Source organism: Plectrocnemia conspersa, unplaced genomic scaffold (genome assembly GCF_051122295.1).
Source record: "Plectrocnemia conspersa isolate PC_06_02 unplaced genomic scaffold, ASM5112229v1 ptg000001l, whole genome shotgun sequence".
In the NCBI taxonomy this organism is placed as follows: Eukaryota; Metazoa; Arthropoda; class Insecta; order Trichoptera; family Polycentropodidae; genus Plectrocnemia; species Plectrocnemia conspersa.
The window spans coordinates 69,274-1,074,613 of NW_028277165.1; the positions used below are offsets into that span (position 1 = coordinate 69,274).

Genomic DNA, 1,005,340 nt, shown 5'->3' on the forward strand with positions numbered 1-1,005,340 from the left:
GCCATTTTGAGACTTTCAGAAGAGTTAACGCTCTTAAGTGCTTGGTTTTAAAAGATTTAAAATAAAATTTTTAGAATCGCATAGAAAAACCGTGCACCCTCTATGCGTTATGTATTAAAAAAATATATAAAATTTATTTTTAAAATGGCGGCTAATGTAAAAATTCAAAGTCTCATAACTTTGCAAAATATAATTCTACATAAAAATGTGGTATGCAAAAAGTGTTTAGAAACTTAATTTGCATTTAAAAACAATTTTTGAATATTTTTTTTTTGATAAAAACCGAGTCTTACGGTATATATACAGGGACCCCATACGAGCTTTTATGCGACTCTGCATATAGTTAACGCTCGTATTTAGTTCCTATTTAAGATATTGACTTAAATTTTTAACAAAAATAGAGCTTTAGAATAGGCTTACGAATCAGTTTAGAAAAATTTCTAAATAATAAAAAAAAAGGTTTTTTTTTCAAAACACGTTTAGTTTTATGAGTCGATCGACCCACCATACATACGCTCATAAGATTTGCAATATAGTTAAGGTCAGTGTGAGCTTATTTATACATTTTTAAAATTCAATTTTTGTGACAGTTAAGAATTCTTTAGCATCCTGTGTATGTTTGTTAGCAAAATTCATTGTGTCAATATTTTGCAAAATGGCGACAAGTATAAAAATTCAATCACTCATAACTCAGTAGTGTTAAATTTTAACATAAAGTTTGTTAAATATAAAACGTTAAGAAGCCTAAAATACATATAAATAAAATATAAAAAATATAGATTTTTGCTTCAAAACAAGCGATTTATTAGTTCGATCGTACCCCAATACTAGCCATTTTGAGACTTTCAGAAGAGTTAACGCTCTTAAGTGCTTAGTTTTAAAAGATTTAAAATTAAATTTTTAGAATCGCAAAGAAAAACCGTGCACCCTCTATGCGTTATGTATTAAAAAAATATATAAAATTTATTTTTAAAATGGCGGCTAATGTAAAAATTCAAAGTCTCATAACTTTGCAAAATAAAATTCTACATAAAAATGTAGTATGCAAAAAGTGTTTAGAAACTTAATTTGCATTTAAAAACAATTTTTGAATATTTTTTTTTTGATAAAAACAGAGTCTTACGGTATATATACAGGGACCCCATACGAGCTTTTATGCGACTCTGCATATAGTTAACGCTCGTATTTGGTTCCTATTTAAGATATTGACTTAAATTTTTTAACAAAAATAGAGCTTTAGAATATGCTTACGAATCAGTTTAGAAAAATTTCTAAATAATGAAAAAAAGGTTTTTTTTTCAAAACACGTTTAGTTTTATGAGTCGATCGACCCACCATACATACGCTCATAAGATTTGCAATATGGTTAAGGTCAGTGTGAGCTTATTTATACATTTTTAAAATTCAATTTTTGTGACAGTAAAGAATTCTTAAGCATCCTGTGTATGTTTGTTAGCAAAATCCATTGTGTCAATATTTTGCAAAATGGCGACAAGTATAAAAATTCAATCACTCATAACTCAGTAGTGTTAAATTTTAACATAAAGTTCGTTGAATATAAAACGTTAAGAAGCCTAAAATACATATAAATAAAATATTAAAAATATAGATTTTTGCTTCAAAACAAGCGATTTATTAGTTCGATCGTACCCCAATACTAGCCATTTTGAGACTTTCAGAAGAGTTAACGCTCTTAAGTGCTTGGTTTTAAAGATTTAAAATTAAATTTTTAGAATCGCATAGAAAAACCGTGCACCCTCTATGCGTTATGTATTAAAAAAATATATAAAATTTATTTTTAAAATGGCGGCTAATGTAAAAATTCAAAGTCTTATAACTTTGCAAAATAAAATTCTACATAAAAATGTAGTATGCAAAAAGTGTTTAGAAACTTAATTTGCATTTAAAAACAATTTTTGAATATTTTTTTTTGATAAAAACAGAGTCTTACGGTATATATACAGGGACCCCATACGAGCTTTTATGCGACTCTGCATATAGTTAACGCTCGTATTTGTATCCTATTTAAGATATTGACTTAAATTTTTTAACAAAAATAGAGCTTTAGAATATGCTTACGAATCAGTTTAGAAAAATTTCTAAATAATGAAAAAAAGGTTTTTTTTTCAAAACACGTTTAGTTTTATGAGTCGATCGACCCACCATACATACGCTCATAAGATTTGCAATATAGTTAAGGTCAGTGTGAGCTTATTTATACATTTTTAAAATTCAATTTTTGTGACAGTAAAGAATTCTTAAGCATCCTGTGTATGTTTGTTAGCAAAATCCATTGTGTCAATATTTTGCAAAATGGCGACAAGCATAAAAATTTAATCACTCATAACTCAGTAGTGTTAAATTTTAACATAAAGTTCGTTAAATATAAAACGTTAAGAAGCCTAAAATACATATAAATAAAATATAAAAAATATAGATTTTTGCTTCAAAACAAGCGATTTATTAGTTCGATCGTACCCCAATACTAGCCATTTTGAGACTTTCAGAAGAGTTAACGCTCTTAAGTGCTTGGTTTTAAAGATTTAAAATTAAATTTTTAGAATCGCATAGAAAAACCGTGCACCCTCTATGCGTTATGTATTAAAAAAATATATAAAATTTATTTTTAAAATGGCGGCTAATGTAAAAATTCAAAGTCTCATAACTTTGCAAAATAAAATTCTACATAAAAATGTAGTATGCAAAAAGTGTTTAGAAACTTAATTTGCATTTAAAAACAATTTTTGAATATTTTTTTTTTGATAAAAACAGAGTCTTACGGTATATATACAGGGACCCCATACGAGCTTTTATGCGACTCTGCATATAGTTAACGCTCGTATTTGGTTCCTATTTAAGATATTGACTTAAATTTTTTAACAAAAATAGAGCTTTAGAATATGCTTACGAATCAGTTTAGAAAAATTTCTAAATAATGAAAAAAAGGTTTTTTTTTCAAAACACGTTTAGTTTTATGAGTCGATCGACCCACCATACATACGCTTATAAGATTTGCAATATAGTTAAGGTCAGTGTGAGCTTATTTATACATTTTTAAAATTCAATTTTTGTGACAGTTAAGAATTCTTTAGCATCCTGTGTATGTTTGTTAGCAAAATTCATTGTGTCAATATTTTGCAAAATGGCGACAAGTATAAAAATTTAATCACTCATAACTCAGTAGTGTTAAATTTTAACATAAAGTTTGATGAATATAAAACGTTAAGAAGCCTAAAATACATATAAATAAAATATAAAAAATATAGATTTTTGCTTCAAAACAAGCGATTTATTAGTTCGATCGTACCCCAATACTAGCCATTTTGAGACTTTCAGAAGAGTTAACGCTCTTTAGTGCTTGGTTTTAAAGATTTAAAATTAAATTTTTAGAATCGCATAGAAAAACCGTGCACCCTCTATGCGTTATGTATTAAAAAAATATATAAAATTTATTTTTAAAATGGCGGCTAATGTAAAAATTCAAAGTCTCATAACTTTGCAAAATAAAATTCTACATAAAAATGTAGTATGCAAAAAGTGTTTAGAAACTTAATTTGCATTTAAAAACAATTTTTGAATATTTTTTTTTTTATAAAAACCGAGTCTTACGGTATATATACAGGGACCCCATACGAGCTTTTATGCGACTCTGCATATAGTTAACGCTCGTATTTGGTTCCTATTTAAGATATTGACTTAAATTTTTTAACAAAAATAGAGCTTTAGAATATGCTTACGAATCAGTTTAGAAAAATTTTTAAATAATGAAAAAAAGGTTTTTTTTTTAAAACACGTTTAGTTTTATGAGTCGATCGACCCACCATACATACGCTCATAAGATTTGCAATATAGTTAAGGTCAGTGTGAGCTTATTTATACATTTTTAAAATTCAATTTTTGTGACAGTAAAGAATTCTTAAGTATCCTGTGTATGTTTGTTAGCAAAATCCATTGTGTCAATATTTTGCAAAATGGCGACAAGTATAAAAATTCAATCACTCATAACTCAGTAGTGTTAAATTTTAACATAAAGTTCGTTGAATATAAAACGTTAAGAAGCCTAAAATACATATAAATAAAATATAAAAAATATAGATTTTTGCTTCAAAACAAGCGATTTATTAGTTCGATCGTACCCCAATACTAGCCATTTTTAACTTTCAGAAGAGTTAACGCTCTTAACTGCTTGGTTTTGAAGATTTAAAATTAAATTTTTAGAATCGCATAGAAAAACCATGCACCCTCTATGCGTTATGTATTAAAAAAATATATAAAATTTATTTTTAAAATGGCGGCTAATGTAAAAATTCAAAGTCTCATAACTTTGCAAAATAAAATTCTACATAAAATGTAGTATGCAAAAAGTGTTTAGAAACTTAATTTGCATTTAAAAACAATTTTTGAATATTTTTTTTTTGATAAAAACAGAGTCTTATGGTATATATACAGGGACCCCATACGAGCTTTTATGCGACTCTGCATATAGTTAACGCTCGTATTTGGTTCCTATTTAAGATATTGACTTAAATTTTTTAACAAAAATAGAGCTTTAGAATATGCTTACGAATCAGTTTAGAAAAATTTCTAAATAATGAAAAAAAGGTTTTTTTTTCAAAACACGTTTAGTTTTATGAGTCGATCGACCCAATATACATACGCTCATAAGATTTGCAATATAGTTAAGGTCAGTGTGAGCTTATTTATACATGTTTAAAATTCAATTTTTGTGACAGTAAAGAATTCTTAAGCATCCTGTGTATGTTTGTTAGCAAAATCCATTGTGTCAATTTTTTGCAAAATGGCGACAAGTATAAAAATTCAATCACTCATAACTCAGTAGTGTTAAATTTTAACATAAAGTTCGTTGAATATAAAACGTTAAGAAGCCTAAAATACATATAAATAAAATATAAAAAATATAGATTTTTGCTTCAAAACAAGCGATTTATTAGTTCGATCGTACCCCAATACTAGCCATTTTGAGACTTTCAGAAGAGTTAACGCTCTTAAGTGCTTGGTTTTAAAGATTTAAAATTAAATTTTTAGAATCGCATAGAAAAACCGTGCACCCTCTATGCGTTATGTATTAAAAAAATATATAAAATTTATTTTTAAAATGGCGTCTAATGTAAAAATTTAAAGTCTCATAACTTTGCAAAATAAAATTCTACATAAAAATGTAGTATGCAAAAAGTGTTTAGAAACTTAATTTGCATTTAAAAACAATTTTTGAATATTTTTTTTTTGATAAAAACCGAGTCTTACGGTATATATACAGGGACCCCATACGAGCTTTTATGCGACTCTGCATATAGTTAACGCTCGTATTTGGTTCCTATTTAAGATATTGATTTAATTTTTTAACAAAAATAGAGCTTTAGAATAGGCTTACGAATCAGTTTAGAAAAATTTCTAAATAATGAAAAAAAGGTTTTTTTTTCAAAACACGTTTAGTTTTATGAGTCGATCGACCCACCATACATACGCTCATAAGATTTGCAATATAGTTAAGGTCAGTGTGAGCTTATTTATACATTTTTAAAATTCAATTTTTGTGACAGTTAAGAATTCTTTAGCATCCTGTGTATGTTTGTTAGCAAAATTCATTGTGTCAATATTTTGCAAAATGGCGACAAGTATAAAAATTCAATCACTCATAACTCAGTAGTGTTAAATTTTAACATAAAGTTTGTTTAATATAAAACGTTAAGAAGCCTAAAATACATATAAATAAAATATAAAAAATATAGATTTTTGCTTCAAAACAAGCGATTTATTAGTTCGATCGTACCCCAATACTAGCCATTTTGAGACTTTCAGAAGAGTTAACGCTCTTAAGTGCTTGGTTTTAAAGATTTAAAATTAAATTTTTAGAATCGCATAGAAAAACCGTGCACCCTCTATGCGTTATGTATTAAAAAAATATATAAAATTTATTTTTAAAATGGCGGCTAATGTAAAACTTCAAAGTCTCATAACTTTGCAAAATAAAATTCTACATAAAAATGTAGTATGCAAAAAGTGTTTAGAAACTTAATTTGCATTTAAAAACAATTTTTGAATATTTTTTTTTTGATAAAAACAGAGTCTTACGGTATATATACAGGGACCCCATACGAGCTTTTATGCGACTCTGCATATAGTTAACGCTCGTATTTGGTTCCTATTTAAGATATTGACTTAAATTTTTTAACAAAAATAGAGCTTTAGAATATGCTTACGAATCAGTTTAGAAAAATTTCTAAATAATGAAAAAAAGGTTTTTTTTTCAAAACACGTTTAGTTTTATGAGTCGATCGACCCACCATACATACGCTCATAAGATTTGCAATATAGTTAAGGTCAGTGTGAGCTTATTTATACATTTTTCAAATTCAATTTTTGTGACAGTAAAGAATTCTTAATCATCCTGTGTATGTTTGTTAGCAAAATCCATTGTGTCAATATTTTGCAAAATGGCGACAAGTATAAAAATTCATTCACTCATAACTCAGTAGTGTTAAATTTTAACATAAAGTTCGTTAAATATAAAACGTTAAGAAGCCTAAAATACATATAAATAAAATATAAAAAATATAGATTTTTGCTTCAAAACAAGCGATTTATTAGTTCGATCGTACCCCAATACTAGCCATTTTTACCTTTCAGAAGAGTTAACGCTTTTAACTGCTTGGTTTTAAAGATTTAAAATTAAATTTTTAGAATCGCATAGAAAAACCGTGCACCCTCTATGCGTTATGTATTAAAAAAATATATAAAATTTATTTTTAAAATGGCGGCTAATGTAAAAATTCAAAGTCTCATAACTTTGCAAAATAAAATTCTACATAAAAATGTAGTATGCAAAAAGTGTTTAGAAACTTAATTTGCATTTAAAAACAATTTTTGAATATTTTTTTTTTGATAAAAACAGAGTCTTACGGTATATATACAGGGACCCCATACGAGCTTTTATGCGACTCTGCATATAGTTAACGCTCGTATTTGGTTCCTATTTAAGATATTGACTTAAATTTTTTAACAAAAATAGAGCTTTAGAATATGCTTACGAATCAGTTTAGAAAAATTTCTAAATAATGAAAAAAAGGTTTTTTTTTCAAAACACGTTTAGTTTTATGAGTCGATCGACCCACCATACATACGCTCATAAGATTTACAATATAGTTAAGGTCAGTGTGAGCTTATTTATACATTTTTAAAATTCAATTTTTGTGACAGTTAAGAATTCTTTAGCATCCTGTGTGTGTTTGTTAGCAAAATTCATTGTGTCAATATTTTGCAAAATGGCGACAAGTATAAAAATTCAATCACTCATAACTCAGTAGTGTTAAATTTTAACATAAAGTTTGATTAATATAAAACGTTAAGAAGCCTAAAATACATATAAATAAAATATAAAAAATATAGATTTTTGCTTCAAAACAAGCGATTTATTAGTTCGATCGTACCCCAATACTAGCCATTTTGAGACTTTCAGAAGAGTTAACGCTCTTAAGTGCTTGGTTTTAAAGATTCAAAATTAAATTTTTAGAATCGCATAGAAAAACCGTGCACCCTCTATGCGTTATGTATTAAAAAAATATATAAAATTTATTTTTAAAATTGCGGCTAATGTAAAAATTCAAAGTCTCATAACTTTGCAAAATATAATTCTACATAAAAATGTGGTATGCAAAAAGTGTTTAGAAACTTAATTTGCATTTAAAAACAATTTTTGAATATTTTTTTTTTGATAAAAACCGAGTCTTACGGTATATATACAGGGACCCCATACGAGCTTTTATGCGACTCTGCATATAGTTAACGCTCGTATTTGGTTCCTATTTAAGATATTGACTTAAATTTTTTAACAAAAATAGAGCTTTAGAATAGGCTTACGAATCAGTTTAGAAAAATTTCTAAATAATGAAAAAAAGGTTTTTTTTTCAAAACACGTTTAGTTTTATGAGTCGATCGACCCACCATACATACGCTCATAAGATTTGCAATATAGTTAAGGTCAGTGTGAGCTTATTTATACATTTTTAAAATTCAATTTTTGTGACAGTTAAGAATTCTTTAGCATCCTGTGTATGTTTGTTAGCAAAATTCATTGTGTCAATATTTTGCAAAATGGCAACAAGTATAAAAATTCAATCACTCATAACTCAGTAGTGTTAAATTTTAACATAAAGTTTGTTTAATATTAAACGTTAAGAAGCCTAAAATACATATAAATAAAATATTAAAAATATAGATTTTTGCTTCAAAACAAGCGATTTATTAGTTCGATCGTACCCCAATACTAGCCATTTTGAGACTTTCAGAAGAGTTAACGCTCTTAAGTTCTTAGTTTTAAAAGATTTAAAATTAAATTTTTAGAATCGCAAAGAAAAACCGTGCACCCTCTATGCGTTATGTATTAAAAAAATATATAAAATTTATTTTTAAAATGGCGGCTAATGTAAAAATTCAAAGTCTCATAACTTTGCAAAATAAAATTCTACATAAAAATGTAGTATGCAAAAAGTGTTTAGAAACTTAATTTGCATTTAAAAACAATTTTTGAATATTTTTTTTTTGATAAAAACAGAGTCTTACGGTATATATACAGGGACCCCATACGAGCTTTTATGCGACTCTGCATATAGTTAACGCTCGTATTTGGTTCCTATTTAAGATATTGACTTAAATTTTTTAACAAAAATAGAGCTTTAGAATATGCTTACGAATCAGTTTAGAAAAATTTCTAAATAATGAAAAAAAGGTTTTTTTTTCAAAACACGTTTAGTTTTATGAGTCGATCGACCCACCATACATACGCTTATAAGATTTGCAATATAGTTAAGGTCAGTGTGAGCTTATTTATACATTTTTAAAATTCAATTTTTGTGACAGTTAAGAATTCTTTAGCATCCTGTGTATGTTTGTTAGCAAAATTCATTGTGTCAATATTTTGCAAAATGGCGATAAGTATAAAAATTCAATCACTCATAACTCAGTAGTGTTAAATTTTAACATAAAGTTTGATGAATATAAAACGTTAAGAAGCCTAAAATACATATAAATAAAATATAAAAAATATAGATTTTTGCTTCAAAACAAGCGATTTATTATTTCGATCGTACCCCAATACTAGCCATTTTGAGACTTTCAGAAGAGTTAACGCTCTTAAGTGCTTGGTTTTAAAGATTTAAAATTAAATTTTTAGAATCGCATAGAAAAACCGTGCACCCTCTATGCGTTATGTATTAAAAAAATATATAAAATTTATTTTTAAAATGGCGGCTAATGTAAAAATTCAAAGTCTCATAACTTTGCAAAATAAAATTCTACATAAAAATGTAGTATGCAAAAAGTGTTTAGAAACTTAATTTGCATTTAAAAACAATTTTTGAATATTTTTTTTTTTATAAAAACCGAGTCTTACGGTATATATACAGGGACCCCATACGAGCTTTTATGCGACTCTGCATATAGTTAACGCTCGTATTTGGTTCCTATTTAAGATATTGACTTAAATTTTTTAACAAAAATAGAGCTTTAGAATATGCTTACGAATCAGTTTAGAAAAATTTTTAAATAATGAAAAAAAGGTTTTTTTTTTAAAACACGTTTAGTTTTATGAGTCGATCGACCCACCATACATACGCTCATAAGATTTGCAATATAGTTAAGGTCAGTGTGAGCTTATTTATACATTTTTAAAATTCAATTTTTGTGACAGTAAAGAATTCTTAAGTATCCTGTGTATGTTTGTTAGCAAAATCCATTGTGTCAATATTTTGCAAAATGGCGACAAGTATAAAAATTCAATCACTCATAACTCAGTAGTGTTAAATTTTAACATAAAGTTCGTTGAATATAAAACGTTAAGAAGCCTAAAATACATATAAATAAAATATAAAAAATATAGATTTTTGCTTCAAAACAAGCGATTTATTAGTTCGATCGTACCCCAATACTAGCCATTTTTAACTTTCAGAAGAGTTAACGCTCTTAACTGCTTGGTTTTGAAGATTTAAAATTAAATTTTTAGAATCGCATAGAAAAACCATGCACCCTCTATGCGTTATGTATTAAAAAAATATATAAAATTTATTTTTAAAATGGCGGCTAATGTAAAAATTCAAAGTCTCATAACTTTGCAAAATAAAATTCTACATAAAATGTAGTATGCAAAAAGTGTTTAGAAACTTAATTTGCATTTAAAAACAATTTTTGAATATTTTTTTTTTGATAAAAACAGAGTCTTATGGTATATATACAGGGACCCCATACGAGCTTTTATGCGACTCTGCATATAGTTAACGCTCGTATTTGGTTCCTATTTAAGATATTGACTTAAATTTTTTAACAAAAATAGAGCTTTAGAATATGCTTACGAATCAGTTTAGAAAAATTTCTAAATAATGAAAAAAAGGTTTTTTTTTCAAAACACGTTTAGTTTTATGAGTCGATCGACCCAATATACATACGCTCATAAGATTTGCAATATAGTTAAGGTCAGTGTGAGCTTATTTATACATGTTTAAAATTCAATTTTTGTGACAGTAAAGAATTCTTAAGCATCCTGTGTATGTTTGTTAGCAAAATCCATTGTGTCAATTTTTTGCAAAATGGCGACAAGTATAAAAATTCAATCACTCATAACTCAGTAGTGTTAAATTTTAACATAAAGTTCGTTGAATATAAAACGTTAAGAAGCCTAAAATACATATAAATAAAATATAAAAAATATAGATTTTTGCTTCAAAACAAGCGATTTATTAGTTCGATCGTACCCCAATACTAGCCATTTTGAGACTTTCAGAAGAGTTAACGCTCTTAAGTGCTTGGTTTTAAAGATTTAAAATTAAATTTTTAGAATCGCATAGAAAAACCGTGCACCCTCTATGCGTTATGTATTAAAAAAATATATAAAATTTATTTTTAAAATGGCGTCTAATGTAAAAATTTAAAGTCTCATAACTTTGCAAAATAAAATTCTACATAAAAATGTAGTATGCAAAAAGTGTTTAGAAACTTAATTTGCATTTAAAAACAATTTTTGAATATTTTTTTTTTGATAAAAACCGAGTCTTACGGTATATATACAGGGACCCCATACGAGCTTTTATGCGACTCTGCATATAGTTAACGCTCGTATTTGGTTCCTATTTAAGATATTGATTTAATTTTTTAACAAAAATAGAGCTTTAGAATAGGCTTACGAATCAGTTTAGAAAAATTTCTAAATAATGAAAAAAAGGTTTTTTTTTCAAAACACGTTTAGTTTTATGAGTCGATCGACCCACCATACATACGCTCATAAGATTTGCAATATAGTTAAGGTCAGTGTGAGCTTATTTATACATTTTTAAAATTCAATTTTTGTGACAGTTAAGAATTCTTTAGCATCCTGTGTATGTTTGTTAGCAAAATTCATTGTGTCAATATTTTGCAAAATGGCGACAAGTATAAAAATTCAATCACTCATAACTCAGTAGTGTTAAATTTTAACATAAAGTTTGTTTAATATAAAACGTTAAGAAGCCTAAAATACATATAAATAAAATATAAAAAATATAGATTTTTGCTTCAAAACAAGCGATTTATTAGTTCGATCGTACCCCAATACTAGCCATTTTGAGACTTTCAGAAGAGTTAACGCTCTTAAGTGCTTGGTTTTAAAGATTTAAAATTAAATTTTTAGAATCGCATAGAAAAACCGTGCACCCTCTATGCGTTATGTATTAAAAAAATATATAAAATTTATTTTTAAAATGGCGGCTAATGTAAAACTTCAAAGTCTCATAACTTTGCAAAATAAAATTCTACATAAAAATGTAGTATGCAAAAAGTGTTTAGAAACTTAATTTGCATTTAAAAACAATTTTTGAATATTTTTTTTTTGATAAAAACAGAGTCTTACGGTATATATACAGGGACCCCATACGAGCTTTTATGCGACTCTGCATATAGTTAACGCTCGTATTTGGTTCCTATTTAAGATATTGACTTAAATTTTTTAACAAAAATAGAGCTTTAGAATATGCTTACGAATCAGTTTAGAAAAATTTCTAAATAATGAAAAAAAGGTTTTTTTTTCAAAACACGTTTAGTTTTATGAGTCGATCGACCCACCATACATACGCTCATAAGATTTGCAATATAGTTAAGGTCAGTGTGAGCTTATTTATACATTTTTCAAATTCAATTTTTGTGACAGTAAAGAATTCTTAATCATCCTGTGTATGTTTGTTAGCAAAATCCATTGTGTCAATATTTTGCAAAATGGCGACAAGTATAAAAATTCATTCACTCATAACTCAGTAGTGTTAAATTTTAACATAAAGTTCGTTAAATATAAAACGTTAAGAAGCCTAAAATACATATAAATAAAATATAAAAAATATAGATTTTTGCTTCAAAACAAGCGATTTATTAGTTCGATCGTACCCCAATACTAGCCATTTTTACCTTTCAGAAGAGTTAACGCTTTTAACTGCTTGGTTTTAAAGATTTAAAATTAAATTTTTAGAATCGCATAGAAAAACCGTGCACCCTCTATGCGTTATGTATTAAAAAAATATATAAAATTTATTTTTAAAATGGCGGCTAATGTAAAAATTCAAAGTCTCATAACTTTGCAAAATAAAATTCTACATAAAAATGTAGTATGCAAAAAGTGTTTAGAAACTTAATTTGCATTTAAAAACAATTTTTGAATATTTTTTTTTTGATAAAAACAGAGTCTTACGGTATATATACAGGGACCCCATACGAGCTTTTATGCGACTCTGCATATAGTTAACGCTCGTATTTGGTTCCTATTTAAGATATTGACTTAAATTTTTTAACAAAAATAGAGCTTTAGAATATGCTTACGAATCAGTTTAGAAAAATTTCTAAATAATGAAAAAAAGGTTTTTTTTTCAAAACACGTTTAGTTTTATGAGTCGATCGACCCACCATACATACGCTCATAAGATTTACAATATAGTTAAGGTCAGTGTGAGCTTATTTATACATTTTTAAAATTCAATTTTTGTGACAGTTAAGAATTCTTTAGCATCCTGTGTGTGTTTGTTAGCAAAATTCATTGTGTCAATATTTTGCAAAATGGCGACAAGTATAAAAATTCAATCACTCATAACTCAGTAGTGTTAAATTTTAACATAAAGTTTGATTAATATAAAACGTTAAGAAGCCTAAAATACATATAAATAAAATATAAAAAATATAGATTTTTGCTTCAAAACAAGCGATTTATTATTTCGATCGTACCCCAATACTAGCCATTTTGAGACTTTCAGAAGAGTTAACGCTCTTAAGTGCTTGGTTTTAAAGATTTAAAATTAAATTTTTAGAATCGCATAGAAAAACCGTGCACCCTCTATGCGTTATGTATTAAAAAAATATATAAAATTTATTTTTAAAATGGCGGCTAATGTAAAAATTCAAAGTCTCATAACTTTGCAAAATAAAATTCTACATAAAATCGTAGTATGCAAAAAGTGTTTAGAAACTTAATTTGCATTTAAAAACAATTTTTGAATATTTTTTTTTTGATAAAAACAGAGTCTTACGGTATATATACAGGGACCCCATACGAGCTTTTATGCGACTCTGCATATAGTTAACGCTCGTATTTGGTTCCTATTTAAGATATTGACTTAAATTTTTTAACAAAAATAGAGCTTTAGAATATGCTTACGAATCAGTTTAGAAAAATTTCTAAATAATGAAAAAAAGGTTTTTTTTTCAAAACACGTTTAGTTTTATGAGTCGATCGACCCACCATACATACGCTCATAAGATTTGCAAAATAGTTAAGGTCAGTGTGAGCTTATTTATACATTTTTAAAATTCAATTTTAGTGACAGTTAAGAATTCTTAAGCATCCTGTGTATGTTTGTTAGCAAAATCCATTGTGTCAATATTTTGCAAAATGGCGACAAGTATAAAAATTTAATCACTCATAACTCAGTAGTGGTAAATTTTAACATAAAGTTCGTTGAATATAAAACGTTAAGAAGCCTAAAATACATATAAATAAAATATAAAAAATATAGATTTTTGCTTCAAAACAAGCGATTTATTAGTTCGATCGTACCCCAATACTAGCCATTTTGAGACTTTCAGAAGAGTTAACGCTCTTAAGTGCTTGGTTTTAAAGATTTAAAATTAAATTTTTAGAATCGCATAGAAAAACCGTGCACCCTCTATGCGTTATGTATTAAAAAAATATATAAAATTTATTTTCAAAATGGCGGCTAATGTAAAAATTCAAAGTCTCATAACTTTGCAAAATAAAATTCTACATAAAAATGTAGTATGCAAAAAGTGTTTAGAAACTTAATTTGCATTTAAAAACAATTTTTGAATATTTTTTTTTGATAAAAACAGAGTCTTACGGTATATATACAGGGACCCCATACGAGCTTTTATGCGACTCTGCATATAGTTAACGCTCGTATTTGGTTCCTATTTAAGATATTGACTTAAATTTTTTAACAAAAATAGAGCTTTAGAATATGCTTACGAATCAGTTTAGAAAAGTTTCTAAATAATGAAAAAAAGGTTTTTTTTTCAAAACACGTTTAGTTTTATGAGTCGATCGACCCACCATACATACGCTTATAAGATTTGCAATATAGTTAAGGTCAGTGTAAGCTTATTTATACATTTTTAAAATTTAATTTTTGTGACAGTTAAGAATTCTTTAGCATCCTGTGTATGTTTGTTAGCAAAATTCATTGTGTCAATATTTTGCAAAATGGCGACAAGTATAAAAATTCAATCACTCATAACTCAGTAGTGGTAAATTTTAACATAAAGTTTGATAAATATAAAACGTTAAGAAGCCTAAAATACATATAAATAAAATATAAAAAATATAGATTTTTGCTTCAAAACAAGCGATTTATTAGTTCGATCGTACCCCAATACTAGCCATTTTGAGACTTTCAGAAGAGTTAACGCTCTTAACTGCTTGGTTTTCAAGATTTAAAATTAAATTTTTAGAATCGCATAGAAAAACCGTGCACCCTCTATGCGTTATGTATTAAAAATATATATAAAATTTATTTTTAAAATGGCGGCTAATGTAAAAATTCAAAGTCTCATAACTTTGCAAAATAAAATTCTACATAAAAATGTAGTATGCACAAAGTGTTTAGAAACTTAATTTGCATTTAAAAACAATTTTTGAATATTTTTTTTTTGATAAAAACAGAGTCTTACGGTATATATACAGGGACCCCATACGAGCTTTTATGCGACTCTGCATATAGTTAACGCTCGTATTTGGTTCCTATTTAAGATATTGACTTAAATTTTTTAACAAAAATAGAACTTTAGAATATGCTTACGAATCAGTTTAGAAAAATTTCTAAATAATGAAAAAAAGGTTTTTTTTTCAAAACACGTTTAGTTTTATGAGTCGATCGACCCACCATACATACGCTCATAAGATTTGCAATATAGTTAAGGTCAGTGTGAGCTTATTTATACATTTTTAAAATTCAATTTTTGTGACAGTTAAGAATTCTTTAGCATCCTGTGTATGTTTGTTAGCAAAATTCATTGTGTCAATATTTTGCAAAATGGCGATAAGTATAAAAATTCAATCACTCATAACTCAGTAGTGTTAAATTTTAACATAAAGTTTGATGAATATAAAACGTTAAGAAGCCTAAAATACATATAAATAAAATATAAAAAATATAGATTTTTGCTTCAAAACAAGCGATTTATTATTTCGATCGTACCCCAATACTAGCCATTTTGAGACTTTCAGAAGAGTTAACGCTCTTAAGTGCTTGGTTTTAAAGATTTAAAATTAAATTTTTGGAATCGCATAGAAAAACCGTGCACCCTCTATGCGTTATGTATTAAAAAAATATATAAAATTTATTTTTAAAATGGCGGCTAATGTAAAAATTCAAAGTCTCATAACTTTGCAAAATAAAATTCTACATAAAAATGTAGTATGCAAAAAGTGTTTAGAAACTTAATTTGCATTTAAAAACAATTTTTGAATATTTTTTTTTTGATAAAAACCGAGTCTTACGGTATATATACAGGGACCCCATACGAGCTTTTATGCGACTCTGCATATAGTTAACGCTCGTATTTGGTTCCTATTTAAGATATTGACTTAAATTTTTTAACAAAAATAGAGCTTTAGAATATGCTTACGAATCAGTTTAGAAAAATTTTTAAATAATGAAAAAAAGGTTTTTTTTTTAAAACACGTTTAGTTTTATGAGTCGATCGACCCACCATACATACGCTCATAAGATTTGCAATATAGTTAAGGTCAGTGTGAGCTTATTTATACATTTTTAAAATTCAATTTTTGTGACAGTAAAGAATTCTTAATTATCCTGTGTATGTTTGTTAGCAAAATCCATTGTGTCAATATTTTGCAAAATGGCGACAAGTATAAAAATTTAATCACTCATAACTCAGTAGTGTTAAATTTTAACATAAAGTTCGTTGAATATAAAACGTTAAGAAGCCTAAAATACATATAAATAAAATATAAAAAATATAGATTTTTGCTTCAAAACAAGCGATTTATTAGTTCGATCGTACCCCAATACTAGCCATTTTCAACTTTGAGAAGAGTTAACGCTCTTAACTGCTTGGTTTTGAAGATTTAAAATTAAATTTTTAGAATCGCATAGAAAAACCGTGCACCCTCTATGCGTTATGTATTAAAAAAATATATAAAATTTATTTTTAAAATGGCGGCTAATGTAAAAATTCAAAGTCTCATAACTTTGCAAAATAAAATTCTACATAAAAATGTAGTATGCAAAAAGTGTTTAGAAACTTAATTTGCATTTAAAAACAATTTTTGAATATTTTTTTTTTGATAAAAACAGAGTCTTACGGTATATATACAGGGACCCCATACGAGCTTTTATGCGACTCTGCATATAGTTAACGCTCGTATTTGGTTCCTATTTAAGATATTGACTTAAATTTTTTAACAAAAATAGAGCTTTAGAATATGCTCACGAATCAGTTTAGAAAAATTTCTAAATAATGAAAAAAAGGTTTTTTTTTCAAAACACGTTTAGTTTTATGAGTCGATCGACCCAATATACATACGCTCATAAGATTTGCAATATAGTTAAGGTCAGTGTGAGCTTATTTATACATGTTTAAAATTCAATTTTTGTGACAGTAAAGAATTCTTAAGCATCCTGTGTATGTTTGTTAGCAAAATCCATTGTGTCAATTTTTTGCAAAATGGCGACAAGTATAAAAATTCAATCACTCATAACTCAGTAGTGTTAAATTTTAACATAAAGTTCGTTGAATATAAAACGTTAAGAAGCCTAAAATACATATAAATAAAATATAAAAAATATAGATTTTTGCTTCAAAACAAGCGATTTATTAGTTCGATCGTACCCCAATACTAGCCATTTTGAGACTTTCAGAAGAGTTAACGCTCTTAAGTGCTTGGTTTTAAAGATTTAAAATTAAATTTTTAGAATCGCATAGAAAAACCGTGCACCCTCTATGCGTTATGTATTAAAAAAATATATAAAATTTATTTTTAAAATGGCGGCTAATGTAAAAATTCAAAGTCTCATAACTTTGCAAAATAAAATTCTACATAAAAATGTAGTATGCAAAAAGTGTTTAGAAACTTAATTTGCATTTAAAAACAATTTTTGAATATTTTTTTTTTGATAAAAACCGAGTCTTACGGTATATATACAGGGACCCCATACGAGCTTTTATGCGACTCTGCATATAGTTAACGCTCGTATTTGGTTCCTATTTAAGATATTGATTTAATTTTTTAACAAAAATAGAGCTTTAGAATAGGCTTACGAATCAGTTTAGAAAAATTTCTAAATAATAAAAAAAAGGTTTTTTTTTCAAAACACGTTTAGTTTTATGAGTCGATCGACCCACCATACATACGCTCATAAGATTTGCAATATAGTTAAGGTCAGTGTGAGCTTATTTATACATTTTTAAAATTCAATTTTTGTGACAGTTAAGAATTCTTTAGCATCCTGTGTATGTTTGTTAGCAAAATTCATTGTGTCAATATTTTGCAAAATGGCGACAAGTATAAAAATTCAATCACTCATAACTCAGTAGTGTTAAATTTTAACATAAAGTTTGTTTAATATAAAACGTTAAGAAGCCTAAAATACATATTAATAAAATATAAAAAATATAGATTTTTGCTTCAAAACAAGCGATTTATTAGTTCGATCGTACCCCAATACTAGCCATTTTGAGACTTTCAGAAGAGTTAACGCTCTTAAGTGCTTGGTTTTAAAGATTTAAAATTAAATTTTTAGAATCGCATAGAAAAACCGTGCACCCTCTATGCGTTATGTATTAAAAAAATATATAAAATTTATTTTTAAAATGGCGGCTAATGTAAAAATTCAAAGTCTCATAACTTTGCAAAATAAAGTTCTACATAAAAATGTAGTATGCAAAAAGTGTTTAGAAACTTAATTTGCATTTAAAAACAATTTTTGAATATTTTTTTTTTGATAAAAACAGAGTCTTACGGTATATATACAGGGACCCCATACGAGCTTTTATGCGACTCTGCATATAGTTAACGCTCGTATTTGGTTCCTATTTAAGATATTGACTTAAATTTTTTAACAAAAATAGAGCTTTAGAATATGCTTACGAATCAGTTTAGAAAAATATCTAAATAATGAAAAAAAGGTTTTTTTTTCAAAACACGTTTAGTTTTATGAGTCGATCGACCCACCATACATACGCTCATAAGATTTGCAATATAGTTAAGGTCAGTGTGAGCTTATTTATACATTTTTAAAATTCAATTTTTGTGACATAAAAGAATTCTTAATCATCCTGTGTATGTTTGTTAGCAAAATCCATTGTGTCAATATTTTGCAAAATGGCGACAAGTATAAAAATTCATTCACTCATAACTCAGTAGTGTTAAATTTTAACATAAAGTTCGTTAAATATAAAACGTTAAGAAGCCTAAAATACATATAAATAAAATATAAAAAATATAGATTTTTGCTTCAAAACAAGCGATTTATTAGTTCGATCGTACCCCAATACTAGCCATTTTTACCTTTCAGAAGAGTTAACGCTCTTAACTGCTTGGTTTTAAAGATTTAAAATTAAATTTTTAGAATCGCATAGAAAAACCGTGCACCCTCTATGCGTTATGTATTAAAAAAATATATAAAATTTATTTTTAAAATGGCGGCTAATGTAAAAATTCAAAGTCTCATAACTTTGCAAAATAAAATTCTACATAAAAATGTAGTATGCAAAAAGTGTTTAGAAACTTATTTTGCATTTAAAAACAATTTTTGAATATTTTTTTTTTGATAAAAACAGAGTCTTACGGTATATATACAGGGACCCCATACGAGCTTTTATGCGACTCTGCATATAGTTAACGCTCGTATTTGGTTCCTATTTAAGATATTGACTTAAATTTTTTAACAAAAATAGAGCTTTAGAATATGCTTACGAATCAGTTTAGAAAAATTTCTAAATAATGAAAAAAAGGTTTTTTTTTCAAAACACGTTTAGTTTTATGAGTCGATCGACCCACCATACATACGCTCATAAGATTTGCAATATAGTTAAGGTCAGTGTGAGCTTATTTATACATTTTTAAAATTCAATTTTTGTGACAGTTAAGAATTCTTTAGCATCCTGTGTATGTTTGTTAGCAAAATTCATTGTGTCAATATTTTGCAAAATGGCGACAAGTATAAAAATTCAATCACTCATAACTCAGTAGTGTTAAATTTTAACATTAAGTTTGATTAATATAAAACGTTAAGAAGCCTAAAATACATATAAATAAAATATAAAAAATATAGATTTTTGCTTCAAAACAAGCGATTTATTAGTTCGATCGTACCCCAATACTAGCCATTTTGAGACTTTCAGAAGAGTTAACGCTCTTAAGTGCTTGGTTTTAAAGATTTAAAATTAAATTTTTAGAATCGCATAGAAAAACCGTGCACCCTCTATGCGTTATGTATTAAAAAAATATATAAAATTTATTTTTAAAATGGCGGCTAATGTAAAAATTCAAAGTCTCATAACTTTGCAAAATATAATTCTACATAAAAATGTGGTATGCAAAAAGTGTTTAGAAACTTAATTTGCATTTAAAAACAATTTTTGAATATTTTTTTTTTGATAAAAACCGAGTCTTACGGTATATATACAGGGACCCCATACGAGCTTTTATGCGACTCTGCATATAGTTAACGCTCGTATTTGGTTCCTATTTAAGATATTGACTTAAATTTTTTAACAAAAATAGAGCTTTAGAATAGGCTTACGAATCAGTTTAGAAAAATTTCTAAATAATGAAAAAAAGGTTTTTTTTTCAAAACACGTTTAGTTTTATGAGTCGATCGACCCACCATACATACGCTCATAAGATTTGCAATATAGTTAAGGTCAGTGTGAGCTTATTTATACATTTTTAAAATTCAATTTTTGTGACAGTTAAGAATTCTTTAGCATCCTGTGTATGTTTGTTAGCAAAATTCATTGTGTCAATATTTTGCAAAATGGCAACAAGTATAAAAATTCAATCACTCATAACTCAGTAGTGTTAAATTTTAACATAAAGTTTGTTTAATATAAAACGTTAAGAAGCCTAAAATACATATAAATAAAATATTAAAAATATAGATTTTTGCTTCAAAACAAGCGATTTATTAGTTCGATCGTACCCCAATACTAGCCATTTTGAGACTTTCAGAAGAGTTAACGCTCTTAAGTGCTTAGTTTTAAAAGATTTAAAATTAAATTTTTAGAATCGCAAAGAAAAACCGTGCACCCTCTATGCGTTATGTATTAAAAAAATATATAAAATTTATTTTTAAAATGGCGGCTAATGTAAAAATTCAAAGTCTCATAACTTTGCAAAATAAAATTCTACATAAAAATGTAGTATACAAAAAGTGTTTAGAAACTTAATTTGCATTTAAAAACAATTTTTGAATATTTTTTTTTTGATAAAAACAGAGTCTTACGGTATATATACAGGGACCCCATACGAGCTTTTATGCGACTCTGCATATAGTTAACGCTCGTATTTGGTTCCTATTTAAGATATTGACTTAAATTTTTTAACAAAAATAGAGCTTTAGAATATGCTTACGAATCAGTTTAGAAAAATTTCTAAATAATGAAAAAAAGGTTTTTTTTTCAAAACACGTTTAGTTTTATGAGTCGATCGATTCACCATACATACGCTCATAAGATTTGCAATATAGTTAAGGTCAGTGTGAGCTTATTTATACATTTTTAAAATTCAATTTTTGTGACAGTAAAGAATTCTTAATCATCCTTTGTATGTTTGTTAGCAAAATCCATTGTGTCAATATTTTGCAAAATGGCGACAAGTATAAAAATTCATTCACTCATAACTCAGTAGTGTTAAATTTTAACATAAAGTTCGTTAAATATAAAACGTTAAGAAGCCTAAAATACATATAAATAAAATATAAAAAATATAGATTTTTGCTTCAAAACAAGCGATTTATTAGTTCGATCGTACCCCAATACTAGCCATTTTTACCTTTCAGAAGAGTTAACGCTCTTAACTGCTTGGTTTTAAAGATTTAAAATTAAATTTTTAGAATCGCATAGAAAAACCGTGCACCCTCTATGCGTTATGTATTAAAAAAATATATAAAATTTATTTTTAAAATGGCGGCTAATGTAAAAATTCAAAGTCTCATAACTTTGCAAAATAAAATTCTACATAAAAATGTAGTATGCAAAAAGTGTTTAGAAACTTAATTTGCATTTAAAAACAATTTTTGAATATTTTTTTTTTGATAAAAACAGAGTCTTACGGTATATATACAGGGACCCCATACGAGCTTTTATGCGACTCTGCATATAGTTAACGCTCGTATTTGGTTCCTATTTAAGATATTGACTTAAATTTTTTAACAAAAATAGAGCTTTAGAATATGCTTACGAATCAGTTTAGAAAAATTTCTAAATAATGAAAAAAAGGTTTTTTTTTCAAAACACGTTTAGTTTTATGAGTCGATCGACCCACCATACATACGCTCATAAGATTTGCAATATAGTTAAGGTCAGTGTGAGCTTATTTATACATTTTTAAAATTCAATTTTTGTGACAGTTAAGAATTCTTTAGCATCCTGTGTATGTTTGTTAGCAAAATTCATTGTGTCAATATTTTGCAAAATGGCGACAAGTATAAAAATTCAATCACTCATAACTCAGTAGTGTTAAATTTTAACATAAAGTTTGATTAATATAAAACGTTAAGAAGCCTAAAATACATATAAATAAAATATAAAAAATATAGATTTTTGCTTCAAAACAAGCGATTTATTAGTTCGATCGTACCCCAATACTAGCCATTTTGAGACTTTCAGAAGAGTTAACGCTCTTAAGTGCTTGGTTTTAAAGATTTAAAATTAAATTTTTAGAATCGCATAGAAAAACCGTGCACCCTCTATGCGTTATGTATTAAAAAAATATATAAAATTTATTTTTAAAATGGCGGCTAATGTAAAAATTCAAAGTCTCATAACTTTGCAAAATATAATTCTACATAAAAATGTGGTATGCAAAAAGTGTTGAGAAACTTAATTTGCATTTAAAAACAATTTTTGAATATTTTTTTTTTGATAAAAACCGAGTCTTACGGTATATATACAGGGACCCCATACGAGCTTTTATGCGACTCTGCATATAGTTAACGCTCGTATTTGGTTCCTATTTAAGATATTGACTTAAATTTTTTAACAAAAATAGAGCTTTAGAATAGGCTTACGAATCAGTTTAGAAAAATTTCTAAATAATGAAAAAAAGGTTTTTTTTTCAAAACACGTTTAGTTTTATGAGTCGATCGACCCACCATACATACGCTCATAAGATTTGCAATATAGTTAAGGTCAGTGTGAGCTTATTTATACATTTTTAAAATTCAATTTTTGTGACAGTTAAGAATTCTTTAGCATCCTGTGTATGTTTGTTAGCAAAATTCATTGTGTCAATATTTTGCAAAATGGCAACAAGTATAAAAATTCAATCACTCATAACTCAGTAGTGTTAAATTTTAACATAAAGTTTGTTTTATATAAAACGTTAAGAAGCCTAAAATACATATAAATAAAATATTAAAAATATAGATTTTTGCTTCAAAACAAGCGATTTATTAGTTCGATCGTACCCCAATACTAGCCATTTTGAGACTTTCAGAAGAGTTAACGCTCTTAAGTGCTTAGTTTTAAAAGATTTAAAATTAAATTTTTAGAATCGCAAAGAAAAACCGTGCACCCTCTATGCGTTATGTATTAAAAAAATATATAAAATTTATTTTTAAAATGGCGGCTAATGTAAAAATTCAAAGTCTCATAACTTTGCAAAATAAAATTCTACATAAAAATGTAGTATGCAAAAAGTGTTTAGAAACTTAATTTGCATTTAAAAACAATTTTTGAATATTTTTTTTTTGATAAAAACAGAGTCTTACGGTATATATACAGGGACCCCATACGAGCTTTTATGCGACTCTGCATATAGTTAACGCTCGTATTTGGTTCCTATTTAAGATATTGACTTAAATTTTTTAACAAAAATAGAGCTTTAGAATATGCTTACGAATCAGTTTAGAAAAATTTCTAAATAATGAAAAAAAGGTTTTTTTTTCAAAACACGTTTAGTTTTATGAGTCGATCGATTCACCATACATACGCTCATAAGATTTGCAATATAGTTAAGGTCAGTGTGAGCTTATTTATACATTTTTAAAATTCAATTTTTGTGACAGTAAAGAATTCTTAATCATCCTGTGTATGTTTGTTAGCAAAATCCATTGTGTCAATATTTTGCAAAATGGCGACAAGTATAAAAATTCATTCACTCATAACTCAGTAGTGTTAAATTTTAACATAAAGTTCGTTAAATATAAAACGTTAAGAAGCCTAAAATACATATAAATAAAATATAAAAAATATAGATTTTTGCTTCAAAACAAGCGATTTATTAGTTCGATCGTACCCCAATACTAGCCATTTTTACCTTTCAGAAGAGTTAACGCTCTTAACTGCTTGGTTTTAAAGATTTAAAATTAAATTTTTAGAATCGCATAGAAAAACCGTGCACCCTCTATGCGTTATGTATTAAAAAAATATATAAAATTTATTTTTAAAATGGCGGCTAATGTAAAAATTCAAAGTCTCATAACTTTGCAAAATAAAATTCTACATAAAAATGTAGTATGCAAAAAGTGTTTAGAAACTTAATTTGCATTTAAAAACAATTTTTGAATATTTTTTTTTTGATAAAAACAGAGTCTTACGGTATATATACAGGGACCCCATACGAGCTTTTATGCGACTCTGCATATAGTTAACGCTCGTATTTGGTTCCTATTTAAGATATTGACTTAAATTTTTTAACAAAAATAGAGCTTTAGAATATGCTTACGAATCAGTTTAGAAAAATTTCTAAATAATGAAAAAAAGGTTTTTTTTTCAAAACACGTTTAGTTTTATGAGTCGATCGACCCACCATACATACGCTCATAAGATTTGCAATATAGTTAAGGTCAGTGTGAGCTTATTTATACATTTTTAAAATTCAATTTTTGTGACAGTTAAGAATTCTTTAGCATCCTGTGTATGTTTGTTAGCAAAATTCATTGTGTCAATATTTTGCAAAATGGCGACAAGTATAAAAATTCAATCACTCATAACTCAGTAGTGTTAAATTTTAACATAAAGTTTGATTAATATAAAACGTTAAGAAGCCTAAAATACATATAAATAAAATATAAAAAATATAGATTTTTGCTTCAAAACAAGCGATTTATTAGTTCGATCGTACCCCAATACTAGCCATTTTGAGACTTTCAGAAGAGTTAACGCTCTTAAGTGCTTGGTTTTAAAGATTTAAAATTAAATTTTTAGAATCGCATAGAAAAACCGTGCACCCTCTATGCGTTATGTATTAAAAAAATATATAAAATTTATTTTTAAAATGGCGGCTAATGTAAAAATTCAAAGTCTCATAACTTTGCAAAATATAATTCTACATAAAAATGTGGTATGCAAAAAGTGTTTAGAAACTTAATTTGCATTTAAAAACAATTTTTGAATATTTTTTTTTTGATAAAAACCGAGTCTTACGGTATATATACAGGGACCCCATACGAGCTTTTATGCGACTCTGCATATAGTTAACGCTCGTATTTGGTTCCTATTTAAGATATTGACTTAAATTTTTTAACAAAAATAGAGCTTTAGAATAGGCTTACGAATCAGTTTAGAAAAATTTCTAAATAATGAAAAAAAGGTTTTTTTTTCAAAACACGTTTGGTTTTATGAGTCGATCGACCCACCATACATACGCTCATAAGATTTGCAATATAGTTAAGGTCAGTGTGAGCTTATTTATACATTTTTAAAATTCAATTTTTGTGACAGTTATGAATTCTTTAGCATCCTGTGTATGTTTGTTAGCAAAATTCATTGTGTCAATATTTTGCAAAATGGCAACAAGTATAAAAATTCAATCACTCATAACTCAGTAGTGTTAAATTTTAACATAAAGTTTGTTTAATATAAAACGTTAAGAAGCCTAAAATACATATAAATAAAATATTAAAAATATAGATTTTTGCTTCAAAACAAGCGATTTATTAGTTCGATCGTACCCCAATACTAGCCATTTTGAGACTTTCAGAAGAGTTAACGCTCTTAAGTGCTTAGTTTTAAAAGATTTAAAATTAAATTTTTAGAATCGCAAAGAAAAACCGTGCACCCTCTATGCGTTATGTATTAAAAAAATATATAAAATTTATTTTTAAAATGGCGGCTAATGTAAAAATTCAAAGTCTCATAACTTTGCAAAATAAAATTCTACATAAAAATGTAGTATGCAAAAAGTGTTTAGAAACTTAATTTGCATTTAAAATCAATTTTTGAATATTTTTTTTTTGATAAAAACAGAGTCTTACGGTATATATACAGGGACCCCATACGAGCTTTTATGCGACTCTGCATATAGTTAACGCTCGTATTTGGTTCCTATTTAAGATATTGACTTAAATTTTTTAACAAAAATAGAGCTTTAGAATATGCTTACGAATCAGTTTAGAAAAATTTCTAAATAATGAAAAAAAGGTTTTTTTTTCAAAACACGTTTAGTTTTATGAGTCGATCGATTCACCATACATACGCTCATAAGATTTGCAATATAGTTAAGGTCAGTGTGAGCTTATTTATACATTTTTAAAATTCAATTTTTGTGACAGTTAAGAATTCTTTAGCATCCTGTGTATGTTTGTTAGCAAAATTCATTGTGTCAATATTTTGCAAAATGGCGACAAGTATAAAAATTCAATCACTCATAACTCAGTAGTGTTAAATTTTAACATAAAGTTTGTTTAATATAAAACGTTAAGAAGCCTAAAATACATATAAATAAAATATAAAAAATATAGATTTTTGCTTCAAAACAAGCGATTTATTAGTTCGATCGTACCCCAATACTAGCTATTTTGAGACTTTCAGAAGAGTTAACGCTCTTAAGTGCTTAGTTTTAAAAGATTTAAAATTAAATTTTTAGAATCGCATAGAAAAACCGTGCACCCTCTATGCGTTATGTATTAAAAAAATATATAAAATTTATTTTTAAAATGGCGGCTAATGTAAAAATTCAAAGTCTCATAACTTTGCAAAATAAAATTTTACATAAAAATGTAGTATGCAAAAAGTGTTTAGAAACTTAATTTGCATTTAAAAACAATTTTTGAATATTTTTTTTTTGATAAAAACAGAGTCTTACGGTATATATACAGGGACCCCATACGAGCTTTTATGCGACTCTGCATATAGTTAACGCTCGTATTTGGTTCCTATTTAAGATATTGACTTAAATTTTTTAACAAAAATAGAGCTTTAGAATATGCTTACGAATCAGTTTAGAAAAATTTCTAAATAATGAAAAAAAGGTTTTTTTTTCAAAACACGTTTAGTTTTATGAGTCGATCGACCCACCATACATACGCTCATAAGATTTGCAATATAGTTAAGGTCAGTGTGAGCTTATTTATACATTTTTAAAATTCAATTTTTGTGACAGTTAAGAATTCTTTAGCATCCTGTGTATGTTTGTTAGCAAAATTCATTGTGTCAATATTTTGCAAAATGGCGACAAGTATAAAAATTCAATCACTCATAACTCAGTAGTGTTAAATTTTAACATAAAGTTTGTTTAATATAAAACGTTAAGAAGCCTAAAATACATATTAATAAAATATTAAAAATATAGATTTTTGCTTCAAAACAAGCGATTTATTAGTTCGATCGTACCCCAATACTAGCCATTTTGAGACTTTCAGAAGAGTTAACGCTCTTAAGTGCTTAGTTTTAAAAGATTTAAAATTAAATTTTTAGAATCGCAAAGAAAAACCGTGCACCCTCTATGCGTTATGTATTAAAAAAATATATAAAATTTATTTTTAAAATGGCGGCTAATGTAAAAATTCAAAGTCTCATAACTTTGCAAAATAAAATTCTACATAAAAATGTAGTATGCAAAAAGTGTTTAGAAACTTAATTTGCATTTAAAAACAATTTTTGAATATTTTTTTTTTGATAAAAACAGAGTCTTACGGTATATATACAGGGACCCCATACGAGCTTTTATGCGACTCTGCATATAGTTAACGCTCGTATTTGGTTCCTATTTAAGATATTGACTTAAATTTTTTAACAAAAATAGAGCTTTAGAATATGCTTACGAATCAGTTTAGAAAAATTTCTAAAAAATGAAAAAAAGGTTTTTTTTTCAAAACACGTTTAGTTTTATGAGTCGATCGACCCACCATACATACGCTCATAAGATTTGCAATATAGTTAAGGTCAGTGTGAGCTTATTTATACATTTTTAAAATTCAATTTTTGTGACAGTTAAGAATTCTTTAGCATCCTGTGTATGTTTGTTAGCAAAATTCATTGTGTCAATATTTTGCAAAATGGCGACAACTATAAAAATTCAATCACTCATAACTCAGTAGTGTTAAATTTTAACATAAAGTTTGATTAATATAAAACGTTAAGAAGCCTAAAATACATATAAATAAAATATAAAAAATATAGATTTTTGCTTCAAAACAAGCGATTTATTAGTTCGATCGTACCCCAATACTAGCCATTTTGAGACTTTCAGAAGAGTTAACGCTCTTAAGTGCTTGGTTTTAAAGATTTAAAATTAAATTTTTGGAATCGCATAGAAAAACCGTGCACCCTCTATGCGTTATGTATTAAAAAAATATATAAAATTTATTTTTAAAATGGCGGCTAATGTAAAAATTCAAAGTCTCATAACTTTGCAAAATATAATTCTACATAAAAATGTGGTATGCAAAAAGTGTTTAGAAACTTAATTTGCATTTAAAAACAATTTTTGAATATTTTTTTTTTGATAAAAACCGAGTCTTACGGTATATATACAGGGACCCCATACGAGCTTTTATGCGACTCTGCATATAGTTAACGCTCGTATTTGGTTCCTATTTAAGATATTGACTTAAATTTTTTAACAAAAATAGAGCTTTAGAATATGCTTACGAATCAATTTAGAAAAATTTCTAAATAATGAAAAAAAGGTTTTTTTTTCAAAACACGTTTAGTTTTATGAGTCGATCGATTCACCATACATACGCTCATAAGATTTGCAATATAGTTAAGGTCAGTGTGAGCTTATTTATACATTTTTAAAATTCAATTTTTGTGACAGTTAAGAATTCTTTAGCATCCTGTGTATGTTTGTTAGCAAAATTCATTGTGTCAATATTTTGCAAAATGGCGACAAGTATAAAAATTCAATCACTCATAACTCAGTAGTGTTAAATTTTAACATAAAGTTTGTTTAATATAAAACGTTAAAAAGCCTAAAATACATATAAATAAAATATAAAAAATATAGATTTTTGCTTCAAAACAAGCGATTTATTAGTTCGATCGTACCCCAATACTAGCCATTTTGAGACTTTCAGAAGAGTTAACGCTCTTAAGTGCTTAGTTTTAAAAGATTTAAAATTAAATTTTTAGAATCGCAAAGAAAAACCGTGCACCCTCTATGCGTTATGTATTAAAAAAATATATAAAATTTATTTTTAAAATGGCGGCTAATGTAAAAATTCAAAGTCTCATAACTTTGCAAAATAAAATTTTACATAAAAATGTAGTATGCAAAAAGTGTTTAGAAACTTAATTTGCATTTAAAAACAATTTTTGAATATTTTTTTTTTGATAAAAACAGAGTCTTACGGTATATATACAGGGACCCCATACGAGCTTTTATGCGACTCTGCATATAGTTAACGCTCGTATTTGGTTCCTATTTAAGATATTGACTTAAATTTTTTAACAAAAATAGAGCTTTAGAATATGCTTACGAATCAGTTTAGAAAAATTTCTAAATAATGAAAAAAAGGTTTTTTTTTCAAAACACGTTTAGTTTTATGAGTCGATCGACCCACCATACATACGCTCATAAGATTTGCAATATAGTTAAGGTCAGTGTGAGCTTATTTATACATTTTTAAAATTCAATTTTTGTGACAGTAAAGAATTCTTAAGCATCCTGTGTATGTTTGTTAGCAAAATCCATTGTGTCAATATTTTGCAAAATGGCGACAAGTATAAAAATTCAATCACTCATAACTCAGTAGTGTTAAATTTTAACATAAAGTTCGTTGAATATAAAACGTTAAAAAGCCTAAAATACATATAAATAAAATATAAAAAATATAGATTTTTGCTTCAAAACAAGCGATTTATTAGTTCGATCGTACCCCAATACTAGCCATTTTGAGACTTTCAGAAGAGTTAACGCTCTTAACTGCTTGGTTTTAAAGATTTAAAATTAAATTTTTAGAATCGCATAAAAAAACCGTGCACCCTCTATGCGTTATGTATTAAAAAAATATATAAAATTTATTTTTAAAATGGCGGCTAATGTAAAAATTCAAAGTCTCATAACTTTGCAAAATATAATTCTACATAAAAATGTGGTATGCAAAAAGTGTTGAGAAACTTAATTTGCATTTAAAAACAATTTTTGAATATTTTTTTTTTGATAAAAACCGAGTCTTACGGTATATATACAGGGACCCCATACGAGCTTTTATGCGACTCTGCATATAGTTAACGCTCGTATTTGGTTCCTATTTAAGATATTGACTTAAATTTTTTAACAAAAATAGAGCTTTAGAATAGGCTTACGAATCAGTTTAGAAAAATTTCTAAATAATGAAAAAAAGGTTTTTTTTTCAAAACACGTTTAGTTTTATGAGTCGATCGACCCACCATACATACGCTCATAAGATTTGCAATATAGTTATGGCGGCTAATGTAAAAATTCAAAGTCTCATAACTTTGCAAAATAAAATTCTACATAAAAATGTAGTATGCAAAAAGTGTTTAGAAACTTAATTTGCATTTAAAAACAATTTTTGAATATTTTTTTTTTGATAAAAACAGAGTCTTACGGTATATATACAGGGACCCCATACGAGCTTTTATGCGACTCTGCATATAGTTAACGCTCGTATTTGGTTCCTATTTAAGATATTGACTTAAATTTTTTAACAAAAATAGAGCTTTAGAATATGCTTACGAATCAGTTTAGAAAAATTTCTAAATAATGAAAAAAAGGTTTTTTTTTCAAAACACGTTTAGTTTTATGAGTCGATCGACCCACCATACATACGCTCATAAGATTTGCAATATAGTTAAGGTCAGTGTGAGCTTATTTATACATTTTTAAAATTCAATTTTTGTGACAGTTAAGAATTCTTTAGCATCCTGTGTATGTTTGTTAGCAAAATTCATTGTGTCAATATTTTGCAAAATGGCGACAAGTATAAAAATTCAATCACTCATAACTCAGTAGTGTTAAATTTTAACATAAAGTTTGATTAATATAAAACGTTAAGAAGCCTAAAATACATATAAATAAAATATAAAAAATATAGATTTTTGCTTCAAAACAAGCGATTTATTAGTTCGATCGTACCCCAATACTAGCCATTTTGAGACTTTCAGAAGAGTTAACGCTCTTAAGTGCTTGGTTTTAAAGATTTAAAATTAAATTTTTAGAATCGCATAGAAAAACCGTGCACCCTCTATGCGTTATGTATTAAAAAAATATATAAAATTTATTTTTAAAATGGCGGCTAATGTAAAAATTCAAAGTCTCATAACTTTGCAAAATATAATTCTACATAAAAATGTGGTATGCAAAAAGTGTTTAGAAACTTAATTTGCATTTAAAAACAATTTTTGAATGTTTTTTTTTTGATAAAAACCGAGTCTTACGGTATATATACAGGGACCCCATACGAGCTTTTATGCGACTCTGCATATAGTTAACGCTCGTATTTGGTTCCTATTTAAGATATTGACTTAAATTTTTTAACAAAAATAGAGCTTTAGAATATGCTTACGAATCAGTTTAGAAAAATTTCTAAATAATGAAAAAAAGGTTTTTTTTTCAAAACACGTTTAGTTTTATGAGTCGATCGACCCACCATACATACGCTCATAAGATTTGCAATATAGTTAAGGTCAGTGTGAGCTTATTTATACATTTTTAAAATTCAATTTTTGTGACAGTAAAGAATTCTTAAGCATCCTGTGTATGTTTGTTAGCAAAATTCATTGTGTCAATATTTTGCAAAATGGCGACAAGTATAAAAATTCAATCACTCATAACTCAGTAGTGTTAAATTTTAACATAAAGTTTGATAATTATAAAACGTTAAAAAGCCTAAAATACATATAAATAAAATATAAAAAATATAGATTTTTGCTTCAAAACAAGCGAATTATTAGTTCGATCGTACCCCAATACTAGCCATTTTGAGACTTTCAGAAGAGTTAACGCTCTTAAGTGCTTGGTTTTAAAGATTTAAAATTAAATTTTTAGAATCGCATAGAAAAACCGTGCACCCTCTATGCGTTATGTATTAAAAAAATATATAAAATTTATTTTTAAAATGGCGGCTAATGTAAAAATTCAAAGTCTCATAACTTTGCAAAATAAAATTCTACATAAAAATGTAGTATGCAAAAAGTGTTTAGAAACTTAATTTGCATTTAAAAACAATTTTTGAATATTTTTTTTTTGATAAAAACAGAGTCTTACGGTATATATACAGGGACCCCATACGAGCTTTTATGCGACTCTGCATATAGTTAACGCTCGTATTTGGTTCCTATTTAAGATATTGACTTAAATTTTTTAACAAAAATAGAGCTTTAGAATATGCTTACGAATCAGTTTAGAAAAATTTCTAAATAATGAAAAAAAGGTTTTTTTTTGTCAAAACACGTTTAGTTTTATGAGTCGATCGACCCACCATACATACGCTCATAAGATTTGCAATATAGTTAAGGTCAGTGTGAGCTTATTTATACATGTTTAAAATTCAATTTTTGTGACAGTAAAGAATTCTTAAGCATCCTGTGTATGTTTGTTAGCAAAATCCATTGTGTCAATATTTTGCAAAATGGCGACAAGTATAAAAATTCAATCACTCATAACTCAGTAGTGTTAAATTTTAACATAAAGTTCGTTGAATATAAAACGTTAAGAAGCCTAAAATACATATAAATAAAATATAAAAAATATAGATTTTTGCTTCAAAACAAGCGATTTATTAGTTCGATCGTACCCCAATACTAGCCATTTTGAGACTTTCAGAAGAGTTAACGCTCTTAAGTGCTTGGTTTTAAAGATTTAAAATTAAATTTTTAGAATCGCATAGAAAAACCGTGCACCCTCTATGCGTTATGTATTAAAAAAATATATAAAATTTATTTTAAAAATGGCGGCTAATGTAAAAATTCAAAGTCTCATAACTTTGCAAAATAAAATTCTACATAAAAATGTAGTATGCAAAAAGTGTTTAGAAACTTAATTTGCATTTAAAAACAATTTTTGAATATTTTTTTTTTGATAAAAACAGAGTCTTACGGTATATATACAGGGACCCCATACGAGCTTTTATGCGACTCTGCATATAGTTAACGCTCGTATTTGGTTCCTATTTAAGATATTGACTTAAATTTTTTAACAAAAATAGAGCTTTAGAATATGCTTACGAATCAGTTTAGAAAAATTTCTAAATAATGAAAAAAAGGTTTTTTTTTCAAAACACGTTTAGTTTTATGAGTCGATCGACCCACCATACATACGCTCATAAGATTTGCAATATAGTTAAGGTCAGTGTGAGCTTATTTATACATTTTTAAAATTCAATTTTTGTGACAGTAAAGAATTCTTAAGCATCCTGTGTATGTTTGTTAGCAAAATCCATTGTGTCAATATTTTGCAAAATGGCGACAAGTATAAAAATTCAATCACTCATAACTCAGTAGTGTTAAATTTTAACATAAAGTTCGTTGAATATAAAACGTTAAGAAGCCTAAAATACATATAAATAAAATATAAAAAATATAGATTTTTGCTTCAAAACAAGCGATTTATTAGTTCGATCGTACCCCAATACTAGCCATTTTTAACTTTCAGAAGAGTTAACGCTCTTAACTGCTTGGTTTTGAAGATTTAAAATTAAATTTTTAGAATCGCATAGAAAAACCGTGCACCCTCTATGCGTTATGTATTAAAAAAATATATAAAATTTATTTTTAAAATGGCGGCTAATGTAAAAATTCAAAGTCTCATAACTTTGCAAAATAAAATTCTACATAAAAATGTAGTATGCAAAAAGTGTTTAGAAACTTAATTTGCATTTAAAAACAATTTTTGAATATTTTTTTTTTGATAAAAACAGAGTCTTACGGTATATATACAGGGACCCCATACGAGCTTTTATGCGACTCTGCATATAGTTAACGCTCGTATTTGGTTCCTATTTAAGATATTGACCTAAATTTTTTACCAAAAATAGAGCTTTAGAATATGCTTACGAATCAGTTTAGAAAAATTTCTAAATAATGAAAAAAAGGTTTTTTTTTCAAAACACGTTTAGTTTTATGAGTCGATCGACCCAATATACATACGCTCATAAGATTTGCAATATAGTTAAGGTCAGTGTGAGCTTATTTATACATGTTTAAAATTCAATTTTTGTGACAGTAAAGAATTCTTAAGCATCCTGTGTATGTTTGTTAGCAAAATCCATTGTGTCAATTTTTTGCAAAATGGCGACAAGTATAAAAATTCAATCACTCATAACTCAGTAGTGTTAAATTTTAACATAAAGTTCGTTGAATATAAAACGTTAAGAAGCCTAAAATACATATAAATAAAATATAAAAAATATAGATTTTTGCTTCAAAACAAGCGATTTATTAGTTCGATCGTACCCCAATACTAGCCATTTTGAGACTTTCAGAAGAGTTAACGCTCTTAAGTGCTTGGTTTTAAAGATTTAAAATTAAATTTTTAGAATCGCATAGAAAAACCGTGCACCCTCTATGCGTTATGTATTAAAAAAATATATAAAATTTATTTTTAAAATGGCGTCTAATGTAAAAATTCAAAGTTTCATAACTTTGCAAAATAAAATTCTACATAAAAATGTAGTATGCAAAAAGTGTTTAGAAACTTAATTTGCATTTAAAAACAATTTTTGAATATTTTTTTTTTGATAAAAACCGAGTCTTACGGTATATATACAGGGACCCCATACGAGCTTTTATGCGACTCTGCATATAGTTAACGCTCGTATTTGGTTCCTATTTAAGATATTGATTTAATTTTTTAACAAAAATAGAGCTTTAGAATAGGCTTACGAATCAGTTTAGAAAAATTTCTAAATAATGAAAAAAAGGTTTTTTTTTCAAAACACGTTTAGTTTTATGAGTCGATCGACCCACCATACATACGCTCATAAGATTTGCAATATAGTTAAGGTCAGTGTGAGCTTATTTATACATTTTTAAAATTCAATTTTTGTGACAGTTAAGAATTCTTTAGCATCCTGTGTATGTTTGTTAGCAAAATTCATTGTGTCAATATTTTGCAAAATGGCGACAAGTATAAAAATTCAATCACTCATAACTCAGTAGTGTTAAATTTTAACATAAAGTTCGTTGAATATAAAACGTTAAGAAGCCTAAAATACATATAAATAAAATATAAAAAATATAGATTTTTGCTTCAAAACAAGCGATTTATTAGTTCGATCGTACCCCAATACTAGCCATTTTGAGACTTTCAGAAGAGTTAACGCTCTTAAGTGCTTGGTTTTAAAGATTTAAAATTAAATTTTTAGAATCGCATAGAAAAACCGTGCACCCTCTATGCGTTATGTATTAAAAAAATATATAAAATTTATTTTTAAAATGGCGGCTAATGTAAAACTTCAAAGTCTCATAACTTTGCAAAATAAAATTCTACATAAAAATGTAGTATGCAAAAAGTGTTTAGAAACTTAATTTGCATTTAAAAACAATTTTTGAATATTTTTTTTTTGATAAAAACAGAGTCTTACGGTATATATACAGGGACCCCATACGAGCTTTTATGCGACTCTGCATATAGTTAACGCTCGTATTTGGTTCCTATTTAAGATATTGACTTAAATTTTTTAACAAAAATAGAGCTTTAGAATATGCTTACGAATCAGTTTAGAAAAATTTCTAAATAATGAAAAAAAGGTTTTTTTTTCAAAACACGTTTAGTTTTATGAGTCGATCGACCCACCATACATACGCTCATAAGATTTGCAATATAGTTAAGGTCAGTGTGAGCTTATTTATACATTTTTCAAATTCAATTTTTGTGACAGTAAAGAATTCTTAATCATCCTGTGTATGTTTGTTAGCAAAATCCATTGTGTCAATATTTTGCAAAATGGCGACAAGTATAAAAATTCATTCACTCATAACTCAGTAGTGTTAAATTTTAACATAAAGTTCGTTAAATATAAAACGTTAAGAAGCCTAAAATACATATAAATAAAATATAAAAAATATAGATTTTTGCTTCAAAACAAGCGATTTATTAGTTCGATCGTACCCCAATACTAGCCATTTTGAGACTTTCAGAAGAGTTAACGCTCTTAAGTGCTTGGTTTTAAAGATTTAAAATTAAATTTTTAGAATCGCATAGAAAAACCGTGCACCCTCTATGCGTTATGTATTAAAAAAATATATAAAATTTATTTTAAAAATGGCGGCTAATGTAAAAATTCAAAGTCTCATAACTTTGCAAAATAAAATTCTACATAAAAATGTAGTATGCAAAAAGTGTTTAGAAACTTAATTTGCATTTAAAAACAATTTTTGAATATTTTTTTTTTGATAAAAACAGAGTCTTACGGTATATATACAGGGACCCCATACGAGCTTTTATGCGACTCTGCATATAGTTAACGCTCGTATTTGGTTCCTATTTAAGATATTGACTTAAATTTTTTAACAAAAATAGAGCTTTAGAATATGCTTACGAATCAGTTTAGAAAAATTTCTAAATAATGAAAAAAAGGTTTTTTTTTCAAAACACGTTTAGTTTTATGAGTCGATCGACCCACCATACATACGCTCATAAGATTTGCAATATAGTTAAGGTCAGTGTGAGCTTATTTATACATTTTTAAAATTCAATTTTTGTGACAGTAAAGAATTCTTAAGCATCCTGTGTATGTTTGTTAGCAAAATCCATTGTGTCAATATTTTGCAAAATGGCGACAAGTATAAAAATTCAATCACTCATAACTCAGTAGTGTTAAATTTTAACATAAAGTTCGTTGAATATAAAACGTTAAGAAGCCTAAAATACATATAAATAAAATATAAAAAATATAGATTTTTGCTTCAAAACAAGCGATTTATTAGTTCGATCGTACCCCAATACTAGCCATTTTTAACTTTCAGAAGAGTTAACGCTCTTAACTGCTTGGTTTTGAAGATTTAAAATTAAATTTTTAGAATCGCATAGAAAAACCGTGCACCCTCTATGCGTTATGTATTAAAAAAATATATAAAATTTATTTTTAAAATGGCGGCTAATGTAAAAATTCAAAGTCTCATAACTTTGCAAAATAAAATTCTACATAAAAATGTAGTATGCAAAAAGTGTTTAGAAACTTAATTTGCATTTAAAAACAATTTTTGAATATTTTTTTTTTGATAAAAACAGAGTCTTACGGTATATATACAGGGACCCCATACGAGCTTTTATGCGACTCTGCATATAGTTAACGCTCGTATTTGGTTCCTATTTAAGATATTGACCTAAATTTTTTACCAAAAATAGAGCTTTAGAATATGCTTACGAATCAGTTTAGAAAAATTTCTAAATAATGAAAAAAAGGTTTTTTTTTCAAAACACGTTTAGTTTTATGAGTCGATCGACCCAATATACATACGCTCATAAGATTTGCAATATAGTTAAGGTCAGTGTGAGCTTATTTATACATGTTTAAAATTCAATTTTTGTGACAGTAAAGAATTCTTAAGCATCCTGTGTATGTTTGTTAGCAAAATCCATTGTGTCAATTTTTTGCAAAATGGCGACAAGTATAAAAATTCAATCACTCATAACTCAGTAGTGTTAAATTTTAACATAAAGTTCGTTGAATATAAAACGTTAAGAAGCCTAAAATACATATAAATAAAATATAAAAAATATAGATTTTTGCTTCAAAACAAGCGATTTATTAGTTCGATCGTACCCCAATACTAGCCATTTTGAGACTTTCAGAAGAGTTAACGCTCTTAAGTGCTTGGTTTTTAAGATTTAAAATTAAATTTTTAGAATCGCATAGAAAAACCGTGCACCCTCTATGCGTTATGTATTAAAAAAATATATAAAATTTATTTTTAAAATGGCGTCTAATGTAAAAATTCAAAGTTTCATAACTTTGCAAAATAAAATTCTACATAAAAATGTAGTATGCAAAAAGTGTTTAGAAACTTAATTTGCATTTAAAAACAATTTTTGAATATTTTTTTTTTGATAAAAACCGAGTCTTACGGTATATATACAGGGACCCCATACGAGCTTTTATGCGACTCTGCATATAGTTAACGCTCGTATTTGGTTCCTATTTAAGATATTGATTTAATTTTTTAACAAAAATAGAGCTTTAGAATAGGCTTACGAATCAGTTTAGAAAAATTTCTAAATAATGAAAAAAAGGTTTTTTTTTCAAAACACGTTTAGTTTTATGAGTCGATCGACCCACCATACATACGCTCATAAGATTTGCAATATAGTTAAGGTCAGTGTGAGCTTATTTATACATTTTTAAAATTCAATTTTTGTGACAGTTAAGAATTCTTTAGCATCCTGTGTATGTTTGTTAGCAAAATTCATTGTGTCAATATTTTGCAAAATGGCGACAAGTATAAAAATTCAATCACTCATAACTCAGTAGTGTTAAATTTTAACATAAAGTTCGTTGAATATAAAACGTTAAGAAGCCTAAAATACATATAAATAAAATATAAAAAATATAGATTTTTGCTTCAAAACAAGCGATTTATTAGTTCGATCGTACCCCAATACTAGCCATTTTGAGACTTTCAGAAGAGTTAACGCTCTTAAGTGCTTGGTTTTAAAGATTTAAAATTAAATTTTTAGAATCGCATAGAAAAACCGTGCACCCTCTATGCGTTATGTATTAAAAAAATATATAAAATTTATTTTTAAAATGGCGGCTAATGTAAAACTTCAAAGTCTCATAACTTTGCAAAATAAAATTCTACATAAAAATGTAGTATGCAAAAAGTGTTTAGAAACTTAATTTGCATTTAAAAACAATTTTTGAATATTTTTTTTTTGATAAAAACAGAGTCTTACGGTATATATACAGGGACCCCATACGAGCTTTTATGCGACTCTGCATATAGTTAACGCTCGTATTTGGTTCCTATTTAAGATATTGACTTAAATTTTTTAACAAAAATAGAGCTTTAGAATATGCTTACGAATTAGTTTAGAAAAATTTCTAAATAATGAAAAAAAGGTTTTTTTTTCAAAACACGTTTAGTTTTATGAGTCGATCGACCCACCATACATACGCTCATAAGATTTGCAATATAGTTAAGGTCAGTGTGAGCTTATTTATACATTTTTCAAATTCAATTTTTGTGACAGTAAAGAATTCTTAATCATCCTGTGTATGTTTGTTAGCAAAATCCATTGTGTCAATATTTTGCAAAATGGCGACAAGTATAAAAATTCATTCACTCATAACTCAGTAGTGTTAAATTTTAACATAAAGTTCGTTAAATATAAAACGTTAAGAAGCCTAAAATACATATAAATAAAATATAAAAAATATAGATTTTTGCTTCAAAACAAGCGATTTATTAGTTCGATCGTACCCCAATACTAGCCATTTTTACCTTTCAGAAGAGTTAACGCTCTTAACTGCTTGGTTTTAAAGATTTAAAATTAAATTTTTAGAATCGCATAGAAAAACCGTGCACCCTCTATGCGTTATGTATTAAAAAAATATATAAAATTTATTTTTAAAATAGCGGCTAATGTAAAAATTCAAAGTCTCATAACTTTGCAAAATAAAATTCTACATAAAAATGTAGTATGCAAAAAGAGTTTAGAAACTTAATTTGCATTTAAAAACAATTTTTGAATATTTTTTTTTTGATAAAAACAGAGTCTTACGGTATATATACACGGACCCCATACGAGCTTTTATGCGACTCTGCATATAGTTAACGCTCGTATTTGGTTCCTATTTAAGATATTGACTTAAATTTTTTAACAAAAATAGAGCTTTAGAATATGCTTACGAATCAGTTTAGAAAAATTTCTAAATAATGAAAAAAAGGTTTTTTTTTCAAAACACGTTTAGTTTTATGAGTCGATCGACCCACCATACATACGCTCATAAGATTTACAATATAGTTAAGGTCAGTGTGAGCTTATTTATACATTTTTAAAATTCAATTTTTGTGACAGTTAAGAATTCTTTAGCATCCTGTGTATGTTTGTTAGCAAAATTCATTGTGTCAATATTTTGCAAAATGGCGACAAGTATAAAAATTCAATCACTCATAACTCAGTAGTGTTAAATTTTAACATAAAGTTTGTTTAATATAAAACGTTAAGAAGCCTAAAATACATATTAATAAAATATAAAAAATATAGATTTTTGCTTCAAAACAAGCGATTTATTAGTTCGATCGTACCCCAATACTAGCCATTTTGAGACTTTCAGAAGAGTTAACGCTCTTAAGTGCTTGGTTTTAAAGATTTAAAATTAAATTTTTAGAATCGCATAGAAAAACCGTGCACCCTCTATGCGTTATGTATTAAAAAAATATATAAAATTTATTTTTAAAATGGCGGCTAATGTAAAAATTCAAAGTCTCATAACTTTGCAAAATAAAATTATACATAAAAATGTAGTATGCAAAAAGTGTTTAGAAACTTAATTTGCATTTAAAAACAATTTTTGAATATTTTTTTTTTGATAAAAACAGAGTCTTACGGTATATATACATGTTTACTAAATTTGTTAGATGTAAAGATTAGCTATTAAGCTAAATAAATTAATAAAATAAAATAATAAAATAATATATACAGGGACCCCATACGAGCTTTTATGCGACTCTGCATATAGTTAACGCTCGTATTTGGTTCCTATTTAAGATATTGACTTAAATTTTTTAATAAAAATAGAGCTTTAGAATATGCTTACGAATCAGTTTAGAAAAATTTCTAAATAATGAAAAAAAGGTTTTTTTTTCAAAACACGTTTAGTTTTATGAGTCGATCGACCCACCATACATACGCTCATAAGATTTGCAATATAGTTAAGGTCAGTGTGAGCTTATTTATACATTTTTAAAATTCAATTTTTGTGACAGTAAAGAATTCTTAATCATCCTGTGTATGTTTGTTAGCAAAATCCATTGTGTCAATATTTTGCAAAATGGCGACAAGTATAAAAATTCATTCACTCATAACTCAGTAGTGTTAAATTTTAACATAAAGTTCGTTGAATATAAAACGTTAAGAAGCCTAAAATACATATAAATAAAATATAAAAAATATAGATTTTTGCTTCAAAACAAGCGATTTATTAGTTCGATCGTACCCCAATACTAGCCATTTTTACCTTTCAGAAGAGTTAACGCTCTTAACTGCTTGGTTTTAAAGATTTAAAATTAAATTTTTAGAATCGCATAGAAAAACCGTGCACCCTCTATGCGTTATGTATTAAAAAAATATATAAAATTTATTTTTAAAATGGCGGCTAATGTAAAAATTCAAAGTCTCATAACTTTGCAAAATAAAATTCTACATAAAAATGTAGTATGCAAAAAGTGTTTAAAAACTTATTTTGCATTTAAAAACAATTTTTGAATATTTTTTTTTTGATAAAAACAGAGTCTTACGGTATATATACAGGGACCCCATACGAGCTTTTATGCGACTCTGCATATAGTTAGCGCTCGTATTTGGATCCTATTTAAGATATTGACTTAAATTTTTTAACAAAAATAGAGCTTTAGAATATGCTTACGAATCAGTTTAGAAAAATTTCTAAATAATGAAAAAAAGGTTTTTTTTTCAAAACACGTTTAGTTTTATGAGTCGATCGACCCACCATACATACGCTCATAAGATTTGCAATATAGTTAAGGTCAGTGTGAGCTTATTTATACATTTTTCAAATTCAATTTTTGTGACAGTAAAGAATTCTTAATCATCCTGTGTATGTTTGTTAGCAAAATCCATTGTGTCAATATTTTGCAAAATGGCGACAAGTATAAAAATTCATTCACTCATAACTCAGTAGTGTTAAATTTTAACATAAAGTTCGTTAAATATAAAACGTTAAGAAGCCTAAAATACATATAAATAAAATATAAAAAATATAGATTTTTGCTTCAAAACAAGCGATTTATTAGTTCGATCGTACCCCAATACTAGCCATTTTGAGACTTTCAGAAGAGTTAACGCTCTTAAGTGCTTGGTTTTAAAGATTTAAAATTAAATTTTTAGAATCGCATAGAAAAACCGTGCACCCTCTATGCGTTATGTATTAAAAAAATATATAAAATTTATTTTAAAAATGGCGGCTAATGTAAAAATTCAAAGTCTCATAACTTTGCAAAATAAAATTCTACATAAAAATGTAGTATGCAAAAAGTGTTTAGAAACTTAATTTGCATTTAAAAACAATTTTTGAATATTTTTTTTTTGATAAAAACAGAGTCTTACGGTATATATACAGGGACCCCATACGAGCTTTTATGCGACTCTGCATATAGTTAACGCTCGTATTTGGTTCCTATTTAAGATATTGACTTAAATTTTTTAACAAAAATAGAGCTTTAGAATATGCTTACGAATCAGTTTAGAAAAATTTCTAAATAATGAAAAAAAGGTTTTTTTTTCAAAACACGTTTAGTTTTATGAGTCGATCGACCCACCATACATACGCTCATAAGATTTGCAATATAGTTAAGGTCAGTGTGAGCTTATTTATACATTTTTAAAATTCAATTTTTGTGACAGTAAAGAATTCTTAAGCATCCTGTGTATGTTTGTTAGCAAAATCCATTGTGTCAATATTTTGCAAAATGGCGACAAGTATAAAAATTCAATCACTCATAACTCAGTAGTGTTAAATTTTAACATAAAGTTCGTTGAATATAAAACGTTAAGAAGCCTAAAATACATATAAATAAAATATAAAAAATATAGATTTTTGCTTCAAAACAAGCGATTTATTAGTTCGATCGTACCCCAATACTAGCCATTTTTAACTTTCAGAAGAGTTAACGCTCTTAACTGCTTGGTTTTGAAGATTTAAAATTAAATTTTTAGAATCGCATAGAAAAACCGTGCACCCTCTATGCGTTATGTATTAAAAAAATATATAAAATTTATTTTTAAAATGGCGGCTAATGTAAAAATTCAAAGTCTCATAACTTTGCAAAATAAAATTCTACATAAAAATGTAGTATGCAAAAAGTGTTTAGAAACTTAATTTGCATTTAAAAACAATTTTTGAATATTTTTTTTTTTGATAAAAACAGAGTCTTACGGTATATATACAGGGACCCCATACGAGCTTTTATGCGACTCTGCATATAGTTAACGCTCGTATTTGGTTACTATTTAAGATATTGACTTAAATTTTTTAACAAAAATAGAGCTTTAGAATATGCTTACGAATCAGTTTAGAAAAATTTCTAAATAATGAAAAAAAGGTTTTTTTTTTAAAACACGTTTAGTTTTATGAGTCGATCGACCCACCATACATACGCTCATAAGATTTGCAATATAGTTAAGGACAGTGTGAGCTTATTTATACATTTTTAAAATTCAATTTTTGTGACAGTTAAGAATTCTTTAGCATCCTGTGTATGTTTGTTAGCAAAATTCATTGTGTCAATATTTTGCAAAATGGCGACAAGTATAAAAATTCAATCACTCATAACTCAGTAGTGTTAAATTTTAACATAAAGTTCGTTGAATATAAAACGTTAAGAAGCCTAAAATACATATAAATAAAATATAAAAAATATAGATTTTTGCTTCAAAACAAGCGATTTATTAGTTCGATCGTACCCCAATACTAGCCATTTTGAGACTTTCAGAAGAGTTAACGCTCTTAAGTGCTTGGTTTTAAAGATTTAAAATTAAATTTTTAGAATCGCATAGAAAAACCGTGCACCCTCTATGCGTTATGTATTAAAAAAATATATAAAATTTATTTTTAAAATGGCGGCTAATGTAAAACTTCAAAGTCTCATAACTTTGCAAAATAAAATTCTACATAAAAATGTAGTATGCAAAAAGTGTTTAGAAACTTAATTTGCATTTAAAAACAATTTTTGAATATTTTTTTTTTGATAAAAACCGAGTCTTACGGTATATATACAGGGACCCCATACGAGCTTTTATGCGACTCTGCATATAGTTAACGCTCGTATTTGGTTCCTATTTAAGATATTGATTTAATTTTTTAACAAAAATAGAGCTTTAGAATATGCTTACGAATCAGTTTAGAAAAATTTCTAAATAATGAAAAAAAGGTTTTTTTTTCAAAACACGTTTAGTTTTATGAGTCGATCGACCCAATATACATACGCTCATAAGATTTGCAATATAGTTAAGGTCAGTGTGAGCTTATTTATACATGTTTAAAATTCAATTTTTGTGACAGTAAAGAATTCTTAAGCATCCTGTGTATGTTTGTTAGCAAAATCCATTGTGTCAATTTTTTGCAAAATGGCGACAAGTATAAAAATTCAATCACTCATAACTCAGTAGTGTTAAATTTTAACATAAAGTTCGTTGAATATAAAACGTTAAGAAGCCTAAAATACATATAAATAAAATATAAAAAATATAGATTTTTGCTTCAAAACAAGCGATTTATTAGTTCGATCGTACCCCAATACTAGCCATTTTGAGACTTTCAGAAGAGTTAACGCTCTTAAGTGCTTGGTTTTAAAGATTTAAAATTAAATTTTTAGAATCGCATAGAAAAACCGTGCACCCTCTATGCGTTATGTATTAAAAAAATATATAAAATTTATTTTTAAAATGGCGTCTAATGTAAAAATTCAAAGTTTCATAACTTTGCAAAATAAAATTCTACATAAAAATGTAGTATGCAAAAAGTGTTTAGAAACTTAATTTGCATTTAAAAACAATTTTTGAATATTTTTTTTTTGATAAAAACCGAGTCTTACGGTATATATACAGGGACCCCATACGAGCTTTTATGCGACTCTGCATATAGTTAACGCTCGTATTTGGTTCCTATTTAAGATATTGATTTAATTTTTTAACAAAAATAGAGCTTTAGAATAGGCTTACGAATCAGTTTAGAAAAATTTCTAAATAATGAAAAAAAGGTTTTTTTTTCAAAACACGTTTAGTTTTATGAGTCGATCGACCCACCATACATACGCTCATAAGATTTGCAATATAGTTAAGGTCAGTGTGAGCTTATTTATACATTTTTAAAATTCAATTTTTGTGACAGTTAAGAATTCTTTAGCATCCTGTGTATGTTTGTTAGCAAAATTCATTGTGTCAATATTTTGCAAAATGGCGACAAGTATAAAAATTCAATCACTCATAACTCAGTAGTGTTAAATTTTAACATAAAGTTCGTTGAATATAAAACGTTAAGAAGCCTAAAATACATATAAATAAAATATAAAAAATATAGATTTTTGCTTCAAAACAAGCGATTTATTAGTTCGATCGTACCCCAATACTAGCCATTTTGAGACTTTCAGAAGAGTTAACGCTCTTAAGTGCTTGGTTTTAAAGATTTAAAATTAAATTTTTAGAATCGCATAGAAAAACCGTGCACCCTCTATGCGTTATGTATTAAAAAAATATATAAAATTTATTTTTAAAATGGCGGCTAATGTAAAACTTCAAAGTCTCATAACTTTGCAAAATAAAATTCTACATAAAAATGTAGTATGCAAAAAGTGTTTAGAAACTTAATTTGCATTTAAAAACAATTTTTGAATATTTTTTTTTTGATAAAAACCGAGTCTTACGGTATATATACAGGGACCCCATACGAGCTTTTATGCGACTCTGCATATAGTTAACGCTCGTATTTGGTTCCTATTTAAGATATTGATTTAATTTTTTAACAAAAATAGAGCTTTAGAATATGCTTACGAATCAGTTTAGAAAAATTTCTAAATAATGAAAAAAAGGTTTTTTTTTCAAAACACGTTTAGTTTTATGAGTCGATCGACCCAATATACATACGCTCATAAGATTTGCAATATAGTTAAGGTCAGTGTGAGCTTATTTATACATGTTTAAAATTCAATTTTTGTGACAGTAAAGAATTCTTAAGCATCCTGTGTATGTTTGTTAGCAAAATCCATTGTGTCAATTTTTTGCAAAATGGCGACAAGTATAAAAATTCAATCACTCATAACTCAGTAGTGTTAAATTTTAACATAAAGTTCGTTGAATATAAAACGTTAAGAAGCCTAAAATACATATAAATAAAATATAAAAAATATAGATTTTTGCTTCAAAACAAGCGATTTATTAGTTCGATCGTACCCCAATACTAGCCATTTTGAGACTTTCAGAAGAGTTAACGCTCTTAAGTGCTTGGTTTTAAAGATTTAAAATTAAATTTTTAGAATCGCATAGAAAAACCGTGCACCCTCTATGCGTTATGTATTAAAAAAATATATAAAATTTATTTTTAAAATGGCGTCTAATGTAAAAATTCAAAGTTTCATAACTTTGCAAAATAAAATTCTACATAAAAATGTAGTATGCAAAAAGTGTTTAGAAACTTAATTTGCATTTAAAAACAATTTTTGAATATTTTTTTTTTGATAAAAACCGAGTCTTACGGTATATATACAGGGACCCCATACGAGCTTTTATGCGACTCTGCATATAGTTAACGCTCGTATTTGGTTCCTATTTAAGATATTGATTTAATTTTTTAACAAAAATAGAGCTTTAGAATAGGCTTACGAATCAGTTTAGAAAAATTTCTAAATAATGAAAAAAAGGTTTTTTTTTCAAAACACGTTTAGTTTTATGAGTCGATCGACCCACCATACATACGCTCATAAGATTTGCAATATAGTTAAGGTCAGTGTGAGCTTATTTATACATTTTTAAAATTCAATTTTTGTGACAGTTAAGAATTCTTTAGCATCCTGTGTATGTTTGTTAGCAAAATTCATTGTGTCAATATTTTGCAAAATGGCGACAAGTATAAAAATTCAATCACTCATAACTCAGTAGTGTTAAATTTTAACATAAAGTTCGTTGAATATAAAACGTTAAGAAGCCTAAAATACATATAAATAAAATATAAAAAATATAGATTTTTGCTTCAAAACAAGCGATTTATTAGTTCGATCGTACCCCAATACTAGCCATTTTGAGACTTTCAGAAGAGTTAACGCTCTTAAGTGCTTGGTTTTAAAGATTTAAAATTAAATTTTTAGAATCGCATAGAAAAACCGTGCACCCTCTATGCGTTATGTATTAAAAAAATATATAAAATTTATTTTTAAAATGGCGGCTAATGTAAAACTTCAAAGTCTCATAACTTTGCAAAATAAAATTCTACATAAAAATGTAGTATGCAAAAAGTGTTTAGAAACTTAATTTGCATTTAAAAACAATTTTTGAATATTTTTTTTTTGATAAAAACAGAGTCTTACGGTATATATACAGGGACCCCATACGAGCTTTTATGCGACTCTGCATATAGTTAACGCTCGTATTTGGTTCCTATTTAAGATATTGACTTAAATTTTTTAACAAAAATAGAGCTTTAGAATATGCTTACGAATCAGTTTAGAAAAATTTCTAAATAATGAAAAAAAGGTTTTTTTTTCAAAACACGTTTAGTTTTATGAGTCGATCGACCCACCATACATACGCTCATAAGATTTGCAATATAGTTAAGGTCAGTGTGAGCTTATTTATACATTTTTCAAATTCAATTTTTGTGACAGTAAAGAATTCTTAATCATCCTGTGTATGTTTGTTAGCAAAATCCATTGTGTCAATATTTTGCAAAATGGCGACAAGTATAAAAATTCATTCACTCATAACTCAGTAGTGTTAAATTTTAACATAAAGTTCGTTAAATATAAAACGTTAAGAAGCCTAAAATACATATAAATAAAATATAAAAAATATAGATTTTTGCTTCAAAACAAGCGATTTATTAGTTCGATCGTACCCCAATACTAGCCATTTTTACCTTTCAGAAGAGTTAACGCTCTTAACTGCTTGGTTTTAAAGATTTAAAATTAAATTTTTAGAATCGCATAGAAAAACCGTGCACCCTCTATGCGTTATGTATTAAAAAAATATATAAAATTTATTTTTAAAATAGCGGCTAATGTAAAAATTCAAAGTCTCATAACTTTGCAAAATAAAATTCTACATAAAAATGTAGTATGCAAAAAGAGTTTAGAAACTTAATTTGCATTTAAAAACAATTTTTGAATATTTTTTTTTTGATAAAAACAGAGTCTTACGGTATATATACAGGGACCCCATACGAGCTTTTATGCGACTCTGCATATAGTTAACGCTCGTATTTGGTTCCTATTTAAGATATTGACTTAAATTTTTTAACAAAAATAGAGCTTTAGAATATGCTTACGAATCAGTTTAGAAAAATTTCTAAATAATGAAAAAAAGGTTTTTTTTTCAAAACACGTTTAGTTTTATGAGTCGATCGACCCACCATACATACGCTCATAAGATTTACAATATAGTTAAGGTCAGTGTGAGCTTATTTATACATTTTTAAAATTCAATTTTTGTGACAGTTAAGAATTCTTTAGCATCCTGTGTATGTTTGTTAGCAAAATTCATTGTGTCAATATTTTGCAAAATGGCGACAAGTATAAAAATTCAATCACTCATAACTCAGTAGTGTTAAATTTTAACATAAAGTTTGTTTAATATAAAACGTTAAGAAGCCTAAAATACATATTAATAAAATATAAAAAATATAGATTTTTGCTTCAAAACAAGCGATTTATTAGTTCGATCGTACCCCAATACTAGCCATTTTGAGACTTTCAGAAGAGTTAACGCTCTTAAGTGCTTGGTTTTAAAGATTTAAAATTAAATTTTTAGAATCGCATAGAAAAACCGTGCACCCTCTATGCGTTATGTATTAAAAAAATATATAAAATTTATTTTTAAAATGGCGGCTAATGTAAAAATTCAAAGTCTCATAACTTTGCAAAATAAAATTATACATAAAAATGTAGTATGCAAAAAGTGTTTAGAAACTTAATTTGCATTTAAAAACAATTTTTGAATATTTTTTTTTTGATAAAAACAGAGTCTTACGGTATATATACAGGGACCCCATACGAGCTTTTATGCGACTCTGCATATAGTTAACGCTCGTATTTGGTTCCTATTTAAGATATTGACTTAAATTTTTTAACAAAAATAGAGCTTTAGAATATGCTTACGAATCAGTTTAGAAAAATTTCTAAATAATGAAAAAAAGGTTTTTTTTTCAAAACACGTTTAGTTTTATGAGTCGATCGACCCACCATACATACGCTCATAAGATTTGCAATATAGTTAAGGTCAGTGTGAGCTTATTTATACATTTTTAAAATTCAATTTTTGTGACAGTAAAGAATTCTTAATCATCCTGTGTATGTTTGTTAGCAAAATCCATTGTGTCAATATTTTGCAAAATGGCGACAAGTATAAAAATTCATTCACTCATAACTCAGTAGTGTTAAATTTTAACATAAAGTTCGTTGAATATAAAACGTTAAGAAGCCTAAAATACATATAAATAAAATATAAAAAATATAGATTTTTGCTTCAAAACAAGCGATTTATTAGTTCGATCGTACCCCAATACTAGCCATTTTTACCTTTCAGAAGAGTTAACGCTCTTAACTGCTTGGTTTTAAAGATTTAAAATTAAATTTTTAGAATCGCATAGAAAAACCGTGCACCCTCTATGCGTTATGTATTAAAAAAATATATAAAATTTATTTTTAAAATGGCGGCTAATGTAAAAATTCAAAGTCTCATAACTTTGCAAAATAAAATTCTACATAAAAATGTAGTATGCAAAAAGTGTTTAAAAACTTATTTTGCATTTAAAAACAATTTTTGAATATTTTTTTTTTGATAAAAACAGAGTCTTACGGTATATATACAGGGACCCCATACGAGCTTTTATGCGACTCTGCATATAGTTAGCGCTCGTATTTGGTTCCTATTTAAGATATTGACTTAAATTTTTTAACAAAAATAGAGCTTTAGAATATGCTTACGAATCAGTTTAGAAAAATTTCTAAATAATGAAAAAAAGGTTTTTTTTTCAAAACACGTTTAGTTTTATGAGTCGATCGACCCACCATACATACGCTCATAAGATTTGCAATATAGTTAAGGTCAGTGTGAGCTTATTTATACATTTTTAAAATTCAATTTTTGTGACAGTTAAGAATTCTTTAGCATCCTGTGTATGTTTGTTAGCAAAATTCATTGTGTCAATATTTTGCAAAATGGCGACAAGTATAAAAATTCAATCACTCATAACTCAGTAGTGTTAAATTTTAACATAAAGTTTGATTAATATAAAACGTTAAGAAGCCTAAAATACATATAAATAAAATATAAAAAATATAGATTTTTGCTTCAAAACAAGCGATTTATTAGTTCGATCGTACCCCAATACTAGCCATTTTGAGACTTTCAGAAAAGTTAACGCTCTTAAGTGCTTGGTTTTAAAGATTTAAAATTAAATTTTTAGAATCGCATAGAAAAACCGTGCACCCTCTATGCGTTATGTATTAGAAAAAATATATAAAATTTATTTTTAAAATGGCGGCTAATGTAAAAATTCAAAGTCTCATAACTTTGCAAAATATAATTCTACATAAAAATGTGGTATGCAAAAAGTGTTTAGAAACTTAATTTGCATTTAAAAACAATTTTTGAATATTTTTTTTTTGATAAAAACCGAGTCTTACGGTATATATACAGGGACCCCATACGAGCTTTTATGCGACTCTGCATATAGTTAACGCTCGTATTTGGTTCCTATTTAAGATATTGACTTAAATTTTTTAACAAAAATAGAGCTTTAGAATATGCTTACGAATCAGTTTAGAAAAATTTCTAAATAATGAAAAAAAGGTTTTTTTTTCAAAACACGTTTAGTTTTATGAGTCGATCGATTCACCATACATACGCTCATAAGATTTGCAATATAGTTAAGGTCAGTGTGAGCTTATTTATACATTTTTAAAATTCAATTTTTGTGACAGTTAAGAATTCTTTAGCATCCTGTGTATGTTTGTTAGCAAAATTCATTGTGTCAATATTTTGCAAAATCGCGACAAGTATAAAAATTCAATCACTCATAACTCAGTAGTGTTAAATTTTAACATAAAGTTTGTTTAATATAAAACGTTAAGAAGCCTAAAATACATATAAATAAAATATAAAAAATATAGATTTTTGCTTCAAAACAAGCGATTTATTAGTTCGATCGTACCCCAATACTAGCCATTTTGAGACTTTCAGAAGAGTTAACGCTCTTAAGTGCTTAGTTTTAAAAGATTTAAAATTAAATTTTTAGAATCGCAAAGAAAAACCGTGCACCCTCTATGCGTTATGTATTAAAAAAATATATAAAATTTATTTTTAAAATGGCGGCTAATGTAAAAATTCAAAGTCTCATAACTTTGCAAAATAAAATTTTACATAAAAATGTAGTATGCAAAAAGTGTTTAGAAACTTAATTTGCATTTAAAAACAATTTTTGAATATTTTTTTTTTGATAAAAACAGAGTCTTACGGTATATATACAGGGACCCCATACGAGCTTTTATGCGACTCTGCATATAGTTAACGCTCGTATTTGGTTCCTATTTAAGATATTGACTTAAATTTTTTAACAAAAATAGAGCTTTAGAATATGCTTACGAATCAGTTTAGAAAAATTTCTAAATAATGAAAAAAAGGTTTTTTTTTCAAAACACGTTTAGTTTTATGAGTCGATCGACCCACCATACATACGCTCATAAGATTTGCAATATAGTTAAGGTCAGTGTGAGCTTATTTATACATTTTTAAAATTCAATTTTTGTGACAGTTAAGAATTCTTTAGCATCCTGTGTATGTTTGTTAGCAAAATTCATTGTGTCAATATTTTGCAAAATGGCGACAACTATAAAAATTCAATCACTCATAACTCAGTAGTGTTAAATTTTAACATAAAGTTTGATTAATATAAAACGTTAAGAAGCCTAAAATACATATAAATAACATATATAAAAAATATAGATTTTTGCTTCAAAACAAGCGATTTATTAGTTCGATCGTACCCCAATACTAGCCATTTTGAGACTTTCAGAAGAGTTAACGCTCTTAAGTGCTTGGTTTTAAAGATTTAAAATTAAATTTTTAGAATCGCATAGAAAAACCGTGCACCCTCTATGCGTTATGTATTAAAAAAATATATAAAATTTATTTTTAAAATGGCGGCTAATGTAAAAATTCAAAGTCTCATAACTTTGCAAAATATAATTCTACATAAAAATGTGGTATGCAAAAAGTGTTTAGAAACTTAATTTGCATTTAAAAACAATTTTTGAATATTTTTTTTTTGATAAAAACCGAGTCTTACGGTATATATACAGGGACCCCATACGAGCTTTTATGCGACTCTGCATATAGTTAACGCTCGTATTTGGTTCCTATTTAAGATATTGACTTAAATTTTTTAACAAAAATAGAGCTTTAGAATATGCTTACGAATCAGTTTAGAAAAATTTCTAAATAATGAAAAAAAGGTTTTTTTTTCAAAACACGTTTAGTTTTATGAGTCGATCGATTCACCATACATACGCTCATAAGATTTGCAATATAGTTAAGGTCAGTGTGAGCTTATTTATACATTTTTAAAATTCAATTTTTGTGACAGTTAAGAATTCTTTAGCATCCTGTGTATGTTTGTTAGCAAAATTCATTGTGTCAATATTTTGCAAAATGGCGACAAGTATAAAAATTCAATCACTCATAACTCAGTAGTGTTAAATTTTAACATAAAGTTTGTTTAATATAAAACGTTAAGAAGCCTAAAATACATATAAATAAAATATTAAAAATATAGATTTTTGCTTCAAAACAAGCGATTTATTAGTTCGATCGTACCCCAATACTAGCCATTTTGAGACTTTCAGAAGAGTTAACGCTCTTAAGTGCTTAGTTTTAAAAGATTTAAAATTAAATTTTTAGAATCGCAAAGAAAAACCGTGCACCCTCTATGGGTTATGTATTAAAAAAATATATAAAATTTATTTTTAAAATGGCGGCTAATGTAAAAATTCAAAGTCTCATAACTTTGCAAAATAAAATTCTACATAAAAATGTAGTATGCAAAAAGTGTTTAGAAACTTAATTTGCATTTAAAAACAATTTTTGAATATTTTTTTTTTGATAAAAACAGAGTCTTACGGTATATATACAGGGACCCCATACGAGCTTTTATGCGACTCTGCATATAGTTAACGCTCGTATTTGGTTCCTATTTAAGATATTGACTTAAATTTTTAAACAAAAATAGAGCTTTAGAATATGCTTACGAATCAGTTTAGAAAAATTTCTAAATAATGAAAAAAAGGTTTTTTTTTCAAAACACGTTTAGTTTTATGAGTCGATCGACCCACCATACATACGCTCATAAGATTTGCAATATAGTTAAGGTCAGTGTGAGCTTATTTATACATGTTTAAAATTCAATTTTTGTGACAGTAAAGAATTCTTAAGCATCCTGTGTATGTTTGTTAGCAAAATCCATTGTGTCAATATTTTGCAAAATGGCGACAAGTATAAAAATTCAATCACTCATAACTCAGTAGTGTTAAATTTTAACATAAAGTTCGTTGAATATAAAACGTTAAGAAGCCTAAAATACATATAAATAAAATATAAAAAATATAGATTTTTGCTTCAAAACAAGCGATTTATTAGTTCGATCGTACCCCAATACTAGCCATTTTGAGACTTTCAGAAGAGTTAACGCTCTTAAGTGCTTGGTTTTAAAGATTTAAAATTAAATTTTTAGAATCGCATAGAAAAACCGTGCACCCTCTATGCGTTATGTATTAAAAAAATATATAAAATTTATTTTAAAAATGGCGGCTAATGTAAAAATTCAAAGTCTCATAACTTTGCAAAATAAAATTCTACATAAAAATGTAGTATGCAAAAAGTGTTTAGAAACTTAATTTGCATTTAAAAACAATTTTTGAATATTTTTTTTTTGATAAAAACAGAGTCTTACGGTATATATACAGGGACCCCATACGAGCTTTTAAGCGACTCTGCATATAGTTAACGCTCGTATTTGGTTCCTATTTAAGATATTGACTTAAATTTTTTAACAAAAATAGAGCTTTAGAATATGCTTACGAATCAGTTTAGAAAAATTTCTAAATAATGAAAAAAAGGTTTTTTTTTCAAAACACGTTTAGTTTTATGGGTCGATCGACCCACCATACATACGCTCATAAGATTTGCAATATAGTTAAGGTCAGTGTGAGCTTATTTATACATTTTTAAAATTCAATTTTTGTGACAGTAAAGAATTCTTAAGCATCCTGTGTATGTTTGTTAGCAAAATCCATTGTGTCAATATTTTGCAAAATGGCGACAAGTATAAAAATTCAATCACTCATAACTCAGTAGTGTTAAATTTTACCATAAAGTTCGTTGAATATAAAACGTTAAGAAGCCTAAAATACATATAAATAAAATATAAAAAATATAGATTTTTGCTTCAAAACAAGCGATTTATTAGTTCGATCGTACCCCAATACTAGCCATTTTGAGACTTTCAGAAGAGTTAACGCTCTTAACTGCTTGGTTTTGAAGATTTAAAATTAAATTTTTAGAATCGCATAAAAAAACCGTGCACCCTCTATGCGTTATGTATTAAAAAAATATATAAAATTTATTTTTAAAATGGCGGCTAATGTAAAAATTCAAAGTCTCATAACTTTGCAAAATAAAATTCTACATAAAAATGTAGTATGCAAAAAGTGTTTAGAAACTTAATTTGCATTTAAAAACAATTTTTGAATATTTTTTTTTTTGATAAAAACAGAGTCTTACGGTATATATACAGGGACCCCATACGAGCTTTTATGCGACTCTGCATATAGTTAACGCTCGTATTTGGTTACTATTTAAGATATTGACTTAAATTTTTTAACAAAAATAGAGCTTTAGAATATGCTTACGAATCAGTTTAGAAAAATTTCTAAATAATGAAAAAAAGGTTTTTTTTTTAAAACACGTTTAGTTTTATGAGTCGATCGACCCACCATACATACGCTCATAAGATTTGCAATATAGTTAAGGACAGTGTGAGCTTATTTATACATTTTTAAAATTCAATTTTTGTGACAGTAAAGAATTCTTAAGCATCCTGTGTATGTTTGTTAGCAAAATCCATTGTGTCAATATTTTGCAAAATGGCGACAAGTATAAAAATTCAATCACTCATAACTCAGTAGTGTTAAATTTTAACATAAAGTTTGATTAATATAAAACGTTAAGAAGCCTAAAATACATATAAATAAAATATAAAAAATATAGATTTTTGCTTTAAAACAAGCGATTTATTAGTTTGATCGTACCCCAATACTAGCCATTTTGAGACTTTCAGAAGAGTTAACGCTCTTAAGTGCTTGGTTTTAAAGATTTAAAATTAAATTTTTAGAATCGCATAGAAAAACCGTGCACCCTCTATGCGTTATGTATTAAAAAAATATATAAAATTTATTTTTAAAATGGCGGCTAATGTAAAAATTCAAAGTCTCATAACTTTGCAAAATATAATTCTACATAAAAATGTGGTATGCAAAAAGTGTTTAGAAACTTAATTTGCATTTAAAAACAATTTTTGAATATTTTTTTTTTGATAAAAACCGAGTCTTACGGTATATATACAGGGACCCCATACGAGCTTTTATGCGACTCTGCATATAGTTAACGCTCGTATTTGGTTTCTATTTAAGATATTGACTTAAATTTTTTAACAAAAATAGAGCTTTAGAATAGGCTTACGAATCAGTTTAGAAAAATTTCTAAATAATGAAAAAAAGGTTTTTTTTTCAAAACACGTTTAGTTTTATGAGTCGATCGACCCACTATACATACGCTGATAAGATTTGCAATATAGTTAAGGTCAGTGTGAGCTTATTTATACATTTTTAAAATTCAATTTTTGTGACAGTTAAGAATTCTTTAGCATCCTGTGTATGTTTGTTAGCAAAATTCATTGTGTCAATATTTTGCAAAATGGCGACAAGTATAAAAATTCAATCACTCATAACTCAGTAGTGGTAAATTTTAACATAAAGTTCGTTGAATATAAAACGTTAAGAAGCCTAAAATACATATGAATAAAATATAAAAAATATAGATTTTTGCTTCAAAACAAGCGATTTATTAGTTCGATCGTACCCCAATACTAGCCATTTTGAGACTTTCAGAAGAGTTAACGCTCTTAACTGCTTGGTTTTGAAGATTTAAAATTAAATTTTTAGAATCGCATAGAAAAACCGTGCACCCTCTATGCGTTATGTATTAAAAAAATATATAAAATTTATTTTTAAAATGGCGGCTAATGTAAAAATTCAAAGTCTCATAACTTTGCAAAATAAAATTCTACATAAAAATGTAGTATGCAAAAAGTGTTTAGAAACTTAATTTGCATTTAAAAACAATTTTTGAATATTTTTTTTTTGATAAAAACAGAGTCTTACGGTATATATACAGGGACCCCATACGAGCTTTTATGCGACTCTGCACATAGTTAACGCTCGTATTTGGTTCCTATTTAAGATATTGACTTAAATTTTTTAACAAAAATAGAGCTTTAGAATATGCTTACGAATCAGTTTAGAAAAATTTCTAAATAATGAAAAAAAGGTTTTTTTTTCAAAACACGTTTAGTTTTATGAGTCGATCGACCCACCATACATACGCTCATAAGATTTGCAATATAGTTAAGGTCAGTGTGAGCTTATTTATACATTTTTAAAATTCAATTTTTGTGACAGTTAAGAATTCTTTAGCATCCTGTGTATGTTTGTTAGCAAAATTCATTGTGTCAATATTTTGCAAAATGGCGACAAGTATAAAAATTCAATCACTCATAACTCAGTAGTGGTAAATTTTAACATAAAGTTCGTTGAATATAAAACGTTAAGAAGCCTAAAATACATATAAATAAAATATAAAAAATATAGATTTTTGCTTCAAAACAAGCGATTTATTAGTTCGATCGTACCCCAATACTAGCCATTTTGAGACTCTTAGAAGAGTTAACGCTCTTAAGTGCTTAGTTTTAAAAGATTTAAAATTAAATTTTTAGAATCGCATAGAAAAACCGTGCACCCTCTATGCGTTATGTATTAAAAAAATATATAAAATTTATTTTTAAAATGGCGGCTAATGTAAAAATTCAAAGTCTCATAACTTTGCAAAATGAAATTCTACATAAAAATGTAGTATGCAAAAAGTGTTTAGAAACTTAATTTGCATTTAAAAACAATTTTTGAATATTTTTTTTTTGATAAAAACAGAGTCTTACGGTATATATACAGGGACCCCATACGAGCTTTTATGCGACTCTGCATATAGTTAACGCTCGTATTTGGTTCCTATTTAAGATATTGACTTAAATTTTTTAACAAAAATAGAGCTTTAGAATATGCTTACGAATCAGTTTAGAAAAATTTCTAAATAATGAAAAAAAGGTTTTTTTTTCAAAACACGTTTAGTTTTATGAGTCGATCGACCCACCATACATACGCTCATAAGATTTGCAATATAGTTAAGGTCAGTGTAAGCTTATTTATACATTTTTAAAATTCAATTTTTGTGACAGTAAAGAATTCTTAAGCATCCTGTGTATGTTTGTTAGCAAAATCCATTGTGTCAATATTTTGCAAAATGGCGACAAGTATAAAAATTCAATCACTCATAACTCAGTAGTGTTAAATTTTAACATAAAGTTCGTTGAATATAAAACGTTAAGAAGCCTAAAATACATATAAATAAAATATAAAAAATATAGATTTTTGCTTCAAAACAAGCGATTTATTAGTTCGATCGTACCCCAATACTAGCCATTTTGAGACTTTCAGAAGAGTTAACGCTCTTAAGTGCTTGGTTTTAAAGATTTAAAATTAAATTTTTAGAATCGCATAGAAAAACCGTGCACCCTCTATGCGTTATGTATTAAAAAAATATATAAAATTTATTTTTAAAATGGCGGCTAATGTAAAAATTCAAAGTCTCATAACTTTGCAAAATAAAATTCTACATAAAAATGTAGTATGCAAAAAGTGTTTAGAAACTTAATTTGCATTTAAAAACAATTTTTGAATATTTTTTTTTTGATAAAAACAGAGTCTTACGGTATATATACAGGGACCCCATACGAGCTTTTATGCGACTCTGCATATAGTTAACGCTCGTATTTGGTTCCTATTTAAGATATTGACTTAAATTTTTTAACAAAAATAGAGCTTTAGAATATGCTTACGAATCAGTTTAGAAAAATTTCTAAATAATGAAAAAAAGGTTTTTTTTTCAAAACACGTTTAGTTTTATGAGTCGATCGACCCACCATACATACGCTCATAAGATTTGCAATATAGTTAAGGTCAGTGTGAGCTTATTTATACATTTTTAAAATTCAATTTTTGTGACAGTTAAGAATTCTTTAGCATCCTGTGTATGTTTGTTAGCAAAATTCATTGTGTCAATATTTTGCAAAATGGCGACAAATATAAAAATTCAATCACTCATAACTCAGTAGTGTTAAATTTTAACATAAAGTTTGATGAATATAAAACGTTAAGAAGCCTAAAATACATATAAATAAAATATAAAAAATATAGATTTTTGCTTCAAAACAAGCGATTTATTAGTTCGATCGTACCCCAATACTAGCCATTTTTAACTTTCAGAAGAGTTAACGCTCTTAACTGCTTGGTTTTGAAGATTTAAAATTAAATTTTTAGAATCGCATAGAAAAACCGTGCACCCTCTATGCGTTATGTATTAAAAAAATATATAAAATTTATTTTTAAAATGGCGGCTAATGTAAAAATTCAAAGTCTCATAACTTTGCAAAATAAAATTCTACATAAAAATGTAGTATGCAAAAAGTGTTTAGAAACTTAATTTGCATTTAAAAACAATTTTTGAATATTTTTTTTTTGATAAAAACAGAGTCTTACGGTATATATACAGGGACCCCATACGAGCTTTTATGCGACTCTGCACATAGTTAACGCTCGTATTTGGTTCCTATTTAAGATATTGACTTAAATTTTTTAACAAAAATAGAGCTTTAGAATATGCTTACGAATCAGTTTAGAAAAATTTCTAAATAATGAAAAAAAGGTTTTTTTTTCAAAACACGTTTAGTTTTATGAGTCGATCGACCCACCATACATACGCTCATAAGATTTGCAATATAGTTAAGGTCAGTGTGAGCTTATTTATACATTTTTAAAATTCAATTTTTGTGACAGTTAAGAATTCTTTAGCATCCTGTGTATGTTTGTTAGCAAAATTCATTGTGTCAATATTTTGCAAAATGGCGACAAGTATAAAAATTCAATCACTCATAACTCAGTAGTGTTAAATTTTAACATAAAGTTTGATTAATATAAAACGTTAAGAAGCCTAAAATACATATAAATAAAATATAAAAAATATAGATTTTTGCTTCAAAACAAGCGATTTATTAGTTCGATCGTACCCCAATACTAGCCATTTTGAGACTTTCAGAAGAGTTAACGCTCTTAAGTGCTTGGTTTTAAAGATTTAAAATTAAATTTTTAGAATCGCATAGAAAAACCGTGCACCCTCTATGCGTTATGTATTAAAAAAATATATAAAATTTATTTTTAAAATGGCGGCTAATGTAAAAATTCAAAGTCTCATAACTTTGCAAAATAAAATTCTACATAAAAATGTAGTATGCTAAAAGTGTTTAGAAACTTAATTTGCATTTAAAAACAATTTTTGAATATTTTTTTTTTGATAAAAACAGAGTCTTACGGTATATATACAGGGACCCCATACGAGCTTTTATGCGACTCTGCATATATTTAACGCTCGTATTTGGTTCCTATTTAAGATATTGACTTAAATTTTTTAACAAAAATAGAGCTTTAGAATATGCTTACGAATCAGTTTAGAAAAATTTCTAAATAATGAAAAAAAGGTTTTTTTTTCAAAACACGTTTAGTTTTATGAGTCGATCGACCCACCATACATACGCTCATAAGATTTGCAATATAGTTAAGGTCAGTGTGAGCTTATTTATACATTTTTAAAATTCAATTTTTGTGACAGTAAAGAATTCTTAAGCATCCTGTGTATGTTTGTTAGCAAAATCCATTGTGTCAATATTTTGCAAAATGGCGACAAGTATAAAAATTCAATCACTCATAACTCAGTAGTGTTAAATTTTAACATAAAGTTCGTTGAATATAAAACGTTAAGAAGCCTAAAATACATATAAATAAAATATAAAAAATATAGATTTTTGCTTCAAAACAAGCGATTTATTAGTTCGATCGTACCCCAATACTAGCCATTTTGAGACTTTCAGAAGAGTTAACGCTCTTAAGTGCTTGGTTTTAAAGATTTAAAATTAAATTTTTAGAATCGCATAGAAAAACCGTGCACCCTCTATGCGTTATGTATTAAAAAAATATATAAAATTTATTTTTAAAATGGCGGCTAATGTAAAAATTCAAAGTCTCATAACTTTGCAAAATAAAATTCTACATAAAAATGTAGTATGCAAAAAGTGTTTAGAAACTTAATTTGCATTTAAAAACAATTTTTGAATATTTTTTTTTTGATAAAAACAGAGTCTTACGGTATATATACAGGGACCCCATACGAGCTTTTATGCGACTCTGCATATAGTTAACGCTCGTATTTGGTTCCTATTTAAGATATTGACTTAAATTTTTTAACAAAAATAGAGCTTTAGAATATGCTTACGAATCAGTTTAGAAAAATTTCTAAATAATGAAAAAAAGGTTTTTTTTTCAAAACACGTTTAGTTTTATGAGTCGATCGACCCACCATACATACGCTCATAAGATTTGCAATATAGTTAAGGTCAGTGTGAGCTTATTTATACATTTTTAAAATTCAATTTTTGTGACAGTTAAGAATTCTTTAGCATCCTGTGTATGTTTGTTAGCAAAATTCATTGTGTCAATATTTTGCAAAATGGCGACAAGTATAAAAATTCAATCACTCATAACTCAGTAGTGTTAAATTTTAACATAAAGTTCGTTGAATATAAAACGTTAAGAAGCCTAAAATACATATAAATAAAATATAAAAAATATAGATTTTTGCTTCAAAACAAGCGATTTATTAGTTCGATCGTACCCCAATACTAGCCATTTTGAGACTTTCAGAAGAGTTAACGCTCTTAAGTGCTTGGTTTTAAAGATTTAAAATTAAATTTTTAGAATCGCATAGAAAAACCGTGCACCCTCTATGCGTTATGTATTAAAAAAATATATAAAATTTATTTTTAAAATGGCGGCTAATGTAAAAATTCAAAGTCTCATAACTTTGCAAAATAAAATTCTACATAAAAATGTAGTATGCAAAAAGTGTTTAGAAACTTAATTTGCATTTAAAAACAATTTTTGAATATTTTTTTTTTGATAAAAACAGAGTCTTACGGTATATATACAGGGACCCCATACGAGCTTTTATGCGACTCTGCATATAGTTAACGCTCGTATTTGGTTCCTATTTAAGATATTGACTTAAATTTTTTAACAAAAATAGAGCTTTAGAATATGCTTACGAATCAGTTTAGAAAAATTTCTAAATAATGAAAAAAAGGTTTTTTTTTCAAAACACGTTTAGTTTTATGAGTCGATCGACCCACCATACATACGCTCATAAGATTTGCAATATAGTTAAGGTCAGTGTGAGCTTATTTATACATTTTTAAAATTCAATTTTTGTGACAGTTAAGAATTCTTTAGCATCCTGTGTATGTTTGTTAGCAAAATTCATTGTGTCAATATTTTGCAAAATGGCGACAAGTATAAAAATTCAATCACTCATAACTCAGTAGTGTTAAATTTTAACATAAAGTTTGATTAATATAAAACGTTAAGAAGCCTAAAATACATATAAATAAAATATAAAAAATATAGATTTTTGCTTCAAAACAAGCGATTTATTAGTTCGATCGTACCCCAATACTAGCCATTTTTAACTTTCAGAAGAGTTAACGCTCTTAACTGCTTGGTTTTGAAGATTTAAAATTAAATTTTTAGAATCGCATAGAAAAACCGTGCACCCTCTATGCGTTATGTATTAAAAAAATATATAAAATTTATTTTTAAAATGGCGGCTAATGTAAAAATTCAAAGTCTCATAACTTTGCAAAATAAAATTCTACATACAAAATGTAGTATGCAAAAAGTGTTTAGAAACTTAATTTGCATTTAAAAACAATTTTTGAATATTTTTTTTTTGATAAAAACAGAGTCTTACGGTATATATACAGGGACCCCATACGAGCTTTTATGCGACTCTGCACATAGTTAACGCTCGTATTTGGTTCCTATTTAAGATATTGACTTAAATTTTTTAACAAAAATAGAGCTTTAGAATATGCTTACGAATCAGTTTAGAAAAATTTCTAAATAATGAAAAAAAGGTTTTTTTTTCAAAACACGTTTAGTTTTATGAGTCGATCGACCCACCATACATACGCTCATAAGATTTGCAATATAGTTAAGGTCAGTGTGAGCTTATTTATACATTTTTAAAATTCAATTTTTGTGACAGTTAAGAATTATTTAGCATCCTGTGTATGTTTGTTAGCAAAATTCATTGTGTCAATATTTTGCAAAATGGCGACAAGTATAAAAATTCAATCACTCATAACTCAGTAGTGTTAAATTTAAACATAAAGTTCGTTGAATATAAAACGTTATAAAGCCTAAAATACATATAAATAAAATATAAAAAATATAGATTTTTGCTTCAAAACAAGCGATTTATTAGTTCGATCGTACCCCAATACTAGCCATTTTGAGACTTTCAGAAGAGTTAACGCTCTTAAGTGCTAGGTTTTAAAAGACTTAAAATAAAATTTTTAGAATCGCATAGAAAAACCGTGCACCCTCTATGCGTTATGTATTAAAAAAATATATAAAATTTATTTTTAAAATGGCGGCTAATGTAAAAATTCAAAGTCTCATAACTTTGCAAAATATAATTCTACATAAAAATGTGGTATGCAAAAAGTGTTTAGAAACTTAATTTGCATTTAAAAACAATTTTTGAATATTTTTTTTTTGATAAAAACCGAGTCTTACGGTATATATACAGGGACCCCATACGAGCTTTTATGCGACTCTGCATATAGTTAACGCTCGTATTTGGTTTCTTTTTAAGATATTGACTTAAATTTTTTAACAAAAATAGAGCTTTAGAATATGCTTACGAATCAGTTTAGAAAAATTTCTAAATAATGAAAAAAAGGTTTTTTTTTCAAAACACGTTTAGTTTTATGAGTCGATCGACCCACCATACATACGCTCATAAGATTTGCAATATAGTTAAGGTCAGTGTGAGCTTATTTATACATTTTTAAAATTCAATTTTTGTGACAGTTAAGAATTCTTTAGCATCCTGTGTATGTTTGTTAGCAAAATTCATTGTGTCAATATTTTGCAAAATGGCGACAAATATAAAAATTCAATCACTCATAACTCAGTAGTGTTAAATTTTAACATAAAGTTCGTTGAATATAAAACGTTAGGAAGCCTAAAATACATATAAATAAAATATAAAAAATATAGATTTTTGCTTCAAAACAAGCGATTTATTAGTTCGATCGTACCCCAATACTAGCCATTTTGAGACTTTCAGAAGAGTTAACGCTCTTAAGTGCTTGGTTTTAAAGATTTAAAATTAAATTTTTAGAATCGCATAGAAAAACCGTGCACCCTCTATGCGTTATGTATTAAAAAAATATATAAAATTTATTTTTAAAATGGCGGCTAATGTAAAAATTCAAAGTCTCATAACTTTGCAAAATGAAATTCTACATAAAAATGTAGTATGCAAAAAGTGTTTAGAAACTTAATTTGCATTTAAAAACAATTTTTGAATATTTTTTTTTTGATAAAAACAGAGTCTTACGGTATATATACAGGGACCCCATACGAGCTTTTATGCGACTCTGCATATAGTTAACGCTCGTATTTGGTTCCTATTTAAGATATTGACTTAAATTTTTTAACAAAAATAGAGCTTTAGAATATGCTTACGAATCAGTTTAGAAAAATTTCTAAATAATGAAAAAAAGGTTTTTTTTTCAAAACACGTTTAGTTTTATGAGTCGATCGACCCACCATACATACGCTCATAAGATTTGCAATATAGTTAAGGTCAGTGTGAGCTTATTTATACATTTTTAAAATTCAATTTTTGTGACAGTTAAGAATTCTTTAGCATCCTGTGTATGTTTGTTAGCAAAATTCATTGTGTCAATATTTTGCAAAATGGCGACAAGTATAAAAATTCAATCACTCATAACTCAGTAGTGTTAAATTTTAACATAAAGTTCGTTGAATATAAAACGTTAAGAAGCCTAAAATACATATAAATAAAATATAAAAAATATAGATTTTTGCTTCAAAACAAGCGATTTATTAGTTTGATCGTACCCCAATACTAGCCATTTTGAGACTTTCAGAAGAGTTAACGCTCTTAACTGCTTGGTTTTGAAGATTTAAAATTAAATTTTTAGAATCGCATAAAAAAACCGTGCACCCTCTATGCGTTATGTATTAAAAAAATATATAAAATTTATTTTTAAAATGGCGGCTAATGTAAAAATTCAAAGTCTCATAACTTTGCAAAATAAAATTCTACATAAAAATGTAGTATGCAAAAAGTGTTTAGAAACTTAATTTGCATTTAAAAACAATTTTTGAATATTTTTTTTTTTGATAAAAACAGAGTCTTACGGTATATATACAGAAACCCCATACGAGCTTTTATGCGACTCTGCATATAGTTAACGCTCGTATTTGGTTTCTATTTAAGATATTGACTTAAATTTTTTAACAAAAATAGAGCTTTAGAATATGCTTACGAATCAGTTTAGAAAAATTTCTAAATAATGAAAAAAAGGTTTTTTTTTTAAAACACGTTTAGTTTTATGAGTCGATCGACCCACCATACATACGCTCATAAGATTTGCAATATAGTTAAGGACAGTGTGAGCTTATTTATACATTTTTAAAATTCAATTTTTGTGACAGTAAAGAATTCTTAAGCATCCTGTGTATGTTTGTTAGCAAAATCCATTGTGTCAATATTTTGCAAAATGGCGACAAGTATAAAAATTCAATCACTCATAACTCAGTAGTGTTAAATTTTAACATAAAGTTCGTTGAATATAAAACGTTAAGAAGCCTAAAATACATATAAATAAAATATAAAAAATATAGATTTTTGCTTCAAAACAAGCGATTTATTAGTTCGATCGTACCCCAATACTAGCCATTTTGAGACTTTCAGAAGAGTTAACGCTCTTAACTGCTTGGTTTTGAAGATTTAAAATTAAATTTTTAGAATCGCATAAAAAAACCGTGCATCCTCTATGCGTTATGTATTAAAAAAATATATAAAATTTATTTTTAAAATGGCGGCTAATGTAAAAATTCAAAGTCTCATAACTTTGCAAAATAAAATTCTACATAAAAATGTAGTATGCAAAAAGTGTTTAGAAACTTAATTTGCATTTAAAAACAATTTTTAAATATTTTTTTTTTGATAAAAACAGAGTCTTACGGTATATATACAGGGACCCCATACGAGCTTTTATGCGACTCTGCATATAGTTAACGCTCGTATTTGGTTTCTTTTTAAGATATTGACTTAAATTTTTTAACAAAAATAGAGCTTTAGAATATGCTTACGAATCAGTTTAGAAAAATTTCTAAATAATGAAAAAAAGGTTTTTTTTTCAAAACACGTTTAGTTTTATGAGTCGATCGACCCACCATACATACGCTCATAAGATTTGCAATATAGTTAAGGTCAGTGTGAGCTTATTTATACATTTTTAAAATTCAATTTTTGTGACAGTTAAGAATTCTTTAGCATCCTGTGTATGTTTGTTAGCAAAATTCATTGTGTCAATATTTTGCAAAATGGCGACAAATATAAAAATTCAATCACTCATAACTCAGTAGTGTTAAATTTTAACATAAAGTTCGTTGAATATAAAACGTTAGGAAGCCTAAAATACATATAAATAAAATATAAAAAATATAGATTTTTGCTTCAAAACAAGCGATTTATTAGTTCGATCGTACCCCAATACTAGCCATTTTGAGACTTTCAGAAGAGTTAACGCTCTTAAGTGCTTGGTTTTAAAGATTTAAAATTAAATTTTTAGAATCGCATAGAAAAACCGTGCACCCTCTATGCGTTATGTATTAAAAAAATATATAAAATTTATTGTAAAAATGGCGGCTAATGTAAAAATTCAAAGTCTCATAACTTTGCAAAATATAATTTTACATGAAAATGTGGTATGCAAAAAGTGTTTAGAAACTTAATTTGCATTTAAAAACAATTTTTAAATATTTTTTTTTTGATAAAAACCGAGTCTTACGGTATATATACAGGGACCCCATACGAGCTTTTATGCGACTCTGCATATAGTTAACGCTCGTATTTGGTTTCTTTTTAAGATATTGACTTAAATTTTTTAACAAAAATAGAGCTTTAGAATATGCTTACGAATCAGTTTAGAAAAATTTCTAAATAATGAAAAAAAGGTTTTTTTTTCAAAACACGTTTAGTTTTATGAGTCGATCGACCCACCATACATACGCTCATAAGATTTGCAATATAGTTAAGGTCAGTGTGAGCTTATTTATACATGTTTAAAATTCAATTTTTGTGACAGTAAAGAATTCTTAAGCATTCTGTATATGTTTGTTAGCAAAATCCATTGTGTCAATATTTTGCAAAATGGCGACAAGTATAAAAATTCAATCACTCATAGCTCAGTAGTGTTAAATTTTAACATAAAGTTCGTTGAATATAAAACGTTAAGAAGCCTAAAATACATATAAATAAAATATAAAAAATATAGATTTTTGCTTCAAAACAAGCGATTTATTAGTTCGATCGTACCCCAATACTAGCCATTTTGAGACTTTCAGAAGAGTTAACGCTCTTAACTGCTTGGTTTTGAAGATTTAAAATTAAATTTTTAGAATCGCATAAAAAAACCGTGCACCCTCTATGCGTTATGTATTAAAAAAATATATAAAATTTATTTTTAAAATGGCGGCTAATGTAAAAATTCAAAGTCTCATAACTTTGCAAAATAAAATTCTACATAAAAATGTAGTATGCAAAAAGTGTTTAGAAACTTAATTTGCATTTAAAAACAATTTTTGAATATTTTTTTTTTTGATAAAAACAGAGTCTTACGGTATATATACAGAAACCCCATACGAGCTTTTATGCGACTCTGCATATAGTTAACGCTCGTATTTGGTTTCTATTTAAGATATTGACTTAAATTTTTTAACAAAAATAGAGCTTTAGAATATGCTTACGAATCAGTTTAGAAAAATTTCTAAATAATGAAAAAAAGGTTTTTTTTTTAAAACACGTTTAGTTTTATGAGTCGATCGACCCACCATACATACGCTCATAAGATTTGCAATATAGTTAAGGACAGTGTGAGCTTATTTATACATTTTTAAAATTCAATTTTTGTGACAGTAAAGAATTCTTAAGCATCCTGTGTATGTTTGTTAGCAAAATCCATTGTGTCAATATTATGCAAAATGGCGACAAGTATAAAAATTCAATCACTCATAACTCAGTAGTGTTAAATTTTAACATAAAGTTTGATTAATATAAAACGTTAAGAAGCCTAAAATACATATAAATAAAATATAAAAAATATAGATTTTTGCTTCAAAACAAGCGATTTATTAGTTCGATCGTACCCCAATACTAGCCATTTTGAGACTTTCAGAAGAGTTAACGCTCTTAAGTGCTTGGTTTTAAAAGATTTAAAATAAAATTTTTAGAATCGCATAGAAAAACCGTGCACCCTCTATGCGTTATGTATTAAAAAAATATATAAAATTTATTTTTAAAATGGCGGCTAATGTAAAAATTCAAAGTCTCATAACTTTGCAAAATATAATTCTACATAAAAATGTGGTATGCAAAAAGTGTTTAGAAACTTAATTTGCATTTAAAAACAATTTTTGAATATTTTTTTTTTGATAAAAACCGAGTCTTACGGTATATATACAGGGACCCCATACGAGCTTTTATGCGACTCTGCATATAGTTAACGCTCGTATTTGGTTTCTATTTAAGATATTGACTTAAATTTTTTAACAAAAATAGAGCTTTAGAATAGGCTTACGAATCAGTTTAGAAAAATTTCTAAATAATGAAAAAAAGGTTTTTTTTTCAAAACACGTTTAGTTTTATGAGTCGATCGACCCACCATACATACGCTCATAAGATTTGCAATATAGTTAAGGTCAGTGTGAGCTTATTTATACATTTTTAAAATTCAATTTTTGTGACAGTAAAGAATTCTTAAGCATCCTGTGTATGTTTGTTAGCAAAATCCATTGTGTCAATATTTTGCAAAATGGCGACAAGTATAAAAATTCAATCACTCATAACTCAGTAGTGTTAAATTTTAACATAAAGTTCGTTGAATATAAAACGTTAAGAAGCCTAAAATACATATAAATAAAATATAAAAAATATAGATTTTTGCTTCAAAACAAGCGATTTATTAGTTCGATCGTACCCCAATACTAGCCATTTTGAGACTTTCAGAAGAGTTAACGCTCTTAACTGCTTGGTTTTGAAGATTTAAAATTAAATTTTTAGAATCGCATAAAAAAACCGTGCACCCTCTATGCGTTATGTATTAAAAAAATATATAAAATTTATTTTTAAAATAGCGGCTAATGTAAAAATTCAAAGTCTCATAACTTTGCAAAATAAAATTCTACATAAAAATGTAGTATGCAAAAATTGTTTAGAAACTTAATTTGCATTTAAAAACAATTTTTGAATATTTTTTTTTTGATAAAAACAGAGTCTTACGGTATATATACAGGGACCCCATACGAGCTTTTATGCGACTCTGCATATAGTTAACGCTCGTATTTGGTTAATATTTAAGATATTGACTTAAATTTTTTAACAAAAATAGAGCTTTAGAATATGCTTACGAATCAGTTTAGAAAAATTTCTAAATAATGAAAAAAAGGTTTTTTTTTCAAAACACGTTTAGTTTTATGAGTCGATCGACCCACCATACATACGCTGATAAGATTTGCAATATAGTTAAGGTCAGTGTAAGCTTATTTATACATTTTTAAAATTCAATTTTTGTGACAGTTAAGAATTCTTTAGCATCCTGTGTATGTTTGTTAGCAAAATTCATTGTGTCAATATTTTGCAAAATGGCGACAAGTATAAAAATTCAATCACTCATAACTCAGTAGTGTTAAATTTTAACATAAAGTTCGTTGAATATAAAACGTTAAGAAGCCTAAAATACATATAAATAAAATATAAAAAATATAGATTTTTGCTTCAAAACAAGCGATTTATTAGTTCGATCGTACCCCAATACTAGCCATTTTGAGACTTTCAGAAGAGTTAACGCTCTTAAGTGCTTGGTTTTAAAGATTTAAAATTAAATTTTTAGAATCGCATAGAAAAACCGTGCACCCTCTATGCGTTATGTATTAAAAAAATATATAAAATTTATTTTTAAAATGGCGGCTAATGTAAAAATTCAAAGTCTCATAACTTTGCAAAATATAATTTTACATGAAAATGTGGTATGCAAAAAGTGTTAAGAAACTTAATTTGCATTTAAAAACAATTTTTAAATATTTTTTTTTTGATAAAAACCGAGTCTTACGGTATATATACAGGGACCCCATACGAGCTTTTATGCGACTCTGCATATAGTTAACGCTCGTATTTGGTTCCTATTTAAGATATTGACTTAAATTTTTTAACAAAAATAGAGCTTTAGAATATGCTTACGAATCAGTTTAGAAAAATTTCTAAATAATGAAAAAAAGGTTTTTTTTTGAAAACACGTTTAGTTTTATGAGTCGATCGACCCACCATACATACGCTCATAAGATTTGCAATATAGTTAAGGTCAGTGTGAGCTTATTTATACATTTTTAAAATTCAATTTTTGTGACAGTAAAGAATTCTTAAGCATCCTGTGTATGTTTGTTAGCAAAATCCATTGTGTCAATATTTTGCAAAATGGCGACAAGTATAAAAATTCAATCACTCATAACTCAGTAGTGTTAAATTTTAACATAAAGTTCGTTGAATATAAAACGTTAAGAAGCCTAAAATACATATAAATAAAATATAAAAAATATAGATTTTTGCTTCAAAACAAGCGATTTATTAGTTCGATCGTACCCCAATACTAGAAATTTTGAGACTTTCAGAAGAGTTAACGCTCTTAAGTGCTTGGTTTAAACGATTTAAAATTAAATTTTTAGAATCGCATAGAAAAACCGTGCACCCTCTATGCGTTATGTATTAAAAAAATATATAAAATTTATTTTTAAAATGGCGGCTAATGTAAAAATTCAAAGTCTCATAACTTTGCAAAATATAATTTTACATGAAAATGTGGTATGCAAAAAGTGTTTAGAAACTTAATTTGCATTTAAAAACAATTTTTAAATATTTTTTTTTTGATAAAAACCGAGTCTTACGGTATATATACAGGGACCCCATACGAGCTTTTATGCGACTCTGCATATAGTTAACGCTCGTATTTGGTTTCTTTTTAAGATATTGACTTAAATTTTTTAACAAAAATAGAGCTTTAGAATATGCTTACGAATCAGTTTAGAAAAATTTCTAAATAATGAAAAAAAGGTTTTTTTTTCAAAACACGTTTAGTTTTATGAGTCGATCGACCCACCATACATACGCTCATAAGATTTGCAATATAGTTAAGGTCAGTGTGAGCTTATTTATACATGTTTAAAATTCAATTTTTGTGACAGTAAAGAATTCTTAAGCATTCTGTATATGTTTGTTAGCAAAATCCATTGTGTCAATATTTTGCAAAATGGCGACAAGTATAAAAATTCAATCACTCATAGCTCAGTAGTGTTAAATTTTAACATAAAGTTCGTTGAATATAAAACGTTAAGAAGCCTAAAATACATATAAATAAAATATAAAAAATATAGATTTTTGCTTCAAAACAAGCGATTTATTAGTTCGATCGTACCCCAATACTAGCCATTTTGAGACTTTCAGAAGAGTTACCGCTCTTAACTGCTTGGTTTTGAAGATTTAAAATTAAATTTTTAGAATCGCATAAAAAAACCGTGCACCCTCTATGCGTTATGTATTAAAAAAATATATAAAATTTATTTTTAAAATGGCGGCTAATGTAAAAATTCAAAGTCTCATAACTTTGCAAAATAAAATTCTACATAAAAATGTAGTATGCAAAAAGTGTTTAGAAACTTAATTTGCATTTAAAAACAATTTTTGAATATTTTTTTTTTTGATAAAAACAGAGTCTTACGGTATATATACAGAAACCCCATACGAGCTTTTATGCGACTCTGCATATAGTTAACGCTCGTATTTGGTTTCTATTTAAGATATTGACTTAAATTTTTTAACAAAAATAGAGCTTTAGAATATGCTTACGAATCAGTTTAGAAAAATTTCTAAATAATGAAAAAAAGGTTTTTTTTTTTAAACACGTTTAGTTTTATGAGTCGATCGACCCACCATACATACGCTCATAAGATTTGCAATATAGTTAAGGACAGTGTGAGCTTATTTATACATTTTTAAAATTCAATTTTTGTGACAGTAAAGAATTCTTAAGCATCCTGTGTATGTTTGTTAGCAAAATCCATTGTGTCAATATTTTGCAAAATGGCGACAAGTATAAAAATTCAATCACTCATAACTCAGTAGTGTTAAATTTTAACATAAAGTTTGATTAATATAAAACGTTAAGAAGCCTAAAATACATATAAATAAAATATAAAAAATATAGATTTTTGCTTCAAAACAAGCGATTTATTAGTTCGATCGTACCCCAATACTAGCCATTTTGAGACTTTCAGAAGAGTTACCGCTCTTAAGTGCTTGGTTTTAAAAGATTTAAAATAAAATTTTTAGAATCGCATAGAAAAACCGTGCACCCTCTATGCGTTATGTATTAAAAAAATATATAAAATTTATTTTTAAAATGGCGGCTAATGTAAAAATTCAAAGTCTCATAACTTTGCAAAATATAATTCTACATAAAAATGTGGTATGCAAAAAGTGTTTAGAAACTTAATTTGCATTTAAAAACAATTTTTGAATATTTTTTTTTTGATAAAAACCGAGTCTTACGGTATATATACAGGGACCCCATACGAGCTTTTATGCGACTCTGCATATAGTTAACGCTCGTATTTGGTTTCTATTTAAGATATTGACTTAAATTTTTTAACAAAAATAGAGCTTTAGAATAGGCTTACGAATCAGTTTAGAAAAATTTCTAAATAATGAAAAAAAGGTTTTTTTTTCAAAACACGTTTAGTTTTATGAGTCGATCGACCCACCATACATACGCTCATAAGATTTGCAATATAGTTAAGGTCAGTGTGAGCTTATTTATACATTTTTAAAATTCAATTTTTGTGACAGTAAAGAATTCTTAAGCATCCTGTGTATGTTTGTTAGCAAAATCCATTGTGTCAATATTTTGCAAAATGGCGACAAGTATAAAAATTCAATCACTCATAACTCAGTAGTGTTAAATTTTAACATAAAGTTCGTTGAATATAAAACGTTAAGAAGCCTAAAATACATATAAATAAAATATAAAAAATATAGATTTTTGCTTCAAAACAAGCGATTTATTAGTTCGATCGTACCCCAATACTAGCCATTTTGAGACTTTCAGAAGAGTTAACGCTCTTAACTGCTTGGTTTTGAAGATTTAAAATTAAATTTTTAGAATCGCATAAAAAAACCGTGCACCCTCTATGCGTTATGTATTAAAAAAATATATAAAATTTATTTTTAAAATAGCGGCTAATGTAAAAATTCAAAGTCTCATAACTTTGCAAAATAAAATTCTACATAAAAATGTAGTATGCAAAAATTGTTTAGAAACTTAATTTGCATTTAAAAACAATTTTTGAATATTTTTTTTTTGATAAAAACAGAGTCTTACGGTATATATACAGGGACCCCATACGAGCTTTTATGCGACTCTGCATATAGTTAACGCTCGTATTTGGTTCCTATTTAAGATATTGACTTAAATTTTTTAACAAAAATAGAGCTTTAGAATATGCTTACGAATCAGTTTAGAAAAATTTCTAAATAATGAAAAAAAGGTTTTTTTTTCAAAACACGTTTAGTTTTATGAGTCGATCGACCCACCATACATACGCTGATAAGATTTGCAATATAGTTAAGGTCAGTGTGAGCTTATTTATACATTTTTAAAATTCAATTTTTGTGACAGTTAAGAATTCTTTAGCATCCTGTGTATGTTTGTTAGCAAAATTCATTGTGTCAATATTTTGCAAAATGGCGACAAGTATAAAAATTCAATCACTCATAACTCAGTAGTGTTAAATTTTAACATAAAGTTCGTTGGATATAAAACGTTAAGAAGCCTAAAATACATATAAATAAAATATAAAAAATATAGATTTTTGCTTCAAAACAAGCGATTTATTAGTTCGATCGTACCCCAATACTAGCCATTTTGAGACTTTCAGAAGAGTTAACGCTCTTAAGTGCTTGGTTTTAAAGATTTAAAATTAAATTTTTAGAATCGCATAGAAAAACCGTGCACCCTCTATGCGTTATGTATTAAAAAAATATATAAAATTTATTTTTAAAATGGCGGCTAATGTAAAAATTCAAAGTCTCATAACTTTGCAAAATATAATTTTACATGAAAATGTGGTATGCAAAAAGTGTTTAGAAACTTAATTTGCATTTAAAAACAATTTTTAAATATTTTTTTTTTGATAAAAACCGAGTCTTACGGTATATATACAGGGACCCCATACGAGCTTTTATGCGACTCTGCATATAGTTAACGCTCGTATTTGGTTGCTATTTAAGATATTGACTTAAATTTTTTAACAAAAATAGAGCTTTAGAATATGCTTACGAATCAGTTTAGAAAAATTTCTAAATAATGAAAAAAAGGTTTTTTTTTGAAAACACGTTTAGTTTTATGAGTCGATCAACCCACCATACATACGCTTATAAGATTTGCAATATAGTTAAGGTCAGTGTGAGCTTATTTATACATGTTTAAAATTCAATTTTTGTGACAGTAAAGAATTCTTAAGCATTCTGTATATGTTTGTTAGCAAAATCCATTGTGTCAATATTTTGCAAAATGGCGACAAGTATAAAAATTCAATCACTCATAGCTCAGTAGTGTTAAATTTTAACATAAAGTTCGTTGAATATAAAACGTTAAGAAGCCTAAAATACATATAAATAAAATATAAAAAATATAGATTTTTGCTTCAAAACAAGCGATTTATTAGTTCGATCGTACCCCAATACTAGCCATTTTGAGACTTTCAGAAGAGTTAACGCTCTTAACTGCTTGGTTTTGAAGATTTAAAATCAAATTTTTAGAATCGCATAAAAAAACCGTGCACCCTCTATGCGTTATGTATTAAAAAAATATATAAAATTTATTTTTAAAATGGCGGCTAATGTAAAAATTCAAAGTCTCATAACTTTGCAAAATAAAATTCTACATAAAAATGTAGTATGCAAAAAGTGTTTAGAAACTTAATTTGCATTTAAAAACAATTTTTGAATATTTTTTTTTTTGATAAAAACAGAGTCTTACGGTATATATACAGGGACCCCATACGAGCTTTTATGCGACTCTGCATATAGTTAACGCTCGTATTTGGTTTCTATTTAAGATATTGACTTAAATTTTTTAACAAAAATAGAGCTTTAGAATATGCTTACAATCAGTTTAGAAAAATTTCTAAATAATGAAAAAAAGGTTTTTTTTTTAAAACACGTTTAGTTTTATGAGTCGATCGACTTACCATACATACGCTCATAAGATTTGCAATATAGTTAAGGACAGTGTGAGCTTATTTATACATTTTTAAAATTCAATTTTTGTGACAGTAAAGAATTCTTAAGCATCCTGTGTATGTTTGTTAGCAAAATCCATTGTGTCAATATTTTGCAAAATGGCGACAAGTATAAAAATTCAATCACTCATAACTCAGTAGTGTTAAATTTTAACATAAAGTTTGATTAATATAAAACGTTAAGAAGCCTAAAATACATATAAATAAAATATAAAAAATATAGATTTTTGCTTCAAAACAAGCGATTTATTAGTTCGATCGTACCCCAATACTAGCCATTTTGAGACTTTCAGAAGAGTTAACGCTCTTAAGTGCTTGGTTTTAAAAGATTTAAAATAAAATTTTTAGAATCGCATAGAAAAACCGTGCACCCTCTATGCGTTATGTAATAAAAAAATATATAAAATTTATTTTTAAAATGGCGGCTAATGTAAAAATTCAAAGTCTCATAACTTTGCAAAATATAATTCTACATAAAAATGTGGTATGCAAAAAGTGTTTAGAAACTTAATTTGCATGTAAAAACAATTTTTGAATATTTTTTTTTTGATTAAAACCGAGTCTTACGGTATATATACAGGGACCCCATACGAGCTTTTATGCGACTCTGCATATAGTTAACGCTCGTATTTGGTTTCTATTTAAGATATTGACCTTAATTTTTTAACAAAAATAGAGCTTTAGAATAGGCTTACGAATCAGTTTAGAAAAATTTCTAAATAATGAAAAAAAGGTTTTTTTTTCAAAACACGTTTAGTTTTATGAGTCGATCGACCCACCATACATACGCTCATAAGATTTGCAATATAGTTAAGGTCAGTGTGAGCTTATTTATACATTTTTAAAATTCAATTTTTGTGACAGTTAAGAATTCTTTAGCATCCTGTGTATGTTTGTTAGCAAAATTCATTGCGTCAATATTTTGCAAAATGGCGACAAGTATAAAAATTCAATCACTCATAACTCAGTAGTGGTAAATTTTAACATAAAGTTCGTTTAATATAAAACGTTAAGAAGCCTAAAATACATATAAATAAAATATAAAAAATATAGATTTTTGCTTCAAAACAAGCGATTTATTAGTTCGATCGTACCCCAATACTAGCCATTTTGAGACTTTCAGAAGAGTTAACGCTTTTAAGTGCTTAGTTTTAAAAGATTTAAAATTAAATTTTTAGAATCGCATAGAAAAACCGTGCACCCTCTATGCGTTATGTATTAAAAAAATATATAAAATTTATTTTTAAAATGGCGGCTAATGTAAAAATTCAAAGTCTCATAACTTTGCAAAATGAAATTCTACATAAAAATGTAGTATGCAAAAAGTGTTTAGAAACTTAATTTGCATTTAAAAACAATTTTTAAATATTTTTTTTTTGATAAAAACAGAGTCTTACGGTATATATACAGGGACCCCATACGAGCTTTTATGCGACTCTGCATATAGTTAACGCTCGTATTTGGTTCCTATTTAAGATATTGACTTAAATTTTTTACCAAAAATAGAGCTTTAGAATATGCTTACGAATCAGTTTAGAAAAATTTCTAAATAATGAAAAAAAGGTTTTTTTTTCAAAACACGTTTAGTTTTATGAGTCGATCGACCCACCATACATACGCTCATAAGATTTGCAATATAGTTAAGGTCAGTGTGAGCTTATTTATACATTTTTAAAATTCAATTTTTGTGACAGTTAAGAATTCTTTAGCATCCTGTGTAAGTTTGTTAGCAAAATTCATTGTGTCAATATTTTGCAAAATGGCGACAAGTATAAAAATTCAATCACTCATAACTCAGTAGTGTTAAATTTTAACATAAAGTTCGTTGAATATAAAACGTTAAGAAGCCTAAAATACATATAAATAAAATATAAAAAATATAGATTTTTGCTTCAAAACAAGCGATTTATTAGTTCGATCGTACCCCAATACTAGCCATTTTGAGACTTTCAGAAGAGTTAACGCTCTTAACTGCTTGGTTTTGAAGATTTAAAATTAAATTTTTAGAATCGCATAGAAAAACCGTGCACCCTCTATGCGTTATGTATTAAAAAAATATATAAAATTTATTTTTAAAATGGCGGCTAATGTAAAAATTCAAAGTCTCATACCTTTGCAAAATATAATTCTACATGAAAATGTGGTATGCAAAAAGTGTTTAGAAACTTAATTTGCATTTAAAAACAATTTTTGAATATTTTTTTTTTGATAAAAACCGAGTCTTACGGTATATATACAGGGACCCCATACGAGCTTTTATGCGACTCTGCATATAGTTAACGCTCGTATTTGGTTTCTATTTAAGATATTGACTTAAATTTTTTAACAAAAATAGAGCTTTAGAATATGCTTACGAATCAGTTTAGAAAAATTTCTAAATAATGAAAAAAAGGTTTTTTTTTTAAAACACGTTTAGTTTTATGAGTCAATCGACACACCATACATACGCTCATAAGATTTGCAATATAGTTAAGGTCAGTGTGAGCTTATTTATACATTTTTAAAATTCAATTTTTGTGACAGTAAAGAATTCTTAAGCATCCTGTGTATGTTTGTTAGCAAAATCCATTGTGTCAATATTTTGCAAAATGGCGACAAGTATAAAAATTCAATCACTCATAACTCAGTAGTGTTAAATTTTAACATAAAGTTCGTTGAATATAAAACGTTAAGAAGCCTAAAATACATATAAATAAAATATAAAAAATATAGATTTTTGCTTCAAAACAAGCGATTTATTAGTTCGATCGTACCCCAATACTAGCCATTTTGAGACTTTCAGAAGAGTTACCGCTCTTAAGTGCTTGGTTTTAAAGATTTAAAATTAAATTTTTAGAATCGCATAGAAAAACCGTGCACCCTCTATGCGTTATGTATTAAAAAAATATATAAAATTTATTTTTAAAATGGCGGCTAATGTAAAAATTCAAAGTCTCATAACTTTGCAAAATAAAATTCTACATAAAAATGTAGTATGCAAAAAGTGTTTAGAAACTTAATTTGCATTTAAAAACAATTTTTGCATATTTTTTTTTTGATAAAAACAGAGTCTTACGGTATATATACAGGGACCCCATACGAGCTTTTATGCGACTCTGCATATAGTTAACGCTCGTATTTGGTTCCTATTTAAGATATTGACTTAAATTTTTTAACAAAAATAGAGCTTTAGAATATGCTTACGAATCAGTTTAGAAAAATTTCTAAATAATGAAAAAAAGGTTTTTTTTTCAAAACACGTTTAGTTTTATGAGTCGATCGACCCACCATACATACGCTCATAAGATTTGCAATATAGTTAAGGTCAGTGTGAGCTTATTTATACATTTTTAAAATTCAATTTTTGTGACAGTTAAGAATTCTTTAGCATCCTGTGTATGTTTGTTAGCAAAATCCATTGTGTCAATATTTTGCAAAATGGCGACAAGTATAAAAATTCAATCACTCATAACTCAGTAGTGTTAAATTTTAACATAAAGTTTGATTAATATAAAACGTTAAGAAGCCTAAAATACATATAAATAAAATAAAAAAAAATATAGATTTTTGCTTCAAAACAAGCGATTTATTAGTTCGATCGTACCCCAATACTAGCCATTTTGAGACTTTCAGAAGAGTTAACGCTCTTAACTGCTTGGTTTTGAAGATTTAAAATTAAATTTTAGAATCGCATAGAAAAACCGTGCACCCTCTATGCGTTATGTATTAAAAAAATATATAAAATTTATTTTTAAAATGGCGGCTAATGTAAAAATTCAAAGTCTCATACCTTTGCAAAATATAATTCTACATGAAAATGTGGTATGCAAAAAGTGTTTAGAAACTTAATTTGCATTTAAAAACAATTTTTGAATATTTTTTTTTTGATAAAAACCGAGTCTTACGGTATATATACAGGGACCCCATACGAGCTTTTATGCGACTCTGCATATAGTTAACGCTCGTATTAGGTTTCTATTTAAGATATTGACTTAAATTTTTTAACAAAAATAGAGCTTTAGAATATGCTTACGAATCAGTTTAGAAAAATTTCTAAATAATGAAAAAAAGGTTTTTTTTTTAAAACACGTTTAGTTTTATGAGTCAATCGACACACCATACATACGCTCATAAGATTTGCAATATAGTTAAGGTCAGTGTGAGCTTATTTATACATTTTTAAAATTCAATTTTTGTGACAGTAAAGAATTCTTAAGCATCCTGTGTATGTTTGTTAGCAAAATCCATTGTGTCAATATTTTGCAAAATGGCGACAAGTATAAAAATTCAATCACTCATAACTCAGTAGTGTTAAATTTTAACATAAAGTTCGTTGAATATAAAACGTTAAGAAGCCTAAAATACATATAAATAAAATATAAAAAATATAGATTTTTGCTTCAAAACAAGCGATTTATTAGTTCGATCGTACCCCAATACTAGCCATTTTGAGACTTTCAGAAGAGTTAACGCTCTTAAGTGCTTGGTTTTAAAGATTTAAAATTAAATTTTTAGAATCGCATAGAAAAACCGTGCACCCTCTATGCGTTATGTATTAAAAAAATATATAAAATTTATTTTTAAAATGGCGGCTAATGTAAAAATTCAAAGTCTCCTAACTTTGCAAAATAAAATTCTACATAAAATTGTAGTATGCAAAAAGTGTTTAGAAACTTAATTTGCATTTAAAAACAATTTTTGAATATTTTTTTTTTGATAAAAACAGAGTCTTACGGTATATATACAGGGACCCCATACGAGCTTTTATGCGACTCTGCATATAGTTAACGCTTGCATTTGGTTCCTATTTAAGATATTAACTTAAATTTAATAACAAAAATAGAGCTTTAGAATATGCTTACGAATCAGTTTAGAAAAATTTTTAAATAATGAAAAAAAGGTTTTTTTTTCAAAACACGTTTAGTTTTATGAGTCGATCGACCCACCATACATACGCTCATAAGATTTGCAATATAGTTAAGGTCAGTGTGAGCTTATTTATACATGTTTAAAATTCAATTTTTGTGACAGTAAAAAATTCTTAAGCATTCTGTATATGTTTGTTAGCAAAATCCATTGTGTCAATATTTTGCAAAATGGCGACAAGTATAAAAATTCAATCACTCATAACTCAGTAGTGTTAAATTTTAACATAAAGTTCGTTGAATATAAAACGTTAAGAAGCCTAAAATACATATAAATAAAATATAAAAAATATAGATTTTTGCTTCAAAACAAGCGATTTATTAGTTCGATCGTACCCCAATACTAGCCATTTTGAGACTTTCAGAAGAGTTAACGCTCTTAACTGCTTGGTTTTGAAGATTTAAAATTAAATTTTTAGAATCGCATAGAAAAACCGTGCACCCTCTATGCGTTATGTATTAAAAAAATATATAAAATTTATTTTTAAAATGGCGGCTAATGTAAAAATTCAAAGTCTCATACCTTTGCAAAATATAATTCTACATGAAAATGTGGTATGCAAAAAGTGTTTAGAAACTTAATTTGCATTTAAAAACAATTTTTGAATATTTTTTTTTTGATAAAAACCGAGTCTTACGGTATATATACAGGGACCCCATACGAGCTTTTATGCGACTCTGCATATAGTTAACGCTCGTATTTGGTTTCTATTTAAGATATTGACTTAAATTTTTTAACAAAAATAGAGCTTTAGAATATGCTTACGAATCAGTTTAGAAAAATTTCTAAATAATGAAAAAAAGGTTTTTTTTTTAAAACACGTTTAGTTTTATGAGTCAATCGACACACCATACATACGCTCATAAGATTTGCAATATAGTTAAGGTCAGTGTGAGCTTATTTATACATTTTTAAAATTCAATTTTTGTGACAGTAAAGAATTCTTAAGCATCCTGTGTATGTTTGTTAGCAAAATCCATTGTGTCAATATTTTGCAAAATGGCGACAAGTATAAAAATTCAATCACTCATAGCTCAGTAGTGTTAAATTTTAACATAAAGTTCGTTGAATATAAAACGTTAAGAAGCCTAAAATACATATAAATAAAATATAAAAAATATAGATTTTTGCTTCAAAACAAGCGATTTATTAGTTCGATCGTACCCCAATACTAGCCATTTTTAACTTTCAGAAGAGTTAACGCTCTTAAGTGCTTGGTTTTAAAGATTTAAAATTAAATTTTTAGAATCGCATAGAAAAACCGTGCACCCTCTATGCGTTATGTATTAAAAAAATATATAAAATTTATTTTTAAAATGGCGGCTAATGTAAAAATTCAAAGTCTCATAACTTTGCAAAATAAAATTCTACATAAAAATGTAGTATGCAAAAAGTGTTTAGAAACTTAATTTGCATTTAAAAACAATTTTTGAATATTTTTTTTTTGATAAAAACAGAGTCTTACGGTATATATACAGGGACCCCATACGAGCTTTTATGCGACTCTGCATATAGTTAACGCTCGTATTTGGTTCCTATTTAAGATATTGACTTAAATTTTTTAACAAAAATAGAGCTTTAGAATATGCTTACGAATCAGTTTAGAAAAATTTCTAAATAATGAAAAAAAGGTTTTTTTTTCAAAACACGTTTAGTTTTATGAGTCGATCGACCCACCATACATACGCTCATAAGATTTGCAATATAGTTAAGGTCAGTGTGAGCTTATTTATACATGTTTAAAATTCAATTTTTGTGACAGTAAAGAATTCTTAAGCATCCTGTGTATGTTTGTTAGCAAAATCCATTGTGTCAATATTTTGCAAAATGGCGACAAGTATAAAAATTCAATCACTCATAACTCAGTAGTGTTAAATTTTAACATAAAGTTCGTTGAATATAAAACGTTAAGAAGCCTAAAATACATATAAATAAAATATAAAAAATATAGATTTTTGCTTCAAAACAAGCGATTTATTAGTTCGATCGTACCCCAATACTAGCCATTTTGAGACTTTCAGAAGAGTTAACGCTCTTAAGTGCTTGGTTTTAAAGATTTAAAATTAAATTTTTAGAATCGCATAGAAAAACCGTGCACCCTCTATGCGTTATGTATTAAAAAAATATATAAAATTTATTTTAAAAATGGCGGCTAATGTAAAAATTCAAAGTCTCATAACTTTGCAAAATAAAATTCTACATAAAAATGTAGTATGCAAAAAGTGTTTAGAAACTTAATTTGCATTTAAAAACAATTTTTGAATATTTTTTTTTTGATAAAAACAGAGTCTTACGGTATATATACAGGGACCCCATACGAGCTTTTATGCGACTCTGCATATAGTTAACGCTCGTATTTGGTTCCTATTTAAGGTATTGACCTAAATTTTGTAACAAAAATAGAGCTTTAGAATATGCTTACGAATCAGTTTAGAAAAATTTCTAAATAATGAAAAAAAGTTTTTTTTTCAAAACACGTTTAGTTTTATGAGTCGATCGACCCACCATACATACGCTCATAAGATTTGCAATATAGTTAAGGTCAGTGTGAGCTTATTTATACATTTTTAAAATTCAATTTTTGTGACAGTTAAGAATTCTTTAGCATCCTGTGTATGTTTGTTAGCAAAATCCATTGTGTCAATATTTTGCAAAATGGCGACAAGTATAAAAATTCAATCACTGATAACTCAGTAGTGTTAAATTTTAACATAAAGTTCGTTGAATATAAAACGTTAAGAAGCCTAAAATACATATAAATAAAATATAAAAAATATAGATTTTTGCTTCAAAACAAGCGATTTATTAGTTCGATCGTACCCCAATACTAGCCATTTTGAGACTTTCAGAAGAGTTAACGCTCTTAAGTGCTTGGTTTTAAAGATTTAAAATTAAATTTTTAGAATCGCATAGAAAAACCGTGCACCCTCTATGCTTTATGTATTAAAAAAATATATAAAATTTATTTTTAAAATGGCGGCTAATGTAAAAATTTAAAGTCTCATAACTTTGCAAAATAAAATTCTACATAAAAATGTAGTATGCAAAAAGTGTTTAGAAACTTAATTTGCATTTAAAAACAATTTTTGAATATTTTTTTTTTAATAAAAACAGAGTCTTACGGTATATATACAGGGACCCCATACGAGCTTTTATGCGACTCTGCATATAGTTAACGCTCGTATTTGGTTCCTATTTAAGATATTGACTTAAATTTTTTAACAAAAATAGAGCTTTAGAATATGCTTACGAATCAGTTTAGAAAAATTTCTAAATAATGAAAAAAAGGTTTTTTTTTCAAAACACGTTTAGTTTTATGAGTCGATCGACCCACCATACATACGCTCATAAGATTTGCAATATAGTTAAGGTCAGTGTGAGCTTATTTATACATTTTTAAAATTCAATTTTTGTGACAGTTAAGAATTCTTTAGCATCCTGTGTATGTTTGTTAGCAAAATTCATTGTGTCAATATTTTGCAAAATGGCGACAAGTATAAAATTCAATCACTCATAACTCAGTAGTGTTAAATTTTAACATAAAGTTCGTTAAATATAAAACGTTAAGAAGCCTAAAATACATATAAATAAAATATAAAAAATATAGATTTTTGCTTCAAAACAAGCGATTTATTAGTTCGATCGTACCCCAATACTAGCCATTTTGAGACTTTCAGAAGAGTTAACGCTCTTAAGTGCTTGGTTTTAAAGATTTAAAATTAAATTTTTAGAATCGCATAGAAAAACCGTGCACCCTCTATGCGTTATGTATTAAAAAAATATATAAAATTTATTTTTAAAATGGCGGCTAATGTAAAAATTCAAAGTCTCATAACTTTGCAAAATAAAATTCTACATAAAAATGTAGTATGCAAAAAGTGTTTAGAAACTTAATTTGCATTTAAAAACAATTTTTGAATATTTTTTTTTTGATAAAAACAGAGTCTTACGGTATATATACAGGGACCCCATACGAGCTTTTATGCGACTCTGCATATAGTTAACGCTCGTATTTGGTTCCTATTTAAGATATTGACTTAAATTTTTTAACAAAAATAGAGCTTTAGAATATGCTTACGAATCAGTTTAGAAAAATTTCTAAATAATGAAAAAAAGGTTTTTTTTTCAAACTACGTTTAGTTTTATGAGTCGATCGACCCACCATACATACGCTCATAAGATTTGCAATATAGTTAAGGTCAGTGTGAGCTTATTTATACATTTTTAAAATTCAATTTTTGTGACAGTAAAGAATTCTTAAGCATCCTGTGTATGTTTGTTAGCAAAATCCATTGTGTCAATATTTTGCAAAATTGCGACAAGTATAAAAATTCAATCACTCATAACTCAGTAGTGTTAAATTTTAACATAAAGTTCGTTGAATATAAAACGTTAAGAAGCCTAAAATACATATAAATAAAATATAAAAAATATAAATTTTTGCTTCAAAACAAGCGATTTATTAGTTCGATCGTACCCCAATACTAGCCATTTTGAGACTTTCAGAAGAGTTACCGCTCTTAAGTGCTTGGTTTTAAAGATTTAAAATTAAATTTTTAGAATCGCATAGAAAAACCGTGCACCCTCTATGCGTTATGTATTAAAAAAATATATAAAATTTATTTTTAAAATGGCGGCTAATGTAAAAATTCAAAGTCTCATAACTTTGCAAAATAAAATTCTACATAAAAATGTAGTATGCAAAAAGTGTTTAGAAACTTAATTTGCATTTAAAAACAATTTTTGCATATTTTTTTTTTGATAAAAACAGAGTCTTACGGTATATATACAGGGACCCCATACGAGCTTTTATGCGACTCTGCATATAGTTAACGCTCGTATTTGGTTCCTATTTAAGATATTGACTTAAATTTTTTAACAAAAATAGAGCTTTAGAATATGCTTACGAATCAGTTTAGAAAAATTTCTAAATAATGAAAAAAAGGTTTTTTTTTCAAAACACGTTTAGTTTTATGAGTCGATCGACCCACCATACATACGCTCATAAGATTTGCAATATAGTTAAGGTCAGTGTGAGCTTATTTATACATTTTTAAAATTCAATTTTTGTGACAGTTAAGAATTCTTTAGCATCCTGTGTATGTTTGTTAGCAAAATCCATTGTGTCAATATTTTGCAAAATGGCGACAAGTATAAAAATTCAATCACTCATAACTCAGTAGTGTTAAATTTTAACATAAAGTTTGATTAATATAAAACGTTAAGAAGCCTAAAATACATATAAATAAAATAAAAAAAAATATAGATTTTTGCTTCAAAACAAGCGATTTATTAGTTCGATCGTACCCCAATACTAGCCATTTTGAGACTTTCAGAAGAGTTAACGCTCTTAACTGCTTGGTTTTGAAGATTTAAAATTAAATTTTAGAATCGCATAGAAAAACCGTGCACCCTCTATGCGTTATGTATTAAAAAAATATATAAAATTTATTTTTAAAATGGCGGCTAATGTAAAAATTCAAAGTCTCATACCTTTGCAAAATATAATTCTACATGAAAATGTGGTATGCAAAAAGTGTTTAGAAACTTAATTTGCATTTAAAAACAATTTTTGAATATTTTTTTTTTGATAAAAACCGAGTCTTACGGTATATATACAGGGACCCCATACGAGCTTTTATGCGACTCTGCATATAGTTAACGCTCGTATTAGGTTTCTATTTAAGATATTGACTTAAATTTTTTAACAAAAATAGAGCTTTAGAATATGCTTACGAATCAGTTTAGAAAAATTTCTAAATAATGAAAAAAAGGTTTTTTTTTTAAAACACGTTTAGTTTTATGAGTCAATCGACACACCATACATACGCTCATAAGATTTGCAATATAGTTAAGGTCAGTGTGAGCTTATTTATACATTTTTAAAATTCAATTTTTGTGACAGTAAAGAATTCTTAAGCATCCTGTGTATGTTTGTTAGCAAAATCCATTGTGTCAATATTTTGCAAAATGGCGACAAGTATAAAAATTCAATCACTCATAGCTCAGTAGTGTTAAATTTTAACATAAAGTTCGTTGAATATAAAACGTTAAGAAGCCTAAAATACATATAAATAAAATATAAAAAATATAGATTTTTGCTTCAAAACAAGCGATTTATTAGTTCGATCGTACCCCAATACTAGCCATTTTTAACTTTCAGAAGAGTTAACGCTCTTAAGTGCTTGGTTTTAAAGATTTAAAATTAAATTTTTAGAATCGCATAGAAAAACCGTGCACCCTCTATGCGTTATGTATTAAAAAAATATATAAAATTTATTTTTAAAATGGCGGCTAATGTAAAAATTCAAAGTCTCATAACTTTGCAAAATAAAATTCTACATAAAAATGTAGTATGCAAAAAGTGTTTAGAAACTTAATTTGCATTTAAAAACAATTTTTGAATATTTTTTTTTTGATAAAAACAGAGTCTTACGGTATATATACAGGGACCCCATACGAGCTTTTATGCGACTCTGCATATAGTTAACGCTCGTATTTGGTTCCTATTTAAGATATTGACTTAAATTTTTTAACAAAAATAGAGCTTTAGAATATGCTTACGAATCAGTTTAGAAAAATTTCTAAATAATGAAAAAAAGGTTTTTTTTTCAAAACACGTTTAGTTTTATGAGTCGATCGACCCACCATACATACGCTCATAAGATTTGCAATATAGTTAAGGTCAGTGTGAGCTTATTTATACATGTTTAAAATTCAATTTTTGTGACAGTAAAGAATTCTTAAGCATCCTGTGTATGTTTGTTAGCAAAATCCATTGTGTCAATATTTTGCAAAATGGCGACAAGTATAAAAATTCAATCACTCATAACTCAGTAGTGTTAAATTTTAACATAAAGTTCGTTGAATATAAAACGTTAAGAAGCCTAAAATACATATAAATAAAATATAAAAAATATAGATTTTTGCTTCAAAACAAGCGATTTATTAGTTCGATCGTACCCCAATACTAGCCATTTTGAGACTTTCAGAAGAGTTAACGCTCTTAAGTGCTTGGTTTTAAAGATTTAAAATTAAATTTTTAGAATCGCATAGAAAAACCGTGCACCCTCTATGCGTTATGTATTAAAAAAATATATAAAATTTATTTTTAAAATGGCGGCTAATGTAAAAATTCAAAGTCTCATAACTTTGCAAAATAAAATTCTACATAAAAATGTAGTATGCAAAAAGTGTTTAGAAACTTAATTTGCATTTAAAAACAATTTTTGAATATTTTTTTTTTGATAAAAACAGAGTCTTACGGTATATATACAGGGACCCCATACGAGCTTTTATGCGACTCTGCATATAGTTAACGCTCGTATTTGGTTCCTATTTAAGGTATTGACCTAAATTTTGTAACAAAAATAGAGCTTTAGAATATGCTTACGAATCAGTTTAGAAAAATTTCTAAATAATGAAAAAAAGTTTTTTTTTCAAAACACGTTTAGTTTTATGAGTCGATCGACCCACCATACATACGCTCATAAGATTTGCAATATAGTTAAGGTCAGTGTGAGCTTATTTATACATTTTTAAAATTCAATTTTTGTGACAGTTAAGAATTCTTTAGCATCCTGTGTATGTTTGTTAGCAAAATCCATTGTGTCAATATTTTGCAAAATGGCGACAAGTATAAAAATTCAATCACTGATAACTCAGTAGTGTTAAATTTTAACATAAAGTTCGTTGAATATAAAACGTTAAGAAGCCTAAAATACATATAAATAAAATATAAAAAATATAGATTTTTGCTTCAAAACAAGCGATTTATTAGTTCGATCGTACCCCAATACTAGCCATTTTGAGACTTTCAGAAGAGTTAACGCTCTTAAGTGCTTGGTTTTAAAGATTTAAAATTAAATTTTTAGAATCGCATAGAAAAACCGTGCACCCTCTATGCGTTATGTATTAAAAAAATATATAAAATTTATTTTTAAAATGGCGGCTAATGTAAAAATTTAAAGTCTCATAACTTTGCAAAATAAAATTCTACATAAAAATGTAGTATGCAAAAAGTGTTTAGAAACTTAATTTGCATTTAAAAACAATTTTTGAATATTTTTTTTTTGATAAAAACAGAGTCTTACGGTATATATACAGGGACCCCATACGAGCTTTTATGCGACTCTGCATATAGTTAACGCTCGTATTTGGTTCCTATTTAAGATATTGACTTAAATTTTTTAACAAAAATAGAGCTTTAGAATATGCTTACGAATCAGTTTAGAAAAATTTCTAAATAATGAAAAAAAGGTTTTTTTTTCAAAACACGTTTAGTTTTATGAGTCGATCGACCCACCATACATACGCTCATAAGATTTGCAATATAGTTAAGGTCAGTGTGAGCTTATTTATACATTTTTAAAATTCAATTTTTGTGACAGTTAAGAATTCTTTAGCATCCTGTGTATGTTTGTTAGCAAAATTCATTGTGTCAATATTTTGCAAAATGGCGACAAGTATAAAAATTCAATCACTCATAACTCAGTAGTGTTAAATTTTAACATAAAGTTCGTTAAATATAAAACGTTAAGAAGCCTAAAATACATATAAATAAAATATAAAAAATATAGATTTTTGCTTCAAAACAAGCGATTTATTAGTTCGATCGTACCCCAATACTAGCCATTTTGAGACTTTCAGAAGAGTTAACGCTCTTAAGTGCTTGGTTTTAAAGATTTAAAATTAAATTTTTAGAATCGCATAGAAAAACCGTGCACCCTCTATGCGTTATGTATTAAAAAAATATATAAAATTTATTTTTAAAATGGCGGCTAATGTAAAAATTCAAAGTCTCATAACTTTGCAAAATAAAATTCTACATAAAAATGTAGTATGCAAAAAGTGTTTAGAAACTTAATTTGCATTTAAAAACAATTTTTGAATATTTTTTTTTTGATAAAAACAGAGTCTTACGGTATATATACAGGGACCCCATACGAGCTTTTATGCGACTCTGCATATAGTTAACGCTCGTATTTGGTTCCTATTTAAGATATTGACTTAAATTTTTTAACAAAAATAGAGCTTTAGAATATGCTTACGAATCAGTTTAGAAAAATTTCTAAATAATGAAAAAAAGGTTTTTTTTTCAAACTACGTTTAGTTTTATGAGTCGATCGACCCACCATACATACGCTCATAAGATTTGCAATATAGTTAAGGTCAGTGTGAGCTTATTTATACATTTTTAAAATTCAATTTTTGTGACAGTAAAGAATTCTTAAGCATCCTGTGTATGTTTGTTAGCAAAATCCATTGTGTCAATATTTTGCAAAATTGCGACAAGTATAAAAATTCAATCACTCATAACTCAGTAGTGTTAAATTTTAACATAAAGTTCGTTGAATATAAAACGTTAAGAAGCCTAAAATACATATAAATAAAATATAAAAAATATAGATTTTTGCTTCAAAACAAGCGATTTATTAGTTCGATCGTACCCCAATACTAGCCATTTTGAGACTTTCAGAAGAGTTAACGCTCTTAACTGCTTGGTTTTGAAGATTTAAAATTAAATTTTTAGAATCGCATAAAAAAAACGTGCACCCTCTATGCGTTATGTATTAAAAAAATATATAAAATTTATTTTTAAAATGGCGGCTAATGTAAAAATTCAAAGTCTCATAACTTTGCAAAATATAATTCTACATAAAAATGTGGTATGCAAAAAGTGTTTAGAAACTTAATTTGCATTTAAAAACAATTTTTGAATATTTTTTTTTTGATTAAAACCGAGTCTTACGGTATATATACAGGGACCCCATACGAGCTTTTATGCGACTCTGCATATAGTTAACGCTCGTATTTGGTTTCTATTTAAGATATTGACCTTAATTTTTTAACAAAAATAGAGCTTTAGAATAGGCTTACGAATCAGTTTAGAAAAATTTCTAAATAATGAAAAAAAGTTTTTTTTTTCAAAACACGTTTAGTTTTATGAGTCGATCGACCCACCATACATACGCTCATAAGATTTGCAATATAGTTAAGGTCAGTGTGAGCTTATTTATACATTTTTAAAATTCAATTTTTGTGACAGTTAAGAATTCTTTAGCATCCTGTGTATGTTTGTTAGCAAAATTCATTGTGTCAATATTTTGCAAAATGGCGACAAGTATAAAAATTCAATCACTCATAACTCAGTAGTGTTAAATTTTAACATAAAGTTCGTTGGATATAAAACGTTAAGAAGCCTAAAATACATATAAATAAAATATAAAAAATATAGATTTTTGCTTCAAAACAAGCGATTTATTAGTTCGATCGTACCCCAATACTAGCCATTTTGAGACTTTCAGAAGAGTTAACGCTCTTAAGTGCTTGGTTTTAAAGATTTAAAATTAAATTTTTAGAATCGCATAGAAAAACCGTGCACCCTCTATGCGTTATGTATTAAAAAAATATATAAAATTTATTTTTAAAATGGCGGCTAATGTAAAAATTCAAAGTCTCATAACTTTGCAAAATATAATTTTACATGAAAATGTGGTATGCAAAAAGTGTTTAGAAACTTAATTTGCATTTAAAAACAATTTTTAAATATTTTTTTTTTGATAAAAACCGAGTCTTACGGTATATATACAGGGACCCCATACGAGCTTTTATGCGACTCTGCATATAGTTAACGCTCGTATTTGGTTGCTATTTAAGATATTGACTTAAATTTTTTAACAAAAATAGAGCTTTAGAATATGCTTACGAATCAGTTTAGAAAAATTTCTAAATAATGAAAAAAAGGTTTTTTTTTGAAAACACGTTTAGTTTTATGAGTCGATCGACCCACCATACATACGCTTATAAGATTTGCAATATAGTTAAGGTCAGTGTGAGCTTATTTATACATGTTTAAAATTCAATTTTTGTGACAGTAAAGAATTCTTAAGCATTCTGTATATGTTTGTTAGCAAAATCCATTGTGTCAATATTTTGCAAAATGGCGACAAGTATAAAAATTCAATCACTCATAGCTCAGTAGTGTTAAATTTTAACATAAAGGTTGTTGAATATAAAACGTTAAGAAGCCTAAAATACATATAAATAAAATATAAAAAATATAGATTTTTGCTTCAAAACAAGCGATTTATTAGTTCGATCGTACCCCAATACTAGCCATTTTGAGACTTTCAGAAGAGTTAACGCTCTTAACTGCTTGGTTTTGAAGATTTAAAATCAAATTTTTAGAATCGCATAAAAAAACCGTGCACCCTCTATGCGTTATGTATTAAAAAAATATATAAAATTTATTTTTAAAATGGCGGCTAATGTAAAAATTCAAAGTCTCATAACTTTGCAAAATAAAATTCTACATAAAAATGTAGTATGCAAAAAGTGTTTAGAAACTTAATTTGCATTTAAAAACAATTTTTGAATATTTTTTTTTTTGATAAAAACAGAGTCTTACGGTATATATACAGGGACCCCATACGAGCTTTTATGCGACTCTGCATATAGTTAACGCTCGTATTTGGTTTCTATTTAAGATATTGACTTAAATTTTTTAACAAAAATAGAGCTTTAGAATATGCTTACAATCAGTTTAGAAAAATTTCTAAATAATGAAAAAAAGGTTTTTTTTTTAAAACACGTTTAGTTTTATGAGTCGATCGACTTACCATACATACGCTCATAAGATTTGCAATATAGTTAAGGACAGTGTGAGCTTATTTATACATTTTTAAAATTCAATTTTTGTGACAGTAAAGAATTCTTAAGCATCCTGTGTATGTTTGTTAGCAAAATCCATTGTGTCAATATTTTGCAAAATGGCGACAAGTATAAAAATTCAATCACTCATAACTCAGTAGTGTTAAATTTTAACATAAAGTTTGATTAATATAAAACGTTAAGAAGCCTAAAATACATATAAATAAAATATAAAAAATATAGATTTTTGCTTCAAAACAAGCGATTTATTAGTTCGATCGTACCCCAATACTAGCCATTTTGAGACTTTCAGAAGAGTTAACGCTCTTAAGTGCTTGGTTTTAAAAGATTTAAAATAAAATTTTTAGAATCGCATAGAAAAACCGTGCACCCTCTATGCGTTATGTATTAAAAAAAAATATAAAATGTATTTTTAAAATGGCGGCTAATGTAAAAATTCAAAGTCTCATAACTTTGCAAAATATAATTCTACATAAAAATGTGGTATGCAAAAAGTGTTTAGAAACTTAATTTGCATGTAAAAACAATTTTTGAATATTTTTTTTTTGATTAAAACCGAGTCTTACGGTATATATACAGGGACCCCATACGAGCTTTTATGCGACTCTGCATATAGTTAACGCTCGTATTTGGTTTCTATTTAAGATATTGACCTTAATTTTTTAACAAAAATAGAGCTTTAGAATAGGCTTACGAATCAGTTTAGAAAAATTTCTAAATAATGAAAAAAAGGTTTTTTTTTCAAAACACGTTTAGTTTTATGAGTCGATCGACCCACCATACATACGCTCATAAGATTTGCAATATAGTTAAGGTCAGTGTGAGCTTATTTATACATTTTTAAAATTCAATTTTTGTGACAGTTAAGAATTCTTTAGCATCCTGTGTATGTTTGTTAGCAAAATTCATTGTGTCAATATTTTGCAAAATGGCGACAAGTATAAAAATTCAATCACTCATAACTCAGTAGTGGTAAATTTTAACATAAAGTTCGTTTAATATAAAACGTTAAGAAGCCTAAAATACATATAAATAAAATATAAAAAATATAGATTTTTGCTTCAAAACAAGCGATTTATTAGTTCGATCGTACCCCAATACTAGCCATTTTGAGACTTTCAGAAGAGTTAACGCTTTTAAGTGCTTAGTTTTAAAAGATTTAAAATTAAATTTTTAGAATCGCATAGAAAAACCGTGCACCCTCTATGCGTTATGTATTAAAAAAATATATAAAATTTATTTTTAAAATGGCGGCTAATGTAAAAATTCAAAGTCTCATAACTTTGCAAAATGAAATTCTACATAAAAATGTAGTATGCAAAAAGTGTTTAGAAACTTAATTTGCATTTAAAAACAATTTTTAAATATTTTTTTTTTGATAAAAACAGAGTCTTACGGTATATATACAGGGACCCCATACGAGCTTTTATGCGACTCTGCATATAGTTAACGCTCGTATTTGGTTCCTATTTAAGATATTGACTTAAATTTTTTACCAAAAATAGAGCTTTAGAATATGCTTACGAATCAGTTTAGAAAAATTTCTAAATAATGAAAAAAAGGTTTTTTTTTCAAAACACGTTTAGTTTTATGAGTCGATCGACCCACCATACATACGCTCATAAGATTTGCAATATAGTTAAGGTCAGTGTGAGCTTATTTATACATTTTTAAAATTCAATTTTTGTGACAGTTAAGAATTCTTTAGCATCCTGTGTAAGTTTGTTAGCAAAATTCATTGTGTCAATATTTTGCAAAATGGCGACAAGTATAAAAATTCAATCACTCATAACTCAGTAGTGTTAAATTTTAACATAAAGTTCGTTGAATATAAAACGTTAAGAAGCCTAAAATACATATAAATAAAATATAAAAAATATAGATTTTTGCTTCAAAACAAGCGATTTATTAGTTCGATCGTACCCCAATACTAGCCATTTTGAGACTTTCAGAAGAGTTAACGCTCTTAAGTGCTTGGTTTTAAAGATTTAAAATTAAATTTTTAGAATCGCATAGAAAAACCGTGCACCCTCTATGCGTTATGTATTAAAAAAATATATAAAATTTATTTTTAAAATGGCGGCTAATGTAAAAATTCAAAGTCTCCTAACTTTGCAAAATAAAATTCTACATAAAATTGTAGTATGCAAAAAGTGTTTAGAAACTTAATTTGCATTTAAAAACAATTTTTGAATATTTTTTTTTTGATAAAAACAGAGTCTTACGGTATATATACAGGGACCCCATACGAGCTTTTATGCGACTTTGCATATAGTTAACGCTTGTATTTGGTTCCTATTTAAGATATTAACTTAAATTTAATAACAAAAATAGAGCTTTAGAATATGCTTACGAATCAGTTTAGAAAAATTTTTAAATAATGAAAAAAAGGTTTTTTTTTCAAAACACGTTTAGTTTTATGAGTCGATCGACCCACCATACATACGCTCATAAGATTTGCAATATAGTTAAGGTCAGTGTGAGCTTATTTATACATGTTTAAAATTCAATTTTTGTGACAGTAAAAAATTCTTAAGCATTCTGTATATGTTTGTTAGCAAAATCCATTGTGTCAATATTTTGCAAAATGGCGACAAGTATAAAAATTCAATCACTCATAACTCAGTAGTGTTAAATTTTAACATAAAGTTCGTTGAATATAAAACGTTAAGAAGCCTAAAATACATATAAATAAAATATAAAAAATATAGATTTTTGCTTCAAAACAAGCGATTTATTAGTTCGGTCGTACCCCAATACTAGCCATTTTGAGACTTTCAGAAGAGTTAACGCTCTTAACTGCTTGGTTTTGAAGATTTAAAATTAAATTTTTAGAATCGCATAGAAAAACCGTGCACCCTCTATGCGTTATGTATTAAAAAAATATATAAAATTTATTTTTAAAATGGCGGCTAATGTAAAAATTCAAAGTCTCATACCTTTGCAAAATATAATTCTACATGAAAATGTGGTATGCAAAAAGTGTTTAGAAACTTAATTTGCATTTAAAAACAATTTTTGAATATTTTTTTTTTGATAAAAACCGAGTCTTACGGTATATATACAGGGACCCCATACGAGCTTTTATGCGACTCTGCATATAGTTAACGCTCGTATTTGGTTTCTATTTAAGATATTGACTTAAATTTTTTAACAAAAATAGAGCTTTAGAATATGCTTACGAATCAGTTTAGAAAAATTTCTAAATAATGAAAAAAAGGTTTTTTTTTTAAAACACGTTTAGTTTTATGAGTCAATCGACACACCATACATACGCTCATAAGATTTGCAATATAGTTAAGGTCAGTGTGAGCTTATTTATACATTTTTAAAATTCAATTTTTGTGACAGTAAAGAATTCTTAAGCATCCTGTGTATGTTTGTTAGCAAAATCCATTGTGTCAATATTTTGCAAAATGGCGACAAGTATAAAAATTCAATCACTCATAACTCAGTAGTGTTAAATTTTAACATAAAGTTCGTTGAATATAAAACGTTAAGAAGCCTAAAATACATATAAATAAAATATAAAAAATATAGATTTTTGCTTCAAAACAAGCGATTTATTAGTTCGATCGTACCCCAATACTAGCCATTTTGAGACTTTCAGAAGAGTTACCGCTCTTAAGTGCTTGGTTTTAAAGATTTAAAATTAAATTTTTAGAATCGCATAGAAAAACCGTGCACCCTCTATGCGTTATGTATTAAAAAAATATATAAAATTTATTTTTAAAATGGCGGCTAATGTAAAAATTCAAAGTCTCATAACTTTGCAAAATAAAATTCTACATAAAAATGTAGTATGCAAAAAGTGTTTAGAAACTTAATTTGCATTTAAAAACAATTTTTGCATATTTTTTTTTTGATAAAAACAGAGTCTTACGGTATATATACAGGGACCCCATACGAGCTTTTATGCGACTCTGCATATAGTTAACGCTCGTATTTGGTTCCTATTTAAGATATTGACTTAAATTTTTTAACAAAAATAGAGCTTTAGAATATGCTTACGAATCAGTTTAGAAAAATTTCTAAATAATGAAAAAAAGGTTTTTTTTTCAAAACACGTTTAGTTTTATGAGTCGATCGACCCACCATACATACGCTCATAAGATTTGCAATATAGTTAAGGTCAGTGTGAGCTTATTTATACATTTTTAAAATTCAATTTTTGTGACAGTTAAGAATTCTTTAGCATCCTGTGTATGTTTGTTAGCAAAATCCATTGTGTCAATATTTTGCAAAATGGCGACAAGTATAAAAATTCAATCACTCATAACTCAGTAGTGTTAAATTTTAACATAAAGTTTGATTAATATAAAACGTTAAGAAGCCTAAAATACATATAAATAAAATAAAAAAAAATATAGATTTTTGCTTCAAAACAAGCGATTTATTAGTTCGATCGTACCCCAATACTAGCCATTTTGAGACTTTCAGAAGAGTTAACGCTCTTAACTGCTTGGTTTTGAAGATTTAAAATTAAATTTTAGAATCGCATAGAAAAACCGTGCACCCTCTATGCGTTATGTATTAAAAAAATATATAAAATTTATTTTTAAAATGGCGGCTAATGTAAAAATTCAAAGTCTCATACCTTTGCAAAATATAATTCTACATGAAAATGTGGTATGCAAAAAGTGTTTAGAAACTTAATTTGCATTTAAAAACAATTTTTGAATATTTTTTTTTTGATAAAAACCGAGTCTTACGGTATATATACAGGGACCCCATACGAGCTTTTATGCGACTCTGCATATAGTTAACGCTCGTATTAGGTTTCTATTTAAGATATTGACTTAAATTTTTTAACAAAAATAGAGCTTTAGAATATGCTTACGAATCAGTTTAGAAAAATTTCTAAATAATGAAAAAAAGGTTTTTTTTTTAAAACACGTTTAGTTTTATTAGTCAATCGACACACCATACATACGCTCATAAGATTTGCAATATAGTTAAGGTCAGTGTGAGCTTATTTATACATTTTTAAAATTCAATTTTTGTGACAGTAAAGAATTCTTAAGCATCCTGTGTATGTTTGTTAGCAAAATCCATTGTGTCAATATTTTGCAAAATGGCGACAAGTATAAAAATTCAATCACTCATAGCTCAGTAGTGTTAAATTTTAACATAAAGTTCGTTGAATATAAAACGTTAAGAAGCCTAAAATACATATAAATAAAATATAAAAAATATAGATTTTTGCTTCAAAACAAGCGATTTATTAGTTCGATCGTACCCCAATACTAGCCATTTTTAACTTTCAGAAGAGTTAACGCTCTTAAGTGCTTGGTTTTAAAGATTTAAAATTAAATTTTTAGAATCGCATAGAAAAACCGTGCACCCTCTATGCGTTATGTATTAAAAAAATATATAAAATTTATTTTTAAAATGGCGGCTAATGTAAAAATTCAAAGTCTCATAACTTTGCAAAATAAAATTCTACATAAAAATGTAGTATGCAAAAAGTGTTTAGAAACTTAATTTGCATTTAAAAACAATTTTTGAATATTTTTTTTTTGATAAAAACAGAGTCTTACGGTATATATACAGGGACCCCATACGAGCTTTTATGCGACTCTGCATATAGTTAACGCTCGTATTTGGTTCCTATTTAAGATATTGACTTAAATTTTTTAACAAAAATAGAGCTTTAGAATATGCTTACGAATCAGTTTAGAAAAATTTCTAAATAATGAAAAAAAGGTTTTTTTTTCAAAACACGTTTAGTTTTATGAGTCGATCGACCCACCATACATACGCTCATAAGATTTGCAATATAGTTAAGGTCAGTGTGAGCTTATTTATACATGTTTAAAATTCAATTTTTGTGACAGTAAAGAATTCTTAAGCATCCTGTGTATGTTTGTTAGCAAAATCCATTGTGTCAATATTTTGCAAAATGGCGACAAGTATAAAAATTCAATCACTCATAACTCAGTAGTGTTAAATTTTAACATAAAGTTCGTTGAATATAAAACGTTAAGAAGCCTAAAATACATATAAATAAAATATAAAAAATATAGATTTTTGCTTCAAAACAAGCGATTTATTAGTTCGATCGTACCCCAATACTAGCCATTTTGAGACTTTCAGAAGAGTTAACGCTCTTAAGTGCTTGGTTTTAAAGATTTAAAATTAAATTTTTAGAATCGCATAGAAAAACCGTGCACCCTCTATGCGTTATGTATTAAAAAAATATATAAAATTTATTTTAAAAATGGCGGCTAATGTAAAAATTCAAAGTCTCATAACTTTGCAAAATAAAATTCTACATAAAAATGTAGTATGCAAAAAGTGTTTAGAAACTTAATTTGCATTTAAAAACAATTTTTGAATATTTTTTTTTTGATAAAAACAGAGTCTTACGGTATATATACAGGGACCCCATACGAGCTTTTATGCGACTCTGCATATAGTTAACGCTCGTATTTGGTTCCTATTTAAGGTATTGACCTAAATTTTGTAACAAAAATAGAGCTTTAGAATATGCTTACGAATCAGTTTAGAAAAATTTCTAAATAATGAAAAAAAGTTTTTTTTTCAAAACACGTTTAGTTTTATGAGTCGATCGACCCACCATACATACGCTCATAAGATTTGCAATATAGTTAAGGTCAGTGTGAGCTTATTTATACATTTTTAAAATTCAATTTTTGTGACAGTTAAGAATTCTTTAGCATCCTGTGTATGTTTGTTAGCAAAATCCATTGTGTCAATATTTTGCAAAATGGCGACAAGTATAAAAATTCAATCACTCATAACTCAGTAGTGTTAAATTTTAACATAAAGTTCGTTGAATATAAAACGTTAAGAAGCCTAAAATACATATAAATAAAATATAAAAAATATAGATTTTTGCTTCAAAACAAGCGATTTATTAGTTCGATCGTACCCCAATACTAGCCATTTTGAGACTTTCAGAAGAGTTAACGCTCTTAAGTGCTTGGTTTTAAAGATTTAAAATTAAATTTTTAGAATCGCATAGAAAAACCGTGCACCCTCTATGCGTTATGTATTAAAAAAATATATAAAATTTATTTTTAAAATGGCGGCTAATGTAAAAATTCAAAGTCTCATAACTTTGCAAAATAAAATTCTACATAAAAATGTAGTATGCAAAAAGTGTTTAGAAACTCAATTTGCATTTAAAAACAATTTTTGAATATTTTTTTTTTGATAAAAACAGAGTCTTACGGTATATATACAGGGACCCCATACGAGCTTTTATGCGACTCTGCATATAGTTAACGCTCGTATTTGGTTCCTATTTAAGATATTGACTTAAATTTTTAACAAAAATAGAGCTTTAGAATATGCTTACGAATCAGTTTAGAAAAATTTCTAAATAATGAAAAAAAGGTTTTTTTTTCAAAACACGTTTAGTTTTATGAGTCGATCGACCCACCATACATACGCTCATAAGATTTGCAATATAGTTAAGGTCAGTGTGAGCTTATTTATACATTTTTAAAATTCAATTTTTGTGACAGTAAAGAATTCTTAAGCTTCCTGTGTATGTTTGTTAGCAAAATCCATTGTGTCAATATTTTGCAAAATGGCGACAAGTATAAAAATTCAATCACTCATAACTCAGTAGTGTTAAATTTTAACATAAAGTTCGTTGAATATAAAACGTTAAGAAGCCTAAAATACATATAAATAAAATATAAAAAATATAGATTTTTGCTTCAAAACAAGCGATTTATTAGTTCGATCGTACCCCAATACTAGCCATTTTGAGACTTTCAGAAGAGTTAACGCTCTTAAGTGCTTGGTTTAAAAAGATTTAAAATAAAATTTTTAGAATCGCATAGAAAAACCGTGCACCCTCTATGCGTTATGTATTAAAAAAATATATAAAATTTATTTTTAAAATGGCGGCTAATGTAAAAATTCAAAGTCTCATAACTTTGCAAAATATAATTCTACATAAAAATGTGGTATGCAAAAAGTGTTTAGAAACTTAATTTGCATTTAAAAACAATTTTTGAATATTTTTTTTTTGATTAAAACCGAGTCTTACGGTATATATACAGGGACCCCATACGAGCTTTTATGCGACTCTGCATATAGTTAACGCTCGTATTTGGTTTCTATTTAAGATATTGACCTTAATTTTTTAACAAAAATAGAGCTTTAGAATAGGCTTACGAATCAGTTTAGAAAAATTTCTAAATAATGAAAAAAAGGTTTTTTTTTCAAAACACGTTTAGTTTTATGAGTCGATCGACCCACCATACATACGCTCATAAGATTTGCAATATAGTTAAGGTCAGTGTGAGCTTATTTATACATTTTTAAAATTCAATTTTTGTGACAGTTAAGAATTCTTTAGCATCCTGTGTATGTTTGTTAGCAAAATTCATTGTGTTAATATTTTGCAAAATGGCGACAAGTATAAAAATTCAATCACTCATAACTCAGTAGTGGTAAATTTTAACATAAAGTTCGTTGAATATAAAACGTTAAGAAGCCTAAAATACATATAAATAAAATATAAAAAATATAGATTTTTGCTTCAAAACAAGCGATTTATTAGTTCGATCGTACCCCAATACTAGCCATTTTGAGACTTTCAGAAGAGTTAACGCTTTTAAGTGCTTAGTTTTAAAAGATTTAAAATTAAATTTTTAGAATCGCATAGAAAAACCGTGCACCCTCTATGCGTTATGTATTAAAAAAATATATAAAATTTATTTTTAAAATATCGGCTAATGTAAAAATTCAAAGTCTCATAACTTTGCAAAATGAAATTCTACATAAAAATGTAGTATGCAAAAAGTGTTTAGAAACTTAATTTGCATTTAAAAACAATTTTTAAATATTTTTTTTTTGATAAAAACAGAGTCTTACGGTATATATACAGGGACCCCATACGAGCTTTTATGCGACTCTGCATATAGTTAACGCTCGTATTTGGTTCCTATTTAAGATATTGACTTAAATTTTTTACCAAAAATAGAGCTTTAGAATATGCTTACGAATCAGTTTAGAAAAATTTCTAAATAATGAAAAAAAGGTTTTTTTTTCAAAACACGTTTAGTTTTATGAGTCGATCGACCCACCATACATACGCTCATAAGATTTGCAATATAGTTAAGGTCAGTGTGAGCTTATTTATACATTTTTAAAATTCAATTTTTGTGACAGTTAAGAATTCTTTAGCATCCTGTGTAAGTTTGTTAGCAAAATTCATTGTGTCAATATTTTGCAAAATGGCGACAAGTATAAAAATTCAATCACTCATAACTCAGTAGTGTTAAATTTTAACATAAAGTTCGTTGAATATAAAACGTTAAGAAGCCTAAAATACATATAAATAAAATATAAAAAATATAGATTTTTGCTTCAAAACAAGCGATTTATTAGTTCGATCGTACCCCAATACTAGCCATTTTGAGACTTTCAGAAGAGTAACGCTCTTAAGTGCTTGGTTTTAAAGATTTAAAATTAAATTTTTAGAATCGCATAGAAAAACCGTGCACCCTCTATGCGTTATGTATTAAAAAAATATATAAAATTTATTTTTAAAATGGCGGCTAATGTAAAAATTCAAAGTCTCCTAACTTTGCAAAATAAAATTCTACATAAAAATGTAGTATGCAAAAAGTGTTTAGAAACTTAATTTGCATTTAAAAACAATTTTTGAATATTTTTTTTTTGATAAAAACAGAGTCTTACGGTATATATACAGGGACCCCATACGAGCTTTTATGCGACTCTGCATATAGTTAACGCTTGTATTTGGTTCCTATTTAAGATATTAACTTAAATTTATTAACAAAAATAGAGCTTTAGAATATGCTTACGAATCAGTTTAGAAAAATTTTTAAATAATGAAAAAAAGGTTTTTTTTTCAAAACACGTTTAGTTTTATGAGTCGATCGACCCACCATACATACGCTCATAAGATTTGCAATATAGTTAAGGTCAGTGTGAGCTTATTTATACATGTTTAAAATTCAATTTTTGTGACAGTAAAAAATTCTTAAGCATTCTGTATATGTTTGTTAGCAAAATCCATTGTGTCAATATTTTGCAAAATGGCGACAAGTATAAAAATTCAATCACTCATAACTCAGTAGTGTTAAATTTTAACATAAAGTTCGTTGAATATAAAACGTTAAGAAGCCTAAAATACATATAAATAAAATATAAAAAATATAGATTTTTGCTTCAAAACAAGCGATTTATTAGTTCGATCGTACCCCAATACTAGCCATTTTGAGACTTTCAGAAGAGTTAACGCTCTTAACTGCTTGGTTTTGAAGATTTAAAATTAAATTTTTAGAATCGCATAGAAAAACCGTGCACCCTCTATGCGTTATGTATTAAAAAAATATATAAAATTTATTTTTAAAATGGCGGCTAATGTAAAAATTCAAAGTCTCATACCTTTGCAAAATATAATTCTACATGAAAATGTGGTATGCAAAAAGTGTTTAGAAACTTAATTTGCATTTAAAAACAATTTTTGAATATTTTTTTTTTGATAAAAACCGAGTCTTACGGTATATATACAGGGACCCCATACGAGCTTTTATGCGACTCTGCATATAGTTAACGCTCGTATTTGGTTTCTATTTAAGATATTGACTTAAATTTTTTAACAAAAATAGAGCTTTAGAATATGCTTACGAATCAGTTTAGAAAAATTTCTAAATAATGAAAAAAAGGTTTTTTTTTTAAAACACGTTTAGTTTTATGAGTCAATCGACACACCATACATACGCTCATAAGATTTGCAATATAGTTAAGGTCAGTGTGAGCTTATTTATACATTTTTAAAATTCAATTTTTGTGACAGTAAAGAATTCTTAAGCATCCTGTGTATGTTTGTTAGCAAAATCCATTGTGTCAATATTTTGCAAAATGGCGACAAGTATAAAAATTTAATCACTCATAACTCAGTAGTGTTAAATTTTAACATAAAGTTCGTTGAATATAAAACGTTAAGAAGCCTAAAATACATATAAATAAAATATAAAAAATATAGATTTTTGCTTCAAAACAAGCGATTTATTAGTTCGATCGTACCCCAATACTAGCCATTTTGAGACTTTCAGAAGAGTTAACGCTCTTAAGTGCTTGGTTTTAAAGATTTAAAATTAAATTTTTAGAATCGCATAGAAAAACCGTGCACCCTCTATGCGTTATGTATTAAAAAAATATATAAAATTTATTTTTAAAATGGCGGCTAATGTAAAAATTCAAAGTCTCATAACTTTGCAAAATAAAATTCTACATAAAAATGTAGTATGCAAAAAGTGTTTAGAAACTTAATTTGCATTTAAAAACAATTTTTGAATATTTTTTTTTTGATAAAAACAGAGTCTTACGGTATATATACAGGGACCCCATACGAGCTTTTATGCGACTCTGCATATAGTTAACGCTCGTATTTGGTTCCTATTTAAGATATTGACTTAAATTTTTTAACAAAAATAGAGCTTGAGAATATGCTTACGAATCAGTTTAGAAAAATTTCTAAATAATGAAAAAAAGGTTTTTTTTTCAAAACACGTTTAGTTTTATGAGTCGATCGACCCACCATACATACGCTCATAAGATTTGCAATATAGTTAAGGTCAGTGTGAGCTTATTTATACATGTTTAAAATTCAATTTTTGTGACAGTAAAGAATTCTTAAGCATCCTGTGTATGTTTGTTAGCAAAATCCATTGTGTCAATATTTTGCAAAATGGCGACAAGTATAAAAATTCAATCACTCATAACTCAGTAGTGTTAAATTTTAACATAAAGTTCGTTGAATATAAAACGTTAAGAAACCTAAAATACATATAAATAAAATATAAAAAATATAGATTTTTGCTTCAAAACAAGCGATTTATTAGTTCGATCGTACCCCAATACTAGCCATTTTGAGACTTTCAGAAGAGTTAACGCTCTTAAGTGCTTGGTTTTAAAGATTTAAAATTAAATTTTTAGAATCGCATAGAAAAACCGTGCACCCTCTATGCGTTATGTATTAAAAAAATATATAAAATTTATTTTTAAAATGGCGGCTAATGTAAAAATTCAAAGTCTCATAACTTTGCAAAATAAAATTCTACATAAAAATGTAGTATGCAAAAAGTGTTTAGAAACTTAATTTGCATTTAAAAACAATTTTTGAATATTTTTTTTTTGATAAAAACAGAGTCTTACGGTATATATACAGGGACCCCATACGAGCTTTTATGCGACTCTGCATATAGTTAACGCTCGTATTTGGTTCCTATTTAAGATATTGACTTAAATTTTTTAACAAAAATAGAGCTTTAGAATATGCTTACGAATCAGTTTAGAAAAATTTCTAAATAATGAAAAAAAGGTTTTTTTTTCAAAACACGTTTAGTTTTATGAGTCGATCGACCCACCATACATACGCTCATAAGATTTGCAATATAGTTAAGGTCAGTGTGAGCTTATTTATACATGTTTAAAATTCAATTTTTGTGACAGTAAAGAATTCTTAAGCATCCTGTGTATGTTTGTTAGCAAAATCCATTGTGAAAATATTTTGCAAAATGGCGACAAGTATAAAAATTCAATCACTCATAACTCAGTAGTGTTAAATTTTAACATAAAGTTCGTTGAATATAAAACGTTAAGAAGCCTAAAATACATATAAATAAAATATAAAAAATATAGATTTTTGCTTCAAAACAAGCGATTTATTAGTTCGATCGTACCCCAATACTAGCCATTTTGAGACTTTCAGAAGAGTTACCGCTCTTAAGTGCTTGGTTTTAAAGATTTAAAATTAAATTTTTAGAATCGCATAGAAAAACCGTGCACCCTCTATGCGTTATGTATTAAAAAAATATATAAAATTTATTTTTAAAATGGCGGCTAATGTAAAAATTCAAAGTCTCATAACTTTGCAAAATAAAATTCTACATAAAAATGTAGTATGCAAAAAGTGTTTAGAAACTTAATTTGCATTTAAAAACAATTTTTGAATATTTTTTTTTTGATAAAAACAGAGTCTTACGGTATATATACAGGGACCCCATACGAGCTTTTATGCGACTCTGCATATAGTTAACGCTCGTATTTGGTTCCTATTTAAGATATTGACTTAAATTTTTTAACAAAAATAGAGCTTGAGAATATGCTTACGAATCAGTTTAGAAAAATTTCTAAATAATGAAAAAAAGGTTTTTTTTTCAAAACACGTTTAGTTTTATGAGTCGATCGACCCACCATACATACGCTCATAAGATTTGCAATATAGTTAAGGTCAGTGTGAGCTTATTTATACATGTTTAAAATTCAATTTTTGTGACAGTAAAGAATTCTTAAGCATCCTGTGTATGTTTGTTAGCAAAATCCATTGTGTCAATATTTTGCAAAATGGCGACAAGTATAAAAATTCAATCACTCATAACTCAGTAGTGTTAAATTTTAACATAAAGTTCGTTGAATATAAAACGTTAAGAAACCTAAAATACATATAAATAAAATATAAAAAATATAGATTTTTGCTTCAAAACAAGCGATTTATTAGTTCGATCGTACCCCAATACTAGCCATTTTGAGACTTTCAGAAGAGTTAACGCTCTTAAGTGCTTGGTTTTAAAGATTTAAAATTAAATTTTTAGAATCGCATAGAAAAACCGTGCACCCTCTATGCGTTATGTATTAAAAAAATATATAAAATTTATTTTTAAAATGGCGGCTAATGTAAAAATTCAAAGTCTCCTAACTTTGCAAAATAAAATTCTACATAAAATTGTAGTATGCAAAAAGTGTTTAGAAACTTAATTTGCATTTAAAAACAATTTTTGAATATTTTTTTTTTGATAAAAACAGAGTCTTACGGTATATATACAGGGACCCCATACGAGCTTTTATGCGACTCTGCATATAGTTAACGCTCGTATTTGGTTCCTATTTAAGATATTGACTTAAATTTTTTAACAAAAATAGAGCTTTAGAATATGCTTACGAATCAGTTTAGAAAAATTTCTAAATAATGAAAAAAAGGTTTTTTTTTCAAAACACGTTTAGTTTTATGAGTCGATCGACCCACCATACATACGCTCATAAGATTTGCAATATAGTTAAGGTCAGTGTGAGCTTATTTATACATGTTTAAAATTCAATTTTTGTGACAGTAAAGAATTCTTAAGCATCCTGTGTATGTTTGTTAGCAAAATCCATTGTGTCAATATTTTGCAAAATGGCGACAAGTATAAAAATTCAATCACTCATAACTCAGTAGTGTTAAATTTTAACATAAAGTTCGTTGAATATAAAACGTTAAGAAGCCTAAAATACATATAAATAAAATATAAAAAATATAGATTTTTGCTTCAAAACAAGCGATTTATTAGTTCGATCGTACCCCAATACTAGCCATTTTGAGACTTTCAGAAGAGTTACCGCTCTTAAGTGCTTGGTTTTAAAGATTTAAAATTAAATTTTTAGAATCGCATAGAAAAACCGTGCACCCTCTATGCGTTATGTATTAAAAAAATATATAAAATTTATTTTTAAAATGGCGGCTAATGTAAAAATTCAAAGTCTCATAACTTTGCAAAATAAAATTCTACATAAAAATGTAGTATGCAAAAAGTGTTTAGAAACTTAATTTGCATTTAAAAACAATTTTTGCATATTTTTTTTTTGATAAAAACAGAGTCTTACGGTATATATACAGGGACCCCATACGAGCTTTTATGCGACTCTGCATATAGTTAACGCTCGTATTTGGTTCCTATTTAAGATATTGACTAAAATTTTTTAACAAAAATAGAGCTTTAGAATATGCTTACGAATCAGTTTAGAAAAATTTCTAAATAATGAAAAAAAGGTTTTTTTTTCAAAACACGTTTAGTTTTATGAGTCGATCGACCCACCATACATACGCTCATAAGATTTGCAATATAGTTAAGGTCAGTGTGAGCTTATTTATACATTTTTAAAATTCAATTTTTGTGACAGTTAAGAATTCTTTAGCATCCTGTGTATGTTTGTTAGCAAAATCCATTGTGTCAATATTTTGCAAAATGGCGACAAGTATAAAAATTCAATCACTCATAACTCAGTAGTGTTAAATTTTAACATAAAGTTTGATTAATATAAAACGTTAAGCAGCCTAAAATACATATAAATAAAATAAAAAAAAATATAGATTTTTGCTTCAAAACAAGCGATTTATTAGTTCGATCGTACCCCAATACTAGCCATTTTGAGACTTTCAGAAGAGTTAACGCTCTTAACTGCTTGGTTTTGAAGATTTAAAATTAAATTTTAGAATCGCATAGAAAAACTGTGCACCCTCTATGCGTTATGTATTAAAAAAATATATAAAATTTATTTTTAAAATGGCGGCTAATGTAAAAATTCAAAGTCTCATACCTTTGCAAAATATAATTCTACATGAAAATGTGGTATGCAAAAAGTGTTTAGAAACTTAATTTGCATTTAAAAACAATTTTTGAATATTTTTTTTTTGATAAAAACCGAGTCTTACGGTATATATACAGGGACCCCATACGAGCTTTTATGCGACTCTGCATATAGTTAACGCTCGTATTTGGTTTCTATTTAAGATATTGACTTAAATTTTTTAACAAAAATAGAGCTTTAGAATATGCTTACGAATCAGTTTAGAAAAATTTCTAAATAATGAAAAAAAGGTTTTTTTTTTAAAACACGTTTAGTTTTATGAGTCAATCGACACACCATACATACGCTCATAAGATTTGCAATATAGTTAAGGTCAGTGTGAGCTTATTTATACATTTTTAAAATTCAATTTTTGTGACAGTAAAGAATTCTTAAGCATCCTGTGTATGTTTGTTAGCAAAATCCATTGTGTCAATATTTTGCAAAATGGCGACAAGTATAAAAATTCAATCACTCATAGCTCAGTAGTGTTAAATTTTAACATAAAGTTCGTTGAATATAAAACGTTAAGAAGCCTAAAATACATATAAATAAAATATAAAAAATATAGATTTTTGCTTCAAAACAAGCGATTTATTAGTTCGATCGTACCCCAATACTAGCCATTTTGAGACTTTCAGAAGAGTTAACGCTCTTAAGTGCTTGGTTTTAAAGATTTAAAATTAAATTTTTAGAATCGCATAGAAAAACCGTGCACCCTCTATGCGTTATGTAGCTTTTATGCGACTCTGCATATAGTTAACGCTCGTATTTGGTTTCTATTTAAGATATTGACTTAAATTTTTTAACAAAAATAGAGCTTTAGAATATGCTTACGAATCAGTTTAGAAAAATTTCTAAATAATGAAAAAAAGGTTTTTTTTTTAAAACACGTTTAGTTTTATGAGTCAATCGACACACCATACATACACTCATAAGATTTGCAATATAGTTAAGGTCAGTGTGAGCTTTCTTATCTATATTTAAAAATTTAATTTTTGTGACAGTATAGAATTCTTAAGTAGCCTGTGTATGTTTGTGAGCAAAATCCAATGTGTTAATTTTTTGCAAAATGGCGACAAGTATAAAAATTCAATTACTCATAACTCAGTAGTGTTAAATTTTAACAAAAAGTTCGCAATTCATAAAACGTTTAGAAGCTTAAAATACATCAAAATAAAATATAAGAAATATAGATTTTTACTTCAAAACAAGCGATGTATCAGTTCGATCGTACCCCCATACTAGCCATTTTGAGACTTTCAGAAGAGTTAACGCTCCTAACTGCTTGGTATCAAAGATTAAAAATTAAATTTTTAGTATCGCATAGAACTACCGTGCACACCCTATACGTAATGTATTAAAAAAATTATATAATATTTATTTCAAATGGCGGCTAATGTAAAAATTCAAAGTGTTATAACTTTGCAAAATTTAATTCTACTGAAAAATATTGTATGCAAAAAGTGTTAAGAAACTTAATTTTGCATTAAAAAACAATTTTTTATTATTTTTTTTTTGATAAAAACCGAGTCTTACGGTATATTGACAGGGACCTCAAACGAGCTTTTATGCGACTCTGCATATAGTTAACGCTCGTATTTGGTTTCTTTTTAAGATATTGACTTGATTTTTTATACAAAAATAGAGCTTTAGAATATGCTTACGAATCAGTTTAGAAAAATTTCTAAATAATGAAAAAAAGGTTTTTTTTCAAAACACGTTTAGTTTTATGAGTCGTTCGACCCACCATACATACGCTCATAAGATTTGCAATATAGTTAAGGTCAGTGTGAGCTTATTTATACATTTTTAAAATTCAATGTTTGTGCCAGTAAAGAATTCTTAAGCATTCTGTGTATGTTTGTTAGCAAAATCCATTGTGTCAATATTTTGCAAAATGGCGACAAGTATAAAAATTCAATCACTCATAACTCAGTAGTGTTAAATTTTAACATAAAGTTCGTTGAATATAAAACGTTAAGAAGCCTAAAATACATATAAATAAAATATAAAAAATATAGATTTTTGCTTCAAAACAAGCGATTTATTAGTTCGATCGTACCCCAATACTAGCCATTTTGAGACTTTCAGAAGAGTTAACGCTCTTAAGTGCTTGGTTTGAAAGATTTAAAATTAAATTTTTAGAATCGCATAGAAAAACCGTGCACCCTCTATGCGTTATGTATTAAAAAAATATATAAAATTTATTTTTAAAATGGCGGCTAATGTAAAAATTCAAAGTCTCATAACTTTGCAAAATAAAATTCTACATAAAAATGTAGTATGCAAAAAGTGTTTAGAAACTTAATTTGCATTTAAAAACAATTTTTGAATATTTTTTTTTTGATAAAAACCGAGGCTTACGGTATATATACAGGGACCCCATACGAGCTTTTATGCGACTCTGCATATAGTTAACGCTCGTATTTGGTTCCTATTTAAGATATTGACTTAAATTTTTTAACAAAAATAGAGCTTTAGAATATGCTTACGAATCAGTTTAGAAAAATTTTTAAATAATGAAAAAAAGATTTTTTTTTAAAACACGTTTAGTTTTATGAGTCGATCGACCCACCATACATACACTCATAAGATTTGCAATATAGTTAAGGTCAGTGTGAGCTTATTTATACATTTTTAAAATTCAATTTTTGTGACAGTATAGAATTCTTAAGTAGCCTGTGTATGTTTGTGAGCAAAATCCAATGTGTTAATTTTTTGCAAAATGGCGACAAGTATAAAAATTCAATTACTCATAACTCAGTAGTGTTAAATTTTAACAAAAAGTTCGCAATTCATAAAACGTTTAGAAGCTTAAAATACATCAAAATAAAATATAAGAAATATAGATTTTTACTTCAAAACAAGCGATGTATCAGTTCGATCGTACCCCCATACTAGCCATTTTGAGACTTTCAGAAGAGTTAACGCTCCTAACTGCTTGGTATCAAAGATTAAAAATTAAATTTTTAGTATCGCATAGAACTACCGTGCACACCCTATACGTAATGTATTAAAAAAATTATATAATATTTATTTCAAATGGCGGCTAATGTAAAAATTCAAAGTGTTATAACTTTGCAAAATTAAATTCTACTGAAAAATATTGTATGCGTAAAGTGTTAAGAAACTTAATTTTGCATTGAAAAACAATTTTTTATTATTTTTTTTTTGATAAAAACCGAGTCTTACGGTATATTGACAGGGACCCCAAACGAGCTTTTATGCGACTCTGCATATAGTTAACGCTCGTATTTGGTTTCTTTTTAAGATATTGACTTGATTTTTTAAACAAAAATAGAGCTTTAGAATATGCTTACGAATCAGTTTAGAAAAATTTCTAAATAATGAAAAAAAGGTTTTTTTTCAAAACACGTTTAGTTTTATGAGTCGTTCGACCCACCATACATACGCTCATAAGATTTGCAATATAGTTAAGGTCAGTGTGAGCTTATTTATACATTTTTAAAATTCAATGTTTGTGCCAGTAAAGAATTCTTAAGCATTCTGTGTATGTTTGTTAGCAAAATCCATTGTGTCAATATTTTGCAAAATGGCGACAAGTATAAAAATTCAATCACTCATAACTCAGTAGTGTTAAATTTTAACATAAAGTTCGTTGAATATAAAACGTTAAGAAGCCTAAAATACATATAAATAAAATATAAAAAATATAGATTTTTGCTTCAAAACAAGCGATTTATTAGTTCGATCGTACCCCAATACTAGCCATTTTGAGACTTTCAGAAGAGTTAACGCTCTTAAGTGCTTGGTTTGAAAGATTTAAAATTAAATTTTTAGAATCGCATAGAAAAACCGTGCACCCTCTATGCGTTATGTATTAAAAAAATATATAAAATTTATTTTTTAAATGGCGGCTAATGTAAAAATTCAAAGTCTCATAACTTTGCAAAATAAAATTCTACATAAAAATGTAGTATGCAAAAAGTGTTTAGAAACTTAATTTGCATTTAAAAACAATTTTTGAATATTTTTTTTTTGATAAAAACAGAGACTTACGGTATATATACAGGGACCCCATACGAGCTTTTATGCGACTCTGCATATAGTTAACGCTCGTATTTGGTTCCTATTTAAGATATTGACGGAAATTTTTTAACAAAAATAGAGCTTTAGAATATGCTTACGAATCAGTTTAGAAAAATTTCTAAATAATGAAAAAAAGGTTTTTTTTTCAAAACACGTTTAGTTTTATGAGTCGATCGACCCACCATACATACGCTCATAAGATTTGCAATATAGTTAAGGTCAGTGTGAGCTTTCTTATCTATATTTAAATTTCAATTTTTGTGACAGTATAGAATTCTTAAGTAGCCTGTGTATGTTTGTGAGCAAAATCTAAAGTGTTAATTTTTTGCAAAATGGCGACAAGTATAAAAATTCAATTACTCATAACTCAGTAGTGTTAAATTTTAACAAAAAGTTCGCAATTCATAAAACGTTTAGAAGCTTAAAATACATCAAAATAAAATATAAAAAATATAGATTTTTACTTCAAAACAAGCGATGTATCAGTTCGATCGTACCCCCATACTAGCCATTTTGAGACTTTCAGAAGAGTTAACGCTCCTAACTGCTTGGTATCAAAGATTAAAAATTAAATTTTTAGTATCGCATAGAACTACCGTGCACACCCTATACGTAATGTATTAAAAAAATTATATAATATTTATTTCAAATGGCGGCTAATGTAAAAATTCAAAGTGTTATAACTTTGCAAAATTAAATTCTACTGAAAAATATTGTATGCGTAAAGTGTTAAGAAACTTAATTTTGCATTGAAAAACAATTTTTTATTATTTTTTTTTTGATAAAAACCGAGTCTTACGGTATATTGACAGGGACCCCAAACGAGCTTTTATGCGACTCTGCATATAGTTAACGCTCGTATTTGGTTCCTTTTTAAGATATTGACTTGATTTTTTAAACAAAAATAGAGCTTTCGAATATACTTACGATACTTTAAAAATAATTTAAAAATATTAAAATTTAAAAAAAAAAGTTTTTTTTTTTAAAACACGTTTAGTGTTATGAGTCGATAGACCCACTATACATACGCTCATAAGATTGGCAATATAGTTAAGGTCAGGGTGAGCTTATTTATACATATTTAAATTTCAATTTTTGCGACAGTATAGAATTCTTAAGCATCCTGTGTATGTTTGTTAGCAAATTTCGTCAAAAAAAATATAAAAAAAAAATTTTTTGCTTCAAAACAAGCGATGTATTAGTTCGATCGGTTTTTTTTATAAGCCTTTTTATACGAGAGACTTGCAATAAAGTCAACTTTCTGAATTTTTTTATATCAATAAAAAACATTCAATTTTGTTATCGAATACAGTTTTTAAGCATTTCCTTAATAATATGAAAAAAATATTTAGTTTTTTTCTCAAAATGTCGGCGAATTTAAAATTTTAAAGTATCATTACTTTGTGGGGGAAAATCTGAATAAAAAAATTTATAACAAAGGAATTTATTGGCAAAAAGTCTTATATTGCTTGTTTTGAAGCAAAAATTTTTTTTTTTAATAAATTTTTTGGTGCAGGCTTAGCTGTTCAAAGTTTTATGAACAACGAACTTAAAGAATAATTTTAACTTACGAATGTATGAGTGTTATAAATTTCAAAATTTGCCGCTAATTTGCAAAAAAATAACGTTTTGGATTTTTCTAGCAAACATGACAGGGTGCTTAAGAATAGTATATTGTAACAAAAAATAATATTTAATTATGTACGTAATTTTGCATGAGTAGAAAACTATTTATTCTGCCGTTACAATTTGATACATTCTAATTATAAATAAATACGTATATATTAGGGAAAATATATTAAATACACTTAAACTATTAATCAATTTAAGAATCATATAATATCAAAACAATATTATATGATGTATGTATTATTCAACAACTTAATCTTATTTGAGTAAAGTTCCATGAATTTATTAAAAATAAAAATCTTAGATATTATTGCTAGTTGATTTTGTTAAATCGTTATATGTTTTAAAAGCAATATATTTTAAAGAATTTGTGTCAAACTTTACAGAAAATGTTTGAAGGATGTGTAAATCATCGATCAATTTTTAGAATAATGTATCTCTTTTCTAAATTTAAATTTAGTATTTATAATTGATTTTTCCTCTAACATTTTTTTGGTTAATATTAATAATTCATATTTTAGAAGAATAAGTAGTAATAGGCAAAAATTTTGTTTTTATATATATGTCTTTTGTGTGAGCATCAAAAGGTAAATTCAATAATTTTTTTATAGCACTACATATTTTGTATTGTGATTTTATTTTTAATTGACTTGTAAACTCACAAACGCAAGACATATGCTAGATGACTATGAATATGTGAATAATATATGTTTAATCTAGTTTTATATGATAAAATATTTTGAAACCTGTATAAATTTTTTGACATTGGTAATACTGTTTTTATTATACAAGCAATATGGGTATAAAAAATTAAACTCTTATCCAATAGCAGACCTAAGAATGTTATATTATCACTTTTTGTAATTAAATATTATATAGTATTTTTTTTTCATTACTTTTTAATTTGGTAAATCTCATCCATTCGTTAATATTGATCAAATAACTCTGCATGTTATTTTGTATGGTTTGTATGTTTTAGAGTTATATTATATATTAGCACTGTATCATCAGCATACAGTTGAATCCTTTCTGCAAAGTTACATAGGGTTAAATCATTAATGTACAGATTAAATATAATAGTATACCCTTGTGGAATTTTACACTTGACCACCTCACTACCATTTTACGTACCACTTATCACAACTATTTGTTTATTATTATTTAAATAGCTTTTTAATAAATTTATCGTTGGTCCAACTATTCCGATATGGTTTCATTACTCTAATAACATGTTATGGTCTATTGCAGGCATGGCGAACCAACGCACGTTTGAGAATTTGGATTGCACGCGAACGATTTCCAAATTCAAAAATATTTTTTAATTTTTATTACTTATCAAATGTTTTTTATTACTTATCAGATAAACGACAATCGTTTTAATAACGTAAACAACTATTTTATCGTGGAACTTGAAATAATATTTAAGCTGGCAGCACTGCCTTTGACGTTTGTTTTCATTTGAGGTTATGTTCGTTGTAATTTGTTGTTTACCAACGTTGCAGGTGTCACTGTCAGTGAGTGAAGATAAGTTCGTCGATCTCTAACATCTCGCTGATAGTAGAGGTGTTAACATTGACCATGTTCATATAATATATTCAATATATACAATAATACGCTGTTTCTGACAAGTGAAAAATTACAACATCATCGTTGAGTAATGTTTTTCACCAAATACGATGTGACAAAATGAGCTGAAGAGTATGGCATGATTAACAAAGGCGGAAAAGCAGTATGTTCTGGGACAGTTGTATTGGTCAGTTAAACGGCATTTTGAGATCTCTCCTTGAAAAAAGTAAGGAAGAACAAAAAGAATTTATTGCAATCTACATCCCTAATGAAATTTATCGGCAGTCGTTCAAATATAACTGCTGCTAGTTTTGATGCCTCAAACAAGCATGGCTAAAACGAAACATAGATATAAAGTCTTCAGATTGAATTTACCTATAACTGGATCAGTTCGTTTAGTAATTTTTAGTCGATACTGCAATGGAAATAATATCAAAGAAGAATTGATCAGTTTAATATCATTAGCAACAACAACAAAAGGAATAGATATTTGCAATGCAGTTGTAAAAGCACTCACTGAAAGAGAAATAGATCTTTAGGCACTGTAAGATGTTATGATTCTTGTAACGAAATTAGTCAATTTGATATCTGCACGCGGATTAAATGAACGATTTTTTTTAGAATTATTAAACGAGGTAAACTCAGTATATAATGGTTTACTTATGTACAACAACGTGCGATGGTTAAGTTGCTGAAAAGTGTTTGGATGAAGTTAAGCTTTTTTTAATTAACGAAAATCTCATTGAAAAATATAATGAGCTACTAGACGTCGAATGGCTGTCAAAATTAATGTTTTTTACTGATTTGTGCTTACATTTAAATGAATTAAATATCAAACTGCAAGGTGTTAACAAAACAATTAATGTTATGTTTGATTTAATCAAAGAATTTCAAGCTAAATTACAAATTTTTTATCGTGAAGTTGTATCTAACACCTTCAAATACTTCCCAAATACAAAAAAAAATTTTGCAGAAGAAAAGCCAGACCAAATCAAATTAACACAATAATTTTCTGTAGTTATTCAATCGATAATCAACGAGTTTTCTTCAAGATTTAAACATTTCAGGAGATTTGAAAAGACATCAAAATTTATTTTATATCCACACACCCAAAAAGGTTCGCCATGCCTGGTTTATTCTATCAAAAGCTTTTTTTATGTCTATAAATAATGCTGAAGTTTTATTTTTATCATTAAGCCTTTGTTGTATTTCATTAATTAAAGCAAAAGCCGCATTTTTTGTTTTGGATTTGCTTCTAAATCCATATTGTAAACTAAGCTTTTCAAAAACTAATTTATTCTATTGGCTATAATTGATTCAAAATTTTTTGATATAATTGGTAACAGATATAGGTCGATACTTATAAGATCTGTTAACTTGAGCCATATTTGTGATAGTGTTATATCATCAATGGAAATTTGTGTTTGATTTGATAAAAATGTTTCAATTAAGATGAAATGTTTATTAAATTCATTGTCTATTATTTTTTTATCTATAATTAAATCTCCATTATTATTTAAAATTACATTTTTCGAGTGTTTTTGATAATTGTTTTAATATTTTTCCATATTTTCAATTGGTTATTATTAGTATTATTAAACATTTTAATATAGTATTTTACTTTTATTTTCCTTCGATAAGCGAGAGTTTTTTCTGGGCTAAGATAATACTAGGTTGTAGCTTCCATTTGTGATGACACATATTTATATTTTTAATTAAGTTATTTAGATGTTCATCAAACCATAGAACGTTGGCTATATTTTTAATGATTTATAGTATAAGTTAATAAAGCCAGCAACATACAAATTTAAAATATTCTTTTATTAAAAAATATTATATTTGATAAAAAAAATTAAATATATATGTATACACATCGCTGTTTTAGCTCAAATTGTTATAATAATAATTTTGTAAAATCTTAATAAAAATACGAATTGATTTTTAAAACAATTATAGCGAGCCATCTCCCTCTAGTATTATTAAAAAAAACATGGGTTTAGACGAACGCATGTATACGTGCGCTTGGCGCTGAGGGCCCGACAAAGCAACGCAAATGTACAGGTCCCGTCATTTAAAAAGAGCGGACGACTGTGGATGGGATAGGTCGCACAAAGTTACTAATTGTTTAATTTATTATATTTAAATAATTTATTTTAAAGGTCTATTCGAAATTTGAAAAAATGATTTTTTTATATACTTTTACCAGATCGTTATGGATAGCATAGAAACCAGATGAGGCCGTGGTGTTGGTGAAAGTATTTAGTATCCATTTATTGATCGTCGTTGTCATCACTTGAATCAGTAGAAGAATCATCATCATTAACGCGAATGACAAATGTTTTACTGTACTCTTCTATATTGTTTTACTTTAATAATTGGTAGTTGTGTTCCATCTATTCTGTATATGGCCATTACAAATCTTGTTACGGCCTAACAGCGGCTGTCACCGGAGTTCGCGAAACAAATCGTTTATTGGATTGTCATATCAAAAGAGCAGGTGAACAATTTCAAACAGGTAAATTATTTTGTATATATATATATATATATATATATATAATAAATAGATAGTAATTATAAATATATTAATCCTGAAGATCACCATGTCAACAGTTAAGAAAGTAAGATAATACGATGAAGAATGGCTTTTCAAGTATGGAGTTATTGAAACAGACAATAAAAGCATCTGTCTCATAGTTACAACGTAAGGCGACATTTTGAAACGATGCATAAAAATCTCATTTCATTGTTTTTAAATATTTTTAGTCGCATTGTATTGCACGACATGGAAAAAATCGACAGGGTTAGCGATCTTTATTTGCTGACTTTGAGGGAAAAGATCGTATATTAGCTTTGGACGAAGATACTTTGACACGATTACTTTGTGAATGTACTCGATTTCTTTGGACGAGAGTACAGATATACAACAGGTATTGTGAGATTTAAATCTGGAAATATTATAAAAGAAGAATTGATCAAATTGATGAATTTGCCAGAAAGAACTACCGGTGCTGAATTATGAACAAGTTTACGTTAAACATTACTGAAATGAAGATTGTTTCTGTAACGACTGATGGTGCCCCAAGCATGGTTGGAAAAAACATAGGATTTATAAACCTACTGAAGCCAAAAATTTAACATCTTTCAACTGAATTTCATTGCAGAAAAGGGAAATTAAAATCATTCGATAATGTGATATCAATTGTAACAAGTGTTGCAAATCATATATATTATCTGCACAAGCTTTAAATAAGCGAGAATTTTCAAAATTATTAGAAGAGGTAGATTTTCAATATTCAGGACTTTTAATGTACACTAACGTTCGATGGACAAGTTTTAAATCGCTTTGTTAATTTGCACCATGAAATAAAAATCTTCTTACGTGAACAAGATGAGAATCGATATATTCATTAATGATTTAAATTCGAAAACAATGAAATATTTTGTAACTTCAGTTAATTTAGAAACTAATGATAAAGCAATTAAACGATGTTGATCGTGTTTAGAAGAAATAAAGACAGGAATAATCAATTTAAACAACTATTACATTTGTTATATCCCCACACATAATTTAATATAAATCTTTAGAGTTGAGTTTCTTCAATTGGCTAAATATCGATAATTTAGAAATGGAATTAGTAAGTTCCAAAACAGTTTTATATGGAGAAATAAATTTATAGAATTAAACGTCGAATTAGTGAAAAAAGCACATGAAATTGAGAATAAATCAATAGAGGAAAAAGTCGAAATATAATATTACAAGAATGGAACTCTTCACCAAGCTCATTTGAAGGAATGAAAAGGTTAGCTACTGCGCTTTTAACTATGTTCGGTTCGACGTATGCACGCAAACAGTTATTTATTTTCATTGATTAATTTTATTAAATCAGGACTATGAAATCGACTTAGTAAAAAAATGACCGCTGCATGCGTAAGATTAAAAACCACTAACTATGCACCTGCACAAATAAACAACAATAGATTTCCCATTACACGGTTTATTTTTCCTTTCTTTATTTCATTTATAAAGAGTTCATTGAAATTTTGCTTGTAAACTTCAATGTTAATAAAACTTGTAAGCCTTTATTTATTATTGTTTTAATTACTCAACCTGTGACCCGCCACATGGATTTAATGAAAAAATATCAAATTTGACCCACTTGGGGAAAAGGTTAGCCATCCCTACGCTAGAGCATCGCCCTGTCGTAGACTGTTGAATGTTCGCAACAGGTTTTGATAGATCATTTTGTACTCTCACTTGGCATTTGACATTTCTCATTGTGATCTAATCTCACCGAGGAGATTAGTTTTTTGTACACCCTGCTGTGTACTCTTTAGATTATTTCACGCATAAAAAATGACGACATAAAAAAACTTCAAATTCTTCAATACCTACAATCGCATAAAAGAGTATTGTGTCAAATATAATATTAGATTTCTTTTATTGAATTATATTTTTGAGCTCATGTAATGAGTTATTATAGTATTAATAGTGGGGGGGGGGGGGTGCAAATTTAGTTTTTGCCTGGGGTGCCAAATAACCTAGGACCGGCTCTGTCTGTAATATTGTGTAATAAGCAGTATTCCAAAAAGAAACATATACAATAGATAGATATTCATATGAGTTGCTAATTCTGTTCAATTCTAATAAAAAGTGAATAAATAAATAAAATCTTTAATTTTCTTATAAATACAAGAAAAAAACATAAAATTAAAATATAAACAGCTTTATTAATTTATAAAATAAAACACTTATCTTACAACAATGAAACAGACATATAAAAAATACTAATATTTTAAGAATATTGCAATTAAAATTCAGTAAAAGAATAAAATAATATAATTTAATACAAAAACAAGAATAAATAATAATTAACAAACTAAATTTAAAAAAAATGTTTTCAGGATAGATTCGAAACTGTTTTTTTTAGATTTTCTTTGAGTGGTAACCATTTCAACTGTATTTAAGGGAGGGGGGGGGCAAAATTTTTTGGAAATTCATAGTATTTTATTAAATGTCTTGCATTTTTCTGGCCAAGTTCAAGGGGTCCGCGTTTAAAATCCACGTCAAAAGCAATAAAATCATGCCGTCGCAGTGGAAACGTTCAGTTATTTACCGTTCACATTAAGATTTTTCAACAATATTACTACTTTAAATAAATCGAATGAAGCATATCTAAACCGAATTTTGCTCAATACGAGAGAGCAAAACACAATTATGTCTTCCCAGAAGTCAAAAATCCACGTCAAAAGTCATAAAATCGTACCGTCGCTATGTTAAATTGCGTTTTTGTATTCATAATGGTTTAGGTTAGGCGCTACAATATATCATTCAAAACAAGTAAAAAATCAACAAATTAGTCATGACATTTGATTATTGCAAGACGATTTGCCAATTTGAATAAAAAAATCTGGACGAGTAAAAATGAAAAAATCAACTAATCATCGTTGATGTTTAACATGATTTACTTTAGTTAAGGATACTTAGTACGCATGAATGTCGTAATATTATAATATTTTCTACTTTACTTCGTAAACATAGAAAATATTGTGAGTGTACTCGGGATTAGAGAAAGGAAAAACTTAACTAGATATATCGGAATTCTTAAGAACACGAAGTAGTATTCTTGGGCCACATATTAAGAAAATCCATGATAAAACATTGACAATTAAAAAACCTTAAAAACAAATTTAATAATTTCCTACATACCCTAGAAATGTAGCTCTATAAATAAAAATATGCTGGTAGAACTTTGATAATAATGGGAGTAAAGATACTAGACTACATAAAAGGCCGTTGTTTGGACTACTTAAGGCTTTACTTATTCAAAAGAAAATTAAAAATAATAACATATCACAATCTCTCAGGTAGCTAGTGTCGTTGATAGGAATTAACTGAAAGTTGTAAATAATTTTATTAAAATTTGATAAATTCGACTACTTTAGAAAATATTAGATAAAAAGTAAAGTGGAAAAAAATTACATTCAACGTTCATACAGATGTGTAATTAAAAGCTATTAAGGGCCATTGAATGTCACGCTATGACATATAGAATTCCACCGGAAATTATAGTCATTACGCAAACCAGTAAAGACGTGATAAAGAATTTACTGGTTTATTTTATTGCTATTTTCTGACCAACCGGGCAATAAAATCAGCATTTGTTAAACTGTTGTTTTCACATATACATCTTAGCTATTCATGGATATATATTTTATAGGGCATTCAGTTTAAGCACCACATTACACGAACGGTTCTTCAATCGCGAAAATGCCGCCTACAAGCAAGTGCCGCCTGGGGCGCCCCCCCCCCTTAGCTACGCTACTGCCTCGTCTTCATTGAAGAAAGTGCACATGAGCATGTTCAAATATAATACAAATATTTTTTATCTCGATGGCAGACGGTCGATCAGACTTTCTCCGAATATATTTATGTCTTGGAATGACATTCAAAATGCTTTGCCAAGAATCGTACTTTGAATGTGATTTTATTGACCTCTAATTTAAAACATTTGGGACATTTTACTACTATTTTCTTTAAATGGCAAACAAGTAACCGTTTTATAGGATGAGATAATTTACTGATTGTTTAGAAGCACAGAGCACAACCCTACAAAGAATAGGTGAGAGGCAAATAGTGATGGATTCTTATAATAGTGTAACGGTGCATATATTACTGAGCGTTATTAAATTTTAATATTGTTGCATTCTTAAATCATATATCAACTCATATAAGATTTTCATTCACGTTGATAATTTATGCGTTACCTCCTTTCTTCGGTGCTTGGTGGTTAAAATCATTGTTTATATCATATACGAGTCGCGCCGCATCCGATCGATTATTATTCTTTGAAAGTTTCTTTAATTCGACTTCAGAACGTCTTCTATGGCACTTCCTAAATTTCAAATTGCTTTATAATAATATTTCATACGTCCACCGAATCTAAATTCAACGAATAATATTATATTTACTCGTTCCAAAAACGTAACATATGTTCGAATTCTAAATTTATAGTCTTAACATATTACAAATAGACTGACGCGCCAGTGACGCATTTCTTCAGCTAAAGTATTAGCTATAAGTGTATCATAGACGCTATCTGTTACTCTAATACTAATATCTATAGATATTCATATATCTTAAGTGCATTCGTTGTAAATCTTATTTTTTATACGTTTGTTTAGTTTGTAGTTTCATTACGCTGTCATGGTGCATCAAAGCCACTTATCAGGGTCATATCTAATAACGCCCCGGCAGTATTTTTTTGCATTTTGTTACGTGTTCGTAATAATCCGAGTAAATAAGCCTTATCGTTGAATTTATTCTTTTCTAATTGTTTTCAGGCTTTAATGTGATCTTATTTACTTTTTTATATAGATAGCACCGTAGAAACATAGATTATCGATTCATATAAAATATTACATAATTTTTCATTATTTTTTTACTAAAAATCCAGATATATACAATAGTTGATTATATCCTGTACTACTTTTTCTCAGCATGAGCATCTTTTTTATGTTCATGTCGGCCGATACCCGACCCTGTCGAATCAGGAAACAGAGCTTCAAACATAATTATAAATATGTTTTATCGCCGGCTCTAAATTATTAGATGTTTGGTTGAAGCTGAATTTAAAGCGCGAAAACCGATAAAAAAAAAAACACTATTTACTAAGAAAATTAAAAAGAATCGTCTTGAATGGGCAACAGCTCATCGCCATTGGACCGTCGAAGATAGGAGAATAGTGGCTTTCTCCAACGCAGTCAAATTTAATCTGTTTGGAAAAGATGGTAAGCAAATTTTCACTGTATTTATCGATGCCAGGCAGAATACAAGAATTTATATAAATAAGGGTGAAGTTACGTCAAATTAATTTTGTCAAAATATTATAAAAGTGTTTTATTTACAAGCTTCTAATTTTTAAAGGTCCTCGATATTGCTTTCTATGAATAAAACAAAAAAAAGGTCGTGTGCACATGTTAAGCTATGTCAACTTTCAATTGTGACCAATCACAGCTGTACAAGTTTTGGAAAAAACGCAAAAAATAAATAAAAAACGTACACGCCATAAAAAGATTAAATGTACATACATCACTACTAAACAAACATTTTAATTTTGTATAAAAAAATATATAATACAATATATGCTTAGTTTTCTATAGATTAAATATGCATTATAAATCATAACCAAACATAAAAATTATATTTGAACGTTTTTGTCAAAGAAAAAAACGACGAGTTTTACCGAAAATTTATGAGTAAAAACTAAGATAGTAGAATTAATTAGAACATTAATGTTTGTGATACACTGCGAATCAGTAAAATCGCTTATTGCCCAAAATGGGCATTTTTTTGTCAAATTCATGAAAAGTGTAAGCCCATTGCTCCATTCATGAATTAGGCAAACTAATATGCATGCATTAAGTCAATGAGATAATAGCGTTCTGATTGTGTTTTTTGGAACTAAGCCAAATGACATTTTTGACAGTTGCGAAACATCACGTATGTTAAAGGGTCAAACCAACGTTCTCTCGCACCTAACCTGTCCAAAATACATGATAATAAAACGTGTATGTCATCTATAATCTTTTATAATATAATTGTTTTAAGCCGCATAACTTAAAATGAAAAATTATCCATTCAATTTTTTACTCTGTGAATAGTATCGCTTTGTATGAACGGTGTATAATAATAAACGTAAACAAAGGAAATATATTTAATTATAATAATAAAAATTGAATTTGCTCCAATTGAGTTTCGAGCTGCCGGTAATGCGTTCTGTTGTTTCGACCAATGAAAAAGAAGCATTCAAATATAAAACAAGATGGCCGACAGAACCATGACAACAGTTTTAAATAATTTTTATTTAATAATAAAATTTTGCTACGCAACAATAATTTTCATTAATTCGTCATTTGACTGAATATAAATAATCGGATTGCAAATTAACTAGGTGTGTTATAACCATAAAAATTAAATATATACACAATGTGTTGAGGATTAGAAGAATACATTGATTAAACTAGATAAACAATCATAAAACAATCTTCGTAATGAAATCTTCAAATTTTGAATTCCCGGCGACGGGCTCCGAGACCGAAAAGTGAGTTTTTCCTTTTATAATACACAAACATTATCATTGCTTCCAATTTAATGCATATATACCTTAAATTTGACTGAACCAGGTACGTTTTAAACGTGAACATGTAATATATACTTAGTACATATGAAGATTGTAGAATAAAGAAAGTATAGATAAAACGTATGTTTTATCTGTTGATATTTTGGGATACTATCTTTTACGACGATTGCGTGACAATGATTGTTATGCAGTCGGTTATTTAACTTAAAAGCTTGGTTACAAGAAAATAAATTAAAACCATTATTGCAGCAAAAAAATTCACCTAGAACGTTCCGTTCCGAGTGACGGCTCGCAATATACATATGTGTAGTTTCATGGATATTATCTAATAGACGACATTTTACAATGATTATAAATATGTGATTGCATACCTGGAATAATCGATAGCCAAAATATCTAAGAGTGGGTTGTTTTTAGTTCCGATGTGGCAAAATATGTATATGTCATGGTTTTTATTCAATTTTTGTTCTGTGCCATCATTCTCCTTTCGGAATAGCAAAATTCAAGATATTCAGTTACATCAAACTTATGTAGTATGTTTTTTATAAAAAGATAATACTTGCTGACAGTGTCTTCAACATGAGAAGATTCACTCTTTGTTTATATATACCAATTCTACGTTGTAGCCATATAGGTCATCAAATTGTTCCATCATTGCTTCTGAAAAATAATTAAAAAACAATAACACCCTTATCAAGAGTAAACATTGAACACATTATTACTACTAATATAATCCATAAATAAAATTTAAACGAAGAACAAAATTGACGGAAGTTACTGTAGAGGATTAAACACATAGATTGGCATCTCTTCATCTTCTACAAAATTGTTGCAATATGTCATATATGAATTGTTTGCTATACGTAAATGTTATTATATCTATCATTGATTCTGAAAATTAACTGTAAACGATACTATGTAGTGGGTAAAATGTAACCTTTTCTTTACACCAATACGAGATTTTTCATTATTACTAGCATTGTAATATGTTTAATTAACTTTGGTATGTATACCTTTAATTACCCATCGCTGTTTGTCTTTTAATATTTGATCACCGCTGTTTGTCTTTTAATATTTGATCCTAGAAAGTCAATAGTAATTTTGTTAGAATAAGCGTGATATATTATTCATATAACCAAACACTTACTGGCACACTTATAATTTATAGTTTTAATTATATAGTCTATTCCAATGCAACATCACTTTGAATCATCTTCAATTGACACTTTGTAAGAAAAATGCTGTGTTTATAACGTATTTCACTGTTTATTTAATTGCACAACGCTGAGCGCAGCGAGCGTTTGCCAGATGACAGAAGAGCTGTCACATGTAAGCAAATTTGAAAGGGGAGTACCTGTTCTGGGCGCGCTTGAGAACGAACTACGAAATTGATTTTAACGATTTAAATTGTAAAGGATCCCGGAGACGATCAATTGCGATTGATCAATCGTACGTGATTGACGGTTTCGAATGTTGCGAGATTGATGCTGCGTCCGTGCGTCAGAAAAAAATTGAAAAGAATCAGACGATAATTATAATTATTTAGTGTTTAGTGTATAAACAATTAGTTATATTAGCTAAGTAAATTAATAAAAAAAAACATTCTCTTAATTTTTAGAATATAGCCTCACACGTTTCCATTATTATCATTTCCAAGGTACGAGGAGAAAATTCATATCAATTATTAACTTACTATTTATTTATTATTGTGCAACAATAGTATTTTTATAATTATCGTCTGATTCTTTTCAATTTTTTTTTGAGTAGAAACCGCAAGAGCAATTGCAAGAAATGCCATATCTGCGTCCGTTATCAACCATTCCGGATATACTCTGGGGATGCATCAAAAAAATTTGACAGATTGGATACGACTTGCTTCGACGGCGCAACAAACCGAATGAGTCATAGCGATTGACGCACCATCAATCTCGCATCATTCGAAATCGTCAATCACGTACGATTGATCAATCACAATTGATCGTCTCCGGGATCCTTAAAACACTTGATTTTATCGATTTAAATTGTAAAAGACTTATCAAAATATATATAAAAAACATCAAATTCTAAAAAATGATTTTATAAAATATGTTTAGTTTATACGGGATTTAAAATCTAATATAAATAATGTGGATTTGTATTAGCTTCTCTATACAGAAAAAATATGCTATTATTCAAATTTTGGCAAACGTAGGCAATTTAAAGTTCTAGTTTTCAGAGAATTTTTACAATTTCGCTTGAAAAAACATTTCCAAAAACATTTGCAAAACTCCCTCTTACTGACGCCTTCGAAAGGAAACCACATAAAATTGTATAACATTAATTTAAATATTTTTTAAATTATAAACTTTCAGAATAAAATTTCAAGATAAGGAAATTTCAAGGTTGAAAAATATTTTTTTCAACCTTTAAAATAATTTTTATTTTATTATCGATTTTAAAAATTCTTAATTTATTATAGATTTTAAATATGTTTAATTTATTATTAATTTTAAATACAGAGAAAACTTTTTGCACTTATTAATTATTAAAATATATAATGCTGCGCAGAAAAAACATTTACTTTAAAAAATATATAAATCAAAATATTTTTGAATATAAAATAGACAAAAGTTTCAAAATTAATAATACTTTTAAAGCGCATATCCACTTTTGGTCTAAAATAATAGTTTAGGTGCTTGAAATTTTCAGTTTGTTTCTTTCTAATTAGTAAATATAATTAAAAACTGACTTTTATATTTACACATAAAACATATAAACAACTTTTTTAATTATAAAGTAACTTATGGCGTAACCAAAAAACTATCTTATTACTAAAATTTTAGTTTGTGATAAAATTGTATTATATGCAGCGTTAAAACGGGCCCTCAAACACCTAAAATACGCTAAAACACAATCAATGACTTATAATTGCTTAAATTGCACTAACTATAGGTGATCGATTGTGTAGTAGCGTCAGTAGGGTGTAAAAAATATGTTTTAATATCAGTCATATTTTTGAGCGGATGTGTAACCGATGCTAATTATTATTAATATTAATTTAAACTGTAAACCTACTTTTAATTGATACAAAATGTTACATTTTAATATTATTTTTATGTTGAAAACATTTTGTTATTTTTTGTTTTATTAATATTTAGTCAAGTTGCAAACCTATTTCAAAACGTAATACAGTGAAATCTCTTTGTAACGAATACCGAAATATCGAAATTCCTAGTATAACGAATTTTCAATTTGCCCCGATAAACTTTTATACAAACTGTTTTCATTGTAACGAAAGCTGATCTCAGTATGACGAAATATTTTAAACCGAATTTAAGAATGACGTTACAACTTGACACAATATTTCTTCCAATTAAGTTCGTCTATGACTTGGCGTGCGCTGGATGTGTTCACAAGCGACATTCAATGTGTTTCGCCGATTCTCAAACTTTTTTTATAAAACATTTTTTTAACAAGTTTTATTGTGTTTATTATAGTATCCTTAAAAATGGACAAAAAACGATCTGTACACTTTATGAGCTTATTTTGATGCTGTAGTAATATGGTAATTAAAAATAAACAAAAAATATATCATCTTCCTTACATTCAATATAACGAAATTTATTTAATGGTCTCGTGAGCTTCGCTAAACTGAGCTAAGCTAAATTTTATTATTATTTTGCAAAGTTTTAAGCTTATTCATAAATGATATACAATATTTAGAGATATCTTAAATAATATAAAATGTTTTCTTCTGGAAATATTTAGTCAAGTTGTAAGCCTATTTTCAAATTAATTGAAAATGTTAAGTAGTTTTTTATATATCGAACCATTTGGATTATCATCGAAAATCCTAAATAATAATGTCTAATTTGAACTATTAAATTTTAAAATATATTTTAAAAAATCAGAACGAAGCAAAAATAATAATTAAAACCCAAAAAGTTCAGGGTCCGGTATTCGCACACTCGCTAGCTAGCTTATTTATAGTTGTAGATGTTTTTGCCATTCTAAATGAAGATGAACACCACTGTAGTTGATGATTGCTTTTTATATAATCAAAATGACATTTGGTCTAGTTACGAGAAACACCACTGTAGCGCTAGAAACGCACGAAATAAACAAACAATTCATGAATGAAGCAACAGAATTGCACTTTTCACGAATTAAGCAAATTTTTTCTTATTTCGTGCAGTAAGCAATTTAACTGATTTGGCTTAACATATGCATACATAAATAGCTTTACCTTGATCGCGACTTACGCATCATTATCAGTAAATTTGATATTACATAATTAATGAAGCAAAATTTAATTACAAAAAACTTACTCAAAACAGGCAAATATAAATAAATATTAAAGTCGGGCTCTGAGATTTATATTTGTATATCTATCGTGATAAATATTTTTTCATAGAAACTCCAATCGATCCATTGGCAGCAAGTCGAAGAAGTTCATCGAATATCTGAAACAAAACTATCAGTAGACGTAAAGCAAGAGAAAGAAAAAAATCGACGTAATCGTTTGAAAAAAATAATATAGGTAGCGTCGGAAACATAAACCTCAGTTTGCATCGTATAAATTTTATTGTCTAAATAAAATCGATTTTGTCAAAAATCGACGCTTCTACATATAAAATTTGTGACAAAAAACAATGTAATAATAATAACAATCGATTAGTTCTATATCACATATTGTGTTCTAAAATTTTCAATTTGTAAATTCTAAACCTAGAAAGCACCGACGGTAACTATGATTAAAGCCAATTTTTTCCGTCTAACCGGCGGGTTCCGTCTGAGGTGATATAAATTGCGACTGCGGCTCTGGAATGTGAACATTTGTAGACGGTTCGTCGTTACAATAAATATCGACGCATTGTAACGCGCCACAGCAAGAACAACAGAATAGCCTATCGCACGAGATAGTCGGAAACGAAGACGGACGTCGTCGCTCGCGCGCCAAGCGGATGGGCAATTTTTCAATAGAGATAATTGCAAAATTTGTCGTCTCTTTAAATCGTCGCACAACGCTCCGAGCCTTTCAATTCGTTAAAAATAAAAAAAATAATTGGCCGAGGATTGCTTTTCTAAATAGCACTCGGTAATCTAATCTATTATAGATTGAACTGTTACAAATTTGCAGTTGGTTCATAATTAACGTATAATTTTTTAAACACGTAGCAATCGTCACTTTTATTACTCCTTTCTCGCTGAAATATGGAGTATATATATCTCGGTTTGATTTAATTTTATTTATAGACAACGAATAAATATTATCGATTCCGATTCGATATTTATTAATCAGACATCTTGGATGATTTTTTCGTTAGTTTCGACCAGTGTATAAATTTCGATTAAACGGATAAATATAAGAGTTGATATTTCAACAACGAAGAGAGGAAAATTTAATACAATTGTTAAAGAACAAATCCCCCAGGAAAGTATTCGAGATCGATATACAGCTATAGCTCACTGATTGGCGGTTTGCATAATACGATCATCGCCAAGTGTTCTTTCAAGTTTTTCGTGTTTCTTATCATTTTATTTTTTTTCATCGAGAAAACCCAGTAGTGTTGAATATAAAAGATGAAGTAAACTCGAATGAAACGACTCAAAACAGTGCAGACGATACAAACTCTTGAGGTTCAAGAAAACATAGAATTTAGAGAAATAATTGGCATTGAAGATCGAAACGAAGGAGGGGTAGATAAAATGGATATCTATTAATTTCAACGATCCAACTTCACCAATAATATAAAATGTATTATAATTGAACACGGACTGAAGATATCAGAAATTTGCCTCGGAGGATGAAAGGATATTTTTGTTACAGGAATAAAATTTTAGAAATATTTTAAACGTGTCTTGCGTGTTTTAAAGATGGTATTTTATTTTGTGCGTAAAACAATTTACCTCTCAAGGAATTCACTAAACTATCAAATTTCTCTCGCTCATTGGAAATCATGTTCGAAAAGAAGTTAGTTCTAGAGTTGAAGAAACGAAATACTTTTCCTTAGTATGGAACTAGCATTGCGAACAAATGTGCCAAATTATTTGATATGTAGTTATTAATGATAGTAAGTCTATTACGAGTGAAGAAAGTTTAATAGATTTCATAGCTTGTCGATAAATTAGAAAAAGACGGACAAAGTATGGCGTTTGTATTCCAACATAATTATTTTTTTTAAATAGATTCAAAAGTTAGGCAATTCAGAGACAAAATTATTAAATTTTTATAAGATTATTATAAAATATTTTTACGTTATGTCTGTTGAAAACAGTGAAAGATCGATACTATACTCCTCAATGGGTTAATATTTGAACTGCAGTTAGTTAATTTGAAATGAAAGGCTCGGAACGAGAAATACGAATACGAGACGAGACTAGTCGAATTGGAAAGAGTCGCCGAACGTGGAGACGGCTGCCCCTTTGGCTGCGTCGCCCCCGCACGTGAAGACGAGTGGCAGGTCGTAGCGCCGCTCGACCGCTTTCTGCAGCACAGGGTTTCTCGACAGGCCCGAGCCGTTGCCGAGGATCCGAGTCACGCCCGCCTCCACCAGGGTCTCTCTGGGCATCATCGAGTGCAAGTTATCGACGAGGCCTTCGCAGGTCGCCCGGAACACGCTGCCCAGCGAGAGGTTGGACAGGTTGACTCCGGTCGCCGAGGCGGAGGCGTCGGGCCGACTCCTCTCGCCCAGCAGCAGCGGACTGATCTTGAGGGACGACTCGGCGTCGGCCGCGCCGCCCAGCTCGATGAGCTTTTCCCACACCTTGGACTGCGGCACCGGACGACCCAGCTCTCCGCACCACTGCTGCAGCGTCTTGACGAGGGCGGCGAGCGCGTTGCCGCCGTTGAGCGAGGCCGCCGCGGCCAGATACCGCCCGCCGAAGTACGGCAACCGCTCCTCGGCGGCCGAGGGGACGACGAAGCCGAGCTGCGCCGAGGTGGACACGTTGAGCACGGCGTCGCCCGGACCCTCCAGCGTCGCCAGGAAGGAGCACTGCAAGTCGCCCAGCGCAGCGCCCACGGGAACCCCTCGGGGGATTCCGCACCAGGACCGGCTCAACCGCCCGGCGACGGAGCCGCTCTCGACCGCCTCGGGCAGCAGGCGAACCGGGAAGCCCGCCTCGGACAGCTCCTCCTCGTTCCAGCGGTTCTCCTCGACGTCGAAGTAGCCCCAGCTGGCCGCGTTCTGCGCCGACATCCGAGGCGCGTCCAGGTCGCACAGCGCGGCCACCACGAAGTCCTGCACGGTGCCGGCGCGGTCGTAGGCAGCCAGCTTCTCGGGCTTGTGGCGCGCGAACCATGCGAGAGTGGCGCAGCCGTAGCCCGAATAGCAGCGCAGATGCGATCGTGAGGAGGGCAGCGACGCGAGGAACTCCTCGCCGCAGCGACTGTCCTGCCAGGTGTAGAGGTGGGACACGGCGTCGCGCACCGCCTCGTACCTCACCAGCGCCCCGTCCTTCTCGACCGCCTCCCAGGCGCGCGGTTCGGTGCGCCACAGCAGGACACCGTGCATCTGGCCGCAGACGCCGATCCTAGTCACGCGCCGCATCAGCTCCTTGGGCAGCCGCGAGACGCAGCCGTGCAGCGCCGACACGAGCTTCGGCACGTCCTGCTTGCTGCCCTTGACGCCCTGCTCGCTCGGCACGTCTGCCGCCGCGTCCTTGCTCTGTTTGGCTACGATCTGACCGTCCGCGCTGCACACGCATACCTTCACCGACGTCGTGCCCAAATCGATGCCGAGCGCGAGTTCCGCGTCCGTCGCCACCGCCGCCGCCGCCATCCTGACGACTGACCGACTGACCGACTGACAGCTCCGCAGCGAACTGTCAACGCCGGTGTTGCCGTGCTGAAAAATACGAAAATCAAATAAATAAATGCTCTTCAAATATTAGTCATATTTTCTAGAAACGAGTCAATCCGTGTGATTTGTTTCTATTTTTCATAAATGGATAATTCAATTAGATTTAAAAATTAGAGAAATAATTATTCTTGTAGAATATTTAAATTATGAATCGAGTCCATCGTAATTAGAACGTTTTTTTCAGCTGATTCTGAATCAGAACATCGAAACCTTTTTTATTTTGTTTAATAAACAAAATTATTTTATTTGATAAAATTTAAGTGTGGCCATTACTTGATCCCGAAAATATAAATATTGATACACACTTTTGACTGGATACAATTCTAATACATACGCAACTCGTTTTAAATTCCGAAATGATTACTTCACTTGCTTTCATTCCAGAACAACATATGTATTGCTGAACTGGAAAATCATTTATCCAATGAATTAAAACCAATTTTAGAATGATTTACGAACGCCTATATAGATCGCCTAAGAAACAATAGTCTATTATAGAACTGGGGGTCTTAGTCTGTTTATCATAGATCATAGAACATTAAACGGAAGCGATAGGACCAATAATTTAATCGAAGCATTTCGTCGGAAACTGCAATTGAACTTTGGCAGCAGTTCAAGTCGTCCAGTCTCAGTCTCAGAAAAATTTAAAAAAGCTATAATGTTGATTATGAGAGAACTATAGACGTTACGAAAAAGTTGACCAAAGAAAATACCATAGAATATTTACGTGGTATTGCATACAATAATAATACGAGTAAATAATTTTAAAATAAAATTTAAATGTACTATATTTAACTAATAATTACAATAAAATTAAAATAAACATGTAGTAAAAACTCACCGTTCGACCTATTGATTTTGGGACTTTTTCCTGCGACGCGCGAGGTCTCGTTTGATCCTAGCCAGGTAGGCGATGCGGTCCTCGCGCTGCACCTCCACCTCCTCGCGGCACTCTCCTTTGTCGTCGAGGCGGCACAACAGCGGCGCGTCGATCAAGTGCAGGGTGAAGTCGTCGCTGCTGCACCTCGGCACCAGTGCCACCGGGTTCACCACGAAGCGGGACTGCGCGTTAAAAGCCGAGCAAGGCTCCGCGCCGCCCAACTGGTAGCACTGACCCTTACCCTCCATCGGCGCATACTCGTTCGTCCGCCTACCGCGGTTCCGGTCGACGCACCGGTCGCGGACGCAGACGCCCTCACCGTCCGGCCCGGCCGCGACCACCTCGCCTCTTCGACAAGGTCCCCTCTGGTAGCACTCGAAGCAACGACTGCCGACGAGCGCTCGGCCCTTGGCGCAGACGCAGGACGCGTCTCCGAAGACATCCACGCCCACGTCCTGGTCGGAACGGCAGCTCTCAATCTTGGCCTTAGATTTGCTCGTGCAGCGCTCGGTCGGCGCCCACCACACCTGCGAAAGGAGCGAGAGATTATGATTTGACAAGCTTCTTCGATACGTCGCGACGGTCTTTAGGCATAATATGTATACAAACATTTAATAAACGCACATAATCCTAATAAAAATTATTTATATCTTACGCTCCAAGTTTTCCAGCTCCTCGTAGTTAACGCCGAAAGCGTCGTCGTGACTTTCGCACGAGCGATGGATATTGAAAATATTATTGCTTTATATGTATATACTCAAATGTACTTTCTTTTATTTGGAAGCGGTTAAAAAACATTTCAATTTTTCCCAGATGTAATTACACATACGAAAAAAGGGCAAATGCCTTGAAATATATATTAACGAGACGGGAATAATTCTACTTTATTATTGAAGTAAGCAATAATAAAATTGAAACTCGATGATGATACAATTTTAACCGTGACCTTGGACGAGCGAGCGTCGCTTTCTAAAGACGTAGATGTATTTTGCCGTTCTACGAAGCGACTGCAGCGATTGGCTGGAAGATCGCTGAACGTATGCGATTGGCCAGCAAACCTTTAACCCCTAAAGCATATAAGCCCGGGCTCCGATGAGGAGAGACAGACAGTCAGAGGAAGACAGCCAGAGAGACAGACAGTTGGAGAGTGAGAGTCACCAGCAGCCACTCGAAGAGACCAGCAGACACGCCCCCATCGACAGACGCTAAGAGACGACCTGGAACTCCCGAACAACTCGCCGCAAAAGAACTACCTCCTGACGCTCGCTGCAAGCAGCCACAAGAACCCTGAGGATCATCCACAAGCGACAGCTTCACTACCGCTCGAGGAAACGTCTCGCCGACAATCGTTCGTCGCACTCGTGTAAATATATATAAATAAAAAGTCTTACTAGATTCACACCAAGATCTCATTGGCCGCGAGGTCTATGGGCATAAATCCATAAAATTTTATATGTTTAGTGTATTATTTAGTATATATTTGTATTATTATGTATCAATTAGCTATATTACCTAAATAAACATTATTATTTTATATTATTTATGAATACAAATATATCATTAATTATATTTCGGCACAAACTTTTTTTTATATTTTAGTAGTTAACATCGATCGTTACCGCGAGCCTGCCGGTATCCGGCCCTCTTCCGACCTGACCCGTCCGATCTATTCGGATATGAAGCGACTCAACCATGTTTTTTTTATTACAGTTAATAATTATTATGTACAAAATATTATTGTTCGATAAGCATAACGTACAACCGGGCCAGATAGTGTCTTATTTCGGGTCAAACCAGTCAGTACGGATCGCTGATCGCTAGTAGATAAACCGACTGTACAAAACTAATAAATATTTTTATCATATAATTTAACTTATAAATCAGATATTTTAAAATATGTTTAATATAAATAACGCGTCACATATACCCGTGAAAGTAATAAAATTACAAAAAGACTACACAAGCAATAAATAGGCGATTTAAATACATCACTACATGAAAATTATACATAAAAACATTCCGCGATAAGCCCTCGATCACTCAAGCATAAGACAAAAAAAAAATTGCGCGCTACACTATCAACCCTCGCGTTCCGATACCTCGAAAATGGGATAGAAAATCGGTATGGGGTACAAAGAAACCCCAAATTCAAATTAATGAACTAAAACTTAATATAATAGTAAAATTAATTTATATTTTCATTTGGAGCATGTTTAAAATGCATTTTATCGCCATCGAATTTATATATAAATATCTTTCCTTGACCATACTCTTAAAAGAAGCAATAGTAGCAAGCTGGCGCGGTCTTGTGTATCGTCTATCACGTGCGGATTATTCGAGTGTGTTACTACTTTTTATAGTAAAATGCAATTTATGAGAAAATGTGTGGTTTTTCCCACCAAATAAAATAACCCTTAGCGGACGGAAGGTAGAAAAAATACACGCTATCCGAAAAGGGGGACGACTAGACCCCAGTTTTATTAACGAGTTTTACAAAAGTTGTTTTTTGTATAAGTTCTAACAAATACCAGATTACGTATTAAACATTTTATAAAAACAAAAATAAGTTGATACAACTACCTGCACAATTAACTTTGGGGTCATTCTAACGATCATTTCGAACAAATAAAAAGAAATATCAACTCGTCTCGAAAGTATGCTTTAACAAAAAGAAGAGAGAGAACCCGGGCCCTGAGAAAACAATGATTCCAATGAAAGCAATGATAATTAGTTTTAAAACTTTCATTAAGTTAGGTTTGGATTTGAACAACAAATGGACTGAATTTTACTGAAATGATATACATATTTTAAAAAATATTTTCGGGATAGATTCGAGACTGTTTTTCTTTTAGGAATAACCACATGAAACTGAACATATTATTTATTTATTTTGCTGCATTAAAATAAAATATTTTGTGTTGAGCCCCTCCCCACCTCATTTCCGCAGGCCTTATCGGGACTAAATAATTGCGTTAATAATTGTTAACATAACACAAACCACTTATTATCACATCCGTCCCGAGATGTTTTTCACTCGTAATCGCCCATAAGTACTAAAACTCCCCCACCCTTTTGTATGAAAAGGATGCGCAATAAACAATGCGTTCTACCCCGCGCAAAAGACTATTGTTATTTTTATTCCCTTTGTTAATGATCGCCAAAAATATTCATCTGAAAGTTTCACTTTTAATGCGTAAACATATTTTATGGGTGAGTTCAAGCAGTGATGCAATTGATACATCAACATTCTCATTTGTGATTTGTCAGAGCTGTTTCGAATCAGCAATATAAAAGATGCGACACAGATAGGGGGGGGGGGAGCGGAGGAAGACGCTTCCGAGATTCAACCCTAAACAATTTAGAATGGTCAATTAAACAACACTACCAAATTCGCACTGGAAAAATACTACATAAATATTCGAGACCATAGTACGTACTAAACATGAATTTATGTATGTGCGCAAAATGCCTCAATTCTGCTTTAGAAGTACAAATTTCAATTTCAGCTGCTCAATGTTGTCAGTATAAGTAAGTTGCTGTGTATAACTTAAACTTAATAATTTTAAATAGTTACTTATTTTTTTCCTTTATTTTAACAAGGTTTTTCCTTAATACTAGAAAACGGTTGTAAACCGGTAGCTCGTATTTAATTATAAAGTACGTATTTCTTTGTACTCGTTCGTTTTATAATTAACGACAACGAAAAGCATATGAGGCAATTACGATTCCGCTTTAAACTTCAGTATCTTAACATCCGAACGGAAAATGTAACTGATAGTATATGTTGCATGACTTTTTATATAATATTTTAATTATGTTTTATATTTTGAAAAAAATATTGCTTTTTTCAGTTTTACTAAAATACGCATCGTGGAAATATTTAAAATAAAAAATATAATTTAAAAATATAGTATATGGACTAAACATTACCAAAAAAAAATTATAGACATTAGTGAGTTAACTGCTATTTATAATCGTGCGTCAGCTCTTTTTTAACATCTCGATAGTCTGATTTCTAATAAATAAAAAAGGTTATGATAATGCATTTGGGAAACCTATCGAGTCATGATGGCCATAGTATTTCTAATAAATAAATAGAAAAATCAAAATCCTGAATTGTAAAAAATGGAACTCTTCGTGCCAAGTGGACGCGCAAATAAATATCAAAATGCTATTATACACTCGGGAGTTCAAGTGGCAAAAAATAATTTCCATAAAAAACACGCGCTTTTTATGTTATATACACATGCAAATTTAGCACTGTGTCACGACTTAACCAACGAACCCAACGTTAACCCTTCAGTTGCCGAAATCCGTTATATTGATTTTTGTTACTTTGGTGAAATATCCCTGTTCCTACGTAATCATTAAAAAAATAATCTTCCATTTATGAATTATATAATACGCATAAACTACCGAGGACTTGGCAATGCTTCTGCATTTATACAATATATTTTTATAATTGCATCGATTACAGCCTTGGAGTGTCGATATCTTTTAATCAGTACAATGTCATCGCTTCTACGAGATTTATTATTTTTTACACATTTTATATACTCTAATGTTCCTCTTCTATTTTTTATCGATGATTTTAATTTATATTTTGTTATTAAAATATTTGCTCATTGTCACAATTTTATCACCATGACGCGAGCTAATTATTTAGCCCTTGTTTTTTGGCAGCCTTCTATAAATTTTGTTTCTTATAGCAAAAAAATCACAATAAATTATTCGGAACTCAATCGTTTAAAAACATCTACGAAGAAACGTTTAAAATTATTACTACTTAAATAGATACAATGGCGTGCTTCTTTTCAATAAGTATTACTAAAATTTACTTTGTAAGTGATTAAAAAAAAGTACGTCATGATAAGCGTAAAAATAGCTCGATGTGGGTTTTCTAACAACTGATGACTAATCCGCGCTAATGTGCTACGTAACGGAAATATGTTTTTGAATCGTTTGGTTATTTATCTTTATGAAGTATATTGTAGACCAGGGATCGGAAACCTGGTGCCCGCGAAGGGTTATTAAAGTGCCCGCCGCTAGCTTCATAAAATATATACAAACAATATTTACAAAGAACAACCCGGAGAATCGAATATATTGGAAATAACATTGAGTCACGGCATAGAAGTGTATTTTTTTCTTTGCAATTAGTTGAGTCCACCGATATATGTATCTGACACTACCCAATTATGTATCATTATAAAGATGGTTTTTGACAACTTTTTTACAAAAGTTGTCGAAAACCTTTGTGTCTGCAAAATTGTATCACATTCTAAAACTAGTAATGAAGAAGATTTGGAGTTGGAAGTCATATACATATTTTAAAAATGATATATGAAACATTCGGAATTTGGGAATATAGATAATAATAATAATACATATCTATTATTTAAAAAAATAACAACATATTAATGTGAATCGCAATTTTCAAACATGAATTTTTTGAAATCCAAATAAAGATAATACACTTAGATAATTGTCGGAACAGGAACTTTCAGTTATTTGCCGGATTTTAACAAATTAGCCGAAGATTTGCAATGCCAAGTATCACATTAATATTCTTTTGGCACTTAATGTGGTTGTATAGAAAATTGGCTATTTAGAATATTTTACAAAAAAAAACATTTGATATACAAATTTTTGATTAACAAAAAGAAGATTTTGACTCATTATGGGACAGGATTGAAGAGTTACATAGAGAAAGAAATCACGATGATAATATACAAGGTCTGAAGTTGAGGTATAAAGCTCGATATTTCGAAATACTAGAAACAATTTTCACGAATACTACCGATCGTTTTAAAGTTATTGCTAATTTAAAAATTATGGCACTTTCAAACGTGATTTCTAAGGAATACGAAAAGAATTTTCCATAACCGCTTTTTATATCACTTCAACGCTCGTATGGAACGTTTTTTTATTTTACGAGGTTGAAAAGTGAACTTATTTATATATATATATATATATATATATATATATATATATATATATATATATATATATATATATATATATATATATATATATATATATATATATATATATATATATATATATATATATATATATATATATATATATATATATATATATATATATATATATATATATATATATATATATATATATATATATGTATATATATATATATATATATATATATATTTATATTCGTCACCAGAATTCCATTTAAAATCTATAAATTGCATTATTAATGTGATTATTAAAAATAAACTAAAAGATATTTTAACGGAAATATTAAATTTAATAAAATTACAATAAAAAGAATAAAAACATTCACTAGAAATAGTCAAAGTGAGAATAAATTCCAATTTTTTTTGTACAAGAGATTTGTATATTAATTTTTTTTAAATAAATATGTTTTCAATGTAAAACACACTCAATTAGTATTTTTTGGCAAAGTGCCCTTCATTGTAGCAGAGTAGTTGGGGTGCCCGCCTTAGTGAAAAGGTTGCTGACCCCTGTTGTAGACAAATGTTTGTCGCAGTGACGCCGCGTTACAACGTCATCTTATTATATAATAATAAAAATATAAACTTAAACGTTGTAATTTATAAAAACATTTCGCTATAGATTCTTCCTTATTTACTTTGACTGTCACGATTCGTAAAAGGCTCGGCAACCGAAGGGTTAAAAAAACTTAAAAGTCGTATTGTCGATTGTAAAAATATGCAACTAAAAATAAAATTAAAGTTTTATGGAAATATAATGAAATTCAAAATAAATATGGAAATGAAGAAATTGACGATAATGAATTACCTAATTTAACAAAGGTGCATGGTAATTATATATCGCAATATTTAATCTACCATTATAAAAGTAAAAAATGCGGTAAATTTGAATAAAAAATATTTTACACAATAAAAATATCTCACCTCTGACCCGTTGCATCGATTAGGCTTGCAGATCGGCTTCGGCTCGTCCTCGGCGGCGTCGAGCAGTAGCAGTTCCCCTGCAGCGCAAGGGCCTTTCTCGCCCAGCGCGTGGCATCCGCCTCTCGCCCAGAACTGCCTCTTGGCCAAGCAGGCGAGCTCGTTCGCGTCGTAGGCGCTCTCGTCGACGACGGACTGAGCCGAAGACGCGCAGACTAGCGCCGACAGAAGCAGCGAAACGGCCCTCATGGTTTCGGAGACGAGCTAGCGGTCGCGCGGCCTCGCCGACACTGAGCGGCCGAGAAGTCGGCCTCTAGGTCTAAGAGAAACCGCTTCGTGCGAGTTCCGCTTCCGAATCCGCCCAGGGTACCTCCGCTTCCGACTATGCGGTGACAAGGGACTACTAGAGGTAGAGGATTTGCTCCTACGGCTCCGGCCGCGGCTCTGCAGCTGCTCCTCTTCCGGCCGCACCTCTCGGCCAAGTCGGCGTAGGTGACGGTGCAGCCGTAGCGGACTCCGGACACCGCAGACCAAACTTCCTGGAAACTACCCGCGATTAGCGCGATGACCGCAAATTCGAGCGATCGTACCGTACCTTTTGGAAGTCGGTGCCGACGGCGAAAACGGGCAGCTCGAAGCTGCGCAGTTCTCCGCGGAAGTAGCTAGCTAGCTGACGGGAGAACTCCCGCAACACCGGCGAACTCCCGGGAACGACTTCGGCTCGGGAGCGCGCCAGGAAGGCGTCGACCTTAGCCTTCGTCTTCGACTCCGAAGGGTCGTCTCCGGCCAAGATGACGGCCCACATGCGCTCGTCGTCCGCGAGAGCCACCACTTCTCCCACGGGAGAGTCCGTTGAAAACATTTTCAAACGCCTCATAACAACGGCCGCCACTCAAACGTCAAACTCGCGTCAACCTACTCACCACACTCAGATTCGTTTAACGCGCATGCGTGAGGAAACCGACCCGATTTTATTTACACAAATAAACGAATATTATTATGACAATTTTAAAATAAATTAAAAATTATTTACATATTTAGGGACATAGCTGTTTAAAAACTATTCGACACGTATATATTTTAAGTTTAAGAATACCAGAAATTTTCAAAAGATTGCTATTAAAGGACAGTCTCCAATATAAAAAATAAATCGAACACCCTTGAACGATTGATTTTCAGTCGTTAAATCACGAATGTCATATAATTAAATTGGAACCAGTGATTATTCCTTAATTACAATCTCAATCGATCATCACAGATTATATTTTATTATATTTGCCTTGTTCTAAGCTGTAATAATAGTTTATATATGTCACTGATTTGCAGCCTGGTGCCTCGACAAGCATGTCAAAAACTTGTATTCTTCGACTAATATAACCTCGTTTGTATTAAGTGCCTTTCTAACAATTAATATTTTTAGGTTCGGATACAGATGGAAATCGATATCTATATGAGGTATCGATATCTATTTTACGTGTTTTTTAAAATATAAATATAATATAATTTTGCTTACATATATTTTCTGTCTGCCTCTCTTGCGAGTACTTGATAGCATGGCCGCTGTCAAATTTATAAAGACGAGCTCATATATATTTGTTCAACTACAGTTTTATTTTATGGCTTACCTTACTTTGTAGACCACTTATCTAAACCGTGATATTGTTTATAACGCAAATATATTTTTTTAATTATGTTTGGATATTAAATTTATACAAAATGGTAGTTCATAGTAGAAAAGTGTTGTTTATATATTTTTTTCTGATGTGGTGGGGGGTAAATATTTAAATACATTTTATTACACTTTAATGTATTTAAACAGTCACTTTGATGATAATTTTGTGAATGAGTGAGTTTCTGAACGCGATCTCAACAAAAGGTGCTCGCGCATGCGCAAGAGACATGTTATGTGTAGAAAATAGTAATGAGAAGAAATTTTGTGTAAAAAATAGTACTGTAGCAAGACTGATATTGGAGACTCGGCAATTTTATAGGGCGACGACCGACATATAAATCAAATTATGTTCAGTTCGATGGAAACGAATCGAAAGTTAATAATTAAATTATTCCCTGGTCGTTACGTATCTCGTCGACCGTAGAGAGAGATAAGAGCGCGAGATATCGCGTCTCGTCGAAACGCTCGTGACCCTGATTATGCGCAATTTATTGTATCCATAATCACGCAAACGAGTCGAACGGAATGCACTTAGGTACCGACGATGTACACACATCACTTTCTATAAATAGAGCCGAACAGCATTCGATCGATTGCGCTCTTCGAAACGAAATTCCGAATCGTCCAACCGGAAATTTGAACGAAGACAAACGCATTATTAAACCTGATATTAAGTATGCATATTTCGCACAAAGGTTAATTTAGGTCGAGCGAAAGTATTTATGATGACTGCGATTTTATTTCAAACAAAAGAGAAGTAGCGCCAGAATCGAAACACTGATGTTGCTCCACTCCGAAAACCCACTTTTAACTTGTCTAGCTATAAGAAGGACGTAATTTCAACTTTGTTCAAGGGGGGAGGACAAAATTTGGCCAGTCAGTGATCGTCTTTTTAATATTTCGATTTCAATCATTAATCTAATGACTATAGCACCTGCCAGTTAATTTATATTTTCACTGGTAAGATTAATATCTACTGGTGAAAATGTATTCCGATATGATTTTACTGAAATGACATATTCATCTAAAAATATGTACAAAAATATATATTTTTATAAAATATGACAACAATATATATATATATATATATATATATATATATATATATATATATATATATATATATATATATATATATATATATATATATATATATATATATATATATATATATATATATATATATATATTATATATATTATATATATATATATATATATATATATATATATATATATATATATATATATATATATATATATATATATCAATATGAAAAACACAAATACTTAAGATTAAATTCATATAATAAAGCATACATTTTTAAAATAGAAAAAAGTTATTGTTTCTTAATTTTGTGATCCCGTAACTTGGATAATTTCACTTTTTTTCAACTCTCAATAATGTACACAGGTTGTTTACTACATAATGTATTTGTACTTTTAAAGTTTTAGCATAAGATTGAATAAAAATATCATATGATATTTGATGAGCTTTTTTAAGAAATTGTAATCTCTACTTTTGCTGCTATGTGAACGGTATGCTAACTCTTCTGAGAAACTTGTATACATATATATTCAGCTTTATTCGCCCTCTTTTTATTTTTGTTAAGCATCCATTGAATAACTTGTTTTCTCCGATTGTGTGCATAGATTGTTCTTCTACTATACTGCCTATGTTAATTCATTTGTAAGTGACATAGTTTCTATAGTCTATTTATTTTCAAGAGTCAGTGCGCAAGAACATTGTTTAACGCGTAATCAAAATGTGCTCTTAAATTTCTGCCTTGTGATTGGTCGTTCTCAATGAAACGATTGATCTTACGGCGAACGACCAATCACAGGGCAGAAATTTAAAAGCATGTTATGATTACGCGTTAAACAATGTTCTTGCGCACTGACTCTTGAAAATAAATAGACTATAGAGTTAACTATAACTTGATATCATTTTACAGAATTCAGTTTATTTGATCTATTTTTTATTTATTAAACTGCAAAATGATTCCATCTTAGGCTTCTTGGATTGAATTATCTTCACCATGAAATAATATAGCTGATACTTAAAACACAGAAGGCATAAACCACTGTTAACATATTTTAATACAAATTTCACGCCATACAAGTCCTTGAGTAGTCTATAACGAAAATTTATTAAATTTTTTAATAATACTAATGATTAGGCTTTTTAATTAATGAAAATATCTTAGATAGAAATATTATTTTATAATAAACAAACCTTAGATTGAAACATCAGCAAACCAAAATTTGAGTTAACAAACTCGACGAGCTCGTGCAGTCGAAGTTTGCGAGTTAACACACTTTCTTCACATGTATATTTAAAATTAATATTACAATGTGATTATAATTTTTTTAAATTCACTTAAATAAAAAATATAAATCACGTACAAACCTCTATAGTCTACGAGTTAAAAAATTCTTATTTAATTGTTTCTTGAAGAAATCTTAATGTATCCTGAAGCGTTTAACGAAAAATATATTTGTTAAAAATCGCTTAAACGTTTTTGTTGCCTTTATATTTTTTCTTTGAATAACAGTTTAAAAAATATATCGATCCATTGTTTCAATCTCACATTAAAATAGAGAATAAAAGACGTAGCTTTTAAAAATCTACTTTATTGATTTGTCTTTATAAAATGAGAACAGACTCGACTATTCTTATATATATGTATACATATACATATCCATATCCATATGCATATACATATATATATATATATATATATATATATATATATATATATATATATATATATATATATATATATATATATATATATATATATATATATATATATATATATATATATATATATATATATATATATATATATATATATATATATATATATATATATATATATATATATATATATATATATATATATATATATATATATATATATATATATATATATATATATATATATATATATATTTATGTATATTTTTCATTTATTATAATATATATCATGCATTTATGTATATCATATTCAGATACGTATACGACTACGAGTACTATCGTCAAAACAGGTACAAATTACGTCTATTCGACTCCGTCCGCTACTCCTCGCTCTCCGAGTGAGTTAAAAAATAAATAAAACTATTTACAAAATCTCTTAACGACTAACGTACGTGTCTTTCGCTCCGCTATCTAGCGACTCTGCTCCTAGTTCGGTGGACGGATACGGATCGACTCGCGACAAAATATTCGCTATTCCTCGATGCGCCTTATAAAAATAATATTTACATTGAATGTACAGAGAGATTCGCTATGTACAATATACTCCTAGTTCTAAACCGAGACTCCCGTGCCTCCGTCTCCAGATTTTTCAATACAACTCTTCGCAGTTCCTGTACAGGTGTATCGTGTACTGCACAAACTCTCCCAGCTTACGGTCAGCCAAGTGACATACGTTCTGAAAGCGTTCGAAATAACAGTGTGGGTTCGTTTACGGTATCACTATGTCGTCATACCTGATTGTTGTTGAATATGGACATCCTGAAGACGACGTACTTGCTCATGACTCCCGTCAAGTCGACTTCGAAATTCGACTCGTTCTTTTGGTTGGTCGTTTGATTGACGACGCTGTCCGAAGTCTTTGCCACGACGTCGGCGCTGTCCGAAATCTTCTCAGGCTCCATGTGGCAATCTTCGTTTTTGGAGTATGCGGTGTTGTACGTTTTGCAATAGACGAACTCCTTCATTTGTGCGCCACTGTAAAAATAGATACGATATAATGCCGTCGGTCAGAGTATAACACAAACGCGACTCACGTGAACGTCAAGACGACGGACTTGTCCGACATGTATTTGGATATAGGCACGTTATATGTCACGTTCAAGTGATATGCGTTGTTGTAGCACAGTCTGTCGGTGCCCAGTGTGGTGTTGAAGTTGACGTTGTGGACATTGACGTCGACTCGGTCGCATATTTCTGAAAAGACATTCAAAATAGAGATCGAACCGAGAAGCTACGTTACCGATACCTCACCTTCTGTTATATCGCTCTCTTGAACGTTGTTCTGTTCCGATTTTTTGGACCGGTCTGCTGTCGCTTGTCGTCTGATTCGCCTCTCGACGCTCGAAATCTGATCGACGATAGGTCCGTGCGAAACCTTCTTTCCGTGCACCTCCATGGAAGGGTTTTTGGAAACGTTCGAGATGAACTTCTTGGCCCCGTTTTCGTTCAGGTAGGTGAGGTTGCTCTTTGGTACCATATTTTTAGCTAGCTCTGACTCGACGCTCTCCTTCTCTGCCGGTGTGCTCAGATTTCGATTCGGAGTATGGACACCTTTCGAGCTCGGCGAGACTGCCGAGCGAACTTCGTACGCAGGCTCCGGCGAATCGAGCCCCTCGGACGGATCTGAAGAGTTAGTCGTGGCGTTCTTCCCGCGAGGTTTAATAGGCACCTCTATCTCCGGCGAATCTAGATTCGCCGTTTCCGACGCGTGAGACGGAGAACCGCAACAGTACACCTGAAAGATTCACAATTAGACGAGTTTACTCTTTGCTCTTTTTCTCGCATGATAAAAATAGCAATATTCGACATGTTTTTGTTTCAAAAATTAAAAAGATACCTCATCATCCACGAGCTTTCCGAGAGTAAAGACCTTTACAAATAAGATGTAAACATTAAGTCTATATTACAATAATGATTAATCTGGATGTAATTTGACAGTTTTTATAAAAACGTGAACTTTTTTGTCTATCAGATATATAATTCTGTGCTAACCTGACAACTGTGAAAAGTGCTTCCGTCCTCTTTAAAGTCGTAAAACAAGCAGGATTCGGGTCGTCCGATGGGCTTTACCGTTTTGATTATACCCAGGTTTTTGGACGGTTTATCCGCATGCTCGTCGGCCGGGCTGATTTGTTCGACTTGGCCTTGCGAAATCAAGTTTTGAATGCTGTTTTCCTCTTTCTCGTGCACCTTTTGATGTTTGGCTAGAACGTCAAACGTTGTGAGCTATGTCTAGTTACTAACTAGTATCTCGAACTAAACTCACTCTCTGCGTGTCGGTAAACTACGGCGTCGGGCGGTTGATTGTTGGACGAGAACGGATTCGAAGGGACACCGCCTCTCGGTCTCGCCTTCGCATGAATAGACTTAAATTCCGCATTGTCGAAACCTACAGTACATTAAGAACACGTAAATAGCGAATACAGTCGTATAACTGTGAGAACGATCGAATTGTACAATGTACTTTTGTCGATGTTTTGAACTATTCGATCAACATTATAATAATGAAAGATTCTCACTCGAAGCTGGAGGATCGTTATGGAAATCTTTTGCCGGACCGCTTTTAGCGACGTGGGGTATTTTAGACGCTTTAACGCTCTGAAACGGAAAACGTATTCTGTGATACGAAGTAACGATACTCAAAAAGTCACGGAAACGTACCTCGCCTGGCTTTCTGTCGTATATGTAGTTGGAAAACTCGGTGGTGACGACTAGATTGCTGATTTTCTCTACGAAGACGCTGTCGACGAACTCGGCGGGCTCGGTGCCGAACTTCCAGATCTCGGTTTTTTTGGTCGCGCTGGTGCGCTCTTCGCTCTTCAGCTGATAGCTGTTGAAATTGGCGGCGATCCTGTTTTGATGTTCGACGAAATAGAGAGCCGATATCGCGGCCAGACTGCAAGAAAGGAAACAATTCGCTACAGAGACGTCGTAAAAACGAAGGTATGCTCGCGAAGAGATCGCTTACCAGAAAGCCATGATCAGGACCAGCACTCCGATCAGCACTTGAAGGAACTTGTTGGAGCAGATCTCGTCCGAAGGGGCGTCCTCGCAGCACTTGGCGCTGCGATTCGCTCGCCGGCAGCAGATCTCCCCGCGCCAATCGCAGGAGCGGTCGTCGACGATCGCGGTCGACGGCGAACGACGGTCGTTCTTATCGTCGAACCCCCGCTCGACGAAGAAGGGCGAGTCACGGTGCGCCTTTTCGTCGCGACTCCGGTGGATGTCTTCGTATATCTCTCTGGTGAGCCGATGGTGCTTGGCCGTGTAGTACTTGACACACGCGTTCATCTTGTTGCTGTTGTAGAAGTTGGCGTACTTCGACTTGCCGTCACTCCGGGCGCTCTTGCCCTCGGCGCGCTTTCCGCAGCAGCGATAGGGCAGACCTGCGCCGACGTCGTCACTCGGGTTCGACTTCCCGGACGCCGAGTTGTTCGTGGAAGTCGAGCGTCTCGAGCCCGCTGAAAGCGCATCGAGACGGTTAATCGCCGAACGTTCGGAGACTCGAGATAATACCTTCTCCACCAACCTGTGCTGGTGCTGTCCCGTCGCTGAAGCGAGTTGATCTTGCACAGCTTGCGGTTGATCTTTTCCAGCTGATCGATCCTATTCTCTAAGTTGCCGGTGACTTTGCACAGCTCCTTCACGGCTCCCACGTTTTCCATGAATATTCGATCCTGAAATAAAAACAGCTTCGCGATCAGCGTTCGAATCGGACGCGCGGCGGCGCCGTTGCTCACCTTGTTGACCACCAGGAACTTGTCGATGGTGTCCCCGTTGGGCAGGGTGACGTCTCCCGCCTCCTTGACAGCCTCCGGGAGCACCCGTTTCACCTCCTGAGCTATGACACCCGTGTCGGTGTGCACCCTCGGCTCTCCCGCGTTTCCGCCGAGCCCCGAGTGCATGGCGAACTGGGGTTCGTAGCTGTATCTGACCACGCGGATGTTCTGCACGTTCTTCAGCTGCTGTGCCGTGTCGCACTCCTCTATGTCCCGCTTGGCCCTCGCGTCGCTAGGCTGCACGATGTGGCCAGTGATCTTTAGGTTACCTGAGGAGATTTCGAGGTCAGCGACGATTCGATATGCGGAGAACGGACGGTCTCGAACTCACCGTGAATGACGCAGGTTTCGTCGGGCCGGTCCGTGTTGATTCCGACTCTACCCGCGTGAAAGATGCTGTCCGGAGTCACCCCTCGCTGCCAGCACAGGTCGACGTCGGACTCGAACTGCCCAGGGTTGGACGCCTGAAACGAAAGAGTGGGTCGTATTGCGCGCGAGGGGGCGGCGACGAACTACCGCCGAACGCCACTCACCCTCACTATGATCCTCTCGCTGGCGTGACTCGCCACGGGATAGTGGTGGTCCATGGTGTGCGCGTGCAGGCCGACCACCAACTGAAAGTGGCGCTGGTCCGGGTTCGGCTTGCCCTTCTTGCGCATGTTGTTGCACGTGGTCTCGGAGAAGTGCAGCCTGCCCACGGTCACTTTGGTCACCTGGCCGCTCTGCAGCTCCACCCTGCGAAGGCGGACGCTCTCAGTCGAACTCGTCTCGAACGGGTCGAATAAAATAAGGATACTCACAGCACGGGATGGAAGGGCTTCTTCGATCGGTCCGACTGGCTTTGCTCCACTTTGATCGTCTGGTTGGGCGCTTCGACCTTGACCCCGTAAAAGTGCAGGTGGAAGCTCACGATCTTCTTGAAACCGTCGGAAGTCTTGACGAACTGGGCGTCGCCGCGCAGCTGCGCGTGGCAAGTTACCTGGAAGTGGTTCTTCTTCTGGCATACGAAAGCTTCGTCCGAATTGGAAAAATTGAAGCCTTTGTCGGCGTCGACGCGATAGTGCGGCGGCGGCCTGCAACATCGTCGCGAGCGTTATAAAGGACGTTGAGAAAATATGAGTTAATATACAATATAAGCGCTAGGGTTCATATAATAAAGTATATTATATGTTAGAAAATTTATCGCGTAATTGCGTAAAGTCGGCCAGGCTGACGAATCATCTCATTATGAAAGCCTTACGCAGTTTGACCCTAAATTGGTGCGTTTCTACATAGGCACACGAAACGGGGTGATCGATCAAAATAAACAATGTCGTAACTAGGGCGCAGAATCATACTAGTGTGAAAATGCGTGTCGTAAAAATATAGCATGCTCGTCGACGCGCACGCGCATTAGACTCGTAAAGCATGACCAGACAGTCGTAGGATCTTCTTTCTTACGCGGCCGGACAGCTCGTGCGTGACGTCATCGAGAAGAGGGTTACCGACGGGTCTGTGGCGTTATCGGCGTTTTTGAGAACGACGTCGACAGCTACGGTAACACTCACAGCTGTTTGAGCGCCTGGTCACAGAGCGAGTGCCAGGAGGTCTGCTGGAAGGGCTGGAAGCGAATGCACTGGTAGGCTGGATCCGCGTTGGGGTCCCCGGGGTCTCCGGGAGATGCCGACGGCGGCGGCAATGCCCCTCCGAGAGTGACGAGCACGTGCGGCGCCGGCTGGTGACTGCGAGGCGTCGCAGCTTGCACCGCGGCCGGAGATGGGGCTGCAACAGCTAGGATATTGGAGAGATCGCGACACTCGTGTTTGCTTACAGTTATTCGTCAATACTTCTCACCTCGAAATTCCACGCTTAATATATTGAATTCGGTTCGTCATTGCTCACAGGAATATTGGTCACGTGGATTATTGCTCACACGAACACTACTCACAAGGCAACTTCTGACTACAAAAACAACTTACTCACTACAACTCGATCGCAACAATTAACAGCACACAAAGTGAAAACAGAATCAATTGATTAAAATAAGAAATTAATAAATATTTATACACTATTTTTTAAATAATTTTATCTGGTTTTGCAAAAAAATTATAAAAAAATAATAATGCGGCAATTAGGTATTTTTGCTTTAAGAATCGAAGGCATATGGATAAGTTTAATTATGAAAGCTGCTGATTTGTTAAACTTTATATATCAATGAATGGTGGTAGATTAAAACATAATTATATATTAGCTGATCGATTAAAAATAAGTATATGCAAATTAATGAAATATATTTAATTATTATATAGGAAATTATTTTTAATTAACGCCATAATTCTCAACTACTTTGAAAAGTGTCTTGTGAGCGATCGATTTGTGACCAATTTTCATGTGAGCAAGTTGCTTTGTGACCAATATTCGTGTGAGCAATAATCCGCTTGACCAATAATTCTGTAACTAGTTGCCACGTGAGCAATAGACCGTTCACCGTTGAATTCGTACGTATATGAATTCAATATATTTTCTATGTTACTTACCCGGTTCACACTTGACGTCCTGAGACAGCTTTCGCTTCTTGGAGTGAAGCTGGTAGGGCTGCAGCTCTGGTTCGGCTTCGAGCGGTGCGCAAAACTCCGGATGATGCAGCTGAGCGAAGGCATCTTCGTGGTGCAGCAGGCTGTGGTGCGTGGGCTTCAGCTCGGCGTAAATCTGGCGCGCTTCGGAGCCACCCCTCGCCGGCGACGGTGCCATCGGGTATTCCGCCCCCTGCACGGCCGTCAGCGTCTGGTAGGCGTGCGGAGATTGACCCTGGCCGTCCGGTGGGCTGTACGGGTGCTCGGAGCCCGAGTCGGGAGGACTCTCCGGTAGTCTGTGCCTAAACGATAATCAACGTCTGCATTCGAAGGAGCTAAAAGAAGACAGGACGATGGTAGAAAAATTCACCCTGGGACGTTCGGTCTGTGGTGAGGATGGTGTCCGTCGGTGGCGGCGAGGGTGGCCGCGAAGTATCCGGCGGGACCTCCGGATTCGCTGTTGATGAACGCTTCCAGCTGACTGAAGTCGAGCGCCTCATTGTCGATACCGCTAACGAAGTCAGTGCGGCCTGTAATAAGCGAAATGTATAAGAATTGATCTAATCTAAGAAGAAAATCAGTTAAATCGATTAGTCTTGCGAGGGTCACGTTTAATATTGGCTAGTATTTTTAATTAAACACGATTTTGAAAACTCAATAGACGAAGAATAAATCCAGGTTGATCCAATTCGAGTTTCCTATGTTAGCAGAACTGTAAATCAAACGTTAGTTTGTAAATTTCATCGTTCTACTGAGCGAACAATTCGCAACGTAGTAAGCAAATTTGAAGAGACTGGAGATAGGGTAAGGTATTTGCATCATCGTGGCTCAAGTTCGGCCGAGAATATTGTTGCTGTACGAGAAAGTGTCGCCGAAGATTCGTTGGCGTTTGCAGCTTTTGGACATTTATTATGGCTCCCTTTGGCGCATTTTACGCCTGGACTTGAACCTACACCCGTATAAAATTCAGATAGTACAAGAACTGAGACAGAGACCGTGGACAGCGAAGAATTTACGCAGATTTGTTGTTGAGTCAGCAGGAAGTTGATACTGATTTTCAAAAGAAAATCTTCTTCTCTGATGAAGGGTATTTCCATCTCTCTGGGTATGTTTATAAGCAAAATTGCCGCATACGGGGCGAGAAAAATTGTCATGTGATTCACGAGAGAGCATTACATGCCACAAAATGTGCGCCTTATGGTCAGACGGCGTCATTGGGTTTAACTTTTTTGAAAACGATAAACGTCGAACTGTAGCAGCCAACGGTGAATGCTATAGACGCATGATAACCGATTATATTTGCCACAAAATCAAAGATATTGATGTGGAAGACACGTGGCTATAACAAGACAGCGCAACCCAAGTTCCCAGGTTGCATTATTTTACGTTTTGGTGACGTTAACTGGCCGCCAAGATCATGCGATTTAACGTCGTTGGATTTTTTTGTGGAGTTACGCTAGGAGTCGTATCTACGCCGACAAACCAGAAACGTTGGATCATCTAAAAACCAACACCCGTCAAATTATAACCAAAATTCCGCCCGAAATGTACGAAAAAATCATCGAAAATTACATTACAGTAAATATTATTTTTTATAAATAAAAAATACGAGTACATCAAATATTCGATTAATAAAAATATTCGAAGATATCCTTTAATTAATGTTTTTTAAAGTTTGGAAATTGAAGTCATCTTTTATGAAACAGCTAGTCTTCGTAGAGATTGGTATATAAAATCGTTCTCAAACTGATTATAAAATACAAATATAATTTTTATTATTTTAATGACCGCATTAGAAGCTTTAGATATAGTAAGAAAAACGTTAAAGGAATTAACGATTTAATAAGAGTGAAGAAATCGCGGGTGAATTTAAGTACATCATTCACCAAGGACGATTTTTGTTTACCGCTAAGATAATCCAAAAATGGGCATCTTTTAATGAATAAAACAATTTTAAGAAAAGTTAAAAACTTTGCGATCGATTAAACTTTTTCAAAGAATAATAACAGGTTGTTAGTCAAACTTTCCAGCCCGATACATCAGTGGTGTAAGTCGTTAACTAACACTTGAAATTCCTGGCTTCGAATCTATTGTTTTGCTAATTCGATCGTTTCTGAGAGATCGGAATTATTGATTATTATATAATAAAATTCCAATGGATCATCACAGAATAGGTTTTTTCTAGATTTTCATAATCTCACGGATCAATAAATAAAATCGAGCTAGTATGGCACAAAATTATCTAAAAATTAGCTATTATAAAAAATAACAGTTTATTGACACAACATTTCAATATTTTATTTTGGAGAAAATATCCCAAAATATAATAATAGCCATGAAGGTACTTGTATAGCTGCGCGGAAAAAGGGCATTATTTTTTTTAATTACACATATACACATCTGAATAACATTATTTTTATATATTATAGAAATAAAATAAAATGATCAAGATAATAGTGTGAAGTCCTCAAAATGTTGTATATTGGGGATACGCACTGATTATTTTTCTGTTCTAGGATCAAAAAATCGGAGACCGCAAAAGTGGAGATGAAAAATATTTTTCATTTGACTATTAATTCTATTTATCATATATAAACTATATAATCCTTTTACGGCGAATTCGCATAACAAAATTATTATATTTTATACTCTCTCGCTTTTTGGGTTACGGCAGTAGAAATAAACGAAAAAGGCAGGTGTAGAATTTCACTTATGGACGACGTTCGAAGTAAACTATTTTCACTATTAATGTAATAGTTTGCGCATTCAGTGTCGAAGCAGTAGTATTATTCACACCGATCGTCCACGTGTTGTAGTTATTTATTAACGAAAATCGAGTATCGTGGAAAATTATTCGCGTAGAAGAACTCCTCGAAAGCGCAGATCGCCCGGCACGCGAGAAGCGAGTAGAGTAAAAGGATCGCGAAAGTGAAACTCCACCGCGACGGAGCGAGACGAGAGCGAAAAGAGTACCTGACGCGCGAACGGGGGCTCGAGCCGACGGAGGCTCGTGGGGCGCCGCCTCGCCCAGCGACCACGGGTACTCCATCGTCACAAGAGCATCCGACGGCGCGGCGTTCCGAGCGTGCGATCGCCGCCGACGGCCGATGGCGAATGAAGCGCGGTGGAAAGGGGGAAAAGCGCCAGGGGAGGAGCGTGAAAAGCGCTATCAGCCAATCGCAGCCCTCTACGCCCGTAGAATAAAAACCAATTTTGTCACTGGACGTATCGATCGATACTTATACTTTTACGGTCTACGCTCTACGCGACGACTTTAGCTTTTTATGTCCCTCTGATCCTATACACGTTTACTACCATACCGATGATTAAACTGACATTGTCGAAATGTCTAATGTGTATTTCATAAACAACAATACAATGAGCAAATATCATATTTGCTTTACTTTTAATGGGGCGCTACCATAATTTTGATTTATATTTATCATTGTTAGTTGAAAAGTGTATGTTAAAAAATTATAATATTATGAATTATTTCATATTTCTGAAAAATATTTTTTCAATCGTTTTCTTAGATTTTCCTAATCTCGTGGATAAATAACGATGTGTATAATTTAAGCCGAGCTAAATCGATTTGCCATTAAATGCGATGCAGCAATAAAAAGCATATTTCCTTATAAATATTCATCGCATCATCGCTAAATGTCATCTATACTATAAAACAGAAAATACATGTGTCAGTGTGTGTTACAAGGACTTCTCCAAAACGTAGGGGGCGTCATTGGAGGGGGGGATTTGCCTGAAATTTTTTTATTTATTTAAATATCTTAATGACATCGAAATACTAAAAAAATGACCACTGACTGACTAACTTTTGCCCCCTCCCACTCTGAAAAAGCTGAAATGAAGTCCCTGATTATAAACCATAAATTTTCGGGTTATCCCTCAAAGAAAATCTAAAAAAATTCTCGAGTCTATCACCATTTTTTTTAATAAGTACAGCCTTGGACATAATAATGGAGCACCCCTTAAAATGGTGTGTAATTCTTTACAAGTGCATAACCTTACCGAAATATTTTAACCATCCATTATTTAAGAATTTAATTCGATTTGAAACAACGCGGCAGACATTAATCTATTCGAATGCACTATAATAAATTTGTCTTTATTAAAAATAGTAAAAAAAATAGGCAATATTATTAAATAATACAGTCAGCTTCGTAAAACATGCAAGCTTAAGGGTAGATTATTTTGTTTTTTAATAATAAAAAAATAAAATACTAATTGATCTTTGAGCTCGCTTGTTTGTAGGATGCGACTATAATGTATTACCAAATATAAAATTATAAAGTCCTTAATTTTTGTATAAGATGGAAATTATGTGTACTACGTACATGCAATGCTAGCTCAAGACAATAATTTTAATTTTAGGGCGTCGGAGTCGGAGTAATAGTATTTTAGGAGTAGTCTTAGCGTTTATTTTCCGCGCTTAAAATAATTAAATCTGATTTAAGAGCTTACTAAAATTGTTGAAATCGGAGTCGGTAAAATTTTAAACTACTCCAAAGCCCTGCTTAATTTATTTAATTAGCATTGTTTATTCGTACAAATTGTATTATTGTCAAAGGGTTTTAAACCCTACATCAATATTAAAATAAATTTGTTTTAAAGACTCATCATCTTCGATTGTAAGATTCGGTAATATTTTCAAAAGTAAAAAAAGTTTAAGTTGTTCGATCGATTTAACAGAGTGGAAAGAAGCTTCGAAAAGCTGGAGGCCTACTGGCTAAAACCCGAGCCCCAATCCGTCCCTGATATATAGCGCTCCCGCCAAGCTATGAATATAATCTAATTCGGAATTCAATTATATAGGAGACTGAATAAACAATATGATTCATGAACCGTCGAAGATTACTCATCGCGTTTTACGTTATAAAATCAAATTAAAAACATGACATCGGACTATGTCACTTTTTGTGTAGATTTATCTAAATATGTACATATAAAATAAAAACGCGTTTATCCGATATGTGTACTTAAACATTATAGATAGTGCGTATCAAATCGCGCAGACACATTCGTTAGACAAGATCGTACTATTAGTAATTGTCTAAATTGACGCTAAAAAAAGATTCTTGAAATGAACGAAAATGTTAACTTTTCATTTCACATCGATCGAATATTATCTAATAAAAATAACGGTAGAATTGAATCGTTAGATTATTTAATCTGAAGTTATCGAACGGAATCGTATTTATAACAATCATAATCTCTCATCTTTCGAGACTTCGCCTCTATTTTGTAAAGACATTAGTAATAAATATTTATACTATAATATAAAAAAAAAATATAGTGACAAAACTTTTAATTGTAAGTGTTATTACATTGTTGATAATAGCCGTTGAAATATATGAAATAAGAGGTGAGAAAATTAAGTAACACTGCGATCAAACTAGGGAACGATTGCAAGGTCGAGGATCTTTGCGGAACTTTCGATCTGGCTATAAAACAGCGCACATACGATAATTCAACGTTGTTCGACCGGTTTCTGGGAACCGGTCGTTGATCTATGCGCAAAATTTAAATGCAAAAATTTCGCGCTACGCAGTCTGATCGGCCGTTACCGTCGATCAAAACTAAAAAGCAAATATGTTAAAATACCATAAAAATTGTTAGCACGTTACTTATTTTCAAAATGCGAGTATTTTAATTAACTCTTAAACGTATGGTATTTTTAACAGGGGTGACCAATATTTTGTGTTCTGTGTCCTAATTTCTTCACTCTTGAGTTTAGATATGCCATATAAATTAACACACATTTAGGATACCGTCGATTAGATCGAATGAAAATTCCAGAAAAAAGTCATTCAATTTGAATTGAGAGTTAAGTGAATGAATAAAATGAAAGGTTTTTTTAACCATTTAAAATCTAGTCTAGACTAAAGACCATTTTGGGATAAACTGCATTCGTTAAAAGCGGCTGTCGCTGTCATTTAAAACTATTTAATTTTACCCTTTACACTAAACTTTTTTGAGGCTGTTTAACCTAATTAACATATAATTAGCCTAAAGCCAAATCAGTCTAAATATTAAATAATAACGAACTATCTATATTTATATATCAGTTACGTGTCGATTTTTGGGAAACTGATAATTTATGGAACGGTTTGCCAATCTGTTCTGCGAGAAAATATGTTATTTTGCAGTAAACATTCTTCAGTAGCGCGTTTTAGTTTTTTACCCTAAACCATAGTTTTCATTATCTATAATCTAAATATAATAGTAGTAAATTTAAAATTAAAAATTGTATATGTATTTCAGAACCCATCCACAAAGAAATATATTTATATAAATATAACCAGCACGGTAGATTAATGATATTAGTCGATAACTAATACCCAAAAGACCTGGGTTCGAATCCAATATTTTTTATCGTGTCTAAGAGATTGGAATTAGTGTTTGTTATATAATTATAATTCCGATGCATCATCGCAGAATAGGTTTTCCTAGATTTACTTAATCTCACGGATGAATTAAAAATCGTTCATAATGACATATTAATTGCAAGCTATAATAATAGTTTATAATAAATAAAATATAATAGATAAACAGTCACTGATTAACACTTAGTAGTTGTTGATTGTGTTTACTCGGTAACGCCTGCCAGTTTGCAATTGAAGATTTACGAAAAAATAAATAACTATAATTTATATAGTATTTATATGTACACATTATAAATTTATAAATGGCCGAAAGATATGTTAGTATATTAAATTCAAGTAGGTAGGACGAAACGATGGTAAAATTTGGATAAAATTTTTGCATCTCTATGATTTAGCTAATATATAATCGAGTATAAAATCAGGGATAAAAGTAGATATAAGATTACCTTTAAAAAAAAATAAAGCTTCGATTAAGAAATTAACGCTAAATTGAGCGTCTTCACGCCTGCACCGCATCCCATTTAAAAACATAATAAATACGAAAAAGCAGAGTAACGCAAGGAGGGCCAAAGGCTCGGCTCTGAGGGGAACCACGGCAATATATACACCTCTCGAAGATCAGGGAGGTGGTGTTGTAACAAGGATGATACGCAATGCAGGCCAGCCAACGAGAGCACATTTCCGCGAGTACTCGAGAGAAACACTAATAAAACTCCAATAAAATATTTAGCACTACGGGGTGGGTCCTGCTCATCCGGCCGGCAAAAGCTGGGTGCCCGCCCATAAGGTTTGGACTCGTAGGGCCCTAGTACTGGTAACGGCAGTGGCGCATGCAAAGTATAACACATAGCTATACTTCAGTAAGTAGTAAACTTAGTATTTCCTTTTGCATGAACAGAATATGCACTTGGTCTCTGTAAATAATTATAATATTACTTATTATTAAAATAATAGTGTTTTTAACATTAATTTAATATATATGATCGTTCATAAAAAGGTTCAAGTTCAAGCGATATAATAATATTAGCGAAGTATTTTAAAAATATTGGAGTAACGCAAGGGTCCAATTTGAAACCACTGCTTTTTTTCAGAATATTTATTATATGCTATTGACATAAAATTGTACTAAAATCTACTAGACTCATTTTGTAGATTAAGCAGGAGCGTTTGAATAAAACATAAATGTGTTGAAAGTCTGTCAATGCTTGGTTACTGTAAACTGCGGTCAGCGCTAATTTTTTTATCTTATTTTACAAAAAGTATTCTTATGTATTTGTAGTGAGAATAAATATGTAAATATTATATATAAATGGCATAACCTGTTAAAAGTCATAACATATGTATAAATAGAAATGATTTAAAATAACCAGCACAAAGTCGGTGGCTACTACACAAATGACTTGTGTTCGAATCCAATCGATTTTCATCGATTGGTAAATCTGAATTAATGACTATCGTATAATTATATTTCAAGTCGATCATCATAGATTAGGTTTTCCCAGATTTGTCTAATCTTACGGATGAATAGACCAAAACCTATAATATAATTGTTCTAAGCCGTCGCTTCTGCTTCCGGATGCGCATAACTTAAAATGAAACACTCACTTTTTCACACTTCACACTTCTCCATTCAATTCTCTACTCTGTAAATCGTATCGCTTTGTATGAACGTAAAAATATATTTGTATAAACAAAGGAAATATATTTAATTATAATAATAAATAATAATAAAAATTGAATTTGCTTCATCGCTTTCCGAGGCACTGGTAATGTATTCTGTTGTTTCGACCAATAAAAAATAAGCATTCGAATATAAAACAAGATGGCCAACAGTACTGTGACAACAGTTTTAAATAATTATTATTTAATAATGTAATTTTTCTACGTGACAATACTTTTCATTAATTCGTCATTTGACTGAATATAAATAATCGGATTGCAAATTAACTAGGTGCGTTATAACTATGAAAATGTAATATATACATAATGTGTTGAGGAGTAGAAGAATACATTGATTAAACTAGATAAACAATCATAAAACAATCTTTGTAATGAAATCTTCAAATTTTGAATTCCCGGCGACGGGCTCCGAGGCCGAAAAGTGAGTTTTTCCTTTTATAATACATAAACATTATAATTGCTTTCGATTAAATGCAGAATACATTGATTAAATTAGATAAACAATCATAAAGCAATCTTTATACTGAAATCTTAAAATTTTGAATTCCCGACGACGTGCTCCGAGGCCGAAAAGAGAGTTTTTCCTTTTACAATACATAAAAATTATCATTGCTTCTGATTTAATGCACATATTCGTTAGATTTGACTGAATATAATTACTCGAATTGCAAATAAACGTATAATATATCCTTAGTATGTATGAGGATTGAAAGTTAATGTCGATCAAATCGGCGCCGTCGCACTGGGGACGTATACATTAGCCAACGGACAGCTTATACATATGTACTTTCTTGAATATTATCTAATGGACGACATTTTACAATGATTATAAATATATGATTGCATACCTGGAATAATCGATAGTCAAAATATCTAAGAGTGGGTTATTTTTAATTCCGATGTGGCAAAATATGTGTGTATACGTCATGATTTTTAATCAATTTTCCTCTTTAGGAATAGCCAAATTCATGATATTCAGTAACATCAAACTTATGTAGTATGTTCTTTATAAAAAGATAATACTTGCTGACAGTGAATTCAACATGAGAAGATTCACTCTTTGTTTATATATACCAATTTCATATAGGTCATCAGATTGTTCCATCATTGCTTCTGAAAAATATTTAAAATCAATAAGGTCTTCATCAAGAGTAAACATTGAACACATTATTACTACTAATATAATCCATAAATTAAATTTAAACGACAATCGAAGAACAAAATTGACGGAAGTTACTGTAGAGGATTAAACACGTAGATTGGCATCTCTTCATCTTCTACAAAATTGTCATATATTAATTGTTTGCCATACGTAAATGTTATTAGATCATATAGTGGGTAAAATGTAACTTTTTGTTTACACTTATACGAGATTTTTCATTATTACTAGTAATTCAATATGTTTAATTAACTTTGGTATCTATACCTTTAATTGCCAAATCACCGCTGTTTGTCTTTTAATTTTTGATCCTAGAAAGTCAATAGTAATTTTGTTAGAATAACCGTGATATATTATTCACATAACCAAACACTTACTGGCACACTTATAATTTATAGTTTTAGATTAGTCTATAATTCCAATGCAACATCACTTTGAATCATCTTCAATTGACACTTTGTAAGAAAAATATTGTGTTTATAACATATTTCACTGTTTATTTAATTGCACAAAACTGAGCGCAGCGAGCGTTTGCCAGATGACAGAAGAGCTGTCACATGTAAGCAAATTTGAAAGGGAAGTCCCTGTTCTGGGCGTGTTTGAGAACGAACTACGAAATTGATTTTATCGATTTAAATTATAAAACACTTATCAAAATATGTATAAAAATCATCAAATACTAAAAAAATATTTTATAAATATGTTTAGTTTAAACGGGATTAAAATAAATAATGTGGATTTATATTAACTTCTCTATACAGAAAAAAGATGTAATTATTCAAATTTTGGCGAACTTTGGCAATTTAAAGTTATAGTTTTCAGAGAATTTTTAAAATTTCACTTGAAAAAACATTTCCAACAAAAAGGGGCAAAGTTTCAAATTAAGTAGTATTCAATAACAACCAACTATTAAACACATAGTGTTGCAAAATTCCCTCTTACTTACGCCTTCGAAAGAAATAACATTAATTTAAATATTTTTTAAATTATAAAGTATCTGAATCAAATTTCAAGATTTATTCAAAATATTGTTTTGAACCTTTAAAATAATTTTTATTTTATTATGGACTTATTAATTAATAAAATATATAATGCTGCATAGAAAAAACATTTACTTTAAAAAAAATATTAATCAAAATATTTTTTAATAAAAATAGACAAAGTCTCAAAATTATTAATATTTTTAAAGCGCATATTGTGCTTATTGTTCACTTTTGGTCTAAAGTAACAGATTAAGTGCTTGATATTTTCAGTATATTGTTTCTTTCTAATTAGTAAATGTAATTAAAAACTGACTTTTATATATACACATTAAACATATAAACAACTTTTTTTAATTATAAAGTAACTTATGGCGTAACCAAAAAAAATTTTTATTAATAAAATTTTAATTTATGATAAAATTGTGTTATATGCAGCGTTAAAACATGCCCTCAAACACATAAAATACGCTAAAACACAATCAATGACTTATAATTGCTTAAATTGCATCAATTATAGATGTTTTCATTGTAACGAAGATTGATCTCAGTATAACGAAATAGTTAAATCCGAATTTAAGAATGACGTTACAACTTAACACAATATTTCTTTGAATTCAGTTCGTCTATGACTTGGCGTGTACCGGATGTGTTCACAAGCAAGATTCAAGGTGTTTCGACGATCCTTAAACTTTTTTTATATAACATTTTTTTACCAAGTTTTATTGTGTTTATTACAGTATCCTTAAAAATGGACAAAAAACGATCTGTCAACCTTATAAAAGGTTATTTTAATGCTGTAGGAATATGGTAATTAAAAATAAAATATCATCTTCCTTACATTCGATATAACGAAATTAATTTATTGGTCCTTTTTAAATTTCACTGTACAATGCTTAATTGTATTATTATTTATCTAAGTTTTAAACCAATTCATAAATGATATACAATATTTAGATTTATTTTTAAATATTTTAGTTTCAAATCTAACGTTAAATAATATAAAATGTTTTCTTCCAGAAATATTTAGTCAAGCTGTAAACCTATTTTCAAATGAATTGAAAATGTCAAGTAGTTTTTATAGATTGAACCACTTGGACTATCATTAAGAATCCTAAATAATAATGTCTAATTTGAACCATTAAATTTTAAAAACGTAGAACGAAGCAAAAATAATAATTAAAACCCAAAAATATGAGGGTCCGGTATTCGCACACTCGCTAGCTAGTTTTATAAAAAATAGTGTAACATCCAAGGCAGATAAACTATGGAGCAATATTCAAAATGCGACGTTCGTCTGCTTTTTCCTTCGCTTATTTTACCATGTGAGCTAAGTTGGCTTGGTTGAAAATTAGACTTGACATAATGAAAATTCTAACTATGTAACTATAGTTAGGTTTGGTCAATTCGTGTAGGTTAAGTTTGGATTTAAACAACAAATGGACGTTCTGCAACTATCAAGTTGAGTTTCATAGACATTTTATAGTAGCATATAATTTTACTACTTCCTGTCAGTAACATTATTTACGCCAGTAGAAATATATTGATAAAAATATATTTGGACTTCACTAGTAAAAATAAATTTCACTGAAAAATATATATTGCATGTAAATAAAGTATGTAAATGTATATATTACTACATATGGAAAAGTTTAAGCCATATAATTTTATTAGCACCTGCCAGATAATTTTTTCATTTGTAAAAATATATATCTACCGGTGAATGTGTATTCCGATATGATTTCACTGAAATGACATATTTAAAAAAATAGTTTCGAGATGGATTATTTAGATTATAAGTTATAAACAGGGACGGAAGGATTTTAAGTTAAAATCAGGGGTCGTTTTTTAAATCAGAGGGACAAATACCCTCAACTGCCCCACCCCCTTTCTACTTACATAATGAAATTGCCCATATAAGTACAAATACAAACCTCTTAATATAAATACAGATCGTTATTATAACTGAATATAGTATATCTAATTTCAACAGTCAGAACACGAAAACATCATGTGCTCTTAAATTTCTGCAGATTGTCGAGATTATTATCTAATCGCCCCTTTTACTATTGTTATAGTTATATAATATTTCTAGATTTTATTTCTAAAATTAATACTATTCTCAGCGATCGCGTGAATTTATTATCGAACACTGACTTAAAAAATAGAGTGTAGACAATTCTCTGGTTAAAGTAGCGTTAAAATAAATTGTTTTTGAATGTCAATTTGCGATTTTGACGATTTTAGATATTGGCGAAACCTGTACATCTAATACAGGTTGGTCCCATTTGAGTTTCCTATGTTAGCATCACCGTAAATCAAGCTGTCAATAATCACGCATGTTCAAAGTTTCAAATATTAGTTTGCAAAAACACATTTACGAAATAGATCGCTTAACCACAGCTCAATTTCATTGTTCTACAGAGCGAACAATCGCAACGAAGTAAATAAATTTGAAGAGGCTGGAAAAGTTGGAGATAGGGTAAGGCCTTTGCATCATCGTGGCATACGTGAAAGTGTGGTCGAAAATTCGTCGCCGTTTGCAGCTTTTGGACTTTTTTTATGGCTCCCTTTGGCGTATTTTGCATCTGGACTTGCGTATAAAATTAAGATAACACAAAAACTGAGGCCCAGAGACCGTGGACGGCGAATACTTTACGCAAATTGAATGTTAATATAAAAAATTGCCGCATAGGGAGCGAGGGAAATTTTCATGTAATTCACGAGTGGCCAATATATGCTCAAAAAGTGACTGTTTGGTGAGAATTGTGGTCAGGCAGCGTCATTGGGCTTTACTTTTTGGAAAACGATGAAGGTCGGACTGTAACAGTCAACGGTGAGCGCTATAGGCGTATAATAACTAATTATTTTTTGCATAAAATTGAATATATTGAGGTGGAAGACATGTGGTTGTAACAAGACTTGGCACACATCGGGTGCAAACGTGAAAATTTCCCAGGTTCCCATTGAGCACCTAAAAACTAACATCCGCCAAGTTATAGCGGAGATACCGCCCGGAATGTACAAAAAAGTCATTAAAAATTACATCGCAAGGGTCGGTTGCTGCAAAAGATTTAGAGAAGGCCATTTGATTAATATTATTTTTCATAATTAATGAAATGTTAGATTAAAAAAATTTCGAAGATATCGTTAAATATTTTTTGAAGTTGCATCGCCCTTTATTATTTATAAATTTAATTTTTTTATTATATTTACTAGATTTTTCTACTTGTCGATAATTATGCAGTTGAATGACAGCATAGAAATTTATGTAGAAAAGGGATCGATTCGTGACCGTCGTAAAATACAATACGCAGGTGTTGAACGTCAATTTTGTAACATTCGGTCGGATCGAAACCCCATCCCGGAATGCGCGCGTTGCCGTGTTTATTATGGTAGTAGTAGGTATCGCTCGAGCGAGCCTGATAGTGTAACGAATCGAAACAGAAACGAGTCGACGTCGCGCGAGATAAACAAAGCGACGAAGAGGGAAAGCGGGACGCAGGCGCGTCGGACGCCAATCGGGAAAAAGGGAGGAGTCCGGGAACGAGCGTCGGGCGCCCATTGGTCGGGAAATCCTGGAAAAGCCGACTGCGCGTCGACCTCTCGGCCGATAAGAGCGACGGTCGACGATCTGTCAGACGCTCGCTGACGTCGCACGCTCTCACTCGCGACGATCCACCGCACGACCGCATGACCGCACGACCGCCGCGCCGTTGCGCGAACCGCCGAAGATTTATAACGAGACGAACGCACTGACCCAGCGCCGCGAAGACGTCCTGGTCGGCGTCCATGGCCGGCGCATGTCGGCGCACTGACCGAGTGTCGCGAGCCTCCGCAGATGCCGCCAGCGCCGCTGCCTCGCCACTACCGCCGCGGACAGATAACACATCTACAGATGCGCGCCGTGACGTAGCACAGAGTGCGACAGAGCGAGTTATTCTTCTCCCGTCCGATTATCTCCAGTCTGACGGTTCGCGCCGACTAAACATAAACCGCGACCTTTCCTACGTCGTTATTATATTTACAACCGACATATAAATTCCTAAAACATTACCATGATGCAACAAAACAATGCAAATTCTTCGAAATAATTAAAACAGATAAAAAGTTAATATGTGGGCGCACATATCTAAAGATAAGGTACCAGATGTACTCCTTAACAATTTTTTCCTCTTTGTCCTCCTTGAACAAAAATGTCAGAGCTAGCTCCCCTAAATCCACAAAAATCTGACATGAACTATTTTTAGCTCTCGCGGTAATCTATACTACACGAACAAAAGCTTCTGTAATGGCATTTTTTTAGAGCAAACCTTTTTATTTTTAGTGTCCTACTTTGCTATTATAACAGTCATCTTACTAAATATAGCCTTACCATAATTAAGAAGCTTTTCGTTTCAGAATGACAAAGAAGGACAAATTGGCATGGAAGCTAAAAAAATGGTATTACGGATTTTTTAGTTAATTAAGGGATGATGCGGGAGCTAAACAAAAGGTCACCTTGGTCATTTTTGTTCAAGGAAGACAAAAGGAGGATACAATTTTTGAGGAGAACGTCTAGTCATCTTATAAACAGGGACAACTAAAAAAAAATCATCTCGGAAATCAAATGTATAAAACCAGGACGTAAGATAAGCCTACATAAGGAGATACCAGCTTATCTTAGCTGTCGCTAAACACATCTTAGTAAGGAGACGGATGGTACGAGCCGGGAGAGAATCGGCGAGAATTGTAACATAGAGTTATACCCCAGATAGTCCAATCAGGCTTGCCGAGAAGGAACGGGGGAGACGGGACAAATTTTTGGGGCCCGACTCAAGAATATATATTCATAAAAAAAACTAACATAAAATAACTAGTTGTTTGCAATGTACTAAGTATTTCAGGTATAAGTTTCTTTTGCCTTTTTTATACATGCTAAAATAAATAAAAAGAGTGGAACATTGCCTTCAAAAGCACCCACTTTCTATGAAGTACTTTCACAACAAGCATTATTAATCAAAGGAACAGAGTGTATTTTTTTGATACAGCTCCGATTGTGTTCAAATTTAATTGCAAATTATGTTTTATAAGCCTCAGAAAGCAAATTTTATTGTTTTCTGAACCTTATAAAATATTACACTTAGTTGGGAGGAAATATAAATGAGTAGCAGTAAATTTAGGTATTTGAACTGAATTTTCAGATCGACGAAAAAGGAAGAAGTCAAGAAATAACAAAGAATGAACTATATAAATTTAATGTTTTTATAAATAAGCTAAAGAATCATTTCGAAAATTTTGTTCAAAGGCCATCTGTGAAAACAGGTAATTTTGAAAAAAATTGTTCAAGGACAATATGATGACAAAGAAGGACAATCCTCATCTTGTCACTTTATTTTGTAATATAACTTGGAATAACATTGCTACTCTAGAAAGCTACAAGGACAAATGTTTGGCTAAACAAAACATTCGGAATACGAAGTCGAGACGACCCTTCGAGGCTTAAGAGAAGCAGCCCCTTTTTATTACGACCAGATCCAGCATAAGCAGTCATCTGTACTTCCAAGAGTTCAATTTTCGATACGACTAAGAAAGACATTATTAATGCATTTAAATATTGTGTCGCCTAAGCTAATGTTATGTAATAATAATTTATATGATTTTTACATATAAAAATAAACGCAGACACCGTCCTGAATATCTTATTCACTAATAATACATATGTGAATTTTATGGTTTAATAAAATGTAATAGAGTAATCGACAAATAATGAATTGCCTCGATTATCAATAAGCTCAATTTAGCTGCGGAAGCAATTAAAATAGCATTCCAACTTAATTCATTCATCTAGCTAGCTGTTGACATTTACACGGTAGTAGCGTTTATCGGTGTCTCGACGGTATTTATGAAAATACATTTGTATTCTAGAGAATACAGCCTTAGAGGTTGAAAGTATTTGAGCGCAGAGAATTGTTAACGATTTTCTCAACTACTCTAATCGGCCTTATCTTTGCCCATTTTTTCCACCGAAAATTTTCTAAAAAGTCAATGATGCCCCGTTTTAATTTAGGCGGTATGTGCTTTTTAAAAAGCATCAAAAAACCTCTTACAAATTGTCAGATCATTTCTTGCCCATTTTTAAGGATACTGTAATGAACACAATACAATTTGTTAAATGTTTTTTAAAAAAAGTTTGAAGGTCGGCGAAACACTTTGAATGTTGCTTGTGAACAAATCCGGCACACGCCATGTCAAAGACGACATTTATTCGGAGAAATATTGTGTCAAGTAATTTTTAAATTCGGATCAAAATGTTTTGTTATACTGAGATCAGTCTTCGTTACAATGAAAACATTTTGTATGAAAGTTCGTTACACTGGGAATTTCGTTATTTCGGTATTCGTTACAAAGAGATTTCACGTATTTTGTTTTTAACTAATGAAATTTATTTGAAAGCAAAGGAGTTGCAATTTTGACTTTTATTTATTATCGTTATAAACACTTACACAATTCTAGATTTATTTCAATATTTTTTACTAGTTTTGAAATAAATATACTATTTTATAATATTATAGAATAAATATTCATTTACTTTTATAATTCATATTCATTTATTTGAATATAATACAATATTCTTTTATTATTTAAAAAATAACGTTCTATTGTGACACTTTTATACATGGGTAAAATTTGGAGAATAGAAATCATGAAGATATTTTCTTATCCGCTTTTTATACGTACTGGTGTGAACACAACGTCCAAACGCTAAATTAAATTTTAGCGACCGATTTTTAACTTGAAAAGGACTACATTTTGAGAAAAAATGATGAGGTAACATTGTATGAATGTATTATTTAGAATTTCTAATTGAAAGGGTACTTGACGACCGTATAATATTGGTTATTTTAATAAATTAACTAGCAAAATATATTAACGTTTTTGTTTCGATGGCTCGGTTTTGAGTCACTATCGGACAAAGTTTTTCTCGTTAATCTTCGATTCACTTTACACCCCACTTTCGATCGTCAGAATCGTACGGCACGCTTCGATGTAAATATTGTAAGCAATTATATAACGCATGAGCTGCGATGGCAAATTCGAAACGCAAGGTGGCTCGGTAAAAATCCTCGAAGCGAATCGATAGCGAACAACAAAAACGGGCGCATGTGCGACGAATACAACGACCGAAATGACTTTTCTCCCCTTTTTATGTTTTAAAAATGTAAAACGCTCCTAATATGTTAATACCCTTCGATTCGGTTATTGATACGTGGGAATCGGCGGGACGAACAGGTGGGACTTTCGACCCCATGCGCGTAATCGAGGACGTGCGTGTGTGCGCAATATTGAAAAAACTCGCCGTAGACGACGAAGGCTTCTCACCTACGACCGTACGAAATACTACGACTCGTTTGGAATCTGACGCAACCGCTAAACGCTATTTTGTAATCTGAGACTTTTCTACGCATTCGACGGCGATAATATTAATACCTTTTATAGGTCAAAGGTTAATTTATAACGCGAAATCGTTCTATCGCTGATTTAGTTTAATTACTCGCTCGTTTATCGTCCGCTGTCAATGTTAGCAAAACATGTGTCGTTCGAATAATATCAAACTCGCCCAATTTACTTTTTCGAGGTCGTCCACATATTTATCGATTCTAACGTGAATAAACTTTCTTCGTATGTATTTATAGCATAAATCTCTTTTCAAACAAAACGATACAAACAATGCATTCACTCACCATTTCTCAATTATTTAATTAATTATCATTTAACTCGCCATTAATTCGTTAAAAATATTTTGCCATAAAGATATATAATATACGTGTCATTTTATTCTGAGTCTATATTTTGTTATAAATATATATCGGCAATTTATTTTACATATAAATTAAGTCACTTTATCTTTATGTGAAAAAAATGCAAAATTATCGTGCAGAATGTATTTCACCTAAAACTTTATTTGAGCCATCCCTTGTAAAAGCTTCCGTCATCTCATCGATCCTGAAGTTTATCTTCCGACAGTATCTGATACGACTCTAATCACCCCAGCGCAATCGAAGTCTTCTGGGTGATTTGCTGTAACTCGGTTTTCGCTTCAGTAATCGATTTTAATTACTTTACCTATGTCGTTTAATGATCACTCTTTGCAAATCAAGAAAGAACGATTATTATTTGTTATTATTTGTCTGTTTAAAGATTAATAATATAATACTAGAGAATATAAAAATACATTATTATTTATTTTACTTTTTAAGGTTTGATAACTCTAAGGGGTGTGACTTCGCAGGCAGTAAGAAACAGGTGAAAACTAGTAAGAATTTCATTTAGTTTATATTACATGTATTGTGAGTTACTATAATGGGAGTGATCGTTATTCTCCGAGCGGTGGTGGAGAAACTGGCGGAGGGATGAAGTCAGTGAAAATTTTCTCTGCTGCGGTGTTCGTATGGTGGAGTCCCTCCCAGCATTTATTTATTTATTTTATTAATTTATTTAGCTTTATAGCTAATTTTTACATCAAACAAATTTTAACTAAACTTATATATAATATATTTATAACATAAACAGAAAAAAAATTATCTCTTAATGCACGAAGGTGTTTTTTTATTCCATCTACGAAACCCGTTACAGTTTTATTTTTGAGGATTGTCCTAGGAATATTATTATATAAATTAACACCTCCGTACATAATTCTCCTAGCCGTACTCGTTTTCTTATACCTAACTATGCTTAAATTTTCTTTATTTATAGTATTAAATTTATATACATATTTATTTATTATTAATTACTTATTAAAATACTCGGGTAATATATTATTTTCTAACTTATATATAAATACTAAAACATTAATCTTGAAAATTTAACCATTCCAATCTATCAATGATGCGAGCATCCATGACCGTATGTTGTCCGCGGGCTGGCAGTGTCTGCTAGTGTTTTCGAGTGTCTGTCAATGTCTGCCTCTTCCTCGCTGGAGACCAGAAGCTTCCTGACCAATCACAATCATGCAGCGATCATCCAGTCAATCGTTGCACTCGCTTCTTAGAACAGCGTAATATTTTACAATACGCCTTTAGAAAGTGACATTTGCTCGATGGACATCTGCTAGGTCGAATTGTGCAACGGTAATATTGTGGTGATATATTGTTTCCCGTGACCGTTTCGCAACAAATAAATATTCTGTCAATGCACCAGAAAATCCTTGCGTGTTATTTATGTGATCCTTTTTTCTAGTCGTTGTGATAGCCTTTGTGTGGTCCCATTCTTTACACTATATTGTATTGTTTCTCTTAATTGTTGTTTATTAAGATCCCTCATACTTTTTTATTACAAGTTTAACCATCATGACCAAACAGATTTCCCCCATGCGTCATGATGGCAATTATGTAAATAATAATTCAACATTTAAAAAATAAAAAAAACAGATATGGTGCACACCTAAAATAAATGATCATTTACACATATTTTGTTCCAGCTTCTTATGGCTATCGCCGAAAACATCCTTGTGTTTGAAAAGCTCGTTGAGAAACTGTATGACTCGTGCAAGAGGAGCGTTCTGAACAGCGACGTAGTTAGGGTATGTGCCGCTCAGGGTGATCCTTAAAATTGCCCCCCTCCCCCCCATACATTTTTTGCAGGGTCATAAAATCAGCATTTCTTAAAATAATAAATTGGTTATTATTAAGCTCTTGTTATTCGTGGATTTATATATGTTTTAATGCATTCAGGGTTAAGAACCACACTAGATGATCCCATCGCGAATATGCCGCCACCAAGCAAGTGCCGCCCGGGGCGGCCCGCCCCCTCCTCCATAGCTACGCCACTGGTTCTGAAGCACTGACGTCCTGGCCTGACAACCGGAATAAGGGACGCAATCGCGACTCTGTAGAGAACTCTAAAGCTAGCAGACGAAAGCCGCCGAGCATTGACAGATTGTCGCCCCTTAGCAACTTTAAAAAATGCTTCATATAGTAGCTTTCTAAAAACTCAAGCAACATACTTTCATAAGTATGAGATTAATATTTTCTATTTTTTTAAGTAAATTAGTAGTTCGTTTCATAAAATCACTTTTTAACGGTAACGGCTCGGTAACGAGCGTTCCCACTGTGAACACTGCCGTGAAAAACATTTTAACAGCTGAACTCACCAACTATTCGTCATAAATCAGAAGTTTGTTGAATGCTGCTCTAAAATGTATATGAAACTCAATTTGACAATTGCGAAACGTTCATTTGAACTTGTAATATGAAATACAGTTTTCTATGATTCTAATATAATTTGTTTCGATTTTGACTCGAGTTAAATATGCATAAAGATAAAAATCCCTATCATTGTATAATTATGGTAAACTGCGGACAAATTGCCGTTTTCACCAATTACCATGATCAATTATCGCCCCAAAGCAAATATGTAATTTCCTTTCAACCCCCTGTGTTTATCGTCACGACCGTTTATTGTCCTACATTCGCATAACTTATTCCATGACGTTAACATTAAAACCCTTTTTTACTACACGCTTATATTTGTTTCTAGCATACGCAATTTTTTATTATAAAATTAGTTGTTTATATTATCTAATTGTGACACCAACTGAATTTCTTTGTACAAATTTTCAGTAACTTATACAAATGAGTCATTAGTTTTTTGTTAGTGTGCTTATTTATATTACTTAAACAAACATAGACTTACATATAATAAAACTCAGTATAGCAATTCTAGAGAGATACCTAAGATTTAAATTAGTTTTTTTGTATTCTAGTCATAGTTAATCAAAAAAATAACTACTTGTAAGAAAATCTAATAGTAATTTTAAGTATTTATTTATTTGATTGTCTAATATTTAGAATTACGGTTTACTGTACATATTTACTTTTGTGTTGTTTATAGTGCGAGTTGATTGTTTTATAAAATACGTAATCGCTTGTAAATGTTTGTAATCGGCGTGCGTAAAGTTCACGCTCGATTATACCTAGGGGTTGGTTGCGTCGAAGGGTTCGCAAAACGCCCCACGGTTAAACATTACCATTAAACTTGCGGTTTTCACATTAAATATTTACTGTTGGAATATAAATGAAAAGTGAATCTTCGAACTCGAAGTGTAAAAATGTAGAAAATTACTAGTTCGTTTTTTTCACACAAATGCAAGTGGAATTGCGTTCTAGAAAATTGCTCAGAGCGCACATGCCTCGGCGCAATCGTATTATATGCAACACGCACGTGTAAACGTTATATATAAATTAGTATTTAATAATTATTATTTACGCTCGTTAGATAATTCACATTAACAAGTTTCCAATCTATTCTCGTGGAGATTAGATAAAATCTTGGGAGAAATTTCGCTTTGAATAACGTTTTCCATAAACTGACAATTGTACAAAATCGATTCATCTAAGAGGCGAATTATTTTTATTTCATATATCAGGTCAGAGATTAGCAAAGGGTGGGTATTGAGATATTGTAAGGATCATACTATACATGTTCTTAAGCGTATATTGACCAGCTCTATAGTTTTCCAGGAAGCTTTCCAAGAAAGTGTTCTTTAAGAGTGACCGTGTATTTTCTTTATCTTTGTGTTTTTCCTAGGCGTGTTGTTTTCAATGACAATATATATATTTTGGAGGTTAAGTTGTTGATTATGGAGCGTGGTTCTGATTCAATAGTTCGGTTTTACCCATGACTTTCTTCAACTTTGAGGATTTCTTCCCCAGAACGAAATTATGGAACTACTATTAAATTACACGTTTCATAGCAGTGCCCACACCGAAAGCATTTTTTATTTTACAGTTTCAGTAGCTTTTTACCCGTTTTAAATTCATAAATAAAATGCTCTTAATTAATTTTTTTCACAAGTTCAATAGTCCAATTTTACATAAATTATATTTAATTATAATGCACTGGCAACATATTATTTATATTATTAACTTAACTGATTAAATCTTCAGCTTAAAAGTCCACTAGTGTGTCATGGTATTGAAATTTTTCTTTGGCAACTCTAGTATACGCGGAAGAACGTTTGAAGTGCAATCGAATATAATATTCAACCTCCACTTAATTCGTTGATTTGTTTACATTAGCAGCAAAGTTGAAAAACCTGACTTACGGTAATATGTTGACACAATCAGAAGCAATGCACCAATAGTTTTCTGTCCATGAATCACACATAAATGGCCTTAATTTGTCTTGAGATACATCTCTCGCTCCTGAACATATTTATTTTATATAAGATAAATTTAACGTAGCTGGATCAGGGTTGACGTGAAAAGGGAAGCAGCCGCTTTTTCGATCTTTTAAATCTAAGTTGATGCTCCTACGTAGTTTCACTCGGTGCGAGTTTGGATGAATTCTCATGGCTTCCGAGGGATAACCAGTAAAATTTCTGGATAAAAGTTAAATTTAAAAAATCAATTTATTTTCACTAAAATGCTGCAAAATTTTAAATTTTATAAATTCGAGAAACAATTGCCATTAAATTGAATCATTTGAGGATGAAACTGATAAATACTTATGTATATTTATTATTATTATTATTTAGATTTTCAAATACATCAACTAAATTCAGCTAGGATAATAAAATATTTTTACCTACCCGTAAATTCAACTCATCTCTAAGCTAAAAATTCCTTTCATCAAAAACTGCACGTGAAGTTTTTTAAAAAAAAATATGCAAATTTCTAAATATCAAAATCTATCTAATATGATTTTTAGATGTTTTTTTTTAAATATATTATATACCATGACTTATGACTTTTTAACCTTTCTAGGATTTTACAGATTCACATTTTTTTTAATTAGTCACCATTTTGTAATAATACGGCGGTTCACACTAGCTAACGATCTTAATAGAGATTGGAGATTACAATTATCTGCCATCATAAGTAATTCGAATATTGATTAGTAAGTTTATAATTTAAGTATAAAAAATCTTTCTGAATAATTGATATAAGTCACAATCTTATTTATAATTGATTCAATATAATTACGTATATATAATTAAATTTCTAAGAAAACGGGCTGTCATAAACTATATATTTATTGTAATTTAAAAATAATATTACCATTTCTTTAAATGGTTCTTAGCTTTGACTTGATTGCTCCTGCTGTGTATTATTTTAAAAAACGCAAAGTTAATATTTTGTTTTGGATAAAAACACTAAGCAGAAATAATCTATTTGGAATAAATCCAATAACTCGATAATTTGGTAAAAAATATACATAGCAAGCGTTTAGCTTTGGACTGTAATTATACGAAGGACAGATTTCGAAAGCGCTCCAACCCTGAAAAGCATCGCGTGAAAATAAAGCGCTTCGATTAGTCTCCGTTGCCCAGGGATCCGCTAGTAATAATTCGATATTTAGTTTCCGCCTACCAGTCTATTGATTTTTTGGGAACCGCTATACTCAAAATTAAAACGCAATAACATACTCATCCTGCCCTATACGTATATTATTTACGGAAGAGTCCATTTTGTACACAATACAAATCTTGAAGGAAAATGTTCCGTTAAGATTCACACAATGTGTAAATTTAAAATGGCGTCTGATAATAACGAGCATTATTTATTAGAAAAAACTTAATTTCCTTATAAAGCTATGCGATATTTATTTACATTTGTTTAACCTGTTGAAATACTTCACTTGTGAAAAGATCAGAAACAGTGTCAATACCACCAGTCTAGAAATACTGTACATACTAATGAAACACATATGTAATATGCATCTCTGCCCCCCCCCCTCTCTGCTCTTCGGCTTGACAGAGTATAAGTATATATTATTTGACCAAATTGCTCTAAACTATTTATTTATTGACTAAGTATATATTTTTACTTTAAAAAAAATTATTCCAGTTCAATGTCAGATATACAATTACTATAAGATTTTTACAAAAAAATTTAAAATTTAAAGCAGTCACTGAAAAATATATAGAGCTGGGTTACTTTTAGCAATTTCACTCTGAGAGACTCCATATTACTTTTATTTATTATTTCTTATATAGCTTTTCAGAAATCTTTGATTATGCACCCATATAATATGTCTTGTTTTAAAGTATATTTTGAAGTTTGTGTTATATTATTTAATAAAAAGGTGGAGGCAAATACCTCCATCTGCCCCCCCCCCCCCCTTCCCCCAAATAGCCTCCCTGTTTAGAATTCACGTCAAAGGCATAACAATATTATTACTTACAACAAGTGAGAATCGAATGTCTATGTAAACTGAATTTTGCTTAATATAAGAACGCAAAAAGCAATTATCCCTTATCAGAAGTCAAAAATTCACGTCAAAATCAATAAAATCGTGCCGTCGCCGTTGCACGAATACACTTTTACCAATACTCTCATATCAGAAGTATGTAGTAATATCGGTAAGGATAGCTATCATATTTTAATGTAATATCGAAGTGCAGACAAGCTATGGATCTGTCTGTTCTTGTTCCGCTTATTTTTTCCTGAATGATCAGTTGGTTTAGTTTGTATTTTCAACTCAAGAAATATAATTAGTTTTAGAACTTTCATTAGGTTAGGTTTGGGTTTGAACAGAAAATGTACGTTTCGCAACTGTTAAATTGAGTTTCATAGACATTTTAAACTAGTACTTATCAGTTAAATTATATTTTCGTTCGTAGAAATATATATCTTCTTCTATAGAAATATATATCTATTATATATGTATTTGGACTTAACTAGGGAAAATAAGACTTTAACAAAAAATACATATTTATTGTAACATTTATACCCCCCATATGACATTCGATAAAGTTAAATACATACAACAGTGCTAATCGTTCACAGGGCAAGAATGTTGTTTCTATGCGTGTGTCTGTAAGCTTATAATGATACTTTATATCTATATGCTATGTGGCTATTGTGAGTAAACTTAGGTGTTCTAACATCAATATTTAGCTTGTGTTTGTTTACATTTTTAACATATATAAACCCTTCATAAGATACAATTTAATTTTTGCTAAATATTTTTCTAGTCAGTTTAAAGATATATTGACATTCTATTTTATACACGGAAGTAATTATAAATTCTGAATGTAAAGCGAATTAAAATAAATTTATCTTTTGAACTAATAAAGTCATTCCATAATATATGTTGTAGTTATCGTTCACTCGTACAATCATGGTTCACGCTTTTTATTAAATTATCTATTTTTTGTATACAAATATTTTGATTTTTGTTTGTTGAATAATATATGATTATTTTTATGAAATCGTGTCCATCTGTGTATCGAACGTTAAATTAAATAGCTCTCGCCCAGTAGGTCGTTGCCTAGTAACCGTCGTCGACATCACAAGAAGACCATGAGGCAGCTGAGCGAAATTGTGTGCAGCGGCGGCCAGCTGTACGTGCCCCCCTCTTTTCCGCATGTGCTCAAGCTCTACGCCAAGGGTGAGTTCTACTGTCCCTATCCCGCTTCTAGAATAACATTCTATGAACTGTCTCAGCTGCGATCAGAACTCAGCCCTACGACTTGCTGGTATGGTCCGCGTCCTACTTCAGGGCCCTAGCCGACGGGAGGAGACCTCCGGCGAAGGTGCGCTTAGAGTACCCTCTGCTCAAGACGGAGAGAGGTCTAACGCAGGGATACATCAAACTCATCGTCCAACAGGCAAGTTTTCAATTCCCAACACAGCGCCGTTTACAAAAACCTGCCTCGTTCTGAGTATCGATTTGCTCTACTGATAATTTCATACGTCACGGTTTTTTATTAAACAACATCTACTAGCAAATTTTTATCTTAATCATATCACATTATGTCATTAATAATTACGCTTCTTCGAATAGGCATGCGCCTACTTCCATTATGGTTCATAAATACAGGAACATACTTTACTTCATTGGTTTCGACAAAAGAAATGTCTTTTCTTTATGTAGTATGTAAAAGTTTCCTATACAACTTATGTTATTATATTTATTTTAGAGACCAACAGTATCTAAATTTTACAATACTGACTTTGAAATCTGTTTTTAATAAATGCAAAATCTCATATTTTTGTTACATGTTTTTGTATCCGTCGATTGTTATAGTAAGAATCGGAACACGGATTATTTTTGGTTCTAATTATGCTTCATAACTTTGTTGTAATTCTAGCAACAAAGACATGTAAAGTTATGTTGAAACCTAATGTTGAATTTAATGTTTAAATAACAGCATACGTGTAAAGCTATTCCTTTATTTTATGCACTGCATGTTTTTTGTATTGCTGTAAATAAAATGTTTATAGAGCAAGGCCATACGTATCTTCTATTGAATCACTGATCTGTTTAAATACCATAGAATTGATGTCTCTTCTTAAATTGCAGAATAGTTAACTTTAGTACTTTAATGTTTTGTATTAAGATTCTATCCATTGATTTTGTGGTAAATTTACTGACGTATAAAATAATATGAACCTTTATCAGTATCTTTAAATCTAGCCTTATGAATAAAATTCCATATTTTGTGTATAAATTTCAATGTTGAATAATATAATATTCGACCTAAATCTATTTTTTTTAATAAATAGCATGAGATACTTAGAAATGGAACTAAACTGATACTTTTTAGTAACATTTGCTGTTTTATACAATGTTTAAATTAACTGTAACATTAGAACAATATATACACATGCATTCTCTTAGTAAATACAACTCCAATTTACTTTAGAATGAAATAAAGGACTAGCTTAACATATTTTTAATAATTTATATGAAAGTGGACATATATATAAATATATACAGCTTACAGTCAATAGATGTCACTATGCACCACCTAGCTCTATTTTATTTTCATTTTTTATCTGTGAGTTCTTTGAAAACCAAATTTATAATAATCGATCGGTATTTTAATTATTTAATAATTACTAATTCTGATCTTTCAAACATAATAGAAATTCCATATAGGATTTTAAACAAAGTCTTTAATGTTTTCGTCACCAACTTATACCACTAGTCTATCATATTAGTACATACATATGTATACGTAAAACTTAAACTACGCTCTATAAATATCAATAATGTTTTTATTTAAAAAAATAATGTTCAGAGTAGTAATGTCTTCAGAATAACTGCTCAGTTAAAATGTCAAAACAAACATTACTTCACCGTTCTTAACCAAATAATATAACTAGAAATATCTCTTATGAAGTTATATCTACATATATCATATAATAGGATCACTATTATGTTTTATTAATATATTTCTATCAATCATTATTAATAAGGGTAGAATTAGAACTGAGACATAAAAAAATGCTAAGAAATTAATTTATGACAAACTCATAATTTCATGCGCTCTATAAGTATTGATGTTTTTATATTTTATTAAATAATGTTTCGGGAATGTCTTTGGAATGGTCCATCAGTCTAAACGTTCACGTCTCTTCTCGAGGGTGTGTATTACCTAACATTTTTGTAACAGGGAACAACAAGCTTATAAAATGACCGATGCCGATAAAACAGTATAGCTCGAGAAGTGTCTCTTCAAAGTTACGTGTATTACAATATCTTGCAATATAACTTTTATCATTACATTTCCTCTATAATGTTCAAAAACAATACATATGTTTGTATATGATGTTGAGATTTATACAAGCAAATTAACAGTACTGATTTTTAACTAATGTAATACTACAATTAGGCTTTATTTCTTTATATCCATCAATATTTGTTATCGCATGATTGTTTAAGAAACATATAATTTAATCTTAATATGCTCTCCTTGTTTAAATTGTGGAATTAAGAGTAGTCATAACAATATTTTAATAGTTAGATCATTTTAGATTTACTTAGTTATTGATGACATATATGAAAACTTCTCTTTTAACTTCATTGTTTATCACAATAAATTATGTTTAAGAGCAATATACATAAGTTTTGTCTTCATAATGATAGATTAAAGCAACATAGAATTGAAACAAAGTATTCTTTAAAATAATATAATTAGAAATGTCTTTTAAAAATCTTGCTAAGCGTTTTAAGTAATAGTTTTTTAGAAGTTCCATCTAGCGGTCAAAATTATAACTTTTTTTAGAGACATCCATTGTGAGATTTTAAAGCGGCACTTGTTAAAACCTCAAACGATCAGTTCGCAGGTAAAGAAGCTACAATGGAAGACGTGCGCAGACAATGGAAGAGCATTTGCTTAGACGAATACGAGTTTGATCAGATCTCGTGCCTCGCCGGAATGTACCGCCCGGTTGATTTTGTCTTCTATAAATTTGTGGCGACGGCGGCCGGATTCGTCACAAAGGTTAGTCTCGCATACCTTAAAAACCCATACCGCAACAATACCCTTAATTTGTTTTAGAGCCTCACTCAAACGATGATCGCACTGTGCGAGTTGTACACGGAAGAGCCCGACGGAGGCAGCGCAGCTATACCGTCTCGTCTCTTTGTCGATATGTACGCGTTCCTCGCAGCCGTCGAAGCTTCTAGAGAGCACAGGTTCTTGAACGGGCAGCTCTGGGGTGAGAATCTCGACTCATAACTATACTGTCGTATCTCATTTCTAACATTTGTTTCTTTTAGATTCTAGAGAAGACAATGAATCTACGCAAACACAAACAGTAAACATAAAATCAAGTAAGTATACATTGAGGGTGTGTTATATAAATATATATGTCATTTAGGTAAGCGTGGATTCGGGCGTAGTGGAGTCTTCCAAGGGAGTGACTAGCGACGATACGACGGATGCTCGTCAAGGTCCGTTTATTTTATATTAGCGTCTCAATTAGAGCTAACTGTATGAAACTGTTTTTATAGAATCTACAACAGACGATAATAAAATTGCTACAAACACCGATTCGTCCTCCGATGAACAAAATATAACGAAACAGCAGGTATCGATTTCGTTTATAATCACTTCTGTATTTGATAATGTATGAAGAATTACTTTATTTACTTCTATATAATTAGTTTTTCATTTGAAAACTTATACAGCATCCTGATAGATTACTGGAGTAAAAAAGATATACTTAAGTAGTCCATCAATGATAAATATATGCAAAACATTCCACAAAATTTTATCATTATTGTGTAAACATTGTGATTGTAGTATTATTGTTAACATTTTTTTCTAAAGGTCACGAAAGTTATATTTATTTTGTTTAAATTAGTGCGTTTTAATTAGATTAATACTGATTAGGCTGGAAATTATGTTACAGAATATTATATTATCTAGATATATAGAAAAAAATTGCCCATTGAGTAAATTTATTTAAAACAATATTTTCGCAACAGAGACGATAACCTAATTTATATAATATAAGATCGCCGGATAATCTGATATAGGATCTTATTATTTAATTTATTTTTATTTTTATTATAGCTGATTATTATTTTTTGATTTTGGCCAGTGCTTTTGAAAGTCGTCTCGGTCAATTCAGCGTAGCTCCGCTTGGTGCGAGTTATTCAAAGTCAGAAACGAACTTAGAGATAGTTCTAAGGTAGTTTTGATGGAAGTAATAAAGTTTGGCGGCTCTCTGGATTATATAACATCGAGGAATGGAAGGAGGACGATGACTCTTTCAGTTTCCGACCAGATGATTCGGAGCAAAATTGAATCTTTGTTAATGTCTAATACATATTTTATTAAACTTTTGCGGATGTAAGCATATGGTATTATTTCGTGATGGCGTAAATCTGGCCACACACGTCATTTGTGGGGGGGTATTTGCTATTTATTGTTCCATAGTTTGTCTGCACTTTGATATTATATTATGTTTTAAAAATATGATAACTATCCTACGGATTACTATATTACTACGGACTTCTGATTATTGGTCAAAGTATATGCAAACCGAATTTTGGTCAATAGGATACGGAGCGTTGCAGTGGGAACGCAATATGGTACTGATCGTTCCCACTGACACGGCGCCTACGGGACGACATTTTTTTGCCCCCCTCTTCCCTCCTTGAATTTGTCCAGAAAAATGCATATTATCTTATAAATTTTAATAAAATCAAATTATTAAAAAAATTAAAAAATTACCCCCCCTCCCCCCGCAGAAAATAAATTTAAATGACGTCCCTGTGGCAACAGCCATTAAAATGTGATTTGGGGATGTACGCTATCTGCTCGGCGACGGTATCCGGGGCTCACCGTTTTTATTATTAAGTATGGTCCGAGTCTTTTCTTATCTGGTTTCTGCACAATCGTGAAACACCTTACTCCATCTGTTCAACATTTTCAATATTGATCTTATGACTGATTTAGAGACGTTTTAGAGCTAGAAATAAATAAAAAATATAAATATATATGCTTCAGGAAACGATGAAGCAATAGAGATGGCATCTAAGTGAAACGGTGAATCAGATTAGCAGAGAGAATTTTAAAAACTTAATTTAGATGAGTTTGTTACCCTCTTAACACAGACAGTATAAATATTCACAAGCAATAGATGTTAGATTAAAAATCTTATAATATATAATAGATAAAATGTCATAAGTATCTATATTAAAGTCGTGGATTTAAATACCATTAATTTTAATATTTTTTTTCATTTCAATTCCGATCGAGCTCATCAGATTTGTTTTTCCTAAATTTTCCTAATCCCATGGAAAAATATCGGGGTGATTAATTTTAGCCGAGCTAGGTAGCTACGCGATGCATAATAAAGATTTACGACATCGTCGCTAGATGGCTTTTAATATAATTCCAATTACCTAATATATCTAATAAATACGTTGTTCTCCATCCCCTAGTAAGCTTACTGTGTTACTAATTATGATATATAATTCGCCTACTACTTTTACTACCACTACCACAATTATATTTATCTAGCACTGTATTCAATTTTCATATATGTATATAACTTAAATTGACAATTTTCTTTAAATAACATGTCATGTTACGAAAAAATGCAAAAAATAGCGCTGCGCGGCCAAATATAGATATGCGCTTATAAAAAAATTCGGTAAAGGCAAAATTAGTTAGATTTCTGTAAAAAGATGTATTAAAAAAGTATTTTATTTTAATTTCTAACATAGAACATTTTTGGGCTCTGCTTTTTTGCAGTTTTTGAAGATACAATAACTGTCGTAGTTTTAACAATGTCAATATCAAATTTTTTCTTGATATTTATTTAGTCTGAAACAGACTGATTGTATCGGTATCAGGAAATTTCGCCGATGCAATTCACTGACAGAAAGTTCACTGACCGGTAAAGTTATCGAATGGAAAATTCACCGACGTGCAATTCGTCGAACGGAAAGTTCACCGATTCTACACTTGCTTGTCGATGATTTATTTATTACCATTAAACGGCAGATAACGTATTTAAAATAAAAGAAGGAAAGGATAGTTAAAACACTGAGGAATAAGTCATAATAATAATATGACAGTTAAAGCACTGAGATAAATAGTTGCCAAATATATGAAAATAAGAGAACTGAAATGCATAAAATCATTTTGATTGTAGCCTGTGTTTTTTTTAAATATGAACCATATTTCACCTTTTATAATTTTATAGTTACCAAATTCTGAAAAAATTATGGCTGCTTCAATGCACATAGTCGAAACTACTTTAAATCTGACTTTCATAAGTAAATATGTACGCATAATGCATTTCAATAGTTGGAAATAAATTTTCCTATATATTTTTTTAAGCATTGACTGTCTTATCAATAAATAATAGTTGTCCTACCCCATGGTATGAAAATCATCTCTAGATCATCTGACCTACAAGATAATTGACTGTCACTCAAGCATTCACCTGCCTTCGTCAGATATAGTGGACGATGTAGTGACCCAAACAAGTTAAATTTGCTTTTGTCTCAGAAGATTATACTCTTCCAGTTCGATTCAAACAATTTTTTGTCCCAAATTAATCGTTGCAAATGCATTTTCTTCGATAAAAACAGTTTTTTCACAGCCATCCTTGCGTACAAACCAGATTCTCAAAGTATACGACGTACAGTTTCTACGCTTATTCATTTCCAATAGCTTCAATGAACTCTTTTATTACATCCACTGCACTTTTAAATGGTTTTGTAAACAAATCCGTTTCTTTGTTTTCCTGAGCCTTTCTTCCTTTGTAAGGATATGGAGTCCTCAAATTTTTTTAGCACAGTTGAATAACTGCATCCTACTTTGCTTTCAATATAACGAAAACTGAATTTTTCGTTAGCCAGATCAAAATTTCCGATATATTCGATGTTGTCAATTGTTGTACTTTTGATATGTTGAACACAAAATCATTTAAAACGATGTAAACACTTCAAAACCCGGTCGTAAACTGTCGAAATAATGAAAAGAAGGAATCTTGCACATCAAAAAATAAAAATATTCCAAAAAACATTAGCCCTTGGAAAAAAATATAACTACTTTTGTCCCTTTTCTTGGGACAATAGTAATTATATTTTTATTTATAAAATAATTGTACATAGTATTTCCCATTGTTTTTAATACTTTAAATTGTGAAGATTATAAAAAAATATTCTTTTGGTTTCTTTAGAAAGTGCATGGTTATTGGGATCATATATTTTCTTACCTTAATAACAACTAGAAAAGTAACACTATTTTTTGAGAAATTAATCATAGGCGATCAATTGTACAATTGGTAAACTTTCCGTTTGACGAATTGTGAGTCGGTGAAATTTTTATATTATATAGACATTAAACTTTTCCTAAAATATAAACCATGTAAATATCAGGGTTTGCCTAATAATCCGCCATCTTATTTCAAAATGACGACTATAAATAAAAATAAAATATGTTACAGAGAACAGTAAAAAATAAAAAATGAACGTTTATATTAGAAATTTAAATAAAATAAAATAAATATATATTTTTTTATTTTTTTTAACACCATTCTTCCAAAATGACGTCTATTCAAAAATAAAATAAAAATACTAGCAATGTAATGAAGGGTTACAATTTATACTATTATAGATATTTAAATAAAATTAAAAAAATATTTTTTGTACACATAATATAGAAATCTACCGAATTCTTATATAAATTAATATATTATCATGTATTTGCGAGGAAAATGGGGGGGGGGGGGAATTAATATTTTTTTTATTTGTATGTGTTGTATGTATTAAGTATAACCAATAGTAAAATAGTGTCACAACAACAAGAATTTTATCGAAAAAACTTATTATTATATTATTTATTAATTTATTAATTGTCTCTGTAGCGAACAGCGTGTTGCACTGTGCCATGAATAGTAGAAATTATACCGTATTTTTAAATATTTTAGTATTCTTAGAATAGAGTAAAACTTTGATGAATTGTAAAAACAATATATTTTTTCATAATTAAAAAGAAATATTCTCGTTCACATTTTGTTAAATCGACTTAGAGCTAAAATCGCATTAAATCTTTCGCATTAGAAAAATAGTCTTTATCGTACTTATGTCACTATTTCGAAATTGTCAGTCTTCCGAGACCACCGACGACGACAACAAGAGCATGGAGAACATAGTCAAATCTCTGGACAACTTGACGGAAAAATCGCAAAACATGCACCACAAAGCGGGTTCGTTCCTCTTTGAGATTGCGGATTCGACTCGGCGGAGATTATTTCAATTAATCGGACGATCGTTTTTTAGAGATGTGCATACAAGATTTGCAAAAAGTCAGCGAAGACTTCGTCGAAGCGGAGGGCGAAGCGAACAGAATCGAGAGATTGAGTTCGCGCGATTCTCAAGGCGTAGAGGTATAGTAGTGAATATCGATTGAAATAACTCGGAATTGATTATGTTGGATATTTTAGGTAGACCCGAAGTCCAAAGGCGTGGTGAATCCGGTCATCAAGGGGCTGTTCGACAACGTCACCGATAAGATGGGGTCGCTAAAGTTTTTCGCGGGTGCGATCGAGACTTCTAAGGTGAGCTCGCGATTAAAGAAACGCGACGTTCTCGGAGTAATTTTTGGTCAATTCAGGCGATCGTCGTTCCGCCGATTTCCGGCATCGGCCCCGTCGTGGACAAGAAAGTCAGCGAAACCTTCGTCAGCTACGTGCGCGAGAAGGCCTCCGGACAGCGCGACACTTTCATGCCGAGGAACATCAGGCACTACCTCTGCCCTCCGCTGCAGAAGCTATAGCGCACTTCACTTTTCACTCGACTGTCTTTGATTACTCTTTGAATAAATGTCTGTCTGCGTCTTTCCAGCGTTTCATTTAGTGTCTTCCTTCGGCCTGCGCGACTTGCGATCGTCCAGGCTGTCGACTATGAGGCTGAGGCAGTCGAGGCTGGAGCCCCCCGAGGGCGGATAGGCCGCCGTCGTCAGGCTGCCGTAGAGTGGCGGGCGCGGGGCGTCGGGCTGCGGCCGCCTTTCTCTCTCCTCCGTCTCCCTCTGCAACGGGTACGAATCTCGGGATAGATCGCTCGAATCGGAAATAGCCGACCCTCTCTAATTAAAGTGGCGCTCGGACGATAGATAACCTGGCGCCGCTCCAAGCGTCAAAGTTCGACTCGCGACGCTATTTCGGAGTCGGGCCGTTTATTTTCCGTCCGAGCGCGAATCTTCGCACCGGTCGCTTCGCCCTCTGATGGACTCCGGCGCCGTGCAGCACCTCCTCCAGCCCCTCGATGTACTCGATGGCGTTCCTCAGGATCTCCACCTTGGGCAGCCGCTGATTGGGGTTGGAGCACGTGCGCTTCTTCAGAGTCTCGAACGCCTCGTTCACCTGCGAAAGAAAGGGAAGAGACGCGCTAATCCCGAGGGTTATTTCGGGACGATCGAACGTGACGTTCCCGAGAGATCTGGCGACGCGCTATTTACGACGGTCGCATAAATCCGTTTTGTTTTGACTGGCGCGTCCTGTCGCCGAAGGGTACCTTTCGGAGTCTTCTCCTCTCGCGCAGAGTGGCCGCCTTCCGCCTGTCCACCGTCGCGTTCTTCCTCTTGCAGGCCTTGCACGCCCACGCCAGGCACTTCCGACCCTCGGCGAAGCAGCCTCCGTCTTCCGAGGAGTAGGCCTCGGTCGCAGAAAAGGGTGCCAACACGTGGGGCACCCGCTCCTCCGAGGAGTCGTCCTCGTCGGAAGACGCCTCGTCGTCGTCGTCCCTCTCGAGCTTCGTCCCGCCGCGGGTCTTCCTCTCCCGCGACGATCTGTCCCGAGGGAAAGACGCGAGTCTCGGCCCCATGTCTCGACTCGCTCCCGACGGACGTCTATCCGCGCCCGCGCGATCTTCCTCTCTATATATACTGCGCTCGCAGTCTCCGATTTGATTATCCCGCCGTTTACGCAGATGAATTGATGCAGATACGGGCGAGGGCGGGGGTAGGCAGAGAGCGGTTCTTGGGGTGCGAAAGCAAAACAAAACTGCACTTTATATATATAGCAATAATTCTTAGATTATAATTGAGCTTTTTAAACGGAAGATAAAAAACTGTCATAAAAACCTAAAGTTTAATCAAATTTATAAATTCAAAAAATACTAAAACGCTTAAGGCACTCCTTTAAAATGATGTACAAATGACTCAACTATTAATTATACATTACATCCTTTTTCGCAAATGGCAAATATAAAATTTACAATATAATAATATAAGGAATATGAATCGTCACTGTGCTAGTGAAAATTATTCAACTATGATCAAAAAAACTAATATAAATAAATTTATCAATTGCATAAAAATTCAATAAAAATAATAGGAATATAAAGCAAAACATATGTGCTTATAATTTAAGGGAAAAAATTACAAGACCCTTTACAATTTAAGAAAAAAAATTGAATGATAATTTGAGCAATATGTGCTTTGGTATTTTGTGCTTGTATTTTAATTAATATTGTTTTCACCTTAGTCACCGACCGATACACGAAATTAGTGGGTTAATGTGGTGTCGCGAGATATTTTTATAATATTTTCTGGTATGAAAATCAGTGTACTTTAATTGTTGGTATTTGAAGGTTAATATGCATTTTTCTAAGATTAATATAAAAAGGTGTTTTATATATATTATTTTTATAGATTTGTTTTAAATGACTTGTAATTTAAAAAAATAGTAAAATGGGTCTAATTAATTGTTTATAGATAACAATTTTATTTTTTATACTTACCGCGTTTTTTTTTTATTAAATATCGGTCTAAGTGCCGCAATGGTGTCAAGACATTTAGAGCAGTGAATGTCACAGCTTCCACTTTTCATCCAAAACACATGGAAGCTGGACTAATACAATTATACTGTAGGAGTTGACAACCAGTTATATTATATAACCAAGAGTTGACAGCCATATTACATATACATATATTATTTTTTTCTATGAAATGAGCCGAAATATTTATTTTTATAGATGGGTGTGACACAGACGAAAATCCTTAAAATGACCATTGCCGCTTTAACAAGAATAAGCGAGACAACGAATATTCTTATAGTCCATCCAAGATGTTAGCGCTCATCATCGTTGTGTTGGAAATAAGGGTGCGTGTACGCATGCATGCATACATACACAGTTTTCCGCGAATTTGTTTACACCGATAGGAGAACGTTACCAATACTAAATCAGTGCTGTTTTAATGGTAGGGTGACCATACGTTAGAAATTAAATTAAAAATTATAATGTGTTATATTTTTATTATAAATTATTGTCATGTTGTGGTATTTTGTAATCAATAAAACAATTCCTGTAATATTCTATCGGTATTTTAAAAAATATTTTATTGAACAGATATTCAACCTGGAGAGAAATACCAAAACTGCTCTCATGTTTTTGAGTTAAATATGTATATAAATAAACAAAATAAGTAAGAAAGTGATATTTTACACTTTTCTCAACAAATTAAATTTAAAAAACTAAAAATTAATTGCACTTGTAATTTCACATGGTCACCCTATTACATTTTCTCACCAATACTGTGACGATGAGCGTTCATATCTTGGACGGACTGTACGTGCATTTATCGCTTCTGTCTCACATACATATGTATAAGTAATCAATGCATATGTTACAAAATTATTGCAGTACGAATTTTTAATGTATCAGTTAACAGCAAACTGTCTTTGGATTTGGTACTCTCACAATTTTTCATAGTGACTTTTTGAAAATTGAAAATGAATTGCCAATCATTTTCTTCTACATCATTAGAAAGTGGAGCGAGACCAAAGAAAACTGCCAAAAAAAGGTTTGTTTGACATTATGTTATTATCATTTATTTGGACTATTTTATTCTTATTAGCTAAAATTTGTTTTTTATTTATTTTAAGATATAATTCCGCTTTTATAAAATATGCACTTACCAATATCATACGTGATGGAGTATCCCTTCCCAAATGCATCAATTATCATTGTATGTTCTCATATAATTCGATGAAATCTTCACTATTTAAAAACCTGTTAGCATTTCATCCAGGATTGGTAAACGAAGACACCGATTTCTTTAAGCAATAGAGATCATATATCCTTTCGGACCGAATTGTTAAATGCGAAGTATGGATTTTTCTTAATTTTAGAAGCTATCGATGTAGGTTTTGGCGAACCTTTTTTAACACAGAAATTTTCTTGTCTTGCCCTTTCGGCCTTTACAGTTTCACGACGCGTTAAAACTCTTTCGTTTGACATTGAATGTCAATTTTTGAGGTACTAAACGAAATTGATACATTTATGACTGGAAAATCAAGGCCAGTTCCAGAACTTTCAGGTCCCATATGGTTGTGGGATCTAGCATTTTTGACTGAGCATCTTAACTCTCTTAATGTAAACTTAAAAGGAAAAGAAAAACTTGTACATGAACTCTTTTTTCATATTAAATCATTTCAAACAAAATTACTTCTGTTCAAGAAAATTATGCAAAGGAAATTTACGTTTTCAACTCAAAGTTGCATTGAAAAAATTGTATTGCTATAAAACGAGCTACATGTGCTGTTTAAAGATTTTTGTAAATATGAAAAAATGTTAATATTATTCCAAAATATATTTGAAGTAGATCCTAACGAGATTGATGTAAATATGCAATTAGAATTGATAGATTTGCAATCTAACAATACTCTGAATTCTGTGTTTCATTGAAATGAAATGAAAATTTAATTTAGTTTTATTGTTTGTTGCCAGAAAATAATTTTTTGTTTGATAATTTTATACACCTTCATAAATAATAATAAAAATTCAATAAGTCATATTATTAATATTATTTTCGTATAAAATTTTATGTCCGGCCCACCCAGTTTTAAATGTTCACATGCGGCCCTATCTCTAAAAAGTTTCCTCGTTCCGGAATTTATTCGGTAAAGGTGACACAAATAAATACAAAAATAAGATACGATTCGATTCTCCCGCCGAGAGCGGGAAGAGCGTCCCGTTAGTGTGTCAGGAGGTCAAAGTGTGCATCCGGGGGTGGAAGCTGGCGCATGCGCGCTCTCCTCCCTGTCCCGGGACGGGCGAGGCGCTCCTCGCTCGCCAGGTCAGGGGCGGAGGCGAGATGAGGGCGCCGTGAGCCGGGAGCCATGTCATGGGAGTCCGTAGCTTCGAGGGAATATCTGAGGTGAGTCCCTACCCTCCGAGGAGCTCTATCAAACCCCTAACCCGTCTCTCTGTCCCCCCAGAAGATAACGAGGCGGTAAGTGAGCCCTCTCCCGTCCTCTTCCCGCACCGCCTCTTTCTCGCTTCTCCGACTCAACCGGCGAAATCTTTCACCAGCGGCGTGCCGTCGCACCAGCTGTCGGCCACGAGGCTGCTGGGCTCCCCGGACGAAGCCCGATATCCCGTCGACGAGACCTCGGGTGAGTTTCGACCTCCAGCGCGCCGCTGCCGATCGACCGGCTCGCACCGAACGCGATCGTATTATCAACGGCAGAGATGGATCGAGACGATTTCGCGTTCCTCGATCGAAGTTATTCGTCCGCAGTTCTTCGCCGCATATATAGAATAAAAATACATTTTAGATAAACCGTTACTTCTATAGCTACATACGAACGTATAAAAAGGGTTGCACAACAGTTTCGTGTCCATTTATAAAACAACGTTCACGCGAATTTATTAAAAAAATTGTGATATTTAGAACAACACTGTGTAGTATATGTATGTATGCATGTGTGTGAAATATGAGTGTAAAGGGTCGAATAGCCAGAGTTAGCATCTGGGGTTTTTGGACAAATTTACTTTTAAAATGTGAAAAAATCTTAATTTTATTATATTGCTAATTAATGTTATAGAAGATTTTTAGCGTAGTTATTTTTTCATTTTTTTATAATAGCTGCTTTTTAAAATAAACTTAAATTAGTATTGTATTGTTACGGTTCGACCCTTATAAAGGTTTTCCACCAGCAATACTTACAAAAAAACAGAAGGTTAACCCATGTTATTCCATTGTTTCTACTGTCGTTTTGATTCGGGCTTATAGTGGCGAGCTCGTGTAATATCGGTAGTAATCAGGCATGCCGAGAGGGGGATGAAGAGGGGACAAATTCCCGAGGCCCGTTCTCCTTGAGGGGCCCAACTCTGGAAAAAATCATAGCAAAAATATATTCATAAAAAAAATGTAAAGCAAATATTGAGATGTACCTATGTACTGATGTATTTCAGATATAAGTTCCATTAGCCCTTTTTTATACACATTATTCGAGAAATAAAAGAAACGGAACATTGCCTACAAAATCACCCACTTTCTATGTAGTACTTTCATATAGTTTTTGCTCCGTTTCTGTTCAAATTTGTTTGCAACTTATTATTGATTTTATTGCTGTTTGAACGTTTAAAAATATTAGACGTGAGAGAAAACAACGAATGTAAAATATTCAATGAAAATTCAGATCGAATATCTAAAGAAGAAGCAAAGTAATAACGAAAAATCAACAACAGTATTGAATTATACAAATTTAATGTTTTTATAAATTCAGTTTCATGTGGTTATTCCTAAAAGAAAATCTAGAAAAAATAAGTCTCGAATCTATTCCGAAAATATTTTTTTAAATATGTTACTTCAGTAAAATCATATCAGAATACATTTTCACCAGTAGATATATATTTTTACTAGTTAAAATATAAATTATCTGGCAGCTGCTTGTAAAATTGTATGATTTCAACTTTTTTATATATAGTATATATTTATTTATGTATAAATGTTACAGCGAATGTGTATTCTTTGGTAAAGTTATATTTTCACTAGTAAAGTCCAAATACATTTTCACCAGTAGATATATATTTCTAGTAGTGAAAATATATTTTAACTGATAGGTACTAATATGCTGCTCTAAAATGTCTATTAAACTCAATTTGACAGTTGCAAAACGTCCATTTGCTGTTCAAACCCAAACCTAACCTAATAAAAGTTCTAAAACCAATTATAGTTTTAGAATTTTCATTAGGTCAAGTTCAAAATACAAACTAAGCCAACTGATCTCTCAGAGGAAAATAAGCGGAAGAATAAGTACAGTCAGACATCACATCTCACATATTGTTCTATAGTTTGTCTGCATTTCGATTTTATACTATATTTTTTCCTTACCGATATTACTATGGACTTCCAATGTAAGAGGGCTGATCGAAGTATTTTCAACCCAAATTTTGGTCAATAGAAATGCGCAAAAACAATTATCACTTCTCAGAAGGCAAAAATTCACGTCAAAAGCAATAAAATCGTGACGGTGTCGTCGCAGTGGGAACGCTCGTTACCGAGTGTTCCCACTGCGACGGCCGTTATAAATTTACAAACTGAATTAAGTTTTGTAGCACCTAGGTAAAAGCTTAAATGACGCCCCTAATCAAAAAGTTTGTAAAATATAAATTTGGCATTTTCACGTTTTTTAATATTTCAATTTCATTAACATTCATAATATTTCATCTTAGCTTTTACCAAAATATTTTTATTATAAGTGCTAATAGTGCTAGTGCTAAGTGACTTGATCGGTTATTTTTAAATACTTCTATAGTACATGGAAATTTTAAAATTATATATCACTAGTTTATAATATGTAGTTTAGGAGTTATAGTGATTTGTATGTAGAAACGAATAATTATTTCCTCACCTTTAATAGATTCATGAAATACACCTTACAAAAATAGATTCATGAAATACACCTTGTACCAGAAATAAAAGAATACATACATATATTTTACTGAAAGATGAGAAACAATTTTATATTTATTTTATAATGAACATTATTTTTTACTAGTCGAATACTATTTATACATTAAGTGATTATTTTGTGGATATAAACAAAAAATAGCTTCTAAGTCTTCTTGGTTATTTCACCATTATAATTGACAATGAATTCGTTTTGTGGTTCATATACAAAGGCGGTAAATACAAAATAATAGTATTGTTTAACCCACATGACATGGACCAGTAAAATACTTCAGGTGGATTTAGTACATAGGCTCACCTGCCTCAGCACATATCGGAGACCAACGGTATAAAAACGAACGAGCGGGAGTTTTCCGCTCGGCTTGGCAACTTGTAATGGTCCCATATAAATTAGAACACATATATGTAAGTGATCAAATTTTGAAAATATCAAAAAAGAACACTAAAAATAAAAAGGTCATTATTGCTGCGAGAGCTAAAAATGTATTTTTTCGAAATGGTCGTTCCAAGGCTATCTCGGAAATTTTTATTTGAGAAAGAAAAATTGCCGCGGGAGCTAAAAAAGAAAAACGTTTATTTTGAAAGTTTTGTTCAAAGGCCATTTCCGAATTTGTTTTGAGGAGGAAAACTTACTACGGAAGCTCAAAAAAAATTAAATGTCTTTTTGGATTCTTATGTTCAAAGAAGACAAATAAGGACAAAAAGAGGACAAAAGAGAACAACATTTTTGAGGAGGACGTCCAGATGTATATCGTGGAAGAGTTAAAAAATGTCGCTTGGTTTAACAAGTGCGCATTCCTCGTCAAATTACTCGCATACACTTACCGCAATGATTCGGTCCGCGAGATCTTCGGCAGTTAAATTGCGTTCGTGAAAAATACGGTGCGAATCGGTCCAAAGCAGCGTGCGTCCGCGCCGGATTTTCGCCGGTAACCTTATCCGCTTTTCAGACTTCTACCCGTTCGCCGAGGAGTTTTCGCAGGCGGGGGACCGACTGCCGGGTCTGCCCGATGGGCCCGGGGCGGGGATCCCCCGGTTCGGCTCCCGGTCGGGACCCCCGCGCCGGGCTCGCAGTGCCGTCCGCCTGCTCGACTGCTTCGCCGGCTGCCGCCTCAGAATTCACCAGTATCTGGCCAAACGGAAGGTGGAACAGGGCGTCAAGCTATACGCGGGTCACAAGCAGCAGGCGGCCGTCAAAGCCTGGCTCTCCGCCCTCAAGAACGTCCGGCAGCGCGGCGACAAGTTCCAGCTGCTCGGTTACCTCTACCGGGCTTACATGGACTTCGGGAAGTATAGGTGAGTCTCTCCTCTTTCGTCCACTTCGTCCTCTCGACTTCTCTCTCTCTCTCTCTCGTCGGCTTTCAGGGAATCTCTAGAGTTCGCCCACCGACAGCTGGGGATATCCGAGGAGCTGGACTCGCCCTCCATGAGGGCGGAGGCCTACCTCAACTTGGCGAGAGCGCATCAAACACTCGGTGGACTCGAACGGTGAGTGGTGATTAATTTCTAAAAATACCATGCAAAGCAAATTTTTTCCAAATAAATTGTTATTTTAACGCCCGATTTAAAATTTCTTAAAATCTTATTTATATATTTTAAACATCATAGCAAATTTAAAATTAAATAAATTTATCGTAATTAATAATAAACATATTTATTTTATTTTATTATCTAATATAAAATATAACGTGTTTGATCTTTGCTATTGCATGTTGTTTTATACACTATTTCAAAAAAAAAAATATTTTTATTATTTATTTCATTAAAATTTCATAGACATTATTATTTTTACCTCTTTGAATATCTGCCATTCTTAAACAATATGGCGGATCAGGCTGGCTAATCATCTTAGTCGAAATTTTTACAAAGTCTATTTAATAAAAAGTTTCATGTCGATAGGATAAAAAAATCTATAACGGTAATCGTGTCCTCATTTGTTATATCCTCTTCACTTCAATCGTTAGATTTTGGTTCAACCTAATCGTTACCGTGCCACCCAAGGGGCAAGGTGCCTGGACGCCATGGCATGCATAGATACGCGGTGAAAAACATGATAAATACCTTATGAAAGATATTTAAACATCTTACATTTCAGTACAACCCCTGGGATAAAGTGATCTAATGTACGTACGATAAATGTATGTATCTATTACACTTCTACGCACGCTAAAACAATACATGAAGGTTATAAACACAGAACGTCGCATCGCTCTATAAGTGACCAGCAAAAAATACGCAATTAGTTACCGATTGACCATCAACGCCTCGCAGTGGATGATTCTGTAACTAGGTGAATGACTGTATTCAAAGATCCGACGCGGAGTATGTTTTATTGGCAAAATTAGTAAAATTAGTTTTTGGTTATATTGTCAAAAAAAGTATATGCGAATGTTTTTGAATGAACATACTTTTTTATGTTGAACTTACTAATAAATTATTTTCGACAACATGCTAATTGCACTGGGAGATTTTTTTTATAGTACTGTTTCTTAACTATGTTTTTTGTGTCATCAATTTTATTTATTATTACTGCTTTTCAGCGTTAATCTATTTTTTTAGGTCTTATATGAGAATATTTATTAAAACAATATAATAAAATAAGCAGCTACTGTATAGCTTTTTTTCATTTACTATATATTTTAAAATGCTTGTAAATAATTTGATTCATTATAAATTAATTTTTTTGCATAAGATAATTGATAGTGTAGGATATTTGAATGTGTATCAGCTCATGTTTTAAATGTGTTGATAATATGCGGGGGGGGGGGAGGAATATTTTAAATATTGGCTAGGGCGTTAAATAAGCTAGGGCCTGCACTATTTGGTTGTGCAGTGAGAACAGATTTTGTTAATAACCAAAAAAAAAATTCAGTGCTCGATTCGTCTCCGTAAAGAAAAAAAATATTCCAAATTCTTTCAAACGTTTTAAGCTGGTTGTAGTGATAAAGTCCACCATATCAACCATTTAAAATCTATTATTCCACATAGACATACTCTTTACATGATATCTTTTCGGTTTTTCAGTAGTATTTATGTTTAGTTTCTCATTATATCTAAAAGTCGAAGTTTGATAGCCAACAGGAAAATACTTTGTCTAGTTTACATTTTTATGAAAATTGTGAATATATACTTGTACTATGTAGTTCATTTATTGGAGTTATGCGAATATAAAATATTATACTGACTCTTTGGATTTCAGAGCCCTCTCGTACGCCCGTCAATCGCTCTATAACGACTGCGAAGGATGTCCGACTCTGGGATACGTGCATCTGACCGTTGGAGCTGTTTCGTTAGAGTTAGGGGCTTTCACCAAAGCAGTGGACAGTTTCCAGAAAGCGCACAAGGCAGCTCAGAACACTCAAGACAACGCGCTGCTTCTGCAAGTGAGTTTTCTCTGCAAACTGCGAGCTCGAGATCGGAGTCTGAGAATAATTTGATATTTTCAAGGTGTATGTCGGGCTGTCCGAGCTCTTTGGTCGTCTCCTGGACGTCGAGAGGGGAGCCGCTCACGCCGCGAGAGCTTACGATCTGAGCAGGTCGCTCCAACCGGGAGATCTAAACACACGTCACCACCGAGCCGCTTTGCTTCAGATGGCCGCCGCGTTGCGGAGACAAGGAGAACTGGGAGACGCGCACGATTATTGCACTGTAATTATATCCTTTTAACTGAGTTAAGGCGTTGCGACTATCACGTGAATTGTTTCAATTTCATACCGCAGGAAGCAATGAGGTTAGCGTCCGTAGCCGGAGATCAAGGCTGCTACGCTAGGGCTGTTAGAATCACTGGTGACATTTATAGGCGGAAATGTGACATAGGGCGAGCGTTGAGGTTAGTCGAGAAGCGCTTTTATTATATTCGACTAAAATTTAGTTGAAATAAATTATATTATATTTGAAAATAAATGATGTTCAACTATTTTTTATTTAGCATAGTCTTAAGCCAATTGCCTACTTTAAAAATGTAGCCAATTTTCAAACCAAACTGTAAAATATTTTTATTTATTTATTTTATTTAAAAAAATATATATTTTTATTGCAAATGTTATAAAATAATGCACAATATTAAAAAAATGTAGTTTTACTTATTAGTATTATTAGGTATTGCACAATTATATAGTTTGATAGTGCCACTTTTTCGGCTTACCGTTTCATAAAAGTTTAATCATTAAAATCATAACAATGTTTTCAAACATAAAATAGGCAATACGAAATAGCCATGGGAGCTGGACAAGCCATGGGGGATAGGTTAGCTCAGATGGAAGCCATGGACGGAGCGGCAAGATGCCTGGAAGCGTTAAGGTAAATTGGTATTTTTTGAATTTTATAAAATCACCTTTTTTAATACTGTTTTTGTTCAGGTTACAGCAAAAAATATGCAATTGTAGACCTTTAGAGTTCAACACCAGGCTCTTGGAAGTGGCCACTTCCGTCGGAGCGAAGGTACATTTTACTGTTTGACTCCCCGTTGGCCATAGCTTTAATCATTCATTGCCATTTCAGTTGCTGGTTAGGACCATTCGAAGGAGACTAGCGGGGATATACGGTAGTTTGGGTGACGAAGAAGCCAGGAAGCAACAAGAGAGAGCGGCGGATTCAGCGGCACCGCATCCGGCATGTCCTCAATGCGGACTATCTTTGGGCACCACGCCGGCCGCTCTGGAGGCGTTGCCTTGCTCTCATATTCTTCACGCTAGGTAGATGATTATAACATATAGTATAATTTTGAGTACTAAACGTGCGTTTCAACCTTCAGATGCGTAGCCGACATGATGAAGAAGAGAAGCTGTTCCTCGTTGTCGCGCGGTTGTCCGGCGTGTCATTCGCCGTCGAAGGCGCTCTTGTCTATTCCGCCTCCCGTTCCGCCTCATGCGCAAGACTTGCAGGTATTATAATCATATTAAAAAGATAAACTATAGCAAGTGTATTTGTTTAAATTCATGAAAACGTACTGTGAGGGGATAAAAATTGGGTGTGATTTAACAGAGAATTATTTTAAGAGTGTATTTACATAAATACTTTGTTCCATTAAAACGAATGGTTTGTGCATTTATGAAAGATAAAAAATTGACATATAATATATAGCTCATTTAAATTGTCCTCATAAAAATATAACAAAAATAAACTGAGATACGTTCGTATCTAAAATGTTGAATAATAGAACAAAAAAAATAGTGGAATGGAAATTTGTGAAAATATAAAATATTTGATCAATCCAAACTTGAACGTAATGGTAGAATTTACACTGATATTAAAAATTAAGAAAGAAAGTCACACATGTGGATATTGGGAGAAGTGTAACTACACGGAAACAGTTCTATCAAATCAAACAGAAGAGCCATTTAATAGGAGCTTTATTTCTACACTCTAAAAGGGTGTTTTAAGAGAAAAGTACTAAATTGTATTGAATATGGTTTATTTATATCTTCTATCAATAATTAAATAATAAGATGTGATTTATGGGCCAGTTAAATATTTCTAAAGATTTTTCCAAAGAATTTCATCAACAACATTCTAATGTAGTGTAGGTAAATTAATTTATAAATATGCAAGTTAAACTATAAATTAACAAAATTTTCATTACAGGACTTTTTCGCTCCGCCGTCTCTGCCGCAGTCCCTCAGGGCCTCCAACTTGACGCTGAACTCGGACACGAGCAGCCACCAGATAACATCCAGCGTTTAGAAGATTTCGTTTCGTCTCTCTTCCGTTTTGTCTTTTAACATATCCGAAATGGAAGCCGGCGCTCGATAAATTCTATTATTTCGTTCGATTGCGGTAATTGAGACTGATTTTCGTTCGTTTCGTTAGCTACGTATAAGTCGCCGTACAGTATTAAACGAAAAACTATCTACATAATGATAATCCCTCCCGTCTTCATACCTCTACTTCTTCTAAGAAATTATGAAATTATATTATATTATATATATACATATATATATATATAGTAAAGTTAATGTTGACACCAATGTATACCTGATAATTTAATAGAAAAATATGCTTATATACTATGTAAATACAGATGAATTTACGAAACGTTTTATCTCGAATATATTTATATTTTTTACCGTTAAACTTTAAATTTGACCGGCGTTCGACTAATCTCTCGTTATTCTTTGATCTCGTGCACTGCGTAAATGTAAACTTCTATTTCCCCACCGTCGCTATCGTTTGCGATTTATTCAACTCGTATAGAATAATCTCGATGTGGCACATTATAGATTCGCGTATTAGTCGGAGCGATAAGGACGAAGTCGGAACGGATATGATGTGTTCATTTTCATTTTAAATCTCCTCTATCTAACGTATAGAATTATATGAACGAGTGCAGAATCTTAGCTCACGTTGCAGACGTACATAAATATTATATATATGTATATTATTCAATTGTACTATATCCTATCGAGGTTATGAATTCCAAAGTATATATGATACATACGCGTATAAATTATATTAAATGTTGCCACTCTAAAAGGTTTAAAATAATAAAGTACTACGATCGAAAGGAGAGAACTGCGTTTTATTTCGAAGAGGGGTGGGTCCCGTAATGCGAAACGCCTGCGACTCTTAACCGAATCGCGCGTAATAACATACCTTCCCTTGTCGGTCATCCCGAATCCGAACCCTAGCGAAAAAACTAATCTAATCACTCTCGACTCGATTTATTATTAAACGGCGAGCAATATACGCTAATTTATCGAATCAAGTCTCTTTCAATGAGCTATATAATCAATTTTGTAATGAAAGGGAAACAGTTCATCTTGACATTTAAACGAACGCTATTTATATATTTTTTATTTTTACTGACGATTGATAACAATATTAAATAACTGAAAACATACAAATATTTAAAAATAAAAACATGAAAATAAATTTTCATGTGCAAAATTTAATATATAAAATAATACCTTATATTAAACACAATAACCTAAAATAATTACTATTTATTCTTAAATAATTTAAAATTGTAAATATCTGCATCTACGATACAGCTTATATTAAAAAGAAAAGGATTTTTGATTTAAGGTTCAACTTTTACTCATCAAGGTCTATACTATAAAATAGAAAATGCACGTGCCTGTCTGTCTGTCACAAGAACTCCTCTAAAACTGTGAACAGTAGCGACCGCGACGTGATATTTGCACATGTCATTGTGGCTGTCATTTCTAGGTCAGTGATTCGCTAGCGTAATTGATCGGACGTTCGGTCGAGTGCGCGGAAATCAATATCAAAACAAATACAATACTGTTTATTAATATTTTTTTATAAATATAGTGAAAATTACCCAATCAACTATAGAGGCTGCACGGTCGTCAAGAATATAAAACATAAACCGAGAAAACTTAATTCTACTATAGTAACAAAGGAAGAATCATATACTGAAATAACCGAAAAGAGCGTAAATCAGCAAAAACAAAATCAGTCTGATCAGCATAGTCAGTTACAAACGATGCCAACTTTATTAGAAAAGTTTGAAGCAATTGAGAAAATAATGTGTCAACAACAAAATTATGACGCACTTAAAACTCCAATGATCTCAAAAGACGTTAGAATAGCGGCATGGAACGCTAATGGTCTACTAAACAGAAGAGAAGAACTACAAGTTTTTTTAGATTTTAGTTGTTTTAGCAAAAAAAAATATATGTCTTATTTCAGAGACACACTTTACAAATCGATCTTGCCCAGATTGATTAAGAGTCTATAAAAATTTAAAAATAATAATAGGCTATAAAATATATCATTCATTACACTTTCAAAATAAATAATAATAGGAGCGTAAACCCAAACTTGCCACCTCTTTCTCAATTATGAATAATGACGAAATTGATAGCTCTCGAACTGACTGTGTTAACGCAAATATGGTATAGACAAAATATACTAACTGGAGCTGTATTTTGTCCGGCAAAACACAACGATTATTTGAACCACCTAAAGCATCTCGGTGAAAGATATATCGTAAGAGGGGATTTTATCCCCTCTTACGAGAAGTATATTTTTATAGGTACGTATGAGTGATTAGCGTCTCGGTACATATGTGCTATTTCCAATTATTAACGAAATTGCTTGGTCACGAGATCTATTTTCCAGTATTGTAAAAATACTGTATGCGGTCTCATTTTCGAGACTTGTTTCATTAGTCTGAGATGACTTCCTAATTATTACAAATTGTACAGGTGCTTGAAATCCCTACACTCTTAATAATGACTGCACGGTTTCAACGTATATCTAATTAAAGTCAGAATAGCGTAGTTCATAAAGTCTTAGACTGATAACCCAGATGCCGCGGGCTCGAGCCACGGCTGTAGACTTAAATTTGTATTTATAAAAATGCGTTTTTATTAAAAAAAATGACCCGAGCTGAAAAGTGACATTTATTGATTATAAATTATATTGCACACAATAATTTATAACTAATTATGTAGATTTCACAGAGAGACACCGTCTCATTGTTTGTAGTGCATTATATGGTACTTCAACAGAAAAATGTGTTTATATCTACGTTGACTTTAGGTCATAGTTTCACTGGAATGATTATGCGTACGGCTTAAAATAGGCGATTAATCTCTTATACTAAAAATTTACCACCTATCCTATCATATAGCTCAAAAGTATATTACGTTTCTGTTTTAAGTTGACCGAATGTCCTCCTTTTGTTGTCTTTCTTGAACAAAAAATTCTAAAAAGACCTCTTTTGCCTCTCTCGGTAATCTGTACTCAAACAAAAATTTTCGAGATAGCTTTTGAACAAAAATTTCCGAAATGACTTTTTTGAGCTCCCGCATCAATAATGCCCTTTTTATTTTTAATGTTCTTCTTTGATATTTTTAAAATCTAGTCACCTCACTGTTTACTTATGCTTTTTAAGTTTCACTTGATAATATTCACCCCCACGGTTGTAATATATTAATAAAATAGCGGTAGTGTAGGATAGATTTTGATTTTCATTTGCGCCGTTATTGTAGTCCCAAATTACGATCTCACTGTTGTTGTACCCTAAATTAAATACTCGATTATGTTAGCAATAGAGAGATAGTCATCGCATGGGGTAGCGAATAAATCAGCGGGCACCGTCGAATAATTACGTTGATAAATAGGAGGTGACCGCGAACAAGGGGACGCAGACTCGAGGGTCTGTCAACCTTTCGAGGGCGCGCGGCGCTCATTTGCGACCGATCTCCTCCGAATAATAATGAAAAAAAGTTTAGAGCCGGATTTTATATATTTGTCTCCGGTTTAATTGTGTCATCGTTTAAGAGGGCAACGGAAGTGACAAAGGGGCGTCGAGTAGCTTTCTGTCACTCAGCGTCTTGCCTCGGAGTGCTCCATTGTTTTCAGCTGCCATTGTTTTAACAAGTACCTCAAACTCTAGCGAGGGAATTAGCGAGCGATGCCACCTTTACTCGTCTAATGTCTAATTATTTTGGGCAACTATTCATCTCGTTATATTCTTCAGTCGTTTTTCTAAATCCATTTCTCAAAAAGTACTTATGGACAGAGAAATTTAAATTCTAATTTTATATAATATATAAACATACTTAGTTCGACGTTCATATATAGCTAATATACGTTAATGGATACAGATATTCTAAATATTTAAGTAACAAAGTTACCCTTTTAATAAAAAAATATATTGCCGCCCCTAAAAGACTGTGCTTTGTTTGAATTTTCACCTATTGTTAGGACGCAGTGTAATACATATACAATACAGCAATATTTTTATAAGAAATATTATACTATAAAAATTTTATTTTAATCATCACACTTTAAATATTATTTTTTTAATTTTTTGAAATTAAAATAATTACAAAAAAATGCTTAATATTTGTAGTTAGTTTTTTTAGGCATATTAAATTTGTCTGTTATATTAGTTCATATATTTTTTATAGCTATAGGTACTTTGGAATTAAATTTGATTAAAATATTTACCCATACAATTTAATAAATTAAAAAAAGTGTTAAATTTATACACTTATTTAAATATGTTTGTTTCTTAGCATGCACAGCTTTTTGGTTATATTTTTATCATGTACAGCAGGGGTCCCTAAACTACGGCCCGCGGGGTTCAACAAAAATAATTCACAATAATTCACTATATTAAATATTATGACATATAAAAGCGTATAGAAAATTTAAAAAAAACGTATTAATGTTATATCAAATTGTAAAAATAAATACTTATAGTCTATTATTTTTTATGTTTTTTTAATGAACAGTGGACGGTGACATATTTTTTCTTTTTAGTTTTTATAGATTTTATTTTTAATGCTTAAAATGCTTCAAACATAAATCCTGTCTGATACCATTTACCGATGGTTCTTAGGTGAGGCAGGTTAAAATTTAAAGTCTGTCGAACATATTGATAAGCTTTGGGAGAATAAAAACTTAAAGTTAATGCAAACGATCGAACTCGAGTTAAGTACTTGGCTACTTTTGAATTATTATTTATTTTTAGAAAAGTTAACAACTCTTTTGAATCAGAATTAAAATTTGCTAATAGTGACAAGCCGTTTTCCTCACTTAAAATCCTTTGTCTGTTTTTGACTTAACTATATTTTCCAAATCAACTATTTTTTTGTTTCTACGATAAAGTTTTTGCCTTAGTGCGTGTATTATTTTTTCACGTTTTTTTGCAATTAACCTAACATGATTTAATTTTCGTAATAAATTAATTTTTCTAGGGAAAATTGACGTGGAGTGAAGACGATTGTTGATTTTATGAAAAAAAGGAATCTGGGTTAAAATGGTCCATACAGATAACACTTCTCACGGATGGCTTCCATGAAGGAAGTAAAATATGTTCAAGCCATATTTTCTGCAATTTTTGTTCTAAAGAAAATCTAAAAAACGTGTATAATATTACTAACTCTTATATGTAACAAAAATATTTATTAATGAAATATATTATTTTTATCATTTATATTTAATTTAAAAATAAATTAAATATAAACTCGAAGAATGAAATGCGCAGCCCTAATTGGCACGTGTAGAATGACGCGTTTTGCACGCGTCACTTTTAATAAAAAAACCTAAAATAACACAAATAATTGCAATTCCTCTGCTGTTTTGCACTGTTTTTACACGATAATACCGAACAGGAAGCCATATTTTAATAAGTTTGTCGAATGCGCGAAGACGGGCACCACCGATTACGCGTTCGGGGTGAATGATCTAGAGACGAGGCGAATAATATTTTAAGGCATGCTAAATTTCTTCCTATAGGCCGCTCTTATTATATGATATTCTTTACTCTATGGTATTTATACATATTTTACAGGTCTGACCTACGTAACGACGAAAGTGTATGATGTCATACCGGGAATTTTAAATACATTTAAATAATAATTAGACATGCCGTCTGACTGGATGGAAATATTTAATACTAAATTAAGATATATTTAAATAAAGAAAAATCGACGGTGGTGATGTAACATCATGATGATATGTCAAAATTATGAATGGCGGCAAACATCTGAAACTTAATTTATGGGTTACAAAGAAAAATACGAGGCGGCTATGTGACATCGTGAGATTATGTCGAAATTATAGAACGATGGCAACGATGTGTCATCATGATATGTGTGAAAAAAAAACTGTGAAATTTTCAACGAAATCGGTCCAGTAGTTTTTGAGTCTATAGAGTACACACATACGAACATTGCCTTTTATTTGTATATCATAGATATGTGTCATTTAAATAATGTAAAAATTAATTTCAAGTTTTTATTGCAAACCATGTTTTTATTGCTGCCTTTTTACATAGTAATCACGTATGTAAATTTGTACATTTTTTTATGCACCAACATGGTTTGGGTAAGGGATTTTTTTTATCGACCCACCAAGCATTTCAAAGTTTTGATACGGTCCGGTTCTCAATAAATTTAGTGATCCTAGCCCTAGAGAGTTGCGATCGCGTCCCTTATTCTTACCCGATGCGGCCAGGACGTCAACGCTTGAGAACACTCCTCTTATTCGAGTAGTTCAACTTACGAGCTTGCTTAACACAGAATGCTTTCGATGGTGCTCATCTATTTTAGGTGTGCACTATAATTGTTGCAAATGTATATTATTCTTTGTATAATATAATGGCCATCATGGCGCATTAATGAAACCTATCAAGTCATGATCAGATTTGTTTAAAAAAATATATAGTGTCGTCGAAAGCTAGCTTGAACTAAACCAAAATATGATATTTTGTTTATATTATACTTATGAGATATTGTTAAAGATTTGTTAGTACCATATATGGCAGACATGTGTATGAGGAACATCTAAGAAAATTTAATTTGTGTTGATTGATGGGAATTATATTTATGTAATAATTGGTAATTTATTTCACTGGTCTATCGTCGTTGTATGACCGCGTGTTTTGGATACTCATTTAGAGTCAAGCGTGCAAAGGTAGAGTCGCGTCAATCGCTCCCCGTCAGAGGTCGAAATGCGGGTCGTCTGAACGAGGTTCGAACGCATCTTGACCGCGTTCGGAAGCACTCGACGAGCCAATTAGGCCCGAGTTTGCCAACAGCGGCCAGCCAGATACGGCACGTCGCGGTGGGAACGCTTTTTGCCGAGGGTAATCCCCCATGGAAACCAATATGCTGCTCAATATGAAGCAATTTGCAGCTAAATTCGACTAACTCGACCCTCCGCCCTCTTTGTCCGGGGACAAGCGCGAATCAGACCGTCGCCGGCTACAATTGGGTTATCGGTTCTAAGCCTTGCGTTATGATAAACGTGTCGCAATCTCAGAGCCTTAATTCGCTTCGTTTACATACCGCCGAACAATCGCAGACGCACCGACCTCCCGCCCACCCCCAGATTTCATCCCGGATTCGGGATATATCGGCGGAAATCTATTCACGGTGCGCCGTCGGATATTTTTTAATATATGTACATACGCCTTGAAATACTTTTCTGATGATTTATTACTACAATTTTTTTGCCACAAAGATAACATAAATAAAAACAGATTGGAAACATTAAAGACTAACACGAAGATATTAAATATTACTGAGATTCAGTTCTGACTTTGATGCTAAATACCTCGAAAGCTCTGTAAGACCATTTCCATTTTACAAACAGCACGATAAATCAAAGGTATAGTCGCTGACTAATACATGAGAGACCTGGGTTTGAATCACATATGAACCCTAATGTATCTGGAGAACATAATTTTCCTCAATTAATCTCAAGGATGAATATCATAATAATTAATTTAAATTAAATCGATATCCATAAAAGGCTATGACACTCTTATAGTTTATAATTAATAAAATAGTAGGTATTGATTGTGTTTACACGGTTCTAACGCTTAACGAATAAAACGAATAAATTTGCAGTTCGGTGATGGGGAATCTCAGAAAACATAGATAAGTTCAGATTTTACTTACATACAAAATATAACTGTTTATACTACTATAAGGCATCCAAATTCATTACCCGGCTCTCGGATATATTTTATTTAATTAAACGGATACTCGGTTAGGCTCCGGGTAATTTTTATCCACTATTGTATACTAACATAGGGCTATAATTTAAATTACAAACTAAAATATTTGATTTTCGAATTATGCTTAAATAGTATTTAATTAAAAAAATATAAAAATTAATTGTTAATATTTTATTTATACGAAATACACGCGTAGGAATAACATTTCAGAGGGGAGGGATAAAACTTGGCTGGTTGCATTTTTCTGGCCAAATTCATTATAATCCACGTCAAAAGCAATAAAATCGTGCCGTCGCCGTCGCAGTGGATACGTTCGGTTATCTTGCGTTCATATTAAAGCTTTTATAACAATATTACGACTTACAATAAGTGAGAATCGATTGAAGCATATCTTAACCGAATTTTGACCAATAGGTGAGCGCAATAAATAATTATCCCTTCTCAGAAGTAAAAAAATCACGTCAAAATTAATAAAATATTTCCGTCAACGTTGCAGTGAGAACGCTAAGTTATCTAGCGCGTTTACTACGACTTTTTATAATAATATTACGAATTTATTGTAGCACATTTATACCAAATTTTGACGAATAGGAAAGCGCAAAAAACAATTATCCCTTCTCAGAAGCCAAAAATCCACGTCAAAAGCAATAAAATCGTGCCGTCGCCGTTGCAGTGGGAATGCTCATTACCGACGTTCGCTCCTCGTCAATTTTATCTGGTGCTTAACATGATCCCAAGACAAAAAGGAGCGAGAACTCGTAATCAATTTCACTGTGAAGCTTCTCATATCAAGATCACTTATTGAAATAAAACTGAGAAATACAAATTAAATCATGAAATTTATGATGGAGAATAGAAAGTGTCAAAATTAAAAAATAAAGAGTTCGAAACAGTATGCTAAGAATGTAAGCTTAGGGTAAAAATGTACAACCCTTTTTACCTTAATTGAGAAACAATATTTTTTACAATAATAATTAGTTTAAAAACAAAAATACAAGATATTTTCTATCCTATTATATTTATTTTTGATTTTTTTAAAATACATTTTATACATTGATTTTTTATCGTGTTTTCATGCGCGTTTATGTCGCTTCGCGAATTTGTCAGTGCGGTTTTGTCCTTGATTGTAGAGAGATTATTTGTCGATCAAATAACTACTCGATTTTTTATTTTTAATTAGTAGGCAGAGGATTATGAAATTACAATCTAAATAATGTCACAATAATTTTTCATAATTAGCAGCTTAGCGAAAAAAAGGTCGACTGAAATACGGGTATGGAAAACCTCGCTACGGCCCTTCGAAGCGCTCATAACTCGATTAGCAAAGCAGAGTCGAAATAAACAATATTAAAAGTCGAAGGCGCATAACGGTAGGTAATCGACTGCGGAAAAGGGAAAATGCGAAGAGTTTTCCTCCGGTGTACTAATCCCGGGGGCGTGTCCGGGCGTCGCCGACCAATGGCGTCGCGACCCCGAAGCGACCGGTTATCCAATCGCAGATCAGCCCTCGACCGATTACCCGAATTCCCTTAATCCGCAGACGACTCTCGACGACCCGCAGAAGACGATCCGACTCCGCTTCCGACTCTCGGCCGAGGGCGGTTCCGCCCCGACCCTTCCGAAGACTACGGAGCGGGGTCAGTAGTAACCGAGGAGCCGAGCAACGCGCACCATGACATGGAACTGAGGAAGGGCTTTGAGGCCAAGCGGCGCCAGGGCTCCGCCGAGGAGCCCTCCTGCAAGACGTCCTTCCTCATCGAGGACATCCTCTTCCGCGGCAGCAAGAGCAAGCAGCAGCAGCAGCAGCAAGAACAGGCGCCGACCTACCGGACCGCCTCCGAAGAGACCTCCTCGCCTAAGAGGGCCTTTCAGGGGTGCTACGGTCTGACCGAAGGCCACGGCTACAGACCTCAGGCGAACCCGGCGCCGGCTATCGCAGCTCACGAGGGCTACATTCAGGTGGCGATGGGGGCCCTCGGAGCCTACCTCAACACGACACCCGGGCCCTACAAGAGCGTCGAGACTCCCTATTTCCTCTCGCAAGGTACGCTTTTTCACTCTTCACTCGAATCTTCTGCATTACATTCGAAACTTTGACAATGTCCGAATACTCGTTTAAGATTCATATTTGTATAAGATCATGTTTTGATATTCTCTTAAAAGATCTAAATCAGCTAGAGCTAAAATACTTCAATAGAAGAACGTTTAAAATATTTTATACCATTTTGGAACATTAAATAACGCAATTAAATAAAGGACAAAACAAGAATAAATAGATCATTAGACAAAAACAATCAATTTTTTTTAAATACAACTGAAGTTGTGGAAAATAAACTAAAGTGGTTTTATAACCAGTCTGTCAACAGAGCGCGGGATAAATTTCCGATTCCCGACTCAAATAATGCATCTGAACTACAGTTGCTTGAGATGTATGTACTGATGTATTTCGGGTATAAGTTCCTTCAGCCCTTTTAACACACAAAAAATAAAAGGAGCGGAACATTGCCCTCAAAGGCACCCACTTTCTAGATAGTAGTTTCAAAATAAACATTATTATTCAAAGGAACAGATTGTAGTTTTTGACGCGGCTCCGTTTGTGTTAAAATTTGTTTGTAAATTATTGTTACTTTATTGCTTTTTGAACGTTTAAAAAATATTTGACATGAGATAAAATATTCAACGAATGTAGATTAGTAGCAGTAAATTTAGGTATTTGAACTGAATTTTTAGATCGAATACCTAAGCAAAATATAACGAAAAATCAACAACAGCACCAGCTGAATTAAATAAATTAAATGTTTTTATAGATTGTATTGTCAGTAATTTGACGCAGCAAAATAAATAACTAATACATTTAGTTTCATGTGCTTATTCCTAGAAGAAAATCTAGAAAAAACAGTCTCGAATCTATCCCGAAAATATTTTTTAAAATATGTCATTTCAGTGAAATCATATCATTTTCACCAGTAGATATATATTTTTACCAGTGAAAATATAAATTATATGGCAGATTCTAGTACAATTATATGATTTAAACTTTTCTATATGTAGTAATATATATATATTTACATACTTAGCATTATTTATTTACATCTGATGTATAATTGTTACAGTGAATGTGTATTTTTTGGTAAAATTATATTTCCACTAGTAAAGTCCAAATATATTTTAACCATTGCTATATATTTCTACTAGCGAAAACATAATTGAACTGATAGGCGCTAATATGTCGTTCTAAAATGTCTATAAAGCTTAATTTGACAGTTGCGAAACGTTCATTTGCTGTTCAAACCCAAATCTAATGAAAGTTCTAAAACTAAATATACTTTTAGAACTTTTATTAGGTCAAGTCCAAAATACAAACTAAACCAACTCATCTCTCAGGGAAAAATAAGCGGAAGAATAAGTACATATTGCTCCATTGTTTGACCGCATTTTGATATCACACTATATTTAAAAAATATAATAGCTATAATTACCGATATTAGTATAGACTTTTAATATCAGAGGGCTGATCAAAGTATATTCAAACCAAATTTTGGTCAATAGGAGAGCGCAAAAACAATTATCACTTCTCAGAAGTCAAAAATTCACGTCAAAAGCAATAAAATCGTGTTGGCGCCGTCGCAGTGGGAACGCTATTAGTGTTTTCAAACATTTTCTCATATAAAATGTATTTTTTTAAGAGTCAGTGCACAAAAACAAATACACTCATAATTCACGCAACTGAGAGCATGGGTTAATTAAAACAAATAAAAAATATATTTTCAACTAAATTAATAAAACATTAAGCGTTCAGTAATTAATACACGTAGAGTAATACAATATATAAAATTATAATAAAGTTAAAAGGGCGATAAAATAATAATCTGTAAAAAACAATATAGTCCTGTTTACTTATACCCACTGATACAGCTTCTCAGGGTGACCGACTAGTCAAACTGAACTGTAGATTCATCCCTTTGTGAGAACAAAACATCGCAAATATATACAATATATATTAAAAAATCAGGAAAGTCATTATCCACATTAACGATTAATGTTTATTTATTTACTTATAGTTTTTTTCTTTAAACATCGTTTTACGGACATTTAAAAAATATTGTACTAAATAATTGTGTAAAATTATAATTTAAGCTTTTAATCATTAATAAGATTGAAATAATTTACCAGTCTCGAAAATATTTTTTTATACATCAAAATTTAGCGGCGAATCAAATCCAACATCCTAAACTAGGTGATAAATGAACTATAGCTCAACATACTCCATTCATTAACGGAAATAATAATGAAAGTAAAAAATACAATTGAAATGAACAAAAGTAGCTCCAAAATTATTGCCAATAAATGATATCGACCTTATGAATAGACTAAGATCGATATCATTTGTTTGTGTAAGTTTAAGATTTAAATGTGACAAAGACTACTACCGATAAAATGGCAACAACCATAGAATAAATAAAGATGAAATAATTATTTCATGCCTCCCGTGAGAATCGAAAGGAGAAATATTTATAACAAAATATTCTGCACTCACTGTACTTTCTTTGATTAATTAAAAAAATACAAATAAAATAATAGAAAGTACTTTTTTCAATATATTTTAAGGTTGTAAAATTCAGGCAGAAATGAATCGTTTCATTCTCAACATTCACATCATTTTACAAAGACTTAAAATGAGTATAAAAATCGGTTAAAATTCCGATATTTAGCTTATAAAATTCAATATTTTTGACTTACTTATATAAGTACATACTTATGTTTTATATTGTTGGGTTTTCTAAAATGTGTATTATGTTAGAGTTATATTGTTCACATAAAATAAGAACTGCTGTTGCTCAAATTATCTTTGTAAGTTTAAAAAAAATCTACGCAACACAACTAATGGCCTCAAATATTTTAATAGCCTTATCAGTATTATATGATATTAAAATATTTTTTTAATCTTCAATGATAATTGTCAAAAATGATAAATATGCAAACGAATGTTGATTAGCGATTACCAACAGCGAATAAAGTTAACATCGCACTTCGATTACATTGATCGATTCAATTCGATTAGTGAAATGAGATCGTCTATCGTTTATAATATTATATGAATCTATATAATCTAAATGTCGTTTTTCGGAAGGTCTACCCTACCACGCTCTGTTTGGACCCTCGGAGCTGTCCCTGTCTGCCCTCAAGCACTGCAGGAGAAGAAAAGCGCGCACGGTTTTCTCCGACCCCCAACTCACCGGTACGCCTTCTTCACTAATTTTCTCGCATCTTTCCTTACGCCAGTCTTTCGCAATTGAATCTCCTTTAAGGCCTCGAAAAGAGGTTCGAATCGCAGCGGTACCTGTCGACACCGGAGAGGGTGGAGCTGGCCAGCGCCCTCAGCCTGTCGGAAACGCAAGTGAAAACTTGGTTTCAGAACAGGCGAATGAAGCACAAGAAGCAGCTTAGAAAAGCCCAGCATCAGGACAAAGACCGACCTAGACAAGGTGAGACCTTTTAATAATTTATTTATTTAAAAAATCGAATTAAACCTACTGGTTTTCTACAAATAATCTCATATTTCATTAGCCACGCAGCGATAAATTTTACAATATTTTCTAGAATAGAACAAAGCGAAATTAAACACTTTTATGTCATTATTGTATTGCTTGTATCAGGAGTGTCCAATCTTTTAAAAATTGTCGGAGACAGTAAATATGAAGTAAAAAATAAATATGAATATTTATTTTTATAACTTGTCTATATAAAAAGTTTTTTTAACTACCATTTTAAAAAATAAATATATTAATTACTATTTTTATACTTCTTTGATTTTTTACTGTCTTCTCGAAGATTTTTTTTAACTAAACTAGTTTTTCATATTTTTAAATAGCTACTATTTTAAATAAAATATAACAGATTATGTTGACTAATGTTAGTGTAGATCTTTATAAAAAAAATGTATATGATTAAAACTGTGACATTGTCGTGTTCGCATATTTTAATATATCCTAGACAAAAAAAAATAATCCGAAAATCTCGATTTATTTTTATGGAAATTTTATCAGTTAAATATTTCAATTCATCTTAAATTAAATAAACGTATGTGTTCTATAGTTATTAAATATATTTTATTTAAATTTACCCATAAATATAAATACATATTACACGGTGAAAATATATTTTTTTTAAATAACAGCTGTTGATAATATAAAATATTTTTTACGATAATGAGTTTCTACATATTTTATCAACACTTAAAAATATTTATATTATCTCCATCTTGTTTTGTATATAGTGTATTTGTATTGTAAGTGCAAAAAAATAAGTAATTTATATAAAATAACTATAATTTATTTTATAGATCAAAAATAATATTAAAACGTCTATATTTCTGATGAATTATATTTTTAGTTACACTGATTATTTAGTCGATTTAATATATTATAAAATTCCTACTGGTTCTATAGTTAACAAAAAACATTATCATCAATACCCTTTTTAAAAATATACAATACATGCAAAAACGTATCTTATCTAAAAACTGTTAAATACAAATTTTGTGACAGGACTTTAACTTAATAAGAAATATATTGAAGGTACTGCAATATTTTTTATATAAAACACGAAAGTCATGACTTTAATTACCAGTTGTAAAATAAATCTATGTTTCAAAGTAATATAATATTTTATTAAAATATACAAATACAAACTCATTATTGTTAAACTTTAACTGTTTTACTTATGAGCTCGATCGATTAAAATGTATTTTTACAACAATCAAATTTAAATTTATTTAAACTAGGACAAAATATTAAACAATATATTTTATTATTACAATACAGAAAAAATCATAAAATAATAAAATTAAATGATTCGAAAAACTAAAGTGTCATAGAGGACTCGAATAACAGTGAAATGCGTAAAAAGAACTATTATTGCTCTCAAAAGTGATTTTGATGTTTTCTCTAGCCAAATTGTTCCCACTGAGATCATATTTACAAATTGAATGCAAATGTGATCAATAAAATGACAAAGTAGTGCACTTTCCGACATTAAATGGCAGTTGGCTAACGAAAGCCCGTCTCCTTCGATAATCTAAACACTAAATAGAGAGAAGGAGTTCGCAATTGATCGCGTCGTTTAATACTAATCCTGTGCGATGATAAAAACTTGCTTACTAAAATTAATTCTCCCGATGATGTTGAAAAATATTTTGGCGAAATCTCGAGAATCGCAAAGACAAAATGTAAATATAAAAAATTTAAAGCTAGCTTTATTTTTTTTTTAATATTTACTTTGATAAAAACTATTATTATTTTCGAGATACTAATGATAAATACAAATTTATAAACTCACCATGAACTGTTCTTCATTATAATCTATATAACTTTTTAGCTTCCAAATTTTATTAATCTCATGTCAGGTATGTCAATCGAAAATTTAAAAATAGCAAGTATTGTAAGATTTATTTGAGTTAAAAATATTAAGGTCAACAGAGGCATGTTTAGAGATAATCGATCTGAAAGTTCGATAAGTATTTGCTATTTAGGGATAGATCCAAATCGAATTTATTATTGGAGATATCGCATTGCGTGATCTTTTGATTTTTTCAATCCACGATTAGGATATTCTAAATAATATTCTCAATACCTAAAATATAATTATTATAGTTGATTGATTTTTTACTATTAGAGAATATTTCGCCATACCAATCGATTTATACAGACTTTATACAGAAATGTAAGCTAAAAGCCTGAAAAGCAAATATTTGTAACAATTATATTTCCGGCTAAGATGACGAGAGTAGTTTATAAACCGACACAATTATCTGACGTACTTCAAGCACCGCTCAATTACACAGATATACAGAAAATTGGGCGTATATAATTACACTATGCGGTAATCGGAGAGCATATTTAATCTTGCGCTCGTGTGGAATACAATGCCAAAGGGTTCAACACTTTTAATAAGTACATCTAATTTTGCATAGATATATATCGTTATTAGTTATTAAAAAAACATATATGTAATTATCACAAATCATACAACAAACAATTTGAATTTACAGAAAAATGCTCAATGTTCCTGTGTATCGATTGTTCAAAGGATACTAATATACAAAATCCACAATGCAAATATATGTGGTTCTCGTTTAACACACAATTGCGAAAAAATAGTTTTTTAACAATAAATTCATCCATTGTGAATACTGTGTATTTTAAAATGTTTTATGCATGGATTATATTTACAAAAAAAACGAGCTTTTTTGGTAAACCTAATATTGTACGTAAATAATAATGTTCCTAACTTGAATCCTTGCGGTACACCATACAACATAACACTATGTTTAAAATATACGCAAATTATACAAAGGTTATTGATATTGTTTTAAAAATATAGTAATTTTCTTATAAAATTCATATATGCTTTGAAAATATATTCAGCAATAATTTTTATTATTGAATACGATAGAATCATATTTCAGCAATCAAAGTTAGCTTTTGATACCAATTCATTGAAAATATTAAGTCGCTATAAATATTTTTTTAAGATATTCTAAAAATTCAAAAAAAAAAATTTACACACTAATTTTTTAATATTTTTGCCATCGTGTGTATTTTTTGTATTAATAACACTTTCGCTATAGATAGATATTGACGTTAAAATATATATTATTTATATACTTTAATAGAATTAAATAGAATTATTTAAAAAAAATATTAATCAATAAAAAATAACCAATAACCACAAAAAAAATAATTGCAGTTTCAATGCAATTTCATAAAAAAATATATAAGTAAGCCGGTACATCTAGACTGGTAACCCAATGGCTACGGGCTCGAGCCACAGCACTAGACTCGAATTTTTGTCTATAAAAATGCGCTATTAATAAAAATTGACTCCGCTACAAAATTAATTTTAATAATTTATAATTAAATATAAATAGATATATTTCACCGATTCCAAGATTTTCAGTTGGGCGGTTTTAATTTTATTTATATTTAACCTGTCGGGTTGTAACGGAGGATTAAAATAGAACAAAAAAATATATATGTCACCGATTCCCAGACTTTTTAGCTAGGTGGTCTTAATGCTTATTTGTAGGTATAAAAACTACTTTGTAAGTCTTGTGCTTTATAAAATTATATATTATTATATAAAATTTACTGTTCCGATTAAACGAACAAACTGAAGAAATGTCTATACTTAATTTTATATGGTATAATTTTGAATATAATTAGAAATACTATAACTTTCATTTAAAATAATATGTTTTATTCTTCTTAATAAAAAATATAGAGAGATTATTGAAATATAATACTGTAATATATCATAACATTTAATAGTAAATTTATTGTATAACTTTTACTGTAAGAAGTAGTGCTTATTCGAGTGTTGAATCAATACTATCTATATAAATGACAAATAGCTTTGTTGTGACGTCACGAGAATCAGGGCAAGTCTAAGGTACGATGGTGAGATAAAAATAGAGTAAAAAAATCGAATTAGCTGATTTTCTGCTCTCACCTTTAAAAGTAAGAGGCTGGGAATTGTGCTTCGATTTAATGCTAAATATATGTATATATATAATACTGAATAGCAAATCCAATTCATAGTTACTTTTAATCGAGCAGATATTTGCCAGATTGTATTTTTAAACATACAATATTTTATATCAATAAAAGTCTTATTTTATCATTAGTATATGTATGATACACATGCACAAATACTTTCGTTAGTTATCCTATAAAAAAACATTCGTATTTTTACGAATTTATTATTATTAAAAATATACGTCAATAGAAAAAAAACGGTACTAAAAATAATAGTATCTCTCCCTTATGACGTCATGCGAGATCTGTTTGGCCTTGTATAATAGTAGGTTCTATAATAAAGCTTTTATTCAGCAACGCCAAATCGAGAATTCTCATTTATTGAGAATTTTCATAGGGATTTTAAATGTTTTACAACCGCTGCGTAAGAAAGTATTGGAATGGAAACAACGTGCTTGCTAATTTTTAATTAATTGGTAATCTAAAAGCTATATTAATTTATAATGATCAGACAGAAGAGCCTGCTTCGCGTGAGGATCGGCAGATTTTAATATTGTATGAGGGCTTTCCACAGAGTTACGCCTTAAAATTTGTCTGTCAACGAACTAAAATCTTGTATTTTCAATAATCAAGAGAGGTTTTTACCTTTATAATGTTAAAAAATATAAAACATATTAAGTAGCAACCACTGTTATTGACAATTTCCTCTACGACTTGGGTATAAATACGGGAGGTCGAACTCGGCGATTTATAAACAGGCATGTGTTTATTTTTGAGACTATGATAAATTATGTTAAGAATACGCACCTTATTAATATCATATAATAAACACTCAGATTTATAAAAAAATATCACGAAGTTGCTTGCGAGTTAAATAAATTGTTTGAAAGATAGATTTTTATAAAATACAACAATATTATTCTCACGAGTCCTCATCAATTGATCATAGCATAAATATTATTTCTTTTTGGAATTATATTTTTATAAAAAATAAATAAATAAAACATATAGTTTTAGTATTTAATGAAAGCGCGATTATATAATGTGAATTGTCTATAGAAACTGATTCTGATGTTATATTTTAATTTTCATAAAATTGCAAATTGTTAGAGCTTAAAAAACTAAGCAATGTATTATTTTAAATAATTCCAAGTAACGAGACATTTTTATATAAATAATAGATACATTGAAATAAAACTATATTAGTTATAGCTGATCTTGGAGTAGAGAACCTGCTATAAAATGAAATTAACGACAAAACAAAATAAGTAAAAATCTGTCTGAAAGATAGCTTGATTTTATGGATTTGATTAATAAATCAGAAGTTCCTATAACTGCAGTTTTATTGGATTAGTTCAACGTTCAAGTAAATATGATCCAATATTAACGGAACATATTTCAAACGTTCAAACAGAATAATAATAAATTAGTAATACGCAAGTTTAACTATTCAACAAGAAAAAAACGAGCTTAGTTACGTAAATTAAAATTGAGTTATAGAAACTGTGTGAAGTTTTCAGTCGCATAAAGCCTCTGAAAGTTCTATTGTAATCCAATGATCTCGTTCGCATCATCGGCCACCGATCGCGTCAATCGCTTCTCTATAACTTATGTTACGATTTAATTCGCTTAAACTGAAAAACGTTCCGGCTTTTTAAAGTGCTTTTGCATTTACGATCTGGCAGTGCAAATTGGTTAAACATCGGGCGCGACTTTGACGGCGGCGACAAAGGGTCGGGAGGGAGCGCGAATAGGGAGACGTTATTAAAATATAATAGAGCGCAGAACGAAGTATTATTCGGATAAGTGAATATGTAACACAATAAGTCAGTTAACGTCGGCGTCTCGCTGATTCGATTGAGATAGGTATCGATCGGTGCGTTTGCGGCGTGCATCTCCAAGACGCCGGATTCTCCTCCCAGCCACCCTAAGACGTTTCCGCCGTCGACCAATCGCGAGAGACGACACTTTTATTTGGGCGGCCATCTTGCCCCAATCTTACTGTTGCCAACCCTCAACTCTCGCTTTTCTTTGCAGAAAACTCGGCCGTCGACTTTTCCAACAAACAGATTGCGTCGGATACATCTCAGGTGAGCGTGCGATACTTTATTTCATTTTTAATATTTTATAAAAAAACCTTCATTATTAAAAACTAAACTGTCGTCGGTTGAATTTATCTACAAAATAAATATTTTGCTAGTACCAATCGCTGGTCTATGATTGAAAACATCTATATATAAACCAAACGGCTATGTTTTAATTTTTATAATAATATTCTATATAGTTAGCGTTAAATAAGTGTATATTTAATGGTATATTAGCAACCCATAAAATTAGTTCATGCATTTACAAATTGTAAACGAGGTAATTAAATTTATATGTACCGACGGCCCTCGACTTTCGGACGTTCGACTTTCGCACAATTCGCTATTTCGCACATTTAAAAAAAAAACAATTTTTTTAAATTTAATTTTTTTTTTTAAAATAAAAAAAAATATAAACACGAGTGAGAAACGGAAAAACTTGTGTTGATACGAACAAAAATAAATCAAGGACTCATAAACTTCACACGATTCGAGACAAAGATGGAAATTATTAGACGTTCTGATAGCGGTGAATCTTTTGCTTCAATCGGACGTTCGTATGATACAAAGAGGTCTACGATATGTTAAATTTTGCAAAATAAAAATATAATTAAGAAATACGTGCAAAATTGTGGAAAATAAAGATATATTTCCGCAATTTTAAAGATATGTTTCCAAAAAAACACAGCTAAAAAAAACATGGATGAAATGGAAAATCTTTGTCATCGTGGATCGATGACCAACATCAAAAAGATGTCCCTCTGAGTATTTCAATTATTCAAGCAAAAGCTCTTAGTTTGCACAAAGATTGGAAGGATAGATTAAAAAAAGATTTTAACACGGTTTTTTAAGCAAGTAACAGTTGATTTTATAATTTTAAAATGAGGCATTCTTTTCATAATATTAAATTTACTGGAGAATCGGCTGATGCGGATAAAGATGCCGCAAAAAAATGTATTTCCTAATTATCCAAAATTATTGAAGATGGAGAATATACCTCTAGCCAAATATTTAATGTAGATGAGAAAGGTTTATTTTGGAAATCTCTTTAACAATGAAAAATATGAATGGAGCCTTCACGCACCTTGACAAATTTTCAAATATTATGGAAGATTGTGATCCCAATGGAGAACGCATATCTAAAGTGCGTAAGGCGATCAATAAAAACATAGCATGTTATAAAATAATATACGAAGAAAAGAAAAAGAATAGTGGAAAACAGTTAACTCTTGATAACTTTTCAAAGGAAACACCCGCAAATCCCACTTAAACGTGCCTCTTAAACGCCTCTTAAATATCTTATATTTATTTGATAAATAAATATTTTAAAATACACACAATTTCAATTTTATTACTTCCCTCGACTTTCGTACATTCAACATTCGCACACATTTTCAGGAACCAATTATGTGCAAAAGTCGAGGGCCGCCTGTACAGTAGATTAAAAAAAACTCGAAATGCTGTTATTGCCGTTATAGAAAAACAATAGCAATACTACACTAAATATACGTTTATCAATATTTGATTATTTAAATATTAAATATGTACTAGAAAAAACCGTAGAATATAGATAACAAAATAGATACAATAGTTTACTTTAAGTTACTTTAAAAATAATTTCCCATAAAGCTAGGCTTTAAATATTAGGCAAAGCGGAAAGAAGTCAGTTTTCTCTTGTTTGCCGTTGCGTAAGTACGTCAATATTATTATTATTTGGAAGCTCTGTTCATCATGCAACGGTTTTCATTTATTTATTTTTATTTCTACCCATAGAAAAAATGTCATGACTAGAGATCGACGAGATGCAATTGCGATGTGTTTTGTTGTTTTTATTTGACAAGGGGTTAAAACCCAAAGAAGCTACTGAGAGTGTTTGTGAAACTTATAACGATATTTTGAAAGTTCATGAATGTCATCGTTGGTTTAAACAATTTAAAAACAGAAATTTAAAAGACAAACCGATATCAAGAAGACCTCAAAAAATCGATAATGAAGTGCTGAAATCGTTAGTGGAAGCAGATTAAGGAATTATCTCAAGACATCGGTTGTCCCTGGTCCACTGTAAAAGATCATTTAAAAATGCTGGGAAAAAACATAGGAAGGAGCTTGGGTTCCGCACAATTTGTCGCAGTCGGCCATGGATCATATGTGAACATTTGTTCTTCGCTGCTTAGCAGGTATGAAACCGATCCGTTTATACGAAGAATTGTCACTGGAGACGAGAAATGGATCCTGTACAACAGTCCAAATAACGTAAACAGTGACTTTTTAAAGGAGAAACACCACTTGCGACCCCTTGACCGTACTTAACATTGAAAAAAGTTGTATTGTGCTTCTGGTGCGATTTTTCAGGGGTGATTTATTACGATCTGTTAAAATCTGACCAAATCATAACAGCCGAGGTCTATTGTGGCCAATTAGATAAATTAAAGGCGGAATTGTTAAAAAAATGGTCGGTACCGGTGAATAATCGGCAACGTATTCTACAGCACGATAACGCATGCATCGAAACTCACTCAACAAAAAATCAAGGAGCTTGATTTGGAATTGCTGTCTCATCCACCTTACTCCCCCGATATTGCACCCTCCGATTATCATTTATTTCGAAGCATAGAACATTTGCTTAGAAATGAAAAATTAACCAACGAAATCAGATGCTGTTTTTGAATCAAAGGAACCAAGTTTCTTCAAAAAAGGCATCGAAAAGTTGCCCAAATTGTGGAAAGATATCATAGAAAATAACGTAAATTATTATTCGGATAATTAATTTTTCTCCGGTATTAAAAAAACGTCATTTCTTTTCGCTTTACCTAATATAAAGTAATAACAATCGCATACACATGAGAGCGAAACCCGGGCTCTGGGAAAACAATGATTCCGGGCCTCATCAAAAAATGGCATTTTATATATTTTTTAACATCATAATATAACTTTTTGAATGGCAAAAATGGCAATATTTTGAATAAATAATACTAGGAGTTAACCCTTTCTATGCTACAAATAAATATAAAAATTAGCCACGGTTGCGATATATTTTCTGAAAGCATATTTTATGCGAAATATATCAATTAGGCTTTAAAAATTATTAAAAATACATGATAATTAGTCGTGTTTTCTTTGCTGCTCAGTGTTGTCATATAGTGAATTTCCAGACCAGGTCAAAAGCAATAAAATCGTGCCATCGTTATCAAGCGTGAATATTAAGATTTTTTATAATAATATTACGACTGAGAATCGAATAAAGCACATCTATACCGAATTTTGACCAATAGGAGAGCGCAAAAAACAATATACTACTTCACTACTCCAGTGGCGTAGCTATGGGGGAGCGGGCCGCCCCGGGCGGCACTTGCTTGGGGGCGGCATATTCGCGATGGGATCGTCTAGTTTGGTTCTTAACCCTGAATGTACTAAAACATATATAAATCCACGAATAACAAGAGATCAATAATAACCAATGTAGTATTTTAAGAAATGCTGATTTTATGACCCTGCATAAAATGTATGGGAGAGGGGGTGGCAATTTTAAGGATCGCTCTGGGCGGCACATACCCTAGCTACGCCACTGCACTACTCGTCTTTACTTGGGATTTGGATATTATTAGATTAAACCAGTCTTTTACAGTTAAATAAATGTTTCAAAGATCCAAAGCTCATGATAAAATAACGCCGGAGCACACTGCGCGAGAGTTTTTCTTGTTTCAAATATATGCAAATTAATTTTCTGCTTTATAGGGATGATTTTATATAAAGTTGTATGTAAATAGGTATATATGAATGTATTACTAATGAAAAAATATTTAGTATATGACTTACGGTTTGTAGTTCGTTATGATGGGGGTCAGAGAGGCGTTATCGCGCAGAGCTAGTGATACATTCATAGAACAACCGGAGTCTACATATGTTAATTCGAGCTGTATATGATTTTACACAGGCGTCGACGGCGGGCAGAGCGAAGATGTCTCCTCGGCCCCGCTTCTCGGCTTATGGAAGTCATCCGGACGGCTCGGAGTCCGAGTCTTCGACCCACAGCGACAGCGACATCGACATCGTCGGCGAGAACCACCTGGACTCGTACAACGGCTAGTGCCAGTGACTGTTGACTTTTGTACATAGATTATGTATGCGTGATATTACTTACAGTTATAATAAATTAATAGTGTATGTATGTTCTTACCTGCGGGACTCGACTAATTCAATTTGGCCCGGCTAATAAACATGTTGACTGTGACTCGACTTTTATTGTCGTCGCGTCCAGGGAGGGCGCTCGGTCCGTTATTGGAGCGCCTGAACAGCGGGCGCCGCCCCTTTAATCCGGGACACAAAAGCCACGCTACCGGGATTAACGGAACAATTCTTCAGAAAGCGCTGCGGGCGGTTTCAATTTTAAATTACCCTCTATTCTACGAAATAAACTATTACTGCAAACGAAGCGACCTACTGAAATATATTTTTAAATATAAATAATATATCAAATCAAAAGAATCGTTTATTTTACTTATTATAAAAAACGAGTGTTTATTTGAAAATCGAATTCAATAAAGTATCATTTGTTTTCATTTTAATATTCGTAAACAAATAAAAATAATATTTTTTTAAATATATCTCTAAATAAAATAATATATAATCTTGCGGCAGTGTTGCCAATTAAAAAAAACATAATTCTTTTTATGTAAATTTATAAACAATTTTTTTTTGGGTTAATTACCGAGTGGTGTGGCTTTTACAGAACAGTTGGATGTTGGAAGAGCAAATATATAATTGTATACATAAAAATGCAGGTGTAAGAAAAAGTATCTGGCGGTGATATTAAATGAAGAATCGTTGAGCTTTGTAATTATGAAAACCAAATAGCTCTGGACCTTAGTTCGTCTGTTAGCTGAGTCGTGAGAGAGCATCGAATAGTTTTCATTTGGGGGGACAGGGGGGGAATTTATCCAAAAAAAATGCATGTCATTTAATATATATATTTCTACTATTGAAATTATATGCTGCTCTAAAACGCCTTGGAAACTCAATTTGACAGTTGCGAAACGTACATTTTCTGTTCAAACCCAAACCTATCCTAATAAAAGTTCTAAAACTAATTTTAGTTTTAGAACTTTTATTGGGTTAAATCAAAAATACAAACTAAGCCAACTCATCTCTCAGAAGAAAATAAGCGAAAAATTAAATTAAATGAATTCAATTTAATCAAAATGTTTTTAAATATGATAGCTATCTTCACTGATATGAAAGTATTGGTTAAAGTTTATTCAAACCGAACTTTGGTCAATAGAAGGGCGCAAAAACAATTATTACTTCTCAGAAGTCAAAAATTCACGTCAAAAGTAATAAAATTGTGATTTAGATTGACAATTTTAGTATTCTTAAATAAATATTATTTTTCTATTATGAAATATAAAATAATAATAATAATAATACAAACATTCTCATTGCTTATGATGCTAATTAAAAATTGAGTAATTATACCTGATGAGAGATAGACTAAATGCGACGGAATTGATTTGAAACAATTGCCGTTATGGACCGAATCGCAACCGTCACGTTTGCCGACGGCGTTATTAAAACTTATATTTTTACGCTCTTCGTATGATACTTTTATTTTATTTACTGACCTATGACCTAATCGATTTTATAATGAACCGTATTGAAAGCAGTACATGACATAACTAAGTAAGTTTCTCTATTTTAGATTTTTTAACATACATAAGTATATATCGGCCATTAATATTCAGTCAAATAATGTTTTGTAGTGTAAGTAGTTTTTTTTTAGTTATATATTCATTAATATTAATATGCATTTTATATATTACTTGCTTGCACAAATATTATTAAATATCATATTACAATTTGTAAGATTAGTCTTAAAATATCCGTACTTTCATTTTATGTTACATTTTTCATATATAACCTTTTTAATAACTATATTTATTAAGAGCTTGTTTATGTGACTTCATAAATACTTTTATAAAATTCTATAGCTATTATGAGTTGCTTTGTATATCGATAGATTTAAATGGATACTTAGCATCTTGTAAACTTTGACGATGGAATGCTTTTATGAAGTTTACAGTGAAAACTATGGCACGAAACATTACATGTTTCGTGTCTAATATCTAAGGAATTATGCAGTGACTGTGTTTCTTTCTTGGGTCACAATTCAAAGAATACAATTTAATTGATCAGTATCAGAATTGGAAGTATCCTAATCGAGTACTAAGCTGTAAAATTCATAAACTTCATAAATAAAAAATGTATGAAAAAAATAATATTTATGACTATATTCATCCGCGAGACTAGGAAAATCAAGGAAAACCCAATCTGTAATGATCGATCGGAAGTACAATAACTACTAATTCTGATCCCTCTTACATAATATAAATTGATATGGGATACGAACCCATGACTTTCAGGTATTAATCACGATTTATACTGTTCGTCTATCTTGCTTATATTAAACTTGAGCGTTTTATTTTATAAAAATGGCTATTAATGAGTAAAATATACAAAATGCATTTGCGTGGCCAAATGCATTTGATAAAAAAAATCACCATAAAATACTGCAAAATTTTTATTTCTAAAAAGGAAACCAACCTCTGCGTACAACGACTCAATTGTTATAAAAAAATTGTTTTAAATTTAATTCACATCTATAATTATATGCATTATTATTGTAAATATGCAGTGGCGTAGCTATGGGGACGGGCCGCCCCGGGCGGCACTTGCTTGGGGGCGGCATATTCGCGATGGGATCGTTCTTAACCTTGAATGCACTAAAACATATATAAATCCACGAATAACAAGAGCTTAATAATAACCAATTTAATATTTTAAGAAATGCTGATTTTATGACCCTAAAAAAATATATGGGGGGTGCGCCAATTTTAAGGATCGCCCTGGGTGGCATATACCTTAGCTACGCCACTGTAAAATAAATAAAGTCCATCAGTCAATAATAATGTTAAAAATTAAAAATTGCAATGCCATGTGCAAATGTCATGTCGCTACTGTTCATAGTCTGGGAGTTGTTTTTGTGACGGTGCACGCATTTATGCTACAATTACGTTAAGCTTTTAATAAATCACAATCCTAAATATGGTAGCATAATCTGTGCAATAATGATATATATGTGTACTTATATGTTTTTACCGCAGTTCTGCATCGTCGTATCGAAGATCGAGTTGAACTCTTGGAGATTAAGCTGAACTGTCCTTATTATGGAGCGATGTGGTTGTTCTGTGATCAATTCTGGTGGAAGTTTTCTGGCTAGATGTACCCTTGAAGAATGGAGCCAAGCGCTTTGTTTAACACTAATATAGAAATTAGAGACGTTGTTATTCATTGGAATATTCGATTAAAAGTTGTTGCGTTGTTTTTTTTTTTTTGTCAAGTAAGGTCCAACGGTTTTTAGTGCAAATGTTTCTGAAATAATAAAATACATTAGTGTAAATATGCACAGCTATTTTTTACAAAGATGAAAACTTTTAATAAGTTTGAGGAGCAAATTAGAGCGCCTTAAAGAGTCGTAATGGCGTCCCTTATTCTTTACCATCGCGGCCAGAAGCTTGTCAAACACAATAATATTTTCGGCGATAGCTAAAAATAAATTAATAGAAAATAATTGTGAATCGTTAATAGGACAATTTAAATAGTCTTAATTACAAAATATTTGTAAATTAAAAACAAAATAACAAATTATTTTAAGATTATTATAATTAAACATAATATAAATTCTTATAAAAAAATATGTTTTTTTTTTATTAAAAAAAACTAGCATAGTATGCGTTGCGATAAAAAATGTTATATTTATATTATGAATAGAAAAATGTGTTTTACTGGGGTGGGATTTTCCCCTATGTTTTCCCCCTCTCCCGTGAGACTTCGCCTGGATATAAACATACATACGGCGATTAAGAAACATCAGTCGAATAAATCGTTTCTATAACGAGCTATGAGATAATAATAGGTGTCAAAATTTTCCAATCCCTAAACAAACGCAAAACGAAAGAATGGTGGATCTTACGAGGTATCCGCAGCGAATGGTCGGAATTTGCGTAACGATCCGGCAACGACAAGACTCCGGACAAATCCTGGCGGATTAGGGCTCCTCTGGGGCTTGTTAGGGTCCAATCAGCGCAGATTAGGGCCGCGTGCGGAACCAGACACCCGTCTCCAAGCGACCCCCGTTGTTTGATCGAAGCGTCGACATGAAGAAGGCCGACAAAAAGCTCAAGAAAGGCAAGGTCTCACCGGAGGAGGAAAGGTCTGTCTCTATCGTTTCTAAAAAGCCCTCGCTCATTTTCATAAACGACTCGTTTCGGATGCAGGCTCACCAAACTAAACGCTGTCAAGGAGCGGAGGCAGGCGGCTAAAAAGGAACAGACTATTCTCGAAAAGCAGGAAGATGCAGAGCAAGCGGCCAGAGAAGGCGCTCTAGAGAAAATCGTTCAAATCTTTGACGGTAAAAAAATAAGTAATTTATTGTGTATTTTGTACAAAATTATATTATAGTGATAATATTATTTTTTATCAAACACCTGAGTTACGATTTGTTAGTTTTAATTATATCGACATAAAAATTCGTTTTGAAACAAGTAAAGAGACCAAAAACCTTTAAAAATTTTAAATGACTATATAAAAAAAAAAACAAAAAATTGTAGCTAAGTTTAAAAAATATTATTAATGTATGTATAAATTTTAAGATTACTATTTAAAACTGTTATTTATTGTGTCAAATTAATTTGATTAACATTACATTATGTAAAAGAAACATTATAGGAAATTACATATTCATCTAGTTTCTTTTCTTTCTTTCTTACTAGCTTATTCTGTAATTAGTAAAATCGTCAAATAGTTTAAAACGTATGAAAAGAATTATTTTGCCAGAATCATTTTTTTACTCACGGTTTATTGTTCATTCGTCAGTATTTATGAAGAATAGTCAGTATATTATGTGATCTATATCTGTACCTCAAGATCAGTTTTATTGCTTGACAAATGAACAGCATAATAATACATTTTCATTATCAAGGTATTTTAGGGGCAATATATTTGTTTGGGCTGGTAACATTGTCAGATGTTAACACAACAATTCAATAATAATGTTAAAAACCGCTCTGTCGTTATTCTCACTTCGTTCGTCACTCTGAATACCTTCGCGTCCTATATACAATTAAATATACTCGTTGAGAGTAACTCATATGGTGTTTACTGTTCTGACCAACGCTCGCTCTCGCCAAATCTGTCCAACAATTTAGGTGAAACCGAGATATTTTATAAGATATTTCAATATGTTATAATTTTTTAATTCACATGATCGTCCTATATTTTTATTCTAACCATTTGATATTTATTCTGACCCTAAAGCATATAATTATGATCAGTGTATTACCAAAATTCTGACTGAGGTTTGATTTTTATTCTGATGCAAAGTTGATTTAAATTCTCACTATTGAATTTGTTGTCCATATTAAAAGTTACACTGATGTAGTCATTATGTAGCGTCTACTAGTCATGTTTATTAGAAACAGTTCTCTGAGGATGCTCTTCTTTAGGGTTTGGACGCGATCGACCAAGGGCGAAGCCCCGGCGTTAGGGCATCTACCTATTGTGGCGAAAGGGGAGTACATTATCGGTTGTTTCTGGTTCTTCATAGAATTGGATAACCCATTGAAATGTCCATCGATGAGTCACCTCTTATCTTTTTACTTTGAAGTGGTTTGGTGTGGCAGGTGTGATTGCCGCAGTTATTTTCTCGAGCTTTTGCGCATATAATATAATTCTATTTAATATTTATTTTTTTAAATAATAAAAACATTACACAGTATCGACCCAGAAGAAGATCGAGTACTTAGAGGAGTCGACCAAAAAGGAAGAGGTATGTTGTTCGATACAGAATACGTTTGAATCGGACTATGGAACTGAAGCATTCTAGTGGGCGCAGTACCTCTCCGTGGACACTGGACCGAATCCTAGAAATCCTCCGGAGCTGAATTGCGCGCTACTTCGATGGAAGAACCAACGCACGGGGAGCGACGACTTCGCCTTGGCCATGAAACGCGACGAAGAGATTCACCCAGTAACTAGAACCTCGTTGATGTTGCCTAATGACTTTATAAGGTTATTATTTCGAACGAATCAATTGCAGATCCTTCGCGTGCTGGATGAGATCATCAGATACCCGGACAACCTGACGGCGCAGCAGCTTCAGATATACAAAGAAGTACTGTTGTCGTCCTTAATATTGTGTCGAGTATAGTTTGATGGTTTTTCGTGATAGGTGTGCGAAGACGTGAGCTCCGAGCTTATGGCTTGCGTGGAAGCTGCGATTCGGACGTGGGTGTTGGACTGCTGCTCCGAGCTGAACGAAGTCCGCCACGCGCATGTGTCACTCTCCTATAGTTTGGCGCTGTGGATGCTGGTTCCTCTGCCTCCTCACATGCCCAAGCCCAACGATCCTCCCTCGTAAGATATCAAACTACTATAATAGCTCCGGAATAGCAAATAGCAAAGTTATCGTACAGTGTAACAGTTTGAGAATTGTCGCAGCGACCCCATCGAGGTGAACTTCCCAGAGCTGAACGTCTCCGTCGCCCTCCCCGGAAACAATTCCTGGAGAGGAGCCGTGCTGAAGGTCCTGTGGCTGCTGGACGACCGTCTGTCTCTCGCTTGCAGATCGTTCGCGGATCCCAAGCCCAGAGCGTCGACCGACGGATCAGGTTTCCCCCTTTTTTAATTAACCTTTACTATTGATTTTTTGCCAAAATAATACGTATAACGGAACAGTCGCAAATTTAAGCGATCGTTAGGGGGGAAAAGGTCAATTCCGCCGTTGAATGTCACTTAATACACATTTTAAATCGATTTGGGTCGTTTTCCATTGTCGCGGAGACATTAGCCTATTCCCAGTCGGCGTATTAGCAGCGATGCTATGCTAATTAGGGGAAACGCTAAAGCGACATTTCACTTTTATCCCGTCGCTAAAAAATAGGGATTCGAAGCTAAACTTTCCCGGAAAGCGCACAGCAGTAGTACAATCTAGGTAAAAATATGGAAATATAAAACTTGCATTTTCTTTATACATATATTTTTTATACATCTAAACAGTGGCGTAGCTATGGGAGGGCGGGCCGCCCCGGGCAGCACTTGCTTGGGGGCGGCATATTTGCGATGGGATCGTCTAGTGTGGTTCTTAGCTCTTAATGCATTAAAACATATATACATCCACGAATAAATTAATAATAAATTAATAATAACCAATTTATTATTTTAAGAAATACTGATCTTATGACCCTGCAAAATGTATGGGAGGGGGGGGCGGCAATTTTAAGGATTTCCCTGGGAGGCACATAATCCTAGCTACGCCACTGCATCTAAATAAAATCATTTTATTTATTGCAATTTTTGCAAAATAAAAATAGACCGGACAATTGTGTGTGTGTGTGTAAAACAATTAATGAGTATGTAGCAAAAAAAAACATAAAAACTGTATATCTATTTGTACACAAAAACAACGTTCATTCGTTATCATAACGTGCTCTTAAATTTCTGCCCTGTGATTAGTCAGTCGCACTGAGAAGTGGTCCCGGTACATGTAAATACACAGACCGGTACTGTTTTTTATTTTGTTTTTGAGGTACGAGTTTAATATCTCATCGTTTCTTTCACTATTGTTATAGTTATATCCGTCATTTAAATCAATCATTGCCTTGCTCTAAATTTTATTTCTAATATTATTACCGCGTGAATTCTGGGTGTATTTGTTTTTGTGCACTGACTTTTGAAAAAAATAGAGTGTAGAAAAATCGCTAGTCATATTCTATTATACAATTGAAATAACTACGTCTGAAAGAATAACATAGTTTATAGTGTAAAGCATAAAAAATAAATATTTTATATTTAAACTTTAAATTTTGCCTAATGCAATTCTACCCATAACGGTCTTTGGTCGAAACTCTTCATGACTCGCTTGTTTCTAAAAACTATTTTTTAAAGTAATTTATAGTTATTATTATACATACATTTTTGATGCTATCAAACTCTCATAATAGGCGATAAATAAATTAATCAGGACTTTTAAAACATAAGCGGAATTCTCAAGATCCAGATCATAATGACATTGTTCTGAATTATTTGGGATATACCCGTTACAAATGCCGTTTATTCAAACCGAGCGGTAAATTCCGGCCTGGTCGTTTTTATACCGCTGGCTTCTGTACTGCGCGGACGCGATGGTGAGCCGGGGATGTTTATTTAGGGGGAGGGCAAGTAGAGGCATTTCCTCACCTTGAATTTAGTTAGAAAAATGCATGTAATTTAGTGAAATACTATAAATCTTATTGAAATCGTAAATTATTGTGAGCCTGCGTATAATATAAGACAAAATAAATATTTTGCTGATCCTTCGATCTTTTACAAGACGGCTTTCCTACACGGGTAAAGCCGCACGCGTAAAAAAATAAGCCGCCGACTTCAGTTGAAGTTATACAAACATTGTCTGACATTCGTATAATAATAAATAGTGGTTAAAGTTTCAATGCTATTGTCGTGCCTAAAATGGCCCAAAATACTTAAGGAAGAAGCAGAGAAATAACGAAAAATCAACATTGATTTTATGGATTATATTATCGGTAATTTAACAATTTGATTTATTGCAGCAAAATAATTCAGTTTCATGTGCGTATTCCTAAAATAAAATCAATAAAAAAAATAGTCCCGACTCTAATCCGAAAATATTTTTTAAAATATTTCATTTCAGTAAAATCATATCGAAATACATTTTCATTTATCTGGCAGGCACTAGTAAAATTATATTAAACTTGTCTATATATAGTAATATATATATATTTACATACTATTTATTATTATTTATTTACATCCCAAGTATAAATGTTACAGCGAATGTGTATTTTTATTATTATATGATAGATGCTAATATACTGTTCTAAACTGTCTATGAAACTCAATTTAACAGTTGCGAAACGTCCATTTAAAGATATAGCCGAGATACGAAAATTACATTGTTGGTGCCAAAGGTCCAATGGCGGCCATTTAATTGATATTGTTTTTCATAATTAATAAAATATATAAAAAAATATTAATATAATAAGATATCATTCAATTTGTGCTTGTAAACTGATGTTGGATCACCCTTTATGAGTGTCAATCCGGACCACCATGTAGCTTCGAAATAAAATTAAACTCTCTCGAATATTTCGTATCGATCGAGTTCACTTTTGCGGCACGTCGAAATTCAATTTCAGACCTGTACGAGTTCACGCGGAAGGAATACGAAAGCATCTGCGATCTGAGGCTGGAGCAAGAACGAGACCTGAAGGACTTTTACGCTGACGTAAAGATCAAAACCGACGCCATCCAGGCCTTACTGGCGGAAGATAAGTACGCGCGACCCTCTTTGGCTGCTGCAATATTTTTTATAAACGTGTTTTTTTTAAAACAGGTTCGGCACAATGAAAGACGAGAGAGCCGAGCTGGATAGATTGACGTGCTTAGAGCCGGATCCGGTGCTCAATCCCAGAGAGTTGTTAATCAAGCGAGAAGGCACTTAATGATCTAGATTAGCATGTTTCAGACTATATGTAGAACTACACGGTTATTTGTAATCGCAGCTGAGAGTACCGCAGCATATTTGAAGTCCATGGTCTGCGAAGTGGCGAGTAACGAGGTGAATCTTAGAAGCCATCGCCCTTGCGGCGGAATCCTCCATCTGAAGCTTCTTCAGCAACCGCCGAGACCGAAAGTGACTAGAGACAGCATCACTCTGACGAGACGTGAGCGATTAATATCTTTTTAATGTTGATATATAGTGAGGTAAAAAAATAATTCTGTTTCGTTTCGAATGCGATATTTATACTATTATAATTATTTTTTACAAAATACGCTTAAAGCTACGCCGCTGAATCCGTATTTGATTTACTATGCAGCACTATCGATCTCTTCAATCTCTTCCAAAAAGCCGGGATGTCGCTCTTCGACTTTGGCCATATTATATACGTCTTCGTCAACATTAAATAATTGAGTGTGTTCGGACGCTTCCTCTTCGGTATGTCTTCTAATAAAACTAAGATCAGTTGCTCGCGTCTAGTCTCTACCAATCTGAAATCGCAAGAAAATAGTAAATCGCTAATATAGGGCGATACAGAGCTTTCCAAGCTCACCTGTGTTGCGCGAGATGCATTTCAAACTGGCACCACCGACTCTGCAGGAACTTCTCCGAGAGCACCATAAGCAGCGTTCTCGAGCGGTCCATGCACGAAATTATGTTCTCCAATATGGAGAGGCCCACCTGAAAGTCCCTCTCGTGCAAGCACACGCTCAGATCCGAATTGTTCTCCACGTTGGGCAGAAAGTGGTCGAGAACCCACCCGCGGTCGTGCTCGCAGTAGCTCACGAACACGTCGTAGTTGAACATTTTATCGCCGGCTAAAATTTAAAATAAAACGATGCAGAAATGTGTTTAAAGATGCAATTTTATCGTGAGTACCTTCGGGGTTGCTCTCTTTACCCAAGACTGTCAGTATGGCGACGTTCTTCATCATCAAGAAAAAGTATCTGACGTACCACCACTTCCAGACGACGATCACGACCGCGGACACTACCGTGGCGACGGCGATCAGCGCGATGACTAGCGCCGAGGAAGAAGCCACCATATCCGCAGGCGGGTGTTGGCCTCTCTTGCTTTCGTCGCAGTCCGTCACGTTACTGAAGTACTCGGCTTTGTTCGATCGCGAGTCGATGCACATGTATTCGCCCTCGTCGTCGAGCAGCTGGAACGTAAAATTGCGAGCGAACGAGAAGTTTTCCGCCTCTTCCAAATCGCCGTTCTGGCAGTGGTTGTCGCGCACCGAGTAGGAGGCGCTCGTCGAGTTCTTATTGCGTTTGTCTATGAGGCTGCTGAAGTAGATAAAGGCGTTGTGGAAGTTTATCACCTCGCTTAGCGATATGTAGAACGTCTCGTTCTTGGGGTCCTCGAACTCGACGTCGTCGTCGTCCGTCTCGTTTGCGTACCAGGAGGGCAATCGTCCTGAGTCCTCGTTCTCCGCGGCGCCGTCGATGAAGCACTTGACGTAACAGTTGCACACGAAGTTGTTGTCGCTCAGGCTGAGGAAGCGGAGATCGTTGAAGTCGGTCAGCATTTCGAGAGAGAGCAGGTTTAGGTTGTTCCGGTTTAGCTTGAGAAACTCCAGCTCCGGCTGATGTATCAGCGTGCGCTCGTTCCAGTTCGTGATTCTATTATCGGACAGGTCGACGATCTTGAGCGATCTCAGATTGCGCAGGCTCCTCGAGTCGACCGCGTTTATGTCGTTGTCGGCCAGAGACAGCACTTTGAGTTTGCAGAGGTCTTCGAAGGGCTTCATGTTCTTGATGCCGAGCCTCTGCGCGTACAGCACCTCGAGACTGTCTTCGATGCCGTAGAATGCGTACTGGTCGAGCGTCTCCAGCGCCAGATTACCCGAGATGTCCAAGTGCTTCATGGACGTCCTGTCGAACGCCCCTCTTCTCACGTACGGAAACTTCGTATAACATATGGAGAGGCGTTCTACGGACGGTCCCAATTCTGCGAACACCCCAGAGGACGTCTGCGCGATTTTGGAATGGGAGAAATCGAGCGATTTGAGACCGATGAGCGGCACGAAGGCACCCGGCAGCACCATGATCCCGTCTACGATCCCCGATGTGTCTTTTATCTTGACGAGGTTCTTGCTTAAGTCCAAGTGGACCAGTTTACTCAGTCCCGCGAACGCACCCGCGTAAGCGTGGTGTATGTTGTTGTGCGAGAGATACAATCGCCGCAGATTTGACAGATTTTCGAACGTGCGGTCGTCCAGTATCTCGATCGAGCAGTTTCTCAAGTCTAATTCGAGCAAGCTGCTAAAGTCCAATCTAGATAAGTCCTTCGCCCAGTTGGATTTGCCTGATTCGAAACAATCGACGTTATCTTTAACAATAAACGCGCAATAATAGCAAAGAGGGACGCGTTACCTTTGGGATACGAGAAGTAGTACTGGGGAGTGACTTCTTCCCAGTCCGTAGCGTTCAGAGTCACCGCGTACTCGATCAAGCTCTGCGACAGTTTGGTGCTGTCGCCTGAAAAGATGTTTCCGTATAGAGATAAATACTTCAAATGTTTCCAGTAAGATCCGCTGACGCCGTTCGAGTCCGTATAGAACAGCGGGATTCTGGAACCCCCAAATTTACATAAAATAAAATATGGGTGGATGTGATTCGGTGGAAGTTTAACTGCGGCTTACCTTTCGAGGCTGTTCCTGGCTAAGCTCAGAAAGTAGACGTTTTTAAGCGCGACGTCTCCTTTCTCTTTGATGCTGAATATCGTCGGGTAGGATATGTGAAAGTCGTCCTCGGCGACCGGCTCTATCTTCTTAGGGTTTCCGTGTCCGCGCAAAAAGACGTAGTTGTCGTACTCGGCCGTCTCCTCCTTCATGAGCAGTCGCAGCTCCGCCAGGAAGTCCGGCTTCCCGGTCAAGTCCAGTTTGTGAACGGGATCTGAGGGAAGTCGCAGATGTACACGGAGTCGAAATGCAGTAGCTATCCGAGATTGGCTTACTGATGTTGTCGCTGAGCGTTCCGTCTACGTTCACCCACCGCTGCACGTCCGTGAACTTTCCGGTGAGACATTCCGGGTCCTCGGCGAGGACTGACGTTCCCCCGACCGTCAGCCAGAAGAGGAGGACTAGGAGAGTCCTCGGCGCTCGGAGTCGACCGCTGAACTTCACATGAGTTTGAGAGGCGTCCGTTCGGTCGTTCGAAAATGAGTCGGATTCGAATCGGCAGTACACGAACGCGCACAACATGGAACGAAACGTCAGTCGACGCTGTGAACGGTCATAGTTAGAAAAGCGACTGGTAAATCTGAACATCGCATCGATCGAGTCTGCCTTATCGGCGATAATGCGGGCGTCACGCAGATAACGCCATTTTTATTGTTAAATCATTTATATAATTATCGCCGTTTCATCTTCTTTGTACATAATTATATCGATCTCGCAACAATGCAACGAGATGCCTCTTGTTTAGCGTTAAAAATAGAAAAGTATTGTGGAAGAATTTTAGGTCAGGGATGTCGTATATATATATATATATATATATATATATATATATATATATATATATATATATATATATATATATATATATATATATATATATATATATATATATATATATATGTATATTAATATATTAAGATATTTTTATCGTTTCTTTCTTGTATTTTTTGTGTATTGAAATAATATTATGTACTGTTTTCGAGCTCAGTGACGCATTGGGGTAACCCGTTAGGTCACGGTGGTCTTAATTAAATAAAAAAGGCGGTAGATTTGCAGCATTTAAGGATATCAAAACATTAAAACAACGACCACTGACCGGCCAACTTTTGCCCTCCTCTCCTGGAAAATAACGTCCCTGATTGAGTGCCATATAAAATGCAGCGCTTGTGCAGCTATTCGGCTTTTAACCAGCCTTGGCCATACATTGACAAATAAAAAATGCATTCTAGTGGAAACCGACGAAAATTTGAGCGAGCTGAAATTCGCCGAAGTCTACAATCCTCCACCGCCTCCGGCCCCCGGAGCAGTGCGAACGCCGGAAGAGATAGAAGCTGACATCAGAAGGCAGGAAGCGGCTCTAGAGCGCCTCTTCCTCATCAACATACAGTAAGTTCCGCCTACACCTGCGCTAGAAGTTGAAGCTGAGAATATTAGTATTTTTCTATTTTTCAGGCTACCGGAGACGGTGCTGTGGCTCGAGCCGCCGATTGTGTGCTGCTGGGATTCTGGGAAGAACCACTGGGTGACCGACGATGTTCACGATCTCAAGTACAACGAAGACAAGTTCACTGTCAACTTCCGAACGGGACAATTGCGTAATTATTCATTCGAGTGCCTTTTCGAGTGTTGTTATTGTGTTTTTATCGCACCGATCAGATACGAGCGGAAGTAATAAGAAATAAATTCGATTCCCATACTTCACAACTACGCGGGGCATTAGATATAAAGTTTCCGATAAAAACGTTGCCAATAATGAGTAATTTATTATTACAGTTAGTAGAACAAATCATAGTATTTCGATAAGAATCGCAGCTTTTCCTATTAGGATGTAAAACGATTTAGTAGAGCGTTGAACCAAAGGATGATCCAAATAGGTGCTCCAACATTTCGGTAAACGTTTTTAGTGTAACACAAAAATCCAATGGCGTTAAATCGCATGATCTTGGCGGCCAGTTGACGTCACCAAAATCAAAGTCTTCAACATCAATATCTTCGATTTTGTGCCAAAAATAATCGGTTAACTGTTACAGTCCCATCTTTATATTTTTCACAAAAGTAAAGTCTAATGACGCCGCCTGACCACAATGCGCACCAAAAAATCATTTTTGGGCACGTAATGGTCTCTTGTGAATCACATGAAAAATTTCCTCGCCGTTTGCGGCAATTTTGCTTATTAACATATCCAGTGAGGTAGAAATGTGGCTCATCATAGAAAAAGATTTACTCTGAAAAATCAGCATCAACTTTCTGTCGCTCTAACACCTAATCTGCGTAAATTATTGGCTATCTGTAGTCTCTGGGCTTCAGTTATTATGATATCTGAATTTTATATTGGTATAGATGCAAGTCTAGATGGAAAAATGCGCCAAAGGGAGCCATAAGAAAAGTTCAAAACTGCGAACGCCGACGAATTGACAATTACAGGACTTCAGCCACACTCTTGGCTGAATGGGCGCAACGATAATGCTTTGTCCTATTTCCAACGTTTCCAGTCTCTTAAGAAAAGTTTGCGAATTGTTCGCTCAGTAGGACGATGAAATTGACCATAATCTTCCCGTCAATTTCGATATATAACTCGTACAGAATTGTTATTTCTGTAGAACAATTAAACGATTTTAATGCGTTGAGCGGTGTTAAAGCGATCTATTTCGTAAATGTGTGGTAGCAAAATAACATTTGATACTTTGAACACGCGTGATTATTGGTAGCTGTTTGATTTACAGTGCTGCCAACATATAGAACTCGAATTGGATCATTCTGTACTGGAGCGTGTTTTCATAATATTGTCGGCTGTGGATTTGTGTAGCGGCTAGGATTTATTGTAATGTATTCTCGTAATGGCGCTGATCTGTCTCGTGTCCAAGAACTGTCTTGGCTCGTCTCTGCTAACATCGCGACGTCTCCTGGTCTTTCGCCGTGTCATATCTTTTATAATGATAGTTCGAGACAGCTCTGACGAGTCGCAGATGATGATGTTTGTCTTAATATAGAGACGGTCCAGATGATCACTCAAGAGTAGAATAATAATATCTTTTCCAAAAAAAGAGTAACTTTTTAGCTGTATATGGGTGATTTACGTTTCGGGACTGATTTGCAATTTGTAGTCCGCAAAATATATCTAATTATTAATGCAATTGTTTGATGGTGAGATCTCTTTGCCATTGTTGTGAAAATACTGTTTGTATAAATCATCATAATGATCTGTAAATTATACCAAACTAGCCAATTATCCAGGTTTTATTTATCTCAATCTACTATTATACAGGAAAAGGATTCATAAAAGTTAGCTTAAATGTCATCTGGACTGTCAACTATTGATTCGACACTATCTGTCATTTTTTAATCTAATATTAGTTGTTTTTTTACATGTCACCCCCCCCCTCCCCCCACACACACTTCTAAGATCCTTTGAATGTTTAACCCCATAGTATTGTTTTCTTATAAATTATTTTCAACATGACAATTGCACTGGAGTTCTAAAATCGCTATTTTTATTAATGTTTAAGACTGTAAAATATATTTTATTAACTTTTTCAAGTTCTGCAAAAATAATTTACCTTATTAATATCTTGGAAGTTCGTTAACCAAGCTGATTCGCTATCATGTTTCAAAATTCGTAGTTCCATAATATTGGGCCTAAAGAAATATGTTACCAAACATTCCACATTACTGTTTTATAGTAACTTTGACATTATGTACATCCGAAATCTAGTTAAATTAGGGTTTCACATTTCTAGGTTTTTTGTTTAGTCATTGTAATACCATTGTAGTGTATTAAGCTTACAGTTGCATTAGTTTAAAGTAAAAACTATTCATTTTTAGCATTACCATATTCACCCGTCTTATCTTTGATATCTTATTTGAATAAAATCTCTTTGACATTGCATTTGTGACTGTCCAAGCTGCTTCAATTCTTTGAATGATTACAAACACAGAAAATTCTATTTATGTTAACACATCTTTATTTTTATACCGAATGCGTAAGATCTCTCACAAATTGAATCAGATCTTAGATTGCGATTTAATAACCAGTACGCGATAGCACAATGAAGCTGTGGTTATCTTGTTTACTTTGATGTATTTGCGATAAGAGCAATCGATCATCGCGAAACATTAAGAATACAGTGCAAAGTGCTGAAATCAGAATCGATTTCAGGACCGATCGCATTCGCCACCTATAAATATAGCAGTCTACCTTATCAAGGATGGGAACTGAAGCCGAACAAGGATCAGTACGTTTATTACATACCGAGCCAATAATGCCAGAGATTTAACGACGAATAACTTTTTAGCAGCGGCGTCGTAGTCACTATTATGGGAGCCATCATAGTGTCGGAGTTTGAGGTCTTAGAATCCGGCATCAAACTCAAATCTATTCAAAACGGCGCGACTAAAGCTCTGCAAGACATGGTGGACCAGACGTTCACGATTGGAAAACTCATCGGGGTAATTGTAACTCGCTTATGTCGATCTATCGAATTTGTACGTGGGATTGTCCTTCGGCAGAGAATGCAAGGCGGAGGCGTAGATTTCTTTCCGACGGAAGATGCTCCAAACGTCATCGAAGGGTGTTGCTCCAAGTTATGGGTCATGGAGAAGCATCTGTATCAGTGCATGGCTCACTCGTGCACCGCTTACAATTTTACATGGTCCAGGTCAGTATTTTATTTTTTTGTAGCTTGAGAAATAAAAAATAAATTACTCAGCAAATTTGCATAATCTCATTCGCTTGTTTTTTTTTTCTTTTTACTTAAGTGTCAAGGGACATGTTTAAAAAGTAAAACACTTTAATTAGATACATATGATTAAAATTAAACACATACACTAAATATATTTAACAAAATCTATGTAATTTTTTATTATCAAATTTGAAGTTGTTTAACCCTTTTGTTGCCGAAATCCGGTAAATCGATTTTTACTACTCGAGCGGTAATTACTGGATCTGGCTGTATCGAATACATTTTAATGAGCTGTATGGCATTCGCTTCAGTGGTAACTTTTTTATAATTAATAATACGTCAATATTTAGGAAAAAAAACATCTCAAAAGGCTCGGCAAGCAAAGTATTAACTGCTTCCCGAATTCTCATCTCAAAAACCAGCCTATTTTTTTGTTAAAAACTAAATTTGTATGAATATTTTTAAATGTTTTATAATGGCATAAGAAAGGGTGGGTCCATGCAAGAAGTTTTTAGAAAAGTGGTATAAGATAAAATATTTGAATCTTCGTTGTTGACAAAGTTCCAGGCTTAAGTGATATATAGAAACTAATTTTTGAGAGTTTACAGGTGGAACGTCTCAGCGGGTAGAAGAGCTATCGTACAGCAGATGAGAGAATACGTAGACAATCATAGCGAGGTAATCGTCAAAATCGTTCAGTCGAAATCAGCGCAATTTGTGATACGGTTCTTTTCAGCCTCTGATGATGCTGCAAGTGTCGCCTCTGCAGGCTCAACTCGTAAAGGCGACAGAAGTGTCTTCCGAGTACTGCAAAGATCCGATCGACGATCAGCAGGTTTGTTTATTATATCTCTAGAATCGAGGATTTATTCTCATTCACCGTCTCACGCTTCCAGTTCTATCCGGATCTGTACAGCCTGATGCTGGACAGAGGCAGCGAAGAAGTCAAAGCGCTGGTGTCCGGCGTGTCTCTACAGCTGGTGGAGAACGTCAAAGATTTGTTGTACGCCGTCAAACTGTGCAGTTACTCTTGAAGGGAGCGGAAAAATAATACGACCGATTGTCAATTTTCTAAAGAATTAATTTGATATTTTAATTAATAAAATATATACATTAAGTAAATATTTTAATGTCGTATAAAAACCATATTCGTTTATATAAAAAAAATATATAGCCGCTCCGCCGGGGGCTAAACTGAAATCAATGTGTTAGACCCGGGACGGAGCCGCCACTAGTCATGCGAAAACGATAAAATCGATAACAAAATTTAACGAGCGGAACGCACTAGACGACGTGTATAAAAACGGTTAAATTCATATTAAAATTTAAATAGAGATAAATATTAGAGTTTAAACCTACGCGGAAGGGAGGCCTACCTTCAAACCAATATAGGTGGACCGCCGTTCGATTAACAATTTATACAAATCGTCGCTTAACGTTAATTAAAAAAAGAACTAATCTTGTCTACGTTCGCAAGCCGAGTATGCGCGTCTTCCCGATTCGTCTATTACTAATTCATGAGGTGAGTGTGATTGTGAGGCACGTGATGCGGCGGCGACTCGTCTTCGGACTAAGAGTGCGCGAGCGCCTCCGCCAGGGACTCGTCCGCCCCCGACGGAAGCTCGGCGGCGGCGCAGTGGGCGGCGAGGACTTCGCGCGAGACGGGATACGTCGGGCGGGCGTTTCCCGAGGCGGTGGTCAATCTACCGGCGCATTTAATCATGTTGTTCCAGGCGGCCGGCGCCGGCTTCGGCAGAACAGCGGCGCGTTCCATCAAAACAACCAAGATGGACAATCCAATCTGAAATATGATGGAATCGATTATTTGGGCACTGAGAATATCGCAGCGTTACCCATGTGAAAATACTAACCGAACTGCTCATTATGAAATACATAAGATTTCTAGATGGCAAACTGGGCGTGACGGATCTGATGGGTACCGAAGACGCCCTCTGAGAAGCAGGTCCGACGGGGGACTCCTCCGAGAGTACGAAGCACAGATCGGATACGGGGGTCCATCCTTCCGTTCCGTTCAAGTACCTAAATTTTAAAACAATATTTTTTAGTAAAATACCTTTCGGTTGCCGAGTCTTTCAGGATTTCTAACACGATAATAAAAATATACGTTTGGATAAAATGTATTTTTTTTTGTTTGGATAAATTTTTCCTTTTAACCCTTTAGGTACGAGATGTGAATAAATCTGAATCACCGTGCAGAGCTCACAAGTGCGAGATGCGGATTTATCCAACGCTCTATAAAAATCATAATACAAAAAAAAAATATTTCTAATATTATATTTTTCCAGATAAAACCAGCAAAATTGTTGCATTGTTTTTTTATAATTTCTATGTTCTTTATTAACCCTTTGCACTCGTATTATTTTTTTGGTTGGGGTAGTGCCAGCTCGTATTTAATTTCAAGATTTTTTTTAAGTTCAATTTTTGGAAGTAAAAATGAAATAAAACATGTTTTGATTAATCTTTTTACAAATTAAAATTAACACAGCGAAAGATTGATAGTTTGTCAGTATTTTAGTTAAAAAACAATAAATTAAATATTAAAAATATATTATAATTTAAATACTTTAATCGAAAAATAACTTTTTTTATTGTACTTTTTTAAATAATTTGTAGAACGTTAACCATGAAACTTAGAAAAGAATAATTTATTGAAATGTGTTCACGAAGAATTGTACTTACTATTTACAAAAAAATAAATGACATAGTATTAGGTATACATAGTATAGGAAGGTAAATGTAATGATGTTTTTAGATGATTTTTCGTCCATCGCAATCAAATGCGCGGTAAAACAAATAAATAAATTATTTAAAAAACAGCTGAGTGATGTAGCGGCAGGGGTTTATAGCCATTAAGAAATTTGTAAATAGCTAGATGTCATATGAATTCTGAATAATTAAAATATTGGACTGCTTGTATTTTTTTTGCACCTATCGTTTATTATCTTGCGCATCGCGCTCGTTCTATAGCGTTTAGCGCTCATAACATCGATCAACAATTTGCGTTCATACAAAAAAATAATGGTTACAATATAATTTAATCAAGATTAAAATTACAAAGAGCACAAGTTAAATGTTGTTTTTTTTCTTAGTAAAACCTTAGTTTTTAGTTTTTTTAATTGTTGTTTTTTCTTGGTAAATAGTTAATTTATTCCCAATAACAAGTTTTAGACTTTTTAGAAAATCAGATTACAATAAACGTATTATAAAAAATAAAAAAATATATTGTTAGTTAAATAAAACATATAATAACATATAATTACGTTTTAAAACATATTTAATACGAAAAATTGTTATGCACCTTACAATAAATAAAACACAAACAATATGCACATCAGCACATATGTTTTAAGCAAAAGGATACATTTTGACGATTTAACCAATGATTTTTAAAAGAAAATTTAACACTTTTGACGCTAAGTTGCCGATAATGAGATTCCGAATAAAGTAAAGCGAAGGTCCATATATAAAGGAGAATGTAGATTAGTAAATATGGTTTTAGGACACTAACCGCCTGGAAATATACTTCTTGGACAATAACCCCCTGTCAAAACCCCCCTGGACATTGACCCCCCGTGCAAATAACCCCCTGACAATTAACCCACCATGCAAATAACCCCCCTGACAATTAACCCCCGCCACGTATAAAGATAAGTATTTTATATAAGTTAGTATTTATAATAAATGGTCATTATTTTAATAAAATAATGTTTAATACGAATAATCAGTATCAATACTAATTATTTGCACAGGGGATTATTTGTACGGGGGGTTAATGTCCAGGGGAGTTTTGATGGGGGATATATGTCCAGGGGGTATTTGTCCTGCGTTTACGTGCACTTGGGATAGGAATATTTAAAATACGAATAAAAAGGCCAAATTAAATTAGATATTTTTTTAATATATTCACTGTCTATGGCAGAGGTCAGAAAATTACGGTCAAATCCAGCCCTCTGCTTATTTTAATCCGGCCTGCAAGTAATTGTTAAATTTGACATTTAAAAAAATCAAAGTATGTGAGCGGCCAACCGTCGAGTTAAGGAGCTAGCTAGGTATCACCTTATAAGGTGCTCCTATTGCTTTGGATTTCACTGTGACGTTATGCAGTTTAAATTTGACAGCATCTTCAGTGCCCACGTAATGCCCTTTGCAATAGATTTGTTCGTCTACCAGTTTTTCGGCGAGAACAGTTGCTAAAAGATAAGCACATTGTGTGCAACATCAATAGACAACTAAATAGCAGTTTTTTTAACTCAATTCGGTGTATTTAAATTATTTTCGACTCTTAACACCATTGCTGAATTCAGGCTTTCGTATGGCTCTCTAAGTCAAAATATTACATGTAGCCTTTGGCAAATAGTCAATATTTTGTATAAGTAAAGGGTTATGTATAAATAGTACCTAGCAGTATTTATCCATTTTTAAAGGCTTCTGCAAACAGTAAGTTACTAAGTAAGTTACTGGTTTGCACAAAATTATTTATTCAAGCATTAAATGCTATGTTTAAGTGACTGAAAAATTAGTTTTGGTGAATAGTTTGCATGGAACAACTACAAATGAAAATAATATTAATAAAGTTGAATAACGTTAACAAAGTACATTTTAAAGTGAATTTTGAATAAAATGTGTAACATCTGATATTAAATAGATTTGAGAATTAGCCTTTGCTGCAGATATCATGAGATTTCTTAACAGATTGAACTTAGAACTAAAAAGAAAAACAGTGCTTATATTTAAAATTTACACCACATTTGAATATTTGAGAGAAATGATAAAGCTCATTTTAATTTTGCTTCCTGGCCCGCTGAGCTTAAAATATTTACAATCTGGTCCTTCACAAAAAAGGTTTGCCAACCCCTGGTCTATGGTATTAGACGAGTAAAATAACCTTGTCTATATTCTTCAGTCATATGTTTTACAAAGAGACTTTCAAAGTGCGTCATGGCGATTTTACAACTTTATATTTAGATTGTCTTGTATAACCGGAATGTCGCAGTCCTTAAGGCGTTGAATTGATATCCAAGAGGCTATCGGTTCAGGTCCCCGCAGCAAACTAAACATTTTAATAATAGGAATGCGCTATTATTAAAATTAGGCCTTAGCTGCTAAGCGACATTTATTGATTGTAAGCTGTAATTATAGTTAACAATATATAATAGATATCACTAATTTACAAACTGTGTTTTAAATCTTATCCAATTAAATGTGTAATTGTTGATTATGTTGTGCATAAACGGCTTTTAACAATAGTTTTTCAATGACGCATATTTGAGTCATCCACCTGTAGAGTGTTAAATATAGATACATTTATATAAGTACAATACAATCCTAAAACTCACTGAAAAAATTAATCTTACAAGACTTTTAACCCTTTCACCGCGGATGACTTCTATGGGTGTCATCAAGAAAATCGCTAGTACTATTATTACATTTAAAGGTGCCGTACACATTTGAGTCTAATAACATGGCTTTTTAGTATAATTTAAGGTTGTAAATCACTAGAATTATTGGAATCATTATATTTTTTTAAATATGGCATGAATAGGTGCCCCCACATTAACAAATTTCGAAATGGCGCTCAAAAATATCAGCTGTGGCGATAATCTAAATGCAATCGGGGCCAGGCCCCACCCAATTTTTTTGTACATAAAAAATATTAGGTGGGACCGGTAAAGTTTTATTATATTTTATGAAAATGATCAAATTTTCTATTTAGACAAATATTCTACAAGTTTTTGTATGTATTTGCCCATTTGAGGCAGAAATGATAAATATTACATTGTTTTTTTGTGGGGATCTGTTTTGGATTGGCAGGCGTTCTTACACCTAGAGCGAATCAGCGTAGCTTGGCCTCGTGGATATATTTTTGAATTTTTAAGTTTTGAATTGATTAAAACAGTTTTTAATAATATAAATAAATTGATCATAAAAAAATATTACTTTAAAAGATTATCCTAAAACTTGAAACTTTAAATACTTGTACAAGATTGGTAGAAATAGTCTTAGCATTAACGCATACTATTACTGTCACGGTTAATATCAAATTCATTGTCACGTCCTTAAAAATCCATTATTATATCGTCATTCGTAATTATATGGATAATTTTTAAAATAAAATCAATATATGTATTTATAAATAATTAAAACACAGATTACTAATTCTGTTTTACATAATTTAGTAATTTACTAGCTCGAAAATAAATTAAATGTGTCGAGACCAATATTATCATTTGAGTTGAGTACCCAGGTCGATAGTTGTCAATCGCTCATTTTATTAGCGCGAGCGAGTAAGCGAGCTCTGCTTGCATAACGGCATCTCGCTCTTTTTTCCCTCTTACAAATTTTATTTTTATTTCATAACAGACACACAATATAAAGTAATAATTATGCACAATTAGAGCATATGATCCCGTTTCATCCCATATCATAAAAATATAGATGCCCTTTGAAGGAAAAAATCAGTTTTTGAGCAATAATTGACAACCTAAATCTGTCAGTCTAGCGCGATGCCGTCCTAACACCGCGCGCTTTGACCATGTTCCGATGAAAAATTTTACAATAAACTTACACTTGTAAATTTAAAATTATTGAGTTATTTGCATAAGTTAAAAATTCAATATTACTGAAATGTGTTTAACAGAAGTCTTTTTACTATTAATAAATTTAAATTTTCAAAATTTGCTTGAACACAAAGCCAATAAATGCATTCAAAGTTTTGTCGACATATTGTCGACGTTCGAGTGCAACGCTTGAAATACGATGTCGACACATAGTCGACTTACGAGCGCAAAGGGTTAATTAATTTTTATTAAATGATTGTCAAATACATTTATATATATTTTTCCTTTTCCCTTTATTTTATCCCTCTTTACTTTTTTAAATTCAATTCTAAAGGTGAATAAAGACGCAGCAGAGAATGACTATAAACATATAAAAAAAATCACAATTATATCTTTAACTTTTTTTTAGTGGATAATTGACACATTTCCTAACTTTTTATGAAATTTAATTCCGCACGTAAAGGGTTAAGCAAAGAACCTATTAAAAATATATCCGATTCTTTTTTCAATATAATTAAAATATATCGGATTTTGGCAGTTGAAATATTTTTATTTAGAATTATAGATCGAATAGATTACCTTCTGAAATGATCGACGAGCGGAGTCAAAACACTTATATCCCTTCTGAGAGCGTAAGGAAGACTCTTAACGAGCCGAAACCATACTTTTCCCAAGGGAACTTTCCATTTCTCGGTCGGAGAAGCTTGTCCGAGAATTCTGATCACCAGCATCTAATCGTTAAGCAAATATATAAAAATATGCACTAGTGCAATGTATTTAAAACGTTCATCGTACCTTTCCTTTCCTAATGGTCATAAAAGATGACAATCGATCCTCAAAGAGCAATCCGGCGAACAATTTCCCCAAAAGGTCGGGTTTATTTTCGTCGAGTAAATTGGGTAAGACTGGATTTGTATTGTGAGATGGAAGAATGCTGTTGGTAACGTTGGCGCCGACGGCGTTAGAAGTCCTACTCGAGTTTTGCTTCTGTACATTCTCTATATCGCGAAGGAAATTGTTGGGCGGATCGTCCGGCGACGTATCGTCGTCGTCGTCGTCGTCTCCTCTCTCCAGCGCCTCCATCTGTTGCTGTTCTAACAGTAGAGCTCTCTGTTTTTCGTCCCTCTCCTATTTAACATAATACACAATTAGCGACTATAAGAGATATCGTACGGGACGGAAATTACCTTGAGAACTAGAGCGTTAGCTATGGCCAAAGGTTCCGACAGATCTTCTAATCGTAACAATATTCTGAAGAGGGTTTCAATGGCTAGCAATATATGCCGAGTACCCCGAGGAGCGCCGATGACGCCGGCGGTGGAGCTTCCGACCGCGTTGCAGCGAGTCTCTCCCGTAGGCGACTCGCTGCCGATGACTTCCATGTCGATTATCTTTCTCGGAGCGGTGACGGAACAGCACTGAAATATAATATGTAGTCGTTATAAAAAAATACAATTACTATAATGACAACGTTATTCACCTGTAATTTGCCCAGAGAGTTTTCAAACTGCGTAGGAACGTAAGTTCTCAGACCTTCTTTATTTGAAGAGTTTTCGTTGTTGCTGCGAGTGCTGTTGCATCGTTCTCTGCGATTCTCGCCGTCTTTACCTAAACGGTGTAATATTTCAGATCGATTAAACGCATCGACGATGAACGATTTCATCGAGTTTGAAACGTACCGTGATTGTTGTACTGATTAAATTTGTTATTCGCCAAGTTTTGCTGACTGAACGGGTGGTTCTCTTGATTTACTTTATGCGCTTCTTTTATGACTTCCTTTTGCTTTCTAGCTCTCCTCTCCAAGAACACCTGCAATACAATAACAATAGTAAAGCTGCTGGTGAATAAATATAAAATAAAGCATATTTTTAATATACGAAGGCATGTCTAATTAGCCCTTTGGGTGTACAGTGGTACCTCGGTTTTCGTTGACTTTGGTTATCGTCGATTTTTTCCGAGAAAAAATTGTTTTGGTTTTCGTCAGTGTTTTTTTTTTATTGATTGCGAGTGTTAACGCATACTAGAAATAATTGCCTCGGTTTTCAACGATTGTTTTCGGACCGATTATAGACGAAAACCGAGGTACCACTGTACTATATAAATATTGATTCGATATCGATAGCCAGGCAGGTGTGAATAATCGTTTACTCAATTAAAGGCAAATGTTGAATTATATAATAAGGAAGTTACTGCGAACAGATATATTATTTCCAAATTAATTAACGTGATTTGCTTTTTATCTAAATAAGAACTTTCTTTTCGAGGACATTCTGAAAATAGTGATGCTGTAAATAAATGTTGAATTATTGTATTTCCTAAGTGAATCGGACACGTTATTAAAAAAAATCTTGTTTTTAAAGGAGTGTCAAATCATATTCAAAATGGCTCAATATCTTCGATTTCAAAAGTATTGTTATATGAGATACAAGCTATTATCGAAATTCATTTCTATAATTGAAGATGAATCTACAGATATCAGCCATAAAGCACAGCTATCAACCGTTTTTAGATACATAGACGGGAATGATATCATTCAAGAGAGATTTATCGAAGTAAGTTTTAGCTAAGCACACACGTACGGATTTGCCCGTCGGACATCTGACGGATTTGTCCGGGCTTGGCCACAGACGCAATTTGTACTAGCTCGAACAAATTCTTATCGGACACCAGATTTACGTGTTTTTATGTGAAATTTTGTTTACAATATATGTTTTACTGTCTTTGATAAAAAAAATGGCAAAAAATACATTTTCAACGGTAACAATATTAAGCGCCATCATAAAGTAATAAAACCTTATTTAGATATTTTAGACAATATACTTACCGATGGCGGCAACTTTGGCACAAATTAATAAAGGCGAGCGGAAATGGCCCAGGTCATAAAATCACTTAAGGGACAAATTTTAACAAAAAATACTGTAAACCACCGGGTGCTAATAACACAATTACAATACATTTTAATTACCTTTTAATTGACGTAAGGTGCGGAACAGACGGATCTGTTCGACAGTTTTAACCCCACACACTGGCGGATTTGTCCGTCGGACATCCATTTCGGACAAATCCGACGGGCAGATCCGCTCGTGTGTGGCCAGCTATTTTCGATCATATTCATAATACCTTGAATGTACAGAAAAATTAATTGCTCAAACTTATGACGAATGGAGTACAAAAAAATTTCGAGATATTTGTACACTGCTATGCTCACAAATTGAATCTTGTTTTAGCTCAATCTGTTAATAATGTAATAGGATGCAAGCGTTTTTTCAAATATACATATATATTATCATTTTCATAATTTTTTTGTACATCATCAAGAAGAATATCTCTTCTCGATAGTGAAAGAAAAAAAGCGTTTCCATGCAGCTGCTCTTACATGATTGAATTACTATAGTAGAATTTTAAAGATGGTCTGTGAATTCAGAAGAGAATTAATAATAATATTTGACCAAATAATCAAAGGATTCTAATGCTGTTAACGCAGAAGCACTTAGACCAGTTATGGCGAACATAAGACCCGCTTGTCAGACACTGACCCACACAGGCTTTTCACGCGTTGATTTGTATAAACTTATTTTTTATATCATACAGGCAATTAAAAATATTAAAAAAATAAAGTATATATATCCAATGTCGAATTTATAAAAAAGATTCCAAGTGGACATTGGCTAGCTGATTTTCTTTCGTATCAATGCACATGTACACCGTAAAACGACGTGTTTCGTAGTAAAAAGTAGTTTTTAACCATTCTCCCTTCCCCCTTTCCAAGTGACACCACTGACTTTGTGACCCACGAGCTAGTACTAAAAAAAATAATGAACAAAATTTGACCCACTTCTCAAAAAGGTTAGACGCTATCTTACAAGACTTACAATTTAATTTCTATCTCAATCTATTTTCACCCATATTTAATTCTAGATATTTTATTTGATATTTTACAAAAAAAAAACATTCGACATATCTCATTATTCAAGTGAAATAAAAAAAATAGTGGAATTTCTGAATAACAAAAAAGATTTTGACTCATTATGGAACAAAGTCAGGATTGAAGAGTTACATAGAGAAAGAAATCACGATGATAACATAGGTCTGAAATTGAGGTATAACCCTTTCCGCTCGTAAGGTGCGTGAGACGCACCATCGCTTGGCTCTATATTACTCGTAAGGTGCATCAGGCGCACCATTTCAATTAATGAAATATAACGTCGATTTTTGGGTATTTCCTGAGCATGTTTTGAATGGCGTTTTTGCAGTGTTGTAGACAAGAGTTTCAAGAAGCATATCTTATCAAAAAATATTATTTTTACTTGAATCAAGCCGGGGAGAGCTCATTTATTGCGATAAGTCGGGTTTTTTTTATGACTAAATTTAAATGCAGATGTGCCGTAGATTTCTCCGAAGGCAATGGTTGGCGATCGTCCTTTGGTAGACACGCGTCGGTGACGTTTTTATTGCCTATTGGGTTTTCGACAGTCTCGGGTGTCCATAAATTGTGTCTAAGTAAGACTAGTGATTAATAACTTTGTTTCAATTACTTATTTTTTCATTTTTTTAAATTTTATTGTGAATTTTTTTTTAAATTTTATTGTTAAAAAAAACAGTGCTATCGTTGAATATAGTGATTGTAATGATAATATGTTTTGTAATGATAGTGATGGGGAGGATTCAATGTTTGATTTTTCATCTTCCAATGATGATAGTAAAGAAAGTAACGTCGAAATTAGGCATGTTGCCTTGAATCGAAGATGAAATACAGGCAATTAAAATAATAGCGAAAAAAACGATACCTCAAACAAATCGCACCACATCAGAAAATAATAACTAGTAATGACAATGTACCTTAAAAATAGCAATATTTCTACCAAGTGATAAATGTTCTGGGCCCCAAGTTCCCGCAAACTGTATACAACCTATTAATTATTTTCAATTGTTTTACACAGATGAGTTGGTATACTAATAGAACTTGGGGATTTACGAAAAATTACAAAATAATATTTTTCCATATTTGTTTCCTTAATTTATAATAAATCAACATCCCACATATTATTAAACGAAATGCTCTTTTTTGTGCATCACTTTTTTATTTTTATATAAAAATATGCTATTTAAGCATTATATGTACCATAAAGCTACTGAAAAGCTAAAGTTTTGTCTATTTTTAATTAAGAAATATATATAATAATGACATTAACTGCAACGTTTCATTTGACCATCGATGGGACGTATTTTAGTTTTTAAAAATATACCCAACATCAGTTTATATAAACATAGATATACCTCGTGCAAGCGATGTAAGCTTTCTTCGTTCACAGGTAGATACGTTTATCTAAAACTGAGCGGCATGTCTTTGTTATTTGTGTATATTTACTTATTTGTGGTTAACTCATTGCGTACGGTGTGCACAAATTTGTGCGTTTCAGAAACCTTCCGTTGCGTCGGTGTGCACAAATTTGTGCGTTTCGTCATTTTAACTTCATACGAAAAAAACCCACGTAAACTGCGTATTTACTGTAACGTATTTATTTAGGGATTTACCTACAGATGTTACTAATATCATATTAACTAAAAATAGTTCAAAAAAGTAGAAATTCTAAATTCCAGAGGCTCAAAACTCGGGTAAAATAAATTCGTTTCAAGATGTATGTTTACATATATATATACAATTTTTTTCTATGGAATTATCTCACATATTATTTATTAGAAATAGTGAAATCACTCAATACCAAATTGCGAATCACATATCAGTAATATATAAATATATTTAATTAATTTTTAACACTTAACGGTCGATTTACGCGGCGATATTCGCAAGACACCCAACCGTCCAATTTCGAACAAATGTAACGTTTCCGTTAGGCTAAGCGCACGCTGTTAAAAAAAAAAAAATGTTAACGAAAAACCCCACCTTATCGGTTTGATTCAGTTAAAGATGGTAATTTTTTTAGAGATATGTTTCTTGAAATTCTTATCTACAAAATTACAAAAAACCCAAAATATTCAAAGGTAACCGCATAAAAAAAAGAAATGTTGAGCTAGACCTAATATCTAAGTACATATTATCAACCCGAAGCATTATAACAAAATAAACAGTGATTCTCAACTTTTAATTGCGTTAATTTATTTGCACTTTTTGCATTATTATATTTTGTTAGGTTTACAATATATTTTTGTAATGCTTATTTATTTCGTACTCCTTCATTTATTGATACTATTTTCTAAGAAATAAATTACAGTAAATCAGATTCATATTTTTATAATATAAAATATAATGTTTATTATTTATCATTATTTTCTGTTATATATATGTATGTAGAGGTATCGTGGGCATTTAAATGCAGATTCATCAATCCCAAATGTGATATTTTATAATATTTAGACCTGAAATGATCCCGATCTGTTCAAATTAAATAAACTGTTCTCAACATGTTTTCAATTACCAACACATTGAATACCGGGCATTATTCCTAAAAATGGAGCGTGCGGCGGGGATTATTTGCAAAAATTAGGACTTTAATTTGTGTAACTATCCAAGCACATTGGTGGTTCGAGTCTTTATTGGATGCGAAGTATACAGTAAATGCGCGTTTTTCATTATTTTAACACATTGCGTACCGTGTGGTAAAAATACAAAAAGTGGTAAATATATAATATTAAAGCAATAAAATGTTTAGAATCACTGATAATTTTTAATTATATTAAATATACTATATAAAATAATAATACATAAATTATAACAGAATTATAAAATAATAATACATAAACAATAAAAGATTACATTTAGCCATAGGCAAACGTTACGTTTGTTCGAAATTGGACAGTTGGGTGTCGTGCAAATATCGCTGCGTAACTTGACCGTCAAGTGTTAAAAATTTTGAATTGATTGTATAGGTCACAAAAGTAGATAGTTTCGGTTTTTATTATATACAACAGTATTTTATCATCATTTTATTATTATCTTTATTGTTTTTATTCAAATATATATATATTTGGTTATTCTAAACTAAAAATTATATTTTATTTTATTGGTACGCGATCCACAGTTTGACGTTTACTGATTTTATCATTGCGAACACAAAAAACCGATCATCATAAATCTGTTTTTAAAATTTGACGTTAAAACGTTGACTAATTAAAGAGTTACGATGTTTTAAAAAAAATAAGTTTGTATCCTAATTTTCGCAAATAATCCCCGCCGCACGGCTCCATTTTTAGGAATAATGCCCAGTATTCAATGTGTTAAAACATATTTTGGTCCCATAAATATTTTAAAATAGTTGGTCGCCCTATTCTGTTAATTTATTGTTATGGATTGTCAACCAATGGTACTTGAGAGAACAAAAAAAAATTAAAATGTAATTTAGAGAAATGCAAGTATTTGTTCTGATTTCTTCGTTTTTGGTATTAATTTATTCATATTTATGCTCTACATATAAAATTTTAATTTTTAAAAAGAATTTAACATTTTTCATTTTTCCCGAGCTCGCGACATACCTAGTACGAAAACGATTACGAGTGCAAAGGGTTAAAGCTCGATATTTCAGAATACTTGAAACAATTTCTACGAATACTACCGATCGTTTTAAATATACTGATAATTTAAAATTTATGGCACTTTTAAACGTAACTAAATTTAATGAATACGAAAACAATTTTCTAGAACAACTTTTTATATCTCTTCAACGCTCGTATGGAACATTTTTTAATTTTATGAGGTTGAAAAGTGAACTTATATATACACAGTGGCGGCCACCTAAGTAAGACACTTTTTACAAAACTCACAAAAAATCAAAGAGCTTGATTTGGAATTACTGCCTCACCCACTTTACTCCCCCAATATTGCGCCCTCCGATTATAATTTATTTCGAAGCATGGAACATTCACTTCGAAATAAAAAATTCACCTCTGAAAACACTTGGATACCTTTTTCGAATCAAAGGAACCAAGAAAAGTTGCCCAAATTGTGAAAAGATATTATAGAAAATACCATAAATTATTTATCGGAATAAATAACATGTATATTTTTATAAATAAATTTTTCTTCAGTATTAATAAAAACGTCATTCCTTTTCGTTTTACCTGACATGTATCTCGCATACATGCGAATTCGACTATCAATTTTATAAATTTAATTTTAAATTGAAAATATATATTTTAAATATTTATAACAACATATTTTTATTCACCATTATGTAGATTATCTAGATAGAAAATTAAAAAATGAAAACTATTTCATGTTAAATTTGCACTTTACATCGCATTTTTGCAAAAATTCGCGAGTGTCTTATTTAGGTGGCCGCCATTGTATATTCGTTCCATTTAAAATATATAAATTGGATTAATAATGTGATTATTAAAAATGAACTAAAATATATCTTAAACAGAAGTATTCAATTTAATAAAACTAATTTTTACGTTACTGGTGACAAGTGCTTCTGTAGAAAGATCATTTTCTACAATGAAAAGAATAAAAATATTCACTAGAAATAGTCAAAATGAGAATAGATTGTCAGCTTTTACATTAATATCGATCGAAAAAATACTTTTAGACAAACTAATGAAAGACAATATATAAGATGATGTGGTTATTGATGACTTTCGTAAGGAGCGTCGAATAAAATTAATTTTTAAAAATTAAATACATAATATGTTTGTCAAATAAATAAACTAAATTTAAAAATATAGTTTTTGTTCCCCCCCTCCTGACCGCATGCCCTGTTTTAAAAGTCATCGCACGCTACTGGTATATATATATATATATATATATATATATCACAAAAATACATAATAAATCAAATTATAAACAATGGAGAAACTGCATAAATTCTGCCATCGTGAATCAGTGGTTTTAATTTTATTAAAATTGATGCTCCGAATGTTGATGAACCGAAAATAACAAGACATGTGTTGACATGCAACACCCAATCGGACCCATACAAAAAAACGACATTAATTTCCAAATAACCAAATATATTGTCGCGCGCAAAAAAACGCTTCAGTTCTCGAAATAGAACAAAAATAAGATATTTCCGTTATCGCTTGTTGAAATTCTTGGATTTATTTTGTGTTAATTTAGGGGTAAGTTTCCATCGTTTTCTAGCAGTTACCTAGTCAGTTGACGGACAGCTTTCGTGGGAAAAAATATTTTTAAAAGTTATTATTGCAATTAGGTGAAAATCAAAAAAACCAACATCAATGTATATTTGTCAATGGGGTTTTTAACAAGACAAATTTCGCAGCCTGTTGTTTGTAACTAATTAGCAATTCAAAGACTTAAAAAAAAATATCGAAACAGATTCGACAAATCGAGTTAAGGGTAGTAAAATAGCAGTAGATATTACCAGTGAGTTCAATGATACAAAAAACAAACAAATAAGTGTGGACACCACTCATAGGATGAAGGTCTCTTCGGTCGTATACCTGCTAAAAAGCCGTTATTGACCTAAAAAATGCGATAGAAACGCATGAAATTGTCCTATCAGCATAAATATTTTGGGCTTCTATCGATCGAAATGTGATGTTCTCCGATGAGAGCAAAATTAATTTATTCGGGCCAAATGGAGCGCTTACATTCGTCAACAGACAAAGGGGTGAAAAATACCGTGATTGTATCCAGCCAACTGTACGAAATCCAAGAAGCCAAATGAGCTGAGGATGCTTTTCATATTTCGAAGTGGTAAGTATTATATACATTTTATCAACGGAACGGAAAAGCCAACGGATTACAAAATCATCCTAAATTTTTTTACTCGTTTCAATGGAAGATGATTCTGCACCCTGTCATTAGGCGAAAATAGTCAGTTATATATTTTTTAAATCAATTTCATCAATGTCTTAGAAATGAGATTAAAAATTAAAATAAAACTGTTTATTTAATAAAAGAAAAATTTATTTAAACTATAATACGTTTTTAGTTTCATATGAAATATGATGAATTTAAATGTGATTCATTTTTTTGATAACCTAAGATATACAGTAGCATGCAAAAAAAATGCATCACTTTCAAAATCATCATATTTCATATGAAACTAAAAATGCATTATACACCAAAGCCTCGTATAACAAGGTTTTATATAACACGGTTGATGAATTGTGGCATATTTTTGTAGAACACGTTTTATATAACACAGTTTCAGAAAAAAAACAATTAAAAATTAATTTACATGTTTGATTTATATTCGGGACTTGTTATTTTCGATCAGTTGCGCTTGTGCTGTGGCCAAAAATAGTCCCTGGAGAAAATATTGTACCACCAATAGAATATGAATACCAAATAATAATTATCATTTGTCGTGGTATTAGTGGAGAAGGATTTCATGATATGGATATTCAAGATATTGGAGAAATATTGGAAGATCGTACGTTGAACGAAGAAGAATTAGTCGAAATGTTAAATGAAACAACCATAATTAATGACTCAGAAAGCAGTTGCAGCGAAGTAGCTAAATGTTTCACATTACAAACAATAAATGACGGCTTGGGATTGGCTGATAAATTAGAACATTTTTTTCATAGAAAATTATCCTATAATGGAAAGAAGTTTGAAGTTCAAAGAGAGATTACAGCAGATCTTGGCCCCTCATAACGAAATACGTAAAGATTTACATATATGCTAAAAGTAGACAATCGTTTATTACAGATTTTTTAAAGGTCAAATCCAAATAGTCCTCTGATGATGAAAAATTACAACCGATCTCGAAAAAGAGTCTAACGTATAGAATTTTAAGTGATAGCGATGATGAATGAACGATCTATTATATGTTACATATTAAAAAAATATTCGATAAATATGAAAATGTGTATTTTTTTGATTGTTTATTTAAGAAATAAAGGGTATTACCTAATTTAGATTTTTTCTTGGAACGTAAACCCTAATTTTGTATAAAATTCAAAACTCGTATAACATGGCGTTTTTGTGGAACCATATGACCGTGTTATACGAGGCCTGGGTGTAGTTTAAATAAATTTATAATTTTTTTCTAACTATTTAAAAGTTTTGTGAAGTATTACACATAAAAAATATAAATTAAAAAATGTATTCATTACGATTGTTCCAAAGAGCAATCTGCTGAATTAAAAAAACAATTAGAAAAATGTCAAGCACCATATTATAAAATTTGAGAAGAAATGCAGACAGAAGACAATAAAGAAAATTATTCTGTTATTAATGAAAGTGGTAATGAAATTACGGTATTAAAAATATCTCGATGGAATGTGATATTAGATGACACTGACAGTAATTAAATGCATAATTACACGATTTAAGATGTTTAACTTTTTTCATTTCTACCATTGTTGTTTGTTTTTAATATAATTTATTGGTTTTTATTAATATTCTTAGATAAAAAACATACTGCAGAATTTTTTTAATAATTTATATTTACTTTTTATTATTTATTCATTGTAGCCTAACGCATTTAAAAATATAACTCAAAAAACTGTTGCGTTTGACTCCCCTGGCACTTACAAAATCAATGACATTCTTCGCGCATGTATCACAATAAGAACATAGGGCATGCGCTCTTGTTTATAAACTAAATACAAGGTCATTTAATACATAAAAATGGGAAAATGCTGATTTCATTAAATTCACAAAATACAGTTGAAAGAACCTAACCTCAAATTTTGTATGGGTGCCTAGTCCCCCCTATAACGTAGTATTCCTATAACGAAGTACCAATCGAGGGTCGACTGTACTGACTGACTACGTTCTACTCCAGAATTTAGAAAGCATGCCCAGATCATTTGACTTCCTGGATTTCGCACTGTTGGCTGGATACAATCTTCACAGTATCTTCCACCCTTTCAACAACGAACGTACTTTGCTCCGTCTGATCCGAATAAATTAATTTTGCTCTCATCGGAGAACATCACACTTCTCCAATTTTTATACTGATCGGCCCAACCCATGCGTTTTTGGTCAATAACGGCTTTTTAGCATGTATATGACCAAAGAGACCTTCATGCCTTGGACGCCTACGAGTCGTGTCAACGCTTATTTGTTTGTTTTCTGTATCATTGAACTCACTGGTAATATATACCGCTGTTTTATGCTGATCGCGTAAGCAGATTCGATGTATCAGCCGATCTTCACTAGGTGAGGTAATTTTTCTACACCTACTACTCGATTGGTTACAAACAACAGACTGCAAAATATACAACGATATTGGATTTTTGATTTTCACTTAATTGCGAGCGATTCAGCATTTTAACTTTTAAAAATGTTTTCTCCACGAAAATGTCGGTTAACTGACTAGGTAACTAGTAGAGAGCAATGAAATTCTAACAAGCGATAACGGAAATATCTTAATTTTTGACGATTTCAAGAAATGATGTGTTTTATTTGCATGCTACTGTAGATATATGTAATTTTAGTTTTGACTCTGGATTTCAGATATCAGTTTTATAAATTATTTTAGGTAATATAGTATAAGTAGCATCTTTGGTTAAAGCACTAAATAAATACGCAGTATAACCACTTCAAGCTTTTGAACGAGATAAACTTGCACACAGTTTACGATAAGCAAACGAAACACACTCGCCAGTTGGTAGAGATATTCTTCTTCTTTACCTTGTTAATGTTTAAATTATGTAAAAAATTGTAATATAAAATAAAAAAGCCGAGCATGAAGCGGTTAATGCACAAACTTTTCTCTTCGCTGAATATTGACCATATTGCGTAAGGAAAGCGACAACATAAAAAGGTTATCACGGTCACTGAGAGTTGAAAGATGTAGCGTATTATTGAACACATTAGCAATGGTTATCAGCGAGGTCATGAGTCATAAATCGTAAAACAACTCACTGTGTAATAATAATCGTCGACGTAGGGAGTGCCCGTGTTGAGTTGCATCATTTGAATGTTCAGCAACCACTGCTTTTCCTTGGTGGACATGAGACCGCTGTAAGGGTCCGCGTCTGCGTTCTGTCGGCGCTGATCTTGCCTTTGCATGCCGCTCTGCTGTTATGAAGACGAAAAATATCTCGTTATGAATTTGAAAAATGAAATATTTTTTAACACAACCGACCTGATTGAAGCCGGGCGGCGCGTTCCCGAAATGTCTGTTCAAAAGTCCTCGCGCCAGCATCGGGTTGGCTATGAAAGCGTTCATGTAGTTGGAGTGCGAGTTATTCTGGAGCATGGGATGAGTATTTTGAATCATCTGGATGATGTTGTTGGTGTCGTTTTGGGCTTTGTTCGCCGGTCCGTTGACGTTGTTGAAAGTGTTAGGGAACTGCCTGTTGGGGTTGGGCTGAGGCGCGACTCCGGGCTTGATCTGGTGGTTTCGGTTGTTGGGCTGCTGGTTGAGTTGCGGCCGCTGCTGCTGGTTGACGTTCGGCTGAGGCTGAGGCGGATTCGGAGCCATCGATTGATTGGGCGGGAATTGAGGTTGATTCGGAGGGAACTGATGCTGATTGTGCAAAAAGTGCTGTTGATTGGGGGGGAACTGCGGATTGTTGGGCGGGGGCATTTGAGGGTTAACGGGAAACCGCTGCTGATTGGGGACGTTCTGATTGTTGAAGTTGTTGGGAGGCTGTTGGTTGAAATGCATCTGATACATGCCCTGATGGTCCATTCCGGGAACGAGAGGCGGTCGCGGAACTCCGCCGGGAGGTAAGCTGTTGGGTGGCGGCATCATCTGAGCAAAATACAAAATTGAGACGTTAATTGGCACCGAGTCAGATTTTTTTAAAGGTAATAAATATACGTTACATTTCCATAGTGATGCTGGAGATGATTAGGAGGCGGCTGAGATTGCAAACGATAAGGAAACAGACCCGGAGCCGGCATGAACTGTTGATTGGCCAGCATCTGAGGCGGCGGAGGCATCATACCGGGGGGATACCGAGGCGGCTGTTGCTAAACACGGATTTCGGTCAGATAATCGGTATAGCGCGATAAGACAAGACAACTCACTTGGAAAAAAGGCAACAGTGGCGGTTTTTGAAGATTGGGCTGCGGGAACTGCTGCATCTGGCGCAGGTTTCTCTCCAGCTCCTCCACCGTGCACACGTTTTTCAAGCAACTGATGGACGGAATCGCTCCGGGCTGTTGCACCATCGACTGCAAAGAAAAGGGTCGACTCCTATGCTGCGCGGACGCTGCCGCTGCCGCCGCCGCCGCGTCGGTCGGCGTGTCATTGTCTAATATCAAATTTGAAAGCGCTCCTTCTGCAACGGTCGAATATGAGTGAAAATATTCTCGAATCTCGTATGATCGTATCGAACTCACCGATGTCTATATGTTTGGTGCTTTCAGTAAGAAGAGAAAACTCTTCGTGCTGTTGCTCCCAATCTCCGTCGTCCACTGAAAGGCGAAAAAAGATGAGAGGTAGAGGTCTAAGCGCGAAACTAGAGAGGACGTACCCGTTTCTCCGAAGGTCTCATCGTTGAGGGCGTCGTACTCGTCCTCGGAAGCCTCGAAGGTGCCTCCGTCTTCGTTTTCATCTATGCTCTGAAACGTGCGAGTTGACGATTAGGTTCGACGAGGCGATAGCGTCGTCGGTGGTTCGAGGATAGTCGCGGAAGGGCGGAAGGGCGTCGCCAATTACCGTGTTGAAGCCGAAAAACGAGTCCGCCATGTGAAGAGCCGGCGGCTGACATGACAACTCACGAGCCAGGCGCCTCCGCCGAGGAGAACTTGACGCGACGCTTTCCGGCCATTGACGCTCGACTACTTTTTCTACTCGAAAACGCAAAATTTAAATCTATTATTTATTTTTAACAAATCCCTTTTAACTTGCAAAACAATACTCAATAATTTAATACTACATTAAGTTTGACAAATATTTTTTTTATATATTTTTTTTTACCTTGACGGGGTAATATCGAACAACGTTTGTGTACATCTCTACCGCAAAATAATTATTTTACAAACAAAATATACTTCTTTCTAATATATAAATCGTATTATTTTCAATTTTTACCACATAAATATAAAATTTCAGCATACCTACCTGGATAATATAAATTGCTAACCAAGTGATACACAACCTTTTCTCTCTCCTTGAACCGTCATACTGCATTCACTTTCGAAACAAAAATATGTACTTTGAAAACTTTAATATGTCATTACTGCTTCGGTGGATGAAAATCATTGTTCTCTCAGCTTTTCTCCCGGCTTAGTATTTTACAGTTATGTTTTGACCATAAAAAAATTATCCCCTCGAATAGTTTTAAGTAATTCTATTACATTTTAAAATGTAATAAAATTACAGAAAATAGTAGATATTTCACGTTGAAATTAATTCCTATAAATATCTATAAATTTAATATATTGATCATTGCTATTGATGGGCCAAATTGGAAATTTTGAACAAGGACATTATTTAAGATTTCTACAGGAATGTGGGGGGGCAAAAGTTAGTCAGTCAATGGAAATGCATTTTTTTGGCCAAATTTAAGGGGTCCCTGTTTAGAAACCACGTCAAAAGTAATTAAATGGTGCCGTCGTCATTGCAGTAGAAACGTTCGGTTATCTAGCGTTCAAATTAACACGTTTATTTAACAATATTATAACTTACAATAAATGAGAAATGATTTTATTAGCGCATATCAGTTAAATTATAATTTCGGTACTGGAAATATATATATACATATATACATATGTACATATATATGTATAAATTTACCGGTGAAAATGTATTTGGACTTCACTAGAAAAAAATATAACTACACTGAGAAATGCACATTCACTCTAACATTAAATAATGATAAGTATGTAAATCTATGTATTACTACATATGGAAAAGTTGAAATCATATAATTTTAGTAGCACCTGCCAGACAAATTATATTTTCACTGGTAAAAATATATATTTGCCGATAAAAATATATTCCGATGTTCTTATTTCATTGAAATAACATATGTAAAAATATATATTTGCCGATAAAAATATATTCCGATGTTCTTATTTCATTGAAATAACATATTTAAAAAAATATTTTCGGTATAAATTCAAGATGGTTTTGCAAAACTTTTTTTTAATAAATAATTTCAGGTGCTAACAGATTTATTAATGAAGTAATAGCAAGTGTATGTCGTAAACTCATTCGGGAAAATAGCGATATGATAATTAATTGTATATAAAGAGACTGAAACTTTATACATAAAACATATAATTAAAAAAAAATATATATATATATATATATATATATATATATATATATATATATATATATATATATATATATATATATATATATTTAATGTATCAAATAAAAATAGTATATTTGCTATTTTAATTATAATTAAATGTATTTAATTATAATTAATAAAAATATCGTATGTGCTTAAACTACTAATCAATCTATTGTAAAATATATTCTATAAAACCCTCTGCAATAGGTGTTATTTTAATTGACATCTATTTAAAAACATATCTTGAATCCACTCATTTAAGAAAACAATACTCATTAACAGAGTCGATCCTAATACGAAATTACGAATATAACAAAGGTATTTTGAAATGTTTTGTTGATGGGTATTCAACAATACATGTTTATTGTATTTTTTTGTAAAATTGTTGATTATTGTAAATTGTTAATATGTACAATTTACGTTTCTTTTTTATATTTGCTTCTACAAAAGCATGCATGATGCGTGGCATCGTGACTGGAATTGTCAGTCATGGGTTTGCAAACCGTTGATTACTATGTTCTTTATACTGGCAACACTAAAATACACATTTGCGCTGTCATTTACCATAATATTATATAGGAAATAATATATTTAACGATCTAAATGAGTAGAGGTTGTATTGTCTCTCTCTCCCTCCCCCCCCCCTCCGAATGCAAGTGTCTGTCTCTTTATTTCCTTCCCTCTATATATATTAATTTAACATGTGACGAATTTCCTTCGTGACAATCTTTAATGAATTTCATGAGCCATCAGTACTTTATTGTTCTCTTTATCAAGTATCAAGATAACATTTTCGATTCATCGCATTGTTCACACGGATGATACAAAAATCAAGCCCTTGTTTATAGTCTCTATAAACAAACATATAACTCAATTCCTGCGAATAACGAATTACGTAACAGCAAAATAATTGCGTCTCAATTATATTAAATTATATATTAAATATGCTTATTTTATAAATCAGAGTATATAAAAAAACTAATAGAACTTAAATAATTAATCGATGCCAAACTAATTATTTTATTTGTACTTAATAATTTATTTTACTGAATTAAAATCATACTTTTGGTTATCTTTAAATTTTCTTGCACCCCGCCCCATTATTTATGATTTATTTTATTTTCATGTTCCTCTGTATATTTTAAAACATGCAACAAATAATTTTAATTGCAATAATATTTTTTTATAAATACATTTGAGAAATATTTATTTGCATTGACAGTCTAGTGTTAAACTCGCGCATGGGCATAAAAGTTTTGTTGTGTGTAAATTAGTATACGTAATTAAATTGATAAAAGAAAGTTTTTTCAGTAGTTATCTACTGATAAAATTTATCAGAGTTTTAATTTTAACTATTTTAACACACAGGGAAAAATATATTTATTATTAAAATTAATAAGTGTATTTTTTATCTATTTTAGCTACATTTAATAAATATTTTTAAATCCGCCTCATAGATGTCTCTAGCGAGCGCATATCGAAATGAGTCATAGGATTTTACTGCAACGTTATTACATTTGAAACATAGAAATCCCCATAATGACATGTTTATTTAGCGCTTTATTCGCCTCGACGGAGCGGAGGAAAAAAAGCTATAACGAGCTAAACGAGCGACGCGAAGTATCAACCGAGAGAAAGAGAAAGAGGTGCGAACGCGCCAGACTAATCGCCAATTATGTCGGACAAACGGGTACGCGAAAAAGAGTAAATTTGCTTATTTACACCCGGCTAATGCTCCGGTGTCGCTTAGCGCGTCTAGATTATTTCATATGACAGTTGAGTTATTGTCCGAAATAGAAGTTATTCGGCTGGCAGCACTCCGTTGTCTAATTGAGTGGCGAGCGTCCTTTTGATCTGATTTTTTGCTCTTCGCGAGTCATCGCCGCCGTTAAAGCGTCGCCACCTACTCCAAAAATCGCACTGAATCACCGCTTCTTGGTAAAGTTTTATTTGCATCACCCGATTTGCATCGTTTCGCATATCTTCCGTTCGAATCGAAAACTTTTCAAAGAAGTCGGCGGTCCTCCGAACATCGGTCTAACCGAGCAAAACACATAAAAGCAAAGTATAAAGGCATTTTTCTCAGAAGAAACCGTCGTCGGATTACAGAAACGATTCTACATATGTATGTAAGAAAGAACGAGCAATATTCTATTATAATTAATGTTGCAAATTTGGGGTTCATCATGGAAGTCGTCCCCGAGCGGAGAAAATTACCGTTGGTTGTAATTGGAATCCATTACTTTTTGCCATTCATGTTTTTTAGAAAATAACACAGGCTTGCGAAAAACTACTTTTTGAAAATTGTTGTAGTTTTGATAATTGATTGTTATACAATATTTTGTACTGATTCAAAAATTTCATCCATTTTTTCTTTACGCCTAAGGTTATTTCACAAAAAGATAATTAAAGATTAACACAATTACAAAATATGCAATTTTAAGATATTTGTTTTTTAATGTTGACACTTTGTTATTATCAGAAATACGCAAATATGAAAATTAAAATCATTAATAATGTTTCCAATAGATACAAAAAAAGTACTTATAGCAACGTTTTTTTCTTTTTCTCAAAACTTATTTTCCCGCTTGTACTTTTGTAAACTTGCTGAGAATCATTTATTTTCCACATTTAACAATAGTCTGCGATCATGTTCATAATCCATCTTCCTTGTTATCGCATTTCCATTATCTTTATATCTCCTCGCTTACTGCATCCAATTTTTCAGGGGAAAATGCACTTTTAAACTCATGTTATAGACTAAGATCTTGAATGTTTTCAACACATCTTCAATAATATACTTGTACTTTGCCTCTATTTTATTTCCAAGATAGCTGGTTATAACAAGCTTAAGTGCTTTCAAAACTTCTTTCTTACTTTTTTTCATTTTTGTTTAGAAATGTTCATCCTCCATAAGTTTTCTAATGTCGGGTCAAGCAAAAATGCATTCCTTCAACTTTGCCTCTGACAAACTAGGGATTTGGTCACAGAAATACTTAAAACATTCTCTTTATTTTGGCAAAGCTTTGACAAATTGTTTCATCAGGCCCTGCTTAATGTGAAGTGGTGGAAGTGAAACTTTTTTCGGATCAATAAGGCATTTTTTGATTCTAGGTTGTAATGTATTTATGATTAGCCATACTTTCTTGATATAAAGCTGCCTTCTGGCACGGATACATATAAATATGGTGTAACAACTTTGCAGTCCAAGTATTATTGATATTACTTTTCAGTCGACACAAGTTGTATATTTATGTAATAATTAACTCAAGATTTTCGTAGCGTTCTTTCAAATTAACTGAATGTCCCACAGGCAAAGATGCACACTTAATACCGTTATGTAAGAGTACTACTTTCAGATTTATTTTTAATGAATCAATAAAAAGTCTCCAATCGTCAGCTTCGTATTTAATGATGAAAGCTACCATGAGTCCGGGAACATTATTGCAGAAAACAAGATCACTTTCTTGAAAAAAAATAAACTGTTTTTCACTACTTCGAAACCAATAAAAGGACGTAGCAGGTGTCAACATTTTTTTCTTTCAATGCGAAACCTAAAAGTTCTGCAGATTCCTTAGGAAGATCGAAGTCTCTGATTAAATCATTAAACTCGGTCTGGGTGAAATTTTTTGGATGCCAGGATCATATGAATCACTACTATCGTCATCGCTGTATGTTTAGGGCAGTATTTCAATTTCGTCCAAAAATATTTGCTAGTGTATATACAAAAAATACAAAATGTAGGTGGACGAAGAGACCAAAGAGACACTGATATGGAAGGGGAAATGTTATTATTTTTACAGTAATCAGCAGCTGAAAAACTATATAAATCACCATTTATAATCAATACAACTTAGTAATTAGAATTTGTGCAAAAATAAGTTTAATAATAAATCATAATTAAGATGGTGTCCGCCTTGAGGTGCTCGAATGATTAACATAAATTATTCTTTCCTGTTTAGACTTTATAATACAACTCGAAAGGTAATGAGTAGTCTTAAAAATCAGTCGATACGGTCTCCCACGCGTGTCCTACGTAAATAAAGAACGTTATTGGAGTTGTCTCGGGATTTATAGCCTCAGTTCGAGAGATAAGTTTGAGGCAAACGAGAGGAGAGCGGCAGATAGAAAGACCACCCGCGAGACGTTTCCGAATCTTCGGATTCGCCAGGTAATGACCCGAGCGAAGAGGAATTATGCAAATGCACAGAGGTGCGGCCGATACTCTTTTTTTCATAACTCTGGCCTAAAACAATGGAGCCGAGGTGTCGGCGCATAAATTAAGTCCTTCCACGGGCAAATTTCACACAGCACAAAACCGACTAAAAGCTTTATTGTGTAAGGGGTGCTGCGCTATGTGGCGTCGCTTCTTGAGGAAGGGCAATAAATAGCGCTCGTAACCAATATGGATGTTACGATTTACACGCGTTTTTTCTATCGCCTCCTTTTATTTTTAGACGCCACCCCGCGAACAATCCCGGCCTTTATTCTCTACAGAAGTAGAGCTTATATTACGGGCAAGATTTTCTGAGATAATCAGTTCGACGTAGATAATACTTATATTTATTTAAATAAAGATTGAAAAATCGAATTAATAATATCAGGTTGTAACAAGTCTTTGCGTTTTTTAAGGTGCGCGTTAAATGAGTTAAAAATTAAAACGTGTAATTGAGCGGGAAGTTTTTGAGCTAGCTGTTTTAACCTGCATGATGACAGCCCTAATATCCTCACTAACAACCCCTAAGGACTTTCCGCTCTTAAGTGTCAATGCCAAAATTTTCGGAACGAAATTTTTAGAACCACATTTGACACTTTCTAAATTTAATGGCATCCCTGCCCATTATATTGAAGATGTTTTTAATTGCTATTGTCGCATTGTGACCGAGTTGAAATTCATAAAGTATTAACTGAGGTTATTTAATTAAAAAATGTTGTGATTTGTAAGCGGAAGGCAATAAAACGCTTGGTACTTTCTATATACATATGATAAATATTGTATGGTAGATCCGATCTTCGATGCGTGTCTTATTAAAAATATTGTAGCAGTCATCTCCATAAACAATTTCGAGTGCGCTTCTTCGAGTTTCGAGCAAACAATTAATCGAGTGTGTTTTCGGTTATACGTTAGAAACAACAGCTAGAGTCAACATTCTAGCCGGGGTCGCCATAAGAAGCCTGAAAGACAAACAGAACCCTCGTGGTTTATTTTCGTGTCGTTATGTTATTAGCGACAACACTCTAAATTTTTGTGTCTATTGGGATTCCTGGGTAATTGCGCGTCGTTAGCGATCGGGAATAGTCGGGAATTCTCCCACGAGGCGTGCCGTTAAACACTATCCGCGGCTAATCCGATCTAGCCGTGAAACGTTTCAATTAATTTATGGACGGTCGCTTTCGGGATAATGCCTACAATTGTACTAGGGGTATTACGATTAATAACTTTAACTTTGTCGCTTTTTCGCTTTGAAGTCGCTCTTAATTGCCTGGCGAGTTATGGCGATCTTCTTCACTGGATAATTGTTTTACAGTCGATAACATGTTCGAAATTGACCGACGTGACGCTCAACCGGCCTTCTCAACTTTTATATTTATATCTTATAAAAAAACATAAATAGTAGAAACTGATACAACGTAGTAAACTATCTAAAATTGTATAATTATCAATTTCAATACAACTGTGGCGACCGTTCACAAATTAAGATAACAACGTTTTCTAGAACCAATTTTAACCTGCTTTTAGAGAAAGGTAAGGATTGTGAAGGACGGCAATTATACATAAATTGGGCCGTATATTAAGAGTATTAATGTTTAGTTACATGTTATGAAGGAGATGATTGCGATCCCTCTGAGCATCGTACTCCCGTTAAGATCCACCAAAAAATCGATGTTGCCCTTGTCACGTTCACGTCAGTGTTGTGCCATTGGCAAATAAACCGGCCCACCAGCGTAATGAAACCATCTATTAGAAATTTAGAAAGCGTTAGTTTATCAAAAAATCAAATAATCACATTTTCTAAGTGCTTCTGAAAAAACCCCTCCCTTCACTAAGCTCCAAAGATAACATGAGCTGTCGACGCGCATCTTTCTTTGGACGAAGGCTTGTTGGCTTCCTAATGGATCTTCATTTGCAAAGCTTTTGTCATTGTCCAGCGTTTCTTTTTTAAATCCACCCGTAGACAACCTGAAGATAAGAATAACGCAGTCCTTCGTAGCCACAGCAGCGGATTCGAATTTATTAAAAAAAGTGACATATGTTGATTATAAATAATATTACACATAATAATTTATAATTATTTATAGAGACGTCGCCGATTCCCAAACTGAATTGGTTAATACTTATTTGTAGGCAGTGGCGCAGCTAGAAGGCGGGAAGAGGGGACTGCCCCGGGCGGTACTTGCTTGGAGTTGGCATTTTTGCGATGGAAGGACCGTTCGTGTAGTGTGGTTCTTATACTGATTGCGCTAAAAATATATATTTACAAAAAACTAAGAGTTAGAGAATATGTGAAAATAATAAACAACAGTTTAATAAATGATGATTTTATGACCCAGCTGGTCCTAAACCATCACTATAGATTCAAATATTTTTGGTTGTTCTTAGAATCTGTAAAAGTCGATAAAACCCGTTTGCCCATTTTTTATATGCATATAATATTTAAAGGGTATGTAGCGTAGCAGGGGTGGGGCAAAATGGGTCCTTAATTTGGTTGATCCAAAAGAGAAATGATTGCACAGAACAAAAATGATACATGAACATATTTTGCCACATAGGAACTAAAAATAACTGGTTATAAATATACAATCACATATTTATAATCATTGTAAAATGTATATTAGATAACATCTAAAAAACTACATATTTATAAGCTGATATACATATTGCGAGTCGTCGCTCGGAACGGAACGATCTAGGTGAATTGTTTTTGATACAATAATGGTTTTAATTCATTTTTATTTTGTACCTTGGTGTATACAACAACTCACACACTACCCTAAATATTATCACTAATTATTAAATTAATTTAAAAATGAAAATATTTGTATCTTCGCCAAATTATTATGTCATATCATTGTAAGTATTGTGTTTAGATTTTAATTATTGAAGTCATGAGCGAGCAATAAGACGAGTACTCAAAAATCGAACCAAACTACTTCAGGTAAATAACCGACTGCATCACAATCATCATTACGCTGTCGTCGTGAAATAGTATCTCCAAATATCAATAGATAAAAACATATGTTTTATTAGCATTTATATGGTTTGATAGACATTAACATATATTACATGTTCAGGTTTAAAACATACCTGGTTTATTTTCAATTTGAGTAAATCTAACGAATATGTGCATTTAATTAGAATCAATGATAATTTTAATGTATTGTAAAAGGAACTCACTTTTCGGAACTCAAATTTTGAAGATTTCATTACAAATATTGTTTTATGATTGTTTATCAACGTATTTGTCTAATCCTTACACACATTATGTATATATGTATGTAGCTAATTAATTTGCAATCCGAATATATATTATAATATATGCAGTCAAATCAAATAACGCACATAACAGATTAATGAAAATTATTGTCGCGTAGCACTGTTGTCACGTTACCGTCGGCCATCTTGTTTTATATTTTAATGCTTATTTTTCATTGGCCGAAACAACAGAATGCATTACCCGTGGCTCAGAAATCGATGGAGCAAATTCAAATATTATTTTTATTTTTAAAATTATAATTAATTATATTTCCTTTGTTTATTTGCATTATTATACACGCCGTTCATATACAAAGTGATACGATTGACAGAGTAGAAAATGTAAAATTTTACATTTTAAAACGAGCACGTCCACATATAAGATAAGTATAATATGTAATACTATTTAGAATTTAGGTGTTATATATGAGGAGTTTGCTGCCCTCTAGTTTTATGGCCATATAAATCGCCCCCCATATATTAAAATAAAACTCGCTGTTAAAACGTGTGAATTTTAGATAATTTATCGGTTTGTGGATTGAAAAAAATAATTCCGTTCTATTTAATGTAATATGTTTTTGCGAAGTAATTTTATTTTAATCTTAATAGAAGCTATTCTTCGAATATCAACACTGAATATTAATTTTGAGAACAAATAGAATTTGTATGGTTTATTATAATAAATCATTAAAATTATTTTTTTTATTGTATGAAAGAATGATGAATATACGAGATCCAAAATATGAAAACTTATTGAAAAAACTAACGATACAGCTGAAACCAGCGTGTAATTTGCACATTAATCATGTGGTAAACAGCAAAAAATGCTGACATCTGTTTTTAAGTAGATTTCGATTGAAGTACTACTCATGATATAATTCTAATTAATAAATCGCTTGTTGCTCAAACGTATTATTTTATCAATAGCGTTTCTTGGATTATTGACAAGCTTTTGAAGCTCCTTAAAATAGCGTAAGTTCAAGTAATTTATACGTGGATTAAATTATATTATATTAAATAATTAATAGAGTGCGGACATTGCGACCAAATCGGCAGATGACTGCGTTATCTTTGATCGAATTTGGTGATAATTCATTCCGCTACGCATAACAGTTGGATTTGTATCGGTCTTGTTAATTGTTAATTGAACGCAAATAGCTAATTTTAAACTATTATAAATATATATAATTTTTATAAAATAAGCTTTTGAGCTTTTACCGAAGCTCTTCCCTGTGAATTTCCATTTTTATTATTTGTAAAGCGAAAGCCGAGGTATCAATTTCGTCGGGTGAAAATAAAACGATTTAGGAACCTCCGAGTGGGAACAAAAGCGAAGAAAAGAAAGGGCGAGGTGTAATCAATTGAACACTTTGTATCAAACGCAGATAATCGATTGGTTCCGAAGGTTCCAAACTCGATTCGTCCCGGTTTCTTTGCGCCAGTGCCGCTCCTCTCCTTCCACCCGATGAGGCGTGAACTTTTCAAATATCTAGCTATGCTAATCTTCGGTAAAAAATCGGGTCGCCGCCTTTTAATTCGCAGTTTCCCCCCACATTTGCATGTAATGAGCAATTGCGCCTATTTGCGGACTGTAACCGTTTGGCAAATACATTTCATTCTACGATAGTGGGTTGCACGTGTGCCAGACTTGTATCTTAGCGTTTTTTGCTAGAGGTCGGGATGTAACCGATTTGTAATACAAACCGAGCGTGGCATCGCCATCTGCAATCGTCCCGAGACGAATTTCACCAAAAAATACAAAACGCTTCATATCGTAAAACTAATTTGCATATCAAATTTTAAATAAAAAACTTATTGAATTACAATGTCCTTTTAATTGTACTCTTTGCCATAAGCATTTGCCATAAACAGTCTTTTCAAAAACTAACAATCGATATTCAACAACACTTTATATGTGCTGACTTTTCATTAAATGTCAAAAAAATGTATTTCAGTTTTTAAATATTATTTTACTCAAAAAATATTTTATGAAACATTTTTGCCCTCTTTACTAAGTGTTTTTAACGGAGTTATGATTGTTTTTATCAACGATAGCTAAAATATGAAATATTATAAAGAAAATAATATTGATCCTCTAAAATCAGAAAATAAATTAAGTTAATTTTTAACATTAGGAAAAAAATGCGAAATTATTTATACAGTGTAGGCCAAACTTTAAACTTATTGTATTATTAATTATTTTTTATTGTGAATATTTATTTTTCTTAAAAAAAAAATCCAAGACCGTGAGATAATGATAAGAAATGATAAGGAAAATTTTTGTAAATTATTGATTCTTCAATAAATTTGCCCATTTCCTATTCTGTACTTGGATGTTACTGAATCTTTGTCCATAGAAACGTTAAAGCATACCCAAATTAGCTGATTTTTGAGGATTTTTTTTTTTAAAGCAATATTTAATAACATCGACATTTTATTTATTGTATTTTTTACATCGTATATTTTTTAAAATTATTTTATTAGAATATTTAATAAAAATAATATGATCTGTATTTATAAGAGTTATGTAACTAATAAGGTGACTTTTAGGCTACCTGTATAAATTCTAAATTTTTTTTTAAAACTGGGTCTATCATATCTACAAGTTAGTAATAACCTACATTAGTATTATAATTAATTTAAAATTATTAAGTATATTATAATTTACAACCAATAAATATAATTTTTCAGATGAGGTCGATTTTTAATAATAGCGCATTATTATAAATACAAGACCCTACGGACTACGCTATTTCAACCTAATAAAAGCACTTGAAAAAGACCTGAGCAACGTCGAATGGGCGACGGCCAAATACAATGGAATGCATTCCTACTGCAACGGCGACGGCACGATTTGATTGAACACTAGTCAGCAAAGACAACACTACTAATTATCAGATAAATATTTATTAATTTTTAATGCCTAATTAAAATATTTCGAATGAAATATGGTTTCAGAAAAAATGTTGCAACGGTGGCTAATTTTTATATTTATTTGTAGCATAGAAAGGGTTAACTCGTATCTATTATTATTTATTTAAGAAATTATATTATGATGTTAAAAAATATATAAAAGCCATTTTTATCATGAGGCCTGGAGTCATTGTTTTCTCAGGGCAAATACAATGGAATGCATTCTATAGAATTCCAGTAATGTCATCACTATTTTTCTAACTAGATATTTATTATACAATAAAATATAGTCTGTTTCTGTTCCGAATCAACGTATTGGCCGGAGTCTGCTGCGGGGATCTGAGCCCGTGTTACCATTCTAGACCTTACGTACTACGCTCTTCCGATCTTATATGTGGCTTACTACGAATTTCGTATTAGCGATGGAAGTTTTGACAAATCGAATACATATATGAATCTATATTTTAGTATGACAATTAAAATAAACCGTAGATCGAAAGGTGCAGGTGCATAAAAAAATTTTCTGTTAATCTAAAAATTCTGAGGAACGTTTTCTGAGATTCTGGAAATTACTTGCTTTATCATTTACAATAAAAATTATAATTCAAACTAAATTTAAATATCTTGACTGAATTTAGCTCCATCAAAAATATATTAGAAAAAAGAAAAGATATAAAAATGTATAATAAAATTTATAAAATATTTCTTACACACTTTTATATACAGAAATCTATCTAATTCTTGCGACTTTTTCCGGACGGAACATTTGATATTACTATCGAAGTAAATTGATGTTAATGTAGGTTCGGTTTTTCCTCAATCGATAGATTCATATTTTATTTTTATTAAATCTTCTGTTGTACCTGACAGGCGTAACCCCGATGCGTTACAACAGAGTAAATCTGTACCAACTGATTAAGTTAATCAGATATAATGAATACCTACCAGAATGAAAGTCTGGGAATCGGTGACATCTATATTAATAATTATAAATTATTATGTGTTATGTAATTTATAACCAGTTGAGGCCGTTTTTTCAAAATTAGCGCATTTATTTTAAATAAAAATTCGAGTACTGCTGCCGTGGTTCGAACTCGCAACCTCAGAGTTGTTAGTTTGAGACGTTACGGACTATGCTATTCCGTCCTTATATATATAAAGAAGGACACGTGGATTAAATGTTGTACTAAATTTGGATTGATATTTGATTATGTTTCGATGTCACCTCGCCGATAAATCTCGCATTAGAGAGCAGAGAGAAAGCTGTGGCGAGCGGCCAAGGGCCATCTGTTGATTTTCAGCTGTAAAACAACATTACTGCTATAAATTTAAACTAATTTATTATTTATGGCCTTCGGAGTCTGCCGAGTTAGAAAACTGATATAACTCACCCTTTTCTAGGATAGTGCGTGGATGATATCTCCCCCAATTGCAGAACCGATTTCACGGATAATTTTTAAAATATCGTGTTTCGCGTTTTGTTTATGCTTTTTTTTGCCAAGGTGTCCCAGTGACCGGGTTCGAACCCCGACACGCCCTGTGACATCGCAGCTGCCGCGCAAACATCCTGCGTATCCAGGGCCGGATCTGCAGATTAACAGAGGGACGAATCCCCCAGTCAAAGATAACACGAATATATCATCCGAGACTTAAAAGGAACACGCGCACCTATTAAGTGTTAACACTGGAGGGACTTTTTTATGTCTCGATTTCAAACGACGAGGCTTGTACAAATATTTTGCTTGTGATATTATATTCTAGGCGGAGGTTCATTATGCTTTTTACTACGCTGTATATGCAGCTGGCTTAACACTTTAATTATCTTCTTGAATATTTTATAAAAAATAATAAAATCATAGTATATATGATGTACTTACAAATTAACCATGAAACCGCTTCTAATGATTTAGTAAGCAAAGAGCAAGAAGAGGACTCGGACGAATCGACTCGACAAGAGTGCACACACTCGACGATCGTTCGACAAATATGTGGAATATGTGAAATTACTTTCTAAGAACGGTTTAGTTTATAAATATTCGTTTGTGTGATTATTTATTAGTAAAATGTAAACAACAGATGCTTCGTTCTCTCATGAGACTTTTTGTGGACGTGTGTGCATTCACTCACAAAACGGCCTCTCGAGTGGATGAGTTTCTTCCGTGTTTGTATACATATCTTCTAGATACGTAAGCTAACCAAATATACCATGAGAGATAACCGCGTTTTTAAATCTTCAAGATCTCTGACATTTGCATACCTTACAATCTTAGAAAGTTGTATCATTTTAAACATAATCTTCAAACGCCTTTTCGATATATAGTTAAAGCGCACCTATGTTTTCTATTGTTCGTCGATAATTTTCTAATAAAAATCGCGCATACAGCGTTATAAATCCGATGCGGGGCCTTTGAAAGTGTGCTAATCGAATAATATAATTATGCAATTATGGCGTTACCGGTTTACGAAACCCGGCAAATGCCTTTCTGGATTATCCGAGTTAGGATTTGCTTCAGAAGTTGGAATTTCGCCGGGAGGCGATGCGTCGGCGGTTCGTCAAAACCATATGGACGATTCCTCCATATATAAATTCGGCAACTCTCTATATGGAATTCACTTTGTGCGGAACAGTCATGCGTCAATCACCGCAGCCTTATAATTATTTACAAAAAAATATATACTTATATATATATATATATGAATACGTCGTAGCAACAAGCAAACGTCCGACGCATAGAAGGTCAGCATCCTAGGGTAAACTTTGGGTTCTAAAGTGTCCAAAGTTAGCGCAACAATGGTTCGGGATTTCAATGTAATATTTTTTTCCATTGCACAAAGCCGTATCTTTACCTGGTTTACAATAATAAGCCCCCATAATAGGATTTTATAGGAAAAAAATACACACATACCTTGTGCAGCTTTGGGTGAACACATCATTATTTTCCATTCGATCGTAGGGAATATCGGAAATCGGATTAGTCCAAAATGTTGTGACGGATGGAGTAAATCGATATGTAACAATTCAGTCGGCTTAGGTCACGATTTGCGAGTAAACCAGTCACGTCTCTAGCAAATCTCTCTTTCTGTCCTGTGACTCCGACGCCGGATCAAGGGCACTGGGTTTGTTTCGTAACGAGCTGCATAATCCGAGCGACTGCCTCGTTTGTTTATCCATTTAGAATGCCATTACAGCTTAATGACTTCACTGAGACATTAGACACAATAGATACAAAATCAACCTCTCAATAAATTAGTTGCGTATTTTTAGATTTCTTAAAAAGGATATTCATTGCAGAGGGATTTATGACGCTCTTGAAAAGAATTGAATGCAGTATCATCAGGACCGCCAAGAGAGAACCCGGACCTTGGGAAAACAATGATTCCACGCCTCATGACAAAAATTGCATTTTATATATTTTTAACATCATAATATAATTTCTTGATAAAATAATAATAGGTACAAGCTAACCCTTTTATATTAGAAGTCCATAGTAATATCGGAAAGAATAGTTAGGGTAATATCGAAATGCAGACAGACTATGGAGCAATATGTGAGATATGATGTCAGTCTATACTTATTCTTCCACTAATTTTTCGGTTCGGTTCGGTTCTGCCCGCTTTAAAATCTCTCGGAAGTTGTCCGAGGTTACCGAGAACGGGAGGTAAAGTGGGGGTAATTCAGTCGACTTTGTCAGCTTCGAGCGCTTTCGAACATTGTCGGCAAAAGGACCGAAGTCGGAGCTGCTCTTTCGAGCGCGAGCGGTGAGATACTTCCACTTTCGCTCTCTCGCGTGTTAAGTGACGAGAGTGAGAGAGATAATGATATGGTGTTTCGCAAACTGAGATAGAACGAGTAACTCGGTTCAATTTCAGTATGCGCGTAGGCGTCCTATGGTTAACGCGCATGTCGAGCGCTGCATAGTGGTCACGTGGTCAATTTATAATACCACATGCTTATCGGGGACTTCAACAGACTCTTACTGACATCTTTGAATATTTTAGGGCACCAAAAGGGATTAATTATATTTTTGATAGTATATTCTTCTAACAGATATCGTTATTATATTTCTTTTCATATAAAATTAAATAATTAGTGGTACTTGATTTTGTTTAAAAAAATCGTTTCGAATATCCTTATGTATTTTCCTAGATCGGCTTATATAAATGTCACAGCATAACGAATTCTTATTTAGAATCGATGGCGACAAATTCTAGGATAGTCACACACGTTTTGTTCGTATTCTAAAGTATCATTTGTATGCCTTATGGCATTTTGCAAAAGCCGACAAAGATTTTGAGTAAATTGAATATTTACAACCGAAAAGCTTTCACTGATATCGTATTGGTGAGTGCCCACACAAACTTTTATAATTATCAGTAGCTTAATTTTAATAATATGACAATTTGAAAATTGCGATTATTTGGCACCTTTTTTTATTGCGCGCAAATATGCGGGATGTACGTGACAGAAGCTGCCGTCCGGACGGCATATGAAATTCGCGACAGTGTGGTCGCTTTCTCGAAGTCGTAGGTCTCGGCCGACTTCAGTTGTAACTTCAGTTCGGACAACTTCAGTGTAGTGCAGGCGTTAGGTTAGGTTTGGGTTTGATTAATCACCACGATATTCATCCGTGAGATTAGGAAATCTAGGTAAACCTAATCTGTGATGATCGATTCGAATTATAATTATATAATAATCAGTAATTCCGATCTCCATCACCAACTTCAACGGAAAGCGAGTGAGTGTTAAAAACACTGCTCACTACAAAAGTATGTAGCAGGAATATTCGTATCTAAATGCTTTGGTTTTTCTAAAAACTTTTTGTGCACAACAAAAATAATATATGTATTCTTATCTGTATTTATTTACTTAGTTAGTTGCTTGTTACACTAAACAAATATAATTAAAACATACACATAAAATAGTAAATATTATAATTTGCTTCTAAATTCCATAATTAAAATCCGATACATTTTTATTTTTTGCAGATTGTCCTAGGAATATTATATAAATTCACACTTTCCCCTGGCCTAACCCGTTATCTTATTTTTAACTATCCTTAAATTATTTCTATTTTTAGTATTAAATATATGTACGTATCTTTATTTCTCATAAATTACATTTTAACTTATACATAAATACGAAAACATATATCTTCAATATTTCTTGAATATCCAACCATTCCAATTTTTCAATCATACTTCTACGACTAGTAAATCTATTTTTATTTAAAACTACTCTTATTGCACCATTTTCTAATTTTTGTGACAACGTATTATCTTATATTGTTGCACAATAATTGAAGTGGGGCAATATAATATAATTGTAGATTATTTTTTTTTTGTACTGAAAAAAAATCTGCGTAAATCGAGACTTAGAAATTCATACAAAATTGGGAGATAAGTTACGAAAAATTCGCATAAAGCTAGCACATACAATGATATATGTAAATTCTCGTATATCAATACGAAAATAGCAGTATGGTAAAAATATTATTTATTACTACTTTACAATTACAATGTGTACTCAAAAATATAACTGAACAATTCTGTATAATATGTACGTAAAATAAAGCAGGATAACAATTTTAATGTTTCACTTAATCGCTGCTGTATTTTAACCTACTTTTTCATTATAATTAGTTCAAAATCATTATTCTGGATTAAGCCTTAGAGTTTTATATTATTTCAAATCCTTGTAAATTTTTTGATCCTGCCCGCAAATGATTTTTAAATCTCGCTGAAAATCATCACGTTCGAAGTTTGGATCGATATTTAAAACCATATTTTCAGATTTACGTATTCATTTGTTCTGTCAGAATTATAAATAAAACCGATATCATCTTCACGATACAATTTGTTGGTTTCAGTTACCAGAGTAATTATTTCTTCTTTGTTTATTTTTTCGTAAACGAATAACTGTCATTGTCGGCGTATTCTAAATTCTTATCTCAATATAGTTGTTAATCTTAGAATATTAATTATTTGTATGTGTTGTTGAAATTAATTAGTGGGGGCATGTCTTTAAGCCCATCATTGGCAGGTGTAACTGCATCTCGCATAAACATACGATTGCATATAATATTAAAAAATGTATTTTCTTGACTGCGTTCAAGCAAAATCGAGGTATGGGTTTAAATTTAGACTTACACGGTAGATACGTTCAAGAAAAAAATGTGTAAATCGAGGTATAGAACGAAAATTGCAATACAACGATCAAATAGTATAATATTAACGTGTATATTAACGTTTTTTTTACTTATAGAGTAAACGGGAAAAATCTTCAGCGACACGCGTGCACTTCATGAGCAGTGGAAGAGGTTCCAGATGTATGTCAAGTGCATTTGTACGTCGTCGCGCTACACGTGTGGAGAAATTAAAATAAATGTAAGGGTATATATCATTTTATTTATTATTATTATCTAAATAATTAATTTAGATAATATAGCTAATTTTAAAATTGAACAAATTTTAACTAAATATACATATAATACGTAATATAAATATGAACGGAAAATATTTCTTAATGCACAAAGGTGTTTCTTTATTCGATTTAGGAAACCCGCTACATTTTTATTTTTCCAAATTATCCTATGAATATTAATACAAATTATTTTCCTAACTATCCTTAAATTGTCTCTATTTCTAGTACTTAATCTATGTATATATTTGTTCTATATTATTATATTATAGTAAATACAGTGAACCTCCCTATAGCGTACCCCATATAGCGAAGTTTCTCATAGCATAAGCGGCAGTCCCTCCTATAGCGTTCCCCCGTATAGCGTATTTTTTGTTACTGTTTATCCCTTGACTTCGCTAGACGTATACTGTGACAGGCGAAACGCCGCCGCGCTATAACATTAAACTTATTAAGGTAACATATTACTTTCTAATTTATATATAAATACTAAAACATTATTCTTCAATATTTAAGCATATCAATCATACATGTACAACAAGTAAATCTATTTATATTTAAAGTTAAAGTTATACGTATTCAATACGCTGAGAAAAATATCCAACGTCTGTTGTATTTTCTATTCAACTTAACTATTTGCTATTATGTACTTCGACAAAAAAGCAGAAACGGATGCATGCTAAAGTGTTTTTCGGTACATTTACAATGAATTTATCATCTATGACGTTAATTTCAAACGGGCCTTTTAAAAAATTAGCAATTCACCGACTCAATCAATTAATCAAAGCAACCCCCGTCGAATCAGATTCCGGTTTGAGGCCCACCCACTTCCGTTCGGGTTCCCGCTTAGTTCAAAGTCCATCTCTGAATTCGAGCGCCTATGATCGATCACCTAAGCTTTCGCGGATCGGATTAGGAAGTCCCGAACTTTTCAAAGTTCGGTAAACATTCGTAATTGTTGTTCGGAACGAGGTCTCGTTAGTAGGGTCCGCATTATCGTTACAGAGGACACTAAAGTGGTAGAAAATTGCAAAGGGACCCCACTATAAATTCATGACTTCATCAAGCTAGGACCGAGCGATAACTCGCGCGCCAACTTTTACAACCGCTAATAATATTTTGCGGTCAACTCTTCGGGGAAGCCGTCGGACAGCTCGGCTTCTAATTTCATCAACGCTATATTTTTTATTCAAAGCTTATTGTGTGTCGATGGACACTAAAGCTATTCTACCGTTGAAATAAATTTGGAGCATAAAAAGCCTCGAAATGTATGCGAATTGGATTGAGAAAGTTCTCGATCTGGCGATTCGAGTATTCCCCTTTAGAAATTCACACATGGGAAATCATATAATATTTGTGCCAAGAATATATGGTAAAAAACTTTTTTTCCTTGTGAATAAAGGTTTTTTTGTACTCGTTTTATTGTGTGGCGTCATCGTAAAAGCATTAAATGAGTAAACACGTTTTATACGAAAGCATTTTATGTTTGTATATTGTTCTCTTTTTTTTTGTAAAGCCTTGATCGGAACAAACGTACATATTTATGCTTAAGTTTTATTATAAAAATAAGCAGTATGTTCACGTTCAAATCAATACTACAAACTATTATCATTTATGTTTATAAATATTAAAATGAAAAATCGACATCCGGCAAATCTGAGATCTTGTAATTCCAAACATAGTCAAATAATTACACAGTACACACAAGTTTTGTCGTATCGTATATTTTTCAGATATAATCAATCTTTAACACTTTTGCTTTGACAAAATACGTCAAAAATTAAAAATATATATATATGACTTTTTAAAGTAAAATGTTTTCACGCGTGCACCATTTGAAAAACCTAAAACATACATTAAGGACGCAACATTGTGAGAAAAATTGTCCGTTCCATTCTCAACGCTTGCAGCATTTCACGAATATATGTATATAAAAATTATATTAGGGAGAAAGGCCGCTATTTAAATTATATAACGCAATGTTTTCAGACAAGAACGGCGTTCCGTGCATATCTAGACACTTCTTATTTTATCTTATAATATAAGATAATGCCTATTTCTTTCACCCCTGATGATACGTCTTATTTTATCGCAATTTAAAAACGTTATAGCAATAATATACTTATATGTATGTAAACAAATAGTTAATATATATACTAGATTAAGTTTAAAAAACAGCTATATATGTTTTTCGTATGGATATTTTAGCAATTTTTATATGTTATCTTTAATTGGATATGCTCAAAATAAATTATGTTAAATTGAAATTCATATGTATGTATGTACATAGGGATCATCAAAGACACGCATTGACCGTGAAAATATGACTTGTCGCATATACAATAAAATTCTATTACGACTCGTCAAAAATGCATTGTAACAATCAGAGATATAAACTCAAAAGTATGTTAGCTGAAATGTGCCTATAGTTTTTAAACTCGTCAAAATAGACAAATCCAAGTCGTTGTTAATGCGCATTTCGAGATAAGACAAAGCAAAGAAACCTCAACCATCTCCACAAAGCGTATATAAGAACATATCGTAAATATAAAAATTACTTGCCAATCTTTTTATTGTTTCCAAATTTTATGGATTAGTTTTTAACTTCCGTTCGTTAGTTTTTAATGTATTTAAAACCAAAATATAATGGCAAATTCAAATTCGACATATATGTATATACTATTTCTACAGTAGATTTAAAACCCTTAAAGGCACATTGAATGGTATTTTTAAAGTAGTATATTTATGCAAAATTTGTGTGAAAAAAATTATTTATAACATGTTACGCGTTTCTATTGTAGATCTTTTTAGTGTTTGTTCAAAATAATAATCTTTTTAAGATTTTTTAATATAAAAATCAAACTTTGTATTGCACTTATAAATAGCGCATTTCATTCGTCAAGAACATACGAGTTCAAAGCAGCCGCTTCAACCGAATTTTACAGACGACGCCATATTTACAGTAACTATACAAACTGTACGTGACTCACAAATAGTTGCACTATAATAATAATTCATGATCTTCTATAAAATATGTTAGTATTGAACACTTTTAATGCTTTAAAACGCTAAAACATGTTATAAAATCAGATATGGCAATTGTTTTACTCATTCTGGCGTACCACAGGGATCTAATCTGGGTCCTCTGCTCTTCATTAAAGACATACATTATTTATTATATGATGATGATCTGAATCTATTTCAGATTACTTGCACAAATTTGGATTTAATCTCTTTACATAAAAGACATCTGTGGAGATATAGGATCGACAATCGATTACTTTTTAGCATCACAAAGTGTCTCTTTATCATATTAAACAGCTCCCCTTTCCTAGCAGAATTTTCTTGCAGCTTAGGCTGAGGTGTTTTAAGCATAAATATCTATATAAATTCGATGAATTGGGAGTGACGTTCGTGATCATCGATAATTAGTTGTCGAGGATGCTCGGTTTCGTTATGCGGAGCGCGTATCACTTTCCGTGTCACAGTTCCATTGTCTAGATCTAAGTGAAATGAAGCACTCGTTGTTGTCGGATAGGATTCAAATAAAATTTCTGAGATAATTCTACTAAAGGAAGTAATGGTCGTATCTGTATATACAGCGAACCCGACCCTGGGAAAAAAATGATTCCGGGCCTCATGAAAAAAACGGATTTATATATTTTTAACATCGTAATACAATTTCTTGAATAAATTTTCAATTATTATAGCATACTAATTATTATTATACAAATATGAAAATCGATATAAATAAATTAAAAAATATGTAACATAGATCTAAGGATATTAAAACGAGTACGGCCAGGGAACATAAGTATTTTTTATATTCTGTTTATGATTATAGCCATATATTATACAGCTAATATATTATATAAACATAAAGTATACACATTATTAAAATAATATATGAACATATAGTATTTGTTGAAATAAATAAATATTATAACTTCATCAAATTTTATGCCAGAACTTTTAAAGAATTTTAATGAGATTTTAACTAACTTTTTACTATCCACTACCAGTAAACCTATTTATGACGGTTTTGGTAAAAATCTTTACTGAAAATTTATTTGATTTATTTAAAGCCATAGTTCACGAAATAATATATGAAATGATATAATATTTTATCGAAAGTTGATTTCATACACCTAATGCAACACCAGAATTTCGCCTTGTGTCATATATCTTGTACAGTATTATTATTATAAAACTGTAAACCGCAATACCACACAAACAAATTACTCAATCGTCATGTCATCACTGTTTAGAAAAAAAAGTGATAAAAGCACAATTGATAATGGTAACGGGTGACATTGCTCCGAATGCATTAAACATACATGAAGATCGATTACGATCGGCATTATCGAATCTGATGATTAAAGAAGTCATCGGTTGAATCGAAAAGAGTTTTCCGGTTAAGGAAGGGATGCGCCGAGAGAGCGAGGGAGAGAGAGAGAGAGAGAGAGAAACGATCCACATGTGCGCTGGCGTTCAGTCAGTCGCCGCCGCTCGCGGGTTTCGGTGTTGTGCTTCGTCTTTCGTGATGTATTCCGACAGTTTCTGACACTTACGCGCGTGTGTTCTCCTCGCGGATGATGTGATCAAACCAGTGATAATACATAAGGTGCAGTGATAATACGAAACGAAAAAATATGGCACAAGTGCGTCTGTGGACCCTCGTAGCAGTTTTGGTCAGCCTGCTGCGATGCACCCAAGGTGAAGAACTTTTAAACATTATAAATATCCTTTCGATTACACCAAAAAAATTCCACTCAGGGTTATACGTATCTACTCGATTAGAAAAAACGTTAAATGTAAATCGCAAGTTTGTTTACATGGGGCGTTTGTGATTGTTTGCGTTTAGGCGATGGGCTTTTACATTAACGTGATTAAAAATGTATATCCTAAAAACCGTTCATAAAATATTTATTGTTCAAATGTGATTGTTATGATGAGTTTGTAAATGTCAATAGATATTGACAGACATTGATTTGTATGGGTAGATAGGGACAGGTCACTTCTAAATAATGTTATTAATTTTTTAGTTTTTAATTCTTTTTAACACCATTATAGTTTATAACACCATTTTTCATAGAAAAATATCCATCACAGTAGATTTAATACGATTTTTTTCATTGACAGTTACTATTAGTAAGTTACATGTAACAAAACTATGTACTGAATTTACTTATCATGATATTTACTGTATGTTTAGTTGTTGATTTTGTTTTTAATTTCACTGCATTTCATTGAAAGCATTTTACAGCAATATTTTTTCACATAATTGCTAGTTAATTACGTAGTAAATTTGCACTAAATATTTTTAAAATATTACTACTTCTACTCAATGATAACTTATTTAATTCCGGATTATAAAAAACATTAATAACTAGAATTATCTCTCAGATTTATTAGCATACGATCGGTTTATGCAAACATACGAAACTATTTTTTCGGTAAAATATTTTATGATACATATTGTATAAAAAATACAGTTAAATCGTCGATTAGGTCTAATTTCCCTTGAGTTTGCTAGTTATTTTAATAGTTGATCGAGCTCCCCAGAAATTGTATACAATAGCACTCGCATTGAATCTGGAACTGCGCTTCCGATGACCCTGCCTTTTCGGATGAATACAATGTTAATGCAGCGCTCGGTACACAATGCGTGCCCTTTTTCGGGCACTGCTTTTTTATTCCCAAAAAAACGCCCTTTGTCGCGCTTTTTGTCCGCCGACTGCAAAAAATGCTCCGAATTCGCTGCATTTTTCATTAGTAACCCGAAGGACAGGTTTGTGTGTTTGCTCTCCGTTTTCGACTTTCCGATGCGCTAATGGCCAGATTATCGCCCCGCGGGGAATAAACACTCGCTGAATAAATTACGCTTGTGATTTTTGCCCAATAGTCCAGTCAAATAAGGCGAAATAAAGGCTAAACCTCGGAATGAAAGATAACAAGCTGAAATTTTGCACAGACTTTCGTATTGATGTTCTAAGGACAGGGTGAAAAGTCTCATAAAATATCGTGTCTGCTAATCAAGATATCAAAGGTCAAAGGTCACAAAATTTGTTGTTTTTTTTGCAAATATCTCGCATTTTATGCGTCGCACGTCATTAGATGCTTTACAAAACTTGTAAAGCATAACATTTTCTACAAGTTTGGTTATAACATTTGTTTTGTATCCTTAAACGTTTTTGAGATATAGCGCCAAGAGTGGGAGGCGTACATCCGTTTATAGAATCCAGCGAGTATTTCTACCTGCTTAACTTGGTATAAGCTTTGAAAAAGTAAGCAATCGTGAAAAAAGTGGTCTCGGCAAGTCGTTTGAACCATAATTTTATTACTTTTTTTATTGTATTATTAGGAATTATGAATGAAATATTGCTCGACTAGAAATTTGTGCGAAAAAATTGAAAGAGTTGAATGATGTCCTTACGGAGTATGTACCAGATGATAAGAAGATCATTTCCAAATTAAGAGAAAAATATTTAACTGACATTATAATTACAACGAAGATTGGATCATTCCCTATTTTTTCTTTTCGCGATGCTCAAGCTTAAATTTTATCCATAGCTTGGTATGAAAATAAAAAAGGCACTTCGGAAGAAGAACACTTGCGCGTAGTGGAAGCTGCTGCGGCGATTATTAGAGAAGATATTTGATCTTCTGTTGTTGAGACCAAGTCCTATCCGCCCCCGAGTAAAATATTAATGAAGAAATTCCGAAAACTTTATTACATTTTCTGCAAGAAGTTATTATAAAGAACAGAAAAGGAAAGACGGGGCATTTTAAAACGAAATACACAGCTATAATGACTTCCATACGAAAACGGTCCTTTTCTTCGCAGTTATTAATAGGCCTATCTGTATTTCTTCATAGAAGAAATACAGATAGGCCAAACATCCATAAAGACTTTTGGATGTTTTGTCAAGTTTAGGTTTTTTCGCTTCATATAGTGATACTGTAAAATGTTAAATTTCAGCTGTTTATCACCCACAGCCTCGTAATCAACCATCAGAGTCAAGTGCCTTAGTACAGTATGCAGCGGATAATGCAGAAAAATATTTATACTCTTGATGGCTATAATACTGTTCATATAATGGGAATGATAAAAATAATAACTTCAAAATCTGAAGTTATATCCGATGACCGCATAAAGAAATTTACAACAAAACCAAGTGCAAAGGAGTTAGCAGCACTATCACATATACCCCTTCTAGTGTATGAAAATCATGTCGTACCCGGATTGAGCATGAGATTCAAGTTCGAAATTTTAATGATGTAGAAGAACTAACCGAACAAATATTTAATGTAGTTGATTTGTTGTGGATGTACGGAAAGTGGAAAAATATCTCACCGTTGCCAGGGTGGAATGGATTTATTGAACAACTTACAAAAACAATGAGAACTTTGTAACTTCTCGGATTCTGTTTCTTACTTTTATTCATCATCCTGCGAGTAATATGGACACAATTTACGCTACATTACAGTGTACTATAAACACTGCCAAGAAACATGAACAAAGAACATGCTTAATAACTTTTGATCAGCCGTTGTACATAAAAGTACGTGAAATCGTAGCAGCTTCAGATGCTAACTCAGACTTGTCCAGAGTAGTTGTGAAACTAGGAGGCTTTCATATGCTTATGTCTTTTATTGGATGCATAGGGTATATAATGAATGGAAGCTGAATCAAGAAAGCTCTCAGTACAATTTATGCTTCGAATTCTGTCGACAAAATGTTGGATGGTCACGCTTTTGCAAGAAGTATCTGAGGCCATACGCTATTAATTTTTGCATTATCGATGATGATTTTTGAAGATATGGAGATTGAAAGTTATAATGCTTTAGATGGGTTCATTCAGCAGATAACAATTTGCGATGTTTCCTATGAAACTGTGGAAAAATGTGCAGGTAGCTCTGGCTCCGTAGTTCACATAGCGTTATCCTATAAAGTTTATAGGATAACGCTATGTGAACTACTACATCCGTTTATAGTATAAACGGATGCGCGCTTCCCACTCCCCGCGCTATATCTCGAAAACCATTAACCATACGAAGAAATAATTAAAAAAAAAAACTTGTAGAAAATTTTATTTTCTATAAGTTTTGTAAAACATCTAATGACATGCAACGCAAAGGAGGTGAGATATTTGCATAAAAACGATTTTTATGACCTTTGACCTTCAATATCTTGATTAGCAGACACGATATCTTATGAGACTTTTTACCCTATCTTTAGAACTCCAAAACAAAGGTCTGTGCAAAATTTCAGCTTGTTATCTTTCATTCCGAGGTTAAACCCTTATTTGACTGGACTACAACGCCTGTCGGAGATTTATGGACGAGTTTCAATATTAGGGGGTTGCTCGATGCGACCTATAAATTTGCGGTCGCATGTGTCGTGCGGATCAAATCTATGCAGTTCTGTGAGAATTTTTTTCTATAACCATGTGTCGACCAATTTGTCTGAGGAATTCTCAAGAAAAAGGTGTTTCGGGACGTCTGAGAGAACTCATTCATATGCTACCGATATCCATTATTCAAATACAAAACTTACTCTTCACGTCATTTTAGAACAGCTGACAATTCTAATTAATTCAAGATTATATATGTATATACAAAAGAGTTGCCTTATTTGAATGATACAGTCATTAGATTCACTTAACAAATAGATCGCCATTAAATATATTCGTTTGATTAACAGATTTGACCGTTCAAATATTTTTAGAAGTATCGGTAAATAACTGATCAAATAAAATATATTGGGCAAGACTTACGTATAGTCCATCCTAGATGTTAACGCTCATCATCATTGTGTTGGAAATAAGGGTGCGTATACGCATGCATGCATACATATATATTTTTCCGCGAATTTGTTTACACCGATAGAAGAACGTTACCAATACTAAATCAGGGCTGTTTTAAGGGACCATACGTTAGAAATTGAATTAAAAATTATAATGCGCTATATTTTTAATATAAATTATTGTCATGTTGTGGTATTTTTCAATCATTGAAGCAATTCCTGTAATATTCTATTGGTATTTTTTTTAAATATTATATTAAACAGATATTCAACTTGGAGAGTGATTCCAAAACTGATCTCAAGTTTTTGAGTTAAATATGTATTTTAATAAACAAAATAAGCAGAAAAGTGATATTTTACATTTTCACATGGTCCCCCTAAAATATTTCTCACCAATACTATACCGATGAGCGTTCACATCTTGGACGGAATGTATATGTCTTTGCACTGCAATGATAAACTATTTTGGGCCTGAGGACTTTTAATGGTTAAATTAGATCAGTATACAAATACTTCTGTGATTAATTTATATTACATAAGTATGTGCCAACATCGTTAGTTGATAAGTCTTTTGCGGTTAAATTTTATTATCACATATTTTATAAGCTTAGAAAATGATTCACAACCTAATATTTAACTATTTTATATTTTAATAAAGATTCCAAATCGAATATTTGAATATTCGTAGTATTTTTTAATGAAATATTTTGAAAATTATGGAAAAAATTTGACTTCTCAGGATTATGATTCTGGTGTGAAATACAACAAAGGCAGGAACAATGAAATCAAAGCTAAGGACTAATTTAAAATATTAAACGTTTAATGCTTTGTTAGTTTTAAGTAGATTAATATAAATATACATTTGTATGTATTATATTATATATAATATAACGAACTTTAAGGACACGATAACTGTCGCACCTTTACTTTAATGACATAAAAGTTTTTTAAAAACAGACTTATTCGCTATTTTATTTCAAAATGGAGGCGATTAAAATAAATACAGAAGGCAAAAACGTTATGTATTAAATATTAATATATAAAATATAATCAATATATTAAAATAAAAATAAAGCTCGGCTTCGTTATGCGGAGCGCGTGTCACTTCTATAATTTATTGCTGATTCACATTCTGTACAATACGCTAGTTCATGGGCTCCATTATCTGAAATTTAAAAAATTGTGATATCTCCACAAGAGTACGGGTCGTATCCTTATTTTAGTGCCTTTTTGCTAAAAGCGTAGTGATACAATTGCATTCTCGGCGAAGTCTACTCAATAAAGCGATTTCCAAAAATGCTAAAGGGCGGTGCTGACAATCCATCAATGCTGCAAGTTTTAGTCACGATCGCGACCCTTATTCTTTCCCGTCGCGGCCAATACGTTAGGGCTCGAGAACACTCCTCTTGCACGAGCGATCCAACACATTGATGTTTTTGGCGAAGGCTATGAGGAGCTTTTTTAAGTCTTAAGTTTTGTCAGATCTGTAGTAAAAAATAAAAAAATATGTAAAATAAAAATAATTTAGGAAAATCTCATGCTTATTTTGTCATTATGTATTTTATAACGAAATTTGGGGGTACGATTGCTGCCGTTTTATTTAATTATATCGACATGAAACATTTTTTAAAGTAGATCTTACTATATAAAATATATATCTTGGCAAAGTTTGCTTGCCAACTTGATCAGCCTTGTATTAAAATTGCGACTAATAAAAAGTAAAAAATTCGAAGCTCTGGTAAAAATTATCTTAGAGAAAAATGTTAAATAATGAAAATTAAATTTAAAAATAAATATAAAAAATGTTTTTTTTTTTAAATTAGCATTGTTTAAAAATCATTTACATTGGTATGATAGACTTACAAATTTTTACTTAAAAAAAAGAGAAAAATACTAAGCAGTTGGAATTAAAAGTAAAATATATTTGACAAACAATTACATATATTTAAAATTTTCGATGTGTGGATTTTTCCTTTTCCTCAATAATTCGGTCAAAAAAAATTATAATAAATACTTGACTATATTTTACACGTACTTATATTTCAAGAAAAAATATGTATAAAATATAAAAATCTACATAATTCTTGCGATCTTTGCCGGGCAGAATTTTTTTATGAAATATAAGCGTTTTTTAGAACTTTTAAAACGTACTTTTCATATTATAGAAACTATTCAAATATTGTTAGTTTTATTATTCGATATATCAATAAATTATATAATATATCACTTGTAATTTTACATGGTCACCCTATCTTGGACGGACTGTACATAGTTAGTAAAAACAATGTTATTAGATATTTTATTTACTGTTCATTAGACGTGCTGATATTTTCTCAGTAATATTATTGTCTATTTATCCGATTACATTAATCTCTAAAAAAAATAGTCTACACTTAAAAATAATCAACGCTATTATTTTCACAAAAATTTTAAGAACAACGGACTATTTCATGTCCAAATATGAATGGGAAAGCTTTGAGATGAGTTAGAAATAGACGAATGTGAATAGGAAGGATGTAAATAATAAAAAAAGGGATTCGAAATTTGTTTATTACCTAGAGACACGAACTATTTTATTTAATATGATATTATTAAATATTAGTACCATCTTTAGTTAAATGGTTATATGAATATGTTATGCAGTTTATCGTGCATTTTTTGTATGCATTTGAAATTGCGCACATGGTATTCAATATGTTAAAGGAACCCCACCCCTTTCGTCTTATTTAGAATCCTAATTGCGATATTTTCTCTCTCTTGAATTAATTTCTGCTGTAATTAAAAATTGAGAAGTATGAATTGTTATTTTTCGTTGAAAAGGCTTCTTTTGGATTTGAACGGCTCGTGCCGTAAATTTGCGGAACCACCCCGCATATTTCCTCAATAGCTCTACCCCTTCTTTATGTTAGCGTAGGGTCGAAGTTAGGTAGGCAGTATATTTTTTTTATAATATTATAAACAAGCCTCGCGTCCGGATCGCCATCGACAGGTTTATCTTTATTATTACCGAGGCGGTTTCTGTCCTTTTGGGGTAAAAAAAAGTGAAGTAAAAGCACGCACGTGCACGCGGTATTACTCGTTTTTAATGGGCCGCAGGGCGAGGACAGGTAACTCACGTCGCGATATTAGTTTCCAGTTATTACCGACTAGGGTTACTCGCCGTAATTACCTAGCGTTCGATCCCGATCCTGATCAATCAGGCCAGGTGACGATGGTGGCTCGTTTTAGCCGGCGACGAATTTAACGGCGACGACACATGTTGGCACTCAGTCAAATCCTCGGAACGAGGGATCCTTTTAAATTAGACTTCTCAAAACAAGAGCGACCATTGTTCCTTTATTCTTCTCGGCGACGCTAGATCTGCCTGCATTCTTGATGAATAACACTACACAATTTATTATACGTATGCATATATACATTTCAAAGTATAATTCCGCATATCTTATCTTTGTGGGAAAAATGTTGTAGTAGTGTAATCTAAGCGATATAAATCACGGAATGGCTCAATCCGCAGACAGATTCTGTTATTCATGATGGATATGATTGAATTATGGCATCGTAATTAATGTTCTGTCGGACGATCGTGACCTATCGAACGCTATTTCGTGAACGTCCCAAATTATATGTGTTTTTTTTTAAAACTATGATAATTTTTGGGCATCTTACAGAATTGACCTTTTCTTATTATTAAACTACTATGAACCGTCTGAGTCACTTTGCAATTCCGCGGGCGTTCGATCTGGAACCACTTTTTTACGACATAAAACTTCGATATCGGATTCGCTGCGCATAGATTGAGATTCAATCTGGAGATTGGTTTACTTTTCGCGAGTCTTTCTATTCAGCTGAATTTTCCTGCAAATTCTGAAACAGTGAGTTTATATCGAATTAGATTCTTATTTAGAATTTAGTAGTTTCACTCTTGGTAGGATGTAAAAGATCTAATGGTCTTTACAAGTTCTAATGGTATGCTACTTACAATAAGCAGGCCTGCCTAGATGGGGGGGGGGGGGGGACAAATTCCCGGAGCTTGACTGAAAAAATCATAGCAAGAATATATTTATAAAAAAATTAAAATCGACCTCAAATAATGAATATGAACTAAACCAGTTGTTTGAGATGCACAAAAATATATACTGATGTATTTCAGGTATAAGTTTATTTTGCCTTTTTTATACATATTATACAATAAATAAAAGAAGCGGAACATTGCCTTCAAAAGCACCCACTTTCTATGTATTACTTTCACAATAAACATTATTAGTCAAAGGGACAGATTATAGTTTTTTGCCGCGGCTTGTGCTATTTTTTTTAAAGCCGTATGTCATACTTGACTGATAGAGTACGCGATCTTCATTCCGTCGCTTGACACTCGGCTGTCCTTGCTGTTGTCACAAATGAATATAATTTTTATTAACACAATTATTTTTTGCAATTTTACTAGTACTTTTTTGTAGATAGTTAAAATGCTTTATCGCGTGACGTATTATCCTTTTTATGATTAAATAGCTTGAGTTCAGTCCTTGTTAAACCCGACAAAACTAATATAAACCAGTGAACTAAAGATGTATTTAGAAATTTTCGAGAATCGATTAAATAATTAAGCATTATATTGTTTAATTCGTTAGCGTCGGGACACGCATATTTGCGTCATTCATTGTACAGATTTTAAACTATATAATAAAAAATACAAATATGATAAAACAATTTATTTTTAAATTATTACAATTAATATATTTAATTATTTCATATGAAGTAGTCGATTTTTTTTATTATGATATAAAACAATTTTAGTGCTCAAAAATGTTTTTATAATATCTCTTAAAATATTGAATTTCGTATTTTGGCGAAAAAGGTAAGGGCATATGGCAATATTTCCAAACCTTATTCATTTGAAGTATGAGTTCTCGCATTATAGAATGATTTATGATTACTTTTTTATTCACGGTTTCAATTTCGACAGGCTTAAGAAACGATTGATGAATAATCCCCATAGAATAGCACTATACTGTCATCATTATATTTCTCTGTTGTTTAACCTGCTGTCTAACTATTGTCTATTCTGGTTATTGTATAGAATCCATTTCGATACGTAAATAGTTATTGTTTCTTGGAAGTAACGAAGAACTGCCTTTCGGTCAGTTCGTGCGGTACCCATTAATATATTTTTACATTTTTATGGAATTCAGATGTAGAAAACGGTTGCTCCGTTAATTGTGTGTATATTAACTTCAAAAGTGTTGTTAAATATTTTTTCATCAATAGCATATGGAAGTCGTTTATTGGACGAATGTCCTCTGTCTAAAAAATTGATATTTTTTGTAAACTGCGCCACATACTATTTCAGCTTAAACTCATACAAAAAAAGATAAGTAATTTTTGAAAAAGTCAGTCAGATTACAAATAAAAAAAAACGGTTCAGTTAAGATCTATTTAAAAAAGTGTTTTAATGTTGCATTTATTATAGAACATTGTTGACCTCTTTATTTTTTTATATACAATTTTTTTGGATTTTGTTTATAGGCATTACATTTTTTATCAACATTCATATAGATTATTTTAATGTTTTGAATAGACGCAATTCTTAAACAAGATCAAGGCCGATCAATATGTTTAACAAACTTAACTGATATATTTTATAAATATGTTTTATTTCGCTATACTTGAAACTACAATAATGACTAAATTTTCAACTGAAACCCGCAAGAATTAGTTTTCTGTAAATGTGACCAAAATTTTAAAATTTATATTATCTTTTAATTCTTATTAATTAAAGTTGTTTCGTATTCTACTTTTTTCTTTATGATTATTTTAACGGGGCTACGATTTTTTATTTTTTAAATTTTTAACAAGATGGCAGATCATATGAGCTAATGAATTTAGTCTATTATTAGGAAAATTTTCATGTCGATATAATGAAAGGTATAGTATTTAGTCTGAACGTCTTATTCCAATAAGCAACATGTTTTGAACGACATACTTATTTTTCAATGGTACTCAAATTGCTATTGAAAAAATGTTAGTAGTGACTCGAACTATATTCGAATAATCGTTGAATTAAAAAATAACATAACAAGGAATTTAATGGTTGTTCCGTAGAAGGGAATTTGAGAAAATTGGGGTATTATTAATAGGCATTTTATTAACAAAAAGCTTGGCGAAAATCGATCATGCGTTAGATTGCCGAGTGCAGATGGTCGATAAAACATAAATCGTCTATGACGCGTTAATGGAGGTAAATTGCTTCGCAGCCGTGGGTTTTCATTAGAGTTGATACATATTAATGAGTGACAAGACAGGTGACTGGAAGATAGTAGTGACCCCGCGAGAGATAGAGCAGTGCGTCGACCCATATGCGTGTGTTCTCTCGCTAGATAGAACTTTGGCCTCAGATAAAGGGTAGAATTGGAATACCGAGAGTCGCCATAAAACACCGCTTCTGGGAAAGATTTCGCTTCGGAGACATTAAAACGTTTTCACGCCTCGACTCATCGTCACATTGTTCTCTTTGCATGGGGAAAAATTTGTAATTTTTTCATAAACGCTGACCGCAAAAAACGCCGCAAAGTGTCGGCGTGGGACGACGATCAGCCTTTCTCAACCTGCATATACGATCTTATCTTTTGGAAGGTAGAATCATGTTTTTGGGAGCCATTACTATCCATATCTGTTTACCGGACAAAAATATTTGCTTATTTGCAATTTATTTAATCACAAAAATTATGCTTTTTACTTTATATTTTTATATAATTTATTTAGGGTATACTCTGTACCTGTTCCAGGTGTTGGGACAGCTACCTGAAAAAAAACACACCTAAGAATGCAATGACAAAAGAACGAATATTTTGCTCTATCCTTGTAAATAGTATTTAGTTAATTATTCACAACTTTCATTCACACAATATCAGTTCTCAACATATTTTTAATCACACAGAATTTACACTTTCCTCAACAAATTAAATTAAAAATGTAAAAATTAATTGCACTTGTAATTTTACATGGTCACCCAATTATATTTTCTCACCAATACTGTGACGATGAGCGTTCATATCTTGAACGGACTGTACACACCTTCTAAAGTAGTCGAAATAAAAATGAAAATTGGCTCGCTCTCGTTTCTCTCTCCGATAATGTCATCATTGTCATCTCGATTCGTCGAAATCGTCAAAGGCCAAACTCGTTTTAAAGTTGCGCAACGTTTGAGGAGCGGTGGCGCCGGCCAGTGTTAATGAACGGTCTCCTCGTTCTTCCCTTTGCGCGAATTAACATCTTCATCTTGCGTAGGTGGTCTTTGCGTGATTAATTCGCGCATACCCTTCTGTTATCGCCATAATTCATGCGCAGTCTCTTAATTAAGATTTGTCGCCGTTTACGGGATAAGACCTTTTTTGACATACCTGACATCATAAAAGAGCCGCCGAATCTATAAGACCGGTGAGAAATTTTCACACTGCAATAAAGGCAGTAATGAAACGCAATTTGTCTTGCTTTCGCACCAAAGCGTATTTCCGGCCTTGGGCTTTTGTGTTTTGGGTGCAGGGATCATAATAGCTCGCTATCAGCCAAATTTACATTTTATTACGTTTCCTTTGTACGAGCCACGTTACATAATACGCAACATCGATCGTGAGCTGTGAACTCATCATCAGTCGAATGTAACATTTATGTACATCTTACAAATTTAAACGATTATACGTAATTCATCTCGCTTAAATGAACCAAAACACTATCGTTTTCACTGTGGGGACTGGTTTAAGTTGGCTACTTTGGAGTCGCGCGTTCTCTGGCAACACTGTATGGCCAGGGGCTTAATTTGGGACGACTTCTTCGTAACAATGTAATTATTTGTGCTTCACCATTCGCTAAATCAATACGCCGAGAAAATGCTTTTAATAAAAAAAATATAAAATGTAAAAGTATCGTTATTTCAAAATATTTCACTATCTATATACTGCGATCGTGTAGTTATTGCCATTTAGTAAATCTGTATAACTTTTGGCTCGTTGACATTCGACAATGCCAATGATGAGAGCCACAATAAGTTCTAAATCGGTAAAATATGTATCTTTACAGACACGTATTTTAAGCATATATTTTACCATTTTGAAAAAATATTTTTTGCATACTTTGTGTATGTAAATTTGAAAAAAATAGCATCTACTTCCATATTTTATGTTTTTAGCATCTATTCGCAAATATTATGAATTTTAGCATCTATCAAAAATTTCTCAAAATACATAGGTCTCTACTAATATCTTGATAATTAAAAATCGTAGGCGAAATGTTTATTACTTTACATTTAGGTGATGAATACATTTCGATTAACTTTTTTTATTATACATCCCGTCACCATCTGTCAGCCTTCTTACGCACATCCGTCAAACCCTAACTTATTTTATAAGTATGCATTCATAAGTTGCTCCACTTATATTTGGCTTTGATATGGTATCGATCTGTTAAAGTAGGTTAGTCGTTTCAATATATTTTATTCACAAAAAATTATTATTTATTAGATAGATCTATGCATACGTATGTATATACATATGTAAATAAAAATATATGAAAGAAAATAAAAATATATTTTCTCATCACATTGATTTTTTTTGTCGCTTCTCGAGACTTCAAAATTACTATAAGTCTAGAGGAAAAAAGTAAAGAGTTTACAAATGTTCTATAATAGATTGTAGGATAATAAAAACAACTTTTTTTACACACTTTTACGGACAGAAATCCACCTAATTCTTGCAAGCTTTGCTGGACAATTTTTTTTATTTGCAAAAATAATCTATATCTCTTTAGACTTTCAATAAAGGTTCTGACCATTTTAATCTGCAAATACCCACGATACTTATATTTTTTAAGTATGCCCACTCTTGAACGTGAGCCAACATTAAAAATATATTTTATCGATGATATCGTAAAATAAATTGCAGTGTTTTTATTGCTACATTCGTGACGCATTTTGATGCGTGTATCACTGCACGCCATGGTTACCAACACTTCATGCGCCATCGATGACAGTAAATTGAAAATGTATTTAGATTCCCAAAAAATCAATTAAAATATATATTTTTTATATTTCTGTTGTTAAATTAAACAGTTTTTGAAGACAGGATAACTGCCTTAGCTTAAATCACACCGACCAAAATTCTAGAAAAAAATAATGAGGTTAAAACTTTATTTAATAGAAACTAAAATACAGTAAAAATTAAATGAAAATATTTTTTCACATTTTTTGATGACTGACATAGTTAAAATCATAGCGCCATTTTTATAACAAGATTTGAAAATATATGCTAAATTCTCAGACCATCTTGTTTCAAAATGACGCTAGTCAAAAATATATAAAAAAATCGTAGCTCTGATTAAAAAACTCTAACGTCAAAAATAATATATATATAAAAAAAATTACATAATTCTTACTACCTTTACCGGTTGAATTATTTTAACCTTAACCCGATTTATTGCACCCCTTTCGACTTTTTAAAAATATATTTGAATCGACTAAAATTTGCCTTGTTGATAATCTAATTGGGGAATATACAATAATATCGCATTATTTGCTCATTGTAATTTTTATAAAAATTTTCCCCACACAACACAATATAGACATATTCTAAATTTTTAATTATATAGATTAAATAGATATATCCTTAATTCCTATGACTTCGAGAAGTATTATTGATACTGCACACTGACAAATTTGATTCTGACCGTTAAATATAAATCATTAGCGTTTATTATAAGTAATGACCATCTATATAAGTTGGTTAAAATGCAGAACAAATAAATCTTAGTTCGATTAAAATACAAAAAAAAATTATAAGTGTAACTCCAACTTATTATATCGAAAGAGCGTATCACCCGGGGTAAGAAGAGAAATCTGCGCACGTATCACTGTATACTTAGGTATGTAAATGTCCTTTGAAAGGGTTCCGAGATCTTAATTGCACGCAATACGAACGCGCTTTGTGCTCCGTATAATAAACGCGGAGGTCGCCTTTTGTCCGACCTAATCTATAAGATTAGGTTGTAAAAGACCCTAAGATTTTTTGTGCTGCATGTATTTCGAGGCAATAAAGCAATTGTCAATAGTCTGCGATGACTTTCTGCCTAAATTTTATTGCCGAGCTTTTATTTTTATTTTTACAACCGCCGTCTTTGTAAGCAAAGGGCGATAAAAGCTCCAACTATTTCTGCGCATTCGCAGACCTTGTGAATAAATTCGAGGAATATTAAAAAATCGCCCCATAATGGAGAATAAAAGCGAAAGGGATTATCGAGCCGTAGAAAATCCTCTCATTGTTCGCATCTAACCCTAAAATAATATTTTTAAAGGCGCTTTCCTATACTAGACGCGTGTTCATTGTTGTTTTTTTTTCAATCAAGCAAAAAAGGGGAAGCCGCTGGTCGTTCGCCCGCGTATATCGATCAGAGAACTAGAAAATAGCTCTTAAAACACTCGAGCGTATATTTATAGAGCGCCTCAGCATGTAACAATTCGGTTTTATGCAGTGGCACTTCCGGTCTCTTACACTAATTCTACATCTGTCCAAATCGAAAGCTCCCTATGGGGGAGGGGAGCGCTGCCGATTTGTTAACAAATTGGTCTTCGCTTTGTTCAAAGGGTTAAGAACACTCGAAAAAGTACATAAGCCATACATCCAGTTAAAAGTGAATCGGTAGTTTTCGCTGGAAGGAGTGTTGTAGTGTTTGCGCCGCGTGCGCTTTATTGTGAGCGAGAGAGTTCATATAACTGGTCCCGAAAGGAACCCTTATTCACAATTCTCCGCACCCTTTGACCCCTTCGCTCTCTACTTTTCGTATGTATGCATTTCGTATACGCTCGTATTACCCGAGGAGACATGACCCAAATAGACACTAAGGCGCAAATGGCGCACCTAGCGTTTCTTGCTTTATATTGTAATACGAGACAATCGGTAAAACTCCTGGAGTTTATCGACGTCGCGAGTAATTAACTTCTAGTTTAGAAACTCATAGTTATGACATATAACGAAATTTGAGGATACAATAACTGCCGTGGTTTTTATTACTTGTTTAAAAAATAGTTCTTACAAATATCTTAAAGAAAACATTTAAAAATAGATATGTTATTTATTTTATTTGTGGGGTGTGAGCCCGGGCCCTAATAAAAAATATATAAAATGGCAAAAATGCCATTTTATATATTTTTTATCGTTATAATATAATTTATGGAATTAATAATAGGTACAAGTTAACCCTTTCTATGTTACAAATAAATATAAAAATTATCTAGCATTGAAACATATTTTCTTATTGAATTACTGCAGAAATGCAAATGATGTTTATAGTGACCCACTGCTTCTATCGAGTGATCCTAGGCACACCATTTTTTAATAATTCCAGATGTTGAATGAATAGGTATTTGGTCGTAGAATACAAAAATTGTCTCTTTTCAAACCATTACCTGATGTTTCCGAAATAATAAAATAGTTTTAAATTATTTAATGTCGAGCAAATCTCGACATTGGAGTTGCTGGTAAAACAACCGACGTTGAGTCCACCTCGACATAGGAGTCAAAAGGGCTAAGTATTTTAGTCGACTTTATCCGTCATCTTGTCTGAAAATGGCAGCTATTCCATACAAAAATTTCCGTAAAGCAATAATCGACTCATTCAAGTATTGCTACCCAGATGGTTACGGGGTGCAGTGGCGTAGCCAGGATTTTGTAAAGGGGGGGGGGGGGTGTTTGTCAAGAAAAAAGGCAAGATAATTTTTGAAATTTATATTTAATTCAGATAAAATAACCGGCCGCGCTCCACCAAGGGGAGGGATCCAGACCCCTCCCCTTCGCTACGCCACTGACGGGGCGTATATTAAAAGGAAATTTCTTTATTAAAAAATTATTCAGTATAAAACCGTTCACAATTTGTTAAACCCGCTAGCTGAGAACAGCTATGCAGATTTCTGTTGTTCTTAGACCATACATTGAAACTAGTTTGTTTTTCAGCACAAAGCTGAATATTTGTCTATCTGTATGTAGCAATTAAACTTTAATGCCGATATATTATTATTTAACCGTTTGTATGCCACGGATTCTACGGAGAATATAGTGGGATACTTCGGTCGAGTTCAGTTCTGCCCTCTCTAAAATCTCTCGGAACTTGTCCGAGGTTACCGAAAACGGGAGGTAAAGTGGGTAATTCAGTCGACTTGGCCAGCTTCGAGCGCTTCTAAACATTGTCGGCAAACGGACCAAAATCGGAGCTGCTCTTGCGGGCGCGAGCGGCGAGATACTTCCCCTTTCGCTCTCTCGCGTGTTAAGCGACGAGAGTGAGAGAGATAATGATATGGTGTTTCGCAAACTGAGGTAGAACGAGTAACTGAGTTCAATTTCAGTATGAGCGTAGGTGTCCTATGGTTAATACGCATGTCGAGTGCTGCATCGTGGTCACATGGTCAAGTTATAGTAACACATGCTTATCGGGGACTTCAACAAACTCTTACTGACATCTTTGAATATTTTAGGGCACCAAAAGGGATTAATTATATTTTTAATAGTATATTCTTTTAACAGATATCGTTATTATATTTTTTTTCATATGAAATTAAATAATTAAAAATTAATTAGCGGTACTTGATTTTGTTAAAAAAAAATCGTTTCGAATATCCTAATGTATTTTCCTAAATCGGTTTATATAAATGTCACACCATAACGAATTCTTATTTAGAATCGATGGCGACAAATTCTAGGATAGTCACAGATGTGGTGTTGGTATTCTGAATTATCATTTTTATGACAAAGATTTTGCGTAAAATAAATATTTATGACCGAAAAGTTTTCAATGATATTGTATTGGCGAGTGCCCACACAAACTTTTATGATTATCAGTAGCGTTATTTTAATAATATGATTGCGATTATTGGGCACTTTTTTGATCGCGCGCAAATATGCCAGCTACACGTGACAGAAGCCGCCGTCCGGACGGCATATGAAATTTGCGGCAGTGTGATCGCTTACTCGAAGTCGTAGGTCTCGGCCGACTTGTAACTTCGGTTCGGACAACTTCCAGAGAATATAGTGGCACATATTGACATGAAGGTTGTTATAAAAATAGATCTTAAAAATATCTCAGCTTAGTTCATTAGTCAACATTATCCGTAAGGCTATTATAAAAAATTGAACAAATCATAGGAAAAAAAGAATCTGCAATCTTGTTTCAAAACGATGGGTATTAAAAAAATATCATTGCTTCTAGAAACATATTTTTTGCAAATAAAAAAATCATAATACCGTTTAAAAAATCGTAGAGAGTAAAGAAAAATAGTTAAAAATATTTTTTAATAGATATTAAAATATTATAAAAATTTAAATTATTGTTTACACACATACATATTTGCTGGACATAGTTTTTAATAATGTATTCATTCGATAAGTAATATTATAATAACCGCAATATATCATAAAGTCATTTAATAAGATAACAATGTTATTGAACCGTACAACGTAATTATCCATAATTGAATCGCTTTATTTTGCACATCGTTTAACTCTCGAGTTTAGTTAGCTGTATCATTATAATCGACCGGGAAAGAACGGAGAGGTATTTTGATTAAATTTCCTCTTTAAGCGATGATATAAAATAAAGACTAGGTTAGGTTAGATTAATTTGGCAGCCACCGAGCTCGGATTGCGGCCCGAGGGCATAGGAATACGTTTTATTAATCGCGTCTGTGATTGATCTGCGACGAGCGTGATGAACGTTAAAAAAATGGGCAAAAAATAAATTGCTACCATTAGTTGTTTGCCGATTTGCATTTCTCGGCCGTAAAAGCGTAATCGCAGCAGTAGGAGAATCGATTCGAAGCAGAACGTCCGGCGTAGTAAATTAATCATTTGACCCTCCGGACAGTTACGATCCTCGACATACGCCATAATACGTCATACTTTACGGAGGAGAGGGCAAAAAAGACCACGCGAAGCGTTTCGAAAGGTCTGCTTCGGATTAGTGAAACGGTTTCGAGAGCTCGTGTAAAATAGACGTTTTGTTGGCTACATTACACAAATTGAATCCAATTTATTTCCATGTACTACACGCCGGCCCGTGTTGGCTTCGACAGAAAAAAACACACACATGTGTCTCCAGACGTTTGCAGGTAGTTATCCGGACCGAGGGTGAAACGAGTTTATAATGCAAAAAAATGTTTTCAATCGCAACAAAAAAAAATGTATACAAACATTGACACGGTTCGTGAGTCACTCGTTATCAATTTAATTACCGCAGCTTTATTTTTAGATGTAGTTATCGCACGAGACTTTGATTGTAGTAGAACGCTCTGTGTACAATTGCTGCAATCAAAACAAATTTCAATGGTTATTGTAACCGAGAGAATTGGTAACCACAACGTCCTGGCGTTATTCATATGAATTTATTCGAGTGCGAGAGGGTCTTTTGTGTTCATCTATTGAAATATGTTTAGCGGTACTTATTTATATTTTGATAAAATTATGAGTGGGTACATAAACAATCTGAAGCATGTTACTACATTTTTATTGTCCACTACAAATACATATTCTCAAAAATCCCGACATTATTTTTTGGAGGAACCATAGAAATTATAAATTCATTATCTTATATCTAAAGTAGTTTCGATCGTTCTCGCATGTTTTATATATTTTCGAAATACTTAGAGCGTTATATAGTTGATTTCTTAAACTATCTGCTTGTTCTGATATCTGTTTGGAATTTTTTTAACTCCACGGTTAATTTTATTTTTATTTGAAGCCGAAGGGGTGTGACTGTGCAGTTAAAAGAGATACCGGAAAAACTGTTTATTTTATTACCATACATATATAAATTATCATATACATATATAAAGAAATATAGATACCGAGTTGAAATGACAGGTCATGGATGTCGAAGAGTCTTCGCTGGCTTGTCTTTTTTTCTTCTGTGACCAAATGTCACATCTTCTATTATAATGCTGGTTCGAGACAGCTTTGGCGAATCACAGATAATAATATTATAGAGCCAATTGTATCGCTTCTTTGACATACACCCACAATGTGTTTACGCCTAAAGAGAATGGCCAAACATGTATTATTTCACGCACGTCCTTTCCAAATAAAGATTAGTTTTCGGTGGTATGCCTTGGGATTTTTAGTCCGTGCAATATTTTCAAATATAAACACAATCATTTTAACTATTTTTAATCCTAAAAATAAAGGAGTTGATATTGCATGTTAAAAGTTTTACTAAACTTTAAATATTTACCACGTATGTGATATGGATAACTTTTGATTATATAGCGAGAAAGATAATACATCTGAGGTTTTAATGTTATATTGACATAAACTTATTTTACAAATTGATCGCGTTAGCTACGTTTTTCAGTCTGATCCACCATCACGTTTCAAAATTAAGCATATTTAAAATAAAATTCGTAACTCGGTTAAAAAATTGTGCAATATTTTTTTGGATCATATTGTACATATGCATGTATGTACATATGCTTACATATGTATAATATATGGGATGTAACGATTTTCACTGTTTCAATTTTTTACAAAAACAAGTAATGTTGCTTCTAATATTTATTGTTAATAAGTTATAAATTATTAAAAATATGTATTGTGAGGCGAAATAAATGTAAAGCTTGTGGGGGCGATTTATTTGGCCACAAGTTAGGCGGCACTCTGGTAGCACTGACGTGGCGGTGGCGAGAGTAATACTTTTTCTCTGGCGACCATGACGAGAGTACGACGGCTGGCGGGGCCTCGTCCATCAGCCTCTTATTACTTGTAACATGTAACGAGTTGAAGCGGTCAAGTCGTAGATTGTCGTTTACGCTTCAATTTAACTTTTTCTGCAGTGCAGGTCGACGATTTGTAATTTGTAATTATTACAAATCATCGACCGGCACTGCTGCGCTATATAAATAATTTCAATAAACACTGTGTCTAATTGCAACCAAAAATTATTACACTGTGCTATCTAGTTTTGATTAAACAGATTAAACTGCATATTTAATATTACGTATTTATTAATTCCTGTAATTAAAGATGTCACTAATATCATACAAACTAAATAGTTTATTTGATGTAAAAAGTAATATCCTTCGTGTCTCTTTATTACATACACATTTTGAGTCCATTTTCTAATATTATATTAAAATCTCATCACCATCTATCGACCTTTCTACGCACATTTACCTTAAAAGTTCACTGTTTGACACTGCCAAAACGTTGATTATTATAACAAATCGTAAAAAATAATTAAAATAAAATTATCCTTGTGCATAAAAATTAAAATTATAACATACATTTAGATATGTCATATTATTATTTTTTTGTTGAATAAATATAAGATATTATTTAAGAGCAGAAGTAGCGCATTATTAAAGAATTTTCAATATATGTTATGTACATAGATTTCAATTAATTATTACGATATTCATCCGTTAAATGAGAAAAATGATCGATCGGAATTATAATTACGCGTTTAAAAACACATTTAGTTCCACGCGTATAGCGCGGTGCACTTGACCTACATATGGAACCTCTCCCAATGCCCATGCAATGTGTCTTGAGAAAATTTTTCTTGTTTAATTCATAATTTAAGGATACGTTAAAAAGTACACGTCAGTATTATTCGATGGTTTTATTATAAATTTCGTTCTATGCCTCGATTTACGCGATATTTTCTGGAATGTATCTACCGCTTCAACCGAGAGATTATTTATATATATCTCCCAGACACGATAAAAATTTATAAAACACTAAGATGCATATGTGATTTTAACGCAAGTGTTTTTAAAAAAATAAATAATATACACATAAGCATACGTTGCAGGAAAACGAGTGATTTTTATATTTAACTAATGCGTAATATAGCAGTTACTTATCTGAAGCAGTTTTAAACGATCCTTATTATTTTTATATCTATGTACTTTTACAGTTAAACAAATAAGCGGAAATTCGAATAATACAATTATTTTGGAGTTAGCAATTTGCATAAGCCGATTTGGATAATATCAATTTTTATAAGGCAATTTCGAAATAATTTTAAATAACGTGTTCCCAAATTCATTGGATTATAGCTAAAAGTATTTATATATTAAATATAAATTTTATAGTGTTGTAAATGTTAGATGACTTACTGTTCTATTTATTATAATTGTGAAGTAATATCTTTTATACGAATAAAAATATTTTACTGTGCATTGAACTAGATTTATGCAATAATTTATTTTGATTATTGTTTGAGCCATAGCATTCTAACTTTCTAATCGAATTTATTGGGAAAATATGGAGAAATTCAATCTAATGATTTCGGATTGCATAATAATTCCAAATTTAAAATAGCTTTAGGATTTTATAAAAATACTGTAGGTATGTAAATCTGTTTGAAAGGACCAGATCGACGAAAAGTGCGGTTAGATTCGTTACCCTAGTATTTTACGATATCGTTGCGAGCGAAAAAATATAAGTCGTTGAAATTTTATAGCCTCGGTAGAAAATGTAAATTGGGACGCAGGTAACGCTGGGGATTTATTCGGCAGGGGTTAATTTATACCGGGTATTTCGCATGCATACATATTGTCAGAGGGCTAGAAAAGGCACGTGTGTATATGTGCGTTTAAACCGAGGGGTCTTGTTAACCGCGCGCGTTGGGATCCTCAAAATGGCCGACACGTGCGGAAGGGTTAAGGACATTTTAACGGGCGCGCACCTTCGGGATTGATTCGGTGAACGATGCATCAAGGTCGTCGAAGGTCAGCCCGTGATCGATGCCCGTGATCGATCATTGTCTATCGCCGCTGATGAGGTCGGCCGCGACCGCTTATCTCTACTTAACCCGAGCTGAAGATCTTATCGGCTCATTTAGCAAGAGCTAATCCCCGAGCAGCGGCCGATGCGTTTTTCTAACATCTCGATAATGTCACGAGATGTGATCGATCATTGCGGAGAAACTTTCACGTGCGGACTTTTACTACCCATTGTTGTATCTCTTTATTATGAATACCATGATATTGTATTTATCTTACGCTTTGATAGCAATTGCGGTTGATGTTATTATAACCAGGGCCGCCGAGAGCGAACCCGGGTCCTGGAAAAACAATAATTCCGGACCTCGTAACAAAATGGCACTTTATATATTTTTTAACATCGTAATATAATTTCTTGAATGAATAATAATAGGTATGAGGTACCCTTTATATGCTCCAAATAAATATAAAAATTAACCACCGTCGCAAAATATTTTCTGAAATTGTATTTTAGGCGAAATATTTTAATTAAGTATTAAAAATATCTACTCATAATATTTATCTAATAATTAGTCGTGTTTTCTCTGCTGCTCAGTGTTGCCATTCTTTCACTTCAGAGTTATCATTCCAGTTATTTATAATATATTGTACTTTTTTTGTAATGCAGAATCTTTTATTTATAAAATAGCAGTCTACCCCCCAATTTTTCCCTCGAAGAAATAACTTCTAGTTTGAAATGAAACACATTGAATTCTGCCCAATAGCCTGGATTATTATTATATAAAATGACATAGATCGTTATCCAGTTTTCTGCAATGTCTACTTATCTAATAAGTTATACCATTAATATTGGTGACTCAAACTATCAGATCCAATAAGTAAGTTGGCAAATTAAGCAGCGGATTAGATGGAAAAAGCGAAACGCTCTCGCGTGAGGCATTGTGACAAGATCTATCAGAGAAAACAATTAATCTTGCAATGTTTTGACACATACGCTAAAACTTTCCGCTTTGTTGATAACCGTCGTAGAGTAACAATTTATTTCGGGCAGACGCGTAATATTCGTGGAATAAATAGCTACTGTTTGTTTGTTTTTGATTTATATGTTTGTGTCGTATTAGATCGATCTATGTGTAATACATATGTATACACATAGATATGGTATGAAATACGTATATTCATCGCTGACGATTTTTTTAATAAAAATTCTTATTTTAATGAATCTGATTATAATGTGGGGGCTGTTTTTTTCACTGGCAACACTGACATGGCGGTTGCGAGAGCAACTCTATTTCCTGCACTAAACTCTCTAGAAGTTGGGCAAGGTTGGCCAAGGACGGAGAATATAGTGGGTTACTTCGGTTCTGCCCGCTGTAAAATCTCTCGAAGTTGTCCGAGGTTACCGAGAACGGGAGGTTAAGTGGGGGTGATTCAGTCGACTTGGCCAGCTTCGATCGCTTCCGAACATTGTCGGCAAGAGGATCGAATCGGAGCTGCTCTTTCGAGCGCAAGCGGTGAGATATAAATTGAATATTTGCGACCGAAAAGTTTTCACTGATATTGTATTGGTGAGTGCCCACACAAACTTTTATAATTATCAGTAGCGTAATTTTAATAATATGACAATTTAAAAATTGCAATTATTTGGCACATTTTTTGATCGCGCGCAAATATGCGGGCTGTACGTGACAGAAGCCGCCGTCCGGACGTCATTCACGGCTGCCGTCCGAAAGGCATATGAAATTTGTGACAGTGTGGACAACTTCCAGAGAGTGTAGTGTAGGCATATGGCTGATCATGACGAAGTATGGTTACTAACAGTGCTTCGTAAATTCATAAAATGCAATAATATAATTATTACATATAATTTCAATATATAGCAGCGGTCCAATCCGGCAAAATTAAATTAAAAATGTATTTCTGGACTTAAATATAAAAAATGCATACATCTTACTAGGCACTGAATGTGCGTAAATTGTAAATAGATGGGCGTCGTTAGCGTGAAAATATTCAATTTCCATTGCATGCTTTAAAAACTTCATTCAACTCCAATCTAGCTTTATGCATTAGTAACGGGCCAATCATCGTTCCGTCGAATCCGACTATAGTATAATAAATATAATGCGAGTATAATCTGTCTATTAACAACACGCGAAACTATACCGGCGGATATAATGCGTTTATGAAGCGAAGGGCGGTCCGCCATCTTGTCATTAATGGCCCCAATGATCCGCGTAATTGATCGGGGAAAAACAATAAAATTTCCGCGGCGGATTTAATCGCGTGGGTTTTTTCATCAAAGCGGCGTAATGGGGTTTTTAACGCAGGTGAAAAATTGTATTACGCCAAATTTGCCCGAAATAATATGGCGGCCGTAGACTTGGACTATGCCGGTGTACAATGGAACTTTTCAAATTCGCAATTTAACCGGAAAAATTGCGGCCGCTTCCCACTGGGTGTTCGTTATGTTCTATTCAACTCAAATATATAATAAAATGTGTTGATAACATATAATATAAAATAATAAAAACGTATTATTTTACTCGCATCAAACTTCATGCGTTACGCAAGGATCTTGATGTTTATTATATTGATTTATTATTTTTATATGATAGTATTATATGCAGCGCTAGCCTTTTATTAATATTGAGTTTGTCTTAAGAACCCCGTCTAACCCAATTAGTCGATTAATCTTTTATTAAAGAGCGAATGCAGTTCGCGAACACCTTGTGACTTTGGGGCCGCAGACCGGAAAATGAACGAACCGGTTCCGGGGGGAAAAATTAACTTCCGTTGTCTGATTAATGTCGGATAGACAGGCTTTTCCATGGACCGTTATTCCGCCAGATTTCGCGCTGGCTACACAAATTGAAACCGGAAAAATTATACCAACATTTGGAGAGCTCGCGTTTCGATGCGATTACTCTGAGCAACGCGCGTGTCGCGTTTTCGGGATTAAACCGAAAATGACCGGAAGTACTGCGATTCGATGACCGCCGATCGACAGCGTTTTTATCACGAAACATTCGTTGGCTAATTAGGGGTGTCGTTACATTGCCCAGGTTTTTCACGAGCGCGCAATATTTTTTTCACCCAGACAATTAAGGGAATTTGTGTAATTATGTTCTTTAATTTTTTCGCATCGCCCTTTTTTTCGCTGCGCCACATCTACCCTTACTTGCTGTAATTGCGGCCCGAAAATCTCGGTTATGGCCATAATATGTTTTTTTATTCCTTCATTTTTTACCCTTTTTATTTTGTCTATAAGCACACATTTAAATATAGAGTACTATTAAATGTCAGTTAAAAGTGTATAATAGAAATAACTTACATATATACAAATTCCCGGAACCCATTCTCATTGAAAGACCTGACTGGAAAAAATCATAGCAGGAATATATTTATAACAAAAGTAAAAATCGACCTCAAATAATGTACTGATGTATTTCAGGTATAAGTCCCTACAGCCCTTCTTATACATACAATAAATAGTTGGAGCGGAACATTGCCTTCAAAAGCACCCACTTTCTAGAAAGTACTTTCACAATAAATATTATTATTCAAAGGGACAGATTGTAGTTTTTTGAGGCCCGGAATCATTGTTTTCCCGGGGTCCGGGGTTGAGGTTCGCTCTCGGCGGTCCTGTATATATGTATAGCAATAATTGACAAATGTCTTTTTAATAAAATTAAAATAAAAAATGACATGTATATGCTGCGGTTGAGTTAAAAATATATTGCTTACGCCCTTAAATGTCCATCACAATGACTCGTAACATGTGAGTGAACAATTAACTAGTGAGAACGAAATATTTTTTTCAAGTGATAATATATTTGATTAACTAGATTAAGTCATTTATATATGTAACAATTTTATGCAAATTGCTTGCTTTATAGATATTTTTCTATAGAATATTTTTATTAAATTCATTAATATTCTTAACAAAAATATTATGTTTCTTTCAAAATTATAATTTTTATTGCTAAAGTATAAAAAAATAAATTACATATTTATGTAAGTATATAATAAATTTATTATATATACTTATTATTACTTAAATTAAACTTGTATATACTTTGGTTGCTCTAAGAATGTATTACTAGACGAGTACAAAAACGCCACAAAGCTAACACCTAGATGACTCGTGACATGTTTTATGATAAATTAACTAGTAAGAACGAATTAGTTTTTTTAACTGAGACAATATTATAGTTGGGTTATATATATATATATATATATATATATATATATATATATATATATATATATATATATATATATATATATATATATATATATATATATATATATATATATATATATATATATATATATATATATATATATATATATATATATATATATATATATATATATATATATACATATATATATATACATATATATATATATACATACATATATATATATATATATATATATATATATATATATATATATATATATATATATATATATATATATATATATATATATATATTAAACTTTTATGTAAATTGTTTGTCTAATAGATATTTCTCTATTAAATATTTTAAAACAAACGATTTTTTAAAGTATGGCAAAAATATTTTATGACTTTTTTGTCTTAATTTTTAGAATAAATTATAAATATATTTGTTTTACTATAATATTAGAATACCCTCAAAGCTAAGTAATTCATTATTAAATAAACCAGATTATAGTTATATAATATATCTATTTTACACCTTTTTCAAATATATTTTATCTAATATCTTATATCTTTCTTTCGATTATTTGCAAATTTTCAGTAAAATATTTTTTTTTTATAATGCTAATGTATTTTCTGACTTATTTTTGTAATAATAATAATAATAAATTATGAATATATAGGTTTCACAAAAATAATACGTTTCTCCCAAAATTAAAATATAATTTTAATTGATAAAATATCAAACAAATTAGAGCAAAAATAGTAAATTAATAATTATTTTACATTTTAGCATTTTTTTAAATATTATTATCAATGAAATATGCTCCATTTTTATCATAATGCTTTTATTAATATTTATATTCATATTGTAGATATTTTTGTATTGAACATTTGTATAATTTCAGTAAAATATTTTTTTTTTAAATGATTAACGGATAGAATTTATAATAGTATAAGTTGCCTGTAGGTATATGTAATGAAAAATATAATATATGTTAAATTTATAAATATACTCCAAATTTAAATACTTATTAACTGCCCCAATATTTTTTTAATTTAATTTAAAGCCTAAGAATAATATTGTTGTATTTTATAAAAATAAAAACAGATAACCCGATAGTAAATAAAATCTGAAGATTCTAATGGTTTTTTAAATACAAAAATAATATTCTCATGCGGAAAAAGTGATATGAAATCGAAAAATACTATAATTTAATTAAATATCGTATATATTGTAACATTGGCGATTTTTTGTTGCAACGCACTCATAATCTTGCGCTTCGCATTCATAATATCGCGCTCATATTCTTTTAAATTACTTCTGTTTATTAAAATGAATTAAACATTTTATCTTCTTGTTAATGTTTATTGTAATTAGTCTACTAATGCGTTACAACTGTGTAAACATAATCAACAATTACTAAGTGAGTAGTGAAAAATCAGCATATAAATTAGCATTACAGCTAACAATCGATATATGTATGTCAATATTTTATTTTAATTATTTATCACTTAGTGAAAAACTAATCGGTTTTTATTATTATATAATAATCTCTAATTCTTATTTCACAAATATGATAAAAATCATATGGGATTTAGTCCTTGACTTAAAATAAAGTAGTTTGGTTCACGTTTAGGATATTTCAGTACAAAAAATATATTTGTTCAGGAACTCGAATAATATGTTTGTACAAGTAACTACAACAGTAGTAAATATAGATAATAGAATATATAGTGAAATACTACATTTTTTATTAATTAAAATTGCTTATAAATATTAGTGTTATCGACTGAATATTTATAGAATCAATTAATAAGTATTTGGAACATAGCAATATTGTTGATATATTTTTGTTTTTGCGATGCATAATAGATTAGAAAAAATGCCGCTGAGGCTGCATAATCTGTATATACCTTTTACGACAAAAACAACCGCAATTGAGTTTTCCGTTGAGAATTCAGCGTCGAAACGGAAACTTTCGGTTTCGGGCTCGTTCCCAGAAAATAATAAAAAAATAAAAGGAGTTCGCACGCAGGAAACCCTAGTTGTTAAGGTGGAACGTTTTTCCTCCTTCCTTTTCGTAGCCGTGCAACAATATCGCATCCGGGAAAGTGTACCGTCATCCCGGTAATTGGATCGGACCGGAGAAAAAAGGTTCCACGGCCGCATGTAAAATAAATCATCTGACCGTTTGTCGCTGCGGCATAAACGGGAGATGGAGGATAAAGGAGGACGCGCGCGACAAACCGCCCTTAATGCGAAAATGTAAAAATAACATCGGATAAGAGTGGACGCGATAAGGGATGCGATTCTCCCGTTTTGCGCGTGTGTGCTTATAATATACACTTTTGAAAGTGTCGACATAAAACTTTAAACACGAGGCGATAAAAATGCGTTACCGTTCACAATAGATAGTACCTGCGTCGCCAAGACGTGTTAGCATTCGGGGAATTAAACTTTATTTATTCGTGGGTATTGTAAGTTGTTAAAATGTTACACACACAAAGCGTTAAAATACTTTTTAATACTCTGCTTTTGATATCATCTTTGGGTTTTATTAACCCTTAACGGTACAAAATGCCACATTTACGACCATCTCGACGAACAAATCGCACATGTACGTATCATGTTTATGGCGAGAAACGTTTGCGGCAATTTCGAGTACTGTTATCATATCCATATCTGTTATATGACAATCTTGCAACTGGATATATTCATCTTCAACAACATTTTTTTTATGTACCTACTATGTGTTTTACAACAGTTTTAGTTATTCGAAAAAACATATTAATTCTACTAATAAGTACTAATATTAGTTGGCTGAAAAATACACCATCTGGTTTAAAAATTGCAGCTATTTAAAACTTATAAAAATTCATAACTGCGTTTAAAAATACAATAAGATTTTTTGCGATTGTTTGTTTTTGCTTTGCTTCTTGATAAAGCATTATGTTTACATATTAGTCTGTTGATTATGATACTTTCACAATTATTTATCAAAAATGATAAAATTAATATTTTTTATAAAAAATGATTTGATATGTCTTATTGCCTGCACTACACTCTCTGGAAGTTGCCCAAGGTTGGCCAAAGACGGAAATATAGTGAGTTACTTCGGTCGAGCTCGGTTCTACCCGCTCTAAAATCTCTCGGAACTTGTCCGAGGTTACCGAGAACGGGAGGTAAAGTGGGGGTAATTCAGTCGACTTGGCCAGCTTCGAGTGCTTCCAAACATTGTCGGCAAAAGGATCGAAGTCGGAGCTGCTCTTTCGAGCGCGAGCGGTGAGATACTTCCTCTTTCGCTCTCTCGCGTGTTAAGTAACGACAGTGAGAGAGATAATGATATGGTTTTTCGCAAACTGAAAAAGAAAGAGTAACTCAGTTCAATTTCGGTATGCGCGTAGGCGTCCTATGGTCAACACGCATGTCGAGCGCTGCATCGTGGTCACGTGGTCAAGTTATAATACCACATGCTTATCGGGGAATTCAACAGAATCTTACTGACATCTTTGCATATTTTAGGGCACCGAAAGGTATTAATTATATTTTTGATAGTATATTCTTCTAACAGATATCGTTATTATATTTTTTTCATATAAAATTAAATAATTAAAAAATAATTAGTGGTACTTGATTTTGGTAAAAAAAATCGTTTCGAATATCCTCATGTATTTTCCTAGATCGGTTTATATAAATGTCACACCGATGGCGGTTTATATAAATGTCACATCGATGGCGACAAATTCTAGGATGGTCACAGATGTGGTGCTCGTATTCTGAAGTATCATTTTTATGCCTTATGACATTTTGCAACAGCCGACAAAGATTTTGCGTAAATTGAATATTTATGACCGAAAAGTTTTCACTGATATTGTATTGGTGAGTGCCCACACAAACTTTTATAATTATCAGTAGCGTAATTTTAATAATATGACAATTTAAAAATTGCAATTATTTGGCACATTTTTCGATCGCGCGCAAATATGCCAGCTGTACGGGACAGAAGCCGCCGTCCGGACGTCAAACTCAAATGTATTCAATATTTAGATCCAAAAAAAATATAGTTGGGGTCAAAATTCTTCAAATATATACCACTATTTAATAATGTCATCATCAATAAAATGCTATTAATTAGTATATTTTTTTGTAAATTAAAAGTCATGCGTCAAATGTAATAAAATGAAAATTGTAATATAAATCACATGATAATAGTTACTTATTATGGTTAAAATACAATAATATTCTCAAGTAACTCATATGTATAACCTAAACTAAAGGCACAAAACTGATACAGAAATGTTTGTATAATTGAGTTATTATAGTTGCTTTCATTTGTAAGCATAAAAACTAGATCCTATTGAAACATCAATGAAACGATAAAAACGGTGTATCACCGCGTATTCGAAAAACAAACAAGTAGCGAGGATTTACGACGTGTAAAAGAACTGGTTATCGTTCTCTCGAGAATCTCAATCTCTCGTGTCCACTTATGTCTGAGGAAACGTTTACAATGCTCGCTCGAATATTTTTTGCAATATTTTCATACAGCCGCGAGAATTGCGGAAAAGCTCGGTGCGGTACTTTTGTGAAAAGTCAATTCGGCGCGAAAGCTCGAAATTGCGTTCGAAATAGAGAGAAGGTGGGTTTGTTTAGGTTTTCATCTCGGCGGAAAACCTACTTGCACTTTCGCTGCAAAAACTTTCCGCTCTTTGTCTCGGAACGAAGTGTATATTGACTCTTCGGATAGGTGCTTTCGATACGCCACTCCAATTCCCGACGGACACTCGAGCGCTCTTCTCGCTTTTCACTCTTCCCCCTGAAGGACGCATCTACATACGCCGTCGTTATTTTGCGCTAATTCCAAGATCGAATCTCAAATCAACAAGTCATCTTTGAAGAGTATCGATCTTGGGAATAAAATGGGGTCTTTTATTGTTTTTTCACAATCGCGCGTGGAAACTCGTCCCCTTCGCAGGGGAAAGAATCTAGTTTTACCCAAGTTTTTTCTTTCTCCTCTCCGTAATCCAATTCCGAAGCGTCGGCGGGGGATCATTAAAAAGTAATTGGAAATTTCCATGGTGGAATTCGAGACTTTTTGAAACACGCCGAGACTAATGGTGCATTTTCCTCTAACGGTGCATTTTCCCTCTTAAACTTCGCTTTCGGGGAAATGTTACGATCGAGGGGCGAAACTGCATATAAAAGCGGAGTTCAGACACGGCAGTATGTTATTCTATTAAATCGGCAAGACGTTGTAAAAAATGCAAGCCGGCCGCAAACCCTCCGATGCAATAAATGCAGCGAATTGCATTTTCCTGCGGAATCCTCCGAGGATAAGGTCGTAAACCCCGAGGTCTCCTCTATAAGGAAGTGGATATACGAGCGACTCCTTACGCATGCACCTTCGAGAGCGTCTTGCCAGAGGTCGACAAACGGCGGCCCGAGGGTGCAATATCGGCGAGAGAAACTTCGATAGGGAAAGGCTCTTATGACGGTACAGCTTTTCATTCCATACCTGAGATTGAGAGGTTTAAGTACGCTTAACACGTTTCGAGCTTCGCTTCGACTTCGATTTTCTTCGGAATTCTGCCCCCTCGTTTCAAATCTTCAACTATTTTCCAGTAAAGGATTTTTATGATATGCTTTTTTAAATCGGACCCTTTTCTCCAAGTCTTTTATACGTTTCCTTTGACTAAGTTTGGACAATTGAGAGAGAAGGCTTATTCTAACTAACATCTCTTAATATAAGAACCTCTCTAATGCAGTGAGATTATTTCTTCTGGGTGACCTATTATAAGTGAGACAATTGTAAATATACTTATCCTAGTCATGTTTCTTTGGACGAAGCTCTGGATAAAAAAAATAAAAAAAAATTGCCATTGAATTTTTTGCATACGACAATTCGTAATTTAAATTATATTGACATGAAACTTAAAAAATAGTCTGATTCAGTTTGTTATGTCTACACTACACTCTCTGGAAGTTGTCCGAAGTTACCGAGAACGGGAGGTAAAGTGGGGGTAATTCAGTCGACTTGGGCAGCTTCGAGCGCTTCCGAACATTGTCGGCAAAAGGACCGAAGTCAGAGCTGCTCTTTCGAGCGCGAGCGGTGAGACACTTCCCCTTTCGCCCTCTCGCGTGTTAAGTGACGAGAATGAGAGAGATAATGATATGTTGTTTCGCAAACTGAGATAGAACGAGTAACTCGGTTCAATTTCAGTATGCGCGTAGGCGTCCTATGGTCAGCACGCATGTCGAGCGCTGCATCGTGGTCACGTGGCCAAGTTATAAAACCACATGCTTATCAGGGACTTCAACAGACTCTTACTGACATCTTTGCATATTTTAGGGCAACAAAAGGGATTAATTATATTTTTGATAGTATATTTTTTTAACAGTTATCGTTAATATATTTTTTTTTCATATAAAATTAAATAATTAAAAAATAATTAGTGGTACTTGATTATATCCTTATGCATTTTTCTAGATCGGTTTATATAAATATCACACCATAACGAATTCTTATTTAGAATCGATGGCGACAAATTCTAGGATAGTCACTGATGTGGTGTTCGTATTCTGAAGTATCATTTTTATTCCTTATGGCATTTTGCAAAAGCCGACAAAGATTTTGCGTAAATTGAATATTTACGACCGAAAAGTTTTCACTGATATTTTATTTGTGAGTGCCTACACAAACTTTTATAATTATCAGTAGCGTAATTTTAATAATATGACAATTTCAAAATTGCGATTATTTGACACATTTTTCGATCGCGCGCAAATATGCCAGCTGTGTGTGACAGAAGCCGCCGTCCGGACGTCATTCACGGCCACCGTCCGGACGGGGTATTTGAAATTTGCGGCAGTGTAGTCGCTTACTCGAAGTCGTAGGCGTTGTAGCTTCGGTTCGGAAAACTTCCAGAGAGTGTAGTGCAGGCATTAGCTAATTTGTTCCATTATTTTGTTTATAAATGACAACTAGCTTCGATGTTAAATTGTTTTTTTAAATAGAAATAGATATTGTAATATGAATTGAAAATTTATAACTATCAAAAAAAGGTAAAAAGGCGAAATTTATTATTTAATTTTTTGTAAAAGATAAAATAAAAAATATTTTTTTTTACAAAATTGTTTGCTTATACAAAAAGTTATTTAATTTTTAATATTATTTCTATCTCCAAAATATTTTCTGATAATAATTTAAATACCGCGTTAATTTTTATATTATATTTTAGTAAATGATTTAACGAAAATGTTGATACAAAATCATCTTGAATTATAAATGCATTTTCTTCATATTTATGATTATAGTAACTAAACTGCGTTTCGATAAACTGTAATATAAATAAGTACATAAAATTTGCTTTATGGTACTTGCACTTTTTATATTAATACCTATGTATTACAAAACTTTGTACCACAGTTCTCTGAAAAAATTAAGAGATCCCGTCATTAAAGTAGATTATGTTTAAAATGTGTTTTCATGAATAATACCCAAAATTAATTTTAAACTAAAACGTGTGACCCAAATTAGTAAAAATTGCTTTCTTCGAAAGTTTTCTTGGACGTGAAATCAATATATTCATACAGTAAAAGTATAGTTTCCAGACTTTCCCAAAAATAGACAATCAATATTTGATTAAAACTTTCTCCGCATACTTTTGATTGATCTGGTGAATTTTTTTATTCGGGGCGTCACGTCAACGGTGAAGCGCACCTGTTCCGACCCCATACGTTTTTTACTGCGTCGCATGCGGTAATCTCTTCTTCAATATGTTCCGAAATTGAATTTGATCTCGGGACAGGGGTAGTGCGTAATGCGAATCCGTCGCGTCTACCGCAGCAGTAAAGGTACGAGTAATTGGAGTTTCTTTTCTCTGAGCAGGACATTCTTATTCCTCGACGTCACCGATGGAAATTAGGCATGCCGGATACGAGCTGACAACTCTCTCGAAACGCGGAAGTGCCCTTTCGCTTTGGTTTATTGTCGCGCACCACTAATTATTCAAGATTAAGGGCTCGGGGAGTTCGCCGATGCGGAAGGAACTGGGCTTTGCCTTCGAAAAACTAACACGGAATCCTTATCGAAAATACGATTTTAATTAAATCACTTTCAAATGCCTCGTCTTAAAGTATTTTATAATATCGATTTAGTTAGTATTATTTTCCTAAACGATGTGATCCTTTATTTTATTAAATACTAAATTTGAAATCTTATTAAATATATAAGTTTTATTAACTGTATTTTTTATTTGTTTCAGGTGAGTGATTCACGCGTAAACAGGGCCGTACTGGGTTTGTTAATAATTAATTAAATTTCGTAACACGATTAAAATGATTGTTTGATTAATCTCGTATCTCTCTATTTACCTAAATACATAATGTATTTGTGGTATTATCTTGTACGCCGTAAATACGCATGGTGTATGTTTAATGTCATTTATTTGTCCATTACAAGCGAGCACGCGATATACGCGAGAATTATGCTCGGTCATAATTTGGGTTGAAACGTATACTAATAGGATTTTATTATTATTTCAATATATAAAATAGCATGCGAGCGTACGAAACACCATAGGGTTATTTATGCGAGTGAGCAAATTCTCTAAGTAATCTTGGCGGGAGGTATAAGGTACGATCCAGTCTTGCGTTCGAAGGGGTGCAAAAACATTTTCCCTCGAGGGTGAAAATTCACAACGGGGAAATATCTAGTGCGGAGGGTCTCGAGACGTCTCGGCTTACCGAGAGAAACTAACGATTTTCAGACGAGACGGGAATATTACTATTTGATTTTGATGCCGAATTCCACAATTATCTATTTGTATATATTTCTAAATATATTATGCATATTTGATCCATAAGTTGATTAAAATGATGAATTCGCTCTAATTATCCTTTGGCTTAGCTGATTACACGAAAAGATAAAAATAGTGTTGCCGAAACTCATAAATCTTTCAGCGGCTTGCGAATTTACATATTATTTTTTATATTAAAAAGTGGACGATTACGCACTGCTGGTATATTAACAAAGTTTCCCAGTTAAGAGGCAAGTTATGAAAACGAGTGCATTATTTATACGCTTCGGCCCTGAATGTTTTATAAAACGATACAATGAATTTCGCTTATCGCTCTCTTATTAAGAATAATGGCCTAGAATTTTGGTCTGAGCTTTTCCTGATTGGATTTTTTCTAGAAAACATCCAACGCAGGTTTCAATAAAGAATTCGGCATAGTATATTTATTGTTTTCTGTTTTATTATTCTTGTCAGCAAAAGAGATATATTTAAACCCACAATTGAAAATAACAAGCAGTTGCAATTCTCATCAGCTCTATTCACCAAATCTATACTTTCTCTGTCTTTGCTTTGTGGTACAAACTTTTTCATTAGATAGAGGCAGGGCCGCAGAGAGCAGCGTTTCTGGGTCTCTGTATGTATTTTTAACATCGTAATATAATTTCTTGAATAAATAATAATAGGTACGAGTTAAAACTTTCTATGCTACAAATAAATATAAACATATTTTCTGAAATCATTTTTAATGCGAAATATTTTAATTAGGCATCAAAAATATATACTCATAATATTTATTTGATAATTACTCGTGTTATATTTGCTGCTCAGTGTTGCCATATAGTGAACTTCCAATCCAGGCCAAAAGCAATAAAACGCTTGATTATCAAGCGTTTATATTAAGACTTTTAATAACAATATTAGTAGTGAGAATCAAATAAAGTACATCTAAATCGCAGTGCGACGGCGCCGACACGATTTTATTGCTTTTGACGTGAATTTTTGCCTTCTGAGAAGTGATAATTGTTTTTGCGCTCTCCTATTGACCAAAGTTCGGTTTGAATATATTTTAATCAGCCTTTTTTATATTAGTAGTTAACAGTTTAATATCAAAATGTGTGATGCGATGTCTGTCTGTACTATTATTTCGCTTATTTTCCTCTCTGACATGAATTGGCTAAATTTGTATTTTGAATTTTTTAAAATTTCATTAGGTGAGATTTAGGTTTGAACATCAAACGGACGTTTCGCAACCGTCAAATTGAATTTCATAGACATTTTAGAGCAGCATATTAGCGCCTATCAGTTTAATTATATTTTCGCTAGTAGAAATATATATCTACTGGTGAAAATGTATTTGGACCTAACTAGTGAAAATATAACTTTACCAAAAAATACATATTCACTGTAACATTTATACATGTGATATAAATAAATAATGATAATAAATGAAATTTGAAATCATATAATTTTACTAGTACCTGCCAGATAATTTATATGTTCACTAGTAAAAATAAATATCTACTGGTGAAAATGTATTCCGATATGATTTTACTGAAATGACATATTTTTATTTTCGGGAAAGATTTTTCTAGATTTTTTTTAGGATTAAGTACATGAAACTGGATCTAGTATTTATTTATTTTGCTACATTAAATCTAGTTATTAAATTACCGATAATACAATATATAAAAACCTTAAATCTTTATTATTCAGGTGGCGCCGTTGTTGATTTATTATTATTTCTTTGCTTCTGCCTTATTTTTCAGATTTAAAATAAATTTACTGTGGGTGCTTTTGAAGGCAATGTTCCGCTCCTTTTATTTATTGTGTTTATTAAAAAGGCTGAAGGAACTTATACCTGAAATACAACAGCTTAGATTCATTATTTGAAGTCGATTTTTATTAGTGTCGGCCCCCGGGAATTTGTGCCCTCTCCTCCCCCTCCGGGCGGTACTGGATAGAGGATGTATATATTTAAGTTTCAGTTGTAGTATATTTTTAGTACATCAGCACTAAATATAAGTACAGCTCTTCAGACACTGAATCTAAAGAATCATTAAAAAATTATAGTCAAAGTTTAGCGTAGATTCGATACAAGACATTCTGTTTTTTTATTTAACGTTTAATGTAATTTCTAAATAAAATTTAAGAGGTTTCATCATTTTTATAAATAATTACATTAAAAAATTGTGTTCATACTCTTGTTAGAAATTGTTAAAAAAAATGTTTTGGCTCACAATTGAAATTAATAAGCAATTGCAATTATTCAAATAAAGCGATTTTTATTTTGGTCTTTGCTTTGTGGTATAAACTATTTCTGAATTGATTGCTGAATAAAATTGATTAGTCTAGATCTTGTTCCAATTTTAAATTGGCATTCATGAAATGCTGCGAACGTTGATAATGATACGGATCATTTCTGCCTAAAATCTTGCATTTAATTTGCGATTCCAAATATTATTTATAATATGATTTCAAGACAACAAAGTGGGTGCAATGAGGGTCGGCGATGGGTCATTAGTTTAGCGGGACCTCCCGCAGGCCGATCGTCTTCGGTTCGATCGATCTTTTCCCCTTTTGCAATTAAACGAACAGACGCAAAGCACGATTCCGTTCGTCTCTTTCGACTTTGCACATAAAACGTCGCGCTACTTTGAAATATAAGCAAAGTTGGCGAAACACGTCCCGCATACGAGATCTAGCCAGAAATTTATAGCCACGCGCGCTAACAAAGCGATCAAATTCCCGGCAAGAACAAAGAGCCGGGGAAGAAGATTTCCCCGTGTATATTTGAACGGGGAAGCGGCCGTAAAACGGAGAAGGCTATTTCGCACATGGCAACACCGCTTGACCGACGCAATAAAGTCCACGATCGACGGTAGGTGGGATAGCGACGCCGACGGAATACAAATGGCCTTATACAAACAAACGAAACTGGGATTAAACCGAGAAGATGATGAATGAAATCGTGATGTTCTTTCGGCGAGGTATCGCATGTTGCGGTTGCAAATTGCTCACATTTCCCCGACAGACTTTTCCGACCGACGTTTGCAATTACCGGATAACGGCGCTAATAAATAATCGGCATAATAAGAGAGAACGTCGGGAGGTGCTAAACGGCGACGTTCGACTCTTCCTTTTACTTATGTAAAATGCGAATTCTGTCTGTCTGTCTTTCGCCTTGAAACTATTTACTACTACTTATCTACTAATTCTACTTATACATAATCATAATTCACTTAGTTAGGCACGTACAAAAAAAATGTCGAATGCAAAAGGTTAAGATATATTGAAACAATAAAAACAAATTTTTAAGTACATAAATCTACTTAATAGACTTTGTCGCGCAACATTTTTTATGACTTTGTAAAATGCTTCGAACGTTGAGAATGAAATGGATCATTTGTATCTAAATTTGAGTATTTTATCGTATTTTTAAAAATACAAAACAAGCGATGTATCAGATCGATCGGACCCCCATACGAGCCATTTTGAGACTTGCAGATGAGTTAACGCTCTTAATTGCTTGGTTTTGAAGATTAAAAGTAGGTTTAAATTTTAACGAAAAGATCGCTATACAAGAAACGTTTAAAAGCCTAAACTACATCCAAATAAAATATAAAAAAATAGTTTTTTGCTTCAAAACAAGCGATGTATCAGTTCGATCGGACCCCCATACGAGCCATTTTGAGACTTTCAGAAGAGTTAGCGCTCTTAACTGCTCGGTTTTGAAGATTAAAAATTTAATTTTTAGTATCGTATAGAACTACCAAGCACCCCCCTATACGTTATTTATGAAAAAAAATGTATTTTTTTTACAAAATGGCGGCCAATGTAAAAATTAAGTGTTTATAACTTTTTATAAAATATAGTTTAAGTCAGTATAAGCTTATTTATACAGATTTAAAGTTGAATTTTGGTGACAGTATTTTTATTTTATTTATTGTTATTTTTATTAATCTTTTACTGAAACATCCTTCTGGATTGTTTCGGCTTACTTTTATTCGTTGAATAAGAATGGAAGCTTTTTAGTTTCTAGTTTAAATAAAGCCATTAAAATTATTAAATTGAGAACTTCTTAAATATAGATAATCAAGGAACAAAGCTTTGCTCTCAAAAGTATCGATTTAATGCTTTGATAAAAGCAATGTAATAATTGTTGGTCTTAAGAATTTTAATTTTATACACAACGTCTATAATCGAATGATTATAGACTTCCTTAAAGTTCTAATGTTCACAGCGTTCATATAGACACAATTTCACTATTTATTCTCTGACTAAATAGCTCATTTATAGAAGTACAGACTTAACGAATTATACTATATCTGAGTTGTCATGAGTATTGTAAGTAATGAAGACAACAGTAAGGACACATTTGTGTATAAAAACGCGTCTTTCTCATAAATAAACAAGCATGAAGTAGTATTACGTATCGTTAAATTAACAAAGGCTAGAGAGCAACGGAGCGCTTTTTATGCGTCGGAAGATCGACGCTGCAACTAGCGTCTAAGATTGGGATCGTGACGAGACGACTGGCCATAAAAACGAGCACCCGACAAGTACAGTCACTCTTTTGGAAAATCGGGAGTTTATTCGCACCCGCTGGCGCATCTGCTAGATTGAAAAATCCACTCCACATCCCTTCCAAATATTTATTGACATCGCGTCCAAATCCATCCGATAGAGAGCAGGCCTCTTCCCGATAAATCACCGGAAATCTACCCCCCGCGTTAGTGAAAACGAACGCGTATTCCAAATAATGTAGAAGAAACAAGGCGATAGGAGCGATAAAAAATCCAGCTTTGTGCGCTTCCGTTTTGTCTCGGCGCAATCTCGCAGAGATTGTTTGCGAAACCTCCCAGTGATGTACTGCGTCCTCCGTTCACAATGAAAAAGGAAAAAACGCATTAGACGACAAAGGGAGTACATTTGCGGAAACGTCGGCTGCTTCTTCCTCCGACTAGCACTGTGCTCTCTAATTGCAGCGTACGAACTTTAATGAATAAATTACAAAATAATCCGACTTGAGATATTGGGCGTATTAAGAGCCAGTGCTCGTGTTGCGTTAGATTACACTCTACTCCAATAAAATTACCACATTTCCTCTACAATCTCTTTTTATGCTTTTCTTGGATGTGAACCATAGTGCATATTATGCACCGTAGTACTCTTTGATATTCGTCTTAGAATTTTGTTTTAAAAATGTGGATCTTGCCTTTATTGTCACAGGATCTTAATGTCTTAACCTTTTGCGGTCAATTATTGTAATTCCTGCCTACACTCTCTGGAACTTGGACAAGGTTGCTCAAGGACGGAGAATATAGTGGGTTACTTCGATCGAGTTCGGTTCTGCCCACTCTGAAATCTAGGAAAATGTCCGAGGTTACCGAGAACGGGAGGTAAAGTGGGGGTAATTCAGTCGACTTGGCCAGCTTCGAGGGCTTCCGAACATTGTCGGCAAAAGGACCGGAGTCAAAGGGTCCAAAGTCGGAGCTGCTCTTTCGAGCGCGAGCAGTGAAATACTTCCCCTTTCGCTCTCTCGCGTGTTAAGTGACAAGAGTAAGAGAGATAATGATATGGTGTTTCGCAAACTGAGATAGAACGATTAACTCGCTTCAATTTCAGTATGCGCGTAGGCGTCCTATGGTTAACGCGCATGTCGAGCGCTGCATCGTGGTCACGTGGTCAAGTTATCAGGAACTTCAACAGACTCTTACTGACATCTTTGAATATTTTAGGGCACCAAAAGGGATTAATTATCTTTTTGATAGTGTATTCTTCTAACAAATATCGTTATAATATTTTTTTCATATAAATTAAATAAATGAAAAATAATTAGTGGTACTTGATTTTGTTAAAAAAAATCGTTTCGAATATCCTTATGTATTTTTCTAGATCGGTTTATATAAATGTCACACCATAACGAATTATTATTTAGAATCGATGGCGCAAATTCTAGGATAGTCACAGATGTGGTGTTCGTATTCTGAAGTATCATTTTTATGCCTTATGGCATTTTGCAAAAGCCGACAAAGATTTTGCGTAAATTGAATATTTACGACCGAAAAGTTTTCACTGATATTGTATTGGTGAGTGCCCACACAAACTTTTTTAATTATCAGTAGCGTAATTTTAACAAAATGACAAATTAAAAATTGCGATTATTTGGCACATTTTTCGATCGCGCGCAAATATGCCGGCTGTACGTGACAGAAGCCGCCGTCCGGACGTCATTCTCGACCGCCTTCCGGACGGCAAATTGTCGCAACTATCTCACATAATAAAATATTTTAGTATTTTTTTTTAAAAATACGTACTTTGTACGTACAAAATTATTGACATTTATTTTGAAAACTTTTAAGACTAAATCTCAAAATAAGAAAAAAGCATTGACGACTTCTTCAAGAAGAAAAAAAATTTTTAGTGCATATTTTACAATTATTTTAGTTAAAGTGCATAGTTTACAATTTTAGCATTTGCGAATTATTATGAATTTTATATTCCATAAAAATTGCTCAAAATATAAGATCTGTACTAATACCTTAATACCTAAAATAAAAGTGTATTGTAGGAAATAAACTCGAAATGTTTTTATAACCTAAATCTCACTTTTTTATTACATATGTATTTCCCACATTCATCAATCCCTAACTTATCTTAAATAAGTATTCATAAATTTTTCGCTAATATTTAGTTTACTCGACTTTTTTAATAGAAGTTCCGATCTTTTTTTCGCATAAATTTATTGTTATTATCACATAAATTTATAATTTAAGTAGATTTCTTTAGAAATATATGAGATATTACAAAATTTGATAAATAGATCTTGTTAATAGTTCGTTAGCCAATTTTATCTGGCATTTTGTTTAAAAATGTCAGATTTTAAAAACATTAAAAAATAGAAATCCAGTAAATAAAATCTTGGGGGAAAAAATATATATAAAGAGGTAAAAAAGTTTTAAAATAGAAATTTATTTCATAAGTTTAATTAACCGTAAGAAATAATAATTGAAATATTCCAAACTTTAGAAAACTACCTTCCGACTACTCTCAGTTTTTGGAAGACCTCTCTGTTGTTGATCTCTTTCCTCTGCAATTAAATGTATCAAATCGAAATACCTTCACTAACACCACATCACTGGGCTTCAATGCCGAAAGATCAAACCTTTTGTTCTTCATCTAGAATATATCAGAAGTTTTCCATTAGAGATACATTACTAAATTTTGGCAATTGCCTTAACTTTTTGTTAAGTATGAAGTATTTCTTCGCCGAAAGAGTGTCTCCGTCCCAGCAGGAAGTCCCGCAAGGAACCCTCCATACCTCGAGTGGGCTGATAAATGCACTTAATTAAAAATTCTCATTAGCTCTCGCTGCTATCTTCAGCGCCGGATTGTGGAAACGAGGGAGATTAAATACCGGAGCGGGATAAAGAGCCGGGATTAAGCGCCGGCTTTGTGCACTATCGATTTTCCACTCTAGACACATAGCACCGCTAGTAGCGCACGCACTCACCGTCTTATCGCATTTGCATCTACCTCCCTGGACACTTTTTTTCCAAGTATAATTAAGGCGCAACGCCACTTCGTTAATTCTGTCGAAGCTGCATAATTGCGGAAAAACGGCTCTTCTCCCGTACATACGTATTTTTAGCGATCGGGGAGAAAAATAAGTATTATCAGTGTTAAACACCGGTGGGTCGCGGGGAGGGGTTGATTTATGGCGTCGGCGTTGAGTGTTGAGGGTGCTAGTGGCAGAATCGATACTGCAACAGCTCAACGCTAGGGTTCTTGTCTCAGATCCTATTATTCTTCGGGGGCACTTCCCATAAGGGCCCTCGTAACCGAAGAAGACGTATTGCGATATCCTTAATTCTTGCCTTGATCGTTGCATAGGTATACAAGGGTGAATTGACTAACTTTTACCATGGACTCAATTAAACTTTCCCTCGAACATATCATAACGGTGAGAAAGACTTTTCTCATTTATAAGCGTGTCCCTTTTAATCTCTGGATATTAGATTATGATAATTCAGTATTTATATTGACATTCATATGCGTTAATTGTGACGGAAATTCTTTTTTTGCGTCATATCGCTAGTCTAATGACTTATTGTATTTCGTAAAATATAATTTAAATACGGCGATTGCCATTATTATTGCATATGTTTTTTATATTTTATTTTTCAATATTACGCAGGTGTCAGTATCGGGCGGCGATCAAGTGTCACGACCTTTATGCTAGACCTGCAAAAAGGCTTTAACAAATGGGAGAGAAGGCTAATTTATAAGCAATCGTGTTATTGTTTAGCTCTGGTTAGAAAGTTTAACTTCTATTAATAAATGTGGTCATTTGTTGGCGATCATCCGATAATTAAGAATGATACGTACAACGACGCTTATTCGATGCGAGGCCATAAATATTATTTATGCCTGCACTACACTGTCTGGAAGTTGCCCAAGCTTGGCCAAGGACGGAGAATATAGTGGGTTACTTCGGTCGAGTTCGGTTTTGCCCGCTCTAATGATATGGTCTGTCGCAAACTGAGATAGAACGAGTAACTTGGTTCAATTTCAGTATGCGCGTAGGCGTCCTATGGTTAACACGCATGTCGAGCGCTGCATCGTGGTCACGTGGTCAAGTTATACCATATGCTTATCAGGGACTTCAACAGATTCTTACTCACGTCTTTGAATATCTTAGGGCACCAAAAGGGATTAATTATATTTTTGATAGTATATTCTTCTAACAGATTTTGTTACTATATTTTTTTTCATATAAAATTAAATAAATAATAAATAATTAGTGGTACTTGATTTTGTTAAAAAAAAATCGTTTTGAATATCCATATATATTCTCCTAGATCGGTTTATATAAATGTCACACCATAACGAATTCTTATTTAGAATCGATGGCGACAAATTCTAGGATAGTCACAGATGTGGTGTTCGCATTCTGAAGTATCATTTTTATGTCTTATGGCATTTTGCAAAAACCGACAAAGATTTTGCGTAAATTGAATATTTACGCCCGAAAAGTGTTAACTCATATTATATTGTGAGTGCTCACACAAACTTTTATAATTATCAGTAGCGTAATTTTAATAATATGACAATTTAAAAATTGCGATTATTTTGCACATTTTTAGATCGCGCGTAAATATGCCGGCTGTACGTGACAGAAGCCACCGTCCAGACGTCATTCATGGACGCCGTCAGGACGGCATATGAAATTTGCGACAGTGTGGTCGCTTACTCCGAAGTCGTAGCTCTCGGCCGACTTCAGTCGTAACTTCGGTTCGGACAAATACATGCATGTGTCTTAACGCTTATAAAAAATTTTATCTGGAAAAAGCCGTAGGGTATATTTATTGTTATCTTTCATGTCTTGTTTTAGATGGTTATTCGTGGGCGATTGTCCGATAATTACAAAGAATATGTACAACAATGCTTATGCAATATTAAAAAATACATATTTTTTCTTGGCGTGTTTCTGAAGCTAATAAAAATATCACCCCGGCAAATTCGCAAGGTAGATTTAATTGTGAAAACAAGTTTTTTATTTCAATATCTATGTATACCATTTTTGCCCTTCTTAATTTTTTCTCTATGACTTTTTAAACAAATGTACTATATTTTATTTTTTATATACCATTTTGTTAAAAAAAATATCTTTATTCAATTTCTATTTTTAAACTATTTTTAATTTTTTTTAATTGCCGTCATGTTTTTGAATATAAGAACTAACGAACATCTATTTAGTTTTATGACGATATAATTAAAAGTACGGCAATTAGCACATCTTCATATTTCGTTTTACCACTTACTTTCATCTCTTAAGTTACAAATTTTTATATTTTACATATAGCCATTTAAAAAAAAAATTTTACCCCTGCGATTTTTTTTAATAACAAGATTGCGAATTAGGCTAATTGACTTTAAGATTTTCACGAGATCTATGTACTAATTAATAAGAAACCTTATTAATTAATACATAAAAAATATTAAAATAACAGCATCATTAAATCTTGTGACTCGTTTACAGCAATGAAATTTTCAGAAAATGACGAATCATTTCCATTATAAATTACGCTTTATTATATTTCATATTTACAAACCTTATACTCCTAGAATCTAAATAAAAATAAAATAATATGTAATTTTGGAAAAGTTATTAATATAATTTTTAAATGATAAGGTGACTTTTGGTCCACTCTGCACATAGTAAATTCAATATGAAATTTTAAATGAGGAAAAATTTTCATTGGAAAAGTCTAATAGATATTATTTTAATTAAATTAATAAAAATGAAATATGATCGTAAAAACATACAAAATTCCTATCAAGGAGTAATGGAAAAACTTTTTGGTTCAGCGTTCAATATTTTCTTGCGGCGTCTTTATTCTAATTCATAAAATTCGATGTTTAAGGTAAATGTATACGAATCTTTAAAAATGCAAAATATTATTTAATTAATGTATTTATAAAAACATTTTATGAGATATAGAATACAATCATAATCATAAAATATATTTCGCACAGATGTTTTCCTTTTGTATGTTTGGCATGCCGGTAAACGCTATTTTGCGGAATGTACGTTCTCCTTCGGGTAGGTAAAATAGGTCGTAATTTTTTGAGAGCTTGCGTAAGTCCGATGTTTATTTATATATACTACATATGTATGTATGTACAAAGCTAAGTAGAACCGATCTATCAACCTCCTTCAGGACTAACCGAATACTTTCATTATTATATATGCTATTCATCTCGATAGTATCTATATTGTGAAGGATATCTCATTTGATAGACCGCCGCGATGGGTCGTTTGCCCAATCTTTTGTGTAATCCAGATATGATCCGATGCTCCAGATTTCTCGGCATGTTTTCCCGGTGATCAAGTCCCGCACTCGCGTTCGACCTAACTCGAAATAAACGCATTCTGGAAACCTTTCGTCCGGCTGTATCGACCCCGCTCGGGACCTCGTTATCCAAATCGGGGATTATCGGGACCCATAAAACCCTTCCCGGTCCCTAGCCCTATAAATTTATACCGTAAATACCGGCCGGACGAATAATACACTACGAAACTAGCGAAAGTTTTCCGCGAAAATTCAAGCCCGCTTAATATGCAGATTGAGTCTCGAGACCCAGAGCGGAGCTTAGTGATTGTAATTTGGGATTAAAAACGCGAAACCGGATTACCGGATTCGATTTTGGCGAATATCAAAGTTTGTAATACAGGTGGTCTGAAGACAAAGTTTCGAGCGGAAACGTTTCGAGTTTCGCCGCCGGAGCCATATTGTTTATAGGTGCTCGAACTTTGCTTCCGAATTATTGTAAATTGGTTTAATTACGCCGTTTTTAGCCTTATCTGCTCGCTTTTCGCATATGGCCTTCGTGTTAACTTTTATCGACAATAACGCCGGCTCTTGTCTTTAAATTTCGCTTTATGGCTTTAAGCGTTTTTAGGAGCTCTCTTATTGCCGCTGCAGATTGCAGAAACGTCTTAATAGCTAAATAGGAAATATTATTCGTGTTATGAATCCGTTTTATGATTGAACGTGGAGGAGAAATAATGCCAAATGTTAACGTCTTTGTTGATTGAATTTTAATAGCCATAATATGCTGAATTTAACGACGTACTATACGAATAAGAAAAAGGAGTAAAGATTAACAGAAGGATACTCCAGTTGGTTAACTTGGGTTTATTTTAGGAAAAAGCTCGTAAACTTGTTGAAAGTTATATCAATTCCTAGCATTCTAGCAAATAACCATAAATTTATCTTAACCCTTTAAAAATCATTTAAATTATTTACTTAATATGGTCCATATTCCGCTCCCGCTATTTATTTAATACCGCTTTTGATTATTAGTTACAAAATTAAAAAATAACATTATATGATGGTGCATACATAAAAACGGTAGCGATTAATGAATGTGCGTAGGAAGGCCGAAAGATGGTGACGGGAAAATAAGTAGTAGATTAATAATAAGAAACTTAAGATTACGCCGCAAAAAATAGGTAGATTTCTGTAGAAAAAGTTGTTGAATTTTAATATGTAAATAATAATATATTAAATCAGTAATTTAATATAGATACTAAATTAAAAATGTTCTATAATTGTATAGAATATTTCTGATTTATCAACTTTTTTATACCCTATATTAGATTGACTAATGAACTCAGCCGAGATATTTTGTCATATCACAAATAATAACCAAAAAAATATTTATTTTAACTTAACTTATATTTTAATTAACAGAATAATTTTTTTTTATTATTTTATTTAACAAAAATTATTATTTTATTTAAATTTTATTTTATTTAATTAATTTATTTTATTTTATTTAACAGAAAAAAAAAAAACTTTTATTCTTTTTTTGACATTGGTATTGATGACCACGATTACTGTAGTTTTAATACTACTAAAAATATATTAAATTATCTTGTAAATATCTCGACTAAATTTATCACATCATAAATTACAAAAATAAATATAAAATATATTTATTTAATTTATATTTAAATTTAATTTATTTTTTAAGTGTTTTTAATTTCTTCGATTTACAAGTTTTTTTATGTTTTTAATTGTCGCCATTTTGAAAAAACAGATACTGACTAACAAACTTAATCGAGATATTATTAAGATATATTTTTATAATAAGTTTCATGGCGATATCATTAAAACTACGGCAGTTATCGTGTGCTTAAAAATTTATATGAATGACAAAAATTGAAAAAATAACGTTATTTGCTATTTGGATACTGGTATTGCTAGTCATTTTAATACGTAGTGGTTTATAATTTATTTTTAAAGAAAAATAATAAAACTCAAAGAATGGCCAGACAAAATTGCTTTTGGATCAAGTCAATCATTTATGAATGACCTTCATAAATTAATTCTAAAATACTACAAAGATTTTTTTTGCGGCGGTCAAAATATCCGTTCTAGATTCATATTTCTTAGGAGAATGAGACGGCACAAACTGATATTATAAGGAGGGCTTCGCTCTGTGGAGATAATTCGAAGGGCTGCCGTCTCGTTAAAATGAGGTGAAGTCATCAATGGAGACGTCAGGCCAAGAACGAGCTTTGCGAATGACGGCCCGACAAGCCAACAGCTCTCACAAAAACTCCCATGCTTTGAAATGATATTACAAAACTTTTCCATGGAGAAACGTTTAAAATTATTGTATTACCACTCTATAGCATTCATAAAATAGCTAAAATTAATTTTTTCAACGTCGCCAGGGCTGTCATGAGCAACTTGTACCTTTGTATTTATTATTAATAATGGCTGGCATTACGGTCTTATATTACGCCAGGGTACTTTAGCGCATAAAGTGTTAAAGAAACTCAAGACTGTCCGACATGGCTCACAACTGTTTCGGAAGATCTCAAAAACGTTTGATTTAAATTTGCTTAGAAAGGTACCACCACACTTTCTTTTCTTTCTTGAAAAGCAGTTTTAAAGTGGTTCTGAGAAACGTTGGAAACACATTCGAAATTGATTTCCAAGTAAAGTTATAATTTTATAACTTTTAATATAATTTTTCGATATTTTAAAATACTCAGTATATGTCTACATTTAAATAGAAAAGTCCCTATTTGTCATTGCGACTACTACTTCCATGACTTTTTGTTATTGATAAATCAGTCGTCGCCATATAATACATTGACGAGGTTGTAAAAAAATTATATATTTTCGATAGTTTAACCATCAAATTTTAAAAGTAAAAGGTACATTTACTGATGAGTTTTAAGTGACATATGTTTACTGTCGGTGTTTACTCTCGCTAGAACGGAATTAAAAGTATTTGCACCAATGATAATCAAATAATTGTGAGTTTAATATTATTTTTTTTTATGTACTTGGTAGTTGTATTGATATTGACAGTTATGGAGTACGCGCTATTTGGATTTACACAATCGAAAGTGGTTTACAAATACAAGGATTAGATCTTTGAGTGTTTTTTCATGGCTCAAGAGGAACTCGAAACACAGACTGCTTTCTATGGGAGCTATAAAAGAAAAGGTACATTAAAACGCTAAACTTTGCATAACGACACGCTTAGTTGGCTGGTACAAACGTAAACTGTCGATGGCGTGAGCAGTTTAAAAAAGAAAAACAAAAACCTCCCCATCTCCCTTTTTATCGATTCCAATTACCGGTCCTTTCGTATCGCTTTACAGGTAGGGTTCCTTTAATTGTACGCGCAAACACGAACCGTCAATCATACATACCTACGCAAGTATCGGCGATTGTTTAAAATTTAATTAAACCGCCCGTAAATAACAGGTTCCGGAAGGTATGCCGACACTTTCCATCCCTTAGGTGGAGAGTTGCACCCCCGAGAGAGGATGCAAGCGATAATCGAATTGGAAAACTATCCAACTACGCTCGTTAACGGGAATATTAAATTAGTTATGCAAAAACTACTCAATGGCACTTTTGACTATCTAAAACGTCGTCCGGTGGGAGTGTTTCCAATTCAACACGCAATCAATTTAATTATCTTGCAAACCGATATCTCATTTGATAGTTAGGATAATGGGGCGACGAAAGAAATCCTTCATTGATATTTGGTTACATTTACGAAGTGAACTAAAATTTTATAATATATAAAAAAAATTAAAAATGTTAACGTAAATTACGCTTAAAACTGCCTCAGCAACTTTATATTTAATCTTGTATTGGAATGTTGTTGTCAACATTGCATTAAAAAAATATAATATTAATCATAACTTTTGGAGTTAATGTGCGTGTTTCTTATTGTCTCTGATATTTAGATAGGGTCAGGCAAGGTATTGTCTTAAATGTATTGGTAAAATGCGTGCGTGCGTAACAATTTGGAATTGTCAGAGTCATAAAGACGAATCGGCTGTGCACAAAGGTGCTTATCGATCCGCCAGGGGTGGAAATTGTATCTGGAGACCGGGGGAAAGCGCCCCGTGAAAATGCTCTTCTAGCGCGCCTACCCTAGGGTAGGGGCGGCTCGCTACGAAATAAAGATCATCGTTACGTTAACGACAACAATAATAATAACAAACGGAGCCGGGCGAATTTCGCCAGAATGAATGTATACTGTGTGCAACGGAGTTTTAACTCTAGTACCATCCGACGAACCTTAGGGGCGGTCTCTTAACCTTTATCGGTCAAATATGCACATATTTCTTTGTTTTAATCAAGAAAAAATAAAAATTTTCTCACTGCGAAGAAATATATATGATGCTTATGCTTGCCTACACTCTCTGGAAGTTGTCTGAACCGAAGTTCAACTGAAGTCGACCGAGGTCGCCGACTTTCGAGTAGCGGCCACACGGCGGCCGTGAATGACGTCCGCACAGCGGCTGCTTGTCACGTACAGCTAGCATATTTCCGCGCAATCGAAAAATGTGCCAAATAATCGCAATTTTGAAATTGTCATATTATTAAAATTACGCTACTGATAATTATAAAAGTTTGTGCGGGCACCCATCAATCCAATATCAGTGAAAACTTTTCGGTCGTAAATATTCAATTTACGCAAAATCTTTGACGGTTTTTGCAAAATGTCATAAGGCATAAAAATGATACTTCAGAATACGAACACCACATCTGTGACTATCCTAGAGTTCGTCGCCATCGATTCTAAATAAGAATTCGTTATGGTGTGACATTTATATTAACCGATCTAGGAAAATACATAAGGATATTCGAAACGATTTTTTTTAACAAAATCAAGTAGCACTAATTATTTTTTAATTATTTAATTTTATATGAAAAAAATATATAATAACGATATATGTTAGAAGAATATACTATCAAAAATATATTAATGCCCTTTTGGTGCCCTAAAATATTCAAAGATGTCAGTAAGAGTCTGTTTAAGTCCCGGATAAGCATGTGGTATTATAACTTGACCACGTGACTACGATGCAGCGCTCGACATGCGCGTTAACCATAGGACGCCTACGCGCATACTGCAATTGAACTGAGTTAGTCGTTCTATCTCAGTTTGCGAAACACCATATCATTATCTCTCTTACTCTCGTCACTTAACACGCGAGAGAGCAAAAGGGGAAGTATCTCACCGCTAGCGCTCGAAAGAGCAGCTCCGACTTCAGTTCATTTGACTTCGGTCCTTTTGCCGACAATTTTCGAAAGCGCTCGAAGCTGGCCAAGTCGACTGAATTACCCCCAGTTTACCTCCCGTTCTCGGTAACCCCGAAGTAACCCACTATATTCTCCGTCCTTGGCCGACCTTGGCCAACTTCCAGAGAGTGTAGTGCAGGCATTACATATTATAACTCGTAGGCTAGACCATTAATGAGTTTTTATATCATATTTTAAAACTTTATCTTCAAAAATATTTAAAAAATAATATATTGATTATAGCCATGATCGAAGCGGTAGTTCTGAGTGTATAGTGTCTGTAAAAAATATATTCCTAGCAAAAATAATTTAGTAGGGCCAAATTCTGGTTTATATACTGTTTAGAATTGAGAAAAGCCTAACAGAAGTCCGTGTTGTAATACGATGATACATGACAAAAAATGTAGACTATCTTGGATTTGTCAAAATTTTATTTCAATTTAATAAACCACATATAAGATCAAAACAGCGTAGTTCGTAATGCCTAGATTGCTAATTCAAATGCCACGGGCTGGTTCGAAATCCCGCAACAGACTCTGTCCGTTGAGTTGATTCGGGATAGAAAGACTATATATTATTGTCTAATAACTAACTACTTCAAACTGTCACATCTATTGAATGCATTCCATTGGATTTGCCACTGTTCAATTTTTGGCGTTGTTTAGGTGTGTTTTTAATAGTTAGATATTATTACAGATTATATTTTAGTATTATTGAATTAGAATTTCAATGTCATCTTCGAATTGTGCAAATCATTTACGGGCAATGGTACTGAAAAGTTTTTATCTACGTTGACTTTTAATAAGAATTTGATTTTTGCGTGTGTGCCTTTTTCCCTTACATACATTTTTTCTTCATGTACGTAGGTATACATTTTAAATGAGTTAATCTATGGGTCGAGAAAGGTTTACAGGTATTACTTTTCATGTAATGTAAATTTCTGGTATTTTGACCCGTGCCGATGCGGATCTGGCAACAGCATCGCGTTTTAATTAATGTCCGAAAAACAAACGGGCATTTCGGCTGTAAATTCCCGGAGGGGGTCTAGTCCGCGATAAGGGTAGGTACTCGCTATCTACAACGCCCCTACGACACCCACCTGCTTTTCCTTATCTGGGGAGGTGTTCAATTTATGATACGCGCCCTTCGACTGCGCGACCGACGCTCCGATTTCCAGTTTAATTCTGAATTATGATTACGAATTCCCGGGAAACCGGTTCGGAAGTTAGTTGTGTCTTTTGTGCGGCAATTAAGACTCGGCTTGAACGAAAACGTCCAATAGAAATCCCCATATATATACGAGTGAGCTTTCACCCTCAGACGAAAACTTATCGCAGGAATCCGATTGAACTTTTTTCATCTCTGCAAACTCGAATTTCCTCAAATAAAATGTTTACAAACACTTTGTGATTTATCGTTTCGATAGTTGGGCGCTATATATGGAAATCGGGGTTGGCGAAAGGTCGCGGCCTAATTATTTTCTTAATATTATATTATTACTCGGTCGTGTCATAAATTAACTGCGAACAGATTTATGCTTTTTGTTTTCGTTATATTGTGGGGAGTTTAAATTTAATTTTTAATTAAGCGCCGCAAAATTGTTGACCCCCATTTCCTCGTTAACCGGAGTTCAAGATTGGGTTTGCCTATTTAGCATACTTGGACGTGCTTTATAGGTGTATATCATATTTATAAACTGTAAGTATACATTTATGTCATGACTGTACTGTATTACGTCTTCGAGTTTCTCGAAGATCGGGCTGAATTCTTGGATTTTGGTGACTGCTTTTTTGGACCTGGTCCTTCAACTCGTTTATTTAAATTTGGAAGCGAAGTGATGGTTCTGTGTCTAAAGTAAATATATTTCCAATAAAAGAAATTCAGTATTACCATACTTCAAGATCTAGAACGTTTGCCCAATGCGATGATTAGGGACCGATACATACTGTTTGTAATTGTATTATAAAAAAATAGTTACACTGCATCTGTATAACAAAAATTTTTAATTTATTAAACGGCGTAATTGTAATTGCTTACATGCTTATATATCTAACGTTCCCTCCCGTTCTCGATCCTATGGCTAATATCGACGATTTGGGGCGGAAACAGACTATTTGTTAATGTCTAATAAATATCTACGTTTATGGAATGTGAAATATTTTGTACCGAGTCATTATCTTTGTTCTGTAGTTCTGAGTTTTTTTATGCAAGTGCTCTGAAACTGGCAAAACTGGTAACTTAGAGGCCATGGGCTTTATACATAAAAATGCGCTTTTAATAAAAATCGGCCTCAGCTGCAAAGTGACATCTACTATTTATAAATTATAATACGCCTAATAATTTATATAGATGTCACCGATTCCCAAACATTTATGTTTGGTTTTTCAATACTTGCTTATCAGTATTTATTATTTTTAATTGCTTTACCTTAGTTGATACAGATTTACTCCGTTGTAACGCATTAGGCTTACGCCTATCAGGTTGCAATGAAAGATAAAAAAAACTACATACACACAATAACATTCAACGCGTACTAAAAAAAAAACAACAAATAAATTTTATCGCAACGATCACCGATGATCCAGACACATTTGAACAGTAAAATATTTAATATTTTTTTAAAGTTAAATTTTTATATTTTTAAATTTAGTGTTTTTCTATTTTAAGTCAGGTAATTTTTATTTTATATTGCATTATTTTAAATAGTTTCATTTTTTTAATATTTATTTATAGATGTTTTTCTTGGTTTATGGAAATCAGCTGCTTAATATTTTTAAGATATCTCTGAAAAAGTATATTTTTTATTCCTTAGTTATTTTTTGTATTTTTTGGTAATTTGCTAATATGAGAATTAAAAAATTTAGGGATAAAAATATTCCATTGATTTCGATTTTTTCATTAAATTAATTGCACAAATAAATATTTGCAAAATGTCGTGAATTTGAAGCCAGAATAATTTATGTTTATGACAAACAAAGAAGTTGAAAGTCACCTTTTTTTGTTGTTGAAAAATCTGTGTTGTATATGCTAGGTAAACATTTTTTTTTTGAAGATCTAAAACTTGTTCGATAGACAGGGTCTAAGAGCTTTGAAGTTCTATTTCGTCTGTTGTGTTTTGTCGTCGTCTTCTTTTAAATTGCCAAATTCTGGTTTTTATACCATAAAGGGAAAGGGAGGAGTCGAATGTCCCAATTATTGATTTTTCTCTTGTTGGAAAATAATACTGTTATTTTATTTATTATATGATTTTTAAAAGTAAACGTAAAGAGTGCAATTTTTATTTATTTTTTAATAAATTTAATGGATACAATTCCATTAGTTTGAAAAACTCTTTTTATCAGGTTATTATAAACTTCTGATAAAAAATTATGAATAACGTAAACTTGTATAATTACTGATCTAATTTAACCGTTGAATCAAATTGTCAGCAGCTAAAAATATTATGTATAGCCATCAATAAAGTTTTCCAACCCCTGTTTGAATCTTCATTATCTCTCCTATTTCGATTCCCTGTATCGTTCATTTACATTTCGTGGAATACACGTTCTATTTCACTCAAAAGGATATATTAGAAAGACCCTTTCGCACAACCTAAATTCAGTTTTCGCTGAAAGATAAGGTTTATTGAGATACACAGTAAACGCAAATGAGAAAGTTACACATATATACGCGAGAATAAAACCGACCGATGATAATATAACAAAACCTTTTCAGATCCAAGTTTTTTTTTATTAAAATAATAATAACCGAATTCCTAGCTATGGCGTTTTTTTTATTGAAAACGCTACCCTCGTTCGTTTTTAATAGCTTATAAAAAAAATGCCTGCAAATAAAATGGCATACTTTAATGCGAGTTTTTACTTAAATTTGGCTACATTATTAAAAAGAAAAATATGGGTTACTTTTAGACGGCCGTTATTCTCAAGAAATACCCCTTTGGTATGACGTAATATATACGTATAAAATAAATAGGCGCCTGTTTCGTGCAGCATCGCATTACGCGGAGATGGGATTCGCAAAATGCTTTCGCCGGCGGGCAACCGTCGATCCGCGAGTCGAGATTTAAGGAGAATTTTTGCGGCCATTACTCACACACGCCCCGTTTTCATAACGCATTGTTGCCGACGATAACGCTTCTATTCTTCTTCCCTCTCTCGCTAGTAATTTGTCTCCAAATTCCTATTAAGCTCGTTCTCCACCTGTGCGGTCTAACTTTAACGCTTTATTAATTACGAAACCTTTATTGTACTTCGAACTTCGAACGTCGCTCGTAATGCGCTACAAACACGAATTCGTCAAGTTCCCGATAATGTCACTGGCATTAGCGTATAATTTACACAAAGAAACCCTTCTATTTGCGGCCTAGGGGGTAATCTTTTAAAGTTTTTCCTACAAGTAAATTACTTCAAATGGAAAATGACTAATGTTTCTTGACTATTTAGATTGATTTCAACGTTTGAATTGTTGGACATTTTTTTATATTCACTAACTGTGACTTCTGAACAGTCATATACTATTTTATCTGTTCATATTTATTCCATACAGCGAGGATTTTTATTAAAAATATTATTGTTTCTTTATGATCGACAATAATAGCACACATGTTTTTTATCAGGTTTATATCCGGGCTACTTTATATGCATAACATCACTGCGTTTTAGATTTTTAGTGCATTAAAATGACAACAAAATCTGTATGATCAGCTTAAATTATTCTTCTGGTCGAAGAAATTCATTTGACAAAAAATATAATGCAAGCGTTCAGAATCAACACTATATTTTTTCGGAGCATACGAAATGCTTAAACGGCGCTCTTTACTAGGTATGTAAAGTGGGGTTAATTCAGTTGACTTGGCCAGCTTCGAGCGCTTCCGAACATTGTCGGCAAATTTTCCGAGTCAAAGGGACCGAAGTCGGAGATGCTATTTCGAGCGCGAGCGGTGAGATACTTCCTCTTTCACTCTCTCGCGTGTTAAGTGACGAGTGAGAGAGATAATGATATGGTGTTTCGCAAACTGAGATAGAACGAGTAACTCGCGTCAATTTCAGTATGCGCGTAGGCGTCCTATAGTTAATACGCATGTCGAGCGCTGCATCGTGGTCACGTGGTCAAGTTATAATACCACATGCTTATCTGGGACATCAACAGACTCTTACTGACATCTTTGTATATTTTAGGGCATCAAAAGAGATTAATTATATTTTTGATGGTATATTTTTCTAACAGATATCGTTATTACATATTTTTTCATATAAAATTAAATAATTAAAAAATAATTAGTGGTACTTGATTTTGTTAAAAAAAATCATTTCGAATATCCTTATGTATTTACCTAAATCAGTCTACATAAATTGTATACCATAACCAATTCTTATTTAGAATCGACGGCGACAAATTCTAGGATAGTCACAGATGTGGTGTTCATATTCTGAAGTATCATTTTTATGCCTTATGGCATTTTGCAAAAGCCGACAAAGATTTTGCGTAAATTGAATATTTACGACCGAAAAGTTGTCACTGATATTGTATTGGTGAGTGCCCATACAAACTTTTATAATTATCAGTAGCGTAATTTTATGACAATTTAAAAATTGCGATTATTCGGCACATTTTTCGATCGCGTGAAAATATGCCGGCTATACGTGACAGAAGCCGCCGTCCGGACGGCATATGAAATTTGCGGCAGTGTGGTCGCTTACTCGAAGTCGTAGATCTCGGCCGACTTCAGTTGTAACTTCGGTTCGGACAACTTCCAGAGAGTGTAGTGTAGGCATTATAGAAGACTTTTTAGATTTTTTTACATTTTTCGTTGGCGTTCAAGCTACCCATATTTTTTGTGATTAACATGTTTTTAGAAACGTGAGATAAGGCGCGACTCATCGATGAAAATTTCAGTAGGTCATCCAAAAGTCTATAAATATTTATATATGTAGAAAAATATATGAGCTCATATATAAAACGTGATGTATTGATACTACGATCTCTTAATTTACATTTCCTGCTCACAACATAGCTTTTTGGAAAAGTAGTTTGATCTTAAGTGCCATTAACGTTAATGTGATACACCATTAGTACCTTGAAAACGGTAATATATATATATAGTATGACGTCAGAGGCATGATCCAACTAGCACTCGCTGATTCTGACAGATGATGACACGTCGCGTCTGACACCCGAATGACAGGTCTCAATGAAAGCTAGCGCGTGCCTATTCGATCGGTCAAAGCTACGGTTAGAGCTCAAAACAATCCGTTTCATTATTCAGCGGCGTATATTCATTACGGCTCGTTTTATGTGAGTTTTTCCCCACTACCCCTAAGGGTCGTTATTTAAAACAAAACGCCCCGACCGTGGCGGGAAATTAATATAAATCAAGCGAGGGAGGGTCGGACTTTTACACACACCAGGTGGCTCAAGGGGTTGTGCATGAAATGCGACTCCAACTTTCCGCACTTTTCCCGATGCATCTGTTTACGCCCGTTTTCTAATTTACGTTTCACGTGACTCGCGTTCAAACTTTCGCGTTCAACCGCATCTTACGTACATAATAAGCGTACGGTCTCGCCGACAAACGGGACGATTACCAGCTAGATGAGACGGGAAAATATTTTAATAAAAAAAATACCGTAAACGTAAACAAGATTACCTACTTTGTAAAAATGAAATTTTTAACTGCCAAAGCAGCACTGAGAAACAACTGATTTATGTTAACTGGTTGTGTCTTTTATTTATATTTAATAATAATGTTGCTACACAGCAATCAACAAGTATCATGGAAATCACAAACAGCGGCGAAGGTCATTCTCCCTTGAAATTGAAAAATACTAGAGTTGCTATAAAATTATTTGGACAAGTGTTTTGCTGAATTAATATTAAGAACTTGATTCCATTGATGAGTCATCCCTTATCCCTTATCCTACCACCACAAATATTTAAGATTTTTATATAAAAAATGATTATATACTTAATAATGTCTTTCATGGTTCAAAAACAATGAGCCGTGGCATTATGCTATAAATAAATATAATAGAATCAAGTTAGTTTCACATATAAGTTTGCCAGTGAATCCAAAGCGCTATCCATTTTCATTACGCTTTATATGTCCGCATACAAAACATTCGTTCGGACATAAAAGATGACCACGTCCGGAGCCAAAACCTCGCTGAACTTTCGCCTAGGTGATTTGTTTTATTATATTATCGCGACGCTACGATATCAGAGAAAAACTTTCTGTAACAATCTTGGAAATTTCCACTTTGTTCCTCGCGTTTAAAAAAATAATCACGTTTATCGCAATCGTCGCCTTTATTATGCGCCTCAATTAATTTCCGTAAACGGCCGCTTTTTTAAATTCGTAGCTACACTTTTGGCAAACGGAGGCGGAAATGGAAATTTATTCAAAGAGTGGATTCGCGCCGAATTGTTTTTCCATCGTCTCTACTTACTCACTGCGATTCCAGATACGCTCCTCTAATAAATTCTGCGTTTAAACCGGCGGATTCCGCTGTTATCGCCAGAGTTCAAAGTGCGAGCGTTTTATATATATTGTACATGTGTCGCTAGCGACGTGCAACGTAATCTAGGAATTCCGTGGAATGTCTGTAATGAAAAAAATTAATTCTCTCATCCACTTAATGATTGACCGACACGAACGAAAAAGTACTTCTCTCACCACATGTTTGATTTATTATTTAGATAGATAAACGTTTCCACGTCCTACTTTCTATAAGTGTTTCACAAATATATTACAAAATAAAGTATAGTGAATTAAAATAATTAGATAAAATAAGTAGCTCCCAGAAATGTTATTTTAAATTTAAACATCAAAAGTCATCGTAAACACGTGTAAGAATCACTCAATAAGTAATTAATTTCTTGTATTGCATCTGAGTCGTAAAACGAGATAATATATTAATATAATCAGGGCCGTTGAAAGCGAACTGGGCCCTGGGAAAATAATGATTCCGGGCCTCGTGACAAAAATGGCACTTTATATATTTTTTAACATCGTCATACATTTTTTTAAATAAAAAATAAAAATGTAAAAAATCGCAGTGGGAACGCTCGACACGATTTTTTTGCTTTTGACGTGAATTTTTGCCTTCTGAGAAGTGATAATTGTTTTTGCGCTCTTCTATTGACCAAAATTCAGTTTGAATATACTTTGATCAGCTCGCTTATATTAAAAGTCCATATACGTTCGATATACTTATCAGTTCCCCTCCCCCTTCTCTTTTGACATGAGCTATTATGTGTCATAATTCTCGCTGAAAGTACATTTAAAATAAGATTAATAATAATAAATAAATAAAACAATATTACATGAGGCAAATGTTTTTTAAAATTATCATAAACATTAGAATTTGAAATGACGCATAAGTGAGTCAACGGCGCGTACTGTGTTAATCATTTATATATATGGGATATTTGCCCGTGCAGCACATTTCATAAGAAGTGACTTGTTAAATATTTTTTCATGCACTTTTTGTTTCTCTGTATAAACATTTACTTACAAATAATAGCGGCAAAATATAAATATTTTAATTAATGAAAAAATGTAAATATGTAATATTTTACACTTCCTGCGAAGATTCTCCAGTAACAAGTTAAAATATACAATATCAAATTACCATTAGCATTAGAATTACAAATGACTCAGAACTGCGTCATCGGTCTATGATGTGTTTCATTCATTTATTCAGTAAATATTAAATAACATAAATATTACATATATATTTTATTACCTTATGGCTGTAATAGACGCTTTAGAAATAGCCATAAATATTTTTTTAAATACAGAAATATGTATGTTGTAATGCCTGAACTACACTCTCTGGAAGTTGGCCAAGGTTGACCAAGGACGGAGAATATAGTGGGTAACTTCGGTCGAGCTCGGTTCTGCCCGCTCTAAAATCTTCGAAGTCAAGCGCGAGCAGTGGGATACTTCCCCTTTCGCTCTCTCGTGTTTTAAGTGACGAGTGTGAAAGAGATAATGATATGGTGTTTCGCAAATTGAGATAGAACGAGTAACTCGGTTCAATTTCAGTATGCGCGTAAGCGTCCTAGGGTTAACGCGCATGTCGAGCGCTGCATCGTGGTCACGTGGTCAAGTTATAATACCACATGCTTATCGGGGACTTCAACAGATTCTTACTGACATTTTTGAATATTTTAGGGCACCAAAAGGGATAAATTAAATTTTTGATAGTATATTCTTGTAACAGAAATCGTTATTATATTTTTTTTCATATAAAATTAAATAATTAAAAATAATTAATGGTACTTGATTTTGTTAAAAAAATCGTTTCGAATATCTTTATGTATATTCCTAGATTGGTTTATTTAAATGTCACACCATAACGAATTCTTATTTAGAATCGATTGCGACAAATTCTAGGATAGTCACAGATGTGGTGTTCGTATTCTGAAGTATCATTTTTATGGCTTGTGGCATTTTGCAAAAGCCGACAAAGTTTTTGCGTAAATTGAATATTTACTACCGAAAAGTTTTCACTGATATTGTATCGGTGAGTGCCCACACAAACTTTTATAATTATCAGTAGCGTAATTTTATTAATATGACAATTTAAAAATTGCGATTATTTGGCACTTTTTTCGATCGTGCGCAAATATGCCGGCTGTACGTGACAGAAGCCGCCGTCCGGACATCATTCACGGCCGCCGTCCGGACGGCATATGAAATTTGCGACAGTGTGGTCGCTGGTCGCTTACTCGAAGTCGTAGATCTCGGCCGACTTCAATTTTAACTTCGGTTCGGACAACTTCCAGAGAGTGTAGTGTAGGCATAACAATGGAGATGATATGAAAATAGATTATTAGAATTATGTATTAATTTGTGACAAAGGACATATGGCTAGCCATTTATTTAAATAAAATCAAACGAAATAAATCAACGATGTTTATAAAGGTGCTGGAATTTTTTTAAGATTTTCGGATTTCTAACATTGCCGGCTACTATATAGTGCTGCAATCGTTGGTCGTAGCACATAAAGTGAATCACTCTTATCGCCCATACGTACCGTAGAAAAAAGGGCGCGGACGTTTGAGAAGCGCTGCGGCTTAAATCCGAATTTATATATTAGCGCTGGAAGGATTTGCGAGGATTTATCTAGTGGCTCTAGGCGCCTCTATGGAAAATCGCTTTTCCGAAGAGAACGCCGCCGGAAAATTGGAAGATTGATGACGACCACCGCGCCGGAAAAAACCAACGCCGTTCTCTTTCTCACTTTTCCAAAGATGACCTCGTTTAGTGACCGAAGAGACCCGAAAGGGAAATTGTTATCTATCAAAGTTTGAGAAGCAGGTGAAATTCGGTTCGATGTTAATGCAACGTACACGCTTCAATAAGTTCGGTATCAATTGCTGAATCGCCGGTCGCTATCGTTTTGTGTATGTTGTGTTATTACACACCGACCAGGGCAGGGCCTTCCAACCTTCCGTTGATGGTGCAACCATTGCGTTGAACAATATAATAAATTTATCTCTGCTTTTATTTATTATACACAAATAATCCGTATCTGTACGCGTGAGGCAATAATTTCTGGGCAATTTACTTTTATTCGCTGCGACTAAAATTAAGATAGGAAGAAAAATGTATGTACATAAACAGAGCTGCGAAACAGACAATTTATTTTTTACATAATGAGCTGGAAAAAACAGGCTGACATCGTAAATTTCTCATACCTCGGTGTAATCAGTGTTACTGTTTCGGTAAATATTTTCGCTTTATAGATATCGTCAATTTTATTTATTTAAAATAATAATTAACACACTCTCGGGTGGAATTCCTTTATTTTTGTCTATGACTATTTCAGACAATTTACGTCGACCGGCTTAAAAATATTTTTTCTCAAAATTCTTCAAATACATTACGAGCACAACATAATCAATCATAACAAAAAGTTTCAAGTCCAAATTCGGAACGCGGTATTACGTTTGTCTCTCCTGGCGGTCAATTGAGTCGGTCATGATTTATGGTCAGGAAACAATCGAATTAATTGAGGGTCAATTGACGCTTCCTGACCGCGAGGCTCCATCGCTCGTATATCAAATCATATGTATGACAAACGTCTAAATAATTACCTTCTATCTAACACAATGAGACAACATAACTTCTCAAACTTATATCTTGTAATTAAACTATCAAATAAAATGTTGCTTTGTGTCTACTGTTGTTTATCACTCAAATCCTGACCTCAATGAATGTAATCATAATTAGGAACGCTCGCCATAATGTGTAACACATGGCAGGTTTTTATTTAAATTTAATCTCGTGCGACAATCGCCAAAACAGCTCAATTACATTTTCTTCAATGTAATTACAGTAATTATGGGATATTTTAACAGATAGCAACACATTAAGATTTTTTGTGGCAAAGGAAACCATCAAATTGTCTACTTAACTGGTTTACGTTTTATTGTTGTTGTGTAGCTTTAATTTACCATTATAATTCACACTAACCTGTCATTGAGAACTATATCTTAATACTAAGTATAAATATTATGGATAATGATTATGGAAATTTAACAGGACGTCATCAACATAAAAATGAACTGGTGTTTATTGCGTTACATATTTATAAAATTACTTTAAAAGACGGATGTATAGTTATAAAAGCACAATCTTCTCTCCATTGAATGTTTTCCGTTGCCAATTGATGTACATGATTTAAATAACGAGTTATTGCATAATTTAATGAAATAACTGTACTGTTTCTTGGCACGCTACTCACAAATTTGTTTTTTATTTGTATTTAATATGACTTCCAGCTCTTAACAGTAGATAAAATTGCTAACAGTAAAAAACTTTTCCAATTATTATAATCCTGTTAGCAATAACATTTTTAATACATATACGATATTCTCTATGATCTTTTTCAAATTTTGAAGCCGAAGTGGTGTGACTTTGCAGGCACTGAAAAATCTGATCTCTGGAAGTTGTTCGAACCGAAGTTACAACTGAAGTCGGCCGAGATCTACGACTTCCGAGTAAGCGACCACTGTCGCAAATTTCATATGCCGTCCGGACGGCGGCTTCTATCACGTATAGCCGGCATATTTGCACGCGATCGAAAAATGTGCCAAATAATCGCAATTTTTAAATTGTCATATTATTAAAATTACGCTACTGATAATTATAAAAGTTTGTGTAGGCACTCACCAATACAATATTAGTGAAAACTTTTCGGTCGTAAATATTCAATTCACGCAAAATCTTTGTCGGCTTTTGCAAAATGCCATAAGGCATAAAAATGATACTTCAGAGTACGAACACCACATCTGTGACTATCCTAGAATTTGTCGCCATCGATTCTAAATAAGAATTCGTTATGGTGGGACATTTATATAAACCGAGCTAGGAAAATACATAAGGATATTCGAAACGATTTTTTTTAACAAAATCAAGTACCACTAATTATTTTTTAATTATTTATTTTTTTATGAAAAAAATATAATAACGATATCTGTTAGAAGAATATACTATCAAAAATATAATTAATTCCTTTTGGTACCCTAAAATATTCAAAGATGTCAGTAAAAGTATGTTGAAATCCACGATAATTTGACCACGTGATCACGATGCAGCGCTCGACATGCGCGTTAACCATAGGACGCCTACGCGCATACTGAAATTAAACCGAGTTACTCGTTCTATCTTAGTTTGCGAAACACCATATCGTTATCTCTCTCACTTTCGTCACTTAACACGCGAGAGAGCGCTCGAAGCTGGCCAAGTCGACTGAATTACCTCCCGTTCTCGGTAACCTCGGACAACTTCCGAGAGATTTTAAAGCGGGCAGAACCGAACTCAACCGAAGTAACCCACTATATTCTCCGTCCTTGGCCAACCTTGGCCAACTTCCTGAGAGTGTAGTGCGGGCATTATAACAGCTTATTTGTATTATGTACAAATCTTTAATTATTTATATGTATTTCGTAGACTAGGTATCTCGTTTATGCCTCAGATGCATGTGATCGTCTGTCAATGTGACAAAGCGTAACATCTTTTATACTTTTGAATCGAGACAGCTCTGACGAATCATACATGCGAATGTCGATGGGTCAATTGTAAGTGGAAGAGGTTCTTGTTGTAGGTTAAGTGCAAGTGGAATCAAATTTTTTTAACCGCATAGTACTGCGTAAATCTAGGGATAAACTTATTTTCTTAATTTAAAAATTGTATTAAATAAATTAAATCGACGGTTATTTTGCGCTGCGGCTCATAAATTCAAACTTCGCTTTTGCATAGTATTTTATACCACTACAAAAATAACATAAGAATCATATAAGAATATTCGTTTCTTACGAAGCTCTGTAATAATGAATAAAACACGAAACCATTTATCCGATTGGGTGAGGCTGAGTTCTGATTTCGATAATATATTTATTATAAAATAATATTTTTTTTTAATATTCAATTGTTATATCAATTGTGTGTTGTTGTTGTTGTTGTTGCATAACAACGCCACCATAACGGCTAAATATCAATTGCATTGGATCGAACATTGCAAGATTTACGTGGAAACGAACAGCCATTCGGTGGTGCGCTAATATTATTAGCAGCTAATTTTCGTCAACCATAACCTGTGAGTACACGTTCAACACCAGCTAATGAGCTGAATGCTTGTCTAAAAGCATCAAATTTGTGGAGACGCATTAATGTATTTACATTAACGACAACCATGCGTGTTCAATTGCAAAACGATGCTTCTGGAGAACGTTTTGCCAAACGGTATTGGATATTGGAAATGGCAAATTTACAATTGATGAATCAGCCGACTGCATTAAATTACCAACCGATCTTAATAGTATCACACATTCAAAATAATAATGCGTATTTCAAGATATCACACACTATAATAGTCATCAATGGTTAAGTGAACGTGCAATATTAGCTACAAAAAATATGGATGTCATTCAACGTGTGCTACCAGGCGAAACATACACTTATGTTATGAATCAAGATGAAGCAGTAAATTATCCAACTGAATTCACTTAATTTAATTTTTTGTTCTTAGAAACGTTGATCCACCCCGTCTTTGCAATGGTACTAGATTGACAGTCAATAAATTGTTAAAAAATGTCTTCAAAGCAACAATTATAACTGACAAACTCAAACTCCATTCCTATTTAAACGATTGCAATTTACAATTAAACTGGCTTTTGCAATAACGATAAATAAAACACAAGGTCAATCGATGTAAGAATGTGGATTGAATTTGGAGAATCGATATCATTTATCATGGTCAATAATACGTTGCATGCTACCGTGTAAGAAAACCAAACGATTTGTTTGTATGTGCGCCAAATGAAATCACCAAAAACATCTATATCCTCAGAGCATTACAATAATCTTGAAGGTAAATAATTTTTTTTTTCAATTTATCGCGTCATCGTTATTCGTATATTTTAAAATAGTAGATATTATGTGACAACCGTTTTCCATTTAAAGGTGATGAGATGGAAATCAATTGCTTATTATACGTTTTAAAAAAATCCGGGAAACGCCTTCCCTCTGCCAGGCGCTAGAAATACCAACATATTTTCCGAACATTGTCGGCAAACGGACCAAAGTCGGAGCTGCTCCTTCGAGTGCGAACGGTTAGATACTTCCCCTTTCGCTCTCTCGTGTGTTAAGTGACGAGAGTGAGAGAGATAATGATAGGGTGTTTCGCAAACTGAGATAGAGCGAGTAACTCGGTTCATTTTCAGTATGCGCGTAGGCGTTCTATGGTCAATACGCATGTAGAGCGCTGCATCGTGGTCACGTGGTCAAGTTAGAATACCACATGCTTATCCGAGACTTCAACAGACTCTTACTGACATCTTTGAATATTTTAGGGCACCAAAAGGGATTAATTATATTTTTGATAGTATATTCTTCTAACAGAAATCGTTATTATATTTGTTTTCATATAAAATTAAATAATTAGTGGTACTTGATTTTGTTAAAAAAATCGTTTCGAATATCCTTGTGTATTTTCCTAGATCGGTTTATATAAATGTCACACCATAACGAATTTTTATTTAGAATCGATGGCGACAAATTCTAGGATAGTCACAGATGTTCGCATTCTGTAGTATCATTTGTATGCCTTATGGCATTTTGCAAAAGCCGGCAAAGATTTTGCGTAAATTGAATATTTACGACCGAAAAGTTTTCATTGATATTGTATTGGTGAGTGCCCACACAAACTTTTATAATTATCAGTAGCGTAATTTTAATAATATGAAAATTTTAAAATTGCGATTATTTTCACATTTTTCGATCGCGCGCTGTACGTGAGAGAAGTCGCCGTCCGGACGACATATGAAATTTGCGACAGTATGGTCGCTTACTCGAAGTCGTAGATCTCGTCCGATTTCGGTTGTAACTTCGGTTCGGACAACTTCCAGAGAGTGTAGTGCAGGCCTCAAGATCTAATCTGATTTATATTTATTTAAGAAATATAAAATAGCCATATTTGTGATTAAATAGTATTTTAGACTAATAGTTTTTATTATTATATTAACTATTGTATATTAAACTGTTTAAGTACGACAATAATACGTCAATCAATAGTAAAATTTCTATTTGAAAAATAGCATTATTAAAACTGTAAACTGGTGAATATTAATAGCCAAACATACCGACGGGGGGAGGAGGGGGGACAAATTCCCGGAGCCCTTGAAGGGACTGACTGGATAAAATCATAGAAAGAATATTTATAACAAATATTAAATTTATACTGATGTATTTCAGGTATAAGTTCCTTTAGCCTTTTTTTTACATACAATAAATAAGAGAAGCGGAACATTGCCTTCAAAAGCACTTATAGTAATTTCACTATAAACATTATTACTCAAAGGAACAGATTATAGCTTTTTGAGGCGGCTCCGTTTGTGTTGAAATTTGCTTAAAAATTATTGTTAAAAAAAATACATTTAGTTTCATATGATAATTCCTAAAAGAAAATCTAGAAAAAGCAGTCTCGAATCCATCCTGAAAATATTTTTTTAAATATGTCATTCCAATAAATTCATGTCGGAATACATTTTCACCAGTAGATATATATTTTTACTCACGGATCTCAGATTATATTTATCATGTTTTTAAAAATAATATAAGCTTTCCTTTTCAGTATAATAGCACGTTTTATTTTATTATACTGAATTGGGCGTGTGGTCAAAAAATTAATAGGACCTATAATACATTTCGTATTGCCGTTAATAATTCAGCATTTATTGTGATTGTCGACGGGCTAATTTTTCGGGTTGAACCTAACCAAGTCACAATTATAGAATATAACCATCGCGAGATAAGCTCTTTTATGCGGCAAAGTCACGCGAGCCCACTTTTTTTTAATTATCGAAAAAGGCGCCATTGTTCCCATAACGGCGCATATTTAACGCATACAAGCTGATAAGGCACAGGCCATTGTGAAAATATTTTTTTTTCATTTATAATCATCAATCATTACGTGTATGGGTTTAATTGGCATAGAGAGGTATATTACATATATGTAGAAACATCACGACACATAGTGAAGATGTAATCTAGGATTATTAATACTTGTATCTGATATTTACGTATGTTATGAACGTGTATATCGTTCATCGCTGACGCCTGTAGATTTATCACTTCGTGTCGATTTCACCGATTAATATATGTTTTTTCTGTCTGTTGCAGGTGAGTGATTGGAGCTTATTTTTTACGTTTGTGCTGATTGCTGACATATGGGAGGATTGGGTTCGTTGAACGGCTTACATTTTTTTATTTAATTGATATTTTAAATACTATAAGATAGCAGTTAACAACAATCATTTATTATATTAAAACTGAAATACCACTCACAGATCCGATTCTGAATAATGAGTTTTCACTCTCATTCTCCCTTCCCTGAGAGTTTCGTTCTTTCTAATATTATTTTGATTATATTTTTATTAAATACTACTAATTTGCCCAATTAGTAATACTTTGTTGGACATTTTTTATTGAGTGTAATGTCCAAAGAATAACGAGCAAAGCCTACATCTAATATAGAAAAGGAACAGCGAAAAGTTTTTTACAACTTCATTTCTCTGGTCGTTGCTCTTATAATTTTGCGCTTTAATTGGCAATGAGACTCGAATCCGGCCCTGACGGCGTCAATAAAGGCATTGTATTATATCCGAATTTATCGCCTTGCATTTTCAAGACCCGACCGCTTCGCTCGTAAATCCGCATCGCTTTCGCCGAATCCGAATAGACTTTGTCGCGTTTCGCAATTAGCTCTATTGCGGCTCATACCGAAGCCATTAATCTGATTTAACAATAAAACGACGACACAGACGCCACTGGATTTATGGCGTCTTTATATAGCGCAGCTCCAACTTTACCTTCCCCGGATTCGATTTTCCGCCCTTCGGCCGCAATTCGCACCTTTCAAACTTTTCCGGCAAAAAACGAAACAATTTTGCAGCCGCCGAAATTTCAGACGCGTAAATTTCCCTAATGATCTACTTTAGACGGTCCCAACTTGAAAAATTTTAACCGGGCTGGAAAATTCCTTGCGTTTTACTTAAAGGTTTTACGAAGGTAAGACAAAAATGTTTTCAATTTAGACAAAAAAAATATTTTATTAGCTCTTGAATAAGGAGTAGCTGCAGCAACTAACTAGGTGTATTTTTTGATTTACCAAATAAAATCTGAAAGATTTGATTTGGTAAATTGTATCTGATTTGAATGGTTTTGGCAGACGGTGACCGGAATTATCTTGGCCAATTAAATTTATTGTCTATTTCCAGCCCTTCTTGTAATAATTTAACATTTACGCAAATTAATAATTAGACAATATCATGCGTCTTAATCATAAAAATGTTATAAAAAATCTTAATTCCGGCTAGGATTTTTATAACATTAATGCGTCATTGAAACGGTTAACTGAGCTTCATAAACGGTTTCAATTTTTTTACTACAAATATTAATATTTATGGTTGGAACGTAAGCTGCTTCGCTTTCTTGAGGATCTGATTAAACGTCTTTGTTTATATTTTCGTAAATCTGGCGATCTTATATTCTGGGTGTTTTCATATCGAGTTTTAGCACAAAATTATATAGGATACTTAAAAAAATAACAAGTAGATTATAAATCTGCTTTAATTTACTAAAACAATATTTTACTACTATAAATATACAGTGAAGATTTATTTTCTTCTATGGTGCCACCGTATTACAGAATATAGCATTTATGTAACAGGTAGAAAACCGGTTCCTTTATTTATTAAAAAATAGGCTACCTCAATGCGTCACGATATATGTAAATATGTCTAATAACTGCTTGACGAAATATTTTTTTTTGTTATATATAGTATGTCTTTAACAACAAACTATTTGGTTTAAGTAGTTTTACTATTTACATTTGAGCCCTATTATTTTATTGCAAAATTAATAATTATTATTAAATTTTTAAGTTCTTATAAGTTTACAAATAATAAATCAATATTTTTTTATTTTGCATAGTATTTTTATGCATTTTACATTACAATAATGATATTTTAGTTAAGAATATAAGAAGCGTAAAGTTTTGAATTCAACGCGCGATTATTTAAGCGCTTAGTACGAAGCAGCTATCAAAAAACTGTGATTTGCCATCTAGTTTTATGTATTTTGTATTTAAAATTTAATTCAATAATCTTTTTTTTGTATTTTTCTATTTGCATATTAAATGCACGCGAACGATTCCTCTTAATCCACATCCTTCTTTTTTTAAATTTCGTTAACCCTTTGAGTAGTGAGTTAATTTGATAGTAAACACCTGAGAGTGACTTAATTTAATGTATTTTTTCATTATTATTTTTGTTGTTATTTATTTATTATTATTTATATTGCATTTATAGTAAATTATAGAAAAACTCAGTGTTTCTCAACGTTTAATTTAACGTTTCTGTATTAGTATTAAAACTTTTCAAATATTAAATTTCGATAATTTATTTTACATATTTTTTATATATTTTCCGCCTACTGTGGAATTTTTTTATATCAATTCAGAAGCTCTCAAATTTTTTTATAAAAATAATATAACATATTTTTTGTTATGTTCTTATACGTACTCTTTAATTTATTGCTATTATTTTCTATACAAATCATTTACATTAAATTAAATTAAATAAATATTTATTTAATATTTATTCAGTTATATATGTAAATATATAACTATATGGGGTACCTCAAAACAATGAAAGATCGACTGCCGTATAGTCCATCCAAGATGTGAACGCTCATCTGGTGAAAAATATTTTAGGATGACCATGTGAATTACACGTAAAATTAATTTTTCCTTTTTTAATTTAATTTGTTGAGTAGCGTTCTCCTATCGGTGTAAACAAATTCGCGGGAAAAATGTATTTGTATGCATGCATGCGTGACGCAATGAGCGTTAACATCTTGGATGGACTATACATGTACGGCGATAACACTCAAAGGGTTAATAAAGAGTATATATATAAATAAAATAATTTGAATAAATATAAATTTTGAGTTATATGTACTATAAAAAAATTAAGGTTTAATGCAGAAGCTAAAATTTTGAAATTAAATTTAATTGGGTTAAAAATCTATTTTTCTTATTTTTTTATTCCTATCCCCAATGCACGTAAATGATCTCTTTTAATCCACGAGCTTCGTAGGAGGCTCGTGACAATATGGTTGCGACTCGATAGAGCTTCGTACGGCCGTTGGCTTGTCGGGCCGTCATTCGCCAAGCTCTCGTCCTTGGCCTGACGTTTCCATTGAATACTTCATCTCATCTTAGTTTCAAAAATAATAATAGGCTTACCATAAATACCCACTAATTTGATTAGTATATTTACAAAAAGAGTTTACCTACAATACTTGGTATGAAAATTTTCCTTTCGTGACGCTTACCAATTAAAAGTAGGAGACGAGGACGAAAATTTTTTTGTACTGCAATGTCGGGATTTTGTTTAATTGACCGGTTTTTTAACTAAAAAATATCATATTTTTAATTCAAACCTTTTTTTTAGAAAAGGAAATAAATAAATTTGTAAAACTATATATTTGTAAATATAATCAACGCGAGTTGATCAAAAAAATATTTTTTGAATCTTGGACTTTTTAAAAAAATTATATTCCTGTCTGAAATTAATTGTATTTATATATGTAATAATACATATACACTGTCTATCGAGCTCATCTGGTAGGTCCTAGCGGTAAGAACAAGGGATGTGATTGTGATTGTTACATCAAATTCTTGATTATATATTTTTAGATATATTCTAATCTATATTCATGTTTCACATCGTGGGAACTGCTTGTAGCAGCATTGTTTATTTTAGTGCTATGTAAACCAGCACTATATACAGAACACAAATTTTGCTTATTTTGGAACATTGCCGCCCGATAACATGGATTTAACATATTATATTTGTTCGTTCATAAAGGCACTAAAAGTAATGACCAGACATATTTATGCGGTTGACAAATATCCGAATAAACGAGAGAAGGAAGCGAACACATTGCCATTCGGTGCCACGTTCTGGCTCTAATACAAATGTCGCATTATTGTAATCGGTTATTAGCTGAGCGTATATCATTTTTATCCCCTCTTTTATTATATTTATGAGTGCACGTGTAGATGTAATACCGTTTTGGCATTGCTTTTATGGCCGCTGTCGTCGATGAAGTCGAAGACATTAGCGATGACAGATCTCAGTCATGGGACATAAATGTTGCACGGATGACGGAGATTCTGGGCCATCGTGCACTGAAATCCTTTCCACTATTCCATATGCCAGTAAAGCAATAATTAAAACATCTACTATAGACAAAACACCACCAAATGATGCTAAGCAATATTCGTTTATTTAAACAACAGTTATGGAATCCATATTTTTCAACACAATAAATGTAAAAAAGCATATCTGAAATCGTATACTTTACGCATGCACGCATGCTGTTAGCAATTTGGTAGTAAGTACTCGTTTATTAAATAGAACGCACCCCTTGAATTTAATTTGGCCGGTCAACGAAAATATTTTTTCTACTTTAGTGCCTCATAAACGTCCGCGTAAAAATATGCAGCGTGAATTGGGCCATAACTGTACAACAAATTTCTGCGAGTTTAATTTCCTTACAAAATACACAGGACGTTGAATTGAATTGAATCAAACCCAGCGCGTCTCAATCCGAGGGCCGCGAACGAGTCAATTATGAACACCACCCTCTATCATAAAGCATAATAGCGGCCAATAAAAAATGGGCGTTTTAAAATTTGACGTCGTTAATTTAAGAAATTTTCAAACAACTTTGATTAAAAAGTGTTATTAAAGTTCAAGTGGCGCTCGGGGGTGGGTATTATTCCCTAGATTACAAAGGGGAGGGGGCGAGAAAGCCGAGGAAAATACGGAGGGCGCTTCCTTTAACGACGCCTCATCAGAGCCTCCGTTCGAATTTCCACGCGTGCTGCTTTCCCTCTTGATGAAAAACAGTCGAATTAAGGCATGAGCTCTGCTGCAGTTTACGATCCGCCACTTTTTTCCATCCCCTTTTGTTCTCCGCCAGGTGTCGTTGAGAAAAATGAATTTTACGCATCACTGCCTGCTCTTCCACCGTTTGCGCCCTCTCGCTAAATACTTAAGAATTCCATCGAATACCCACACAAAACATTACGCCAGCCTTTATCATGTCGGCGGTTGCTTTCGATGAGACTCTTCTCATAGAAATGATCTGAACTAGAGGGCGAATTTACGATGGAATTGAATTTTATTAAAAAAAGCAGCGGTTTGCATATTTTAAATATTGAAAAAGCATTCGACGTAAACACCTTATTGACAATCTACCGTTTCAATACATTAATATTATATATATATTACTTTATTTTTATATGTATGTAAATCCAATTTATATTTAATAATAATATTTGAGTAGCAGTGCGATGATACTAATCTGCGTTTTAATTAAAATGTCGTGCGTTCACTATTAGCATATACAAATAAGTATATAACTGTTTAGGCATTTAGATTTATTATAATTTCAATGTACAGAAATTTTGTATTTTTTGCTATAATGATAAAAATATTTAGTATTACTATTTTTCGTTTTATCTGCAATCTCGTTTTAAAATGGCGGCTATTGAAAAGATTTAATAAAATATTATTCCGTTAAAATATAATTAAAATAAAATAAATATAAAGTTCTTAAAAATAGAGCTTGTAAATATTTAAATTAAATTTATTAGTAAACCTATTTCGCGATCTTAACACTTTATCTACCGCTCACGCCAATTGGCGTCCTGAGTGTGCCGAAAGTTAAACACCGCAGACGCCAATTGGCGTCCTGTGTATGTTTTCGTTTCCATGTCAAATTAAAAATATATGTTTAGTGTTTTATTTGCTTTTTTTTAAGAAATGACTAAATAAATGTATGAATTTTCATTTTATTTTGCTTTTTTTTTTTTAAAATTATATTTAGACAAATGCGAAGGTTTTATAAATATATTTTATATTTCTTTCATCAGGCAGTTTCACTACCAGACAAACTTATGTATCTTTTGATGTGGTCCGAATATTTTAACAAATTTTTCTAGACATGTTATAAATGTAACAATGCATCAATTAAAGCCATTATTAAGTGGTTCTCAACATGTGGTTCGCCAGAAATAGAAATTAATTATTACATTTCCTTATTATTAGATTTTAAAATTGATTGATGATTTTAAAATTATAAAAGCAAGTAATCTAGGAATTTAAATAAAAATAATTTAAATTGAGTTAACCAGCGGTTTTCAAACTTTTTCAAATTTCTAAAAACTTTTATCCAGCACACTTTTTTTTCGGACGGTGTAAAAACAGAAAAAATATGATATTTTATACACAAATATAAATATGTATATTTAAAAATAATTTATTGGGTAAATGGGTTTATTTAGAAATAAAGTCAAATTACATAAAATTAAAAAATACGATGTACATATATAAAAAGTACAAGACACTAAAAATTTATCATATCATTAACCATTAGATAGTATTGGATTACTGAGAATCTCAAGATTGTCAGATTAGTAAGATTCTATTGTATTTTTTTCTATCCTGTTATAAGGAAATTCCAACATATTTTTTGTGAGTAAATATTATCTCCCGTCAGATATTACTGACTTACTGGAAATACCGAATCTCAGTGACACATTATTTTAGAAAGTTTTCGAGTTATTATTTTTGAATTATTAGCACGATACACATAAAAACCTATGGATAAGAATTAAGTTTAAGTTATACTATCGTGTGAAGTGCATCTGGTTTTCGTGTGCTCGAGTGAATATTCGAAAAATATTACGAACTGTTTATAAAACATAGTTTTTTAGTTAAATACGAGTGTAGAATCTACGTGAAAATAACTACAGTTTATGTTATTTAATATAGTGTTAAATATATATAGATATTCCAAGTGACAATGAAAATTATAATGATAGTGATTCAGACTCCTCTGTTCATGGAAGAAATCGTCCACATGCTATGATGCTCATGAGCAATGAGGAAGATGAACAAGAAAAATATTTAGTAGACACTTTACAAGACACAAAACTTTATTGAAGATGACTTGTTTCCCGTTATTGCAGAAGAAACAAATAGACACCATAATCAACACATCAACAGATACAAACTGCAAATAAAATCTAAAAAATGGGTGGATGTAACGGTACCAGAATTAAAAAATTGGTTTTTGTTGATACTGCTAATGGGCCTGGTAAAAAAAGGCTCATTACATCTGTATTAGACAATAAATCCACTAATATTTACAAAAACCATGAGTAGAAATAGGTTTTATCAAATATTACGTTACCTGCGTTTTTCCAATAATGAAAATGTTCCTGATAATGTAGGATTACTGTTCAAAGTACAAAAAATAATTGATTATTTCTCCGAAAGATTAAAAAATATGTACAAACCAAGCCAAAACATATTTCTGGATGAGGGTATGATCCCATGGTGTTAAAGATTAAATTTTCACGTATACAACTCCAGTAAGTTCACAAGGTACGGTATAGTGATAAGAATGGTATGTGAATTAGTGTCAGGATACATATCGAAATTTAAAATATATTCAGGACCTGGAATTTCGTTACAAGATTCAATATCACATCTAACATCAGACAATAAATAAAATGGCATCATCTTTATATGGACAATTTTTATAACAGTGTTGAAATAGCAAAAAAAATATATTTGAAAAAAAATAGAATCTGTGGTACCATAAGGAAGAATCGGGTTTTACCAGAATATCTGAAAAATGCAAAATTACGAATATTTGAATCCAAATATAAACGATATGAGGTAATATTGTTGCAATTGCGAAAAACGGTAAAAAATCGAGACACTTTAAACTTTCATTATATAACTAGTTATTGTGAAAAGTGAATTACACGTGAAAGACAATGTAAATTATCTGTGTATGTGTCTGGAAAATTCCACATTACGATGGAGTGAATTACAACGGTTAGTGAATATTTTATTGCAAATGAATTATATATCAGTAAACTCGTATTAGTAAAAATGTCACAATACAAAAGAAAAGTTTGCTTGAAAAAAGTTTTTACAAATTAAAAAAAGTTTGAGAACCGCTGGTTAACTCAATTTAAATTAGTTTTAATAAAATTTCTAGGTTATTCGTTTTTATAATTTTAAAATCAAGATAATCATTTTAAAAATCTAATAATAAGGAAAAGTAATAATTATTTTTTATTTCCGGCGAACCGCATGTTGAGAACCATCTAATAATAACTTGAATTGATGCATTGATACATTTATAACATGTCTAGAAAAATTCAACGAAATATTCGGACCGTATCAAAAGATACATAAATTTAAATAAAAAAGGTAAAATTCGCGAAGTTTTGCGAAAAAGGGCCGGTATTTAGCGTAAGTCTGGTAGTGAAACTGCCGGTCGGTAAAGTGTTAAAAACGATAAATATGTTATATAAAATATTTACTTATAAATATAAGAAAAAGTAATAAAATATTAGTAGGAAAATAATATTAAAACTTTAGTTTTTGTAAACACTTTAACTTTTAAAAATGCATCTTTTTTAAATTTAAAATTAAATTAAATTTCTAGCCTTTTGTGTGGTATAAATATCCGACTATTGATCCGAAAGACCTAGGTTCGAATCCCATACGGTTCTTAGTGTTTTTATATTTCCATCGTGTCTGTGAGATCAGAATAAGTGATTATTATAAAATTATAATTCCTATCGATTATCACAAATTAGGATTATATAGATTTTTCTAATCTCACAGATGAAAATCGTGATGATTAATTAAAATCGAGCTAGGTCATACATATCTAATATTGAAAATTCTCTAATAATTAGCTATTTTCAGCTCTTATACGTATTAAAATAAAAAATCGAGGACACTATAACTGCCTTTTTTTAATTTTATTATATACACATTTTCTGAAAATAGATTTTGTAAATATAACAGTTTTTTTGACCAGTCTGTTCTGCTTCTCGCAAAATGACCGCTATTTAAGATATTTAAAAAATCGTCACTCGTTAAAAAATGTATTTTTTTTTAAAATATCATAAATGCATACATATATCTCAGCTAATTTCGTTTGCTAATCTTATCCGAAAACTTCTTGCAAAATGGCGATTATTGAAAAAAGTCCCTATGCTTAAAGTATCATAAAAAAAATTTAAAACATATTCACGAACTAAATATAAATATATTTAATAGTGATATATATTTATTTGAACATTTTTATATACAGAACTTTCAAAATAATAAAGGTTGTTAGAAAAAAATCGGTAAAACTTATTTTTTTAACACTTTTACTCATTATGAAAAGTTTTTTAAAAATTAATTAAAACTACATTTTCAATATATATATTTAGTATATGTAATATTATGCATATTACATACTTAATTCTATTCAAAAAAAATGTTTAAGAAATTGTTTTATAATTATGAAATTGTTTTATAAATGTTTAGTATTATTTTTCCATTACGTATTATTGGTGTTAAAAATTAATTTATAAGAAAAACTAACTACAAGATTATATTTTGTTGTTAAATAATGTTAGTTACTTTACTCACGTTTATTTTTATAATTTAAACCCAAAACTAAGCATTAAATTACATATTAGAAATATTTTCAACAAAATAATTACTTTCATATGCTACTTTAATTGTGTCATAGTTATAATTTAACCCTGAAACATCTTTAAATTAATTATTTAGTGTAGTTTATTAGAATACGCCATAAAAATTATGTTTTAGATCCTGAAAATGAATTAATATCATAGCACTATATTTTATTTGCTTCTTTAACTATATCACAAATATATTTTCAACCCAAAATTCTTTTTAATAAATTAATAATTAATTATGTTTATTAAATCATAAATATAGAATTGAAAATATTTTTTTAGTCTTAGTGAAATAATACACATAATTATGAGCTACATACATTTTTAGTTAAACCATATACACTTTGAATGTGAAACTTAGCTTTAAATTAATTAAAAAATATTATTTACTGTTTATAAAAATGTTTAGCTTAAAAAACTATGAATCTAAAACAGAATCAATGTTTAATTTTATTTTTGAATAGTTTTAATAAACAGTGTTTCTCATTACATGTATCACCATAGACTAAATTGATTACAGTCTCTCGATATATTCAATGCTTGAATACAATTATATTGGTTAGTAATGAGACACATTTTAGTATTTATTACATGTTATGTTATGCGCCGACCGGCGAGGCACCGATTGGCAAAAGACGTCCTTTGTGCAAAATTATTTTTTACTGTAAACCTCTCCTTGTAAAAGCCAAAATTTAATAATATGATTCGCGGCTCTGAATTTTTAAGTCAGTGATTTACTTAGCCATTTTTTCAATAATTATTACTACAATATACCTTTATACCATTATAGTAATTTACTTTACCTACAATTTCCGATAGTTTACTGTTTAAAATTACCATGGGGATTATTTTAATATAACAAACTGCATAGCTTTTACAAGAACGGTCTTGACTCACGCCATTTTGCTATAAAAAATAGCACAAACATGTGTATATAATTAACCTAAAACTTGATGAATCATCGCCGTTTACCCCTTTGTATTAAAAGGTAGTTCCATTACGCAACTGTGCTTATATAGTTTTGAAGTATCTGCAAAGGAAATTCCCAGGCCATTCGAGTAATTATAAAAAGCAACATCCGTCGGACAAATTTTATATAGTAATAAAATGTCTCCCGTTCGTCAGATCGGACCACACGTTAGAAATCGATTTCAGGTTTAAAAAACTAGTCAGATTGATATATACGACAACCGGAAAACGGGCGATCCGAATAGGTAAAGCCGCGTTTACACGCGCGTGCCGATCCGATCGAAAAATACACGACCGCTGGAAACAATCCTTTCTTCGCCTGTCCGAGATAGATCGGGGTCTTAGATTAGAGCTAACCCCTACCTGGCACGAACCGCTAGACGTTTCGTCAATTTGAAGCATTGCTTCCTAGTTGCGACACGCGAGCTCCGCCAAATATTCAACTTTTCTAATAATTTACGACTTATACGCTTAGAGGAGAGATCTGGCTTCCTCTCGATTTTCTCGCCCGATAGATATTGCATATACGTGCGTGCGTGTGTGTTTGTTGACGAGTTTTTCATCGTCATTTGGTTATATTTAATGGAGCAATTGGGCAGGTATAATTAGAGGTGGGGGAACACGCGATCCCCCCTTAGGTCTGTTTTTTAATTTAACTCGATATTCACCAAATAAAAACAACTAGCACACGACAGCTAACTTAACCCAACCTAGCAACGGACGGCCATTGAAAAATACTATACTTTTACTTTTATTACTTACCGAAGTGTGTGTAAGCAGATATTCAACCTAATCTGACTGAAATGTATACTATATCAAAATTATCAAAATATATTATAATCTAGGTTTTTATGCACGAAAGTGTTTCTTTATATTATTGAAAAAATCCTCAGAATAGTATCTAACAATTGATAATAAACCATATACAACAATAGTTAGGCGTTAGTAGTTTACTATCATAAAAAAATACTTTTTATTTTATTTCAATTTTTTTTTTACCTCTTTATTTTTTATCAAGATTTTTTCAATTAACGAGCGGGATCCGCTAGCTAACGAACTTAGCTGAGCTACTTACAATATATATTTTTAGAATAAGTTTTATGACGATAAAAATAAAACTACTACAGTTATCATGTCTTTCTATTTTTAAATTGAATTTTTATTTTTTATTGGTTTTTTTTATTGAATTTTTATTTTTTTAATAGTCGCTATTTTAACCATTTTTTTTAACCGACATTTATTCGGAGTTGTTTCTTAAATAATGTAGTGGGTGCTTGATACAATAGTCTGTGTTGCGATATATCATTTTGTGTATTTCTGCAATAATTTATTATTATTTGCACTATACTTACATTTCAATAGTCTTATTATTTATTAGTTAATTATAAATTAAAATTCGTGTTTTTTTTAAATTTATATAAATTATGTATTTTAGGATGTTTTAAACTATCAAAAATTGAATGTAGTTAAGAAAATTAATATTTTAGATGAAGCTTCAGAATAATTTGATATAACATAAAAAATAAAATTTCTTAGGGTAATCATAAGTATAGGAATTATTTATGTTCCGAATGTTTTTGTTCCAGATTGCAATTTTTAGTAAAATATTTTATCCTCGTGAAAGTTTTCTTCTTTGTATTTTACTTGCAAATATCTAGCTTTCTTTAGGGATTGCTTTAAAAAAGTATCACACTTAATTTAAAAAATTAACTTGTCAATTAAATGTTCAATATATACATAGAAAAGTTATCGTAATTTAAACCCCCTTTTATATAATTATTGACAAATTAACTGAAAATGTCTTTGGAGTGCAAAGAGTTAAAACATGATCGCGGAACCGACTGACTAACAAACTTGTCCGATATTTTTCCAAGGTATTTACGATTTTTAAAATAAGTTTCATGCTGATATAATTAAAACTACTGCATTCCACAAAATTAGTAAATGAGAATTTTTTTTATTTTCATTTTAATTTATTTCTATTATACTTTTTTTGCTAAGATTTTTTGAGTTGTGAATATATGTCCTTAAATTTCTTTATATCCCATATATATATTTTTCAAAATATCGACTATTAAAATATAAAAATGTTCGTTATTTCGTTTTTTACCTAAAATTTAAGAAGGTAAAAACCATTTTAAAATAGAAATTTAAATTAAAAAATATAGTTTTAAAAAGGTCTATTTTTTATTAGAAGTTTTTTAACATTTTTGAAATCTGTAAATATATAATTTAACGACTATATTATTGTCATACAATAACAAGGCATCCGTCTTATTTTATAGACCGCGCTCATTGCGAGTTTTGTGATATTTACTATCTAATAAAAATTCAATAAAAAATATATTTAATTAATGACGTTTTCCATTTACATTTTAAACCAAAATAATATATTATTTATCGCTATTAACTATCAAAATATTTATGAGAAAACGCTCATGTATACCACGTATATTCGTCGTTCGACGAATCGCCGAAAAAAAATCCGAATCAATACAATTTTTTTTACCAAAAAAATTAATAGGATATATGCTTCTCAATGAGAAACACTGCCTAAAAACGAAAGAAAAGAAAGGTTTGAATTTTGTTTTATCTGTTATATGACAAAATTAAAATACATACAGAACAACACTATACAAATAACACTGAAAATACAGTGCCAATAGCAACATCGCTACTAAGCATCATCGCATCAAAAAAAAAGTCCTGTAAATTGTATAATAACATATATAACGATATCAAGATATTTTTTTTAATAAATCATTTGCGAATCTCTATGCAGAAATTTTAAGGAGGATCATTGTGTTTTATGTATGTTATGCTTTTTATCCCTGAATGAGCTAGTAAAGATCTGAAAAATCCAATTACAGATATCTTAATAACTTCAGAAGTAATGCGTTTTGTTTTACATTCATTATAATATTTAATATCAAAACCTTCTATAGTTCGAACATACATAACCTTGAGCCTATATTTTTCCTTTTGTATGAACGAACTTTGAACTTTTCACCTAATACTTGGTTATGTCTTACGTGCTCTATATGCTTGCACCTTTTCGACATATCCTAACCTTCTCAACTCATACTACGTGATGTTTTCGTGGCTCTTTTATGGGTCTAAATATCTTCCTTGCAGTTTTACGATCACACGGTTTTAATGGTTTGATTATTATTGCTACTTACATTATTTTCACAGAATAAAATATATGTATTATATATACACTTGGTTCTCTTTTTATGCGGTAGATACGTTCCACAGGAAAATAATCATAGAAAAGTTTATTACGTCATATACGTATTCTTGAATAAATAATATACTAATGCTACAAATAAATATAAAAATTAGCCACCGTTGCGACATATTTTCTATAAAAAATATCTACTAATAATTAGTCGTGTTTTCTATGCTGCTCAGTGTTGCCATATAGTGAATTTCCGGTCCAGTTCAAAAGCAATAATAATATTTTTAAACGTTCAAAAAGCAATTAAGTCAACAATAATTTGCAAAAAAATTTTAACACAAACGGAGTCGCGTCAAAAAACTACAATCTGTCCCTTTGAATATTAATGTTTATTGTAAAAGTACTACCTAGAAAGTGGGTGCTTTTGAAGGCAATGTTCCGCTCTTTTTATTTCTTGTATGTGTAAAAAAGGAGTGAAGAAATTTTACCTGAATTTTACATACATCTCAAACAAATGTAGTTTTGTTCAGATTCATTATTTGAGGTCGATTTTTACATGCTATGATTTTTTCCAGAGTGGGCCCCTCAAGGAAAACTGGCTCCGGGAATTTGACTTGGCAGGCCTGTTCATAAGCAAAACAATATATAATTAAGTATTAACTTTTCCGAAAACCTTAGGTTTGATTATTTCCCCGGGAAGGTTATCGAACCTACCGAAGGTTTGAGAGCCTTCGATCCGTTCGATGAGTATATGCTTCGAGCAGTCGACAAATCCCCCACGCATGTTTAATTCATCGGGCCTTTTCAACATATTCAATTTTACAAACATAACGGAGCGCGGACATGCGACTGTGTCTCTAATACCCCAAATTACGCTGCATGTTTTTACACGGATTTCAATACGGCCCGTGCCTTTTTTACGATGACCCAGCAGAAAACAAGCGCTCCAGGTGGGAAGACTGGATGACTTCCTACTTTAACGCGCGCGCGTCGGTTAGTTTAAAAAGCTTTCAGGTCGGTTTAATCTATGCATACGTAATGCACATACTGCTATTATAACGTGTCATTAAATAGTGTAGGGTTACATTTTACATGTAACGCAGTAGCGTTTTTCGATGCGATGTTGACTTGATGAAGATCGATGACCTACATGCACAAAAACGAACAATTATATCATGCGATAACAAGGCCCTCTCTAGTTTAATTGATTTTTGTATGCATTTTACTGGCATAATAAGGGCAATAAAACCTTGAAAAAACTTACTCGTGACTTGTGAGTGGTCAATTTAATATGATTTTCTTTCGTATTATATATTACTCATTTTTGAGTTAAAAGTTTATTTTTTCACCCGTGCAATATTTTCGGTTATTAAGATCTCTCTTCCATTGTTTTGAATTTATTGCGTGACTTTCGGGTATGCATGATTTGGGAAAATTATCACAAATTGTGCAGGTTATTTAATATATAATATCTATATCTTTAGCGCGTGTTAAAATGTGTTTTTTGTTTTTTTTCCTCTCGATGTTTCGTCAAAAATATCTATCGGCATACGCAGGAGATACTTATGGAGCTTATTAAGCTAATAAATATATTCTATAGAAACAATACTATTCCTAAAAATGCTGATTTTAAAATACACATAATATTTCTAGTTTTCAATTATTAAATATATATATATATATATATAAAAACCCATAACAATACAATATATTAAGATCTATTTTTTAGAACGATTCTTTTGTATTATGTTGATGCGAGATCAGATAGAACGGTTACTAGAACCAGAATTGAACAAATTCGCTGGACATAGTCCAAGATAGAATAGATCCGGAAGAATTCCCGTATCCAACAATAGGATCACGTCGGACTGTATCAACATAACGTTTAACAATACATATAACGACAATTGGAATTGAACAAACAAACGAGAGTTACGACGCTCGTCAACGATAATGTTATGCAATATGTCAGGTGAAAAGATACACGACCGTTGTGCGTGTGGTCTAGCCGTGAATAGCTATAAAAGAGCCATCTTTATAAAAACTTCCTGATCTTTTATGATGTAAAGAGTGCATCCATCCTTTTTGTGAACTAAAGCGTCCCCTTTAGGTGTTGCAATATTTCGCCTCTCGGCTGGTGGCTAATGCGTTTTCCCAGAGAAGCAACTCGATACAGCGCCGTAAAAGCTTTTTACCAAATCGTCGACGTTTTTTCGAAAGCCAGCCACTCTAGGTTTTGACAGTAACGAGATACGAGAGCGCGAATCGGTAGCTCGCGGACTAAATTTATCCGCTGCATTGTTGTCGGTTCGCTCTTAACGAGGTGACCGTAAATTAAACGGGTGTTTGTTTTCTCCTCGCGATGAAAAATAACGAATCAATTTTACTTTCCTAACATAGCGTGAGCTACAAATTATAAACTACACAAGCGTGTACTACATACGTCAACGAACGCAGTGTTTCCTTTTCTTTATTTATTAAAAACGCATTGTGCGTTCGGGGCGATAAATCTTCGTGTTCTTCGCATGCTACGTCAAATTAGTTGGCTCGCTTTTACTTCCATTTTTAATCGAAAATAAGATAACGGCTATTGTTAGCTCATTCGTTTCGCGTCATCTTACTTATATAAAAAGCATGTCTTCTTTATTGTAAATACTAAAGTTATGAGCGAGAAGTGCAAAACTACGAACGCAAAGCGCTAAATTATGAGTGCACCGCGTGAAATTTTGAACGTTTTGCACTAAAGAGATATGAATCTAGTAATCATATTTGTTTCTCAAATTTTAATAAAAATAAACTGTATGCACTGCAACATGACAGGCGTTACAGTGTTTAATATTTTTTTTTCAGTTCCTGGCCATAGCCATTTACCTGGGTATCTATTAATTTGCTCTTACTTTTATTTATTTATTTTTTAGGGCAAAAAAAAAGTAAGAAAAAAACAAACTTTTTGTTTCTTATTAAATTAGCTAGTACTTTTTTTTAGATATTTATGTTATCTTATTAAGGTTTTTAACTAATGGGTTAGAATGATTTTTATTTCTATCATGGTAATTTACTTTAAGTTTATCGAAATAATCGCGTAAAGTGTCTATTTTTAAATCTTTATGTATATTTGAGTTTCGGACAAACCATTGAGCATTTGTCGCCATTCTCAGCACAATAATTTGTTGCGTTTGTAGTGATTTCGAATAATTACAACTAAGTATACCTCCCCAGACAGGGGATGAGAGGCGTTAGCATAATGGGTTACAACCAAGTAAACACAATCAACAACTACAAAATAAATAGTGAGACACATGACAATTTAAAGTTGCAATTATTTGGCACTTTTTTCGATCGCGCGGAAATATGCAGGCTGTACGTGACAGAAGCCGCCGTCCGGACGTCATTCACAGTTGCCGTCCCGACGGCATATGAAATTTTCGACAATGTGGTCGCTTACTCGAAGTCGTAGGTATGGGCAGACTCGGTACGGACCACTTCCAGAGAGTGTAGTGAAGGCATTAAGGTTTAAGAACCTTAGGGGTTGAAGATGATGTCCTATTAATTGTATATTTAATTCTCTGCATAATTTTCGGTATTGAAATCTAATACAAATAACATTTTAGTATTTGTTGGCGCCGAATTGATTGATAATTAGTATTCCCAAGTAAGCGGCTAATGAAAAATATATATCGCCGTATATTGTCTATTTTGGTTCTGCGCGTTTTTGACAAAGAGAACAGCGGACCGCCGGTAAAAACTGCACCACCGCATCTACGTGACAAAATTGTTAAATATTTTACCGATGCAGGAATTTTGAACATCCCCGCGGGCAGGTATGATATAAAATTAAAATGCCTCTTTCCTCTGGAAACTCGATAGAATTTTTTAGCGGTGTCGATCCTTCCAGAGGTTTTTAATTGCTTTTTGTCGCCGAGGATGCTTCGACCCAAATCTAAATGCATTTTCGCATCGCGGAATAAATTATACCGACCTCTTCGTTCCCTGAATAAAAACTAGATGTACGGGATTCTTGTTTCGAAACGACCATAGTGTCCTATTTGGTTTCGGACGAGACGCGAATGTCGATCGAAGCGATTGCATTTTTAATAAAATTTATTAATCAACAACCTGAAGTCGCTTCTGCAAATATTTTCTTGGAATGCTTATTCAAAACACATAATCTTTATTTAGTAATTATATAAAAACGTATAACTGAAAAGTTAAAGGCCAAACAGCTCAGCTGGAGCATTGACGTGACGTCATGTGATTAAGGACTGTTTTAAAACATAATGGTGAATAATACAACAAGATAATGTTCGATCTCTTTCCAATGACGTCACATGCGTGAGCTTTCTGGCCTTCGATTGTAGGTTTTGTTTTACTTCCCTTGGACTAAATTCTGAAAAACCACGCAATTCATTTGTACCTGATTTATGTACACGTCAACTCGGCGTTTCCAATTACCATCTATCGTCACCCCCACTCGCACAATCGCAATCTTTACTACAATATCGTTCGACCGAAACAAACACAATAGAAACATCGCCTTAAGGATTTATCTCCCGCGAGCGCCTTTTTTATCGCCGGCCTCTAAAGTTAATTAGTTTAGGCCTCGATTAATCGCGGCTCAATCGGCTATTACCGGAATTTACAAGGAGCGGACCCTCGTCCGGGCAAAGCTCGGGTTTACGATTGTCGTTTCGCAGCGCAGACGAATTCCGGGAATCGCGTAAAGTGGAAATTAAATATGAATGTGCAAATAGGCCGTAAGCGTTTTAACGAACGCGCCAGATGCGGCCCTCTCCGGTCGCATCGGTAGCTCGGCAATCGAACCCTGGACCTCCTCGCCCACGCCGCCCATTGTGCGCCAAAGGTAGCCTTTGCCGAAGAGAGCCTCTTTTGTCTCGCGCCACTCGAGGCCAGGTGCCCCTGCTTGTCCGAGATAGATCTACAATCATCTCCGTGTACAATAAACGCAGAACAACAATGCCTTGATTAACGCCCAGGATAAACGGTCAACGTTTCAAGTTTACAGTAGTCGGTTCGATGTATGTACAGTACATACATACATACGTGTTTGTGTTTTCAACGTAACTTATCCCATAAAAGTATTTAGATACTTTTTCTTTAGCTTTCTTTGAGAACAAGTTTTACCTCTCTGAGAAATGTGGAAGTCTCGCCATGTTTTTGGACAGTATAGTCATTTATTTCTACACGAGTTTGTTCAAACTTATATTAGAAGATGATGATTATTTTATTATTATAATCTAATCTAATCAAATTTCCTTAAGGCGATCATATCAAGTTCTTCACGCTTGCATAACTTCGCAATAATACGAAAAAGTGTCATGATCTCTGGAAAAACTCATAGCAAGAATATATTTATAAAAAAAGTTGTTTGAAATGTAGTATGTACTGATGTATAAGTTCCTTCAGCCCTTTTTATACAAACAATTATAATTACGTATAATTCTTAATATTACGAATAAATATCAAACTAGATCGTACATATTATATATCAATTATGCTTAAATAATGTGTCATATTTTATAATAATAAAATAAGGTTATATGTTCAAAAATAATATTTTTTCCAAAATATTTATTTTTGTTACTTCCAATTATATACACATATAGTATTCGACTTATGTATAGAGATATTACACTAAATAATATGACATGTAAACTCGGTATACATCACAGGAAATTCTATAAATTTTACTAGTTTCGCTTTAGTATCAATATCAAAGTCATATTTAACCTTTAATTTTTCCTTATAATATTAAAATTTATATTTAAATAATAAAATGATAGAATTGCTTTACATTTTTTTGAGCAGAAACATCGATTGTTATGCCTGCCTACACTCTCTGGAAGTTGTCCGAACCGAAGTTACAACTGAAGTCGGCTGTGAATGACGTCCGGACGGCGGCTTCTGTCACGTACAGCCGGCATATTTGCGCGTGATCGAAAAATGTGCCAAATAATCGCAATTTGAAAATTGTCATATTATTCAAATTACGCTACTGATAATTATAAAAATTTGTGTGGGCACTCACCAATGCATTATCAGTGAAAACTTCTCGGTCGTAAATATGCAATTTACGCAACATTTTTGTCGGCTTCTGCAAAATGCCATAAGGCATAAAAATGATACTTCAGAATACGAACACCACATCTGTGACTATCCTAGAATTTGTCGCCATCGATTCTAAAGAAGAATTCGTTATGGTGTGACATTTATATAAACCGATCTAGGAAAATACATAAGGATATTGGAAACGATTTTTTTTTAAGAAAATCAAGTACCACTAATTAATTTTTAATTATTTGATTTTATATGAAACAAAATATAATAACGATATCTGTTAAAAGAATATACTATCGAAAATATAATTAATCCCTTTTGATGCCCTAAAATATTTAATGATGTTAGTAAGAGTCTGTTGAAGTCCTCGATAAGCATGTGGTATTATTGTGGTATTAACTTGACCACGTGACCACGATGCAGCGCTCAACATGCGCGTTAACTATAGGACACCTACGCGCATACTGAAATTGTAGCGAGCTACTCGTTCTATCTCAGTTTGCGAAACACCATATTATAATCTCTCTCACTCTCGTCAATTAACACGCGAAAGAGCGAAAGGGGTAGTATCTCACCGCTCGCGCTCTCTCTGACTCGCGTCCATTTGACTCCGGTCCTTTTGCCGACAATTTTCGGAAGCGCTCGAAGCTGGCTATGTCGACTGAATTACTCCCACTTCACCTTCCGTTATCGGTTACTTCGGACAAATTCCGAGAGATTTTAAAGCGGGCAGAAGCGAACTCGACCGAATCCACTATATTCTCCGTCCTTGGCCAACCTTAGCCAACTTCCAGAGTGTTGTGCAGGCATTACGTTTAATATATACTTGATGGATCTGTTTTAATTATTTTCGACAATCGGCAGATTGGATTTTCTCTGACGATGTATCCGCCTGAAAATTTTTAGTACATCTTTGCTTTTGTCAAGATTTCCGCTCTTAATATTTCGGTTGAATCTTCGAGTGTCACAGTATCTCATTATTTTAGCATTCCTTCATATTTCAACTTTCATATACCTCCATCTTGCTTGTTAATATTCATGATTTCGTGATGTAGAGAAGTGGCTTCTTAGATATTTATATTCCAACAAGTTTTCAGCTGCTCACCGTTAAATATATGAAATATGAATACCAAATCCGGACGTTGGAAGTAATTTTAGTATACGCCTCGTTGGCAATATGAAAAACGCGTTCGGTTCGAGTTATATTTTGTAGTTAACGAGACTTGCGAACGAAAAGCAATACGTTCGGGTCGCATTAAGGCGCGTTTGGCGACTACAATGGCGATAAACGTATTTATGGTCGTTTAGGAGAGTAAGTTTGCAGAGGTCGGACCTCAGCCGCGGATGCAAATAGAGCCCGACTTCCTGTCGCTGCCTTTTAACCATTGTTCGCGTGGGCTTCTGGCTGCATTTCCCCATATTTTAATTGCGCCCTCCGGACCGAGCCCAGATTAATATCAAGGGTGGCTTGGCAGTTATGGATGGGACGGCCCTGCGGCTCGACAGCCCTAAAAAATAATCCATAAACGCGCTTCCGATTTTTATAACTTTATTATTGCGTTTTATACACTTTTATGGATTGTGTGCCCGAAAACGGGAACAATAGCCGACCCACGCGCGCTCTTCCTTTCCAATTTATGAACACACTTTTCGTGCGCTTCGAAGACAGGTGTCAGCCTCCTAGCCGAAGGTCAATTTATGGTGCTTTGTCCATCTGCATATAGCACCAATTACTTTTCGGAGGTGTTACCATCTTAGGATGTTTCCTAATTTCTTAGGGCTCAGATTTTTAATGACATAACCACACGACGCCATCCGCTCTGATCCTTTCTATGACCACATCGATGCATTACTGATTTATAAGGGGAATGTCGTTTTAACGATTTGTTCAGTTTCATTAAAAAGATTTCTGTCACAAATATAAACTTACACAATTCAGCTGTATCAAGTTTACCTCAATAATTCAGATTTTATTTTTGAACTTCTTCCTTGACTTGATATTTAATAAATATAATATTTTATGATGCGTGGTACATTTCAATCGATTTATATTAATATATGTTTTTCTGTTTGTTGCAGGTGAGTGATTGGAGCTAATTTTTTTAAACGGTTCATTGCTGTCTCATCAGAGATTCTGGTTCGTTTTTATATCTTTACTATAACATCATTTAATTACAAATATAACACAACTCTTGATTAACGAAGGAAATGCGCGCGTGTGTGTGTGGGTGTGCGGGAGGGTGGGGGGGGGGGTTATACATCATATGGCTGATTTTTTTAAAAAATAGTCAACGTAGCTAAAAACTAAGTTTTTGGTGTTAGAATCCATTGCAATTTTAATCTATTTTTTTTTTCATAGTCATTAGTTCATCATTACCAATAAATTATCTGGAATTATTATATGAAAATATTGTAGTATTTAATAAATCTCACTATATGTATTTCAAGTTCTTCTACATTCTTGAAATTTTTCTTACATACTTTTGTCTTAACGAATAATGTTTGTCTAAAACGGTCGGTTTTGAATAACATTTTAACCTGATTTTTGCAATCATTTTTGAAATATTTTCTAATCTAATCATTGTCTGATAAATATTTCTGATTTCACTAACAAGAGCAAAGCTCGATTCTATGTATGCGTAGCATAAAACAGGTTTTTAAGACCATTTCCGGATGATTTTTTTCAATATATCTAATAATAGTAGTATTCTAAAATATACAAATCACGATGTCAGACATATGTTTCGTATCTGATTTATAATTTAAACTTCTCTAGCTCACTGATTAGTTAGCGAGAAATAAAAATAATTTAGACAAAAAATGATATGATTTCGATCACAAAATGCAAAATTTTGAGCGCAAAGCGTGATTTTATGTACGTGTATAGATAAACAGCTGATTTTCCATTTAGCTTAATATTTTTTTTATTATAGTTTGATTTAATAAACTTTCCTTCAATTTTTTTTCATTTACATTTAAAGTCAACGGTTCTTTTTAATCTACATCCTTCTTGGTATACGCACATTCTCACTATATATGTGTTAAGAGTATAACCTTTCAAGGTCTGCGAGCTTTAAAAAAATATTTTAAATATTATAGCGGCAGATTATCCTCTTGAAAATAGTTTAATAATTTTTACAGCTTAAGTTCCGAGGCTCGATATCTTCCACTTGAGACTTTTGGATGAATTTTTATAAACGAAACCATTGTGGTCACTTTCCGATGAAAATAAATAATCTATAAATGAGCAATACGATGCCTATTTAATGATACTTAATGCTCAGTGTTAACAAACATTAACATGATTCATGTTATGGTTTTGGAGAGGTAGTAGAAGTCATTGTTTACATCTGGTTCTTATGTGATCTAATATTAATGTCTCTCTTGAGGATTTGTTTGTAAAACACATTTGTTAAATTCACACACATTGATTTATGTTAGACATGAGCCTGAAAACAATTTATGTTTCAAATTCATAGCAGTTTGGTATATAAAACATCAATAGAATTTATAAAATTCATCGATCTCTTTCTAGCGAAAGTCACTTTACTGCTATAAAGAAAAGTACTGTTTCAATTCATTACCGTCAGGGCTTCTACCCTCGAATCGAAAACATTAATTTAAAGGAAAAACTATTAAAAGCGTATGTACTTACGGCACCCTACCCTAGATCGCTACAAACGAGTACCATGAATAATACGCTTAACTTAATCACGACTATAATATATATAAACAGTATGGGATGTGGCACAATTACCAAAACACTCGAGAAGTATAGGAAAACGAGGGGAAAACTTTAGATGATTAATTCTCTTTATATGCTAATAGGCACTAATCTATTTCCATGTATCAACTAGTGCGTAGATATAATACGCATTAGTAGTTTGCTTAGGAATACTAAACGTGATTAATTAAGTAAAACGTATTTTACAAAGATCTCTGAGTAAATTGCCCGTGTAATGTATATTGTTCGGCGAGTTACACTTTTAATGCCAGCCGTTACTTATTTAATGCCCAGTGTATATTTTTTGCGCGCCCGATCGAACCCACCTTTGGTATCGCTCGTCCATTTGCTAATTCCCTTTTTAGAAGGCCATGCAGAACTGGATGTCCGCAGGAGTCCTTTTGCAACGAGCAAGTGTATCGACCTGCCCACGCGCGCGCCATTGTGAGACATTTTTTGCCCTTTACCCGCTTCGGTTTTACCATACAATCAGTACCTTATCTTAATTGCAAATATTTTGTACGGCGACTAGTCAATTACGGACAAAACGAATCGAGCATTGTTCCGGAGCTTCGACACCCCGATGCATATTCAACTTTTACCCAAACACGCAACTAGATAGATTTTTTATAAATAGATTATATCATATTTTCAACACGCTGGAACGCTTTGGTATAACGCCTGTATTTTATTTATGTATTTTCAATCAAATATTACTTCATGCACTTTTCGACTTTAATTCAGTCGACTTGGCCAGCTTCGAGCGCTTCCGAATAAAGTCGGCATTATTTTGGGGACCGAAGTTGGAGCTGCTCTTTCGAGCGCGAGCGGTGAGATACTTTCCCTTTCTCTCTCTCGCGTGTTAAGTGACGAGAGTTAAAGAGATAATGATATAGTGTTTCGCAAACTGAGATAGAACGAGTAACTCGGTTCAATTTCAGTATGCGCGTAGGCGTCCTATGGTTAACACGCATGTCGAGTGCTGCATCGTGGTCACGTGGTCAATTTATAATACCACATGACTCTTACTGACAGCTTTGAATATTGATAGTATATTCTTCTAACAAATATCATTATTATATTTTTTTTCATATAAAATTAAATAATTAAAAAATAATTAGAGGTACTTGATTTTGTTAAAAAAAATCGTTAAGAATATCCTTATGTATTTTCCTAGATCGGTTTATATAAATGTCACACCATAACGAATTCTTATTTAGAATCGATGGCGGCAAATTCTAGGATAGTCACAGATGTGGTGTTTGTATTATGAAGTATCATTTTTATGCCTTATGGCATTTTGCAAAACCCGACAAAGATTTTGCGTAAATTGAATATTTACAACCGAAAAGTTTTCACTGATATTGTATTGGTGAGTGCCCATACAAACTTTTATAATTATCAGTAGCGTAATTTAAATAATATGACAATTTAAAAATTGCGATTATTTGGCACATTTTTCGATCGCGCGCAAATATGCCGGCTGTACGTGACAGAAGCCGCCGTCCGGACGGCATATGAAATTTGCGGCAGAATGAAAGTTAATACTAATTATTATTAAAAACAACATAAAAGAAGTCTTAAATTTATTATTAATCTACAATACAATAAACATAGTGTTTGAAATGCTATTTTACTCTGAAATAGTAGTTCTTAAAATTTAATTTACTCTCAAATACACCTCCGCTCGATAGCAATCTATGTAAGTTCGCCTTTGACGCCGCGTAGACCTTTCGCCCTTTACCCTATTCGTCGTGGATATTCCTTTATTCCTCGCGATCGAAGCATAAATCTCGCCTTCAATTCACCGAACATCCTTCAGTGTTTCCCGTTAATATTTCTAAGTGAAATCGGCCCCCTTTCGTCCCGGAGTAATATATGACTCCATTTTTTCCTTTCCTCCTTATATACACTTCGACAATAACCGAAACGCTTCCATCTATCAATTTATTTATATGCCCGCATGATATATGAAAAATCCGCTTCGATATATTTATTCGCAAACATATCCATAAATCTGAAAAAAATACCATTTGATTTTATGTTTTTGAATCAATCTTACTTTGAATGCGGACCCGTAACGGGTTATATGAATATGTTTTTCTTTTTTAAAGCGAGATTCATTGTAACTTTTCTACACAATGGTTGAATATATTTATTTTTCTGGAATACAAAAAAAATGACACATAAACCACACCCTTATGTGGCGGTCACCAAAGACAGCTTCTCTCCTTCACAATGTGAAATACAACGCATTGTATAATTTTTGTGTCACTAGTAGAATAAAGATTCAAAGACACGGACACAAAATGTTAAAGGAAGTTTATGCCGAAATTATTTCTTTTAAATAAATGTAAAAATTCTGCGCTTGAGTTGGCAAATAAAGCGCCACCCCGGAGAGCTTCGTTGTTTATTTTTCGCATGAACACTAAAAGTTTATTATGCGTCAAACGCTTTTTGGTCGAACGTCCCGGTTGGCCGATAAACAACGAAACCACAAAAAAAGCTCATTCATAAATCTAAAGAATTATATTCGGGTTAACGCGGAAAAATGGGGCCAGGCACGCGAGCATTGACTCATCAAAATATCCGTGTCGTGTCGGAAAGACCTCAAGGAATACCTAACAAAGCTTCGATCGAACTCTTGCGCTATACACATTTTATGGTTCAATGAGTTAATTGACAAATACTCTTCAACCATATTTTTTTATACAAAGTATATGTAAAATTTGCTTGTTTAGTTGCAATTTAAGTTTCAAGAGACAATTTGCTGTTGAACTGAATCTGGTTTCTTACATATACTAAATCAAGTTCGATTGAATATCGCGGTTCTCAAGGTATTATCACATCGAGATGTTTTTTTGTTGTAAAAAAATAGACCACCAAAAAATTCTCGGCCTAGTTTGTTAGCCAGCCTTTTTTAAAATGCAAACTAATAAAAAAAATAAAAAGGTAATATTATTTTTGTAGATTTTTGAGAGTACGATAATTATAAAAATAGAGTTCTAATATAGATTTGTCGTGAATGTCGACTCTTGAAAGTAGCAAATGTGGCAAGAATAATTTCTTGCAGACCCTTTTATTCGCTCTCTGCGAGCAGCTTCTTAATAAAATTTCGGCTATTAAAAGTACTAAAAATCATAATACAGAAAAAAAGAGCAAAAAAATTTAAATTCAAAATTTTTTTTTTACATTTTTTTTGTCATTAAACGGCTTTAACGATTTTTGAGGTCAAGTTAATTTCTGTAGTTTTAATTATATCGACATTATTTTATTGCTTTTGACGTGGAATTTTGACTTCTGAGAAGGGATAATTATTTTTTGCGCTCTCTTTTTTAGATGTGCTTTATTCGATTCTCACTCGTAATCTTGTTATAAAGTCTGAATATAATCGCTTGATAATCGAAAGTTTTCACCGCGATGGCACGATTTTATTGCTTTTGACCTGGACTGGAAATTCACTATATGGCAACACTGAGCAGGAAAGAAAACACGACTTATTATCAAGTAAATATTATAAGTAGATATTTTCATGCCAAATTAAAATATTTCGCATCGGTGGTTAATTTTTATATTTGTTTGTGGCATAGAAAGGGTTAACTTGTACATATTATTATTTATTCAAGAAATTATATTAAGGCCCGGAATCATTGTTTCGCTCTCAGCGGCCCTGCATATAATTATATATTTAATTTAATATACTTAAAATAAAGCTAAGCGTGATAGTGTCTTTAAATTTCTGTCGCCCATTTGTTTGTCTCCCAATTTATTGTCACGTAAAACCGTTCCGTTACATCCTTTTTTTGAAGTCGCATAATTAGTCCCTCTGCAATGGGTATTCTGATAAAGAATCTACCTAATATATAAAGGACATTGTGATTAGTAATCGTCAAATACGATTAAGAAGATTGCTGAAGAAGTCGGTATTTTGTAGGGTTCATACATTTTGGGTAGTAAAATATTTTTCAGAATAACATTGCGAATAATGTTGCGTCTTCAAGGTTCTCTTTGATTATTACCACATGGATTTTTATGTCATTTGTGTAAGAAAACGACCAGAATTCAGGGCAAACAACTATTTTTTAGCAGAAAGATTTTTGGCCAAATACGACACCGGTGTGATGCTGCAGCTATTTTATTTATCAGATATGACCCCCTGTGACTTTTATCTGTTCTTGTAGATAAGGAGGACATTGAAAGGACACAGTTTTGCGATCGTTAACTAGATAAAACCTATACCAGACAGTGCATTTCACATGTGTTTTGCAGATTGAATGAAGCGCTGGCATAAGTGATATATTGTTTTGAGACAATTACTTCCTTCATTTGTATAACTAATTTAGACGTTATATCAAACGTCGCTCTTAAAATTTATATTGACCGAGAGCAGGAATAATGTCGCGACAGATTCCATACACTTATCGGACCCAAAAGTAACGTTCTCCGTTCGGTTCTCTACTTATTTTTATAGCACCCAGGGCTGTCGCTCGCACCTACCTGTCTGAATCGCCTCTCACGCTGACTATTGGAGAGTCCCGTCAAATTTTGACATGCTATGCTACCGCACTGCAGTTAATTACTCGCGTGCCAGTTTCGCCTTTGACGCCTATTGTCTAAACCACAATGAACTTTTGACGTCTAATAAGTCTAGTCTAAAAAGCGACAGCCCTGATGCGGCCGCCACTCGACAGATTAATGTTGTCGCCGGGGAGTTTTATCACTCGTACAATGCACAGCCCCACTTTGTGATCTTACCCACGACAGCGTTATTTTTTTCTAGATCCCTTTTTTCCTTAGAAGTGTTCTTCTTTGGGTCTCGTGTGTGCACACATAGGCGTAGAGTAAAATACCGGTCCGCTGCGGGCGACGAGCAGTTGCTCAGCTGCAATGCTAATATTTACTTTATCAATAAGACGGTAGGCGGGGGATAATTTCAGATCCGGTCCGACCGACACTGTTTTCTGTGTATGCATAGGAATTGGGTAAACTTTATCTAACATTTAAATTTAGAACGCTTTGCGAAACTTTCGCTGTGAGCTTTTTTCTGTTACGTCTGCGAGAAACGTGAAAAATGCTTTGCATACGGTCGTTCGCATTCTCAGATATTTTAGTATTAACATAAAGTTAACGATTGATCATATAATCGATCCAATACTAACGATATGCACGTATTCATATTATTTAATAAAAAAGGCGTAACAGCAACGAAGATACGCGGTACGTATAGTAGCGTATCTTAATATTTTTTATTATTAATAATAAAATAAATTCTAATTATTGGTAAATTTAAGCTTACATATAACCTTATTAATATATTTATTTTCTTTAAAATATTTTAAACTTTTTCAAAGTATATACTTACGAGCCCAAATATTTCCATATTTTTCTTACTTACGAGTATTGATGAAAGATAATGATTACTAAATCAAGTACACCCATACTTTTGATTTACGCGGTTTCGTTTTATTTTTTTATACATACAGCACTATAAGGATTAAAAAAAATTAGTAACAGCTTATTTAATAATGGTGAATCTTTAATAATGTAGCTAAATTGTAAAACGCTTTTATTAAAAACGTTTAAAGGATAAACGTGTACCACATCTATTCAAAATGCCATATTCAAAACATTAATAATATTTATCCAAAATAATAGATAATATATATATAAATTAGATAATTATGATTGTTAACATTCTTTTTTCGTTAATACTGTTTAAAAAAATACGGGTATTGTAAAATTAGGAATGTATAATTGCGTCAATTCTGGGAAAGGTGTATTTTTTTCGTCGTCCTAACAAGTGCATAATGGCGAGCCTCCAACTCAAAACGTGCGCGCGACCTATTTTTGTTCTTTTCATTGAAATAAATATCGTGAACGAAGCTTGTAAATAAAACACTTATAACATCCTAACAAAATTATTTTGCCGTAATTTCACCTTTATTTTTATTGTAATATCGAAAAACTCCTCCCACACGTCTATGATATATTTTTTCAGATGTAACGCATTGGGTTAAACGCATTATGCGTTCTAGATTTAATTGGTTTCGTTTTTAAACCATTATTAGTTCCATGACCGAAAATTTACTTTTTTATCTACATTGATTTTTAAGCAAATTTATCTCATGTAGGAATTGGCTTGATATACAGAGCGTAATACTTTACAGGACTCTTTTACGCAAAGCACATACAATTACTGCCGAAATATGTAACTATCAACACTTCTTAATTCATTAATACAACTTTTTGCTTACTCTATCATCAAAGATTATATATACATGTATATTCGTATCGTATCTCTGCGATTATGGTAGAACTAATATTACTATATACATTGTGTGTATGTTTAACTCTTTGAAGAATATCGCCGTACATGTACGGCAGTTGATCTTTCACTGTTTTGATGTACCCCAGATAGTTGTATATTTACATATACTTATGTATAACTGCAGGAATAAAAAACATTATAAATATATAATATATTTCTTAGTGCAAAATAAATTACTTCATATTGATTTTATAAAAACTATTGAAAGCCTCTGTATTGATATTAAAAAATCCACAAAAGTCGAATAAGTGTTGAAATACATTATTAAAACACACTAATACAAAAAGTAGTAAAATAAATCAAAGCAATAAAATTACTTTTATTGCTTTGATTTATTTAGAATCACTGATTTTTTTATTATTATCTTATATATAATTGTTCTAAGCCGCCGCCGTCGCTTCCGCTTCCGGACGCGCATAACTTTAAACGAAACATTCTCCGTTCAATTATCTACTCTGTAAATCGTATCGCTTTGTATTAACGGTGTGTAACAATACACGTAAACAAAGGAAATATATTTAATTATAATAATAAATAATATTAAAAATTAAAATTGAATTTGTTCCGATTGATTTTCGAGCCGCCGGTAATGCGTTCTGTTGTTTCGACCAATCAAAAATAAGCATTCAAATATTCAAATAGCATCGACCAATGAAAAATAAGCATTCAAATTCAAATAGACAGTACCGTGACAACGCTTTTAAATAATTATTATTTAATAATAAAATTTTGCTACGCGACAATAATTTTCATTAATTCGTCATTTGACTGAATAAAAATGAAATATATACATAATGTGTTGAGGATTAGAAGAATACATTGATTAAACTAGATAAACAATCATAAAATAATCTTCGTAATGAAATTTTCAAATTTTGAATTCCCGGTGACGGGCTCCGAGGCCTAAAAGTGAGTTTTTGCTTTTATAAATAATCGGATTGCAAATTAACTAGGTGTGTTATAACTATGAAAATTAAATATATACATAATGTGTTTAGGATAAGAAGAATACATTGATTAAATTAGATAAACAATCATAAAACAATCTTTGTAATGAAATCTTCAAATTTTGAAATCCCGTCGCCGAGCTCCGAGGCCGGAAAGTGAGTTTTTCTTTTATATTACATAAACATTATCATTGCTTTCCGATTTAATACACATATACGTTAGATTTTAAGAATTTTAAATTAACCAGTTATGTTTTAAACATGAACGTGTAATATATCCTTAGTATGTGAGGATTGAAAGTTAATTTCGATCAAATCGGCGCTGTCGGACAGCTTATAAATGTGTAGTTTCTTGGATGTTATCTAATAAACGACATTTTACAATGATTATAAATATGTGATTGCATACCTGGAATAATCGATAGCCAAAATATCTAAGAGTGGGTTATTTTTAATTCCGATGTGGCAAAATAGGTACAATTTTTGTTCTGTGCCATCATTCCTCTTTCTGAATAGCCAAATTTAAGATATTCAGTTACATCAAACTTATGTAGTATGTTCTTTATAAAAAGATAATACTTGCTGACAGTGACTTCAACACGAGAAGATTAACTCTTTGTTTATATATACCAATTCTACGTTGTAGCCATATAGGTCATCAAATTGTTCCATCATTGCTTCTGAAAAATAATTAAAAAACAATAAGACTCCTATCAAGAGTAAACATTGAACACATTATTACTACTAATATAATCCATAAATTAAATTTAAACGACAACCAAAGAACACAATTGATGGATGTACTGTAGAGGATTAAACACGTAGATTGGCATCTTTTCATCTTCTACAAAATTGTCACAATATGTCATATATTTTTTATTATTACTAGCATTGTAATATGTTTAATTAACTTCGGTATGTATCCCAAATCACCGCTGTTTGTCTTTTAATATTAGATCCTGGAAAGTCAATAGTAATTTTGTTAGAATAACCGTGTTATATTATTCATTTATAACTAAACACTTACTGGCACACCCGCAATTTATAGTTTTGTCTATAATTTCAAATGCTGCATCACTTGAATCATCTTCAATTGTCACTTTGTAACAAAAATGCCGCGATTATAACATATTTCTTGCCAGATGACAGAAGAACTGTCAAAGCAAATTTGGGAAGTCCCGCGCTTGAGAACGAACTAAATTGATTTTAACGAGCGAAATTGATTTTAACGAGCGAAATTTATTTTAACGATTTAAATTGTATAAAATTTATTAAAATATGTATAAAAATCATCAAATACAAAAAAAAATGTTTTTTAAAATATTTTTTTAGTTTATAGATTTAAAATATAATATAAATAATGTGGATATGTATTAGCTTCTCTATACAGAAAAAATATGTACCTAAATTTTGGCGAACGTTGGCAATTTAAAGTTTTAGTTTTTAGAGAATTTTTAAAACTTTGCTTTAAAAAATATTTTAAACAAAAAGGGGCAAAGTTTCAAAATAAGTACTATTCATTACCAGCCAACTACTAAGCGCACAGTATTGCAAAAATCCCTCTTACTGACGCCTTTGAAAGTAAACTACACAAAAATGTATAACACTAATTTAAATATTTTTTAAAATAAAAGTTTCAGAATAAAATTTCAAGATTTATTCAAAATATTTTTTTCAACATTAAAAATATTTTTTATTTTAATATGGATTTTAAATATTATTAATTTATTATAGATTTTAAATATCATTAGTTTATTATTAATTTTAAATATAGTGAAAACTTTTTACACTCATTAATTATTAAAATATATAATGCTGCGCAGAAAAACATTTACTTTAAAAAAGATGTAAATCAAAATATTTTTTAATCAAAAAAGACAAAGGTTTCAAAATTATTAATATTTTTAAAACGCACTTTTGGTCTAAAGTAACAGATTAGGTGCTTGATATATTTAGTTTATTGTTTCTTTCTCATTAGTAAATGTAATTAAGAACTGACTTTTATATTTACACATAAAACATAGAAATATTTTTTTTAAATTATAAAGTAACTTAAGGTGTCACCAAAAAACTTTTTTATTACGAAAATTTAAAGTTATGATATAATTGTGTTATGCAGCGTTAAAACTGGCACTCAAACACATAAAATACGCTAAAACACAATCAATGACTTATAATCACTCACATTGCACTAACTATATATGATCGATTGTGTTGTAGCGTTAGTAAGGTGTAACAAAATATTTTTTCATATCAGTAATATTTTTGAGCGGATGTGTAACCGATGCTATTTATTATTATTATTATTTATTAAACTGTAAACCTACTTTTAAATGATACAAAATGTTACGTTTTAATATTTTTTTTTATGTTGAAAACATTTTGATATTTTTAGTTTTAATAATATTTAGTAAAGTTACAAACCTATTTTAAAAAATATTACAACGAAATCTCTTTGTAACGAATACCGAAATAACAAAATTCCCAGTATAACGAATCTTTAATTTGTCCCCGAAAAACTTGCATACAAAATGTTTTCATTATAACGAAGACTGATCTCAGTATAACGAAATATTTTGATCCGAATTTAAGAATGACGTTGCAACTTTACACAATATTTCTCTAAATTCAGTTCGTTCTTGACGTGGTGTGTGACAGATGTGTTCAAAAGCGACATTACAGGTGTTTCGCTGACCCTCAAACTTTTTTTATAAAACATTTTTTTCACAAATTTTATTGTTTCATACAGTATCCTTAAAAATGGGCAAAAAACTATCTGTCAACCTTATAAGAGGTTATTTTGATGTTGTAGTAATGTGATAATTAAAAATAAAATATATCATCTTCCTTACGTTCAATATAACGAATTTTCAGTATACCAAAATTTATTCATTGGTTCCGTGAGCTTCGCTGTATTGAAATTTCATAGTACAATTTTTAATTTATTATTATCTAGCCAAGTTTTAAACCTATTCATAAATGATATACAATATTTAGATTTATCATTAAATATCTAAGTTTCAATATAACGATAAAACCTAACGTTGTAAATCTAATAAATAATATAAAATGTTTTCTTCTGGAAATATTTAGTCAAGTTGTAAACCTATTTTCAAATGAATTGAAAATTCTAAGTAGTTTTTTATAGATTGAACTATTTTGTCTATCATTGAAAATTCTAAATAGTAATGTCCAATTTGAACCATTTAATTTTAAAAAATATTTTTAAAAATCAGAACGAAGCAAAAATTATATTTAAAACCCAAAAAGTTGAGTGTCCGGTATTCGCACACTCGCTAGCTATCGGTACCTCACGATAGTGAGGTACCGACAGCTAGTTTACTATAAATGCAATATTAGACAATAACAAATAAACAACAACAGAACTAATTATGGAAATATATGTAAAATTAACTCACTCCCAAATACTAACAAATTAACAAATGTTTATAGATTAACTCACTACTCAAAGGGTTAAGATTAGTTATAGAAAACTTTGAAATTTCAACTAATTTGAACAATTCAACTAATGTTTAATTTTAAAAGTAAAATAAATAGTTCACTTTACGTATAAATATTTATGTTTGTACGATTCTTATTAATCTTACGAATATATTTAGTTGTGCAACGACGACGAGAGTCGGTACGTACAACACTCGCAAACCATTTTTGTTATAGAAAGTGACTGTAAACGAATTGTACCTGTACTTCCTCAATTTAATTTTCCATGTTTAACTTCAACGATCGTTTGAGAAGCAGCGCTTTACAACTCGGTTCTCCCCCGCGTTTTATATTTTTTCGTTCGTTTGAAACACTATTTCACCCATTACACGCATTCTCTTCGGCGCTATCATTTATATCTCAACACCCCACGTTATCCCAAAGCCCACGATACGCGTAGCATATGATCGCTCCCTTTCCTACGATGTATAAATAATAAGCATCGATTTGTTAGTTTCCACTATAACATTCTGTGGTAGTTGTCGGCCGTAACGATAATTTCGCACAACAAGAGAGCGAAATAATAGAAATCGAGTTATGAGCGAGCTTTGAATAGTTTAGACCCGAGACGCCTTTTGTGATGATAGTTAAACGCGAATTAACGGCGCTGTTTTCCTTCAAGTATTCCAAACTGTGGAAAGGGAAGGAAACCCCTTGTCCTAACTTCGCCTGGACTTATTTTAAGGACCTCGTCTTATTTTTATTAGGGAAAGTGAGACCGAAATAGTTCGGATTATCAGTAGATACTCGGATCGGTGTAGCATTTCAGCTAATTAGAAGAAAATCGGGCTATATCAAAGAAAACGTTTATATAGTGTGCGCATGTGTGTATAAAGCAATAAAAGCGGAAGAAAGGTGCGTTGAGAGATTAATGCGTTTTAAGGGACTTCAAAAGTGTTTTTAATGGCTAGGTGATAACACGTGGAAGAGGAGATAATTTCGGATAAATGGATGCGAGATGAGATATTGCGGTTAATGTCTCTTCCACATTTTTATAAATATTATATTATGAAACATACAAAATATAACTAGTCTCATCACACTAATAAAAACTGTATTTTACGATTGGCATTAAGGATTTTTAATACCAGTATCTTGATATTCTAGTAGTTCGTGTATTATTCAAATACCGGTATTTTAAAATTATTAATCTAATTTCTTTTTTAATTTTCATTAGCAGAAAGTAATTTTTTGCCTTTCGTAATTATAGTGCAACTTTGATACTTAAAATTCTTTAAGCTGCAAAGTTTGTTTGCTTAATCAGAAATATTATTTTCCGTCTTTAAAAATATATCACAAACGAAGGATAAACATCCATTTGAAATTATAGGATTGTTATGAATATTTACATAATTTTTACATAATTTTTTACATAAAATTATTTTTAGAGCAGATTTTACTATTTGTTTATTTATGATTGGCATCAAAATTATACATTTTCAATTAAGCAGTTTTAAGGTTTGCAGGTTTTTTCCTAAATATGTACATGTATTGCTTATTTATATTTTAATCTTTTTTTAATAACTTCTAAAGAAATATCAATAGTAAATCAAAGCAATGTTATTAAACGTATCGACATAATTATTTTTACAAAAAACATGCATCTCGAGTTTTCAAATTATTCACGCCCACTTCTGATATAAAATATATTTAATTTGTTTTTAACTCATATATTTTAAAATTTAAAAGAAATTATATAATTGTGCTATTTTATATTATTCTAAAACCTGCACTACACTCTCTGGAAGTTGGCCAAGGACGGAGAATATAGTGGGTTACTTCGATCGAGTTCGGTTCTGCCTGCTCTAAAATCTCTCGGAAGTTGTCTGAGATTACCGAGAACGGGAGGTAAAGTGGTGGTAATTCAGTCGACTTAGGCAGCTTCAAGTGCTTCCGAACATTGTCGGCAATTTCCGAGTCGGAGCTGCTCTTTCGTGCGCGAACGGTGAGATACTTCCCCTTTCGCTATCTCGCGTGTTAAGTGACGAGAGAGAGATAATGATAAGGTGTTTTGCAAACTAAGATAGAACGAGTAACTCGCTTCAATTTCAGTATGCGCGTAGGCGTCCTATGGTTAACACGCATGACAAGCGCTGCATCGTGATCACGAGGTCAAGTTATAATACCACATGCTTATCGAGGACTTCAACAGACTCTTACTGACATCTTTGAATATTTTAGGGCATCAAAAGGGATTAATTATATTTTTGATAGTATATTCTTCTAACAGATATCGTTATTATATTTTTTTTCATATAAAATTAAGTAATTAAAAAATAATTAGTGGTACTTGATTTTGTTAAAAAAAATCGTTTCGAATATCCTTATGTATTTTCCTAGATCGGCTTATATAAATGTTACACCATAACGAATTTTATTTAGAATCGATGGCGACAAATTCTGGATAGTCACAGATTTGGTGTTCGTATTCTGAAGTATTATTGTTATGCATTATAGCATTTTGTAAAAGCTGACAAAGATTTTGAATAAATTGAAATAAATTGAATATTTACGACCGAAAAGTTTTCATTGATATTGTATTGGTGAGTGTACACACAAACTTTTATAATTATCAGTAGCGTAATTTTAATTATATGACAATTTAAAGTTGCAATTATTTGGCACTTTTTTCGATCGCGCGCAAATATGCGGGCTGTACGTGACAGAAGGCGCCGTATGGACGTCATTCACGGCCGCCGCGCCGTCCGGACGACATATGAAATTTGCGACAGTATGGTCGCTTAATCGAAGTCGTAGGTCTCGGCCGACTTCAGTTGTAACTTCGGTTCGAACAACTTCCAGAGAGTGTAGTGCAGGCATAACATAATATTATATTCTAAGAATAAAACATGCATTTATTTACAATTTTAGCTTTAATTTGTATATTTGCAAAATATTATTTATTTACATACTAAAGTTGTATAAAGTAAAAAGCTGCGCTTTTTTAATATTTACACCTTTCTAATATTAGCTACAGTAGTTCATTAATACTTTATTTTTATACTTCATGTATACGAACTAGCTCGATTTTAATTAATTATCACGATAGATTAGGAAAATCTAGGAAAACTTAATCTGTGATAATCGATCAGAATTATTATTTTATAATAATTAGTAATTCCTATCTCCTAGACACGATAGAAACAGAAAAACACAAATGTTCATATATGATTCAAACTTAGGTTTTTCAGTTTTAGTCATACTATCGGTTTATCGATCTGGTTTATTTTAGAATAATATATAACTAATTGACAAAAAAATATATTCTGTATGTAATGTGTTGTGTATTTTTTGAATAGTCATACTTTAATTTACCTTCAAGGAAAAAAAAATATTAGCAGTGTAATCGTTAAGTAATATTTAACGACATACCAAAGTTTATGTTTACCACACATTGCTAATAAATAAATATTATCTACGATATTTTTGCATGTCTATGAATCTACATACCATATATAAATTAGAAATTTTAGTTAGTGTCGCAGTGGGTTTAGAATATATTTTTTCTAAGTATATAAAAAATATCTAATGATTGATGATTAAGTTTTTGTAAATATAAATGGCGTCAAATAATCTCAAATCAGAATTAAAAAACTACTATTTGTGTATTCAATATACATTAATATATATTATGTGTCTTTTTAGTTTATAAATATATTATACACTATTTTTGCCCTCATATATATGTTTTGGAAAGTCACTATTTTTAAACGTAATGGTGGATAAAAGTTGCTAATAAATTTAGCTGAGACAATTTAAAAAAAAATTAAAATTAAGGATATCTGATTAAAAACCGTTATATCCCTTATACTTATTTTATATTTTATAGTTATATTATTATTTTGTCGGTTTTTGAATTCTTTAACAGCTAATGTTGGTGTTTCTTGAAACTTGAAACCCTTTTATATATTCTCTCCGAGCAGCTTAAAATGGCTTATTTGTAGCATTTTTTAAATCCCACTAAGCGATCTTTATCTTGATTTTTATATACGCAAATTGTAGTCAAATTAAAATTTAATGTGGAAATAGCGTAATTCATATTAGGATCTTCCTTCCTTCTTTTTGTCACTGTTAGTCGCTCATTCTTTAAACCATGAATGGAAAAATGCTTTAATTAAAAGCCAGAGAATTTAGCTTTGTCGACGTGCTCGCCAACCGTCTCTTTGCTTCTTCTTTTTTTTTTTGCAAAAGCACATTCGATAGATCGTAAAGAGATCAGGAAGCTCTCAGTCCGCAATTAATTGTCAGGCAAAAGGGAAGCAAAAGAATTATGCGCTATTTTCGGAAGCAAAGATGCACAGTCGCGCCGTCGGGAGTAATCTCTCGCTTTTTCCTCTTTGTGCGTCTTCGGAAATAACTTTTTTTTACCCCACACAAATATATTACGCCTGTCAACAAATTCCCCAACCCGTTTGACGCCCGGAGCGTATTTTTCCTCCCCGATGCTAAAATCACGCGATAAAACATTGCTTTTTTTCACTCTTGGCTCTTCGAAAGCAAACGTTTGTTCAAATTCTTAATTAATCGGGTATCTGGCGGATAAATAAGGCAGATATGCAAAACATGGTCCCGAGGTGTTAAACTGCATCTGGGATGGAATGCTTTTAGCAGACGAGGACATTAAGCAGACGCAGACGGAGAGAGGAGAGGAATGGCATATTTTATGCGTCACACTTTCGTCAACGATCTCAATTATCGAGCTTTTAGAATAATCGAAATTAATTACTAAAACTGGAATCGTAATCGGTCCATTAAGCCACATCACCATAAATATGATAACCTTACATAAATCTTCTTTTAATGCAGCGTTTCTCAAACATATATAAATAATAATTTTATTGTGACTACAATAGTGTGACTCGACAAAACACTATCTGATGAAGGAGCATCATTGTTATTTAAATTAAATTTAATGATGAATAATATAATATATATTTATATATCAGATTTCAGTTGTTGTTTTTGTTGAGATATATAGTTTGAGTAACGCTTCTTTAACACTTTAAGTGCAATTTGAAAGGAGATTAATCAAATTTCTTCTCTTTATGATATCCAAACAATTTAACCTTTTGCACTTGAGCGTTTTATCGCCGTAATGTGGAGCCATCCGAGCTTTGTTGTCTCTATTTATACGAGTCATACATCACGTTAATAATCCGGTTGACAGGCGCATGAGCTGTTTTCATATATTTTCTTTTTATTTCTCTAAACGATTCTTTTCTATCTTAAATGCGATGGCAAGGATCGTTAAATATAACTCTGGAATGCGTCACGTGAGACTGCACAAGTTCTGTTTTGCTTACTATTTTTTAGATCCACTCTTGGAATTGCAAGATGTATGATCGAAGATAGCGATTTATCAACGAGTAATTCGCATAACATATGTAGATAATGTAAATCAATTCAATATATCGAGTTTTCATTAAATTTCTTGAAAGCAAAAGAACAAAATATTTTTTATGCTGGATCGTATCAAAAAGTATGTTACATATACATATGCGTATAGCTTACTATACATTTGTTTTCTTGTATATATTTTATGTATAAATTTGGTGCTGCGTCTTTATAGTTTCCAAGTCGTATTAATGATCGAATTGAACTCTAAGATTCGACAGACTGCTGCTTTTCTTAGACTTTGCCCCTCACAGTTCGCAATCATCTTTACAATTCTGATGATTCAAGGCGGAACATTTTTTTCTCTTGTCTAATACAGATTTAATCTCACTCTTTGTTGCGTATAATCACGTAACAGTAGATTTTATATCGGTACATTTAGTAATGTTGTCATCTTCTTGAATGTGCCACCGAACCTTGTTTTTTTTTTGTTAAAATAAGGTCCAACGGTTTAAGCGTACTGATTAAAAAATACTATTGCTACTAAATAAACGTCTGATTGGATTCGAAAAATGTAACGCTAACTAAAAAATGCAAAAATCTATTAGCTTTATAATCTTTTTAACAACAATACTTATTTCGATGCCATGATTATGAGTAGTCCAGAAAATTTATGGTTTTATCATTTCTTAACTTCTACATGACAAGTTAATGAGCAATTTGCTGAAAATATTTAATGTGACAATAAAATATTTTTTATATTTTAAGAGACAATTTGTTTCTCTTTATTTTTTTATAATTGGTGATTATAGGTGTGTAGTTTTTTTGTTAACAATATTGATATTAACTATTTTTTATGATCTATAATAGCAAAACTTTTCACGTTCCAACGATTTGGATCAACAGAGCAGTGCATAGTGCACTCACAGTCGCCTTTTCTGTTGAAGCCCGACGGCAGTCACTGTAAACTGTTGTCGATCCAAATCGTATAGATAAAAACGGAAAAGATTCAATGGAATATCTATAGAGTAGTAATTACAAGTGCCTAATGACTTTTTGGATGGATTAGGACCAGTCACAAATGTATTTCTTAAATGGATTTAACTTTTGAATACACTATCCATACAAATTTATCTAAAATACAAATTGAATTACGTTGCCGAATCTCAAACTGTTGTGATCGTTACATACAGTAATATTTTATGGTATATACCAAATTTCGAGATAAATACCAAAACAAGAATAAAATTTAATATGTACAAATATTTTAATGTATCACAATCGCTGCATAAAAAGGGTGGGTCCATGCTAGATGTTTAAAAATATGCATGCTTTTTTCGATGATTCTCTGAACGACAATGATTATCTCAACTACTCTAATCGGCCTTATCTTTGCTATCGTAATGTAAGAACTACAATAACAATCAGATAAGAAAATACCGAACCGCGTTGAGATTCGCAGATTACAAAAATTTAAAAAGGCTTTCCACCGAGTTTTTCGGGTACACCAACCAAATATTTTATAATACATAAAATGAAGTATCATTTTAATCATATACTGTATATTACATATATTTTTATAATAATCGAAATTTCTTGAGAAAGTCAAGAAGTGAAAATGAGAATTCTCATTTATCGAGAAATGAAAAACAACGAGAGACCAGCTCATAACAAATGTTGTTGTGGCTAAGATATGTCTGGCCTAAATCGAGCGAGAAACTCTCCGGTCGTTTTTGTGTTACTGGCTTCCATACGGTGCGGTCGCGGCAGTGAGCCTTTATATAATGCTACTTATAACTGAAACATCTTAAGTTTATATTTTTATGGCCATTCAATCCCCAGTATGATGGCCTTTACGTGTTAATGTTGTTCGCATAAGAAATAAATTCACTAGCTATTCTTCAGGGGATGAAGTTAATGTTTCCACCCCAAAGCACCGCATTGTCCAGACGGACAAGAATAGGAGAGAGCGTAGCATATCAAGATATTCAATCTGAAATTACACTTGTACTATGTACTTCGCTTTCTTCACGTCACACCTTGTCCGGCTAAAAATTCATTCTAATCTTTGGTGATGCAGAAGAGGCTATGATAACAACACGAATTTATACTATTACATTTTAAATACTATGTTATTACAAAAATAACATTGTATTTTATACTGAAAATAAATATTTTCTGAGTTATATGTTCAATATTGTGTCATATTAAAATTAAATTGTGAGGCTATCCAATCCGACAATGTCCGGAAATTGGAACGGTCTCTGCGGAATTGGACAAAATTTTGACGCACGTCACTGGCAAACGAGATTATCCCATTACTTTGACGTGGGGCGATTTAATTTTGCGTATATCGTTTTTGGACGACCGCGTCGCAAATCTGCGATCCGGAATGTGCGAATTTCTCCTTAAGGTCCGACCGAAAAATAACCGTTAAGGTCGGTCATTATAGAGGACCGTGCCTTTCTTAATATCCGACATTACCTAGTCGATACGAGGTCGTTGCCAGCAAAGGGGGAATAAAATAAATCTGAAGGGATATGGCGATTTAAAGGAAACGCGATTAAGCGCATGCGAAATCAAAGGGACGGGTGTCAATAGCACGAGTTCATAAGAAGAGTATTATCCGGCAGAGCGTGCCATGTCACCTGTCACCGGCAACCGGTTCCGGAAATGGAGCCAATTCGCTTCGATAAAACTTGCAAAAACTAATAGAATACATTGTGATCGCGATCATACGGTTTAATACAGTTGAAAAACATTTTTCCTCCTTTTATATCATTGCTTATGATTATTTCCTTTCACTATTTTTTGCTCTAAATCATTCCTTGTATTATTATTGAGTCTTTTATCTTTCTGTGAATGCCTTTATATAATATTTTAAGAACGGAGGATGTCAACCAATATCTGCTGTGTTATACAAAAGTCGAATGAATCCTAAGAAAAAATGGTACAATAATACAATTTAGTTTCATAAAATGTTATTCTTTTTTTACATTTTAAAATGTTTTGTATTTTTTGATATTTATAAGTAATTTATAGTTAAACCCAATACATAATTTAAACCATTATTCGAAAAATCTTATACTGATATTAAGTATGAAAGAATCGATATTTTAACGTTATCTAAACGTTTCATTTTTAGCGATCTTTTCGTTAAAAGTTAAGCCTACTGAGTTACGAGTGTTTAAATTTTTATACTTGTCGCTATTTAGCAAAAAATGGACACATTGGATTTTGCTAACGAACATATACAGGATGCTCAAGAATTCTATACTGTCACAATTTTTTTTTAAATATGTATAAATACAAGTCTTATGAGCGTATGTATAGTGGGTCGATCGACTCATAACACTAAACGTGTTTTGGAAAAAAAATAACTTTTTTTTAATTAAATTTTTTTTTAAACAGTATCGTACGTATATTCAGAAGCTCTATTTCGTGACAAAAATTCAAGTCTATATCTTAAATAGGAACCAAATACGAGCTTTAACTATTTGCCAAGTCGCGCAAAAGCTCGTTCGGGGGCTCGGTCAATATACCGTAAGACTCGTTTTTAATAAAAAAAAATAATTAAAAATTGTTTTTAAATGCAAATTAAGTTTCTAAACACTTTTTGCATACGACATTTTTCAGTAGGATTTCATTTTGCAAATCTATTACACTTTTAATTTTTACATTGGCCGCCATTTTGTAAAAATTTTTTATATATTTTCTTCATACAAAACGTATTAGGGGTGCACGGTAGTTCTATACGATACTAAAAATTTTATTTTTAATCTTTAAAACCAAGTAGTTAAGAGCGTTAACTCTTCTGAAAGTCTCAAAATGGCTCATATGGGGGTCCGATCGAACTTATACATCGCTTGCTTTGAAGCAAAAAACTATTTTTTTACATTTTATTTGGATGTAGTTTAGGCTTCTAAACGTTTTAGTTACAGCAATCTTTTAGATAAAATATAAACCTACTGAGTTACGAGTGCTTAAATTTTTATACTTGTCGCCATATTGCAAAAAATTGACACATTCGATTTTGCTAACAAACATATACAGGGTGCTCAAGAATTCTATACCCTATAGTCACAACATAACGAATTCTTATTTATAATCGATAGCGACAAATTCTAGGATAGTCACAGATGTGGTGTTCGTATTCTGGAGTATTATTTTTATGCCTTATGGCATTTTGCAAAAGCCGACAAAGATTTTGCGTAAATTGAATATTTACGACCGAAAAGTTATCACTGATATTGTATTGGTGAGTGCCCACACAAACTTTTATAATTATCAGTAGCGTAATTTTAATAATATGACAATTTAAAAATTGCGATTATTTGGCACTTTTTTCGATCGCGCGCAAATATGCGGGCTGCACGTGACAGAAGCCGCCGTCCGGATGGCATATGAAATTTGCAGCAGTTATAACTTCGGTTCGGACAACTTCCAGAGAGTGTAGGCAAGCATTACAGTGAATGTGTATTTTTTTGTAAAGTTTTATTTTTACTAGTAAAGTCCAAATACATTTTCACCAGTAGAGAATATAATGCAGACATAAGATTGAAATATAAAAGATAATCAAGATCTTTCTTTATGAGAAAATAATTATTAGTCTTAAATATAAAATTTTAAATACCAGTGACATTAGAATATTTTTTACTGTTATTTCTGTACAAAGAATAAAGTAAAATCAAGATAGTAAATATAATTAGAATAAAAATAGCAATTTACGTGTGTAGGCAAAAATTAGTTTTTATAGATAGGTTAGAATGTAGTATTTAAGATAATCAATTATACTATTTATAGTTTTTTCAGTTAGATTTATTAAGAGTTTTTAATTTTAAAATCATCGTCATTTTGAATCAAGATGGTGGATAAAACTGGTTAATGAATTTTACCGAAATTTTTAGAAAGTCAATCTTTTGAAAAGGTTTCGTTATATATCTTAATAATATTAAATTTTATAATGATAGTAAAATAATGAATCTATGTGGTGTACCTGTTGTTATTATTATGTTATTGCTGACTTGTTTCGTTTGGAACATTTCATGGTTCATTACTGGTACCATGGACTACTATATTATAAGGGTCTTATCGCGTCGTTCCATTGTTCCCCCAGACTTGAATTTCAATTGTATTTTTTTGTATTATCACAAAACGCTTCAAAGGAGCTAAACATACAGGCCGTCGTTTAGCGCGTAACGATAAAAAAACATAAAAAAAGATAAATTGGCGATAACGAAACAGGTGATAGATGTTTGCGTTCGGTGTTGCCGTATTAAAAAAAAAGCTCGGTCGGATTGTCTTTGACAAACTCGCGTCCCGAGGGAATCCAATTTAAATTTCCATCTGGCAATACGCGCTCAGGAGTAAAATAAAACTTGGCCGGATAAATTGAATTCGGCGAATAAATTTGTTTTGCTTCTCGGATTGTCCCGCCTTTGTGTGCTTTTTTTAGGGATAGCCAAAAAGCTCACATCTCCATTGACCCCCGAGTAATTTATACGGGATCGACTAATTTATTTGCGAGCCTCCTATATACGGCGTTTTTATGTGTTACCCGGGTGCGGGTTAGCCTGAAAAAAAAACAGATCGTTTAATGGAATTTTAAGTAGAGATTTCATTCTGTTATTTTCTGTATTTCCGATTCATTTTCCGATCATACAAAATCAACATTCGCTACAAACAACATTATTTTAGGCTGTATATTTTATCTTAAAATAATAATGACAATTATTTATCAAAAAATATATTTAAATAGCTATTTTAATACATAAATTATTAATTGAATTTTTTTACGATAATGGTACTTTTTGTGTATGTACAAATGTTGATTCAAAAACAAGACCGCATATAAAAAATAATAATAATAAACCAAGATTTTTTAATACCGCATGAATGTACTCAATTATGTCATGATATATATATATATATATAAACAAATATATACTGCCTATATTTGTCTTGGCGTTTATACGCATAGCACATACGTTAGATTTACAAATTATTTAATCCATCAAATATTAGGTAGTGCAATCTATATTTTTATACGTTAATTCAGAACTAAGTATTGTATTATAATACCTACAACAAATTCCAGATTTTTTATTTACAAGATAAAGCAGATACAACAAAGTGATTAATTATTTTAAAAGAGCACTTATCTGCGGCTCGACATTAATACATAATTAATTCCTTCAGATAAGACAAATGGACCGATTGACGACTGCCATTATAATTGTCTCTGAGTATAGTTTTTTTCGTGTTTTCACGGACGCCTTTATCTCGACGACGAGTTATCAATCAGTTCGGCGAAGCCAACAAGGCGGCTTCCGTAGATATTCCATAAAGATAAGAGGGTCCAGGTATTTCGGAGGGGCGACCCCTGGCTTGATTCGTCTTTTTACGAGGGACGTCCAATAAGTGGGAGGAATTCGAAAAGCATCGTATAAACATGGTATTGGTTTTGAAGATAGTAGTCATGCAATATAATAGAAAATCAGGTACATGGGGTAAGATACATATGTATTATTATTACGAAGAAACTGCCAAGTTGTATAAAACTATGTATGTCTTACATTGTTTTTAAGTGGTAAAAATCTTTATAAAAAATAGTTTGATTACTTGGAAATTAGGTTATAGACAAGACAAATTATACATTATGTTGGTTGTATCTCAATTATCAGTTAGAAAATGTCAAAATTGATGCAATAAATCTGGCTAAAGCTAAAAATAACTACCCTTGTTGAAGATCGATAGATTGTGCTTACCTAATATGCGGAAACCTGTAGTTAATTATACCAATGAGTATAAAGGGAACATTTGATGTGGTGTATGCTGTCGTATACCTGCCAAAAATCAGTTATTAATAAGCTTAAAACGAAGGGATAGAATATTTTCTTGTATCTAATCGACTCTTAGTCTACGCTTAGATTTAATAATCAATATCTCGCAGAAAAAACAGTATATAGTTAACACTCTCCTGGATTTAATTAAGTAGTCTAAACCCACAATCTCAGGCAAAAAGTAAAATGAGCTGTGAATGGCCGGCGAGATGACTTTCGTCGGCTGACCTCAGTCAGTTTTTTTATTCAAACGCAAACTCTTAAATATCTCCATGTATGAATAAATGGACCTCTACCACTTTCAAAAACAATTTGTGTGAATATATTACACGGTTTTCTTCCACGTCGTTTCAGTCACTAGTATGTCTTTTGAGGTCCTTATAACCTAAAATACAGATTAATGAAGTCTTTATTATATACGTATTTATATATTCGTAGAAATGCGGATTCGCTGTCTTTACAAAAAAAAAACTGTGGAGGTGGTCGATTAACAACCAACTACATTTCAGAGTCTAGTTGCTACATTTTCCGAATCCCCTTGTAAGGCAGAATTCTCTTACAGTTAAGGCGGAGGCGTTTTATATAGAAACACTATCATTGATGTCTTCCATGACATTCCAGCAGAGCTGATGATTTTATATGCACACAACCAAAGTATGCGACAAGACGCCGAGAATGCTCAGCTTCGTTATGCGGAGCGTGTGTCACTTGAACAATTTATTGCGAACTACCTGTCGGTCTCTGACTAACGTGAGGTACCGCAGCTAACGGGTGTGTGAATACCGGACTTTTTTGGTTTTAAGTACTGTTTTTGTTTCGTTCTGACTTTTTTAATATATTTTTAGCATTTATATGTTAAACTTAGGTATTTAAACAATTGTGTATATGTGGACTGTATAGTAGAGTATTGAATTTTCGGCGTAGCGTCTATTAAATGAAGCACAGGGATAGTGTCGACATTCATTCGACGATTGACAACTTTCAAATGCCCTAGAGAGTCTCGATTGCGTCCCTTATTCTTTACCGTCGCGGTCAGAACATCAATGCTTAAAAACGCTCATCAAACACAAGGATGTTTTCAGCGATAGTTATGAGGAGCTGGAACAATATGGTCTTTCCCCCTTCGGTCGTAATTGGAGCGGTCCAGGTCCAATAATAATCGATTCGGACGTTTCCGGTCATAGTTGTCGCTCGTTTTGCGCAATTACGCGCACCAATTTTCGCGCTGCCGGTCCACCGGTCGCGTTGCCGTTTAACGGCGCCCTTACGTTGCGCCTAGACCAAGGGGGAGCGCAGACATGTCGAAACGTCCGTCGGGGAGTTGCCATGACGACTGAATGGATGTAATACAATTTACGCAGGGACGTGCGCTTTTCACCAAAATTCACACCCGCACCACCGACACAATACCGTGGTGATTTATTCATAATTGAAATTATATTATAGTATAGTAAAGTTCCATAATAACAAGAGAACATTTAGTTCGAAAATTGACATAAACTAGTTCATCATAAGCTAGACTCGTCAGAATTAAAATTATCATATTCATTAGAGGACCAAAGTTGTGGTAACAAACTTAATAATTTATTAGGCGAGAATTTATTACAGATTCATGTAGTTTCGGAGCTTCCTACTTCTCCCTATTTATGTTAATATTGTTTTATATTATTGAACAGCTATTGAATTTTTTGTTGCTTTACACTTGCAGATGTAACAAAACAAATTGGAGCACTCAAAAGTCATAGCAATTAGGTTAAATAAAATGTAGTATAGTGTATAATAATAAATATGATATTTATGAATTGGCAACAGGTCTGGGGTTCAGCTGTCCCCCTGTTCGCAATAAAGGGCATTTTTATAAATACAAATAATAATAACTACGCTTTGCGCTCAAAACTTGCGAGCTTAGAGCAGTTATATTTTAGTAGAAATATATATTATATCTACTTGCAAAAATGTATTTGAATATAATTTTACTTAAACGTCAAATATAAATTTAGTGTAACATATATTTACATGTATCAAAATTTGGCGTCTATCGCATCCAAAAACTCCTCTACCGATTTTTTAGTATGCGGCCTAAAGACTTAAGAGTTCGACACGCCTGCTCGAAGGTTTCGGCAACTATAAGAGGGTCGGTTTAAATCTCGGCAATTATTTATTTGGGTTCAAATTGCGCTTAACTCTTGGCGATGGGGGTGAATAATTTACGCGCGTCGAAACTTGCGCAGCCCATATGCGAACTTATCTAACTACTTTGCCGCACACTATCTAAATCATATTTCTATCCTCTCGATGTCACTTGGGCAGCGGTAGTACCTAGTACCCTCGAACTTTTCCGACATAACTAATGGCCGAAGCGAACGGTTTTTGTGGCTTTCGAAAATTTCCTTATTGCTTTTTTCTGTGGAGTGGAGAAATATAGGAAAATTAACGAAGCGAAAAACTCATCCAATTAGGGGGCACGTACGCGCGTGCACCCAGCACTGCTGCACCGAGGGTTCCTAGGGCGTGGGTTTATTGTACTAGGGAACATATTTATATAAGCCCGACTCACGCCTCAAAGTCAACGCTCGAAGGAAATGTTCTAATATTTGAGCAGCTAGGTTTCGGTTCTCTGCATTGCAATCTCTATGCCCTTAACGTAAACAAAGAAGGGATTGATAAATGAAAACAAATTTTAGTAGTATATAATATCAAAAAAAATCTAAGCGCTCGCCCTATCTAATAAGTCTTACGCACTCGAGTTTAATTGTGGAGCTTTTCTTTTCGGGCAGTTTAATTCAATTCTGGGCGCAACAAAGGAACCGTGTCTCCCTTCTTAAACTGGCATTACACGCGCGGGGGAGTACTCGTAATGTGGCATGCGAAATTTCACGCAGAAAAAGAATCTTAGGTATCGAGTATCGCGATCTGTCGCCATAATTGTAAATTAAGGTCGAGTTATAGCCAATATCTGGGACCAGTATTGGTATTTAATGCCCGCCCACCTGAGGCTTTACGGCCCACGTGCTCTTATCTAATCTGTGATATGCCCTCGTGAGAAGCGCGATTTATCTACGGATCGACCGAAATCCTTCCGAGGACACCTCACTAAACTAAACAATGCTAGTGTCGCTCCGATGAAATTAATACCTCTGCGATCGGATAACGGGCGCTTATCGTTTTCGGTTCTCGGGTGTCGCGTTCCATAATGGTTCCATTGAGCGTGTGCCGTAGTTCAGCATCGTCGTTAATTATCAACGAGTCTTACCTTCGGATATTTGAGTTGTATAATAAAATTACACGATGTCATGTATATAATATTGAATATTCGACAGCACGTTTTGAATGTCAGTGATCAAATTACTTGGGATTGACAAAAGACATTCTTGAATAAATTGGAGTTTATTGTACTTCAATCGAATTTGGTTCTGCCTGTTCTAAAATCTCTCGGAAGTTGTCCGAGGTTACCGCGAACGGGAGGTAAAGTGGCGGTAGTTCAGTCGACTTGGCCAGCTTCGAGCGCTTCCGAACATTGTCGGCAAAAGGACCGAAGTCGGAGCTGCTCTTTCGAGCGTGAGCGGTGAGATACTTCCCCTTTCGCTCTCGCGTGTTAAGTGACGAGAGTGAGAGAGATAGTAATATGTTGTTTTGCAAACTAAGATAGAATGATTTAATCGGTTCAATTTCAGTATGCACGTAGGCGTCCTATGGTCAACACGCATGTCGAGCGCTGCATCGTAGTCACGTGGTCAAGTTATAATACCACATGCTTATCGGGGACTTCAACAGACTCTTACTGACATCTTTGAATATTTTAGGGAACCAAAAGGGATTAATTATATTTTTGATAGTATATTCTTCTAACAGATATCGTTATTATATTTTTTTCATATAAAATTAAATAATTCAAAAATAATTAGTGGTACTTGATTTTGTTAAAAAAACGTTTCGAATATCCTTATGTATTTTCCTAGATCGGTTTATATAAATGTCACACCATAACGAGTTATTATTTAGAATCGATAGCGACAAATTCTAGGATAGTCACAGATGTGATGTTCGTATTCTGATGTATCATTTTTATGCCTTATGGTATTTTGCAAAAGCCGACAAAGATTTTGCGTAAATTTAATATTTACGACCGAAAAGTTTTCACTGATAATTATTAGTAGCGTAATTTTAATAATATGACGATTTAAGAACTGCGATTATTTGGCACATTTTTCGATTGCGCGCAAATATGACGGCTGTACGTGACAGCAGCCGCCGTCCGAACGTCATGCACGCCACGAGTTCGCGGGCATATGAAATCTGCGACAGTGTGGGCGCTTACTCGAAGTCGTAGATCTCGGACGATTTCAGTTGTACCTTTGGTTCGGACAACTTCCAGAGAGTGTAGTGGAAGCATTACACCCCTTAAAATAAAATAGTAGTATTGCTTAAAAATAGATGTTTACTATAATATAAACGAAAATCAATAATACACAATAAAAATTACATTAGATCACATTTAAGTTATTTTATTTATATATATCTTAAAATACAAACCAATGGTTTTAACTGTTAAAATAAATACATAATATATTACCATAACAAGTTTAATAAAATATTAAATAAATTATATTATTGTTTACTGTACCAAAAGAAAAACTGGAAGTTGAGCTTATTATATTTCAGATAAACCTTTCAACAATACGTTTTCGTATCTGTAAGTCGTTTTTTTGTTGTTGCGTTCGTACAGCGATGATATATTACACAAATTCATAAATAAGACAATGCTTAATAAGTAGTTGTCTCTATAATAAATTACACTCATTAAATAACCGTTGAAAGATTATCTCATATTTTACTCTCCTTTTTTTATCATGAGAAAGGGGGAAATCTCGATTCGAGTGTAACAAACCCTTGATCTTAAAAGCCAAATGTTTAATGTGTAATCAGTACCTACGATTGTATGAGTTGGATTTTTTATTTGTTTAAAATCAAGATTAGTATATTTTTTATATCATCATACTGAACTGACGCGTCTGGGTTCAGAGGACACAATCGGTCAAAGCATAAAACCTGACTGCAGGCAGACACTCTTGCAATTGCCATAAAAATAAATTTCGATCGTAATAAAAGTGTCCGGTTGATGCGTTTATAACTGAAATTTATGTCGCGGCACCGACCGTCCGCTAGATTCGCTAAAAGCTCACAATTCGACCCAAAACTAGGAAACAAAGAAGCTCTAATTAAATTAGTAGCGCGATATCATTCGGTAATGGCGCTTTGATGATGGCATTCGTCGCTCCTAGGGGAACGCCATTAATTAATATCCCTAAAAAGGGCCGGCAGTGGCATCTGGCAGGCCGTCATATTATTTTGACGATAGTTTTTAGGGGACGGCACATGTCGCGCCTTTTAGCGCCCTTGAATAAATTCGCCTTTTAGTCGACTATTCGAAAAGGTTTCACACCCACTCTTCAAAATCTATTCTCGGATGCCTTATCATTGATAAACAAACACGCGTCTGAAAAAATGCATTAAAACTTCGGCTACCCACGTGTTCGGAATGTCATCGCGCGTTGTTTCATCGTCACGTGTTCACAGAAGCTAATGTGTTATTGTCGGTGCGGCAAATGCGCTGACATCAGGGGTAAGAAACACTTTATTTATATAAAATAAATAATTAAAAATCACTGACATATGTCTGCCATATATATGTTTCAGTGTGCTCCATTCCTTAGTACGTAACCAATGAATAAACATCAACATTTTACTAACATGTATCGATTCATCATTTCCATCGAATTGACGATTCTTGAAGATGAACAGACTATATAGTCAGCGATGAGTTAAATAATTCATTAAATACGATTAAAAATTATCTTTTAAATAAATTTATACTAATAAAAATTCATAATAAAAATATTCACTATCACCAAACAACGACGACGGTATGCAATAAGTGAAGTTTGCTTTTATTTGCTACTGAGAGCGAACCCGTGGCACAGGGAAAACAAAAATGGCACTACATATATTTTTAATATCGTAATATAATTTCTTGAATAAATAATAATAAATTAACAAATGAATATAAAAATTAGCTACCGTTGTGACATATTTTCTGAAATCATATTTAATGCGAAATGTTTTAATTAGGCATTAAAAATTATTAAATATATCTACTCATAATATTTACCTAATAATTAGTCGTGTTTTCTTTGTTGCTCAGTTTTGCTAAATAGTGAATTTCCAGTCCAAGTCAAAGACAAGAAAATCGTTAATATCAAGCGTGTAATATGCGAGTTATTTGATATTTATACACATACTTTCGAGACATAATTTCGTCTTAGAATAACTAAGCAGCGTTTGTTGCTGCGCAAGATCTTGTTACTGAACAATAGTGGACCATATATATAACATTAAAGTAAAATACAATCTGTTCACAAAGTCTATATTTGAAACCTGTAGAAGTGGAGGTTATTTTTCTATTAAGGATGTCCGGTGTGTTGCGTGTAGCTTAAATTGACCCTATAATTCCTTTTATGAAACACTTCGAGCCAATTGAGAACAGTTTACCTGTTAAATTATTAGCAAAGTTTTGTCGGATTGTTGTTAGTTATAAATAATTTGCGCGAGTTCATCGGTCTGTACGTAATCACGCTTTATAATGGCGCAATAAGCCCCAGCATTAATCGCGGCCCTTTCGGTCCATCCCTTAAATCCCACGATTTATACGTACCACTTAGCGAGAAAGCCTTTCGACACGTAATGGAGGTCCAGCCACAATGTGTACCCACAAATTTGGGCATCCGGCGAAAATCTTCTTTGTTTGCGCCGCAATTTTCCGACCCACAACCCGAAGGCTTAGCAAACTTTTTCTTACCTTTCCCTCTCAGATTATTGTTATCGGAACAAATTGTTCTTCAGGTGATGATCCGTCAATACTGATTTACCCACCTGTAACGACGCAGGGGCGAATAGGGTATAATGCTGATGTAGCACATTTTTTTATATATATAATATTAATTGTGTTTTTCTTTTTGTTGCAGGTGAGTGACTGGAGCTTTTATTACGTGTGTTCAGAACTAGCGACGAATTAGTTTGATTTATAATTTTAATAATATCAATTAAGTTCTTGTTGCTTAATTTTAAGGAATAGAACACTTGGATATAAATTTTTGTAGAATTTTTGAGGTATTAATGATATTCTAAACTGCCGAGTTTTGTTCCGGAACACAATTCTGTTTTTCAGTTTCATAAATTTATAATTTTTCTTACGCATAATAGTAAGTCACTTCGATGCCAATTCGGCTCTGTCTATTTCGGAATAATAAATCTTCTCGCATTCATCGTACAAACGGTTGGCAAGCAATGCCCATCGCGAGGAAGCGATACGTCTTGTCCCCCGGAGGGTTATCTCGGAAGTAGCCAGATAAGTTTTAATCTGGATCAAAACTCATTACGAGCTGTAATGAGGCAGTAGCGTTTCACCTGTGATTGATTGGTAATCGCTCGCGTAATCCGCTTAACAACTTTAAACATCCGCAGCTCACCACCCACGCTTCGATTAGATCTTCGAAGTGCCCATATTTTTCTCGGAAACTTCCTTATTGGGTTTTGGAGGGTACTTTCTCGCCAAATGCGAATCGGCCGTTTAATCGCCAGTTCCTCATTGTGAACATCTTCTCAGACCTTCTCCAGATTTATGGAGCGCACTTCACACCCACGCCTCCATCTCGAGTTACCCCCGAGTGCGTGTGGTGAAAACGCGATATATTGCCCAACTTTGGAAGAAGTGTATTGATTTCGAAGAGGAGACGTGCGCTGAATCTCCTTTCTTCGATGCCCAATTTGCAACCATTCATTATCCGACAGACTTGCAGATTTATAGGCGACGCCTTTTAAGCTAGAGAGATACTTCAAAACACGTGGCCTGTAGCCACTTCACATGCATAGGGAGGTCCAAAAGTATCCGATACCCGTGTGAATAAAACATGTTTTTGTATTCTCCCGTAATATAATTCATGCGTTTATAACCTCTCCTTTACTTTGAACCATGCCAAAAAAAGTAAATTTGGATACAGGGAAAAGTTATATTATATTTATATGATCGATGTATTCCTTTTATTTCTTGCGTAAGAGGGAAACACTACCGTAAATGTTATACGAAACACTATACCGATATGCTCTTAACGAAAAATAGCACAGCATCGACTTTTTTATGATATGGCACTTATTCATACCGCAACTGTTAATAAGATCTATCGTGAGATCTAGAAAAATTGATTGAAATTTGAATTGTATAATAATCCCAAATTCTGAACTTTTAGACACGATAGAAAGAAAAACCACACAGAGGTACATTGTAGGATTTGAAACCAGGTTTTTCGGTTATTAGTCACTGAGCTATCATGCTGAATAAAACAGGATTTTTTTTAAAAATGTCCAAAATATACTGCGTATTATATAATCATAAAATTTCAATTAAACATATTATTTATAATTTTTGTCAAAAAAAAATTTTTTTTTAACCCTTTTAGTGCCAAGCTAAATTAGGCGGTATATGCTAAATTAAAAAAAAATTAAATTAAAAAAAAATATTTCCCAATTTTTTTGTGTGAACTTCTATTTATTATAGGAACAAAATAAAGTCTAGTTTATACAAGTATGTACGAAAAAATTATTTCATAATTTTACAAAAAAAAATACAAAGCTAGGAAGGAACACCCGCGTTCTAGCGGCATTCATGTCGTCGTTCTTAAGTGGACACTGACGTCCTTACGGCATTCAAACGGTTAAGAGAAATTTACTATATTTATAACAAAAATTTATTATTTTGTAATAAATATATTTTTTAATTGAAATTTATGTTATAAAACATTTTTGCCATCTTTACTGTTTCTCTATGATGTTGTTTAACGATTGTGAATATCCGCCGAGGTGGCACAATATTTTAAAGATTTTTTATGGAGGTCTGAATAGTTATTATTTACAAAAACCGTTATATCCCATATGACAAATACATTAATAAAATTATTTTTATTTACAAAATACGGAATTTTTGTACTCTTCACTTCACATCAGATCAGACTGGTTAATAAATTTTGACAATATGTTTTCAAAGTTATTTTTTTAGTCTCATGAAAATCTGATTTATAAAAATCTTTATACCCCATATATATTAAAAAAATAATATATATCATTCTTCTTTCATAATTAAACATATTTTAACTCTAGTTTCTTCTCTATGATTAATTTTACTGTTTAACCATTTATTTTTATTTTTTAACGGTCGTCATTTTGCAACAAAATGGCGGATCAAACAGGCTAAAAAACTTAACTTGGATATTTACAAGGCAATTTTTTAGAATAGTTTTATAGTAATTTGATTAAAATTAAATCTACGACACTGATTTAAAACTGTAATTTTTTTTTTATATATTTGTTATAATTTCTATTATCTATAAAATATTTTTGGATTTTCTACTTTTTTTCTGTGATTTATTTTACAGAGAAGCGAACTTGCAATGTTTCCAAAGGCAGCCATTTTTTAACAATATACCATATTTGTTCTAGATATTTAAAAAAAAATTAATAAAATTTTATAAAACCCGATTAAAACCATAAACTTACAGCTCGCGACTTGACAGGTTTTTTCCAATGCGTCATAATTGCCATCATACAAATAATAATTATATAATTCAACATCTTAAGGATCATCCCATGTATATAACCCATTTAGCTCGTAATAACTATCGCTGAAAACATATTCTTATGTTTGGCAAGCTTGTTGAGAAGCTTGATGGCTCATGTTAGAGGAACGTTTTCAAGCGTTCCTACCCACAATGGGCAAGAATAAAGGTCGCGATCGCAACTCTTTAGGGCATATCCGGATTGTTGACACCGCCCCTTAGCAACTTTAAAAAGTGCTGTATTGAGTAGACGTATTGCAGAGAATGCAATGAATTATATCCTAACGCAAAAATGCACTAGAATACATATTCAGTTATTGTGCTACCAAAAATCATTATCTAGAACGTAACCTTACTTCAATATAAAACATATAACAATGTAACTTAAATCATGTGTTTCTAACAAAAATATTGTTGCTATGTTAATATGTATGTTATGTCAGCCTAGAATTTCAGTATAACAACTTAAAGTAAATATTTAAAATTACTTGAACTGAATAAAATGTGTCAAATAATAGCGGCAGATACTTGGACCATTTTTAAGCACTTTTTTACGTCTGTGAATTTGCTAGTAGATTATTGATGAATTTTCCTGATGCCGCTAATTTTATGTTGTTATTATGCGTGTCGTTGATTTCGATGTTTCAATGATTTGTAATGAAAGAAAACTCTTCTTAAGTCTATCGTGGAAAATTCCGTGGACTATCTGAAATTTTCTAAGTAAAACTTTCAGTACCATAGCTACTAGGTTTATTGATGAACTTTACAGACACGCCATAAAAATATTTTTTTATCTCTCTGAGCTAGATCTACATATATAATCAGTGTGTTGACTGACCATTTGGTACTAAAGTTATTTGATTACTGCTGTCAGAAGAATTCTTTCCTCTTTATAATATTATGCTAATGTGATATGTAATATTACATAAAGAAGTCTTCATTTCGTATTAAAATTATTATGCGACCCGTGAGTCTTATTAAGCTAGGTATATATATTTGAAATGTTACGCTAAAATATTTGATATAAAAAACGCTGCTTTTTTCTAGTGAGACACAAAGATTAAGACGAACTTTAAGAATTATAATGTTCCAGATACTTTGTACATTCCGTAGCTTTAAGTAAAATATTCAGCTACTTTGTAAAGAGTGTTTAACATTTCCTTAAATAGATTGTGCGAAAACATACATGGTTATAATTACATTAATTCCTGGAAAACTATTTAAATCCTGCAGCAATTTAAACTAAGCCTTAACTGTAATATATGTTAATCCTCAAACCGACGAGAGTTTGGACCGTTTTGTTCATATACGGCTCTTAATCTACCTTTTTGCATGCCATTAGTTGATTACTGTTGCTTTTTCAAGCTTTAACGCTCGTAAATTTCAGCAATCGTTTGATATACACAGCTGAAACGATGAACGAACACGAAACAATTAGTGTGGTTTTGTGTGTAAAACAATCGAGCTCGTTCGAGCGTAAACTATTTTCAAACATGCTACACGTGCACTTCTCAGAACCGTATCGAATCTTATGGACATGTTGTTCCCAAAATATGATGCAATAGTAGTTTCCTAAGATTTGTGGATAGGAATTTATCAATCGATATTGAGATTTTGGAGGTTCATGTTACAGTATGCGGGTCATTGTCTTCGGTGATTACATAATACTAACATTATTCTCAATATGAAAACTAGTTCATGTCGATACAGACATGTAAAACAAATTAAGAACGACAGCGTCTGTCGGCATCCGCGGAGAAAAACCATCAAAGAGGATTAACTTGTATAACTTGTTGCGAGTGACGATTATGCATGCCGTTGACAAAACTCGCTTTGTCGTGTCTCGGTGTTTTAAATTCTTATCCCATTCTCGGTATTCTCACTCTTGCCGAAACCCGCTGGAGGTCCATCACACAAAAAATATCTTGCAGTTTTGCTGGAAGTACTTAATTTGGAATGTAAAACACCACTTTAAATAAAACATGACTAATCTAACACATCTCTAATAGTGAATAAATTTATTTTAACTGCCTCCAAAAAATCATTTAATATTAATATGGAGCTTAACAAACTTTCAGCTATAGACAAATTTAATTGAACGTATGGGGGGCTAATTTATTTTATTAATTTTCTTTGACCTTATATTAGATTTATCTTCTTTATTAATAGATTATATATTTGTGCTATTTTGTATGTGTGTTTTTTTGATATAGGTTTAAATAAAATTTGACCGACTTTAAATAAAAAAAAATTCTATGCTCAAATATTCGACTGCCAATAATTAATTTTTAATTGCACTTTCCATCAAATAAAAAGGCTCAATCATTTAATAATTTTTATTTCATCTGAATTATCTTATTATTTTAATATTGAACTACAGAACTTTCGTAGTCTTTTAACATATTCAATGTACCTATAATTGCTATTAACTTACTGTAACTCCTCTGCAAGTCTCGTATGGGGGTCCGTTCGAACTGACACATCGCTTGTTTTGAAGCAAAAAACTATTTTTTTTATATTTTATTTCGATGAAGTTTAGGCTTCTAAACGTTTCATACATAGCGATCTTTTCGTTAAAATTTAAACCTACTGAGTTACGAGTGCTTAAGTTTTTAAACTTGTTGTCATTTTGCAAAAAATTAACACATTGGATTTTGTTAGCAAACATATACAGGGTGCTTAAGAATTCTACACTGTCACCAAAATTAAACTTTAAATCTGTATAAATAAGCTTACACTGACCTTAACTATATTGCAAGTCTTATATGCGTATGTATGGTGGGCCGATCGACTCAGAACACTTACTGTGTTTTGAAAAAAAAACATTTTTTTTAGTTTTTTAAAACGGTATTATAAGGGTTTTCGAAAGCTCTATTTTGTATCAAAAATTCAAGTCTATATCTTGAAAAGGAGCCGAATACTAGCGTTAACTCGAATGGGGGCCCGGTCAATTTACCATAAAATTTGTTTTTAAGAAAAAAATTTTTGTTAATTTTTTTTAGATGCAAATTAAGCTTTTGAACACTTTTTGCATACGACATTTTTCAGTAGAATTTGATTTCTCGAAGTTATGACACTTTAACTTTTGCTATGGCCGCCATTTTGTAAAAAAATGTATAATATTTCAGAATGCATAAGGGGTGCTCAATAGTTCTATACGATTCTAAAAATTAAGTTTTAAATCTTCAAAACCAAGCAATTAAGAGCGTTAACTCTTCTGCAATTCTCAAAATGGCTTGAATGTGGGTCTGATCGATCTGATACATTGCTTGTTTTGAAGCAAAAAACTATATTTTTTTTTATTTTATACCGATGAAGTTTATGCTTCTAAACGTTTTTAATCTTGTCGCCATTTCGCAAAAAATTGACACATAGGATTTTGCTAGCTAACATATACCATTACAAAAATTAACAAAGAGCAAAAAAATTCTTACTGATACGCAATTCTAAGATTGTGTTTAATTAACAAAAATATAATCGAATTTGATATAAAATTGAGAACAGATTGAATGTCTTCGTGCTTGCACCACTTCGCGTTTTAAAATAGAATAGTCTCACAAACATGATACACAAATATTAAATAATAGTCAAGATCAGTCATTTCGATTGTTTCATATAGAAGCGCTATTTCATAAAATCAGGCCTAATCGGACCACTTCATTCTTAACGTTCGCAGCATTTCTGAAATTAATTTCGCAATTCCAGATGTAGATCTAATGCAAAAAGTACAACACTTAACGCGTAGAACCAAATATGTTTAGTTTTGTTTAATTTCTTAGCTGCGTAAAATAGAGGAAAAAGTGTATTTAATTTTAGCCAGTAAGACGAAGAATGACGTCTCCTTGATTTTTCTCATTTTTATTTAACCAACGCGATAGAACGCAAAGGTTCGAATCCCACACAAACTTTGCGTTTTTCAATTTCTATATATCTAATCCTTCGCTTTATACTTGTTGCTTACTATAACTTGATTTGAGTCGAAACGTTTGCGCTTTGCACTCATAATTTGGCGGTTTGTGCTTGTAATATCAGCATGATAGGCGAATGGTCTAAATCTCGTACTATTGAACTGGTTAGTGGCGTTTTATAAATTTTTATTGTGTCTAGGAGATCGGAATTAGTGATTATTATTTAATTATAATTCCAGTCGATCATCACAGATTAGGTTTTCTTAGATTTTCCTAATCTTAAGTGGAATATCGTGGTGATTAATTTAAATTGAGCTTGGTTTTACATATTTTGTATAAAACATATTTATTAATAAAAAAAATAACAAAGTTATAAACATAGAAATCTGCTTTGTACCATACGGTCCGTCAGATCTGATAATATCGATCTTCACCCGAATCGCCTCTAGCTCACAGAGATAACAAATATTTTATTTATTATTTAAATGTCAGCAATAAGTCTGAAATCTTTACTCTTTTTAATGGAAATTACAAAGCAGTAACACTACTTACGTAGAACACAGAGATACAGAGGAAGAAAATTGCAAATCGGTATGAACTGATTCGTTAATGTCGATGTACAACCAGAGCAATTTAATCGTAACTCATCTGTATCGGCTATTTTTACATAGTTTACCTCGATTTTTCCATTACGGAGACCCGCGGGCTTAAATTGCGCTATCCGTTACGAGGCGGTCAAACTTGATTTATAGAATAAAATTAAGCTCGATCCAATTACGGCTTATTACACTCCCTACACACAATACGTAGCCCGGAGGAGAGATACGATATGGTCCGGTTCTGCATGTGACTCATTTATAGGCAAATAATTAACAGTCGCATCGACAACGCCGCGAATTTGCCAAAGCGTGTCATTAAAACGGTTCTTATTAGCAGTCATTTCCGAAGAGTGGAAGTGTGGGTGTAGGTTATGTGGGACGAAATTGTGGAATTATCACCGGGGATAATTCGCGTGCGCGTCTTATGAGACGTGGATGCGATCGCTTATTACGATAAACACATTGCAAACACAGTTTTACAAAAATTACCACAAAGTATACGGTTTCGAGAGTGAGTGGTGCGAAAGAAAAAAAATCACATGAGTCAGCTCTGTTCGCACACGAAAGAATGATTTGAAACTGGCTCAGAACTTATTTTATTATTCTGTCATAATCTTCAATATAGCATTGCAATGTGCGAAAAACGATGATGAAAGTATCTTACCATTGACACCAGGTGCTTCCGAAGTAGTCGATATTGACCCTCGAGGGTTGATATGACACTTTGAGGCGATAAAAAAATATTTTTTTTAAAAACTGTTTTTTTACATATTATGTCAAAATAAGTGATACAAACAGAGGGTTGTTAATATTAAATCAAACGACAGTATCGAATGAAAAGGAGTCGTAGAACATTGCATTTGTAAACATGCTCTCTCTGGTCTCTGGTCTGTCAGCCCGAGATCAAATTATCTCATGTTGTTGCGCATGTAAATATAGTATGTAATGCTCAATCCTTTGTTGAATTCGATAATATGTTTAAATAAATTAAAATATTCTAATTAAGCAATTTGTATACGCGCCTTGTCAAAGAGTATTTCATTCGAAAGCTCAATTTGTTATTTGACCAGAGTAAAACCGCAATGTCGAACTATAATGGCGAATGTTGCATATTAATTTTCAAAATTAATTAATGCACGCGAATGCGCACTGCGCCTCGTGTGCAACATTATAAAACATATGCACCGATCGTATCGGAAACCATTTAATTTGTTCTATTCGAGTCGACTAATAATACATACATCTACGGTCGCTGTAAATAGAGAACGCGCAAATATCTATAGATAACAGACACATGCAACGCCGCCGCTTTGTTTCTATTCTGGTCTTAGAACTTTTAAATGTAATAGGACAAAAATCAATCTCAAATACTGAATCTGTACTAAACTACAGTTGTTTGAGACGTACCTATATACTGATGTATTTCAGGTATAAGTTCATTTTACCCTTTTTATGCATATTATACAAAAAATAAAAGGAGCGGAACATTGCCTTCAAAAGTACCCACTTACTAGGTAGTACTTTTACAATAAACATTATTAATCAAAAGGACAGATTGTAGTTTTTTGACGCGGCTCCGTTTGTGTTAAATTTTATTTGTATTTTGAACTTTTAAAATCAAGTCCAAAATACAAACTTAACCGACTCATCTCTCAGGGTAAAATAAGCATCTCACATATTGCCCCATAGTTTGTCTGCATTTCGATATCACACTGTTTTAAAAATATGATAGCCATCCTTACCGATAGTACTATTGCAGTCGGCCGAAACCTACGACTCCGAGTAAGCGACCACACCGTCGCAAATTTCATATGCCATTCAGACGGCGGCTTTTGTCACGTACAGCCAGCATATTTACGCGCGATTGAAAAATGTGCCAAATAATCGCAATTTTTAAATTGTCATTCATATTATTCAAATTACGCTACTGATAATTATAAAAGTTTGTGTGGGCACTCACTAATACAATATCAGTGAAAACTTTTCGGTCGTAAATATTCAATTTACGCAAAATCTTTGTCGGCTTTTGCAAAATGCCATAAGGCATAAAAATGCTACTTCAGAATACAAACACCACATCTTTGACTATCCTAGAATTTGTCGCCATCGATTCTAAATAAGAATTCGTTATGGTGTGACATTTATATAAACCGATCTAGGAAAATACATAAAAATATTTGAAACGATTTTTTTTAACAAAATCAAGTACCACTAATTATTTTTTAATTATTTTATTTTATATGAAAAAAAATATAATAATCAAAAATATAATTAATCCCTTTTGGTGCCCTAAAATATTCAATAGTCTGTTGGAGTCCCCGATAAGCATGTGGTATTATAAATTGACCACGTGACCACGATGCAGCGCTCGACATGCGTGTTGACCATGGGACGCCTACGCGCATACTGAAATTGAGCCGAGCTACTCTTTCTATCCCAGCTTGCGAAACACTCTCACTCTCGTCACTTAACACGCGAGAGAGCGAAAGGAGAAGTATCTCATCGCTCGCGCTCGAAAGAGCAGCTCCGACTTCGGTCCTTTTGCCGACAATGTTCGGAAGCGCTCGAAGCTGGCCAAGTCGACTCAATTACCCACTTTATCTTCCGTTTTCGGTAACCTCGGACAACTTCCGAAAAATTTTAGAACGGGCAGAACCGAAGTCGACCGAAGTAACCCACTATATTCTTCGTCCTTGGCCAACACTGGCCAACTTCCAGAAAGTGTAGTGCAGGCATTCCAGTTTGTGGCTCTGATTTGAAAGAACAATATTTGTTGAACCGTTTCAAAGCATGTTCTACAGCGTGTTGTGAAAAATTGTGTCGACTAATTTCCGAGTTATTCAGACAATATTAAGGAAAATGCGAATGCAATAAAATTATATTCGCTATGTGAGATTCATTTAATTCCCGTATTTCGCCATTTTTTTTAAATGTTTATATGCAATCCCTTTTTAAAACTCAAGTGAGCAATTGAACACGACAAATTACTTTATATAGTTCTCAGATTTACGGTTAAAACTATCTGCTAAAATATTTCAGTCAGACTATGCACTTGTAAAGAGGTACGCACCATTTTACGGGGTGCCCCATTATTATGGCAAAGGCTTTATATGAAAAAGTACTTAGTAATTTAACAGTATTTCTTTCGAAAATTTCCTAAAATTATTAAGTCTTATTTTACCATACAATTTTTTTGATTATTACAAATGGTCGAAATTGAAAGCTCTTCTCCAACACATCTCGACAATAATTTAAAAATCCCAAACCTGTCAATCGTCCAGAAGTTCTAAATTGGGAAAAATATTCCAAGAGAAAACTTCATAGTCTTTTAGACATTTTGTTTTAATAAATAAGACATGAACTTACCGAAGAAAAATAAATTGTCAAAGCATTAATTTTACAGTCGCTTTATAGTGCTAGTAATCATAACGAACAGCTGGTAATGTGCAAATATCTGCAGACAACACACATGCAACAACCGAACGCCGCCGCTCTCTTCCCATTCTGGTCTCGAATCCAGATTTTTTTCTTCTGGCAGATTCTCCTTTAAAGTTGATAGTTGTAGTTGTGAAATATGGTTATGAGGTACCTTTTATGAACATTTGTGCGTTCGGATCGATGCAATTAATTCGAGCGCCGAGCTTTAGCGCATAAGGTCTAATGTCGTTAGCGTGTGCAGTTACTTGAAACTGCTGCTCGACCAAAATGGTACTTACAGCAAAGTTGCATAGGGAAGCTTTCAGGCGGACATGGCCGAAGATCGTTGGTAGCTGCTGAATATTCATACGGCAAGATAATTGCCGAGCCCTAGGGCCCTTATTGCTCCTACGATGTAATTTTACGGTTTATTTATATAGCGCCGAGGGGAAAGTGGACGATTTGGATATTGTTCCGAGAGAGTTATCTGATTGTGCAGAAGCTGCGAGCAGATTTTCGGACCCGCGATCAGATAGGAGAACCTGTCCTGTCTTCCGATTGCGCTATCGACGCCATTGTTGGCCGGTTATTAACGAACAATGATAGTGGACGAAGGAATGTGCAGAGTCACGCCGGGGGTCGCCACATTCGTCTATCTCGTGAACCTGCACAGACGTATCTATCTAGCCTACGATCTCACACACTACTCATATGTCCATCTGACCTGTGCTGGACGCGTTATTTATTTCTCAATAATCCATAATCCAGCACTGAACATTGCTCAAATATAATTCTTCATCTAGCATGGTAAAAGGGTCAGAGTGTATTCAAATGTAATTTTCTTTTTTGTTTGGTTTATAGACCATAAGGTCAACTAATGTAGGGAATAGTAAAATGATATCTTCGTCATTCGCGCATTGCATTAATATATTAAATTATAATTTATATCCTTCATATTCACAATCAGATTCTGAACATTTCTCTTCCGCGTGCATGCATCAAAAAGAACTACAAAATGAGTCTCATATAATGTAGCATCTCATTTTTCTATCCAGATTTTAAGCACTGCTACTTCTAAAGTGACGTTTCAGATTGATGCTAACCACACATTTTTGATTTAGTGTCAATTTCTTAAATTCCTCTCAGAGTGAAACATAATACGCGGCAGTCGCAACGATGCGCCATTCGAAAATACTCCATCATCTGTTTTAACCATTGGATCTATTATGAGTTGCGGAGAAGTCATCTTTTTATTGCTTTATAAATATTTGCTATGTACCATCGACCACTTTGTGATGCCGACGTTGACAAACGACGCTTTTGCAGCTGTTTCTGATTTATTTACATTCGACCGTGCGCAAGTAGACTTGAACTTTTTGAGGATAATCATCAGTCATAGCTTTTCAACAATCGGATGGCTCAATTTTGAAACAGCTAGAAGAACTCGTTTGCCGAACGAGTACCCGGTACGGACAGGGTTAATTAAGTTTGAAGAGGCAGAACGAGCCCGGTCGTTTACGCCTCTCATCCCGGTCGTTCATATATCACGCGCGGACTCGAGGCTCCGAGACCCCGGGGCACCAATAGGAACCTCACGAAACGACGATAACTTAATTTATTATAATTTATCGACGTTGAGCGCCGATTGTTTGTCGAAACAATCACAGACGAATCATTTTACCTTGGATTTCTGGTCCACAATTCCGGGAGCACCGAATGGTGTCGCCGCAAATAAATTACCTCTAAGGTCTTGAAATAAACTTATTTATCTAAGAAGATCCAAACACTCGTTTTGAAGCATAAATCAGAATATTGAAAACCAGAACGATTTGGAACGTCCATGTTTGGAATATAGAAAATGTATTAGGCAAATCTATTTTTATGCATTTCGAATCGCTTTGACATAAATCCCATGACACATGTTGCAATAAAAGTCGAAATATTTGACATTTCATTGCTCAACTCTTTGATGGCCGACCCTTTTCTTTAAGTGCTCGCAAAAATGCTAAGGCGTTTTTATAACGCAACCTAATAAAAATTGATTTTTAATACCTGTTTGATGACGTTAAAATAATTCTCTGAATTTGGACAAGTCACTGTGAGTCTGTTACAAATTTAGAATTTTATTAAGAGAGGAAGAACTCTACTGTCTTAGAATGAAGAGGGTGTTTATAAAAAATGTGGATGGTTCAGCGTAATTATAGAATGGCAACGTGGGGTTTTAAAAACGTTATCATCTAAGAGCGAAAAACATTTTTGCTAATGCAGGGAAATAAAAAATTCTAAATCTTAACCCAATTTACGTGAAATAATTGTGCTTAGTCACATTTTTATATTATAATATATTATATTATATTATATTACATATTTTAATTTAAAAAAAATGAGATCAGTCAAAAATAAAAGAGAAATTGAGATGTTTTTTGTTGATATCTGCACGCATGTGTGTTCTGCACTAATCATGCGCCATTGAATTAAATGTATAAGCTTTATAAAACATTGTTTTTGCAATATGTGGTACTTAAATCTTTATTTATTATATTATTTACAAAAATACCTTAAATTATAACTACTTTTTTGATTTTTTCTTGAAAATTATGGATGTTCGCCAAAGCAAACATAAACATGACCTTGACGTCTGGTGAAGAGAAGGGGTTTCTCAGAACCAAAACATGCATTTTGAAATAAAAATTCTTTTTTAATTTAAGATTGTCCCATTTGATATTCAGACATAATTTAGCCAAAATAGCGTAAAATAATTTATGACCAGTGGCAAATACCCGAAAGAACTGGACTCGAATCTCATGTAAACCTTTGCGTTTTCAATTTTTATCGTATCTGTGCGACCTAAATTTTTTTATAATTATAATTTCAAACGATTATCACTGATTTGGTTTCCTGGATTTTTCTAATCTCACGGGTAAATATTGTGGTAAAAAATTTAATTTATTTTTTATGGATAATAAATTAGACCAGCTTATAACGAATATCATATATGCAAAAATAAAAATAAAACATTTAATTTTTTGCAATATTTCGTACTTAAATCTATATTTATTATATATATTACACAGGAAAAAATAATTATTTGTGTTTAGTAATGGTTTTTTTCTGAAAATTATGGGTGTTCCCCAAAGCAAACATAAACACGCAATTGGCGTCTGGTGAAGGGAGGGTTTCTCAGAACCAAAACATGCAAATATAATAAATAAATGCTAAAACTAGAAGCAAAAATAGTATTTGAAACCCAAAAAGTTAAACGTACGGTACTAGCACACTCGCTAGCTGCAGTACCTCACGACAGTAAGAGACCGACAATAGTATTGTAGCATATAAACAAGCAAACATAAACATGCCATTGGCATCAAACTTTTTTTTGTTTTTTAATTTTTATCGTATCTGTAAAATAAATAATAATAATGAAAATCAGTGATTTTCGTATAATTATAATATTATATATATCTAAAAATACACAAATTTAGCTTATAGATAACAACATATAAGAATGTAGATATTTTTTAATTTGTTCATTTTTTGACGTAAAATAATTTAAAACGTGGCAGTTCGAGTAGCAAACTATTAAAGATGCGTTTAAACTTATTTTTTCTTTAGTTTGAAAAAAATTGAATGTGCACAGTAAATCGCTGCTTTAAATAGTAAATATTTATCGCAATAAATGAGCTTATATGAACGTGTAGGGGGTGATTTATTTGAAAATAAAACTAGACAGCACTTTAGTAACACTGACGTGACAGCGGTGAGGTGTAACATTCATTCTTTGGCGGACTACGACGGGAGCACAACGTCCGGCGGGGCCTCGTCCGCTATATAACGTTAATATAACATTAATAAAATACTACTGCAGTGACCTTATCTGTGTCTAATTGCCATATATATATACAATTTGAAAGTGCATTTAGGGCCTCAAAGGAGTAAGTTTCATTGCAGCGCAGCTTTTCAATCTCTCAATCTAAAAGCAATCCATCTTTACAAATTCCGAGAGAGTCCCATAAAATGCATGAAATATATCTTTGTAGTAGCCAAGCTGTAAAATCCTCCTGTTCATAAGCTCATAATTATTCAGCCACTCGGACTTTTACGAGCGCGTCGAACGCCTTATAAAATGGTAGAGTATAGTTCTGTTTGGTAGCCTTTGATTGCGCTGGTGTCACGTGGCCAATAAAACGGATTGGAGGCCATAACCCGTGACAGGCCCTTTATTGGCCTGTCCGACGTGCCCACACGTCCCCGGCACTCGGATAGGGATAGATACACCGACCGGCGTCGTGCGAAACGTGATAAATCCAGCGCCAGATATGGACGTTGAAAGTGGAGTAATGATACAGCGTAAAGCTCAGACCGGAATAGACACCCACCGCCGAATCGAAAAGATTAACACTCTACCTATAAACGGACGGAGCGATTGTTCACTCCGTGTCTTTCGTGCTCGAGCCGAAATTTCGGATAAATTAATCGGCGGCTTGTCACCGTGAAAGATCTAGAATTTAAATTGGGTCCGAACGGAGGAATTTCTAAAACATTGTTAATTGCTGTGACCGTTTCGAGGGTTTATTATTATTGTTTGTAATCATGGTGGTACATGTGCCATACGTGACGCGTGGTTGAGGCATTCAGTCTGCAGATGTCGTGTAGCGGTAAATCCGTTTATGTCTTTATGTTTATGGCATTTGTGTGTATGATTTTTTAACGTTTAGTGCTTACATTTTATGGAGCATGTTTAGCGTTAAAACAGCGTGCGATGCATTTAAAGTAGTTCAATCTTTTTCAGCTTATTACTGCATGACTGAGCTTGTCCCGCTAATATTTTTTCAAACAATTGGCTAAGATCAACATAAAACTCTTTGAAGCATATTTTCATAAACTTAGAGAAACACCTGACCAAGCATCTTGAATCTATGTTCGTATGTAGAGGTCAAAATTAGTTATGAAAAAAGTTCGCATGTAGAGCGACTTGTTTTATAGAGATATCATCTTTATTTTCTATTCATAAGTCTAGTCAAGTAAAAATTGAACCTTAATATAATTAGCTCATTAAAGAAATAAGATTAACCTTCGTGGACATGAGGCTAGTTTAAGAATTAAACAAATGTGGATATCTTCAATCCAATTCAATTCAATAAAAAACAATTTTAACCTAAGCTTTTCAACTTGTAGTTCAATCTTTAGATCGAAAATTCTAGTTATAATATAAATTGATTTAGTGTTAATTTAAATCTAACCTCAAAAAATATCCTTTAGGTTTAGGAGAATTTCAATTCAATCTAATGCCTGCACTACACTCTCTGGAAGTTGTCCGAACCATAGTTACAACTGAAGTCGGCCGAGATTTCGAGTAAGCGACCACACTGTCGCAAATTTCAAATGACGTCCGGACGGCGGCTTCTGTCACGTACAGCCGGCATATTTGCGCGCGATCGAAAAATGTGCCAAATAATCGCAATTTTTAAATTGTCATATTATTAAAATTACGCTACTGATAATTAAAAAAGTTTGTGTGAGCACTCACACTACAATATCAGTTAAAACTTTTCGGGCGTAAATATTCAATTTACGCAAAATCTTTGTCGGCTTTTGCAAAATGCCATAAGGCATAAAAATGATACTTCAGATACGAACACCACATCTGTGACTATCCCAGAATTTGTCGCCATCGATTCTAAATAAGAATTCGTTATGGTGTGACATTTATATAAACCGATCTAGGAAAATACAAAAGGATATTCGAAACGATTTTTTTAACAAAATCAAGAATCACTAATTATTTTTTAATTATTTAATTTGATATGAAAAAAATATAATAACGATATCTGTAGGAATAATATACTATCAAAAATATAATTAATCCCTTTTGGTGCCCTAAAATATTCAAAGATGTCAGTAAGAGTCTGTTTAAGTCCCTGATAAGCATGTGGCACGTGACTACGATGCAGCGCTCGACATGCGTGTTGATCATAGGACGCCTACGCGCATACTGAAATTAAAGCGAGTTACTCGTTCTATCTCAGTTTGCGAAAAACCATATCATTATCTCTCTCACTGTCGTCACTTAACACGCGAGAGAGCGAAAGGGGAAGTATCTCACCGCTCGCGCTCGAAAGAGCAGCTCCGACTTCGGTCTCTTTGACTAAATATGCCGATAATGTTCGGAAGTGCTCGAAAATGGCCAACTCGACTGAATTACCACTACTTTTCCTCCCGTTCTCGGTAACCTCGGACAACTTCCGATAGATTTTATATTCTCCGTCCTTGGCCAATCTTGGCCAACTTCTAGATAGTGTAGTGCAGGCATAACATAAAAGTTAGATTAGTTTTAATATAGATTAAGCATAGTATGTAACTTTTTTAAATTTTAACCGTTGATCTCTGATGAATTTTTAATAAAAAAGGTTTAAATGAAATAAGTGCATTAGTAATTGTAGTTTTTATGGAACATGCAATGAATATATATTTTTTAATTTCTAAGAACGGGAAATTTTAGTGTATAATAGTTAGTAGCTTTTAGATTTTTAATTTTTTGTATGGCTTTGATAATTAAACGTTTTACTAACAATTACAATTTTTTATAATGATATTTTCATATAATTATACTTTTACCCTAATAAATTAATATAAATAATTAAATCAATTGATAACTTTCGACATATAAATTATACGAATAATTTATATTTTTCTAAAACTGTGCAAAATATAAATATGAGTAATGAGCATATCGATTTAAAGATGCGTCTTAATTTTTATTTATTATGTATGAAAAATGTTACTTGTTTAATTAGTCGAGCAGTAAGAATATGTATTTAAATTTCATACAATAGGAATAAAAAATAACTAATTTTACTTAATTGATTACGTCGTACTGGTTGTTGTACCGTACACGGTAGTAATCTACAATGATTTATCTACAACTAATTATACAATTTTTTCAATTATTTTCAATCAATGATATAAACGCCCAATCAATATGTAAATATGCTTATTTGTATTTTTATATATTTTTTACTGATTTTATGGATATTTATGAAGCGCTTAATGCAATTATAATAATATTATTTTTGTACTGGAATATATTTTTCTAAAGTACATTTTATATAGACTTTTATTGGTCAGAAAATTTAGAGCATTTTATTTTAAACATGTTCGATGTGATGTTTCATATAAGTTTGTTGGTAATGGAGAGCAATTTTCTATCGAAACCGGAACCGAAAGTTCCGTCGGTCTCTAGTTGATAATAATACTAAGGTACACTATAAAGTGATCCTTGCTTTACACGTTGTTATTAATTTATACACCGATTGAATCGCAATATGCTAATGACTCTATTTTCGGAACGTACAAGAACAACAATGCTCGGGCAATCTGATTTATTCCATCGATGCTTTGCGGATATTACAATGTCGATCTATTTACAAGGAAACCGGTAAACGGTTATTTATTAATCGCTAGGCGCCATTAGATCGCATGATCAATTTGCTAATTTCTCGCTGCGCTGCGATCGCTATCGACGATTGCGCCGCACCTCGGAGCTGTTTGTTTTAATTAATCACACGGCGCATGCGCATCGATTACCGAGAGACCCTTAAATATCGACAGCGTCGCCAATTAGGCTAAATAATAATAAATAATAATACATATGGGAACCTACGATACATGCGAATCGTATTTTCTACACTGAAATTATTTCATTCCGAGTGTGACTAGGTGTGAGCAATCGTATAGTAGCATCGGTGTCGTTTTGTAGACGTCTCAGGTATCGATAAATAAACGCGGCGTATCTCTGGTCGTTATCGTAAAACGAATAAATAAACTAAAGGATGCGTAGTAGCCATAAAAATAATTAAACGAGCAATTCGAGAGAGAGGAGCTAATTTATCGTCTTACGGAAAGAAATAAAGGCTCCGTTCAATAAGTCATACAGATTGTTTGTACAACGGTGGCATAAATTAACGTTTGAGGTCTCAATTAAGACGATCTTATCAGTGTTAACAGTCTTCTAAATATACATTGTAAGATTTAAAAGTCGCGACTGCGTTTACGGATAGATCGTAAATCTCCGATTAATCGCCGTTAATCCGAGAATGCGTTTTGTCAAGACCGGAGCTATAAAAGGTTGGCGACGACCGTCTCAGTCTACCAGCATATTGTTCTTTCATCAGGGGACGCTTAATGAATACTTACAGTCGACGCGCGCAATTAGGCGAAACTTTTGTCCGCGCTCTATATTTATACTCTCAAAGTACACTGTAGATTATATGTATAAGCGCGTGAGGGCGTCTTCTCATACTTTTTGCAAACTTTGTACCCGCGAGAGCTATTTACGTTTTATGTTCTGATTTGTTTGCTCGTAAAAACTTGTCCAAGTGCACGCGGCTTCGTTTTCGAACTTCGCAAATTCGCGCTGCACTTTCTTACAAAAAAATCTATCTTAGATATGGTGTCATATTTTTCTTTGTAACATATTTTATCTCTCTTGGCTTACCTTTGTATATCTTCGATCTAGCTTCATGTATATTAAATTAAATTAAAAGCAAGTAGAATATGGATGGTTGATTATTAAAAGCTCGTCTTAAAGTTCGAGTTGAACTTTTATAGATTTTTGCGAATTTTAAAATCCTTTGAATCCGGGCCTTGGGAAAACAATGATTCCGGGCCTCATGACAAAAATGGCACTTAATATATTTTTTAACATCATAATATAATTTCTTGAATGAATAATAATAGGTACGAACTAACCCATTCTATGCTACAAATAAATATAAAAATTAGCCACAGTTGCAACATATTTTCTGAAATTATATTTTATGCAAAATATTTTAATTAGCAATTACGTTTTACAAAAAATATTTATTTTCTTAAAATTGTTTAATTTAAAAAAAATGTTGTATTTAATTTTTTTAAGTATTAAGCAATAGTGGATTTATGCATTTTTCATATAAAGTGTGTTATAAAAAATAATATTTTTCCACTAAATTAATATAATTAAACTTTTTTTTTATTTATATCTTTTATATATTTTTATACAAATTTTAGGATTTTTTGTTGCATTTTTTATTCAGATTTATATCTAAGGTATTAATCATTTTAATCAAGTGATTAATATTTAACTATAAGCGAATCTTAAATATATTTTCATTACAAAGTTTTATTTATATTTTTCCGCAAAAGGTTTTTGCAATATTAATTTATTCTTATTACAATAAATTAAAATATACTAAATGTTATACTTTTACTATGAGACTTAAAATAGAAAAAGAGATTATTTGATATGAAAATCATTTTTTTGTATTTATTTTATTTTTTGCTGGCATATGCAATTTTCATTGAATGGGAGTGAGTTTATTTTATGTATTTTCCGTAATTATTTCTGTTTTTATTTAGTTGTGATCTTATATATAATTGTTCCAAGCCGCTTCCGGACGCGCATAACTTTAAATGAAATATTCTCCGTTCAATTCTCTACTCTGTAAAACGTATCGCTTTGTATGAACAGTGTGTAACAATACACGTAAACAAAGGAAATGTATTTACACAATATTTCTAAGAATTCAGTTCGTCATTGACTTGGCGTGTGCCAGATGTGTTCAAAAGCGACATTACAGGTGTTTCGCTGAGCCTCAAACTTTTTTTATATTCACAAATTTTATTGTGTTTCATTCAGTATCCTTAAATATGGACAAAACATGATCTGGCAACCTTATAAGAGGTTATTTTGATGCTGTAGTAATATGGTAATTAAAAATAAAATAAAAATAAATCATCTTTACATTCAATGTAACGAATTTTCAGTACACATTCATTGGTTCCGCGAGCTTCGCTATATTGAGATTTCAGTGTACAATTTTTAAATAATTATTATCTAGCTAAGTTTTAACCCTATTCATTAATGATATACAATATTTAGATTTATCATTAAATATCTAAGTATCAAATCTAACGTTAAATAAAATAAAATGCTTTCTTCTGGAAATATTTAGTTGTAAACTTATTTTCAAATGAATTGAAAATGTTAAGTAGTTTTTTTTATAGATTAAACCATTTTGATTATCATTAAAAATCATAAATAATAATGTCTAATTTGAACCATTAAAAATATTGAAAAAAATCAGAACGAAGCAAAAATAAAATTTAAAACCAAAAAAGTTGAGGGTCCGGTATTCGCCCACTCGCTAGCTTCGGTACCTCACGACAGTGAGGTACTGACAGCTAGTTTTAATAATTTATTTAAACACAGTTTTATTTTTAAATTTATTTTACATATTATTCGTATTGGGTTTGAAGGACCAGCGAAACTGACTAAATAGATTGCAAAAAACCAAGGTTTTTGGAACAAAATTTTAAAATATGCATTTTAGTGCGGTCCAACTGCCATTGTTGCTCAACCGAAAATAAACGTGCTTCAAGCTTTCACTGTCGATTTGAACAAAAGATCCACACACAATAAAATTATTTCCGTCCATATTGAAAGCAGACCGGCATTCTAATGAACTCATGGGTGCATTCCTCGCCATTTACCTAAACAGTTAATCATAAAGATTTACGGCAACGACGCGCATAGAATACATAAACGAGCAGACAGTATAATTCCAAATTTACTACACACCCAAAAAAACAAACATAGTATATGGATCATCGGATCTCACGTGAGTTTCGGAATGCAACAGGTGGGCGTACAACGAGAGCCGTTTAATTGTACGTCTCTCTTTGGCCCTTCGTTACTTTTTTAGACGAGTTATTTTATTTCATTTGACGCTATACTACTAACGAGTCGTAGACTGTTTCATTTTAATTAAAACTAATTCATTATACTGAGTAATATATTACGCATTTTAATCGTCGTCGTTGTAGTTATTAGATCTTACCAACAGGTGTGACAGTTTCCATTTATTGATAAATCGAATCTGTCGCTTTAAGCGAGCGAGCGATCTATTATTATGTTATTCAATTAATAACTTACACTATATATATATATATAATATTAAAAGAACAAGACGAAGATTTCAATTCAAATTAATTAGTAAAAGATGTACTGTTTAAAATTGAATTTAATAGTATTTAATATGTACCTATATGGTAATAGTACTAGAAAGATATTAAAAAATAGCATTTGGTCCTTTTAACAGGTATTTTGCAACTAATTTTACCATGACGATTATTAGTGGTTGCCATAATAATGGAATAGTCATAATTATTATTGTGCAATATTAATATATTTTTTCTATTCTATTTACACTCGTTATTTTCGTTCAAATAAAATTAAGATTTTTAATCAGTTACTATGCTAAGCTATAGATAAAGTTTACAAGTATTTTTCGAGTGGTGATATTGATAACAAATATATTTATCGTCGATCCATTCTAACGCACACCCCATAAAAGATTCCGAGCTCGGATTCAAATTGAAAAGTTGTGTTACATAATTTGTAGGCCCGTAAAACGCCAACAGATAAAAGAACTATTTTTTTACTCGGTGGCTTAGGACTTAAAGCACTCGAAATATAATTTTCAAACTCATTGTCTCTTCACAATGGCGATAATGAGTGCGATTTCACGGTGTCGATATGAATCGCGGCGATTTGTCGCGGAGTGATGATATCGTGACGCATTGTCATCGGCCACAAAGCGACTCTCGCGATTGTCTATTATCTGACCCTTTGGACCTCTCGGAGTGCATTCGACCGCAGATCGAGACCCTCAGATATGTCCGCTCATGTTCACGGACAGATGCTATCTTCGGCGTATGAATACGAGAGCGTATTTAGCGCCAGAGCCACTTATCCTGAGCGAATTGGTACATTGTATCGATTCCCTCCTAATCCAATAACTAAAATGGCAACACTGAGCAGCAAAGTAGTTTTAATGAGTAGATATTTTTAATGCCTAATTAAAATATTTCGCATAAAATATGATGACTAATTTTTATATTTATTTAAAGCATAGAAAGGGTTAACTCGTACCTATTAATATTTGTTCAAGAATATTATGATGATAAAAAAAAATTAGAGTGCCATTTTTGTCATGAGGCCCGGAATCATTATTTTCGCTCTCGGCGGCCCTGATTATCAGTATTAATCTCCAATCGTCGCTATGCCGATGACATAGCATTGATAGCCAAAACCGAAGGAAAAATGCCCCTAATTCGATGTTGTACTTAAATAGAATATAAGTCGGCTAAAGATCAAAGTCGAAGCGCATCTCTTAAAGCGACAAATTATCTTCCGGATCTTGAGTTGCAAATGAGTTCGTCTATCTATAGCCGAAAATAAAAAATAAGAAAATGGTATCAAAGATATTTAAATTACCCAAGTTAACATAAGTTTACCGATACCTTTCCAATTCTCAATTTATCCTCGTTAACTTGAAAGCGGCCGGAAACTAAATTACCAAAACCTAAGCGAAGTTTCCGTCGTCGTATGCACTGAACTTAATATGATAATTTGTCTTAAAGTTACTCTACTTTGTTAGAATTTCCGACGATATTAAATTTTCTAACCGAAATAAAATTTTTCAGAAATTCACTCTTAAAACACAGACTTCAAGTAGTTGTAATCCGGCGGAACGAAAGCACAACTAAAAAAGATTCAGACTTTTTTAAAAGCAACACGAGTCTTAAAAATGTTGGCGAACCCACTCTCTCTTTATTTTTTATATAAATATCTAAAAAGCTGAGTAGGTGGATTGCGATATACACGAAGAGAAGAATAATTGACAATCGTGACTCAAAAGACGTTTTTGAGATCAGAATTTAATGACTAGTGTAGATAATAGCATTAAGTTTTACATTTGATAAAAAAATATGGTAATATAAAGCTATTAAAATAATAAATATATATATTTGCTGCAAATAAAAATTGCTATATTTATTTTTAGATCCGTTATCTTGTTTCAAAATATTAAAATAAATCCTATACAAAAGATGAAATAATAATAAATATTTTCTGAAATAAAAATTCCATAAATATGTTTAAATGTATGATTTTAACATATAAATTAATTAAAAAAGGTTAGGCTAGGTTTCAACATATAAATTAGTAAACAAATTGTTTTTATTTTAACATATCTTGTTTTAAAATTTCACTAGATAAATAAAATTGTCACAGTTTGAAAGACTTGAATCAATACTTACGTCACATACATACACGTCTAGATAAATATAACTATTTTATTTTATTGGTTGGATTGATAGTGACGGGTGACAATTGTTACACGGTATATAGTTTTTGAAAATGTTACGAATGATAGGCAGACGAGGCCCCGCCGGCTGTCACGCTCATCGTGGTTTACCAAAAAATTAACGTCGTCCACACAGTTTTGTGGCAAAATAAATTGTCCCCTACAATATTCTCACCATTCATGTCAATAATGTCCATTGTTCTGAAAAAAAATGCTTTACATATATCTAAACTTAAAACTTACATAATGGTAAATCTAAATTATAAGCCAGCCAGTCTAATACATGGAATCATTAAAAAATAATGACAGTATTTACATTTTAATGCGCCGCGTAAAGATAATTTTTATTGCACACATTTCGCAAATTTACGATCAATAATTGAGCGTTTCAAAGTATCAAATTTGTGGTCAAAGTGGGCGCAACATATTTCTTATAACGTTAGCCAAAACTGATTCCTCGAATTCTATTTATAATTAAGAGCTGTCTGAAGTATTGTGTTTCTGAAGCTCATAATCGAGTCGTTCTCAGAAGGATCTCCAATTGCGAATCGGCGTCAATCATTCCATTAGCCATACAATGAGCAATCTCGCATACGTGACCCAATAAAAGCGAATTTAATAAGAATCTAATCGAGTTTAACAGACATAATCGAATTTAATCCTTACGGTTATATAAAATAAAGTCGATCTATGCATTGGCACATGTAACCTTCTTCTTAAATGAAGCCGGGCGTCATCAAGCCTCCTTTAATATCGTGTTATTATTTTTTAGAGGCATTTAAAGCTGTGTCTTCGCGAACGAGAGCCTTTATTACCGTCTCTCGCGCAGTGTTTATTTATTAAAGGCCCCGGGGTGCGTTACTTCTTAATTTCGCGTTTGTATTCAGCTCCCGAAACCGAATAAAACCGCGGAACTTATTCGTCCCTGAAGAACGGCGTAATCGACGACACCTGTGTTGCACTCTTTTATCAACGGGGTGATAAGTTTTGTCACGTGACTTTAATTAGACGGGTCTTTTAATGTTATAGCAGCTTTGATGCAACCGTTTTATTAAGTTTTATGGCACTACTAAAATTGTATAATAATATTTAAAAATAAATGTTTCACTGTGTCGTTGGTGAAGATCGATATTATCAGTGTCCTGACGGACCTTATGGTTTGAAATGCTATATGATAAAACTCTTTTATTAGTACATTAATTAAAATTAAAAATATTTATGAAGTGACATTGTTTTCCCAGGGCCATCATTTTGACACGTCAGATTTGGTATCGATCTCAGTGATGCGTCTTAATTAAATTCCTTTCAATTTAAAATCCGATCCACCCCTCGTAATGTGTCCTTTTGTGGGCCGGGTCGTATAATTTCGCGCCGGACCCGCGAATTAAATAAATGGAGCCCATTACACTGATACGTCTCGAATTAAACGAATCGGGACCGGTTTTTTGTTTGGTCGGCGCTTCAGACGACATTGTCAATAATTTCATCGGTCGGCGGTGGTCGACTTGATATATTTAACCTTTTGAGCGTCGGATCTAAATCGCCACATGAATTATTGCCAACAGAATCATGTCGAATCAATTGAGTGAACAGTGATTTAAAAGACGTTTGCAATTTTGTTTGTACGGTTGTTAAGGATGAAATATTGCTTACTAGCTTCTACATATTGTTCCTTAGTGATGAATATCACGAGTAGTTATATATTATATACTACTACTTTTCAGCTAGAATATGATTGAATTATGAATAAAATTTAAATCCTCTGTTTTTTAAATATTTAAAGGCATTCTATATTAAACTGTATTAAAAATTAATTTAATAATAAAACAATCATCTTATGCCTGCACTACACTCTCTGGAAGTTGGCCAAGGTTGGCCAAGGACGGAGAATATAGTGGGTTACTTCGGTCGAGTTCGGTTCTGTCCGCTCTAAAATCTCTCGGAAGTTGTCCGAGTAAAGTGGGGGTAATTCAGTCGACTTGGCCAGCTTCGAGCGCTTCCGAACATTGTCGGCAAAAGGACCGGAGTCAAAGAGAACGAAGTCGGAGCTGCTGAGATACTTCCCCTTTCGCTCTCTCGCGTAAGAGAGATAATGATATGATGTTTCGCAAACTGAGATAGAACGAGTAACTTGGTTCAATTTCAGTAGGCGCGTAGGCGTCCTATGGTTAACGCGCATGTCGAACGCTGCATCGTGTTCACGTAGTCAAGTTATAATACCACATGCTTATCGGGGACTTCAACAGACTCTTACTGACATCTTTGAATATTTTAGGGCACCGAAAGGGATTAATTATGTTTTTGATAGTATATTCTTCTAACAGATATCGTTATTGTATTTTTTTTTCATATAAAATTAAATAATTAAAAAATAATTAGCGGTACTTGATTTTGTTAAAAAAATCGTTTCGAATATCCTTATGTATTTTCATAGATCGGTTTATATAAATCTCACACCATAACAAATTCTTATTTAGAATCGATGGCGACAAATTCTATGATAGTCACAGATGTGGTGTTCGTATTCTGAATCATTTTTATGCCTTATGGCATTTTGCAAAAACCGACAAAGATTTTGCGTTAATTGAATATTTATGACCGAAAAGTTTTCACTGATATTGTATTGGTGAGTGCCCATACAAACTTTTATAATTATCAGCAGCGTAATTTTAATAATATGATAATTTAAAAATTGCGATTATTTGGCACTTTTTTTCGATCGCGCGCAAATATGCCGACTGTACGTGACAGAAGCCACCGTCCGGACGGCATATGAAATTTGCGACAGTGTCAATCACTCAAAGTCGTAGGTCTCGGCCGACTTCACTTGTAACTTCGGTTCGGACAACTTCCAGAGAGTGTAGTGCAGGCATTACAAAGTGTGTGAGAAGTTTTGTCCTTGATATTTTATTTTTTATTGACTATAAAGAAAAGAATATTTTAATTTTATATTGATTGATATTAATATCATAGAACATTTTTGACTTCTTTACTTTTCTTCATACATTTTTTCTTAATCCTTTGAGTGGTATCGCCGTACATGTACGGTGGTTGATATTTCAGTGTTTTTTAAGGTACCCCAGATGGTTTTAATTTGATTTAATGTAAATGATTTTTTATAGAAAATAATAGCAGAGTACAAAATACATAGACATAGCAAAAAATATATTATATTAATTTGATATTGAGAGCCTATGAATAATTATAAAAAAATCCACAATATTTAATAAAAAATATGTAAAATAAATTTACGATATTTAATAATAGAAACGTATTAAAATAAATTACTAACACATACTAATATAATAGTAATTCCTAAAATACCAAATTAAATTTAAAATAATGTAGACAATGGTGTTTGTTTTTGACCTAACTTCCCATTAGATCAGATTAGCACTTAAGTGAGACAAGAGTTTAAAATTAGTTTAGGGATTTAAAAGCTCTCCAAACGCATCAAAGTCATCGTTGCACCCGAATTCTTAGTGTATTAACGGAATAAAATTAAAATTGGTCTCTTGTAAGGCATATGTATTGCTGTCAAAACGTCTTTTGTGACACGTCTCTCGAGGAGCGTGCCAAACCCGGTTAATCCTCCGAAAAAAGCGGCGAGATCGACCGAACTGTTAAAAAGCGCATTCCACGCAGCATCCGTAGGCTACTGCACTTCTGGTTCCACGTTCGTTTCATTATTCATCCCGCGGTGTGACAGCCTCTTTCTCTCCCCTTTTTGGAATATTAATATATTCCCGTTCCATTGTGTGAACGTCCCCATTGTTTGTTTTCCGCCGTGATCTATTGTCGTTCCGGTCTTGTTCACAATTTGTGAAACTTTGTCTTGTTATGACACATATTTTTTCTTAACGCCGCTTCTTCTCTTTTTTCTGGTTTTATCGCGCCTTATCTCGGCCTGAGAAGTTTCGTGAAAAATTGCCCGATTAATAACTCTCCGGATCCTTTGTAGAGACGGGCAAATATTAGAACAACGAGAACCCTTCAACGGCGGTAGAATTAAAATGGCCCTTGCATTGTTTGGCCGTGAAAGGGTTAAAAAAAATATATCTATGGACTAAATTAGAGAAGTTTTAATTACAAAATAAAATTTGAATCTTTCAACGTCTTAATAATATTCCAAAATTTTATTTCAATATAAATACAAATAAATATGGCTCACATTATATATTTGCGTGGCGCGAGCACGTGCATGAGCACAACGCTATATATGTGTATTTTTGAACAACGAAAAACTGTATGCTAGGCAAAGCTCTTTTATCTACATGTCGCTTAAAAATGTCAGTTTCAATGAAGATCGTGATCTTCGACCATTAACAAGATCTGTGCAATATACCTCGGAATGACTATAACTAGGCGAAGGAGTTGACAGATGTCACTTTACACTTATGCACGACCGCTAGAGACAATGGCGCTGCCCCCGCACCGAACGCAGTTAAGAACCCCTGCCGTCTCGGAACAACAACAACAAAGTGTGCGCATTATAGCAAATCGCACTTTGGTGAAATCCGATCAATCCAGCGATATCCAATTACGGCTAGAGCGCAGCAATTACAATCCATCTTCATTAAGCCGGACAGCCTGCATCTGGGCCGCGTGTGTTTTTGGCCTTTTAATTACAACCACTGATGTGAATTGATTTCCTCTAATAAATACACCAGATAATTGATCGAGGCAATACGTCAAAAAATGGGCGCCAATTCGCGAACATCCATCACCGATCACGCGACATCTCGATTGAATCAAAGCTACCTTTGTGGACATTTAATAACCTTAATTGGATTTGACGGATATAATTTCAATTGACTAGTGCAATTTTACGCACTCAATGATGCATATATAAACCATTTTCAATGTGTAAATGTGCTTTATGTAAACGTGCGGATCAGAAAATAGATGCGTACACCACTGCTCACCTAAGACAATGGCGCTACTCATACGCCTCTAAAATCTATATGATTTATACGAATAATATGATTAAAAACAAGTATTTATGAACGAATTTAGTTCTTCTATATTACTATATTTTTCTAATTTCATGGATGAATATCGTAACGATAATTGAATTTTAGGTTAAAAATGCATAATAATGAGCTTTTTGCTCTTTTAAAGAATATAATATTTAGTATACAATAATAATAAAAAAATCTTATTTTAAGCCGATAGCAAAAATATGATTATTTTTTTTATAATATATTTATTTTAAAAAGTTTATCAAGAGATTTATAGAAAAGTTATATAATTACTCTTTATCATTTAAAATTTTTAATTTTTTTCTAATATGCTTATATGACACTAATGAAATTATAATATTTCATTATTTATCTATTTCAGTTACAAAGATCAATGCATTAGGTAACATGGCAAGAAAAAAGGATCTGCACTTTTCGATGAGTCATCGCCTATCTCGCTATTCTGGAATTTTGTTTGCTTTTTACCCGTCTTGTATGACAAATGTAGTTGCTACAATTAAATCATTCAATTTTTGACACACTTAAATATTTTTTTATAATATTTTAAGAACGGAGGATACATTATGCATTTGTTAATATAATTACTTATCATTGCAATAGATAGGGATGCTAATCTGTATGTACAAATGCACTCGTAGGTAGTTTGTAAAAACTATTTGCATTTTTATTTATTGCGCTTTTAACGCGTTTATGCAACAAGTCCTTTTCTCACGCTCAATAAATGCTTTCTACCTTACACAATTAATTTTTAAATTAATCTTAACAATGTTGTTACCTAAATTACTGTATAGATATTCATCACTATCTTTATTCACAATGTTTATAATGTTTTAAAGACTTTTTAATATATATTTGCTTGAAACTAGCAGATCAAATACGTCAAACTACGGAATATTTTAATTCTGTATATTCAACAATAGTTTAGATAGAAAGATAAATAAATATTATTTCTGATTCGAAATAAAAATAGGCGTGTCCCTGTTTGCCGGGTGTCAAAGGCGATGGGATTAGTCGTGTTTCTGGCGATTCGCAGAAAAAATCCGTGCATAATTGTCCCTCGGAAGGAGGTCGTAAAGCGACAGGACCTCAAACGAAGCCCGCCGGTGGGCGAACGAGACCACAAAGGACCTCGCTAGTGACTCATGCCGCGTATATTTTATGCAAAGCACATTCACCGGTGGATTCGCAACATAAAAAGTTGTTATATAAGTGTGCGTAATGATCCAACCCTTTGAATTGAATTTAATGGTTTAAATCAACCTCAAAAAAAGATAACCGTAACTAGACTTTTTAATATAAAATAAATATATTTTTATTGCTTTTTAGTGGCGAAGGAAATATCACTATTCATATCTCGTCTGGATAGTTTCGCTCTAGTTGTAGATTTACGTCTTCTCTTTTTTAACTAAGTTAAGATTTTATGCGCAAATAAATATAGATGGATGGTGGGTCTCTGGGCAATTTTCCCGGCGAATTGACCCATATATCAAAGATGGGCGGTGCTAACCCTTTCGGTCAAGTGGGCCACGGATGGGATTCCTGGGACGCCCATAAATCCATCGCGACACTTATATTGCTAGTGTAATATCCAGAATGAACGTCATAAACTCGACTGTTAATAATACTGGCCAGGTGGCGGTAGCGCTTTTATTTCTGCAGATAACTCACGAAACTATATATTAATCTAGGGGAGGGGAAATTTTCTTTTTGCTCTCTACAAAGGAAAGTTTCTAGCGGAAGACGTCTGAAAATTTTTACGTCGCGAGCTCGTAAATTCAGCGAGGCTGTATTAAACCGTCTAGTGTGCGCTTCTTTTTTTATATTTCATATTAAAAAGCGGACTTTTCCCTTCCGAGCCGACCGCTTATCCCTCGCGCAGCTTCCGGCTCTTTCATCTCCTTGGCGCTGCTAGGCCGATGCTCGATGAATTTATATGCGGAGTAAACAATTAGCGAGACAGAGTTGGAACCAACTTATAAGAACTTGCTCTACCGTATAATTTACTACACAAAGTAAAGCTACTTATATGTAGGGAAGTATTTCTTACGAGCTGTAGCACCTATAGATATATAAGAAGAGTATAGAGAAAGGCTTGCGGTCACTAGGAACGTCGAACACAAGAAAGAGGAAGAAATAATACCGTAGAAACTGTCAGAAGTGCACAAATCTTAAGAGTCGTATCAGAAAAACTGGATAACAAGTAAAAATGTGATATAGTCTCGTAATTTGTGAGTGGTCAATTTACTTTATGATGTAATATATAGTTAAATTTATATGCAAAATAAAATATTTTCCTTCATATTTATCATATATTCAATACAGATTCTTTAAATAGCTACAAACATCTAGTTGTTCTAAGAATGTATAACTAGCTGCGAACGGTAACGTGACATATACACTCTGTATTTGACTGTAATATTTAAATTTGAGATTAATAACAGTCCGAATCAATGATAAAGTGCGACTAACTCGTGACTTGTGAGTGGTCAATTTACATTTTTATTAAATTTTACAAATTATATAATTTCCATGAAACAATAAATGATTACAAATATGCTTTCAATGTCAAAATAGCTACAAAAAATCGTTACTCTAGTTGTTCTAAGAATGTATAGCTATTCACGAATGCTAGATTATTATCAATGCTGCTGTCCAGCTGGTAAAATATAATTAATAAATTATTAAAAAAGTATTATACGCAACGCGATTCACATTAGCTACATACATAAGTAAAATATAGTTGTGTTAAGAATGTATAACTAGCTGTGTTCGGTAACGTCTCTCACGCCTTCTAAAATCTTTCACTATAATATTAATATAGATATAAAAGGCGTACTGATTAAATCGATGATAAAGAGCGACTAACTCGTGACTTGTAAGTGGTCAATTTACAGTGATGACTTAAAATTTAAGTCATCACTGTAAATTCGCTGAAAATTCTGATTAATCTATATAAAAATGGCATGACACTAAAATATTATGTTTTGCGTATAACTGTACTATTATTTAAGTCTTGAATATATTATTTAAGTCTTAAATAATAGTTTAAGACTTAAAATAAATTTATTTATTAAAATTTATATTTTAGTGTCAAGACATTTTTTATAGATTAATCAGAATAATTAAATTTATCAGCGATTTGATAAATTATTTATCATCAAATCAATGGGAGTAAAAAATTTGCCACAAAGATTTATGTTTAAAAAATATCTGTTTTTATTAACATTTATAATTTACTGTAGTATTTTTATATGTTGTATAAACTATGCCCAGTTCAGAAATAACAGTCAGTAGATTTATTATTATTATTATTTAAATAAATCAAACTTGAGAATATATTGTAGAAATTATTTAAAGAAACAGATGAAAAACTTAAATTATGTATCTATTTTAGCATATACTTTATTTATTTAGTCAATTATTTTATAATTGATTTTAATAAATCATTTAAATTATTAATTTTCAAAATTAAAAATGTAGTTATTTTATTTTTACAAATCGCTACAAAAATAGTAAACTCTGGTTGTTTTAAGAATGTATTACTCTTGTAGACATCTGGTTGTTTTAAGAGTGTGTTATATCTTATAGATATTATTTTAAGAAAAGGATAAGAACACACTTGAATTATAATTCAGTCTATTTTTGCATATAATTTATTGATTTAATCAATAATTTTTATTATTGATTATAGTATGTCATTATAATTATTAATTTTCAACATTAAAAATGTAGTTATTTTATTTAAAAACACCGCTACAAAAAATAGTAAACTGGTTGTTTTAAGAATGTTTTACTAGCAGTACACGGTAACGTATTTCATACATTCTTAATTTTCCAAAGTATTTTTTTTTTCAATCATTAACCATAATTAAAATATTTATAAATGTTTGCCATAAAGATAAGATAAAAAAACTTATATGTAAGACGTATTTTATAAATTTTGGCTATTTTTTACTGTATTCGATTTAGAAATCACAATAGTCTAGCAACATCTCTTTTATCACGATTTATAAATATAAAATAAATAGAAATTTTTTGGCATTAATGTTGTTCAAAAATTTAAAATTTGTTTTTTTTTACTCTAAAAAACCGCTAAAAAAATAGTAAAATCTGGTTGTTTTAAGAATGTATTACTAGCCATATTCGGTAACGTATCTCATACATTCATAATTTCCTAAAAGATTATTTTTTTAATTATTTTGTTCGTCATTAAGCATCACTTACAGCTTTAAAAATGTTTGCCATAAAGATAAGGAAATAACTTATATGTAAGAATATCAAACGTATTTAATCAATTTTGGCATTTTTTTACTGTATTCGATTTAGAAATCACAATCAGTTGAACGACATCTCTTTTTTTACGATTTAATAATAAATTAGTTAATTTGTATTAAGCAATTTAATAAAATTGATTAGTTATTAAAATTAACTAAGCTGTTATTATTTTTATACAAAATATTTAGAATAAAGTACATACTTTTTAGTAAACCTTTAATTTTTATCGTTGGAAATATGATTAGAGAAATCGGTTTAATATATGAAATATCGAATTAAAATACAAAAAATTTAAACCACATTATAAAAGCAGAACTAATAGATGTATAGTTAAAAAATATTAATCAAAGCAATCTTACTAAAATTACTACTATTCTTAAATATTTCAAGTTTTTAATTGTTAAAAAATCTATGCTCTTAATCAGTTTTAAATAAACTAATAATGCCAAATACATAAATCGTTTAGTGATTAAAAAATTATATCTATTAATTTTTTATGTAAACTACAATACAGTTGTAAAAATTGGGTTTATTAAATTTTAAAAATACATTGGTCTGACAAAATAATCGACAATGAAATATTTTAAATGCTAAATGAAATGCTCTTGTTAAATACTGCATACTGACTGTGATTTCTGATCAGAATATATGCATCACAATGAATCAAAAAATAACAATTCTGAATATTTAATTTTATAATTAAATAAAAGGTAAATATAGATTTTCCTAGGATAAAAATAGCAGCCCTATTCTAAACCCTTCGATCTGAACCCACAGTGTGTTGTAGCGTGATAAAAACTTATTGCCAATTCGTGAAATTTATCTATTTATTTATTATTCACTCGCGTCCCAAAAAGCAGTTAGTACCGCGACAATGCGTCCCATAAAAAAATATTACGCCAAGTTCGTTAGATACATATTTTAGGTGAGACCACTAAATAACGTTAAACAAAGCAAGGAAACCAAAGTAAATCCCTTGAAGCCGCATTATAGCGCTAACAAGTTAAATTATGAACCTAAAAGGATTAACTTAGTCGTTATTTTTCAAGAAAATTATTACTACACAATACAGTTAAATATAATGTTCTTTTGTGTGCTAATGCTTTTTTAATAATCCTTTTTTGTCGTGACATAATAATGAAATGATAAAATTATAAAAAGATCTTCATGAATATGGATCAAGTTTTTTCACGTTCATTACAATAACGAGTTTTTTATATCTAAATTATTCAGTTATTCTTTATAAATAAATTTATCTGATGTTTAAATACATAAAATTTGCTGAACATTGCTATTAATTTTCGAAAACGAGTTAAAAAGCAATCGAGTGTACCAAAGTGGACGTTTTATATCTCAATAGCAAATTAATTAAGTTATAAACTTGAACACAAATCAAAATGAAATATAACGTAATACATAATAATATTTAGATTTACGTAAAATTACGAATGATCACTAAACTGTTTAAAAGTCAAAGTTATATTTAGATCTTAACTTCAATATTTTACATCAAAAGCGGTGAATCGTTTATGAGATGAAATGAAATACACACGAGCGTTTGAAGTGTGTCTGTTAATGCAATTTCTTAGAATTCTTGATATTCCAATAACAAGATTACAGTTATTGAATAAATAAAACACACTGTCATAGAACAGATATTAAAACTAAAAAAATTTTACGTCATTAAAATATGTACATAAATTTGTTTTCAATTCAGACTCAAATTTTTAATGTTTCAACAGATTTGCTAGACATAATTAAATGACGCATTGGTGTAACCTGTTATATTTTAAATAAATAAATATCACGCTTCATAATTAAGAAAGAAAAAGAGACATTTTTTGTTGACAAGTTTTGTTACTTCTTTTGTATTAATTATATAATCAAATAATTTATTCTGTGTACATAGTTGGTATCAAAATTGCATTACATTAGCTTTTAAAAATCTCTGTTAGCGATGCTAACCATCAACCGATGGATAACAAGCGAGTAAAATTATCACAAATCACTTACAGTAAATAATAACAATAGATTTAATATCGTTTTATTTGTGTACAACCGTCCTCCGAGTATGTCGTGTGTATTTTTTGCAAATATTCACATATTTTTTTTGTTAAACGGAAAATGTAGTGTGTCATAAGACTTACATTGTGAAAAATACTTTCAGACTTCCTGCCTCTTTTCTATACATGGCTCTTATTACCCAATTAATCTCTAAATGGGTTGTGCGAAGCAGAAGAATAGCCAGAGAATTTTGCATCTGGAAAATTGTGTGAGATATGTATCTCAAATATTATATTGTAATTAAAATGGCGGGTAATGCCCGAGTACCCGGTTCGGAAGCCCTAACCACACCCCATTTCACAGTCCGCTTCGTCATTGAAACTAGAATAAAAATATTTTCCACGTGTTCATAAAGGTGCGTGGGGTGGTTGTTCATTGTTTACCCAAATGCAGCGAATGTAACCCTAACTAGCCTACGTTAATTGCATATTTATATAAAAAGGGCCCGGCCGTAAATATGTCTCGAGTTTTTATGTATCGTCATCCCTAGCGGTGCACGGGAGCGTTTTTATTATTTATCTTTCGGCGGCCATATTTCAAGAGGCGCTCATCCCGGCGGACACACGTGACCAGACTCCGACAAACTTATTTGCACTTTCGGAAAATTTCACCGTGTGGATTTCGCTGCGGGCTTTCCCTTTAACGAACCTTTGAGGGAGACACGTATTCGCGAAACACAAGACCCTCCTTATTTTCAATCGTTCCCCTGCTATATTTTTAGAAAATTCATATACATAGGCTCAGTGCGAGAATAAAAGAGTTACATGTGTGTAACATGCTAGACTAAAACCACAATATCACGCTTAGGTAAGAGTAGATAGGGACAGACAAATATGCAAACATAATATCGTCATCGTCGACTCTGGAATATTATAATCAGGGTGTATGTTTTTACTTACATGCTAGCATTGTGTTTTATAGTATATTCTGAGAATATAATCTTGGCAAGCATATAGTGCAAGCCTTCAAAGGGGCGTAGCTGCAACACGTTTTTCTCTAAGCACAAGACCCTCTTTATATTTTCAATCGTTCCCCCGCTTTCGTTTTTATCAGCGAAAATTCCGCATTAGTATTCCAGCTATCCTCCTAACTGAGAATATTTACCGCCGTGGATTACGCCTAATTCAATTTGCAGCCTAATTTATTACCACCACTAGCAACACTGCGCAATTCTCTGCGGACCGTTGTTATCCAAATGCACCATGTCGTGTCCAAATTGCCAGGTGCATTCGCCTCGGGACTGTCTGTGATATTTATTTTAACTGTCTCTTTTGCTCGTTTCAGGACAATACCGCTCGCCCAGGATCACCGAGCATCCGTCCGACATCGTGGTGGCCAAAAACGAACCCGTGACTTTGAACTGCAAGGCAGAAGGAAAACCGAAGCCTAGCATAGTGTGGTTCAAAGATGGAGAACTGGTGGTCACCTCTGAGACGGACACCGAAAGCCATCGGGTCCTCATCGAAGGATCTCTGTTCTTTCTCAGGTAATATATATATATATAATGCCTTTTAGCATATAAAATGTATTTTAGAATGACATCACATAACATCCAAGAAATCGTTAATTAAAACCTGGATGTCGTGACAAGAGCAGGATGTGTTAATCTGCGTGTTCCTGAGTTACAACAGTTGCTTTTGAATCATACGATTATATATTCTATTCGTGATATATAATAGAACCGATTTGTTATAACATGTATACATTTCAAACCGTGCGTAACTGATTGCTTGACGTCAGTGTAGTCATTATTTTATAAAGCCTTTTATTTAAGTTAGTGCTAAGATTTTTGTATGTGTATATTGCTGTAAAGAAAGAGCAGATTAAAACGAAATTGATTTTGCAAACACTGAATTTATTACAATCACGTAGTTAAAAGTAAGTATTTTGTGCTCTGGAAATGTATTAAACCTATAGTATATTCGCAAATGTGCGTATGATCGTAGAATATATTTTCATATACATATGTATAAAATAATAAAAATTCACATATCATAACGCATTAAAAAAATTGTAGCGACCGTTTGCTATGCCACGATACGCTTCTTGGAACCAGATAAAAACTGCATTCCAATAAAAACATAAAATGAAAATTTTGGTTTTAAGAAAATTTAGACGCCAAGTTTTGTGTAGGTAATTTTTTTTTGTATTTAACTCTGAGCGGTATCGCCGTACATGTACGGCGGTCGATATTTTACTGTTTTGAGGTACCCCAAATAATTATATATTTACATATATAACTGCAGAAATGATAAATAAAAAATATTATATTTATATAATATTTTTTTTTAATTAAATAATGAAAAAATATTGATTAAAAAAATGATACAAAAAAATTCAACAAAAGCCGAAAAAATTATAAATAATATGTAAAATTATTAAAACACACTAATACAAAAAAGTATTAAAATCAATTAAAGCACATTGAGAAACACTGATTTTTATATGCAACATAAATAATAATAAATAAATAACAACAAATTAACTCACTACTCAAAGGGTTAACCTTTTCCGGCTTTTATATTATAAATAATACGATAAATAAAGATCTAAATATCAGACAATTTTCTATTTACTTAGCATTTTTTTAGTTCACATTTTAGTAAAAAAAAAAATTTTCTATGGAGTGCGATTTTTTTTTTTTTTAAATAATATTATAAATAATGATTTAATACAATAAAGTGTATTTAAATCTTTCGCTAATTAAATATTATTTTTATATATTAGATATCATATTTTTTACTCAGAAATTTCTAAAAAATTTAAATCAAACTTTAACCTAATTTATATTAACATATATACTGTTATGAAACATCCATTTTGAAAATTACGCATATAAATTTAATAATAAAATAAAATACAGATTTATTCAATTAAACATATAAATATAATGGTGGCGACCTATTGCCATGCTTAAAGAGATAACGCCATTTCTTGGAACCAGATTAAAACTGTTTTAAAAAAGGTGTGATTTTCTGATGGAAATTTTGGTGTGTCTGTTAGGACAGATTTGGGTTCTGAATAAACCCCTCCCCCTACCAGACGCCAAAGATACAAAGAGATGTGAGTTTAAGTCGTCACTGTTTGAGGATCGCAGTTATTTTTGCTTCAGAGGAAATTTATAATATGCCAAATTAATCATTCTAAACACGCCTAATTTGATAACTTTGATGTTTCGTGTAGCTAAAAACCATTTTCTCCAGTGGAGTGCGATTTTTTTTTTTTTTTAAATAATACGTAAGGTGTTTTAAATAATTGTAACATAATTGTAACAAAATATACTTCAGAGACATAAATTACGTCTGTTAGTTAAATACATGTTTCAAGTATTCTATTATATAATTGTTGTACCGTTAAATTATTTTGTTACGTAACAAAGATATGCTACATTTATTTTTGTTATTGAATCGGAGGTATTATGATACCACACCGAAAAATAAATAAAAAAAAGTATCTCCAAAATTGTTTAATATCATCTCGCGGGGGGCGGTATTTATATAGCGCACGAAATCCTATATAATCCCATATAAAAATGTTTTATTCATAAGGTCGCCGCGGCAAAGAATGCGAACTGTTGTTTTCCATGAATTTATCAAGTTCGTTTGTAAAGGAGAAAGTTTCCCGGTCGACTTGCGGGTAGATGGCTCGGAAAATTCATTTTATTCCGATACCGCGCGGTGGTTATTTCCTTTTTTCTTCTTCGGACGGAAGTCTTTCACGATACATTGCCCCTATGGTTTTTGCTCGGTAAACAATATTATTGAATCGTTGCGAAATCAGGTTCAATCACGGAGAAGATTCTTGCGGCCGGAGTTTGATGGGGCGACGAAAAGTTGGGCTCGAGATTAATGGAATCCATCAAAATTCACTGCCGACAATTTTATTCTGACATAAATACGGAGAAAAATTGATTCCAATAACGCCGAGTGCGTTTTTAACGTTCGGGGAATGTTTTTTTGCCCCGGGAATAAATGTCAATCGAGGAGAACTTTTTGGAAATTTATTTCACGCTCGAACGGATCGCCCAATTGGAAATGAAAAATATATGAACGCTCTTTTAAAATGAATTATATCCCTATCTACCTACATATATATATATATATAGCATAAAAGGAACCTATTTATTATTAATATAATTATATATAATAAAAAAAATCCTTTTAAAATGTACGTATATAAATATTTTATTATACCAGCTGTCGGTCCCTCACTGCTGTGAAGTACCGCAGCTAATACACATACATATTATAATAATTTACTTTTTTTGCTTATATGCACGACCTAGCTCGATTTTATTAATCATCACAATAATCACTCGTGATATTAGGTAAAACTTTAATAAATTAGTCGTAATTATAATTATATAAATCACTAAATCTGATCTCTCAGATTCAATTGAAACTAAAAAAAACAGTATATGGGATTCAAACTTAGGTTTCTTAAATATTACTAATCGACTAATACCACTCATCTATAAATGATGATTGAGCCAAAAAATTTCATCATTGCCACGACAAACAATCGAGAAAAAATAAAGTGCAAAAAACTCATTCAGCCATTGAATCATTATGGCTGAACACCAGTTATGATAAAGATGACTAAAAATCCTAGCCCTAGGTGAAATGTTTTTAACGTAATATTATTGTAAACAGTTAATATTGTCTAATAAAATCCTTTGAATCGATCTTTAAATTTTTGTGATTGATTTCTCAATTTCAATTATACTACACAATTTAGATATGAAAACAGATGTTCTTAATTACACTGTATAACATTTTTTTATTAAAAATATTGTAGTCAGAATTATATTAATTGTTTAAACTTTGAAAAAATATGTTATTTATAATTTATTTTCATTACCATTTTCGTAATAAATTAATTATTTAATATATATTAAATTAATATATAGTCGAATTTTATTATTTTTACTACACTACACTATCTAGAAGTTGGCCAAGTACGGATAATATAGTGGGTTACTTCGGTCGAGTTCGGTTCTGCCCGCTCTAAAATCTTTCGGAAATTGTCGGAGGTTACCGAGAACGGAAGGTAAAGTGGAAGGGGGGGGGGTAATTCAGTCGACTTGGTATTTTTTTCATATAAAATTAAATAATTAAAAAATAATTAGTAGTACTTGATTTTGTTAAAAAAATTGTTTCGAATATTCATATGTATTTTCCTACACCGGTTTATATATTATAAATGTCACACCATAACGAATTCTTATTTAGAATCGATGGCGACAAATTCTAGGTTAGTCACAGATGTGGTGTTCGTATTCTGAAGTACCGTTTTTATGCCTTATGACATTTTGCAAAAGCCGACAAAGATTTTGCGTAAATTCAATATTTACGACCGAAAACTTTTCACTGATATTGTATTGGTGAGTGCTGCCCACACAAACTGTTATAATTATCAGTAGCGTAATTTTAATAATATGACAATTTAAAAATTGCGATTATTTGGCACATTTTTCGATCGCGGGCAAATATGCCAGCTGTACGTGACAGAAGCCGCCGTCCGGACGGCATATGAAATTTGCGACAGTGTGGTCGCTTACTCCAAGTCGTAGGCTTCGGCCGACATCGAAAAATTTTACACAGTGTAATTTAAAATATTATTTTTTGTATTTTGAGAATCTCGTACAATTGTAAAATGTTCGACCTGTTTTGTCAATATTACAAGAACGGAGGTTAAAAATATAATTTTTACTCTGACCAAATATATCTTTTACTTTGACGAAATTTTTTTAACTGCATTTGTTTAATTAATTATTTCAGAAAATGGTTCATAAAACATATTTTTTTTGTGAGAGATTTTTTTATTTATAGTCATGAATTTTTCAATTAAAAATAATATAACTTTATATTAAGAAAATATTTCGTTAAAATTATATAGTGTAATTTTTCAACACAAACTTTATGCTAATTAAGAATACCTTTTAAATATATATTTTTTATACACTGACAAAAAAATTAGAACGCAATTCTTAATACTTTAAAATTCATAATTATAATTTAATGCTCAATACTGAGCTAAAAATATTTACGTTTACGATGAGACATCGAATATGCTCGGCTTCGTTATGCGGAGCGCGTTTTACTTTTACATACAATTTATTGCCGATTTGCGTTCTGTACGACACTTTCATGAATATGGCTTTATTGTCTGGAATCAAAGAAAAGCGAAGATTTATGAATAGTTTTCAGAGGAAATATCCCAGATATATCTACATGGGAGATTAGGGGTCGTATTTACTGAATTTTCGATATGGCGTGTATTTAATGAAACACTAGCGCTCGAGAATGCCCCCTTTACCCTTAATGAGTATTCTAAACACAATGATGTTTTCTGAGATAGATACGAGGAGCTGGAACAATTTTAATGTTATGTTATAAAAAGTCCAAGGTAATTACATAATTAAAGTACTTAAACACCACATTGGATTGTCCCACTTGGCACGTTGCTTAGAACTCGGAATCTAAACGCTTTTACCCTATATTCCTGACATTTTCCTCGTGTCGCCCTACTTCAACCATCGCCTACTTTCCATACGAGTGTCAGCTGAATAATATAATTGGCCCGGCCGCATGGGGTGCATTTGCAAAATACACAGGGGGGCGCAAAGGTGTGCACTTAATCAATTTGCGGACGCCGGGCCATCTAGGCTACCCCTTTGGCAAATGTTTGCTATTTAGCACATTAACCCAGTTGGCTAAAGGCCGGCAACCTTGGCAACCTTCCATTTTTCTCAGCCGTTTACAGCCTTTTTATTTATGCAGATGCCAAATCTCACAACCCATTTTGATAGCCTCCGGCGCGATAATTCTCCCGGAGGGACTCTTTCGCAACTACCTTTTTTGCCGGAATCACCTACGAAACTTCTCATCGAGATTGTGTGTGTAAATGGATATAAAAATCATCTCATGAATTCGCCTCTCATATACACTGAAAGTACTAAACCTTTCATACTTTGCTCCCATTATTTTCAGAATAATGCGTTCTTCTGCGCCTTCTAAACGGAACAATCTTTGACTTCAAATATAAGACATGATATATATAATATACAATAATATAACCTATTCCTATTTTTATTATCTGTGGTTTTAGGTCGTCATTATATATAGGACTGAACGCGCATGCGTGCATCACAGCGCGCCTGAGACGTCGGCGCTACTTATGCGCACACGTTAACATAACAAGAAATGAGAAATATAAATTATCTCCGAAGCTTTTCTCTAATGAAGCGAACGATCGAATGAGATTAAGTGTTCCTTTATGTAGTTAAATTCGCTAATAATAATTAGAATTAGACATGAAGGTGCAGGCCTGGGAATTCCCGGGGCCCAACTCATAGTAAAAATATATAAATGAATCTGAACTAAACTACAGTTGTTTAGGGTGTATGTTCTTATGTATTTCAGATATAAGTTCCTTTAGCCCTTTTTATACATAAAATAAATAAAAAGAGCGGAACATTGCCTTCAAAAGTACCCACTTTCTAGATAGTACTTTCGCAATAAACATTATTATTCAAAAGGACAGATTGTAATTTTTTGACACGGCTTCGTTTGTGTTATAATTATAACAATTTATTATTTACTTTATTGCTGTTTGAACGTTTAAAAAATATTAGACACGAGAAGAAATATTCAACGAATGTATGTTAGTAGCAGTAAATTTAGACAAACGGTCTTTGCCAGAGAAGATTTGGCTAGTGCTCCAGTTCTAGACTTTACAGGTAAGAACAGTGGACGCGACCGAGAACTATAACCACCTTCCGGAGCCCATATTTGGAGCTGCTCGAACACCAAATTATTGAGCAATTTCCAAAAGTGTAACTCGTACCTATTATTATTTATTGAATAAATTATATTATGATCTTAAAAAATATATTAAATGACATTTTTTCATGAGGCCCGGAATCAGTGTTTTCCCAGGGCCCGGGTTTGCTCGCGGCGACCCTGCGCACACATTAACATAACAAGCAATGAGGAATCCAAATTATCTCTGAAGCAAACGATCGAATGAGATTAAGTGTTCCTTTATCTAGCTAAATTCGCTAATAATAATTCGGATGAGCCATAAAGGTGCGTCATGTATAAACGTCGAATCGTAAGCCCTTCATTTATACAATTAACTTGCTCGCTTATATACTAAAATTCCACTTCATTAAGCAAAAGGTCTACTTTTTGACTATGGATATTTATCCAACATACCTGTGGTAACTTTTGTCGGAATTAAAAATCATATGAGGGTAAAGTGTTGAAATATTAAACAAATAACCCTTTCCTCGATACTCGTGGTGTCGTTTAGACACCAAATTTATCGGTAAACAAGACTACATTAACCGCGGCAGAGACTATAGTTAGCGGTCGAACGCCATTAAGTTCGGTTTATGTAGTGCAGCGACGCTAAACCAGCGGCCGACGGAGCGCTAAACGGCTTCGCATTAAAACCAATGTTCGCCTATTTGGACTGATTTACCATTCCTGTTACAGCAATTCCCGAAATTCGATCATAATCAACATAAAACGTTACAAAGTCACATTTTTGGATACATACACTATAACATTTTATGGCATCGATGTAAGTTTTTTTATAGGTTTTCAAGTGTCTAAAAAGTTTGTTTGTAATGGATGCAGTCGCGAGATCACATTACGAACCCCAACAGACTCGCTAACAAAAATTCACTTCGTGACTACTTTTTGATGGATTGGGTGAGAAGGGTGTGCGAACATACTTTTCGAGAACAACTGTCGTCTCCATATTGAAGGATAAATATCACCCTCGCCTCATAATGGTACAAAAAGGTTTTTATATTCAAAGCTAGTTTACCTCGCATCCATGATACGTTAAGTTCATAAAAGGGAAGCATTGTTGTCGGTTGAAAAATGAGGATGATTTTCATTTGACTGGACTTTGTTGTTCGTTTTGTTGCCATGGTTCATAGTGATACGATATGAAACATGGCAACACAATTAAATAAATAAACAATGTATTTTTTGTTTAAATAGTCTAACCGTTATTTTTAACACGTGGAGTGCGTTATTATTCGGAGTGAAGTGCATTTTTTAATTTTTGTGGGGTTCCAGCCTCTTTAACAAATTCCATTGAGTTAACCCGCTACATTTTTATTCTTGCGAATTGTCCTAGGATTATTAATATACATATTCTCATCTTCGTGCAATATTTCCCTGGCCGTACTCGTTTTCTTATACTATATTTCTAGTATAAAATCTATGTACTCTTTATATCTGGTCTTTAAGCTGTTAACAGCTTAAATACCGGTGTTTATTTGCCGAGCTTTGCTTGGTGGCCGGGAGATTTCGCGGAGTAATGGCAAAGAATTACCTTTTTTAGTTAATTCCCTATAACTTGTAAACCAATTAATATATTGTATCGAAATTTAATTTGTAGCTTCCTTAAGATTTTTCGCGTAGATATATTGTAAAAACGTAATTTAACCAGTGTTTCTAAATCTGTGGATTGCATAATTAAAAAAAACATATTTACAAATATAATATTAAATATTTACTATAAATTACAATCAATGTTATTCTAAAAGGGTAAATCGCCACTACCTGTTCCGTCTTATCAGCTTACCTTATACCTTTTAAGAATTCATCTATTAGAGTATATGACACTATTTTTATCTGTGTGAATTCCTGACTTCAAAATGCATTTTATAATCGAAGTAATGTAGTAATATTTAGTCTCTTCTGAACTATCGGTCGAAACGTATTGCGAAAATTGCTCTTCTCTCTGTGATCTTTTTTGATTGTGATTTTGGTTTAAAATTTTATTTTCAATCACCGCAAAATAGACGAAGGAAGTGAAACCTTTTTGGAAAATTATAAAGACGCGTTGTTCAACGCCTCCAGTGATTGTAAACATAGTGATATGTGCGAATGTGACGAATTTACATTCATACAGTTCATCCTCTTCATAATGACAATGTTTTTATACGTATCACTCAAAAATATTGAAATATATAAAAAAGTGTAAATAATAAAATTAAACATGAATAAGTATATAGTGTAGTTTATAAGTGTAAGTGAAAATAAATGTGTTCGTGACAGTTGTACGCTGAAAAATTAAGTGAGTGCAAATTATATTATATTATAAATGGATATTTTTTTTATAAATGGTTTATACAAAAAAATACAATTTCCTTTGGTCACTACAATTATTCTCGGTAATTTCGAGTAAATTATTAATTTTTTAACCCTTTTTACGCGTTAAGCAAAAATAATATTTTATTGTTTTTTTTTTTTTTTTTTGAAAAATGCAAATTTTACCTTGATACTGTGTTTAAATGTTCTGATTTTTTAATTTTTATTTATTTAAAATGATATTTTATGTTTATTTACAAAAAAAAGTTTTTTCTTGAAAAGCATTTTTTTTTACTGATTTTTGCGTAAAGAGATAAAAAATCAATTGGGCGACTTTAGTCGCTTTCCGCGTTCAAAAGGTTAAGCTAATGTGGTGTTCAAAAAAAAATGGTGTAGAGTACGCTCGAGATAAGGATGCCGGTTTATTATTGTGTGCGTGTACATGTATATGAGAGGGAGAAGCGATGTAGCGTGTACTTCGTTATCTCGCTTTCTCTTTTAAGGACAGTCGCTGATTCGTCAACGCTGGTATTCGTCATTAAAGTGCAGTGTGGCACAGAAGTTCGATCTTCTCTAGTGATTTATTTTAAATAATTTTGTGTTGATATTGGTTTAACCCAGATATGCCCACTGTCCCATGGGTAGGTCAATAAACTCGTGCCACTGTGTTTTATTTATAAATGAAATTTTAAGAGAACAAAATTTCTTGGGCATATCTGGGTTAATTGATATCAAGGCTTCAAGTATACACTAAGTTATTCGTGGATTAAAATATTTTAATTATTTTTCCATTAATCCATACGTTGTTGGTTTTTTTACACTATTCTCTGTAAGGCTTAAAGAAGTTATTATTCTTATCGTTGCGTCAATGATAATTTTTTAATTTATTCAATGGATTCTAATGATTTAATAGAGTCGTCGAGCCATTAAAAAATCTGCGAATAATTTCTTTCCCCATTTTATATCTTTTTGCTTTTGAAGAATAGCTAATGACTTTATTATTTTTTTGACTAGTGAAAGATTTTGAATTTTGCAAATATTTAATTAATGACATCAATGTCTGGCTTCTTCGATTATATAATATATTATTAATTGTCCGTTGAAATTTCCAACTTAGCTCAGATGTATATATGATAAATAAACAAATTAAATATTCTGAGCGAAATTGTTTTGAGCCACACAGTTCATGCACACAATAACAAACCGGAATCCTTATCCCGAGCGTACTCTAAATACTTATTAAAATACCCTGGTAACATATAATTTTCTAACTTATATTATATAAATACTAAATATACATCTTCAATATTTCTTGAATATCCAACCATACTTTTACAACTAGTAAATATATGTTTATTTAAAATTACTTTCATTGCCTTATTTTGTAATTTAATCCAACGATCATTTCGAACAAATTTAAAGAAAAACCAATTCGCTTCGAATGTAAGGCCTAACAGCGAAAGAAAGAACATTTATTTTCAATTAATTGTAATTCAGCACTTAGTAGTAAAAATACTTACCTTTTTATTGAATGTTTAAGGCAGAGTTGAAAATTTTATCGGGATAATTCACAAGAAAAAATAGCATCAATTACTATTGTGTATCAGAAACAATTGTTTCACAATAAGATTTTTCTATCTTACAATGACTCAGATGTAACGGGATTAAATTCAACTGATCTTTACTAGAGAAATGTACAACAAACCTAAATATAATATATTGTAATAAAACACCCCTTTGACTTGAATATCCGAAACTTCGATTAGACTTAGGTAGTCCAAAGGGATCGGTTCCGTTGCAATGTTTATAGTTTATTTTATTACTTAGAAGAGATGAACTTGTTGGTATAAAAGAGACTTGTCTCTAAGTTTTATGTACAGTACTTCAACATGTGTTTATTAGTTACGCTCTTGTTCTATTAGTGCTATAGAGCCGGATGCAATCAACTTGCGAGCTTAATGAAATTTTGTCATCCACAGGGTCGTGCACGGAAAAAAGGAGCAAGACGGTGGAGTGTATTGGTGCGTGGCGCAAAACGTCGTGGGGAAAGCGGTCAGCAAGAACGCGACTTTGACAGTAGCAGGTATGTTAAAACTTTACAAGAGTGTTAACGTTGATCGCTTAATAAAAACGCCACTGGCTCCGAGCCAAAATGTGTGGTTCGAAACTCGTTAAGCGCTGCACAACGCCAATTACGCGACCCGAGTGCCGCTTTTTAAACTTCGATTAGCGAGCTTTCGACAAACTTCATTCGTTTGCATTTTTTAGGGATTCGCTTATATCCGCGGATCGGAAGCTGGCGCACGTTCGGAAAACGCGGCCATTACACACTTCAATACTTGTACGTGCCGGTTCATTATCTTCCGTTCCGTTTAACATTTTTATTTTAATTACTAAACTTTTTGTAGCAAAGTATATTCAAACCGAATTTTGGTCAATATGAGAGCGCAAAAACAATTATCACTTCTCAGAAGGCAAAAATTCACGTCAAAAGCAATAGAATTTATTGTCTGTACTCTACGTACATTTGCCTGTACTTATTCTTCCGCTTATTTTCTTCTGAGAGATGAGTTGTCTTGTATTTTGGACTTGGGTTTAGTTCAGATTTATTATTTGAGGTCAATTTTTTTTTAAAATATATTCTTGCTATGACTTTTTTCAGAGTCGGGCCCCAGAAATTTGTCCCCTCTCTCCTCCCCCTCTCGGTAGGCCTGTATGTACATACAGATTGAAATAATTTTATATATTTTTTGGAGGATCGTATTCTAGAATCTCGCGTTAATGACTATGACCAAAAATGATCATTCATCAATAAAAATAAACTAGACAATAGTGTAGGATGGGACTACACAAAGGCCCTCGATACGACTAGTACTTTTCATAAATATCACGCAATGATTCTCCGGTGCATTAAATAAATATTTCTTTATTACGAAACGGTCACGGGAAACAATATGTCACCGTAAAAAGTCACAATATTCCCGTTGCACAATTCGACCTTGGAAGTATGTTCATATGTAAATGTTATTTTCTAAAGGCGTATATATATTTCATTGTTCTAAGAATGCTGGATGATCGCTGCATGAGTTTTACAACCCTTAATACTTAAGGCTGATCTTCCATGGAGACTGGGCAGATTCGGTCTGGTAGATGTTTTTTTACTGGCAGAAAAGCGAATACAGGCGGCCCTCAACTTTCACACATAATTGGTTCCTGAAAATGTGTGCGAATATTGAATGTTCGAAAGTAGAAGGAGGTAAAAAATTTAAATTGTGTGTATCTTAAAATATTTATTTATCAAGTAAATATAAGATGTTTAAGTGTTTTTTTGGAAACATATCTTTAAAGATTGTGGAAATATATCTTTAATTTACACAATTTTGAACGTATTCCTTAATTAAACTTTTATTTTGCAAAATTGAACATATCGTAGACCTGTTTGTATCATACGAACGTCCGATTGAAGCAAAAGATTCACCGCTATCAGAACGTCTAATAATTTCCATCTTTGTCTCGAATCGTGTGAAGTTTATGAGTCATTGATTTCTTTTTGTACGTATCAACACTGAAGTTTTTCCGTTTCTCAATCATGTTTTTATTTATTTTTTAAATGTGCGAAATAGCGAATTGTGCAAAAGTCGAGGGCCGCCTGTATACGGCCTGAGACTCCCAAACACAATCATCGCAGCATAGTGGAACTGACCCCCAGACAGAGTCACTGTCAGAATCTTCCACGGAACATCATCCCTCCGCCAGCTTCTCCGCCACTGCTCAGAAAATATCGAGTCTCGCCCATCATAATAGCTTGCAATGTAGTTTTAACGAATTAATTATTACCAGAATACACCAGCGTTTTTCTGTGCAGCGAAATCACACCCCTTAGGGTTACTAAACCTTTAATAATCTTAAAATAAATTTGATGTTTAAATGGGTCATAAACTACTACAGTTTTATGCAATATATCAAAGTGTGAGCAGTGTTTATTTTTTGCTCAAAAAAAGGCATTCTTAATGGATTTATTTGAGGACTACTATAGTTTATATCTATATACTATCATAATGTAATTCAATGGTTGGTACAAGTTACTAATTTACATCTCCTTTAAATTTATGACTTTTTTCAGTCAAACCAGACTAAACATTCGCTCTAACAAATCATTCCCAGAATTCTACAGTGGTGAAAAGCGTCTGGTCCATAAAGATTCATTCGCATTTAGATTTTTCGCCAACGTGTGGTCCTCAATCCTTCCATATAACAGGCACCTTTCAAATCAAAAGACTAATTTGTCTCAGGGTTAACGACTCTCGCCTTCTCGGAAGACGTCCACAAAATACACGCAGGACCCACATGCTGCATGTTTACATCGAAAGTGTAAACACCGGGACCCAAACAAAAGATGGAAAAATGTACCGCGACAGATTCTCCACAGTAAATATTTACAATTCTTCGTCCCCTTTGAAGTGAATACGACCTGATAAGTGCCTAGGATCTTCCAGACCATGAGAACATTCTGACCAAAAAATTGATATAAATTATCTCGCTATTGATGCCGTCCGAAGACTTAACCCTTTCGTTGACACCAATTAAAATAATCGTTACTTTTTTCAAATATCATATATACTTGCTGTTGTGGCGTTTCATCAATCTGTATTGTATCTATTTACGCGCGTTTCGTAATCAATGTATTGTAAATTGTGATAGTGACTGTATAAATCGATAAACGATGAAGAACGTCATTATAATGTCAATGAGAGTTATGAGTTGTAATATTGCTATTATGTTCACAATAGACATTGATTAGTTCACGACAATACTATAAAAGGCAACGTTACATTGATAGAACTTGTACAAAGATACGTTGTATGTCTATGTGTCAAAGTGTTTTGATAAATTATTTTATTATAATACAACTTATACTTCGAATTATGACTATATGGCATAATGTTTACTATTGAATTGGAGCTTGATAGTTCTATACGATACTAAAAATTGAGTTTTAAATCTTTAAAACGAAGCAATTAAGAGCGTTAATTCTTCTGCAAGTCTCAAAATCGCTCGTATGGGGGTCCGATCAAACTGATACATCGCTTGTTTTGAAGCAAAAAACTATTTTTTTTATATTTTATTTAGATGAAGTTTAGGCTTTTAAACGTTTCATATATAGCGATCTTTTCGTTAAAATTTAAACCTACTGAGTTACGAGTGTTTAAGTTTTTATACTTATCGCCATTTTGCAAAAAATTGACACATTGGATTTTGCTAACAAACATACACAGGGTGCTTAAGAATTCTATACTTTCACAAAAATTTAACTTTAAATATGTATAAATAAGCTCACACTGACCTTAACTATATTGCAAGTCTTATGAACGTATGTATGGTGGGTCGATCGATCATAACACTAAACGTGTTTTGGAAAAAAAAAACTTTTTTTTTTAATTTTCAATTTTTTTAAACGGTATCATAAGGTTTTCAAAAGCTCTATTCTGTATCAAAAATTCAAGTGTATATCTGTAAAAGGAACCAAATACCAGCATTAACTATATGCCAAGTCGCATAAAAGCTCGTTGGTGGCCCGGTCAATTTACCATAAAACTTGTTTTTAAAAAAAATATTTTTTTTAAATGCAAATTATGCTTCTGAACACTTTTTGCATTCGACGTTTTTCAGTAGGATTTGATTTCGCGAAGTTATGACACTCTTAATTTTTAACAGTAAGGCAATAACTGTCCAAGCGTTGCGTTTGTGTTGTTTATTAATTAGTTAACGCATCTTTGCCCTCCCTCTTAACTAAATTTCATTTTAGAATAGCAAAGCTTTTAAATAAGAATAGATTATGATCATATAGTATTATTTAATAAAATATTAAAACATGTTCGGCTTTAAATTAAATTACTTAAAAACTTATTCAGACCGTTCGATATATTTAACATTTATTACCTCTCGCATCGTACGCGAAAAAGGCGATAAAAACATAAATTTATTAAAAAACCAATACTTTATTAAAACTATTAAGATACCCCAGATATACAAAGCAGTAAAAAAATAAACTTAATCGAATTTGATGTGAAACGAGAGAAAAAAACGAGATACGGGTGAAAATATCAAAAAGCAACGAGCGTGTAATCGCATTTATAGCTCACTAAAAATCTTTATTAAGTCCGTTTATTTATTAAGAGATGCCATGTTATTTTAATTTTACGACCGCAAGTGCTTCTCAAACTATATGTATGTACATGTAGGTATGTGGATCTCCCCCAAAATTTAAAAAAGTGGGGCTGCTGGAATGAATTGATTTGTCCCGTAATGAATATAGAGTCCCTCTAAAACCGATACTGTGGCTTCTGCGGAAGATCCCTAGGGATGAGGGATTGGAGTCCCCAGAGACGTATTAGCCGCAAATGGATGTGCATTATGCCGCTAAGCCGGCGTCGCCTATTTCTTCTCTACGCCTATTAAATCCGCATCGGCGTCGAGGGGGGCCATTGTTCGGTTTTGCACTAATTTATAACCTATATGCCCTTTGGATAGACGTCATTTTTTTTGACAATCACCCCCACATGAACATAGCTTTGGATAGCATTATAGTGACTATCAATTATTATATAGTAGGGATCGGGAAGAATTATCCTAACTTTGAATAATAGGATCAAAGGTGATCTTATCCCATACTAATTCTTGCGATTCTTGTATTTTTCAATTACTTAAATAACTATAAATTAATATCCAGCATATTTTATATACAAATTTATTATATTTAAAATACATATACAAATATTTGATTAAATTAAAAACACTCTGTAATATAAATAATAAATGGTTATTAAAAAAAAATATCAAATTTTTGCTTTCATGTATTACCATACACTGATTTTAGAACCTTTTGTGTTATTTATAAGTCTTAGGATTCATAAATTGTAGCAAGTCGTCTAGTTAGTATTTGTGTTATTTATAAGTCTTAGGATTCATAAATTGTAGTAGTCGTCGAGGTAGAGTAGTGAAAATCACTTTTAAAGGATGTGGGAGTAAAAAATATTATTTTTTTGTAAACCATTTTATGTTTTTCCTTCGAGCAGCAGTAGCGAGCGGTGAAGTTTTAGTTACAATTCTGAGAGTCTTATGTGTCCATTTCTTTTAATTTTTGCACATTTATACAGAAAAAAGATAACAAAATTCTTTATAACCAGTTAAGCCGTATGCTCAATTAATCGTGAGTAGAAATTCATAAATTAATAAGAAACTATTTTTCAGATGTAACTTAACCCTTTGAAAAGTGAGTTAATATATACACATTTGTTACTTTGTTAGTATACACATGGAAGTGAATTAATTTCTGTTGTAATTTATTTATTATTATTTTATATTACATTTTTAGTAAAATACTAAAAAAATCAGTGATTATTGACGTTTTATTGCTTTGATACTATTTTTTGCAATAGAATGTTTTAATAATTTTTTATACCACTTCTTTTATAAAATTTCGTATCTTTTTCATATACTATTCAACTTTTATATCTTTTTCATATATTATTCGACTTTTATGGATTTTTTTATATAAATTTGGAGGCTCTCGTTATTTTTTATTAAATTAACATAAAATATTTTTTTTATATGTTTATTTATTTCGTACTCTATAGAAGTCATTTATATTAAATTAAATTAAAAAAAACTATATGATTATTTCTTCAGTTATATATGTACATATCTGGAGTATCGCCGTACATGTACGGCGATATCGCTGAAAGGTTTAATTCGATTAAGTATTTATACTTTTTTTGTATTTATATAATTGCTCATTTTTAACCTATCTGATGTGGCCATTAAAGTGGTTAAGATTAATATAAAAGGTAGGAATGGCGTAGTCTGTAGGATCTAAACTGGTAACCCAGAGGGTTCGGGCTCGAGTCACGGCAACAAACACGATTTTTTTATTATAAAAATGCTCTTTTATTAGCCGCTTAGTTTTTTTTCACTTTCTTAAAAAAAAACTTACTAAAATCCCCGACTTTTTCTGAATTATATTAGCTATATGACTAAAAATATATATATATTTTTATTAAAAAAAAAATTTAACACAAACATATTAATACCACATCTCGAAAAAATGTATCCTCTGTGAATTAGGTAGAAACTCGATATGATAAAAAAATGGTTTTAAATTTAGTGACCCACATTTTAAGAAGCGTTTCATCAGCGTGTCCTAGTTTGCCTAAGTGTGTCCACTTTAATTTTCCAGTATAAATTAACACCCTGCATTAAGATGTTTTCCTCTATAAAAGCCTGTCTCCACCCCTCGTTCAAAACGTCACTTTAAAGTGTACCTAGGCTTTAAACCGTAAATGATGGCACATTCAAGACCCAAAAGGATTACGATGGAAATTAGGTTTTCATGGAAAAAAGCATAAAAATTGACCGTTTACTTTGGGTGCAAATTCAAACAAATCGACCATACCGGATCCAATCGATTCGCTTTATCAGAGCGTATCGGAAACGTCTCGTGTTTTTCTCTCGTTTATGGCATGGAACAATATTTCGGTAATGGCGAATACGAGTCCCCGCGGAGATGGTAAAATCGGTCCGTTCATTGTTGATCCTTTTCGTCGGTCGTTGCCCTAATGCGGCTTATCCCGATCCTCGCGAAATAAAGAAAGTTTGCATGGGCAGCCCTTCGGGCGATGAAGATTTCCCACAGGAGAACCCTCGGGTCTCTGTGCGAAAATGACGCTACACACCCGAGTTATTTATTAATGCGACCCTGTAAAATGCAAGAAAATTTAGTGCCGCACTTGTGTCGAGCAAAAACGGCGTGATTTATACAACCGACTCGTGCGACGCTTCCTAAACAGTGACCGCTCGTTGTACGTAGCTATATCACACCTTAACTTAATCTAAATATACAAAACTTCTTTATTTGATTGGAAAACGTTGTACATCTCACATTCACTTTATGCGAAATCTATTTTTCTCACTCCTCCACCGATCGGCGAGGCGTCGATTGGCGGAAGACGTCAACAAGCTGATCAGAAAGAGTGATAATGATGTTTATCTTATCTATCGATGCGAATGATTTTGGAGTAATACAATTTTTTTTGCCCGGTGCACTGCTGCAAAATGGATTACGCGACCTAATTGAGTCTTGCCACGAGCCCGTCGAAAATGCACGTCGGGGCCGCAAATGGGATTACCGATAAATAAATAAACAAACAATGTCGGTGCACCCCCGGCGACTGAGTAAGATGTCTCCCTTAATTTGGGCCCCTGCCCTCCGTCTGCCCTCGATACCTGCCGGGAGGGGATACGCCATAATTCACCGGAACGTCGGTCTCTAAAATCGATTCCAGCGGTGACTAATGCCGAATGCTAAAAAGCAACGCACCACAAAACTAAATGTTACATCACTCTGAACGGATCGATGCTTGCCTACAAAATTGACTATTAATTTTTCAGGCGATTATGAAAGCCACACACGTTCGCGCAAATTTTAATTGCGCGCGAAAGTTGTCACGTGTGGTGGAGCATAATTTATTTACGTCGACGCCGCTACTGTACTACGTAACGCAATTAACAGTTGCGGAACGTTAATAACTCGCTACAACACCCTGAGAAGGGCGGGTCGTGTGAGGCGAACGGTTTCCACACTGGTGACCCTTTACTATCGATCATTAAAAACAAAGAGATGATTCTTATAATAACGTAGTGCTTCTCAATATAAACTTATGATTTATACCACAAAAATTGTTATTTTGCTATTATGAAACACAAAAATAGCTAAAACTTCTGCAATCAAAATTTATAGTTGAAACTATATTTAAATATATATTAATTTTACAAAAACAAAATATTGCTATTCGTGTCAACTAGTTAAGAGCTGTGTGGCTCATTTTAGTGAGCGTTCTCGAGCGCTTACGTCATGGCCGCAATCGCGACTATTAACACTAAAAGTGCTTTTAAAAATGCAACGAATCCGTTAAATTTATGTAAGTCTGATATCATAACCTTTTTTTTGGCCAAAAATTCGCGGTTCAAAAGCGAGATGTACCACACCGCGTTGTCGTGATGAAGGAGGAAGCAAATTGCCAATTTTTCTGGTCTTTTTCTCCGTATATCATTTTGCAAACGCTGCAGTACACCCTTGTAATATTCGGAGTTTACAGTGGTTTCCCTTAGAATAAACTTTGGTAGCACTATCCCTTCGCTATCGAAAAAAAACTGCACTATACTCCCTGGCAGCTGGCCAAGGTTGGCCAAGGACGGATAATATAGTGGGTTACTTTGGGGTTACTTCGGTCGAGTTCGGTTCTACCCGCTCTAAAATCTCTCAGAAGCTGTCCGAGGTTACCGAGAACGGGAGGTAAAGTGGGGGTAATTCAGTCGACTTGACCAGCTTCGAGCGCTTCCGAACATTGTCCGAAAGGGACCGAAGTCAGAGCTGCTCTTTCGAGCGCGAGCGGTGAGATAATTCTCTCGTGCTAAGTGACGACAGTGAGAGAGATAATGCTATGGTTTTTCGCAAACTAAAATAGAAAGAGTAACTCGGTTCAATTTCAGTATGCGCGTAGGCGTCCTATGGTCAACACGCACGACTAGCGCTGCATCGTAGTCACGTGGTCAAGTTATAATACCACATGCTTATCGGGGACACTCTTACTGACATCTTTGAATATTTTAGGGCACCAAAAGGGATTAATTATATTTTTGATAGTATATTCTTCTAACACATATCGTTGTTATATTTTTTTTCATATAAAATTAAATAATTAGTGGTACTTGATTTTGTTAAAAAAATCGTTTCGAATATCCTTATGTATTTTCCTAGATCGGTTTATATAAATGTCACACCATAACGAATTCTTATTTAGAATCAATGGCGACAAATTCAAGGATAGTCACAGATGTGGTGTTCGTATTCTGAAGTATCATTTTTATGCCTTATGACATTTTGCAAAAGCCGATAAAGATTTTGCGTAAATTGAATATTTACGACCGAAAAGTTTTCACTGATATTGTATTGGTGAGTGCCCACACCTACAAAAATTTTGCGTAAATTGAATATATACGAGTAAATAGTTTTCATTGATATTTTATTAGTGAGTGCCCATACAAACTTTTATAATTATCAGTAGCGTAATATTAATAATATGACAATTTAAAAATTGCGATTATTTGGCACTTTTTACGATCGCGCGCAAATATGCAGGTTGTACGTGACAGAAGCCGCCGTACAGACGTCATTCGAGACCGCCGTCTGGATTGCATATGAAATTTGCGACAGTGAAGTCGCCCACTTGAAGTCGTAGATCTCGACCGACTTCAGTTGTAACTTCGGTTAGGACAACTTCCAGAAAGTGTAGTGCAGGCATTATTGAGGTCAAAAGACGTCCCGACCTTTGCTCGTCTTCAACTGACTCGTTCATACCACTTGTAAGCAGTCTTCAGAGTCACCACATTATCGCCATACATTGATTTTAACATTTCATGAGCTTCTTTTTTAAACTTAAAACATAACTTAGTCCTAACGCGTTATTCAAAATCCATGATGCACGACAGACACGGTAAAGCTAACAAGCCGGCTAACAAGTCACAACTTGTTTAAATTTGACACTGACTATCTCAACGGACTTATTACTTCAAATGAATGTAGTGTATAAAAATTCATTCACCGTACCTTTTGATCACACCTCGTAGATATATGCTATGTTATTTTTTTGGTTCAAAACCTGTCAAATCATCATGCTGGTTAGATTTGTATAATATTTATAATAAATGCGTTTCTTCAGGGTTTTCTTTCCCCTCGACGTAAGTCACTTCCGCAAACATAATTTATTTTGCAAAAGTAACACTGCCCCGCACAACGCGCGACGTATGGTCGTCGCTTCCGATCGGATCGGAAGAAAATTGTGTTATCTAGTCGTTGTCTATGGTCTTGGGGTGTATGCGGCGAGAAGGCGACAACCAGTTGGCCCCAGTGTGGAAAATGTGTCATATTCTCCCGGCGGAGGCGTGAATTATAGTCTCAAACATAAAGTTTTATCAGGGAGTGGCAGGCGACGTTCATTGAAAACGGATTGAATATCGATTCGGCATCATCCCTTTTTACGACGCTCGTCTGGAGCGAGCCGATTGCGACTCGGAGTCGCTAATTTATATTTAGAACCCCTCGAAATCGTCACAATGTATATCTGTTAGAACGTCTTGAAACACTTTACCAATACACTTAGATCAAATTTTTGACAAAAAAATTTTTTTTACATCCAATATTTTTACGATCCTCTATGTTGTTGCTAAAAATATATAGCACAGCACTGCTTTACATGACAGGGATTGTGTAAAAATAACATCATTGAAAGTTGAGGCGAAAGTTTGAATCAGAAAGCCTCGGGGTGAGAATCAAATGGCGCGACACAAAGGCGGAAATAGCACAGAGGCTTTCGCGGAAAAGTTGCACATGCTGTATGAGATTTTGTCTGTATGTGTGTTGCGGTGTGCGCCAAGGCGATATTAACTCGCGCCAAACTTACCGCGTATATTCACTTAAGAAGCTCGAAACTCGACACATGTACAATGTAAACTCTGCTAAGATATATGTGTATGTATTGTACATAAACAGAAAAATATCCTCTAAACGCAGACGAGGAGACTAAACAAAACTATGGGGGCACAGGGGGACGTCTATCGCTAAACGAATTACATCGATAAGGATTATGTTTGGCCACCCCTGGCTGCCGTTTCGTTCAATTACCCCCACCCTCTTTGCGGATGCGTTAATGCCCGCCGGCTGCAGGAGATGCCAACGTACAAGCAATACACAGCTAGTACCTACTTCATTTGAGACGGGTTATAAATTTTATTTGGGCGAATTAATTTTTGTTTAGGGGTTAATCTATTACTCGATGAATGCACTTAAGATATAAATTATAATATGTATCATAGAGCCATTTGAAGTCGGTTTGTTCTATTGCTTATGTACTTTTCAGTCAGTCACATGTTTGTATTTGGCCAGACTGTTCCTTTGTATTTGTCACCGACCATTTAGCATGCTCCTAAACTCTTTAATGAATATAAATTTTATAATGACAACGAAAAAAAAACGTTCTTAGAAAGTCATTATTCTTAGAAAGGCAGCAAATTTCATCGCAACGATCACGGGTGATCGCGACAAAAATAAAATATATAAATATTTATTCATTTTGACATTCGCTTCGATGTCGATATGATATATCGCGCGTTATCACATCTTCGATAATTGGAACCGCCGCTTGACGACTCCTGTCTGTTTGGGGTGAGCATCCACACGGTGCTATTAGAGCTCGCCGCTTTCCCATTTCCACAAACCATAACACAAATGAATAAATACATAAGGAAACCCAATATTCGCCCGGGGCGTATCGCTCTCTCTCCATACATCATCACTCCCGTGGCGATTCGCCACTATGCCTAATATCTGCAAACCGTGAATTATTCATATCTTAAATGTGCGACCGGAAGTTGGAAATTGGATTCAAATCGTGGCGCTAAAAAGAGCAACACGCGTGGAAATAGAGTTTGAATAATAACCGAGAGATTGATGAGTCTAGTGCTTTTCATCTCGCAGGTCCGTGGCTATTAACGTGATGGATTCAGAATAAAATATGAAATGACTCGAAGTGAATAGCGGAAAAACTTTTTGATGAGCCATAAAATTGGTTTAGTCAGCACAAAAATATGTAGTTATTTTTACTATTAATAGAACGTTATTTTGTATTTAGCTTAAGAAGCATGGCGCGTTTCCAATAATATATTTTTAATGGATTAATACCTTTATGTATGTGCAAGAATGAGATACAAATAGCAATTGATTCTGAGAAATTATACTTTTTGATTGCTTCAGGAAGTTTTTCATCACCTAAATGGTGATATACTGAATATTAATACTAATCTTAAATGAGGAGGACGGAATCCTCGACGTCCCTCGAATGCCTTTTTATTATTTTGCGGATTTACAGTTAGATTTTTTATTGTAGACTGTGGAGTGAGATATAGATTCATTAACGTCTCTTTTGCGTTGAATTCGTTGAATTGCGTTGAAGGAATGTTAACTTCGTTCTCAAGCTAATTCAAGAGTGCAATTTGATACTTACTTCATCAACTTTGAGATTGTATTAACAATGTGTATCGCTCTGAGAAATTTCAGTGTGTTAAATAAAATGCTAGAACCCAAAAAATGTTTTGTTCTGTATTGACTTTTTAATGTCTGAAACAGTTTTAAAATTTTTAAGATGCTTAGAGTCTTCGATTTAAAGCTCTGCATAAATCTTATTGCTCAATTTGAGTGACACATAATGTTGTGGAAGACTTGATGAACTGTATTGTATAGATTGCTTTCTTAAAATGCTCTTGCAATAAGCATTTTATTTATGTCAACATTTTTAATACGCGTTTCAACACTTGAAATATCATTTATTATATACCCAGTTGAAGTTAAAAAATAAAATATATAATGATATTATAATTGTGTCGTTCTGTGGTAGTGAAGGTGTCGAGGAGGGTCTAAAGTTTTCGATTAATCTCAATGGCTCTTTTAACTTTCATGAAAGATTTGAGATTTTCGCATACTCTGACTTTAATTTGCAAAAAAGTTTTCTCACGGTAGTGTCCCATTTTAATAAAAGTTTTCTATGAAACTCGGCGAATCTTTTCAACTTTTAGGTTCAAAGTCCATCGTGGATGATTTTAGGTCTTATAATATTATTTATTTATTTTATATCATTATTTTTTAATACACACCATATAATTAAAATATAACACGGTAACACCAGATTTCAGGCTGTTTAATAATCTTTATAGAAATACCATTACATAATTTGCTATCTCTACGAGCTGATTGTTACTAACATGAAAATTCACAATACGGTGTTCTGACGGACTAACGTGTTGTACGGGAGTTTCTCTCATATGTTTTATGTTATTATGGACATCGATTCTCTGTCTTCTTGTCCAAAAATAGATATAGAAAAACGCTGGCATAAGTGTATTATATCCGATATGGGCAATATCAATATTATAGTTATTTTTCGAGCATATTACCATTCGTAAACTATTCAGCGGTCACACGAGTCGTAAAATATAATTCGAGAACCAGAAAAATAATAATAAAGTACAACTCGATGCAACAATATTACAAATAAAAACATTTACGATCAAATTTTACTGCGTGTACATAAAACATGATAATAACACTCAAGTGTATATTTGTATTTTATTAGTTGTAAAAAATAGTGCTTCGTCCACTGCGCCACATGGCAATAATTCGCCGGCGTTCGAAATGCAAGGGGGCACTTAATTCCCGACGTATTTGCAAACATTGAGATAAAAGTATTACATGGGGCGCTTTATCTATTAAACTAGCGCACACTCCGCCCACCCAAAGACTTGGCGTTTGACAGTACAAAAATGAATTTTCCGCACCGTTTGACTCTACTCGGAATACCGCTCGAGGCGAGACTACAATCGTTCCATTCATGACCGAATCCCCGGCGCACATGACCCGGCTAATTCTGGACTCCTTTCGGGATGACTCACTCGCGAGATGAAGAGACGCGGTGGGAATGCCTCCGGAGATCGCTCATTTTAAGTGCGCGTGTCCACAGAGAGAAATTTGGGGATTTCATGCAAGATATCCTCATTACCCCGATCTTCCTACGTTCTGTCGTCTCTTGAGTGCCAAAATATATCATTCTACTTCTCCAAACACTCGAAACACTCGAGAATCGAAAGTTTTGAATGATTTCTATCTTAGTCTTTGGACGTTTTCGACCCCCGTTGTTGTTTTTTGATGGTAATTGATGATCCTTGTGGTTATGAATGTTTCAATGAAGTTCTGAAGTATTCAGTATAACTTTTAAGATTATAGGTTCAAAGTTTATCATGAAAGATTTGAAATATTCGGGTACTTTAACTTAATCTGAAAAAAAAATTCTCACGGTTGTGTCCCATTTTAAAAAATGACATTTTTTTTGTCTTTGTAATATATCACATGCTGACTGGCTTTGTCATTGGGGCTTATGATTTAATAGCAAATAGTTTTCTGCCAATTTATATCCTGCATTGGGTGGTCCAATTGATGGACCCAACAACTGTATATATAAACTGTACTGAATGCGATACAGAAGAAACGTATGATTACATTTTGAAAACAATGTAACGATTTACCCGAGAAATTAGTCCAATAATGATCGTTTCGCTTTTTAATGTCTAGAATTCCTTCGTTAAAATTGACGTAAAACAACACTAAATAGTATACATAAGTAATAAAACACGTACATAAACTTTTGTTGTGCAACATTTGCTTTATTGCGATATACATGTGTGAGAAACATAAACTTCTTTGAGAATCATTTGCTTTAACATATTAGATACAAACCAGTTTTTTGTTTTGCGTTAAAGTATTATATTTTATGATGAACACAGATTTTTTATGGCATTAATTTTTAAAGCGACTTAGAAAGTCAGACGTCAATGTCATTGCTGGAGAGCTTTTTTCAGACATGTGACAGTTCTAGACAGCTTTCCAATCGTAATTTCATATTAATCTTGTTTTATAATTTAGGGGGCTTAGCCCTAGGGGTGGTTGATCTCGCGGCCAATGAGACTTCGGTGAATCATATTAGATTGTTTATTAAGTTATAATTACATTTTTGACTATGGACAATTTGGACGTTTTTCGCGACGAAGGTTTGCAGCTGATGATGTCTCAGGGCTCTGTGGCTGTGTGCGATGAGTGTCAGGTGTCATATTCAGGTCTGCCGGTGAGGGTGCGTGTCTGGTTCCTCCGGATGGCTGCTGGTAGATGTTGGCTCTCTGGCTCTGCTGGTGACGTCTCTTGTCTCGTGCCTTAGCTGTCTCGTATCTCGGACCGTCTGCCCTCTCTTCGTCGGATTCCGGGCTTATATCCTTTATCGATCTCCTAGCCAATCGCTGCAGTGGCTTCTTAGAATTCGAGAAATCGCATGTGTATTTCAGAAAGCGAGTTTTTTGCTTGGCTCCAGACTTTTGAATTCTTCGAAAAGGGTTTACATTGCGGTGATTGATTGCGTCCGTACCATTTTGTCACAAAAGGGATTCTCTTAACGACCCGTGTTGTGTGGTCAAAAGAAATCCCTCACGTGGCATGATGCTCATTGTTAATGAATGAACGTTTTTGGTCACGGTCATTAACAATGAGACAATCGCCCTTCTAAATGTGCCTATATGTGTAGTCGCCAAATATATTTTTAAGAAGAAAAACACTAAATTGTCGTTTTATGTACATATATATTTTGTACGTACATATTTTGATCAAAGGTTGGAATAAAATTATTAGATGATTTAGGGTGGAACTAGATTTTTTAATATTATACCTAATATTTTATTACGTATATTTGCGCAAATTTATTACATATTCATTAAAATTATTTCTATTTATCATTTGACTATATGCAGTAGCACGCAATCGGTCGTCAGCACGTCGTTGTTTAGTTTCTTTAATGTTTTCATTGGCACGTATTGCAATATAGCACATAATCGGTAGTCAACACACACACTTAAAAGTTGAAAATTTCAGTTGACTTATGCATGGCATGTACAAATGTCAAATATTTTAGCTACTGTTCACCGTTAGGAGCTATTTTGAAAGACAGACATATACATGTATATTGTTTTATAGAAATATTGATATAATTAAAATAGAGTGAAATTGGCAACGTCGTCATTCCATGGAATGTATGACTCTTAGCACCGCATTGCCACTTTTAAATGTAAGTCCGCTCGTCACACCCATTTATAATAAACTTAATTAAAAAAAGATCCAAGAAACACATCAATTCGTGATATGACATTTTTAGAGCCGCAACGATTATGGGTTGTCCCGACATAAATTAGTTTGCTAATAAATTACCGTTTTATATCCAGCTACAAAATCACTGCAAATTCAATTTATTTTTTTAAATAGTTTACCAACAAAATGTATGATAGCTAATTTGATTCATTAGTTAATGTAAATATTAAATGGTTTTTGATGCCGAAAATCAATTAGTCTTTCTCTTGACATATTACGTCGTAACAATCATGGGTAGTTCCGATATAACATTTTTAAATAAAACACCAGGGAGTCTTTCTGCCGTGGAAATCATATTACATATCGAGGGCTAATACGGTTTACTTGGATACGCAATATCGTTTTTTTATGCCAACGAAAAAAATAGTCGTTTCTTAAAAAAATAAATAAACAAAAATCAACCACTTTTATAGCGCGCTTTTTTCGACTTAAAACGTCGCAACGATCATAGGTGGTCCCAACGCAATAATTTAAATAAAAATAATATTTAACTAGAATGGCGTTTTCATATAAAACGCGACGGGGTTTTACTGCCGTGAAGAGTATTTTACATAAGACTGTGGCGTCGAGAGCTAATTCGGTTTACGGCCTATTCCAGCGACCGATAAAAAGTGACCGTCTGGTTCGATAAATATTTAATTCAGCTGCCAAAAAGGCGCACGACTCCGCGGGGCATCCTGCTTTTCTTTTCGGCAAAGAAGGAAAACCCATTTCCCAGCAGGAAACGAAGCTTTGTTGCGAAAATAGGCGGCCGTAAAGGGGGGCGATAAGATTCACGGACAGATAAAGAACAGCCTCCGCCATGTAAACTGCCTTTGTGATCAAAAAGATCATCTCGTATATTCGAGGAGACGCCTCCCCGACACTTTCGGGGCAGTTTTATTGCCTCCGAGGGTCCTTCGGACACCTATATGATTTAAATTAAGGAGGTCGTTTCCTTTTACGGCCTCAGACGGCCACGTGTTATTAAAAAGGCAACGATTGGCACGCGACGCCGTCGTCTAATGAATATTCAGTAGCAATTTGCTTAAGAATAGATTCATTAATCAATGGATTTTGGTTTAGGAGGCGTCACTTGTCAGTTGCAATCTAATCCTTTATGGAGAAGTTGCGGTCTCTCGGATATCTCAATCTAGAGGTTTCTGAACCAATCGATAGTAGCTTCAAATCTATTGGTTTAAAATCTAATAGATGGTTTTCCTCGAAGCATTTCACATAAAATTAAAAAAATTCAAGTACATCTAAAATTGAAAATGATCAAGAAACGAACATACGTGCCAGAGAATTATGGCAAGAGCGTTATCTGTCTTTGCAGTCGAGATTCACGGCCTCCAGAGCTGGGGGTGAATAAGTTTACGATGCAGCATCAGTTATGCGTCCCGGGGGTGCCAGGATGTTGGCAAATTTCGCGAGAAACTTCCCAACCCCGAGGCGGCTGCAACACAACAACAAAACACTGAATCCAAATCCATGAACGTACCTATAATAATAATAATTCATTAATCTTGTCACCGTAATTAATCCGGGCGTAACTCTCGCTTAATTTATTACGAGGCCATTAATTATCGGAGAATTGAATTTCACAGGTCGCATTGCTCTATTTGTCATTAGGATTCTCATAGCACCTGCTCTCACTTCTTCCCTGTGCTATCATACCATCTATAGCGTTGAGTAAAATCATTGTGCCACCAAAACAATAGAACAACCATGCTTTATTGTGAAACACTTTATCGTGTATTTGACTGAAACTTCTCAAATATACTACAATACAACACTATACCAAAATGTATGTGTAAAATTCCATGCTGTTTTTAAATACATTGTTTATATACTGACACCATTAATATAAAACACTTGTAAATTTTAATAGAATGTGATGCATAGTATATTTTCGATATGAAAATCACTAAAAATCACAAAAATTGTGATATACTGAGACTGTATTTTAATACTTTTGAATGTGTTACATTTATTGTTAAAGCCATCGCACACTTTTTAGTGTTTTATTTTTTTAATATAATTTCATAGGAAATGTGTCGTGCATGGGATTTAACGGTTTTTGATGACATGATTACGACTGTAGTTTTTTGGCCGTCAAAACACATCTTGGCTACATTTTTTAGCCGGCTTGAAACGCCATCTTGTTTCACAGAACTGTATTAGTTCGTTACTTCATTAAAAAAGTAATGAGGTAAAAATATGATATAATATACAAGTATAAATTATGTCCTTTGAAATAATTAAACATACTAAGAAATGCTTAATATCAATTGCTGCTGAGGATCGTGACCGAAACATTTTAACCTATTTTTCTCCTAACGTCTAAAGTATTTTTTGCTATAGACAATTTTAATAGCCAGCAATGGTTTTTTGTTTATAATTATTTAATATTATATGTATTACGATTAACATTGTTGCTTTTGACACATCTTATAACTGCACTACACTCTCTGGAAGTTGGCCATGGTTCGCCAAGGATGGCTACTTCGGTCGAGTTCAGTTCTGGCCGCTCTAAAATTTCTCAGAAGTTGTCCGAGGTTACCGAGAACGGAAGTAAAGTGGGGGTAATTCAGTTGACTTGGCCAGCTTCGAGCTCTTCCGAACATTGTCGGCATTATTTCGGAGTCAAAGGGACCAAAATCGGAGCTGCTCTTTCTAGCGCGAGCGGTGAGATACTCCAGCGTGTTAAGTGACGAGAGTGAGAGAGATAATGCTATGATTTTACGCAAACTGAGATAGAACGAGTAACTCGGTTAAATTTCATTATGCGCGTAGGCGTCCTATGTTAACACGCATGTCGAGCGCTGCATCGTGGTCACGTGGTCAAGTTTATCGGGGACTTCAACAGACTCTTACTGACATCTTTGAATATTTAAAGGCACCAAAAGGGATTAATTATATTTTTAATAGTATATTGTTCTAACAGATATCGTTATTCTTTTTTTTCATATAAATTTAAATAATTAGTGGTACTTGATTTTGTTAAAAAAAATCGTTTCGAATATCCTTATGTATTTCTTTAAATCGGTTTATATAAATGTCACACCATAACGAATTCTTATTTAGAATCGATAGCGGCAAATTCTATGATAGTCACAGATGTGGTGTTCGTATTCTGAAATATCATTTTTATGCCTTATGGCATTTTGCAAAAGCCGACAAAGATTTTGCGTAAATTGAATATTTACGACCGAAAAGTTTTCACTGATATTGTATTGGTGAGTGCCCACACAAATTTTTATAATTATCAGTAGCGTAATTTTAATAATATGACAATTTAAAAATTGCGATTATTTGACACATTTTTCGATCGCGCGCAAATATGCCGGCTGTACGTGACAGAAGCCGCCGTCTGGACGTCATTTACGGCCTTCGAACGTCGCTTACTCGAAGTCGTAGGTCTCGGCCGACTTCAGCTGTAACTTCGGTTCAGACAACTTTCAGAGAGTGTAGTGCAGGCATTACATTTTTCCCTTATTAGTTATTGAAGAAAAATCTCATTTTTTTGCTTTCAGATATTAGTTATCGATTTTTTCAGATCAGGATTGACTTTAGATTGATCCAAGTAGTGTATCAAGTCATTGAGTTAGTATTCCATAATAGATTTGTCGTGAAAATCGCGTCTTGAAGGGGGTAAATGTGTAAGATATAAATTCTTGCAAACCTTTTTATGTATGTATTGCCTTCAGTTAATGTATAAATTAACTATTTAACTACCTTATGTATATAATATATTAACTTTTTTTAAAACAAAAAATGTTTATTTCGCAATTTACCATATTTTCTTACAATATTACTTATAAAATCGTCAATATTATTTAGTTTTTACTAGTATATAACGATTTTTGTAAACACAATAACTGACGTTGTTTTACTCTGATTTTTTTCAAACTATAATAAAAAATTAGGCTAACCAATTTTAACCGTTATCTTGTTTCAAAATGATAATCAAATAAAAAAAATTATAAAAAAACAATAAAATACGGAAATCGTTGAAAAAAATTTTGCTAAGTTTTGATAAGATACAGATAGCGCGAAAAAATATCAGTCGCAGTGAAAGGGTTAATCGAGCCTTGCAGCAACTCAAGCTGCATCTCTTATAAATGTGCGCCACTATCACTTTTTACAAGTATCAATGTGTACTTTTGGGACTCATCTTAATGTGACTATCGACATTAACTGTAAATAGTATTCGATTCACAAGTATACCTTATTATTCGTAGTATCAAATCAGAACGAAGCAGACACTATGAGCATATTTTTTTGTTACTTCAACCCTCGCACGGCATTATCTTTAAGGCCGCGCGGGATTTGTGTACATTAAATGGGTATGCGGAAGAATCTTTGCGAATCTAATTTGTTTTTAGACAAAGCTGACGAGGCGTCTTAAGGCCCGCGCTCCCTAAGGATCGGGAGGAGTTAGCGACCGCAGAGTTAATGGGCCGGATCGAGTGGTTCTCCAAAAGTGGGGTGGATCGTTGACCTTTCGCGGCGGAGGGCGACATTTCAAACCTTGATGGAGAGCATCTTAATGTTACTTCCTCGATCGGTAGGGCAGGGAGGCACTCGGCCAAAGTGAAAATCCTTTCAAATGCCCTTCTTTGTTTCCGTACACAAAGGTTTTTTTTTATAAAATAAAATTCGGTGCAAAAGCGCAGCGAGTCCGTAAAAATCTATTAAGATACTTAATCAGTACCTTGAATTAATATTTGATTCATGCTATAGTACGAATAAAAGTTTTTTAGTAAAGAAACTTCACACGAGTTCCATATGTGACACTGAACGATATATGGCTGATACAATTTTATACGCATTTACAACAGCAACAATAACACTTATGACTTTCGTTTATATATATAAACACACATTTTATTTAAAATTGTCTTGTTAGGAATTAAACCAAATATTGTACGAAGTTGAAATAGTCTAATTTGAGGCAAAACAAAACCATTACTCTCAAAAGTCCATCGCTTATGCGAGGACAGTTGTAGGTGGAGATAGTTTGAAAGACTATGAAAACGCTCGCTTGCCAAGTAATTTGGAACAAGATTGCAGGGGTAGATTCCATGGTATGAAACGCAGCTAAATAAAATTGATAAGAAACATTTGTCGATGGGTTTTATTGCGCGAGAAACAAGTTTTGATGCAAGTTTGTTCGCCGCCAGACGGCAAAAGTTGTCTTCCGTCGAATCGAACGAGCCAAAGTTTTATTAACAGTTTTCTCGGTGGAGAAGTATGAAACGCTCTCGCGGAATCTGGACGCGCGCTTCCGTCCAAATTGAACTTGTGTAAGTGTCGTTTTCAAGTCGTTATGCCGCGTGTCGTTGATTGACGTAACGATTCCGTTAACGAGCCACTAAACCGCCGTCACTTTAACGGCTACACTTAATTTGGCTCGTTTCAGCCGTTTCCTTTTGCCTAATAGATGCTTTTAATCACCTAGCTGACGTCTAGCAAACATCCCTTGGGTGTAGACTGAAGGATTCCACCGCCGATTGTCTTGTGTTTAACTGCTTTTTTAAGAGGATGAGAATCTTTCGTGATGATTCTATCTCACAATGTACAATTGCCTCAAAAAAAAACGCATCACTTCTCGAAAACATAGAGATATTTGAGTGGTTTTCTAGCTGATTAACCGTCAGCTTTCTTAGTGTAATGATTTATAAAAAAATATACGTCAATGTGCGTCGGTTCAAAGATTCCTAAAAATATTGAATCGAGTTTAGGGTAAAAATAATTATCCTTGGGGAAGATCGAGTAATACTTACTATAAACGTGCTTGTGTGATATGCGTAAAACTGTCATTAAATTTACCAATTAGTATTGGCGAAACATTTGATAAAAATATAAACGTGGAAAATAATTAGATGTAAGTTAAAGGAGATGGTACTTTTAGTCATATATGTACATATATATCTACTTGCCAAAAATAAAAATGCTATTTTCGATTGAGAAAGAGTGATTATTATTATTTTTTAATGATAAATAAAGTGCACTACTTCAGTGAAAATTCTCTCCAGACAACTTTGAGAAATCTGAAGGTGCTCATTATATTTCGGAACGGAAGCTATTCACTTCATTGACACTGGATAATACTGTCATGGATTTTTTTATTTATATAAGAAAAGCATTGCAACTTCATAGATGTTTCTGCATCTTAAAATTGGATTATTTTTAGCAATAATATCAATACATTGAATATTTATTAATTTATTTAGCTTAATAGCTAATATTTACATCAAGCAAATTTAAGTATATAAACACATATAAAATATTTTATTTATCAAATATTTTATCGCCCTAAAAATACAAGGAAAAATGTGTAGAATTTTTTTTTGGCTGGCATTGGAATAGTCCATAATTAAATCGATAGATTATCTTTGGGCCATAATTAAGATGAAAATTCCAGATGACTGATTGAATTCTGTAAAAAAGTGTATAAAAAAAATATTATATTAATTTTAATATTTTTTTAAAACACCTTTCTCATTTTTTTATATAATTTAAAAAAATATATATATTATATTTTATTTAATTTTTATTTTTATTGAAATTTTTTTACCTCTTCATTTTTTCCCTAACTTTTTTTGACGTGAAGTGTTAATTAAATTGATAGAATATCTTTGGGGCATATTTAAGATGAAATTTCCATCTGACACAGGCCGCATATTGTTAAAATTACGTAGATTTCTGTAAAAAACTGTTATATTTTTTAAAACACCGCACTTTATTTTCATAAAATTTAAAAAAACACGCTGTTTTTTCTATGTATTTAAAAAAAATCTTTAATTTTTAACAGCTGTTATTTTGAAACAAGGTAGCAGATTGGTAGACTAACAAACTTAGTTGAGATAATTATTTGTAGAGTAAGTTTTAATGATGAATCCCACCTATTTTTTTATTTTGATTGAATAATTAATTTTTAACGTATTTTAATTTTATATATTTTTCAATGAGATTTTTTTATGTTTTGGAACAAGATAGCGGATTAGGCTGACTAACAAATTTAGCCAAAATGTTTTCCAAATCTCTTTTCAGAACAAGTTTCAATGTCTATACGAGTTAAACTACGATAGTTATCGTGTCCGCATCTGCTAAATTACAAAAAATGTATAAAAAAGTATTTATCTAATTTAATTTAATTTTTTTAAGATTTTACATATTTTTACTTTTTTCTTTAATACTTTTCAAACAGAATTACAATTTTTCTTATATTTTAAATAGTCATAATTTTGTAAAAATATTTATATTAACAAGATTTATTTTTAGATAAGTTTGATATCGATATGATTAAAAATACAGAATCCTAGAATTTCGTTTAATCTCAAATACAGTTCCATACACACTCAATTCTGTTATGAAAAATTCTATTAAATGTATCAAGACTATATGTTTTTATTTTAAAAATAATAGAGCATAACATGTTGCAAACTTACAAAAAAATCTAAATCAATGTAACATTTAATGATATACCTAAAAAATATTATCATAATAATTTACCTCAGACAAACTTAAAACTAAACATTATTCATATTGATTTAAAAGAGATAAAAAAATTATATCTGCCACTGAAAAAGTCCTTACAAAAATTTCTTCAACAAATTTGAATGTTTTATCATATATTTGTTGTGTGTTTCTTACTATAAAATCTTATAATATTCATCAAACCTCAAAGATTAAAAAGTAAATTATCTGAATGTATCTCTTAAGGTGCGGTGCATAAAATAATATTTAGATTGTCCCTAATCTCTAATGAACTGATGAATTTAAGACATACTATCTTGAAATATTCTCAAAGATTCACGTGATTGTCTTGCAAAATATAACTATAATTATCAATCAAGTTAAGTGTATTTCTGACATAAAATGTTATTTCGATTGAAGTCGTATCGCAATCATAAATTAAATTTCGAGCGCTAGGTATATTTTTCAATTTATTTTACAACGTTTTATATGATCAATTCGAGTTTACCGCCTGTCGTAAAAAGCGCACATTTTTCAATACGCCGTCCTATCTGATTATAAAATATAAAATAATCGCACGTACTGCAGTGCGAGTGCGAAAAGTTCAGTTAAAATTGTGGTCACGCGCGAAAAATCGTAAAACGCGTCAATCGAAACAAAATTAAGTTGTTTTTCAGGAGGACGTAAAAGGCGCGAATAAACCTCCGGGATATATAGGCCACTTCCCGAAAAAGTACATGACGAGTTGAAAAAAAGCAGCAGTCGTAAAAAATTTACGGGTTTCGGCAGTCGATCGAGAACAACGTGCCGAATTGGCGAGATGGCGGAATAATCTGATCTGCGTTTGAGGATATTGAAAATAAAAGTGGGAAGGGGCGGTTAATTGAATTTAGAGTAGGGGTAGTACATTTTCCTTTTTACCGAATCAATAAATATCCCTAAAGGACACGGAGAAGTAGAAGTAGTACCTAAATATAAACGTTTGAACTATTTTCTTCATAGGCTTCAAAATCTAATGGCATCGGTTCGAATAAGCTTTCACAAAGAATTGGATTTTTCGGTGGAGTTATCCCTAATGCGAGTGACTCTATATGTGACACTTCGTCCATCAACAAGCGTCAATTTCTCGCGGACACGAATCATTTCAAAGCACTTGACGAACGACAAGCACTTATCACTAATTGAATCATCGACGACTATAATGAAGACTCTCAAACCGATGAGTGGATTCTTGAGATTGTCCAATTTGCCCTTTGATACTGAACCGTAAATTATATATTTTATTAGGTATTCCGGAATCTTAGCAAACTACAACAGTCAAATTCCGAAAGAATTATATATTTTGGCTTTTTTATATTCATTATATTTTTATATTGTGCAGAAACTCTGAATCAATGTAACCCTCAATATCTACATTTAAATTTTGCATGTTTTTTATTTTATTAATGTGATTTTACTTGACTTCTTAAAGTAAATTATTATTATTATTAATAATAAAAAAATCATGTTGACGCCTTAAAAAATAATTCCAATGCATCATAATGCTTTTAAAATGCAAATTTTCGCACGAGATTCGCCTCCCACGCGCGTTATTTAAACGTAAACCTTTTGCACTCGCCACCACCTTCGTCTCAATTATCTCAACCGATTTGAAATTATATCAAGGCGAATCTCAATTATGCCTTAATTAAGCCCGTGGGCGGGTAGCAAATTTTAATCCACTCGGAGGTGTCTGGTTCGATTCCCAGGGTTTTTTGCTTTGACACTCGCCGCACAAGTACGCTGTCCAATATGCGTCAATGTGACAATCCCGCGACTTTATGGCCGGCGCGCCTTTTGTGGTCGTTCATTTGTACCACACCACACCATAGCCAGGGGTCAGCAACATATTGAGACAAACGAACTAAATATATGTATCACAAATATATTTTTTCAGCAATGTAATATATTGATAAGTCATCCTTTATCTCGCCGCACCATAAATTTTTTTTTCTGTGTTTATACTTATTTATGTTCATCACAGATGTCTCGAAAATTTCCGCTACGCAAAATAAAAAGCTTCAATTTTTCTAACCATAATCTAAAAAAAAATATTATAATACTTTTAAAACTCAAATAAATACAAATTATGTAAAATGTATTTGTATACGTTTTCTTTTAAAAGTTTATAAGAACATTTATGAATTACTTATATTTAGAAAGAGGGACTATATTAATTTTTGTTTTGTAGATTTTACTGTGGCACGAGAATATGTCTTACATATTAAGTTGCGAATTAAAAACATGTACCAGTAAAAAAAACGCTCGTCTTCTAAATCGGCTTTTGACTCCGAGTCTGCTACCTCTCTTATGTGTGTATCCATAGGGTCCATTAAATAGGGAGGAAATTGAAAGAACAATGTTTTCTGAGCTTAAGATTATATCAAATATGTTTTGCGAATTTGAAGAAATGCTAGCACAACTCTTGATTGCTTACTCTTGATTTAAATAAATCATATTATTCAAGTGTACAGTTATCATTTTATTTTTAATAAATGCAAATCAGATTAATATTTTTGAAGAGCCGCATGCGGCTCGCGAGCCTCTCCGTGCCGACCTCTACACTTTACCGCCGGATCGTATTATTAAAACGCTCTTTATATGCATTATTCATGCGGGTTCGGAGGCTTCGCGGCGAAAGTGCGATTTTATACACGATCGTATTTTATCTTATTTACGCTATTACTGTACATACGCACTTACGTAACTCGATAGAACGGAACAAGAGATTACGCTGCGACGCGAACGAAAACGAATCGCCCAATTGGGATTTACCGAGCGAGATTAGCCAAAGTGCTTGCGGAATACGAATCGTTTTAATAAACGCCATATCCCTTTAGTCCGACGTGATGGAATATATGCTTGGAATTAGCTAAAAGCTGACTTATTGGGTGTATCTGTACGCAAACTCTCTATTATTCGCAATCGCAAGCGTTTTCGCAGATGTTAATGGTGTAATAAATAATGTTGTCACATGAGCGGCGCTCATAATGCTTTATAATACAAACTGACACACGTCCACGCCACTTTCCGCCATGATATTTATGTGTGTATTAGTGTTTTACGACTCGTTTTATTTTCAATTAGGCTGCGTCTTCAAACTTAAGACAGTGATTCTATACTATGAACAATCTTCTGCTCGAGTATCGTCGATCATTTTACCGTTTCATTATACATTTTTATACTATACAGAGAGGGTTTCTACATGATCCATTGCTTAAACCACTGCCGTTACCGGTAATATGGCCCTACGAGTCCAACCCAATGGGTGGCATCCAGCTTTTTATGGCTAGATGAGCGGGAACCACCCCCGTAGTGTTTCTCCCGAGGGTTATTGGGAAACGCTCTCCTGATCACCTGCAATCTGTTGCTTAGCTTTTGCATAGCATTAGCTTTGCATGCTCCTGCATTTCTATGCTTCATCCTTGAACATCACTTTCGTGATTTCTCATTTTTTTATATTATACAATCTGATTTCGTCTTTTATCCGTGAGCGTGGATCAATTTTAATAAATACATTTGCTTATAATAAAAACTCGCTAAACGGCTCACCCGTCCCAATATATTGTTGACAGCAAAAAGGTGTCTCTACTATGAGTCAAAGGAGCAACAGAAATTGTATGAAGTGGCGACCATTGTCAACTCTCGCGAATTATGAACTCGAAAGCATCATAAAATTTTGAATGAAATTTTTTTAATATTCTATTTATGGATCATTTAATTATATATGCAGAATATGTTTCTTTCATTTTTGTAAAAATTAAGAGTAAATATTTTTTAGTCACTTCTTAGTCGATAATAAATAATAATTATTTATTCAAATAATTTATTTTGTGTAGTTGATATCAAAATTTCATTGGATTAGCTTTAAAAAGTCTGTTCACATCTTGGGCTAGCGATGCTAACCATCAACCGACAAATAACGAGCGATCATAAATCACTGATAGTGAATAATAACAATATACTTAAATGTCATTTTATGTGTGTATGCTGTGTGTCATTGTTGCAAATACTCGATTTTTTTTGTTAAACGGCAATTTTTCATAATGCCTGCACTACACTTTCTGAAAGTTGTCTTTCTGAAAGAAGTCGGCCGAGACCTACGACTTCGAGTAAGCGACCACAATGTCGCAAATTTCATATGCCGTCCGGACGGCGGTCGTGAATGATGTCTATACGGCGGCTTCTGTCACGTACAGCTGGCATATTTGCGCGCGATCGAAAAATGTGCAAATAAGCGCAATTTTTAAATTGTCATATTATTAAAATTACGCTACTGATAATTATAAAAGTTTGTGTAGGTACTCACTAATACAATATCAGTGAAAACTTTTCGGTCGTTAATATTCAATTTACGCAAAATCTTTGTCGGCTTTTGCAAAGTGCCATAAGGCATAAAAACGAACACCACATCTGTGACTATCCTAGAATTTGTCGCCATCGATTCTAAATAATAATTCGTTATGGTGTGACATTTATATAAACCGATCTAGGAAAATACATATGGATATTCGAAACTATTTTTTTAACAAAATCAAGTACCACTAATTATTTTTTAATTATTTAATTTTATATGAAAAAAAAATATAACAACGATATGTGTTAGTAGAATATACTATCAAAAGTATAATTAATCCCTTTTGGTGCCATAAAATATTCAAAGATGTCAGTAGTGTCCCCGATAAGCATGTGGTATTATAACTTGACCACGTGACTGCGATGCAGCGCTAGTCATGCGTGTTGACCATAGGACGCCTACGCGCATACTGAAATTGAACCGAGTTACTCTTTCTATCTCAGTTTGCGAAAAACCATATCATTATCTTTCTCACTCTCGTCACTTAACATGTGAGAGAGCGAAAGGTGAAGTATCTCACCGCTCGCGCTCGAAAGAGCAGCTCCGACTTCGGTCCCTTTCGGACAATGTTCGGAAGCGCTCGAAGCTGGCCAAGTCGACTGAATTACCGCCACTTTACCTCCCGTTCTCGGTAACCTCGGACAACTTCCGAGAGATTTAAGAGCGGGCAGAACCGAACTTGACAGAAGTAACCCACTACATTCTCCGTCCTTGGCCAACCTTGGCCAACTTCTAGAGAGTGTAGTGCAGGCATAAGTGGCTATTAGTGTTTTTTAAAATATGTTTGAATGATTATGAACAATTTTTTTATGATTTTCAAAAGTCTGCGTGGCTATTGTGCATCTCGGGGTGTTTTAAAATTCCAATTTCTAATGGCAATTCTATCGCCTATATGTTTTTTCTATATGTTTTTTGCTTATTGATTGTTGAAATTATTATGCCGGTTAAAGACATAACTTCCAGAGAGTGTAGTGCAAGCATAAAACTTACACTGTGAAACAATACTCTCCTCTTCCTTTTCGATACACCACTCTCACTACTCGCCTAATCTCTAAATGGATTTTGCGAAGAATAGCGTAGAATTTTCTTAAAAATTGTGTGAGATATAAAGAAGTTAAATATTATATTGAAATTAAAAATACTGGGTTCTTTTACAAACGCCCGGGTGCCCGGGTACTCGGTTCCAGTTCTACCCGGGTTAGAAGCCCTACACGTAGCCAGAGACGAATTATTGCGAGGCGCCCCCTGCGTGTCTTTAATTGGAAAGTGGCGAGGCCGTCGCCAGTGTCTCTCAGTCCTACGCGTCTCATTTAATATGTAGCGAAGGAGAGTGTGGGCTTTGCGCTCGCTGTCTGATAAAACTGGCCGCAGCGAAAGATGGCGCGATAATGTGGCGGATATTCAGAGGGAGGACTATTTATTGGGGCCAATTTACGAGAGGCCCAGGGCTCGGATAAGATACGGCCGCTGAAATGTGGAGCACCGCAATAATAATTGGTATCTTCAGATCCTCGATGCCGTATCTCCTTAAATGCACTCTACGGATGCTGTGTGTCGTTCTGCGAAAGCACCTAACGAGCAAACAAATTAACCGACTCTACCTCGGCTTTGCATAAACTGATATCTATACGACTAGAGGCGCTAATAGATATTTTCAGGATAAGACAATACTGGTTCAGAATACGACTGGCTTTTCGATATTGATTCGACTGCATACCTTTATATAAAGACATCCAATGCCTTATCGTATTGCAATTGTAACTAGCTGTTCATATTTTAACCTCACGAATGATTGTAAATAGAGATGTTGATCTTTAGCACTTAGTGTAAAATTTGGATCGTAAAATGTGAACAAGAACATATCGAAAAAAGATGTTTACACTTTTCAATTAAAGGTGCTTTCTAGTTGCACCATTTTTCTTCGCTCGTTATTGTGTTTGTTGCTAAGATTTGTCTCTAGGATTATTTTCCTTATACGTTAACGGCTGACCCGAGGGTTGCTAGGGATTTTTATCTTACGAAGACTTATGCTGGAGCGGACATCGCTATGGATCTCACTTTGGACTGGAAAATCCCTTGATATATGGCGAACCAAAGCTTATATAATATACCTTAATTATAAATATCAAACGTAAATCCCCAGTCAAATGGAATACAGTTCTTAATATTTCATTACTTAGATATTTATATTGATTACAATTACATAATCACTTATGATTATAATTTATTACATTATAAAATAATTAAATTTGATTTGCATTCATTTTTAAAATATCTTATAGCTTACTTAATTGCTATATTTAGATAAAAAATAATGTATTAAAACATTGGCTTGGAAATTGAATGCTTAATAGATAATTGTATATGTTATTTAAAACGACACAGTATTGGCTTAACTTAACAAAACAGTCACGCAACTTTTAAATGTCATAAATTATACAATTACTACAATATTCAAAAGTTACACGACAAGTCCAGAAAATAGATAGCTCTCAAACTGACTGTGTTAACGCAAATAGAGTATAGCATTTATGTACGTATCCTTTGCAATTATTGGAAGGCCACAGTTAAGCGTTTACTAAGAGGTGTATCATAGATAAACATCGACAGGACTGGCTCTAAATTAGCTTAAGCTCTCATTTGTCCGAATGATATCTACTCGAAGGACCAATATGTATAAGCATATGCCATAATCATTCACTTGAACTGACCGACTAGCTGTCAACAATTTTATTAAGAATGAAAAATCAACATTTTAGCAAAATATTATATTTTATACATTACACGCCGTTGACGCACTTGTGCGTGCGTTCTGCGTAGTTTTTAAAATTATGATTTTTTAAAACTGATTTGAACTGGCGCCGGAAAGCTGGTAAAAATCTATTTACTATAACTTATAGTGAAATAATAGTATAGGGGCGCGCGTTTCTCCGAGCGCTGGTAGAGAAGCTGGCGGAAGGCCACTGGTAGCAGAATGCGGTTATGATCTCTTTAGGTGTTTCTCCTGTACCGCTCTGTAGTCTGTCTCGTAGACTCTTGTAGTGTAAAATTTAAAAAAAAACATTGTTTTTATTTATTTATATTTAACTTTTAATTTTGTATGGTTTATATTTATTTTTTTAAGATTTTTTAAACGAAGTTCTTATGAGTAACTTATTTTTTTTTAAAATGGTGGATCAGACTAGCTAATAAATTTATATAACATATTTACAATTTTTAATTTTAATTAATTTTAATTTAATTACTATTTTTTAACGGTTGACGGTTTATAAGAACGTCCTCTTGAATTTCTTCCCTGAGGGGCGGTACCGGTATGTGAAAGTACACAGGGCGATTTTGATCTGTTTTTTTCTGGACTAGATTATTATATAATATTATTAGTTATATACATATGTTAATTTAATATTTTTTTGTATTGTTTTATATTTATTTCTTAATTTAAAAAAAAGTTTTGCCCTAAAAAAAGCCCTATTTTCAGCGGTAGGTAATTATTAAAATAGTAACGGTTTTATATGTACATAAACATAAATTCTATTATGTGTATATGTACACCTAACATATGTATGTATATTAACTAAATTCTAACGCTTTTATGATGATTAAAAATACAGCTTTCTATATTGCAAATAAAACTACCCGCAAGCGAAATTTAAATTATAAAGTACTTAAAACGAGCTCGTAAATTAATTTTGTAATAATGGTTAATATAAGGTCATAAAATAAATGAGTTACTTTACGTTTACAGTTTGATTACTTTATGGTGTTGCTAATAGAAGCGACGGTGTATGCGGTGCAATCGAATGGCAAAAATATGCAAATTGGAGATAATATTTTGTAAAAAGGTGGGCAAACATTTGAGTCGAGCGTAAATCGGATCCGGAATAGGGTTAAGACGACACTCGAGCTTTCTCGGAGCTTACATACCCATTGCGTATTGACACGAATTTATCGCTCCAAATGCTCCACGGTTGAACAAGGCGTAGGCTGGTCGAACAGAGCGAAGCGGTGTTTTCTTTGGCGCACCCATCCATGGGTGGTGGAGTGGGTGAAAAAAACCCGGACCGGTCCTATTTATTCGCACATTGACAATGAATTTATTTACACGACGGAGATAAGCCCTCGCACTTGCTGTACGTACACGTGTCGGCTGACACTTGTTGCCAATTGGCGGCGAAAAAAGCCGGCCGCTGTCATTTTATGACGCGTTTTATACCGCACACGTGGCTATAAAGCTTCCGTAAAAAATTCGCAATTGTCTGGCCGAAAAAAGGTTCCGGTTAATTTCGAGTCAGACATTCCGGGGGTATAATAAAACCGTGAATGTATAATGCATTCGTTGTGTTGTGTGTTTGATTAAACGACGCGTTACGGTGGAAGTTCTTTAATTAATTAATTTCAATGTGCAAGACTAAACCGAATTATCAGATGTTTCTGTGTTTTTCACAAACTTGTTCGGTGCTTTAGTAGCGCCAATATTATTAAAGACGTAGGCGCAGTGGCGCAGGCTCACTGGGTGCAGTTCTATCTCTAGTGGCGGGCCCCTTGCGCACGTTCTACATCACATGACGTTTGGGGTTTCAATACATTGCATACCGTGTGCACAAATTTGCGCTTAGGTTCAAACCTCGGGTAAAAATAAATTTCGTTTCAAGGAAGTTTTTAGATATTTGTGTCTACGAATATATCTTACATATCATATATTTGTTTTTAAATTATTTTTAACACTTCACGGTCAATATACGCGCTGATAATCGCACGGCACCCAACCGTCAGCTTCATAAGATTCCCATGTCGTCTGGACGAAGTACCGTTACACGAAATAGCATGCTTTATCTCTTTCTTCGTTGCGTGCGACACCCCTCCTAATTTTATTTCTAGGGGATCGGCGTCAGTTCTGGATTGTTAAATAAATAAATTTTATTAGCGCAGGGTAACACCCCCACGGTGTATGGCTGAGAGGCAAATAGTAGTGGATTCTAATTAGAATGTAACGGTAAACCGTCGAGCTCGATAGGGAATCTTATGATGCCAACCGTCAAACAGATTTCTTCCAACTACTAACAAATACAATAAAAAACGTACACTCATCTCCAATTGAGATACATACTAATAAAATGATTGTATTATTATTTATATTATACATACATATTATATATTTTGACAATAATGAAATTTTAAATTTAATAATAATTGTTGAGTGGTACTAACTCACTGTTTTTGGTTTTGTACTGTGTAATATACATAGTCGTGCGCATTAATCCACCCATAACGATGAAGGGGGCAGTAGAAATGTGACGTTTTTCTGGACAGCTTCTAGGTTCGTAGGCACAGTTCGCAAAACTTCAGACGCGCGTCTGACGTGTCTCTTGACTGGTGTTGTGTATGAATCGCTTCAAAAGTATCAAATGTTTAAAGTCAAAATTCGAAAAATATTTGTTTTCAAATAGTTATAATTTTTTAACACTATTTAAAAATGTCTTTATTATTTATTATTTGTATAACTATAAAAACTAACGAACTTCAAACAATCTTACATATTTCTCTTGAACAATGTAACCTCACCTAACCAACAGTATGTTTTAATTGTTTTTTTTTGTTTGTTTCAGGTGAGTGATTGAGCTTTTGTATACTTATGCTGTAAAATGAAGAATTGGGTCTGTTTTTATTTTTTATTGTTTGAAAGCCTTACGCCCATATTAGGTTTATAAATTATATATTAGATAAGCTTAGCAGAAAAATGTAAATTTTACAATTTATTTTACTAAAAATAATAATTATTTTAAGTAGTTATTTAAAAGAATTGTAGATTAGTAAATTGCAAGCAAATTGTATTATCGTCTAACTCCGCTTTCAAAATCATTCACTTTGTGAAAGTTGTTCCATGGCCCCCTATGTTTGGCGACTGTCTAATAATTACAAAGAATATTTTTTATTTATTGTGAGGCTATTAGGAGAGTTATTAATAATAAGTTATGATTTCTGAAATTCTACTTGACCATTATGCAATTTTTGGTACTTTTGCCAATTTAAAATTTATATTTCCGATGTATGCATGGCATCGTTAAAAACACACCATCAGTATCAATCTAAAAAATTCAGTATTTTACAAATGCCTGGAGCTTCTGTGATATTAATAGTATGAATTATTTATTTTTATTAAAGAATTAGTTTTGATTATTACGTTTTTTATGAGGGTTCTTCCATGAATATGGAACGAATGAGAGATATTGTAATTCTTTTTTATCCCTACCTTGCCTATTTGGTTCATTAGTATTTTTTATTTATTTTGTGGAATTTGCTGGTTTTTATATGTAGTATATTTTGTTAGTACCATTGTCGTTAAAGGTTATTGTTGAAATCCTCATATATTTTAATAATGTTTCAACCTCATTTTGATTACGAAAAACATAAAAGAATAGTAAAATATTATTCACAATACTCGAGACAAAGGTTAATCCATGCGAAAATAAAAAAATACGCTCTGTAGCAGCAAAGTGTTAATGTTATTTACACAGTCGCATTTTCATTGGCTTTCTTTCTCTTGCTCGCCTTTATCAGATGGCAACATTTTAAAAAAGGGCCTCGTGGAAACGTGCTTTCGAGTACGCATGATTTATTCGCAGCGAGACCCATTAATTAAATGGGGCATGAAATAGTTCCGGCATGCGATTCAAAAACAAAACAATCAAAAAGAAACGGCTACTTATTTAGACACTTTTTCCCTATTTCAACTTGTCAATTATGAATTTGGCATGTCATTCCGGCCATCAAAAGATTAACCGGCCGTTTTCCGGCGGTGACTGTGTGATTTCTGCTTTTAGACATCAAGATAAACAAACTTGATGTTATACGTCCAATTTAGAATTTAGGTTGAAACGAGCAAAAAATAGACATGCAGAAACTTTTATGCGAGACCAACTTCTCAAATAGACAGATAGAGATAATGGTATAATATTAGATCAAAATTTTATTGAATATAATTGAGATGCAGTAAATGGATTTATATTAAATGCTTTTTGGAACAGAACCAGAATTTTATAGGTTTTTATTAATTTAGAATCGTTCTATTTTCTTAAGGAATATTTTTTAACTCCAATTTGTAATGAGGACTAAATAATAAAACTTGGTTTTAATTCGCCAAACCTATATTTAATCAGAAAGGTAGATTTTTTAATCGATAAGATTACAATTGAATTAAATACATTAAGTTATAATTTTATTTAATACAAAATATTTTATTTTAATTTCTTTGGAAATCGTATATTTTCCGAAAGATTTTTTTTAAATCCACATAAATTAATATTACGTAATACTTATTCAATCAAAAAAAATTAAATAGTCTTTATATTGATTTTTAGCTTGCTTTAAATTTAATTATAAAAGGATTTTTTTTGGATATATTTTAACGGAGTTATGATTTTTTAAATGTTTTAAATAGTCGCCATTTTGAAATAAAACGACATACCAGACCCAAAAAACTTATAAAAGATATTTAGAAAATCTATTTTTCATATTGTTTTAATATATTTATATTATAGAACATTTTTGACTTCCTTACTTTTTTGCATTAATGTTAAACTAATTGTTTATTTACATTTTGCTATTTAAAAAAATATTTTATTTACAATTCCATTTTTAAACGTTTTCTGAAAAATATTTATTCAAGAAAAAGCATGTTGAAGCGTTTCCGTTTCTCTGTTTTTCTTTACTCTCTGGAAGTTATCCGAACCGATGTTACAACTGAGACCTACGACTTCGAGTAAGCGACCACACTGTCGCAAATTTCATATGCCGTCCGGACGGCGGCTTCTCTCTCGTATATTTGCGCGCGATCGAAAAATGTGTCAAATAATCGCAATTTTTAAATTGTCATATTATTAAAATTACGCTACTGATAATTATAAAATTTTGTGTGGGCGCTCACCAATACAACATCAGTGAAAACTTTTCGGTCGTGAATATTCAATTTACGCAAAATCTTTGTCGGCTTTTGCAAAATGCTATAAGGCATAAAAATGATACTTCAGAATACGAACACCACATCTGTGACTATCCTAGAATTTGTCCCAATAGATTCTAAATAAGAATTCGTTATTGTGTGACATTTATATAAACCGATCTAGGAAAATACATAAGGATATTCGAAACGATTTTTTTTAACAAAATCAAGTACCACTAATTATTTTTTAATTATTTAATTTTATATGAAAAAAATATAATAACGATATCTGTTAAAAGTATATACTATCAAAAATATAATTGATCCCTTTCGGTGCCCTAAAATATTCAAAGATGTCAGTAAGAGTCTGTTAAAGTCCCGGATAATCATGTGGTATTATAACTTGACCACGTGACCACGATGCAGCGCTCGACATGCGTGTTAACCATAGGATGCATACGCGCATACTGAAATTGAAGCGAGTTACTCGTTCTATCTCAGTTTGCGAAACACCATATCATTATCTCTCTCACTCTCGTCAGTTAATACGCGAGAGAGCGAAAGGGGAAGTATCTCACCGCTCGCGCTGGAAAGAGCAGCTCTGACTTCTGTCCCTTTGACTCGCACAAAATGCCGACAATGTTCGGAAGCGCTTGAAGCTGGCCAAGTCGACTGAATTACCCCCACTTTACCTCCCGTTCTCGGTAGCCTCGGACAACTTCCGAGAGATTTTAGAGCGGGCAGAACCGAACTCAACCGAAGTAACACACTATATTCTCCGTCCTTGGTCAACCTTGGCCAACTTCCAGAGAGTGTAGTGCAGGCATAGAATTTTTAATGTTTTTTGCTTATTGATTGTTGAAATTATTATGCCGGCTAAAGACATAACATAAATATTTACAAGTTATGTTACTTTTATATGATTTAGATATCCATTTTATAATATTTTCGCAATATATAATTTTTTCTCTAAAATGTGAAAAAAAAAGTTTTGCTACATTAAAAAAATATTTTAGTCTATTCTTAAACGTTTTTTTATTTAAACGTTCAAAGAATTTGATTAGGTTCGATTTAATAGTATTAATCACCCATCGATACTCAACGGTTTGACCTACTGGTGCTACAATAAAATTCTTTAACAACTGAATCATAAATTTCCTAATAAACTATAATATTTATTACTCAAATTTACGATACGTAATTTAATCATAAACCATTGCTCTCGTAAAACTACTGTTTGTATTTTATGGAAATTTAATCGACGCTCAAGTAAATTTAACTTGTTTTGTGTGTATTGTAATAACGCGTTTTATACGCACTGCGATTATTTAAATAACCCTTAATCCACATACAAATTGACGGTTAATTAACAACGACACGCGAAAATTTCAACTTCCCCATTACGGCGACATGAAAATATTAACTTTTAAAATTTAACACGGATACGTTTTATCTCGGTACAAAAAATGTTTTCGCGCGACACATAAAACGCATTATCCTCGCATATGTACATAACATATTTTTTTGTACACTTGATAAAGTATCTTTCGATCTATCTGGTGGGCGCTTGCGTCGTTTTTCTTCTCCGCGGCTCGTTTTCATCGCGTTTTTCTTTTTTTGTGTTTATTGTACACGAGTGTAATCTTATACACTGGGCCTCAATCTCAACCCGAATGACCCGACACGTCAGATTGATGTATGCGTTATAAGTCTCGATTTACGTTTATCGACCTGCCTACGGTAGTGTAAGTCGAATGACTCAGTGCGCAAAGAGCGTATGTGCAAGTACGACTACATTTAATTTAATATATGGTATTTAATTTTCAGAAGTTTATGGTTCTAAATAGGTGAGAGATATTCTTGATCTTGATGTTTGCAACCCTAGCCTATTTATTGGCTTGTAACATCCATTCTTTAAAGCATTAATTTGTAAATTTTAATCAAGTTTAATTGATCATGTATGTAGCTGAAGAATTCCTATTGTCTGGGAGCAAAAAACTGATTTTGCCTTAGTAACTTGTAGAAAAAGCTTATTAGGCAATTATTTCAAGTCCTTGTTACTAATTTTCTTAAGCATATATTTTGAGGCTTTTCTCGATGAAAACTTATGGAAAACAATTTATTTTAGCTATTTTAATGCAATGGCTGACCTTTGCCTAGTTTTTCTTTGAGTATCCTTTTTAAAACGATAATCAAAATAAAATATTCCTCCTGAAAAATATCGTAAAAATTAAGTTGATTTTTGTGTCTGTAATAAAAAAAAGATTTTTATAATATTTCAATATCTACTAAGGAACATTTTTGACCTCATTGCTATTTTATATGATTTTAAGCAGAGCTACGATTTCCTAATTTATATATACTATTAAAAAAATATATTTATAATTATTATTTTATTTTAAAACGTATTTTTTACTCAAATATTTTTTATCGAAGTTACGATTCTTTGAATATTTTGGATAGCTGCCATTTTTATTTTTTTATATATTTTTTGATACGTTTTATTTTCAAAATGTTGCAATTTTTTTTCACGGTTTTTTTACACCTCTTTATTTTCTTAATCTTTTTATTTACTTTTTATCGTCAAATAGTTTGCAAAATTACTTTTTAATGTAATTTTTTGGCTCTGAAATCAAAAAATAGAGATGAATTCAAACTTTTTTTATTGTTAGTTAAAATAAACTGTCGATTGTGTTGAAGTGGTATAAAGTACGCTTTTGCTCTAATTATTTGCTAGCGGCTTTGACGAATGGTGAATGGGTTTATATCGCCAAATTTAGTTGTATATACAAACTTTGCTGCATAATATTGCTATCATTCTTCTGAATCACAATTTGTAAATAACTTTAAAATGTTATTTTACGCAAATTTATAATAAAACAGATATTTATCTTTAGCATGAAAATGCCGTGGATTTTTTTAATCACACGTTTGAATGAAAATAAACACATGTTCGTACGTTTTCTGTGGCAATTTCCACTTCTGGGAGTTCCTGTATATGTTTATTTAATCACGGACAATAGCAAATTATTCTAATGAATGATACATTAAGGCAATAATTTTGTCAACATAGCGTGAACCGTTTCGTATATTTTGGAAGCAAAAAATTAGAGATCTATTATAAAATTGATAATAAAAATGTGATATTATAATCAGATGTGTGTTTTTGAATCTGTTTTTTAATAAAAATCAGATGACTGTGCTGAAATGGCAGTTTAGATAAATATTTGCGACAACAGATAAGCATAGATGAACCAAATTTAACATTGGAGTAAAACAAGGTTTGTCCTCGTCTCTGTTGTTGTTCCGTTTTTAACCGGTAAGCGACACGAATCGAATACCTTATTAGATAGTCTGGACTGCGTTAATATGGGCAACAATGGTATGTTTTTTAAGTACACCCATTTAACAGCGCCTACGTTCTTCCGTCATTTTTGCCGTTTACAATAGATTCCGTTTTTGCATTTTTCAGTGTTCTATTGTATTCGTTTTTATTGCACAAATTTTAAAATCAATTATTTGTATGTGTCGCCTTAATGTTTCATCTCCATAAACTGAGTTATAACATTTAAAATAAATTGATTTGCTTTATAACGCGATTATTATTGAAATCACTCGCACTGACTTTTTAATGAAAACATCTGTTAATTTCGCTACGTAAGACGTTTATGAATTGCTTTCGAGTATAAAACCCAATTGTATCTCTCAATTTGAGTCCATTCGCTCCTGTTTTTCCCTTTAGAATTTCCCACGATTCGTTATTGTGTCGCGAATCCCGAACAATGCTGCGTCGTTAAGACCGGCTCCTGTTGAAATTAATTGCCGGGATTAAAGCGGCGCCGCTGATTGTTTCAATTACGTATTCCTGGAGTGTTCCTGATTTTATTTTGCGATTTCAAAATCGTAACAACCGGAGATATGGCGTACCTACCTCACACACACGCACACAATGGAGACATTCCGTGTTTGAAGAGCCGAATAAACCGTTTCTCAAATTTGTTTAACGCAACTTATTTTTACGACTCCTCTCGAATTTCGCCTTTGAAATGAATTTACGCTTTTTATGGCTCCATTTATTTTACGGGAAATGGTAAGTAAACATCTCGAGATTCGTTTTCAATTGTCTCTTACTCTCGCCTACGGAGATGTTCAATTAGAGGCGTCAGTTCGTTATATTTATTTTTATTATTATTTGTATTATAAATCTACAATGTTAACAGTGTGTAGAACAATACTTCAAACAAATAATGGATGTCTTGCTGCACGCAGAGTACAATGGTTTAGAAACCCTTTCTTTCAACACTTACGTTTCCTTTTGAGGCACATGAGCCTTCGTTTTTGTCGCGCCATTAAACCCGATGCCGTCAAAAAAGTCCTCATCGCCATAACCCGCGTTAAATTCAGCTCAAACGATTAGCATAAAGCCCTGGCGATCCGTCACACACTGTCGACTAGGTCTGTATGCTATTTGCATGGCGCGTGGGACTTTTTCATCGGCGGCCTGTCGATTTTTTGCCAGCGACATGTCTCGAGGTAGATAACGCTTGAAATGTGTACGTTTTCGCGTGGCGTGGGAGACCGAGTTTAAGGATAAATCAGCGCACCAAGAATGCACCGACCGACCTCCGCAAAGATAACCCAACAGCTTATTAAACTACTACTACTATAAAATATACTATTATACATGGCCAAAGGGCTGAATCTTAAAAATGTTTTTTTATATTACGAATCGCAGAATTCTTAAAGGCGGCAAGCTGGCGAAGCCAAAATAAATAAAATCTTAGATCACTCTTCGCGTGGCGTGCGATCGTTCCTCATACATTTTGAATTGTATCATAGAGTATACTGCATCTATGCATTATACAATATCTTTCTCACGAGGATTAAATACAATGCAGTTAATCACGCAAAAATATGCTTTAATTGCATTTTAATTATTCATTTTAGATTTTTCTTGTGAGTCACAATCACTCTTGAAAAAGTATGTGTATTCCTCTGAAATTAATATTATTTGTTTCAAAGTGTCTATAAATATTGGCTAGAATAAAACGCTCAACTCGGTCGTTCTAAATTTTAATTCAACTTTTATTATTTTGATATGTTTTTATATAAAAAGTTGTTATTTTTGTTATTCTATTTCTTATTTGATCATAGTGTCAATAGTATTTGCCCTTTATTATGTTAGGTTTTTTACTTTTATAGTAATCGAGTGATTAATAAATAATGTGATCTTTTCTAATGACCCTCTTACTATTACCAAAAGCGGAAATCTAAGAACCAATCGCATTGTCGTTTAGCCTCACTATAATTTCATAACTTTCTCTCTGGAAGTTGTCTGAACTGAAGTTACAACTGAAGACGGCCGACACCTACAACTTCGAGTAAGCGACCACACTGTCGCAAATTTCATATGCCGTCCGGACGGCGGCTTCTGTCACGTACAGCCCACATATTTGCGCGCGATCGAAAAATGTGCCAAATAATCGCATTTTTTAAATTGTCATATTATTAAAATTACGCTACTGATAATTATAAAAGTTTGTGTGGACACTCACCAATACAATATCTGTGAAAACTTTTCGGTCGTAAATATTAAATTTACACAAAATCTTTGTCGGCTTTTGCAAAATGCCATAAGGCATAAAAATGATACTTCAGAATATGAACACCACATCTGAGACTATCATAGAATTTGTCGCAATCGATTCTAAATAAGAATTCGTTTTGGTGTGACATTTATATAAACCGTTCAAGGAAAATACATAAGGATTAATACATTAACAAAATCAAGTAGTACTATTTATTTTTTAATTATTTAATTTTATGTGAAAAAAAATATAATAACGATATATGTTAGAAGAATATACTATCAAAAATATAATTAATCCTTTTTAGTGCCCTAAAATATCTGTCTGTTGAAGTCCCTATAAGCATGTTATAACTATTATAAATTGATCACGTGCCCACGATGCAACGCTCGACATGCGTGTTGACCATAGGACGCCTACGCGCATACTAAAATTGAACCGAGTTACTCGTTCTATCTCAGTTTGCAAAACACCATATTATTATCTCTATCACTGCCGTCACTTAACACGCGAGAGAGCGAAATGCGAAGTATCTCACCGCTCGCGCTCGAAAGAGCAGCTCTGACTTCGGTCCGTTTGCCGACAATGTTCGAAAGCGCTCGAAGCTGGCCAAGTCGACTGAATTACCCCCACTTTACCTCCCATTCTCGGTAACCTCGGATAACTTCCGAGAGTCTTAGAGCGGTCAGAACTGAACTCAACCGAAGTAACCTACTATATTCTCCGTCCTTGGCCAACCTTAGCCAACTTCCAGAGAGTGTAGTGCAGGCATAAGTGGCTATTAGTGTTTTTTTAAATATGTTTCAAAGGTTATGAAAATACTTTTATGATTTTTAAAAGTCTGCGTGGCTATTGTGCATTTTGGGGTGTTTTAAAATGCCAATTTCTAATGGCAATTCTATCGCCAATCATGCACTTCTCCGCACAAAGTTGCAACCGGAGTAGTAATAAATTATACAATTATCAATATAGGCTTGACTTTTTTATTTTTTAAGTAGCTGCCATTTTGAAATAATGTAAAATAGTATAAGGCGTATACAACTAGCTAACAAATTTGTATGAAATATTTACAGGAACTATTTTTTATTTGCTGAGCCTAGAGCTATATAATTTGTGAAATCATATGTACCTCACATTGATTGATGATTATATTCTTTTCAATAAATATTGCTATTCTTACTTAGCTTTCTACAGATAAATCCTTATACATCCCGTCGTAGGTTTACACCTCCAAGGTCATCGTAGTTCACCATCTCAATGGGCTCTCGTCAGTTCCGAGTCGCGATGAATAATTTATCGAATCGTCAATAAACAACACACGTCGAAAGCCACATAAACCGACTTTTGTTTGATGAGTAAAATTGCACTTGAAGTTTTTGAGAAATTTCGTCATATCTCACGAGTCACTGAATCGTAAAAAATATGTGCAATCGGCATTCTCGCCAATTATGCACTTCTCCGAGCAAAGTTACGACCGGAGTAGCAATAAAATTTTACGGTTACCAATTTAGGTTTGACGCCAAATTGGCGTCGTCAAAAATTAACTTTTTCTCGTCTAAGACAGGGGTTAATAAACATTTTGTGAAGTGCCTTTAAAATATGCTTTTATGTTAAATTAGAATTCCGTCTAATATAAAACACAAAAACCTTTTTATAAGATTATAAATATGATCATAATGTGATACTTGATACTTGAAAGTCCTTGAAAAATAAATTTATTACTATACCTGCAAAGGTTCAGTGAAATACAAATCTAATCAAAGGTTGAACATCGCTGCGTAAACGAAGTCTCTTGGAATTTTCATAAAATCCATAAATCAAAGACGTGTCTAAATTTGCATATAAATGACGTATTTTTTTGCTGCCACTTTGGTCAACGCCAAAAAAATCTCAAAAGAGCCACCCAGTCTATTTTTCTATTTGGAATTCGCAACGCGTTGAGGCGCACTTCCTATCTATACACTATCTATTTTTTTATACTAATATATTAAAAATATAAAGATATTCATATGGAATGGATGCCCAAGACCAAATAAAATAGTGATGCGTCAGATTTTTATTTGTTTAAATTTCAGTCTTATATATATTATATATTTTTATTTATATATTAGATAATTAAAGATATACCTTAGATCATTATCACACGTATTAATTTGATTAATATATTATATAAATATATATTATCATACTTAAAACACACCTGCAAGATCAAATTCCCGTGAAAAATTTACCTTTTAAATTTGAGTTTATTGCAAGTCGTAATCTTTATTGCGGCAAATTAATTGTTATCGTTATTGTACCGTGTTTGTTTTATCGTTTATATTCGTTTTCTCACTTATGTGCAATAAATCTGCAACATTGTATGTTCAACAACGAATCCTTCCGACAAGTTTATATATCATATTTAAAATTTAGCAAACGAACGTCCTTCATATTGAACAATAGATCGTAAAGCGGACATAGCACAGTTCGCTTAATAATCGATTGTCCGAAACGACAATTGAAAGTTATTGAGAAACACCGTATATTGTATTTTACGATTTCTGCATCTTATATACAATACTTGCAGGTGGATAAATCGGTGTACAACTGTCATAATAATTATTCCGACCGGTTCTTGTCATACATATTTTTTTCGACTTGATGCAATTTTTTTATGGAGTTGTACTTGCATAAAAAACATTTAATTTAAAATATAATATAGTCTTAATAACGGTTTAAGCGGTATCTCAATCTGAACTCTTATATAACGAAGCGAATGACACTGAATCAAGTTCTAATCTGGCGAGACTTTATTCGAACGAAGCGATTCCGATTTGGAATCCAAGTTGGAAGAGAGCTTACTAGGAAGTCGTTCCAATAATAATGGATATAATATTTTCTAAACGATTTTAGATATATAATAGTATATCTAATATACAATAAATAAAACTATATGTACATATTACTAACCATGTAAAACATGAACATAATAATTCATTTAAAAAAAATGATTGAATCTCAAATACTATTTATAAATCGCTCGATAATATTGTTGCTTATAAACAATTTCATAAAATTAAATAATACAGAATAAATATTTTCTAAAATGTACGAAACACGATTCCTTGTATACTGTTAATGCCTGCATTACACTCCCTGAATGACGTGCGGACGGCGGCTTCTGTCACGTACAGCCCGCATATTTGCGCGCAATCGAAAACTGCGACAAATAATCACAATTTTTAAATTGTCATATCATTAAAATTACGCTATTGATAATTATAAAAGTTTGTGTTGGCACTCACCAATACAATATCAGTCAAAACTTTTCGGTCGTAAATATTCAATTTACGCAAAATCTTTGTCGGCTCTTGCAAAATGCCATAAGACATAAATATGATACTTTAGAATACGAACACCACATCTGTGACTATCCTAGAATTTGTCGTCATCGATTCTAAATAAGAATTCGTTATGGTGTGACATTTATACAAACCGATCTAGGAATTTTTTTTTAACAAAATCAAGCACCACTAATTATTTTTTAAATATTTATTTTATATAAAAAAAAATTTATAACGATATCTGTTAAAAAAATACACTATCAAAAATAGAATTAATCCCTTTTGGTGTCCTAATATATTCAAAAATGTCAGTAAGAGTCTGTTGAAGTCCCCGATAAGCATGTGGTATTATAACTTGACCACGTGACCACGATGATGTGCTCGACATGCGTGGTAACCATGGGACTCCTACGCGCATACTGAAATTGAACCGACTTACTCGTTCTATCTCAGTTTGCGAAACACCATAGCATTATCTCTCTCACTATTGTCACTTAACACGTGAGAGAGCGAAAGTTGAAGTATCTCACCGCTCGCGCTTGAAGGAGCAGCTCCGATTTCGGTCCTTTTGCCGACAATATTCGGAAGCGCTCGAAGCTGCTAAGTCGACTGAATTACCCCCCCTTTACCTTCCGTTCTCGGTAGCCTCGGACAACTTACGAGAGATTTTAGAGCGGGCAGAACCAAACTCGACCGAACTCAACCCACTATATTCTCCGTCCTTGGCCAACCTTGGCCGACTTCCAGAGAGTGTAGTGCAGGCATAACAATTTTTGTTGTGGTATCAGTATATTTATTTACAACAGTTTAAAGTTTTACTTTGTGATTGGTCGGTCGACCTGAGGGATATACCAATATGTGTAAGTACACAGAGCGATATTGCTTTACAGTTTTCAAGGTACGGTTGACATGATTATTATTTTAATGCCCCTTTTACTATCGTTTTAATTATATATGCTATATTTATTAAAATCATCGCTTTGCCAAACATGTTTATTTTATTTTATTTAATTCTAAAATTAATACTGTTTTATTTGAAAATATTTGTTTTTATTAGACGATCCAAGCATTAGCTATAGTAAAAAATCATATACAAATTTTCGTGATTTTACAGTAAATATCACATTTGAGAAACGTTGATCTCTTCTCATTTCTTTACTCAGAAATATATTAACGGGAAGACCGAATTCAGTTTTTTTCTACTTGACTTATTACTTCTTAATTGTTACCCATTAACTCCAAGAGAGCTTAACATTGAACTTGTTACCAGTGGAGCTTACACTAAATTGACACAAACAACACAGTACGTGCCTAGCTTAGTAAGGTTTCAATAGCTATTTAAAAACAAGTATTTATACTGTCAAAGCAATAAGGAAATGCAAAAAAAATTAGGGGTGAAACCTACAAAGAACAGTGTTGCATGTTTTACGCAATCGTTCGGATGCAATATATTTTTAACAATATATAAAATAAGAACGAAGATTGTGACACTGCCTAAATTATCAATGATTGATCAAAGTATGCAGTAAGAGATTAGACGATCAGACTTACGACTTAAAAACACACTAACACATCCTTTCCACTTTCATCGTGAGATTTGGATCAATCGACTTGTCAATTTTAGTTGCCAAGAGCTATATATAAATTTGACGATGCAGAGCATTGTCACGAATACTCTATATTCTATAATATACGCATGTAACATTTTTTGTTACCAAAATATTCGGTATAATGTGTCTTTTTTTAATATTTTAAGAACGGAGGATATTTTTTAAATAATTTCTTTGTTAAAATATTGATCATTTGATGTGGCATCTTAATATAAAACAATCGTGTAACCCTTTGAGAACTAGTGATTCTCATTTACATGCCACCCACTGATAAGAAATGCGGTTCTTTTATATCATTCGAGAGACGTTGCGAATAAATACTGCCATGGTCTCCTCTAGGACTATTTGCATCTAGTCTGCATTTAACGGCAGTGGGCACCTAGATGTCGTCCGATAAACCAGTCAAAGGCAAGAGAGGAGACAGGGGCGTCACGTGACGCTAATTAAAATGTACGCAGGCGGGCGGCAACCCGATACGTCTGCGCGTCCGTAAATTTCATTTGTCATCTGGCCCGAGGCGCTCGCCGCTCGATTTAACCCTTTGCATCGGGAACGTCTCAACTAGACTGGCCTCTGGGCGCCAGCGGTTCTCAAAACTGTCCGCCGTAAATCACCGTTTGATTATTGTTTATAGGCGCGCGGTAGCTTTGTAATCTTAGAGTGTGAAAGATGTACTATTTCTAAATTGTCCTCAATTTAAAAAATCTGATGATATCTAGTGATTATATACATCTACATATGTATTTACTTCATGTATCATTTTATTTTGTGTATTGTAAATACATACATACTATGTATAAGCATCATCAATAGATGACGTCCATGTAAGTTTCAATTGAAATCTGATCACTATGATTCTTATATTACACAATCTTACATATACGGATTCGGTATAGATAGGGCCTTTATTTAATATTACCATACGAACATTTATTGGATAAAAAACATGCGTTACAATGTAGAAACCTCGCTTAGGTACATCGATTGTGTTCATATCGCAATATTTACGACTCGCTCGCACAATATCGCGAAATTTAATTTCAATAAAAAGTTTTCGATTGTGACAGCAGGTCAGATAAGATGCTCGGATTCCCGGCAGTATTTTTAGGTAGATTGGAGATAATGGCGTCAGTGGCGCCCAACATTTCTGCTTCGGGGCCGTCAGATATGATTATTGGGCGATAAATCGCAAACGCCGCTTTTAACAGCAATTTGTAGATGGCGGCGGATAGGCAGCTAGATGTCGCTCGATAAACCTGTTCTGTCTCGCTCTGATATCTGCATATCTGACGTCAGACAGGAGACAGTGAGACATCACGTGATGGTAATTAGAAGCGAATAGTATCAATGTGTTTCGGTAGAAGCGAGAGCGAGTGACGTTAGAGCGACGCCTTTAGTGAACGTCAGATTTATTTATGTGGCATTTGCAAAGCAATTGTGTGCACATTTTGCGATCGCGTGCCGTGAACGCGTCATCGCGAGTCCAACTAAAACTGTCAAAACGACTACACGAATTTTGCGAAAGAGGCGGTATCGATTGCATTTGACATAATAGCTGATTTCCAATTCAAATAGTAGAAAACGAGAATGTGTGGTGCTGAATGAGATCTAATTTAAGCCTTTAAATATTCATTAATTTTTTTTATAATTGTTATAAAATCAACCCGACTGCTGTTGTATTTTATTTTTTTTTGGGAGACGTAAATTTAAACATATTTCTTCTTACTGCATAAGTTTTCCGTTCTTTTTTTTCGTCTGTGTGACACATGACAGCCGCCACGAATCTGACATATTTAAACATGTTTAATTAATTATTATCGTAAAATATTATAAAAAAACTAACATTTAATTGTTCCTAATTATATACATATTATAAATTATATAACAATATTATTGCCACACAAATAATATTTTAATTAGACTCATTTTTAAATTTTTTTCTTAGAAAATCAATACTTTTTGGCATAACTTTGATTTAATACAGCATTTTTTAATACTTATTGAAAGTTGAGTTTTATGGTTTTTAGCATTTTTTATTTAAAACAAAATTATCATTTGTATAATATGTACATATATGGCATACAACGGTTTTTGAAGACACTGTAGATGTTGTAGGTACTTTTATTAAGATCTTAATGATTTACAAAAAATGGTTTTTATTAATATATTTTGAATTTTAATACACAATCACATTTTAATGATTTTTTTGTTAAAAATAGCCGTTGTACAAATCCAGCTTGATTCGCCATCTTGTTTCAAAATGGCGGCTGTTCAAATATCTAAAAAAATCTAAATTCGTTATTCATAGTTCCAGAGAATATATAAAGTTTCTATAGTATAAATTAAAATTAAAAAATGCCATCTGGCAAAAGCCGCAAGAATTAAGTAGATCTCTGTGTGTAAAAAGGCATTTTATTTTAATTAATATATTATTTGAATATTTATTATAAAAATATTTAATCTTTACTTTTTTACCTCCAGAATTATTTTGCTGGAGTTTCTATATACGATTTTAAATATAAATATATTTTTTCATTTTACTATTATTTATATTTTTAAACTCAACGTCTGCCATTTTAAGGGCAATGTAGTGAATTAATAAGTTGACTTAAAGAAGTTCGTTGAGATATATTTATATTAAGTTTCATATCGATATGATTGTGTCCTCAAATTTCATTTTTTCGGACACAAATGACAAATGTTAAAAAGAACAATATTTTTTTATTTATTTTAATTTGATTCTAATATTTTTTTTTTGCTTTTTTAAGTAACAGCTATTTCAAATCAATATGGCGGACCAGACTGCTAAACAAAGGTACTTATAAGATCTAAAACGAAATTTTAAGATCTGATAACTGCCGTAGTTTTTATCATATCGACATGAAATTGTCAGTAGCTAGTTAGTGATCTGCCATCTTGTTAAGAATCAACAGCAAATAAAAAAATAATTTAAATAATATTTTAAAATGTTTTACTTTCTTATGTTTTAAAATTTTATTCAACAGTTTGTTTTTTGAAATTTTGAAACGAGATTTTTTTAAACTAAAATTAATTTTAATTGATTGTCATTCTCATGTTAAGAAAACGTTTTTAATTAATATACAATAGCAATTGTAAAGCTTGCTAGTCAGATTGGTCCTGTTTTAAAATGGCCACAATTAAAAAACATTGTCAAAAATGAAAATAGGTTAGTGTTTTATTATATATTTATCAATCAATCAATAAAAAATATTTAAATTTAATATATATTTACATATTTTAATATGCTAAAAAATATATACATTTTTTATTTCAATTTTGTCTAAATTACTTAATTTTTTAACTATAAAACAATTGATTAAATAATAATAAGCTCATACACCTCTTTTGTGACGTCATCAGGGAAAGGTATTTAGTATATCCATAAATCTACCTTGTATTTTTCATTCTAGTTAACTTTCTTTATTATTAATTATTTAATACAGTCATGTACATTCTGTATACAATATTTTTGTATCTCATTTAAGATATATAATTTAAATAAGTACAAATTATCTATATTGACAATTAAATAGTTCTAGTTTATTTATTCATAAATTTAAAAAAACTTCATTTGCTCAAGACACTATCTTTTATCCAAAAATCTTCAGTATATGATCCAACTAATTTCTGTGATTATATATGTAGTTTCTAAAAGTTATGTTTAACAATATAATATTTTATAATTTATGGAGAGGAAAAGCATTTTTTTTATAGAATTATATAATTTATGTGTGCCTATGAACAAATTGAGCCAAAATTTGCATCACTTGTTTGCCTTAACTTTCATGACGTCACGACCAAACTACAACTGATATTGATGTTGTTGATAGTAATAATACGCACTGAAAAAAATTATTACCGAAATACTGATAATGATTTTAAAAAGGCATTTAAAACAGTGGATATGAAGATATTGTTATTAAATTTAAATATAATTGGATCAAAATATTTGTAAGACTATTCAATAAATGTAAAGCAAATTTAACCCTACAGGAGTCTAAATTTATATACTAGAAGTAGTGAAATACTAAATTGTGAATCGCAAATGATAAATGTTTGTATAAAGAAAAAAATACAGCACAAATATTATAAATAATATTTTTAGAAAAATATAATTTGATACACTTTAAACAAGTATTAAAACAATGATGATTATAACATTATAATATTTTAGTTATATCTTAAGATATCCGGGAATATCAGATAACTTTAAAAATGCTATCCTAACTTAACCTAACCTAGAAACTGTGCATTGATGCATATAGCTTTGAAATCTTTAGCTTTCTTCTACTACACATGATTTCGCTTTAAGTAGTTATAGTCATCATGTGCAATAATTTACGTGGCGCGTTGCAATTTTTCTCGCGGGAGCCCGTCATATTTAAGAGGGCCGCGTGGGAAGCTGAAGCGGTCCATACACCATCCATATTCATGAACGACCCCGTATATCATTTTTCGAATCGACAAGCCGACACTCTGAACGCTCCGATTAGGTGTTAATAAACCGATTAATTGCCGGTTGGCCGTTTCGTAAATTAATCGACGCGAGAATCGTGATATTAACCCAGTCGTAAATCACTTTGAAACACCGAGCTTTCTATTCAAAGCTCTTAAACTTTTCTTGAATGTAAGTTGCTAAAAGCACACTTGTACGCAATTCAAACATATTCGTGTTATACTTTTTATTGAAATATGTTTTTTAAAATACGCATTTATTGTGATTTAACCACAATAAATGTATCGCAGTATCAGAGAGATACAGGCTCTTTGGTGTTGCAGCCACTGAGAGCGCTCTACTGGCGTTAATCATGAAATTATCTGTTTTTGCGTGTATATTCTGGCAAGGACTTTAATGAGATATTTAATTGATAAGTCATCCTTTATCTCGGTGCACCATTAGAACTTTTCTTATTTTATCGCCTGTATTTTTTGTAAAAAGGTCTGCTTCGGTCGATTTAACGTTGAACCTATCTGAAACCACATAAAGTTATGCGTCCAAGCGCATAATTTCGATCACATTGTGGTGTTTCGAAATGAAATTCCGTTTCATTTGTCAAACCGGGGATTAACATCGAGTGCATTGTCGACTTGTGATGGCGCACAATGGCGCATTCAATACGGAACTGGTTTTTATGAACATCCGACGATGATGACCAGATATGCACGCAGTGTCCAAACGAAAGAAACATTACGATTCAGATAACGCAGCAGCTCGGTTATTCTTATCTGGAGCGTTTTTGTGTTATGATGGGGAAAAATATTTAATATCGCCCAAGGAGCGGCGGCGGTTAAGCGTCCATTAATCTCCGTTAACTCTCACGGTTATTTTTTTCGTTTACGGAAAGTTAAATTTAACGGGTCGGCGTAAGCTCCGATAATTATACATACATGCGCGCGGAGATTTAGAGGGAAAGTTTTTCAAATTTCTCGTAATGGGAAGGTGTTCGAAAGCTCGACGAGAATACTTTATGTGACACTTTTGGGCCGCGGACATAAATCATAGAGATCATCGCGCGTAACTCAAACTTTTCGATTTGCTTAAAAATCTGCTTTTAATTGCTCTACGTTAATATTTTGATTAAAACACGATAATGTAGTAGCTGATAGAGACAAAATGCTTTGCTGGAAAGCAGCTTTGATGAACAAATTGAGAATAATCGATTGCAACATAATCTTGCGGTGTCGAATGCGGATGTTTCCAAAGTCGTTCAGTCTAGGAGCCCAAAATAGAAGAGTACTCCTTAAGCTTTGATTGATTTTTTAATATTTTAATTTTATTTCATAAACTGCATAATGTATATTTTACTGGAATAGCACAACTTAATATTTGTATCATTTTTTTTATGTATATTGGGATTAGAAAAGTTGAGAGTATTTCTGACTTATGGCGAACGGGTTTGTATCAATGAATTCCGTCATATGTTTAATTCTTGACCCCTAAAATACGCCCTTGTCGCTTTACTGTATAAAAATCTATAAATGAATCCTGAGCAATAAAATTTTATAGGTGAGTTTACACAAATATTTATTGTTACAGACGCGAGAAACTTTCCAAGGGTAAACGTTCTTTGCTTACGTTTTCTGTGACTGTGATATTTTCTACTTTCTGAAGGTTCCCATTACGCTTTTTATTTCAACATCATTATGCGTTAATTTAAAAATAAAAATATAGTATCACACAAAAAATAGCTTAAATCCATTTTAAAATATATATTATTTTTAAAATTTACCTAATTTCTGATGCAAAATAATTTTAAAAGTATCTCCTTATGGTAGTTTATTTGCATTGAAAGTAAAAAATATATAACCTCTTTAAAATTATATCACTTTCGTGGTGCCTCATTTCCAGATTTAGTCCCCGCGCCCTTATTAGCCAACTGCGGTTGAAATGCAATGCTAAGCGACCACACTGTCGCAAATTTCATATGACGTGAATGACGTCTGAACGGTGGCTTCTGTCACGTACAGTCGACATATTTGCGCGCGATCGAAAAATGTGCCAAATAATCGCAATTTTTAAATTGTCATATTATTAAAATTACGCTACTGATAAATATAAAGGTTTGTGTGGGCACTCACCAATACAATATCAGTGAAAACTTTTCGGTCGTAAATATTCAATTTACGCAAAAACTTTGTCGGCTTTTGCAAAATGCCATAAGCCATAAAAATAATACTTCAAAATACGAACACCACATCTGTGACTATCCTAGAATTTGTCGCCATAGATTCTAAATAAGAATTCGTTATGGTGTGACATTTATATAAACCGATCTAGGGAAATACATAAGGATATTCGAAACGATTTTTTTTACCAAAATCAAGCACCACTAATTATTTTTTAATTATTTAATTTTATTTGAAAAAAATATATAATAACGATATCTGTTAGAAAAATATACTATCAAAAATATAATTAATCCCCTTTATTGCCCTAAAATATTCAAAGATGTCAGTAAGAGTCTGTTGAAGTCCCCGATTAGAATGTGGTATTATAACTTGCCAACGTAACCACGATGCAGCGCTCGACATGCGCGTTGACCATAGGACGCTTACGCGCATACTGAAATTGAAGCGAGCTACTCGTTCTATCTCAGTTTGCGAAACACTATATAATTATCTCTCTCACTCTTGTCACTTAAAACGCGAGAAAGCGAAAGGGGAAGTATCTCACCGCTCGCGCTCGAAAGAGCAGCTCCGATTTCGGTTCTTTTGCCGACAATGTTTGGAAGCGCTCGAAGCTGGCCAAGTCGACTGAATTACCTCCACTTTACTTCCCGTTCTCTGTAATTTCGGACAACTTCCGAGAGATTTTAGAGCAGGCAGAACCGAACTCGAACGAAGTAACCCACTATATTCTCCGTCCTTGGCCAACCTTGGCCAACTTCCAGAGAGTAGTGCAGGCATAAGATGATTGACTTTAATTTAATTTAAAAAATCGGTCGACTGTTTTTAAGTTGTAAAGTAGATTCCTGCTCTAAATAGTATATATTTATGACAACAGATGTACTTGTATGTACAGTCCGTCCAAGATATGAACGCTCATCGTCATTGGTGAGAAAATATAATTGGGTGACCATGTGAAATTGCAAGTGCAATGAATTTTTACTTTTTAATTTAATTTGTCGAGGAAAGTTTAAAAGATCACTTTCTTACTTATTTTGTCTATGTATATTCATAGTCTCAAAAACATGAGAGCAGTTTTGGTATCACTCTCCAGGTTGAATATCCGTTCAATATAATATTTTTTTATATTCCAATAGAATATTACAGGAATTATTTTATTGATTACAAAATACCACAACATGGCAATAATCTATAATAAAAATATAACACATTATAATTTTTAATTCAATTTTCAACGTATGGTCATCCTACCCTTATAACAGCCCTGATTTAGTATTGGTAACGTTCTCCTATCGGTGTAAACAAATTCGCGGAAAACTGTGTATGTTTTCATGCATGCGTATATGCATCCATATTTCCAACACAATAATGATGAGCGTTAACATCTTGGATGGACTATACAATATGTACATAAAATTGGCCCCGTCTCCCGCTTTTAACTCTTCAGCTTTTGACTCTCGTCCTCTATAAAAAAAATGTAATATATTTTTATTTACCTTTGCTTTAATTAAAGATTCGGTCGAATTTTTTAAATTGGCAAAGTAGAATAGTCCTCATTTCCCACTCTTTTGAAGATTTTCGTCTCCCGCACACAAAGTGTTAATTGTATAATTTAATGTTAATTAATTATTAAAACATTGAATTATGTAAGATATCAATATAATGATGGCATAAATCATGTTATCTATTAAAGAAAAATACATTTTTATAATTATACCTATATAAACAATTTATATACTATTTAGATCCCTAATAAATTAAGCATAATTTTATTTTAAAATGTCAGTTAGAATTTGATAAAATATTTTTTTTTAAATCAATCATAAGCTATTATTATATAGCACTTCGAGAACTTAAATCTTAAAGTTTAAGTAATTAGTTGTCTTTCTATTGATATTTGATAACAAAATAATTTCAGGATAAACTGTTAGTTTAATTACAGCAATATTATAATTAGCTATGGAATGTTTAAAAGGAAATTAATTTCAGTAAAATCAACTTAACGATCAATAAAATAATAATTTATAGTCTGTAAACAAGTTACAAGATTACAATAATTAGCTCTTGCGTTACATTACAATCTATGTAAACATACGTCCGTTTTATAAATATTGCTCAATAGATAAATTCTAAAATAACACAACGAAGCTATAAGCTCGCTCTGACTGCTTCTCAAATCCCCGAATATATCACGACGATTTCAAAATCTCACCGAAAGATTTATACGTCACAAATAGCCAAAGAATGGACGGACAACTATATTGAATCCAGATAGTGTATTTTTACTCGTATAAACCTAAATTTATGCCTTCTTTTATGCTTTATGGAAGCAGAGTAAAGAAACGGCACAATGCGCATATATCAAAATTAAAGAGCGTCTTACATAATGTGGCTTTTGAGCGATGCCCCCGAGGGAGTTTTTTTTTGTACACGCTATACGTTATGTGAAAGGAGGCGTAATGATACTTTCAGGTCGGACATGAAAGAAGCGCCATAAATTCGGCGCTGAAACGGCGTTTTTTCATCACGGCGCCGGTGACAGGTTATTCGGAGAAGACTGGCCTTTCGATTACTGGTCCAGTCAAACCGTATACCCGGAACTGTTTATAACTGGAATACTGGAACTTCTTTAGGACAGGTTCTCTAGACCCGGCGCCTACTAAACACTATACGCAGACGGAGGAAATTAACGCCTCGGTCCGCTGCAAATTGTTTAACCCTTTCATAACAAAGCTATAAATTTAATTTAACGCCAAAGGCTCGATGAATAGATTTATTTACTTGTTTGTACTATAAACGTCGGCCAAATTTATTGATTAATGTTACCATAAATTATTATATACGTATAAGATCTTTCATAGCACAATAAAAATACTGGTTGGTAATAATCTACTAGTAAAATTATTGAACAGTTTATTTTTACTAACAATTAAGACTGATACGTACAAGTTTTATACTTTTAATGTTTTTAATTCATAACTGATTTTTTCACTGGTATTATGCTTTAATCTGTTTTTTACCTACCGATTTAATCCCTGCAATGGGTGGTCCAATTGTTGAACGGAAAATGGTTTAATTGATAAACCCGACACATACAACAAATTAATTGTAGCACTTATCGAAATCGTAAAGTATCTTAATATATCCATAATCTTTAATTTGATTTTTTATATTTTTTAAAACTCATTTAATGGTATATCTTATTTGTTTTAAAGTAGTTATTTATCTAATTGCCATTAGATTTAGCGGTGGAAATATTTTTTTTAAATATACATAATTCCTAATCGTCCACAATTAAGTTTGAGTAAAAATTTGATTATGTTTTTTAATTAGTTTAAAAATTAATTTATTTATTTAGTTTAAAAATTAATTAATCTATAATTAAATAATCAAATACATATCCTAATTGATGCTGCAATAAATCGGGCTAAGTATAAAAATAGCTGTAGAGTCTAGCACAAATTCCTTAAAATATTTTGCATTTTATTGCATAAACAGAACGATAAAAAAAAGCGTCTTATTGGATCTGGTTAAATAAATTATTCTGAAATTTTCACAAAATCTAAAAACAAAGCGAGAGAACTCTCGTCGCCCGACCTCAGTCAGCTGATACTGCCGACCCTTGTGTATTAGAAGTAGCTAATAAAAAGCTACAAATCGGGGAAAAATAGTATTTTTTGTCAAAGAATATATATGTATATAAAAAATATTTCCCAGTATATGGCTGATCTATGTAATGTAATCTACAGTAAATCACAACATTCTCACTGTAGCACCGTAAGGGTTAAAATAGAACTCGTGTACATTGCGATGATTGATTTTATAGGCCCATATAACCTGCGTTGTCGCCGCGGGGGCGGGCGAATGCACAACATGCGGATTTCGCAATATCGGGGGTCCGCAGTTCTCTCGTCGGATACGAGATCTGGCCAGATATTAATCTCAGTCTGTCAAAAAAATAAAATAAATATGGAAGCCCAAGCTCGGAGAAGATTACCGCCATACATCAGCGCTTAATCCGTTCGACTAACGAAACAATCGACGAGAGCGAACCGAGATAATTGGATTAGTCGCCTCATCTGCGTTACAAATGTTTTAACGTAACGACTTAATGGATGTAAAAATATGGATGTTTATGTTATATGGATGTGCGTCATCATTACACTGAAAAAAGTCGTGGATCGCACGATCTTAAATCTTATATTTATTTATTTATCCCAGCTGACAGATCTGACTTTCGTGTATCGTGGATATAAATAAAATATGGATAAATCATTTAAATTATGATTTATGATGATAAAAAAGCGCTTCAACGTTCATTTATAAGCAATGTTCTGATTCTGTATGTTTATATAAAAGGCGCGTAAAAAAATTAAAAGTTCTACAATATATTTTAAAATAATACTGTTTATATATTATAGGTTATTTATTTATTAAAAAATAAAACATTAGGCTTAGACATCTTTATGTTTTTATCTTATAATGTATGATTCTTAACTCTTGGTGATTCAATGATTAGGGGCAGAACTAGACTTATTATTTATTTTTTAATGCAGATTTTGTTGTATATTACAACAAAATGGGTAATCCTGGACTTCGATAATTGCTCGGTGGAGGCGCTGACCCATGTCCTTGTTTAAGTAAGGTCCACATTTTTTATTTATGTTTCTGTTAAACAAAGTTCAATGTCGAATGCATATTAAGGTATATTTTTTATAATATTTTCTTGCACAAAATTTTTTTTTTATGATTCTCATAATATAAAAGTCTCATTTGTGTAAGAAATTTTATTTTAAATTACTTTAAATTACAACAACATATGGTTTTTAATAATAACACATTTTTATAAATAAAATTCGAAACTGCTTCGGGGACCCGAACCCGTGTCCTCTAGATTATCAATCCATACCTTACTATTCATATTGATGACTGTTTAAATGAACCCCTACCATTTTATCCCATCGTCTTAACAACCAATTAAACTGATTTTTATATGTTTCAATTGTCATCGAACTAATTTGTATTTCTAACTCAACTAAAAAATTAACTCGTACCTTCTTAATCCATCGTCTTAGCAACCAATTATTATTGGAAAATTTTGTACATTTGAATCGCCGTTGTGCGCATTTGGTAATTATAATTGCACGTGCACAGTCTATATTGATATTATAATTTTTTTTATAAATGAACTGCATGTTATCATACCTTCTTTTCCTATCGACTCAGCAACCAATTATAGATGAAGGGTCGTTGATTCCGTACATAACTGTACTTCTACCTTCTATACAAATGTTTCTCAACCTGCTTAGTGATCGGCACCCTCTTGAATCTGTAAATACGTTCTTGCACCTCCTTGGAAAATTGTTTATTTGAATATAAATTTTTATTGAAAAATACATGTTTACATATACGAAACAAGCCAAGTAATATAATAATTTTAAGCGTTTCTCCATAGATTGTCTGTAAATGTGAGTTTTTGTGAGAGCTTCGTAGGAAACTCGTGGCAATACGGTTGTATCTTGATATGCCTTCACTACACTCTCTGGAAGTTGGCCAAGGACGGAGAATATAGTGGGTTACTTCGGTCGAGTTCGGTTCTGCCCGCACTAAAATCTCTCGGAAGTCCGAGGTTCCCGAGAACGGGAGGTAAAGTGGCAGTAATTCAGTCGACTTGGCCAGCTTCGAGCGCTTCCGAACATTGTCGGCAAAACGACCGGAGTCGGAGCTGCTCTTTCGAGCGCGAGCGGTGAGATACTTCTCGCGTGTTAAGTGACGACAGTGATAGAGATAATGATATGTTGTTTCGCAAACTGAGATAGAACGAGTAACTTGGTTCAATTTCAGTATGCGCGTAGGCGTCCTATGGTTAACGCGCATGTCGAGCGCAGCATCGTGGTCACCTGGCCAAGTTATAATACCACGTACATATCGGGGACTTCAACAGATTCTTACTGACATCTTTGAATATTTTAGGGCACCAAAAGAGATTAATTATATTTTTGATAGTATATTCTACTAACAGATATCGTTATTATATATTTTTTTCATATAAAATAAAATAATTAGTGGTACTTGATTTTGTTAAAAAAAATCGTTTCGAATATTCTTGTATATTTTCCTAGATCGGTTTATATAAATATCACACCATAACCAATTATTATTTAGAATCAACGGCGACAAATTCTAGGATAGTCACAAATGTTGTGTTCGTATTCTGAAGAATCATTTTTATGCCTTATGGCATTTTGCAAAAGCCGACAAAGATTTTGCGTTAATTGAATATTTACGACCGAAAAGTTTTCACTGATATTGTATTGGTGAGTGCCCACACAAATTTTTATAATTATCAGTAGCGTTATTTTAATAATATGACAATTTAAAAATTGCAAGTATTTGGCACATTTTTCGATCGCGCGCAAATATGCAGGCTATACGTGACAAAAGCCGCCGTCCGGACGGCATATGAAATTTGCGACTCGGCCGACTTCAGTTGTAACTTCGGTTCGGACAACTTCCAGAGAGTGTAGTGCAGGCAATAGAGCTTTGTACGGTGTCCGTGGCATACAAGCGGTTAACTCGTACCTCTTAATATTTATTCAAAAATGCTACTTTTTCATAGGGCCCAGAATCACTATTTTCCCAGGGTTCAGGTTCGTTTTCTGCGGCCCTGATTGTGTCGTACACAATTACGTTATGTCAACTCGTTTGTCATATTGTATATATAAAAAGCAATGTTGGTTTCAGTATACAATTTCTATGGATATATCTGAGTTTTGTAATAAAAATGAATAGTAAGTGCAGTTGTAATAACGGAAAGTTGCACAGATAAGCCATTGGCGAGGGAGTAATTTTCATTTGCGTGCACAAAGTTCGCACATAATAACAATCTGTCGAGAGGAGATTGTGTATCTAGCCGGGTACTTAGTACCACCTACTCCACATAGCGATGGTAGGCTGCAACACGTACTATAGGCGCAATAAACAATTTTAATAAGCGGTTACGAGAGAGAAAGACGCCGCCCATGCCAAACAATCGCCATTTTTTAACACCTTTAACCCTTTCCCGCATCGGAAACGGCAGACGACCGAAAACTGGTTCGCGTGCATGCATATTTAGCATTCCGTAAAATATAATTAACATGTTCGACGCCCACTGTTGTTTCGCGCTCTCCGATTTATATTGCCGGACGATGACGATGACTCAGCGAAGCCGAAACTCTCATAACCGCTATTTATCATTGTTTATATTCACACGCGTGACAGAGTACGAAGCCCTAATTCGCCGTATTTGCTTTGCCGAGCTTTCGATCTGACACGTTATACCGAATATACGATGTGTACGTCCACCTTCATTATGCCAAATATCACCTACGTGTTAATATATTTTAGAGGCGCTATAAAATAAAATATTGTTAACATGTATATACAAATTAAACACTAAACTGGACGTTTGCTTTAATTTATCGATGACAACATCGCCAGAATTTATAATCGTACATCAAAAAAATATTATGAAAATAACGCTAAACGGTTAATATGGCATTTGACGCTTTCTATTGAAATGTATTTTTTTTTTGACTCTCATATATTTTCTTTTCTAAATAACGCATTTATGAAACTTCAACGCGACGCCATAAATCAAAGCAAATATTATTTTTTTGTCCCATACATTATATAAAAAGGCAAATATATAACACACCTGTGTTAAAAGTCAACTTTATTCAACACGTGTACCATAAATCACACCGTAATGAGCATTAAATTTTTTTGCGAGCAAAATTCCCAGTTGTGCATTTAAAAGTTGCCCTGATTGTTTCAAAGCTACATTTATAAACTTTTGGTAGCTTCTAGGTAAACATAACACAATATTCTTTGCACTTTGCAGTCAACTAAAAAATGGTATGAAATCGATAGATCAAATTAAAAATAACCCAAAAACAATAAATTAATCTTACTCGGAAAAACGATATAATAAATATAGAGATTGATGGTAATATATTTAAAGATCATTATACGATAGCAGAAAAAAATAATACATATTCCATTGACAGTATAGAAGAAATTGTAAATTCATTACATCAGTTAATTAAATTAGTACATTTAGTGGAAAATTTGTAAAATTTAAATCAGATAAAAAATTCACAAAATAATTTATAAAAAAATAAATAAACCAGTACTGATGAATTGACTGTAAATATTATTATAGAAACACAGAAAATAAATTACATTATTTAGTAAATAAGGCACTTTTCGAAGGAGAATTTTAATACCTAAATTAAATGATAGTAAAAATGTAAATTAAAAAATAATACCAAATAACCTTTCCGGTCTCCCCAAAACACTTTTTCGGCTGTATTTCATGCCTCGAATAACCTAACTAACCTTCTGTCTTGCACCAAAACAGAGACAAAATCTCTCGATACAAGAATTTTTATATACGGATTTTGAAAAGGCATTCGACAAGTTTTGTCATGAGTTATAATTAAAAAAATTGTTGGACCTCAATTGCTCAGATGATTTAACTATGCTACTCCCGAGTTATTTGAGCGATTAAATACCGTTTTTATTTTAATTGTGGCTGATTTTCGAAAGAGTATTTCACCCCTTTGAGGGTTCTTCAAGGGTTCAACTTGGACCATGTAACTTCAAATCGTCAATAAAATATTACTGCAGCGGCTCAATCTGTGTCTTAATTGCCACTCGTCGCCAAAATGTAAATTATATTCGTCGTGTCTTTGTTGCATATTTTCTATTTCTTTGCATTTTTGATTCATACAATATTTTAATGTATCTAGGTATAGTAAGTTATCGATTATTGACATTAAGATCTTTATTGAATCATAAAATGCTTTTATGCAAATTTTCTCTAACGCTCGTTAAACACGCTACATTAAATCGATCGACAGTTAAATTAAACCGATCGATAATATATATAAAGTAACTATCCGATACGAAGGCTTTAGCGCATGAAAGCACACGACCGTAACGTTTTACGACAATATTTCCACGACATTCAATATCCTCAATTGCATTGCAGTTTTCTCCGTACTTTTTTTATGAACACTTTGGCTTTAGCGGAAAATTTCGCTGCGCGCGACTAATCCGTTAATGGAAGATGAAAGCCGACGAAAATGCGATATGTATATGTATTATATTATCCTACGTCATAATACATTCATATATTAAAGGAGCGGAGACGCAATAAAAAATATTACAGTCGCGTAATATCATATTTTTTTATATCCGTGCCGTAAAGCCGGGATTATTAGCGCGAAGGGAGTTTATTATTATGTACCGCGCATAATTAATCGAGTCATATTTGCCAGATTGCTGGCGTATAATATTTCTTATCGAAGCTAAAATAATGTCGGAAAGCTGTCAGAACAAATGCGTATATCCGGCGAGACGGTACGTGCTGCGAATGCAATGATTTAAGATCTTTAATAGAAAAACGGTATCCTTCCGGCTTCGAGAGCACGATGCACGCGCACAGGGGACAATCTGCAATATTCACACAGAAAAAAATATTTAATGTATATATTGACCGAATTTTTTTTTAAAGTAACGCATTAAGATGTCATAAAACATAATTTCATTTTACCATATTTTAATAATAATATTCATAAACGTACGAAACACGATGCCCGATGTTTGTCATCAAATGAATATTTATGTTTTATTAAAACGCCTTAAGTTCACTAATACGGTCGAATAATTTGTCTACAATCTAAATCGTTCTAAATTAAAACTATTAAAAAATTCAAATTTCTTTCCATTATAGCATATTTTATAAATAAGGTTTATTTTAACTTAACCTAACAAAAATATAATATTTTATTCAACCTCAATTTAACCATATTGTTATATATTATATTATATTATTTATCAGCATACCTATTTTTAGACCGTAAGACGACGCGATTACCCCTTTTCGTGATGCTGTAACTACTAATTATCATAATTATATTAATAAAGGAGTTCGTCAGCATTTTCATCAAATTATCTGATCGATAAATACCGATTTTCATCGAGTAGATGCAAATTTATAACACTATAGATAAAGTAAATTTAAAAAAATTTAAACCTAACCTAAGCAAGTTAGTCTTAATTTAATTTTTAATTTCTAGTTTCATTTTTTTAAACGTATCTGATAAAAATGCGCTATAATAAAATTATAAAATATTTTCCCCAATCGAAATTTAATATCTTTTCTCTAACGACAAAACAACCGATGGTCGGTTTTAGCCTTGTAAATAATTTTTTTTTTTCGTAATTTATATATAGTGTTAGTCTCAACTTAACCTAACCTAAATTAATGTTTTATTAAATCTAAAAATAACCTAATAGCTGGCCACACACGGGCGGATCTGTCCGTCGGATTTGTCCGAAATGGATGTCCGACGGACAAATCCGCCAGTGTGTGGTTAAAACTCTCAGACAGATCCATCTGTTGTCTGTCCGTTGTCCGTGCTCAAAACGAACGGATCAGACACGGACAAGCAGATCTAAGCAGAGATCTTTGTTAAAATTTGTCCCTTAAATAAATTTATGATCCAGGCCTTTATTAATTTGCGCCAACGTCTAAATTTTTTCAAAGTTTTATTATTTTATGATCCATTTCTATTATATCACTATACAATAGAAAAAATAATATAAATTTAATATGCACTTAAAGACTCTAGATATGTAAATATTACATACATTATTACATAATAAAAAATATAATTTTAATTATACTAAAATTAAAGTTATTATCATTATTGAAAATGTATGAAGAAATCAAGGTGTATACGTATGTATATATTATTATTATTAATAAATGTCATTTAAACTTAGAATTTACTTTAACAACTATATAAATTTAACTTTTCTCAGCTCAGTCAGACAGATTCGAGCTCGTACATTTCGCGTCTGTGGCCAAGCCCGGACAAATCCGTCAGATGTCCGACGGGCAAATCCGCCCGTGTGTGGGCGGCTAATGTCCTAAGTCTATAAATTAAATTAATGCTGCTTTTAATTTTTATTAAATTAAATTTTATAAAAGTTTAATATGAATTGTTTCAATCCAACATTATTTATTTCGTGAATTAGCTTAGTTTCAACTTAACCTAACTTAAATGATTTGGTTTTAATTTAACCCAACATAAACAAAAATGTTTATGTTGAGTTAAATTAAATGTGAGTCAATAAAATTTACAGACAGTGCTGGTTTAAATTTAACCTAACTTTACTTTAACCTTATTTTGTCCAATATGAATCGATTGCAATTAAAGCTAAAATTTAGATAATGCTAATTTAAATTCTCAACAAATCTAAATTTTATTAAAGAAATTTCGGTTAAAAATAAGTTAATAAATAAAATATAAATTGTTTTAACTTATCGTAATTTATAAATTAGGTAAGTTTTAATTTGACCTAACCTAACATTTTTGTTTTAATTAAACTTAATATAAAAAATATTTTTTTAACAAAATAAGTTATTATTATTATTATATATGAGTTGAAAAAAACATGTGTTAAAATATTTCAACCCATTTAATTAATTGTGTTGGTTTTAACTTAACCTAACCTAAATATATTAATTGCTTTAACCTAACATTATCCAAAGTGAATTGATTGTAATTAACCCTTCAAGCGCTGAATTAATTTTCATCAAAAGTCAAATACAGTAAAAAAATTAATTTATATATGATTTTTCAGGTTTATATTAATTTTATACTGCATCAATATTCACCTTCAGGACTAAATCTTTAATTTAATTTTTTACTGTATAATAGACTAATTAAAGTCAAGTGCTGAATTAATTTTCATAAAAAGTCACGTAGTAGAAAATAAATTTAAAGATTTAATTACGATTTATTTATGTGTATATTCATTCTATGCTGCGTCTATATTCACCTTCAGGCTTATTTTATTTTTTACTGTATAATTGACTAATTACGTGACTTTTTATGAAAATTAATTCAGCACTTAATATTGAGCGTGAGATAAATCCGAATTTCGCATTTAAGAGCCGTACACTGTGATTCGGATATATCCACACAGCACATAAAGGGTTAAACGCAATGTTTAGATATTATTGGTTTCAATTTTAAACAATATTTAGTAAATTTGAGTTTAGAATAAATTCAGTAAAATTAAATTATATTATGAAGAATAAAAAAGAGTCTAATAACAATAGTTTTATGCGCAGGGTAGAATGTGTCGTTTAGCACGCGTCCATTCCAAACAAAGATTAGTTTTTCGGTGGTACTTATGGTGATTGCTTCGGAACAGATCCGTGCTTGTTATGCTTTTCATTTATTTGAAATAGTCGTTAGATTGAATATTGAACATCATAATGAAATATTGAACATCGTCAAACTTAAAATATGTCAGCCTCTTAATCGCCGATTTCACCCACTGTGCGCCGCTTTTGATATGTGTTTAACAGTTGTCTTTATTTTGTTGCAGGTGAGCCCGTCGCGAGCGGTCGTAAAGAGTACCATACACGTTCGCATTAAAAGCGACGTACTTAATGTCTTTATTTCCACACACCGTATCTTTCAGCGTTTTAAAACCTTCCGCGCCGACATGTGAGTAGAACCTTTACTGCTAGTTTCGAGGGCATTAACTCTTGGTTTGTTTTATGAATAATTAGTATGCAGATTGTGGACATCGGATAAGGGCAAAGTGGCTGTTCATTGAATTGTTCAATAATTGCGCGCGCTTCGCCGTTTGCAAATCAGACGTGCGCTATGAATATTAAGCGGGCGCCTTCGACCGGTTTCCATCGAAAATGATAGCAGTAGGATCCCTTAGAAAAACCCTCGGTGCTGGTCGTTAAGTCTGCGAAAGGCTTTCGGACCCTTGCGTATTATAATAAAAAAAATCGGCCGAGCTATAACGATTTTAGTAATGGTGCTTTGAGGCGCGTTATATAGACTTGATTGATTTTGTATTTGCATAATTTCTAATAGATTGTAATAAAATTATTGAATTTACGTTCATTTTGAAACAATTCCATAACCTAAATGATCCGCGGCATTACGCGACAAACATTTTTTTTGTAAACTGCACATTCCATACAACAGTTTGTCACTTAGTTGTAGTCTTATTTTTCAGAATGTGTAATTTACAATTAGAAGTTCTGTAGATTATACATTTGTTACTTTTACTTTTACTTTTAAATACTTGCCATTATACAACCTTTATGGTACCTCTACACCGTTTACAGTTTAAAGCATATAATTAACTTCAACAAATCAGTTTCTCTGACTGATTGACAGAATATATAAGTTTCTATAATGCGCATATTTAAATATAGCACTCTTGACAGTTTAATCTTGAGAAATCGTTATAAAATGCCATAGAGAGTTTCTATTATATTTATTTATTAAAAAAATGTAACGTGCCTCATTGGCTTTATATTGTAACGAATCGTTGCATTATTCATTCATTATGTCACACCTTAATCTTCAATGTCTTTCACTTTTTTTCGATACGATGACAACGCGTTTGAAATTTATTTTTGTACCAAATCATCAACATGCATAGTCCAAAAATGACGGAACACGCTTAATTGCAATAAAAATATCGGGGGGGTCCGTCTATGGGAGGTCATAAATTGGCTTAGGTTTTTCCATAAATTAGCGTTTTCTCGCCGAGACATCAAAGCGTTTTGTAACGAGTATTGACGAGAAAGTCCGTCGACAAGTTTATCGCCTCGAGACTAGAATAAACATCCAGCTTTATCCGCGACTCTCACCTTTCCGGCCTTCCTATATAAATTCGCCCTTTTATCCCTTTATCCCGCCGTCGCTTTTCTGGCGATTAATCCCGGCAAAGATACAAATACGGGAAACACCGCCCATTTTTTATCTCCCCTCGACTGATGCTGGTAGGTGTTCACTTTTGGGTGTAATTACTCAATTAAGGCAGAGAGTGAGGTTGGTGTTTTTGGACCAGACGTGTCAATTTAACACGCGAAGCTGTGTTTTATTTTTTTAATAACACGAATTCCCAAATGCCGGCGCTTCTCAAATTACTTTTCTTCTATTAATCTATCACTCGTGTATAACAATACTTCTTCATTATAAATTTTCTTTGGTAAATTCTGATTCACCTAGATTTTTATATTTTTTTTTCTGCTTTAATAAAAATAATCTGAACACATTTTTATAATTACATATAAATAACTATTATGTTAAATAGTAAATATTTGTTTGTAACGCTATATTTTATCACTCTTATCCTTTAAAAATCTCATATTTTAGCACACTTTTATGATTGTTTGTAATAAACTATAATTAATTTAAAACTTAGTCTACAGGCTTTTTAAGATTATTTAAATTAGAAAATATTTTTGTAAAAATAATATTTTTATTTTAAATTCTACAAAATATAACTTCACGTTAAATATTTATGACTAAATATGAGTTTCACACAGTGACGTAGCTAGGGTATGTGGTGCCCGGGGCGATCTTTAAAACTGCCCCCCTCCCTATCCTTTTTTTGCATGGTCATAAAATCAGCATTTCTTAAAATAATTAATTGGTTATTGTTAAGCTCTTGCTATTCGTGGATATATATATATATATATATATATATATATATATCATATATATATATATATATATATATATATATATATATATATATATATATATATATATATATATATATATATATATATATATTTAAAAAATTATATATATATTTTTTTTTAATTTTATTTGCGTGTTTTCTCGCGTTATCTTTTTTGGATGCTCTCAATATTTCGCTGAAGATTTTCTCAGCATCATCAGGAGGTTTTTCACATTCTTTTTATAGAATATGAAGATAATTACATTCAAACTTTAGTGTTTTTAACATTTAAAACCAATTAAAAAATAAATATAAATATTGAGAGACATCCAAAAAAGATAACGCGAGAAAACACGTTATTAAAATTTTTTTTTAAATATAAACAATTTAATATATATATATATATATATATATATATATATATATATATATATATATATATATATATATATATATATATATATATATATATATATATATATATATATTTACGGTTAAGTACCACACTAGACGATCCCATCGCAAATATGCCGCCCCCAAGCAAGTGCCGCCCGGGGCGGCCCGCTCCCTTCGCCCCACCATAGCTACGCCACTGGTTTCCCGTTTATAATTAAATATGAGTTTTTAACATTTTTTAAAGGAAAAGTTCTGTAAAATGATAAATAACCAAAATAAATCGATAATATTTTGTAAATAAGTAACTTGAATCTTTATAAAGTTTATTTTTATTTTAAAAAAAAATTGTTTAATAACAAAAAAAAATAATTCATACCGTGTAATGAAAACATTTTTTTTTGTATACGGATCTCACTGAAATGATGTTATTTATATCTCATAAAGACTTCAAATATAAAAAAACTAATGATATTGAGAGTTATGTTCTCTCCATTTACACGCAAGTTAAAGTGAACCGGTTGTTAAAATTATAAACTCGACGTCGCGCTAATTGAAGTAGAAAGGTCTCCAATCACCTGTAATCCCTTCGAAGCAAATGTTAATGTGCTTACAAGGCTTTCGTGTAAAGACACCCATTACTGACTTTTCTCATGCGTTATTGATCGCTTTATAATATTCTGTTTAAAGTTATGATAATAACAATTATAAAAGCCTAAACGGTTATATGCCTATATATTATACAATAAAACCGCATTATGGGTCACGCTTGCAAAGTTTACAAGCATTCGCTTTAAATAAAATAAAAATTCTAGTCAAAACTTAATTATGTAAATGAACTCACAGTTATGTATATTGTATATAATTACATAGTATTGTCACTCAAACCCTTTGAGCCGCTCATTAATTGTGTCCAAATATTGTGTTTGCGTCGGAGGCGTGTTTCGCCTGAATTTCAGGTACGCCACTGCGCAATCTAATATAAGTAGAGAGAGAGACAGTGGCGTGTCGCCGTGATGAATACCCGGCGTCATATTACGGCAAAGGGGAAGCGGGTGACTGTCTCCGTCGCTTTATCAATCTCCCACTGAGACATGATAGAGCGGCCGCAATCAGCACACGACTCGAATTCGTTCTCATTACGCGTTAATGACGTTGGATCTGAACCGAGAAACGTCCGGAATTATGGACGTGTTTGCGCACCTGAATGGATGTTAACATTTATATCCGCGGTTTTAAGGAATAATATAATATACAAGAATTCAGTTTCGAACTATAAATTGTCAATACATCTTTGTTCGATTGTAACTTTTTATTATATTATATAAGAATCTTCTCAGTCAAAATCTATAAGATACTATAAATTGAGTTTATAGTAAAGGATCTAAAATTATGACAACAATGGAGTCCCAGCGGTATCGTTAAATTACAAAGACCAATGCGTTCTGGCGTTTACCATAGAATTCTCATGGCCTTCTGACAGGTGTCACCAACCTGTTTCACGCGCCCAGGGAAACGGAATGGATGTCGGAAATGGAAAAACGTATTCGGCCGGATTTGAAGAAGCCACTTTTGGTTGTTTGACCCAAATTGATTTAGGGACCCCCGGGATCGGCGCATACAAAAGTTGCCGAGGCGAAACTCGGCCAGATAAGGAGCAATTTATCACGAAGGCCCCCCGACGCCCCCGGACAGGAAAGGGGCGTGAGCCCTGCCCGCTTGTACGGGAGCGTCTTTTAAATTAATTTAAATGTCCCGCAGAATATGTTAATTTAATTACAATCAAACGTTACCTAATTGAAACAGAGATAAAAAATAATCCGGCGCCCTAACCCAAGATTTTATTACTCTTGTATTTCCTGAACGCCTGATTTTTGACTGTATATTGCTTTTATAGTTCAAATTAAAAAAACAACCGCCACATCTCTATATATGCGATAAATATTAGAACGGCGGGTTTTCACCTGTTACTTTTTAGAATATCCCTATGTGGTAATATATTATTTTTGTTGACGAAACTTGTTTTACAGAAAGATATGATTTGAGAATATTTTTTTTAAATATTTGATTTTCAAAAACAGCACTCCAAATAGTTTCACTTTTAATATAGTATGCGAGATATGTATGATAATCTTAACAAGTTAACTGCCAAGCAAAGTTTAAGAAATTGCACTACGCCTTTAACACAATTTATTTTTTATAACATAACATATAAAAAAAATTAATTAATTTATATATTTTAGAATATTTTTTTAGTTATTATAGTATGCATTTTACGCAGTGTGCCAGGTACCGGTGCACACCATGGCGCAACGCCAAACATTTGTTCTAAGCATCGATTAACACAACATGGTAGTTAACGTTTTAAATGAATTTTAATTGCTAAAAGGTATTTTTTATATCAATTCATATATGGATTAAGCATCCTCCGTTCTTATAATAATATATAAAGACATTTTATTTAAAATAATAAAATTAAACGAGATTTCACTATATACAAATATTATTTTCTTCAAACATAATTTATTTTTATTATAATAATATAAAGTTTTACTATAAATTTTTTTTTTAAGTGGCGCCTCTATTAGATCTTATTACTTTCAACTTATCAACTTTACCCCCGGATAGAAATACACATAAACTCAACCCTGAACTTGTCACATGTGAAGTTTACGCCAAATCGAGTGCAGCGCAAATTACGCGTTTAAAACATGTATTTATTCTGTTCTAATAATTAAGGAAATTTCAATAATAAAATGCGATATTTAAAGAACATTTTTTTACGAAAATAATGTAGGTTCTAATACTGTCCTAATCACAAGATATCCTACTATTTCTCAGAACACAAAAAAATGACTTTTAAATATTCAGTAGAAAATTTAAGTCCGGATACAATTATCCTATTTACTTTAATGATCGGATTTGATCCAACCAAGTCGTCACTTTGAGTCACTAGGATATTTTCTCAAAATTTTACGACGTATATTTCGTATAACTCAAGATGTGTTATATTTAAAAAAATATATATTTTAAACTGTTAAATATTTTATTTAATTTTCGCACTTAAATAATAAAAAGCAGTAAAATTTGTTTGATGGTTAATTTTTTTTAAATTAATTATCAAATTAAAATTATTTTAAAATTGTATATGCTTACTCATATTATTTTATCCCTCCCCCCCCCCCACTCAATAACCTTCAATACTGCTATGAAAATAATCAACGATTCAACGAGCTCGTGGTCTAAATTTTTAGCTCGTTGATTTGTGCAATCATTTTTTTTCTATTTTTTCTGACGACTATTTGTCTGTTTAATTAAAAACCAATTGTTTTACAATTTTTTATTGATTATTTTTGAAGAGACGTACATAAAATTCCAGTCTAAATTTGAGTCTGCGTGTGTGCCATTAAAGGTGTGAAAAAAATCTAGGACAGTTCATAATCTACTCCGTCGATAAATTGGACACATTCCATCTTGGAATATAAGTAACAACCCCAAATCATTTGATGCAAAATTAATTTATAAATTTGACGTTAAAAGCTTTAGGTTTAGCACTGATAGGTCTAGTTCTAGCAAATCCTGTGATATCGAGCTGTTATTTGAAACTCGAATGAATCCTTAGAGAATACGGTTTATATATACATACAGAGATTCGTAAAAGTAGTAGTTGAAAGCTCGTTTGTAATATGAAGTGAAATGAAATAGTCTTGAGCATCGAATTTATTGGAGTTGGGTGAAGAATTTCATATGAAGCTTAGATAAAATTGATGAACTTATTTTTTTAGAGCTTCTTCTTGGCATTTCTTTCATTTCTAGTCCATAACTTTTGTTAAACACCATTTTCATGCATGAAAGAAGTATGTTTATGATGTTCAAAACATCCAGATGAAAAATTCTCCTCAATAAATTTATATTTGTGCGTGTGTGGGCGTTGAAGCAATAATAGAGAATAATGCTTCAGAGTCCTGATGTCAGTTTCATTATGCGCTATATTCCTCCTGACAAATGCGATGCGGTTTGGCGGAGGATCCCGCTGGAAGGGTAGGCCGCACCCCATAAATCTACCTTTCCCCTCATGACCCTCCGCGGGGATCTTCTTCTTCTACTTCTCCTGCCTGCCTCACCTGTGCGGTAGAGAAATTTCCAATTTGAAAACTTCGCACGGGCAAAAGTTTGATTGAGTGCGCCACATATAGCAAACGCCACCTGACGAACCTTCTTCAATTTCTCGCCCGCAATGGCTTCCGAATCAAAAGCGCATGGGGTGGAATATTAAAATTTGAAAAATACTATATTTGCGCAAGTCAGCTATGCGCGACGAATAATATCGGATGCGGGAAAGGGTTAAAATATTTTTACGCTAGCAGCGAAATCGCATACATAAATTAACCGCTTGACTGATCTGAGCTTAAAAATATTTTTTTCACTACTTTAATAAAATATTTTTTACAAAAATATATAGAAAGCCACATTACTAAATAATCTTCATTTTACAATTTTGCTTTTACTCAAAAGCTTTTTTTTCGACTGTGACAGTCCTATATAAATGAGCATTATCGTAAATTGTTAAAAATGAATAATGTAACAATGTGAAAAGGGTTAAAATTGATGTACTTCACAAATGGACGCCGGTCCTATAATTAACCGTTTAAGAGCAACCGCGATAATAACACACCGAGCGTCAAACGTTTTTAGTACTCCGTCAATTAAAATAATGATTATTATTAATAAAATTAAAATTATTATTATAAAATATAAAAGTATGTTGAATATAGAGTTATCGAGGCGCACTGATTTATATTGTGCATTCCATTTTTATTTATTTTTCACAAGAAAATTGTCTGAGACGATGGTAAAAAATGCGCCCCGAGGAAATTCCTTACATTTCCAAGAAGTCTATAATGGTCCATTATCGAGTCGTTCCGCAACGGGAACACTATTTATATTATACATCTACGTTGTGATAAATCCGTTTGTGTATTTAACGGATTATGTAAACAGCGACTTCGGTTATTATAATAACTCAACTCGATGTTAATTTTAGAACCGAATTAACGACAACCGTTTAAAATAATGACTCGGCATATAAAAGTTTACATAGAATAATAAATCTTAATATATAAACTTCTAAATGCTCGACTAGATGATAGTTTGAATTTTTATATGATTAATTAGATATATTATTTCCATATTTTATAAATGCTATAAAATTAATATTTCTATTATATACCATTCTAAATAATATTGCAGTAATTGCTTATCCTTCTTGTCATCTTCGACATCTTCACAATAGTCTTCTTTTGGACATAACATATTCGTCAAAAGCATTCACTAATGCCTGTACTACACTCTCTGGAAGTTGTCCAAACCGAAGTTACAACTGAAGTCGGCCGAGATCTACGACTTCGAGTAAGCAACCACACTGTCGCAAATTTCGACGGCGACTTCTCTCACGTACAGCCGGCATATTTGCGCGCGATCGAAAAATGTGCCAAATAATCGCAATTTTTAAATTGTCATATTGTTAAAATTACGCTACTGATAATTATAAAATTTTGTGTGGGCACTCAATAAATACAATATCAGTGAAAACTTTTCGGTCGTAAATATTCAATTTACGCAAAACCTTTGTCTGCTTTTGCAAAATTCCATAAGGCATAAATATGATACTTCAGAATACGAACACCACATCTGTGACTATCCTAGAATTTGTCGCCATCGATTCTAAATAAGAATTCGTTATGGTGTGACATTTATATAAACCGATCTAGGAAAATACATAAGGATATTCGAAACGATTTTTTTTAACAAAATCAAGTACCAGTAATTAATTTTTAATTATTTAATTTTATATGAAAAAAATATAATAACGATATCTGTTAGAAAAATATACAATCAAAAATATAATTATTCCCTTTTAGTGCCCTAAAATATTCAAAGATCTCAGTAAAAGTCTGTGAAAGTCCCCGATAAGCATGTTGTATTATAACTTGACCACGTGATCACGATGCAGCGCTCGATATGCGTGTTGACCATAGAACGCCTACGCGCATACTGAAATTGAACCGAGTTACTAGTTCTATCTCAGTTTGCGAAACACCATATCATTATCTCTCTCACTATCGTCACTTAACACGCGAGAGAGCGAAAGGGGAACTATCTCACCGCTCGCGCTCGAATTGTCCCTTTCGGACAATGTTCGGAAGCGCTCGAAGCTGGCCAAGTCGACTGAATTACACCCACTTTACCTCCCGTTCTCTTTAACCTCGGACAACTTCCGATAGATTTTAGAGCGGGCAGAACCGAACTCGACCGAAGTAACCCACTATATTCTCCGTCCTTGGCCAGCCTTGGCCAACTTCCAGAGAGTGTAGTTCAGGCATAACATTTTTATTGCTTCACTACACTTTATTTATTTTTTAATGCAAGCTTTAATGCAAATTCTTAGTCTCATCTTTTTTAAAATAAAGATATCGATGAGCGTGACAATAAGCGTCGTCAAACACAAACTACGCGTCACATACAGCTGATAATTGACCTGCACATCACAGATATCACAAATATTCTTTCACATTACTCAATTTTATAAGTATGGTAATAGAGTCGTCAGATTCTTTATAGCTTTCAATATCATGATACACTTTTTTATTAAATTTGCTCACTCACGCCGAGGGACGGGCGTATTAATTTCATTCTCAATCAACTCTGATCCGTATCAATTAACAGCCATTAGGTCCGATCTAATTCAATTTTAGCGATGGAATCGATACTTTTGCCACTGCGCACCGCCCCTTAAGCCGAACCTCCACGATTTTTTTACTTTTTTTTCGCGCTGGCCACACCGAAGCCCGCGGCGGGCTCCGTGTAATTTGTGATGAATCTTATCTTCGTTTTTTCGGACGAAAGGGTTTTTAATTTGACCGCGGGCCCCGACTAAGCGTCGGGCAATTTTCTATAATATTTTACCCGAAAAAGCGGGCGGCCCCCGGGCGTGGCCCGTATTAATTATGATTTTATTATCCGCGAGCGCGTAATAAAAAAGTGCGCAGTTTGATTTATGGCACGAAATTAATGCGGACTGAGATTTTTTGGACGGTGCAGTGTGTCTAATGGGAGGATCGTGACGGTGTCGAACGTGTGTGGGACAAATTACTCCAAGGGACAGCGGCGCTAAACAATTTCACACCTGTCTTATGGCGCTTTCGTGATCCTTATCTATATACTTCGAAAAAATATATATGACCTAGATATGTCTATCATAATAATCCAATATGTATGTGACATTTTATATAATCAGAATGTCAGATTTATTTGAGTAAATCTGAACACCAAGAAGTTCATAAATAAAACGGAAATAATCATTTAAACTCCTGTATGTACATTTTATCAGATTAGCGATTATGACTTTTTATATTACATTTAGTTATGTACACTGCAATCCTGACATGATATCGGTACTCGTAAACTCCCCTCTAACTCGTACCATCCCGCTCCTTAACGAGCTCCTCAAACACAAATGTGTTTTCATGGATAGTTTTAAAGAGCTTGTTCAAACAAGTAATGAACGAAAATGTGTACTGAAAAATTAATCTAGTGCGTAGTCAAATCATACCACTCACCGGTGAGTCACATTTTTTAAACAAAAAATTTTTTTCAAACAAGTTTCCGAATTATTTACAATATTTTTATTATTAAAAATATCGTACTAGCTTCATGTATCAGTAAACCAAGTATTTTGTATTTATTTTTACAAAGAGATACTGACGCGTGAAAATAAATAACAAGTGACACACTAAAAATTCGCTGGCGTTTAAAGGGTTAAGAATCTTCGTTGTGGGCCTCAATAATGAATGATTGATAGTTATTATTTTATAATGACGAATAGGAGATGATGACAATTGAGAAAAAATCGTAACTATACCTTCAAATTATACCATTGAGCTGGTTTTAATGTTCCGATATTAAACGATCGTCCGATAATTACAAATTCTTTTTTTACGAATTATTTCGAAGCTTGTAGTAATTGATGGTTTTCAAAAGTATAAGAAAAAACATTATCGCTTGATTTATGATGACTATTGTCAACAAAATCAAACAAATATATTTGTAATAATATATATAAAAGCCTAGACCATATTGTACTACATTTTACTCGGATATGCTTGAAAACGAACGCTTCGTTACATCATTAAAGCGGTGTACTTTTCGAGCTAAATCAGTGGACGCGAAGAGAGAAGCGGCGGCTTCTGCGATCTTTAATCGGCCTTCTGGCTGTATTTTAAGTTGAATGGCTTTTGAAGAATCGATGCCTTAAGCTCCGAAGTGTATGTTTAATCGTAAATGTCAGTAGTGTCAGAGAAAATCTTTGAAAAAAGTCTGAGACGAAATGATTATTGGTTTTATAATAATATCCATGGCATCCATAGTAGATTTTGTTGCTAGCGTTGGCCGCTAGATAATATTAGGAGCGGTGGTTTTGAAGGTAAACTAGAATAGTCGCGTTATTTTCTCTCAAGACGGATGTTTTAATCCTTTTTGGTTTATATCGCCTACCTTGTGACGTAAGCTTTTGAAATGTTTCTCATGGCGGTGTCCCATTTTAACGAAGAAACATATTTTTTCTTAAACTTTTGCTCTTAAATTAGTCATTTTATGATGAAAGTGCATGATTTATCTCTCTAATTGTAAATATACAAGAGTGGCTCAATTGATCAATTTGGCATATTTTAATATAATTATGAAACTATTGTTTCATAACGAATTGGATGATTCATTTATGCACTATATATTTATTTTAAAAGCTAGTTTCTATGTAGTTAATCTGTAGAATTGTGCATTAATCCTACAAGATTCATTCGGTTCATTTGTGTAACCGAGTGTTACTAATCCTCAAATGGATTATTTTAGCTAATTTATTGTTTTTCGCTCTTGGAATATTATATGAAACTATTTATCTAGTTTATAAAAAATGTACTAATTAGCACTGAGGTCTGAATCAAAAAATATTTATTTTAATTTATTTATTATTAATTATTTATTGCATGAGTTCTGCCCATTCGGACCGTTTCATATTTACGATCGGAGCCGACTCACTGCAAAACGTCAAACAATATTTGAAACGGGCGTCAACAGATTATTTTACAATTTGAAAATGACATATACAATTATATGTATCTCAAAATCAACCCCTTGTCTACCGCTTAATAATAATAATTCGTCCAGCCGGGTGTCGATAATTAAAAAACGTTCAAAATAAGGGTGTCTGTCGTTCATGGGGGTAATTAAGAAGGGATTTGGCGGAAAGAAAGAAAAAAGTTCGTCGCTTATGACGCAACGCATGATGAATAGATCGTTATCCCTCGCGTGCTGGACCATTACGATCTTCCGGTCGGACCAATATCCGGATTCGTTACGGGGTAATTTGGTAAGGGTTGTTGGATATAATGTCTGTGTCCGCGGCCGCTGGACTCGTTCCCAGACATACGGAAATCGGTCCCCAGTCACGCGACCAAACATTGCACCGGCGTTAATTGCCTGGGGTGGATTGTTTTCGGATAGGGATAGGGGTCGTAACCTTTCCGATATGCGAGAGACACGGCGCGTGTGTGTGTAATTAGCCCTATTTGCTCGAGGGCAGTTGTACGAAAAGCGATACGCGGTGTGAAAACGGCCTGTAACTTGATTTATATTTACAATTTTGAATAAATTTTGGTGTACAAATTAAGTTGGATAGTTAGGGGTTAATGCACAACATTAAACATGTCTGGAATTGAATAGATCACATAATAAATATTTCAAAATAAGGGATACTCATTTTTTGTGTCAATGAATAGAACGTCTAAAAAGCGCTAACCAGCATCTCAGCTTTTTCCCGATTGGTAGTCCGGTTTTTTAGTATGGATTTTTTTTTCATTATAAATTGATAGATATTTTATCTACAAGACTGAATTAGTTTTAGAGAGAGATCTGCGCCACTTTGTCTGAAGTGCTCGGCGTCAGTGAAAGATGATTTACGAAAGCACAAATCTCGAAAATACATGTATGTATGTATAAAAAAGTCGCCGACATATGACGGACAATGTCGCCGCCGTCGCGCCTAATAACTCGGATCGTAAAAAGCACATTTTTATTAAAGTTGCACACACTACGCTCTATTTTTAATACGCACCAGCAACACAAATATGTTGAAGTGAAAAATACACGAGACTTGACGCCGCAATGAATCATAATAAGTAATGAGAAGAGGGTCGCCGCTTTGACTGGGTACCAAAGGAAGACATCCAGCGTGCGATTCAAAGGCGAACGCATTAACACGTATGCGCAAAAACACCCCCAACCCCCATTGTGGCAAAATTTATGTCACCATACGGGAAGTATCCGCCGATCGAAGTCGGGTACAATTAGCTCGTTAAGAGCTGGCGACAGGGCCGGATGAGGCCGGTGGGAAAACGCGTTGACATTTTTCAAAAACATTTTTAATAAAAACAAACGCCATAAAACATGCTATTTTTATTTTCTCAATATAAAATACAAAAGTCTTTTCTGTCAATATATCTGTGACATTTTTTAATAAGCGCCGAAATTACTGCACTAACTCTTTTTACTGTCTTACATTGTATCTTTAAAAAAAAAATAAAAGCCGTGCTATTAAGTTTGTTAACGCCGAGAAAAGTAATTAAGCTACGCTAAACGGCCGATAAATAAAAGGAAAAGTAATTAAACGAGTAGCGAACGTACAATAATTTAATACGCGATAAAGGCGACACATAGTAGTAATGTAGGAGAATTTTAATTAAAAAATCACAATAAAACCGGCCGTAAATCATCCGACGAACAATACCTCTGTGACGTGTGACACATCGACCGGCGGACGACACTTATATGATTGCGTCGGGTCACTTAACCCATTAAGCGCCGCGTTAAAACTTATCTCGGCATAATCCGCTTAATTGAGTCAGTCATCGGGCTACGCATTATATGCGCAGGGTGTGGCTAATTATCTCTTTGCGGTTTGATTTTGTGACATTTTCATTGCGGATACAAAAATCGACGAAAGGTCGCGTTTGCTTTAATTACATTAAGAGGACAATGGCGTAGATAAAGCACGAGCTTTCCTGCGGATTTTGCGGCGAAACTCGTTTGCTTGGAACAACAAATAAATTCGCCGAGGGTATAAGTTGATAATGTAATGAGACTATTTGGGGGTTTAACCTGTTTGCCGACACAATGAAATATTTCAATGTCAACAGATAAGGTTTAATGCCTGACGTTAATTAGCGTAGCTTTTGAAATCTATGCGATGTCGCAAGTAGCTAATGTTTACAGCAGTATTAAAGTGTGGTTAGTTCTTTCCCCGTATCGAGCTTTTATTTCTATGGCGAATAAGTAGCGCCGTTTCTCGGGCGTTTTATTAATTAAAATCAGATAGCTTTTCGAGCATAGAAAAAATATTGTAAATTTACAAGCATAAACTTAAATTCGATTCTTGAAGGGTAGTCAGCTCTAATGACTCATTGACCATAATAAATAATCATTCCGAGTTCTTTCCTCATTTGCTCGAATTGGTATGGTTGGACTATAAAATAGTACATAAATATTATATTTTTAAATAGCTTGGTTTATACTCGTTATTTAGCGAACTTCTTTTTTTAAATATTTGCGCTTAGAAATACGATTTTAATGCGCATATAACAATTGCAAAAATTTATGCTTACTTGAACATAATATTTAGGAGTAGTATGCCATAATGTCTCAGTGGCATAATAAATCCTTTCAAACTCTTGTATGATCTGCTGTTTTTTATCATGATATGCGTGATAATGGGAATTGTTATATTTTATAACTAAACCTGTGTTTATGTTCCCGACTATGCATTTCGATATAAGTGTTACGCCTACACTATACTTTCTAGAAATTGTCCGAACCGAAGTTACAACTGAAGTCGGACGAGTCGCAAATTTCATATGCCGTCCGGACGGCGGCTTCTGTCACGTACAGCCGGCATATTTTCGCGCGATCGAAAAATGTGCCAAATAATCGCAATTTTTAAATTGTCATATTATTAGAATTACGCTACTGATAATTATAAAACTTTGTGTGGGCACTCGCCAATACAATATCAGTGAAAACTTTTCGGTCTTAAATATTCAATTTACGCAAAATCTTTGTCGGCTTTTGCAAAATGCCATAAGGCATAAAAATGATACTTCAGAATAGAATTTGTCGCCATCGATTCTAAATAAGAATTCGTTATGGTGTGACATTTATATAAACTGATCTAGGAAAATACATAAGGATATTCAAAACGATTTTTTAAACAAAATCAAGTACCACTAATAATTTTTAAATATTTAATTTTACATGAAAAAAATATAATAACGATATCTGTTAGAAGAATATACTATCAAAAATATAATTAATCCCTTTTGGTGCTCTAAAATATTCAAAGATGTCAGTAAGAGTCTGTTAAAGTCCCCGATAAGCATGTGGTATTATAACTTGAACACGTGACCACGATGCAGCGCTCGACATGCGCGTTAACCATAGGACGCTAACGCGCATACTTAAATTGAACCGAGTTACTCGTTCTATCTCAGTTTGCGAAACACCACATCATTATCTCTCTTACTCTCATCACTTAACACGCGAGAGAGCGAAAAGGGAAGTATCTCACCGCTCGCGCTCGAAAGAGCAGCTCCGACTTCGGTCCTTTTGCCGACAATGTTCGGAAGCGCTCGAAGCTGGCCAAGTCGACTGAATTACCCCCACTTTACCTCCCGTTTTTGAGAACTTCCGAGAGATTTTAGAGCGGGCAGAACTCGACTGAAGTAACCCACTATATTCTCCGTCCTTGGCCAACCTTGGCCAACTTTCAGAGAGTGTAGTGCAGGCATGATAACAGCTTATTTTTATTATGTACAAATCTTAAATTAATTTGATGTATTTCGTAGACTATGTATCTCGTTTATGCCTCGAATGCCTGTGATCGTCTGCCAAAGTGACAAAGCGTCACATATTTTATACTCTTGAATCGAGACAGCTCTGACGAATCACATATGCGGATGTCGATGGGTCAATTGCAAGTGGAATCAAAAATTTATTTAACCGCGTAAAACGAGTACTGCTTTAATCTAGGGATAAGTGTATTTTCATTATTGAAAAATTGTATTTAAATAAATTAAATCGACGGTTATTTCGCGCTGTGGCTCATAAATTCAAGCTTCACTTTTGCATAATATTTTATACCGTTACAAAAATAACATAAGAATATTCGTTTCTTACGAAACTCTTTTTAATAATATATAAAACACAAAACCATTTATCCGATCGGGTGAGGCTGAGTTCTGATTTCGATAATATATTCATTATGAAATAATACATTTTTTTAATATTCAATTGTTATATTAATTGTGTGTTGTTGTTGTTGTTGTTGTTGCATAACAACGCCACCATAACGGCAAAATATCAATTGCATTGGATCGAACATTGCAAGATTTACGTGTAAACGAAGAGCCATTCGGTGGTGCGCTAATATTATTAGCAGATCATTTTCGTCAGCCATTACATGTGATTACACGTTCAACGCCAGCTAATGAACTGAATGCTTGTTTAAAGGCATCAAATTTGTGGAGATCATCAGGCGTAACATACACTTATAAATTAGTAGATACTGTTATGAATCAAGATGAAGCAGTAAATTATCCAATTGAATTCACTTGATTTAACTTTTTGTTCTTAGAAACGTTGATCCACCCCGTCTTTGCAATGGTACCAGATTGACAGTCAATAAATTGTTAAAAAAATGTCTTCAAAGCAACAATTATAACTGACAAACTCAAACTCCATTCCTATTTAAACGATTGCAATTTCCAATTAAACTGGCTTTTGCAATAACGATAAATAAAACACAAGGGCAATCGATGCAAGAATGTGGATTGAATTTGGAGAATCGATGTATTTCTCATGGTCAATTATACGCTGCATACTCCCGTGTAAGAAAACCAAACGATTTGTTTGTATATGCGCCAAATGGAATCACCAAAAACATCTATATCCCAGAGCATTGCAATGATCTTGAAGGTAAATAATTTATTATTTGCAATGATAAATTGCAAATAATAAATTGCGTCATCGTTATTCGTATATTTTAAAATAATAGATAATATGTGACAACCGTTTTCCATTTAAAGTAGATGAGATGGAAATCAATTGCTTATTATACGTTTTTAAAGATTCCGGGAAACGCCTTCCCTCTGCCAGGCGCCAGAAATACCAACAGATTTTCCGAACATTGTCGGCAAACGCACCGAAGTCAAAGGAACCGAAGTCATAATACGTCAATCAATATCAAAATTTCCATTTGAAAAGTAGCATTTTTAAAACTATAAACTAGTGAAATCAAGTTTTCGGAATATATAATAGCCAAACCTGCCGACGGGGGGGAGGGGGGTTTGGACTGACTTTGGATAAAGAAGTAACCCACTATATTCTCCATCCTTGGCCAACCTTGGCCAGCTTCCAGAGAGTGTAGTGCAGGCATTAGAATTTTAAAAAGTCTCAGTTGGTTTTTTTTAGTTTTAGAAAATTTTTGCTTCTTTGAAAATAATGTAGGATAACTTGCAGATTATTTACTCAAAAAACAAAGTAATTAAATGTACAAAGAGCAAAGGCGAAAGTTACTTTTATATTATTTTAAAACAATTATTTTAAAAAGATATTCCAACTAAACAAATAGAATAATTTTCTATGGTTTTACTAGTATCCTATCTTTTACAAAATAAATGAGTCGCTAATCTAACTTGCAATTTTAAAGCAGAGCTCCATTTTATAGCATAGATTTCGCTTGCTAAAGCGGCACAAACTATCGTGCGGTGAGATCTGAAGTCATGAAGTTGAATAATTTAAAAATATATATTTAACTTTTAAGCAATATTAAATAGCATAGCATTAAAATAATCTAATAATATTTAAATTCTATACTCGTTGAAAAATCAACGAATATTTTACTTAACTTACAATTTGCTACTTAATAAATAGTTTAACTCTTGTATGGTGAACTCTGTTTGTTATTTTTTATAGCTTACATAACACATTATGAGTTAAAAGAGCTTTTTAATATACAAAACGCCATATTGCATATTATAGCATTAAAATCTAATGATATCCCAATCACGATTTAAAATATAGTGTTATCTAACATGTAATTGCTAATTTTATATTACGTAATATAGCATAAAAATTAGTTTTATATAACCGTCGTATGATATACGATGTTTATCGTGATTATCTTTAGGGGTAGTCAGCCATAATGACGTAGTGATTTTCAATAAGTATACTGTTATTGATTCCAACTTCTTCATTGTATACGTATAAAGTATTTTGTTAACGGGAATACGTTTCTGTGATAGTAACCATTTCTTTGATTTTTTGCAATCCACTTATAATGACAGCTCTGGCTGCTCTCGAACGAATCTCCGTCTGACGAGAAGTGCATGTGCGTGTTTGCCGTTCTCACAGCAGAAGCCAGCTGCGCAGTCGTGCATGTGTGCGATGCGGCCACAATTGCTCGGCTACAAGTGGCGGCAGCTTCTGGAGTGGCACTCCTGGCCCAGGACAGGTACTACTCGACAGGACAGTGTGCCTCGTGCCACGACAAACATTGACAGCGCGAGTGCACTGTAAACACGCAGCACTAATGAACGGACACCGGCCCTGCCCTGCCTTTCCGTCGATTAGGCCGAGACACCAATCCGGACCTGTCAAAACCTAATTAATTACCCAAATATACATACCCATATCTGCCCACGAATACGCCTAAATTACCGATCTAAATTTTATTCCTAAACGCGTCATCCGCCGAGTGGGTGTCTATGTGAAAATAAACAGACCGTCATATCTAAAAACCCTTCCATTGATTATAATTTTTTTTAAATATTTTTTGTAATTAAAAATAATAATTATAATGTAGGGCTCAATCCTAATTGATTGAGGTTTAACTACGCATTATAGTAATCATAAATATTAGATTTTTATTAAAGAAAACCTTAAAAAAACGATGATATAAATCTAGTTATTTTATAAATGTATTTATTATATATTATACATATATATAAATTATATCTCTCATTAAAAAAAAATAATCTGCCATAATAATAATAAGAATAAGGCATTAAAATAATAATAAATATTATACTTATTTTATGTATATATTATATATATTCAGTAATTTAGAAAAGCGACTATTTTTATAGTAAAGTAAACAAGGCATTTTTTTAAACGAACGTCCACAAAAGTTCAATCCCTACGCCCCATTTTATTTTTATCTACATATTACGGTTAATTAATTCTCGAATAATTCATAATAATCGTCGCAGGGATCGTAAACTTTTACAATTATTTCGCATTTTCGCTCCCCCGATCGATTTTCCGTCTCTCGCATAAGAATAAAGTTTTTTTGCCTACGAGCTCAATCCGGAGCTCGGTTACGAGGCCAAATTCTTTATTATGACCTCTTTATTTTGATTTGTGGACTGTAACTTGCGAAGGCTCCGACTGAAAAGACCGCTGGAAAAACGTCTCATAAATCAGTTTAATTTTCCCGAGAGGAACGGCTCTAATGCGGAAAAAATTCAACCCAACTCTCGCGAAGAAAAAACGCTACTCCGCCTAGTTTCGGCGACTCCAATTTGTAACCGAACCCATTGTGCGTGGATTATGTAGGTCTTTACCACTGTCAGCCTGTCTCCGACAAAGCAGATATTTTTTACATGAAATTAAACCATAATTACACTCTTTTTTGCTTAAATTAAAAAAAAACGAACATTAACGATAGTTCGTAACTGTGGAAAGTTCTCTTGAAGCTTCCAATAGCTATATGATATATTAGTTTTTAAACTTCAATACCTTTTGAAACCACGTGAATACTGGTATTAAATATTTTAAATGACGAGCAAAAAATATTTGATGGAATTCATAAATAACCTTAAGTTATTCAGATAATTTTGCTGATTATTTATACATTAAACAAATATAATCAAAACATATATATTAAAAAAATACGTTAATATTATATAATTTTTTTATTTCACGAAGGTGTTTCTTTTTATTCCATTGAGGAAACCCGCTCTATTTTTATTTTTGCGGATTGTCCTATGAATATTATTATACAAATTCACACCTCTGTACAATATTCCCCTGGCCGTACTCGTTTTTTTATACTTATATATCCTTTATTTCTAGTATTAAATCTATGTACATCTCTATTTCTTATTGAATATTTATTAAAAATACATTTTCACCTATGCAATAAATTCTTTGCCATTTTTTATCTTACTTATGTTGACTTTTAAAAATAAAATGACATTAAGTATATTGTTATTATTTATCGTATATGATTTATGTTCGTTAGAGTATCGCTCGCTCCTTATCCATCGGTTGATGGTTAGCATCGCTAGCACGATATGTGAACAGATTTTTTTAAAGCTAATCCAATGCAATTTTAATACCAACTTTACAGAATAAACAATTTTAATATATAATTAATATTTATTATCGTTTAAGAAGTAACTTAAAATATTTACTTTTCACTTTTGCAAATATGACAAAATATAAAAAACAATATGAGCAAATTCTCCATATACAATTAGGTAAAGATTACAAAAAAAAAAAAAAAAACGCTTGATAACGAACGTTTTATTGCTTTTGACGTGGATTTTTGACTTCTGAGAAGGGATAATTATTTTTTGTGTCAAATTTCGGTTTAGATATGCTTCCATCATGCGATTTTCACTTATTGTAAGTCGTAATATTGTTATCAAAAGTCTTAATCTAATTTCCCGTCACATTATATTCTTAATTTGTAATTACATTATGTTTTACTATATAAATATATATATATATATATTAAAATGATAATTTTATTAGAAAATTCATAAAATGGAAAAATTGTGGTAATATGCTAAAGCATCCCATAGGATTCGCTCTACCTTCAGATACAATTTATATTGGGTTTGTTATATACTTTCGAAAGCAACACATATTTACACAAAGCTTTGATCTTATTCGAAGTTGATGAGGATCGCTAATCCTCAAAGGATGTTGCGAACTGATTTATGTACTAGCTAGCAGATAAAATATTTTTTTATAAATCGAAATTATTGACAGATTTGCACCTTGTAATATTATGCAAAACATATCATAATGCATTGTGATAATTTTAATAATCTAGATTCTATATAGGTAATATAGCAAAAACGGAGGTAAAGAAATTGATTTGCCAGCTTGCTTATCATAAAATTGTATTTGAATCAGTTCCCAAAACCATTTGAGAATTACTGATCATCGTCAACTACGAATAAGATAACAGCTATGCGTACTATAATATAATTTAAATATGTTAGCGAAACCCTTCAAGGGTTAAGATATAATAAAATATTAGTACATACACTTAAATAGATTCCAAGAAATATTACGTGAATATAAACCGCGTAAATTGTAATAAAATGATCGAATAGGAGAAGTATTGCAAACTTATTTTTCACGTTTTATTTTAAGGATGTAACAAAGAATTTGCATTAAGAATAAAATAAAATTCAGTGGAGTGACGCAAATGTTTAAGAAAACTTTTGGTTAAAATTCTATGACCAAATGAAGGGTTTACAAATATTTTAATTTTGCTTAAAATAAATTAAAACAAATATTTTAATTTAAAACCTTGAATATTTTGGAGAGGTTTTTTTTTATAATATAATTTATAAAAATATTATTTTCGAAAGTATTTCATTAAATTTCACATATTTCTGATCAAATTTCCCCCCCTACCCGCCCCTTTACTCTTTCTGTGTAATACTTTGCACTATAAAAATATTTTTTTTTGGGATTTGCCTAATTTGTTCATGTCCGGTTTTGGTTTGAACAGAAAATGTACGTTTCAAAACCGTCCGGTGTAAAGGTAGACCGCACACTTAAGTATCTATAGTGCAAAGCACATTAAATTTATCGTGGAAACTATTTAAACTAAAGTGCAATTAATTCACAACCAAAACCTTCACAATTATGCAAAATTCGCAAACAATGATTTTATCACATTGCCAAAGATATTATATGTTTGTATTTACTCTTTAAAAACACTACACCTTAACTTTTCTACGAGGCATATCTGTCGTAAAATCTTGAAAAAAAAATCGTAAAAAAATTTGGTTACCGAGAATGGGAGTTAAAGTGGGGGTAATTCAGTCGACTTGGCCGGCTTCGAGCGCTTCCGAACATTGTCGGCATTATTTTCCGAGTCAAAGGGACCGAAGACGGAGCTGCTCTTTCGAGCGCGAGCGGTGAGCCCCTTTCGCTCTCTCGCGTGTTAAGTGACGAGAGTGAGAGAGATAATGATATGGTGTTTCGCAAACTGAGATAGAACGAGTAACTCACTTCAATTTCGGTATGCGTCTAGTGGTCACGTGGTCAAGTTATAATACCACATGCTACAGTGGGACGCATGTTAACATGGTTTATGAAACTCGATCTTCAACAGACTTTTACTGACATCTTTGAATATCTTAGGGCAGCAAAAGGGATTAATTCTATTTTTTATAGTATATTCTTCTAGCAGATATCGTTATTATATTTTTTTTCATATAAAATTAAATAATTAAAAAATAATTGGTTGTACCTGATTTTGTTTAAAAAAATCGTTTCAAATATCCTTATGTATTTTCCCAGATCGGTTTATATAAATGTCACACCATAACGAATTCTTATTTAGAATCGATGGCGACAAATTCTAGGATAGTCACAGATGTGGTGTTCGTATTCTGAAGTATCATTTTTATGCCTGATACCATTTTGCAAAAGCCGACAAAGATTTGGCGTAAATTGAATATTTACGACCGAAAAATTTTCACTGATATTGCATTAGTGAGCGCTCACACAAACCTTTATAATTATCAGTAGCGTAATTTTAATAATATGACAATTTAAAAATTGTTATTATTTGGCACATTTTTCGATCGCGCGCAAATATGCCGGCTGTACGTGACAGAAGCCGCCGTCCGGACGGCATATGAAATTTGTGACAGTGTGGTTGCTTACTCAAAGTCGTAGGTCTCGACCGACTTCAGTTGTAACTCCGGTTTGGACAACTTCCAGATAGTGTAGTGCAGGCATAAATGTTTCGCGCAGCTGTTTACTTTTATTGTGATGTTGATTGATGTATTTTTTAAATATTTTTTCTTATATTATTTACAATATATTGTAGATAAAAGCAATCCAGATAACTATTATTGTCAATAAAAATAATAATCTCACTAGATTCACGAAGAATACAGAATTATTTTACTATTTTTTTTGTTTGTTATATACTCTTCAAAAATAACACACAGTACATTGTTTCGTGTCTTTCTTATTAGGGGGTGTTAATATAGCTTTTTACCTATATTGTGATCAGTAAATAAGATTAAATGAAGTTAAAATCAAGTTTTAATATATTTCTTATTTTAAAAATATATTTTTAAAGTCCGGGTACTTTTCAATCGGTCATGATCAGTGCGCACGCGCCGATCGAAAGCAACGAACGACAAACAAACACACGTCCCAGCAAAACAAACATCCGCGGATACATAATCATATTTCACGATGGATAATATTCTGCCCCCTCGCGCGACGACTTTGCCCCAAAAATAAATTACTTGTAAATCAAGTCAGCGTCAGTCAGACTTGATGTATATTCATCGGTAATTTCCGGCGCGGTATCAACGCGCACATGTGTCCCTTTCGAAACGTATCTCTTTACAAATGCGTCCTTTTAATTTTTTCACCGGGCGACGACAGTCGAAATAAAATTAACAAAAACACACTCGGCGAGCATTATTGTCGGGAGAGAAAATAAAATAAAATTCGCGAAAAGACGGCTCATACATAAGCAATGACCCTCGCGTGGGTCTCCCGTCACGCTTTTTTATTATATTTTAAATTATATGCGCGCGCGTCAACGTGACGCGTTGAGAAATTCGCAAAATAAATAAATTTTCAGCTATGAAATTTAATTCGATTCACATTCCGAGCGGCGATCTGCAGCGTCTGCGCGCTGCGAATGTGAAATGCAATTTATTGGCGTTAAAACGCACAGTTTTAACGCCATTTTAGAATTACCGAATAAAAATGCACATTTTATTTTTAAATTAGTGCACAAAATATTGAAGACTATTGATGTCTCTGAAACATATTTTAAAACCGGGTAGATTTTTAACGGGTACAATTTAAATATAATATTTGATTTCTTCATATGAACACATATCTCACACAATTTTCAAGAGGCAAAATTCTTTTCTTTCGCAAAACTCATTTAAAGATTAAGTGGGTAGTGAGAGCAGTGTATCAAAAAGGAACAGGAAAGTCCGAAAGTATTATTTCACAATGTAAGTTTTATGACACATAATGTTTCGGCATCCTCAAACATTTTCCGTTTAATAAAAAAATAATAATGCGAGTATTTGCAAAAAATACACACGGCATACTCGGAGAACGGTTGTACACAAACACATTTAAGTATATTATTATTATTATTTGCCGTCAATGATTTGTGATCATTAGTCTTGCTCGCTCGTTATCCATCGGTTGATGGTTAGCATCGCTAGCACGATATATGAACAGATTTTTTAAAGCTTATCCATGCAATTCTCATCATATTGATATATCAAAATCCACATCATTAGACGTGGCCGAGCTGTCAAAACACCTCCTAATTAATTACGCACAGGAACAAAATGTTCTCTATCTCTGGCAACGAATCAATGCTCGCTGGGGTGTAATTTATTTTTTGTCATCCCGCTGATACCGGTGATTGATGACGGGCCTAATACACTCGTAATGCGTTCGTTTTATCTAGCTCTCCTACTAGACACGCCTTTGTTCCAATCGTAATTTAACCCTTTCGTTGAGCGTCGGATATCAATTTTGTCGAAGCGTAGCTTTCGAATATTGCCCTATTAATATTTCCACGTTTCAGAAAGGAAGTAGTGTCGTTTGCTACCGAGTGGCAGGGCTGTCACATGAAAGAAAGCTCGTAATGAGAATATGGCTTAAATTGGACACTGGGGATAAGTCGTTATAATAAAGCAAAAAATGTAGTAGAATTAATCAAATACAATAATACCATTAGTGACATATTACAAATTATTTTTATAAGATTATTAATCACAGATTCAATGTATAAATATTATACTTATGCTATGTTTTTAAATGGTCGTTAAGTATTACTGTACTAAAAAAATACACAATAATTTTTAATCGATTTTATGTTTGTAAAATTTCCACAAAAATTAATCGTTTTTGAGAGCTTTCATTTCAGTTAGCTCTTCAAAACTTATATTTAATAAAGCTAAATTTAGGGCTCTAGATTATTTTTTAAATATTATTCATTTGATGTTTTTGTAAAATTACGGCAAAATTAATTGTTTTTCCACACTTTTTCTTTAAAAAACTATTCAAAACCTTTATTTATATATTATTATAATAAACAAATATATATTCTACAAATTTAAATAATGTTAGGCCAAGTTTTGTGCACAAAATTATTTTATAAATGATAAATGATGAGGCCCGGAATCATTGTTTTTCCAGAACCCGTGTTCGCTCTCGGTTGCTAAAATATGCCACCTCTTGATTTTTTGCGGTTATCTCAAAAGTAATGTTTACTTGAATAAACCAGTCACAATAAACCAACTAAACCTGTATATTTATTAAAAAAAACATTTATCCATTTGATATTTTGTTTTTAATTAGTCAATATAATAAAAGCAAACAGCTGCGCGAAGCAATTTTAAGATAAGTATTTTATCATTATCTGTTCAGTAAGCAATTTACTGTTTATTGTTTTAAAACCTAATTGCTGCACTACTCTCTCTGAAAGTTGGCCAAGGTTGGCCAAGGACGGAGAATATAGCGGATTACTTCGGTCGAGTTTAGTTCTGTCCGCTCTAAAATCTGAGATTACCGAGAACGGGAGGTAAAATGGGGGTAATTCAGTTGACTTGGCCAGCTTCGTACGCTTCAGCAAAAGGACCGAAATCGGAGCTGCTCTTTCGAGCGCGAGCGGTGAGATACTTCCCCTTTCGCTCCCTCGCGTGTTAAGTGACAAGAGTGAGAGAGATAATGATTTGGTGTTTCGCAAACTGAGATAGAACGAGTAACTTGGTTCAATTTCAGTATGCGCGTAGGCGTCCTGTGGTTAACACGCATGTCGAGCGCTCCATTGTAGTCACGTGGTCAAGTTATAATACCACATGCTTATCGGGGACTTCAACAGACTCTTACTGACATCTTTGAATACTTTAGGGCACCAAAATGAATTTAATATATTTTTGATAGTATATTCTTCTAACAGATATCGTTATTATATTTTTTCATATAAAATTAAATAATAAAAAATAATTTGTGGTACTTGATTTTGTTAAAAAAATCGTTTCAAATATCCTTATGTATTTTCCTAGATCGGCTTATATAAATGTCACACAATAAAAAAATATTATTTAGAATTGATGGCGATAAATTCTAGGATAGTCACAGATATGGTGTTCGTATTCTTAAGTATCATTTTTATGCCTTATGGCATTTTTCAAATCCGACAAAGATTTTGCGTAAATTGATGAACATTAACGACCGTTTTTACTGATATTGTATTGGTGAGTGCCCACACAAAATTTTATAATTATCAGTAGCGTAATTTTAATAATATGACAATTTAAAAATTGCGATTATTTGGCACATTTTTCGATCGCGCGGGCTGTATGTGACAGAAGCCGCCGTCCGGAAGGCATATGAAATTTGCGACAGTGTGGTCGCTTACGGGAAGTCGTAGGTCTCGGCCGACTTCAGTTGTAACTTCGGTTCGGACAATTTCCAGATAGTGTAGTGCATGTTTTTTGTACGTTATTATATCTAATGTGCTCACTTTTGAAAAAATATATTATGATCTTAATTCGTCCATGAAGTCTCTTCTTACAATGTTTTCCGTTTAAATTATATTAATAATTATTCACTTACGAATTCAGAAGTACATAGTCATCTCGGAATTAAGCCAAATTGCAAGAAACACAGCCAAGATAAACAAGCAATATTTTCATAAGATTAAGTGTGTTGTATCAAAATAGGATATCTTCATGTTTGAAAGGATGCTGTGTGTCAATACATACTTTGGTAACTTGAAAGGAATCGTACAGTAGTGACTTCTCTCCCCTTTGCGGTTTAATCCACAGGTTCAAAAATAGAATCCAGCGGTCAACTAGTGGGCGAATGGAAACGTATGTGGTTGATTATGCCTTAATTGGTTTTTCCTCGCTTTCCCGATTGCCCGGGGTAAATGTCGAGATAATTCCACTAGAGTCCGCAAATTAACCCATCACTGCAATACGACCCTTATTGTGTTATAATGAGGTTCACGTGTAATGACCTTTCATAACATTCTAATGCTATCACAAGTATACTAATGATCGTAATTAATAAAGTTAATATAAATGAGACTTGTTTTACCTTATATACTATAAGCCAGAGATGTCTAAACTTTTGAGCACTGCAATATCCCGGAACTTAGTCATCAATCTCATGATCATATTTAAATAAATAAAGTTAAAAAATGTTTTCTCGGCCGTGCATGAATTAATTTAACATTATTTAGATTTTATTATATCCTTCCGAATTAAATTTGCATTTTCCATGAATATTTTACCTCGAGGTTTACTCGTATTTTTATCTACTACTGTATACCTTAGATTGGTAATTCTTCATAGCATAGAAAAAAATAACAATAACGCGACTCTCTTCGCAGAGTAAACGTCGAAACCTTTTCTATATTAAAATTGAAAATACCCGCCCGAGTAGCATTGAAAAGGTTAATTTGACTGTCAAAATACGCGACAGCCTTTTCGATCTCAATTTCTGCCGGAATATTTTCTAAAAATATGAAAGGTTAAAATATACTATATGGGCGTTTGTATAATGTGACCGCTTTTTCGCCTCGCATCGTGTTTAATATTTAAAACGTGACAGTTTGATGCTTCAAAATCTCTCGGTTCGCACCTGTGACATTTCCATATTAAGCAGAGAGAGAGAGTCGTAGCTTTATTAAAATAAAATTCTGATTCAATTTTCAATAAACGGAAACGGAAAGAGACGATAAAATTCGGAATGCGATAAACTTCATTAATCAAACTGATTAAGGTAATAATCAGAAACTATTATATATATGCACTACTATACTAGCTTTTTTTCTTAACTATTGATTACAAATTTCAATATGTATTATTGCAACTACTTAATAATGAATTCTACGACATAAAGTTTTGGGTCTCAGTACCGAGAAGCTATGCTTTTGTTATTAAATGCAGAGATAATATGGTTTTTCACAAATTGAGATAGAACGAGTAACTCGGTTTAATTTCAGTATGCGCGTAGGCGTCCTATGGTCAACACGCATGTCGAGCGCTGCATCGTAGTCACGTGGTCAAGTTATAATACCACATGTTAATCGGCGACTTCAACAGACTCTTACTGACATTTTTTAATATTTTAGGGCAATAAAATGAATTAAATATAATTTTGATAGTATGTTCTCCTAACAGATATCGTTAATATATTTTTTTTCATATAAAATTAAATAATTAAAAAATAATTAGTGGTACTTGATTTTGTTAAAAAAATCGTTTCGAACATCCTTTTATATTTTCCTAGATCGGTTTATATAAATGTCACACCATAACGAATTCTTATTTAGATTCGATACCGACAAATTCTTAGATAGTCAGAGATGTGGTGCTCGTATTCTGAAGTATCATTTTTTTTGCCTTATGGCATTTTGCAAAAGCCGACAAAGATTTTGCGTAAATTGAATATTTACGACCGAAAAGTTTTCACTGATATTGTATTGGTGAGTGCCCACACAAAGTTTATACTTAATGACTCAAATGAATATGTTTATGACATATGAGCCATTATGGCTTACCACCCTAAATAAATTAAAAAGTAAATCATTTTTTATTTAATACATAAGTTTATTTGATTAAATAAATAATATCAATGGGTAAATAAAAAATCACAAAACAAATGCTAAATATATTTTGAAATAATTCTTTATTATCGAAGTAAATCATATGTTTTTTAAATAAATATTTCCATTAAGAGAATAGTATTTATGAACAAGCTGCTTTTGCTTTCACGAGGGTCTCGTAAAAGTCCTTTGATAACGTTTTCGAAAGTCTTGTGGCGATTTCTATTTCTTGGGTTGATCGATTGTTGATTTGTTTAGATGCGTCATTTTAGCCAGAATTCTGTATACAATTAATTAAAATACAATCAATATAATTGCGTAATACAATGAATAATATTATGAAGTGACGGTAAAATCGCTACTTTAGTCTAAAGTCAAACACGTGTATTTATTATTATGAAAATAATAACCTACACGTATTAATTTGCCAATCCCCTTTGCCAAGCTCACCGTAATTCATACCTGTTACATTATTTCTTTCGCAAGACTAACAAAGTAAAACGGCGAGCAGTTTTATGCATTTTTACAAAGAACACGAATGCTTACAAAGCGTGCATAATTTAGCTTATTTAATACGCCTTAGCGCGCAGTCTACGACTATGAACATTTGTTCACGGGTAAAAATCGCAACCGAGAAAATATGAGTATACAGTGTGGCTCAAAAAATAAAACAAAGCGTAATAATACCATTTTCTTATTTCATAGAAGTTAATTCAAGTAAAGCTTTGGCTTTGAACTTTGTAGATATCATATTTTTTTATATATATTATATCAAACCAAGCTGCAATAGAAGCTCTTTAAAATAAATTTTATGCCGTTAGGGGTTTTTTTTTTTACTATCTTCATTCCCTTTTTCTTTTTATAGTTGTATTTTTTTTTTTTTAATTTAAAATATCAAAAAATATATTTTGAAATATTCAATGAAATTAATAATATATCACATAAGTATGATTGTCTTACTGCGAAGTTTTTGCCATACGAATAGCCAGATTAAACTTAACCTACGTAAAGTTCGTGTTAGTTTTAAACTAGTCTACATACAAATGAGCTTAGCTTCAATCTTACCTAACATAAAACTAAAGTTGATTTTAATATAACAAGCTGAGATTATTAAATAGATTACTATAGATATGAATTGTTAATTACAATATAAATTATTATTGTGTTAATTTAAGTTAAACTTTAAATAAAATTGCAGCTACCCTTTTTTATTTTTGCATTATTGACCTAAAAATTTCATTTAGAATGACGTGTGCAAATGTCAAGTAGCTATTGATCACCGTTTTAGACATAGAGTAAAGAATATCATATAATATAGAGTGGCCTATAGGAAGAAATTTAGCGTGCTTTAAAATATTATTCGCGTCGTCTCTAGATCATTCACCCCGAACCCGTGATCGGTTTAACTTATTTAAATGTGGCTTCCTGTTAGGTATTATCGTGTAAAAGCAGTGCAAAACAGCAGAGGAATTGCAATTATTTGTGTTATTTTAGGATTTTTTATTAACTGACGCGTGCAAAACACGTTATTCTACACGTGCCAACTAGGGCTGCGCATTCCATTCTTCGAGTTTATATTTCATTTATTTTTAAATAAATTAAATATAAATGATAAAAATAATATATTTCATTATTAAATATTTTTGTCACATGTGAGAGTTAGTAATATTAATAATTCTTTAGAACCAAAATTGCAGAAAATATGGCTTGAACATATTTTACGTCCTCCATGTAAGCCATCCGTGAGAAGTGTCATATGTTCGGACCATTTTAACCCAGATTCATTTTTATCATAAAACCAACAATCGTCTCCACTCCCATCAACGTCAATTTCGAATACTGATGCTTACAATTCTCCTAGAAAAATGAATTTATTACGAAAATTAAATTATGTTAGGTTAATTTCAAAAAAACTTGAAAAAATAAGACACGCACTAAGGTAAAAATTTTACCGTAGAAACAAAAACATAGGTAATTTGGAAAATATAGTTAAATCAATAACAGACACTATTAGCAAATTTTGATTCTGATTCAAAAGAGTTGTTAACTTTTCTTTAAAGAAAAAATAAGTATTCAGCTCGAGGTCGATCGTTTGCATTAACTTTAAGTTTTTATTCTCCCAAAGCTTATCAATATGTTCGACAGACTTTACATTTTAATCTGTCTCACCTAAGAACCATCGGTAAATGGTATCAGAACAGGGTTTACGTTTGAAGCATTTGAAGCATTAAAAATAAAATCTTAATCGATAAATTATAACCTAGTTTTCAATTTAGTTATAGATGAAATCGCGATTAGAAAACTTACCGAGTGTAATAATATAATAATGATTAGTGATAAAAGTGAATTGATAAAGAAAAATATAAATTAAGAACGTCACAAGGTCATTTTGTACACTGTCGACCGCGCAGGCGCACACGGTGAGGTTAATGTTCAAAACTTGGCATGATTTTGGCCTATGTCGCCGTCTCTATTATATATTTTTTTATAGTATAAATGTAATTTTTCAAATTAAAAAAGTTTAATTACCATGAGTATAGACAGTGACCAATACTAGGGTTTGAGTCGCATAAAAAATGTTGTGTTTTTAAATTTTCAATGAATCTGGAAGATCAATATTGGTGATTATTATATAATTATAATTTCTATCGATCACCACACATTAGGTATTCATAGATTTTTATAATCTCACGGATGAATATCGTAATGATTAATTTAAATCGTATATATATAAAATCTCTGATAATAGGTTTTTTGATCTCATAAATAATAGCATATACATATGTATAAAAAAAATTAAAAATTGGATTTAATTTAAATACAGTCTAATATGAATGTATATATAAAAACATATTAAAAAATATTTAACCTAAATATATTTGAGGTTAGCTGATTTAGAGCATAATAGTATTAAATCGCTTTATAGTTTCTATTTAATCTAACGCAAATTTCAACCTTTATTTTGTTCAGAAATCACAGCCAGTAAGCAAAATAAACTAAATAATTATACTATTTCGGCTGACTGTGAGCAATGCATTTTTATGGTTCTTTTCTAAAAAATGATTAAATACAAAAAACGGGAAAAATCAATATGAACTTACAATATTTTACACATTTAAAACTGAAAATATTATGTGTACTAATACTAGTTATAGTTTAAAATATATTTAATGAATATTACTATTCAACTGATTGCGCTCGTCGACGTAAAGTTGTTTTAGTAAAGTTTTTGTTGCATTTGATTTTTATTCTTTATTAATTGAAGTCAAAACTTAGTGAAAAATCCTCGATAAATAGGCTTACCATACGTCCCGATTTAACCGGGATTGTCCCGGTTTCGCAAATAACTTTTTTTTAGCTCCATCAGCATCCCAAATTGAACATTTAATTTCTGATATTATCTTTTTTTAGCTGTCATACTTATGGTAAGCCTATCGATACACCCTGGTTACTCTAATCATTTAATATTTCCTAAGATTTATTTTTTATAATCTAAGAGAAAAAATAAATAAAATATAACACAGAAGAATTATTAAATTTTTAAATGGTAAAGTTTCTTTTGCTCTGTAATGGAACATTCTAGATTTTAAAGCTCTTCGTGGCTTCCATAGATTTTTTTTGATTGAATTACATCCAATTTTAAAGCTCAGAAATATTTGAACAACCTGTATAATAAAAAAATACCGCCTCGTAAACAATTTCGCCAGATGACAATTCAGCTGTTTTCCATTACTCGATCCGTTTCATACATATGCGATTCGCGGAGGTTATAAATCAGAGCCGGACTCGGGAATTCAACCCGGCAATTTCCTGACCGCTCCCTTGATATGTGACGTCAACGTTTTCAACGGAAAAAAGTTTATCTCGAAGCCTCCGGGATCCGAGGTAACGAGCCCTTTTAATAAGGCACACACAACGCGGAATGATTGATGGTGTGTGTACAGTGCGCTCGCAAATGAGACATGAAAAATGGACACTTTAAATTGTCGGTCTTTTCGTAGTTTTGACCCACATTTTTGGACAAGAGAGAGCTTTCGCGTGTTTGTTCGGGATTCCCTCGGCGCGCGGACAAAAAAGTCGCGAGACTCTCGTCAATTATTCAGGGGCTACGCAATACGGGCGCTTCGCATTCTTTTCTTTCGTTAACAATTCACGGAGAAAACTTAGGCTGAATAAGTGAGTTACAGAAGCGCCGGAAACGATGAAAGTTGATCCGGATATTTTAAAAACGGGAAACGTGTTCAATATCGTAAAAAAATATTGCCAGAAAAAAGGTCAAAAGTTTGTTTGCTAAAATATGTACATAAAAGAGAAAAAAAATATCTTGGATAACATATAAACGTTTCAACTCAACAAATAGTATACTTAAGGATCATATGTATTACCTCTCGCCTATAGAGTGTATATTATACAAAAAAAGGTATTCGATTCGCCGTATTTTTCACACATTTTAGTAGTAAAAATTTTGATCATAAATAAATTTATTAATCATTGATCGATATGATTGCACTCTATTTTAGTTACATAAAATTGCTCTCGTTATCTATTTTTAAATATATAATATACATTTTGAATGAAAATACGCATGGTAATATAACATTATTTTATTTGTTGTACAAAATATAAGTAGAGACCGCTACTTTGATTCTCGGTTTTAGCTTCGAGGGTGGCGCACATCCGAGCGGAAGCTTTGCACCGTCTCCTCGTCATTAAAAGCTCAACTTTACAAAAGCTCCCCGTCTGGTCTCTTTCTTTCTCTTTGAATTTCAATCCGTTTCGTTAAATTTTTAATTCTGGCCTCATTGTGTTACGCAAATTGGTCTCATCCACCAGCCAAGCAACGGATCGAAGGCAACGACTAGGCGGCGGGTGCTATAGAAACGAAGAACGACAACACGTCTGTCTACCTATCTGTCTATTTTCTCGTCCTCGCTTCCTGCGAAATACTGTTTATTTTCCCTCATAATCCCAACATTATTACAGTCCTTGTCTGTCCGATAGCGCGTCTCGTCGAAATATCGTGTTTACACACGACTCCCCCTCGACGTAAGGCCTAGGGTTTGGAGGAAATAAACGAGATGGGTTCGTTCGACAAACAAAAAAACACACGAACTGGCTTATTTTTATAAATCGTCTACGTGGGCCGTATCAATTTTTTGCCGAATTTGTCGTCATAATATCAATATCGTATATTCGATCTCTTCATTCACATAAACCTGATAATTATTATATATTTTATTTTACTAAAGATAGAAAGCAGTTTTTTTTATATTTGGAAGTCTAATATATTTGGTTTACAATTAGAGTTTGTATAACAAATGTCTTCAAACCCGAGAATGGTTCGGTGATAATTCCGGATACGAAATTTGCGAACATAAAATATATAAATAATACATTCAGTTTCATCTGATTATTCCTAATGCCTCCAATACACTCTCTGGAAGTTGGCCAAGGTTGGCCAAGGACGGAGAATATAGTGGTTTACTTCGGTCGAGTTCGGTTCTGCCCGCTCTAAAATCTCTCAGAAGTTATCCGAAGTGAGGGTAGTTCACTCGACTTGGCCAGCTTCGAGCGCTTCCGAACATTGTCAACAAATGGACCGAAGTCGGAGCTGCTCTTTCGAGCGCGAGAGGTGAGATACTTCTCGCGTGTTAATTGACGAGAGTGAGATTGTTTCGCAAACTGAAATAGAACGAGTAACTCGCTTCAATTTCAGTATGCGCGTAGGCGTCCTGTGGTCAAGTTATAATACCACATGCTACAGTGGGACGCATGTTAACATGTTTTATGAAACTCGATCTTCAACAGACTTTTACTGACATCTTTGAATATCTTAGGGCAGCAAAAGGGATTAATTATATTTTTTATAAAGTAAGATACTTCTCGCGTGTTAAGTGACGACAGTGATAGAAATAATGATATGGTGTTTCGCAAACTGAGATAGAACGAGTAGCTCGCTTCAATTTTAGTATACGCGTAGGCGTCCTTTGGTCAACACGCATGTCGAGCGCTGCATTTTAGTCACGTGGTCAAGTTATAATAGCACATGCTTATCGGGGACTTCAACAGACTATTGAATATGTTAGGGCACCAAAAGGGATTAATTATATTATTGATAGTATATTCTTTTAACAGATATCGTTATTATATTTTTTTCATAAAAAATTAAGTAATTAAAAAATAATTAGTGGTACTTGATTTTGTTAAAAAAATCGTTTCGAATATCCTTATGTATTTTCCTAGATCGGTTAATATAAATGACACGCCATAACGAATTCTTATTTAAAAATTCTAGGATAGTCACAGATGTTCGTATTCTGAAGTAGCATTTTTATGTCTTATGGCATTTTGCAAAAGCCGACAAAGATTTTGCGTAAATAGAATATTTACAACCGAAAAATTTTTACTGATATTGTATTGGTGAGTTGCAACACAAACTTTTATAATTATTAGTAACGTAATTTTATTAATATGACACTTTAAAAATTGCGATTATTTGGCACATTTTACGATCGCGCGCAAATATGCCGGCTGTACGTGACAGAAGCCGCCGTCCGGACGGCATATGAAATTCGCGACAGTGTGGTCGCTTACTCGAAATCGTAAGTCTCGTCCGACTGCAGTTGTAACTTCGGTTCGGACAACTTCCAGAGAGTGTAGTGCAGGCATAAAATAAAATCTAGAAAAAAACAGTTTCGAATCTATCCCGAAAATATTTTTTTAAATATGTCATTTCAGTAAAATCATATCGGAATATATTTCCACTAGTAGATATATATTTTTACCAGTACAAATATAAATTTTCTGGCAGTTTCTAAAGTTAAAGTTAATACTACTAATACAATAACATGATTGACTAGAATAATACCGACATGTACCACGTAAATATTTGAGGGAGATCACAAGCGATAATCTCAACCTCTTAATAAACGAGCACTGATTAGGCAGTACACTCGTCTTTCCTCCCTAGCACAGGCTTATGAGATCTTCCACCCGAAGGATTTATTTCCTGCTCGTCATCAGTGCGGAACTGCGCTATAAATTACTGTATGACGTTTTTATCCCTTTTACGTCGTTCTTTTTTCCACTCGGTCAATTTTTGCATGTCGTTCATATTACTATAAAAGCACATCACGGTGTTTCAATAATTTAACGCGCTAATTTTACGACATCGTAAAAGGCATTGCAACAAATTGGATTTGTTACGGCGGCGCACAATTTGACCGCTACTGGGCGTATTTTTGTAACAATGTTGAAAAATGTAGATATACAATTTGTAGTGAGGTTGGCGTTTGTTTGATTGTGTTGTACGTGTGCTTTTGTAAAATAAGCAACATTGTTGTTTCAAGCTGCGATGGATTTGGATCGGCGCGCGAGTCTCTACTACGTGACTCGATTTTTATATTTCATTTCTATACTATGCAATTTTTATTAGATAAAATAACATATCAGAGCTATTGCTATTATGGTAAGAGAATCTATAAACTCAAATCATATGTTACAACGAACGAAAAGTAGATATTTCTATTGACCCTAGCAAAATCCAATGTGTCAAATTTTTGCAAAATGGTGACAAATTTAAAAACTTAAACACTCATAACTCAGTAGGTTTAAATTTTAACGAAAAGATCGCTATACATGAAACGTTTAAAAGCTTAAACTTCATCCAAATAAAATATAAAAAAAATAGTTTTTTGCTTCAAAACAAGCGATGTATCAATTCGATCGGACCCCCATATGAGCCATTTTGAGACTTTCAGAAGAGTTAACACTCTTAACTGCTTGGTTTTAAAGATTTAAAATTAAATTTTTAGTATCGTATAGAACTACCGAGCACCCCATATATGTTTTGTATGAAAAAAATATATAATTTTTTTACAAAATGGCGGCCAATGTAAAAATTAAAAGTGTCATAACTTTGCAAAATGAACTCCTACTGAAAAATGTCGTATACAAAAAGTGCTTAGAAACTTAATTTGCATTAAAAAAATTTTAATTATTTTTTTTTCTTAAAAACAAGTAAATTGACCGGGCCCCCATACGAGCTTTTATGCGACTTGGCATATAGTTAACGCTGGTATTTCGTTCCTTTTAAAGATAATGATTTGAATTTTGATACAGAATAGAGCTTTCGTTTATACTCATTGAACGATTATATACATACATAAGGCTACGTCAGATTCACTAATAAGCAAAGGAGGCGATGTTAGCAAATAGTAAACAAAATCAACCCTAATATGATTGTTTATCTTCCTAGCAAACACTATTGATCCGGCGTTAAAATTAGAGCAAAGTTGCAAGCGGCGCAGTCCCCCTTTGCAAAATCCGATGTAGCGTCGCCGTGTTTGCGCTTATCGGAGTAAGTTGACAGGAGACAGATCCCGGGTTCAAATCCCGACAGATGGGCTCGTCATGTTGTTGTTCGGGCTTAAGCCCCGCTGCACCCCACCACTTTTTTACTCAAATTTCCGACAAAGCTCTCAGCCAGGGGGCGGATAATGTTTTTTAAGGACCCCTCACCTCCATAGATGACGTTTTCCGAATTAAACTTTTCCTTCCCGAAGGGAAATTTATAGGAGCTACCCTTTCACCGAGGCATAAAAATCACTTTTATTTCCTCCGAAAAGGATGTTTTCGGTCACATAAATAACATTCTTTCGCCGCTAGTTTGATTAAGAAGAGGAAAACTCGCCGCTATAAATCCGCAGAAACGGTAACTCGATATAGAGATGAAAGCTCACTTTCATTCAGTGGCGTACGATATTTTAATACCATATAATTGCGGGATAGTGAAAAGTTTTTCTACACAAAAACAACAGGATCGTAAATGAAATAAAAGTTGTGTCGCTGGTGAAAATTCACTTTTCGTAATACGCGCCCGAAACTTTTTCACTCCCTTGTTTTTCCTTACCCTTTTTATCGTTATTATTACGCAGTTTATTGTTAATCTTCGGAACGAGTCAAAGTATCGAAGATATCGTAAAGTTCATCCCTTTGTCTCTTCTGCGAGGAAATCTCCCCCTTTTCCCGTTTTTCCCGGCGGGATATTTGCATACTTAAGTGGCGTAGAACGAACTCAAACATTGGCATAAACAATGGGTTACTTGTTAAATATAATATGGTAGTGTTTTTTTTCTGATTCTAAACTTTCTAACGTATATCTTATAGCTTTGTATTAATCATAATGTTAGTCGGTTATATTGTAATAATATTTTTGCATATAATTTTATGCGATACTAATGCATAGTGACGGCTGGACTGAACCAAAATCGGACGATTGAAGTGTAAAGGATGTAATTAAATTTGAGAACACAAGAACTGCCGTAGTTTTTATTGTATTTAAATGCACCTTTTTCTAAAAAAATTTAATACATATAAACCCTAAGATAAGTAAATAATCAATTTTTTGTAAAGATCAATCGAGTTGGTCTCTGAACAAATTTAAAATAAAAGATGCTCACAGCTAATTAATGATTTTAATGGTACACAACATAAATGTGAGTAATTGTATTAAAATTAATTTAGTTAACAAAAAATATTATATATAAAAACGAGAGCTCTATAAAAATAATTATAATTTAAGCATAGAAATTCATATAAAAAAATTAAAATTAAATATGCACCTAATGGCATTGTCGATTCTTTATAACGATAGAATATTGTCCACATACTGACTAAATGCCAACCCAAATTCAGACCTCAATTCGCCCAATTCCAGTATCGATTTAGCACGTATGCAAACGTGACGTAATAATTGTAGGCACGCAACGAGGGGGGTAATGCATTTATCTTGTCGGCCGACAGTGATGGCGTCAGCGGCCATTTTGCATCCGCCGATCGGCGTTTTAATTACCTTTTCATTCACCTGTATACTGCGGGATTAGAGCGGCGAATTTAACCCGAAATAAACTCGCTCTTTTTGCCCTCGTTTACTTCTTTGCGGCGAGATTTAATTTAAAATTTCGCAACCTCACCCCGAGCACGTATTATAATACCAACACTTTTATAAGCCCTTTTCGCTGTGTCAACTCTGCGGCAATAATACGGAGCGACTGGGTTTTTAATATGAAAAAGCAAAACAAAAATCTCGACTGGCTTATTTAAACTGTTTGGTCGTATAATGGTTAATGGAATTTTATACAAATAGATTAATAGCTTGATTGACTCTATAACAGTTTTTTCAGCAACAGGGTGGTTTTCATTATGTTATTCCATTTTGTTACACAGTATTTAATACTTTATCAACTTTAATATGTATAATTCTTATGCCTGCACTACACTCTCTGGAAGTTAGCCATAGTTGGCCAAGGACGGAAAATATAGTGGGTTACTTCGGTCGAGTTCGGTTCTGCCCGCTCTAAAATCTCTCGGAAGTTGTCCGAGGTTACCGAGAACGGGAGGTAAAGTGGGGGTAATTCAGTCGACTTGGCCAGCTTCGAGCGCTTCCGAACATTGTCGGCAAAAGGACCGAAGTCGGAGCTGCTCTTTCGAGCGCGAGCAGTAAGATACTTCTCGCGTGTTAAGTGACGACAGTGATAGAAATAATGATATGGTGTTTCGCAAACTGAGATAGAACGAGTAGCTCGCTTCAATTTTAGTATACGCGTAGGCGTCCTATGGTCAACACGCATGTCGAGCGCAGCATCGTGGTCACGTGGTCAAGTTATAATACCACATGCTTATCGGGGACTTCAACAGACTCTTACTGACATCATTGAATATTTTAGGGCACCAAAGGGGATTAATTACATTTTTGATAGTATATTCTTCTAACAGAAATCGTTATTATATTTTTTTCATATAAAATTAAATAATTAAAAAATACTTAGTGATACTTGATTTTGTTATAAAAATCGTTTGGAATATAAAAAATGTAACGCGCAAATATGCCGGCTGTACGTGATAGAAGCGGCCGTCCGGACGGCATATGAAATTTGCGACAGTGTGGTGGCTTACTCGAAGTCATAGGTCTCGGCCGACTTCAGTTGTAACTTCGGTTCGGACAACTTTCAAAGAGTAGTGCAGGCATTACAATGAATATAAAAAGGGCTTGATTTTATGCTGTATGTGCAAAGCATATGTATGTTTACAACTAGAAAATATATATAATAATTTGGTATGTTCGTATATACTTTTTTATTTCAAGCGAAAATTCGTAAACGAGTACAAGCATGACTAATGCAACTATGCGTAACATATTTTTTCCCACAATGATATAATAACTTAATTTATATATAAACTCACGCGCTAATTTTAACTGCACTGTTAGTTTCCCTATATGTCTCATGGTTTACAAATCAAAATTTAAATAAATAGATTCTGAAGTAAAAATATTTTGTGACAAAATATAGCGATCTAAATTGAGTAGTACATAAAATAATCTTTCTATCGTAACAAGTGAGGCACCCTAAACAGAATAAAATAATAGTTAAATCATAAAGTAAAGCCGAAGTTATCTAATTTAATACCAGAAATTAATTCCTACCCTGGCAACTTATAATGCGTAATGAAAACACTTTGAAAGGCGTTCGTTGATACCAGTCTTAAAAAATATCCACCACCCCTCAGTACGGAGTATTAAAACCCAATTATATTCCAAGCGGGGACTGACCACCGCTAAACCCTCTAATATCAGTAACACGCATGTTTGGCAAACACTGAGGGGTAGCAAATTAAGACTTCTAATTCGATGCAGGGGAGGACTCTTTATCTTTCTGCACGTGCCGAATTCCCACTACAAATCGCCGACAAAGGGGAGTTTACGCAGATAAGATAACACGGCGAAGATTTTCTCGCTCGAAGCTCAGAATGATATCACATATTATACAAAAACGGGTGTTGCGTGTTATCGAACTCATGGATGGGGATAATCGAACTTCTTACCACCTATGTATATCGTATATGATTATACATAATCTTCATTATTTGGGGAAAGAATGACTTATTCGACAGTGTTACTTCTGCGAGCTGTCTAAAATGACCGTCTTTCACTCATTATGATTGATTAATTGAAAATCTGATGATGATGGTGTACCAATAACGCAACGAATCGCATGTTATCGATAGGGATAATCAAAAAATTCCCAGCGTAACCGAGTATCCATTAGGGATGAACCCTAATGGATTACGGCGTTATTATTTAGGCGAAATATCAATATTGATACGCGTCGCTGGCCATTATCATATCAATGGTTTTGCGGCAAATCGGCCGGAAGAATAAATTGACGCGCAATGAAATCATGGCTCGGGAGGGGAATTCTGGATCAATCAAGATATCAAAAGGGGACAAAGGGCCGAAGGCAAATCGATACGCGCGGACTCATGGCCCGGAAGGGAGATACATAGGTACGCGAAGCCTCCCTCTCGATGCCAATCAAACGTTTATGATGCTGGTCTGCGAAGGGTGTGGCGTCATTCGCGAAGGTTATAAATAAGGTAATTGCGACAGTACATTTGTTGCTCCTATAAGATATGTAATCAACACGTTTATAAAAAATACGTTGCAAAAATCCTACCGCACTAGCAACACTGATGTGACACGTTCTTTGGTGGACCGTGGCGGAAGCGCGACGACCGGCGGAGCCTCGTCTGCCAGCCATGGTATCGTTCAATTCAATAGCCATATAACTATTACAAAAACTACAATATAATACAACTGCAGCGGTCTAATCCATACATATTTACCATCCATCTTCAAACTTAACCTACCAATATTAGTTTGGGTTCAGTTTAACCTAACCTTACTTTGAGGTTTGTTTTATTTGTATTGTCATTCACAATATTTTACTAAACAACTTCTTACACTAAATAAAAAAATCTGAAAAATCATTTTTAATGTCAAATACGATAAGTTGGTTTCAATTGCTTATTAAAATAATATGTCATAACATTCAATCCTCTTATAAAACTACATTTAGCTTAAATTCGATTGAAACTAACGTAAATTAGATTGGGTTCAATATATAGTAACATTTCTTTTAAGTAAGGTAAGATTGAAAGTAACCGTAATAAAGGTTATGTTAGGTCAAATCTGGCTTTACTTTAAGTCGGATTTCAATCTAATCAATCGTATTTAATTAAAAGAGGTTTAAATGTGATGACATATTATTTTGATAAGCAATTTAAACCAACTTATCGTACTTGACATTAAGATTGATTTTTCAGATTTTTTACTTAGTTTAAAAAATTGTTTGGTGAAATATTGTAAATGACAATACAAATAAAACAAACCTTAATGTAAGGTTAGGTTAAACTGAACCCAAACTAATTTAGGCTAGATTAAATTTTTATTAAATAATTGGGCTCTACTTTTTAGTCTGATTTCAATTATCATAGCATTTATAAAAGTATAGATAAATTTAATAAGTGTCGGATCTCAATTTTTTTACTAAAAAAAATTATATTAAATTATAATTTATAGCAGCTTTTCTTATGCCACGAAGATAGCTACTCTTACTGATATTACTACCAACTTCTGATATGAAAGTATTGGTTAAAGTTTATTCAAACCGAATTTTAGTCAATAGGAGGGCGCAAAAAAACAATTATCCGTTCTCAGAAGTCAAAAATTCACGTCAAAAGCAATAAAATCGTATCGGGGCCGTCGCAGTGGGAACGTCTAAAAGTCTTAATATGAACGCTGGATAACTGAGCGTTATCATTGCAACGGCGAAGGCACGATTGTATTGCTTTTGACGTGGATTTTTTACTTCTGAGAAGTGATAATTGTTATTGTCTACATGTGTAGTTTAGTTCACATTAATTTAATATGGGTTCAATTGCTTACAAAAATAATATTTAAAAAATCTCAACCTTAGAAATATACTTTTATATTAAACACAATCAAAACTAGCCTCAAAAGTTATATATTATTTCGATGTAAGATTAAATTAAAAATAACCGCAATAAAGAGTTTTAGATCAAAGTCAGCTTTATTTTTAAGTAAAATTTAAGTTATCATAGCCTTAATAATAAAATATTACAATTATTATTAAAATAATTTTTCATAACCTTCAAACTTCTACGAAATCTACCTTTAGATTAAGTATTCGATTCGATTTAAACTAACCTTACTTTTAGGTTAGATTAGCTTTAAACTAACCTCGATTGAATGTTAGGTTAAATTGCAAGTAACCGCAATAAAGGTTATGTCAGATTGAATCTAGTTTTGTTTTAAGATTAAATTCCAATTAACATAACCTTGAGATTAATTAGATTATATAACCTTATACATATGTGAGTTCAATATTGAACTATAACTAATTTACCTTAGTTTCAATTTCATATAAAAATAATATTATATAACCTTCAACCATCATAGAAACACAACTGAAATTATCCTTACTAATTATATTTTATTGAAACTAACCTAATTTGGGTTCAACTTAAACTAACCTCAATTCTATATTAGATTATATTGAATGTAGCCGCAATGAAAGTTATGTTAGCTAGCTTCTTCTTATGGTTTGATTAATTAACATAATCTTAAAATATGTCAAATAAATTTAATCTTACCATACTAAAAGGTACGTTAGATTGAATCTAAATTAATTTTCAGGTTAGATTTGAGTTCACCTGAAGATATTTTTGATTATATAGTAATTAAACCTAGATTGTTTCATTTAACTGCCTTTGTTTTTACGTTAGATTACATTAACAAAAGTTTTAATATAGAACCGCAATTAAGTTTCACTTCACATTTCAATTAGCTTATACTGAAATTAATTATTAATTTACTTCTAAATTAATTCAATTTAGAATATAATCTTAATTTTATTAAGCAAAAGTTAACATTGAGTTAATTTAAACTAACATCATATATCCAATATAGATTTAAAACTAGCGAATTTTAAAATAGGTTTAACCGAAACTAATATCATTTACCTTTTAGTTATGTTAGATTGAAACTAGATTATTTTTGACGTTAGATTGCGTCGAATTTGAATAAACATACAGAATTAAACTGTTTCTAATTTTAGTTAGATTGAATAATATATTAATTCTATCTAATCTGATTGAAAATAACCTAACTTTTAGCGTAGTTTTAGTTGAAATTATAATTACTTTGAAGGTTAAATAGACTTACATCATCTATTAAGTTAGTTATAAATTCAATATTGCAACGAATTGAAGTTAAAATTAAATGTTAGGTTAGGTTATAGTTTTTTTTTTATATTAAACCATAAATGTCAATATTGAAACTAACCTATTTTAGTACAGGTTGGATTGAAAAGAATATATTAAGTGCAACTTTTGTAAGGTTAAATTAAAACTAATGTTTTAAATTAGTGTCAAATTATAATTAACATTACCATTAGCACTTTACTGAACCTATAAATTATATTATATAACCTAACCTATAGGTTAGATATAGTTTCAGTATTATACCATAAGTAATATTGATTAGTTTTAATATGTAAACAGTCTAATAGCATTTCAAGTTAAATTGAAAAAACCTTTTTTTTAAAGTAATTTAGCTTAAAATATTAACATCATTTTTAAGTTCTGATCTGTCCTTTAAATTATGTTAAATTTTAATCTAAGATAATAATGTTAATATTTTATTTTTATTAAATCTTTCATTGTAACCTGACAGGCGTAAGCCCAATGCGTTACAACGGGGAAATCTGTACTGTAATCACCAGAGTAAAAGTCTGGGAATCAGTGACGTCTATATTATTAATTATTAATTATTATGTGCTGGTTTTTTTTTTAATTAAAATTTGCGTGCTGCTGCCGGGGCTCGAGCCCGCAACCTCAGGGTTACTAGTCTGAGACGTTATGGACTACTTTATTATTCTTAATCCATTTATTACTGGTTTTTTAACTTTGCAAGATGTTTGTATTGGACTTAATGATTCATTTACCTGCATTCTTGGCATATTTTTTTTAAATATGATTCTACAAAATTTGCTTATACTCATATTTTAAATTTTAGCTCACGTGTCAATGGCAATATTTCTATATAAGCCAACAAAAACCTGTGGGTTTTTACAAGCTCTTTCAATACAGCTTTTCAAATACACTACTTTACTACTATCTAATGTTGATACAGTAATGTGTAAAACATTTGTTTAAAAATTATTCGACACAGCAGACATAAATAAACATGTTTTTTTATATAAATACATAAGTATGTACATTATGAATGTAATTTTATGTAAAACGAATACAATGGAAAATATATGAAACCGTTCATTTTTCACGGGACTCGCGTAATCAGTTGACATTATCTCGGGACCCCTACGCCATCACGTATTCACTTTTTTATCATATTCTCCTTGACAAACGAGTTATCTTCCTACGTACGCATATAAATAAAAACGCGCCGTGTAAATATTATACAAAAAGTAAGAGTTGTTTAATTAATTTTAATTAAATATCGTTAGAGCTTTCGAGTTCGTTTTGAGGCCTCGCTAATACGTTTGCCGGAATGATTAAGAGCGTTAAAAGCCCGATATTGTCGACGGGCTTCTTGAAAATAATAAATTTTGCATTAAAACTTGGCGCTAATACGTCTCGCAAACCGAGGCTCGTAAAGAAGAAGAAGCGTGAAACTTTGCTCTTTGAAACGGAGTAAACATACACACAGAGAGAGAGAGTTGAACGACATCTTCATCGGGCGATTGTTTGCTTTTGTATATGCGCAGGGGCGGATTGGGTTGGTAAAACTTGTACCGGAAGATGTGCTTGAAATTATTAATATTTTCTTAAATAAAGTTTAAATTATTTTCACCGTTCAAACGTTGGCTAAAAGCATCTGCACAAATTGTCTGCAACTAAAGATAAAACATTTTGAGGAGGCCCGATTTATTTGGCCACAAATTAAGCGACGTGATCGCGGCTGGAGCGCGAGGCTCGGCCGGCGGGGTCTCGCCCGCCGATCATTCATACCAATTTAATAAACTACTACTGCAGTGGTTCAATCTGTGTATAATTGAAGCAATATTTTATTTAAAATTAAATATATAAAAATGTATTTAAAAAAGGTTTGGAACTGCAACAGATCAAGACCATTAAGGAATAAATATAAGCAGATAAGTAAGGTATTGATGAATGTGCATATGAAGGCCGAAAGATACTGACGGGATGAGCGTCATAAAAAGTGTTTTATTAGCTATAAATTCCAAAATGAAATTTTATTTATGTTATATACTACTCACTTCTAAGTTAATTCAGATTCAAACTAACCTCACTAATAAGATAGATTATCATATTGAAACAAACCTCACTTTTACGTTAGATTGCAACTAGCTTAACTTATCTTTAGTGGAATTTTTAGGTAAAATCTAATGCCTGCACTACACTCACTGGAAGTTGGTCAATGTTGGCCAAAGACGAGTTCGGTTCTGCCCGCTCTAAAATCTCTCAGAAGTTGTCCGAGGTTACCGAGAAGTGGGGGTATTTCAGTCGACTTGGCCAGCTTCGAGCGATTCTGAACGTTGTCGGCAAAAGGACCGGAGTCAAAGGGACCGAAGTCGGAGCTGCTCTTTCGAGCAGTGAGATACTTCTCGCGTGTTAAGTGACGAGAGTGAGAGAGATAATGATATGTTGTTTAGCAAACTGAGATAGAACGAGTAACTCGGCTCAATTTCAGTATGTGCGTAGGCGTCCTATGGTTAACACGCATGTCGAGCGCTGCATCGTGGTCACGTGGTCAAGTTATAATACCACATGCTTATCGGGGACTTCAACAGACTCTTACTGACATCTTTGAATATTTTAGGGCACCAAAAAGGATTAATTATATTTTTGATATTATATTCTTTTAACAGATTATTATATTTTTTTCATATAAAATTAAATAATTAGTGGTACTTGATTTTGTTAAAAAAAATCGTTTCGAATATCCTTATGTATTTTCCTAGATTGGTTTATATAACTGTCACACCATAACGAATTCTTATTTAGAATCGATGGCGACGAATTCTAGGATAGGCACAGATGTGGTGTTCGTATACTGAAGTATCATTTTTATGCCTTATGGCATTTTGCAAAAGCCGACAAATTTAATATTTACGACCGAAAATTTTTCACTAATATTGTATTGGTGAGTACCCACACAAACTTTTATAATTATCAGTAGCGTAATAATAATAATTTAACAATTAAAAAATTGCGATTATTTGGCACATTTTTCGATCGCGCGCAAATATGCCGGCTGTACGTGACAGAAGCCGCCGTCCGGACGGCATATGAAATTTGCGACAGTGTGGTCGCTTACTCGAAGTCGTAGTTCTCGGTTGTAACTTCAGTTCGGACAACTTCCAGATAGTGTAGTGCAGACATAACCTATGCCTTTTTCATGTTAGGTTAGATCAAAACTACTTTAAATTTAAAATTAGGTTGGAATTATATAGATTAAAACTAAACTCATATACGTGTTCTTTGTTTGAAAGAAATCTAAATTACTTTTCAGAAAGCCCTATTTTGAGTTAAGGTTAAATTAATACACCTAATCTGCAAATCTTTAAAAATATTAAAAATCTCATTTTAAATGTATGTTAAGCCAACTTTACATTAGGTTAAATGAAATCTAACTATATGCATTATTACAAATAGTACGATTAACAACCACAAAATAAATATGTTCATTATATCATAATATTATGCATGTACTGTTTATTGAACATTCGCTAATAGGTAACTGAACTCACAATTACATTTATGCACATTGTACTTATTAACCTAACTCCTAACGGAACAATGTGACATTAGACCTAGCCTAACCTCACTTGCGGATACTGAAAGCTCGTCATGTACGCCATAAATATATCCACATAACCGTCGGGTCAAGTAGTATATGAAATACGCATTGGAGCCAGTCCGCTCCTGTTTGTGCGTAGTTAGTTACTCACTATGAATTCGCCTTAGTCTCGGCGGTAATAATTCAGAGGTAAATCACTTGATGAGGAAACGCGAGACCCTGGCTTATCAACAATAACCGCCGGTAATTAGTTAACAAAGGGACTGACGATGGAAATTTGCACGGGAATTTCGGACAATGGGCTTTGCGGTTGAAGGTGAAATGTTTCGTTAATTATTGCAACAATACGCCCCCTCCCCCGAGAGTATGATTGATTATCGCTCATTGTTTGATAGCGGGGATGGGTGTGTATCGAAAACGTTATAACCGAAATACAGATTGACATTTTGCGTGACAAAGGGAGTCTAAACGCATACGCGCAGAACAAAGCCTATGGGTATTTTCGCCAAAACTCTTAAATGAGATTTTTAGAACAATCGATGACAAAGGAGATGAAGGGTGCATTGTTTCACCGATCTTTGTTGTGCTACTGAGTGAACGATTCGTTTGCATTTTCAACTAAATCTATTATGCTATTCTAATATATGATACATTACTTGCCTTTAAGCTAAATAAAATATATAACTCACTCCTATATCCATTTTTATAAAACATTTTAATGAATTGATTCTAAACTCACATTTATTATTAATAAGGTTGAACCTTACATCACGTTTGAGTTGGGTATTGGTGTAGTTTAACTTTAGCTTTTGCTAAAATTACACTAAGAGCATCAAAAGGTCATGATAAATTTAGACTAACCTCACCTATAGCGTACCAAATAAACTTTAACGCATGTTAGTTTAAACTCACTTTAACTCATATATATTTTACAATTTAACTAGCCAATTACATATATTAAAACTGTTGTTAATGATACTTAAACTAATTAGGTGAGTTCAGACTGAATTGTATTTCACAACTAACATTGAATGCATTTAATTCATTAATTGCGTTTATAATAAGTACAAACATTCATTCCATAAATTAGTACATACCTCTAAAATGGTTGATTCTACCCGTTCCGTGGATTACCATCAGCGAACATGGCGAGTAGGTACTACCAGACCCATCTGTCAAGTTTTATATTGAAATAAAATCTCCTCAATGCTAAGGTAAAATAAAACTCTGCCTAAGCATTTATTGCGTTTATAATAAGTACAAATAAAACATCTCTGCTCTTTTCCTCCACTCTTCCGTCAATCGCCAAACTTATCTAAAAATATAGTCTCAAGAACGAGTGATAACTTCTGGATTGCTTATGATTAGATTATTTACTTAAACCATTTTTTAAGGTATCGACTGAAAAAACTTTATCACTAAAAAATTATTTTAATATCCGAAAATATGTTATTTTTTGTGATTTTCGATTTTGTCTAAAAAACACTTTTTTTAAATTCCCATTTAGATTAAAATTAAACTATTGTTAAATTGAATTCCGTTAACTTTAACTTACATAAAAATTAGAATATATTGAAATTAAAAAAAATATTTTAATGTAAAGATAATTTAAAACAAACTTCACAAATAGATTTTTATTCTTAATTATTTTAAATTATTTTGCGTTCGATTGAAACCAACCTCACTGTAAAATAATTGCAAAACTAACTTCACCTAACCTATAAGTCTGGTCTAATTGCTCTAACCTCATTTTTAGATTAGGTTAAATTGAAACTATTCTTATTTTAAATTAATTTAAAATGACTGTTTGCGTTTAATTAAAACTAACCTAATTTCAAAATGTAATCTAACCTAAAAAGTTTGAAGTTTGGGCATAACATACATACTACATGCCTTTGGACTTCTAAAGGTTAACGCATTGACGTCCGCTATTTTCACCGAATTTTGAATGTATATATTTCTGTTTTGAAAAAATGGGTCAATTTTCAAAGCATATGCATAAACATAACTGTACATAAGTATATATCGCCACAAATTGTTCAATGTTTGCACGATATTCTTACAAGTTTAAGTTGCATTACTTATAATCCTCGAAATCACGCGAAAATGCGCGGACGGACCGTAATGTGTTTATTAGAAAATAACTCACTTTAAAATTACGTAGTATTTATACCAGTAAGTTAGATTAAATTTTAATTAGCCTTACATTTAAACTAAAGCTATATTTAAGACATTGACTTTACGTTAGGTTACATTTAAACTAAATTCTCCCAAAAAATCACATTTTATGTTTATTGTGTATTTATGTGTATTTTAAATGTACGATAAAATAAATAGGTACGTGATTAAAATAGTGTTAAAGAGAAAAATAACAAAAAAAAACATTCACCACCCTCATACACACATAAATACGCATTTTTCGCCCCCCAAAAAAATACACGCCCGACATATCCCCCATTGTAAACTATTTCGGTTCGCGTACAATAATTTACGAGTTGGCCGTGGAGAATGACCACCTTCCGTTTTGTTGTTGCAGTGCTGCGGGACGACTTCAGGGCGCAGCCCCAGGACACGAGGGTGGCGGCGGGAGAGACAGCTCTGCTGGAATGCGGTCCCCCCAAGGGAAACCCGGAACCCACCGTGTACTGGACGAGGAACGGCCAGAACGTGGACATGGAGGCGAATTCCAGGTGAATACCCCGACCGACCGATCCTTCATGTAACACGTGTAGCGCACAATTTGTTTGCTTTCTCTGATATCATATCAAAACGGTAATTGAAACGCGGGGCCTATCGAAAATGGCATGTTTTGCGGTTCACGCGATGTGCTTAACAATGGGTCTGAATGCAAATGGAGGTCGTTATGAGCGAAGGACATCTCGGAGCGGGACGTTAATGGCTCGTGTTACTACAAAGCTCCTCCGGAGAAATTGCTTTATAATATGTCTCGCAAATTCTAAATTAAATTCTTGGATAGCGAGGATATATCTTGTGAAATTACAGCGGGCAAGGGAAAGGTCAAAATATTTTAATTGGAAAACTACCTGAAAGAAATCCTTTTCAAAGTGGAGAGTTGGGATATAATATATTACATAGTATCTCATCCTATGGACTACTTATTATATTAAAGTCAAGTCCGTATTTTAGTTAGATTATATTAAAAGTTTTCACTTCTGGATTAAATTCATTAAAATTTCTTCTCTTGTATTATTACATTATAACTTCACAGTTAGTTTAGCTCATGAAAATTTAAAAAACTAGTTAACTTAAACTATCCTTACAACTTGATTCGTTAAAGTCGATTGTAAATTTTATATAAATCAAATAACATGTGATTTTGCGGAAGCAAATAAATATGTTTAACGTAATGATATAATTTTAATTGTAAAGAAAGCAATTACGCATATTAATTTATTTGTAAAAATATAAGACATAAATTTTCTAGATTCTAATAATCTCTGTTTGATCCAAAGATTTAATCATAATCTTTGGATCGACTATGAGACTACGATAACGCAGCACCTAGGCAACAATACTTGTTGTGATTTAAAAAATAAAGCCATTTAAATAACAAAAGAAGGTATAACAGAAAATAATAACAACAGATTATATACGGTTTTACTTATTGATATTATTAAATTGATTTCTTTCCGGTACCACTTATATACTACTATGTTTTACCCTTCAATATCTTGATTGTCGCTCCCCTTTCGTTTTATTTATATTTCCCAGCTGAATTTTTTGCTTACGCATTCAAATCTAATCTTATCAAATCAACCGATCGGAAAAGAAAAAATATTTTCTTGAAATATATCATGCATTTATATTTTTCAGGATGAGCATCGTAGACGGTGGAAGTTTGATGATATCCGAGGTTCGACCATCCGACGCCGGTGCCTACAAATGCACAGCTCACAGCGTAGTAGGCACTAGAGAATCCAGGCTGGCGCAACTGTCAGTGCTGCAAAGACCGCACTTTCTTAGCAGACCCGCAGATGCCGCAGTCCTGGTTGGACAGTCCGTGGACTTCAAGTGTCAAGTAGGAGGAGACCCTCCGCCAGAAGTAGCTTGGTCCAGAGTAAACGGGAAGTTGGCTCCTGGAAGAGCAGACGCTGGACCAGCAGGTCCTTCAGGTTCAACTGCTCATTTGAGAATTCACAAGGCCGAACCATCAGATGCTGGTGTGTACGTTTGCAGCGCCAAGAATGCTGCTGGATCTGCTTCTGCGAATGCTACTCTATCGGTCTACTGTAAGTGATGATTTGATTTATAAATAGCTCTTAATTATATTTGTTGTTATTGCACCAAGCATATGTTTGGTTAAATTAAAGCTAACCCTACAAGTGTTATTCTCAATTCTTAAGTTACTCTTCAAGTCAATCGATATAATCATCATCCCTTATTTTATATGTATGGTAAAAATATGAAAGTGTTTAAGGTAAATGTTTTCATATAAGAAAGTTGAAAACCCTTTTATCCTTACCGTTATGAAAGAAACTCTACGAAGTTAAATTAAAACTGAATGCTCCTATATATTTATGAGTAAGACTTAAGTTAATCTCACCTTTCTTTGAGCTAGGCTTAACCTGTATTTAAACTAACCTCACTTTTATGTTAGGTTATGAAATGCATAGTTTTGGTATCGCTTCTAATTTTTTTATGTGGGTTACCAACACTCGCTCGCACCTAGCCTGTTTCAACAGTTTTGTACAACTGAATTTTATTATAATGACTATTCAATATTTTAATTCAGATCGTTCTATATTTTTATTCTAACCATTTGATATTTATTCTGATACTGAATAATATAATTAATTATCATCAGGCTCTTAATAAAAAAATTATTCTGACCCGAAGTTGATTTAAATTCTGACTATTTAATTTGTTGCCATTCATTGGGTAATATCAGTGAAATTGTATTCACTGTACGTACATTCGGAAAGTTTTGGCCTTAAGAGGGGATGTCTCGCCCTACTTGACAGTTGCGAAATGTCTATTTGCCGTTTAAACAGAAACTTAAGCTACAGAAATTAACCATAACTTTTAACACTATAATTAGTTTTAAAACATTCATTTGATAAAGTTAGGTTAGGTTTGAGTTTGAACATTTTGGCCTTAACCATTGATGTGTTGTCATAACTAATTTTTGAACGAAATTGCTCAGTTAGTTTTGTACTTTTTATTTTAAAGCACTTAAGTAAAATTGTATTGTCCATGTAATGCTTCGAAAAATTAGAGCACTATTCTGATAATTAGTCGACTTCAATAAATCAGATTGAATACTTAAATAAAAAACACGTAAATATACGTGATGTTATATTTTTAATAGTAGAAATATATGTATATCTACCGGTGAAAACATATTTTGATATGATTTCACTGAAATTTCAGTGAAAATATATTTTTATTATTAAAGCCGCTTCTCCTAGTGTCTTATCCTCTGGAAGCTATTTATAAATGAATGTATTCACTACATGAATATTATATAACATTATTTTATTTAGTAGTTATTCGCCCGAGGCGCTAATATCCTCACTGCGACCCTACCCTTTGTATATTATAATAATAATATGTCGTTGCCGACGCTGAGATTGCGTTCAATATATTTTTATGTTCGGGGAGGAATTAAACAGAATAGAACAGAACACAAAGGGAGTCTCGTCTGGAAATTTACATAACCAGGAAGGCTTCAGGGACCGTTTGCCGTAAAGGTCCTTTGGGACAGATACGACATGATATTCGACTGAGGCAATTTGCCCCAAATAAATGCAAAGCCGAAAATAAACACAAAAAACAACGTCTCGTGCTTTGTGTTATACTTTCTATATATCATACTAATTTTGCATGTTTAGTGATTAATGTAGTCTAAAAAATTGCACGCGATTATATAATAATATAAAAGGCCGCCACCCGTGTTGAATGAACTTTTTTCTATTAACATGCGACCATTGACGCAATGACAAGTTCAATTATTTTAAACGTGATACGAATTTATTTAGATTTACGTGTACGATTTGTTCGAAATGTTAGCGCGCGCTGAGCACGTGCGAATACTTTTACAAGTGAAGCATTGACGTACTTAATATATTTAATTCATTAGTTCGGTAGACGATCACGCGTTAAACGATAATTTTGTGTACTGACAGTAAAAAATAAATACGTTGCATTGAAATACAAATCAGTATAATAGACTTACGTGTAATTCTATTATACTATAAAGAATTTTCTTATAGTTAAAACGGAAGTATATCAACTAGAAATAAGTGTACTTCCGAGCAGGAATAGAGATTTAATAGTATGCATATCTTAAAAGTTTGTAATAGAGCGTATAAAATGCTCGGTTTCGTTATGCGGAGCGCGGGTCACTTCAACAATTTATTTGCGATTCGCGTTAGTTCATAGCGTCATCTGAAGTCTCAAAAAAGTACTCTATGTTTACAATCAATACTGTAAAGTTGCTGATGGGTTGGTGGGTGGTGCCTACAATCTATCGATGCTCATCGTTTCAGTTGTTATTACGTCCTTTATTCTTGACCGTTGCAATCAGAGTAAATCGTTTAAATTACACGATCCATCCGCTTTTTAACGAGCTTGCCAGATACAAATATGCTTTCGGCGATAAGTATGAGGAGCTGGAACAATTTATGTGCGATTTACACACATTTATTGTGCATTTTAATATATAGTAAATGTATGTATATATTTTTTATACATACTTCCTTTGAGTTAGTTAGGTTCAGTCGCCTGCTTCTATTATTAATAAATCAATGCTTTGTTTGTATGCAAACTGCGAGGCCGCTAAAGCAATTTTTACAGCACGCGCATTCTCAAGGCGTTACACCTTTACGTTGTACAGTGCGAAAGCCTCAATTGGGTATTGTTTTCTGGTCTTGCAGCGGGAATTTCAATATTGCCTGTGTAAATCGCTCGAATGGACGATAAAAGTCAAGCGAACGGAGGAAGCACGTACTCCGGATACGTCATACGTGCGGATGAACTCGAGCTGGACATGGAATCGAAAACGAACGAGGAACTCGGTTCGCGTGTGGTCACAAAAAATAGCCCTTACGTGCACTAAATCACTTAATAATAACGCTGTGCCTTATCGGAACTATGCTTTTTTACGGCGGGCTTTGCCGAACGCTGTTTAGCCGCTTCCGGAAAATGTTTTCGATCGCTTTTCCTTATATAATCTGGAACTGCGTTCGAATTATAATAATTACGATTATACCAATAACAAAGAACACGATATGTTATTTAATACAAAACTAATAATTCATGTTAAAGATATTATTTCTTGTTGACGATCAGTCAAATTTTTCTCATCTGCCATTCAATTGTAACGATGTTGATTTTATATCGAGTTCATCCAGGTAATATCTGGAAGACTGTGTTTACCGTCTTTAGCAGGCCATGTTGTACACCGTGAGATTTATTTTTTATTCAGTACATTATTTTTTACCAATATTTCTATTATACTTAATCATTATTTAAATTATCTACAACATTTATAACATTATCACCTATGCAATAAATTAAAATTTCATCCGCAAACAGATGTATTTAACATTTTTATATATTAATAATAAGTGAGAATCAAATGAAGTACATCTAAACCGAATTTTGACCAATAGGAGAGCGCAAAAACAATTATCACTTCTCAGAAGTCAAAAATCCACGTCAAAAGCAATAAAATCGTGTCGTCACCGACACGATTTTATTGCTTTTGACGTGAATTTTTGACTTCTGAGAAGTGATAATTGTTTTTGCGCCCTCCTATTGACCAAAATTCGCTTTGAATACACTTTGACCAATATGTTGTCATCTTATTTTAAAACAGTGTAATATAATAATATTTTTAAAACAGATAAAATATGGAGCAATATCCGAGATTCGACGTCTGTTTTTCTTCTTATTCGGCTTATTTTCACATCTGACACAACTGGTTCAATATCACGTGATCAATTGCGATATTTCCTACAAAGTATCTGCTGGTGAATAATACAATAAAGTCTCGAATTTTTTTCCAACTACGACATAACCCGTTCTGTACATATTTTTTACTGTAATTGTTTCATTCTATTCATAGAAATCATTGCCTCATTGAATAAACAGCAGCAAATAAAATGTATTTGTAAGGCCAGTGGTTTTTAAAGTGTACGTCGCGACGCCTTGGAGTGCCACGGCTTCCATTACAAAATGTTCTCAAGTTAATAATTTTTATTTTTAATTCAATGTGGTGCAAACCAGTAAATCAGTCAGTAACTATATGTTTACATAAGCCTCTAAAAATGTTTACTTATTGTTAATATTTTACTTGTTATAATTTAACATAGCGCGCCTTTAAAAGTTTAGAAACCAAAGAAAATCTTTCGAAATTATTTGCTTTGCTATTAAATTGGCTATTCGTGTTACTTACAATGTGCTCAACACTTAGTAACTGTTCTCACTGAAAACTTGATAGATTGAAATAATGCTGTAACAATCAATCATCGGTAAATGGCTTTATTTTATTAGTTAATTAATGAGCTGACTTTAGTTAGCCTCATTGTCATTTTTAATTACACCAAAAATATGTGTTGTGAATTCCGTTTTATATTCTCGCAACTGTTCTGATCGTTACTTTTTTAGTAATTACGACGTATATTGTATGTTTTTAGTACAGACATAATGTAATAGCACAATAAACATAATCCTTTCTCATCTAATTCGATAACAAAATTATAGACACTCTACCCTCTTTTAAAGGCACGACATTCAACGTCCACTAGTATCTTATTGTCTTGCTTTGACAATGACAAGACAAATATCTCAAAAAGCGACCTTCGTGGTGGTCACGTTTGTAATAAACAAATATATTATTAATAATGTTGTCTTTCAGCTGTTATTATATTCATGTAGCTGTAAGAAATCTTTTGAGCCATCCTTTTCGTTCCATATTCTATAAGTTAAGAGTACATTAATTGTAAATGTTGCGTCGTTAATGTACTTATTTGTTGTTTAGTTGATACTTTGTTTATGGGGTTTGCGAGCACTTAATTTTTTTCTTGGAATATACATAAATGCCAACTCAACGCGTATGTAATATTTTGTCGTAAAACCGCGTCGTACCTCTCTTGTAAAGTGTCAACGACATTTTAAGGAGAGCAGTTTTCTTGCGACCGTCGTCACATGTAGCTAAATTCCTAATAAGTACACGCGTAATTCTCGCCGTGCGCTCACAAAACAACGCACGACGATCCATTTTACACACGATTGCAACGTTCCGCATTCCTCTGGGACATATTGCGAGTAGGGTTCGACTGACCGACGCCAAAATAGGGAAAATGCATATAAACGAACGCCGACACCCCCTTATTCAAATGAGACGTTTCCCGCGTTTTATGATCTAGTGTTGCCACTTTGGCGAGAAATTTCCCTTTCCATTTGCGCGGGGTCTCTATATTTATATTTTCCTCTCGTCCATTGTCCGCTTATTCCCGGTTTTTATTTTGCGCCCGGGGGAAAGTGCTCATAAATATTTTCGCTTTTTTCATTCGCTTCTCTCTCTCCTTTTTTTCTCTCGCCCCTTTTGCTTTTCCGCCCGTCCGGCCCGCAATTTTACAAGATGATAAAAATAAAGTTTGTTGTACTCGCATACACACAAACGCGACAAAATTGTGTCACGCTCGCGTTTTTTTCATACCGAATATCGCATGCAACGCCCGACAAAAAATAAGACACGTTCAACTCTATCTGCGAGGATCTGAAAAATTGGGTATCATAAATCCGACCCTGTATATTAGACATGCTAAGACACGAAAATGAGACAGTAAAAACTCTTTCTGCTGTATTTCATTTCACTTTTAATATTAACATTCTATATCATTTTTATATTTAGGGCTGCCACTTTTTATTTCTTCGTAAGAATTCAATAAAAACAACACTATACCTTATTCAGAAGTCACTTTCAACTATTTCATTCTTTCTCAAAAGGTGCATATTTAAGAACACCGATTCTTTCGACCAGATGTATTTTATTGCTGTTTTGCTTTTTAATTACAGTTAAATGGATTCTGACCTATAAATTATATCATTAATTTAAAATATTAATTAATATTTATAATTATAATATATCGAATTTTTTTTATTTTCAGCGGCAACCCTAACAAAAGGGCCAAAAAATTAATTTAGAGGTTGATCTCCGCTTTTGTAATTTTCCAAGAGCGGAACTCTTATCCATATTCATGATTTGTGTGTAAAAATCATATTTGCAAATATCGCCGCACGCGATAAACATTTAATTTATTTAACTGGCAACACTGTGTCTTTCGATATTGAACTGTCAAATCGGAAGCGTCAAAATGGCGGATGTTTTTGTTATACATTGCGCAATGTAATTGATATTGGGCAATAATTCATTTTGAATAAAAGCAATTTTACGGAGCGGCTGGCGGCGACATCCATTGTCCGCCGACTAATAAGTAGTGGTCGGTATCTAGAGCTGCAAATAAATAACAAAAAAATAAATTTATTTATGGCCGTTTTGCGCCGAAGTTGCTTTATCGAGCGCAATGCTTCCCAAACATAACTAATGAATAAATCTAAACAAAGAAATATTGCCATATACAAAAATATTTTATTCATAGAATAAGCCGCTGTGTAATAATTTCCCCAGCTACATTATTATGAAAATACTATTCAATTGAATATACATACTTTTATTTTTATATGTAAAATACTAGCAAAATCACATCTGTACCATCTGTGTTTTACCCATAATTAATCTAATTTGTTAATTTTCATTTGTATGAATTTTAAACAAAACAAAACAGATATTGCTCTTTAATACAATTTTGCGTAAGCTACTGATAATTTATTACTGAAATTTTCAACTAAGCTTTCCAAATAAAGGCAATTAAACTCCCTATCGTATATTCAAACTTTAAACAACGGAATTCCCACCGCCGAATAAAATACAATCCTTTATTATATCGCGTGGTCTTTATAAATCGTCGAATTATATACATAAATCGATTAAAATTTAAACGCGTGATTTTAATTAATGTTATCACACTTGAGAAGCGCCGCCGCTGGAATGTTGCCACAGCGAAGAAAAATATCCCGCTCCCTAATTAATTTATGGGGTTGTCATGTGCGATTTTTATGGCCGGCCATAATACGTAAAATGTTCCGATTTATTACAATACGCTTTTAAGAGCGTCCGTTACTTTTTTCACATACATATATACACATAACGCTTTTATTTCCAACCCCTCCCATCTTAAATACTTCCAAAGTGCTCGGCTTTACATTTATGGCTTTTTAATATATGATGTGTATTTTTCTCTTCTTACAGCTAAACCGACATGGTCCAGAGTCGCTTCGGATCTGACCGTTTGGGAAGGGGAGCAAGCTGATTTACCATGCGCTGCTACTGGATCACCTCCGCCGAAGATTTACTGGTCCAGAGAAGGAGCCAAGGTATTTATTGCCTAAATATCATAATATAATTTTGATCTGAAAGAAAAAAATTCAATATATTATTTGATTAAACGGCTTCCATAAATGATGCCATAGATTTTTCGTGAATTTTAAACCCCCCTCCCTCTCCATAATCAATACAAGATGTCATTGAGCCAGACTCATGTTTGTTTCACTGTCATGAAATATTGTCTCTTCGATCCTCCATTGTTATTTAAAAAAATAAAAAAATAACAATAAAACAGGCTAAGTATGGCTGACTTCAAATAAACTAGAATCGAACCTCCCTAAAATATCGACCGTGCAAAATATAAATTTACATAGAAATATGCTTTTTTATCCCACCTTTGACCTTCGCCCCTCCGTTGAGCCGTAATGCAAAGTCGGAAAACATAGTCTTAGTTGTTTATTGAGTGTTTGAATTTTTGCATTCGAATCCGAAACTCGACGATAAAGATAAGAGAGTCGACTTTTCGAAAACCCTCTCTCCGGCGAACGGCCCCTCGGGGAAAAGTCTTTGGAAAACTTTTCCGCCCTAATCTGACACGAAAAATGTATTTTGATAACAGAGGAAGTAATTAATGGACCGCCCCTAGCCGACGGAGATAATCATTACGCGAATAGCGATAAATTTACAGTTTGTTTGTGCGTTGAAAAATAATATATTTTCGCAACTCTGACATTTTGGCCGCAGCGTGTAATTGCGCGACCAAGTGCCGAAATATTAATTTAACGGTTAATTTAATATAAAAGGTTCGATATTAATTATTTTAATTACCATGCGCATTTGACAGTTGGTCATAACGAGCAAATTTATGGCAATTAGAATTATTACCAAGCATCGTTCTATTATATCAGAAGTTACTAACTTTTAAGGATAGCGTATCATCAAATAAATGTTAAATTCTTAGATAGATTTATTTTACATAAAAAAATAACAATACAATACTTATTATATCTATATTGTGTAACTTTCGGAAGTTGTAACTCGTAAACTGTTATTCGTTCGAAAGAAAATTGAGAATATATACTAAAAACGATTGTTTTATTTTTAATAAAATATTTTACAAAATTTATATTTCTTTAAGAAATTGTAGAAAAATATTTATTTAGGTGTGTAGCGCAATTTTTTGAATGATTTCCTAATATATTTGAAGTTTATACAAAGAAGTCTTTTGATATTTGCAATTACTGGCAACCCTATAATCTTTAAAAAGTATTATACGGTTTCTGATTTATTCGACAGTTTTACTTACGCGAACTACCCAAAATATCTACGCGATTCACGTTTTGCCTATCTCATATTTTATGATATAAAAATCGCCATTTAAAACTGTCAAACTCAATGAAACTCGAATAATAATTGATATAAAACCATAATTTATCAACTGTCAAATGCTTTTTTAAAAAAATATTCATATTCAAGTAAAAACCCATTATAATGAAATATTAAAATCGGGAACTTCGTATGTTGATTATTGACGTTAATTAAAATTTGTGCAAAAACATACATTTGGTCATAACATCCACATTATTCAGCATCAAAAATGAATTATTTTATTTAAAACACTAAAATTTTCGAGCATTAATTTAATATTTTAAAAATATAAATTTGCGTTGTTAAATATTTATGTACTCAATCAATAAATAGAGTTTATTATTAGACTTTTAATCTTACCCGAATCTGTATCAATTCCCCGCGTCGGCACGCGCATTTGAATAAGAATCGCTACACTTCTTTAGGGGAGGTTTTAGCGTTCCAAATAATATATTCAGGGAGGAGAAAATTGGCACGGTGAAAAGCGCGGAAAATTTCCTAGCGAGACGTTGAAACGGAGAGCTTAGAGCACTGGAAAATGTCCCCCCTGCATTCGAGTGTAGGAAATTTAATGCGGGAGCTTTTCTCAGATTTGACAGCGGAAAACATTAATTAAGAGGCCACTTGTGAAGGACAGGCGGAAAATTCTCCCGCCCCGGCGCAGCGGCCCTAAATCTCGTTCGATATTTTTTCCGCTTCGACATTTTTTAATAAAAACACCGACGCTAGCGACGTTTTATGACATATCATATTTTCGCCTTATCAAAAAGTGATTGATGATTGGGGAGGGTCGAAGCTCGGCCGGGCATGAATGCATATTGATATTCGGTGGTCGTATAGACATTTTTTATCAAACAAATATCATATTTAGAGCCCTTTTTTCTTCCATCTGTCATTTTTTATATATATAATATATTTATTTATATGAAACCCTAAATTTAACTTTTAAGTCAATCTTCCCTGGTGATTCAGGGTGGAAATAAACTATTTGCTAATATCTAATAAAGACTTTGTTATAACATATCTGTGTAATGGTGGTTCAAATATCCGGCCGTATCTTTTGTATTTGGCACCGACCTTCTTAGCTTTCTTCGCGTTTTTTACAAGTGCTTTGAAACTGTCAATATCCATTGATAATAAATGTCCGCTCATATAGTCATTGTTCAATATCGTTTGTTTTATATGCAAAGGGCACAAATAAATTAATTGGTATTATTAAATCAACTACATCAACAAAAATGTTAAAAAAAAAACAGATAACAGTTCTGGAATCTGACCATAATTTTCTTTGTTAATCAAATTTAATACCAGCAAAATAATCCATAAAGTAATCCAAAACTTTATGGGTCGGCCCTCTCTAGTTGGAAAATTGATGATGAAAGAAACCCACAATAAATGCAATGTAATATTATTGCCAAGATGCAAAGATATATCCATGCCGATCTCCAGTACAGTGTAATCAGTGCCCAATGCATTATCTCAAAGCTCTTTGTTGATATTATACCCTTTCACTTCCAGGACCTTATGTTCCCGAATCAAAATGTAGGCAACGCCTTATCCGTGTCGCCCGAAGGCACTCTCCACATATCAACTGCCAGGAGGTCTCACGAGGGATTCTTCACATGCTCGGCAGTCAGCGCCGCTGGCAGTGCATCGCACAGGATAATGCTACAAGTGAGAATGCATAATCCATTATAATTAAATTCGTTTTGACTTGCATCACACTATATAATTAATGTTTTTAGGTGCTGACTAAAGAAGATGCTCCCCCACCCATAATTCAATATGGACCTTCGAATCAGACACTTCCATTGAAAAGCAACGCGCAAATAATTTGCACATGTCTTGGTGCCACGACACTCAGGTGGACTAAAGACGGAAAGGACATAATATATGAATCAAATCAACAAGGTGCCAAAATAGGAACGAGCGGAAATTTAGATAAAAGAGTCACAGTGGCTAGCAACGGGACGTTATTCATTGACGGTAATTATTCTTAATAATATAGTGAATAAGATGAATCCGAGTTATTTAACATATTTTTATTCTATAGATCTACACTTGACTGATTCTGGAATGTATGCTTGCAACGCTCAGTCTTCCAGTGGTGTTACAATTGCTCAAGCACGATTAGATGTAGTCGGAGGAATAGGGATAGTTCCTAAGAGAGCTCCTTCTACTGCTTTATTACCGCCGAGGCCTTCACGTCCTGTACCATACAACGCCACGGCTTCTAATGTGACTCTGACCTGGCAAAAACATCCGAGTGTTCTCAGGTATATTTATATAATTAAATCCATCTTCTTTAATTTTTTCAATGGTATAGATTTGAGAGATTTTTTTAACATTGTATTTTATCGCTGAAGCAATTTAAAATGTTTTTATTATCTTTTCTTACAGTTATTCAGTCGAATACTTTAGTTCGACTTTACAAACTGGATGGATTATCGCCGCTATCGGAATCGCCGATGATGTTTATACGGTAAGTTTTTCGTTAGATATCATATTCACTATGTTTTATTATGAATTTAATAACGAACACAAATTATAGATATCGGGACTACAGCCCGAGACACTATATCGTTTTGTACTTCGCTCGTGGAATCAATACGGAGCATCGGCTCCGAGTGATATGACCGAACCTGTCTTGACCAGATCTAGAGATCTTCAACCGATCACCCAATACGAACTCGTAGAAGCAAGAAAGTTTTTAGAATCTGATGTTCTATCGCTGAAAAAAATAGTGCCAATTAGTTCTACGTCATTGAAAGTCATTTGGGATGTAAGTAAATTATTTATTTTTGAATTTTATAAAGCAATTCAATCTAATATGTTTCATTTTATAGTTGCAAACCGATTACGATGAATATTTGGAAGGAATTTACATCCGATACAAGCAATTGGCTAATGAAGTTGAAGTTCAAAAGCAGCGCCACACAACTTCCATCGAGCTACAAAGCGAATCAACTTCAGAATCGATCATTATAGAAAATGCCACAATAAAAAGTAATAATGAAGAGTACCTGGTAGTTGCTGCTAGAAATGGAGGTTCTAGTAGTCACGTATTGCAAGGTTTAAAACCGAACGTTAGATACGACTTCTTCTTGGTGCCTTACTACAAAATGCTGCAAGGAAAACCGTCAAATGCTAAGATTGGGAAGACGTTGGAAGACGGTGAGTTATATTCTATTGTAATTGCTCTTGTGATGTTATTGTAATCAACTTCATATCTTCAAAATCCAACGCCTAATAAATTTAATATATACAATAATAATTAAAATTCCATATTATATACTATAATTTTTAAATACTTGTGGTCTAAGCTCATTAATAGCATATAAAGATGCGATGTAACCATATTTTAAAGTGTTTTTCAGATCACACTTATTATTAACGTCCAATGCATTCCAAATAATAGATCCTCGTTTACTCTGATTGTTCATCATCGTAATGAATTCTATAATTCACAAGGAAATAAATTTTATTTAGCAAAATACTTATAAATAAATATATTTACCTTTTAAATGGCCAACTCGTGGTACAGCGAAACTCATTGTCTTTTTCTCATAATAATCTAAATATTCGTAGACATCTTTCTCAAAATATTCGGACAATTCTTTAAGAACTCGTTGTTTAGTTGATTCTTCATCACAATCTATTATATATAAATTTGCATTATACATTTGATAATCTGATTTTTACTAAATAGTCTGATTTTTTCCTACTTGAGTAATCTGATTTCAAGTGTACGACGAGCTTCAATAAAATTTCTAGATTCGATTTAGCATCTAATTTAATATCATATCCACGCTTAACCTTTCTAAAAAGATATGTTAATGTTTTATTTTATTATTGCTTAAAGAATCGTGATAAAATTATTACCTTATAAATTTTCCAGGTATTATAATATTATCATTAATTTCGGAATTAATATTCCAAAATGATGGTGGATATGTAATCATAATTTTTCTTATGGAGTTGTATTGCATTTCTCTGATTAAACATAGAAAATCATCTTCCAAATCTTCATGGAATTTAATATCTAAAGTTTTCAAAAGAATTGTTATATTATAATAACACTGAAACCACAATTTTTTCGCCAACAGAATAATAATTCAAAGCTCAAAACTCAGCTATAAAATTGTTCAAACGTACTACACTTCTTAGTTTACTTTAATCGATCATAAAAATTAAAATAAAATTGATTTTTCAGTAAAATAAAAGAAATCTAAGTTTTTATTTATTTATGGAGATATAAACATGATGCATTGCATTAAAAGTTTGGTGGTGATTTGAGTAAAATTACAGCAGTGATACACCATTCTGTTTCAAAATGGCGACTATTTAAAAATTTAAATATATCACAATAGCTATATTAAAATAAAATGCTTTTTTCACACATTTTTTAAATATACAATAATTGACCTAATTATTGTTTCAATTTCAACGATAAATTTTCTCGTCTTTGTAGCAAAAATATTTTAAACAGTTTAAATTAATATCACCTTTAATATAGCATGGATGTAGAGCCATTATCAATATTTTACATTGAAATTTCCCACTAGTTTCACTATTTAAAACAAGTTTATCTTTCGAACCATTGATTTCCACTATATTTAAGGGAACGGATGTAAAATTTATATCAAATTCGCACACTTCAATTTTATAGTTATTTTTTAACCATAAAAAACACAATAGTGATATCTACAAAAACAATGTTGAATTATTAAATAATTATATATATTTTTTTGTAATATTCAAATTCACATACTTGATAAGGATTAAGATCACAAATATCTTGAACTAACTTATTTGCGACTATTCTTGATTCTAGAGAAGTAACATACGTTTCAATGTGTTCTTTCATTGTGATATCATCTAATGTGTAACCCAAATTTCTCAAGATATCCAATTCTTGTATCCACGATTCTAATTTGTTGCTAATTCAATAATAGTTTAATGTAAAAAAATACTTTTATTAATACTATTAAACAAACAAACCTTTTAATGAAATCGTTGAAAGTACAGTATCGATCAAAAATACAATCAATGGACGTTCTATTTTGATTCATTTTAGGATTATCAACTGTTTTTAAACCAATAATTTTATTGAATTCCTTTAAATATTTGCTTTCACTTGACTGTAATACGCTAAGTTACTATATGAAATATGAAATATGCAAAGCAATTTTAACTTACATCATAATGATTTAGATAATCTTTTTTTGAAAACTCCATTAATGATTCATTTTTATGGTTCAATGCTCTATTCTCTTTTTTAATTATTTGATTAGGATTTTGATCTATTAGTAATAAACTAACACTGTTACCTAATTTTTCTTTTATACAATGAGCCGCATAGAGACCTTAAAATTTGCTATATATTAATATATTATGTATGTAATATAATATTATGTATAAATACCTGATATTGTTTTTCCTAAAATTATTATATCTACACTATAAAAACTGTCCATTGGACTAAAATTTTGTGTAACATATGAAAATCAACTATGTAATGTTATATAAAAAAACAAAAATCTTATTTATATTATTTTATTTTAGTTCCATCTGCTCCTCCCGATAAAGTTCATATGGGAATGATCAACAACACATCGGCGTTCGTCCGATGGTCGCCTCCGCCCTTAGACCATCAAAATGGCATAATTTTAGGTTATAAGGTAAAGATACTAAAACATACTACAAAATAGTTAGAACATGACATTTATATGGCCAATTTTAACATCAGATTCAGATTAAATCGAATGCAACTGGAAAAATATTAGCTCAGATGTCTCTTAATGCAAGTACTACTTCGGTAGTCATTAATAATCTGAGTATTGGAGGAAGATATGGAGCGAGGGTCGCTGCTGCTTCGTCAAAAGGCACAGGACCGTTTAGTGCTTCAGCGACTCTTCTAATGGATCCTAATTTCATTGTGAATCAACAGATAAAGTAAGTCAATCATTCTTTGATAATTTTATGAACACAAATTGAACCATATTTTTAATTTATTTTATAGATCAGATCCTACACCGAACGGATCCGTATCTCAAATAGTAAGAGAGCCATGGTTTGTGAGTCTTTGCTTGTGTATCGGACTTATCGTTCTTGGAATCTCTGTGGCTATTATATATTTCAAAAGAAGACGCAGCACCGACAAACAATTAGGTCACTTCAATGGTAATTTTGCATTATTTATCTACGATAATAATATTTGAATACACTATTCAATATATTTATTGTTCAGTTCCAGTCGTGAGTGCTTCAGAAATTTGCGGCTTAAACAAAGATTCGTCCTTATGGTTGGAACGCGGTTGGAGAACAAGAGATACGACTCCGAGCAGACTCGATGATAAGGATTGCCAAACTAAACTATTACAAGGTTCATTAGGTATGCTTTATTACCAAAAAACAGACTTGATTCGGTGAAAAAAACTACAATTAGTAAAATTTGTAGGCTTGCAACATCCAACCGCTGATGGCAACAATTCTGAATATGCAGAAGTAAATCTGAGCACTTTTTATCAAGGAAACAACCCGCAAGGCAACGTCAATAGTAAGACTGCTCCGCCCGAACCATACGCTACCACGGCGTTGTGTGTACCGAACCAAGGACCAAGATCATTGGTAAGTTTATTTCTCTATCTATACTTTGTGTCTAATCTTCAATTTTGTTCATTTTCTCTTCCTCATCATATCATTTGACACCGGTATCTAGACATGTTACATTTTTTTCCAATAGGAACCTATGAATTCAGACGATTCATGCGTAAAATCTACCGTTAGTCCATCGTCATCAGATTACACTGACAATGAACTCCTCATTTCTTCTCACCAGCATTCCACTCATCATCTCATACCTGTGGTAAATTAATTTTCTTTCTTCTGTGTTTGTTTTATTTTATTTTTTATTTGTGTTTCTTCCCTTTTTTTCAAACAATCGTTGAGTTTCTTTATCCAATCTTATCTGTGTGTAATGAAGGGTATCGTAAGTATCATTATTTAGATATTGTCAATTAATTAAAGCAATTTATAAAGCTGTTTGGCAACACATTTACTCAGGGACGTCATTTGGGGGGAGGCAGATGGGGCATTTGTCCCTGCGTCATTTGATGAAATAATGAAATTAAAATATTATAAGAACAACCACTGACCAGCCCACTTTTGACCCCCCCCATCCCCTCCCCTGGAAAAAGCTGAAATGATATTCCTGCTTCTAAACCAAAAATTATCGAGTTATCGTACAAAGAAAATAGTTTCTAACAAGTGCAGTTCGTCCTTAAGGGCTGTGGGACTGCTTGATTAACGTATATTCAAACCAAATTTTGGTCAATAGGAGACGCAGAAACAATTATCACTTCTCAGAAGTAAAAAATTCACGTCAAAAGCAATATAATCGTGACGGCGCCATTGCAATGGAAATGCTTGGTACCGAGCATTTTCACTGTGACCTGCTACGGCACGGTTTTACTGCTTTTGACATAGATTTTTGACTTCTGAGAAGGGATAATTGTTTTTTGCGACCTCTTATTGGTCAAAATTTGGTTTCGATATGATTCATTTGATTCTCACTTACTGTTATAAAAAGTCTTAATACGTACGCTAGATAACCGAATGTTTCTACTGTGACGGAGGCGGCACGATTTTAATGCTTTTGACGTGGATTCTAAACAGGGATGTTATTTGAGGGGAGGGTGCAGGTGGGCGAATTTGCCACCCCTTTAATTTGGCCAGAAAAATCCATATCATTTAATGAAATACCATGAATCTTAATAAAAGCGAAACATTAAAAAAATGACCACTGACTGACCAACTTTTGTACCTGCTTTTGCTTGACTTGCTTCAAGAGCAACACACATGACCACGCTCTTCCGCAAATAACGGCTTAGCACGATATTATAATTTATTCATTTATATGCACTTTTGAGTATTAAATTAAGTCAATTACATCCAATAAATGATTCTTTGCTGAAAAAATATAAAGACACTGCTGAAATTTTTGTTGCGAAAATCCTGTTGTTGTGTTATTAAACTCGTTGCTCATCGATGTCTTAATAAACAATAAGTAAGCTGCTTAATAAACTCTGAAACTAGTACATCTAATATTATAGTGGATTATGAAACTCAACGACTCAAATTAACTATTGAATAGATTTTAATAAATTATTTAATGCTTGCAGAATCGAAATCAAAATCATATCAACGCTCCCACTTATCACGAAAGAATACCTCTCAATCACTACTCTGATCATCTTATCCAACAAACTGCACTTCCGTACGATAATCCAAAAATAGCGCAATACAGACAGCAAGGTTTTCCGTCACAAGAGAGAGGAAACTATTCGCAGCAAAACACGGGAACTTACAACTCGTCCAATTCGGGAAATTATGCGGATATTCAACATTCGGGCGGAGAGTATTCCAATTCGGACAGAGAAAACTTCGCGACACACGAGAATAATTGCTACGAAAGAGGAGTACAACCGAATTTCAACGGTTGCAATCCCAACCTAGGAAACTTCGTTTCTCATCCGAATTTGGAAATGCAAAGAAGCATTTTGGGTCGGGACACCCACAGGAATAACTTTAGCAACCCGAATTTAGAGAGCAGAGTATTCTTCTCTAACAAAAACATTCCGTATCATAACAACTTTGGTAACCATTATTCAGACAGCTCCGTCATTGACGGGAGTAAAGGAAGAGTAGAAATTCAAGATGCCGATGGATATAGAAAAGACGGCAGAAACTGCGGGATAAACCTGAGAGATATATTGCCTTCTCCACCTGAGCAACCGTACGGAAGTTGCGCTGACTATAGGTAAGATTTTTTTATATTTCAATAATTACAATGTATATAATATATTATTATTTTTTAATAGAATGAGGAGCGATCAATTATGCAGTCAAAATCCAAGCGGAAGCATCAACATCAGATCGAATCCGATTCCTTCATCTCCATCAGCAAATAAAAAGCAAACTATGGATCAATCGATGGAAGGAAGTCAAGGAGACAATCAACAGTTCAATTGCCGTTTCAATCCGCCACCATCAAACCAACCGCCACCTGTAAGTTAACTTAACCTCAAACACTCAGTTTTGAGATGATATAAACTCAAAAATATTTTTAGATTCCATCGTTCCCGCACAACTTTCAACCGGGTCTTCCGCATAATCAGATACATTCCAAACAGCATGTTCCTGAAGACATGTTCAGACACCACGGTAATAACACTTTTCAACAACCAAACGACAACTGCCACGAAGAAATTGAATACCAAGATATCTTAGAACCGCAAGACTGTATATCTCAGGTATGTGTTACTTGTTTTAGTTTAACTATAAAGATAAAGATGTATGTTAACTATTTGATTATAATAATTTCAGGATTGTACTTCATCGAATCTCGGAGTCGAAAGTGAAAATTGCTTTAGTTATAACGAATGCGATTGTAGCTGCTCTGGAAGCGATATAACGAGCAGCTGCGGCGGTGGAGATCAAGTTAGTATATATATTTTAAATTAGTATCATGTAGTTATAATATTAATATATTTTCAGTATCCTTGTCCATCACCGGAAATGTGCTCACAACAGAATCCTACTCCAGTGCCATATAAAACCGAGCAGTTTCCTCCTCCGGACGTAGCGTCTCATAACGGATTTTCTTCGCAAAATCCTCAAAACGGCACTAATCCGAATCCTAATGGATTCAAAGCAGGCAGATCTCCAAACCAAACACAAAGGAGGCCATACAGTCCCGATTATTCGACGGACTCGAGCTATTTCGACAACGAGTTTAATAATAGGAATAATAGCGGTGGCGGCAGAGGTAGAAGTCCAGGTTTCGGCTCTGGAAGAGGCAGTAGAGGCAGCGGAAAAAGTCATAGGTCTAGATCGAAGAGCTCGGAGCGCAAGAGCTATTCGTCTTCGAACGAAAAGAAGGGAAATAAATGTACAGGTAAGAAACATATTTTTCAGTAAATCATTACTTTTATTACTATTGTACAATATAAAAGCCTTTACAAGGGCCACAGATGCAAACAAAATTGGTTGTATGCATTATTGTTCGATAATTAAATTTTAGCGATAATGATCAGCAATACAGTAAATGCACGATCGCGATCTGTAGTAGAAGAAAGTTCTTTCAGCTGTGCTTTTTGTATAGGCTTTTATAAGTGATTTTAGAGGATGAGAACAGAAAAAGATATATGACAGTACAATTTCCATATCAATGTGCTTCAGATAATTGTTAATGCTAATAAATTTATATAATTTTATAGATAAAACTAGACAAAATCATCCTTCAAACAACATGCAGATGACAAACTCAAGTTCCAACCACAGCCAAATAGCGACCACTCAAGGATATATCCAAGGAAGTCCTATTACTAAAATGTAATGTAATAAAAAACATTTAGATATAAGTATCTACTCGTAGTAATATTTGTTATCGAATTGTATTCTCAAAAATTGTATTATAATGTAAATAGTTTTTTAATATAATGTATTCTGTGATAAATGATTAACAGAAGTTTGATAAGCAATAATTAGTATGAATTTAAAATCGATTTAGCGAAACTAACTGCAGTATTGCAAACAAATCCTAACGTAATTTTCTCTCTAGTGTATATGAAATAACCTCTTTGTCACTTGTACAGTTAATTATACAGTTATTATTTATGTGTAAAGAAAAGACTTAAGGCTGATATTATCCAACTTTAATGCTTGTAAAGTTGTTTGAGCCAAAACGATAGTTGTCGATTATCGCGATGCGATGATGCCACTCTTATCGCGTTTTCCAGTCATTTTATTTATTTATTGTACATATTTTATAATAGGGATGTCAGAATGCACGATCATTAGTCATTGTTATAATTTGTTTATTATATTAAATACAGCTTTATTGTGAATATTATAATTTTGTTATTTCATATCTTTTCTATGTTAGCTTATCGTTATTAAAATATATTCAAATCAGTTAATAACATGTATTATTAATTATATTTCGCCATAATTAACATAAAACTATTTATTTTTCATTATGTATCATATTTTAAACATATTCGTTAGTCAGGTTATTTGTGAACGTACATATATATTTATATCGAATCAATTCTCAACAAATCGTGACATTTTCTATGGTTTTATGTTAATTCTTCTTGCGGTCTCTGTTTTGAAATTACGATTTCAAAACATAAACTATTGGCTATATATAGATTATCAAATATTTACCATTGTTATAGTGCAATTTTTAATTTGAACGTAGAACGATTTATAAAATTAAAACCTTTTAGTAGTTCACCGGATTTTATATAATACGACTCATTTGAAATCATATCGCAAACTTTTGTAGACGTTATTGCATTTATCGTTTGAAGTAACTGTGTAAAAATAGGCGTAAGTTTTTTTTATACGTTTATAAAAATATTTTATCCCGGGATGTTTGTAAATTTGCGTAATGTGCAAATAGTTGAAATCGAAAAATGATGTAAAACGATTAAAACATATCGAAGAATTAAACGTGATGTTGATCTAGTGAATGTGTGTTTCATTTTTAATCATGTCCAAATCCTTCTTATTCTAAATCTAAAAGTATAATATGAAATTGTACACGAGTGAAATTGTTTTTTGGAACAGCAAACACTGTCATGCAGACTTTTGAAACTTTAATTACCGCAACAAAAACTAAGTCACAAGGAATTATTCTTTTTTTAATGATCTTTTAGACAGACGTCAAACTCTTTTGTCATTATCGGATGGTTGCCATCCAAATGGCCACTCGTAACATATACACTTGTTTCATTTAGGGGATTGTACAAGAGCGGGACTTAACAATACACCATTGCTCTAAAATTACTTATAAAAGACTTGACCAGGAACTAGGAGAGCACCTCTTGACTCGGCTGATCACGAGCAACCAGAGACTAGAGAGACTCGCCACCTTTTTTGCACATTACTCTACATAGAAGTTTCGATTATGGATTAGCCTGGAATCTTCTTCATTTAATACAGCCGCCCGATACTGACACATGCATTTAATCATAATTAACCTTTTGAGTAGTTAATTGATACACATATGATAATTTATAATTATACACTTGGGAGTGAATTTTTAACGTATTTTTCTATAATCATTTCTGTTGTTATTTATTTATTATATTTTTCATTTATAGTAAATTATAGAAAAAAAATAGTGATTCTCAACGTTTTACTACTTTGATTTATTTTACATATTTTTATATTATTCGGCTTTTATGGATTTTTAAATTTTTTATTCAGGGGCTCTTAATATATTTTCTTTAAATTAATATAAAATAATTTGTATGTTAATTTATATTTAACTCTTTAATTTATTGGTATTATTTAATATAGAAATCGTTCACCAAATCAAATTAAAATATTTTATATACTTCATGTAATTTCTTCAGTTATATATGTAAATATAATATTATATATAACTATCGACCACTATACATGTCAAAGGGTTTATAAATAAATCCAGAAAAGATTTTTGAGATATTTCTATATTAGGGGATTTAGTTATTATATTTTCTATATCCAAATACCGCTTTATTAAGAACTTTGTGTTCTCGTAGAAAGTTATACATTACCGAGCATTTCTTCAATTACTGAAGGATACAATTCTCTAGTGTAGACAATCCATATTTTCTTAAGAATTTCCAGTATTGGTTTACAAAATATCCTCGAGAAACTTCTCTTGTCGGTTTCAGTGAGAACCCTTATATTACAATATTCATTCAGCTTCTTAATACGCAGTCATTGCTGATCTGCCTTATTCGAATTCATATCATTTAATTTTAGTATCGTTGTCCTATTTTTTATTATATTATTGTTATTTTTTTACTATTGTGAAGCATTAGGATAATCTGTTAAGTCATTGTGGTATCATTGCTGTTTTGAACAGGCTTAACATGAAATTGACTTCTTGAAGTATAGCTCACTTTATATAGAAACGTGGAAAAAATATATTATATTTACGCTTCTATATTTGTAGTTATCGGCGGGTCCGGTTGACGATCTGTGGTAGGACGTTTGTACAGTGAACTGTACAAAGTGGCCCTTATAAAATCTTCCGGTATGTTCTTGACGCGTGTTGACTGGGATCCTTCGACAGTCGTCGATATTAATCCTCGAGCACGTGTCCTGGAGATGGTTGCTCAGACAGGAGGCGAAGTGTAGAATCCGAGTAGTCAAGTTGAGCGGCGAGTGTAGTCCAGTGAGTTGCTGAGTCAGAAGTCCAGAGTCGAATGTTTGTGAGCTTTTTGGCACCGCCTTATAATCCCGGTCAGGTGCGCAACAGTAGCTTGCGGTGGCGGGGGTGTGGTGTAGTTATACAACGCCGCTTAGTTCCGGTGCACGGCTCAGCGGGACTTCACTTTCACTTATGCTGCGTCACGGACGGTCGTCTCGGGATCCCCATCCCCACTCCGCGCGTAGCTCGCGGTGGCGGGGATGCGGTGTTATGGTATGACGCCGCTTAGTTCGGATGCATGGCTCAGCGGAACTTCACTTTCACTTACGCTGCGTCACGGACGGTCGTCTCGGGGTCCCCATACCAATAATGCATATTTTGTCTATTACAAATAAAGCAATGTTCTTCATAGATTTTATTACAAAAAAAAATATATATATATATTTTTTTACACATGTCTATATATACATACATACATAAGATTATATACAAATTAATTCTAATATAATTTTGTTTAAAAAAAATATTTTTTTAATAACAGTTATAAAATATGTTAATAGATGCTCTTTAATTAATTATTTATGAGTTGATTTGTTTAGAAAATATAAAAAATATTACTTTAGCGTATAAAAGTATTAAAAGAAGGCTCTTTGTGATTATTTAGCTATTTAGTAGTTCGGTGGATTGTTATCTTTTATCAATTAGCATTGTTTCAATAGAACTTAATTAATTTAAACAATATATCTTACGAAATAATACTCTGTTTATGCAATAGCAATCACAAAGTTTGAAAAGGGTCATCGTCTTTCAAGTTTTTATAAGGATTGCCGTCGTTTACTAGCCTTGCCAGATCTTTAGCGTCGTAACCGATTAACTGTTTCAAATCGCACACGAATCTATAGACAAACCTAAGAAAAGAAGCAGTTGATATTAAATCAAAAACAATATACAATATAACGGTCCAAAATATAAAATACCGTCTATTGTGAACTTTTGCTATCATATCGCCGTCGTAATAATACCGTAAAGCCCTAGATAATTTCTCGTAATTCATAGTCGGTTTATGTTTACGTAGACCCCAAAGCTTCGCCACTTTCTCCGGTTCTTGTAACTTAAACTCGCCATCGCTTCCTATAAAGATTGATAAGCGAAGCTTACACTGTTAACATGTTTTCAATATTCATTTTACTCACCGATCCAACGTATCACGTCCGTATGTTCGGTGCTCGTCAATAACTCTAATAAAAACTGCCACAATTGTATCTGGCCGTTAGTACCCGTCCTAGAGTAGAGGCCCGTGTAGTACGGAAGCATTTTACTCTCCATTACGATCTGTTGCTGTAATTTTACAGATTGTTGTTGATGGAAGTTTAAATACATCAATACATAAATTGGTAATGGGCTGATCATTAAATCTTTACAGTAGGTAGGTCGTATTTTTAATTCAATATAATATTAAAGATGACATTCTAAGAAGAATAACAATGAATAAAATTTAAGTATCACAATTATATGTATTTTTAAACCATAAAAAGACAAATAATAGACTCGTTAAACCCATAAGACTTAAGATATGCTATAGAATTGCTGTCTCATTTTCTGAATATTGTCAGTTAAATTACAAATAAACCTTTTGCTTTAACTGGTTTATAATTGCATTTTTAGTTTAAGTTTCTTTTTTTAAATTAACTTGTTTTATACGATTTATTGTTATCAGTGCTTTTTATTTATATTTTTATGAAGAAATACATTTTTTGAAACATTTATTGTAATTTTTTTAGACAATAAAAAAAGGGATTTTGGAACCGTTTTGCTCTTTTATTTGTTTTAGAGATTTTTTAAAAAGATATAAATATTTTTTTTTAGTAAAATCGCTACAAAATAATATTTTATATTATTATATTATTACTGTAGCAATTTACAATTATCAAATTGCACAGTCAGAAACTCAACTAAAATAAGTACAAAAGTAAAATGTTTATCTATCAATTAAACCTTTATTGAAAAAAAGTAAATTTTACATATAAATTGAGTTTCTGAACTAATAGATTTATGACCCTGAGTTTTTGCGGCGTATCAAACAAAAGAGCAGTTATGCATATCTATGTGGATGTTAGATATACATACGTGTATAAAAAAATATTTTTTTTAAAAGAGTAAAATGATATTTTTTTAATTAAAATTTTTAGAAAAAAAAATAATCAAACACAAAATTATATTTTTTGTATCGGTTTTTGTAGCAAAAATTTCCTTTTTTACACTTTTACAATTATAGTGCACAGCTCTAGACACAAATGTAGTCAATACAAATAACACTAAACATCTTAGTATGTTTCATAAACCACAATAAAAATGATTTTGGCAAAGAAAAAAGTTGAAAAACAATGTTGAAACTTTAGAAAACAATGTGCAATTTTACATATAAATTGAATAATCTTATCTTTATGGCAAAAGTTAAATTTTAAAAAGCTGATTTTTTTATTTAACGTTTTTGGTATGTCGGTGTATACATTATTGAAATCTTTTATGCAAACATGTTTTACGTTTAGTTATTATACATGATTTTTCAATTAGCTGCGGCTTTTAATTGTGTTAATCTTATCTCTGTGATAACAATTTTATACATCGTGTTTTACTGTATTACGGATTTTTATTAAAGACCAAATATTGAACTTTAAAACATTTTTACAGTTTTTTCCAGAAAAAAATAGCAGACTATTTTGAAACAAGATGGTGGACCAGGCTCGTTATGATAAGACATTTAGAAATGTTGGATAGAAATTTGAAAAAACTACAATACTCAAAAAATTAAAAAAAAAAAGATTGATCAAATCCAAAAAACCAAATTCTCATTTAAAAAAAAAATGTTGAAGCAATATTATCATACATACAAGTAATAATGAATTAGCATTGAATTTTAAGCATAAATGGAGTAATCTTATTTTTATAACAAAATTTTTACTAAAATATTTCAAGATAAAAATTTATAAAATTATTTTATTTTTAAATTTTATTATTATTAATTTTTATTTAATATGTTATGGGACATTTTCCTGTTTTTTGAACAGTCTGTATTTTACAACAAAATGGAGTAAAGACTATATTACGAATCAAAATAACAATCGATCATAAAAAGCAAAAAATTTTACAAATTTAAAAAAAATTTAAAGAATGTCTCGAAAAAATGTCTAAATATACCAAATTCTTTGATCACATTACCATAACAGAAAAAGTGAGTATACTATATACTAACCGAGAGCTTTGCTTTTTTTCTGTTGACCGGCATTATTTCATCTTCCGGCAATTCTATCGAATCGTCGCTTGGCTTTTGATTTTCGTCGTTTTGAATCACAGCTATGAACTTACACTTTCTCAGCAGTTCTAAATGCGTCCAAAACAGAGATATCGGATCCGACGGACATTTTGCCCTAAAATTATTGTTCATCACAAATGAAGCTCGCAATGAATATCACGCCAAGAAAATAAACGATTACCTGAACTGTTCTATCGTCAAAGAGCACAACTCTTCGCCGGTTATGCACCAATCGCTCAGCTTGATTCCGGTGAGATTAAAATGTCTAACGGCCCATTGAATCCAATATTTAACTTGCGGAATAGTCCTTTACGATTGAATACGTTAATAAAACCATTAAGAGTTAATCTAATTTATAAAATGACGTGTACCAAGAGCGAGGATCTTCGGGGATACCCAAACGCCGCTGATCGGCCGCAAACTGAGCGTCCACCGTCCATTTGACACAATTTGACATTTTTTTGTCGGAAGATTCGGCTTCGGTATTTTTTGATACTTTTGTTAATAAATTATTTAAAACTTCCGCGTTGTCTGAAATGAACGGTTTTAATAACGCGTTTTATAGACTCGTTTATAAGCGTATAAACTAACCTAAGCCTATCGGTATGGTGTTGCTGGTGGAACCGTCGTCGTCGTCTAATGAATTTTCATCATACGGTGCGACGTCTTCGACGTGTTCTTCTTCGGGAGGTTTTAAAATATCTACTATATTTATTCTTTTCATCAACGGTTTGATATGTATGTTGAATTGCACCGGTCCCTCTCCGCGGATGCATTGGTCTGCTAAATTTTTGTGGCTCTCGAGCTGTAACATTTTTCAGCTACAACATGTAAAATTAAAAATACGACAAATTAATAATTAAATTTTTACCTTCTTAGAATCCTGCAACCAAAATTCGTAATCGTCCAAACAAATACTTATTCTATCCTCCAACATTCTCAATAACTGGGATAATCTCGTTCGAATGTCCATCGTCTGCGATATAATAATACCTAAATACGAAAAGCGATCGTCAGTCGCAACAAATAATTAGTAAAACGGCGAAAATCCATACCTTCGGGTCCGTAAAGATTGGTCGATTCGTTTAAGCCGTGATCGCCGACTCCAGCCGACACTTCCGAAAACACTTCTTGCAGTCCTTCGTTTTGCGATTGGAGACTTTGCATCAGCGCTAATCGGACCCAACGATTATATGAGCTACGGTCTAACTGACATAATATCTAAACATAAACATAATTCTTACACAAATCTGAATCGGCGTCGAACTGCGATATCATACAGTTAGATTCGTCCTCGTTGAGACTCTCGTTGGCGTCCGAATGGTCTTCGGACTCCAGATGGCAGACGGTCACTTGAAAGTCTTTCGGGTCGAGTATTTCCATCTTTACGCGGTTGCGGTTGGGATTGCTTTTCATCTGGCCGAAAGACAAATGAACATCAAATATCGCCTAAGTTGGTATCGGTGTGTAAAGATGTATTTACCGCCTTAAATTAACGCCATTAGAATGACATTTCGGCTTTGACGTTTGTATCAAAATGGCGACGACAAACAGCGACCAGTGTTGCAACTCTAAAAAACTCGCGTTACCTACCTACCTACAATATATAAACATGCAAAAATTTATATTCATAAATATCGCTTTAAGTATTCATAATTGAGGTAATTAATTGAAACTCAATTACTGAAAATACAAAAAATCAGGAACTAAAATGGAGGCCCGGTCAGTAACTTTTTATTTAGAGAAAGAGAGAGAGAGAGGGATAAGAGCGGCATCGTCGAGATCATTGCCAATGATTACAAATCATTTTAACATTAATTAATAAAATAGTATGTATACACAAAAATAGATTTTTGACTTCTGAGAAGTGATAATTGATTTTTACGCTCTTCTATTAGTCAAAATTCGGTATACATATATTCTTCATTCGATTCTCACGTATTGCAAGTTGTTATTTATTTTAAAAACAATTAGATTACCCGAAATATGGATATTAGGCAAAAGGATCACAACGACTGTAAAATAAACAATAGTATTTTTAAAATATTTTCCATGTTTTAAATTAAGTCGTCTACCATTTGTATTAAGTGACAGCAGTTTCAGATGAAATTGGAGATAACAAACACAAACAATAAAAATGGTTGAGTATGACTGAGGTAGACTCGAAGTGAAAATTTGCAACATCTTACAATATTTCCTATTGTAGGTACGAAAAACGTCGAAGGTATACCATAAGTATTAAGATCGCATGTCACGCAGTTATTTGAGTTCTAGCTTTAACTTAATATATTTCCCAGTACTTTTATTTTGGAAGCCCTGTGATACGTTTCTTTGTCATCTCACAGAAGCGTTTATATAATTAAACACTTCTGGAAATTGCTCAAAGGCATCGTAGACAATCCTTCGGTGCTCGAGCAGCTTCAAACGTGGGCTCAAGAATGTGGTTATAGTTCTCGGTCGCGTCCACTGTTCTCGCCTGTAGTCTAGAACTGGAACACTTGCCAACTATTCTCTGGCAAAGGCCGTTCGTCCGCCCAATACTGTGCATAGAGATATTGACATTTTCTTGTGCACATATGGAGTTTTGGTTCAATTCGTGTGGGACAATTTTGTTTTTATTTTGTTTAAGTTCTTTTATTTTGTTCTTTTATTTTGTTTTCATGTTTTTACTTATATGTATGTGTGTGTGCGTATATGAATTTGTATTTATATATATTTTAAAAATTGTAATATATTTAATACTTTTGGCAATCATCAGGTCATGATGATCATAATTTAAAAAAAAATTACAAAGAGCTCAGACGTAACAAAAGTTAAATCAGAATAATTATATTTTAATTAAACTATTCTCAAATTAAACCTAAGTGATAATAATAGCTTGTGTTTCAACATTTACTATACTTCTCTCACACCTGAACGAAAAACGAAGATGGTATACTTATTAAGATTGCACACCGCACGGAGCATACATGTAAATATTCCATTATTTTCACAGCTATATATCACGTATCAAACAAATACATTGACATTATTTAATTTTAATAACTTTATTGATAAGATTAATTTATTTACACAGGTGAATATATAATACATTAAAAAAAGTTATTGAAAATACTAACAATAAAATTTTATTTTAGATTTTACACATATGAAACAATCACAGTATGTTAAAAACGTCCTAAATATAAACATTAAATATCGATAGTGAAAATTTAAAACACACGTATCAACTAAATAATTTCACTGTTCAATAAACAAAACTGCAATAAAAATAGAGTAAATATAAATATAAATAAATGCACATTTTATTTTATATTTAATTTCATTCTCTTAGATTACTTATATGAAAAGGTTTACAACAAAAATCACATTACTTATCGAGTAACAGGGCATGACATAATTAGAGCGTCTTGGCACTGCGTTTGTGAAAATTTGAAACTCGCGTCGAATACTCGTCGAAAATCACATGAAATTTACAACATTTAGCTATATTTATATAATACAATAATAAAAAAGCACACGGAGCTCAATGATGATGTCCGGCGGAAAGCAACAACGGCAGGAAAGTACCTATGACTAACATTACGAACTCGGAGCCCTTCAGAGACGCTTTGGCGTGATGAGCTATGGGCGGTTGACCCTCGGAAGTGGGCAAAGAGTGCCAATGTTGGTTTTCTTGCATCAGCTCGGGCAGCACGTGAACTGTGGCAACGTAAAGGAATGTACCGGCGGAGAACAACATCACTATACCTACAACGATAAAAATGAATAAGGTATTTTTATTTTTTTATTAATGGATTTATTGTTAACCTGTTGCGTTGACTGAACTCAGAGTCTCTTTTCCTTCTTGTCCGATTCCGAAATAAGTGAGGATCGTTAAAAGCGGAGCAGCACACGAAAACACTAATAAGTACTTCCTTATTCTATTTCTGTAACATAATAAGATATAAATATTAGGTATTTCGCTTATCAAAATAAAAATAACCGTAGCTAATCGTCGATTATGAACGGCTATAAAATTTCAACGTTTAATAATTATTTTTACCGTTCTATTCCCTTATGCATTAGGAAGGTCACGAGGCCGAAAGCGGCCGGGGCTTTGTGTAACATTATTGCTAAGAATACGATTATTTCAACGTCAGCGTGAGATGTGGTCGCCGCCGCGCCCAACGCGATACCGTCGGCTGTAATGCAAATCAACGGTCAAATTAAACAGCAAGTCATAATAGAGCCTCGCAAACGTTACCTGCAGCGTGAACGACTAAACCTATCATCGCCGTTATATTATTTTCACCTAATATATCGTTCATGTTGGAAGATATCTGATCGACCAACAGCATAAACACGAAACCTGCAATAACGATAGAATAAAAACGAGCGTTTACAGTGGACGTTGTATTTATACAATTACCTAAAACTAATGCTATTCCGATTACGGTGTGAAGATTCGAGTGAGCGGACTCTTCGGTGTGATTGTGAACGGCGGCCGACGAGCTGACGGTGGCTTGGTGCGGCTCCGGTAATAGTGCATTTATACCTTCGGGGATTACGACAGCCAAAGCGGTGCCAACGAGGAGACCGGCTCCTAATACTGTTACTTTTTTTAATTTCTCCTGTAATATATAACAAAATTAGTGAATTAGTGAACTAGGTGAAAGGTGCAGTGTAGATTACCGGTTTGAAAGATAGAAAGTAGGCGTACCTCGGACATGGAGACGTTGAGGGGTATGCTGCCGGATAGGTAGGAGCCCCCCAGCATGACCGCAGCCAGCAGGAGCAAAACGGCAGTCTCTTCCATGTCGACTACAGCTCACGTCATGCCGTCCCCGACTGACAACTCGACAATGTTGTGTTTGAGACACGTTGGCCGTAACGCGGCGTTTCGCGTCCATACAAATCTGTACTGATAAAATCGCATCTTATTTTATTTATTATAATTAAAATAAAAACCGAACCAATATTTCATATATTCATTCTAAAAAATATTTTCATTTATCATCAGCTGAATGATGTTGATTTCTGAGCAACGATTAAATAAAGACAGCGGCAAACTTCAAATTTTGCCCCCTCTTCCATTAAAAAAACTTATTTTTTCAATACTTTTGTTTTATTATTTAGTTTATGTATATATTATACATTAATTAAAATATCTTCATTGACTAACGATCTGCCCGGTGTCATTTTTGAATAAATATAGACCAATAATTCGACCAGGCCCTAGACACAAAACAGTGACATTTTGTTTATGTAATGGCGTTACAATAATGGCTTGTGGATTATCTTCACTCCAAATGCGGCAATTTTGCTTATTGACGTAGCCATTCAACCAAAAATAAGCATCATAGCTGAACGAAATGTTCTGGTGAAAATGAGGAGCAAGAGCAATCTCGTTTTCGGCCCGTTCACCGAACGTACAACGCACAAGAAAGTCTAGCGGCTTCAATTCTTGAACGAGCTGGATCTTGTAAGTCCGTAAACCAAGATCTATCCGCAAAATTTTCCATAAAATGGATGGACACGGCTCAAGTTGCTGTGCACGATGGCGAATCGACTCATTCGGGTCCTCCTCAATACTACGCTCTACAGCAAAAACAACTTACGACGTCTCTGCGGATGTGTATTATCAATTAGAGTATGCGTGGTGCGAAAACAATTCATGATTATTCGAACTACTATTGACGGAATGGAGGGAAAAAGTAAGTATGTCGAGTTGTCCCAAGACTAGAATTTATTATATGCCCTGTGTCCAATGTTCAAATTGGAGAGCTCAAGTAGAAGTTATTCGCGTGTTGTCGAAAGCAAGTCTCAAACGATAATTATTAATTTGAGCGCTGTGTATCCGATTTAATACACATGGCTAGGAGTGTAATTCGATTAGCTCGTTCACTTGCTAAACTTTTGTGATCGTTGCATTGTAGTTTAAACATCTTTAAAACCATCGTTAAAATTTTACGATCCGTTTTTTTAACCCAAAGTACTGTTATTTGTTATACGATAATGTTGAATGATATTAACTTGTAGGAAGTCTCGAATGAATATGTTGCGACCTCTCCCTTTTGGAGATGGCCGTCTTTTCTTCTCGAAGGACCACCATCTCTCGACGGAATTAAACACCTCTAACCATAGAAATGCTTTATTATCAGAGTTTACATCCTCAGAATCCTTGCTGACGCACGACCATACGCCGTGACAGCTGAGGCGCCTTCGGGTTATTTATACACCAAAAAACCACGCACGGCCATAACACACTTTTATTCGGCCATGCATAAATATATGTAAAATTGTCGGAACATTATATGTGATACTTTTAGTTTATTTCGTCAATTGTCACGTACGGTACGCACTGGCCGATATAAAAATAAATGATAAATGGATTTATGACTCAATTAATGCATAAAAAATGTTGGTTTTACGGTCAATGTGGGATGAAGCAAACTTTAAAACTATATTTACTACGCGATCTATTTAATCGCAAGAAGAAAAATCATAAAATTTTCTTAAAATTAATACATTTATTAAAGAAAATAAAGCGCAATATTTGCCCACGTTTTTTTTTATATATAGAAAAATATTACAATAAAAACCAGAATTAAGTCAATTCCCACCGCAAAATATAATTATCGAATCACGTCACAAGTGAAACAAAAAGTGTAGCGATTGGCGTAATTATCTTATTAGCAACTTACGATTTGTAAACAGACCTCAAAGCTTTTAATTATCAATATTTTATCATTTCGTTTTTGTTAAAAATTTAATATTTTATTAAAAAAAATAAGCGTGCTATAAATTACTTATTTTTTTTAAAGAAAATGTATAATTTCAAGTTATCATTATTATAACAATATAACTTTGCTCTCGCACCGGAAAATTGCTTATTTTATTGGAGATTTTTTTTGATAAAGAAACTCCAATAAAATATTGAAGCTTGAATAATATTGTTCTGTCGTGCTAATACAAATTTAGACTATAATAATAAATAAACCAAATATCTTACTTTACAATTATATTAAGAAAATTATTTACTTGTATGATTTAATATACTATTACCTCTCACCATTTGATATATGTTATATCTATCTTAATCGGGATTTGATATATCTCTTTCGAGATTTGATATGATATCTCAATCAAGATATGACAAGTCATTTTTTTATAAAACGCTGCTGAGAATATTAATCAAAAATAAAATCGTATTTTTTTTTAATAATAGTAGTGGTTTTTAATATACTTATGACAAGAATTTATTTTCCATAGTAAGTTATGTTCTTATACATTTTTTGTTGTAGTAAATTTAAATATTATTACAGTAGTCGTCAAGGTATTTTTTTACGATGAAATTCCTTTTTCAATTTGACTATAAAAAATTAAGTTCACTGTACTTTTTTTTTAACTATTGTTAAATAAATTAGCATAAAATAGCAAAAAAAAGTTTTCGTTGAATTTCAATAAACCTTGATAATAAGATATATTGAATGTTGAAAATATTTTTAAATGTATTATTTTTTCTTATGTATACTATATATATTTTTTATTCTAGTCATCATAATTAAAAATATTGAACAGTATTTAATTTTTACACTATACTCAAAATGTATGTTGTGACTTATCTGCTATTGATTCTAGACATCATAAATAATGTGTACTTAATCATAATATATTTTTTCACTACATGCGTTGATAAGAATTTTGATTATTTCTTGTACGTACAGTTAGTCATTGAATATGCAATTGAAAAAAACACAGAAATTTAAAATATTGAATTGTAATCATTATATATTTACATTAAACCTGATACTAACGCGTAAATGGCATTGTTTTTTGCTGTTACAATACAATTAGTTTTTACTATTGAATTTTAAAGTTTACAATTTGAATGAATCAACAAATCAAGCATTGCTATTTTACAACACGTTTATTTTACAATTTATTAAATGAAACACAAATTGTAATTCACTCATTCCGCGAACGATGACTATGAAAATGATAAAACATTTATAATCATCACCAATTCCTTTTAGTATTTTGGGTGTACAAATATCAATACGCGGATGAATCGTTCGTGCCGTAGCTATATGTCGTCTCGAAGCTCAAACTAACTCCCAGTGGCTCGAGGTGACGACTGAGCTGAACCACAAATCTGACGACTGAAGTGGAAAAACTGCTTGGCTTGATCGCTGATGTTGATCCAATTGCATGGTTGACGTCAACATTGAAAGATCGACCGCCGTACATGTACGGCGATACTCCTCAAAGGGTTAAACAACACAGGTAGTCGTTTTTTTCTCTCAATATACCCGAGTGACTAGTGCGTCTTTATTTTGTTTCGAAATGCGAGACAATAAGACGCTTCTTCTCAACAAAAAAATGCTTTCAGGCATTTAAAATACATTTTTCGGGTGTCTACTATGGCCGAAATTTACAGAATTTTTTGGAACGACCCACTTTTTATTATCGTTTGAAGCTTATCTCAAAAACAGGTGTGCTTCGTACATTTTCGTGAAATTCGTGTTATGTCTAATAAATATTTATTTCAATTAGTTTAATAATTCGATGGCAGTTGATTAATTTCTAGTTATTTATTTTATATACAACTCCGCACAAAACAAACGTTGATACAGATCCGATCTTTATGTACATATATAAAATTTATTCCAAAGATTATTAGTTATTGTATATACAATAAATTCGATAAAAGTTCCATCAATTTTGCTGTATTAATTTAATCGCAACTGATTTGAAAAATTAAAATGACGTCCCTGATCATAAAGTGTGACCTATTGACACTCCTACTTTATACAATTTAAAGAGGTTAACGAATATGAAAGTAATTAATAATTAATTAAACAAATTTTTATTAAATAACATTTTACAGGCAATTAATTGATAAAATGTTTTTTAACAGAAAAACCCGAAAAAATCATACGTTTTTTATGAATTTTAAATTATATAAAAATAGTATTATTGTTGTTACCCATGTGTTATTAATAATTTAACGAGTTTTTTTAAAGAGTAAAAATTGTTAATGACCGGAATTTAGTTTATAGGCTTAATAAATTTACGTTCGGATTCCATGCTAATACACAGCTTCTTAACACTCGCTCTCGGCAGGCTATAATAGAACAGCAACACGGTTTTCGTTCGCGTCGTTCGCACGGTTATAGAGGCGGTGACAATATCCCTTGGTACTATAATATATGTAGGTCTTTTAAATAGCATTTGACAAAGTTTGTCAGAAATCCAATTCATTACCACTTATTCTAGTCATTGGACCGTTTCTTACCAGGCAAAGTATCATACTTTTATTAATTTTACTAGTTTGTTCAAGATATAATAAACCAAACTTTTGATTCGAAATCAGACATTCCATAGAAAATTGTCCTAGAAAAAATAATAGAAAATCATTTGAGATTTTCAAATTGTATTTTTTTAAATCTTCGCCCTAGATTCGGCCCTGGCCTATTAGCACATTCGCTTCGTGCGAAATCGTATAGGAAGTGTTCAAGAGATATCGTTCAGTCTGTCTGAGGCGCTTGCCTCATACAATAGGCAAATGGGCATTGCTTATGAATGAAGCATCACCTACCAAACCTAACGCTGAATTTGGTATATAAAATGAGTAAAAGTATAAAGTAGGCGCTATTTGCCGGCGGCGCTTGTGTTGGAACGGTGCTCCCCTACTTTGCGTCGTCTCGAGAATCTATCAGGTATTTTAAACATTTTCTACCCCATTTTGATTCATTTTGTTTACATCGACTGCCAGGATGCACCGAACGAAGTATAGTCCACTTCGCCAAGAGTAGCGATCACTGTTGACATTTTCCGACTAGATTTGTGTACACAATAAATGCAATCGAGATATACAATGTTTGCTTTATAATTTAATTTTTGTCTCTTCAACTAGTTTTTGCTGACGACTTGACTTTAGAGGTTTTCTAGGAAATCGGTCAATTGCGCACATTGTTTTTTGTTTTGACGCTAATATGTTTATGGTTCTAAAATGTAATATATTATATGTATTCGAAGCCTTATATTTTTTAGCAATAAATCATCTTCTACATAATACATTTAAAAATATGCTTGTGCAAAAAATATAAATTTTTGGTTCAGTGATATTCTAAAATGAATTTATAAACAATATATAAGTATTGCAAATATTATATATTAGGCGTTAAAAACATTTTTTATCGCCATAAGTCAATGAACTTATTTTTTATAAAACCGTTTTATCATTCCAATAAAATGACGCGGCTTATTTAGCTGCGCAGCGCGAAATTTTTGAGTATTTTGCACTTAATCTGCATTCACACAAAAATTTATTGTGTTTGGCCGTGAAGCTATTTTTTAATATATTACAAATCAATTTTTGTACTCAATAATCTTTAATTACAGGAAGCGCAAATTTTTTAAATATTTTCACAAAAACTGCTGTTTTATTTCATGAAAATCTCGAGGCCATTTTTTTAGAATTACTTTTGCTTCTTCTGAGCTGAAAATATCACATTCCAAAAAAAACATCAAAAAATCATTGAGGTAGTATTTTAATATTTATTCAAAATAATATTATTTCTGGCATATTTTTTCTAGATCTAGTTTAATATTTACGTTATTTAAATTGTTAGTTAAACACAAAAATTCTTAAAAAGTAGCAGTGTTATATGAAAATATTATTCAGAAGTTTATATTTAACATCCAATTTCCGGAAACAAAGAGGGGAAAAGGATTTAAAATTAATTCAGTTACATATTAATATTTTAAATAATGCTTTAAAAGCATAAATTTGTTCTTTAATAGCTCCAGTTTCCTAAGTTTTTTTGTCGGATTTCTTTACTTAAATCAAAGAGTCAACTATATATAATTTTTATTTAACTATATAATCAGACTATATTAAATTATTAATATTACTATTATTAGTAAAAATGCCGCAAAACGATCATTTTTAAGTAAAAAATGTTAAAAATTAATTTAATGTTCTTTACTATTTTTTAAAATAAGAATATATTATACTTATTAAAGAAATAAGATTGCTTATAAAATTATTATTACAATAAAAAATAACAACAAGTAAATGTTTTTGGATAATTTTAAAGTAATTTGTTTCTAATTACAAGATATTAAAGAAATGTTTTATAAAACATAAATTATAATATATTTGTATACTAAAATTCCATAAGTTTAAAAAATAGCATATTACCTTTTTTATTAAAAGTTACTGACTGTTTATGACAAAGAATCTGACCATTTGTATATATTAATTTTAGTTAAACAGTCAGTAGCTTATTATATTAAATAAATAATCAGTTGTTTAAGACATAGTAATTATATGAAATAGTAAGTAATTATTAGATTGTTATTTTAATACTTTCAGTTTTTAAAAAAATTATAAAATATTTGTAAATGGAGTTTTAATGAACATTTTTTTTAAATTTACTAACCGTTTATGGCAAAGTAACTAATCATTCTTGTTTATTAACTGATAATATTTATTAAAAATGTCTTTTTTGTATATATTTATTAATATTGTGTTGGTGCATTTATCGAATAATATTTATAAAAATAATATTATTTATTAAAAAAATTATCGATTTACACAAACGAGGAAAAATTTCCGCATTATTTATTTAAAATATGAATAAAATATATTTTTTATTGGATTAGCTATAAAAAATGTAACAAACATTAAAATTAGATCAAACCTTTCAAATAAATATTCGTAAAAATTATAAATGTATTGAAACAAAAGATCTTTATTGGATATAAAAATTTACGGACTACTTATGAAAAAGAATCTGACCATTTTTTTTAACTGACAGGTAATTTTGTTTGATTTTGTCAGTAGTTTTAATAATTGCTTAATTGTTTAACGCTCAGTTAATATTATAAGGCTTGTTTCCGTTAATAAGTAATCTTCTGTTCTTGATTAAACTATATAATATGTGTATATTGAGCTTAACCATATTTAAAAAAAAATTAAATTAGAGCTATTTTTTTATTGATAAATAATTCAAGTAAGCGGTCAGTAGTTTTAAAAAATAGTCAGTAATTAATATTGATTATTTTTATATAATTTATTTTATTTGTTTTAGTATTATCATTATGACCAATTAATTAACCAATTTGAAAAAAATACCAACCGCATATGAAAAATTAACTGAACATTCTTAATTATTAACTGATTAGTTATTTTGTTTACTTTTGCTTAGTAATTAATGAAAGTTGTCAATAGCTTTAATAAAACTAAAAACACGCTTAATTATTCGAATAAATTTATATAAAAAAATAGTTCTGATTGTCGCCAAGACCAATTAATTGCAATAATCAGAGCTTTACTGACTAATTTGAAAAATGAACTAACCATTTTTAATTATCAACTGATTAATAATTTAGTTTTTGATTAACAATTAATAGAAACGGTCTGTAGCTTCAATAAAATATCAGTAAACTATTTTTATTTATATTAAATGTTACGTTTTTAAATAAATTATAATTATTATTATTCGAATATTTTTATTAAAAAATAAATTAGTTTTAATATTATTAATTTGAAAAAATCTAAAACTATATCCAACAATAGTTTAATCAAACAGTGAAGCAAAGAATAGAATACTGCTTAATAAATCAGAAAATCAAGCTGTGCAGCGTAAAATATTATTTTTTTATTCTACGCGTAATTTTCTACTCACAAACGAATGTTATATATATTTTATTTATTTATTTAAAAACATAATAATGGTTGGGCTTATAGTATAAAAAATAATAAATATTAGTTTTAAAATTTTAAATAAATAAAAAAATATTATTTATTTAAGAAAATGATCGAAGTAAGTCAGATATTTTATTTTTAAGGAAGATTCTAATTTAATTTACTGTAAATTAAACAGCGGAGATTTTTTTCAATTTTTTCATATTTAAAATAAAGCAAATAAGCAATCTGTAGAGATAAAAATATAATTTTTTTCACTGACAAACGAGGCTTTTTTATATTTAATAAATAAATCTGTAATATTTATTTATAAAATAAGAATAAAATGCAATAACTGTTAAATAGTAAAAATATTTTTTAAAATGTCAAACCTTTCGAGTAAATAAAAAAGTAGTATTTCTTTAAAAAGTGCATAATAAATATGCTTATATTGCCAGATTCAATAATAAGTCATTTTTATAGCTCGACTTGAATTAATAATAGTATTTTTTATGATAAAATCTGGAACACAGTATCTTTACACAGATTACTTTGTATGACACTGGTGTAAAATACTTATTAAAAATATCTTATAGTATATAAAAATATATATAAAGTTTTAAATAATAAATGCGCTCTTCTTTTTATCGAAAGTGAATATGTATACTTATTAAAAAAAAGAACAAAACCGTCACAACTGTTTTTACTTTCACGCAGTTGGAGAAGCATGACTTAGAAGTATTTTAGAGCAGTATTATTGTGGCGTTCGTCGCTAGCAAACGTATCAAGTTCAACCCTTCTCAGAATCGAGCTAAAATGGATAAAGGTATATTTTAACTTTAATTGAAAAAAGTAAATTTAATAAGATTATTAAAAAAAATAATACCTGTCTTGATATAATGAAATTTAATAAAAAAAAATATTTAATTAGGCATTGGGTAAAAAATGACCTTGAACTTATTAATCTTACACATTGTTTAAAAATTTAGTATTACTTTTTTCTTTACAATTATTCCCACAATGTATGTAAATATATTAAAATATTACTTTTCAATACTTTTATTCAGTAAATAAAATTTATTTATTTATTAAATCTATATAATACACATTTATAATTGATTTAAGCTAATGAGTCGAGATTGTTACGTTGAATACTTTAACTACGCAACTACTACAAATATATTTATAATAATCGATTCTGAATAATCGTTTTTTGTAAATAATATATTCATTTAAATGTATATATTTTATAAATAGTATACATATTCTCAGTTGACATATAAGTGCGAAATGCTTGCGCAAATTAGAAACGTATTTTGTTTGTTTATGCAAAACCGTAAATGTAATTTAGACGTAATCGTTAATGACTTATTTTATGGTGTTTACTTTATCGTCAATGGTTTACAAGTACTATAAATAGACAGCTCTATTCAACACATTTCAACAGCAGCTATTAAGGTTGAAGATTCATAGGGAAAAAACGCAGCATGGTTTTCATCTCATATTCAACCTGGATAGCTACTTTATAAATCGATCATTAGAGCATAGCGTCACACGACAGAAAAATATAATGAGACAATCGGTCAGCAAAAAAATGAAATGTTTTCGTATTTGCGTAATACTATTTTTCTTTTTGGATGTTGGAATTCGGCACTTGATAAATGCTCTTTGTACGCGTGAATATATTATTGGGTAATTTTGCAAATTTTATAATATAAGACAAGTATACGAGAAATTACGTACTTTAACTATATACGAAAAGCCATAAGTCATACGTCAATTTATGATTTTAGAGGTCTATTTTTTTGCCATTTTTTTGTATGCATACTTAAAGAGTATACCCAGTAGTTGCACAGATAAAAAACCATAGGCTTTATAATTAAAATCTGATTAGATATATGAATAGATATGGAAACCGAATATAAAATAAAAATAGAACAACGAACTAAGATTTGTTCCAATAAATTATAGTTTCGATCAAAACAATAATTATTTTGACTATATAATTTATGAAAATTATGATAATTATAAACATAACGATCGATCGAATGGTAGAATTTCAATAAACAATCTTCTACTTTCTTCGTTCACTATAAGATATTACAAATTGTAATTTCTTTTTACAGTCGATGAACCGCAAACGTACATTAGTGTTTATTTTTATGTTGGACAGAAATCGGTCTATTAAAAAAGTTGATAAAAAAATCGAGCACGAAATTTGATCGATTATTGAAATATAGAGTGAGTAAGTTTTTTATCATATTTTTTATCTTGATAGCGATAAATATTTAACAAGATCGTATTAACTTTGTCATATAAATTATGAAATGTAATTAAGCCTTTTTAGCTTAATCTCAAACTTTTTTTTTGCTAAAAATCTAATTTTTCACATACAGCCAATTTTATTTTTTAAAAATTAAAACTGAAAAATATTTGCTAAAGTATATTTTTTGATAATATATATATGTATATAAAAAAACTAAACATAATATAAATACCATATAAATAAGGATATTGCATAAATGTAAAAAAAAAACAGTTGCAAAAAATAAATTTTAATCTTAGTTATATGAAACTGACTATAAAATTATTTTTAAATGAAATATTAAGAGTTTAAAATTAAATTTAAATTTTTTAAATATTAATAGCATAATAAATTTTGCAGATTTTTCTGCAAATAAAATTGATTACATCTAAAAAAGATATGTATAATATATTGAATTTTACTCATATTAAAAGTAATCGTAAAAATAAAAAAAAAACGATTACAACAAAAATCTTCAAATTGAATCAAAATTTATAAACAATCATATAAATTCAATTAAAATATTTAATATGTATTTTATCAAAGCATAATACATATTACATAATAAAATAAATCTTTAGCTAAAAAAAACCTGATGGACAAATTTTTTTTCCAAATAAATCAGGTTATGGAATTGTCATGTCAAAAAATGTTCAATCTCAGTGTTTCATTAACCTACAAAAATATAAAAAAACAACTATAGAAAAAAAATAAGGTAAAACGTATTACATATTAATTTAATAATACAGATGTATTTGAAAATTATTTTTATGTATATTGTTAATGCAAAATTAATATTGCAATTTTTTAAAAATTAAATCAAATTATATAAATTAAGTTTTTAGATAATTTCGTAAAATTTAAATGTAAAATCGACTACAACAAATAAAACACATACATACACAAAAAATGTTGCAATGCAAAAAATCATATTTAAAAGCCTAAAAATATGTTTAAAACAAATTGAAACATAATAAGAGTTTAACTATTGTAAAATCAATAATAAAGATGCAATTAAAAATAAATTTATGTCATCGACAAAAATCACAATAATTTAATGAATCATGCTATTTGATCATTATGTCACAAATAATATTTATTGGTACATCAGTATTGGAAAAATGTAAATTCATAAAATATATATAGTAAAAAGTGGAAATGCTGAAATATTTTAACACAATTTTTTTATTTATGAAAATCATGATTATAATATAACTGTCAAATTTAGCAAAATCAATTAAAAATTGGATTTTTATATAATAAGGCAAAATAAATTTAACATTTGTTTTACAAATAAAATGATATAAAAAAACGCATATAATTTACTATACAAATCAGATTAATGCGTCTTTACGGTTGATAATTGCGTAATCAAGTTTATTCTCAATGTTACACTTAGTCGCAGAAATGTAAAACGATTCAAGCAAAATATGCAAATACATTACGATTTTAATGATAAAAATTTCACTTTTACTTAATTAAAAATTCATAATTATAACGTAGACTCTGATAGTTATCTATAAATGATATAAAACTACGCTACGTATCATAACCTATTATGATAAATTATAAAATTGTAATTATAAACGATTCTTTTGTTTAAGAATTGAAAAATATTTTTTTCTTACCGAAAAATTATATTTTATTGGAATAAAAGAATGATTTAATCGAAATCAATTAAATTTTTAAAATTTAAATAGATTTGTTTTATCTATACTGCAAAAATTTAATCTTGCTTGTAATATTTGTATAGACATCCATATGATTACAATAGTGGACCAAATGCGTCCGTACGTTACGCATATTACATCACGACTTTCCACTCGAAGGTGCGGTGGAAATAATTGGGTAAAAAAGCCTTCTATGTAAATAATAGTTAACTTACGTAACGGTATGTATTTGTATACTGTCCAGTTTTTAGAACTTGTATGGATACGGATGAAGGCAGATGTTTTATTGGGTTCGTCGCTACCCCGCGCGTTCCTATCTAAATACGCGTCGAAATCTCTCATCTCTGACTTGGCGATTTCAACACTTTCCACCTTCCAAATAAAATAATAATCAATAACATTTTTATAAAACAGTGCATATATTGTAATAAAATTAAAAGACTCTCAAAGTTTCAAGTATGTCAAAGTCAAAAAAATACTTTTTTAAAACCATCTTTAAAAAAATTAAAACATTTTTTTAAATTTAAATAATAAATTCAATTTCTATAAGAATATTTTATTACATTCTTATTTAAGAAATCAGTAATTCTTCTACAAATAACAAATGATATGTATATTAATTTTGAATTGCCAGTTATATTTAAAAGATTGATTGATACTATTAGTATATTAATAATTTTAACTAATTCCTGACTATATTGCTTCAAAAATGCATTATTGCTTTTTTAATTTATTTTTTATTCACAATAATGGTTCAATCGTTGTTTATATTGCATTTAAATTAAGGATTGCAAATTTTTCTATTGCAGATATTTTTATAATACACTATTTCTAACTGAAATTATTTTATATATTTCTACTATCTTTCAAAACCTATTATTTTTTTTCACAACCACAAATCTTATTAGAGTAATATAATTCATTCACATATTCATATTGTGATAATTAATCTTCAGTGTCACTATTATAACTATATATTCTATATTTAACTAAAAAAATTACAGTATATTTTTCTGAAAGTTTTTTTAAAAAACTGTACAATTTTTCTGTAAATTAATAAATTACTCTTTCTCGAAAATAATTTTTAATTATAACATAAGAGAAAAAATAAGGCTGTGAATTCGTAAGAAAATCTATCAAATTTAACATTTTTTTTCCTAGAGATAATATAATTAACACGTATATACAATCGTGATAAAAGATAATAACAATGATTCTCAAACTATTTCTAAATAAATACGAATTAAAACCATTAAACAAATTTAAATAAGCATTTGAAGTTAAGACATCTTTGATTATAAAATTAGCAATAGATTAAAATATAAAATAATAAACTGCAACGTGTGCTTCTTTGCAAAAACATTATAAATACTTAAAATGAAGAATTTATGGGCTATAAATGAATATAACCTTACAACAATGTAAGATAAACATAAATTTAGATAAATTTAATTTCTCAATAAGTCTTAACAAATGTTTAAGTAATTTATTTTTATATTATATAACAATATTTTTCAAAAGAATAAACGGTTAATAATATTTTTTAATTTATTATTGCTGAGTAAATAAATCTTCACGCCTGCACCACCTCGCGGTTAAAACTAAGTATAATATATAAAGACTTAACATGTAGTTGAAAATAACACATCTGTTTTACTGCACTTTTGGGTTCGGAGTAGGAGCTCTGCTTATTCCAAGTCGGAAGAAAAGTGTTAGATTTATTTTATGCTCATTTTATGAATAAAGTTAAATACGGTAGTACTTTGTCATAAGGGAAGTCTTACGTCTCTTGAGTCTATTGCCAATGATTAAGGGTGGAACCAGACTCTTTATTATTCTCTAATACACATCTAGAGCCGTATGCGTAATCTACGTAACGGTAGATTCAAAATCGATAAAAAACTTTACACTTATTTAGAATTGATACAGTTAATAGATGTCTCAGATACGTGTTTCTTTCTAATTAATATAATATCTTATTCGATTATATATATATTTGCATCAAATTGGCAAACGTCGTAATCTTAAAGATTGTATATATGCATTGCATTATTTTGCATTTGACACTGATCTTTGCTTTGTTTAAACAGTACGGTATTTATTTAATAGTTAATGGATGTCCACTCAGATACGTAACGTATTGTCTACGTCATCACAACAACTTGTTTTTCGCAGATCACAAATGAATCAATTAATTTTATGAGACTCTTTTAAAAAGTCCTCCGCGACTAATTTTATCACTACAATTACGGTTGCCCCAACAGTTAGTTACAATTATCAGGGTTTTGGTACCGATTTACACCGTCTTCCATCGCATTTAGCATCGACCTTTCAAGACTTTACTCTGTTTGTAATGTCCATAATATAAAAAAACTCGTGTTCTTTTAGAAATCTAAGACACACAAATGAATTAGTTTTATAAAAATCTTTTAGCAGGTATTTTTATTTAGACGCAACAATTATGGATGGTCGCGACATTAAAAAATATATATTTTTATAAACAAAATTTAAGTTTAAACGCATTTAAGTTCTACACCAGCTACCAAAGCTGTAGAGAGTGTTAAAAAAGTTTATAGTTAATATTCATTGATATGGGAAAAATTATATTTAAAGAAGTCAAAAATATTTAATATATACATACATATGTATATTATAATAATATAAAAATTATGATATGTTCTACACAAAATCTTGTAATCTACTCTTTGATGGAATTTTTATCTTGAAAATTTTGCTTGTCTTATAATGAGCGACTGTTCTTTCGTTCCTTTTTGTATTATATAACAAAACATCAATGTTAAAAATTGAAATATTGATAATATCGTCAAATTAATTAGCACAATAATAACCTTGAGGTTTCTTTATGATATTTATAATTATTAATAAAGTATCCATTAATAAAATTTGCATAAAAATATCACTGATTCATTCGTAACAATATAAAACACCTACGCGTTGAAAATTGTGTACGGAACATATTATTGCAAAATGTAGCAAATGAGCAATGTCAATATTTCGTCTACTGTGCACTTTTCACCGTTGTGCAATACAGTTGCTAATCATATTTAAAAGAAAACAAAGATGACGTCAATAAATTTAACGCGAAAACGATGAACAATCGATTAAAAATTAGATCAGTTCCTTCAGAGGTGTCTCACGGGATTGACCTTCTTTGAAACACCGTAGGAACGTTTGTTCTTAACTTTTTTTTTACGTATCTATACATAGTACATATTTCAGAAATGGAGCAAATCATAGAGCAACTCAAAACTCCATTACATCTCCTAACGCCTCGGAAAGTGACAGAGACTCCGATTCAGAAGTTTTACTCTGGACAGAACGTGCTTATCACAGGAGTCACCGGATTTCTAGGAAAATGTAAGTATTATTTACTCTAAATGTATGTTTTAATGAATGGGGTCTTTAACTAAGTATCGTTATTTATAGGTCTTTTAGAAAAATTGCTATTTTCATGTCCAGACATCGGAAATATTTACGTTCTCATGAGAGAAAAACGAGGAAAGGACTCGGGATCTAGATTAGACACTCTTCTAGATTCTCAATTATTTATTCGATTGAAAAACGAGCTGCCACGATACAAAGAGAAGATTAAAATTATCTCAGGCGATTGCACTCAAGAGGGATGCGGAATATCTACTCAAGACAAAGCCGAACTTCTCAGAGAGGTAAACCTATATATGATTTTTTAACAAGGCCCAGTTGCCATTGAGTTTCCAAAAATGTCAAGGTTTTTCAGAAGTATTTTCCCCGTAGGCAAAAATAACCATTCTTTGCCATTAAAATGTTGAGCAATACAAAGTACAAGCTTTTTGGTAAAAATATGTGTTTGCGGAAAGTGTTGTAAAAATCACTTGAATTCGACACACGATGAGGTCACGATGTGCTTGTATAGAATCAATAAATCACGGGAAAACTTGTCATTTATTATTCAAAAGATCATTATGAATTTATAAACGCTATATGTGGTAATTTAAATGTGTAAAAATTTAAAACGTGTAATATTTATTTATAATTGCAGTCAAACAGAAATCATTCAACAATAATCCATTAACTATTTATTTTACTTATACATATAAACAGTTTAAAATGTAATCGTACGATTTGCTAAATAAGTATTGTATATGCTCACTCACTATCGTCACTTAACACGCGAGCGAGCGAAAGGGAAAGTATCTCGCCGTACGCGCCTGCTGACGGAAGTATATTCATGTTTATGCTTATATAACCTCAATAATTGAGCAAACTATAACGCGCCTTTCAATCCTTGATCATTTGATCAATGTCAATGATTCATATTATCTTAATAAATAACGATTATTTGGCACGCGTCTATTTAACAATTGATCAAAATCAATAAAAAAAAATAATTCGTTTGCGCCGAATTACTTCGTATTTGGCACCGATCTTTTAATGGTTTTGTTCATAAAGGTGGTTTAAAACTGTTAATGAACGTTTGTTTACATACGTGTTACTTCATAATAAATGTAAATATGTATTTTGTTTTTTTTAGTTTTAGAAAAAAAAAAAGTCAATGAAATCCATTGTTTTGACATTAAAACACTTTTAAAAAATTATTTTATAAGCTTACAACAGACTAGATAAAACCAAATCTTCCATGAGACTGTAATGATTGGCTAATACGCTGGATTTGTTTATGAGTTCAGTCCTGAACTCAACACCTATGGAGCTCACGCAAAACCAACACAATCAAATTTTTCACAATCAGGATTTAATTATATATATTTTATAAGCACGTATCTATGTGTATAGTAATCAACAATCAATCTTAACAAATGAGTAGTGAATAAAAAAAAAAATTTTTTAGTTAATGTTTAAAAAATATATTATACAATATCTAAACTCCTTATAAGTAATGTAGAGTTTTTTTCCATTGACTCTTTGTTACATTACTATAAAGAACTTATGAATACACGCTCTTTGTTATATAAATTAGTATTATATTCAAACACAGACTAATTTTTACTGTGTACTTGAAAATATTATCTATTTAACACAAAATAAAAAGCATATATATATATTATAAACATCTTTCAGATTAACGTACTTTTCCATGTGGCAGCAACTGTCAGATTCGACGAGCCTCTAAATATAGCGTTAAGCATCAACCTCAGAGCGACACAAGATTTGGTCGAGATGAGCAAAGAGATGAGCAATCTCAAGGTATTATTAATGATCTAAAATATATTTTTAGCAGTATTACTTTTCAATCTTACGTTATAGGCATTCGTTCACGTATCAACTGCATACTGCCACTGCTACAGTCCAAATCTGGGCGAACACTTCTACGAGACTCCGATGGATCCGATGAAACTGCTCAAGTTCGTCGAAACGGCTGATCCTGAGATAATAGATGCTATTGCACCAAAGTTAATAGGGAAATGGCCCAATACATATAGTTTCTCTAAAGGGTTGACTGAAGATTATTTGAGGCAAGGAGGAGTCGGACTACCCATGGGAATCTTCAGACCATCCATAAGTACATAACCGCAAGACGCATCCTTGTCGTACACCCTTTAAGAAAAGATTTGTAATCAATAAAGCACAGTATAGTTCAGACTATGCAGTTTCAAGTTATCTTCTTGTCTTGGGGTTTTCATTATTATGATATTTTATAGAGTTTTAAAAATGCCGTTGTCTTTATAGTTATCTCTGCGTATCAAGAACCACTGCCTAATTGGGCAGACAATTGGTACGGCGTCAATGGGTATGTAACAGCGTGTGGAAGTGGACTTTTAAGGTAATATAATATATATATATAATACTGATTCTAAGGATTTTTTATGATGCGTTGGTTCGTTTTGTGTTTTATAGAGCAACAAGAGTGACAAGAAACGGAGAGGCTAACTTAGTTCCAGTCGATATGTGCACAAACGGTATGATTGCTTCAGCGTGGGACATACACAACAGATTCAAAGATGTGTAAGTTATTTTATTGGTTTAGAGATCTTAAAAAATATAATCACATTGATATTGTACTCCAAATCTGAAGAATGAAAGCAACCTAAACTAGGTTACTGATGAGCAAAAGTAAAATTTAAAAAGACTGGTGGTTAATACTTACGTGTAAATATTCATTATGTCTGATTAACTTACTTAAATGATATAGGTTTACCCCATTGTAAAGCATTGGGCTTACGCCTGTCAGATTACAATAAAGTATTTTTTTTAAATACGATATTCAAAAACAAGATATTAAAATAATAAAAAAATGATTAAATTCCTAATTAAGTGAATAGGATACTTTTAAAAATTAACTTTTTGTACTTTGTGACTTTATAACTATAATATAGAACTCATATAAAATTTGTAAAATATGTTATATTACATCATAATCAATAATAAAAATGTTATTAACCATAAGTTTTAAGTATTTAGCCAAAGAAAAATGATTAAAAAACTTAGCAAAGATACAGTGTGCCATTATATATCACTAGACTTAATTTTATTAAAAATCATTTGTACATTATATCACATTCTAGTTCTATCAATTATAAAATTGTAATAAAACATAAGTTTTAAACGTTTTGTCAAAAGAAAAAAAATTAAAATACGAAAAAGTTTGCCAGAATTTTGGAGAAAAATAACAACGTGAAATTGTATGATAATTATATTATAATATAGATCTCAAAACTTAGTTGTAATGAAATATATTACATTATTTTTTAACATAGACAATTATTTTCTTAAAAAAACATGAAAACTTTAAAAATAAAATTTATAACTAAAAAAGTAAGTCAAGGTAAACTGTCAAACATTAATTCAGTTATTTTATCCTTGTTACAAAAAAATGCAAAATCTCAAAAAAGTGCTATTTATAAAGTTTCAATATTCTTACATAAAAAAATCTTACCACCTAATGAAAACATTTTTTTATTTTTTTTAATACGAATTCATATCTAATTTCTTTCTTGCAGCTTCTGTCGTTCACAGAATCGTTATCCTGATGTTTTTAAACAAAAAAAAATACTAAACCTTTTTAATAATAGTATGAAATTCATATTGCTTGCACATTCACAGGTTAAGCCCGTTAATTGCTAGATGTTATAATCAATTCTCGGTCAGTATTTATAATAAATGGTTCAGGCTAGTACTTATAATAAATGGTCAGTATCGGATTCAAAGCTATTATATAAATCAGGTTTGTTTAACCTTGGCCATTCAAATGAAAGCAACATACCCCTTCTCAGAATAAAGTACTAATATTATTAATAATTAACACATATCAATATGAAGGCTGTTATTGTTTATACACATAGTTTAGGTCTCAAGTTATGTCATGTTAACATATAAGACAACTTGAGAGTAAGTTCCGAATGTAAATTCATTTATACTCCTAATTTGATTACAAGTGTATACTATATACAACTTATTATTTTTGTTTCAGAACTGCAAATCCCGCAACGAAACTGACATCTAAAGACATTCGCATCTACAACTTCGTTCTCTCAGAAAACCCCATAAGATGGGTCGAGTTTTATCTTTACGCCGTCAGGGGTGGAGAGCAAACGCCACCGATAAAAGCTTTGTGGTACAGATGTCTATCCATGAGCAGTAATAAATATATGCACGCAGTCAACAAATTCTTCCTGCATTACATTCCGGCCATTGTCTTTGACACAGTTGCCATATGCTCGGGACAGAAACCCCAGTAAGCTATACATATAACTAATAACACGTAAATATATGTAAAACTCCGCTCCAGCCACATCAATCCGCCATATAAATGCATTGAATTTGCTACGGTACTTCTAAATTATGTAATATTTCAGGATATTCAGCATGTACGCTAGGATACACAAGATGGAACATGTTACGGAATATTTTACCAATCGCCAATGGACTTTTTCTAACCAAAATACACAAAAGTTGATTGGTAAAATGACTGAAGAGGACAAACAACTGTTTGAGTGCGACGTAAAGAAGGTCAACTGGCAAAAGTTTTTGATGTAAGTACGGAAAGAATATATTTTGTAATCCTCATTATCACATACCATTGACAAATACAGAATATTTTGATTCAGAGTTGGCTTTAAGAAAGTAGTTGTCTAGATCATTTTTTTTCTTTAGTCTGTTTTCATTTCTTGTAAAATAAATTGCCTTTTCTCTTTTACTTACGAGACTGCGCTCCACTGACAGTTATTTCTGAATCAAGAGTAGTATTGCTTACAACCAATTCATCTATCGGTTGATAACTCGAAATATATCGAAAAATGACTATGTATCACTAATTAACACATATTAAGCGCATTTGTTTAGCTTCTCCCTTGAAGAAAAATCATCAGATTTTTTTTTCTTTTTCATGTGACCTTAACCCCCTTGGAAAAGCCGTCTTATCAATGCACAAAAGATCTATATAACATTTGAGATTTTACTTCTATGTAGCATACGTTGGCTCGCTACCTCATCTGCGCAATACACCTGTTTATATACAGTAATCTACATAATGTTTGCGGCATTTTTTAAAATAAGTTTTACTAATGAATACTGTTTGGTTGAAATTCCTGACTAAAGAGAGTGACTAAGTACGGCTTAACAATATTATCACTAGCTTCGAAATCGGTCAAATTGGCAACGTCGTCATTTTGTGGAACGCTTTATCTGGTGACACTGCGTTTGGTACCATTTCGTTGGAGATATACACCAACCCTCGCCTTTGTTCAAGTCAGGTCCATGGTTTTTATGCAAGTGCTTTGAAACTGTTTTTTCTAGCCGTCTTTTGCTACTACTTTACCTGCAGCAATTATGGATGATCCCGACATATCGAGTTTTGTTCATAATTTAATTTTATTAATATATAGCAATAATTTATAAAAATTACGTTAAAACCATCTACTGACTGGTGTTAAATCTTGAATCTTTGATCAAACGCTTCGAGGTAATACAAATATTTAGATGGTATTTCGCTTTATTTTTTTCAAAAGCCTTGTTATGGTTAAATATTATACGTTTCAAATAGTTTGACTAAGATTGCACTAAGCTATGGTTTCTTCATTCTTAAAAATACTATGTAAACATGGATTAAATTAAAAAATGTTGTAATGAATAATATTTTATTGATGTTATTATATATAAATTTGTATATTGCAGGTGTTACTTCTTGGGCATCCGGAGGTACCTGTTGAAAGACGACGATTCGACAATACCTGCCGCACAGAAGCGTTACTCAAAGTAAGCATGTCGTGTCTTATATTGTACTGTACATTACAATTGTAAATACGTCACTTTTACACCGACAGGCTGTACATGCTGCACACGTTTTTAAAATTGATCGTTTACGTCGTGATGCTGAGAGGCGCTTACAGAGCCGGAAAGTTCATCAACGACAGAATCAAGTTCTCCAAGCTGTGCGTGCGCAATTGAACTCATACGCGTTGATAATTATTTATTTATTGTGAATATTTTATATAAAATAAACTTCATTATTACATACTTAAAAAAACGCACGTTTCGTTTGCAAGGTAAAGACAACGTATATATGTTATAAAAGTAAAAAGAACGAATGAAAAAAAAGTAAGTTATATTAAAAAGCAATATAAATATGTTCGGATATACGTTTGTATATATATCCTTATGATTTACATATGTAAAATAATACATAGCAAAACATTTACGTACATGCATATATATGTACGTGGACATTGTACGTATATATATATACACATTTGACAATAACCGATGTTTGTTTAGAAGTAGACGTCTGAAACTACAGTAGTAATAATATAATACATGATAAAATTATAATAAAAAAAAAAAAAACATAAACATGATTTATAAATTAACAATTAAAGCCACTATAAAGAAATTGTTAAACGTTTTCCACGATAAAACATACAATTTAAAATAAAAAAATTATAGAGTGCCTGAATTTATATGGTTACATATTAACGATTGAATTATATATATATATATAATGTAATATAACGTCAACGTGGTATTGTACGTAATTTTCCATTTTTTATTTAATCATAATTAAATTTATAATATTTTATAATTTATTGAAGTCGTAATAAGCGAAAACAACACATACGAGTAAGATCTACGCAAGATTCGATTAAACATCCGTCCGCACATTTAAATCGGTGGCTTTAAGCTACACTTTTGATTTTTTTTGACACAATAAAAATCGATACATCGTTTAAACTAATTAATAAAAATTATTAATTTTAATGACTAGATTGTTTTTTAAATCTCCATGTGTCGCCCCCCATCCGAGACAAACCCGCACGTAAACCGAAAACCCATTTTACACCTAAATACAATGACATTAAGCATGTGATTCACGTCTCGTCCGGAAACGACTCTTCGCTTTTATAAGTTTCATATAAATCAATCCTCTGATATGTATAACGCACAAAACAAACTTTATAAGCTACTTATTATTACACAATATTACTGTTCGCGACGAGACTGTCGAAAAATTGCATTCAGAACCGATCACGTCACACTTTGAACAGAAAAGATGTATTAAGTTACTGCACGAGTCATAATCGGGATAAAAACGACTCGTGAGACTACTTTAGAAACACATTGTGTAAGTGTACAAATTAAATAATCTCAGATATTAATTGTGAGCGCAGAAATACGACTATAAAGTTACTCCCATAAAAGCTATTCAGTCTTAACTTAAAAAAAATATATTCAATTACACTGTACAACAATTTTGCACTTTTCATTGACACAAAGATTAAACGAATCACTTTAAATAGAAAATTCAGCTGTATCATATGATTTCCCTTACAAGGTTTTAAAGTCGATTTTTTAAGAAAACTAATACAACGGCTTATGCTACTTCGGAGAAAATTGACGAATTCGACGTCACATTGGATCAAGAATCGGATTCGTTGTTTATAATGTAATACATCAATATTTAGAAATAATATTTTAATTGACGGTTCATAATTTGCATGAAAAATCGACTGATAATACACAATCAAACACAACAGCTTAAGCTACATTGGCGAAAATGATCATATTCGATGTATTGATTGAATAAAAAAATCAGATATATTTTTTTATAACGTAAAACATCGTAGATAATAGTCTGAAAAGACTCAAGAAGCAAAGGATTAAAGCCAATTATTTAAAATAGCTTGATATACGAGAGAAACTTTAAAAAACAATTTGCAATCTTAAATATTGATGTATTTTTATTAACAGTTCAAAACTTACATGAAAAATCAACTCTATTGACAAATGAATAACAATACTTAACCCTTTGATTGCCAAAATTTGATACAACGACTTATGCTACTTGGGCTAAAATTGCCGGATTTTAATTAAAAATGATTAAAAATAAAATCGACAATATCACCTTCAGGAAAAAATTTAATCTTACAGCTGAAGCTAGCGTGAAATTTTGCATATAACTCGAATTACTGCATCTTTGTGGCAAAAATCTTGCTGTACAGTGTTACATAGTTATCGTCAATCAATGGCCGATGCAGTCGTATGTGTATTTTATTAATTTATATATCATTTATAACATATATAGTTGCATTTTCAGCATTGCACAGCCTTGGTTTTTAATTTCGTGTATTTAATATAACCGAATCGTTTCGAATAGCACATTTAAAGCAAAAGTATTACGCTGGATATAAGAACGCGTCCAGCAGACGCGTACCAAATAGCTTTTATCACAAATTAAATAATAAATAATTAAAGAGAGAGTACATCTTTGTATATACGTATACATATGATACACGTTTCAAGCACCAATATATATATATAGCTATGGCGAGACTGAAAAAATTGGCGACTTACGCAAATCGACCCAATTTAATGATAAAAAGGAGCATATATATATATGAAATCAACAAAACAGTTCAAAGTATAAATCTCAAAGATCGAATTGAAAAATTTGTATTAGATCTTTGAGACTATGTCGTATTATACATATTATTTTTTCGTTATATATCAATGCACCGTGCTAAATAATATACATATGTGCAACTTATACGTTCAAAGGTCTTATTTATATTGTAAAATAATTAAAAATCACAACTAAAACGTACTCTCGTAATATCACCTTTGTATTTAATTGCTTGCAAGACACAGGTTCGGCGACGAAGCTTACTCCTTTACAGGATAACGCGAATCGCCATTCTATCGTATAGCGTTAATATATGTATAACGAAAATATGTCATGTCAATGATAATTCTCTAAATGCAGAACGAAATTTTTGCATATCACAAATATATAGTTCATACGCAGCATTTTAAATATAAACGCCTTATTATGTATACATGCGTTGTGCATCTCATATATATTTGTATATATATATAGAATCGCTACGTTTTGCAATCGACTAAATAATGCGAAAAGAAATAATCTTCAATATTGTACTCTTCATACGTTCTAACGAGAACATGACAGTCACTTATAACCGATCCACTTATTTAGTAGTACACTAGCTTTGTAGTATTATTAAATTAAGTTTTGTTCTCATGTTCGCAATTCGATATCGCTCAATACTAACTCTATATATATATATACTTTTTGACAATAAACCTCGAATTATATCATATAAGTGAAACGATAATGGTAAACTCTTTTGTTTTATGGCGCTTTGTAAAACACAACTATCACAAACGTCGAACGAAATAAAAATGGCATCTCATCGTCAGTCCGATATTCACTAAAATACAACACTATACAAAAAAACGTAATATCATTCGACAATGAAGCGTAAAACGACAAAAATAATTATTGAAAATAGAGAGTGTAATTTTTTTAGTCTATATATATATATATATATATATATATTTATTTATATATTATTAAAAATATTTGGTGCCAAGTGAGCGAAGTCGGTTTATCGATGAGTTCACGCATCAGCGAGATCGGGGGCCTCCTGGGGACGGAAGCGGCGTGCTCTTGCGGGATTGTTCACTAGCATAGTCGGAACGACGGCGGGCGGAGGCGGCGGCGGCGGGCTACACGACGAGCTGTTGTCCGACTGATTGTTGTTGCCGATCTGCGAGGAGCACGACGTCATCAGAAGATGTGTCGGAACTCCACGATTCGCAGTTCGACTGCAACCAAGCAAAATACACACTTGAAGACGAGCGGAGAGTTTCGATCGTAAAGGAGGAAGAGAGACGACAGGAGAATGGTACTAGCACCGGCGCAATAGATGAAAACCAATCGAGACTGAATAGTCAATGTTTTGCTACCTAGCTAGTAGTTCCGGAGATGGTCGTGGTGAGATTGCAGGTGGAAGTGTAGCTGGTGGACAATAAATATGCCGGCTACGCGGCCGGTTGAAGCTCAGTTTCAACTGCGAGGGATCTGTCACATATTTATCGGCTGCGTTTTGCCTTCTTCTACGAAGAGCTGAAATTGTTTGTTGTTGTTAATTCAAATTAAACACTAGGATATTTATAAATATTGTCCACTCTCCACACTGAGTATTAGAAATTAAGAAAAATAACACATACGCGGACGATGTATAAAGGGGGTCGCCTACCTGGGGTTAGCTCGTTTACATCTAGAGGAGTTTGCGGACTTTGAGGGGGCTCTTCGGCTCCGCTCCAAGACGCGCACTTGGCTAAACGTAATGCGCTCGGTGGCCAACCACCGACAGCTACAGGAATGCGACTAGTTGATTTCTAAAATTAAAAACCATTATGAGTATCAATCGATTAATTAGGTTCTAAGCACTAACTAAAATTCCAATCCTGTAAGAACACCGGAGGAGCACACATTTTTTCAAAATGTTATATACATTCTAATTTTTATAATTATGGGTGTGTTGATAACATCAATAGGTACATCCATATTTTAAGCAAATACAGTCATAGTGGAAAATAGGAATTACACAACCATAATTAACCCTTTGCACTCCGAAGATATTTTTACAATAATTATGTTTGAAATAATACAAGGGAAAGTAACCAGATTTTAATGTAAGTTAAATTATGATACTTCTTCAATGTGTATATTGAACATTTATTTGACAAATTAGTTTTTAAAATTAAGTATGATACTTTTTTAAAACAATCTTTTGGATATTTTTTCTTATCTTCCTTTGCTACTTTTGTAGTTCTGGTCCTTATATTTTAATTGTAATCTGTTTAAATATATATATTCTAAATAAAATATCCAGAACATTAAAAAAAAAAATATTTTACCAAAGAGTAAAAAGTTCGTAACTAAAAGGCTTCCTGTCGGAACTAATTTAGGAACAAAAAGAATTCCCGTATTTATGATTACACTAAGAAATTATATTTCTAATTGCTCTGTAGCTTCACCTAAACTATTCATATAATAGTCATTATCTTCACCATATTCAAATTAATTTTTGATAGTTTGAGACACCCTTCTGGACTATAAATTAAAAAATACCACGATAATTTTAAAATATAATTTACTAATAAATGATAAAACCATTGAAACGCAAGTATAATCCAAATAAGAATGAATTACTGCAGAAATACGCAAGATGTTCACGGCGATAATTCGGAACACAGACTATTATATCAAGCACCCGCTGCATCTACCGAGCAGTCCAAGGGAGACCATTTTTTATTAATTTCAGAGGATGAATGAATGGATTTTTGGTCGTAGAGTGAGAAATTCGTCTCTTTTTAAACCATTACCCGAGTTCAAAGGGTTAATAATAAAATTACAACTGAAAAATCTGCCCTTATCGTCAAATACACACAAAGTAAATTTTCAGATGACTTTTTGAAAGATTGCTATTTTTGATTAAATTTATTGGCTTCCGTGTTTCACGGTAGATGCAGACTTTTTTTTGTTTTGTTACCTCTTAAGTGTACATTAATGTTATGAATACGTTCGACAGCGTATTAGAACATACTTAAACATCATTGTCCCTAAAAGGGTTCTTCTTTGTGTTTGATATGATTTTATGGTAGTCATTTATTATGAATTGTTAAGACTTGGCCAGAAAATTACAGCAGAGACATATTGGGCCCGATTAGCAAGATTGAAGACAGAGATGGTTTTGGTAATTTAGTCATTATAACATTTGCTTTGTAATAAAATGTCCGAATTCACAAAGAATCATTTTTTAATGAAAAACCAATGGAATTTTACGAGAGATGAATAGAAAAATGTACCAATATAAAGAGAAACGTTATTTAGAACTTCACAGAATAGTATCGTAATTTTTTAATTAATTTAAAAATTCTTTTTGCTTTAATGCATTGTTTAAGCTTATGGGTTTGCTTAATTATTTAATATGTTTTACCAAAAGCATTTATTTTATTTACAGTAAATAATAAATTGCATTTTTAATATTATCAGGCATTTATTCAGCACATACGATAAGTATGTACGAATTTGAAACACATGTTAAATATCAGATTGAAATAAATATGAAAAACTAGAGCAGCTATCAAATGCAGTAGTGCTCAACTTTTTTTAAACAATATTTTATATTTTTGTAATATCTTAATATATGTATATATTTGCATATGTTAGAATATATAATATGTATTAAAATTAATGTAAATAATGTGGGGTTTTTGTACTTTTGACTCAAGTTGTTAAAGATAATTAAGAAAATATCAACACATAAAATACAAATACCCTTTCGATATTTTGAACTAAAACTCTTGTTTAGTAAAAAAAATCAAAAAATATAACTTCGTTAAAAAAGTAAAGGTAAAAAACATTTAAAAAAGGAAATTAAAATAAAATATAAGCAAAAAAAAATTGTAAATGTTAACTCTGTTTAACCGTTTTATGTCATAAGATGTGTGTGCAAACTACTGGCTCAAAACCAACAAATTTTCTATAATTTTTTTTGTTGTGTAATATCTCAGCATAATGAATAACATTCTAAAAAAATCGTTGACAAATGCCTACAGAAAAAAACATGTGTTTCAATCTCAGTTATGAGTGTTTTTTTTTTCTAAATTTATTTTGTTTTGGGTAACGTAAGACATTGTTTTAAGATATACCACGCAACTTTTTAATCAAAGTTTATTACTCCTAAACATTGTAAATAATAATAAAAAAAATGTGCATACAATCAAAAATTAAAATAACATTCAGTAAGCCCCCCTATAGCGAAGTTTCCTATAGCGTACTTTTTGTTACTGTTTGTCCATTTACTTCGCTAGTCGTATTCTGTGACAGGCAAAACGCCACCATGCTATAAATTCCAGGGATATTCAACACAACACAGTAAGAAAAAAATTATTTCTGTATAGCTAAGAAAAACATTATGATCAAGCAAATCAATGTACACGATTTTTTAATACATTATGTATACACTTTTCAGTGGGTTTAACCATTCTAATTTTTTATAATAAAATTATTTAATTATGTAATACACATCTATTACAAACCTAAAAAAGTATTAATGAATCATAAAAAAATATTTAGATATATGATATAAAACACTTTATATCAAACATTAAAATTTTAGAGCATTTAAAACAATACGTAATCTTTCTAAGCTTAGCTAATTTTTTTATTTTAAAATTTAAATGCAAAACCCATGTAAATATAATAATTTATTCAATACGATTGTTCCACAGAGCAATCGGCTGAATTAAAAAAACAATTAGAAAAATGTCAAGCACCATATTATAAAATTCGAGAATAAATGCAGACAGAAGACAATAAAGAAAATAATCCTGTTATTAGTGAAAGTGTTGATGAAATTAAGGTATTAAAAAGGTCTCGATGGAACGTGATTTCACTGACAGTAATTAAATGCATAATTACACAATTTAAGAGGTTTAACTTTTTTCATTTCCATCATTATTGTTTGTTTTTAATATAATTAATAGGTTTATCCTAATATCATATAATAAAACACACTGCAGAAAAAGTTTAATAATTTATATTTATTTATTGTAGGCTTTTTAAAAAAAATGCTGCCTTTGACTCCCCCGGCACTCGCAAAATCAAGGACATTCATCGTGCACGTTTCGCAATAATAACATAGGGCACATGTTTACAAACTAAATACTAATACATAAAAATGGGAAAAAGGTTTGATTTTCTGATTTTGTTAAATTCACAAAATACAGTTGAAATAACCTAACCTCAAATTGTGTATGTGTACCTAGTCCCAACTATAACGTAGTATTCCTATAACAAAGTCCCAATCTCTAAGCTATAGGAGGGTCGACTGTATACAGAAATCTACTTAATTCTAGTGGCCTTTATTGGACTATTTACATACTTAAAAAAATATTTAACAACCCTAATTTATAAGACAATATTACTAATTTAAAATGTGTATATTTTTAAGGCAAAATTAACCCATTTAGACCTACTGTACCATATATGGTAAAGTATGTTGAATTTTTTTCTGATGTATCTACCCAAGTTTTATGGCAACGATTTAGCTTCGCATCAAGTGTAAAGAATAAACAAAACTATAAAAAAAAGTTCAATGCTCTGAAATTTGTCGGAAAATTAATCGAAACATAACTAAAACAATGGTTTATTGTTCTTTTTCTATAATGTCATCAGAAAAAAAAATTGTTCCGTAATTATCTATTACATTTTGAAATTAACTTATAAATAATACTTCTTGTCATGAAGCTAATTCAATATTACAAGTGTCTTTTTTTAAATGTTTTATTTACTTTTTTCACTTTGAAATATGGTGTTCCCTATTCGGTACAGTTTTATTTACTTTTTTCACTTTGAAATATGGTGTTCCCTATTCGGTACAGTACAACACAAAATTCGGGGAAAACTCATCGGATTCTAGAAATAATTTGATCGCTAGGCTTTATCAAGAGAAATATTTATAACGATATTTTTAAATTTTCATTGTGCTGATAATCTACATTTAGATAAATCTGGCAAATTTTCAAAAGTTCGCCCACTTACAAACATATCGACCAAATTTTTGGAGTATAACCCGCATAGAGAAAACCATAGTGTTGATGAAACCATGGTGTCTTATTATAGAAGACATAGTTGCTTTTAACAACCTCAAGTGGGTATATCATTTGGTTTGAACCATACTAAAGTGCAAGCACACTGAATGTCTGATACTCTGAATTAGATCTCGATACCAATGTTGTTTCAACCTATACTGATAAACTTTTTGAACTTGATATAGAAGAAAATAACCATTTGTTCATAGACAATTTTTTCACGGGCTTGCCTCTGGTCATACTTTGCCTTTTGAGTGTGCATGAGTCTACTGTACCATATGTGGTACGGTTGATTCCCAGCAACCCTTACATAATTCATTTTTTCTGTATTTTTAGATGACATTCAGACCACCTTAATTGCATCGATAATAATAAAAAAAAAAACTATAAAATTATGACAAAAATAGTTTCAGGTCTAAATGGGTTAAATACAGTGTCAATACTAGTAAATTAATCTACAAATTCTAAAAAAACTTACATCTCTTGGACTAGGTTGATTCTCGCCGCCCAACGAAGGCGTTCTTTGCCTTGACCTCCCACGATCTGAATTTTCCCTGTCGATCATCTCAGCTTGATTCGGAGCTTCATCTATCGAAGCAAAAAAAAAAATGCACTCACTCCATATATTGATACCATCTTTAATTTACTATTTCCTTACCTTTATTCTGATCTAAAATATCACCAGTAGATTTAGCATGTATTAATTTCTTATCACTATCGTCACTATCATCTTCATCGCTGCCGTTTTCTTTGGCCGGCTTTGAAATTTGATTGTCTGCCACGTCGAGCTTGATGAGAGGCCTGGAAATCTGCAGCTCGGACCGAGCCGCTAAAATGTCGCCGGTGCTCTTGGTGTGCAGCAGCGGCGACGGCCTCAGCGGTCTGTTGAGCCTTTGATCGCTCTTCTGCTCGTCGCTGTTCGCAGGCACGACGTCCGGTTTAACGACGGCATATCTTCTTATGACGAGATCCGCCGCAGAAGATTTGACTTGATCGGATTCTTTGATGTTCTTTGGTGCAATGTGCGGCTTGATCGCCAAAGAGTCCGTCAGCTTGCCGTGCTCTTCCAGTCCATTCTTCATAGTGTCTTTTCTGTGTTCCGAGTGTTGCAGATTACTGACAGGACTCGGACTCTTTTCCGAAGATAGCCTTTGCCTATCGGATTTCTGCTGAGGATTGTTCTCGGTCGCGTCAAAGTACACTGAAGGATCGTCTATATTGGGACTGTGACCGCCTGCGGCTCCGTTTATCATGATCTGAGATCTAGGCGGCGTTTTAGACATTTCGCGAGCTTTTCTATCTAAGATGGTAGTCTGGATCTTGGCTGAAATAATATTTACGTTATTATATAATATATACACATAAAAACAATCTTAATACCGGTTTGAATCGGAGACGACGACGTCGGTTGAATCCTAATTTCAAGCCTTCCACTAACAGTCGGTTGCTGTTCGGGAAGAGGTATCTCATCACCACTAACTATAGCTATAGGCTGTGAACAAAACAGGGTAATAAATAATCGATCAACTTTAAATAAATTTAAATCACACTTACAGGTAGACTTCTTAAACTAGATGATTTTTGTTGAGGAGTATTTGAGTCGCCGCGAACGCCGACATTTCTCATGATATCGACACGATAGACGATATCATCAAACGTGGCTTGTTGCAGAAGAGGAGGACTCAGAGAACGCCTCATTATGTTACCTATAAAAGATAATATCGTTGATAATGTAAGTTATTCAAAGGTAGAAATATAAAAATATATACAAACCTAAATCTGGCATACTCCAGCACCTCGGCAAAGATAATTGAAGTTCAGGATAATTTTCTATACCGGCGATGTTCAAACATCTAAATAAATAGTTATATTAATAAGATGAACTTTACGCTTGTATAAAAATGTTTAAAATAGTCCAATAATCCATACCTTATTTTTGGAGTATCTTCTTTCTGTTGAGGTGGCACTTGTTTCGCACTAGCCGAATGTTGAATGACACTTCCCGGACTTCCTTGTCCGGTTTCTTGTATCCTTTGTAGCTGCCCGTTCGATAACGATTTGCAAGCAGCCGGTATGTGTTTCTACAAACAAATTAACGTTTCAAAACCAATCTAATGATTATACAATAAAAATATTAACTAACAATAATTCCATTGGTGGCATTGGTGACGGCAAAGTGAACTTCTGTGAGCCGTCCGTGCTCGTCTGACGACTGCGTGGTGTTGTGAGTTGGCTCTCTGCTCGCAAGATGCGCCGGCTGATGCGAAGAATGATGCTTGGACTTATCGAGAGCTCTTTCGCCGGCCAAGGATATACGATGATCCGGAGACTGTAACTGCTCTTGTTTCCATTCGTTATCAGTAGTTTCTTCGGAATCGTCAAACTGTGACTTCCAATGAAGCGACGCCAATGTGAGAGCTCCTCCTTTTGTGACCTGTTCAATAAATATAATAATATAAACTTCATCTTATATGTACATATAATTAAACAATTCAAAGTCATACCTGTTGGAGAGCCGAAACATTCTCGTCGTCGATGACAGCAAATTGGGTTAAACTTTGATCTCCGCGACACACCGGTTTGCTAGTAATTGCACTGCTGCCGCCGGATCCGGGCCTGACGCCTCTTCGACCTGAATAGACACAAGCGAGTTAATCGTCGAATCGCGTTTTTAAAGATACTTTACACACCGAGTGATCTTGTAAAGTATAGTTTTGAATGTAAGTGCAAAAGTGTAGATATGTTTTTGTATACTTTGAGTTTCACCTCTTCTCTGAGGATCTTGTCCTTGTCGCAATTCGTACGAATACACGCTGTCAACTTCCGTAACAATGCGAGGACTGGCAGATTCGCCTCCTGATTTTAAAAAAAACATCAATATATTTAATATGAGCGTTTACGGTCAAGTAAGATATTAAAATATGCATACCGGGGGTAGTGCAGACGGCGAGATCTTGCACACAAGTAGGAGGAGCTGTGACCACTCTCAACCTTCCCAAAGTGGCACCACCGTGCTGACTGGATGGAGTAGCCCGATCACCAGATCCTAAAAATAAAATATTTGAATATAAATAACCATGTTTTTGACTGGTAGCAGCATAACCACTTTAACCGTTTTAAGACATACAATATATGTGCACCAATTTCCCCATGGACGTATATATCCGCGCAATAAAAAAATATTCTAACAAAGTAGCTCAATTTGGAAAACAATGTTATTATCCCGTGAAACAAATACCTTGCATTCAATCATTTTATCGATGTTGAGGTCAGATCCAATAATTTTCCAGTAATTCAGATTTCGGCATGTTTGAGTAGTGAGTTAATATATACAAATTTTTTAATTTATTAGTATACAACCAGGAATTATAGTATTTTTCCATAATTATTAATTAATATTTTATTTTATATTGCATTTATGGTAAATTATAGAAAAAGAAACGGTGAATTTCAACATTTTATTGCTTTGGTATATTTTACTACTTTTTTGTATTAGTATGCTTTAATAATTTATTTTAACACTTTTCTATTATTAAATTATGTTAATTTATTTTACATATTTTTCATATTTTATTTGGCTTTTGTGTCATTTTTTAATCAATTCAGAAGCTCTCAATATTTTTTGTTATGTTTATTTATTTAGTACTATTTAATTTATTGGTATTAATTTCCACAGAAATCATTCACAAAAAAAAAAAATTTAATCAAAATTTAATACATAAATATAATGTTTTTTATCAATTATTTCTTCAGTTATACATATAAGTAAATATATAACTATCTGGGCTGTGACGAAGCAAGAAATTTGGTCTCTCATGCAAAAATTACGCGATTTCTTTTCAAAATATGAGATGAAATGATTTTTACTATATGCTTGTATTTATTCACATAAGAGTATATAAGAAAATAAATTAGAAATAATTGCGCCGATTTTATTAATTTTTTCTCTCGCTTTCAGATTTGGGAAATCACTAATAAGTTTTATAAGTTCCATTTATGATGCTTGTTTGTGTTCAATTGCCAGCAATGCGAGATGATTTAGTCTTAATTGTCCAATTGTGTTTCTTTTGTAGTCTTTAATAATTTTTAACTTACTAAAAGACCTTTCAACACTTACACAGTTATTGGAAAAGTAAAAATAATATAAACTTCTGAAAATTTACTTTCTAAACAACTGTATTTCGTTACGAGTAATTTTGAAAATTGTCTTATGGACATATTTTCAGTGAGGTTTATTTCAATAATGAAGATACGTGAATGAACTTAGCATGGGTAGCAAATTGCTCTGAGATAACTTCTGGGTATTTTTTTCGAGTTCCAAGTGATTTTCCAAAATAGTTGCTTCTGATGTTTATGATATTGCGAGGTTCAATAAAACTAAAATAGTTTTTTACTAACTGCATTCCTTGGAAGTGACTTTTAAGTTAAACGGTTACCTTGTCAATAATATTATTAAATACATTAACTCTGAATAATTGTTAACTATTTTTGAATCAGTAATCAAACGCTAACTCACCAGCACAACGTTTAATAATACGTTTGCTTCCAAAAAGCTATTTTATTCAGGTAATCATTGATTAATTAAAATAATTATTTTTAATTAAATATTATTTTAGATTGTGAATATATTCGAATACTTGAATACATGATTAAATTTTTATTGAATATTCGAATAGTTGAAAATTGAGAACCCTAGAGCTACACCACTGTATCTGGGATACCGCAAATCGACTAACATATATGTACGGTGATACCACTGAAAGGGTTCAACAGATAAAACAGAAGGGATCCATATCCCATGAAATAATATTTATCTCGATTCGATTTCATTTCCAAATAATACACACCTCCTAGATTAGAGCGGACACGACACGGTGGAATGGATTGCCTATCAGGTTTGCTATGCGGACCCTCCGTCTTGCATTCAGACACCAACTGATTGACAGCGCCGGCCGAAGAGTTCTGTTAAAATAGCATTTGTCAAGTATACATCGTTTAAAATCGACTCCTTGTGGATCGTCAAATACCTTATCGTCGGACGCTTTGGTCGAAACTGCCGCCAGGTCTTTATTGTCGGCCTTTTTCTGCGAAGAAGCTTGAGCCGACTGCTTGACCCTCTTGTTGGGACTGACTGGTATCTGCGGCGGATTAGTGTTGGCGTGTTCTTGCGGTAAACCAGTCTCAGGAATGTTTCCGTCTTTCGCGGGCGAAGCTGTAGCAGCTCCGGTCTTGGCGAGCAAGTTGGTGACTGAAGTGGCGTTCGTCGGAGTCGCTATGCAGTTCTTGTCCGAGCCCTTTTCTTTATGAATCAGATTGGTTGCGGTTTCCGTCGCTAAAGCGGTAGTCATCTCGGTTTCGATGCGCCGTCTCGTCTGTTCTTTGTTATCGACCGGTTGGATGTTCTCTTGATTGTTATCCGGCTGTCCGTGAGGCTTCTCCTTCAACCAGTACGCGTTCGTTTCATCGTTGATCTTCTAGCGAGTAATAAATCACATTAAAACGCATATTTTTAATAACTCTTATAAAGCGATAGATGTAAATTACTTTGACAATTTCAGTTTTTTCCCAATCGTACAAGTCATTTTCGGAAACGCCTCTCCGCTTCATGGATCTCTCGAACAACGATGCTAACATCTAAAGTATTAAAAAGATTATCGTTAGAAACTGAAGCGTCGAATACTTATATTAAATTATATTTATAATCACTCACAGCATAGTCAGGTTTGTCAAAGTATCCCATCATTTTAATATGATCTAAAAATAGCTTAAGATCGGAAGGCAAATGTTTTAGAAGTAGCCTATGGTCGTATTTTTCTTTCATTAATCCGACCTAAATCATACATATTATTTTATTTTTGCTCTCCATTGATTTTTATAAACTCTAAATTACCTGTTCCTTATCCTTAATCTTCCTCCATGGCAGTTGACCGTTGACAAATTCAGCTAACATGTAGAATAATGACCAAAGATCGTCGTGTCTACCCATTTCTTTATTTTTATGAGCGTTTAGTGATGCATAACGAACAGTTCCTATTAACGTAACATAAATATTGAGTCACTGTCGTTTTATATACAATAGGGAAAAGAATAGAGACGCACCTCTGAAACCGGCGGCGACCCTAGGAGGCCTGACTTGTCCCATTCCGTCTCGGTACTGCCTCGCAAGACCAAAATCTAACATATAAACTTTTCTCATAGTCGAAGGCAATTTTCCTATGCTAAAATTACTCTAAAATAAAACAATAATTTTATAGCAAAAATCTCGTCATAATATTGTTATCAATCGACAAAAAAACTTACCGGTTTAATATCTCTATGAAGAAATCCAGCTTCGTGAATTGATTCTATAGCTTTTAAAATTTGAAGACCAAGTCTGAAAAAATATCAGAAATGTAACCGAGTCAATTAAACAACGAATGCGATTATTAAGACTCACCTCAAAGTTGTGCTTAGTGAAAAGGCACCCCTCGGTTGAGCCCTACGAAGTTCAGCTAAATTTTTGCCTTGTAGCTGCATCACTACATAATTGAATCTATCGTTACGACCGCAGCCTATGAAGCGACACGCGTGCTCTTTCCCTTGAAGCTTCTTCAAGACGGCCACTTCCATTTTGAGCACTTGCTTGGGCTGACGCGCGGACTCCACCTTCAGGGCCACCTCCTCCGCCGTCAGCAGATCGAGACCTTCGTATATTTCGCCAAATCCGCCGCCACCGATCTTTTTTACAACCTGCAACGATTAAAGAGCGGTTTGAAGCGAGTCCAAAGTCATAACACGGCTAAAATCGATCGGAATAATCACCTTCCATCTTTCCTTGACGACGTGACCCGGCTGCAGCAGATCTTCGGATGTCATGGTAATGTTTGTGAGGCGGCGCGAGCTGTCGCTCTCGGCACGGGAGTTCGCCCGCCGCCCGCGCCCCTCTGCCGATCCAAAGGCGGGAACGGTACGCGATCTAAGAAAATAATCAACCAGTTACACAAGTCTTCCTAGCCTTCCAATAATTTTGATTATTTAAATAACATAATAACTCAAAATAACTCGTAATGCATCATTTTAAATGTTGTTATTAATATATAAAAATCGAGCATATTCTGTACGTAAACTCTTTTTAGACTATCTATTCCAAGGTTATTGACAGACGATAAGACGAATAAAAGTGTAAATAAATGCATCGACCGAGAACCTTTGATCTAAGATAAAAGAAACATAGAACGCATTGATATATTAATCAGGTCTTTTGGAAAACCTATACAAGAAGAACAAATGAATTCGGTAGTACCTGCTGTTCCTCACAATAAATCTCTTTTAAAGTTGGTTGCATTATTTGGTAACCTGACAAAAGCTTTTTAATTGACGAGAATAGTGGATAATAAAGGAAGCTTTACTGTATAATTTTCTACATGCTGATGTGATTTATAATCGCCACCAAAATTGGTTGTAAAATCAGCGAGATGAAGCATGTTACACCTTCATAATCAGAATTAATTAATGGGTGTAGAAGTTTTTGGTAAATACGTCACCTTAATAGAGGATTGAGGAGGCAAGGCCTAAGGGAGGCGGCGGGCCTCGCCGGGAGCTGAGCCCCGAGGCCCCCTCTGCCTTTACCGCGGACCGCTCCCTTGTCGCTCGAAGTGCTCTCGCTGCTCGAGTCACCAGAGATATGCGGATGCTCGTCGCGGCCAACCTCCACATGGCTAGTGCCTGCGCAGACACCGCTGTCTTCTGCTGCCATAATAAAAAGTAATATAAAACTCCGATCTGCTTTGAATTATTAAATCCTGATCCTTACCTTTGCATGAGTCGCAGCAGTCTTCGATGCGCTTTCCTCGACTGGGGGTGGGGGGGCTATGGTCCTTTGCGTTCTTATCGCGGGATTTCTTCTTCTGGCATAACGATGGTTGTTGCCTGGATTTAAAAAAAACAATTTTATCAATATACAATCTGATATTTATGAGTACAAGCAATAGAAAAACTTAAGAGACATTTTAAAAAATGATTTTATTGATTCAACTTTTTCTGATTCTTATTTTAATTCTTATTAATAGTCCAGACTATTCGTTGTTTTTTAAAAGAGATTTGCATCAGTTTTTTCTAGAAATCGTTCAAGCAGTTCATCAATTATTCTGTCATTGTTTTTTAATATTTCCATTTCATTAAGATTCATATTTCATTAAATGACCTATAGCAAAAGCAATAATTAGTTAGTAGCAGTTATTGTCATTATTTGTATAGAAACCACAGCAATTTATTTATTAATTAATAATTAAAAACGAGCATAATGACCTAACAGGTAACCCAACAAAACAGGAAGAACATTAAATATTTTGATCAGTTTTGACCAAAATGTTTATTTTTTACAATGAATAAAAAAGAATATAAGTTTGAAATGAATGTGAATTGTTATAATTATAATAAAATGAAATAAAATCAGCAATTTAGAAGAAGAAGTTTTTAAAAGTCCCTTGGTTACAGTGAAGGACAACAAGTAAACTTAGAAGACATGGCACAAAGAATTTCCATTTCCTCTCAAGTGTTTCTGATGCTGAAAGGTAAAAAGGAAAAGTTTGAGAGTTTATTAGTATTATATGAACAGGTGTTGTTCCAATTCGTTACAATAGAGTCAACACAAATAACACATACTAAAACTAAGTATTAAGACACCAGTCTGACATTTATTATATTTATTATCAATAGACGTCACTACGAAAAGTTGATATAATTACATAATAATCACTAATTCCAATCTCGGAGACGATACAAATTGAAGAGAAAGAGAAAATCGATAATAAAACTGAATTTTTCATATATTATACATAAATGATAAAAATATTCATGTTAAATTACTAACACGATGAAACAACTTGTTAACAAGGTGTCAAAAGTGATGAAAAAGTTTGTTTATGAAAAAATCAATTGTCAATTCAATCAAAATGTCTATTTTTCAATATACGTCATGTGCGAGCTAATTTCAATTAAGATAATTATAAATTTGAAGGTTATAGAAACTAAAGGTAAATTGTAAATCGATCGAAAATTGTTAATAGATACAAAAATGGAATCGTCGGGATTGAAAAATCGACTTAACAATCAACAAACGAAAAAAGACGGGCATGGCCGATCGACTCAGACCAAAAACCGACCAGGAAGCGATCAGTCGGACGTCCGACAATCGATACCGAAACTTGTGTCGAAAAATCCGATAAGTCGATCGCAGGTCTTCGAGGGGTCCGAGACAAGAGGTCCCGGAGCATCCCGAGGACGGGCGGGAGGGTCAACCGACGGAATAACGGGGCGCGGGGGCGAACCGGCGGCGGGGGCGACGGCTGATGAGGGCTAAGGCGGAGGACAGGGCGCGCGGGGCGAAGGTGCTCCGCTTCGGGGTCGGGGCGTACCCTGAGAGTGTGCGGGGGCCCGGGGCGCGGGCGGTCGATAGCTGCTCTCGACTCGCGACGAGCGCCCCTCTGCGCCGCGCCTCCACGCACCGCCTTTCTTAATTTAACTCGCGGCGGCCCAAGCCGATCGCCGGCGCGGCCATGTCCGATATGCACCAGATTATTATAAAAACGATACTAATTACATATACCACTTAAAAGTAATCTATAATAAAAGAAAACCAAATCTATCGATTTAATGCCTCTTATATAGAGCATGTTTGGTCTACTTAGACCCAAGTGTTTTAAGAATGACCAAAACCAGAAATAGTATCATTATTTAACCCTTTGACTGCTATGATACTTTTTAAATCGCATATCAATCGAGTCATGTTACATAACAATAAAATATATTACATAAAAAATCATTTTCTAACAACTGATCTTCACAAAAAACTAGCTGGTTCCGAGAAACTCTATCCCTCTAACAAGTCCTAAGAATTTATTTACACGTACAGCGCATGACAGCTTTACGTCAATCCATCTTGCACGAAAAATAACATATTTATATTGTAGAAATAACGTCCCTGATTCTAAACCAGAAATTCATGAGTTATCCCAAAAAAAAATTAAACAAAAACAAGAAAATATTTGTTTTAATATGTTATTTCAGTGTAATCATATCTGAATTCGTTTTCACTGGTAAATATATATTTTTACTAAGAAAAAAATAATTTATCTGCCAGTTGCTAGTAAAATTATATGATTTTTGTTTTCTCATACGTACTAATAATATACATTTACATATTTTCACTATTGAAGTTCAAATACATTTTCACCAATAAAATGCTCTAAAATGTCTATGAAACTCAATTTGCCAGTTGCGTAACGTGCATTTACTGTTTAAACACAAACCTCACCTACACGAATTAGTCAAACCTAACATGACCTAATGAATATTCTAAAAATAATTATAGTTTCAGAACTTTCATTAGGTCAAGTCTGAAATATAAACCTAGCCAGCTCATCTCTTAGAGGAAAATAAGCGGAAGAAGTACAGGCAGACGTCACATCTCGCATATTGTTTTATAGCTTGTCTGCACTCACATATTACACTATATTTTGAAAATAGATAGCTATCCATACTAATATTACTACGGTCTTCTAATATAAATGAAGCGGTCAGTGTATTCAAACTGAATTTTTCTCAATAAAAAGGCGCAAAACAATTATCATTTTTTTCCACGCCAAAAGCAACAAAATCGTGTCGACAACACTGCGGTGGGATTTATTTTATTGCCTTTGACGAGAATTTTTAGCTTCTGAGAAGGAATAATTGTTTTTTGCCCTCTCTTACTATTCAAAATTGGGTTTAGATACGCAAAATAAATTTTTACATATTATAAGTCGTAATATTGGTATAAAAAGTTTTAATATGAACGCTATAATTTAGAAAAATACTTTATCTTAAATAAAAATATTCTTAATATACTTGTCGACGCGACTCGAGGGAATCATATCCAAGCGTAGCTTGTAGAAATTTTGTGGGAATTCACAAGCCAGCTATTATTTTTGTGTACCACCAAATTACCAACGCTTGCGTTACCGAGTATTATTTGAAGTCTTCATACAATAATGTGAGTATTGGACATCTTCAAATTTTATCAAAATTTTCAACCATCCGTCAGATAGTATTGAGTTGCTCTCATCTAGGTACTCGAAGTTTGTGGTCCTAACCAATATTGTATTAAGATTATCTAGTTGTTCGTAAGATATGTTTTGGTATATTGTTTTTTTACCGCACATGGAGCATTGGCGTAAAACTGATATGCCATGTACATGTATTTAAATAAATAAGCTGATGGAATATGTAATTTACTTGAAATAGGACACCCAAATCGGTTTCCATTTTTATGCGATGAAGCTCATAGTTGTCCATTTCAGAATACCGACAAAACCGAAATATTTCGTAGAAAATATACAAACTTGATTGTATAATATATGAATATTTTTATATAAAGATATATTCTGTACAAATAAAATATTAATATACATAGTTTAACCCTCCTTTATGTATTTATAGAATATGGGTACTAGTTTTAATCTGAAAGATTTATAATGACGCAAAAATGACTATATGCTTTTTCTCTCTATTGCGAATATATTCTAAGAAAAAAATCCTTGTGCAATAAACTATTATTAAAAATTATTCAATTTCACTTGTACATCAAAATTTTACAATACTTTTTTATTCATAAAAAGAGAAAATATTTCTTTTATCATATAACGTTTATAATCATATTTTTCCAATTCGATCCTGGACGGATTTCAATGGTGCTATGGCCAAATTTCGCTTCCGCAAGGCGCCGACGCGAAATACGACGCTACGACTTCCGCAATCGAAGAGGACACTCTCGCTGATTTATTTTGGACGACTTCGACGATCGAGAAGCTAGTAGTACCTAAATATGCATCGAGCGAGCTGCAGTTCGACTCGCTGTCGGTTCGAGCGTTCTCCGTCGGCCGCCGGGCAAATGTCATAATCAGCTGTGAGGCGAAATCAATACGACGCAGCGCCGCTTTTTAAACAAGGAGCGGTCGTAAATCGATAAAATGTGACCATTTTTAGATTATTACAAATCTTTACATTTTTTATTTAATCATTTAAACGTTAGTTTTTTGGTATATTTATACCTGTTAGTAGTGTATATAAACATACTATAAGTAAGAGGTTTCAAATATGTGGCGAAAACCCCACAAAATCTATAAGAGGGGGAGGGGCTAAATACAAACATATTATTTTTTAAGTAAAGCTAAGTAAATTCTACGCTACTTTTTTACCACAACTTGGCTAAACTATAAATATAAGCGTTTAGTGTTCTATCAAACTTATTTTTTTAAATAAAATGATAAACTACTTAAAATGAAATACTTGAAAGCTAAAATAAATAGCACGAGAAGATGCATTTATTACATGCTCGTGAATTCAAGTATAAATAAATATGTTAATAAAATTATTATAAGCAAAATAATTGATATTATGATTGCATTTGACGCTTTAGAAATAACTACTATTAATAATTTAAAATATATATAAATATTTATGTTTTGGCAAATGTTGATGCAATAGCGTCTAAATGAAATATATAAACACTTATAGATGATTAATAATTGTAGCAATTTATAGCAATTCTTGCGAATAATTTACTTCTGGTATTTTCATCATAAATGGTTAAGGATTCTCCACAAACTAGAAGTTAAAAATTATTTAATCAAAATAATAACAATTAGCAAACGAATACTGTTGAATATTAACAAAAAAATAGATAGAAATAATAAGAACTTATTGCTAGTGAAATTTGCCAAAACTGTCCATTGCATGTTATAGTTTTTATGTATTACTTTTTTGCTATTTCTCTTCAAATATATATTTAGCTAAGAAAATATAGTAAATATATATTATAAACAAGCAAATTAATGCTTTCCAATAAGCGCAGCATTGCCACACACAGTACTGCATGCAATCGGATTATTCAAAAGCGGAAACAAATTCAAAGACAATCAATATTTTTGTTGTTCCAAGCTTGCATATATTACAATTCAATTATATTAATAAAAATTACCATATATACAAATAAATAAAACGATTCATTTTATACATTTTATAAATATACTTAATGATAAACATAGTCAACACTTCCAGCTCTTTGAATTGCCATTTATACATCAAAAATATACAATATATTTCTCAAGAGTCAGTGCATAATAACAAATACAAATATTATTAATGTGATCGCTTAGAACAGGATTGAAAAAGTAAGCTAAGAATTATGACAAATCTTTAAAAATAGTAAGAGGCGATAAGATAATAATCTCGAGAACAAAAAAAAAACAAAGCCGCCTGTGTACTTATACATACCGGTACCACCCCTCAAGGCAACTGACCAATCAGTTTGTTTGCACACCAATGTTTTGTGCACTGATATGACAAAAATAAATACACTGGTCATTTACGAGTATCATACAATTGCTCTATTTGCTACTTTTAATTGCCATTGTATTTTCAGAGAAGAGAAAATGCATTGTTTTTTTTATTTCGACTTTAATTAGCAAAATCGCTGAACATACAAAAGTAAACAAGTACCTAAAACCTACGTAGAATTACAATTTTCCTTTATATTAATAAGAAAAATATGCTTTGTAAATGGTGAACTATATCTTGGAAAATATTAAACTCGATTTGGTACTTATCTGCTAGGGGCAATTTTTTTTAAATTATCTTTGGTTATATTTTTTGTGTTTAAAATCTTTAAAATTAATGTCTTGCCTCATACCGAAAAAAAATGTAAAGGAGACAAAGATACAAAAGGTCAATTGACGGTTTTATCTGCGTTCATTTTCACTTTTCGATTAACGCGCCGATGCCTGTTAGTCTCGCGTTTGTAAAAATTGGGCGCTTTTCCACCAGTTCGGTCTGCGAACAAAAATAAACTAAACTGTTTTATCTTGAAAATCGTTTTAAGCGGCCCACGCTGACAGTGTTAATTTTAGAATGCTTAGGGAGCTGACTCTTTAAATATTCTATATTTATTGTTGCACCGAAAGCGAATTTCTGCAATAGATATCACGCGATACTAATTATGCCGAATTTCAACAATTTGTTCATTTGACAAATTAGTTTAAGACATGTCCTGGCGAATAGTCTACAAAGTAATTAAGACTCACCGTTCAAAACATGAAGTGTATCGTTTGTTTTTGTCCACCGACAATCAAACACTCGCTGACAAGTTACGAAACAAGAGTAGAAGAAAATCCCATAAAAATTTTTTTTTTTTTATTACAATGGTTTACTTTTGAAAACATATTAAAAAAACTATTTAAATGAAATCTATTTGCAAAACATCAGTGAAATTCAAGTGTCAACCGTTGACACTCTTCAAACTGTACGGATTCTGTCATTAAGACTGGTTTTCCGTAATATAATACCGACCATACATAACAGTGCAACGTTCAGAATTGGAGCGGTACCAAGAAACAACATAAAGCAACTATTTTAAACAAATACGCTTCTGAATCTGATATCTATAGTGTGTTTTATTTAATGATATGTTTTTTTATAACTAACTTATTATTAAATCACTCTGTATTTTGGCATTTAACTGACTCAAAAGCCGGGCGCTCTCTTCAATAATTATTTAGCTTATCAATCTGAAAATCAAAGCGTGAAATTTTTTTAGCGTGTTGTTTGCAAACACGACGGCATTTTATAAATAAAAATAACCTTTCACACAAGTTCGCAGTCCGCGAGATAAACGTCAATTCGTAAAGCACAATAATCGCGTTTACGTTTTATTAATAGCCAAGTGAGTGAACTTAATCGGCCATTGTGTCAATCGAGCGGCATTATTGACAGGTCGAGTTCGTTGGCTTCTTGCATTGTATGTTGGCATTCAAATCCAAAATATTTTGGCTCGTATCAAGATGGCGTAATATTAGACGACAGATGGGCAAAAATCGCACGTGGATCGATCGATCTGTCGAGAATCGTTTCAAAATCCAACCTACAATTGAAACCTTGCTTTTACTGCCAGCGTTAATTCGATCTGATTGAAAATCGACATTTTGAATTCGCGCGAATTATAAAATGGCCGCTAGAGTGCGCCACTTTATAATTTTAATAAAGTTAAGAGATCGCAGTTTTAAATGTATTTTCGTTCCGAAAATTTTTACATTTAATATCTACGTAAGGACGGGTAATCCTCAGGGGTTGTTAGTGAGCATAATAGAGTTGCCATCAAAGCGGGTCCGAGATTAACGATACAGAAGCTAGCACAAAAGCTCAACGTGTCGCCAATATCACAGCAGGGTCGTCATTTGGGAAAAGGGCAGGTGAGTGCGTTTGTTTGCCATTAAATTTGGCCAAAAAATGCATGGCATTTAATAAAACACCATGGTAATTTTAATATAATGGAAACATTAAACAACTACATAATAAAAGCTGAAATGACCTCCCTGATTCTAAACTAGAAATTCTTGGATTATTCCTCAAAGAAAATTAAAAAAAAACCAATCTCGAACCTATCCCGTTACTAAATAGTATCAACGATACTACTGAAATAATAGTGAAATTATCGTTAATTTATAAAACGTTATACATTTTTGCAAATGTAAAAAAAACGCAAAGATCAATGGAACAACTATTTATCATTACATGAGATGTATAAATGTTACAGTGAATGTGTATTTTTCGGTGAAAATATATTTTAATGAAGTATAAATGCATTTTCACAAGTAGATATATATTTCTACTAGCGAAAATATATTTTAACTGATAGGCGCTGGTATAATTAAATGCTGCTCTTAAATTTATATGAAACAGTTGCGAAGCGTCCATTTGCTACTTTTCCTAAACCTAACCTAATGAAAGTTCTAAGACTAATTTTAGTTTTAAAACTTTCATAATCATCTCTCAGAGTAAAATAAGTTGACATATGTCGCATTTTTTGTCTGCTCTTCGATAATACACCATGTTTTAGAAATATGATAGCTATCCTAACCGTTAAAATTAAGGAGTTCTGATATAAAAGTAGTGATCAAAGTATATTCAAATCGAATTTTGGTCAATAGGAGGGCGCAAAAACAATTATCAGTTCTCAGAAGTCAAAAATCCACGTCAAAAGCAATAAAACGCTCGTTACCGAGCATTAAAAAGGCAAAAAACTATGGAACAACCTAATGGACTACATCAACTGGATTTTAGAATCGAAGAACTTTGTCACCGCCTCCGAAATGCATATGAGTTCAGTGACGCGCACGAAAACCGTGATGTAGATACACTAAAGACTGCTAACAGTGATGAAATAGTATACTTAATGATTTTTATTATACATAATCTACTCCTTTTTGGTGGCTGTGTTTTAATTGTCTATATTCTGAATAAAAATATTATTTTAATTTAAATAAATAATTACTTTTTTGAACATGTATTATTTTTTTATTAAAAAAATATTATATTGTATATGGTTACGTAATGATAAATATACTATTTAATTTATTATTACACGTTTTAACAGCGAAATAAAAAAAATATAATAATAATCCGGTTTTTGCTTTCTAAAAAATATAAACAACTTTCTGTTTGATTTTTAGAATTACACTGCTATGATTATAAAATATACGTTATTAAATACGAAATATGAAATTTAAGTGCGCCTGTAACTATAATTTTCAAAGTGACCGCCAGATCGCACCACTTTCTTCGCGTCGAGCAAAAACGTGCGGAAATGAAATCAAAATGGCACGATGCCATCATTGTTCCACTTTGGAGAAAATGCAAGCAAACAAAGAGAGCATAACGTTGCGTTTTTACGCGTAACCATGTTCTTTGTACACAATATATGCATATTTAGCAAATAGTATCTGAATTTTCGTTTTCTATCGCGTTAAAAACGGCTCGTTTCAGACCACCTGTATCCGAGCTGAGCTTTGCCAAATTGGTTTTTATACGCCTATCTTAAATACTGTCTCGTAAATATGAAGAATTGAGCTAGCAATAAAAATATGTTGGATTCTAAATCGCAAATATTATAATAACTAATCTACGTATTCTAAAACTGATACAAGAATGGGTCCGCATGTTATTTTAAGTTCTTGCAATAAATGCATCGCGTAAACACGAATAATATTTGGGACAACCTAAATAGATAACCGATACAGATTTGAAATGTTCCTTTCTCGTTACCGAGAGTTCCCACTGCATTTTATTGCTTTTGACGTGAATTTTTGACTTCTTTTGTGCCCTCCTTTTGACCAAAATTCGATTTGAATATACTTTGATCACCACTTTTATATCAGTAGTCAATATTAATATCGGTAAGGATAGCTAGCATATTTTTAAAACAATATTAATATAAAAATGCAGACTAACTATGGAACAATATGCGAGTTGCGACATATGTCTACATCTTCTTCTGATTATTTTCCCCTGATAGATGAGTTGACTTAGTTTGTATTTTGGAATTAGCCTAATGAAAGTTCTAAAACTTTCATTAGGATAGGTTCATTTAAGAACAGCAATCAGACGTTTCGCAACTGTCAAATTTAATTTCATATACATTTAAGAGCAGCATATAATTTCACTAGCGCCTATTAGTTAAATCATATTTTCGCTAGTAGAAATATACATCTACTGGTGAAAATGTATTTGGACTTCACTACTGAAAATATACATTTACTGAAAAATACAGTTGGAATCATATAATTTTAATAGCACCTGCCAGATAAATTTTATTTTCACTGATAAAAATATATCTACTGGTGAATATATATTCCGATATAATTTGGTTTAGAATCAGGGACGTCATTTTATCTTTTTCAATATTAATATTTCATTCAATTTCATAGAATTTAATTACCCCCCCCCCCCCAATGTCATCTCTGGCCGCTACACAATTTAGTTTTAAAATAAAAATAGGAGCTCTAATTATGTTGAATTCATCTACGGTATCATCAACGTGGATAATGCGTACATTGTTTTTGTCCACTGACTCATATAAAAAATAGAGTGTTAATGAATTTCTAAAATATTTTTTATTTTTTGCATTCCATGATTATCACTGACGTACCTTTTAACTTTAAAAGTTGCAATTTTCACTATGTGGCTTTCTCTAAATGTAAAACTCACAGAAATTATTTATAGCATTTAATTGTACTGTAGTATTGATATATTCTTACATAGTTCCTTTTATTATATAATATGTATATGCAGGGCCGCACCGAGAGTTTCTAACGCCCCAGGGCTTAAAAAAAACAACGATCATTTGTGATTTTTTTTCCTGAGCGAGCCAAAAAAAAAGGTAGTCACAAAAACCTTGTTTAAAATCTATCTCGTAAATTTTTCTTCAAGAAGGTTAAAGGAGGGCAGAATACGAAAGCTAAAAAAATATAGGTCGTCATGGTTACATATTAGTTCAAAAATATTTCGGAATTTTTTAATGAAAATAAAAAATTCCCAAAAGAGCAAAAAAGGTACAACTCGGTTTTTGCTTAAATAAAAGGTCATTTAGAAAATTTTGTTTTAAATACCAACTACGAAAAAAATTTCGGGGAATCGATGAAATATCGATACAGTTTTAAATATAATCGCCCCGGGTAACCGCCCGTATAACCTGCCCCTTTGGCCGGCTCTATTATAAATTTTGGCGGACGGCAACATTGACATGACGGGTAACAACTAGGCACATATTGCGCCGTTGCAGTAGAAGTGCATAGTTGTGGTCAACCAAAGAATGTGTTGCTCTCGCCCCCGCCACGTCAGTGTTGCCAGAGTGTCGCCTAGCTTGTGGCTAAATAAATCATCCTCCACAAAATAATATCAGCTATTTGATTATGTAAATATTTTTTTTAATTTGTATTGTTTTTTTCTGTTATGCTATGCACGTGTATTTAAATTAATTAATCAAATATTTCATTATTTTACTGATAATCATAACGTACGGACGTATTTCAAAAAGTATGCATACTTTTGACCGATCACTGCATTTTTACAGAAATATAATAAACCATAAAACAATGTAAGTCACATCCGTTATACAGGTCATTTTGAATGGGAGAGAAGACTAATCTAGTTTAGCTCCGTCTCCCGTACATCCCTCAGTGAAAGCGTAACTTCTATGGTAATCATTTGAAGACGACTATTCGATAATTACAAAGGAACGTTTAATAATGAAGCTGCATTTAAATCTTTACGATAGTCATACAACAAATACATAAAAAAGAGTAGGATATTTAATAAATAAATATTTAAATATCTCGAAAGTATGTTTGTCAGTGGCTAAAAATGAACCAACTGCTATATCCGCTCAATCCACCGTGATACCATTAATTGACGTTGACCGCTTGAAAAATGATATCGGTGACCGCGCAGCAGGAAATTGTGCATTACCCCATAACCTTGCCGAACAAATAAACACAGCGAGCAGTCAAAATAGTCGGTGTCAGTGTGTCAAGCGGCTGATGCTTGACGGACCTTGAAATATGCAAGGAAGATTAAAAATGGGCGTCGCGGTAATTATACGGGCGTTCAAAGCGGTTCCGTTGGCAATATCCAAGGCTAAAGAGAAAAACAAACGCAAAAAAGTTCGATCAACTGTCGGAGAGATCAGTCGATCAAAGGACGTAATTGTTATTGAACTATCCCTAGCTTAGACTCGATAATTGAAATTGAATATAGTTTGACTCATGTACGTTAAAAACGCACCAGTAAAAATAGGTAAGTCGCACAGGTGGTATGACCATGACCCAAAACAGTAATTAGCATCATGTTTGACCTAGTTACTTTACTGTCTGTCGCTTTACACGTAATGATCCCAAAGCTGACGTCACGGGAGAAATGGCAGAGAGTCAACGAGATTATCTTTTTAGCAGAACTTAAACTGCGTATAATACGAAGCAACTTTGTAGGAGATGATGATTTATGCGTTATGGCGATGTCAACGTCCGAGTCCCGGGCGAGATGCAGCAAGTGGGACGCTGCACCAAAAACGATCCAGCAACGTTTCCCAAACTATTTATAACAATAATCACATGGAAAAGCGAACGAGATCAGACTTCAAAAACAGAGTTTCATCGACACTTGTAGCTCTTTTAACTTCTTCCATCATAATTGGTCTTTCAAGAAGCATTCGAAAAGTTTATCTTGAAGTTAAGTTACTTCGGTTTCTCGAACCGTTAAGTTTCGCGAACTGAACCACGATTTTCGAAATAAATTTGCAGTATTTTCAAGCGTTGTTCTGGCATAAGTCTATTTATGGTAAAATGGCAAACCAAACTGAGCACAAATCAGCTGTCAGATGTCAAATTGGGTATCGTTTGAAAAGTGTTTTCATACTTATCATTATTTATTTACATGCGATGTATAAATATTACAGAGAATGTGTATTTTTCAGTAAAGTTATATATTTTACTAGTGAAGTCCAATTATACTTTAACTAGTAGATATATATTTCTACTATCAAAAATACAATTCAACTGATGGGTGCAAGTGAAATTGCATACTGTTCTAAAATGTATATGAAACATCCATTTGCTGTTCAAACCCAAACCTAACCTATACGAAGTAACCAAACCCAACTTGATCTAATGAAAGTTCTAAAAGTAAGTGAAGTTTAAGTCCAAAATACAAACTTAACCAACTTATTTCTTAGGGTAATATAAGCGGAAGAAGAAATAGAGAGAGATGTCGCATTTTGCATATTGCTCCATAGTTTATCTGCACTTTGATATCACACTGTTTTAAAAATATTATAGTTATTCTTACAGATATTACTTCGGACTTGCGATATGACATATTGGTCAAAGTATATTCAAAGCGATTTTATGTCAATAGAAGAGCGCAAAAACAATTATCACTTCTCAGAAGACAAAAATTCACGTCAAAGGCAATAAAATCATGTCGGTGCCGTCGCAGTGGAAACGATCGGTAACGAGCGTTCCTATTGCGACGGCGACGGCACGATTTTATTGCTTTTGACGTGGATTTTTGACTTCTGAGAAGGGATAATTATATTTTACGCACTCCTATTGGTCAAAATTCGGTTTAAATGTGCTTCATTCGATTCTCATTTGTAATATTGTTATAAAAAGTCTTAATATAAACGCTTGATAATCGAGATTTTTCATCGCGATTGAACGACTTTATTGATTTTGACCTGTATTGAAAATTCACTATATGGCAACACTGAGCACCAAAGAAGACACGACTAATTATCAAATATATATTATGAGTAGATATTTTTTTATAATTTTAATACCTAATTAAAATATTTCGCATAATATATGATGAGCTTGTACCAATTATTATTTATTCAATAAATTATATTACGATGTTAAAAAATATATAAAATTCCATTTGTGTCATGGGGCCCGGAATCATTGTTTTTCCAGGGTCCGGGTTTGCTCTCGGCGGCTCTGTCTATAACTATGTTGTGGAAATATAATATAACTGATAGATTAACCTTAACGAATTAACCAATTAACCAAACCCAAATGAATTATAGTTTTATATCTTTCATTGGGTTGCGTTGTGTTTTGTTAATTCATTAAGGTTAGGTTACTAGCTAGTAAATCTATTTTTATTTCAAAATAATCTCATTGCCCTTATAATATTGTTGCACTATAATTTAATTAGGACAATATAATACTATAGTAGATTATTTTTTTATTTATGCTTAAAATACTTTTCATCCTAGATAATATACGTCAACGCGGGTGCACGGTGCTGAAAGAAATCAACTCGGAGCTCCACAGGGAAGTGTATTGAGACCGAAACTCTACCTAATATATACAGCTGATCTCTCAAAGATAGGTTCAGCAACAATAGCGACATTTGCGGACGATACAGCTGTGATCGCTTCTCATCATAACAAAATCAACGCTTGTATAAAAACACCTGCCCAAATGTTTTGCAAAATGGTAAAATATTACAACAAAAAGAAGAGGTTAAATACCTGGGAGTATATCTGGACAGAAGGCTCACATGGAAGAAACATATCATTTCTAAAAGGAAACAGCTTGGAATTCAACTTCGAAAAATGCACTGGATGATGGGAAGAAGATCCAGGATGACACTGGAAAATAAGTTACTAATGTACAATTCAATTATCAAACCAGTATGGACATACGGGGTTCTATAATACTTTGGGGTAGTGCTTGTGCTTCCACCGTCGCCATCATCCAGAGATTCCAAAGCAAGGTTTTACGAATGATAGTCGACGCTCTTTGGTTTGTTTCTAATGACGTAATACATAACGACCTTTAATTCTTTCACCATAGATTTCATAAAAGACGAAATAACGAACAAATTTACGACATACGCAGACTAGAACACCACCCAAACTTCTTGACTGTAGCTATGACGACACCAGACGACTTGAAACGATTTAGATTAGACCATCTGACATAACTGACACGTAAAATTGTATAAACAAAAGAAATAGTATTATATTAAATTAAATTATATTTTGAATTTATAAATATGGAGAGGCATCCAATGGGATGTTTTCTTTACATGCCAATATAATAATAAAAAAATACTAATTACTTATGTATTAATAGATTAAAAATAAATAAATAATAAAAAAAGAAAATACTAATTTTTAAATGTTCCTTAATTTTTTTTTATTTACAATTATTCCAAAATATTTTATATTATTAACTATTTTATATTTGAGTTATCTATAACAATTTTTATTTTATTGTCCAACATATCTTTATTATTAAAAAACAAACATATAGTTTTTTTCTCATTTAGTGTAAGTACATTATTTTTAACCATATTTCTATTACACTTAATTCATAATTTAAGTTATCTACAACTTTTTAAATATTAATTAATAAAGTTACTTGTGATTATTTTAGCCCTATTTCAATCTATCAGGCTTTCAGTGAGACATTGGCGTAGTTAGGGGTGAACCGCCTCGGGCGGCACTTGCTTGGGGGCGGCATTTCCGCGATGAAAGCACCGCGATGAAAAAAATATATATCCACGAATAGCTAAGAGCTAAATTGAATAAGTGATAACAATAAGCAGCTTAACAAATGCTGATTGTCTAAATTTATAGAAATTAAAATCAAAATGATATTTTTTATATTTATCAATCAATATATCGAACGTTTATCCGTATTGTATGTTTTAGAGCTAAAGCGTAAACTCAAACTTGCCATCTCTTTCTCAATTATGAATAATTATGAAATGGATAGCTCTCGAACTGACTATGTTAACGCAAATAGAGTATAAAAATAATTGCAAAAAAATATTATATTAATTCATACAACTTTAATTAAATAAAATTAAGTCAATAAATATCACATTTTTCTTTTACAATGATTCTTATTTTTATTATTAAAAATTAATAATAAATATTTTAAGTGTACTTCTTAGTTTTCTAAACGTATACGTATTAATGTAGCAAATTGTAACCGTAGAATAAGTTATTTCTTACTCAAGCGGAATTACTTAAATTAAAAAAATTTAAAAAAATGGCTTAAAAGTAACTTTTATAACTAGTCTGGATGGAACAACTACAGAAAAAAATACGTTTAATAATATTGAAAAAATGTTAACAAATAACAATCTGAAGTAAAATCAACTAAAATCTATCACATCCGATGGTGGTAAAAATATGTGCAAAGCACTTTGTGGGAAGTATCTCAACCTATCATGTGTTATTGAACCAGTTTTATAGGCTGTGAACTTAACCGTCGACAATTCCGTCACTTTTTTCTATAATGGAAGCCGACTATCGAATTGTTTTACCATACACAAGTTCAATAGCTCAATCATGGTTTTTTTTAATTCTAAAAAAGCGCCTTCAGCTACTCTTATCGAATATTAAATAGCTTTAAAAATTGGAGCAGATATTATGGGATTTATTGACGAATATAACCTAAAACTACAAATAAATACAGTGCTCATATATTAAACTTCTACTGCTGTTAAGTCATTTCAAAGACAACTGGCATTGATTGAGTCAGACTTCAATATTTCCATATTGAACCCAAGACGTGTATAGGTTGTGTTAACCTTGTGTTTATTTTTTTAGAATACAATTATTAATACATAAATTATTATTATTTTAAAGTATACATTATTAACAGTTTTGCGTCACGTAGACACAAAGTCGACTCCGAAGATTGAGTTGAACTTCGTAGCTGGATTAAGATTAATGTAAAAACAGTTTGTTTGTTTTTTTCATTTTTTTCAAATTCATGACGAGCACAATACAAACAAACTACAATTTTAGTCATTGTATATGTATTGAAAAATACAAATTCTGGGCATAAGTGAAACAAGAATAAAATATACTAAAGCTATTGGATACAAAACATACAACATATTATTCAGGACACTCAAAGAGCAAATATATAAATGGTGTAACTATTATTTTAAAGGAAAACCGTATTAATTCTGTAAGAAAAACTATGCTATGTTACAACTATGTACTACAATTAAAATATAACTGAAATAATACGATTTTTGATCATATTATTACAACTACCGTGTGTATTTCACATCGTCGAAATTACATCGGTTTAAAATCAATACGTTTAGTTAGATATTTTTCTCAGAATAATATAAAAATATGTTAATTGAGACTTATTTTACTTTCACTAATTATAGAATATATTCTTAGATAAACTATTTATTATAAAAACCTAATAATACATTTTTTTTATCCTACTAATATTAAATTTCTCCAATCTTTATGATTATTCATAACTATTTATGTCAACTAGTTTTGAAAAATGCTCTGAAAAATAGCATGCATCCATTTTACATATTTTTATATACCTGCCCTATATTTATACTAATAATTCTTGTATTTCTTCATCGCTAAATTCAACTATAATAATAAACCAAATTACATAACAGGTAGATTTTGATAATCAGCTTTCATTTTATCGCAGTTACACAACGTTATCGTTGTAAATTCTAGAAACGTGAATGACATTCTTCGTAGACGATCTTTGAGTTCGTAAATAAAACCCGGAACAAACTTTTAGATTGAGACTCGACACAGATTCGTGTCTTCGCTTCTTACACACCACAACTCATAAACTACAAGTGAACCAGCCTTTTATTGTTTTTTTTCTTCTTTAATAAACACGAGGATATAACAAGACCATTATTTATACGTCAGCACTTGCGACGTCCATAATTCAGTGAATATTTTATGGCAGACTTGGCGCTTGGATCTAAGCCATTTTAGTTTACGTGTCGACAAAATCTCATTTATCATATTGATATGTCCGTTTGTAAAACATGAATGGAGAAAAATGGCTTGTAATGAGATGCTAGATTGTCCTCTGCATGACTTTATTTTTATTTACGTAATGCTAGTTTGAAAAACAAATTGAAGCGTAATTAACGAGTATAACCAGTAAATACTATCACAAGTATTTGCTAAAAGCTTGAAACTTATTAGAGGATTTATCGGCGTTATACAAGCATCCACGTGCTGAGTTATAAAAACTCGCAAAAATAACCTGAACAAATGATACGGTCGGTGCAAAATACAAAAGAACGCGTTGCATATCTCCCCCAACAGGTTTATGAACCCTAACCAGTATGATATATCAGTAGTATAAGTTGAAAGTTAATACCCATAAGACCTGGGCTCAAATCCATTCCGAAGAAAACGTAGCGTTTTTCGATTTTTATCGAATCTAGGAGACCATAATTAGTAATGAATAATGAAAATTCTAATAATTCATTTAAATCGAGCTAGGTCGTACATTAGGTATAACAAATCTCTAATAATGAACTAATTCATAAAAAAACTTTTAAAATTACAAATATTCCACAGGAAATACATCATTGTCGTGTTAACAAATTCTTAAATCATTTTGCGCAGATAGTCTAACTATATAAAGGGTGTTAATTTTGGGACACCCTATATATTTATTATACAATCAAGCTCAAGCATTGGAAGGACGGTTGATTTCCCCTAGTTCTTAAGAGATATATAAACTAAAACATGGCCGTACGGAATCAGTAATTACATCCAGAACTACCACTTCATTTCCGACTTCAATAGAACCGAATAAAGCGGAGCTAAACTGAGAATCGACCGGGACAGCCCTTAGAAGTTCTAGAAAACAATCATCTACAGCTAAGCAGTCATGAGAATCTCTTCCGAAACTGCGTATTGCACTACTACAGCGAGAACAAACTTCAATATATACTTTAAATAAAAAAATATTTAAAATAAAACTTTGTATCAATAAATGTAATTTCAATGCATACAAATGATAAGGCAACTCTTTCATACATAATTCAAACAAAATGTCATACGAAGTAAATTTGGCCATAATAGACTAAAATTTGTACAAAAAAACATTTGGCCATAAAATATTAAAATCGCATCACTATAAAATATTGCTTCAATCATACAAATAACTTTGATTTTCCTGCATTAAATTTTTTTTATGCCGATTTTATAAATAATAAAATCGTATTTTTATATGCATACTATTAAAAAATACTTTCCTAAAATTATATTTTTTGGTATATATTATATAATTATTGAAAAACTTTTTTTTATATTTTTATCTTCTGACAACTCTGAAATCTCATAGAAATTGTTTTTATAAAATTTAAAAAAATATATATTTGGCCATAGCACAGCAAAATCTCACCAACTATGTTTATAATTAAATCTTACCCACCACTTCATGTTGTATAGTTCCTGCAGTTGTTGTGCACTTCGAAAGTCCAAGCGCGAAAAGGCTATGGCTGACATTTGAATTGATTTTGGCCACAATCACTCTCAATCGGCCGTCCTCAACTTTCCACCGACGAGGCTGTCGAATGTCATACTTTTCGCCAGCGTCACTTTATTACTTCAACTGAAACAATAAAAAAGATTTATTACCAATAATGAAAAGTAAACGAGCGCTCTTTCGCCGAATCTCTTTTGTTCGCTTATTTATTGTGCCAAATTACCGTAACAATCATCAGCCACAATAAACATACTTTTGTGCTTTCGCTGGCAAAATTTCCGCTTTTCAGTTGCATTCTCGCGATTTTATCCTCGCACTTTATAATGTCGCAATCTTTTTAAAGGGGCGATAAAAAAAATGTATGTTTGCCTTTGTTGATTGTGCTTTTTCAAGATTTTTCGTTACATTGTCCACCGAAAATACGCAGAAGGTACATGACCCAAGACCAAAGCATCAAGCGCAGAGATTCTTAAACTTCCTGGTACAGTTATATAAATAAAATTATTAAAATTACCATTGAATTAAACATGCATTTTCGCATATAAAAGGTAGATAGTGCAGACAGTTAAATCTACAATATGATAATAACGAAAAAAGGCAGGGGGTTACTGAATTTGTGAAAAAATGTATCTGCTGATTCATTAATGTTATATTTTCTCTAACTTTTTATCAACCTTTTAGATTTTACTTTTTTATAAATATCAACAATAATCTGTATATTAGGTAAAAATAAATTAATAAATTTTAAATATGAATCATTAATCAAGCTTAAAACAATTTATATTTAACATTTTAAAGTTGTATTTAAATAAAATTATGATTTATGAGTAAAATATAATAAAAAATATGTACATCTGCGTTTTATTAAAATATTATTTATGGAAATAAAAGCATGTTTTTAATAAATTTATAGCGCTGCTCGTCCACTTCAACATTTTATTAAAATGACGTTACGGTTGCTTTTTACTATGTCTTCGTAAGATATTGCGAAAGTTTAGAATTTAATAAATTTTACATAATCAAATTAATTGTAAAAATTAAGCTTTCGCGTAAAACAAACAAAAAAACGGTCGGTCTGGTCCATCATTTGCATTTAATACCCATCTCTAACCAGACGTGAATCATTATTCTGATTTATTTGGGTAATGGACATTACAAATGTTGTTATGGCTAAGATATGATTGGCCCATTTCGAGCAAGCTCTTCCGCATGGATATGCCTGATGTATTATGCAATTTCGATGTATTTAATAAAAAATAATAAAAACTTTATAAATCAGATGTTCTATTAATGATACACAATTCTCGCTAAAGTAAAAAAAGAATCTAGGCTTTAAAAGCCAAACAGCTTTTCCACTTCAATCGTCAGATTTTGGTCCAACCCAGCCATCACTTTTACTAGTGCTTCAATGCGACATGGACAATCTTTGAGCAAAACTTCAGTACCAACAATCTATACATCCATTTTAATTGTATACCTAGCATTAGAATGGCATAGTATGTTCTAAAAAATCAACGTGATTTTTTTTAACCTAGTTTAATAAGACAGCATTCTTCAGAAGTTTGCTTATCCCTGCTCTATACCAAGAAAACTAAAAATCCTAATTCAGATATCGACTCATAATGTATCTCGGCAGAAAAATTGCTAGATGCCCGGTTTTGTACCCACGCATTATGTTAGACTAGGTTATGACTTTATGTATGTTAGCCATCGGAAATATCTAAGTATAATGATTCAATTATTATTATTGTAACTCGAGTTTGAAAAGCATCATCATCGAAAGATTAACACGCCACGGCCTTGTATCATCCCTTCGCCGAAGCAAGAATGGCGGAAATAAACGTTGATTGGCAGCATTCGAAGAAAACCGAGATAGAAAAAGAACCGACGTGACAATTAAAGTCCGACGATTATAAATGGTTTCTTTAAACTCTGCTTCGTTAACCGTTATCCCTACGCGTATCGGTTCTGTAATTATTAGCGCTTTAAAAATAATAACATTGAATTTGATTTATAGCTCGATATTTTCGATCTTTGTTTATTTCGCTCGATATATAACAATAAACATGTGCATGAGGTGTTTCAAAGAAGGTGTCAGAAATGCTTTCATCAACTATTTTTACTCAACAAATATAAAAAGCTAACAAGACAGTTCGAAGAAACGGATGTTGCATAGGTTCCGAAAAAGAAGCGCATCGCCTTCGTGAAACATAAAGAGCTTAGATAACAAGGAGAAAAAAACCGCGTTGATAGTCCAATAAAGCCTGCCGAAACTATTTATCAATATAATAAAATTTGAATAAATTTATGGGTGTGTCTAAGAAGTGATACATTAAATCTTAAACATCTTTTCGTCTAAGCTGTCTCTAACTAGCATTATAAAATATGTGACACAAAAGACACAGCAAAATGGACAAGCAGAGATTAGCCAAAAAAAACAGAGAGCATCGTGAGAACACCTCACGACAATCCTAGTCGCTTTGCTGAAATGATAGCCGACAATAATGCTCCTCGACACTTCAAATTTCAAGATCAACTAATTCAAAAGCACAGCCTTATAGCGACATCTACATTTCTCTTTTTATGTGTTTATTTTTATAATTACGTTTATCAATATAATGCTACCAGCTTTTCCGGCGTCTATTTTTAATGCAAAGTCACACCCCTTCGGCCTCAAAACCCGAAAATTTTAACGTTTTTACCTCTTTATATTTTCTTCAACAAACAACAAAATGGCTGATTGACTAATGAACTTATCCGAGATATTTACATGAATTATTTTTAGACGTTTAATATTTATATGATTAAAACTACGGTATTCTTAGATTTCGTTATATACCACATAAATAAAAAAGTCTAGTTTTATGAGGTCTATTTTTATAAAAGGTATAATGTTGTTCTGATAAAAATAACGACAGTTTTCGTGTCCTAAAAATTGAAAGTCGCGCCATGAGTCTATGCAATAGGTGTATTTTTAAAGAAATATAATAAAAAAAGAAATATTACTAAATATTTAGTAGACAAATAGTCTGTTTTTGCTCCGAAGCATTAAATTAGCTACTCGATACAATGAAAATCTTTCACTCAGAACATAACACTTTAACATAACACTACAATTTTAGTAACTCGAAAAAAGCCGTTGGTAAAACCGAACTAAGAAGTTCATTATAAACATTGTGCAATGCTTTTTATTATTCGATAAAAACAAAATACATCGAATGACGCAAATGAAAATCGTGTTGAAGGTCCACTAAAGACTACCGACAATGATTTGTGTTTGAATTATATCAAACAACTTAAATATAACACGTAATATAGAAATTTCATTTTAATTTTTAAATGAGAAATGTAGGTACAATTTAATCATTCGGATTAAATAAAACATATTTTGTTAATTAATGAAATACATTGTTATGGTGAAGATGACAACGAAATGAAAGTAGTTTTTAACATGTTTAGATGTCAGAACGCTAATTTAATAAAATTTACATTAAGTCGTGTGTGTAAAGAACACGAAAAGATACGTCAAAAGTCGTAACCGTGAGCAACGCACAATCATTCTATTTCAACCGTTGGCACCTGAAAGCGGCCAATCTTCTCGGAAAAACCAAACTGTTATTAAAGTATGCGAAAACCGTCTCTAAAGTGACAGTCTTTGCGTTCCCAATTTATGCGACACAAAAGAAAAAATACATTCGATTCTTAATCCCTTCCGTTAAAACGCTGATGATCCGTTGGCGCTTTCGCAAGTCTAAAGCATAAAACGAAGAGAGAAAACTTTGTTTATGCGACGTGAATTGCTAATTTTCAACGTGGTATTTCCGATGATATCTTCGCCCACGTTTGAGAGTGTAAGATTTGGATGCACCTCAGACAATGTTTGGGGTAAAAATGCTCTTAAGAATTTTCTCAATAAATGCAATACGCCAACGCGAATAATATTCTGTATAACCAGAGATATTTTGATCATGTTATTAATATTTTTTATATCTTTAACTTGTCGGGAAAATATGCGATTAGTGACACAAATTATTTTCCAATTTCGTTAATTTATGTTGTGCTTTAAATATATTTTATTACATATTTAATGCAAATATTTTATACGCACTACTAAATTGGACAGATCTGTTTTTTATGTATAAAGACATGTGCGTACCTGACTGTGCTCACGATTATGTTTGTAACACTAAATCGTCTGAAAGACAACAAAGATTCATGCGACTGCTTATATGAAACTGGTGTGATAGTTGGAGTCAAAAGCAAATGGCTTTTCTGGCTTCTAACTGTCGTCTAGTTTGATTTGGCGTGGCTCCGCTTCGTTTGTTCCAAGTCGGAAGCGAAGTGGTAGTGTATTCTGACTTATAAAATTAAAAATGTCAAATTCTGGTCAATGCGATATTTCAGAAAGGAAACAGACTATTTATTACTAATAAATATCTAGTGTATTAATATAATTATTGACATATTATATGTATAACGGTATTAATAAGTGTATAGATTATTTATTAGTTATGTTTATAATTTTTCTATTCTTTTTATTTTTCGAGAAAATAAATTTACCACTGTATTACACGAGAATTCTTTAGCTATTCCAAGAAATTCATTTATAATATTAAATGTTCTTAAAACTTATACTGACATCTATTTTATGGGGGACCCGACAAAGCCGCGCCGGACAATCCCGCGCCGACTAAGCCGCGCAAATCAAAATTATAAAATTGAATAAAATGAAAGAAAATATTTTTTTTATTCTAATTATTTTGTTTTGTGGACAGCTCTATCACTAGTGATTCGCTTTTTTAACAGTTAGTAATAGATTGGATGATGCTTGACAGTTACAAAATATACCGAAATGAAAATAAATCAATACAATATCATTAAAAAAAAGTTAGGTTGTTTGGTTCTACAGTGAAAGTCGGCGCGAGCGGTAGCGAGACGCCTCTCTTTTCTTATATATATATATATATATATATATATATATATATATATATATATATATATATATATATATATATATATATATATATATATATATATATATATATATATATATATATATATATATATATATATATATATATTTGTAATTATTAATAAATAAAAACCATGTTATAAAATTAATTTTGTTTTGACTTTGCGCAGCTATGTCAGCGCGGGATTGTCCTGCGCGGCTTTGTCGAGGTGCCATTTTATGAATTATAAACTATTATTATAGCTTACAATCAATATACGTCAATACACTCTTAATAATAATTGACAGTACATAAAGTACTGTCGCTAAAAATATTATTTTATGAGCATTAAAGAATCAAAATATTTTTAACTAAATTTAACCATAAACAATATAAATTGTATTAAGTATATAGTTTTAAAGTATTTTTAATATACTTAAAACACATGTAGTAAATTAAATTTTAGTATTTATTACATAGAAAAAATGTCCACATTTTTTCATTTTTCTTACATTTTTTATAACTTAAATCAAATATATAATTCATTGAATTTAGTAGTATAACCAAATCTGTCAACATTTGTGTTGTAATGGTCGATTTCGTTTGACAGATTTGATCGTAACTCTTTGAAAAATTAGACTAGATCACTGAAAATATGCCAGAAATCAAAATAAATGAGACAGAATTAATTACTTTATTCTACTTAATTCAAATAAAATAATCTTTGCATAAGAAAGTTTTCTTTCTTATGCAAATACTTTGGACACTTATCAACAATAAAACAATACATTTGTCGAGTAGAAAAATTACTACATTTGACAGCGATATTGAATCAAATCGCATGAAAAATTATAAATATATTAACATAATTTTTGCCACAAATTTAAGATAGTAATTAAAAAATATTTGTTCATTCTATTATAATAGACTATACTTTGTATTACATTTTAAAATTCTTTAATACTAGAATTCATATTCAATGAAATTATGAATTACGTAAAAGTTGTTTATTTATAAATATTTATGTATATTTTTGTTTTGTTGATCAAAATTGTTTTCCAAGAATATTAAATTATATAATTCATATATAAAAGTATATCTGAGTTTTAAAACTTTACGTAATATTAAATATGCATTCTCAATATTATACGATTTTAAATACATCTAATAATAATATTCTTAAATGTACGAAACACGATGCCTTGAATATGATTCCTGGTATTGTATTAGCATCACACGAAAACGAATATTTTATCTTTCTGTTTTTTTTTCCTATATGTAATTAACAACAATATAAATAAAACTATTTTGAGAAAATATACTGAGCATATTTTTACTGAATTATTTTTAGACAGTAAGTTTAATTTTATACATAACTTAAAATAATATGGAAAGGCACTTAAAAACGTTTTTTTAATAAAAACGATATATGGAATAATCTATAACAAGTTATTTTTATCTTTGAGGTAAAAAACTTGCAAAATTTCTGTATAGTGTAATTGGAACGTTTTTAAAATGTAGTAGCTCGTATAAAAAAATCCAAGAGTATCTTTGGCAATAAAACATAAATTTTATATGCAAATCATATTTTAGAAATGATGTGCATACCTGTCTAGATCAGAAATTAGAAAGAAAAATATCACCAGCGCTTCTCAAAATCAAAGTCTACTGCACGATTCTCTCGTCATACTTTTCCAAAAGCACTCGAGAGGAAATTCTTACGAAGACGTCCCAAGGTCTGTCAGACTATTTGGCTAGCTGTGAAAATTCGTACGTGATTTCAACGAGGAAAGTATTTTGTTCTCGAGTCCAAAAAAAATCACTAGCGCTACTTAATCAACGCATTACACAAAAGAAACAAATCAAAACCCAAACAAATATTAATAGATCGAATAAAACCAACAGACTGTTGTACGATTTTAAACTTGTTATTCAACATAACATTATTTATTATCGTCGTAAAATACGGCGGCTGTGTGATGTTGGAAAAATAATTATTTATGGCCAATTCTTTTTTATTCTGTATCTTTATAGATAGGGATTTTTTCTGGTTTCAGCTATTTTCGAACGGCAAAAACCGGAAAACTTTCCCAGTGTTAACGCACTCGTAATCTATATCGAACTCAAAGGTCGCCGAATCAATTTTTCTCGAGTTATTTCTAATTTTGAACACACATAATATTTATAAACGTATGAAAATATACGCAAGCGATGCTTTCTATATATATATAATATAAAAAAACAATCATTACTGAAATAGAGCCAGCTTTTCAATATATGTTTATATATTCAGTAAATATTCGAAAAAACACATCTATTAAATAATAGTTTGTTGATTCAATGATAAGCAAATATAAAATCATCGAATAACAATGGGTTCAACGCTTTAAACAATGCATACGCTTTTGATGACGGTCCAAGTAGTGCACATTCTTCTAATATGTTAAACAAGGTTCCTAAACCTATACAGTATATTCACAAAGGAGATGTGTTTTTATTTTATATTAATGACGAACACGTGTCTAGATTTTAGTTTCCACCGGTAAGCAAATGGATTCGTGGATTTTCGCGTCAGTGCTTTGAAGAAGGCAATAAAAAATCAACATGTGTTACATGTCTTAATGTTTAAAGTCATATAAAGAAAAACAGTACATTAAGTATATGAGATGATCGGATTTCAAAGAAGCTGTATGAATGAAAATTGTTAATGCTAATAAAATGGGGGTATGTAATGTTTTATATAAAAATAATTATGCCACTATTTTTTGTAGCAATATTCAATATTATCACAAAAAATAATATTTCTCTATCAAACAATAATTTGTATGTATACATACTATGTATTTTTACTAAAAAAATGTTTATAAATATATTAAAATACAGTTGTGAATTCACTAAATCGTATGTCAGATCATAAAAGAGGAAGTGTCTTATGTTTTAAATAGTAATTAGGATAATATTTGTTTGTAATAATAGTTAGTATTTTCATAAATGAATCATATAATTTTAATAATATTAAACAAAATTTAATATGAACACATGTATTTTAGCCTTTATTTTTTTATTATATATCTAAATATCGTTATGAATTTAGTTGAAAAAAACTCAAATACATTTATTTACAAATAAAAATATGAGATGATAAAAAACTATAACGCTCATATTATATTTTCAACAAAACTTACTATTACCATAAGAAAATGGAAAAATAAAAAACATTTAGTGCATATGTATTTTAAACACAAAATTAAATATTTTTTATATATACGTATATCTAAATGACATTGTAAATTTTGTTTAAAATGAAAAATACATATTTTTTAGTTGACATATATTAATTTATCATGTAGGTGACAGAACACAAGAATTAGTAAAAGTACAGAATTATAATTAATCATTGATTGGCTAAGAAAAAATATATTTTTTACGAAATTTAGGCCTCAAAACATAGATTAAAATTACTCACTTTTAACCAGAAGGATAATTTATTCCCCCCCCCCCACCCTCTTGAAATGTTTTACAATACATTAAAAAAAAAATGTTTTAATTTCGCACTTCGGAGAAAGGCCGTCAAATTGGTTTTCGAAGGACCAGCGAAACACTAAATCTCTAAGCCTGTCTTTCTACATGTTTAATACTAAATGGCTCATATCGCGTTCGAACTTTAAGGAAGCCAACGGTATAAAAACGGGCGGAAATCTCTCATTTTAATTTATCCAGACATCTTGGCTATAGCTAAAGATTCGGCATAGATTACACAAATACACAAAGCTAGCTATATTAAAAATCAAGGTAATAATTCTGAAAGGTATAGACTAATTATTTAGGTCTTTGATCTTTAAAAAAATAGACGGTTGAAGTATTTACATTTTAAAATAAAATACATATTTTTAGTCAGAGATCACATATCTTAAATAAATGTAGTGCAAGTCATTGCTTACACATTAAAAATCGTAAGCTTAAATCTCACATTTATTTTCTGATAGTCATAGATTAATTATAATATATAAATATCAGATTAATTAAAATCAAAGTGCAAAAATTAAATAAGCAAATATATGTACAATATGGCTAATTAAAATGCTTAAATATTATTGTACCATAAATATTTTACTAGTAATAAAATGTGTAACAAAAGAGAAATTCTTCATAACTTCTGAAATATGTATAATGTTTGCTTTTGTTTATTACATATACATATGTATGTATATATATGTAATGTAAATTGACTAATAATATAGTTTTAAAATCATGGTATTATTATTTTTTAATACCCAAATAAAATTGTAAATAAAATATTAAATGGGGAAATAATATTTTACAATGCAAAATGCAAAAATATCTTTATATGGCTAAATCGTCTTGGTATATTTTCTTTGTTACACCATAGAACATGGTAAAGGTTTGTAATTATTTTTTATATAATCGCGTATAAAATCCCCCTTTTATTTATAGAGCGATGTGCGTTAATAAAATCCAAGTGAATGCGAGCGAAAACACACGCACGAACGCTCGACGGTAATTCAGCGTCGTCGTAAAGTTTAAAGCTGTTTTTCTTTTTTGATTTATTTGTCAATAGTGGTTGCACCGTAAAGGGCGCGTTACGGCCAACGTCACCGGAAGAGGTTGGCAGCACTGCGCACTAATCGAGTACCTACCGCGGGAAGGACGAAATTCACAGATAGCACTGAACACAACAAACGGAGCGAACACTGAACTAATCGGCGAAGAAAACTTTCGAGTGACCGCGCGCGGCGTCCGTTTGGTCGGACGATTCGAAATCGAATCCGAAGCGGCGAGGAAGTAGCCAGAGGTCACGTGGTCTCAAAATAGGACCCTCTGTTTCGCATCTCAAAACTTTACAAAACTAATGACTTTAAACAGAACCATTAACCGATTCTTAAATATGTATTAAATAGTAACAAATGTGTAAACGTATAAAAATAACAAATTGTTCATATTTAACGTTCGTTTTTAGGTATCAGAAAATATACTGTGAATATTTTGGTAGATATCTTAATAAATACTATATATCGCAGTGAATCAATATATAAAATAAATTAAGCTTTTTTTAAATAAATCTTAAGAAAATAATAATGAGGTAATAATCGTTTTTTAAGGACACGATAACTGCCATAGTTTTAATAATATGTTCATGAATTTTATTCTAAAAATATATCTTGTAAATATCTCGTCTAAATTTATTAGTCAGTTTGATTCGCCATATTTTTCAAAATTGTGATTATTCAAAACAAAAAAATACAACTCCATTTAAAAAATCTAAGAGAAAAAAGTAAAGATATAAAAATATTCTAAAATAATAATTAAATTCAATTTAAATAAAAATAATATTTGTATGTGGGATATAACGAAATTTTATGACACGATAATTGCCGTAGATTTCGAAATGAAACTTGTTTTAAAAATAGCTCTTGTTAATATTTCGGCTTTAAGTTTTTACTACGACACAAATTACAAATAATAGTAAGTTATTTATACGCATTTGTGTTGGTAAAATAAAATTTAACAATGGTATTATTTATTTGTTAAATATGTCTGACAATGAGCAATATTTTGTGAGAATAATTTGCTCTTATATAATAATTTTGGAAGGCTTGGAACACACTTGTTTATAGTAATTATCTGTGTCGATTAGATGTAAGCTCCACTGGTAAAGAGTGCAGTATAAAATTTGTCTGAAGCTTGCTATGATCATCTCAAAAAAATGACTTCAAACATACCAATTGTTCTTATTTATTTAGGTAATGGCCATTATACAGATTGTTATTTACAAAAGATGTTTGGTCCAATTTGAGTGGGAACTCCCGTACTGCCAGTTCGTTAATTGCGCACACCTGATGGCGAGACTGCATATTATTGATACATATAATTAATTACAACTTGCAAAGTGTCACATATGATCATTCAATAAATGTGGGTTTTATTAGTGGTGCACATGTATAAAAAATATGTTTTTAATTTCATGGCTTCCTTGCCGACTATTTCCTATTGCATAGTATATTTTGAGGTGTATAAAAGTACGACACGAGCTTAAAAATATCCGAAAAATGTTAGTTTATTTTAAAAAAATATATTTGCGAGTATTATTACTCTTGACGTGAAAGCTACTGAGAAAATCGCCTAGATTTTTAAGACACATTTGTTAAAAATACAATGATACTAAAGCAACTTGATAAATATTTTAAAATATAAATTGAAATAACAATACCAATGATAAATACGTACTACTATTTGGTTAATAAATAAAAAATATATAAGATTCGCTCTAATTGAAATCAACAAATCTATTGATCCTACATTTGGGTAAACATCTGTTTTGATTATAAAACACGAGCAATCCTCAGACTTATCCAATTAAAGCTGTGATAATTTCGAAAAAAATTCATAATTTTATTTTGACAGTCAATTTAATAGTTTTATATTGTAAAATGATATGACTTATATGATCAATATTTAAGTATTGATTAAATTTTTATATTTATATTAAGTTATATATAAAGATGTATATTTGTATTATAACTATTATAGTATTACAATAACAAGCATATCTTAAAATATCACTTATCAGAATCTCTTAAGAAAAAATATTGATCTAGTTTTTATGAACATTTCATGAACACAAATAAGATACAATACAATAACTAAATACGAATATAGAAGTAGATCGAACGACAGTAAAAAATAATCAAGAAACTAGTATGTGCTGAATATTACTAAAATAATGATATGCTTTTAATAAATGCTTACTACTGACTGTGATTTCTGAATATAGAAAAGATTTGAAGATAAGCAACTATTTTAATAGTTTTTATTATTAATAAATTATGTAAAGCATCTAGTTTTAATAGAAAAAAGTCGATCTAAATAATACTCATTCAAAATTATTTTATTATCAGTTTTTTCTATATATAAATTAAAATAATTTTAAGTCAGTCTTTGAGGTAGTTAAACAACGAATTTCTTGCCAAAAACATTTTTCTAAAAAGTATATTCGGTCGATCTGGCACGTTTTATAATAAATACGTTCTTTATTCTCACTATGAAAGATTGTTCAGATAAATCTGCGGTCTTTAATACGCTATGAAATATCAAATTATAATTTTAACATTATTTTACAGAATTCAAAACGGGTACGAATTGGACGAATATTAGCTTTAATTTTTATTAAATGGAAAATTAAAAATAGAGCTTAAATTAAAACAGTAATTTTTATTACAACACCGCGTAAAACTAAAATAAAGCAAATATACAGAAATATGTATGTTTACGTAAATGATGATAGCATAAGAGGAATATCCAAATAATAATTGAAGACAATCGGAAAAAATATATAGATATAAATCAGGTACTAGTGTCAGGCGACAATGTTGAATGCTGGAGAGTCCTGATTAGAGTTCTCAACAATTCTTAGTTTTCAACTATTCATATATTGAATGAAAATTTGAGGAAACATTAAAATATAATCGTATTTTTTTCTTGGTTTTTACCGATATTAATTTATTTAACTAATTATTGCAAAATAATTGCCGACAAAATATTATTTATTTAAAAAAATAATAATTGGTTAATAATAATTATTTTAATTATGCATTATTCTTTTTGAATTATATAAAATATGCATTGCACAATTCTGTGCAAATTACTGATCAGTGAGGGCATCAAAAGAAAAATGGTTAATTTATCATTTTACATATTTTTTATCAGGCACGCCATTTCAGCTATTTCTAGGGTGAAACAAAACTTAGCCTGTTTATAAATTTATTTATAAAATTACAACCCCTCTTCATGTTAAAAATCATTCATGTTTCTTTATTGCTTATGTTCTATATCCTCAGTGTTGCTACATTAAAAAAATAGTTTTTAGTAAAATCAAATATATTTTAATTGAACGTTACATTTTTGAGTTCTACGATTTAAATTTTTTCAGAAGAATCATTGTATTTTTAGTGTATAGTGGGGGGGATATTCTTTAAGCTCGTGCACTTAATCACCGTAACCACGGTAATTATAAGGATAAAAGTGACAAAATACTGTAACTGAACGGACCACCACAATAGCCCTCGTTATGTGAAGTTGGAAAAAAGGAACAAGTTAACACGTCGTAATTACCCTTAAATACAGAAAAAAAATTGTTTCGTAACGGTAGTAACGTTAACATAAAAGCCTGTTTCACAATTTGCCTTCGAAATATCTCCATCATGCAAATGTCACTCTCTAAGGGCGTGGACATATTCCGTTGATCCAATAAACGAGTGCAACAATAATTTGAATGCTTACTGTATGGTTATAATTCGTCAGAGAGCTTTCCAACGCTATGATCTTCAAAGGACGAATAGCCAGAGAGGAACAGACATCGAGGGACATCGGTAGACAGCAAGAGGAACGCGCCAAGCAGAGTAGTCCACGAAAGATACCGAGACGAGCAATCGCCTTCGACGATCAAAACCCTGAAAATAGTTTACATAAATAATAAAAAGCAGTGAATTTGATTTTAACTCAATTATGATTTTTTGAGAAGTTTATCACAGGGACGTTATTGGGTGGCATTTGCCGAGAAAAACACATGTCATTTAATGAAATTCTATGAATTTTAATAAAATCTAAATATTAAATAAAACGACCACTGACTAACTTTTACCCCCACCCCCTGGAAAAAGCTGAAATGGCGTCAATGATTCTAAACCAGAAATTTTCTGATTATTCCTCAAAGAAAATCATAAAAAACAGTCTCGAATCTATCCTGAAAATATTTGTTAAAATGTACAATTTCAGTGAAATCTTATTGAAATACATTTTCACCCGTAGATATATACATATTTTTACCAGTGAAAATATATTTATCTGGTATGTGCTAGTAAAATTATAAGATTTCAACTTTTCCATACAATAATAAATTTATTGGCAGACAACACTTTAATTTATTGCATAGGTGATAATGTTAAAGAAATTGTAGATAACTTTAATAATGAATTAAGTATAATAGAAATATGGTTAAAAAATATGTTCTTAAACTATATGAGAATAAAACTAAATGTATGTTTATTAATTATAAATATATGTTAGATAATAATATAAAAATAGTTATCTATAACTCTATTATAGAAATATTATGAGTAATTTTAAATTAAATTTTAAGAAACATTATAAATACATATTTAAAAAATAGTAGAAAAATCGATATATTATCTAGTATTACATATATTGCCCCATTTCAATTACATATGCCCTATAAATTATATACTGACCTTTGGACCGAAGAAAAAACCTGACTTAATTGTCTTTGGTGTAGTAAATGGAATTTACTTTCATTCATCAGTGGGAATGCTGATGAATGAAAAAAATCTTACTGCACGGCTAAAAAAATGTAAGGGTGTATTTGCAATTGATCTACTATATGGGGGTTATACGAATAGAAGTCGAAAAATAGTTTTTAGCTCAATTGGCCCAATTAGGATTGAAATGTATGTGGGTCACGTCGGACGCGGAAGGTGGGAGTTTTCTCGTTACAAAAATTAAACAGACCACGAAATTGGAGTCTTCTCACCCTGGCCTATTTTATTTTATATAGCGAGCACTTTTCGCGAGCAATTAGAAAAATAAATTCCAAACAATTAAAGCCCACGCGACGTCCCTGATGCTAATTTGTTTGTTATTTTTTTCTTTCTTATTTCGATTATCACTGACATTCGGCGTAGTTTAGAAAACGGCCGCTGACGTAACACTGGCGCTGTCGCTCATCTCGCGCCGAATGACCTGCCAAAATTCTAAACGATAAGATCTCGTTTGGACAAATGAGCTTTTGTATAACAATCGTAGAATATTTCTGCCGCTGCAGGTGAATCTATACTTCCATTGCTTATCTCATACATGCTTCAATAAATAAATAATAATAAATTTCTTTAGCGCAACCCAAAATTACTTCACAACAGCTAAAACGGCCATGTATCAAAAACTATTTCCCTATTGATTTTGACATGAAAGAATGATCGCGTAAACTAAATTATTGCTGATAATGACCAGTTAAAATTAACCAAACTTAATACTAGTAATATTCTAAAGTAATATAGTATGTGTATATAAATATAGGACCTAAATAATTTTCTAACGAAGACCAACAGTACAATAAAAATAATTTAAAAACATTTCTGTAACAATTTTAAATATTTTTTCCGTCTGGCAATCAAAAACTTTTCGACATTTTCTCAAAAGCTGATAATCTAATTGGTATGCAGTTTAATTTTAACTGTATTAAAATTAATATTTATAATTATGTAATCATTTGAAGGGTCTCGTATACGTCGCTTATTTACTATTTCAAAAACCTATAGGTGTTCTACTTCTGGTGGTTCTGACGTATTGCATTTTGTTTAAATGACGATTTTTCTCGACTTATAGTTGATTCATATTTTCTAAAACTTAATATTTAAGATAACAACAGTTTAAGAATAAAATATTATTTTCACGTTGAATAAATACGATTATTAACCCACAATGATTATGTAATCATTGGAAGAGCATCGTAAACGTCCTTTGCTTAGACTTTCGAAAATCTGGCGATTGCTTCCACTGGGTGTTCTTGATTATCGTATTTTATTTAAATAGCAATTTATTTTAATGTAAATTATGTTTGTAATGAGAGTTGACTAATTTGATTTTATAAAGATAAATTACACTTAAATATTTTCTTCTAAAAAATAACGGTTTTATGTATAAAATATATAAACTCTTCAGGTGAGCATCATTATACTGTTATATTATACATACTTTAACTACATTAATTAATATTTATAATTCACCCTTTGGAAGAGACCTGTAAACGTCCATTCGAAAATAAGTGGTGATTTCAGCATATTACGTTTTGTTTAAATAGCGAGTTTAGAAAAGCTTTAGATTTCATCTTTTTACGCTAAATAAATATTATTGTTACCTACTTATAGAAATTTGCCCCACGATGATTATGTAATCTGTTGAAGTGGCACCTAAGCGTCTTGATTAAAGTATTTTGTTTAAACGGCGATTTCTTTTTATGGTGAAGTATGGTCTTAGAGTCGGTTAATATTTTCCTAGGATAAATTACTCTTTCACGTTTTCTTTTAAAAAATAAAGCTTTAATGTTTCAAACATTATAATTTTTTGCTCTAAGTGAGTAACATTAAATTATAACTATTTTAACCACGTTAATTATTTTTTATATTAATTGGCGCGGGACGGGTGCCAATTAGACACAGATTGAGCCGCTGCAGTAGTATTTTATTGAGAATTAAAGTTGTTTACATGGTTATTTATACAATTACGGGGCACGAGCCCGCGACGCGTGCCGAGGGTGTCAGTAGAGAAAAAACCGTCACGCCAGTGTTACCAGAGTGCCGCCAAGTTTTGACGGCACTATGTAAATAAAAACAGGCCCCACACCTCTTTGGAGAAGTCTCATCAACGTTCTTGTTTACGCTTTCGAAAGTCTGGCGATTTCTACTTCTGGTGGTTCTAGCATACTGCGTTTTGTTGAAATGCCGATTTTGCAGGAAACAGTATCTACAGAGCAACGATACTGTTTCCTTCAAAACGTATGAGTCAGTCTATATACATGTAACGTTGAATCCAGTGTAAAGGATAAAGGAAAACCAATACACATATTTTGGTGTATTACGGATTTGCACAAAATTTTTGAGCGAAAAAAATCGATATATAATTAACAACGCATTGTAAAAACGTGATTATATTTAACTGACGAACTATATTTTTATTATAAACACAAATTATCATTACCAATAACTGACTCAAATAAAATTTCGTGAACGGATAGTAAGAATATTTTTATTATTTAGAGCTATGCTATATTAATTTGGCTTTTATATATGTATGTAGTTTTCCTTATTATAATTTTTAACCACCCTCCCTCTTCATGTTCGTTACCTTTTTAAAAGCACTAAAAACGCGCTTAAACATGCTTCCCTTCTACATGACGTTGGTAAATTTAAACAACTAAAACAGTCATTGATATAAAAGGACCGTTTCTAGAATCCAAATCTGGTTAAATGCTAGTATCGTATTTATTACGATATAACTACACTATTTTTTTTCAAGATAACAAATGCCAAAAACAAGACTATAAGTTTTAGAAATTAATAAAAATTACACATAGAGCAAAGTAAGGATTGTAATAAATAAAACATACAACAATAACAATAGTGAAGGAGGCGATAAAATAATAATCTTGATAACCGTACCTTTAGAACCAAAAAATAATACCACCCTGTGTACTTACATATACCAGTGCTACCCCTCATGGCAACCAACCAATTGCAGGACATAAGTTTAAGAGTGTGTGATCGGATGATGCTTTTGAACACTGACTTATAGATTTACCTACAAAACAATACCAATAATGTTCTGATTAAACTATTGGATATATTTACTCAGTTATTAAAAACTAAACAATTGCACCACAACACAATTATTAAATCGGCGATTTATTTTCTATTAAATTAAATTAAAAATATTTCAATTTAACTCTTGAACCCTTAATGGCTACAGAAAAAAACATTAATATTTTGTAATCAAATTTGTTCCCATTTTTTCAGTCAAACATCGCGCAAATTGATGGATATGTGTATTCAAACATGTCAAGGGGCTGCCGCAATTACGGACGCATTAAAAATGGTCGTAAAACTAACAAACCTCGGCATTGAAATATTTATAGAACACATCCATTCTATTAATATGAAAGTTTAAAGAGCAGATAGATCCATCTATTTCTAATTTATAGCCAATACATTTGAACAACTCGAGCTGCCAGTTTTTAAAATAAAATTTACCCTCTTCCTTATTAGTCATTTACAACCGTAAACTCAGTCACGAGGTCTCTAGGCTTTATTTATCGGCGTGAATCATAAAACATCGTCTGGCGTCAGAAACAGTCTCTCGGCCGAACTGAAAATGTAAACACATTAATGAATACTGAAAAAATACACCAGGTACCTGGAATCCATCATCCATATATCATATTATAAATCGGTACTCGAAACACTAAAAATAAAATGTGTAGATTTAAAAAATAATTATTTTATTCATATATAATATATGTACATAAATAACCCTAATTATAGAATATTCGAGTTTAAGGCTGTGTTTGCATTGTCGTGCCGACAATTCACATGGATAAAATTTCGTTTAAGATTTGTCACTAACTGTATTTCAATATTTAATAAAAACTTAAAACAAATACATATATAATAAAAACTAACTCGAATCAGTTCAATGTAAATAAATGTCACAAGATAAAATTATTATATAGGCAAACCTTTAAATGAAATGCAAACAAACACATTTTTATTTGAAAAGCATTGCTTCGTTTAAAATATATAGATATATTATATACTCTAATACTTATGTATATACGAAACTATATTCTGTTCCTTATGAGGTTATATTATTTCTATAAATATATCCGTCTGAGATGCTGAGCCGTAGTTATGGTGTTGCATTGTGGACACGTTTTCTTTGCACCCAACGAAGCTAACCAACAAGCCTGTGAACAATAAGCAATTAAAAGTTCAACGCTTCCATTATTTGCAAAAATCGACAGAATCAACTAATACAAACTCAGAAATTATACGGACAAAGAAAAAGTAATCAAACTTTACATTATACCTCACAATACACATGCCAGCATTGTACTGAAATCACTGGTTCATTATATGGTCCTATGCAGATTAAACATTTTATCTGAAAGAGAAAAAAATATAAAAATTACTACAATCGAGTTAACATCATCGAAGCATTATATTACCTCAGTTCTATTTTTCTTAGCTTCTAACTGTTGCTCCATCTCTCGTATTCTAGATTTTAAAGCTTCGACGACGATATTATGGCACCCATTCTACATATGAAACATTATTTTTTGGTGAACTCGAGGATTTACAAACACGTATATCAGTTTAAATATTCCGGAAGTAGAGTTGTGACATGAGACAAAATTACAATTATAAAGCAATATAGCAAACGAACCTGAACTGCTTCATTATATGTATCAGAGTTACATTTAATATTATAATCCAAATTTGACTCGGATTGCGAATCCATTCTGGTAACATCGCCGTTTGATTCCGATGAATTCCTATGACTTTCTAAATCTACATTGGAATCACTCTGGTCCTATAATAAAAATAAATATTATAGTAATCTATTGTTACATGATTTACATTCGCATTTAAGAACAAACCTGAGGTACTATTCTACTCGGTGAATATTGCGGAGGTCCATATAAGAGATCGTCGTCATCACCGTCGACTACCTTTAATTAAAAAGATTAATTAAACTATTCGCATACAATAGATTGACCGTTACAACGTACTAGATGAGTGTCAGTAGACGCTCTTCGAATTCGCATAGCTCCGTGCGGGAGTTCTCCGCCGTCGAGGAGCTGGAGCGCGGAGGCACGTACTCGAACTTGAGAACACCACTCATAGGAAACACCAAATCTATCCTCGCTAGCCTGGTCAGATTCTCCCTATAGCGTAATAATACGGATTATATCGGTGTTGATTATTCAGATTCAGATATAAAACAGACGGAATACCTCAACGTCGATACTTTCTTCGTCTTCGTCATCTTTTCCGGTGAACTTTTTAAGACAGGCATCGACATGAGCCTCGGCCGTGGAGGCGGATAAGCGAAAGTTGCAAATCGGGCAAGTGACGGTGTCGCCACGGCCTCTGCCGGCTCGTAACCTTTTTTCGCGATTTTTTTTGACTCGCTGAAAACAATGTTTAAAGATTTTTCTTGAAAAATACCAAAAGACTAACAAGAACAAAGCCGATCTTCGAAACCTGATTTGAACATTATTTCAGTCCTTAATTTAATTTAATTAATTTTTAACGATACCCACTTCCAGCAATTTTAGTGAACTTTAAAAAATAAAATAAAATAATTATTATTTCAATTATGACTAACTATAATTTGGGCATAAGATGCTATAAAATAAATTCCTTAAAAGTCGCATTGATATAAGAGTAGATTGATGCACATTTAAACCCATAATAGGAAGTTGACGAATTCTGGGATTGATAATCACCTCGTACACCTCGCTGCCAGTGCAACCGGAAGTGTCCACTTCTCCGTTAGTCTCGGTGCTGTTTCCGAAGCTGGTGCTAGGGGCGGCGACCGCTCGTCGCTTCGGCGGCGGCGCGCTCAACTTGGCCAGACGATCCAGCTCGAGCGACAGGTGCGCCTGCAGCTCGCCGGCCCTCAACGTACAACTGCACACTGGACAACAAGGCAACTCCGATATTCTCCTGCGAGATCGAACCCCAGAGATCAGTTCGCCCGAGCTATTGGTATCCAAGCTGGACGACTGTTCCATGGGTTCGTTCGCATAAGGGAACTCCATGGGCGGGGGTGGATACGCGGCCGATAAGAACATGATCACGCATCGAGGTCAGATTATTATTTCTGGGGGAACATCGCATCTGAAACAACAATCGGAGTGTGAGTAAAACCGGAATGATCTTAAAGATCCCATAGAAAGGATGACTAACATTGACAATGATCATTCGTACTACCGTTTAGAGATGACTCGCGATCGATATGTAAAATGAGAAAGATTCAAAATTAGAATGGAAATAAGTAATAAGGAAGGAAGTAAAAAAGGTTATAGGAGATTAGTGTTATTAATATAACTACACTGTACAACAATGATGCAATATTTTATTGTTATGAAAACTCGATACAAACATAGAATTATAAGCTAATTCTCTGTAAATTTTTAGATTTTATTTGAAAAATTTCGGTGAAATCCATTGTTTTTTTACACTTTTCATGATTATGATATTTCATTAATTAAATTATAATAATAGATTTTTAAAGTATCGCTACAAAAAATTCTCAGTATGTATTTAATGGCGATGAAACAATTAAGCAAACTAATAAAAGTTCTGTTGATAAAAGCTAATTTTTTGTTATCAAAAAAACATATTACATACTTTTTCGAATGACTAAGCTATTTTCTGAGAGGAATTTTCTTGCGGTTTTTGTTTAGTTATTATTTTTTTACACCTTGCTGTGAACTTATGCAGATTTTTTGTAAATTATTATAAATAAACTCGAAAAGATATATTTTTTATCCATGGGTTTTGGTTTGTTTGTCACTAAGGAAAATTTCTATCGTGTCTAATATATAATTATAATTCTGATTGATCATCACAGATTAGGTTTTCCTGGTGATATCCTCTTGACGATTAATTCAAAAAGGCTCATATTTTTTGGGTTCATTAGCTATTTCATTTTCTTTGATCTTGAGTCATCGTTGAATGCATATAATTTTGTACGAGCTTTACCCTCGAAGAGTTTATTTCTCCAGAAGATATATTGTAGTAACAGGAATTGTGCAATATTTACGTTAGGAAAGTAATTTTTTCGATCGTTTATATTACCAAGAAATTATTTTCAACACTAGATTACCAGATCAGTAAAAATGACAAAATGGAAAAAAAATGAATTATGTTTTTGTTATTGTAATTGATGACATCTTGTTGTACAGTGTTATCGTCGATTTAGTGTGATGAAATGTGAGTAGAAAAGCAAAGGCAACATTCTTCTTAAAAACACAACACGTTCCAAACTAAAGCAATCTGCGAGTAATATTATGTAAAGAGTGAGTGAAAAACAATCTATGAGCTGTTAATGTGAGATTATATAATCAGGGATAAAGTTAATTCTAAAACACACTCAGCAGTGGCAGTAACAGTTAGATCAAACTAAAAACACATAATATATAACGGTTCAAATAGGTTTTACTTTATTTTAATTGTATCGTTTTGTTAATACACTTAGTTTTACCAAAACTTTGGAGATTGTCGTCTTTGCTTTTAAATCCGCTTGCGCTAGAAAATAAGTGAAAATTGTGTAATGATTTTGTTCAAATATAAATATAGACAACCAAAAAACGTATGTATTTTTAGACGAAAAAATTTAAATGACATTAAGTGTTTTTACGCGTCCATCCCCCAGTACAGCCGCCGGAGTACTGACGAAAAACAAACAAGCAAGTATTGCGCAACGAACGCGAACGCGAACGAGAACCCGCACGAGATAAGAGAAGCGGAGAATAGAATTTATTGCGAGGTAATCGAACGACATCGTCTCGGAGAGCGACCCGACGGCCTCTAGGCCTCCGCCCCTCACCTGTCCCGAGTCCTGCGGTACGCTACTCGTCCTTCGCACTCCACTAAGCGCCCCCGACGCAGGGACGACACTTTGTCTCACAATATTGACATACATACACACCGGCGAAACAACAAGCGCTCATGCACACACGCACACACGCGAGAGATGCTTTTGGCCAAAACGCCTTACGTCTCAACCGTACGCTTAATTTTATTATATTGCAATTGCATTTCATTTATGTGTATTCTGCTAATAATTTATTTATTAAATTAATTACTAATAACTTCAATGCGTCACGATGATTCAAATTAATACACAGTAGAACAAGCCTCGGATTGCGAGTAACATGAGCGATGTCTTGTAATACGAGCAGTATGCATTGCATCACTTTCTCCCTAAATGAGCCGATGATTCTTCTCGACATACCTTTTAAAAACTAATTTACAACTAGTTTTATTGGCTATGAATAATGCTCTTCCTCTTCATCCAGACCGACTTAGACTTGAAAATTATCAAAGAGTAAAAAATGGCATAACAAATTTATAAGTTTTACCTAATCCAAGCAAACGGTGTTTTTAAGCGTCACTCGATACGTCTCGCGCGTATGTTTGATACGAATTTATTTTTAATATTTTTTATATACATATACGTTTTAAATTAACTATATACCGTATTTATTACAACTTAAAAATAAATTATATTTAAAATATTATGGGGGCCAAAATAGATTTGTAATGGCCAAAACTGGTCAGCGTTGAAGTGGCGTTGGCGTGACGGTTTTTCTCTCTCCACTGGCAACCCTCCTGGCGTGCGGACGCATCTTCTCGTGTCCGCCTCTATTTACAATGTAAACCACTGTAACCGTCAATAAATATACTACTGCAGCGGCTCAATCTGTGTCTCATTGCCACCCGCCATCATCACAGTCCCTAAAATATCTTCGATAGAATATTTAGAAAAATTGAAACACATCTTTAAGATTATGTGCGATCTACGTTATTTTTTAAATAACGTTGTTTTTATTTCAGATTTCTCAAGGATAAATTTCAACGGAATAAATGGAAGATTGCCATTGGTTGGCCGCTATAGATATAGATAAAAGCACAATTTGTTCGAAACATTTTTGTATTACATTTATTTTATACTACAAAAAATGGTTTGCGAAAAATTAAAAAACATGCAGTACCTTCAATTAATTTATCATCGAAAAATACAAATAAATATTTTACGTCCACGGCAATGAACTTAAATACTGTTTCAGAACCTCGGAAAATAAGTTTATAAGATATTAGGAAAACTAAATATTTACACTCTCTATCATAAAATCGACTTAAAATGCTCAGATGCCTTCAACAAACAAAAAGACAGGATATTAAAAAATACCGACTCTAAAAATCAATAGTTAAAATAATATAATGTGAATCTTGCTATGATGTTTTATTTTGTAAAAACAATAGTTTTCCTTGTTGTTCATTAATCGACTTTAAAAATAATGAAAGTTTAACATAACCATCAGAAAATGTCATCCGTATTCGCTTAAAGACTGAAATTTACAAAAAATGTATTATAAGTTTTAGTATAGTTAATTCGGGGGCAGAATTAAATAAAAAACAAATTGTCAATATAGCATTAAAATCTTTCATAAGCATAGGTATCTTTCAAGATCTACATGACCATATGTTTAACAATCTCCAATAAAAAAACATTTAATACAATTAATTAAAGTAATTTCTAAAAAATATGTAGATGTTAAAATACATTTTATAACAAACACTTTTATAAATATTAAAAGTGAACGTAATTATTATAATAAACTAATCTAAGTTCAGTAATTTTGGAAAGATACTTATTGTATGTTAGATATTTACATGTAATGTATAATGTCATATTGTTGGGGCCTATTTATATATATATTATATATATTTTATATATATTTTTTTGGCAGTTTTCTTTGGAGTTCTTTCTGTCAACAATAATAGAGGTTATATAATAATATAGCGGAAATAAATAAATTTTAAATTGTATTTTATTTTTTTATTTTAATTAAATAAACCTTATTGATGTAATAATAAAATATATGTTTATATGTATCGTTTTTGCAATTCAATAAAAATATTATGTAAGTCACATTAAAATAATTATAATAATAACAAAACTCTTATTTAAAATATTTTCCCTTAAAAAATGTAAATGTGTGATGGACACGAGTACGATCTGCAAACGGTTTCAATTTTTATATGCGTATTTGTACGCTACGGCCGTTCTATGTATTCTCTATTCTGTGGTGTCACACCATGCCAGATCCCCCCCCCCCCACCCTCCGTACGTCACGTCATAGAAAAAAGTTGTTTTTAATTCATCTTGGACCTTCATTTTTGGTTTATTGCTTGAACTAACTTTCTTTGTAGGTGACACTGACATTCTATAAAGTGTAAAAATTGTAAAATAATTGCAAATTCAATAATTGAAACATTGAAGAAAAATCATTTAGGTAGTAAAGTCGTAGTGGGCTTCTTAAAAAAGAAACAAATAATGATTTTAATAAATTAAAAAATAAGTTTTTTATACATAAACTTATCCCGTTTTTGTCGGATAGAAAATAACTTGAGAAACTCACTGCTCGTGCAGATTTCGCAGATGGGGTATAAAAATTGTAGTTTTTCAGTACAAGTACTACTAAGATTGTGTTCGTTTTATAATAATAAGTTAAAAATAGTTTCCCCTTTGTGTTTATCTATGCTCTGTATAATGCACTCGTTACATCGAGTCAAAGTGCACGCAAAATTCTCCGTTTTGTCTTGTCAAAGTACTCTGCTTTTAACTGATTTTAATAGGGCGTTTTGATTTCAATTTACTTGGAGCTCATCGTCTGATGTCGGCGTATCTTCGATTGCAAATGGTAAATTGCATACTATTTTTACATTTTTTAGGTTAACAAGTTTTGTTTTTGTTTTTTTCTTATAATTTTTTTTGCAGATATTTTTCGTAAAATGAAGAATTATTTGGAGATTGCCGTTCGTATTACAATATGTATAAATTTAATCAGCGCAACTGTTTGGAACGGTAATATAAACCTAAGGTCCTCCTTGAACAAAAATGTCCGAGGAGACTTTTTTTATACCAATTTGTCCTCCACGAAAAAATAATTTCGAAATGCCTTTTTATTTTTAGTGTATTTTAGTGAATCACGTTATTAAACATGCGTCTAATTAATTGTAGGTACCGAAAACGTATCCATATCCATCAAAGGACTATATCCGACTTATAGCAACTCCGAGATATATTCGTCGGAAAATATAATCACTGGATTATCCACCATATCGATTAACATATCAGATGTGCCGTCCAATATCAGCTTTGTCATAGTCCAAGCTCACTCGTACTTGCACAACTTGACCATGTCGTATGTGAAGGATTTGGATATACGTTATTTCATCAGCGGAACCAATTTGGGATTGACGCTGGAGATGCATCCGTCCGAAACCATCTATCTGATGAACCTCCAAGACTACGACGTAGAACTTTATTTTTCAATACACGCATATTACAATAGAGGTACAATAAAATTTACAACATATTTATCTACAGTAGTAACATTTTCAATTTTTATTTTCAGCTCCGTTGCCAGGAGGTTGCAATTTAGAGTTCAATATAGAAGATGCGCCGTTCATGCACGTCAGTTCCGATAAAAATCTCATATATGCAGAAGTGGCTCAAGGCAGGAAGTCGTTGGATGCTAATTGCGATATCGATTCCCTCATTGTCGATCACCAATTTTATCAAATGTATTTCAACGAATGGGCTTATTCCAAGGAAAATTACTTCCAGTATATCAAGAATATGATTACTGTTGAAAAGATTTTAGCTCACGGAACAAAGGTTATATTGCTATTATAATATAATAAAATAATAAATTTAAATATTTTTTTTTTTTTTAATAGGTGCCAGTAAATTCTCTTTACAGTAAACTGAAACGGTCTTTCAGTTTATACAACTGTATGCCTACAATATACGCAGTTATCGCAGACAACGGACAGTTTCTATCTGCATATGTGCCGGCACAGCATGGCGGTCACTCCTCGTGTGAATGTAATAACTTAACTACACTCATCCCTCGATTTGCGCGGTAGATACGTTCTTCAGTAACCCCGGGTAAATAGAAACCGCGTCAAAAAAGGCAAGGAATTCGTACAAAAATATATAAGTTATGTACAAAAATATATATCGTATATGTACGTACGAGGTAACCTCATCGCTGCGATTTGCAGCGCTGAACATTACAAAACGCATCAAAACAAAAAGAAAATTTTCTCGACAATGTTAAAGCGAAACCGCGCAAAAAAAGTACCGCGTAAATCGGTTAAAGGTTACTAATATTTTGAGGAAACTTGACCTAATTGGAGATAAAGCTCATCCATTCCTTCAGTGAAAACTTTCAAGGTGGCCCTTTGAGGGTTACTGTCCGATAATTACAAATATATTACTTATCCAAAATTACTATAATCGAATAACATTTTTTTAGTAAGCGGCAGTGACAAGTTCTACATGGCTATGCTGTTCATAATTGGATTCATAATGACTTTTGGTTATGTATGCGTACGAGCTTGGAGCCCCTTCATCTTTATAGTTCTGGCAATTTTATTGACATTCCTACTTTTCTTCAACGTGTGCGATTCTTATAAATGTAAGTATATATGTAAATAGCATATGAACCGAAAACAATATTTCAGCGGAATATTTTCAGGTGCATTTTATTATTGCGGCTTATTGTGGATAGTCACACTCTTAATTGTGACTTTATACCTACCGATGTTGCCCAATCTTGGATTTTCTTTTTTAGCCATCTCCATTTCTCTTCTTATATATCAAGGTTATTTGTTATTTATGTTCTTTATTCAACGGCTAGTAATAATAATTTATTTAATCTTATTTTTACGTTTTAGAAAGTTACGACAACACCAAATTTTCCGCTTACTTCATTGTGATGATCATAGTCGTGACGTCTTTAATGACGTGTTTCGGAAGTTTCGGAATGGACATATCTGTGTTAGTCGTAGGCTCTTTTTGCCTGATGGTCTTATTCGATTTTGTGATCGGCTCATTTCTGAGATATATAACAGTGGACTGTTTGCGACGTCTGATAGTAGACGATTTCAACCAAGCTTTTGTGCACTTGCCGTTTCAAGGAAGAGGTAATGCTTTGATTATTAAGCTTAAACTTTATAAAATAAAAAGAAAATCTATAGACATATCAATTTTATCACATGCTTTGACAAAATATTTAAAAAAAAACATTTAAAGCTATGTTTAGAAGACTAGGTTGTAACGGTTTCGGGGACCGATCGTGAGCGTCGAGTCGCTCTGATCTCTGGTTCTTCCTCTGTTAGCTGAGTTGTCTCTCAATACGAATTCAAGAGTCAATTTAAATTATGATAAAGTGTCGCGTCCTTTATACTGATTCTTGGAAGAAGCACGGACGAATGGGAGAGATGGCCATTTTGGAACCAATCCATCATTTATTACATTTCTTGGTGTAAGTGGCTATTTGTGGCGAACGTCGGAGACGTCATTTCAGCTTTTTCCAGGGGGAGACTAAAATTGACCAGACAGTGGTCATATTTTTAATATTTTGATTTCAATAAAATTCATGTTATTTCATTAAATCACATGCATTTTACTGGCCAAATTCATGACGTCTCTGTTTAGAATCCACGTCAAAGGCAATAAAATCGTGCCGTCTCCGTCGCAGTGGAAACCCTCAGTTATCTAGCATTCAAATTAATCCTTTGAGTAGTGAATTAATTTATATACATTTGTTAATTTGTTTAACACTTTCCTACCATTAAATTTCATTAATTTATTTTATATATTATTCAGCTTTTGTAGAATTTTTTTATATCAATTCAGAGGCTCTCAATATTTTTTGTAAAATTAATTAAAAATATTTTTTGTATGTTCGTTTATTTCGTACTCTTTAATTTATTGATATTATTTTCTATAGAAATCATTTACATTAAATCAAATTTAACCCTTTGACTGCAGATAACACCTATAGAAGTCTTCAAGAAAATCGCCAGTATGCATTGGGCTGGGCGCCTAAAGGTGTGACGAACCTTTGAGCCTTGTAAAATGTTTTTTTTTGTATAATTTAAGGTTGAAAAACACTAATTTATTGAAGTAATATTGAAATAAATGACATAAATTTGTGCTCTCCCACATATTAGCAAATTTCGAAATGGCGCACAAAAATATCAGCCGGAGTGAAAGTGTTAATATATAAATTTAGTTTTTTATTTATTATTTCTTCAGTTATATATATATATATAACTATCTAGACAATGGCATAGCTAGAAATTTTAGGCCCTCATGCAATTATATAAATACAATATAATGGTTTTATTTATTATTTCTTCAGTTATATATGTAATTATATAACTATCTGGGTTACCTCAAAACAGTGACGGATCGACTACCGTACATTTATGGCGATACCGCAAGACTTTTTATAACAATATTACGACTTACAATAAGTGAGAATCGAATGAAGCATATCTAAACCGAATTTCGACGAATAGAAGAGCGCAAAAAACAATTATTCACTCTCAGAATTCAAAAATTCACGTCAAAAGCAATATAATCGACAAGAAGGCTTCAAATAGGCACTGTAAATTATTTGTTCTCTTGCCCGTTCACTCTGTAGTCGTTCCTATAAGGCTTTTTGTGAATATAGTGAGTGCTGGCGAATTTTCTGATCAAGCTCATCCCCTAAATTAAATTTAAATCTGGCATTTGATGTGGCCAAATCACATTTTTTAATGTTCCTTCTTTTTTTATTTGTAAAATTCAGAAGTGTTTGGGAATGTTGTCCTGTTGGAAAATAAAACCTTGACTGTTTAAATGTTTGCCCATAGGTAGCACTTGCTATTTTAAATTTTTTATTGAATCCCGTCTATTTTTGAGGTTTTCAACTTTCGCTGCTGAGAAACAACCTCCACTTTACCTTATAGTTGGCACAATACAGTTAGGGCTCATTTTTTCGCTGACTCTTCGTCTAACAAATACTCTCCGGTTTAAACCAAACATTTAAAATTTTGATTCATCAGATCATATAATCCAAATTCGTTGCCTTATAGCCCAGTCGTACCTCTTCTTTTCATTTTCTCGTCATAGCAAAGGTTTTTTGGCAACAATGCGTACTCGAAAGTTTCGATACCCTTAATCAACGTTGAACGGTTAACGCTGATATTTTTCAACATCACTCTTTTTCCCTTGGGAGCAAATTTCTGTTGCCGTAATCCTTCTTTTCTTTTTACTTGAAATTACTATATGCCGATTCCGTGTCTTTAAATATTTTAATTACTTCCGGCACTGTGGTTTTAGAAATATTTAATTTTAGTCCTGATGAACCTTGACAATTGCAGCTCTTTTCTGACGTCAAATTATTTTTAGATTTTTATTTTTAACGCCTGCAATAAGACGAAATGGAAGGAAAAAATATTGAACTTATTAAAATATTATCCGAAATAAGAAAGGGCGAGTTTAAAAGAAACATCTTATATGTAATTGTTCTAAGCCTTTTTTATAATTGGGTAATAATATTTATAATAGTTAAAATAAATAAGGGTCAATTGTGACTATGAACATTGTTGCTTAAACTTTTATTTCGTTACGTTTTATGGTTTACAGATGTAGGCGTGACTTTGATGTGGATTGCTTTTGCAATATGTGGATTCGTTATAACGCGTTGTTCCGGTGGATCTGGAAGGTCTATTCAGTATCCATCTTGTTCGATCTTATCCATGTGCCCTACTTCAATAATCGGCACCGCATTGATGAATAGGTCCGAGAGAGCTGAAGGAACAAACTATGGATCAACCTGGGAAGAAGAGAGATTTCTCCGAAATTGGTAGATAAATTCAAGGCCACCTCAGGATGGAATTTTTTATTAGAAAAAATCTCAATAATCCTGCAGTTTTGACTAATTAAGCCAAAAGGGAGATTTACCTTATTTGTCAATTCTTGTATTGTATTAGTTTTTCAGACTTTTTATGCATTTATTCTGTTTAGTGTGTAATAGAAATGACATTTATTAATATTTTCACACTTTATTTTATGAAAGTTTTATTATATTAAGACATAGATACATTATACATATAATTGGTAGAGTAAAAAAATATTTTTGGAATGTATATTATTATATGATATGTAACCTAGTTATCTTATGATAAATAAATAAAAAAAAACGTTTTGAAAAATCAACAATCTCATGATTAAAAAGTTGAATAGCACCGCGAAAACCACAGGAGAAATTGGTCTACTCTTCGTATAATTTGATGGGTCGCGTTTTGAAGTACACATAGAGGCCGATGAGGATCGCGACTATTCCGAGAGACGGCAGGACGATGGTGGGTAACTGTTGGCGCACCTTCGCAAAGTCCTCCTTTCGCTGCTTCTTTTGCTTGGCCGTTTCCTTCGCGGCGGCTCCTTTCAATTTACGCATTCTGAATACCAACGGTGGTCTGAAATGTTAAGCGATTGTTGCGAGATTTCAACGCTAACGGGCGGGGATCTATCCGGAAAGATAACTGCGAAACTACTAACACCGCCACCGTTTTAACAAATTTACCTTCGCTGACAAGCTAGGGCCGCCGATGACAGCGGCCACGTCTCGAACCGCTAGTGATGTGACACAAGTGTTACTAAATTTATGTTTTGTATTACCCCGTCCGCTGTCATAATACAGTATTTCCTCCCTATTTTGGCCAAACTGATGTTTTAAGCCTTTTACTTTTTTCTTAGCACACGTCTCAAAGAATCTGTGTCCATACACTTTAAAAACGTTTTTCGTGTTGCCAAAAGCATTCCTCGCCATCTTTATTAATAATTATTATTGTGACCATGTAAACGGTGGACGAGGCACTACCGGCACTAAATAACACAATAATCGTTTTTTTATCGTTAGATTAATAATATGTAAAATCAATAGTCGCAAAGTTTGGCAGCTATAATTGTCCCAAATATAAAAAATATTTAGATTTTTGCTACGTATTAGAATGTTGTATTGTATTATTTATGCTTGGTTTTGCCTTTTGGATAGTTTTGAATATTTTCAACAGGATAGACTTATTGTAATGTATATATAATTATTATATTTTTAAATTATAATTATTTTGATTTGGCGACGAGGGGTGGTATGTTAATTACATGTTAGAATTATGGGGTCTTAATTATATTTTCACAACAAACATTACTGCAGTGGCTCAATCTGTGTCTAATTGACACCCGTCGGCAAACAATATTATTAATATACAGTGACCATCTACACTGATATTAAAATTATAGAATAATAAATAAGATAATATTATTTAAATATAAATAATGAATAAAATATAGGTAGGTATAAATAAGCTTTCTCAATATTAGGTAAATATATATAAAAAAAAATTACCCGCAAATAAAGTTGTTAAGACCGAGCGAATAAAATAAAAATAAAGAAACGTCAATGACATTTGTCCCGGCAGTCTTGTTATTTTATTAAATTAAAAGTATTTATATTAATCACACTTGGAACGAAAACAAGTTCCGATGAATTCTAACGTCAGATCTAAACGCAAAACGGTGAAAGTCAAAGATGAGAAACAGGAACAACCTTCGCAGTCGGGAGAGCCCGAGGAAGAGAAAGATCTGACTTTTTATATTAAAGATCGAGTGGAACTGATGCGGCAGGTTTTTTCTATTATGCGCGATAGAGAATTACTCGCAATGGCTCCAGATTGTATCCGCGAGTTAGGTATCGGTGGAATACAGGAGATCTTACTCGACGAGGTAAGATAATAATAAATTAATGAAATTAAACAAACCTGATTATAAACATAAAATTGTAATCGATCGCAGGTGTTGGGTATTAGTTCTAAAAGATTGAATTCGATTCTGGACGGATATCCGTGTCCGTCGGATACGGAGAGCTCGGACGAATCGGTTAACAATCCACTAGAAACAATTTCATTGGATAGTATATCTTCAGATGACGATATATTAGCGCAACAAGATCCACAATCGAAGAAAAAGGTATACAAATTTATCTTGTTACAAGTTATCCATAAATGTTTACTATTGATGTTTTATTATTTATAGCATTTAAAAAAGAGAGTGTCTAATAAGGATTCAAAGAAGAAGAACAAGGTTGGACAAAACAGTAATAATAAGGACGATTCTAAGATCAAAAAACATAGAAAAGAAAAAACAGGCTCCAAAGAAGCCAACAAAAAAAATCCAGAAGAAGAAAACGCTTCCGGAATGACGGTTTTGGAACTTCTGGAACTACAAGCTCGAGCTAGAGCCATTCGTGCACAATTAGCAGCTGTTGAAATTAGAAGTTGGTTCGGTTTTTAAAAATCAACGCTTTCAAAGCGATAATAAAATGTTACATGTACGTTTACCTCTCTCAGATACTTCAAACGAAGAAGAAGATAAAAACAATCGTTCGCATACGACGTCCGTTAGTGACGCAGACGAAGTTGTAATCAAAGAAGAGCCACCGGATATTGTAGAAATACATAGCTCTTCCGACGACGGGGAAAATAGTAAAACTAACGAAAAAAAAAAGTCGGGTATGCTTACTATTGTATATATTACTAGTTATTTGCCATTTAAACTTTGCCACTTAAACTTTGAATTGGTTTCAGATGTGAACGAAGAAACTAGCAACGATAACGTGAGTAGTACACAAAATTCCATCGCTAAAGATCTGCCGAGAAAAATTAAACTAAACCGAACAAATTTATTGGTTTCTATCACAAATTCGCCTCCGAAGAGTAATTCAGAGGAGCTCGCTTCTTCATCTTCAAAGACGACCGATAACGAATCAGTTAAAAAGTCTTCTAAAATGATCACAAGTGCCTCTTCGACTTCAAAGACAGTCGTAAAAGAACTCGTGGTCGTTAAAAATAAGAGTTCGGAATCGAATGCTAGTAAACATACATCAGATCACAATAAGCAGTTGAGTGACGACGAAATTATGCTCGAACTTTCAGATAGTGAGAAATTCGACGTATTGGAAAGTTTGCATTCTCCCAAGCCTGCCGAAGAACGTGTAATAAAACCGATTATAAACCGTGTCGAACCCAAAACTGACGATGAACATATTTTAACGATAGAAGATCTACGAGAGACTGATGATAAAATAGTTGAGAAAAACATACTATCCGACGAAGACTACGAACTTGTGTTAATAACGAGTCCAAAAATGCAAAATACCAAAGAAGATTGTGTTATATCCGACGGAGAATGTAGTACCGGTTCGATAATGAACGATAACCCTGCACAAAGACAATTTAGAAAACGAAAGCATAGCGAATCTGATAAAAACAGTACTAAATCTTCGGATATAATTCAAATCGACGCGATAACTGAAATTAACGAAAAGATTGAATTAAAAATCGACAATCTTATGGTAGACACTGACGTTTCGCAATCTAAAGACACCGAAGACTCCATATTCGAAATATCGGACGATTCGGACGACGAAACATCGAACGTTCTCTCCAAAGAGCCGACTAGAGAAGAGATCGAAGAATTGAGTAGAAAGATCGATAGTGAAATAGATCGAGACAGTTTAAATATATTGGAAAATCATCTGTCGATCGATTTGAAAATAAAAGGCGGCGTGGTCGAAGATAAGAAAGTCGAAGAAGTATCTTGGAAGTCTCGGTGGTTGGAAAGCAGCAAGGTTAAAAAAGTCATGGCGACTTCTAACTTGTGTAACGCTCTGCGGAAGAAAAACAAAGAGCTCAAGAAGAAGTTAGAGAATAAGTCCGTCGAAGCGGTCGCCGCAGAAAATATTGTCGCTCTCGAACCTGAAACGATTTCCAAAAAGCCTAGTAAAGAAGAGAGTTTCGAGGGATCCGTGAGCCATTATCAAACGTTGCCGCCTTCCACGAAATATACGACTCCTGTCAACGAGCCCGATGAAAAAGCATCGAACGAAGAGTCGATGAAAGCTGACGCTAAGCAGCTCATGAAGATGTATAAAAAGCTATTGAAGATCAACAACGCAGAAGAGGGTTTAAATAAAGCGGTGAAAGTGAAAAAGCACAAGAAGGATAAGAAGAAAGATAAAAAGGAAAAAAAGAAGAAAAAGGCAGATAAAGTAAAGAAAGTCACAGAAGCTGAAGAAACTGTCGCTGTAGAAAAAGTTACAAAAAATAATACCGCTGCAAACGTAGACGAAAATAAAATATAAAAATGTATTTATTTATGTATGCTAGCATTGAATTGGTATTATATGTCTTAGGTAAATGTAATAAATTATTTATATACTTAATTATTTTTATTTTTCAACCATTTGTAGTCCAATCGCAACAATTAAGCTTCTTACCTATTATTTATATATCACTTATTTAGGGTACACATTACCTGAAAAAAAGAACACCAAGAATGTTTCGCTCTATTCTTTTAAATAGTATTTAGTTAATTATTAATTATTCGAGTGTTACAAATATGCAAATGTTCAAAGAAATGTTATCTTACAACAATGTCGATATCGCGCAATGTACTAAGTTCGCAAATGCAATGCAGGTAGTAGAAATTTCCAGCTGTAATGACGAAACCTTTATTTTACATTTCAAATCATTCAAACGTCGAGCGACCTAAGAAGCTGTCATTATAAAAGTGGGGCTGGGCTCCTGGAACGCCTCGCGCCAGCCCTGCTTATACGTCGTGTTTTAACAGATTATATTAAAAAAAAATAATCACATTTTTATAATTAAAATTACAAGCTTAAAAATGTGCAATAACGATAATTTTGTGAATAAATTTGTTTCGAGGAACGAACCAAAATAATTGCATAAATCACATAATGTGTTTTGAAGTTTTATAATTAGAGGAGAAAATCGCAGTTACATGACATAAAACTTGATTTTCTAATTTTTCGGCTAAGTTCGTTAAACAACCTAATTCGCTTTATTGTTTCAAAATGGCGTCTATGTAAAAATTGTTACTTCACTAAATTTGAATAAAATTAAAATTAACCATTTTTTTAAAAATCGAAACTAGAAAAAAATCAAAAATGTTCTACAATAGATATTAAAATAAAAAAACTTTTTTTCACACTTTTATATACAGAAATGTATTTAATTCTTGTGGTCTTTGCCGGACGGATTTTTATTAATATTTAAAGTAATGATTGCCTATCTTGTGTGTCGGAGTCGTCGTAAGTCATCGGGCATATATTTTTAATACAAGCTTCGTTAAAAGAGCTTTCCTAAGAAACTTATTATTAGAAGCATTTATGTTTTATATATAATAATATATTTTCATATGCCATTTTAATTAAGTGCATTATTTTTTATACTTATAGCTAGCCCTTAAAATTTTTATTTGATAATATAGTTTTTAATTTTAATGTAAATAAATCTTCTTGATTTTGACAAATTTATTCAAGCGTTTTTGCTATCTAACGATATAAACGTAGTAGTTAAAAATAAGAAAATATTAATGCTGATAATCTAAAGCTTTAAAAAAGAGTTTAGATGCGCTTATTCGCCCGTTCGTATCGTTAGCGGGATTTACATAGGTTATTAAGTATTAAAGGGGTTTCGTTTCTACAAACAGCTAAAACTTCCCAAGGGAATCTCACCCCTCGCCGATAGACGTATACACAAAAAAGCAACCCGCTATTATTATTAAACACACTAAGTTTCGCTCGGGGTAAACTAAGAATGTCTAAAATAAATTGAAAAATAATCTCATGATCCATGTACCGCTTGGCTTTATGGCGTAAATATCTAGTATATGTAAATGCTTACACCTGACCCCCCCCCCCCCCTAAATGACGTCCCTGCAAATGTTGCGTCAACATTAATTTGCTAGGCTTGGTAAAAGGACCATAAAACTATTTGTGTTCCTCGTAGCTTAGTCGGCGTAACAAACAAACAACTATGCGTATCCGAGAGGACGTAGATCCGAAGCACTTGTATCAAAACTGTTGGATCTACTTACAAAAAACATAGAAATGTTCGTGCCGGATATCTCCACTGATCAGATTCAGCATCCCTGATGTTTCGTATGCGAAAATGGAAAAAATGTCTAGCCGTAATACAATTGCTTACGAACTGAGAAAATCAGATGACTTTGGCATACAAATCAACGATGCACATCTGGTTTGAGGTAAATATTAAGAAATAATATGAACCGTTTTGATCGTTTCAGCAGCTGATTATTGAAGATGTCTGGTGAGTGGTATACGAAACAAAATCGGACGGATATGGTGACGGGTGGCAATTAGACACAATCTCGATCCACTGTCATTAACCTAATATCCCGTCTACTGCTCTTGCCTGTGAAGTCTAATACTGGAGCACTTGCCAACTCATCTCTGGCAAAGGCCATCCGTCTGCTCAATAATGAGCATTGAGATATTGACATTTTCTCGTGCACATATGAGGATTTGGTTCAGTTCGTATGCGACAATGCTCACATGTTGAGGTGCTTTGTGTCTGTCCTCACCAAAATTTAAAAAAAATCCGATATGACATTTCCTTTTTTTATATAAATAAATAAATATGGTAAGCCTAGTTATAGGGCAACATATCACCTGTTAACCCCAAAATTAAAAACTCGCATCTTGTCACAAACGACCCATAAATTAAGTTTTAGATCTCGCTGCCGTTCTAATTATTATTTAAATGTATCTCAAATTCCTGGTATAATGAAATAATACGCTTTAGACCAGGTCTCGACAACCTTTTTTGGCTGCGGGTCAAAATAATTAAAATGTGAGTATTAAAAAGACTATTCGGGTCAGTGAATATTTTTGGTCCTAACAACCATATATGTGGTCTAGTCGTGACATCGTAACACGTTATAAAAATGATATTTGCAGAACTGGAATGGGTCACTTGGTGACCCGCGGGTCATATGTTGCCGAGCCCTTCTTTAGACGTCACGTAGGTCAAACCAGTGTAAAAAATCTATAAATACCTATTTAGCCAGTCGGGCGAAGCTGAACTATGATTTTGAAAATATATTTCATGAAATAATACATTTTTTGATATTCAATTGTTGAATATTAATTGTAATCATTGATTTTATGCTATTTTGTCGTTGTTGTTGCTGTTGCATAGCAATGCCACCAAAACTACAAGATATTGCTCGACGCACAATTGCATTGGAGGAAATCTTGAATTCACTCGATTTAGCTGCATTGCACTCACACACCAACAATTTTGACTCCCTGAAGAATCCCTGTTTTTCTCATGGTCAATTAAACGTTGCATGCTCCCGTGCAGGAAAACCAAGCAATTTGTTTGTACATGCGCCAAATGGAATCACCAAAAACATCCTTTATCCCAGAGCATTGAAATGATCTTGAAGGTAAATAATTAATTCATTTTAATATATTTAATTAAAATAAAATGAATATTGTACATTTATTGTTTTCGTAAAATATCCAGATGGCGATAAAATTGAAGAAGAAAAAAGAACACTATCTCATTTTAATTGAATAAATGAATTGATATCGAACTTCAATTGTACGTATTTAATTCATATACATACATACATATATACCTAAATTTAGTAATAGCGAAGCATTGCGAGGTCCGTTAGTATACTATAAACAACAATGGTCCTAATTTGGACCCCTGTGGTACACCGTGAAATATTATTTTTCTCTTTGGAATAAGTATAATCTATTTTAACTTTTTTAATGATTTTTAAACCATTTTAAAAACATTTTACTTATACCTATAATCTTTTGTTAGTTCGTTTATGTTAGGTTTGGGTTTTACCAGTAAATGGACGTTTCGCAACTGTAAAATTGAGTTTCATAGACATTTCATTCGCATCTATCAATTAAATTATTATATATTTTTGCTAGTAAAATCTTTAGTAGACCTTTTAAATAAAATTATAAAAATAATCCTGCCAGATATTAATATTATATATTTAGCAATTATACTTTAATAGATTAGTTAAAACCTTTAAAAATAATTATAAATCTTTTACCTTGAGATTATTCCAGATATGTATACTTTGATCATAATCTGAAGGATTCGCTTGAAAAGGGCTGAAACAATACGAGGAAAATCATGGTAGGGGTTGTGGGCGTGTCTTATAGGGGGTGGGTGTGTCGGCACAGCCCCAATTGTGCAAGCCACGCCCCTACGACGCCGACGACCGGCGCCAAACGGACACGACCACCCCAACGGTACACAGGTGAGAAAAAACACTTTTCATTCGCGTTTACCTGAAAAATTGTGCACGTCACTATAACCGTACTTTTTTTTATAAATACACAGTAAAACATGTTTCTGAAGGTTTACAAAATATGTATAAAAGTAAGAACTTTCCATTCGCGATTGAATATTCATAGGGGAAAATATGATTCGGATTATTTGCAGCTCTTGCCTATTTATATCCATTCTTTCCTGTCCATACTTTTTATTGTATCGTCCTTCAGCTTATGCCAGGGATTGTTAAACTCTCAATCTAAAATTCGAAAGTCATAAATATATTTTTCTAAGTACCATATTTATTTTAATGAATTAACAAATAAATTTCCTCTTATTCTCGATTTTGTAAATTTATATGATGCACGTTTGTTGTGAATAAATTTATATTGTATTATTCTTTCTACAGATTTAAAATTTCAGTTAGAAGATGTAAGAAATTTTCAATTACTCATATAAATATCAAATGGAAACAATCGCAATATATTTGCTTTACTATTTTTTAATTTACAATATTTAAAGTAGCTGTAATAAAATAATTGCGAAATAATAACGCAATCCTTTTACTTGTATTTACCAGTAAATTTAGATGCGATGTGATATCCATTTATAATATGTTAAAACTGATTCATCTTCGATTTATATATTATTTCGTTAGAGCAATAAGCAAAACGCTTCCACATACTTACCGTATAAACCACATTAAGGAATAATATGCTATAATCTATACAGAAAATAGGCAGCATTTAACAAAAGCGTTTCATCGTTTTACCGAACTCACCAAGTTTACGGACGTGTTTTTCTAAAAAGGCGGATGTTTGAGAATACCAATTCTTTTGACCGATCAATGTAGTTTTTCATGATTGTTTATTATTAAACATGATTTATCACACTCATACTATAATTTATATAAAGCTGACTATTAATTTTGGAATCATTCAGTTATTATGTGAATTGATATGAAATTCTAAAAAGGTGCATATTTGAGAATACCAATTGTATTGACTAATCAATGGATTTTTGATCTGCTCTTTAAAAGCTGTAGAGACGCAGTGAACATGATTTGTCACACTCAATTGATTTTTGACCCATTAAAACCGGAAATATTATGTGGACTTATAAGGAATTATATTAATGTTTTTCATCGATCTATTGTCAATCAACGTATTGTTTCCATATGTATTTTATTACTGTGTCCTGTTTTTTAAAATAGCTTGAATTCTTATTTTAGATTGTATAAAACTGGCAATAACTCATAATTAATAATTAAAAACTGGAAACCTGAAGTATGAATTTTTGAGAATTTGCCTGATCAATGTATTGTTTCAAATGTATTTTTATTGGTGTTTCCTGTTTCTTAAAAAAGCTTAAATTATTATTTAGCCTGTATAAAATTTTTTACTTATTTAAAACTTATAATAATATTTAGTGAAATGAAGTTCTTAAAAAGTGCATACTTGAGAATAATAGTTGTTATAATTTTTTTACCATAGCAAATAGTTCTGCTTTTATCACGTGGTTTATATTTATTGCATTTAATGTATTAACCTAAAAATAAAATTTATTAATTATCTATATACTTTCACAATGATAAATTTAGAAAGTATTTTCGTTATACGCATACTTTTTCATAAAAATAGATTATTATAACTGATAACTTTCACTATTTTTTAACGAAAGCATGACGATAATATCGATTGTATATACGTGTCTTGACTTTAGAGGCTATTATGTAGCTGTACCCTAAATATTCCCTGTTTCTTACTTATGAATATTGATGAAAGAAATAGTGCTCCACATATTATAAGATATCAATTTAAATGAGCAATATAAAAAATAATTGTACCATAAAACAAATTGTTTGTGCATTACTGTGGGACAGGTTAGGCGCGAGCGAGCATTGGTCAGAATAGTGAACATCCCATGAATAACTCTCCGCAACGAATTCTTTTCCGTAGATAAAATCTTAAGATTTAAAATAAATAAATGCACAAATCGTTTCATGGAACATGGAACAAATTATTTATTAAAATAAAAATATTTCTTAAAATAATTCTTTGTTATATATCACATATATTATAAAAGTTATCTCTTTTGTACAATGTTTTTGTTCATTAAATTTATTTCAATCACTACTATGAATATTGACTAAAGAGATCATCACGATATTCGTCTGTGAGATTAGGAAAATCTAGGAAAACATAATCTGTAATGACTGATTGAAATTATAATTATTATTAATTCCGATCTCCTTGACACGATAGAATTCATATGGAATTCGAGATAATCTTTCGGATAATAGTCACCGACTTATATTATATCGTGCTTATGAATATTGCCAAAATATGTGTAAATTTTGAATTATTTCATATATTAAAATTTGGCCTAAAAAACGCTTGTTCCATTTATTAAATAAAAAGTCATAGTATTTTAGAAATTTTACTAAAATAAAATACTTGAAATTAACATTAAACAAATAATAATAATGATATATTCAAGAGATTATCTGACTTATTTTAAGCTGATTCTTGATAAATGACACCAGTGATTCAATTAGTGATTGACTTGTTATATGTGCCCACCCAATTCACGTTGGGCGACCATCCTATAAAAACAAAGGATAGTATAAATAATATTAATGAATTTGAGGCCATTAGTGTTTTTTTCTAGATGAGCTGTGAAGCTTTAATGAGCTTAAAAAGTTTTTATGTTAATTTATGCCTATTGATAGTAATGGGTTTCGAAAGACAGTGTGGCTATTGTGCAAATCTCAGTATTCTGCCGATATCTAATGCATATTATTGAAAGCTTAACCAATATTTTTTATTTTGGTTAATATATAAAAAAATGACTTATGTGGTAATCCATAGTATATTTGATTTTACCTTTTAATATTATTATTCTTTTCAATACATATATACATAGGCTAAGTTCATAAATTGCAATGAAATGCCATATAAATTTATTACTATCTTTTACTTGAATAATTTTTAATCATTTATTATTGTTTTAGAACAACTATAGTTAAACTGTTTGGTATATGTGATTAGTAAATCTATTGAAACTTGTTAATTGTATAATATTATTTTAGAGGCTAAACAATAATTTTATATAACTAACATTCAAACTGATGAAAAACGATTATCACATATTATTTCCTAAACGCTTTAATTGTTAATTTGATTGCGTAATCCCAACACAAATAATGATTATGGATATAAGTCTACTTGTTGAAAGGCAACCCTTCTCCGAGGGTTGGGGCATGACTAGCCTCTTTGCAGATTATCAAAATTTGATACAATGTTAAATGGTTACATCACCTTTCATTACGTGTTAGGGTCGATCAATTCCGATTTAACGCAACGTTCGGGGGTAGCTTTTGTTTGACTTTTATTTCGAAGGGGAGCGAAATTAAAATTAACCTTAATTTCAACAAATCCATAACATAGATAACTAATAACAAAACCATATGAATCTCAAACTTTGAAAGACTAACGGTAATTAGCGAATAAATTACAACGTACACTCTATTTGAAGTTGTGAGATCAAGTCAAAGATGCTCAGTTTGCTTATGCGGAGCGTGTATCACTATAATAATTTATTGTATTTAATGTATTCCTTTACTAGATGATGATGCTTGCTCATTTGTGATTGAAATTGATATCTTTAAAAATCGGTATATTATATGTTCCAAATATTTTTTAAATGTTGCACAGCTTGCACTTTTTGCGAAATAAACCGACATATTTTTTTGGTTCAGCTCCAACGAATTTATTTTTTAATTTTCCGTTGTAAAAATATCTATTAAAAATATCTAAAATATACGTATAAGTGCAAGTGTTAACATATAAATATTTTGTCAAATTTAGTAAGTAAGAAGGATACGGTGATATTTTAGTTACACTCAGGCCTGCCGAGAGGGAGTAGGGAGAGGGGACAATTCCCGGGGCCCATTATCCTAATACAACACAATGAGAAAATTCATGTTTTTTTAAAATTACATGTGCTTATTTTTGTAAAACATAAAATTATTGCTATTTCTCCTATATATATATATATATATATATATATATATATATAACCCAAGTACCGACATACGGTTGTACTTCTTTATTATTAAATTACACATATGATAAATTAATAAATAAATAAGCTAAATTAGTATTTATTAAAAGAAATTATAAAATTTTCAAGTAGCTCAAAAATTAAGACATTTTTCCAAAAACTAATACTCTTCAAGTCTAACCTCTATAATTTTTTTTTTTTATGTGACGGCAAAATAATATATAAACCTGTTCAGAAATCACAAGCAATAGACAACACTTAACAAAAACATTTTATTGGTCCGCTTTTGCCGAATTAGTCCATTGTACTTTTTAAAACTACATATTTGTTAATTTATAATTTTTAACACAAAACCATTATTTTTTACTTGCTCTCCTAGATTATGCCTAATTTATGCACTGGTTCCTTGGTATACAATTTAATTGTTAAAATACTTGACTGATACTCCAACGTGCGTCTTTCTTTAAAGGCGTACATTTGAGGATACCATTTCTTTAGATCATTCTAGGCATATTTTTTATTACTGTTTCATGCTTATTATTTTATTTAAATATGTAATTTGTATTAAACTGAAGTGTATTAGGCCGTGTAATGAAAAAAAATACATTTATTTATATAAAATATTTATTTAAAAAATAAGCTTTTTCACAACACAAATATTTTGAGTTCATATATTAACCCTATTAAACAGTAATTTACTAAGATGATAAATAGTAATTATAATATTAATTACAATCATTAATTCAGTTTTTACTCTCGGTAAACAATTCTTTATAGTCTTATATCTCCAATCTATTTGTCATGTTACTTCAATATTGAATTAATTGAATGAATATTTTTTTGCTAATAGACATTATTTGCATTGTTGCCGTTTCGTGTAATTGATTCCCGAAGATGAGTCCGTCGTTTTCCAATTTCCACAATTACATTAGTGCGGCCCATTGTGTACATTGTACTAATTACATACACACACAATGCTTTCGTCTGCCCCGCCACCTAGCACAATGCTTCCATTGTTGTCGACAAATTAATTAAACGCAAAACATACAAACAATCCCCGTGTAGAGCTTTTGTAGCAAACGCGCAAACATACCTACGTATATATAATATACCTGTGACATCCGGCTTAGCCCGGGGCCAACATATAACGCTTGATATTCGTCTATTGAAAATTAACTAGACATGTATCGAAATGCACATAGCTTGAAACTTACAGTTCAGAAGCAATGACACATTCGCGTTTTTTATCTCGTAAGAAGGCAACCATAATCAATTAAAAATAAAATCAACTAAGCGTACATAAAAGCAGTGTAAGTCAAACAAAATTTTAATTTAACCTAATACATTTTTATATTTGAAAAGTATTATTCTAATCCTATATATTTAAGAACTGCTTAAAAATAGTAAATCTTCAATCGCAGCTGACTTCCAAGGGTCTTCTCGTTAAAACAAATCTCTATTTATGATATGGTCGATTTTGTTTTTCATAATTACGCCTTTGACATATTAATGTAATATATACAAGGCCGTGTAGCGCAATTTTTTAGTATTTTACTATAAAATTCCTTTTGTGGAGATAAAATTTTCAATGCAGTGTGAAAATTTGAGAGTTTTTACTCACTTTGCTGTGGCCACTCAGCGCAATTTTTTTAAGTCGGTCCTTCACTGCCGTGGAATACCACAGCTAAAGAGCGTACGGATACTGTACGCTCTATGTGTTGTATAATATTTAATTGCTGAAATTAAATATTGTGTAGCGGTACACCATTTAGTTTATGAGTATATTATGTATTTCCCCAGTGCTTATTTTTATTGTTTAATTTTGCAATCATAAATTATCATTTTAGTTGTAAAAATAATACTAAACGTCTGTTTCTCACTGTCGTGAGGTAGCGCAGCTAAAATGCGTTCGCGTACTGGATTCCTTTTAGCTGCAACTTCTTTTACTTTAAATTTTATTGTTTCAAAAATATTTTTAATATATAATTTTTTATATAACAATATATTTGAAACATAAAATGGTATTTCTACAATTCATAATTTTATTGCTATTTAGCGATTATGTTGGTTCAGCTAATATTATAATTAAAATTCACTGAACCATACATCGATACATGTGTTAAATTCTTTAGGTTATTAAGAAGCAATTGACTTAATAAAGAGTAACAAAGAAAAAATAGTAATTGACATAAAGAGTAATAAATAAATAATAAATCTAAATTTATTCCATGCAACATTTTTTATTATATAAAGATGGTATTAGGGTTATATTACATTAAAGTGCAACAATATTTAATGTTCATTATAAATCAGAGCCTAACGTAATTTTTATAAATAGCTTATTTTTTCAATAATATAATATTAAAGTAATAAAATATAAAGGTTTGTTTAACGCGCTTTTAAAATGAAACATGTAAACGACCATTCCCGCACTTCTGCATTTTTAAATATTATTAATCAATATCTATTTGAAAATCTGATTTTAAAGTTCTGATTTGAAAATACGTAGTATTTTCAAATCAAAAAATATCTATATATTATAGATAGCAATAATGAGTAACATTTAATTCCCATCAGCTCAGAAATATGATAATGAAAAATATGTTTTTACCTGCTTTAAAAATATTATAAATTTTGAGACCTTTGACTCATTTTGTTTGAAAATCTTTCTTGCGGTTTGAAAATACTAAATATAAAGTTAAATTATACCATTTTCTCTATTAATACAGTAAGGACATTTACATTATTTATTAAATAATATTTTGATTAAACTATTTCGTAAATATTTATATTTTTTACATATTTATGTAATATTAACCAGGTTGATTTTTAAGGGTATTAAAATAAAAGTTGAAAGATTTATTAAGCGGTCGAAATAGTTTGTGCTGATCCTGACTGTGCGCTTCTTGGTCTTTAACTAATTTTATTGTCTTTAACCGTCATACTTACAACTTGTTCTTGATAATTAAACAACGTCACAAATCGTTCGCTCACAAGGCGATCGCTCATACGATAATTGCTCACACGCATCTTAAGGAAACGTAAGTTTTTTAAAGAAAGTTATTTAATTTTAATACACGATCATTGCGTACAAATTATTGAGACTTTCATCGATGCCCTTGCCTTTGCCTTTAATTACCTTAACCCTTTCCAGTCCTATGTATTATACAATCTTCCTGTAACCAGTTGCCAGGTGAGCAATAGTCCGTTAACCGATAATAACGTTTCATTAAACAGTTATAGAACAATCAATTAAGTTTTTATTACACAGTACTATAGCATTTGTTAATTAAAAATATTTTTTTACAGAAAAAGTATTTTATGGATTTTCTAAATGAAAATTGCATTTCCATCTTTGTTGTTGCCAACGACAATAATCTTTATTGCGATATATCATTCACTAATTCATAAATATTACATTCTATGATTTATTTTGTTGTTGTTGTGAAGACATTTGGGGAACTTAAAATTATTTTAAATCAGTGTATTTAAATAAGTTATGATTAATATAAGATTAGAGCTATAAAGTAGCTATTCGGGGGCGTGATATCCAAGAGACGTAGGTTCTTTGGTTATACAGCATCTAGATGCTGCGGTCACTGGCAGTCTCTGCAAAAAAGCCCTCTGATTTTCTAGCCTTAGTGCGGAGCTTTTTATTAAGACCTGAAAACGTACACTCTATCTGTAGTGACGATCAATTTTACCCCTAATCTTGTAAAATTCTGTACCAGGAATTTCACTCTATTTTTTTAGCGTGATATGTGTTCGCCATATTTTCAAGTTAAAATAAAATATTTTCGTTTGACCACAAAGGTCAACCATGTTTATTTTTAAAATGTATCAAAAAATAATCGTTGATTGCAACACTCAGAAATAACTGATTTTAATGAACTTAGACAATGCTAAATATGTTTTAATATAAGGGTGTGTTTCATGGTGCAGACTTCCTTATACTACTAACATAAGTGTCTTGAGAGCTTAAAAAGCATCGTAAATAAATCTAAGCAAGAAAGGTATGGAAAAATAAAACCATAGTTTACCGACCCACCTTACCTAAAAAAAATGTCCGATCAAGGTCATCCCCAATTAGGAGTGCAAGGGAAGGTGACGACGCGATAATGGTTTGTCCGGCGGGTGGTCACCGACACTGGCAATCAAGCCGAGTGCTCATTAGGGTCGTCTCGTCGGGGATCGAATTGCAAAAATACTAGTGTGCCGGGGGTCGATTCGATTAAACGTTAAATTCACTCTGAAGAAATAATTAGAATTAGTGGGGGGAGCTGTGTACATACATCAAAGGCCGATGTAAAATTGTCATATTGTGAGAGCGGATCGAAAAGGCATTGAAAAGCTGACGACGGGGGCTCATAGATACAAACTTATCGGTGACTTCTTTATGAATTTTGGTTGCCAAAATTGGTTTTGCCGGTACGTCGGGATCGATCCAGGGACCTCCCGCTGGGACTCGTCTGCCACTTGCATTAACCAACAATCGATTACTCGTTGCTATGTGGGTGTAATTTTTTTATATTATTGAATGCATAGTGATTTTTTCTTAGAATGATTTTATCGTATAATGTGCAGTTTTAATATTTATTTTTAAGGAAGCATTTAACTTAATTGCAATCTAAGATATCGTAAAACCAGCTAATGATACTATAAGTTATCATAATGTGATTTGGATAACCCAAAATCAAATCTATAGTGATGTTATACATTAAATTTCTAGCAATGTTTACTAACATATATCTGAAGATTATATATAGATCATTTTCGATAAAATATCAGTTAACGTGTTATTGCTTTGATATTTTTATATATAAATGTTTGATTGTGAATTTTGATAGAGGTATCGGTTTGGTTAATAAGAAAATCTCTATAGACATTGTCCTTGTCTTGTGGTTTTTAATTATTAAAATAAAAACCAGTAGATTCTAATATCTCACAGATTATGTTTTTTTATATTTCCTAATCTCACAGATGAATAATTAAAATAAAAACGAACCAGTGATTGATGTAATAATAGTTAATTAATAAAATAGATGTCACTGTTTTTCAGATTTTGATTAAATTCTAGTGTCTCACTACTAATTTAGTAGTTGTTGATTGTGTTTATTTCGTTGCGCCGGTCGTGTTACGATTGAAAATTTACAATAAATAAATAAATATTGATTGTTTATAAGTGTCTTGACTTGCTAGATAAATTATAGGGTTGTAATAAAATATTACCGTCTCTTTCTTCATTTTAATTTTGATAAAACATATTAATTATAAATTAAGTATGCGCTTATTTTTGCTGTAAAGCGAGAAATTTCGAGAATTTATTTTACACACACTACAATTTAGCTTAAGAAAACACATATTTATTTATTAAAAAATTAAAGTGTAATAAGCCGAGCAAAGAAAAATTTTCAAACGTAGGAATTTAATGAATTTACTTAAATAAAATAATAAGAACAATATTTTTAAAATCTTGTAAATTTGTTAAAATAAATATTCAAGAAATTTTCTAAAATAATACATTTTTGAGCTATTGGATATATTACAAAAATATATTAATGGCTATTTTTATTGTATATTAGTTATAACTACATTTTTAAAACGCAATCATCTCAGTTATACATTTTAGCATTCAATTACAAAATTTGCACTTCCTAGAGTCGCAAGAAATAAGCCACAGGTACGCGGATTGTGGCGCAGATTGGCGTTTCCTCAAGCCGTTTCCGTTTCCTGTCAACTTCCCCCGCAGGAGAGCTCTATTTCCTCCCTCGGCCGACTTTATAATCTGCTTTCGGTATCAATAATCGCTTTTTTCAACCAATAAACATAACACGCTGAAATAAAACATACTTCAATATGACACTGATTCGGAAAATTCTGGCAAAACTCTCTAAAGAAAAGGGGGAGTCTCGACGGGAGACCGAAGCATCCAGAAATCGAATTTGCTTTCTTCCCCTCTTTTCGAGACTTAGTTAGGTAGTTGGAACCTTGAAAACAAGTCGGTTATCGATCGGAGAATGTTAGAATGTATCATCGTTGACCTTATCGCGGTGGAAGCCTTTCCTAATTTAGCATCTTGTCGCCGCCATTCACCTTTGATCAAAATTTGTGGAGAAGTTTCGCGACGGGATATCGTCAAACGGGATGTTCGACACACGCATTCGTTCCGTTACAAAAGAAATGTCCCTTTTTCCTTATTATTAGCTAGGAAGGTAGAAGAGAACGTGCTTTATCTTTTATAGTAATATTGAGAAAACATTTTCTATTTTCTATATTTAATAGAAGATCTAAATTTAGCTCTTAGAAACTAAACAGCATTGAAATCTATACTTTTTTCACAACAGTAGTCCGAATTTAAATAATCTTGAATTGAATTATTTCGTAGTAATACTTTATTTAATTGAATAATAAATATTAATTTTCAGAAATATAATAATAATAATCCAGAAATAAAGCATTTTTTTATTCCAAAAATATTTTGCTACCTAACTCTATTTATTTATTTTAAATTAAATTAATACTTTCGCGACCTAACAGGTTATCCCAGTGCGTCACGATGGTCAAAAACAATACATAATTCAAAAACCTATCAATTTATATCTTGATCGAAAATGCTGATTATTAATAAGCTTAAATAAATCATCTTGCACCAATAAAATCGTCCTAGAGAAAAAGTTTTATAAAAAAAATGATAATAAAATAAAAATTACTAAGTAATTTTTATATCTTAACTATATCGCTATAAAACTTTTTTTTTAAATAAGCCTTGAAATATATCGCATTTGATTATTAATAGCTTAATCAGCCATATAGTTTAAAAATAGTTGCTATTAAAAAATCGTAATTCCGTTAAATAATAGTTTTATATGAAAAATAAAAATGAAATATTTTTTCTAAAAAATTGTTTTTTGTTTAAATTAAAAAGAAAGAAATATATAATTTTATATATATATAAATCTATATGTTTCCGACACGATTTTATTGCTTTTGACGTGAATTTTTAACTACTGAGAAGTGATAATTGTTTTTGCGTCCTCTTATTGACCAAAATTCGGTTTGAATACACTTTGACCAATACTCTTATATCAGAAGTCCGTTATAATGTCGGTAAAATAGCTATCTTACTTTTAAAACAGTGTAATATTGAAGTTTTTGCGCCCTCTTATTGACTAAAATTCGGTTTGAATACACTTTGATCTCATATTAGAAGTCCGTAGTAATATCGGTAAGGATAGTTTTTACAGTATTAAAATATAGTGTAATATTGAAGTGCAGACCAACTATGGGGCAATATACGAGATGCGATTTCTATCTGTACTTATTTTTCCGCTTATTTACTTTTAGAAATGTATTTTGGACTTGACCCAATTAAAATTTTAAAACTATAATTAATGAAAAATATAATAAGTGAAAATGTATTTGAACTTCACTAGTGAAAATATAATATCACTGAAAAATACACATTTACATACATCGCATGTAAATAAATAATTATAATACAGTATGTAAATGCATATACGTATGGAAAAGCTTATATCATATAATTTTAGTGACACCTGCCAGATAAATTATATTTTTACTTGAAAAAATATATACTCACCAGTGAAAATATTTTCAAGATTGATTCGAGACTGTTTTTAAATTTTCTTTGAGGAACAACCAGAGAATTTCTGGTTTAGAATCAGTGACGTCATTTCAGCTTTTTCCTGGAGAGTGCATAGTATTTCATTAACCCTCTGGCCGTGTTCAAAAAAATACATATAAAATCCGTGCGCGGCGCTGTTCTCAATGAATTAAGAAATGAGTTTTTTATTCATAATCTTATCCTATTACTTCATAAAATATACTAAACATGTTAATTGACATCTAAAGTTTTTTTTAATTCATGTAGGTTAGGTTTCGGTTTGAACAGATGAACTTTCGCAACTGTTAAATTGAGTATCATAGACATTTTAGTGCAAGATACACCCACCTGCCACTAAACGGACAAAAAAATTGTTTAATGTCCCATATGGATAGATTATAGATTAAGTCGCAGTCTTTTTACACAATATTAATAATAGGTACCACGGTGAAAATATTTTATAAGACAACCTGATATTATCGTTGACGATGAAAGAAAACAAAGTTTGTGTTTGCACTACGCGCGATTAATCCAGCGAATCTCGTACACAAAGTCAATATGTCCCGATTTTTTATTAAAAAAATTGATTTTATTAAAAAACGTGCCCCGAGGTATGTTTGTTTAATGGATCTGCGAAGAGCGAGAGCCAACAAAGTACCTAGTATCTTCAAGATTTTTATTTCATTTTTCGATGCTTATTACAGAGCTTTTGTCTAGTATGAAATGCGCCGCAAGACGCTGAACAGTCGGAGAACCGGAAACGAACATTCGGAAGAGGCGGCGGTTCTCAAAATGTGAAGTGCGATGCGGAGATGTCGGGGCACTGTGCCGAACGAGGCCCAACAACTCCTTGGTCAAGGTAAAAAAAATAATACTAATTAATCAACTTGTATACTGGTAGAACTAATGCGATCTTCCCACAGAAGTCAAGATACATCTCCCATCGCAGAAGCGGCGACCATAAAAAAAGAACCCGCAGAGAAGGAAAATGAATGTGGTAAGCCACATTTTTATTCTTATACCTACGCGGGTTTGCTTTAGCAGTCAGCGGATGCTTTCGATCAACAATCACAGCAAATTTTCGTAAGACCCTCGCCCCGTGAATAACAAGTAACCCTCACCCCCTGTCAATCACTTTTAACGCACCTTGAATAATAATCGGGGGTAAAAATCATATATGTATATCCGAAGTGCGTATAAAATTTAACAAACATCTGTTTACTAGCAAAAAATTCAGTACTTTGAAAACATGTTTCAATTCGACACTATACTTTAATTGGAAGCATTAATTAATAATATTTCCACAACGTTTACTTTGCAATTTAACGCCAAGTGGTCGTTTTGTGACGGTTTAATTCCCGTACGAACCATTAGTATAATTGGAGATGACTTGCACGAGGATCGCTTGCAACTTTTCAGAAATCGAATCGTTTTTACCGTTCGAATAATATAATACCTGTGTATGTGTATTTTTATTTTACCAGCATGCATATAAATTCAATTCATAAATCATAGCGTCGGCCCCGATGGAAATTTTTCATTTTCAGCGGCGGAAATGGACTCGCTTCCAAATTTCATTTGCTGTTATTTGCCCCAATAATGCCAGAAAGTCTATTTGTCGACTTCCGCTCTACTTGTGTTTATATAATAATGTCATCAGTGACGTAATTGTATTTTATTTTAATATCTAGACGCATTTATTAGCGTAACTCACTAAATATGCCAAGAAAGGGATTCTGTATGGCAGTGTTTTGGCTTAAAAAGTCCAACGTCGATGATTATGGGCGGAACCAGACTCTTTGCTATTGTCTAATACATAACTGCAGAGCCGCCAAGAGTGAACCCATGCCCTTGGAACGCCTCATGACAAAAATAGCGTTTTATATATTTTTTAACATCGTAATATAATTTTTTGAATAAATAATAATAAGTACGAGTTAGCCCTTTCTATACTACAAATAAAAAATTAGCCACCGTTGCGACATATTTTATGCGAAATATTTTAATTAGGCATTAAAAACTATTAAAAATATCTACCTGATAATTAGTCGTAGTTTCTTTGCTGCTCAGTGTTGCCATATAGTGAATTTCCAGTCCAGGTCAAAAGCAATAAAATCGTGCCAAGCGCATGATTATCAAACGTTTATATATTAAGACTTTTTATAACAATATTACGAGTGAGACTCGAATAAAGCACATCTAAACCGAATTTTGCCCTATAGCCATACCAAAATCCCTTCTCAGAAGTCAAAAATCCACGTCAAAAGCAATAAAATCGTGCCGTCACCATCGCAGTGGGAACGCTCGGTATTTTATTGCTTTTGACGTGGATTTTGGACTTGAAGAACTACAGCAGTTATCGTGTCTTTAAAAATAGTTATATCCCATTTACTTATATTTTACATATATACATAAAACAAAAAGAAACGAACCTTTATTTTACTTATATTAAAATATCTTAAATACAACAGTTTAGCCTTATTTTATTTTTTTTGAGTTATGATTATTTAAATTATTTTAAATTAGATGCAGATTTGGATGGCTGATTAAAACTACAATAATTATTATTTAGTTTTTATATGTATGTATATATTATACATACATACATACATAAACTTAAAAACATTTTTAACTTGAATGCTTATTTAAATATCTAATGAAAATTTCTGAAAATATCTATTTTTCATTTAGTTTTTTTTTTAATAGACGCCATTTTAAAATTAAATAGAAAAAGAGGGTGAATAATGAAATTAAATAAAATATTCACAAAGTCCTATTTATGAAAAAAAGTCCTATTTTATTTTACATGTATTATATTTCCTATATGGAATTATTTTTTTCCTCTAGAACTTTTTTTAACAGATCTACGATTTTTTTAATAGCCAATATTTTAAACAAGATAAGAAACTAACGAACGAAAATTACTGTAAATCTTTGCGTTTACTTGGGGATATTGAGCATTGATCAATTTATATTGAAATCAACCAAAAGATTGCCTAACATATTAGACTAGTTTATTATAAAGCTTTATATAATTTTGTGTTACATTTAAAAATAATCTTCCCACAAACTATTCCTGAAACAATCAATATAACCTGACATAATTTTAGACGAAAATATATTTCAGATCGAAATATTTTCGTTAATGAATCTGTGCCCAATTATAAGAGCAAAATCTATGTATTTCCTTGAGAAGTAGCATACGATATATAAATAATTAAAAAATGTCATCTCATACTCAAAATTATTATTTATATCTTAATTTTACATTTGTTAAAACGTTGTTTAGAATTAACAATTCATTGTATTGAATTTGTCAACTCAAAAAGATCAACTCTGCATCTGAATTTTTAAAGCTATTATCTGAGTTTGTTTATCAAATGGCGACTTTTTAAGACATTGAAAAAAAAATTGTAGCTCCGATAAAAAAATCATAAAAAAACACTAAAGAGGTCAAAAGTATTCTATTCTAATATAATCAAATATACACATTCTTTTATAGCTAGAAATTTACCTAATTTTTGCAGCCTTTGCTATTATATCTGGTCCGACTGATTTTTTTAATCTGGGTTCGTCGAAGATATTTTCGCGCTTTGTGCTCATAATCTCGCGCTCCAAAAACTTCAGAAAATAATATTATCTAGTGGCAAGAAACCTTTAGCAAATTTCGATTACCAAAATCAGTCGGACCAGACAATTCTAAAGAAAGAAGTAAAGAGTTAACAAATAAAGCGGTATTTTTATTTGATAATGCTTCTTCTCATTCATACACAAGTGACTTATATTTATAAAATTTATATACCTATGGATTAGGGAGTTCATAATTCTTGTAATTTCAACCATTTGTTAATCATTGATAATATCTAGTAAATTGATATTTATTGTAATATATAAAGATAGAACAATGAATTGAACGCAAGTTTTACTTTATATCCCATTTTGGGTACGTGTCAGTACTAGAACGTAAAACCCCTTACTAAAGATTATGTCAATTCGATAATTCTAACCCTTTCACCGCGGATGGCTTCTATAGAAGTCATCAAGAAAATCGCCAGTACTCATTGGGCACTTAAAAGTGTCATAACCTTTTGAGCCTAATAATATGATTATTAAGTATAATTTAAGACTGTAAATCACTTGAATTTATTGAACCATAATATTTTTAAAACTCCCCCCACATATTAACAAATTTTTAAATAGCGCCCAAAAATATCAGCCGCGGTGAAAGGGTTAATGGTATAAAATATTATAACTTTATAATGCAGAAAGTGTTTTTGTGGATTCTAAATAGTCTGAAGAAAGATCTATAATATGCAAATTAATCGCAAATTTGAAGGACGTATTATTTTCTATATTTACTATAGCAATTGTAAATGGTTAAAAGAATAGTAAATTTATTATTAAAATGTATTAGTATATATCACTCTCGCATAGTCGATTTAATAGGTTTAAAGCTAAGATCTCTGGCGAGCTAAGGTTAATGAGTTGGCGTTATTAATTAATGGCGTTTTGTTTGAGGGGCTCAGCCCTCGCGGTCGCTGCGCCCACCCTACTGGAACTCCGCATGAATGTTTAAACAACAACTCTGTAATGCAACTTCCGATACAGCTTTTGTTTTATGGCAAGGGCTGTGCATCGCCGCGCTGAATTACAAATTAAATTCTGGCCAAACTTTATTCGCTTTCAACAATTAATAAACTCGAAAAACCTTTTATTTTCATTTACATTTGTATATACACCGCAAAAACCACCATTAAATAATTAATATGTAAAAAAATATACAACGCAAATATTGCATTAATCGATTTATTATAGTTTATGCGTTCGATTAAAAATACTAAATAATATAAATAGATACATTTTCCATCCCTAATTCGGGAGCGCCCCGAGGGATGTGCGAAATCCCGGCGCGTGCTTAATAATGTAAATCTGTAATGCGCACCATTTCATTCACCGAAATAAATTCTGTTTTGAAAAATCAAACGCGTTATTTATGTAAATGGACGTGAATTAATAAAGGTAGCAAAGTATCAAAATATTAAAAATATTTCAAACTAATTTGGTGCTAATAATTGTTATTTATTAATGGATTAAATATATATATATGTATGTACATATATATTACATTCATATAAGATTTTTTTTTATTTAACTCTTACAGATCCACCGAGAGCAATTTTCAATATTTTTATTAAGTATTTTATATAACATTATTTAAAACATTTGTGTGACATTTGCTTGACGAATATCTCCGAGGTTGAATTGTGTAACGGGAATATTGTGGCCTTGCGGTGCTCTCCGCTGATATATTTTTTCCATTCAAATATTTATTCCTTGCGTGTTATTTAGGGGGAACCCTTTAGTTTGCTTTGTTTAATTTATCCTTATTGATTAATGGTTATTTTTGTCACAGAGTTTCAAGAATAGGATCCCTCACAAGCTAGGGCTAATCTGTGTGATCCCCACAAATTAATATAAAAAAGTAATTTACGTGGGATATAAATTTGGGTACAAGATAACAGCTGTATACTAATCATATGGAGATAAAACTTGCTCTATAAATAGTTATTGTAAATATCTCGAAAAAATCATAGCTCCGTTAAAAAGTCTTTGACATTAAAGAAGTAAATTTTTTTTAAAATAGAAGTTAAAATTAATTTAAAAAATATATTGTTTTTTAAGAACAAAATAACTGTCGTAATTTTATCGATATCGTCATGAACTTTATTTTAAAAATTGATCTTGTAAATATCCCGGATAAGCTTGTTATCCTGTCTAATCTGCGATCTTTTTTTTTAAATGTAATTAATTTATAATTACTAAACCACGAAATAGTCGCGTAAGCTTAAAAGTCAGATATACCACCACTTAAAATCGAAAAAAGATATCCAATACCAATTAGGAGAAGGCTTAAATGCAATTAAGCGCTTTTACGACGTCATATAGGCTGACACAAAATTATACTCATTCGCGAAAATATAAAAAGTCACACATTTGCTTAGTAAAATTGACGCCATTGGCGTAGTAAGTTCTTAGTATTGTAACATAAAACACCTACCTTCTTTAACTGATTATCGAAAATATTGAAGGCGTTCTAATCGTTTGCATATTACCTCACTTTTTTGAAAAAAGCAAAATAGTTTTAGTATTTTTCATTAAATTATTTTATTACTGTTATTACTTTAATTTTATTTTTAATTTTCTCTTATAAGCTAAAAATAATATTTTCAAGATAATACTGGTGTATGTATATTGTAGAAATCAACGCAGCTCCGGCGCACCTAGCGGGGGCGTTGCATTGTTTAAGTCACAGTAAATTATTTTTTCAAGTATAAAATCACGCAAAAATTTGAAACATAAAATAAGATAATTACTATTGAAACTGAAGGAAATTTATTTCGGATTATTTTTTAATTAGTAAATCAAAATATGATATTGCATTTTATTTTATATTAAGCAAGACTTTTGTAAATTTTATTAGCTTATATTATTATTGTAAATAATCCTGAAATAAATAAAAAATATTGTTTTTACCAAAAATTTAATTAAACAGTAAATTAATCCTTGGAAAGGGTCATTTTCGACGGAGCGTGCGGTCATACATGCGCTGGATGAATAAAGGGAGCGAAGTACAAACAAACCGCTCCGAAACTAATATAATTATATTGACTCAATTCTCGAGTAAACATTTGGGATGTTAACATTCCGCTTTTTATAATAACAATATCACATTCCAGAAGAATCCTCAGAGCGATCGCTGCATCGATCTCCTTGGAACAACGCACCGGATTTCCCACAAAGGATCGAAGAGAATCTGAGCAAAGGCCCTTATGCGACAAATCCAGATTGCTGCATGCCTCAAAACAGCGATTACAACGCAGGAAACAGAAGCCAAGACCCCGCATCGTTCAACACCTTCACTTATGCAGGCCAATCGTATTCATCTTGCAAAGATCCCAACTATCAACAGCTGCTGATGCCCCACGAGCAGCAAAAGAATCAGAACTTCTACAATCGATATATGGAAAACTCGAACAGAGACTATTCGTATCAAAGCGACATATTCGGAAGGCATTGCAGCTATGTGTCACTGTTGAACAGTCACAGTATGGAATCTAACGAAGAAACGAGTCGCCAGAGATACGAAAAAGATCTATCTTGCCACTATAACACTGCTAGAGATTCATCAGACACCACATTCCACCAACCACCGTTGTTTCCGAAGAACAGCTACTCAGAATATCAAACCTTAGTGAGCGACGTGAATCTAAACAGAGACAGAGAAGACGAGAGAAGAAGCGAAACGTTGAATAAAATAGGGAGTTCTAGAGACAATGCTCTTATGGTTAGCACCAGTAGTTCCAGAAATGACATGGTTTATGGAAATCACACTACGCTTCCCTCCGCTAATCACGAAAGTCCAAAACAAGAGCAACTGACCAGATCGAACACTTTAGCTAGCCCTGGTAATTCTTGCATAGTGTCCAGCACGGATACCGGAAGACCTTATTCTGAAGAAGCACCAGTCCAAAAAGCAGGATGGGTAGATAAAGCAGGTAATTTTAATTTTAACTCCAATATGTTTTTATGATACATGCTTAAAGTACGTTTTTAATCAGGAACCAACAGTAGCAGACAAGATGTGGTGGTGAGTTCCAGCACTAGATGCGATTCTTCAGCGCAGCCCAGACCAGATCTTGTATCCACAACAGCAACAAGTATATCTCTTTTTGCCACTCTGTAGTGTTAGGTTTTCTAGTGTTAAATATACTATATATATATATATATATATATATATATATATATATATATATATATATATATATATATATATATATATATATAACACTATATATAAAAAGCTATATTTATTACGCAACCACTGGAGAGAGTAGGTATCTGAAGAGCACTATAGTCACATCGATTCTCTGGGGGGGGGCGTAGGTACAGTGCCGTAGGTTCTCTGGGAGTCATTGTGGCGCGTTCTCTGCGTTACTTGTTCATTATCCGTCTATCCCAGAGGTGAAGAACTTATTTTCTGCCAAGAGCCATTTATATATTTATAACATCATTCGCGGGCCATACAAAGTGACCAATTTAAAATAAGTCTACTATTTTTGATCATGCCAAACTTGATTTCTAAAACTGCTTCTCTTTGGTAAGACGATGATTTTAGCTGTGTTGTTGATGATGTTTTTACTCGCAACTGTTTTTTAGGTTTGCGTCTGTCAATTCACGGACCAGACGCTTCTCGCCTATGATCTTTCTCATTACTGAAGGTTTCTAGTACATCTTTTTTTTTTAATTTGAACGACTCATTATAATTCGCATTGCTCAGTCATTTGTGTGCAGCACTTAGTGAAATCTATAGTTTGTTTTGGTAGCAACGGCTTATATATAATATATATATAACACAAGAGACGAAGATATGCAGCATGAACTTATTTTTTCTTGTTGCAGCTGGTGCTAGGCGTGGATCTTTACAATTGTGGCAATTCTTAGTCGCACTCTTGGATGAACCTGCTGTAGCAGCTGGATGTATAGCATGGACTGGTAGAGGACTAGAATTCAAGCTTTTGGAACCTGAAGAGGTACTATATCTTAACAAAGATTTGGGTAGAATGTTAACAAATCGCTCCAATGCTTGTTTTAGGTGGCGAGAAGATGGGGCATGCAGAAGAATAGGCCAGCTATGAACTACGATAAGCTCAGCCGCTCTCTGCGTTACTACTACGAAAAAGGAATAATGCAGAAAGTAGCAGGTGAATATCTTGAAGCTCAATTCTTCATCGATCCAATTTAATGTTGTATAATTTTAGGTGAGCGCTATGTCTATAAATTCGTCTGTGATCCTGATGCACTCTTCAATATGGCTTATGGACCTCATCATCCCACCACAGAAGTGTTATCATCTCTGCATCCATCGAAAGCACAAGCTCAAAACACTAAGACTTCACCGGACAACCCCGAAGATTTGTGCCTGAAGTCTTCACAGTACCCTCAAAACCAGTTATCTCCCATAGACATATCCAAAGCGCCTACTCCGCAGGCTTACGGTCATCAAAACTATGATGTGTTCAGTTCTCTATATAACGGTGCTCATCATCTCAACTACCACGGAGCGCACTTGTCTCTGCAGCAGTACTTGGGTGTAGGAGCTCATGCAAGTCATCCAGCAAGCGGAGTGCACTTGACTTTGGAGCAGCAGAGTCAGCAGCACGAGTACCATCAGCAGAGCCACAACGGATCCAACTGGAACGTAGCCAGATACTACCACCAAAACCAAGTGAACTATGACACATAAAAAACAGCTCAATATATTTATCATTCCTATTATAATATCGCTTGTAAATAAATGTCGAAAACAGCATCTAATTAATGGTTGTGCACATTAGATTAAGATAAAGGTGTAGGTACTTAAGTATAATAGGAACACTGAACACTGTTTGCAGTGCAATGTAAACACTGAAAAACAATACTACTGTTTGTAATAGTTGATTACTCTGCAATATTTTGCCACTAAGATATAATAACTATATACATATATAGAATCCTTTACGATCACAAAATATTCAATTGAACTTGACGTGCTTTTTATATTGGTTCTTTTCAGCGCTTTTGAGCGCTCATAACTTTCATTTAAATATCATAAACATACATTTATGAATCGTCACCTGTTATAACGCGTTGAAGCATTTCTAGATCATCAAAAATTTATTATCATTTTCAAATAAACTTGGCTGCTACACATTTCATACCTAAAGTTAGATACTTTATATTTTTCAAGTCTTCACAGCCCTCTTGGAAATGTATGATTAATCATAAACCCTTTTTAGACATAGCATCTTTGTTAAGAACTTTCTCGGTCATATGGATTTTGGTGCCTTTAAAAACAACACTGAGCGTTATCTAACTATGTCAGCGGGACTTTTAGCCGTACGCGATTGCGTTTCAAAAAATTCAATGTACCACAAATTTAAGTGCATATATTTTTTATGATATGCGGACTTGTTAACCTTGTTCATGACGCAATATTTTTATATGGTTAGTAATACATACCGCATATTTTTCAAAACCTTTACTAACATAATATTACATAAGTCTCCATTTCAGAATAATTTGCATATTGACATATGCTAACGATTTTTTTTTGTTATTTTTAAAACTGTTATGCAAGCCTTAATACCATATAACATATATAAACACACTCAAATAAATTATATATTTAATGTAATTTTGAACCACAATATATTTTTCTTAATTCTCAATAGATGTCTCTATTTTGAAAAAAAATAATTAATAGAATATATTATTGATTTGCGACAAAACTAGGAGCGGACACCCGCGTCCTTTCGGCATTCGTGTCATCGTTCATGGCATCCTTTGGCATTCAAACGGTTAAGGACACTGAAAGCACCAACTCAGAAGGCCCAATTATACTACATTTATATAATTTTATTCAATCCAAGATTTGCACCACTTAACACTTTACCGACCGGCAGTTTCACTACCAGACTTATGCTAAATACCGGCACTTTTTCGCAAAACTTCGCGAATTTTACCTTTTTTATTTAAATTTATGTATCTTTTGATACGGTCCGAATATTTCGTTATAAATGTATCAATGCATCAATTCAAGTTATTATTAGATGGCTCTCAACATGTGGTTCGCCGGAAATAAAAAAATAATATTACTTTTCCTTATTATTAGATTTTTAAAATGATTATCTTGATTTTAAAATTATAAAAACGAATAACCTAGAAATTTTAATAAAAATAATTTAAATATAGTTAACCAGCGGTTCTCAAACTTTTTTAAATTTGTAAAAACTTTTTTCAAGCAAACTTTTCTTTTTTATTGTGACATTTTTACTAATACGAGTTTACTGATATATAATTCATTTGCAATAAAATATTCACTAACCGTTGTAATTCACTCCATCGTAATGTGAAATTTTCCAGGCATATACACAGATAATTTACATCGTCTTTCACGTGTAAATCACTTTTCACAATAACTAGTTATATAATGAAAGTTTAAAGTGTCTCGATTTTTTACCGTTTTTCGCAATTGCAACAATATTACCCCATATCGTTTATATTTGGTTTCAAATATTCGTAATTTTGCATTTTTCAGATATTCTGGTAAAACCCGATTCTTCCTTATGATACCACAGATTCTATTTTTTTTCATATATATTTTTTTTTGCTATTTCAACACTGTTATAAAAATCGTCCATATAAAGATGATGCCATTTGTATTTATTGTCTGATGTTAGATGTAATATTGAATCTTGTAACGAAATTCCAGGTCCTGAATATATTTTAAATTTCGATATGTATCCTGACACTAATTCACATACCATTCTTATCACTATACCGTACTTTGTGAGCTTACTGGGGTTGTATACGTGAAAATTTAATCTTCCACACCATGGGATCATACCCTCATCCAGAGATATGTTTTAGCTTGGTTTGTACATATTTTTTAATCTTTCGGAGAAATAATCAATTATTTTTTGTACTTTGAACAGTAATCTTACATTATCAGGAACATTTTAATTATTGGAAAAACGCAGGTAACGTAATATTTGATAAAACCTATTTCTACTCATGGTTTTTGTAAATATCAAGGTTCCTATTAGTGGATTTATTGTCTAATACAGGTGTAATGAGCCTTTTTTTACCCGGCCCATTAGCAATATCAACTCAAACCAATTTTTTAATTCTGGTACCGTTACATCCACCCATTTTTTAGATTTTATTTGCAGTTTGTATCTGTTGATGTGTTGATTATGGTGTCTATTCGTTTCTTCTGCAATAACGGGAAACAAGTCATCTTCAATAAAGTTTTGTGTCTTGTAAAGTGTCTTCTAAATATTTTTCTTGTTCATCTTCCTCATTGCTCATGAGTAGGGATTCCAATCCCGGGCCAAAATTTTGATCCCGGGATTTCGGTATTGCAATTAGTCGATCCCGGGATCCCGGGACCAGTCCCGGGATAATTTTCATGCTATTTTATCGATAAAAATAATTTAAAATGAATAATACAATATATTTTTACATATGTTTTTTATAACGTACAATGTATAAAGTACGTATAATTTTAGTCTTGGACTTAAAATAGAAAATAATATAATAAAAATAAAAAAGAGAAGGTCTTATATATTTATTTGAGAAGAAAAAAATGAACTTTTGACAATGTATGCACATAGGTATGTACATTCATACACAATTAATTGAAAACATTATTTTGAATAAAACTCACGAAGTAACATCAAAGCATCAAGTGTTTTATCATTTAGCCTTGATCTGATTTTGGTTCCTAAGCAGCCTGCTGCTGAAAAAGCACGTTCAGACTCACAGCCTCAAAGATTCACAGATGACACGTGCAACTCGCGCAAGTTTGTACACGAAATATAACGATGTTGTCAATAATAATTCGATTGTGCTTGATAAATCAACCAATCCGAAAAATTCGGGATTATGTTTTATAATCCCGGGACTCATCGGGTATTGAAAATCGTTCGGGATCCCGGGATCCCGGGATTGGAATCCCTACTCATGAGCATCATAGCATGTGGACGATTTCTTTCATGAACAGAGGAGTCTGAATCACTATCACTATAATTTTGATTGTCACTTGGAATATCTATATATATTTAACACTTTATTAAATAACATAAACTGTAATTATTTTCACGTAGATTCTACACTCGTATCTTACTAAAAAACTATGTTTTATAAACAGTTCGTAATATTTTTCGAATATTCACTCGAGCACACGAAAACCAGATGCACTTCACACGATAGTATAACTAAAACTTAATTCTTATCCATAAGTTTTTATGTGTATCGTGCTAATAATTCAAAAATAATAACTCGAAAAAATTCCCACTTTCTAAAATAATGTGTCATTGAGATTCGGTATTTCCAGTAAGCCAGTATTATCTGACGGGAGATAATATTTACTCACAAAAAATATGTTGGAATTTCCTTATAACAGGATAGAAAAAAATACAATAGAATCTTACTAATCTGACAATCTTGAGATTCTCAGTAATCCAATACTATCTAATGGTTAATGATATGATAAATTTTTAGTGTCTTGTACTTTTTATATATGTACATCGTATTTTTAAATTTTATGTATTTTGACTTTATTTCTAAATAAACCCATTTACCCAATAAATTATTTTTAAATATACATATTTATATGTTTGTGTATAAATATCATATTTTTTCTTTTTTTACACCGTCCGAAAAAAAAGTGTGCTGGATAAAAGTTTTTAGAAATTTGAAAAAGTTTGAAAACCGCTGGTTAACTCAATTTAAATTATTTTTATTTAAATTCCTAGATTACTTGCGTTTATAATTTTAAAATCATCAATCAATTTTAAAATCTAATAATAAGGAAATGTAATAATTAATTTCTATTTCCGGTGAACCACATGTTGAGAACCACTTAATATTGTCTTGAATTGATGCATTGTTACATTTATAACATGTCTAGAAAAATTTGTTAAAATATTCGGACCACATCAAAAGATACATAAGTTTGTCTGGTAGTGAAATTGCCTGATGAAAGAAGTATAAAATATGTTTATAAAACCTTCGCATTTGTCTAAATATAATTAAAAAAAAAAAGATTAAAATAAAATGAAAATTCATACATTTATTTAGTCATCTCTTAAAAAAAAAGCAAATAAAACACTAAACATATATTTTTAATTTGACATGGAAACGAAAACATACACAGGACGCCAATTGGCGTCTGCGGTGTTTAACTTTCGGCACACTCAGGACGCCAATTGGCGTGAGCGGTAGGTAAAGTGTTAATATTGAGCGGAAATTGTGTTTTAAAATAAAATAATCACTGAGCGTGACAAAATACATCTAATACAAACTACGCATCAAATATGGCAGATTGATATGCGTATCTCACAGTGTAGTACGTGAAAAACATATCCGTCCAATCTCTTTTTTATAAATATTTTTTGCTATTGTAAATTAAAAAATCATTTATATTAATATATGTAATATTTGTTATTTCAATTTAAAGTTTTCGCTTCTTAATAACCATAAATTTTATAAAATCGCTATAAAAAAAGCTTGTATTTTGTTATTGCAATAATATATATTATATGGCCTCGGATTTATTTTAATCCTTTGGATGCTAATCGACGAAATATCGTTAATAGTCATTATATAAAATAAATGCTTTTGAAGTCATGATGCTTAAACAAGTAAATTATTTTGTGAACTTGTTACCCCGTTAGTATGACAATGTTATGAAACAGATTTGAAGGAATTTAATTATAATAATGTATAGTAAGGACGAATTAATTATCAATGGATAAAAAGCTTTTTGTTGCTAATATTATTTACATGGACCTCGTGTATAACTGAGCACTACAATCTTAACATATTTTAGTTCAAATTTAATTCAAGAATTATATTTTTTCATGGTATTTATTTTACGGATATGATCTAGAATTGCAATTAAAATTTTGTTTCTAAAGATGATTTCAGACATATAATAATAAAGTTTTTTTATAATTATTCTTACAACATATACTAATAAAAACTAATTTTGTATTTCAATTTTAATAGTCTTTTAAGACAGAATAGACAATTTTAATGTACGCTTCTGTCTCTTTAACAATATGTGCTTATATTAAAATTAGCCATCATTTTTAAATCCGATTCTAAAAATTAGTATGGTTATATATAATAGAATATTTTCTAGAGTGAAAACAACAATGTTTTTTAATCGTCGGCATTTGTTTAAGATAAACGGATTAACATTTTAAAATTATTTTTTGCCTTAATTAGAGAGCAGTTTAAAAAATATGTTACTAGTGATACTCCACACCCAGCAAGCATGTGTTAAAATGATCAATTGTTCCTATTTTTTTAATTTATTTTGTATTGTAAGAAAATTCTAGTTTCAAAATTTAAGCTTCAAATACATCAGTAGTGTGCGGTAAAATATTTTTTTCTCCATTTATACTTTATTTCGGTTCTTTGCTTTTGAATTTCCATTATGCCGTCGTAAAATGTGCTTTTTTGCTTTAGTTCCTAGTTTAGGTATCATGATATTAAATTACCTGGCCTTGCATCTTCGAGAGCAAATATTTATATTATAAACCGGATATAGTTTAAAACGTTTTAAAAAGACGTTCAGGAACATAAACTTTATTATTAAAATTTTAAGGAAAAATAAGACACTTTTATTATCGTTGTCTTTCGCACATTGCAATAACATCTTATATATAATTATCATAAAAAATAGTAGTATACAATTGGATACAAATTAATTAAAAGTTAAGTACTGGATTAAAATCTATTATTACTTTTCATTTAGCATATGTATATTATCATCAAAAACGATTATGTTGACGTCAAAGTAAAAATAATACTACATATATCCACTTAAATGATTAAAAACCTGTACATGCTATTAAATTTTTGGAAATTTAAAAATTATTTTTAAAAAAACTTATTTTTTAATGAAACACAGTCTATTATAATAAATTATAAAAATATAAATAGAAGTGATTTTAGAATATTTTTGAAAGCAAAAACTTTAAATAAATACTCTATATCTAAAAAAACGATACATTAAAAGGTGATTAGCTGTAATTCTACGTATAAATTGGGTTATATTATCTTTGTGGCAAAAATCTTGTTATATAGTGTTATTTTTGTAAGAGCTGTAATCATAGAGTAAAGAATGTTATATATATATATATAATATTCTTTACTCTATGGCTGTAATCGATTCAGCTGGTCCTGTTGTACTTGACAAGTATCAAAATATGTTAATGTAACATGTAAGATATAGTACATAATAATTTTTAAGACAGATCAGTATTATAATTTAGCGAACGCTATTTAACTATAATTTTGTATTAGTTTCATGATTATGCTTTTATTAACATTCAATAAAATTGTTAAAATAAAATATATCTTTATTCTGAACAATTTAAAATAATCTTTGACAAGTAGGTAAAAAAAGTATTTCATAATTTATTATAAAATAGATAGAAGCTTTGACGAATGGTGAACGGGTTTATCTCGACCAATTTGGCTGTATACCGAATACATTGAACCTTTGTGTGGAAAATATGTAATGATTGACGGCTTTAAAAGTTGTAAGTTAAACAATCTCGACGCTATTGTTAAAGTAAGGTCCAATTTTTTTTATTTAAATGATGACAGATTAACCTAATATCACGATACAAGTGCTTCGAAACTACGTCCTCTCGGATACGCATAGCTCTTTATTTGTTACGTCGACTAAGCCACGAACTGTTCATGAACGACCATTCGGATACATATTAATGTTTGTTAACGCTGACGAAAAAAACTTTTATTAAATCAAGAGAAACTTTTAGCGACGCAACGATTGTGGGTAATTGTGACATTTTAATCATAAAAAATAAAAATAAAAACGTATATTGAAAATGAAAATAAATAAAATAAATATTTCACACTATATGTATTTATCGCTTTAACGTCAGATTTTATAGATATGTATTATTATTACATTTTTTATTGATATGTATTATATTTTTTTAGGATATGATGAAAGTGGAGGACACAATCTATTTGGCATGAAACTTGTTCTAAAAACAGATAATAAAAATCTAAGAAAAAAATTAATTTGGCAAAAAATATTTTAAGAAGAAATCATTCTAAAAACATAACAACAACTTTATTGAAAATCGCGGTTATTCAAAAAAAAACCATTTTAAAATGATCTAAGAGAAAAATTATAAAAGCCAAAAATGTTCTATTGTATAATATTAAAATATAAACAAAATATAAATAACAAAATTTAAAAATTATACATAATACATTAAAAAAATATAATATAAACAAAAAAATAAAATATACTTTTTGCCATTTTTTTTACGATATAACGAAATTTTTTAATCTAATCTGTTCAAATATATATTGTATATCAGCTTAATTCGATATTTATTTTAAATTGCTGCTATTCAAAAAATAAAAAATCATAGCTACGGTAAAATTCCCTCACGGTAAGAGTGTCGCACGATTAAATGTATACGGTAAAATGACGGTAAATCAAAAAATTCTCTAATAGATAAAATCTAAATCTACCTATTTTTATATTTTTATTTGATCAATCAGATTTTTACCATTCATCCACGTATTACATATATATTATATAATGTTTTCCATTTTGTATAATCTACAAAAAAATATTTCACAATTAACGCAAAAACACGGATGTTGAATTACCGAAAGTCCAAATAACTAAAAAAACAAATAAACTTACCGACAGTAATTTTTTTCAACATTGTTTCTTACAAAAATAACGTTAATAATTGCAATCATATACAAAATGATGCTGTTAAAGCTGTTTTTACATGTACAATTATTTTTTAACTCTAATGTAAATTTTTATGACACGCAAAGGGTAATATCTACGTTTTAGTTGAAAATCTGTCGCCGACACAAGCAATACGTATCGTACAATACCCTTCGTGTATTAATGTATGATACATAACAAATTAAATTGTTTAATAAGAATTGACTGATTGTAAAAAAATTAAATTCTCTACAAAAACAATTTACGTAAGAATTTTACAAAATATGTGTGCCATTGTTTTTATGCAAATTTATTTTTAGTTAATATCTATCGATTGTACAAGCAATACGTATCTGAAGAGCAAACATGTCAGAGCTACAAGGCGAAGTCGATACCATTTTGAGTTATCCGAAGAAGCAGTCGCGAAAATCGTCCAACATCATAGTGAAAGGATCAATACCCAGCGAAAGGTATGAGTGAGCTCTTTGATAATATATATTGTAATATTTAGATAATGAATTTTATTTGCGTTTCAACTTAAGGGAAACGCTTTTGAATTGGCACGGTTGGGGTTATAAAGATTCTAAATTTATAGAAAAAGATGGAGCCCTCCTCTTTTCTGGAAATAGGTAAGTAACAATATTGTTAATTAAGTTTAAATTTATATGAACTGATTAATTTATTTAATTTATTAGATATGCTATTTGCAACGTAGAATTGCCGCATTTTAAGTTATGGTTGAAAAACAAGTTTGGCGTGGATGTACCAGCTGACTTCAATGTGTTCAATGAGGCTATACCAAGAGAAGATCAATTGCCAAAGAGTAGAATGACCGATCAGCAGCTTACGGCGTTCAAGAGACTCAATTTGAAGCTTTCTACTAGAGGTATAGATCGTTTAATTCACTCGCATGGACAAAATTTGTTCGAACTACATCGCGTTAGATCCAACACTATGAAACGCATCGTCGACGCTATAATATGGCCAAATTGCCACGAAGATGTGGTTGAGATTATCAGGATATGCGATAAGCTCAATGTCGTAATCATTCCGTTCGGCGGCGGAACTAGCATCACCGGATCTATAACATGTCCTGAAATCGAACCAAGGACTATTTTATCGTTAGATACGAACTTAATGAACGAGATTATGTGGGTGGATAAAGAAAATATGATGATCTGTTGTGAAACGGGTATAGTCGGACAAGACTTGGAGAGAGAGTTGCAGAAGTTGGGTTTCACTTTAGGTCACGAACCGGATTCGATCGAGTTCTCGACTTTGGGCGGTTGGCTTTCGACCAAAGCTAGCGGAATGAAGAAGAACAAATACGGAAACATCGAAAACTTAATCATCAACGCCAAGCTGGTCACTCCTCGGGGAGTTCTGGAAAGAGGCAACTGCGTGCCTCGTTTCTCATCAGGAAACGACATCAACAGTATAATATTGGGCTCCGAAGGATGCTACGGCGTAATAACTGAAGCCGTTATAAAAATATTCCCAAATCCACCCTGCAAACGATATGGATCTTTAATCTTTCCGGATTTCGAATCCGGATTCAAGTTCACTAGAAAAGTCGCCTATCTACGATGCCAGCCAGCCAGCATTAGACTCATGGATAACGGACAGTTCGAAATGGGAAGAAATTTACAAATGTCTAAATCGATACTGAATCAAGCTGTCGATTACTGCAAAAACATTTACTTGACCACCATCAGAGGTTTCGATGTTAATAAGGTCACGATGGTGACTCTAGTGTTCGAAGGTGAGAAAGACGAAGTGTCACACCAGGAAAAGAGGATTATGGACATCGCTAGAGAATTCAACGGAATGTCTTGCGGAGAAACTATCGGAAAACGAGGATATAACATGACTTTTGCGATAGCATATACAAGGGTAAGATTATATGTGACATAGTCTAGTTTATTCTAATTATATTATTTTAACATACGTTTAGGACACCGCAACGGATTTTAACATTATGAGTGAAGCGATGGAGACTGCTGCTCCTTGGGACAAAGCCATGCAGGTCATCGAAGCTGTCAAATCTAGAGTCAATTCAGAAAGCCTCAAATATGGAGTGAAGGATCACTACGTAATGTATAGGATCGCTCAGACTTATGACACGGGATGCGTCGTTTATTTTTACTTTATGTTCAACGGAAGAAGCGTCAAAGATCCACTAGGAGTGATGGAAATCTTTGAAGGAGTTATCCGAGATGAAGTCGTAGCCAACGGAGGTAAATATACAAATATTATTTTTTATAAAATTATAATCCCGATCGATCACCACAAATTAAGTTTTCCTAAATTTTCTAAGATCACGAATGAATATTTAAAATAAAGTCGTGCATTGATTGCTAGCTATAATAAAAATATATGTTACTGATTTACAGATTTTGATTCAGTATGGTGTGTCATTGATTGTGTTTACTTAGTGGCGTTTTTTTTTAAGGTTGCCTATCACATCATCACGGAGTTGGTAAGCTGCGCAGAAAATGGTACAAAGACGAAGTATCTCCAGTCGGGGTGAACATATTCAGAGTCTGTAAAAAGTATCTGGACCCCAATAATATATTTGCCATTCAAAACATCACGGACTGCTTGATGGTGGAACAATCTAAACTTTGAAGAGTATAATGTAATGGTTATGGGGTTTTCTCGGAAGTCGGAAATAAACAAGTTTAATGATAGTTATGGCTTTATTCATTTACATAATTAAGTCAGATTTCTTTCATATAAATAAAAGTTTTATGTTCCTGTAATAAACGGCTATACAATTATATTGATTAAATTGAGCAAAAGAATGAAATGTCATCAAGAGTATTACCTTCAAAGAAAACTTATCTTTAAAAGATCCGACTTGGTATCTTGTTATTTATAGTCGATACTTCATTTATGAAGAATGGATGCCAATGTCCTTTCTTCAGCTCTTCGCCTCTTTTTTTACTCTCTGCATTGCATCACCTCAATTCTATGTCATATGACCAAGAATCGGTATTTTTAAGAGGTAGATATATCTTTAAAAACACCATTAAACAATGCAAGCAAAGGCTAGTGATAGGCAATTGCCCGGTATCTGCTCTAACGCATTTTTCCAGGGGGCAGATAGAATTTGGGTCGCGTTTCTCACCATTAGACATAAATCTAAAATTCATCTATCGCAATAAGTTTTTGCTTTTTCGCTTCTTTTTCAAGAATACGCACGTCAAAAATTTCATTAAGGCCAACCGTGTTTCTACATTTTTTACTAACTCTCGTTCAGCATCCTGTCGTAACTGACAAAAAACATCAAACTTTTAATAAACATAGACCTCGCTTCACAATGGCATAAAAAATGTAAAAAATAATATTAGACAAAAAATAAAAAGACTTTTGGAAATAGAAATTAAAATAAAATATGTGGGTTTTTGAGGACATGATAACTGTCGTAGTTTTATAGATATAGTCATGAACCGTATCTTAAAAATAAATCTTGTATATATCTCGACTGAGTTTCTCAGTCATTTTTTCATAATGATGGCTATTTAAAATCATAAAATAATAAGTAAAAGTAGATATTGACATAAAATAAAAATATTTAAAAAAAATCAAATGCTATATAATACACTTTTATATACAGAAAACTATATACAATTCTTGTGATCTTTGCAAGAACGAATTTGCTTCCATTCGCACTTCACTTGTGGGGGTGGGCAAAAAACAATAAAATAAATGCATTAATCGCGGCGCCGGTGCATTTAGCGGGGGCGTCTGTTACTAAAAATCTAGTGGTGAACTTATATTTGTTACAATTTATGAATATGATATTGGATGTCATAAAAATAACAATTTATGAAAGTAAAATTTCACCACAATTACCAATTATGTTTTCTTTAAATAAAATAGCAGATTGGTAAAACTTTATTCTTTTACGCGTTATCGTACTTAAGAAAAATATCAATAGATGGTGCATTTAAATTTAAAACAGTTAATTATTTTCTTAGGATATGTTTATAAAGATAAATCGTTAGCTCAAGCTTAAAAATAAAAATCAGAAACATGATTGCAGTTTTTCATATTTTTTTGTTGTTGGGAAAATGATTGAAAAATAAATATCGAGATGATTGATTTAACCCTTATATGTATGGTGTTACAAATTTGCAACAATTTATTTAAGCGCTTATAACTCAGTCTACGTTGAATAAAGGTATAATGTTACATATGTGTAACAAACGACGAGCCATTGTGTTTTCAAATTATTCCGATAGATGTCTCTGTACGCGTGATAATGCCATTTTAAAATAAATATTCGGTTATTACATTATGTGAAGATGAACCAATAAAAAATATACTAATATTTGTCAAATATGAAATGTTGTTTAAAATGTACAGCTTTGATCCAAAATTGTGGTAAAACTGACGCGTTCATAAATCCCAGAGTTTAAAATAAACATGCATATCCTTCACAACAGCAATTCGGTATTGACAATTAATGTTTTTATCAAAAGTCAATTGTATTTTTTTGGCTTAAAAAATATATACTTATATAAAAATAATATTTGCCTAAACGCACAGCCTAATTTTTTTGAGAAATTTTATTTTATTATTTCGCGTTATATTTTTTAAATGTGTTTTTTTTTTATATATTTTGGTAATGAATTAATAATGTAGTCAATAACTTGAAATTATGAAGTTTATTTTGAAAAAAATGAAAGGCTATTTGCCACGTAGTGACTTTTTTAATAATAAAAATAAGTTGCTAATTTACTGATTTATTTGTCAGTTTTGATGCGAAAAAAATATTAAAATAAAACTCAAATATGCAATACGGATATTGAATTTTTTAATAATTTTCAGAAACTAATGAAAAAAATCCAGTAATGACCCCAAAAATTTAGTTAATTTGTGATCAAAAATATTTTTTTATTTTTAAATTATATTAATTTATCATAGAACATTTTTACCTCTCTACTTTTTTCTCTATCATTTTTTACATTTACAAATAAAAATTCATTTAAATTTCTATTTTTAAACGTTTTTTACCTCTATACATTTTTAATCTAAGATTATCTTACCGAAATTTAAAATAAATTAAATGACACCAATTTAAAGCAGAAATTCTAGAGAAAAGGGTAAAGACAAATTTAAAAGAAATAAAAAAATATAATTTCATTAACATTTTCTTTAACAGAACTATGAATTATTGTATGTTTTGAAAAGCCGCCATTTTGAAAAAAATATAAATATCAGACCGGCTAACAAACTCTGCCAAGATATTAACAAGATATATTTTTTAAATATGTTTCATGACGATATAATCAAAATTTCAATATTTATCGTGTCCTTAAAACACAATTTTCAGAAACTAAAAGAAAATATTTGTCCGCACAGCGAAAAAATTAATACTTATGGTAGCTACCATTAAATGTAATATTTATAATTTTTAAATCGCAGGACGAATAAATCAGAGCCTCTTAAACGTTTTAATATTTTCAGATTTTGGGACCGATCTATTTGATCTAATATTCTTGGTAGAACTGTCTAGTTTATATTTTATTGCACCAATATATAGTGCCAGCGGTCCAGATCAATTGCAGGTCGTCAAGATAGTAGTCCGAAGGCCTTTCAAGAGCTAATGTGTATAATCTGAGTTTTTGTAAGTCCTTTTATATGCATCTTGCGACCAGCTTTGGCAAATAGTAAGTCTATTTATTGCGAACAATTAGCTGTATGTTTCATATTTGTCCTCTGATAAACACCAGAACAAAGCTAGTAAAACACGCGTAAAACATTTTTTTAAATAAATAAGACAGAATAAATTTTAGAAATATATAAAATATTGAACTATATATAATGATAGCGAAAGTGGCGATACTTGAAAAATAGACGAGTATATCTCCAATTCGAGTATGGATTACTCGAATTGGAGACCCTACTACCTTCCAATCACAGGGCAAATATTTAAGAACACGTGATGATCACGCGTTAAACTATGCTTTTGTACATTGCCTGTTGAAAATAAATAGACTGTAGGCCCTCCAATAGTTTACCTATAGTTTCACCCACCACCACTGTAAAATATTTGGACGTAGAATATAATTGGAAACGTTGAAATTAATTTTAAGTAACAAAAAATGCATCAACGCTTTGTATTTTTTACTGAATTTCATTAAATTATAAGGTACAAAAAAATATTAAAAAATAGCAGTTGCGTAAAAATATTGTAGAATATAAAATAAAACGAATCTCATTATTTGATTACGTATTATTTTAATCTTCACCATTTTTATAAAATAGTAGTAATGACAATAAAAATAATAATGTTAATGCAAATACATGTCTGACATTTATGTATATAAAAAGTGAATTATAATATACAGTGGTATTATATGTAAATAAATATGTATATTATACAGTTTTGTTGCTTGTTTCAGATAAAATAAATAATATATTAAGCCATTAAATGAAGAACATGTTAACTGCGCCTTTTTTATGAAACCCAAACATATTATTCACTGCAAGAATGTTATCTATTTCTTGACATAATTTTGTTCAGCTATTTGAGGTTTGCCTATATGTTTTTATATTGAAAATATCTTTAGAAGCAAAGATGTTGTACTTCATGAATCTGTAATGCATTCCATTCATAAAAATATCAATAAATATTATAAAGTAATTATGTTCCTTTCAATTAAAGTTTTCAACATTTTAATCATAAATAATGTATGTTTTTCTTCGACATTTCAAATGAGGACAATATGTACCGCTTGAATTAAGCGAAAATATTCTTCACAAAAATAGGAAGGCACATCTGTTTTTAAGATAAACGACCTCTCCGAAATTGTGATAAACGAATTCTAAGAACTTCGGTCATAGTAGGTATCACTCACAAGCTACAAGTCGAATTAACTCAATTTAAATTTGTACTCCATTTCGGCTTTTGATCCCATTTTCAAAGTTTCAGTACTTGAAGATAGCTCCTTATCAGCACACCTAATATAACCTCCGTGCATGATCAGTATCTGTGCATAGTGACTATGATTTATGAACATTTTATAGAGAAAACCACACATAGTTGATCAAAAGTAAGTCTTACAATATTGTAAAGCTAAAAGGCACGATATATGAGAAGTATGAAAACATTTTTGAACCAAGTTCTGTTGAATAATCTAGGAAGTAGCTCCAATTTTTAAAACCAGGTTATATGCCACAAGAACAAGCGAGACAACAAATATTCTTACGCGCATGTATCGCTTCTCTCTCGCACATTGTCAAACGATGTAAATTTCAAAAATTCCTTTAATGATTATTTAACCATTTTTGTAAATACGCAATTCACTGCGAGTCTACGGCCACTACACAATGTTCTACTGGGTGAGTCCACGGGCGTTAAGCTGCTAATTGCATTTTTTAAATAATATATCATGCATGTAAAAGTGTTTACAATCTCTTCTAAGCCCTCCAAACTATGCCGATACGCTGCTGTTTCCCGATAATAACCGTTATTGCAGCGCAGGTAGAAACAAAAACAACATACAATTGTATTTTCGTGCGACATATACGACTTTATTGTTGCGACTAGGCTCTAGCACGCGCAAATATGTGTATAAAAATTGGATAGTGTGACATTCACTGAAATATCTTGAGCGGACGGATATTATAAGAATGCAAAACATATATGTACATATAGCATAAAAATGCTGATAAACTCTCGTTCTGACATTTAGACATATCTTATTGTTCAAGTGAAATATAAAAATAAATGTGCAATATTTGAATAACAAAAAATAAGATTTTGACTTATTATGGGAGAAAGTCAGGATTGAAGAGTTACATAGAGAAAGAAATCACGATGATAATATAGAAGGTCTGAAATTGAGGTATAAAGCTGGATGTTTCCAAATACTACCGATCGTTTTAAAGATATTGATAATTTAAAATTTATGGCACTTTTAAACGTTATTAAATTTAAGGAAAATTTTCTTTTAGAAACACTTTTTATATCACTTCAAGGCTCGTATGGAACTTTTTTAAATTTTATGAGGTTGAAAAGTGAACTTATTTATATATAATATATTCATCACCAGAATTCCATTGAAATCTATAAATTAGATTAATAATGTAATTATTAGAAATTAGCTCAAATATATGTTAACGCAAGTATTCAATTTAATAAAATTAATTTTACCATAACGGCGACAAGTGCTTCTGTAGAAAGATTATTTTCTACAATGAAAAGAATTAAAATATTCAATAGAAATAGTCAAAGTGAGAATAGATTGTCAGCTTTTGCATATCGAAAATTAATGAAAGACGGTTATTGATGACTTTTGTAAGAAGGAGCGTCGAATAAAATTAATTTTCAAAAAATAAATACATATGTTTATCAAAAAAAAAAAATATATTTAAAAATATAGTTTTTGTGCCCCCTCCTGACCGCATGTCCTGTTTCAAAAGTAATCGCACGCCACTGGTATATATGTATATATAATATTTGTATGTATTGTATTTTATACTTTTGGCAATCGTGACGCATTATATTAGCCTGTCGGTCGCAATGTTCATAATTTTAATAAATAAATACATACAATATTCCGTACTTTCTAGCGATGACCAAACTTCTCTTACTGATTTAAATATAAATTATTTTTATACGTTAAAATTACTATTTTTAATCAAATGTGTATAATGATATATTCAGCTCTCGCTTACAAAAACTTTTACTTGCTATAATTTATTTGTATATTTTAATTTTTTTTTTCTACAAAAAACAAATATAAATTGCCATTTGAATTACAAAAAAAACGTTATAAAAACATTGCGCGTACGAGACGTACAAAAAGTTTATTAATTTTGAGCCGTTTGTACCTATAATTTTAGTTTAAATTCGGACGTTTACACAAGCAATACGTAGTTAAAGAGCGAAAATGGCAGAGCAGCAAGGCACGGTTGATACTATATTGAGTTATCCAAAGAAGCAATCTCGCAAATCGTCTAATGTCATAGTTAAAGGCACAATACCCAGTAATAGGTATAAAATAAATTAGTAAAAAACATCAAGCATACGCAGTTGAACATAAAAATTATGTTCAACTGCGTATTTACTGTAACGTATTTAATTAACCCTTTAGGTTAAGATGTCAGTAAAATCACCAACTAAAATAGTTAGAGAAATTTGACATCCTTCTATTCATCTCCCTTGTGTAAAAAACACACTTCAAATTCGATTACTTACTTGCCGTCTGACGGCCTTCCTACGCACATTTATCAATCCTTAACTTATCAAAAATGGAAATTTTCAAAACTGAAGATCGTAAAAATGACAACGTGACTAATGTCTGGACGCTTCATTTTGAGCGCAAATGGTTACAATAGTAACCTGATGACGAGAACACCCGCTCAGACACCACGCTGGTCGGAGGAATAGACCTTAAGCTATCATTCGCAATTTCTAGATATTTTCCTATTTTTACCAATGTGTCAACGTCTCAATCAGTCCTGAGCCTGAAGTTTATTTTGTATTACATTTCTAATTGTCTCTCAAGCGGCAGTGTGTCTTCAGATTCATCATGCTCAGATCCAGGATGTTCAATCTCATTGCCCATGGACATTTCCATGGAATAATAAGCGAAAGAAGTACAGTTCGCATATTGCTCCATGGTTCGTCTGTGCTTCGATATTACACAAAATATGTTTTAAAAATATGATAGCTTTCCTGACCGATATCATTACGGACTTTTGAAATCAGAGTACTGTCTTTTAACGTGAATTTTTATTGCTTTTCTATTATTATTGGTCAAAATTCGATTTAGAAATGCTTCAATCGATTCTCACTTATTATAAATCATAATATTGTTATAAAAAGTCTTTGAGCGGTATCGACGTACATGTACGGTATAGTAATATACATATTTACATATACTACTGAAGAAATAATTAATAAAAATCATTATATTTATATATTTTTTTAAATTTGATTTAACGTAAATGATTTCTATAGAAAATAATATCAATAAATTAAAGAGTATGAAATAAATTAACATAATAAAAAGTAGTTTATATTAAATTTATTTTAAATATTGAGTGCCTCTGAATTTCTATACAAAAATCTACAAAAATTGAAGAAATTGTAAAATAAATTAACGAAATTTAATAATAGAAAAGTGTTAATATAAATTATTAAAACAAAATAATAAAAAAAAGTAGTGAATTAAATCAAAGGAATGAAACGTTGAGAATCGCTGTTTTTTATATATTTTATTATAAATGCAATATAAAATTGTATTGCTTTTGACGTACATTCTAGGCAGGGGGGGCAGGGGGAGAAATTTTGAATTTGGTCAAAAAAATTCATGTCTTTTAATTAAATACCATGAATCTTAATGAAATCGAAATATTAAAAAAAGACCAGTGACTGTTGAATTTTTGCCGTCCCTTGGAAAAAGCTGAAATGGCATCTCTGCCACCTAAGCCTGCCACATTATTTATGGAAACCGTATAACATAATGGTATAAAACAAAAATAAGGCATATTAAAAAAAAAACATGAAACATTAAATAAATAAAAATGAACTTACAATGCCAGCGTATTAAGAAGCTGGATGACTACTATAAGCGCAGCTGTAATTTCTTGTTGTATAACTGATTTTCACCACCATTTTATATACTCTTGCTTATTATCTGTAAAAAAAATGGTGTGTCATGAGCACCATGTTTGATAATAACTATTTTTTTTATTTGTTTTACAACAGGGAAACTCTTACAAAATGGTACGGCTGGGGTTATAATGATTCCAAGTTTGTGGTAAAGAATGGAAATCTTTATTTTTCGGGAAATAGGTAATAACATATTTATTTATGTTTTAATCTGCATGAACTAACAAATTATTTGAATTATTAGATATGAAATCGCAAATGTGGTTTTACCACAATTTAAAAGTTGGTTGATAGATAAGTTTGGAGTGGATGTCGCCACAGATTTCAAACCGTTCAACGAAACCATACCGAAAGAAGATCAATTCCCCAAGACTAAGCTGACCGATACGCAACGTGCAGCGTTAAAGAGACTCGGTTTAAAGTTTTCGATCAAAGGTATAGATCGTTTGATTCACTCGCACGGACAAAATTCGTTTGAAATAGAGCACGTCAGAAACAATACGATGAAACGCATCGTCGACGCTGTAATATGGCCCACTTGTCACGAAGACGTGGTGGAGATCGTCAGAATTTGCGATAGGCTCAATATCGTGATCATTCCGTTCGGCGGCGGAACGTCCATCTCCGGAGCTATAACGTGTCCCGAAATCGAACCGAGGACTATTTTATCGTTAGATACGAACTTAATGAACGAGATTCTGTGGGTGGATAAGGAAAATATGTTGATCTGTTGCGAAACGGGCATAGTCGGTCAAGACTTGGAGAGAGAGTTGCAGAAGTTGGGTTTAACTTTAGGTCACGAACCGGATTCGATCGAGTTCTCGACTTTGGGCGGTTGGCTTTCGACCAAAGCTAGCGGAATGAAGAAGAACAAATACGGAAACATCGAAGACTTGTTGATCACCGCTAAGTTGGTCACTTCTCGGGGAGTTCTACAAAGAGGCAACTGCGTGCCTCGTTTCTCGTCCGGAAACGATATCAACAACATAATATTGGGCTCGGAAGGATGTTACGGCGTGATAACGGAAGCCGTTATAAAAGTGTTTCCGATTCCACCCTGCAAACGTTACGGATCTTTGATTTTTCCGGATTTCGAATCTGGTTTCAAGTTCATGAGAAAAGTCGCTTATCTACGATGCCAGCCGGCCAGTATTAGACTCATGGACAACGGACAATTGGAAATGGGAAGAAATTTACAATTGCCTCGATCGATTTTAAATCAAGCCGTCGATTATTGCAAAGGCATTTATATGACTAGCATAAAGGGTTTCGATTATAAAAAGATCACGATGGTCACGCTAGTGTTCGAAGGTGAGAAAGAAGAAGTTGCACAACAAGAAAATAAGATTATGACCGTCGCTCGAGAGTTCAACGGAATATCGTGCGGAGAATCTGCAGGAAAACGAGGATACAACTTGACTTATGCGATAGTATATGCGAGGGTAAGGTGATTTGTAATAACATATTTGTAATAACATAAACATGATATTTGTAATATTTTCAGGACACTGCGACAGATTGCAACATTACGAGCGAATCGTTAGAGACGTCCGTTCCGTGGGATAGAGTCCATCAGGTCATCGAAGCGGTCAAAACTAGACTCGACTTGGAATGCATCAAACACGGAGTGAAGAATAACATCATGACGTATAGAATCGCTCAGACTTACGATACGGGATGCGTCATTTATTTTTACTTTTTGTTCGGCGCGAAAAACCTTAAAGACCCACTCGGAGTGATGTTACTCTACGAAGAAGCCGTCCGAGACGAAGTCGTAGCTAACGGAGGTAATCATTAAAGACATAAATTTTTTTCATTTTTTCTCAAGCTCACAGATTGATTTGTGTTAAGGTTGCTTATCGCATCACCACGGAGTCGGCAAGCTACGCCAAAAATGGTACAAAGACGATGTATCCCAAGTAGGAGTGAACATATTCAGAGTCTGCAAAGCATATCTGGACCCCAATAACATATTCGCCAATCAAAACATCACCGAGTGCTTGAAAGTGGAACAATGCAAACTTTGAAGCGTAACATTGCAAGGTTGTGGGTTTTCGTGTTTTCATTAGTGAGAAATAAACGACTTTTCCAATAATTACATCTTTTATTTGTTTACATAGTTACTCTACAATTAATAATAACATACGTTTAAACACGATGAGTGTACACTTTCATATTAGACAGCACCCAGAAGGGGACAGCCAACGCGACTACGACAATGAAAGATCCCAACATGATTTCCTCCTGAAAAGTAAAAGGAAATTTGAGGTTATGTCAGTGCTTATATAACAACGGGTGAAAAGAGGCAAGGGTCGGCTTTTATAGAGGAAAGGGGGAAAAAGGGGGGTGGGGTGGGGTGGGGTGGGGCGGTGAGGAGGGAAGAGTCGAGGAATGGAAAGAGCGTTACCCCCAAGGAGACTTTCTGCCTGGACGGGATGGCGACGATGCTTCCCAAGTTTCCAGAATTGCGAGCTACGATCTTGGTGGAAATGTTGGAGCCCAAGAGAGCGCGACGAGCAGCGTTACCGACGGCACCCAACATCTTTTCAAACTTTCGATTAAAGCCCGACTGCGACGATCGACCTCAGACTTCTGACGGATCTGAGGATGTGCCGCTATAAAATTAAAGCAACTCGATCTAACGAGCTCGTTGTTTTCGATCTAACGATTAATTTTTATTCATAAAATATACTTTTATTCAATTTCAAAGACCTGATTTTAATCATTTTGGCCTGCCGAAAAGAGGAGGAAAAGAGGACAAATTCTCCTTGAGGGACCCGAAAATAGATAAAATCATAACAAAAATATATGTATAAACTACAGTTGCTTGAAATGTATGTACTGATGTATTTCTGGTATAAGTTCCATCAGCCCATTTTATACATATAAGAAATAAAAGGAACGGAACATTACCTTCAAAAGCACCCATATTCTAAGTACTACTTTCACAACTGGATTTAATGCAGCAAAAAAAATAAATAAATAATACATTCGATTTCATGTGGATATTCCCAAAAGAAAATCTAGAAAAAACAGTCTCGAATCTATCCCGAAAATATTTTTTAAAATATATCATTTCAGTAAAATCATATCCAAATATGTTTTCACCAGTAGATATATATTTTTACCTGTGAAAATATAAATTATTTATATGTAGTTATATACATACGTATTATTATTTATTTACATCCGATGTATAAATGTTACAGTGAATGTGTATTTTTTGGTAAAGTTATATTTTCACTAGTAAAGTCCAAATACATTTTCACCAGTAGATATATATTGCTACTAGCGAAAATATAATTTAACTGATATGCTAACCCTTAGACCGCCGACCGGTAAATTCTTAATTACTCGCTGTACGCCATGCGTTTTTAGCGATATAATTTTTTGGCTACTTACTCTGTTTAACATATCATTACAGCCAAAATACTCAATTTTTATATTGTAAAATTATATATGTATGATTAACACGATTTAAACATTCTAATTATATCAATAAACAAACATTTTTAGTCGTATTGTTGGAAATATGAAGTGAACAAAACTAAATCAATTGGTCGGTCCACGTGTTGGCTCGCGTGTACACACCTACAAACACATGCATGCGCGCGGCACTATACAAGCGAACGACAAACAAGGTCATGCTCACACTGAGACAATTTTAATATATAAATCTGCAACGCATTTTTTCTTCGTCTGACCTACATCCTGTTATAAAAATTTACAAATCGACAAGACTTCTTTGATGCATACAAAATCACATATATCGTACACAAAAATAACCCTAATAACCAAACCGTTTGTTTTTGATCAATGGTGTTTGCAATTGGTTGTTGTTGAAGGTTGTTGACGCCCGTTTCGCCGTTTGTACACGTTCGCGAACGCCGTCATACGGCGTTCGGGAAAGCACCCAATTTTGACGTTAGTCGGCTCCGATCGTCGTTACAAAGCGGTCGGACCACGCCGAGCTCAATAAAACTGTTACACCAGCACACGTGTTTTTGGATTGACCTAAGACCTAACCAGCACGCGTATCCCTACACGCAACATTTTGGTCCTTCTAGCCGGATACGTGAGACGACGCCTACACGTCGCGAAGGTCTAATCCGAAAACATCGTCTTAACCTCGAGGTCGTCCACCACGTGGACGAACTCACAGACGCGGAGCCGAGCAGCGCTACCCAGCCGTCAGGTTAGGACAGCACAGCGACGAGTCAGCGGGTCCAGGAGTTGGTCCTCGAAGTGACGCAGTGGAGCGTCGAGTCGCTCGTGGAAAGAGCTAGCGGGTCCAGGATCTGGTCCCCCGAAGCTCAGCGCCAGGACGTCTAGCCCCAGGAAGCTGCCGTCAAATCACCTGGAGCACCACCAGGACGCCGAGTCCCAGGAAGCAGTCGCATCCAGCAGGAGAGAAAGGTTAGTGTCGATCATCCTAACCTAACTTCCTCTCCATTAAACACACTTTAATTGATAGTCATCGGTCAACGACAACATGGAGTTGTTGACCAACAGTAGGGCGTGCCTCAAAAGTGAGCTAACGAGGTTTAGCAAACTACTAGCTGCTGATCCTGTCAATGAACAGAGGGTCAGAGATAAGTTCAGCAGCTTTGGTACACTGCTGGACAGATTCCTCGCTGTCCAGCAACAAATTAGGTTGCTGGATGCCGAAGGGTATGATGAGGAAGTCGAGGCCTTTGAAGATAGGTACTTTGAGGTCCTTAATTTGGCAAAAGTATACATAAAACGTCAACCTGAAGTGCGACAGGAGCAAATTAACCAAAAATTAACGCTGCCATCAATCAGCATTCCGAGTTTTGATGGCAGTCTTACAAAGTGGGTGGCCTTCCGCGACACTTATTGTCAGCTGGTACATAATAATAACGAACTAAGTGACATCCACAAGTTTCATCACTTAAAAAATGCGCTTAAGGATAGCGCAGCCAGGGTGATAGAAGCGTTTCAACTGAGCGCCGAAAACTACAATTCGGCGTGGGAAAGAGTACTGGCTCGTTTCGACAGTGTTAGGCTGATTGTCAATGTGCACATAGTTGCTCTGTTAGACCTGAAACCAATTCAGGTAGCTTCCCAGCAATCGCTGTTAGAGTTGGTAGACACTGTTGAGGCGAACATCTTAGCCCTTAAAAATCTAGGCCAAAACACTTGGGATGACATCGTGGTGAGTTTGGTAGTACGGCGTTTAGACGACTTGTCCAAACAAGCATGGGAGAGTCAACAAACTCATGTTGCCTTGCCCACCCTTAAACAGCTCATGGAATTCCTCACCCTAAGAGGTCAATCTCTAGGAGGTAGCACCTCCACATCTTCTCGGGCAGTAAGACCAGTGCCACCTATGAAAACTAACTTCCTCAATACCAAGGACAGATCACACGGCAATTTATGTCCGCACTGCAAAATGCCGCATACTCTAGCTTTCTGCAGACAATTCTCACAATTGTCGATCCCAAGACGACTGGAACTGGCGCGAAAAGTTAACGTTTGCATCAACTGCTTACAGGCAGGTCACAACAAAGCCAAATGTTTCCATACTGGGCGATGTAGGATCTGCAATGCAAGGCACCATACTATGCTGCACGATCCGCATCAACGTGGCGACAACCATAATTATTCGCAGGCAAATTCTAAACCTGCAACAGAAAGCGGCGAGCAAGCTAGAATGACCTCACTATTTAATCAGTCAGCAGAGGTTATTTTGGCAACGGCAATCGTCTACATTTCGGACCGGCATGGAAAGGCAGTGCCGTGCCGTGCGTTGCTAGATACGGGCTCACAATCAAATTACGTGACAAATAGGCTAGCATCCAGGCTAAAATTAAAAAAAACGCGCACGAGTGCGACGATATCTGGCCTCCAAGCCCAACAGTTGCAAGTCGACTACCAAGTCAAGGCACGTTTGTCGTCTTGCAATCAGGAATTTTGCTTTGCTGACCAATTTCTAATTTTAGATCGCATCGCTGATAAGCTACCACATGCCGATCAGTCCCCGAACGTCGCTTCGATTCCCACAAACATTACTCTCGCTGACCCTTTGTGGTACAAAAGTCGAGAAATCGACGTACTGCTAGGCGCAAACATAGTTTGGCAGTCCCTGCTGGCAGAGCGGCAGCTATTATGTAAAGACAGCCCGGCACTTATTCAAAACACCATTTTCGGTTGGGTGTTGACCGGTACGGTTTCGTACCCGAAAGATATCCAACCGACCATTACTAATTGTCATCTTTCCCTGAACGCCATTCACAGTCAGATACAAAAGTTTTGGCAGGTTGAGGAAGTACAACCTAAGGCACATCTCTCAAACGAGGAAAGGGAGTGTGAAAGACTCTTTCAGGAGACCTTTGAAAGAGATCAGTCAGGTCAATTCACGGTGACATTGCCGTTAAAAGAATCTCCTGCATGTCTAGGCAGCTCAGTGGCAGCTGCTGAACGCCGTTTCCACACAATGGAACGACGACTCAAACAAGACAAGGATCTGTGTACTTCGTATGTCAATTTCCTTGAGGAATATATTCAGCTAGGACATATGTCCGAGTGTCTCCCACCTAGCAAAGATAACGTTAAGACTTATCATTACTTGCCGCATCATGCGGTGATAAAAGAGGCCAGTTCTACTACAAAGTGCAGAGTTGTTTTCGACGGCTCGGCAAAGTCCTCTTCGGGAATCTCACTTAACGATATTTTAATGATCGGCCCAACCATCCAACCCACACTAGTGCAAATCTTGTTGAGTTTTCGTGGGTTTCGGTATGCAATAACTGCTGATGTTGAAAAAATGTACAGACAAATTAAAATACGTCAGCCCTACACTGATCTGCAACGAATCGTTTGGAGAACTGATGCAACTAAACCGTTAAGACATTATGTTCTCAATACTGTCACTTATGGCACTTCGTCAGCTCCCTTTCTAGCAACTCGCTGTTTACGCCAGGTGGCACTAGATCTCGAATCAGCCGATCCTGAAATCGCTACAGTTATCAATTCCCATTTTTATGTCGACGACCTTATAACCGGAGCTAATACATTAGCAGAAGCTAAGCGAATAATGCTCGGTGTCTCTACTGCTCTAACAGCAGCACATTTTCCATTGCAAAAGTGGAGATCCAACCACAAGGATCTCAGAAACAATTCAACTAGTTCCACTAGCCAACACTTCGACGTGAAAGATACGTCAAAAACGCTAGGCTTAGTTTGGAATAGTCAACTAGACATACTATCTTTTAAGGTAAATCTAGGTCAACCCACAGTAGCATATACGAAAAGGCAATTTCTGTCAACAATTTCGAGAGTCTATGATCCATTAGGATTAGTAGCGCCCGCTACAGTCATAAATAAACTTCAGATGCAGCAAATATGGCAGAGACAACTTGCTTGGGATGCAGAATTACCCTCTGACATCCAGCGAGCTTGGAAATCACAGGCGAAGGAGCTGACTACCTTGAACAGTCTTCAAATACAAAGACACGTAGTGACAAATCAGCACAGTTTCGAACTCCACGCATTTTGCGACGCCTCTGAACTTGCATATGGAGCCTGTCTGTATGTTCTGTCTAAGGACGAGGTCGGTAATGCCCATTCTCATTTATTGTGTTCAAAGTCACGAGTCGCACCGTTGGCTAAAATTTCCATTCCTCGGCTTGAGCTCTGTGGAGCAGTATTACTAACCAAATTGGTAGATTCAGTCAAGTCACTCACAAATTTTAAATTAGCCACAGTTACATGTTGGTCCGATTCAGCAGTGGTTCTACACTGGCTCAACGGACAGCCGTCACGGTGGACAACCTTTGTAGCTAACCGGGTGGCAGAAATTCAGTCTGCTGCTTACTCTTGGAAACATGTCCTTTCAAGGGACAATCCTGCTGACCTGATCTCACGTGGTGTGCCTCCATCTCAATTACACTCATGTCGGTTATGGTGGCACGGACCTGAATGGCTTTCGAAATCCAAATGTGAATGGCCGGTATCAACAATTGTGCTCCCAAAAGAGATCCCCGATGTAAAACATACATTTGTTTTTGCATCATTGGTTGGGGCTGACTGGGACATAATGAATCGCTTTTCAAAGTTTTTGCGATTGCAGCGTACGATCGCCTACGTCAAACGATTTATATATAACTGTAAACACTCAGTGAACCGTACTGTCGGACCACTGTTAGTTTCTGAGTTGAACGGAGCTACGAGAACACTAGTTGGCTTAGCTCAATTGCAGACATTTCCTACAGAAATAAGAGCTCTGCGTTTAAATAAACCTCTTCATGCAAAAAGCCGTCTGCTAAGCTTAAATCCATTTTTTGATGCAGGTGTGCTAAGGGTGGGAGGCCGACTTCAAAGGTCTAAATTACCTTCAGCCCAAATCCATCCAATGATTTTGCCTCCTAAGCATCACCTCACTACATTGATTGTGAGACATTTGCATGAAACACATTTACATCTGGGAGCTCAAGCACTCCTAACAGTGATGCGTCAACAATTTTGGCCACTGGCCGGACGACGTGTAGTTCGCAGCATTCTATCCAGGTGTCTAGTGTGTTTTCGCTGTTGTCCCCGACCATTAATACAGATAATGGGAAACTTACCGTCTTCTAGGGTTACTCCTTCAAGACCATTTACTAACACCGGCATAGACTATGCAGGCCCGGTTAATATCAAAACCGGAATGCATCGCAATGCTAAGGTAACCAAGGCATATATTTGTGTAATGGTGTGTCTTTCTACTAAAGCTGTACATTTAGAACTAGTCAGTAGTCTGACTACTGCCGACTTTATAAACGCACTTAAGAGATTCGTTTCTCGACGAGGAAAACCACACAACATTCTCTCAGACAATGGGACCACCTTTGTCGGTGCCGATAGACAGTTGCGTGAAATGACATCTTTCATCCAAAAGAAAACCAACTGTTCTGCAATAACAGACCACCTAGCCTCTCTAGGAGTACAGTGGCAGTTCATTCCTCCACGAGCTCCTCACATGGGTGGACTATGGGAAGCCGCCGTAAAGAGTGTAAAACACCACCTGCGTCGCACACTCGGCTCATCAATGTACACATTCGAAAACCTTTATACACTAATTACCCAAGTAGAGGCATGCCTTAACTCTCGCCCATTGACTCCAATGTCAAGTGATCCACAAGACCTGAATCCTTTAACCCCGGGCCACTTCCTGATCGGCACCCCCTTAACAGCTCTTCCTCAACAGGATACTTCCAGCTCTAGGGGGACAAATTTATACCATCGGATGCAGGACATAGTGCAGGAGTTTTGGACAAGATGGTCTAACGAGTACTTGGCAGAGCTTCAAGGGCGAAGAACCTGGGTACGAGCGGTGGATTGCAAACCTGCCATCGGCGAAATGGTAGTTGTCAAGGAGGACAACCTACCACCATTGCAATGGGTGATCGGCCGCATTGAAGCAATTCACCCAGGGGCTGATGGACTAATTCGAGTAGTGACGATTAAAACAAAGAATGGCACTATAAAAAGGCCAATAACTAAAGTGTGTGCTGTGCCAAATAAAGGCTAGTGCAGTGCAAGCAATTTTATATTTTGTGTTTTGTTTATTAATAATTTAAATGTGTATCATGTTTCCTATATGTATTAAATTTATAATTTAGCCATGTAGCAAACCAAATTTATAATTTAGCCATGTGGCAAACCAAGTTTATAATTTAACCAAGTAGCAAACCAAAATAATTAAAATTTAGCTAAGAATCAAACCTTTAACTATTTATAATATTTCATGTCCGTTTTAATTTACATTTAAATAATTGTCAAAAAATGAATGAAAGCTTGTAGTTAGTATTTAGTAATAATATAGTACAAACAATCCCAATGTATATGTGTATGTGTTACTAACATTATTCTTTACAACCTTATACAGTACTACTAACATTCCTCTTCTTTCTTCATGTTTATTGTAATTTTATTTATTGTCATGTTTATTGTAATTCTGTGTTAGTATTATTTCAAACATCGCGTCCTCACAGAGTTTGTAATGTGAGGACAAACACTTGTAAGGCCCGCTGATGTGCCCGTCATTATGAAACTAATGTTTCATGGTGGGGGGTATGTTGACGCCCGTTTCGCCGTTTGTACACGTTCGCGAACGCCGTCATACGGCGTTCGGGAAAGCACCCAATTTTGACGTTAGTCGGCTCCGATCGTCGTTACAAAGCGGTCGGACCACGCCGAGCTCAATAAAACTGTTACACCAGCACACGTGTTTTTGGATTGACCTAAGACCTAACCAGCACGCGTATCCCTACACGCAACAAAGGTTGTCATATTTCTTTATATATAAAAATAATAAATAATAAAACTTGATAGCAAGATACGATGTTACATTTAACTATATATAATTATATGTATAATTTATAATATATACATATTCTTCTTCTTCCACGGCGCTACAACCGGTGATCGGTTTTGGACTTTCCGCCTAATTTCTTGTAGGGCTTCTAGATATATCTTGAGATTTAGTATTTCTTCCGCTATTGTTTGCATTTTTCCTGGTTGTAATATTGCACATTCCAGCTTCCAAAATTGAAGTCCAATCGTTTATCTAGATTTCGATCGTCTAGGTCAGTGGTCGGCAAACTTATTGGCCGAAGAGCCAAATATGTACATTACAACGATTCAAAATAGTTCTAAGAGCCAAATCTGTTTTTTAATTTAGTAAACCTTTATTATAATTTTAGACCTTCATTAAATTACGGGTACACTGAATAAAACTTGATTTCACACTTAATAAAGATTTATTCGTTGATAAACAATAATATGAAAGTAAGGTATCCATAAATTTAAATCATGACAATGACTGACAAACACTTAATGCGAACAATGTCGTTGCATCTCCTTGGAAAGTTTCAGTAAGTCAGGTTTATATGTTGTTGTTTTTAATTTTAGGCATGATTCCAGGTTCTCATCAATAAGATAACTTCTCAGTTTACTCTTGATAAAGTTCATGCTTGAAAAGGATTGTTCGCATGAATATGTAGAACCAAAAAGGGAAAGAACAGCAAACGCAAGTTTTTTCAGCTGATCGTAAGTCAGGAATACTATTCCAGACGTTGAAAATGATCATGTCTTCATTCTCCAGGTCTTTCAAAGCAGACCACTTGTGTTGTGAACTAAGATCACATTCGTTCTTCAATATTTCCAAATCAATACAAAGAAGTTGAAATTTGGAGCTCTATATTTCCTTGTTTTTTAAATCCTGCAATTGTATTTCAAATTTACAATGTCAATGCCAAAAGGAGAAAATTTCAACTCAGTTATTATAGCATTAAGAGGATTTTTGACGAATGCTAAGGTCGCTTTGCTGTTTTTAAACTCCTGAAACCTGCTGAGAAATGCTTCCCTCATATTTAAAATTATTGTTTTGAAATGGTGTTTGTCAAAAGAGGAATTATTTTCTTGGCGATGCTTCAGCAGGCTCGGAAAGTGAAACAATGTTTCCCTTTTAAAATCTTGAGCAAAAAGGGATAAGTTGTTTTCGAATGAAATGACTTCTTCTAACATCGAAAAAATTGTGTTTCCTTTCCCTTGTAGTTTACGGTTATGCTGATTTAGATGAGACGTAACGTCTACCATGAAATGAAGGTTTTGGATCCACTGATTGTCTGTAAGTTCTGGATAGTGAACATTCTTCTCAAGAAGAAATGCTTAAATTTCTGGCAATAGGGACGCGAAACGTTTTAAAACGTTCCCTCTTGATAACCATCGAACCTTGTTATGAAGTAGAAGATCAGCGTACTCACTCTCCATTTTAACTAAAAATTCTTTGAATTGACGATGATTAAGAGCTTTAGCTACAATGGAGTTGATGATCGTGCTCACTAATCCCATAACTTTACTAATTTCTTTCGGAAATGTCTGCGCACAAAGTGCTTCTTGGTGAATAACGCAATGATATACCAATATCTCGTGATTATTTTTTCTTTCAAAATGGTAACAAACCCTTTTCTGACGCCGGTCATACTTTTGGCCGGCTTTTCTGTAGCCGCCAAATACGCAGATTGACAGCTGTCATACTACTACGCTGCGCTGCGCCCCTTCCGGACGAAACAGGTACTACGCTCACGCACACATTCAACGTTGCATGGAAAGGACACTTGACCAGAATTAGCGCCCGAGCCCGTGGATATTTGTGCCAGAGCCGCACTCAAGGAGTCAAAGAGCCGCATGCGGCTCCGGAGCCGCACTTTGCCGACCCCTGGTCTAGGTCATTATGAATCGGGGCGGATTTATTATTTCTTTGTGATTTTTTCATAACTATTTGGATTTATCCACGTTGGTTGGTTTGCTCCATGATAGAAACCCTCCTCCTTTATCCGGGCTTGGGACCGGCAAGAGTGCAACATATCTTCACTCCAGGCGGAATATGTAATATATATTACACACACACACACACATATATATACAATAAATAACAAACTTTTCGACCATCGTGACGCATTGGGGTAACCTGTTAGGTCACGATGGTATTAATTTAATGTAAATAAATAAACACATTACAAATAAATTATAAAATAATAGAACAAGTAAAATAAAATGATTCTACGACAAGGAATCGTTTTTGTTATTATTATTATTATTTAATATTTACTAAGAGTTAATATTGATATTTTATTAATTATATCTTATTTATATTTATTAATAAGTATTTAATAGTAATTATTATTATTATTATTTAATTATTACAAACAATAAAAACCAATCACAAAAACAGTTGACAATATTAAAACTTAAGATATGTCACAAAGTTCATACACCTGTTCACATTTTTATAGATTTGTGAGAAAGCATTTGATAGCATAAAAAACACACCAATTAGGCTAGATGCCAGAGATGTAAGACTTCTAAAATATCTGTATTGGAATTATACCACCAGCTGTGATTAACAACGAAAGAGAACCAACAGTAAATATATTCTTTCTTCTACTCTTCATTATCGACGGCAACTCTAATGCCTGCACTACACTCTCTGGAAGTTGGCAAAGGACGGAGAATATAGTGGGTTACTTGGGTCGAGTTCGGTTCTGCCTGCTCTAAAATCTCTGAAGTTGTCCGAGGTTACCGATAACGGGAATTAAAGTGGGGGTAATTCAGTCGACTTGGCCAGCTTCGAACGCTTCCGGACATTGTCGGCATTTTTTTCGAGTCAAAGGGACCGAAGTGATAGATTATTTTATTTTTACCAGCTTGAAATAAAAGTATTATGACTGTCTCCGCTAAATGCTTTTTTCGGAATCCTGATTGGACTGGTGTCTTTGAATACTATGACGAATAATCATCGTCGCTAAGTTTGAAGTTTTGATGTCAGTTTAAAAATCATCAGAGATGCTAATCGCTTCGCTCTTTATACGATATGATAATTATATTTGTGCGTCAATTGATTATTATCATATTATCTTTTTTATATTTTACCTTGCCAAAATCTTATGTAAAAATCACACAAGTTTTTACGTTTCAAATTATACACAATTTCTTCTCTGTAAGGGGGAACATATCAAGCCGATGAAAGAAAATACAAACAAAAATTTCATAATTCTATATTTCTTGTTTTTTTTATAAAAATAAAATATGCATACTAATCTAATTATGTACACAACTAACTCTGTCTTATGTTACAGTATCACCGCTCTCGAGAGCGCCTATCATAAATATTATATAAAACGTTGAAATTCTCTAAATATAACATTACGTAATGGCAATTCTCAGTTCCCGTTATCCTCGACACATATTTTGTAATTTTTTTACGAAATAAAGACAGAGCTGATATCGGACGTCGTTTATAAAACTACAAATAAAAATATAACTCATATCATCCTTAACTCTATAAGCGTATGTCAAATTCTTATCTAATAAAAAATTGCCACAAAAATATTCTCGTTTATAAGAATCCTTAGAAAAAAATTTAATTCATAATGCGCTTCGTCTCGAAGCAGTCGAAAGTATATTTTCATACGGTACTGAAATATTTCTCGTCCGATATAAATAAATTTTCGTTACATATAAAAATTGCATCACAATTTTTGCACTTCCCGATGTCAAAATTTTAGTTAAAAAACGTGAAGAATTATCGCATCATCTCGAGATATTTTCCTTCTTCTTTGGTTCCAGATACGTCGACAAACCTAAAGCGAACGGAAGCCCAAATTTCGAGACGGAAAACCGAAATCGTCCAACGCGTATCGTCTTTCGCGTCGTGTGATAATTCAGGGAACGGACGCAGACTAGATAATGAAAATATAACTCGCGATAGCGTTTGTCGATTTTGGTCGCGTGCGCTCGATTATTTACGTACGTAGCAAATTTTAAAGTCAAACATATGCTTAAATTATTCTTAATCGATACCAGTAACTGATCGTTTGTACGTATTACCGCCGGACGCTAGCAATTCAAAAAAATCATGCTACAACGTTCTCAATGAAAAGTCGATCTAATGTCGTCGAACAACTGCTGATTTATTATAATTTGCACAACGAATACAATATACGTTAAAATATAAATTACTAATATATACGACGACGAAGACTAGCACTTTTAAAGTTGAAAACGATATTTTTCGCACAATCCATATATACGTAAATACAAAAGAATTCATCGAAAAATTACAATCGCATAAAAATATTATATAAGTCGTTAAAAAGGCTCCGGTGAAAATATTATAATTTTAGCAATAGTAACATGCGTATAAACAATTTCTATATTAAGTATGTATTCATATACAATTAAAAATAATAAACTTGAATAAAAATTATTTGAATTTTATCACAAGATTCAAGTTCGATCTCAGCGTATCTTGCGCGCTTACGGTCGGAGGACGCGAGATTCGAGACGTCGGAACGTCCGAATAGCCACTACGCTATAAAAAATATGGCACTGTACATAAAAACGTCCTTTAAACTATTCAATAAATATATTACATAGTATCTAAACTTTGATTCGAAAATGGCTCTTTATAAGCGCGTATAAATAATAGTGTACATTGACGCGAAACTATAAGTTATTTACAAATTACCTCATCACAGTAAATTTAAAGGAAAATCACATCAAGAGAAAGCTCTCTTGGAAGCTTCGGAGCGGTGACGCTTGAGGGCGGGCGCGTGTCGGGGATCCGACATGGAGGTGTATCCGCCCGCAATCGGTAGGCAGTGACGGGCGTACTGAGCGTGGAACCCTCGATAGCCGCCGCGCAACACATACATTTCCGGGTGGATCAGCGAAGGATACGCGTCCCTGTTCAGGGCTCGATCGGCTCGCCTCAAAAACCGGCATCTGAAATTAACGCATCGGTGTCAGAGAAGCGACGTCGATAGCGCAAACAGATTGCCAAAAGATTCGACTCACAATTTAGGTCCCCTCTCGAAGGAGAACTCGCAGTGGAACACGAGGACGCGTCGCTGCGGGGATTCGGCACTCGTGCAAACTTCGGTGCTCAGCAAATGCTTCTGCACCAGCTCCTCGGTGAAGAGGTTCTTAGCGCCCACTATGTGTCCGCCTTCAAACTCGTACGGATATCTGCAGTCTATCACTTGATACGAGTCGATTGTGTCTTTGTACAATCCGTCGACGAGAGCGGCCAACGTGTCGCCGGAGATGGCTTTAAGATCTTGATGCTGGCTGTTTTCCAGCGGTAAGCAGAACGGTCTAGAAAAGTCACCGATCAGATTGGCGTCGTCATAAGCTGAAACATACAATTTTATACGTTACACGCGGTTTTAAAAATATAAATTTTAATAAATCAGTGCTGCATGGTTATTTTCTTATTAAATTTTACTTACTGTTATGTAATGAGAAAAAAAATTGACAATGACAGTTTTACAAGAAAATGATTGTTCAATATCAGATATACTGTTATACATCAAATTATCCTAATTCAATAAATAACCAAACTGAAGTGAATATTTGTTGAAGGTATAAAAGTAGTATTTATCATTATGTTTATATTTATTATTATATCTCATTATGTTATTTTCTTTAAAAAAATATTGCATTTTTACAAAATTTAGTTTTTATAAAAAAATATTTTCATGATTTGAATAACCATTGTATTTATGAAGATGAAATAACTGAACAATCAAATTTATTTACTGCTGAAATTATCGAATTGGGAGAAAAATATGATAGATAAATGAGATTAAAATATTTATACGTAACGTGAAAGTCATTAAGAAATAAAACAGAAACTCACAAGAGTAAGGCCGGCCCGCACATGCACGGTTTCCTGTTTAGGTTTCCGCATCAGTAATTCAGATTCGGAAACCCGAATCCACACATTTCATACAAAATGTACATGGCGTTCGGAAAACATACAAACGTATGCGTCATGTATAACATTTTGTATGAAATGCGTGCATTCAGGTTTACAGATCTGAATTCCTGATGCGGAAACCTAAACAGGAAACCGTCCAAGTGCGGCCGACCTAAACAAGCGTTCTCTAGATGAATCAGAAATCTGAAATATTTCTACTAATGACAATTTGGAGAACTTTATTTTATTCAATTTTATATAGGTGATAAATTAGTTTAATTAGTAACTTTTACATAAAACGGTCAGTAATATTATTAATAAACATAAATAATCAGTAACTTTTTGATAAGCGGTCAATAAATATCAGATCGAAGCTCTTAACTATCATAGTAACAATACCGAAACTATTTTTTGGTATAAAATATATTCATTATATGCAGTAATGTCATTTATGCAGTAAATGTTGGCAACTTTGAAAAACAAAAATTTGACAGCTGAGAGTTTAGGGTTAGTAAAAATGGAGTGTTACACGATACAACGTGTTTTCATTATTGAACAATATCTGAAAAATAATCAAAGTTCGGCGGCCGCAATTCGAAAATTTAATACAAAATATTATCGATAAAGTGTTTTAAGTTCGTCAATTACCAAGAGATTAATTGCAAAATTCAGAGAGTCTGGATGAGTTGTAAACTCATGGGTTGTCCAAAAACAAGCCGTTCAAATGTAAATATCACTAGGTGGACAAGAATTGCAAATTTCAAGAAGCTCTTTACAGCGTATACTCACAAAAGATCTGTGTCTCCATACGTACAAAATTCAATTAGCACAACAACTGAAGCCTAATGACCGTGCACAGCGAAGAGAGTTCGTCGAATTTAATTTCGTTCGTTAATTTTGGGACAACCTATATATTCTGTTTAAGTGCCAACATTCAGTTAAAATAAAATATAACATTTGAATTTAAAACAAAATATTTAATGAAGACAATTTAAACGATCAATCTATAAAATACTTTGTTCCATAAAACTATTTTTTATGCATTACAATATATAAACTGCGCATTAGCATTTCGTTAGTGTAGCGAATGACCAAAGTTACTTTATTAAATATGTTAAAAAAATCTGGAATAGTTTTCTGTTTTAAAAATTGTTTAATTTGAGTTTATTATAATAAAATATACCACAATTTTAATGAGCAATATGTAAAATAAAATGCACACCCCATGAATAACTCTGCAACGAATCTATTTAAAAGAGGGATTATATAAATTGGATTTATATATATTTAGCGATGACACGAAAATTCTGAAATAGGTGTCAAATATATTTTACTTTTAATTCCAACTGTTAAATATTTTTCTCTATTTTTAAGTAAAAATTTGCGTAATTATAGGAAATGTAAGTGAATCATACTAATGTAAATTACAAATGTAATTATAAAATATTTTTTAAATTAAAATCATATTAACATATGTTTTATATACAGACATTCATATATGTATTTATGTATTCTCAAATACACATACATATGTGCATATTTATTATTTATGATCAAAATTTTTGTTGTATAATTACTAAACCCTATTTAGCATTTATCGCATAATGATAAAAACACACGTCTCGAACAAATTACTATACATTCATAAACAAGCTATTTACTTTAACTCTTATACTAAACATTTTATTTAAAGTAATTTAAAAAAATCATATGTAATTTTGCTCTAAATATTATTATAAGCAATTAACTCGGCCTAAGCACAAAACAAATAGCATTTTCTTATAAAATGCTTACAATACAAGTGCATATTATTTTATATATTGCTCATTAAAAGTGTACTCTATATACAATAATAAAACATACAAAACTATTCGAAAAATTGTATACCAAATAAAATATTGCTCAATATGTGCATTTATTTAATTTCTTATTCTTATTATTGTTATTGTAATGCATAAACAATTAGTTTTATTGAACAAACTATGTATTTAAATGCATAACTGATAATTAATAAAAGTTAGTGACTATTTATTATGATATACTAATAATACAGATTAGTATGCACTATCAACGATAAAATACAGAAATAACACATGTTAGACAAACCTTCCGTCAGGGCCATCGTAGCTTCGTTTTCAGAAAGAGTCCTCTGCAAAGCGGCCCCGAAGATAGGCCTTTCAGATATGCTCTGGAGGCCGTGACTCTTTCTGCGCTTCGACAACAAAGAAGATTCGACGGCCATCTATGGGAGAAATTGAGATATAGCGACTGTCTACGACCAGCGGATCGAAAGTGCAGTTTTAAATTTACCTCTGCTCGTTTCGTCGTCGATCGGTTGGGCGACTGGAACAGGGCGGCTCGCACTCGCTCGGCGCCGCTCTCCGTTTGCAGACTCAAGCATCGCCGCAGGGCGGGCCTGACGGAGACGAAGCTCTCGGGTCGGACGGGGGTCAGTCCGGCGGCGGTCTGGATCTCGCCGGAGATGAGGGATTGAAAGCTGGCGGGGACGGACGGCGCCGATCTGTCGTCGTCGACGTCGAACATGCACTCCTCGAACTCGGCGCCGGGGGAGTCGAACAGGCGGGACGGTTTTTGTTCGCGCTCGTACCTCCCGAGCGGCGAGTCGAAGTCGACCCGCATCTTCTTGCAGCCGCTGCCGAAGGGAGATTCGCCTCTCGTCGGCGTCTCGCACTTCATCGGCGAGTCTCGATTGGAGCGTTTGAGCGAGAAGAAGTTGCCTTTGAGGGGAAGGATGGACGGCGAGAGGAACTCGAAGCGGACGGCCGTCGAGCCCGAGTCGAAGTCGAGCGCCCTCGTGGTCTCGGATCGGGGCGGGAGCTTTCTGGTCGGCCTCGGAGCGTCGAAGCTCTCGGACGCCTCGCACTCGCCGAAACTGTCGATGGGCGAGCCGAACTGGAAGTCGGACGCGACGATGGAACCGAGGGTGGCCGCGGTGGCGCCGCCGGGGCTGTCGGTGCTGATGATCTCGTACTTGCTGCCGACGCGGTCGTCGAGACCGAACTCGCGCTCCAGGTCGCGCATGTCGTAGTCGCAGAACCTGGGGCGGCCGTCGAAGCCGGACGAGTTCTCGAAGCCGGAGTCCCTGGAGGCGTAGTCCTGGTCGCTCAGCTTCGACGGAGTGGCGTTCTCCTTGTCCTCGTCGGCGTTCTTCCACGAGAAGTCCGAGTCGTACGAGAGGAAAGCCAGCGTCTGCGGGACCATCCTGGAGGTGAGCCTGGAGGCTCCGGACTCGCTGGCGCGCCGCTTGCCGCCCGAGTCGATCACGAACTTGTCGTTGATCATCCTGCCGAAGAAGCGGAACGCGACGGTTAGACGCGAAAGCGAAGGGGGCGGAAGTCAGTCGCGCGGAAAATAAACAGATGCTACGATAGCAAGAGTGGCCGTTCGTTGCCGTTTGCGTTTGCGTTCACGTTCGCTCTCGACGACCGACGACAAGGTCGAGCGGTCGACCGACAACCGGCGGTCGTTTTTCGGTTACCGCGTACACTTACGCTTTTTTCTCAATTTCAACATCCATACGGAACGGGCAATAATCATATCCGCCATTGGTCAAAAAAATAACAAAAACAAAAATTCAAAAAAATAAAACATAATCAGATACATTTCAGTGTCTGAAAATATTATAAAGATTAGAATCAAATTTAAAAGAAACGAAACAAACGTTGGAAACGTTACTGAATTAATTCTGCTGATTTGAAAAAGTTTAACACAATTATTTTTAAACATAATTCGGAGTATAATTTACTGAGTTACTTTATTTCACATAAAATTTCAAATGTCAATAAATCATTACCAGAGGTAAATTTATTAGATTGCATGAGTTATCATGCAGAGTTATCATTCCCGACAAAAAGAACCTTTACGAACGCTTAAGCCTACTAACTTGTATTTTTACAATACAAATAAAAAAATGTATTTTTACACGGCATAATTCAATAAAAAGTTTTAAAATTGTGACTGCCAAGTATCATTTTTGGAGGATATTGAATCTGAACATACAGATTAATAATAATATAATAAAATAATCAAGAAATTCAAATAGACCTTACATTTTTGATATACATATTATATATGAACTGAAGCAGATAATAATTAGATATTTGTTTATAACAAATATATAGATAGTACTACCTACTTCGATTCGAGTTAATCTTCATCCGCGAGATTAGGAAAATCTAGGGAAACCTAATATGCGATCGATCGGAATAATTGTAATTATATAATAATCGCTAATTATTATCTCCACGACACATTAGAAATTGTAAAACAAGGTTCACATGGGATTCGTCAAAATATGCATCGTGCTTATATAATTCATTGAATTTTTCATTTAATTTAAATGTTACAAATCTTAAAAAATACTTAATAGGTTTTCTCAATACGTAATGCTCAAACACGCACTCACATACATATGACATAAATTGTTTCAACTCCTAATAGCTACGCGCCGAAAGCATATTGGTGTCTTATGAAAAAGTATCTTTTAAAAATGTGTGTCATTAGAAAACACTCAAGCGCATTATAACATATTTATATCCATACAAGTATTTCATACCAAAACATAGAGCAAACTCTTGCATAAAAAAATATATAAAACTCCACTCCCCTAAATATCAGATTTGGTCCAACGTCTCCCACCCCTCCCAGGCCGCGTAGTGAAATATTTATAGTTCGATACCAACGGCAGAATCCAATTGTTAATATGAAACTACCGTAGTTTAAATCATAAATTGAAATTTTAAAAATGATTGGAAAATGTTTATAAATCGGATGACATTTGACAGGTTGGCAGCACTTTTTTAAACTGTGACTAGTGTCCAAATAATCACGTCTCAGGACGCTCTGATTTCTGTTCACAATAACGAGCGTTCGCGTACGCGCCGTTGTTTTTTTTTTTATTAATTTCGGTTGGCAACACTTTTCACGACGGATCAGAACACCCTCAACCGTCGAAACGGAAGCACTTTTTGATTTTTGCATAAACACCGTTGCGTACAAGTCGTCGTTTATAAGTCGAAAAACGAACAAAGCGGAATAAAAACCGTAAGTAGAAAAGAACATGTGCAATATTGTACTTGCCTTGTGAGCGAGATGTCGCAGCCGTCGTGCGTGTCCATCTTGCTTGTTTTCGCACTAGTAGTGCGAAGGGCGCATCCCCGAACAGTCGCACGTCGGAACGAAGAGCGGCGCGGAGATTCGTGGCGAAACGCACCGGCCGGCGTCCCGCGGCCGAATGCCTAGCGCCGCTGAGACGCTTCGCCAGACACACCCCTGCCCGATAACACCTTCGCGACCGGCTTCTCCCCTTCTCCGCTACTCCAATACATTTTTTTTTGCCCTTTCCTGCGGCCATTATCATACTCGTCTCGACGGACGTTAAAATACATGAGAGTTATAAAATTACACGTAGCTATTACGCAACCGGAATACCGAATTCCTAGAACCTAGGTTAACCTAACCAACATACCTGACGAAACGACCATTTTCAATAGCTTCCAAAGTTTTGGGCGAGTTTCTTAGAACAGATTGATACCTGCTGCTGGAACTTAGTAGGTATCATTTTTCATCATCGGTGCGGAAGATCGAACAAATTTAACGAAACCTTAGCTTATTGTAAATATTAAAACATGAAATTTCCAACTGCCGCTCTAATTTATAGTTACGGTAGCAAGTCTACATCTGGCATGTCATATGCGTTCGGGGCGCACCGGTTTAAATGGCCAAAGTTCAAAAGTGCAAATTGTCAAAAAAGAAAAAAGGTGTCTTCTATATGTATTGAGATCTTACCGGTTAGGGTTTCCGATCTCCCTTGGGAAAATATATACCAACGCTCTCGTTCTTTGGCGACAGACTTCAAATAGTATAAGTTGTATACTTGTTTTATACTCGATAATTATATATGTTGTACTAATTTATTGTTATGGAATGATTCACAATTTCACAAAAAGCGTCAAATTTGCCTACGTGTGTTTTTCTCGCTTCCTATTTTTTGCGCATAAACGCTTACATCTGGTCGCGCTAATTTACCTCTAGAACAGCTTCTCAATTTCTCAACGAAGCGTATAACCATTTGGACATTTTCAAGCTGCTAATTTTGTAAAGTATTAAAATCACACGTGTACCGGAAATATAGTAATATTCTAAAATAATATGTAAATGTATTATTAGTAAATTTATATTTTATGAAAAAACATTGGTTCGAATCCCGTATAGACTATATTATTTTTTAATTTATATCGTATCTTTGAAAACAGAATTAGCGATCATTATAAAATTATAATTTCGTTCGAAAGTCTTTTTTCTACGTTTATAACAAATAAAACAAATTTAACGTCACTTATTTACAGACTTGGTAGTCACTGATTGTGTTTACTCCGTTGTAACGTATTGGGCTAGTTAATGTCTGTCATATTGCAACGGTATCATCAAAATGCTGATGTTTTAATTGTCGTCAAATATTTACTAGTTTACTTGAATATTTATTTTGGTTGTACAAATTACAGTGTGGCATAGGCTCTCAAAGTGGGCAATATCGTCCACTGGTATGCGATGGATGAATCTCGGTGGGCAATGCTGGCTCTGGAGCAATTGCTGGGCGAAGAAGGAGCAATGAACAGGTACGCCATTTCAGTTTTTTCCAGGGATTCATGATATTTCATTAAAATACATCCATGATTTTAACTAAATTCAATGGAAGATAAATTCCCACACCTACCCTCCTCCCTTCCAAATGCCGCTCCTGCTTAGAATCTACGTCAAAAACAATAAAATCGTGCCATCGAAGTGGAAACCCTCGGTTACCTAGCGTTCATAATAAGGCTATTTAAATCAATACTACTACTGCTTACAATTATTGAGAATCGAATAAAGCATATCTAAACCTAATTTTGACCAATAGATGTTATTGCTTTTGACGTGAATTTCTGACTTTAGAAAAGTGATAATTGTTATTGACCAAAATTCGGCTTGAATATATTTTGACCGATACTCTTATATCAAAATTCCGTAGTCATATCGGTAAAGACAGCTATCATATTTTTAAAACAGTATAATATCAAAGTGCAAACTATTGAGCTATTTGAGATATGCGACGTCCGTCTGTACTTTTTATTCCGCTTATTTTCCCCTGAGAGATGAGTTAGCTTAGTTTGTCCTAATGAAACTATAATTAGTTTTAGAACTTTTATTATGTTAGTAGTAGAGTACGATTGCATCAGTTATTTGAGGCCATACTTTTCGTGAATTCTTACCTGGCTCGTTCCATCCAACTCCTTAATACGCTCGTTAAACACAAAGATGTACTTAGCAACCCATTAGCCATGAAAAGCTAGTACAGTTCTTGTAGGACGATCCACATCTCTTAAGATATGAGCCGCCTACATATTAAACTTTGTATTTATTTATTTTTATATTATTATTTTTAATTTAACATTGTGAGTGTTGGATTTCATTTTGAAGTACATACCACGTATAAAATTGCACAAAAAATATTATTTTAGTGTTATTTTTATACAAATGTGTCCCTCTGTTACACTGTAAAAATTGAAATACATTAGAGTTCACATATGATTCAAACCCAACTCTCTTTGGTGTTACTCTTAGACTCATACTACTAATCGATCGTGCTGGTTATTAATAAAACGACTACACTTATACCTTATTTTCGTATAAAGTGTGACATATAGCGAATCGTCTGTTTGAATGCAAGTCCATACAAATTTTGTGTATGTTCCAATCGTATAGAACACAATGTAATAATTGTGTAGCAAATGCTGCGTTCTTCATCAGTAACGAAGTCTCTTTCTTTCACATCCTTAAAATCGAAATGATTATATTATTATTCATTAATTATACCGTTGTACTCGCAGACAATATAATTAGCGTTTCCGAGAATTCAAGACTTGGCACTCCCTTCGAATTTCTTCCGCCATTGTTAATTCTCATTATGCGAATCTTTTTGTGCTCTTCTTTTTGCGTTCGTGTGTCATTTGCATCGATTTTTATAAAATATTCACAAGTGGTTTGCGCATGCGCGTTTGAAAACCGACGTAAAATAGATTCTGGTCGGGAAGGTGTTATAGTCGACCGGTTCGCGCGCACTCGAATCAGCAGTTCTTCACAACAAATCGGCTCGAGTCTCACTCTCAACGGCTGTTTATTATTCGACAGGATAACGTTAACTTCTGATAATCCTGTTAAAATGATAATTCGCGTTTCCGATATCGAACATGGCTCACTCTCTCGCGTTGCGCAACTCCCACCAAATAGGCGTAGTTATGTCATTAATTTAATTTTTTGTCTCGTCCTCGCATCCTCCGATAGTAAATTATCTTCACGGAGAGGAGATATTCGATATCGCAGAAGGACCCACGCGTAGCGCAACATCTGGTAATGCACGAAGTCCCTGCAAAGTTATTAGAGAAAACGACCGTTGGGAGTCAATTTTTTTTTGTCAAAATAAACACGGAGAAGAAATCACCTGTGGTTAATCTCATCGCAGTCGGCGGTTGAGCTTCGACGTGGCGATATGCCAATAATTGGCATATAAACGGCCATTTTGATTTCATGTAGATTAATTATTCGCAATTTTAAATTGGTCGTAACACGTTTCTATTCGACCTATTCTCACGTGAGCTTGAAAATTACAATTTATTTTTAATACAAAAATTGCAACAATTATAATATACAAAATGTATAAAATAACCGAGTAAAACATTTTTAATTATCGCTTAACCGCATAATTATCTTTTACAAACTACAAACAGCGCAATAGTTTGCTTGATAAAAGTCGTTACATTGCGATTGTGAGAATTAACAGAAGTAAAATTAAATGTCATTTAAAAAGATAAAAATATTAACGATGCCTACCAAATAAATTGGAACATAAAAGAAGCTGGAGAACTATTTTAGCGAAATTTAAAAACTCCCCCGCAAAAACTTCAGGAATATTTTTATTTTATAATAATTTAAGAAAGTATCGTTTTTATTTTTATATGATTATAATAAAAAAAAAATTATTGTGAATACAATTTAAAGAAATGAATTTAAAAAAAATTAATACATCGTATAATATACGCAAACGCACTTTTAATAAATTAATTAAAAATTACTAATAAATGTATTTCAATATAATAAACTGAATTGATCTAAAAAAAATAGAAGCAAATTAAATTATTAATAACCCCATTAGGGAGCTGGGATTTTTATTGAAAATATTTTTTAATGAGGTTCATTTTTTATAAAACTAAAGTCAATGTTTTTTGCACTCAATGCAATTTGATTTTTAAACTAGTTTTTAAGTTAATGGACAAAGGATCAAGAAAAAAATCACTGCTGTGAAACTCGTTTTTAATAAATAAAATATTAAGATACAATGAACCATACAATTATTGACGTAGTGCACAATTTTTATTGTGTCACGAATAAAAAAAAAGCAGGTGTACTATTTTCAATTAATAAAAAATCAGATTTTCAATTGGATTGTTAATGAACGTTTTTGTTGAAAAAATTATATAAGCGAAAAATTTTGGTTTGAATCCCATATGAATCCAAATATTTTTTAATTTATATCATACGTGAAAAATAGGAATTAGTGATTATTATAATTATAATTACTAGCTTTTTCTAATCTCACTGATGAATATCGTGATGATTATTTAAAGTAGAGCTGGGTAGTGTATAGATGATATTAATAATTCTCTAATGTAGCTTATAAGCCATTAGATTTTTTGTATTATTTTTTCGGCCATAATACATTTTTGTGCAATTTTATGTCTTTATTACCTTATGTTGCATTTTACCATTTAAATTAAAATACAGACCAAATACACACAGGCAAAATCACAGCTGATTAAACAAAGGAGTTACAATATGTACTCGCACTGTAATATGGAGTTAAATTTAGACTCGATTTATTTAAACGCACTAAAGGTTACCTGGTTTGTTTCACAATATCTTAAAATGTGTGGTTAGGCTTATGGTGTAATTGTGACATATCTAAATCACATAGTAAATTTTAATATAAATAAGGGATTATCCTTTGTTAAATCAGCAGTATCAGAAAACTAGTTCATAAAAATAATTATTAGATGTTGTGTCAAGCTGAGAATTAATTAGTAAAAGTTATATACTGAGTATACCTTAGAAAAATATACTTTCTAATAATATATGTGAGTGCATAATAAATGAATTCGATATATTTATATCACTTTTGGTGGTGAATTTCGAAGGTGTCGATGTTTTGGATCGATTCAGGATTTCCCCCTTTTTGGCAAAAAACAATGGAATAATCAGGTTGTGTCTGTAAATCAGGTGAACGTGCCGCGTTGGCAGTTTCTCCCGCCAAAACGGGACGGGCTCGCGCCAAAAGCTACGGAGTCAGCTGACGCCGACTCTTGCTGTTCTTTTCTTTCCAGTCGCGAAACCTTTTGCTCTCTGTTGTTGTTGTTCCTTTTATTTGTGTGCAAGATCAATACACTTGTCCCGCGAAGATCGTTGACGGTGGAGCCGCTTCCATCGGAATGCCGTATTTCAGGGCAGTCCAACGGCCGTCGTTAAAATATCCTTTCCGGGTGCTTTAATTTTTGACATCGCCGAAACTGGGCAACGAAACCCACCCGATTCCTGAAAAAATAATAAGCGCTAAATTAACTCCGTCGAGGCGCTATCTTAGCGCTCATTAATCGCTTACTGCAATCACAACAATAACACACAGAGTTGTGTTTATTATGTTTCGCGTTATCTGCTACAGATTATTTCGGTGTGCTTGCGTGAAGAATAATAGATATTTATGTATATGAAAGCAGTTGATTCCCCACACATGGCTGCGCTCGACTGAAACGTTAAAATTAACAGTTTTGTTCTTTGATTGTGTGCGCACTGTGGCGAATCTGTGTTTGTGTTCTTATCGCCAACGGAGCTGTGGCAATTTGTTTTTATTACATCGCTTTCGACTCGCATTACGATTAATTGAATACGCCGAATCATGATTTCGATGATGTGTGTTACATGTTTGCTTTAATGGATTGCATAGCATTTGATATTATAAGAAACTGAAGCTCTTATATTTGATATCTTGTGATACGAGAGATCCAAATATCAAGAACATGGTTCAGCTGTGCTTAGATTTAACCTCCTTAAGCGACGGATAAAAGTCGTTGACTCTTACTTTCCGTCATCTGTTACTCGCTTATATATTTTAATAACATAATTAAAATTAAAATAAAAGTTACACTCCTTTCATTACTTTTTTCCCATATAATTGGTTCGCTTTTGCCAAATAAGGCCATCATAAGTTTTTCGAAAAAGGTGCGTATTTAAGAATAGCGATTCTCTTGCCTAAAATATAATAAATCTGATATTGTTCCGAAATCCAACAAACTCATAAAGCATAAAAGTCAGACGCCAGAGTTAATTATGCATTTAAATACGAACGTTACGTAAAGCAGTCGGGAAAAAAAGTGAAATAAAAAATCGGCTGAAGTGAACCGAGATATTGTCCTAACAACGGACACTTTGACTAACGGGAAAGAACAAGCTGCGCATACGTAATTTGAAGCCAGATTGTTCTTCGAATTAAACTAATAGTAAATGGAAATTAAAAAAGCAGCCCCTAGAGTTGAAAGCCCAGATTCGGATCGGAAGAAACAAGGGCAAAATCCCACAGGTTTTAATGCCCGTGAAAGGTTTTCCTCGGGAGGCTGGCACCAGATCTCTCGACGGCGTTCGAACCGTACAGACGGCCAACCGCCGTTCGAGTGTTGTCCCAGTCTCTTCTCGGATCGAAGACTGAGGAGAGACAGAGACGCAGCTTACTCAGGAATTCATTGAAAACCAAACGGACCTTCCGCGGTGAGGTTTGTTTTGAGAAAAAAAGACTCTTTGATAGTTTCCCAGAAGATCGCTCCTTTATCTGCTCTCGGCTCGGATACGGTTCCATTATCAGCTGGTACCTGTGCCACCGACCACCGAGACACCTGAGCGGATTAAAGTTTAAGTTTTGTACAAGGACTTGTGCGAGATTTTCTACAGCCACCTAACACAACAGTCTTTTTCTTCGTGCCGCTTAATGATCTCAAAGAATTCTTATATAAATCAAACTCCTGTATGAATGGTAATAATTCAATGTCGTCAACTCTCTTATTTTCCATTTTGAAATACGTCAAGACTAGGAAATACCTTGCACATTAACTTGGAATGAGATTTTCACGAAATAAAAATGTCTACTGTTATTCTTGTTAACCATCTGTTTCTGTACTTATTTAAACACTTATAAGCTTCTCCACAATAAAACAGGCTTTTGTTGATGTCGAGTTCAATGCATTTTAACAGTGCAAAAAATATTGAATTATTACGTAACGTAAGCTACGAAAACTTGCTCAGTACTTTGGTTATCGTTGAAGCTATTTTATTTCTATTAAAACTTTCAAACGATACTTTTTTAAATACTTTTTAAATAGATAAAATAAAAATCATAATACTTCGCAGAAGTTGTGCAAGCGGCACTTACTCAATTTTATTTCACAAATTATCCACGGTTATGCCATCATAGTTAAAAGCACATTCTTTTGTATCGATATCGCTGTGAGACGCATCAGCTGGTCTTCTTATTTTAACACATTACGGTCCACTCACGCGTTTTCACGAAATAGCGAAACATCGCGGTCAGTCTCCGTTCACGCGTTTTCGAGTGCTAATAATAATGTTACTTCGACTTACTTCAAAAAAATCATTCGAACGAGATTAATATTTTAACTTTTATCTAGCGATGGCAATATATTAATTTTTAATTAATTTAGTAGTGTAAAAAAATATCACATTTTGTCAAAACACAATATACTATGTATATAGTATTTAAAATTCCTATCAAATAGCGAAATCACTGATTTTATCCATTATCTTCCATTGAAATTACTGTAATTAATTTGAAACATTAAACATACTTTATTGCCATTATTATAAATTTACTACCATTTTACGCTGTTATTGCTTCTCCTTGATGAATCTATGGTTGTAAAGATTACGAGATCTTCTAATTACTCTCTCTGTATATAACTCTTAGCTTCCAGTAGTCACCAAAATCATTGTAACATATAACCAGTTTTGTGTTGTATAAAATCATTTACTCAGAAATTAGAAATGAAACACATACTATGCATTATAGATGTTTTTCGTGCGGTACCCACTTATTTTTTTTATTTTCTAGAACTGATGGATTAATAAACTTATTCAACTATTGTATTCAGTTGTTCATTATCAACTAAAGAAGGACGACTAAGGTTCTCCTAATTTTCAAGGCTCGTTCTTAAATAGTATCTACACTAAAAGCATTGTTTCTGTTGCTAAAATATTTATGGGTCAATAGAATAAAACAATACTGACCGTTTAAATATTTTTTAAATTGACTCAATAATATTTACACATATCAAAATCTACCACAAAATCTAAGAATCTACCACAAACAGTGATAAAAATACTAGCACACAATTTCAACGCATATCTGAGTATTTAGTCATAACGAAATTAATCAAATATTGCAAAGAAAAAAATAACGACACTTAATTATACACATAAATATGGTTATTATAATAAAAGGACAATTTAAATCAGCAATATTTAAAAAAAATGTTTCATATAAAACGAAATGTTTGCGCATTCCTGTTGGACAGATTAGGTGTGAGCGAGCGGCAACGAGCGAGCATTAGTTAGAACACCTTATGAATAACTATCTGCAACGAATCCTTTCTCGATGATAAAATCCGAAGATGTACCTTACAGCTTACACAAACACTTCGTTTATTGGAACAAAGTATTTATTTAAATGCACGTAGGTGTATCTCTGTATATGTAAGAACTAAATCGATGGGAAATATAATTATAATAAACAATACTTACGATAATCCAGGTACAGTGATTTGAACCTATGTCTTTCGGGTATTAGTCATACACTATATGAATTTAAATGGATGTCAAAATATTGCCATTAAATTGTTAGTAAAAAATTATCATATTTTCTTTGCTCTAACTTCAATGAATGTGAATTAAATTTATTTACATACATATATATGAGCTTAAATAAATGGTATAAAATCAGTATTTTTGTGGCTATTAATCATTAATTTAGCCACAATGATTATATTATCAGATTTGCATATTTTTATTATTACTAATAACACAAATAATATCACAAATCAGCCGTATAAATAATACAATCGACTAATTTGGAAAGCACCGTAGAAATTTTTGAGAGCCATTATTATAAGGAAATATGTTCCTAATTTATGGTGTTGCAATGTTTGATATGAAATAATGCTAATCACTTTTTATAAATACATAATTATAATTATTTTTATATTGAGCATAAAATGAAATTTAAAATATTTTAGCAAAAGGTGTATTTACATAAAATTGCATAATAACTCGGTAGCCTTGAAAACTTTTAAAAAAAAAACATAAGAATATAATTCAAGTCCAATAGCGTCCATAAGGTGATTTATTTTTAAACGCTTTAACAATCATAATATCGACCATAGACCATACACCATCAATCATCGCGAAGAGGGCGAAGAATGCGTCCGTTGTGCGTTCGCTATCAGATTCGTTACAACGGCCGTTATGTAGCATTTATGCCGCCCGTCATCATCCGGCTAATTAATACGACCGACGGATCGTAACGACCGATTGACTCCTCTCAAATATATATTCGGCCATTATTTATACTACTATATCGGCGGCCGCGCGTATTCTACGTAACGAACGAATGGTGCGTGTAGTAATATAGGGGTTCAACGACCGTTCGTTTTGCAACGAATTTCCCATGACCCCTATCTATACGCTCCCTCCATTTTTTCATACGTCACATAAAAAATCCTTTTGTCATAAGTAGTGTTAATGAAAAAAATGCTCAGTCTTGCTCTATGGGTGACCGTGATTCGTTATCTGAGAAGAAGAGAGCTTATCGATAACATTAGAAGCGATAGTATATAAACATCTATCATTCATGAAACGTCATAGTGGCCGTTGAGAATAACGTTGGCCATAAAACGAGCATTTCGCACTATATATTTTATCATTTATAAAGGGGTCAGACAACTTTTTTTAATTATTACCACAAAACATAATTATGTACCGCGATTTTACTCCCTGGATAAATATAAGTAGCATAACGATTTAGATTGTTTTCGAGGCTAATAAATATATGTTTATAATTTATGAATTTTATAAGTTTTTGAAATTTAGGAACAAGTCATAAAAAGTAAATGTTGTATTTAAAAATAATAATAAAATCGACGACACCTAAATGAAAAAAAATTGCAACAGATAAAACAAGTTATCGAGAATTTGAGGCAGATGATATTTAACTAATATTTAAACATTAAAAAATCATAAAAATAATGTGTTGTATTTTTTTACGAACAAGTATTTCTAATGAGTTTGAAGGATTTGCATAGGCATTTCTTGAACAATGAAACACGCAATGAATTTTAAAACAAATCATATCACTAACTTGAAAATTGAGTACATAAATCGGTAAAAATTATGCAAATAACTTGACACTAAAAAAATAATAAGCATTTTTTTATAGCGATTTTTATACAAATAATTTTTCTTTTAATGCTTTAAAACCGTAATTATAATCTGAAACCCGTAAACTAAATCATATTCAATAATATAAACGATGGATTTAAATATCGAAAAGATTTCTCTCTTCTCGAAAACTTGTACAATATTATTTACATTAAATTAGTATTGTACCTTTGTATGTTATGATGCATGTTGAATCTCCCCCTCCTCTAAAATAAAATACATTATGTATGAGAAATACATAAAGAAATAATAATTATATAATATATGTTATATCAGATTGAAATAAAAATTTCGCCAATATTTCAATTATTTTTTATTATTATTTGTTTACTTATATACTACTTATTATTGTATTATACCACAATTATGCTTGTAAGTCATTCTAATACGTCATCTTATTTTAAAATAGCGGTCATTAAAAATATCTAAATAGGTCATAATTGTTCTATAATATAAATTAAAACAAAATAATAATTTTTTTCCATGTGTGTCCATGATAACCTGCTGTAGTTTTCATCCGTTTAAATTATTTCTCAACTTAATTCGTGTAAATATCTCAATTTAATAAATATTCTAAATCGAATATATTTGGTTCCACACGTTTAACGCAGTGGTGTACATACGCATGGGTTAATAGCCTACTCCCAATTCTTGCACTTGACCTAAAACTTGAACCTCTCCCACTGTCCATGCAGTGTGTCCTGGGTTGCTTTTTGAAGTGCACGATTGTCGCTGAAGATTTTGCTCGTTTACTTTATAATATCTATATAAACTCGATTTACGCGATATTTCCTGGAACGTATCTACCGCGTAAATCGAGGGATGAGTGTATGTACATTTGTACAATATGTGATAAATGTGCAATTGCAAAAATGTGCAAATTGCAATACAGATGCCGTATATCTTAACATTACTAATAGGTTTGTTTATGCGATAAAATTACAATATAAAAAAAACATACTACTAGATTATGTGGGAAATAAATGTACATAATACATACGTCTATGTTGAAGTAGACTCGATAACCATATCTCAAGATAATAGTATCACGAAACTCCTACATTGTGCATTGCATATGTGTTGAGCAAATACACGTGTGCTTTAATATCTTAGAATTCTAGTCGACATTGAATATGTGAAAAATATCTGGTCATTTAATCTGCGAGTTCTTCCCCTACGCCGCAGTGAGAACTCTCTCACAAAAGTGTCCATGGTTAGGAGCGATCATATGTTCCATTGTCCTAGTTTTTCAGTCGCTTCCGAGTGGGAATTCCGCAATCCCCCAGACGCATCTGCACATATCCTCAGGGGGGAAGATCACTCCCCGACTTCCTAAAAGGGTGAATGACCGTTTCAGCTAATCTCGGTCGTGTCTCGTGCCGTCTACAGCTGCAGCGGCCTGAAGCAGCTGTCTTGATGAACAACCCCAATTTTTCACCCCATTTTCGCACCCCAATTTCGCGAAACCCCCCCATTTTGATTAAGAAAGCTGCGAATCCAAGATGCTCGCTGTACAAAGGGCTTGTCTGGCGATTTGACAGTTGTTCGCGCCGTTCAAGGGTCACAATCAGAAATAAATCTCTGAATTGCATTCGCCAAGCTGCATATTTTTTCTTCAAGCTGCTAGATGGGTTAATAGTCAATATTGGTTATTTTAAAGGTGAAATTTAATTCCTTATCATAACCAGAACTTAAGTTAAGATAACTTTAAAAGTAAAGGGTGATCCAACATTAGTTTCCGAACACACACAAATTTAAGGATATCTTCGGATTTTTTTTATTAATCGAATGCTATTTATTTTACATATTTGTAATATACATATTATTCTCCATTTGTGATTTTTTAAATTAAATTCTGATGCTCTCAATATTTTTTGTTATGTTAAATTATTTTGTACTCTTTTATTTAATTGTATTATTTTCTACAAAAATCATTACCATTGAATCAAATTCAAAAAAATATATAAATACAATATTTTTTATTTCTTCAGATGTGTACCTTAAAACAGTGAAAGATCTACCACCGTACATGTACGGCGATGCAGCTATTTATTATTTCTGTAGAAGGCGTTAAGCGATCCATTTCGTAAATGTGTTGTTGCAAACTAACATTTGACACTGTGGACAAGCGTGATTATTGACAGCTGTCATTTTTTGAACTACGCTATTAGTAAGTACACTTATCCCTCGATTTATGCGGTTAAGATTTTTTTTATAAATACTTCAAATCAAACAGTCGCCGTCGTAGTGAGAACGCTCCATCATTCACACTACGACAGCGATGATAGCATAAATATCGAAAGTACATAAAAACCGAATTTTGACTAATTGTTTTTGCGCTCTCTTATTGACCAAAATTCGGTTTGAATATACTTTGATCAATACTTAAAAAGAAAGATTTTAAAAAACAATCACCCTCCTAATATGAACGATCGGTAAATATATATTATATTTTTAAGTCAGAGTGATATACCAAAAAGCGGTCAAACCATAAAGCGTTGAAATGATTTCTAATAAAATATTTCGCGTGACGCAATATAGAAGAAAATAATGACAGTTAATGCATTAATTCGGTAGTTAAATATGTGTTATATTTAGTCGTAAAGAATGATATAAACGACTTGCTATATTTGTTTCTACATGGTTTCACTTTTACGTGGTTAAAAAATATTTTTTTAAATAGTCTAAATCATACATATTTGTTTCTAAACGGGTAGCGTTGCGATGTACAAACGCGATAGCTTATTCCTACTTCTTGCACTTGACCTACATCTGGAACCTCTTCCACTGCTAATGCAGTATGTCCAGTGCACGCGTGTCACTGAAGATTTTTTACAATTTTCAATCAACTGCGTAAATCGAGGGATGAATGTATACTATACTATTTATTTAAGTTTGGAATATTTCTCAATCGTATTGAACACTAAAATTACATCAAAATAAACAACGGTGTAATGGTACAATTTTCCACGACCGGTATGACTTATTATAACACCTGTTAAAATTTCTTTAAGTTTAATTAAATAGTCACCGACACCACAATTTTAAACAGCATACTCCCCAACCCAATATTTACAACAAACAAAATAATCTGTGTAATTGTATCTGGGTTGCAATTTTCATGTTATTTATATATATTTTTATCGATTGTTGTCAAGAAAACTGTACTTAATCCCTAAAATACAGCTGAATCAATTGTGTTATCTACTTTGTGCAAAGATAGGTTAAGGCATTTTAAAATAAAATTGGATTTTAAAGACATATTGAATAGAATAGCAAACAATATTTTTATGTAGGGCATGCATAACACAACCATAAATATTATTCTTAACTTATTAAAAAATATTGGTTTTAAATATATGGTTTTTTAAAAAGCGTTTTTTTATACATTTTATTTGTTGGTATATTAAATACGCATATTATTATAAAAAAATATTATTTTTAATATAAGTAGTAGCAAATGATCAATGGTGTATGTGAATTAAATATTTATTAAAAAAGTTACCCAGAAATCTATTATTATTATTATTATTATGTAAATAAATAGTTGATAATATAAAATATTTAGGAGTAATTGTGGATAAAAAATTAAATTTAAGAAACATTGTAATTACATATAAAAAAATAGAAAAATATGTATATTATCCAAAATAGAAAATATGTAAAGTATAAACACAAAAAATTACGATAGTATTGTATTGCCCTATTTTAATTAGAGTGCAACAATATTAGAAATGTTTTATAATTAGATAAAATGATGTTGGAAAAATTATAAAATAGGGCAATGAGAGTAGTCATAAATAAAAATACATTTACTAGTTGCGACAGTGACCACACTGTCGCAAATTTTATATGTCGTCTGGACGGCGGCCGTGAATGACGTCCGGACGGCCGCTTCTGTCACGTACAGCCGGCATATTTGCACGCAATTTTTAAATTGTCATATTATTAAAATTACGTTACTGATAATTATAAAAGTTTGTGTGAGCACTCACCAATACAATATCAGTGAAAACTTTTCGGTCGTAAATATTCAATTTACGCAAAATCTTTGTCGGCTTTTGCAAAATGCCACAAGGCATAAAAATGATACTTCGGAATACGAACACAACATCTGTGACTATCCTAGAATTTATCGCTATCGATTCTAAATAAGAATTCGTTATGGTGACATTTATATAAACCGATCTAGGGAAATACATAAGGATATTTTTTTTTTTCAACAAAATCAAGTACCACTAATTATTTTTTAATTATTTAATTTTATAAAAAAAAAATATAATAACGATATCTGTTAGAAGAATATACTATCAAAAATATAATTAATCCCTTTTGGTGCCCTAAAATATTCAAAGATGTCAGTAAGAGTCTGTTGAAGTTCCCGATTAGCATGTGGTATTATAACTTGACAACGTGACCACAATGCAGCGCTCGTCATGCGCGTTAACCATAGGACGCCTACGCGTATACTGAAATTGAACCGAGTTACTCGTTCTATCTCAGTTTGCGAAACACCATATAATTATCTCTCTCACTCTCGTCACTTAACACGCGAGAAGTATCTCACCGCTCGCTCTCAAAAAAGCAGCTCCGACTTCGGTCCATTTGCCGACAATGTTCGGAAGCACTCGAAGCTGGCCAAGTCGACTGAAAAACCACCACTTTACCTCCCGTTCTCGGTAACCTCGGACAACTTCCGAGAGATTTTAGAGCGGGCAGAACCGAACTCGACCGAAGTAACCCAAACCGTCCTTGGCCAAATTTGACCAACTTCCAGAGAGTGTAGTTCAGGCATTATAGTTTATTTCCATTGAAGCACAAATAAGTAAAATTAAGGACAAAAGTCAGATTAAGATTTAAAAATGCAATAACTATTTTTGGGTTACATATTATTTTAATTTTATTTTATATATATGTATGTTTGTATATATGTATGTATACATAAAAAACACATACAGTCATATAAAAGCTAATATTTTTTACAGACAAATAAAACACTGTATAATATTATGTTAATAAGAATAATAATGTGACTTATTGTTTAACGATCATTTACTGTTGCCTATTTTGATATATAGCAAATGAAGGTATGGAATTTATGTAGTTGAATCATGACAAATAATATATTAATTATCTGTCAAAAATAATATTTATGTAGATGGAAATTTCAAGTTTCTTTACCCCAATTAAGAGCTCGAAACCAGAACTGGTCCCTTTTTTACGTACAGTATCAAATTTTAATGAGCATGCACACACATTTATGTCAAAAACCTTCAACGTACCTAAAGAAAGATCTAGTAAGGTAGGTTTACTGTGTTTATATTCTTCTTCACACTAACTTTTAATCGATCTATGGAATTCCGAGAAAAAAATGCTTCAGGCCACAAAACGCAACCGTGAAGAAACATCGAACGTACATTTACACACGTAGATCTCCCATGCCTTGGAGGGTCTATTTTTTTTATTGTAGTTAAATATCTATAAAAGAAACCTTTATATCGAAGCGCCCATTCCCACACTGACCAATAAATTCATATCTTTTGTGAATTTTTGGTCTTTGATCTGCGCACGTAAATAGGTCGTCCGTGCTATCGGCAAAGAAGTTTTGCCATTCACTAATAATATAATTGTCGCATTTGATAAGCTACTTTATAAAAAAAATAATGAGTTCCATTGATAAATTTGGACTTATTTCTATTTTCAGATTAGATAAGAGACATCTTAGCGACGTTATGCATAGTCTCAAGGTTTCAAAAATAATTATGGCTTGATATGAACTTTTACATTCATAAAATATTTTAACTAGTGTCTTGAACCATTTTTTTTAATTAAAACTAACATGTAAAGAAAAATTATGAAAGCTGTGTATAAATATATTTAGTCGTTCAGATTATTCTGCTATCAATAACTTTTACTAATCGTTTCAATATAATATTAAGTGAAAAAATGATTGATATAAGATCAGATTCTCACAAGGTTCACCGCTCGTTGGCATCCAAATCGGAATCTTCGGTTACGTACTATAAAATTATATACCGAAGACGGTTGGTTACAAACAACGGCCTGGTGGTCCAAGAAATTGCTTCAAGCCCCTCGGAGCGACTAAAAAACGAACAAAACATACCGAGGAGACCCACATCGGTTTCATGATGCTCCTCGCGCTATGCATAAATCTCGTAGAGTAATTTTGGATGTACCCAGACGCAATGCTAACAGAATAACTGATGCACCCAACGGATAACTGATAAGAATCTTACTGGAGAAAATTTAACTAAAAATAAATATTCTTTTGACTTTTGTGTTGGGTAATAACAGTTTTATTTTATGCTTCAAGATAACCTTATTTTGACAATAATATTATGTATAATAATAATTCAATTTAGATATATACGTAGCTGTATTATTAGTTTATTCGCTTCTAAAACATTTTTAATAAAATTTTATGACTGATTAAAACATAATATGAAAAATAGTACATAATTAATTATAATATTAGTTTTGCGCTCTAGTTAATTATTACGAAATTTTAAAGTAAAATTTCTCTATAAAAATCAGTACAAAATATTGTAGTAAATTGTTAACAACGATTTAGTCAACGGTTATTCCTATAAATGATAAAATTGCCTATACAAAAAGCAGTGCATAATTTTACATATAAATCAAGTAACTGCTTCAATAAAAAATAATATTAAGTTTAATCCCATCGGTATAATGAATGTATCAAAAAATATTAAAAAAATAATAAAAAATGCGTATACCATAAAAAGTCTAATAACAACTACAAATCATTGCAAATACAATAATATTTTGTAAAAAAATCGTCAATTTTATATATGAAAACTCTATTTTACAAAATAATATCAACTCCTCAATATGATTGTATTGGTTTAGTGTGCGTGTTTTTTGGATAAAAAGTTGAAGCTGTGGCGCACGCTGGTGTATGGGATATAACGATAACATATCGACACTAAATTTTTTTTTATATAACTTATATATGTATTATATTAGTCAATCTAATCTGCTATTTTATTTCAAAATGGCAGTTATTCTAAAAATAAATAAATCATAAATTCTTTAAAAAAAATCTTGGAAATAAAAGTAGAGATAAAAACCATTTAAAAATAGAAATAAAAATGTATAAAAAAAACTTTTTTAAGAAAGAGAATAAATAAAGAGTTCATAAATTAAAAAATTAAAAAACGTTTTTGTACTCTATATATTTTTGTATATTATGTCACTCCATTAAAAATGTTATGCCACAAAGAATCAACAACTCAATTTAAGTTAAATTATATTTTATCAGCTTTTAACATACATATATCAAATGCTACAGTTTTTAATAAAAATAATGATTAAAAACTCATAGTAATTAATAAAAGTCTGCTTTAAATCCAAAATATATTGTGTATACAAATACAAAAAACATCATTTTTGTGATTTATTTATTAAGTAAAATGTATATCTAAAAATTAAACCATATAAGAAAAAACTATCAATATAGCTTAAATCGACATATAACTTGCTTCTAACTTAAAGCAATAAATTATTATTAAACTTTTGTTAAATTTATTCACTATGAAGATATTTCTGGTTTTCTAGCGTTCAAACTAAATAAGTCAATAGGTATTTGATGTGTGTTTGTACTATGTTTGGCAAAGAATCGTAAGAAGAAGCCGATCGCAAAGTCAAATAAGATCATCATCAAAGAGAGCCTAGGAATCAACATAGAACGTCTATTCCGATGATGGCTTTATTGAATATACATCTGAAATCATCGTGTAATTTTACATATGCATCATCTTTGTGGCAAAAATCTCGTACAGGGTAATCAATCCTATTCTAATAATAACATAGTAGTACATATGTAGATGCACGTATAAATCTGTTGGAGTGTAATCGCAGAGCAATTTCAGTGACGTGACGTCCGACGTCTCGTCCAAAGGGGACTCTCCAGACTCGAAGGAATTACAGTAATTGTTACCGAGAGAGTGATATCTCAAAACCTGCCGAGGCAGCCAACGGTCGAATCGGTGAAGTAGAATGGTAGAGGCTTCCTGTTTCCTCGGCGCGCGGGATGTAAACCCGACACCACACTGTAAACCTGTTCCCAGCTCTCTCGGCTCTTCTCAGTCTCGCTAATGTCCATCTCGGACCCACATTATCTCTAATCCTTTCACATTATTCAACTCTTATTGCTCGACAGCCTCGAAACAATTTTTTTCACGAGGATGATAGGCGGACCTGCCGCGTCGGACCTAGGCCGCCGAGGATCTAATTGTGGTGTGAGAAAAAAACCTATTCAAACGCACCCGATGTGTAGATGTGTGGAGATTCCAACGAGTGGGCGGTTCAATGGATGATCAACTTAGAAAAAGGTCCGGGGTTCAATAAAATTTGTGGTTGCTGTGTAACAATCGTTTATGCAAGTAAACCTAAACAATGGATAGCTTCTACGCTACCTCTACAATTCAAATGTGATAATTCTCTCTTATTAACTGAGGAATGTTATTCAAGGTTGAATGCCTAAATTTGATTATGAAATCTATGTTCATATCAATATATGTATGCAATGAACATACATATGATTCATATGCAAAGAACATACATATGTTAAACGCAGTTATTTAGACGTTTACAAATTGATTTGCATTTTTATAATTTAAAACAAGAATACAAATGGATATGTTATTTCATGTCACTCATTATTAGCTATATTACGACTGCTATATATAAAATTAAGCTATGATTTTTACTGTTAATAATATTATTAAACATATATGTAAAGCATTGTGGGCATCATTCCAAGTCAATTAAAATATATACCGAAAGACATGACAATTCACGCATTAATGAATTGATTCAATTTACTGTTATATATATGGCCTTTATGGGAAATCGAAAACGCTGCACTCTAATGTTTTCTAACCCTAAAGAGTATGACTTCGCAGCCAAAATGGTAATAATTTATTAGTTAAAAATACATACTGCGACAAGCTATGATGTTCGTTATTCTCCGAGCGGTGGTGGAGAAGCTGGCTGAGGGATGATGTCAGTGGATGATCTTCAGAGGTCTTGTAATTGTGGCGGCGACAGTGCAGTGAGGTTGCTTCCTATCTGATGCAGTGCTAGTTTGGTGGAGTTCCTCTCTGGTCTCTTGAAAGTATTAAGTATTATTAATTTAAGGTTAAAAAGCTAGTTGACGAATTACAACTATGCAGCGACCATCCAGCCAATTGCTGCACTCGTTTCTTCAACAAATATGTATATGTATATGTATACGCTTCTAGAAAATGACATTTGCTTAATGGACATCTTTCCGAGGCTAATTGTATAACGGGAATATTGTAGCTTTACATTGCTTTTTGTCTTCTGGTAATATATTGTTTCCCGTGACTGTTTCACAACAAAGAAATATCCTTTCAATGCAGCAGAGAATAATTGCGTATTATTTACGTGAAGCCATTTTTTCTAAACGTAACGAGGGCTTTTGTGTGGTCCCATCCTTTACATTATATTGTCTAATTCATCATTATTATCATCCTGCGCGAGTTTTAAGAATAAGAACCCCCAAAGTGAATCAGTTTTATTAAAAAATCTCAAACCCTTCTCGAAATTTTCTATGGTAAACTTTGGATCTGGAAGCTGAGCAGACTTACAGAACACTCCCCTAAGAGACTAATACGATTTCTAAGAAGTACATAAAAACTGAATTTTACCCAATAGAAGAGCGCAAAAAACAAGTATCACGTCTTAGAAGTCAAAAATCCACATCAAAAGCAATAGCAACAGAGAACAACTATTCACCTCGAACAAGAACAATTTACCGCTCTGGTACCAACAAAACCAGCGTTTGTAAAAATGTCAACTACCCCAGAAGTCATCCCATCAGCCGCTTCATGGAACTTGTCGTGGGGTATAATTCCCCGGTGATGGGTTGCTCCGAGGCGACCTTGATGCTGTGTTTAGTCTTGGAGAATCTGTGATATTCAGTGGAGACTTCAATGCGAGACACATGCACTGGGATTGTCCGGTGCGAATCGATTCGGTAAATTAATCTTTAATTATTTACGCGACACGGACAGTGTGTAAATTTTCTGAAATCCCCGACGCATTATCCTACTAACCACACCGTCAATTCTGGATATAACGTAGGTCAAGCGTAACTCCCGGATTTCAAATATGCACTGCATACAGGCTCTGTCTTCGGATCACCTTCCAGTGTTCTACATCTACGTTATACGGTGAGGTCTAGTTGGTGTCTGATTAAATACCTAGGTATGCACTTGGAGTCCAGACTTAAATTCAACAAACATATGTATAACTGAACTCCGGTCAAAAAGGCTTAGCGCCATTACTGCTCTGGAATCAATATTTAATAGAAAAAGCGCGCTAAATTAAACCATACAAATAATATATATTACACCGTTTTATACTAACCTTAAAAAACATTGTTATTTTATTATAAAATGAAACAAAAGAACACATTTATACTAATGTTTACAAACAATTTTTAGAGGAGTGAAGCGCACCTGATTTTTGCCTCGGATCCAGAGTTTCCATATTATAGAGAGATATATTTTTTACGGAAATCTTTTAAAGTTAAAAGACACGTCGATCGATATTAATGGAATGGATATATAGTATAATAGACATTATTGTCGTATTTATAATAAAAATAATATTTTTTTAAATAAGGATAAATGAGAGGCACATAGTATGACGTGCTTATTCGACGAAAGTGGACCAATGAAACGCTTTTGGTAAATGCTGCTAACTGACTGTGATTTCTGAACAGTGTTATAAATATATATATACATATATATTTGGTCTTATTCAGAGGCGTCACGCATGTTTTGGTCAACATACGGTACATAGTTGATGACATCTTGTTTTAACACATTCTAATTAAATAGTGGAATATATTTTGTTCTGAGAGACATTATCGTATATTTGTGTAGCATATGGTCTTGCGTTTCCGAATTTAATAAAAAGACCTTCCTCAGCTCACTTAAAAAAATAAGAAGAGTCGCAGAATTTCATCAAAGACATAGACCAACCACAGGATATACCAACGTGGCGCAAAATAACAACATATACTTGGTGGCAGTGGTGGGTTTAATCGAAACCCGACGATTACTCGCCGAAATGACGTCTTCTTGATTTCTTCACGTTTTTAATAAACATTATATTATACATAAAGAAAATCTTTTATTCTGGGGGACATTATCATATAGCATCCCATACCATGCGGTCCGTCAGGACACTGATAATATCGATTTACCCCATAATAATTATCTTTGCTGTTTTGTTTTTGCTGATTTAATATAATTGAGATGCAATTATTTTGTTGTGGCGTAATTTGTTAATTGCAGGAATCGAGTTAAATGAACATTTGTTTATAGTGAAGTAATCAATGTAAACAAGGAATTGATTTTTGCATCATCTGCGTGAACGATGCGATGAATCGATAAAGTAATCTTGTTACTCGATACCGAGAACAATAAGGTACTGTTGGCTCGTGAAATCCATTAAAGATCGTCACATGTTAAACATACATATATATAATATAAAGGAAGAAAATAAAGAGACAGACACATGCATCGGAGAGAAAGAAAGTGAAGTCAGAGCCAATACAAAGTCTACTCATTTACAAGTCGTTCGCTCAATAAATTTCTCCTCCCGGTTCTTATCAGTTTGATATGAATACCTTAAACCCTTCTCGTAACTACCACTTTGAACTTAGAAGCTGAGAAGAGTCGCAGTTTTATCGAATACTTCAGATCCTCCTATAAATCTTCACAATCAGAAGATTCATCAACGACACGTTAATGAAAATACATAAAATAACATAGTAATCATCGACACTTAAAATACATGCATACATTTTTGTCAGTTAACATATTTCTGTTTAAATATAGTAACTATCGCCTCAGAAACATTCTCATACACATTAAATTTGATTAAAATCAATTGATAAAATTGTGGTCAAATTTTTTTCTGAACGGTCATCTCAGCGGCGAGCGACAGCAATTAATTTTTATATGATCTAAGCATCTGCTCTACGAGTTTAGGAAAAAAAATGAAAATTTACATAATAGTATTTATCAAGACTGTAAGAATAATTTCTACTACATAGAAAAAGTAACCTTTAAAACCATGCGTAACCAACGGCGTGTGAAGCCTCAAAGTCGGACTTGAGCACGAAACGGAAACGATACGCAAGTCGAATCGGAAATTGCTCGTTTTTATGGACATTCATAAGACCTAACCTTGACTCGATATCGCGGTTAAACCTCAAGTATTTAGCGATTCAAATCAAAGTGTTATGAAACGTCATATGTCGAAAAAACTAGTTTTGGAGAAGGGGGGAAAATATTGAAGAAATTCGAAGTAGCAGAAGACTAGATTCAATCTTGACCTTCGAGTCTAAATGTGGCCTATGACGAGTCCTCAATAACCAAACAAACAAAACTAACCCGAGTTTAGTTTATCGCGGGCGATAAACCAAACGAGACAGTTCAAAGATCGCGAATCTGCTTTTGTACATCATCTTCTTGATCGTTCTTTGCAAAAGAAGCTTCCCAGGATCGAGATGTGAAGACGTGCGAGACCGAGACGAGATTACCTGGGAATCCCTCGAAGGGTCATTAAAGGGTCAAAGTAGTTAGCGATAAAAAAGTGACCCAAAATTATAGTAGATATTAATCTAGATTGTAGACCCAAAGGGGAGTAATTCACCCCGCGTATGTCGCGCAACGATTCAGTATGGTGCAGTGTGTGGGTATATCGATCCGTTGAAAAACCGTTAAAAGTCATTCCTGCGGCGCGGGCGAGTTTGAGGATCGCTGTTGTTCGATAACGGTCGTTCTCGTGCGTGACTTTTTATTTTATCCTCTCGATCATATGTACAATATGTGTTTATATTAATAATTTTAATTAAAATTTTATAAGCACTACATAAAAAAATTACCTAATAATGTTATAAATACAATATCATGATTTTTCCCAATCAAATATACACCTTATTCATGCGTAACGCGTGAAGTTAGTCGCAAGCAAAATTATACATATTTTAATGTAAAATATATAAAAACATACAGCACAAAGGTGTTTGTCCACTAATAAAACCAGCTATTTTTTTCTGTGGATTATCCTATGAATACTCTCATATGTAGCCACACCTTAATAGTATCAAATTTTATACTCCCAGCTACTCTAGTATTTAATATATCTATTATGTATATTTATTATTAAAATTTATAGTATTATACTATTAATTTCGCCAATTAATTTTTTATTTATTATACATAAATATGAAACTTTTTTTTAAAATATATTTCGTAAAAATCCCAGAGAAGTTCGTTAGCCAGCCTAACCCGCCATCTTGTTTTAAAATAGCGGCTATTGAAATTATTTAAAAAATGGTAACACCGTTAAAAAATCCAAATCGAGGTATAAAATACTTTGAAGTAAAAACAATTTTTTTTTACATTTTTTAAATTTGTGTAGATTTTTGAGGACATGATTACTGTTAACTGTAGTATATTGAGAAAAAATATAGAGAACTTTTTAAATATTTTTTTTTTAATAAATCTTCCGTTGTAACCTGCCAAGCGTAAGCCCAATGCGTTACAACGGTGTAAATCTGTACCCACTGAATAAGTCAATCAGATATAATGAATACCTACAAAGTAAGTATTAACCAACAGACTGAAAGTCTGGGAATCTGTGACACCTATATTAATAATTATTATGTGTAATATAATTTTTAACTAATAGATGTTACTGCAGCTGGGGCCTGTTTTTTAATAATAGCGCATTTTTTTTAATTACAAATTGAGGCTCGAACCTGCAACCTCAGAGTTACTAGTCTGAGATGTTACGGACTACGCTATTCCGTTTTTAAATAAAAGATAAATCAGAATATTTATTCCTTAGCCAGTCTAACCCTCCATATTGTTGAAAATGGCGGCTATTGAAATTAATAAAAAAATCAAACGTCGGGAAATAAAAATCTTAGAGAATAAATAGTGAAATATAAAAAAATTCAAATACAAATAGAAGAAAATTAAAATTTAAAAACATGATTTTTAATTTATTTGGATTTTGAGTATTTTAAAAATATTGCCATATTTTTTATTATTAAAATATATAAAAACAATATTTAACAAGATTTTTTTCAAAAATTTACTTTGTTAATATTTTGGCAAAGTTCACTAACCTGATCCGCAATTTTGTTAATGTAAGGTAAATCATCGGATTTTTCTTTGGAGAGTTATTCATAAGGTGTTCACTGTTCTGTCCAACAGTAATACACAAATATTTCGTTCTATAAAACATCACTAATTTATTTTTCTTATTGCTTTATATCTTCTATTCTCTATCAATGGTATACATGCAGCAATTGAGAGTCCAGAATATTTTTTATGCAGATGACCTGAAAATGTTTCAGAGTATTAGCACAAACGCGGATTTGCAGTAATCAGTAATTATAATCTCCCAAACACGACAGAAATTGAAAAATAATGGAGTTCATACATGATTCGATTCCAGTTCTTCCTTACTTATATCACTAATGAAATGTTTGAACTATTTTGTATAAAGGCCAACATGATGCATTTGGGGTTAAGCCATGATCTGAATTGTAATAAATTTTAGTTTAAACAATGCTTGTATAAAGGTGATTGGGCAAACAAAACGTTAGTAAAGTCATCACTTAGCAACATATAATAATAATCTCAAAATAGCCACGCAGGCTTTCAAAAGTCATAGCAACATTTACAACAACCTTCATTCACGCCTAGAAACAATAATCATGGAATTTTTGTACGTATCTTTTTCCTTTATTAAACGATTGCCCACAAATAGCCCACCTGTAAGTTATACGCCTTCACCAACGGATTGTATACAGGAGGCAGATTTAAATAATAATGCTATTGGTTTTAAATTGCCTTTCTCTCCCATTTGTCAAAGTTTCATCCAAGTGCCAGTATAAAATACTGAGTCACAGCAACACACGCCCATTATTCAACTGACCATGACGAACCAGAGACAAGAGAGACTCTTTCAAAACTAGTACTCGATGCTTGTATTTCAGTACAATCTATAATAATGTACAATAAACTGTATATCAAACAGCTATTTCGACATCTGATACATGATACTACTCTATTGCTCTAATAGTTTACATCCATGTTTATGACATATTTGTATGATATTGAGATTACTAATTATTTGATACGAAATATTTTAATGGAAATATGTTTAAATTTAAATTCATATTTATAAAATATGTGAAAATTACTATCATAAATTTGTAAGTTTCCACTCCAGTGAAAAAATATATTAAAGCACTATGTCACAGATGCCATCTCACAGATATGTCACTTTATGTATTATTTTTTGGAAAGTATTTTACAAGAAAAAAATACATAAAAAAATTGAAAAATAAAAATATAACTAATACACATGTATACTGCATTATATAGTGTTTATTTTTGCACATTGCAAAAAAAATGTACATAAATGGAATTTATACATAAAATCTCGAATTCCAAGATTTACAAAATATAAAGTCTCGATCCACGGGATTCCAAAAAGTGACGAGAATCATAATATGTATGTCTTAAAATATGTGCGACTGAGCAAATATTACGCAATCAATTTCAATGAAACTTGCAGTAATGTTTATAGAAACTAACTTACCTTAGATACCAAAACGATGAGATATTGACCACAAAATATGTTCCTAAATAAAAATTCCATGTAGTTTACATATTCCCTTCCCGTATGATATTCTATCAACATATCCGGCGTAGTAGGTAACGGAATATCACTACATACATACATATATCCATTTCTTAGTAAAGCTTGTATAGCTCTGAATAAACATCCTCAATGAATGAGTAAAAATATTATGAAGAAAATAATCGTTAAAAATGAATTAATGTTATTAATTAAAATGAAATTGTTAGTCAGAAACTAAACAGTGTTTCTCAATCTTTTTATGTATGACAAATATTTTTTATGTTCATCTGTGTCTCGTCTTTTTTAGATATGATAGATTTTATTTTAGAAAATAGGCAGTTATCGTGCCTTCAAATTTGTGATATACCACAATATTGATGTTTACTTATTTATGTATTTATATTTTATTTTAATTTAATTTATAAATTAAAACGTTTTTAATCTCTTTACTTTTTTCTAAAGTTTTCTAAAGTTTTATGGCGATATTGATAAGACTACACCAGTTATCATTATCTCAAAAACCCACATAAATAACAAAAAAAAAACAACTTGTTTTGACGAAGTTGAAGATTATTTTATTTTTTATTTATATCCGCCATTTTGAAATAAGATGGTGGATGAGGTTGGCTAACAAATTTACAAGATATATTTTTAGAACATGTTTCATGATGATATCATTAAAACTACGACAGCTATCGTGTTCCCAAAACTCACATAAATGACCAAAATTTTAATAAAAACAACATTATTTTATTTTATATTTTTAAACGTTTTTTAGCTTTTACTATTTTCCGATTTTTAACGATGTTACGATTTTTTGAAACAAAATGGCTGGCTAACTAATTTAGCCGAGATATTTATAAGATTTATTTTAATATAAAGTTTCATGTCGATATGCCAAAAGCTATTAGATAGAAAGAGATATTATAACTATTCTAACTATATCAGTATTATTTTCACACAAACTACAATTTAATTAGTATTGTTTTAATAGTTTATTATGATTTTAATTATTATTATTTACAGTATGAAAGTTCACAGTGAAGTTTAAAATTCAATAATCTCGGAACGAGAAAAAACTGATATAACACGTTTCTTCAGTATACCCTTCAATTCAGCTGTTGAGTTGCATTACTTTTACATACATCACTATGTTGAGCTATTCGTTGATTTTTTAACGGCTACTATGCTATATCTAAATAAGCCAAGAGTTTGAGAACTGCCGAGAGCCAACTTTCAATTCGATAACGACCGTTCTCGTGCGTGACCATTTTTTCTCGCTTTGATCAATCCTCAGAAAAAGCATCCACAAAGCGAGAAATGGCGCCAAAATTTAGCAAGTACTTATTCAGTCACCATACAGAATACAACTTTATCATCTAAGACCAATGAAGGTGTTCTATTTTTTCTCTGGCTATTTTTCTCTCGAGATGAATGAATGGTTCGATCACCTTTGTGCAAATTTCCGGTTGGATCTTTGAGCGTCGGCGAATTCCTTTGCGTCCGTTAAACATTTGGCCAACAAGCAAATAGGACCTGTACGATGGGAAACAGACTTTGAGTGCTCGTTCTTAGTAAAAGGTAAAAATGGCGCTAAGGAATAGTGCAAAGACTGCGTGTGTCATACTATTCGAGGAGGCCCTTTCAGGAATGCTAAATATAACATTTTAATGCTTGTATAAATAGCGAGAGACTTGTAACGGCCGTTGCTGTCGTAAATGCTTATGTATAATACATACATATGTATACATACTTTGTTTATCACTTCCAAGTAAACCATAAATTAATCTTGAGTATAAAATCAAATCTGTATAAGCATCTAAAATTAAATATTTTTTTTTGGTTGACGAATCAAAAAAAGGTGCATGTGTGATTTTTTAATTGAAAGTTAAATTATGTAAGTTACACAGAGTTAATAACCATTTTTTTGTAACACTAAGGTTTAAGAGAATCTTCTAGATTCTATAATTAACTTTGGCGGGAATCTCTTACTGCTGTCATATAAATTATTAAGTGGAAGTAAGATAAAGTCAGATGTAAGATAAAGCACAATTGCACTTAAAGAAAATCCGGCTTAAATATATGTATTCTGTCAAATATTATCTGAATTGGACATATCCATAAAACCTATCCCTGTTTTGTGAATATATTGTAAAATAAACTTGCAAAATATAAACTGTTTCTAGAGACATCTCTTGTTCAGAACCGAAATTATTGTAGTTCTTGCTAATATTTAATTATGCAATTATTTTTGTAATTAGTTATGAGTGTTATTATTATATCAGCGGCTCTCATTTTTTCAACCAGTTAATGGAAAATAGTTTATTTAATATCTGAAACATTATTAGAACTTTGTATGCATGAGACGAGAATCACCGTTTCGCAACGCCTGTCGATTAAAAGCGGGAGACGAAGACGAAACTCTTTTTGTACTGTGATGTTGTAATTTTGTTGACATACATATTTACTATTTAGAGCGGTAGTCTACTTTACTTCAACGACAGTATACGAACTTTTTTTCAACTAAAGTCACTATTTTTATAAGATTCTTATTTCATCCCTAAATATTTAGCTTCCAAAACCAGAAAATCCACCCAAATAATTTTATAAAAATTTAATTTGTAGAGAGCGCAAAAAACAATTATACATTCTCAGAAGTCAAAAATTCACGTCAAAAGCAATAAAATTTCAACTTCTGCGAAGTGATAATTGTTTTTGCACCTTCCTATGGACCAAAACTCGGTTTAAATACACTTTGATTAATACTCTCACATCAGAAGTCCGTAGTAATATCAATAAGAATAGCTATTATATTGTTAAAATATAGTGTAATATTGAAGTGCAGACTAACTATGGGGCGATATGCCTGTCTGTGCTTCTAATATCGCTTTTTTCCTCTAAGAGATGAGTTGGCTTAGTTTGTATTTTGACCTAATGAAAGTTCTAAAAGCATAATTAGTTTTTAATTAATTGAATAGCAAATGGACGTTTCGCAGCAGTCATATTGAGATCGGGGCAAATGCCCCGACCTTCCCCTTCCAAATGATCTCCCTGTCTGTACGGCCGTGTTCTAACTCATATATCTATAAGAATTGGGGAAGACCAATGTTCCTTCCAGTCCTCAATAATTTTACCAATGCCAATGATTCAGGGTGGAACCAAACTCTTTGTTTTTGTTTAATGCATATATAATATACAATGGTTGCATACAAAATACATTAATGGTGTAATAAATCACGTTTCTTGCATTTTAAATTGTTTTATAGCGCAGTACATAGTGTAACAATAAGAAATCAATACATCAATCAGTCAATAGAATCGGTATTCTAAAATATGCACCGTTTTAGGTGACTTGAATTAACATAGCAGTTTAGTTTGTAACTAACACTTCCTATTTATGGATTAGAATTTAACATAAGCTCTTAAGGGTTAGGTTTAAAGAACCGCATCGTGACATATACTGAACTTTATAAGTTAGATTGAAGTTAACTTCCCTTGACTCAAACTAACTTCTACGCTGAAGAATTTTCATAGATAATTTTTAAGTAAAACTGTTTCTCTTTTTTCTTGTAAAATACACATCAGCGTTATTTTTTTTTTTTTTTTTCAAAAATCATGCTTTATAATATTTTTTAAAGTTTAATATTAAGTAAACATAAAATTTACATTGAAAGAGTTGTTTGAGCCCTTCATATATTTTATATTCACATAAGTTACAATTCATATTTGAAATCAAACTATATAATACATATAAGTTTTGGATGTAAATTTTGGTGGGAATCTTTAGTACTGTTTATTAATTATTTAGTGATAAAGCATGAAAAATATAATACAAAGTAAAAAATCTAATCTGTTATATGTTCTTCTAGATAAAATCAATTAAATCAAAATTCTTTATATTATTATAGACAAATTATGATAGTAAATTTTTTATGGGATTGCATTAAATTATTGCTGATTTTTTTATATTGATAAGGGAAACATTTAGATTTTAGATAGCATCCTTACCACAATTTAACCTTTTTTTTACCGAAACTCAGTAAGTAACATGAGGCGACCTGTCTAGTCATATATTTCAATAGAGAAGTAGTTGAAGTAAACAATACACTGGCAAATAATAGACCTTTCAAAAATAAATATAAAAGGAAATACAGGTAAAGTGACAAAAAAATGGTCATAAATCTTAATGTGGAACACACAATTAACAGAATAATGTTGTTTACAGTTGTCATTACTTTCTTATTGTAAAATATAATATAATAATGTAATAAAAATACACGCTTTTACTAAAACAGTGTTCCTGAAAGTTTTTTTTAACTGCTCACCAGAAAATTTGAACTATATAAAAAATTAATGAATCAGTGTTGTAAATAATTAGTAGTGTTTTTCTGTTTTATATCTAAAAGATAAGGAGACGAAGAAAAAAACAAGCTCTTTGTGGCATATAATTTGTTCTAGTTATTACTTTTACAAAAAAAGTAAAATCAAAAAATTGAGAAACACGGTGTGGTTTCCAAATAATTTAATATGCTTGTGTTGTATCATATAAATATATACATTTTAAGTGTATTTATATTATTGGTTGTTAAATTTTTCCTCATAATAATTTTCTTCCTTCAATGCAAACTTATATAAGCTTTCCTTGAAATTGTTTAAGTAATGCTTACGTAGGCGCAGACATATACAGACCGGAGATACTGATTATTGACACTTTTTCGAATTCCAGTAACCAAAATTCTTACTTTGGAAAATCCTAGGATATGAGATTTTGAATTTAATGCCAAATATATTGTGTATTGAAAATCTTCTGCCTGCACTATTTCTCGCTTAAATAGGCGTTTAATCCGTAAGACCTTTTTCACAAATACTTTTCATAATAACTGATTTTGTAAAATTCGGACAGAAATGGTCTGTTCCATTCTCAACATTCGCATCATTTCATAAGCGCATAAACACTTTCATATCATTTGGAAATTCCGTTATTTCAGGAATAAAACCGAAATTACCCTACAAAATTTATTTATAAAGACATATATCATACATACGTGCTACTGCAGTTAAGCTTTAATTTAATAGAAAAGGGACTCTACTTGCAATGCAGTGCAAAAGGTTTCGGTGCTATACTTTTATATATGTATATTAAACTGCTATTATCGCAAAGAAATTGTTTTATTTAGTAGTACATTATTAGTAAAAATGCAGCGATTTTACTTACAATGTACTACTTTCCAGCAAACACACTTGGTCATGTAGTGCAAAAATGTTGTTTTATTATTAAACTTTTATTTTTAATTGAAATAAAAACGGTTATTGACACATTTCGAACAGTAGTTAGCTGCCTATAACCTATTTAGGATTAGGATTTTACACCCATATAAATAAAAGATTAACGCATAATACAAATTAGCAAAAATCTATTCATCGATTTAAAAAAACACAAACGTACTTAGGACACGCCCAAGAAAACTGTTTGTGTTATGGCCAAGATGTTTAGACCAAACCAAGCGCGAGTTTTCCGCTCGTTCTTATATCATTGACATCCGTGAAGTACAGATGCGAATGACGGGAATAAATTTGTTGTTGAACATAAACAAGTAAATAGTATTAAAATAAAACCAGCTGGAAATTATAAAAAAAATAGGAAAACTTCAATTAAAACGGTATCCGTAGTTCTTATTTATTTTAAGTATAAATAGACACTAAACTATTACCTCATTTAAGCGTATAATCAAAACAATCTTCATGGAAAAAAATCTGTACAAAAAGAATACCGCCATTAAGTGATTAATGCTGTTATTAATATGTTATTTACATTTTTAGCAAATAAATATATTATTTTCTTTATCTATCATAAATTTTACAAAAATAATTCAAGTTCAATCGGGTAATTTTCATTCAATTGATTTTGGTTCTATGTATGGTCCTTTTATATCCGCCTTTTACGCTTTGAGTTTAATTTCGAATGATTATTTTTTGACACATAAGTTTTCTGTTAACTCGAGATTTCATCTCTATTTAATTTTGAAATCCATTAATCATTGTTCAGTGGTAGTAAATCTTATCTTATTACACCGCTGGATGGTTTTTTCTTTTACTTGTATTTAAAATTTATGATCTCGATCTGTTATTTATGACTAATACTAGATTTGAATATCACCGTCAGTCAAATTAATATTTTTAAGCTACAATGCTCAAACCGAACTATAAATTCCTAACCTAATAAACAGTACAAATTTCATGACACCAGAGTTCACTGTACGAGAATTTATGCTACTTGTGTATTATTTATTTCGCTGTTTAATATATACTATAATCTTCTTATGTAATAAATTTATTAAAAGAATATTATTGTAATATAAACCTAATTTTTTACATTTTTTAAGACCAAGTGGTTTGGATCTAAAAAATTTATAATACGTTGAACTATTTAAATTAATATTAATTATGGCAAGCTTATAAAGTGTAGGTAGTTTGAAGAAATGAATTGCTCTAAAAATAATTACCATATGATTGTAAAAAATATTTAATTACATAAAAAATCTTATAAAAAATAACTAGTACAAAGTTATTCATTTAAAGGACGAGTGTTTTGATTGAGCCACTCTACAGCCGAATTCCAGTTCAAGCTTTTCAAAACCGGAGATACTTTCTCAAAGACCATCTTGTGATACTCGTCGATATGACGAATCTGCAATTTAAAGTAAAGATGAACGTTTCTATCCATCACTTTCATCATGGAAAATAAAATAAATACCTCATCATCCGTAAGCATATTGATCTGTATCATCTTCTTCTGTATCGGAGACATTGTCACAGTCTCGAACCCGAGAGCGCCTTCTCCATTAAAGTTACTCTTCAAACCTCTCGGTAAAGGTTTTTCTATTCAAATAATAAATCATTATTAATTGATAATAGAAAATGTAAAATATATTATATAAAAAGTACCGTGTGTTATATCGCCAGGTGGTAATATGGTTACTACTCTGATGATGTCTTCCAAACGAATGCCGTATTCTCCGTTTTCATAATATCCAGGTTCTATTGTATAACGTAAATTAATTATTGAATAATATATTATAGTATAACTTTATATATTAAGACATACCGTTGCTGATGAACATGTTAGGTTCTAAACCAGGATCGTCGGGCATTTGCCTCCAGGATATACCCATCGGACCTTCATGGACATTCAAGAAGTGACCGATTCCGTGTCCAGTTCCATGTGCATAATTCAAACCAGTTTGCCATAGAGCCCTTCTTGCAATTGTGTCCAGCACATTACCCTATAAATTATTGATGATAAATTTTTCAATGGTTCACATGAATCAATCGTTTATAATTCACCTTAATTTTATTGGGAAACACCGACACTCCCAAAGCTATCTGTCCTTTAAGAACTAAAGTAAATGCTTCTTTCTGTGCTTGTGTAGGAGTACCAAAATGCATTGTTCGTGTCACATCAGTTGTGCCATCCCTAATTAATAAAAAGAAATTATAATATAAATGAGTTTTCTACATATATGCAACGGAATAAGCTTTAAAGGCTCCAAAAGAATTGCTAATGATGCATTAATGAGCACCAACGATATAATGATTATTGATTCTGACCAGAATTGAGCTCCGGAATCGCAGAGGTATAATTCGTCGACACTCAAATGCCTATCGGTATCCGGCTCTGGCTTATAATGGATAACGGCTCCATTCGGTCCCGATGAGCTGATCGTGCTGAATGACAGATCGACGAAATCCGGTAGTTGGCTATAATACAATTTCACGTCAATATCCTCTTAATTCTATATTACCCAAATCTGGGCATACCTTCTAAGCTTCTCTAATTCATCAGCAGCTGATATTTCAGTGATTGTTTTGTTGCCTTTGATCGTAATTTCTTCTTCTAACCAATAAAAGTACTGGGCTAAAGCAGCTCCGTCTCTTATATGACAGTCGACTAATCCCTAAATAAATAATGTATTAAAATAAAGTATTTTTAAATGAGCATATTAAAATAAAGATACTAACTTGAGCTTCAACTTCATTTTTCACAGCCTTCATCACAGCTATCGGTGTAATCTCAGTAAGGAGATTAACTTTTGGTGAGCCGATATTGGCGGCTAGATGCACAGCTCGACTGGATCCATGCGAGACCCAAACGTTAACAGTTTCATTTTTCTCAGATAGGTCAGTAACCTAAAAAAAAACAATTTTTACATAAGATTTTTATATAAGTAGATTAGTTATAAGTAAAATTGTAGCTTTTATCTCTCGTTTTCATACATATTTTGATTGATTGAAAATATTACTCTGAGATTATTTTTAACTGTATTTTTATGATTGATTATAATCTATTATGATAAATGATACATTTTGAACTCATTAAAAGATTTGAATTATGCATTTCAGTCATGCATAAATGTAGAGATCAGAAAAAATTGATCATATACTTATTTCTTCTTCTAATTTTAGTAAAGCGATGGCAATATACATATTATCATAAAAGATCAAAGTTAATAATAAATATGGGAAATATTCGCTATTCTTGCCATAAGACAACCATTACAAAATTTCGTAATTTTGGTTAATATTTCTCTTGTGAACCTCTCGTGATTTTTAAGTATAATTATATGTATTGATATAATGTTTTAATTAATATAAATTTTATTGATATTTTCATAAAATAGTCATATAATCAAATAATCAACAGCTTTTATTCTTAAAACTTTTATATTTTAACCCTTTGACTGCGGATGACACTTATAGAAGTCATTAAGAAAAACGCCAGTATGTATTGGGCACCTAAAAATGTCATGAACCTTTGAGCCTTGTAATATGTTTTTTTTTTCGTATAATTTAAGATTGAAAAACACTTTAATTTATTGAAATAATATTTAAATAACTTATGGCATAAATAGGTGCTCCCTACATATTAGAAAATTGCAAAATGGCGCTCAAAAATATCAGCCGCGGTGAAAGGGTTAAATATGCATATATATTCTTAAAATATATGATTAAAAACATTAGAAAAACAGTGATTTTCAACTATTTTTTACTTTACAAATTTAAAAGTAGATGAAAAATTAAATCATTTTATTATTTTATATAATTTAAACTATATGCTTATATTTATGTATTTAATTAAATTAAATAATAAAGTGATTTATTTAAAAAAAAATTTTAAATTCAAAGAGAAAAATAGGGATCGTGAATCATTTTATTCTAATTTTATTTAAATTGTCATATATTTTTAAGAGTAATTAAATATGTTTTAAAAAAATAAATAAAAAAATAATTTGATTTACTTTTAATTTTAAAAGAAAAAAAAGTTGAGAATCACTAGTTTTTTTTTAAATTTTATATTTGCAAGTTTAATCAGATATATTTAAATAAATTAAATAATAAAATAATTTAATTATTGAACGACTTACATTTTTAAGGTAAAAAAGGTTAAGAATCACTGATATTTTTCTCATATTTTTTTTAAATTGCGTATTTTCAAGAATAATCATAAATATATTAAATAAGAGTTATTGATTAGATTTTTAATAACTTTAAATTTTTAAAACAGAAAAATTTGAGAAACACTCGCCACATGTATGTATAATGATGTTTTGTATTTCAAACTATATCTCAAAATTTCATTAAAATATATATAGCTTTGTTAAAAAAATCCATATTTTTCAAAAAAAGATGCTGGTAATTTTGCTATAAAATGTACCAGTCGATTTTTTTTATTGAATCATTTTTATTATTATAGTTTGTAGTCTACAGCTGCATTTAGTCATTTTTATCATTTTTACAGCTAAATGTGATACATAGCTAAACAAATTAACCCTTTGATCGTCAAGCTTTTTAGGATAATAAATATCGATATGTGCTTTAAAACATGATATTTGTCATTAAGCGCATTAAAAATATATCCGATTCTTTAATGAATATCATTGATTCTCATCAAAGTAGCAGGAGCTGATGTATCAGATTTTGGGAACTAAAGAGTTGAACTAAATTACAATTTCTTGTCACAAATAAAAATACAATAACTTTGTGAAAAAATTATGCAGAATTCTAAGACACTATCATAAAAATGTTTTTCAAAAATAAACCAGATAAATTCTTGTAGTAGAGACCTCACAGAGACAGCTTCATTATATTTTTACCTTTATTCATGCGAATAAACAATCACAACAAATTTGTACGATAAAACTACTCACTATGTCCTTAATCTCATCGAGTACGTTTTCATATGGCACAATTTTCAATTGTTCGGTTATGTTTTGTGCTGCGAAATGTTTTTCTACGCTACTTTCGAATAAGTTTGATCTCGTTAAAATGTACAAATTGTCAGGATTACACGTAACAATAACGTAGCCATAAAAAACAGGATTGTACTGTATATCCGATCCACGTAGATTTAGCAAATCTAAATATATAAATATGATTATAATAAAAGTAAAAAATTTGATATATATCGAATACTTACGAGCGACTTCATCGAGTGCAGTTACTAGAAGTATGTTTGCATTCTTTTTGTTCATCTCTGATCTAACTTCGATTAACTTATCGGATACAGATTTACCTAAAAATATGTTAATATAGTAATTTTATAAACGGAAGGTTGTGTAAGAATAAATAATTAAATAAAAATAACAATAAAATAATATTTTACTCAAATTATGATAATATATGTATGCAACTTTGAAAATTATCTCACCGGAATATTTGATAGGTAACGGAAAAATCTTATTAGATGGCAGCGGCGGTTGAGGCTTTTCGTCTTCCTTCCACACTTCGTCAACGAGATCGTTCAACACCGGCACCAAAGTATGTCCAGCTTTGTGCAGCGCAGTCTGTAACGGTTCCCATTCTGCGTTGGACAAGTACAACGGATTAGCACCGACGTTCGATTTGGGTGGAAGATTCTTTAGCAGCCATTTTTCCCTGGTCGGAGTACCCGGTATAGCTACAATATAAAAAAATACATTGTAAGTTATCATCAGTATGATCAAAACAGATGATTAAACCATGAATTACATTCTTTCATCAGCTTCCAGTTGCTGTCCAGTTGCTGTTCGGCTTGAAGGTAATATCTACCGTCAGTCCAGAGCATTGCTTCGTCCAATGTAACTATAACTGTTCCGGCCGATCCGGTGAAACCGCTGATAAAAGCTCTTCTAGCGTCATGATCCGATATATATTCGCTCTTAAAAAATAAATAAGCAATTATAAACTATTTATAAAATATATTATTAGCAACGTACTTGATGAGCATCTGCCGTTGGAATAATATAAGCCTTCAAATCCGGAGGATTGCTCATCAGCTTTCTTAGCTTCGATAGCCGCAGAGTTGTCGATACCATCTTATTGGCCATTTTGCCAGAATCACTCTGTTTCAGTAAGCTTTTGCTTTCTGCACACCTGAAATAAAAATATTTTTATAATTAAAAATATAATTTGTCAACTAAATTAAACTCACAGACACAGCAACGACGATATAATTAAAAATCTGATACTAATTAGCATTTTCAACGAGTTGTTTGTATTTATTATAACACGTTTTTTAATACAGTCGAGTTAGCAACTATTAAGAAATATTTTCATTGCAGATTTCGCAATTTAGAGAGTCGATTAATAAATTGTTTGCGTACAGATCAATAGCACACATAAGACTGAGTCGTTCTCTAGGTCGACAGTCGTTTAAATAAGTTAGACGTCGTCAAGATAAAATTTCAATCATAAACCACATTATGTTGTGATAAACAACAATAGTTGAAGAATATGGATTGCTTTTAAAAGTTTTCCGCTGTGGGCGAAACGGCTCTTAAATATTATATTTTATTTACTGTTAATATAAACCGAGCATTGCAATTAAGGAAGCAATGAGACGTAGATTCATATAATTATAATACACACAAAGAATATGTACCACTGATCTTTTGTTCTATGTAATGACACAAAGTACCAAAAATAAATAAAATCTATGGAGGTAAACATAACACGAACAGCAATTTTTATTCTAACAATCAATTTATAAAATACAGATATAAAAGGACCTACTCCAGAACACAAAAATTGTTGAATAATTTTTTTTTAAAATCAAAACATTTACGAGTGTTTATTTAATATTTATAAAATTACTCTTTGATAAAAAGTATATGCAAAAAAGAGATACAATAGTTGCAGTTTTGTGTTTTTCTAAAAAAGTTTGTCAGCCTTCAATATTCTTTGATGGCAAGGTCATCAAGTATGTATGAATAAGAACGTATGACTTGGTACGCCAAGAGCAAAATAATCAACAAAACAACCACGAGCAATTTGCCATTGTGTATGGATTGATTACGTCATCTTCTTTTTATTACATAGATCAGTGATAAAATCTGCTTAAATATTTGTTTATTAACACTGGTTGCCGAAATAGAATATATCGGCTTATGCCACCTTGACGAGAATTGTCGGAGCCAACGACATAATTGAAAAAAGCATCAGATGCATTAATGGGCTATAGAAAATAACATTTTTTTAGAATAAATATGTTTTTATTATATTGTATAATCTTTAGCTAGTAATACCAAAAAGATGTAAGTGCGCACAGCAGAAGGCCTACCATCGGGGCTTCACCCTTATACGTCTGAGGAAAAAAATGGCGAAAAGTATATTTTAATAATGATTATTGATAAAGTTCTTGCAAAAATATTCTTTCAGCATGACAACGTACTTATCGACAATCTCGAAATCATGGCTTCGCCCTTGGTAAATGCGATAAATAATCGAATAACCTTTCGATTATATTCGTAATGAGTTTGTTGATAACTAACCTAAATATTTATAAGACTACAATATAAGCTTTTGTTTAACCTTTGAGCATATTTTACATGTCTAGTATTATTTACGCCAATATCAATTGTGATATTATATAAGTACATGTTTCATTACAATCTTCTAGTTATTCAAGAAATTAAATTATGTCTGTTTTGTTGTTTATTGGTTGTAAGTTTTATAAGTGAGCATTTTGTTTTTTTCAAGTCCAAATGAGTTTGTTATTAGAATCAATCTTTGAGAAGTAAAATTATTAATCCATGTATTTTCTGAAAAATCACTTAATGATAATTTAACGGAACGTATTTAAAAAAAAGGTAGAAGTCTCAGTATGATTACCGCAGGGAAGTTCGCTCAAACCATTTCATTAAATTTGTATACTAACAATCAGTGACAGCTTGTGAGAATTTGTAGTGCAGCAATGAAAATGGTGAGTATGTATTGAAAAAACCACAATTAGAAGGTATATATTTATTATTTTACATACATAAATACACAATTTAAAATATATACAAAATGGAAAAAAATTATAAACAATATTTATACAAAAAAATATTATACATTTACAACAATAATACAAAAATAAAATACAGTTGCCCCCCAATAACACGGCAAATTGGGAACGTGGTACAGTGGTGTAGCCAGGATTTTGTCAAGAAAAAAGGCAAGATAATTTTTGTAATTCATATTTAATTAACATAAAATCACTGGCTGCGCACTGCCAAGGGGAGGGTTCAGACCCCCCCCCCCCCCCCTTCGCTACGTAGTTAGGGGAGTAGAAGATACTCATGCATATTTTGAAATACTACGTACGAATCAGGAGCACTTTGGCTTGCTTACATATAAAGTAACAGGCATCCAAATTGCACGTCCCCAATTTACCGTGTTATTGGGAGGTCTACTGTATAGTACATTGCAAAATATATATATATATATATATATATATATATTTTTTTTTGCTTACAAATTTAATTATTACCCTGTAATTAAAATCAGACATATATGTAATTATGTTTTTTTCGATACTTACCATAGTTACAAGCAGAAACTTGATTTGGTCCCATAGAATTTCTCAGAAATGTTTTTGTTCTTTTGAGAGCTGAAAAACATGTTTTTGGTTCAGCCATCGTCATAGGTGTAGTTATAATTATTTGTAAAAGTATTAAAAATACCAGTATTATAAATTTTTGTATGCCCTGATAAAATTTTAAATTCCGGCCGTTCGTATAATACACTTAACTCTGTAAACGTTCTCTTTCTAATATAGGATACACTTTCAGGATTTTCTCTAATTTCATAGAAGAATGATGTATTTCAGCTATAAGATCATTTAGCCCTTTTTATATACATTATACAAGAAATAAAAGGAACGGAACATTGCCTTCAATAGCTCCCACTTTCTAAGTAGTATTTTCACAATAAACATTATTATTCAGAGGGACAGATTGTAGTTTTTTGACGCGGCTCCGAATGTGTTAAAATTTGTTGACTTTATTGATTTAAAACGTTTAAAAAATATTAGACATGAGAGGAAATATTCAACGAATGTAAATTAGTAGCAGTAAATTTAGGTATTCGATTTGAAAATTCAGATTGAATACCTCAACAGCGAAAAGTCAACAGCAAGAGATAGATTGTATTATCAGTAATTTGACAACTGGATTTAATGCAGTAAAATAAATAAACAATACATTCAAGTTTCGTGTGGTTATTCTTAAAAGAAAATCTAGAAAAAACAGTCTCAAATCTATCACGAAAATATTTTTTTAAATATGTAATTTCAATAAAATCATATCGGAATACATTTTCACTAGTAGATATATATATATATTTTTATCAGTGAAAAAATAAATTATCTTGCAGGTGTACACAATTACAATTATATGATTTCAACTTTCTATATGTAGTAATATACAATATATATATTTACATACTATTATTTATTTACATCCGATGTATAAATGTTACAGTGAATGTGTATTTTTGGTAGTTATATTTTCACCAGTAGATATATATTTCTACTACCGAAAATATAATTTAACTGAAGTTCAATTTGACAGTTGCGAAATGTCCATTTGCTGTTCAAACCCAAACTTAACCAAATGAAAGTTCTAAAACTAATTCTAGTTTAAGTCCAAAATACAAAGTAAGCTCAGTAACGAGCGTTCCCACTGCGACGGCACGATTTTAATGCTTTGTTCGATTCTCACTCGTAATATTATTATAATTTTAATATAAGCGTTTGATAATCGAGCGTATTACAAATAGATATTTTTAAAGCCTAATTAAAATATGATTTCAGACAATATGTTGCAGTGGTAGCTAATTTTTATATTTATTTATAGCATAAAAAAGGTTAACTTGTACCTATTATTTATTCAAGAAATTATATTACGACATTAAATTAATTTCCTGAATTTCTAAAATAAAGGCATATAATAAGTATCCAATTCCCTAAACATAAGTGCTTTCGTTCCGAGTATAATTTGGTTTTTAGTGTTTTTAGATAAATAAGTAGCTAATAAAAAATATTTCAGTATGTATAATGCAAGAGCAAAGAAAAAGCACACGGAATGAAGTTTTAATTATGTTTTATTAAGAAAAATGTTCAGCCTTTATAATAATATAATATAATTTAGTCTATATATAATATATCACCTAGTGTATAGTTAGAGAAAAGTCGTCGGTTCGACGACAGGCACAGATTTTCGGGAGTTGTCTCTGCACAATAAATAATACGGTATATACAGCGAGTCAACGATTCAGCGACGACGCTCGGACGTCAACACTCCATGGCGGCGACGGAATTAGAATTGTCCATGTAGGAGGCGACGGGGGGAGGCGGCGGTTGGGCCGCGGAAGACGACGCGGGGGCCTCGTCCCAGTTGACCTTGAACCTGGTGACCCTGGGCTGCGAGCCGAGAATGTTTCTGACGACCTGAATAGACGTGAACGATACATGTAGCTTGGAGAGAAACGGAGAAATAAGAGAGCAAAACTGCACCTTGTCGAAGTGGGGCTTCGCCGGGGGATTTTCGCGCAGCTCGGGCTCCGACTCGGCGTACTCGTTGTTGATGAAGTAGCCGACGCGCACGAACTCCTGGCCGCGGTAGGCGCACGTGAGCAGTACGACGGTGACGCCGAGCGCGTCGCCCTCGGGGATGCGGGAGACGTCGGGCGGCGGCGCTTGGAACACGAACATGTGCCTGCCCTCGGGGATCGGCCCCACGTATATGGTGTCGAGCACTTGATCGTGCTCTTCCGTCTCGGCCGACCCCACGTATATCATCTTCCACTCGAGATCCTCCTTCAGCTCCTCGATGCACTCGAAGGTCAGTTCGAACTGGAACGGGTTCAAAAAGGGGCTGGGGTTGTCCAGCACCACCACGTTCGTGATGTGCACCTTCGCCATGACGTGCCGGGAGACTGACAGCGCGCGCTGCGCTTGCGCACGCCGATCCCGGTTGGACGGCGAACGCGCACTTTGGGCCAAACGACGCTAACGACGAACGATGACTCGGCGTTAACTCGGCGATTTTTTTACTCTTTAGTTTTCAAATTCACATTTAAAATTATTATTTATTATAAAAGCAGTAATAACAATTTTTCATCATTCATAGTTCATATCAAATATATCAGATTCATCGGAGTGTAATCAAAACAAGGAACATCCGTATAACGTAAGTATGCACAGATAGTGAACATTTTGTTATGATAAAATGGGTTTGTTGATAAACATGCGCTTCGAGTTTTATGTTTAAAATCAATTTTGCACAAAAGTTTTTAGCACAGATAGTGAAGACTTTTGTTCTAGTAATAAAATTACGCGTGTATCGGGTTTTGTTTGTCACAGAGCCGTGCCATTTACAATTTTTTTGTATGTTTATAGATGTTTAGCGCTCGCCCTCCAGGGGGGGGGGGGCGTTGTGGTGGCGGAAGCCAGGAAACGGCCTTTATTTATTTTAATCGCTCCATATTTATAATAAATATTATATTAATGACAATCACTTAATAATGAGCAACACGTGTCTATTCGTTGTTGCTATGCAAATTAATTTTATAAAAATAATATGCAGGTAACTTGTCGGTTCCGACAGATGTTTTATTGTAAATGTTTATAATTTATTTTCTAATATTATTTATAAACAAAAAATGCATAAACAATGGCAAAAAGGCATAGCATGGTCTCGTTCTACGCTCGATTAAAAATATTTCGGTCTATCGATAGTAAATTGGACTACTTGTTTATCAGGGCAGCCAGTTATTTAGGCCAAATCCCATGGAACAGAAACCAAAAAAGGTGAAAAGGGCAGTATTGGCGAAATGAGTGCTAAGCTTGCATCGAGGAAAATTACTTGATTATATACTGGAATCAGTTGAAGAAAATTTTCTCGTCAGCCAAAGATATTAATGCTAAAATTAACCTTCCTACAAGCAATAAAGTTTGCCACTGATAGTTGGCGAGCCATCAAAACAAATATACAAAATTTCTTTGCTGCTTCTGGCATAAAACGGTTAGAGATGCAAGAAAAATCGTTTTTTTTACAAGCTTAAATTTTGCGATTTATCAGGAATTTTCGACAGATGACAATTTAGACAATATTTTTACAATGAAAATGAAGATTGTGTAGATGCAATTGTTAAAGTCGTTAATTCAAAGCACTAAACAGTAAGTGAAGACGACGACAGTGATGATGAATATTCCTTCGTTCAAGTGACTAACTAGGATGAAAAAAATATATCACCGGATTATAATACCTGTGCTGATTTTGTAAAATAGCAATTCTACAAAAACACAAGGCAGACTACAATTGTTGAATTTTTTCAGTTTTAAATTTTTCAAAATGTATATGTATTCAATTTATAATTTACAGAATGAATTATTTTTTACTCATGCAAAAGACAATGTTCAACCTTTCCTTTACTGTGGCAAATATATCTGCCCATTACAGTGCCGTGTAGCATATACACATGCAAAAATGAGATATTTAAAATCGGAATATTCATAAATATTTATAGCTGAAAACATCCCGACTGATTTTTGTAGTCTAGACTAGACGGCTTTATTGGACTTGGATAATAGTTTTTCTGTAAGTGCGTGTAACGGTGTTCCAATTATAAAATATCGAAATCTAGCAAATATTTTTTTCAGTTATTAAATATATGTTAGATGAAATTTTGTATAACTGGTGTTCCCGGTGTAGCTACAAAATCCACTGGGAATACACTTTTTATCTCTAATTTGATTTATGGGTATTTAATGGAGGTAGGGTTTTTAATAGCCGCCATTTTGAAACAAAATGGCTGCTATCAAACTTACTATTGTACTGTTTTAGAAAAGTTTTACGAAAATTTCTGCTCTTCTTATTGTCTACCGTGTTTTAACGTGTGACGAAAAGTGGATCATTTACGACAGGATAAAATGATCTGGATAACGGGTGAACAAAGGCAAAGCATTTGTCTAAGCCGAAATTGTCAATAAATCGACAACAATTTCTTACAGAGTAATAAATAGATTTGTACATAATTGACAAAATGTAACGATTCGAGCGGTACCTATTTAGATTAACGGAGAAAACGTTTCAATAGTTTATCTTCAAATAAGGTTATTTTTACAATAACCAACATTTTTCATAGAACAAAAACATTACAATGTAAAAGTGGAGTTCTTCATCGTTATTTTATATTTCATAGCCGCTATATGAATAAAAAGTATTCAACATATATTCCATATTTTATAATTGGATTCTCATACATAGCAACAATTGAAAAAATAATCATTATCAATCAGATAAAAAGATAAAAATAAACTTATATTATTTGCGATCCGTTCGACGGTATTAAAGATTTAAACGCGAGATACGCGACTAAAAATGAATAAATATAACAATAGTATTCATTATATAGACGACAGTGATCGTTATATACATACATATATAGGAAATACTAACTCAGTATCAGATTTCCAAAGATAGAAACGTAAACGTTTCGATATAAAAGCGTAAAAACTTACCGATAATTTTAGGGTAATTTGTCAATATGCACTATTTTGTGAATCACGATGGCCGCAAACGTCAGTACGGCACATGACAAACGTGACAATCGACGTTCGAGTGACGTTGGCCCAAACGCGACCAAAAACGACCAACGCGATAACAATTCTACAAAATTATAAATAACTAGATAAATTATATAAAAGGACTGACTGAACAAATTAAAGTATTAGCACATTAACTACGAATATCAAACATACAAATTAAGAATTAATTAATACAGCAGCAAGGATAAGCTTCGGGGGAATATTATTAAAAAATACATGATACCTAGAAAAATTAATATTTATATAATATATTTTGTAAGGATTTCAAGTGTAATTTTACTTCATAGTTCAACGCTTTACTTTAATAAAATACTTAATTTTATCAATGCAGCACCTTTAGCTGCAAGCAAACGATATTTAGGTGCCACCACAATAAAAAGTGAGTTCTCAATTTTCTCTTTCTTATCAATTCTTCTAAAAACTGCAAAAAACGATTGTAACAAAAACAATATGCTAGAAAAATGATATATATATATATATATATATATATATATATCCAGGACCACTTGATAATATTCAACGCCTTCAGCTCTAAACAAAATTTTGTTTGAGCAGGACAAATTGCCGAGAGAGATAAAAATAGGTCGTCATAGAAATTTTTGTGCAAAAACTTTCGATACTGTGTAAATATAATAAAATGTCGCCTCCATTCGGAGTAATTCGCCCCTGTATATATCAGTAGACTTTATACACTTAAAATTCACTATTTCCATATTAAACATATACAATTATATCGTAGAACTAAAAAAATACTTGAAATGAAGCACTATTCATTATAGTATTAGAAAATCAATTATAAAAAAACATTACCGGCGTTACAGACGATTGAATGTTTTGAAAATTTCAGGAGAAAGCTGTAACCTCTAAGTAAGGGGGAAACACGAAACTTAAAATAATAAATAATTTTACGACTGACGTTAGCTTTTTTAGATGATTGATTTATTTTTGTTTATCTAGTCGCACTTTAATTTCTCAATGCTTGTTTAGCAAATCATTTTTGTTCAAATGTCGCTCTCTACTGGGCAAAGATAGTGCAAAATTATACAATAATCTAAATAAAAGGTAAATGAACCTTTTATGGTTTTAATATTTTATTTTATTTAAACCCATTGTGGTTCAATTTATATAATCAAAAGATTAAGTTTCTTACCAATTATTAATGTATTACTTATTGTTCAGCAAAAGGCACCATTATTATTTAAGATAAAGTTCCCACCAGATGTATATATACACATTCAAGTTATATCTATGACAATTTTTAGTGAATTAGGAATTTAAAGAATTGGGAAAATGCAAACTCATTTTTAGACAAATAATTTATTGACACAGGTTCTTTGTACCAATTAAAAGATACAACTACTGCAAAACGTCACTATTGTATTAACACGGTTCAATAACGACTGAATTGGATTCCACTAAAAAATGCGAATTTTCAGATTAGCTCGCTCCAATTAGAATCTGGCTGGAAAGCAAGCGATAGTCTGACGTTGAGGCGGATTCATGTATCAGTTCTCAAATAATAATATAATAGGCGAAATTACAAAGCACATTATATAACAAATTACATCGAAGCATCTTTGTTTAAAGAATCAATTTGCTGCTCTTTTATTAGAATATCATCAACAAACCAGCTGTAAATATACAATATGATTATAAAAAATAAAAAAAAATTGTAAATTTATATTTACAAATATACTTTTTAGTTATGTGGTTTTTAGTCATCCGACCGCACAGCTTCAATTCGTGTTTGGTTAAGTTTGACTTGTAATTTGTTCTATATAGACAGTTTGAGCAAGAATACTTTTGCTCGTTGGAATGTGAAATTTTGTGATTTCGCAGAGCAGTATCAGTTTTTGACCTAAAACATTTTAAGGTGTATTATAATTACACAAATACATATATAGGCTTTGTCAAAAATTATGTTAATTTAGAATAATATTAGGGCATGGTGTTTCATACATTTTATATTATTTTTATTAGATTGAATAAATATAAAAACCTGTATTCGCAGAGATTGCAAGAATATGGCCGTTCTCCAGTGTGCGTTCGTTTGTGATCTTTTAAACGGCAAGGCGTGTAACATTTGTAGTCGCATATATCACACTTATAATTTGCATCGCCTGCGTGTCTTTGCCTAGATTAAAAAGATACGTAATGCAGAACTTTATAGTATTTAGAATAATGAAGAGATTACCTGTGCAATTTTAAAGTGGAAGTCGCAATACAACTGTAGTTGCACATGTCGCATTTTAAAGGACGTTCACCCGTGTGTTTCTTCTCGTGGCATTTCATTGTGTATATAGAATGCGCTGTGTAGTTACACGTGGAGCAAGAGAATGTTTTTGAAGCACCGTCGTGTATGATTTTAATGTGTTTTTCCAAATTAGATTTCTGAGTGAAAATTTTGTAAGTAATCTTAGAATTACATAATCTAGAGATTAAGAAAAAATATTTATTTAACCCTTTGATTGCCGAGGTGTTCTTAAAATAATATTTTACTCGTGAAGTATATATTCTAGTCCTTTAAAAATGTATCCGACTCTTACTTCAATGATAACGTCGGATCCGGTAATTTACACCAAAGAAGCAAAGGCCGTTGTTTTGGATTTAGGCAAATAAAGGGTTAAGCATTTCACTGTTTATTTAGTATAGGTGACACACTTTATTTATTTATGTTTGAGAAACTTTCTATGTGAGATTTTTTTATTCTATTGAATTTTGTATTATTATACCTGAGAAAAGGATAGGCCGCATTTGTCGCAAGAGTACGGCCTCTCCCCGGTGTGCACTCGCATGTGAATTTTTCGATGCGAGGTACTGAAGAATCTTTTACCGCACGTATTACAAGGGTAGTCTTTTCGCTGTTCGTGCGTTCGTGCTATATGTTGTACGAGGCTGAATTATGAATATTTTTTAGAGATGTGAATCAACAGTACTAAATATAAAGATGATACTTCTTCCGTTACATCATAACTTTCATAATTTCATGATCATTTGATATATATCGCTCTACCTTCTACAGACAGTCGCCTTTGCCTTTCATCATCTATTCTCGCAATCGCTCACATTATCTAATAAAAAATATACCTTGGTAAAAGTTTGCAAGTGAATGAACATTTATCGCATGAAAATGGTTTATCAGTAGTATGAGTAGCGGCGTGTGTTCTTAAAGAATACGCAGTTCTAGTACGATATGTACATTTATCGCATGCGAATGGCTTTTCAGGCGAATGAGTCTTCCGATGCTTTTTTAAAAGGCTCAAAGTGGAACATCTGAAATGACACATTTCAATAAATCATCACATAACAAACATACATATAAAAAAAAATCAAAAATATTACTTATGATCGCATTTATCACACAACATAATATTTTTTTCATCATTATGTTTTTTTTCTTTTTTAACTACGCATTTATTTTTTAACTTTTTATCTAGCGCAGTCAAACTATGCATCTTGATAAAGTGTCTTTTTAGAACGAGTCTGTTTTTAAAAGCTAAATTGCACGTTATGCACTCGTACCTGTGAAATAACAATACAAATGAAGTATACATATTGATAAATGGCACAAATAAATGATATAAAATTACATTTTAGATCTCTTATCTGGTCTATTGGTTGGATTAACTGTAATAGCAATCTTATTCAAAGGCGTATCGTCTTCTAAATCCGACGAATTCAAAGCAGACAAAGCACTCGGGCTATTAGGGGAATCGTCATGTTCACTTTTGATAGACAATCTTTCACTATTTACATTATTTACATTAAAATCATGCATATCAATATCATCGTCATATTCTGTTTTTATAAAAGTTGAACATTTTCGACTCTAAAAAAAATACACATCATTATACATAGAAAAACAGCCAATATTACATGTTAAAAATGTTACATGTAAAATTTCTTCAGAATTTTCACATTTTTTCTTGAAACCGTAAGCTAAAATAGCATCTGAAGTGCATTTGCCGCATATGAACTTTGTAAGATTGTCTTCTTCGATAATCTGCGAAGAAAATAGACCATTAATCTAATTCTACATGTTAATAATATCATGAATTTCATACTTTTACGGAAGAGCAATTCATTATTATATCTTTAACAGTCATGTCGAATTCTTTGATTAGCGAAAATAGGGAAGTCACATTTTCGACGGTCAACAAGCAAACTCTACACTCTTCTCTATTCATTTGTACTGTTTATAAATGGCACGAGTTTCGGAAGTTACACTAATTCGACTTAGATGTTGATATAATATCGTCGTATTCGCCGGACGTTGATGACAGCTGTCAAAATTTTGGCCGAAGTACGATTATATTCGTCCAAAAGTAAATCATTAAACATTGATAACTTATTAGTTTTTAAGGAGGACGATCCTGCTCTAGGGAGGACGTCTGCTCGCCCTATGTAACTTCTCTCACCGAGGAGAGGTTGGCGTTCTTCCTGTTCACCCGATGGCTTACAACAAATACCATCAAACGGAATTACAGTTTTATGACTGGCGCATAAAGTGTTGCCGATTTGCCTCAGTCATTTGCCAAGTTGCAAATACATCAGAATAGTAATAAATAATCTTTTATCGACCCAAGGTTATTCAACGCCCAGTTATAAACTAAATTTGCCTCCTCCCCCCCTCTTCTTGTCAACCCAACTTATTAACAAGCAACTAGGTGTTAAAGATAAATCTAAAAAATCCCTATTAATACCACCTTTTAATTTAGTAATAAAAATCATGAAGAGAAGTAAGCATTTAATGCTTTAAATGTCATTTAAAAGTAATCGTTCTTATCTTGATTTTAAAATTAGTTTATAATATTTTTTACGCATTTCACTTTTGAAGGTATTTTAGGGAAGTTAAAGGAATATTTTTAATAAACGCGAGCTATTAAAATGGTAATTCATTAAAATACAATATAATTATGGGGATTATATAAACAACGCCTAACACCTTCCAGGAAAAAAGGGGTGACTCATCGATAACATTTTTAATAAGTCATCAAAATTTTGTAGTCTTGCTAATACGAAAATTATTATATTTAAAACACAAAATTTATTTTAAACTTGTGTAATAATTTGTTTGGGATATCTCGACGGATGGATGCTGACCAGTGGCAATTAGACACAGATTGAGTCACTGCAATGTTATTTTATTGAAAGTTATATAGTATACATGTTATTAAAATATATATGTATGGACAGTGAAATTTAGCAGTAGCGTTATGTATTCAATTTATAAAAAGTTGCTACTCTCGACTACCAAAGAATGCGTACCTGTTAAGTCATCCCCATTTATAGGTGTACATTTCACGACCAAGACATATTTTTCCTTTCTTTTTTTCATATTAAGACTATAAATTAATATTGAAATGTTATATTGAGCAGGCTAATTCATTACGAATATGACGGCGTGTATGTCCTAAAAGATATTTTTTAGTTTTGAAAGTTTTCCCACATTTTTCACATTTAAAGTCACAAACATCAGTATGAATTAGTGTATGGCTTGAAAGATCGGATTTCTTTTTGAATGTTTTTCCACATAACAAACATTCAAAGTCAGGAAGATTATTATGATTTTGCATATGTCGTGAAAGATGATTTTTAGTTTTGTATGTTTTACCACATCTTTCACATTCAAAGTCACGAACATCACTATGACATAGCATATGACGTGAGAGATGGTTTTTTTTATTGTATGCTTTTCCACATTTTTCACATTCAAATTTACGAACAGCACTATGATTTAGCATATGGTATGAAAGATTAGATTTTGATTTGTATGCTTTACCACACTCTTTACATATAAAGTTACGAACGTCGCTATGATTTTTTATATGTTGTAAAAGATGCATTTTAGTTTTGTATGATTTTCCACATATATTACAATCAAAGTCACGAACATCGCTATGTGTTAACATATGGTTTAAGATATGTTGTTTAGTTTTGAAATTTTTTCCACAGTTTTCACAACAAAAGCTACGAACATTGCTGTGAGTCGCCATATGGTATAAAATATGTTTTCTACATTTGAACGTTTTTCCACATTTTTCACAAGAAAAGCTACGAACATTGCTGTGAGTCGCCATATGGTATAAAATACGTTTTCTACATTTGAATGTTTTCCCACATTTGTCACATTCAAAGTCACGAATATCGCTATGTTTTTGACTATGTTGTGAAAGATAATTTTTAGTTTTGTATGTTTCTTCACATTTTTCAAATTTAAAGTTAATGTCTTTATGACTTAGCATATGGTGTGGAAGATAATGTTTAACTTTAAATGTTTTTTCACGTATGTCACATTCAAATCCACCAAGACGGCAATGAGTTTTCATATGTTGTGATAAATGATATTTGTTTTTGAAGGCTTTTCTACATTTATCACATTGGAAAGTACGGTTTGTAGTTTTAAGTTCATCGATATTAGTATATTTTTCTCTTTCTGGCTTCTGAAATTCAAATTTTATTAATTAAATAAGCTGTAAACATCAACATATAAGGAAACTATTCAATCATTACTTCGGTGTCGCTGTATTTTTGTTTAGGTATAACGTTCACATTCATATCAAGTATATCTTTAACATCGTGCGTTTCTGAAAGCATATAATAAGCAATAAATTACACGTATTAAACATTAGCACCATTATAAAGTATGTTTGACCTATTTCGAACATGTCGTCAACGTCGTTCATGTTCGCGTCTTTGCTGATATCGTTTTCAGGTTCTACATTCAAGAACTTGAACAAAAAAAACCCAACTTAAGATCACATGCGTTAGCAGGCGATTTAACAAATATTACGATACATTACCTCGACTATACATTGAACTGTTTCGATGGAAGCAAATGCTTCTTCATCGACTTCAATATCAGGTTCTGCAAAGATGAAGATTAATACTTAAAAGAAATATCTAGTAAACTAATATTCAATGTTTCGTTTTTAATCAATAATTTTATTATCTGAAAAACAAAACCTTCAACCCTAAATTCTACGTTCCAATTGTAAATTGTACAAACCAGTTTTGATAAACGCCATTGTAAGTCAGTTGACAGTAGACGTCAAAATCTAACGTTAGGTCCAAATGCGATGAATTGCCGAGCATGGCGATATATGGGGGAATTAGGGACTACCTATTGTTGTTTAAGTTTTATGTTATTAATCCTTTCAACGCCAAGCGCATGATATGATGCGCAACTAAATCTACTGTACAACGCCAAGCGCATGATATGATGCGCTCGTTAAAACCTTCGTTTTTTAAAGAAACGGAAAGGTAAAAGTTGGCAATATATGTTTTAAAAATCAGTTTGAGTTCCTAGTAAACGATTTCAGTGATTTTATTTATAGAATTTGCGATGAAACAGTGGTATATATAATTATAAAGTCACGCCTTAATTTTAGTCGTTTGTATTTCGCGCGCGGTTTCGATCGTGCTTCTTTAGACCACTTTTAGGGTTAGCACAAACGCATCGCGGAAATTCGTTTTTTTATACTTTAATTTATGAATCGAAATTAAATTATGTCATCAATATTTCAATGATAATTGTGATTTGTAAATACTTGTGAATATATTTATACGTTATTTCGACTGTTTTAATATTGTCAACTGTTTTTGTGATTGGTTTTTATTGTTTGTAATAATTAAATAATAATAATAATAATTACTATTAAATACTTATTAATAAATGTAAATAAGATATAATTAATAAAATATCAATATTAACTCTTAGTAAATATTAAATAATAATAATAATAATAACAAAAACGATTCCTTGTCGTAGAATCATTTTATTTTACTTGTTTTATTATTTTATAATTTATTTGTAATGTGTTTATTTATTTACATTAAATTAATACCATCGTGACCTAACAGGTTACCCCAATGCGTCACGATGGTCGAAAAGTTTATTATTTATTGTATATATATATGTGTGTGTGTGTGCAATATATATTACATATTCCGCCTGGAGTGTAGATATGTTGCACTCTTGCCGGTCCCAAGCCCGGATAAAGGAGGAGGGTTTCTATCATGGAGCAAACCAACCAACGTGGATAAATCCAAATAGTTATGAAAAAATCACAAAGAAATAATAAATCCGCCCCAATTCATAATGACCTAGACCATGGTTTCCCAAACTATGTTCCGCGGAACACTGGTGTTCCGCGAATCCAAAATATGTGTTCCATGGAACCTAAATAGATATTTCCCAAAAATTTGGAGTAAATTAAAAGAATGAACATATTCTACTTCATAATGAAGGCGAAGATTTTAGTACCTAGAAGTTGGGTACAGCAAAATAAGCTAAGTGTTCCGCCAAAATTTTCGGATTTGCGAAGTGTTCCATCGCTCAAAAAGTTTGGGAAACCCTTACCTAGACGATCGAAATCTAGATAAACGATTGGACTTCAATTTTGGAAGCTGGAATGTGCAATATTACAACCAGGAAAAATGCAAACAATATCGGAAGACATACTAAAACTCAAGATATATCTAGAAGCCCTACAAGAAATTAGGTGGAAATGCCAAAACCGATCACCGGTTGTAGTGCCGTGGAAGAAGAAGAAGAATATGTATATATTATAAATTATACATCTTATTATATATAGTTAAATGTAACATCGTATCTTGCTATCAAGTTTTATTATTTAATATTTTTATATATAAAGAAATATGACAACCTTCAACAACAACCAATTGCAAACACCATTGATCAAAAACAAACGGTTTGATTATTAGGGTTATTTTTGTGTACGATATATGTGATTTTGTATGCATCAAAGAAATCTTGTCGATTTGTAAATTTTTATAACAGGATGTAGGTCAGACGAAGAAAAAATGCGTTGCAGATTTATATATTAAAATTGTCTCAGTGTGAGCATGACCCTGCTTGTCGTTCGCTTGTATAGTGCCGCGCGCGTTCATGTGTGTGTAGGTGTGTGTACGCGAGCCAACTCGCGGCCCAACGAATAGATTTAGTTTTGTTCACTCCATATTTCCAACAATACGACTAAAAATATTTGTTTATTGATATAATTAGAATGTTTAAACCATGTTAATCATACATATATAATTTTAAAATATAAAAATTGAGTATTTTGGCTGTAATGATGTGTTAAACAGAGTAAGTAGCCAAAAAAATATATCGCTAAAAACGCATGGCGTACAGCGAGTAATTAACAATTTACCGGTCGGCGGTCTAAGGGTTAACTACATGTTATTTATAAACAATTCTAGAAGAAACTGAGCGCGATGATTATAAAAAAATCTTCGAATGGATTAAGAATAATCTAACACAATAAAAAACAAGACACTAATATGCGTCAGTCTATTCCTGCTAGTCAAAGGCTCTCTAAATCAATAAGATACTTAGTAATTGGTTTGAATTTAAAATACTTAAAGTTTATGCGTGCTGTTGCTTCTCATACCTTGAACATGATAATAATAGAAGCATGTGAATATATACTCCAAAAATTAAAAGACAACAATAGTTTTATTAATTTATTTAGTTAATATAGTTATTTGTTTATATACTAAACATACGCATAAAACATAAACATAATATAAACGAACACTTTATTATTACAATAAGATTAAAATTGTTTATTTAATCTAAGTAAAACAAATTTTCACAAATAAAATTTTCAAGGAACTTAGTTGTGCCAATACAGGTGGTTGATTGTATATGAGAGAAACTGAAGTTGTGTTTGAGACTGGTTTGGTACAGAACCTATAATTTGTGAGGAAATAATTGTGGTATGGCATAGGTGTCTGTGACATATTGTAGAGGTGACGTTTAAGTCGCATGTAATAAATTTGGTGATGGATGAATTAGAACGTGATACAATTTCGCGTTCAAAAAGTATGTCGTTAATTATTTTTTCTGCGTAACGCCTTTGGCCAAGAGCTGGTCACATTTTAGATTCACATTCTGTTCTTGTGAAACATGTTTTAGCTAAATTCACTAAATCGTCAGTTGGTGTTGTTTTCGTCCTTGTTTTGCCGTGAAGACGACTGCTATAACAAAAAGAACATATTAAGTGGACTTAAACTCATTTTTATGTTCGGGAGTACATTTTCAGATATTAAATATATAGAAACTGCACTTAAGATTCTACTCTTGAAAATATAATTTGAGTTGCAACAAAAAATATTGATGTAGCAAAAAACTAATTGGAAAAAAATGTTGATGGAACATTCCAGAAAAAGTTTCTCAGTTCCAAATCTGTTATGATTAAATTGTATATATAATGATCTACTTATGTCAGTTAGTAAATAAAGATAATAAATATTAATTTGAAAATATGTTTAACTAACTGCACTGCTTTCTAAAAAACATTTCGTTGTAATACCAAACTTTAATTTTTTCCTTATTGACGTCGATTCGTAGTGTTAATTTTTTTAGTAGCTCTTCCATGTATACCGGTTTATAAGTCCATAATATGTTTGTAATGTAATTGGTGACTTTCCGTAATACAGGAAAATCTTTATACAGCAGTATAATCAACAATACAAAATCGCGTTTGGGCATGACCACCATTCATGCAAACGCGCTGGAGACTAAAAAACGATCTCAATGCGCAAGCGTACAATCCCGTCAATCACGTAGAAACGATTGACAATTGCTTTAATTGCCTCTATAAACGGTCAATCGGTCGCATCAACGACCGTCAATCACGTGACGATTGACCCTAAACAGTTTTAGGTGGAAAAAACTATTTTACAAAAACAGTTATAAAAAACGACATTAAATAATTTATTGCTTTCAAAAATACATTATTTTTCGAATCAGATATTACAGAATTGATTAACATGTGGAAAATAATTTTAGAAAAATATGTGGAATATATAATTTAGTAAAAGTAATATTCGTTTAAATTCTTAACTTATTTAATCCGTACCTTAATAAAATACATTTCTAACTTTTCTTGTTGACGTGAAAATTCCGTTATGCTATGCATGAACATTTATCTACTGATGTGCTATGGCGTTCTATAATTAAGAAAAAATCATTTCACGAATGCTCTATTTTTGTAACAATCTATTTAATATGAAAAATATGATTTACAAAATTATTGTATTCTTATTTTTTATGACAAAAAAAAATATTTAAAAAAAATAAGTTTTTATGTTAATTTATTTATTAGTACTATTTTAGTAAATTATTATTATTGTTATTAATAATTTTACTTCTTTTTTTAAAATTAGAAATATAATTTGACAGCAGCGGGAAATATATTTTTCGCATGGCAACTTTTAGGTTATAAGTTTGAAAGTCGCCGTTCGTTCGCTTGCGAGTCGTTATTCTATAAGCAATCGTTTGCGTTATTTCTATAAAATTGCTGTTTTTCGGTGTGTATTATTATAACAAATATGAAATGACGTTATGTGTTGCATAAATAAGACATTTTTCAACAGAAAATAGCATAATGCCACCCGAAAAGAAGCCGCGCAGATCGTCGATCTTGAAACCCCCCAAACTGAGAAATCCCCTGTCCGAATTGGACCTGAGGCAGAACGTCGATGACGATGGAACGACATTCGACAGAAACAAGCGAGTCAGTTTCTCGACCACTCAAGGAATTGCGTACGTTATTTTTTATCCCTAACGCTCTCACAATTTCACGCAACTCGAATCTTTCGTTGTAACCTGACACGCGTAAGCCCAATTCGATAAAGTCTGGGAATCGGTGATATTTTTGCGCCGCATTGGCGAGAATTGGAAACACCAATAATTCTTTCGAAAATATTTCATTTTACTTACATACGTTTATAAGCAAACATCCAGAGATGTCGTTAGTTAAAGATTTTAATATTCCACTTTTCAACCCTTATATGTAAGGTTTAAAATTTGATGACGGCTGTCATCCGCGTCTTGGGCTTGTTTGCCATGAAGTTAGACGTCAAACGCAGTGAAAGAGTTTAATGTATTTTTCTGGTCAAATTCAAGAAAGGGGCAAATGCCCCCACCTGCCCCCCTCTCTTTCAAATAACATCCCTGATTTTCAAACTAAATTTATTATACCGTAAAATAGATAATTTTGACTCCCGATTGCTCGCGTGTTAAGTAACTAGAGTGAATGAGAGATAGAGGCATGCAGTGACATCTCTTTCTTCTACTAATTTTTTTAATGATGATGCCATCGGATCCTACATTCATCGCCCAAGTACCGAAAGCTTTATTATTATCTTTACTTTAAACCTGTATTTTATGTATTATTTTTATTCACCAGATTGTTCAGAATGGCTGATCACGGAAACACAATCTGGGACGAATTCTTCGAAGAAACCAACAAAAATATAACTTGCTCCACTGACGGCAGTCAACTTCCGCGAGGCTCCGTCGCAAGCATGGATTCGTTATACGAGCAGAATGACGCTCAAGAACAGCATGACAAATTCGAACAGTTGAAAAAGCAGGTATTTAACGATGACTCCTTCGATATGAGTTTTACGCCAGAAAACGCTCACAACGTCACTTTCGCCGCCAATCCTGCGGCCGAAAATGACAACGACGACGATAATGAAGATCATTGTATAATCGGAGTTGCGGCCAATCAGCCGACTGACAAACGACTGTCCGATATTTTACTAGAACTCACAAATCCGAGCATGACCGATCAAACCGAAGCTTTGATCAATTATAAAATACCGACAAAAAACATAAGTAATACTATGGAAATAACGACGGGTTATAATAAAGAATGCGAAATCGAATCGGATAAGAAGTACTGCGAAGACAGATCGGCCAACAGCGAAATGTCCATCACCTTAGATATCTCGAAACCGATTCAAGAAATTGTCGTACCGAAAACTAAACCGAAATCGACTTTCGTCCATTCGTGTGTTAATATCATCGCCGATATCAAAGACAAAGGAAAGTGTTGGATAGATGAGAAGGAAAACATACAATTGATTCCGAATGTTAACGATATATCCGATATCGAGAATCAATTGATAAATAAAAATAACATACCAAAAGTTACTGTAATACCGGATTTGGTTACGATGCAGTCGAATGACACTGAGAATCCTGACAGGAAGTATGATTTAAGACAGAAGATCTTGGATTACAATATGTTAAATCCATTATTTCCGATGGCGTTACCGGAGCAGAATGACGATCACAATCACACAAATGAAATAGAATCATTACTGAGTATGATTAATCCCATAAATGTTGAAAAGCCACAAAATATGTCGACAACGGTCAGCAATCATAAAAGAAGGACTGTCGTTTTCGATCCTCAATCTGACGAATGCGAAATGTCAATGACTATGGCTGTTCCGTCAGTTTCCAACAAATGTAACATAAAAAAGAAAATGGACGTTTTCGAATCTGAGTCTTTATGCGATATGTCCATAACGAAGGCCATTAAAACACAAAATAATTCAGATTTATATGATTATGAGTTAACATTGGCTGCTGTGCCAATAATCCAATTTCAGAAAGAAAAGGTTATTGATCAATTCGATCCTCAATCTGACGATTGCGAAATGTCAATGACGATGGCCGTTTCGTCGATATCTGATCTGAATAACAAAAGAAAAACGGTCGTCTTAAGTCCTCAGTCAATATATGACAGGTCTTTAATGGCAGCTATTAATACCCAAGTTGATAATGATTTAACATTGGCTGCTGTGCCGATAATCCAGCATCAAAAGACAATCATCGAAGATACGGCTACGGCGGTTAGTCAAGAATGTGAGCAACAGACCGATAATCCTCAACCTAACGATTGCGAAATGTCAATGACGATAGCTCTTCCTTCGATATCTAATAATCTTGATAATAGAAGAAAAACTATTGTCTTCGTTCCTCAGTCTAAATGCGATATTTCCATTAAAACCCAAGGCGATCATGATTTAACATTACCTCCTGTGCCGACAATCCAGAATCAAAACACGATCATCGAATCTAACATTTTACCTCTGGTGAGTAGTCAAGAAAATGAGCGAGGGATAATCCAACCGCAACATAATGATTGCGAAATGTCAATGACGATGGCCATATCTTCGATATCCAATAATATATTTAAAGATAAAACTACTGTGTTCGACGTTGAAGGTAAAGATTATTATGATTCAACATTGGCCACTGTGCCGATAATTCAATACCAAAAGACGATCATTGAAGATACCGAATCTAATAACCAAGAAAATAATATATTAACAACAGACAGTGATGATAAAAGAAAGACAATTGTATTTGATTCTCAATGTAACGATATGTCAATGACAGTAACTAATGAGCAAGAGATTAAAATAATTGATCATAAGTCCACTGCGGGAGAACTCATTCTGGAAACAAATAAAAGTACAATAGATTTTTCTTCTCAATGTCATGAAATGTCAATAACAGTAGCTATTCCGTCAGGAGCGTACGACGAAAAGATTGATGTAATTGCTAATAAGTCTGTACTTCCGCAAACTGAAGATAATCAACAAAGCATAAGAAAGACAATTGTTTTCAATTCTCAATGCAATGAAATACCGACAACATTCAATAATTTATCAGCAGCAGATGAAAATAACATTACTGCTAATAAGTCCACTGTGGGAGAAATAATTGATTCTGCTCTTCCGCAAATTGGAGATAATCAACAAATCAAAATGAGTAGAATAGTTTTCGATTCGCAATGTAATGAAATGTCAATGACAGTAGATAATCTGTCAGTAGCAAATGTTAAAGAGAGTGAAATGATTGCTAATAAGTCCAACATAGGAGAAAAAATGGATTCTACTCTTACTCAAACTGTAGATTATCAACAAAACATAAAGAGGACAACAGTTTTCGATTCTCAATGCATTGAAATGTCAGTAACAAATGAACAAGAAAATATAATTATTGCTAATAAGTCCACTGTAAGAGAAATAATTGATTCTGCTCTTTCACAAACTGTAGATGTTCAACAAGACACAAAGAAGTCGATACTTTTTAATTTGGAATCTAATGAAGTGTCAATGACAGTGGATAATATGTCACTAGCAAATGATCTAAATCTAAAGAATAAAATAATTACCAAATCTGCTGCAGGAAAAATATTTGATTTAATTCATCCGCTAAATGAAGATAATCAGCAAAAGCTACAGAAGACAATAGTTTTAGATTTGGAATCTAATGAAATGTCAATGACAATAGATAATATGTCAGTAACAACAAATGATCAAAAGAATAAAATAATTGCTAATAAGTCCAATGTAGAAAAAATATTTGATTCTGTTCATCCTCAAACTGAAGATAATCAACAATGTAAAAGGAGAACAATAGTTATCGATTCGCAATATAATGAAATGTCAATGACAGTAGATAATATGTCGGTAGCAAATGATCTAGAGAATAAAATAATTTCTAATAAGTCCACTGTAGCTGAAATAATGGATTCTGCTCTTCCGCAAACTGTAGATAATCAACAAAATTTAAAGAGAACAATAGTTGTAGATTTGGAATCCAATGAAATGTCAATGACTGTAGATAATATGTCAGTAGCAAATGATAAAAAGAATGTAATAATTGCTAATAAGTCCACTGTAGAAGTAATGGATTTTGCTCTTTCCAAAACTGTAGATGATCAACAAAACGTAAAGAGAGCAACCGTAAAAGAAACAATGGAATTATCTCTTCGAAAAACTGAAGATAATCAACAAAGCGGAAGAAAAACAATTGTTTTAAATTCTCAATGTAGTGAAATAGCAGTAACAGCTAATAATTTATCCATAGCAAATGATAATGATGGTAAAATTATTGAAAATAAATCCACAGTGGTAGATATATTTGATTCTGTTGTACCGCAAATTGAAGATAAACAAAATAAAAAGACAATTAATTTCGATTCTCAATATAATGCAATGTCAATGTCAGTAGATAATATCTCAGTAGCAAATGATAAAGAGAGTGAAATCATTGCCAATAAGTCTAATGCTAGAGAAATATTTGATTCTGTTCTACTGCAAACTGAAGGTAATCAACAAAAGAAAAGAAGAACAATAGGTTTTGATTCTCAATACAACGAAATTTTAGTTACAATAGATTCATCAGTCGCTACTGCTCAAGAAAATAACATTTCTCAATCCAAACCATTTGAATTAAGTAAAGGACCAATTGAAAGTGAAAAGTCAATAGAAAATATTTTAGATGAAAAAAACGAAAACAGCGTAATCGCTGTTATAAAACCAGAACACAAAATCGAGACAATCGACGTGGCTCCAGAAGCAGAACTTAAGTTAATTTTATTAAATGATGTAGAAAAGAGTATATTTGCTCCTAAATTTGATAAATGTTCTACGCCTATACCTGACTCTTCCATGTTTGATTTAGAACATAAAATAGATAATGAACTTCATACAACAAAGATCGTCGTGAATAATGTTTCAATAAATCATAAATTATCGACGGCGATGTCAGATAAACCTAAATCTGTAGAATGTGCAAAATACATTGATGAGAAACGAGAAGAAATTATTATTTATGAATCTGAAGAAGTAGCAAATTCATCCATAAGAAACGATGACAAAGATAAAATTAAAATAAAATCTGTATCTGGTGAAGAATTTATGAATCAATCTAACTTTATGGAATGTGAGATTATCGATAATAATGAACGCGATCCTAAAGTAGATGAACTTGAGACACCCAAGATTTCTCAAGAAGTTCAAGAAATTTTAGAAGTGAGCGAATCAAAAGAAGAAATTAAATATATTGATGCTTCTAATAAAGTAATTATGTTAGATGATGCTATACAAATTGTTAAAGAAATTCATAAATCTACGACTGAATATTGTGTTGAAGATCAACATATGTCGATCGTTGAGGATGTTTCGTTAAATTTGAAACATGATATTAGCGATCGATTGCAAGATAAAGAAATGTGTATTGAAACCGAACCGATGGATGTTGATTTTGAAAATCAAGTTGATAAGGAAGTTATAATTAAAGTGGAACAATTTGAAATCATTACCGAGAAAGAAACAAATGAAAATGGAATTAATAAAACAGACGACGAAGAAGTAAAGCAGAGTTTGATTTGTGAAGAAAATACTAAAATACAGCCCGACACCTCGATAGATCTCCGAGAGGATCTGTTAATTCCTAAAATGGAACCTGAAGATTCTGTTGTGCTAGAGACGAGCGAGAAAAGAAAGTTTTCTTCTTCAGATTTGTACGACAATGATGACAGTAATAATAAAAGGCAAAGGACCAGCTTAGAAGCGTGCTCTTGGATTAAGAACGTGAGAAATCTGCCGATTGAAGATTTAAGTCTGCGAATGGCTGCCACGATACACGATTTGGATAACTTTTCAGACATTTCGTTGGTCAATACCTCTGCAGAAGATAACGCCAAAGAGTTGGACATATCCGAGAAGTCTAAGAACGAAGATGATGTGAAATTCAATAATAGTTTCGAAGGCGAAGAATGTCTTCAAAGTGAAGATTGCTCAAGAAACGAATTATCTTCTATGATCGAAGATCCGATTATAAACATCGATGAATTTAAAGCGTTGAAGTTCAACACGTACGTATATTTTAAATATGAATCCCTTATAAAATATTTATTTTATTTTATTTATTTTAGAATGGACTGTTGTACTGAAGATCTTTCGGCTTACGAATGGAATTTTCTTTTGTTGAAAAAAACAATAAGGTTAAAGATTAAGTTTGAATCTAGAAATGATAATATCATCCGCTGTGCAACGAACGTTGCATCCATCTCGATCGATATATGCATGAAGGATTCTAAATCTAAGTATATGCACATAGCAATGATGAATCAGTTGAATTTGACAAATTTGAATTCGTTATGCTCGACGGCTAAAGATGTTCCTAATTTATTGAACTATTGCGCTAAAACTTCTAGCGACGTACGAAATTGGGAAGGCATGTTGCAGTTTTTACACTTAGTGTATGGATTCGAATCTCAAAATGACTTGTAAGTATTATAGCATCTCAACAGAATCAATCTCTTCCTTTCTGTTCTTTTTAATCTTTGTATTGTACTGTTTTAAGTGGCATAGTTTTATGATATATTTGATGATATTTCTTGTCTAGTAGTTTTGAATACATTAGAAAGACTAAAATTAATTTATGTCAGTCGACAAATTATTTTATTTATTGTTCTGTTTTAGGTTTACCTTTAAAATAACAAGCGGATCTTTAGGCTGCATTTGGCGGGTAAATATAAGGATGTGCAATTTGCCTTATGCTTCCGTTCAAGATATCACAATAAAAGTTATAGCTGGTTCTTCGCATATCACCCAAGATGATTTTGTTACAGCTATCAAAGAAATAGAACCTGATTTCTATTACATGAAAAATTTATCCGACAATCTTCATAAACTTGTTAAAAAATTCACTACTAGTTAGCCTGATTATTATTATAAATTAATTGTAAATATTACGTTTATCCAACTATTTTTTATGAATTAGACTATATGAAAAATAAAAAGACTTATTTATAAAACTATTTTTTATTGATACGTGTTGACATGAAAAAAATACATCTAGTTTGCTTTAGGCAATCAATATTGAATAAATAAATAAATATAAATCGATTTATTAGGACAACACATCTACGAGAAACCAGATTGTTAACCTCTCATAGCAGTTACCCGTCTTTAGAAATTCCAATTACCCTGTACCTTGGACGAAATTTACAGAGCCCAATCCGTAAACTGTCATACACCCCTAGATCATCACATCGGGTGAGTGCTTGATGAATCGATTAATGCATAAGCGATGAAATCTTTCGCTTTTTCTACGGCGTACAGTCCCTTACCATCTGCTCCAAACAGATTAAATTTGGATTCATCGGAGAAAGCCACTCTTCTCCAATCTTAGGCGGTCCAATGGCGATGAGCTTTTGCCCATTCAAGGCGATTCTTTTTTCTTCGAGATATGCTATTATTTTAGATTTTACATTTTTAATAACATTTTTATTAAGCAGAACGTTTTTTACAATTTACACCGAATGTTCGACACATATTTTAAGTTTTATGAATTTAAAAAAAATCTTTACACATAAATTGGACTCAAAACAACAAGTGTTCATAACCGTTGGCTTCTGAGCGTGACGGCCATATAATTAACAAGTACCCAAAGTAGACTTCATTAGTAGAAAAATATCGCCTTTTAAATTAAATATTATTTTTTTTATATATTATTTTTGTACTTTGGTCATGGTCAATCGAATTTAAGGTTTAGGTCTATTATTGACATTTGCGTTTGACAGTTGTTGTGCAACTGAAACGAGTAATAATGAAGATTTGCCCTAGCATCTCGGAGTTGTCTGATTTTTCGGAAAAGCGCATCTGTCCGGAAGCCGGCTGCGGTAAGGAGTTCGTAAAGTCGTCCAATTTGCAGCTGCACCTAGTCAAACACCATAAAATTGGAAAATTGGGAGATTCGCTTTTGACGGCGGACGCGCAGTTCCATTGTCCGGTGGTAGATTGCGTTTATAACTTGGAGAACGGCACTGGCAAACACTTTTCGCAAAGGCGCCTCCTCAAGCAGCACTATGGGAAGGTGCACGCTCCCCGGAATTGGAGCTGCGTCAAATGCGGATGGTGCTCTGCAATTCCCTCGATGGTGCGCAGGCACACCGTCAACTGCAAACGAACCGTTACTTATCCGGTCATTTTTCAAAATGCAGCTGATAGTTCCAAGATAAAAGCTAGCTTGTCGGGAAATCAGATCAATATCGATCTAGTGGATAAACTATCTGATAGAGAAACTAACATGATAGATTACATAATGCAGGAACACAATTATGTCAGCAAATTTGTATCTGTGATAAGTACTAGTGGAGATATTTCCTTTGTCAAAACAGGTAATTATAATACAAATTTGTTACTATATTTCTGTGACTCGACACAACAACAACTCATTTTGTATTTAGAACTAAACTTGCAGAAAATAGTATATAATTTAAATACGGTTCGTTCTTCTTTATAATACGTTTTTTGTGACAAATATTGTTGGGAACCGCTGACTCACTTATGCGTCATTTGAATTTTAAAAGTAAAAAATGTTGGATAAAAAAACTTATTTAAATAATTTCACATGTGTTTGAAATTGGTTGTTCTTATATTAAGCCAAATATTCATTTATGGAGTGTTTATCTATATTTGTATTATTTTTGTTGCAGGCGATTGTTATAATTTTAAGTATGCAATTGATAACGATCAAGATAACAACACCAAAATTGAACCATTAAAACAGTCCGATAGGTTCACCCAAACGCTAGCAAAAACAATGGTAAAATCAGATACGTCTGTTAAATCCAATGTAGAAACACAAACAATAGAATATTATGTATCTAATTGCTACGGCGAAGATCGAAACACAACGTCAAGCTTAAATTTTAGTAATAGTAATTTTCCATCTTCTGATATGAGTCAAGATATTCAAACTCAGACTGCTCTGGATGAGTTATTGTACTCTAATATAAAACAAACAGATTATCCAGATAACGATATCTTCTCAGATTTTACGCTTTTGTCCGATATTCAGACCCAAACCTCGTGGCCGTACCTGGATGTGTACAACAATGCTAAAGATCTAAAGCGTGATTCACTATTGATCTCGACCGAAACTCAGACGTGTAATGAAATTTTCGATTGTGACAATTCACTCGATAATAATTATGGCTTTGAAAAATCAAAGGAGCTTCTGACGCTGCCGGACGAAGGAACGTCGACTTGCTATAAAGAGACTCAGACGTGTGATTGCATCTTATCGCTAGAGCATCTGCACAAAGACATGTCTATGTCTGTTAATAATTCATCTTCTTTGCATTGCAATATGGACGAACAAATTTTTAAGCAATCGTGTTCTTTGAATTCGATCGAAACTCAGACTCAATTTTCTAATTTCATTGCAGTGAACAGCAAATTTTTGAGTAGGAAATGCGATGTGATGCTGTCTTGCAGTTCAATTGAAACTCAAACGTGTGATAATTTATTTTTAGACGATATGTTAACACAATGAATTGTGAAATGGGATGAATCAAATGAGATTTATATCAATAAATATTTAAAAACATCTACATATTGTCTTTTACACTAAAAAAAGCTTTTTTTATATATAATATAAAGTTGATTTTGATATTACAGTGCATAGTTTTTAAGAAAATAAATACATCTCGAATAAACGCGTTTTCTCCATATAAAAGTAATCAAAGCAATTGTATTTTCATGCAGATTTATATATGATTGTATGTTTTTATAATGCATGATCTTTAGAAAAGTATATCCGAGGAAACCATACTTATTTTCAGATTGCAGCTATAAAAGATAAGTACAAGGTAAATATTCAGATTAGTTTTTTTCAGTTTGAAATAGTGATACATCCAAATGAATTTAAGTAGTTTTAGTAAATGCGAATACTTGGACATGTTGCTAATAACTAGTGTTTACTAAATTCTTTTACACAGACAAAATCTGCCTACTTCTTGCGGCAAGTGTTACTTATTGACACACAGCTTTAATTTCATTATTTACAATTCTACATAGTAGTGTAAGATCCGACCCGCTGTTCTAAATTTTACGACGCATTGTAACTAAGCATTCTGATTTCTCGGTGTTTTCCATTTCTTGAGAAATAAGAATTCTTATTTCCACTTTTCGAATTTCTTGAGAATTCTCGAGCAATTTTGCTAAATAAAGTAATATATAGTATTGATGAAGAGAACACTCGATCTTCGAAGAGAGCAGAATTTATTAGAATAAGATTTGTTATAATGGACTAAAATAATCGAAGGAACAGAACAGATCGATCTACTTTGGTTGACTATAGGCGTCAAGTTACAAAGTAATTCAGGTTTCCGTATTTATACACGAATCATAGGGAAAATTATCAATAACGGCTACTGTATTATTCATACTTTGAACAAGATAAAGATAAAAAACATTTGGGATTATTTGTCAACAGGCAAATTCTATCGCGTAACTTTGCGGAAAGTCTCCATATATTTTTGAAATCTGCCGATTTCCATGCAGAGCGATCTTTTATATCTGATTATTATGTAGTTCTTAGACTACTAAAGCAAAAATAAGGCCGATTAGTGTGGTTGAAAAAATTGTAAATAATTATTTGCCATTCAAATACTTTTGACCTTTATTGAAAGCTTTCAATGAAGGATAATTTTCTTTAACATCTGGCACAACTCCGCCAGGCACCCGCAACGGACAGATCCGCACGTGTATGGCCAGCTAATACTAGGAAAAGTACTTCTTTAAGTTGCATAATCCGGAAATTCTGGAACTTTGTTTTTGTGTGCCAGCTAATTATAAGCGCGAATTCTTCAATAAGCACAACAATATGACTATGTATTGATTTGTTTTCATCCATGTTCTCACAGTTGGTTGGACGTATTGTGGTCTATTATATATATATTATATAAAATATTTTGTTAATAAGTTTTGTTTTTAAATATTGTTTTTTTCTGTTCAAGTAAGCTGTTGTTCCATGCACATGTATGCATATAAATAAATAAGCAAGGATTTAATTATTACCAAACATATATTAATATGTATAAATATAAATCAACACAGAGAAATTATTATGTAAAAATGGAAAGCCACTGTAAGCAAACGTTATTCTCACGCGAAGCAAAAAGCCTAACCGGCAGCACCACGAAAGCGGCCAATAACGTTTTGCTACATAAATATCTTTTAGCATTTAAATAAGTTAGTGAGAACGAGCGGCTAAGAGAGAGAGAGAGAGGGTTGGACAGAACAGTTACCATCACATAAATAACTCTCAGCAACGAATCTAATTAAAAAAGGATTATATAAATTGGCAACAATATTTACCTTGAATAAATGTTCTGACCGACGCTCGCTCACACTTAACCAGTTTAAATTTTAAAACGAATTTATGCAGCAAAACGTTATTGGCCGCTTTCGTGCCCGTTAGGGACAAACCAGTAGCAGAGATTGTATAACCATTGGTTTCTGAGCGTGGCGCTTACATTCTTAACAAGTATCAATATTCCTATAAATACACCAAATTTATATTTTAGATTTTAATCTGTTTTGCACTTACATATTAAATAATTTAATTAAATATATAATAGATTATAGAATGTGATATAATTAAAAATTAATCAAAATAACTCATGGCCAATAAATATTGTATTTAGGTCACCTTGTTCTGACATCTGTCAAAGCGGTCGCGTGGCTGTTTATATTATATTCGTGCAACCGAATCACGTTTATTTATTTACTAACACAATTGGTTGTAAGATACATTTAAGTTTAAATTAAAAATGTATTATATCTGTTGTAAAATGTAAATAAATATGATTTTATTAAATTTTGTAGAAAAATGGACTGTAACAAGAATAACGTAATATTAGTTACCGGCGGAACAGGTTTAATAGGTAAAGCTATTCAAAAAGTTATAGAAGAAGAGAAAAATAGTGGCGGTAGAGCCAAAAATGAAGAGTGGATATTCGTCGGCTCCAAAGATGCAAATCTATGGTATTTACATCATAATTTGATACATACTTGGTTAATTATTTATATGTATGATTTTTTATAGCGATAAAGAACAGACAAATCAATTATTTAAGAAACATAAACCGACGCAAGTTATCCATTTGGCGGCAATGGTTGGTGGATTGTTTCATAATATGTCGCATAATCTGGACTTTCTTGTAAGTGATTTAAATAGATACATATATTATTTTATATTTTTATTTGTTAATATAAATTTGAATTATCTTAGCGAAATAATCTGGCCATCAATGATAACATATTGCAAACGAGTTTTGAGTTTGGTGTCAAGAAAGTGATATCTTGCCTCTCGACTTGTATTTTTCCAGATAAAACCACTTACCCGATAAACGAGACAATGGTACTTAAACTTTTTTTCTGCTTATTGCTATTTTATATACTCGGTTATAAATTCTTAAAAATGTTAAATTTAATTTGGTTTGTGGAAAAAAATAAAACTTTTTCAGGTACACAATGGACCTCCGCATCCATCCAATTTTGGTTATAGCTATGCGAAAAGAATGATTGATGTTGCGAATAGGTAAAAATAATATTTGATACATTCTATGTTTGTATATATTTAAATAAATCTGTACAATAAGATTTTTGCCACAAAGATAAGATTGACCCAATGGTAAATTACCAATGACGCATAAGTGAGTCAGCAGTTTCTAACGATAATTTTACAAATTACGCTTAAATGCCATAATTTTTTTTGATAAATAAAAACATTACAGATGCAATAAATATATTTTGCCCAAAATATCGAACCTTAAAACTGATATTTTTGACTTGTTAACTTATTCACACCTTTTTTTTTTAAATTTGTTCTACAATTTTAATTCAATTCTACATAAATATATTTTTTTTTAAATTTGTTCTACAATTCTACATTTAAATCCTTGTGGCAATAAAAGAACCAAACTTTTACGATGTATTTTTATTATTATCTTTCCCGTGACGTTTTTTGTAAGAAATGTTTTTTTTTTATTTATATTTTTTTTTTATTCAAATAGAGGTTATCACGAACAACATGGATCTATGTTTACTTCAGTTATACCGTGCAATATTTTTGGACCTCATGACAATTATAATCTTGAATCTAGTCATGTTATTCCAGCTCTAATAAGAAAAATGAGTGAAGCTCATGATAAAGGTAAATCAAACGATTTAAATTAAACACCGACTACGAAATTTAACTTAAACGTTTCTTGTTTATTTATATAAATCAGGAGATCCTACATTCACGGTAATGGGAACCGGAAAGCCGTTGAGACAATTCATATACTCTTTGGATTTGGCGAAACTTTTTATCTGGGTCTTGAGAGAATACGACAGTGTCGATCCGATTATACTTTCAGGTATCATATTTTATAAAAGCATATTCTTCTTATAGTTATAGTTGATTGAAACCTATTTTTTTAAATTTTAGTTGATGAAGATGACGAAGTGTCGATTAGTGAAGCAGCTGAAACTATTAAAAAGGCTTTAAAATATCAAGGCGAGCTTGTCTATGATACGAATATGGCAAGTGGTCAATATAAAAAGACTGCTTCGAACGATAAACTAAGGCAGTATTTGCCTAAATTTCAATTTACTAAATTTGAAGACGCAATCAATAAAAGCGTCGAATGGTACATTCAGAACAAAGATATTGCTAGGAAATGATTGCACTGTCTAAATTATTGTATTTCCATTTGAAATTGTGTAATTATATCTATCATTCAATTTTATTTATGTATTGAAGTTATTAATAAATATTTAAAAAGTACATGTCTTTTACCTTGACAAAACTGTTAATTGAAATAAAATTACTTTATTAGTTTTATTCATATATTTAAGCTGTGGGTAAAGTGCTCAAGTGATGGTTGAGATGATATAATGAAAGTTATTTTATGAGAAAGGGAGGAGATCAACTATCTGCGCTCCCTCAAATTTTTATTTGACCTTACATTTTGGTTTCTATCGTTGGTATTCTATCATCCTTCGTTACTTTTGGGCAGACCGCTAAAACGCCGTTTCTTTACAAATGCAACGGAAAAAATTGATTAGACTAATTGCAACGTGAAGATTATGCGTGGTCTCGACTAATTAATTGATTAATTTATACTAAATATATGTGCTATCCCTTGATTTCTAGATATTTGTTATTGATAATTACATAAAAATATAAAAGCCAATTGATAGCGTCGATCGTAATTATTTTTTGTGAATATATAAAAAAATATGAATTAATTCGGAAAATAAAACGGGAAAGCGGTGCTTCCACAACCGTCACTGATTTGTAGAATTGATAGCGCATTATTATATTAATTTCTCAATTACACGCTGTCGTATAGTTATGGTTATAACTTCTTCCAAGATATATACAATATATAATAGCTTTCTCTCAGAACTAGACTATTAGTTCTTGAGATATCAGACTATTAGTTCTTGAGATAGCCGCGGACATACCGATAGAAAAAACTCCCCTTATGTGTAGATAGTAAAAGATATTCTGTAATCTTTTTACTTTGTGAAATTAGCATATGATTTGTGATTCAGCCAATTTTTTACTAAGGAATTCGCATAATTTCTGTTAAAAAATCAGTATAAAATGTAGAATATATAAAGCTTGAATAAGATTAGTGCCAACATAAATTTAATACAATGGTTCCGTGTCCATTTAGATTATGCCCTTGGCTCTCAAATATCGCTAGTGCAAGCCAAAAAGATCTTCGAAAGTCAGATACAGGGTCATCATACGTAAAGAAGTTGAATGTTTTTTTATTAATTACATTTTTGTGTATTTAATCAATATAAAATTTTATTAAAAAAAACCATACAATGTTTTTATTCAACATAAAGATTGCTAAAAACTGAAAATTTGAAAATTTAACAAATTAATTGTAATAAAAAATCAGTTTTAATAAAAAAAACAGTTTTAATCCACATATAATAAATAATGGACTGTATGTGCTTCTTATTCCGTTTATTTTCCCTTAAGAGATGAGCTGGCTCAAGAGTAGCTATTATATTATTAAAACTTATTAGTGTAATATCGAAGTGCAGACAGACTATGGAGCAAAATGCGACATCTCTCTGTACTTCACCTTCAGCTTATTTTCTCATGAGAGAAATATGTTGGATTTGGCCTAATGAAAGTTATAAAATTACAATTAGTTTTAGAGTTTTCATTAAGTTAGGTATGAGTTTGAACGGAAAATGGACGTTTCGCAAATTCAAAATGGCGTCTATTTAAAAGATAAAAAATCGTAACTCTGTAAAAAAAATCTTAGAGAAAAATATAAAAAGATGAAAAAACATTTAAAAATAGAAATTAAATTAAAATAAGAAATAATAAAACGATTTTTATAATTTTATTTATGTGGAATATAACGAAATTGTAAAACACGTTAACTGCCTTAGTTTAATTTTGTTTCAAAATAGCAGCTATCTATAATTTTTAAAATTAAAATAAAAAATATTATATAATAGAACATTTTTATTTTAATATAATATAAAAGTTAAAAACTATTTTACACACTTTTATATATAGAAATCTACTTAGTTCTAAATAAACCTGGGTCCTTTTCCAGACAGTTTTTTTATATAATTTAGTGGCAATATTTATTTCATATTTTAAATATAATTATATTATTCGATTTCTTTTTAACTGAATTATATTTTTATGGTGAAAAACACGATAATTTTGCAAAAACACAAAAAACTGCGCTGCGCAGCCACATTAACTTTAACGATATATTTAAATGAATATATATATCATGATATTCATTAAAATAAAGTATTATTTTAACATTGAAAAATCATTTTATAAATCATTCACAACCTAAAATTATATGAATTCGCTGGATATTTTTAAATTAATATTTTTAATCAAATATAATAGCAACCATTTCCTTATATTAATCGCATTCAACCGATCAACTGAAAGCAGTGACGTCATTATTGAATAATTGGAAAAGTTCCAATTGGCTCAATGCGAAATGTGAAAACCAAACAAAATAATTGAAATATTATCTTAAGATTTTGCAATTATTTAATTAACTTCTATATATTAAAAGTATATATTTACATAATATTTATTGTGCACCATAAATTAAATAATAACTTTATTAGTTCTATTGATTCATTTGATAGTAATAATACATATATAATATAATAATTACTCTAATTGCTCTAATGATATAATATATATTTTTAAACAGTTAATTATTTTATAATAATTAAGGTATTATATTTTTTATTTAATTAAATTATAACATATAATAAAAGTGATCACACGACTGAAATCAGTATTAGCTATTTCAGTCGCCAAAGTACGTCATTCTTATCTAACGTAAAACCAAGGGAGGTCAAGAACAGTCGAGTTTGCTTGGAGCTTGGACCAAGTTTAGTCTCGTTAATTAAATTTAATTAATTACGCTTGTAAAAAACTTCTGATAACATTACTGTGTAATCATGTACGAAAAGTTGAAGTATGAAATTAAAAAAGATAACAGACTTGGAAGATACCTTGTCGCAGGGAAAAATCTGAAAAAAGGCTCGCTTATATTTTCAGACATTCCGTTAGTGATCGGTCCAAAACCAGGTATTTTTTTTGTTAATTTTAATATATAAAAATATAATAAATTACATATACTGTGTTACGTAATATTTATTTAATATATATGTATGACATATTTTTATTAACTATTTATTAAAATTATGCGCAACTATTAATTTAATAAGTGTTAATATTTTTTCTTAATATATTATAGTGGATTGAAATTTATTTAAATTATAAAAGTACCCTGTGATTAAATACAAATGCTTGGTTTATTACTCTTTTCTAGTATCACAAACAGAAAATAAAAGTTGTAATAAAGAAACATACTTTAACAATAGTTAAGATTGAATAGAGTAAAAAACATTCTTAAGTTTAAGATATAAACATTGTATCAACTTTATTTCTACAGAAACTTGCAATTAAATCAACTTATACTTATGCATTTTATGTATATGTTTAAACTTAAGTATCGTATCTATTTAGTATAGCTATGAAAGTATTATTAAGTCGTTTAAGGTATTGTGTATATTTAGATTCATAACTTTATTTTGAAACCCCTGAAGTTAAGAAAAATACCGTTATTAACCCTTTATACGCCAGCGACTCTTTAGTAAGTCACCAGTTATCTCTCTTCAGGCGTCTGTATCGTTTTCTTTAAATAAATATAAAATACCTGGTTTACTGAATAATGAAGCTAGTACAATAATCTTTAATAATTAATAAAAAAAAATTGAAATAAAAATTAATTCGTTTAAAAAAATAATCATCAAAGGATTCACCGGTGAGTCGCTGGCGTTTAAGTGGTTAATTTTGTAATGGAAACTAACCTTTTATACGCGAGTTCAGTAAGTAGCGTTTTGTAATTATTACAGGCGTCTACTTTGCATTTATTAGCACAAAAAGTTCAACTTTTCACTAATTGAAGATATAAAAAAGATGGAGTAAGGTAACGCATCATAATATCATAACATAATGAAGTAAACGTCGCATAAAAATAAAGTTTTACTTAAAATTTTCGCTAGTCTGCCAATTTTAGATTTAAAATTGTAATGTAGATTATCTGAAATCTTTATTATCTAATCTGGTATTTTTAATTAGTGTAAAATAAGATTATTCTTATTTATATTTATACTTTTATATCATATAAAATATATAGCTTAAAAAAAAACATTATGTAAAATAAAAATTAAAACAAACTTTACAAAATATCTACATTATATACATGCAGTTTAGGCTTTAGGGTATATGTATTCCGTTAAGAGCCACAAGAATAATGTATATTTCTGTAAATATGTAGTTGTATAAAAGTATTTTTAAATGTTTGTTTCTAAATTGTTACCAAAAGTAGGTTATAAAAGTTGATGAGTCGCATTTTCAAACAAGATGGCGGATCTAGCTAGTTAACGAACATAAGCGAAATATTTATAAGGTAATTATACAAAAATATTAATGGAAATCTGATAAAAACTACGATAGTTATCGTATCATTAATATTCGTTATATTCCATATTAATGACAAGCAAATAAAAAAACGTATTTTCTTAAATTTAACTTAATTTTAACTTTGCAGTTATTGAATAACAGCCATTTTAAAACCAGATAGCGGATTAAACTTGCAAACTAAGTTATATACATTAAACAGTTTATTTTTTAGCTAGTTAGGGAGTCCTAAAAAACCGTTATATCCCATATATATTTTTTCTATAAAGAATATGTGAAAACTTTTTTTTTTGTACATAAACTGATCTTTTCCTAAAAGAAATGAAAATTTCTAAATAAAATATTGGCAGTACAGCGATTTTTTTTTTTTTAAAATTGCTATATTTAAAAAAAAGTTCAGAGAGGATTTCATTGCGATTTTTTGAGCCAATAAATTGCGACAATCTGTTTGTTCGTTCTACTCGTTTTCTATATATATTTCTACAGAGTTCTGAAAACTATTTAAATAAAGACAAAGCATTTTATCAAATCTGGAGTACTGCGATTAAATTTTCGCTGTGCGGCTAAATAATCAATGCTACTTTTTTTTCTGTGTTCGCTGCACTTTAATAAAACTTTAGCATTATATCAATATAATTTGAATATTGTAGGATTTATTGCAATATTATACATTTTAACATGCAACATGATTATTTTTAGATTCAGTTCCGGTATGTTTAGGCTGTCATAGTTCTTGGAATAGAACTTATTATTGCAGTAAATGTGGCTGGCCTTGCTGTGACTCGAACTGTGAGAAAAAATATGTACATCGAGAATATGAATGTAAAATTTTCGCTGAAGCTGGTACAAGATTTCTAAAAATGTGTGATAAAAGAAAACCTTGTGCCCAATACGACTGTATAACGCCATTAAGGTTTTTGTTTTACTTATATTTATAGTTTTTATTTCTTACTTATTACAAATTAGTTTTGAATTCAATCGAATTTGTTATGAATAGGTTGATGCTAACTAAAGAAAAATATCCAGAAAAATGGAACAAAGAAATTGAAGATATGGAAGATCACAGAGAAGAGCGTTGTAATTTGACTACATGGGAAATTGACGACATTAACATAGTTAAATACCTTTTAGGTCCTTGTAAGTTAGAAAACAAGTTTTCAGAAGATTTTATCCAAAGAGCGTGCGGTATTTTAGAGGTAACATATGAATATTTTTGATTAAAAATAAATATGTTTACTTTAAAAATAATTGTAAATTGCTAGGTTAACGCTTTAGAAGTTCCACTAAAAACAGGTCCAAATATCAGAGGTATTTATCCACAAGTCAGTATAATGTCGCATAACTGCGTTCCAACGATTGTTCATACGATAGTATCTGGTGGAAAGAAAGGAACTCCGCAAAATTTGTAAGTGCTTTATTTACATATAAATTGTATTATTAGTAATAAGTTTATATAGTTTAATGATTAAATAAAGTTGAAATTGTATGTAAAAGTATATGTTTGGTGCAATAGTATACACGCGTCCAACCCGGGAGGTTGATGATCTTATTAAAAAAAGTAGTCTGTGGAAATTAACTGTTTGGCCTTATCAATATTATTATTGACCATTGTCAGAATATAATTAAGCAATTGTAACAATTTTAGGGTTCAAGTATGGGCAGCTAACGATATTAAAAAAGGAGAAAAGCTTGAGCTTTGTTATACGGATGTATTTCATTGCACGCTTCAAAGAAGAGCGTTATTGAAACGTTCAAAGTTTTTCGATTGCTGCTGTGAAAGATGTGCAGATCCGAGTGAGTTAGGAACAAATATGAGTTCTTTAAAATGCAACATGTGTGAAAATGGCACTGTGCTCACAACTAATCCGCTGGGTGAGTAGAAAATGTTTTTACCGAACAAAATAGTTCAATTGTAGGCATAACTCTTTCGTAACAGATAATACAGCGTTGTGGAAATGTTCACATTGCAAATATTTTACAACCGGAGAAACAGTTTTACAACTAATTAGTGTAATTCAAAGAGAATTATCTGAAAGCGAGTTGATTTACGGAAATTCTGTGGAAAAGATCGAACAAGATTCTTTATGGGTAAATATATGTAAAGCGTCAAATTGTATGTAAGTAATTTATTTTGTCTTTTAAACAATTTTTTTAGTGCTGTAACATTTTACATCAAGAACATGCAGTTTTGTTATTGTTAAAATATGATTTGGTGCAAATGTACGGTAGAATGAAGGATTACGTGGTGGAAGAGAATGCCGTGTCATTTCTACAAAGAAAAATTGCTATGTGCCAAGAAATATTGAATATTTTAGACATAATTTCTCCCGGATTAACGCGGGCAAGAGGTTAGTACTTAAATAACAGTGTAAATTTTTTCACTTTTTTGCCAAGAAGATGAAATAACTCGATTCGTATGACAAAAATAAATTTCATCAGAATTGTTATTGATCGTCATTTCTTATTTTACAGCCGCCATTGGAATATCGTTAATTTTTTTGACTGTGTCACACATGTCGGCCACCACAATTTTATTAGATATACAAATTTAATCATTTGAGTTTTATAATACTGCTTGTGAATCGTCAGTAATAATGACACTTTGTAGCACAATGACAGATCAAGATGGCTTACATAATTGGTCAAGATTTTCATGAAATAAATTAGTTTTTCAATTTCAAAATCCATTGTTCTTATTGCTTGAGATATGTCCAGCAAACCTTTTGTTATGGCCAAAATGCTCAGACCAACTCTAGCGCGAGTTTTATTAAACCGTCATCGTCCTTGACGTTTGGACATGGGATGAGATTATTTGTTATTAAATCATGTTGAAAGACGCGAGTCAAATATTATCCAGAAATTTGTTTCCTAAGCGTTTCGCTGGTCTTTCGAATACCTCATAATAAACATATGTATATTACATACTATATTGTTGAACTCGTAACTTTTTAAATTTTAAAAATAAAATAGCAGATTTGGTGGCTAACAAACGTAACCAATATATTTACAGTGGCAATTTTTTAAAGATTAAAACTGATGATTATCATAATAAAAAAAATAAAGTTGTACCATGAGACCCCTCTGCAATAGGTATTCTATAGAAATTTACCTAAAATTCAATAAGCTTACCCTTACGGTGCATTAAAATTTAGTAATGCAAACTTTGCGTAGATTTTAAAGTTAGAAATATACGAAACAATCATTATAATACTAGTCGGAGACCAATCAACACATTCGGCCTACAAGCCCCCTTTATGTAAAAATATTCACATACCAAGGCAAAATGTACATTCAGCTTACATCATAGGAAGAGGAAGTTTATTTCTATACATTAATTGAGTTACTTTAACCTTATGATAAAAATATTGCGATAGTTATATTTAAGATTTTAATGTATGTTTTTTTAGGCAAAGTATTATTGGAAATGTTCAGTCCAATGATAATCTTATCTAAAAGAAAGTTAAAAAAAGGAGTAATCAATAAAACTCAATCAAATGAAGAAATTTTGAAAGCTAGCATAATTTTGAAAGAAGCAGCTGATATACTAATAAGAGAAGATGAAAGCAGTGAAATGGGGATGATGGGGAGAAACGCTTTGAGCGACTACGAAGAACTTAGGCTTAAAATATCGGATTAACTTTAAAAAGTGGCATTTATAAAATGTGTTATTGATCAATTATTTTATTAAAATGAAAAAAATAAACATTTTAAAACTGAACACGTTTAATTTTATTCACATTGTCATTTATCTTGAATGGTTTTTTAGATATATCTTCGATATTATCCGATTCCATGACGTCCAACTTCATCGAATGATCTTCTCTCACTTGCATGATCTAAAAATAGCCAATAGATAAATATACAAAAATAAAATTAATGAGAAAAATAGTACTACCTTTGGACAATCTTTTTTCAAATGTGTAACGTCTCCGCACTCTTTGCAAGCCCCTCCTTTGGGATAAATACCCCGAGGATTATCAGGACACTGTCTTGATATGTGACCCTGTAAAATAATAATCGGTAAATAATTTATAATTTATTATAAAATAAATTATATTTACCTGTTCTTTGCATATGAAACACTGAGCAAACTTATAGTCTTGGCTTTTGACTACTTTACAATTGAAATGCGTGTGTTCCGTCGAGCCGCATTTGAAGCATATTCCTGAAGAGGGAGCTCCAGTATTCTCGGACTCTTTGTTCAACTCCGGACATTCGGACAGATTGTGTCCCGCTTTTCTACAATGGAAGCATTGTTTGCGTTTGATACGAGCGAATGATTTTTCGGCTCTTCTCCGTTCTAACTTCATCGTCCTGTCTACTTCGCTCTTCGGTATACTTTTAGATATCATACTTTTACGTAGCTCTTTCAATCGTTCCATATCTTTAGCTAGAATCGGAAATCCGTCATAATAAGCGACTTCGAGCGTTTCCCCGTCCACTATTATGATAGTGTTTTGGTTTTCGGGCTTCCTTCTACCTTTTTCTCTTGCTGGATTCTGCTGAGAGTTGCTAATTTGAGATTTATCTTGGTCCTTTTTCATATTTTTCTTCTTTTCAGCGACAAATGGTTGATTTTCTTGAACAGATAATTTTGGTTTTTTAAATTCCGGCAGTTTTATATCATCACCGTTTTCAAGGCGTTCTTTCCTTTTAGCTTCTCTTTTCAACTTCCTTTTTATAGCTCTTTTACTCGTTAACGTTTCTTCACTATTCTCCGAAATAGACGTATTCTTAACAAATTTACCTGTTTCATTATCGTCCATTTTATCATCTATTTTAGGCTTTTTATTAGATTCAAAATCCTGTGTTTCAACATTTTCTTCTACATTCTTACGCTTTTTCTTTTTGGGCAATTTTTCCGGAGCTGTTTTTACAACTTCTTCCCTAGTATTTTCTTCTACATTCTTATGCTTTTTCTTTTTTTCTGTTTTTTCAAGTGCGATTTCCACATCTTCCGGAGTACCTTCAGAAACTTCTTTCGCCTTCTTCTTTTTCAATTTATTCTTCTTCTTCTTTTCCTCTTTAAAGGAACAGTCTTCTGTTTTAGGTGTATTTTCAACTTCCGTAATGATCGTTTCCAACTTTGAAGTCAAATCCTTGTATAAATCTGTATATTCTCCATCAGATTCTTCTTCTTCACACCACTTGACTAATCGCTCGTCGTCTCCGCTCATTTCACTGCCGGATTCGGGTTTAACTTCCTTCGGTACTTTTTTCTTCTTGTTCTTCTTCTCGACTTTTTGAATAGACTCATTTCTAAAGTCGGCAGTGTTGGATTTGCCTTCTTCAAATTCGCACCATGTCTTCGTCGTGTTTTTCTCTTTTTGCTCCTTTAAAAACTTTTCATAGTTTTGTTGTCTGATGGCATCGAACTGAAAGGAAAAAAGTAATAATTTGTATATTTTTATAAGTTGTTAGGTTAGGACATGTGTTTACCTTTTCTCTCTCGTCGGAGTTTTTACTGCTCTGGTTTCGGTCGAGGAGCTGATTGCGCATTACATTCCAGGGCGTGGCATCTTCGGGAACTCTTTCGTTGGAGGCGTTAGAGCCCCGAGCCCTCGCGAAACGCGTCATGGTTTTGACGTTTATGTTTCGTAAAGTGAAGGTCTAAGAACTGTGAAAAGTGCCCAAATGTTTATACTCTTCAATAATTTATTTTAATATGACAACATAATAACTAGTCAGAATTGAAATCAGATCTTGGTCACAATTTTATTAACAACCTGGTCGTAATTATATTTTTCAGAGGCAGAATAAATGGTTAGAATAAAAATATATAACGATCATATGAATTTCAAAAAATATTGTGATGGCCTATTTATAGGTATATGTATAGGTTTTATTATGGCCAAAAATTGATGGCACTCTGGTAGCATTGATGTAACGGCGGCACATTCATGACAATTGTGGTGGTGTCTCGTCCACCGTTCACTTTCAATATTAAATGTAAACTATTATAATCTTTCGAATTCCAAGACATTATAACATTAATAAATATAAATAGGCACTAAATTATTTATTTTAGAAATAAATCATAAAACATATTATAAAATATCTCGCCAAAACTGTTGGGCAGGTTAGGTACGAGCGAATGTTAGTCAGAAGTTGTAGAAAAAAACATTACTACTTTAGACATGACGATACTATTTCATAGATGCCCTTGAAAAAGTCGTCTAGGACTAAAATAAATAGTAGAGTAATGGAAACTACTTACCCAAAATTAGCATATTTACACACATACACATTCATTTTTATATACAGTGTGTCAAATGTTGGTTCGCAACAACACTTGTACGAAATGGATCGCTTAACTACCGTTCAACGCGTTAAAATTGTTCAATTGTTCTACAGAAATAATGATTCTGTACGAATTGTGTATCGAAACAATTCTGTACGAACTGTGTATCGAAATTTACGGAAAGATTATGGGCAATTTCATCGCTTTACTGAACGAACAATTCACAACATATTGAAAAAAATGAAGAAAGAAATAGTGCCCTTGCAGCCGAGAATATTGCTGCTTTAAATTAAAGTGTGGCTGTATACTCAGAATTGTCTATTCGTTTGCGTTCGCAGCCCTTGGGTTTTTCTTGTAGCGCTTTGGCAAATTTAGCATCTGAACTTTCACATACACCTGTATAACATTCGGATAACACAACGACTGAAGCCTGAAGAATTTGATGACAATCGGATATTATTGTATTATGGCATGATTTTTTATAAAGTTTTAAAATTGACGTGAAATTAAAAAACGACACGTATCAGTAATGGTCGAAATTGTTTTCGTTAAGAGCACTTAGCTGTCATGTGGTAACGGCGTGCGTTTTCCGCCGAGAGTTGTCGACGTTCTATCGCGATGTCGGCGGCGGCGGAGCTGAGCGCGGGGCTGCGGGCCAAAGGCAACGGCCCGAGGCTCCGCGCCGCCCTCAAGCTCATGCAGTACGTGCGCCAGGAGTTGCGCGAGCTGCCCAACGACGAGGTGATCCGTTTCTTCGACGACTTCAACCACCACATCCTCGAGATGGTCTCCTCGACGGACATTAACGAGAAGAAAGCGGGCGTGCTGGCCATAGGTGACACCTTCACTCCGTCACTTTTCATTCGCTTCTATAATATTTCCAAAGTTGTATTGTCGTAGCAAGATGTAGCGCTAAACCAATTAACTGACACTGAATGCAATCACAGGCAGGCAAAAATCAAAAATCATTGACCGATTAAATTGGAGAAGAAATCTGGTAACTTGTCTGTTATCTGTTGCTTTTTTCATTCCAGTTCATTAAATTTTGATATTGACATGAAAAATTTCATGTTAACCCTAATGTTTTTCAAATTCAATAATGATCATCACAGATTAGGTTTCCTTAGATTTTTTTTAATTTCGCAGGAATAGTCGTGAGCTAGGTCGAGCATTGTGATATTGGTTCGTTGTGATATCACCAGACAACGGAAGATTTACAAAAAGAAATTCTGTGCTTTGTGTTTTCTGTAATCTTGATCGAAGAATAATATATATATATTTATGCATAATTTGAATAAAGTATCGTTAGGAGCCGCTGACGCACATAGGCGTCAGTTGTATTTAGTATTCGTAAAGTTAATTTTTTTAATTTAATATCTACTTTTTTCTAGGATTTTTAAACAGTCATTAATTTTTCCGATATATTTACAAGACTATGGCAGTTATTGTGATCATAGTAGTATCCCACACACATACGTTCGATACTACCGGTATTACAAAATGAAATACCAGTGGAACCAGAAAAAAAATCTATTTATGTTTTAAATTCGTACATGAATATCGTAAATTGAAAGCAGAAATGGAGAATAAAATGATGCTCATTGTAGGGAACTAACATAAGTAGTGTTATCGGCGTAGGATATCAATCTAGAATAATATTACGCAGTATTTACGTACTTTTTACACTTAATTACCATTTAATGTGAATCGAGATAAAGAAATATACGCGAAATAAATTTTTTAATAATTAAATATGTAATAATTAAAATTAAAATACATAAATAAATCACAATCATCCATTAAATTAAACCGAATTTGTGTGCGCCTTCCTTTCTTATGTGATTCTTATAGAAACTACAAATCACAATCTGGAGAATTTTTGTCCTAGTGGTGGTCGTAGCGAAGGTCTGAAGTTGGTGTTGTTGACAGGAGCTGTTGTTTCTGAACTGCCTTCAGTGTTATAGCAATAACAACACTATACGATAACATTATTGCTCACTAAATGTTCAACGCAATAGAATAGACAGGTTTGGCCAGTCGACGGGATTGCGCGTCCGGAAGCAGAAGCGGCTTAGAACAATTATATATAAGATATATTTAATTGTTCTAAGCCGTTGCTTCCGCTTCCGGAAGCGCAAGTTCCGTTGGCCAGTTAAACTGGTATCTATTGTGTTGTACGTTAGATAAATAATCCTGCCTTATTTTATTGAATGAAACTAGCCGAAGCGATCCACCAATCAAAAAAATAGTAATTAAATACAATTTGAATATGGTCGTGGAAAAACGGTCTATATTTACATACAAAAACGAAGTAAACAAATGCTAATATCGAATATGCTAAATTAGTACTTGCGATGTTTTAGACCAATCACAAAATATAAGAAAAAAGATGGCCGACAACAAAATATTTTTCATTAATTTCTACTTGTTCGGATCTCCAAATTAATTAGGTACGTTTTAACTATGAAAATGTGACCATCTATTCGGTCCACACAAAACGTTTTTTCTTGACAATTTTATTTTATCTGTTGAGATTACATATATTGGGCCAGTGATAGCGCAATGGCAACATACTCGGCATAACCTCATCTAGGTCCGTGTTTCGAATCCCGTGAAATCAAAATAAATAACAATGAACTGTTAAAAAGGCCAGTTGCTAACAAAGATACTCTACAATAATTATAATTACTGATAATAAAAATTATTTAGCAATTATTATAATATAATACTACAATTGTGTGCAAGAAATGTTTTTATTCCTTTATATACATATTCCCTTTCCTCAAATCATATCGAAAAATTCCGGTGTAGCAAGCAACGGGAAATGCTCTATGCACATTCCACTCCCAGGATAACCTGAATATGTACCTTTGTATTCAAGTAGGCCAAGAACCATAATGGCTTGTAGTGCCACGAGAAAAACAAATCTCAAAATTTTTATAAAAAATGAAAAAAATATTAATCAGTACATACTGTTTCTGGGGAAGTGTGGGGATTAAGGCTTTGCCCCAGGTGCAACTTTTACTTTGCACGGGCCTGTCAGATAGACGTTGATTTTTACAATGAAGGCTCTATAACTCTTGTTGACACTGCCACCCGATGCTGACACAGCATCTAATCGGCTGTATGAAAATGAATGTACTAAAATTAATTTTATTATTTAATTTCAGTATGTCTCATCAGTGGCGATTGCGACATGGCCAAAACGAGGATATCGCGGTACGCTAACTACCTGCGTAATTTATTCCCATCTACGGACGTCACTGTCATGGAGATGGCCGCCAAGACAGTCGGAAGACTGGCGGTCATCTCTGGCGCTAAACGCGCCGAGTACGTCGAGTTCGAAGTTAAACGAGCGTTCGAATGGCTCTCCGTAGAACGTAACGAAGGCAAGCGTCACGCAGCCGTTCTCATTCTCAAGGAGCTTGCCGTATCCATGCCGACTTATTTCCATCAACAAGTCTCTGGCTTTTTTGACCACATCTTCATAGCTATCAAGGACCCGAAAGCCATAATCAGGGATGCGGGAAGCAAAGCTCTGCAGGCCGGCTTGGTGGTCACGGCTCAGCGCGAAAGCTCCAAGCAGACGCAAAAACCTCAATGGTATGTGCAATGTTATAAAGAAGCCGTCGGATGTCTCGAGGAGCAGACGATCAAAGAGAAAGGCGTGACTCGCGACGATCGCATCCACGGCGGTCTTTTGATCCTGAACGAGCTGCTACGCTGCTCTCATGCGGCGTGGGAGCGAAAGTATTCCAACCTCATGCAGACGCTGGACGCTCAGCAAGAGGTCGGACTCGCTGACGACGCTTCGGTCATGCCGAGGCTGAAAAGTCCACTTGCATCTAGAGGAAACGTCGATTCTTCGGGTCCAGCGACCGGGAGCAATCCTCAACTCTTGATCTACGAATCGGCCGTCTGTAGGCAGTTAATCATTGATAAATACGACAATATATGTTCAGGTGTAGTATTTTTTAAGTTCCATTAAGATATATTTTTAATTGCTATTTTCATTTTCAATTATTTTTACAGCGATTCTTACGCATTTGCCTTCGAGATCTCCTCACGTGCAGCAAATATTATTGATCGTCATACCCAGATTTGCCGCTTTCAACAAAGAACTGTTCGTTAAGAAGTATCTTAATGTGACGATTAAACATCTTTTGACTATATTGAGAGGAAGAGAGAAAGATCGGAATATGGCCTTCACTACGTTGGGACTTATAGCTATTGCTCTGGAGTCCGATATTAAACCGTGCATTCCTCGCATTATGGACGTTATAAAGATGGCAGTGCCTTCGAACGACACCCCCAGCAAGAAACGCACCGGAATGGATCCTGCGGTGTTCGTTTGCGTATCTCTGTTGAGCAAAGCTGTCGGCGAAACGATCGCTAAAGATATTAAAGACATATTAGAGCCGGTGATGGCGACGGGTTTGAGTCCTCCGCTCACGATATGCCTGAGAGAACTGGTGCAGAGCGTGCCGTCCGTGAAAGACGACGTATCCGAGAGCCTTCTAAAGATGCTGTCTTTGGTCCTTATGAATAAACCGTTGCTGCATCCCGGGCTGCCGAAGAATTTAGAGCAACAGATGAGCAACTTATCCACTGTGGCCGAAACGAGTCACGACGTCTCTAGTATCGTCTTAGCGTTGAGAACGTTAGGATCTTTCGATTTCGAGCGGCACAGCCTGCTGCAGTTCGTGCGGCACATATCGAACAACTTCCTGCAGAACGAGCAGCAAGAGATCAGACTGGAAGCCGTCAAAACTTGCAGTCAATTATTGAGCATTCCGATCCAGTCGGGTCTCACGGAGAGATCTCTCACTGTTAAATACACAGTCGCCGAGGTCCTAAGCAAACTTTTGATCGTCGGAATCACCGATACAGATTGCGACGTTAGATACGGTGTTTTTGCCTCTCTGAGTAAGACGTTCGATTCATATTTGGCACAAATAGAAAACCTGAGCTCGCTATTTATAGCGATGAACGACGAAGTTCTAGAAATTAGAGAGCTGGCGATCGATACGATAGGTCGATTGAGCACCGTTAATCCCGCTTACGTGATGCCGAGCTTGAGAAAGACTCTCATTCAATTTTTGACCGAATTGGAGCATTCGGGAATGAGTCGCAATAAAGAGCAATCGGCGCGGATGCTCGATCGACTCATTGTGAACGCTCCTCGTTTGATTCGGCCCTATATGGAGCCGATTTTGAACGTTTTGGTTCCTAAGTTGAAAGAATCCGATTCGAATCCCGCGGTCGTTCTCAACGTTTTGAGAGCCATCGGGGATTTAGCCGAAGTCAACGGAGACGGTAACGGATTACACAAATGGATGCACGAGCTGTTATCGATTCTACTAGAGCTGTTGGCGGATGCGAGCGCTCCGGAGAAGAGAAACGTGGCTCTGTGGGTGTTCGGCCAATTGATCAGCGCGACGGGTCAAGTCGTATCGCCATATTCTCAATTCCCGAATCTGATGGACGTTCTATTGAACTTCCTGAAGACCGAACAGCAGCCGGTGATTCGTCGCGAGACTATTCGGGTTTTGGGTCTGTTGGGAGCGCTCGATCCGTATAAGCATAAGATCAACAGAGGGATGGCGGACGGACAGTCCGATTCCAATCTTTCGTCTTTAGTGGACAGCAAGACGGACGACGCCAACTTCGACATGAACACGAACGAGATGTTGGTCAATATGTCTTCGTCGATGCTGGAAGAATACTATCCGGCGATTGCCATATCGACGTTGATGCGAATCATAAGAGATCCGAATCTCTCGCAGCATCACACTAGCGTCGTTCAAGCCGTAACGTTCATATTCCAGTCGCTCGGAATCAAATGCGTGCCTTACATATCTCAAGTGATGCCCAGTTTGTTGTACGTCGTGCGGATGGCCGACGTCAACTTCAGAGACTTTTTATTCACTCAGCTGGCTACGTTGATCGCCATCGTAAAACAACACATAAGAAACTATTTGGACAAGATATTCGACTTGATCAAAGAATTCTGGACGCCCAACAGTCCGCTGCAGATGACGCTGATTCTTCTAGTCGAACATATCGCTATTGCGCTCGGCGCTGAATTCAAAATCTATCTACCACAATTGATTCCTCAAATCTTAAAAGTCTTAACTCACGATTCGAGTAAGGATCGCACTGTAACCGTGAAGCTGCTGATGGCTTTGCAGAAATTCGGCGACAATTTGGACGATTATCTGCATCTGATATTGCCTCCTATCGTGCGACTGTTCGACGCCGGCGAATGCCCAATACAAGTTTGCAAAGTGGCTATGGAGACCATAGATCGCTTGGCCGACTGCCTGGATTTCACAGATTTAGTATCTAGGATAGTCCATCCTCTCGTTCGAAGCTTAGACACGTGTCCGGAGCTGAGACCGGTAGCTATGGACACTCTCTGCGCTCTGGTAGTTCAGCTGGGCCGCAAGTTTAACCATTTCGTGCCTTTAGTGCAAAAGGTCATCAACAAGCACAAGATATCGTGTCCTAGATATGAGGTTTTAATATCGAAATTGCAATCGAGCACGACTCTAGCAATGGACGAAGATTTTCTTTTGAATAAGCATTGGAATAAAAGACATAATACTGAAGTGAGTGAACAAAGATAGCGTTAAGGTGGAATATAGCCACGATCTTATAAATATATATGTATTTTAGATATCTATGCATTCGACGGATACCGCTACCATAAAGAAAATCAACGTCAATCCTGAAAATCTTCGCTTCGCATGGACTGCGACTCGTCGAGTTTCCAAAGACGATTGGCTGGAATGGCTGAGACATTTGAGCATCGGATTATTGAAAGAGTCGCAAAGCCCCGCTTTAAGGTTTTCATTAATATTTTTTTTAACAATTTTACGCTGACAAATATGGTCTTTAATAGTTTACCGACAATTTTTAATAGTTTACCGACAAACATCCCTCAAAGAAAATCTAAAAAGCAGTCTGGGATCTATCCCGAAAATATTTTTTTAAATATGTCATTTCGATCCATTTATAAAAGATTTTATTTTATTAAATATTTTGCGATCAAAAGATATGTCACTAATAATATTTTAATTTTGTCGCATTAACCCTTTGACTGCGTTAAAAAAATTTACATAAAAAGCGCTGTTTTTAATGAGTTTCTATTTATTTATTTAAATTAAATTGTGACCTAACAGATTACCCCAATGGGTCACGATAGACAAAAACAATACATAGTATTATTTCAATACACAAAAAAATAGTACATAAAAAGAATCAATAAAAATAATCATTGAATATTAAAATTAGTGATATGAACTGGACCAGCTTCTCGTAGTTGACATTGAACGGATTGGTGTGCAATGTGAGACAGTAATAAGCGAGTCGGCAGTAAATGTGGACATCCTAGCTCTAAAGGGCATCAATCGTGATTCTCGAAGACGTTCCGGAAGCTAAATTATACCAACTTATTATTATACATAAACAGTTACTTCATAAAATATAATGAACATGTAAAAAACGTTCCGCCATACAAAAGATAGGTCTTTACCTGCAAGCTTCATACAATTCTATGATAAATCGATGGCAGCGCCGCTGTGGCGAGAATTGAAAACACCAATAATTATTTGAAAAATATTTAATTTTAAAATATATCCACAAATGTTTTTAAGCAAACATCAAGAGATGTCGTTAGTTTTTATTAGATTTGAATATTCTGTTAAAGCAATTTTCAAATTTAACATATATGAAACGATTGTGATGTAAGGTTCAAAACTTGATGAACTAGGTCCATCATCCGTGTTTAGACCTTGTTTGCCATGACACCTAGAGACGTCAAACCCAGTGAAACAGGGACGTTATTTAGAAAGAGGGAAAGGGTTTAATATATTCTGGAACCCGCTGTTGACAGATTGTATTTGATTAGATTTCTTAATAAATTCATAACTACATTTAAACAATCCTGGAGAAAAAAGTTAGCCTATAAATATTATTCTATAATAGATATTAAAATAATTTTTATTTGCACTTTTATATTTTCAGATCGTGTGTCGCTTTAGCTCAAAACTACGCGCAACTATTGAAGGATTTATTCAACGCTGCTTTCGTATCTTGCTGGACCGAGCTATCGAAGGAGATGCAAGACGAGTTAGTCTTAGCCTTGAGTCAAGCGTTGGTCGTTCCCGATTTACCTGAGATCACCCAGACTATCCTAAATCTGGCCGAATTCATGGAGCACTGCGATCGAGGACCGCTGCCTATCCTCCCTCAGACTTTAGGCGAGAGGGCTATGCACTGTCGAGCGTACGCCAAAGCGCTGCATTACAAAGAAGAAGAGTTCCGCACTAGCGTCAACTCTCACGTAGTAGAATCTTTAATTTTGATCAATAATAAGTTGCAACAGCACGAAGCGGCGGAAGGTCTTTTAGAATATGTGATGGCTAGGCGCTCCGAAGGTCATACCGATTTGCAAGTTCAAGTTAGATGGTACGAAAAGCTGCACAATTGGGAGAAAGCTTATAATTTATACACCATTGAGCTCGAACACGACTCCGACAATGCGGACTCGCGTCTGGGACAGATGCGATGCTTGGAGGCCTTAGGCGAATGGAGCGAATTACATCGAACTGCCGGCGATAATTGGGATACGCTGGGCGACAAGAATCAGAATCGAGCCGGGAGATTGGCCGCTGCGGCAGCTTGGGGCATGGGCGACTGGGATTCAATGCAGCATTACGTTCAATGCATACCTGACGATTCGCAAGACGGAGCGTTTTATAGAGCAGTTTTAGCCGTACACGCTGGACAGTTTTCGGTAGCTCAATCTTTGATAGAACAAACGCGAGATCTGTTAGATACCGAATTGACGGCGATGGCCGGAGAGTCGTATCAAAGGGCTTATGGCGCTATGGTTTGGGTTCAGATGCTCGCTGAATTGGAAGAAGTCATTCAGTATAAACTCGTTCCGGAGAGGAGGACGGCGATCCGATCTATGTGGTGGGCGAGGTTGCAAGGAGGACAGAAATTGGTAGAAGATTGGCAGAGGATCATCAGAGTGCATCGTTTAGTCATCAACCCGAGAGACGATATGCACACGTGGTTGAAGTATGCGTCACTGTGTCGCAAGAGCGGCTCTTTGAAATTAGCCCATAAAACGCTAGTCATGCTGTTGGGATGCGATCCTTCGATAAATCCGGATAAGTCGCTGCCTTTCCAACAGCCTCAAGTAACGTTAGCTTATTGTAAATTTTTGTGGGTCAGCAATCAAAAGAACAGAGCTTTGACTCAATTGCAGCAGTTCGTAGACGCGCATCCGTTGGAGCTCATAGACGACGGTAACGAAGTCGAATGGAGAAAACTTTTAGCTCGTTGCTATTTAAAACTCGGTACGTGGCGAGAATCGCTAGAAGGCGTCACCGAAACGTCGATTCCGATCGTTTTGAATTGCTACTCGGCGACTACGAGCCACGCTCCTAATTGGTACAAAGCGTGGCACGCTTGGGCATACATGAACTTCGAAACAGTACTGTTTTACAAGCATAAACACGAAGAGGGCACCACTAACGCTTCCGGATCGAGAGACACTAAAGTGAACGGACATTATATATCTAAATTCACCGTGCCCGCTGTAGAAGGATTCTTTAAATCTATCAAACTATCCCACGGCAGCTCCTTGCAAGATACTTTAAGATTGTTAACTTTGTGGTTTGATTACGGACAATGGCCCGAAGTACACGAGGCCATCGTCGAAGGAATTAAAACTATCGAGATCAACACGTGGTTGCAAGTTATACCGCAATTGATCGCTCGCATTGATACACCTAGAGCTCTAGTAGGCAAACTGATCAATTCTTTGTTGATCGATATTGGTAAATTTCATCCGCAAGCTTTGGTCTATCCGTTGAGTGTGGCTTCAAAGTCTTCGTTCCCCGCTCGTAGAACTGCAGCTAATTTGATATTGAAATCGATGCGTACTCATTCGGCCACGTTAGTGGATCAAGCGGTCATGGCGTCGGAAGAGTTGATTAGGGTCGCTATTTTATGGCACGAGCAATGGTACGAAGGCCTGGAAGAAGCTTCTCGATTGTACTTCGGCGAAAAGAACGATAAAGGCATGTTGGATACTTTGGAGCCTTTGCATGCAATGTTGGAAAGAGGTCCACAAACACTAAAAGAAACGTCTTTCAATCAGGCGTACGGAAGAGATTTAGCAGATGCGCAAATGTGGTGTAACCGTTATAAGGTGATTTTAAAATTATTTCATTCTTAATTGTCAGACGACTAACGTTCATATTTATTTCAGTTATCTCGAAATCCTAGCGATTTAAATCAAGCGTGGGATTTATATTATCATGTTTTCCGACGCATCTCTCGACAATTGCCGCAACTCACATCGCTAGAATTGCAATATGTTAGTCCCAATCTTCTCAATTGTACTAACTTAGAGCTGGCTGTTCCTGGAACTTATCGACCCGGTCAAGAAATTGTTAGAATTGCAAATATACAGAGCAATTTACAGGTAAGTCATGTCATAGTTTATCTACGAATTTCTTTCTCTTGCGACCCCTCCCCAGCATTAAATTTTTAACACTTCTTTTCAAATACAGTTAAGTAATATACATCACTGCATCACTAGGACATTAAATTTCATGATTTAAAATAATATTAGAAAAGTAGTGTACATTTTATATTTGTAAATTTCAATTTCAATTTTTTTCAACAATTTTTTAATAAAGTTACGATTATTTTGTTTTGAATAGCCGCCATTTTTTTTTTAAGAGAATCACTACTGGTTCTCAATCTTTTATTTTATTTTATAATTCGGTCGTTCAAAAACAGCTTGTACTTTTATGAATGAAGAATTATATTTGAACGTATCTGCCTTATTTCAAAAGTAATACAAAAATCATACAAATATAGTTTTACTCGTAAAATTTTAAACTTTTTGCACTGCTATCTACTGTAGTGTTTTTGTACACGTATTAAAACGATAACTTTATTTTTTACAAACCATAAATTATATTATAAATTTAATTTAACCTTCATTAGCTGTTCTAATCAGCCAACAGCTGCAGTAAATATTATTTTTAAATTAGTATAGAACGTTACTTAAATTATTTTTGTATTAATTTTGCTTTTACACAATTCCTCAGATTTGTCGAAAAAATAATTTCAATTTTTTATATTATTCCTTTTAATTCAAAAGTTATTATGTTTTTTTCTTTTAACTTTGCGTTGCGCAAAATTGCCGATTACGTGTTAAGCGGCTTCCTAACCTTACCTTCATATGTATTATTTATACAACAAATTAAAAATCAAATCTCAGTCAGAATTTTATTAAATGGTTAGAATAAAAATAGCATACAGCCATAATAAAAATATCGGACGATCATGTAAATTAAAAAAAATATAACATTTATAAATATAAATAGGCAATAAATTATTTATTTTAGAAATGTTTCGCTCGCACCTAATCTGTTAGACAGGCTAGGTGCAAGCGAACGTTGGTTGGAACAGTGAACACCCCATGAATAAGTCTCAACGAATACTGCTCGAAAGTTGATTTTAACCTTTACTGGACTATTGGACACTGCGGTCCAATTCATTTAATCACAAAAATTAAGCTTCTTACATATTATTTATATATCATTTATTTAGGGTAAACCCTGTACCTGTTCCAGATGTTGGGACTACTACCTGAAAAAAATCCACTAATATTTATTCTGGCCGCTTATATTCTGACCTTTTAATAAAAATGCTGACCTGAAAAATACGAGCTTATTATTTTAACATTTCTAAAATTTATTTTAATTATTTTTGTTATTTCAGGTTATAACTTCAAAGCAACGTCCGAGGCGTCTATGTATTCGCGGTTCAAACGGAAAGGACTACATGTTCCTCCTCAAAGGCCACGAAGATCTTCGTCAAGACGAGCGCGTGATGCAGCTTTTCGGCTTAGCGAACACCTTGCTTCAAAACGATCCCGATACTTTCCGTAGAAATTTAACTATTCAAAGATACGCCGTAATACCTTTGAGTACAAATTCAGGTTTAATCGGTTGGGTGCCGTACTGCGACACTCTGCATTCTTTGATTAAAGATTATAGAGAGCGGAAAAAGTGCTTGTTGAACATCGAACATAGGATAATGCTGAGGATGGCCGCCGATTACGACAGGTTAATGCTGATGCAGAAGGTCGAGGTTTTCGAACACGCTTTAGAACATACCGTAGGTGATGACTTAGCTCGGCTTCTCTGGTTGAAGAGTCCCTCTTCGGAAGTGTGGTTCGAAAGGAGAACAAATTATACGAGATCGCTGGCCGTGATGTCGATGGTCGGTTACATTTTAGGACTGGGCGATCGTCATCCTTCTAATTTGATGTTGGATCGGGTCACAGGTAAGATTTTGCATATCGATTTTGGCGATTGCTTCGAAGTGGCGGTCACGCGCGATAAGTTCCCGGAAAAGATACCCTTCAGATTGACTCGTATGTTGATCACAGCGATGGAAGTCACTGGGATCGAAGGTACGTATAGGCGTACGTGCGAGTCCGTCATGGCGGTTTTGCACAGGAACAAGGACAGTCTCATGGCAGTGTTGGAAGCTTTCGTTCACGATCCGCTGCTCAATTGGAGACTGATGGACACCACGACCAGACATTCTAGAGATGGTTCGTTCAGCGCTGGTAATTCGGCGGGCGAAAACGGATCGCTATCCGCTCCCGCTCCCCTTCCTCGTCGCTCTGTGCCCGCCTCTGAAGGCCAACCGGAAGCTCTGAATAAACGAGCGCTTACGATCATAAATCGAGTAAGGGATAAACTTACAGGTAGGGACTTCAATCCGGACGAGGCTCTGCCGATAGCGCGTCAAGTAGATTTGCTTATTCAACAAGCGACCAGCAATGAAAATCTTTGCCAATGCTATATCGGCTGGTGTCCGTTCTGGTAGACGTCGTTCCGTTATTAGCTCTCACTGCCTTTTAACAAATCATTATTAAGCATAAGTCTCAGTTATTACAAATAATAAATAAGTCAGTCTATGGCATTAAAATTAAGTCATTTAGGTTGTATGTGTATATAACAATAACATTAAATGTTTATATGTATGTAATATATTTGAGAAAGTCTTGCTGTGTTTGCATTGGTTTAGTTATAGTAAATCACTGCTGTTGCATTTTATAATATTGATTGATTGCTGTTGCATTTTCTAATATAGATTCTCCCTGTACAATAAATTTTAATTTTATTTCCAAAACGGCAATTAGATTATATTATATTAATGTTACGATAGAGCTGTCAGATTGGCATCTATTTTTGAGGATACCTCAGATTATTACATAAAGGCTAGTTTTATTTTTAAACGGGCTGTTAAAAATTATGCAATACTTTTTATGATATCCACAATTTTCCATCTTATGAAACCTAATACAAATTTAGTTTTCAGCGCTGTTTCACATATAAAATTGATATGTACATTGTAAGGAATCTTTTGACGATCTTTATGAATCAAGTATTGCGTAATTTTAGCACCCTGAAGTCTAGTTATAGTTTTAAGACAATTATTGTTTAAGATAATCAAATGTATTTTTTTTAAATTACATGTTTATTATTTTTTTATTGAAATTAAATAAGAGCAATTTTGATATTCTTGCTTTGAAACGTATATAAAAACACGGGGTCACTAGTTTAGATATATTATTGTTTTTTGTTTTTGTATATAGTTTTGAAATTTGTCATGAAATCGCAATTGAATTTACAGATATACATATTGTAATACAATAAATGGATATTAAAATTGAAAAATATAATTTTGGTTTGGTTTTTATTTCAAATTTCCGTACATAATTTATATGTTCATAACATGTAATAGATATCACAAGCTATTCAAATGTAAATTCGTATCTGTATATTTTAAATATATTAGTTTTCAACTCGGTATAAAATGATTTTTTTTGTAAACACCACAGTATTTTTTAATGCTACATCGTATTATTGCACACAAACAGGAAACGATAGATAGCATTAAAAAAGTACTTGGTTTTTTTGGTCCATTGTGCATCTATAATTTTTACACTATGTCGAAAAATCAGTGAAGGCGTAAGGTAACAAGTCTTTTAACTTGACGCACAAAACTTTCTTCATGTCGGTTTTCGACATAAGGACGTCCATATCGCCGTCGCTGAACTCGGCCAGCGTTTGTCGGCAGACTCCGCACGGAGCAGTGAAAACGTTCTTTTGGTAAGCGACCACAGCGACCGTTTTGAACTTTTTGTGTCCTTCGCTGACGCCTTTGCAAATAGCGGTTCGTTCGGCGCAAATGGTCGGAGTGAAGGAGCAACTCTCTATATTACACCCGCGGAAGGTTACATTGTCCACCGTTTTCAAAGCTGCGCCGACGGCGAATTTGGAATAAGGACAGTAAGCGAAGTCTCGAGCTTTGTTCGCTTCTTCGATTAATTCTTTATCTTCAGCATCTGAAAATTAAAATAAAATTTATTAACGGCTCGAATGTTTCGCCGTTTATGTTGATAACTTCACTTATCACTAGTTTCAAGTTTTATTGTTCTGCAATTTAAAATGGTCATGCGTCATATTATATAAACACATTATCTGTTTTATGTTAAGATAAGATCTATTAACTTCTTGCCATTCATTTATTATATTGTTCTAAATTTATCGTTTAAAATATTAATATATACATAAATAATAATCTGGTAACCGAACATTTTACAAATTGTATCAATAAATTAATTTATTGTATAGTATTCTAAAATGTACCATAAGCGACATTAAGAACGCACGCCTCGCAGAGTGATCTAAAATATACACTTTTATTTATTTCGACTCTGGCAAGAAAAGACAAGAATGGAATAACAGTGTAAGTGTGTAAAGATGTCATTGTTCCCATTCACTTCTCTCGACGTCTACTTGATAATAAAGGAGCGATTCCCGAAGAGGACGCAATATAACCATTATTTTTTCATTTCGGTCTTCGTTCCAGTTCAATTAAAAATATATACATCGACTGGGCCTGAACAACTACTAAATAAGTAGTGAGACATCAGACTCTTTTTTTCAATCAACATCAGTTTCGATCTCTCCTTGAGCTGAAGAACAATATTCATGGATAATCTTGTATTTCATGCTTGCATTTAATAATGAAAAGAGTCGTAAAAGTTCGCATTTGCAAGATAGTGTAATTTTTATATATAAGCTTTCAATAAAATATTTATCATATTAGTTAATATTGAAAAATTGCATTCAAGGTCCATTGTAGTGTAACAAAAACACAACCTTGCTGTTTATCATCGATCAATTATATATGTGATAGAAATATTTTTCGTCTTCGTTTTCTTAGCTATTTTTATAATGTATATATAAACATAAATATGTGTGTCAGTCGGGATTGTTAATTTGTTTTGCATACAATGTGTCTATGTTTATTTCCTATTTGCGTTTCTTGAGAATTTTGGCAATGAACGTTGTTTAAATATTTTTTTTATTTTACCCAACGGCGTAATTTCTTTAAGATGATTCAAGAACTTTAGTCGCAGCGTTTGCAATTTGATTTTACACTTACTAAACCAACTTATAATATGAGTTTCTATTATATATCATATAGTTTATTTATTACAACAGTTTTGCGAATCGTTGTTCTTTAAATATATGTGAAAGGAGTCAATTTGCTTTTTTGTTTATCTATTCGCGAAGTCACTTTGTGTAAATTTCCATTTTGTTGAAAAGGCGGAGAAGTGTGACGAATGTTTGCAAATATCAGTACACGTCTAAAAAAATAATAATATGTTATGATATTCCTACGTTATTAATTTTATGTCGGAAATTAAAAAAAAAACGCTTATCTGGAATTTTCAATTATACATTATTAAACGAACATATTATAATTTATTTATTATAGAAAAAATATAAATAAAAAACACTCATAGCAAAAAAGTACTAGGATATAAATACATATACTATCTCTCTTTTAAATGTATCTGAGAAACAACTAGGAAATTTTCGCTTCGCCGGGATTTCGGACAATGGAGCCTTATTCGAAGACGCTACGAGCTAAAATATTACAAAGCGGAAAATACTAATAAATTGTTAAAGTAACACGCGCTCCGCATAACGAAGTCAAGCATCTGACGACTTATCTTAGACTTTAGCGATGTGCATACTAAATCTCAATCCATGCTCGAACGTCTTACTTTTGGTTTAAATACTTTCGTCTAAACTATAAGAGAATCTAGAAAATGTAAGGTAGTGACTCTTGACAATGCATAATAGTAGCCGATTGTCGATTGACATCCACCGGTCTCCAGGACTTTTTGGAAAGACAGCGAATCTACATTTGTGCAATTATTTTGAAACACTTTCAAGTCATAAGCATGTATAGTCCGTCCAAGGTATGAACGCTCATTGCTACAGTATTGGTGAGAAAATATAATAGGGTGACCATGTGAAATTTAACGTTCAATTAATTTTTCCTATTTTATTTAAATATCACTTTCTTACTTATTTTATTTATTTATATATAATACATATTTAACTCAAAAACATAAAAGTAGTTTTGGAATCACTCTCCAGGTTAAATATCTATATAATATTACATGAATTGTTCTATTGATTACAAAATAACACAACATGACAAAAATTTATAATAAAAATATATCATAATATAATTTTTGATTCAAGTTCCAACGTATGGTCACTCTACCCTTAAAACAGCCCTGATTTAGTATTGGTAACGTTCTCCTATCGGTGTAAACAAATTCGCGTACACGCACCCTTGTTTCCAACACAACGATGATGAGCGTTAATATCTTGGACGGACTATAATACACATTTCAAGTTCTCATTAGACGTATGAATGGTAATCAGAATAGGGGTTTTAGCGTGCATTTTAGAATCCAGGAATTTCGTCTTTGTAAGAGGGCAATGACCGTTGAACGACGCTAACGAAAACCGCGTGGCCGGTTCAATAAAGCTTGCCGACAGAGATTATGGATATATTTGATAAACATTATATTTCAAGTAACTTAGCAGGTGCTAAATGAATGGATAATATATTTTGTTGCATCTTTAGATTTATTACATATACTTGTTAATAACAATTCGGTGCTTAAAGGAACGCCAAAATATATTATTGTGACGTATGTCAAAAGTTTGCCATCATCATCGGAACCGAAGAGATCATATGTTATACTTATTGTAATTATACTGTAAAAATATAATTTAGTTTTAAGAAAGCCTAATGTTCTTTTATGTCAAAAAAATATTTAACTATAAAATATTTGCAAAATCTGGCGTTTTGTTATACACTTTACAGATGTTACAGCGAATATCAGATGCATTAATGTTTATCTTAATTTGTTAAAAATAAATAATTTATATGCATTATTTAATAACAAAAACAAATCGATTAATTAGAATGTATGTACTTTATAATTTATAAGAATAAAATGTGGCGACCCGAACACAAAACCACTCTTCGGAACGATATAAAAAAACCATACCCCAGAAAAAGGTAAAGTCTGACTTTTCGATGGAAAATTCGTGAGTCATTCAAATCTATTTATTTTTGGTTTCGAGAATCCCCTTCTCTACCAGATAATTGATTCACGGGCAATGTCAAGGAATCACGTTAAACTGCTTCTTAGAAAATGTAACTTGTCGATAAAAATATTGACAAGTCATGTAAAATTGAGAAATTTTGATTTCAAGAAACTCTTTCCCCTCCATTAGAAACCAATAAATTCAATACCTAGTTTGATCTTCACAAAGGCAGGATGTAAACGTGCACCACAAATGGACACTACAGTGGCACTTTTATAAGTATTTTATTTATTCTATAAATATGTGTGATTTATTCTATAAATATCAATTTAGTTAACAAAATGTTTTTGTAAAATTTAAGCTGAATTGCGTCTCTTTTGGCGAACCTGGCCATAAAATGTCGAAAAAAATACTATGTCGAAACTATGAATTGGATATTTGGTGCTAGTAGCAACAAGTAAATACATCAAGGAAAAAATGCTCTGAATAATTTAACACTGTTAACGCATTTTATCGTGACGAAACTACTATAAAAAACAATACTCAATATTTAAATAAAATAAGATAGCAACAGTGCTGAAACAAAATATCAACAGAAAGCGAATTAAACAGAAACTTTAATCATTTTAGATATTATAATGTTAAATATAAAAATTATATTGATTGAAAAAATAAAGAGCTATGCTGGAGTTTAAAAAGTCAATAAATAATGTTACATTCTGAATATGAAAACTCATTTTTATTTTTAACAGATTAATTAAGATGCACTATTAAAAGCGGCTGGAAATAGTTATAATACACTTACGCATAACATTTGTATTTCACATACAGAGAATAGTGTCTTATAGAAAAATTACTATAAAAGTGCTATAGTTAAATTATAAATAGAAAGTTGCCTACAGCTAAAATCAACTAACAAATAAAATATTAAAAAAACCAGTCGGAATGCTATTTTGATGTAATATTTATTCTCTATGAAAGAGAGCTATATTTTAATTTATTTGGATTAGTAGAACTTTCGAATAAATATAATTTTTGATAAATATGATAATCTAACATTAGTGGATAATGTTTTACAAGTTTAAATAGCCCAAGATAAAATAAAAGACTGCGGGTTATTTATTCTTCGATGAGAAAATAAAAAGATCACTAATTATTTTAAAATTTAATTTAATGTTACTTAAGATTCATCTCTATAATAATAAACAAACAACATTGATTATTCGATATGTTAAATTGAACAAATTGGAAAAAACGTTTCATATATTTTTATATTTTTTGGGAGAATTCCGGACTATGCTTAAAGTTTATTAGAGCAAATAATTTTAGTCTCAAAAATATAAATTATCCTATATCTATAAAAGTTTTTTTAAATATGCTTTAAAATAGTATGTATTATTATAAGAATTTAGGACGTATTCATTATTATTATGGCCATATTTCTCACGGCAGCGTTTAAAAATGCATACAGTTTATTTTTCTTTTTAAAAGTTGCGCAACCATTCGATGGTGCGAATCTGTGGCGTTATGGCCCAAAGAGCTAAAATTTGAATTCGCAAACAAACAACCCTCGCTCGATGCACTTGTGCAACGCATGCGCGTCTGGCACCAGCGGCGCTAAAAGTGGAGCGCGATGTATATTGTCGATAGCATCGACCGTGAAAATTTAGCTCCGAAAGAAAAGAAAAACGCCTTTAGACGCCGAAAATAGCTCACCGAGAGAGTCAAAGTCTCGCACTACGCCAGGTTCTTGGCCTGCCATCGTCAGCGGCTAGGTCTTTCCGCGAACGATTGCTTATTGAACCGCCCACGCACACAACAATCGGAGCAAGCTAGCGAAACCCATACACGACGCAATTATTAGCGCTACCCTTTTTATCTACTTCTGATTAAATATTATAATTAATAAATTATCTAAATAAAACTTCATTTGGTAGAAAAAAATTAACACTGTTCTTCTTTAGTTGGCGTCACATATTAAGCTTATTAGTTTTAGGACGTAAATTTTATTTCGACACTTCGATAGTGATACACCTGTCATAATCACGAATTCGAAGAAAAAACTCGCGTCTTAAGACCTTCTTTCATATGTAATAAAATATATGTAAAAGTCTAGCATAATACACATATTTCGAAAAACCACAATAACATACTAATCAGAGACTATGATAATAACCTCAAATGTAAATATGTTAAAAAGGAATAAAATGCACACAAACATATAATTTATATCGATACAAGTACAATAAAAATGTATATGTTAATATCAGGCGGAGGTGTCTAATGGAAAGAGTCGCACAACATCAGAGTTCTGAAAATTGTGGAGCAAGTTTCTGACGTAAGTACAAGAATGATAAATGAAATATTTGTGTATGAAACAGCTTTTCCGGCCTTCAAATGTTTTTAATACTGTTTTTTTTTATGAAGCTTGGACGAATGAGTGAGAAGTGTAAATAAATGTTGTTTTTTTGGGGGGGGGGGGGGGGGGTCTCGTGCTTTATTTTTACGTAGGGCACCGCACTTGCTTAAATAAAATTACATCTCTCGAACCCAAAACTAATACCATTGATCTATTATGAGATTCATTATAGATAAATATGTTTGCGAATCTAGTTTAATATAAATATAGCTTTCGACCATCGTGGCGCATTGGGGTAACCTGTTAGGCCACGATGGTCTTAATTTAATCGAAAAAATAAAAAATAAAAAAAATAAGCATGTATGTTACAGGGAATGTGTATTTTTTAGTGAAGTTATATTTTCACTAGTATAAATATATTTTCACTAACTAGGCCAGTTAGAATGTATCAATTTATTGATTTATATTTTCGCTAATCAATATTAATGAATTTTAGCCCTAACAGGTCACGTGTCGTCCTACAGCTATATTTTGAAAATATAATTTAACTGATATGGGTTAGGGAAATTATATACTGCTTTAAACGGTCGGAAACTGATTTATATATAGAATAAATAAATAAAAATAATTTTAAATTTGGGAATACAAAAAGACTTGGTTTTTAGTTAAGTAAAAGGTGTGTAATAATGAATGCAACCAAATTGCACAATACATACTATATTTGTTTAAACAAATAATCTAAAATTTTATATTAGTAATGTAGATCGTGTATAGCGTTCTTTATTACGTCATTGCGTGATGATACGTTTCGTTGAGATGAAAAACGACAGTAATGATGTTATGCAAAAATGATCGAGAACCTTTTCTATGATACTAGTATTAAAAAAATAACTTTATTTGATCCACGATTTTTTTATCTATAGCTGAAAATAGTGCTATCTAGTTTAATTATCATCTATTAAAGCTAATTTATTTCCTTATTACCAACTGTGTGTCTTTTTAGCAAATAAAACCGTTTTATCTCTGTTTTGTATACCCAATGGCAAAACCATTAAGTTATTTTATTTTAGGCTATATAAAATACATAAAAATGTGTTTTCTCACAATCGTTATCGTATATAAACATTACATCTTGGAGAGCGTAGGTGAAGATTTAATATTCTGTGTAGTACGTAAATATAGTATCATCTTATTTACAAATAAATCCGTTTCACATCAAGTGTTTTAGGTCAATGTACTGCGTTTATAAAAGACGAGTGCAATTATTCTATTTCTTACCAATTCGAGAACTCAACCGCGGTCGCTGTCCTCAATTACAATACTAGTTTGTATTTTCCCCATATAAATTAGATTATCATTTGATAAGAGGAAGAAGATAGATCTGTCAATTATTTTGTTCTAGATTTATATTAATGACACAAAGGAAAGAGTACAAGGAAAGGTGGAAAGACAAGTTTATGACTTTTGCGATTCTTAACAAGTATCAAGTAGCATAACGTATACCTATGTTTTTAACAAAAATACTAATTTTATTAACAACTTTATGTACATACATATGAGATTACTCGGTTGCACCTATTATCAAATGAAAAGTAATTGTATATTTTTTCATAAAGTCTCGTTTTAAAAAGAGTTTGAATTCTAAATAAACTATCAGCTTCCGACTGAAGTATAGCTACATGTTATCTTTTAAGTGCACAACTGCTGTTACCAGCACTAGGGCCTTACGAGTCCAACTCTTATAGGCGGGCGGGCACCTAGCTTGTGACGGCTAGATGAGCGGGACCCACCACCGGTAGTACTACATATCTATTTTATTGGAGTTTCATTAGTATTTCTCCAGAGCGCACGGGGAAACGGGCTCTCGTTAGCTGGCCTGCAGTGCTTTGCACTGCATACATTGCGTATCATCCTTGGCATAACACCACCCCCAGGTGCCAGTGCTGAGCCCTTTGGCCCTGCGTTACTCTGCTATGCTTTATTCGTCATAAGTAGTGCCTCGCGCCCTACCTCGGACGGCCAGCCCGAGAGATCACTTCCCTCAAGGGTTTGGGTTTTAACCTCATGAGTGGTCCCTTGCACTCGCACACTATAATCGGTGTTCTCCAGCGTGTGGTCGACTGGCGCCGGGTCAGCTTCCGACTATAAGATTCAGTTTGTATCATTCAATATTTTAAAAGTATTTTAGGATCTAATAATAATATTCTAAAATGTACGAAACACGATGTTGATTTTTCTAATCTTATACTATTTTTTATCTGATTCACTAATATGATTGCAATAAAAATATATTTTACTTAAATAATGAGTTATACTAAAAATAAAGTATTGCGTTTATTGCTAGTTTACGAGCAAAAAGCGCGAGATTATAAGCGCAAAACAACTATATTTTAGTTATTATATAAAATTGTTAAAAAATACATTTATACTATGTAAATGGTTTCGTAAAAATCATAAATCTGTCATCTATCATGGTCGTTAAAAAATACGATTGCTTAATTTGTTTTGTAGTAATTGCCACTAAATGATTATTATAAATTCACAAGTACATATTTCATAACAGTTCTAGTAAACGATTACCGTATTATACTTATATTACTAATATAGTAAATACTAAGTGGTAATTACGATTTTTATGATAAACAAAATCATAACATTGTATTAATGTTGTATTTTTAAATATTATACACAAAAAAGAATCAGTTATAATAAATCTCAACTCAACTGCTGTTTTTTCTTGACTTTGAAGGACATATCTGATATAAAATCAAAAATTTTTGAGATACTATAGATAACAAATGGTGTTATAATGTTGCTAATTTAAGCTCTAGAAATATTTATATAAAAACTATTGATCAGTAAATATATTCTAATTAACTAAAAATATATTTCAACGCATCCTAGTTTAATAAATATCCTTTGACTGCGAAGAAAGCTTGAAGTTTGATATTCAGATTTCAAATACTGTTTTTTACTTGGATATAATTATTGATTTAATTTACTTAATTTTGTTACAAAGAAAGAAGCAACAATTATTGGATATTGGAGATCCTTAATATTAGAAAGCGTTTTTAGACATAAGCATTTTACGATCAAATCTAGAGAAATCTTCATATTTAAACACTCAATAGCCAAACGTAAACAATGACCACCATAGCATTTGTAAACAATTATCATTAAATCACCGTCAATTGTAAAACAATATTGTACTAAGACAAAATATTTTAATCATCGAAACAATAATCAAAAATAAAAACCAATGGTTTCGTTTATAGAGGGTCACCCGGAATATATATTCATGCTTCATTATAGAGGTCATCTTCATTAGATAGAGCGGAGTTGAGCAATGTGCCCTAATTAGTCTAAATAATGCCTTTTCTCATTCGACAAGTTTTTTGTGAAGGAACCAGACCCGACCCGACTGTAGGATTTAACTATTCGATAACATTAACTTTTTGGCATTCAACACCGCCTGCATGTTGGCATACTTGTGCAATAAAATATATATTTTGATGATTGATGATTTTCAGCATAGCCATTAATGCGAGAATGGGGTCACTAGTCGTCCGTATTTCTCGAAACATTCTAAAATTCTTTTCCCTGGATTGAGCTTAGATTAATAATTGGTCCGAAATTGGTTGAAAACAGGCAAAGCTCTTCCATAACTGAGATATTTGCTCAGATTAATTTGCGATATGCACAGAAAAACTTTTGTTATGGCCAATATATTTTGACAAACCCATGTGCTAGTTTCCGCTCGTTCTTATACAGTTGGCGTCCGTAAAGTTTGACGCAAGACGAGCTTATTTGTTGTTAAATATGTTGCAATTCCCTCAAAGGTTAAGGTCGCATAGAGTAAGTATAACAACATTTATAAACAGCTCATAAGTTGGACAGCCAAATGTCGTCTAATCATGTAAGGAATTTTGTCCAGACTTTTCTTTAAGTGAATTTTGTCGACAACCTGAATTATTAAATTTTCTTTGCTATGGAAGTGTGGTTAGATTATTTATAAATTCACGGTCGTGACTGTTTGTTACTTAGACATTTTTAGGTTAATTTGTCTATTTTTATTCATTAGATTGGAAAAATGCGACCGTGAGGATTTCCTCTTTCACCGCATTATATAAATAACCATTTCATATGTATTTTCAGATTGTGTAAGATTTGTATATAATACTTTTTTTGCATTATACAACGACACAATTAAACGATTGCGCTGATTATGAAAACAACACGTAACAGTTCTAGAGCTTATGTTTGCACCTATAATATTTACACCATAAAGCAATTATTTAAATGACACACCCCTGATTCGCGAGACATCTTTAACGTTTCTCCCCATTAGAATAATTTCACAACCAAGACGTATATTCATTTAGGAACATTGTCCAATTAATAATGCTTCGTCACACTTTATAACCTAATTGAAAACGTTCGAGGAAATCGCGCGTGAAGCAACAGTTCCGACGAACCATTTCGTTACAAAAAACCCGATGAATTTTCACATCGAAGGTTATTTTTGTGCAAAATTTCATTCACCGCTCACACTCTGCGACCTTGTACCGAAAACTGCATGAAATAAAATTTAACGTTCAGTGAAACATGCAATTTATTATTTTTGTAGTCAAACTGAGATATTACTAAGTCTGAGAGACCAGAAAATATTCTTTAAGCATTTTATTTTATGACTGACTTAAAATAATTTTAAAACAGAGATTGAAAGGAAAAGCTATGGTTATTTAAACTATTAATACAGGTTATCAATCATTAAACACATATTTAAAGAAAATTGTTCTTCAAAATATCAGTGACAACGGATGGTCTTGTAAATGTCCTTCTTTTTGTTTTAAATTGACGACATTTAGTATACTCATTACGCTATTAATGTAAATAGATAGAAGTTGTCGATGAATTTCAGCATTAGTTCATTTAAAAGCTAAATGATCTAAAGGCATTTAGAGGGGCTTTAAGTAAATGATTATTGCTATGGCTTCAGTACCATGCAATGGTCATGTGTATTCATTTAAGTTTCTATATTTTATTTTTTATGTACATGTTTTTCATGTACCTGGCTTACAATAATATTATTAAGTATATTAGAAAACTATTATTCACATATAATAGTACATGTAATTAATCTAATTCGTATCACTGTCCGACCGTCACGTATGTCATCATAATAAAAATGAACTTGTTAGGCAATTTGTCGTAGAGCGGATAACATTTGCTTTATTACGCTTTTAACGCGTGTCTGCGACAGTTTAAAAAATCTATAAAATAATACATATATAAATATAACCATTACTTAATGATATTATTGCGCAGCGTTAAATTGATGTGGTTTTAATTTCTGCTGGCATTAGCAATATAGAAATTGATAAAATAAAATAACTGACCGTGTGACTATTTAAAAGAAAACGTTAAGCCTTTATTAGCAACGTTGAGCTGTACTGATGATAAACTGATATTTCGTTAAAATCAGTGAATTCATTGGCTGTGAATAAAATTGGGATTTTTTTTATAAACTGATGTATTAGAAGTGCATTTTTTCTAAATATTTCACTAATAAATTTTATCTATACTACCATACCATAAATATTTATTTATGTAACTTTACCACGCTGTCTTTTTTTATTTAAAACATTAAAACTGGTCTTTAATGTCAACAAAATAATTTTAGTCTAAATTTCATATTTTTTGTTTTAAACACTATGTGCACCTATTGGGCTCGAAACGTTTTCTGTTCTACACTACCCGATCACTAATAATAAATGAGTTTCAGTAATAATATAATGACCTGTTCGAATGGCCTAGTCCTCTTCGGCCGCCTTTTTACATTGAGGAGTTTGCTGCCTCGATATTGATGTGTTGGTTGAGTCTCGTTTCTTGCTTAGCAGTAAAACGCATTATAGCACTGGCAATGCCTCCATCGCAAACATACCACGGAACATTCAAAATGTTTCGTAACACTTTATTTTTATTTTTTTAATCATTTAAATGTGGCACTGTTTGGTATATACATAGAGTTGTAGGCAGTAGACAATTTCTTCCTATAAGTCAATATAGCTTTCTATATTTTATTTCAAGTTTTCTTCTTTTTCATATATTTCTTCCACCGCAGTTTGATGTTCAGGGTCGTGCCAAGGTATTTTGCTGTATTTACAAATGAGATAGTGTTGCCATTTATAAAAATTTGCATTTGATTAGTTATATATCTATTACTGAAGTTGATATGTACCGATTCTAATTTATTCAGTTTTATTTTCCATTTTTTGCTCCAATTGGTAATCCTATCAGCGACTAGTATTCTTTATATTATTTCCCCACTGCCAGGGTTGCTGTATCATCCGTGAATGTTGCAATTGTGACATTATCTATTTGTGGCAAATCTTACGCGTACAACAAATAAACTATCGTTTCTAAGACACTAATAAATATTCATTATTTTGTTTAATTTTGAATAATCTGTTGGTAATGTACGATTTAAATAATTGTATATATGCTGTTTAGTTTTTGAATTAGGTCTCTGTGCCACCGGTGCTCGGTGTCAAATTTTTTTAGATTTCTTGCCTTAAAAATAAAATGACAGCTTAACCCGTAAGCGTTTAGATATTTTCTTTAAAAATAAATATGTATTTATATTTTTCCTGTAAGATGCATATAGGCTTACAATACAGAAAATGTTTCACTGTGCGAGCAAATAAACCTGCGCGTTTTCTTAAATATATCAATTTAATAATAAAAAGTTAACCCTTCACCTTCTTTATACATATGAAATTTTGCACCATATGGGAACCATCATTACTATAATTATTTAGATAAACATGTTTTATTTTGCCGATTTTTTACTGTGTTCGATTTTCCCTTTTTTGCATTTAATATTTTTTTAATTATTATAATTTATATTAGGAAAATGAGGAAAGGGGCAACTCTAATAAATAAGCATGATCCATTAATTCGTTTAAAAAATATAAAGTTGGCCGTAAGCGCGCGATTTTCGCTCAATACCTTCACACATATTGATTTTTTAGTATTATTAATTGTAAAAAGTGCCATGTACAGTCGATACTTGAATATTTTGAATAACTAACGAATTATTCGACTACGTTTATCCTCGGTTCTGATCGAAAAGTCGTTCGATTCGATTTGTGCAAAATCATGCGCGTTTAAAAATCGCACGTTCACTTTTGGCCAAAAGAGTCGATCGGCCGTCCGTCCGACGTCTGCTCGTCGGTCGGGTTTTCGCTCTCGCTCCCGCTCCGACGGCCGTGCAAGCTCTCGTCGGCCTCCGCCGCGGCCGGTCGTCGTCCGCGCGCCTTCGCCCCCCGATGGGCGCTCAGGCCTAGGTTCAGTCCTCAGCCCCTTCGCAGTCTTTTCGTCAGCCCAGCAGCCATGAGTGAACTCAGCCAGGAGGAGGTCGGTTCTTTTCTCTATATCATTTCTCTATCGTTTTCTCCGACTCATGCTTGTTTACGCGAGTGACAACGCGCAAGTCGCAAGTAGCAAGTCGCAAGTCGCAAGTCGCATCGCGGACATACGCTCCCGATCAATCGAACAGAAACGTCATCGACCAAGTGTCAAAAATACAAAATGGCCGTCTTGTCATATTTCATGGGAATCAATTATATAAAACGATTTTATATAACCCATCGATATTGTGCAATAATCCTTTGTTTAATCAAAGTTCAATATTGTGAACATATAGGAGTGAAACAATTGTGAGGGCGATTAGCAAAAACGTCCCCTTTCTTCGGATCCGATCCATTTTCATCAACAAAGAAAGGAAAATTACATTTCACTACATCTGCATATTTGTATCAAAACATATTCATATGTTCTTCAATATTGATTTTAATGTTCTCTGTATCTGCGGAATTTGGAAATTATCTAAGAGATGTTCCCCACAACTAGTTATTTTACACAATTAAACTGAACGAAAGTACGTCTTATTGACCACATGACTCAACAGTAAGTTTTTCTAGTGGCTTACTGTTATAATCAAAGTAGACAGTAAAGAGAACCTTGACATTCAGTTGAACTTGACGCACTTTTTGCAGTCTCGGTTCCATTAATTTTGTGTCAAAAACCTTTGTTTAAATATAGTATCCTTGCCAAAAAACTTGTTCTGTTAATTTATGAATAAATAAATCATCTATTCCTGTCTAAGTGAAAATAAGTAAACAGCTGCTTTAACCTTTTAGCATTAAGGTGACGAACTGTTGCCAGGAAATTGAATGGATCTTGATATTTTAAGGCATAATATTACAAATCAGTATGCATATTCTCTTTTTACCCTTTGAGTCGTGAGTTAAATTTTCGTATTTTTCCATTGCTATATTTATAGTAAATTTTACCACTTTTTTCTTTTGTGTAATTTTTTATATCAATCACTATTTTTCTAATTAAAAAATGAATGTCATGTTCATTTATTTTGTACTCTTTAATTTATTGGTATTATTTTCTATAGAAATCATTTACATTAAATAAAATTCAAAATAAATATTTAATGTTTTTTTTTATTTCTACCTATTTTTCTTCAGTTATGTATGTAAATATATAACTATCTTCAAAACAGTGAAAGATCGACCACCGTACACACATGTACCGCTCAAAGGGTTAAGAGAAACCTCAAAATATGTTTTAAAATAATATGAAAATAATGTTTTTCTATGTTAGGCTTAAAATTTAATAATAAATAGGACATTTTACATAGCTAAGGATATCTTTGAAGATTCTATAAAAGCCAATATATTGGCTTTAGTGCATAGATTCTCTAACTTAATCGACTCATTTCAACAGCATTTTTAATAGCCCACCCCATTATTTTTTTTATAATTTCGCCTATGTATTCATGTAGTTTGGGCATTTTTTTAAATTCAATTCGCAATATTGAAAGTAAAACAAGTTTAACATTAAAAATATAAAACTGTTTAATAAAATAAAACAAAAAATGCATAAGATTTTCACCAATATTATTGATTAATATCAAGGAAATAGAATTTTTTTGTAATTTATACTATACTATATTAATTTATACTATACTATACTATAATATTATTTAAATGTTGTATATTATTAAATTTCCTGTGTTTTGTTTTAATAGTTACTCGTGGATACTTCTATCAATATATTATGGTAAAAATATTTAAAATAGTAAATAAAAGAGGTCCTAGTATCGATCCCTGCGGAACGCCTGCCATAATAGGTCTAGGTCTAGACAAATGGTTTTCTAATTTAATACGGAATGTTCTGTTTTCGAGAAATGATTTTATAATTTTGACCAGTTCTAGTGGAAATTTGAATTTAATGTGTTTATATAGTATCCCATCGTGGTAAACTCTATCAAACGCTTTAGCTATATCCAGAAATACTGCTCCTGTTACAATTTTTTTTTATCGAAGCCCGTTTGTATGTGATCCACAACTCGTTGATTTTAATATGTTTTACCTTATTAAGCTAAAGTAATATTTATTTTTTATTTAATAATCTACTCAGTGCTAACATCTGACCTGTAGATATGTTATAGATAAGTTGCAGATAGGTTCACAATCGTTTCTCTAGCGCAGGGGTTCACAGCCTTTGGAACCCTTCTAATTTATTATATTCATTTAGTAATCCCAAATTTAGATAACAATATAAGATGTCTTGTGTAAACTATCCATATGTTCACATAATAAGAAGAAAATTCTTGCATTTAATGTCCTTGATTTAATAAAACTTACAATTTTAACACATTCACTAATAACAGCTTTTAGTTATTGGCAGTTATGTATATTTTTTTTATTAATAAAATTGCTGAAATTCGTCTCAATAGTTCTTCCCATTAACGCGGGAACCTTTCAAAACTTTAGTAGAACCTCAAAATATATTTTGACTACTATTTTTTAACGTTTAAATTATTATTTTCATTAAAGTTTATCGAATGTTTTTTTTTAAATGTAATAACCAAAATTTTAGATGGCATATTTCTTTAAATAATCATATACAATTAAAATTTTTGCTAAATAATCCTATAGAATTCTCTACTAAAAATCAGTTCTAATATTTAAAAAATATAATTGTCATTTTCTTGCGATTAGACTGAATGGTTTTGTTCTATACTTGTTTCTTTGTATTATAAAATATGCGTCAAAATACTGAAAGACGCATTTTGACATAATTAAATGGTTTTAAATCATTTTCTATAAGATTTTAACTAAAATTATTAAATCATATAACCGGTCAATTTCTTATTACATGATAAAAATAGTTGATTCTGAATGAGCACTTAAATTTGTCAAATTAAAAGTTTAAAGTTAAATATATCCATCATAAAATAAACAGAACGAAGTGCAGATGACTATACAATTCGTCATAGAACGACCACACAGTGGCTCTTGTGATAATACAATATAAGATACAAGAAAATTCGTCCCTCCTCGTCCCATTGAAAACACTTTTCATAATTCCCAGGTTGTAGATTTTTTTTACAATCAAATCTTATACTATATTTAACACGTTGAATTGTGCCACTTACATGCAATAATTAAAATAAAGACTTTAAATAATCATAATATCAAATTATAATGGAATTTTGTATTAATTCTTACTGGTACAATCAATAAATTCCAAATTGATTAAAAAAAGGTTAAAGGCCACTGACCTACAATATTTAGTTCAAGACCATTAAAATAAGTTAGGGATTGATGAATGTGCGTAGGAAGGCCAATAGATGGTGATGGATTGTGAGTAATATAAAAGAGACTCGAAATGTGTTTATAGTTTAAAGACACAAAGATGGAGAGGATATTGATTGTTTGCACTATCTTAGTTAATATGATAGTGAGATTTTTAGCGAAAGGGCTAAATAAATATATTACAGTAAATACTGAATTTTTTTGTATGTATAACAGTTTAAATGACTGAATGCACATATGCGTTGTTTGTTAATATGTATTATTTATAGCTTTGAAAATAAACATTCAGTTTTGATATTATATATTTTTATTTATGTATATTGCTGGTTTTAATAAATACTATAATATTTATAAATGGTATGCTTTATAATTATATCTTATTTATTAATTAGTGAAAAGATTAAAATCCACTGATAGGACAATTGCCAAAAGCTAATCAGATCTGTGTAAGTCGCACTCTTAGAATGTAACGATTAGTTATTTTAAAATCGCTATATTAAATATATGTAACATGTAATCTCATTTTGACGATTAAAATAAATTGTACTTTAGTAAAATTATTTTTTTATACTCCTAAATGGTAGAATATTGTTTTGCTTCATATTATTCATTTAATACCGTTGACCTTAAAATTAAGTCTTAATTATAAAAGTACACGCTGTGTTCTACAATCTTATGAACTACCATTTTTATTTTTATTTTAGATTCGCCGGCGCAGATTAGCCCGACTCGCTAAGGGCGCCTGCGCTATGCCCATCCCAGTTTGCCCGGTCACTCCGACGACTTCCGCGTGCTCGGAGTCGTCCGTCGCCAGAGCCACCAGTCCGTTCGTAGTCCACGCCGGCTCCGTCCCGAGTCCGGGACTCGCCGGTCCCAATCCGTCGCAGCCCTTTGAGAGCGAAGAGCGCGTCCAAGATGCTCGACTCGCTTCGGACGAGAGAGCCACCGACTGCACGGAGATATCGGACAAGACCGAATTCAAACCCGCCGGTCTCATCGTCATGGATAATTCGAACGCCTCCAACATTTTAGAAGTTCCGGATACGAAAATGAAGAGCTTGCCTCGGACCGACGGCTCCAGTCGAGAGATTGCCGGCTCGTTGCCTTTGGATATTCAGGATCAGTCCGGCGCCGAGTCCGCCCAGATCGTGCGCAGCCTCAGCGTTGACATGCCCAGTCCGATCAAAGTGAACGAGTTCATACAGCCGGCCGGGGCCAAGTTCGGCAGGGAAAACTCGATAAGCATGGACATCGACGAAGCCGCCCATTCAGAGAGATGCAGTCTGAGGGAGAGCGACTCCGGAACTGAGACTATGGAGGTAAATTTGTGATGGTGTATTGAACCGCTGATGACTTTTTAACGTTACTATATTGTATTATAGGTCGAAGAAACTGATATTAGTATCGGCGGAAAGGGTAGCAGGATTCGCACTATTAGTACCACCGAAATGTCTGAAGATCAATTGAGGATCATCGTGGGTCGCGTTCTTCAAGTTTCGTGGACGGAAAACACTCCAAGTAATTTTTACATATGTATATATTGTGATACGGTTTATTAGGATGGTTACAGATCTACTGACTCGCTTTCATAACAGACTTTCACAATTTAGCAATGTAGATGTAACTGACGAATTCTAAAATCCATGTCTGATTAATTCGCTTTTATATAATAGTCATTGTTTGTATGAATATAGTTCAGTTCTCGCATCTGTAAAATGTAACGTTCGGTTTATTTACAAAAAGTGTTACTGATACATCTTTTATTTAAAATACTTAGTCACTTTACATTTACTAGAATTGGATATGGAAATAATTGAGTGTTTATTTTCAGATACTCATTTCGTGTCTTCTCTCGCCGAATCGCTCGAGGAAAATCCTTCGTTGTCTTTGAACGAAATCACTTCTCAAATACTGATGGAAGTCTTGGCCGTCTTCGCCGATGGGAACGATCCCTTTAACATTGTTACGCAGAAAGAGTCCGAACCCGGATTCTTCGAAGGCGACAACAACGCCGAAGACGCGTCTAATATGATGGAAATCGGAGAAGTGACCGTGGTGACGGTCGCCAGCAGTTCGGAGGCCGAAGGCTGCTCTGCGCCGTCGGTTCCGCAGCCGCCGGCTAACCTCGTTCCTCTCGATCAGGCTGTCGGATATTTATTGCGTTGCTACATGAACGTGGCGGCTGAAGAGCGCTTATATCCAAAAAAGAGCTCCGCTCCCCCGCTGTGTCACGTCTTAATCAACCTGCGAGCCACGATAGTCCAACATTTGATATTGATTTTACAAGGAAATTTCGTCACGGAGAAGCCCAATTTTATGTCGCCTCTAACTTCATATATACTACTAGGATCCGTTCCGAGAGGATTGTTGTCCGAAATGGCTTCTCAGACTTACAACGACGATTCGTTATTCTCTTGCATATTCACACCCATGCTCCATGGAATCTTGGAAGCTATGCAAAACGCGTCCGTCGCCGATCAGCAGCACGTCAGACCGTTAGAAGCCCTGGGAGAACTGACCGAAATCCGCTGCGGCCCGTCCCATCTGACCAGACCTGTCGCTCGATTAATAGGAATGCTCGGAAATTTCAATCCGGAACCGTGTTTGCCAGCTCACGGTCGCGAGATTGCAAAGATCAGCTATTTAGGGTCGTTTTTGTCCATTTCGCTGTTCGCGGAAGACAATCCTAAATTAGCCTTCAAAATGTTCAACGGATCTGGGGAAGTCGGAGCAGATAAATCTTTAGTGTTCGCCCTGCAACAAGATATCGAACATACTCGTATTGTATTGCATGGTATATTCCATGCTCTGCTCTTGAGTCCTGCTAGAAATCCCCTATTGGAATACATGGCTTCTCTTTTGAAATACAACGAGAAGAGGGCACAGCTCCAATCCGATGAAAAGTCACTAGCGGGTATGTTATTTATTTATATTTAAACATACTTTAGAAATAAAAAGTATTTGTTATAATGATAGGTTTTTTTTAGGCGACGGGTTCATGTTGAACGTATTGTCCGTATTACAATTGCTGTCTGTGCGAATTAAATTAGAACGTGTGGATCCGTTCTATCCTTTCAATCCGGCGAGCTTGGTTTCTATTCAGAACGATACTCGGTTATGGTATACTAATCAAGAAGCTACCGATTGGTTGAAAAAAATCGGTATGTGATTTTTTATATATGACTGTATTGTATCATAATATCTTGCTAAATATTTTACTTCTACAGCCGATGCTCCAGAACACGTCTGGAATGAACCAAAGTTTCAAACTCAATGCTGGTTTTTAACTTTACACGCACATCACGTTGCTCTTTTGCCAGCTCTGCAAACACATCAGCGGAGAATAAGGTACTGATTTAACACATTGAATACCATGTGCACAAATTTATGCATTTCGTCAATTCAACTGCATATTTATAGTGACGTATTCATTTAACGCTTTAGCCAAAGATGTCACAATATTATATATTAACTAAATTAGTTTAAAAAAATCAAGTGACTCAAAAGTTGGGTAAAAAAAAATCTTTTTAAGGCAGTGTTTACATACACGTACAGATTTTTTTCTATGAATATATCCCATGTATATATTCCTAATAGTACCATCAAACTGTGAATCGCATACCAATAAAATAAAAATGTATTTAAATAACCTTTAACACTTAACGGTAAATATACACGGTGATATTAGCATGGCATCCAACCTTGCAACTTTGACATTTTGTTTGATATTTACACAATGTAACCGATAAACAGATTTCTTTCTACTACTAACAAATACAATAAGTCACCGTACAATAGAGACACTTGTAAAAACTTATTCTATTATTATTTATACATATTATATATTCTAAATTGAATCTATGTTTGTCTAAGAGATGGAGTTTTAATTCTAGGATTGAATTTTTTTCAAACTATTGCCACAATTAACTCTTTGAGTTGAGTTAATTTAGTTTTAGTTTTAGTTGAGTTAACCCTTGAGTTAATTATACACATAATTAAATTTCGTTAATTTTTTTTACATATTTTTAAAAAAATTCAGAAGCTCTCAATATTATTCGACGGGTTGTTTTTTCGCCGCGTGATGTTCAAAAACAGACAAAAAAATTTGCGAGAACTTTGCGCAACACAGATATAACAAAAGAATATGATAACTTTTGAATTAAAAGGAATTAAAAAAAAACAAAAAATTATCAAATGTTCAGAATTGTATTGGTACATACGTATGTTAAAATTATTTTATCAGTGGTTTTCTATCTGTGGGTTGTATAAGATCAAAATTAATATCATGAAATTTGTTTTATTTCTAGTTTAATAAAATATTTACAAAGAAACTAAATATCTTGAAACTCAATATAAATAAAATAAAAGAAAAAATGCTGGTTTTGAGATGCGTTGATTTTGCTTCCATGAAAAATGTAGTGTATCCCCATTGAATATAAACTAAAGTAAAATTCAACTTTAGTATGATATAAATGTACTGTGTCACATGTTTTTTATGAATTTTTAATGTTTTAATGCATTTCTCTTAACAAGCAATATTACAAGAATAATTTACGAGGCTTAAAAAAAATTTACGATCAAATTATACTAGCATCTTCATGGTCTTTCACATGAAAGTTAATGGCTGCAATAAAAATAATTGTGTTGAAATATTTTTTCTTAAAGTATAAAAATTGACTCATTGACTCATAGATTTAGTTTTTGCGGGTAGACACTACCAAACCCGTTGTTAAACATCAGAAGCCATAAAAGCTAGTCACTACCCTTCCCGTGGATTACCAGCAGTGAACAAAGCGGGTAGATATTACTCGACCCGTTGGTAGTGTTAATATTAAATATTTTTTGTTATGGTCATTTATTTCGTATTCTTTAATTTATTGTTATTATTTTCTATTAACCCATTGCGCTCGAACTTGTTTTAATACTAGGTAGATAAACTACTTGAGAAAAATTGATTGACTTTTTCAATGCCTCAAATTATTATTAGTTTCATCTCTTAAAAATATCCCGGAAAATTTTTAATTTAGAACTATGACGAGTTGAAAAATTTAATCCCGCATACATTTTGCAGACAACAATCCCATGCTTAAAATGACTCCAAGAAACGCTTTTTCCCATTGATGTTGATTTCTGCCATGTTGGAAATTCTCATATTTACATATTTATTTGCTTCATTAACTATTGTGCTAATTAGGTCACCACTATAAAATAATTTAAAATATTCAGTAGGCTGGATACAATTTGATGGAACAGAACTTTTATCACCTGACGAATATTGAAATTTAAAAGGCACACTAATATTATCTGTTATAATTTTTTAATATGGAGTGGTGTTACTTATCAGAGATATTCCTCACTGACATTGTCATTGTCGCTATTGTTTAAATCAGATTTCTGATTTAGACCAATAGGTCTAATTTTTTATAATTTTAAATCATTAATTCTCGCATTATCTTTGAAAGAAAATATAAAAAGTCTCGAATCTATCCCGAAAATATTTTTTAAAATATGTCATTTCAGTGAAATAATATCAGAATACATTTTCACTGGTAGGTATATATTTTTACCAGTGAAAATATAATTTATCTGGCAGCTGCTAATAAAATTATATGATTTTAACTTTTCCATACGTAGTAATATATTCATTTACATACTTATATGTAATGTATACTTACATGTGATGTATAAATGGCTATAAGTTTCAGTGAAGTTTTACATTTTCACCAGTAAACATATATTTCTACTATAGAAAATATGATTTAAGTGATAATTATATGCTGCTCTAAAATGTCCATAAAATTTAATTTGACAGTTGCGAAACGTCCATTTGCTGTTCAAACCCAAACCTAACCTAATTATAGTTTTATAACTTTCATTAAGTCAAGTCCAAAATACAATCTAAGCCGACTCAACTCTCAGGGGAAAATAAACGGAGGAAGTACAGACAGGCGTTACATCTCGCATACTCCTTCATAGATGTAATCGACTGTAAAGTGTTAAAAATAAAGAAATTATTGTAGAGGTCACAAAGCTTAATATTCGTTTATAAAAATAAGTAAAAGTATTTCATTATTATTTTAAAATATTTTTTTTAAAATATGATTGGTTATTTCTAAACATAAATTATTTTTTATTTTATTGGTACGCAACCCATGTTTACTGATTTTACCATTGTGAATATAAAAAACAGTTTTTACGAAACTAAAATATGACGTTGAATTGTTAACTATTTAAAAAAATTTAACCGCTTAAAAACAATAAGTTTAGGTTTTAATTTTCGCACAGTTGCATTTTTAAAAATAATGCACGGTATGCAATATGTTAAAATTGCTAAACGCTATGTTCATTTTAGAAATTTACGAGACCTTCAAAAACTATTGGATGAAATGTCTAACATGGAGTCGCAGTGGAAGAACATGCTGGTGGCGCCGCGGAACCGCGAGCTGATTCGCAGATGGAGAGTGCAGGTGAAGAAGCTGAATCGGTCCAGGCAGTGCGCCACCACGGTGCTGTTGGAGGAGAATCTGATGCGGCGTTCGCTCCAGTTTTATGGTTCGGTCGCCACTATGCTCTTGGATCTGTTGGATCCCGATTGCAAGCTTCGCGCCGGCGAAGTAGACCGATCGGGCAACGAAAGCAACAACGTATTCGGCGCTCTGCCCGAGTGGTACGTCGAGGATATAGCGGAGTTTTTGCTCTTCGCTCTGCAGTGAGTACTCGGCGATTGAGAGTAGGCAGCTAGTGGATCTCTCGGATACTGAACCGACGGTTATTTCAGATACGCGTGGAGAGTGGTGCTCGCGTACATGGAAGACTCGCTTCTGACGTGGTTGCTAGTGGCCGTGTGCAACGGTCACAGGATTAAGAATCCGTATTTGGTCGCGAAGGTAGTCGAAGTGCTGTTCGTGCTGCACCCGGCCATGTCGAACCGCACGGAAAACATGTACAGCCGTGTGATGGCGCATCCCGTCTCGCAAAAAGCCCTTCCCAGTGCGCTTATGAAGTTTTACACGGAAATCGAGACCACCGGCCAGAGTACAGAATTCTACGATAAATTTACCATTAGGTTCGTAAAAATAATTTTGTTAAACCGTCATTGTCGTAGATTTTGGATTATATAACTGCTTCATCTGATACTTGATTCTGTAATACAGTTGATAGAGAGAAGTTACCTTTAAAAATATTTTTTTAACTCTCGATCTACTGCCAGATCATACAGTTTAATAGTTTATATTACTGAACATATACAGTAGCATACAAAAAACATTACCTTCGCATACTGAAACCTCAAAAATGGGATCAAAGACTGAAATCAAAGTAACCCGAATCATATTAGAATATTACTGAAGTAAAAGTCGATAGAATATTATTTAAAAAAAATCGCGTTTACATTAGATTATTTTTATATATTACATTAAATATCGGCTAGACATAAGAAATAACAATAATTTTGGGGTTCAAATGTACCCCGCTCAGGGATGGTAATGTTATATTTTTAAAAATCTATATTTGTTTTCAAACCATTTAAAATTTGATTGAAGTATTTACACATAAAAAAATAAAGTTCTGAGAAATCCAATGAAGGATTATGGATATATCTTAAGTTTTTATGGTTTTGGGAAGTGATGCTTTTATTATGTAACAGACGAGTGGTTTTAAATCGAAACTCATGAATTTAAATTATTCATTACTTGTTACTTTATAATAATCGATTGCTCTGTCGAATATTCTCTTCTAGATATCACATTAGTATTATATTAAAAGGAATGTGGGCGAGCCCGATTCATAAACAAGCTGTGATAGATGAATCTCGTTCGGGCGACCAGTTCGTTCGCTTCATCAACATGCTGATGAATGACACGACGTTCCTACTCGACGAATGCCTCCAATACTTGAAGCGAATTCACGACGCTCAAGAGTCCGCCGCCGACCAAACCGATTGGGAACAACTGACCTCGGAGCAGCAACAATCGCGGATGAGGGCTCTCGTTCAAGACGAGAGACAGTGCCGATCTTATCTCACGCTAGCCAGGTAAGCTCCGTTGTCGCTCTATAAGTTTTGCAATTGTTGATTCGATATTTTTACAGAGAGACCGTCGACATGTTAGACTACCTCACCGCCGAGATAAAAGAACCGTTCCTGCGTCCCGAATTGGTGGACCGTCTCAGTTCCATGCTCAACTTTAACCTACAACAATTGTGCGGATCTAAATGTAAAAATCTAAAGGTGCGTGTTAGCGACGATGATATCGTCATGATTTATTTTAAGATAATAACTATATAAGGCTATTAATTTATAGGTTAAAACGCCTGATAAATACGGATGGGACCCACGAAGACTCCTAAGTCAATTAGTTAATATATATTTACAATTAGACTGTCAACAGTTTGCCGAAGCTTTAGCCGCCGATGAGGTTTGCATATTTAATTTTGTTAGATTCGTATCGAATTGATCATTACGATCTTTCGCTTTGCTTAGAGATCTTTCCGCAAAGAGCTATTCGAAGACGCGGCCGCCAGAATGGAGAGGAATCGTATCAAATCGTCGTCAGAGATAAAGCAGTTCAGAGAGCTGTCCGATAAAGCCTATGACATATCTGGTATGAGTCAAATTTCGTTTGTGTCGAATGGAAATCTCTTATGGTTTAAGTGTCCTTTTTTACTTTTTCAATGTATACACCCAACTCTTTTTACGCGATTTTGAAATAACACAGTCCTGTAATTTTTGCACTAACTTGGTCTAACTCGGCCGGTACAGCTATATTTAGAATTTAACATCTTCAATTTTTCTATTTATTGTGTTTTTTTATACGGTTTTCGTTGAAACGTATCTAGTGTGTAAAAAAGAGTTGATTGTATGTATGTACATAATTGCACATTTCCTTTTTTATTAAAAAGTAAACGTTCATACCGTAATGAATTTTAGTTCGATGTGCCATTAGACTAGTTGCTTAAAAAAGGTATGTATCAATGGCGGTTTGTGTATTTGGTTCGAATTGTTAAAATCAAATTATTTCATCTTTGTATTACTATTTAAATATGGGGTGGACTTTTAATATTCAATCTATTGTTGTGTTGAATGTGCATTATGGAAATGCTGATCTAGAGAAGACTCACTTGTATGAAATAAAAGCGAAACAGTATCAAGTACTTATTGATTATACAGAAACAATCCATTTTAGAGCGTTAAAAGTTAACATCTACCAATAGGTTTGTGGTTCTAAACATTGCTCTCTTTCGTTTTTGTAATAATAAGGTGGTTTTTAAACTGGCAAGCGCCAAACGTAGCTGTGTAGTTTTTTTTTTATAATGTTTGAGGGACATCTCTTGTACTTCCGATTCATTTTTAAAATTTAAAAAAATTAAAGGTAAGCTTCTCGGGTGCCATACAAAATCAGACCCCATGGGATAACAGCATGAAAAAAATCCCACATATATGGGACAATTTGGTCCAGTATTAAGTCCAGTAAGCTTTGCATTCTTGTGTATTTAGTCGATCTTTGATGTTTTCATTGTGCCAGCATGCGAAAAAAATAAGAAAAAACCCCAAACTTCTGAGACGGATGTAGATATATATTATGGATATTTTTGTAAATTGATTTACTGATTTCTTCTATGCACCTAAAATATAAGTATCTACTTTTGCTTAGTGTTCCGTCGTAAAGGTTCTCAGTTCATAATAGTTCGCAAAAATAAAATATAAATAAAAATTTAATTTAAAAAAATTGCGGGGAATTAGTTTTTCGTGTGCTGGCAACCCGTTATGCTTTGTTTTTGACTCTCTATTCCCGCTGTATTTCTGCCAGAAATATCTGGATAGCGGTCAATGTGTAAATAATAGCATGTTTTACAGTTGAAATATTTTTTTTTGTCTAAACACATTTAAAATCTACGGTGTGGGACACATACTACATGAAAAATATACAGTGTTTAAAAGGTTGAATACATATATATCTTAGAAATTATGGAAAAAAAAATTTTACTTTAAAATTTAAAAGACGGATTCATTTAAACAATTAATTTTATTATTGCACTTCAATTAAATATCTACAATTATTATTTAAAATATACGTTCATTTTATAACCATTTTAATTTTTTTGCATTTCGAAAATCAAATTTTAAATTATTATTTTAGACATTTAAAAAAAATCATTGCATCTTAAATATTTTAGTTTTTAAATTTAGAGTCGCCTAAGAAACAAATAATTTATTATTAAACTAAAATTAAGTGCTCATTTATTATATTTAAAAAATAAATATATCTTGTGTTTTTTGAGAAATTACTTTCTTTTTATTTTAAAAATCTTGGAGTCGGTAATAATATATAATATTTAATTATTAAACTTGAAGTAAATATATATAATTATATTTAATAATAAACGTCTAATTAAAATAATTAGGAATTTTTAGTGTTTCTTAAACATTTTCAATGAATTTATTTAACTCTATACTTTTAATATGCGTCTATTTAACCATTTGAATGCCATTAGGACGCCCAACGGTGTCCTAGCGATTTTTTTTTTTTAAATTATGAAACACTTTTTGCTTACTTATTGTATACTCTAGATTTTATTTTGTTACTATATATGTTATAAATATAAGTTCACACAAAAAAAAGCTTTTCAGAAATATTTTTTTTAAATACATTTATAAAATCATCTATATATGTCAAAAAAATGCTTGGCATTCTTAGCATACACCGCCTAATTTCGCTCGGCATTAAAAGGGTTAAAAACTTAATTTTTTTATTTTAAAATTTAAAGGTCGCTTCAGAAACAAATCATTTATTATTTAGCTTTAATTATAAATATAATATAAAAATCTATTCAAGTGGTTCTAGATTTTTTATTTTATTATAAACCTAAAAATATATAAATAAATATTATGTTTTAATATTTTACTTAAATTACGATTACTAATGATCGTATAAGAATATATTACATAATTTTTTTAATAAATTTATCAATATATTCTAAAGATATATATATTTATATTTGAAATAATAACCAAAATTACGAAATTTCGAAATGACTGTTTTTAGTTGAGAATAACGAAAATTTAATATATTTAACCCTTTAAGCAGTATCTTGTACAGTTCTGAGGTACTCCAAATAATTATGTATTTACATATTTGTATCACTGAATAAATTATACAGATAAATTAACCCTTCCGTGCCTGTGGGGTCTATTGACTCCCCCAACTTTTTGGTTTTTCTCAAATAACTTATTTAATATAAATCTTATTTGTCGCAAACTTTTTGTATTTGTCAAAAGTAGTTTAAAGAATAAATATTAAAAATAATCATTGTACTTTATTATCTCCAATCGCGAGAAAAAAATAAAATCAACTCTAATCGGTACTGTCGCCGTGTGATTTGTATACCTGAGTCAGTTTTTAGAGAAATTCGCCTTCTAAGAATTTCGCGCGGCGCCCCCTCCACGCGGTTCCTTCAACGCTTTATCGCAAACTACACCGTTACCCAAAAAAACATACAGTACGAATTGAACTGCCAAATTCGATCGTTATTATTTTATTTCTCGCGTTACTTTTGAAATTGTAAAATAGCTGATCGGTTTGTAACTGACGAAGAGTTGCTAAGAATTTTGCAAGATTCTGACGAGAGTGGTAGCGAATACGATACATTTCAAAAAATACATTTCTCCCGTAAATCGTATCGAAGTTGAAGCGTTTATAGGTATCATATTATCTTCTGGAGGATTGAATGGGGGTAAAATACAGTTCAAAGAATTATGGACAACAAACGAACTGTCCAAACAATATTTTTATTCAGCGGTCATGTCTAGAGATAGATTTTCGGTGCTCAGATTTGATGATCGTTTGACCAGAGAAGATATTTTTTAATAAATGCTTTATTGTACTCACGTGTACATAATCACAATTTATAGTTTATTTTTCCGAGCAGCTGCAGGTTATTTCTTATATGTATTCATATAATATTTATTACAATTTGCCAAAGTAACTGTGGCTACATACTCATTTACATATACATGCATAACGTTCACCAAATTTAATCGATTTGAATGATTCGCTAGGCAATTCCTTCAATTTTTATAGCCGCAATCAGGGAAATATTTCGCCCTCTAACTGTTGGCAAGGACACGCATGCCAATGTAAAAGGATTAATTTAGAAATGAAGTAAAATTACAGAAAATAAAAAATACGATGTACATATATAAAAAGTACAAGACACTAAAAATGTATCTTACCATTAACCATTAGATAATAATGGATTACTGAGAATTTAAAGATTGTCAGATTAGTAAGATTATATTGTATTTTTTTCTATCCTGTTATAAGGAAATCATAACATATTTTTTTTGAGTAAATATTATCTCCCGTCAGATATTACTGGCTCACTGGAAGTACCGAATCTCAGAAATGGCACATTTTTTTAGAAAATGGTAATTTTTTCGAGTTATTATTTTTAAATTATTAGCACGATACACATAAAAACTTATGGATAAGAATTGAGTTTGCCTGGAAGATTTCCCATTACGGTGGAGAAAATTACAATGGTGAGTGAATATTTGATTGCAATTGAATTATATATCAATAAACTCGTATTAGCAAAAATGTCATTTCTCACTTTTGTAGATAATCATTTGCACAAAATATCACAATCCGAAAGAAAGGTGTGCTTGAAAAAAGTTTTTATAAATTTGAAATTAATATAAAATATTAATATATATGTATAAAATAAACATATTTTTTAGTGTTACACTTGAATTTTTTTGTGTTTATAAAATAAATGTGTTTTATTTTTTCAAATTTTTATTTTAATTTCAAAATAGTATTTATATATTGACTTTTTTGTATATTAACAACATAAATGTTGCAACAATTTTTTATTTCAAAAATTGAAATAATAAATAAATGAAATACTTGTTTATTTTTTTGGGTTACTCCGTAGTTTTATGTACCGAGCGCGCGGCAGTCACTCGTATACCTGCAAAGCTAGTCTGCAGCGAAATCTCGGCGTTTACGTCGTCACTTATGCGTCGTAATGATTAATTAAAAAATCCTAAATATTGACCAGATGATGAAGCTTATCATGAATAACAAATTTTATACTTAGAATTATCCATTTTTAAATAAATTTGATAAAGAATTCATCAATATTTTGACTTGAAATGTTTGGGGGAGTTGAGCGACCCCATCGGATGTCATTTTTCATTTCGAGGCACCGTGACGTATGGGTTAAAGAGTACGAAATAAATTAACGTAACAAAAAATATTTTATATTCATTTTATTAAAATATTGAGAGCCTCTGAATTGATATAAAATCATTCCACAAAAGCCGAATAATATATAAAAAAAATAGTAAAATAAATTAATAAAATTTAATAATAGAGAAGTGTTGAAATAAATTATTAAAAATCAATGCAATAAAATGTTGAGAATCACTGATTTTTTTCTATTATTTACTATAAATGCAATATAAAATAATAATTATGGAAAAATACCTAAAATCAACTAACTCCCAAGTTGCGTTCGTTGCAATACTTTCCCTTTCGCTTGCTCGCGTGTTAAGTGACAATAGCGTGCGAGACGTACGCCCTTATTTCTCACTCGCTCTCGTCACTTAACATGCGAGCGAGCGAAAGGGAAAAGTATCTCACTGCACACGCCTGGTGTATACTAACAAATTAACAAATGGTTATAAATTAACTCACTACTCAAATGGTTAATCATGCATCGATTTTTTATAATGGTATATTGTCATCTCTCATCTAAACTGTGGAATAAATATTTTTTTAATACGGTTTTAATTGGCCCAAATTTCTCCAGCATTATGGAGCTATTAACAAAGGTGTGTTGTGCTTTAATAATCCACTTGAATTCAGGGTATTGAAGGAATTATCTGGATAACGGACATTTCGTTGTTTGTTCATTATCTTAACATGCTACAACTGGCATTATTGTTTGAATCGAAAAATGTATTTCGTACGAAGCCATTGTCTGTAAATACTTAAATTTGGTTCCAAAAATGGTATAAATTTAAATAATTACGTAATTGTACCTAAAAATATTTGCACTGTGATTGTTTTGTAAAAAAATTGTAATATGAGAAAGGACTGAATTAATGATTTTTTTGTTATGAATGTGAATATGAGATTTTACAGCTACTTGTTGTCGATCGAACGTTAGCTTCATTGAGTTCATGGTTAAGAACCACTGTAAAGTGGTAATTTAAAAAATAGAATAGAGAAAGTTGTACTTCTACAGGGTTTATGGATGCACTTTTACATATAGTACAGCTTTAAAATGTTTAAATTTGGCGCTTAGACCGTATATAATTTCCATTGTACATTTTTGTATGAATGAGTATGTTTTGAATATATTTGCTATTAATTTTTTTTGTATATTTAGTGAGCAATCAACAAAGTTATGATGAATTTGCTGATGCTCCGGATGAGTTCCGCGACCCTCTGATGGACACACTCATGAACGATCCGGTCCTTTTGCCGTCTGGAAAAGTTATGGATCGACCCGTGATATTGCGGCATTTGCTCAACAGTAATACAGATCCGTTCAGCAGACAACCGCTGCGAGAAGATCAGTTACTGCCAGGTTAGTATTTAGAGGTTACACTTTAGTCATCGAACTCTATGCCTATTTTTAAAACGTAAATTTCGTTTCAGCGACCGACATCAAAGAGAGAATAGCGAATTGGAAAAAGATGAAAAAAGCTTCTACATCCCAATCTACATAAAAGACTGTCTTATCAATATATACATACATAAAAAAATATGAATATCCTTTTTTTATATATACAACAATACTATACTACTGAATATTTAAAAGAAAAAGACATACGACAACGATTACTATTATAGGGATTTGTGCAAACGGTAACATCTATCGAGATCGGTTATTTTATTTTACATGCACGGTGCTGTGTATTGTGCTTTTTTATCGCATACATTAATAATTTATTAATTTATATATTTTGGATTCGTCCGCGATCGCCGATGAATTCGCGTTTAACTCGTTTTTAATTATTTACTTTATAAAAGTGATCGTGTAATGTTAAATGAGCTTTCATCTCGACGAGACATCAAATTGAAATACTTAAATCTATTTATTCGGTGATTTTCTGTCGATGCGATATATATAAACATTTTACTTGTGATTTTAAAAAATTGTGTAAATAATATATGATAATAGTTTTTGTCTTATTTTTCATATCGATGAGCGTATATACATATATAAAAATATTATATTGTATTTCCATAATGCTTATTTTTTTCATTGTCGGTGAGATTTGACCTCGGAGTATGAACCAGTACGCAAAAAAGTATATAAATAAAATGCAAATATTGTAAAAATCAATATATTTTGATATTGTGTATCATATTAATACAAGAGTTTATTAAAAAATCTAATGTAATCAGTCCTGTTTACATTTTCAATAAAAATAAAATAAGATTACACATATACATATACGATATTAGTTTACAGATCTTTTATTCGTTACTAATTAATATTATTAATCGTTTTGATATATACATTAATATGTCAATGTATAGAAAAATCCGTTTTTTAAGTACACAAATTTCAACAGAAAGTATTGTTTTTAACAACCGCATAAATATATAACAGAATCTCTTTATATATATATATATTTTATGTAATTACTAGCTTAATGTCAAGGTTATTTAAATATTATTGATTAAAACTCAGTATAAAAACATTCTTATCAATTAAAACATTTATAAATAAATATATATGGGAATTATTTCATCATAAATAACAAAACGCTTGATGAGCAAATTTCATGCTTTCGAGTAATTATAATTTTTTCGAGATTTAAGTATCATCCGACACCGTCCTAATATTAAAAAGATAATCTAAACGTAGAAGTTTGTTGTAGTTTATTTAAAAAAAATTCGTTATTTCACAAGATAAAGCGCTTTACTGAGCTGCACTTATGAGTATTTTCGGTTAGGCCGTTCGATCGGATCAAATTGAATCTTTGGTAGATTGTGTATATTGTTTAAGTTTTCCCGCAAGTTTCTGTAAAAGAATTGCAAGTAAATGCCATATTATTTTACTAAAGTAAGAGGCGATTCACCGTAAGTATGGATTCACAAAGTGCAAACTTGCGAGACGACTTTATATGGTTATATTATATTCTGAAGGCTTGTCGGTATTTATATTAAAAAAGCAATAATAACAATGCGTTATGTTATAAAATCAATAATTTTATTTAATTTTGGTAAAAAATGGCAGCGCGTCGGTACAACTACATGCTATTACGTACAACAATCCGAAGAAGAGGTTCAGTTTGGCAGTCTGCTTGGGTACGTATTTGAGAGTTTCGGCGCACCTGAAGTTCTTTTCTAACTCGAACGCTCGCGGCAGAGTCAGCAGCGGCAGCATGAACCAGTAGGTGTACTTGGTCGCCACTACCATGAAGACGATATAAGGGGTGAAGAGCAAGAACGCGTAGAGGACGTGCGACGCAGTGTGACCTATCAATATGGCCAACGTTACGATCCCCGCGCGTTTATCCGCTTCTAGATCGCGCGTATTGTTACTGTGCAATATAGCTTCGGTGTTTAGAGCCAGAGGTATTGCGTAGTAAATAGTGATCCAATCGACTCTTCCCGTTTGTGACATAAAAGCGAATAATACTGAGATTGGTCCGAATATTACTAGAATCAAGACGTCGCCTAGAGCTATGTATTTAAGACCTATGCCTCCGGTGTATAAAAAACTTGAAGATAAACCTCCGAAATATACTAAAGCGAGATGCTCCATGCGAGCCGGCGACAGTTTAGCTAATAGGACAAAACCGATGCAACCGCACAGATAAAGCGAAGCCCCTAAAGATACGACTTCGTCTTTCGTAAGTATGTGATCGACTAGCGTCCTGTCGTCTGACTTTCTATTGTCGATGCCTTTGACGAAGTCGTAGTAGGTGTTGACGACGTTCCCCGCTCCGTGCACGGCTATTATGGTGAACAGAGTCAGCAGGAAGATGATCCAGCTGAACTCGGACGAGCCGGGCAGCTTGTAAGCGACGGCCGAACCCAACAGCGTCGGCAACAAGCTGACGCTCAAAGACCACGGCCTCAGCGCTAAGACGTACGTCCTCAGTTTCATCAGGGGGGTGCTTTTGTAAGTTCTAATTGGCGTGCTGTTTTTGATCTCTTCGCCATTGGAGCAATCTGGATCGCCATTGCACATTTTACTTGTCATAATAACGCGGGTGTAGTCTGCAAAACAGAAACATGCAATCAATTAACAGTCGCAACAGTCTAAACAAAATAATACGACGATAAGAGCAACTTTTGTCCATATTCATATTATTTAAAAAATATTTGGGAGGGAGGCGTTCTATGAAATGTAAAGTTTACATAGGCCAGCTGGAGGCTACGCCCCCCGAGCGTTATGGAGCATGCGTAATAAGGTGTCGAATGTGTAATAACCGTTTTAAAATAAAACATATCCTGATTAACGTAAGGACACGCAGCCGGTGGCGAAGCCGGCCGTCACGTCACAGTTCTAAACTGTAATTCGCGAACGTGCGTCTACGTCGTAGCGTGTTCGAGAACCTCCACACGATTTTCGTTCGCGTTTCAAACGTTTTAAATTAAACTATACACAATCAAAACGTTAAACGAGCTTTTAACTACCAATATCAAATGGAATATTTCAATAACGTTTATTGTTTGTTCGATATTACCCCTAATAATGGACAATTGTATTTCGTTAATTTGCTGCTTTGTTTGGGAGGAAATAGCTTTAGTAGATATTAGTGGATAATATAATCGGATTTACCTATAGCTAACTATAGTCTCAAAATTCACGAGGTGAAAAATCCCAACAATTTGGATTTCTAAATAACGGCAATTAAATTGCTCTTTTGGAACCACAGAATGTTAATAAATAAGTTCGTTGACCTCATATTTATTTAAATTAAATTAAAACCATCGTAATCTAACAGATTACCCCAATGCGGTCGAAAACAATAATTGTATTATTTCAATAGACAAAATATATATTATACATATAATTGAAATAATACATATTAAGAAGCAGACAAAAAAGATATCATAAAATATCAGAAATTAATGAAACGAACCGGACCTCATAGCTGACATTAAACAGGTCAATGTGCAATGCCAGCGTATTAAGGAGCCGGATGACCACTGCCACAGGCGAGCCAGCAAGTGCAGACGTCCTAGCTCCAACGTCCATCAAACGTGGACGTGATCGTGATTCTCGAAGGCGTTCTGGAACCCAAAACTGAAATTCCTCGAGAATAGCTGGATTATCGACAGCACTCTTCAGTAATTAGAAATGCTAAAATAAAGGCGCTGGGGTATAAGAAAGGATAATAACCAAATGTCCTTTTATAAATGTATCTTTAAAACCTCTTTTGACACTTTTCTACTAAATATTTGGTTATTCAAGGATTCCAAATTATATATCCCGATTCAAGAATGCTACAAACTAAGGTATCTCTGATGAGATACATTTCTCTGGGTATGTTATTAAACAAAATTGCCGCATATTAGCCAAGAAAAATCCTCATGTGATTCACGAGAGAAAATTACATTTCAATTTGGTGCGCAATGTGTCAGGTGGCGTCACAGGCCTTACTTTTTTGAAAACGATGAAGGTTCGACCATAACAGTCAGCGGTGAGCGCGATAGGCGTTTGATAACCAATTATTTTTATATCGTTGTAAATCAAGATTTACGCAATTTTTTACACGTCGGGTGAAAATTCTCTGGTCGCATTACTTCACGTTTTGATGACGTCAACTGGTCGCCAAGATCACGGGATATAACGCCGTTGGAATTTTTGTGGGCATGTGGGGTTACGATAAATGTCGTGTCCAAACCGACAAACCAACATCCGCCAAGTTATAGCCGAAATACCGCCCGAAATATACAAAAAAGTCATTGAAAATTACATAGAAAGAATCAGCGACTATTTAATTGACTTTATTTTTCATAATTAATGAAACACATCAAATGTTTGTAAATAAAAAAAATCTGAAAATATCCTTAAATTCGTGTGGGTATTTTAAAAAAAAGTTGGAAAATACGATTCATTTTTACATGGCTCATCTGAGACGAAATTAAAAAATTTTAGTTGGGGGGGGGGGGAGGTAAAAGCTGGCCACTTAGTGGTCGTTTTATAATATTTCTAATTGATCAGAATTTATAGTAAGTATTTCATTAAATTACATGTATTTTTCTGGCCAAATTTAAAATCCATGTCAAAAGCAGTAAAGCCGTGCCGTTGCCGTCATAATAGAAACGCCCGGTCATCTGTCTAGCGTGCAGAATTTTTATAACAATATTACGATTTACAATGAGTGAGAATCGAATGAAGGATATATAAACCAAATTTTGACCAATAAGAGAGCGCAATTATTACAATTTTACTAGCACCTGCCAGATATATTATATTTTCACTAGTAAAAATGTGTATCTACTGGTGAAAATATATTTTCGATATGATTTCACTGAAATGACATGTTTTAAAAAATATTTTCGGGATAGATTCTAGACAGTTTTATTTGAGGGATAACGCGAGAAATTTTGGTTAAGAATCAGGGACGTCATTTCAGCTTTTTTTAAATATTTCTAGTTCATAGAGATTTATAGTATTTAATTAAATAGCATGCATTTTTCTGGCCAAATTCGATGGGGGAACGTGTTCTCACTTGTCCCAGCATCTTATAAGTAGGCTTACTATACGTCCCGATTTGACCAGGATTGTCCCGGTTCTACAATTTTTATTAGTTCTCACCTGCATCCAGCATTCTAACGTAGCACGAGTGACTTTAATCAAGAAATTAATGTTTTATATTTGAATAAATAAGTTAATATGGGGTGGGCTACGATATTTTACCAACGGCTCCCCACGAGTCAGAACTCAAACTGATAACATACTTTCTATCTTAAGAAATATATATTTTAATTTAAATTACTCATTGTTTAATTATTTTATATACACATAAACAGCTTTTAATTTGTTTTTACCACAAATAAATTAATTAGTGGTAGAATAAATAAATATAATATAAAAATGCTTCATATAGGATTCTTATTAAAATTAATTAATATTTGCTATCTATAGATTTAATCTTAATTAAATTTTAGATGGCAAGTACAATAAACGTTTTCTGCAATTTAAAAGCAATAAATAAAACTAAAAAGAAAATGGTTTTGTGTATATTATGTCATTTATCTTCATACACTTACATCGTATATATTTTTTCTATAATAAAAAGTATATAAAGATAGAATTATAATTTTTGTAAAATATGTACATTAGTATAATATATTATTATTAATCATAAAAAAATATTATTTAATTGTATATTATGCGTTTATGCTTCCTTTATTACTTCTTGTAAACGTTACACTTAAACTTTCGTCTTCGTCTTGTAAAAGACGATTAGCAGTCTCCTTGGAAGTTTTTCCAAAGAACCTAAAAGTCGTTTATTAGTATATTTTTATTTATTAAATAATATTTTTTTATACATACCGAGTTAATGGAGTGCTATTAACAGACGTGTCTTGTAAATCGATTGTGATGTCTTCTAAATCGGGTGGATTCTCCAGCTCTAAGCTTTCTCTGTTTGGCTTTTTAAACCTAAAATATCATAGTTAAGTATCAAAACATGGTAATAATCTACAAGTAGAGAGTCATATGTTCTTACATATTTAATAAGAGACTAGAACCGACAACTGATACAGAACTCATAGCCATCGCACCAGCAGCCATCCAAGGCTAAAATAAGATCATGTTTTTTTAATTATTAATTATTGAGATAATAAAGGATCACGCACGAACCTCTAAAATAAATCCATACGACGCCAATGCACCCGAAGCCAGCGGGATTCCAAGAAGATTATACACTGACGCAAATAAGAAATTAAGTCTGATCCTTCGGACGGTCACCCTTGATAATTCTATACATCCGACAACATCTAGAAGATCACTCTGAAAGTAATCATATATATTTAAAGTAAGAACAAGATCTAGCATCTCGTTTGAATGTAACATACTCTCATGAGGACTACATCGGCAGCTTCAACAGCCACGTCAGTTCCGGCGGCGATCGCTATTCCCACATCGGCTTGGGCTAAAGCTGGTGAATCATTAACACCATCGCCTACCTATTTATATAAAAATAAATATAATATATGGCATGTTAATATGTATTTAATAGTTTAAGTGACTTACCATAGCTACTTTTCTGCCGGTCTCTTGTAGTTTTTGTATTTTAGCTACTTTATGCGACGGAAGAACTTCCGCATACATTTTGGTTATACCAACCTGTAAGAGATGAGCGATTTAAAATAATTTGCAATGATGACAATATATTTTATTGATCGTTTACCTGTGCGGCTATAGCGGAAGCAGTTCTTCTATTATCGCCAGTAAGTAGTATCACAGACATACCACGCTTTCGTAAAGCGCTAACGCAGAGAGCTGCTTCAGGTCTTACTTGATCAGCTACTGATATGGAGCACCAGACTTGGCCTATGAAAATATACAATTAATTCGTAAAAACAAACAAATAATGATGAGAGATGCAGCATATTTGTGCTGTTGTTCGTGAGAAACGAAACACTTGAGTGAAATCTTTGTGTGAAGACAGTGAAAGATGAGATTGAAAACGTCAGCAGGAAAAATCTCGAAAGATTGGGGTTTCATCCGAACAAGAGAGGTGATCTTTAGACTGTTGAACAAAACAAACAACACTACATTTAGCGCAATATATATTGCTGCTGATATAAGAGTCACTTTAAGATCCCGTAAATGCATCAGAACTGCTCAAAAAAAATGGAGAGTTAGAGCCAATTGGAGACTTACACCGGTCTAGAATCGCAATTGTTTTAAAGGCAATATGATTAAAATCTGGGTTACATCAAAAAATTGCAACATCGAAATAATCCAAAGATTTCAATCGAAAACATTGAGATGCAGCACTTACCGTCTATGGTGCACAAAATAGCCGTTCTACCGAGATTCTCTTCGTTTATTAGAGTCGTTTCCATCTGATTGGTTAATATTATGCCGTTACGATTCATCCATTCTCGGTTACCAGCCAATACGCTATACTCCTTATTCATCTGAATTAAAAAAGACATAAAAGAATCAACTGGGGTTATTTTTTATATAATATTTTAATACTTACGTCTAATTCCATGAGTTCGTTCACATCGGAAGCATCAAGTATTAAGTTCAATTTAGCCCTTTGCTTACTGCTCTCATCTTCGCAAAGTTCAATCACAGCGTTTTGAAAGTCAAACTGACCGGTAGATTTGGAACTATAAATATATTAAATTATTATGTACCAATTCATAAAATTGAAATTGTTAAAAATTAGTACCCCATTAGATTTAAAAGATTTTTCATCTCGTCCGAATGTTGAATTTCTGATTGAACAGTGGCTTTGCCGCTCAAGCCGCATCCGACCACTGAAGTGAAGTTTGAGCAATTTCCGGCCGTTTCCATTTTGAGTGAACTTTGACAGTATTTCACAATAGCTAAAATGTGGTAAACGTATTGTAAAATTAATAATAAAAACACTATATTAAATGAATATTACCGGAAGCTACAGGATGTTCAGAATTAGATTCGATAGTCAATAAAAACTGCAACAGTCTAGGTAGAAGACGATTTTCAACGAATAGCGTCAAACGAGTCACTGTCGGCTGACCTTTAGTTATAGTACCAGTTTTATCCATAACGACGACTTTAACCTATCAAAAATCATACTTAGATATCTATGTTAGAATATAAATTAATTGTAAATTAACCTTGTGAGCGTTTTCCAGTGCTTCTGCTCCTTTGATCAATATGCCTTGTTTAGCTCCAACTCCAGTGGCTACCATGACGGCAGTCGGAGTCGCTAAGCCCAAAGCGCACGGACAAGCAATCGCTAAAACGCTCAATGCAAAATGGAAAGCCATCGATACTATAATCTCACTCTTTGATCTTGAGCTCATTAGAAAACCCTGAAAGGTAATTTTTTAACATTAAGTCTAGAAGGTTACTATAATATAAATAATTTTGGTAAACTTACACTTCGTGGTACTCTATGAATGTCGACATAACCTGATATGATCCAACTAATGAGAGTGACGGCAGAGATTATGATGACAAATGGAACGAAGACGCTAAAATATTAATTGTTTGTGGTTAGATTAGGTCAACGGAATGTACAATTTGATTTGATTTACCCTGCAATTTTATCAGCTAGTTGTTGAACTGGCGCTTTACTCACTTGAGCTCTCTCCACGAGTTTGCAGATTTGCGCCAAAGTGGCATTGTCACCGGTGTGAGTGGCTCGGACTAATAAAGCGCCAGTTTGATTAATGCTTCCACCGATTACAAGATCTCCTGTAAAAAAAGAAATTGAATGTATGGCAGAAAGAGTTACGTCAACGTGTCCCATAAAATAACCAGTAAGTAATAAATATAGTTTTAAGCTAACGTTAGAATGACAAAATATAGATGGAAAATCAGTGAATAAAATTATGTTACATTTCTTAACAATATCGTCTTTCCGTTAATCTCTCACTAAATATTTTTATATCTACAACTTTAAAAATAATATTTACTTATGACACTCTATGTAAAGTCGATAAAATCGATTCTTGAGATGATGCCAGTTGTAGCACGTTCATTTTACATAATTGAAAAAATAGTAGTCGATGATGAAATCATTTGTTACCCAGTTCAGTTCTTAAATTTCTTGAATTAAAGTGGATTGACCATAAATAACGATGGTTGGTAGCCCTATACTTGACTATTTTTTTTATTATTATTAAATAATAAAATGGTATGTATTTAAAACGACTTAAATTTTAAAATTAAAATAGATTAGAACCACTATACCCTATTTGCGTTAGCACAGTCAGTTCGGGAGCTATCCATTTCATGATTATTCATAATTGAGATAGAGATAAGTTTGGGTTTACACCCCTACCAAGTATACTCAAACCGAAATTTGGTCAATAGGAAGGTGCAAAAATAAATCACTTCTCAGAAGTCAAAAATTCACGTCAAAAGCAATAAAATCGTGTCAGCGCTGTCGCAGTGGAAACGCTCGGTAACGAGCGTTCCTACTGCAACGACACAATTTTATTGCTTTTGACGTGGATTTTTGACTTCTGAGAAGTTGATAAATTTTTCTATAAAATTTCAGGTAAATAATTTTTATAATGAAATACTCGGTTTTTGCTATTTGTAAATTTTAAATATTAAAATAGAATATCATCAATAAATTGATATTTACAAAAATATAAGGCGTCTATTTTGGCGTCCTCCCCTGATCCGTTACCCGGGAACATAAGCTCCCCTCTACCTCCCACTTTGTTAAGCCACTGAGTCAGACAAAAGTGGATACTGCTGGTAGAATGAGGATAGCGGTTAAAACCCAAAAAGTTGAGCGTCCGATATCCTCACACACGCTAGCTGCGGTACCCCACGATAGTGAGGAACTAACAGCTGATTAAGATATCTCTTATATTTTTATATAAATAGGTAATACTAACCTACTCCTTTTGGCACCGGCATAGATTCTCCCGTGATAAGAGATTCGTCACAATTTGAATCTCCCCACTCGACTTTACCGTCCACTGGAACTTTAGCTCCAGGCACTACCTAATAAATCACAGAATCAATTTAGAATCGTACTTTTATCAAAAATATAACATTAAATAAATACTTTAACAATATCGCCTTTTTGGATCAGATCTGCTTCTATAGTCTTTTCGTTTATAATTGTGCCGTTTTTGTCTAACATCACCAGAATAGCTTCAGTCGCCTTCAACGATAATAGGCGAGACAATGCCTCTGATGTCTTACCCTGAATTTATAAAACGTTTGTACTATGTCCATAGGTAATATGCATTGCATATTCTTTGATTATACCTTAGCGACATATTCCAACCATCGGCCTAAAGTGATGAAAATGAGTAGCATAGGCGTCGTATCGAAGAACGTGTGAGGCGACGAGTGATGTTGCAGCACCATAGCGGCAATGACCACGCAGAGAGAATATACATAGCTGAAATAATATACAATACATATTGACTAGATTCTGAAACACTAAAATAAACAGGTCATCATGAAAATTTTTCTTCAAAATCTATCTAGGAAATTTTATTTGATGAGGATAAATTGCTGTGGGAGCTAAAAAAAGGTAATTTCGAAAATTTGGTTCAAAGCTCCAAAATTTTTTGAAAAGGAGAAATTGCTACGGAAGCTCAAAAAAAAGGTCTTTTTGGAAAGTTTTGTTCAAGGAGGACAAAATTTTTGTGAGGATGTCTGGTCATCTTAATATATTAGAACGATGACTTTAATTATTAATTTTAGGTAATCTTACCTTATAGTTGTCGTCATGCAAATCAAGACGTCCATATTTGTAGTGCCGTGTTTGATAGCTTTATACGCTTGGACGTAAAAATGCCATCCTCCAATGATCTAGGAATTGTATAATTGGATTATTGGAGAGGTAAAAAAATGATGATATGCTGATGACACTGTTTAAAAATACCTGCACTGGAGTAGCCAAAAGGAACATGATTAAGTTTTCTATGGAAAGGCCTGGAAGTACGCAACACGCAGAGTCGTGGCTCTCCATAGACATGCCCCACATAAAGTAGAACATGGCTATCATTGACGGAGCGCCAAATAGCAACGAAACTAAAAAAGCTCTTCGCCATTTCATAATTTCTTCCCTGAAAATATTATTTTGGTGAAAGTCTGTATATGATTATTATTAATTATCGTTATTTGTACTCACTTATGTTCTAAAATGTTCCTAGTTAAGCCGTCTTTATTATTTACAACGGACGTTTGAAAACCTAGAGATTCGATTAATTCGCAGATGTCTCTTGGACCAATTTTATCAGCGCTGTATACAAATTTTCCTCTAAAACGTATAAAAACATGTTTGTAGTGTGCAAAAATAAAAGAAAAAAAAGCATCTCTCTCCTACTTTGTCTTAGAGATTAGATGTATATTATATTAGTATCTGATCTTACTTTTGTGTTGTCAATGCAACAGCAGCCGTTAGCACTCCAGGTAGTTTCATAACATTCTTTTCAATATTAGCAACGCAGGAAGCACAAGTCATACCTCTAATCTAAAAAATCAAGTAAGCCATTAATACAATATGATAAACTCCGTTAATACCACAACTAAAAAAGCACTCACTAAAAGATCTAGTTCAAGTTCCGTAGCCATTTTCTCCATCAAAACATCAGAAGGGAATCCTAAATCAGTTATCGTTCTAGCAATCTCGTTAGGTGTGATCCTTTTAGGCCAATACTTCACCTCTGCTCTAGCCGCTAATAACGCCACCATTACGGAATGTGTTCCATAAATTTTACTACAATGTTTCTCTATAGCTGCTACGCACGAGGCACAAGTCATGCCTTTAACGTGTATGGTACAAGTCGCTAATTCGCCATCATCGTCATCGTTTTTGCTCGATGCCACTTCTGTACTTTCTTTAATACTTTTTATGGACTTTTTGTCCGACTGATCACTCATTGCTACTTCGGCATCGAAACCCATATCGTTTATGATCTCAGATATGTCTTCAGGTTTGGTTTTGTTTAAGTCGTATTTAATAAGAGCATTTTTGTCTGATAAACTAACACTAATACTGATGATACCGTCTTTTGAACCAATATGTCCTATAATGAAATAATATATATATATAAATTTAAATTGGATCAAATAGTTAACCAATCAATCTTACCTTCAATATTTTTTACACAAGAGTTACACGTCATTCCTTCTATGTTAATTGTGCAAGTCTTTTCATTAGAAAAAATGTCTAGTTCGGCGTCTGATTTGTTCAACGATGTTTTAAAGCCCATCTTTGCTATGATATCTGCGACTGTTTTAGCGGAGGTTTTCGAAGAGTCGAAGTTCAAATAGCCAATTTTCTTCGGAAGATCTATCTGCGAGTTTAAAGAAATTATTAACAAAATTACATTGAATGTTGGACGTAACAATAAAATGTTTACCTTGATTGTGTATACGCCAGGTAACTCGTTCACACTTGAGGTAATTTTGTTGACGCATGACATACATTTCATGCCATCGATATTGATCACGGTGGCTTCAGTAGCATCGTCACTCGTATCGTCAAATTCATGTTTATCTGGTGGTCTAAAAATCATATTAAAAATTAAATTAATAGTAAGTATAGTTATTTTATAAGTTACTTTAATACTAATAAATTGTATATTAAAACAATAAAAATAAGTTTAAGAATATTTGAGACCAATTAATAGGTCTAGTAACAGTCACAGTGTATGAAAGATATGCATAATGTAACTGAGATACTTTATTTTATAGATGTATTCTAGAATCAACTATTTACAATAGAACATTATGTTTATTACGGCTAGTTGATAGAAGTTAATCTAGCTTGGGCGAAGCGGGGTACATTGGTACCCCATGTTTTTTGTTATATGTATTTTATTAAATACTTATATTATTAAATTTATATTTTCAATTAAACGGCGCCAGTTGATCACACGCTGGAGTTCGCCGTTAACAGCGTGGGAGAGTGAGAAAAAAAATTTATATGCTTATTTTCCCTGTTAAATTTATTAGACCAATCCAGTGCTAGCGCTAGGCACAGGCAGAGCAGGCGCCCGCCTATGACGGACAAATACAGAATTATACAAAATATTAATGATATTGTCTCAAATTAGGGCCAGTAATTTTTTTCTATAGAAAATAAATTAAACACGTTTTTCTACATTAAATTAAATATTCATTTTATATTATAATCATACTATTTTACATTAGTTTTATGTACTTAATCGTTTAAACAAAAATGTATTTAGGTCATTAACATAAAAGCAAAATAAAATTCACATCACTACAAACCTAACGGTCATTTATTAGTATTTTACATAATACGTTACTGCTGTTTTTGTCCGAATCAGGTAGTCGGTTACAGTCTGCTCCACTTTCGGACCGACTGACTACATACAAGTCCACACAGTTCTCCGCCAAGTGAACGTTACTTTCACTTTATATCGTAAAAACGAAACCGAACATAACCTGACGCAGCCAATTAGATCACAGCGACATTGATAAAAATGATTGTATATTTTGAACACGTCTGATATCAGCTGATTCGAATAAGAATCTAATGGAAATTCAATATGGGTATTTCAAATTGAAAATCAAATATTTTCGGTGAAAGTCGAAGATATAATATGCAATGTCAATCAAACATTAAGTCAAATATTATATTATTATTATTTTATACAAATCGTTTTGATCTTGTTACATGAAATTCTGTAAATAGTCCATGTGTCATTTGGTTTGATTGTTTATTTTGTTTTGTGGTAAATGCCAATGCCAAGAAATGGTTAATATGTATACGTTTATGAGTTAATATTTCATTACTAATAAATTACTCTCTGAGATTATTTTTATTACGTTAATGATGAATCATCTTCAGCTCCAGATTTAGCCATAAATGAAGTCGACATTTTCGACGAGCAGTACGGTTTTAATAAGCTTTAATCTCGTAGTTCAGCAGGACCTGACTTTATATTAAAGGGCTGCCAGGCTCATCTCCTTGCGATATATTTTCAATTTGTCGCTTAAATCTTACTCCGATCCACAAATACGGCGATAAATCGTGTATTGAAAACTTTAGACTATTCGCTGTTCCTTCGGCACCTGCAAAGTTGCCTGATATAATTCTTCACAAATATATCCACAATCACTGTCGGCAAGCGCTAGTATGCCAAAAACCTCTTGTGCTTTTCTAAGGCGTTGACAAAATCTTGCAATTCTAAAATCCAGGTCAATTTAGTATATACCGAATGAACTACACCGGGCAATGCCTCTACCTGCTCCCCCCCTAAATGACGTCCCTGTTGAAAGTTAAGTCACTAGGGTTTCTCGAACGGTTTTGATAGCGTTTATTTTACAGTTGCTTAATGCCTGCACTACACTCTCTGGAAGTTGTCCGAACCGAAGTTACAACTGCAGTCGGCCGAGACCTACGACTTGTAGTAAGCGACCACACTGCCGCAAATTTCATATGCCGTCCGGACGGCGGCTTCTGTCACGTACAGCTGGCATATTTGCGCGCGATCGAAAAATATGCCAAATAATCGCAATTTTTAAATTGTCATATTATTAAAATTACGCTACTGATAATTATAAAAGTTTGTGTGGGCACTCACCAAAACAATATCAGTGAAAACTTTTCGGTCGTAAATATTCAATTTACGCAAAATCTTTGTCGGCTTTTGCAAAATGCCATAAGGCATAAAAAAATTACTTCAGAATACGAACACCACATCTATGATTATCCTAGAATTTGTCGCCATCGATTCTAAATAAGAATTCGTTATGGTGTGACATTTATATAAACCGATCTAGGAAAATACATAAGGATATTCGAAACGATTTTTTTTAACAAAATCAAGTACCACTAATTATTTTTTAATTATTTAATTTTATATGAAAAAAATATAATAAGGATATCTGTTAGAAGAATATACTATCAAAAATATCTTTTGGTGCCCTAAAATATTCAAAGATGTCAGTAAGTCTGTTAAGTCCCCGATAAGCACGTGGTATTATAACTTGACCACGTGACCACGATGCAGCGCTCAACATGCGTGTTGATCATAGGACGCCTACGCGCATACTGAAAATGAACCGAGTTACTCGTTCTATCTCAGTTTGCGAAAAACCATATCATTATCTCTTTCACTGTCATCACTTAACACGAGAGAGCGAAAGGGGAAGTATCTCATCGCTCGCGCTCGAAAGCTCCGACTTCGGTCCGTTTGCCGACAATGTTTGGAAGCGCTCGAAGCTGGCCAAGTCGACTGAATTACCCCCACTTTACCTCTCGTTCTCGGTAACTTCGGACAACTTCCGAGAGATTTTAGAGCGGGCAGAACCGAACTCGACCGAAGTAACCCACTATATTTTCCGTCCTTGGCCAACCTTGGCCAACTTCCAGAGAGTGTAGTGCAAGCATAAGTCGCCGTCGTCAGTATGTGAGCTATAGTAATCGTCGCTCTGATGAGTATTTCACTCATTCTGGAGTAACGCAAGGTTCCAATCTGGGTCCTCTGCTCTTTCTTCTCTTAATCGACGACATATATGCGGCAATTCAGATCTCGGAATATTTATCATATGCCGATGACATTATTGAACTAATATATTTAATAAGAATTTGATACGATATCCATAACTTGCAGAAAAGTATGATCATTTTTTTTTATCATTACGCATTTTTTCGCGAAAATAAAATAAGGAAAATGAGACTGTAACTATAGCCAGTTCACGACTAGCACTAATAAAATAAATCAATTTACCGATGGTGAATTAATAAAGTTGTGTATGATTGTTGCAGCCTTAGTTTTGAGCACATTGCTAGTAACATCAATAGCCAATTTAATAGCAAAGCAAATGATTTCGAAAATTTTTTTTAGTTTCACCCAGTGGTTTCTAAGCTTTTGAGTCAACGGATTTTCTTAAATTAGGACTCTCAACGCCTTTCCTTAATTAACATAAGTCGCACTATGTCAAATTATAACAAATACACTTTGCGAAACAGCAAATATTTTGTATAATTAATCGGTTAGGTAAAATGGTAACAGTAAGTTATCATTTCTAGAGGCTTATGCAAACAGTTAGTTACTAAGTGAGCTATTGGTTTGCATTACATTGAATTGAAAATTTGAATTAAGTTGAGAAAAGGTTAACAAAATAATTATGACTGAATTATTATGATTGTGGTAAAAATATGTGCAGATTTAGTTTAAAAAAATATTTGCCATCATAAAAATATTTAAAAATAAAGCTTTGATTATTCATTGTATTATTGACCAGCAGGTACTTCATGGAAAATATTTCAATCTACCATTGAACTAGTTGTGTCAGCGGTGAACTTAACCTTTTTATTTTTTTAAGCTCACTTAAATGTTTTATGCCCCGCTGAGCCTACAATATTTTTAATTTGTCCTAGAGAGTCACGATCACGTTCCTGATTCTTAACTTTCGCGGCCAGGACGTCAGCGCTTGAAAAATATTCTCTTATACGAGTCAACCAGTTTCTTAACAAGCTTGGCAAATACAAATATGTTTTCGGCGATGGCTCTGAGGAGCTGGGATGGTTCTTATCTATTTTAGGTATGCACCATAATAGTTTTTTTTTAAATAATTATTTAATAATATGACTATCAAAGAGTGTGTATATGTATATTAAATGTTAAATAATACGTATTTGTATAATGGTTGATTTGTGATAAAAAATAAATATTTTATATTGTTGGCGAGCCCTGATATTACGAGTTCATCAAATCTTGCGCAGTCAATCGGCTTTGACGCTGAATAGTAGGAACTCGGACGGATTGAAAAGGCAATTGAATTCGACACATGTTTGTTGAGATTGTGTTTTAATGCGGATGTGATGGTTGCGGTTTTCTCGTAAACTTGCTATAAAAACAACACAACACGATAATATGTGGGTAATAAAGCAAATCGATCTCGTACATCATGTGCTTCTAAATAAAAATGAAATTTGAAAGTGCATTTAAACACATGGTTAAGAGAAAGTATTTTTTAACTAATCTCGCATTTATCGCTGTATTGTTTTCTTTTTATATTATCTATAACCAAAATTTAAATTTAACATTAAGAAGACGTAATGTATTTAGTATACTAGTATTAGGAATATACAACCCAACTTGATTCAATGAAAGTTCTAAAACTAACTTTTTTTATAAGGAGTTAAGGATGCTCGGATTTGTTAAGCGGAGCGCGTGTCACTTCAATAATTAATTGGCAATTCGCGTTTTATACGATACGTTAGTTCGTAGCATCTTCAAATATTTATTTATTTATTAAAATTAAGACAGGTTAACCTAAAACGTCACGATGGCCAAAAGCATAAAATATATTAAAATTTAAAAATACATACAAATATCTACATATGCATACATACAAATACATATACGCACGCAATAATAAATATACAAATAGTCGGACGGCCTTTGCCAGAGAAGAGTTGGCAAGTGCTCTAGTACTAGACTTCACAGGCAAGAACAGTGGACGCGACCGATAACTATGAGCACCTTTCGGAGCCCACATTTAGAGCTACTCGAGCACCGAAGGGTAATATGGCATCATTGTCTGTAATTCAAATTAGGGACGTCATTTTAGATTTTTCAGGAGGGGGGCAGCAAAATTTGATTATTTAGTGGTCGTTTTTTTAATATATTAAGATTCATAGTATTTCATTAAATAAGATCCATTTTATTGGCCAAATTCAAGAAGGTGTTTCTGCTTGGAATCACCGTCAAATGCAACATTAAGAGCAAAATGCCAAAGATAATATTCCATTATTGTTTGTAAAATAAATAATTGCAGAAAAAAGGAAGCTAAGAAGAATGTGGACGCAGTCAAGTTATTAAAACCAAAGTCGCAAAAGAATTGAAACAAAATTTAAATGACGATACCAAAACCGGCAAAGGATTCACAAGACCTAAAATCGTATAGTCTTCTAGCCAATAAGTCTTCTCTAGGAACATATGTTCCTGAAGAAAACCAAACAATCGAACCAGTACACCGAGTGGCGGGTGAGGTGAACTGAAGCCTCCATGAACGTAAGTACTATTCAGCTGCGTTTCTAGACAGCTAGGCGTTCGACAAAGTGAGGCACGAGGGCCTACAATATAAACTCAAAAACGTACTAATATACCCTATAATATGGATGTGATGTTTAAGTCATATCTGAGTGACAGAGATTTTCAAGTTAAATACCAGGATGAAGTGTCTTCATAAAATAAGATCGGGGGTGCCTCAAGGCAGTGTGCTTGGGCCGATAACGTACCTATTATGCACAGCAGACCACCAACAACTAGCGAAACTTTTGTTGCTACCTTTGCAGACGATAAGGTCGTTATGGCCTAACATGAAGAATAACACAAAGCATATGAACATCTGAATAAAATTCAAAAATGGCAACAATTCTGGATAATTTAGGCAAACGAGCAAAAATCTAACCATGTGACATTTACCATGAAAAAGGACACAGATTACAATTTTTTCATATGTAAATTATTTTAACAAATGCTGATTTTTTGACACGGCCGGTCATAAAATGCCACTCCTATAAATTAAAATATTTTTGGCCGGGCCGAAAATTTGGTCAGTTTCTTAGAAACGGTAAATGTCGAAATTACACCAATGTTCCTTATTGTTTGTTCGCGTAGTAGAAACGCGTGCTAAAATAATGAAATGCCTGATAACCATTACCATATTTTATTAAACTTTAAAAATGTTTTTTTTTCACAAAATTAATATAACTCAATTTATTTTAAAGGTAAATTTCTTTATATATGTTTTGTCAGCAAAAAATACATTATTTAGCATAGCATGTGTTTATAAACATCAATTATGCAACTAGATACCATCATCAGGAAATTTAAATAGTTATAATATGCATGACATGTACATGTTATGTAAATAACATAACGTCAAATTAAAATTAGCCGCTTTTGTTGATACATTGTCATTTACAGTAAAAGAAAAAAAATATACTATTTATATACGTTTCCAATTCCATTTATATTCCATCTCAACAGCGAACGCCCACTCGATTCACAACCCCTATGGAGGGCGCAGAGCAAAAATAGACCCTGGCGTGGGCGAGACGCCCACTTATTTAATATATTGAGGATAATTTCACGCCGAGAATTGAACCGGGCGAATTCCGAGCGAACGGGAATTTCTTCATATCGCACCATTATTTTATGTAGGTCAAAAGGGGGGAATTAAATAAAGTCTAATTACCTCGCTTCCGAGTCCGAATTCTTGAGTCGCTGGTACTTGAAGTTCATGTCTACCGACCTTCGACGCGAAACAATTTATTGCACAAACTCCTTCGAACTGAACGAGAATAATTATTTAGTTTTAAAAACGTGCATGTCCGCGTTTCGACGCCTTACGGCCAAATACATAACCTTGGAGTTTTTGTTTTAAATTTCTCACCTGGCCGTTAACAATGCAATCAAGGCCAAGATCAAACTGTCGAGGACATTTTAAGATCCGCCATTTTGAATTAACCGATAAACGGCAAAACGGCGACTTGCCAAATGAGCCGTCAGAGAATACTTATTTTATCTATACCGGTCAAGAGATAAAAAGTAATTAACGTGTCAGATAACCCTGCTATGCTTACGTGATTGTTATCGCAATTAAACGGTTATATTGTAAGATCGAGGAAGGTGGGAAGGGGGAGGTTCAAGACCTGTTTTTATTATATACACATCTTTCAATATATTTGAATGAGCATCAGTTCAATTGGTTCTTATAGGAACCTAACGAAATCGTTAGTTTTCTTTCGTAAGATCTGTTACTTAAGATATATTCGATTTAATATTTATTAACAATTTTACTGACAAAATATATACATAACTAAGTTTTAATTTTATAATTGGGTACCGACATGTAACTTGTACTAAAAATATATTTTGTAAATAACTCGCCTAAATTCGTTAGTTCACATAATGTTATTACAAAATGGCGGCTATTAAAAAAATAAAAAATCGTAACTTTGTTTAAACTAAATCTTAGAAAAAAGTAAGGACATAAAAAACATTCTATAAAAAAATGCCAAGAGGTCAAAAATGTTCTATAGTAGATATTAATACAACACAAAAATAATTTTTTTTCCACACTTTTATAAATAAAAATCTATTTTTTGCGGTTCTTTTGAGATTTTACCAATATACTGTTTAATAAATAATATTGAAAAAGTTAAAACTATTCAATTCTACAATTCAGTGATCGCCGAACGGTCGATCATGAGTTAGTGATATTTGACACAAAAAAAAATTTCGCTGCGCGGTCAACCGAACCACGACATAGCAACAATTAAATTTCATGCGCAGTCAAATACAACGTCACACTTTCTTAAGAAGCAATTTTTGATAAAATATATTATTTAGGTACATTTTTGAGTGAATTTTAGAAGTAGCTTTTATGCTCAATGAGTATAGAGACCGCTCACAATAAAAATAAACTTGAATTAAGGATACACGAAAATATACCAAACATGTAACGCGTGATCTAACATACCTAATAATTGACAAGGACCATATTTTATCTCAAATTATTATATTAATAATATTATAAACGCTTAGTAAGAATACGAACTGCTTTTTAAAACGATACATGCGCTTGGCACTGAGGTCCCGACAATACACATGCGCATGGCGATGAAAAGGTTAATATCACGTGATATCACAACTTTCAATTCAACTATCTCGAAACTCACTAGATATACATTTAATTAATCCGCCTTTTATTCTACAATGTCTAAGGTATAATTATCAACAATCAGAACGTATCATTAGATGATAAATTACATTCAATTGCCAATGTTCCTCCGTCTCTATATCTTTGATAGTAAATATAACTTACTCTGACATATATATGGTGAAAGTGATAGTGAAGAAAGTATTTCAAATCAAATAGAAATATCGATTTGTAGACTATATTTCCGAAAGCATTTACTGAGAACTATAATTGGACAATTTGTTATGGTAAAAAAGAACGTGCGTCCAACCTACATATATCCGTTTTCATTAGATCGAGTAATAAATCATAACATGATTCATTATCACCATGTTACGCATACTACTGTAGGACATTCTTATTTAATTTAAACAATAACCTATAATGTTTCCTGTTTATAATTCTACACAAATTAGTGTTGTAGTATTAGATACTCGTAATTGTGTCAAGAAAAACACAATTTACCGAATTCATTAAACCTTATCATGAATTTCTAACATGTTTTAAAGAAAGTTTTGATAATTTGCCAACGCAGGTGCATTTTACACTTGGACTTGATATTTAACTTCCAGGCATTGTTGAGAAGTATGCCGAAGGTCAATACCATCAATTGGCAATATGCACACCTGACTGGTATGCATATTACTCAAAACAATTGAAAGCATCGTGCGAGGAGAATGATGCATGCGATTCGTTCAGGAGTTTAAGCATATACGTGATTTGCTATCATAAATAAACATCGGTTCCGCAGATTAGATCAATTAGATTAGTTCCAAGAGTGACATTCGTGCGATATACAGTTTTTTTGCGTTATGGATATAATGGAACGATCATAGTTAATTTATTGACTTGCTGCTTGATTGACTAATTGTCGAAGCATGCTTGGTGCAATTGTAGAAGCGAGACATATTCAATTGGTGAAGTATTTCTGCAACGATTCACAGAAATCTGGAGTAGACGCGAAACAGTTTTTCTGATAGTGCAAGTTGTTAAATCACTTAACTGCGTTAACCTATTCTATACACAGACACAAAGAAGTGAGTGCCAACAGAAAGTCGCTCTTAATTTTAAATACATGTGTAATGAAAACGCACGTTGGAAACGCAAAGGCAATAACTGAACTTGAATTACCAAAAACAAACAATCAGTCTTGGTTTTTAAGATACAATATAATAAGAACGCACAAGTAAGTCAAAATATTGACATTTCATGTCAACGCAAATACTGAATTTAAGAAAAAATATAGTATTATAAACTTAATCTCGTTACTAATATTTAATTTATGAAAACTAAATTTTTTTTTGGGCTTTTTAATTATATTTATTTAAAATGTATTTTCAAAATATGAGAAACGGCGCTTCTATAGCTTCTATGATAAGCTTAACGATACTGAAAATACATATTGGATTGTAATATAAAATGTTAAAGGTTTTCAATTAAAAATTTTGACAAAATCCACATTTTTGATTAAGTTAACTTATTGCATATAATAGCCCCTGTTCCGTTCTAGTTTTTAAAATAAATATTTAATATTTCCGGGCTTAAAAAGCATTTTTTAAGAAAACACTTTTAAAAAAATCTCCCAACAAAATTGCCACAAAGATTAAGTGGATATGTATATGAAAATATATAGCTATTTATTTAGTTAGTATGAACATATATTATAAAACATTAATTTTAACGGAGTCACGATTTTTTTATTTCCGTATCAGATTGATTAATGAACTTAGCTGAGATATTTACATGGCCAATTTAATGTACCTATTTGATGTCGATATGACTGATACTACATCAATTATCGTGTCTCCAAAGACACGATAAAAATAAGCCAAAAAACATGTTTGTATTAATTGTAATTTATTTTACAAAACATTTTTGATTTTATATTTTTTTCCCTATACGGTTTTATTTAAAAACTGCTTTTTTCAAACAATATCAGACTGGTTAAACGTTTCTTTACTGTGATGTACATAAAGTGCACATGTCATATTATTATGGTATAACAGTTTTCATATATTATAAATATTTTTTTATTAATTTAAATTTAAAATATAGAAAATTTTACCGACTTTTAACATAGTTTAACCATTTTATGAACGTTTTTTTTAAATAAAAAAGTAACCAAAAACATCAGGAAATTTTTGTTTTATTATTTTATATTACATTTTTTAGATAATTTAAAAAAAAATAGTATAAAATATATTTTTTTACCAAGATTTATCAAACAAAATAGACGCCATTTTGAAACAAGATGGCGGATCTACGAACTTAACTTTGATACAAACATAATTTTGAAACAAAATCTGATCAAAAGCACGGCAGTTATTGTGTCTTTAAAAATTTATTGTACTCTAAAATTTTTTTAACGGATTTACGATTATTTAATAACTGCCATTTTAAAACAATATGGCGGATCAGACTGATTAATAAACATAGCTGGGATATTTACAAAGTCTATTTAAAACTGCGGTATTTATCATGTCTTTTAAAAACCGTTATAATCCACATATACAAATATGAAAAAGTGTAAGAAAAAACATTTTTTTAATTTTTAATTATACTATAGAATATTTATAAAATTATCACTTTCTAGTTACAATTTTTTTATCTATTACCATTGAAATAAAAAAAAGAGCAATTCTAGTGCTAGATCGAAAAAAAAATATGTAGCTATATAAATCATATCACATATTGACGTCTAAATTTCAATACGTGAAATGATAAAAATGCTTTATATCTTATTGGTTGATGACCTTTGAAGACGATTCATCAAAATATCATAAATATATAAATAAACTGTAATAAAAAAAACCTGTAAAAAACAGAACGTCAGAGATTTCTAATTCAATATTTATATTTCATTGCCAAAATAACATTTGCTCCATTCCAGTTTTTGATATTTTTGAGTAAAAATATTTAAAAAAAATTGCGCGACGCGCTTCATATAACTACACAAAAGCAATTTCTTAAATATCTTATTTTTTAATGCATATAATATAAACATCGTCAATTTATTCCACTGCTACCATTGTTCATAGATGCACTATTGTACTGTGAAAGTATAGAAGAAAGTCAGTAGCTTTAAACTTTTCATAGATATTTAATAAAAAAAATTATCAGAACGATTTTTCCGCATCTACTAGTAATTGATTGTTTTTTTTTTAATAAAATAGAAAGTTATTTATACAATTTTTAACTACCGGTTAAGCGTTTAATTATTGCGATTATTGCTTGAATATATAATAAACTATTGCTGTAATTTTATGTGCAATTTTATAAAATAATTATCATTGTTCTCATCATCATCACTATAAAACGATTTCATTTTTATGTTCTCGAAAGCATTGTTTTCAATATCAAGCGGTGAAAGAGTAACTAATTGTGGAAAAAATGCTATTTTAATCAGTGTAACTCGAGCGATTGTTAACATATCACGAACAGTGTAATTACCACTATTTTAAATGCAACAATAAGGTTTAAAAATAATGTTATCATATCAGATTAAAATAGATGCGAGAGCTCATATATTAAAGATAAAAGAGTAGTATTAAAGTCAACAGTTAAGTACGTCAGCATATTTGATTTGATATTTAAAAAATTAATATGTTTAACTTCTTGATATTTAATAAAAAAATCTATAATATTAATTTATTTATTGTAAATCTATTTAAACACAATCAACAACAACTAAATCAGAGTGATATATATTTTATTTTTACTATGCACTACCTAGCTTAATTATTCATCACCATATTCATCCGCGAGATTAGGAAAATCTAAGAAAACATGAACTGTAATAGTTGATCGAAATTATAATTAAGTAATAATCACTAAATTCGATCTCTCAGATACGATAGGAAATGAAAAACATTAGGGTCCATATGCCATTCGAACCCAGGTCTTTCGGGTATTATTTACCAACACTAGTCTATATTATCATTCAAGCCTTTTCTATATAGGTGTAAGAAAAAACATATTACAACAACGATATTTGATAAAAAATAAAAATATTGCAATTTTTTGTAACAATGTGTTACAACAAGGTAAACACAATCAACAACCACTAAATAAGTAGTGGGACATCACACTAAAATCAGTGATATATATTTTATTATTTATCTATTATTTATATATATTTTATTAATTAACTTTTACTATATTAATCAGTGAGATTAGGAAAATTATAAAAGACCTAAAATATATAAGTATAATTATATATTTTTAATCTCTCAGATACGATAGATAAAATATTAAGATCCATATGGGATTCGAACCCAAGTCTTTCGGGTATTAGTAACCGATTTATACCACTGATCTATTACTTTATTCAAGCCCTTTTTATAAATGAATGAATTAAAAAGCACATTTTTTATATACAAATTAGAATACAAAATGTTTTTTTGGAACATTTTCTTTATAACACTAATATTTAATATTTTCCTATTACAAACTATAAGTTTATTAAACATATACACAGACGTATGCTTTTAACTATTTTTCCATTTTTTTTAATCATATATTTTTTTATAAGTTGACTAAGTAGATATATTATTTGAATATTGAAAAATGCAATCATTACAAGATTGACAAAAGGTATAATTAACACGCACAATACATTTATTTTAACTGTTTTGCTAGTATTAATGCTAAATTATGATAAAAACGTATGTATATATTATACAAATATAACATAATTTTAATTTATATGTATGTAAGCAAACTATTTAGTCATTTTGGAAATAAAATAAGAGAAGCACCGCTTCCACAGCTTATATGGGCGCACTATATACATAATACATATGCATGGAGTGGTAATAATATTAAAACATAATTTTAATTATTTTTTTATAATTTTTTTAAATGAGTTTTTCATATAAATTATACCACAGAACATTATTTTAACATAATATATGATTATTTTGAATGGAATTTTTTATGCGAATTTCACCATTGTTTTGTATACTTTTATGAGAAAGTTCAGTTTTTCTTTTCCGGCATAAAGATATTGGGTAATTTTACATGAATGAAGCAATAAAGATATGATTTGGTTCTGCGAGTATACAAATGTTGGCTCATTATGAGCGAGTAGTGCGAGATTTTAAGCGCGTAATATAATATGTAGTCTAAATACAATTTGATACATATCTATTTATTTTAACCAAATTATATTATTATATTAAATTATATTATTTTTATTATATCTTAGTTCGCTTTAAAAGGGTTAAGAAGTAAATGTACAATTTTTTCCGCAATAATCCTAGAATCACTAGATCATTAAAAACAAATAGAATCACCAATTTAATACGTAACTTAACGTGTAAATTGAAGCGGAAAACATGTTGTTTATGTATAAAACCGCAACTTACAAATATCAGTAAATTTGGTTAAAAAAACTCACAATGAAACCATTTATACAAATATTTTTTAAAAATTTATAAATACTTGAACAACCATTTATTGTACATACAATGAGCACGCAAAACGCGTTCAACTTTCCAAATTTTTATAATATGCACTAATCATTCATTTATAAAGACAAAAAATGGCAATCAACTAATGTTTACACTCTTAAATCTCTGATACAGATTTAAGCACGCATATGCTTAAAAAGTGACATCAGGCGTCGAAACGAAGACATGCTTTAATGATTTTCATATAATATTATTTTAAAATGTAGGTTAAATTCACATTAAAGAACAAACTTGTTAAAAATTTATAGTCGGAACATTTTGGAAAAACATAAACGCGAATCGAAACGACGAGCGCTCGCGGGCGACTCTCGTAGGTGACTGGAAAATTCACTCAATGAGCTTGTAGGTACTATGTGGGTCAGGGGTAGCCAACCGGCGGTCGAGCGTTTGTGCTTATATATGCGTTAAATGAATTCTCAAGTGTGTTATGCATGAATCATTAGCAATTGGATTCAACTTAAACCAAATATGTGCATATAAAATCTTATTGGGTTTAAAATAATAATGGATCAGGCTGTTCAACGAGAAAGTTACGGTATTTCAACTTTACTTGACGTATAGGATAGTGTAGCGTATGTAGTTTTTGAGGGCTACTTAAATAAACGACCTTTTTTAGAGAGCTGGCGAGGACCCGGGGTGTTAGACCGTTGTCATGGTGAGTGAAAAGAAAAGAATGTATATTTAGCCAATTGTTTAAAAACCACCCGCTTCACAAGTTGAGCGGTGGTGTGGCAACACTGAGAACTGTCAGAACGCCGCCACAATAGTATAATATAATACAAATATACTAATATATACAATAAGCACATAAAAACAATATAAGAAAAGCAAAAAATACATGTGAAATACGCAATAAATAATATATAAAAAATATTATCATAATGGACAATTAAACACACATTTGAGAAGCTCTCAAATCTTTTGGTTTAATACTTGAACTATTTCTGAACTTATTTGCAGTCTTTATTCCAATTCGTAATGATAAATATTAAATATTTCCTGTGGTGTATACTATGTATACACGTCACCTTATACTATTAATATGTATTTAAATACGTCGAATAGAATTCTACAACCCTTCAATTTTCAGGCAGGTAATATACATATACATTCTGATGTTTTAATATTGTAGTAGTAGTCTTTCATAATATATGTTAATAAGCGCTTAAAAAAATCTACGCTATTATATGAAGCAACTGAATTGTCTCTTGAGAATCGCTAGATAAATTCAAGCTCAAAACTAAATGTAATCGCCAAGCGATACATTCTAAGAATAACCAAACTGTACTGTATTAAGCATTTTTTCGCTACGTGAATAATTAAAGCTCGTATTTGTATCCTAGTGTATTTTTGCTAGGAGCTTTGCGATGCAATTCATTGCATTATAGGTATAGTGTGTTGACAGTTTATCGATGCTCAGCGATTTTCAGCTGCGAGAGTCGCGATTGCATCCTTTATTCTTACCTGTCGTAGTCAGAATGTCAGCGCATGAAAACGCTCCGTTTACACGAGCCATCAGCTTGTTAACGAGCTTGCCAAGCACAAGGATGTTTTCAGCGATAGCTATGAGGAGCTGGGAAAATTGTGCTCATACATTTTAAGTGTGCACTAGTTTGACCATAATGACGCAAGTCACGATGGTTGGAATTGTAACAAAAAATAAATAAAAATAAAATCAAGAGATTTTAAATTCAATTTTAGAAGCTGTCTAATGCAACGCCAAACTTTATGAGTGAAGTAACTAAAATTTTCGTGCTGGGCGGTCGAATGAACAGTGATTAAAATGGAAATTTCAGTAATATAGCCTCGTTTCACGCATTCCTAACAAATAGCAAATTAAAACAACAACAAAAATCTTCTGCAAAGCAAAAAAATATATATAAATAATATTTTTTCTAAAAAGCAAAAATTCATTTGACTTTATTTAGCTAAAATTTGAAAATGTTGTCGATCTCTGTTTTTTATTCAATAGGTGCTTGGAGTAGTTTTTGTGATAAATTAGTTCAGATTATAGTTGCGCAGAAGTTTTTCAAGGAAAAATATATAATATTCTTTGCAACACAGTAGTATAAAATAATGATATTTATTTTTTGGCATATTTTGAAAGACTCGAAATGGAAAAGTTTATCAAGCAGAAAAATTAATACTATTAGGCAGAGTAGTGAGAATGCATTTATTCTCGTTTAAGTACAACAGCTTAGCTTTTTACTTTTCTCAAGTCAAGCTGTTATTTAGTTACCTTCAAAAATAATAGGAAAAAACGAATTAAAGAATATATAAAACAATGATAAAAAATAAAAGCCCAAATCCTTGTATAGCACATGAGTCGTGAAATACTAAATAATTTGTTATTGGTTTTAACCCAGACTTTATGTAAAAAATACGAAATCAACTTTTTTAGAACATTTGTTTTATTATGATTCTAAATTATAGTCACTTGTAATTTATATACATCAATAATAATAATTATAATAAAAACGAATTCAATAATTTATAAAATTAATTGCGATATTATTACAAGAAAAACACAAACTTATGTATAATGCACGAAGTTAGCCATGAGTGGAATATTTAAATTTGTGTGAATATAATAAAATAACATATGTTAAAAAAATCTAACAAATTAAATTTTGGTTTTCTTTTTTATATATTATAAATATTATATTTTAAAATAATACTCATTCATACGCGAATATTTATATAAATCAATAATAAAAACGAATTAAATAATATCTAATATTCATTAATCTAATTACAAAAAACTGAATGAACTTAAGAGTTTATTATTGGGTTTGAAATTAAAAAAATATTTAATTAAAAAAAGTGGTAAGATTAACAGCTGAATTTTATTATTTTTCATAAGTCGATTCTGTGTTTCAGTTTACTTAAAAAAATAAGAGTTCGTAATTTAAAATATATATGTATATCATAAAAATAAATATTTTTACCCAAGTTTCAAACCAATAATAAATTCACAACTAACTTTATGAGATATGCACGGACCTAGGTTTTTCTTATATTAATTTTGCAATTAAACATATTTCATCAATCATTACATAATATTTAATTTATATTATTACAAAAATTGTAACCAGTAGCGTACGAATAAGTATCATTTAAAAATATAAACTTTATAGTTTCTTTTAAATATAAAATTCACAATTACATATGGTTGACTTTTAAAATTAAGATCGCCAGCAACAACGTTTGAGCGATTTATAAATATTTATGATCACATAATACTATTAAAATTTAATTATATATGATATTGTGTGAATAAATTCATTCAATGAGCTAATTTTATTGATTAATTAAATTAAACAATATTTGTATTTTCTAAGGCTATTGAACTTTATAAACATATTTATTTACACATATATTATGAAATTTACAATGGTATATAAAATAAACGCAATAAAAAATGATAAAATGAATCTAAATAAACCTTCTTGTAGATCCACTTGATCTCTTCAATGACTAAGAGGCAGATAGTTGAATGGCCATTAACAATAACGAGTATGAAAGTTTTTGGATTTTCTTTTAGTAAATAATGATTGGAGAATAATAAATACAATAGGAGGACATATAAATATATTTTTTGCTACATTATGTTCAGCTAAATATAAACAGATACCTGTTTTATCAACACAAATGTGATAAAAAATATTTTTATTTTAGTAATGACATTATAAATGGCCGAAATACCAGTGAATAAAATATATCTTAATGTGTGGATTTTCCTTATTTAATAAGTTTTTTTGATGCAATATAATTATAAATGACATGAATACTCATATATTTGATATAAAGTATGACCTAATTTCCCATCTAGATATAAGCGTATCGAATGCAATGACTCAATCCTTTATTCTCATTGTAATATCGCTTTTACCGATTGGCGTTTGTTATTTAAATGTACAATTTAAATGAATAAATGCAGTTTTGACATAGTTATTTAAGAGCACTCTAATCAATTTCATAATTGATTGCGTAGCTCGGTAGCAACAATTGATAAGTGTCAACGAACCTTTATCGTCGTTATAATAGCAATAAAAGGCTTGCTTTTAAAATACCAGAAGCATTTGCAACACATATTTTAATTAATCGCTCACTATCTTATCAAGAAAAAAAATATTCAGATATTCATAAAAATTGAGATAAATCAGAAAATGCATACATACCCTTTATTTGGCCCATTTTGATCCGTCATGCCTACGTGACTAAAAAAATTAAATACAAGATATAGACTAGCATATGTAAATTGATATAGCAATAAATTAACATTCTATAATATAAGTAACAGTAGGGCAATTGTGGGTTCGTTATATAACTCTGTTTCTATTGTGCACAGTTGATCTAATTTAAAAGGATCGAAGTTCTGTGTTAAAAATTGAGACAATGGAGATTAGAAATGGGGATAGTGACACAAACAAACATATGGAATGTACTTACATTTGCGCAATGGTCGAAATGTGTTAGTAATTTTGTAAACGTCAAAGTTAATCAATGTAAATTATTGTTGTATTTGTAAACTTTCGAATGTTCAACACCATGACGATACGACCGAATAACAAATACAGGCGCTGTCACTATATCTCAGTGTTGCCATGCTCGTTTTTATAACATGTGATGACAAATGTCAAAATTTAAATATTAAAAATCATTGATTTTTATTGTATCAAATATTATTCAATGTATTACTTATTTAGAATTGAATTTGCTAAGTCGATGCATAAAACACACACAACAATGGAAGATGGGTAATACAAAATAAAGAAATGCGTTATTCGAGACAAAATTTGGAGATAGGTTACAAAAATATCGCGTAAAGCGAATACATACATTTAAATATGAGCATATGTACATTTTTCTATAGCAATACAAAAAATATTAGTGTGGTGAAAATATTATTTATTATTTCCTTACAATGACAATATGTACTCTTTTAGATATCAATAAAGGCGAGAAAGACAAAATTAAACATTTTTCAAGAATTAATGTCATTGAAACCGACATACAACAGAATATCTCCAACTCTACGGTCAGTGACTACTACCGTCGGCATCATTGGTTCACGTAGTAATTAAGGTTTTTGTCGGTTGTTGGCCATTATAATTTTGTTCATCAGGTTTCGAATAAATCAGAACAATATATGTAGTACAAGTCGACTAATAGGTCCAAATTCAAAGCTGTGGCTAAGTGGTGAAGTCCGTGTGATGAATTGCCACCCGTAGTTACGTAATTAATGAAGTAATGTTGTCCTCTAAATCTAGTTGTTTTTTTATTAGTAATTTGCGTGATAATGAACATGTTTATTACTTTAAAATGCCCACGAGTCTTGTCCGTTAATAACATTACAAAACTGATGCAGATCGATTAGGCGTCTACGATGTTTCGCTGTCAAGGAAGAAGTGAGTTTCTACAGGCGGAATTATATTATCATAGCGTGGAGTGTCGTGACGAAATTTGACGTATTGGCGCAATTTGACACAATAGTGTTGTGTTGGGCGCTTGGCTATTCTCGAGTCAATACGGCCGTGGCATTCAAGAGTACATGTATATACATGTTTTCCTCCGACTCGGATAGTGATTTTGAAGACAAGTAAACGCTTATCCTTGTGTTAAAACTACTTAAAAAAGAAAAGAAAAAGAAAATGTATTTGGTTCATCCAGTTAATAAGTTAGGAGAAAGTAGAGGCGAATTCTATTGCCTAGTGAAAGAATAAGAGAGCGACCAGGAAAGATTCCATCATTATTTCAGCTTGCATTTTAGATTGTAAAATCAGATAATCTTAATTAGTATTTTTAATACACTATTTCAGCTACAAATATAAAAAAAAACGGATTTACACGTGAAGCTTTATCTATCCCTTAGTTTATTATAAAAGAAAATACTATTCGGTTTTTTTTCATTAATAATGAAAAAAACATTATATCACCTTATACAAAATTAATTTTATTACAGATGTGATGGATAAATATAATAATAAATAATTACGCACATTTTTTATTTTTTATTTATATATAGTTGCGTATATTTAAAAAAAATATTATTGTTAAAAATTTGCACAAAAATATATGGTGCAATATACATGTACTGTGGCCAAATAAAAAAATAATCAACACACGTGGGTCACTGTCAACCGGTAGTGACACTCACCGCGTTGAGATAATGATATACGGAAAGTGTTCTATTTCATATTTGTAATTGCACCAAAGTATTACAATTTCAAATCAAAATGAAGAATAAGTCAGGGCACCACAAAGCTACCAATAGATTTAAGGTAAACAACACTGTAACAATATTATAACCTCACTATTTGTTTGTGTATATTAACGTGTTTCATTCTTTAGTTTGTCACTTTTGCTGACCGAGTCAATTCGATTGACATCCGCCGATCGGCTTTATATCGCTTGGAACATTTGAATTCTGACGAACCGGAAGAAAATGAGACATACTTTCATAACACACTCACTAGATGGAAGGTTTTGAATCTTACCAACGAATATTTACAATTTACGAAACGATACGATAACATTGTGACGTTACCTCAACTGTTGCACAAAAAAGAGGATTTGATCAATCGAATTTTGGAGGAGTTGACGAAAGGAAATGTTTTGAATCTGCAACCGTTCCTTGAGTATGTATATATATATTTTAAATAATAGGTTTTGTATGTATTTTATATATGAATAAATGATTTTAGATTGGTGGTCGCTCTAGCTAGAGATTTGCAGGAAGATTTCTATCAGAATTTTCCCAAATTTTTAGAGTGTTTAATCAAATTATTGAATACGAAAGATCCAGAACAACTCGAATGGACTTTTATTTGTTTGGCGTTTCTCTTTAAACATCTGCGGTTGTATTTAAAGCGCGATATATCGATAGTTATCAAATCGATTCTTCCACTACTATCTGAGAATACAAAATGGTATGTGAGAAATTTTGCAGCTGAGAGTTTTGCTTTTGTAGCACGCGACGTTAAAGATAAGAAGAAGTTTTTGGAAATTGTCATTAAAGCAGTTCAAAGCAACGAAGATGTAAGACATTTTATGTATTTATTTTCAAGTCGGTGCACAAAAACATCGTTCAATCGTGCCTTTAAATTTTTGCCCTGTGATTGGTCGGTCACTCTGAGGGGCGGTACCGGTATGTGTAAGCACACAGGACGATGTTGTTTTTTTGCTTTAGAGATTATTATTTTATTACCCTTCTTACTATAGTTTTATTTATTATAATCCTTGCCTTACTTTATGTTTATTTTTTAATTCTTAAAATTAATACTGTTGTGCTGGTTTTTGTGCACCGACGTTTGAGAATTTTTTATTTAATATGGAATTTATATGACTGTTTGTTTTTAGGCTGTGTCTGGTTGTGGACATTTATTATTTGAGGTTATCCGAGGCATCGGTAGACAGTTTCACAGTTCGGCTGATCAATTTTTGCCGTTATTTTTTTCGACTCTCAAAGATACGTCTGTTAATCAGAAGATTTTATTCGATATCTTGACTCAAACTGTCGGAGACATGTTAGAGACTATTGAACCGAAATCTAGTAAAATATTTTGGGACTCGATCGTCAAAGGAGTACAGCTGTTCTTCGACGTTACGGTAATTGATGGAAAATCATATTGGAAGTTATCCGAAGAAAACGCATCTCTAGAATATGTTCTTATGTTGATTGGACAATGTTTAGAACACAAAAACGGAAAGTTTTTGATTGAACCGTTGTCCTTGTTAGATATGATTAACAATTTAATAGACGCAAAGTTGAGCGAGAAGAACGTCAGTATCGTCTCGCAAATTGCTGTACTATTACTGATGTGCTCTCATATAAATCTGCCTCATTTGAACGCAGTCTATTTTGTGAAAAAAATACTATCGATTCCGTATTCGGATACTGTAACAAATTTCGTACAGGAGGTTGTATCGTGTTCTAGTTTCGATGTGATCATATTCCCTTATTTCTTAGAAGCAATCACTCAGATTGACAGTGGAGTAGTGAGTGCATTATCGAAGATATGCCTTAAAAAGTCGCCGCTATGTAAAAATGGTTCGGATCTTTACTCTTGGGTGAAATATCCGATCGATTTAGCGTCTAAATCAAATTCATTTAATGATTTCCTTAGATGTACTTTCAATTTTAGTTCATCTTTGGATTTGATCGACGATCGTATCAATGCTATGGTTTGTTTGCCGCATATAAATAATCTGGATTTAGATATAATCAAACCGATTTTTAAATCCACCATAGAAAAATTGCTATCAGATTTGAAGCAGTGTGAGAATAAAGACGAAACGATCGAAATACGTAATTTGTTGTACTTCTTAGCGATTACGATTGAAAGCTCAGTACATATAATGAACTCGGAAACTTTAAAAGACGTGTTCAAGATAGACAGATTAATTGATGTATTGATAAATTATACGTCAGACTATAGATATATTTGCTCTTTGAGGATAATAGATCTTGTATTGACACTGAAGGAGAGCGAGCATAATATTGATTATGATATTTTATTGAAGATATATCCGGTGATTGAAGATAATTTGATGTCACCTTTTCATGAGGTTAGTGTTACTTGAATATACGTATTATTGTACAAAGATTTATTTAAAAAAAAAATTATTTCAGTTGCGATTGATAACGACTCACATTTGCAGTCTGTTTGAGATTGTTGTTCCGGAAAATATGGAACCGCCAGCCAAGAAGAGAAAGATTGTCCGTACTGATGAAAACGGTGAATCAATTTCAATGCATCGTCAGAAAGAATCATTCAAAGTGTTCTCTTTATGTTACACCGCCGAAAGTATAGCGTTGTCTGTAGAAGGCTACAGAGAACAGCTCTTAAAACTATCAAAAACGATGCACGATTCCACGCAGTATCGACTCATGGAAAATTTACCGTTCAAACATTTTCCGGTCAAATTCATGCTTGGGTTTTTAAACGTAAACTTGAAATTGGTGTGGGAGCCTATGCAGAATTTGATTCTGACGTTTGCGAACGGATTGCCGGTTAACGAGTTCTGGGAGATATTCCATCCGTGTTTAATAAAAGCGGCTGAAAACGTCAAATCTCACAAGAACGTAACTTCTTCCATCGACGAGTATTCGGGCAAATCTGATTTTTTAAAAACCGTCTTTCAAGAATACTTTGAAATATCCGATAAACCCGATTATATGTTGTATAGAATTCATCTTTGGGAGATTCTGTTTCAAGCTTCCACTTTATGCGAAGTTAAAAATAGAGATTTGACTACGTTATTCTTGGAATTCTTGAAGACTGAGTTTGAAATACCGCAATACGCTACCGGTGTTATTAAAAATATTGAAGAAGAAGAAGATGAAAATAAGTTGAGTATTAGCAAATATACTTACGATGCACTCATAGTACATTTGAAGATTTATAGCAACATTCAAAACCCGAAAGCTGTGTTTAAAGAAAAAGAGTTGAAGACTATCTATTATGATTTTTTGATGCATAAGAATCCAGTGATTCAAAAAGTTGCTTTAGATTGTCTAATGAAATATAAAAATAAGCATTGGACGCCGTATAAAGATCAGCTTTATAATCTTGTCGACGGTAAGAAGTTCAAAGAAGAATTGCGATTGTTCAAGTTGAATGAAGATTCCGAGGTGATTAAAAGTGACGATAGAGAAGAGCTAATGCAACTCGTATTGAGAATCGCCTTCAGTAAAATGATTACTAATACCGGTATCGATAAGAAAGGCGGAAGTCAGATGCGGAGATCTTTAGTGATGAGATTCATAGCTGGTTGTAGCGAAAGCGAATTAATCACTTTTACCGAAATGGCATTTAAGGCGTTCTTAGATTATATTAATTTAGATTTGACTTCCATGCATAGTAAAATTTTATCTTCTTTGCAACATATCGGTACAATGTCTCCGAAGAAGCTTTTAGGTTGTATAAATCTTGTGGAGAATATGAGAGAGCAATTTATTAAGCCCGGAGAAACTAAACTCTTACCAATATTGATGAAAGTTATATTTTGTATTGGAACCTTTGCCGAAAATATGATTCACGGACACGATAACGCTGGTTATGTTACTACGTTAAAAAATATACGAAGCAACTGCTTATTATCACTAGGAAATTTCTTCAAACAGTTCGAAGATTGGTCATGGAGTGAAGAGGAAGTTTTGTATATTTATAATAATTTTATATGGACGATCATTAAGAAGTTGCCGATTGAAGGCATTCATAGTCCTACGCCTTTATTGAAGCTATTTAACACATGGAGTCAAAATCCTCGGCTTCACAGCATTTTTAGAGTGTATTGTCCGGAAGATAAAACAACACCGATTCACTACATCTTGTCTCTTTTGGCTAGTAACAAATTACGTCATTCAGTCTATGATATTTGTATGTCAATAATTGAAAGATTCTTGACTTTAGAATCGGAAGATAGTTCAATCATATTATCCGAAGAACATCTCATTCCATTGAAAAACGAAGAAATCGTATCTAAATTGAAATTGACAGAAAATTTGAACCTTGGAAGTTGCATTTTATTGCATAACATCTCCGAGCTAGTACATATATTGAAGGATAAGTTTGAGAGAGTCAATCCGAAAAGGATGCAAAAGCGAGATATTGTCATAATATCTAGAGTGACTGAAATAGTTTATGATCCTGGAAGCGTAGATATCCTATTGAAGTTTTCGCTGCCTATTCTTATTCAAAAAATAGGCTCTTGCGGATCCGACGATGATTTTACGACTTGCATCGACGCTCTGACTAAACTTTTAAATAAATCGAGCAATCCAAAGAGTCACATGAAGACTATAATACCACTCTTTAGTAAAGTCAAGACTGGTTTAGCTAGAAAACATCTTTGTAATGCCTTAAACGCTTTGACAAAAAATTGCGACGATGAAAGTAAAGCTAATATGATCGTAATTTCGGAGATAATCACCGAAATGAATGCCTCGGATGAGAAGTGGATCGATCAGCCTGATTTTGAACGACGATTAGCCGTTTATAAGAGGATCTATCAATTGCTTGAAGATAATTCTATTGGCTATGAATTAGGATCTTTGATTGTGCAAAACTGCTTCTTTACAATCGCTAACAGTAACGATATATCTTTAAGAAGCAATGCTTCTAGTTGTTTGCAGAAAATCATTCCGAAGCTTTTGACTTTGTATCATACAAATGAGTTCTTCGTCCAAGAAACTGTTTTAAATCTAATCAATAATGGATTGAAGAGCGATAATGAGAATTTGAAGAACGAAACGATAACATTGCTCGGTGAACTCGTTAGAGAGTGTCATGATTATGTTGCAACGTTTAAAGAATTGCATCCGCTATCGAATAAAAGCAACAGAGAGATCGACTTCTTTGAGAATTTACAACATTTACAAGTCCATCGTAAGATAAGAGCATTCTTGAGGTTTTGTAACCACGCAAAGACATCGAAAACTGTTCCGTCGTCTAAAACACTCACTCAATTCATCTTGCCTCTTGCTTCACAGTACATCTGTAACGAGAAGTTCGTCGAAAAATATTCTCTAGTTGAAGCTGCAATCGATACCGTAGTAACAGTCTGTAGACTTTTACCTTGGCATCAGTATGAGCAAATCTTAAGATATTATCTAGGAAAGTTGCATAATTCAGTCGATCATCAGAAGCAGCTAATTAAAATAATATCGATGATCTTAGACGCGTTCCATTTTGATCTATCTAAAGCAAATAACGTAGAAGAACTAATATCTTTAGCACTCCATAAAAAAGACCCAGACATAAAAGAAAAAGTGGATGAAAAAATTATCGAAGATAAGAAAATGGACGTAGATATTCCGTCTCAGATTAATGAAATCGATGATACAAACATCACCGAAGAAGTACAAGTTCAAGATATATTACCGTATGAAAGAATCCAGACTTTATCTCCGTCTGCAGCTAAACGAGTCATTTACGTGGTTACAGCTGAAATTTTAGTGCAGCTAAATTGGTAAGACTACTTACAATTATTTTTATCTTAGAACTTAATATAATCTTTATTATAATCTAACAGGAGTTCTTCTCAAGTAACCGAACATGAAGCATCGCATAAATCGCTTAGAAAAGACAATAGCTTAAAGCGAGAGACGGAAGATAAGCTAAGAATTCCTATGGGTTTTGCTATTGTTAAGCTACTTCAAAAGCTTCCAGAACCAATGCTCAAGAATAATATATTAAGGTAAATTTATAATTAAATTAATAATTAAATAATTTATTTCATACTATTTATTACTTTTAGTATAATCATCAAAGTCTGCAATTTTCTAACATCACCACTAGTCAACGTGCGAGCTTCTGCTAGAGATATCTTATGCAAAATAATGATGGAAGTCGGTTCAAAATACTTCAATACACTGCTCAGTCATTTAACGACACAGTTAACTAAAGGTTTTCAAGTTCATGTCTTAATTGTAACGGTTCATACTCTATTGGAATCTTTACAAAATCTATTCACTCCTCAAGAAATGAACAGTTATTTAGATAACATATTAAAGGTTTGCTTTAATGATCTATTCGGTCATGCGTCAGAAGAAAGAGATGTCGTCAAATTGGGCCATAAAGCACCCGAAGCAAAACCGAGCAAGAAAGTCTTTCTAACTCTGCGTATCATAGCTCAAAAGATAGGAGATTCAAGTATAATAAGACTTCTAACACCTTTTAAAAACATCATTCAAACAACGAATTCTAAAAGGATAGTGCTAAAGATTGAAGGATGTTTCCAATATATATCACTCGGATTGGTCGAGAATCCTAATATAAGTATCGAATCTATATTGATCTTCTTATGCGGTTTATTGTCCGATAGCATTCCAAAACTTAGCCAAAAGAAAAAAGTTGAAATAGAAGAATCTATTACGTTGGACGTGAAAAAACCTGCTAAAACAGATTGTTTTTTGATTCCGCCCGATCCGAAGGGTAATAAAAAGATGCCTAAGAGTCAAGCGGCAAGGATTTCTTCGCAGGCTAATAACCACGTGATAACTGAATTCGGATTGAATATGTTGCAAGTGGTTTTGCAGAAGGAACATTTGGGCGCTGTAGATAGTAGGCCGTACCTCGATCCGATGGTGCCTTTTATAATAGACGCTTTGAAGAGTCCAACGGTTAGAGTTAGCACTCTTGCGTTGAAGTGTATCACGTCGCTTTGGAACAAGAAGATCGTTTTACCGACGCTCAAAGATCAAATCGAAGACGCCATCGAGGCTATCTTTGATATTCTGCACAAATATGCCACTTCTGGTTTGAGTAAAAAGGATGAGAACTTCCATCTTGTGTTGAATTCTTTTAAGGTTAGTATTTGGTTACAATCCATTATTATAATTTCCTCATCTAATATTCTCTTCATTTCAATGAAAACAGATTGATTCTCTTTCTTTGTAATAACAAATCTTAGTTGAAGACCTGATGTTCGAGTCTGACTGTTAAAGTGAGCAAATATGAATATGAGAAAAAAATATATAAACCAATTAGTCTGTATTGTCAAACTTCGCCTCTCTTATTTACTCCCTGATTACTCTAAATTATTTTTTAAAAGAGGCAAAAATATTTGAAAGCAAGGCTGTTTCACAAGCGTGTACGCAAAATTTCTACCACATGTACAGGATGGGCCATAAGTTTTTGCACTTTTCGTATCATATTATAATGAATGTTTATTTTAATCACATAAGAATCATATTTTGTAAAACTGTTTTACGCAGAATGCGCGTTGTCCCCCCGTGAAGCGATCCAGTGTGACTAAATTTCTAAGGACCAAACTTATGTAATTCATTTACAACTCCAAAACTTAGATTTCGTATATATGTAGAGGCCCGGTATAATGCCAAGGTCAATCCTGGAAATGGGCGGTACGAAATTGGGTGGAAACAGACTATTTGTTCAATTCTACTAAATATAATTACGATGATTCAAAAATGTATTTGGTAATGACTTAATGCGAGTTAGGTATCTAGGTACTTGCATACCAATCATGATGGAAGTCGGTTCAAAATATCTCAATACACTGCTCGATCATTTAACGACACAGTTAACCTTAGGCTTCCAAGTTAATGTCTTAATCGTGACGGTTCATACTCTTAGAGTCCCTATAAAATCTAATTTTAAGTGCATTTCAATCATATCATTTGTATTAGCACTGAACATTTGGCTTTGTTGAGGTTACTTTTGACAAAGTGCTTTCTGATCTGTTCTAATTTATTAAACTATGGAGTATTGGGATCATTGTTTTTTTGGTTTTGCTTTAAATGTTATTAGTATAGTGAAGATTGCTCTTTTAATCTTCAATAAAGAGATTTTTTCATTATCTATGTAGTAAATACAAGGTTGGCTTTGATGGTGAAATCAAAGTCAAGAGTCCGTTGACCTTTTGACCCAAATCATCCTTACAATTTTGGCCTTAACAACTAACTTGATGACTATGTAATACTAAATACTTTAATCCTACATATATTTGACATTTATATTAAATATAAAAGGCCAGATAACACGGCTTTCTCGTACGCCATTCTAAGAATACTGATTTGTTTACCTTTGCTGTTATTACTAGTAACACATTCCAAATCACTCGTACAAATATTTTTGGGGTCAATGAAACAACTTTTGAAACTGGAAGATCACGAATTAATATTTTTGTTATACTTTTAAAGGCAATCTCAACGGTAATCAGAAGCGTAAATTACTACACTATGACTAAAGAACAAATCAAGACACTTTTAATGTACGCCGAGCACGATATTCTCGATCATGAAAAGCAAGCAACTGCCTTTTCATTGCTAAAGACGATCCTCGCTGCTAAATTTGACTTACCAGAGATAAAACAGATTATTAAGAAAGTAGCCGAGATCACAATTACAAATGAGTCGCCGAGAGCTAGGTTTTATTAAAGATTCCCTATTTTTTTATATAAATTTTTATAAAAAATATTCTGATGATTTATTTTATTACAGAGAAGAATCTGCATATACGATTATTTTGTATCTGATGAATTATCCGACAAAGAAGATGGAGTATCATATCAAGTTTTACGTATCTCAACTTGAGTACAAATTAGATCATGGAAGAATAGCTGCAGTTAAAATTTTACAAAGCATGATTGATAGTTTTACAGAAGTATTTGTGACTAACTTCATGAATTACATACAGTTTTAGATGTTTCTTATATTAATTATACGTAATTTTGTTTTTTTTTTAGAATGTTGTAACAGCTAATTCTGAGTTTCTTTTTATATCACTCGGTATGAGACTTGTTTATGAATCTAACAACGAATGTCGTGGTCTTATATTGAAATGCATAGAAAAATTACTCATGAAAATAGATCAAGGTAAAAGAAATGAGCTCTTCAATGTAACAATGGTTTTATTATCAGATAATAAGGTATGATTTTTTATAAGCTTTTTGTACAAATCGTATTATATATTAATCAAATAATATTTTTTCAGGCAACGTTTATTGAAATGGCTTCGTATCTATCGTCACTATTCATAAATATCGATCGAACTCCTAGTTCGAATTATGTAACTGTATTATTACCGAAGATCTCGGAGAAAATTTACGGAAGCAATCCTAATATTGGCAGATTCGTTAAGATTGAATCGTCAAATAATTCTTCAACGGATACAGAAAACAAAGATGCCAGTTACATTCAACTTTTAAAATTGTTGTGTAATATCAGCGAACATCATCCTCGAGTGTTCTCAGACTTGGAACTCTTGCCTGTGATAGATGAAATCGGATTAAATTGCCAAAATCTTCTAGCTCATTCTCATTCCCAAGTCAGATTGAACGCCACCAAGTTTTTGGTTAAATATCTCGAATCTCTGGATTCTGAAGAAGTATTCAAAACTATGACGAACAAGATTGATTCTCAAAGATACTTTGTCCATTCTGTGGATTCCTTTAAAAGTCTCGTCTTGGATTTGGTATCACAATTGATAAGCAACGTATCCGAAGAACTAGCATCGACCGTAAGTCGACTCATTCATAATAATGTTGTATGCAATGTTTAATACTGTTATTTTTAGGTTTGTAAGATTGTTTCGATCATTTTAAAACTCATCGATAATTTCCCGACTCCAATAAGATTATCAACCAAAGACGAAGAAAGCAATGAAAACTATATTGATGAATTGTGGGTTATCAGAAAGATAAAATCTGTGTTGAATTCCGAAGTAGTAAATTCACCTGGAACTACAGTTGTGGTTAGTATATAAATGATCTTAATCAATTACAGCATATACGTATATATATAATATACTTTTACATTTTAGAGATTTGCAATCTTTGAAATGTTGGAAGAACTGACGTCTACATTGTCTAAGAGCACATTATCTAAAATTACAATGGTATTAGTATCTTGTCTAGTGCGCGAAATCACAAAATCCGATCCTAAATTTGAAAGCATTAAAAATAAGGCAATAGCTGTAAATTCTGCGCTAAATGATGCATTAGGAAATGATGTTTATAATGAGATTGTATCGAAAGCTCAAACTAAACTGATGCACAAACGAAACGAACGTAAAATTGTATGTATTATTATTTATTTTTATATCAACGATTGTCGGTAGATTGTATTTAATATTGCTTTCATTTATCTTAGAAATTGGCGCAAGATAAAGTTAATAATCCGGTGAAGGCCGCAAAGAGAAAAGAAGTAATTAAAGAAAAGAAAAGAGAGTACAAAAAGATGAAATTGGATAAAATGAAAGGTAGGAGTCAAAAATCGAGAAAGATTACTCTGGATCAAGTAGATTTTGAATAAATTTTTCATGTAACTTATGATTTGTGTATATTTTGTAAATACTGTGATCTTTAAATATATTATTAGTAAAGTTGTTAAGTATTACATTTTACCGATTTATAAATATATTTTTTTCAAATTAACCATACTTTTATTTATCTTATTACTGATTTAAAATTATTATTTTTAACCTAATAACCAAATTTTGTCTGATAACTTATCTTAATCGTTTTTAGATATTTTTTAGAGAGAATTTGCTTTTTCTTTTTTATTAATAGAGAAGAGAAAATTACTTTTCAAAGCTTGCAAAACTCACAAAAACTTATTAAGCCTATTGGTAAATTAACGATTATGATTTTCAACAAGATTTTTACTATAAATATATAAGATTTCGATTTAAATGTAAAATTACACGATTTATACTAGAGACACAATTGAGCACATAACACCATTTAAATTAAATACGCTTGGTGACACAGTTTACGGAGCATATTATCCGGGGCGTTAACCCTCATAGATGCGCCATATAGACGCTGGGTATGCGGTGGCGTAGACTCCTGGCGCCGTTGGGGACGTAGGATGTCTTTAATGGGTCACCCGGCCAAAGATGAGAGCTTGGTGAACCTTGGCGTCAGACTCAGTGCTGTAGCTAGAGTTTATGCTGCTCGGGACGGTCCCTGAAGTTAATAATAAAAATACACATCATGCATACTTATGCATAAAAAGAAAACATATAGAATAAATCTAATTATAACCTGGCGCAGGGAGGGGATTTCCGTAATAAGGGAAATGCGTAATAGGCCAACGATTACTATATTTCTTAGAAAGGTCTTATCACGATTTCCGTCTTTAAAGTGGTTATGAGTAATAACGTTATCACTCTTGGTCAGCAAACGGTCACTGCAGTTTATTTATAATATGGTCTATTTTTAAATGTATTGATTTTATTTAAAAAAATATATTTCCTACATGAAGCTTGTATACATCTGAGTTTTGCGTTTTACATTATAATTATGTATATATTTTTAAAATAGAAAAAATAATATTATTGATGATTAAATATTACTTTTTATCGTTGTGGATGACGTAAAGTTGTATAAATTATTTCGTTAAGAATTATTTTTATAGTAAGTATGTTTATTTTTGCTTTGGTAAAAACTATAATTTATGTTTTGTTTTCTCCTCTCAAGGAAAAGTCGACGCATTTTATGCCTATCTGCGATCTTGACTATAAATAGACTTCGAAGAACCATTGAAACAACGTATACAATTATCGCCCGATGGCTAACAATAAGTATTATAAGTGTTTTAAACAAATCGAAACAATTCATATGGGTTTTCTGTCCTGCTATATATATCATAATTTAATAAAAATTGATAGGGCGATAAGATTATGGAGGGGGGGGGGGAGGAGGCAAACATATGTTTACTCCCTCGTTTAATAATTGTGTATAGTATTTCGCAATAAAATATTAAACGTTTCATTTTATGGCGTAAATAAAATATAAATATTTTCTTAAAAGTTAATAATTTAATTAAACGACAAAATTATTTAAAATTTCAAAGTTACATTATATAAAATTGTGGTATTATTATAAAATAAGTAATTTTAAAAGCTAGTTTTCAGATTTAATTACATGAAATCTAATGAACTTAAAGTTTAATTAAATAAATATCTTCAATTAAATAATTTAATAAATATTTGGCTTTACAGAAATTTTTCAATTTACTAAAAAAATATTACTACGCATTTAAAACTTACCAGAAGGGCAATACTAGAATAAAACATAATATGAAGTCCTTTTCAAAACGGTAGTGGTAACATTGAAAAAAGGAAATAAGCATAGAGAAATATGACTATTTTTTACTAAGTTATAACCAAAAAGGTAATATCATTTTCGTTTCAACTTTGTGACAATTTTTTATGTATAATCCTAGTGCAGTAATTCATACTGTGTCGTAAGTAGCTGTGAAAATGCGACTAGAACAAATTTTATGCCTGATACTAAAATATATGATAAAGTAGATCATATACACTTACAAAAACAATTTTTAGAATAATACTACGCAAATTTTACATATTTTATTACATCATTTTTTTTATATATATTCTATAATCTAAATATTAATATAAATTATCTATTATTTATCATAGTCTATCATACTCAATTATTAATATGCTTCTTGAATACTTTATCAAACAAATTGATAAAAGAAAAGTATGACACATCTGAAATTAGAATGTAATTTTTCATATAAATCAAATTAACAGGCTCTTTATGGTAAAAAGAAGAAATTATTGCATCGCAGTGTACCAGACGTTATAGCTTTCAATTACGTTTTCTTGATTTTAACTCTTGGCTTAAGATTTGTTTTTAACTCGTAATTTACAAATGTGGGACTGTTCATTGAATTATTTTAATTGTGATATGATACACTTTTTTGTTTGTTTCGCCAAATGAAACACTGGGCATTAAATCATTTTTAGATATATTATTCTAGAAATAATACCCAAAACACCACACATTTTTTCTTCTTGATACTAATAATAAAAAATGTAATACTAGTAAATAAACATTTTTAAAAACGATAATTTTTGCCCAACTACCTAAAATTGATAAGCAGAAAAAATACCATGGTCTGGGAACTGTAAAGTACGTGAGACACCATACATATTGTAGCTTGTGGACCATCATCAGGAATGTAGAATATATCTTGTTGAAACGCAATTATGCAATAAAGTTTATTTATTGAGAATAAAATCACGACTGCAGCAATTTAAAAAAAACATAAATATGAAAAGTTGTTATAAAATTCCAAAAATAAACACAAATATAATGTCTATTTGGTTAGGAATAAGGATGGGCAAATCCGATCGATTTATGGGTACCATTTGAGGTTGTACAATTCAGGCTGAAATGGTCTGTCCTGTTTTTGACGTTCGCAGCTTTTGACATAGACCCAAAAACACGTGTATGATGTCGGAAATATAGAAATTCCGCTATTTTAATTGAAAATGCATTACTATTTAATCAAAACGTTGTTCTTATCACATTTATGACTGTTTTAAGATATCATTTTACCATTTATTGCCAATTCTAAAACATTTTCCACAAATTAATGATGTAATGACTATTCTAAGAATTGCCCTTATTTACATATTAATATACAAAATTCTTGCCACCAGTACTGAAATAAGAGAGATAGAAAGATATAAAGAAAATAGGGGAGGAGGGAAGAAGGGACTTTTTTATACTTTTTGTTAAAAATAATAATTTATGTATTTGCGAATTTTATTTATATTATTTTTACTTTAATTATTTAATAAAGTTCTGATTAAAAAAATACTGTCGTTTGACAGATAAAGGCACATAAGACGGTATTTATCGACCATGAGCGCGCGATTCGAATTTAGGGGTGAAAAGAAGAAGAAGAGGCGAGCGATCGCTTTTCGACGCAAGCGCTCAGGCTATTCGGATTCAGTCGTCCCGCGACTTTCGTGGCGTTCGTTTGTTGTTAGTGTCTGTTGCGCGGGCTTACGCACGTTTCGCGGATTATAAACACATGTCATTCGATCGATAAACAACGCCGGAGGTTCGAACGAGGGCGAAATGTGTCGATTCCGCGTCGTGTTTCATTCATCGTGAGTGAAAAAATCATAAGTTCATTCAGTGAAAACAGCCCCCCATATTCCACATCCACATTACGCACTGATCGATTGCGAACTCGAATGTAAAAGATATCGAATACGTTAGTTTAGCATTTACGCATCTCGTTTTCATTCATAACTTTCGAATCGATTTTATTTTTTTGGCCCTAACGTCATTTTAAATCGCTCGTTTAAAAATCGCTGATTGTAACATATTTATTTTTAATTGATAAAGCGTCTGTGTTTTGAGCAAAACAAAGCAAAAAGCGGCCTTTATTATCTATAGCGCGTGTCGACTCGATATAATAAATATGTTATATTTTAAATATATATCATGACTTTTTTACTTGCATTTCATCTGTTTTATTTTGTAGCATATGTTAAAAACTCACATCATAATTGATTTTTTTCACCAATATTGTGACATTATTTTTATTGCCATTAAAAAATTTGGTAAAAATGTTTTACTATATATACTATACATTTCCCAGTTGATGGAAAAAGTCAGTACAAGTTTTAATCTTTTAAGTATTATAGAAAAATACAATAACAGTCAAATATTTAGTTGAAATCGTGGTCTATATTGCGTAATCAAAATATTAAATTTATAACAGATAAGATTAAATGAATTTGATAAATGCCATAAATAATCTGACTCGTTTCGCACAGGTGGATGAATCTCCCGCGTTCATAATCGGCCAGATCGTTTCGATTTTGATGTGTTTGAATAAGAAAGCTGCAAGCGAGGAGATCGCCATCAGATAGAGGATAAGCAGAGCCTTCAGCAGCAGATGTAGACCAGAAAATGCCGGGGCTGGTGGTGTTGGGTCGGCGCTGGGCCGTCGGTTCCGACGACCTGGTCGTGCCCGGCGCCATCCTATTCACTATACACATATTATGGTGAGTACATAAATAATATATATAATACATATATCCGTAACATGCTAAAAAATAATTTAATGTCCAACAAAAACACATTTCAAACGAGATCACCGCAAGGCGTACTGCTCGGCACTTTGTTGTGACGTCACGACCCCTATGCATTATGCGATTAAAATTCAACGCACATGGCCCGTATTATAGAGATGCGTTGATATCTATAGTAATACAAACATCACGCGCTTGTGCACATATTACGTAGATATCTTTGAAATTTTAATAATATACGATCACGTTTTGGTAGTAAATTTTCCGACTGAAACTTTTAGTCGAAAGTCGAGCTCCGCCATACGATGAATGAGTAACGATATACCAGGCGTGTTCAAGTTGAATGCGAACAAATTTTACTCATAATATTCGAAAATAGGGACCTGTATTAGATCCGTTCAAATATTTTGTTGTTTCTTGCATTTCTAAAAAAAAATGCGTTTTAGCAGCTTGCCTATTAGGAGTATTGGATAATAACACTAATACGGGATTTATTGTGAACGACGCGCATAATTAAACATGCAATAAAGTGCGCAATTTTGAATATAGCCATTACCCAACTGTTAGTGAGATACCGTTTCTTCGTTCAGTTAGTGAAACTGAATTTATACAACCTGACACAAAAGCACCCGTTAAAACAAATATAACTGCCTATAACTAATTGATACGCATACATGAACTCGCATCCAGTGCAGATTACACTGAATCGATCCATATGACATATTCGAAGTCTAGAGAAAGCAGTCGCTTCTGGTTCAGCCAATGGAGCACCATATTTGTATAGTGATGTCAAAACTATTACAAATGTTTTAAGAATAGCTAGAATTAATTAAAACATAAATTCCAATATTTATGTTTTGGAGAATGTTGAAGTAATGGAGCCCAAAGTGGAATACATATTAATATTTGCAGATAACGTTTTAATACCGACGTGTAAAGGTCAATCAGCTAGATATTAGATAAAAAGTGATGAATGAAATTGGAATGGTATTATCATATGTAAGTTTATTTTTTATAAAAATTTTCACTGCGTGAATAAATAATAAAATGGCAATTTATTAGTAAAAATATTTTTTAATTTTCATTTTATTAAAAGATTCAAGAATTAAGATCAAAATATTTGCGATTAATTAACTATTGCCTTAAAATAATATTTCTTTGAGGGAATTAGTAGTTTATTAGAAAAAAAAAGTATTTTTTCAAGAAAAAACGGTCTTATGTATATATGGCAAATCATTTTTTTAATTGGATTTCCCTGAAACTTTTCTGAAAAATTAGCATTATAAATTTTTTAGCTAAATTCGTTAGTCATTCTGATCCATCATTTATTTTCAAAATGGCGTCTATCCAGTTTTTCACCTTTTTTTAAAAAGGTCTAGAGAAAAATATATAAATGCCAAATACTTGTATAATACAAATTTGAGTAAAATATTTTTTTTACATTTTTTGTCATTTATGTTGGATATAATGAAATTTGAGGAAAATCTGTTGAAAATCAGATTTCTGAAAAATTAATCTTTTAAAAATCTTGGAAAATTTTTTTGACTACCATCAAAAAAATAAAAAATCCTATTTTTTTTTGTAAATCCTTGTACACATAAAACTATCACTGGTAAACGGATTTTTTTAAAATTAAAGTTTAAAATAATTATTTATATATCGCTCATGAATTTTGTATGTAGTAATGCTTTATATAAATATATATTTAGTATGTAATAATTTCTTGTCGTAGCACGACGAAGAGCGCTGGTACTAAGTGGCGTTATATATAAAGAAAAAATACTGTTTTCCAGCAATGACAAGCTGCCATTTAAATGATTTTTACATTATACTATGCAATATGACGCATAGTAGCTAATAATTTCAGCTGTGCAAATTTCATGACGCCAGAGCTCACTATACGAGAGTATTTGCTGGTTATCATATATTTTTTTGTTATTATTAGTACTATATACACAAAAAAAAACTATAAAAAAATAGTTAATACATTTCAAGTGAATTTTCTCTATTGAATCACAATATGCATTAAAATAGTTTTTTATATGCATTAAAAGCCCCCAAAAGTTGGTTAACCCTGTGTCTGATCGCGTGCTAAGAAACAATAGTTTCAAATATAAACCGACTGCGTTTCAAAAGAGCGATTGAAACCAAAACGCCAGCGAGGATTAAAGACCGAGTTAATCGATTATCTCTCGGCGATAAGCAGAGGATATACGTATATAGAAAGATCTGAAAAACGGGCACTGGATTATTCAACTGTCAAGATAATTATACCAGAAAAGAGCGGTAACCTTCGACATCAAAAACTTTGATCTCTATTGTGGTTTCAATAACTGACGTACTTATGTTTCTTCAATAGGAATACGAATCGGTCTTTGGACTTCAGCCAAAATTCCAGCACTTTAAAAAGCACAAAGTAGAATCCACGAACGCCACTTTCTAATCTATATTTGGAAGTAATGCTTCGGTAGCTGTTATGAAGCGATTGTATACATAATATATGTATAATACAGGGTTATGCAAACATTTGAGTGCAATATTATTATTATGATTATGTTCAATTCGTAAAACTGGCTGTTGACTTTTACACAGTAGTAGTCTTCACTTCTATTAAAATTTTCTTTAATTGTTTCTTCAACTATTTCCATTTCTGTAAACTTTTTATTTATTCTTTTATTTCCGCGGGCTATCTATCTATTCTTGGCTACCACTGATTTAATACGTATGTATTGATATTTGTTACTTATATGAAAATTTATGAGGAAGCAATAAAAAAGCAGGTCTTGTGCAAAATTTAAGCTTTTAGCGTGGCGCTCGAAGCTGAAATTACCCCATGGGGACGTCGGTTATGGGGCGACGGTGTTTATGGGGGTCGTTATGCAAGACGATAATAAATACGTTATCGACCATTCGCGTGATTAATTCCAAAACGGCAGATGTGACTTTAATGAGTTTAAAACACCTGAAATTTAGCGATTTTGTGTATCGGAACTTCATAATTAATCGAGCAAGTTACTCATAATCTTTTGCTATCAATCAGTTGAAGTTTGCCGATCTGATTCCATGCGTCAAAAATTTTCTAAGGAACGACATTGAATAAGTTATAATGAGTACTCTGTTTTCTCTTGCTTTGAGTAGCAATTTGTGAAGTTGTGCAATTTAATTAGCACACTCAAAGAAATACTAGGCTGTATGTATGTTTTTCGGCGTTCTTAATACACTAGTGTGTGTGTATAAAAGATGGGCAAAAAAACTGAATGGAGAGCTTGCCCATCGTTACTTTGTCTTAATTATGTCGGAGAAATCCTGAGGGTGGATTAACGAAGCTAAGAATAAATGGAACGCTATCATCGTCTAGAGTTTTACGAGAGGCGCGCTGAAAGGAACGAAACGGTCTTGAACCCTTGAAAAAGTTTCTCGAGGAGTTTTCGGCGATGCTTCGTCTAATTCGCCGAGAGGATTTGTGTACAACTGCTGCACGCCATCGCAGCGGTCGATTATACATCACGGAATGAATATTCAGCAAGAGTTATTGCTTCAAAACGAACGAATAGCGTGCTGGAAACGATTGTCTACCATGTGGTGTTGTGAAAATAGTGACATACTTTCAACAGGTACAAATTAGTTTAAACTAAAATTTTGAATCACGATCTTTACCTTTCGGGATTGCTGGATAGTATACTGTACAACGTATATAATTTATTAAAATGTCTACAGAAAAGTAGGTGTCAGTATAGGGCGGTGGATTATTTATGATTTATACTGGTCCTTCGAGGGATATTCAATGAATAAAATACAGAACTAATTCAGAGCCAATCACATTAGGGTCTAACTCCACTTCCTAAATCATCTCATTTGTGAAAGTTTATTTTGACAAGGCTCCACGTTGGACGACCGTCTAATAATTACAAAGGATAATTTAGAGAATGTTTATTCGATGCGTGGTCGTTAGTGTTTTTTAAAGCTTATAAAGAAAATTGCTTAAGGACTTTTTGTGATATTTTTTAATGCAAATAAAATATTCTCTATGAACGGAAATAGCTTATTATTAGAGAATGTTTAATATATAAAATGTTAAACTTAGCTCGATTTTATTAAATCATGATGATATTATATATAATTATTATTATATAATACTCATTAATTCCAATCTCTCAGACACAATAGAAAAAATAAAAAACACTATTTTCCATGTGGGATTCGAACCCAAGTCTTTCAAGTCAATAGTCATAAACTGATACTACTTGTCTATCGTGCTGATATAAATTCATTAGTCCAATACAGCGGTAGCGTTACGCACAGGCAGAGCAGGCTGCCGCCCATTGCATCCAAATTCAAAGTGCCTAGCTTTTGAACAAGTCGTTGAATTATGTGTTACTTGATTGAACTTGTCTTAAGTTATCTGGAATTCAAACCCAGATCTTTCAGGTCAATAATTAGCAATTTATACCACTCGTTTAACATGTTGGTTGTTGGTATTGATGGCTTTCGCTAGTCTACGTGCAATTCAGGGCGTTCTGCTTGATACCTCTAATATTTTTTTAGACAAACCATTGTCTTATGCAGATTTATAATATTATTATTGAAATCCCTACATACTTCCCATTTTTTTTATTGCCTACTTTTATGTAAAATCTTAATATTTGTAAGACTTTTATGATAAGTTAGGGACTGATGCATGTGCATAAGAATGCCAATATATGGTGATAGTTAAAGGGATAAATAAATATGTTACAGTTAATATGCAGTTTAATAATGTATATCATGCGTCAAAGATGCTCGGCTTCGTTATGCGGAGCGTGCGTCACTTTAACATTTTTTTGCCGTTTCGCGGTTTGTGTGATATGCTAGTTCGTAGTTTCCTCGAATATATATAGCTTCATTGTTTAGAATGCTTCTTGTTGTTTGAGAGAATTTAACAAAACCGTATTTGTATCCTAGTGTCTTTTTTGCCAGGAGCGTTGGGATACAATTCATTGAATTTTCGGCGTAGCGTCTATTTAATAAGTCACTTTATGAAGCTACTAAAGGGTGGTTTCGACAATCCGTCGATGCTCGGCGACTTTCAGCTGCCATATAGTCACGATCGCGTCCTTCTTGTCCGTCGCGGTTAGAACGTCAGCGCTTAAGAAAGCTCTTCATGAATGAGCCATCCAGCTTCTTAACGAGATTTCCAAACACAAATATGCTTTAGGTGATAGCTATGAAGAGCTGTACATATTTATGTGCTCATTTACTTTAGGTAGTTGAAGTTTCAAGGTGCATCAATCAAATTCGATGCATGGGTATCAGTATTTTTTTAAATGTCTTATAGCTTTTGAATAAAGAAAATATTGATTATGTAATTCTTGGTGTTCTGAAATACCGATTTCACTCATGTTTTGTTAATCCAAACATTGCCTTGCCTTTATTGAAACAACAATTTATGATTATATTATTTTTTTGTGAATAACAAGTATTTGTTTTATTTCTTAGATATTTTTCAGATTAAAATATTTGCTACTGAAATTCAAACCCTTGACCCAAACCCCAGATACCAACCCTCGATTACATTTAAAGCTCAACGACTTTACGACACGCGGCCGTTTCGTTGAAAATTTTAACCAGAAATTCTTTTACACCCGACACTTATCCAGAATTATCCGCATTATTATGAATGCCCACTTAGAGTCGGGAAATACCGAGACCTGAATAATAATATGGCAAATTGTTTAGCGCGCAGCTGCCTTGATAATATAATAATGTCGCCCTCATATTTCAACGGTAGATTAGTCCCTGTCGTTGCAGCACGAAAACGTGCCAACCGTCTTAATGGTTTTAGATTAAACACTTTACGATTTATTATTGCCACAAGGGTGTGGTACATAGCACATGCATACAACAAGGGTGTGTATGTATCTTTCGACGTCACCCGCTTTTAGTTTTTTCTGCCTCTTCGCGAGTTTAGGGGACGAAGGTTGTTGAGGCAAACGCCTCTTGCTCGTTTTGCTCCGGGCGGTATCAAATGTAGTTATGTCCTTATCGTCCTAACGACGCGGAGATGCTTATCTTAGTTGAAAATGGGAAAGAGAGAGAGTGAGAGAAAAATGCTTTATATGCACTATTTCGTGCCTGAGTATCAAGACAGTTGACTACTTAAGAAAGCATTATTTTATAATAACGCAATTGTTGATATGCATGTATAATGCAAGCATATGCATGAATATATGTTTTTCTTGACACTTGACTTCGCATTTTTCTCGGTTAAATGTCAAGTAAAACACGATACTAGAAGTTCAATTACGCTCCATGCATCTATATTCAAACTGTAGTTGCAAAAACGTCGATATTTACTTTAGGCATTATCGCGTACACAGATTATAGCAATAATTGCCATCGATGTAGTAAAATAGTGCGAAGTTTGTATCATCGTATGATTTCACTGGAAAATAATTTATCGCGTTAACTATTTGTGCAACGAGTATGCAATGATGTTTATGTGTAATGTGTATACTACGTGTGTGTTTAATGAGCGATGAGATCATCAAAGATGATTGTATTGATATATACTCGAGCTATTTGCGTTAAAACGTTTGTTCTTTAATCGTTTTAAGCTTATGTTTTTATTTACATTATAACATTTTGTCATAATGATAAAAAACCTGTATATTTAAGTTTTTGAGCTTTAGGTTATACTTCTATAATAATTTTAGTGATTCAATTAGTTTATGGAAAGCATTTATAATTATATTTGTCATAGCTGACGTGGTTATTATTTACAAGGGCAAAGCCCCGGTGTCGGGCCTGAAAACGTAAGCCCTCTATATATTACGCGCTAACGTCCTTCCTCTGAACACTTTTTGGGTGATCAATTGCAATTAGGCACATTAGGGGTTTTAAAAACTACTATAAAAAATTATAATATGGTATTCTACGTAATTATTGTTTATTATTAGTAACATACGACTTAAACATTTATATTTTATTTTTATGTGTAATATATCTTTAGTTATACTATACATAAAAAAATATAATATTTCTTTAGTTATATACTATATAAAAACTATAATATATTTTTAGTTATAAATATATATTATATTTTTATATTTTAAATAAAACAGCCCAAGCAGTCCTACTTATAAATAAATTATGTAAATCTTATGACTATAGAAGTGTAGAGGTTTAAAAATACGCTGGATAGAGATAGCGTTTAATACGCTGTATTGGTGAGGCGAGAATTTTCGCTTCGCGGCGCTTATTGATTAAAAACGGGAGACGAGGACAAAACTTTTTTAGTACTGTGATGTTTTCATAAATAATTACTATTTACTTTACCACTTCAACACAAGCAAAATCGAATATCATACATTTTGTTATTCAATGCGACATTTTTATTATAAAAAGGTTATGGATTTATCCATAAATTTTGCTTACAAAGCCGACAACTTCAAATTATTTTACTCTACATTTCTGAAGATTCGACTCACAAAATCTTATTTGGCTACTAATTTTTTTATTAAATTATTGTGGTTAATTATCTTTCGCTAGATAGAAAGTTGTTTTTCTGAGATTTTAGCTTGAAACATCTGAAGTGGAGTTCACGCCGAGTGGGTTACGCGTGCCGTTTATCCGCGTCCTCGAGCCACAATTTAGAGAAGAGTCACTCATTCATCTCTTCAATCTACACGTTTGTGTGAAGTCCACTCCAGGAGCGACCCCGCTCTTCGTTCGTTGCACCCCTGCAGCACTGTTAATTGAAATTTTAAATATTCAAAGGCGGCTGTTCCCGTCTGGCAATTATTCGGTTTGACCCCGTCGCGTGACGTCACTGGTTAGCCGGTCTGAAATGTTTTCAGAAAATGTCTAATTATGAATTGTCGAGGAGCGCCCGAGTGAGGAAACAATGCTAGCCCATGGGACAATGTTACCACTTTCCTCTCTCCGGAGCGCTTTGTGTCTACGACCGTGATCTTGTCAGTTTATTTGCACAGAAAATAGTCGCTTTATTAATAAATTGCGGGATTATGGTAACAAAACAGTGTATGCCTATTTTAATACACTTAACAGATAGAAACACGTTCGCGTCGGGCTACGCATATATGCGTCTTTTGGATACTGATCTATAAAATTGTGCGTTTTTAGTCATGTAACAGTCAATAAAAGGCTCAACTTATAACTAAATATGTCGTCATTAATCTTTGATGGATCACTGAAAATATAAAGTATATGAATATATTAATGATAGCTCTTAAGATTAGTTGGCTGTGTTTTGTCTATATAATAGAGGGTATCCGTTTCAACGACTGAATATAAACTGTTTAAGGGTTTTCCGTTGGTTAGGTTTGAGATTGGATATTTATACGATTTGAAGCGGTTACGTGATCATTAAAGATTAACAACTTTCAGTTTAAACTAAGTTTGATCGTAAAGTAAGGTGAGCTTTTAAGCTCCAGGATTAACGCTTAATTTAAAGTGAATGTTAATTCGTATAATAAATAATTTATTTACTCTGCTTTAGTGGTATTTTAATACGAGATTACGGATATGTAGGTCATGCGCTCAAATCTGCATATTTATGCTTCGAGTATATAAATCTACTATACTATTCGATAATCTAATAATATAAGTACAGTGAGCGTTACATAAGGCTCAGAACGAATCAATAGACATATTTTTGTATGCAATTAGTTATTCAGTTGAACCCAAATTTAGCAACGGCCCAGAGCTCCATAATTGAATTCTGAACGTCGAACCATTGTGAATCTCATGTGTACATTAACTAATATGTCCTGAATTTTCGGTCAAATAATTTACGAGCTCGTTGGTGTGGTTTTATTTTGAGACTTATCTCACACCCACAATCAATCTTCGTATTATTCCTATTCCCGTAACCTAGGCGACTAGAATTTTTTTTATGGGATTACATAATACTTATTAATTTATTATATATGTCGAACGTTTACCTACTTTGATACAGTCATCTAGCAAGTTTCACGGTTTGTTCGAAACTTCATCCATCATCCGCAACTTGCGCCGAACTAATTCAATCAAAGACACTCGATAGACTCTAACTTTTTTCTTCTCTTCCGGGTAGATAACTTTGCCGATTTCGCCTCTTATTTTCCTCGCCTAGCCATTAGGCAAATTCGAGGCGATGTGTAAAGATAGATTTTTTAAAAAATGTAATGGAAAAGTTCATGGACTCTTTTTATAAGTATGCGATTATTATTTTAATGCTCTACTATCTGGCAAAAAGAAGGGATTTCTGGAACCAAATCTTCCCAAATGAATATTACTCACTATAATTTCAATCAGCAAGCTACTATTTTCTGAAAGGCAGTTCTTTATTTCGATTCGAAAAGCGTCTTTTCATATATTATTATTATTGCAACATAACTCATTTTTTTATTTTATTTTATGATTTTGTTTCTTCCTGACACATTATAATACTTTTTAAATAATAACTAAAAATTGTGCAGAACATTTGTGGGGCCCGATTTCACTCTGGAGCTACGCTGGCTACACTGATAAAGCGATGGAAGCACGTGTGTCGATCGGCGTGATATTATAATACATTTTTATTGACACGTTGATTCCCTAATAATCATAGAATATCTGCATCTAAATAATAATTTAGTATATCGGTATATAGCGGTACATACGAACCTAGATTCGAGATACGAACCGCGATGCGCTGAGCTTGCGCGAGAGTGGTGTTTGTCCACGTCGTATATATCTGAAATACGATTCACATAGTGGCGTGAGCGACGCACGCTATACGTACATATGTTTCTTTGTGTATTTATTTCAGTATTTATGCATTCAATAAGATATAATGAGAAATTAGATTTAGAGATACGAACTACAGAAGTAATACAGAAGTAAATCATTGCTTGCATGTAATTAGGCCCTAAGAGTCCAACCCTTATGGGTGGGCACCTAGCTTGTGACGGTTGGGTGAGTTGGTCACCCACTCCCCGTAGTACTAAGTATGTTATTGAAGATGCATTAGTATTTCTCCCGAGTGCTCACGCTGGTTGGCCGGCATTTGCATTGCACTGCATGCGTTGAGTTTCATCCTACGTTGAGGTCTACGAAGGGTGTTTATACTGCCTCAGTCGCAGCCTTGGCCCTTGGACCCCAGGAGCGGCCGAGCCCTTTGGCCCTGCTTGCGTACTCTGTTATGTTTTGTTTGTCCTAGGTAGTGCCTCGCGCTCTACCTCAAACGGCCAGCCCGAGAGGTCACTTCCCCTCAAGGGTTTTGGGTTTTAACTCAAGAAGGGTCCCTTGCTCCCCCACACTGATTATTCTGCGACTATGATTTGATATTCCTTATCGCATATCATCTCTAAGCCTAAATATTAAAAATTTAGATGACTTATAAAAAATCATTGATGAGTCACCCCTTATCTTACTGTGCTTGGAAATAATTTTATCTGTTCCTAGCATCGGCACAAATATAATTATAGTTATAATATTAAATAATAATAGATGCAATATAAAAAAATATAAAAGAGCGAGAACGAAACATAGTATAAAAAAACTAGATAAACAACCATTTTTTCTGGCTCAATACTATAGTAGATATTTTCATGTTTATTTCATAAACCTTTAACATTACTTTTTAAATGCAAATAAATATGTATGTGTTATGCATTTTTTAATAGGAAAACTAACATTTTTTTCTTAATTTATTTTCTCTCCCAAAGCATGCAAATTTTTAGGACTTATAACTTGAATTGATATATAATCTTTAAATGAAAATTCAACATCTTACTGTTTTTAAAAATATCGCATATATAAAACTTTCAGAATCCAAATTATATATTATCTGAAACTGTTTATTTTGTATCTTTGGCGTGCCGGCAAATGTTATTTAGTAAATACGAAAATTGTCGTAAAAAGTTGAAAATATTTTTATGAAATAATTTTAATACTTTAAATTTTATTTATTTTGTTGATGAAATTGGTCGTTTTTGTAAGTGATTGCGTATTTGAGTGAATATCCATTTACAGTCGAAGCAGTTGCAAAAAGGACCAGACTACAAAAGCAACGCCCAAAAAATTGCTGCATAATGCAATGGAATGAGACGACAAGTCGGATCTGACAGTAACAATTTGTCTGTTTCTGATTTAAATCATCTGGCCAGACGATTGAGAACTGGAAACGACGTGAACTTTAAGGGTGTTCAACCAAACCGATCGGAATTTTAATTGTTATATAATTAACATTAATTCTGATCTTACAGATTAATTGGGGTTCATTCGGGTCTTTCAGGATATAGTCATCGACTTATACCACTGATCTATCATGCTGTTACGTGATCCTAAAATAAATATGTATCCTTAATGATTTAATTACATTTTATTTGCTACACAGCGTGCGATTGACCCTTTTGATAATAATATTGTCAGAATTAAATCCTATAATCCTTTCAAATTTCCAAAACACATAAAATTCCCGGACATGGGTGCTCTCCGGACGCCCTAAAACACGACACATATCCGGGGAAAGCCGGACGCACGCCACGGCTAAATTTATAGACTCGGTCCACTAACTTTTGTGCCGCGTTCGCGTATTTCCGCCTAGGGTAGGAGGACAGGTGAGTCTATCACGCGTCGGTTGAAAATCCGATAATTGGATTTGTTCCGAGGCGAACGACCGATTAGCCCTGCCCTGCCCGAAGGAAAACCGCGAGAAAAACGTGACGCTGTTCAGTATGCAAATATTAAAAACAATTCTCGCCGGTCAAATTGGGAGATCCCAGAGCGGCTTTCGTTAGCCTAATTGGTAATTTAATGCCCGGCCGTTCGGACCGCCGATAAGGTTGTTTTTGCCCCGACAAACAACTTGATTCGACGTGCTGTGCTTTTATATTGGCGTTAATTAAACGGGACATTGTTTCCAAACACACCGTGTGTGTTTGTGCTTTGGAAACAATACATTGGAAACGCTGAAAGTCGTATTGTGTTGCAAACGAATGGATTTTGCATTTTTGCTTTTAAAACTATAATGGAATCGGTAGTTTCACATCCTGTAAAATATTTTTTTTTCCATTTTAATTAAGTTTTTTAAAGCATCAGAAAATATATACTTTCTTTTTGGCATTTTTAGACTATTAATTAAAAAATATACTATATAATATGTCATAGAAAAAATATAAACTTTCGACTTCTTCGTCTATGTACTGTCTGGCGATGACCAACTTAACAATAAAATAAAATACATATACATTAGTGCCTTGACTTACGAGTTTAATTCATTCCGTGACGGAGCTCGTAAATCAAATTATTCGTATGTTAAATCAATTTCCCCATAATAAATTAAAATCTCATTGATCCATTTCAATGGGGAAAATTGAAATGAATTAATGCAAATTGAGATAGTAAATACATACTACGATTAATGATAATTTTTTAAAATATGCGATATGTTTTTTTTTGCTCGTATTTCGAGTCAATTTAAAAAAAATGCTGTAGTTGAGGTTCCACTGTACTATTATTATAAACCGGAAGGTAAGAAAATGGGTCAAAAAGCAATGATAGATACGAGATAGGCGAACAGTCGGAAATGTCTATCCAGCATTATCAAAGTAAATATATGATATTCATTATGAGCTGAAGCTAAAATAAATATGAAAATTTAATATATGGGATATAGCGAAATTTGAGTATACTATGTAGTATCATGTCGTCATGAAACTTTTTTCTGAAAATAAATCTCAAAAATCTCGGCTAAGTTTGTTAGCCAGGCGATCCATTGTATTGTTATAGAATGGCAGCTAAGCAATAAAAATCGCAAATTCGCAAAAACATTTTTTTTTTGTTATTTATGTGAGTTTTTGACAACTGTGGACCGATAACTGCCGTTGTCTTAATGATATTGTCACGAAACTAATTCCAAAAATAGTTCTTGTAAAAATCTTGGCAAAGTTCCTTATGCAGCCTGCTCCACTATCTTGTTTCAAAATAGCGTCTAATAAAAAAATCGTAATCTCGTTAAAAATGATTAAAAATCGCATAAAAGCTTGCATGGGGGTCCAATCAATCTAATATATAGCTTGTTTTGAAGAAAGCTCTAAAACTATTTTTTTAAATATTTTTTATCGATTCAGGTTTAGCTTCTAATCGTTTTTTATTTAGCGAACTTTCATGTAGGACTTATGAGTGCTTAAGTTTTTAAATTTGACGCCATTTTGCGAAAAAGTGACATATTTGATTTTGCTAGCAAATATTATAGGAGTGCTTAAGAATTCTATATTGTGACCAAAATTCAATGCTTAGTCGGTATAACGAAACAAATGCCAAATGTTATTAATCCTAGTCAAAAATAGCGAAATCAAAATTGTTAATTACTATAAATAAAATAAAATAAAATTGTATATATTAAATACTTTATTTAAAAATATTGAAGAATTCAAAAATGTTTTATAATACATATGAAAATTATATAAAAATTAAAACAAAAAAGATTTTTCGCAATCTATCAAATTCGTGCAGCTTCTGCCGAAATTCTTGGGTGTTCCGAAATTATGATTTCAATCGTGTTGTTGTTTGGCATTTGATTGTTGCTTTTTACGGGATTTAATAATACACGCAATAAAAAAAGGTATATGTTTTTTGAATCAATATTAAATACAACTGCCGAAGATTCATATACAAACATATTTCTCTAATCACTATTTTAAGTTATATTTATAAAACGGTAAATTATTATTAAAAAAAAATTTTATTAGTATCATTCTAAATTTTTAAGTAGCACTGCTAAGTAAACTTCGGCAGAAAACTCATTTTAAATCTCCTCAAATGTTGGAGCTGGAAGAGTTTTTCTAAAAGATGTACCGTAATATTTTTGTAGCTCATTATAAGTTTTCAGAGACGACCTTTTTTGTAATATAAATAGCATTTTAATGACCAGTTAACGTTAAATCGGGACCAGCCGAATAAATTTCCCGACTCCTGTGTCCCATTGCGGCTCACGAAATTTTAGTAGTGACCTCTGTTTCAGATTTATAGCTCTCAGTTTTAACATATATGTCTAAATATAAGGATAACTTTATATTTAGAATTAACTTCAATATATCTTAAAAGCCTCTCCCGCAATATTTTTATAGTTGTATTCGAATCCACACTTTTACCTAAACAACGAAACATTTAATAAACTCCTCAAAACTATTAAAGAAATTATAAACGACACGACTTTCGACTCCCTTCAAAACTTGTTTAAAAACACAGCCAAATAACTTTTTAAGTTGATTTTACACTCGAAAATTTTACATCAAAGCTCCCGCATTTTTTGCTCATTGCCCTTCGACGAGACCGAAACTTGTGCAATTAAAACTCGAAAGAACTTCACACCGACTTATTATGTCATATTTTTAATGAATAAATCGGCTTATATCTTTTCATAGACAGATATAAAGCTCCATAGTTGTGCGAATGTGTTAGTTCCACTAGGTCAATATTTCAGGATTACTTCGGGCCGCTGAAGTTATAGGCGTATAAAAAAGGATCCGTAAATGGGCAAAAGTGCTCGAGGACGAACGAACTTTCCGATAATGCCTTTGAGAAATTCACCGAGTCGCGAAAAAGTCTTATACGCCGATCCCATAAAGGACTATTCGTTTACTGCGTTCGTTTGAAGTGTCTCGATCGAAGGACCTCTTAAATTATTCAGCCTAGTTGTTGTGTTAATCCGCGTAGGCTGAATTATATTGTGTGCCCATTAATCATGTCGGTTTCTAGTCTAGAATGGCGCAGATTAAACGGCATCTGTCGATCAACGGCAGTCCGGTGGTCTGTAAACTCGGTAATTAATTCGTCCGATACTGATACAATGAAACGTACGTTTTACGGTTCTGTATTGCGGATAACGTTTATGTCCGAGCATAAAGCTCGTCTTTATGGGTCTATCTGGGTGATTATGGTTCGACTGAATTGTGCTTTCATGCAGATTTATTCTAAATGGAAACATCAAAAATGTATGCAAGGGTTCAGTAATTTTTCTCGAAGAAACTTTGAGTTGTTTGTGTTCGGAAAACAAAGGAGTGGGCCTTTACATTGAGTTGAATTAGGTCAGCTATTGTAAACTTAAACTGAAATTTACGGTCATTGTACTGTTTCGCTTTTATTAAGCACGAATAAGTTACTTCATTCTTCCGCCGGGAGCGGGCGTTTGTTTTTGCCGTAGTCTCCAAATCGTCTAGAAGAGTAGATTCAATTCTTAGGTTCAAAAATCGTTAACGGCAACGCTTTAATTTCAATAAATGTAAAATTTTGATGGTTCAGAAACACGCGGGAGGAAAAATGCAACACATTCCTTTGTATTTGGCACCGACCATTCAACCATATACCACTTATAACTGTAAGGATATCGTATTATTTTTATTCCATATACTACAAATCACGTACAGGCCAGCCGAGAGGGGAGGGGTAAGGGGATAAATTCTAGTCTATGGAAAAAATCATAGCAAGTATATATAATATATAGACCTCAAATAATGAATCTGAACTAAACTACAGTTGTTTGAGATGTATGTACTGATGTATTTCAGGTATAAGTTCCTTCAGCCCTTTTCATATATACAATAAATAAAAAGAGCGGAACATTGCCTTCAAAAGCACCCACTTTCTAGGTAGTACTTTCACAATAAACATTATTATTCAAAGGGACAGATTGTAGTTTTTTGACGCGGCTTTATACAATATATATATGTTAGCTATCATTACCGATATTATTAAGTACTTCTAATATAAGGGGGCTAATCAAAGTATATTCAAACCGAATTTTGGTCAATAGTAGAGCGCAAAAACAATTATCACTTCTCAGAAAGCAAAAATTCACGTCAAAAGCAATAAAATCGTGTCGGAGCCGTCGCAGTGGGAACGCTCGGTAACGAGCGTTCCCACTGCGACGGCGCCGACACGATTTTATTGCTTTTGACGTGAATTTTTGCTTTCTGAGAAGTGATAATTGTTTTTTGCGCTCTTCTATTGGTCAAAATTCTGTTTAGATGTACTTTATTTAATTCTCACTTGAAATATTGCTATAAAAAGTCTTAATATAAACGCTTGATAATCGAATAATTTAGTATTTCTTATGAATCTAAAATTTTAAATGAATTTCATGACGCGTACACTGTTTATAACCATGTAGTATGAACAATGTTATGGGATGAAAGCAAATGTAACATGTTGGTTAGATAAAAGAGTAATATAATTATCAAAGCTTGAAAAATAGTGCTAATGGATAAAAATAGTTGGATCTAGTCCAAGAAATAAAGTATAGCCGGAAGATTATTATGGTGTACGAAATACCGCTATGTACATGCATATATCAATATAAAATTGAGAAGTAATATAAAAAAAGCGAAAACATCGTATGGTATATTTTATTAAAAATATATACAACATACTTTACTATTATATCTCTATTGTGTATTTTTTTATAGACGTAGAACATAAAAAAAATAAACGTAAACCGTACTTTTTTAGAAAAAGCAGCTTATACATTTTTTAAATTTGTAGATAAATATGTAAATTTGGCTTAACATTTGTTTTAACAATATATTTAATTCAAAAGTCTGACGTGGAAGGGGGAAGCGGCTGCTTTCTCGGTATTGATACTCGGCGTTGCTCCGCTTAGTGCTTTTGTTTGTTCCAAGTAGAAAGCGAAGTGCTAAAAGTTATAAACGGAAGTACGTTGAGCTTATATATTTTTTTGGAGCTAGATAAAATTAACGTACTTCCCGTTTACGTTCGTCTGGCTAATGTGACGAATCGGGGTAGAAACAGACTTTTTGTTGTTGTCTAATAAAAGTATAGTTAGAGTATCATTTGCGGAATGGCGATGCTTCAAAACTTAATAATGATGAAATTCCAATTAAATTTCGGTTTGTATTAACAGTACTTTCTAATCCTCTCAAATATGCGATATCATACCAATGAAGAAAAAATTTGTCCTTCGAAAGTCATAAGTATTATTGTTTTCTAGTTAAAGCGACAAATTACGCATTAAATTAATATATATTTAGGATTACTTTTTAGGCATTGTATAAAAAATCCTTAACGCTATTCAAACATATTGATCATTTTATATTTATTTTGCAATTTTAATTTTACAAAATTTAAAAACTAATAATCACAAATGTATTTAGGATCATTCGTTCTCGGAATATATTAATATTTTGCTGTTTGTATTATATGAAAATTGGCGTAATTTATTCAGCCAGTTAGATAACGGAATAGCTGTTATATATATATACATGAAAATATATTATTTTTATCAATATACAATAAAAATGCAGATTTTATTTTGGGGCGGCTCTCAGTCTCTCTAGTCTCTGGTTTTTCGTGATTAATTCTGTGATGTCTTGATGATGTTCGAAAGTCGTTGACGAGTGAGTTTGTGAGTGTTTGAGTGAGTGGTGATATGATATAATTAAGTGTTAGTTCTTTATCTATAATACGGGTTTTTGGATGAATAGGAGAGAAGGCTAATTTAAGACCAATAGCAATATTGCTTAGCACCGACTACTCTATTGTATCTGATAATGTCAAAAGATACGCACAAGGATAATTAATGGATATGAGACCATGATTATTTATTCTAGGCGTATGGTTCGAAGCTAATAAAAAAATATCTTGATGTTGTGGTCTGCATGATCAACTTAGGTGTTCGTAAATTTGTTAGTCTATGGTAACATATCTTTATTGAAACTCATTGTTGAAACTTAAACATAAACATTTGTAGGGAAAAGAGGGTCGAAAATTGTGTAATATATTGTATTAATATATTTGCTATATAAAATAGTTATATGAAGAATGGTTTTTAACAAATAATTACGAATGCTCTAATAATATTTTAAACATTTTATGTTTTTAATTTGCAAGTTTTAATTCAGTAATGCAAATAAAAAAATCAAATAGATTTTAAATCCTTCGTTCTTGAAATATTATATTATATAAATAAAACTATTTATTTATTTATTATTTTCTAAACGTTATGCCTGAACTACACTCTCTGGAAGTAGTCCGAACCGAAGTTCAACTGAAGTCGGCCGAGGTCGCCGACTTTCGAGTAGCGGCCACACTGCCATAAATTTAATATGCCGTCCGGACGGCGGTCGTGAAATACGTCCGGACAGCAGTTTCAGTCAGGCATATTTGCGCGCGATCGAAAAATGTGGCAAATAATCGCAATTTTACCTGTTCTATCTCAAGTTACACGTTCTATCTCAAATTTCCGAAAAACCATATCTCTCTCTCACTGTCGTTACTTAACACGCGAGAGAGCGAAAGGGCAAAAAAGCAGCTCCGACTTCGGTTCCTTTGACTTCAGTCCGTTTGCCGACCATGTTCGGAAGCGCTCGAAGCTGGCCAAGTCGACTGAATTACCCCCACTTTACCTCCCGTTCTCGGTAACTTCGGACAACTTCCGAGAGATTTTAGAGTGGGCAGAACCGAACTCGATCGAAGTTACCCACTATATTCTCTGTCTTTGGCCAACCTTGGTCAACTTCCAGAGAGTGTAGTGCAGGCATTACACTCTTAAAAATATTGTAGAATTGTTTTAGTTAATGTTTATGAATGCCTTAATACTGTTCAGATTATCTAATCATTTTATATATATTTTTTAATTCTACCAAATCTTATGGTTATGGCTATTCTTTTATGAGAATGCTAGTCGATCGTCTATAGAAAACTAGTTTATGGATTTGGGTTAAGCAAATTCACTAATGGATGTGGAAATTTCTAATGGATTTAAAATCCTCCGTTCTTGAAATATTATTTGTATACAGTCATTCTAGCTATGGCTAAAAAGGATCGATAGTATAAAATGACAATAATACTGGTATTAAGATTTAAAATTAATGCCACGCTTAAATAATTGCAGCATTTACAATACTGATAATAATAATAAAATATACAAAAATATAAAATGCATAGTAGCGTGAAAACTTTTTTTGTTTTTCTTACACGTTGAGTCAACGCTCAAAGCTCAACGTTTTTCTACAGAGTGACTAATTTTTGAGAAGTTTAAATAGATTCAAAGCAATATTATGATCTAATAGCATGAGTAATTGTAGTACGGTTCACTATAGCGTTATTATTTTAATGTAGTGAAGCAAACAGGAAATAAGATAAGGGAACATGTCAAATTATAATCATTTCAACCAGTTTTAAATATAAAATGTTAACAAGATAGGAACGAACGTATGATATGAGCGCTTCATTGTATATAATCAGTTAACAAAATAAAAGTTCCGCGTTTATTTTCAGCACTGGACGCTACTGTCAGAGGTGAACTTTATTTATAGAGTTAGCACAAAGAGAACAGCTCGATCGGTCCTCTGTCACCATACCAATCAATAAAAATCGTGCAAACATGATTAATAATTTTGCCAATATGCAAAACTTATGGCTTTAAAGGCAATATGATCGTGTCGAGCGGGTAAAAATGGTTGTTATGAGATGCAATATTTGATAACAGTCACACGATGGGAAAACCGAACCTGTCCGATTTATCAAGGCGAAAAAAAAGTTGTATGACAGGTGAGAAACAGCCAAAGGCAATTTCAACCCTCAAGGGACTGAGTTTTCCGAGATAACATCCAGATTTGTTTTCGAAGCGGCAATGTAATAAATTACCCGCCGTAATTATGTTTTGAAGTGTTATTATAACGCAAAGAAATTTAATGTGATTTAAATCTTATAAAAAATTACAGGTTATTTTTATTGTAATTATGAGGATGTAATTATGTGCAAATTATCTCGCTGAAGGCTTATTCCCTTTTGCTTAATTATGCTTGAACGCTTTTCCTCCGATTCTTTGTTTTTCGGTAAAGTTTTAATTCTCTGCGAAACTTTTCCGATGATTGATTTCTCCCCGATTCAACTTTTGAGCGAATTTATTTTTTAAAAACAGAATTGGTATTTCATTGAAAAGTTTTGCGATTTTAATGACCTCAATCCCGTCTAGCTAATATAAACTCTGATATCAATTTCAAGTATGTTTATATTGAGTTTTTAATTATTTTATTTTTCACTACACGGCCTTAGATATATATTCAAATTATTGCAAGCAAATTAAAATGAGTATGCTATACATGATCAAGATTGCGTGGATATTGTTACTGTCTGATATTTTATATAATTACGTTCACAATCGCTAGTGGACCAACAACACGGTTTTTGTCCGCGTTTTCCCTCGATTATAAAATCCAGGTCGACGTAATTTATATAGACATTCAAAAAGCATTCCACATAGTTTGTTATGAACTTATTCTTCGGAAATTCCGGTTTCTCGAATGGTATAGCTATTTTTTTTCATAAATATACCCATAATCAATGTCAGCAGGCTTTAGTGTATTAGAAACACGGTTTTCGTGCGCGTCACTTCACGTACATTTCGGAGACGGTCTCTCGATTCTAAAACCTAGGTCGATATATATAGTCTATACTGACTTTCATAGAGTATTCGAAATAGTTTGTTATTAGCTTCTTATTTGATAGCTTAGCAATCTCAGATTCTTGGAAGGTCTTGTTAGATTTTTTTGAGTTACTAAAGTCTTCGTCAGTATGTGAGCTATGATAATCGTCGCTTCGATGAGCATTTCGCTCATTCTAGAGTGTCACAGGAATCCAATCTGGGTCTTCTGTTATTTTCTTTTTTCATCAACAAAAAGAATGGTTATTTTTTGTGAATATTTAACTAACCCTTTAATTATACAAAATATTTTATATTCCGCAAAGTGTACTTGAAATCTTTTTTTTTATTTTTAATAAAAAATAGATATAAATCAAAATCCAAAGCTCCTAATAAATAGGCGCTAGGATTTAGTAAAGGACAACAACCGAACTCCTTCATATAGTTGTATCAGGAGTATTTCCTAGATTTTCTCACTCATGAGAGAATTTTTGTTACAAGGATTCCAATATAAGAATCCAGTTTGAATATTAATATGTATAAAATTTTTATATAGTATGCGAATCACTGATAAATTATCAAATTGAATTACGTAAAAATCGACATTTTTCGCAGCAAAATTTGATGTTTTCTTGCGATTTTTAAGATTGTCTCTATCGCTCAAAAGAAAACGGCTGCTTTCATGTTTTTTTAAAGGTTGTCTCGGTTGTTTCGACGTAGCTCCGCTTGGTGCAAGTTTGACTAAACTCTTGCTTGTTCCAAATATAATCCTTAGTTTTTCCATTTATTCATTATTTAGTCGTTTTGTTTTAAATTGAATAGTTTTGCTAGAGAATATCATTACTTTAAAGGCTGCGACTGTCACTCGCGACAGCCCAGGTAGGAGGTCGACTAGCAGTGTACAGAAGCGAAAACCAAATAGGCCTTAGTTGATTATATGTTACTACTGAACGAGAACTGGCTGCTTAAGGCCTTAGTAACCAAAGTTTAATAAAGCATGTCAAAGCCCCGGAAAAATATCGTTAAATAATATTAAAAATATCCAGGTAATATATATGATTAAATATAGAAAACAGATCATCTAAGGGTTTACTTTTCGATTTTATTTTTAATATAGTGAAAGAGGGAGGTTAGATGAATAGAAAGCTTCGCCTATGGACTTCTTTGTCTATGAACCGTGTCGTCCTTTGCGGTTAACTTCCGGTTGAAGAGGGAATGGCGTGTGAGAGTCCCTTTATTGTTTCCTGCTGGGATGTGGTAATGTACGAGGATGCCGCGCAATATATTTCAATCCAGAATGCGAAAGTACGCGCTGTGTAATTTCGTTTTGATACATTAAAGGTTAGATTAAATTAGAATATAGTGAAAGCTCTCTGAAATCGAGAAAAGCTCTAAGGAAATGTGTGTAGCAATAACTTTATTAAAAAGAGTTGTATGTTGTGATTTTCTGTTAGATTAAAAAGAGTGTCTCATTAATATAATTTAATTTGAATATAAATACATATCAGACGTTAAAGATTCTTAATTTAATTATCGTTCTAAAACTCGATCATGTTTTTTCGGTTCGTTGGTTTTCTTTCGCCAAGACAGAGCATTAAACGTCTGACCTTTTAAACGAATTAAACGTTAGGTTAGCTCCGACAAATTAAACGTTCGAACGACCCATATATTAGATTAAGTTGAAAAAACACATTTTTTTTAGATTAAAACGTTTAAGGCCGACGCGAGGGGGTACCAAATTAACATTTTATTTTAGAAGACAATCCCGTCAGCGTGAAATGGTCCGTATAATTCGATACAACGCGTTCGAAACTACCCCCGGCCCATCCCCCGTTCGCCAAATATCGACCGCGGTGTTTTTCGGAGAGATTTCTTCTGGGATTTCGGACAGCTTCTCAATTAGGCAGGAAAAGTGTCAATCCGGCCGAGAAAATGAGGCTAGCTGCATCTAAAGTTGCGTCCGATTCGTAAAATATTCAAGAGCAAGGGTGGATCCCCTTGCACTTTGCGAAAAAGGGTCGCAGGGTTATTGCTTCCAAAATTGCACCCTCGAATCTGATGATGTAACACATCTCGGTGCAGTGCTCTAATGAAAGTGGGTGGCTGGTGGTATTTGTAATATTCAAATGAAATCTTTATGTGAACATCGTAAAACATTAATGAAATATAATAATAATATAGTTTGCATTGTTAGAAGTCACTTAATATAATAATACAATCCGCCTACGAAAGTTTTAATTATTCTTTTCGACTATACTCAACAGTGCAATGTTCGGGGTAGATACGTTTTGAGCACCAGGAATGTAAAATTTAAAACTATTATTATCATCCACTAAATTAATATAATACGCAAGTTAAAAAGCTAGTATTCTTGTGGAAGTTTATTAATCTTTTCAATTTACCTTTACGGGTGGTTTACGAGCAATCTGAGAGTTATTCGCTATCACCTTTCTTTATAACACGTTGCCTTATTAAAAGCATATTTCTTGCTCCGCAATAAACGTCAAGCTTTCATCTTTATCGACGCGAAATATATCGCTCATGAATACTCTTGGGATTTCCTGATTCTTGGTACTTACACATATGCATGCATACATATAAATGTATATGTCCTTTTAAATTCTATTCCTACCAACAAAATGTACATGATATAGATTTTTGTAAAACTCCGTGACATTTATACCACTCCAAACAGCGCCCTGGGCATTTGCCCACATTGGATACTAAACCACAATGGCTTTGTGTGCATAGAATATAAGATACACACATGTGCGTGCTATATGCGATACGTTTTCTAGAAAGCCTTGCCGTTCGCATGGGAATAAGATAGAGATTGACGCGAGACGTTGGAATGTCGCGAAGAAGAGCTCGACTTGCAAATCAGCCTCTGCCAATATTGATTATGCGAAATCTCGTTTCGCGTATGGGAACGAACACTTCGATGACTTCAGTAAAGTGCCTATCTACATAGACCTCGAAATGGAGACGTGTGCGGAGAAAAGTTTTCATGTGGGAACTTTTCCGTAGTTTTTTATGTTGTATGGTTAGAGAGAGAAATTTTATTTGAAATATTCTACATATATACATAGATAAATGTGTATATACAGACTGCGTCTTCCTTTTATATGTATTATATTTTTGAGGTTTTGAGGTCAAAGGGGTGTGACTTTGCAAACAAAATAAGACGCAGGAAAAGCTGATAACAGTGTATTTTATAAATATATATAAATGACCACATATATAGTAGAGCGTCTTTGCTGGGGAGTCGAGTTGTATTATTGTCGGCTTTAATTGCAGTAAAACGACTGGGATTGTCGTGGTGTTTTCTTGCGATACTTAATGCTGGTTCAAGTTAGCTTTGGTGAATTGCAGATAAAGATCGATTCTTGGTTACACTCACAAAATAGTCACTTCGGCAATCGGTAACCTAAGGGTAAAAGAACAATAGCAATATGCGCAGGGTAGAATGTATTGTCTAGCTAGCATTCTTTTTTTTTTTTAAAAAGAGTAGTTTTATCAGCAGTACTTATGAGTGATTAATGTCTCAGGGAGAATGTAATATTGCGTGGTTCGTGCGATAATTAAAGTGTTTGGTTACGAGATCTCTCTTTCATTGTTGTGAAAAATATTATGTGGGTTTTACTTTCGAGACATTTTCGAGTATGTCTGGAATGGACTGTTTGAATTAGAATGATATTGTGCAGGTGGCTGAAACCTTCACATATTATATTACATATATGTTATTGTGTATTGGCTCAAAAATAATTAGACTAGATATTTGCAATCTTGTTTAAAATCATATTAGTGTTCCTTTTGTGAGATTGACAAGAGACAAACAAATTGATAAATAATAATACTATACTATCTGTATATCAAAAGTGTTTTTCACATTCCTTGGACCTCTGGTACATCCATCACTTGCTTCTTACATACGTACAAGTACATACGTATGTGCTATGTAATATATCTGAATTACTAAGCAAAAAGAACCCCATGTTTTCTTTTAGCTTTATCACTATTGGTAGTGCTTCAAAGTGCAATCTGCTGATTGGTATTCAATAATTCAAATACGAATAACTGATAAATAGCGAATCTTTTATGTGAAACATAATTACATAACAAAAACAATACTTCCATTTATCACAAGAAAAAGTACTATTAAATTTAAAACTTTATAATATTTTTGCTTTTTAAGTAACGCTGTATATTTTTGTTTTAACCCTTCGGTTGTGCATAAGCGCTTTTCTTTATATAGTCTACCAACACACATTTTATACAAATCCTCTACCGAGCGTATGTAATAAATTATGAATAACGACCTCAATTTGCGGAACTCCGTATTTCGCCAGAATAAACGTCACCATTTTTCACTTTTTATCTCCTATTGTCTAAATGTCTCTTGATTAATTTTAACCGTTTGCCGTCTGTCGCTGTTTATATTTTACCATTGTGTCTTTTGAAATACTATATCTAAACGCAGTTTGCGCATTGACTATACAAATGTGTAAAGTAAGAACTGCTTTTGTTCAAGTTTTTTTGACCATACTGTATATTCAGTCTGAAGACATACAGATAATGTATGTAATTAGTTTATGTTACTCTTCTGCCGGTAAATCTTAATTTCCTCTAAGATCGTTTAAAGTTTAGGTTAAGTTTAATTGCTTTATCGATTGTTAAAGGATCGGATTAAAACATTTATAAAGAAAAAACAGTTGACATTTTTAATGTCGCTTTTCATCGGTGAGTCTCATAATTTTCCGTGATACTTTTCTCGAGAGAGATCCTAATTTATCGACGATATTAAATTTTCACCAAAAGTGGGTTAAACTCGTTCAGGGCGGATCAATGGGGCTCTATACGTCCATTTGCCCCGTCTGCAAGTCATTGAGGCCATTATGACAAATTTGCATATAAATAATCTTTTATATACCACATACTCTTTTTCACATCGCAAAATATAATGCGATGCGTAATTTAGCTTCGTCTGAAGTGGCTCAGTCGTAACGACTTTAATTACCATATTTGGCAAATAGGCAGAAGTTTATATTGCCTAATTGAAGATAAATATTTTTTCATTGTTTATACACAGTAATGTGATAAACATATACATTTTGATTGTTTCAAATGTACCTAATGATTGTACTCCAGTTGCAATGAGAGAATTAGTCAGTAAGTAGTGCGATGCAGGATATTTTACTTCAATTTATGATATGAAAATGTCACGTCCGCTGACAATTGGTTCAATAACATGTCATAGATTGAGATATTTCCTATAAAGTACCTGGTAGTGAATAATACAATGAATAATCAGAGGCTTTGAACACCTTAGATTATTTGCACCATCGGATCCGGCACATTATAGTTTATTTCACTTTAGATTGTATTTTTAACTTCATTAAAAATATTATGGTCTACAATTGAGCACATTGTGAGTAACATCAATAGGCAATTTATTTAAAAATATTTTCAAAGTAATTTATTTTTAAATATTTTCGTTGCATAAAATATTTCCGTTTTGGCTATTCACAAAAAATTTGCTCACTCCTAAATTAAATCAATGAAGTTCACTTAGATAAAACTAAAAAATAAAAATATTATATAAAAAATTTGAACTAGTACTGAATTAATTGCACAACTTATGGACCAAATAAAAATTTATAAATTGATCAAAAGTGTATAATAAATGTTATAAACATTGCATTTCGTAGTAAAATAATTTAACTCGGTTATTTTCAAGTTATTTGAGCAATCGTAGACAGTTTGTAACGTATGGTGGCCGATTGTCAAAGGAATATTTTACCCCTTCGGGGGTTCCTCAAGGATCCAATCTGGGACCTCTGCTTTTTGTGTTATTTATTAATGACATAAATACTGCAATTAAACATTCAAGTTTTCTTCTGTACGCAGATGATTTAAAATTATATAAATGCATTCGATCTGTTGCGGACTCCTTCTCTCTACAAAGTGATTTAGACTCTCTGTGGAGATGGGCTTCCGTTAACCGTCTGCCCTTTAGTGTCGGAAAGTGCCATACTGTGTCATTTTCTCGATCCCGTTCGCCATCAGCTTATTTCTACCATCTCGGTGGTAACATTTTGACTAGAGAAACTTTCATTAAAGATCTCGGAATCACTTTCGAGAACAAATGGAGGTTCTCTCTACACATACACGACGTCTGTGATAAATCTTCCAAGATGCTCGGCTTTGTTATGAGGAATGCCTTTCACTTTGACGATCCGTCAGTTATTCGCATCCTCTATGACACCTTAGTTCGTAGCATTCTTGAATCGGGATCTATAATTTGGAATCCCCGAATAGCCAAATATTCCCTTTTAGTGGAAAAAATTCAAAAAAGGTATTTAAGATACCTTTACAAAAGGACATTTGGTTATTATCCGTACTTATATCCCAGCGCCTTTCTTTTAGGAGCGTTGGGATATGATTCGCTGAGTTCTCGCAGAAAGCTGTATATCGCTAAGCATTTTTTTAAATTACTAAAAGGTGCTGTCGACAATCCAGCTATTCTCGAGGAATTCCAGTTTTGGGTTCCTGAACATTTTCGAGAATCACGATCGAGACCTCTTTTGATGACCGTTAGGGCTAGGACATCCGCACTTGCCGACTCGCCTATGGCTGTGGCCATCCGGCTCCTTAATACGCTGGCATTACATATTGACATATTTAATGTCAGCTACGAGGAGCTGATCCGGTTTATTTCATTTAATTTTAATATTTTATAATTTTTTTTGTTATGTTTAAGTATTTTTATATTTATGTATATATACTTTTTTTTTTATGTTTTATAAATTTAAAATTTGTTTTCGACCATCGTGGCGCATTGGGGTAACCTGTTAGGCCACGATGGTCTTAATTTAATCTAAAATAAATAAATATACGCTTTCGTAAATCCCAGTGTTTAAGAAAATTGCGCGTCGCTTAATGCTGCAACTTTTCCTGATTTGAATAGAAGATTTCCACAGATTTAAGCTTATAGTCCACATTTACATAATCGACCATCGCCATTTACTTTATACTTTCAATAAGTAGTCATCTGCCTAAATGATGAAAGGACTATAAAAGTAAAGAACACTGTTGGTGTATTTTTTAACGGTGCCACTCGATATTATCAAGTTTACGACTTTCCATTTCTTTTGAGGATTACATAGATTGGATGGCGCTTCCTTTGGTTTTCGGATACCATAACCTTTGATTCCTCATAAATATTTATTCAGGGTCCAGCGTACAGGATTTAGGTATTTTCGATACGTGTAATTACTCACTCTTAAGGTTTTACTGTATCACCGTGAAATATTTATATGCGTGTATGAAATTAATGATCGGAAATTTTAACGTTTATCATTCGAAATTATGTAATCAAACCTGAATAAACACGGAATAACAATCCAATGAATTATTCATAAACGTTGGTCATTATGTATTAAAAAAAATGCATTGTATACAAGGGTTAGCTTTTTTCAATATATGAAATATTCATTGAAAAAATTATATGAACGTTGTTTATTGTGCTATACATTTATATACATGCATACGTCTATTCGATCTTTCCTTTTTATAATGGATGTTTATTTGCGAATGTCGAGTGCTTGGCGTTCGAAGTGAACGAATCAAAACATTTTAGTGAAAGCTCATATTGAGTGTTTGAACGTGTAATAGTGTCTACAAAATATTATTTGCTATAGACATAGTAAAATATCATCTTCAAGGCCTTGGCCGACTTAAATTCTGATGTAATAACTATAAAATAATATTATCATACTTACATATATGTATGTACATCGTCATTAATTATATTAGATTATAATTTACATGGTTAAATCTAGCTTATGTACTGTATATGTTTAGTGTAGTAAATGGACCAAAAACATGTTTTTTTTAGCTACAAGTTCACATAAGATTAAATCATTTATGTATAAAATAAACAATAATGGTCCCAAAATAGAGCCCTGTGGAATTCCACACTTCACCACCTCACGTTCGCTTTGTGTACCATTTACTACAACACTTTTTAATAAATTTAGCGTTGGTTCTACTATTCTAATATGTTTTGATTTCTCTAATAATATGTTATGGTATACTGTGTCAAAAGCTTTTTTTAAGTCTATAAATAATTCTGAAGTTTTATTTTTATTATTTAAGTTTTGTTGTATTTCAATAATTAAATCAAAAGCTGGATTTGTTTTAAAATACATATTATAAATTATGTTTGTAAAAAAATAATTTATTTTATTGGCTAGAATTGAATCAAAATTTTTGATTGAACTGGTAAAACCGTTTCCAAACATTTATTGAATAATTTTAATAAAATGAGAGCAATAAGTCTGTTAATTGATTTAATTGTTTTAACTGCTATACAGTAATTTATTAATTTATATGTATATCTTATGACTTCTTCTAATTTAATTTGTTAAAAATATATAGATTTATTAATTTGAGCCATATCTGTGATAATGTTTATATCATCAACGTTAATTTGTATTTTATCAGATAGAAATGTTCCAAGTAAGATGAAATGCTTATTAAATTCATCGGCTATTTTTTTACCTGTAGTTAAATCTCCATTAATATTAAGAATATTTTATTTCTTATTTTTTATTTTCTGGAGTATTTTTGATAATTGTTTTATTTTTTCCATATTTTAAATTGGTTATTATTAGCATCATTAAACATTTTATTGTATTGTAGCAATCTAATTTTATTTTTCTTCGATAAGCAGACACAACAGGTTTTTGCTTCCATTGTGATGATACATATTTATATTTTTAATAAGCTATTTAGAAGCTCATCAAACCATATATGTATATTTTTATTTTCTGAATTTTTAGTAAAGGTTTTATATCAACTTTTATTTGTAGTGGTTTTAATTTTATTTATAAAATTATTAAGATTTGCAAGATTTTATTATATTTTGTAGTTGTCTATAGTTAATTTAAATATTTCGCTAATTTATAAGCAATGTACAGTGAAATCTCAGTATAGCGAAACTCACAGGACCGAAGAAAAAAATTCGTTATACTGAAAATTCATTATATTGAATGTAAGGAAGATATATTTTTATTTTATTTTTAATTACCATTTACTACAGCATTAAAATAGTCTCTTACGATATTGACAGATCGTTTTTTATCAATTTTTAAAAATACTGTAATGAACACAATAAAATTTGTTAAAAAAATATTTTATAAGAAAAGTTTGAGTGTCGGCGAAACACATTGAATGTCGCTTGTGAACACATCCGGCACACGCCGGATGTGTTCACAAGCAAAATATTTCGTAAAATCGGAGCAAAATATTTCGTTATATTGAGATTAGTCTTCGTTACAATGAAAACATTTTGTATGAAAGTTTTTCGGGGACAAATTAAAGATTCGTTATACTGGGAATTTCGTTATTTCGGTATTCGTTACAAAGAGATTTCACTGTATTATGATTACTTATGTTTCGATAGAACCCAGATTGGGCCGCTGTAGTAGTAGCTTAGTTAATTGATGAGTAGTAGTAAACTGTTGCTGTTTTAATAAGGCACCGCCGGTCCATCAAAAAAATAAACGCTGCCTTCGCCGCCCAGACACGTCATTTCAGCTATTTACAGTGGTTGTTTTTTTAATATTTTGTTTTCATTGAAATTCATAGTATTTCATTAATGCATTTTTTTCAAATTCCCAAATTCAAGAGGAAAATGCTTCTACCTGCCCCCCCTGTCAAAAGCAATTAAATTGTGCCGTCGCAGTGGATTATCTAGCGTTCATGAAAAAACCTTTTAATAGCAATGTTATGACTTACAATAAATAAGAGTCAAGTGAAGCACATCTAAACCGAATTTTGACCAATAGCAGTGCGCAAAAAACAATTATCACTTCTCAGAAGTCAAAAATCCACGTCAAAAGCAACAAAATCGTGCCATCGCAGTCACAGTGGGAACGCTCGTTACCGAGCGTTCCCACTGCGACGGCGCTGACACGATTTTATTGCTTTTGACGTGAATTTTTGACTTCTGAGAAGTGATAATTGTTTTTGCGCTCTCCTATTGACCAAAATTCGATTTTAATATACTTTATCCAATCTTTATTTATTAAAAGTCAAAAGTATAAAAACCATATCTAAAGTAGTGGGAATGTTCGTCCATCCGGTTCAAAAGACTGGTGGACTTAAGTTAAGCCCCAAGCTGATTCGTCTCTTCTCGAATCTCAATATAGAATAACAGTATCTGATGACAAAATAATTGTCCTCCGTCGGCGACAAAGCTTTTATTTCGTAATACGAAGAAAAGTTTCTTAAACTATTCTTTTCTGGTAAAGTACCTTTTGTATAGTCGATATTATACTTTTTTCCTATTAAATTAAAATTTGACATAATATGATATGTCATTGAATTAGCATTAGTGCTAATCCTTATATATATAGATTTGTAAAAAATGTTGAAATTATAAGATTGTATCATTTTTATATAATCACTAATATTGTATGTATTTTTTGTCTCCTAAAATTATACTTTTCACCATTTTTATTATTTAACATGTTTTATAATAAACCTAAAAAATCATTATGTACACAATTTGGAACCTTATAAGCAATGTAAATATTTAACGCCGATCTATCTATCCCTGTGATCTTGATACCGAGGGTAGTGAATAAGATATTATTAGCTTCCTTAATAATTTTATAATTAATATTATTTTTATATAATCTTGATACAAAGATAGATCGATATTAAAAAAATATTCTTCACTATCATTGATCCAAGTCTCCATAATTGCCAAAATATATGTGTTTAATTTTTGAATTATATAGTGTGTCTATTGAGGTAATGTGAAGAAACAAATCATTAATAGTGAACTCAGTTATATATACATACAACCACATAAGAAATCAAATCTGTTGCTAGACATTTAGAATACAGAACAGAGAGTTTGATTTGACTTAGGACTCGAAAGCTTGAACTATTACCCGACAGGACAGTGCTCGTTTCTAGAAAATATTTTAAATAAGAGTTTATTCATTATTATAATTTAAAATAAAAATAAACAAATGTATGTAATAATAAAATCCGGAAACAAAATATAATTATATATTATTGTATATTTATTCAAACATAGTGTATTATTGTTGATTTAGTCTTTGGAAAGCTTTTGTTAATCTAATCATTTTGAAAATAGATATCAAATAGTTAGAAAGGAGCGTAGCTATGTTTTTCGTTGTGTCGAGTAAAAATGCAACTATCCAAAATCTGCAGGACCTTAATGACAGGATCGGAGAAGTGGCATTATTATTGTTTATATCGAGTTTACTTTGCGGCGTTATACAAAACATAACATATACCAAGTACAAATATTTTCTCAAAGTTATTACCACCCCGTCACATAAACTCATAAAACAACTTGCCACCAAGACGCTTGATACTCTTAAAATTGCCCACTGCATTTTTAACCGCTTGCGTACCAAGTTTAACCGTGTTTTTCTCTTTTGTCCCCAGGTGTATTGCTCTCGGCGTCGTGATGGGCCTGTACCTCCCAAAAGAGGCGCCCCCTTGCGCGCCCCTGCTGCTAAAACTGCTCTGCGGCCATTTGGTTATTATCAGCGGTGAGTAAATAACACACACACACACACACACCACCATCTATCCTAATATCCTAAATGAGTACCGCTCACTTATTGCCCCGGGCCCTTAGCAAACGTTTGCCAATGCTAAAGCGTTTATCTCCTCTGTGCACATTCGGCATTAAGGGATTGGTTTTGAAGCAGCATGACGTCCTATTGAGATTCACCCCATGGTTTTACCATTCTTACCGCGTGTGATTTTAACACTTGTTCGGAGAAAGTAATAACAGGCCTTCCTCATCCATGTAAATGTAGAGATACATTTCATCTCATTTACGCTATCAATGACTAAGTCTTACTATGCATTCCTAGATATTTTCGACCATTACTGTATTCTAACAAAATAACAACAAAATATGAACACATGTAAAACCATTAAATCAGAAGGAAATCAACGAAGACTTTGTTTGTCAGTCTGAGTTTTAAACCTAGTCTGTATGTGTCAATATGTAATGTATGTGTTAAAACTTGTATATGATTTATTTAAACCCATATAACCACGTCTATTAAACTGCAACCCTAATAATTAAGCGAGAGTATGTCTTCCGGGTGACCATTTATGAGCAAAACCATTGTAGTCGCTTCGCATAGTTTCGGTTTAATTGTTCATTATTTTCCTCTGGTTATTTTAACTATTTATTGGCCTATTTGAATCTGATTTATTTTTTCAATTTATTCAGAGAATTGATTTTGCAGGTGACTGTTCAAAACTTAATAAATAGAAATAGAGAATAAATTATTATTTTGATTTAAAAAATATTAATTTATTAAAAATAGATAACTCTTGCTGTACAATAATTTATTGTGTTTCGTATTATTCTTATTGCTAGTAATGGAGTACTGCGAGAATTTCAACTTTTTTTACTATTTATCAACAATACTTTTATATATTTTTTGAAATGTCTCGGAACAGTTTTGTTGTTGAGAAGTGGCAATGAGTAAAATTAAATTTGAGAATCCATGTTCTAAATTACTTATTTTTTAAAATCTTTTGTTATTATTCGACAGGCATAATATCAATGTGTTACAATGGGGTATATAAATAACTGATTAGTCAATCAGAAACAAACAATATGTATATAAAATAGTATTAAAATACCAGGCTAAAAGTCTGGGAATCTGTGACATGTATATTTTAAATTATTATGTAATATATTTTACAATCTACAGATTGCGCATTTTTACAAATACAATTTGAGTCTTCTGCAGGAACCCGAATTCGTTATCTCTGGATTATCTGTCTATCGTTTTATTTTCTATTCTATTCAGACTTCTTATATATTCGTTCAAGCTTTATCTAATGAAACATATTAAATATACTTGCTTGACTCAAACACTTGACTCCGACTACTAGAAGCCAAAAAATATTTTATCAGAACATACGTATATGTTTTCACAAAGAGATACAGGAGGTGAAGTTAAACAATAACGCTATTGTTCATAAATCAGCATTCTTTCCAATTTGTTCAAACGTTGTTCGAGGAAAAATATAAAATACTTGACTACTTACGGGCTGATAACTCATTCGGTGACATAAAAAATACGAACTACGAAACCAAAGGTCACGGGTTCGAGCACCCGCAGCAGACTAATTTTGTTTATAAAAAATGCTTTAATATTAAAAAACCGTCCCCAGCTGTAAAACGATATTTATTGATTGTAAATTATAATATAGATAATAGTTGATACATATATACCCCGTTGTAACATATTGGGCTTACGCCTGTTTTGGTCATTGTTTGTTCTAATATGACATTTTCTATTCAGGAATTGTTTCCCAAGCGCGTTTGTTTTTTTTATAATTCGCTTAAGCAGTTTTACCAGCACAATAGACTAGTGGTATAGTCGGTGACTACCCGAAAGAACTAGATTCGAATTTATGTTTTTAAATTTCTATTATATCTGGAAGATCGGATTTAGTGGTTATTAAAAAAATATATTTTTAAACGAACATTACAGATTTTTTTATCTCATGGATGCAAATCGTGATGATTTATTTAAATTGAAATAGGTGATGTACACTTTATATATTTATATATATTTTATCTAAAAATGTCAAAGTATGTTTTCCAACATCGTTCATGCCATTAGGAAAAAAGTTTTATAGAGCCATAAAGTTTATTTGCGTGAATCGGACAGTTAGAAGCTAATACTCCAAACTTTAGTTTCTGGACAGTAATTGTTTTGGGATCTATCTAGCGCAAACTTTATACTATAAACAGTCATATTTCCATAGTCAGAATCATGCCAAATTTGCAAAATATTTTCCCGTTTCTCTGATTAAATGTTGCGTACGCGCTCAATGTTGTCGTCAGTTGTGACCGCGGACCTTCGTTCTTTGCTGCAAACGCAAAGAGAAACGTTGCGCGCGAAAACGACAATGCTTTTTACAGAGACGCAGATACATCTGCATTGCGGATAATTTAATTCATGATTATGATTTTGATCTGATTGCCACAAATAATTATTAACGTATATTGTATGTTTCAGTGTCAACCATCAACGAGCTAGCCATATGTGCGGTGTCGATGAGGGGAAATATTTTGGACCAGACACCGAGGTCTTCAATGCAAAAGCTCATTTATGCAAAAATATGTATGTATCATATTCTGAAAGCATTTAATACAACTCTTTATTATACATTTGTTCATTTTTCAAGTGATCCTCATCGTCGACATAGTATGGCTGTCTTTAAGCATCGTATGGCTGAGGCACTACTACGTGGAGTGTCCGACGCCCGTGGCCAAAGAAGCGCTCCTAGGTGAGTAAAATCATTTCAAAAGCACAATAGTCACGTTTGTCTTTGTGTCTGAAGCCGAGCCATTTCATTTTTACTCTGCCATATCCCTACACTTGCATGCATTCGTTTTAAAGTGCATCGCGGCAACGATGTATTTTTATATATAAAATGTACGCATTCAACCCTGTAACGACCGCATAAAGCCAATATAAAATAGTTGATCATTTCAAGTAGCCAATTGTTGAACTTATTAAAGCTTTGCTTTAAAAAGCTCTTTCCATGCAGCGGGTGATGCAATATCTAACCGTTTATACTGCTACTTGAGATTGGAGTGCTTTTGCGAGACTAGTTGATTGTATATTTGCAGACGTGCTGTAGACGCTTGTTGCAATCTTTCTAATACATATTTTGATATTATTTTACATATCAAAGAGATCACAGACAATTTAAAAAATATATTTAATAGCAATTTTTAGAAAAAAAATTAATCGATAATTTTTTTGAATAAAAATGAGTTATTTTGTATTTAAAAGACATAGTAGACCAGCAATAAAAAGGTTAAGTAATGAGTTTTGATTTAAACTAACAGAAAAATATAGTTTCGAGCGCAAAGCGCGAATTTACTAGTTTTATTTTATAGTTAAAAGTTACCCTGAAAAATCTGACCATTTAATTTTGTATTAGAACATTTAATAATAATGTAAAATGAACGAAACACGATGCCTGACTTTGATTCTTATTCATTTCATATTTTATCATGATCTTTATTTGATAAATGTTTCTGATTTCTCAAAATGTCTGTAATTTACTAATGAAAAATATTTATCAATTCTTACTTTTTTTTTAAAAATATTGATATTTTACCAATAAACAGCTATCTTTTAAAAGAAAATACCAAAACTTAATTTTCTGCGTGAAGCGTAAGATTCGAATGCACATTTTTTATTTCTGAATAAGTATTTTGACGCCATGATTTTTTTATATATATACATATATAGTATTCCATGTATTAATGTAACATTAAAAAAAATAAGAAGTATTTGTTCGTAAAGAGAAAATTTGCCATTTTATTTAACCCTTTGATTGCCTAATGCATTAAAATAAAATTTTTTGGAGTTATCATATAATAAAGAAGGGTATTTGCTTCAGTAAATAATTATATTTTAAAGGACAAATTAATATGGTGATGAAAATGCATTATTTTAAACAAATTATTTAGCTGGCTGTTGACATGTACATGGTAGTAGCTTACGTTTATCTTAAAGCGCTAATTGTTATACTTTTCACATTTTTTTAATGTGTCTATATTTTATAATCAGACTTTTCAATTTCAAGTTTTACTTCTGTGGACTTGTTACCTCTGATATAAATATATTAATAAACATACATATATATTCACATTGTCATGTTTGAAAAAATCGCTGTTTAGTCTTACTTATACAATCCATTGTTACAGTCACTATGATTATGTTGGAAAGGGGTGGGTAACATTTGATCAGTTTCAATGCTTATAACAATGAATCAGAAACCAGAGTTTGTGAAAGGGTCCTGAAAAGAATACAGAAACATGCGACTAGACGCAAAAATATACGCATTTTTTTTGAAGTCTTGCAGACAATGCCTTTGCATAATTGGAAAAGCGTCGAGACAAATCCGAAACCATCACTTGGGGGGGGGGGGGGCAATCGGGACGTTTTCCGGGAAAATGAAGAGCAATCCAGCCGCGACAAAGGGGAAAACAACGCAGACGTGGAAAAAACGACGGACAAAAGGGCTGCGGGCAACACTCGCTCGAGATGAGGAAAATAACAGGAAACGTTTTCTTGGAGCTGCGGAAGGCGAACAAAAAAAATGGAAAGCTTTTGTAACTAGACTTATCTCGGAAAGCGCATTAATTAACAAACGTTTGCGCGCTGCCGGGTAATTTATTTGGACTCGCTTTAACACGTGTGCTTAAGACACTCGGCACGTGTGAAAAACTTTCTGGAATTATACTGCAGACAGGATACATTCTTTATGTCTGAAAGCGGAGATTCGAGATAAAGTCACATGTAATATCTATTATATTTTCTCTTCTTATTTGGGTTAACTGTTACAAGTTTTAGTGATATTTGGAAAATTTATTTTAAGAAACTGGTTTAAATAAAGACATTTTCTGCAGAATAAAATTCTTGAAGAAGGCCAAAGACTTTATTATGCTACGAAATTACTTAATGTAGTGTAATGTACAATCTAGTCATCGGATCAGTTTTGACGTGAAATGGGAAGCAGTTGCTTTCTGTGTTGATGCTTAGTTCTTGACTTAGTAGCTCTATAGCGTAGTTGAGAGATCGAAATTAATGATTCTTATATAATTATAATTTTGATCAATTATTGCAAATTAGGTTTTCCTTGATTTACCTAATTCTACTGATTTATATTGTGATTATTAATTTACATCAAGCTAGGCCGAATATATTAGATATAAAAATCGTTCGTGTGTGTTTTTTGGGATGCAAATCCTTTTAATCGTAAAAATAAATATTAATTTCCTATGTGTTTATTGCGCTTTTAACATGAATATGTGACAGTTGATTTCTCTCTGTCAACGTATATTCGCAAGAAATGTTCGTTGTTAAAAAAACATTAAAGAAAAAAGTACTTAGGTTATAAAATGAAAATTAAATTAAAATAAAATTTTACGAATTTAAATACACAATAACTACCGTAGTTTTAACATAAAATATATTTTAAGAATTGCTCTTATAAATATCTCAACTAAATTAATTTGTCTACTTAATTCGCTCCCTTATTTCAAAATGACGGCTATTCAAAAAAATCGTAGTTAGGGTAAAAAACATATTGAAATATATTTAAAAAAAAAAATGTGTAGATAAAAAGTAAGGAAGTCAAACATGTTATATGTTATTATATACACACGTATATTAAAATAATATAAAAAAAAATTTACACAGAAATCTACTTTATTTTTTGCAGTTTTTGCCGAACCGAATTATAAAATTATTTTAACAGATTTCGAAATATTAAAATAATTAAAATATAGTATTTTTATTTACTCTTCGTTAATTTTTCAACGAAATTTTTTAATAAATTTTACACAAAATCTAGCTCTACGGAGTGCTTAATTTGAAACTGTATAAATTATTCTGCTTCGACACGATTCTATGTTCTAATTGACAACAATTTTCACAAACAAGAGGTGCGATTGATGCAATAGATTGAAAAGATACATGTCTTAGGTATTCTAGCACCGAGCAATGCAAATCTGAGCTGTTGTGTTGTATACGCGGAGCTAGATATTATAATTCATAAATCCAATCTTGCAGCTCAGAATGTGCTTACCTTAGCAACTAGCTTTATACGAGCTCATAACGCTCCTGAAAATATGGCTGAGAATTATGCAACTCGTTGGAAGCTTGCTTTTCACTAGTCGGTGGTTCGGGAATATACAGAGCAATTTAGCTACAAAATCTTGCATTAAGAAGGATGTTTATTTAGTTGCATATACAAATAAAGATATATAATACTATCAGTACTGTTCTAAAAATGTTGTATTTATCGGCCGGCGTAAAATTATTTTGCATGCCGGCCGATCATTTCAGCCACTTTTAATATTTTTAATATTATTTGTGGGTTTGATTTTAGCTCGACGCGACAGCTTTCGGTCAAATTTTGGCCAATCAAAATTCGTTTTAAAATTGTGCTGTTACTTTTGTTATAAATAGTTGTTTCACTCAAAATTGTCTTGAACTATTAGCATGGATGCGTCTTGTTAATATATATTTGTAATAATAAGAAGACATAAAATCTTTGTTTTTTATAAACAAGGTCATTGCTTCTGAGCCACTCGCGTCTTTTCATCTCGACCTCATCTCTTTTTGTAAATAATGCTAATCTTGATGTTATCAAAAGTTACGCCATAGACCCTCTGGTAATCGGAATAATTTTTTTACAAAATTGCACCCTTATCGCTGGCTGCTTTTGATTTCTTCTCTCAGAAAAAATATACTGGATTAAAACGAGCTGACTCAATTTCGGAGATCGAAAAAATCAGAAGAAGGACTGCGACACAGGAAATCACGTTTCACGAGCGCTATCGGTTGTAGAAGTGTCGATCCAGTGCTTTCCAATAGTTGAAAGGGTTTTATTTAATATATGTGTGTACATTTTTCATAACTATCGATTGATATGATTTTTTCACATTCTAATATCCCCAACTATTTGTTTTTATTTTTTAAAAGTCAGTGGACAAAATAATAAAGAAACCATAAAAATTTTAAATTAATGTCCTTGCATTGAATTATTTTAAAAAACCCTTAAAACTTACAAAACGTTCGCCATTTGACTTGTACAAGTAAGCACATATGTATGTTAGAATATATAGTATGAACGTTTGGATATAATGATATACTATTATCACAAATCATTGTCGGGTTTTCCAACCTTTGTACTTTGCATTCATGTATGAGCAAAAAAAGTTTTAGTAATCAATCAAACCGACATTGCCTCTATTTTATGTTCAACTTTGCGTTTTTCACTCACTGAAACTCGTAATCATTTTCAAATTAATAGAAATTGCCTTAAATATTAGCATAAAAAAGAATCGGTCGAGTGCTAGTATAATTTAGCTTTCAATTACTATTATATGTATATACACATACATATATATCGTGTAGTTCGGTCTGATTTTTATTGAAAGGGTAATTTTTATTTTTAAATTAAAATCGATTACACCGTTCACGTTAATAAAAGCCTAAATACGTATTTATATATGATATAACAATTGTTATTATCAATGACTCTAAAAAGCCGAAAATTTATATGCAATTGCATTAGAGGTTTTAGATTAGAAATAATTTCAAAATATTATATTCGCGACTGGCAGTTATATTATAGGAAGTGTAGGGTCTGTATCCGGTTTGCAAAGAACTATTTATTAGCTTCATACGGAGAGAATGGGTATCTCGGTAGTAAAACTGTAACTCATTTATGTTATTCTTTTAGTGTATTTTTACTGATGTAATATTGTATTTTTGTATTAAAAATATGTTATGTTTTAGACAATGAAGTCTTTGGATCCTGAAGATACCGAAAGGCATTTTTGCCGAAACGTCGAGTTGAAAAACTCAACTAACACAGATAAAATCATATTATAAAAATAATTATTTAAATCTGTGTTAAAAATAATTATAATAATAGTATTGAATAAATGGTTCTAAGAAAGTCCACCGACTAAAATTTATTGCCGTATTTAATTTCTTAGTATGTCATTTTATCCGTCAAATATTAAATTTATTTTTCTAATATTTCCGTAACTATTAATCCAATTTCACTGAAATTTAAAAGAAGTCTAGTGTCTGTCTAATGCCTGCACTACACTCTCTGGAAGTTGTCCGAACCAAAGTTACAACTGAAGTCGGCCGAGACCTACGACTTCGAGTAAGCGACCACACTGTCGCAAATTTAATATGCCGTCCGGACGGCGGCTTCGGTCACGTACAGCCCGCATATTTGCGCGCGATCGAAAAATGTGCCAAATAATAGCAATTTTTAAATTGTAATATTATTAAAATTACGCTACTGATAATTATAAAAAAATGTGTGGGCACTCACCAATACAATATCAGTGAAAACTTTTCGGTCGTAAATATTCAATTTACGCAAAATCTTTGTCGGCTTTTGCAAAATGCCATAAGGCATAAAAATGATACTTCAGAATACGAACACTACATCTGTGATTATCCTAGAGTTTATCGCCATCGATTCTAAATAAGAATTCGTTATGGTGTGACATTTATATAAGCCGATCTAGGAAAATACATAAGGATATTCGAAACGATTTTTTTTAACAAAAGCAAGTACCACTAGTTATTTTTTAATTATTTAATTTTATGTGAAAATAAATATCATAACGATATCTGTTAGAATAAAAAATATAATTAATCCCTTTTGGTGCCCTAAATTATTCAAAGATGTCAGTAAGAGTCTGTTGAAGTCCCCAATAAGCATGTGGTATTATAACTTGACCACGTGACCACGATGAAGCGCTCGACGTGCGTGTTAACCATAGGACGCCTACGCACATACTGAAATTGAACCGAGTTACTCGTTCTATCTCAGTTTGCGAAAAACCATAACATTATCTCTCTCACTCTCGTCACTTAACACGCGAGAGAGCGAAAGGGGAAGTATCTCACCGCTCGCGCTCGAAACAGCAGTTCCGACTTTGGTTCCTTTGACTCGGAAATAATGCCGACAATGTTCGGAAGCGCTCGAAGCTGGCCAAGTCGACTGAATTACCCCCACTTTACCTCCTGTTCTCGGTAACCTCGGACAACTTCCGAGAGATTTTAGAGCGGACTTGGCCAACCTTGACCAACTTCCAGAGAGTGTAGTGCAGGCATAATGTCTAGTCATTATCATCGCTAGCCAATTATTTTTTTTATCATCGCCTTAATTCTTTTTAATTTATAATTTTGTATAATGTTTTGTTACGGAATTTCGCTTAAAATATCTTTAAGCATCATCTATTGATTTTATTTACTTTTACGTCGTTACCTGTTATTTGTTTAATCGATGCGGATCAGTTTTGGATTTTAATTTGAAAAACACGGATTAATCATGTTATAATATAAATTGTATTTATAGGTACTTTTTACTACTGTAATTTTTAGATTCTTGATAAAGCTTTTGCTGACGTTACGATAAATCTTTATTATACATATATTATTGTATTTGCACCGACCTAGTTCGACTTAAATTAATCACCTCGTTATTTATCCGTGAGATTAAGAAAAGCGATAAGTGCAATTGCGATACCAATTAGTAAATAGTGAATAAGGTAGTTGCTTAATAGCATTTGTCTTTAAATTTCGAGAAGGTATTTACAAAATTTCTGTTATAGAAACATTTATTCTTAATTCCTAATCACAAGACAATAGATACTTTATTATAAATAGTGACAAAACTTTTGGTTTCAGTATTATAAAATATGTTCCACATATAGATATGTTTGTTTACTTATATGTGTGTATACGCAGCGTTAGCTTTGTGCATATTATACAATATAAAAATTCTAGACACGAAATTTTCCAATATAGGCACTGCCCATATATTCTGAAATGTTTATCGACGGTGTCGAAAGCACGCGACAGATTGTTTAGAAAACCCTTCAAACGTTTGCTTTTCACTATTTGTATAATTTTCTATATGAATTATCATTTTAGCGATTGATTAGCGACAACTTAATCTGGCCGTGTAAGAATTTATAGAAAGATTCGCTCAAGTGTAATACACATGGCAGCGCAGCTCTGAACGGACGTGAACTAAATATTTATCAAGTGTGTTTTGGATTTCGGGTCGTTTAGCTCAGGAAAGGATTGCGGTCGGGTCACGAATTACGACACGTACTATATACCACACACGAGCCCTTTGATGTGAAATCGATTTACGTGGTAGATAGGCTTCACGAAAAACTCGCGCTGAAGTTGGAAGATTCAATGATAAACAGCGCAAACGGGGTCTGGAGATTAGAATCGCGCTGGAGAGATAAACGTAACAAATAGATTTACTAAATAAATGTGATTCATGATGTAGGAGATCTTATATAATTGCTCAGTAGAAAGCGTCAATTGAATGAAGGCGCTTCATTTAAACAAACCCCGAACAGAACAATAAACAATGATCACGACAAGCTTCTTAAACGTTTGTACCACTTTGTAACGCGTCGAAGTAATTCGCCTTGTTACGCACAACTGATATTCAGATCATTTGTCAACCACAATAGTTTTGTTTTTAAAAGGCTACCCAAGAGACAAGCTTGTGCGACATTAGAAAGGCGGTGTTTGACAACACCATTGATCTAGATCAGCATTTTTTCATTCGTCTAAATCTAATGCCTGCACTACACTCTCTGGAAGTTGGCCAAGGTTGGCCAAGGACGGAGAATATAGTGGGTTACTTCGGTCGAGTTCGGTACTGCCCGCTCTAAAAACTCTCGGAAGTTGTCCGAGGTTACTGAGCGGTGAGATACTTCTCCTTTCGCTCTCTCGCGTGTTAAGTGACGAGAGTGAGAGAGATAATGATATGGTGTTTCGCAAACTGAGATAGAACGAGTAACTCGGTTTAATTTCAGTATGCGCGTAGGCGTTCTGTGGTTAACGCGCATGTCGAGCGCTGCATCGTGGTCACGTGGTCAAGTTATAATATCACATGCTTATCGGGGACTTCAACAGACTCTTACTGACATCTTTGAATATTTTAGGGCACCAAAAGGGATTAATTATATTTTTGATAGTATATTATTATAACAGATATCGTTATTATATTTTTTTTTATATAAAATTAAATAATTAAAAAATAATTAGTAGTACTTGATTTTGTTAAAAAAAATCGTTTCGAATATCCTTATGTATTTTCCTAGATTAATGAATAACGAATTCTTATTTAGAATCGATGGCGACAAATTCTAGGATAGTCACAGATGTGGTGTTTGTATTCTGAAGTATCATTTTTATGCCTTATGGCATTTTGCAAAAGCCGACAAAAATTTTGCGTAAATTGAATATTTACGACCGAAAAGTTTTCACTGATATTGTATTCGTGAGTGCCCACATAAACTTTTATAATTATCAGTAGTGTAATTTTATTAATATGACAATTTAAAAATTGCGATTATTTGGCACATTTTTCGATTGCGTGCGAATATGTCAGCTGTACGTGACAGAAGCCGCCGTCCGGACTTCATTCACGACCGCCGTCCGAACGGCATATGGAATTTGCGGCAGTGTGGTCGCTTACTCGAAGTCGTAGGTCTCGGCCGACTTCAGTTGAACTTCGTTTCGGACAACTTCCAGAGAGTGTAGCGCAGGCATAAAGTTGAATCAGATTATTGTTGCAAAAATATCAATAAAATTAATTAAAAAAATCCTTTTAGAAAAGGCTGCAAGAATTTGGTTGATATCAGTAAATAAAACAAAAGTGTTTTTATCTATGTATTTTAAAACAGTTTTGACTTATTACTTTTTTCTCTGGAATTATTTAAATAGAGCTACGATTTTTTTTGTACTTTTTCATATACCTATTATTTATTTTTTCAATTATTAAAAAAAAATTATATGATTTATTTAATATTTTGAATAGCTGTTATTTCTCTGGCAGCACAGCTACAATAATAACCTAGAATTTTGTTCTCTAAGGCATCGATTCTTTATTTTTTATTGAATCAATATAAATTTGTGCCCACGACATTTCAACTAGATTTATATTAACAGTCATAAATTTACAAATATATTGCTTCAATTAAAACTATTGAAATATGTTCGAACAACTTAATGCATACTGATTAAAAATAACATGACCTAAAAATCGTGTGTTAATACAATAAATTGTACATACATACGTACGTATTATGTATTATAAAAATGCAAGTTTTTTGTAGGCACCAATTAATTTAATTACGGTCGTAAGTACGACTAGCTTGACAATAATTCCAAGAGCTTGCTAGAAAAACGTTTCATAATTAATTGCGAACCAACTAACAATCATATTATTTGAATACATTATGACGTCATGTTTCAGAAAAATGAAAACGAGGACAGCGTGAAAACTAGGACAATTAACCGGAAACGAGGACGCTCGACTAAAAATAGACATACAATTTTATTATATAGCAATTAAAAAGCTTTCTAAAAAATTGTTTACCAACTTTAAAATATGCTGGGTTTTCTCTTAAACTTACACCATTATTCAAAGAACTCTAACTTTGAAAAACACAAACTGATTTTTTATTATTGTTAGCATTTTTTAAAAATATTTTTCTTTGAAACTGCTATTTTAAAAAATGATGAACTTTTGGCAGCGCAGTTTGAAATAATCTAAAACTGCCATATAACTTACGATTAATATTAGTGGCAATAAGAAATAAGTACTTATTTCGATTTGTTATAAAGGAATTATGAGAACGATTTCGAAGACGCAACTAAAATGTTTTTAACTGTCAACAGCAAAAGAATTCGACCCATCGAGTGATTTTAAAAAACACTTTTAAGATTAAAGTGTTTTGTTATAACATGATTTTTAATAGCAATCCTACAACGTAACTATTACCTTATAAAGTTGATGGCATTCAATGAAGAGGAATATATATTTACTTTTGGTTATCTAAAAGACAGACGTATTAGATATTATATAAAATTAAACTGTTAAGCTGTGCCAATACCTATAGTTCAGCATGACTTAGCAGTACCAATTTTGAGCGCAATCAATAAACATAAGGAATCTACTGTAAAAAAACTATTCGGCGCCACTGAAAGCAACGTTTCAATCTGAAACCATAAATCTTCCTTATTGTCTTCGCGTGTTCGCAAGTGTTGTATATTATTTATATGCCTACACAATATATTCACTAACACGTTTTTGTGTACAATCTACGTAGACTCTATCTCATTTTTTGGTGTCCGAAAAACGTCTTGTCCTTTGCCAAACTTTAACCTCCCTGTTTAAACCCAAAGCAACCCTTTTGGCTATCTCGCGTATTTACCAACTCGAAACCTTGATGTGGGGCAGACCAGACACATGTCACAGCAACGCAAACAAGGCTCGGCTCGGCCCTCTAAACACGCGACGAGCTCGATCAGTCGTGCTTTTCAAAATAGAACCGAAAAAGTTTAACCCTTTCGGCGCCGACCCAAACTCACAATTGTCACATTCAGATTCATTTAATTTCCTTTCATACTCTTCAAATATGCTTCGAACAACATGCAGTTTCAGTCTAATGACTGTTTTGGACTACAAAAGACTACCGTAACTTTATATCAATAACATTGGATTACGTTTTTTGTCCATGTGACACAAGTCGGCCGCCACGATTTTTTTATAAAATAATTTTAATTAAATGTGATCATTTATTACCATTATATTAACGAAGCTCTGCTACTAAATACAATTTCAAAATATGTTCATGAAATAATCATATGTTTTAATCCAGAGCTTTGACTCGCCGGATCATCATTTTGAGTCGTTGCTCTCTCAATGCGCGAAAATCTAAATAATTTATCCCGTTTATTTACCCGCAAAATTTACCTAAATTTAAAGCCGTGTAATTCAACCCCCATCGCGGTAATGGGAGGGTTAACCGTAAGTTAACGGCCGCGTTAATCAAATCGCACGAATTTCGCTTAAGCCTCCCCTTTTTTCATCATAGCATAAAACGAAATCCAACCCGGAAAATTTTATTTTCGTCAGCCTCGCCTCCGGAAAACTTTAAATATATACCTTTTCTGTGTGTACATAATTAATAATAATCTTCTTTTGGATGGCTTCGCATATTGATTTTCCGCTCTGCGTGCTCTTAAGCCTCTTAAACCAGTTTTTTTTTGATAAATATTGAATTTTATATCTTTACTTTTCAGGTCTGGTCGTAAGCGGGTGGTGCGTTCTAGGGAGCATCATTGGGACCGTTTGGTGCACTTGGGACGCCGCTGGAAGGTCTTGGGTTAAGCTGAAGAAGTACCAAAGAGCCGAGTCTAGGCTGAACCAGAGGAGATCCGGGAGTAGAAATAGGAATTGGAGACAGAGGTATTTGTTTTATATGTATATAAAGGGTTGTTTTTCGAACTGGCAACACTTTGTCAGCTGATTTGTGCTCAGTTTGCTTTGCCATTTCAACATGAATAGACTTACGCCAGAGCAAGGTTGCAAATTGTGAAAATTTATTTCGAAAATCGTGGTTCAGTTCGCGAAACCATGGATCGTTTTCGTACCACGCATACTCTAATTGATAATAAGCATCCGCAGAGACGTCGTACGATGCGTATCGAATAAGTTGTTTATCCTGTGGATCGTGGTATTTAGGAGGACCTGAATTAGTCGATTCGCCATCGTGCATAGTAATTGGAGTTGTGTCCATCCACTTTATGGAAGATTTTGCGGAAAGATTTTGGTTTACGAGCTTACAAGATTCAGCTCGTGCAAGAATTGAAGCTGCTTGACCATCGTGTGCGTTGCACGCTCGGCAAATAGGCCGTTAACGAGAATGCTCTTGATCCTCATTTTCACCACATGATTTTGTTCAGTGACGAGGCTCATTTTTGGTTGAATGGCTACGTCAAAAAGCAAAATTTCTTGAATTGAATTTAAAACAGTAATTTCATTTATTTAAGGAAAGTATGTACGTAGATGTAACAACAAAACTTTTTAAGTTTAGAACCATGGATAACAAATCACACGTCTAGGTTTTGAGCGGATGGTACAGACTGGTCAAAAAATTGTTTCCAAATTAACAGATTTTACGACAAATTTTAGTAATTTGACAATTTCAGGTGAAGTGGTTAGAAATTACTAACCCTTTTTACAATAATATATTGATATATGTGTCTCTGAGTAACTAATGAAATAAAATACTAGAAGTTTTGTCATCAAATCATTTAAAATGGCTTCAGAAAATATATTAGGCATGACATAGATGCATTTGTATTGCAATGGTAAAACCATTTTGGGCATGATATACATACCTCTGGACTTCTAAAGGTTAAAGGGAAAAAATGTCATTGCACAACGAATGTCAGTAAAAAATTTAATAAACCAAACCAATGCTGAAATATTGAAGCAAAATTTATTGAATTATTATCTCAATGTATCTCTTGTTTTCATTATTGTGAACCTTGAATAATGTAATTGGACAGATGATGCAAACGTCGAATTGAACGTTGTTTGCGCATACAAATGAGACGTGCTTTTCATGAGCTATGACGGATTGAAATTCATATATGAACTATATACATAGCATATGAATATTACTGCACTGAATGCTAACATCGTGAAGTCGCCTTGTGGTTATTCTCAGTCTCAATTTTTGCTTTGCATAGATAATTTGTTTAATATACTTTAAAAGAAAAATGTATCATCTTCCAAATGTATATAATATTTATTCTGGTACGTGGATTTTAAAATAAAAAATGAGAACTTAAATTAAAAATTGTAGCTCTAGTGTCTGCAATCTTTAGAGGGAGTGGTAGAGTTTTCGAATGTTACGTAACAGTTCTGTTTTTTCTCCTCTAGCGGGTGTTTTGGTAATGGATTTCGAAGATTGAGAAAATCCATCATACTTTCCATTAATGAGTCATATATTATCTCGCTGGATCGCCACTACATTGGAATTCTGTTTTTTTGTCTGTGTCACACATGTTGGCCGCCACATTAATATTATGCATTTATTTTACTAAAATATTATTTTAAAGAGTTGATCGAGTAAGTGTTTTTTTTTCTTGAAGTACATATTTATGAATGTATTTGTATTATTTATCCTGAGCTTTGAGTAGAGTGGAAAGATTTGGGTCAAGAAGTTATTCTACATTATTATAACATACAGTTGTGGTTGAAAAATATCTTTTTAATAGCAGTTTGAAAAAGCTGTTTTTTCAAAGAAGTATCATCTTCGTTATTTTTTGCGAGTCTCTTTTTCTAGATCTTCATAATTATCACATTTAGATGTATTTTTATTTAAAAAAAATCCACTGCATTCAAGTTCTTCTTATACTTTTTGATAATATTATGCACATAATTAGGATCATAAACTAAGATATATCTCGTGGTTGCGTTACAACACAAAAAAACACGGCTTATTACGGGTATAGTTTGCAGTATTTAAACAAGAGTCAAATTGCCATACCAATGCAATTCTATATTTTTTGTCTATGTGACACATGTCGGCCGCCACAATTATCGAAAATTTTTTTATAGTACCTACTTTTATCAAAAAACATGTCTTTGTATTATTTATAGGAAGTTATTTTACGTTATTATAGCACACATATTTTTCAGTCTAAGAGCTACAATGTTTTCTTTTGTCGAGGTTGAAAGAGAATTGCTTAATAGCAGTTTGACAAAACTGTTATTAATTAATTAAAGAAGTAATATCTTTGTTATTTTTTTGCGATCTTTACAATTGTCTCATTTTAAAGCATATTTTATCTATAAAAAATCAGCTGGATTTAAGTTATCACTATACGCTTAATCCTTTGAGGAGTATCGCCGTACATGTGCACTGGTCGATCTTTCACTGTTTTTAAGTACCGCAGATAGTTATATATTTACATATGTATATAACTGAAAAAATAAATAATAAAAAACATTATAATTATATAATATTTTTTTAATTTGAATTTATGTGAATGATTTCAATAGAAAATAATACCAATAAATTAAAGAGTACGAAATAAATTTAACATAACAAAAAATATTTTGAGTGCTACAATTGATCATGATTTTATATAAATAGTGCAGCAGTAACATAATCATTGCTGTGAGTCATAGGAAATGCTTTGGGGAGAGACAGGTTCAAAGTCTTGAGAAGTATCTTAGAGAGAAAACTATAATAGATGACTTAACAATGTAATATCATACATATGTACATCGTTAAGTCAATAAAATAGATATTTTTATGAAAAATTTACATTTTTAGATGTATTTTATATAATTCAAATAATTTAATATTGAATCTTTATTTTAATTTTTACAGAAAAGTACTGAGAGCCTACCAAGACAGTTGGGATCATAGGTGTAGACTATTATTTTGTTGTATGCGTCCATCAGATAGAAATAGGTATGATACATATTTTAATAATATTCATAATCATATAATAATAATTTAAATTATAATATCTTTAGGAGTAGCTTTACGGACATCGCCAGATTGCTGAGCGACTTTTTCAGAGAACTGGATGTCGTTCCGTCGGACGTTGTGGCAGGTCTTGTTCTTCTGAGACAGTTTCAGAAAATAGAGCAGCATGAAATCGTTAAACATGTAAATATACACCTATTAATAAAATAAATAAATTAGGAAATTAATAATTTATTATTATTATTTCAGCGAAAGAACGACATATACGAGTTCCTATCTGGCGTTCCGATTACTTCCAAGACTCAGTTTTTAGCCCTCAATGACCCTGTAGAGTTTGAAATGTTTCAAGTAAGCGTTCTTAATTGTTATGTTATGAACATAAATAAGATAAATAACTTTATTTCTCGTTTTAGACGGTCGTCCATTATATGCATTACGCTTTAGGTGCTTACGGTTGGCCCATGTATTTAATTACAAGTACACCATCGGCAGTTTGTGCTTTATGTGCTTCGTTAAGGTATGAATCTCATTTTGATGTATCTTAAAGAATGATGACTTGAATTTATCTATAACACAAATAAAAAAACAAATTTAGTCACTAGTGAAATAATAAATATTTTAATATTGGTTCAAAACTTAGCTAAATTAATTTATTTATTATATAAATAATGGATCACTATTTATTTGTAAAATACAATAATTTTTCAACAGATATAAATTTGATTTTATTTTTTGTTTTAGGTGCTGTTGTAGTGGGACGTTTGGTGGAGCCACTGTAGTGCACGATAATTGTTGCCAATGTAACTATACGGCACTTAGACACATGTTGAAAGTCGGCGATGTTAGTATTGAAGAAAAGTTTTAGATCCGGTGTATGTTACTGATTTAATTGTTTATTATATTTGTAGGTCGATATTACATATGCGACATATCATGTGGATGTTGCCGAAACGCCTTTCTTCATAGCTGTAGATCATGAAAAGAAAACTGTAGTGATAAGCATCAGAGGCACTCTGAGCATGAAGGTAACAAAATATTTTTAAATTAAAGCTTCATTTGGTCTTCCAATTATTTAAAATACCCATCGGTTTTTCCATGAAAATGAAATTATTAAATGATTCTCGTTCATATTTTGCTACATCCAGATCCACTGGAGACACTGGACTCAGTTGTCCACCCTTGAATTTGGCCAGAAGCATAATATTTTATTAAATGCATGTCATTAAATGTAATATTATGAATCTTAATGATATCTTAATATTAAACAATTGACACTGATTGCCGAACTTTTGTTCCTCACCCCCTCGGAATAAGCTGAAATGACGTCTCTGTTTCTAAACCAGAAATTCTCGGGTTATTCTTCAAAGAAAATCTAAAAAAACAGTCAAATTTATCCCGAAAATATTTTTTAAAATATGTTATTTCAGTGAAATTATATCGGAATACGTTTTCACCAGTAGACATATATTTTTACCAGTCAGGTGCTAAAATGCTAGTAAAATTATATCATTTCAACTTGTTTATATGTAGTAATATATACATATTTTAGTTACTTATCATTTATTTACATGCGATGTATAAATGTTACAGTGAATGTGTGTATTTTTGGTGAAGTTATATTTTCACTAGTGAAGTCCAAATTTATTTTCACCAGTATATTTCTACTAGCGAAAATATGATTAAGTGATTATGATAATTATATGCTGCTCTAAAATGTCTATAAAACACAATTTGATAGTTGAAACGTCCATTTGCTATTCAAACCCAAATCTAACCTAATGACAGTTCTAAAACTAATTGTAGTTTTAGATCTTTCATTGGTGTTAATATGGAAAATAAGTACAGACAGACATCGCATCTTGAATATTGCATATTGCTTCATAGTTTGTCTGCAATTGGATATTACATTATCTTTTAAAAATATGATAGCTATTCTTACCGATATTACTACGGATTTATAATATAGGAGTATTGGTCAAAGTATATTCAAATCGAATTTTGGTCAATAGGAGGGCGCAAAAAACAATTATCCTTTCTCAGAAGTCAAAAATCCACGTCAAAAGCAATAAAATCGTGTCGGTGCCATCGCAGTGGGAACGCTCGGTAACGAGCGTTCCCACTGCGACGGTGCCGGCACGATTTTATTGCTTTCGACGTGGATTTTTGACTTCTGAGAAAGGATAATTGTTTTTTGCGCTCTCCTATTGGGCAAAATTCGGTTTATATGTTCTTCATTCGTTTCCCACTTATTGTAAGTCGTAATATTGTTATAAAAAGTCTTCTACTGCAATGGCGACGGCACTATTTTATTGCCTTTGACCTTAAATTTGGCTAAAAATATGAATGTCGTTTAATAAAATACTATGCATCTTAATGAAATGAAAAAATTAAAAAAACGATCACTGACTTACCAAATTTTGTCTTCACCTGGAAATGGCTGGACTCCAAAAAACAATTATATTTCATGTCAAGATCCGAAAACTCTTCTCATCTGCCAAGACATTGCATTGCATGATTACCGTTGTATTAATGTCGTATACACAACATTATTATCATCTATGAGCAACGATTCAATTTTGTCGGTATAAAATCTTAGTAGACCCTCAACAGTTGATGTAGCGATCCTCTGATGGAAGTCTCTCTACATAGGATGCCACTGGCGAAGCCTCGGTGTCGAGCCATGTCGGTGTCTGTGACGGGATGGACCGGCTAAAGGCGAAACTATCTGCTGTGACTTTTCATCGGAAAGCCACCCTTTTTCTTTATTTTATAATGCAGCTCTCTTGTATTAGGGGCTTAAACCCAAACTTGCGATTTTTTTCTCAATTATGAATAATGATGAAATGGATAGCTCTCGAACTGACTGTGTTAACGCAAATATAATATAGTAAATGTTCTCACTCAATAATAGCGAATCGTCGAGAAGGGATTCAATCACTCAAATATAAAATCGTCTTTAAAAATACAGCATAAAATTAAACGCACCAAAATACATCTCTTGATGAAGATTGTGACCACACTTTAGAGATAAAATTCTGGTTCGAAAAAGACAGGTTAACATTTACTCGAATAAAAAATGTTTTTTGTGGATACGTCTTGAGCTTGCTTTTAAGAATGAGAATGATAAGGAGTTGTTTGTTTTGTATTCTATATGGAATGGAAGTATGAAGGTTCACAGAAGAGTCGAGCAAGTATCCAGAGGCCTTTGAAATGTGTATATATGATTGTTTTGTTAACCGGATTATTGCGCAAATGAAACATGCGCACACGAAAATTCTAAATTTTTTGATTGTCAAATATATTTTACTTTTGATTCCAACTGCTATATATTTTTCTCTATTTTCCAAGTAAACATTTGTGTAATTATATTAAATGTAAGTGTATTATATCAATTTGAATTAGTAATATAATTGTAAAATATTTTTAAATTGAAATCGAAATAATTATTAGGGACACTTCTGCAATGTTCAAGGTCAAAGTTATGGCAAGTGAGGTAAAGATACATTCATACAATAGTCTTAATACATTACAAAGAACTGTATATGTCTCATCCCCTCGCCCTGATTATCGAACATGGACTGATCGTTTACGTTTTATTGACATCATTTCAACTGCTTCTTCTCTATTTTCAGGATATCTTAACGGATCTTAATGCCGAAGGAGAACCTTTACCGTTAACGCCACCGATCGATGATTGGTTCGGACATAAAGGTATTTATTTTAAACTAAAAAATTTGACATAATCATATACTTATTATTTAAATTTTTTCAGGTATGGTCCAAGCTGCCGAATACATTTTTAAGAAGTTGCAAAGGGATCAATTGTTAGAGCGAGCGTTCGCCAGCGACCCTGAGAGATGTACACCTGATTATAAATTAGTATTAGTCGGACATTCATTAGGTGCCGGCACTGCAGCAATCCTAGCCATTTTGCTGCGGCCAGAGTATCCGGATTTATTATGTTATAGTTATAGCCCTCCAGGAGGATTGTTAAGGTATCTCGACAAATTGACGTATTAATAAAGAACGTATCTAATAAATATATGATATAATTTACAGCATGCCTGCAGTACAATACAGTAAAGAGTTTACGACATCGGTAGTTTTAGGAAAAGATGTAGTTCCGAGGATAGGCCTTCATCAGCTAGAAGCTCTGAGAGCCGATCTGATTAATGCCATACAAAGGAGCGTCGATCCAAAAGTATGTATATTTTATAATATGATGCATTAAGATCTATTTTATAACGACGTTTTGCTTCAGTGGAAGACTATAATGTGCAGTGCAGTTTGCTGTTGTAACCGACAACCAAAATCGGCCGTCCAGCTCTCTGAGAGCGGTGTAACGGGACTTGCTAAATATCAACAAGTAAAGGTTATGGTTAACTTTGATATGAAAATAACGGTGTTATAATGTTGATGTAATATTTTCAGGCTAAAGATGTCGCTAGATCTGGTGTTGTTTTTCCCGAAAGCGGAGGAATGTTAACCCTACATAGACCGCTGTTGCCTCCTGGACGTATATTACATCTTGTGAGACACCATCCTGGCCATGCTCAGTTAGTATAACATTAAATTATGGTGGATTCGCTGAGCTGGTGCTTATGAAATGTTGTATTTTATAAAAATCTCTCATGACGGTGTTTGGCAAGGTTATATAATAAACGTCTTTGAGAATTGTATCTGAAACTATTTTTGATTCATATTGTCAGCTAGGGTGATAGCTAGTAAAGCACTGATTTATAGTTGCTATAGTTATATTCAAAAGTTGTTTAGTTGTTTGACGTTTAGATTTATTAAATGGATTTAAATATGTATGGAGAAAGAATAATGACAATTTTCACGATCTTCGGAATAGCTTCAAATAAATTTAAGGGTTTCAGAAAGAATTTCAATTTAAATTTCACAGGCTCTTTGAATGTTTATCTCCATTCTGTTTATAGAAAGGTATCTATAGGTCTCTAGAATAAAGACAGATCCATGATCTCTATAGAATCTAGTTTTGATTCTAGACGGCTTCTAAGATTTTGCATTGAATTCTGTCCATTAGGATTGAAAACAATTTGATTTTAAGATTCAAGATTTTCTAATATTTTAAACATTTTTCCAAAATAGTTAGCTTTAATATTAGATACGACATTTCATATACATCACCAATACTAATTATATCGATTCATCCTTTGATTAATTTGCTATTCGCACATTGCTTTATATAAATCATTTAATACGTCACTTTTCTCATACACGCTTTGGCACTAATTTCGCTTATAGACGGCAATACGAATCTCATTGGAGGTTAGTTTACGCTAATTGTATTACGTTAGTCAGTAGCGTTTCAATGAAATATCTGTGTACTGATTATATTCTTAAATTTCTAGCAAAATGGTGAAGAAGCAAGAGCCGGTGTACCAAGCGGTTTGGGCAGAAAACATTGACTTTGATGAAGTGCTCATTTCCCCGGGAATGATCCAAGATCACATGCCCGACAAAGTTTTGGAGGCTTTGAACAAGGTAGAGCTTCCGGAGGGTGTGACGCTCGTAAAGCATAATAACCTAATAATATGATTACGGTAGTTGCACCACAATAGCTTTGCTTTATCTACACAGTCCGTTTGATTTTTAAGATGTTAAACCATTACGCGTACTTTAATTTCATACTATCATATTTTTAGTTATTTAAGATGTGCAAATAGTTTGTTGTGTATTATGATTTAATTAACGCTTTTAGTTGTTCTATAATCGACTCAAGTAATCATTTACGGATGCAATAAAAGCTTTAATTATCTTCAATTGTATATGTTGAGTATAATTTGTGATTTTTCGATCCTTTCCAAATCATGACACATCTCCGTTCTTATTAATTCAGTGCAGCATATCTAATTTCTTTAGACTTACTTAATATTCTACATAGCAATTGAAAATATTAGAGTAGTCAGCAGATTTATTTATAATGACCTAATAGATTATTAGTGTTCCAAGCTGGAAGTGAAGTAATGGGAAAGCTCTAAAAGTTTCAAATGGACGATCCTTATGAAAGCGTATTTTGAAAGGAACTGTCGCTATTACATACTCTTTTGGAGATAGGGAAGGCGCTTTGATTTTTCCTATTCTCAACCGTTCAACCAATGCGGTTCTTAAAGGTGGAAACAGATTGTTGTATGTTACTTATCTTAAAAGAATGCTTACATAACGGCTATATTTGATTAAGTTTATGTAGCTATGTTCGTTGTGAGTTCAGATGAACTTTTGTGTGGCCGTAGTAGCAAACTTTTAGATACAACATTTTGGTGATGTGTGTTCTAAAAGTGTCATGAGTATGCTATGGTCGTGCTTTTATACCCTTGAAGATGGAGAAGGGATTTTGCTCTTTCCTACTCACAACCTTCGGGCTAATGTGACAATTTGGGGCGGAAACAGATTATGTTGTTGTCTGGCCTTTTTACGTTTTACTAACAGGAAAAAAAAATAAAAAACAAAAGAAAATGGTTCACTAAATTACAAAAATATTTATTATAAAGCTAATCACTTAACTGGCTATTGAAGTAAAAAATAGAAATTAATTCAAAACCTGCTTATAATAAAAATGTGACATACTTTAACCGAATGTGTGTTATTCAAGTTTGCTTTGGATTAAAAATCGACTGTGTTCAAGTCTGCTCTAAATAGTAAATATTTAGGGCAACAGATGGGCGTAGATGAACGAAATTCTAAAATCGCAGCACAAAAATAATTCGTCCTCATCTCCCGCTTTTGACCGATAAGCGTCCAGAAACGAAGATTCTCATATCTTGCATACAAAGTTTTAAACAGCTGGAGATTTGGTAACACTTGCCACCTAATTTGAGCCTCTGCTACATCCACATTCTGCCGACTTACTGGCATTTGTATTTGTATAGATTTTAAATTTGAACTACGGTTTTATTGATTAACTTTTAAGAAATTTGTATTTTGCGAATTCTAATAATATTAAGAATTAAATTTACACTAATATTTGTAATTGTTTTACAATGGTTGCACTTTTTATACTGCTGCATAGGAAAGGGTGGGTCCGTACCAGACATTTTTGAGTCATTTATAAAATAGTAGTGTTTGAGAAGATTACATTAAAATCACAAAAATAAAACACTAGTTATTAGCAGTCATGTGGTGGCATAAACTCCTGACTGGTCCTCTAATGAGGCTTTTATTCAGAAGATGACTTTGATGTGATCAACCAGGGGTGAAGCGCTGGTGGCGATCTGTTTTCTATGAAACTTATGCATCAAGCCCGAGAGTCTTGCTTTAGTGAAGACTTAAGTATCGCCAGCCGTGTCTCAAATCCCTGGTATCTCTAGCGTCTGGTGGACTCATTGATACCTCTTTCTTGTTTATGTCAGAAAAGTAATGTTAATCCCATTTGATAAATGTGGCAAACGGTTGCGAATAAGTACACCTGTAGTTTATAGTAGCACTAACGATTAGAATATTCACATGTTAGCGACCCAAAAGTGTAGGGGAAGGTCAGAGATGCCTTCCTTGTTTCATTGTTGCACGTATTCCTACTGTTTCTACTGTCTCCAATCTTCCCTACATTCCTAAATTATTTATATCAATATAATTTTATTTTTAGATTTATTGTTAATATACTTATAGTCAGTACCAAACAACACTCCAAATATTTAATTTATTTTAACCATAATAATGTACTTTTCTATTTATTTTAAAATATATTTTTATGATTTTTTAATTTGTGTTTTTATTTTTTTAACTACTCATTTTGCTTTTTGGTTTGAACATGCATGCGTTTATTAATGAGATACACATTTAGAGAATGTAAATTTTGTATTGAATAATTGAAAATCGTTTTGTTTTCCATATCGACTTTAGCTAAAACACATCGAAGAGGTCAGCTTCATTCTTTATTTTCGTTTGAGTTGGCTTTTTTCTTCTTTATACTAAAATGTTGGATCGAAAGGTAAAATTGATAAAGGCCGGATGATTTTTTTTGTGTCATCGAATGAAGAGTACCGTCCACGTGGCACGTTTTCACAAGAGGTTCTGTCTCTCGTTAGGTCTTAAGTCACAAAGACATCCCGACGCATTGCGCTGCCATATGCAACGGGATAGAAAACAACAAAAGCGCCTGCGAATCTGAGCAAATGGATTCCGCCGAAAACGACACAAGGTACAGAGAATAATCCGATGCACAGTTATTGTATTTTCATTTATATTTTTATATTAAATAAATAAAAAATATGATAATCCTACTAATCATAGATATATACATATAATGAGTGCATTTTTTTATTTAAATATAAACGAGGGGTAGTCAAATGAAGACTTATGAAGAATGATTGATAGATAGTAATACGGATCAGGCATGAAACACGGAAGGGACAGCTGTAGCTTAAAATGCGCTGAAAACTTTAATAAATATATTTAAGGTTATCATTTGACTCACTTTTGGATATATAAAGAAAAACATGCATTCGTTATCGTCAATAATTAACAGAATTAACAAACCAAAATCTAAATTAAATGTGTTTTTTATAATTATTATTAGAATGACTTTGTGGTTAAATTTTATAACACTGGCATCCAAGTTAAAAAATTAGCGCACAATAAAAAAGATGTTATTTATTGTGTTTCAAAATTTTTGTGTGTTTTTTATACTATTTTTATTCAACTAATGCTTTTTATTTATTTATATTTTTATTATATTTGCTATTTTATTATTTTACATGCTATGCTGACCAAAGCTTGTATTGTGTTAATCTTAAGATTTTCAATTATTTGATGTTAAAATTGACAGTCTAATTAATAATATGCATTTTTTAGTATTAAATAATGGATGATAAGATTTTGCATGATTATTATGAGCTATGATGTATCAAACCTCGTGCATGAATTGTATTATATTGTTATCATTAATGTAACTTTACCAAAATAATTTTAGGTTGTAACCCAAACCGGACCAAGGAAGCCTCAACGAACGTCAATCTCCCACTCCCATTTAGCAGCAGAACCTCTAAACTTACCCGGATTGACGCCGCCTCATAGATTATGCTTAGAAACGTCCTTCACGAGTCTTCAGAGCCCGACGGTCCAATTCGTGCACGCCGATAGTTCAAAGACCAGCTCGATCACGGGCAGCTTATACAACACTTCCTCGACAGCGACTAAAATAACAACGAAAATTCAATCCCCCAATCAGTTAAATTCCATATTGAGTTACGATTTTGTGTCTCTGTTGGACGATCAGTTCAATAACAGTGCCGCGTCTAGGACGATAACTCCGAGTATCACCAGTGATAGGTTATTCAACCAACCCTTAGGTATATACAATTTCACAAGTGCGTCAAACGGTGTGCCTCAAAGAATGAAGAAGAATCCGAGCGTCGATTCCAACAGAACTACGATGGCTATCGTCGAACACAATCGCAAAGTAGAACCGAAAGTTTCTTACAGACGAGAAAACGATACGTATAAAATAGATTTAATACACGATGATTGGTTCGGCTTAGCGCCTTTAGCTAGTCCCGAGAGCCTATCGGAGTTATCGAGCATCAGTTCGAGAACGAGTCTCTGTCAAGTAGACAAACACGTGATAACGGTCGCTTCGATAACAGGAGACGTTCCTATTGCGGCCGAATCCGAAGTTCTTCTTACGAACGATTACGCCTTATCGACTCCGAAAGTCTTGAGAAGAACGCCAAAGATACCCGGAAACCTTTCGACGTGCGCCGACGATATTAAAAACGTCGTCAAGTACCAAAAGATGAATCAAAATTTTAGATTTTTAGGTAGAAGAATCGACAACTCGCTCAGCGGTTCGAGCAGAGAGTCCAGCTTTGAATCGGCGACGAGCGCCGAGTCTGGTCAATTAGCTACAGTCAGATCCACGATGCCCGTTATAAGAAGTCCTTTGAAATATATACCCTCGTTGGACAGATCCGACGGATCGTTGAAGATGAAAAAGTCTGATATAATACAAAGCGATCTATACAACATCAACGTCAAGGAAGGCTATTATTCGGCTGAAAACATAGTCGAAACTAAACCGATGGAACCTCAGTTCATAACGAAGAGCGATTCGAATATTTTAGAAGTCATTGTGATAGAGCCGAACGAAGTGGATAATGCAATCGTACATAAAATAGACGAAGCTGTCATAGCTGAGAATATGTCTACTTCTAGTGAGATATTTTTAAGTACCAAATCATCGATGCAATCGTACGAATCGTTCGATAATCAGACTCTGTTCGATCGGAAAGGATTGTTGATGAAAGAGAAGAACTTATACGGATCTAGTGTTTCATCCGAAAGCAGTCCGTTGCATCGAGTCAAAGAAGAAGGCGAGAGACTATTGGACGATTCCGAAACGGATAAAGAAAAGATTGAAGCTGAAGAAGACGAATGGAAGAGAAAGAGCGTCGCTCATAAGAAAAGATGCAAATCTATCGGCGAACGGAACATGTTTTCTCAAAGGAACGAATCACTCCCTTTACTGAGTAACATCGGGGGCTCGATAACTCATTCTCCGCCTGCGAGCTACGTCAAAAGAAAAAAGTACGTCTACCCCACAAATTCAGTATACAACAACGGAGAGAGCAATGTGTAAATAAGTCTCCGTCTATCTAGTCGCGAATGTTTGTTATTCATTTTTCTATTTAGAAATCATTAGGCTGTGCGTTGAATCAAGATTATATCGACATTTTGTAAAAATACGTTGTTTTATTCGTTGGTTTCAGAGTGTCTGTAACACATGTCTGTTGCACTTTGTTGATTGTACACATATAGACTTGATATTATTGAAACACTTGACATATATTATATGTGAAATATTTGTATATTGGAAATATTATTTTTATAAACTCACAATGACATATCTCTATATGAATGAAAGAAAAGCTAAACCTCAAAAATTATGTATACATATATTTATATATATATATGTGTTTATAATCTGCAATATTGTTATAAAGAGTTCATCTACGAACATCGGCGACATTGTTCCGGAGAAGTTCACGTCCACGTCGAGATATCTCACTTCAACTATTAAAATATATTTGTAGGATTAAAGTGCATGTATTCAAAACTTTTGGGAACAAATTAACGTTATGTCTACGCAATATGAAGTGTAATTTTTAACAGATATAGAATATATATACGATATTACCTTAAAAATTGTACAATAATGAATTGTTATAAATTATGTCTACAATTAATTATAAAGAGAGAATACAAAGTCAATTATTAACTATGCATTCACATTTTCATTTCTTACGGAACTGAGTTAATAAAGACTGAAGGATATAAACAAATTTTAAGTTGTAAAATACCATTTCACAACAATATACTTGCCACAAATATAAGATAATTCGATATACACATGTAAAATTACACGTTAACCTATGTTATAATATTTATCTGTTTTGAAAAAATACTAAAAAAGTATTTTAATTGTTGATTAAATATAGATTTTAATACTTGCTAGTTCAAATTTGACAGTTGTGACGTACATTTGCTGTTCAAACCAAAACCTAATCTAAGCGAATATAATAACGGTATAATATTTAATTTGTTTAGGTCAGGTTTGGGTAGGAACAGCATACTTCAATTTATTTTTATTTTTTGAAACAGTTGAAAAATAAAATCAGCATGTAAGTTCACATATTAATATCGAGCAATCGTATCTTTGTGGCAAAAAGTGTAAAATTGTACAGTGTAATCAGTGCTAGTATTATTGAAGAAATACAAATAATACTTGTTGTGCAAAATCTTCTTTATACTTCTGGTATAGTTTTATATAACCCAGAACTCTGATTTTGAGTGCCTCTCTAATTACCAGTGCTTATTTACGATAGAATTTGTTTAAAGGAAAATTCGCAAACACGTTTTTTTATTTGAAAGACACTACTTATTGGGAAAATCTATTTTAAGCTGTGGTATAGATTTTACATAACCAAGTGATTCTATAAAAACTCTGTTTTTGGGTGCCATCTTAACTACCGGTGCAGTTCAGAAGTATAATATAATTTAGATACTCTTTGATAAGCATAGTTTCATCATTTTTAATTAACTGTGTTGATATATTATGTATTTTAAATATTATTTTCTGTATGCAAACTGAAAAATATAAAATTCTAATAGCTGTCGGACTTTCACTGTCGCGAGGTACCGCAGCTAGTAGAATACTATCAAGTGGCTTGTAGTTAACATACAGATCATGACATTTGTTACATCCTTAAATCTATATTAGCTCAGTCCGTATATACACAATATAAGCGAAATCTGATTTTGAATAAACATAATAAATCTTTAGAACCAAAATTAGGAGCTTAGCGGAAATGAACGGTTTTCTTTCGGTGTTTTCATTTCAATAATAAGACGAAATTGTTTATTACGTCCTGCCATTAAGTATATTGTACACGTAAATGTACGTTTAAGAAAACTTACGTAAAATTTTGTACTTTTTCAACTAAGAAGACGACTATTATAATAATAGATTGATTTTTTATTGAAATGTTTAACTATCGACTTGTAAATTTCGAATATTTACAAACTTGTAGCGCAATGTTTCAATTATTGTAAAGTGTTAGAAACAGTAGTGCCATTAGCGTTTTGCCGATTAAATTAAATCGTTATATTATTATTATTATTCTTTGGCTCACTCAAAATGATTCAGTCAATTCTCTACTTTTTGATAATAAATAAATAAATCTTCCATCTATATAATACATATTTATGCTGTTGTACGTGTGCGTTTATAATTTATAATAAATATTTATTTGTATGCGTGCCAAATTATATAAAGTATCTTTATATATATAATATATTTATAAAGATTTTAATATTGAAATTGAAATAAAACGTTGATGGGAAATCTTTCACATTGTCATACGCTAAATAAAGTTAAAACGATATTACTTAGAATTACTATGTCTATCCTATATTCCTCTTTGTCTATGTATATCTATTGTTAATTTGAAGGACTATTCATACCTTTTGCATCGAATGTGTTCGTGAGTCATATTAAAACTTAATTTCTGTTTCTACATTACCTTAAATGACATGAAAAGTATTATTTTATATTTATAGACTGACGAAAGATACACTGCTGTTAGTCTTACGGAACGTAGCATGTTATTTGTTAATAGCGAGTTTTGTAAAGTCATTTTAGAGTTTTAAAAAATATATATATATAAAATGTAATGAGTCAAATATTGAAAAATTTAATAAAAAATGAAACGAAAATTATTATAATCAGTTTTTCTACATATATTATATTTTAGTTTTGTTCATGAACTACATAGAAATTACTATGTAGTACTTTTAATTTATATTTTATATTTTTTAGAACACGAGTATTTTTAGCACAATTAAAAAACAAAGTATAGTATTTTAACTCTCACTAATGCAAGCAGTGGCGTAGCTAGAGTATGTGCCGCCCAGGGCGATCCTTGAAATTGCCGCCCCCCCCCCCCATATAATTTTTGCATGGTCATAAAATCAGCATTTCTTAAAATAATAAATTGGTTATTATTAAGCTCTTGTTATTCGTGGATTTATATATGTTTTAGTGTATTCAGGGTTAAGAACCACACTAGACGATCCCATCGCGAATATGCCGCCCCCAAGCAAGTGCCGCCCGGGGCGGCCCGCCCCCTCCGCCCCCTCCGCCCCTCCATAGCTACGCCACTGAATGCAAGTAATCGTACCGTTTTCCTCCGCCTCAAAGTTACATTGAAGATCACATTGAACTTAAAGACTCAATCGATTGCTTCAGCCGGACCAAATCGTAACCTTAAAGGAAAGCAGCTGTTTTTTTCGTGCTTATTAGACTAGTTGGCGTAGTTTGACATTAACTCAGTTGGAAACGAAGTGGTAATTATATACTCTAATACAGTTTATAGCGATATAATAGATACCTGCTTTTGTTATCCTAAGACCCAACGGCTTTACCATTTACTTAGATACCGTTCAATGGACGTCCGCTCGGATACACATAACTTTGTCACGCCGATGAAAATTACTCTGATTTTTAGTAAATTCATGAGACACAACTAGTTAAATGCTTTAGTTGGATCGAATATTTGAGGTTAAAGCGGATTCTAATCAGACTCTTTGTTATTGTCTGATGCATAGTTTGTTCGAGTATATAACTGCGTAACGGTAGATTGGCAATCTATAAAAATTAGCAACGCCATCATACTCTGAAATGTGGGGAAAAAAAGGGAGGCAGAAGTCGTTTTTTAATATTTTTATTTTATTAAGATTCATAGTATTTCATTCAATGATATGCATTTTTATGGCCAAATTCAAGTGTGCCTGTTTAGAATTCACGTCAAAAGCAATAAAATCATGCCGTCTAAAATACAAATTAAGCCAACTCATCTCTAAAACTATAATTAGGCTAGGTTAAATTTGGGTTTGAACAGAAAATGGACGTTTCGCAACTGTCAAATTGAGTTTCATAGAAATTTTAAAACAGCATATAATTTCACTAGTGCCTATCGGATAAATTATAATATATGTTCGCTAGTAGAAATAGCGTGCTATTAAATATGGAATTATTTTGAGAGATATGTGCGTTTATGGTCCATAAAACAAATTGTCTGCATTTATGTAAGATAAACATTCGGAAAATGATTCGTTGCAAAGAATTATTCATAAGGCTTTTGCCGTGCTCACTCGCTCGCACCTAATCTGTTCAACAGTAATTCACAAACAATTTGTTTTATGAAAAAAATATTTTGTATATTGCTCTTTTAAAATATATATCTACTAGTGAAAATATATTTGGACTTTACTAGTGAAAATATAATTTCACACATTTACTTTAATATTTTAATGTAAATGTTTAAATTGCTACATATGAAAGTTGTAATTATATAATCATAATATTTCATTTAATGACGTGCATTTTTTGGCCATTCTTCTCAAGTGAAGTTCCTGGGTTTTTTTCTGTTTTATAAGGCTGATAGTTTCACTTAGTACAATTTCGGCTAAACTCTCGTTTATTCCAAGTCAGAAACGAAGTGATGGTTCTGGATAAAGTGTTAAAAAATAATTTTTGTACATTTTGTATCAATTATTTATATAAAATAATATTGGGTTAACTACGTAGTTGCCACAGCTGCAGAAAAAGTTAAATTTTCTTGCACGACAATGCGCGACCATATATCACATAATTAACCCTCCAAAAGCTGTTTGATTGCTTGACTCTACAGACGTCTATTAAAGCAATGTTTGATCTAGTCATATATGATAGATATGTATTACCATCAAAGATATTTTTTAGGAAAAATTTAACTGTATACCGATTTATGTCTTCCCTTATAAAGGGGAGAACTAAAAAGAAAAGAGTTATTAATTAGCGTGTTTATAAGGTAGTAGTATCTTTGAAGAGTATCGTGATGTATGTGTGACGGCTGTTGGTAACCGTATTAGTCTTCCGCTCGGCTTACCGTAGACACTTGCGGTTCTTTTGAGACGCCACCGACTGGAAGTAACCGAGAACAAATCTTCGAGCTTTCAAAGGATTCCGATCGGTGCTGAATTAAGCTTTGACGAGCTCAGACAGGGGTGGAAAAATTTACTCGAGTCAGTTATTTTATTGGTGTTGTTATTGATTTTGGTTTGAAGTCAATTTTAAAATGCGCAATGGGTAGAATATATCAACCTATAAATAATTGTCGGGTTTGATCACATAACGCACTTTACGGGGCCAAAAGACTTAACAAGTGCGCATTTCTTAGCGATTGTCAAAAGAACACATAGTTTACTTCTGGCAATCCCTAATTCTGGGTGATCACGCACAACACATAAATTAAGTTTTAGATTTCTCTGCCGTTCTAATTATTATTTAAATGTACCTAAAATTCCTTTATAATGACATCATACAGTTTTGTCGTCACGTAGGTTAAACACATGTAAATATATGGTGTAATAAATTGAATAAAACACATAACCATTTAGCCAGTTGGGCGAAACTAAGCCCTAATTTTGAAAGTATACATCATTAAATAATTCATTTTTTGATATTCAATTGTTATATTAATTGTGTTTTGTTATTATTGTTATATAATAATGGCACTAAAATAACAAAATATTGATTGTCGCACAAATATCAATTGCATTGGATCGAATATTGCAAGATTTACGTGGAAACGAACAGCCATATTATTAGCAGGTAATTTTCGTCAGACATTACCTGTTACACCACGTTGAACTGAATGCGTTTTTAAAAGCATCAAATTTGTGGAGACACGTTAATAAATTTACATTGACAGCAATCATGCGTGTTCAATTGCAAAACAATGCTTCTGCGGAACGTTTAGCAAAACAAGTATTGGATAGTGGAAATGGCAAAATCACAATTGATATATCAACAGGCTGCATTAAATTACCAACCAATTATTATAGTATCACACTCAAAAGAAGAATTGATTCAATGCGTATTTCAAGATATCACATAACATTACAAATGTAATGGCTGCAAAAACCGTGAATGTAAATGTTATTATCGTCATCATTCAACACGTGTTATCAGGCGAGACATATACATGTAAATCATAAATTTAAAGATCCTTCTTTTTAGGAACGTTGATCCAATCCGTCTTTGTAATGGTATCACATTGGCAGTCAATAAATTGTTAAAAAATGGCATTGAAGCAAAAATTTTAACTGGCAAATTCAAATGAGAAGATGCGCTGCTACCACGCATACCAATGATTCTAACAAATATGCCATACCTCTTCAAACCATTGCAATTTCCAATTAAACTGGCTTCTGCAATAACGACAAACAAATCACAAGGTCAATTGTTGCAAGTATGTGGATTGAAATTGAAGAATCCATGTTTTTCTCATGGTCAATTAAACGTTGCATGCTCTTATGTAAGAAAATCAAGCGATTTGTTTGTATATGCGCCAAATGGAATCACCAAAAACAACGTATATCCCAGAGCATTGCAATAATCTTGAAGGTAAATAATTCATAAATTTCAATTTATTTAATTCAAATCAAATTATTATTATATAATTTTCGTTAAATATCCAGAAAAATAAAAAAAAACATTATCAGGATTAAGTTATTTAGTTGTTAAAATCAAGTTATACAACAAGAAACGAGATTAACGGCCAACGAATGAGCGCGCGGTCAGAATCGGCGCTATTCTTTTCCGACTACATAATAAATGTTTAATTAACGTTCTTGTTTTTGATTTTGCAGCCTTCCAAAGCAACCTGATGAATATTAGAGTTAAAAAATAAACTTACAAATTGATACTCAAGCGAAATATAATTAAAGAGTGCACATGTATATATTTTTTTACAATTATTGCGGCCGATCTAGTGCATCGCGATAGAAAGAGACCAGGATGTCCAGAACATCAAGCCCAAACCAAAATAAACAATTATTGGCTCGGGGGAGCACAAACAAAAAACAAATACAATCGACTCAAAGAAGACAACGAAACAAATATTAAAATATGTACCAGAGATGAACTAAAACTACCACCGATCTTCAAATAACCCTAAATAACTTTATTAAACTCGATAACTATCGAATATATAATCAATACAACCAACAATGAAGAGGATGAAATTCAACTAAAAGCTGGCGATAAATATAGCATAACCATTAATGCCCTAAAAGAAAGAAAGACAGATTTTCATTCGTATATAAAAACAAGAAAGAAAATTTAGAACAGTATTAAAAAATTTTTATTCATCATCCGACTAGGAATTCTCTTAGGAAGAACTAAAATATAAAGGACATATAAAAAAATATTTTACAAAAAAAAAAAACACTAATAAATTAAATTATTTCGGAATACGGTTGTGAAATTTGAAGCTTTACAGGTTAAAAAATAAATACCACAACGTATGAAATGTTAAATATACAGTGACACAAAAAATGATAAAACAAATGTGGAAATTACAATGGAAACCATCCAGAAAATTATAGAAGTCGTCTGGTGTATAAACAACTCCAACAAAAACAACATACACAACTTCGGACAAAACAAATACAAATAAAACCACCGAGTTAACAGAGAAAAAGCCAAAGTATGCACAGAAAGTAAGAAATGACGCTACGCAACTGATCGAAATTTTATAAGAAAATAATGACTTATCCGAAAAAAAAATGATGAAATAGCTAATACAATAAATGAGTACTATGCTTAACATAATAACAGTAGTTGTTTCTACAATTGTAAAATGATCGTCTTACTACATATTGCCATATGGAACGCCAACGGTCTATCGCAACACACAAAAGAAATATTTTATTTTTTCGAACAATACAAAATAGACTTCTTGTTGGTCTCCGAAATGATTTTACGGAAAAAAGTTTATTCAACGAGACACCCAGACGGAACTACGCAAGGACAGCAGTTAGTATTAAAACCATGTTTAACATTACAAATAAAAAAAATCCTTCAAGCTTTCCGCTGTGTATTACCACCCAAATACAATATTAAAAAAGAAAAGTATATATAATCCCTTTTCAGCAAACTGGAAAATAAATTTATTGCTAGAGGGGATTATAATGCAAAAATATTCTATGAAGGTTAAAACTAATAAACAATAAAGAAAAATAATTGTTCAAAGCAGCAGTGAAAAATAACATGAGGTGAAATTCTACAGGCAACCAACATACTGGCCAACTGATCAAAAAGAAACTACCTGACTTGATTGACTTTTGCATTGTCAAAGGAATAGATGTAAAATGAATTCCAGCTGTTTTAAGATTATCTAAAAGCATCTCTATCCTCTCAAGCGATTCTAATAATTAAAAAGTTTAAAGTAAAAGAAATAAAATAAATAATAATAATATACACAAATCCAAAATAGGCGCTGGGGTTTGACTTAATATCAGGAAAATTACTAAAAAAGTTATCGGAAAAATGAAGGAAAATTATCACAATAATATTTAAGGCTGGAATACTTTATCTCGTCCTGGAATATATTCCTAAATAATTATATTTCAGTCCCAGTTTTTACATAATACTACAAATACACATTTGGAAAAAAATTTAAGAGACAATGAAATAAATTTTACTATTAAGTGCGCAACCTTGAAATATTAAATAATCTTCAAATACAACTTTTTAATTTAATAATAAATAAATAAATATAATTGACAGCAATTACTTACAATATATAAATAAAAAAAACTCATACCATTAAATCCGTTTTATTGGCCGAAGATAAAAGTTAAAACCGTGTTGAACTTTCTACGATGTAATTGTGGCGGATTCAATGTTTAATCTGTATTCTAATGGATTTCAGGGGTAAGAAACAGTTATTGTGCGAGTATATGAGAATAAATTTAAAATTAGCAATGTAAATTTTAATCTGTTCAATGGTAAGTATTTATATTTTATCAGAATTTTAAATTACATTTATTTATAGTACAATAAAATGTGGATATTGTAGGAGATTTTTTTTTAAGAATTACACTTTATGACGAAAAAATCTAAGAGCTCGTCATCGAAAAACCATATAAATACCCGAAAAGGTTGAGGATGAAAGTTTTTATGCTTTTATACGTACGTAAAAGGAATCGCGGCGGTATAATAAAAAAGAAATAAAGGGAGGATATTGGAATAGACGATGGCAAAGATATGATCTTAATGGTCGAAGAAAGGCGATGCGGCACTGGGAATCGATGGACGCGAAATTTTCATTCGAATCGATGAGTTTGGAACTTTTCAAGAATGTAAAACGTTGGCGAGCGCTGTGCGGGTAGGTGAGCTTTTATCAGCTTTGACGGTCGTACGAGGTGTAATATTAACAAAGGGGCTTAAAGTACATATTCTACTACAAGTAAGTGCCATTTTTATTACATTTATATGCAAAAATCCGGTGATGTATACTTAGTGTACATATAAAAATTAGTAATTCAAAATTTGATTAAAATAATAAATAAATAAATTGATTATGCTGTATATATATATATATATATATATATATATATATATACACTGTGCTTCAAAGATACTAACCTTGCCGTCCGTCGCAGAGTCACGTGCCATCAACTAAGAGTCTTAGATTCTTAATTATTTTTCTCAAACGAAATAAAAGTATGCACACATGTGATACTTTAAGAATACAACACATGACAAAAATACGGCAATAATTTGACAATGAATACAAATTTATCAGTATAAAATATACTATAAAAAATAATAAATTTTAATTTTAAATCGATATACTACTGACATACTTTTTTGAAAAATACCGGAGTTAGATTTTTATAATATTTCATTGTAATAAAAAAGCATTGTTCTAAGTTATTGATTTTTACTGTTCATATTAAATTTGAAAGGCTATCTCCTCGTAGATCTTACGTACAAAAATTCAATCTTTATTTCATTGCATGTATCTACCGTATCTTTTGATTGGTTATAGTGTTTCTATAGATTGTTAAAATCCAAACAAATTAGTTTTGCCGACAAAATCAGATTTGGTTTAAAAAAACTTAAAAATACGATCTAGAAATGGATCGTCTCTGTTGCGTATAAGAAGCACAAAATAAACTTTGTGATGATGATTTTTTACTTTTTCTTAGGTTCGTGTGGCGCCCATTTGCTAAGCTTTTTAAACTTTTAAGTGATCTTAACTAAGTGTGGTTCTTATTGAACATTTTTGAAACATTATTGAACCATACGTTTCTTAACATAATTTATATCAAAAACATTATTTAGTTTACGAGTAATTTCTGCTGCTTTACAACTCTTATTAATTTTGTTGAAAATTTGCTAATTTTTAATTTAAAACAATTCCATGTTATTAAAAATATTACCATGAACACGATGCAACGATACTTTCATCAAAAATCACATAATAAATTATATACCTGTTATACCAGACATACCTTCGCTACATAAATATGAAATTAATGCAGAGAGGTATTCGGATTCCATAAAAATGATAATAAATTCCTTTTGTCATATAAGTTATAGCGTTTTACATAATTCTTAGCATAGTGGAATTTCATTAGATTATATTAAAATAATGGAGTATGTAAATATTTATAATAATACATAAGATAGATTTTCGTGTTTTGTTATATATTTAAAACAATCCTAACTGTCAAATTATCTTCAAAATCTATAATGGACACTGAGCACAATAGAAATATTTTCATTGTTTATTTTTAAGGGGTGAAGTGGTATTAAAAACATTGGATAATGAGTAAGAATGTTATATAAATACCGAAAATATGCTCATGGAAAATATATATTTAGGATTAGAGTAAATATGCATTAGTTGTTTCCGCTATTATTATTATAAAAGTTGATCTGTCATACTGAAAATTTACAAATGAATGACTCATAGAATTTATAATCGATGAGTCACTCCTTATCTGGCCATTTCAAATAACAGTTCTTATTTAGTCTTTGTTAGGCGTGGCACATGTGTTCGCCACAAATTCTTACAATTTGTCAAATTAATTAGATTATTAAATACTGCTGAGAAATTTATATTTGAGGCAGTTGCTTACATATGTGGATGAGGCAATGAGCTAGGCTAGTATAATTATAGACAAAAATGGATTTATCCATTAAATACTTTTATTTTCAAGCAGCTGCATGTGTTGTGTATTGCCTTGTCAATTTTTAGGCAAGCTTTAGAATTCGTGCGCTCTTTAGTAAAAATCCTTTTAATATAAACTATAAATACATGTTAAAAATAGAACGTCTCAAAAAGGAAATAACCAAGAATCAATCACACTACATATTATAGATATCACACCTCGCACGTGCTCAGCTGCCGACGATGAACGGGTGGGGGGGTGAAAAATTTTATTAAACCGCGTCGTGATTGGCGGTAATTTATTTCGGATCGTCGGGATAATAAAGAACGGAGTGGGCGACACGTGCTGGGGAGCACCAGAGCCGGGCGCTCGCTAATGCGCCGGACGTGATTCGGTTCGGTTCCGCACGTCTGATATATTTCATCGAACGTTTTCGAACCCTGGTTGGCTGCCCCGAATGGCGACGATGCATCACAAATATGCAGCGCAGATTCGAACATGCGAAAACTTTCAATTTGCGAACGACACGTGACCCTTTTCTTATTAATGTTGTGCCTAGTTCATTGGTTTCTCGTGAGATGATGCGTTTCGGTATTTTTTTATAAAAAACTTAGGATGCTGGTAGGTTTAAAACATATATTCATTAATACATTTGTATTGTTTTAACATTTGCGTCCACATATTTTAAGAAAAATAATATTCAGGATAAAAGCGAGTCAAATTATTATGTATTTTTTTACAAAATATATACGGAGATCATTTGTTTTTTTACAGAATTCTTCCCTTAAAACTATAACATACGCTTTTGGGACCGCCACCGGGGCTACGCCCTTGCTCAGTATGGCCCACCACATAAAGAACACTTCGTATATGAGCACCTATATACTGCACCGCGGAGATAAGACGCGTACAATATAGGAACCTGCGCCTTTCATGAGATAAACGTTAGTAGATGATCACTAAGAGTTGTAATGTAAATATATTTTTAGTAATCACTTCTTTCTTTATTTTTTTTTGTTATCGCGATTGATCAATCGTTACGTGATTGACGGTTTCGAATGATGAGCGATTGACTCATTCGGTTTGTTGCGCTGTCGAAGGAAGTCGTATCGAATCTGTCAATTTTTTTCATATAATCCCGGAATATAATAAATAAATAATAAGTTAGTAATTGGTATGAATTTGCTCCTCGTACCTTGGAAATTATAATAATGGAAACGTTTGAGGCTATATTCTAAAAATGAATAGAAAACATTGCTTTTATTAATTTATTTAGCTAATTGCTTATAAACTAAACATACACATTAAACATAAACAGAACATAAAAAATACTTTAATATTATAATTTATTTGTTAATGCACGAAGGCGTTTCTTTACTCCATTGAGGAAATCCCCTACATTTTTATTCTTTGCTGATTATCCTAGGTTTATAAGTCCACAATATGTTTGTAATGCAATAGTTTGACTTTCCACAATACAGAAAAATCTCTATACAGCAATATAAACAACAATACAAAATCGCGTTCTGTCATATCGCGTTCGGGCATGACCCGCGCTCAATGCGCAGGCGCACATCTACGTGATTGACGAGAACGATGAAAATTTTGATAGACGGGTGGTCCAAACATTCCAAATTAGGACCATTGCTGTTTATAATATACATTAATGATATAATTCATAAAAGTTTGCAGACGACAATTTAATTTATTTAGTGTTTAGTTTATAAACAATTAGCTATATTAGCTAAATAAATTAATAAAATGAATGTTCTCTTTTAATTTTTGGAATATAGCCTCACGCGTTTCCATTATTATCATTTCCAAGGTACGAGAAGCAAATTCATACCAATTACTAATTTATTATTTATTTATTATTGTGCAACAATAGTATTTTTATAATCATCGGGTTCAATTTGTACCAACGTCTCTTTCAATTTTTTTCTTAGTAGAAACTGCAAGAGTAAATGCCATATCTGCGTTCGAAATCATCTTGACAGATCGGCAGGTACTAGAATCAGAATTATCAACCATCCCGGATTTCCCAGGATTTAATAAATTTAAAAATACATATTATAATTTATTTAAGTGTTCATAAAGCATTAAATAAAAATGATAGTGTATAATTAATATAATTTTCAAACATATGCTTACAAATCTTATAAAATGTATTTTAATATTATATATATGCATACATATTCTGTATTAATTTGTTACATTAGCGAAATAGCTACATACGTGTATCTTTATCATGTTAATATCTAATAAAATCCAAAATGTGTTCTTGCCATACAAAATAATGTAGCTAGGCTATCCATTGTGCCAAAGTTTAGCTCGTACGAGAGAACTTTAATTAAAATACTTTTATATGCGCTTAGAGCACACAAAAAAACTCGAGTTTGGTGGAAATAAAGCTCGTATTTAATCATAAATGTTAGCGAATATTGTTTTTCTTGTGTTATTTATGTGAAGCGCACGCCTATTTGTAAATTGTCAAGGGGGGTGGAATTAATTACGGTCGGCTTACACGTGGTCAATAGATTAAAAACGGTAAGGAACGGGGGGAATCGATGTTGAAAAAAAATACTTGATAGAATTGATAAGTTTGTTTGTGGATATTTTCTAGTTTTCTGTTCTGCAAACTAACTAAATCCAAAAGACGACTGGATGGTGACGGGTGGAAATTAGACACAGATTGAACCGCTGTAGTAATGATTTATTGAATTATTTGAGGTGTTTACATTGTTACAAGGCAGACGCGAATGCGCGGAAGATTGCCAGTCGAGAGAATCACCGTCACGACAGTGACGGTGATTCTCTCGACTGGCAATCTTCAAGTGCCGACCAGTTTTGGCCATAACAAATCAAGGCTCACACAAAACCTTAATTTCAAACGTGATTTTGTTAAATCGATACAAACAAAAGAAAGTATTTTTAGTATATAGAAATGTTAGTAGTTTTAAGATCGTCTTTTCATTAAGTGTGACATTTGTTATCTAATAATGTTATGTGAATTGTGTTTTGTGTTTTGATCCCTGTGTAATATAATAAGTATCTGTGCATCGTAATTATTTCTGTTATCCTAAATTATTGTAATGCATTCTATCTAAGAATACAATAACCGTTATCTGGCATGAAGTGCTTACGTGAAGTGCATCGTTTACAAGTAAGTCATTTGAAATACTATTATATTATTATTCGAACATTTTGTAAATTTTTTTAGCTTATAATCGAAAATTTACAAAATATTAGGTAGTTTTTAAAGCGTGTAAAATTTATAAATATTTTAATATTTATTATAAAATTTTATTATTTTCTTTTGATACAATTCAAAAAAATGTAATATAAATTTAACTTTTTTATTTAAAAACTTTATCCTCAAGGAGTTTTTTAACAAAACTATGATTTTTTAATTAATGGATTAACCCAGATAACCGAGACGAGATATTCACAAAATATATTTTTAAATCAAATTTTATGTCGATTGAAATTTAAAAAAGGTAGTTATTTAATTTCGGTATATCCCATATTAATAACAAAAAATGTATAAAATTTAAAATCGCCGCTATTTTTAAACAAAATGCCGGCTAGTATAAAAAAATTTTGTTTGTATCTTTTAAAAACACAAAAATTTATATTATTATACGTTTTTGACCACTTTATTTTTTGTAATAAAGTTACGATTTTTGCACGTTTAAAATAGCTGATATTTTGAAAGCTAATAAATTTAGAGAATTTTGAGAAAGTTTAATAGCGATATCTTAAAAACTATAGCAGTTATCGTGTCTTCAAATTTCTTTATATCCTATTTATGTACATATAATTATATAGAGATATATGTATGTGTGTATGTGTGAATTTATTTGGCAGGCATACATGCATTTATATATTTATCATTATTTATTTACATGCGACTATGTATTAGTCGCAAAGTTATATATTCACTAGTGAAGTCCAAATACATTTTCACCAGTATTTGTCATACGATATTCCATAAATTAAACTATGATTCTAAATATTATCTTAGTAATTAACGATACGTAACAATACAAAAACATTGGGTCACGTAATTGTTTGTTTGCCATATTACATTAAAAAACGGGTCAATCGATTCTGTTTATTGAATCAGGTGTTTTTAACCGTTTTACACCGAAGAAAAAAATGTGTAAAAAATTGTCCCCATTTTTACGAGTTGCGAATAACGAGCAAAAAATATTCAGATTCCTCGCCGACAGCCGAAATAATTGATTATCAGGCCTTTTGTTGTCGGCGTCGGAAGACTCGCGAAGTCTTCCGTTCGTGGTCGTATTGTTTGCGATCGCTGATCGCAAAAATTTATATTTATAAACAAAAAACAACAGAAACAAGCTTCCCGTTCGTTACTACGAAGCGTCACGCGAGCGTCCAACGGAATATCCCTAGAAAGTAAGAAAGTAACGGAAAAAGATGCGACTTTAAATTAATTTCCAATAGTATGACTTAATTTGATGACTTCATTTTTACTGAACAAATAGTTTTAATACAAATCTAACCTTATTAACAGTTTAAAAACGATCTCATTAAAAAATATTTAGAACTTCTTTAGTGTTGAAAATTGCTTCAATGCTCATAGATTGTATTTTTTGAGTTGTAACGCTGTTGTAACTGAAAGGTGATGTTGAATAAACGGTATACTATATGCTCAATTACTTGATCTATTGTAATACAGATTTTTTTATCATTTTCTTTGTATGCAAATTATCGTGTCCCGTGCATTTTCATTTGGACGCTCTCTACCGGAAGCGATGTTTCCAGACATTTTCTTTCCCCCCGTTTTACACAGTATAAAGACGTGGAAAACTAAACGCGAAATAAACGCGCATACGTTTTATGCCGTGAACGCATTACACAAACGACGCGTCGCATTTAAGCGTCTTCAAAACGTATTTACGTGCTACCTACATTTACGTATCGATGGCTATATCCATTCGAAAGTCTTGTGCGATTCTTCATCGCAACGTTTATGGGTAAAAATCGTAAAAGTGACAAAATTGCTGTTTATATTCAAATTTATCATCGGCCATTATGACGGTAAATCAGCGGATAATGCAGAGGACCATTGTGTGCTGTGTGAATCCGAGCCAAAAATGTATTATTTCTCTACTCTTTCTATCCGAAGTTGGCTCTTTAAGGCAAAAAGTCGCAGATTCCTTTCCTGCGCTTTTTGCGAAATGTGTGGCGTTATTTAGTGGCACAGATTATCTGCAAACTTCAGTTAGAAAATCTTCTGTCTTTTGGATTTATTGCAATTCTTTTTCGTAACTTATTTTTATGATGTGACATATTTTCAGTGAAGCAATAAAATATTTAGAAATAAAACTATTAAATATATAAATTAGAGACTATCCAAATATTTGTCTAACTATTTGCTCATATTTTTAGTAAAATTTATTTAAATATTTAATTTTTAAAAACATTAAAACCAACCAACAACGCAGGTAGTCATTTTTACTTCTGATATATAGGTACAAACCTTTTTTGTTTTGCTTCTTATTTTTATGTTATTTATAACAGCCATCAGTACTATTATTGCCGAAATTCTATATAAACACTCATATTTCCGAGTTATTATCGTGCAGCTGTGGGCTTTCTCAATGGCTAATATTGTTTGTATTTATCTCTTTTAAATCAATATAAATAATAGTTAAGTAATTAACTATGGTCATATTTATTTTTCAGTAGCATAATCAATTAAAATGAATCATTGTTCTGATTAAATACAATTAAGTTCAAAAGCAAAATATTTAAAAAAAAATATATAGTCCTGATATTTATTAAAGAATATAGAATTTTTATTACTTTTGATAAATTTAAAAAGATATTTAAATATTTGGAAATTACAATCTAAAATAACGAAATTCCTAGTATAATGAATCTTTAATTTTTCCCCGAAAAACGTTCATACAAAATGTTTTCATTGTAACGAAAACTGATCTCAGTATAACGATTTATGTTACAACTTGACACAATATTTCTCTGAATTCGGTTCGTCCTATTTAGAAGCTCTAATATATTATAAATACATATCTATACCTAAATTATATTTATAAAATCTAATAATTAGTAATAATTAGGCAGATTTATGTATCAAGTATGTACAACAAAATTTGTTAAATTTAAAAAAGACATTATTATGTATTAAAACACATTTTTTATTTCGTTATTTTTAAACGAAACAAATTGGAAAAAAATATAATACTAATTATTTTTATTTTTTTCTCCAGTTTTTTAATATTTACAAATTATTATTATTTGCTTATTCACGCCAGCTTAGAAATTTGCTTAGAATACACAGTCATAAAAATTGTTTGAAATATTCTTTGTAATTATTGGACGGTCGTTTTACAAAGATTTAATTGTGGAGATGGAGTTAAACCTAATGCGTTTATTTCGTTTTCTATTCTTTTAATAATTCTCGAAAATATATGATACTTGGTCACATAATAATATGTCAACGGATATATCGAATCAAATCTATCTAAATCCGCGACCTGAAACCTTTTGTACAATAATCTGTTAACAGCTTTTTCTGCGTCTAATGAGCTGCAAAAATCACACCACTCCACTACCAATCTGAAAATAAAAATCTATAAACATAAAATAATAACGTCTTGACTAATTTTTGTAGAAGGCAAATTATTTAGTCATAATTTAATAATACTATGCAACAATTTTTGCAATTATTATAAAAAATGTAATGTTTTCGTAGCCTTGTTATCTTGTAATAATTAAGTAATTTTCGAAAATTGGTCTGAACTCTAGATTTTAAATGTGGTAGTTGGATTAGAGAAACGAGAAATGGGAAGCGGCTGCTTCCGGTAGTAGCTGGTAGAAGTTCTTGACGAAGCTTCTTGTCGAGATTTAATTCTGAATGGAAGACAATGAGGTGCGCTGTATACGAACTTATAGCTTTTTTAGCTCTGATTATTTGTTATTGTTGTCTTTCATATAAGAACCATTGCGTGACCATTGTGGCGTGAACGGGTGCACATTTGGCAACACTGTTATTGCACTTGTTATTCCAAGTAGCACAAAAAAATTTTGTATTGTTAATGCGGACATGTCCGCCGTGTTAATATAATATTTTGAAAAGGGAATTTAGGGATGCTAATCCTTTCAGTGACTTTTAAAAATTAATAACAATTTTTGTTTATTGCTCTTTTAACGCGTATATGTGATAAGTTATTTTCTCATGGTGAATGCGTATCTGTGCTATGTTTTTCACCAATGATATCAGTATAAAAATATTCTTGCGTATAAACCTAAAATATAATTATTGGGATCAGTGTTTCTAACGTCGTCATATTTTGGAATGTGTAATCCGGGGATGCTGTGTTTGATACCTGTTTGGCGTCTCAACAGTTTTTGTGAACTTGTTGTAATATATTGCTGGACTTCTTTTAAACGCCGACAAAAACTTTTTAGCAGGTCTTTCGAAACTAATTTCAACCAAACGATTATAGGTAGTCAAAAATCACTTATTCTTAATATAAGTATGGTCTTTTAAAAGCGAATAGTTGACATTTATAAACATTCAATCTATAATATAAATCCATTTTAGTGTAGCCGGATATTTTTAATACTGTAAAATTATAGTTGCATAACATTATTTGATATGAACAATATAGTTACTATCAAAATGTAATTCGTTTAGCGCATTAAGCAAGGTTATAAATATAATGTTTTGCGATCAGATAAGCTTTAATCTTGATTTTAAAAGATTTTCATTATTTTCTGCTTTAACAAATAAGCAAATTTCTTGGAAAAATTGTAAAATAATACTTAACATCAGTGAAAAACTAATATTATTGTTATTTTTTGTTATTATTAAGGTGATTTTCAAAAAAGTTTCATCCTTGTCTCCCGTTTTTAACTAATAAGCGCCTTATAAAGTGTTGATATTTTAAAAATTGAATTTTAAACCACACATTAACCTAGCTAAATATATACGATAAAAAATAGGCGTATATAAACGAAATTATAATATATCAATACAGAAATTCTTATCTCCCGCATAAAAAGTGTTGAAATATTAATATTTTCCACGAAGCTCATTTAATTATTCTCTGATTTAAATTTGATATTAAATATTACCCTATCCACCACACCACACAAATATAATAACTTTACGCTCGTCATATTGCACTTCGCGCTCAAAATTTCGCGCATCACATTCTTTTGTTAGTGTAACTCATGATTATTGTATTTATTTATATTATTGGTGAACTGTAGACATGGTAATAAATAGGCGTTTGACTCCACTGCGTGAAGTCAAAAGCTTTTTTATATTAAAAAAAGTATTGAAACTTTCACTACTATTTTTTATGAGCTCTATCGAGCATCGCTACGACGCATCAGACAGACTTTTAATTATTTTCCGATAAGGCACTGAAAGCAGAGGGTAGACTAAAATTTATATTTTCCCCCAACAAAGAAAGAAAGGTAGATAACCTCAGCGCAGGTCTCTTGGCACAGCACCAAAGCTTAATACTTTCGGACAGCGGGAGTCAATTTTGCGTGACGCTGAGACATTACTACAGCGCGGCTTTCGAGTTTGCTTTTTGCCGTTGCGGCTGCCTGAAAATAAAGCCTTGAAGTTGCAAATGGAATGGGAAAGGTTTCCGCGAAGTAAACGCTCAGACATAGGCAATTTGCGTTACAAAGGCGAAATTCACGCGCGAACAGACCTAAGCGCCAAATTGCTCACAATTGAAATATTATCGGTTGTGTTATCGACGTTTAATGGCTCTTATCATTTGTAGCTCTGTATTTGACTAAGAGGCATCCCATTATCATTTTATAACTAGTAGAATCATAATTAATTCTAATAAGATGGCAAGTAGCGCAAAAATAAAACAATTTTGCCTATATATTCTCAATGTTCGCAAACGCTGTCCTTTTATTGTCCTCTTGATCTGCAGGAACAAAAAATAATCGCAGGGATGGTCATATATGTTGGATATAATAGCTACGGCATCATGACGATGTCGTTTTTAACAAAAAATCACGAATTGATAGTTAAATGAAATGTGAGCCCGTGAATTATCGCGGCGTAACGTACAAGCGTTGATTGTTC

At 32.2% G+C, this 1,005,340-nt stretch overlaps 41 protein-coding genes and 5 long non-coding RNA genes across 97 annotated transcripts; 22 read left to right on the forward strand and 24 right to left on the reverse strand.

Annotated features, from left to right (window-relative positions):
- The first annotated feature begins 29,272 nt into the window (after positions 1–29,272).
- On the forward strand, positions 29,273–33,146 carry LOC148238263 (uncharacterized). Its single transcript, XR_015810309.1, has 2 exons — positions 29,273–30,047; positions 30,443–33,146. It is a non-coding gene; the product is annotated as an uncharacterized LOC148238263 (long non-coding RNA).
- An 83,312-nt stretch (positions 33,147–116,458) lies between these two features.
- On the forward strand, positions 116,459–118,119 carry LOC148238264 (uncharacterized). 3 transcript variants are annotated; one of them, XR_015810540.1, is made up of 4 exons: positions 116,459–116,551; positions 116,631–116,737; positions 116,800–116,963; positions 117,030–118,119. It is a non-coding gene; the product is annotated as an uncharacterized LOC148238264 (long non-coding RNA). The 3 variants fall into 3 exon arrangements; XR_015810541.1 differs by having other exon boundaries at positions 117,034–118,119; XR_015810542.1 differs by having other exon boundaries at positions 116,459–116,533.
- Positions 118,120–118,750: 631 nt separating this feature from the next.
- On the forward strand, positions 118,751–166,224 carry LOC148238265 (uncharacterized). Its single transcript, XR_015810566.1, has 2 exons — positions 118,751–123,810; positions 158,734–166,224. It is a non-coding gene; the product is annotated as an uncharacterized LOC148238265 (long non-coding RNA).
- On the reverse strand, positions 127,721–132,427 carry LOC148238266 (sedoheptulokinase-like). The gene is made up of 2 exons (XM_088191184.1): positions 131,862–132,427; positions 127,721–131,005 (listed from the first exon to the last, which is right to left on the reverse strand). Exon 2 carries the CDS (start codon positions 130,937–130,939, stop codon positions 129,536–129,538), a length of 1,404 nt encoding a protein of 467 aa, XP_088047310.1. The 5' UTR covers positions 130,940–131,005; positions 131,862–132,427; the 3' UTR covers positions 127,721–129,535.
- Positions 131,870–139,094, reverse strand: LOC148238267 (uncharacterized). Its single transcript, XM_088191256.1, has 2 exons — positions 138,806–139,094; positions 131,870–132,427 (listed from the first exon to the last, which is right to left on the reverse strand). The coding sequence occupies exons 1-2, from the start codon at positions 139,049–139,051 to the stop codon at positions 131,870–131,872; spliced, it is 804 nt and encodes a 267-aa protein (XP_088047382.1). The 5' UTR covers positions 139,052–139,094.
- agt (O-6-alkylguanine-DNA alkyltransferase) lies at positions 138,851–733,864 on the reverse strand. The gene is made up of 3 exons (XM_088191280.1): positions 733,627–733,864; positions 139,398–139,918; positions 138,851–139,341 (listed from the first exon to the last, which is right to left on the reverse strand). The coding sequence occupies exons 2-3, from the start codon at positions 139,677–139,679 to the stop codon at positions 139,048–139,050; spliced, it is 576 nt and encodes a 191-aa protein (XP_088047406.1). The 5' UTR covers positions 139,680–139,918; positions 733,627–733,864; the 3' UTR covers positions 138,851–139,047.
- On the reverse strand, positions 143,395–163,665 carry LOC148238269 (uncharacterized). 6 transcript variants are annotated; one of them, XM_088191066.1, is made up of 18 exons: positions 152,539–158,740; positions 149,936–150,095; positions 149,530–149,861; positions 148,561–148,783; positions 147,814–148,086; positions 147,547–147,748; positions 147,345–147,477; positions 146,975–147,282; positions 146,764–146,911; positions 146,203–146,695; positions 145,896–146,130; positions 145,754–145,832; positions 145,501–145,623; positions 145,227–145,438; positions 144,486–144,969; positions 144,269–144,428; positions 143,969–144,209; positions 143,395–143,910 (listed from the first exon to the last, which is right to left on the reverse strand). In XM_088191066.1, the coding sequence occupies exons 1-18, from the start codon at positions 152,612–152,614 to the stop codon at positions 143,824–143,826; spliced, it is 3,969 nt and encodes a 1,322-aa protein (XP_088047192.1). In that variant the 5' UTR covers positions 152,615–158,740; the 3' UTR covers positions 143,395–143,823. The 6 variants fall into 6 exon arrangements, 5 of the variants coding, with proteins under 5 accessions (XP_088047192.1, XP_088047200.1, XP_088047183.1 ...); XM_088191074.1 differs by having other exon boundaries at positions 148,561–148,774; positions 149,530–149,867; XM_088191057.1 differs by having other exon boundaries at positions 149,530–149,867.
- Positions 168,031–183,865, forward strand: LOC148238270 (ropporin-1-like protein). Of its 8 annotated transcripts, XM_088191224.1 has the most exons (13): positions 168,066–168,081; positions 169,246–169,347; positions 169,499–169,778; positions 175,030–175,160; positions 175,217–175,380; positions 177,838–178,002; positions 178,060–178,219; positions 178,281–178,318; positions 178,382–178,454; positions 178,515–178,591; positions 183,136–183,415; positions 183,473–183,586; positions 183,643–183,865. In XM_088191224.1, the coding sequence occupies exons 4-12, from the start codon at positions 175,073–175,075 to the stop codon at positions 183,538–183,540; spliced, it is 1,113 nt and encodes a 370-aa protein (XP_088047350.1). In that variant the 5' UTR covers positions 168,066–168,081; positions 169,246–169,347; positions 169,499–169,778; positions 175,030–175,072; the 3' UTR covers positions 183,541–183,586; positions 183,643–183,865. The 8 variants fall into 8 exon arrangements, with proteins under 8 accessions (XP_088047342.1, XP_088047329.1, XP_088047359.1 ...); XM_088191216.1 differs by lacking the exons at positions 169,246–169,347; positions 169,499–169,778 and having other exon boundaries at positions 168,031–168,071; positions 175,033–175,160; positions 183,136–183,235; positions 183,309–183,415; XM_088191233.1 differs by lacking the exon at positions 183,643–183,865 and having other exon boundaries at positions 168,062–168,081; positions 183,136–183,235; positions 183,309–183,578.
- Positions 182,986–184,904, reverse strand: nau (myogenic-determination protein nautilus). The gene is made up of 3 exons (XM_088191269.1): positions 184,542–184,904; positions 184,235–184,390; positions 182,986–184,056 (listed from the first exon to the last, which is right to left on the reverse strand). Exons 1-3 carry the CDS (start codon positions 184,848–184,850, stop codon positions 183,877–183,879), a joined length of 645 nt encoding a protein of 214 aa, XP_088047395.1. The 5' UTR covers positions 184,851–184,904; the 3' UTR covers positions 182,986–183,876.
- Positions 185,041–197,229, forward strand: LOC148238272 (43 kDa receptor-associated protein of the synapse). 4 transcript variants are annotated; one of them, XM_088191162.1, is made up of 13 exons: positions 185,041–188,187; positions 188,249–188,262; positions 188,343–188,425; positions 191,679–192,024; positions 192,094–192,216; positions 193,928–194,111; positions 194,176–194,376; positions 194,448–194,557; positions 194,929–195,027; positions 195,087–195,168; positions 195,229–195,422; positions 195,482–195,611; positions 196,312–197,229. In XM_088191162.1, the coding sequence occupies exons 1-13, from the start codon at positions 188,155–188,157 to the stop codon at positions 196,408–196,410; spliced, it is 1,698 nt and encodes a 565-aa protein (XP_088047288.1). In that variant the 5' UTR covers positions 185,041–188,154; the 3' UTR covers positions 196,411–197,229. The 4 variants fall into 4 exon arrangements, with proteins under 4 accessions (XP_088047288.1, XP_088047297.1, XP_088047271.1 ...); XM_088191171.1 differs by lacking the exon at positions 188,249–188,262; XM_088191145.1 differs by having other exon boundaries at positions 185,041–186,831; positions 186,914–188,425.
- On the forward strand, positions 205,593–220,023 carry LOC148238273 (brain-specific homeobox protein-like). Its single transcript, XM_088183946.1, has 5 exons — positions 205,593–206,216; positions 209,304–209,411; positions 209,482–209,658; positions 215,746–215,798; positions 219,727–220,023. Exons 1-5 carry the CDS (start codon positions 205,850–205,852, stop codon positions 219,877–219,879), a joined length of 858 nt encoding a protein of 285 aa, XP_088040072.1. The 5' UTR covers positions 205,593–205,849; the 3' UTR covers positions 219,880–220,023.
- Positions 224,003–237,894, forward strand: LOC148238274 (uncharacterized). The gene is made up of 19 exons (XM_088198804.1): positions 224,003–224,058; positions 224,123–224,256; positions 225,620–225,672; positions 225,739–225,873; positions 225,943–226,017; positions 226,075–226,259; positions 226,344–226,513; positions 229,058–229,193; positions 229,255–229,355; positions 229,424–229,585; positions 230,296–230,588; positions 231,059–231,332; positions 233,332–233,488; positions 233,555–233,697; positions 236,259–236,334; positions 236,395–236,757; positions 237,390–237,459; positions 237,518–237,616; positions 237,678–237,894. The coding sequence occupies exons 1-19, from the start codon at positions 224,003–224,005 to the stop codon at positions 237,813–237,815; spliced, it is 2,820 nt and encodes a 939-aa protein (XP_088054930.1). The 3' UTR covers positions 237,816–237,894.
- Positions 229,643–232,656, reverse strand: Toll-9 (toll-like receptor 9). Its single transcript, XM_088184969.1, has 6 exons — positions 232,381–232,656; positions 232,067–232,319; positions 231,798–231,994; positions 230,299–231,729; positions 229,973–230,237; positions 229,643–229,910 (listed from the first exon to the last, which is right to left on the reverse strand). Exons 1-6 carry the CDS (start codon positions 232,625–232,627, stop codon positions 229,703–229,705), a joined length of 2,601 nt encoding a protein of 866 aa, XP_088041095.1. The 5' UTR covers positions 232,628–232,656; the 3' UTR covers positions 229,643–229,702.
- Patr-1 (Protein associated with topo II related - 1) lies at positions 237,842–258,007 on the reverse strand. 4 transcript variants are annotated; one of them, XM_088184953.1, is made up of 14 exons: positions 257,909–258,007; positions 257,724–257,811; positions 257,590–257,664; positions 257,275–257,528; positions 257,071–257,211; positions 256,385–256,996; positions 256,162–256,314; positions 245,039–245,168; positions 244,840–244,967; positions 244,547–244,777; positions 244,155–244,487; positions 243,939–244,090; positions 238,653–238,821; positions 237,842–238,582 (listed from the first exon to the last, which is right to left on the reverse strand). In XM_088184953.1, the coding sequence occupies exons 1-14, from the start codon at positions 257,936–257,938 to the stop codon at positions 238,352–238,354; spliced, it is 2,727 nt and encodes a 908-aa protein (XP_088041079.1). In that variant the 5' UTR covers positions 257,939–258,007; the 3' UTR covers positions 237,842–238,351. The 4 variants fall into 4 exon arrangements, with proteins under 4 accessions (XP_088041079.1, XP_088041068.1, XP_088041060.1 ...); XM_088184942.1 differs by having other exon boundaries at positions 256,162–256,317; XM_088184934.1 differs by having other exon boundaries at positions 257,071–257,217.
- LOC148238277 (roundabout homolog 2-like) lies at positions 280,757–586,082 on the forward strand. Of its 4 annotated transcripts, none has more exons than XM_088191016.1 (24): positions 280,789–281,017; positions 438,413–438,614; positions 449,223–449,326; positions 564,298–564,451; positions 565,596–566,011; positions 573,100–573,224; positions 576,061–576,216; positions 576,288–576,528; positions 576,596–576,818; positions 576,943–577,024; positions 577,094–577,324; positions 577,389–577,716; positions 580,108–580,223; positions 580,292–580,497; positions 580,565–580,725; positions 580,793–580,936; positions 581,003–581,172; positions 581,288–581,410; positions 582,726–583,363; positions 583,425–583,611; positions 583,674–583,856; positions 583,930–584,043; positions 584,101–584,500; positions 584,823–586,082. In XM_088191016.1, exons 1-24 carry the CDS (start codon positions 280,954–280,956, stop codon positions 584,939–584,941), a joined length of 4,887 nt encoding a protein of 1,628 aa, XP_088047142.1. In that variant the 5' UTR covers positions 280,789–280,953; the 3' UTR covers positions 584,942–586,082. The 4 variants fall into 4 exon arrangements, with proteins under 4 accessions (XP_088047160.1, XP_088047142.1, XP_088047151.1 ...); XM_088191025.1 differs by having other exon boundaries at positions 580,793–580,927; XM_088191034.1 differs by lacking the exon at positions 581,288–581,410 and having other exon boundaries at positions 280,757–281,017.
- Positions 577,654–580,075, reverse strand: LOC148238278 (uncharacterized). Its single transcript, XM_088191245.1, has 8 exons — positions 579,544–580,075; positions 579,314–579,482; positions 579,048–579,246; positions 578,425–578,584; positions 578,268–578,362; positions 578,060–578,197; positions 577,854–577,999; positions 577,654–577,788 (listed from the first exon to the last, which is right to left on the reverse strand). Exons 1-8 carry the CDS (start codon positions 579,612–579,614, stop codon positions 577,729–577,731), a joined length of 1,038 nt encoding a protein of 345 aa, XP_088047371.1. The 5' UTR covers positions 579,615–580,075; the 3' UTR covers positions 577,654–577,728.
- Positions 588,346–592,653, reverse strand: Ets97D (DNA-binding protein Ets97D). The gene is made up of 11 exons (XM_088183472.1): positions 592,552–592,653; positions 592,313–592,484; positions 592,124–592,240; positions 591,940–592,061; positions 591,660–591,873; positions 591,440–591,599; positions 591,250–591,375; positions 591,009–591,183; positions 588,949–589,093; positions 588,733–588,886; positions 588,346–588,663 (listed from the first exon to the last, which is right to left on the reverse strand). Exons 2-11 carry the CDS (start codon positions 592,482–592,484, stop codon positions 588,534–588,536), a joined length of 1,515 nt encoding a protein of 504 aa, XP_088039598.1. The 5' UTR covers positions 592,552–592,653; the 3' UTR covers positions 588,346–588,533.
- Zip102B (Zinc/iron regulated transporter-related protein 102B) lies at positions 594,174–595,914 on the reverse strand. The gene is made up of 6 exons (XM_088201389.1): positions 595,771–595,914; positions 595,480–595,681; positions 595,315–595,419; positions 595,114–595,252; positions 594,879–594,997; positions 594,174–594,818 (listed from the first exon to the last, which is right to left on the reverse strand). The coding sequence occupies exons 1-6, from the start codon at positions 595,864–595,866 to the stop codon at positions 594,595–594,597; spliced, it is 885 nt and encodes a 294-aa protein (XP_088057515.1). The 5' UTR covers positions 595,867–595,914; the 3' UTR covers positions 594,174–594,594.
- LOC148238281 (fatty acyl-CoA reductase wat-like) lies at positions 600,583–617,203 on the forward strand. Of its 2 annotated transcripts, none has more exons than XM_088201569.1 (11): positions 600,583–600,772; positions 610,963–611,100; positions 611,170–611,408; positions 612,799–612,924; positions 612,985–613,240; positions 613,408–613,501; positions 613,576–613,683; positions 615,149–615,412; positions 615,534–615,710; positions 616,852–616,932; positions 617,001–617,203. In XM_088201569.1, the coding sequence occupies exons 2-11, from the start codon at positions 610,965–610,967 to the stop codon at positions 617,122–617,124; spliced, it is 1,605 nt and encodes a 534-aa protein (XP_088057695.1). In that variant the 5' UTR covers positions 600,583–600,772; positions 610,963–610,964; the 3' UTR covers positions 617,125–617,203. The 2 variants fall into 2 exon arrangements, with proteins under 2 accessions (XP_088057695.1, XP_088057684.1); XM_088201558.1 differs by lacking the exon at positions 600,583–600,772 and adding an exon at positions 604,467–604,573.
- Positions 620,446–662,030, reverse strand: Asator (tau-tubulin kinase asator). Of its 19 annotated transcripts, none has more exons than XM_088201450.1 (26): positions 661,900–662,030; positions 652,236–652,415; positions 633,428–633,543; positions 633,159–633,360; positions 632,437–632,590; positions 632,072–632,364; positions 631,936–632,008; positions 631,735–631,864; positions 631,526–631,665; positions 631,346–631,465; positions 631,180–631,269; positions 630,663–631,109; positions 630,483–630,597; positions 628,565–628,681; positions 628,402–628,491; positions 628,140–628,267; positions 627,779–628,069; positions 627,565–627,716; positions 627,409–627,488; positions 627,190–627,341; positions 627,016–627,127; positions 626,294–626,959; positions 626,114–626,223; positions 621,231–621,372; positions 620,938–621,097; positions 620,446–620,796 (listed from the first exon to the last, which is right to left on the reverse strand). In XM_088201450.1, exons 2-26 carry the CDS (start codon positions 652,307–652,309, stop codon positions 620,589–620,591), a joined length of 4,362 nt encoding a protein of 1,453 aa, XP_088057576.1. In that variant the 5' UTR covers positions 652,310–652,415; positions 661,900–662,030; the 3' UTR covers positions 620,446–620,588. The 19 variants fall into 19 exon arrangements, with proteins under 19 accessions (XP_088057576.1, XP_088057552.1, XP_088057559.1 ...); XM_088201426.1 differs by having other exon boundaries at positions 628,390–628,491; XM_088201433.1 differs by having other exon boundaries at positions 628,390–628,491; positions 630,663–631,106; positions 633,159–633,363.
- On the reverse strand, positions 670,309–674,617 carry LOC148238283 (E3 ubiquitin-protein ligase RNF220-like). Of its 3 annotated transcripts, none has more exons than XM_088190422.1 (10): positions 674,444–674,585; positions 674,099–674,142; positions 672,336–672,729; positions 671,841–672,017; positions 671,616–671,771; positions 671,484–671,555; positions 671,270–671,416; positions 671,052–671,141; positions 670,913–670,987; positions 670,309–670,790 (listed from the first exon to the last, which is right to left on the reverse strand). In XM_088190422.1, exons 3-10 carry the CDS (start codon positions 672,681–672,683, stop codon positions 670,698–670,700), a joined length of 1,158 nt encoding a protein of 385 aa, XP_088046548.1. In that variant the 5' UTR covers positions 672,684–672,729; positions 674,099–674,142; positions 674,444–674,585; the 3' UTR covers positions 670,309–670,697. The 3 variants fall into 3 exon arrangements, with proteins under 3 accessions (XP_088046548.1, XP_088046528.1, XP_088046537.1); XM_088190402.1 differs by having other exon boundaries at positions 672,799–674,142; XM_088190411.1 differs by lacking the exon at positions 674,099–674,142 and having other exon boundaries at positions 674,444–674,617.
- Positions 677,173–682,684, forward strand: LOC148238284 (transmembrane 7 superfamily member 3-like). Its single transcript, XM_088181344.1, has 9 exons — positions 677,173–677,324; positions 677,402–677,488; positions 677,645–677,980; positions 678,042–678,304; positions 678,367–678,514; positions 678,948–679,109; positions 679,170–679,295; positions 679,369–679,617; positions 682,112–682,684. The coding sequence occupies exons 2-9, from the start codon at positions 677,416–677,418 to the stop codon at positions 682,333–682,335; spliced, it is 1,581 nt and encodes a 526-aa protein (XP_088037470.1). The 5' UTR covers positions 677,173–677,324; positions 677,402–677,415; the 3' UTR covers positions 682,336–682,684.
- On the reverse strand, positions 681,727–683,139 carry LOC148238285 (single-pass membrane and coiled-coil domain-containing protein 4 homolog). The gene is made up of 2 exons (XM_088181357.1): positions 683,052–683,139; positions 681,727–682,944 (listed from the first exon to the last, which is right to left on the reverse strand). Exon 2 carries the CDS (start codon positions 682,923–682,925, stop codon positions 682,740–682,742), a length of 186 nt encoding a protein of 61 aa, XP_088037483.1. The 5' UTR covers positions 682,926–682,944; positions 683,052–683,139; the 3' UTR covers positions 681,727–682,739.
- LOC148238286 (uncharacterized) lies at positions 683,901–686,744 on the forward strand. Its single transcript, XM_088188529.1, has 5 exons — positions 683,901–684,250; positions 684,320–684,493; positions 684,560–684,800; positions 684,874–685,035; positions 685,111–686,744. Exons 1-5 carry the CDS (start codon positions 684,011–684,013, stop codon positions 686,664–686,666), a joined length of 2,373 nt encoding a protein of 790 aa, XP_088044655.1. The 5' UTR covers positions 683,901–684,010; the 3' UTR covers positions 686,667–686,744.
- On the forward strand, positions 714,255–740,542 carry LOC148238287 (uncharacterized). Its single transcript, XM_088191009.1, has 2 exons — positions 714,255–714,770; positions 734,163–740,542. The coding sequence occupies exon 2, from the start codon at positions 734,810–734,812 to the stop codon at positions 739,847–739,849; it is 5,040 nt and encodes a 1,679-aa protein (XP_088047135.1). The 5' UTR covers positions 714,255–714,770; positions 734,163–734,809; the 3' UTR covers positions 739,850–740,542.
- On the forward strand, positions 719,809–722,374 carry LOC148238288 (alkyldihydroxyacetonephosphate synthase, peroxisomal-like). Of its 2 annotated transcripts, none has more exons than XM_088191121.1 (6): positions 719,809–719,950; positions 720,005–720,154; positions 720,227–720,313; positions 720,380–721,577; positions 721,639–721,921; positions 722,137–722,374. In XM_088191121.1, exons 2-6 carry the CDS (start codon positions 720,051–720,053, stop codon positions 722,310–722,312), a joined length of 1,848 nt encoding a protein of 615 aa, XP_088047247.1. In that variant the 5' UTR covers positions 719,809–719,950; positions 720,005–720,050; the 3' UTR covers positions 722,313–722,374. The 2 variants fall into 2 exon arrangements, with proteins under 2 accessions (XP_088047247.1, XP_088047258.1); XM_088191132.1 differs by having other exon boundaries at positions 719,809–719,869.
- Positions 728,574–732,412, forward strand: LOC148238289 (alkyldihydroxyacetonephosphate synthase, peroxisomal-like). The gene is made up of 5 exons (XM_088191107.1): positions 728,574–728,694; positions 730,414–730,500; positions 730,562–731,759; positions 731,822–732,104; positions 732,169–732,412. Exons 1-5 carry the CDS (start codon positions 728,591–728,593, stop codon positions 732,342–732,344), a joined length of 1,848 nt encoding a protein of 615 aa, XP_088047233.1. The 5' UTR covers positions 728,574–728,590; the 3' UTR covers positions 732,345–732,412.
- Positions 732,402–732,928, reverse strand: COX8 (Cytochrome c oxidase subunit 8). Its single transcript, XM_088191292.1, has 2 exons — positions 732,725–732,928; positions 732,402–732,561 (listed from the first exon to the last, which is right to left on the reverse strand). The coding sequence occupies exons 1-2, from the start codon at positions 732,857–732,859 to the stop codon at positions 732,466–732,468; spliced, it is 231 nt and encodes a 76-aa protein (XP_088047418.1). The 5' UTR covers positions 732,860–732,928; the 3' UTR covers positions 732,402–732,465.
- Positions 740,543–743,863: 3,321 nt separating the features above from the next.
- Positions 743,864–751,876, reverse strand: LOC148238291 (M-phase inducer phosphatase-like). The gene is made up of 5 exons (XM_088197283.1): positions 751,685–751,876; positions 748,895–749,888; positions 748,691–748,826; positions 745,681–746,017; positions 743,864–745,608 (listed from the first exon to the last, which is right to left on the reverse strand). The coding sequence occupies exons 1-5, from the start codon at positions 751,720–751,722 to the stop codon at positions 745,383–745,385; spliced, it is 1,731 nt and encodes a 576-aa protein (XP_088053409.1). The 5' UTR covers positions 751,723–751,876; the 3' UTR covers positions 743,864–745,382.
- A 4,041-nt stretch (positions 751,877–755,917) lies between these two features.
- On the reverse strand, positions 755,918–757,440 carry LOC148238292 (uncharacterized). Its single transcript, XR_015811338.1, has 2 exons — positions 757,296–757,440; positions 755,918–757,228 (listed from the first exon to the last, which is right to left on the reverse strand). It is a non-coding gene; the product is annotated as an uncharacterized LOC148238292 (long non-coding RNA).
- A 27,004-nt stretch (positions 757,441–784,444) lies between these two features.
- On the reverse strand, positions 784,445–796,859 carry ApepP (Aminopeptidase P). Of its 2 annotated transcripts, none has more exons than XM_088197308.1 (14): positions 796,758–796,859; positions 789,190–789,346; positions 788,963–789,131; positions 788,643–788,891; positions 788,412–788,507; positions 788,143–788,351; positions 785,957–786,124; positions 785,756–785,892; positions 785,546–785,695; positions 785,282–785,411; positions 785,043–785,220; positions 784,883–784,975; positions 784,692–784,816; positions 784,445–784,625 (listed from the first exon to the last, which is right to left on the reverse strand). In XM_088197308.1, the coding sequence occupies exons 2-14, from the start codon at positions 789,298–789,300 to the stop codon at positions 784,503–784,505; spliced, it is 1,938 nt and encodes a 645-aa protein (XP_088053434.1). In that variant the 5' UTR covers positions 789,301–789,346; positions 796,758–796,859; the 3' UTR covers positions 784,445–784,502. The 2 variants fall into 2 exon arrangements, with proteins under 2 accessions (XP_088053434.1, XP_088053429.1); XM_088197303.1 differs by lacking the exon at positions 796,758–796,859 and adding an exon at positions 789,405–789,899.
- Positions 793,319–796,859, reverse strand: asf1 (histone chaperone asf1). The gene is made up of 3 exons (XM_088197321.1): positions 796,758–796,859; positions 793,749–794,289; positions 793,319–793,682 (listed from the first exon to the last, which is right to left on the reverse strand). The coding sequence occupies exons 2-3, from the start codon at positions 794,154–794,156 to the stop codon at positions 793,527–793,529; spliced, it is 564 nt and encodes a 187-aa protein (XP_088053447.1). The 5' UTR covers positions 794,157–794,289; positions 796,758–796,859; the 3' UTR covers positions 793,319–793,526.
- A 1,286-nt stretch (positions 796,860–798,145) lies between these two features.
- LOC148238295 (uncharacterized) lies at positions 798,146–801,149 on the reverse strand. The gene is made up of 10 exons (XM_088197352.1): positions 800,909–801,149; positions 800,737–800,847; positions 800,435–800,673; positions 800,187–800,366; positions 799,932–800,117; positions 799,577–799,739; positions 799,039–799,235; positions 798,844–798,978; positions 798,541–798,702; positions 798,146–798,475 (listed from the first exon to the last, which is right to left on the reverse strand). The coding sequence occupies exons 1-10, from the start codon at positions 801,029–801,031 to the stop codon at positions 798,406–798,408; spliced, it is 1,566 nt and encodes a 521-aa protein (XP_088053478.1). The 5' UTR covers positions 801,032–801,149; the 3' UTR covers positions 798,146–798,405.
- An 818-nt stretch (positions 801,150–801,967) lies between these two features.
- Positions 801,968–803,904, reverse strand: LOC148238296 (uncharacterized). Of its 2 annotated transcripts, XR_015811367.1 has the most exons (5): positions 803,854–803,904; positions 803,648–803,712; positions 803,500–803,575; positions 803,358–803,431; positions 801,968–803,287 (listed from the first exon to the last, which is right to left on the reverse strand). It is a non-coding gene; the product is annotated as an uncharacterized LOC148238296 (long non-coding RNA). The 2 variants fall into 2 exon arrangements; XR_015811364.1 differs by having other exon boundaries at positions 803,358–803,575.
- Positions 803,905–808,080: 4,176 nt separating this feature from the next.
- LOC148238297 (uncharacterized) lies at positions 808,081–815,290 on the forward strand. 2 transcript variants are annotated; one of them, XM_088197333.1, is made up of 5 exons: positions 808,081–808,184; positions 808,251–808,419; positions 809,066–814,345; positions 814,406–814,759; positions 814,956–815,290. In XM_088197333.1, exons 2-5 carry the CDS (start codon positions 808,262–808,264, stop codon positions 815,191–815,193), a joined length of 6,030 nt encoding a protein of 2,009 aa, XP_088053459.1. In that variant the 5' UTR covers positions 808,081–808,184; positions 808,251–808,261; the 3' UTR covers positions 815,194–815,290. The 2 variants fall into 2 exon arrangements, with proteins under 2 accessions (XP_088053459.1, XP_088053466.1); XM_088197340.1 differs by having other exon boundaries at positions 808,097–808,184; positions 808,237–808,419.
- A 738-nt stretch (positions 815,291–816,028) lies between these two features.
- On the forward strand, positions 816,029–817,873 carry Asciz (ASCIZ zinc finger protein). Its single transcript, XM_088184180.1, has 2 exons — positions 816,029–816,655; positions 816,974–817,873. Exons 1-2 carry the CDS (start codon positions 816,085–816,087, stop codon positions 817,813–817,815), a joined length of 1,413 nt encoding a protein of 470 aa, XP_088040306.1. The 5' UTR covers positions 816,029–816,084; the 3' UTR covers positions 817,816–817,873.
- Positions 817,874–819,946: 2,073 nt separating this feature from the next.
- Gmer (GDP-L-fucose synthase-like protein) lies at positions 819,947–822,094 on the forward strand. Its single transcript, XM_088189620.1, has 8 exons — positions 819,947–820,068; positions 820,152–820,310; positions 820,372–820,486; positions 820,558–820,686; positions 820,793–820,866; positions 821,342–821,481; positions 821,558–821,686; positions 821,758–822,094. The coding sequence occupies exons 2-8, from the start codon at positions 820,156–820,158 to the stop codon at positions 821,991–821,993; spliced, it is 978 nt and encodes a 325-aa protein (XP_088045746.1). The 5' UTR covers positions 819,947–820,068; positions 820,152–820,155; the 3' UTR covers positions 821,994–822,094.
- Positions 822,095–824,660: 2,566 nt separating this feature from the next.
- Positions 824,661–830,187, forward strand: LOC148238300 (SET domain-containing protein SmydA-8-like). Its single transcript, XM_088185811.1, has 8 exons — positions 824,661–824,916; positions 827,014–827,227; positions 827,312–827,510; positions 827,577–827,719; positions 827,960–828,186; positions 828,251–828,402; positions 828,470–828,662; positions 829,722–830,187. The coding sequence occupies exons 1-8, from the start codon at positions 824,787–824,789 to the stop codon at positions 829,949–829,951; spliced, it is 1,488 nt and encodes a 495-aa protein (XP_088041937.1). The 5' UTR covers positions 824,661–824,786; the 3' UTR covers positions 829,952–830,187.
- Positions 829,980–831,918, reverse strand: LOC148238301 (uncharacterized). The gene is made up of 4 exons (XM_088185799.1): positions 831,754–831,918; positions 830,376–831,689; positions 830,210–830,317; positions 829,980–830,150 (listed from the first exon to the last, which is right to left on the reverse strand). Exons 1-4 carry the CDS (start codon positions 831,889–831,891, stop codon positions 830,022–830,024), a joined length of 1,689 nt encoding a protein of 562 aa, XP_088041925.1. The 5' UTR covers positions 831,892–831,918; the 3' UTR covers positions 829,980–830,021.
- A 1,162-nt stretch (positions 831,919–833,080) lies between these two features.
- On the forward strand, positions 833,081–846,344 carry mTor (serine/threonine-protein kinase Tor). Its single transcript, XM_088183483.1, has 7 exons — positions 833,081–833,390; positions 835,726–836,517; positions 836,588–839,166; positions 839,234–839,403; positions 840,584–842,783; positions 842,844–843,059; positions 844,370–846,344. The coding sequence occupies exons 1-7, from the start codon at positions 833,174–833,176 to the stop codon at positions 845,486–845,488; spliced, it is 7,293 nt and encodes a 2,430-aa protein (XP_088039609.1). The 5' UTR covers positions 833,081–833,173; the 3' UTR covers positions 845,489–846,344.
- A 3-nt stretch (positions 846,345–846,347) lies between these two features.
- Positions 846,348–851,927, reverse strand: LOC148238303 (uncharacterized). The gene is made up of 2 exons (XM_088183494.1): positions 851,812–851,927; positions 846,348–847,013 (listed from the first exon to the last, which is right to left on the reverse strand). Exons 1-2 carry the CDS (start codon positions 851,855–851,857, stop codon positions 846,613–846,615), a joined length of 447 nt encoding a protein of 148 aa, XP_088039620.1. The 5' UTR covers positions 851,858–851,927; the 3' UTR covers positions 846,348–846,612.
- A 7,736-nt stretch (positions 851,928–859,663) lies between these two features.
- On the forward strand, positions 859,664–878,611 carry Ube4B (Ubiquitination factor E4B). Its single transcript, XM_088198770.1, has 14 exons — positions 859,664–859,873; positions 863,838–864,452; positions 864,516–864,651; positions 864,965–866,047; positions 866,121–866,294; positions 866,361–866,481; positions 869,486–869,842; positions 869,912–870,199; positions 870,872–871,165; positions 871,222–871,360; positions 871,434–871,547; positions 871,613–871,733; positions 877,528–877,728; positions 877,800–878,611. Exons 1-14 carry the CDS (start codon positions 859,850–859,852, stop codon positions 877,868–877,870), a joined length of 3,738 nt encoding a protein of 1,245 aa, XP_088054896.1. The 5' UTR covers positions 859,664–859,849; the 3' UTR covers positions 877,871–878,611.
- Positions 878,612–879,341: 730 nt separating this feature from the next.
- Positions 879,342–880,703, reverse strand: heix (UbiA prenyltransferase domain-containing heix). Of its 2 annotated transcripts, none has more exons than XM_088198799.1 (2): positions 880,593–880,703; positions 879,342–880,379 (listed from the first exon to the last, which is right to left on the reverse strand). In XM_088198799.1, exon 2 carries the CDS (start codon positions 880,360–880,362, stop codon positions 879,364–879,366), a length of 999 nt encoding a protein of 332 aa, XP_088054925.1. In that variant the 5' UTR covers positions 880,363–880,379; positions 880,593–880,703; the 3' UTR covers positions 879,342–879,363. The 2 variants fall into 2 exon arrangements, with proteins under 2 accessions (XP_088054925.1, XP_088054935.1); XM_088198809.1 differs by having other exon boundaries at positions 880,521–880,698.
- A 2,637-nt stretch (positions 880,704–883,340) lies between these two features.
- ATP7 (copper-transporting ATPase 1) lies at positions 883,341–908,592 on the reverse strand. Of its 2 annotated transcripts, none has more exons than XM_088198789.1 (26): positions 908,436–908,592; positions 908,165–908,203; positions 890,184–890,328; positions 889,913–890,117; positions 889,363–889,847; positions 889,191–889,291; positions 888,950–889,078; positions 888,701–888,884; positions 888,530–888,627; positions 888,076–888,211; positions 887,870–888,010; positions 887,697–887,805; positions 886,380–886,539; positions 886,223–886,316; positions 885,957–886,154; positions 885,746–885,899; positions 885,527–885,683; positions 885,332–885,464; positions 885,128–885,266; positions 884,531–884,673; positions 884,374–884,466; positions 884,196–884,306; positions 883,981–884,130; positions 883,847–883,917; positions 883,672–883,779; positions 883,341–883,614 (listed from the first exon to the last, which is right to left on the reverse strand). In XM_088198789.1, the coding sequence occupies exons 2-26, from the start codon at positions 908,191–908,193 to the stop codon at positions 883,506–883,508; spliced, it is 3,582 nt and encodes a 1,193-aa protein (XP_088054915.1). In that variant the 5' UTR covers positions 908,194–908,203; positions 908,436–908,592; the 3' UTR covers positions 883,341–883,505. The 2 variants fall into 2 exon arrangements, with proteins under 2 accessions (XP_088054915.1, XP_088054908.1); XM_088198782.1 differs by lacking the exons at positions 908,165–908,203; positions 908,436–908,592 and adding exons at positions 897,007–897,102; positions 904,215–904,304.
- A 1,508-nt stretch (positions 908,593–910,100) lies between these two features.
- Positions 910,101–920,885, forward strand: LOC148238307 (small subunit processome component 20 homolog). The gene is made up of 14 exons (XM_088182908.1): positions 910,101–910,267; positions 910,338–910,624; positions 910,691–911,024; positions 911,346–912,554; positions 912,619–915,959; positions 916,023–916,187; positions 916,248–917,298; positions 918,652–918,878; positions 918,952–919,114; positions 919,197–919,379; positions 919,445–919,969; positions 920,027–920,203; positions 920,273–920,527; positions 920,602–920,885. The coding sequence occupies exons 1-14, from the start codon at positions 910,223–910,225 to the stop codon at positions 920,761–920,763; spliced, it is 8,124 nt and encodes a 2,707-aa protein (XP_088039034.1). The 5' UTR covers positions 910,101–910,222; the 3' UTR covers positions 920,764–920,885.
- A 3,338-nt stretch (positions 920,886–924,223) lies between these two features.
- inaE (inactivation no afterpotential E) lies at positions 924,224–985,401 on the forward strand. Of its 2 annotated transcripts, XM_088187073.1 has the most exons (20): positions 924,224–924,385; positions 925,061–925,291; positions 957,216–957,322; positions 959,831–959,935; positions 960,000–960,101; positions 971,492–971,657; positions 974,599–974,682; positions 974,748–974,883; positions 974,950–975,048; positions 975,114–975,217; positions 975,442–975,541; positions 975,609–975,725; positions 978,333–978,411; positions 978,473–978,695; positions 978,760–978,901; positions 978,962–979,066; positions 979,132–979,256; positions 980,076–980,208; positions 982,749–982,861; positions 983,633–985,401. In XM_088187073.1, the coding sequence occupies exons 2-20, from the start codon at positions 925,197–925,199 to the stop codon at positions 983,637–983,639; spliced, it is 2,142 nt and encodes a 713-aa protein (XP_088043199.1). In that variant the 5' UTR covers positions 924,224–924,385; positions 925,061–925,196; the 3' UTR covers positions 983,640–985,401. The 2 variants fall into 2 exon arrangements, with proteins under 2 accessions (XP_088043199.1, XP_088043189.1); XM_088187063.1 differs by lacking the exon at positions 982,749–982,861.
- The last annotated feature ends 19,939 nt before the right edge of the window (positions 985,402–1,005,340 follow it).

Bases quoted from the DNA above. Each gene is read 5' to 3' on its own strand.
- LOC148238266 (XM_088191184.1), bottom strand. From the start codon at position 130,939: ATGGCGGCGGCGGCGGTGGCGACGGACGCGGAACTCGCGCTCGGCATC.
- LOC148238267 (XM_088191256.1), bottom strand. From the start codon at position 139,051: ATGAGGGCCGTTTCGCTGCTTCTGTCGGCGCTAGTCTGCGCGTCTTCG. The intron at 132,428-138,805 runs GTGAGATATTTT...CTCCTTTCGCAG, and splicing joins ATCGATGCAACGGGTCAGAG to GTGTGGTGGGCGCCGACCGA.
- agt (XM_088191280.1), bottom strand. From the start codon at position 139,679: ATGAGGCGTTTGAAAATGTTTTCAACGGACTCTCCCGTGGGAGAAGTG. The intron at 139,342-139,397 runs GTACGGTACGAT...GGTAGTTTCCAG, and splicing joins TCGGCACCGACTTCCAAAAG to GAAGTTTGGTCTGCGGTGTC.
- LOC148238269 (XM_088191057.1), bottom strand. From the start codon at position 152,614: ATGGAGTACCCGTGGTCGCTGGGCGAGGCGGCGCCCCACGAGCCTCCG. The intron at 145,833-145,895 runs GTACGTTTCCGT...TTTCCGTTTCAG, and splicing joins ACGACAGAAAGCCAGGCGAG to AGCGTTAAAGCGTCTAAAAT. The intron at 144,429-144,485 runs GTGAGGTATCGG...ATGTCTTTTCAG, and splicing joins AGAGAGCGATATAACAGAAG to AAATATGCGACCGAGTCGAC.
- LOC148238270 (XM_088191203.1), top strand. From the start codon at position 175,073: ATGAGGCAGCTGAGCGAAATTGTGTGCAGCGGCGGCCAGCTGTACGTG. The intron at 175,161-175,216 runs GTGAGTTCTACT...GAACTGTCTCAG, and splicing joins GCTCAAGCTCTACGCCAAGG to CTGCGATCAGAACTCAGCCC. The intron at 178,592-183,135 runs GTATCGATTTCG...CGAAATTGTCAG, and splicing joins AAAATATAACGAAACAGCAG to TCTTCCGAGACCACCGACGA.
- nau (XM_088191269.1), bottom strand. From the start codon at position 184,850: ATGGGGCCGAGACTCGCGTCTTTCCCTCGGGACAGATCGTCGCGGGAG. The intron at 184,391-184,541 runs GTACCCTTCGGC...TTTCTTTCGCAG, and splicing joins AGAGGAGAAGACTCCGAAAG to GTGAACGAGGCGTTCGAGAC. The intron at 184,057-184,234 runs GTGCGAAGATTC...TACCCGTTGCAG, and splicing joins ATCAGAGGGCGAAGCGACCG to AGGGAGACGGAGGAGAGAGA.
- LOC148238272 (XM_088191145.1), top strand. From the start codon at position 188,155: ATGGGAGTCCGTAGCTTCGAGGGAATATCTGAGGTGAGTCCCTACCCT. The intron at 188,426-191,678 runs GTGAGTTTCGAC...TCCGCTTTTCAG, and splicing joins TCCCGTCGACGAGACCTCGG to ACTTCTACCCGTTCGCCGAG. The intron at 192,025-192,093 runs GTGAGTCTCTCC...GTCGGCTTTCAG, and splicing joins ATGGACTTCGGGAAGTATAG to GGAATCTCTAGAGTTCGCCC.
- LOC148238273 (XM_088183946.1), top strand. From the start codon at position 205,850: ATGGAACTGAGGAAGGGCTTTGAGGCCAAGCGGCGCCAGGGCTCCGCC. The intron at 209,412-209,481 runs GTACGCCTTCTT...ATCTCCTTTAAG, and splicing joins CTCCGACCCCCAACTCACCG to GCCTCGAAAAGAGGTTCGAA. The intron at 215,799-219,726 runs GTGAGCGTGCGA...GATTTTACACAG, and splicing joins TTGCGTCGGATACATCTCAG to GCGTCGACGGCGGGCAGAGC.
- LOC148238274 (XM_088198804.1), top strand. From the start codon at position 224,003: ATGAAGAAGGCCGACAAAAAGCTCAAGAAAGGCAAGGTCTCACCGGAG. The intron at 224,059-224,122 runs GTCTGTCTCTAT...TTTCGGATGCAG, and splicing joins GTCTCACCGGAGGAGGAAAG to GCTCACCAAACTAAACGCTG. The intron at 225,673-225,738 runs GTATGTTGTTCG...TAGTGGGCGCAG, and splicing joins AGTCGACCAAAAAGGAAGAG to TACCTCTCCGTGGACACTGG.
- Toll-9 (XM_088184969.1), bottom strand. From the start codon at position 232,627: ATGTTGTGCGCGTTCGTGTACTGCCGATTCGAATCCGACTCATTTTCG. The intron at 231,730-231,797 runs GTAACGCGTCCC...GTTTCGAATCAG, and splicing joins CTACTTCTCGTATCCCAAAG to GCAAATCCAACTGGGCGAAG. The intron at 230,238-230,298 runs GTACTCACGATA...TTTAAATTTTAG, and splicing joins TAAAGAGAGCAACCCCGAAG to CCGGCGATAAAATGTTCAAC.
- Patr-1 (XM_088184927.1), bottom strand. From the start codon at position 257,938: ATGGCGGACTCGTTTTTCGGCTTCAACACG. The intron at 256,997-257,070 runs GTAACGTATATT...TATTTTGCTCAG, and splicing joins TCCAGCATCACTATGGAAAT to ATGATGCCGCCACCCAACAG. The intron at 245,169-256,161 runs GTGAGTTGTTTT...ATTGTATTGCAG, and splicing joins TCGACGATTATTATTACACA to GTGTTCTTGGAGAGGAGAGC.
- LOC148238277 (XM_088191016.1), top strand. From the start codon at position 280,954: ATGGCACAAGTGCGTCTGTGGACCCTCGTAGCAGTTTTGGTCAGCCTG. The intron at 580,498-580,564 runs GTAAGTCAATCA...TTTATTTTATAG, and splicing joins ATTGTGAATCAACAGATAAA to ATCAGATCCTACACCGAACG. The intron at 581,411-582,725 runs GTAAATTAATTT...TAATGCTTGCAG, and splicing joins CTCATCATCTCATACCTGTG to AATCGAAATCAAAATCATAT.
- LOC148238278 (XM_088191245.1), bottom strand. From the start codon at position 579,614: ATGAATCAAAATAGAACGTCCATTGATTGTATTTTTGATCGATACTGT. The intron at 578,585-579,047 runs GTGATATTAATT...TGAAAACTTTAG, and splicing joins ACATCCATGCTATATTAAAG to ATATTAAATTCCATGAAGAT. The intron at 578,363-578,424 runs GTAATAATTTTA...ATATCTTTTTAG, and splicing joins ATACCTGGAAAATTTATAAG to AAAGGTTAAGCGTGGATATG.
- Ets97D (XM_088183472.1), bottom strand. From the start codon at position 592,484: ATGAAAAGCAATCCCAACCGCAACCGCGTAAAGATGGAAATACTCGAC. The intron at 591,184-591,249 runs GTAATCGTTTAT...CAATAATTTTAG, and splicing joins TTGACGATAGAACAGTTCAG to GGCAAAATGTCCGTCGGATC. The intron at 588,887-588,948 runs GTGAGTAAAATG...CAATCTTTATAG, and splicing joins GGACGTGATACGTTGGATCG to GAAGCGATGGCGAGTTTAAG.
- Zip102B (XM_088201389.1), bottom strand. From the start codon at position 595,866: ATGGAAGAGACTGCCGTTTTGCTCCTGCTGGCTGCGGTCATGCTGGGG. The intron at 595,682-595,770 runs GTACGCCTACTT...TATATATTACAG, and splicing joins TCAACGTCTCCATGTCCGAG to GAGAAATTAAAAAAAGTAAC. The intron at 594,998-595,113 runs GTAAAAATAATT...ATTATGTTACAG, and splicing joins ATGCATAAGGGAATAGAACG to AAATAGAATAAGGAAGTACT.
- LOC148238281 (XM_088201558.1), top strand. The intron at 613,502-613,575 runs GTAATATAATAT...TGTGTTTTATAG, and splicing joins TGTGGAAGTGGACTTTTAAG to AGCAACAAGAGTGACAAGAA. The intron at 615,711-616,851 runs GTAAGTACGGAA...TGTATATTGCAG, and splicing joins AACTGGCAAAAGTTTTTGAT to GTGTTACTTCTTGGGCATCC.
- Asator (XM_088201418.1), bottom strand. From the start codon at position 652,309: ATGTCAGCCATAGCCTTTTCGCGCTTGGACTTTCGAAGTGCACAACAA. The intron at 632,591-633,158 runs GTGACGTATTTA...TTATTTTCTTAG, and splicing joins CTCCTCAATCCTCTATTAAG to ATCGCGTACCGTTCCCGCCT. The intron at 632,365-632,436 runs GTGATTATTCCG...TAATCGTTGCAG, and splicing joins TCGTCAAGGAAAGATGGAAG to GTTGTAAAAAAGATCGGTGG.
- LOC148238283 (XM_088190411.1), bottom strand. From the start codon at position 672,683: ATGTTCTTATCGGCCGCGTATCCACCCCCGCCCATGGAGTTCCCTTAT. The intron at 672,018-672,335 runs GTGATTATCAAT...CATTGTTTTCAG, and splicing joins CTGGCAGCGAGGTGTACGAG to CGAGTCAAAAAAAATCGCGA. The intron at 670,988-671,051 runs GTAATATAATGC...TTTCTCTTTCAG, and splicing joins CTAAGAAAAATAGAACTGAG to ATAAAATGTTTAATCTGCAT.
- LOC148238284 (XM_088181344.1), top strand. From the start codon at position 677,416: ATGAAGAATTATTTGGAGATTGCCGTTCGTATTACAATATGTATAAAT. The intron at 677,489-677,644 runs GTAATATAAACC...AATTAATTGTAG, and splicing joins CAGCGCAACTGTTTGGAACG to GTACCGAAAACGTATCCATA. The intron at 677,981-678,041 runs GTACAATAAAAT...TTTTATTTTCAG, and splicing joins ACACGCATATTACAATAGAG to CTCCGTTGCCAGGAGGTTGC.
- LOC148238285 (XM_088181357.1), bottom strand. From the start codon at position 682,925: ATGCGTAAATTGAAAGGAGCCGCCGCGAAGGAAACGGCCAAGCAAAAG.
- LOC148238286 (XM_088188529.1), top strand. From the start codon at position 684,011: ATGAATTCTAACGTCAGATCTAAACGCAAAACGGTGAAAGTCAAAGAT. The intron at 684,801-684,873 runs GTTGGTTCGGTT...TACCTCTCTCAG, and splicing joins AGCAGCTGTTGAAATTAGAA to ATACTTCAAACGAAGAAGAA. The intron at 685,036-685,110 runs GTATGCTTACTA...AATTGGTTTCAG, and splicing joins TAACGAAAAAAAAAAGTCGG to ATGTGAACGAAGAAACTAGC.
- LOC148238288 (XM_088191121.1), top strand. From the start codon at position 720,051: ATGTCAGAGCTACAAGGCGAAGTCGATACCATTTTGAGTTATCCGAAG. The intron at 720,155-720,226 runs GTATGAGTGAGC...TTTCAACTTAAG, and splicing joins GGATCAATACCCAGCGAAAG to GGAAACGCTTTTGAATTGGC. The intron at 721,922-722,136 runs GTAAATATACAA...TTTTTTTTTAAG, and splicing joins TGAAGTCGTAGCCAACGGAG to GTTGCCTATCACATCATCAC.
- LOC148238289 (XM_088191107.1), top strand. From the start codon at position 728,591: ATGGCAGAGCAGCAAGGCACGGTTGATACTATATTGAGTTATCCAAAG. The intron at 731,760-731,821 runs GTAAGGTGATTT...TAATATTTTCAG, and splicing joins ATGCGATAGTATATGCGAGG to GACACTGCGACAGATTGCAA. The intron at 732,105-732,168 runs GTAATCATTAAA...ATTTGTGTTAAG, and splicing joins CGAAGTCGTAGCTAACGGAG to GTTGCTTATCGCATCACCAC.
- COX8 (XM_088191292.1), bottom strand. From the start codon at position 732,859: ATGTTGGGTGCCGTCGGTAACGCTGCTCGTCGCGCTCTCTTGGGCTCC. The intron at 732,562-732,724 runs GTAACGCTCTTT...TTTACTTTTCAG, and splicing joins GGCAGAAAGTCTCCTTGGGG to GAGGAAATCATGTTGGGATC.
- LOC148238287 (XM_088191009.1), top strand. From the start codon at position 734,810: ATGGAGTTGTTGACCAACAGTAGGGCGTGCCTCAAAAGTGAGCTAACG.
- LOC148238291 (XM_088197283.1), bottom strand. From the start codon at position 751,722: ATGGACACGCACGACGGCTGCGACATCTCGCTCACAAG. The intron at 749,889-751,684 runs GCAAGTACAATA...CTTCTTCGGCAG, and splicing joins TGCGACATCTCGCTCACAAG to GATGATCAACGACAAGTTCG. The intron at 746,018-748,690 runs GTTTGTCTAACA...TGTATGTTTCAG, and splicing joins TACGATGGCCCTGACGGAAG to CTTATGACGACGCCAATCTG.
- ApepP (XM_088197303.1), bottom strand. From the start codon at position 789,451: ATGCTAATTAGTATCAGATTTTTAATTATATCGTCGTTGCTGTGTCT. The intron at 788,508-788,642 runs GTGAGATAATTT...ACATATTTTTAG, and splicing joins GTTACCTATCAAATATTCCG to GTAAATCTGTATCCGATAAG. The intron at 785,893-785,956 runs GTTAGTATCTTT...TTATTTATTTAG, and splicing joins AAAATGAAGTTGAAGCTCAA to GGATTAGTCGACTGTCATAT.
- asf1 (XM_088197321.1), bottom strand. From the start codon at position 794,156: ATGGCGAAGGTGCACATCACGAACGTGGTGGTGCTGGACAACCCCAGC. The intron at 793,683-793,748 runs GTGCAGTTTTGC...ACGTCTATTCAG, and splicing joins CGAAGCCCCACTTCGACAAG to GTCGTCAGAAACATTCTCGG.
- LOC148238295 (XM_088197352.1), bottom strand. From the start codon at position 801,031: ATGAATAGAGAAGAGTGTAGAGTTTGCTTGTTGACCGTCGAAAATGTG. The intron at 799,740-799,931 runs GTATATTTTTTA...TTCATAATTCAG, and splicing joins ACTTGCAAACTTTTACCAAG to CCTCGTACAACATATAGCAC. The intron at 798,979-799,038 runs GTAATCTCTTCA...TTTTTAATCTAG, and splicing joins TCCACTTTAAAATTGCACAG to GCAAAGACACGCAGGCGATG.
- LOC148238297 (XM_088197333.1), top strand. From the start codon at position 808,262: ATGCCACCCGAAAAGAAGCCGCGCAGATCGTCGATCTTGAAACCCCCC. The intron at 808,420-809,065 runs GTACGTTATTTT...TTTATTCACCAG, and splicing joins TCGACCACTCAAGGAATTGC to ATTGTTCAGAATGGCTGATC. The intron at 814,346-814,405 runs GTACGTATATTT...TATTTATTTTAG, and splicing joins AAAGCGTTGAAGTTCAACAC to AATGGACTGTTGTACTGAAG.
- Asciz (XM_088184180.1), top strand. From the start codon at position 816,085: ATGAAGATTTGCCCTAGCATCTCGGAGTTGTCTGATTTTTCGGAAAAG. The intron at 816,656-816,973 runs GTAATTATAATA...TTTTTGTTGCAG, and splicing joins TATTTCCTTTGTCAAAACAG to GCGATTGTTATAATTTTAAG.
- Gmer (XM_088189620.1), top strand. From the start codon at position 820,156: ATGGACTGTAACAAGAATAACGTAATATTAGTTACCGGCGGAACAGGT. The intron at 820,867-821,341 runs GTAAAAATAATA...TTATTCAAATAG, and splicing joins ATGATTGATGTTGCGAATAG to AGGTTATCACGAACAACATG. The intron at 821,482-821,557 runs GTAAATCAAACG...TATATAAATCAG, and splicing joins GAGTGAAGCTCATGATAAAG to GAGATCCTACATTCACGGTA.
- LOC148238300 (XM_088185811.1), top strand. From the start codon at position 824,787: ATGTACGAAAAGTTGAAGTATGAAATTAAAAAAGATAACAGACTTGGA. The intron at 827,511-827,576 runs GTAACATATGAA...GTAAATTGCTAG, and splicing joins GAGCGTGCGGTATTTTAGAG to GTTAACGCTTTAGAAGTTCC. The intron at 828,403-828,469 runs GTAAATATATGT...CAATTTTTTTAG, and splicing joins TCGAACAAGATTCTTTATGG to TGCTGTAACATTTTACATCA.
- LOC148238301 (XM_088185799.1), bottom strand. From the start codon at position 831,891: ATGACGCGTTTCGCGAGGGCTCGGGGCTCTAACGCCTCCAACGAAAGA. The intron at 831,690-831,753 runs GTAAACACATGT...TTTTCCTTTCAG, and splicing joins ACTCCGACGAGAGAGAAAAG to TTCGATGCCATCAGACAACA. The intron at 830,318-830,375 runs GTAAATATAATT...ATTATTTTACAG, and splicing joins GTTTCATATGCAAAGAACAG to GGTCACATATCAAGACAGTG.
- mTor (XM_088183483.1), top strand. From the start codon at position 833,174: ATGTCGGCGGCGGCGGAGCTGAGCGCGGGGCTGCGGGCCAAAGGCAAC. The intron at 833,391-835,725 runs GTGACACCTTCA...ATTTAATTTCAG, and splicing joins AGCGGGCGTGCTGGCCATAG to TATGTCTCATCAGTGGCGAT. The intron at 839,404-840,583 runs GTTTTCATTAAT...TTATATTTTCAG, and splicing joins TCGCAAAGCCCCGCTTTAAG to ATCGTGTGTCGCTTTAGCTC.
- LOC148238303 (XM_088183494.1), bottom strand. From the start codon at position 851,857: ATGGCAGGCCAAGAACCTGGCGTAGTGCGAGACTTTGACTCTCTCG. The intron at 847,014-851,811 runs GTGAGCTATTTT...TTTAATTTTCAG, and splicing joins GCGAGACTTTGACTCTCTCG to ATGCTGAAGATAAAGAATTA.
- Ube4B (XM_088198770.1), top strand. From the start codon at position 859,850: ATGAGTGAACTCAGCCAGGAGGAG. The intron at 869,843-869,911 runs GTGAGTACTCGG...CGGTTATTTCAG, and splicing joins TTTTTGCTCTTCGCTCTGCA to ATACGCGTGGAGAGTGGTGC. The intron at 871,166-871,221 runs GTAAGCTCCGTT...ATATTTTTACAG, and splicing joins TCTTATCTCACGCTAGCCAG to AGAGACCGTCGACATGTTAG.
- heix (XM_088198799.1), bottom strand. From the start codon at position 880,362: ATGACAAGTAAAATGTGCAATGGCGATCCAGATTGCTCCAATGGCGAA.
- ATP7 (XM_088198782.1), bottom strand. From the start codon at position 897,053: ATGAACTTCAAGTACCAGCGACTCAAGAATTCGGACTCGGAAGCGAG. The intron at 890,329-897,006 runs GTAATTAGACTT...TATGATTTTTAG, and splicing joins AATTCGGACTCGGAAGCGAG to ACCACCAGATAAACATGAAT. The intron at 883,918-883,980 runs GTTCGTGCGTGA...ATCTTATTTTAG, and splicing joins CGTATGGATTTATTTTAGAG to CCTTGGATGGCTGCTGGTGC.
- LOC148238307 (XM_088182908.1), top strand. From the start codon at position 910,223: ATGAAGAATAAGTCAGGGCACCACAAAGCTACCAATAGATTTAAG. The intron at 919,115-919,196 runs GTATTTGTGACT...TTTTTTTTTTAG, and splicing joins TGATTGATAGTTTTACAGAA to AATGTTGTAACAGCTAATTC. The intron at 920,204-920,272 runs GTTAGTATATAA...TTTACATTTTAG, and splicing joins CACCTGGAACTACAGTTGTG to AGATTTGCAATCTTTGAAAT.
- inaE (XM_088187063.1), top strand. From the start codon at position 925,197: ATGCCGGGGCTGGTGGTGTTGGGTCGGCGCTGGGCCGTCGGTTCCGAC. The intron at 957,323-959,830 runs GTGAGTAAATAA...TGTATGTTTCAG, and splicing joins CCATTTGGTTATTATCAGCG to TGTCAACCATCAACGAGCTA. The intron at 978,412-978,472 runs GTATTTATTTTA...AAATTTTTTCAG, and splicing joins TGATTGGTTCGGACATAAAG to GTATGGTCCAAGCTGCCGAA.